The sequence below is a fragment of the Anabrus simplex genome, chromosome 1 (genome assembly GCF_040414725.1).
Source record: "Anabrus simplex isolate iqAnaSimp1 chromosome 1, ASM4041472v1, whole genome shotgun sequence".
NCBI classification, from domain to species: Eukaryota; Metazoa; Arthropoda; class Insecta; order Orthoptera; family Tettigoniidae; genus Anabrus; species Anabrus simplex.
In genome coordinates this window covers 1,207,240,039-1,208,369,128 of record NC_090265.1, presented here as the reverse complement: position 1 = coordinate 1,208,369,128, position 1,129,090 = coordinate 1,207,240,039, and the positions used below count along the sequence as shown (strand labels likewise).

The 1,129,090-nt window shown below is 38.9% G+C and overlaps 1 protein-coding gene, 1 non-coding gene and 1 pseudogene across 2 annotated transcripts; 1 reads left to right on the top strand and 2 right to left on the bottom strand.

Moving 5' to 3' along the window:
• Nucleotides 1-184,411: 184,411 nt before the first annotated feature.
• Nucleotides 184,412-1,054,567, bottom strand: puf (ubiquitinyl hydrolase 1 puf). Its single transcript, XM_068225443.1, has 50 exons — nucleotides 1,054,456-1,054,567; nucleotides 1,053,525-1,053,621; nucleotides 1,052,587-1,053,401; nucleotides 1,032,763-1,033,034; nucleotides 996,855-997,265; nucleotides 979,648-979,780; nucleotides 975,976-976,156; nucleotides 968,441-968,601; nucleotides 953,523-953,688; nucleotides 925,535-925,693; nucleotides 859,965-860,103; nucleotides 827,640-827,831; nucleotides 804,771-804,898; nucleotides 797,753-798,007; nucleotides 793,141-793,463; nucleotides 786,380-786,581; nucleotides 737,523-737,886; nucleotides 727,569-727,757; nucleotides 719,312-719,545; nucleotides 701,662-701,758; nucleotides 700,190-700,392; nucleotides 656,068-656,187; nucleotides 635,991-636,278; nucleotides 591,782-591,893; nucleotides 563,440-563,651; nucleotides 563,079-563,247; nucleotides 558,083-558,312; nucleotides 549,534-549,737; nucleotides 535,232-535,404; nucleotides 513,414-513,580; nucleotides 492,274-492,578; nucleotides 466,910-467,187; nucleotides 446,457-446,583; nucleotides 417,386-417,573; nucleotides 391,539-391,656; nucleotides 387,265-387,426; nucleotides 379,246-379,428; nucleotides 373,170-373,316; nucleotides 342,749-343,001; nucleotides 314,802-315,067; nucleotides 300,499-300,689; nucleotides 283,097-283,274; nucleotides 280,580-280,699; nucleotides 275,504-275,620; nucleotides 249,234-249,456; nucleotides 239,308-239,540; nucleotides 229,730-229,933; nucleotides 213,416-213,553; nucleotides 200,154-200,406; nucleotides 184,412-185,723 (listed from the first exon to the last, which is right to left on the bottom strand). The coding sequence occupies exons 1-50, from the start codon at nucleotides 1,054,496-1,054,498 to the stop codon at nucleotides 185,473-185,475; spliced, it is 10,374 nt and encodes a 3,457-aa protein (XP_068081544.1). The 5' UTR covers nucleotides 1,054,499-1,054,567; the 3' UTR covers nucleotides 184,412-185,472.
• On the bottom strand, nucleotides 291,869-291,941 carry TRNAS-CGA (transfer RNA serine (anticodon CGA)). Its single transcript has one exon. It is a non-coding gene; the product is annotated as a tRNA-Ser (tRNA).
• On the top strand, nucleotides 1,001,249-1,002,000 carry LOC137501545 (piggyBac transposable element-derived protein 4-like; annotated as a pseudogene).
• Nucleotides 1,054,568-1,129,090: the final 74,523 nt, after the last annotated feature.

Below are 1,129,090 nucleotides of genomic sequence, written 5' to 3'. Positions count from 1 at the left end.
TATTATTATTATTATTATTATTATTATTATTGAAGTTATATTTATGCACTTTAATATCATGTCTATAAAACTGTTAGTAAAAACAAAGAACAATATATAGTTCTGTATTGTTTTATTCGGGTCATCAGGCCATAGACTGGTTTGATGCAGCTCTCTCTGCTACCCTATCCTGTGCTAGCCCTTTCATTTCTACGCAACTACTGCATCTTTTATCTACTCCAAACTGTTTTTCATGTTCATTCCTTGGTCTCCCCTACGTTCTTACCACCTTCACTTCGTTCAAAAACTAACTGAACAAGTCATGAGTGTCTTCCGATGAGTCTTATAATTCTATCCCTTTTTTCTGGTCAAAATTCGCGAAATCATTCTTCTCGTACCAATTCGATTCAGCGTCTCTTCATTCCTGATCGTATTTACCCACCTCACCTTCAATATTCTTCTGAAACACAACATTTTAAAAGCTCATATATTATTTCTAAGCTAGTTGTTGTCCATATTTCACATCCAAACAATGCCACGTTACAGATTAAGGTCTTCAAAAATCTATCTAATGTCAATATCGGTGTTTGAAATTTCTTTCTTAAGAAAGGCCTTCCTTGCTTGTGCTAGTCTTTATTTTATGTTCTCCTTACTTCTGCTATCGTTAAGTATTCTTCTACATAAGTAACAATATTCATCTCCTTCCTTTAAGATTTCATTTCCTAACCAAATATTTCGTGCAACACCTGACTTAGACTGCATTCTACAACTTTTGTTTTGGACTGATGTATTTTTCAACTTATACACTTTTCCAAGACAGTAGTAATTTATGCAGATCTTCTGAAGACTCACTTAAAATAATAATAATAATAATAATAATAATAATAATAATAATAATAATAATAATATTTATTTATTACAAGTTGCTTTACGTCGCACCGACACAAATAGGAAGGAAGTGGCCGTGGCCTTAATTAAGGTACAACTCCAGTAAATGCCTCGTGTGCAAAAGGGAAACCACGGAAAACCATCTTCAGGGCTGCCAGCAGTGGGGTTCGAACCCACTATCTCCCGAATACTGGATACTGGCCGCACTAATAATAGTATTATTTGCATATCTAAGAGGTTTGATTTTCTCTCCTTGTATTGTGATTAGTTTTCCAAATTTCTTTTTGATTTCCTTTACTGCTTGTTCTACATAAACGTTGAAAAGGAGAGGGGACAAACTGTAGTCCTGCCTCACTCCTTTCTGGAATGCTGCTTCATTTTCATAGCCCTCGATTCACTGCAAACTGATTTTTGTGCAGATTGTATATAATTCTCCTTTCTCGGTATTTAACTCCGATCGCCTTCAGAATCTCAAATATCTTGGTCCAATGAATGTTATCGAATGCATTTCCTGTATCTACGAATGTCATGTATTGGACTTGTTCTTACTTAGATTTTCTAAGGTCAGACGTAAAGTAAAGATAACTTCGCGTGTTCCTACATTTCTTCTGGAACCGAACTGATCTCCCAATTCAGCTTCATCTTTTTTCTCCATTATTCCATAAATAATATGGTACGTGTTAATATTTTGCAAGCGTGAGATACTAAACTATCGGTGTGATAGTTTTCACACTACCCTTGTCAGCGCCTCCTTTTGTTGGGAATTGGTATAACAATATTCTTTTTTTTAATAGGATGGCATTTCTCCTGTATCATAATGATCCTCATAATCTAATCCATAAAGGCATGCACCAACTATTGAACAGTAGCATTGACCAACATAACTCTGGCCCTTGCCTCCAGTTCGATCACAACCACGGAACAGGCATCTGAGTCGGAGTTTACTTGAGGCAGGCTGGTCAGTCCCTTTAAGTGCCTCTTCTAGCTAACAGCACGCGAGGTACCATCCAAGTGGAGACCACGCCCATTATTGTTTAATTTAGGAGATTTCAAGGGATCTGGTGTTTCAATATGGCTAAGCCAATGGAATAACTGAATACAAAATACTGATACGAATAAAACTCCATCTGTTCCATTACTCTAATTCATTTCAGATGACCCAATAAATGCATACATACACATATACACACAAACACATAATTCTAACAAGCAACCACACTTACTAATTACTGTCTATTTAAAAGTCCCTCTTCCTTACGGCACAGCAGGTGGTCCAGCCCGTTGCTATACCTGCGGACAGTTAATCCTTACTTTCACTCCCCCAAGTCCAGTCACCTCATGTAGCAGCTGTGTCTAGACCGTTGGATCTGAACACAGTGCTACGGGCCACTCAACACACGATGACTGTTCGTTGGTTCGACTCCACAGACAGTCCAGTAATTGACTCAGTCACATGCAGTGAACAACTAAATAGATTAACAGTATTCAACAGCAGGACGATACTCACAAGAGCGAACATTAACACAGGTCAATTTACCCTCACACTCACGATAGCGGCCTCCCTCGCTGGCTCACGTCGAGCCTCAGTCCACGGAAATACACCACACTGTACAGTCTTCCGTTCCGTCGTCTCTAGCTCACCCACTCACTGGTCTCTCCGACACTACAACAGCTCCTCGTTCAGACCTCGATGAGACACTAGCTATAGCCAACACCTCCGTCACCCCCAGTCCAGTCTCCGAACCCCAACACACTGAGTCTCACACTGACTTCACCACGGAGTCCAACACTGACCTCGAATCCAGCAACAACTCTGACTCCACTACGAAGCCAAACTCTGATCGACTGTCCGCGGCCAGCCTCCCTTTTTGTAGCTTGGGTGATTTGAGCCAGAATTATCCCGAGGTAACTAGAGGTAGAACATTCCCGTTGAATCTCCAATAAACTCACAGGTAATCCGGCTGATGAAATGAAATGAAATGGCGTATGGCTTTTAGTGCCGGGAATGTCCGAGGACATGTTCGGCTCGCCAGGTGCAGGTCTTTCGATTTGACACCCGTAGGTGACCTGCGCGTCGAGATGAGGATGAAATAATGATGAAGACGACACATACACCCAGCCCCAGTGCCAGTGAAATTAACCAATGATGGTTAAAATTCCCGACCCTGCCGGGAATCGAACCCGGGACCCCTGTGACCAAAGGCCAGCACGCTAACCATTTAGCTATGGAGCCGGTCGATGAGAACAATACACGGAAAGGCCGGCCCCACCCCACAAGCTGGCTGGGAGATCCCAGGTCGTGTGAGTCACTAGCCCCTTCCTGGAAGTACCGAAAGGAGCAAAGGAGTAACAAGTATCCTCTTGCCTGCTCTACGGTTCCGTAGGGGAAGGGGTGGGGGTTGCATAAGGAGTAAGGGTTATAACGGATCGTACACAATACCAAAGCAACTCTCATAGCAATAAAGCAATTTTGAATCTAACATATTAACATGAATTTCCTGGCCCTATGGCGATTCCTTCTTCGGATTTTAGACATTTTCTTGAAATAAACTCTATAGACGTATTATACATTGGACTCTTTTACATTAGTCATTTGTGTAATAAAGAGGATAAAGAAAGTTATATCTTTTTTCCAGTAGTGAGAGTTTATGAAGTGTGGAATTATCATGAGTGGGTATTTTACGAATAGGACATCTTTTGCACTGGAAATTTGAACATCCAACCAAATTAACAATTATAACAGCCCGCAGCTAATCAACACTACCGAGTGGCATAAAAAATAGCCATTATAGCAACTCACGATCTATCATTCCTAAACACTATTTATCATTCAAGTTTTTACTCTATTATCATTATTTTGTTAAAAAGGAAGCCATTATTATTTTCAGTATCGACTTTGTTAATATGACTTGTAACATTTTTCACTATACTATTATTTTTCTCTTATGGGTTGGCTGGATCGGGGATTTTAACCTTAAATGGTTATTTCCCTTCGCTCGCGGACTGGGTGTTTTTACTCTTCCCAACATTCCTGAAACTCGCACACCACACACAGCAGTATAATCCACTACAAAGCACGCAGTTCCCACAACCGACAGATGTCACCCACCCACGCACGCCCTGCCGTACAAAATTATTTATTATTTATTTAGGATCGTTTCAACCTCTAATGGATTACACAACTTCCTTGACTTTCTACGCCAATACTCCTTCATTCTCTGGCTCGCGTTTGCTCGTTCTTCATCCGAGACCACCCTTCTTGTTCTCCTGGGTTTCTCTACGAACAGATCCGTCCCCTCCGGAATTTTCCTTCTGAACACTGTTCTGTTTGTAATATCTCCCTCAACAAAGCCACATTCTTTAAGATCCTGATGAAATTCTTTCAGCCATGGTACTTGGGTCTTTCTTCTTTCCTGGAAGATGATCATATCTCCTAGGCGTTCCGTTGCTATTCTTCTCAGGTGTCCATAGAAAGTCAGTCGCCTTTTTCTTATCGAGGTTGAAATGTTTTCGCATTTTTCATACATCTCTGGATGTGATCTCAAACGGAAGGTAAACTTATTTTCTGTTGCTTTCTTGGGTCTCAGAAATTTTCTCAGAAACTTACGCTCTTTCTTTTCTATTTCGGTAATCCCCTTTATGGCTATTGTCTCTGCTGCATAGAGGCATTCAGGTTTCACTAATTATAGTGTCTGAGTTTGGTTTGATAAGAAAGGGATTTGTACTTCCTGGCATAGTCTGAATGCAGTCTCCACCTTCTTTGCTTTTTCTTCGATAGCCGGCTTCTCGTTGTTGTTAGGAGTCAGAATATCCCCTAGATATTTGAATTTGTGGACTCTCTTTATGTCACCATACAGTAGCCTACTTGGTCTTCATTGTCCATGTTGGTTCTTTGGGATCTATGTTCATGTACTTAGTTTTCTCAAAGGATATTTGCATTTCTGCTTTTTCTTCTGTTTCTTTCAAAACCTCTGTCTGTATTATTATTATTATTATTATTATTATTATTATTATTAGGGATTGAAATTTTCAAAAAGCATTCTTACCTGTTACTTATAAACTAATATTTTTACAATTTGCTTTACGTCGCACCGACACAAATAGGTCTTATAGCGACGATGGGATAGGAACGGCCTAGGAGTGGGAAGAAAGTGGCCGTAGCCTTAATTAAAGTACAGCTCCAACATTTTCTTGGTATGAAATTTGGGAACCTACGGAAAACCATCTTCAGGGCTGCCGACAGTGGGGTTCGAACCCACTGTCTCCCGGATGCAAGCACTTATAAACTAAAAGGCACCTCTATGTTGAACTTAGTTTTCACTGGTTTACCTATTCCTGAAATACAGTAGAAGCTTAATCAACGCGGTTGTCGGCGGACGAGTTTTACCCCGCGTTAGAGATCAATCGCGCGGTAAATGGAAAATGACGTATAGGGCGAGAGAAGATTGGGAAAAAATAGTAGGAAACAAGAGAACACAATTTTATGAAAGGCACTCTACCTAAAATACACATATTTTACATTACAGTCTTCACATGATCGATTGTGTCCAATTAATCGTTCACAGGTTACCCTTTTTTTTTTTTTTTTTTTGTGTGTGTGTGTGTGTGTGTGTGTGTGTGTGTGTGTGTGTGTATCAAAGCACCTGCACCGAACTTAGGAATTAAACTAGGAGATTGTCTGACGAAAGCTAAAAAGCAACACTAATTATTACTTGTTTTGTAAGCGCGGGTGCAGGCGAACAAGTTTAAGTTGTTGAGGGGGATAAGGGGAAGATCATTTTAACTTTCCCCTGTGTACACAGAACCTCGGCCAATTTATTGTTTACGTTCCGTTATTTCTGTAAATAAACAGGCACCGAGCTCGATAGCTGCGGACGCTCAAGTGCGGTCAGTATCCAGTATTCGGGAGATAGTGGGTTCGAACCCCACTGTCGCCAGCCCTGAAGATGGTTTTCCGTGGTTTCCCATTTTCACACCAGGCAAATGCTGGGGCTGTACCTTAATTAAGGCCACGGCCGCTTCCTTCCCACTCCTAGGCCTTTCCTATCCCATCGTCGCCATAAGACCTATCTGTGTCGGTGCGACGTAAAACAAATAGCAAAAATAAATAAATAAATAAATAAATAAATAAATAAATAAATAAATAAATAAATAAATAAATAAATAAATAAATAAACAGGCACGTAATTTCTAAAACCCCATCCATTCATCCCTTCAAGTTCTGTTTAACGCGGAATTGGTAACAGTTATAGATTGTAATGAAGAATCGCTCTATGGATTTCTTTACTACATGAACAATTTATTTATTTATTTATTTATTTATTTATTTATTTATTTATTTATTTATTTTCGGACACGTACTTTTTACCGCGTTCAGTCCGAATCCGCGGTGAATTGGACCACGTTTAACCGGGCTTCCACTTTATCGTGATAAATGAGTGAGAGAGAGTGTGTGAATGGTATTTCGCTCTGTTTATTAGTCTAAAAAATTCATCATCATCATCATCTGTTTACCCTCCAGGTTCGGTTTTTCCCTCGGACTTAGCGAGGGATCCCACCTCTACCGCCTCAAGGGCAGTGTCCTGGAGCTTCAGACTCTTGGTCGGGGATACAACTGGGGAGTATGACCAGTACCTCGCCCAGGCGGCCTCACCTGCTATGCTGAACAGGGGCCTTGTGGAGGGATGGGAAGATTGGAAGGGATAGGCAAGGAAGAGGGAAGGAAGCGGCCGTGGCCTTAAGTTAGGTGCCATCCCGGCATTCGCCTGGAGGAGAAGTGGGAAACCACGGAAAACCACTTCCAGGATGGCTGAGGTGGGAATCGAACCCACCTCTACTCAGTTGACCTCCCGAGGCTGAGTGGACCCCGTTCCAGCCCTCGTACCACTTTTCAAATTTCGTGGCAGAGCCGGGAATCGAACCCGGGCCTCCGGGGGTGGCGGCTAATCACGCTAACCACTACACCACAGAGGCGGCAGTCTAAAAAATTAAAAAATATAAATGAGTAAATAAATTAATAGATAAATAAAAATTAGTTTACATTTTGGTTTCAGACATTTATTTACCTAACCTTAAATAATAAAATATTCCTTCTTTTCGAGCGTATTGTTATTTACTTCTAGCAGTTAATTGTTGAAGATAGTTACAACAAAATGTGTGATAAACCAAAACACATTTAAACACAAACGCTCAATTGAGATTTAAAAAATATATACTCCTTCAGATGGTACTACTAATCTTGAGTCTACACTGCAGGGATTTGTAGATAAGTAGGTGAATAGTTCAAAAAAGTAGTTAATTAAATACATTTTATGCATGGAATATTTTTCCGCAACAAGGAGTAGGCTTTGAGGTCAAGAGACAGGAGAGTGTAACACATCAAAAATTGCAGTAGTAATATTTTATTATGGAATTGAAATAATCAAATACATAGTCTTAGTGCTATTGAATGTTATTTTATTATAAATGGATCCTTGGTATGTTCTGTCAGACATTGAAACTGACTTGTCAAAATACAATCACGACCACGAGGCCACAGTGATAAACATAGTGTAGAACATAAGGGAGAAGAAGAAAATGACACAAATCCTCCACAAATAATTGGCATCTTGTTGTCTCTGTGACATCTATAATAAATTGGAAAGCTTCATTGTGTTTAAGTTACTATTTTGATTTCCTGTTGGACTTATGAGGTCGAACGTAAGCTGCTTAGCGGGAATAGAGTTCTTCTTGGTGAAAGGTCGAGGAGACGCCAACAGAACATTTCCACTGTATTTGTGAGGGATAATAAAACAACGTCCAGTAAGTCTCTCAAATGTGAGTTCTCCATGTACGTAGTGGAATTAATTACATTCGTTCATGGATTAACAAATTTTATATCCTGTGCTTGAAGGAAATTCTAGTTCGTTTGTTTTAATAAAACGACGGAAATGTATTGTAAATATAAAAGTTGCAGGATGATCAGACAGTGAAAAGTTTCTAGTCATTCGAACACAATATACAAGCTGCAATTAAAACAATATTAACTACAGGACCATACATTTATTTACAATTAATTGAATATCTTCAGATAAAATTTCAAAAATTGTGGGATGATGAGAATGAGAAACGTTTCTAGTTATTCGAATACAACATTTAAGTTTCAATTAAAACCGATATTAACCACCGAACGACACATTTTCTTCAATCGATTGGATATCTCCAGATTGGATAAAAATATAACATTTGTGGGATGAAGACCACGTGAAAAGTTTCCAGTCATTCAAACACAATACAGAAGTTTCATTGCTCTCTCCCCAGGTGGTGGTTATCCCTGACTGGGAGAGAAGAGTATTTATTCATAATTCATGCATGAATACAGTTCAATCATGCAATCATTCATCTTTTTTTACTATCTGTTTTACGTCGCACCGACGCAGAAAAGTCTTATGGTGACGATTGCATAGGCTTGGGCTAGGAGTGGGAAGAAAGCGAACATGGCCTTATTTAAGGTATAGGCATTTGCCTGGTTTGAAAATGGGAAACCATGGAAAACCATCTTCAGGGCTACCGATACTGGGGTACGAACCTCCTATCTCCTGAATGCAAGCTAATAGTTACGTGACCCAAACCACACAGCCATTTGCTCGGAGATGCATCAATTCATGCAACCATTCATTCTTTCATAATGCATGTTGTAGTTGTAGGATAACTCCGTACAGACTTGTGACTTACGAAGAGTAAGATGCACGTTGTCCGGCCCCGCGGTGTAGGGGTCAACGCGTCCGCCTGTCACACCACGGCCCCAGGTTCGATTCTCGGCCGGGTCAGAGGTTTTTGATTGTAATGATTAATATCTCTGGCCTGGCCTAAGTGACGCCCTTAATCTTCCTTTCCTCACACACAACATTCCACACTACCGCCATTTCAATTACAGGCAGGTTCATACAATATGGTGCCAGGAGGATCCACATGGGTCGACGCCCAGAACAAACAATTAAAAAAATACATGTCCTAGATTACACAACACCGTTAATATCTAGGAAGAAAATTACCGGGCGAGTTGGCCATGCGGTTAGGGGCGCGCAGCTCTGAGCTCGCATCCGGGAGATAGTGGGTTCGAATCCCACTATCGGCAGTCCTGAATATGGTTTTCCGTGGTTTCCCATTTTCACACCAGACAAATGCTGGGGCTGTACCTTAATAAAGGCCACGGCCGCTTCCTTCCATTCCTAATCCTTTCCTGTCCCATCGTCGCCATAAGACCTATCTGTGTCGATGAAACGTAAAGCAAATAGAAAAAAAAAAAAAATACAATAGAGTTTGGGTGTAAATGGTTAATAGGCTTGATCGTAATGTTGAATGTAGGGTAATAGTTAAAAACATTGTAATTAGGAAAAGAATGCATGTACCACAACACATTTTGAATTACAACAAATGATTACTCCCTCCCCAATTTTGGGTGATCCAAATGGGAGTATTCTCTTCTACAAGTTTCTGTTAAAACTGATATTAACCACAGAATATTCAATAATTGGATATCTTGAGAATGTAATTTTAAAAATTGCGGGATGATGAAAATGGGAAAAGTTTCTAGTCATTCGAACACAATATGCAACTAGAAATTAAAAACGATACTAACCACAGAACAACACATTCGGTCCAATCAGTTGGATATCCTTAGATGCATTAACCACTTTAAAAATAAAATCGCTGAGAATTTCACTCCCTCACAAAGAAAAACTGCAAGTGTCTAGAAGAACTAGTAGAAATGAAATTAAACTGCACGTGCTGGTAGGTCATTTAAAGGTATTGCAATGTTTTCAACTGAAGATTAAGGGTGATGTGCCGCATTCGCTAGGTTAAGTCAAATTCACACTTTTAAAACTCAGCAACTACAAATGCTAATTGATTTTTTGCATGATTATAATTCATCACAACTCATAAAGTAAGGCTCAGATATTTAAATAGCAGAATTTTTTAAAAAATCTAAATTTGATTTTAAAACATACAGCACCGGACGAGTTGGGCGTGCGGTTAGGAGCGCGCAGCTGTGAGCTCGCATCCGGGAGATAGCCTTGAAGATGGTTGTCCGTAGTTTCCCATTTTCACACCAGGCAAATGCTGGGGCTGTACCTTAATTAAGGCCACGGCCGCTTTCTTCCCATTCCTAGGTCTTTCCAGTCCCATAGTCGCCATAAGACCTATCTGTGTCGGTGCGACGTAAAACAAATACAAAAAAAAACAACAACATACAGCCATTTAAAAAAGTTCTATAAATACTACACTCCACAAAATATTTACAGGGGCGTAAAACAATAAGATTCTTCTTCTTATTATTATCATTCTTATTATTTACAGCACTATTTCGCTGAAATTATTTGAAGACTTAAATCATCATCATCATCTGTTTACCCTCCAGGGTCGGCTTTTCCCTCGGACACAGCGAGGGATCCCACCTCTACCGCCTCAAGGGCAGTGTCCTGGAGCTTCAGACTCTTGGTCGGGGATACAACTGGGGATAATGACCAGTACCTCGCCCAGGCGGCCTCACCTGCTATGCTGAACAGGGGCCTTGTGGAGGGATGGAGGCAAGGAAGAGGGAAGGAAGCGGCCGTGGCCTTGTGTTAGGGACCATCCCGGCATTCGCCTGGAGGAGAAGTGGGAAACCACGGAAAACCACTTCCAGGATGGTTGAGGCTCAGTTGACCTCCCGAGGCTGAGTGGACCCTGTTCCAGCCCTCATACCACTTTTAAAATTTCGTGGCAGAGCCGGGAATCGAACCCGGGCCTCCGGGGGTGGCAGCTAATCACGCTAACCACTACACCACAGAGGCGGACTGAAGACTTAAATCACCTATTCAAAATATGATTGCACTTGGTCGAAGTGGCGCTAGAGAAGTTTTACTGGAGTGGGTAGGCCTAAAGGTCAGCAGGGCGAGCAGCGAGCATGCCATTCGATAGAGTACAGTAATCACGTGAGTGTCATAATACTCACTGAAAAATATGAATTTTAAAGGAGACCTAGGGAGAGACTGCGCGGCTCGGGTCACCTACCTGTCAACTTGATTTCGGGAGATAGTGGGTTCGAACCCCATTGTCGGCAGCCCTGGAAACAGTATTTTGTGGTTTCCCATTTCACATCAGACAAATGATGGATATGTACAGTACCTTCAGATATATGGTCGCCTCCTTTCCACTCCTAGCTCATTCCTATCCCACTTTCACTATAAGACCTATCTGTGTCGGTCGATGTAATGCAATTTGTAAAAAAGGAGAATTTATGAGTGCTTCAAATGCGAAAGTAATGGGAAGATAATCTGCATTTCATTAAATAAACGAAAACTCCAATAAATATAAATAATGGAACGTTAGAGTGAAATAATACTACTACTACTACTACTACTACTACTACTACTACTACTACTACTACTACTACTACTACTACTACTACTAATAATAATAATAATAATATTCATGTTATTTGCTTTACTTCCCACTAAATACTTTTACGGTTTTTCGAAGACGCCGAGGTGCCGGAATTTAGTCTCGCACGAGTTCTTTTCCGTACCAGTAAATCTACCGACATGAGGCTGACGTATCTGAGGATCTTCAAATACCACCGGACTGAGCCAGGATAGAACCTGCCAAGTTGGGGTCTGCAAAACACTGCCTCAACCATCGGAGCCACTCAGCCCGGCAGAGTGAAAGGAACCACCGTATCGGTTTACTAAGCAGTCATAGATTTACATGGAACTACGACAGAGCCGGATGACTGCACCACACAGTAAGTAGTTCCTGGCAAGAGCGAGTGCAGTAGTATTTTAAACACGTAATACCAACAATAGTCCGCCTCTGTGGTGTAGTGGTTAGTGTGATTAGCTGCCACCCCCGGAGGCCCGGGGTTCGATTCCCGGTTCTGCCACGAAATTTGCAAAAGTGGTACGAGGGCTGGAACGGGGTCTACTCATCCTCGGGAGGTCAAATGAGTAGAGGTGGGTTCGATTCCCACCTCAACCATCATGGAAGTGGTTTTCTGTGGTTTCCCACTTCTCCTACAGGCAAATGCCGGGATGGTACCTAACTTAAGGCTACGGCCGCTTCTTCCCTCTTCCTTGTCTATCCCTTCCAATCTTCCCATCCCCCAGTAAGGCCCCTGTTCCGCATAGCAGGTGAGGCCACCTGGGCGAGGTACTGGTCATCCTTCCCATTTGTATCCCCGACCCAGAGTCTGAAGCTCCAGGACAATGCCCTTGAGGCGGTAGAGGTGGGATCGCTCGCTGAGTCCGAGGGAAAAGCCAACCCTGCAGGGTAAACAGATTAAGAAGAAGAGAATACCCACCGAGCTCGATAGCTGCAGTCGCTTAAGTGCGGCCAGTATCCAGTAATCGGGAGATAGTGGGTTCGAACCCCACTGTCGGCAGCCCTGAAGTGGTTATCCGTGGTTTCCCATTTTCACACGGCCGCTTCCTTCCCATTCCTGGGCCTTCCCTATCCCATCATCGCCATAAGACATATCTGTGTCGGTGCGACGAAAACAAATAGCAAAAAAAAAAAAAAAAAAAAAAAAAAGAGAGAGAACACCAACAATATATTCTAGAATGTCCGAAGGCGTGCAGATTACGAGATGTCGTGTGGTCGGCACGACAAATCCTCTCGGCCGTTATTCTTGGCTTTCTAGACCGGGGCCGCCATCTCATCATCAGAAGGCTCCTCAATTGTAATCACGTAGGTTGAGCGGACCTTGAACCAGCCCTCAGGTCCAGGTAAAAATCGCCTCACCGCGAATCGAACCCGAGACATCCGGGTAAAGCGCTGGCACACTACCCCTACACCACGGGGCCGGCGAGTATTTACTGCAACTACACTAGCGGAAAATAAAATCCCAACACTAAGAAGGAGCTGGGTTAGATAAACGAAATTCGGTTCGGGGGGCATGTTTGCACATCTGAAAGATGACGTGTAGTCATATTTGCGCGCTAGTCGACAAAGAGACCTTGCACAGAAACTTTGCTTTAAGTACGCGCTGTACACTTCGTGAGTGTTAGTCATCGTTTTATGGTGACGTTGTGAGGTAGGTGTGAGTCAAACACGCCTTTAAGGAGACGAAGAAGCCAGTATTAGCAGCTTACTGAGTTTGAACGTGGCCGTGTAATAGGGCTACGGGAATGTGGGTGTTCTTCCTGCGATAATGCAGAAAGACTTGGCAGGGATGTATCCACAGGGCATCGGTGTTGGCAACAGTGTTCAAGGGAAGGGACTGTCTCAAGAAGTCCGGGATCCGGTCGCTCAGGGGCCACTACGGATAAAGAAGACCCCGTATTCGTCGCATGGCTATGGTAGGTCGTATTGCATCTGCAGCAGTCATTAGAGCTTCAATTGGCGCTAGAGTGATACAGCGAACTGTAACAAGTTGATCACTTGAGGGACAGTTCCAAGTCAGACGTCCTGTAGCGTTCATGCCACTAGCTCCGAGTCACTGCCATCTGCGACTTCACTAGTGTCAATCTAGAGCTCATTGGAAGGCGGAGTGGGGATCTGTTGTGTTCTCAGATGAGAGCCATTTCTGTCTTGGTGCAAGAGATGTCCGTTGTTTGGTAAGGAGGCCAGGCGAACGCTTGGAACCAAGCTGTCTGCGGCGTCGACACACTGGAGCTACACCTACAACAGATCGTTCACGATCACCGCCACGAGCTGGTGGAATGAACTCCCCCATGACATCAGGGAAGCTAAATCTAAGACAAAATTTAAAATCCTTTGCCAGCGTCATCTTATAAACACTTCCAGTCTTTCTTGAGTGTGAATGGGATGCATGAATGAGAGTGAATATGGTTGTTTATTGTAATGTGTTTCTCTTTATACTTTAGTTATACTTTACTCACTTTAGTTAGTTTAGTTAGTGATAATTTAGTTGCTTTAGTTATACTTTAGGTTGTAAAGATTTCATATGTTTAAATTTTAAATTTTATGTAAAAATGATATTGCATATACATGTAGTGGTTAAGTGTAAGAAAGGGCCGGGAACCCTAACTTCGCCACAATAAAGACGCTTTAATAATAATAATAATAATAATAATAATAATAATAATAATAATAATAATAATAATAATAATAATAATAATAATAATAATAATAATAATAATATTGTCGTAGGGATGTGGCGAACCCATCGCCCAGTGGTAAAACACTGCAATCAGCCACCAGAGTATTGGCGGGAAAACCATAACTATTCGGGTAAGGAGGAAATGCCTGCCCGCAGCCGGAGAACATCTTGAGGCCCTCCAGGGCTAACAACCTTGGTTGTATGTAGAACGAGCAATTTGCTCCAAGCTAAGCTAAAGCTTCTCAAGCATGATGGTAAAACAAAGACATGAAGTTAATACCCCAGGTGGCAACTTTCCAAAGAAATCCATCGTCGCCGACAAGCGACGCATGCATCCCGTTCGGATTCTGGGGGGGATGCAACATCATGCTAAAGACGAGTCGGAGCGTCTTGGAAATCCTGAACAGTCACGAAAGCTGAAACCCATATCTAAGACTTTTTTGGCAACGTTCAACATAAACAGTTTAATACAAACTGGTAAGATGAAACAGCTGACCAATGCCCTCCACGAAAATAAAATCGCAGTAATGGCTCTGCAAGAAACTCGCTTCACTGACGAAGATACGTTTGAGTCTGAAGGGTATCGGTTCTTCAAGAGCAGATCCCATAAGAGAGTAATGAAAAACACCCCTATCTTCGGTACAGCTTTTGCTGTCAACACCAGAATTCTTAAGCCAGTCTCAAATTTTGAAGCTGTTAATGATAGGTTATGCCTACTATCCCTGCGTTGTGCAAATAAAACATATACGCTAGTCAATGCACATGCTCCAACTAATGAACAAAACAAAAAAGACCTGGAAGGCACAGATAGATTCTGGAACATCCTGGATGCCAGATTAGCGAAAATCCCAAAGGACCACGTCAAGATCACATTGGGTGATTTTAATGCACAGGTAGGACGTGAACGGAAACACAGGAAAGTTGTTGGGCTCTACCCAGCACACAAAAGAACCAACAAGAATGGAGAACGCCTCGTTGAACTATGTGATAACCACAACCTCCAACTGATGTCAACACACTTTCGTCACTTACCAAGAAAACAGATGACATGGAGATGCCCAAACAAAACAATAGGAGAATTCCAAATAGACCATGTTGCTATATCTCGAAGATACAGTCCGGAAATCATGAACGTTACCGTAAAAAAGGGAATAAACATAGACTCAGACCACTATGTATCAGTAATCAAGTTTCGGCCAATCCCTCTCAACAAAAATAAGAACGAACCTACCATAATTCGCTTTGACACAAAAAAGCTTACAGAAAGAGAGAATGAATTCAAAGAACTTGCCCAACCAGTGGAAAAAGACTTCAACAGCACAAGAAAGCAGATGATACAAGCTGCAAAAGGAGTGGCGGAAATCAAGAAGAGGAAGAAGCACACGTGGTGGAACGATAACTGCGAGAAGACCTTAGGGGATCGTCTGAATGCCTGGAAAAAGTATTACACCTCGAAAAAAGAAGAAGATTGAAAGATGTACAAAACACAACAAGCACAAACAGCAAAAATAATACGCAGTGAGAAACGCAAGTATGAAAAGGAACTACTGGACAAGATTGAGCAAGACTTTCATAGAGGTGAGACCCGTGAATACTTCAGAAATTTTAATAAGAAGGTACAAGGATACAAGGCACCTTCCCTTTGCTTTCTAAGGAAAGATAGAACTCTTGCAACATCAAATGAAGAAAACTGCAAAATCTTAGCTAAGTATTTTAACGACCTTCTAAACTGTGAAAAACCAGCCAACCCCATCAAAACAAACAAACCAGTGAGCCAAAACCTGCCATCTTTTCCACCAAATCGCGATGAAATCAAACGCCACATAAAGAGACTGAAAAATAACAAGGCTCCTGGTGAAGACTCCATGATTGCAGAACTGTGGAAACATGCCCCGGAAGAAGCAATTGACATCCTACACCAAACCATTGTAGATATATGGGAAAAAGAACAACTACCAGAGGACTGGAAGCTAGCCTTGATCCATCCTTTACACAAGAAAGGAAATATAAGAGATGTGAACAATTACCGTGGAATTTCTCTTCTGCCAGTAGCCTACAAAATCCTGTCACTATCCATCCTTGAAAGACTAGAACAGCAAATTGAGCACAAACTCGGGGAATACCAAGCAGGTTTTGGGAAAGGCCGATCAAGTGCAGAACAAATACTTAACCTAAAAACCATAATAAGATACCATATGCTGAGAGGTCGAACCTATGTATCTACATTTGTAGACTTCAGGAAAGCATACGACTCCATCGACCGTGATGTGTTGCTTAATATCCTTGCAGAAATGGGAGTCGATGAGAAACTGCTGGCGATAATAAGGGCAACACTAACTAATACCAAATCCAAAGTAAAATTCCAAGGATGTCTCTCTGAACCCTTTGAGATCAAGACAGGCGTTCGACAGGGAGATGGGCTGTCACCTCTTTTGTTCAACTGCGTACTTGAGAAGGTAATACAGGAGTGGCGGAAGACGTTAAAAGAAAGAAACCTTTACAAACCCGTAAGGATTGGGACAAAGAAAAATGGAGTGGAAATAGATTGCTTAGCGTTCGCTGATGATATAGCCCTTATGGCAGAAAATTTCGAAAGTGCAACAGAACAGATCAATGTGTTGAAGGAAGTAGCAGAACAAACAGGTTTACAAATTTCCTTTCAAAAGACAGAAGTAATGTCAAATATCAAAGATGACACGGCACAACTAAACACCAAATATGGAATGATAAACCGTGTTAGTAAATTTAAATACCTTGGGGGAATGGATTCAGCAAAATGGACTTGACAAAGAGGCCATAGCAGCAAGAATCAAGAAAATGGAAGTCACTTTCCAAACCACCCACAACATTTACAACAAAAAGTGCTTTTCCCTGAACACAAAAATTCGTCACTACAACACTGTCATCAAACCAGTATCACTGTATGCATCTGAATGCCTTATCCTGTCCGAGAAATGTTTGCTTGCGGATTTAGAGAGGAAAGAAAGAAAGAAAGATCTTACACACCATACTTGGTCCAAACTACAAAAATGGCATCTACATTAGAAAATCCAGGCAAGAAATATACTCTAAGATAGAGAAGATCACGGACACAATGCGTAAAGGCAGAGTTCGCTTCTACGGTCATATACGACGGATGATCGACTCTCGATGGACGAAACGTATCTTCAGTATATTTGACGCAAAACCAAAAACGGCAATGCCATGGTACGTTAATGTCAAGAAAGATCTTAAAGAACTGGGCCTACAAGCAGAAGATGCACAAGACCGAAATATTTTCAGAGCAGCCATCAAGACTTTTGGGACTTTCCGGGACGAAAAATGGGCAACTGGTGCTAAATGGACAGAAGAACGTCGTGCTAAACACAGTGAGCTAATGAAGACGATGTGGATCAAGCGAAAGACGAACAAATGCCAGAATGTAAAGTGAGGCTTATCGTGGTCCCTAGTTGGCCGATTAGCGAAGTTGAATGAATGAATGAATAATAATAATAATAATAATAATAATAATAATAATAATAATAATAATAATAATAATAATAATAATAATAATAATAATAATAAATGTCCGCCTCTGTGGTGTACTGGTTAGTGTGATTAGCTGCCACCCCCGGAGGCCCGGGTTCGATTCCCGGCTCTGCCACGAAATTTGAAAAGTGGTATAAGGGCTGGAACGGGGTCCACTCAGCCTCGGGAGGTCAACTGAATAGAGGTGGGTTCGATTCCCACCTCAGCCATCCTGGAAGTGGTTTTCCGTGGTTTCCCACTTCTCCTCCAGGCGAATGCCGGGATGGTACCTAACATAAGGCCACGGCCGCTTCCTTCCCTCTTCCTTGCCTATCACTTCCAATCTTCCCATCCCTCCACAAGGCCCCTGTTCAGCATAGCAGGTAAGGCCGCCTGGGCAAGGTACTGGTCATTCTCCCCAGTTGTATCCCCGACCAAGAGTCTGAAGCTCCAGGACACTGCCCTTGAGGCGTAGAGGTGGGATCCCTCGCTGTGTCCGAGGGAAAAGCCGACCCTGGAGGGTAAACAAATGAATAATAATAATAATAATAATAATAATAATAATAATAATAATAATAATAATAATAATAATAATAATGGTCTGGCAAGCGACTTCCTTTGACAGCAGATCATTCTCGTCTCTATCCCAAGAACCTTGATAGCGCATTTGTGCGTCAGACTCGTGACTGAACAGGTTGTGCTGCCATTCATTCGCAGTATTCAAGAGGGCGATTTCCAATATATAACGTTCGTCCGCATACCGTTGCTGTCACCCAGTGTGCTCTAGAGTGTCGACCAGTTTCTTTGGCCTGCGATATCACCAGACCTTTGGCCCATTGAACACGTAAGGGACATTATTGGGACTACATATCCAATGCCAATGCTGATTCGACTGACCAAGTGCAACAGGCGTAAAACTCCATTCCATAAAATGGCATGCAGCACCTGTACGACACAATCCATGACGTTTGCAAACTTGCATTCAAAATCGTGGGGACTACAGCAGTTATTAATGTACCACCATGTCACATGTATTCTCACGCATACTCGAACCTGTGACCTGGAAACTTTAAGCAAATAAATATGTTACCTAGAAAATTGCTTAGCCTAAAATGCATTCCTCTAAACTAATATCTTCTTGGTGTTGGAATTTCATTTTCAGCCAGTGTATGTTGAACACCAGTATTACAAGTATGTCTAAAGCGTGTTTCGTGATTTCTCTGACCACATGTCTACCTTATCTAGTATTGCACGCACCTTGGTCCTGGGCTTTCTTTCCTCCGTTGTGATAGGCCTCTTCAGTGCGTGGTAACTGCACTTCCTAAAGCTCAGGATCTTTACAGGCCATATACTGTATATACTAGCGAATGTACCCGTGCTTCTTTACGGAGCACTACATTGTATACAGAATTCTAGATGAAGTAATGTACACGTTGTGAGTAAGATTTTATTCAATTGCTTTACTCTTCGCGTTACTCCAGAAACACGACGGGGAAACAGTCATACGTCGTTTCTCATGCACAGACCGGGTTAGGGAATTTTAACTGTAACGGCAGGCCCCCTTGCCTACTGCCAGTCACAGTCGAGTTGGGTAGTTTGAGTTATAATGGCAGACCCTCACTCTCATCCTGGCTTTTTACATCCTCAGAAAGTCTGTCCGCGGCTTTCCCAAAGCCTTAAAGTAACCGACAATGGACATAAAACCAACATGACAGCAGCAATATTAACGCAAAATGCGTTTAAAAACGTATCTGCGTAAGTACAAATTCAAAAGGAAATGATTAATGCTCTTTTGTAATTGAAATGAATGGGTGAAAACCATAACGGTATAAGTAACATTTTGGTCATTCAGAGAAAAAGACATTTAAACATCTTCAACACTCATATAAAGCATGGTATTTGTAGTTACACCACCCATCACTAGAGCGCAGAATATTACCGCTATCACTTGTATCTCCTGGTTGGTGAAAGGATACATCCTCCTGGAGTTACATCCTGCACTTAACTCATTTTTTAAAGAAATGTCACTTATACCGTTATGGTTTTCACCCATTCAAATATATTTGTGATAACTGGTCTGCGTATAGATATTGTGTAAAACATTTCCTTAAACAACAGCATGTTTCCCAGAAATATCGCTAACATTTGTGATAACAACATGGAGAATGTTAGGAATGAGGAAGGCTGCTACTGAGCGAGAGTTCAAACGATCTCTTATATGATATTTTATTAGTGCAATATCTTGCAGTGCATCTCTATGCCGTTATAGCTAACAGAGTGCGTTTCTGTTTTTGTTTCGTCATTAGTTTAATCTATTCAAGTTCTTTGGCTATCAAAGACACTGAAAATAATATAGACGCAGCGCTAGTGTACCGTCCTCATATTGAAGCGGAGTCAGTTTTATGTACTGTAGTTTGTACTTGGTTACTGCGATAATAAAGAAGGGGCGAGAGGGTGAGTGGGCGCCGAGAATTACATTCGAATGTGTGTAGCATTTCTCGAATTAAGTGGTACAGCTTCTGTCATTTTCTGGTTTATTTTATTCGTTAAAAGTAAGGACATCACACTTCAACCCCCAAAAGTATGGGCGAAAACAGGAACATTATTTTCCCGGAAGTTATTATAGTTATCGGTACGAAGAAAATTAATATTTTCCAGGCAAATCGAATTTTAAGCACACCTGTTCTGGCCCAGTGTTTAAAAGGACTAACTGTTCAGGCAGCTTATTCGCTAAAGGACCCAGGCATATGTTATCCTCTGACTTGCTTCACATTTTCTTTCGCTACACGGCCCACTTAAGAGATAGTGTGATAGTGAACCATAGAAAAATCACTTTTTTCTGGAATACTGTTAAAATTACGAAGGAAATGCTTAGAACATTTATTATAGGAAATAGAATTTTAAGTACACTCGCTGACTCCATTATTTAATAGGACTAACCGTTTAGGCAGGATATTCATTTTTAAATGTTCCAGACATATAGTTTTCTATGACTTGCTTCACATTTTATTTCCCTGCACGGCCGACTTAAGATATACTGTAATAGTAAATAGCCCATATGTTAACCAAAGGTTCCAGTCGTATGCTTACCAAATTTGAGCACGGCCCGCCAAGTACTTTTTTACGGGAAAGAAAACAAGACAAAGAGACCAAGGATATAGCATGCGCCAAAACTGCTCAATAGGACTGACTGCTTAGGGAGCGTGTTCAATTTTAAGGGTCCCAAGCGTACGTTTTCCTCTGCCTTGCTCCACATTTTCTTTCGTTAGACAGCGCACTTAAGATATATCGTGATAGTAAGTGGCCTGTGTGTTAACCAAAGCTATCAGCTATAAGTCTGGCAACTTTGAGCTCCATCAGTCAGTAATTTTTACAGGAAAAAACACAGACTGGAAAAAAGTAAAAGATTTGAGATTTATTATCGCTGCCATGTTTTTCCTTAAATTACGGTTCTCGCGAGACCCCTTTATATTCCTTGATGATGGATTGGCTTTGTTACCTGGAATGAAATGAAATGTTGTATGGCTTTTAGTGCCACGAGATCCTAGGACGGGTTCGGCTCGCCAGGTGCAGGTCTTTTGATTTGACGCCCGTAGGCGACCTACGCGTCGTGATGAGGATGAGATGATGGTGAAGACAACACATACACCCAGCCCCCGTGGCAGGGAAATTAACCAATGATGGTTAAAATTCCCGATCCTGCCGGGAATCGAAACCCCTGTGACCAAAGGCCAGCACGCTAAACATGTAGCCATGGCGCCGGACTGTTACCTGGAATAATACTGTTCAAGTGGTGGGGAAAAAAAAAAAAAAGTCAAAATCGGTCCGATAGTTTCTGAGGTTACCCGTTACATATACACAAACTCACAGTCTCTCTTTATACGTATACTAGCAAGATACCGGTGCTTCTCTACGGCATTAAAATGAAAGTTATTATTCAAAGTTTTACATTTTGGAGAGTCCACTGCCAGCTGAGCCTGTACAATACGTATGGTTTTAGGGGAATGATTATTTATTTTATAATCTACTACTCACTTGGAACCCGTACGGAAGAATTTGAATGTTTTGAACCATATCTGATTTAACATCTAGGACATAGAAGCGACCAAACTATGAACTTTTGATTTTCTACGTCGAGCAGCAATGGAGGAATTAATACTTTTTTAAGGGGTGAATGTTTCAAGTCCGCCTCTGTGGTGTAGTGGTTAGCGTGATTAGCTGCCACTCCCGGAGGCCCGGGTTCGATTCCCGGCTCTGCCACGAAATTTTGAAAAGTGGTACGAGGGCTGGAACGGGGTTCACTCAGCCTCGGGAGGTCAACTGAGTAGAGGTGGGTTCGATTCCCACCTCAGCCATCCTGGAAGTGGTTTCCCGTGGTTTCCCACTTCTCCTCCAGGCGAATGCCGGGATGGTTCCTAACTTAAGGCCACGGCCGCTTCCTTCCCTCTTCCTAGCCTATCCCTTCCAATCTTCCCATCCCTCCACAAGGCGCCTGTTCAGCATAGCAGGTGAGGCCGCCTGGGCGAGGTACTGGTCAGACTCCCCAGTTGTATCCCCCGACCAAGAGTCTGAAGCTCCAGGACACTGCCCTTGAGGCGGTAGAGGTGGGATCCCTCGCTAAGTCCGAGGGAAAAACCGAACCTGGAGGGTAAACAGATGATGATGATGATGATGAATGTTTCAAAACATTTATTAACATCTAGGATAAAGAAGACAACCCTTCATAAAAAAAGTTATCTTCGTGCCTGAAACGGTTTCGGAACAATGGATATTGAGTTTTTGATAGTCAACTACCATCTAAACCTCACAGGGGAGAAATGTTTTGAAGTATACGGTATTTTACACCTAGGACATGAAAGAAGACCCTTCTCGTAAAATTACAACTTTGTACGCAAAACGGGTTTGGAGGGATGAATAATTTAGTTTACAGCTCATTTGACACTTTAGCGGTGGAACCGTTTAAAAATATTTCCTATTTGACACCTAGAGTTTAAAATATATACCGCAATTCGGAATTTTGTCTTCGGAGGAAGGAATTAATCTATTTGTTTTCGGATCTTAACCCCCATTTAACTCCCTGAGGGGTTAAATTTGTTTCAAACCTTCTGTTATTTAACACATACGATATCATTTGACATTTTAACTTCGTAATTCAAACGGTTCATTATAAACGTATATTTTTGTCGTCATTCCTCATTCAAAGCAAAGCAAAGCAACGTCACCTCCGTACAGGCCATGAACGCCCTTGGAGGAGTGGAAGGTAAAGGCTTCCACCATTGTTAACCTCGGCACGTGATGGGGTAGAGTGGTTAGCTCTACGCCCGGCCGCCTTTGCCCCCAGAATTAACCTGGTACTCATTTTTGGTGTAAGCTGAGTGAACCCCAGGGCCTTATGCACCTCCGGAAGTGGAAATCTCGTTTCTAAAATTTGACGACTTCCTGACGGGGATTCGAACTCACGTCCTTCCGGGCGAACCGAGCACGCCTTTACCGCCTCGGCCAGGCAGCCCCTCATCATTCCTCATTCGCCAGTCAAAACCCAAACCCCTTAAGGGTGTATTGTTTTAAGTCCACTTCTTATTTGTAGCATCATAAGAAGAATTCAACTCCTTTTAAACCCTCCTTCAGTTGTTTCCCTTCCCCAGCCCCCCAAAAGCGTGTTTGTTTATTTTTAAAGGATAGGCCTATTCCAAATACCAATTTTTACGTCCGTAACATCCTTCTTTTTTGTGATATAAGCATCCTTATACAAAGAATTAAACTCATTTTTCACTTCATTTACCCACCCTTAATCAAATTTTCCGAAAACAAAAAAATGCGTATTTCTTTATTTTTAAAGCAGATCATCATCATCATCATCCGTTTACCCTCCAGGTTTGGTTTTTCCTTCGGACTTAGCGAGGTATCCCACCTCTACCGCCTCAAGGGCAGTGTCCTGGAGCTTCAGACTCTTGGTCGGGGGATACAACTGGGGAGTATGACCAGTACCTCGCCCAGGCGGCCTCACCTGCTATGCTGAACAGGGGCCTTGTGGAAGGATGGGAAGATTGGAAGGGATAGGCAAGGAAGAGGGAAGGAAGCGGCCGTGGCCTTAAGTTAGGTACCATCCCGGCATTCGCCTGGAGGAGAAGTGGGAAACCACGGAAAACCACTTCCAGGATGGCTGAGGTGGGAATCGAACCCACCTCTACTCAGTTGACCTCCCGAGGCTGAGGGGACCCCGTTCCAGCCCTCGTACCACTTTTCAAATTTCGTGGCAGAGCCGGGAATCGAACCCGGGCCTCCGGGGGTGGCAGCTAATCACGCTAACCACTACACCACAGAGGCGGACTTTAAAGCAAATTCCAAATAAAAACTTTCATTTCTGTAACATCTTCAGTTTTATATATATATATATCATCATAAAAACCCTTTTCGTCCGCCTCTGTGGTGTAGTGGTTCGCGTGATTAGCTCCCACCCCCGGAGGCCCGGGTTCGATTCCCGGCTCTGCCACGAAATTTGAAAAGTGGTACGAGGGCTGGAACGGGGTCCACTCAGCCTCGGGAGGTCAACTGAGTAGAGGTGGGTTCGATTCCCACCTCAGCCATCCTGGAAGTGGTTTCCCGTGGTTTCCCACTTCTCCTCCAGGCGAATGCCGGGATGGTACCTCACTTAAGGCCACGGCCGCTTCCTTCCCTCTTCCTTGCCTATCCCTTCCAATCTTCCCATCCCTCCACAAGGCCCCTGTTCAGCATAGCAGGTGAGGCCGCCTGGGCGAGGTACTGGTCATACTCCCCAGTTGTATCCCCCGACCAAGAGTCTGAAGCTCCAGGACACTGCCCTTGTGGCGGTAGAGGTGGGATCCCTCGCTAAGTCCGAGGGAAAAACCGAACCTGGAGGGTAAACTGATGATGATGATGATGATGAAAAACCCTTTTCAGTCCTTTTACACCCCCTTTAAGTGGGTTTTACGAAAACAAAAAAATACGTGTTCCTTTATTTTTAAAGGAGATTCGAAATATCAGTTTTCATGTCTGTAACATCTTCATTTTTATATAAGTATCCACATATAAAAATCCAACCCCCTTTTTCAGTAATGTTTACACCCCCCAACTGAAGTGCTTTTTCCGAAAACAAACAAATACATGTTACTTTCATTTTTAAAAGAGATTCAAAATTTCAATTTTCACGTCTTTAACGTGTTCAATTTTTGATATATGCTGTGTATATGCTCATTTTAAAATTTACCCCCTTTAAAACTTCCCCTCAAGTGGATTTTCAGAAAATAAATCATGCGTGTTCCTTTACTTTAACGGGAGATTCCAAATACCAATTTTCACGTCTGTAACATGTTACGTTTTTGACACATACTCAGTTTAAGAATTTACCCCGTTTGTCACTCCTGTTCACCACCTCTTAAGTCCGACTCGTTGGCTGAATGGTCAGCGTACTGGCCTTCGGTTCAGAGGGTCCAGGGTTCGATTCCAGGCGGGTCGGGGATTTTAACCTTAATTGGTTCATTCCAATGGCTCGGGGGCTGGCTGTGTGTGGCGTATTCAACATTCTTGGAAGGCCATGTGCCATTATTATTATTACCATCTCTTAAGTAGATTTTACAAAAACAAAAAATACGTGTTTCTTTATTTTTAAAGGAGATTCCAAATACCAATTTTCATGACTGTAACATCTTCAGTTTTTGAGATATAAGTATCCACATGAAAGGTATTCAACCTCTTTTTCACATTTTTTCATCCCCTTTCCTTAACAGGATTTTCCGAAAACAAAAAGTACGTGTTTCTTTATTTTTAAAGGAGATTCCAAATACTAATTTTCATGTTTTTAAACTGTTCAGTTTTCGAGATATAGATACACATTTTAAAAATTCACCCCCTTTTCATCCCCTTAGCGATGAAATGTCCAAAAAACCTCCCTTAGCGAGCAGCTACATTGTAATATGAATGTATCCCCAAAATTTAATTTCTTTATGTGCAGTAGTGTTGGCTCGGCGATGGTGAATCCGTCAGGACAAGTTATATTATATAGAGAGAGATTAGTAGAATATTACGGTAGATGAGCATTGATACTGTGTAGTTTTTAAGTGTTTCATCCATGTTCTTTCCCTCCACGTGTCCGACTCCATGGCTAAATGGTTAGCGTGCTGGCTTTTGGTCACAGGGGTCACGGGTTCGATTCCCGGCAGAGTCAGGAATTTTAACCGTCATTGGTTAATTCCGCTGGCAAGGGGGCTGGGTGTACGTGTCGTCTTCATCATCATTTCATCCTCTTCACGACGCGCAGGTCGCCGATGGGAGTCAGATCTAAAGACCTACACCTGGCGAGCCGAACTTGTCCTTGGGCACTCCCGGCACTAAAAGCCATACGCCATTTCATTAAATTATTTCCTCCACGCGTAAGGATATTATAGATATACACTTGCCGAATGTTGATTTTTCTTAGTCATTAACTTTAATTGGTTGTAGTACTGACTCTGTTGTGATAAACAATTCAAGCAACTCTGATCACCTTGTTAACTTTTGTTCTCCTCTGACCACAATGATATAACGACACGTATGACCAAGGGCGTTTTCACCCTTGTACTACGGTTCAGGAAGCTTTCCTATTCCTCCTCAAAAACTTTTAATAAGTACATAAATAAGTAAATAAACTTCCACCCAACCAACCAACTAATTTACTAAATAAATGAATACATAATTAACCGATAGCAGCTGAAGGGATGCTAAATATTGTGAGTTATTACAATAGTTGAATGTGTCTTTCCAGCTTCTCATTCTCTGCTATTCTATAATTTATTGTCAATATGAGTGATTATATTGCCAGATTTTTCTCTTAAAAGCAATATTCTATTTAAAAAAGGGTTATTTCTTGAACTGTTTCACAACGCCGCTCATATCTTCCACTTAGGAAATGAGTAAAGGCAAATAATCGACATTTAATCGGCGATTATAGGCGTCTGGTTTTATGTTTGTAGAAGGGAATTTGGTAATACATGTGGAAATAAGGAGAAGGGGATTTATTGACATATAGCAAACTGTGTAACAAGCTGATTCAACAACGACTGATGACAAATAATCCGAGGGGAACTGTACAGTATTATCTTCTCGTAAGCGGAAAACTTGCATAATATTAATTGTTGACGCTTGGGACACACACAGAGGACGTCCTTAGAAGTGGACAATACGTGAAGACAACACTTCTGAATGAGACCCCAAAGGAAAACTAGGGAAAGATTATCGGCTATTGCCCTTCTTTTTAAGGTCTAACCAGAACGTTATCAGAGTGTGGAAAATTACGAACTAATCATCCTACTGTTTAAATTATAGGTCCAGAGATTAATTTGATACAATTATTTCATGTTCCCTGTTCTCCAGAAATAACTTCATCGACACGTAACTATTACTGTACCGGTATATGTTGGGTTTGAATTAATCTGTCATGTATGTGTGCATGTAAGCTGAGTCATCATCGTCAGAGCTGGCTGGACTTCCGACAGTTCCACCATCAGCTGTCATAGATAGCCTAAAAATCACTGAACTAGAGAAGTAAGGAATTACAAGATCTCGCTTTGCGTTTCTCACTGAACAGAGGTCCAACAAGCCCATTGAAATAAAAACCTAATAGATCGTATACACGGCACGGACAGGGTTGTACAAACATTGATATTACTGTAACATTAGGTAAATCTACCGACACTAGGCTGGCGTATTTTAGCACCTTCAAATACAACCGGACTGACCAGGGCTCAGAAGGCCAATCCGGCTAACAAACCTGGTCTGACCTTTCCTTGAAGACCTAATGAAGTGTAAAATCCGTGTCTCACCAGAGCTAAGTCTGAGCTTAATCCTCTACTAGTGGTTTATTTTACGTCGCACCGACACAGTTAGGTCTTATGGCGACGATGGGATGGGAAAGGCCTAGGAGTTGGCAGGAAGCGGCTGTGGCCTTAATTAAAATACAGCCTGGTGTGAAAATGTGAAAGCAAGGAAAACCATCTTCAGGGCTGCCGACAGTGGGATTCGAACCCACTATCTCCTGGATGCAAGCTCACAGCCGCGCGCCCCTAACCGCACGGCCAACTCGCCCGGTGAGCTTAATCCACCACTGCGTACAATGGGGAATTTCCTTCCTTCTTTCTTTCTTTCTTTCTTTCTTTCTTTTTTATTTCTTAATCCATTCACCGCCCAAGGTTGGTTTATCCCCCAGATCCCACTTCTACCACTTCAAGGGCAGTGTCTTAGACTTTGGGTCGGGGATATAACTGGGATGGAGGACCAGTACCCCCTAGGTGGCCTCATCTGGTATAGTGAACAGGGGCCTTGTGAGGGATGGGAAGATCGGGAGGGATAGAGAAGGAAGCGTGGCCGTGGCCTTAGGTTAGGTACCATCCCGACAATTGCTTGGAGGAGAAGTGGGAAACCACGGTAAAACACTTCGAGGGTGGCTGAGGTGGGAATCGAACTCCTCTTTACTCAGTTGACCTCCCGAGGCTGAGTGAACCCTGTTCCAGTTCTCGCACCACTTATCAAAGTTTCCTGGCGGAGCCGGGAATCGAACCCGGGCCTCCGTGGGTGGCAGCTAATCACGCTAACCACTACATCGCAGAGGCGGACAAAGGTGAATGCACTTTTTAAAATTTAAAATTTTTAAATTTTGATTCGTTGCCACGCAAATCATCCATGTTTGACATCTGCAGTGACAGTTTTGTGTGTGTATGTGTTGCTATGGAAGATATAAGAGGTGTGTACATAGAGTTACGTGGTAAGAAATCATCAACATTAATGCTATTTGAAGCAGTGAACTGTCCACTAAGCTACCAGAGTCGTAAACATGGCACTACCACTCTCTTCTAGTTACCGTAGGCACTACAGACTTTACGATGTACTGTTATATAAACGATAATCATCTGTGGGAAATGGATTAAACTACACATTAGTCAAGATGGTGATGGCGGCAGATTACCTACTCGAACTGGGAATGCAGGGACGCCATTAGATGGGTACGGTGCTGCAATCAGGCGGAGAAACAATTCAACAAGGTTAAGTCTGGTGTTCGCTGACTCATAAACTCACTGACTAAATGTGTTTACATTACTGTGAAGCAGTGGCGGCTGGTGGTATTTGAAGCTTGGTGTTGCACCAAAATTTGCAGTGTCACATTTTTATAGCTTACAGAAAAAACAAGAAACTTTATTATCGTTTAGTAATAAACAGCCGCCTCTGTGGTGTAGTGGTTAGCGTGATTAGCTGCCACCCCCGGAGGTCCGGGTTCGATTCCCGGCTCTGCCATGAAATTTGAAAAGTGGTACGAGGGCTGGAACGGGGTCCACTCAGCCTCGGGAGGTCAACTGAGTAGAGGTGGGTTCGATTCCCACCTCAGCCATCCTCGAAGTGGTTTTCCGTGGTTTCCCACTTCACCTCCAGGCGAATGCCGGGATGGTACCTAACTTAAGGCCACGGCCGCTTCCTTCCCTCATCCTTGCCTATCCCTTCCAATCTTCCCATCCCCCTACAAGGCCCCTGTTCACCATAGCAGGTGAGGCCGCCTGGGTGAGGTACTGGTCATACTCCCCAGTTGTATCTCCCGACCAAGAGTCTGAAGCTCCAGGACACTGCCCTTGAGGCGGTAGAGGTGTGATCCCTCGCTGAGTCCGAGGGAAAAGCCGAACCTGGAGGGTAAACAGATGATGATGATGATGATGATGATGAAGTAATAAACTACATTCCTGTAATAGGTATATCTGGCAATTACAACCCAGGAAATAAGAGGTTAATTACACACTGTAATTACAGTCGGTACTCTTAATAATAATGCTATTGGCTTTACTTCCCACTAACGACATTTTACGGTTTTCGGAGACTCCGAGGTGCCGGAATTTAGTCCCGCAGGAGTTTTTTTACATGCCAGTAAATCTACTGACACGAGGCTGACGTATTTGATCACCTTCAAATACCATCGGACTGAGCCAGGATCGAACCTGCCACGTTGGGGTCAGAAGGCCAGCGCCTCAACCGTCTGAGCCACTCAGCCTCGCAGAGTTACTTTCGCCTCACTTGAATTGAAAATTGGCCGTCCTGTTTTTCATTGAAGCAAGAAGTTGATAATATTGTGTGTGGTCCGGTATGGCGTGGAAAAAAAACATGCCCAGCAAGTTGGCCGTGCTGTTAGGGTCGTGTAGCTGTGACAGTGGGTTCGAACACCACTGTTGGAAGCCCTGAAGATGGTTTTCCGCGGTTTTGTAAATTTAAAAAATGGAAGTGAAATTACCTTTGCGAGAGGAGAGAAAGTAAGAATGAAGTAATCTCCACAGGGTGGCGCAATCTAACGTGGACATTTGGAACTGTTTCTCGATAGGGGATTGCTAGTCTCGTGTCAACTCCCTGAAACCGATACTGGCGAGCATGGTACCTGATGCTATACAGGCTTAGGCTCGTCCTTGCTGAGGTACTGTACATTGCGCCGCGCTGTCCGCTAGGGAGTTGCCGTAGGAAAGCTCTTTTTTTTTTTTTTTTTTTTTTTTTTTTTTTTTTTTTTTTTGCTAGGGGCTTTACGTCGCACCGACACAGTTAGGTCTTATGGCGACGATGGGATAGGAAATGCCTAGGAGTTGGAAGGAAGCGGCCGTGGCCTTAATTAAGGTACAGCCCCAGCATTTGCCTGGTGTGAAAATGGGAAACCACGGAAAACCATCTTCAGGGCTGCCGATAGTGGGATTCGAACCTACTATCTCCCGGATGCAAGCTCACAGCCGCGCGCCTCTACGCGCACGGCCAACTCGCCCGGTCCGTAGGAAAGCAAACCCCCTGAGTTCGATTCGAAGCCAGCAGCGTTTATTGGTTCGTTGCGAAGCATTAGTACAGTGACCAAAGATGGTTGATTTTAATATGTTTTCGAATATATGTTGGGTTTATTAAACTAAAACATTAGAAGAAAAGACGACAAATGAAGTGCAAAATTAATGAGAGCTGTGCAACCCTGCAACAATACACGCACCGCCCCTGCTGTGAGTTTCAGTTCAACCAATCAGATGGTGCGTTTACGTGCAGGATTCAGATCGATCTGAGTACATTTCCCGTAATGAAAACGCCATGTACTGTAGACGGGAACTCAAAATCAAAATCAAATCTCTTTATTTGCAAATGAGGTGTCTACCTCGGTGGCAAATGGTACACTAAAATATATTATTGTCAAGCACTAAATATTAAATTAACAAGAGAAGAAAATTTTCCTATAATACAATATTATACAATTTACGCTAACAATGTTTTCTATTAAACACACAGCTCATCCTTAATAAATTTATATTGTTTACAAAATTCTACTTATAATATCTCCTGTACTACTTACAAATATAGTCAACTGATATACAGTATGTGGAATTACTTCAAATGATACTATACAACTGGTATAAGATTAATATTTACATTGCATTTATTTATTTACTTTTTTTACCCGTTCTGGATCCTAAGTAGCATAACGACCTGCTGCGTCTTAACCAGAGCCCCTTTTGCCACCACTTTTCAGAGTTCCTGAAGGGCCTTCACAGCTACCGTAGCGGTCCCAGGGCCCTCGAAGTCCCCACTGTACTTCACCCCTACAGGCAGTCCCCTACTTTGGCTGTCCAAACTCCTTAGACCAGGGGATGGAATTAATTTATTCACACACATTTTTTTATTTACAGTAACCTGCACTGGTCGAATGCCCTCTAACACTTCATTTATTTTCTCTGTTGCTGTTTATTCTCTTCTTGAATATCTGTACAGATTTTGGAAAAGGATTAAACACTACCCCTGGTAAACTGTTCCACTCCTTCACACCCTTCCCAATGAATGAAAATTTACCCCAATCGCTTCTGCTAAAATTCCTTCTAATTTTATATTTGTGGTCAGTCCTGCCGATATAATTATTTTCCAACTGAAGCCTCTCATGGATATCTCCCCATGCTTCTTCTCCTGTATAGGCTCTATATAATCCTATAAGTCTAGTTTTCTCCCTTCTCTTACTTAAAGTTTCCCACCCAACTTCCTTTAACATTTCTGATACACTATTCTTTCTCCTGAAATCCCCTGTTACAAATCTTTCTGCTTTCCTCTGCACACTATCTATTTCTTTTATTAGGTATTCTTGGTGAGGATGCCAAACACTGTTTGCATATTCCAATTATGGACGAACCATACTCAAGTAACTTTTTTCTTTTAATTCTTTGTAGCATCCTTTAAGTAGCCTCATTATGACATGTAACGATCTGTATGCTTTCCCAACAATGTCATCAATATGACCCTTCCAGTGCAAATTACTTTCAAATCTCACACCTAAGTATTTGCACTTGCCATCTTTTGGGATAACTACCTCATCCAAAGTATATTCAAATTCAGTTTTAAAGCTCCTGTTTGTAAAAGTTGTAACAGTTGATTTGCCTCCATTAACCTTCATATTATTTTCTTCAACCCATTGTTGGATACTTTCAAGGTCCCTTTGTAATTCTGAACAATCCTCAATGTTGTTTATTTCCCTATAAACAATTATGTCATCTGCATACAATCTTATTTTTGATGTTATATTGTTCCCTAAATCATTTGCGTATATTAAGAAAAGTAACGGACCGATTATACTACCCTGTGCAATTCCCTTCCAAACTTTCTCTTCCTGAGATACATTATTTCCTACTTTGACTTTCTGAACCCTTGAATTTAGAAATGTTTTTATCCAACGTGTAACCCTTACGTCCAATCCTATTCCCTCCAATTTCTTTAATAATATTCCATGTTCCACTCTATCAAAGGCTTTGGAAAGATCTATGGCTATGCAATCTAACTGACCTCCTGAATCCAACTGATCTGATATGTCCTGCTGAAATCCCACCAGTTGTGCCTCACAAGAACATTTCTTTCTAAATCCATACTGGCTCCTCATGAACCAATTTTTATCATCACATATCCCTCTGATGTACTTCGATATTAAACTCTCCAGTATTTTACAAAGGCTGATTGGTCTGTAGTTCTCTGGTTTCCTTTTATCACCCTTTCCTTTATAAATTGGTATTATTATAGATTCCTTCCATTCCTTTGGTATTACACTATTATTTATGACATAGTCAAAGAGAAATTTTAAATAAGGCACTATGTACCACCCCATTGTCTTTAATATCTTCGTTTGTGAATGAGAAGCTTCTTGTTTCCCTCTGTCTCTCTCCCTCTCTATCTTCTGTTTCGGTTTCCAACTCTTGACAATCATCTACTGAATCTCTAAATTCCCTACTAAATAGGTTTGCTTTCTCAGTATCTGTTAAATAGTGTTCACCCCCTTCTCCCACCATTGTAGGAATTTGGATTCCTTTTCCTTTTTGATTCCTGATATATGTATACAGCTTTTTCCATTTCCCTTTGTGGTCATTACCCTCTTGAAGTATGCCATTCATATAATTCTCTTTTGCTTCCTTTTTCACTCTATTCAGTTCCCTCATTAGCTGTTTTCTAGTTTCTCTACTCTCCCTACCCTACCCTCATTTCGGATTGAGTCTCAATGTCGATACGGTAAAATCTGGGATCATATCGTACTCGGTTCGAACTGAATTCCATGTACACGCGGATCGTACTAAGATCGTATTGAAAAAGACTGTGCACACACTCCAGGTTTGTTCTGTCAAAAATAATTTTCAAATTCGATTCTGTGCTATCAATTTTCATTCATAATCGATAATAACACAATTCGACTGACGATTGTTTTTTAAGGCGTGTATTGACTTGTGCGATCGTTGACAAAAGCAGAGGTCAGTAATGAAATTAAATGGCGTATGGCTTTTAGTCCGAAAGTATCCTAGGACATGTTCGGCTCGCCAGGTGCCAGTCTTTTGATTTGACGCTCGCAGGCGACCTGCACGTCGTGATGAGGATGAAATGATGATGAAGACGACACATACACCAACCCCAGTGCCAGCGAAATTAACCAATGGTGGTTAAAATTCCCGACCTTGCCGGGAATCGAACCCGAGACTCCTGTGACCAAAGGCCAGAACGCTAACCATTTAGCCATGGAGCCAGACAGCAGAGGTCAGTGACCAAATATAACAGAGTTTAGTGAACACTAAATGTGAATTTTCATTCGAGTGCTCATTATTATCCCCTACTGTACTTAACTCTTCCGTCCAACTCGTTGTCTGAATGATCAGCGTACTGGCCTTCTGTTCAGAGGGTCCCGGGTTCAATTCCCGGCCGGGTCGGGGATTCTAATCGCTTCTGATTACTTCTTCTGGCTCGGGGACTGGATTATTTGTCTGTCCCAACACTCTCCTCATCATATTTAGACAGCATATCACACTACCAACCACCACAGTAACACGCAATCTCTCCATATAGGGTTGGCGTCAGGAAGGGCATCCGGCCGTAAATCAGGACCAAATCCACATATGCGATACAGTTCGCACCCGCGACCCTACAGATGTGGGAAAAGGCGGTAGCAAAATCAGAAGAAGAAGAAGAAGAAGAAGAAGAAGACTGTACTTAACTCTTCAATAACATCGTTGCATTAACCAAACTGTCTATCAGCCGAAATGTGTGGTCGACTGAAGAAGTCCAGGTTATGCTGGAGATTTAGAAGGAAAAAGTAATCCATAAACTTTTCGGTGGTAAACGATTTAAGAACAGTGAAATATACAAGTGCAGCAAGATTGGAAGGAATAGACAAGGAAGAGGGAAGGAAGCGGCCGTGACCTTAAGTTAGGTACCATCCCGGCATTTGCCTCGAGGAGAGAAGTGGGAAACCACGGAAAACCACTTCGAGGATGGCTGAGGGGGGAATCGAACCCCCTCTACTCAGTTGACCTTCCGAGGCTGAGTGGACCCCGTTCCAGCTCTCGTACCATTTTTCAAATTTCGTGGCAGAGCCGGGAATCGAACCCGGGTTTCCGGGCTTGGCAGTCCTTCGGGGCCATTATTTCTTATTATTTTTTACAACTTTTTAACTTTTTTGCTAATGGTTAACGTCGCACTAACAGGTTTCGCGCAATTAAATATAAATATAAATATAAATATAAATATAAATATAAATATAAATATAAATATAAATATAAATATAAATATAAATATAAATATACATTCTTAGGAAAGGTCGGTGACTTTCTCTTCAAAACCCATCTTATTCAGTTCTTGTATAAGAGCGCAATATTAACTTTATTAATCGCCATTACTGTGCCCTAGAGCGTGTTATATTTCCTGAAGAGCTAAATCTGAAGTGACCGAGCTCGATAGCTGCAGTCGCTTAAGTGCGGCCAGTATCCAGTAATCGGGAGATAATGGGTTCGAGCCCCACTGTCGGCAGCCCTGAAGATGGTTTTCCGTGGTTTCCCATTTTCACACCAGGTAAATGCTGGGGCTGTACCTTAATTAAGGCCACGGCCGCTTCGTTCCACTTCCTAGGCCTTTCCTATCCCATCGTCGCCAAAGACCTATCTGTGTCGGTGCGACGTAAAACAAATAGCAAAAGAATAAAAATCTGAAGTGAATCCTAGTCTCTTTCCATTCAATTTGTTCACTACTGACCACGCAAGGTGTAAATATTGAATGTTTTAATTTTTAGAATTTGCTTTCTGTCGCACCGACAGAAATAGGTCTTATGGCGACGATGGAATAGGAAAGGCCTAGGAAGCTGTCGGGGCCCTAATTATGGTAGAGCCACAGCATTTGCCTGGTGTGAAAATAGGAACAACGGACAACCATCTTCAGAGCTGCCGGTAGTGGGGTTCGTACCCACTATCTCCCGAATGCATGCTGATAGCCACGTGACCCAAACCGCGCGACCACTTGCTCGGTATTACTTGATTCATGAACTGGAAAAAATCCAGCATGATTTGCTCCAGGTGATTTCCGACAAAAAGTGTAGCATTGCGAATATGTTACAAACTTTAGACTGGAAAGACTTGGGAGTAATGAGACGAGCTGTTGATTAAGCGGTATGTTCCGGGCTGTCAGTGGAGAGATGGTGTGGAATGATATTAGTAGACGAATAAGCTTGAAAAATGTTTTTAAAAGTAGGAAAGATCATAACATGAAGATAAAGTTAGAATTCAAGAGAACATTTAAGAACCGGGCGAGTTAGCCGTGCTGTGAGCTTGCTGTCGGCAGCCCTGAAGATGGTTTTTCCATGGTTTCCCATTTTCACACCAGGCAAATGCTGGGGCTGTACCTTTATGAAGGCCACGGCCGCTTTCTTCCCACTCCCAGCCCTTTCTTGTCCCATCGTCGCCATAAGACCTATCTGTGTCGGTGCGACGTAAAGCAAACAAAAAATAATACTGGGTAATAAACAACTAATAGGGAATCTGTCACCTGGGTGACAGCTTTAAAGGCAGGTTAGGGTTGGTTGACTGATTGATTGATTGATTGATTGATTGATTGATTGATTGATCGATCGATCGATAGGAAATTATATTTTTCACATATTCTATTACGTATAGTCGCTCAAAGAAGAAGAGCATGAAGTATTGTATGTTCCTCACATTTATATGTTGTCAGACTTAATTATTATCAAAATAATATTCACCTACCATGTACACAAAACCCCTGTGGATACTCACAACACACATTATATCTATAGGCTCAATTGTTTCCGGAAAAAGTATACCTGCGAAGAACTTACGCAATACTATGGGTTCATTCTTCTTTTGAGCGATGTACACGTTTTCGATATGGCTAATTAACGGAGAAATTTGACATTTCCTGTTTTCTCCCCCCTAATATTGCTTGCAGGACCTAGTGTTTACAGTGCACTACGTCTTCTGGTATAGGCTAGAGCAATTTTGTTACTTTCATAGATCTGTCTCTGTCTTATCCTTCGCTTTGACAATATGAAAGTGACTGAGGTATGAGCGATGCTAGTAATGTCAATCCTTATGCAGCCAGTCCCTGCTATGAATGGTGTGAAAATGTTGCGCATAGGGTCGGTTGGTGTATGTATTTCGGTGGGCTTAGCAGACTGATATGTAATAGCAACTCTGGCTCGGTGAGGAAAGCAACGGGAAACTACCACACTCCTCATTTCCCTAGTACGCCTCTTCAGTGATACCTAGGCCATCTATGACAGCTGAAGGCAGAGCTGTTGAGGATCCCACCAGCGGCATCGCTGACGGACTGAACATACATACATACTGCATATGAATAACATAGTGTATAGTCTAGTGATCCCTCCATACATCGTTGAACTCAGATACAAAGTTTTAAATTATTCTTTTCAGCTGTTTTCTCGTCATGTAACAAACAAACAAACAAACAAACAAACAAACAAACAAACAAACAAACAAACAAACAAACAAACAAACAAACAAACATAAAAAACAGATTGAAACGAATGTACTTTAAAATTTTGTAAAAATAATCCAAGAAAAAACCTGAAATATGAGACTTGAACAGAAGATTATTGTTTAATCTATTTAATGCATATAATTTTTACTTTTGAAGGTATGAGTAATGTGAAATCTGAAGACTGGAAAGACGGCTGTGTATCATGTTCAAAAAGGACGGTTCAGAAGAGACAGAAGAACGAGAACCGCAATCGATAACCACAATATTAGGTTAGCAGATTCAATGGATTCCATTTCCGAAAGCGAGAACTGTATTAGAAGCAGCAGAGAAACAGACTTGGAGGGAATAGCCACTTCTTGTCACTGACGGCGAGTTCAAAGAAATATTTATTTCTTGTGAATGTTAAAACGTGTATTCCCAAGAGCTTTATTCCTTCGTATTACGATTTCCTGACTTTCTCGAGTAATTTCCAATTGACTTACAAAATGATTATATAGGCTATCTCAAATAACCATTTTAAGAATTTAGAAACGATATTTCCGCTTCTAGAGAGGCACTTGGCGAGCCTACATTAAAAGTTATTTAATTACTGCGGGGAAAAAGCGGTGGGTCATAGAGATAACCCCTGTGTCCTATTTATGAATAGTAGAAACCTTCAAGTCCCAGGGCATTCGTAGAGAGTGGACCCGCAGAATCGGGCTCTCAACTTAGAAGCGTAGAATGGCGACCACGGATACCTGACTCCTCATAGGCTATGTCCTAGGCACGAGCTTCCACGCGCTACTTGTTTACCGGCTTCCTTGTGTCCATTGTTGTAGCTACCAGGCTATTGGCACGATGACAACTGAAAATAAAGCAAGCGTTGTTTCACATGGAGAACAGTTGAAAATTGAAAAGTGAGTTAAGTGGGAATACGAGACAAAGCAAGCATTATATATTCAAAGGTCGGCAACCATTTAGGAGAGTTCCACCACCTCTATTATAAGCTGGAAGCTGACTCCATATTTTTTTAATACTGCAGATGTTACCTTCAACGTTCAATTATATAGCGGGGGTTATTCAACCCCACCTTTTGCTTAGGCTATGTTCATTTTGGTTTCATCATCAATTGAATGATATCACTGACCACTGAGTACTATATCATTTTTAACTCTTTGTATCAAAATAAATAAATTGTGTGGTAACTAATAATGTAATCTTTACTTACTGTTGCCAACGGCCGTAGCCGTATTGAGATCTCCGAAGTTAAGCAACATTGGGCGTGGTCAGGAGTTGGATGGGTTGCCACGCGCTGTTGGTGGGGGGGGGTTAGGGAATGGAGGAGCGGAAAGGAACTGGCCACCCTACCGCACGTAAACTCCGGCTCAGGAACACCTCTGCGGAGGTTCGGACCTGCCTTCGGGCAGTATAACCCTTACCTTTCCCACTTACTGTTGATTCCAAGAATGCTACAAACGATGCTGCATTCTTTACCATCCATGTCCCTGTTGTGCTAAATTTTAGTTCTACTGTCCCATATTTCGGGTCTCTTAAAATCATCAGAAATGAGAGCACCTGATCCTGAAATAACACTAGCACGCTGCCGAATGTACAATCGCGGAGAAACTTGTTTGGAAGCTGCTTCCTATTCGTGAGCGTTGGTAGCGCTACCTGGGAAGCACGCACGCGAGGACGCTCCAAAGCCGTACAGTGTGTGTTTGTCCGCGTAAAGCAAGTAGCGAGTGGAATCTCCTGGAAGCGCGTGCACGCTGAAACCATCGCCGTCTGCTATCCTTATAACGCCTCGTCTCTTCATCCGGAGCCCTGTACATGCAGTAGTGTTACAATCCTCCGCTACTCACCTCACAGCGCTGCAAAGATGTCCCTCGCTGTCCTCTCGTCAGCTGCAGGCAGCTTAAACTCGCAATATCTTAAAGGTTTTCGATTTAGTTACTTCACGTGTTCAAATCTGTCTGTTGTTTCGCAAGCAATTTATTCAAGAAAGATAGGAATTGCTAATATTTACAAATCAGCTTGCATAACTGCTCATTATGACTGCCGTCAGAAGGTGAGGTGCACATTAGTAAAGGGGATTTTCTCAGTACGGGAAGAACAATGTCATTCAAAATTCCACACACTTTGGTAGCCACTAACTCTGCAACTTTGGAATTAGAAAATTATGGTCATTATTCACACTAATTCATCAGTTGGATAACACAGCTTATCCCAAGCGTCTCTGATATAAATTAAATCTGTCAGTGGGAAACGAATTTTACTCTTGCCGGTCAGCCGATAGCGAAGTTTACACTGAGTTTCCTTCTGCACTTGATATACTATAAAACCTCCAATATATGTTATCGATGATTGTTCCATAGTAACGAATCCAAGACCTGAAATTTGGATCAACGTTGAATGCATGCAAATTACAGTAAACATAATAGAACGTAAATAGTGTGAGAAAATATCTTAAATATTTAAACTTACGCGGAGGTTTATTAAGGCTGTTTAAGATATTCGTCACTGAGTTTGGCATAGTACTCGGCAAAACTTCTTTCCTCTGCACATTCTTTCCTGATGTGATCTTTGCTTCTGTTTGTACTTTGCTTCTCTCTGTGTGGAATGGTAATGAAAATAAGCCTGTTTTCCATATCCTGTTCATGCTGAATATTACTGCCCTACATCCAACACATCATTACTTCCTGAAATATGTCGTAATTTACTGAAGAAATTCTCTATCGAATCGGTGTTAAATGTTTTCGTTAGTACAAAATGAAATCCAGAGGACAGAAGGTACTTAATACACTTAACGGCCGAAGAAGTAGTCAGCAAGATAGCTTCATGTGTTTCTTTACTCAGAAACCCAGTAGCCTTTTCTTCACTGTATGTCTTAATTTCCGCCAGATACGCCGGAAATTCATTTTTCAACCAAGATAGCCTCTCGTCGCTTACGTCAAAAAAGTGCATTTTCTCTTTATGGTGGTGAGCATTGGTGCTATTTATATAATGAAAATCGAACCATTTGTTTATGAATTTCAAAAACGTAATAGTTGCACCACAATTCTTGAAAGCATGTGCTTTCAACTGGGAAGAATTTTCTTTCAGATATTCCAGAGCTTTGATGACCTCTGTAGAGCATACTTCGTTCGCTCTTTTTACATTCATCTTCTCGAAGCTCGTAGGTTCAACGTGTTTCCTTGTTAAGAAAGGAACAGGATTAATTATTTCCTTTGACTGCATTTCATACGAATTTTCTATATGCCTTTCTGTTATTTCTTCATGTCCGTCATCGTCTTTTCTAGAAGTAAGTTTCTAACATTCTTCAATATGTGGCACTGGTCGAAAGGTAGATATAAAGTTCTGCTTGGACTTCCGGATGACATATTTGTGGTTTTATTGCCCTTCCTTCAAACAATCGTCTTATATTTGCATTAGTTTTGTGATTGTTAGTAACTAACATCAATATTATAAAACCTGAAGCCTCCACTTGTTTAAATACTAACAGCGTTACAGCATTCACAATCACAACCACTTCGTTAATCACCGAAACATGTGTATTAACACGGGAAATTCTAGCCTATTGGAATTGTCAAGAGGGACATCATTCTAGTGCTCCTGTGAGCAAAACGTAAACTACGAGCTGTTCGCTGTTTAGTATGGAAGTGGAGGCGAGTGGCAAGGCGTTATAAGCGTAGCAGATGGCGATGGTTGGACACTCGCGCCTAGAATGTAGCCTTATGCAGTATTATTTTCCACTTACTTCCATTTTCCTCTTTCCTATCCGACCTTACTTGAAGAGCGCTTGTTCTCCTCGGACCTGAATAGTAGTGAGGTCCAGGGATTCATTCATATTCTCTTCTTTCATTCCTTTAGCTTTCTCTTGCGGAATTCTTCAGTCTTTGAAGTATCCTCTCATTTCCCAGTTCTCCTGTGATTAGACTTACGAGAGAATATCTAGTTTTACTTCTCCTTAAAACTTTAATTGTTGGGGAGAGTGGATTTGAAGATATAGTGGTGACGGGATAGACTCTTGTCGTGGTCATAATTCTGAATTAAACAAATGATACTGAATTTTACTGTTTTTATTTACACAACTTCGTAATAAATTCCCATTTTACAGCTTCAGTACAGAGTACAAAATGGAGTACTGTATCAATGCAAACCGTATTATGTCCAGCCTGTGACAAAAAAAAAAAAAAAAAAAAAAAAAAAAAAAAAAAAAAAAAGAGCTTGATGCTGTTTCGTGTAGTTTTTTATGTGCTCTTTCATGCTGTGAAATCAAATTTTAACAATGATTTTCCTTTTTTTTTGCTATTTGCTTTACGTCGCACCGACACAGATAGGTCTTATGGCGACGATGGGATAGGAAAGTCCTAGGAATGGGAAGGAAGCGGCCGTGGTCTTAATTAAGGTACCATCTTCAGGGCTGCCAACAGTGGGGTTCGAACCCATTATCTCCCGATTACTGGATACTGGCCGCACTTAAGCGACTGCAGCTATCTAGCTCGGTAATGATTTTCATGATGTAAAAATCTTGAAAAGCGACTGCTGTTTCAAATCGTATTTTGTCCACTGAAATGACTGGAGCAAACCGTGTTACGTCCACAGATATATATTTTTAGGTTGTGTAGAGTAGGAGATCGTTGTATTCTTATGTTGGATATTGAGCAAAGTAGGCGCCATTCGCTTACAACACTGGACAGACTGAGCTCAGTAACGTTATCATTTATTCTAATAAAAATAAGAACTTATTAGGATAATGGATGACTCTTTTACACAAATTTACTGATACTGCACAAAAGAAACTAGGACTATTAGGCAGTGCCAAATGGCTGATAAAGCATGCATAAGGAACTATGATCCGTGGAAACGATAAATAAAAATGTAAACAGACTCTGGGATGGGTTTAAAGCAATTGTTGAGGAATGTGAAAACAGGTTTGTACCTTTAAAGGTGGTAAAGAATGGTAAAGACCCGCTATATTATAACAGAGAAATAAAGAGACTAAGAAGAAGGTGCAGATTGGAAAGAAATAGAGTTAGAAATAGCTGTGGAAGTAAGGATAAATTGAAGGAACTTACTAGGAAATTAAATCTAGCAAATAAGTCAGCTAAGGATAACATGGTGTCAAGCATATTTGGCAGTCATACAAATTTTAGTGAAAAATGGAAGGGAAGGCAGAAACAGGTTCCATGAAGGATATTCCAGGAATCATTAATGGACAAGGGGTGCATGTATGTGAGAATATTCAAAAGGCAGAAGTATTCAGTCAGCAGTATGTAAAGATTATTGGTTACAGTGATAGTGTCCAGATAGAGGAGGTGACTAATGCTAAAGAAGTATTGACATTTACCTATGATAATAATGACATTTACAATAAGATAAAAAAGTTAAAAACTAGAAAAGCAGCTGGAATTGATAAGATTTCTGGGGATATACTAAAGACAATGCATTGGGATATAGTACTATATCTGAACTAATTTGATTATTATTTGCAGGAAGGATCTATACCAAATGAATGGAGAGTTTCTATAGTAGCCCTTGTGTGCAAAGGCAAGGGTGATAGACGTAAAGCTGAAAATTACAGGCTAGTCAGTTTGACACGCATTGCATGTAAGCTTTGGGAAAGCATTCTTTCTGATTTTAAATATTCATGTTTGCGGAATTAATAACTGGTTTGATAGAAGACACTTCGGGTTAGGAAAGTTTATTCCACTGAAGTTCAACTTATAGAATTCCAGCAAGATATAGCAGATGAGTTGGATTCAGGAGGTCAAATCGACTGTATCGCGATTGATCTGCCTAAGGCATTTGATAGGGTGGATCATGGGAGACTACTGGCAAAAATGAATACAATTGGACTTGACAAGAGAGTGACTGAATGGGTTGCTATACGTATTTCCAGAAAACAGAACTCAGGGAATTAGAGTAGGCGAAGCTTTATCTGACCCTGTAATAATTAAGAGGGAAATTCCTCAAGTCAGTATTATTGGACCTTTATGTTTTCTTATATACAGTATATAAATAATGTGAGTAAAGAAGTGTAATCAGAGATAAGGCTTTTGGCGGATGATGTTATTCTACATAGAGTAATAAATAAGTTACAAGATTGTGAGCAAATGAAAAATGACCTCGATAATGATGTGAGATGGACAGCAGGCAACGGTATGGTGATAAACGGGGTTAAAAATCAGGTTGTGCGTTTCATAACTAGGAAATGTCCTCTCAGATTTAATTACTGCGTTTATGGGGTGAAAGTTCCTTATGGGGATCATTGCAAGTACGTAGGTGTTAATATAAAGAAAGGTTTTCATTGGGGTAATCACATAAATCAAAAAGCAAAGCAAAGTCATCTCCGTACAGGCCATGAAGGCCCTTGGAGTGGTGGAAGGTAAAGGCTTCCACTATTTGTAACTTCGGCACGTGATGGGGTAGAGTAGTTAGCTCTACGCTCGGCCGTCTTTGCCCCCAGGAATTAACCTGGTGCTCATTTTTGGTGTAGGCTGAGTGAACCTCAGGGCCATATGCACCTCCGGAAGTGGAAATCTCGTTTCTTAAATTTACGACTTCCTGACGGGGATTCGAACCCACGCCCTTCCGGGCGTACCGAGCACGCCTTTACCGCCTCCGCCAGGCAGCCCCTAATCACATAAATGGGATTGCAAATAACGGGCACATGGTTATGAGGGTATTTAGGGGTTGTAGTAAGGATGTAAAGGAGAGGGCATATGAGTCTCGGGTAAGACCCCCAACTAGAGTATGGTTGCTGCGTATGCCCTCACCAGGATTACTGTATTTGATCCAAGAACAGGAAAAATCCAAAGAAATGCAGCTCGATTTGCTCTGGGTGATTTCCGACAAAAGAGTAGCGTTACAAGAATGCTGCAAAGTTTGGGCTGGGAAGATTTGGGAAAAGACGAGCTGCTCGATTAAGTGATATGTTCGAGCTTTCAGTGGAGAGACGGCGTGGAATAACATTAGTAGACGAATAAGTTTCAATGGTGTCTTTAAAAGTAGGAAAGATCACAATATGAAGATAAAGTTGGAATTCAAGAGGAAAAATTGGGGCAAATATTCGTTTATAAGAAATGGAGTTAGGGGTTGGAATAACTTACTAATGGAGATGTCCAATAAATTTCCAATTTCTTTTAAGTCATTCAAAAAAAGGCTAGGAAAACAACATATAGAGAATCTGCCACCTGGGCGACTGCCCTAAATGCAGTAGTGACTGAAGTTTGCTTTACATAAGATTTGACTATGCAGACTAGGATTATTATTGGACCTTTATGTTTTCTTATGTATATGCTGTAAATTAATGAGTAAAGAACTGGAATTGAATGATCAGGAATTTTGCAGATGATATAATACTGTATAGAGTAGTAAATAAATTACAGGTTTGTGAGCGACTACATAAAACCTAGATAATATTTCGAGAGGGATAATAGAGAATGGTATGATAGTAAGTGGGATAAAAAGTCAGGTTGCAAATTTCAGCAAAAGGGAAAGTCCTCTCAGTTTTTAATTACTGTGTTTACGAGGTAAATGTACCTCACAGGGATCACTATAAGTACTTACAGTAGATGCCTATATAAAGAAATATCTTCATTGGGATAATCATATTAACGAGGTTATAAATAAGGGGTTTAGCTATATTAGTAAGGATGTAAAGCAGGGTGCGTATAAGTCTTTGGTAAGACCCCAATTAGAGTATGGTTCCAGTGTATGCCACCTACACCAAGATTAGTTGATACGAGATCCGCATAAGATTCAAAGGAAAGCAGCTCGATTTGTTCTGGGTGATTACCGACAATAGAGTAGTTTTACGAAAATATTGCAAGCTTTGGACTGAGAAGATTTGAAGTACGGAGACGAGCTGCTTGATTAAGCGGTAGTTCTAAGATATCGGGGGAGGGGGGAATGGGGAGATGGCGTGGAATGACATTAGTAGACGAATAAAATTGAGTGACTTTTAGAAGATGGAAAAAATCATAATATGAAGGTAAAGTTGGAATTCAACAGGAAAAATTGGAACAAATGTTCAGATATAGCAAAGCAAAGTCATTTGCGTACAGGCCATTAAGGCCCCGGCATGTGTGGAAGGTAAAGGCTTCGACTCTCCGTGCACCTGGTGAGGTAGAGTGGTTAGCTCTACGCCCGGCCGCCATTGCCCCAGTAATTAACCTGGTGCTCATTTTTTGTCTGAGTGAACCTCAGGGCCATGTGCACATCCAGAAGGGGAAATCTCATTTCTTAAATTTTTCTACTTTCTGACGGGGAATCGAACACACGTCCTTCCAGGTGAACCGAGTAGGCCCTTACGGCCTCAGCCAGACAGCCCCTAAAGCTCAGTTAGAGGAAAAGGAATCAGAGATTGGAATAATTTATCAAGGAAAATATTTGAAAAATTGCCAATTTATTTGAAATCATGGAAATTGTAGGTAAACACTTGATAGGGAATCTGTCACCCGTGTGAAAGCCCTAAATGCTGATCAATTATGATCAACTGATTGATTGATTGATTGATTGATTGATTGATTGATTGATTGATAGCGAAACAAGATCTCAGTGTACTGAAGCATTAAAAGTGAACAAATATTATTTCACGCACGTTCTTATAAATAAGAAAAATCCCTAAAATATAAAAACTCACCGAAAAATTGACTTTCATTTATCCCAGAACCTCTTTGTCAACCATGTTTGTGGTTTTGGCTTTTGGGGTTAAGATGACCAAGCTACTGGCAGAGCAAATTCTGGAACATGCGACATAGGACTGTATACAGGTTGTAACAAAAATGTACGGTACAAATTGCAGGACACATTCCTTAGATATAGACGAAGAAATTATATTATATGCACATGGGTCGCGAAACGCTTTGTTTCCATGTTACACCTCATTGTCTCCAACTCATTAATCATTGGAAACACATAAGAACAGAACGTACCAGCATAACACATGGAACTCTTTCTCACAGGAGGTGTTCAATGCACCCTCCGTGAGCTTTGATACAAGCTTGCCATGGTCGTACTGATCACTGGAACAGCTGATATTACCTGTAAACAAGCAACTGTAACCGTCCAGGCTTCTCCAGCCATACTAATTTAGTGTACAATCCTTTTACGCGATATCACTCGATATCAAATTTATCCGCCATCGGAAATTATTCATAATGAGATATTAATTGAACTTCAATAATGTGTAAATAAAGTTTTTGGAATCATATGGTATATATTAAACATCATTTATTATTTAAATTATTATATTATGTAGGATAGGAATTCATTATGTACTATATATCTGGTCAGTGTTGAGACAGAGTTGGTGTCATTTCATCTCATACTTGTGTACACGGAAAAGTATTTTTGAAGCGGGGAAGTTGGATGACTCACGAGTTTAACTCATGTTCAAAGGTAGTATACAGCGACCCGCGCACGAGGCTAAACCAGGCACCTACATCATCGCCACGCCTACTGGTTACTTGTGAAGAATGAAGAGAGGGAGATGATAATGCGATGTACGATTCAGATGCTTCGTTGCATTGAGATTTGGTATTGAGCTGTTACCAAGAGTGGGGAGAGCCCGGGGATCTATTATCTAGCGCACTACCAGAACCACATCTACTTTATTATTTTTGAGACAGTGAGTGGTCGCTTCGAGACATAGTTATTTTCGTACAGTGTGTTGTTGCTAAGACACAGTACTTAGCTGCTGTGATGCAGTCGGATCAGGGTGAGACGAAACAAGCTTACGGCTTGTGATATATACAGTAATTATTCTGGACGAAGAACTACGTTTAGTTCAAGTCCACGGAATTTGGTACAAGTCTGTATTGTATCAGTAGAATAGCTAAGTTGGTTTGAGATTTCTGATAACATGAAAAAATTCATAACTCTGAATTTTCTACTCGTACGATCTAACGGTCATGAATTTACATAAGTATAGCGCCAATGTCTAATTTAAAGACTAGGCAATTAGGGAGTGCTAGTTTAGATACCCCAAACCATATCACAGAAGGAAGGAAGGAAGGAAGGAAGGAAGGAAGGAAGGAAGGAAGGAAGGAAGGAAGGAAGGAAGGAAGGAAGGAAGGAAGGATGTCCATGGAGCCAATTTTACAACGAGAAGAGGGGAACGAGTAACCACGGAATATAGATGACCTCAACGGAAGCTGTAATTGGTGAGCCTCAATTAGATAAAGCAAGCAACAGTTAATTTCAGTAACGTAAATTATAAAATCCCTCCAAGCTTAAAGAAACTTTTCCGATTCATCTCATATTTGTATAATAAATTCATTTTATTTTATATTGCGTTAATTTTCTTTCTCAAGCGATACTTAATGGTTAATTATTTAAAATCCTACCCCTGTGATTTAAGTATAAATCTCTATGCTAGTAAATATAAATTTTGCTTTACAGTTTTGTTTAAAACGGTAACGCTGGCGCCCAAACATTACATAGAGAAATGGGAAACCATGGAATGATAATTGATTCTATTTGCGTGGCAATTTGCGGGCAAGCCACACGTAGTTCATATTTATATTTATGTGTCCCCAGGTATTAACTTTTGTCTCCTCAAGTGTGAAGTTAGGAGAGCGTACAGTTACACAACGAAGTAAGTCGCATGGCAACAGGTACATGTAAAACGAAACAAAACACTGGCAATACATCTACGATACTACGATAATGACACCGTAACCAGACGTAACCAAGATGCACGTTCCCCATGATTCTAACGTTCTGTTCTGGTGTGTTTCACATGGTTAATGAGTTTGAGACAATGAGGTGTAACATGGAAACGAAACGTTTCCGGGCCCATGTTCATATAACATAATTTCTTCGTCCACGTGTGAGAAATGTCTCCTGCAATTTGTGCCGTACATTTTTGTTACACCCTGCCTGTATGTGAGATGCAGTCCTCTAAAGTCGAAAACAAAAAATACGTTTCTTTATTTTTAAAGGAGATTCCAAATACGCATTTCTACGTCTGTAACACTTCACTTTTTGAAATGCAAATATCCCTATAAAAATTTAACCCATTTTTCGGTCCTTTTCATCCCCTTGCAGTAAATGGATTTTCCGAAAATACTCTACTTCCTTATTTTAAGTGAGATTCCAAATGCCGATTTTCACATCTCTAACATATTCAGTTTTTGAGATATAAGTACTATCAAAAAATAATTCATCCCCTTTTTCGGTCGTTTTCATTCCCTTAAAATAAGTGGATTTTTCGACAACAAAAACAAAAATACCAGTTTCTTTATTTTTAAAGGGAACTCCAAATATACATTTTCACATCTGTAGCATATTCACTTTCTGAGATATAGGTATCCCCATTAAAGGATCCAAGCCCTTTTCCCGTCAATTTCACCCCCAAGTGGATTTTCCGAAAACGAAAATTGATTGTTTCTTTATTTTTAAAGGAAATTCAAAATGTCACTTTTTTCGCCTGTAACATGTTAAGTTTTTGAGATATACTCATTTTAAAAATTAATCCCTTTTCATTTAAATTGATTTTCCGAAAACGAAAACATATCCGTTTCATTAGTTTTGAAAGGAGATTCCATGTACCAATTTTCACGTCTCCAACATCTTCAGTTTTTGAGATATAAGTATCCTCATAAAAAGGATTCAACCACTTTTCATTTATCCCTCCCCCCACCGCATAACTGGATTTTCTGAAAACAAACATACGTGTTCCTTGTGTTCCTTTATTTTTAAAGGAGATTCCAAATACCACTTTTCACGTCTTTAAACTGTTAAGTTTTTGAGATGTAGATATACACATTCTAAAATTCACCCCCCTCCCCATTTAGCGACGGAATATCCAAACATCCTCCCTTAGTGAGCGCCTACACTGTAATATAAACGTGTCCCCAAAATTTAATTTCCTTATGTCCAGTAGTTTTGGCTCAGCGCTGGTGAGTCAGTCAGTCAGTCAGTCAGTCAGTCAGTCAGTCAGTCAGTCAGTCAGTCAGTCAGTCAGTCAGTCAGTCAGTCAGTCAGTCAGTCAGTCAGTCAGAAAGGACATGCTAATTTTATATGAAAGTCAAAGTCAAAGATACCCGTCTCCTTTAATCTCGAAAACCATAGATTAGGGAGAGAGTATTGTTTATTGTAACCGTTTCATAATTTGTGATACATGCAGTATACAAAATTACAAGGAGTAACCTGAGATAACTATTGAGAATTGTGTTAATAAGTGGTACATTCGATGAATATTAATATAAAACAGATGATTAGAAATTGAACAGTATAAGAATAATTCAAACTGAATGTTAAAGTTGCGTTGACAGATGGCATTTTGAAAGAAAAACCGAAACATCTATGGATATTAATATCTCATCAGATTATAAAAATAATCTCAATATTGCCTTTACGGACTATTGAGAAAAGGGAAAAAATGAAAATTAGTATTCGACAATACGGCAGACTAATAGAACTACTGCGACGAGGTAGTTCCATACTATACCTTAAGCCTACGTACCTAATGGCTCTAGACTTCAACGGAGTTATATTGTCTAGGTTACCTTAGGTACAATTCAGTTCCTGGCTGACATGTATCACATCCTTTCCTTCCCTCATTTCCTACTCTACATTCCCCTAATAATGTAAAATAATTTTGCGATTCTCCCCGGGTGCATCCATTCTCTGTTCAATAACTTTACAATTGTATACAACTGATTTTCGTTCTCAATTTTCTTTACATCCTCCTCATCTATAAATTTCTCTCGTATTTGCTTTGTCATTGAACAATCTTTTATAAGGTGTGTCCATCCCATTTATTCAGAACATAGTAAACATTTATTTTTATCTCTGTTTTTTCTGTATGCATTATTTTTATGTATCCCCATTAACCACCATATTATACCCCTCATTCTCTTTTTGTTATAATCTCTACATTTATCCTCATTCTCACACTTACATTACAAAATTCTTCTAATGACCTCCTACTTCTACATTGTGCATCAATACATTGCTTTTCAATATCCTTAATTCTTAGAACTATTTTTTTTTTTACATATTCTCATCTTCTCTATACAGTCTCTTTTCCAGTAATATTCCATTCCTATCGTTTGCAAAATGTTCCGTACCCCATCCACCCAGTATCCTTGGTTCTGATGTTTCATTTGGTGTTGATATGCTATCTGTAATACTTCGCCATCTTCTCGCAGCTTCATTCTCAGCCAATACTTTATTATCCTTTTAATAATATCCACTTGCAGACTTATACCTTTGCACATCATTCTCACTCCACAGTTAGCTGTACAACTGAGTAGACCCATAATTATTTTACCAAATCTACTCGTGATTGTATCAAGTGAATCAACCCTCCCTTCAACTCCCCAAATTTCCGCTCCGTACAACACTCTAGATTTAACTAATGCATTAAAAACATTTTTATACACTCTGTAGTATGTGTTGGGCATCTTTTTCTCCTGTATGTTAATGGCTGACAGTGCACTCAGACCTTTTAGTTTCGATCTTTTTATTTGCTCTGTCCATTTTCCATTTCCACTTAATATCAAACCCAAGTATTCCACTTTCTTGACAACTTCTAACCTCGTCTCGCCCATCCACCATTTTTCATTCTTTGACAATTTATATCCTTTTTTGCACACCATTACCTTGGTTTTCTGTGCATTAATTTTTAAATTCCACTCTTTACAGTAATTTACCACTACATTTATACTACCCTCCATACTATTGGGTGTCAAAGTGAGCAGAAGGATATCGTCAGCAAAAATGAGACCCGGAATACACTGGTTCCCAAGACTTGGGTAAATCCCTGCCTCAAAACTTTTCGATTGAAAGATATCATTTATAAACAGTAGGAACAGTACTGGTGACAACTTAAACCCTGTTTCAGCCATACTTTATAGAATATTTCCCCAAATACTGCTTCCTCCTTAGTTTTAATTGAGCAGTTCACTTCTAAATATACGTTTTCAACCGCTCTTATCATCTTCCGAGTCACCCCTATCTTTCTCATCTTGGCTACGACCGCGCCTCTGCTCACAGAATCAAATGCCTTCTCCAAGTCAATAGCAGTAATGTACAATTTTCCACCCTTCTTTTTTTTACATACGTATCCATTATTGTTTTCACTACAAAAATATTATCTGTTGTCCTCATCCTTTCTCTAAAGCCTGACTGAAGTCTCTCTAGAATCGATCCCCCCTCTGCCCACTTCATTATCCTTTTTGCTAACACACCTGTGTATATTTTACTGAATGTATCCAGCAAAGTTATGCCCCTGTAATTATTTGGGTTAGATTTATCTCCTTTCTTCTTGTAGATTGGGCAGATTTTGGAAACTCCCCTCCTTCAAATATTCTATAAAATTAGTTTCACCATACTTTCTAGGATATCCTTATTCTGCGCCACCTGCTTCCAAAATTCGTTAGTGATGCCCGAAATCGCTCCTGATTTGCCTTTCTTGGCTTTCCCTAAGACCTCCCTTATTTCTTCTATCAATATTTCCTTGTCTCATACAGGCACAGTATATCTCAGCCCTACCGATATTGCGTTTTCATCTGTTCTCGGTCTCCACCTATCTTCAACCTCTAATAGTTTCTTATAGTGCTCCACCCAGATAGCCTGACTTATTTCAGTCTGCGGCGGAAGCTTCCGCATTCCACAAATCCTCCTAATTGTACTCCATACTTTTCTACTATCATTCTGTTTTGCATTGCTATTTAATTCAACAACTCTCTCTTCTCCTGCCATTCGGACTTAGTTGTATACAGTAATTCCCCATATTCTCTTCTCAAGTTACAAAATTCCATCCTATGGTTTTCTCCCCCGTGCTTTCTATACGCCTTCAATGCTTTCAGTACTTCATACTTTTTATGCCTGCATTCGTCATTGTACATTCCCCTCCTTTATCCTCATCTTCTCCCCTGCCATCTTTACAGTGTTTTCTATTATTTTAACTGCTGTACTCGTTTGGTTAATCTCGATCATTGAGTCTATTCCAGATTTCACTATCTGGCCTATTTCTCCCTCATAATAAACTCCTTCTTTAGCTCCTCTCTCCACCTGTATTTAGTAACTAACGTTTCTTTGAATTTTATCGTATTGCTTGTTAATGCCCTACCCTCTTTATCATTTACTCTGAAAATAATTGGTAGATGATGTGACTCACCCCATTCCTTAACCTCCATGCTTTTAATCACAGGCAACGCATTCCTAGAGCATAGCGCCAGGTCTATGCTACTACCCCCTGTCTTCGTTATGCATGTCACGTTCCCTAATTCGTCGCCATGCCACCATCCATTCAAAATATATAGTTCTACCGTACCACACAGCTCTAGCAACGTTTCTCCATTTTTATTACAGCTCTTATCCTGGCTCACTCTCTTTTGTGCATAAACTTCTTCTGCCTCTTTGTCGTACACCGGCTTCTGATCCGCAACCCTCGCATTGAAGTCCCCCATTATTAGAATACCTGCATCCTCAAATATGTTTTAAATTCTATTAATTTCTAATGTAAACTCATCAACGAAATCCTGTTTCGCAAATGGAGAGGCTTCAGGAGGGTTGTAGACAAAACCAATACATAACTCTGGCTCTTTCTCATCGTACATCTTTATTTTGACCCACATCATCTCCTCCATTTCTGATTCAATTTGGACTATTCTAGCTTGCAAATCCTCCCTAACCATAACCATTATCCCACCCGGATATTTGCCCCTGCCGGTTCGTCTTTCTTTTGCCTTATAGTAGACCGTGAACTGTTCTATTTCTACATTACTTTTCGGTGGAATCCAAGTTTCCACACATGCGATGATATGTATGCAAGCTTCGTAACAACTCTTTAAAAGATTCATTCTGTAACTTACTTCTAAGGCCTTCAATATTGATGCACTCTACTGTTATCTCTAGTTATTTCTTTCTCCCCTGCCCCTCACTCTGGCTGTTCTTCTTAGACCTCGTAATCCTAAAAGCACCGAGTTCATCAGAGTTCTCATCTAGAGTATTAACACATTCCCTATCGAGGCCACCCTCGTTTAAATTACCTTTTTTGTGCCGGAAGTCCTTGAGACTCACACGTCTGTGTTTCGGTGTTGCGTCTCTCATGCAGTCAGCACTCAGCTGTCGCTGAAGGTCACCAGGACTGCCCTCACTATTAGTTGTCTCTGCGTCTGCTTCTTCTTCTCTCTGTGCTTGTCGCTTCACTACCTGGTCGTCACTCGCTGCTCCGCCTTCTGCTGATCTCAGCTGCCTCGTGCGTTCACCTTCCTCCTCGGACAATGTACTCGCTGTGTTGTACATATTCTTTAACTGCTCTACCCCCCATGCTCTAATCCACTTGTCGTCACCCCACCACTAATTTGTTGCGCCTTATGTAGGCCATTAATCCTGCACGCCTAGCTTTTCCTGGGCGGAACTGTAACATTTTCTGGTTCCTGAAGGCTTCTTTCTCCAGCTCCTGTTTGATCCATAATTTTTCACCTTTCAATTGGCTTGTATTATACAAAATCTTCTCCACTAGTAGGGTTGATACAAACCTCACTCTCACTGGTCTCTTGCATTTTGCTTTCCCCATTCTCTGTATCTCGTCTATATCGGCCTCCCTGCAGCTGGTTTTCAACCTCTCGGTTATTAACTCCAGCACTTTGAATACCAGATCTTCTTTCGTGTCCTCGGGTAGCCCATATATAAAAATATTTTTCTTTCGGGTTTCCTGCTGTCGCTTTTTCTCTTGCCACCTCAATTCTTTTATCTCTTCCTCCATTCTTCTCACCTTATCCCTCAAACTTGATATTTCTTTATTATTTTGGACCACCATTTCCGTCACCTTGCCTATCTCCTTCTATTTCTCGTAGTTCACTAGATTGCTCTCGTAGTAACTCTCTCATTTGTTCAGCTTGAGCCTTAACGATTTCCCTTATCTTCTCCATCTCTTCCCATCCAACCGCATTATCATGATCAGGTCCGGGGTTCATCTGGACTCCTCCAATGACCAAAACACTGCCATTACTGATGCAGCCATCAAAATTGAAATCAAACTCACCTGCTGTCCGGCTCTGCAATCCATGTTGCGCCTCGTGGGCCTGCGTCTACCGTACCAAACTACCTATCGTCGCCCGGTACAATTCTATTGAAATCCCCATGTCAGCACTCACTCACTCAACAACCTTCCTCTTCGCTTACACGATTACAACTGGTTATTTATATATATATATTTATTTATATGCAATATTTCTTGTTTGACCGCCTGGTGGCCATGATCGTTAAGGCGCTGAAGTCTAAATGGTCTGACACTGAGGTTAGCCGGTTCGAGTCCCGTTGGTCGAAAAAAATTTCACCATCAGAATGTTGGCCTGCAGGGTATGAGAGGTGGTGGTATACAATTTCTAATCACTGGAATGCGTGCCAAAAGCCTGGATTAAATTCCAAACCTTTCCGCAGTGCTCATATGGAGTGAGGGCATATGACGCTGTTGATAGTGATTCGTCCGTCGGATGGAGACGTTAAGCCTTGAGCAGACCGCTTGGTGCTATTCGAAGGAGTAGGCTATGTGCCGGCACCGGATTTCACTCTCTCCCTACTATCATGTATCACGTCATTCATTTCATCTTATTAGGGCATCCGGTCATAAAAACCCGCCACGACAGATTCATCTCACCTCATACCCGACCCCGTAGGGAAACGGGACAAGGGTTGGACAAACAAACATACAATATTTCTTGTAAAAGTATTAGTTTCGTTCATTTACAATAAAGTTTCATAATTAAAGTATTTTAGCGTAATTGTAAAAGCAACCATATCACCTATTATACGGATCAAATCGTATTACGTCCGAAGTGATTTTCTGATTTTCAGTAAAATCGACTTTGGAATTATTTAATTTTCTATGGTTCCTAGGTGCATGCATCACGTAGAACAACACTTTTTACTACTTCGTTATTATATGCCTAATTTGGCAATAATTAGTTTTTGTCGGTGGACATAATACGTTTTACCTTTTTTAATCAGTGGATATAATACGTTTTGCAGCGATACTTCTCGTATACTCTTAGAAGAGTGTAAGTTACATGGGGACAAAGTCATTCATATGCCTGAGGATATGTTTTTTGGAATATTCTTAGAGATTTAATATGCGCTTCGGCTCCCCGTATATCTGTGTCTGTTTACATTAGTGATAGTTTATTCATTCGATCGTGCTCTGCTTTGCTCAAGGCAAATCAAAGACTTCATGCGACTTTAAATATTGCGAGACAGAGACAGTTGTCGTTGTAGTAAATTGAGATAGACGGGGTATAAACGTCAGCATAGGGTTGTCAGAGAAGGCAGTGCGAGACGCAGTTGAGTCTCTCGCCTGTTTCCCCTTCGTCCTGCAAGCCTGCCTGGACTTAATCCTATTGTCAATAAACGAAGTCAACATGTCCGTCGCATTCAACAAGATTACAAAAAAAAAAGGACAATCAATATCAGACAATGGAGTATAGAGTGATGTCTTTGATCCTTCCATGATTCATTCATGTGAATTTTTAGTTCGCTCTGTTGCGTTCACTAAGCGCATGGCAAGAGAACGGATGATCTCCTTTTATAAAACATTTATGTCATTCTTGTTCGACCATACAGCAAAGACGTTCGCCTAAAATTACTCAAACAGTGAAAAATATCGAGAATCTGTTAATACTTTCAGTAATGTAACCAAGGGTTTCGTAATCGAACTTGAAATACTTTTCTAGATTGTCAATATTCTGACAAGTAGATTGTGAGATAACTCATTGCTAACTGAATTATTAATTTTTAAATGGTTTTGGACAACACTTTTAATACGGTTTACTGATATGTCACTATCACTATCAGCCAAATCGATCATTAAATGATAATAGGATTGTAGCAGTCTTCTCTAAGTGGAACGGTTTTGTGCGGTTCTCTGCCAGGTGATATCAGCAATCTTCCTAATATCTTTATCCCATCTGTCTGGTGGTCTTCCTCTAAGCCTCCGATATTCCTACGGACTCCATTCCAACACCAGCTTCGTCCATCTCCCATCATTATGTCGTGCAACATGACCAGCCCACTGCCGTTTTAAAGAACATACTCTCCCCAAGATGTCCTTAACATCTGTGATCGATTGTTCTTTTCCTATCTTTCCTTCCATAGCCCAGCATTGCCCTTTCCAGGGCTCTCTGAGCCTCTCTTTCGTAAACTTGTTTAGTGTCCAAGTCTCACACCCATGTGTTAAAACAGGAAGAATGCATGGATAAAAAATTGATTTCTTCAATTTATCGGCATTTAAAAAAATCTAAAACTGATGAATTCCTTCCAAAAGCTTGCCATCCAAGCTTGATGCGCCGACAGATTTCTGGTTTTATATTTCCCTTCATATTTGAAATCTGGCCAAGGTAGATAATCACTGACCTCGTCTAATGGCGTGTCCTTAATTTTCACTATTCCAGCTTGGACCCATATATTAGACATGACTTTTGATACGTAGATTTAGATATACAAACATGAATGAATGAATGAATGAATATTGTTCTCTCCAAGTCACGGATGACCCCATCTGGGAGGAGAGTATTCGTTTATTGTAATCTAAATTACTACATGGAGTTAGTTTTGATAGTACTACAAAATACCAAAGATATTACAATTAGTGAATGTTACAATAGGCCTAATGTTTGAAATATATATTACATACCCAATACAAATGATAGAGCATTATTTATGCTACCCAGGAATGGACGAAGCCAATGAAAAGAATCTCCCTTCCCCTAGCAGTCACGGATAAAGTTATACAAACATGTATGAAACCATAAATATACGTATATTGGTAAGGAGAACGGAGAGGAAGGGTGATATGAAAAGTATGAGGGGATTGGCATTGGTGGCAGCTGTGTTGGCAGTTCTACTAGATATTGGGGGCATGGAATTGAACCCCGGCCCTATTAGAAGTGGTAACATCAGTTGGGATGATATTGAAGCCATTAAGGAGGTGGTTAAAGAGGCGTGTCAAATTCACCAGATTAAGGAAATACCGGGCGAGTTGGCCGTGCGGTTAGGGGCGCGCAGCTCTGAGCTTGCATCTGGGAAATAGTGGGCTCGAACCCCACTGTTGGAAGCCCTGAAGATGGTTTTCCGTGGTTTCTCATTTTCATAACAGGCCAATGCTGAGGCTGTACCTTAATTAAGGCCACGGCCGATTCCTTCCCGCTCCTAGCCCTTTCCTATCCTATCGTCGCCATAAGACCTATCTGTGTCGGTGCGACGCAAAACAAATTTTTTAAAAAGAAAAAGGAAATGATAAGGGATCAATCGAAGGAGAAATGATATGAAGAGGTGGGTGCAAGAAACATGGGTGAAACAACGTTCAAGGTGGGAAGCAATGCGAAAGAAATAGTGCTACTGAGGAAAAGGTGAAAAATTTGGAAGCGGAGGTGGCTAATCTGAAGAAGGATGAAGCAATTAGTAGCCAGGAAGTACGAGGAAATGTATGTTTATCTATGGTGTTCAAGAGGGAACGAAAGAGAATAAAGTGGGTTTAGTGTACAAAGTGGTGGAGGTGATCCAAAATGAAATGAAGATTAATTGCAGTTAAGTGGACATTGACTATGTAGTAAGGGTAGGAAAAATGAGAGGCTGTAGGGCAATTAAGGTCAGGCTGTTATTTACCTCGATGGCCGATATTGTGGTAAGAAACGCAGGTAATCTACAAAGCGAGAAAGTTTGGGTTAAAAGAAACATTGGGAGTGAAGGTAGTAAGAGTTTTAGAATCTTAAGAAAGCATCTAGTGATAGCCAGGAACCAAGGTCTGAGAGCATATATCAGGGGCCAAGAGCTTGTTTTGACAAATGGAAGATGTATGAGAACTTGGACAGTGGCTAAGCTACAGGAAATGGATGAAAAGCTTAATGAGGAAGTGTCTGGTGACGAGGCACGGTGAAAGGAAGTCCGCAGAGCAAACGGATGGCCATGACGAGGCAAGAGGCGGGGATATGGAGGAGGGCAGAGTCCAGGCCAGCTCAGGAGTGGATACGAGAAGTCAACAGTTATTAGTGGTAGGAGAAATTGAAGAATCAGCTAGTATCGTCGACAGTGTGCACGCGCATGGAAAAGGCGAGGGAGCAAGAGAAGAAAGAAAAAGAAGCGAGGCCTTGGCCAGAGGAAGAAGCTTGAGTTTAAGGGACCTGTGGGGAAAGAAAAATAAAGGTTTGGAGGAAAGGACGGATAAAGAGAGTCACAAAATGCCTTAAAAAGCCGGAATGGAAGTGGAAAAAGATAAGGCCAGAATAGCAAAAAGTAAATAATGTGGCAGAGGGGGGTAAAAAGGGGGAAGGGGCGATGCAGGGGAGGAAATGTTATAACTAGATTGAAAGATAGGTTTTGTAAATATTGAAGCTTTGCTAAGTAAGTTGGGTAATGAAGAAGTGATAAAATTAGTGGAAAGCTTCGATATTGTGGCGCTGTTAGAGACATGGTTAGAAGTAGGGAAAGTGTTAACGTGGAGGGGGTTTGTGGTCAAGTATAAATCAGAAAGGGAACAGCGGATGAAAGGTAGGACGCCGGGTGTATAGTTGTTCTAATAAAGGAAAGAATTAGTGTATTGATTGAAGACATTGAAAATGAGATGGAAGAGGTGGTCTGGGCCAGGTTCAGTATGGCGCGTGAGAAAGGGAGAGATATGAAGGTGTGCTTGGCTTTCCTGTACTGTCACCCCAAGGGCTCGCCATACGCTAGTGTAAATTTTTGAGGATTTGTTATTGGAAATAAGTGTCATTGGCGAAATACGAGGAAGATGGGATGTTACTTGGTGATTGGAATGCTAGGATAGGCGACCTGTGTCCAACATATAGCAAAGAGAATAGGACGATGATGAGGAAAATTAGGTGTATTAAATAAAGGGATAATTATGGGTTAAAACTGTTAGGATTATGCGCGGCAAGCAACCTACATATTCTGAACAGCTGGTGGAAAGGTGATAGGAAAGGGAAGCTGACGTACATTACATCGCAGGGTGGAAGTGCTATAGACTTAGAAATTAGTTCGGAGGACATGTTGGAGAGAATTAAGAGGATAGAAATAGGGTACTGGGCAGAATCTCATCATGCCTTGGTATATATTAAGCTGGAAAGACGTGAGAGGGAGGAAGAGGGAAGAGGGAAAAGGAGGAGTGTAGAGGAGGGTGGAAGATACATAACATATATGTGGACAGAAAATGTAGAACGGGATTTAGATACTCTTATAGAAAAGGAATTGCAATTAATCAAGTATGGATGGGAGGTAGCTTTAAGAGAAGATAATATTGACAGAGCGCTGGAGTTAATCGAATATCCAATAAAGAAGGTGGCTAGATTTAAGAAAGTTAAGGAGGGAGGGGGAAGACTGTTGGTATAATAAAGAGTGTAAGGAAATGAGGAAAGTAGTCACGAGGGCTCTAAAAGACTACAGGAAGCACGGAGGGAGTGAAAAAAGAGAAGAGTTTTGTAAATTAAGGAAAGAATACAAGCATCAAATCGAGGGAGGAAACAATTATGGTTGAGAGAACGAGCACATGCGATAAACCGAGAGTGTAGAATGAAGCAACCTGAAAGGGTGTGGGACAGATGAATAAAATGAAATAAAGGGAAAAGAGTGTTGACAAACCGAATATTGACTACGATTCATGGGTGGACTACTTTCGTGAATTATTAAGAGGGAACGATAGCTAGAGAGAAAAAAAGGGGAGAAAGTCGTACAGAGAATAGAATAGAATAATTTTTATTGTTGTTAGGCAACTGGAAGCTGCTATGGACAGAGTCATAGGTGCATAGTTACAAAATATTACAAGTATTCATTAAGTAAAGAAAATAAATACATCTTTATACACAAAAGTTAAAATAAACGTAACACTATTCGTCCAAGAGAGTGATAAATAACTACTATTTTACCAACGTGTTAGGATGGCGTTGGCCTTTATCACCCCCCTTGAAACATTTTTATTTTTTCTTCAAATTCAGATACTGAGTAGAAGCTATTGGATGTCAGCCAATTTTTAAGAGTTCTTTTGAAGTTACATAGTGGCATATCCTTTACTTGGGCAGGTAGTTTGTTGAATAATTTAATGCCATTTACCTATAGTTTTCTTGCGTTTTTCTCAGCCTAACATGTGGTAAATCTAAATCGTTCCTATATCTTGTTCCATATGTGTGTACATTGCTGCGAGTCGTTAGGTCGATGAGATTTTCTTTAGTATTGAGTATATTATGATAAATGTATAAGAGGGAAGAGTCATAATTGCAAGGTCTTGGAACATAGGTCTACAAGACTCCCTCGTGGCCTTACCTTTACTATATCTTATTGCCTTCTTTTGCCACTTGAACACATCTTGAGCTCCTGTTGAGTTACCTCATAACATGGTACCATATGATAAGTGTGAACGAAAGAAGGCATAGTATACACTCATCATTTGACGACTACTACTAACTGATCCTTTAAGTCTACGAAGTAAAAATATCACTCTAGCCAGTTTTGTACATAACTTTTGCGCGTGTGTGTGTTCCAGGTTAATTTACAATCCAGATGCAATCCCAATAATTTGACAGAATTTTGATCATTACTACCCAGACCTGAATTAATTAAATGGAAATAGATCACTTCTGTCTTGTTATTATTTAGGATAAGTTTATTTGCCTGCAACCAAGAGGATGATTTGTGTAGCATTTCTATCCTTTCCTCCTCAACATATTTTAAGACTCTCTTGCTTGTTATGATAGTAATATCATCTGCATAGAGCACTGACCTCCAGGGTAAATTACTAACAATATCATTTATATACATAAGGAAGAGGAAAGTTCCTACAACTGAAGCCTGAACCACGCCTGTTTTTAATTTGAGAGCCCCAGATCGTTGATTTTCTACCAGTACAATTTGATACCTGTCATTGAGGTAGGATGTAATTAACAATAACTCTAAATCTTCCACGCCATAGTAGCTAAGCTTACTTATTAGTATATTGTGTGGTACTGAAGCTTTGCTGAGGTCTAACAGTGTAGCACTTGTAATGTGGTGAGACTCAAAACCTTGAATTACTTCAGTCACAACAGCTTCTAAGGCTTTAATGGTGGATTTATTTGTTCTGAACCCAAACTGTGCGGCATTTAGTAAATTATACTTTTCAAAATATACTGACAGCTGTTCCTTCATACAATGTTCTATTATCTTAGATATGATTGGAACAATTGAAATGGGTCGATAACTGCCTGGATCCATAACATCTTCATTCTTAAACACAGGAACTGAAACTGTAATTTTTAGACAGTCTGGGAAAGTCCCCTCAGCCAGTATCCTATTGATGAGGCGAGTTAGAGGAATAATTATTATTATGTCAATAATTTGTTTTAGAATAAAATTACTTACGCCATAGTAGTCTTCACAGTTTGAAGAGCATAGTTCTGAAACTATTTTGCAGACTTTCTTAGGGTTTATAACTTGCCATTCAAAGGGGCCTGTTATTTTCAGGAGTTACACTATTCTTTAGTAGATTGTTGTATGCAGTTTCATTGTCTCCAGAGGTGTGACTGATATTCGTATGTTTGGCACTGTTTATAAAGTATTCATTAAGTACATTCGGTTCTATTGGCACACAAGTCTCCCTCTTTACCCTCCCAATTTCATCGTTTATGATGGATCAGGCCGCTTGTTATCTTGTTGTTTCGCCACTTGAATTTCCTTACGGTAGATTTTTTAAAGAGGGTACAATTTTCTTTATCTGTTTGTTTTTCTTGCTTTGCCTTATTGTAATAGATCATCATTAAATTTCTGATAGGTGCGAGGCGAGGAGTGTACCATTTCCCTTTTTGTTTCCCTTTGAGTTTACCTGATCTGTTAATTACCTTTGTAGTTCTAGGGCAGCACTCTTCCACACAGTAACCTAATAACTGTATAAAATTTTCAGTTGCTTCCGATGCATTGTTTGAGTTAAGTAATTTTTTTCAAAATTTATGTGAATTAATTCTTTTCTTAGCTTTAAAATGTTATTTTTCCCAACCTTCTGAAATGTTTAAATTGCCTATTGTAATGTTGCTTTTCCAAATCAGTTTTTAATTTCAGCCAGAGACCACTGTGATCAGACAATATATGCTCTGTAACACCACATGTGAAGTCATTATTTTGAAATTAGTGATTATGTTGTCCAGACAAGAATTTTTCCTGGTGGGTTGATAATTGGCAAGATAGAAGTCATGAGACCTGAGAATATCAAAAATTGTTTTTGATGAATGATTCAACTAAAATATTAATATCACCTATGCAATAGATTTTGTGATTCCAAAACCTCGCTAAGTACTCTGCAAAATGATCCCACACGTTCAGAAAGGCATGATTATCAGAGTCTGGTGTTCGGTACCGGAAAATAATTACTTTTCTATACAGCACTCCTCTAAATCTAAAACAGTGTATTTCATATTAGAGTTATTTTTACATATATTGCAACTCCCCCATTTGAAATTCTACAAAAATATGTAACTATCTCATATCCTGCTGGTATATAAACCAACCTCATTTTTTACAAGCCAATGTTCATTAATACATAAAAAAACAACTGGCTATGAATTCAAGAATATTTCAAGTTCACCTAGCTTATTGCTAATGGATTGATATGAAAAACAATAAGGTCTGAATTTACATAATGTTCTCTAAAACCTTGACTGCTGGTATAGGTTGGTCAACTGAAAGCTGTTGTCTGGTATTGATATTCATACTATTTCCTTGGGGAGTGGATGTACATATTTATGAGCTAGATAAAGATATATCAGAAGAGGAGGTAATGAGGGTGATAGGGAAACTAAGGACTAGGTCGGCAGGAGGAAGAAATGGAATCAATCATTTTTTTGGAAAGAAATAGGGCAATATAGTCAGATGATAGACGGCATAGTAAAGTTGTTCAACATGATTTGCGTGGGTGGTAGGTTCTCAAAAGAGTGGTAAACTGGAATTATATGCCCATTTTACAAAAAAGAAAAGGAGAGAGATTTATCCCGACTAACTGTAGAGGAGTAATTTTACTGGACTCCTTGAATAAGATTTACACAGGTATATTAGCGAAGAGACTGAGAGACTGGACTGAAAAGCAGTCGATACTGTCAATTTTTCAGTTTGGTTTTAGTAAGGGCAGAAGGACGACAGATAATATAATGATGGTTAAAAGTGATGCTGGGGAAATATCTGAAGAAGGAAGGAGGTGAAGTATATCTAGCTGCCATTGATTTCGAAAAATCTTTCCATACAGTGAGTAGAAGCGCGTTAGTTCAAAAATTAGGAAGGATGGGGGCTTCAGGAAAGACGATCCGAGCGGCTGAGGCCATTTATGATAATGTCTACTGTTGTAATAAACTGGAAGAAGGCTTAGTAACGACCTGATTGACTGTAAGATTGTATTGAAGCAGGGCTGTAAATATTTTCGATTTTATTTTTATGATTTATAAATGATATTTTGCAAAGTCACGGAGAGAATAACTGGGCATGTCCGGTTTTAGCAGATAAAGAGATCCCAGAAGTGAGTTTTGTGATATTAGTGACTTGAACGAGGTGGGGTTTACAGAGAAGTTTAAGTGCGGTTTCAGAGTATGCAAGTGAGTAGTCCCTGAAAACTAATTATAATTAGTCGAAGGTTTTTGGTAGTTCGAAAGAATAGGAACAGGAGGAAAATGAGGAAATGGGTAGTGCAGGGGAAAATGATTGAAGAGGCAGAAAAATTGGAATATTTGGGGTTCTTATCAACAAAAAGAGGGATGGGAAGGTCATGTTAAGAGAGCGAAATGGAGGGGATTGGGGCTCTCTCAGTTGTCAAGATTTTGGAGATCTAATACTCGGGAATAAATTATAGTATACAAAGGATTGTGTACAAGGCATTAGTTTTAAACAGAGCTGAATTATGCGGTCTGGAGGAAGGAAGGGATACGCTAAACCAGATTACTAGTAAATTTAGTAAGAAGTTGATGCGACTCCCCGAGTGCACGGCAAACGCGGGGGCGATAATAATGTGTGGGGAGTATACATAGAAGCAGAAATTGTTATGGGGTTCTTAATTACTGTATGAGATTAAAGAGAGGTGAGGGGAGCTAATTGCTACAATTTGCTTATCAGGACCAGATTGAAAGTATGCATGGTGAGAGCTGGCTGGCGGAGATTGAAAGATATGTGGAAAGTACGGGTCTGGGATACATATGGTACGAGGACTGGGATTAAAGGGGAAGTAGGCTCTGGAGAGTAATTATAATGAGGGTAGAGGATATCCGAAGGCAACGTCAGATGGAGGAGTGTAGGAAAATAGGGAGTCCCTACGCGGGTTTAATAGGATAAAACAAGTATCGAGGATAAGTGTTAGCAATATAGAGCTGCGAAAACAGGTTTATTATGGTGGATTTTCGGCCTAGACACAAACAAGGAGTGGATTCGAGAAAAGGATAATACATTATGTTTATTGTGTGGAGAAGTGATTTGTTAGCAAGAAGTAAAGAAACAAAAAAGTAGAATGAAAATATTGAGTGAAAGTCAGCAGGAATTATTAGAGCAGAATGATAATGATCAGAAAATTATGAGATGGGTGATAAAAGAATGGATAGGGTAGGAAATTTAAATTGGTATTTAAGTGCAGCGAAAAAATTATACGTATGGTTAGATAACGCGTGTTGTTTGATATTGGGGTTTTAGGTAAGAAAGTCAGAGGAAACGAGGAATATAGGGCACTAAGTCTCGGCAGGATACGAGAGGAAAAAGGGTTGAATCAGTAAGGTCTTAGATTACGGTGAGGCAGGTCGGCGACTGGAGCATGCAGGCTTGATCCAATGTATTTGGATGTGGCATTATTTATGGTCAACAGTCATCCATTTGTATTTTAATATATTACATACAGACATTTTATATAATTGGGACATAACATAAAATATTTTCTTGTTTGAATTTTTAATGTTGTTGTATTGTCATTTTATCCGTAATCTGATAGCACATTATTCATTTTAAATAGGGTCTTTAAATGTATGTGATTTTATCTATAAGCTGAAGAAGAGAATTTAAAATTTCTCGAAACATGTACCTACTTGTGTGTGTGTACATGTAAATGATAGTTTAGACATATAATACTCAGCCGTATCCTGACGGCCCATAAGAGACAATCAGATATATATTTGCCATATTAAATAATTATATTGAGATACATTTCAGTAGGCATTGTAAAAGTAGTAGATTGCAGGATAGTTGAGACCGGAATTCAATGGAGACATATAGTCGCTGAATATTGCGCGATGCTTCCCTGTGACCGTGGGAAAGGTTCAGCGTTACCAGAAGTTAGCACATCTCGGCACGTGTAGAGGACGTTGGCCAAGAGGAGCATTCAGCCTATTAGGGAGCGTGGGTGTGGCCAATAATGATTTCTGGACCGCGCGGAATTAAAATCCCAGGTTGACCAACATGGATATTTGCGTGAAGAGTACACGGATATAGAGGAATCAGTTCTGTTAGCTGATGGATATCCACAGGTCTGAAAGTGTGCAATAAGAAGGAATACGCTATAGAAATAAAATGAGTCATTTTTAAGTCATCAGGAGTGTGTTTTTTGTTAATTTTAATTAATATAAAAGTCATTGTGAATTACAAGCACGCTGGTTGGTTGATTCTTTGAACATGCGGGAATCCCCTAGCGACAAAGGCGTTAGCCAAGCTTCGTAAGCGTCCCAATCATTGGGAGCGTCATTCTGATTGTGTGAGTCGCCGGGAGTGTTCATCGTTCTATACTGCTCTTATATTTGTACGCCAATATTGCCATGTGGGTAGACATATAACATTGAATGGTCTTTTCGGCCGAAAAACAGTGCATTTAGTTGTGTTTGCTAAGTAAACCGGTGCAGTGATAATTTGCCGATTACATTATGACGCAAAGTTTTACTCTAAAGTATTAGACGGTAATATCAGCCGCAGACTGGTGAGTGAAGGAGAGACGCTCCGCTGCATTGTATTTTCGGGTCGGTCGTGTATCTCGAAGGACTCTCGTACCGAACCGCGAGCTGCTCTAACTAACGGTGTTAAACCCTAAACATTTATGTTCTGAATTTTACGTGTGTTTGTTCTGTCAGATAAATGTTGGCTTAGTTCACAGCTGACAAGGATTTATTCGGCATGTGCGCATAGAGCGGTGAAGAGGTATTTACTTGAAATCGTCTGTTTTGCAGTGTACAGGAACTTTCATCAAGAAGATGGCGCCGCTCATAGAAAGAAGATTATTTCCGTGTGTTAAATCCATGGTGAAGATGGAGTAACCTAATACCGGTGCGGGGATGTGAGCCGCTGCCGATGTCCAGGGAGTTGTCAAATATAAGACGCATGTTTTTTTAAAAAATTAAATGGCATGTCATATGAATTATGTTTAGTACCAGTGAAGATTAATGTAGGGATTTTCTTTTATGTAATTTTTGCCGGAAGGTGTGTGTTTATTTTACATTTGTGATGCTGTAAATATGGATAGGGGGGAAATGCATGATTTCTCTATTTTTCTTTCATTTTACGATTAGTTAGATGGGATATTGAGGGAGACGTTAGGATTTATTTTGTTTTTGTGCCATTATGCATGTTACGTAGCTTAGGGTTGTTCCGATATTCTTGTATGTTAGAGATAGGAGAATTAGATTGCCATGATCATCCACTATCCGAGTTAAACACTTGCGGCGTTGTGAGTAAATTCAAATTTTCCATTTAGAAATATTAGTAATGGGTAGATTGTATGCCGCATGTTATTTCAGGAGCTGTGACACGTGTAGAGCTGCATCGCAACGTTGACTAGAATAGGATTCTTCCAATGTGGGTTGGAAAATGTTTCGTACAATAATTTGAGTGGGAATCGAACCCGGATTTATAATGATAGAGGCTGATGAGATTGTAAGAAATACAAGAGAATTTAATGCATGCTGATTTATGAAGTTGATTATGCAGGCCGATTGCATGCCTGATGAAGTGATAAGAATGATGTGCAGTGAGAATAGTCCTGCAATTGTATTCTGAGAGATTATTGAAAATCAGAATTGACGGGAAATTAATGTCAGGCCAGTGAGTCTGATATGTGTGTTGAATTATAATAGCATGCTAGCAAGAAGTACGACTGTATGTGAATTTCCGAGCATTTGAGAAATACAAGCTCGCCTTACAGGTTTACTTATCAGCCGTGTTTATATAGACAGTGTGAAATGAGATGTCGTTTCCGTAATAAAATCTTGTCGAACAGTGACCAAGCCCTCAGTGCAGTATTGAGTTTTAACATTTCTTTTCAGCACACAGCAAAGCAGGAAATATGTGACAGAAGAACGCACTTTCTGGTGCGCAAGTGCAGCAGAGGAACGCAATGTTGTCATTGCTTCCCACATGTTTAATAAAGTATATTATTTGTTTTCTCTTACAGGATGGTGGTTTGGTGCAATTTCATGTTGTTTTGATATGTTATCTTGTTGTTTAACGGGGAACAACCCAAGTGCTGAGTGAATGTTTGTGGTCAATCGAGTACCAACTAGATCTTTTTGGTGAACCGTGATTCACGTCGAGTCAGTGTAGTATATAAGTTTTCCCTTTCCTAATTCGATGTAAATATTTGAGATACATTAATTATATTGTGATTATTGTAAATATAGCGTAGGTAAACGCCACTAGTATTTTCAAAGTTCATATCATGTCCCATTGCGTCTTAATTTTCGTGTAATGTTAATTTCTGCGGCAACTCTCCTGAATTTTAATCCGTATTGTGGTGAAGATTAAAATCGTGTTACTCCATACGAATCAAATACGTATACACATACGAATACGAGTATGAACATGAACATTGGACAATGATGTGAAGTCACTTTAAAGTTCACAAGTATTTAATGTTGTGTTTCGACTTTTTTGCATTTAATTGATTGCATACTTAACGTTTTATTGTCCATTTTGTTTTCTATTTTATTTCTTTGACAATTTTATACTCATTTATTATTTGAATGTCATTTGTGATAGTATGATTCGGGGTTATTTTATGAATAAACTCATCCTACCCCATATTATTGTTTCTCATTCGAGTTAAACATCCATTTCCTGTCATCTATATATATAAAATAACTTGTCCTGACTGACTGACTGACTGACTGACTGACTGACTGACTGACTGACTGACTGATTCATCATCACCGAGCCAAAACTACTGGACATAAAGAAATGGAATTTTGGTGAAACATTCATATTAAGATGTAGGCTCGCTAAGGGAGGACTTTTGAATATTCCGTCGCTAAGGGGGTGAAATTTTAAAATGAGTGTATCTAGATCTCAAAACTTTAAAAGTTTACATATGTAAAAATTGGTATTTAGAATCTTCTTTAAAAATAAGGAAACACAAATTTTTTTTGTTTTAAGAAAATCCCAATAGGAGGGGTGAAAAAGGGTGAAAAACGTGTTGAATGCCTTTAATCAGGATACCGGTACTTATATCTCAGAAACTGAAGATATTACAGACCTGAAAATTGGTACTTTTGATCTCTTAAAAATAAAGAATAACGTATTATTTTGTTTGTGGAAAATCCTAATAATGCGAGGGTTGAAAGGAGGGTGAATTTTTAAAATGAGTGCATCTATATCTGAAAACTTTGAAAGTTTACAGATGTAAAAATTGGTATTTAGAATCTGCAATAAAAATAAAGAAACAGGTATGTTTTTATTTTCGGAAAATCCCAATAGGAGAGGTGAAAAGGGGTGAAAATGGATTGAATGCTTTTAATGAGGATACTTATATCTCAGAAACTGAAGATATTACGGACCTGAAAATTGGTGTTTGGGATCTCATTTAAAAATAAAGAAACACGTATTTTTGTTTTTGGAAAATTCAATTAACGGGGAGGGGGTGGAAAGGGGGTGAATTTTTAAAATAAGTGAATCTATATCTCAAAACTTTTAAAGTTTATAGATGTAAAAATTGGTATTTACAATCTCCTTTAAAATAAAGAAACACGTATTTTTTATTTTCGGAAAATCCCAATAAGAAGGCTGGAAAAGGGTGAAAAATTAGTTGAATGCCTCTAATGAGGCTACTTATATTTCAGAACCTGAAGATATTACAGACCTGAAAATTGGTGTTTGGTATCTCCTTTAAAAATGAAGAAACACGTATTTTTTGTTTTTGGAAAATCCAAGTAATGGAGGGGGTGAAAAGGGGGGACTTTTTAAAATGAGTGTATCTATATCTCAAAACTTTTAAAAGTTCATAGATGTAAAAATTGGTATTTAGAATCTCCTTTAAAAATAAAGAATCACGTATTTTTTCTTTTGGAAAATCCAAATAATGGGGGTGAGAAGGGGTGAATTTTTAAAATGAGTGTGTCTACATCATAAAAATTTAAAAATTTACAGATGTAAAAGTTGGTATTTAGAATCTCCTTTAAAAATAAAGGAAGACGTATTTTTTAGTTTTCTGTAAATCCCAATAGGAGGGGTGTAAAAGGGTGAATAATGGGTTGAATGCCTTTAATGAGGATACATATATCTCAGAAACTGAAACATTACAGAACTGAAAATTTGTATATGGGATCTCCTTTAAAAATAAAGAAACACGTATTTTTTGTTTTTGGAAAATCCAATTAATGGCCGTCAAACAGGAGTGACAAATTGGGGTGAATAAATAAAAAGGGGTGAAATTTTATAATGAGAATTTCTACAGTATATCTCAAAAAACTTAACGTATTACAGAAGTGAAAAATGGTATTTTTTATCTCTAATAAAAATAAAGATACGTGTACTTTTAGTTTTCGAAAATACCACTTGGGTGGAGGTGGGGGTAAAAGTGACTGAAAATGGTGTTGATTTCTTTTAATTAGGCTACTGATATCTCAAAAATGAAGATGTTACAGACGTGAAATTTGACATTTGGAATCTGCTTTAAAAGTAAAGAAACACGTATTCTCGGAAAATCCAATGAAAGGTGGGGAGTGAAAGAATTGAAAATATATTGACTTAATTGTATGAGAATACAGTACGTACATCTAATAAAAACTAAAATTGTTACAGACGTGAAAACTGGTATTTGGATCTCCATTAAAAACGAAGAAAAACGCGTTTGGGGGGGAACCATTTTGGGGGGCGGGAGTGAATAGGAGTTGAATTCCTTTCATGAGGACGCATAAATCAAAAACTGAAAAAGAGTCGTGATAATTGGTATTTAGAAGATCCTTTACTATTAAGGAAACAAATATTTTTTGCCAGAAAATTCACTTGGGTGGGGGGAGTAGTGTGAAAGGAAGTGAAAAAAGTGAATTATTTTTATGAGGATACTTATATCTCAAAACTGAACGTAATAGACGTGAACATTGGTGTTTGGAATCTTTTTTAAAATAAAGAAACACTCATTCTTTTAAATTTTTTTTTTGGGGGGGGGGTAAATAAACTTAACGGCGGTGGGGTGTAAAAGGAGGTGAGACCAACTGATTTTACTCTTCATAATGTACTTATAAGGAACCTCCGTTGCTCAGGCGGCAGCGCGCCGGCCTCTCACAATTGTGTTCCGTGATTCAAATCCCGGTCACTCCATGTGATATTCGTGCTGGACAAAACGGAGGCGGGACAGGTTTTTCTCCGGATACTCCTGTTTTCCCTGTCATCATTCATTCCAGTAAAACTGTCCATATTTCATTTCATTTGTCATTCATCGATCATTGCCCCAGAGGAGTGCTTCGGCAGCCGGCACAATTCCTATTGTCGCCGCTAGATGGGGCTTTATTCATTCCATTCCTGACCCTGTCGTATGACTGGAAACAGGCTGTAGATTTTCGATGTACTTATTCTGATCATGAACCGATCCTTTTTAATCTTTCCTGGGTTCGTTTTCAACAGCCATATTTTCCTTCGGAGAACGTTCTTAGACTACGGTAGATTCTTCTGGCATATAAATAAAAATTTAAACACATTTGAAATATACGTTAGGAATTTGATTGACCTTCAAATTGTTCACCTCTATAATAAGGTCAATAATGCACGGAAGTATGTCATTCGTATGGCCAGAAATCCCGCACACTTGCCTAGGCGCGACAATGGTGCTGGTCACATTGTCAACAATGACAATGGCAGCAGATGTAATTTACCGCCAAGTAACGGTCTTGAATCTTGCTGTGGGGTCCAGAACATCTAATAATAATAATAATAATAATAATAATAATAATAATAATAATAATAATAATAATAATAATAATAATAATAATAATAATAATAATAATAATAATAATAATAATTGTACCGGGCGGTACACCTCCACGCCGCTAATTTAAAATGTGCGCCAGTTGAAACTCCTCTGCTGGAGGAAGTCTGAACTTTATTGACGGTATTAATTTTCAAGTTTCTCAGAAGATGTCACTACCTGGACATTTTAGAGTTTTTGAACTGTGTTATTTTCGACGTATTTTTGTTTCGCTTGTAGAAAGAAGTGTGAACTTTCTCTTCTAGAGGACACTACTGAAGATCAACAATAGTGCACCCTGGTGCGGAGTGAAAGAACTGTTTTTTTGGAGAAAATTTTTATTTCAAAAGTTTGTTTCTTGTTAAATTTCTTTCTGTTATTGTTTAAGTTGGCTGTATACCCCTCTCTTTCCCCTTGTTTTGTATTTAACCAATCCCGAATTTCTTTTATTAATTTCTGACCAATCAGAGGTATCTTCCCCCAACTTGAATATGTTGCTGTATCCTACCCAATAAAGAGTTTGTGGGAGGGTGTTTTCATTCCCCTAACGCCTCGAACCTTCCGCGAGAGGATATAAACTGCTGATTTTAGGGTCTCCGGGCCACTTCTGTTCCATCTTTCAGTGGGTAAAGTACATAGCAGGGGGCGGGAAGCGCCTCTTTCTTCGGCAGCGGTCAACAACAAGGTAATGGCCAATTAATAACTTCTTTCTTTGCTAGCTCAGCAGTTTAACTCTCGGGGCGGGTCCGAAGTTTTTCCATTATGTAACCTTCCTTAAAAATGTAAAGAAACTTGTATCTATTCTATCTTTTAAACTACGTATTGGGATAGAGAGTGCGTAACCCTCTCGAGCTCCCACTCATATTGTTTTGAGGTGAACTTATTTTCTCAACCTATTCTTCCTTAACATTATGTAAATTTGTTCTTTTCTAAAGTCACCTCTGTAGTATGGGATTAGCCCTTGCATTAGTGGCCTAGAGGCAGATTAGATTTTAAAAACAAAGTGTATTAGGAGTGCAGATCGCCTCCTCTCAAATTGTTATTTTGGAGGTCATGTAATTACCCCTTTTCATTTAATAGACCTCAGTAGGTTGGGTATTTTACCCCTGCGTCTATGTCCAGTGAGGACAACTTGAAGGTGGAGTTTGGTGTGGCGTTTGAGAGGCTTAAAGTTGAGAGCATGTGGCTCTTTTTCGGAAATTGAGTGTTGGATGCCTCGTGGAGGCTTTTCGGTGTAATTTGGAGCAAGTGCTCCTGAGCATGAATGGGGTTTTCTGCCCCTCTGTTAATACTCATTTTGAAGTAAGGTTGGGCTGATTGCCCAAGCATTGTGAAGTCAGGGCTCGAAGCCCAAATTCTGTAAATATTGTAATTACCCTTTTGACTTGCTACTCTGCACCTGCCATGTTTGTTATTTCTTTATTTTAAAAGAAAATATAACCTTGTTAAATTTTACATTAACTTTGATTCCGTAGTTTGAGACCCGTTCACGCCCGCACCTTCTTTCACCTCTACCTACCACTAAACACGGTAACAAGTGGTAGCAGAGCGTGGTTGAATGGGTCTCAATTTAGCCCCTTTTGACGGCTAAACATTGTTTTGTTCCGAACTCTAACAATTTTCTCAGTTGCTGGAATTTTTTTGATTTTTTCAAAATTGTTCTGTCATCATGCCCGGCCCTCGCGATGTTCTCCATCTTAACTATTTGCGCAAGGAGGAGTTAATCTATGAATTAACTATTAGAAATGTGCAATCTGGAGGCACGGTTGCAGTAGACACAAATAAGCTTAGAGAGTCCCTTGATTTGCCCATTTCCATCCCCACCTTGGGAGAGAAAGAAGTTGACGACTCTCTTTCCACGATCGTCGAGAATATTACTGGGCTAGCTTCTGTAGTTAGTTTTTATGATGAAAATGATCCTTCTCCTAATCAAATTAAGCGTGTGCAAGCCAGGCTACATCACTTTTCAAATAGAGTTAACGATCTGTTGTCTCTGAAGTTGAATGACGTTCAGAGGAAGGAAGCCAGTACGCTGCTTGAAAATATTTCTGAATTGTCTAGCAAGGTCACTCAATTGTTAACGGGGGAGGTTCCTCCCAAAAGCGATCTACCCACCACAGTGAATGTAGGTAGTGAGGAAGAGCCTCCTAAGGGAGAAGCAAATAGGAAAACCATCGCTGCTCAAACAACCTCTGCCCCATTGGACGAGTCTGAACGCCGTAACTCATTAAATAATGTACGTTCTGAATTAACTTCCTTGCCATTGAAACCTTTACTTACTATGTCACCCGGGTTTAGTAGCTTGCCTCATCCATTGGCAATGTTGCTCAGAGGTATCTCTAAGTTTTCCGTTAATACCACCAATGACGTAATTTCATTTTTAAGATTTCTAGTTGAATTTCAGGATCATGCCCTTGTGTTTTCTCTTTCTCCATGTCAAATTTTGCAAATTATCTATCCTTATGCAATTGGTATTCTCTCTGACAAAATAGTAAGAGCCATAGCTGAACAGTCATCTATTGAAGATTTTCATGCACACTTGCTTGCAAATTTTATTCCCGCCCGCGCGAGGTCATCTCTGATTCAGAAGTACTATTACCGTGTACAACGCTTGGATGAAAACTTGGCTGATTTCATACAGGACATTAAGTTTTATACTAGGGTGTTTGCTCTTCACTTCCCTGAGGATCAGATTGTACAAGCCATTGTGGAAGGTATCTCACCATCCTATAGGTCATATTTGTGTTTCACGGCGTGCCCGCAAACTTTCTCTGAACTTGAAGCATTGGCCGTCTCAGCGGAAGGAGTTAGATACGCCGATTCCTTGCGTGTCGCGAAAGAACCCCACCTTCCTTTAGTAATACTCGGCCTCCACCTCGCCGACCAGTAACACCCCGTAAATGTTTTGCTTGCGGGTCGCCCGACCATCTGCGCAATAAGTGTCCACTGATCAAGTCTAGTAGGGCAAATAATGGAGCTGGTTCATCACAAGGCTGTTTTAAATGTGGGGCTTTCTCACATATCGCCAAGAATTGCCCAAACTCAAATAGCACCCCCTCCTGCTCAACTTCTGGTGCAAATTCCACCAATGCCAATAATAAAAAATGACTAGTGACTTCGGCTGAGTCGACTAATCCTGCTTCCCAAGGCTCAGCCCCTGGCATAAAGGTCGTGAATTCAGGGAACAATCAGTCTTCAAATTCATCTTTTGAATGCCCTAAAGAATGTCTTAGGATTGCGGCGGATACCCCCGCACCTGTTCCTTTTCTTAAGATTGAGTTAAATAACGAGCCTATAACCGCTCTATTAGATTCAGGCAGTGTTTGTTCAATTATTTCGGACCAATGGTATTCAAAATTTAAGTCTGTTTGTAAATTACCTGACTATGATTCATCTCCTGTTCAATATGTTTCGGCTAATTCATCCCCATTAGAAATTCTAGGTTCTGTAAATGCCAAAATTCGTATTTTTAAATTTACATGGAAAATCAAACTGTTTGTGGCTAAGCACTTGTCTTGCCCCATCATACTGGGAGCGGACTTCATTTCTCACACTGGTCTTGTGCTCGATCTCCAGAGTAAGTCGTGCACATTCAAGTTTGCGTCCAATTGTAAAATTCCCTTGTTAAAGTGTAATTCTGTATCATGTTCATCTATTTCGCCTACCCAGGATGAGATGTTGTTAGACCTTAGACATCTACCTGAGGAGCAGGCTGATAGTATTCGTAAATTATGTCAGTCATTTCCAGAGGTGTTCTCTGATACTCTTGGTGTTACTGACCTTATTGAATACAAAATTGAGGTCACGGATTCGATTCCTGTCCGTTTTCCACCATATAGGCTATCTCCACCTAAAATGAAGGCATTGAAAGAAATCATCGATCAAATGTTGAAGGATGGTATTATTAGGCCCTCTAAGTCGGCGTATTCTTCGCCTATTTTTCTAGTCCCGAAACCCCAAGGAGGCTTCAGGCCTGTCATTGATTATAGGGCTCTCAATCGGAAGGTGGTGTTACAATCTGTGCCCCTTCCTGACCTTCATTCTTGTTTTTCATGGTTTCGTAAGGCCAAGTTCTATACTATCTTGGACTTGAATCAGGCCTATAATCAAATTCCCCTTGCCGAAGAGTCTAAACACCTTACAGCGTTTGCCACGGACTGGAACTTATACGAATACAACCGCGTGCCTTTCGGGCTCCCCACGGGAGCAGCTGTACTCACTAGGCTACTAGATAGGGTCTTCTCCGACATCAAATTTGAGTACTTATATCACTACTTGGATGATGTCGTCGTATTTTCAGAGACTTTTGAAGAACATCTAGATCATCTGCGAGAAGTTCTCGATCGCCTTCGTAAGGCTGGGTTAACTGTCAAGTTGTCCAAGGTTGCCTTTGCTAAGCCCTCTATGTCATTCCTAGGGCATATTGTGTCACCTGATGGTGTAGCAGTCGATCATTCTAGAACACAGGCCATCCGTGATTTTAAACCTCCCAAGGACATTAAAGGTATCGCCAGGTTCATTGTTATGGTGAATTTCTTCAGGAAGTTTATTCCTAACTTCGCTAATAGAGCGGCGCCCTTAAACCTTCTTCGTAGGAAAGGCATCAAATTCGAGTGGGGACCTTCTCAACAAGCCGCTTTTGAAGATCTTAAATTAGCTCTCTGTAATGCCCCTGTACTTGCTATGCCTGATTTCTCGAAGAAATTCATCGTCCAAACCGACGCGTCGTCGTCAGCAGTAGCGGCAGTCCTTCTTCAAGAGACTGAACTAGGGAGGCGACCCATCGCCTATGCATCTAGGACTCTATCGGCTCAAGAAGCCAAGTATTCCATCTATGAGCTCGAAGGTTTGGCAGTCTTATTCGCCTTAGAAAAGTTCCGTCTCTATCTGGAACACGTCAAATTCGACCTGGAGACAGATAATGAAGCTTTAAGCAGGGTCTTAGGTAGGCCGCGTCGTACTGGTCGTATAGCCCGTTGGGCCATCCGTATTTCTGCCTTCCAATTCGATGTCAGGCATATCAGAGGTACTGAAAATGCTGTTGCTGATGGACTCAGCCGTATGTTTTCCAACGACGTCGAGACCCATGAACCGGTCGACAGTTCATCACCTCCCGAGTCCATACTATCTGATGTTAATGCCATCTTAACTGATGCTCCCATGCTCTTTAGGGATATCGAGAAATACCAACGTGAAGATCCGACGCTGGCTCCGATAATGGAAACCCTTTCTTCTGGGGAACATGTTGTCCCTTATGTTCTGAGGAATGGTGTTTTATGTTGCCCATCGAGGCATGATAAGATGATGAAAGTTGTCGTTCCAGCTGTTCTTGTACCTATGATCTTCAAGTATTATCATGAGACCCCATTAGGAGGGCATCTTGGTATCTTTAAAACTCGTGAAAAGATTCGTGAAATGTTCATCTGGAATGGTATGGACGGTGAAATCCGTGAACTAGTAAAGGCTTGCAAACCCTGTTTAATCAGTAAACCCACCATGTCCACCAAGGTAGGCCTTTTGTCTTCGCATCAAGCGTCGCGCCCCATGGAACGCCTGTATATTGATTATGTAGGACCCTTCCCCCAGTCAAAGGGAAATGCCAACAAGTTCATCTTTGTATGCGTAGATGGTTTTACAAGATTTTCCTGGTTATTTCCGACTAAGCTGGCTACCGCTCAATCCACCATTACTTGCCTAAATTCTATTTTTGCCTCTTTTGGTCCGTGCCAATATATTGTATCTGATAATGCTAAGGCTTTTACATCTAATTTATTTAGTAAATTCTGCTTTGACCTGTCCATCTCTCATGTGACAACTTCTGCTTATTACCCTCAACCATCTCTGGCTGAACGGGTTAACCGTAATCTCAGGTCCGCGCTTATTGCCTATCATCATGAAGATCATTCCAGGTGGGATACGTCCCTGCATTGGTTAGCTTTTGCTTTGAATTCGGCGGTTCATGAATCACATAAATTTACTCCAGCCTCTTTGATGTTCAAGTTTGTTCCCAACACGCCGCTCTCTAACCTCTGGTCTCTGAGTGACATTCTACCCGAGACAATAGATCCGGACAACATTAAAGATCTTTGGAAGAAAGCTAAAGCCAATCTTAAAGTGTCTCATGAAAAGGTTATGGAAAGGTATGATCGTGGACGGAGACCCACCCCTTTGAAGGTAGGTGACCAAGTTATGGTCAAGAACTTTGTTCCCGCGGGCAAGCTTGCCCCCAGATTTCATGGGCCTTGTATAATTCTCGATTTTCTTACGCCGGTTACGTTGTTATTAAGTAATCCAGCCACCGAGAGGATATTTAGGGTTCACCTGTCACAGGTGAAACCAGTGTAAATTTTGTGTCAACTTTCTTCATATAATTTGAAAGGAATATGAAGGTTATATTTTTTTTTTGAGTTTCACTTTTAAGGCTTTCTGCCCCTTCTATAAAATTTAGTTTCATATGTAAGTATTTTTGTAAACCCTCCCCGCACCGTTAAACTGCCATTCTGTCCTTACCACGGCCATTACCACGCTCCCGTCTCCTGCTATACACACTGTGGCTTGCTTATATTAAATGCCATGGATATCTGCACGCCGCTGGCCCCTCAACCTCTCCACCAAGCCTGTGCCCTCAAAAAATGATGATGGTCCAACAATTCTGCCGCCTAGTTTTAATGTTTCAGTGCCCCCGCAGCCGCGTGGCGCCGTGCCGCGACTGGGCTAGAGGAAGGGCCCCCTCGACCCCAGCGAGGACGATATGTGCATGGCGAGCCGGAGCTCTCCTCCCGGCCAAGGCTGATGTGCGGCGCACGACCTGCTACTTGCCCGCAGCCTGTATATGTTCACCGCGGGCGCGGCGTGCTTCTACACCACTGCTCCCCTCATAGTGCGGGCGAGCGGTATCTCAGGGTACTTGAGGGGTCCGAGCGGCCTCCTCTGGACGCAAGCTGCAATGGCCGGTCTGGCCATCCAACTTAATCAACATCAACTATATGGACATTCCAGATCAACTTTACTACCTTTTCTTGTGTATTCTACTGCAGTTTTTGGTGGACTTAGAAAATTTTCCTCAACTTTAAAAACTAAAGTTTTCCTTCTGAATTCAACTTCTACAAACATAAAAACTTTACTTCTCCAGTTACAACAAAAATTTTGAAACTGAATCAAACCACATTAAGAAAATCTTATAAATTCTTCGGCAATTAATCTCCGTATCTATATCAAAACTTGGACCTTGTTTTCAAACAAATTTCATGTGTCACCCCTGGAGGAACATTTGGGGGGGGGGAGGTCTGTACCGGGCGGTACACCTCCACGCCGCTAATTTAAAATGTGCGCCAGTTGAAACTCCTCTGCTGGAGGAAGTCTGAACTTTATTGACGGTATTAATTTTCAAGTTTCTCAGAAGATGCCACTACCTGGACATTTTAGAGTTTTTGAACTGTGTCATTTTCGACGTATTTTTGTTTCGCTTGTAGAAAGAAGTGTGAACTTTCTCTTCTAGAGGACACTACTGAAGATCAACAATAGTGCACCCTAGAACTTTTTTTTTGGAGAAAATTTTTATTTCAAAAGTTTGTTTCTTGTTAAATTTATTTCTGTTATTGTTTAAGTTGGCTGTATACCCCTCTCTTTCCCCTTGTTTTGTATTTAACCAATCCCGAATTTCTTTTATTAATTTCTGACCAATCAGAGGTATCTTCCCCCAACTTGAATATGTTGCTGTATCCTACCCAATAAAGAGTTTGTGGGAGGGTGTTTTCATTCCCCTAACGCCTCGAACCTTCCACGAGAGGATATAAACTGCTGATTTTAGGGTCTCCGGGCCACTTCTGTTCCATCTTTCAGTGGGTAAAGTACATAGCAGGGGGCGGGAAGCGCCTCTTTCTTCGGCAGCGGTCAACAACAAGGTAATGGCCAATTAATAACTTCTTTCTTTGCTAGCTCAGCAGTTTAACTCTCGGGGCGGGTCCGAAGTTTTTCCATTATGTAACCTTCCTTAAAAATGTAAAGAAACTTGTATCTATTCTCTTTTAAACTACGTATTGGGATAGAGAGTGCGTAACCCTCTCGAGCTCCCACTCATATTGTTTTGAGGTGAACTTATTTTCTCAACCTATTCTTCCTTAACATTATGTAAATTTGTTCTTTTCTAAAGTCACCTCTGTAGTATGGGATTAGCCCTTGCATTAGTGGCCTAGAGGCAGATTAGATTTTAAAAACAAAGTGTATTAGGAGTGCAGATCGCCTCCTCTCAAATTGTTATTTTGGAGGTCATGTAATTACCCCTTTTCATTTAATAGACCTCAGTAGGTTGGGTATTTTACCCCTGCGTCTATGTCCAGTGAGGACAACTTGAAGGTGGAGTTTGGTGTGGCGTTTGAGAGGCTTAAAGTTGAGAGCATGTGGCTCTTTTTCGGAAATTGAGTGTTGGATGCCTCGTGGAGGCTTTTCGGTGTAATTTGGAGCAAGTGCTCCTGAGCATGAATGGGGTTTTCTGCCCCTCTGTTAATACTCATTTTGAAGTAAGGTTGGGCTGATTGCCCAAGCATTGTGAAGTCAGGGCTCGAAGCCCAAATTCTGTAAATATTGTAATTACCCTTTTGACTTGCTACTCTGTACCTGCCATGTTTGTTATTTCTTTATTTTAAAAGAAAATATAACCTTGTTCAATTTTACATTAACTTTGATTCCGTAGTTTGAGACCCGTTCACGCCCGCACCTTCTTTCACCTCTACCTACCACTAAAAACGGTAACAATAATAATAATAATAATAATAATAATAATAATAATAATAATAATAATAATAATAATAATAATAATAATAATAATATTCTGGACCGTCGTCAAATAAGCGGACCGCGCTGGAAACGGGTCCTGGACGGGTAATGACTAAGAATGCAGTCCAGCGGCGGCTTCAGTACTGCCAAGGCACCCAAGACGACACCGCGCCGGATCTCCTGAAAGATTGGATCCATATTAAAAATGCTTATAGGAAAAGATGGCAAAGATTTAGGGACCCAACTGACCGGCTGGAATACGGGACCTAGCCCGGGAAGTACGAAATCGATTGCTGGAAAGAAAGATTGAAAAATGGGAGGAAACGTGCCGTAATATGTTAGAAAACGAGTCAGATAGCGAATTTTGGCGGATTCTCGCAGAAAACGAGTCAGATCGCGAATTTCGGCGGATTATATATTTAAAACAATAAGCATTCAATTATGAATGTCCGTATAATACCGTAGCGAAGCACGGGTATCTTGCTAGTATACATATAAATAAGTGATAAACTTCAACATTTATACTTGCCCTTCGAGAACCAACCCAGTTCTCTGCCCAAACCTGAGTTAGTCGGATGTTTAAACAGGAATGGAGGCATCGTCCTGGAGGGTTATTACCCCTGGGTACGTTACAATACATTCTGAATTGTAATGACAAGGCAGAACTTGGAAACAATTAACTGTAGTAATTGAGTCAATACGGACTGTTGGTGGCTATCATGGTCAAGTTGATAGATATTAAATGTAGCAACACAAATACGTTGCGCTTGGGAAAACCCAGTACCAATCCTTATTTACAGCAGTGTGACAACGAAGTAAAATAAAGATAAAATAAGATAAAATAAATTACATAACGACAACAAGAACAATAACAATAATACAACAAACAACTCCATGAAAACAAAACATTAGCCTACAACAAGCTATATAGAAACAAGCACTTCCACGATGGCAAAGGAAAATAGAAAGGAAGTACATAAAAGAACAAGAAAACCTGACAGTTAAAAATGACACATCAGTGGTGTAACAATAATTAAAAGCTATCGCGCCGGGCTGAGTGGCTCAGACGGCTGAGACGCTAGCCTTTCTGATCCCAACTTGGCAGGTTCGATTCTGGCTCAGTTCGGTGGTATTTGAGGGTGCTCAAATACATGAGCCTCGGGTCGGAAGATTAAATGTACGTTAAGGAACTCCTGCGGGACAACATTCCGGCGTCTCCGAAAACTGTAAAAGTATTTAGTGGGACGTAAAATAAATAACATTAATATTTATCATTATTAAAGCTCTCGTAAAGAAAATACTAAATTTGCTTAAAAATAAACTGTTATATGACTTATATGTTAGTGATGGTTTGTAATGTATCCTCTTGCCATCCGAAATAGATGTAACATAAATTCACCGGCGACTTAACTATTTCCAGTGCGTTAACACTGCGGAATGATTTGGAAAGGTTTGTTCAGTAGGGGCTAGATCTAAAGGGCAGAGGGACCCGTGCCCCTCAAGGTAATTCATTATTTTCGTATGGTTTTAAAAGTAGTGACACTTTGAATGGTGATGCATTTGCATTCAGGTTTAGTACTAGGCGCAGCATGTAGCTAGTGGGGCAATGTTTTCATCTGACGCACAGTTTGCTTCGCCTGGCTTGCTGGCCGGTCAAGCTGAGCCTCTACTTTCTCTGCAGACTCCTTTTTGGTTAAGTTTGGTTCGCGTTTGCGTAGAACCTACTATTTCTTAAGTACACAGAACAGGATATAAGGGAACTGGCGAAGCCACCTCCTGGAACGGAAATACAAGAAGGCTTATTGCGCCGAGTCCGACATCTGTTTGAAATGCAAGTATTGCATATCTGTCGTCTCAGAAGCCTGTTATGCTGGCTAATGAAATCAGTCAATATACTATTACATAATATTTAGTGTGATGTATTTAAAATTAAATTTGTCGTATGCAGTGTGCTGATATATATAGTATTCCAATGAAGAGACATAAGGAATATCATAAATGTTCTCGTAGATATGATTAATCTGTAAGCAACGTGCGGAAAATTTGTAGTTCTTCTAAAACACTGAATTCTGTTAATAATATTCTAAATAGACCATTTTTTCAACTGCCTCTAAATGAAAGGCAGGGATAACGGCACTCGGTCGACCAGCACCTAATATTTACGACTAGAACAAGTGGTGCGCGAATATCGGCGTGGATCCCAGCAAGGGGTTTATACAAAACACGAATGCTTGCCTGGCTGTGAATCAAACAGTGCATTTTTCTGTTTTCCGTGCATGTTGTTAGGACTTAACTTGATTTGGACGAAATCTGGAGTAACAGGTCTCAAAAACTAAAAGGAAAAAATTAAAAAAAAACACGGACGTTCCTCGAAACTTATTAATTAATGCATGGAAGATAGCGAGTATGGTGGCTCAACTCGATTCTGATTTTCACCACTCGATTAACAAACATAACGATCAGGTTAGGAAAAAGGGAGTATGCATTTGTTGACTTGTGTGTGTTTAGTAAATATGTAAATTTGTGAAGAATTAGTGTCTCTCCGCCAGTACCCCTCTGCAGTCGCTACTGGGTTTGTTCATAAAACAAAAGACCATTTTCATAACATAGAGACAAATCGTAAATGTTATTTATTGAGGTTATGAAGTAATCTGTGCATAAACAAGAGGAGTGTACTGACGTTTCAAAAAACTAAGAGCTTACTAATCAATTCTATTTCACATTCGTCTTCACCGAATCATTTCAATATCAGCTGTAAACTTGAACGTAGAATATAAGCCTTGGATTAATACACACATTTTGATTTCTAATTTGCCCAGTTCTCATACAATGTAGATTACTATAATATGTGTCGAATGGAAAGATGCTTGTGTTGAGTTCGTTTTCATGGCCACCTCATTCCACCAGGATCTTTGGAGAACCGCCGGCGTGAATGTGCTAGGTCACGTACAGTAAAAATATGTTGACCTAGTGGAAGTGATATACACTGACTGACAGAGCAAATGCAACACCAAGAAGGAGTGGTCAGAACTTTATGCCAATTGCAGGGTAGACTGACGTCACTGAGGTATGCTCATGATGTGAAATGCGCCGCTGTGCTGCGCACGTAGCGAACGATAAATGGGACACGGCGTTGGCGAATGGCCCACTTCGTACCGTGATTTCTCAGCCGACAGTCATTGTAGAACGTGTTGTCGTGTGCCACAGGACACGTGTATAGCTAGGAATGCCAGGCCGCCGTCAACGGAGGCATTTCCAGCGGACAGACGACTTTACGAGGGGTATGGTGATCGGGCTGAGAAGGGCAGTTTGGTCGCTTCGTCAAATCGCAGCCGATACCCATAGGGATGTGTCCACGGTGCAGCGCCTGTGGCGAAGATGGTTGGCGCAGGGACATGTGGCACGTGCGAGGGGTCCAGGCGCAGCCCGAGTGACGTCAGCACGCGAGGATCGGCGCATCCGCCACCAAGCGGTGGCAGCCCCGCACGCCACGTCAACCGCCATTCTTCAGCATGTGCAAGACACTCTGGCTGTTCCAATATCGACCAGAACAATTTCCCGTCGATTGGTTGAAGGAGGCCTGCACTCCCGGCCCCGGCGTCCGCTCAGAAGACTACCATTGACTCCACAGCATAGACGTGCACGCCTGGCATGGTGCCGGGCTAGAGCGACTTGGATGAGGGAATGGCGGAACGTCGTGTTCTCCGATGAGTCACGCTTCTGTTCTGTCAGTGATAGTCACCGCAGACGAGTGTGGCGTCGGCGTGGAGAAAGGTCAAATCCGGCAGTAACTGTGGAGCGCCCTTCCGCTAGACAACGCGGCATCATGGTTTGGGGCGCTATTGCGTATGATTCCACGTCACCTCTAGTGCGTTTTCAAGGCACGTTAAATGCCCACCGCTACGTGCAGCATGTGCTGCGGCCGGTGGCACTCCCGTACCTTCAGGGGCTGCCCAATGCTCTGTTTCAGCAGGATAATGCCCGCCCACACACTGCTCGCATCTCCCAACAGGCTCTACGAGGTGTACAGATGCTTCCGTGGCCAGCGTACTCTCCGGATCTCTCACCAATCGAACACGTGTGGGATCTCATTGGACGCCGTTTGCAAACTCTGCCCCAGCCTCGTACGGACGACCAACTGTGGCAAATGGTTGACAGAGAATGGAGAACCATCCCTCAGGACACCATCCGCACTCTTATTGACTCTGTACCTCGACGTGTTTCTGCGTGCATCGCCGCTCGCGGTGGTCCTACATCCTACTGAGTCGATGCCGTGCGCATTGTGTAACCTGCATATCGGTTTGAAATAAACATCAATTATTCGTCCGTGCCGTCTCTGTTTTTTTCCCAACTTTCATCCCTTTCGAACCACTCATTCTTGGAGTTGCATTTGCTCTGTCAGTCAGTGTATAACGCAGTGGAGCGCAACGCGACAACGTAGCAGCCGCTTGGGTAGCCTCTAGAGACCAAAACGCTTCCTATTCGGCACAGAGTATAGTGGAAAGAGGGTGATATAAAAAGTTTGAATTGACAACATAAACTGTGGCTTAGAACGCACAGCGCAGTTTACTGTACGCTTATTGCAAATTGAATTGTTTTAAATTGAAGGTATTAAGAAATACCATATTAAAGATAGATCGCACTTTACGAGGTATTCAGTGCAGTAAAGTACGTTCTAAATCAGTGTTTATTTCTCTCTCCGAGATAAGGTAGAACTGAATTGTGTCGTAATGCTATAACAGCTGCTCATATAATGTCGCTATTTTCTCGTATTTTGATTAACTATGTTACGAAACTGTATTGTAGGATGTTTAATACATCATTTCCAGCAATTAGATTTAAAGACTAAGAGACACAGAGGTCAACAGCCTCATGTGCTCGTAAGTGTATGAAATCTAGTAGTCTGTGTTGTTATGGAGTACAAACTTCTCTTTTTTTACAATTGGCTTTACGTCTTATGGTGACGATGGGATAGGAAAGGCCCAGGAGTGGGAAGGAAAAGGCCGTCGCCTTAATTAAAATACAGCCCCACCATTTGCTTGGTGTGAAAGTAGGAAACCTTGGAAACCATGTTCTGGGCTGCCGACAATGTGGTTCAAACCCAATACCTCCCGAGTGCAAGCTTACATTTGCGCACCCCTAACCGCATGGACAACTCGCACGGTGGAGTACAAACTGATTCGTACTTGTAAATCACTGGAGCTCCACTGTGCATTGTTCTCTTTCTGTAGCGAGACAGGTGAAATTATGACAAGGAACGGGCAGTATTGCCAACAATTAGATAACTTTCAAAACCGCGCGATATTCTAACAGGTATCTTCAGATTTTAATACGTAGGAATTCATTATCATTATTACCATTTTACACACTTAATTCGATTAATGACTTTCGTTAACAGCAACTCACCTCAAGACGGTCCTTTCTTGGTCAGGTTTCTAGAAAAGTATGACACAACATGCTTTCTCGTATCTTCTCGAGTCTCCAATAACCTATGTACAAATGGATAGAACATTCTGTAAAACTTGAGTGACAAAGGTGCGTTGTTCTAGACTGTTACCCTGTGTTGTGCAACATTACATTGGACTTATACATCATATTTAAGGTAATAATATATTATATACTACTAGCAGATGCCCGCGGCTTCGCCCGCGTTTATTCATTCAACCGCGTTAATTTTTTTAAATCGTTTAATTAAATACAAAAGAAAAAATATTTATTAACTTACAATATTTTCACTTTTAATATTGGTCGTTTGCTATTATTTTAATATCTCACCCCCTTTCAAACCCAGCCGTAGGGGTGTCTTACCCTACAGTTTTCTTTCTCATATGAGTATCATATTTGGTTGAGAGCACACGTACATCCATGATCTCGGCCATTCTGGATATTCCTTTCACCCCTTATACTCCTCATCCCGATTGGGAATGAACTTTGGCTCAAAAGGCATCCAGAGTGTCACGGTTCATCTTAGCTAGCCCAAAGACTATGAACTCGCCACTAATAGGCCTATCGGCCATTTTAAGGATTTTACGTTTCACCTCTTCCTTTAGGGGTACTAGGGGTTTCTTTCCCCTACAGTAATTTTTCCAGTTTGAGTTATATGTGTATCTAGTTTGGTTGAGAGCTATGCTGAAACATACACACACATTCACCCTTAACCTCTGTCATTTTCGACATTTTCTTTCTTCACTACTTTTCACTCCCTATGCCATTGGGGACCGAACTTGGACTTTTCATTTTTATACACCGTTTATAGAAGAGGAAGAAGAAGAGGAAAATAAGAAAAAGATAAGTTTTAAGAAACGCATCATAATCTTTACATACTATTGATTAGGCAACCCTCCGATCAGACTTGTCATGCGGTTTACTTACCTTCCACATTCTTTGCTCTTGCTGATGATGCTTGTTGTTTTAAGGGGCCTAACATCGAAGGTCATCGGCCCCTCCACATTCTTTTTTCACCCTTCTCACCCCCTATGCCGAACTACCCGTCAGATTTCGTTCAAACTTCCTAAACCCTCCCAGGGGTAATAACAACAAACCGTGAAATTTTCAGCGAAATCGGCCCAGCAGTTTTTGAGTCCATTCGAGACATACAAACAAACATTCATTTATATATATATATAGACTAGCTGTAGCACCCGGCTTTGCCCGGGTAGTTTTTGAATGTTTACCTTTAAGATTTGTATTACCTGTTAATTAAGTGTGAAGTGAATATTTATGGAATTCCTTATTGAGATGATTATTCATATTTTACGATCTATTATTTTGATTTAGAGTTATTTAAATGTGTTTGATTTCACGTTTCAGATTATTTAATTTTCGAGCAAAGCTTTGTCGTTGTGGAAGCTCGAATTGACTGGGAAGTATTTGATTCCTTCAAAAAATAATAAGTGACAACTATATGTATTTTCCTGTATCGCTATAGATATGATATACACGATTTCAACTGTTATTGAGACTATCACTAATCAGCCTTGCGACCCCAGAAACTGTAGATTGAACACAAATGTTGGCCAGTTTGGACATTTTCTTCTGTACCACTTCTCAGACTCCATGGCGAGGGGAGTAAACGTTGATTTAGACGGCATCCGCAGTGTCAACATTCATCTGAGCGTCCCCGTAAACCATGAATTCGACACTAATATTGGTCATGCCCTCCCTTAGGGGTGAAATGAAATGGCGTATGGCTTTTAGTGCCGGGAGTGTCCGAAGAGAAGTTCGGCTCGCCAGGTGCAGGTCTTTCTATTCGACACCCGTAGGTGACCTGCGCGTCGTGATGAGGATGAAATGATGATGAAGACAGCACATACACCCAGCCCCCGTGCCATTGGAATTAACCAATTAAGGTTAAAATCCCCGACCCGGCCGGGAATCGAACCCGGGACCCTCTGAACCGAAGGCCAGTACGCTGACCGTTCAGCCAACGAGTCGGACTTCCTTAGGGGTGCAGGGGATTCTTACTGCATAGTATCTTTTTCCCGTTAGTAAGTCGAATGGGTACCATGCTTGAGTGGGAGCTGTTCTGCAAATTGCATACATTCATCGGTCTTGACCCCTTCTCACGCCCATGCTGTAGGGAGTGAAATTGCACTAAAACGGCATGCGGAGTGTCACTATTTATGAGAGGAACCCTCAAAACTAAGAATTCTACATTAATACTGTTCATTTTCGATTATTTTTACGTCACCTCCACCCTAGGATTGCTAACGAGTGTTTTACTCCCCAGAGTATATTTTTCCAAATAGTAAGTCTAATACGTACCACGTTTGGTTGAGAATGATACTGGAATATAAAAAAATTCATAATCTCGGTAATTTTGGACATCCTTTTTCAGCCTTCCTCAAACCCAATTCCGATTAAGGTCGAACCAGGACTTGAACGGCAGCCAGAGCGTCACAGTTTATCTCAGCGATCCCGAAAACTATGTACATTTGTGTAACAACTTTGATTGAGAGCTGTGTTGGAACATACGCACGTACATCCATAATCTTGGTCATTTTGGACATTTTCTCTTCCACCCCTTCTTAAACACCATGCCGATTGGGGCTCAACATGGACTTTAACGACATCCGGAGTGTCACTATTCATTTCAAAGACCACCAAAACTATAGATTAGACACTAATTTCGATTATTTTTATATCTCACCATCTCCAACCACTACCCCTAGCGGATGCTAAGGTTGTCATAACCCCACGCGGTTTATCTCCTGATAGTAAAACATAAGTGTACCAAGTTAGGTTGAGAACACTCCAGTAGTCCTGAAAACTATTGATTCGACACCATTATTGGTCGTTTTAGTATTTTTTCCAAATATTAAGTCATACTTGTATCAATTTTGGTTAATAGCTATGCTGGAACATACGTCCATTATCTCGATCATTTTGGACGATTTATCTTTTACCCTTCCTCAACTCCTATGCTAAATGGGGGTGATCTTGGATTTTAAAAACTCTGGAGTGTCACTATTCATCTCAGTGACCCCAAAAACTGTGGATTGGAAACTGTGATAAGGGTGATAAGAGTATATTACCCCCTCGTGATTAGTCTCCTGATAGTAAGTCGTAAGTGTACCACATTTGATTCAAATCGTTCCAAGTAGTCCTGAAAACTGCGGTTTCGCACTATTATTGGTCTTTTTTGTTTATATTTCACCCACTCTCCTAGGGTTTCTAGGGGTGTCTTGCCCCAACAGCATTTTTACAGATACTGTAGTAAGTAATATGTGTACCAAATTTAGTCGACAGCTATGCTGGAAAATACACACATACGTCCATTTTGGTCATTTTATTTTTTCACAATTTCTCACTCCTATGCCAAACGGGGCTGAACTCGGATTGTAAAACAACCCGGAGTAACACTACTCATATCAGCGGCCCCGAAAACTATGGATTCGACACTATATTCGATTTCCATATCTCATCTCTCCCTACGGGTGCTAGGGGTGTGTCATCGCCACGCGAGTAGTCTCCTAGTAGTAAATGATATGTGTACCAAGTTAGATTGAAATCGCTCCAGTAGTCCTGAAAACTACGGTTCGATACTAATATCGGCCGTTTTTAGTTATACTTATATTTCACCCCCTCACCTGTAGGTTCTAGGGGTGTCTTATCACCAACAGTACTTTTTCCAGATAGTGAGTCATACTTGTAACAATTTCGGTTGATAGCTACGCTGGAACATACATACGTCCATTATCTGGGTCATTTTGGACACTTTATGTTTTACCCTTTCTCAACTCCCGTGCCAAAGGGGCCTGAACTTGGACTTTAAAATACTGGAGTGTCACTATTCATAACAGTGACCCCGAAAACTATGGATTGGAGACAATTTTCGATTATTTTTGTATCTCACTCCCCCCTCGTCACCCACCCCAAAGGGGGCTGAACTTAGACTTTTAAAACATCCGGTGTCGATTATTCTTGTATATCAACCCCTCCCCCCTAAGGTTGCTTGTGGTGTCTTAGCCTCACGTGGTTTGTCTCCTGATACTGTCATAAGTGTACTAAGTTTGGTTGAAATCGCATCAGTCGTTTAGGAGGAGATGTGAAACACGCATTCGAACATACAGGATGAAGCGAAATTCGCGCATTCGGGCGTCGCAGCGCGACTCCTCACATGCCAGTAATAAAAAAATATCTCTCACAAAAGTTCGTCCTGTGAGTATATCCGGCAGAAAAAGGACGTTGAAGAATGGAAATTTGGCAACACTGTAAGCACATGTAGGGTACCTCTGTCAGCACTTATTGCTCGTGTTGTACAGTTGGTGCAGTGGATAGAGTTTTGGGTTAGCATGCTGGGGTCAATCCTGGGTTGAGGAGTACGTTTTTTCATTTCGTAAATGTAGTCCAGGTGGTATGGTATCTGGCATATTAATCGTCAACAGCGAATAAATTCACGCCCACGGCGTGGAAAGGGCGTCTTTCAAAGCTGGTCAATGATAACGATTGTTCGTCCATTTCTAGGATCGTAGTATGTGAGTGCAAATGGTTTCTAGAGGACCCGATGCAATCACTGTTGACGATTAAGATACCAGATACCATACCACCTGGACTACATTTACGAAATAAAAAGCATACGCCTCAACCCAGGATCGACCTCTCGACATCCTGCATGTTAATCCAAAACTCTCTCCACTGCACAGCACGCCTAATATGTGCTGACAGAGGTACTTACCCTACATGTAGTTACAGTGTTGCCAGATTGCCACTCTTCCCCGTCCTCTTTCTGCCGGATGTACTCGCAGGGCGAACTTTTGTGAGAGATATTTTTTTATTGCTGGCATGTGAGAGGTCTCGCCGCGACGCCCGAATGCGCGAATTTCGCTTCACCCTGTATAATATAAAATATTGACTCGCCTTTGCTTCTTGAGAATCTCAGTTACTCTTTGTTAGGTGTGGGTGATTGGTGGTGGTGGTGGTGGTGGTGGTGATAATTGTTTTAAGAGGAAGTACAATTGGGCAACCATCCTCTATATAACACTAACCACAGAGAAAAAATGGAAGGGGTATGACACTTCGACAAATGAAGGTATCGGCCAAAGGAAGACAAGGGCCACGAAGGGCGTGAAAATGAAAGACTCCCTAGGCCTCCATACGTAATACCGTTGGGGTCGGAAAAGGACAAGAGTTGACCAAGGGAGGGCTGGAACGGGGTCCACTCAGCCTCGGGATGTCAACTGAGTAGAGGTGGGTTCGATTTCCACCTCAGCCATCCTGGAAGTGGTTTTCCGTGGTTTCCCACTTCTCCTCCAGGCAAATCCCGGGATGGTACCTAACTTAAGGCCACGGCCGCTTCCTTCCCCCTTCCTTGCCTGTCCCATCCAATCTTCCCATCCCTCCACAAGGCACCTGTTCAGCATAGCAGCTGAGGCCGCCTGGGCGAGGTACTGGTCATTCTCCCCAGTTGTATCCCCGACCCAAAGTCTGAAGCTCCAGGACACTGCCCTTGAGGCGGTAGAGGTGGAATCCTTCGCTGAGTCCGAGGGAAAAACCGAACCTGCAGGATAAGCAGATTAAGAAGAAGATAAAAATGAATTGTTCCTTGGTACTGCACTAAGACAAAGTATTAAAAAAATCTCACCGAAAAATTTCATTTCATTTACCCCAGAACCTCTTTGTACACCATGTTTGTGGCATTGCCTTTTGGAGCTAAGATGACCAGGCTATTGGCAGAGCTAAATCTGGAACTTGCGACATAGAACTCTACATGTGAGAAACAGTCCTCTTTTAAGTCGAAGAATAAAAGGGTTTCTTTATTTCTAAAGGAGATTCCAAATACCAATTTTCATGTCTGTGACATCTCAGTTTTGAGATATAGGTATCCTCATAAAGAGAATTCAATTCCTTCTTCACTTATTTTAGATCTTCAGCTGAAGTTAATTTTCCGAAAACAAGAAGTACGTTACTTTATTTTTGAAGTAGATTGTTGTATGTTGGGTATTCAGTCCAAAGGTTGGTTGGATCCTCAACAGGTTCACCATTAGCTGTCATAGATGGCCTAGGTGTCACTGAAGAGGCGTACTAGGGAAATGGGGAGTGAGGTAGTTTCCCGTTGCTTTCCTCACTGCGCTAGAAGCTGCTATTGCACATTAGTCTGCCACGCCTACTGAAATGCGAGCACCAGCCGACCCGATGAGCGACATCTTCACACCATTCATAGCAGGGACTGGCTGCATAAGGAATGGCATTACTAGCGTCACTCATACCTCAGCCACTTTCATATTGTCAAAGCCAAGTGTAAGACTGAGACAGGTCAATGAAAGTAACAATTTTATTCTAGCCCATACCAGAAGACATAGTGCACTGTAAACACTACATCTTGTCAGCAAAGGCCTTTAAAGTAGATTACAAACACCAATTATCACGTCTGTAACATGTTAAGTTTATGAGATATACTGTAGATATACTCACTTTAAAAACTGCCCCGCTCCTCGATGAGTGGTCAGCATTGAAGTCTTCGGTTCACAGGGTTCTGGGTTCGATTTCGGGCTGGATCGGGTATTTTAATCGCATGTGATTAATTCTTCTGGCTCGGGGACAGGTTGTTTGTGTTTTTCCCAACACTCTCTTCATATTCTCTCAACACACCACATTACCAACCACAACAGGAACACGTAATAGTAGTTACATCCTTGCCCATAGGGTTGGCGTCAGGAAGGGCATCCAGCCGTAAAACAGAGTCACATCCACATGTGCGCCACAGTTCGCACCCGCGACCCCACAGGTGTGGGAAAAGCGGTAGAAGAAGAAACTCATTTTAAACATTCACCCGCTTTTTTTATTATTTCACCCCCTTAGGTGGATTTTCCAAAAAAGTGTGTTCATTTATTTTTAAAAGAAATTCCAAGTACCAATTTTAACGTTTGTAACATCTTCAATTCCTGAGATGTGTCCTCATTTAAATAATTCAGCTCCTTCCTCACTTCTTGTTACCCCCTCCCCTCACCCCTTAAGTGGATTTTCTGAAAACAAAAATGTGTGTTCTTTTATTTTTCAAGGAGATTCCAAACACCAGTTTTCATGTCTGTAACATGTTAGGTTTTTGTGATATATTGTAGATACATTTCGCTGCTGTAGAATACTGGAGCTGACGTTGCCATGGTTACGGCAGTTCATTTCTTTATGCGATTCCTGGAGTAGTGTGGTGACAATATCTCCATAACGGTTGGTTTTAGGGCCTTAAAACATGGTTTTTGGGCCCGTAGGGCTTGCGAGATTTTAACCTCGTCAAGGGGCTTAAAATGAGCTTTGTCTCGTCCTTGTACGACAAATTCGATATTTCGCCTATATTGCCCTAGCATTTTTATACCTCCCCCCGTACACCCCCCTCGAAGTGTTTTGAAAATAAAGTACAGCCCATGTCCCTCAGGGATAGTGAGTATTTACATTAATAAAATAAAATTTTACAATCGGTCAGTAGTTGCTGAGATTGGCCATTGCATACAAACAAACTTTACCTCTTTATTCTATTCGGTTCGTTACGACCCCTGAGAATCACGAGTGACTTGTTCGGCACGTCTTCTTTCTTCCCAATACCTCTTCATTCTCTCACTCCTCCTCTTTTTCTCTGCTTCCGTGATCTGAATCTGGATCCTGGTGTCCGTCCATCTGTGACCTTCCACGAGCTTTCTGTATTTGGTCCTATCCTGTACTGTCATAAGTGGATATTTTTCCTTTAAGCCAATAGTCTCCCAATCGTCTCTGACTTCCTTCATCCACTTATTTCTAGTTAAGAAGGTTGCATTCCATATCTTCTTCGTCAGCCTACTGTCATCCATCCTCATGAGATGTCCAACAAATCCTAACCTTCTCTATCTTATCACACTCGAGATTGGTTCTATACTCTCATATAGTTCTTGCCTTGATCTGTGTACCCAGATTTCACTTTGCTTTTCGGTGCCCCATATATGTCTCAAGATTTTTCTTTCCTCCTTCTTCAATTGTATGCATGCTCTCTTGCCCAATGTCAGCGTTTCAGTTGCATATAATGCAGCATTCCTGATGGTTATCATGTAGTGTCGCAGTTTGGCGTTCCTCGAGAGTTTCTTCTTTCCACATGTAGTAATGGCTGCATATCGTAGTTTCAGCAGCAGTTGAGCTCTGTCTGTGGTACTTTTCTTGCTTTTTACTTTACCCGTGATGTTCTCACATAAGTACTGGAAGCTGTCGACTCTCTCTACCACTTGGCCTTTTACATTCCAATCGGTCTTCGTATTCAGTACCTTCGTCTTGTTGTAGGCTATTTTTAGACCAACCTTTGCTGCAGTCTCGGCTAGATTTGCTAGTGCCAACTTCGCGTCTTCTACCTTCTCATGTAACAACACCGTATCATCTGCGAAGACAAGGCAATCCACAATGACATTGTTTTTGATCTTATATCCAATCTGTACACCTTCAGTTCCCATGATTCTATTCAACTGTTTCCACAGCTTCACCACTTCATCCACAATTAGGTTAAATAATATTGGCGACAGACCACGCCTTGTCGGACTCCTGTCTTAATTTCGAAGCTATCTGACAACATACTCCGGTATCTTACTCTAGCCGTTGTAGCCTTCAATGTTTCCCCCACCAATGCATGTGTCGTAGAATCCAATCCTCTGTCGCGTAGGATGTTCAGTAGTGTGTTCCTGTCTATCGAATCGTAGGCTTTTGCGAAGTCTACAAATATATATAGTACAGATTAATGACGTGTTCTTACACTAAATAAAGTCGTATTAATAAACATACGGCAGAAGTATCGTAACATAACCTCACATGTTCGGTTACACAAGACAGATCATACAAATAATACATGATACGACCATGATTTATACCAAATAAAGTCCGTACATAATTACGTAGTTAATAATAATAATAATAATAATAATAATAATAATAATAATAATAACAATAATAATAATAATAATAATAATAATAATAATAATAATAACGCGACTCTTCATGTAATTCTGTGAATGCATTGAGTGGACTATAGTCGTCTACTGTGTGCATAAACCATCGGAGATTACTGACGAAAATGAGGGCTACTGCACTAGACAAAATAGTGGTTGAATGGGTGGCTAAATTTCTAGAAGGAACTTACAGAATTAGAGTAGGTGAACTGTTATCTGATCCTGTAATGATTAAAAGGGGTGTCCCACTCGGCAATGTTATTAGACCTTCATGTTTTCTTATATGCACTGGCAGAAAAAAATATCCAAACACCATGAAATAAGGAATGCAGAATACGGAAATTTTGGCAATATATTTGTTGAGGTAACATATTTAATGGATTAAAAGTACAAGACTACAGGTTAATATCCACTCGAGAAAAACCATCGCAAATGTGCCATGCCGGTCCATTAATAACCGGTGTAATCGTCTGACTTTCAAATGCAGGCATGCAAATGTGCATGCGTTGTGTCGTACAGCTGCCGGATGTCAGCTTGTTCCATGCTTGTTACACTTGGTCGGTCAAGACGGGGACGTTTAATACCGGTTGTGGATGACGCTCGAGTTGTCGTCCACTGATGTACCATACGTGCTCGATTGGGGACAGATCGGGGATCAAGCAGGCCAAAGCAACATGTCGACACTCTGTAGAGAACGTTGGGTTACACCAGATGCATGGGGGCGTTCATTATCCTGTTGGAGAACACCTCCGGGTATGCTGTTCATGAATGGCAGCACAACAGGTCGAACCACCAGACGGACGAAAACATCTGCAGTCAGGGAGCTTGGGATAAGCAGGAGAGTGCTCCTGCTGACATGAGAAATTGCTCCCCAGACCAGAACTCCCGGTGTGTCCAGTGTGTCGACGCCGCAGACTGGTGGAATGCAGGCGCTCACCTGACCTCCTTCTAACCAACTCACGGCCATCACTGGCACCAAGGCAGAACCGACTTTCATCGGAAAACCTAAAGGGACCTCTACTCCATCCTCCAATGAGCGCTCGCTTGACACTACTGAAGTCGCAGACGGCGGTGGTTTGGGGTAAGTGGATTGCACGCTGAAGGGCGTCTGGCTCGAAGCTGTCCTTCAAGACATCGATTTCAAACAGTTCGTCGCATCACTGTGGTGCCATCTTCCGCTCGAATTGCTGCTGCAGATGCAGTCCACTGCGCCACAGCCATACGCCGAATACGGCCGTCCTCCCTCTCGGTGGTGCCACAAGGACGTCCGAACCGTGGTCTTCTTGCGAGCGTACCTTCTCGTGACCACTGCTGCCAGCACGCATGCACGGTAGAGACATTTCCACCACCAAGTCGGTCTGCAATAATGCGGAAGGAAAATACGCCTTCACGTAGCCCTGTTATACTGCCTCGTTCAACCACAGTGAGCTGTTGATACTGGCCTCTTCGTCGTCGTAAAGGCATTCTTGACCCACTCACAGTCACTCCGTCCATTCTCACAGGTAACTAACGCTCTCGCGAAGTACAGCCCGTGTTTAAAGTAAACATGATGTGCAACATTATGGGGCCGCAACTAGCGCCACGTTGATGCGATTTGAAGGAAATTTGAATCAACGTAATCTTCCAGATGTACAAACACGCCTACCAACGTTCTTTAATCTAGTACAGCTCCTTCTTGGAGTTTGGATATTTTTCCCGCGAGTGTATGTAAATGGTACGAGTAAAGAACTGGAATCACAGATAAGGCTATGTGCGGATGATGTTGTATTGTATAGAGTAGGAAATGAGTTGCAGACTGTGACCTAGACAATGTTGTGAGATGGACAGCAGACAATGGTATGATGGTAAAGTCCTCCCAGTTTTAATTAATTACCGTGTTGATGGGCTGATAGTACCTCATGTGTAACGCCTGCATCTCAATGCCAACGCTCCATAGCATATGGACATTTTTCTTGTTTTGATTCCAGGAATCAGCCCCTGACGTTTATAAAAAATGCTTAGATATACCCTATATAATAAAGATCTATGTATGCGTTTTTTCTTTCTTTACAAGTTGCTTTACGTCGCACCGGTACAGACAGGTCTTATGGCGACGATGGAACAGGAAAGTGGTAGAAGTGGGAAGGAAGTGACCATGCCCTTAATTAAGATACAGCCCCAGCATTTGCCCGGTGTGAAAACGGAAAACAAAGGAAAACCATCTTCAGGGCTGCCGACAGTGGGATTCGAACCTACTATCTATCGAATTACTGGATACTGGCCTCACTTAACCGACTGCAACACGCTCGGCAATCAAAATATTTCCACCGACGAAGTTCTAATCACCAAGGACATTAAATTCCCAACCGTTTGATTACTGCTCCGAAACACGATACATTTGTTTGCTATACATCGGTAAAACTACTATCAGCTTTATATACAATTCAGTGGGTTCCATATGTAAACAATCGATCAATCGATGGAAGCGATGCTCGCCCGTTAAGATGTTTGTGTCGTATGGTATTATCCCCCACCCCACAATCTCCAACCTTCTTGGCACCTCTCGAGAACGACAGTGGAAGTAAGTTAGAGGTCTTCTCGCTTTTCTGAGGTGTCTTGCTCGTTTCTACTGCGCGGTGGTTCGAGCGAAAACCCGCCATATCTCTCAAGAGGTGATGAAGGCTGGTGTAAAAATATACGATAACTCCACACGAGCATTTCAGAAGTAATTAGGGTTGCCAGATTTCCCAATTTTGGTGGGACTTCCGGATATTTAGATGAGTTATGGGATAATCACCCTTTTCACGAATTTTCCTCTTTGAGATGGCAAACTTAATAAAAATTAACGTTCAGCAGTTTAATTTCGCACAACGTAATTAAGTCGACTTCGTTGTAATAATTGATTCTACGTCTATAATAATAATAATAATAATAATAATAATAATAATAATAATAATAATAATAATAATAATAATAATATACTGAGCTCGATAGCTGAAGTCTCTTAAGTGCGGCCAGTATCCAGTATTCGGGAGATAGTAGGTTTTAACCCCACTGTCGGCAGCCCTGAAAATAGTTTTCCGTGGTTTCCCATTTTCACACCAGGCAAATGCTGAGGCTGTACCTTAATTAAGGCCACGGCCGCTTCCTTCCCACTCCTAGTCCTTTCCTGTCCCATCGTCGCCATAAGACCTATCTGTGTCGGTGCGACGTAAGGCAAATAGCAAAAAAGTAATAATAATAATAATAATAATAATAATAATAATAATAATAATCGTTTACGGCCGTTATAGTCCACGTTAGGTAACAGTTACATGTTTCTAGAAGCCTTCTCCACAGCCTAAAACTTTAGCATCCTTTCTCCGGCAGCCTGTTTTCTTTCTTCCGTCCACCCATAGTTAAGTTTTGGTTCGTCATGGAATCCCTGGAATTTGTCGATCACTGACCTTAACTTTGTTCGGTTTGGGATGTCTTCTGAATTTAGTCCTACCTGTATGAGATCCTTTCTCACCTCCCCGAAGCATTTCTCCGACACTTTAGGTCTGCTGTCTAGTATTGCGAAAATCCTTTCAATTAGTCTCTTCTCATCCATTCTAAATAAATGCCCATAGAATTTAAGTCTCCGTTTTCTCATGGACTCAGCCTTTCATTGTCACGGTAAAGTTCATCCCTTCCTCACAACCTATACTGTCCGTCCGCAATCTTTGGACCCATTATTTTGCGAAGGAACTTCCTTTCGAATTTCTCAGTTTCTCTCAGTCTCGCTTTCCCTGTAATAATAATAATAATAATAATAATAATAATAATAATAATAATAATAATAATAATAATAATAATAATAATAATAATAATAATAATATGGGCCCAGCTGCTGTGAACAGGAATTTTGATTTAACGCCATTTAAGCGACTTGCGTGTCAATTTCGACGTTCTATTCTACTCCACCAGATGGCGGAGAAAGCGGAACTGTGCTGGGTAACCTCTGGAGATCTTTTACATGTCGACATCGTGTGACATGGAGTGCTGAATGGAATATTTCCACCAATCGAATAATCGACTGCACACATTGGCCCTGCCATGGGATGGGCTAAAGGCACTTAAGCTCCCCCACTGTTAAATGCTTCCCTTTCTTCAAACTAATGAATATTTTGCGGACGAAAAATCAATAATTTTTTAATTTTAAAAAAGCTCTTTGTACTAGTAGTTTTCTAACAAGCAGTACTAATATGGGAACTCAGCTGTCCGTTTAGGAATCATTTTCTTGCACTTCACACAAGCATCGCCGTTGGGTACAGTGAGCTAGGTTTTTTTTTTTTTTTGCTACTTCCTTTACGTCGCACCGACACAGATAGGTCTTATGGCGACGATGGGACAGGGAAGGGCTAGGAGTGGGAAGAAAGCGGCCGTGGCCTTAATTAAGGTACAGCCCCAGCATTTGCCTGGTGTGAAAATGGGAAACCACGGAAAACCATTTTCAGGGATGCCGACAGTGGGGTTCGAACCTACTATCTCCCGAATACTGGATACTAGCCGCACTTAAGCGACTGCAGCTATCGAGCTCGGTGAGCTAGTTTTTTTGAAATGTCTATGCTGTTGCATGGTACGGTAGTGTATTCATCACCATCATTATGTCGGTAGGATACGTGGCGCGTGATATGAATTATTGAAACAATATCCAGTCGGTATGGGTTTGAAATTTTACTGCTGACATTTTATTTCTTAGAGTGGATCGGGGAGAGATGCCTAATGGGACAAGACGCTTGTAGCTTTATACAGGGAGTATAATTTAAGATTGCATGCACAATCGCGATCACAAGAATTCCGGGTGCAAAAGGAAACAGATAACGTTTGGGCGAAGATTTTGGCCAACCCTGAGGATGAAAGAGAAGTAACCAAGGCAACGCCACATGTGTTCATCTTCCAGGCGGTGTGGCTTACGACGTTGCACACTCAGAGGTATCTCCCGACTCTATTTGTTCGGGAACTAATTAAGATGTTTCTATGGTTAAACATTCTGGCTATACTAGCTTTCCCTAATCAAGAAAATAATTAATTAACTGTAATTTAATTGCGATGAAGTGTGCACGATGTAATCCCAACCCAATATAGGACATTTAATTGTTTGATCAGCACTAACAATAACTTCACAGGAACGGTTTTCCAAACGCCCTTGCGTCTCTGATAATCATAATTATTTAATGCCAGGTATTTTTACTTTTGTTTTTGAGGATAAAATTATTATTATTATTATTATTATTATTATTATTATTAGTGGTAGTAGTAGTAGTCGTAGTAGTATTTAACAGGGCCTATATTGACGAAAATAAGGGCCATTCTTTCTTACAGTGGTTGAGCGCGATGCCATTTGATAATGAAGTGATAGTCGAGACCGCTAACATTTCAGCCAGACTTCGCATACAAGAATTACAAAGAAACTGGAGAATTTGATCCTCAGTGAGTTGACATACACAATACGCCTGTTGCCTTGAAGGAGCCGTGTGGTTCGTTCCTTCATTCCACTCTCTTTTCATTGTCGAGTCAGTGGGTCGTGTGGGCAGGCGGGAAAGCAAGTACCTTCCCCTCCGCGTGCGTTTCGTTCATGCTAGATATCCTCGTACTTCGTTTTCTCCACTTCCCCTTACTCTTCAGATGTGTGTATGTGTTAAGGCGTCTAATGGATGTAACTAATGAGAGAGGGTGTGTAAGCAGGTACTGGGTGGTTCGGAGGGCTGCACTGATTTCTTGTCTGAAATGAATATTTCTGGCCACGAGATACGAAAGATTTTGAGTGTACATAGCTGAGTACCGAGGCACAGGAGTGCATAGAAGCCGTGACAGCGAGCGCAGTAGGCTACTCGCAAGGGCGAGCGGACATTGTCGTCTCATAGAAGCAGCATGATTACGTGAACTCTTCAGCTGTATACATGCTCAGCACAAATTAAATAAATAAATAAATGAAATGTCGTATGGCTTTTAGTGCCGGGATATCCCAGGACGGCTTCGGCTCGCCAGGTGCAGGTCTTTTGATTTGACTCCCGTAGGCGACCTGCGCGTCGTGATGAGGATGAAATGATGATGAAGACAACACATACACCCAGCCCCCGTGCCATTGGAATTAACCAATTAAGGTTAAAATCCCCGACCTGGCCGGGAATCGAACCCGGGACCCTCTGAACCGAAGGCCAGTACGCTGACCGTTCAGCCAACGAGTCGAACAATAAATAAATAAATAAATAAATAAATAAATAAATAAATAAATAAATAAATAAATAAATAAATAAATAAAGCAAACAAGTAAACTTGTAAATGAAACTGAACTCACCATTATTTACGGAAGATGTTGACAATTATCTCCTTGAAGTGCAATTCAAGCTTCATATCTTACGAGATTTCGAAACACACTTTGCAGTTCATGGACCTTGATGGAACACACAGTGTTCCTAATTTCGTTTTTTATTTTTTTTGCAGCTCCAGAATTATTTCTGTAAACTTTTCCTATGAGGGTTCCCCATAGATAAAATTCCCATGTGCTTAAATCAGGCGAACTCGGAGACCGTAGACCTTTACTGCTGATCTGATCATCATCGAACACTTCCTGCAACCGTCGCATAGAGCTACACGTCGTATGGACCATCGCACCATCCTGATGGAAATAGCAGTATCTTTTTCCTTCCTCAGTCAGTTCAGCAAAAATGGTTCGAGAATGCTGTGAATATAACGTCGGAAGTAATCGTGTCCTGAAAAAATATCTGACCGACAATTCGTCGGGGACTTATAGCGCTTCTTCACATTGTGCAGAGGTCTCGGCTGTTAAATGTGTATCCCAAGTCCTATTTTTCTGCGAACTAACAAATCCACTCAAATGAAACGATGGTTCATCACTCATAAAAAGAAAGTTTGGATCCACGATACCATCGCGAACACTATTCATTTTAAAAGCCCATGGCACTACAGTCCTGACGAGCCTTGGCCTACCAAATGACCGCTGCTCAGCCCGAAGGCCTGCAGATTACGAGGTGACGCATGGTCATTGTGACGAATTCTCTCGGTCGTTATTCTTGGTCTTCTATTCTGGGGACACCATCTCACCCTCAGATAGCTCCTTAATTGTAATCACATAAGCCGAGTGGACCTCGAACCAACCCTCAGGGCCAGTAAAAAATTCCCGACTTGGCCGTGAATCGAACTGGGGCCTCCGGCTGAGAGGCAGGCACGCTACCGTACATCTAGACTGCAGGGCCGGACACTATTCATTAGCCAATTGCAAAATCTTATTCTCGCAATGAAATCTGTCGGATGTATATTATGGACTCAATAGGTCCGGTAAGATCGTTGTTGCATTACGTGCTGACGAATGTGAAATACCTAGTTTCCTGACCTACTCTCTGAAGCGAATTTGTGAACTGACTTGTGCAGTCTCGCATGTATATCTTCTAACCTCTCCTGTATGAGAGCTGTTCTCCTTTGCTGTTTTTTCTTATTAGTTACGGAACCAGTCCGCCTCTGTGGTGTAGTGGTTAGTGTGATTAGCTGCCACCCCCGGAGGCCCGAGTTCGATTTCCGGCTCTGCCACGAAATTTGAAAAGTGGTACGGGGGCAGGAACGAGGTCCACTCAGCCTCGGGAGTTCAAATGAATAGAGGGGGGTCGATTCCCTCCTCAGCCATCCTGGAAGTGGTTTTCCGTGGTTTCCCACTTCTCCTCCAGGCAAATGCCGGGATGGTATCTAACTTAAGGCCACGGCCACTTCCTTCCATCTTCCTTGTCTATGTCTTCTAATCTTCCCATCCCCCCGCAAGGCCCCTGTTCAGCATAGCAGGTGAGGCCGCCTGAGCGAGGTACTGGTCATCCTCCCTAGGTGTATCCCCTGGCCCAGAGTCTGAAGATCCAGGACACTGCCCTTGAAGCGGTGGAGGCAGGATCCCTCGCTGAGTCCGAGGGAAAAACCGACCCTGGAAGGTAAACAGATTAAGAAGAAGGAGAAATAAGTTACAGGATTGTAACCGACTACAAAAAGGTCTAGACAATGTTGTGAGATGGACGGCAGGCAATGGTATGATAGGAAACGGCATAAAACGTCAGGTTGTATGTTTCACTGAGAGACATGATTGGTTCAGTTTTAATAACTATGTTGATGGGGTGACTGTACCTCATCACTCTAAGTACCTAAATGTTAAGTGTCTTTCGATTTGACACTCGTAGGCGACCTGTGATGAGGATGAAATGATGATGAAGACGACACATACACCCAGCCCCCGTGCCAGCGAAATTAACCAATGATGCTTAAAATTCCCGGTCCTGCCGGGAATCGAATCCGGGACCCCTGTGACGAAACGCCAGCACGCTAACCATTTATCCATGGAGCCGGACATCCGATGGAGAGAGTTGGCCGTATAGTTTGGGCCACATAATTGTGAACTTGCATTAGAGAGATGGCGGGTTAGAATAATTACCATCATCACAAGCCCTTGAAAGAGTTTTTCCGTGTGTAATTTTTTTCACACCGTGCCAATGATAGGATTGTAGGTAAAAGGGCATTCCGCTACCAAAACAACCTAGTCATCCCAGCGTCGCCGAAATCTTATCTGAGCGCGACTTTACGTACATAACAAGTACAAGAAACACTTATCCTCTTGACAGTAACGTCAAATAGGTTAACATGGCCTTGTATTCATCATTTATGATGACATTAGAAAATTTATAGGTCCTTCGTGCCTAAGAACGTAGTATTCTATAGCAATAAAGTAGACATTAGTAGTATTGATTCGCGCCTATGAAAACCAGATAATGAGAATGGCATTCTATTGGTAAATCTGAACCGAACACTAAGTATTGTGTTTGTGTACCAAATAAGGGCATATAGATAAGTCATGATCGTCGCCATAAGGCCTATCTGTGACGGTGCGACGTAAAGCCACTAGCAGAAAAAAAAAAAGAAGGTAAGTCATGAACAATTTTAAATCTGCCTTAGAAGTGAAGCCTCCTCGGTGTGTAGAATTATTTAGTTCCTTTTCCGGGTTGAACCGTGTTGTTGTTGTTCTCTGTACATTACGTACAGTTTGCCGACGTTTCGAATACATTGCAGTATTCTTCGTGTGACTGCTGCCTGGGAGATTGATTACCTCGGATCGAGTAGGGGTATTTCAGTCGTCTTGACAAAGAATACTGCAATGTATTCGAAACGTCGGCAAACTGTACGTGATGTACAGAAAACAACAACACGGTTCAATCCAGATAATCTATCTATCTATCTATCTATTTAAATAAATGATAAGCATTTAGGACAATCACCCAGGTGACAGATTTCCTATCAGATGTTAACCTACTATCTTCTTAAATTATTTCACATAAGTTGGAAATTTCTCGCACATTTCCCTTGGTAAATTATTCCAGTTCCTAATTCCACTTCCGATATACGAATATTTGCCTGAATTTGTCCTCTTGAATTCCATCTTCATCTTCATACTACGAACTTTCCAACTTTTAAAAGCTCCACTCGAGCTTATTTGCCTACTAACGTCTTTACACTCCATCTCTCCGCTAATAATAATAATAATAATAATAATAATGGCGTATGGCCTCCGGAGAGGCCTGGTGCGGGTCTTTTTCTAGTAGACGGCCTATTAGGCGCCCTGCATGTCTGTGAAGATGCGGGCCCTACCTAGAATGATTTCTAATGTTCAACACGCCACACACACCCAGCCCCCGATCCATTGGAATTGACCAATTAAGGTTAAAATCGCCGACCCGGACGGGAATCGAAACCGGGACCCTTTGAAGCGAAGGCCAGTACGCTGACCATTCAGCCAACGAGTCGGACATCTCTCCGCTGACAGTTCAGAACAAAATACCGCTCAGTCGAACAGCAACATTTTCATAACACGACAATTTTGTCGGAGATCTCGAATCAAGTAATCCTTGTGAAGATCCCATGCACTGAAACCATACTCTAATTGAGTTCTTACTAGTAACATACACGTCCTCTCCTTTATATCCTCATTACAACCACAAAATGCCCCCATAACCATGTAAAGGGCCCTATGACCTTTCTTTACGACATCGTTAATGTGATTACCCCAATGAAGATCTGTCCTTACATTGACGCCTATGTACTTACACTGATCCCTTCACATCGAATAGAACCGGGTGATTTGGCCGTGCGGTTAGGGGCGCGCAGCTTGGATCTCGCATCCGGGAGATAGTGGGTTCGAACCCCACTGTCGGCAGCCCTGAAGATGATTTTCCGTTGTTTCCCATTTTCACACCAGGCAAATGCTGGGGCTGTACCTTAATTAAGGCCACGGCCGCTTCCTTCCCATTCCTAGGCCTTTCCTGTCCCATCGTCGCCATAAGACATATCTGTGTCGGTGCGACGTAAAGCAAATAGAAAAAAAATCGATTAGATTTCTCTTATAATGAAAAAAATCCACAGCCTGTTTCTAGTATTCCACTGGGTTAGGAGTGAAATGAACGAAGGCTCATATTCCTCTTATAATAATAATAATAATAATAATAATAGATTAATAATAATAAATAATCATCTTTATTATCCAGCTTTTCCCTTCCAGACAAGACCAGCGTTTCTTATGAGCCTTTTGCACCATCCTCAGTCACAAACATCACCTACCTTCAATCTCCTTCGTCCCTTCTCTTCTCTCACACAATGCATTCATCGTCTTTTTCGCCACCCTCCCCTTCTACCTCACGAACCACATTCATTTGTAATTCCTCCTAATAACATTTTGATATCGCCTCGAAATGTACCACCACTTTCCTGCACTTTCTTTGATATTTCTATCACTTTCACTCATTCTCCGATTACGTCATTCCTTCATCTTTGTACCCAGACATATATCTATCTGAGGAACTTCTTCTCGGCTACTGCCAGTTACTTCTACTTAAATTTTCCTGATTACCCATATCTCTGCCCCGTATACCTCTGCAGGTCTATCCACAGTTTTATACGTTACTACCTCGAATTTAGCGGTCAGTCACAGAGCACACTCGATATACGTATTTCCAGTTCCTCCAGGCTACCTGTGTTGTCTGGGCTAAACCTTCACTTCCATAATAATAATAATAATAATAATAATAATAATAATAATAATAATAATAATAATAATAATAATAATAATAATAATAATAATCGTACGGCCTCAGTTACCGTGTGCAGATACTTTGATTTTAACGCCATCTAAGCTGCCTGTGAGCCAATTGCAACGTTTCATTTTACTCTATCAGACGGCAGAGTAAGCCATATCTTCCTCGAGCGATCAATGGTTAAGTTATAATAAATTCTGGCGAGTAAATACCAAATGTGTCATCAAAGATCTTTAACATGCTGATATCATACGTCGTCGAGTGTCAAATGGACTTCCTTCCGCTGTTCAAAAACCCAGATCCGGGTTTGAACTTGCGATCTAGGGATTGGTAGGCCAGCATTCCACCAGGTGGTGGTGGTGATTACTATTTTAAGAGGAAGTACAACTAGGCAACCATCCTCTATTTAACATTAATCATTAATTAATCAATAATTTTCCAATTTCTTTGCGATCATTTAAGAAAAGGCTAGGAAAACAACAGATAGGGAATCTGCCACCTGGGCGACTGCCCTAAATGCAGATCAGTAGTGATTGATTGATTTGATTGAGAGAAGAATGGAAGGGATCCGAAACTTCGAAAATTGAAGGTATCGTTCAAAGAAACATAAGTACCACGAAGGGAGTGAAAATGACAGAATTCCTAGGCCTTCGTGGTCGGAAAAGAACAATAGTTGACCAAGGGAGGTTGGATAGGATAGATGAAAGCGAGGATCCTGGCACAAGTAAGTGGAAGCAATGCCAGGACTCAGCTAAGGTCCCCGTGGTCGTCAACCCATCCCAAGTTCAGAGTCCCTGGGGCCCCATCTAGTCAGCTCTTACGAAGGCAGGGGCTATCGTGGGTGTTATATTATCGCCCTCATCCACAGGGGCAGACACTCTACCACTGATTTATGGAGGGAGATTTTATGTATTATACCAGCTGTAGTATCCGGAGTTGACCGGATAGTTTTTTTGAATGTTTACCTTTCGGACAGGGCCTCCCAAACGCCCAAAATCTCACGCGTGCAAATCGAGGCGCAAGAGCTCCGTGCACTGTGTATCGGTTCCACTCGGCTCAGCTCGGACCAACGCTTCGTCTCTGGGATACTCGGCTAAACTCGGCTCAACTCGGCTCAACTCGCTAATTTTTTCATTATTATTACATGTCATCCCCTCCTATTCCTCACCCTTAGCAGGGGTAGGAATTTCTCACCTCCATAGTATTTTCTATTTTTTCCAGATAGTAAGTCATGCACCAGGCGCATGCACCCTGAGAGGCCCTAGTGAACAGCTATGCTGAAATATATATCCATAATCTTGATCATTTTGGGTTTTTTTTCAGTCTCATCACTTCTCACTCCCCATGCCGATGGGACATTGAGAGCTATGATGGCACACACATGCATCCATAATCTCGCCCATTCTAGACATTACTTCTCTTCTCAACCCCTCTGCCTATGGGGACTGACCTTTGACTTAAACTGTGAGTGGAGTTTCACTATTCATCTCAGCAACCCCGATAACTATGGATTCGACACTAATATAGGTCGTTTTCGATTATTTTTGCATTGAACTCCAACCCCTAGGAGCGCTAGGGGTACCTAATTCTACAGTATTTGTTTCCAGATAGTAAGTCATATGTGAATTAAGTTTGGTAAAGAGGTGTACGGGAGCATACCCACATACAGTACATCCATAATCTCGTATATTTTTACATTCTCAACCTCCATTCTCAGTGCGGCTGAAGTATTAATTATCCGACATCCAGACTGTATTCATTTCAGCGACCCCTAAAACTATGGATTCGACAATAAAATAGGTCGTTTTCGATTATTTTTACATTTCACACCCTCTCCTACGGGTGCTAGGGGTGTCATGCACAAACAGTATTTCTTTTTTCCAGATATTAAGTCACATTTGTACCAATTTTGGTTGAGAGCTATGTTAGAACATACATATATTGTATGTCCATAATCTCGATCATTTTTGGACATTTTCCTTTTCACCCCTTCTCACCTCCAATGACGATGGGGAATGAATTTGGACTCAAACGACATCCGGAGTATCACTGTTCGTCTCAGCGACTCTGAGAACTATAGATTCGATTATTTTTATAAGCAGCCCCCTACCCACCCTCATCCTTAGGGATGGCTTACCCCCACAGTGTTTTGTCTCCAGATAATAAGTCATAAGTGTACCAAGTTTGGATGAAATTGCTCCAGTGGTTTAGGAGAAGATGTTGAAATTATACTCATAGCCTACACACCTTTATTTTTATTCAGTTATTTTGTATAGACTCGCCTTTGCTCGTTGGGGGCTCCGCTCTTCGTTAGGAGTCGATGATAACTCGCGTCATTCCACTGTTGATATTCCATCAGTTTCTTAAATATTTCTTCACATCTAATACACAGCTACATTCTTCAAACTTGGCAGACCTATCGAAGTTGGTCGTGTGACATGAAAGTACATCTCGATCACGGCATGTTGGATTGCTATTTCCAAATAACATGCACGATCATGAACCTCTTAGCAAGAAAGGTTATTTATAAAACATGGCGGCGTGTTCCCATCTTCCTATATACAGTACTAGCAAGATACCCGTGCTTCGCTACGGTATTATACTGAAATTTATAATTAAATGCTTAACGTTTTGTATATAATCCTCCGAAATTCGCGATCTGACTCGTTTTCTGAGAGATTACGGCAAAGTTCCTCACATTTTTCAATATTTCTTTCCAGCAATCGATTTCGTACTTCGCGAGGTAGGTCCAGGTATTCCACGCGGTCAGTTCGGTCCCTAAATCTTTGCCATCTTTTCCTATAAGCATTTTTAGTATGAATCAAATCCTGACGGAGATCCGGCGTGGTGTCGTCTTGGGTGCCTTGGCGGTACTGAACCCGCGGCTTGACTGTATTCGTAGTCATTACCAGGCCAGGACCCGTTTCCAGCGCGGTCCGCACAATTTGATGACGGTCCAGAAAATTATTATTATTATTATTATCATTAGATGTTCTGGACCCCACAGCAAGATGCAAGACCGCTACTTGGCAGTAAATTACATCTGCTACCATTGTCATTGTTGACAATGTGACCAGCACCATTGTCGCGCGTAGGCAAGTGTGCGGGATTTCTGGCGATAGGAATGACATACTTCCGTGCATTATTGACCTTATTATAGAGGTGAATAATTTGACGGTCAATCTCATTCCTATCGTTTATTTCAAATGTGTTTAAATTTTTATTTATATGCCAGGAGAGTCTACTGTAATCTAAGAATGTTCTCCGAAGGAAAAGATGGCTGTTGAAATCGAACCCAGGAAAGATTAAAAATGATCGGTTTATGATCCAAATAAGTACATCGAAAATCTACAGCCTGTTTCCAGCCATTCGACAGGGTCAGGAATGGAATGAATAAAGCCCCCATCTAGCGGCGACAGTAGGAATTGTGCCGGCTGCCGAAGCATTCCTCTGGCGCAATGAGCGATGAATGACAAATGAAATTAAATATTTTACAGTGTTGCTGGAATGAATGATGACAGGGAAAACCGTAGTGTCCGGAGAAAACCTGTCCCGCCTCCGATTTGTCCAGCACGAATATCACATGGAGTGATCGGGACTTGAACCATGGAACCCAGCTGTGAGAGGCCGGCGCGCTGCCGAGTGAGAAACGGAGGCTCCTTACAAGTACGTTATGAAAAGTAAAATCAATTGGTCTCACCTCCTTTTACACACCACCGCCGTTAAGTATATGTACCGCCCCCCACCAAAGAAAAATTAAAAGAAGGCGTGTTTCTTTATGTTTAAAGGAGATTCCAAACACCAATGTTCACGTCTATTACCTTCAGTTTTGAGATATAAGTATCCCCATAAAAATAATTCACCTTTTTTCACTTCCTTTCACCCCCCTCCCCCCCGCAGGTGAATTTTCCGGGAAAAAAACTTGTTTCTTTAATAGTAAATGATCTTCTAAATACCAATTATCACGACTCTTAACTTCTTCAGTTTTTGATTTGTGTGTCCTCATGAAAGGAATTCAACTCCTTTTCACTCCCGCCGCCCAAGATGGTTTCCCCTTCGAAAAGCGTTTTTCTTTGTTTTTAAAGGAGAGCCAAATACCAATTTTCACGTCTGTAACAACTTTAGTTTTTATTAGATGTATGTATTCTCATACAATTAAGTCAAGTATTTTTCAATTCTTTCCCCCCCCCCCTTCATTGGATTTTCTGAAAATACGTGTTTCTTTACTTTTAAAGCAGATTCCAAATATCAAATTTCACGTATGTAACATCTTCATTTTTGAGATATCAGTAGCCTAATTAAAATAAATCGACACCATTTTCAGTCACTTTTACACACAGCCCCCCTTCCACCCAAGTGGTATTTCCGAAAACTAAAAATACACGTTTCTTTGTTTTTAATATAGATAAAAATACCATTTTCACTTCTGTAACATGTTAAGTTTTTTTATGTATACTGTAGATATTCTCATTTTAAAATTTCACCCCTTTTTATTTTCCCTTAAGTGGAGTTTCCAAAAACGAATCACCCATGTTTCTTTACATTTACAGGAAATTACAAATACCCACTTTTTACGTCTGTAACATTTTACCTTTCTCAGATATTCTGTAGATATAGTCTTTCAAAAAATTCACCCAAATTTTTCACTCCAGTAAACCGCCATTAATTGGATTTTCCAAAAACATAAAATACGTGTTTCTTTATTTTTAAAGGAGATCCCATATACAAATTCTCAGTTCTGTAATATCTTCAGTTTCTGAGATATATGTGTCTTCATAAAGGGATTCAACCCTTTTACACCCCTCCTATTGGGATTTACAGAAAACAAAAAATACGTGTTCCTTTATTTTTAAAGGAGAATCTAAATACCAATTTTTACATGTTTAAACTTTTAAAGTTTAAAGATGTAGACACACTCATTTTAAAAATTCACCCCCATTTTCAACCCCCATTATTTGGATTTTCCAAAAACGAAAAAATACCTGTTTCTTTATTTTTAAAGTAGATCCCAAATACCAATTTTCAGGTCTGTAATATCTTCAGGTTCTGAAATATAAGTAGCCTCATTAAAGGCATTCAACCTATTTTTCACCCTTTTTCACCCTTCCTATTAGGATTTTCCGAAAACAAAAAAGTACGTGTTTATTTTTAAAGGAGATTTCTAAATACCAAATTTTACATCTATAAACTTTAAAAGTTTTGAGATATAGATACACTCATTTTAAAAATTTCATCCCCCTTTTCACCTCCCATTATTTGGATTTTCCCAAAACGAAAAAATACCTGTTTCTTTATTTTTAAAGTAGATCCCAAATACCAATTTTCAGGTCTGTAATATATTCAGTTTCTAAGATATAAGTATTCTCTTTAAAGGCATTCAACCCATCTTTCACCCCTTTTCACCCCTCCTATTGGGATTTTCCGAAAACAAAAAAATACGTGTTCCTTTATTTTTAATGAAGATTCTAAATACCAATTTTTACATCTCTAAACTTTAAAACTTTTGAGATATAGATGCACTCATTTTAAAAATTCACCCCCCTTTTCACCCTCGCATTAATTGGATTTTCCAAAAACAAAAAAATTTGTGTTTCTTTATTTTTGAAAGCGATCAAAAGTACCAATTTTGAGGTCTGTAATATCTTCAGTTTCTGAGATATATGTATTCTCTTTAAAGGCATTCAACACATTTTTCACCCCTTTTCACCCCTCCTATTGGGATTTTCCGAAAAAAAAATACGTGTTCCTTTATTTTTAATGAAGATTCTAAATACTAATTTTTACATCTCTAAACTTTAAAACTTTTGAGATATAGATGCACTCATTTTAAAAATTCACCCCCCCCCTTTTTCACCCACGCATTAATTGGATTTTCCAAAAACAAAAAATATGTGTTTCTTTATTTTTCACAGCGATCAAAAGTACCAATTTTGAGGTCTGTAATATCTTCATTTTCTGAGATATAAGTAGCGTATCCGGATTAAAGGCATTCAACCCCTTTTTCACCCTTTTTTACCCCTCCTATTGGGATTGTCTGAAAACAAAAAAATACGTGTTTCCTTATTTTTAAAGAAGATTCTAAATACCAATTTTCACATCTGTAAACTTTTAAAGTTTTGAGATATAGACACACTCATTTTAAAATTTCACCCCCCTTTTCACCACCTTAGCGACGGAATATCCAAAAATCCTCTCTTAGCGAGCACCTACATCTTAATATGAATATATCCCCAAAATTTCATTTCTTTATGTCCAGTAGTTTTGGCTCGGCGATGATGAATCAGTCAGTCAGTCAGTCAGTCAGTCAGTCAGTCAGTCAGTCAGTCAGTCAGTCAGTCAGTCAGTCAGTCAGGACAAGCTACTTTATATATATAGATTTCTTGCCGGACTATCATGATACAGCGTAAGTTGCTGTCGCCCAGCAACAACCTGTCCATCAAGTCGATCCAATCTTGGTGCGGCTTTGACATTAAATACACAAAAAGCTACCCATCGGATTTCGTTCAAACCACTTCCTAAACCATGTCAGGAGTAATAAGAACAAATTGTGAAATTTTCAGCAGAATCTGTCCAGTAGTTTCGGAGTCCTTTCGAGACAAACACATATAATTTCACTTATATATACACTGACTGACAGAGCAAATGCAACACCAAGAAGGAGCGGTTCGAAAGGGATGAAAGTTGGGGAAAAAAAGGAGACAGCACGGACGAATAATTGATGTTTATTTCAAACCGATATGCAGGTTACACAATGCGCACGGCATCGACTCAGTAGGATGTAGGACCACCGCGAGCGGCGATACACGCAGAAACACGTCGAGGTACAGAGTCAATAAGAGTGCGGATGGTGTCCTGAGGGATGGTTCTCCATTCTCTGTCAACCATTTGCCACAGTTGGTCGTCCGTACGAGGCTGGGGCAGAGTTTGCAAACGGCGTCCAATGAGATCCCACACGTGTTCGATTGGTGAGAGATCCGGAGAGTACGCTGGCCACGGAAGCATCTGTACACCTCGTAGAGCCTGTTGGGAGATGCGAGCAGTGTGTGGGCGGGCATTATCCTGCAGAAACAGAGCATTGGGCAGCCCCTGAAGGTACGGGAGTACCACCGGCCGCAGCACATGCTGCACGTAGCGGTGGGCATTTATCGTGCCTTGAATACGCACTAGAGGTGACGTGGAATCATACGCAATAGCGCCCCAAACCATGATGCCGCGTTGTCTAGCGGTAGGGCGCTCCACAGTTACTGCCGGATTTGACCTTTCTCCACGCCGACGCCACACGCGTCTGCGGTGACTATCACTGACAGAACAGAAGCGTGACTCATCGGAGAACACGACGTTCCGCCATTCCCTCATCCAAGTCGCTCTAGCCCGGCACCATGCCAGGCGTGCACGTCTATGCTGTAGAGTCAATGGTAGTCTTCTGAGCGGACGCCGGGAGTGCAGGCCTCCTTCAACCAATCGACGGGAAATTGTTCTGGTCGATATTGGAACAGCCAGGGTGTCTTGCACATGCTGAAGAATGGCGGTTGACGTGGCGTGCGGGGCTGCCACCGCTTGGCGGCGGATGCGCCGATCCTCGCGTGCTGACGTCACTCGGGCTGCGCCTGGACCCCTCGCACGTGCCACATGTCCCTGCGCCAACCATCTTCGCCACAGGCGCTGCACCGTGGACACATCCCTATGGGTATCGGCTGCGATTTGACGAAGCGACCAAGCTGCCCTTCTCAGCCCGATCACCATACCCCTCGTAAAGTCGTCTGTCTGCTGGAAATGCCTCCGTTGACGGCGGCCTGGCATTCTTAGCTATACACGTGTCCTGTGGCACACGACAACACGTTCTACAATGACTGTCGGCTGAGAAATCACGGTACGAAGTGGGCCATTCGCCAACGCCGTGTCCCATTTATCGTTCGCTACGTGCGCAGCACGGCGGCGCATTTCACATCATGAGCATACCTCAGTGACATCAGTCTACCCTGCAATTGGCATAAAGTTCTGACCACTCCTTCTTGGTGTTGCATTTGCTCTGTCAGTCAGTGTGTGTATATATATATATATATATATATAACATATCTTATGCTACACACGTAAGAGCTGCCAACCGAGGCGGTAAAGGCGTGTTTAGTTCAAGTGGAAGGACCTGGGTTCGATTTCCATTAAGAAGTCGAGACATTTAGAAGTAATATTTCTTCTTCTGAAGGGGTACGTGACTCTGAGGTTCACTCAGATTACCAGATTAATTCGTCGAGGCAAAGGCGGCAGGGGATAAGATCTAAACACTCTATCCCACGTAGTGTCGAGTTTAAGAATACTGGAATGGTTTACCTTTCACTCTCCAAGCCTCTCCATGATTTATATGGAGATGGCTGTGTTTCGGTTGCTCCGCTTGTTATATATTAATACTGGCCGATAACTATATTTATTAAGGTTGTTTTGTTGTTGTTGTTGTTGTTGTTTGGGTCATCAGTCCATGGACTGGTTTGATGCAGGTCTTCTTGCCATCCTATCCTGTGTTAACCTTTTCATTTCTACGTAACTACTACATCCTACATCTATTCTAATCTGCTTGTCATATCATAGCTTGGTCTACCCCTACTGTTCTTACCGCCTACACTTCCTCAAAAACCAACTGAACAAGTCCTGGGTATCTTAAGATGTGTCTTATCATTGTATCTCTTCTCGTCAAATTTCTCCAAATCGTTCTCCCCTTACCAATTCAATTTAGTACCTCTTCATGATGATGGATATGGTACTTTTGCATCCATCTCTTGGCGCAGGCCAGAGTAAAGTGTAGCTTTCACCGAAGTCCCAGTCTCATCCATGGCTGTGACAATATGGAAGCTGCTGGGGTATGGATGGTGCTGAGTAATGGCATTCAGAGCACGACTAGTGCATCTGAGTGTTATGAAAGGTGTTGCTCATAGGGTCAGTCGTGCTGCAACAGCACTTTCTGACCCAGTGAGGAAAGCAATGGCAAACTACCTCACTCCTCGTCTTGCCTAGTACGCCTCATTTAGGTGCTGCCATTGGTTTTTGCGGTTTCCTTATAACCGCATAACCTTTGGTGGTGCTATTTGAGGATCCAACCAGCCTCTGGGCTGATGACCTAACAGACAGACACACCTCTTCATTCGATCTATCCATCTCACCTTCAGCATTATTCTGTAACACCACATTTAAAAAGCTTCTATTCGCTTTCTTTCTGAGCTTGTTATCGTCCATGTTTCACTTTCATACAGTACCACGCTCCAGACGAAAGTCTTCAAAATTATCTTTCTAATTCCTATATCAATGTTGGAACTGAGCAAATTGTTCTTGAGAAAGGCCTTCTTTGCTTGGGCCAGTCCGCATTTTAAGCCCTTCTTACATCTGCCATCACTAGTTAGTGTTGATTCATTCTTTCACGTTTTACCAGTCATACACACGAACAACATTGTTATGTCTAGGAAATTAGTAACGAGTTCTTTCTCCACGCTATTGAAACACGATCATTGACGTATGTTCAAAATCAATATATTGCCCTTACAACCGAATAAGAAGAAGAAGAAGAAGAAGAATTACAAACAATTATCGCAATGACATGCCGACAGTTTAGTTCCAGCTAAGTTGTTGTTGTCCAACAACATATTGAACATGTAACTCCTACAGTTTTCAAAATTAGATGGGGTGGATTCTTGCCCCGTATGACTCGCTTGTTCCACCCTCCCCTAGGTCTTTTGGCGATGATGGGATAGGAAAGGGCTAGGAGTGGGAAGGAAGCGACCATGCATTTGCCATGAGTGAAAATGGGAAATCACGGAAAACCATCTTCAGGGCTGCCGACAGTTAGGTTCGAACCCATTATCTCTCTATCTGACAGATGCGCCACCATCTTGCTCGGTAGTCACAAGCTCACTCTCTCAAGTTGAGAACTTCTGGGAGTTACCCGTTTTAGTTGTCTGTTACGACAGGCAGGGGGTGCACATTCGTTCGTCTCAATTGCCTTTCACCGAGCTCGATAGCTGTAGTCGCTTAAGTGCGGCCAGTATCCAGTAAGGCCACGGCCGCTTCCTTCCCATTCCTAGACCTTTCCTATCCCATCGTCGCCATAAGACCTAATACCGTCGGGACAGAAAAAGAACGACAATTGACGAAGGGAGATCGGATAAAAAAATATGAAAGGGAGTAGCCTGACACAAATAACTGGAAGCAATGCCAGGCTCAAAAGTGCTACAAAAATGAAAGCCTCTGGGACCCCTTTTAGTCGCCTTTTACGGCATAATACATATCTGTGTCGGTGCGACGTAAAACAAGTAGCAAAAAAAATCAATTGCCTTTGCGTAATGAATAGTCATCATAAAATACACGAAATCAATAAAATATTATAATGCAATTATTTTAAACACACATTATAGGTTTACAAAGGAGGAAAATAGAGTAACTCTGTGACAGTTGAAATGTGGTAGTAAAATAACAAACAATTTAATATTTATCTAGCACGTGCTGATGACCGGGTTACTAAATCTAGAGATATTAATAAATGTTACGAGGAGTGTTTTTAATATCAGTTTTTAATGCCAACTTAATTTAGCCGAGAGAATAATTAATTTTGCTGATCAGTGTAGATGTTGGTATTACAAGAAGATTAATATAAAGGGAAAAGATCTTGAAATTGTGGAGAGCTTCAAGTACGATCTGATGCAGGGTGCACGGCTGGACATGGACTTCAGTAAAAGGAGTCAACAGGGAAATGCATTCTGCCAACCTGCTGTGGAGGAAGGACATGCCAGTGTAGTGTAAAAAGGTGCCCAACACTTACATATGCAGTGGAGACATGGACACTGACATTAGAGACAGGAGAATAAAATTCAGGCCAGTGAAATGAAATTTCAAGACGTACAATAGGAAAGACAAGAAAGGACAGAGTAGGAAATGAAGATGTCAGGAAGGATATCGGAGTGAAGTAGCTTTCCGACAGAATGAAGAGGGATGAAAGATGATTTGAACGGTTGAAAACGATCAAGAATAGTGTAATTCAATGAACGCTGGATTGGCACACAGTTACGGAGGAAAAATGGCGGTCAGATAAAGGAAGAAGGAAAGGTGAAATAAACATCCCAACCCAGCGGGAGCTGGACGAGGGAAATGGATGATGATGGTGACGTAGATTTTGATCATTACAGTGCTGTACACTCACTGCTACAGAGAAGTATCAGACTCACATGGCAGAGCGATGAACATTTTAAATTAGCTGGCTCCAACAACAAGTATTTCTAACCCTTATTCCCGTTTCCTGATTTGGGATCGGGGATGAGGTGAGGTCAAATTATATAGTATGTTTATTTTTATGACCAGATGCCTTTCTCGATGCCAACCTCAATTGAGGAGCTATTTAAGATGAAACGAATGACGTGAAGGAGATGGAAGGAATCGGCTGTGGCCTGTGAATCGGATATCTCCCAGATTTTTCAATTAGATGAAAATGGAAACAACAGCAAATCATTCTCAAGACAGTCGACAGGGGGGATCGTCTCCCGAACGCAGAGCTTGGCTCTATAGCTGCAGTCCAATCCACTCGGCTGGTTCCAAAAAAGAAGCTCGTCATAATTTGGTTTTAAAGCAAGAATAATTAATTTCGAGATAAATGGAAAAACATTCAAACGATATGATGCTCACTCACTGTCATACTAATTTCAAGAGGGAAGTAGAAATATTAATGCTGTAAAACAAATATAATAATAATTTCTTCTGAAGAAAAATTTATCTTTTCCTTAGGTATATTATCCAGACAAGGAGCAGAATATATCGTATCTGTGAGGCGATGGAAGTAAGAAAGGATTCAAGAATAGAACAGCGTTTAACGCCTCCTTAAAACGCACAGATAGTAGGCACTCGCCAGACTTCTTCAAAGTAACCTAAAACTATTAGATTAAGTCGGCAAGGTTTCTGACACGAGTCTCTCGCATTTAAGCCATACCAACGGAGAGTATTAGAATCTGATTGAATATAATGTGTAAAAAATTAATCTATAACTATTTGCACTATAGAGTGGTCAACGAGTCAGTTTGAAGTGAACACTCTACAGCATTTATCATGCACGTTTAGAAATAAGTGGAAATACATGTCTATTACTTACAGTATAAATATTACTACTACTACTACTAATTATAATAATAATAATAATAATAATAATAATAATAATAATAATAATAATAATAATAATAATATTTCTTTCTCTTTTTTAGCTATTTGCTTTACGTCGCACCGATACAGATATGTCTTATGGTGACGATGGGATAGGAAAGGCCTAGGAATGGGAAGGAAGCAACCGTGGCCTTAATTAAGGTACAGCCCCAGCATTTGCCTGGTGTAAAAATGGGAAACCACGGAAAACCATCTTCAGAGCTGCCGACAGTGGGGTTCGAACCCACTTTCTTTCTTTCTTTCTTTCTTTCTTTCTTTCTTTCTTTCTTTCTTTCTTAATTTGTTTACCCTCCAGAGTTGTTGTTTTCCCGGACTCAGCGAGGGACCCCACCTCTACCGCCTCAAGGGCAGTGTCCTGAAGCATGAGACTTTGGGTTGAGGGATATAACTGGGAAGGAGAACCACTCTCTCGCCTAGGCGGCCTCACCTGCTATGCTGAGCAGGGACCTTGTAGGAGGATGGGAAGACTGTACGGCATAGACAGGCAAGAGAGAAGGAATCGACCGTAGCCTTAAGTTAGGTGCCATCCCGGCATTTGCTTGGAGTAGAAGTGGGAACACCACTTCGAGGATGGCTGAGGAGGGAATCGAACCCCTCTCTATTCAATTGACCTCCCAAGGCTGAGTGGATCCCGTTCCAGTCCTCCTACCCCTTTTCAAATTTCGTGGCAGAGCCTGGAATCGAACTCGGGCCTCTGGGGGTGGCAGCTAATCACACTAACCACTACACCACAGAGGTGGACAATAATAATAATAATAATAATAATAATAATAATAATAATAATAATAATAATAGTTTTACTAGTTTTAGGTTTCCCTAACTAATGTATACTCGTAATTAACATTAATAATAATTATTATTAGTTGTAGCATACTACGTGCATTAAATACAAGGATGCTTTAAGACGAAATGCGTGCGATAAATGAAAAATGAAAGCGATAAGTGCAAAAGCAATGTTCATGAACTTTGAACAAATACCAAGAAAAGTTTAGTACTATCTATGACCATTGTCAGAAAATTGATTTTTCTAAAAATTCCTCACCAGAAATATGGTACCAGTATCAATGACTGAAAACACTTATAATATCCCTCAAAGTGCACATTTTCAGCACTTTAGTAAAGAAGATAATATTGCAAACGCAGTACCATCTTCAAGTATTACATTTGAGTATTCGCAAGCTTATTGTGTTGATCTTGTAGACATCACATCACACCTTTGTAAATAAATCAGATGAATTAAAATTCCACATTTGCACTTACCGTTGTCAATGAGATGAGATCAGTTCACTGCTTGCTGCTCCTCATTGTTGCTAAACATCCACTACAGGCGACATGCACGCACACCCACTCATTACAACAGTCGAACACTTTCTGTCAAGCTTCGAACGGGAAGAGAGTCTCGCCGCCTGGCAGCGCTACCGGTACTACCACCCCTCAGGTGTCACCTTCCCAAGCCTCCTGTGGTCCTAGGTTACTCGGAAGTTATAAAAATCTTAGAAAGAAAAGTGGAACTGTAGATCGAACTACCAGTTTTGTTAATACTTTCCTATATTATTATTATTATTATTATTATTATTATTATTATTATTATTATTATTATTATTATTATTATTGGGATGTGTTTAGTTGTTGGATATACAATACTTCGTATTAAAAAGGCCAAAGCCTGATTCGCAGATGCCGTTTACGCACGTTTAATGTGACCGGGCGAGTTGGCCGTGCGGTTAGGGGCGCGCAGCTGTGAGCTCATATCCGGGAGATAGTGGGTTCTAACCCCACTGTCGGCAGCCCTGAAGATGGTTTTCCGTGGTTTCCCCATTTTCACACCAGGCAAATGCTGGGACTGTACCTTAATTAAGGCCACGGCCGCTTCCTTCCCATTCCTAGGCCTTTCCTGTCCCATCGTCGCCATAAGACCTAATACCGTCGGGACAGAAAAAGAACAACAATTGACGAAGGGAGATCGGATAAGAAATACGAAAGGGAGTAGCCTGACACAAATAACTGGAAGCAATGTCAGGCTCAAAAGTGCTACAAAAATGAAAGCCTCTGGGACCCTTTAGGTCGCCTTTTACGGCAGGCTAGAAATACCGTGAGTGTATTCTATCGGTCCCACCCAGAGGGGAAAAGTAACATTATTATTGCTATTATTATTCCTGTTCTATTACCAAATTCATTAGTCAGCTCGTACCGTAGTTAGATCTAGTTTTACGGTTAAATATTCTTCCTGACGCCAACGCTGTATGGTGAGACGTCATCGCATTACGTGTTTCTGTGGTGGATGGTAGTGTGATGTGTTTTGTGTGTATGAAGTGTATGAAGATGATGATAATAATAATAATAATAATAATAATAATAATAATAATAATAATAATAATAATAATAATAATAATAATAATAATAGTACCAGGGGTTCCAGGCTATTTAAACTGCGCGCCTAGTCTACGGCCATCTATGCCAACGGACTTGAACTTATAAACTCCCAAAGACTTTCGTTTTCTACAGTTAGATGGCTCTAGCATCGATTTGCTAGCTCACTCTCACGCACTAAAATGAACCTAGAACTTAGGATATTTCATTTTGTTATTAGTAAACATTTTTTTTTTTCTGAAGACTGTTTTTTTCTTTAATGTACCGAAGTTGTCAACACTTCAGCTGGTTCCTCCTCTACTGTAATCTATCAGATGCTTGTAAATATGTTCTCTAGCCAATCAAAACTGGGGTTGTGCACAGGAATCTAGCCTGTCAGCAAAGTGTGGTTCAATTTAATCGGGAAGCTTCCCCTTAAAGAACAACATAAGCGGAGCACTTTAGGGCCGTCTTGTCTGAATTGCTCCAGCGCCTGGGAGTGTGACTTGACGGAGGCCTAGGAGGCAGGGGCGCGGCCTGCTTGAAGAATATCCAGCGATACAAGGTAATGGCAGAATTTTCCTAAACATATGATAGCGCCCGCGGGTAGTTTGAGGAGAAGGTTTTAGCCGTTTTCTTGTAATTTTGTAAACTGGTGTTTTAAATGTAGGATTTTCGGTGAAGACTGAGGACTCTGTTCCTATTCCCTATCGGGAAATATGTAATATAAGGAAAAGAGGAGTGGTGACCCTCTGCCGTCTTCCATTCAACCTTGCAATTGGGTGACTAAAGTTTTCAAACTCTAAGTTTTGTAAATCTCGTCTTGGCTTTAAAGGTTCCTCTTTTTTTTTTTTTTTTTTTTTTTTTGCTAGGGGCTTTACGTCATACCGACACAGATAGGTCTTATGGCGACGATGGGGTAGGAAAGGCCTAGGAGTTGGAAGGAAGCGGCCGTGGCCGTAATTAAGGTACAGCCCCAGCATTTGCCTGGTGTGAAAATGGGAAACCACGGAAAACCATCTTCAGGGCTGCCGATAGTGGGATTCGAACCTACTATCTCCCGGATGCAAGCTCACAGCCGCGCGCCTCTACGAGCACGGCCAACTCGCCCGGTGGTTCCTCCTTTAGTCACCCTCTTGTAGTATGGGATTAACCTCTGTATCTTAGGGCTGTAAGGTCACTTAGGTTTTTTAGTAACTTCTGTAAGGAGTGTTGGAGTTTCACCTCCTTGCCTTTTATTAATGGCCGGTTGTGTGCAACATTTTCTCTTTTACTCTTAAAGCCAAGTAATATGGGTAAATATGCCCCTGTTTATCCTGTATTATCCATAAGGCAACTGTTCTTAGTTGCAGCTCAAAACGCTTAAAAGGCTTGTCATTCACTAAACCAACCATAGCAAAGGGGTAACCAACAGTAAGTCTAGTGGTAGCCCACGTCTTGGACTTAGGATACGCCACTGCTCGCAACGTGTGCATTACTGAACCTAGAATTCTGTATACAATGTGGAATTCCGTAGCGAAGCATGGGTACATCAGCTAGTCATATATAAAAACAAAGTCATCTACGTAAAGACCATGAAGACCATTGGAGGGATGTAAGGTAAAGGCTTACTCTATCCGTAACCTCGTCACTACGTCCGTCCACCTAATGCCCTCAGGAATTAGCCTGGTACTCATTTCTCGTGTAGATTGAGTGAACGTCAGGACCATGTGCATCTCCGGCAGTGGTATAATAATAATAATAATAATAATAATAATAATAATAATAATAATAATAATAATAATAATAATAATAATAATAATAATAATAATAATAATAATAATAATAATAAATAATAATAATAATAATAATAATAATAGTAATAATAATAATAATAATAATCGTATGGCCTCAGCTACCGTGTGCAGACATTTCGATTTCACGCCTTCTGGCTGTCTGCTCGTCAATTTCGACGTTCCGTTTTACTCTAGGTCCGTTAGATGGCAGACAGAGTAAACCGGATCTCTCTTGGCCGCCTATGGCTGAGATTTAATTAATTTTGTCGGGTAAATACCAAATGCATCACCAGAGATCTTTTACATGCCGACATCGTACGACATGAAGGGTCGAATGGACTTTTTCCCGCCCTTCAAAAATCCGACTACCTCTGCCGAGTTTGAACCCGCTATCTTGGGATCCGGAGGCCGACACACTACCACGGATCCACAGAGGCAGCTTCCGGCAGTGGAAATCTCATCTCTTAAATTTGTCGGTTTCCTGACGGGGAATCGAGCCCACTCCTTCCGGATGAACCGAGCACGCCTTTAACGCCTCGCACAGACAGCCCCTAATCATAATACCTGAACAGATACACAAAAAACGGTAAAACACTGAAACAGTTGTCTCCGGAGTCCACTTCGGCGCGCTGGGCTACTCGGCGGTTTTATGAGTACGGTATAACGAAGTTTTGTACGTTACTATCTCATCATCTACCAGGTATGAGTGACGGAAATGTCGAGATGGTCCGTTCACGGCAGTCAACCAGATTTAAGGACTAACTTTTTCAAGGAGGCTGAGTATTATGTTCTTTTCTTTAATAAAATTAGGTTATTCTTTCTGAAGTCATACCGGAAATTGACTGTGGACGTACTAGTTTACCACGGAAAAAGATTTCATTAAGAACGAACAACTGGCGAGCTATTTGGAAACCCGATCCTTTCCTGAAAGTGCTATGCGTAGAGTATTTTTCACTTGGTGTTATTGCTGGGACTGATTTCTTTCCAATCAAGAAAGCCAAGTAACGCGCTGAGGATGTTACAACGTTGTCCACGTAACACTTTATTACCTGCAAGCATTCTGGCTGGATGGCAGTCGTCTTTAAAGGTCAAAGTCCTTAAGGCATGTCAATTTCTTTTTTTTGGCTTAAAATGTAGTGCCGAATTTCCTGATTAATTTGACATATAATTTGTACGGAATATTCTTTTGGAAACGTTCAAAATTAATTTTTGAACTACATACTGCAAGCAATGAGTGCAGGTGGTGGACGATATGTTTGACAGATGAAGGTCATACATCTCTGAATTTGCCACCCAAGTAAGCATCTTAGAGTAGTGAGGGAAGTTTGGTGTGGTGGCCAGCTAATTTGTTGGGAAATTTTGTGTAGTGGCCGACCTGTTCAGTGCAAATAAGCGGAAAAACTGTAGTATTTCTTTTGTTTGTTTACATATGTATTTCGGGGTTATGTTTCACTATCTTCTGCGTTTATTGAAGCAAATATTGGTAGAAATACTGGAAAGATCCTTAAAAAACGTAGATATGTCAGAAAACCGAAATGTATTCTAATTCCAGAAACGTAAATTCCCACTACTTCACGTGAGAATATGACTGAAGTTATTCACGACAATATTTTTTTTCTTCTTCAGGAAACAAATTTAACTGATCTTGAGAACATGAAAAAAAAGCTAATCATTTCTCTACAGGTCATGAAACCCCTGGGAGGGGCGGAATGTAAAGTTTTCCACTATTTGTAACCTCGGCACTTGATGGGGTAGAGTGGTTAGCTCTACGCCCGTCCGCCTTTGCCGGCTGAGTGAACCTCAGGGCCATGTGCGCCTCCGAAAGTGGAAGTCTTGTTTCTTAAATTTTACGACTTTTCTGACGGGTATTCGAATCCACGTCCTTTCGGACGAGCCAAACACGCTTTTACCCCATCGGCCAGGCAGTGCCTCTTGAGAACATGTACAAAACTGAATTATATAGGTGATGGGGATTCGCAAGCATACCTAGTAGTCTCAGAAAAATCAAGCGCATGGCCCCGATATTGCAATAAAAATGTTGGAATGTATGGAGCATGTTCAAAAGAGAATGGCCTCCAGATTACGACTTGTCACTGTCACTGCTGTCAGACAATAAACCTATTGGTGGTAAGGGACGACTGACAGATGAAGCACTAGGTATTATGGGTTAGCTATTAGGCAGAATAGTCATAGTACAAAAGGCATGAGAGGAGCTGTGTGGGCTATTTATTATCATTCTATCTCAACAGACGAAAAACCAAACCACAGACTCTGCCCATCCTCTCCGAACACATGCTGTAAGTGCAATAGATACAAAGGAACAGATCAAGTATATCATGTCCACAATTTACCACCTGCTGTTATGGAAGAAGTAACACCGATTTTCAGGGACTTGGTTGATTCTGTTCTCTTGGAGAAATGCAGGTACAGAAAAACGCAAAACCGGAATAAAAGCGTGAACAATGTAATGTGGAGCCGTATTCCAAAAAAAATGTATTTGTCGGCATTAAAACTCTTCGCTTTGGTGTCTATGATGCTATAGCACCCTACAATAAGGGACATACCGTGAAATGTAAAACTCTGAGGAAACTGGGCATTTAAGAAGATCGACACAGAGAGGCTTCGAGGTTCTAAAAGGGCTGAAAGAGAGTTATAGAAGACTACTAGGAGCATGAGAAGGAGTGTCAAAAGAAAACTAGTTGATGACATGGAGGATGATCCAGACAACCCATCATACGGGCCAGGGATGCACGGAAATGTAATTGTTTTCTTTGAACTTAAGTTCCCGAAAGTGTTATTTTTAAAAATTCAGTGTGGCCGCCGCTGTGGTGTAGTGGTTAGCGTGATTAGCTGCCACCCCGGATGTCCGGGTTCGATTCCCGGCTCTGCTACGAAATTTGAAAAGTGGTAAGAGGGCTGGAACTGGGTCCACTCAGCCTCGGGAGGTCAACTGAATAGAGGTAGGTTCGATTCCCTCCTCATCCATCCTCGAATTGGTTTTCCGTAGTTTCCCAATTCTCCTTCAGGCAAATGCTGGGATGGTACCTGACTTAGAGCGACGGCCCCTTCCTTGCCTCTTCCTTGTTTACCCCTCCCATTCTTCCCATCCCCCACAAGGCCCCTGTTCAGCATAGCAGGTGAGGCATCCTGGGCGATGTACTGGTCCTCATCCCCAGTTGTATCCCTCGACCCAAAGTCTCACGCTCCATGACGCTGCCCTTGAGGTGGTAAAGGTGGGATCCCTCGCTGAGTCCGAGGGAAAAACCAACCCTGGAGGGTAAACAGATTCATAATAATAATACGAAGAAGAAGAAGAAAAAATTCAGTGCACCTTTTCTCAGAAAATATCGGTGATAGAATCATGAAACTTTTATAACTTATTGTTATGATAGCCAGCTACATTTTAACATAGTATTTCTTAATTTTCATGATCATTTTACTTGTTACGTATAAAAAGGGTGGAAATTGTCGAAAACAATTATATTTTAGGAAATAAGTGATATAATCCAAAACTGCTGTGTTAAAACAGTAATTGGTATTCACATTACAAAGTATAACACGATTAAAGTTACAGGACCTATTCTTCTTTAGGAAATCTGCGCCCAATTTTTCGAATTTAACATTGCTAAGATAGGCAGGGCCGGAATCGACTTGCAGTGTCTAGGAAAATGAACGTCTATAACCATAGGCACCAACGTAGAATCAATAAAAACCACAAACGCTCATAAACTTGTTTTTTAAAATTAATATTGATCTTTCCTTCTTTCTTAATCCGTTTACCCTCCAGGGTTGATTTTTCCCTCAGACTCAGCGAGGGGTCCCACCTCTACCGCCTCAATGGTAGTGTTCTGGAGCGTGAGACTTTGGGTTGGGAATACAACTGGCGAGGAGGACCAGTACTTCGCCAAGGCGGCCTCACCTGTTATGCTGAACAGAGGTCTTATGGGAGGACGTGAAGATCTGAAGGGATAGACAAGGAAGAGGGAAGGAAGTGGCCGTGATCTTACGTTAGGTACCATACCGGCATTTGCCTGGAGGAGAAGTGAAAAACCACGGAAAACCATTTCGAGGTAGCTGAGGTCGGAATCAACCCGTCTACTCACTTGACCTCCCGAGGCTGAATGGACCCCGTTCCGGCCTTCGTATCACTTTTCAAATTTCGTGGCAGCGCCGAGAATCGAACCCGGGCCTCGAGGGATGGCAGCTAATCACAATAACTACAGAGGCGGGTATTTAATATTGATTTTGATGTTAGTTTTACGCCCCACTTGCGACTTTTACGGCTTTCGGAAGCGTCTAGTGCTGGAGTTTTGTCCCGCAGAAGTTCATTCTAGTGCCGGTACGAGGCTGACGTATTTGAGCAACTTCAAATACCAGTGGCCCGAGCTGGGATCGAACCCGCCAACGTGATCTCCGAGGGTCAGCGCTCTACCGTGTGAGCTACTCAGCCCGACCTCGTAAAGTAATTATAACCTTCAAATGCTAAAGCTTGGATTCGAATCAAAGCTTTAAAAAGATCTCCGCTAAAGGTCATGGGGTGGAATGGTTAGATCTATGGTTGCGCTCACCCTCATTTCTAAATTTGTCTGCATGGTGGGATACACAGTCCATCAAGCCGAGTGCACCTCTACCACCTCATCTAAGCAGCCCCCCTTTGAACCACAGACTTTACGCGAAGCAATTTTGCTATTTTTCTGAGCGCTATGTCATTCTGAACAGATTCGTTGGGAAAACGTTATAACGTGATGACAGAGCAGAGAGAAGAGGTTACCGTACTTTAGTTTAGCTTTATCCACTCACGCATAGCCTTCTTTGACTTGCCCTTTCTCGCGCTGTTTTTCTTTCTAGATGGGAAAACATACGCATTCAAATAACACAGAGCTTACGGTGAAGTAAGTGGAAAATTCTTTGTCTGAAAGGTAAGAGTAAGATTATTTCGCTTTGTTTTTCCAGTGTTTCAGGTGATGCAATAGCCAGGTTGAAATCTGGACTGTTGCAATTGGTACTGTATGTTCTTATGAATCTTCCTTTATGCCCCTGTTAAACTTATTCTGTTTCTTCATAGTCATTGCTCTATCATCACCTTGAAGGTGTGTTCCGTCAGATATCATCACATTCTGGAGAAAGTTGGAACTTAGTTACCAAATCTATGATAGAGTAGGGAGTTGTACTTTCCAATGGACTTTCACTTATTGCTATTAATGAAGTGCCATGCATTCCTCTACACATATAAACATAGGACAGAAAGATTTCATTTTATCATAGAAAGAACAATAATACGTTCAAAACATACCTTCCCTACACTAATCATACCGGGCGAGTTGGCCGTGCGGTTAGGGGCGCGCGGCTGTGAGCTTGCATCCGGGAGATAGTGGATTCGAACCCCACTGTCGGCAGCTCTGAAGATGATTTTCCGTGGTTTCCCATTTTCACACCAGGCAAATGCTGGGGATGTACCTTAATACCTTAATTAAGGCCACGGCCGCTTCCTACCCATTCTTAGGCATTTCCTATCCCATCATCGCTATAAGACCTATCTGTGTCGGTGCGACGTAAAGCAAATAGCAACAAAAAACACTAAGAAAAAGAAAGAGGTCGAAATCATATGAGGAATAAAGGTAATGGCGGAAAAGCATCTCAAAAGGCAAGTTCGGAAGAGAATAAGAGAGTTGACCAAAAGAGATTGAATAGGAGGGCTGGTACAAATAAGTGAAATCAATGGCAGGTTCAGCCAGGGAGCCTGTGGTCGCCAACCAACACTCCAAAGTAGAGAGCTCACGAACAACCAAGCCTATAATTTATTTGACACTTAATAGGAAAGGGCTCTCCAGTTTCAAGCGAATTGAAATTATTCTTATTATAATAATATAGGGGCTGCCTGGCCGATGCGGTAAAGGCGTGCTCGGTTCTCCCGGAAGGACGTGGGTTCAAATCCCCGTCAGGAAGTCGTAGAAATTTAAGAAACAAGATTTCAACTTCCGGAGGTGCATATGGCCCTGAGGTTCACTCGACCAACACCAAAAATGAGTACCAGGTTAATTGCTGGGGGCAAAGGCGGCCGGGCGTAGAGCTAACCAATCTACCCCAGCAAGTGCCGAGGTTACGGATAGTGGAAGCCTTTACCTTCCACCCCTCCAAGGGCATTCATGGCCTGTACGAAGGTGACTTTGCTTTGCTTATAATAATATAATCTTGAGAAGCGTATTCAACTATCAAATGCCGATAAAATATTTACACTTTGGGCGACGAGGTCTGGGAAGCTAAATTTCCACATGATGTTTTCTGTCCTCCAGAATCTGATGACCCAATTAACCTGGTAAATTTACTAGTGAGGGACATACTTGCTTTGCTAGCTGTCGTTGTCGTAATACTAGTAAGCTGAAGAGAATGAGGAGATCACTGTCGAGCTCAGTGTTACAACTACCGTAAGGTATTGAGCCTTAGAGGTTGCCTCAATATGTTTTCTGGCTGTGAAAATAAATGAACATCTGCAAGAAATTAGTATTACCGAAAAAAACATTCAAGACAGAGCAAAGTTTAGAAGCCTAGGAAGCAATCATAAATTTTCAGAAACATCTAAATGAAAATGTCGTTGTGTCTGTGAAAACCGCAATGTTCAGTTTAGAACTTTGTTGTTGTTGCTAGTGGCTTTTACGTCGCACCGATACAGATATGTCTTATAGCGACGACGGGGTAGGAAAGGCCTAGGAGTTGGAAGGAAACAGCCGTAGCCTTAATTAAGGTACAGCCCCAGCATTTGCCTGGTGCGAAAATGGAGAACCACGGAAAACCATCTTCAGGCCTGCCGACAGTGGGATTCGAACCCACTATCTCCCGGATGCAAGCTCACAGCCGCGCGCCCATAACCGAGTTCAGAACTTTGGCCGGTAAAGTTCTCTCATCCAAGGTTCAATGAACATGAAAATGAAAACCTACAACCTGTTTTCCAGTCATTGACCGGGTCAGGGATGGAATGAATGAAGCAGATATAGGCTATTAGTACGATGGGGTCGCCACTCCCAAAGTGATTTATTAACGACTGATAGATGTTATGAAATGAGAATGGAGAGTGTTGCTGGAATGAAAGATGACAGGGAAAACCGCAGTACTCGGAGAGAAACCTGTCCCGCCTCCGCTTTGTCCAGCACAAATCTCACATGGAGTGACCGGGTTCAATATTGAGCGAATATATCGTCGCTCGACTGGTAAAAGGTTGTATTCCACAAAGCTCTTCCTATCAATTATTCTCCTTAAGACTGGCCACGCCTCCCAGCCACGTATGGATATGCAGTCCATCAGAACAAATTTAGTTGTGTTCATTTTCCTATGCCCATGTCTAAAGGAAAATGAACCGTACAGTACCGTACTGTAGGAATGTACGTTTGCATTACGTATTTACGCACTCCTAGTGTACAATTCATGTAAGATTCATTTTCGTTTAATCGTCAACATAGGAAAACGAACACAACGGACATTGTTCTGATGGACTGCGTATCCATATGTGGCTGGGAGGCGTGACCAGTCTTAAGGAGAATAATGGATAGGAAGAGTATTGTGAGATACAACGTTTTACCGGTGAAGCGACGATATTCAAAGAATTCTCACTCTTGATGATACGTGTGCTGCGGGTCAGTATTTCTCCCGCAATATTATCACACACTCTCCCGCCCATAGCGTAGTAATGCGTAGCGCGAAAGCTTAGGGCCTCCCGCCCATAGCGTAGTAAAGCGTACTTGTACTTCTAGTCGCATGTATGAGCCATCTATCGGCCGATAGACAAATATAACTTACTGTTACTAGCATGTACACTTCCTAGAGACCAAAGATATTAGTTATCTTCTTTTAAAACCTTAGCAGGCGTATTAGAACACGAAATACGGAAGGCAGTGACATATAGTAAACAAACACGTCGACGTTTAATTCGCGTGAAAATATTTTATGCGATAACGACATTGAATGTTTGGTGAACGATAATTCTGACTGTGAAACTGTTAGTAGTGGCTCAAGTGAACTGAATGAAGTGGAAAGTGAAAATGAAAGTGACGATATTTCAGGAAATGACGACGTACACATGCGTGATGACATAGATTGCAGGCCTAACTTTCAGTGGACAAATACATTGTCTTACGTCGAACCGGCGGACTTTACTGAAGAGGCAGGACCTTGCCATTCTCTTCCTGTAGCTAGTACAGCATTAGAGTGTTTCTACCTTATATTTGATGAAAACATTTTCGATTTAATTGTTCATTAGTTTTTGTACAATATACATTTTTATAAATATCTGCATTATCATAATGATGGCTGAAAAGAATTGCTTTAATTCTGGGGAAAACATGCATTTTAATATGGGCGGGAAAGGGTTATCACATAACTATTTTCGCAGGCGCAACAACAACGCAAAAACAAACCCAGTGAACGAATGAAGAGATATAGGGAAGGAAAAAACAAATAGTGTGCTAAACAAGTTGAAATACGCTCCTTAGCTGTGCATCACGAATCAATAACATCGACCAACTATACGTTTTCATGTTCGTTCAGATAGCCTCAGCTGGTCGACCAACAAAATATCTACTAACCAACAGAGGAGGAAGTACTTCTTTCAGAAAGATGCTGTTTCCGGACTAATGACTGGAAGCCGTGGAAAAATCCCGAAATCATTTTCAAATTTTTGAAGATTGTTTTCCATCAACGAGCAAATAGGTAATGAGGTCTTATTGCTGAAGGGATCCATACAGATCTTGCGAAGCCCTCTGTATGATCTATGAATAACGGAATTATCTGTCATCTGAATAATAATAAATTCATAGAGAGAATCATAGTCAAATGTTCATTGTTCTTCCTTTTACGTTCATCATTACTAATGTTCATTATATCATATTGACATTATATTATTATTTTGTGTCTGGTATCCTTTGTCTTGTGGCAATCTGTAGTATTATAAATAAATAAATAAATAAATAAATAAATAAATAAATAAATAAATAAATAAATAAATAAATAAATAAATAAATAAATAAATAAATAAATAATCACATCATCCCATTACCTCAGTAGTGGGTTGCTGACCTTCTGAAATAGAGCCATGTTTGGCTTACGTACTAATTGGTTACCTAGCCGAGGTGGTAAAGGCGTGCTCTGTTCACCCAGAAGGACGTGGATTCGATTCCCTGTAGAAAGTAGAAAAATTTAACAAGCGAGATTTCCACTAATTGTCCGGAGGATCACTCAGCCTGCACAAACATATACACACAAAAATGAGTACCAGATTAATTTCCGGGGGACAAAGCTAGCCGGGCGAAGAGCTGACCAAACTACCCCATCAAATGCCGGGTTACGGATAGTGAAAGCCTGTACGGAGATGATTTTGCTCTTTGCTCTTTGCCCCAATATGGAACTTTGGCTAGAAAACTGTTTATTTCTCTATTCAGTTCAGTTAGGATAACACTGAAAAACTACAACAGTTCATTGTGATCTGAGATTGAAACTTCAGCCAGCAACAATAATTCAAAAGTTAATTAAATTTTAGGAACCGATATAAAATTGTTCGGTGAACTAAATGAGATTTTAAATTTAAAATATGACAAATTTGATAAACTGTAACCCTTGGAACCGTCACGGAAAAGGGTCGGAATTTTCATTTTCCTTAAAGACTGCGATGCTAATATTTAAAATCTCCTCAAAAGTTTGGAATACATATTGTGTTTGTTTGGAGCATCAGGACGTGTAGAAAGAGTCTTCTCACTTACGAAGAACTTTGAGACAAAGGGAAGAGGCAGCATGACGACGGAAAGTGCGCTAAAAATTAAATTTAATTGTGGCTACACCTGCAGTGACTTTTATGAACTAATAAAAAGTGATGAAGGTATTATACGAAAATCTGCATTTTCAGAATAATGCACATGGTACATGAAGGAGCCCATACCTGGACCATCTTCGTCTAATACCTAGCGAGTAACATTTCTACGGTAAAGTTATATTTTACTAAAAAGTCAAAGCTGTCGTCGATTTTACTTTCAGAAATACGGTAGCCTTAGTAATGTGTGTTCATGGAGATAAGCAAATCATGCACGGCAACATGGCTGTCAATAGATCTTGGCCAGAAGATTGTAATGCCGAGCCTTACACGCTCGTAGCTTGCAACGTTCTTGCGGAAGTAGCACATTCTTTTGTGAACTGCAACACAGTAGCTGACGGTACATGTATGCGTGCCGCGAGCATGCTGCGTCTTGCTGTTATACGCCTAAGGCCAAGCGTCTGTTTTAAACTACACAAACAACAACAACTCAACTCGCAAGCCATCCTACTTGCTTTGCTCTTAGCAGAGGAAAGACATTGTGCAATGAATGTATGGAGTAGTGTTCACAAATGAAAAGTTACTTAGGTCCATTTTTACGCATTTCTTGTTTTACATCTTATAAAAAAGTGTAGGGGTCCGCTGTCTTTAATTTCATTTCTTTTGCATTATTTTGATGTATTTATCCGTTTCAGGTCAACTCAAGACCGTATTAGTCGTTTTTAGCTTTCGTGTGTCTGTTTGTCTGTTTGTTTGTCCCACCATCACGGGGAAACGGCTGACTAGATCTCTACTAAACTTTGTATTTAGAGTCCACTCATCCAGGAGCAGGTTTACTCAACAAAATGGGGGTTTATAGGAAGACCGGAAGAGTTTTATTCAATTTTCTCTTACACTATTGATTATATCTCAACCAAACTTCATATATAGAGTCTACTCACCCAGGAACAGGTTTCCATATGCATATCATTTAAAAATCATTGAACAGACTGGAGGTTTATAGGAGGACCAGAAGAGTTTTTCTTAAATTTGCACTTATACTTCTGATTATATCTCAGCCAAACTTGATATATAGAGCCTACTCAACCTGTCAACCAGGAGCAGGTTTCTATATGCATATCGTTTAAAAATCACTCAACCGGAAGAGTTCTTTTTATCAATTTTCTCTTACACTGTCGATTATTATATCTCGACCAAACTTCGTATTTAGAGTCTTTTCGTCCATGAGCAGGTTTCAATATGCATACCATTTAAAAATCACTGAACAGACTGGGAGTTTATACGAAGACCAGAAGAGATTCATTCAGTTTCCTCTTACACTAACTTATTGATTATATCTCGACCAAAATTCGTATTTAGAGTCTACTCATCTAGGAGCAGGTTTCAATATGCATATCAATTAAATATCACTGAACAGACTGGGAGTTTACAGGAAGACCAGAAGAGTATTTTTTAATTTTCTATTACACTATTGATTATACGTAAAATCTGTAGACTAGATGTGAAACGCCCCTTCATTTTAAATATTTTTTGTTATGTACATAATTTTGCTTACTCTTCAAACGACGGAGAAAATTTTCTGCGTGCTTCATGCTCTGAAACCAGTCACAGACACCCTCGCAAAACTATTGTTATTTGAAGGATCTCTCATTAAGATGGCGACTACGACCAGTCACGTGTAAACTTGCTCCGCACTTACCTGCCTAATTATCAAGATAACTAGCAGCTGGGATTCCTTGTGTGTGTTCAGTCGTCATCACTAAGTGCACGTTTTGATTTAAAACGGTCAAAATGACTCTCAAGGACGTCGAAAAGAGGTTGTCACAGTACGAGAACCGCATGGCTGAATTTCAAGCTCGCTTGGAGGAAGCCATGACGGCTTCCGACCGCAGTGCAGACAGCGGTGCCGCCAACCCCCAGGAGCTGCTCACCAGCCTAAGTTCCGACTTTAAGAACTTCAGAGATTCCATGGGTGCTGAGATAGCTGACATGAAGCAGGCCATTGCGGAGATCCATCAAAGGATGGATAAACAAGAGGAGATGGCTGATGAAGCAGCCCAGTACAGTAGGCGAAATTGCCTGTTGATACATGGGGTTAAGGAATCACCTGAAGAGGACACCTATGGGGCTGTTATAGACGTTATTAAGAACAGACTCAAGGTAGATATTGGCATGGACAGTATCGATAGATGTCATAGATTGGGTGACCAGCGCAGGACGACTGCCAACGTAGTGGCCACTGGGAACAGGCCAATAATTGTGAAGTTTCTGCGATACCATCAGCGGGACCAAGTCTGGCGGGCGAAGCGACTACTGAAGGGCACAAACATCATGGTTACGGAATCCCTCACGGCAACAAGAAAAGGGATTTTGAATAAGGCACGCGACGCATTTGGACTGCGGAATGTGTATACACAGGATGGACGTGTGACTGTAATTACACCAGACGGCAAGAAAACCACTCTGATCACTCCTAGGGACCTAAACGTTCTCATCAGGCAGCGCAGCGGAGCACAGAATCAGTGACAATGAGTGAATGTGTTATAATAGGGCTAGTTTTAAAATATGTAACAGGACTCTTGTTTACCATGAGTTTCAAATTTCCCTCAAATAGTGTTAGTTATGTGTATATTTTTTTGAAATGTGAGTGTGAATGTGTGTGTGCAACAGTCAACGGTCTCATTCAACGGGAGGCAGAGGTGAGTACGCATTGTTTCTGTCAACATAAGTTAAACATAATCCCCTTGTAATGTTAGCTCAACGCCCGCTACCTGAGCCTGGCTCCGGTCCGCAACCCCCTGTTGCAACAAGTGTCTTGTTGAGACAGGCTCTCTCCTCTACGCCACATGGTTTGCAATGTTGCTATGTGAACGCTCTCTCTCTCCCTGCTCACATAGATGAAATACGTACAATTGTTAACGACAATGACGTACATGTTTTTTGTATTAGTGAAACTTGGCTAAGACCTACTATCCCTTCCGCTATGGTAAATATTAATAATTACGAACTCGTCCGCTGGGATAGAACGGATGGTAGGAAAGGTGGCGGTGTAGCCCTTTATTTCAGAAATGACTTCAGAGGTAGAGTAATATGCACATCACAAAATGCCACTCAACCGGGACCAGAGTTCATGGTCGTGGAGATCACCGTTAAAGGGACGAAAGTCCTCTTCGCCGTAGTTTGTAAACCTCCAGATATAGTGAACATGACGGAGTTGGAAGCTTGTTTATTGAACCTAGTACCAACTTACGAACATATTGTACTATTAGGAGACTTAAATATAAACTTACTGAAAGAATCAGCTCAGAAGGACAAACTACTTGATATACTATTTTCCTGTAACCTTACGATTCTCCCATTAAATCCTACCAACCATATATATAGCAATAATCACACTTCACACTCACTAATAGATCTAATCATAACAAACAATCCCCAGAAAGCCTTAAATCACGGCCAAATTCCTGTTCCATCGATCTCAACACACGACCTAGTTTATTTATCCTATTATCTTCGCATACCCAAATACAAACCTAAGTTCACCACTTGCAGGAATATAAGAGATATTAATTTAGATCAACTGAAGTATGACGCCTACAACCTACCATGGAACGATATTCTACTACTAGACGATATTGACGCAAAAATAGACAAACTAAATTCCCTCATTACTAGTCTATACGACAAACACGCTCCCAAACGACAAGTGAAAGTGAGTCGCCCCCCCTGCCCATGGCTAAATGACGAAATTAAGAATTCGATGGCTCGCCGTGATTCATGGTTCCGACGGTACAAACGTACCCGTAACGAATCCGATTTTGAAAGCTATCGGGTACTTAGGAACAGAATTAAGCAAGAAATCAGAAATCAGAAATTTAAGTACCTAAACTGTCTTTCAGGTAAACTGAATGCCAGGAATTCCTGGAAAGAACTACGCTCTCTTGGTATTGTAAAAGGCCAACAACAGCAACGTGAACCAACTGTTCCCCTAGATGAGCTTATTACATATTTCTCTGAAGAACGAATCGCGTTTAAACTAATCAATCAGGCAGAATTAAATACGAATCAACCAGCCGTCCCTCCACTTAACCGTCCTCAATTTTCATTCCAAGAGGTCACTAGCAACCAAATTAAAAAAGTACTGTACTCTATTAAATCTAAAGCAGTAGGAGTAGATGACATCCCTATACATTTCATACATAATATAATAGGCGCTATCCTCCCGATTATCACACATATATTCAATTACTGTCTCAGAAATGGAACTTTCCCTGCACTCTGGAAACAAGCTAATGTCATCCCAGTGCCCAAGATAAACGATCCTAAACTGACCTCTGACTATCGCCCAGTTTCTATTCTTCCAGCGCTTTCTAAGGCTTTGGAAAGACTGGCGTACGAGCAAGTATTGAAATATTTAAATAACTATTCTCTCCTTGACCCATTACAATCGGGCTTTAAGAAAGGGTACAGCACTGCCACGGCTCTCCTTAAAGTGACAGAAGACATCAGACTAGCTATGGAACGACAACTTACAGTACTAACGCTACTGGATTTCAGTGGTGCATTTGATACAATAGACGTACAGCTACTAATTAAGAAAATGGAATCTTACTTGTTTGACCCTTTAGTACTGAAGTTTTTTACGTCATATTTGAAAGATCGGAGGCAGCGGGTGATAACTCGCGAAAGAAATTCAGAATGGCGTACAAGGAAAGTTGGCACGCCACAAGGTAGTATTTTAGGACCGTTGCTTTTTACATTGTATATCAATGACATTTCATCTTCTCTAAAAACGTGTAATTATCACCTATATACTGATGATCTCCAAATTTACTACCATTGCAGCTTAAGCGAATTACCAAACGCAGTAAAATGCATAAATGATGACATGAAAAAACTCAGTGAATATGCTCTCGCAAACAGACTTCTCATAAATCCATCAAAATCGCAAGCTATCATTGTCGGTTCCCAGAAGCTCCTACACAAGATCAATGATTCGATCATTCCTCCTTTACAAATAAATAATAGCACAATTCCGTACAGTAAAACAGTGAGAAATCTTGGGGTAACTATGACTGAAACTCTAAATTGGACAGAACATATCAAAAACATAAGGTGTTTGCTACTCTACACCCACTGAAATTAAACAAAGATATTATACCACTAAACATGCGGCAAAGATTAACACAGACCCTAATTCTTCCTATCCTTGACTACTGTGATGTTATCTTGGTAGACGCTCCTAAAGAACAAACTAGGAAACTGCACCGTATTATGAATTGTTGCCTTAGATTCATTTTTAACCTAACGTATGATGTGCATATTACTCCTCATTATCAGACACTGCACTGGTTAAAACCTGATAAGAGACGTGAATATCATATACTTGTCTTAATACACAAACTCCTGCAAACTCCCCCCGGTATATTTCATCTAAACTTACTTCCTCTCTTCCTTCCATAATCGTAACACTCGCTCGGGCTCCACTTTAGCTATTCCTCTTCACCACTCTTCTGTGTATAATAAATCTTTCATTGTAACCGGATCCAGGCTTTGGAATTCCCTGCCAGTAAGTGTCAGGGGCATTGCCTCCTTCCTCAAATTTAAAATATCTTGCCGAGACTTCCTGTTGAGAGATACCGATTGAAGTGTGTATTGGTGTGTATTGTGTGCGTGTGATTGGTAATTGTAAAATTAAAAATTGTTTCTGTTAGTTTTATATAATATAAACGTAAGGGTAGTTGATAAGTGTGTACATTGTAAGTGTATGTGCAAGTGTCTGTGTGAGATAGAAAAGAGGACTGAAGTAACGAGCTGATAAGCTAATAAGCTGCATATTGTGTGGATGTGTAACTTAAGCTTAATTTAGGAAATAGTATAAGTAGTGTAATTAGTATAATCAGTAATAGGCAACCTTAATATTATTTATTGTATTGTGGTTAAGTGTAAGAGAGGGCCGTGTGCCCTAACTTCGCCACATGAAAGAAGCCATAATAAATAAAATAAATAAAACAGGAGAAATCAGAGGAAGTGTAATATTTCGCTCGGCTTGAAAATTGACCCCACCTAATATAACTGAATACCGAGGAAAAATGAGGTAGAACTTTTCCCTTTGGTGTCAGCTTGTCTGATTATCTATCTGTTTGCATATTCCTAAAAGTGGAAAAGCGTCGAACTTCTTTCAACCAAACTATGTAGCCTATTTGGAATCTACTCACTCAGGATTATGTTATCAGGTGCATATGATGTCATGGTAATCACATGGAGTTGGTATATAGAGGAAGATTATTCTCAAATATTTTCTTTAAAACTAGGTCTATCAAAAGACTGTGTATAACAAACGTTTAAGAATATGTTATTTCCGTTCCCTTATGCCATGTACTTATTTACCGTACGACGAATAATAACGCAGATGATTACGAAAAATTGGATTTTCAGTCCAACTCCCGTAGGACATGTCATGCATGTCACTTCAAGATGGGTAACAGGAAAAACTAAGGAGGTATTTTAGTCTTTTCGATATTAAGGGAGGTATCATCAACGTCAGAGCGCCACGCCAGTGGTCAGAGATACAAGATGCAACCTCAGAGAATTTCGCGCAACTTCGTACCAGGAACTGTACCGTACAATAAATTCTGAAATCGTCTTCATTCTCTTTCGAATTTGTTCCTCTTCGTCATATTTCACGTTACTGCTACGCGATTTTGTAGGAAAATATAATGTTAACATGTCGCATTAAACGTGTGAATAGAGCCATGTTACTTCGCATACATTCCTGAAGGAAACGTGTAATCTACTGCAAACTCCCGTGCGAAGAGCGGGTACAAATGCTAGTTCAATATAAGATGTTTATAATGATCTTTCGGTTTTTCTATAAGCAGTGGCCTTCTTCGTGGAACTACAGCACCTAAGTATGATGATATTGTTGTTTATTGTCCATTTCAGAGATAAGAACTGCCCCTGTCCACTCATTATTCGTAACGATCACCTGAAGAGTTCTAGGCTTAATCGAGAAGGATTTTAAGATCTCTGTTTCACGCATATCCATATGGCAGAATGTTCGCTTTCGATAGAACATACTCACAAGGAAACATCGGCAATGGGTTAGTCGCTGATCGCGATGAAACTTGGAAGACACATTGAGGTACACGTAAAAATGATGTCGGCATCAATTTTGGGTGCCAACATTCATTAGAGCGTTAACTACGGGGCTTAAAATTTGCGACATTTCAAATTCCGCGCGATCAGCGATGAATACCTGCTGGCCAATGCTAAGATGGCACACTGCGTACTTGGAGACACGCCTCTGCACCTCCTCCCCTCCCCGTTTCAATTGGTTCGCTACCGCAGCCGGCAAGCACGGGGAGAAGGGAAACGTGCGGTGGCGAACCAATTGGAGCGTGGAGGGGAGGAGGTGCAGAGGCGTGTCTCCAGCTACGCAGTGTGCCAGCTTAGCATTGGCCAGCAGGTATTCATCGCTAATCGCGCGGAATTTGAAATGCCGCAACTTTTAGGCCCACTAGTTAATGCCCTAATGAATGCTGGCACCCAAAATTGATGCCGACATCGTTTTTACGTGTACCTCCATGTGTTTTCCAAGTTTCATCGCGATCGGTGACTTACCCATTGCCGATGTTCCCTTGTCAGAGCCGAAAAACAAATGACAGAATTGGGTCTCTGTGTACGGTAGGAAGATGCTTATTTTAATGGGATCTGTGTCACACTGAATTCGAAGTAAGTTGGTGAGATCCTGCACATGCTGCACTATTTACCAGACAGTGAATAGTTAACATTCTATAAAACCGTGCAGGTAAAGGAAGGGGAAGACGATGGTAAACATGAAGATAACGAGGATAATATTGAATAAATTGAAGAATTTAACACAGTTGGTCGGTCTCAGTATTATTTATTCCATAGAAGGGTACAATCTATTGCTATTTGATTTACGTCGCACCGACACAGATAGGTGTTATGGCGGCGATGGGATAGGAAAGAGCTAGGAATGGGAAGGAAGCGGCCGTGGCCTTAATTAAGGTACAGTCCCAGCATTTGCATGGGGTTAGAACCCACTATCTCCCGGATGCAAGCTCACAGCTGCACGCCCCTAACCGCACGGCCAACTCGCCCGGTGAGAGTGCAATCAAGAAGATAGTAAAACAATAAAGCACTCTCTTTTTTTTTTCCTTCCTGGCATTTACCTCGCTCCCCTTGTGGCAGACACTTGTGTGAATTTAGCCTATTTTTACGGTTGGATGCCTCTCCTAACTCCAGCCCTATGTGGGAGAATGTAAGCACTATTGTGTTTTTGTGGTGGTTAGTAAAGTGGTATGTAGGTGTACTCTTATTTTTTAAAGGTTTTAGTCCAACAAATGCCAGTTTAAGAAACCTCTCCAAGATAGTTTTCGTTAGAGTTTAGTGAATGCCCATGTAATCACTTTCACTTAGATCCCGGTACACAGTTTCATTGCTTTCATAACAGATAATGGCAGGAATGTCGTGACGATATTCCCTTCCTGTCACTTTTGATATTTACTCCAACAGCCAGTACCTGTAGGTCAATTAAATGCACTGGTACAACTTTTTGTAATGAGGATGGAAGTGATACTATTTCAGTACTATTACCAAAGTTAGTGTAGTCATTACCGTCAAAATTACGGTTTCCAAACTTATTTATCCTACACTTGTCCGGCCCCGCGTCCGCCTGTCACCCGGCGGCCCCGGGTTCGATTCCCAACCGGGTCAGGGGTTTTAATTGTAAATAATTAATATCCCTGGCCTGGGGACTGGGTGTTTGCGTCGTCCTAAACGTTCCTTTCCTCACATTCAACACTCTACACTTCCGCAATTACACTTACACGCAGGTTCCTATCATATGGTGACAGTAGTGGCAAAATATCTGCAAATAAAAAATAATAACTATCCTACACATTACTAGAGTACAACGCAGCCCGGGAGGCGGTTTGAAGAGGGTTGCGCAGTAACATTCGCGCGCTTTATAGTATGACGTGTTTTCCGCTGAGCCAATAGAATCATTTCAGTAAGAGGTGCCTGTTTGTGCGGGTTACGAGTGAATGTTTAGGGTTTTATTTGAGTTTTATCATAATCAACGAACTTAGGGAACTATTTGCGTGTGTACGATATATCCAGGAAGAGCAAAAAGACAAGTATTCCGTCGACAGGCGAGGGAAATAATATTTAAAGTGTATTTGTATTTGGTAAGCATGCAGCGGCAGGCGTTCATAGGCGGAGAAGGTGAGGAACGCCATGTTGCCACGCCTCAAAAGAAGACAGCACTCGCGTGTAGTATCGGCCTGCAAACAGTACAGAGGATAAAACAAGCTTCGGAAATACAAATAATGCGGCGTTCAGGTCGCCAGAGAAGAACCCTTAGAGGAAGAAGCCAGTGACGGTCCTCGATGATTTAACTAAAACTGTTCTGCGTACAACAATATTTGATATGTATAAAAATGGCGAGTATCCTACGGCATTGAAACTGGATCAACCATTTACCTTCCTTAATATCTCGAAAATTTTCCTCAACACTTTCGCGGGGTTTGATGTTAAAAATTAATTTGGACTTTCACGAAACTTTTAAGCCCACAAAACATATAGGTCATCGCTTTGGAATTCAAGATATAACTGGATGAAAAAATGTTTACACATTCATGTTGTTATGCTGTCTGCTCTTCGCCTTTAATTTCTCTCACCTTATTTTTACTTTCCTTAATATCTCGAAAATTTTCCTCAACACCTTCGCGGGGTTTGATATTAAAAATTAATTTGGACTTTTAGAAAACGTTTAAGCCCACAAAAATATAGGTCATCGCTTTGGAATTCAAGATATAACTCGAAGAAAAAATGTTTACACATTCATGCTGTTATGCTCTCTGCACATAGCCTTCATTTCTCTCATCTTCTTTAATATCTCAAAAATTTCACTCAACACTTTCTCGGGGTTTGATGTTAAAAATTAATTTGGACTTTCACGAAACTTTTAAGCCCACAAAACATATAGGTCATCGCTTTGGAATTCAAGATATAACTGGATGAAAAAATGTTTACACATTCATGTTGTTATGCTCTCTGCCCTTCGCCTTTAATTTCTCTCACCTTATATTTACCTTCCTTAATATATCGAAAATTTTCCTCAACACTTTCGCGGGGTTTGATGTTAAAAATTAATTTGGACTTTTAGGAAACGTTTAAGCCCACGAAAAATATAGGTCATCGCTTTGGAATTCAAAATATAACTGGATGAAAAAATGTTTACACATTCATGCTGTTATGCTCTCTGCACTTCGCCTTCATTTCTCTCAACTTCCATTTAACTTCTTTAATATCTCGAAAATTACCCACAACACTTTCTCGAGGTTTGATGTTAAAAATTAATTTGGATTTTCAGGAAACTTTTAAGCCCAAAAAATTATAGGTCATCGCTTTGGAATTAAAGATATAACTGGATGAAGAAATGTTTGCACATACATGCTGTTATGAGTAGCCACATTGGCATCACCGCACCTCATACTTCTGTCTCTCTCTGCGCAACGAAACCGCCTTCCGGGCTGGGTTCTACTCTAAAAAGTCTTAGGGTCATTATAAATGAAACCTCAGTTGGAATGAACAGATAACTGATAGTACTTGTAGAAAAGTAGCCTATATATTTCACTTCACCCACTCAAAATTCACCAGTCGCTTCTTCCACACACTATGAAAATGAAGATTCATGTTTGCTAGTGGTTTAACGTCGTACTAACACATCGAAGGTTTTCGGCGACGCAAACATCGGAAAGGACTAGGTTGGGAAGGTAGCGGCCGTGGCCTTAATTAAATATAGCCTCAGCATTTGCCATGTGGTGTGAAAATAGTAAACCACGGAAACCATCTTCAGGGCGGCCGACTGTGGAAATCGATCCCACCATCTCCCGAAAACAAACTCACTGTTACGCGACTCTTACCGCATGGCCAACTCACTCGGTAAAATAAGAATTCAGACGCTTGTGTTACTATTGTGTTGCATTACCGAAGAACGAACAAAGAAACTGCAGGATGCAATTAACACTTGCACTTTTATTTTTTACATTACAGTATACCACTCATGTAACTCCCTATCACGAGACATTCGGCTGGTTAAGGCTTAAGCAAATGAGATATTTACACATCGCCACACTCATTTTCCAACTTTTAAATGAATAGCCTATGGAATTCTCTTCCATTGAGAGTTAGGAACGGCACGACTTAGCCTCTTTTAAAAGATCTTTCAGGGATTTCCTCCTAAGTGCGTAGCCAGGTCGTACTTTATTTATATCATCATACTTGTATTTAGATGCACTAAGTCAAGTAGATCATTGTGTTCCTACGTAATTCTAGAACCAATGGTGCATACTATGCAATAACTTACTTGTTTTGAATTATTGTTACCCAATGTCATCTATTTACATACAGAATTCATAAATGAAGCCTCAGGGTGGAATGAACAAATAGCTTACCGTATACTTGCAGGAAGTTACTAATATTAGCCGGTAAAATAATTGGATTTTAAATTTTACCTTTGAAAACGCCGTGATATTACTTGGTGGTACGGCAAAAGTATGATCGTTGGTTTAATGGTTTGGCAGTCTAAAAGTCTGAGAACCCCTGGTCTACACTCCCATTTTTTTGCCAATGCAGATTGTATGTTAAAAACTCCTCTCCCTCATCACCATTATCATAAGTGACATAATTATCGTCTTATTAATTTGTAAGAATAGACAACTTAACCTATAGTAAAGGATGAGGTTAAGTAGGCTATAAGAAAGGACCAAGAGATTTAACTTCGCCACATGCAAATAAATAAATAAATAAATAAATAAATAAATAAATAAATAAATAAATAAATAAATAAATAAATAAATAAATAAATAAATAAATAAATAAATAAATAAATAAATAAATAAATAAATAAATAAATAAATAAATAAATAAATAAATAAATAAATAAATAAAATTATTTGATAAACGCAAAATAATATGGAAAAAATAGAAGGGTACCGTGTCATAGACAAGGCCGCAAATGTTGACGTACAATACACACCACGTGATAAGTACTGCTGAAAGAATCTAGTCAGTATGAGTTTGAAATGTTATTGTTTATATTTTATTTCTTAATTCTAAACAAATTTAGATATCTTCAAGACAATGTCGATATACAATGGTTCTGCGGTATGAGAATTAATATGCATATGGTAGGAGACCGAGGTCAGTATTATGGGCGAAGGTTAAATTCATATTTGTACCACGCAGAGTCGTGGAAGCTTTGACGGGCAGATGCTCTAGAACCGGGGTTCCCAAACTGTGGTACGCGATCCTTTGGATGCTGGTACACACGATTGGTAGAAAAATATTGTATTACTTGCTGTACTCAGAAAGGCTATATTACTGAATTTTATTTGTTTCTTCCAAATTCACCGCCACATTATCTATATATTGAAAGAGTTTACTGAAAACAGCTTCGGCCACTCCATACAGCCGTTCTACTGGACCGATTTGCTTCATTTTGTTTTAATCTCTCCGGAATTACCGGCCGGTGAATTATGATTAGAAATGACGGCGACTATAGACAAACCGGCAATTTTAACCAAACATATGACTCGATACTATGAAGAGAGAAATGCCGTGGCAGTAAGACACACCTAGCACCCCTAGGGGTGATGTGGGCAGGTTGTAAATATAATCGAAAATGACCTAGTCTATATTAGTGTAGAGACCATAGTTTTCGGGACCACTGGGATGAATAGTAGCACTCTGGATGACATTTAAGTCCAAGTTCAACCTCTATCGGCAAGCGGGTCATAAAGGGTGAAAAAGAAAATGTCCAAGTTAAGAGATATCACTACTGAATTTACAGATTGTCTAGGATTATTGGTGACAGTTCCAATGATAGCTGGATCCGTATATTTCATATCTATAGTGCTACTTATAAATACATACAGTTATCATTTATCTTTATTATTTGAAAGATCAATTACTTCCCAGACAATCTGGGCTGTCACAAGTACGAAGCTCCACCCAAAACAAAATACTATAAAACTTTAAATTAAACACACAACAAAGCCACAAAATAGTTCGTAAAAACCGAGCGAGTGGCTGCGCGCTTTGGGTCACGTAACTGTCAGCTTGCAATCGGGAGATACTGGGTTCGAACCCCACTATCGGCAGCTCAGACGGTAGTTTTCCATGTTTTTAATTTTCACATCAGGAAAATGCTAGAGTTGTACCTTAATTAAGGCCACGGTCGCTTCCTTCCCACTCCTAGCCCTTTCATATCCCATTGTCGTCAAAGACTCGGTGCGATGTAAAACAAATATTTTTAAAAGTTTGTAAATTATCAGTCAACGTCACAATAAAGAAATCTACAACAACAAAAACACTTACGCGTAATTGGCAGGTAATACAAATCCTAAAAGCATACGTTCAAAATTGTACCCGGGCAGCACATGGAGCAATTTCAAATCAATACACATTATATGATCTATATGTAACGAATTCACGGGTATTCCAGTTATTATTATTATTATTATTATTATTATTATTATTATTATTATTATTATTATTATTATTATTATTGTACCCTTTCCTGAAGACAGGAACTACATCTCCGCACTTCCAGCCCGGAGAAAGTGTCTTACAATGAAGGGACAGTATTGGTCGTTTTCATTCTTGCACAGTTTCATGAGTGAAAATGAAATACTAGAAGTAGGTTACATCTTGAACTGGTGAATGGTACAATTGATCATTGAGAGAGCGTAATATCAGATTTCAACTATTATTTTCCAGAAAAATAAAATCAGAATTCTGGGTTAGAGATCCATTTAACACAACATATGTATGTGAGAGTGCGTTTTCTTCTCTTGTGCCCATAAAAAACAAATATAGGAATAAATTAAGTTTTGAATGAGACTTACGGCTAAAAGTAACAAACATTTAACCAGACATACGGAAGCTATGCTTGGTTGGGCTGGCTCACTTCTGACATTACCAAGTCAAGTTAGGTTTAACTGTAATGAACTTTTGCAATAAAAAATACATTACCATAATATTTATTCATGGCATCATTTGAGAATAATTAATCACATCAAGTTGTAGTATTTTCCACAAATTTTTGTAATATGCACACGTTATCGATACATAATTATAATGTTATGTATTGTTTGAATACAATAAAAGATCATCTAACTATCATTTTAGTAATTAATTCTATGATGATCACTAGTTACTAATATTAGCCGATAAAATAATAAGATTTTAAAAGTTTAGCTTTGAAAATCCCGTAACATTATTTGGTGGTACGGCGAATGTATGATAGGTGGCTTGGTGGTTCGGCAGTCTAAAAGTGTGGGAACCCCTGATCTAGAATGCTATACGATTCATGTTCACCAGGGTGAGGCACGGAACTCGCCACACGACGCTTGGCGGCATGAACTTTGATACTCTTCAGATAAGCCATTGGACACTTGGCATTGCTGATATTGGACTTTTTGGAATTCTGACACACCACTCTATCTGCTCGAATGCGTTTTCCAACATTTTGAATTAGTTTTGTCTATATGTCGCGCAGTGCCAGATTAAACATTATATGGATCCATAGGCAGTTGATTCTTCGGGGACCATTTGGCAAATACCTCGTACTATTAGCCCCCACCCTCAATTTTAATAAAATGGCTAACAAAGCCAAAAACTATCAAATCATTAATTTTTCATGAACATTCCAGTTGCTTCAGAGGAAAACAGTATTACATAATACTGACACGGTGGAGCAATATAATACATCACTACAAAAGAGAAAAGAACATGTTAAATCTAAACAAACTAAACTCACCTTAAACATTATTTCCTAACTTTTCAGTAATGAAATCACTCAGATTATCTCGAAAGTTTTTTTTTATTTTTTCAGGATGTCATACTCAGTAGAAATAATGGCAAGAGAATTTAGTCGTTCTTGTATTACTGAAGTTCGATGACAACCCTTAAGTAGTTTAATTGAGAAAAGTCCGTTCAGCAGAAGCAAATGTTACCACGAGACTTCTATAAATCCTCAATGCTGTCATGCCATTTGGAAATCTTTATAGCACTTTCTTTTTTTAAATGAGTGTGCATGACACCGAAGGAAATTTGGATAGTAAGACTGGTCGCTAGAGACATACTTGTGTCAATTTATGTCAACAAGTGTCGAGGTGCATGCTTCATGAACTGTACGAAAGACAAGTGCTATTCGCACGACAAACATTATTTTAAAGGAACTCAGGTCGCCGTTGTAATTCAGAAACTACTCGCAAATTTGTTAGTAAACCTATCCGAACTTCACACAGTCACATAATCTATGGGGTCTAAATTTGCTTTGCTGTTTTTGGGCCGTTAGCAGCGTGAGGCCCATAGACGGCAGCCTACTCTGCCTATTAGGAATCCGCCACTGATGTCGCGACATCTTGCAAAAGAAGTATTTGACATTTTTTGCATCACAATATTCTCAAATGTTCGCTATTTCAAAATAAATCGACTTTAATCTCCCTTCCCCGTTGTGTGTTCGCCAGTCATACAATAACGTTGCACACCCAGGGTACATCACATTATGTTTACAGTTCATGCCTGGTATCCATCCTGTGGCTGAACTCACTCCCAGGTAACTGCTTGCACCTCAATATGTCCTTGCCCGACTTCACGCCGTCTGATGCGGCATGCAAAACAGCGCATGCTGTTCTTAATCTCAAAAAGTAATTGTCCAATTTTGAAAATACTTACATATTTGAACTTGTACGCAGATGAAGTTTTAAATCAGCTGTATGAATTTGTGCCGTTCCATTTAAACATATGGCGTTAGTATCAATATCTCGGTTGTTAATCACCCCCATGAAACTAAGTAGCACGTTATTTTAAAAGACCCTGCTGATACCTCTAATGGTTTAGAAGTTATTTCCGTGTAACATGTTAGGTGAATAACCCTGTATATGTCAGCACTCCATGAATTCCCCCTCTCTCTTTCATCAAGCCGCTTCGCGACAATTTGAGCTAAGGTAAGCACGTGTACTGTATGCGAAAGAATATATATTCATATTTAAAAGTAAAATGAATTATAATATTTTAACGATTTTTCTTTTTAAAAGAATCATCATCATCGATGATTTTTATCTGCTGTCTATTCCCATAATCAAATCTTGAAACTTTATTTCTGCATTTATTTGAAAAGTAAGTTGATTATAAATTTATGAAATATTATTATTACCGATAATTTTTATTGATTTTTTGTTTTCTTTCTGGATATTATCTTCACTTTGGAAAAAGAAGACACACAATATCAGAGTGACAACACATTTGTAACCACTTCGCAGAAAGGTCTGACGCATACAACATTACCTTCCAAGGTACGATTTTTATCTTTTTAAAGACTACCGTACGTTGTTAATATTGCAAATAGACTAATATTAGTATTTCTTTTAGTATGGAAACCATTAACAATCTCGAATGATTCGCAGGAACCCCCACAAGAAGACTCACCGATCTTCCTGTTAACAAACAATTTAGAGTTATTTCAAAGAATATCCACCAGATTTGGAGAGAGAGGATTATGTACATGCGAGGAATTCAAAGTAATTTTACCTAATAGATTTAATACACTAACCGATTCTGATCTCGATAATATAAATCAACGAACAATTGCCTTCATATATCACGGATTAGAAAACAACACATGCATTGTTCGTCTTAATGGTATTCAATTGAATAATATATATCACGTAAACAACATCGCACACATGGCATTAATTGAATATGAATTAATTGCATATTTTAATTTTTTATGACATGGCATCTAATTGAGAAACTATTAATGCATGTTTTTCATCACGTATAATAAGTGGTATTATCAAAAATTCAATCAGTATTTTAGATCCAAATTAGTTTTTAATATCATGCTATAATGTGTTCGAATATAAAGTACCTTCCTTGTTAACTACACATTATGCACTTAAACTAAATGCCTCATAAGCATGTTAATTTCTTCTTTTTAAGGATAATGATGAAATTCATGAAACATTTTATATAACATCGAAAATGACAAAGCTCTTATGTTCTGATAATATTTCAGAATGGTTTCGTGAACACATTGTACATGAATTGCCTTCTAAATTTCCAAAGATTGAAGAGGGTGCGAGCAGTAAAGCACTAATAAGTACTGTATTTCTCACCTTCATCTTAATGTCTTTAAGTTTGATCCAATAAATTCAGGAAGACTATATATCCCACTTCCGAAAGCCATTGCTGATTAAAAAATCTGTTATCAGTATATAGAATAATGATGACTGTTGCTTTTTATGGTATGTTGCAATGGCCTTAAAACCAGCAACACATAATCCTTCATGAAATTCACTGTATAAAGATATGTTCATTGAGTTGCAACATATGTTAAATTTTGACGATAATACTTTTCCAATTGACATAAGAAACATTTCCATATTTGAGAAAAACAAAACTGGTTTTCCATTTTATGTGTACGGTGTAAAGGGAGAGAGAATTGTAGGTCAGTTTTATACAGTTTTTTCACCTAAACAACATATTTTTCTTTTGTATGTTTGCAGTAAAAACACATGTCACTACTGTCTTATAACAAACCTTTCACGTTTGTTAAGCTCTCAACATTCATCACACACAGAAAGGAAGTTTATATGTGAGAGATGCCTTCACTACGTTTCATCAGAAAGCATGTTAGCTACTCACTTAGTTGATTGTAGAACATATCCAGCCGTACAGCTTATTCTTCCTAATTGTGATAATGCAGATAAGAAATTTGAGAATTATTATCGTCAGAAACCTGTTCCGTTTACTTTTTATGCATATTTCGAATGATTTACAGCTCTTTTCCATCGTTGCCAACCAGAATTGACTGAACCATATACTGATAACTAGGGGGCGGATTTCTATGACAAATCATATATTTTCCCTTAACATCATATTTTCAACACGTTTCCAAGCATGGTAATCAAAATTAAACAGGTTTTATTGGGCATATAAATGCATATTTAGGCTTTCTTAAATTTTATGGCATATTTTGAACAAAATGTCATTATAACGGCATATTTTGGCGATTTTCATTTGAATTTCGTTTTATAAAAATTAGAATAAGCTCTAAAAATTATTTTTCAGGATAGGCTGCAATATACTACTGAAGAACCATTCTAAAGTAGTGTATGGAATGTTTCTAAGAGGTAGGAGCTATTGTTTGCTAGCTGAGTCAATTCCTGGAAACCGGGCTATTGTTTACACGGAAGCAGAGATAATTCTGTAGTTATTTGTCATTGTTCTTATCTCTCTCTTTCGCCCTTCCCTCTTCCACCTGCAACACACTGAATGACCTTGGTCATTAGGGAGCTCCATTCATTCAGTTCCTTTCAATATGCCTAAAACGAAAGTCTCAATTTGTGGGAAGTTGGGAAGTTTTGTTCGCGAGTTCGGTGAAAACAAATAATAAAGTACGGATGGAGTGATATTATTCTGTAAATTGTGTGAGGTAAAAGTTACTGCCGAAAAATGCTTCTCTGTGCAACAACACTGTAATACTGTAAAACATAAGATTGTGTAACTAGATATTCTGCACTCGAAAATAGGCTACGTCTCCTATTCGAAACCCTGATATCAAGTTCACAGTGTTCACAATTTTCACAAGATCTCTGCAAGATGATGGTTTCGTCTAATATTCCTTTAAAGAAACTTAACAGCCGAAGCTTCAGACAGTTTCTTGGAGAATATACAATACATCCTGTTAACCAAAGAGAGAGCACATTTTTCTATTTGTAACTGACGCTGCTCCGTATATGCTGAGGGCAGCCAAGGGGCTTAAAATGCTATACCCGAAAATGATACATGTGGCATGTCTTGCACATGCCTTGCATAGGGCAGCTGAAGAAGTTAGAAGCAGCTACCCTGAAGTTGATAAATTAATATCGAACTGTAAGAAATTGTTTGTCAAAGCTCCAATTCGCGTTCAGAAATTTCAAGGAGAAGCAACTTAGATGTCGAGAAGAAGATCGTGAAGTCTTTTGATCCTGCAGAATCGTCCTCCATAAAAACCACTCAAGATTTATTTTCAAGCACTACATTAAAAGCGGACCTGGCTTACATAAAGTCCAATTTTAGAGCAATCACGCAACTGGAAGTTTCAGGCGCAGAACTAAGCGATGCACTGGATGTTGTAAAGTGCATTGAACAGGAATTAAAGCATGCGAAAGGAACAATAGCATCTAGGGTGTGTAGAAAATTAGAAAATGTACTGGAAAATAATAGCGGACTTGTGTAGCTGCGTGGAATAAGTGACATTCTTTGTGGAAACCCTTCATCTGCAGATTTCCAGGAATTTTCTCCAAGTGATTTAACTCTATTCAAGTACGCTCCCGTTACATCGTGTGATGTCGAAAGAAGTTTTTCTCGCTACAAGACGATACTCAGCGACAACAGGAGGGGATTCTCATTCAACAATCTTAAGATGCATGTGGTCATAAATTGCAACAATTCTGATAATGGAGACTAGATCAGGTATGAAAGTTTCATTCAAATAACATATATTTTGTGTATAAATTAAAATTGATTGAATATTGAACAGTGAAAGTAACTGTAGTGTTTATGTCTTCCACAGAGTCCGTCCTTGCCTAGGAGTATGCAGTGTAACCTTAACGAGTTCATGAAATATTCATCATTTTAGTTGATTTTGGGTTAAAGATTTCGAAGAATTAAAACTTTTAATTCTAAATTAATTGTAGCCTGTGGCAATCGTGATAAAAGTGTTTCTATGTAACGTAGATGCTACTCATTAAGTCATATTTTGAATTTTATAGGTCATATTTTTGTTTTAGGTCATAAATGCATACACATTTCATACATTTTAGGTCATAGAAATCCGCCGCTACTGATAACATACAGAAGCACACACCGTTTTCTGTGGCATACAAAGTTGTTTGTTCATACGATTCATCTTTATCATATTTTAAGATGTATCGCGGAGAAAACCGTTCTGAATGGCTGTTAAATGAATTAAAAGAGTTAGCACATCGTGTTCATTTACTTATATCACATCCAGTTCCAGTTCAATTGACATTTGATGATATGATCTTTGCATGATGGAACAGATGAATGCCACATCAGTAAATATTCTATTACATTCCCAGAGATTAAGGTTAGAGGTAACTGTCACTTTACTAGAAAATATCGTGAACCTGCACATCAATCATGCAACATTATATATAGTGTTTCTAAATCTATTCCTTGCTTTTTTCATAACTTGTCACGCTACGACTCCCACTTCATCGTTCGGGAGTTTGCACGATTAAAATGCAAAAACTCAATGTAATTGCACAAGATCATGAACGATTTATATAAGTTAGTCAATGTGTAGGCGATACGAGCATTCGATTTTTAGACTCATAAATTTATTAACTTTTCTCTTGATATGCTTGTAAATAGACTTTCAAGCGACGACTTAAAGTACATTAATGAGTATTTTCCTGATCCTGAGAAATTTAAACTTTGTTTTAGGAAGGGTATTCTGCCATATGACTATATTCAAAACTTTGAAGTATTAAAAGAAACAAAATTACCTCATCAGTCCGCATTTTCAAGCGTATTAAATGTAAGCAGTACACAATCACTAAGCTCATCATATCATCATATGATAAGTAGGGCTCGGATGTTTAGGAAAAGTCTTATTATTTTCTTCGTCTCTAATTTCTTGCCTGATTGGATTTTGGTGAACCCCACCAACCTGGACCCAATGTTAGGGAAGCCAGGCTCTGCCTGTCACAAGTGAGGACAAAGGGCGAGTGATAGAGGAGTAACACCTCTTTAAAAAACCTTGGTCCAGCTGACCCAGCTGGTAGTCCCATGTAAGGGTCCCTTGCCAGGGTTGCGGCGAAGACCTCAGCGGCAATGAAGGCGGAGAAGAGGGACTTCGGAACGGTGGAATTGGCGGAAGGGACAACCCTCCTATTCTGTGTAAATAAAATAGGAACTGCTGCCTTGCAGTAGAAGTGGGAACTTCAAAGGCTAAGGGAAGAAACCCCGACAGAAAATCAGCCTGGTGCCTCAGGCTTAAGATGGCAGCCCCATCAAGGCACTCGGAAGCAGTGGGTTAATCACTCGCTCTTCTTAAATAATCTGATTATAGAAATTGAAGCGAAATTACAAAATCGGACGGATAATCTGACGACGACCTTTGGCATGAAGATGATAACGAAAATTGTTTTCTGGAATGTAAGGACCTTGAGAGAGAAAAGCAGACTAAAACAAGTGACACGGGAAATGAAGAATTACGAGCTGGACATTCTGGGATTGAGTGAGGTGAGGTGGCCAGGATTTGGCGAGATACAGACAACAGATCGAATTACATTTCTATATTGTGGTGGTGAGGACGAAGAGCACAGGGATGGAGTGGGGTTGCTGCTCAGTAGAAATGCAATGACAAGTCTCATGGAGTGGAAGCCGATATCCCTAGGCTATTGACTGCTAGATTCAAGACCAAGATCAGGAATGTGACCATTATCCAATGCTATGCACCTACAGAACAATCGGAGTTGGAAAGAAAGGAAGAATTCTACCAAATGTTGCGAGATGCCACAATGAAAAAAGTAAGAAGGATATTCTCATAGTTATGGGAGACTTCAATGCGTAGGTTGGCTCAAAAAATGAAGGATTGGAACATATCATGGGTATACACGGTCTTGGCGAGATGAATGAAAATGGGGAAAAGTTTATGGAATATTGCGCCACTCAAGACTTGGTGATAGGTGGCACGGTGTTCCCGCATAGGCGGTGCCATAAGGTCACGTGGGTGTCTCCTGATCAAGTCACGGAAAACCAAATTGATCACATTGCGGTGAGCATGAGGTTCAGAAGGAGTTTGGAAGATGTTAGGAACAAGAGAGGAGCGGACATTGGCAGTGACCATCATCTTGTTGTCGCCAACTTCCGTATAAAGATCGTGGCAGTCCACCAGAAGTTCAACACTCGGCACAAGAAGTTTGATGTTGGTAAGCTAAAGAATCAGCAGACGTTGGAACAATTTCAACTGGAACTTAGCAACAGATTCCAGGTGTTGGATTCCGGGATAGAGAAGGATGTGGAGACTGTATGGAGCGAGGTGAAGAACATCTTTGTGGAAACAAGTGAGAAGCAGCTCGGGTAAAAAACTACCTGCGGAAGGTATGGATATCTGATCAGACCTGGGACAAGATAAATTATAGGAAGGAGATAAAGGCCAGGACAAATATATGCAAAACTAGACAGCAGAAGGCTCAAACACAAGCTGAGTATTCAGTAGCAGATAAGGAAGTAAAGAGGAGTGTGCGAAAGGATCACAGGAAATGGATTGATGAGCAGGCAGAGAAAGCAGAACAGGCGGCAAAAAGGGGTGATATAAAGGCTACTTTCATTGATATGTGCCAAAATAACGTCGTGAAATGAAACTACGGAGGATGGAGTAGTCCAATTGACGTTCCTTAATTGTGAGGAATAATAGTAATCGTTTTTATTATCATAGCATTTAGATACATAGCAGAACTTAGTACAATACTTTTGTGTTCTGATGTTAATATTGAGATTAAGAGTCACTGTTCAATTATATTAAAATTCTTCAAGCGCTGCTCTCAGGTAGGGGCTGGACAAAACAGAGAAGTCTTACATTTTCCATATTCGTTGTATGCATAACATAAATATTTTGACTCAAACATGTTTAAATTTTTATTTCAATATAGGCTATATAGTTTCAGATTACATTTCATTCATTCACTAGAATATTAAATACCGGGCAAGTTTGGCCGTGCTAAATTCAGACAATTTTTACTTGAAATGCAGTAGGGTGGAAAAAGTTGGCCGCGCGGCGTGCAGCTGTGAGCTGTGTGCTTGTATTCGGAAGATAGTGGGTTCGAACCCTACAGTCGGCAGCCCTGAAGATTGTTTTCCGTGGTTTCCATTTTTCACATCAGGCTGTACCTTAATTAAGGTCACGGCCGGTTCCTTCTCACTGCTAGCCCTTTCCTATTCTACCGGCGTCATAAGACCTACCTGTGTCGGTGCGACGTAAAACAAATAGCGAAAAAAGAAGAACATTTTTAAATAAAAATTCAGTAAGAGAAAAGTATTTTGAGTAAGTAAATTGTAAACTGTTCTCTGTTCGATGATGATGCTTGTTGTCTAAAGCGGCCTAATATCTACGTCATCGTGCTCAGGTAACAACACTTCATGCGTTGGCCTTACCGTCACAGCAGTAGTGATTCTTAATTGTCAATGTTTAAATGTTAAAGTTCAGATTATCTTGGATAAAAATGTGTTGTGTTGCTGTCATATGGCAAATACGACATCGCCTAAAGGATTACTGTACGAAAGAAAATTCATGGGTAAAAATACCTGATTAGCGTGATTAGCTGCCACTCCCGGAGGCCCGAGTTCGATTCCTGGCCCTGCCACGAAATTTCAATGGTGCGAAGGCTGGAATGGGGTCCACTCGGCATTGGGAGGTCAACTGTGTAGAAGGGGGCATCGATTCCCACCTCAGACATCCTCGAAGTGGTTTTCCATAGTTTCCCATTTCTGCTCCAAGGAAATGCCGGGATGTTAACTAACTTAAGGCCACGGCTGCTTCCTTCCCTCTTCCTTGTCTATGCCTTCCAATTTTCCCATCCCCAACAAAAGGCCCCTGTTCAGCATAGAAATTGCGGCCGCCTGGGCGAGGTACTGGTCATTCTTCCCAGTTGTATCCCCAGTCCCGCAGTCTCACGCTCCAGGACACCACCCTTGAGGTGGTAGAGGTGGGATCCCTCACTGAGTCCGAGAGAAAAGCCAACCCTGGAGGGGTAAACAGAGTAAGAAAGAAAGAACGAAGGTAAATACCCGAAATAGAAATGGAAAACTAAGATGAGAGTGCTACATGCTTTTAGCCACTCCGTAGTTTTGTCCTGGTCTACAGAGAATTCGTGAAATGATAGTGTCTCTTAGCTCTTTTTTTCGTGTTCGGAATACAAAAAAGGCACACAGCAATATATATTCGAATATTTCCTAACGCAGATAAAGAAAAGCAAATCACCACACCATTAAAAAACGAATTAGCGCAAAAATTAAAATCCTTGTTCAGGACGAAGTTACAGCGAAAAATCACTTTGTTCTTGTTTCGGTAAAATTTCTGCTCGAAGTACGAAAAGGTGCACAAGAATGTCACAAATTCCAACGTTTTGTAAACACAATTTTAAAAATATAATCACCACACTACACAATAAAAAAAAAACTCACTAGCGCATAACTATCAGATCTCAATATCAAGCCAACAAGCACCTTATTGCGAACACATTGCCAACATTTACGACAGCAAAACCATATAAATAAAACTGGAAATGCGGCAATTTGCGGTATACAGCTACCTGTCAATGGGTAGTAGACCAGCGCTGCAGCGCCATTACGGTGAAACTTTCCGATTACAGCTTTATGCTGGGCTTCACAAGCGATTGTCAAGGCCGGTATAAGGAGCGCAGCGAGGGATCCAGTCGGCCGTGTTCCAATACATGTAGTTACTAGTTCGACCTGTAGAGTACTGTGGTCACCAGTGGCGCTAAGCTTAAAAGTGTCGAGTTCTCCCTCATGTCGGGATCTCCCTAAGTTACCTTATGTCTACCCTTTAATCCCGTTTCCTGATACGGGGTCGCGAATGAGATGAGAAGAAATTATGTGCCATGTTTTTAACGGTAGGATGCCCTTTCTGACGCCAACATCAGTTGAGGAGCTAATGAAGGTGAAATGAACGATGATGAATGACAGTGGGTAAGGAGGTGGAAGAAATCGGCTGTAGCCTATGAATAGGAATCGCTCCGGCATTAGTCTGGAAGTGAAAATGGAAGACAATAGAAAACCATTCTCAGGACAGCCGACGAAGGGAGTTCGAGCCCACTCATCTCCCGAATGCAGAGATTGGCTCTATACTCGATACGGAAGAATCTTATAGGTTAAATTCAATTGCTGTATTTTGCAGTTTTGCAGTATTTATAATTAAATGGCTTGAGTTTTAAAATACCCGTATATGCTGTTTCAATGTCTGAAGTTCATTTTTATTTCGGTGGTGGAGGGTGAGATCTGAACTCCCGTAATCCCCCCCCCCCCATACACACACAGCCTGGGTGTAGATCTACTACTTTAAAATTGTCCAACGCTGTAGTGTAACCGTTAGCGCTGCCGTCCACGGAGGTCCGAGTTCGATTCCCGATACTGCCAGAACTTCAAGATTAGCAGAAGGTCTGGTATATAGTTAGAAAGGAACATGCAGTTCACCTCAGTTGGTGGTGTGTCTGAAGAGAACTGCACCACCTCGGGACGAGGACACGAGTTGAGTTTACTTTATTTGAACATTACAGACGATTGCCGGGATGGTAGGCTATCTCAAATTTAGACTATAACTGCTTCCTATCCAGTCCTAAACACGATTAATTAGCCTACACATACAGACGCCAGTACAGACCATCATATTTTCAGATTTAACAAACATAGGTTCTCGGAGATGTTCAATATGTTTCCATCCTCTTGCATGAATTATTGCACGTATTTCTATAATTAACGACTGAATATTAGACGAAAATGTAGTTTTAAATCAATGCCAACTTGGAAGAGGGCTTCTGACATTAAGATGTTCGGCAGCTTTCAGGAGGTGGAGAAGAATGAGTCGTACGGTGACGTAGTAAAAATGCGGGTGGGTCGATCCTATTACAGGCGCGGTCTGGCTTCCTTGGAACAGCCACTCAGATAATCCCCTTTCATGCGTCACACTGCATTTCCAGTGAGGTCTAGTTCATCTACCTGTTTACCCAAGTAGTCATTTATTTTTCCTTGAAGGAGCAAAGGAGCTATAGAAAGTGAAATCCTGGCGAAACTGATGAACGGAAAACGGAAAAAATATAGATACTTCATCAGGGGTGTACCAGAAATTACTCAGTAATAATGCTGTGTATTTAACGTCCCGACAGGTTCAGCTGTTATCATTGTGAATGGCATCACACTGCCTTATTTTATGCCGAAAAGAGGCTATTCAATAAGACGGCAAAACTACTGACATGGGTCTAGGGTTGCTATGCTCTACTAAAATCACCAAAATCCGGATTTGTAAAAATATACATATTTTAAAGAAAAAGTGAAAAATGAGAGTAAATGAAACTGGTTGGTATATGTAACCTACAGGCAATTTAAATATAAAAAAGTACAAAGAAGCAAAATTTTCCTGTCTTAAAGTTTTAGTAACTAAATTTTTCTTCAGATTATCCCAGTTATTACTTGGATCACTGGCGCCACCTCGCTCATTTTTTGTTTCAATCGGGGGTCTTTTCTAACGTCACGTGAATTTTCACGTGAACATTCCAACCCGGGATTGACTGGGATGGAAAGCCAGCGGCTAAACCATCGCGCTAATCACGTCTCGCGGTCTTCAAGTTCCGTTAAAATAATAATAATAATAATAATAATAATAATTGTTACCGAGTTTTTGTGGTAGTTAAGCATGAAAGAAGGTGCTGGGTGGTGAATAGGTCTCAAGCTACTAAAGAGAAATTAAATTTTAAAATTTAACAAGGTTATATTTTCTTTTCAAAATTAGGTAACAACAAATAGAACAGGTACTTAGTAGCCGAAATACAACTTGAAATGTACAATTGCAGGGATAAAAGAATTTGGGCTTCGAGCCCTGAAAACACAATTCTTGAGCAACTAGCTCAACTTTACGATATACCAATTTCAACAAAAGGGGCAGAAGACCCCACTCAAACCCTGGAGCCCTTGCTCCAAATTACACAGCAAAGCCTCCTCGAGGCATACAACTCTCAGTTTTAGAAAAGAGCCACTCGCTCTTAAAGTTAAGCCTCTCCCAGGCCACACCAAACTCAACTTTCAAGTTGTCCTCAAAGGACATATACACAGGGGTAAAATACCCAACCTACTGAGGTCTATTAGGTGAGAAAAGATTAATACATGACCTCTAAAATACAACTTGAGATGAGGCGAACTTGCACTCCTAATACACTTTGCTTTTAAAACCTAATCTGGCTCTGGGCCACTAACGCAAGGGCTAATCCCATACTACAGAGGTGACTTAGAGAGGAACACTTTACATTACATAAACGAAGAAAAGTTTGAGAAAATAAGTTCACCTCAAAACAAATGTGAGTGGGAGCTCGAGAGGGTTAGCACTCTCTATCCCAATATGTAACTTTACAAGAAAAAGAAGAAAAGAGTAGTTACATTTTAGGAAAAGGTTACATGATGGAAAACGCTTCGAACCCGCCGCGAGAGTTAAACTGCCGACCTAGCAAGAAAAGAAGATATTAATAGGCCATTACCTGGTAGTAGATCGCTGCCGAGGAAAGAGGCGCTTCCCGCCTCCTGCTATGTACTTAATACACTGAAAGATGGAACAGAAGTGGCCCGGAGACCCCAAAATCAGCAGTTTATATCCTCTCGCGGAAGATTCTAGGCGTTAGGGGAAATAAAACACCCTCCCACAAAATCTTTATTGGTTCGGGAAAAGAAACCCCTACATAGAGGAAAAAGAAACACATTATTGGTGGAAAATTAATTAAAGAAATTCGGGATTGGCTAGATCCAAACTAAGGGGAAAAAGAGGGGTATACAGCCAACTTAAACAATAACAGAAAGAAATTTAACAAGAAACAAACTTTTGAAATAAAAATTTCTCCAACAAAATAGTTCTTTGATTTCGCACTAGGTTGCACTATTGTAATTCTTCAGTAGTGTCCTCTAGAAGAGAAAGTTCACACTTCTTACTTCAGGCGAAACAAAAACACATCAAAGTGACACAGTTCAAAAACTCAAAATTTTCCACGTGGTGACATCTTCTGAGAAAGTAGAGAATTAATAGAATAGATAAAGTTCAACCTTCCTCCAGAAGAGGAGTTTCAACTGGCGCAACTTTTAAATAAACAGAGTAGAGGTGTACCGCCCGGTACAACAATAATAATAATAATAATAATAATAATAATAATAATAATAATAATAATAATAATAATAATAATAATAATACAGTACAGTCCTGATAACTCGACCCCCGATAAGTCAACAATACATAGAACTCGACAACTTGAGAGCACTAATTCTTTCTTTTAACCTTCAAATTATTCTCGCTGGTCAAGCGAAACGTTATCTTTCAAATAATGTGGTCTATAATAATAGCTAGACTGTAAGATAGTAATTTCTAACACTGACTAAATTGTACAAACAGTAGTCTATAGGTACATTATGGGCATTTTGTTTCTCCGTCACCTACGTGACGAAGCTGCGCGAAAACGAAATGAATGCGAAGGACAGTGAAGTCATTCCTCCAGTATTGTATATAAGCTAATTTTTAACAATTATTTTAGGATATGTTGTTATTTTCTATGTCCTGTACTGTGCTGTAACTTTCAACAGAGTAATATGCAGTAAAATGTTACGAGTTGTGAATATCCCACCTTTTATTCCGTAAAACTCGACATCCTCTCAGTCCACATTAGGCCGAGTTTGCAGGACTCTACGGTACTACTACTACTACTACTACTACTACTACTACTACTACTACTACTACTAATAATAATAATAATAATAATAATAATAATAATAATGATCCGTAAACATCAGAGGTTCAGCATAGCAGGGGAGGCCGCCTGGGCGAGGTACTGGTCAACCTCCCCTGTTGTATCCCCGACCCAATGTCTCACGCTCCAGGACACTGCCCTTCAGGTGGTAGAGGTGAGATCCCTCGCTGAGTCCGAGGGAAAACCAACCCTGGAGGGTAAACAGATTAAGAAGAAGAAGAAGAAGAAACATCAGAGTCAGACGGGGCACGAGTGTCTGACACATATTAACACATTCACCAATGACTTTGAAGACATACAGTATTTTGTAAGCGACATAATATGTCCTTGTGGCAACATCCTGATAGAGGAAGTTGTATTCATTATTTAAAAATAGCTTGCTTTAACAATAAGTAGGCTCTCCCGGGTGAATCACTTGCGCCTATTTTTAATTCAACATATGCAACCTGTTACGAATTGAATGTCTCTCACGAGTCGTATCTTAAGACTGTTGTGTACCATCACATTTTTCTTTCAATTCAATAATTCACAAGAAAAGTTGTCAAATCTTGTCAAAGATTGTTCAGCATTGCTGAAGGTCCGACAAGATTTGAAAAGATTTGATTGCATTTTGTTTTAACATGGAGGAAACGCAAACAGCAGTTGTGGTTCTTGGGCCATCAATGGGATACGTTCTTAAAAAGAAGAGAAACACGCAATAAGCCATAATTTACTTGGAGAAAATTTCAATGTGGTTAACTTCAACATATTTTTTGCAATGTATTTACTGCCATAACATCATATGCAGAGGTTATATTACATTTACACACATTAATTGAATAAAGATGATAACACTGCAACTGAAATTCATATCTTATTACATGAAAACATATCAGGAATTCCATAATAGTAATATGCAAAGATCGTTATGAATCGATCATTGCTGACAGTGTTTCCTTATAGGTTGCCGTCTACTTGAGATATTTCTCTTGCAATCTCCACGTACGCTGCCACTTCATTCACTTTATTGTGGCACTCTACGGAAACCACTGAATATAGGCAAGGCTGTGTCTCATACTTACCAATTAACACACACACACACAACATCCCTCGGTCATATATCGGGTGGTCCACCAGCCCCTTGCGATCAAGTTTTATGCATCCCTACACATTTACCACAAATCTGAAAGATATCGGTCCTTCTCTCTAACCGGGCTAATATAATGAGATGTGTGTTTACGGGCTAGAAGACAGCAGGCATCGTGGGCGCCACTATTAATTCATTATGGGTACCTCGAACGAACCCGTAAAACGAGTACAGATACGCAGAACACGTACATTAAAACAGGAGGTGGACGCACAGACCGGGAGCATGGTACTGTTTAGGCTGGGAAGCGGGTGCGGTATGCCAAGTGGCGCAGTAGTTCACATGGCAAGCGGGCGGGGAGATATGTGATAGTGGACAGTGCTCGAGGTAGGAGGTTCGAATCTCACATAACAATTCTTTTTAACAGCCAGTTGCCTGGGATGTGGTAAGGTTGCATACTTGATAGCTTCCAAGGACTGATTTGTTTATTTTACCGTGTAAAAGATCGTATGTATCGTTGAATTGGGTATGGTGCTGGGTTGGACGAGAATGTGGAGATGATGGTCTATGGCCAGTATAGGCTGGGAAGTGGGCGCCGTAGGTCAAGTGTCGCAGTAGCTCACAAGGCTAGCACACGGTAGGATGTGTGATAGTTGAGAGTCCTCGAGGGTTAGATGGTTTAAGTCCCATGCACGTATTTTTAAGCCAGTTGCCTGGGATGTGGCCATTTTGTATACTTAATACCGGTATTTTCACGGACTGATTTGTTTATTTGGCCCGGAAAAGGGCCGTTGGTATCGAGCTGGGTTGATAGAGGCGAGGAAACATGTAACAGGATTTCAGCTATCCACGTCGTTTAACGCAGCACCTGCTCGAACTGACGACCTCCATGGTCGATACAGAGCTGCGTGCGATGTTATAAGGACCGTCTGGCCCGTTGCAACATCTCTGGCGAAACGGATCGGCATGCCTCGGTGATGAGCTGTCTATGGTGACAAGGACTGGCCGGCTTCTGTGCATACACCAGTTGTTTTACATGGCCCACAGAAAAAAATCCAGGGGCGTATGTTCGGACGATCTGGCGGGCCAGGGGACAGGTCCTTCCCTTCCTATCCATTTATCAGGATACGTCGCATGGAGATGGTTCCGGACGACCACCGGCGCGTGCGGTGAAGCTCCGTCATGTTGAAACCACATCCTGCAGCGGTCAAGGAGTGGCACATATTCCAAAAACGGTGGTAGATCATCTTGGAGAAACAGCAGATAGCGTTGGCTGGTCAGATGGCCCTCAAAGAAATGGATATCGATGAGGTGACCACCCAAGATTCCACACCATACATTCACGCCCCACTGTACCTGAAAAACTGTCTGTGGCACCCAATGGGGATTATACACACTTCAGTAATGCACATTATGGCGATTAAAGGTTCCATTGTTGTGGAATCGTGCTTCGCTCGTAAATAAGAGAGTCGCTTGAAAAGCAGGATCAGTGTCCACGTGTTGTAGGATCTATTGACAGAACGCCACCCGGGCATCAGGAAACCGGTGGGTGCGGAATATCCGCATAACAGACGCTTGGCTGATGTTCGTCACCTGTGGAATGCCCCGTGTGCTAGTACGAGGATGTCATGGAATGATCTCGAACAGGCCGTGTCCTTCCCAGGGATGCAGTATCCCGCAGGCGTCTTTCCACACTCCGAAATGCCATGCCCGTCGGTTGTCGATCCGGATAGCGTTCTTGGTACAGGCGTTGTGCCTGGTATGCATTCTGTCTAGCTTCTCCGTAGATAAGTAACATATCCACATACTTGTCGCTGGAATACATCCCGCGGCTATGAATAAACTTTGTGTTGTGAATTGCTTCGAAGGACAGGAGTTCGCGTAGCTACATACTTACCTGCCATCGCATGCTGTTATCGTTAGATGGGGCATACTCTGCCCAACCTGGGGTCTACGAAGTAGTGATAGGCAGTCTGAGACGAGGTCTCAAGATTTCTCGAGACTAGCGCAGACACTATTTCTCGCGAGAAATGTCGAGAGATCTCGAGAGCGTTGTTCCCGTATTGCGTGGCGAGCAGAGTCTCGTAGGCCTACAGGTAGCCTGAGTTTAATGTTATTTGTGCCGAGTATGCCAATAGCCAACCACGGACCTTCTCCATGCCGTCAATACGTCGCAAAAAGCGGCTAGGTCGTTCATTTGTTTCATTTCTACCGAGGTCTGTTTCGAAACAGTATAACATAATTATAAAGGATAAGCATTCTGGCATTGTATGCAGCAGTGAGTATACGAATGAGCAGGCTAAGTACAGAAACTGACGGCTACTGTATGTACCACTACCTGGATACTAGAGACGTGCATTATTTGAACTCGAGACCAGACAAGATGCGCCTTGCTGCATATGCAACCACAATTACTCATGAGTGGAACGTGTAATCTAAAATGCCTGAGTTTCGTCCAGTTCTTTCGCCAGGTAGGCGTACATCGCTATCAAACTCCACATTCAATATCATATGACCACTGTTTGGGTTTACCGATGTTTTGGTGACGGAGGAAATAATTCCTTACAGTGTCATAGAGTATTCGCGTCATAATTAGGTACTTCAGTATATGACTGTGCAATGTGTAATTGTGTCTAATTGTACGCGACAACTTCAATACGATGTCCGAAAGGCAACGTAAGTCACGGATGTACTGTAAGTTATTTTGAAAAGATGCCATACAGCACATCCAGCTGTATTGATTATTCAAAAGGAGTAAAATACGTTAGCAGAAATACTTCTGGGATGATCCGGCACTTAAAAACAGTAGCGGCGATAGGGGGGAGGCAGTTGCCCCCACTTTGTGGAGAAAACATTGGATTTTTATTCCATTTTAGCCGGCTGAAACGGGTAATTATTTTTTAAAGCAATTTATTGAAGCCCTGTTTTCTTTTCAGCTCTTACTTTATTTTCTTAAATTATTACTATACCGTGTGGTGGCCATGATCGTTAAGGCGCTGAAGTCTAAAACGGTCTAACACCGAGGTTAGCCGGTTCGAGTCCCGTTGGTCGAAAAAATTTTCACCATCAGAATGTTGGCCGGCAGGGTAGGGGAGGTGGTGGTATACAATTTCTAATCACTAGATTGCGTGCCAAAAGCCTGGATTAAATTCCAAACCTCTCCGCAGTGCTCATATGGAGTGAGGGCATATGACGCTGTTGATGGTGATTCGTCCGTCGGATGGAGACGTTAAGCCTTGAGCAGACCCCTTGGTGCTATTCGACAGGAGTAGGCTATGTGCCGGCACCGGGTTTCACCCTCTCCCTACTATCATATATCACGTCATTCATTTCATCTCTCATTAACTCCTCTGATGAGGTTGACGTCAGGAAGGGCATCCGGTCATAAAAAATCGCCACGACAAATTCATCTCACCTCATACCCGACCCCGTAGGGAAACGGGACAAGGGTTGGACAAAACAAACATTACTATACCGTGTGGTACACGTCTACGCCACACGTTTAAATCTTCCGCCTTAAAGTACTCCTCTACAGGATAAACAGTGAACTTGAAACTGGACCAACTTAAATTTTTCTTCTGAAGATGTCGCTGTGTGAATTTTGACTTGTTTTTGTTTACTATTTATCAAGAAGTTTGGACATTCTCTCATAGATGTCACTGCCGAAAAAACTATGATCATGCACCCTGGTGCGAAGTGAAGGAACTTTATTTGAAGAAATTTTGTATTCATAAGTTTGTTCTTTACTAAATTTCGTTCATTCAGTTGTGGGTTGGCAATATTTATCTTTCTTTCCGCCTGTTTTGAATTTTGCCAATCCAGAATTTCTGTAATTAATTTCTAACCAATCACTGGCTTCTTCTTCGTTTTGGTGTGTAACTTTAAACTAACCAATAAAAGTGAGAGGGTGTGGCTTTATTATTCATGAAAGGTCTCGAACTTTACCCAAGGGTTTATAAACTGCCGATTTTCAAGTCTCGTGGTCACTTGATTAACATCTAATCTAGTGTATGGACGTGTAGCAGAAGGCGGGAGGTGCCTCTTTCATCAGGCAGCAGGTCTTCAGTTAGGTAATGGCCATGTAACATCTTATTTCTCGCTAGCTCAGCAGTTTAACCCGCGGGAAAGGTCCGAAACTTTAAGATGTAACCTACCTTTCTGTAATGTAAATTTCTGTCGGCTTATGTAAATATCATTAATTGTAAATCGGGGATAGAGAGCGCTTTACACTCTCGAGCTCTCCTTCATTTCGGTTTGAGGTGACGACGTTTTGGTAACCGATTTTCTTCTCTTCCTTAATGTATTAAACAATTCTTATACGAGTCACCTCAATAGGTTGGGATTAGCCCCCTGTTTCATCGGCCTTGTGCCTGTTAGGTTTTAAGAAGCTACAAAGATGAGTGAAAATATCCGCCTCCTTCCTTTTGTTTGGGCCATTTATTTAACGGTAATTTCTTTTACTCGAAGGCCCTGTAGGTTGGGTACGAGATACCCCTGTTTCAATTTGTAAGCTGGGCCATGGAAGGCCAGAAAGTGTAAGACATTTATGATGTTGCCTTGACTAGGCTTGGAAAACTGAGAGCGGGTCTGCTCGTTTCTAGTATTGTAAAAGTGCCTCTAGGAGGCTTGACCTTGTAATTCACGGAGCTAGTGCTCCAAGTATGAAGGGGTTTTCTGCCCTTGAAAATATTGTGCTTGGTATATTCGAGCTAGAATCTCAAGGAAATTGTAAAGCGAGGGGCGTAAGGCCCAGAATTGTTCTGAATCTTGGCTTTTCCTGGTCTTGTACCTGATTGTCGGTTATTTGTTGACTTGTTATTATTTGTTAAATTTTGAAATCCTATGTGAAAATTGTTAAGTTTTGTTATTTTCGAAAATATAACCTTTTATGAAATATTAATTCATATCTCGGCTTTGTAGTTAGACCCATTCACCCCGGCACCTTCTTTCACCTCTGCTGATCCACCAAATCACGGTAACAATTACAAAAGTTTTGGCGGAAATACGCACAAAATGTCGTTTGTCGCGATTTGTGTAGCGCCACAGAAAGTAGTGAAGGCTTTACATTTGCATGTGCTGTGAGGAAGGGTAATAGTCTCTTATTTGCCAAAGTTATGGACACTGAGGTATGATTCACTCGCTTGCCGTGCGCATTCGTCAATCTGACAGTCTCCTCAGTGTCTGTTAGTTTCTTAGTATGTAGTCAATTAATAAATGATTTTAACTGTTTTATCACGCCTTACTTCTATTAAATTGTAATACATGTGTACTGGTTCCTTTGATGAAAGTTTTATTTACAGTATTGAATGAACATCTCAAAAACTCTTATTACCGCACTTAAGTTCGTAAACTGTTACCCCTCTGTCGAAATTCGCTAAGAGAACTTCAGAAACATACAATTTTGTAGATTTTTTCACTTTTATGTACACCCCCGTCACATTATCCTACAATCCCGGGCACTTCTTGTTGTCTATGCAGTTTTTTGCGCCCTCACTTCTAATTCCCAATCGCAGCCACTGCTTAAAAACGCATATCTATGAAGGGGAATCGTCACAAAAAACCCACGTGGATGGGGGCGGTATAATAATACCCCCGGTATCCCCTGCCTGTCGTAAGAGGCGACTAAAAGTGGCTCTTAACTTGGGAGCGTGGGTTGGCGATCACGGGGACCTCATCTGAGTCATGATATTGCTTTCACTTACTTCTGCCAGACTCCTCACTTTCGTCTATCCTATCCGACCTCCCTCGGTCAACTTTTGTTCTTTTCTGACCACGACGGTATTACAGCACTCAAGGTCTAGGCCGTTTTTCATTTTCACGCCCTTCGTGGCCCTTGTCTTCCTATGGCCGACACCTTCATTTTTCGAACTGATGGATCCCTTCCATTTTTTTTCTTTCTGATTAGTGTTGTATAGGGGATGGTTGCCTAGTTGTACTTCCTCTTAAAAAAATAATCCACCACCACCAATTGTCACAGAACACCTCCGGCTTGGTCTGCACCACAAGAAGCTACCCTGCCGACAATTGCGCGGTATCCAAGAAGGTGTAGCGGTACGTCTTATCTACACTTATTAACAAATTAAAACGTAAGGGTTATTCAGCTAAGATGTCCACCTGAAATAACTCTTGAACCATTTAATATACTGACATTCTGTTTTCACTTTCGTTAATGGTATTAAGGGATTCATAGTTCAACATGCAGTACTTTTCCAGGCTTTTGACAAAGTTTATCGGCACACACGTTTCCAAATGAGAACTTACCATTTTGTAGATTTTTACTTTTATGTACACCCCCGTCGCATTATCCGACAATCCCGGGTACCGTACTTCTTGTTGTCTGTGCAGTTTTTTGCCCTCTCACTTCTAATTCCCAATCGCGCCACTGCTTAAAAACGCATATCTATGAAGGGGAATCGTCACAAAAAAACCGTGGATAGGGGCGGCATAATAATCCCCTGTCTGTCGTAAGAGGCAACTAAAAGTGACTCTTAACTTGGGAGCGTGGGTTGGCGACCACGGGGACCTCAGCTGAGTCATGATATTGCTGACTCAGCAAATAAGTAGTGAACAGTTTAAGATAATGACATTCTGTTTTCAATTTCTTTAATGGTATTAAGGGGGCCATTGCTGAACATGTACTTTTCTAGGCTTTTGACAAAATCTCTCGGCTCACACGTTTCCATATGAAAAACATATTTCACGCAATAACTGCTTATGATATACTATAAAGTTTACACTCGTAGTTACTGGGACGCGACACAGATTGCAACACAGGAGAATCGGTCTCGAGATCCGTGACGTCAGTCTCGAGAGTATCGAGCGAGAGCGTTGCCTATCACTACTCGATTCCACAAAAGGTCATCTAGGATGTAGGCTACCATGCAACGGCATCAATTTCCGGTAAGACCTGCCTTTGCTATTATGGTGTATTTGCAATCGATGAAATTAAATTATGGTTTCCTTCTAGGAACCTTATTTTTTTATATAGGCCAAAGGCAGGCATATATATAAGTGGAGGCACATGCTTTCCCTAGTGCACCGTCACTGCACTGACCTACGTAAGAGGCTTGCAGTGGTGTCTCAACGGCTCACTAACGCCCACGTCTTGGAAAGGTGTAGCATTCTAACTGATGAGCTCATTGCTACACTGGAGCGAAACGCCGGTAATTTCACGATTGAATAAACCTAAAGACGTAAGAGCTTAAATATTTTTTACATTTGCAATCGATGAAATTAAATTATGGTTTCCTCCTAGGAATATTAGTTTTTGATTTTTTTACTTTTTCCATCGAGTGGGGAAGGACGCACTGTAAAGGGCCTCCTGCCATCAGGGCCCATGCTTGATTCAGTGCGTTTACGGAAATGGTTACGTAGGCCTCAGAAACGATGTCTGAATTAATTCGAAATAATTTTACATTTAAACTAGCAAATGTACCCGTGCTTCGCTGCGGTATTCTACCTTGTATACGGATTTCTACGTAAATTACTTTACCCGAAGTGAATAAGATTATATTAACTTGCAAGTCTCTTAGCGCTATCAGAGAAACAAAACGGAGAGGACCCCATACGTTGTTTCCAATGTAAGGTGCGCGTTGGTGAAATTTTTGATGATAATGGCACCCCACATTTCCTACTGCCATTCACAATCGAGTTCGAGAGTTTCTACTATAACGGAAGGCTCACTTGCTAACTGCCATTCACATTAGAGATGGAGAGTTTTCAATACAACGAGAGGCACCTTTTCCTAATGACGGTCAAAATCGAGTTGGAGAGATTTGATTATAATCGAGAAATGCAGCGCTATCTGGCGTAGGCCTATAAAGAATCGAGGTACGCCAGTAAGTCGCAAGACCAAAGTTGAAGTTCTTCCCAAATAGAGCGGCGATCGGGTCATTTTTTTTTTTTTTAAATGATACCTTTTAGGAAACAGTTACCCCGAAACGAAAGTTTGCACTCGCACTTAAATTACCTCCATATTACGAAATTTCCGGGATAATAAAGTTATATATTTGAACAACTTGAAATTTTCCCTCAAAGGAAAGAGTCTCCGGTGACCAAACGAAATAATGTACATAACAAAAGTTGTTTAACATCAAGGGACGTTTCATAATTATATAGTCCACGGATTTTGCAGAAAATCAATAGCAAAGAGAAAATGGAAGAAAACTCTTGTGGTTTTCTTATAAATCCCTATTCTATTAAGCGATTTTTAATAATATGCATGTCTAAACCTTACTCGGGATGAGTATACTTCAAATATTAAGTTTGGTAGAACTCTATTCAGCCGTTTCGCCTTGATGGTGGAACAGAAAGACGAACAAAGTGACATGATAGCTAAAAACCGCTTATACGGACTTGTCTTGACCTAAATCGGATATCTGAAAAATCGACAAAACAATCGAAATTACAGACAGCGGCCACCCCACAACTTTATTTATATACACTGACTGACAGAGCAAATGCAACACCAAGAAGGAATGGTCAGAACTTTATGCCAATTGCAGGGTAGACTGACGTCACTGAGGTATGCTCATGATGTGAAATGCGCCGCTGTGCTGCGCACGTAGCGAACGATAAATGGGACACGGCGTTGGCGAATGGCCCACTTCGTACCGTGATTTCTCAGCCGACAGTCATTGTAGAACGTGTTGTCGTGTGCCACAGGACACGTGTATAGCTAAGAATGCCAGGCCACCGTCAACGGAGGCATTTCCAGCAGACAGACGACTTTACGAGGGGTATGGTGATCGGGCTGAGAAGGGCAGCTTGGTCGCTTCGTCAAATCGCAGCCGATACCCATAGGGATGTGTCCACGGTGCAGCGCCTGTGGCGAAGATGGTTGGCGCAGGGACATGTGGCACGTGCGAGGGGTCCAGGCGCAGCCCGAGTGACGTCAGCACGCGAGGATCGGCGCATCCGCCGCCAAGCGGTGGCAGCCCCGCACGCCACGTCAACCGCCATTCTTCAGCATGTGCAAGACACCCTGGCTGTTCCAATATCGACCAGAACAATTTCCCGTCGATTGGTTGAAGGAGGCCTGCACTCCCGGCCTGCGTCCGCTCAGAAGACTACCATTGACTCCACAGCATAGACGTGCACGTCTGGCATGGTGCCGGGCTAGAGCGACTTGGATGAGGGAATGGCGGAACGTCGTGTTCTTCGATGAGTCATGCTTCTGTTCTGTCAGTGATAGTCACCGCAGACGAGTGTGGCGACGGCGTGGAGAAAGGTCAAATCCGGCAGTAACTGTGGAGCGCCCTACCGCTAGACAACGCGGCATCATGGTTTGGGGCGCTATTGCGTATGATTCCACGTCACCTCTAGTGCGTATTCAAGGCACGTTAAATGCCCACCGCTACGTGCAGCATGTGCTTCCCGTACCTTCAGGGGCTGCCCAATGCTCTGTTTCAGCAGGATAATGCCCTCCCACACACTGCTCGCATCTCCCAACAGGCTCTACGAGGTGTACAGATGCTTCCGTGGCCAGCGTACTCTCCGGATCTCTCACCAATCGAACACGTGTGGGATCTCATTGGACGCCGTTTGTAAACTCTGCCCCAGCCTCGTACGGACGACCAACTGTGGCAAATGGTTGACAGAGAATGGAGAACCATCCCTCAGGACACCATCCGCACTCTTATTGACTCTGTACCTCGACGTGTTTCTGCGTGCATCGCCGCTCGCGGTGGTCCTACATCCTACTGAGTCGATGCCGTGCGCATTGTGTGACCTGCATATCGGTTTGAAATAAACATCAATTATTCTTCCGTGCCGTCTCTGTTTTTTCCCCAACTTTCATCCCTTTCGAACCACTCCTCCTTGGTGTTGCATTGTCACTGTCAGTCAGTGTAGATAAGTATGGGTACGTTTATAAGTGCAAACTTTCATTTGGAGATTTATTGCTCTTAAACGGTACGTCATAAGTAACGGATTTCGCCAACAGACATGGCTGGTCCTATGACAATTTCTCGGATCTCCTATATTTATGGGTTAGATTGCGTTAGAAACATCGAATAGGGCGAAATTTGGGTCCAATTTTCACATATTACTTTATTTTTTCGGATATTTATGCGGCAGATGGAATAATCCAATTTGGCTAACATATGACCACTGGTCGTGTTAATCTAACGTATAAAGGATAGAGATACGACAAAATGTCATAGGACCAAAGTTGTAGATATCTTCGAACTGAACGGCAAATGCGCTATGTGTTTTGCGATACGACTTACCGTTTAGCCACCAATTACCCCAAAATGAAGGTCTGCACCCTCATTGAAATTGCCTCCTTATTTCAATATTTTCCGGGGCAAAAATGCTATACATTTGAACAGCTTGGAAACTTTCCTCAAAGTAAAGAGTGTGCAGGTTTCTGAATTAGCATTCGCATACATACGGAGTAATTAAGGAAGAGAGTAATAAGAGTTAAGAGAGTTGAAATTAATAGAAAATAGGATTATAACAGAGGACAGCTTGATAGGACAAATGTGTAAATACCAATGAATGTACTAGAAAATGAAATGTCCCTCACAAAATTGTGATGATATGGGTTACGAATATAAGAAGGCGGTAATATTGACTTTGTTCGATTTCTTCATTTCTCACCTCCTCTGGTTCCAAGACGCCTGAGGGGTGAACCTCTGTATCACAGCTGCTTGTTTGCATTTGGTCAATACTGAGGTGTTCTTCTGTCTGTTTCTTTGCTCTCTTCTGATTTTTATTCAGATTCTTTTGCGGGGCTTGTTGATTTTCTTGAGCAGAAGGCTTAGGAGTTATTGAGGCGGATACAATTTTGCTGCCCAATTTACTTGCTAAAGCTTCCTGTATCTTTTCTGCCAGCGAGATTTGCATTTGTGTCTTCAAGCTATCCATGGCTGCTTCTAATGTTTTCGTGAACTTAGTCAAGAGTTCTCCCTCTTCTTCTACTTTTCTTAGCCTCAGTTTGCAGTTTTCGCAGAGACAAGAGAGTCTACAATTAGCTCTATGAAGCATGTCGAATTCTCCTTGGGTTAGGCCAGTGCACTTCTTATGTTCTGCATCCATTACATTCGACTGAGCTACTATCTGTGAAGTTGTTCTTTCAGCTTCCAAAGATTTCCGTTGGGTCGCTTTGTACCACTACATCTGGCATTTTCGAGAGTACCGCACGGGATATCTGTGCTAATAATAATGGCCACTGCTCTCAGTCAAGTTAGTTTATGATATGCCATGGGAGTTTAATTACTAGCGTGAACGGCGATTGCTCTCCGACATGCAATATTATAACCCCAAATGGCAAAAGTTATATTTACATTGTCCGTAATCAAATAGAATAGGGATATATAATAGTTTTTTCAAATAAATTCAACAATCGCACTGCAAAATATAATTACAACCTGTATTGATACACTAAAATACTAGTTTATGTAATGTTAATGCCGTTAATACAGGGAACACTATTTATGATTTTTTCACTCCTGACACTTATTGCGGAACTACACTGGAATGTGCTCTCTTTAAAGTTCTCTTAAATACCATTCTGACACATATTCAGCCACAGGCCATGATACACATTCCAGAGGAACAGTATGGTTTCACAGCCAGCAAGTCCACACTACAAGTCATACAGAAAGTACTGTCCTACACATAGATGCGACCAAGGTAATAAAATGACATTTATTTGCTGCCTTCGTTGATTTCACTACTAAAGCCTTCCCCAATGTATACCGGAACATCCTGATAAGAAAACTAACTACTATTCTGGGTAGACAAAATTATTTGCTGCTACTAATCGAGAGCATAATGGAGTTTAACCTGCTATCAGTCTCAGACAGAGTAAGCCAATCAAGGTCAATAGTGCAAACTAATGGAGTCCTCCACGGTGACCCTCTCAACTCGTTTCTATTCAATTTACTTACCCACGATGTAGTAAATGAAGTTGCATCTGAAGACATCACAATGCTTCTCTATGCAGATGACATGATTCTTCTTTCTAAAAGCAGCCTGGCCCTACAGAAAGGACTGAACAAGCTTTACTCTTGGTCACAAAGCAATGAACTAGACATCAGTACCAACAAAACAAAAGTCACAAAATTCAGGAGAGTGGGAAACATCTCCAAGACAGACATCTTCTACTGTGGAAATGGTCAACTAGAGCTGGTAAACTTTTATAAATACCTACCTAGGACTAACACTTCAAATCACTGGAAAATCATTCACGAAGCATATAGAAGAGAGCTGCACAACTGCTATCGAAGCCACATTTGCAATTAAGAATTTAGAAAAATTATCACTTGATTCAGCCTTAAGTTTATTTCACATCAAGATTGCCCTGATAATTTGTTACACAATCACCCAAATTTGGGCCCACCTCACTCTCGCAAACTTCAGGAGAATAGAGATAGTCGAAGTAACCTACCTACGTACAGCCTTTAGAGCATCACGAACAGCTAGGTCAAGACTTGTCTACCTCCTAGCTGCCACAGATTCATCAGAGAGATAGCGATAAAGAACAACCTGCCTCAAACACCTGTGTATGAAGTCCATATAAGAGAAAGGGGAGAAAAAGCTAATGAAATTGAAAACAAATTTTATCTTACACCAGCCATGAATACAGATGAATGGAAAGAACCAAATTTCTCACTGTGACACTTTTATACGAGAATGGCTGTATCTGGCTTTCACTACAGAATCTGCATCCTACGAGGGTTTCACCAAGCATCAGGCCACTGCATCTGTACACTATGTGGACAACGATGCGACTAGTACCATTTATAATACCAATATAAGTGGTCCGTTATTGGACATTATAAATTTTCCAGCTAACTCATTCCTGGTTGCCAGCGTTTCGCCCCCGTGTGCTAGGCTGGGCTCAAACAAATATTTCAGATTCCCTTTGGGAATCAACATCTGTATCATAGTACCATTTACTCGAGTGCATAGCAAGGACAACATCATTAAGATTTTATGTCTAGGACAACAACTTTCTGTAAAGCTCTGTAATGTACACATTGTGTTTAATAAATCTTAATTGTTGACATAATAGAAAAATAGAATTACATTTCCTAAGACAGGGGTCTGCTGCTATATTAACAAGTTGAAACTATAAGCAATAACATGGCACTCTTAGCTACTAAAACACAAAGACAAATGGTACAGAAATATACTGATTTCAGACTCAGATATTTGCTTTATTGTGCACAGTCAAAATGGCATCCACTTATATGATGTTCGCGTGTAATATTGTCGCTTGGAACTATTGAATAATCGGTCATTCTAAGCTAAAATTTACCGCCTGAAGCACCAGAGTGAAGCTGCTAAGTACTTTTGTAGTGAGTGTGGTTTTAAATCTGCGTTGTGGAGATTAGTGTTCATTAAAGGATCACTCTCATACCTATAACCTCATCTTGTTAGCTAACCGATAATGGCCGCCTCTGTTGATGGAGGTCGGCAAGTTTTTTCTAACTCAATGAATCTAAATAATGAAAATCAGCAAGTCTCAAGTAACCTCACGAATGGACAGAATAAAGAAAGCATAATTCCCACCCGTACCGGTGAACCAGGTAACCTCATGACAACCTCTATTACTGTTCCTAACACATTTAATCAATCTCCTAACAACCCAAGGTTAAGTTACTCTGCAGCAATGCAATCCTACCCTACCAAAGATCAAGCTATTGTTATTGAATCTTGCGATGGTATTAGTATCCGAGATTATATACTAGCAATTGGAAAAGTCACTAGCCCTAGTAACATCCGATTTGTCTCACGGATATCTAATGGAAGAATATGTATCTTCCTAGCAAGTCAAAAGTCTGTTGAAGAATTAATTTCAAAACACCCTAAGATTCTCATAAATAATGTCTCCTTGGAAATAAGACCTCTCCTAACTAAAAACAAACGAGTTATTCTATCCAATGTTTGCCCTGTGATTCCTAATATTGTTATTGAAGAAGAATTTCTCAAACTCTGCATTAAACCAATGTCAAAGATATCACCTATTAGAGCAGGTTTAACAATCCCCGGATTTTCTCACATTCTCAGTTTTCGGAGACAGATTTATATTCAAAATGAAGACTTTAACAAACTTCCAGACTCACTCCAAATCGAATTTGAGGGTACCAATTACTGGATTTATTTATCCTCTGACACACCCACCTGCTTTCTTTGTAAAACTGAGGGGCACTTAGCTAGAAACTGTCCTGATAATGATGAGATAATAAATGAAGGCTCCTCATTAAATCAAAACAGTCATTCTCGTGGCAAGATCAATCTAACAGAATTTCCCCAACTAGTAGAGGATACACAAAAAATTGAAACAAACTGTCAAGAAAATATTACCTGTACTCCCTCACAAACTACTGTTCAGACAACTGCTACATCTACATCTCTTCAGTGTTCTCAAAATCTAAACTGTGGGCCTTTACCCTCAGGCGAAACGACTCTAACCTCTCATTTGGAATGCCCTCAAAACCCCTCATGTGTTCATCTTGCTGGATCAAAGAGACCAATATCACTATCTAGCAGTGAAACTACAGGCAGAAAAGATCTTGATTTTAAGGAACCTCCCCTAACAACTGAACCTAAGACAAGTGAACAGACAGGGAAACACAAGACAAAACAAACTTACAAGAAACCAAAGACAGAAAAAGAAAGCACAACTATTAGTGATATGCTTAAGCCAATTAAGCAAGTTCTAGAAGCCAACCCTCAGTCCTTTCCCCTCAATTACTTACAACTCCAATCCTTTTTTGAAAACAGTATTGGAGTTAATGACATTGCAGCAATAGCTTCCAATTACACCCAAGATCTAGAGGGTTTAGCCCAAGCCCTTCAAAAACTATATCCATACTACACTGAAAAATCCATTAAGAACAGGAGTACTCGAATAGTCAAGAAACTGCTTAAGGCTATCAGTGAAAACCGAGGTGAAGCAATTAACAGTTTAGTTCCAGATTACTCCAGCGATGACTCTACTTCCCTCACATAATAATGATAAAATTCCCTCTACACTTGTTTGTCATTCTTATGACTATATCATTACTTCAATGGAACCTCAACAGTTTTCGATCACAGCGAGAGTATTTACAACTTCTACTAAATAAACATCAGCCTTCAGTTGTCTGTCTACAAGAAACTAACTTTAGAGACAACTTTGTTTCCCATTTAAGACAGTTCAACGTACATTATAAAAACCGAATTAATCCAAATCATGCAAGTGGAGGCGTAGCCACCTATGTTAAAAATAATTTACACCATCAAGAGGTTCCTTTAACTACTGATTTAGAAACAGTCGCAGTTTTATTATACCTTCCACAAGCTATATGTGTATGTAATGTTTATTTCCCTACGAATAGTAGATCTCACGCTGATGATTTAAGAAACCTAATACACCAACTCCCCAATCTTGATGGGTGATTTTAATAGCCACAACAGTTTATGGGGTAGTCGCAATACTGATGCAAGGGGGAAAGAAATAGAGAAGATACTAGATGAATTTACTCTAGTATTAATGAACTCAACTGCTCCAACTCGTTTTGATATAGCACACGGAACATACAGTAGCATAGATTTAACTATATGTACGCCAGACATAGCTGCACTATTTAACTGGTCCATTTATTCAACTCTACAAGGAAGTGACCACTTCCCCATCATAATTAATGATGATCAAAGTTCTTCAGACAAAGCATCAAAACTCCAATACTGTAAATGGAATTTAAATAAGGCAAATTGGCAATCATTTAGAAAGATTGTAAATAACTATTTAAATGATCTAACTCCAACAAATAAATTTTCTTCTAAGCACATCAATGATATTGTTGAAGACTTCACTGAAGTAATAATTAAATCTGCTGACCAGAGCATCCCAAAAACAGCTCCTATGCCCTTCAAGAAAACGGTTCCCTGGTGGAATGACTCCTGTAAAGAGGCTATCAAAAATAAAAACCGTGCTTACTACCTATACAAAAGAAATCCTACGCCTGAAAATAAAATCAATTTTCAAAAACACCGAGCAATAGCACGAAATAAAATAAAATTAAGTAAGAAAACCTCCTGGTTAACATTCATCTCCTCCTTAACCTGTCAAACTTCACAAAAAGTTATGTGGAATAAAATCCAAAGAATAAGTGGCAAATACAATAAATTCTGTATTACCTCTCTAAGAGATCCAGTCGCTGGGTCAATTGTAAATGAACCTCAACAAATAGCTGATCAACTGGCTAAATCATTTTAAAAAATCTCTAGCGATAACAATTATGAACCTGAATTTCTTCGCATGAAAACAACTCGAGATCCAATAGACTTAAGTGAAACTGTACCTACACCGAACTATGCTTATAATGATACTTTACAGTTACAAGAAATGGTTACAGAACTCAACAAATGCGGCAGATCTAGTCCTGGCCCAGACACCATTCCATATGAATTTTTAAAACAGCTTCCACATAGTGCACTCAATTATCTACTTGCTATTTTCAACTACATATGGAGTTCCAAACTATTTCCAGATCAATGGCGTTGTGCTATTGTAGTGCCTATACTCAAACCAGGAAAGGACATTTTGATCCCAGATAATTATCGTCCCATCGCCTTGACAAATACAATGTGTAAGCTACTGGAGAAAATTGTTAACAAGAGATTACGCTGGTATTTGGAACATATACACTTTTTTAGTGATGCACAAAATGGTTTTCGTCAAGCACGTTCAACAACAGATACTCTGATATGTTTAGAATCAGAAATCCGAGAAGCTTTCCTAAATAATCAGCACCTCATAGCTGTTAGTTTAGACATTGAGAAGGCATATGACATGGTGTGGAAAGACTATCTAATTGAAACACTGATGAAACATAATATTTCAGGAAACATGCTTCACTTCATTTATAATTTCCTTAAAGATCGCCGAATTCAAGTCAGGACAAATGGAACTCTTTCACATGAAGTAACCATTGACAATGGAGTTCCCCAAGGATCAGTCATCAGTGTCACATTATTCCTCGTTGCAATAAATGGCATTGTCTCCAACATTCACCTACCAGTAAAGGCTTGCCTTTTTGCCGATGATTTGACTATACTAAGTGCAGGAAGAAATAAATTAACTACTCAACAGTTACTTCAAGAATCAATTGATAATATCCAAAAATGGGCTAAAGTTACAGGGTTCAAGTTTTCCAAAACTAAAACCAAATGCATACTCTTCTCCAAATGTAAACATAATGTACAAGACCCTGAGCTGTACACGGACAATCACAAAATTAAAACTGTAACAACTATGAAAATCTTAGGAGTTTTATTTGACACTACGTTAAGTTGGATACCTCACCTGAAAAACCTTAAAGACGACTGCTTGCGAAGGCTGAACATAATGAAGATCCTGGCAGCAAAGAACTGGGGGGCAGACTACCAAGTGCTAATGAACACGTACAAAGCCATTATTAGGGCTAAATTAGACTATGGCAGCATTGTATACAATTCCGCAAGAATGTCTTCACTCAAAATCCTTGATTCCATCCAGTCCTCAGCTCTTCGAATTGCTCTAGGAGCCTTCCGTACCAGTCCAGTAGCCAGCATTCAAATAGAAGCAAATGAACCACCACTCACAATTAGACGTAGACAACTAAGTTTGACTTACGCGCTCAAGGTAGCAACTATGAGTGAATCAAGAATTAAGTTGTATGCTTTTCCTAACAAGCATCAAGGTACACTCATTAAATCAGGATCACAACCACAGCCTTTCAATGTCAGAATAGCCAAGTTTCTTGAAGAACTAAATTTAAATATCCCTCCAATACTCCTCACAGACAACGCTGTTAATGTCCCACCATGGACTATTACCCTTCCAAAAATTAACTTTGAAATAAATTACAGTGTCAAAGATGAAACGGACAGATCTCACTACCATCAATTATTTCTTGAAATTTCTAATAAATACCCAAGGCACACTGCAATCTATACTGATGGATCAAAATGTGAGGAAAGAAATGGATGTGGGATTATATATCCTGAACGTACCATGCTATACCGATTGCCTGACTACTATACAGTCTTCTCTAATGAGCTGTACGCAATAAAGCAGGCTATGCTATATATTTTGAAAACCAGCACCTGTAATAACACCATCATTTTTTCTGATTCAAAAAGTGCATTAAACGCAATAGAAAGTCCATCATCGAAACACATCCTTGTACAAGAAATACAACTGTTGTTTAACAACATCATGAAAGAAGGCAAACAAGTCATCTTTGTGTGGATACCCTCTCATAGAGGTATTCAAGGCAATGAATCTGCTGATCAAGCAGCTAAAGACGCTACTTACCTCCCGCTAGGTGATCTAACAATAGCTACCCCTCACACTGACATTATTGCCTATGCTAAAACAAAATTATACCAACAGTGGAAGATAAAATGGCTTCAAACTTCGAACAGCAAACTCCATGAAGTAACAACGGAATCTACAGTACAACACTATCTTCACAACCTTCACAGGCAAGATCAAGTCCTAATAACTAGAATACGGATTGGCCACTCCAAGATAAGTCACAGCTACCTCCTTGAGAAGAAGCTGCCTCCCATCTGTACAACATGCAATAGTGTGCTGACTGTGAAGCACATCATAACAGACTGTTCACTGTATGACAAATGGCGCCAGTACCACGGTATACCTAAGGATATTAAGGGGACACACTCATCTCCTTCACTGTGCAAACAAATTATCAAGTTTTTCAAAGACACTGGTCTGTATTTAAAAATTTAACTGTTCAGTTTAAAATACCACTTTTATATTTTTTTTTCATTCTTCACCCTAATGTAATTTAATGTAAATTATACAGTTAGAAGTCACGATAAGACCTTAGGGTTAAAGTGACTCTAAATTATCTTAATAAAAAAAAAAAATGGCATCCTTGCTCTTCTCTCTTGTACAATAATGTCTAGTGCAATTGGACTAGACAAAAGAGGGAATGGGTAGCTATATTTCTAGAAAATAGAACTCAGAGAATTAGAGTAGGAGAATCTTTATCTGACCCTGTAATAATTAAGAGAGGAATTCCTCAAGTCAATATTATTGGACCTTTCTGTTTTCTTGTATATATCAATGATATGAGTAAAGAAGTGGAATCAGAGATAAGGCTTTTTGCAGATGATGTTATTCTGTGCAGAGTAATAAATAAGTTACAAGATTGTGAGCAACTGCAAAATGACCTAGATAATGTTGTGATATGGACAGTAAGGAATGGTATGATGATAAACGGGGTTAAAATTCAGATTGTGAGTTTCACAAATAGGAAAAGTCCTCTCAGTTTTGATTACTACATTGATGATGTGAAAGTTCCTTTTGGGGATCATTGTAAGAACCTAGGTGTTAATATAAGGAAAAAAAAAAGAAGAAATGGCGTATGGCTTTTAGTGCCGGGAGTGTCCGAGGACAAGTTCAGCTCGCCAGATGCAGGTCTTTTGATTTGACATCCGTAAGTGACTTGCACGTCGTGATGAGGATGAAATGATGATGAAGACTACACATACACCCAGCCCCCGTGCCAGCGAAATTAACCAATTAAGGTTAAAATTCCCGACCCTGACGGGAATCAAACCCGGGACCCCTGTGACCAAAGGCCAGCACGCTAATCATTTAGCCATGGAGCCGGACAATATAAGGAAAGATCGATGATGATGATGATGCTTGTCATCAGCCCCTAATGACATGAAAAATGAGACAAAATTAAATGACAAATTATAAGTCCAAAATCCTCCACTGACCAGAATTCAAAACATAAGGACGAAGAAGGAATGGATGGATATGAATTTAAAACAATCAGTGGATCCGACCCGTAATGCCTCACAGTCACAGAAACTGATGTAAAGCAATAGTATTACTGACCAAGGGACTGCTTCTATAGCATTATACTGAATCGATGATGCTTGTAGTCTAAAGGAGACCAAAATCCAAGTCATCGGCCCCTATAATGGTACTTATCGCTAGAAAAGCAGAACCATGGTATTTGTCATGTTGTGGTACTAATCAAAAGTAGCGTAGACTCGCAGTATTCCACACATTATGGTACTACTCACAGGTAATGAAATTCGCACATGTAATACAGACCTATGGTGTTTCGCACATTGCGGTGCCATTTACAGGCAACGCAAACCTATGGTGTTCATCACATACATGTACTACCCACAGGGACTTGCACTATCCCGTGGTGTTCCTCATATAGTGAACATAGGCAAGCCAGAACCATGGTGTCACTCCTGAAGTGGTACTAATCACAGGTACTGTAAAAGCCGGCAACACACTCTCTTGCTACTAATCACAAACCTCTTTTGTACCTAACATAGTGGTACTACGCGCAAGTAAAAGTGACCCAGGGTGTTCCCCACGTGGTGGTACTAATCACAAGTAGTTTCGTGGTTCTAATACAATCATCCCTTGGTCGCCTCTTACGACACGCAGGGGATCCCGTGAGTGTATTCTTTGTCTGCGTCCCCCACCCACAGGGTTTGTGTATTTGGTCCACAAGAGGTATTTTATTTCCCTCAAGTCCGCCGGCAAGCCGGTTAACTCCCCTATCCGCCACTAGGTAAACACTACGTGGGAGTATCACCTCTCCCCTTGCTTCACCAGCGTAGTAGGTTCGTGGTAAGGAAAGATCTTCATCGGGGTAATAACATAAATATGATTGTAAATAAAGGGTACAGATCTCTGCACATGGATATGAGGGTATTTAGGGGTTGTAGTAAGGATGTAAAGGAGAGGGCACGTCTCTGGTAAGACCCCAAATAGAGTATGGTTCCAGTGTATGAGACCCTCACCAGAATTACTTGATTCAAGAACTGGAAAAAATCCAAAGAAAAGCAGCTCGATTTGTTCTGGGTGATTTCCGACAAAAGAGTGGCGTTACAAAAATGTTGCAAAGTTAGGGCTGGGAAGACTTGGGAGAAAGGAGACGAGCTGCTCGACTAAGTTATATGTTCTGAGCTGTCAGGGGAGAGATGGCGTGGAATGACATCAGTAGACGAATAAGTTTGAGTGGTGTCTTTAAAAATAGAAAAGATCACAATATGAAGATAAAGCTGGAATTCAAGAGGACAAATTGGGGCATATATTCATTTTTAGGAAGGCGAGTTAGGGATTGGAATAACTTACCAAGGGAGATGTTCATTAAATTTCCAATTTCTTTGCAATCATTTAAGAAAAGGCAAGGAAAACAAAAGATAGGGAATCTGCTACCTGGGTGACTGCCCTAAATGCTGATCAGTAGTAACTGATATGATTACTAATATTTTGTTCACTGGAAGTACTGGTGTCTGGAATACAAAGAACTCATTTGGCCAACATCGCTAACTTTGGGTACCTATGTTCATATTTTCCCCACCAGGAAATAACTTCCTTTTCTGCAATATTAACGTCAATGGCTGCAGATATACATATATCTGCTAACCGCATTGCTTCCTACACGAGTGGGAAGCCACTTGTCAAAGTCGGGGTCAATTAGACTTTTTTCTCTGGCGGTTTTCCGTCTTGATTTCTGAAAATTCCTATTGACGTAAGAGTTATATTAATAAAGTTATAGTTTAACAGATGAAATACATGTTTTAATTTCCCCTTTTGTCCGAGACGAAGGTTATGTTCACTACTTCATGTCCATTCTTATCAATATTCAGCCATTCCATGTTGGTTTCTAATTCCTCTGTAATACTTGATCCAGTTTCAGCAGTGCCTTCTGGAATTATAGCCGCAAAAAGCACATTGTTTGAAAGGCCCAACTAATATCTATTTGGTGGGACGTAACTGTCAGATAATCATACAGTCTGTATTTGTCAGTCCACGTATCTGTTGCAAGATAACACTGTTTCTTAAGAATAGCCTCCTTTACTCGAGATGGAAACTCACCCGTTACTTGGTCAGCAAAGTTGTGGATTTGACGCGAGACTGTACTTATTGATGGTAGTATGTCCTCAACAGTTACATCTCTGTATGTGGTTCCCAGTTTGAGCAGCTCGTTTTAAAGGTTCCTTTCCACAATTTCAAAAGGTCTTAAATCGAGAGTACAGAAAAGTAAACATGCCTTCAAAAAGTCATCCTCGGTTTCTTTGGGTACTGTCTTAGTGTAACTTCTGAGACAATGCAGAACTAATTTTGTATGCTAGTATGGCAAAACATTGCAGACACTGAAATTAACCAATACATTTAATTGTCAGAGGATCCACAATTTAGGAACATTCTACCTAAACTGAACCTCAACTATTTGAAACATTCCGTAAAATGTAAATAGTCTCGTTTACTTTTGCTTTCACCCGTTCTTTGCCCTCCAATGCCATTTGATAACCTTGTAAGTGTTCTCTTCACACAGCTCATTCTTGGAACAGAATTACATACATTCTGTGTTCACTGATGACAAGATGACCACTCGCTGGTCGGGAGAGCTACTTCCGACTTATAGGTAACAGAACTCGAAATTGCCAGCATAGCAGTGTTGCATAATGATTCTGGCATTTTCCACAGTGAAGCACAAAGCTCTTGCATACGTAGGATTAGCTCGTTCTTCAGGTAGACTCCTGGCTCGTTGCTAATCTTTAGTACATAATATATATTTCAAGTCTGGTTGAAAGTGATGTACACAAGAATCTTGTTTAACCGGATTAAGTAGGACCAGAACTGATCCAGATTATCGAAAATCCAGATAATCCAGAAAAAACTAAAAACAAAAAAAAAAACAAATACAGTACATGGTATATAATCTATTAATATAAGTTGTACAAAAATAACCTTTTTTCAATTGTACAAAAAAATATAAGAACACTTTTCTTACATTTACAACCGTTTTATGCACTAAAATAATGTTGTATAGCATTTGGGCGCAGACGATCACGAAGACGTTTTACTAACAATAGTTCTGCTGGTGTGGTTCCAGTCTAGGATTCTAAGTAGGCCATCAGTTTGTCCAGCTGTATTGTCGCCTCTCCACGAGTCACTGTTTCTTCTGATGGAGCGTCGGTTTCATTTTCGAATTCACCACCAGTGAATTAGTAGTGCGTTGCATTCAGAAGAGCGTGGGTTCGAATCCCACCTCGGCCGTCCTGGGAATGGTTTTCCATGGTTTCCCATTCTCAATTCCAGGCGAATGCCGGGACGGTACCTTTGATAGACCGTGGCCGAATTACTTCCAAATCTTGTCCTTAACTATCCTTGGCGGAAAAGACATTCAAGAAGAGTCGATCCCGTAAAAGAAATACTGTACAAGTAAAAATACATTTTTATTATTTTCGATTCGGATAAACCGGAGATCCGGATTAATGAGGGCTGGATAAACGAGGTTCTTGTGTACGTGCAAGTTTCACAGGAGGAAAGAGAATTCACCTATAGAATGCTGCTGCCAAAGAATAAGAGGGAAAGGCATAAGGAGCAGGTTACAAGCAGACTCATTTCATACGACAGTGTATACAAAATTATCTCCTCTCACTGTTAGATTGATAGGTAAATAAAGGTGAGACCAATCAAATTGTATGATCCAGAAGTTTTCAATTTATTCCACAGCCATGGATTACATTTGTGTTCTCTAAAGTGTAACAAAAACCAGGAAGCTTTGGTCCATTGAACTCAATGATACACACACACATATACAGGAATATAATGCAAATCAAAAAGAAAGGAAGAAAAGGAAGAAGATGTTTGCAAAGTAGAGCAAGAACAAGAGGAAGATGAAGAAAAAACATCTTTGCATCAAAAAATTAATTTACCAAGCAAAGTGATGACATCCGAGTGACAACAGATATGCTCTGGCACTTACAGAAAATACCATCAACCTTTGCCACTTAAATATGTACATATAAAATGAAGACAAATGCGTGTAAGTGTTCTGTAACAATGAGCACATCATGATGTAATATAATTCATTTTCACTTCGAGTATACACATTCACAAAAGAGAGCACGAGTTTCTCCAGCAATATTTCGTTAAAACGTTTATATAGTAATTTAATTCATTCAGCCCAAACACATTTATACAATACGATCTCTTTCACATAAAACTGTAAATATTATGAACTTCGTAACGGCATAGAAAAAATGCAATAAAATAGCTATACAGATTCACACTCCCTCCTCGATACTTTGCGTTTCGTTTTTTTGTACACGACTCGTTCCAACGACAACATGTATTTATATAAACATGTATTTATATATGTATATATATATATGAAATTCCTCACGACACTTCACTACAAATGAGCAATACATACTGACTCTTGCAAGGTAAAAGAGATAAAGAGATATTCTCTAGACTAGGATACTCGGACAATCGGTAACAAGAAACACAATACTGATTTCAGTTATGACACTTGATAATAAAAACATTAAAAATATGTGGGGTGACTGGTACCCTTACTTTTTTAAATAAATAAAGATGAGTTTATAGTTCTACCATTTCAACCTTCGCAAGGACAATGATATCACAATCTCAAGCAGCACTAGACACTGAGTCAAGAGAATATGGAATGGACACTGGTCCAGCCAGCTCCTGTCCGGAGGTGGATATTGCTTCACACAACAGAGTTTGGTTTAGTTCTTATTTCAGCCTTTCTTCTCAATAACAGCCTTTAGATCAATGATAGTCTTTTCAAGAAGTTCTAGCCAGTTCATAGAGAACTGAGTTTTAGTGGAACTCTTTCCTGAGCTCTCTGTTTGATCACTCGATGGAGATGCAGAAGCAGGACGTTCATCCTCACAGTCCTTGGAGCAACCAGCTGCTGTTGCTGATATGGAACTATCACCTTCTTCTTTCTCTAAGCTCAATTTGCGCTTCTTAGATGGAGCTTCTTCAACTGGAAAAAAAAAAAAAAAAAAAAGTCATTATTGTTACAAATTTTAAAATTACAACAAAAACAATTTTGTCAAGGGCTAATACACAATTTTCATTAGAATCTGAAAATACTCCTAATTTAGCCTAAATTTTAATTGATAAAGTAGCTTGTCATAATATATAGCATTTATACGTTCATTTATTTGTGTTAAAAGCATCACATTATACAGTATATATATTACATAATAATACAGTAAAACCTTGATGCATAGTTTTTGAAAGGGGAGGGGGAAAATGACGATGGATGCGGGGAAAAACGATAAATGCGGGTGACATAAAATAGGAGGAAAGCAAAATAATAAAATATGGGTACTGTATTTGGGCATTTTTTGTCATGAAAAATATAATAATAATAATAATAATAATAATAATAATAATAATAATAATAATAATAATGATGGCGTGTGGCCTCCGAAGCCCGGTGCAGATCTTTCAAGTTGTCGCGTGATAGGCAATCTATCCTAATGCGCAAGTCAGCACGCGCACACACACAGCCCCCAAACTGTCGTAATTAACCAACGAAAGTTAAAATTCCCGACCTGACTGTGACCTCTTGAACTGAATGCTAACACGTGCTAACCATTTAACCATGGAGCTGGACATGCTCATACTATACATAATGGTATCACACCATTGCAATCATGATATACACGATGAAAATATAAGTTTTACGTCATTTCGTTTCACTTTTCCTTCCATCTTGTAGTAATTGGAAAACCTTCAAGGTCAGCTCTCGTAATGCAAATTAATGATACACGGGGATATTATGGCAATAACCTGTATTTTGGTAAAGATTCTGTAGACCCTTCGCGAATGATAGGTTAGAGATCCCACATAGGGTGGCTTGGACGATGTCACAGAGGGTAGAAATTCAACATGGCGTGCCTCGGACGATGTCACAACGGGCTAAGCAATGCTGCCAACTTAGGAATTAGTTTCAAGACCAGGCTAGTGAAAAGATTATTGGTCTGGCTTGGTTAGGTCCAGCTTGTAAAAGACAACTGGGCAGGGGGCAACAAAGTAGTCAACAGACCTCTAGCATCCCACACACATCACAAGGTACGACGCGATTAATAACCCTGTGACTAATTAAAACGTACCCGGCGCATGTCGTGACTATTTTAAACTGCGCGATTTTCTCATTCTCAATGCAGTTGGCAGCCCTAGCTAGCCAATAGCAACACAGAAAATGGTGGCAAGTTTTACAGTGCCTTCGTTCCAATTCTTGTAAATAAGAATACTTCTAGGGGCCAGTCAGTGGGTCGAGGAGAGGCGTTGGTGCCAGGAGGCTCGTAGTGAGGTTGCGTGTGAATAACCTGTGCACAACACTTCAGCCTACGAGATCCTTACTCAAGACTACCAACTCATAATTGCTCATACATTCTCGCTTAACAGGTTGCCACTATTATATGCTAAGAGTATTCAGCTGTCTCTTTAAATTCAAAAAATGTTTGCATATATTTTTCTTACGTCCGATCGATCCATGCGGGAAAATTGTGGCCGAGGACAAATTTTTTTTTACGATGCGAAAAATGATAGATGTGGGGAAATTTAATATTGGTTTATATAGAACATTGTGAATGATGGATATGGGAAAAACGACAGTTCCGGGAACGATGCACCAAGGTTCTACTGTGCTTATATACAATTAAGACAGAGAAGATAAAAGACAAAGATGACTTCAGCCCACTATTTAGCAATCACTATGGCTTCAGAGTTTGCGGACCTGAGGTCATCATTGTTGCATCTTGCAGGACACAGTCTACATTGGTCATCATCATCATAATAGGCATTTATTCGTCAACGAATATGTAATATACAAATACAATGTAAATACAATGTCATTTGAACATATTAATTGTGTCGTCTCAGATGGCTGAACAGTCTGATTCTGGATGCACAGACTTTATTGCAGTGCAGCAGATGGTTGTGCAAGAATGCCATCCCTCGCATTCGCTCGTTCTTTCCTGCGGTTCCTCCTCTCAGCTTCTAATCTTCTCCTATCTTCTTCTATATTGGTATAATTGCTCCGTAGTTTGTTGAACTCCACAGTCACAAAAGGTTGATGATATGGCATAACCCCATTTCTGCAAATTATCTTTTGACCTTGCAACCCCTGTTCTGAGCCTATTTAGAGTTTTCCCACACAGGCCATTCTTCAGTGAAACCGACAGTTAGATTTTCTGATGGTGCCATCCAATGGTGTTCAGATCTCATCGTCCACATACTGTAGATAATTGAGAAGATTTCTGTTGACCAATATTATCTGTTGGTCTCAAGAAACTTTTTCTGGATAGTCTTGAAAGAGGAGTTTGATGACCGTATAATGGATGTTTGATGATCGTATAATGGATGTTTATTTGAGGCAGGAACCTTATGCCTTTCTCTGTATGCAGCTGTTTCACACCTGATCTCGGGAGGAGCAATTCCAGCCAAATAATAAGAGTATACCTCTCGGTGTAGGTTTCAGGCATCCAGTAATAAGTCTACATGACTCATTAATGCCTGGTTTCTGGAATGGTGAGATATCTTTCCGATTAGCTATTGCTTTGTTACAGCTGTCGACTCGACAAATCTTCGCTGCGTTGCACAGCGGAACAGCCGCTAACTTATCGAACTGTCAACTATTGGCTCATTGATCAAGTTTCATAAATACACACTAGATGTCACCCCTCGTACTGCTTTGTGTTTGTGCTTTAGGTGTGTTCCCTAGATTGTCAGGCGCATGCGCACAAGTACTGCATCACATTTGAGGTTTCTGTGCAGCTCCTATTTTCCCCTCTTTGCCATGCAGCAAGAAATGGGTATTCGACTAGTTCTTGCAGACGTGGGTGTCAGTTTCGTTGTGTTTAAGGACTGTCAGAATAATTTTCATTGTTTGAGGATTTCTAATGGAATATGCACACGAGTGGCACATATCACGCGCAACCCAGTTTGCACTGAGCCTTATAAGTATACCGTATCTCTTCCCTGTTATTACAAAATATGAACATTGTTTGATCACAGTATAACGATATATATTGGGTAATTAACATAATTATATAACCTGTTAGTTCCTAGTAATGTAATATTGTTAATTAAAAACAATCCCACGATAAAATTATATGCTCACTGCCAATGCAAGTAGACCTGCAGTAAGCCTACTACAATAAATGTGTAATTTTCTGTTATTCTCTGTTACTGGTACCAGTGCTTTTATGGACACGAATGCAGTAACAGATACAAATATGATAAGACTCAGTAGTAATGAATCTTAAAGGGTTTTGTAATTAATAATTGATCAACAGGGGACAATGGAAAATTATTTGTCACAGTACGCAAATTGTCGGCTGTAACCTCTACCAAACCTATGACAGTATATTTGTTTAGCCTCAATCTGTTTTTGAATTCATTTTCATTACTGTATACTTCATTAGAACATTAGGCCAACGATGATATGATCGTGATCGTTGTAGAATGTTGACCATTTCTACAATTTCTTCGTCGGAAGAAGATGAGAAAGCCATAAAAAAAAAAAAAATCAACAAACACGATGTTAGCTGCTGATACTGAAGTAGGCCTACTGAGCATGCGCCCACGTGCCCACCCAGTTAACAAATAGATATCTCCTATTCAGGGCCCTCTAAGTTAGCAAGCGATTTATCGAACCGATAGATATATTTCTCGTTTGTGCAATGCCAAAACACAACTTAACCATTCGATACCGCTATAGGTTTGATATCTCATGTTCCAGAAACAGGCCATAAGAGTGATATCTACTTGTTTAGTGTGAGTAAAATTATACCACACTGGGCTGGCATATTTACCTGTGGCATAACACATAGATAAAGCTGTAGTTTTAACTACTTTTGATACTGCACACCATGATGTTCCAGTAATTTCGCGTAGTATGTTATTCCTTGCAGGTACTTTTTTGTTTCACATTCAGATAGTACTGCTTAAAAGTCAATGCATGATCAATAGTGACCATGAGATATTTAGGTTGAAAACAGTGTTCCAGTTGTACTCCTCTCCAATGCACTTGAAGCTTCCTGTGACCCTGTTTATTCCTTCGATGGAATGCACACACTTGAATTTTAACTGATTCTTACGATAGTAACTATCTAACTCTTCCAGAGCAGTGTTCACATTTAATTCCACTTGTTCAAAGGTCTCACTCTCAGAAGCGAGAGCAAGATCATCAGCATAAATAAAACTTGTGTGTTTTTTGGCATAGGTTGATCATTAGTATAAATGTTGAAAAACAAAGTAGCCAAAATACTGCCCCGTGGTGATCCGTTCTTTTGGATCCTCCATCGACTGGGCTGACCTTGAAATTCTATGAAAAACCTTCTATTTTGAAGATGATCATTCATATTAGATAGTAATCTTTAGTCATACCATACATTTTACACAGGAGCATTTGGTGACTGATTGTGAAATAAGCTGCTGTTAGATCAATAGATAATACGTCACTGACCTTTCTTGTTTCAAAACCATCTTCAATATGTTGAGTTAGGTTAAGTATCTGTGCTGTACAATCCTTACTTGGTCTAAATCTAACTTCTTGTGGGATTAGAAGGGGTTCGACTGCTCATATGTAGGTAATGAAAAGGAATCACCAAAAGTCAAATAGGTGCTTACAAGTGTTAAAAACTACTGCGTGATTAGTTAGGCTTTTTAACCATGAAATTATCAGTATTTTCCAGATGCTCAATTCTTTAATATCATACCAGATTATTTCATAAATTGAAGTTACTGACAGTCATTTAACACCTGTTATAAGTGGAAATTTCTGTAAACAATTTAATGTTACTGACGTTACATTGGTTTTTATATTCAAGAAAAATATTCTAGTAATGTCATACATTAGGGCACTACTGGAAACATTACTTCAGTTTCCAATATGGTAACGCCTACCCTAGTGTTAGGTGTGTTTCCAAAACACTATCACGAGTGGCGACTACCTACTTTTTCCACCCCTTGTATGGTACTTGAGGAAATTACCCTTGGCAGTGACCATAAGGAAGAGCACATTCTGGAGATATTTTTAGACATTACCACACCTTTAGCAAAGCAACCCCTAAACCAAGGTCATGTTTGCTGACTGGTAAGATATTAGTCCCGTAAAGTCATGCTTACAAAGCAGATTATTTATTGTGCTATCACCTAATTTTATGCAGTTTCACCTTACAATGATTGTTATTTGTGCTGCAAAATGCTGTATATTGTTATTTTTAAGACATGCTATAGTACAGTGCTTAATTTCTTGTGAACAAAGTGACAATTGCTATAATAGAACGGCAGTCTCCCATTGTTATTGTAGGTTCTTAACCTGTCGTGTTAAACATCTACAATCGAATTATTGCATAATAGTTCATTGATCCTGCAATGTTTGTGTTGTTAACAAAGCGGTTACAAATTATTGCTAATAATCAAATGATTTAGTGGCTTTTATTAGTGATAGATATAAGATGGTTTTTCAAAAAGCCTAAACTTAGTAACGTAAGTGAGGGGGCTGGAAGTTCTGAGGAAATAAGTGTGTCAAGTGACAGTGTTGAACAGAACAAAGAGTGCAGCATTTACGAATTGGAATCTTCACAAAATATAGAACAATGCTCTGATAAAGCAGAACTTCATGAGGGGGATTGTTAACAAAGTGTTTCTGAAAGATGAAAGTGACAGGAAAGACAATGGCATGTTTTTAACACAGAAAAATATATGTGACATTCCTAAGTATGAATTATTGCTAAAACCATGAGCTCCATAAGTAACATATGATTTTAAAGGTGATTTGTGAGCTGGAGCCAGCCGCGCTTTCAGACACCACTGGTTGAAGGATTATTCTACGTAGCTACGTAGCTTGTGAACTGAAGGGCGATTTATGCCGAATGTATGTTCTGTTTAAGCCGAGCACTAAAGGTGGTGTACACGGGTCATAAACTATGAAACTTTCACAAAATATAAGGACTTCAATGCCAGTGCCAAAGTGCATATAAAATCAAACTGGCATAGAGAATCATCAGAAAAGGCAAAAAACTTTGTGGATATCAATGAAGGAAGGCAACTCACAGTAGCTGATCAAATCAATAGTAGTCTCCACCATCAGATTGAACAAAACAGAAAATAAGCTGGAACCAATTTTGTCAACTAGTAATTTCTGTGGCACCCATGATTTATCTCACTTAGAGGGAAAACATCAGACAGTGGAGTTTTTCATGATTTTATTGGAATTCCGCCTGGAGGCGGGAGATGATGTACTACAAAAACACCTCTCAAATTCTGCAAAAAGTGCCAAATACAGTTCTCATCAAATTTAAAATGAAATGATAGGATTTTGTGAACAGGAATTACGAGAGATACTGATTACGGAAGCAAATTCATGCAATGTCTTCTCTGTTATTGCTGACAAGACAGCTGACATATATGGAACCGAGCAGCTGTCTATTGGAATTCGGTTCATCAAGAATATATCTAGTGATGATTTGAAAGTATTTGGTGAAGAATTCTTTGGGTTTCAGCCTTTGGAAGAAATGAATGCCAAGTCAGTTGTAATCTCAATTTTGAATTTTTAACAAGCTCAGGTCTGGATTTAACCAAACTATGTAGTCAAGGATGGCTATAATGGCAGGACATAAAGGCGATGTTGCTAAATTAATACAATTTATTATTATTATTAATATTATTAATCACAAACAGTCGTATCAGCACACTATTTTGATCCGAAACCAGTTTTTGGACTCTTAAGGTCCATCATCAGTGTTAAAATTGTTTACAACATGAGTGTGTCGTTAAATTGACATACAATAGAAGGAAATTTGATTGATCCACCTTTTTTAAAATACATAATATGTTCTTAATCTGATCACAACATTTTTATTCAGTACCGGTTTCGGTGTCTATGGACACCATCATCAGCTGAAACAGGTCGTATGAGCAAAGATATACAAGTATGTAGTACATATAATAGACCGTTAGTAAATGATATTAGAATTGACTTATTTGAGTACCTAATAAATGATTCTTTGAGTATCTCACAAATGACGGCTTCTTTTTATGAGTTGGTGTTACAAGCCACCATCAAACGTATGTTACTTTATATTCAATACTCCGTGGAAGGACTGCATACTACGACAGTTTTTGGATGTCCACATTTTATTTTAACCTAGTGTTTAGCAGTGCTACGCTTCAGACTTTTCAACTATTTCAAAGTGATCATAACTTCAAACATTTGTTAATCTCTTTCATTTTATACTTTGACCAGCAAGCACATAACTTGTTTATATTCTTTTAAGCATTGTATTTTTACTTCATCCTATTAATGTCATTTACTAAGGGTCTATTATATGTATTACATACTTGTATATCTTTGCTCATACGACCTGTTTCAGCTGATGATGGTGTCCATAGACACCGAAACCGGTACTGAATAAAAATGTTGTGATCAGATTAATAACATATTATGTATTGAAAAAAAGGTGGATCAATCAAATTTCCTTCTATTGTATGTTATATCCTTTCAATATGGACCAGATATGAAGTTTTTAATGTTGAATAGTTAAAATGAGTTGAAATAAGTTTAAAAAAGTTTAAAAAAATGTACAAGTGTAAGAGTGCAAACAATACATATAAACTTACAATGTTGTTGTAAAAGGTGCGACATACCATAGGAAGGGCAGGCTTATCCTCGTGTTTAGCCTGTTGATCGACTACTAAAGATACGTTCAGCTTTAAGTACGGAGCACGCTGGAAGCACAACATTACATCCCCTCAAGGTTGTGAATAAAATGTTAAAATGCTGCAGAAACAGAAGGTAATTCCGTCCATAGAGTTTGTTTGGTAAAATGTACGGCCCAATAAGATGACACTCTGGTTAACACGGTTGAATAATTGGAGCACAGACTTGTAAATGCTCGTCAAGAATTTCAGAATGATCCAGGCATGTTTGAAACAATTTGAAACTCAACACGGTGATGAGTACAGGTTTGCATCCGGGTACAAGGATGCCACTTTGAACACTTCCTCTAACTATGGGTAAGTACAATGTATGGTCGTTGTAACATGTAACTGTAACATAGTAAGAAAGATCGTTATCTTGTTCATTAAAAACAACTGCACTTCTACCAAAGTATCTAATAACTTTTCTTAAAGTTGTATTGGAACCTTTTCCTAACTAACATGATGTTTACATATAATCAAGTCAATGGTGGCTGGTAACCACAAAATCTAAATTATTTTGCAAACAACTCATTTGCGGACCAATGTTTACTAAGACTTTTATTGCTTCTAGTATCGTGTATTTACAGCTGTTTCAATTTGCGCTATTAATTATGATACATCCTATATATCGAAACTTACTCTTTGACTTTACATGAATGTCACTTTTATTCACAAGTCCATACCTGTCACAAGTTTTTTTTTTTTTTTTTTTTTTTTAAAGGACTGTGGAGACGACTTCAGAAAATCATGATATTCTAAATATTTTCTCACAAAGTAAACTTAGTCATTAACAAAGTTGACATTGTTAAATGAAGATTCTACTAACACGAAGCTGACATATTTGAGCACCTTCAAATACCACCAGACGGCCGAGATGAAATCCGCCAACTTGAGTTCAGAAAGCCAGTACTCTACCGCCTGAGCTATCCATCCGGGCTCTAAATTTTTCTCCTGCATTGCATACATGAAATCTTCCTTAACCAGAGATGGCTGAATGATTTGCAGATCATCATGCATATTTTCACATCCTTCATTAAAATGCCTCATCCATCTTTTTACCACTAAACTACTCGTCACATGTTGTCCATACACCATACAAAGCTGCACAAGAATGTCAACACTTTTCTCATTTCTTGCTTCCAAGAAACCAATCATACATCGGTTTACACATGTGATGGACGACATAACATTCTTAAACATTATAAGCACTTAGAATATTGTACGAATGCAGCTGAATAGTGTACAAATTATGTTTGCAGCTTGCCAAATTATAAACACAGCAAGCAAACACATTCACAACCAATGTATCTGTAATCAGAACTTACTTTCTAGATGACTTTTGAATATGATGATGAACTTCAGCAGTTATTCTAAATTTCATGTTTAAAAATGAATTAATTATCAACAATCCTGTAAATTCAATATTTTACTCAAGAATTTTTTTTAAAGATGACTTGAAATGGTGACAAATTTTATTTCTCTGGTCATGTATATCAGTATATCTTTCTACTGGCATCTGATATGGAAATGTTAGCATCAAGATGTGCTTTCAGACACTGTATTCTTTATTACTACTTTATTTCAGCATTAGATAAATATGAAGCAGTTGCAGGATTAATGTATCAGTAAATCTGCTGACATGTGTATTTGTCATTTAAGCACTCCTATACATACTTAATGGTGTGAAGTCAATTTGACTGCATCATTTTCCATGAAGTCATCTACACTATTAAGTAACATCATAGCTTAAAAAATATGCTCTACTTGAGAAGAAAGCAGTGATTTGTGCAACAAAACCCAATACAAGTGAAATCCAAATACCTTTGAAGATGACTGAATCAAAACACCTGTCTTCCGTACCATACTTTTAAACAATAATAATGGAGGGAAGATGAGGGAAGGGTTAGGGAGAGAAAAGAGAGGTACTATATACTGTAAGCTTGCCTTGAAAATCAGTAATACTTGATGAAGGTTCTAGTAACTACATGAAAATAGGGGGGAACCTGTCTAGTCTTGTCCGAGATTTATAATAGTGATGACTGAGAAGACAGTGCTGCAGAGCATGGAACAATGAATGTGCTATCTGCCAATAAAAATAATCATCTCCAGTCATATCTGAAACACCTTGTATGAAAAAGTCATCTGGAGAAAGATATCTTGTCACAACAACAATTCTGAATTTTCTTTTTTTGCCAGTGGCTTTACTTCGCACCGACACAGATAGGTCTTATGGCGACGATGGGATAGGAAAGGCCTAGGAGTTAGAAGGAAGCGGCCGTGGCCTTAATTAAGGTACAGCCCCAGTATTTGCCTGGTGTGAAAATGGGAAACCATGGAAAACCATCTTCAGGGCTGCCGACAGTGGGATCTGAACCCACTATCCCCCGGATGCAATTCTGAATTAGAAAGCTAGATAATGTTATGGAACCTAACATTTTTAGCATTTTGCTACAAGTTTAATGTTGCACTAACGCAGGTTTCTGGTGGTGGTTGGATGGGAAAAGGCTAGGACTGAGAAGGCAGCAGTCCAGGCAAATGCTTGGTGCATGAAAAAAGAGTATTTTGAGCTGCTGGTGATGGGGTTCAAACCCACCATCTCCCGAATGCAAGCTTATAGCTAGATGATCTGTATTGTGTAGCCAACCAACTTGGGATTTTCCAAGTGAAATAACCTAATTTCTTGCTAACCTCTGCCAATAAAAATATCAGTAAATCTGGTAAGTCCTAAGCACTATTTCTGATGCAGAATAAGTCTATAGTTTCGGAATGATACTTGGGCTGGTGGGCATTACAAAAGTACGAAAGTTTGAAAATCGAAATAATTTCTAGATAACACATGCCACAACAATGTTCAATATATCATTTTAAAGAGGAAGGACCAATTTATCTACCAAAAAGAATATCATCTTGGCGGCAGTCTAGATGATTGACTGATACGGCCTTGTAATAATACTCAACATGGCTTAGCTGTGTTGATACTGCTACACGGCTGAAAGCAACGGGAAACTACAGCCGTAACCACCTCCCGAGGACATGCAGCTCTCTCTGTATGAATGATGTACTGATGATGGCTTCTCCCGGGTAAAATATTCCGGAGGTAAACTAGTCCCCCATTCGGATCTCCGGGTGGGGACTACACGAGAGGGGGCGATCATCAGGAAGATGGATACTGACATTCTGCGAGTCGGAGCGTGGAATGTTAGAAGTTTGAATCGTTGTGGTAGGTTAGAGAATCTGAAAAGGGAGATGGATAGGCTAAAGTTAGATGTAATTGGTATAAGTGAAGTACGTTGGCAGGAAGAACAGGATTTTTGGTCAGGCGATTACCGAATTATCAACACGAAATCAAACAGGGGTAATGCAGGAGTTGGTTTAATAATGAATAAGAAAATAGGGCAGCGGATAAGCTACTACGACCAGCATAGTGAAAGAATTACTGTCGCCAAGATAGACATCAAACCAATGCCCACCACAATAGTGCAGGTCTATATGCCTACTAGTTCAGCGGATGATGAAGAAATTGAAAGAATATATGAGGAGATAGAAGATTTAATACAATATGTCAAAGGTGACGAGAATCTAATTGTGATGGGAGACTGGAACGCAGTGGTAGGCCAAGGAAGAGAAGGTAGCACAGTAGGAGAATTTGGATTGGGACAAAGGAACGAAAGAGGAAGTCGGCTGGTTGAATTCTGCACTGACCATAATTTAGTCCTCGCCAATACTTGGTTCAAACACCACAAACGACGGCTGTATACGTGGACGAGACCTGGAGACACTGGAAGGTATCAAATAGACTTCATTATGATTAGGCAGAGATTCAGAAATCAGGTGTTGGATTGCAAAACTTTCCCAGGAGCAGACGTGGACTCTGACCACAACTTGTTGGTCATGAAATGCCATCTGAAATTGAAGAAATTGAAGAAAGGAAAGAATGCAAAAAGATGGGATCTAGACAAGTTGAAAGAAAAGAGTGTGATGGATTGTTTCAAGGAACATGTTGCACAAGGACTAAATGAAAAGGCCGAAGGAAACACAGTAGAGGAAGAGTGGAGAGTCATGAAAAATGAAGTCAGTAGGGCTGCTGAATAAATGTTAGGAAGGAAGAAAAGATCAACTAAGAATCAGTGGATAACTCAGGAGATACTAGACCTGATTGATGAATGACGAAAATACAAGAATGCTAGAAATGAAGAGGGCAGAAAAGAATACAGGCGATTAAAGAATGAAGTGGATAGAAAGTGCAAGGTAGCTAAGGAAGAATGGCTGAAGGAGAAGTGCAAGGATGTCGAAGGCTGTATGGTCCTGGGAAAGGTAGATGCTGCATACAGGAAAATCAAGGAAACCTTTGGAGAAAGGAAATCTAGGTGCATGAATATTAAGAGCTCAGATGGAAAGCCACTTCTAGGGAAAGAAGACAAAGCAGAAAGATGGCAGGAGCATATCCAACAGTTGTATCAAGGTAACGATGTAGATAATTTCGTTTTGGAACATGAAGAGGCTGTTGATGCTGATGAAATGGGAGACCCAATTTTGAGGTCAGAGTTTGACAGAGCTGTGAGTGACCTAAATAGGAACAAGGCACCTGGAATTGATGATATTCCCGCTGAATTACTGACTGCCTTAGGAGAAACCAGCATGGTAAGGTTATTTCATTTAGTGTGCAAGATGTATGAGACAGGAGAAGTCCCATCCGATTTTCAGCAGAATGTTGTTATACCTATTCCCAAGAAAGCCGGTGCTGACAGGTGTGAAAACTACCGCACTATTAGTTTAGTATCTCATGCCTGCAAAATTTTAACACGTATTATTTACAGAAGAATGGAAAAACAGTTGAAGCTGAGTTGGGGGAAGATCAATTTGGCTTCAGAAGAAATGTAGGAACACGTGAAGCAATCCTGACTTTGCGTCTGATCTTAGAGGATCGAATCAAGAAGGACAAGCCCACGTACATGGTATTCGTAGATCTAGAAAAGGCATTCGATAATGTTGATTGGACTAGGCTATTTATGATTCTGAAGATGATAGGGATCGGATACCGAGAACGAAGAATTATCTACAACCTGTATAAAAATCAGTCTGCAGTGATAAGAATCGAGGGCTTTGAAAAAGAAGCAGCAATCCAGAAAGGAGTGAGGCAAGGCTGCAGTTTGTCCCCTCTCCTTTTCAATGTTTACATAGAACAGGCAGTAAAGGAAATCAAAGAGAAATTTGGAAAGGGAATCACAGTCCAAGGAGAGGAAATCAAAACCTTGAGATTTGCCGATGATATTGTTATTTTATCTGAGACTGCAGAAGATCTCGAGAAGTTGCTGAATGGTATGGATGAAGTCTTAGGTAAGGAGTACAAGATGAAAATAAATAAGTCCAAAACAAAAGTAATGGAGTGCAGTCGAACGAAGGCAGGTGATGTAGGGAATATTAGATTAGGAAACGAAGTCTTAAAGGAAGTAGATGAATATTGTTATTTGGGTAGTAAAATAACCAACGATGGCAGAAGTAAGGAGGACATAAAATGCAGACTAGCACAAGCAAGGAAGAGCTTTCTTAAGAAAAGAAATTTGCTCACTTCAAACATTGATATCGGAATTAGAAAGATGTTTTTGAAGACTTTCGTGTGGAGCGTGGCATTGTATGGAAGTGAAACATGGACGATAACTAGTTCAGAAAGAAAGAGAATAGAAGCTTTTGAAATGTGGTGTTACAGAAGAATGCTGAAGGTGAGATGGATAGATCGAATCACGAATGAAGAGATACTGAATCGAATTGGTGAGAGATCGATTTGGCTAAATTTGACGAGAAGAAGAGATAGAATGATAGGACACATCTTAAGACACCCAGGACTTGTTCAGTTGGTTTTTGAAGGAAGTGTAGGTGGCAAGAACGGCAGGGGTAGACCAAGGTATGAATATGACAAACAGATTAGAGCAGATGTAGGATGCAATAGCTACGTAGAAATGAAAAGGTTAGCACATGATAGGGTGGCATGGAGAGCTGCATCAAACCAGTCTATGGACTGATGACTCAAACAACAAGACACTGGATGATGCAATAGTGCTACCATCTTGAGGTACTCAAATTACTGTGCTGCACAGCTTTTAATTAGTGTAGCTATGGACTCCTGCATGGTAGCACATTGTGTGAGGTGTCATTTGATTTGTCTAAGTGAGTACTACATGTACTCAGAGCATTTCTTTCTTTTGTAAAATACTGTGACATATGAACAATAAATGGCTTAAAATTATTGAAAATACATTCAGGAGAATACAGTGGCTTGTCAGAATTCCAAAAAGTAAAAAATCACCAATGTCAAGTGTCAAAAAGCTTACCAGATGCACCAAGTTAAGGCAGCTGAGCATCATGAGGAGAGTTCCATGCTGCTGGAGCCCCAGCCAAGCACGACTACTGCCCCAAATTTGTTTAGAATTAAGAAATAAAATAACAAAGACATTACTGGCTAGATACAACTTAGACTATATCTATCACACAGTACGTGTTTTATGTCAAAAGTTGTGGCAGTGATCTCGACTCAGCCCTGTTCAATTTTCTTTCTAATGGCAGTTCAACATCAACCCTACAAGGCTTTGATTCAGACAGTGGTGAAGTCACACCAAGATTTCACAGCAGCCTTTCTGCACTGCTGGTGCTACTTCTTTTGGATTGCAAAATAACTCTAAATGATATCCATACTCACCAGAGACTTCACCTTCCTCTATATGGCTGCAGGCAGCCTTACTTCTGCTCAGCAGCTGATCCAGTGCAGGCAGCAACTCTTCAGGTATTGCTAATGGCACATCACAACTATAAACAATGGTCAGAGCTCGAAGATCACCATTTAACTTGTAAGCCTGCGACTGAACATCCATTGTTTCACTAATTTCCGTTAATGAACTAGTTAAGTTTTCAATAAGGTTGCATGTTTGTTCAGTCAACACATGGGAAGCAACCTAGAAATAAAGAAAATATACATCTTTGAAAATAGGATATGATTAAGAACAGCATAAGGCAATAGAACCTGAAATAGAACAGGGTGAGAGATAAGTTAAAATGGAAAGGAAGCATATTTAACTTGACTGGGCTGCAACTAAATTGGGAGAAATCACAAAAATACCTAGAAAATGTGATTTTAATGATCTGGAGATTGATAGTTAATGATATATAAAGTTCAGTAAGTCTATTGAAAATGATACAAGCATAGGTTTATTGATTGTGACACAAAATGCCAAGCGAATTGGAAATCGATGCCTCTTGAATGAAAATGGAAGTGTTTTATTGGATGTTGTTAAGTAAATTCAAGGGATTAGAGGTCTCTGTCCTACTTTATCTCCACTTATTATTTCCAAAACTAAACAAATTTCATACATACTTCTTACAATTAGGCCCTAACTGGTTCTAACATTCAGATTTCTAAGGAGCATAACTATGGCTCTAATTTTTAGAAAAAGAATATCTGGAGGCAAACCATTCATTCCAAGGAATTTAAAAATATGTACAAAACTGAAGTAGCCAGATTTCGTCTTCAGTGTTGATCTGTTAATGCTAGTGTATGGTTTTGAACCAATGACTTAAATTAATTCAGAATGGCACTTTTGAGAAAATGATGACATCTTTTGCAGAAGTGGCCACATTGCTTTAAATTTCAATCATGATATCATTATGTGCTAAAATTCTGGCTGGTAGTTCAATAACATTTCATGTCACCATATACAGATGGGTAGTCACCATTACCGATTTCTTGCAAAAAATTAGCAAATTCAATTTTTTTGTTTGTTTGTTTGTTTGTTTGTTTGTGATTTTGCCCACATATTTTTATGTAAGAAGAAGGGTCAAAGAGGAGTGTATTTAATACAATTATAAATAAATAATTGGTTGGCAATAAGTATTTGAAAAAGCAGACAAAACCTTTATGAAATCTCTTCAATAACAATAACTGAAGAAAAATAATTTTCCCACCAGAAGTAATGGAATATCATTACCCATGATATATTACAAGATGATTCACACACATTCATGAATGACTATTTGCCACTGGGGCTTTATCCCATATTGAGCCATGCTAATTGTATATCGTCAGCTGCTTTGGAATTTAATTTTAATCCATACACTGAACTCTCATTTAAATTTAGAGGAATTTTGAATGTAATGTGCACTGCTCAATGGCTGAGGAGCACAACAGAGGCTATTCCTGTCCATGTTACTGATATAAAATGAAGTCCTAAATTGAAGCACTTTTGTATTATAAATCCTAAATGTTTTTCTAGTGCCCCTGGGACTATCGATGAAAAATGCATTCTTGATATTTGTGTTGTTTTGTTAGAGCACGTAAATGATTTCATTAGTGACTGAAAGTTGAAGTTGTTCCTGGTTTGTTATGAGTATCATGTTGGCCAAATCAAAATTGAAAATTAGCGCATTAGTGATATGATATGGACTTTGGGAGTGGCGACCCCATCGTACTAATAGCCTATATCTGCTTCATTCATTCCATCCCTGACCCGGTCAATGACTGGAAAACAGGTTGTAGGTTTTCAGTATGATATGGAAGATTGACTCACTTACCTAACTATCAAAATGGAAGAAGTTATGACATGAAGAATTTAAAATTTCTCCAAAAACACTCAAGGTAGCAAATATAGGGAGAACTACTGAAGAGATAGTAAAATTGCGCTGAACAGCTTCTTCTCAGCCAAGTGACTCACTACAACATGGGCTGAAGAAGCCGAAGTACGGCCGACCAGGAAGACATCTGACTGCGCATGCGTCTTTACTCCTTCTGCTTCCTCTGTCGTGCCACGTACCTCAGCACTCTCATGGTTCAGGTGGCCTTGAAGTACTGGCGAGCACTTTGGCCAATCTAGTGAATCTTGTTTAAACATATGTATAAGCTATTAAGATTTTATTACACTTTAAAGATCACAGTTTTGGTACTCCATTTTTGGCTGCTTATGCTTTTCCAGAAGCAAATAATACAGCTATAATTTATGTCATATTCCTCAGCTGTTTCTGTCCAGGTACTGATATAATGTTTTACTTTAAAAAAATAAAAGAGAGAAAACAAAGAAGAGGAATCACCCCATATGTAGGTCGTCATCATCTCCCATCCAAGTATTGGGCTATGTGTCCCGTTATGGTCCTGCATTTTTCTTTTTGCAAGACTTGAAAGCAATCAAATGTCCTTCCCCTTCCGATGGGTTGCTAGCTTGAAGGCAGTAAGACCATTGGTGGGGCTGCCACCTCTCAGCTAATGGACTAGCTGAAATTACAGCATCTCCTCCGTAATTGATGTAACGGTTATACTACCGAGACTTGGTCGACAGAGCCTCCTCTGTGGGAACAGGTTTGTTCATCCCGGGAAGGTGAGGTTGGCAATTGGGCAGGAGAAGTTATGTCGTCATCATCATCATCATCATCATCATCATCATCATCCTTCCAAGTATTGGGCCACGTGGCCCGTTATGGTCTTGCATTTTCTTCCCACTGGTTCAATGGACATCCTATAGATCTCTGTCGTCTTGGTTGATAGCGTAGGATCTCCTTTGGTAGTCTTCCAGATTCCATCCTTTGAACGTGACGTTTCCAGTTTTCTTGGTAATCATACATTAACTGATTACTGGTTTCACATTCAGTCCTTTAAGCACACCTTCATTTCTTATACGATCCCATTTTGTATAGCCTGCTGTTCTGCGCATGAATGTCATTTCACGTGCTGTAATTCTGGAAATGTCTTGAGTTCTTATTGTCTATGCCTCACTGCCATAGCAAAGGCTTGGTCTGGCTATATAAAGATGTAAGCGAGCATGTTTTTTGGACAAGAGATGGCTTCATGATGTGATTTATGATTCCTATTGTTCTGGTAAATTTGGTTATTTTTGCAGAGATATCAATTTCCCCTTGGTAAGATAAACTGTATCCCAGATAATTGAATTTGATGACTCTTTCCAAAATTTTATTATCTAAACAGATTTTAAAGACCATTATTTTGCTCTTTTGTGGTGAAATGACCATGTCAAATTTTGAAGAGACTTTGTGGAGATTAAATACTGACCACTGAAGATCATCTTCTGATGATGCTACTAATGCAACATCATCAGCAAAGAGTATGGTATCAACAAAGGAGAAAGTCCACAACCTTGTCTCACACCTCTGCTGATCGGTTCCCATTCAGTCTGATGATTACCTAACTTTAATAATAATAATAATAATAATAATAATAATAATAATAATAATAATAATAATAATAATAATAATAATGATAATAATAATAATAATGTTATTTGCTTTACGTCCCACTAACTACTCATTTACGGTTTTCGGAGATGCCGAGGTGCCAGAATTTAGTCCCGCAGGAGTTCTTTTACGTGCCAGTAAATCTACCGACACGAGGCTGTTGTATCTGAGCACCTTCAAATACCACCGGACTGAGCCAGAATTGAACCTGCCAAGTTGGGGTTAGAAGACCAGCGCCTTAACCGTCTGAGCCACTCAGCCCGGCACCTAACTTTACTGCAATAAGGATGTCACTGTACATGTTGTATATGTTATCTATTAACTGTTGTGGGACATTATCTTCTGCTAAGATATTAAGAAGTCTGTTCCTGTTAACTAGGTCAAAGGCTTTCTTAAAATCAACAAATGCTATGCTACGCCTTTTTCTGCTAAGATTTTCAAGGTAAAGTAAGCATCAGCACATAAGCGTCCCTTTCGAAATCCACGTTGTTCATTTCCAATCACATTTTCATAATACCTGAATAATTTTTCTTTGACAATATAAGAGTAAATTTTGTAACCTGAGTTGAGTATACTTATTCCCCTGTAATTTCCACAATCTTTCACACTGCCCTTCTTATGAAGAGGAATAACTATAGCTTTTTGCCAATTCTCTGGTGGTCTGTTGCCATTCCAAATTAAATTGATGAATTTGAGAAATGTTTTCTTGAAGATATCACTGGAGTACTTGAATAGTTCTGTATTTATTGAGTCTTCTCCATTTCTAAGTTTTCTGAGTACTAGCTCCAGTTCTTCGAGTGTAATTATTTCCGAAGACTTAAGAGAGATGTTGGCAGAAGAAGTTGAAACCCTCCAAATGTTCTGAAAATAAATGAGCCACTCTATTAGAGGTATTGCATTAATGTATGTCTTCTTTTATATCATTATTCAGTTTCTTGAGTATTTTATAGGTCTGTGGTTGTGGTCTTGGTATATCAGTCTCCAGGTGTGAAACAAAGTTTTTCCAAGTGTTTCTGTGTTTTTTCCGCACTTCCCTTTTTGCTATTGCTCTCTTGTGGTGATACTCTATTTTATCTTCTAATTTATTAGTTGACAACAATTTTTTATAAGCAATTCTTTTGTGTGAAATAACTTTTTCAACTTCTTCATCCCAGATTCTTAAACCCTTTTTTCTCTGCCATTTTTTTCTTAACTCCCAAACTCAAAAGCAGATTGCTTTAAAATTGAACACAAATTAGACCACTCCATTTCCACGTTGTCACTAACTGGTGTCAACTGTGTAAGATTATTAAGTCTGTTCTGGTACAGCCATTTTATACTGGGGTCTCTTAATAGGTTAACCTTGTAAGAAGAGGTTAACCTTGTAAGAAGTTTTAATTTCTTGTGTTGTTTGTTTGTTTCCTTTATTACAAATAACTAATCTCATTTTGTTCTGTATTGAAGATACAATAGGTAAAATTCTTTCAAGAATAAAATTACTGTGTCCACCTATTCAATACAATTATATTTTGTAGTGATTAAATCCTACATAAATTATAAACACTAGTTAGGAACATGTTTCATGCTAGTTTTGGGCATCTTCAGCCTAATACTAATCTTAAGGCCAAGTCTAAAATCTATTAAACATTGGAACTTAATACTAAATACAATGGTCTTATGCTTAAAAAAAAAATTAGCATGTTTAATAGATTTAAGACTTGACCTTAAGATTAGTATTAGGCTGAAGATGCCCAAAACTAAGGCAAAACATGTTCCTAACTAGTGTTTATAATTCATGTAGGATTTAATCACTACAAAATATAATTGTATTGAATAGGTGGACACAGTAATTTTATTCCTGAAAGAATTTTACTTGTTTCCTTTATACCATCTAGGCCTCAGACGAATAGGTGCTACTAATAGATAGTGATCAGTTTCCAATTCAGGATCTCGATAGACTCTTGTATCCAAGACTAAATCTGCCAATTTACCATTACAAATTATATAATCTATAATCGATTTCTGATTTCATGTAGACCACATGTATTTGTGGCTGTCCTTGTGTGGGAACATTGTGTTCATGATCATTAACTGATTGAAGACAGTGAAATCTATTAATTTTGTTCCATTGTTATTACGGGTTGTTTCTCCATGGATTCCGATGTGATTCTGAATTTTCTCATTACCAACTCTAGCAATGAAGTCTCCCAGTAATAGTAGCATATCTTGTTTGTTAAATTTTTACTATCTTTTGCAGATCATTACAGAATCCATCACTTTCTTTTGAATTGCCCTCCACTGGAGCGTATACCTCTATAACTGTAAGATAACTCCTGGATAGTTTTAGTCTTAATTGGATAATTCTTTCATTCCAAGAAGTGTAGCTATCAATTGTTGATCTTAATCTTTTGTGACCATGAGCAGTACACCTGCCTGTGCTCTACTATCTCTGTCAACCCCACTGTAAAACTGTAAATAATTTACTGCCTCTTTTAATCCCTGAAGCTTTCTTTTTGTTTCTGAAATTGCTGTAATTAAAATGTCTTTTTTTTTTTTTTGTTGCAAGAATGTTGTATGTAGGTGCCATCAGCAAAGAGCACGACTGTCATTTCTCACACCGTGTCTCCATTAACAGCATCCAATGCCTGATGCCTAATGTAGATCAGCCACAGATACTTATTATATTCAGCTGATGAAGTGCTAAAATTAGATCATTTATTGATCTGATCTGAATCAATACAGCTCATTTCACTCACTGACTCACTCTGCTTGGCCCCTTATGGGACACAACTGATTTCATGACATGTTTCCACTGAACTCAATCTTGCCAGTTGTCCACAAGCAGATTTCTGGATAACATAGAAATCTTGTTCTGCTAGTTACTCTGCAGGCTTCTGAATAGTATTTTCTTTTTTTGATGATTCTTTATGGATCTGTAGGATCATCCTGTCATTTTGCACCTTTAAGAGGTGACCAGCCCGCTAAAGTCTTCTGGTGTTCATAATGTTTAGTATAATTGCTTCCTGTGATTGTGTATAGATTTCATTTTATTTTCCAGGTTCAAAGGGTTTCTGTAAACTATATGTTAAAAACCTATGATGTTCTTTAGTTGGTTCTAGTGTGTTTTTAACCAACCTGTCTTCTTTGATTGAATTTTTTTCTTTTGGCATTTGATTGAGTAGTTTGCTTATATTATAACTAAACACAATTTTCAAATTTGCTATTGGTCTGATAGGACACGAGTCTTTATGTATTTTGGGAAGGGATCTTCATGTGGAGAGTTTTAAATTTTTGAAGTTATGCCTTTCTTTATGCCTTTTCTTGATCGCTTGTTTTATTATATTTTGAAATTTATTTGTTGAGTCATGGTGGATTTCTTGTATTCTGTTGTTATTAATGAATTCTTTTGTTCCTTCTATGTACTAGTCTCTTTCTATTATGATTGTTGTGTTCCCTTCATTGGCTTTTATGGTGATAAGGTTCTCATGATTTATTTTGCTCTTCATTTTTTTTAAAGGCCGATTATTGAGTTTTGAAATTCTTTTATTGAATCCAAAAAGTCTTGGGAAGATTTTGGTAACAACCTGGAAAGGCAATGTCATGAAGCAGGGAAACCTTTCTAGACTAATAAAGGATCTTGGAGAGAAAATGGAAATGAATACTGTTTTGGGTAAATCAGATGAACTCATAATAGATCCGTGGAAACAGAAACAGGTGGAAAGAATATTTTGAAAATCTTCCTAAAGTAAAAGGAAATCTTTCTGATGACATTGCGAACAACTGAGCTCATAGGGAGGAGGTCAATGATGTTGGTGAAATTATGCTTGAAGAAGTGGAAAGGATGGTAAATAAACTCCACTGTCATAAAGCAACAGGAATAGACGAAATTAGACCTGAAATGGTGAACTGTAGTGGGAAGGCAGGGATGGAATGGCCTCGTAGAGTAATAAGATTAGCATGGAGTGTTAGTAAGATACCTTCTGATTGGACAAAAGCAGTAACTGCATGTGTCTATAAGCAAGGGAACAGGAAGAATTGCAACAACTATTATCAAGGTATCTCATTGATCAGTATACCAGGCATGGTGTTCACTGGGATTTTGAAAGGGAGGGTGCGATCAGTTGTTGCGAGGAAGTTGGATGAAAAGCTTTGTGGTTTCATACCACAGGGGGTCTGTCAGGATCCGATTTTCAATATGCGCCAGGTAATTGAAAAATGCTACGAGAGGAATTGACAGTTATATTTATGTTCTGAAGATCAAGAGAAGGCATTATGACAAAGTACTGAGGGAAAAGATGTCTGCCGTACTTGGGGACTATGGGATTAAGGGTAGATTATTAAAATCAATCAGAGGCATTTATGCTGACAATTGGGCTGCAGTGAGAATTGATGGTAGAATGAGTTTTTGGTTCAAAGTACTTAAAGGGGTTAGACAACACTGTAGTCTTTCACCTTTGTTGTTCACGGTTTACGTGGATCATCTGCTAAAAGGTATTAAGTGGCAGGGAGGAATTCAGTTAAGTGAAAATATAGTAAGCAGTTTGGTCTATGCTTATGACTTGGTTTTAATGGCAGATTGTGCCAAGAACCTGCAGTCTAAAATCTTGGAACTTGAAAATAGGTGCAATGCGTATGGTATGAAAATTAGCCTTTTCAAGACTAAATTGATGTCAGTCGGTAAGAAATCCATGAGAACTGAATGTCAGTTTGGGTATACAAAGCTGGAACAGGTAGAAGATTTCAAGTATTTAGGATGTGTGTTCTCTCAGGCTGGCAGTATAGTAAGTGAAATTGAATCAAAGTGCAGTAAAATTAATGCAGTGAGCTTGCAGTTGTGGTCAACAGTATTCTGCAAGAAGGAAGTCAGCTCTTGGACAAAACTATCTTTACATCAGTTTGTTTTAAGATCAACTTTGCTTTGAGGGAGTGAGAGCTGGGTGGACTCAAGATATCTTATTCATAAGTTAGAAGTAACAGACATAAAAGTACCAAGAATAATTGCTGGTACAAACAGGTGGAAACAATGGCAGGATGGTACTTTGAACGAGGAGATAGAGGATTTTGAAATTAACTCAATGGATGAAGCTGTATAAGTTTGGAATTAACTCAATGGATGAAGCTGTATACACAAACCAGCTCCGGTGTAGGGGTCATGTGAGGTGAATGGAGAAGGATAGGTTACCTAGGAGCATAGTGGACTCTGTGGTGGAGGGTAAGATAAGTAGAGGGATATCACAATGATGGTTACATACAGTTTCTAACAATTTACAGATAAGAGGTAGAGGACTACACTAGTTACAAATACAGGATTGTGGCAGCTGTCAGTAAATTCACAGAGGCTTGCAGACTGAACGCTGAAAGGCATAACAGTCTATATAGATGTACGATGAAATTCAGTTGCTTTTTACGGAATTTACATGTCTAATTATTGTTAGGACTTCTACGTCATGGATTAGTTGTTTAATGTTTTCCGCAAGACATTCATAGCAGTTGAATTTGAAACCTTTTTCTAGCAGATCTACCACATTTCTCAGAAAACAAGACATCCCCCACTTTTTCCTTTAAAATAATTAAATCAGACTTAAAAAAGTTCTTTCTGAAATCAATCTTATTCATAATGAATTAAACTTGAGAAAAATCCTCTCACAAATATTATGTAAATTCTACCTGCAGTATTTCCGTAACTACTTTCATTAGAGGCATTTGAATCACTGCCACTGATCTCAACAAGTAGGTCTTAAGAGTGTACAACACCTTGCTAACATTCTGAATTTGCATATTAATTTCAACATTTATCCGACCTGTTTCAGTGACAATTGCTCCTTAAAACTTGAACTGCTCCACTCCCTCAAACTTGTGTGTGGCTATAGTTCCTTTGTTAGATTTAATTCTACGAGGGGTCTAATTTTATATTCTAAAATCCTTTCATACAGTTTGCCCTTCTACATATCAAAGTGATGCCTGTGTTATTTGAATGTCTTCTTGTTGATTATCTAAAAGAAGAGAATGATAAGGCCTTACTTCCATCCTGATAGTTTTTCTCCTTTTCAGATGTTACAAAAGAAACTGCATACCAGAATCTATGATGGATTTCACTCATATAATTACCAGCCAACTTTCCTATTTTGTATAATACAGAAGTATTTTATGTAACTCCATTTCAAACCCCTTATGTAAACTTCATTAGTTGCTCTTTCTGGTGGACAGTTTATCAAAATAATTCCTCCAGCTCTTTGAATATTCCCTATCACCAGTTTCTCTACATTCTATAAAACAGTTTGCTATTTCTGTCAATGTTTTAGGTTGTCACTCCATTCAATTATTTGCTTTTCTGACAATTTGTTCTTGATTTGTGTTAAAAATCAGTTCAGAGAGGATAGAGACTATAAATCAGATCTGGAAATACCACCCAAGTAGTCACAGTCAAGCAACTCATTGTCATGACCTTACATTCAAGTCATATTATGAATATCCTGAACTTTGTTTATTTTATTTTATGAAATACTTCTCTCGTGCAGAGGCTGCCTTGTGACAAAGTATACTTTTACATTTATTTTTAGAAGAGAAACAGATATACTTGAGAAATGTTGAAGGTAACCTAATTGTAACAATGATTTCTTAGAATTATCAGTGAACCCCTTAAGGCTATGAAGGCAATCTCCCGTAACGTTGTAAATGGCAGAGACATCTGTTTCCAGAAATTAGTGACAAAAACGGGAATTGTTCCCCTAGCTCCAATCATCAGACCTACTATGTCAATTTCATCTAGCTGGTATTTCTCCCTGTAGTAAGGAATTGTGGGTAAGTAAATATTCCTCTTCCCGAGATTAACATCTGAGGGCTGCAACTTATGGCTTTCAAAGTGAATTGTGGGGTCGATGATGTAACCCCTCTTCTTATTCTTGAAAGTAATGTCGATCCTTCTGTGGGTTCCGTTGTCCGCTAAGCCATGAACCTCTTCAAATACCTGGAAACCATGGTCTTTCAGGGTTGTCGCAATTAACGAGCGGATGTTATGATGACGCGTATTCCCTAAAAGTTCACCATGAGGACAGGATCCCAGAACATGCACAAGAGTTTCAATCTCCTAGAGGCAGCGCCTACAAAGGGAATCGTTCTGAGATCTTCCTGGTATCGATCTAACTGCTGAAATGTTCGCTGTCATCTTAATTGCTTCACGCCATTCACTACATGATAAGCCTTGATGGTCTCAAATCCAGGAGTTGGCAGGAGTATATTCATTGTACAAACATAAACCTCTTCCTTTCTGCTGCAAGTTACACCACTCACTGAACGCCCTTTCTCTCAGTACTCTTCTCACTTTCCTGGCATCAGTTAATTCCAGGCATGGATGTAGCAATCAGATTGAGGGACACTGAGGGATTGTAGTGAGAGAGTTATTTCTTCTTTCAGATTTCTTGTAGCATGGATGTATTTGTCACCTGAGCTTAATAGTACCTTACAGATGTTTATGTGCTGAAGATGAGCTTCCCAAGTGATGCAGAAGAGTCCTAACCCCTTATACTTTTTTCTCAGTGTAGCCATTCCATTAGGAATATCTGCAGGTATTTGAAGAATGTCCTTAAGAGCAGTTCGTATTAGTATGTCTGTATCAGCAAGGAACTTTTTTGGAATTTTCTCTGGCTTGATAGTTTGGAATATACACCTGCACTGTCAGGTGTATATTACTATTTTCACCATATAGAAACATCAAGACAATTTTAAGGACACATTTTAAATTTAAAAACATATTGAAATCATACTTGATTTGCCTATGTAATAGCGAACATTTTAGGCTTGCATGAGCTGCTCCTTTAACAACACATCAATTTTTAAATACAATTTGCACTTTCTTTGCAATAGCATACAGAATACACACACCAATTTTGTTCCATATATTGATTTAATAATATCTATAATTTTCACAATTAATAACACTGAACTAAATTTACTGTCACAAACACCAGAGCTGCCTCAAAGATTTTATCACTGAAAAGTCAGGGTATTTACTGTACCTCTGAGCGTATTGCAATAGGGTGATACAATTCACAAATCATTAAACTACCCGACATCCCTTTTAGCCACTCTTACAATGGGCAGAAACATTACAAATGTATACTATCCATGAATGTATACTATCAGTGAGAATCTGTAAAATCATACGAGGCAACATAAGTAAATACACACATCAAAAAAAGTTTTACATCACCTTGGTGCTAAGAGGTCCTGAACCTTTATATACAAATGGAATACACAAACAACAATTCAGCTCCCTTTATTGCTCATGAAAACCACACATTGCAAGTTGTACAATCATACAGTTAGTCTTTCTGAAGTTGTGGTCCAGACTGCAGCATACACCAGTACATATAACACCCAGTAGCACGTCCCCTTGCATTGATGCATGCCTGTATTCGCCATGGATACTATCCACTAGTTCATCAAGGCACTGTTCGCCCAGACTGTCCCATTCCTCAACGGCGATTTGGCGTAAATCTCTCGTCCAAAAACAGCCCTTTTCAATGTATCCCACGCATGTTTGATAGGGTTCATGTCTGGAAAACATGCTGGCCACTCTAGTCGAGTGATGTCATTATCATTAAGGAACTCATTCATAAGATGTGCACAATGAGGGCGTGAATTGTCGTCCATGTCGTCCATGAAGACAAATGCCTCTCTGAAATCCTGCTGATATGGTTGCACTATAGGTTGGAGGATGTCATTTCTGTATCGTATAGCCAATTTGGCACCTTCCATGACCACCACTGGCGTACGTCAGCCCCACATGATGCCACCCCAAAACATCAGGGAACACCCACCTTGCTGCACTCGCTGGACAGTGTGTCTAAGACGTTCAGCCTGACCAAACTGCCTCCAAACACATCTCCGACGATTGTCTGGTTAAAAGCATATGAGACACTCATCTGTGAAGAGAACGTGATGCCAATTCTGACAGGTCCATTCAGCAGGTTGTTGGGACCATCTGTACCACGCTGCATAGGGTCTCGGTTGCAAAGGTGGACCTCGCCATTGACGATGGGAGTGAAGGTGTGCATCATGCAGCCTATTACGTACAGTTTTGAGTTGACACACAACGTCCTGTGGCTGCATGAAACGCAATATTCAGCATGGTGGCATTGCTTTCACAGTTCCTCCGAGCTGAAATCTCTAATTAGCGGTCATCCACTGCAGTCGTGGCCCTTGGGCGGCCTGAGTGAGGCATGTTATTAACAGTTCCTGTATGCTCTGTACCTCCTCCATGTCCGAAGAACACTGCTTTGGTTCACTCGGGATGAGAGCCTCTCCTGACACAATGTAACAATATGATACGATCAAACTGCGGTACTGACCTTCTAGGCATGGCAAAACTACAGACAACACAAGCAGTGTACCTCCTTCCTGGTGGAATGACTGGAACTGATCGGCTGTCATACACACTCTATCTAATAGACCCTGCTCATGCTTGGTTGTTTCTACATGTTTGGGCAGACTTAGTGACAGCTAGGAACAGTCAAAGGGGCTGTGTTCATGATGCAATATAAACATTCTGCGTCAGTGTTCTGGTGATCTTGAAACTGAGGTGACGCAACACTTTTGTTGATGTATGTATAATCTTAACTGACCCATTTTGGCCCTGCTGCTGAACAGTAAACTTGAAGCTTAAGATAGCAGATAGTCAAAAGTTTAAAGGAAAGCACTTTTCAATGAAGTAGCTTTAAAAATTATGCAATAGGATCTGAAAGAGCTTACCTTAGGGAAATATGTACAGAGAAAATCATAAATAATACCGACGTTCAGAGAAGTCCTCTCATCGAGGAGGACAGCTTCCATGTAATCAACAAAATAGTTACAGTTGTTCAACATGGTCATGTACTTCTTGTCTACATGCTGAAAAAAATGAAACATGGAATGTTTAGCAAGTAAGAAATCATTATTTAGTATATGGTTAAATAGCAAAATAAAATAATTAACAATATCTACAGCATCGAGATGCTAAAGACTTTGCTAAAAGAAAGTACAAAAATCACAGGTTCAGAGCTGCACACCAAGTCCAACACTTGGGTGCAACAGTAGGTTAGTCTCCCAACGGTGCAAAGAGTCACGGCAAAATCGTCTACACGTTCAGGCAGCCAAACTGTTGGTTGAATTTCAGCTGATCTCCGGCCATATGAACTCAAATAAGTCATGTATACTCTTATCTTTGCTCCGATGACCAGCTCATTGTCACTTTTCGGGAGCTTCAAAGAGCAAATTTCAAATCAAACAAACTATAGCTGGATTCTGGAACTGGCGGTGCTTTCACAAAGCAAACACATGTCACTTAAAAAAAAAAAAAAAAAAAAAAAAAAAAAAAAAAAAAAAAAAAAAAAAAAAAAAAACTTGTTGGAGGAATACATTTGGAGAATTGGAATTGAAAGGACAAAGCTGAAAAACAAAAGGTAAATTCTGGTGCATGGGTTTTTGAACTGCTCATAAACTTTCTGAAATACTGAGCTTGGGATTTATATAACAATAACCAAAAATCATACAGCAGAATACAGTACATACAAAATATTTATATATATGGTTATGTTTGTGTTTTTGCATTATGACAAGTTGAAACATTTTAAGATCAATTCTTTTTTATGGATTTTTAGTGTTGTGTTTCTGGAGCATTTCTATAACTTTATATTCTTCTTTCAAGACTGAAGAAGGCCCAATAGGGCCGAAACATGCATCTTTAGTGTGTTTTGAATCAACGTTTAATGTATTGACTAATGTGGACTACTGAAATTACATATTTTTCTTTATTGCTTAACTGTGTTGATACTGCAACATGACTGAAAGCAACAGGAAACTACAGCCGTAACTAAGTCCCAAGGACATGCAGCTCTATCTGTATGAATGATATACTGAGGATGGCTTCCTACCGGGTAAAATATTCCAAAGATAAAATAGTCCCCAATTCGGATCTGCACATGGGGACTACACAGGCAGAGGTAATCATCAGGAAGATGAATACTGACATTCTGAGAGTTGGAGAATGGAATGTTAGGAGTCTGAATTATCATGGAAGGTTAGAGAATCTAAAGAAGGAAATGGATAGGCTAAACTTAGATGTAGTTGGTACAAGTGAAGTATGTTGGCAGGAAGAGCAGGATTTTCGGTCAGGTCAACATAAAATCAAACATGGGAAATGCAGGAGTTGGTTTAATAATGAATAAGAAAATAGGGCAGCTAATACGACCAACATAGTGGATGAATTATTGTTGTCAAGACAGACACCAAGCCAATGACCACCACAATAAAGCAGGTCTATATGCCTACTAGTTCAGCAGATGATGAGATAGAAGACTGAATACAATACATAAAGGGAGATGAGAATCTAATTGTGATGGAAGACTGGAATGCAGTGGTAGGCTAAGGAAGAGAAGGTAATGCCATCATAAGACAAGGGTGTCAAAGCTAGCCCACCGCAAGCGCAGTGTCCACGCTAGAAATACCTGTACATAAGGGCACAAGTCGCTTCCCCTCAACTGGCTTGTACTTCACCACGATGCTGACTCAAAGTTGTACACACCTTCCTGTGTTAGGCTCCAGTTACCTGTTTTGGTCTACAAGTAATGGTTGTAACATTCAGCTGCACACACTCTGGAATAAGGACTGACACAGTAATTTGTTTAGTGTGTATTTGTGTTTGTGTACTTCTGAATCAACATGGTTGCTTGAAGAGATACTGGTTTTATCATAGCCTATTTTCTTTTATGTAAATTTATAAAAGCATGACGTTTAGTTACAGAGGTAATATAGTAGCGGCATAGTATTCGGTATTATTCTGCTTCATAAATGTTCATAGGAGAGTTGAGCATGTTAAACTCCTTAAAAAGTACGTGCCTATTATTTTGTACTTCATTGCTTATCGTATCCTTCACAGTAATTGCATATTTTTCTGGTACACAGTGATTACAAAGCAGGCTGTTTCGTACGATTCATACAAATGCCATGTTGAAAACGTTTAATTATGTATGTCCTTATATAAAATAATATATACATGTATTGTATGGAATACCGTAATTACGGAAGTGTAATGTACACCCCACCAGGCCTCTCCTGATAACGTCCTGAGCTAGTGCTCATAACAGCTGTTTCTCATGCACATAGACATGTCAGTCAGCTCTTGACCTTGACATGCTTGCCGTAAGAGAATTCTGACTGCGACGAAGAAATGAAAGAAGAAGTCATCTAGTTGAATTCTGCACTGATCATAATTTAGTCCTTGCTAATACTTAGTTCAAACACCACCAACGATGGCTATATACGTGGACAAGACCTTGAGACACAGGAAGGTATTAAATAGACTTCGTTATGATTAGGTAGAGATTCAGAAACCAGGTGTTGCATTGCAAGATGTTCCCAAGAGCAGACGTGCACTCTAACCACAATGTGGTGGTCATAAAATGTCATCTGAAGTTGAAGAAAGGAAGGAATACAATAGATGGGATCTAGATAAGTTGAAGGAAGAGAGTGTGAGGGCTTGTTTCAAGGAACATGTTGCACAAGGACTAAATGAAAAGGCTGAATGAAACAATAGAAAACAAGTGGACAGTCGTGAAGAGTAAGATCAGTAGGACTGCTGAAGAAAAATTAGGAAGGAAGATAAGATCAAGTAAGAATCAGGAAAATATAAGACCTGATTGATGAACGGCAAAAATACAAGAATGCAAAAAATGAGGAGGCAGAAAAGAATAGAGTGGTTAAAGAATGAAGTAGATAGAAAGTGCAGTTCAGCTAAGGAAGAATGACTGAAAGAGAAGTGCAAGGATATTGAAGGTTGTATGGTTACAGGAGACGTGGATGCTGCATGCAGGAAAATCAAGGAAATCTTTGCAGAAAGGAAAACTAATATGAATATTAAGAACTCACATGGAAACCCACTTCTAGAGAAAGAAGACAAGGCAGAAAAATTACAGGAACAGATTAATTGTACATTAAAGGAAGGAAGTACATGATAAGGTTCTGGAACAAGAAAAAACTGATGCTGATGAGATAGGAGACCCAGTGTTGAGGTCAGAATTTGACAGAGCCTTGAGAGACCTAAATAGGATCAAGGCACATGGAATTGATGGCATATTCTCAGAATTACCAACTGCCATAGAAGAAACCAGCATGGGGAGGTTATTCTATTTAGTATGTAAGATGTATGATACAGGAGAAGTACCATCCGATTTTAGACAAAATGCTGTTATACCTATTCCCAAGAAATCAGGCGATGACAAATGTGAAAACTACTACACCATTAGTTTAGTATCCCACGCTTGCAAAATTTTAACATGTATTATTTAGAGAAGAATGGAAAGACAAGTTGAAACTGACTTGGGAGAAGATCAGTTTGGCTTCAGAAGAAATGCAGGAACACTTGAAACAATCCTGACTTTAAGTATGATCTTAGAGGACTGAATTAAGAAAGACAAGCCCACGTATATGGCTTTCGTAGATCTAGAAAAGGCATTCGATAATGTTGGTTGGTCCAAGCTGTTTGAAATTCTAAAGGTGATCAGGATCAGATACCGAGAAAGGAGAATTATCTACAATCTATACAAAAGTCAGTGTGCAGTAATAAGAATCGAGGGCTTTGAAAACGAGGCAGCAATCCAGAAAGGAGTGACGCAAGGCTGCAGTTTGTCCCCTGTCCTTTTTAGTCTTTACATAGAACAGGCAATAAAGAAGATCAAAGAGGAATTTGGAAAAGGAGTCACAATCCAAGGAGAGGAAATCAAACCTCTGAGATTTGCAGATGATATTGTTATCCTGTCTGAGTCTTGCAGAAGATCTGGAGAAATTACTGAATGGCATGGACACAGTCTTGGAGAAGGAGTACAAAAATGAAAATAAATATATCCAAAGCAAAGGTAATGGAGTGCAGTCGAATGAAGTCTGGTAATGCAGGAAATATTATTAGGAAATTAAGTCTTAAAGGAAGCAGATGAACATTGTTACTTGGGTAGTAGAATAACTAACGATGGCAGACTGACAACATAAAATGCAGACTAGCACAAGCAAGGAAGGCTTTTTTTAAGAAAATAAATTTTCTCACTTCAAACATTGATATAGGAATTAGAAATCAGTTTATGAAGACTTCGTCTGGAGCATGGTATCGTATGGAAGTGAAACAAGAATGATAACTAGCTCAGAACGAAAGAGAATAGAAGCTTTTTAAATGTGGTGTTACAGGAGAATGCTGAAGGTGTGATGGGTAGATCGACCAGACATGAAGAGATACTGAATCGAATTGGTGAGAGGAGAAAGATTTGAAGAAATTTGACTAGATGAAGAGATAGGATGATAGGGCACATCTTAACATGCCCAGGTCTTGCTCAGTTAGCTTTTAAGGGAAGAGTAGGCAGTAAAAATTGCAGGGGTAGACCAAGGTATGAATATGACAAAACAGATTAGAGGACATGTAGGATGTAATAGTTACACAGAAATGGGAAGGTTAGCACAGGATAGTGTGGCCTGGAGAGCTGCATCAAATCAGTCTATAGACCGATGATCCAAACAACATTAGGAAGAAAAATTACTATCAAAACACCTCACTTTAAAAAGCCTATTGCTGTAAAACCAAGTCAAGTCCCTAGTACAAATATAAAACACAACATTGCAACTGCATAAGTATTTGGTTATCTATCCCACATTATTTACAACTATTTAGAAATGATGTACCAGGAAAATGCTGGGGCTGTACCTTAATTAAGGCCATGGTCGGTTTCTTCCCACTCCAAGCCCTTTCCTATCCCATCGTTGCCATAAGACCTATTTGTGCCGGAGCAGCGTAAAGAAAATCGTAAAAAAGAAATGAAATAAAAATTAGATTCTATCATTTACACTAGAGTCCCGTTAATCCGAACCCCGTTAATCTGATAGTCCCGTTAATCCGAACTGAAATATTCAATTTTTTAAAAAATCTCCTTATTGAAATGAAAGAACATATTATAGAAAGAAGATTTACTTGCATTTTATTAGTCATATTTTACTAGAATAATGTAATGTAAGCATAATTTTTCATCATAAACCATCAATCACTGGTCGTTTATTATCTTTACACATTCTGTTAGTTTCTTTTGCCATAGTGATTGGAACCTTCTCGAAGATGCAGTGTTAAACCAGCGTCTCATAAACATCGCATCAGTGGGCGTAGCAGCGGAGTGTTGCTCGACGTAGAGTACGGCAAGTTGTAAGGCGACCGCGGCATCTGTATGTGACACTAGTTGTTCATTGTGGTCTTCGTCGTCACTCTGTTCCTCATCAACTCCAGATTCTTTCTCCACCATAGCTACAGTTTCTTGGTCTGTTTGTAATTGATGGCAGTCAGCTTACATCCACTCGCTAATGTCATTTTCACTGTCATTTTCTCCTCTACGGGATCTTAACTACCCTCCTGTAATTTTATGCACTAACTTATTTTATTAATGTAACTGCTAAAGAACTGACATTGCAAATTACAGTATGTACTGTACTGTAGAAACTATTTTCCTCAGACGGTTAAGGAGCTGGCCTTCTGACCCCAACTTGGCAGGTTCGGTGGTATTTGAAGGAGCTCAAATACGTCAGCCTCGTGTAAGCACGTAAAAGAACTCCTGCGGGAGAAAATCTCGGGACCTAGGCGTCTCCGGAAACCGTAAAATTAGTTAGCGGGACGTAAAAACAATAACATTATTATTAGAACATATTTTCCGGTTAATCCGAAAATTTCGTAATCCGAACAGACTCCGGTCCCAATTAGTTCGGATTAACAAGACTCTACTGTATTTTCAAGCCATCTCACCAAGAACTGCAACTTTAACTTTAAAAATAACAAACAAAATTTACACCATCATAAATGCCTATTCCCCTGAAAATGAGAAAACTTTTCTAACCAAGTCCAGGAAAGAAGCAGATAAGTTTTGGGATCTCCTCAATCAGTAAACTAAGTAAATAAAAACAATGTTAAGATCTTATAAGGGGACTTCAATGCCCAGATTAAAAAAGATAATCTGGAAATGTTCTCCACATAAATATACAAATAAGAATAGCCAAAGTCTTATCGGACTCTCTAAATCCACATACTTCGAAAGGAGGCCAAACAAACTTGAAACTTGGGAATATCCTGACTGGAGAAAAGGGGTACGGCAGCTGATCATGTATGCATGGACAAATCCTTTCACAGAGAAATCGAAACAATGTTAAAGTATTAAGAGGAATAGGCACTGGTTCAGACCACTATATAGTCAAATTCAAAATTAAATTCACACCTCTAAAGAAGAAGAAACAGAAATCCAACAAAGGAAAGAGGAATTATGACCCACACCAATTAATCAGAAATGACAAATATCAAGAAACTACATGAACCCTAAAATTAACTGATAATTTTGAAGAACTGCTACCATTTCTGAAACAAAAAGCTAAACCTTTAAACCCATATAAAATACATGCTTGGTGGACATCAGAATGTGGTAAAATTCATGAAGAAAGACACCAGGCATGGTTAAAATTTTTAAACCAACAAAAGTGAAGAAAATGCCATCAACCTCAAAGAGATTTTTCCAGCTGACATCATATGGGAGCAAATATGTTTCCTCTCCACTTCATCCTATCTCTCCACCATTCCTCCTCCAACACTGTGTTCCAGTCCAGGTTCTGTTGTCCTACACTTTTCTTCACTTCTTGGTCTTCCTTGTCATCTGTCTTTCCAGTGCTTGTCTTGGCAGCTTTTCTTCTTTCATCCGCTTGACATGTCTAAACACCTCAATCTATTCTGTTCCAGTTTGTCATTTAGCTTTTGCAAATCCAACTAGAGGCTTTAAATGACAATATTGAGAAATATGATATGAAAATCAGTGTGGAGAAGAGCAAAACAGTGGTGATAACAAGAGGAGAAGGAATCGTTAGTATCAGGGCACAATACCTGGAGGTTGTTGAATGCTTCAAATATTTAGGAAGTGAAATAATGCAAGATGCAAGGTTGGATAAGGAGGTCAGCAGAAGAGCACAAGCAGGAAATACGTTCTCCCACAAGGTAAGGAACTTGGCACTGAACAGAGAAGATCCTATGAAATGTAAAGAGATAATGTACAAGATGTAGTGTACTCCTATATTAACATATGCATCAGATATTTAGACACTGACAACAAGAGACGAGAGTAAAATTCAGGCCAGAGAGATGAAGTTCCTTAGAAGTATGGTAAGGAAGACAAGGAGGGACAAGAGTAAGTAATGCTGAAGTCAGAAAAGAAATAGGGGCAAAAAACTTGAGAGATAGGATGGAGAAAGAAATTGTTTGGACATGTTATGAAGATGGAGGAGGGATGGATACCAAAAGAACTGTTAGAGGCTAAGACAGAGGGAAATATGGCAAGAGAGAGGCCTAGAGCAAGGTGGATAGACTTTGTCACGAACAGTGTAAGAAAAAGAAGACTGGAATACAATTACTGAAGAGGAGTGATGGAAGGAGAGGCAACTGTGGAGAAGTACCATCAACCTCCCGACCTGACAGGAGCTGGACAAGGGGAAATGAAAATGATGATGATGAATAACATATAACCTCAACAAAACGCAGGCATGGCATAACAAAATAAATAAGCTGACCAGAGTATAATATATCCCCAAGGAAAAAACTTCTCAATAGCCGTAAAATTAAAACACTATAGAACTGTTACACAACCAGAAATAACATACGCAAATGAAAATGAGCATAAACAAACACTACCAAGAGAGAGGACACTGGAGACTAACTTCTAATAAAACAGTCTACAAGGAAATGGAATCAGTAATGAGCAATCAGGAAAAAACGAATTGCGTTCTTTGGACGTCTACTCAGGACACCAGAAAACAGGATCAAGAGAATTATAGAAAAATTACAGAATAATAAGAGTAGGGTGATCAGATGCAAATAGATAACAAAATGCGGACTAAGCTATTTAACGAGGAGGATGGTGCCAGAAAAACAAAGGACACGAAAATCCTCCACTGAGAGTCAGAATTTAGACATACAGTGCATCCGCAAACTCACTCCACAGCGAGCTCGATCAACTAGCAGGAAAAGTTAGGTTAGCACCACTATTGTCCGCACGTGTTCAGCATTGACCTTCGAGTTGAGTTAATGGGGGAGGGTAGAATATTGGAGTTGACCGTTACAGTATTACCGACATTGAGTTCAGGTGCGTTGATGCTTTAAGTTGTGTTCTTGTCTAGTTTTTGTGTAAGCTAAGTGTGGTGAAAATGCTTCCTGTTGAAGAGAGTGTTTTTAGTGGAAAATGTTCTTCGTGCTACTAGAAACTTCATGGAAAATGTAAGGCGGCAATTTTGTTTGCGTTTTCCTGATTCGAGGTGTCCATATCATGACACTGTACATGATTTAATTAGCAAATTTTGTGCAACAGATTCAGTTCAAGATGCACCACGAACTGGTAGGCCAACAATTTTAACAGAACGGAAGCTTGATGACATTTTTAACATCATGTTGCGGAGTCCAACAAAATCAGTGAGAAAATTATTACAAAAGGCTAATGTCTCTCCTACGACAGCACATACGGCCATAACCAAAGAACTGAATTTGTACCCGTATAAAGTTACATTGGTTAAAGTGTTCACAAATAAATGTAAACTAGTTGAACTATGCCTTGGGCCGATGACCTTCAATGTTAGGCCCCTTAAAACAACAAGCAAGCAAGAACTATGCCTTCAAGAAAGAGGAAAGTAAAGTACTTCCAGTACCTACTGTGATAGTGGTGAGTACAGTATACCGTATTATCTTGAATACCACCCGCACCCTTATTTTGAAAGAACAAAATTTGATGATGCTTGTTGTTTAAAGGGGCCTAACATCAAGGTCATCAGCCCCTAATGGTACGAAATGAAATAACAAAAAGTTCAAATTCATCCACTGACCAAAATAAAATAAAAAATGTCATGAAGAATGAATGGATGGTCATGAACCCAACAAAAAACAAAAAAAAGACAGTGGATCAGACTTAAAAAAAGATCGTAAATAATAATATTACTGACCAAGGGACCACTTATAAAGCACAATGATGCTTGATGTCTAAAGGGGTGCAAAATCCACGTCTAAGGCCCCACAGAATGGTACATGTCGTGAGTAAAGTAGAACCATGCTATTTGTCATGTTGGGGTACTAATCAAAAGTAGCGAAGACTCACGGTGTTCCACACAAGATGGTACTACTCACAAGTATTGCACTTCGTACAGGGAACGCAGACCTATGGTGTTTCTCACACAATGGCGCCACTCGTAGCCAACGGAAACCGATAAGGTTCCTCACCTAGGTGTACTAACCACAGGAACTCACACTATCCCGTGGTGTTCCTCACATAGTGGGTACTAATCACAGGCAACGCAGAGTCACGGTGTTGCTCACATGGGTACGACGCACGGGTACTGGAAACCCCCAGGCCAGCCTCTTTACTGCTACTAATCACAAACCTATTTCGTACCTAATTTAGTGGTACTACTCACAAGTACAATCAACCCATGGTGTTCCCCGCATGATGGTACGAATCAAAAGTAGTTTCATGGTTCTAATTCAATCATCCCTTGGTCGCCCCTTTTAGTCGCCTCTTACGACAGGCAGGGGATACCGCGGGTGTATTCTACATGTGCGTCCCCCACCCGCAGGGGGTAGTGTGGTTGGTCCACGAGAGGTATTTTATTTCCCTCAAGTCCATCGGCAAGCCGGTTAGGACCCCCCTATCCGCCACCTGGGACGCGCCACGTGGGAGTATCACCTCTCCCCCTGCAACGCCAGCGTAGTAGGTTCGTGGAGAAAAAATTTTAAAAAAAGGTGAAGTCAAAATTATTTGCAATCTTTACTAACACACATCAAATGATTAGAAAATACAAATAAAAGTTAACAAACATTTCCAGAATGATATCCAACGAGTTCATTTATCATCATCATCATCATCAGAACCAACTTCGGAACTTTCAGCACCATCACCTTCCCACAAAATGTCGTCATCACTGCCATCTACAGCAAAAGAAATGATACATTTCCTGAAGCTCTTCCATACGAGGTCTTCAGGGATACGATTATCCACGAACACAGCAGCTGAACTTCTGGGCGCTGAATGCGACCAGTTGGCGTCAGTGTGTGATTATCAGCTGCCATCCATTCTGTATACAGCTGTTTCAAGGCTGCTTTAAATGGACGGTTCAGGCAGACATCCAGCGGCTGTAGCATAGACATCATCCCGCCCGGAATGACGGCTAGGTCGGTTTTCCCATCGTTGATATGATTCTTCACAGCATCTGTTGTGTGGCCACAGTAACTGTCGAGAACAAGCAAGCTCTTTTGTCCCAAAAATGCACCCAGGCGACGTTGCCAGACACACTTTACCCAGTCTTCCACAAGTGAACTGTCCATCCAGCTGGAGTTCTGAGATCTTATAAATTTTCCAGTTACCTCATTCCTGGTTGCCTGTCGAATAATGGACCATTTATATCGGTATTATAAATTTACTCATTCGGGACAAATATTTCAGATTCCCTACGGGAATCAACATCTATATTATTGTTCTGAGATCTGACAATAACACCAGTGGGTAGATTTTTAGGAAGCATCTTTTGCTTGAGAACAATGTACGGCGGCAATTTGGTTCCGTCAGCGAGAATACACAACATTACCGCACACCATTGTTTTTCACTACCACCAGTTCTAATGGTAACACTTTTCGCACCCTTAACATTCACAGTCCTGTGCACTGGAATTTCAAAGCAGACTGGCTTCTGATTTGCACTGCCAATTTGGGAAAGCAAATATGCATTTTCTTTCCGCAACCAAATTATGTGACACTGAAACGACAATAACTTCTCATCGTAGGCACCACGAAGACGCTGTGAAATTGAGGTACGCCTTCGTACGCTCAACCCATTTCTTTTACAAAAATTACAAACCCATCCTCGGCTTGCCTTAAACCCTTCCGATAAAAGTTACTTTGCGATCTCTAATGCCTTTAGCTCACACATTTCGGATGACACACCATATCCTAATTCCCACCTTTCTGTCACATATTTATAAAGTTTTCTTTCAATTTCTGGAAACTGTACACTCAGTCCACAGAAAGCTCTACGATCACCATTACATGTTAACTGCACATTTTTCTTCTTTCTCCAATCGCGAATACACGACTCGTCAATATCGTATTTCCTACTGGGGGCACGATTTCCAATAATTTTGGCTTTCCGAACTGCTTTCAGTTTCTCACTCGCACTAAAAGATCGCAAACGCTTTGTGGAATACATGTTGATACTCCGAGAACGTGCATGAGCCTGTCGCCAAGCGTGGAAGTAGCGTATACTGAGAGCGAAGAGAGAATTGTTGCCAAGCCGCGCCGGCGGTGATGCCCAATTTACGTGCATTCGGAAAGATAAATGATGATGATGCTTGTTGTTTAAAGGGGCCTAACATCGAAGGTCATCGGCCCCTAGGAAAGATAAATTTTCCAGAATTTTAAATAAGAGCTGCACCCAATTTTGGAAGCGATATTTTCGACAAAAAAACACAGTGCGGGTGGTATTCGAGATATATTTTATTTACTGTTTTAATTGTAATCATGTTTAATCCCACCTCCCAACATTACCGTAGCCCCTAGCGAATACAGTGCCGTCTCCTCACGGACGATAGTGGTGCCAACCCAACTCTATCTGCTAGTAGATCGAGCTTGCTGTGGAGTGAGTTTCCAGGCACACTGTATATTTTAATTTTCACAACAGGTGTCCATTTCTTTATTATACAATAAATACATACATACATACATACATACATACATACATACATACATACATACATATCATTATAGACTCTTATGCCTTTCAGTGTTCAGTCTGCAAGCCTCTGTGAATTTAATAATGTCGCCATAATCCTCGATTTGCAGCTAGTGATGTGGCCTCATTTAGTTCTATACCTCTTATCTTTAGATTGCTAGAAACCGAGTCTAACCATCGCCGTCTTGGTCTACCTCTACTTATCTTACCCTCCATAACAGAGTTCATTATCCTCCATAACAGAGTACATTATCCTCCTAGGTAACCTACCCTCCTCCATTCGCCTCACATGACCCCCACCACCGAAGCCGGTTTATGCGTATAGCTTCATCCATCGAGTTCAATCCTAAATTATCTCCACATTCTGAGTACCCTCCTGCCATTGTTCCCACAGGTTTGTAACAGCAATCATTCTTGCTACTTTCAGGTCTGTTACTTCTAACTTATGAATAAGATATCCTGAGTCCACCCAGCTTTCGCTCCCGTAAAGCAAAGTTGGTCTGAAAACAGACCGATGTAAAGATAGTTTAGTCTGGGAGCTGACTTCCTTCTTACAGAATACTGTTGATCGCAAATCCGAGCTTACTGCATTAGCTTTACGACAACTTGATTCAATCTCATTTACTATATTACCATCCTGGGAGAACACAAACCCAAATACTTGAAATTATTGACCTGTTCTAGCTTTGTATCACCAATTTGACATTCAATTCTGTTGAATTTCTTACCTACTGACATCAATTCAGTCTTCGAGAGGCTAATTTTCATACCATACTCATTGCACCTCTTTTCAAGTTCCAAGATATTAGATTGCAGGCTTTCGGCACAATCTGCCATTAAGAACAAATCGTCAGCATAGGTCAGACTGCTTACTACATTTCCACCTAACTGAATCCCTCCCTGCCATTTTATACCTTTCAGCAGATGATCCATGTAAACTATGAACAGCAAAGGTGAAAGATTGCAGCCTTGTCTAACCCCTGTAAGTGCCCTGAACTAAGAACTCATTCTACCATCAATTCTCAATGAAGCCCAATTGTCAACATAAATGCCCTTGATTGATTTTAATGATCTACCTTTAATTCCATAGTCCCCCAGTATAACAAACATCTTTTCCCTCGGTACCCTGTCATATGCTTTCTCTAGATCTACGAAACATAAACACAACTGCCTATTCCTCTCGTAGCATTTTTCAATTACCTGGCGCATACTGAAAATCTGATCCTGACAGCCACTCTGTGGTCTGAAACCACACTGGTTTTCATCCAATTTCCTCTCAACGACTGATCACACCCTCCCTTCCAAGATGCCAGTGAATACTTTGCCTGGTATACTAATCAATGAGATACCTCGATAGTTGTTGCAATCCTTCCTGTTCCCTTGCTTATAGATAGGTGCAATTACTGCTTTTGTCCAATCTGAAGGTACCTTACTAACACTCCATGCTAATTTTACTACTCTATGAAGCCATTTCATCCCTGCCTTCCCACTGTACTTCACCATTTCAGGTCTAATTTCATCTATTCCTGCTGCTTTATGACAATGGAGTTTATTTACCATCCTTTCCACTTCCTCAAGCGTAATTTCACCAACATCATTTTCCTCCTCCCCATGAGCTTGGCTGTTCGCAAGACCACCAGGATGATTTCCTTTTACATTGAGAAGATGTTCAAAATATTCCCTCCACCTCTCCAGTGATTCCCTGGGATCTAATATGAGTTCACCTGAATTACTCAAAACACTGTTCATTTCCTTTTTCCCTCCCTTCCTAAGATTATTTATTACTGTCCAGAAAGGTTTCCCTGCTGCTTGACCTAGCATTTCCAGGTTGTTACCAAAATCTTCCCACAACTTCATTTTGGATTCAACAACTATTTGTTTCTCTCTGTTTCTTTCATATACGTACAAATCCCTGTCTGCCTCGGCCCTTGTTTGGAGCCATTTCTGATAAGCCTTCTTTTTACGTTTACAGGCTGCTCTCACTTCATCATTCCACCAAGATGTTTGCCTTTTCCCATCTTTACACATAGTTGTTCCTAGGCATTCCCTTGCTGTTTCTACTACAGCATCCCTGTATGCCACCCATTCACTTTCTATATCCTGAACCCGCTTACTGTCCACTGTTTGAAATTTCTCACTAATCATATCCATGTACTGCTGTCTAATTTCCTCGTCCTGGAGATTTTCTCTTATTCGTTTGCAGACAGATTTCACTTTCTGTACCTTAGGCCTAGAGATAGTTCACTACAGATCAGATAGTGGTCTGTATCATCGAAAAATCCCGGAAAACTCATACACTCTTTTCCTGAATTCAAAGTCGGTTAAGATATAGTCTATTATTGATCTGGTACCTCTAGCCTCCCATGTGTAGCGGTGAATAGCCTTATGCTTGAAGAATGTATTTGTAACTGCTTAACCCACACTAGCACAGAAGTCCAGCAAACGCTTCCCATTCCCATTAGCTTCCATATCTTCCCCATATTTACCAATCACCCTTTCGTATCCTTCAGTTCTATTCCCAACTCTCACATTGGAATCGCCCAGAGCACTATTCTATCCTTGCTGTTGACCCTGACCACGATGTCACTCAATGCTTCATAAAATTTGTCAACTTCATCCTCATCTGCACCCTCACATGGTGAATACACGGAGACAATTCTATTCCTAATTCCTCGTTACCCCCTCTACCCGAATATCACTTACTCCTAGCACATCCAGATGCATCCTCTTTGCTGACTCAGCCAGTTCTACTTTCTTTCTTCCATATGCCCCATTAATTTTGATAGCTCCCCATCGAATTCCATTTTGTTCGCCAAGTTGTTTCCAAAGAGTCCCTCGCCTGTCAAATGGGAGTGGGACTCCATTACTCCCATAGGTCCGAGGCTTGCTTAAAATGTTCTGAGCTCGGTAAATTCATGAAGCAGGATGCTACCCTACTTGCACATAGTCCAAGTGAGGATCTCTCCTCTAACGGGTTAGGGACCACCGGTGAATTGTATAGTCCTCGCCACCTGAGCACAATGAGGGCCATGACTCAGAATGTGTCTGAGATATTTACATGCCTTGCTGGTACTTCTCTGAAGATTCAGTTGCGTTCAGGAATTTTGGCATGTCCAGCATATACTTATAAAAAGTTCCATGTAAATTACTTTAGATTATATTGAATCATTAAGGGGATTTTTACAGGTTCTACTTTGAAATGGTTAAACGGTTCCTATTAACAATATACTGTGCCGAGATCAATGAAAATATACTTTCTACATTTGCACTGTGCCCTGGTATAGAAAAAAAAATTCTGTAAGTTTTAATAACTCTGAACTATAATCAACTGACTTACGCAAACTGAAATAGTTTGGCCATTTCTAACTAAAAGGTAACTTGTTAACTTTAGGGTCATTACTACTCTCATTCGGGAATTGTTTGAAATTCAGAACTGATCAAAAGATTTCACATCAATCTGAAAGGATTTAGACTTAGTTTGCAAATACAGAATACATTTTCCAACATCACATTAATCAATATCATTTTTCAATGCCATTCATTTAAAATAAGCTTCCTTCAAATCCCGGTTATCTCCTGTTGCTTGTCACGTTGTCAGCTGTCATGCATTAACATAACAATGTTCTAGCGGGGTACTGCTGAGAGAGAAGCATACAGTATACACAATGGTAAATAGCGTCTATTATCACAACACAAGGTATGCGCAGAATAGTTGCATGTACTGTATATCTATAATCACATTCCTATATATCGATGCGATATTGAACATGCTGTCGTGTAATGAAGAATACTTGCAAAAACAAAGTAGTGAAATAGATTACCCCAAAATGAGCAGATTCACTAAAAAGAAAGGCGGACATTTCAGGTTTTTAAGATAATCCACCTTGACCCCGGACAATGATCTAAAAAAAAAACACGTCCGGATAAAAGAGGACGTCCGGTCACCCTAACTAAGAGCAACATTAGATGGATTACAGAAATCAAGGAAGATATGAGGAAACTGCAAATGACAATAGAAAATTTAAAAAACAAAATGGACAAAATAAAAATACTCGCACACAAACATACTAGACTACAAACCAAAATCAACATATGGGCAATGGGATGGGGGATTTCAGATGAAGATAGAAAGTTAAGATCAGAGAGAATGAAGTAGTACCAGGCTGAAAGAAAACTGAAAAACCTTTTTATAAAATTGACCAAAGTGGTCCAATGAAGGCCATAAAATGCAAATAAACAATAAAACAAGCATAGCCTATTTTTACTTACCTGTGCATGATAGATGTCTAACCACAGCTTCGGAAAGAATGTGAGATGTAAAGGAACTCCTTCAAACCCGACCATAGCACTAAGATTGACCAAAGAATCTGACATGCAGTCATTGTTAATGGCTAGACGACACATCACATCGATAAACTCATGATATGGAGAATAAAAGTCCAGAAGGGCTTGATCATATTCTTCATCCACTCCCTGTCAAAAAGAATTAAAACATAACTGTATTATTAATTTACGTAATCTGACTCAACAAGAGTTTCCCTAAGCAACAAAGAATCAATTAATAACACATTTGTTTTACAAAATAATGCGACGAGTTGGAGGGGGTAGTAAGATAAATTAACACTAGACTGGTAGCTTCTATACTAAGATTTATTAACTATGCACTAAAACTACACAGGACTAACGAGCACATAACTTTCGCTCACAACACACACTTACACAGTTCGTACTCTCTCTCTCTCTCTCTTAGTTTCTCACTTGTTTTAACACTACAGATAACTTTTACAAGCTAAACAGTTATAAAATAATACATATTGATTTGCTTTCCACCTATTCAATATAATGGATTTTATCCTTGACATAATACTACAGTTCAGACATGCTTTGGTCGTCTACCGAGCATCCTTAGCCATTATAATGTCTCAAGGTTAAGTTATGATTTTGATGTATTTACAATTAATTGTACTTAATTATAGTCTTAACACTAATCAGGTAAAACAGTTTGTTGAATTGCAGTTATGATATACAATGTATGAACTGGCAGTTAGTTGTGATTAAAATAACAGTGCCAAGGTTAGGGTAAATGACTTGATTCATTAACACTGATATCTAAGACTCAATGATAACATGACAATGAGATTCTGGCTAAAAGGTTTCATGCATTTCTTCTTTCGTTCTAACGGTGAGTGAACAACTGAGTGTATTGTGACATAGTAGTCCAGAGTCTTGGTTAAAAATTACAGAATCATCTCAAACTTAAAACTTCTGAAGTTTTTTGTCTTTATAAATATATTAATTTAATTGGTATTGCATGTTAATCCTCATGTGGCTTTGATACAGTTATGTCGCAAAGTCGCATGTTCCACACACTTGCACCCTAGGGCAGTGTACACTGTATTTCAAAAGCGGCCGCTCACTACACAGTTTGTGCGCGCCTATACAGTTTTACTTTCACACACAAGGTCCCACGTCACATGGCTACACGTTCTTTCCTTCACCGTCAGTCCACACTGTGGATGTGGCATGCTAGCCTGACAGTCACGGCAGTTCACGCACTTCACAGCACTGGCAGTCACTCACTGATTGAGCTCACGACTGAACTATACCAACACCAACCCAGGCAAGTCACTTTTGTCTTATACATCTGCGCCAGTCCTTCCAGAACAGTCTGGATGCTGGATGTATCCAGGAACCTCGTGAGATGGAGGACTCCAGGTTAATCGTCTCGTAATTTCCATAGTCCTATGCCGCGCTACCACAGACAGAAGCGATAGTGGGGCCAGTGTAGCACTTAAACCTTGCTTGTTATTGGCGCGGTCGAAGTGTAAGCGGGTGGGGCGATACGGGGACGTCCCCAGCCCATAGCAAGTTGGCATGGTGGACGCTATAACCATTAAAATAACATCATTAATTGAGTTCACCTGTGCATGACAGATGTCTAACCACAGCTTCGGAAAGAATGTGAGATGTAAAGGAACTCCTTCAAACCCGACCATAGCACTAAGATTGACCAAAGAATCTGACATGTAGTCATTGTTAATGGCTAGGCGACACATCACATTGATGAACTCATGATATGGAGAATAAAAGTCCAGAAGGGCTTGATCATATTCTTCATCCACTCCCTGTCAAAAAGAATTAAAACATAACTGTATTATTTATTTACGTAATCTGACTCAACAAGAGTTTGCCTAAGCAACAATAAGAATGATCGAAATGTAATCCTCACAAATGGTTTCTGAGAATGGCTATGAATATTTTCTAAATGTGATAACATTAATATCTTGAACATCCTTGTCTAATTTATGTGATGCTCTCTAGTTAAGAAGTAATTTGGCAACTGTTCCCCTTTCAAGGAAAAAGACACCAGTCACCTGTCGATCACAGATCTGAAATTTATCTAAAAGGTATGATATAGCTGAGTCATAAATTATAGTTTCTTGGTCAAAATCTTTCAGATATCTGACATTTCAAAACTGATCTACTGGGTCAATGATTTCTCCAAGCTTCTCACGATTGATGGTAATAATGAATTTATTATTGTGTTGCATCCATTCGCAGTCAGAGAATGTACCTTATCATCACTAATACCTTCACGTCGAGAGCATTGTGGTCAGCAGCTCACATATGGTGTTGTGACTTTTAATTCTCAGCATTTCACCCCAGAATATGAGAGGGAAATTGACTTTCATATTCAAACATAAACACTCAGTAGTTTATAAACTTACTGATACACCTATTCAATACTTCATTAGACCATTCGCATTTAAACAGTCATCATACAAACTAGGACATGTTTTGGCTCATTTTGAGCAATATTCAGCTAGAAAAATACAATTATTCTGAAATGTTTACAAAATGGCTTGTCTAGCTGTCTTGTTTACCTTTTGCTGATGTCATAACAAAAAACAAATCCAGTATCAGCAGCCTTATCTTCCAAGCAGAAACCTCTCTAGCATCAATTGGCCTAACAATCAATCCAGTTAAAAGAAAATTAATTTGCATAAGAGGTGGAATACTATCTCCAACTGAAATCCTCACTATAGACAGGTCCAGTATATGTTCATCGACATCTAATGAAGAATGCATTAAATTTCCTTGGAGTTAATTTCAATGATGAAATTGTATTCTACGAGGCAACTACAACTGCTGACTTAACAGCAAACATTACGAAGTTATGCACCTCTCCTTTGCTAAAACTAGTTCAAAAGATATCCATCATCAATTGGTATATATTTGCTCCACTAACTAAAATCAAAAACAGTTTTCTGGAAGATGACGATAAGGTGTTAAAAGATGCAGTCAAAGAAATTAAGATTCTCAATGACTCACATGTTAGACTAAAAAAAAAAAAAAAAAAAAAAGAAAAACACAAAAAACAAAACAAAACAAAAAAAACCCGTAGAAGGGTAGAGTGTTCTCAACTGAGAAAGGACATTAGTATCTGAGAGAATAAAGAAATATCGAAAGCATAGAAAAGCTAAATTGTCTTTGTATAATTGACTGCAACTGGTCCTGTGTTGGATGTAAAATGTTACAATTACAATTTATCTCTCTCAGATCTGTCCAGATGGAATGATCTATGCTCTAAAACATTTCGGAGATGATGTAAGTTGTATGCGAGCCAAGTGGAAAGCTCCCCTCAAAACTTCAATATCTGCAGTCGTCTTCTTCGTGTTAGAGATGATCACCTTCACGCTATCAGGGACTTATAGGCAGAAAAGTCGGTATTGCAGAAGATAGATATTAATGATACTGGTCAGCGAATTCGTAAACTACTATGACATACCTGCCAACTTTTAGAAACCAAAAATAGGAAGATTTTTTTATTCCTGGATTTCATTACATATATTCCACCACGGTCTAGGTGAAAAAAGGTCGAGATAAAAGGCATACATATCTACAGTTACAATGCGAATTGACCGTTAAATTTCAAATCTTAAACTACCAAAACATAAAAATGGTTACAAGAAAATGTACCTTATCATTATCATTTATGACACTTAAACGAATAATATTTATGTCACACCGACACACGCAACAAAATGCATAATATCGTATTTTCTCGCGTAATTAACGCACTTTTTGACGAAAAATACAGGCGAAAACTTCGGATGCGTAAATTATTCAAGGAATTAAGATATTTACAATTCATTTACATTTAAAAGATACATCAAATATAATATAAGAACACAACTGGTTCAACTCGTTTGCGGTTATCGTCATTTGGCGTAAAATTCCAGAGTGAGATTTTTCCTGAAAATTCAAATAGGGTACATCAGGTAAGTTAGACACAGGGGATTGAAGTACCGACTGGAAAATATTCTTCCCATTACGAGCTGACAATACGACCTGGAGTGAAAACATGAACTAATAAAAGTACAATTCATGTAATGCCATAACAATGACATACCGGCAAAAAAATTGTCCAACACGAGAAGGGCCGGGCATCGAAGGAGGGACCCTGCTACATTACCCCAAACCGTTCGTATCCAATCTTGTACGAGTGACGTGTCCATCCATCCTTCTTCTTGAATACGAACGTGGATCACTCGCGGAAATTTTGCTTTGGGCATTGTTTTTCGTTTTAGATCAATGTAAGGTGTAAGCTTTCTGAGATCAGCTGTGATAGCAAGCATTGCAGTACATCGTTGTTTTTTGCTTCCGGTAGCGCGTACGATACCACTGTATGATCCTTTCTTATCGATTGTTCGACTTTGTGGCATATGGAAACTGATTGGCGTCTGATCTGCGGTTCCTATAAGGGAGATCAAATATTCCTCACTTTACGCTTCTCAGGGCCGGTTCTACCACCTACTGGTAAAGTAGCGCGTAATTTGCCCTCCGCGTAAAAGGATGTTTCCGTCCGACCACTCCCAGGTAGCGCTATCGGCAGCATAAATCGTCGTTACCCGGCGCGTAATTTATCGGCCACTTCGAGGACCCGATAAGACTTTACCTGCCGGGCAAGTTCTGAGAGCTGAACATTATTAGCTGTATTTCTGGTGATATGCAACTCAAATTAGCTTAGTATACTGAAAAAAGCAGTATACTGTAACAGTGATCGACATTGTATTGCAGGATTTTGAACATTAATGCTTCCCTTTAGTTGCAACGGTCACACGAGCCTCTCGCATCGGTAGCGCAGGGAACACATTTTATACGTCAAGCTTTCGTAAAGAAACTCTAAAAGGATATATAATCAAAATCTGTTTGGAAATCATTTCAAATGGGCTTTAATTTTCTACTTTTTAGTTTTCGAACACGAGATATATATTACTGTATGTATCCTTCCTAACACAAGTGTTTTCCTAGCGTAATGGTTAACACGCTCGTTTTGTAATACGAAGTGTGCAGGTTCGAGTCTCTATTATGACGAATCTTTTTTATTTCCATTATTAGCGTTGTGTTAATCTGTATGCCTCTTTTCATACTTTCTTATCACAATATTACGTCTAATAGGAAAATTGTTTTGTATGTATGCTATGTGATGTTATGATTGATAGCACATAGGACTGTCGCCCAGGTAGCAGATTCCCTGTTACTTGTTTACATAATCTTGTAAATTATTTCGAAGAAATTGGAAACTATTCCATTTCCGAATTCCTCTTCCTATGAATAGATATTTATCCCGGTTAGTTCTTTACATTTACAGTACCTTCCAACTTTATCTTCATAAAGTTAAAAATTAAAATGAAATGCTTTATCAATAAATGGAAGCATCTGGAACTACACGAGGTCACAGAACTAGTTACAAATAGAGCATCGCGGAGATTCTTAATCAATTCACAGAAGCCTGCAGATAGAATGCTCAAAGGCAATAAGTCCGTAAAGAAGATGTGTGTGTGTATATATACGTATATGGAAGCGCGTAAGAGAGAGTTAAGAACAACGGCAGGGAACGAAAATACATTTTAAAATGTAAATTAGAAATAAGATGAAAACCTGCGTACCTTCTATTACGGAGCGAGCGACTTGACCAATCTACTACGAGAATACTTTTCAAAAACGCTGCCTTACATGACAGGTTATAACTGGCATAAGAAAATGTAATCTCGAGATTTTAATCCCAATTAGGTATTGATATTGAAGATCATAGATTAAAATCACGAAAGCTTGACATGAATCGTTGTCCATAACTCTTAAGACTCCCCTTATTAGGCTTTTTGGTGATAATCAGCAGACGCAAGCACAGGGAAATAAGACAATCGAAATGGGTTTCATGCATCTAACGATAGATAGCACCACACTCGAAAGCGAGAAATCGCTGAAAACCAGTCTAGCCAACTTCGTATATCAGTGTCTAGCTCCGGGTAGCTACCTAGCGCTTGCGCGGAGGTGGTTGGACGCAAGCCAAAGTACCAGCCGATTTACACCTCCAGGTAGTTTACCTCCCGGGCAGCTGCCAGCCACTTTACCAGCAGATGGTAGAACCGGCCCTCAATCACAAAACGATGAAAATGGTTTAAATCATTCGTCATTTTTTGGCATGATGATGTTCTTCGCCGAAGAGGAAGTCCATTTCTCTTCATAAAATTAATCAAGACTCGGCTAACCTTCAAATCCGAGACACTGATTCCATGTGCAGCGGTTATTTCACATTCTTTAAAATACTGCATTTCGTGAGAAATTGCTTATCCAACGTTGCGTCACAAAATCATATATTTAAGCAGATCCTTCTCTACTTGCGGAAACTTGCCGCCTTTTGGTCCGCGAAATGTTTTGCGAGACATGTTGGCCGCTTGACGTGCACTTCTGTTACCGCGGTAGCGCACGTTTCATTTGGGCACTGAATACTCGCTGCCCTCTTCCCGTATGTTTCGGCGTAATTGTTCACCGTGAGTTAGTATGATGCAGTATTACTCGAATACTGTGGACTGACAATTGAGATCACAGAATGTCCCGTACCCGAAACACTCGTAAAACTAGTGCCGGCTAATAACAGCACGTTGCCCTGTATCTGGAATGCCCGCTTTCGCAATAGGAAGCCTGCTACTTGAGTAGTTGACATCTTTATTTCGAAACACATCCGGAGCTGCGTGATGGATGTTCGAAGTTGTGGGAGCGTCAAATACGTGAACATTTGTTTTTTGTCCACTTTGGACCCAAAAATATTGGGATGCGTAAATTATGCAAGGGCGTTAATTACGCGAAAGAATATGGTAGTTTCTTTATCAGACGGTAAAATGAACGGAAATTTATAGGTATCTCTGAACACTTGGAGATAACGTTTGTTATATTTTTGGCCTTAACGAGAAAATAAATTACCTGAAACTGTCACCGACACAACCCCCTTAAAAACATTCAACTCATTAAAATGATGCACTTAAATACGCGAAACTACCACATACAAAACAATTCTATATGTTCCATACATTATTAACATACGACTTTGGCAGTGGGGGAAAGCATACAAATGCAAGAAAAAAAGGGGCCTAAAACTCCGACGAAACTACGCACAGAAACGATGTTAACAGCGCGCGAACAACAATAATAAACTCATTCTTTCATCCCGATTAACTGAGTCGCCAGCGCGCGCCAGCCTGTCTTGCTTGCAGGACAATTGCCGCCCCGAATCCCCAGCTGTATAAAGCGGACACGCTGCTGTGGTGAGCGGGAAACACGATGCATGACGGCGCAGGACGAAATACTCACGAAATAAAGCATCAAATACATACTCTTGAAAATGAGGTTTCGTAAATTACACAAACACATAAGAATTTATCGTAGGGGAAGAGTATTGGCCGTACTAGAAGTTATATTGGTCAAAAATAGGAAGATGTAAAAATAAATCGGAAAATCGGAAGACGAGTTAAAAACCGGAAAGTTTCCGGGTAAATCGGAAGGGTTGGCAGGTATGCTATGAGAATAAAGCTTTTGCACTTGGACACTACACTCTTTAAGAAAGAAATGCATTGAAGTTTATGCTGATCACCCTAAAGCAAACTTCTGGATAAGTAACCGAAAATATCAAACTCCGAATGGGCAAATGCTCTCAAAATCTCATGCAATATCTCAGCAGTTTCAGCAGTTGCTGTTCATTGTCTAAATTGTAAAACTTCAGGCTCCATGTGGTCATTCACGGTTTGTGAATGATGTCTTTTGAAAACATTACTTCTGTTAAGGAATAAAGTGTTTATGTTAGTGTGAATACGGAACCCAAGATGAAGTCTATCAGTTGTGATTTCATATTCAATGCAGTTTTTGCAATGGCATGTGTTGGTTGAACATATCAAAGCAAACATTTAGAGCTTCAAGAGACATACAGATTGCCCATGAGCATCAACCTGAAAAACCTACGCCAGGCCTCTACAGAGACCATACTCTATTATTATTATTATTATTATTATTATTATTATTATTATTATTATTATTATTATTATTATTATTTGGCAGATAGAACATAGCTCTACTTCATTTTTCCTGGGGAAGAGGAAATAAGCAGACCATGCAATATAAAGCTTGTAGATGATGTCCTAGTTTTGCCAAACTGTTTTGAGTCTCTGTATGGTCGATTTGAAGCTCTGTAAGGCAGTGCTTATTGACACGGTTGTAGTTTTTACTAGCATCAGTATGGGGTTGTTGCAGTGTTTTTAACTTACTGTTTACACCCAAGAACAACTGAATTAGAGATAACTGACGTTGTGGGGAAATGGTGCTGTGCTTGGTTCGGCAACTGTATTTGGAGAGTGTGACATGTAACGGTAAGGACATCAGACCTCATACGGGCTGAGTAACAGATGACTGCGGGATGGGTAAGACACAAGACCTCTCAGTACATTTGATCGCGGCCAGACGTATGGGCCACTCCATCTCTAGAAGTCATGCAGGCACTGGGCTTTCCAAGGGCCATGGTATGAACAGTATTCCGCAAGCATGTGAATTCAGACTAAATCACTGCAGCCAGGGTCAACTGTTGTGTACAATGAGTTGGTAACAGGAGTCATTCTCAGCTACTGTATCTTGGAGTGGATAGGCAGGTCACAGTGTAGTAGATCACTCGTCAATTCAATGCTGAACAACGACGACATATGGGCAGCCATACCATCCAGAACCTTCTCCTCACCTGACTAACATGGGTCAAGGAATACCGTCATTGGATGATTGAAGCAGGGAAAAATGTTGCCTGGACAGATGAACCGAGGTACCAGTTGGTAAATGCCGATAGCCAGGTACGAGAGCATCATCAACTGTAGGAGTCAATGGATCCCTCTTGCCATCAGGGTACACTTCAGGCCAGTGCTGTGGTATCCTTGTATTAGGACAGTTCATATGGGATGAAATGGGAACCCCCATACATCTGATAATGTTACAGAAACCTGTTGGAAGATCATGTTCACCCCTTTGTTCACTTCCAGCATGCTGCAGGTGACCTGTACCTACAAGACAATGCTCCAACCCATCGCTTCTGAATTGTGGCTGATTGGTTTGATGAGGGTCTAATGTAGTCATAGTAGTAGTAGTAGTAGTAGTAGTAGTAGTAGTAGTAGTAGTCATTGACTACCTCTAAGATCTTTATTTTCCCATATCAACAGACTTTATTTGACTAGACTCAAGTTATTTTCATTTTACATTTATTTCATCTTGCACTACAAGACTATGTTCACACCATTCAGCAACTTCTCTATATCTTCAGCACATTTGGGTACTACTAGCCTCAACCTACAAAAAAATAACAAAAAATACGTGGCTTTCAAAGTCTTTGGCATCTAACCATTGTGTGTACTAAAACTAGTCATCGACAGGTACACAACAGCTAGTGAATATTTATTAAATAGTAGTGATTGGCTGGTTTCAGTTCAGTTCAGTTGAACTGTTTTTATAATGAACACGAATGTACGACTAACCTTGGCAGCATCTAGTTGACCATGGGGCACAGCCATCTGCACCATTGGTCGAGAGGGTCGCGTACTCGTTTTCAGACCAATAGGAGGAAGCTTATGCCCCCTTCGTGGAAAATATGGTCCCATTGGAAGAGCATTGTGGTTTTCTTGGAAGGCAGCATGGCAGTGAGAAAGCAGAGGAACCAGCACCTGTATTACTTCCTGTGGCAATAGTAGCAGCATCTCCTTTAGAAGGTCTAGAGGCACAGAACAAAACAATATTTACAATTTATAATGAAACATATAGTAAAATACACAAGAAATTCACATGATAAGGGATGGAATTAGAACTGTAAGTACAAGATACAGCAATGAAAAATAATGAAATGTTTAACTGGATCAATTTCACATACAGGTAAATTAAAAAAAAAAAAAAAAGCAAGCACAATGTCCTTTCATGCTTAACTTGCCATGGAAAAAAAAAAAAAAAAAAAAAAAAAAAAAAATTTGCAATTTTCTTAATTACTTCGGTATATTTATCTGTCTAACAACCTTGTTATTTTCTATTTGTCAAACCCACAGCAAAGGAAACATCAGACTTGTATGCAAGAATGGCAAAATCAACAACTTCTCTGCACATAAAGATGCAACGTGGAACATCTGGTTATGAACAGGGCCATTTCATCAAGAGCAAGAGTAAAATATTGAATTAACCTGTTCCTCTATATGCGCATAGCAATGTGCTGCTGCAAGCAGACACTACTACGAGAACTACTTAGAGGCATGTTCATCAACAATTGACCAGAGAGAGCTGGAGTATGTGCAATGTTTACATGCATTTATTCAATCATTTTATAGTGCTGTCTTTAGATTATTATTTTGTTAATGCCGTAACATTCCAGCAGAACTATATACTTAACGTTGGGTGCATTAACAGATACTGTAATACAGAGCTTTCTTTCACGATCTAGCAAAATTGATTTCAAAAGACTGTGGATCTTAGCAGTAAAATGCAAAAAGTAACTCAGTTTAAATATTTTAATTCAATACAAAATAACTCTTTACAAAACTTATTTAATTTTTTTTACAAGTAGGTTAACAGTTACAAACAAATTATTACAGCAATACTATATTTGCAAAGTAAGCTGCCAAACATTTTTAAAGCACACTAGTAGATACACTACTGTAATCTAAAACCGTAGTCTTAATGATAGGCAGTGTAATGATGATGATGATGATGATGATAATGATAAGTCTAATGATATATTTCAATACAGAGCAACATGTGAAATGTTATAGTATTCAGTCACGACTGCACATAATTAATTTTAAAATGCAGTATATAGAAATATAATTACAGAAATAGGCCCACATTACACAATACCAACAGCTCACAGAAATACCTTATTTTACAAATGCGCAATCACGCGTAAATTTGTGTCCTCCTCCGAGGTGGTGCAACTCATTTCAGGTACAGCTCTAGTGGAAATGAGCTGCATATATCGTTTTAACCACATAACAGCCCTAATGCTAATCTTACATTTCTGGCAGTATTGGGAATCAAACCGGGAACCCGAGGACGGTAGCTAACAAGGCTAACTTTTACACTATGGACTTGGATTTCATCATTGGTGCTATAAATACAGAACTATAATGTAAATAATCATTCAATGGAAACTTTGAGTGATTTTGATTTTTTCTCTTAATGCAAAGGTTTTTTGATAATGCACATGCGGGTTGAAAATCAGGAATTTCAAATGGTCCAACATCAAGCCTCTGCCTTTTTATTGTAAAAAGTTCTTCTAACGCTCCTCTTCTTAAATTTCTCTTTTCCTGCTTTTGATATGCTAGGGCAAACCATTCACAGGGTTGTAACTTAAAAGCTTTTCAGTCTGTCGAACATGCAAGTTCAATATAAATATTACACTATAACATAATATAACTGTAAAAAACATGTGTACTTAAACATTAATCTCATTATCACCACTACTGATACATAAATCATTATGTTGCCTCTATCGTGAAATGGTAGAGTAGCTAGTGAACCGATGTTTCTCTTATCACATTAGCAATTGTTACTCTATTGCTATTTCCTGCAAACTGTTTTTCTTGTAAATATGACCACTTTCTGCAAGAGTGGAAGAATTAGGCTGATAGCTGTCATATAAAACACACTGAATTCCCACTGTTATTATTTAGTCAGCCAATGTAACACACAGCGAGACTACAGCAGATTGCACGGTGACACATGATTACTTGCAATGTTAGCCACAAACAGCGTAGCGGTGCATTTCTCTCATTAACGCACGGGGCCTACAATGATGAATACAACTGTTCTTGTGTATTCAAACTGGAATTTTTTTGCTGTGACTCAATTTATTTTAACTGCTATTGGTTTTACATTGCACCTACTCATACAGGTCTCACGGTGCCAATCTGATGGGACAAGGCTAGGACTGGGAAGGAAATGGCCACACTGTCCAGTGTGAAAATGGGAAACCAAAGGAAACCATTTCCAGGTTTGCTGACAGTGGGGTTTGAACCCATCACCACCTGAATCCAAGCTAACAACCTGGTGCAAATTGCACAGCTAGCCTGCTCAGTAATTGTTCATTTCTAAAGTAACATTGTATTTACAGGTAGCACTGGTGTGCTTAAAGCTCATGTTATCTAAAGACTATTTCTTCAATATATTATAGCAAATACTTGAACACAAGTAGGCTGATCTCCCGACTTCATCTGCGGGTCTTGTGATGGCTGTATAGCCAATGCATGAAGCACACAATGTGCCACAATGAGTGCAAGTATAACTGGGATGTTGAATGGGAAACCTTCCCTTTCTTCTGAGAACTTCCTTTATTATCTCCTGTAAATCTTAGTCTGTCACCATCTTTCTTCAAAATGGAGTGTACCATTACGTACCAATGCCCTCAAAGATGTACGGTCTACGGCTGATGTCTCCTGGTTATTGATACCGATGCTGATACCTCGTGATATATGCTTTAAGTACATCTTTAAAATGTTTTCTTGGAGCCCCAATCCTGCGTTTACCCCGTGATAGCTCAGAATATAATATTTGTGTGAGAAGGCAATTGTTAGATATGCAGACCACATGGCCCATCCAGCCATGCAAGGTTTAGAACACATAGCAAAGGACATCATATTCATTATACAATAATAGAAGAAGTTTTTAATGTGTCATTTTAATCCCCATTTTAATTGTATAGTGTTCACATTCTTTTGTACTGTTTTATATCAAGACTCTAATATTTTTCAATTAGGTCACCTTATTAAACTCTGAATACATAGGCCTATGTAAACATTATCAACTTGATTATGGTGCATATGTAATTACAACATGTTATGTTAACATGTTTAGACACGTAAATTGTAATATTTTTTGGTGTTTGTAACTGCATGTATTATCTTTTCCACCTTTTGATTATAGCTGAAGATGACCCAATATCATATGGTTGAAACTAGTCCCAACATTCAATAAAAATAATAACATCAATCTACATTGGTATTGATTAGGCAGACCTTAGCATCCCCTTCTTGGATAGTAATCAATCGTCAATAGGAACCATAAAGAAATGTATTACTTATGCTGAATGAGAAATGTAAGGAATTTTCAAGACAGTACAGTGGCCAATAACACACTAAATTTAAGGAACGTGTTTGGAGACAGAGAGATCAATAGGGGCCTATGGCCAGCTCAGTCTGCTGACCTTAGTACATGCGAGTCTTACTTACAGGGAAATCTCAAAGAGAAAGCCATGAGTTTCTGAGCCCAAAATGTTAAAATCAGGAGTGTGATAATTAGATGTTACTTATGTGGAGTTACAATGTGTGTGTCAAACCTTTCTTTGAAGGTGCCAGGTGTGCTTGAATAAAACTGGACATCACTTTCTGAACATAGTATCACATTCTGTCTAGGGAAAGATTAATTAATCACAGTTTGAAAATTCAACTACTCATACATCATCCTGCAGGATAAACCGATTTTGCAATTGTCTTCATACTCACCAAATCAATGCCATCACAAATTTTTTCTACAAAATCTCAACAAGATGACCGAGTTTGATAGTGCTCGAAAATCATTTTTGATCTAACTGGAGTGAAATTTAAATGTGATGAACTTTGCTATCAATGAACAGAAAACTTCTATTAATATTCTGAAAGTGAGGTTCTTTTGCCAATATTGAACACATGGTATTGTTTTGCTCTTCAGTTGTACACTCTTAAAACACAATGAACATGTACAATAATACCATGCACATATGAATGAAGTGTCTAGCTTTGCTGTCTAACCAATCATCATACTGAAGAGAGTTCACTTATGCAAAGATATAACAGACACACACAACTGGTTAGGAGAAAAAAAAAAAAGAAAAAAAAAAAGAGAGAGAGAGAGAGAGAGAGAGAGAGAGAGAGAGAGAGAGAAAGAGGAAATTCAGCTTACATTTTCATTAGTAGGAGAGGATAAGAATAGTTGCTCCTATTTGACCCTTGCCTATAATGAGACTGATCAACATAACTGAAAGTTTTCAGGCTTCTTAAGTTGTAAAATAACTGCACTTCACTAGCTAGCCTCTAGAAGAGGTGCGACAACCAAACTGATGAGCCTAATACCACATTGGGGTCATAATATAATGTTATTTGTTTTACGTCCCACTAACTACTCTTTTATGGTTTTCAGAGACGCCGAGGTGCCGGAATTTAGTCCCGCAGGAGTTCTTTTACGTGCCAGTAAATCTACCGACACGAGGCTGACGTATTTGAGCACCTTCAAATACCACCGGACTGAGCCAGGATAGAACCTGCCAAGTTGGGGTCAGAAGGCCAGCGCCTTAACCATCTGAGCCACTCAGCCCGGCTACACTGGGGTCAAATACTGGTTAATTTACAATTGAAAACTTCCGATTATTATTGATTTGATATTTTTAACATTATAAACCAATGCCTGAAGTCTTATATAATGCCTCGCATATCCATTGAACAAGCAGGATTTTTTGCAGGAAAAGGAACATGGCAACAGATCTTTAATATGAGGCAATAAGTGAAAACACTCATGAGTTCTGTGCCTCCTGTCCTAATTTGCTTCCTTGATTACTATGTTGTCTGGGGTAAACTATGACAGGTTATTGGTGAATTTGGCATTCCACAGCATTTACTATTATGTTTGAGTCACCAGTCCATAGACTGGTTTGATGCAGTTCTCCATGCCACCCTATCCTGTGCTAACCTTTTCATTTCTACGTAAAAATTGCATCCTACATCTGCTCGAATCTGCTTGGCATATTCATACCTTGGTCTACCCCTACCGTTCTTACCACCTACAGTTCCTTCAAAAACCAACTGAACAAGTCTTGGGTGTCTTAAGATGTGTCCAATCTTTCTATCTCTTCTTCTCCTCAAATTTAGCCAAATCGATCTCCTCTCACCAATTCGATTCAGTATCTCTTCATTCGTGATTTGATCTATCCATCTCACCTTCAGTATTCTTCTGTAACACCACATTTCAAAAGCTTCTATTCGCTTTCTTTCTGAGCTAGTTATCATCCATGTTTCACTTCCATACAATGCCACGCTCCACACAAAAGTCTTCAAAAACATCTTTCTAATTCCTATATCAATGTCTGAAGTGAGCAAATTTCCTTTCTTAAGAAAGCTCTTCCTTGCTTGTGCTAGTCTGAATTTTATGTCCTCCTTACTTCTGCCATCGTTAGTTATTTTACTACCCAAGTAACAATATTCATCTACTTCCTTTAAGACTTAATTTCCTAATCTAATATTTCCTGCATCACCTGCCTTCGTTCGACTGCACTCCATACCACTCAGCAGCTTCTCGAGATCTGCAGTCTCAGATAAAATAACAATATCATCGGCAAATCTCAAGGTTTTGACTTCCTCTCCTTGGATTGTGATTCCCTTTCGAAATTCCTCTTTGATTTCCTTTACTGCCTGTTCTATGTAAACACTGAAAAGGAGGGGAGACAAACTGCAGCCTTGCCTCAATCCTTTCTGGATTGCTGCTTCTTTTTCAAAGCTCTCGATTCTTATCACTTCAGACTGATTTTTATACAGATTGTAGATAATTCTTCGTTCTCGGTATCTGATCCCAATCACCTTCAGAATCTTAAATAGCTTGGTCCAATCAACATTATCGAATGCCTTTTCTAGATCTACGAATGCCATATACATGGCCTTGTCCTTCTTGATTCGATCCTCTAAGATCAGACGTAAAGTCAGGATTGCTTCATGTGTTCCTACATTTCTTCTGAAACCAAATTGATCTTCTCCCAAATCAGCTTCAACTAATTTTTCCATTCTTCTGTAAATAATATGTGTTAAAATTTTGCAGGCATGAGATACTAAACTAATGGTGCGGTAGTTTTCACACCTGTCAGCACCAGCTTTCTTGGGAATAGGTATAACAACATTCTGCCGAAAATCGGATGGGACTTCTCCTGTCTCATACATCTTACACGCTAAATGGAATAACCTTACCATGCTGGTTTCTCCTAAGGCAGTCAGTAATTCAGAGGGAATGTCATCAATTCCAGGTGCCTTGTTCCTATTTAGGTCGTTCACAGCTCTGTCAAACTCTGACCTCAAAACTGGGTCTCCCATTTCATCAAAATCAACAGCCTCTTCTTGTTCCAGAACCAAATTATTTATATCTCTACCTTGATACAACTGTTGGATACGTTCCTGCCAACTTTCTGCTTTATCATCTTTCCCTAGAAGTGGCTTTCCATCTGAGCTCTTAATATTCATACACCTAGATATCCTTTCTCCAAAGGTTTTCTTAATTTTCCTGTATACAGCATCTACCTTTCCTAGGACCATACAACCTTCGACATCCTTGTGCTTCTCCTTCAGCCATTCTTCCTTAGCTACCTTGCACTTTCTATCCACTTCATTCTTTAATCACCTGCATTCTTTTCTGCCCTCTTCATTTCTAGCATTCTTGTATTTTCGATTTTCATCAATCAGGTCTAGTATCTCCTGAGTTATCCATTGATTCTTAGTTGATCTTTTCTTCCTTATTATTTCTTCAGTAGTCCTACTGACTTCATTTTTCATGACTATCCACTCTTCCTCTACTGTGTTTCCTTCAGCCTTTTCATTCAGTCCTTGTGCAACATGTTCATTGAAACAATCCCTCACACTCTTTTCTTTCAACCTGTCTAGATCCCATCTTTTTGCATGCTTTCCTTTCTTCAATTTCAGTTGGCATTTCATGACCCAACAAATTGTGGTCAGAGTCAACGTCTGCTCCTGGGAAAGTTTTGCAATCCAACACCTAGTTTCTGAATCTCTGCCTAATCATAATGAAGTCTATTTGATACCTTCCAGTGTCTCCAGGTCTTGTCCACGTATACAGTCGTCGTCTGTGGTGTTTGAACCAAGTATTGGCAAGGACTAAATTATGAACAGTGCAGAATTCAACCAGCTGACTTTCTCTTTCGTTCCTTTGTCCCAGTCTCAATTCTCCTACTGTATTACCTTCTCTTCCTTGGCCTACCACTGCATTCCAGTCTCCCATCACAATTAGATTCTCGTCACATTTTACATATTGTATTAAATCTTCTCTCTCTTCATATACTCTTTCGATTTCCTCATCATCCGCTGAACTAGTAGGCATATAGACCTGCACTATTGTGGTGGGCATTGGTTTGGTGTCTATCTTGACGACAATAATTCTTTCACTATGCTGGTCATAGTAGCTTACCCGCTGCCCTATGTTCTTATTCATTATTAAACCAACTCCTGCATTTCCCCTGTTTGATTGTGTGTTGATAATACGGTAGTCGCCTGACCAAAAATCCTCTCCTTCATGCCAACGTACTTCACTTACACCAACTACATCTAACTTTAGTCTGTCCATCTCCCTTTTCAGATTCTCTAACCTACTACAACGATTCAAACTTCTAACATTCCACGCTCCGACACGCAGAATGTCGGTATCCATCTTCCTGATGATCACCCCCTCTCGTGTAGTCCCCACCCAGAGATCCGAATGGGGGACTAGTTTACCTCCGGAATATTTTACCCGGGAGGAAGCCATCATCAGTACATCATTCATACAGAGAGAGAGGCATGTCCTCGGGAGTTAGTTACGGCTGTAGTTTCCCGTTGCTTTCAGCCGTGTAGCAGTATCAACACAGCTAAGCCATGTTGAGTATTATTACAAGGCCATATCAGTCAATCATCTAAGACTGCCGCCCTTGCAACTTCTGAAAGGCTGCTACCCCCCTTTCGATGAACCATTCATTAGTCTGGTCTCTCAACAGATACCCATCCGATATGGTTGCACCTGCGGCTCGGCTATCTGCTTCATTGGGACACGCAAGCCTCCCCACCGCGGCAAGGTCACATGGTTCGCAGGAGAGGCATTTAATATTATTGCTGAAAAGTCTGTGAGGGAACAACATTGCAAGTGTAAAGATAGATGGCAACAATTCAGAATTCTCCAGTAGCCTATATCCTACGGTGTCCGATGAGGCTGCATATTATCACCCATTCTTTCTAACATCTATGCTGAGTATGTGATGAAGAAAGCCCTCAATGTCTGGATTGGAGGCATATCAACTGGGGGATGAATAATCAGTAACATGTGCTTTGCTGACAACACCACTCTCCTTGCCAGCAGTGAAAATAAACTTGCAGAATTACTAGCAAGAGTCAAATGTTAATTGATAGAGCAGCACAGATCCTGCTGACAAGTCGATTAAACGAACTGGAGGTGGTGAATGATTTTATATACCTTGGGTCAACCATCTGTGATACAGGTAGATCTGACAAAAAGATTAGGAGATGCATCACTGACTAAGATCGCAGAGCAGAGCCATAACGAACAGCAGAAAGATCAGAGTGGTTGAATCACTTGTGTTCTCCGTCTTCTCCTATGGTTCCAAGACCTAGACTCTCAAGACAAGATAGAAGAGCCACATTGATGCCTTTCAGATGTGGTATTGTAGAAGGGTGCTACATATACCTTGGACAGAAAAAAGAACCTATGGGCCTATTATACAAGAAAGGAATATCTTGGAGTATCTCTCTTTTCACGTCATAAGGAGAATCGTTCAGTTCTTAGGGCATATTTATAGCAAAAAGGAATGTTGAAAATTTGGAAAAGTGTATCATGGAAAAGGTTGTTGGCAGAAGACCACATGGAAGGACAATGAGCAGGTGGATTGATCAACTGAAGCACATCACCGGCAAGACTTTTCAGCAGGCTTTAAGAGAAGCTGAACACCATCGCAGATGGTGACGTTTAGTTGAGAATATTGCGTGAAGTCCAAAGGGGTCATGACACCCAGCAATGAGTTACACAACTTACGATGATGATTCTCAATTTGTGAAATTAAATTATGGTTCCTACTGGGAACTTAATTTTTGGAACTTATGTTTACTTGCAAGTAGCATGCCACAATGATATATTACAAAGCTAAATAATTCAATATTTGTGCTTTATACAAAATAAAATTTCATTCACTTATATTGTTCATCTACAAATATCACCCTAAAGTTATCTGCAGTCACCTCATCTTGCTTTATTCACAATACATGTTTCTTATCCATCCCACTTTTCTTATATAAAGACTGTTGTACACCAATTCAACTTTACGTTCAAAGCAGGCCAAAATCTAAGAATTCAATAGCGCCATTTTACCACTCCCTTTGCCTTATCCCATCTTCTTGGCTTATTAGCCACTCTGCCGTAATCACACAGGACTCTTCTCCCTTTCTCATTAAACAAATCTGTAGTTTGATGTAATTTAAAATCTTGAGATCATAAGCCATGGGTCGTGTAGTTCCACAACAAATTTGAACCATAAAAGTAAATTTTCATTTAAAAATTACACAGGTATTGTCTAAGACTAAAGAGTGACAAAATAAATGAGTTATATCCTGCAAAACCAATTGATATCACAACTTACCAATGCAGAGGTTGCGCATGTCAGCTGAATTATAAGTGTTGAGTAGAGTAGCTAGTTTGCGTAGCACCTCAACCCATTCCTTATTGTTGCGAATTTCCTTAATGTCACGGTATAAACGTAGGCACTTAATGATATCCAACAGCAATGCTAGCAACTCCAGCATATCTCCCGAAACATGGCAAGCTGTAGCTTCATGATACATCGCATGCAGGGTCTGAAAAGCCTAAAAGATACAGTGGAAAATTAGAAAGCAATTAAATATCATATAAAGAGACAGCATCAGAATCCAAATTTATTTCTCTGGTATTTTTTGTTGTATGACTTTTGTATGACTTTAGTCTTACATTCTGTGATGTACAGTCACTTCAAACACCGGGGAAGCAGTGAGACCTATCTTTACAATGGGATTCATTAAAAGTTAAATGTGCAACAGTGGGAAAATGTATTTGCCAAAAATATTTATTTTCTTTTGGACATTTATTTATGTAACCCTATTTGTTTGAAATTTTGTTTGATGGAAAAGCTTTCAGAACACCCTATGGAACAAGCACTGCATTGCATCCGGTTTCATCATACTCCACGTTCGAGAACAGTTTAATTCTCAAAGCATCGGCAAGGAAGAAGATTACTGGTACTTGGGTTGGTCAAAATAAAATTGTATGTTATTGGTCAATAAGGTTCAGCGAGGTTAATCCGGCACTTTTATTGAATATTAATTTTGATGAGGTAATTTCCTGTCTTCCGACTCGCGAGCGCACTCGCTGTGGTGCATGCATGAGCACGTCGTCTTTTTGATCGGGTTCTCGTAGAGGATGGACGTGGTCCGTGACGAGCTCCCACTCATGTGGGTGAGTTCAGTGTTTCTTGGGTAAACACTCGCTTCTTTTCGGACTTAGTTTTTTTCCTAAAATGGTAAAGACTCTCAATTTAACTCCAAGTGCAGGTGTTTTCCCCAGTGAGATCTTTTGGCCAAGATTTTAAATGTCAATGGGAAGGAAAGTTGTTAACTTTTTATACAAACTATAAACTTAACTTGATTCATAACTTTAACTCCATAATTCAGCTTAAATTTTTTTTAAATTGCGAATGATGTAACTTCATCATCATTTGGTTTGTCAAGTTCTTTGTAATGTTAACTAAAGTCTTTAACTTAAAAAAAAAAAAAGTATTTTCTTTTCATAGACATGGGATTAGCCCTCCGTTTCAATGTAGAACATGTTTTAGGTGGGTGCTCTTAGCACCAGGTATCATTCTCCATTCCGTGTGCCTGAGGGCATTTTTAATTTCGTTTTGGAAATTTTAAATAATCTTCTCTAGGTGTTCCAATGTTACATAAGTTTTGTTTTTGTATTCTTAATTTAAATAGTGCTCTTAGGAAAATTACCTTTATTTGAAGTTTTGGTCATGAAAATCTACGTTCTACTGCCTTGTACGGTTCCTTCTGCTGTCCAAATCCTGCCCTTAGTTGGCGTGTGCTTTAACCTTGCTTGATTTTGATTTTATGATTGTGTTTTAACTATCCTAAATTTGTTTCATGTTTTGAAATTTTGTTGTGTTACCCATGAACGGTACCACTGTTAGCCATGAGCATGGTTTTCGTGAACCGAAATTTCGGACAGGGTAATTGAGTTGAGTCGAGCGCAAGCAATGAAGGGAGGTGGACGTGCGGAGCAGTTAGTGAGAAAGATGGGTATCTCCTTGGTGCAATATCGAGCAGTTATTGGAGGATGGCAGAGATACAGGAGTATGAAAATGGTAGGAAGAACGAAAAGCAAGGATTTCTGGAGAAGAGGATGGTTGTGGCATCAGTGGCAGTGGTGGTGGCAATCTTACTAATTATTGGGGGCGTGGAACTGAACCCTGGCCCAGGTCTAGGAGGAAACATCAGTTGGATGGAAGTCGAGGCTATTAAAGAGATTGTGAAGGAGGCGTGTCCAATAGACCAAGTTAAGGAGTTAATGAAGGAGCAGTTGACGGAAATTAATGATATGAGGAGGTCCCTGGAGGAGAAAATGGAGAAGTTGAGATTGAAGATGGAAGATAATGCTGAGGAAGTAGTGTTTATGAGAAAGAAGGTGAAATCTTTGGTAGAGGAGCTGGAGAAGGTGAAGAGAGAGGAGGCAATAAGCTGCCAGGAACGCATGACGAAAAACATCTTCATCTATGGTATACAGGAGGGAGTGAAGGAAAATAAAGTGGATATAGTGTACAAAGTGATGGATGTGATACAAAACAAAATGAAAATAATTTTAGTGAAGTGGATATAGATGATGAGCCGGCCCCGTGGTGTAGGAGTAGCATGCCTGCCTCTTACCCGGAGGCCCCGGATTTGATTCCCGGCCAGGTCAGGGATTTTTACCTGGACCTGAGGGCTGGTTTGAGGTCCACTCAGGCTACGTGATTAGAACTGAGGAGCTATCTGACGATGAGATAGCAGCCCCGGTCTCGAAAGCCAAGAATAACGGCTGAGAGGATTCGTCATGCTGACCACACAACACCTCGCAATCTGCAGGTCTTTGGGCTGAGCAGTGATCGCTTGGTAGGCCAAGGCCCTTCAAGGGCTGTAGTGCCATGGGGTTTTGGTTTTTGGATATAGATAATGTGGAAAGAGTGGGTAAAGTGAGAGGGAATAGACCAATAAAAGTGAAGTTATTATCCACCTTGTTGGCGGATATTGTGGTTAGGAATGCTGGAAAACTACAGGGAAAGTGTGGGTGAGAAGAGACATGGGGAGTGCGGAAGTAGAATCATTAGAATTTCAAATAACCACCTAATGAGAACCGGGAACCAAGGGTTGAGAGCTTTCATTAGGGGACAACACCTGGTGGTAGGGAATAGAAGATGGTTTAGAATGTGGTCTGTGAACAAGCTACAGGAAATGGATAATATTTATAAACAGTAAGGGTGTTTGGTGTCAAACCAAGGTGAAAAAGTTGTAGATAGGTCGAATTGCGATGATCAAGCAGGCAGGGGCAGAACACGCGAGTCCAAGGTACGTGAAGGCACTAGTGGAGAGAGCAGAGATCACCACGTCCAGGTGGAAGCGGGAAACGATGAAGAAAGGAATGGAGTCGGCAGGGAGGAGTATCGTGAAAGAAGAGAGGGGGAACGAGGTGAAAAAAGAAGTGAACTTCTGAGGAGGGGAAGATCCTTGAGTCTGAAAGACCTGTGGGGGAAGAATAAGAGAGGTCAGGACAAGAAAGTGAATAAAGAGTGCTCAAAAATGAGTAAAAAGGATGATCTCGATGCGGAAAGAGAATGTGCGATAATAACAAGAAGTAGGGCAAGTAACGTGAGCGAAGGGGATAAGAACAAGGAAGGACGATGGTCGGTAGGGGAGAGAAATGCATAACTAGAATGGAAAATAGGTTTTGTAAATATAGAAGGTTTGTTATGCACGATGGGGAACGAGGAAGTGATGAAATTAGTAGAGAGTTTTGATACTGTAGCCCTACTAGAGACGTGGTTAGGTGAAGGGGAGGTGTTTACATGGAGAGGGTTTGTGGTGAAGAATAAAACCATGGAGAGTGTTTGTGGTGAAGCATAAAACCAAAAGGAAGGAGTAGCAAGGGCGAGGAACCCGGGGGGGGTAAAAATCATTTAAGGGAGAATATTTTATTTCTACTGCAAATTGGAACATTATTTCGTGAACCAGGAAGGGAGTTTTAGCACATTGAGTCGGCTAGAACCAGTTACCAGGTGAATGGAAATCCTAGCTAAGAGCGAGCGAGAGGGAACAAAGCAGATACCGCTAGCCAGATGACCTTCAAATCAGCCGTGAATACCACGTGTCAGGCGAAATATGTGTCTAATACTCGATCAATACTAGCAAAGATATATGACGTCTGACTATGGCAGCCAATCAGGTGACAAATTTCGTGTGAAATTAATGAAGTGACCAATCGTGTGTAATAAAAGACGCACCCCTGTCTTAAGACGGTGAATTATGGATTTTCCTAAGGAAACTTTACTCTGGATTTCTACCTCTGAACGCGACGAGTGGGGTTTTATTCTGACTTCAACTACAAACGTGAAAAGACGCACTTTGCTCACTGGAGAACTTCGTCTTATTTAGAGCTTCCAACATGTTACAGATAGCAGTTCAGACATTCACAGATTCTATTTACAATTAACTGAAGATATCAAAAGATAAGTTGCTTTTCCATCTCGTCAAACAGCGGTGTGTGTTTTGGACTTGTCTCAGACTTAATTTTCAGTTTCAGCTTTCGCAAGAACTTCTACAGAGGAGATTATTGGTTCGAGTGCAAGTCAAGATGCCTGTCTTCCTACAATATGAATGGTGTGGTTTCCAGCGTGCCAGCATGTCCTCAATGAACGAGTAGAATGTGAAGCAGCTTAGACGGGCGAGACCAGAATCGATGGTGCGTAACGCGGTAATGCACTAGGTCATCAGCCCGAGTTCTACGATCGACAGTCACCACCAAGTAATATTTAAACATTGTTATTCTTTCTTTCTATTTGTAAAATGTAAAATGTAATGATATAGCCTCTACTTATTTGCTTAGAGGAATTTCTATTAGTTAGAAATTTTCCATCTCTTCTTTCTTGGTGAAGGTAGTTTGGGAGAATGAGTGTGTGTATTTTGAACCTATTAGCTTGTTTTGAGTGAATGTCATCAAGAAATGTTTCAACTGTCCCGAGTTCATTGTGGCAGGAGAAATAAAAGTAATACGACCTCAACGTTAAACTAGGATTATTTGAATAATTTTTTATACTTGAATTGAGATCAGATGGGACAGTAATTTCGTGAATTCCATTATATCAGAGTTCATTCCTCGATTATACGACGTATGGTTGGATTCCGAGCGCGATAGAGTCATCTGAGATGTTGTTGTGCAGTAGCTTCCGCATGTATGATCTCGCGTGGCCAGGAATAATAATAATAATAATAATAATAATAATAATAATAATAATAATAATAATAATAATAATAATAATAATAAAAATACATTAACCTAATTATCGCGTAAAGGAACACCTAAGGACATGAGCGTAATAATAATTATTATTGAATAAGGTTGATGTGTGCTCATTTGTATTAATTTAGGCCTGGTAAATGGCAGTATCTGACCGATACATTTATATATTTTTGCTGTGCTATTATAATTATTTGACTGGTAGATGGATATTATAGAATTTAGCGGATAAGTTGTGCATCCATTATTGAGTCAATTTAACAAGAAAATGTGTTACCTGACATAATTTCTTCGTTGTGAGCGCAGATTAATTGAGAGCCACAATTATGGTGGAAAGATAAAAATAAATATCGCAGCTCATGAACCGTGTGCGCGTAATGTTAATTCTGACTTGTGTTTAGGCAATTTTGTCGATAATTTTCGCATGATTTCTACTCGTCAGGAGAATATTTACCCGACTTTGAATAAACTTGAAAATAATAATCAAGGGCTAGCATTCGTATAAATATGTATATAATATTTCCGTGTATCTTTGTGTGAATGTAGTGTGTGTGATTTGTCTGTGTTTTGCTCATTGTAATTTTACAGTCCATATTTGTGATGATGCTCTTCGCTGTTTTCGTGGATTTTTGGCCAATTTTATGCCAACTTCGGTGGTTCACTATTTAACAGAATATAAACCTTTAATGAATTTTATTCGTTTTTAAGGAAGAATAGGGTCTTAACTAGCGAATACATATAAATAAGTATAGGCCATGTCAGTGGATTGAATTCACAAAATAGAATTTGTAAGCGTGACATAACTAATTATTATCAATCAATGGGTAAACGTAAGTTAACATGATGTCAGATTCCAAGTTATTGTGTGAAGATCAACTACTGAATAATTATGAAAGGGAATTTATTAACTAGTTTAAAGGCTAAGGAAGACGATTCAACCATAATTTCATGGAAAAAAAATTTTATTTAATTTTTAGAAAGGAGTGAAAATGATCATTTTCAAACTCGATTTAAATGAAGTCCATTGAGGAAGGAAATTTTATTTTCAAATCATTTAATTATTAATGGAAGAGATAATCTCAAATTAATTATTATTAGTCATTTAATTAATTTTTAACTAAGATCTAAATATTATATTTACAGACTCAGGCATTTGCTGTTCCATTTGTCGATGGAGTGTCCCTGTTAGTAAGAACATAAAAGAAGATGAATCATACGAAAAGTTCCCAGATTTTGTAAATTATTTGTAGAATTTGAGAAGAGCAGTAGTTGCAATAAATGTGTGAAACCTATTTAGCTTTCTTTCATTTGCCACTAGTTCATCATCTATCCCTGCACTTAAAAATTTCCGCACAGCCGATAAGTGAATGATCCACCCCAGGAGATCCTCGCTCACCGGCCGAGCTGAGCCCGGCATGACGGGTGCAGTATGGTGGTCTTGATAAAGGAAGAGATTAGTGAGTGAATGGGAAATATCGAAAATGAGGTAGAGGAGGTAATCTGGATCAGATTTAATATAGGGGATGGTGGGAGAGATAAAGAGAACAATGTATATGCTTGGCCTTTCTGTACAACCATCCAAAAAATTTGCCCTACGCAAATTAAATTTTTTTTCGAGGATCTTTTATTGGAAATAAACGTGATTGGTGAGAAATATGAACAAGATAGATTACTCTTATTTGGGGATTGGAATGCAAGAATAGGGGGCTTAAGCCCTGCCTATAGTAAAGAGGGAGGTGGGAAGATGAAGGGATCGAGGTGTTGTGAAGATAGAGAGTGCAATAGTTATGGTTTCAAATTGCTTGATTTATGTGGGGCAGGTAATCTGTATATCTTAAACGGTTGGTGGGATGGAGATAGGGAAGGGAAAATGACATATGTTATGCCACAGGGGAGGAGTGTGATAGATTTGGTAGTCAGCACAAAGGATATGTTTGATAGAATTAAGACTCTTCAAGAAGGGGATTAGATCGAGTCTCATCATAGTCTGGTAAATATTAGTAATAATAATAATAACTTAAATGTTTCCACCTTTTCAATACAATATATTCACAAAATTACAAAATTATACGGTACTAGTTTCGACCCATCTAGGGGTCATCATCAGCCGTATTGGAGCAAAGATCATTTGTGGCGAAATCCTAAGACAATATTATTTTAAAGAATAACAAGTGAAATGAGATGTTATGGTAATAGTTAATAATACAAGGAATATACATAATAAGAGGTTTTTAACAAAGAATAAAGTATAAATGGGGTGTTGTAAAAATTATAATCATGGAAATCAGTAAGTTCTTGTATTGAAATGAAATATGGCTTAGGAAGAGGGCTTAAGGTGGGGCTGAAGGGTGCGGGAGAAAGTGTAATTGTCTTGGAAAAGTACCTTTGATTAAATTTAGGATTGAGTTTAGGTTGGCTGCATTATTGTTTCTGAGGAAAGTGATAAATAGATCGAAGAGTATGTTGGGTTTCTCTGAGATTTCATTGAGATTGTGACTGGCATTAAAGTATTGGTCTAGGTGTATGTAGTAATTTTCCATTATGTTCAGTAAAGGGCCCTTGTTTGCCAATACGAGGATGTCCATGTCTTGTTCAATATTGGTGAAATTATGGTTATAATCTGATTTCCATGATTATAATTTTTACAACACCCCATTTATACTTTATTCTTTGTTAAAAACCTCTTATTATGTATATTCCTTGTATTATTAACTATTACCATAACATCTCATTTCACTTGTTATTCTTTAAAATAATACTGTCTTAGGATTTCGCCACAAATGATCTTTGCTCCAATACGGCTGATGATGACCCCTAGATGGGTCGAAACTAGTACCGTATAATTTTGTAATTTTGTGAATATATTGTATTGAAAAGGTGGAAACATTTAAGTTATTATTATTATTACTTATATATTGTTCAATACGGACCAAAAACATGAAATTCATAACCATCAATGGTAAATATTAGGTTAAGAAGTGATGAGAGGGAGGTAAAGAGAAGAGGTAGTAAGAGAGGCTTGCTCGAGGTATCCTAAATATATATGGTCGGATGATGTAAAAATGGGACTTGAAAAGCTGCTAGAAAATGATATGCAATTGGTTAAGATACGATAGGAGGTGGCATTAAGGGAAGGTAACGTGGATAGGGCAGTTGAGTTAATCGAGTACCCAATAAAAAAGGTAGCTAGGAGAGCAAAGGTCAGTAATAAGAAGAAGGAAGGGGGAGGAGGATGGTATAATAAAGAATGCAAGGAATTGAAGGTAATAATTATGAAAGCACTAAAGGAGTTCAGAAAATATGGAGGGAGCGAAAGAAGAAAGCAGTTTTGTGAATTAAGGAAAGAATATAAGGCGAGAATTGTTGAGAGGAAGAAATCATTGCAGAGAGAACAGACGGAGGCGATAAATAGAGAATGTGAAATGAATCAACCTGATAAAGTTTGGGAAAGAGTAAATAAAATTAACAAGGGGGGAGGGGGTATGTAAAAGCGAATATAGACTGCGAAGATTGGGTGGAATACTTTTGTAAATTATTATTATTATTATTATTATTATTATTATTATTAGCTGGGGAGGGGGAAATTGGTGGTGGAGATCTATCAGCTGGATAAAGAGGTAACAGGGGATGAGATAATGGAAGTGGCAGAAAAAATGAAGAACAAATCAGCAGGTAGAAATGGGATAAATAACGTATTTTGGAAAGAAATAGTGAAAAATAGGCAGATGAGGGAGAGTATACTACAGTTATTTAATGAGGTATTTGAGGATGGAACGTTTCCAGGAGAATGGCAAAAGGGACTTAAATGCCCAATGTACAAGGAGATAGAAATCTTCCGAGTAACTCTAGAGGAATAAATCTGCTGAATTCACTGAGTAAGATTTATACGGGCATTTTGGCTAATAGACTGAGAGACTGGGTTAAGGAATTCGGGATATCGTCTATTTTTCACGGTGGGTTTGGAAAGGGTAGAAGGACGACTGACAATATGATGATAGTTAGGATGATTCTTGAGAAATATCTGACCAATTTCTTACATTCTTACATTTACCAATTAGTAAGATACTTCTTTCTGCTTTCTTCTCTTTCATCTCTATTTCATTCTTGCCAATCTTTCATCTTTTCTTTCACTGCTTCTCTCACCTCATTCCGACACGGTGTCTCCTTTTATTTCACTTTCGTCGATATTCTACCACAAGCACTCTCTGTCCCACTCTGAAGTTAGACCATTCATCATCTACATTTCTTACTTGAGTAACAGGAAATTTTTGTTTCAGTCTCTCCAGAAATTCTTCCTGTACATTAAGTTACACACATTTATTTTACTCTTATCTCCTTTAGTTTTTCCATTTTCCTCACTCTCATTCTTGCTATTACAACTCTATGATCCCAAATAAATGCTTCTCCTAGCAAAGATGTTACATCTATCAACTTTCCACCAAAAAGTAATCAATTACTGATTTTATTCTTCTGTTACCCCAGCCATATCTTGTAATTTCCCAGCTGTTTTTCTTCCAAAATCATATGTTGCCCACAATAATTCCATTCCTCTCACAAAACTCCTATCTTTGGCTTTCATTTCCCACTTATGCATTATAATCACTTCCATATCAGTCATCTCCATTTCTAGTTTCTCCAGGAATTCCTCAATATCCTCCTCCTTGTTCCCTGTCTGTACTTCATACACTTCTATTAAGTCCTTCACTTTGTTCCTCGTTCTCAGTCTAATTTTCATTATCCTGTTGCTGATGTACTTTACCACATCCACATACTCCTCCAGCTGTTTTGAAAGTATCAAGCCCACTCCATTTCTTCCTCTCAGCCACTACTCCAGTACTGTATACTGTATATCCTTTCCTCATTCTCTTCTTTCCTTTCCTCTTCTATTTAACTTTGCTCAAACACATCATTTCTTCTTTCTTTATAAAATCCACCACTTCTTCTGTCTTTCCTGCCAAGGACATAAAGTTGATTATGGCCACCTTCACGATGATGGTTACTGGTCGCCCATTTTTCACAGTCCCCCAGTTACCAAGGAACTAACCTTTTCCGAGGCATGTTTAGAAGTACCATATCATATATAGGCTATTATTACAGTGGGATTGCCATTCCCAGAGGCATTTTATATCTTATGCCAGGTGTAACTTTAGGCTGCTCCTCAGGAGTACAGGCGCCTTTTGCAACCACTTTACTGAAGTACAGACGTTACTGACAGGAGAAGTTCTTCCGTTTCATCTGCCATTGGGACTGGGATCCTCTTCCACCATGTTCTCCTTCCTGGTGAATTTATGTGTCATTTCTTCCACAAAAGCTTCACCTGGCCTCCAAAGGAAGGACTCCTTCGCCCATAACTGTTGGCCCTTCCTTTGGGTGTCAACTTTGGTAATGGCCACTTGACCCTCGACCAGACAGTCGCAGGTAGTACCACCTACTGTCACATATGGTAGCAGCATAATCCTGACCAGACCTGTCTCCATGACCACATCTACAGTAATTGCTGTAATGTGAGAGATTATTAGTTCTGAAACTGCTGCATCATACACCAAAGAAAACTGAGATTTAGTTGGTACGTCAGTTGTCTCTCAGCTACTACTGTGCAGCAACAAGTCTGAACTGCTTGATTTTGGAATGGAGATGTGTAAATAAAGATATTATATCATTTTGGATTCTCTTTGAAACGTCTTTGAAAAGTGAGGAATTCCAAAGATGATTTAACAATTGTGGGGCATATTCAACAGTAAGAGCTAAGAATTCTAGATAATTACCCAGATTATGTGATTATAGAAGTGGACTTGATAGAATAGAAGCTAAGGACTTCAAGACTTTTTTTTTAAATACAATTTTCTTTACGTCGCACCAAAAAGGAGGTGTTATGGTGACGATGGGATAGGAAAGGGCTAGGAGTGGAAGGAATCAGCCGTGACCTTAATTAAGGTTCAGCCCAAGCATTTGCCGGGTGTGAAAATGTGAAACCACGGAAAACCACATTCAGGGCTGCCCACAGTGGGGTTTGATCCCACTATCTCGCAGATGCAAGCTCACAGCTGCACGCCCCTAACCGCACAGTCAACTCACCCGGTGACTTCAAGACTAACATGGTATGAACATGTAAAGCGAATGCCTGGCACAAAAACACCGCATGTATGTTTAGAATTGTTTTCCTAAGCAGCCTTAATTACCCCTTCCCCCCACCCCCCACTTTTACAGCCAAAAAAAAAAAAAAAGTGAAGGAGTAAAGGAGGATCCAATATGCGATAACCTCAGATTTTGCGCAGTGAACACAAGACTTCTAGGCTATAAAGAGCTATAAATTGTACATGTAAACATTCTACACTGTTCTTTAACAAACTTATGAATGTATTTGAGTTAAACTGGCTATTTTCGTTCGAAGGCAGTATTTCTAAATGTAAAAAGTCAATAAACGGTGAACACGACTTTTAAGTAAATATAATCCGTTTTAGTTATTCGTATCACATCATTCATTTCATCTCAATAATTCCTCTGATGAGGTTGACGTCAGGAAGGGCATACAGTCGTAAAAACTCGTTACGAAGATTCGTCTCACCTCATACTCGACCCCGTAGAGAAAAGGGATAAGGGTATCGTATTATCAAATTATGTAATATTGATTCAAAATAACTCACTGGCCAGTAACTTGCCTCTGTCAGTTGAGCAGTAGGCCTGCCACACAGTAAAGACCATCACTGCTTTAATTTTAATTGTCTTGCGCCGCTAACTTCCCCGCTCCTGGTGTGTCGTAATACCAACTGATGTCATTTTCAAGTTTTGTTTCCGACTATAGAGTCCAAACTGTGTGAATCCATTCCCAAATGGTTTCTGGATATCGTCTTTGATATTCCCAGCTAGTGTATGTGTAGCAGAAGCCACTCATCCTGAATAAAGCTGTGTTGTTGAAAGCATGCCAAACCACCAGCTGATAACTAGCATATGTTAAGAGTTGTATTTCTGAATGTAATACATAGTGACTGGAAGCATTCTTTTGATAACTGGGGCTGTTGAAAAACAGACCTTTATTTTAAAGTATATTTCACGCTTGTTTTCTACATTTATCAATCAGGATTTACCTAAACAGCTGTAAATGAGATAAGAGAGACCGCATTGTTTCGGTTAGGTATGCTATCGCCCGGATAGTGCCAAAAGTTCCACAACGGAAAGAATAAAAATAAGTAACAGGAAAGTTTGTAGCCTTTATGGGTATATACACGTGTGGCAGTAATGCGTTCTATTATCATGATGTTTAATTTCATACGCTCGTCTTCCATTTTTATTAACGCATACCCTAAAATGTTTTGTTTGGCATCTCCGAAAATCGTTGAGAGTAAGTGGGGATATAAAAAATCATAATTATTATTATTATTTGTTAGGTACGTTGGCAAGTAAAACAATTGTGATTGGATTGTTTTTATTACGTTTTAAACCTAGTTCTCACCCAAAAAACCCTATATTGGCTCAAGTTATGAGATATTAAATGATCATTTTGTTAATGATCTCGCCTGCCTATATTAATAGGCCTCGCAACAACCGTGAATATTTCTTAACTAAAGTGATTAAAGTAAACTTGTTTCCTCATCCCGAGGAGGTGAAGCTCTTTTTTAGACAGGCCCCCAGAGGAATGGAGTCGCATGTACCATTTTTACTGCAAATCAACCTTCCTGCCATTCGTAAATCTCTGGAAATACGGTACTGGGAATCAAACTCAGGCTCCTGAGAACGGCAGCTAATTGCGCTAACCATTACGCTGGCGGACATTCTTAACTACAAAACACAGACATATATATATAACTGATGTGTGCTTGCAATGCGTGGGTCGGACACAAAACTATTCACCTATTTGTGCGACGTCATCAGAGCTGCAGTAGGCCTAAGCTACGGAGGCAGACATTTCTTAACCACGAAACACAGATGTACTGCATGACTTCATCGCGCGTTTTCATTGCGTGGCTCGTACGGACAAAACTATTCATATTTGTGTGTGATGTCATCAGAACTGGATAAGGCCTGTAGCCACTTCGACGCAGAATCGTTGTTCTTCTATGACAAATTACATTTTTTTTCATTTTCTTAGTCTCGAAGAGCCAAGGGGTGTCTAATACACGAGTAAATACAGTATTTATATATATTTATGGTATGGCTTTTAAGTCCGAGGAGTGTTTGAGGACATGTTTGTTTAATCTGGTGCACGTCTTTCTAGTGCAACTGGGTGTGGGATGATGATGAATAATGAGGTAGAATTGAATTTGAATTGAATTGAATTGAATTTATTGATCGTGATTTACATGCCACTGAGGCTGAAAAGCCCCTTTATGTAGCATCTTCTTATAATACAATACAGGTTTATGAACACTGTAACTACATTTTTATAATATTAAAGTATTAAACTAAACATGAAACTTCAAAAAAAATGAAAATACAGATACCAAATCCAGTAAGGTTAAGACATACATTATATAATAAGTAAGAAAGTAAATCATTAAGCCCTTCTGTTATTTTGGACTACATGGATTTAAAGAATATAAAGCTAAAGCAGAGAAACAATTTTCTTCGAAATATACATATTTCTGATTGTTCGACACAAGAATGCCTGATCTCAGCCTCTTGCGTACTCCTCCAGAAAGATACATGTTAAGAACTGCTTTAGTTGGGTACAGTTAGTGTTATTTGCGAAACGGTGAAGATTAAAGACATTAAAGGTACGTGATGCAGTGCAAACAAAGGATTTGTTAAATTTAGTGGTACGATGAAGGGGAATTTGAAGGGTGGTTTTTGTAAACCTATTATCTCTGTTATGTACCGACTCCATAGGTTTAAATGCATTATAAAGGTAGGATGGTGTCTTCAGTTTGAGAATTTTCTGCATAGCAACAGCTACTGAGATTTCCCGACGTTCATGGGGTTTCAACCATTGTAGCTGTATGTAATAGGGTGTTATGTGTTCATCACGCCTGGCATTTGTAATGTAATGAACACATGCATTTTGTACCCTCTGTAGTTTTATGTTCAAAGTTTCAGATAAGTCGTTGTATACGAATGAACCATAGTCAATTATTGGAAATATAAGACTTTGAACAAATAGTTTTCGCATGAAAGGTGGTGTGCATGACATGTTACGTTTCAAAATATGCATGGATGACACAACTTTTCGGATTACATTTGACGTATGATCAGACCAGGATAAGGTTCTGTCGAAAATTAGACCTAGATTGTTAACGGTGTCACTATAATGAATATCTGTCTCTAGAATTTAGAGGTAGAGGTAGAGAGAGGATGCCAGGGGTCAGCTCAAGGCTTAATGTCCCATCCGATAGACAAATCACCATCAACAGCGCCGTATGCTCTCATTCCACATGACCACTGTGGAGAGGTTTGGAATTGAACACAGTCTTTCGGCTTTTATATAACACCACCTCTCCTACCCTGCCAGTCAACATTCTATTCTGATGGTGACATTTTTTTCAACCAACAGGGCTTGAACTGGTTAACCACGTTATCAGACCATATCAACTCGACGCTTCAACAATCATGGCAACCAGGTGGTCTGTATCGCTGTTATGTCACACTTTCTTCTTATGCAATTCAGTTTCCCATGTTTTCTGCTTGCTTATTTGATTTTCCAAACCTAAAGAGCCGAATGTTCGCAATGAAGTTGAAGCTATATTCTGGGTGAGGGGTTATTTACGAAGTCTTGCTGCTCTTGATAAATTTGATGGATGGGCAAGCCTAAATTTGTTTTCGATGTATGGGTGTAGCCTAAATTTGTCCAAGAGATATTCATTTCTGTACCAAGCAAAAGACAATTCCAGCAATATAATAATATCTGCAAGCCAGTCAACTTGGTCAAACGTTGAAAAAATTGAATGCCGGGTAAATGTTTGTTTCTCCTGAATTAAGTTAGGCAGGGAGATTATGGCTTCTTTATCAAGGCTCAACTCTCCTCAAATCTTCGACACCTGAAAGGATGTTGTAATAGCTCTGCAACACTATCCAAACAACTTATGTTGTTTTTCACAAATCATGAAAACACTTTACTTGCTTTGTAAAGCAATTAAAATACTATTGAACTCATTACACTTGTCTCACTGCACTGTGTATAGGTGTCAACATTCATCAGAAACAGGCAACTATAACATACTCAAACACGTTTCTGGGTCTCGATGTAGAAATCTGATAAGCATAGAAACAACAATAAGCACACTGGATAAATCATAAAACTGTGCAGTTGGGAGTAGAGCAACTCAAATCAGATAACATCGTCAGGAGCATCAAAGGCATAACATTCAACTAGAAATGTAGATGATATAGATGTTGATTCCCATAGGGAATGTCCAATAACGGACCATTTATGTTGGTATTAGAAATGTAGATTTCTTCCAGGCATGCTTAATCGTGTTATTGAATATGGGGCACTGAAATGATTATGGATAAGCACATGAAGGTTGGTGATAGTGTTACAGCTCTGGAGGTCAATATCAGTATTGTCAAGTAAAACTCGCCCTCAAAAACCTTCAGCAAACTTCACCCGTTGAAAAAATTATACATCAAAGGTTGAATAAGGGATTGCACCAGGAAAATTGGGTTTTACCTTGTTCTAATATTGGAGAGAGACAGTTATGCATACCATTATTCAAGAATACTCTTGTCCACTTTGCCTGATTCTGAACAAGTTACATACATGTCAAGAGATAAGATCATGTTCTGTTGCACAAGGGGACCAAATGTGCCACTTGGGTCACATAATTTTTTTTTTTTTTGCTAGGGGCTTTACGTCGCACCGACACAGATAGGTCTTATGGCGACGATGGGATAGGAAAGGCCTAGGAGTTGGAAGGAATCGGCCGTGGCCTTAATTAAGGTACAGCCCCAGCATTTGCCTGGTGTGAAAATGGGAAACCACGGAAAACCATCTTCAGGGCTGCCGATAGTGGGATTCGAACCTACTATCTCCCGGATGCAAGCTCACAGCCGCGCGCCTCTACGCGCACGGCCAACTCGCCCGGTGGGGTCACATAAGACAAGAAGAAGCAGAGAGAGAAATTTACCTTCCATAGATACAATGAGCTGTATTGTATATGAATGTGATATTCCAGAAGCTGATGTCACTCTGACAATTGTGACTCTTCTGCTGATACCAGATGGTGTGCAGTCTCTGTGAATTTCATAACTAAATCCAGATAGGTCAGTATTCAGAATTTCAACTGATGAATAGTTATGAATGAATTTGTCATTGAATTCAATACCAAACGCAAATGCAGAATTTTCAATCTATTCTTGCGATTGAGGATGTTAGTAAGTTACTAAGTGCATAACTTTGCGACGAACAATCTTGTGAACTGCCTTGAAATTCCAAATCCAGGTCAATCAGTCAATCCAAGTGCTCTAGCTTTTTTGCACACCCACTGCCATATATCAATATCATGCACAGCTATTGGATTGGTCCTCACCTCTTGAAAATTAAACCACACATACTCCAATATGACCTTCAATTTCTCACGTTTTTGCCATTGATGCTTTCATGGCCCGTACTTATGGACATGATATAGGCTTTTTGGCTTATGCTGTGTCAAGAAAACAAGGTGAAATTCTTTACGTTACGCAGAGAACTGTGCTCTGCGTCATCAGAAGAAAATCTCGACTGTCCACGAGAAAGGCTTCTTAAACAATGAGCTTTTGAACTTAGAAGTTATAACAGAAGTGGAAATGGTACGTTCATTCGTCACCAGATGGCTCCCCAGATGCGGTACAGCACTAGCGTTCGAAGCGGAAGCTGATGGAACCATCAGAATCAGTCTAAGAGGGTCACATAATGTGTACGTAACATATGACATTGACACAAGCCTGGAATGAAACATCTGGCGATGAGGAACGTATGAATTTGAAAAACACTGAGATGAAATAACAATAGTGAAGGGACAGGAAGGGAACTACTTACATAAATCCTTAATGGCTGGAAACCAGGTATTACTTAATTGATAGCCAGTGTCCCTGTTGACATTCTTGGGATTTCTGTATACTTCCACAGCTTCCCGTATAATCCTAGATCTGTAGTGTCAAGTGTGGATAAGAGCTCAAGCATCTTGGAACATGACATCATGATCCAACGATAGAGAGTGCTCAGCTATTGATGATTTGTCTGGCTGGTAGAGATGAATATTACGTTCATGTTCCTTGATACAGGTACCAATGGACCACCATGTTTGGCCGATGTATACCTTATCGGAAGTACAAGGAATTTCGTATACCCCAGGATGTAAAAGTGGGGACAATTTGTCCTTGGTTTTACCAAGACTGTGATCAATTATAGTGGTGGTGCCAAACAAGGTTTTTATATTGTGTTTGCGGAGGACCTTGGCAATTTGATCTGTGGTGTTGTGAATGTAAGGCAAGTAGGCAGTTCCCTTCACTTCTTCCTTCTGTGAGCTTTGCTTGGTCGTTTCTCTGGGACGCAGGGCTCTATGAATCTGCAAATTGGTGTAACCATTACCCTTGAACGTGACTTTGAGCGTGTCCATCTTCACCTGGATATTTGATGGCTCATAAATTCGTCTCACCCTCTTGGCGAGTGTCATGAGAATGCCTTGTTTTTGTGCTGGATGGTGGTGAGAATCTGCATGAAGATAGTGATTTGTGTGATTGGGCTTACGATAGATGGTATGTCCTAAGGAACCGTCCGGTTTCTTTCTTACTATAACATCCAAGAAAGGAAGGCATCTGTCCGACTCCATCTCCATAGTGAATTTAATTGAAGGATATAACTGATTTAGGTGGTTTAGAAATAGATGAAGTTTCTCAGGACGTTCTGCCAGACCACAAATGCATCATCAACATACCTCCACCATATCATAGGTTTGACGTGCACCGAAGCAATAGGCTCCTTCCCAAAATGCTCCATGAAGAAATTATAAATTATTGTTTTGTTCCTTGTTCATACTACCTTGGATAATGAGATAAGACAGCTGCTGTCCTTGGCCCTCCTAAAGTGATGTATAATTATTTTCAGTGGCCATCCTTTGTTTTTAGCTTCAAGTAACTTCTTGACATAATTGAAAGGAATGTAGGGCCGAATTCATAGACAGCACTTATGCTTAAGTGGAACCCTTAAGTAATAAGGTATCATTTATAGTAAGTATTTCCTTAAAAGAGTTTACCTTTCATAGACAGCACTTAAGGAGCACACATTGATACAGTAAGTATTCACTGGAGATGTGGTAACGCTGTAAATTATGCTCATGCTTCTTGGATCGTGTAGTTCTGGCTACCGAATAGTGGGATGATCTATTGTGCTTAGTTTATTGAAGGACATCGCGCAACATTTGTTGCCAGTTTTGAGGTAAAAAGATCGTCTATATTGTATTTGGTTATCAGAATGGATAACAATACAGCAAGCTGAGACAGTACCTACAAGAACTTGTGTCGAAGTACATGCACATAATGCAAAAAAAGCAGACCGATGCAGTTTCTCAGCAGAATATGAATGACTTGGGAAAAACTTGTTGTGGACAAGGCAAACTATGAAAATGCCCAGAGTCTAATATTCTTCTTAATATAATGTGTTTATAGTTATGCAGGTACTCAAACTTATGCAAATATTCCTCCCAATGCAAAATATCTAGCCTTACAATGCTTTTAATGATTTGACAAATATATACGATGTAGTAGGCCTAATTACTTCCCCAATAAAATTAAAATAGTATGTTTTGATGTGCAATACCATGACTTCAGAAGCTTCAGATATAATCTGACCTGATATAATTAGCACAAACCAACCTTAAAATAAATAGTGGTAGTGCTAAAGTCAGTATTGTTCTTTACCATTCTATAGGCTTACAGTTTTGATAACTTATCAACTTGTAACACGTTTCCAATCGATTAAGCAAAATAATAATAATAATAATAATAATAATAATAATAATAATAATAATAATAATAATAATATTGTGGATACAATGCGATAAAGGAGAATAGCCTTTTTCAGCCACATAGTAAGACTACCAGAAACCAGACTATTGAAACAATTATTCAATTTCTTTTGGAAAAGTAAAACCAAGAACAACTGGTTCGTTGAGGTCCAGAATGATTCACAAGAGCTGAATATAACAATGAAAAAAATTGCAGAGAGAAAAAAGAAGAGGATTCTGAGAAGTAGAGATAGAAGACTAAAATTAAAAACAGTCAAACGAAAACAGTACACCATTACAGATGAGGAGAGGACGGTCAGGTCAGAAAAAATGAAGAAGTTCTGGGAAGAGAAGAGGAAGTTGAGAAAACATTACAACTAATATTGTGAAGACTAGTGTATATGGATTGATTTAAGTGTTCCAATGTGGGCGTAAACTATGTAAATAATAACAACAACAACAACAACTATAATAATAATAATAATAATAATAATAATAATAATAATAATAATAATAATAATAATAATAATAATAATAATAATAATAATATGTATGTTGGGTATTCAGCCCAAAGGCTGATCTGATCCTCCACAGTTCCACCAAAGGCTATCATAGACAGCCTAAGCGTCACTGAAGAGGCACACTAGGGAAATGAGGAGTGAGGTAGTTTCCCGTTGCTTTCCTCTAATAATAATAATAATAATAATAATAATAATAATAATAATAATAATAATAATAATAATAATAACAACAACCTGAAATTAAGAGATGGCATAAAATCTCAAAACAATATCTTCATTAATGATGAAATAGTGAGTTCTCTAGAGGTTATGTTCACTCTCTCAATCAAAGGAACAAGAATATTTATAACTGTCACTTTACTAAAACCTTCTTTAAATTGTTGGTCACATTACATTTCCATCTCTACTGCGCACACGCAAAGTATTCTGTGTATGAAATGCAACATATTCAGCAAAATCATTATCCTCCACCTTGCTGCAACATAAGTGAGTCACTTAAGTGTGTGTGGGAGGTCCACTATAGCAATAAATGGGACACTATGAGACATGGCTTATAAGGGGCACTTATGTATAAGTGCTGTCTGTGAATTCAGCCCATAGTCTTTAGCTACATCATTATTTAAAGGCTCATAAACAGACTCGACATCAGTAGTTTCCTCGGAAGGCATTTGCACCAGTTTTTCATCCTCCAGGATTTCAGTGATAGTGCATCTTCGAGTTTCTTGACCAAACTGAAAATAGCATTTGCAATTTTTCTTTCCTCCTCATGTACCTCACATGTTGAAAATGGTAATTCAATCTGGAGTAAAACCTCTAACAGCTTATTTCCATCAATTCTCAAACACAATTGCACAACCTCAAGAATTCATTAATTACATATCACAGTATACATCCACAAATATGAACAACTACCTATTTCTCTGAATCCAAGACAACGTTTCTTTCTCAAAATCTCGTGTGAAAAATCAAGGGTCATCTTGCATTTATGAACTAACAGTAGTGAAAACTACTGGCAGCTACCACGGTAACCATGCTCCTTCCCTTCAACCCTCGCCCACGTGCACGAAACTCATTGACCATCAATGTCCGTGTCTTTATAATACATTGTTAGCCATGGCAACTGGTTGTAGAGTGCCTCTGAGTAACGTCACTGGTTCTCGGGAAAGAGTGATGATAGACTGACATTCTATTAGCCTATACAAAAAACATTTCTCAAATCCGCAGAATGGCATCAAAACATGCGAGCTTTCGAATCCTTAGAAAGGCCGCAGCTACTCAGTGGCCGAGTTATAACACATCTACTGTACTTGATACTTAGTAAAATTAACAGTTTCATAAATAGCAGGAAAATTTTTGTGATGGATCATTGTATTGTAGATGCGCATGGAACAGGTATCGCCAGCAAATTTTCAACGGGTTCTTGTCGATATTATGTTGCCAATTTTAGTTAATGGTTACTAAACATGCAGAAATGAAGAATAACTGAGCAGCCACAAGAAAATACGGCATAATTAAAGCCATTGTTATGCGTTAATATGCAGACAAAGATAGCTTAAAAATGCGTAATGCACAAAAAATACATTCAGTGGCCTGCAACAAGGACACTTTTAAAGAAGTCGAAGATAAAATTGTGAGGTATGCGCGCAAAAACCACTAAGATGGAATGGCCATACCATGCCGTAATAAACTCGCGGAACTTCAAAGCCCGCGCCTTTAATATACATCGCTAGCCATTGAGGCCGGCCGAAGCCGGCAAGCGAGACATGCGTCTAGCGACAGCTGGTTCTATGTGATGCTTAGTATCAGTAACTGTTTTATAAACAGCAGGATTATTTTCCTGATGGATCGTTGTATTGTAGAGACATGTGGAACAGGATTGCCAGCAAATTTTCAACGGGTTTTCTTCGATATTACGATGCTAATTTTTAAGTTAATAGTTATTAAACTCACGGAAATAAAGAATAATTTTGCAGTCGCAAGAAAATACAGCATAACCAAAGACAATGTTCAGCAATGGCGTGAAGACAAAGACAGTCTAAAAATACGTACTGTACAAAGCATCTTTTAAGACCGATTAACTTTTTTGAAGAAAAAAGTGGGGGTCGTCTTGCATTCAGGGTCATCTTAGATTCCGAGAAATACGGTACTTCGGAGTCAGACTGAACAGTGTTCTAATTCACTGCCACAACAGTATGCTGCTGTGTACGCATGGATTACCTCTTTGGAGTTGGACAAAATACTGTTCTAATGCCCTACCACAAGAGTATGCTGCTGCAGGCATGAATTACCTCTAACTGCTCATCTGTAGCAAACGAGTTAGTATGGACAGCTAGAACTTGCATTACTGCAATCTATTGTAATCTATCAGTTTCATGTCCGTATTGATACTTGGTACATATCTACAATCACAAAGAATGGGTACCGTCCACCTAATCAATACTTTATTATATCTTGTTACTAAGCAGTACCGGTTTCGACCTTCACAGAGGTCATCCTCAGCTGGCCATAAGATCTAAAGTTTACTTAACATATAATTTTAAAGCATTACTAAATCTAATGAAGAATGTCACATGATGTGAGTGATAATATTAAAATATGCAATATATAAAATATACAATGATATGATGTGTCTTCTGGTTTAAAAACAAGCGTCAATATTCAATGTATATGTACATGTATATGTTACATAAAATTCTAGTGTACTGTTCGTGAGTAGTAGATAATTTGGTGAAATACAATTTCAACAAGTAAAATGTTTATGGCATTCTTGAGGTATACTTTGAAGTTCAGTTCATATTGGTGAATCATTGTATACATTCATTGGTATGTTTATACGAAACATTCTGGAACATTCTGTGATATGGATATAATAAAATTTATCAAATAATACATTAAAATACGATAAAATGTTCACAGTATTCTTGCGGTACGCTTTGGAATTATATTAATTTTGTACGTTCACAGGCATGTTTGTACCAAGCATTCTAGAATATTCAACTATGTGTATTGTTTTTCTTTTAAGTTCATATGATTAAGAATGTTGGATGACGAACATCAAATATTATGGTGTGTCATTAGTTTTCTTGGTGCTAATCTCATTAAAAGATATTGAGTAGGTGCAGATGCTCCCTCTTTGTAGTTTTGTTGTTGGACATTCAGTAATCTGCGAGAACAGAGAAGAATGAAGTATAAGAATTTTGTCAGTGGAATGTCTAATGAACGTGTGGAATAAGTGTTTACTTACATAATCCTGTTGACTGGTCGAATGTGTACAGTTAGGGAGCACGTCGTGTACTGCTCCGTGTACGTCTAGGGCTAGTACTTGCGGTAACGGAGAGGGGAAGTGGAGGGGCATGAGGGGTATTGATTGGGGAAGGTGAGGTAGAGGTGGTATGAATGAAATGCGACAATTGTGAGGCTAGCTATGTCGGACGTACTGGCAGAAACTTCTTTATTCGTTACAAAGAACACATTAACGCCTTAAAGCATAATCACTTTTCGTCTATAGCTTAACGTAACGAGGATTATAAGCATAATTTTACAAATATTGAAAATGACATGCAGATTTTAAGTATGATCCCCAAGGGCCCTCTGCTCAATATAACGGAAGAATTTTACATTACTATAGATCAATACGCAAACCCAAATTATAACTTGAACGAAATTACAGATACAGTTAATATCCTCTATAATACAGTCATCCCGATTTTATAAAACACCTACATAAAAATAGTTAAAAAACAGAATCCAATATATATCAAGCAACCTCCCGAAGACACGCCCAGCCATACTCCACCTCCCCCAATCACTACCCCTATTGAACCTCCACTTCCCCTTTCTACCACCTCTACCTCACCTTCCCCAATCAATACCCCTCATACCCCTCCACTTCCCCTCTCCGTTACCGCAAGTAGTAGCCCTAGACATGCACGGAGAGCAGTACACGACGTGCTCCCTAACTATACACATTCGACCAGTCAACAGGATTATGTAAGTAAACACTTATTCCACACGTTCATTAGACATTCCACTGACAAAATTCTTATACATTCTTCTCTGTTCTCGCAGATTACTGAATGTCCAACAACAAAACTACAAAGAGGGAGCATCTGCACCTACTCAATATCTTTTAATGAGATTAGCACCAAGAAAACTAATGACACACCATAATACAGGGTGTTTACAAATGAATATCGGAGTTTTAACGCCTTATAATATTGAATACGTTAAACTTACAGTTATACATTATATGTCAAATGAAAGAGCAACTCAAACAGTTTTGTTTGTTGGCACCAGTGCGCATGTACGTGCAATGGTTTCGCCGCAATCCGCTAGACAGCGGTAGTAGCAAAGATGGCGACTAGTGAACAGAAAGCTTTTTGTGTTTTGCAGTTTGCAAAGACAGAATCTGTAGTTAATGTGCAACGTGCGTTCCGCATTAAGTTCGGTTGTGATCCTCCAAGTGATAATAACATTTGCAGATGGTATCATAAGTTTGAAGACACCGGTTGCATTTGTAAAGGGAAGAGCAAGGGATGACCAAGATTAAGTGAAGAGACTGTTGAGCGAGTGAGAGAGTCATTCACTCGTAGCCCAAAGAAATCAGTCCGGAAGGTTAGTCGTGAATTACAACTTTCTGCGTCGACCGTTTGGAAAGTTGTAAGAAAACGCTTACAGCTACGTCCTTACCGTTAACAGTTATTACAGGCTCTAAAGCCGGCAGACCATAGATTACGTGCCAACTTCGCAAACGACATGTTGTTACATGATTATGAGTTTATGAATCGTGTTGTTTTCAGTGATGAATCGGTCTTTCACCTTAGTGGACATGTAAACACTCATAATGTGCGCATCTGGGGCTCAGAAAATCCACACAAGTTGGTACAAATGCAACGAGATTCCACTAAAGTGAATGTTTTTTGTGCCGTATCCCGGCGAAAGGTTTATGGGCCTTTCTTTTATGGTGAACGTACTGTAACTGGTGCTTCTTACCTCGATACACTAGAGCAATGGCTCTTCCCTCAGTTGGAAGAAAATGAGCCAGAGAACTTCATTTTCCATCAAGATGGTGCGCCACCTCACTGGCATAACGACGTACTACTACCGCTGTCTAGCGGATTGCGGCGAAACCATTGCACGTACATGCGCACTGGTGCCAACAAACAAAACTGTTTGAGTTGCTCTTTCATTTGACATATAATGTATAACTGTAAGTTTAACGTATTCAATATTATAAGGCGTTAAAACTCCGATATTCATTTGTAAACACCCTGTATTTGATGTTCGTCATCCAACATTCTTAATCATATGAACATAAAAGAAAAACAATACACATAGTTGAATATTCTAGAATGCTTGGTACAAACATGCCTGTGAACGTACAAAATTAATATAATTCCAAAGCGTACCGCAAGAATACTGTGAACATTTTATCGTTTTTTAATGTATTATTTGATAAATTTTATTATATCCATATCACAGAATGTTCCAGAATGTTTCGTATAAACATACCAATGAATGTATACAACGATTCACCAATATGAACTGAACTTCAAAGTATACCTCAAGAATGCCATAAACATTTTACTTGTTCAAATTGTATTTCACCAAATTATCTACTACTCACGAACAGTACACTAGAATTTTATGTAACATATACATGTACATATACATTGAATATTGACGCTTGTTTTTAAACCAGAAGACACATCATATCATTGTATATTTTATATATTGCATATTTTAATATTATCACTCACATCATGTGACATTCTTCATTAGATTTAGTAATACTTTAAAATTATATGTTAAGTAAACTTTAGATCTTATGGCCAGCTGAGGATGACCTCTGTGAAGGTCGAAACCGGTACTGCTTAGTAACAAGATATAATAAAGTATTGATTAGGTGGACGGTACCCATTCTTTGTGATTGTAGTTACTGCAATCTAGTAGATCATTTATGCCTATTTTTCAAAATATTAAATAAATGTCAACCAGGGAGCATTTTTTGAATGTTTTTTGCAAGATAATATAAAAGGACAAATTATGTATAACATTATTTACATTTGTTGAATATTTCCTCTAATAGTCTACCTCTTCAATTGTCAAATACTTCTAAACTAATACAGTAAAACCTCGATGCATCATTTTTCAAGGGGGAGGGGAAAATTGATGATGGATGTGGGAAAAAAATAAATAAGGGCAACATAAAAAGGAGGGGTAAAGCAAAATAATAAAATACGGGTACTTTATTTAGATATTTTTCTTCATGAAAATTTCATAATAATAATAATAATAATAATAATAATAATAATAATAATAATAATAATAATAATTAATAATAATAATAATAATAATAATAATAATATATTATACCAACAACAATGGCGTTTGGCCTCCAGAGAGGCCCAGTGCAGGTCTTTCGAGTTGTCGTGTAATAGGCGATCTACGTGCCTATGAAAATGCGGCCCTACCTATGATGAATTCTAATGCTAAAGTCGGCACACACACACAGCTCCTGAATTGTTCGAATTAGCTAAAGAAAGTTAAAATCTCAAATGTGAATTTTCAGTCTGTGTAGCATGTAATTTATGTCATACAGAAAGTTAAAGAGTATTCATTATATTGGTATAAATAGCAGCACTGCTGATGGTCCTACAAATTCACTTCTCATTTCTGTTGATATGGCCAATATCACTGAGAGTTATATTCAACTACTTTTATTCAATAGAATTACAAACAGAAAGGCCTTTCTACTTCCTTGCTTGAATTACAGGATAATCCTTATATTTTGTCAACAACAAAGTTCAAGAACTTCCCAAGATAGGGGACAAAAGAGCTTTTATAGACTATTTACATGCAGAAATATTTGAAATTCAATCAAATATAAACTTTTATACCTCAAATGCCATCTGTAAACCACCATTGTACACCACAAACAGTCGGTCATCATCATTATCAATAAGGGTACGAAAAGCTAGGATGAGAGTGGCCCAGCAGGAACGTCCATCCAGCACCTGCAAGGAAGAGGGTAGATGTAGTTTCAAAAAAAAGTTTCAGGCGAGGAGATTATAGAAGTAGTCACATAGGAGCAATGTTTATTTTTTCATTCTTACATGCATATGATGGACACAAGGGCCTTTATACTCTGGACCAAATTTTCATTAATTAAATGCTGAAGCACTGAATAGGAAAACATGGTCAAATTACTCATACTCTAATCAAGAGACCCTACAATTATACTAAGGTGGTTTACCTTAATCAGTGTTATTGTGGTGGATGTGGTAGTGTATGTACTGTAATGTGTGTACTGTAAAGTATTAGGGCTAGCATTTTTGGTAGATGATGTGGGACTTGAAGTAAGGTACTATTCTAGCATTTTTCAGAATGTGTGTGGAATACCAATATCATTAAAAGATTATTATTTGAACTTTTCAATGTGAGAAATATCAAAAATAGTTTTTCACAGATATATCAGAAATGGCTCTCCATACCAGAAAATGAATTGAGCTAAATAAAATTCAAAACAGACTCTTTCCTAAAACCTTTATTATTAACCAGTGTAGAAATGCTGGCAAAAATCCACAGCAGCCCCTCTCCAGTTTAAGAATATCCAGTTTAAGAATACTATAACAATTTGCAGTCTAGTCTTATTCCCAATATGCCTTCTACTCAAATACCAACATAAGGTGGTTTAAATCAGCAAAAGAGCATATTGGAATATGTAGTACAGTTAAACCCAGATGAAGAGCCCCTAGCTCCAAGACAATGCCAATAATAAAAACAATGCAATTTAATGATAATTTCTTGATTTGGAGATGGATGAGAGAGAGGTGCAGAAACAATTTGTTTCATGTGAAGATTGAAGAATAGAGAATGAGAATCAGGGTGAAAAGCAAGACAAAGGTGATGACAAGGGGCGAGGTGGTGGTTATTACCAAATACTTCAATACACCAATACCGGACAACTCTATCTCAACAGCATTGAGTGGAGCGCGAACAGCGATGGTGGTGACATCTAGCGTGTTGGTGTGAATTGTATCCTTGTCTATGCTACAGTTGAGAGGAATGCATTTACACTCATTGGAAATATTTTTGTTAAAATAACTGAACAATCATAATAATTAAGAATGAAATTTTAAAATATGAAATGCCTCCTTCATAAACCTCCAAACGAGCATTATATTAACTGTGTCTTTCGATATGTCTTAAAACTTAAAAACAGATTTTGATTGAGGATCCGCCCACCCTCTGGGAGGAATACAGTGGATGTCGTTTATTATGATCACTCTGGGACACAGGTAATTTGATAAAATTAACCGATTGATAAAAGTAGCCGAAAAATAAAAATTGATAGGTAGCCTACTGTATTTATTCATAACCTACATGCACTACAATGAAACAGATACCGGTACACAGCACTGCAGTACAGTACAGTTAACTGTTTTCAGCTATGTAAAATAGTCTCTAAATTTTGTTTGCTTCCGGTTGTCTCTCAAAAGTCCATTAATTAATCTTTCATATTCATAATTCATAATGTTTTTGGAAGTCCACTGACCTACGCTGAACACCTCATCCCCAGATATCTAGCGCCTGTCGCATTTCAATATTCGCTGGTGCTCGGGAAGTTTCGGCAACATCGTCATCATCAGCATCACTATCTTCTGCTCTGTGTCTTCACCTTTCATATCTAATTCTGCGGAAGTAACTGCCTCACATATGTCGTCTTCTATCTGTTTTGCATCAGTAATAATGCCCTTATCAAATGTTCATCCATTTCTGAAACCCATCTTCTGTTAAGCCTGTTGGACAAAGTTCAACATTCTCCCCTTTTTCTGACAACTCTCTTAAAAATCTCCATGCCGGAAACAGTTCCTTATTGTTTGTGCTGAGACATTATCAGTTGACATGGCTAGATGATCCAGGGCATCGAGAAGGCTGGTTGTTTTGGCAAGGGCACTGGCATTAGTTTTATGTGAGTCCTCTATGTTTTCTAAGAATCTTGCATGCATTTGATAGCAATAATATGCTTTCATGGTGCAAATGATTCCTTGATCGCAGGGTTGAAATAATGAAGTCATATTCGCCGGTAAGAAAACCACATTGATGTTCTTGAGCTCACAATTCACAATGTGTGCTTGCTGCACAGTTGTCAACCACCTAAACTATTTTACGGTCCAGTCTATTATCCCACTTCAGTAGCCATTCTTTGAGAATCAGGGGAGTTATCCATGTATAAGAGTTGGAATGACAGTCCACTAGAAACTTATGATGCCTTTAAAGCAAAGTGGGTTCTTACTTTCTTACTTTTCCCAATCACTAACAGTCTTTTCTTTTTACCAGACATACTCGCACAACATAACTGTTAATCGTTCCTTGGAAGTTTTACAGCCTTTAGCACTTTCATTTTTGACTAAGTAAGTGTGTTCAGGGAGGGAATTCAGAAGCAATTTTAGGCCACTCCTCTTCTCCCCACCTCTCAGCAGCGACAAAATCAGCATCCTTCTGATCACCATGCGTTAGTTTGTACATTATATTTTCTCATTTCTTCCAAGACAGGCGCAGTGTAAAAACAGGTTTTTAAAAGTTGGGAGCGTTTTCTTTGCATGCACCCTACTCGCATTCTTAAGAACGAAATCCTTGAAAACAAATGTGATAACATAAACCAAATTCATGATCACAATAAACGGAATATTTTTAATGTTTCAGTGTTTGTCCGTACGGGACTTCATAAAATTGATTATATAATACAGTTGATAACTTTATCTGTGATTACAATAAACGGCATCCTCTGTATTTAACAACCATTCTCTCCTCATCTTTCTAGCCTTTTCCCAATTACCTGGCACAGCACTCTGTATGGACTTAGCCTGGTTTTGCGACTGGATGTCATTCCTAACACCAATCATGTGTGGAGGGATATATATTCACTACTGCATGTTTCTGTGGTTGTTTCTCGTGTGATGTGTTGTATATATTTGAAGATGCATATGAATATGAACACAAACCCGTGGCCCCCGATCTACAGGAATTAACAGATGCGATTAAAATCTCAGATTCAGTCAGGAATCATACCAGGGCCCTCTGAACCAAAGGCCAGTACGCTGACCACTCTGTGGTGATGATTATTGTTTAAAGAGGAAGTACAACTGGCTAACCATCCTCTATTAACACTAATCAGAAAGGAAATGGAAGAAGTCATACACTCCAAAAAATGAAGGTATCATCAAAAGAATGAGAAGGGCCAAGAGCGAGAACCATTCAGCCAAAGCGCCAGAGGGGGCAGATAACTTAACGACATCCATGACTCATTAAGATTTTGGTAAAGAGAAGCTGTAATTAAGGAACAGGAGTTTTGGTCCAGTATTTTGTCTTCTTATTATTATTCTCCGGTACAGCTGATCTTCCCGAACTCTACAGGGAACTCACCTCACGCTGCTATCTCACTTTTGCTGTACTTTGAATTTTCTGTTTTTACCTCTGAAGACAGAAATACATAATCTGTATATATAATACATATTGGGGTTACCTGAGTGAACTACGATGTTCCTGACAAGAAAGAAGTGTTCAGAATTTCCTGAAGTCTCTGTTCAGAATTTCCTGAAGTCTCTTTAAAAAATTGATGCATAAAGAACTACCATACATACGTAGTAAAATAGTTAGACTGGTGCTCAAGCCTATGCCAATAATACACTGAAATAATTTTCTTACATCGGACTGAGTGGCTCAGACAGTTGAGGCACTGGCCTTCAGATCCAAATTTGGCTCAGTCCGGTAGTATTTGAAGTTGCTCAAATATGTCAACCTCGTGTAGGTAGATTTACTGTCACATAAAAGAATTCCTGCGGGACAAAATTCCAGTACCTTGGCGTCTCCGAAAACCACCGTAAAAGTAGTTAATGGGACGTAAAGAAAAATAATATTTTCTTACAGGGGGAAAAAAAAAAGACCAGATTCGAAACTTGTAGCTTTCAATTTTCAGTTTCAAGACTACTGTGATAACCATTATGCTACAGGCCCACAAGTTTTCAATTGTGAAATTTATAGTACCATTTAATAATGTGGACTCTCAAGTTTGAGTGTACTAGAGTTCCATATTTGTAAATGTTATTGGTTTTATGTCCCACTAACATTTCAGTAGAGTATTTGATTGATTTTTTAATATAAGGGGCATAAACTGTAAACTCAACACAGATGCGAGGTCATTACTTTTTTTTTTTTTTAAATACTTGCGGTCCTCATCAGTTTCCATGCCATTATCTTGCTGGGTAATTTCTTCAGTGCATAACACTTTCCTTGGAATATAACTGCAATGTAAGATTATTTAGTGACAAACACTTATACATTATAAACAACACACCAGTGGGCCAAGAATCATACAGATAGCAACATGTTATTGAAGAGTTGGTCACACCAAGCCATGTAGGTAGCAGCACTATTGACTTTCTCACTGGAAACAGCAAGCTGTCCGGTATTGGTCTATTAAAGTATTCGTTATTACTTTAAGGGGAAATACAAACTGATTAACAATCCTTCTTGACATTAATTATACACAACAAAGGATGAGGTCCAAACTTTTGAAGAAATAAAGGGGAAAACAGACAGAGTGGGAAAATGAAATTGACATGATATGGACATGTTAAATGATTGAATGTTAAAAGAATACCAAAATAAACTATCGAATTACAAATAAAAAGAATAGATGGAGAGGAATATCTAAATTACAATGGATGGACCTACAGTAGTTAAGCAGAGTATGAAGTTATGGAACCTAGACTGAGGAATGACAAGTCATAAAAAGGAATAAAGAGAAGAGAAATCATATTTGTCCTGACTCAGCTGTATCAGGATAATGAAAACAATGAAGATAAAGGTCAAAATATCACCATATGATGAATTCCTGAATTCCCAGTAATTATTTTGGTATCATAATGTAAACTCATGATATCCTACTATGGGTATAAAATTAATCTTACCTGTAAATACAGCTGCAAAGTTTGGCGGCGAAATGTGTTTATCTCATGAATTTCTTGTTCTGTGCTCTCAGGAAATCTCATCACAAACAGCTGGATTAATTTGAACAGTTCATCTACAGCCTGGAACATTTAACATTACTGCTGTATCTAACAATTTTAGCAGCCAAAGAAATCATAAAGATTAAAGGACAACTCATTCCTAATAGATGGGGGTTAGGGAGTTGCGACCACTAAATGGATGATTCTTTCTGTATTATCATTCAATTTCTAAGAGAAATGTAAATGACAGAGAATTTTCAAGGCCTACAAATGTGACAGATTTTAAAAATATTTTACGGAAGATTGTTTCTTATTTATGGTTTCAAGACAACATGATTACCTCCATGTGTTGGTATGTAAACATGCAAGTAACTAATGCTACTGTGACCAAAATCCATTGCTTTCAAAGCCCACTCTTGATACTTATTTTATCTGTTGTCACACTAACAAAGATAGTTCTGTTATTTATTTTTTTTGGCAAGACTGGAAGAGAAAAGTTCTATGACTGGTACTATAAAACCATCATTAGGTTTGTTGATAGTGCAGTTAGAACCCATCATTTCCCTAATGTAAGCCAACAGCTAGAGTCTGAACCATGTAGCAGACTTGCTCAGTATTCCCAACTTGGTCTTTACGTTTCCAGAATACTCTTATGCCACTGTTTACATATGGCAGTACAAGCAACATGGTTATAAATTATGTCAGTATTCTGTCACTGCTATTTGACAATTTGAAAATACTATCAATCTTCATTACACAAGTGCATAGTATGAAAGAAGTTCACACTGTAGGTACAGGAACGGAAAAAATGAGTTAAAAGAACACTTTTTAATGATCTGAGAGATGAATTTATTTCTTATTCTAAAATTAGATCATAGTTAAGAACTGACTTAAGCTCTGTAACATCACTGTATCATAATGGTATTATCTGGGGGAAAGACATAGCTTGTACACTAGAAGTAATCCAATTTAGTGTCTCATCTGACATTTAATCTTAAGTTTCTCCTCAACTTTTGTTTTGCTTCGAAATAATGATTATAATACTTTGTTCCCTACATTTCTAGTCAAATTCCACTGACATTTTCTGAACCCCGTTTCAGTGTTAAAAATGAGTTAGCATACAAATCAACAGTCGCTTAAATACAAAGTTATAAATGCAATAGTCATAAACAGTAGTCGGTGGCATAACGTTAGAGCCTGCAAGGCCTGCAATGCAGGTGGGTCCAGGACTTAAGGGGCCCACAAACTTCACCAGAAAACATAAATAAAGAAATAAATAACTTTACTGGAATGTCACTCTGCACAGGAGGGGACACCGAGATGTGTTTGTAGAATGAACAGAAAAAGTTTGTTTTTACAGTGCGTATCTAGAGTACTTGTTGGATGGCTGCATCTTCCTGCAAATTATTGTCATTATGTTGAGTCCAAGACCTCCATCTTTCGCAACATGAGCGGCACGGCACGCCCTCTCACAAATATCTGCGCAAAGTTATTATCAAAGAAACAATGAAAGATAGTACCAAAATATTTAATTTAAGACCTAATTATTCCTCTTGCTGTTTCCTCTGTAAAACAATCACTTTCAAAACTAAGAGCTATAAATAAATGTGATGACCCAAGACAGACTCTGTGAACTCAGCCTTGTCAGCATCGAAGGTGTCAGCCATGGATATAATTGAAATTGTCAATGCCATTGCATACCAGAAAATAGCTGCAGGGTCCACTTTCTTCTGAATCAAATGCGAGTAAAGTTTTAAAAATGTAAAGACAAAAGAGAGAAACATACAGTGTAAATAAATATACTGTATTTCAATCCCCACAAAATATTTAACTTTCAAAAGAAAATATACCAGTATTAATAAATTAATTAGTTTTGTACTTTCACAGTAAATCATTTGTGTTTATTAAATGGATATACTGTATATTGCATTAAAAGTATCTGCACCGAGCTCGATAGCTACAGTTAATTAAGTGCGGCCAGTATCCAGTATTCAGGAGATAGTGGGTTCGAACCCCACTGTCGGCAGCCCTGAAGATGATTTTCCGTGGTTTCCCATTTTCACACCAGGCAAATGCTGGGGCTGTACCTTAATTAAGGCCACGGCCGCTTCCTTCCCAGTCTTAGCTCTTTCCTGTCCCATTTGCCATAAGACCTACCTGTGTCAGTGCGACGTAAAGCCAATAGCAAAATATATGTATTTTTGATAGGTTTTGTACAATTTCTTTAAGGGGGCCTAATTTTGTTTCCTGCAGGCAGGCCCGTATTATATTTGTTATGCCTCTGACAGAAGTGTAGGACTATTGTCATTCCTCTGTCTCTGAGCCACAAGAATGTTGCACACAAGTCATCACACACAAAAATACAATTTTAACTTCTTTTGCTGCTAATCCAATACAAGAAGTCAAACAAAGTAGAAATTAAAAATTGAAACTGTGGCATTTGATTAATTTTACATGACAAAGCAGAAAGTAACTCACTGCACTGTACTGTGTTGGATGCGGAGTTATATTCTTGAAGGCCCAATGCAGGTTTTGATGACTAGCTAGTTGTCTTGTGAATGTGCGGGAGTGTTGGCAGCACAACCTCAACAATCCATAATACGCAGGAAGCATACCACGGTTAAACAGAACAACATCCTGGTCTTCATGATCAGCCCTATTTACATATGACTGCAGTTTAGTATTTAACATGTAAGTAGCTTAATACATTCATGAAATTAATTGACACAATAGATACAGAAGGCACTTGCAAAACTCACAGTATAAAATTTTGACAATTAAACTCTTACAAGAAATAATGAATGTACTCTTTTTCAGCTAAAAAATTTAATTCACAGTTTTTAAAAATTCCTTTTTGTTGGAAAATAGTATTTTTCCACCCTAATATAGACCTCCCTCAGCTACAAAACATTGTACACATAACGTAAGTGGACTTTACTTTTACACATTCTATGTTTTTCATCAAGAATATTTTAAATAGACAATCATCTACAGTGATTCAATGTTATCAACTTTTCGAAAAGTTCACACCGACAATATACATGTTTTCATGTAATTTTATTGCTATTCAAATTGACCTTACTTTATATATTCTATGTTTATTGGCAAGAACATTTTTAAATAGACAATAGCAAGGACCATGCCAATTTGGGTCAATGATGTAGTTTCTAATTTTGACAGTTTCAGTAGAATTGCAAGTGTATTTTTATATGACTATTCAGTTATTGTGAGGTTTTCGAAGATTGTTGATGCACAATGACATATGTATGATATTTTGTAGCTGAGGAAGGTCTACATTAAACTGAACATGTACTATTTTATATTTTCATTAGAATTGAAATCGTAATGTATTGAACAGGTGGAACAAAACCTATTTTCCAATAAAAAAGAAAAAATTATGTCAATTCTAACAAGTCAATACAGAATAAACATGAAGTTTATACTTCATAATAAATACAATCACAACCACCTCCATCACCATCACCAGTTATTGTTAACATGACGACTGAACAATATTTCTATGTCACCAATCCTTACCATCGGTGGACTTCGTAATGAAAATCAAACTTCATGAATATTTCTATTATTGTTGCCATTGATGCTTTCACGACCCGTACTTATAGACATAATACTGCATAGGCTTTTGGGCAAGCTCTGCGAAACATAAAGAATTTCACCTTATTTTCTTGACATGGCATAAGCCCAAAAGCCTCTGGAGTACAATTATTATTATAGATGTTACGGTTCAAATTTATGAATAATAAAAGATTGAAAATCATATTTTCCAAAACTTTTACTATGCACAGTTTTTTGACACAGAGAAATTTGATATTTCTGGTTATAATTTTACACCACTATATACTAATAAACTGAGATTGGATGTTTAGGCAGTAGGCCTAATAGGTTAACTTATTCAAGTATACTGAAATTTGCTATGACATTGGCATAAACATTACGGGCACAGTCTATTGAAACCCCTAAAATTTATGTTCCTCTCACTACATTGTGGAAGAGGGCTAGATGACACTTCCTACTAAGCAAATTAGTTTGTTTTCTAACTCAATTTATTGCCTAAACAAATCAAATAACGTAGAGCCTAGTGCACAACTCAGCTATCCCTGAACTTAAACACCAAGGTTCAAGAACTTGGGTTCAACTGTTTTTCCAGTGATGCCATAACAAACAAACAAACAAACAAACAAACAAACAAACAAACAAACAAACAAACAAACAAACAAACAAACAAACAAACAAACAAACAAACAAACAAACAAACAAAAGGACAAAATTTGAACTAAACCTACTCTTGACTTTTGTAAACCTATTTGGAGATGATGATGTTCGAGTCATCAGTCCATAAAATTTGAACTAAACCTACTCTTGACTTTTGTATACCTATTTGGAGATGATGCTGTTTGAGTCATCAGTCCATAGACTGATTTGATGCTACTTTCCATGCTACCCTATCCTGTGCTAAAATTTTCAATTATAAATAACTACTACATCATCTATTCTGATCTGTTTGTCATATTCATACCTTGGTCTACTCCTAACCATTCATACTGCCTACACTTATGTCTTAAACCAACTGAACAAGTCTTGAGATGTGACCTATAATTCTATCTCTTCTTCTGGTCAAATTTCACCAAATCATTCTCCTTTCACCAATTCGCTTCACTATCTCGTTATTCATGATTTGATCTACCTATCTCGCTTTAGTATTCTTCAGTAATATCACGTTTCAAAAGATTCTTTTCTCTTTCTTTCCAAACTAGTTATTTTCATGTTCCTTCGTCATACAATGCCGTGCTCCAGACAAAAGTATTCAAAAACATCTTTCTAATTCCTATATCATTGTTTGAAGTGAGCAAATTTCTTTTCCTAAAGAAAGGCATTCCTTACCTGTGCTTGTGCTGGTCTGAGTTCCATGTCCTCCTTAGTTCTGCCATCATAATTCTATCACCTAAGTAACAATATCCATCTACTTCCTTTCATTTCCTAATCTAATATTTCCTGCATCACTGACTTTGTTTGACTCCACTCCAAAATTTTTGTTTTGGATTTATTTATTTTCATTCTGTACTCCTTCTCCAAGACTTCCAACCATCTAGCAATTACTCCAGATCTACTGCAGTCTTAGATAAAATAACAATATCATCAGTAAATGTCAAAGTTTTGATTTCCTCTCCTTACATTGTGATTCCCTTTCCAAAATTTCTCTTTGATTCCCTTTACTGCATGGTCTATATAAATACTGACAAAGAGAGGGGACAAACTGCAGCCTTGCTACTTCTTTTTCATAGCTTTCAATTCTTATCACTGCAGATTTATTTTTGTACAGATTATGGATCCTCCTTTCTCAGTATCTAATCCCTATCTCCTTCAAAATCTCAAACAGCTTGGTCCAATCAACATTACAACATTATCAAATGCCTTTTCTAGATCTGTTTAATCTTCTATGATCAGATGTGACATTAGGACTGCTTCACTTGTTCCTATATTTCTCATATAAGTTTCGTATCCATTTTGATGATTCCTTAGGTCAATCTATAATTCAAAGGAGGGGGTGTTCCATCTGATCAATACAAGGTTTGAAGTTAAATCATATTTTATATTTAAAATACTAGTACCAGTTTTGACCCTTTTAATTTCTGCAATTCTCCTGAAGCCAAATTGATTTTCTCCCAATTCTGTAAATAGTATGTGTTAAAATATTGCAAGCATTAGACACTAAACTAATGGTGAAGCAGTTTTTACACTTGTCAGCACCTGCCTTCTAGGTAATAGGTATAACAACATCCTGTCTCAACTTCGATGACACCCCTCCTGTATCATAAATTTCACACACTAAATGGAATAACTGCGTCATGCTGGCTTCTCATAAGGTAGTCAGTAATTCTTAGAGTACGACAACAATTCTGGGTGCCTTGTTCCTCTTTAGGTCTCTCAAAGCTCAGTGGAATTCTGACCTCAGAACTGGATCTCCCATTTTATCAGCATCAACGGCCTCCTCTTGTTTCAGAACCTTATTATCTACTTTCCCTTGATAAAATTGATGGTTATTTTCCTACGTTTTTCTGTCTTGTCTTTTTTCCCTAGAAGTGATTTTCTATATATGTATAGAGAGACACAAATAAGAAATGGAACACAAATAAATATTAGGACAAAGTGAGTGTTTAACCCTTCTCCTGTTTCTGTGTGGGGTCAGGTATGAAGTGAGATGTATCTTTGCTGCAAGCTTTTATGACTCAATGCCCTTTGCATGTTAACATCATCAGAGGAGTTAACAAGATGAAATGAATGACATTATATATGATAGTAGGAAGGGAGAGGGTGAAATCCGGTGCCAGCACATAGCCTACTCCTGTTAAACAGCACCAAGAGGTGTGCTCTAGGCTTAATATACCCATCTGATGGACTAGTCATCAACAACATCCTATCCCTGGAGATAAAAATGAGGCAAAAATTTTATATTTACAGACAAAATTATAGTTTTATTATACAAATGAACCTAAAGAACGCAACCAGAATTTCCACAAAATACCAAATAATCATTGGTTCTGAACTGCGAACAGGAACATGAACGATCAAAAGGTCAATGTACAGTTTTGTTTTAAGCTTGGCAAGACACCGAAAGAAACACATGCGATGCTAGTACCTGTTTATGAAGATCAAGCACTGTCCTTGAAGTGTGTGTATGAGTGGTTCGCCCATTTTCGAGGAGGCCGGGAAAATGTTTCTGACAACCCCCGTAGTGGAAGACTGGCGACCGGTGTCAGTGACGAAAACATTGAGAAGGTGAGAACATTAATCACAAATGATCGGTGATTAACTATGAGCATGATAGTGGAAGAATGGCAGATTAACTGTGAATCCGTGCGACAAATCAATACCCAGAAGTTAGGGAAGAGGAAAACGTGTTCTCGTCTTGTGCCACATCACCTGACTGACGATCAGAAGCAGGCACATCTAGAGGCTTCACAGGATTTTGCCGAAATGGCGGATGCAACACCAAATTTCTTGAACTGTACTGTCACCGAGGATGAAACCTGGTGTCTCAGGTACGACCCTGAAACGAAATGGTAAAGCATGGAATGGCATTCTCCGGGATCCCCTCATCAGAAAAAAGTTAGAGCCGAAAAGTCACTCATCAAAACAATGCTCATCACCTATTTCGATAGTCAACGTATTATCCACAAGGAATTTCTACTTGAGGGAACAACATTGAATGTTGTACGGTACACTGATATTTTGACCTGTTTCATGAAACGTCTACGCAGGGTACGACCCCAGTACGCACAATAAGGTTCATGGTTTTTTTGTCTATGATAACGCTCGCCCACACACAGCCAATATCGTCAAACAGTTCATGGCAAAAAAGGGGGTGGTGCAACCTGAACATCCCCCGTACTCGTCAGATCTCAATCCTCCAGATTTCTTCCTATTCCCGCAACTCAAACTCGCTTTGAAAGGAAAGAGATTTGACGATATTCCTGACATCCAACGAAACGTTACGAGGCTTTTGAACACCATCCCACAGGAAGCCTTCTCGTGAAGTTTCCAGGATATGTATCACCAATCTCAGCAGTGTATAGTTATGGGAGGGGACTATTTCGAAGGACAGTAAGGTCACTGTCGTGCATTGTTCATCTATGTTGATAGTACAGGACTATTCACTGAACTTTATTGTTTAATTAAGGGGACCCTAATTTTCCTGCCAGTGCTGGGTGGCTTGATCGGTGGAAAAACTGTACGGCATTAGGCAGCTTAATATCTATGGAGAAAAGTTTCTTTTCGTAAGACATCTGGAATGTTTTCGTTCAATACTGCATGTACTGTACAATTGAATTGATAATTCAATAAATAGAGTATCGTAAAACATGTAATTGTTTTAGTACTAGAGTATAGCCTTCATGTTTGTTTCAGTTCATTTTCAAAGTTATTCTGTATTATCCGACATTTTTGGTGATCCGACGTACTCCAGGTCCCGTTTAGGTCGGATAATCGAGACTCTACTGTAGTTATTATTATCATAGTTATTATTAGCAGTATCATTATTAGTGTATACTGCTTTCGTATTTAGATCATCAAGTGGTATACTGGGTGCCTGCTTGATCAGGCTGCGACCTATACACATTTGATGCAAATATTTCCATACTAGTGCTGAACTTCCCCTGTTTGTTATCTCTCGAATATATTTTTACTTGCTGTTATGAATTAATTGATTCACTTTATTTTGAAGAATACGTTAATTTTCAAAATCGCTAGTGGTTCCAGTTTGCCTAAATCACCTATACCATGCATCACAATTTACCATGACTGACTTAATTTAATTTGTTAGCCAAGGAGACGAATGGTGAGAAACTCAAATTATTGTATATGAGTTGATTATGTGTGTAAGTACAGAAGATAATTTTGTAAATAATATAAATTTATTAAAGATGAACTGTGTAGTGAATAGCAAAATTGTTAGTGTAAATTATATAATACTGTATTTTAGGAAAACGTCTTCCTTTCTTTTTAATTTAATATTTAGTGCTTGATAATGTATTTTTGTGTATCATTTGCCACCAAGGTAGACACTCATTTGTAAATAAAGTTATTTTGATTTGATTCAATAATAATAATAATAATAATAATAATAATAATAATAATAACAATAACAATAACAATAACAATAATAATAATAATAATAATAATAATAATAATAATAATAATAATAATAATAATAATAGTGTTTATATTATGTTGTAGCATGTGATTTTCACAAGGTCTTCAAGAAACGTTTTGCTGATGAACAAAATGTACTTGCTCTCGAAACATGTACAATTAGATAATACCATTAAACAGTTATTTTATATAGTACTGACAATGCGGACTCATATCATCTCGTCGTTGCACCTAGAAAAATTGCTATGTGATAATATTTCAGCTTAGAACTCTGACCAAAAATGTTCATTAATGCCCGAACTACATCAACAAATTTTCGTTCTAAGTGATACATGTGCTGCGGGTCAGTATTTCTCCCCTCAACATTGTCGATCTCCTGTTTTTTCAGTGTAGTGAGACTGCTGAAATATCAACCATTGATATCTTTAGAAGTCAATTCTAACATTTGATAAGTATTATTGATTATTTATTTCACTTGCAAATTTTCACTACAAAAATGCACATTTTCAAATCCATTACACGGGAAGCTGTGGAAATACGTGGAAATCCTAACAATTTCAACAGGGACACCGGCTATCAATTAAGTAATACCTGGTTGCCAGGCATTAAGAATTTACGTAGGTAGTTCCCTTCCCTGTCCTTTCACTATTGTTATTTCCTCTCGGTGTTTTCCAAATTCGTACGTTCCTCGTCGCCAGATGTTTCATTCCAGGCTTGTGTCTATGTCATACACCTGTCAATGACATATGTTACGTACACAAGTTATTTGAACCGCTTAGACTGTATCTGATGGTTCGGTCAGCTTCCGCTTCGAACGCTAGCATTGGGCCATGTCCTGGGAGCCATCTGGTGGTGAATGAACGTACCATTTCCACTTCTATTATAATGTCTAAATTTTAAAGAGTCATTGTTTAAGAAGCCTTTCTCATAGACAGTCGAGATTTCTTCTGAGGACGCAGAGCAGTTCTCTGCGAAACGTAAAGAATTTCACCTTATTTTCTAGATACGGCATAAGCTCAAAAGCCTATACAGTATCATATCTATAAGTACAGGCCGTGAAAGCATCAATGGCAACATGTAAAATCTGCTCCTCAAACGTGGAGTTTGCGGTAAAGTGGAATTCACTAAAAGAGGGTTTACAGAATGTGCTTAAATGCACAGGTGGGAAACGAAAGGCAAGCAAAGATAGAAGTAGTTGGATTATTTGGATATGGGAAAAGGAATGAAGAAGGAGAGAAACTACAATAGAACTCTGTTATAACAACATCCCAGAGAAATGAAAAAGTGTGTCGTTATAAACAAGTGTCGGAGTAACCGAGATTCGCAATAGCAGTCTAGTGAGGTGGAAAATGAAAAATAGAGCAAAAAACTTAATTAGGCTTCATCCACATTGCTCCTTTCAGTTTTTCATAATGGTTTAATTTTCAAACCATTCTGTTCAAATGCAGCAAATATTTTATCCTTGTTCTTCCAAATCATTCGGACTGTGGAATTAACAAGGCCAATTACACGTCAGCTTTTTAAATTCCATTCTCAATTTGGTGAATCATTTTTTCTTCCAATATTGAAACTTTTTTTTAGTAGTCATACTGCGTTAAAATGCATGCACTTAGAGGAAACTTCCGGTTGAAACTGACTGTACGCAAGTACCGTTAATACTGCAAGAATACAGAAGGGTTACTATGGGATGGGGATTCTGCCTACATTTCCGAGGTCCATAACAAAAGGGGACAGTGGGGATTTTGCCTACATTCCTGAGGTCCATAACAAAAGGGGACAGGAAAGAATTTGCCAGGTTGCCAGATTTCAACAAATTACCATATTTCATAAAATACTTTGGTTGTTAGAAAATTTTATTCCAAACTGAGGTTGAAAATGATGTTCTATGTAGGTAAACACATGGACGTTTGTCGTATTAAGCAAGGCTGAAAAACACACATTTCTTATGTGGAATATGTCCATACCACAGTTGTCCCTGAAACCAATGTCATTATAACAAAGTTCAACTGTAGTTGAGTTTTGTGAGAGGACCGGAATGATTGTGGGCAACACATGGTTTCAGAAGAAAAATAGCAGGAAAATTACAAGATATGGCTGGGGTGACAGAAAAATAAAATCAATAATTAATTACTTTCTGGTGGAAAGGACAAATCGCAGACAGTTGATGGACGTAACAGCTATACCAGGAGAAGCATTCGATGGAGATCACAGAATTGTGATCAGTGATGGCATAATTAAATACAGTACTTTCAATAATTGAATAACCCCCATCCAATTATTGAAATAATCAAATGAAATTATCAAATGAGTTTAAAATATAATCCAGTTATATTGCATAAAATAATCAGATGTGTTGTGAATAATTTTTTTGGTTTAAGTGTGCCCGATGAATAATTAACTGAACTAAGCAAATAAATGCAAAAAATATAAATATGCCTTTTTTCAAAAGAAATCTCTAAATGAATATTGAATTTTCACGACCGCATTGTAATCGAAACAGACTTTCAACGTATTAGGTCGTGTTACGTACATCTAGTATGTGTTGAAGAGATGTTAAGTACAGAACAAAAATGGCCAGCCGGACACCAGTGGGATCCGAACCCACAACCTCCCGATTTCGCGTCGGTTGCTCTACCAATTGAGCTATGGTGCCCTAGGCCATCTTTGTTCTGTTTGAAAGGATTTGAGCTACAGGTCTGGCACTGCTGCTAGCACACTGTAGAGTGTGTTTAAGTCGCCCGTTGTGGGGCATGTCAATGAATATTGAATTTTCAAGACCGCATTGTAATCGAAACAGACCAGATATACTCAAAGCAGATATTGATACCTCAGCAAAATTATTGCAACTCTTGTTGGAAAGGATCTGGAATAAAGAAAAGCTACCAGCTGAATGGAAGAAAGGCCTGATTGTTAAGATACCAAAAAAAGGGGATATTACTAAGTGCTAAGTGTGATACTTGGAGGGGAATTAAATTGTTGTCTGTACTAAGTAAGGTGCTTTCGAGGATCATTTCAGAGCGGGTGAAGGATGTTGTGGAATTGCGCCTTAAAAGGGAACAGGCTGGTTTTCATAAACACCGTAACTGGGTCGATCTCATTTAACTTGCAATAGATTTTCCTCTATCTTGCCAAATCATCGAGGAAGAAGAATCAACAAGTTTAGAACTCAATTCTTGGAAAAGCTGGCACGTGTCCAGGCGATGTAACCGCAGCTACTGTGTTCAGAGCTGAGTAATTCAAACTAGTCACCGCCCATATTTTCACAGGAGCGTCATGTTGCCATGGATACTGAGAGAAAGGGCTAATAGAAGAACAGTTGATATCATCGTTGGGACCCATCAACTTTAATATCTGGAGTAGGGAGAGACGTGTCACCTGATTGGACCACGTGTTTTGACCATTAATTAGGGCCAGTAAAGCTTTCTTAAGGGCGTGTTGGAGCTCTTGGCATCATTCTTCTATCTCGTATTTCGCTTTAGGTCTGATAACTTGTCTTATGGTTGTTGTACCATAGTGGACTAGTGTGATAGTTTATCACTTCTACATTCATTACTTCGTTACCACGACGTGGTACTTAGGAATTTCTGAATGATGGGTGTATAGCCACTCTCATCAGGAAGTACGAACAGCTCTGTATTAGACCAGTTTGTACCAGTCTAAGACAATAGGTAGCATTAAACTAGATAGAAATGAAACTTCGGTGCACATTTTCAGTAAAGTTCGAAGGATTGTTAATTGAGTATCCTCTCCACATAACCCAAGGAGGTTTTTCTAACTATGATTTAGGGCTCATCTCCAATATATGGGATAGAGCATAACAGGGAGTGTTAGTATCGAAGCCATCTTCCAATTAGTTGTCAGTGCACTTGGCAAGGCAGGAATGGTACTTGGCGGCCGATGGAAAGACCTCAAAGACGACCAGCAGTTTTCCAGCTACAAGGACAGAGGCGTTCTCAGGACAAGCAGAACAAGACTACATGGTGAGCAAGCGAGTAAAAAATATTGCAAGTTTTCGCGAAGTAGAGTCATTCAATTTTTTTTGTTAAATTCATTTCCTATTTTAAATTCTGTTCTCATCAAACCGTCGTCATTTTTATTTAGCATAATGAATGTTATTCTCTTGGTTCATTTTAATCAGTCTGCCTTAATTAGCCTTTTGATTTCTAATTCTCCTGCTTAATGATTAGTGCACTAGCACCCCATCCCTGTGATGAGAGTCCGCCCAAGCTTTATTATAAATTTTTGTTTTTAGGTCATAAACTTAAAGACTGGCGCCCTTAGCTTGGATAGTTGCATTTCTCGTTCAATTGTTCTCCAAGAGGGGAAAGTCACATAAATGCCGCTCCAATGTGAGGCGAGAAAATCATTAAGTACGGAGCAGGGAATGACAGTAACGATAGCAGAATTAGTATTGTGGGTAACATTGAGATATCTACGTTGCATTTGGAGTGTTTGATTGTGGGGAGAGTCATGGCTGATCAGACGAAAGAGGAGAGGATGTTGCGCAGTGGACGGGCGATAAAAGGCAATAACGTATTGAGTTCAGAGGAAGAGTTGTGTAGTCTAGTAGAGGAAATTGAAGATAGAAGTGTAAGTAGTATGGAGAGTAAAGGCAAGCAGAAAGAAGTCAGTATGGAGTCAGATGATAGTAGGATGGGAGGCGAAGTGGAAGTAAACACTAACAATGAAAGTAATAATAATGATCAGTTAATGGGAATGATGCGAATAATGTTAAGAGGAATTAAAGCAAACTAAATCTGAGCTTAAAAGTGAATTAGAACAAACTAACAGTAAAATTGAGAATATTAAATACGAACTTAAAGAACAGTTAGAGCAAACTAAAGCTGAATTAAGCAGGGAGATGAGGGAAAATAAGGAGGAAGCGAATCGGAGAATGGACGAACACAGTAGGCAGTTACGCGATCTGGTGGTAAAAAATGAACATTTTAATAAGCGATTAGAGGAACAGAAAAGTGAATGTGAACGGCAAGGGAAAGAGGTAGAAGAAAAGTTTGCGGAGCAGAGAAGTTAATTCCTGGAATTAATGGGGAAGGAAAGTAACTCTACTAGGGAGGAAGTAATGAGGCAGGTCACTAGTATTGATGAGAGAGTTGAGACTCAAAAAGGGGAAATACGGGTATTCAAAGACCAGGTCCAACAAGAGATTGACACAGTAAAGCTTAGAATAGAAGATGAGACACGGGCAAGTGAAGAAAGGTTTGCGATAGTTGAAGAGAATAAGATTGAAATTAGGACACTGAAAGAGAAGCAGGTTAATTTGGAGAGCGAAATTGATAGGAGAGACAAAGATGTAGAATGCCAGATGGAGAAAGCAGAAAATCAGTTAAAACAGGTGGCAAAGGATAAACAGGTTTTCACGGGAAGGCAATGTCTAGGAAATAGCTACATTAGGGAAATTGAACTACCTAAATTTAATGGGAAACAAACGAACCCGCAGATTTCCTTAAGATGATAAAAAAACGGTTTGAAAAGCGTCTAGAGGAAGGGTCTATGGACTGGGAAGACGTTATAGAAAATATTGACCATGCTTTTGTAGGAGAAACTCGGTCCTGGTTCATGGTATATAGGCAAACGATGACGAACCTGAAAGAATTCAGAAATAAGTTTAGAGAGAAATTCTGGAATGAAACGGTACAAGCTTGGGAGAGAGAAAGGGTGGTATTTGGGAGGTACAAACCGCATGAAGGAGTCACTATGACCGAATATTTCTTAGCCCATGTCATGATTTGTCAGAACTTAGATGGTATAACCGAGGGGTCTGATGTAGTTAGACTACTTTTGAGACATTTTCCGGACAGGGTGAGAGAAGCGACCTGCATGCAAAGAGTTGGTACTATTCAGGAGATGGAGAACCTACTAGGCAGTTTTGATGCTTTAGGTAACTTTAGGAGTAGAACGGAGAATACTCAGAACTTTAAGTCATCACAACGGAATGAGAGACAACAGGAGAACACAGAATCACGAAGCTCGCAATCAGTTCAGACCCCAGCATAACAGTAGGAGCGGAGCACCTGAATATAGGACAGGGAATTCCCAACGGGGGCCAGAGCAATGTACTAATGAGTCCAACGTCAATACACAAAGGGAACATTTAAACTAACTAGGGGCTGTAATCTTAGGCCAGAATTCCAGCCTAGTACGAAGGTAGCGAAGTGTCTTGTCATGAAAGTGTTACCATATGACCTAGATGTTAGAGACGATTTGTTGTATGAACCCGAGCAGAATAATGTAGATTCAAGTAATGAAGTAGTCAATCCCGTTGTTAAATTGAAAGTTTGGGGGACGTGGGCTAAAGTTCTAATTGATTCCGGTAGCCAAATCTCATGTATTAGCTCTCAGTGGTATGAGTCAATAGTGAAACAGGGTATTCAGTTAGAGGAAATGCCTGTTAAGTTCACTTTCATCATTACGGCTGTTGGTAAGAGGTCTAAGCAAATTTGTAAACAAGTAGCTGTTCCGATCTGTATTAACCCTTTGGCACTCCGCCTACATGCAGGTGTTTGCTCGAAGACACTCAGAGTAATTTTTGTGATTTTCCAAAGCAAATTACAAAAATTCAACACATAAAGAGTTTAACACACATTAAAATAAAATTAATCACACTAATACAAAAAACTATGAGCATTTCAGAAATGAATATACTTTAGACGTATTTTTATTGGTTAAGCCCAAAAAAATTATTAAATTTCGAAAATAAATTTAAAAAAATAAATTATTGTTTTCAATGACAGAAAAATTAGACATTGTTGCGTCTTCCTTCTTTACTCTTAGACTTGAATGAAAGAACATTTAATTGTGAATAATTTGATATCAATATGATGTGTGTGCTGCAATTCACTCATGAAGCATTGCACAAAGTTATTCAGTGTACATGTAACGGTCATCGATATCAGGTCCTCGCGGTCCGATGCACGGTGAGCAGTTACGACCGTGTCATTTCCCACATAACGGGAATCACTTTTGGCAAAAGAAGGTCATTACTACTGTCTATGTCATCTGAAAATTCAAGGATATCGGCCTCATTCGGCCTTGAATATGGCCTAGCCATTACGATAAAAGGATGACGCAAGCACGTGCAACAACGGAGTTATGAAAAGGAGTAAAATTGTAGTTTACGAAGTACATTGAACACACGATACACAAAAGAAACAAAATAAACTATAAACAAAACTCATAGCAAGATCAACTTGTTGTATTCATAAGCCAATCAAAACAGATCCACGCAATAACAACTTCAAATAACCACAACATAAACATTCACGGTCAACAGATTTCATTTGTCGAAAATAAAAATATTTTGTAGGGCTGGTGGATATATCTGTTGAGTTAAACGCAAATTCATCGCTTTAAGGTACCGTCAGGATCAACTGTTACGATTTAACAGCTACGCAAATGACCAAAATCCGTATATAAGACAGAGCCGATGTATCGGCGCCGTGAGCGTTTTCGCCATAACCTCTCGCGCCGATAGATCGGCGCGCTGAGTGCGAAAGGGTTAATAATTTTATTAGCGTTCAGATATGTTTGGTAATTCCGCATTTGATATTTGATCTAATCTTAGGATCTGATTGGTTAACCTTAAAATTGGCTCAATTAGATTACAATGATGCCATGCTAAATATGAGGTGGAATAATGAGGATATCAAGGTCAAGTTTGAGGAGGAACTTCAGAGGAAAACGGAAGTTAGTACAGTGTGGAGAATGAGAGAGGTTTCTAAAGTTAATGAAGAGGCTAGTGAGGGCCTGAAGTTGTGCCAGTTGTGGCGTAATGAGGATAAAATATGTGGCTTGAAAGAAGCCGTTGGTAGAAATCAGTTAAATGAAGTCCAGAAGGACAAGTTATTTGAAGTGTTATGTGAACACATGGAGATTTTCTCCGAGAAACCTGGTGTTACCCATCTGTACGAGCATTATTTTTCTGTGCTGGATAAGAGTCCATTCAGCGGACCGCGGTATCCGATACCACACAAATATGCCATAGCCATGGAGGATCAAATTCAAGCTATGTTAGCAGACGGTGTGATTGAATTATCAAACAGTCAATACGTTAATCCCTTAACTGTTGTGCCTAAGTCTGATGGATCAATACGTCTGTGTATTGAATGCGAGAGCGTAATGAATGGTTCATATAACAGTAGTTTACGGAGATACCTGTTGTGTGAGGTGGCTGAACCGGATTGTGAGATATAGGTCAGTAACACGGGGAAGTTGCTACCTGTTATGTCAGACTACGAGCGGAGGGAGTTTACCTCTCAATGGTGGTGGTATTTCCTGGTTGCTTTTGTAAACAAAGGAGGTGTTTGTGTGTAGCGGTAGATTTACGCTCATTCAGTGATGATAGATCGTCTGTTTTCTGTATGTGAGGCCATGAAATTTTATATCTTATCCATTTTCTGAGATGTTACCAAAGGCTAATTAAAGCTGACGACGGCAAATAATTAATTTTCCCGTATGTGCATTTCTAACTTGCAATAATTTTACCGTGAGCTTAAATCGCGTGTGTATTCGTGTGAAGTGTATTGCATGCTGCTTCAAGATAAGGTTGAAACATTCGAGAGAGTGATTAAGGTGTAAATTGGTTGCATCATTTGTTTTCCATGGTTTTAATGTAAAAGATTGGAAGAGAACGTGTTACTGCTATCTAGCAGAGTATGTCGGAAACATGAAGAGTAAAAGGACTAATAGACACTCGGGAGAGTATGTAATCTGAATTGTATATATTCTGTGTTATATTTTCAAAGATAATCTTGTTTGTTTAAAAAAAAAATGAAATGTTGCTCATGTTGGGCAGAATTTAGTATCTAAACCTCAAGATGAAAGGAAATAACAGACATTCGCAATGGTAAGCAGTTTAAGACTGATATGTAGACAGTCAAATATAAATTCTAAATGTATGAAAATAGTGTAGCTCGGAATGGGCATGTAATAGATGTATTTCAGGTCAAGGTGGGAGTGAGTTCTCAACTCATATACTATTTGTTAAGAACTCATGGGGGCGAATGTAACGTTTCAGACGTCACAGTGTAATTATGTTAATTATATTATGTGTAATTAATTCAGGAATGGCATATTTGACGTCATGATATTTATTTTCGTATGTAATTTTATTATAATTCATGTTTGATCATTTGGTCACTATCATTTCATTACTTTGTAACTACGACTTGTAAACGGGGGCTGAATATCCTAATATTAATTTAGATTCTTGCGACATTTGTTTAAATTTAACTTGCAATAGATTTTCCTCTATCTTGCCAAATCATCGAGGAAGAAGAATCAACAAGTTTAGAACTCAATTCTTGGAAAAGCTGGCACGTGTCCAGGCGATGTAACCGCAGCTACTGTGTTCAGAGCTGAGTAATTCAAACTAGTCACCGCCCATATTTTCACAGGAGCGTCATGTTGCCATGGATACTGAGAGAAAGGGCTAATAGAAGAACAGTTGATATCATCGTTGGGACCCATCAACTTTAATATCTGGAGTAGGGAGAGACGTGTCACCTGATTGGACCACGTGTTTTGACCATTAATTAGGGCCAGTAAAGCTTACTTAAGGGCGTGTTGGAGCTCTTGGCATCATTCTTCTATCTCGTATTTCGCTTTAGGTCTGATAACTTGTCTTATGGTTGTTGTACCATAGTGGACTAGTGTAATAGTTTATCACTTCTACATTCATTACTTCGTTACCACGACATGGTACTTAGGAATTTCTGAATGATGGGTGTATAGCCACTCTCATCAGGAAGTACGAACAGCTCTGTATTAGACCAGTTTGTACCAGTCTAAGACAATAGGTAGCATTAAACTAGATAGAAATGAAACTTCGGTGCACATTTTCAGTAAAGTTCGAAGGATTGTTAATTGAGTATCCTCTCCACATAACCCAAGGAGGTTTTTCTAACTATGATTTAGGGCTCATCTCCAATATATGGGATAGAGCATAACAGGGAGTGTTAGTATCGAAGCCATCTTCCAATTAGTGGTCGGTGCACTTGGCAAGGCAGGAATGGTACTTGGCGGCCGATGGAAAGACCTCAAAGACGACCGGCAGTTTTCCAGCTACAAGGACGGAGGCGTTCTCAGGACAAGCAGAACAAGACTACATGGTGAGCAAGCGAGTAAAAAATATTGTAAGTTTTCGCGAAGTAGAGTCATTCAATTTTTTTTGTTAAATTCATTTCCTATTTTAAATTCTGTTCTCGTCAAACCGTCGTCATTTTTATTTAGCATAATGAATGTTATTTTCTTGGTTCATTTTAATCAGTCTGCCTTAATTAGCCTTTTGATTTCTAATTCTCCTGCTTAATGATTAGTGCACTAGCACCCCATCCCTGTGATGAGAGTCCGCCCAAGCTTTATTATAAATTTTTGTTTTTAGGTCATAAACTTAAAGACTGGCGCCCTTAGCTTGGATAGTTGCATTTCTCGTTCAATTGTTCTCCAAGAGGGGAAAGTCACAACGTCCGAAGAAGACCTGGAAAAGGACTATCAAAGAGGAATGTCTAACAGTGGGAAAAACTTGGAGTGAAGTGAAGAGGTTAGCCAACAGTAGGAACAGATGCAACTGTTTCACGGAAGCCCTATGCCTCATGAGGAGCAACAGGAAACAAATCAAATAAGTCATTTAAGTAAATGCTATCTTCTGGCCATATAATGGAACTATGCTCCAGTACTACCAATCGACAATTTCACAGTAATAATGTAAGCTCAGCTGGTGGCAGTGATCATTAAGTTGTTAAGGCTGTATGATCTGATGCTGTGGTTAGCTGGTTTGAGTCCCATTGGCAGCAGAAATTTTCACCATCTGAATGTTGATTGGCAGGGTGGAAGAGGTGGTGGTATACAAATTCTTATCACTAGATTGTGTTCTAGAAGCCTGGGTTCAGTTCCCAACCTCTCCGCGGTGTCCATGTAGAGTGAAAGCATATGGTGCTCTTAATGGTGATTTGTTCATCACATGGGGATGTTAAGCCTTGATCAGACCCCTTTGTGTTATTTGAAGGAGTAGGTTATGCATCGATACTGTTTTCCACCCTCTCTACAGGGAAAGCACATTAAATCTAACAGGTTGCAGTGCATGGTCATGCAGTAACATCCCCTTGTAAGAAACAAAACTATAACAATGTACCAGTTGTAATATTAATAAAATTAGTACATCATATATCATATTATCAACACTTGTTACTTACAGGATGTAGTTGAAAGCAATGTTTTTGGTAACATGTGCATTCTGAAGAATAAGCTGTACGTTTTCTGGGCAGTCCACACATACATGATGCCAGAAAAGCAACAGAGCCTGCTTATTGTGATGAACTGGGATAGATGGTTCGGATAACTTAGGATGAAACAGCTGCCACAGGTCGAGGAAATATTGCCCAAACTGAAAAAAAGGACAAACATTAGGAGAACCAATGCATCAGAAAATAACAATTGCTCTGTAATTTATTACTGTAGGGTAATAGTCGCAATGGGATTATCATGAGTTAGGGTGACTGGAGACCTATAATTTGTGTACCAGACCAATCAACAAATTGACAGCACCATTCAAAATTCCTCAGCTATGAGACCTAAAAGCATAATGATGTACAGGTAATTTAGTTAACATAATTGAATTCTGCCATTAAAAATGCTCTACTTTAGCTTTTATACATGTCAATATAAATTTTCCTCAATCTTCTTCCTCTCTTTTTTTACATCACACCAGCACAGATAGGTCTGATGGCGATGACGGGATAGGAAAGAACAATGATTGGGAAGGAAGTGACCATGGCCGTAATTAAGGTACAGCCCCAGCAACTGCCTGGTGTGGAAATGGGAATCCAAGGAAAAAAAAAATCTTCGGAGCTGCTGACAGTGGGATTTGAAACCCCTACCCCCACAGTGCAAGCCCACAGCTACGTGATATGACTTAAACCTGACTCGTCACTGTCATCCTTCAAATTAACAATGAAAGGGTGCAAAGTCTCCTCTTGGATGAGTTCTTTTTGGAAATCCTCCTCTTCCTATTGTCATGTGTCCCAAACACATGAAATCCAGTCTTCCTTTGTCACTCTGTCAATTGCATCACGCATTAATTTTTCAAAGTCTGCCAGTCAAAAAGTAGAATTACATTTACGAACTTCACCTTTCACATTAGCCCATATCAATTCAATAGGATTGTACTGACAGTGGTAGGGAGGTAGTCGAATGATATAATGGCCCATCTCTTCTGCTATCTGATCAAGTTTGTAAACTTTCCCTGCTCTTTCAAAAGGCGCAACACGCAAAAGTAATCCAGATTTTGTTTCAGTGGGGTGAAATTCAATATTTCTTTCCTGCAACCATTCTTGAATATCTTTTTTAAGTGATGTAGTGTTGGGTATTTTGTTCAACACTATAGAATGATGACTTGTGTTGTCCGTTAAGGATCCTTCCCCTACGTAATTCAGAAACCTGTTATGAAATCACTTTATAACTTTTTGAATTCATTTTCGAATGGTAATCTGAATCATGAAAGTGTGGTGTTGAATGAAATATCCACTTACTCTCCTTAACCTTTGACCAACCAATTTTTTTGAAAAACTTGTGCCCTTACATACTATTTATTTTTTCAGTTATTTTAAGGAAATGCAGACGACTATATACACAGATGTTACACACATATAAACAACTTTTCTTGCATTCCATTATACATTTATGGTTTGGAGAAGTCCCCTTATGTATTGAACACAAAACAAATAGGTGGCACACGCAAAGCAACCTCATTTGAGGTACTCTAATGAGGTATCCTTGAAGAGTCCCCATGCTGCTCAACTCTGCATCGCCTGGATGGCTGTAATTGTTTTTGGGTTGGAGCCATTTTTGATGGGTAGTAGCCAGTCTATTAAGAGTGTGAGGGGAATTTAGCAAAGATGCAAGATATTAACAGACATAAGCATTGGTTCCTATTGTTAACCATGGGGTTAGAAATTCATTGGACACTTAAAGTTCTATTGGATTATCTCCTAACCTTCTGTTTACCACACAGTGAGTTTCACAAACTGGCTCACATGTAACATCAGTAGGTTTATTAGCTTCAAGTTTCCAAACCCAGTCATTACTGACATTCCTACCAGTTGACATTGTTGCACCTTGTGTAGATATTGAATTATCCACTGGTGCTGGCTCTTCGTAAACAGAATCAGATTAACTTTCACCAATATAATTTGAAGATAAGTTATTTTCATAATCACACACTTTCACTGTGAATATGAACATCAGTATTTTCAAGTCAATCATGAATAACATCATCCGTGCCACTCCAGGCCGCTGTCATATTTGTTTACAAATTTTACACGCAGTGACGTGCGTTTTATTCTTGTTCCAGGAGCGAGTTACCGTTTATGATAGAGAAATGAAGTTCAAGTAGTTCCTGACATCTGTTGGTTACATTTTAATACTTATAGAACAAACCACGCTGGTTCGATAAGTGTAAATATGCGGCTGTAAGTAGTCCGTGTGCACGGACAAAAGTGTTCTTCAAAGTACAGTATGTATGCACCTTTCACTTGTTGCACGGAACATTCCGTCAAAGTACAGGGTGCGCACAAATGATTTGAGTGGTTTTGTCAATTATTTCTAGCCATATTATTAGAGATATGGTGATGGTGTTTGATGTTGTAAGGCAAGTATCCCTCAAAGTTTAGTTTTGTTTGAATAGTCCTACATACATTATGCTTCGCCCAACGCCTGCGAGAGTGCAACAGTTGCAACATCCGGCAGACATGATGCGTCCTCTACTCCAACAGTTGCAAAGATGGCGACTAACAGTGAAAAAGCGTATGCTTTCATTCCAGCCAATATGTGACAACTGTGCAACGAAACTTTAGAACAAAGTATCGGAAAGATCCACCCAGTACCAACTCCATTCCCCGATGGTACCTGAACAGTTCAAAACCACAGGATGTCTGTGCAAGGAAAAATCAACAGGCCGGCCTAGTATGCTTGAAGAAACAGTTGAGCGTGTGCGACGCAGTTTTGAACGTAGCCCGCGAAAATCAACTCATCGAGCGAGTAGGGAAATGGACATGCCTCGTTTGACCATTTGGAAAGTCATAAGGAAAAGATTGCAGATGCGCCCTTTGCATCTGCTCCAAGCATTGTCGTCGGCTGATAAAGTAAACCGTTTTGAGTTTTGTACAAGTTTTCAGGAGAGTATGAAAGATGATGAATTTTGTGACAACCTTGTCTTCAGTGATGAGGCAGCATTTTTTCTGAGTGGTAAAGTTAACGGGCACAATGTACGAATTAGGAGGACCGAAAATCCCCGTACCTGTGTGCTGTATGTTCGTGACTCTCCCAAGCCCAATGTTTTCTGTGCCATCTCGAAATTCAAAGTTTACGGTCCCTTCTTCTTCACTGAAAAATCCATTACAGGGCACATCTACCTGGATATGCTGGAGAATTGGCTCATGCCACAATTGGAGACCGATAGCATGAACTTCATCTACCAACAGGATGGTGCTCCACCTCATTTCCATGTTGATGTTCATGACTTTCTGAGCAGCAGACTTCCAGAAAGATGGATCTGTTGTATCGGGAATGAAGATCACGCCCTCATGTCATGGCCTCCACGCTCTCCTGACCTCACCCCTTGTGACTTCTTTGTATGGGGTTATGTGAAAAATGCAGTTTTTACACCACCATTACCAGCTAATCTAACAGAACTGCGGGCCTGCATCATCAATGCCTTTGGTCCAATTGACAGTGACATGCTATGTCGGGTATGGGACGAACTTCACTATAGAGTTGATGTGTGTAGAGTCACTCATGGAACACATATCGAGCACTTGTAGGCTCATAAAAAAACGTTGTGAGTTTTTCTGTCTGCCTATATCATTTTGTAATAAACAAACAGGAATTTTTTTGAAATCGCTCCAATCATTGTGCACAACCTGTATGGCATAAGGTTAATGAAACATGTTTTCGCTGAACTTGCACGAGACACAATAAGTCTCCTTCCTTGCCCTGAAGGAACTTTCAGATCTCCCTTCCCTGATGATTCCTGCCAAATACATTTTTTCGTGTGGTTCTGATTGACCCATGTTTCATCCAAATAAAATATACATCTCCTGATAATCTGAAATCATGTACCGCCCTCAAGAACTTAATTAATGCAGCAACTATATCTCCACGTTCCATAAAGAACTTCTGAACATCATTTGTCTTCTTGTACTTAAACCGGATTGATTTTAGCAGTGAATACATAGCAGACACTGAATAATTTTTGCTCCATTTCCAAAGTAAGCTTCTTTGCTGTAAGAAATTCCCCTTTATCATAATACAAAAAAATTGTACTACACGAAACATCCTTCTCAAAATCATTGAGATTAGTGACACGCTTCTTCATGTGGTTTTCTTTCCAGGGGACCCGAATACGGAAGTAATCGCCTGTGGGAGCGACTCTTTCACCTCAGCACAAATTTATGTCACTGTGTGCAAACTTCCCTTTCTACAAGTTTCAACAGTCAGATCTCATGCTTTTTAAAAATTTACTTTTGCTCTCTCCGATTAAGACGACGATTTCTTAAAGTACATGTACACATGTTTCTTGTCTGTCCATTTAGAAGTTCACTTCTTTTAACCACTTCTTCACTGTAACAGTCATGCTAGATTTATTGCCAGCCATCATCAGTTTATTACTAAAAACATTTCCACTGACCGAGTGGCCATGTGGCTTGGGTCACGTAGCTATAGCTTGCATTTGGGAGATAGTGGACTCGAACTCTACTGTCGGCAACCCTGAAGATGGTTTTCCCATGGTTTCCCTGATGGTTGGCATGGCAGGATGGTTGGCAGGATTACCATTATACTGTGCAACTGTAGCCAGAGAATTGTCAATTCCATTTCATTTTTAAACTTCCTTCCGAGGCTTGTATTATAGTTGAAAGCAAGTACAAATTTACCTGGTAAGCCTAACGCATCTGAGGATTTTCTTTCGGGGCTTACTCCCTTAGCCTTTGAAGATCTCTCTTCTCCACAAGGCAGTGATTTCCTCTTCTAATTTTCCCCAGAGAGGATGGGTTGCTTTATCCACCATTTTCGCCATTCCAAAGATCTCCTTCTCTGCCTAAGATGTTGTTAAAGTCTTCACCCGTAACCCTGGGCATGGGTTCCACCTTATACCCCGTGAGACTGGGTCCCTGCCTGAACTTAGCTCTCCTTCACACTGGCCTACTGATGTGGAGGATACCCACCCCCACAACGTGGATGTGCCAGACAAGAATTACTCAAGTGAAGGATAGGGAAGATCACCCTATCTTCCTTGAGCTGGGTTAATGGTTGTGTATGATGCACAATATTATATTGAGATAGAGGGTGCACGTGGTGTTCTAATTTATATGGGGTTTGGTTGTTTTACCTGAAAATGACAATTACTTCCTAGGATACTTTTGCGTGTGCCCATTAGTAAGGCAGGCAAAGACACTGAAATGGTTTAACCCTTTCGTGGCCAGTGGGCGATATAATTCCCACTAAATTTTTTCCGCTATTGGGCCATTGGGTGACCTGATTCCCACATTTGATTTGAGCTGCTACCTGGTGTGGACATCAGAAAATCTAGGAAAGAATTCTGCTCATGTATATTTGCAGTTTCTAGGTTGGTGGACGTATTTGTTTACATGTGTGTAGTGTCATGACTGCCAGGAGCACGCATTTTTGGGAAGTGAAGTGATTTTCTGCACCAGAAAGATGGATATTAGTAATTCTAAGCTATTTACGTTATCATAAATTATTTTGTAGTGCTGCAGACATAGATTGAGCATATTTTTGTCTCAGTAGACGGGTAAATAAATAGGATTTATGTAAAGGTGAAACACAGGAACAATAAGTTCTTCAAATTGCCATGATTACTCATCTCCAGAATTATTTTGTTATTTTATTTTATTTCATTTTACCATGTCACTGAGTTCCAGAAATTCGACGAAAAGTAAAATGTAATGTATTAGTAGCTTGTTTCATGACAAATAAATGTGTTCAGATTACCTTTCCAATATATAATTGTGGATCTATTATTTGTTTGGCTTTCACTTTGTATACCCCTTATTCTACCTGAAATTATGGTTACAGCTGTATTCACTGTAAATTAGTTATACTTCTGTGTGGTATAAGATGAATGCACATATTCACATTCTATGTCCTGATTTTTGTGTGCTAGCATTTGGTTATTGGGAAGTATAGTTCCCACATTTGTGTCACTTAGGCATACTGACAGCCAGTGGGATATATAGTTCCCACATACTTTTTTTTTCTTCACAGTCCCAGTGTTTGAAATTTAAAAAAAATAGCCTGTCATTCTTTGACATTCCATCACTAAAAAAATATGTTCAGTTCCCAAAAATTCATTTCTTAAATAATTTGGCCACCAAAGGGTTAAGAAACTTGGGCAATATTTAGATTCAAAATTAAGGTGAGTACACATATACACACAATAATCATTTAGAAACGAAATGCAAAAAAATTACATTCATATCCTTATTCAATTGACATCTATGCTGTTTTCTTTAAACGGTGACATTTATGCTGCTATGTCTATTGGGATTTAAATGCCCTTCTACCAAGTGAGTTGACCATGTGATTAGGGGCATGCAGTTGTAAGTTCACATTCGTGAGATAGTGGGTTTGAACTGCACTATCGGCAGCCCTGAGAATGGTTTTTAATTGTTTCCCATTTTCACATCAGGCGAATGCTGGGGCTGTACCTTAAATCAGGCCATGGGCGCTTCCTTCCCATTCCTAGCCCTTTCCTATACAATCATTGCTATAAGACCCATCTGTGTCGGTGCGATGTAAAGGGAACTTAAAAAAAAAAAAATTGCCCGTGAGAAAATATGGTAATTCCAGCCCATAGATGGGGAACAGTAAAGGTTAAAGTAGCAAAATGTATGATTAAAGCAACTAACAATATTTTGAAATGAAAATGAACAATTAATCTTACTTTCACTTCATCCTACCTGGTGCAGTAAAATGTAATTTATACCAACCAACCAACCAACCAACCAACCAACCAATCAATCAATCAATCAATCAATCAATCAATCAATCAATCAATCAATCAATCAATCAATCAATCAATCAATCAATCAATCAATCAATCAATCAATCAATCAATCAATACTGATTTGCATTTAGGGCAGTCGCCCAGGTAGCAGATTCCCTATTTGTTGTTTTCCCAGCCTTTTCCTAAATGATTTCAGAGAAATTGGAAATTTATTGAACATCTCCCTTGGTAAGTTATTCCTAACCCTAACTCCCCTTCCTATAAATGAATATTTGCCCCAGTTTGTCCTCTTGAAACAAACAGTAACATATGAAGAGTAAATAATTGGCACCTCAAATGAATTACAATCTGCTTTATGTCGCATCGACACAGATACAGTAGGTCTTATGGTGACGATGGGACAGGAATAGGCTACAAGTAGGAAGGAAGCGGCCATGGCTTTAATTAAGGTATATCCCCCGGCGTGAAAATTGGAAACAACGGAAAAACATCTTCAGGGCTGCCGATGATGGGGTTTGAACCCACTGTCTCATGAATGCAAGCTCACAGTTGTGTGCCCCTAACTGCACGGACAACTTACTCGGTGCATCTCAAATGATGATAGAAAATGCAACAAAAATGATTTTGTCACTGGATTTGTTACTCTCAAATAACGTATCAATGAGTTTTAATTCAACTTATACTGTAACTGCTAGGTTCTTCCATCTGTTCAAACAAATTTATGAATAAATAAATTTTGAAACTACCTGAAAAAGAACACATATGATAACAAAACTATACCTGAAAAAAAAAAAACAACTTATTGAAAAATAGAATGACATTTTTCATTCTCAAAAGAACATTATCAGATTCTATCAAATCACACTTGAAAATATTTGAAAATATAAAATTAAGGTATAAAGAAGACAAAAATGTGATTAGATGCAATCCGCATTCAGCCTTTGAAAAGCACATATGACAACTAACAACAGTTCAAAGACATTAACACAGATATAAAAATTTTACACACTGAAACGCATTAAGAAGATACTGAAACTTATATCGAATAATAATAAAAATATATGAACCTACTATGGTGTTGTAGCAGGCGGAGAAGTGATATTCTGATGTGGCGCGTTTCGGGTGGCGGATGGGGGGGTTATCCTCACCAGCTTGCCGGCGGACTTGAGCAAAATAAAATAGCTTTTGCAGACCAAACACACAACAACCTCCGTGGTTAAAAACCATAGCTGTAAATCGGACCGTGCTCCACTTTGATAGTCAATATGGCAAAGTCTTTTAGGAAAATAATTCCACCGTCCTATCCAATCAGGCTTCAGGAGAAGGCTACTTCAGATTCGGTGGGTAGCCAACTGAGAGACAGCAATGAATTAAATTGAAACAAGAAATAAGTGGCTCAACCTATTCAATACAAGTAAATAAATGTAGAGTTACATTCTTATTTGGTTAAAAGCTGTACCGGTTTCGACCACCAATCTGGGTCATCATCAGCCGATTAAAAATACATAAAATGCATAGGAAAACAAAAAATTACAGAATATGTCTTTCACAAAAGCAGTTCAAGAAGCAACATAAGACAATAGGGGTTAGCACTGCGCAAATTTAAATCATAAAATCCAGAAGAAGTCGAAGATCAGTCACTTATATGTGGCAAGGCGCAAGTCCCTGAAGAGTAGCACAACACACGCAATGTCTGGCACTGTGCCTTAAAATGTTTATGAGAAGAGGTGAACAGTTCATTGAACAAGCCTGCAAATACTGCCAGGCACGAAGTCACAACACGATTTAATAAATTTGAAGTCCCAAAATTGTGTAGAAGTCAAAGACAAGTCGCTTAAATAAAGTAAGATGCTAGGTCCTGAAGATCAGCGCAACATACGCAATATCCGTCACTGTTCTTTTAAATGCCGACGAAACTCGGTGAATAGCTTAAAATATAAGCCTGCAAATGCTTCAGTCATGAAAATATATAATACAAGTTAATATAATTGAAGTATATATCAATGTTAATAGGATCTTGTAGATTCTTTATTGAATAGGTTGAACCACTTAATTTCTTGTTTCAATTTAATTGTGATACAGTTCAATACGGAACATAATGAAATTTTTATCTTTAAAGACAGCAATGAGTCGGAGCATTTGCAACCAACTAAAGTTAAGAGGATTAAACACCAACAAATTAACTACATTGCAACACACAATATTAATTTTCTCTGTAAAATTGGAAGACTTAAGACTTTTACAGATGAATTAGATAAACAAAATATTTTAATAGTGGGCCTTCACGAAATGAGAAGAACGATGGAAGAACCTTTTGAATCGCAAGGTTATAGAATTTATAATGGGATACCTGACCGAGGAGTTAAGAATGAAAACGAAAATCCATTGCCTGTTTCCACTCATTCAACTGGGTCTGGAAAGGAATGAATGAAGCCCCTATCTAGCGCCGAGGATGGGAATTGTGTCGGTTAACGAAGTCTGTCGCACTCACTGAGGAGTTAAGAATCAATGCCCCAATTTGGAACAGGATTTATAGTAAATTTAAAAATAATATATTCTATAACTGATTTTCAAGCAATATCACCTAGAATTGCAACTCTCACCTTTAAAACAACAAACAAAATGTATACAATAATAAATGCCCATGCCCCTACTAATGAAAAACATTTTCTAATGCAAACGAAGAAAGAAGTGGATGAATTTTGGGATCTCCTTGAACACATAATTAACAAAGTAAATAAAAGTAATATTAAAATGATGATGATGATGATGATCATAATAATAATAATAATAATAATAATAATAATAATAATAATAATAATAATAATAATAATAATAATACCCGTGTGGGAATTTACCGGTTACCTCCATCGGGCGTGTCCCATTGGAATTGGGGAAGCTCGCTGGCTCTGCCGCCAGCAGAGTCAGAGGGTAGTAGGGAAATAAAATACCACGGTGAAAAAAAAAACTGGTCCCTTGCCAGGGTTACGGCGAAGACTGGTAAATGACCAGAAGCCAGAAAACAGCTTGAGGCAACCTCTAGGGCTAACAACCCTAGTTGTACAAGGATGGGTACCCGTCCAAAGCAAAGTCAAGTCAAAAAGCATGATGGCACAACATTTCAAGAAACTTACCCCAGGGGGTAAATCTTCGGATAAATCCCTCGTCGTGAACGCCATGGCACACGAGTCTCGTTCGGATTCTGGGGGAGACTCGACATCATGCAAGAGACGAGTAGGAGCGTCTCGGTGTACCCCGAAGAGTCAAAAACTCAGACCAAAATCTAAAACCTTTCTAGCAACTTTCAACATAAATTCACTTACACAAACTGGCAAGCTGAAAACCCTCACCACAGCTCTTCACGAAAATCATATATCCATAATGGCCCTACAGGAAACAAGGTACCCAGATGAAGAGATTTTTGAATCCGAAGGCTACCGATTTTTCAAGAGCAAAGCGCAAAGAGGAATCCTCAATGGAGCTGTGATGCTTGGAACCGCGTTTGCTGTTAGAACCAAGATCCTTAAATTGGTTGCAAATTTCGAACCTGTGAATGACAGATTGTCTATACTCACAATTAAATGCGCGAACAAAACCTACGCCCTAGTTAAAGCACATGCTCCTACAAACGATAAGAACAAGTCTGATCCAGACGAAGTTGATAATTTCTGGGACCTACTGGATGAAAAATTAAACAAAATCCCCAAACACTACGTCAAGCTTCTTTTGGGTGACTTCAATGCCCAACTAGTTCGTGAACAGAAGTACAAGAAAGTTATAGGAAATTACCCTGCTCACAAAAGAACCAATCCTAACGGCAAAAGACTGGTGACCATTTGCGAAAATCACAACCTGCAGGTCATGTCGACCCACTTTCGCCAACTACGCAGAAAGCAATTACTTGGCGTTCTCCCGTCCAAGCTCTCGGAGAGTTCCAAATTGATCATGTTGCAATCTCCAGGAGAAACAGCCCTGAGATTATGAATGTCAAGGTAAAGAAAGGCATCAATGTGGCCTCAGATCATTATATGTCTCACATCAAATTCAAACCAATTCCCGCAAACACAAGGAAGACAACCAAACAGATCACACGCTTCAACAATGATAAACTTCCGCAAAGGGTCGAGGAGTTCCAGGAGAAGGCTAGACCAAATGACTGTGACTTTAACAACGCCAAAAGTCTCCTTGTTGAGGCCGCCAAAGACGTTGCAGAAATCAAGAGAAGCAAAAAGCATCTCTGGTGGAATGGTACCTGCGAATCAGTCTTCCAAGAAAGACTCAATGCGTGGAAACAGTACTACTCTACGAAATCAGAAAATGATTGGGAAACCTACAAAACCCAACGTGCCCAAGCAGCTAGGGTGTTCAGAACTGAGAAACGTAAATACGAAAAATCTCTTATTGAAAAGATAGAACAAAACTTTAGGAAGAATGAAACCAGGGAGTACTACAGAGCCTTCAAACGCAAACTCACTGGCTATAAACCACCATCTCTATGCTTTGAGCGAAAGGACGGCACATTGGCGACGTCAAATGAAGAAAATTGCAGCATTCTGGCAGATTACTTCAAGAATTTACTTAATTGCTCTAAACCGCAAAGCGCCATTGAGACCAAGGAACCCTTACTCGGGTACCCAGATTCCAGACCACCCGACAGAGATGAAATCAAGCGCCACATTGACCGTCTCAAAAATAACAAAGCGCCACGGGAAGACTCAGTAGTAGCAGAACTATGGAAATATGCCCCAGAGGAATCACTTGATATCTTGCAAAAGCAAATAGAAGAAATTTGGAACAAGGAGACCCTACCCGAAGATTAGAAAATAGCTTTGATCCATCCATTACACAAAAAAGGCAGCATGAAGAAAACATCAACAACTACAGAGGAATATCTTTGCTATCCGTGACTTACAAAATTCTATCAATTGCCATCCGGGAGCGTTTGGAAGTACAAGTTGAACATCAAATAGGTGAATACCAAGGAGGGTTCAGAAAAGGTCGCTCAACATCTGAACAGATCCAAAATCTCAAAACGATCATCAGATATTGTACACTAAGGTCCAAGCAGTATGTGTCTGTCTTTGTGGACTTTAAGAAAGCATATGACTCCATTGACCGGGAAGTCCTGCTAAAGATCTTAAATGAATTTGGAGTTGATTTGAAACTGCTGGCATTAATTAGAGCCACCCTGACCGATACAAAATCCAAGGTGAAGTTCCACGGATGTCTCTCGCATTCCTTTGACATCAAAACAGGAGTCCGACAAGGTGATGGGCTATCCCCGATACTCTTCAACTGTGTTCTTGAAAAGATCATCAGAACCTGGCGGGTGAGATTACAGGAAACCAACTACAGTCCATTGAGGATAGGAACCAAATCCAAGGGGATCGCAACAGACTGCTTAGCATTTGCCGATGATATTGCCGTTCTCTCAAACGACATAGAAACCGCTAGAGCTCAAGTTGAAATTTTAAAGGAAATTGCCAAACAAACTGGTTTGCAGATATCGTTTGAGAAAACAGAAGTAATGACTAACATCAAAGAGGCTCCACCAAAACTCCATACAAAATACGGGGACATAACCCGAGTAGACAAATTCAAATACCTGGGTGAGATCATCACGAAAAATGGTCTGGACAAAGAAACACTTCAGGAGCGAGTACGCAAACTGGAAATAGCCTACCAAACATCCCGCACAATCTACAACAAAAAATGCCTTTCCCAAAACACCAAGATACGTCACTATGAAACAGTTCTGAAGCCAGTAGTTCTATATGCAGCTGAAACCCTGTCTCTAAATGCCAACAAAGGACTCCTTGAAGAACTGGAGAAAAAAGAACGCAAAATTGTGAGAGGAATCTTGGGATCAGAAATGGAATCCATCCAAGAGATCCAACAAGGAAGTCTACAGCAAAATAGAGAAAATTACCGACACAATCAGAAAAAGACGGGCACGATTTTACGGTCATCTGAAAATAATGGACGGAAGAAAGTTAACTAAAGAAATCTTTCACTTTTTTGATTCAAACCCCAAAACCACAATTCCCTGGTTTAGAAATACCAAAGAAGACCTGCAAATGCTACATATCTCAGCTGAAGACACCCTTAACAGAGATCTCTTCCGCAAGAAAATATTGACGAACGGGCTAAACCGAGACGAGCAACCGAAGAGAAGACACGGTGCCCCTTGGACAGAGGAGCGTAAGCAGGCCCACTCACAAAGAATGAGGGAAATTTGGGCTCTAAAGAAGGCCAAGTTCAGTGTCAAATGCAACAAGACTTAACGTGGTCCTTGATGGCCCCATCGAATTATATATAATAATAATAATAATAATAATAATAATAATGTCCGACTCGTTGGCTGAATGGTCAGCATACTGGCCTTCGGTTCAGAGGGTCCCGGGTTCGATTCCCGGCCGGGTCGGGGATTTTAATCGCTTCTGATTAATTCTTCTGGCTCGGGGACTGGGTGTATATGTCCGTCCCAACACTCTCCTCATCATATTCAGACAACACACTACACTACCAACCACCACAGAAACACGCAATAGTGCTTACATCCCTCCATAGAGGGTTGGCGTCAGGAAGGGCATCCGGCCGTAAAAACAGGGCCAAATCCACATGTGCGACGCAGTTCGCACCCGCGACCCCACAGGTGTGGGAAAAAGCGGCAGGAAAAGAATAATAATAATAATAATAATAATAATAATAATAATAATAATAGTGATAAAACCAGTACAGTTCAGCGTGTCATTGACCTAACCAGAGAATGACATAATGGAAAGTTAACTGACAAACGCGAGCCGGACTCATTATTACACCACCTTGCAATCTATGCTGGACTAGTAAGGGGTGAGGAAGAGCTGATGGAGGGCTTCATTAAGGTAAGTTCCAAATTTTAAGTATTTAAAGACTGAATTTAAACATGTTTATGCATTTCTAAATATTTTCAAATGTGATTTGATAGCACCTGATGATCTTTCAAGAAAAACCTATCATTCTATTTTGTAATCATGTTTTCTTTTTTGCTTTACATCCCACTAACTACTTTTACGGTCTTTGGAGACGTCGTGGTGTCGAAATTTCGTCCCGCAGAAGTTCTTTTACATGCCAGTAAATCTATTGATATGAGGCCGACATATTTGAGCACTTTCAAATACTACCGAACTAAGCAAGGATCGAACCCGCCATGTTGGAGTCAGAAGGCCAGCGCCTCTACCATCTCAGCTACTCAAATTCTATTTTTAATGAAGTTGTTTTTTATTTTTCAGTTATAGTTCTGTTATCATATGTGTTTTTCCAGGTAGTTTCTAAATTTATTTATTCATAAATTAGTTTCCACAGACTAAAGAATCCAGACTAAAGCATCCAACAGTTATAAATTAATTGAGTTAAAACTGAAAAGAAATAGTTCCAAATATCACAAAGTTGTAATTCATTCACTTATATTAGCATAAATAATAAAGATCAACTTACCATAAGTTTTTCAGTCCGTGAAACAACACAGTAAGTAAGCAATGCAAAATATGCAGTCAGCTTCATGGTCCCGTGAGTTTGTATGTCTGTGTAGTGTCGGGCAGGTTTTAACAGATGGAGCAGAAATGTGTAGACTTGATGTAATACCAGCTGGGCCTCTGAGCCTACCAGTAATTCCTTGTGAGGACTGGCTAAATGTCGTGTAGCACGATAACCTTGGCGGAAGTGGGGGCTCGGAACCAAGGACACCAACAAGTAGGCAGCCGCTGAAGTTACACAAGTAAAATACAATAGTACTATGTTCTCCTACATAAATATTGAATGAATTGTCATTTGAGAAACCGCACATGACTATTTTCATTATTAACTATATTTTACATTTTACTTTAATTTTTTTTTCCTTATCTGATTGAGTGTAGACAGCTTTATTTGTTTTTCTCAGAAGTTACTTCTACAACATGCAAGGTTCCTTAAATGACATTTAAATATAATCAAGGTTTATAATTTGACTAATAAATTACAGATGAATAAGTACATTAAACCAAGTGAACTCTCCAATTGTAATAAAAAAGAGAAATAGATTTTGCTACATAAAACACTGAAAGGCACTAATATAAATGTATAAGTCAAATAGAGAAGGATGTATAGCAGGCACCAGAACATGCCTAGGAGACTTGCACTAGAAACATTCGTGAAGTGCCTGGTGGGTATTTATTTCATCTTTTGTAAATACACACAAATGATCCACTATATGGTAGTAATGCAAGTTTAGCTGCCCATTCTGACTCGTTCACTACAGACAAGCAGTTAAAGGTAATCCATGCTTGTAGCAGGATACTGTTACGTCAGTGCATTATAACGCTATTCTGTCTGACTCCAAAGTACTTATTTATGTTTGTGAGTTTATACTGTGATCGGTGATTAGTGAATTCTTGAGGCTGCACATCCGTGTTGGTATCTTGCACAGTGAGAAATGATGCAAATAAGGTGTTGGAGATTTGACACCAGATTGATTTAGTCTTCATCACACGAAGTTTGTAAGGAGGAAAGAGAAATTACTAACACTATTTTCAGTTAGATCAAGAAACTTGAAGACATCACTATCTGTGATATCCTGGAGGATGAAGAACTGTTGCAAATGCCTTCCAAGGAAACTACTGAAGTCGAGCCTGTTTATGAGGCTTTGAATGACGATTTATATAAGGACTATGTTCTTTTCAATTACATCAAGAAGGTAGCTAAAGCTATAAACAAAGGATGGTCATTGAAAACTATGCATTAGTTAGGCCTCTCCCTAAGTCTGAATTGCCGCTGTATCTCCAACTGTTGTGCTATCTACTAAGAATTCTCTGAACTATATCATATCCAAGAAGTTCTATGTAGTTTGACAAGAGGTCTCTAGTGGTTATTTTCTAGTGCCACCTAGTGTAATGTTCTGTAACCAAACTTATCGAGAACGTTTATGTTTGGAGATTTGATAACATGATCTACAGTATCTTCAATTGTTTAATTGTATGTCGTTGTCACCACTGTCCTACAGTTTATCAACCAATCAGAATTTGCCTTATGACATTAGATTCCACCAATGGGAAAACACACATCACTGTTCTAGAACAGTCAGACAGCCTCACTATAAATACTCTGACTTTTGGAACTAATTTAGTTGATCTTATGAACTTATGAGTTGAAAGCCAACCAGGCAAGAAAAATGGCCTAAAAACTAAGATCGCCAAAATTGCAAAAAGATATTAACTTTCCCAAACAATGCATAACAAATAATCTAACTCCCAATTCCTGAAATTTTCTCTAAAACAAAAACACAGATCTACGAATAAGATAAATAAAATTCAACTTAAAACCAATAAAATATGGATCACTAACGAAATCATACTTTTATACAGAAAGAAAGCACATCTTAAAGAAAAGCTGCGTCAGACTCACCTAGAAATAGCTAAAAACCTTTCCAAATCCCAATGTGATATTTTTCAAACAATGGTTAACTAAAAACTAGAAATTATTCTGAAACATAAGCAACAAGTTTTAAACGATAAATTTCACAGATTGAAACATACAGCCCACAACCTAAGACGTGATGTCAAAGTGAAATATTCGAACACCGACAGCATACATAATTTCCACCCACCTATCATTAACTTAAGGGGAGATGTACGTCAGAATTTGCAAAACTTATGGAAAAAAGAATTGTGCACTGATTTAGACTAGGAAGGTTTAATAATATGCTACAGAAGAGTCATTTATTAATTTCACAGTGAAATATGTTTAAAAAATATTGAAAGATATTGATGAGGCACGATTTACCAAGGCCGATAGGGCAGAAAAAATTTTGCTAGAGATGGCTAGACAGAGGAAGCAGATAAAGATAAAATAGCAGCAGGAGGATGAGGAGGAGAAAGAGGAATACTATGGATATGACCAACATTAAGTAACAAAGGTGAAAACCTGACTTAAATATTAACAGAAACTTCGTCGCAGTTTTTGAAAAATGACATTTCTACCCAATCACCATACCTTTTCCCTGGAGCTATTAAACCTACATGATTCAAGATTGGTAGTATGTTTACAATCACTGCAGTGTGTAATCCTGTGAAGTAGCTTTTTGATATTTTATTTAGCATGGTATTTATCATCATACATGTCAGTAAATTTGAGAGATTTTTAAGCAAAAAAAACCATTAAAATTCACATATGAATAAAACTATCAGCCTAATTTAAATTTAGTTTCACAGAACTAATTAATACTGTTTGAAGAACTTAACGACAAATTGTTATCACAATTAAAATGTCCAACTCTGAGAAAAGGTACATATAGCACTTTGAAGTGATTACAAAATATATATTCTGTAATGATCTTATTTCTGAGTGAAAATAAATTAAACTAGGAGTAGCCCTACACAATTATGTTATAATCATTGGTGCAAAATTTCAATATTGTATCTTCAAAACTCTAGAAGTTATAGGACTTTGTTTCAAGTTATGTGTTCTGCCATACGTCTCCCTTTAACTGACATAACACTGAATGAGGAGGAATTCAAAATATTGAGCAGGAACCCAAAACACAACTGGTCAAATGCGTTCCATCTTAATGACGTCATTACAGCACTAACAGAATCAGAATTAGCCATTACCAAACGTCCTACGCGATCAACAAGAGGAGGTTAGGTTCGAAGTTAGGAAGAAATTAAATAATATTATTAAACTACACAATACCAATTCTCAAACAAATCAGGCCATTGCCATTTAATTCAGACTGGAAGCTTAAAAAGAAAAGTAAAGAACACAAATTAATTGTAAAGAAAGCCGACAAAGGTAATGTGACCGTTGTCGTGAGTAAAGAGGAATACATTAATAAAATGAACAACTTTGTTTCCGACAAAACTTTTACCATTATCAAAAAAGATCCTACAACTAAAAATCAAAAGAACCTAAATAATTGCTTAAAAGTCTCACTTTCCTCTTAAATGACAAAGAAACCACTAAACTAATCAATATGAACCCAGGACTCCTCAAAGCTAGAGCACAACCCAAGATTCACAAGGCTGACGTCCCCATGAGATCTACCATTAATTATGGACCGGGCCCTTTATATAAAACCTAACAGTACACACAACAGTTTTTAAAGAAAATTTATAAAAGCGACCCATGATGTTCTCCGCGTGGTGGTACTAATCACAAGTAGTTTCATGGTTCCAAGACAATCATCCCTTGGTCGCCCCTTTTAGTCGCCTCTTACGACAGGCAGGGGATACTGCGGGTGTATTCTACATGTGCGTCCCCCACCCACAGTGGGTAAACTGCAGAATTACCACTCCTTCCGTGTAAACAATAGCCCGGTTTCCAGGAATTGACCCAGCTAGCAAACAACAGCTCCTACCTGTTACAAACATTCCAAACACTACTTTAGAATGGTTCTTCAGTAGTATATTCCAGTCTAGCCTGAAAAATAATTTCTAGAGCTTATTTTGATTTTTATAAAATGAAAGAAATCCTAAATATGCATTTATATGCCCAATAAAACCTGTTTATTTGGATTATCATGCTTGGAAACGTGTTGAAAATACAAGAATATAAGATATAATGTTAAGGGGAAAAAATATGACTTGTCATAGAAATCCGCGCCCTAGTTATAACAGATTTTTTATTGAACAAATAATTAACAAATTTAAACACTGTCCAAAAACAAAACTCTTTTAAGATAATTCTATACCAGTTGCTTACTCCACCTTTACCTTCAATGAAAACGTGTACAGTATTGCTAATATCTTCAAAAAACATAATACCAAAATTTCATTTCGAACTAACAATAGAAGCTTGGAAATATTACATAACTCCAATTCAATAAACAAAACTAATGTCTTTTCAAAGTCAGGCGTATACTGGTTTAAATGCAATAACTGCAACTTTTCTTAAATAGGCCAAACTGGTCGCAATTTCAAAATTAGACACGTTAGTGCAACAAAATATAAAAGGCTTTCGGCAGTAGGGCAACGTATGCATGATGTAAAGCATAGTTTCGCTACGATAGACCAAGATATTGAAATTCTCAGCACCCTAAACAAAGGCCCTCTTCTTGATATCACTGAAAACTGTTTTATACACCTTGATAAGTTTTTCAATCCCAACCTTAACCTGAATTATATTTCTGAGAAGCCAAACACCCTTTTCGATTTCATCTCAATTCTGAAGAACCTCAAGTTGACAAGCAGTCGATTAATCTTTCATTTATGTCTTACACAACACTTTTTCCCGCTACTTGCCCCTTCCGAAAAGCCCCCCTGATTTACCTTAGACAATTCCCACCCCCCTTCCTGCCACCCACTCACAAACTCTCCTTTACCCCTCCCCTACCTCTACTTATTTCTTACTTCCTTATTTGCTTCACATTTTGCCTCCCCTACACTTGATGATATAGATGTTGATTCCCATAGGGAATCTACACTTGTCAATCATCATGGCATGCTGATAAAGGTGAGCCTCATAATTGTTCTAAATTTCTTACCCCTTGTTTCATTTCTATTTAAATCTCCTTTTCTTTAGGCTTCATATATACGCATCGAATTGAGGAACTTAAGTCCTACACTGTATCCTAGGACTTCATGTATGTCGCTTTCCACTCTTCAACGTGCAGATAAAACAAATGCCTATAAGATCTTGCTTAGCAACAACTGTACACAAGCTGCATCTCTCAAGATCAATGTTTTAACGAGTCATCCCCCAAGATTTTATAATGGATCAAGCTTTTTAACTTGTTATTTACCATCAATTCAATGCCTTTTTACGTGATTACAGCACAGCGGAATATACAAGACTGTCACATTACAAATGAACTTCAATTGAATTTACTTCTTCATAAAAAGTGTTGATATTTCTACGTACATCCTTTTGACTGTGAATAACATCTTGTATTTCTTATGTGTGTTTATAATTGTTTATCATTTAGTCCTTTTGCCCTGTTCACTTAATCAGCTGATGATGACACTTTAAATGTGTTGAAACTGGTCCCAAAAGTAACATGTTGTCACTTAATATTGGTACAACTTCATAACAGTGTACTGAAAAGGTGGAACCTCTATACTTTCTTTTTAGTATTGTGATTCTCAGTTCAATACGGAACAATTATGAAGTTTTTAACTTTAAATGTTGGTGAGGAAGGTGAGGATTCGGATAATGTCGAGTGTGGGAGCGATGCAACGGAAATCTCAAAAGTTCCCCGCAGTCAAGCTAGTGTCTCTATACACACACTTCACACACTTATCTCATATATGGAAAACCAAGGTATAATTTTTGTTCTCAGATATTGTTTTCTTGAGAAATGTACGATCCTAAATTAGGAAAAATTAACAATCACCATGATGACAGAATGTTTTCATTAATTATTTTTGGCATAATCCACATGCATTTTCTAAAGCTCATGTATTTTTTGTTGTACTATATATTCATTTTCCTGTATTGTATCTTGCAATATAACGTAAAATGTTATCATTGCTCTTTCGTTTGCTCAGACATCTCAATATTTCATCTCATGACTTCATTCTCACTGGCTTAAAAGAAAAACTGCAGATAATTCGTGGTTTTCAGTTATCTGTGGAAGTTCATGCATTAATTACCGTAAATTATCAAGAGTCCACTGTCTCACTGTCTCACGAGGTATTATGACTAACAAGGAATACAACATGAGAAAATAAAAGTCATATCAGAGTATGTGGGGTCTAATTTTCCAAGAGGCTCGGGCTAATGACCGTGCTGCCAATCAAAGCAGTGCACTAAATTGACCCACACGAAAATGAACTTGAAGAAGGCAATATTTTGATATATATACTAGCTGATGTACCCGCGCTTCGCTATGGTATTATACATTGTACACAGAATTCTAGGTCAGGTAGTGTACACATTGTAAGATTGTATTAAATTGCATAGCTCTTAATGTTACCGTAGAAATGTGATGGGGAAGTCACCAAACGTCTTTTCTTATGTGAAGACTGGGTTAGAGAATTTTCACTGTAATAGTAGGTCCTCTTGCCTACTATCAGTCAATCAATTTGGGAAGTTTTCATTATAATGGCAGATACTCACACTCCACCTGCCTTTTTACATCCTCAGAAAGACTGTCTTCAATGAAATCAACATAGGTCATTACAATGACACCAGTAGGAATGTCGCGATTAAAATCAATGCTAACATTTAAAATACTCAATCAAATGAAAAACCGCATATTTTCCCACTTTTGACGAACAGTACTACGCTGCTTATCTAACAGTCCAGAGTTCCAGAGCTGGAATGACCAGGTCGCAGACAGCCGTGAGCCGTGAACACTCTTTGATTTCGGGAGGGAGGGGAGAGAATAGTGTAGAGTCACAGGGCAAAATCTATGCCCTTTTACTCATCTGTTTAATAGGAGTACTCAATGAGTCGGAAAATCTCAATTCACTACACAGGCAGGGGGAAAAACTATCTGGCTTGGAGGAAAAATTTGCCTCCATGCCAGACGGAAAAAAACCCCTCTTTGCTCCTAATTTGGAATTTAAAAAAGTGAAGAGAACAAAGCTTTAATTATGAAATGGCTCTTTTCAGGGTTGTATTTTCAGCTATTTAGTGAATTGTGGTGCTATAATTTGGAATAGGCCGAAACTGTAATTCTAAAGTGTGCACACTGATCATTCCAATCAGCGCATCAGAGTAGGGATCGAATAGTTGGAATACTACGATGAACCAGTATGTTACGTACCAGCAGTATCAGAAAATGTATGAACCAGAGGAATGGCATGTTAAAGAAGAAAGTTATCTAACTCCCCAGCAATAATCCCATCTATCGGAGATGAATGGCAGCATAAGAGATGAAGAATATCACAACAAACAATAGTCAATGTAATGTTATTGTTGATCAATTTTATGAGCTTTCAATATTGTAGGCCTTCAAATTTAGTTTTCTTACGACTCTAAAATACCACTCTTATCATAGTCGGTAGGGTAAAACTGAATAGAACATAAATGATCAGAAATTGTATTCTCTATAACTTTTATTATGTAGTACTTTTCAATAGGACTAACAACATAAGAATTTAAAAAAAATTTAGTCACCTTCGCCTAAACTACCATTTCATTAGGGGTGAATAAAATTATTTATAGCTTAGACTGTAGTTTCTTATTCCCTGACTCTATATACCGATTTTCATTACATTCTGTTTACCCATTTTCTTGTGGCTCGGCGGTGATATGGACTTAGAAACAAAAATACAAATTCATGATTATTTGTGTTATCATGGCCGGTACAGTACAAATGTATTAAGACATAAATGATCGGAAATTTAATTCTATACAACTTTAGTTATGTAGTATTTATCGAAAGGACCACTGATAATATCAATATTTGAGAATTAAATTTTAGGCTTTCCCTAAACTACCATTTCACTCAGTGCGAGTAGAATGATTTATAGTCTAGATTGTAGTGGCTCATTCGCCAACTTTACATACTAATTTTCATTAAATTCCCTTCAGCCGTTTTCTCGTGATGCGCGTACATACACACACACAGACAGACAGACTGACGTAATACATACAGACAGATGTACATACATACATACATACATACATACATACATTACGGAAAAGTAAAAATTGCATTTCCTTGTTACTGTGGACATAACCGATAAAGAAATAACATTCTTTTTTAAATTCTGAGCAATGTATAGACAAAACTCTTATTTTATATATGTAGATAGATATATACCGTACTTACTCGCGTATTAGACCTTTTTATTTTCCCCACTTTTACAGCCAAAAATAGTAAAGGGGAGTCCAATATGCGATAACCTCAAAATTTTGTGCAATGAACACATGACTTCTAGGTTATAAAGAGCGTGTAAACATTCTACGTACTGTTATTTAAGAAACTTAGATTGTATTTAAGTTATACTGGCCATTTTTGTCGGAAGGCAGTATTTCTAAACGTAAAAAGACAATAAATGGTGAACACGACTTTTAGGCCTACGGTACATATAAAAGTCCATTTTAGGTACTCATATCACGTCATTTGTTACATCTCATTAATTCCTCTGGACATACGGCCGTAAAAACTCGCTAAGAAGATTCGTCTCACTTCATACTCGATCCCGGAGAAGAAAGGGATAAGTGTATTGTGTTATCATATAGTTAAATATTGATCCAAAAGAACTTAATGGCCAGTCATTTGTCACTGTCAGTTCAGCAGTAGGCATAGCACACAGTAAACCTGATCACTGCTTTAATTTGAATTATCGCCTTGCGCCGCCAACTTCCCTGCCTTGCTACCGGCTAAGTGACGTCATCTTCACTGCTATCTTTCGCCAGTCGCGTCAGCCATGCTTCATTCTCTTTGAACCATGCACTGCAGTCAAGAGCATACAAGGTCCAGTCTTTTTGAACCTTTTAAAAATAATTTTGTTCCTGACTATAGAGTCTAAACAGTGTAAATCTATTCCCAGACGGTCTCTGATATTCCCAGTTGGTGTATATGTAGCAGAAGCCACTCCTTCTGAATAAAACCGTGCTGTAGAAGGCATGCCAAACCATCAGCTGATAACTAGCGTATGTTATGAGTTGTACTTCCGAATGTAATATATAGTAACTGGAAACATTATTTTGATAACTGCAGCTGTTGAAACACAGACCCTTATTTTTAAGTACATTTCATGCTTGTTCTCTACATTTATCACATCAGGATTTGTGTAAACAGCTGTCCATGGGATAAGACAGGCCACATTGTTTAGGTTAGGTATATTATCACCCTGATGGTGCCAAAAATTTGACAAAAAAAAAAAAAAAAAAAAAAAACAGGAAAATATACAGCGTTTATGGATATCTACAGGTGTGGCGGTAATGCATTTTATTATCATAATGTTTAATTTCGTACGTTCATTGTCTCTTTTTTTATTAACGCATAGCCTAGTATGTTTTGTTTGGCGTCTCCGAAAATCGTTTAAAGTATGTGGGGACATAAAATTATTATTATTATTATTATTATTATTTGTTAGGTACTGTACGTTGGCGAGTAAAACAATCGTTTTAATTGGATAGCTTTTATCACGTTTTAAACTTACTTCTCTCCAAATATATACCTATATTGGCCCGAGTTACGATATATTAAATTACCACTTTGTTAATTATCTTGCCTGCTGTATAAATAGCAACAACCGCGAAAATTTCTCAACTAAAATAAACTCGTTTCGTCATCCCGATGTGGTACAGATCTTTTTTGACACACCCCCAATGAAGGGGAGTTACATGTACCACTTTTACTGCATATCAACCTTCCTGCCATTCGTAAATCTCTGGCAGTACGGTACTGGGAATCGAAGTCAGACCCCCGAAAACAGCAACTAATTGTGCTAACCATTACGTTGGCGGACATTATTAACTACATAACACAGACATTTGGCATGACTGATGCATGCTTGCAATGTGCGGGTTGGACACGAAGCTAAGCCTATTCATATATTTGTGCAACGTCATCAGAGCTACAGTAGACCTACGCTACAGAGGCAGACATTTCTTAACTACGAAACACAGATGTACCACATGGATTCTACGAGTTTTCATTGTGTAGGTCATATGGATGAAACTATTCATAAATTTGTGCGATGTCATCAGAGTTGCAATAAGACTTGTACCCACTTTGAAGCGGAATTGTCGTCGTCCTCTAACTAAATACTTTGGGGGGGGGGTCTTATAGGCGAGATTTATCTATTTAAATTTTCTTAGTCTCGAAAAGCCAGGGGGGGGAGGGGGTCTAATACGCAAGGGGGTCTAATACACGAGTAACCACTCTACCCCATCAAGTGCCGAGGTTGCGGATAGAGGAAGCCTTTACTTTCCACCCCTCCAAGGGCCATCATGGCCTGTACGGAGAAGACTTTGCTTTGCTAGATAGATAAATATTGATATAAAGCAGTCGGTGTCCACAAAACCTAGAGCGCTTAGCTTGACTTGCAAAGGTGGATCAACATGGATATGGAATTTCCAGGCTGTTCACAAGATTGTTAGCTGCAAAGTTATCCACTTTGTAACTTACAAACGTGCTCAATCGCAAGAATAGATTGAGATTCTACAATTGCATTCGGTATTGAATTCACTGACAAGAAGGTTCCTAATTATCTATCAGCTGAAATTCTGTGTGATATAATTTTATTCTTCAATGTGCATCTGTGTATGTTTTTGGAATTTGTTCTGACTTTATGAGTAGCTAACGATGTCCCCAGATTAATGGACAAAAAGTGTCCTACTTGACATAACTCTATTTTGATAAGTGAATACATTGCATTCTCTTATAAACTATACATATGAATACCCATACACCCTGCTCTGATTTTCTAGTCTCTGCAAGATTGTCTCTAGTTCATGCTCATTTTTGGCTATTATTAGTATCATCAGCATATTGTAGATTGCAAATTTTCTTGCCACCAGCTGTGAGACCACCACCCCAGTCTTCAAGGACCTCCCTCAGGATGTGCTCGCTATAGAGTTGAAAAGTAGGAGAAATAAAATGCAACCCTGCCTCACTCCAGCAGCAGCTGAGAAGATATCATCTCCCCTCTGGCAAACTAACGAATGTGCAAATTGTCAAAAAATTAGGAGAGCTGAAAGAAGTTGTGCTGGCCCCGTGGTGCAGGGTTAGCATGCCTGCCTCTTATCCACAGGCCCCAGGTTCGATTCCTGGCCAGGCCAGGGATTTTACCTAGATCTCGGGGCTGGTTCGAGGTCCACTCAGCCTACGTGATTACAACATGGATATGGAATTTCCAGGCTGTTCACAAGATTGTTAGCTGCAAAGTTATCCACTTTGTAACTTACAAACGTGCTCAATCGCAAGAATAGATTGAGTTTCTACAATTGCATTCGGTACTGAATTCACTGACAAGAAGGTTCCTAATTATCTATCAGCTGAAATTCTGTGTGATATAATTTTATTCTTCAATGTGCATCTTTGTATGTTTTTGGAATTTGTTCTGACTTTATGAGTAGCTGACGATGTCCCCAGATTAATGGACAAAAAGTGTCCTACTTGACATAACTCTATTTTGATAAGTGAATACATTGCATTCTCTTATAAACTATACATATGAATACCCATACACCCTGCTCTGATTTTCTAGTCTCTGCATAATGGTCTCTAGTTCATGCTCATCTTTGGCTATTATTAGTGTCATCAGCATATTGTAGATTGCAAATTTTCTTGTCACCAGCTGTGAAACCACCACCCCAGTCTTCAAGGACCTCCCTCAGGATGTGCTCGCTATTGAGTTGAAAAGGAGGAGAAATAAAATGCAACCCTGCCTCACTCCAGCAGCAGCTGAGAAGATATCATCTCCCCTCTGGCAAACTAACGAATGTGCAAATTGTCAAAAAATTAGGAGAGCTGAAAGAAGTTGTGCTGGCCCCGTGGTGCAGGGTTAGCATGCCTGCCTCTTATCCACAGGCCCCAGGTTCGATTCCTGGCCAGGTCAGGGATTTTACCTAGATCTCGGGGCTGATTCGAGGTCCACTCAGCCTACGTGATTACAATTGAGGAGCTATCGGATGGTGAGATGGCACCCCCTGTCAAGAAAGTCAAGAATAATGGTCAAGAGGATTCGTTACGCTGACCACATGACACCTTATAATCTGCAGGCCTTCGGGCTGAGCAGCGGTCACTTGGTAGGCCAAGGTCCTTCGGGGCTCTTGCATCATGGGGTTTGGTATGGTTTGGTTTGGAAAGAAGTTGTGATTCCTCATATCAATTCAGTTTTTATATTTAATGATTGGTTTTGTGTGTTAGCCATACAGAATAAGCTGCAGTTGTCAGACTTAGTCAGAGGGTACACATTATATAATAAAATCAAGACCAAAACTTCAGAACAACAGTTCGTCACTTTTGCTAGTTTGCCACAGTGGGGACAATCTGTTAAAGGGTCAGATGTAGGGCTTTTCAGGCGTTTGCTCTATCAACCAGCGGTTCGTCTTAGGTCTGACACTAGACTCACCAGAGTGGGATAAGTTCACCTGCATACACCCCAAGCGTCAGTGGGTAGGGTCTGACACATCCCACTCTGATGAGTCTAGCGTCAGACAAGACGAAACGCTGGTTGATAGAGCAAACGCCTGAAAAGCCTTACATCTGATCTGTTTTTGACATGCTCTATTGGTGAAAAATATCTAATTCCCTCCATGGGAACTTAGAATTTTCCATTCGGAATTGCTAGGCGGGCAATAATTCCATTGTGGAGATTTATCTCCCATATGCAGTTATCAGACTGTGCCTCTTATAATGGGCTTCTGATAAGTTCACCTGCATACACCCCAACGTCAGTGGGTAGGGTCTTACACATCCCACTCTGATGAGTCTAGTGTCAAACCTAAGACGAAACGCTGGTTGATAGAGCAAATGCCTGAAAAGCCTTACATCTGATCTGTTTTTGACATGCTCTATTGGTGAAAAATATCCAATTCCCTCCATGGGAACTTAGAATCTTCCATTCTGTTAAAGGGTGTCGTTGATATGCACTGCCACTGTATTAGAAGAGTATGGTTGCCTGGGCATCCCCACTCTGACGAGAATTATCCAGAGGTTCGACCATTTTCTTTGTCGAAGGCTTCCTTGAAATCCACAAAGCACATAAACATCGTGATGTTGAACTCTCTAGCCTTCTCGATGAGTTGTTGAACATTCAGGATCTGCTCATACATTTCCTTGCCTGAAATGAACCCTGTTCGCTTGTCTGGTATTTGTAGGAGGAATAGTAGAATAGTAGCAGAATGATCATTATTTATAGCCGAGTTTTCTGTTGTCCCAGCGTATGAGCAGCTTTTTGATGCCCACATCATAAAAAGAACACGGTCATGTCACCAGTCAGTTGCACACAAAGTCTTTCACACTCTCGTCATCTTCAAATTGTTGCCCTCCTAGAGCTTCTTTAAGCTGTCTGAACAAATGGAAATCACAGGGCAATAAGTCCGGGCTGTAAAGAGTGCAATTTCTGTAGCTTGGAGACAGTTAGAGCTCTGCAGTATGGGACCGTGTGGAGGAGGATGACCTCTCGAATCGGTTGTTCTCATCTTTTACGGCAATATGCGACCCTCGCCTTGTTCAAGAGCTCGCAGTAGTAAGCTGCATTGATTGTGCGTTGTTCATGCAAAAAACCTATCAGCAAAATGCCTCGCCGATCGAAAAAATAGGTTGCAAGAACCTTGCCAGCTGACAGTCGAGTCTTGGCTTTCACTGGTGCTGCCTCCCCTTTCCTCCGCCACTCCTTACTGGCTAGTTTGGATTCGGGAGCGTAGTGGTGGACCCATGTTTTGTCGCAGGCAACGACTCGACTCAAAAATGCATCCAGCTTCTTCCGCAAACCTTGCTGTAAGCCTCTGACAGACCTCCAAATAACTCAACCTCCGATTTTCGGTCAAAAGGTGAGGGACCCATCTGGAACCCAGTTTACGGAACTGTAGTTCATTTGTGATGATTGCTTGACAGCTCCCATAACTGATTCTGACTAGTTCTGAAATTTCTGATACCCTTGTCCATCGATCGTCGTCAATAATGTCTATAACCGCACAAATATTTTCGTCTGTAATGCTGGTCCGAGGACGGTGATCGTGCTGCTGATTTTCCACATGTTCTAGTCCTTCCTTGAACTTTTTATGCCAGGCAAACACATGCGTCCTTGACAATGTATGATCACCGAACTGTGCAGTCAATCTCTGGCAAATTTCCGCCACTGTAACTCCTTCACGAGCAAAAAATTTTATAATTATGCATTGCGCAGTGGAGGGGTGCACCTGTTGCTCCAACATCGTGAGCGTTACTGACAGAACAGCACGAAATGTAAAAGAGCACACTCTCCCCACTCCTAACGGTCGCCTAAGCATAGCAGAAGCGCGGCCAGTCCTACCAACTGTTCATATTCAGGAACAAAAATCCTGTTCATATTTGATCGACCTCTGCATTTTCGTTCCTGACTACAGAGTCCAAACAGCAAGAATCTATTCCCAAATTGTTTCTGGAGATGGTCTCTGATATTACCAGTTGGTGTATGTGTAGCAAAAGCCATTCCTTTTGAATAAAGCAGTGCTGTAGAATCTAGGAAGTGTGTAAAACACCAGCCGATAACTAGCATATGTTACGAGTTATACTTCCGAATGTAATACATAGTGACTGGAAGCGTTCTTTGGATAAATGCGGCTATTGAAAGCCACACCCTTATTTTTAAGTATATTTCATGCTTGTTCGCCACATTTAACACATCAGGATTTACCTAAACAGCTGTAAATTAGATAAGAGAGACTGCAATGTTTAGGTTAGGTCTTCTTCTTCTCTTTTTTTTGCTAGGGGTTTTACGTTGCACTGACATAGATAGGTCTTATGGCGACAATGGGATAGGAAAGGTCTAGGAGTTGGAAGGAAATGGCCATGGCCTTAATTAAGGTACAGCCCCAGCATTTGCCTGGTGTGAAAATGGGAAACAACGGAAAACCATCTTCAGGGCTGCCGACAGTGGGATTCGAACCCACTATCTCCCGGATGCAAGCTGACAGCCGCGCGCCTCTAACCACATGGCCAACTTGCCCGGTGTTAGCTATTCTATCAAGTGCCTGCATAGGACCAGAAGTTCCACAACAGGAAGATTAAAGATAAATAACAGGAAAGTTTGCCACATTTACGGATATCTACAGGGGTGGTGGGAATGCATTTTACCATCATAATGATTAATTTCATAGGATCATTGTCTCAATTTTTTATTAATGTATAGTATGTTTTGTTTGGGGACATTACGAATTTGTGTGATATCATCAGAGCTGTGGTAAGGCTTGTTCCCGCTTCAAAGCAGAATCGCTGTTGTTCTGTGACAAATTACTTTGGGGGTCTTGTACGCAAAAATTTTTTCCCCTCATTTTCTTCTTCTCGAAAAACCAAGGGGCGGTTTAATACGCAAGGGGGTCTAATACACGAGTAAATACGGTATATTGGAATGTTTCCAGGTTCGCCCTCATCTCCTATTTTCATTGCTCTCTTCCCACACTGACCTGCCATTACGTTCGTCCTATTGTACATATTCCTCTGTTATCCCCCCCACCGCCTCAGACTTGATCAACACTTGTTTGTGGCTTTCCTATATGTGTATTATTATCCTATTGGGATCTTTTTTTCCTTTTGTGTTTATCCTGTGTGGGAACTAAATATAATTTTCCTATTCTTTTACCACCTGTATTTATCTTTGTATTATGTTTCTTCCCTTTTCCAGTATCTATCAGGCTTTCTTCTTATCCTACAGATATCCCAAATCTGGTCTGAAGATCTGTGAAGATGGCCCCTCAATGAGTGTTGATGCCTGCCCTCCTGGCAAAGCTGGGAAGCAGAAATAGGCTTGTCAGGGGCTGAGATGAAATGGATGTAGAAGAAATGGGATTGATGAGGTGAGCCTATTTGAAAACGGCAGGGTATGAAGATGTGGAGATTGTCCTGGTCTTTTTGTGTTTCCATGTTTGTCCTCTCATATTTCTGTTGCTTCCTCTTCTCACACTGACCTGCCATTATGTTCGTCCTATTATGTGTGTCTTTTTTAATATCCATCTCTCCTCCTTTCTCTAACTTGATTTGACACTTGTTTGTTCCTTTCCTATACCGTACTTATATTGGTCCAAAAGGAGTCAACATTAATTGCTAAACAGAGTTGAAAACACACATTTAAAGGTGAGGGAAATGTCATTGAAGTAAATGAATCTAGCTGAGGTCGTCATTGGCTGTAACTTGATCCAAGTATATATAACTTCTTTCTGCATACATTGACAAATTCAACTCAGTTTATGGATATGTTTGCAATGACTAAACAGACCAATCCTAGCATAAAACATACGCCCACACAAATCACACTGAATGGATGCAGGAAGGCGGGGTTGTAACTGATAGAGTTTTCTTGCTTGTCGCTTGGCCTCTTGATGTCTGCGGCGTTCTCTTTCAAACAAGTTGACAGCGGTGGATGTAGTGTTCGCCACACTGAACTCCACAGTACATTCTTCCCAAGTCTGTATATTTATACCAGTTGTTTTCATGATGCGTTTCAACTGGTCCTTAAAACGCTTAGGAGTTGGCTCCATGAGGTCTACTGCCAGAGCAAAGTTCACCATAAAGAATTTGGCGGGGAAGCCTGGTATCACCCGTTCGGTGAACACGGCCTAACCAACTCAGATGGTGAGCAATGATTGTTGCCTCAATGCTATTTAGCTGCGCTTTGTCCAGAACTGCCGTGTTGGTCACGTAGTCCTCACACTTAATGTTCAAGATGTATCTCATTTTCTGTTGGAGAACGCACTCAAGATTTTTGATATCACGGCGGTAGAGTGTCCAAGTTTCTCAGCCATAGAGCAGCGTGGAAATGACAACAGCTTTGTACACCATGAGTTTGGTATGCAGTTTTAGGTCGTTATTCATGAAGACTCTGAGCATTAACCATCCGAATGCTGCATGAGCAGCCCCAATTCTTTTATCAGCATCCTGTTCGCATGTACACCATTTAGAAAAGATGCTTCCAAGATATAAAAAGTGATCAACCTGTTCTAGTGTTGTGTCTAAGATGGAGATACTGAATTTAGGAAGAGTTAATCCTGGGGCAGGTTGTGCAAATACCTTCTTTCTTTCTGCATTAATAGCAAGACCAAAGCGATCATATGCAGTTTTAAAGCAGTTAACTAACTGTTGTAGTTCTGCAGGTGTTAGAGTAGGAGATGCGGTGTCACCAGCATACTGCAGTTCTGTCACCCGGGTAACCAGAGTACATCTTTGTGAGTGAAGTCTTGCCAGATTGAAAAGGCCTCCATCGAAATGAAATTTAATCTCCATGGCTAAGTTGTTTGCAGATGATTCATGCAGCATGGCAGCCATGTACAGTGCAAAGAGTGTAGGAGCAAGCACCCAGCCTTGTTTCAATCCATGAGTGATTGGGAACGAATCTGATACTGGGTTACCATGAAGAACCTGTCCAAACATGCCATCATGAAGAGCTTGAACCAATTCCACATACCGTTCAGGGCATGCAAAATGTCTCAATACTTTCCACATAGCAGATCTTGGCAGTGAATCAAAGGTTTTTTCCCAGATCATAGAAAACTAAATACAGAGGCAGCTGTTGCTCTCTGCATTTTTCCTGGAGCTGTCTTAACACAGAAGATCATATCTGTTGTGCCTCTGGAGGTTCGGAAACCACATTGTGACTCAGGCAAAATCCTCTCTGAGATAACTCAGAGCCAGTTTAATAGAATTCTTGCGAGAATTTTGCCTGCAATTGACAAAAGCGACTTACTACGGTAGTTCCCACATACACTACGATCGCCTTTCCTGAAGATAGTGATAATGGTAGCATTCTTCAAGTTGTCAGGTACTTCTCAAGTTTCGCGAATCAAAAGGATGAGTGTGAAAAGTCTAGTCTTAGAGGGTATATCTCCATTTTGTATCAGTTTCAGAGGGATGTTATCAGGACCAGGAGCCTTTCTTGGTTTTAGTTGATTGAGTAGTTTGGTGAAGTCTCTGTATGTGGGTGGAACTGCCATCCATGGTTGTTAGGGCCAATGAAGGACATTACGAAGTAACTCCTCAGCGACATTGGAGACATGATTTAGAAGCACAGAGAAATGTTCATTCCAATGCTCTAAAATTTCTCCATTATCAGTTAAAATGATGGAGTTGTCAGCAGGCTTCAATGACTTTGATGAAGATCGAATTGGACCATATATCTCCTTTATGCCAGCATAGAAGTTTTGCAGGTCACGGGCATCAGATAGTCTTTGCAGTTCTTCAGCTTTTTGTTGCCACCAGTTATTCTTGATTTCTCTACTTTGTGCTTGACATTTTCATTTAAGTTCCAAGAAATGTGACTTCTTCCCATTGGAAGATGATGGATCTTGAAGATAGGATAGATGGGCTTCCCGTTTTGCATTGATCAGACATTTAATTTCATTATTTTCATGAAACCAGTCTTGACATTTTTTCCCTTACAAAACCAATTCTTTTATCAGATGACTCAGTGATGACCTTTGGAAGCATGGCCCATTCTTAATTTGTACTATCACTGCTGACTGGATGACTAGCCAGTTTGTTTGAAATTGCATTTCTGTAATCTGTAGCAATGGATTCAATTTGAAGTTTAGAAGTATCGAATTTCTTTCTGGGCAGGTTGTGGATGGACCTTTTTGGTTTGCGACAGATTGAGATTCTCAACCGGCAAAAAAGGAGCTTATGATCTGTCCAGCAGTCATTGACGTTTCTTACGGCCACTGTAACAAGGACATCAATTTTATCACATTGCCTGGAGATGATATAGTCAAGGATGTGCCAGTGCTTTGAGTGAAGATGCATCCAAGTAGTCTTGTAGCGATAAGGCAGGCGGAAATGAGTATTAGTAATAAAGAGTTCATGTTCAGCACACAAACCAAGGAGGAGTAGACCATTGGCATTACAGTTGCCACATCCATGTTTTCCCATCACATTGCCCCATAATTGGTGATCTTTACCAACTCGGGCGTTGAAACTGCCAAGTAGTAAGAGTTTGTCTCTTGGTGGTACTTTGGTAATGGTAGTGCTCAGCAGGCTGTAGAATTGGTCTTTAGCTTCTACATCAGCATCCAAGGAGGGAGCATATGCAGAGATGAGTCATAGATTTGGCTCCAGAGTGGTATTCGGAGAGTCATAATTCTTTCGCTGACAGCGGTTGGAGTTAGCTGATAATCATTTACCAACGTGGTCTTCATAGCGAATCCAACACTATGAAGGCGATGTTCTCTCTCACCCTTTCCCTTCCAGAAGATTGTGTTGCCTGAGCTGAACTCTGTAAGTTTACCTTCGCTGGACAGTCTGGTTTCACCTATGGCAGCAATATCAATGTTCATTCGTCCAAGCTCATGGGTGACAAGCACTGTTCTCCTCTCAGGTCTGTTATTGCCTTTCAAATCAAGTAGGGTCCGAACATTCCAGGTTCCTATAATCAAAGTTTTGGTAATCTTCATTTTTCGACCACATAAGAGGTGACCTGCTGAGCGTGGCCTCCCAGTCAGCTGAGTGTGTGACTACCGCCCACATTTTCTAGGGCCTTCCCCATTTGGGGTGGGCAGCGGTGATCCTAAATACGTCTGCCCAAACACAGATGCCGGACCTAATTCCTGAGTAGTCATAGGGTCTCAGCAAGACGACCATCACACATCTGCTGCCAACGTGCAAGTCCGAACTAGAGGCTTCCAGTTTCACACGAAAACCTGCCTCCACCATCCTTATCCCATCACCGTTGGAATTGAGTTGAAGGGCGTGACAGCAGGAAAAAGTGCCACAAGTGGGATTTTGTTTAAGGTGGATCGCAGCTTGTCATGAATTGACCCACACATTATGATCTTGGAACTATACTCTGGGGCACAAATGAAATGCGATATACAGGTTCTAGTACCATGGCTGCAACAGACCGCCATAGACTCTAAATACTATTGAGTTGTGCTTTCACACCAAGTCCATCTGGCATGACCTCATCTGCCTTTACGACTGATGAGAACCACAAAAAGGAGGTTCCTCCGTCCGTTTTGCCATTGTGTCTGTGTCTGTCTAGCTGAGGTAACACATGAGTAAAATAACTCCTTGAACATGCAATTACAAGTAATCATATTCATATTGGTCCATATTTACTATATATAACTTGAGAAAAATATATAGTTATAACCACCTATTCAACACATGGCACTATAATCTGAAAAATGATCTAATCAATACACAACACTATAATCTGTAAAATGTGTTTAAAACTATATATTTTTCTCAAGTTGAACATTCAAGGTTTCGTGTCATTTATAAAGCTTGCTGAAAACAGGGGAACACCTCTCCTATCCTATTTGAGACCGAGGAGAATCTCATGGAAACCGAGGAATAATAAAGCACAAACGGCGTGGAAAATTTTTAAGATCAACAGAAGCCGTGAAAAGGACTTACGAGGAAGAGTCTAGAAAGAAGGAGGGGGGGGAGGAAAATTACAGTAAAATTGAGAAGAGCAGACCTGCCATTGTGTTCGTCCTATCGTATTGTATGTGTACGAAAGAAGTATTTAAATACTTACTCCCCTGCTGGTTCCACTGAAAGGGCGTGTGCTAACTTGGCTGAGGGAAAGTTGCCGACTGTTGGATGGAGTAGTGAACAGTTGTTGTTAGGAGAGAGGTGGGGAGAGAAGGGATATGGAAGTGGTGGGGCTAAGGTGTGGGGAGGGGAAGTCTGTAGTATCTGTTGTGCTCTTGCTGTTTTATTGAATGAAAAGGAAAAAAAAAATAGTTATTTCTTCGAAAAGAATGTCATAGTTATCATTAATTTCATTAAGATTATAATTGGAATTAAGTCATTGGTTTAAATGGATGAAAATATCCTCGTATACATTCATTAGAGTGCCCTTATTGACTACATGCAAGATAGTACGGTCCTGACCAATTGTAGAAAAAGAATAATTAAAATCAGACATGAGAGCTCATTGCTGAAAATTGTTATGCTATTAATGTTCGTGTGCTCTTGGTAACGAATTACAAAGCTCCTTCCTGTTTGTCCTATATACAAAGTTTTGCATGGAATGCATTTTAGCTTGTACACTTCTGAATTCAAAAACTTTTTGTAATCATGAACGATGCTATGTTAATTATAAAAAAATTGACTGTTAGTGTTCTTCACTTTGAATGAAATATTGAAATTTTGTTTCTAGAAAATATTAGTAATTTGGAAGATATTATTGCTGCTGTATGTGAAAGTAGCAAGGTCTTTATTTTGCTTTGATTCTCATTAAGTGTAGAATTTGGTTTGTTTCCAATTTTGTTAATAATTCTATCTGTGAATTCCTTATTATAGCCATTATCAATTGCAATTTTATTTTTTTTAATTTTTTTTTTATTTTATTTTTATTTTTTATTTTTTTTTTGCGACAAGGGAACAGTTTGACTTCTATGAACTAACCGAAAAAATTGATGCTCTCTTACGATTTCCAGGCTGAAGAGAGTCTTGCTTAATAGTGTTGATAGACTGAGTTGGTTTCTGAAAATTTTGAAAGAAAAATGACTGCTGTTTCTGACCACTGTGATATCAAGAAAAGTGAACTGTTGTTAATTTGATTTTCTAAGTTAATAAAAGGTTCTAGAGTAGCCATTTCCAAAATGTGGTCATCGGACCTCTAGGGGGGCTGCGACAATAATGCAAGGGATCCACAATAATACTGTAAGTTGTAGGTATTTAAATAGCTATATTTTATTGTAAACATATAATTCATAGATCATTATTCTAAATTTAGGAACTACGCCTTCACTGCTGTATAACTTACAGTACATTATATGGAATTCTTGGTCCATAAATGGTACGAGTTGACAGTATCTTGTGAAGACCTTGTATCATAATTCCACTTCTCTGATTGACTTTTGGATCCATGACATCCCTTATGCCCTACAATTTCTAGCAAGGAAACACTGTGCTGCTTAATGTTTTTTATGACAACATGCCTGTGTGAATGAACCTTTTCTGCTCTCACACAAATGAAAATGAAGTATGGAAACAGACCTATTGTAGAGGCTGATCTTTGGTTCGAGTGACTATGTTTGTAAAACGGTTGGTCTTGGGAAAACAGTTCCATCCCTCCCATTCATCCAACAACTGTACCAAGTTAATATTCTCAAGAACTTTTCAATCCAGACTCTTGTGATTATTAGCCAAGTGTGATACAGTAAATGGTTAGGACGTTTTTGTGGGGACTGAAAAAAATTAACGTCCTAAAGAGGGAACGTGCTAAAAATTACAACCAATTAAGGTTAGGTTTGAACGTAAAAGTAATTACGACGAACACAAAAGAAACAAGTATTTACAGTCATAATTAATGAAATAATACATTTTACGAACACCAAAAAAGCAAAACATTAAGGAAAAACGTTTTTAGAGACGTGAACTATATACGTCGCTTACAATTATGTTTAAAGTTATCGTAGGAATGTCCAACATCTGGGCTATTTGCACACGTTTCATGCGTGGATTAGCATCCACATTCTCAATAAACTTTAATTTTTCATCATTTGTAGGCCTAATTTATCTACATTGTTACACAACTAACTTCTCTCGCTCTCTAGTCATCAACTGTGAGGATGGTTGGCAGCAGTTCTCCATTCTTCACATTTCAGTTCATGGTAGGAGTCGCATCTCGTGTCATTTATATTTGCACGATGTACTCTAATCTTGATCGTCATCCATTATTTTATTTCCTCTAAGGAACTGTCTATTATTTTCTTCAATAACCCATCATGTCTAAGTATATCGCCTATTAGTTGATGCAGTCATCTTTTTATTTGTGTTATAAAACACCTCTTCATTTAGGACTGATGCTCCCTGCAGATGTAGGCCAAAATCCTAGGGCTGTGAAATTAAGTTCTCTACCAAATCCTCACCCAGGCCAGTTGCCGCTGGCGCATCATGCGTGCAACGTGGCCAGGAACGCTAATTTAAATTTCTTATGGCGGAAATATTACGAACGTACTAAAGTGTGACGTAAATGTGCTATCCAGGTTTCTTTAACATGTTTTTAATAGGATACGGACTGGGACTTTGGAATAATGACGTAATAACCAGGGAAACGCGCTAGAGAGGGACGTCTTAACCAGTTTCGACTGTATTGTTTTATAATTTCTATGTATATATAAATATCTTTATGAAAATAAAGTTAAATTTAAAGGAAAGTAAATATTAGTCCTAAATTATACGAATACATTCAAACATGGTAACATTACAAATGCTCTTTTTTGTTCACTGAATTCTGAATTATGTTCTGTGGCTAAGGGATCCTTAGACACGAATGCAATATGCTGATGGGACCTCAGACATATAAAGTTTGGGAAACCCTTGTCTAGAGAATTAAGCTGATCTAAAACTGCAGAATTACTCGTGATTCGCTGATCAATAATTGCAAAGATATTGTTGAGGTATCTAAGTCATAATGTTGATGTTATTAAGAATTTTTGGGTTCTCAAGGTTGTCGACGTAGATTTCTGCCAAGAAATAATGAACATACAGCATTCTTTAATGTTTTTCAATAAATGCATGCTTATTTTATATTTTTTTACCCTATTTCTAGTGTGTATCTTTAACAATTTGTATTTCTTGTAACTAATCTTTAGATAGCTGAAGATGTCCCTCATACAGATGAAACATGTACTTGTAGATGACTTTGTAACTGTATTATTTCTCAATATTAACTTGTACTGAATAGGTCAACTCCTCTGCTTTTACTTAAGATCAACATTATTATCAATACGGCCTAAAAATGTAATTTATTCCTTGCAATGTATTATGTGCCGACACCAGGTTAGACATGTGGTCATCACCGAGGAATCAATTACTGCAGAGGACAGCCCTGTGAAGGAGTATCACCAAATCACCTCCTGCAAGACTGTGGACGGATTGGCTCTGAGTAAGGGAAGTGTTCACACAATTCTCCATCAACATTTGGGGTATAAGAAGGTGTTTGCGCAATGGGTCTCTCAGCATTTTAGTGACGGCAGAAGGTTCTGTGAACGGGTGTTTGCATGGAGCATCTGCTGGGTTACTATGTAGTGTTGTAGAGTAGAACAATTTCTTTCATGGATTGTGGTTGGTAATGAAACTTGAAGCTATCATTTCAATATGACAATAAAAAGCAACTATGGAATGGTGACATATAAACACTCTTCCCCTAGAAAAGCTTGCTCTACAGAAGTTTGTGTGTTTCTTCGATGACAAAGGCCCACTGTTTTTGGAATGGTTGAAGATGGGAGGTACAGTTACAGTCATCAAAAGTCATTGATTTGGCATGTTGTTAAATGGGATTACTCTGTTGCATGGCAATACCTGCCCTTGCCTGGGAACAGTCTGCCAGATTTGTTGTGGTGCTATCAACGAGAGGTCCTCAACCATACCCTCTTACAGCCTTATCTCTTGCCCTGCGACTACCATGTCTTTGGAATATCGTGAAAAACATTTGAGGGTCATTGGTTGACAAACAATGATGTGGTCCAAGACACTACTGGAGAATGGTAACGTTGCCAACTATAGACATTCTTTACTCAGGGTATCCATCATCTTGTAGATTGGTGGGACACTATCTTGAACTGACAAGGTGGCAATGAGAAGGCAGGTATTTCAACCATGTATCACTATTTACTTACAGTGTGTTTGTGTTCAAAAAAAAAAAAAAAACTTACAGAAATCAAGAAAAGTCTAAGTTTCATTATGGCAACCCTAGTATAATGGCACCATTAACAAAACTCAAGGCAAATGGTTTAACAAGTCATTGCACATCCAGAAACACTAAGCTTATGATCCTCATTCAGACACGATTCTATGAAACTATATTTGTTGACTGTTTCATTCTCAAAATCTTAAAATGTTTTCCCTTATCCTTATACTACACCAAGTTGTGGAGTCACCACTGATGGATATCTGCTAGTAATCAGGCCCAAAGGAAGCAACGAGTTTTAACATTCGATTACTTAATTTCTTCCTCAATCCCCAACTGTTCTTTAGCACTGTTGAGAGTCATTACCCTTCTCTACTGAACAGCAAGAAAATATTCAACCATATTATGATTTATCTTCTAATATGCATATTTAAGCATGACTGTGTTTGAAAAGAAAGTTTGACCTGCCTTTCCAGAATAAATCTGCCATTTGCAGAGGCTTCAACTGTCATCAATGATAATGATGATGATTTTTTTTTTTTGCTATTTGCTTTACGTCGCACCGATACAGACAGGTCTTATGGCGATGATGGGACAGGAAGGAGCTAGGAGTGGGAAGGAAGCGGCCGTGGCCTTAATTAGGTACAGCCCCAGCTTTTGCCTGGTGTGAAAATGGGAAACCACGGAAAACCATCTTCAGGGCTGCCGACAGTGGGGCTCGAACCCACTATCTCCCGAATACTGGATACTGGCCGCAATTAAGCGACTGCAGCTATCGAGCTCGGTGATGATGATGATTAAAGGCACCAAACATTATGGTAACTGGCCCCTGACCAAGCAGTGGTGAAATCAACACACACAGCTTGGTAACATTCAGTTTATTCCTTGACCAAAAAATACATCTAAGAAGGAGTGTAAGCAGATAAGTACTTATCACAGAGAACAGCCATGGATGAAGGAATACGTAGGTTATGTGCAGAAGTCAGAAGTGTTATGAAACAGGTGTAATGGTATGACCTGTGTTGGATGCTGGTGGAAATGAATGTGCTGCTTTGCACCGATGATGACTGTGTTGTGATAGTGCGAGGAAGCAATAAACTTTTAAGGGGGAAGTTTGATAACATCATACATGTCTTGAGAACAAATGTTCCAATTAGCTTTCTTGGTTACCCTAGTGATTACAACACCACCTTTCTGATATGACCAATGAACATGAACATTCAGAATTATACATCAGTGAAGGAATCACAAGCATGGTGAGGGTGTATCCATTTTGAAACAGGAATGACAGTTATATATTACATTTCTTTTAAAATGCTTAAACACTTTGGTCCGGTTTCATCAACACATGTTAAATATATACTAACAAGTAGTTAGTTAATACTAAGTTAAAAATGTAACATCTTGTTAGGTTTATTGCGTTTCATCAAACTTTTCCTGTGAAATGTTAACTAATCAACTGTTAACTCTCCCAACATTGTGAACTGGTGCGAATCAAGGAGGCAGTGTTATGAACATGCTGTTTTACAGTGTGCTCCCGATGCGCTTTTGTTTGACTACAGCTGTTACATATGGCGCGTGAAATGAAACGGAGTTGTAGTTCTAATTTTTCCTCCTTCGAAAAGGAGTTAATTGAATTGGTTGGTAAATGGGATGATTTTCCATCCTTTCATTCCTATTTCTCCTTTGCCTTATGTATTGGTATAATGGTAAGTCATCTGGAGGAAGTTCATCTCTAGTCAGCACTGCGATGTTGTGCAACACAGCTGTTGCCACAATAATGGTTAAGGCTGATTGGCATTTGATCCATAATCCCAGGCTAAGAACAGGAAATCATCTTTTCCAGACCCCTATCATTCCACGCAGTTCCGTGTCCTGATATGTGCTATGTTGTAGCGGTTTTGAGGTCTTCCTTTAGGATGTAAGTACGGGGTTAACAGATATTTTCTTAGCGGGTATCCACTATCACCTAACAAAATCCCTTTGTTAATTGTCCTCACTTCAAAATGTGCTCTGATATGGGAGTTATTAAATATTGTACTGTCATGTACAGAACCTAGCAATTATATCCCTGATTTGGAGGTTAGGATCAATAATCACCTGAACATTAACAGATAAATATCCCTTCTGATTACGATATATTTCAGCCCTATTGCCTGCAGGTGATTGGATTCTTACATGTGTGCAACCTATTGCACCTAGAACACCAGGAAAACGGCTTATTTCATAGAAGTTGTGGATAATTTGCTGACGTTCTTCTAGTGAAGGGAATGTTCATACCTCTTTCTCATGGATGCTATTGCTGCAGATACTCGACAAACAACTCTACAAACAGTGGCTTTAGAAATTCCAGCATTGTCTCCGTTCATTACGTGAAACGAACCAGTAGCAAAAAGTCGTAATATTATCAGTACCTACAACACTGGAGAAAGAGGTAAGTTTCTCTTCATAGGATATTCCAACCTCACTCGAATTTTGTCAACAACCTTAGCAATGACTATTTTCGATAACCTGTATCTATGAAGAAATTCTGCATCCATCAAATTTTCAAAGTCATTACATTGCTGAACTCTTCTTCGATCAGGATTAGTGTGTAAAAGATCTAAATAGAGCGATTCCGCATCTAAAGGGAGATTCACAACAGCCATGTTGGAACAGGATGCTAAATGCTAATGTTAGCTATTTAACATGGGAAATGGCTGATGTTAACTTTAATATGCAGTTTAGCATATGTTAACGTTAACAGTTGTCGATGAAACGCAAATTTTATTAAATTGTATGTTAAAATGATTTAACACCTTGTTAAGTACTAACATGTTGATGAAACTGGGCCTTTAGTAATAGAACAGTAAGTGAATGTAAATTGTATTCTGTATAATGTTCTATGACATAGCCTACTGTATTTTATAAAAAGTATTGCAAATCACATCATTCAACATTCTTCTCCATTCCATATTCACAGTTCTAGTTTTTAACTATTTCTCCATGAAAGGATGTTTGTTATTGATAAAAGTTCTTCATTACTGTTTAACAAATAAATACTATTAAAATCAGAAGTACTGTTATACTCTGTTTTAGTGGTGTGTTTCTAATCAATCTGCCAAACGTGTCTTGGTGTTGGGTGGTACTGAACAGTCCTAGGGGTAGTTGGCAGAATCACTATACATGACCAGGCTACTCTGTACGAGAGAGAAGACAACACATCAAACCATTCTATCTTATATAACTTACCAGACCGCACCCTTTGTATATTATGGGACAGAAGGAAATGTTCTACCCAAGACTCCATGCTTGTTAAAACCCAAGAATGGGCTAGTTTGTTACGTGGCACCTGTACAGCCAGCCAATCCAGAGCACTCTGAGGACAGAACTCTGCTACTTCCCATATTCGATGGAGAACAAGCTGAGTGAATGATGGTAGACCAGAAGGACCACTGGTTGGTTCTGTCATCAGGGTCAACAACTTGAAAAATGGCTGACAGATCTGTAGCAAATAGAAATGTAACAATGTAACAAGATCTTAAATGATGATAATACATTCAGTATGATACAGGTATTTCAGCATATATACAAATTAAATACAAATACAACGAGGAAAAATAGAACAGGTTGGTACATAGCCCTGCACTGTCACAAGGCTACGAAGGATGGGAAAGAGTAAGAAAAAACACAGAAATCTTACAAGAATCACATGTCCAGCCTAAGAGCACTGAACTAGTAAGGAGGGGATTCTGAAAAAAGTATATACAGTAGAAGTCTGTCATAGCGAGAATTCATAACAGCAAAAAATTTGGTTGTTATAACGGACTGTCGTTATAACCAATTTTTTGTAAAAGTCGGGGGGAAACCCATACACATTAAAATTGGTATGAAACAACAATCAGTTTGTTCAAAACTTGCATTTTTGGGGATGAAATGAAATGTCGTATGGCTTTTAGTGCCGGGATATCCCAGGACGGGTTCGGCTCGCCAGGTGCAGGTCTTTCTATTTGACTACCGCAGGCGACCTGCGCGTCGTGATGAGGATGAAATGATGATGAAGACAGCACATACACCCAGCCCCCGTGCCATTGGAATTAACCAATTAAGGTTAAAATCCCCGACCCGGCCGGGAATCGAACCCGGGACCCTCTGAACCGAAGGCCAGTACGCTGACCGTTCAGCCAACGAGTCGGACTTTTGGGGATGATATCCACACTACAGCTTACTTGTTTGTTATTTTTCGAAATCCGATACCGTACTACGTGAAAGTATACGTTTACTTTCATTCTGAAAAAATTACAGTATGACTCCAGAGGCCTCTGTGGCAAACGTTTCAGTTTACTTCTTCAAACAGCGCTACCTAACCTAAATTTATACGCATCATGAAATTTTTTTAAGCACACGCAGAGAAATTATGACCACCTTGCTATGAATTTACATGGGAATATTCTGAAATTTAACTAGACGCAAGAAAATATAAACTATCCTCTGAAATCAGTGATGTACTCCGTCATATCTCGAGATGAATCACATTCTTACTTAATTTTAACATATAACATTAAAATTAAGTGATCGTTTGCTTCAGCCTTTATTTCTAACGAGTTGACAACTGCTATCAGCCACGTCATTTATGCATTTATTACAAAAACGTGTTATCCTGTTTCATTTTGAATTTCCCTTTTAGAGAACAGCAGTCGACGGGTATTACTAATCGACACTGACATCGCCTTCAAATGCAGACGAGAGAGCTAGCAAGAGCTCATAGCAAGAAAACTATACAAAAGGTTGCATTTTATGGCAAATGCTTCGGCTTTCTTATTCAAACAATGTCAGCTAACCTATGTATACCGCATATGTACCATGAAAACATATATCAAACACCAGAATAAAAGTGATAACCTTCTCGCTATATATTACATGGGAATAGACTTACCGAAATTTAACCAGACACGAGAAAATACAATCTTACCTCTGAAATCAGTGATGCGCTCTGCTATATCTTGAGTAGTATCGCATTCTTACTTAATTTCAGTGTAGGGTATTAAAATTAAGCGATCGTTTACTTAGCCTTTATTTCCAACAAGTTAACAACTGCTATCAACCATGTTATTTACGTATTTATTACAAATACAAGTTGTCCTCTTTCATTTTTGATTTTTCTTACGGAACAGCAGCTGACGACAGGTATTACTAAGTATTACTAATCGACTCTAATATCGCCTTCCAACATCGATGAGAGAACTCGCAAGTGCACATAGCTAGAAAACGATACTGAAGGTCGCATTTTATGGCAAATGCTTCAACTTTCTTATTCAAACAGCGTCATCTAACCTAACTTAACTGTGGTATGTACCATGAAAACATCTATTAAGTGCCAGTAGAAAAGTGATAACCTTCTCGCTATACATTTACATGACAATAGCCTTTCCGAAATTTAACCCGACGCGAGAAAATATAAACTAACCTCTAAAATCAGTTATTCACTCTGCCATATCTTGAGGTGTATCCCATTCGTATTTAACTGAAGAATTCAGCACAATTGTCTTTTTTCTGCTAGCTGCTTTACGTCGCACCGACACAGATAGGTCTTAAGATAGCAAACTTAAAAGGGTCTACCTTTTCAATACAAATAAATGTTATAAGTTTATTTACAACATATATTTACACTTATAACATTTATTTGTAATGGAAAGGTGGACCCTTTTAAGTTTCCTATCTTACGTTCTCAGTTCAATAGGACAAAAAATGAAATTCTTAGATTTAAACAGATAGGTCTTACGGCAACGATGGGACAGGGAAGTACTAGGAGTGGGAAAAAAGCGGCCGTGGCCTTAATTAAGGTACAGCCTCAGCATTTGCTTAGTGTGAAAATGGGAAACCACGGAAAACCATTTTCAGGGCTGCTGACAGTGGGGTACGAACCTACTATCTCCCGAATACTGGATACTGGCCGCACTTAAGCGACTGCATCTATCGAGCTTGGTAGCATAAAAATTAAGCGATCGTTTAATTCAGCCCTTTTTTAATGAGTTAACAATTGCTATCAGACACGTTATTTACGCACTTATTGCAAAAACGTTCTCGTATTTCATTTCCATTTTTCTTCACGGAACAGCAGTCGACGGGTATTACTAATCGACTCTGACATGTTGACGAGAGTGCTTGCTAGTGGACATAGCGAGGAAACGATACTTAAGATGATTAATCGCATGCAATATAATGGCTGGGTGCATAAATATTGGTAAAATCGCTCGCGATGATGGATGCGTCAGTGATAAGGCTCTCTCTGTAACCGAAGGATAATACACAGTTTAATATAGAGATTTTGAAGGGACATAAAAAATTGACGTTATAACGGGGTTCTTGTTATATGCCGTACTCGCTATAGCGGACTTCGCAGATCCATTTGAGACCTTGTTGTGGTTCATCCACCTTTTCCTTGATCTGCCTGGAGGACTCTTGCTGTTTCCGGACACTTGAGGTCTTGCAACTCTTCAATACAACAGGTAGGATTAACATCTTGTACAGCTTGAGTTTGAGCTGTTTTGAAGATAAGAATGAAGGCATTTCAGTGATCTGTGGGAGACATTTCACAGATCCAGTTGAAGTTTCAGCTTCCAGTCCGTATGTTGGAATTCGTATTACATGTTATAAATCTCATTTTTGGTCCGTATTGAAAATTTACAGTTCATAAAACAATAAAGGTGTTTTATAATCCATCTATTCAATACTTTTATTTTTACTTATAGGGTTACATAAACAGACTATCAGTTAAATGGGACATACATCCCAAATTTTTATAACTGGCTACACTTTTAGCTTCCAAATTTAATATTAGATGTACTCTTGAAGATTGTTTTTAGGCTGAAGATGCCCTAAATTGAGGGCAAAACATGTCCCATTTAACTGATAGCCTGTTTATGTAACCACTATAAGTGAAAATAAAAGTACTGAATAGGTGGATTATAAAACACCTTTATTGTTTTATGAAGTGTTGGAATTCATACAAAATATGTTATGTACCATGTAATCTTGGAAGCTTGGGGAAATGTGTCATCCCGAAGTAGTTGACAAATGGAGCGGGAGAATTTTGATGCAAATTGCCTATTTCTTTTTTTATGGTATTGTGAGAAGAAACAAAGCTCCCTAAGAAATTATTAATGAAATCTACTTCTTCATTTTGCACTCAGAGGTGGACTGCTTCAGAATTTTGACTCATCACCAAATCAACTGTTTTAGTTTGGCTGATGATCATTCACATTCTTTCAAATTCTTCTTGTCAAAGATCTAATTTAGCTTGTACTTCTGCTACTGTCTCACCCCACCATAGCATAACATCAACAAATACAAGCACATCTGATGTCTGATCTTTTTTTAATACTGTTTTTTAAAGCCATGTCCATTATTATAATTCAGAGAAGTGATGATAGAGAACTTCATCATTAGACTCTGCTCTTTGTTTCAAAACAACTTGATCCACAAAGACGCACATGAAATGCTGTCAGTTGGTAAAGTTATTTATTCACATCTATTTACAAATTAAACACACACATAACCTTAATCACTGCTGTCACAAACAAAACACTCACATCACAAACCGTCATTTTGACAATTGCCTATCACTGCACGTGGAGACTGCAACCTTAAAACAAAGTTGAAACACATGACTGCTTAAAAGCATGGCACAACACATGGTCACAAGTATAACCTGTTAACTCATAACTCTACTGAACAACAACTCGTCGTTACCATCAAGACCAGCTCCTTATATATGTGGCTGGCTAGGCTTCTAGAAAGATATGTTACAAAAAATACTTTATTGTAAATTCTCAAGTGCCTAACAACATGGTTATAATGTATAGAATATTCTACCATGATCTAGTGTCATTCTGGAAGTTACAGTGTGTTTCACAATATGTATATAGGTAAGAATAAATTATATATAGGTTCTTACATTAATTGAACTGATATAAATGTCTATATACAGTGCATGTTTCATGACATAACCTCACAAACAACGTGATCATATCGTATGTACATATGATGTAATAATAATACTAAATGGATGTAAACACTTCATAGCTATACATTACAAACAACAACAACAACAACAACAACGACAACGACGACGACGACGACAACAACAACAACAATTCAAGCTCGACATTTGCATTATTTACCCATGGGTGAGAGAATATTGTTTGCAAGTTATACCTGTTTATTATACTTGCGTCAATATCCCCCTTATAACTTCAAACAATTTCCACACTTCGTCACACTCGTCGACTTTGCCTTGGTCGTAGATTGTGTCTTCCCTCTCCCTCTACGTCGCTGGATGTGCTCTCCTCCTCTTGACTAGCTTGTGCCATGTCAGGGTTTCCTCGCTGCCAGCCTCTTCCTCGATGATAGTCGATGCGTTCTCCTCATGATGACCAGATGGTGCTGTCATCAGTAGCCTCTCCTCCAGGCTTACTCTGTATGTGCAGCGGTTGGGTGACTCGCAGCAACTCCAATGCATGGACCTTGACAGGAGGGTTGGTCTTTAGTAAGTACACCCCATGGCCCAGCTGCTTATCTACCTCGACAGGACCAACCCACTTAGGTGCGAGACCTGTGTGAAACCCTCCAATCTTATTACTGACTGGGTGGTTACACCGCAGTACTTGTTGGCCTGGTAAGAAGATCTGGATCTCTTTGACATCTTGAGCTTTGGCCTGGGTAAGGGATCTCTTCTCGGCCGAAGCTTACTTCTCCTTGATGTTCTGCTGCTGCCACTCTGCCAGGGGAACATCTGAATCATCTTGACCAGAAGTGAATGGTGGATGAATCTCCCAATCCCCGGTGCCGCACAGCTGTCGATCAAGAAACAGCTCTGCTGCGGAATAACCAGTGACACGGTTGATGCATCGTCGCAGGGCAAAGAGCGACTGTATTATCTGATGGTCCCACAGTCGATGTTCTTTGTTTATCAGGTGGAATCGTAGCATCCTTTTCAGCTCCTGATTCTGTCGTTCCGTTGGATTCGCCCATGGTGGTCCAGTGCTCCATGCACCATTCTGTCATCATTTGCTGCCAATTCCTCAATGTAAACTGACTCCCATTTGTCTGACCGAATGCACCGTGGATAACCGTAGCAGCTGAATACCTCGTCTTGTAGCAGGTTGGTGATGCGTCCCGTCATGGCTTCAGGTATCGGAAAGGCCTCAATCTATCTTGTGAAGATGTCGCTGATTACTAGGAGACCTATTTTACTCCGTGATGTTCTAGGATAAGGACCCATCACGTCCAGGGCTATGACATCCCACGGGCATTGTGGCGGTCTTCCTCGTAGACTGGGATCTGCCTTCCTGTTGCTTGCCATGGTGCAGGCACAGATGTAGCACCCCTTCACGTAGTCCAGGATGTCTTTTCGCATGTTGACCCAACAGAATCTTCGCCAGATAGACTGGTACGTCTCTTCGCCTCTTGGATGTCCAGCTTCAGTGCTGTCGTGGAACTTCTCGAGGATGTCCGTCGTGTGCTGTCTGAGGATCACCACTACCGCAGGCGTGTCAAAGAGGTGCAACATGTACATCAGGAGTCCTCCGTCAACCTGGAAGTTCTTGCAGCACATCTTGATTCCCTCGGGGCGAGTTGACCATCGCTGTTCTATCTCCTAATCCACTGTGTCATGCTCCTACAGGGCTTATCTTATTCTTGCCACTGTTTGATTACTTTCAGATCAAGTTCCTTCTTGATGGTCATAAGAACAGATTCTTTAGGCTCACTCTGGTGTTTTCGTGGGAACTCCCTCTCGACGATGGTGCTCCTAGCTTCAGTTTCCATCGCTGGGTGCCTATATAAGCTGTCTGCTCGTATGTTCTAAATCAAATTCTGTGATTAACAGAGCCCATAACATCAATCTAGATTTTGAGCCATAGACCGAGTTCAACCATTTGAGAGTGGCGTTATTGGTGCAGAGCTGGAACTGGAACTTTCTTTCCTCCAAATAGCCTCTGAATATGTCCATGGCCCACACCACAGCTAAGGCTTCCTTCTTGGCAGTGCAGTAGCATTGTTCGGTGGGAGATAGCTTCCTGCTGGCATACTCGATGACGTCTCTTCTCCCATTACTCCTCTCCTGGAACAACACTGCTCCTAAGCCAGAGTCGCTGGCGTTTGTCTGCAGGCACATCTTCCGTTGAGGGCTGGGATGGGCTAGACCGGCAGCGTTGCATATCGCAGCCTTAATGCCTTGGAATGCTGCCTCTTCTTGCTGGTCCATCGAATGCGCTGTTGTTATGGAGTAGATCAGTACGTGGTATTGCCTTCTCTTCAAAATGTGGTACAAAGCTGCTATACCATCCACACAAACCAATGAACTGATGTACTTGTCGCTTGGTCCGTAGGCATTCAGCTTCTTCGATAGCTTGATTTTTCTCTGGTTGCCTTTCTAAGCCTTCATATGTTAGGACATGGCCAAGATATTCTGTGCGGGACTGAGCAAAGTGGCACTTCTCCAGTTGGCAAGTCAGTCTATGAATCTTCAGTCGTTCCAGTACTTTCCTCAGATGTACAAGGTGTTCTTGAAAATTCTTGCTGTGAATTAAAATGTCATCGAGATACACTTGGCAAAAATCTCTAACATATCCTGATAATAACTTATCCATCAGTTACATGAAGGTGGCAGGAGAATTCTTCAATTCAAAAGGCATTACTGCAAATCCTGGTACAGTCCTCTCAGTGTCATGAAGGCGGTCAGTGGTCTAGAACTTTCCTCAACCTCCACTTGCCAGTATCCGAAGTTGAGATCCAGCATGCTGAAAATCCTACACCAACTTACTTGTTTCAACGAGTCTTTCAGGTCAGGCATGGGGTAGGCATCACCAACAGTCTTCTCGTTCAACCTGTGGAAGTCCACACATAGTCGATACTCCCCATTCTTCTTCAGCCAGATGCTAAGAATTTAGACCCTAATTTATATTTCAGATTTTATACTTAGTTCATCATAGATTTTAATGTCAACTGTGTGCTTGTACATTAGTTTTCATGTCAATTGTGTGTTTTTACATTTGTTTAGTTATTAGATGTATTACATTAAGGCTGAAGATATCCAGCCAAGGCCGAAACTAGTCCCTAGTTTAGTAATGTAATTCAAAACTGAAAAAGCCGTGCCCAGCGGATGAGATCATGTGTTATGGTGCTGTGCCGAATATCCTCCTATATACTGTAGAAGATCTACTCCACTTGTGGCTTCCGAGGAGTATTTGTGACCTCATTTTGAGTGCCAAGTTTGTGGTAGTGTTATCTAGTGAATTTACTCTAGTTTCATAGTGTTTTTGGTTCATATTTATTAATATTTATGCCGTAAGTGTCAGTCATCTTATTCATTGCTTCATTTATTCCATGGATAACACAATCTAGAGAGTCACTCGATATAATTTACTAAACTATCTGCCCTAACTGGCACCCATTTTCTTTCTTTGCCATCGCTACCATAGAAACCACAAGAAGATGTGCATTCTACTTTCAATTCTTGGCGTTGTTTAGACCATTTTTAAGACAAACAATGTGAGGCGTCTGTCCTCCAGAGGTACGGCCGTAAACATACTTCAGGAACTAAGCAGAGGTTGGACATCTTACATAAGATATTGGGAAGAGGGAACTCGACCCCAACACGGCGCATCCCTATTGCTGATAAGGGAGGTTCCTGTAGATATGCAGGACAGGTGTGAATAAGGTTCCTCCAAATAAACAACTGCGGATCAACTGAGGCAAAAGAAAAGGGTCAACGGTCCCTAAAGCAAAAGAGAAATATTCCCAATGGTTTAGAGGGCGGAAGAACCAAACTCTGGGGCTTACAACCTCAGTTTTAATTCGAAGGAACAGGCAATGCCTACCCTCCCAACTAACTTCAACGTAAGGCATGATGGAAACACCTTCAGGAAAGACTACTCCAGGCGCAGCCGGAAACTGAAATCCCCCACCGCTGTGAGCGGTGCAACCAGGCCTTTGGATTCTGGAGAGCCTGGAACGTCTTGCAGGGAAGAGTCGGAGCTTCCCAGAACTTCCTCAAGAAAGATATGAACCAAGCAAAAACATCTGCTCAGAACACTGAACATAAACACGCTCCTGAAAGTTGGAAAATTAAAACAACTACTGATGTATTGAGAGAAAGAGATATTTACATACTTGCACTTCAAGAGACAAGATACCTTGATGAAAATCACATGGAATCTAGCGGTTATAGAATTTACAAAGGGAAACCGGCAATAAAAAACAACGCAAATGTAACGATCCTAGGTACGGCCTTTACGGTTAAAAGTAACATTCTGGAGTCCATCATCAATTTCACCGCACCAACAGAGAGGATCTCGTTTCTGTCCTTTAGACCTGGCAATAAAGCATACACGATTATCAATGCACATGCACCAATAAATGACGATAACAAGAAAAACCCAAAGAAGGTAGACGACTTTTGGGAAATTCTTGAAGACACAATGTCCAAAATTCCAAAAGGTCTGCGGGACCCAATGGAATACCTCCTTATATATTTAAGGCTTGCAGAGAAATATTAACTGAACCTCTCCAGATATTATTCAATCTTAACTAGTCCTACTTTTCCCAAACAATAGAAATAAGCCAAAGTTACGCCAATTTATAAATTTGGGAAGAAACAGTTAATAGATAACTACAGACCAGTTACAGTTCTATCATCCCCAGCTAAAATATTTGAAAGTATTCTATATATTCACATTTTAAATCCTGTCAAATTAAATCTCCCATGCAATCAGCATGGTTTTATGCCGAAGAAATCCACAGTAACCAATTTATGTAACTTTGTACGGTATATATCTAATGGGATTGATAATCGCCCCCAAGTAGATGCTATTTATACCGAATTCCAAAAAGCCTTTGACAAAGTAGATCACGATTGTTTAATCAAAAAATTAATGGATTATAATTTACATCAGTCTCTTATGTCTCTTCTAGTTTCATATTTGAAACATAGGAGTCAGTTTGTAAGTTACAGAAACATATTTCCTTACAATTACATTGCAGAATCTGGAGTACCACAAGGCTCTAATTTGGGTCCTTTGCTGTTTCTGTTGTTTGTAAACGATATTCCTAGCAAAATTCGGTTCTCAAAGATATTATTTGCTGACGATATTAAATTATATAAATCAATATCAAGTGTGCATGATTGTTTAGAACTGCAAGTTGATTTAAATATCTTGTCTGAATGGAGCAAATTTAAAAATTACCCTTCAATATTAATAAATGCAGGAAGATCACTTCTTCAATGAAAAAAATAAGATAAATTTTACATACTGGATTAATGATGCTCAACTGCAACAAGTAAATGAAATTAATGACTTAGGAGTAATATTAACTAGTGATTTAAGTTTCACTACTCATATTGAAAATGTTGTGAATAAGGCATACAGGAGCCTTGGGTTTATAATGAGACATTCGTATAGCCTAAGTAATAAATCTTTATTTTGTTTGTATTTTTCATTAGTTCGATCAAATCTGGTATATGCCTCTATTATTTGGAATCAATCAACAAAAGTTCACACATATTTGATAGAAAGGATCCAAAAAGAGTTTGTGAAATATATATACTTCAGGCAAAGCGGAGAATATCCTAAATATTTATCATATCATAAGATGATTGAAATGTTTAATTTTGAAAGGCTTGATATCAGAAGAAAATGTCAGTCGATGATGTTCCTCTATAAGTTGGTTAAGAATGAAATAGACTACTGATTTAACTTGTCAACTCCTACTGTATGCAGCTAGAAAACCAGCAGGTAAATTTAGGAATTTGTTTTTCTTGCCAAGAGTTAACACAAACAAACATGTAAATTCACCCCTATACAGAATGATGTTACTGTATAATAAATTACACCCTCTGAATATAGATTTATTTCAAAATAAGAAATCAAAATTTTTGAAATCTTGTAACATTTTGTTACACATAATTAACTAGATGAATGATGCAATATTTCCTCTTTTTGTTTTGTTTTTATTCTTCTTTTTATTGTATTCTTTATTTTTATCACTGCTGTTATACTGTAGTTAGGTAACTCTTTATTTCATACTCCTTTTTGTGATTATCTTATTTCTTGTATTTTTCTAATTATATTTTACACAATTAGAAGTTATGAGCAAATATTGTAATTGGGCTAACGCCTGTATACAAACAAACAAACAAACAAACAAACAAACAAACAAACAAACAAACAAACAAACAAACAAACAAACAAACAAACAAACAATAAAATAAAAAAATAAATAAATAAATAAAATAAAATAAATAAATGTAAAAATTCTGGTTGGTGATTTCAATGCCCAGATAGGTAAAGAAAGTACAGGAAAACTGTGGAAGACTACCCAGCATATAACAGAACGAACAGAAATGGTGAAAGATTAATCAGTTTCTGCAGACATTTTAACTTGAAACTCGTGTCTATACACTTCGAGGCACTCCCGAACAAGAAAAAAAAAACATGGGCATTTCCTAAAACATTGCTGGGGGAGCTTTAGTCGACCACGTTGCTATTACGACCAGAAACCGAAGGGAAATCTTGAACGTCAAAGTAAGAAAAGGCTTAAACATAGATTTGGACCACTACCTCTCGGAGATTAAAGTATGATTCCAACCAAACAAACCCGAACAAAGAATCAAGAGGAAGTTTAGAATTGATGCAGATACTCTAAAACAAAGCAAAGAGACATATTGTGAAAATTGTCGAAGCTGAATATGAACAGCTGGGAAGAGATCAATAAGTCATTGTTTAAAGTAGCTGAAGGTTTGGGGAATCCAGTGAGAAAACGAAAACACAGGTGGTGGAATGAAAAGTGTGATGAAGCTTAGGACAGAAGAGTACAAGCATGGAAGAGGTGGCGTTCCAACAAAACTGAGGAGAGATGGGAAACTTTCAGGGAAGAGAGGAAGAAAACAGCTAAGATCATACGATCAGAGAAAAGAAATTATGATAGAAGTAGGATGGATAAGACAGAAGATGATTTCCGAAAGAACAACAGTCGAGCATTTTACAAAACCTTCAGAGAGGAACTACAGGGATACCAGCCATCAAGTTTGTGTTTCAAGCGGCAGGATGGCAGTGTAGCAACGAACAACACAGAAAATTGTCAATTTCTCGCAGATTACTTCAAAATGTTGCTGAATTGAGCAGAACCTGTGGAAAGACTGGATTCAAAAAATCTATCTCAGGATAACCAAAATTCCAAGCCACCGACTCTAAAAGCAAAGAAATGTGTGCTCTTATACACCCACTTCACAAGAAAGGTCTCCGGACGAACATCAATAACTATAGAGGCATCTCCTTACTCCCAATAACATACTCTCGAGAAGAGTTGAAGAACAAGCAGACCATCTCATTGGTGAGTACCAAGCTGGTTTTCGAAAAGGAAGATCATGCGCAGAACAAATATTTAACCTGAAGAGCATTCTCAGAAAAAGAGCTCTGAGAAGCCAGAACACCGTGGTAATATTTGTTGATTTTAAGAAAGCGTATGATTCAATTGACACGCAGACTCCATTTAACGTCCTTGAGGAATTCGGTATTGACAGGAAAACAAAGCCTGACAGAAACTTTCTCAAAAGTCAAATTTCTGGACCATTTGCAATAAAACGGGAGTCAGACAAGGGGACTGCCTATCACCAATTCTCTTTAACACTGTTCTAGAATAAATCATTAGAACCTGGGAAAATGCCTTGGAAGTGAAAGGAATAAAGGGAATACATTTACAAAGGAAAGGACGGAACTTAGAAAATAAGTGTTTGGCTTTCGCGGATGATCTTGCCTTCTTGGCTCATAAATGAGAAAACGACTAAATTATGCTGAATACTCTACATGAGATCGCTGAGAAAACGAATCTCAAAGTCTCATATGAGAAGACGGAATACATGGAATATGGACATAAAGGGGAGGGACACTTAGAAGTGAAGCATGGGACTGTAAAAAGAACTCAGAAATTTAAATATCTAGGGCAATGGATAGAACCTAACAGATAGGATAAAGAGGCGAATAGGGCAAGAATTAGAAAACTAGAATTAGCTTACAGGTTAACCCAGAACAGATACAACAAGGTGAAACTTTGGCATTACAGCACAGTGGTAAAGCCAGAGGGTCTCTACACTTCAGAGAGCCTGATAATGAATAAAAAGGGTGAGCTTCAAGATCTCGAAAAAAAAGGAGAGGAAAATTTTAGGACCACAGGAAAATGCTGATGGGGAGTGGAAGGACAGCAAAAATGGTGATCTCTACAAATACACCGAAAAAATCACTGTCACCATGCGAAAGCGAAGGCTAAAATTCTATGGGCATCTAGAAAGAATCAGATAACTAAGAAAATATTCAAGTACATCACTGGACTGAAAGTTTCAATGAAGTGGGTAGAAGAGGTAAAAAGAGATGCAATAGAAAGTGGACTTACAATGGGTATGATTCATAACAGAAAAGATTTTAGAAGCCGAGTGGACAGCATCAAAACATTCCAGGAGAAACCACCAAAATGTAGACCCAAATTGGTCATATCTGAGAAATAAAGGAAGATCAGAAGTAAAAGGATGAAGAGGTACTGGGAGGAAAAGAATAAGAATAGAAAGCCTTAAGTTCAATGCAGTCCATAGGCGGCCAAATTCGAAAACAACAAGTAGTGAAAAAGGTGGACCATATGACATTAATTAAATAACCGTTATTGTTACCACAATCCAATTCAGATCAAAACAATGAAGTTTATATCCTATGGTCTCCTTATATGCTGTACTCGCTATAGCAGACTTTTACTGTAATTAAATTGCAGGTCAAAAGTGACGCATAAATTTCCGTTGACACAATAACAACCCATATTCATAGAAAATGGATTAGAATATTCAGATAAATTACCACAAGCACCCGCAAAGCAAGATAAATTCTAGACAATGCTTATGATATCATTTAAATACACAGAACATGACCAAAATATTGTATCTGATCATATGGTTAGTGTTCTAATTTCTGACTCTGTCTGTTTTTGTCTTCTTCTCAGAGTTTTTATTTCTGCTACCTGTATCTCATTTTCATGCTTGTCAATGACCATGTCTCAGGTTGCATATCATGATAGTTAAGTAATATGCCTAGTATATTATATTGTAGTTTTCATCAGTACAGTGGCCTCAACGAAGGAATGTGTCCACTGAGGGGAAGCATTATGGCAAATGTAGGACCCCCACCACCTTAAGTAGAGTTGCATACTGTCATTTAGAATTAGAGTAGACCTCTGGATCTCAGGCAACATCTAATTTCCAATGGAACAACTACAGAGTCAAATATGTAAGAAATCATAATACTTCAGAATTCTTCAGGAGTTTCTTGTTAAAAGCAGTAATGACCTGTTTTAGTTTTTAGTTTTTCTCAGTAACAAACATACATATAACTTGACCTACTTAATCGGTCAGGACACAATATCGGCATTGTAATACATGAGGTGATCACAACACACCATAATGTTATAGAAGTCCAAACAAAGAACTTTCTATTCACTGGTTTCTGGTTTCTCCCGTAAGTGAACTACACTACACTACTAATGACTAAACCACACATGCTTTTTATTTTTTACATCCTTTGCTCCACCATGTGATACACAGAGCTTAGCGACTCTAATGCCTGGTGCTATTCACTCCTTTCAATAATTTCATATCTTAAATTTTTTTTGCTATTTGCTTTACGTCGCACTGACAGAGATAGGTCTTATGGCGACGATGGGACAGGAAAGGCCTAGGAATGGGAAGGAAGCGGCCATGGCCTTAATTAAGGTACAGCCTGGTATGAAAATGGGAAACCACGGAAAACCATCTTCAGGTCTGCCGACAGTGGGGTTCGAACCCACTATCTCCTGGATGCAAGCTCACAGCTGCACGCTCCTAACCACTCGGCCAACTTGCCCGGACGTATCTTAACTTGTAATCGGAGATATTCACAATTATTAAGCACCAAATTTGCATGGATGGATGACAACTGCATTTCACAGGAGCTGAAAGGCTCTCACAAACTACAATACTTTGATGGTTATGAATTTCATGTTTTTGGTCCGTATTGAACTGAGAATAATATATAAGTAATAATAATAACAACGTAAACATTTCCACCTTTTCAATACTACAATATATTCACAAAATTACAAATTACACGGTACTAGTTTCGACCCATCTAGGGGTCATCATCAGCCGTATTGGAGCAAAGATCATTTGTGGCGAAATCGTAAGAAAATGTTATTTTAAAGAATAACAAGTGAAATGAGATGTTATGTTGTATTATTAACTATTATGTTATTATGTTATGTTGTATTATTAACTATTACCATAACATCTCATTTCACTTGTTATTCTTTAAAATAACATTTTCTTACGATTTCGCCACAAATGATCTTTGCTCCAATACGGCTGATGATGACCCCTAGATGGGTCGAAACTAGTACCGTGTAATTTGTAATTTTGTGAATATATTGTAGTATTGAAAAGGTGGAAACGTTTACGTTGTTATTATTATTACTTATATATTAAACTACAATACATCACACTATACCATACCTGTGTAAGAATACCGTTCCACTGCAAATGTAAATCAACAAGAAAATTAAAACCCACTCTAACATTTATTTATTTATTTATTTATTTATTTATTTGGGAAACCAAAACAGCAAGAAGTCGAATTACAGAGTTCCGCAATGAAAAATATATTTACAATAGAGTAGCACAAGGCAAACATTAAAAAAATAAGTGTAAGGACAATGAAGGAAAAACATCTAATGATAAAAATAGAGAAAAATTTAAAACTAACAAAATAACAGTCGAGACACAACAAATAACAACAAAACATAAAGGCAAAACAAACAACAAGGAAAACTGAAGACTGAACTAAAACGAAGAGAAGAACTTATAGCTAGGCACAGTAAGATAAATACTGACGTAACACATAAGTAACTGTATAGTACAGTAAAAAAATAAATAAAAAATAAATAAATAAATAAATAAATAAATAAATAAATAAATAAATATTATATTATGTACAAAAGAGGGAACAGCAATGAGAAGAGAAATAAGGAATATGAAGAAAACGTACTAAGTTAAAGAAGAATCAATTAAAGGAGGCATACGAAGAAAAAACGTACTAAGTTCCTGTCAGAAGATGAAAAGTTAAGGAGGGTTGGTATGTGGATAAATAAACTTCTTTCAACGAGAGGCGGGAATAAGGAATATGAAGGGGTGGATTAATCCTGGTTTTGCGAGTTGGAACATGTAAGGAAAAGAAGGATGCAGGTTCAGGAGAACGAAATAAACCGTTAACAGCGTTATATAGGAATCTAAGGTTGGCTACTTTCCTGCGACTAGATAACGGGCGAAGGTTTAACTTATCCAGTATCTGATTACTGCTCAAGTTTTGACAATCACATACTCTGGCTCTAACAATGGCACAGAAGAATGACTGCACGCGGTAACATGTGATTCAGATTAGTGGGTGAAGAGGTAGACCAAATGGGGGACACGAATTCAATAATCGGTAGGATGCAAGATACATAGTAGGCTCGGAGGGCGTGGATATCTGTGATGTCAGAAATTCCATACAACAAACCGAGAGGTGACATTGCTCGTGAGGTTATCTTTTGTACAGTAGAACCTCGATTATATGTTCCCGGAAACGTTTTCCCATATTATCTGTTCAAATTATGTGGTCCTGCGAGCATCCTAATTAAATCACGTTGTAAAAATCCTGCATTATCCATTCCTCGAAAAAACGATTTCCCGCATCAACCGTTCAAAAATTTCAGACCCATCAACGCTAAATCCTCGATCACGCGTTTTTCAAAAAAACTGTATCTCACGAAAGGACAGCTACGGCATACTTGCGGATCTTGGTGTTAACGTCCAGTCACTGCGGTAATTTGAGGAAGCAGAAAAGCAATCGCAGTGAACTTGCATAAGGGACCCTCTTAGCATCGCATTCGCGTGGTATTGCGTAGAGAATTGAAATCATAAAGCGGAGAGTGTCCACAACAATTGGAAGGAGCCAGAGCACATTTCGACAGCTCTACTTGAAGACGAAACGAGTTTCGTCAAATGTTCGTACTTGCAAAGCGTCTACATTATGTCCAGGGTTAGAGGTTTCCCTTTCCCCCCCCCTGAGTGTATCGCCGAACAGGTTTTCAGCACTTCCTTCAAGGCACTGTATAGTCACTGAGCTTTCAGGCAGGAAACTAAACTGCTCCTCCTTAAGTAACACAACTTTAGTATTTTAATATTATCGTATACGATTACGTTATCGAGACCAGAACAGATGTTGCACCTTACATACATAATGGCATGGGAGGTTTTGGGATTACCTATTACTGTTTTGGTCCTAATGTAAGACTAGAAATTTCATGTTATTGTGTTAAAATGTTAAAACCGCAGTCGTTTTATTTGCGCACATTACATGTAAAAACCTTTGCATCATTTCGCACTCGTACCTACTTGGACAGCGGAGCGCGCTTTCCAGCTAAGCTCAAGGTCGCGAATAATAAATTTGGAAGTTTTGATGATACTTTTTCTCTTTCCAATTTTATCGTGATTAGTGACGGACATAATTGAATGTAGTGCATTCGAAAACTTGAGAATCGATACTCTCAATATTCTCAAGTTCAACATAACCTTTAAAAGTCGATGTAGACCGTGGGCCTAATTTGCGCGGTACAAGATTTCCACAAACTGATTACGAACAGTATACCGGTGATCAAATTACAATGGAAGATTTAAAGAAAAAGGGATTTCGCCATCATGCAGGGCGCTTCTGTATCCAATGTGCTTTATTTTATTAGATTAGAGAATTAAAAAAATACTTGGGGTGGATTGTTTGGCTTGATGTTATTAGGTTTTTCGAACAGTTTGACCAATCAAAGTTGCTGAACTGAAAGAAGTTTTCAGAGGAATCCGACGAAGTTTCCCCGGTAAAACTGAATGTAAAGTTGCAAGACTTTTTTTTTTCTATTTGCTTTACGTCGCACCGACACAGATAGGTCTTATGGCGACGATGGGATAGGAAAGGCCTAGGAAGTGGAAGGAAGCGGCCGTGGCCTTAATTAAGGTACAGCCCCGGCATTTGCCTGGTGTGAAAATGGGAAACCACGGAAAACCATCTTCAGGGCTGCCGACAGTGGGGCTTGAACCCACTATCTCCCGATTACTGGATACTGGCCGCACTTAAGCGACTGAATCTACCAAGCTCGGTATTGCGAGACTTTTAAGTCGCATACCGGTAATTACCGTAATGTTTGAAGCCGGCCCCACGGTCGAACTTGGCTGCCTCTCACACGGAGGACCCAGGTTCGATTCCCGGCCAGGTCAGGCATTTTTACCTGTATATGAGGGATGGTTCCAGGTTCACTCATTCTACGATTACCTTTAATTGAGGCGCTATTTAATGGTGAGATGGCGACCCTAGTCTAGAGAGCCAGGAATAACGGCCGAGAGAATTCGTCACACTGACCATGCGTCACCTCGTAATCTGCAGGCATTCGGACCGAGCAGCGGTCGCTTGGTAGGCGGAAGGCCCATTGGGCGTGCAGTTTGGTTTGGTTTAGGGGTGTTTGTAAGATTTTAAGTATACATATATCTTTTCTTGTGATGTTTAGCCAAATTGTTCATGGTTCATTCATTCCCGGATTTTCCGTTTTCCCGTGTTGTACTTTTTTTACGGTGGTCCCTCCAAAAACGGAGAATCGAGGTTCCACTGTATATGGGGGACAAATAACAATTTACTGTCAAACAACACTCCTTAGTCATTTTGTTCTGTTAGAGTTGGGAACGGGTTACCAAGGAGGGAGTATTTACTAAGAATACGGGATTTACGAAGCGTGATTGAAATAGAGGAACACTTGGCAGGATTAGGCTTAAGACGCCATGTGGAGCACAATTCAGAAAGTGAGTTAAGCCCACTCTGCAAGGAGTTTACATGTGATAAGGAATCGATTTGTTTGAATATTTTACAGTCATCTGCAAATAGTAGAATTTCACAAGAAACAGAGGATATAGTATTAATGAAAGTGTCAATAAATAAGACAAAAAGAAGCGGACATAGGACACTGCCCTGTGGGAAGCCAGAATGTACCATAACAAGAGTCGAACTGAACCCATCAAGAACCACACGCTGAGTTCTGGCATTGAGGAAGCTCTACAGGAGAGTTAGGAAGCGACCATGGATATTAAAACGTACTGAGAGTTTATAGGAAAGAAGTGCTTGGCACGTGCACTGGGTAGAAATCACCCAAGACTGGCATCAACACAAAAAGATATCACCAGCTCAAATAACACGGAAGCTGGTTAAATATCAAGCACCGAGCTCGATACCTGTAGTCGCTTAAGTGCGGCCAGTATCCAGTAATCGGGAGATAGGGTTCGAGCTCCACTGTCGGCAGCCCTGAAGATGGTTTTCCGTGGTTTCCCATTTTCACACCAGGCAAATGCCGGGGCTGTACCTTAATTAAGGCCACGGCTGCTTCCTTCCAATTCCTAGGCCTTTCCTATCCCATCGTCGCCATAAGACATATCTGTGTTGGTGCAACTTCAAGCAAATAGAAACAAACGAAAAAAAAAAAAAATCAAGCAATAACAACTGTTTGGGAGGATCCATTAGGAAAGTAGCAAGGGGTACAAAAAATACCTGTTCGACCAGGAATTATTAATCATTCAATTTGCAAGGGGTAAAATGTATCCATGCACCTCCTAATGGTATTAACCCATTTGCCATTGGTTTCCATCATGTCAGTAAAACGGCAGGAAAATAGGATCTAAAAACACTCATTTTTTTGTGGGGGAAAAAAAAATATTTAAGGAAACTAAAAATGTCAATGATCTGCTAAAATATGTCAAACCTATTCCCTAAATTTCATTAAGTGCTCACATTATAACTAAACTTCAACATAATTTCCTTTTCACTTTTCACGTGCTAGTTGCTGACTAATTCACTTACTTAGAAGGAGCTTGTATGTAGCTCACTGTCAGAATAAATCACAGAGGAGGAAAGAATATGCCTGTGCATGCATAAGCCAGTTACCTTCCAATGTTGAGGCCACTATGTTCCATAGTAAATTGTGTATTGTCTTTTTTTTTTAAACTTGCTTTACATCGACCGACACACATAGGTATGATATAGATGTTGATTCCCATAGGGAATCTGAAATATTTGTCCTGAATGAGCAAATTTATAATACCAATATAAATGGTCCGTTATTGGACATTATAAATTTTCCAGCTAGCTCATTCTTGGTTGCCAGCGTTTCGCCCTTGTGTGCTAGGGTGGGCTCATCAGTTGGTACCTAGCATACCTACCAATACGCTGGCTAGTGCATACCGTGGAGGCCACTGCGTAGGCTAACTGGAGCCACCGGCAGTGCCAATGCACTAAGAGACTTTGTCTCATCACTAAAAATTGATGCCTGCTTGGCCATCAGATGATATAGATGTTGATTCCCATAGGGAATCTGAAATATTTGTCCTGAATGAGCAAATTTATAATACCAATATAAATGGTCCGTTATTGGACATTATAAATTTTCCAGCTAGCTCATTCTTGGTTGCCAGCGTTTCGCCCTCGTGTGCTAGGGTGGGCTCATCAGTTGGTACCTAGCATACCTACCAATACGCTGGCTAGTGCATACCGTGGAGGCCACTGCGTAGGCTAACTGGAGCCACCGGCAGTGCCAATGCACTAAGAGACTTTGTCTCATCACTAAAAATTGATGCCTGCTTGGCCATCAGATGATATAGATGTTGATTCCCATAGGGAATCTGAAATATTTGTCCTGAATGAGCAAATTTATAATACCAATATAAATGGTCCGTTATTGGACATTATAAATTTTCCAGCTAGCTCATTCTTGGTTGCCAGCATTTCGCCCTCGTGTGCTAGGGTGGGCTCATCAGTTGGTACCTAGCATACCTACCAATACGCTGGCTAGTGCATACCGTGGAGGCCACTGCGTAGGCTAACTGGAGCCACCGGCAGTGCCAATGCACTAAGAGACTTTGTCTCATCACTAAAAATTGATGCCTGCTTGGCCATCAGATGATATAGATGTTGATTCCCATAGGGAATCTGAAATATTTGTCCTGAATGAGCAAATTTATAATACCAATATAAATGGTCCGTTATTGGACATTATAAATTTTCCAGCTAGCTCATTCTTGGTTGCCAGCGTTTCGCCCTCGTGTGCTAGGGTGGGCTCATCAGTTGGTACCTAGCATACCTACTGATGAGCCCACCCTAGCACACGAGGGCGAAACGCTGGCAACCAAGAATGAGCTAGCTGGAAAATTTATAATGTCCAATAACGGACCATTTATATTGGTATTATAAATTTGCTCATTCAGGACAAATATTTCAGATTCCCTATGGGAATCAACATCTATATCATCTGATGGCCAAGCAGGCATCAATTTTTAGTGATGAGACAAAGTCTCTTAGTGCATTGGCACTGCCGGTGGCTCCAGTTAGCCTACGCAGTGGCCTCCACGGTATGCACTAGCCAGCGTATTGGTAGGTATGCTAGGTACCAACTGATGAGCCCACCCTAGCACACGAGGGCGAAACGCTGGCAACCAAGAATGAGCTAGCTGGAAAATTTATAATGTCCAATAACGGACCATTTATATTGGTATTATAAATTTGCTCATTCAGGACAAATATTTCAGATTCCCTATGGGAATCAACATCTATATCATCTGATGGCCAAGCAGGCATCAATTTTTAGTGATGAGACAAAGTCTCTTAGTGCATTGGCACTGCCGGTGGCTCCAGTTAGCCTACGCAGTGGCCTCCACGGTATGCACTAGCCAGCGTATTGGTAGGTATGCTAGGTACCAACTGATGAGCCCACCCTAGCACACGAGGGCGAAACGCTGGCAACCAAGAATGAGCTAGCTGGAAAATTTATAATGTCCAATAACGGACCATTTATATTGGTATTACACATAGGTATTACGACTATGATGGGATAGGAAAGAGGTAGGAGCAGGAAGGAAGCTACCACGGCCTTAATTAAAGTACAGCACCAACATTTACCTGGTGTGAAAATGGGAAACCACGGAAAACCACCTGAATGCAAGCTGACAGCTACGTGCCCCAAACAACGTGACCACTCACTCGATATTGTCATATCTAAAGAGTGCTACATTCTTTTCTATTTCTACATCATCTATTACCACTACTGATTACCTATTATTACTTGTTTTCATGTATACACTGAGAATGGGAAAAACGAGTAAGCACTTTTTACATTTCCCTTTAACCAATTTATTTTTCTTTTGCCTTTTTTTCTTTCTTCTTCCCTATTAGAATACCTATTTATATTCTCTTTCTTCTGCTCTTCTCAATTCAACACACATGTGGCGTTACAATTAATAAATAAACTTAAAATCTGTCGGTGTATGTCTTCGTATTCCTGTATAATATATTTGGACTTTTCGTATGTGTTGTTAGGACATTTGCACGGCACATTTGACACTCCTAGGTTGGTAACATAGTGCATTCAACTGCCTGATAAGTGTACGTTAACGCTATCTATCCGCACGCTGTGGAACTTGTGGTGAGTTTGAACGCTGTTAGACAGATAGCGCTCGACTCTCTGCACTCACGCCTGTGCTCCGTGCGCTCGGCATTCTGAAAACGACTGTCTGCTTGCTGGTCTGCTTTTGAACCGACTGGAGTTAGACGCGTAGTAATATCTACGCTATATTGCAAGATGGATTTCTTGGCCATGGGAATTGGATAAAGTGTGGTTGCATCCCGTTTTCAGGGATTAATTGTACATATAAAAATGTAGTTATATTTAATTTGTTGTAAAGGATGTAGTGTTTAAAGTAAAATTAATAGAAGTTAAAAATTTTCATTGTTCCATATTGAAGAATATCACAATTAAAATTGAAATAATTGATAAGGAGATTCCACCTATTCAATACCACAGAATAAGAAATGTAGTGAATTACATTCTCATTTAATAATAATTAGAAATGGTACCGGTTTCGACCCTAGCCCAGGTCATCATCAGCCGATTAAGAAATGGAAAACAATGCATAGGATCAGTAGAAGAGGCAATATGAAAAGGAAATGAACGGGGGTAGACACTGTAAAACTTAGAAGAAGTAAAATACAAGTCATTCAAAAGAAAAACAGTGCGCAATTCTCTCAGCGGCAGCAAGGCACACGCAGCGCTAGGCAAAGTCCCACAATGATTCGGGGTTAACAAATCTGGAAAGCAGGTGCTTCAACAGGTTCATCATTAGTTCTAGTGGTTTATGAATGTGAGGGGAAGTACTCTGAAGTGTAGGACTGAGATTCTCAAATAAAGGAATGACAGCATACAGGAAGGCACAGTATGCCTTATTTAAGCCTGATGACAAAACAAAATTTTGTTCACGATTTTCCTTGGTACAGGAGTGTCAGATTTTGAGATACATTCAAATCTTTTGGGAGTGACCAATTCTGATGACACAGTAGCCTTCCACTTTTTATGGTCTTTGGAACTACCAGGCACAGCTTTTGGAATTGTAAATGATGTTAAGCTAGTAGTTGATGCACACTGAGCATTAACAAGCACCTCATCTTTAAGGAAACCCAGCAGTGGATCCCACTGCTCTAACAGCCTCTGCAGACGCCTTCCTAATGATAACCATCTTGTGCAAACATGTTTCAGTATCTTCTTCATTTCCTTGTTGCGAAGCTCTTGGGAATTTCTTAAAGCGTTCCTTCCTCTTACAACTCTTTCTAAATAATCGAAGATGTCGACTAATAGTTAATCAACTTTAACAAGCAAACTGCTTGCACCCTTCTCAGCAGCCAAGTTAATCAAATAGCATGAGCAATCCAGTACAAAGACAAATGACTGTGCTTCCCTTGAAACAGCAGCGACTCCATTCTTCTTTCCAATCATGATTGGAGCATTGTCGGAACAGAACGCTACACAATTTTGAATTGTATTTTGTAATACTCTAACTGTGAAATTACCAAATTTCCAATATTACGTCCTGATGAATCACCCACCAAGGCTCGGATGGACAACACTGAGCAAACTATATTTTCCTGTTTTGCCACAAAACAGGTGGCGACAATAGGCTAAAGCTTAGCATTACTATTATTGCTCCCATCTTTAGCTAAAGAAAATGGTTCACCTTGCATGTAACCAACGAGTTCACTTCTTGAAACCGTAGCCATTTCCTTCAAAATGTGTGTGGTTTTCGTACAACCACAGCCATATTTTTTTTTTGCAATTTCTGAATCTGGAAACGTTTTCCTAAACAGAGCACCAGCATGATTGGCAGCAGCTAACAGGATATTGTGTTCAATTAAAAATTGAAGTGAACAAGCATTGTGCTCTTACTATGTCAAGGTCGGATCCAGAAGAGGTAAAAAAACCTAATTAATTTTCTGACTGCCATCCTTAAATTTTGTATTGGAGACGTGTTTAACAGATTCAGGGCCGGTTCTACCATCTGCTGGTAAAGTGGCTGGCAGCTGCCCGGGAGGTAAACTACCTGGAGGTGTAAATCGGCTGGTACTTTGGCTTGCGTCCAACCACCTCCGCGCAAGCGCTAGGTAGCTACCCGGAGCTAGACACCGATATACGAGGTTGGCTAGACTGATTTTCAGCGATTTCTCGCTTTCGAGTGTGGTGCTATCTATCGTCAGATGCATGAAACCCATTTCGATTGTCTTATTTCCCTGTGCTTGCGTCTGCTGATTATCACCTAAAAGCCTAATAAGAGGAGTCTTAAGAGTTATGGACAACGATTCATGTCAAGCTTTCGTGATTTTAATCTATGATCTTCAATATCAATACCTAATTGGGATTAAAATCTCGAGATTACATTTTCTTGCGCCAGTTATAACCTATCATGCAAGGCAGCGTTTTTGAAAGGTATTCTCGTAGTAGACTGGTCAAGTCGCTCGCTCCGTAATAGAAAGTACGCAGGTTTTCATCGTATTTCTAATTTACATTTTAAAGTGTATTTTCGTTCCCTGCCGTTGTTCTTAACTCTCTTTTACGCACTTCCATATACGTAGATACACACACATCTTCTTTACGGACTTATTGCCTTTGAGCATTCTATCTGCAGGCTTTTGTGAATTGATCAAGTATCTCCGCGATGCTCTATTTGCAACTAGTTCTGTGACCTCGTTTAGTTCCAGATGCTTCCATTTATTGATAAAGCATTTCATTTTAATTTTTAACTTTATGAAGATAAAGTTGGAATGTACTGTAAATGTGAAGAACTAATCGGGATAAATATCCATTCATAGGAAGAGGAATTCGGGAATGGAATAGTTTCCAATTTCTTCGAAATAATTTACAAGCCTATGTAAACAACTAATAGGGAATCTGCTACCTGGGCGACAGTCCTATGTGCTATTAATCATAATATCACTTGCTATAGGTAGCATACATATAAAGCAATTTTCCTAGTAGACATAATATTGTGATAAGAACGTATGAAAAGAGGCATACAAATGAACACAATGCTAATAATGGAAATAAAAAAGATTCGTCATAATAAAGACTCGAACCTGCACACTTCGTCTTACGAAGCGAACGTGTTAACCATTACGCTACGTAAACGCTTGGGTTAGGTAGGATACATACAGTAATATATATCTCGTGTCCGAAAACTGAAAAAGTAGAAAATTAAAGCCCATTTGAAATGATTTCCAAATAGATTTTGATTTTACATCCTTTTAGAGTTTCTTTACGAAAGCTTGACGTATAAAATGTGTTCCCTGCGCTACCGATGTGAGAGGCTGGTGTGACCGTTGCAACTAAAGGGAAGCATTAATGTTCAAAATCCTGCAATACAATATCGATCACTGTTACAGTATACTGCTTTTTTCAGTATACTAAGCTAATTTGAGTTGCACATCACCATAAATACAGCTAATAATGTTCAGCTCTCAGAACTTGCCCGGCAGGTAAAGTCTTATCGGGCCCTCGAAGTGGCTGAGAAATTACGCGCCGGGTAACGACGATTTATGCTGCCGATAGCGCTACCTGGGAGTGGTCGGACGGAAACATCCTTTTACGCGGAGGGCAAATTACGCGCTACTTTACCAGTAGGTGGTAGAACCGGCCCTCAATGTGATTTACTAATTCTGTTCTACCTCCGTGAGAAACGTTTATATCACACAAGCACAAGGAACAGAATGCGAATGTTTCGCCTTTCCATGATTGTATAAAACAAGGAAATTCAGCAGAATATTCCTCCCTAAAAGATTGATAATATCGTGTCTTAGTTGAACTCATTATGTACACCACTAAAAATACTAAATCGCTTACAAATTTGTCACACAATTCCACGTGTTTTAGAACAACCGCCAATATTACTCACAACCTCATAGCCACACACAAACAAAGCCTTTCAACTGCTATGAAGCACGACGCAGTTACTAAATGTTATATACAAATACACAGCCTGCTACTTTTCACTGATTTATTTTATTCAAAATCACAGCCTGCTACTTGTTTGGGAACGTATCAGAGAAGAGGGAATGAAGTACCAGTTGAGCTCAAACAGGTGACAAAAGCATGGTGTTAATCGATAATGTGACTATCGATACATTTACCGGTCGAATTTCAACTACTATCGAAAGTCAAACAAATCCTACTTGTTTGGACACAAAAAGCGAAAACAAGCGTGGATATTCAAAATCCACACAATAACATTGTTCATCCGTACAAGCGTAAAACACACTCAATATCCGTACATTTTACAGAAAAACCGGAATACTTGGCAGGTATGAATATGTAACACATGTTGTTTGAGTCATCAGTCCATAGACTGGTTTGATGCAGCTCTCCAAGCCACCCTATCCTGTGCTAACCTTTTCATTTCTACGTAACTATTGCATCCTACATCTGCTCTAATCTGCTTGTCATATTCATACCTTGGTCTACCCCTACCGTTCTTACCACCTACACTTCCTTCAAAAACCAACTGAACAAGCCCTGGATGTCTTAAGATGTGTTCTATCAATCTATCTTTTCTTCTAATCAAATTTAGCCAAATCTATCTCCTCTAACCAATTCGATTCAGTATCTCTTCATTCATGATTCGATCTATCCATCTCATCTTCAGCATTCTTCTGTAACACCATATTTCAAAAGCTTCCATTCTCTTTATTTTCTGAGCTAGTTATTGTCCATGTTTCACTTCCATACAATGTCAAACTCCAGATGAAAATCTTCAAAAACATATCAATGTTTGAAGTGAGCAAATCTGTTTTCTTAGCAAAGGCCTTCTTTGCTTGTGCTAGTCTGAATTTTATGCCCTCCTTACTTCTGCCATCGTTAGTTACTTTATTACCCAAGTAACAATATTCAACTACTTCCTTTAAGACTTCATTTCCTAATCCAATATTACCTGCATCACCTGACTTCATACGACTGCACTCCATTCCTTTTGTTTTGGACTTCTTTATTTTCTTCTTATACTCCTTACCAAAAACTCTGTCCATACCATTCAGCAATTTCTCCAGATCTTCTGCAGTCTCAGATAAAATAATATCAGCAAATCTCAGTGTTTTGATTTCCTCTTCTTGGATTGTGATTCACTTTACTGCCTGTTCAATATAAACATTGAAGAGCAGGGGGAGACAAACTGCAGCCTTGCCTCAATCTTTTCTGGATTGCTGCTTCTTTTTCAAACCCTTGATTCTCATCACTGCAGACTGATTTTTATACAGACTGTACATAATTCTTCGTTCTCGGTATCTGATCCTGATCACTTTCAGAAACTCAAATAACTTGGTACAATCAACATTATCAAATGCCTTTTCTAGATTTACGAACACTCTGTACGTTGGCTTGTCCTTGTTAATTCGATCCCCTAAGTTCAGACGTGTTGTTGGAAGTTGTGTTGTATGAAGTGGAAGTGGAACACGCTAGAATTCCAGCGCACATCAGCATGAATATGGCGTGCCACTATGGCTCCTCTTCGCAGACAAAATGAAGAGATGCCTCGTCCCAGCTACATCGCTCTGACTCTATACTTACCGTATACATTCTAATCTCTCCACTGCAGTTTATAGCATAAGCAACTCCATTCTATTTCACTAGACCAGCAACAAAAAACTGTAACTTCGTCCCGAGGTCCTTCATACATTCATACACGAAATAATATCAATTTAAGTCTCACCGGCGTCTCACACCGATGTTTTCACACATCATTCCAAGCTACAAGAGGTCAACTAAGAAAAAGCGAAGGATTCAACCTGCAACATATTCCCAGTAATACATTTACCTACAAATAACTGCCATCATTGTTGAAATTCAAATGCACTGTTTACTCAATGACACCCATTGAGTCTCCTTCCACGCTGACCAGTTCACCGTACCGAACCCGGTGCTTCAACCAGACAACTTTCTGTTTGATGCCTATAGAACCTCATTTGGCTATGGAATATTTTGCCCGCCCCCTGTGATTATTAACTAAGATTAAATCACTCTGCATATTTCTGATATGTCAATGCTCCAATCATTTTCCAACAATTAAAGCAACGGGACACACTTGGTAATATACTTCTTTATATCCTTGCTCACCAAGCTGCTCTCTTGTAAATATGTATATAAACTGTAAATTCTCAACTGTTGAATTGGATAATATAAGTTTACTGTATAGTTACCAACCCTTGGCAGTAATTTTTGTTAAAAACATTGACACCAAGCACTATACCCTTTCCCCCGACTGTTATACTGTAAATAATTTTGTTGTTGTTTGAGTCATCAGTCCATAGACTGGTTTGATGCAGCTCTCCAAGCCACCCTATCCTGTGCTAACCTTTTCATTTCTACGTAACTATTGCATCCTACATCTGCTCTAATCTGCTTGTCATATTCATACCTTGGTCTACCCCTACCGTTCTTACCACCTACACTTCCTTCAAAAACCAACTGAACAAGTCCTGGGTGTCTTAAGATGTGTCCTATCATTCTATCTCTTCTTCTCGTCAAATTTAGCCAAATCAATCTCCTCTCACCAATTCGATTCAGTATCTCTTCATTCATGATTCGATCTATCCATCTCACCTTCAGCATTCTTCTGTAACACCACATTTCAAAAGCTTCTATTCTCTTTCTTTCTGAGCTAGTTATCGTCCATGTTTCACTTCCATACAATGCCACGCTCCACACGAAAGTCTTCAAAAACATCTTTCTAATTCCAATATCAATGTTTGAAATGAGCAAATTTCTTTTCTTAACAAAGCTCTTCCTCGCTTGTGCTAGTCTGCATTTTATGTCCTCCTTACTTCTGCCATCGTTAGTTATTTTACTACCCAAGTAACAATATTCATCTACTTCCTTTAAGACTTCATTTCCTAATCTAATATTTCCTGCATCACCTGCCTTCGTTCGACTGCACTCCATTACTTTTGTTTTGGACTTATTTATTTTCATCTTGTACTCCTTACCCAAGACTTCATCCATACCATTCAGCAACTTCGAGATCTTCTGCAGTCTCAGATAAAATAACAATATCATCGGCAAATCTCAAGATTTTGATTTCCTCTCCTTGGACTGTGATTCCCTTTCCAAATTTCTCTTTGATTTCCTTTACTGCCTGTTCTATGTAAACATTGAAAAGGAGAGGGGACAAACTGCAGCCTTGCCTCACTCCTTTCTGGATTGCTGCTTCTTTTTCAAAGCCCTCGATTCTTATCACTGCAGACTGATAAAACTTTATAATTTCCTATGAGTGCATCAATTATTCTTCAGACCACCACTGCTGAACTCTGCTATAATTACCCAGTAATTTTAAGCATTGGTGCCGACTTCTTATTCTTTAAACTTATATTGTTTAACCATCACCATTGTACAAGAGTTTCTCGTACTTAATTTTCCCATTGTAATGTTTATTAATTTGTGCATGTTAAATACTAATCAGGTACCTGATTTTTGCCTTGAGGAGGTAATTTGACTGATGATGCCCTCAATGAAGGGCGAAACATGTCTCAAGCGGAATTAGTAATAAATTCCTAAATATAAAATTTATATGTATTGAATAGGTGACAGAATAAACCATTTAGCATCCTACATAGCATCCTACATTCCTTCTGAAGCCAAACTGATCTTCTCCCAGCTCGGTTTCAACATGTCTTTCCATTCTTCTGTAAATAATAAGTGCTAAAAGTTTGCAGGCGTGAGATACTAAACTAATGGTGTGGTAGTTTTCACACTTGTCAGCACCGGCTTTCTTGGGAATAGGTCTAACAACATTCTGCCAAAAATCAGATCGCGAATCTCCTAATAAAACATCTTCCACGCTAAATTCGGAGCTCAAAATTGGGTCTCCCATTTTATCAGCATCCAGGGGTCACCTTCACTGTTGGTAGTCAAGTTATTTACTGCCCCATAATATCTAATAAAAGACCAATGGACTGTAGAGACTATTCTGGTAATGGAACAGGTACCTAGCAGGTTAGCTAAGGTACTGATCAGTCCAGCAGGTAACAATTCATTGATATAAATCTGATGTACTAGATGCACATATCCAGTACATCTACGTACAATAGTGCTCTTATCTAATAAGAGAATAACAAAACTTATTTTTCCTCAACTACAAAGAAATGAAAGTCTAGAAATTAATCTTCATAAATAACCATACCTCTGTATGCTTCGTGATAGCCTGAAAGAGCATAGCCACTATATGAACAGCTAATCTTTCATTCCATCTGCACAAAGCATATATGAGGTTGCGAGTCTGGTTTAGATTGATGCCATCTTTTATCTGCTGATACAGGAACGGAAACCCCTGAAAGATAAGTAAACACTGATTCAGACAATGATAATACAGGTATTAATAAATCAAACACTAATAAAGAAGCAAGTATTTGACATATTTTAAAAGAAAGTCACACTTTAATGAATGGGATCATTTGATCTCAAGTGTTTGATCATGAAATTTCTGGTTAAGTATGGATAAAACAATTATTTATAATTTTACTGCCAGATGGCTAAGCATGAGCCAAGACACTCAGGAGAACTGATTATGCTGAGGGCCGAATTCATAGTCAGCACTTATATATAAGTGGAACCCTTAAGTAATAAGGGATCACTTATAATAAGTATTCACTCATATGAGTTTACATTTCATAGACAGCACTTAAAGAACACACTTACTGATACAGTAAGTATCACTGGAGATGTGGCAATGCTGTATATTATGCCCATACTTCCTGGATCGTGTAGTTCTGGCTACCGAATAGTGGGATGATCTATTGCGTTTTGCTTGTCGGAGGACATCGCACAACATTTTTGAGGTTAAAAGATCGTCTATATTGTATTTGGTTATCAGAATGGATAACAAAACAGCGAGCTGAGACGGTACCTGCAAGAACATGCACATAATATAGAACAAGCAGACCGACACAGTTTCCCATCAGAATATGAATGACGTCAGAAAAACTTGTTGTGGACAATGCAAACTACGAAAATGCCCAGTCTAATTTTCTTCTTTATATTATATGTTTATAGTTATCCAGGGACTCGAACCTATACAAATATACATCCAAGTGTAGAATATCTAGCCTTTCTATGTTTTTAATGATTTGACAAATATATCCGTAGGTAATCGTTATGTTGTAATAGGCCTAATTACTTCTCCAATGAAATGTAAATACCGTAGTATCTTTTGATGTGTGCGATGCCATAATTTCAGAAACTTCTGATATAATCCGGCAAATGATTGTTTGATAACCTGATACCTGATATAATAAGCACAAATCAACCTTAAAATAAATGGTGGTAGTGCAACACGTTCATTTTTCTTATAACTTCTTTACTATTCCATAGGCCTGCAGTCTTGATAACTTAATCAACTGTATCACATTTCCAATTAATTAACTGAAATACTGGTAATGATCGTGATAATAATAATAATAATAATAATAATAATAATAATAATAATAATAATAATAATAATAATAATAATAATAATAATAACAACAACAACCACCTGAAATTAAGAGATGGCATAAAATATCAAAACAAAATCTTCATTAATGGTGAGTTAGCGAGTCCTCCAGAGGTTACGTTCACTCTCTCAATCAAAGGAACAAGAACATTCATAACTCCCACTTTACTAAAACGAAACCTTCTTTAAATTGTTGGTCACATTACATTTCGACAGGATTTTCCATCTCTACTGTGTGCACGGAAAGCGTTCTGTAAATGAAATACAACATATTCAGCAAAATAATTATCCTCCATCTTGCTGCAACATAAGTCAGTCACTTAAGTGTATGTGGGAGGTCAACTTATAGCAATAAGTGGGACACTTAAGTCGGTAATATGAAATGAAACCTGGCTTATAAGGGGCACTTATACGTAAGTGCTGTCTAAGAATTCGGCCCTGAGTTTCAGTTTCAGCGTAGCAGCAGAGGAGGCCTTGCTCTTTTAGGTTAGGCTTAGCTGGTTCAGTTCAACTGTTTCAGAATCAGTAAGCTTCAACTTATTTTTGTTTTGTTAATAAGGCTGAATATTTATAGTAAAGAATTAATGAAAAAGTGTGTGACATCTGGAAGAAAAGAATGAATGGAGAACTGTACAAACAGATTAATGAACTAACTGATGAAATGAGAAAGAGACGACTGAAGTTTGCTGGACACATTCATCGGATGAGTAACGATAGATTGGCTAAGAGGATATGGGAGTACGCCAGTAAAAGTAAGAGCAAGAGCACCACAACCTGGACAAAAGTAGTTATCAGAGATCTAACTGAACTAGAGCTAAACACCGAAAGCATGTTGGACAGAAACAAATTCCGGAAAATAGTTGACAGACACAGAGAATTTCAGAAACCAGAGAGGCAACAACAAACTTTGACAAACTGACAGAGGGAGGCTAGAAGTCAAAATATGAAGAGGTTTTGAGAGCAGAAGAGACAGAAAGCCAAGAAGCAGAAGCATAAGCTAAGCGTGGCCTGCTGCAGGTCTTTTTAGTTAATGCCATATAGGTGACCTGCGCATCTGTAGGTATGGGGCTCTACCTAAGATGAATTCTTATGCTCAAGACAGCGTGAACACCCAGCCACCAAACCACAGGAATTAACTAATGAAAGGTAAAATCCCCGTCCCAGCCAGGAATCAAACCCAGGACCTTTTCAACCAAAGATGAGCATGCCAACCACTTAGTCATAGAACCAGACATTTCTGTAATGTGAAGTAAAGAAACCGAGTCATTAGCAGTAGTGTAACCAGGATCGACCGACAGGGAGGAGGGTTATAGTTACAAAATGATGAAATGAAATGGCGTATGGCTTTTAGTGCCGGGAGTGTCTGAGGACAAGTTTGGCTTGCCAGGTGCAGGTCTTTTATTTGACTCCTGTAGGCGACCTGCGCGTCGTGATGAGGATGGAATGATGATGAAGACGACACATACACCCAGCCCCCATGCAAGTGAAGTGAACCAATGATGGTTAAAATTCCTGACCCTGCCGGGAATCGAACCCGGGACCTCTGTGACCAAAGGCCAGCATGCTCACTATTTTGTCATGGGGCCGGACAACAATTGCACTAACATATGATGACAGGACATCATGAAGGAAGGTGCTTCTGCTTGTGTATAGTGTGCACATGCATGAGTGTCATTATAAGGACACTGATATAAGTGAATTATGTTTACAATCATATTGCAGTACCAGCACACTACAATATCTTACATTAAAATACAGAACAAGAACAATATAATCAAGGTCAACAATTTTACAGCGAATGGTATGTTCAGATTACAATCTAAAATCTAACTTTTGGGGCAGCTTAGAAAAAAGATTCAAGAGATCTGTTGGTTTTACAAATTTTCTTTTGTAAACGCCCCTTGTCACTAGCTAGCTTGCTTTATCTTAACCTATGACTATTCTATGTTCACTGTGTTCTGGCTGACCTACTGAAGTTTGCGAGGCCTGGTCTAATCCTTTGCATTCAATTATTCCATGCAGTATAAGAATACTTCTTTGTATATACAGCCACAAACTTTGAAGCCAATCTGCTTAAGATAAAAAAAAAAGACCCCATTCATTAAATAACTACCGTACCTTCTTGTATAATTAACGCCCTGGCATAATTTACGCACTCCAATATTTTTGGGTCCAAAGTGGAGAAAAAGATGTTGAAATAAAGATGTCAACTACTACTATTGCGAAACCAGGCATTCCAAATACCGGGCAATGTGCTGTTATCAGCCGGTAGGAAATACCACTGCACTAGTTCAGTGAGAGAATCAGCGCAGAAGTGACTAGTGACCCTCTTTTCCAGTCTGGTACAAATGTATTTTACGAGTGTTTCGGGTATGGGACATGCTTTTTCTCTGACCTCAAAAGTATTTGTTAGTCCACAGTGAGCAAGTATTCGACTAATACTGCATCATATAAACTCGTGGTGATCAGTTATGCTGAAACATACGGGAATAGGGAAGTGGGCCACAAACATTCAGTGTCCGAATGCAATGTGCGCGAGAAGTGCACGTCAAGTGACCAACAAGTCTCGCAAAGCATATCGCGGACCAAAAAGTGGCAAGTTTCCAGTAGTAGGGGAGGATCTGCTTAAGTATGTGATTTGATTATGCAACACTGGATATACCGTTTCTCACAAAATGCTGTATTTTAAAGGACGAGACATAGCTGCTGCACATGGAATCAGTGTCTCGGATATGAAGGTCAGCCAAAGCTTGATGATTAATTTTATGAAGAGAAATGGACTTTCTCTACGACGAAGAACACCATTATGCCACAAAATGCTGAATGATTTCAACCAAAAAGTAATTGATTTTCATCACTTTGTGACTGAGAAGCATAAAGTGAAGGAATATTTGCTCTCCCAAATAGGAGCCACAGGTCAGACGCCAATCAGTTTCCGTATGCCCCAAAGTCGAACAATCTATGAGAAAGGGACATAGAATGTTAAGGTACGTGCTACCAGACGTGAAAAAGAACGATGTACTGCAATGCTATTCTCTTTGGCAATGCTTGCTGTAACAAGTGATGGCAGAAAGCTTGCACCTTATGTTGTTCAGTAACAAAAACCAATGCCTAAAGTAAAATTTCCGCGAAGGATCTAGGTTCATATCCCAGAACAAGGGTGGATGGACACGTCACTTGTACATCACTCCTTCGATGTCCAGCCCTTCTCGTGTTGGACAGCTTTCTTTTATTGGCGGCATGTCATTATTATGTTCTTACATGAATTGTACGCGTTTATTTCACTTCAGATTGTACCGTCAGCTAGTAACGGGAGTAATATTTTCCACTGTCACTACTTCAAACCCACGTGTCCAACTTACCTGATGTACCATATTCGACTTTTCAGAAAAAAATCTCACGCAGGAATTTTACACTAAATGACAATTAACTGCAAATGAGTTAAACCAATTGTATGTATATTATATTTGATGCATCTTTTAAATTTAAATCAACTGTAAATATTTTTTTAATATTTGAATTCCTCGAATAATTTACGCATCCGAAGTTTTCGCCTGTATTTTTCGTCAAAAAATGAGTTAATTACATGAGAAAGTATGGTAAACCGTTATCTACCTGTAAAGTGAAAGCTACCTCCAGTTCCTTGGGCACACATTCTGAGAAGGAAAGGACAAAATTTGGAAAATACTATTTTATGTGGCAAGGTAGAAGAATGAAGTCCATGAAGACCATGAAGACCCACAGCAAGTAGATAGTTTGATCAAGTAAAGATCACTGGCCTACCACTCCACCTTATAATATGCAGAGTTGAAGACTGCTCTGGATGGTGACGTCTCATTAGGGATGCTATATTAAGTAAAGAAATGAGGTAATGATGTTCAGCAATTAATAAAATGACCGACGATGACTGTAGCAGAAAAGTATAGTGACAATATTATTATTAATGAAGCATTTTTGGATACATATGCCATTTGCCAAATTTTACACTCCTAAAACAATTTTTTGATTTCTTTTGGAATAGTAAAACAAAAAACACTTGGTTTAAAGAAATATAAATAGATTTGGATGAATTGATAATAACTACAGAGCAATTTGAAAATAGAGAAGAGGATTTTAAACAACAAATATATGAATCTATCACTTAAAACATCAAAATGTAAGCAGTATGTTATATCAGCAGAAGAAGATCGTCTAGAATGAAGAAGTTTTGGGAAGATAAGAAATTATCAAGTGTTAAAAAAGGAACTTATTTTTTGAATATTTTATTGTTTAAGGTTGATTTTGGTACTCCAATGTGGGTGTAAACAGTGCAAATAAATAAATTATTGAAGCTGTACACATAAACCGGCTTTGGTGATGGAGTCACATGATGTGAATGGAGGAGGATATGTTACCTAGGAGAATATGGACTCTATTATGAAGGGTAAGAAAAATAGAGGGAGGCCAAGATGACTATGGTTAGACTCGGTTTCTAATAATTTAAAGATAAGAGGTATAAAACTAAACGAGGCCACATAGCTAGTTACAATTAGAGGATGGAGTTTAGTAAAATCATAGAGCTTTCACACTGATATCTGAAAGGCATAACAGTCCATAATGAAGATGTATGTACAATGTTGTTATTATCATCGTCGTCTTCTTCTTTAATGCAAGAATATGCTATTTTGATTTCATTCTTACTGCTTTATTCTTTGCAATGCATAAAAGTGATTCTGAATTAATGGACATGTGTTAATAATATACTAATATGATCAATTTCCCAACTAACCTTGCCCCCAGCAATGGCAGTGAAGTCCGCAGTGGACAATTTTAGTAAATGATCAGGCCCTCGCGAACGTTCTACCAAGGTTGCTATTAGGGTGATCATCTTTTCAAGTGAGCCTGGCTTGTACTTGTCAGTAGGAAGTGGAACTACATCCTCCTCTTCTTCATCCTCACTCACTACTTCAACCTATGAAAACATGTAGGAATATATATTGTTGATGTCTAGACCACAAATATTAGAAAGCTGAATAAATTATGTTTTACATGCAGAACAAACAAGCCAAAAATAGGTATCAATACATCAGGGGCAGCAACCTAGATGCTTCAGTGATCTACTGAGAAGTTCTACCCTTTAAACAACTGCAGTTACAAGATAACGTTTTTGTAAAGTCAATTAATGTAAGAGTAAGAGAGTTCTAGACAATGAAATAGTTAAAAATATGGAAATGAAGAGTACTGCAAACAGCTGCAAAAAATATAAAAATTTACAATCAATTTTCTATTAATTATTCACTTCCAAAGTCATGGGTTGCAACAATGCAAGGAATACCAAACATTTCCTTAATTTTTTTAACAGCAACTTTTCTTGACAACTGGGTGTGAATATGCTGACGATAGTAACACTAGTTGCAGTGTTACTACCGTTAATGTGATTTAATTTCATGTTATATGCATTAGATCCTTGTTTACAGTACATAACTGATTGATTAATGCTGTGCACTTCATAAAAAATAACATCACATTAGGATACAGAATTTGTGATCAAGTTATGGATTAAAATCACTGACATGCTATCAATTCACACTAAAAACTTATGGATCACTCTTCATTAAGCTTCATTTTTTGATCTTTTGTTTAGGATGGATAAACATGACAATCGGGATGCAGTGTAGACTCACTACATCATATATGACAATTGGGATGCAGTATAGCCTCAGACATGCAAATGAGGGAAATAAAGTTTTCAGCTGCTGCAGCACCTACTCATATGTGACATTGTGAAAACCTAAATGCAAAACAAACTTCTCCTAGCACAAGTACAGGGATTTAACATGGGGTATTTGAGTCTTTTCTGGAAATTTTTCTCCTCTCCTCAAAGTTCGTAATACACTATGTATGTTCTCATGATCTTATCATTAGATAGCAATCAATGTGTTGCCGACCTCTGAAATGCATCAAGACAAGAAACAAAATATATTAGCTAAACAAATTAACTTTTATGCTCAGTTAAGAAAGCTAACTAGGAGTGGATTTGTACACATTACAGGATCAAATGGAAAGCAGCAACTTACCATGTAAGAACATTTTTGATAACACACACAGTAAGCATAGTGGTTAACAGCCCCATGTATTTAGTTTGAAAAAATCTGATAACCTGTGGCAATCTAGCATCTGTATTAGTGTGTGCATTTGTAATTAATTGGGGCTAAGGTTGGGAAGGAAGCAGCTACAGCCTATAACACATAGAAGAAATCCATCAAATTACAGCAGAATTTTGGTACACCTCTCAGAGGTTGAGAAGAGAAGGAGAAAACAATTACAAATGAGTGGCAATGATCCACTCCTAGTTAGCTTCAAGAGCCTAATTAAAGTTTAGCACTTCTATCTGACCACCTCTTTTTTAAAATTTTATTATTTGCTTTATGTCGCACCGACACAGATAGGTCGTATGACAATGATGGGATAGAAGAGGCCCAGGAGTGGGAAGGAAGCGGCCGTGGCCTTAATAAAGGTACAGCCCCAACAATTGCCTGGTGTGAAAATGGGAAACAACAGAAAATCAGCCACCTCTTTTGAACAGTCCTATCATGAACCATCAGCATTAGTTACTTTCTGGAATGTTTTCTTGTCATTCTCCCTAATTCTCCCCCCCCACCTTTGACTGTCAATTTCCTCTACCAATGTTACCGAAATGTACACCAACAATCAGTGCACTTAAGACTTACGGGCCACTGAGATCTCTCTTGAGCAGATCACTAATATCCTCCCTCCTAACACTTTTCTCATCTACCTCCATCAGTCCATCATAATCTACACTACTTTTAAAGACACTTGAATAACCTATTACTAAGGCAAGCTTACTGAGGTATACTCTGTATATATATACATAAAAGCCAAAGGTAGGCATTTATACAAGTGGATGTATATTTCTCACCTAGTGCGCTGTCACTACATGTGCTTCAAAAGGTGGCTTACAAGGGCGTCTCAATGCACACTAATCGCTAACATGTTGGAGAGGTGTGGAAATCCAAGTAAAGAACCCAATGCCTGGCAACACTGGCAATTTCACAACCGAACAAGCCTAAAAATAGCTCTACTGGAATGATCCCTCCTTATCCATACAGTTGAGATTTAGAAACATCAGCTGTACTGTGTGACATTGGAACTAGAACCTCCTTGACTTCTTCAACTACCTTAATCCCAATTGCACGGTCCATAAATCTTCAACCTCCACCCCCCTCTCTCTCCCCTTGATATCAACCTTCATTTCAGACAAGACAGAATTAATAATTTCAAACCAAAACATTAAATACCAACAGAACCTTAATTTCACAAACTTCATTCCAAATCCTATCAAATGATTCTCATCTTTCCGTTTCACTAAAATCACACCCTGTTTGCTCAATATCTGAAACTTGTGGGTGTGAACCTATAAGGCATTACTCCAAGTAAATAACTGGTTGCCTAATTCTTACCATGGATATGAGCCTCAGATCCCCCAAGAAACTGAATACAATATTCTTAAAACCATAATCCGAGTATCAACTAGGAAGCACATCTTTAATCTTCCCGCAGCCTGGTCTCATGTGTGCCTAACAGTCAGGAAAAAAAACAAAAAAAAACCACACCACTCCTTCGCATCCAGAACAATTCCTATGTCCTGGCCCATTCTCCTCTGCATGTGCCAAGGGTAACATTCAATAAGAATAACATCAAAAAGTCTTACCACGTAAGGCCAATACTCTAGATGCTAAAAACAACTATCATTATCATCTTACCAAATACAGTCCGCGAAACTTTTAGTGATACTTCCTTTTACAGGGGTGAGGAATAAGGAGGGAGCTATCCTGGTTCCGGTAATACTGCCAACTGAATGGAAATGAAATCTGAATTGAATCTATAGTATGATAGATCGCTATGAATTTTCTAAACCGTTGTTTCCATGTAGGAGTTCTAGGTTGTTCCTGTGATGTACTTTGATTTTTCTCACTCACATTCAAGCTTAACCTATATTTTGACTTTGCTGTTTAAATAAAAACAGTATTTAATGTGTTGTAATTATACCGCCAGATGTCTCACAGCGATGCATAATCAATTCACATTTTTAGTGTCAGAGGTTGCTAATATGAATCTTGAAGATAACCGAGGTCTACCGATTCAGCACTAGGGAGCCGAAGTATCACTAAAAGTTTCGCATACTGTACATGCTTACCATAGTTGCACCTTCCCTATGCTCCCTATGGCTTTACTTCTAAACTGACAGGTCGCAAACCATGTGACCAATATACTACCTACGTAAGAGCACTTGACTGCTGCAAGAACAGCTAATGCAATATGACAGAAGCAAACAGCGCTTGTAACATGTAATACCATACCTAGGTAAGCTACTGAATTCTGAGTGAAAATAAGTTCAAAAAAACTCAAAATGATGCTGTATGCACTTACAACATCCAACACTAAAACAAGAAAAGTAAATGCTTAAGAATAAAAGAGAGTGAGGAAATAACAAATTACTCATTGCTAACGGCTGGAACAGCAAGGAGGTTATGGCCAACATGGCGAATAAACCACTGATCTCAAAGTCATTAAAATTCTCCAACGATGTATCACTGTCACTAATGCCAGCTCTTAAAGAGATTACTGAACTTTTGATGCTGTTCTCCACTACACCTTCATTTTCCCAAACCTCAATATTTAATTTCTTTGTTTTGTTTTTTACAATTTACTTAACGTCGCACTGACACAGAGAGGTCTTTGGCAATGACAGGATAGCAAAGGGCTAGGAGTGAGAAGGAAGCAGCCATAGTCTTAAATACCTGGGGTGAAAATGGGAAATCACGGAAAACAATCTTCGGGCTGCTGACAGTGGGGCTCAAATCCATTATCATATATTACTGTTTCTGTATGGCACACTACTTTCTTCCCGTCATCGGCACTAATATTCGTCACAGCTTCGGCTAACAGGGTTTCCACGTTGGAAACTATGAACCGCTTAATTTTCGTGGCAACATAACTAATACATGCTGAGCAACATAACTTAACCACGCAGTGAATGTACAGCACACAGTTGGCAAACATGTTTTGAGATATCACTTTATTGATATAAATCAATATGAATGGCAGCTTGGGATTGGTTGGATGTTTGGGTTTCATTGCACAACCAGTAAACAGCACCAAAATGTCAATTTAGAAGCTATAACATTCGAGCGTAACTTCACCTATCAACTACAATGGAGATACTGCCTTATGTTCTATCAATAAATCACTACTGATCTGCATTTAGGGCAGTCGCCCAGGTGGCAGATTCCTCATCTGTTGGTTTCCTAGCCTTTTCTTAAATGACTGCAGAGAAATTGGAAATTTATTGAACATCTCCCTTGGTAAGTTATTCCAATCCCCAACTCCCCTTCCTATAAAGAAATATTTGCCCCAATCTGTCCCCTCGAATTCCAACTTTATCTTAATATTATCACCTTTCCTACTTTTAAAGACACCACTCAAACTTATTCGTCTACTGATGTCAATCCACACCATCTCTCCCCTGACAGCTCGGAACATACCACTTATGATAAAGAACTTGGCACACTGAGGCGAAACGCTGGCAACCAGGAATGGGTTAGCTGGAAAATCTGTAACGTCCAATAACAGACCACTATATTGGTATTATAAATTTACTCATTCGAAACAAATATTTCAGGTTCCCTATGGGAATCAACATCTTTATCATCTGATGGCCAGGGAGGGATCAATTTTTGAAAACGAGACAAAGTCTCTCATAGTGCACTGACACTGCCGGTGGCTCCAAGTAGCCTACGCAGTGGCCTCCACGGTATGCACTAGCCATGTGTCTTGGTAGGTGGGCTATTTACCCCAACTTGGCACGCTGGGGCAAAATGCTGGCAAGCAGGAATGGGTTAACTGGAAAATTTATAATGTCCAATAACGGACCAACCATACTGGTATTATAAATTTACTCATTCGGAACAAATATTTCAGGTTCCCTATGGGAATCAAGACCTTTATCATCTGATGGCTAGGCAAGCATCAATTTTGGAAAATGAGACAAAGTCTCTCATAGTGTATTGGCACTGCCGGTGGCTCCAAGTAGCCTAAGCAGTGGCCTCCACGGTATGCACTAGCTATGCGTCTTAGAGGGTGTGCTATTTACCACACCAGGGCAAAACGCTGGCAACCAGGAATGGGTTAGCTGGAAAATTTATAATGTCCAATAACGGACCAACTATATTGGTATTGCATACCACTTAGTTGAGCAGCTCGTCTCCTTTCTCCCAAGTCTTCCCGCGCAAACTTTTGCAACATTTTTGTAATGCCACTCTTTTGTCCGAAATCACCCATCATTGTTATGATATATAACTCAAACAGTACCTGCTAATTTACTAACAATGATATTTAAATCCTCATTTACTCATACAGATCACATTTGACTGTCCTCAACCACATGGAAATGTCCAGGTTCGGTGAGGTATCAATATCTCAAAACTGCTACTATATTATTTAGCAACATCCATGGAAATCAAACTCTAGACATTTACTGTATTACTTTTCAAAATCATGAAGACTGAAACAAAATATCTAAGACACATACAATATATGGATGAGCAATTATGTTCCTAGCAGGTAAGTTGCTGTCCTTCATCTGTTCTCTTAACTTGTCTCAACGAATGTTCCAATGACAACTGAAAATTGTATTCTATAATTATTTCAGAGATGGCTGTTTCTATGTATTAATATCCCTCTCAATTTTACAATAAATGTAAGTGAAAAAACAGGTGTAAAAGTAAACAAATAGCAATAAACAACACTAATACAACTTGGATTATTCCAATGGTAGTGGAAATGGTAGAGGGGATAACTCTTAGGTCAATAAAAGCTTTGTTGAAAACATATGGCAATAAAATGCATCCGAATGAAAAAAACGTTTTAAAGCATTGATACTGAACAGGCTTCTCTATTTTAAGAAACTAGTGTGCTGCCCCGGTATGGCAATGAGCTAGGCAATTCAAATGACACACCTTCCTAAGATATTGACAAGAACACCACTGCACCATTCGGACATTAGTAGGAAATGCTGGTTTCTTTAGATTGAGAAGCCTGTTCACTATCAATCCTTTAAAACTGATATTCTAATGATGTTACTGTTTCTACATCCTACTAACTTATTTTCTGATGCTTTTCAGAGACAATGAGGTGCCAGAAATTTGTCCTGCAAGAGTTTTTTTACATGCCAGTAAATTTACTGACATGAGGCTGACATATTTGAGCACCTTCAACTACCACTGGACCGAGCCAAGATCAAACCTGCCAGGTTGAGGTTAGAAAGCCAGCACCTCAACTGTCTGACCCACTCAGCCCAGCAATTGATATTCTCAACTGGCACAAAATGAAAGCTGGTTTCATCATGGTACCTTAATTTTTCATGTCATCAAAATATTGCTTTCTAACCAAATATTCTGGACATGTGCAACATTTTTTTAAAAAATTTCTCTTCATATTTGTCTAGTTAAATTAGACATTTTCACACTCCTTAACAACAAATATAGTATCAGCACTTCCTACATAATGGTACAATTATTATTAAACATAAATTACTCAATGCGCCATTTTTGATCCAACTTTTGTAATTCTGCTTCAGTAATTGCAATAATTTTTATTAACAGGGAGAGTGAAATATTGTATTTTTTTTTCCACTGTTTAGGGTGACATTTTGAATGCCAAATTTTCTTAGCCTATCCTTCATATATGTTTGATACAACAAAGTGAAGATGATGATCCTTAATCATTCCTGAGTTAAATTTAATACCATCTAAGAAGCATGTTATGCAAAACTTTGGTTCTAAACTGACAGAAAAGACGTATCTTTGTGTGCTACCAAGCCTAAAGTTGATACATTACTATATCTATAAATAATGGTGAAAAAGTCTTATGGGTAGTATGCAGGTTCCTAAAAACACCCTTTACTTCAGAGAGAAAGAATATGATATGGGTAAATGTATCACTGCATAAGAAACGTATGTATGTTGTATGTTGGGTATTCAGCCCGAAGGCTGGTTTGATCCTCTGCAGCTCAGCCAACAGCTGTCATAAATAGCTTAGGCGTCACTGAAGCGGCGTACTAGGGAAATGAGGAGTGAGGTAGTTTCCCGTTGCTTTCCTCACCGAGCCAGCCGTTGCTATTACATATCAGTCTGCCAAGCCCACTGAAATGCATGCACCAACCGACCCTATGAGTGATATTTTCACACCATTCATAACAGGGACAGGCTGCATAAGCAATGGTATTACTAACATCACTCATACCTCAGTCACTTTCATATTGTCAAAACCAAGGATGAGACTGAGACAGGTCAATGAAAGTAAGAAATTTGATATAGCCCATACCAGAAGACATAGTGAACTGTAAACACTACATCTCACCAGCAAAGGCATGCATAAGAAACAATACCAAGTAACTGACATTCCTGATGAAACTGAATATATCCTCTTTCTTTGTTAGTGCCTCTATACACACTGTTTTAAATGGCAAGAATTCCAATGGCCTGATTTGAGGTTGAGCAATATTCAATGAATAATTTGGAGCTAGCATTACAAATAACACAAAATTTCAGATCTGTTGGTTATCTATGATAAACAGAGTATTTCTGAGCTATCTCAATACACCATTTTACCCCATTGAGGCATACTTTCTAAATATGCTGAAATATTATTGCTTATCTAATATGAAAACAAGATCCCTTTGTGCAAACACATAACCTTATTTTACTTTTAAATTCTAATAACGTACATAATCCTGAGCTTTTTGGCCTAAATAGAAGTTGACCATCATAGATATGGCCTGAACTTGAATGAGGAACTGACTTTCTTCTTCACCCATTTTACTAAATTCATTCAGAAAACAGAAGTATTCTGAGAGATGCTTCAAATGGGCCTTGGCTCCATTCTCCATCTGTAAACAGAGAAAAGTTTTAATATCAGAATGAAAGCAAATTCATCACCATCATTTTGAATAAGCAAATTCAGTAGACTAATTTAATTTTCTTGTTATTTTCAAGATCAACATAATAAGTTCACAAACTAAATAAGACTTAATCCATGAATAAAAATTATTTTCCTCAAGATCCTTAATGTGAACTATAATCTGTACAACATTCCTGAACATTCCTCACTTCTCCAACAGCAGTGTAATCTTAATTACAAGAAGTGTTAGTTCTAAGTACAATAGGTTCAAATAAAATCACCATCTACCACTTCTCAGTATACTGTGCAATTCACCTGTCCGTTGCAACCCAGTTTTATACAACTCGGTACCCTCTCCCTAAACCAGGGTAATATAACGAGATGTGTGGTTACGGGCTAGAAAACAGTAGGAATTCCAAGTGCTACTATTAATTCATTATGAGTAACAAACGAACCCATGAAACTAGCACATATACAAAGAACATGTACCTTACAACAGGAGGTGCATACACAGACCAGGAACAGGAATTGTATAGATTGGAAACTGCCCGTTGCATGTCAAGCCTCACAACAGTTCACCTGGCAGGGGTGCAGTCAAAGACCTGAAGTGAACAGTGCTCGAGTGTTAGGAGGTTCAAATACCATGCAAGTATCTTATCTTTTCTTTTTTACAGCCAGTTGCCTGAGATGTGACAAAAGTTGCATACTTAATAGTTTCCACACTGATTTGTTTATTTGGTCCGGAATGGGCCATTGATATGTGAAGGGTTCCATTGTTGGATGCGCTTGTGAAGAGTCGGCTGTTGAGAGTGCTCTTTCATTATCATTATTATAAAGTAGTTAAAACCTATTTAAATAGTACAATTTTGTGTGTATGTGATCCATTTAGTGCTAATTATATACTGGTGTTTAGCGCTTGTTGGTAGAAATTGTGAGCAGTGATATTTATTTTAATTTTATATCATATAGTTCAGCTGGTGTTCAGTAGATTAAGTTTTCTAGGTTAAGTAGGCTAGCTAGGTATACTTTGATTTGAATTTAGGTTTAGGAAATAATTTAGGTAATAATAATATTAATAATAACTTTTTTAACACTTAAATATCTGCAGGTTTGTTAGTATAATACTTACAAAGACAGATTAACATAAGTTCTTTCAAGCAGACAATAGACTCGGTATTTCATATAGATATCCGTTCAAACTATCACAAAGGTAATAATTTAATCAATTAAATAACACGATATGCCTGTAAACTACTGTACGATTTAAAAAAAATAGAAGTTAAAGAGAATACGGGCATTTCACTGGAGAATTACTTAACAGTCTTTGGATTGTTGACGATTGTTGGCTGCATTCCTATGAGTAGTAGTGTCAAAGTGCAACATTTGAATACGGACACCATACCTAATTTCCACCCACCTACCGTTAACTTAACTGACGTAACACTGAAAGAAGTAGAATTCAAAATGTTGAGTATGAACCCAAAACACAACTGGCCAAATGCCAGTTAATACAACAGTAACAGAATCAGAATCAGCAATTAAAAACTTCCTAGCGATCAACAAGATAAGGTTAGGTTCGAAATTAGGAAGAAATTAAATACAGTAATATTATTAAACTACATAATACCAATTCTCAAACAAATCAGGCCAACACCATTAATTCAGTTTAAAAGCTTAAAAAGAAAATTAAAGAAAACAATTTAATTATAACAAAATTCGAAAAAAGGTAACGTGACCATTGTCATGAGTAAAGATGAATACATTAATAAAACAAACAACTTTTTTTCCCGACAAAACTTTTACCATGTTCAAAAAAGGTCCTACAACTGAAATTCAAAAGAACTTAAAACCACTGAACTAATCAATATGAACCCAGGACTCCTCAAAGCTAGAGCACAACCAAAGCTGATGTGCCCATGAGACCTATCATTAATTATTGACCAAGCCCTTTATATAAAACTTCACAGTACATAAAACAGCTTTAAAGAAAAATTACACATTTCTAGCCAACAAATCCATTAAAAGCACAACAGAATTAGTTGAAAATCTAAAAAATTTTGAAGGTCAACCTAACCATTCAATCCAATCTTTCGATATTAAAAACATGTAACTTATCCAAGTATCCCTAAAAAAAACCCCCATAGATATAATACACAATAATTTAAGAAAGTATTGTAAATTATCCATACAAGAAATTCAAGAATTTATGTCCATTCTGAAATTGGTTCTAAATAACAACTACTTCAGTTTTAATAATGTCATTTATCAGCAGAATGGTTTGGTCATGGGATCGCCAGCCTCAGGGATATTGGCAGAAATTTACTTAGATAATTTAGAATACACAAAGATCTTAAACAAACCCATATTCAACAATAGCTGTAGATGACGTTCCGGCTACATTAAACCAAGACCTTGGAAAGGTGGCCAATACCCTACCCAGTTTAAACGCCCTAGATCCGCATATCAATTTTACACTGGAATATGAATCCCAAGATAATCTAGTTTATTTACATTTAAATATTACTAGACATCCCAACCGACTATGTTATCGTAACTAAGATTAAGTTATAAGGAGATTCCCATCTTCCAATACTTATCAATATTTTAATAATTTTATGGACTACATGAAATAATTCAGCCTAATTTCTAGATATATATTAAACAGGACATGTTTCATTCCGATATGAAACATCTTCAGCTAAAAGATTTAATACAAATGGCAAGACAATTAAAATACATGCAATGATTATGGTGACAAAATAAAATGTTCATTCATGTTGGGTTAAAATTTCCAACAAGTCAGTGTCCAAGTGACGAAGTAAAAAGAGGTCTTCTTATGCTGGAGGCATGTATGTATGTTTGTTAATCTTGAAGATAAAACTAGTAATATAAAAGATTTTCTTACAATATGGATGTCAGGGGAACTCTTAAAAAACAACTGTAGTTGACGTTGAGTTGAAGTTAGACTGCTAAAATGAGTCTGAAACAAGAAGAAAATTATGCAAGGCCCAATGCAAGCACCTCACACGCACACACAGAACTCAGTCAGTTGATGACACGGCGTAAGGGAGGACGTTAAATACGACACGACCGACAATGAGGTAAATACAGTAGTTTCATTATCCATATATCCTCATTAACACACATTCTTACAAGGTTTTCTCCTTTAAAATATCTTCCGCCTTACGTAATTGCATATGTCTTCCATGATGATGATGATGATGATGATGATGATTGATAGCAAGAGATGAATTTTCAAAACTATTAATTCACTTATCTTGAGACCTTCCCACTTTATTCGAAATCTACTTTCTAGAGCAGAAATTCATAAAATTCTTACACAAACAACAGAACCTACTAAAATGTTCTTAATTTACATAACTTATTACAACTACAGTGTTTTCCTTTATACTAATTGTCAATTGCTAGAGTTAGTATACATCTTACATTATTCTAGTTTTATCAGTACCACTCAGTGATCCATAAAGATATCTCCATTAAACCTTAATGATAATAAGGCAAAGGGACTTCACTGAATGTAAGTTCATTTTATAAGTTTTCTGTGGGCCTATAATGTAGACATTGTATATTTTAAACTTTTTAAATTTACAAAACTTCCCTCAGGTGAAGGTTGCCCCAATGGACAAAGCATAACAAAACAAATAAAATTATAATTTTGATTTTGATTTACAATAATTCTGTTGATTACATTATTTTCATAATGTCTTTAAACTACAAGAGTTATAACACGTAGCAATGATTTCTCGGTAATGAAATCGAACCTCGTAAAGACATAGTTTGTAGTTCCAGAACTTCTAAATTAAACTGCTTCCAAAAATTCACAATGAATCAAGGAATAGTCCCTCAAGCTCCTATCATTAATCCTACCACTTTAATGACTTTCAATCCAAATTTATCTCTATATTACTGAGGATTTTGTCTACATATAAATACAAATAAAATATAAACATATTAAATTTAAGATCCAAACATAAGACTAGTATGTACGCATATTACTGAGGATTTTGTCTACATATAAATACAAATAAAATATAAACATATTAAATTTAAGATCCAAACATAAGACTAGTATGTACGCACCAGAGATAGCAACATCTTGATAAACCTGGTCACACAAGACTGATTGCCAATCCTGCAACCATCTCCAGAACCGTCATCATCTGGATCGGGTTTCAGGTACAAAGGAGCATGATTTGCCCTAAATAACAAGAATATTGTATTTTTATAAACAAAGAGAGAGTTCCCTTATAAAAATTATTCCACATCAAAAAAGTAAAATAAAGGCACATTATGAGTAGAATTCTTAAGAAAGATTAGGAAAATAAAAAGAAAGATGAAGAAAGCTTGTAAACAAATGCACAGATGCAAAACTTCAAAGGTGATCATCAGTAATGTGTATCACAGAAGAGATGGTAGGGAACGTGACATCTCGAGCAAATTATGATAAGCTATGTCAAACAACATCAACATGCTTTTTTTCTATTCCTAATTATTAAAAAGAAAACAATTACACACACTAACATTACATAACATAACAAAGTTACTTTTCTTGCAGCATCTCCACAGTTGCTTCTTTTGTCTTTTATGTAAGCTGCTCCTCTTAACAAAATGCTTCCTGGATTTTTATGTCGTTCTTATTAGACCACTATTCTTGTTGATTCGTTGTTCTACCTTGGAATGGTTTATGGATATTGTCTGTAATTGAATAAAAAGATGCGGAAATTTAGAATAACGACTGTTAGAGCCCGTGTTGATAATTATAAAGATAATAGTATAATACCCCATAATTGTGGTCAAACTTACTCATCCAGTCTGATGTGTATTTTTAAAAAATGCTATTTGTTTGGGGCGTCGACCCATGGGGAACTTTTGCCCCTACTGGCCCCATATTTTATGAACCTGCCTGTAATTGGAATGGCAGTAGTGTGGAATGTTATGTGTGAGGAAAGGAAGACTAAGGACGTCACAAACACCCAGTTCCCAGGCCAGGGGATATTAAGCATTATAATTAAAAACCCCTGACCCGGCTGGGAATCGAACCTGGGGCTGCCGGCTGACAGGCAGACACGTTGCCTCCTACACCGTGAGGCCGGACCAGTCTGATGTTAGTTGGATCCACCAGTTCCGGTTGTGTCTGATCGACTAACCTTTCTACTTCTAGTGAAGTACTGATAACAGTAATGGAGGGATGGAGCGTAGACGGGGAAGGGAAGTGGGTTGTACTTTGTGCACCTGTGTTATTGCTAGAGAGGTGTTACCCGAATTGGTCTGGGCGGGCTTAACATTAGGCTTGATAAATGGAGCATTTGAGTGCTGTGATTGATAAATAGTTGGGACCTTATTCTCATTTACAGTATGGATCAGCCTTGGAGTTATCTTCTATAACAAATTTTTGTAGTCAGTGATGTCGTTAAGATTATTATCTTTATTATAGGTTTGGTCCAAAAAATGTATAAATTTTCCATTTCAGTCAATAATTTCCCCTTGCCTAAGCTTCTAGCGATGGTTAGATCCTTCTCTATTGAAGTGAATTTATGTCCCGTTTCACTCATATGCTGGCTCATGGCTGAATACTTGTTGTGTTTGTAAGCATCAAAGTGTTCCAAATACCTTGTATAAAAGCTCTTCCCAGTTTGACCTAGATACAAGAACCCACATTGTACAACTTTAGTCTATAAACCCCAGATCTTGAATAACCATTATTATTATTGTTGTTGTTGCTGTTGTTGTTGTTGTTGTTATTATTATTATTATTATTATTATTATCATTGACCTTATTGTCGTTGAAAAATATGTTTTGGTTATTATTTACTGTCCTGAAGGCTATATATATATATTTTTTTTTTTTTTTAAGAACATTTGTGATCTGATGAATAGCCGGGTTGTTATATCGTTATATGTAAATGTAGCGTAGCTATTTTTCTTGGATTTATCTGGTACTAGATTAGAGGACAATCTAATTTTGATTTTATTAATTAACCAAATGACCATATTTATTTTAAAGCCATTGAACTGAGCTAATTGTCTTCTATACTTTAGTTCTGTTTCTAAATTATCTGGAAAAAGAGGAACTTTTAGAGCTCTATTATGAAAAGCAGCTTGTTTTTGAGTCATGGGGTGCAGGGATGAATCATTAATAGTTAAGGGTGAATGTGTAGGTTTCCTATAAATTTGAAATTCAAAGGTGTTATGCGTATGTATAATTGTTAGATCTAAAAGACTTTAAGAATTTTTGATTTCATCTTCTTTGGTAAATTTTCCCAACCGCTAGAGCCTTGCCGAAGATTTTTTTTTTTTTTTTTGCAAGGGGCTTAACGTCGCACCGACACAGATAGGTCTTATGGCGACGATGGGATAGGAAAGGCCTAGGAGTTGGAAGGAAGCTGCTGTGGCCTTAATTAAGGTACAGCCCCAGCATTTGCCTGGTGTGAAAATGGGAAACCACGGAAAACCATTTTCAGGGCTGCCGATAGTGGGATTCGAACCTACTATCTCCCGGATGCAAGCACACAGACGCGCGCCTCTACGCGCATGGCTAACTCGCCCGGTTTGCCGAAGATTCATAAGGACACTCCAATGTGTCCTAATATAACAGCCCCACCCGTAAAGTGTTGAAATTCATCTATGGTTTTTTGAAAAAAAAATGTTATGTATTCAACGATAAATACCCCTCAAGAAATTCAATTAGTTTTTGTGAAGTTTTGAAAAAGTTTAATTTGCAACCTAACCATATCGTATGTTCTTACGATATAGTAAATATGTTCCCAAACATTCCTCCTAAACAAACCGTTAGATTTATCCATGGCAACATCAACAAACACAGCAGCCTTAGTAAAATGGAAATCGAAGAATTCATGAAGATATTAAATTTCGTTCTAAATAACAATTACTTCTCATTTAATGGGAAGTATTGTCAGCAAAACGGCTCCACAATGGGGGACCACCTTCTGGCATCCTAACTGATATTTACAGGGATTCGATAGAACATACAAAAATTATTTCACAAATAAAGGGTATTTGTTTATAGTTTAGATTTGTTGACGATACTTTTGTGGTTATCAACAAAGATATTACTAATAGTGACAACATATTGAATTCGTTAAACAAAATAGACCCCAATATTAAATTTACCAAAGAAGAAATAAAAAAAATTATTGACATTCTTTAGATCTAACAAATATGCATATGCATAACGCCTTTGAATTTGGAATTTATAGGAAACCTACTCATTCACCCTTAACTATTAAAGATTCATCCCTGCACCCCATGACTCAAAAACAAGCTGCTTTTCATAATAGGGCTCTAAAAGTTCCTCTTTCTCCAGACAATTTAGAAACTTAACTAAAGCATATAAGACAATTAGCTCAGTTCAATGGCTTTAAAATAAATATGGTCATTCAGTTAATTAATAACATCAAAATTAGATTGTCCTCTAATCTAGTACCAAATAAATCCAAGAAAAATAGCAACGCCACATTTACATATAACAACCCGGCTATTCAGATCACAAATGTTCTAAAAAAAAAAAAAAACATTAATATAGCCTTCAGGACAGCAAATAATAACCGAAACATATTTTTCAACCACAATAAGGTCAATAATAATAATAATAACTACACAAGAAAGGGGATAAAATGAACATCAATAATTATAGAGGAATTAGCTTGATACAAGTTGCTTACAAAAATTTTTCCAAAGCCCTGCTCACTAGACTTGAGAAACAAACAGACCATCTAATTGGTGAATACCAGGCAGGTTTCCAAAAAGGAAAATCTTGTACAGAACAAATCCTTAATCTCAAAACTATCCTTCAAATATGCAAAATCAGACAAACAGTCATTACTTTTGTAGATTTCAGAAAAGCATATAACTACAGACCGTCAAACATTTTTTTCAATATTCTAGAAGAATTTCAAGTGGATAAAAAACAAGAGAATTAATCAAATAAACATTAACTGGCACTACTTCAAAAGTTAAATTGCTAGACGAAATATCTGAGCCTTTTCCTGTGAACACCAGGGTCTGTCAAGGGGATGGTTTTCGCCGTTACTGTTTAGCTTGGTACTTGAGAAGGTAATCAGGACCTGGGAAAAGGAAACTAAAGGAAAAACCCTTGGAAGACTACGTAAAGACAGAATTCACATGCAGTGTCTGTCCTTTGCTTTTGACATAGCAATCCTTTCCAATAATAGGCATGAAGCAATTCAATCCATTGAAAAACTACATGAAATTGCCATCAAAACAGGACTTCAAATTTCATATGAGAAAATTCAGTACATGGAAGGAGCCTCACGATACTTAGATGGACAACCTATGATAACTAAATTCGGCAAAACTGTTCAAGTGAACCAATTTAAATATTTGGGAGAAATTATTCAGCCCTCTGGTTTAAACCGCAAAGCAAATACAGAAAGAATTTCCAAATTACAAAAAGCATACAGGATCACTTGGAAAATAAAAAAATCAATATCTCGGAATGCAAAACTTAGACACTATAATACAGTTATCAAACCTGAAACGTTATATGCCTCAGAAACCTTAATCATTGGTGGCAGATCTTTAACCAAAGACACTGAGAAACAAGAAAGGAAAATTTTACGAAAAAATTTTCGCCCAGTTTGTATAGATGGAATATGGAGAAAAGAACATCCCAGGAGATATACTGTCATTCTGAAAAAAATTCTCACACTTTTTGGAAAAGACGATTGAAATTTCATGGACATATTATCAGAATGAACACTAACAGGCTAACTAAAAGAATTCTCAACCTCGCCCTTTCGTCTAAAACCAAGAGCAGCTGGCTTTGTGAAATTGAAACAGATCTCCAGGAAATCAACATCTCAGAAGACATTGTACAGGACAGATGTAAATTCAGAACCAAAATCAATAATCACCACTTTGAAGACAAACCCAACACCAGAGCAACTATAACTTGGACAAAAGAACGAAGGAAGAAGCTCAGCAAGAGGATGAAGAGATTTTGGGAGGAAAAGAAGGCCAACACATCAGCTAAGCAAGTTCGACCGTGCTCCTGAGTAGGGCATAACGACGTAAAAAAAATAATTAAATAAATAACAACGGTTACTCAAGATCTCGGGTTTATAGACTAAAGTGTACACAATGTGGGTTCTTGTATCTAGGTCAAACTGGGAGGAGCTTTTATACAAGGTATTTGGAACACTACAATGCTTCCAAACACAACAAGTATTCAGCCACGAGCCAGCATATTAGTGAAACGGGACATAAATTCACTTCAATAGAGAAAGATCTAACCATTGTTAGAAGCTTAGGCAAAGGGAAATTTCGACTGAAATGGAAAATGTATACATTTTTTTGGATCAAACCTATAATAGAGATAATAATCTTAACATCATCACGGACAACAAAAATCTGTTAGATGAGATAACTCCAAGGCTGATCCATACTGTAAATGAGAATAAGGTTCCTACTATTTTTCAACCACAGCACTCAAATGTTTCATTTACCAAGCCTAATGTTAGGCCCACCCACACCAATTCAGGTAACACCTCTCTAGCAATAACACAGGCACACAAAGTAAAACCCAGTCCCCTTCACCCCTCTACGCTCCACCCCTCCGTTACTGCATCAGTACTTCACTAGAAGTAGAAATGTTAGTCGATCAGACGGAACAGGAACAGGTGGATTCAACTAACATCAGACTGGATGAGTAAGTTTAACCACAATTACACCTATGGGGTATTATAGTATTGTCTTTATAATTATCAACATGGGCTCTAACAGTCATTATTGTAAATTTCCTCATCTTTTTATTAAATTACAGACAATATTCATAACCCATTCCAAGGCAGAACAACGAATCAACGAGAACAGTAGTCTAATAAGAACGGCATAAAAATCCAGGAAGCATTTTGTCAGAGGAGCAGCTGCCTATGAAGGATATTTGTCAACATAATTTCAACACACACGCCGTTTAACCCAAAATTATACTGAATTCCTTAAAAAATAGTATCATCCAACCTCGCTTCTTTTCACATGGTATATTCAAGCTTTACATGATTGACAACATACCACAGCTCCAGTTTGCTACTCCCAAACGTACGACATAGGTGATTTAAAAAGCACCTTTGGATGAACACACTTCTTACATACTTTATTAACCTAATGATTCATTTAGTAATTGATGAGGATCCAATTTTTGCTTTGGACAATTTTAGTTAAATGTAGATAATTTTTATTGTATTCATGTCACAAATTTTGGTTTTATTCAACGTATATTTTAAACCCATGTACACAGCATCTAAAGAAAAGCTTTTTCACAAACGTTTTTTTAGAATAAGATCATTCTGTATATAGTGTGTTCCAACCTTAAATTGCAGTAGAGCGTAGATGGAGCGTGCTGTTGCGAAATCGACTCGTGAAGATCACGCTCGAGTTTGAGTCAAACAGGGCGTCACAGTTCCACAGTTTTTGTTTGTAAGTTTGTAATTTGAAGTTCATTCATTCATAAATTAATATTTGTACAATAGTAAAATAAATACAACATACCTTAATCACTGGCGTTGCTCTCAGACATTGGACGTACACCTTCTAACATTTCTGCAAGGCCTGATGTTCCCGCTTTGGATGAAACGGGTTCGGGAGATGAACTTGAGGATGATCCGGACGATGAAGAAAGTCGTATTAAAAACTTTTCATCGTCGACATCGTCCTGTAATTCATCTGCTTTCCACAAAACTCTTTCATTTTTCTTTACTTCGTTCACGTAATTTGCCCAATTGTCTTATGTTTTTATGGCATAAACATTTTAGTTCAGCATTTGGAACAAAACCATGTTCATTACCCGCGTGGACTAAGGCAAATCACGGTCCTCGGCTTTTCGGTGGCCTAAGTCCCGAACTCACCCCTTCAAAAGCGGCCTGCCGTGCACTTTTCACTGTCGTATCCTTCCATTCTCTTGTCACTATCTGCCCAATATTTACCCATGATTCATCTGTGTAAATTATAGCTTTATTTTGTGCCCTCAAACGTTTTATCTCTTTGAGATATCTGTGCCTCCAATTAATAATTTCATCGGTTTCAGTGAAAGCTGCTTTATTACCCCGTCTTAAATAACGGAAGCCTATATCATGTAAGAAGCAATACAACATAGTTTTGGAAAATCGTGGCAAAGAATCTTCTCCATTTACGCAACTCAAAATCACATTCAATGTCGGTGGTATGTTAGCAAATAAAAGAGAGTGAACCACCCGACGCATCCACTTCTAACAATTTCATCATATTTAATTTTTCTGTCGTCCTTCTCTTGTTTTTCGAGAGTTCGCAAAGGACCATGTGTGTGTTCCTTCCTTATAGCATAGATTGTTCTTTCGGAACAACCTGTAGCTTTAGTTGTTTCACTGATTGCGCTGCTCATATTCATAGTCTTTAAAAAATAATCCAGGACACTCATTATAATATTGCGTTCTTTTCCCCTGAGTTTACCTACGGAAAGTTTCTTTTTAATTTGACAATCCATTATACATCCTTCTGCACTTTTTCTTCGAACTAAGAACTATACATACGAGCACGAACTGACAACTACACAGACTACACAAACACAATCCACTTGTCCTCAAGAACTATACATTTATCACTGATCTTGTCCGGCTCCATGGCCTTTGGTCCAGAGGGCCCCGGGTTTGATTCCCGGCCGGGTCGGGGATTTTAACCTTCATTGGTTAATTCCAATGGCTCGGGGGCTGGGTGTGTTTGTGCTGTCTTCAGCATTAGAATTCATCACAGGTAGGGGCCCCATTCTTATAGACGCGCAGGTCGCCTATGCGGCGTCAACACTGGAAAGACCTGCACTCAGTCTCTTCGGAGGCCACACGCCATTATTATATATATATCACTGATCTTTATTTAATCAATCTTATAATACTGATTAAATGAACACCACTGCACACGGCTGCCAGTATATTTAAAAGCTCAGACAGCCGAGTCACTCGTGAAACGTAAACAAACGAGACGTTCTCCCTGTCATAAATTAAGAGATAACGAGATAGGGACTTGAGATATGATTTAAAAATAACTTCCATATTCGAAGAGCGTTTGCTTTGCTTTAACCACGCCATTATCCTTCTGCACATTTTCTTCGAAATTAGATCCCCCCACACGAGCACGAACTCACGAACCACACAAACGAAATACACTTTCCCTCAAGAATTGTACATATGTCACTGATATGTATTTAATCACTATTATACATACTAGTGACGAAATGAGCACTGCACTGCATGCGACTGTCTGGAAATTTTAAAAGCGCATGTTTGGGAGATCACTACCGGTACTTCAGCCAGCCGAGTCACGCGCGAAAACCTAAATTCAAGGAGATATTCTTCCTGTCACAAATTAATAACTAAGCAAGATAGTAACTTCGGGATTGTTTTAAAAATAACTTCCAGATCTGAAGACCATTTGCCTCGCTTTGACCCTCCATGCAAGTTCAATAGGAAAGACGCTGGCCAGCGACTGACTTTTTCGTGCCTGCACATAAAATTCCCTGAACATGACTGAAAATAAACCATATACTGCTTTCTGTTATCATTTAAATTTAAAAATAAACTCATCTACATCGAGCTGAAATGTTTCTTTACCAGCAGTGAAAAAATTAGGAACACAATGAATATAAAATAGGAGTTATGGCATGATAAGTTCTATGCAATGAAGATTTTGCATTTGGCGAAACTTTCCATTATATTACCATTTTCACACTAAATTATTTTTTTACATTTTTTTTGTTAACGGCATCAAATGCGCCTTGAAATTTTATACATAACACGATATTCACCCATTTTAACCGATAACATTCTGATTCACGGATATTTGGCAAACCCGCTGTGTTAGAGTAGGACAGCGCTACCCGCAAAACATGGGAGAAGGAAAGAGACGGAATTATCCCATTACTGCTGTACTGCAATTTAAGGTTGGAACGCTCTATAGTATTAAGTTCAAATGTTTAACTCAAACAAGGCCTTGGACTTGACCTTTAGACTGTCAATAGGCTGAAGATGCCCAAAAAGGACAAAACTTGTACCTAAAAAGTGTATGTAATTCATGTAGAATTTAATCACTATAAATTGTGAATTGTACTGAATAGGTGGATACAGGAAATTTTATTCCTGAAATAATTTTACTTATTTCCACAGCTTCCCGTATAATCCTGGACCTGTAGTGTCTAGTGTGGGTAAGAGCTTGAGCATGTTCAAACCCATCATGACCTGATGATAGGGCGTGCTCAGATCCTGATTTGTCTGGCTGGTTGAGATGAATATTTCATTCATGTTCCTTGATACAATTACCAATGGACTGGTATGTTTGGTGAATGTATACCTTGCCACAAGTCCAGGGAATTTCATATACCCCAGGATTAAAAAGTGGGGACAATCTGTCCTTGATTTTACCTAGACTGAGCAATTTCAGTGATGGTGCCAAACACAGTTTTTATATTGTGTTTATGGAGGACCTTGGCAATTCGATCTGTGGTGTTGTTAATATAGGGCAGGTAGGCAGTTCCCTTCACTTCTTCCTTCTGTGAGCTTTGCTTGGTCGTTTCTCTGAGATGTAGGGCTCTATGAATCTGCACATCGCCGTAACCATTACCCTTGAACGTGACTTTGAGTGTGTACATCTTGTGAATGTAGGGCAGGTGGGCAATTCCCTTCACTTCTTCCTTCTGTGAGCTTTGCTTGGTCGTTTCTCTGTGATGCGGGGCTCTATTAATCTGCCCATCACTGTAACCATTACCCTTGAACGTGACTCATAGTGTGTACATCTGGCTCACAAATTCTTATCACCCTATTGGTGAGTGTCGTGAGACTGCCTTGTTTTTTGCTGGATGGTGGTGAGAACCTGCATGAAGATAGCGGTTTGTGTGGGTAGGCTTATGATAGACGGTATGTCCTAAGGAGCCATCCGGTTTCTTTCTTACTAGAACATCCAAGAAAGGATGGCATCCGCCCAACTCCATTTCTATAGTGAATTTAATTGAAGGATGTCGCTGATTTAGGTGTTTCACCTATTTCTAACCCACGTAAATCAGCAAGTTCTCTGTGAAGTGTAAAGAATTCCACCTTATTTTCTTGACACGCCTTAAGCCCAAAAGCCTATATCATGTCTATCTTCAATTATCTTTTTCTTTTAGAGTCTCTTTCAAGAAATGAATACAGGGTTATTACAAATGATTGAAGCGATTTCATAAATTCACTGTAGCTCCATGAATTAACATATGGTCACGAAACTCAACAGTCATGTAGAAAAACTCAAAAAGTTTAGGTCTGCTGAAGTCGCACTTCAGATTTCTGCCACGAGAGCACAGCAGCAGTGAGCAGTGAGACAAGATGGCAGCAGGAGGCAAGAAAGCATTTGTTGTGCTTGAAATGCACTCACATAGTCTGTCATAACAGTGCAACGACACTTGAGGACGAAGTACCACAAAGATCCACCAACTACTAACTCCATTCGGCGATGATATGCGCAGTTTAAAGCATCAGGATGCCTCTGTAAGGGGAAATCAATGGGTCGGCCTGCAGTGACTGAAGAAACGGTTGATTGCGTGCGGGCAAGTTTCACGCGTAGCCCACAGAAGTCGATGGAGAGAGCAAGCCATGTATGGAAGAGGATGAGTTTAGTACGAAACTTGTATTCAGTGATGAAGCAACATTTTTTGTTAATGGTGCAGTGAACAGACACAATGTGCGAATCCGGGGGGTAGAGAATCCTCAAGCTATCGTGCAGCACACGAAATTCACTGAAAGTTAATGTGTTTTGTGTGCAGTCTCACGGTTTGAAGTGTACGGCCCCTTTTTCTTCTGCAAAAAATCCGTTACAGGACACGTGTATCTGGACATGCTGGAAAATTGGCTCATGCCGCAATTGTAGCACAGCGTGGACTTCATCTTCCAACAGGATGGTGCGCCACCCCACTTCCATGGTTATGTTCGTCAATTCTTAAACAGGAGATTGCCAAACCGATGGATCGGTACTGGTGGAGCTGACGACTAGCAATTAATGTCATGGCCTATATGCCCTCCTGACCTAACCCCATGCGATTTCTTTGTTTGGGGTTACGTGAAAGACTCAGTGTCTACACCTCCTCTCCCAAAAAAGCTGTCAGAACTGTGAGCTTGCATCAATCATGCTTTCAAATCCGTTGATAGGGACATGCTGCACCGAGTGTGGGATGAACTTGATTAAAAGCTTGATGTCTGCAGAATCACTAAAGGGGCACATATCGAACATTTGTTAATGTCAAAAAAAAAAAACTTTTTGAGCTTTTCTATGTGTGTGCAAAGCATTGTGACAATACATCAAATAATAAAGTTATTGTAGAGCTTTGGAATTGCTCAAATCATTTGTCATAACCCTGTATATGTCTACTAATAATCTCCCCATGTTTGCACTTGCTTCCAATGTTTTAGTAGCCTTCTGGGAAGCTATGTGGAGTAGGTGACAGATAGAGCCTTGTAGAATTTTTGAAGAATTCTGCTGTTTCAACAATGCTGACACTCAATTAAATTTATCTACCACTGTATTTGAAATGTTGCAACAAATGATAAAGTTTTCCTATTTCAGCATCTTGATCTTAATTTCTCTATCAACCACCTGAAATATTCCTTCTCCAGTATTATTACAATTTGTTTGTTTTCACAAAAATAAATAAGTACCAATGGATACTATTTGCAGTCACTCTTATCATTACACCTATTAACAGACAATGAGTAAGGTGCACTTGGAAGACTTAACTATTTCAGATACTGTTGACTCAGACAAGCATTTCACTATTGCAGCTGTCTTGGTTCCGCCACTTCCATACATTTTAGCAATTTCTGAATCAGGAAACATGGCCTTGAATAATGATCTAGCAAGGCTTCTAGCAGATAAGGGAACGTCATGTTAAATCAAACAACGTGTGAAATAACACTCAGCCCATGTAAAACTATCACTGTCACGTCAGCCCGCCTAACGGCCACGATTGTTGACATGTCAAGCCTGTAAGATATAATACTGTTCTTAGCCGGTTCTAGTCCCATTGGTTGAAAAAAATGTCACCATCAGAATGTTGGCCAGCATGGTAGGAGAAGTTGTAGTATGCAAATTCTAAACACTAGATTGTGTGCTAAAAGCCTGGATTCAATTACAAACTTTTCTGCATTGTTCATGTGGAGTGAGGGCTTATGGCGCTGTTAACGGTGATTAATTTGTTGGATGGGGAATTTAAGCTTTGAGCAGACACCTTGTTGTTATTCGACAGGAGTAGGCTACATGCCAACACTGGGCTTTATCCTCTCCCTACCCTACCTCATCATCATCATCATCATCATCATCATCATCATCATCATCATCCCACATCCAGACATGTAGGTCACCCATGGGCATCAAATTGAAAGACCTGCACCATTCCTCTCCAGAGGCCACATGCCATTGTTGTTGTTGTTATATTTACACAATGGAAAATGTCCAAATACAGTACCTGTATTTTATTATTTTGCTTTCTCACTATTTTTTATGTTGCCCACATTTATTGTTTTCCTGCATCATCATCATCATCATTCTCCCCTCTCCGCAGAAAAACGATGCATCGAGGTTTTACTGTAATGGAAGGCCTCTCCTACTGCCAGTTACAGTCGACTTGAGGAGTTCTCATTATATGACAGAACATCTTTCCTATTGCTAGTTACAGTCAATTTGGAGAGTTTTAAATTACAATGGAAGGCCCTCTTGTCAACTTCCAATCACTATCAGTTTGGGAAGTTTTCATTATAATGCCAGACCTCTTTTCTACTGCCAGTCACATTCGGGTTGGAGATTATTAATTACAATTCAAGGCCCCATTTTCTACTGCCTGTCACCGTCAAGTTGGGGAGTTTTCATTATAAGGACAGACCCCAATTTCCTACTAGCAGTCAAAAGTAATTGGGGTGTTCTCATTATAATGGAGGACCACTTTCCTACTGCCGATCATAGTTGAGTTGTATATTTCTCATTACTATGGCAGACCCCCTTTCCTACTGCTAGTACCGTACCAGTCAAGTTGGGGAGTTTTCATTACAATGGCAGGCCCCTGCTTGCTACGGCCAAACACAAGGCAGTTGGGAAGCTTTCATTACCACAGTGGGCCCCTTTTTCTAGTGCCAGTCACAGTCGAGTTGGTGAATTTTTGTTATAATGGCAGGCCTCTCTTTGCTACTGCAAGTCGGAGTTTCAGGATACTAATAAATGGAACTCTATGTGAAACGATCTGTACAAAAATATAAAAATGTAAATAGATATGAATTAATGAGGCATTTCAAGGCATCCTACAAACTTAAAATTTGTTACCACAGCATCCCTATAAAAATGGAAAAATCCTAAAATTCTCCAATGGATCAGGGGGTTTCAAACTGGGGCTAAGCATGAGAACACAGGTGTAAGTGTTTCTTTCAGCCAGTCGGATATAGTTTTCCAACGCGATGAGATATAGTTTTCATGGGTTTAAAAGTTTCCTGAAAGTCCAAATTAAATTTTAGCATCAAACCACAAGAAAATATTGAGGGGAAATTTTCGAGATATTAAGGATACTATTAAATGGAACTCAGGGCCGATGGCCTTCGATGTTAGGCCCCTTTAAAAAACAAGGAGCTCGATGTGAAATGATGTATACAGAAGTATAAAAATGAAAGAAGACAACAATTACTGACACATTTGCAGGCATCCTACAGGCTTAAAATTTGGTTTAGGGTCTCGGAAAAAAAAAAAAAAAAAAACCAGAATTTCCCGACAGGGCCAAGCTGGGTGGATGTTTCAAAAATGGGGCTCAAAATAAGAATGCAAGTGTAAGCATTTTTCATCACCTAGTTGGATATATTTTTTCATTTATTTTGGTGATATGTGAAGCCATCTCTTTTCAGTTTCGACTGAGTTAAATTACAACTGACCTAGCAGCAGCACGGCATGGCAGAGGGTCAATGGCCTATCTAGACAGCAGGACTCACTCCAACAATAGAGTACCGGTATTATGACAACTCCCATTCTATGCTAGAGTGGAGAGAAGTGAAGACTTAATTAACCCGCCGTTGGTCTAGCCTAACGGACGAACACGGATGGTCAAGGGTGAGCGCGGCGCTCACCTAACGTTCTTGGTAAGGTCTTCTTAACTTTTGTAGACTATTATTGTTTTGTTTTCTTTTGGGGATGTTTATTTTTCATTATTCTCTTTTTAAGCTGCAGATCACGTTTTTTTACAATTTGTTTAACGTACCACTGACACAGGCAGGTCTTATGGCGACAATAGAATAGGAAAGGCCTAGGAGTGGGAAGGAATTGGCTATGACGTTAATTAAGGTACAGCCTGAATAGGAAACCATGGAAAACCATCTCGAGGGCTGGCGACAGTGGAGCTCGAACCCACTATCTCCCGGATGCAAGCTCACAGCTGCGCGCCCTTAACCGCATGGCCAACTCGCCTGGTAGATCGCTTTTTAGATCATTATGTGAGGCTCTTGTGTCTTTGAGATCTAGGCCCAAGGTTTTCAGGAATTTTCTTCTTGAAAGCTTTTCTCCAGTATTGCAGTTCATAATGATTTGTGAATTTATTCCTCCAATGTGAAGAAGATATTCTGAAAGAGAAGGGCACTAAGCAATAAATAAAGGCATCTGTAGCGCATAACCAAATGAAATATTTCAGATGCAGTTATGTAATTTGCCCAAAAATATAACATGCTTACGTGAGTAAGATTTCACCACGCCAATCAGATAAAGCAATCCATTAAGGGCTTTAATTTCTTCTACTGTAGATTGTATCAACCACGTCTGATATACGCATGCATTTTACTCTAATTTTGTCATCTCGACATTCGTATGGTAGGTTATTTCTTCAAGAATCGACACTGGAGAAAAGAGATTCCATAATTCAGTAATTGTCTATGAATTCCTGGCCTTCCCTGTCACTCCTGGAAGGTGAATTACGATGCTCCCCCTTGGTCTGGATCTGCACAGATTTGGTATGTGGATTATCCATTGTGTTGTATTGTCATGGTCTGTGTAATAAGGCACAAAACCAATGGCTATTCCTTCCTCTTCATCTTCTTCAGCATATTGTTCATATTTTAGTCAGTATTTCCAACCTCATCTACCTTGGAGAATTATCAGAAGAACTGTTACCATTCTGAAACATATTCTCTTCAAGCCAATTGGCCATTTGATATTCATCATTCACAATGTAAAATATAAACTACACATAAAAATGGAAAATTAATTAATTAATGGGTAATTAATCGTAAGAATTTTAAGAATTTGGTAAACTAAACACAAAATATGAAAATCGAGAATCAAACAATATCAGTAAAAATGTATAACACGGATTCCCTCCATGGGAACTCATTCCTGTTAATCAAGTCGAATTATACAAGTCCCGGTCCGAAATTTTTGTGTGAAATATTACTTTGGCACATTTTTGCGCTCCCATTTACTACGTTCAAATTTTGGTGTTCTTCATATCTTGGCCAGTCATTGTACATTTGTCAGTCCAGTTGGACACACAGCCACTGACATGCGCGCATGTTAGTAATGCGATGTATGTCAGATGAGAGAGAATGCTTAATTACCCTTACAGGCAGCCGGTGCCATGCATTTTATATTGTAAACATTGGAACATGCCCTGGAGCATCGACAGACTTGTCTCATGACTTCACACATGTTCAGTTTTCTCTGCTAGTATTTGGAAATGAGCTGAGAGAATGGCTGCAGTCTACCTTCACATCACTTCGTATTGTACAGTATTAGAGCAACTGGCATTCAACTGCTGTTTAAAGCATCATCTCATTGAATTCTATTGTGGTAGTCTTCAGTTCTAATATCATACATATATATGGTATCGGTCATTAAGTACTATGAGTCTGAATCATCCTGTAACTGCCAAAAAACTCATTAAAGCAGCGTCGATTCAAATGGTTTCACTTCGGTCAAGGTTAAGTAATTGCCTAAGCTTGGTGCAGTAGCAATCGAGAGCTCCACTCAGTTTAGCAGAGAGTGTGTTCCCTATAGTGTCATCTACTCATTCAGTGATGATACCTTACTGTATAGTGATATAGTGTTTTTGGCTATTTTTATCTGGACATTATTTGTGTGTTTGCAATGAAGAGGAAGAAAGTGAGGCAAATAAAAAACAGTGAAAAACTACAAATCCTTCAACAAGTGGATCTCAATCCAAATATGAAGCGTGTGGATGTAGCGCGGAAGTTAAACATTCCTCCATCAACTTTAATACAATTGTTAGCAAACGTAAACTGATTGAAACTGCCTTTGAAGAAGCAAAAATTGCTTGAAGAAAACGTAACCGTCATGGTCAGTTTCCACAAGTAGAAGAAGCTGTTCTAAAGTGGTTTGGGCAAGCGCGCGCTTCAAGCGTGCTGGTAGACGGTACTGTGGTTCGAGCTCAGGCAACACTTATTGCACAAAAGATGTCACTTGATGATTTTAAATTATATAATGGTTCTATTGAGAGATTCAAGAATTGGCACGACTAGTTTATAGATGTGTGCGAGGTGAAGCTGCTGCCCTGGATAATGACATTACACTGTGCAAAACTACTGAAACATGGAAAACTACAACGCTCCCTGCAATTTTGAAAGACTATCCCCCTGATGATATTTTTAATGCAGATGAGATGGAGCTGTTTTTTTCATCTTCTTCCAGATAAAATCCTGGATTTTAAAGGTGTCGAGTGTCATGATGACAAACTAACAAGGAAAGGCTTACAATTCTCCTGTGCTGCTGTAATGAAAGTGGAACCGATACGTTGGTGCCACTGATTATTGGAAAAGATGCAATCCGCAAAGTTTCAAGAATGTACAATCTTTCCCATGCAAATACACTTCTAATACAAAAGCGTGAATAACTTTCACAGTATTTTAACATTTCCTACACGCATGGGATGCAAGGCTTGACATAAGGAACAGGAAAATTGCACTCTTCATTGATCAGTGTCCCACTCATCCCCCAAATGTTTCTAATTTGAGAAACATAAAGACCATTTTCCTCCCAGCAAACTACAAGAGTGAGCTACAGCCATTAAACCAAGGCATAATAGAGTGCATGAAGCAGATTTATTGTAAGAGGTTGGTACAGAGAAGATTTGCTGCAGTGGAATTGACGATGACAAAAATCACCATCTTAGATTTCATGCATTTCATTAAGGCTGCCTGATATTCTGTAGAGCAAAACACTATTTGGAACTGCTTCAAAGCAGCCGGATTTTGTCGTACTCGCGCTGATGATGTCATGCTGGATTAAAATTAAAAGTACAACAATTCCACCTTTTCAATACAAATTCAAGTAATTTGGGTTACTTTACAAAAGAAACATTTATTAGGTACTAGTTTTTACCCATTATCAGGCTCATCATCGGCCAAAAGCATGAGTTGCACAATGTATCAAATAGTCCATAGAGATTGTAAAAAAGTTGCAAAAACATAGTGGAATTGACACTATAAAGATGGAGAAAAATTGTCACAATTCTGATGAAAGTTTCAGATAATGCATAAAATGCATAAACTAATGCACGTAGCTGTCATTGAAGGAAGAACTCAAGATGATCAATTTGGAATTCGAAGAATCTTGAAACTTTTAATTCTTCTGTTAGGAAGTTCTGACAGCTTGCGTTGCGATGTGTTGGACGTATTGCATAAAGATATGATGGGAAGGTCACAATGATGATAGAAGTTTCAGATTACGGATAAAATGCACAAATTAATGCATTTAGTTGCCGTAGAAGGATCAATTTAATATGATCAGTCTGGATACCGAAGAATCTTTAGAGGTGTGTATTACTCGTCATGAATTTCTAACAGCTGTATGTCATCAAAGGTAATAGTGGTGTTAAGAAAACAATTTATGCACATGTAGTGAACAATGTAGAAAGATGGCACATAGATGTCATTCATTAAAAAACTGAAGGTGAAAGTAACGTTTGAAAGTCAAAATATTTCTGTTATGTAGGTTGAGAAGATTTGCAGTTCGATTTGGAAATAAGTGAAATAAATAATATTGTTAGTAACTGAAGCCAAATTAGTAAAGGGGTAATGAAAAAAGTGGAAAAAACTAATAGAAAAAGTAATAAAATTACAAGGTGTCCGGGTTAAAAGTATAATAATATAAAATTTAATAACTTGAGATATAATGGAGATATTTATTGGCGGTTCGTTTCTACAACTAGGGTAACTCAAAATGTTTTCTGTGTTCGCTTGTGGTGGCGGTGGTCCCACATGCACATGCGCGTAACTGCAATGTTCACGAGAAGTGCGCCAGTAACAATGTGGACTCCACAGCAGAAGGTGTTCTGTGTGCTTTCACTCATGGAGATAAAATCTGTTACACTATTACAACGTAGATTTCGGCGTGAGTATGGACTGTTACCAACTGATGGTGTTCCCACTTATATAACAATCATGAAATGGGACAGGCGCCTTCAAGAATCTGGGACCCTGCTGTCGATGTCGGGCCGCCATGCCAAGCACACAGTTTCAGAGGCTACTGTTGATTTAATCCGTGAGCCTTTCAAGTGGAGCCCTCGTAAGTCAATTCAACAAGCAAGTAGGCAGTTACAGTTACCTCGCTTGACAGTACACAATGTTGTCCACAAAACGTTGTGCCTACGGGCATACAAACTGCAGCTCTGTCAGAAAATCAAACCTCAGGGCAGGCCGCTATGGAAGGCATTCGCGGAGACAATTCTGGCAAAAACTGATGGAAACGAGGCATTCCTCAATTCGGTCTGTTTCTTGGACGAGGCTACATTCCATATTTCCGGCACGGTAAACAAGCACAACTACCGCATATGGGGATCTGAACCCCCCCACGTAGTGATAGAGTTGGAACGGGACTCTCTGAAAGTGAATGTGTGGTGTGAATTGTTGAAGGACACGGTTATTGTCCCATTCTTCTTCACGGAGCCTACAGTTAATGGACACGTTACCTAGACATGTCGGAGCAGTATGCTGTGCCACAACTTCCTTGTGACGTGATCTTTCAGAAAGATGCCATTATGCCATTATGCAGAAGTTGTGAGGGATTTCTTGAATCGTGAGTTTCCAGATCGCTGGATTGGGAGAGGTAGTCCATCAATTGCTCGGCCCCCTAGAAGCCCAGAAATTACACCACTTGTCAAGAATCAAGTGTACCAGTTTGTGATCTACCAGATCTGCGTCATCACATTTGTGCAGCTATCGCAAGTGTTATGCTTACAATGCTGCAGAACACTTGGAGAGAAGTGGAATACCGATTAAATGTCTGTCGCACCACTAATGGTGTGCATATCGAGGTTTATTGGTATGAAAAGAAACATTTTGAGTTACCCTACTTGCAGAAACAAACCGCAAGTAATCTCCACTACTTCTCAAGTTATTAAATTTTATATTATTATACTTTGTATATAATGTGTAATATGTGACTCACCTTGCGCTGCAATGTGTTGGAAATATTGCATAACTTATGTGACGGGAAGCATGAGTAAGAATGATTTGTATTGAAAAGGTGGAACTATTCTATTTTTAATTTTAATTGTAATCACAGTTCAATACGGACCATTCACAATGAAATTTATATCTCTTAGTGAAGAATGGTGCCGAATAGCAGGAGAGGTCACTTTCGAAATATACATGAATGCTGATGATGATGTTCCAGTGTGTGAAACTATGACAACAGATGAAATACTTGAAGAAAAGATGGAAAAAGCGTCAGTGCAGGATAAAAGTGATGACGAGCCAGATCCTGAGCCAGTTCCCACGGTGTCCGTGATGGAGGCAATGGACTTAGTGAAGCGATACATGTGTAGTTTCGATGTTGATAATGTAGTAATGAACTTTTAATCAGGATGGACACTACAATTTTAAAATTAAGACCAACAAAGCAATCAATCATACAAATGTATTTCAAACCAGTGTAAATATTCGTGTTCGACTGTGAGGTTCATGTTCGACTGTGAGGTAAGACACAATAAAGGAGAGTATAAATGATCCACCTTATATCAATACAAATTATGTTGTTAATACAAGATTACAACATTTTTATTAGGGACTGGTTTCGATGTCTTTGGACATCATCATCATCAGCCACAATAGGTTAAATGAACAAAGATATATATCTTACAATACAAAATATAAACCATTACTAATAAAATAACATAAAATGGGAGAAATATACAATATGATGGTGCTTAAGAATCATTTTTACGAAATTTACAAGTTAGATACTTGATGGTCAAATGATAAAATAGGAGTGAAAAAATATTAACAAATGGTTTAAAAAGTCTTTGCCACTGTGTAATGCCTAAAAGTTTTGAGCATGGCATAAATAAACAACAGAATTAATGTTAAATGTTGACATCCTAAAGCTGACGTAATTCGTTGTTCCTCTATAGATAATATATAACTTGGTAGTGGCCTGTATCATCAGTTTTCATAAGGTAAACATTAAGTTATAAGGTAGTTAGCAAGTGGATCATTTTTACAGTATTGACAGAAGTATTTATTATGAAACCAGAAAGTTCTCGATCCAATGCGGGACCTTGATCGGCCTGTTTGTACGGAGAACGGAGAGGAACTCTTATTTTAAAATCGTTGTTCCTCTGTAGATAATATGTACCTTGGCAGTGGCCTGTATCCTGAGTATTCATGAGGTAAACATTAAGTTATAAGGTACCGGTAGTTAAGCAAGTGGATCGTGTTTACAGTATTGACAGATGTACTTGTTGTGAATCCAGAAAGTTCTCGATCCAATGCGGGACCTGAAGTGTAAGAAAGACAATTTTTGAATTAAAATAAGTTGATGGAAAAGAGGGCATTATATTAAAAGAATTTTAAGGTACAGGACTCACCTTGATTGGCCTGTTTATACGGAGAACAGAGAGGAACTGAAGGCTGAAGCTTACATGGAGTATAGCAAAGTGTTAAGGGAGGGAGAGGGGTGGATTAGGAGGGAGAGGGAGGGGGGCGATGGAAGGGGTGGAGTCAGGCGGACGTGGTAGGAAAGGATAGCGTGATAATTTGTTATGTAAAATCTGATAGAACCAACTGTTTTCGGGGAGCTTAACAATGTTGAATACTGAAATGAGGACATCAAATATCAAATCTACGTCAGCTTTTAGATGTCAGCATTTAACATTAATTCTGTTGTTTATTTATGCCATGCTCAAAACGTTTAGGCATTACACAGTGGCAAAGACTTTTTAAACCATTTGTTAATATTTTTTCACTCCTATTTTATCGTTTGACCATCAAGTATCTAACTTGTAAATTTTGTAAAAATGATTCTTAAGCACCATCATATTGTATATTTCTCCCATTTTATGTTATTTTATTAGTAATGGTTTATATTTTGTATTGTAAGATATATATCTTTGTTCATTTAGCCTATTGTGGCTGATGATGATGTCCAAAGACATCGAAACCGGTCCCTAATAAAAATGTTGTAATCTTGTATTAACAACATAATTTGTATTGATATAAGGTGGATCATTTATACTCTCCTTTATTGTGTGTTAATCTCCTTTCAATACGGACCAAATATGAAGTTTTTAATATTAGATGTGAAGTAAGATGTATTATTAAAGTTCATATACTGTAATTCATTTTTACATTGTTATTTATTTCTCCTGTAAGTTACTGAAAAATCTATTTTCATGTTGTGACTGTAATAGTGAATGTAACTAATTCATAAGGTCAGCAATTTCGCACGCACGTAATGACAGTTTTTTTAAAAATTATTTTTACATGTTGTAAATACAGTAGAGTTTTCAGTAGTATGTGTAATCCAGCTTTTGACATCCAAATTTTTCAGTCCCTTTGAAAACGTACTAATGAAGTTCCACAGCACATGTCAAGTTTAAAAAAGGCAAATAAACATGAATTAATGAGGCACTTCCAGGCATCCTACAAACATTAAACATGGTACCAGAGAAGCTAACGCCCCCAGGTTCCATAGAAAAGTCAAAAATAACCAAAGTTCCTCAAGGGGGCCAGGTTGTAAAGTTTCAAATTTGGGGCTCAGCATAAGTACGTATGTGTAAGCATTTTTTTCAGCCAGTCAGATCTTTATGTCCAAAGCAATGACTTATAGTTTTCGTTGTCATAGGTACGACATCCTAACTGTCGTAAAACCTTCAATTATTATGTTTAATATATTTTAATTATATTTTATTAAATGTTAAATATGATTAATACATGGTTTACCTGTAAATATGTATTATAAATTTGTATAACCTCAAATACGTATTGTGTATAGTCTAAACTCAAAATCTGTATAGTCGGAAGCTGTAGAAAACTCTATAATGTTCATATAATAGGTGTATTCTGCTATAATTGGTATACAGTATATGGAGGGTTCTGGAAACTTACCGTAAGGTTTATTATCCAGATACATGTAGAGACATTCAGAATGTTGGGAGAGATCGCCATGTGTATTGTTAAACAGTAATCGAAAGATCGAGATGGATCCATTACTGAAGTAAGAGCTGGTCGATCGATGTTTCGAGTGTGTTCCATTTAAAGTGTGTAAGAACCCTTCCAGAAATCGATAATTCTAGGCAGCTGATCGAACAGTCTACCCAGGGATATATCGAGCTGTCAATCAGTGGGGCGATCAGTTCAAAAGAGCGTATGTTATAGTGCGCGAGTCAGTGTTGTTGATATCTGTACTTGTCAGAATCGACTTCAGGGTAGTTTGCTAAAGTGTTGTAGTGTCACTTGCTATTGTGTGTAATTGTGTGCTGTAACTTATAATGACAATAAAGTAGTTTACACAAGGAGGTGAACGTGTTCTTCGTGTTCTTGTGTGATATTTATTTATGTCAAATAAAATCGCATTTGAGAGTGATACTGTGGGGTTATAAGTTTTCTGGAAGTCCATATCGATTCTTATTGTCAAATCCTGGGAAAGTGTTAAGCGACATTATTGAGATATAAAGAAGGATAACTGGAAGTCGGTGTGGATAAGCAAGCTTTTTTTTTTTTTTTTTTTGGTGATTCTTAGAAGAAACATGTACATATAAATTTGAATATCAACCTCTAAGTGGGGAGGGGGGAACAAAGTTTCTTCTGAATTTATTTCAACAGATTCTGAAATACTATATTTGAAGGCATGCAAGAAGGAAGTAGGTAGTGAAAAACGGTATCAAGTAACGCAGCATATGAACACATCGAAACATAAGGACAAGGGTGGTGGAACATCCAATGCAAACTTTGCTGCCAGAATACTCATTAAAAAAGCACCAAGACAAACAAAAGCCACTGCATATTGCCTTCCTTGATCTTGAGGAGGCTTTCAACAATGCTCCACATCGTGTGATTTGGTATGCACTTCCCAACCATGGTTATCAATTGGATCATGATGCTATATATGGACACCACAAGTCGTATATGTTGCGCTGCTGGCACCTTGGAGAGCTTCCCAGCGAAAGTCGGTGTACACAAATGCTCCGCACTGTTCCCGCTGTTCTTTGTCCTCGTCACGGACACAATAACACGGGACCAACAGAGTCCCTCGAAATCTCTCATATACAGATGATGCCGCTCTTGCTAATACCATCAGAAGAGGATTGCAGCATCAATTTGAAGATTGAAACAGCCGTCCCTCATAATCCAGTCTTAGACTAAACAAGAAGCAGACCGAATACCTGGAAACCATCCCAAGCAATAGCTCCATTCAAAATGATGGAGAGACCATAGCTAAGGCCGTAAGCTTTAGGTGTATAAGGTCTCAATACAGACTGATAGTGGGTTAGGTAATGAAGTGAAAAGTAGGATAAAGGCAGCATGGTTGAGATGGAGGGAGGACAGAGGCATGCTCTGCAACAGAAAGATGCCACTACAACTGAAGTCCAAAATAAACCACATGATAGTATATCCTGTTGCTTTCAATGGTGTTGAATGTCGACCAGCTGATAAAGCTACGGAGCACTAATTACACACCATGGAAGTGTGTATGCTCTGTTGGTCGATGAGCATCACACTTCTGCATCATGTCAAAAATGATACCATTCACCAGTGGATGGCCATTGCACCCATCACTGAGAAGGCATGGGAAATACTTCTTCAATGGTATGGTAATGTCCTGCATGGGCAACATCCACATGGACGTCCAAAGCAGAGCTGACATGACACAGTAAATGCTGATATGAACACTGAACTTAAGACCAGATGATGCAAAATGTCAAGCCAAGATTAAAACAGTGGACCCTGCACAAGCGTGAAAACTCTAGAAGGAAGAAGAAGATACGTTAGAAATATTATCAATATAATAGTTTTTCATAGTAGCCCATTATTTTATCGACTACGAATGAAAGAATGAAAATACAATGTATCCGTAGTCATTTTCAATCAATCACTACTGATCTGCATTTAGGGCAGTTGCCCAGGCGGCAGATTTTTACACGTTGGCAGTAACTACAGAGATCACATATACTGTATATATACACTGAGTGGCCAAATGTGATGGGAAGACACTTAATGTGATGTTAATAATAAGTTGTTCCTCTGTGAGCCCTCAAAACAGCAGCAATACGGCGAAGCATCGGCTCTACAAGGTGTTGGAGTCATTCTGGAGGGATCTGGACCCACGCATTTTGCACTGCTACCCACAATTGGTCCTGTGTAGTTGATGCAGGGTTCATGGAGCGCACACCAGCATCGACAGCATCCCATAAATGCTCCATTGAATTTAGATCGGGGGAAATGGAGGGCCAATAACTTCACTGGAGTGCTCCACCAACCACCCGAGTGCCACTACGGAGCGGTGACATGGTGCACTGTCCTGTTGAAACGTCTGGATGCAGATGGACTGAAAGAATGTCCACATAACGTGCAGCTGTCAGAGCTCCCTGCAGCCGGACAATGGGGCCTAATTGCAACCAGACCAGAACTGAGACCAGACTAGACCAGAACTGAGCCCCCTCCCACCTAAACACAACCTTGTTGACATGCAGGATACATAGCATCATGGGGAATATGCCACCCTCTCATGTGCCATCAGCTTGATACTACTGGAACTGGGATTCATTGGACCATACCATACGCCACCTCTGTTCCATGGTCCATTGCCGATGTTCGTGCGCCCATGCATGTCGTCGAGTTCTCTGTCAAGGTGTTAGTAAAGGGACACGAGTTGGCTGTTGGCTGGTGAAGCCTATGTGATGCAGTTGCCTCCTTACAGTCCTGGTAGAAATGGGTTCCTGACTCTCAACATTCAACTGGGTGGTGATCTGACTCACAGTAGCCCGTCAAGTGCCCACTATGGTTCTGTGGAGGCGACGTGATGTCCGTTCGTTAAACATCTCTAGTCTTCCCGTGTGATGATTTATGTGGGTGGTAACATTCTCTTTGTGATATTGAAGATCCACCCTCGACACTGTTGACCTCGGAAACCCAAATTCGCGTGTAATCTCCGGAATGCTATGACCCATGTGCTGTGCGCCGATGATCATCCCAGGTTCAAAGTTGGTTAACTCGCGACATGTTGCCATCTTCACGACACTGGTGTCTGTGACAGACTGCTCAGCTACACCACAGCTAGCTGCAATGCTCAGGGATCAAACAGGCACTATTTCTAATAGGACATCCCCTCCCTTGAATTTTGGTCACTCAGTGTATATATAAATATAAAAATGATATGCGATAACCACCTGTCCAACATAGACAGGCTTAAACAAGATATGAGTGCTATGACTGGGTATCTAGAATCTTGGTGACACAACAATTCAAATCTCCACTCAGCCCTTCATTTTCACTACATTCTTTATCTCTAAGTCACAGTTATTATTCCCACCATTTTACTGGCTTCCTGATTTCTTGATTTAGTACCCACCCAGTGATGTCCTAGTGACTGTATAATGAAAAGAAAAATCAAACATTCATGAGAGATAAAATAAACTCACAAACCTAAGTCTCTGAATAACGTGGATACACAAGCGCTGGAACATCTGACGTACAATCTGATTAGGACATTTGATGAGTATCTGGACAGGCCACCAGTCATTGTTTGCCATATGATCCAGGAACCATTCACATGCTGCCTGTGATGCATTGAACTGCTTTGTCAGCAGCTCCACCCACTGGACCATAGTGGGCTGCAATTAAACATCATCATAACATTAATAGGAGGATCAAAACATTTACTAGAAAAGATTTTGAGAACATACTATCCAGGCCTAAGTGATATCTGTAACTTCAAATATGTAACATATGAGTAAAAAAAAAAAGAGCTATAAAGGATGCAGAGAAATACAAATGGCTTCCATTCACATCTACAACCTCCTGGAAGAGTTAAGGAATGAAAAAGGAAGGATGGGGTACAGAAATAATCAATAAGAGCAGTTTTTATCTTGTGTTAAGACTAGGTACCCCTCCGATCTGAGCTACAAGAAAAGAATGGTGGAGCATGATTTGCAAGTACTACAATGACAACATTTGTTTAGCAAGAGCGTTAGTAACCACACACTGTTTTATGACAATCTAGTTTATTTACCATCCTTTTCACTTTCTCGAGCGTAATTTCACTGCCATCATTATTCTCCTCCCGACAAATATTTTTAAGACTTCAATAGAAAGATTTCCTTTTATGCTGGAACGATATTCAAAATATTCTTTCCATCTATCCAGTGATCTCTAGGATCTACAGGTTCACCTGATTTATCCAATACACTATTCATTTCCCTTTTCCCTCTCTTTGCAAGATTATTTCCAGGTTTCCCTGAACCTGCTGACTGTTCTTTGGAACTTTTCAACTATCATATCCATGTACCGTCATCTAAGTTCCTGTCCTGGAGATTCTCTACCCTTATCCACCTGTGAATAGACATCACTTTCTCTATCCTAGGCCTAGTGATACTTAATTCACTCGCGAATGAGGCGTGTTTTTAAAGTAAGGGCAGTTTAGTTGTAAACACTAGTAGTTTGCATGCGCGTTGCAACAAGCACGTGCGCCGTGTGCCGCCATGCCTCGGAAACAACGATGCTCAGTTGGAGCTCTGTTGTTAACCTGCACAGTTCTGTTCTGTGCTTGTTCAAATGTTCAAGATTATCGACTCGCCCACCCCATGCAAGGTTCGGTCATTGATACGGTTTTAGTCCGCAAGGACCCTGTCTGCTACAGACATTCACCGAAAGATTTGCCAACTGTACGGTGCTAATGCTATGAGTGAAGTTGCGTAAGTCAGTACGAGACTTCAAAGATGGCCGTGACAAAGTCCATGATGAGGTCAGCTCCGGTCACCCATCTCTTATCACAGATGATTTGGTGGCTTCAGTTGAAGCTTCATAACAACAGCTCTCTCAAACGCCTTTCCTGACGTGTCTGACTGATTGATTGATGCTTGCTGTTTAAAGGGGCCTAACATCAAGGTCATCAGCCCCTAATGATACGAAATGAGACGACAAATTAAAAACCCAAAATCCTCCACTGACCACAATTCAAACTGTGAGGACGAAGAATGAATGGATGGATATGAATTTAAAACGATCAGTGGAACCGACCCACCAGTGCCTCACATGCACAGAAGCTGGCGTAGAACAATAGTATTCCTGAACAAGGGACTGCCTCTATAGCACAATACTGAAATGATGATGCTTATATTCGAAAGGAGTCCAAAATCCAAGTCATCGGCCCCTCGTAATGGTACTTATTGCTAGAAAAATATAACCATGGTATTTGTCATGTTGCGGTACCAATCAAGAGTAGCACAGACTCACGGGTATTCCACACATTGTGGTACTACTCACAGGTGATGAAGTTTGCACATGTATTACAGACCTAATGTGTTTCGCACATTGTGGCGCCCTTGACAGGCAATGCAAACCTATGGTGTTCATCACCTAAGTGTACTAACCACAGGGACTCGTACTATCCCGTGGTATTCCTCATATAGTGGGTACTAATCTTAGGCAAGCCAGAACCATGGGTTCCTTCATCCCATGGTGTCGCTCATATAGTGCTACTGAACACAGGTACTGTAAAAGCCGTCGAGTCCTCGTTTGCTACCAATCACAAACCTATTTGATACCCAACATAGTGGTACTACGCGCAAGTAGAAGCGACCCAGATGTTCCCCACGTGGTGGTACTAATCACAAGTAGTTTCAAGGTTCTAATTTGATCATCCCTTGGTTGCCCCTTTTAGTTGTCTCTTATGACAGGCAGAGGATACCGTGGGTGAATTCTTTGCCTGCGTCCCCCACCCACAGGGGGTAGACAAAGAGGAAAAAGAAGAAAGAAGTAGGGATCCGTCACTTTGAAAAATGAAGTAATGGACAAAGAAAGACAAGGGCCACGTAGGGCATGTAAATGAAAGACTCCCTAGGCCTCGAATGCTCTAATACCGTCGGGGTCGGAAAAGAACAAGAGTTGACCAAGGGAGGTCGGATAGGATAGATGGAAGTGAGGAGCCTGGCACAAGTAGTGGAAGCAATGTCAGGACTCAGCTAAGGGACCCGTGGTTGCCAACCCACGCTTCCAAGTCGAGAGACCCTGGGGCCCCTTTTAGTCACCTCTTACAACAGGCAGGGGATACCGTGGGTGTATTCATCTGCGTCCTCCACCCACAGTGGGTCCTGACGTGTCTAGGTCAGTGCTTTACAAAATTGTTTCTGAAAACCTAAACTTAAGGAAACTGTGCTACCGTTGAGTTCCTAACTCCTAATGGATGACCACAAAAACAAAAGATTTAAGTGTTTGATGACGTTTTTGACTCGTTATACCGAAGAAGGCGACGACATGTTGAGTCAGATCATAATGGGAGACGAAACATGGGTTTTGCATATTATGCCCGAATCGAAGCAACAGAGCATGGAATGGAGATACATACATTCACCTGTAAAGGTGAAGGCCAAACAGACTCTGTCCCAGTGCAAGATCATAGAGTCTGAGTTTTGGGATTGGCATGGTGTTTTGTTGGATGACTTCATGCAACGAGGAACGCCCGGCTCCGTGGCTAAAAGGTTAGCATGCTGGCCTTTGGTCCAGAGGGTCCCGGGTTTGATTCCCAACTAAGTCGAGGATTTTAACCTTAATTGGTTAATTCCAATGGCTTGGGGCCCGGGTGTGTGTGACGTATTCAGCATTAGGAATCATCCTAGGTAGGGCCCTAATTTTCACAGACATGCAGGTCACCTAATAGGCCGTCTACGAGGAAAAGACCTGCACCAGGGCTCTCCGGAGACCATACGCCATTACTTATTATGTCCGACTCGTTGGCTGAACGGTCAGCGTACTGGCCTTCGGTTCAGAGGGTCCCGGGTTCGATTCCCGACTGGGTCAGGGATTTTAACCTTAATTGGTTAATTCCAATGGCACGGGGACTGGGTGTATGCATTGTCTTCATCATCATTTCATCCTCATTACGATGCGCAGGTCGCCTACGGGAGTCAAATAGAAAGACCTGCGCCTGGAGAGCCGAACCCGTCCTGGGATATCGCAGCACTAAAAGCCATTCAACATTCCATTAATTATTATGCAACGAGGAACCACTATCAATGTGGAAGCCTACTTCCAAGCCTTGAGAAAGCTATGCAGAGCGATACAAAACAAAAGACGCGGCATGCTAACAAAGGGAATTTTCCTCCATGACAATGCAAGACCTCACGCTGCAGCTCAGACTCGAGCTTTATTGGACACTTTTGGCTGGGAAGTTTTAGACCACCCACCCTACAGCCCTGACCTTGTGCCGAGTGATTACCATCTGTTCCGCCACCGCATACATCAACTCGGAGGCAACCACTACAATGACAACGATGAAGTGAAAACGGCCGTGAACTCTTGGTTATATGGTTCATATGGTTTATATGAAGAGGGTATTCAAAATTAGTTGTAAAGTATGATAAGTGCTTAAACGAACTTGGAGGCTATGTTGAAAAATAGTGTAAAGTATGTACAATCTGCAAATAAATGTGGTGTTTGAAAATCGTCTTTCGTTATGTAGTTATTTCCAAATGGCCCTTACTTAAAAAACACGCCTCGCAGGTAACGATCTGTATCACTGAAAAATCCTCTGTATACATGTATTTACCTATCATCTTCTTATATCCTTCAGTTCTATTTCCGATCCTTGACCCTGACTACGATGTTTCTCAGGGCTTCATAAAACTTTGTGCCTTACAGAAACTATGTTGCATGCTATGGTGTTCCTAATGAACAGCCTTACCCTACACTCTGCATTTTTCCTTTCAACACCAGTAAATAACACCTTATCTCCTTCCTCTTCCTCGTTATCTCCCCTTACCCAAACATCATAATCTTAGTCTAGCGTTACACATGTTTATAGTTTGTCTGGAAGCCGCATGTCCCTGCAAAGAGTGAAAAACCGCTTTATTGGCAGACAGTGGATGGATATAACAGCTTTACCAGGAGAAGCATTCGATGGAGATCATAGAGTTGAGATAGCAAAAAATAAGTGTGGGGAAAATGGAAAAATTAAAGGAGATAGACATAGCAAAATAAAAGTGTGCAAAATTAAAAAAGAAAACATAAGATGAATTTTTGGAGAGACTGAATCAACAAATTTCAGTTACCGAAGTAGGGAAATGTGGAAGATGAATGGTCCAACTTCAAAAGGGCATTTATAAGAGGGGTAGAGGGTGCCTGTGGTAGAACATTGACGAGAGTGAAAGGAAAGGAGACACCGTGGTGAAATGAGGTGAGAGAAGCAGTGAAAGAAAACAAAAAATGGAATAGAGATATGAAAGAAGTAGTTTGTGCCCAGATCACCAATCTCCAAAAACTTGCCCTATAAATAATAATAAATAATAATAAATAAATAATAGAAAACTGAGATCATGCACATGAAACCTCTGAGCATAAATAAAGTCTTCATAAATGATTAGAAAAAACATAGTCCTACAATTTAAATATCTTGGAGAAATCTTCATACACACAACTTCAACAAGAAAGAAACATGGATAAATAGAACAAACAAATTGAAAAAAGCACAATTTCTAACCTGGTCAACATATAATACAAAATGCCTGTCAACAGACACTAAGATTCAACACTATAAAACCATAACTCTCCTAGAAGTTACGCTTATGAAATCCTGTTCCCAATTAAAAACAAAAGAAGAACTGATCAGCTCCTCAAAACTGAAAGAAGAATCATCACAACTTGCATGAATAAAAAGTACCAGGTCAAAAAGGAGTCCGGAGAATCCTTCCTAATGAAACTGTCTATCAAGAGATTGACCCAATCACCAGCAGAATGAAGATGAACAAAATCTTGTATTTATTTCACATCTTGCAACTGCCAGTAATACAGCTTTTACGACAATTAGTGATGACAAATCTTGGAAAGAAGAAGTGCAATGTATCCATGAAATTCAGCAAGATCTCAAAGCAGTCAGACTAGAGAGAGCAAATACAGAGAACAAAAATTGTAGAGTGCTCACTCTGTAACGGATACTAAAGAACAATAGCATAGGATCACCACTGTCGAATGAGAATAAAATCAGAATCCTTGCTGCACACACGTACACACTTACATATAGGCTTGCTACACGTGGTTATAGTGTCCCGAAAAGTTTACGGGTAGCAACGCCCTCACAGGCACATCGTAACACATCACTCGGTCAACCCAACCTTGCTTGAAACAAAGAACTCGTATTGGCGGCCGATGTGACATAGAACGTTCACTCTTGTACATCCACATTGATCAATTCCAATCTTCCGCCTATACTTCCTGACCATACCCCGGTTTCCAAGCCACTTTGTTGCAACACTTTCAGCTGACTTCAACCGTCTTTTCCGATATAAGAGCAGCCTATTATAGTATGATTTATAGAGCTTTTAACATCCCAATGACAACAGAAGACCAAAACAACGAATTGAAGTTAATCCACGACATAGCTAAACATAACGGATACAGCAAAGAAATGGTCAACAAAATCATTCACAAAATAAAATCACAACCTAAAACTAAATTAGCAAAAACAACTAAACCCAAAAAAGACTATGCCCTATTTACCTTTAACAACACCCATATATATACTATAACTAATATTTTCAAGAAGCACAACATGAAAATAGCATTCAAAACCACAAACAATAGTACCAACATTATACATAACACTAAAACAGTCAATAATAACAATAAATACAACCAATCAGGTGTCTACCGTATCAAATGTAACAACTGTGACACAAGTTACATAGGACATACAGGCAGAAACTTCACCATCCGCTACAATGAACATATAAATGCAGTAAAACATAACCATTTCTCATCAATAGGCCAACATGTAGAAGAATCCAAGCATAGTTTCACAAACAGCAATAACGACATGACGATACTAAACATAAACTCCAAGGGCCCACTGCTCAACATAACCGAAGATTTCTACATTTCTTTAGACCAATACGCTAACCCCAATCATAACATTAATGATATTACTGAAAAAACCAGCATCATTCTGACAAAGCCATTCCGGCATTAAAGAAGGATTACCTCAAAATAGTAAACACACGCTCCAACAAACCAACGAATCACAAACCCGACCCCGCCCCTACTTCCCCAACGGCCACTCCTTCTTCCCCTCCACCTACATCCCCCTCCACAGCTAATATGAGCCCCAGACGCACTCAGTAGAACACAACAAACCTTCAAACACATCGGCACAAGACTTCCACAACAACTAAAGTAAGTACTCTTTCCATACACACACCAGGCATTCCTTCATACACACACCACCGGTATACTTATATTACCTTATCTTTACAGACTACAACCACAAACGTAGACGAGAGAGATGTTGCCACCAACTACTTCTAACTCAAGACCTGGTGTTTACTATATTAAAATTTACCAGAGTACATCACAAGTTGGAATATATAACACAATATTAAAAAAAAAAAAAAATTCTTCATGACAAAGGTCCATATCAACATGACGCATACCAGCTTCAGAACTTTCTCGAAGATTACCATACACAGCTAAAATCAACATAACATCAAAGCAAAGGAACTACACAAAAGATAGAAGAATGGAACCTATGTAACATGAACTAAAAATTTTTAACAAGTGTCTACCTATACTTACCAAATTTTAATGTGTTAAAACTTTTTAAGTGTTTTATATTATGACCCATATGTTTTAATATGTCCTACATACTCATGTTCTAACTTATTGTAACTTTTTACCTTGACTACTGATATTTTAATTACATGCTACTGTATACATTTCCATCCCCCATTAGACATCCGGATGTCTAATACAATAACAACTTGCGAATTGTCTAATGGCTGGAAACAAATCATGTACTAGCTGATGATGGCCGTCAAAGAGCCGAAACCGGTACTAGTTTAATCTATTTAAAATAAATTGTGTATTGATTGGTGGAAAAACACTTTTCTTATCTATTTTTTTTTTCCTAGTTGTTTTACGTCGCACCGACACAGATAGGTCTTACGGCGACGATGGGACAGGAAAGGGCTAGGAGTGGGAAGGAAGCGGCCGTGGCCTTTTTCCCGATATAGCCACTGTTAGGGAAAGACCGCAACCTCCTTGGTATTCTCCTAATTCCTTCTCAAGCTGTGACCTGATTCTATTAAGGATGATTCTTGAAAGGATTTTGTATGCAATGTCTAGAAGTGAGATTCCCCTGTAGCTGTTAGGATCTGTTTTGTCAACTTTTTTGTGTAGTGGTTGGATGATGGCTGTAGTTTGTAACTGTACAAGAGTATGATCCCCAATTTTAGGTTAGGAAATGTTTGTATACATCTATCTCCCGTAAGAACATAATATTGTAAGAAGAATTTGTAGTTAAGGAATATTCCATGTGTGAATCATTATATTTTGTATAAATTTCTGTTTGGGTAAGAGTCTGCACATGGAATGACAATGTAGATTACTCAAGATTGTGCAACACAGAAAACAGTGGCTATATCGGGAAAAAGGCCACGGCCGCTTCCTTCCCACTCCTAGCCCTTTGCTGTCCCATCATCGCCGTAAGACCTATCTGTATCGGTGTGACGTAAAACAACTAGAAAAAAAATACATATCGGGAAAGACGGTTGAAGTCAGCTGAAAGTGTTGCAACAAAGTGGCTTGGAAACCGGGGTATGGCCAGGAAGTATAGGCTGAAGATTGGAATTGATCAATGTGGATGTACACGAGTGGACGTTCTATGTCACATCAGCCGCCAATACGAGTTCTTTGTTTCAAGTAAGGTTGGGTTGACCGAGTGATGTGTTAAGATGTGCCTGTGAGGGTGTTGCTACCCGTAAACTTTTTGGGACACTATAACCACGTGTAGCAAGCATATATGCAAGTGTGTACGCATGTGCAGCAAGGATTCTGATTTTATTCTCATTCGACAGTGGTGATCCTATGCTATTGTTCTTCAGTATCCATTACAGAGTGAGCACTCTACAATTACAGATGCCAACAAGTTTCGGGTGGGCATTCTGTAAAGGACACCACTAAATGTTTATTTGTTAATAAAACTTTGTTTTATTCTTCTATGAGATAATGTATACTGCATGCACTTTCTGCAGTGGATGTGTTGTTGTGCACAGAGCTAATTCTTGCCAGAGGAGACTGTTGGCCGAGTATTCAGTACTTCAGCTGGAGAAACATGAGGGGCCACATTAATCTGTGCTGGAAGCTGGAATGACTCAAGACATTGATGAAGAGGAGTGTAAATAAGGTTAGGGAAGGTCTTTGTAAAGAAGGCTGTATCCGTACGTATAGAAAGTCGTCGTACTTATCTTTACTAGATAAGGGTTTTTCTTCTGTAGCAGTAAGCAGTGCAGAGGGACTTTACGTGGAGGTATGTTATATAAAATGTATATAGTGAAACTAATTGTATCTAAATTGTGCGTAGGTGACTTACTGGTGGTTTGTAGATGTTTGTATACAACCTGTGACAATCAAGTTCGGTGAATAGTCCTGTAATATCAACATAGATGAACAATGCACGATGGTGACCTTAACTGTCCTTCGAAATAGCCCCCTCCCATAACTATGCACTGCTGATATCGGTGATACATATCCTGAAAACTTTGCAAGAATGCTTCCTTTGGGATGGTGTTCAAAAGCCTCGCCACGTTTCGTTGGGCGACAGGAATATCGTCAAATCTCTTTCCTTTCAAAGCGAGTTTGAGTCGTGGAAATAAGAAGAAGTCAAGAGGATTGAGGTCTGGCGAGTATGGGGGATGTTTAAGTTGCACCCCCCCCTTTTTGCCATGAACTGTTTTGACGATATTGGCTGTGTGTGGGCGAGTGTTGTCATGGAAAAAAAAAAAAAACATGAACCTTGTTGTGAGTACTGGGGTCGTATCCTGCACAGATGTTTCATGAAACTAGTCAAAATTTCAATGTACCGTGCAGCATTCAACATCGTTCCCTCATGTAGAAATTCCTTGTGGATAATGCGTTGACTATCGAAAAAGGTGATGAGCATCATTTTGATGTGTGACTTTTCGGCTCTGACCTTTTCCGATGAGGGAATCCTGGAGAACGCCATTCCATGCTTTGCCATTTTGTTTCAGGGTCATACCTAAGACACCAGGTTTCATCCTCAGTGAAGATACAGTTCAAGAAATTTGGTGTCGCATCCGCAGTTTCGACAAAATCCTGTGAAGCCTCTAAATGTGCCTTCTTCTGATCATCAGTCAAGTGATGTGGCACAAGACGAGAACACATTTTCCTCTTCCCTAACTTCCAGGTAACAATTTGTCGCACGGATTCGCATTCGGTGGAAATTAAATCTTGTAATATTATAAACACTAAAGTGACACGCCACCGTACGAGGAAGTGTAGCTTTGATTATAGCGTTGTGACGGTGAATGTAATCTGCTCATAAATACGGTAGCTTCGATGAAGGGAAGATGAAACAACAGTAATGTGTAACTGAAAGTGTTGTACGGGCCACATAGATGTAGCTTGCATTGTGGTGGTGCTGATTATTGTTTTAAGAGGAAGTACAACTAGGCAACCATCCTCTATATAACACTAATCAGAGAGAAGAAAGGAAGGGATCCGACACTTCGAAAAATTAAGGTATCGGCCAAAGAAAGACAAGGGCCATGAAGGGCGTGAAAATGAAAGACTCCCTAGCCCTCGCAAACCTAATAGCATCGGGGTCGGAAAAGAACAAGAGTTGACCAAGAGAGGTCAGAGAGGATAGATGAAAGTGAGGAGCCTGGCACAAGTAAGTGGAAGCAATGCCAGGATTCAGCTGAGGGCCCCGTGGTCGCCAGCCCACGCTCCAAAGTTCTGAGGCCCCTTTTAGTCGCCTCTTACAACAGGCAGGGGATACTGTGGGTGTTATCCTACCGCCCCCACCCACAGGGGTGTAGCTTGCATTCTGGAGATCATAGGTTCGAAACGCATCATCGGCAGCCCTGAGATTGTTTTCCATAGTTTCCCTATTTCTACACCAGGCAAATACTAGGGCTGTTATTATGGCCATGGCTCTTCTTCCCCAGTCCTTCTCTTTAAGCAATAATCACCACCAACACCACCACTTGCCTTTTCCTGTCTGATAGTTGCCAAAAACTTACACATACAACCTGATTTTTAGTTTTCACTGTTACGTGTGTTTACTTGGCAGTAAATATACAGTAAGTGAATCCCTCTCGGTTGATGTATGGGACAGCCCTTTGACGAATGGAACAAGTAATTCTGACATGTATGTAGTCAAAGTGACGTATAATTCCATGGAGATTACCCCATGTATAACAAAATATATTGGTTGCCAAGATTTTGTATTCAAGTTGACATTTACCGGACTGTCACTTTGTCAGTCTCAAGAACCAAGTCTCATTTTAAGCTCTATCTCCCCATACATGTCAAATGAATTGCTGCGATTTAGCAGCGGATGACCCAGAGAGAGGCCGTCGGACTAACCTTTCTTCCAGGAATTGTCTCAACACGATAATACAAATTATATGTTTCATGGTACATAACCTCAAGATTGTGATTCACTCCACTCATTTGAGGTTAAACAGTATTCTTGGCAGTGTTTAAACATGGTCGGTTGAAAATCAGTTTTAGACAGTGTCTAAGTGATAAATAACGTCTTTGCAATGCGGCAGCCATACTTAGGCACTGTTTAACCGTAGACATCGTCTAAACCCAGTTTCTGGAATCGGCCCATAATGACCTGATAAAGGAGGCGACTAATAACGGCAAAGTACTGAAATTGACCTACGTTAATATTTTAAAAAGTGCAAAGGTTGAAAGTTACAAAAGCACCTGGGGCATAATATCACTGGGGATTTACCAAAGGCAATCAGGTGGGATATAGTGCCATATCTGTGATATTTATTGGATTACTGTTTGCATGAAAGATCTATACCAAATGAATAGAGAGTTACAATTGTAGCCCTAGTGTACCAGGAAATAAACATAAAACAGAAAATTACAGGCCAGTCAGCTTGACATGAGTAGTTTGTAAGCTCTGGGAAAGCATTTTTCTGATTATATTAGACACATCTGAAAAATTACTAACTGGTTTGATAGAAGGCAGTTCGGGTTTGGGAAAGGTTATTCCAGTGAAGCTCAACTTGTAGGATTCCAGCAAGATATAGCAGATATTTTTGATTCAGGAGGTCAAATGGACTGTATTGCTATTGACCAATCCAAGGCTTTTGTTAGGGTAGATCATGAGGGATAACTAACAAACGGAGGGCAATAGGACTACACAAAAGAGTGGTTGAATGGGTGGCTACATTTCTAAAAAATAGAACTCAGAGATGTAGATTATGTGAATAGTTATCTGATCATCTGACTCGTTGGCTGAAAGGTCAGCATACTGGCCTTTGGTTCAGAGGATCCCGGGTTCGATTCCCGGCCGGGAATCGCTTCTGATTAATTCTTCTGGCTTGGGGACTGGGTGTATGTGTCCGTCCCAACACTCTCCTCATCATATTCAGACATCATACCACACTACCAATCACCACAGAAACACACAATAGTGATTACATGCCTCCATATAGGGTTGGCGTCAGGAAGGGTATCTGGCCGTAAAACAAGGCCAAAGCCCCATATGTGTGACTCAGTTCATACCAGTGACCCCACAGGTGTGAGAAAAGCGGTAGGAAAAGAAGAAGTAGAAAAAGAAGAAGAAAAACGAGTTACCTGATCCTGTAATGATTACGATGGGGGGTCCCGCAGGGCAGTATAGAGTAGTAAATGAGTTGCAGGATTGTGATTAACTGCAGGGGGGCTTAAACAATGTAGTGAGATGGACAGCAGACAATGGTATGAATGTAAATAGGATGAAAAGTCAATATGTAAGTTTCACCAAGAGGAAAAGTTCTCTCAGTTTTAATTATTGTGTTGAAGGGGTGACAGTACCCCACAAGGAACAATTTAAGTACCTAGGTGTTAACACATTGCAGACCTGGTGCCCTTCACCCCATGCACAGCCCTGTTCACGGCCACTTTCTAACTACCTCCAAGCTGGAGTGCATGCATTCAAATAAACTGTTAGAACTTCACTAGCTTTTGAAGAACTACTGTGGTTTTTTTATTTAAATTTTTATGGTGACCTTCCTGAATAGTTGTTGAAATGCAGGTAGGTAAGGATTTGTTGAAATATATTTTGGCTCATAGTTTTCAGAAATACGGGGTTTTCTATTGGGGGATCGGTTGGCCAGTAATCTTTCAAACATGATTTCTTCACTTGTCCTATCAATATACACAGAGCAATATTTTTTTTTAATTTCCCTGCTAGTGACATTAGTCCACTTTAGTGTTTTAGGGGATACGTTATGAGAATGTGAATTCTGCTCATAGTATAAGTTTGTCTGCTCAGCTACATGCTGAAAAAGTTCCTCACCAAACATAAGTCGTGATACATGTCCTATGTTTCCAGATTCATTAGGCCATCCTTTATAGCAGGAGCAGCTTCAAAATCCTCTAGCCTAGGATCACTGTTGTCCATAACCCAATTGTCAGAAAGCACTACATTATTTACAATATTTAGAATATTTACACCCGTAACACAATTATCAGACTCATTCTGCGCAACGTGAGTTCCACACCTTGAAGATTAGGCTATGTCCTCCTCATCATTTGAAACATTTCCGTTAGAAGATATTTCATTATCGAACTCTAAATATTCAGCATCACTTGGATATTCGGAGCCTGTATCAGCACATAATTCGCGAATAATTTCATCCTTATCTGAACACGTGCGATCCCTGGGCGCTGCCATCTTGCATGGCTGTTTGAACTTTGTAAACATGTTAACAAGAAATGCAAAGAAAATCTATGATATGAAGAACAATCGAAAAGAAATGCGACTATCGATTGTGTAGAACCATACATAACAGAGTTCTATCACCCTTGACCTTCAAATAGTTCTGGTATATCTCAAAAGATAGCACTAAACTTCAGTCTGCTGCTAACACGAGATAACTCGGGACCGGTCCGCAACACTTGGCCAGGCAAACACGAGTCTTCTCGGGACCGGTCCGCATTATGGTTAAGAAAGGTTACAAATCTCTTCATATGGTTAAGAGAGTATTTTGGGGGTTGTAGTAAGGATGTAAAGGAGAGGACGTATAAGTCTTTGGTAAGATCGCAATTAGAGTATGGCTCCAGTGTATGGGACCTTCACCAGAACTACTTGATACAAGAAACTGGAAAAAATTCAAAGGAAAGCAGCACGATTTGTTTTGGGTGATTTACGACAAAGGAGAAGTGTTACTAAAATGTTGCAAACTTTGGGCTGGGAAGACTTTGAAGTAAGGAGATGACATGCTTGAGTGTGTGGTATGTTTCAAGGTGTCAGTAGTGAGTGGGTGTGGAATGACATAAGTAGAAGAATAAGCTTGAGAGGAAAATATTCATTTATAGGATGAGGAGTAAGGGATTAGAATAAATTATCAAGGGAAATGCACGATAAATTTCCAATTTCGTTGAAAATATTTAAGAAAAAGCTAGGTAAACAATTATAAACGTAATGATAGCGAATCTGCCACCTGGGCGCCTTAAATGCAGATCAATGATGACTGATTGATTATGATTGGTTGTTTAAGGAAAGGCCTAAAATTTAATTCTCAGTCATTTATTTTATTAGTGGTCCTATCGACAAAGACTACACAACTAGTTATATAGAATAAAATTTCCAATCATTTATGTCTTATACATTTTTACCGTACCAGCTATGATAAAAGAGATATTAATGACCTCCGATTTTTCTTGCTAAGTCCATACCAAGGCCGAACCACAAGTAATGGGTGAACAGAATTGAATGAAAATTGGTATGTAAAGTCTGGGAATAAGGTACCACAGTCTAGGCTGTAAATAATTTTATTCATGCTGGATGCAATGGTATATTAGGGGAAGGTGCCTAAAATTTAATTTTTTACATACCTATGTTATTGATCCTATCGAAAAGTTATAGAGAATACAAGGTCCGATCATTTATGTCTTTTACAAAGTTGAAGGCCAACAATATCAAAAGCTCATAAAACTGATTAACAATAACACTACAATGACCAACGTTGTGATGTGATTTGTCTCTTTTGCTGCCACTCATCTCCAATAAATGGGATTACTGCTAAGTCCTGAGCAAAACAGAGGTCTATAGAGGTCATCTGATTTTATCAGCACCATGTCTAGAATATTTTTCCCTCTAGTTGGTTCCATCACTTTCTGATTCAGGTGTACTTCCCATATTAATTTACTCACCATTTGTTGATAATGCTATCTGTCATTCACATTCCCTTCCCAGTTAACATCTGGTAAGTTCTCATCACCCTCTACAATAACGTTCTCTACTCTCATTTCCCATACAGCTGATTTTCTTATAATTCTGCATAAGCATCGGTGCCAGCCTTTCCGGGTCTGTACATCCCAAAAACAGCAAGTTGCATATGAACTTGAGAGATAAGTCTTACACCTAGAATTTCATGTTTTTCATCCTTAACATTTTGGGAGCTTACAAATTACACTAGCCTGCAAAATAAAACTTTTTTTTTGTGCGGTAAAAACAAACCTAGGTGGGTTTTATGAATTTCATAATGCAGAATTCGAGGGGAAAAAAATTAGTTTTGGCGAATCACGTCTGGTTTGGTGGCAATTTTACAAAATATTATTTTGTTCTTACGTAAAATTGTTGATACTTAGTATTGATTCAATTTGATGTATTAATCTAAATTTCAGCTTGCAAAACGTAATCATATTTTTCATGCATTGAATACACATAAATGCTGCTTTGTAAGCGAGTAGATAGTATGTATTATATTAATGTATATTGAAATTCGTGAAACTGAAGCATAAAGCGCCTATTTAGTTTTGACTGTACAGTTGCTTTTAAATTAATATAACCGTATCTTAATTAAAAATTACATGGTTAAACATACATAGTTTTGTTACTTACATTATGTGCAGGTTAGATTCACACTTCTGTATTTTCCCGTTTTCCGTGGAATTTCCGGGTTTTTGAAGTTCTTGAATGATCTCCAGAAGGGTCGTCTCGTGCAATCGACCAACAGTAATCGGCCATCACATTCACATCCCAACATCCCTGATAGCATCGTTCTGCATCTTTGAGATCCTGGTATAACCTTTCACCTTGTTCTTCACTGACAGCTCCTAAATTTAGAGCGAAATAATCCAGATGCGAAACTAAGAAATGAAGCTTAAGGCTCATATTACAACCGAGTTCCTTAAACTTTACCAACATTCTCCTTACAATTTCTTTGTATTGAGAGTCCTTAATGTTGCCAAGGAATTTAGTCACTACATCTTTGAATGCATTCCATGCCTCTTTCTCAATTTTGGTCATCGTGTCTGTGAAAATTTTATCCATCTGTTTACGAATCTGTGGTTCATCAAATACGTCTTCTTTGATTTTTGCATCTAATAATGAGGGAAATTTAGTGGATAAATATTGGAAGCATAGGCTACTTTTATCAAATGCCTTAACATACAGTTTCATCAATCCAAATTTGATGTGCAAGGGTGGAAGTAGAATTTTTTCATGGTCAATAAGACTTACATTCAAGACATTTTTGGATTCTGGTTGTAGTTGTTTCCTTTCTGTCCAATTCACTGTATCCCAATGTTTATCCCGTGCCCTGCTATCCCATTCGCATAGGAAACAGGGAAATTTTGTATAGCCTTTTTGCTGTCCCAGCAACAATCCAATGATCTTCAAATCACCGCAAATTTGCCACCCATTCTCATGATATTGAATTTTTTCAAGCACCAACTTTAAGATCTCGTATGTTTCAAACATTTTTGTGGAGTGTGCAAGTGGACGGATGCCAGAACATTTGTATTATGAAGCAAAACAGCCTTTAAACTTATTTTGGAAGAGTCAATAAAAACACGCCAGTTACTAGGATCATACTCTTTCTCTCCCAATCGACGTAGAAGATTTGAAACATCTGTACAAAATACAAGTTCATCTTCTTGAGTATAATACTTTCGGACTGTTCTCTTTGAAAGGAAACTGCTTTATCAGTCCATCATAAACATTGCATAAGGGCTGGGGCTTTTAACACGTCTGATTATTCAAATGGTCCAAGATGAAAGACAAACTCTCAACTGTCTTATCTTCAATCCTACATAAATCGCTGTCTATTGAGTATCTGGGAGAGTTTGTTATGAATTTACCAGGAAATCCCCAACTACAAAATGAAAATTTAGACAGCAATAAACCTATAATAAAATGCAAACAATAACAAATCAAATCACATAAGTGTATTCTAAAAAAAGTTGCGCGAGAACATCTCTCAACATTACATCTCACAAATTCATGCAGATACTAAAACACCAAATTGCATCAAAACTAGACGTGATAAGGAAAAAATAGCATCATTTTCAGAATCAGGGCAGCGATTTCCATAAGAATTACATATTTTCTATTTTACCGCAAAATCATGTTGGCTAGTGTTATTCTTTCATCAGTATGAATACTCTCCCCACCCCACTATCAATCAATCATTAATAATCTGCATTAAGGACTATCACCCAGGTGACGGACTCCCTTTCAATTGTTTACCTAGCTTTCTCTTAAACATTTTCAAAGAACTTGAAAATTTATTGAATATTTCCCGGGATAGTGTAATCCAACAATCTCTTTCTCTTCAGCCTATGAATGAATATTTGCTTCAATTTGTCCTCTTGAATTCCAACTTTATCTTCACATTATAATTTTTCCTACTTTTAAAAGATCTGCTCAATCTTATTCTTCTACTGATGTCATTCCATGCTATCTCTTCACTGACAGCTTGAAACATAGCACATAATTCCAGTATAAATGATCCGTCATTGGAAATTATAAATTTTCCAGCTAACTCATTCTTGACTGCCAGCATTTCGCCCTAGTGTGCCAATTTGGGCTGATCAGTTTGTAACTAGCACGCACACCTTCCAAGATGCATGGCTAGTGCATATAGTAGTAGAGGCTAATAATGGGCCATTTATATTGGAATTGTGAATTTACTCATTCAGGACAAATATTTTAGGTTCTCTATGGGAATGAATATCTGTAACAAAGCACATAGTCGAACATCTCATCTCCTTACTCCTAAGTCCTCCCTGCCCAAAGTTTCAACATTTTCGTGACACTAATCCTTTGTCAGAAATCACCCAGAACAAACTGTGTTGCTTTCCTTTAAATCCTTTCCAGTTCATGTATAAAATAGTCCTGGTGTGGGTCCCATACACTGGAACCATACTGTAATCGGGGTCTTACCAGAGACTTATACGCATTCTCCTTTACATTCTTGATATAACCCCCAAATACTCTCGTAACCATGTGAAGAGATCTGTAACCTTTCTTAACAACCTCATAATGTGATTATGCCAATGAGGATATTTCCTTATATTAACACCTAGATACTTACAGTGTTCCCTATGAGATACTATCACCCCATCAACACAGTAATTAAAACTGAGAGGACTTTTCCTCCTGGTGAAACTTGGGTATGTTTGAGACCTTTACAGCGAAAGAGATGGAGAACTCCAGAGCAGCCATAGATCTGAACTTCCTCTGGGCATCCGGATAAGATAGCTTTTCCAGGGGTAAAAGTTTTCTTGATGAATGTCGGTCAGCAGTTTCAGTAATTCAATCAAAGAAATTGTTGGTGGTGATGTCAACGAGATGTGCAAGCTCTAGAGGAGTTAAAAGAAAGAAGAGGTTCCCTTTTTGGACCCACAAGTACCTGGGGAAATAAAAGTCGACCTTCGGCAAAGATATGGCGTACCAAACGTAATGCTTCATGCGCTAGAGTGCGCCCGGTATTTGGAAGGGATCGCTGACTACTCTCCCAACAGGCATGCATCACCTCGCCACGACCTGAAATTTGTGATTGGGGGAGGGTGAAATCTACATACAAACTTATTCTACCCAAGGCAGAGAGGAGGGCCAGACAGTACGAGAAATTAAATTTAAGAAATTGAGAATCGAAAAGTAGAAATAGATATGAAGGAAAAAGAGCACAGACAACTCTCAGGAAACTCGGGGGACACCTTGTTAGTCTGGCCCTAGAATGAGGCCAATCCACCCTGGGTAATCCTAAGCTGGCACAGCTCTCGGGATCAACAAGCACACAAGCCCCCACACTGACGTCAAGGTCATGGTGTCCCTAGAGGGGGGCCAGTATTACTCGCCCCCTCTATCTGGACATTACGTTTATATCCATACATACTGCTGACTGAATACTTCCTGCCTTTTGTAAGTTCTCACATATACACATCCCTAGTTCATTCATGATCCCTGGAATGTCCATCCTGGTACCTGTTTCTGCCTTAAAGTATTTATACATATCCTTCCATTGCTCCCTGAAATTCATTTGGATGTCCACTGTGTTTGCCATTATGTTATCCTTAGCCGATTTTTTCACTAAATTCTATTTCCCAGAAAGCTCTCCCTCCTCCATTCCTAACTCTATTTCTTTATAATCTGTACCTCCTTCTTAATCTCTTTATGTCTGGCTCCATGGCTAAATGGTTAGCATGCTGGCCTTTGGTCACAGGAGTCTCGGGTTCAGTTCCCGGTAGGGTTGGGAATTTTAACCATAATTGATTAATTCCCCTGGCACGTGGATTGGGTGTATGTGTTTTCTACATCATCATTTCATCCTCACCATGATGCGCAGGCCGCCTATGGGTGTCAAATCAAAAGACCTGCACAAGGCCTCTCCGGAGGCCACATGACATTCATTAATTAACCCAGTCTGCTACAATGACGGGTACAACCGTCAAGAGTTCCACTTCCATTAACATGCAATGATGGGTACAACTGTCGCTGTGTACTCAAGTCCGAAATACGTCTGTCTATCGATTTCTTTCAATTGTGATATTGTACTTTAGAATTACATTCCTAGATAGTGCTAGCATGTTTACATGCCAATGTTATTATCCAAAGGCCTACTTTTAAAAGATCTGCTCAATCTTATTCTTCTACTGATGTCATTCCATGCTATCTTGTTCATGAAATGAATGCTATGGAGCAAGATGTCGTGTAAACATCATGAAGAGGAAGAGGAAAGAATTCTGCCATTTCTTCTTGATAGTGGTGATGAAGATAACTTCGTACATAACCTCACCACATCAAGCAATTGGAACTGGAGTTTGGCCAGTAATGTTCCGAAATGCAATGCGTTTGCAATTGTTGGGGAGCTGAATACTATAGTCAGCAGGCGTCTGGGTGATGACGCTATAGAATATGATGTCGTAAGTTCCTTACTGACACTTTTTGCGGGGGAATTTGCAAGGAAACCAATTCCTATGCAAAGAAAATTCCGGAAGATGTCACCCTTCCTGATTACGTCACTAGAGGACGTTCATCTCAAGGTAGCACACCAATGAGACTATGGGGAAGGCACTGGGGTCATTTTCCTGAAAGGATTACTCCTACAGCACGTAAATCAGCCCCATCAAGGAGATGTAAAGTCTGTTTTGAGCATGGAATCCAGAAGCAATCTTGCTTCGAGTGCAACAAATGCAAAGTTGCCCTCCACGTGGATGGATGTTTCAAGATGTACCATACCTTAAAAGACTCTTAGTTAATAGTAGTAAGTTACACTGTAACCCAAATTGGTGTTAGTTTGATGCAGTATGCTTTTGTAATGATTTTAGCATCCATAACTTCAAATGTAGGAAAAAAAATCGCATTCCAAGGTACATCTTTACTATTCCTTACCGAGGAGGACGCAGATCTGTCCTACAATGCTATTTGGATGAAGTGTCCATCTTCTCATGGGATGGTCTGTGTGGCGCGACCAGACCCCCCTCGCCGTGTTCTACGGCCTTCTGTGAATCATTCTTTACACACCCATTGCATTGCAGACACACATTTTCCCACGCGAGCAGCACTTTCCTGGATGGATGAATCAAGTTCTCTCATGCTAATAATGCGCCCTCTTTCAAACTCACTCATTTGACGGTACAGTTCTCGCATACTTCTGCAAGGCATCCTGGACGTCTGCTCAAGTCACACTGATCCATTATCTTCGGTTTATAGCGACAACGAGAGCTGCAGGCACATTTCACCAGTCGGTGGTCGTGCGCAAAGATATCAATGTGGACCTTGAACCTGAGGGCCAACATTGTTCAAATAATAATAATTTCTTCGGAACATACCAATGCACATGTCCTGTGAATATAAACTTCCTATCTCTAGTCTTTCAAGGTGTTCTTGTTTTTATGAACACGGGTGTACTGTAGATATTTAATATTTCATTACCCTTGAGTATCGAACTAGGAACCAAAACAATGTGGCTGAAGGTGACAATACTTGTTATTGTACAGTTGGACAAGATTTTCCAGTGTGCTCATTTTCTGTATCGGCAAGTTTACACACCCTGTGAAAATAAATGTTATAGCATGCACAAATTTTTTTTCTGGTTTTTGTGAACAAAGTGTATTTGATGTTAAGATTCAGCACAATGACAGTAATGTATTTGATGTTAAGATTAAGCATATGACTTAGTCATTTACAATAGTCACTGTTGACAACACACACATTAACCTATTCGAACCTGACTTGCAGGGACAGAAAACTATTTATTTTCGAGAAATTTGTTTTAATTTTTACAGTCAGGTCAGGAGTGATCCTGATACCGTATCCAACAGTAGACGGTACTACCTGCGACTGTCTGGCCGAGGGTTGGGCGGTCGACACCAAACCCGACAAACTAGGGGAAGACCAACAGCTACGGGTGGAAGAGTTTTCCCCTAGAAGGTTTGATGAGACCCTTGTGTAGGAAATGACAAATAAATTCATCAGCTGCTGCCTTGCAGTGAGGTAGGGGACTGCCAAAGGCTAAGGGAGAATGCCCCTGACAGAAAATCCCCAGCAGTGTTAGGCTTAGCAAGTCAACTGAAGGGTTATATCGATTGCTTTCAACTACAAAACGAGCCTTGGAACGCAAAGAAAATACCGGATATACACGTCTTCTCAAACATCTGCAACGTATGATGACCGTAAGGCTGATGTTCAAGTACGATGTTCTGAGAAGAAGCCCAAAAGAAAGAGTCCTAAACACAGAATTGGAACATTAAATATCCTGATCCTGACTGGCAGAAGCGAGGAGCTGATAGATATGATGGAAAGGAGGAACCTCTGTATTCTTGGCCTGAGTGAGGCAAAGTGGAAGGGAAGAGGAACAAAAAAGCTAAGAAAAGGATACAAACTACATTGGAATGGAAATAAAACAGAAGCCAAAAATGGTGTAGGTTTTATATTAAGAGAGGACACTGACGTCATCAGTGAGGTAATATATGTTAATGAAAGAATTATTAAGTTGAACATCTCTCTTAACGAGAGTGTGCTGACAGTAGTCCAGGTGTATGCCCTACAGACTGGCTGTAACGAAGAGGAAAAAGAACAATTCCGAACTGATTTAGAAGAAGCTATAGAAAGAGAGGAAAATATCATAATAATGGGAGATCTAAATGCTCAAGTTGGATCAGACAGGCGTGGATATGAAAATGTACTAGGTCCACATGGTTATGGAAACAGGAACCCAGAAGGAGAAAGTCTTCTAGATCTATGTGTAAGGAATGGCTTGAGAATAAACAACAGTTGGTTTCAGAAGCAGCTAAGTCATAAACTAACAAGATACAGTTGGAATGGAGATACTAAAACTCTGATAGATTATTTTATATCTGACAATGAAGCAGAAAAGACCATATGTGATGTCAGAGTTATACCAAGTGAAAGCCTGGACAGTGACCACAGACTTCTCCTCGCAACAATAAAGCACATTGAAATTTATAGACCTCAGAAATACAGGAAACCAAAAATTAAGACATGGGAGCTAAAGAAGACAGAGAAACAAGTTGAATACACAAAAAAGTGACCAATAAATTACCATCAGATGCATTACAAGAAGGCAACATCGAGTGGACTAGATTCAAAGAAAGCATTGTCAGAGCTGCATTAGAAGTTTGTGGTAAAACTAATAGCAAAATGATGGGAAAAGAAACTCCTTGGTGGAACGATCGGGTGAAGATTGCTGTGAAAGTGAAAAATGAAACCAGGAAAGCCAGAGACAAAGAAATGCAAACAGGAAGTCAAAGGAATGAATCTAGAGTAAACGAACTGCAGCAGAAATACAGAGATCAGAAGTTACAAGTAAAGAAAATTGTGGCCGAAGAAAAACAGAAAGCTTGGACTGATTTCACAGATAAACTAGAGCAAGACAGCAAAGCTAATTCTAAACTACTTTACCGAACAATATGAAATATAAGAAGAGACAATGAATACATAACAGCAATAGAGGAACCAGATGGTAACATAGTTAGGGAGGAGACAGAAATAAGGAAATCCTATTTTGATAATTTATACAACAGTACTGGGAAAGACTCCAATGATGTAACCACACAGGTCAGTTTAAGCTACAGTGATGAGCCTGACCAAGAGAGTCCGCCAACATGGAAGGAAGTAGAGACGGCCCTTAATAGTATGCCCAAAGAAAGATCTACAGGATTTGATGAAGTCAGTGCAGATATGATCAAAGCAACTGGTGCAATAGGAATACAGTGGCTTCATAGAGTAATTAATGCAATATGGAAGGATAGGAAAGTCCCAGATGATTGGAAAAAGGGAATAATAATACCTCTCTTCAAAAAAGGAAGCCGGAAGAAATGTAGCAATTATAGAGGGATCACTTTATTGTCTCATGGTTTGAAAATATTTGAGAAAATACTTGAAAAAAAGGCTAAGGAAAATAATAGAACCACAACTACAGGAAGAACAATATGGATTCAGAGAACACCGATCAACTACCGATCTCATATTTGCACTTAGAATACTGTTAGAAAAGCATTGGGAGAAGGGCAAAGACTTAACACTAGTGTTTTTGGATCTCGAAAAAGCATCTGATAGTGTTCCAAGGAAGCCTATATGGGAATGTTTAAGAAAGAAGAATGTACCCAAAGGGCTTTTCCAGAAAGTTAAAATGCTTTACGAAGACTGCTGCAGTTGCGTACAGATAGGAAACGGTAATTCTGATTGGTTCCAAACCACTAAAGGAGTGCAACAAGGCAGTACCCTTTCACCATTACTTTTTATCACTGTCATGGATGAAGTCATGAAAGAAATTAAGCAGAAGAACAATATGGACATCAATGCATTTGCATTTGCAGATGATGTAGTAATTTGGGGAAATACAGAGAAGGAAGTCCAAGAAAGGCTGAACACCTGGAATGAACATTTGAAAGCACACGGATTAACAATAAATAAATCGAAAACTGTTACTATGTCTGTCAACAGGCAGAAGAAGAAAGGAAAAAAATAATGCTGGAAGGTACACAACTGGAAACAGTAGACCAATATAAATATATTGGGTGCATCATTTCAAGTGATAACAGAATACAGCATGAGATTAACAACCGCATTAAAAAATCAGCTCAGTTTTACCATCAAGTTCGGAACCTCCTCTGGAACGAACAAGTTCCCTTAAGATCAAAGCAGATTCTATTCCAATCATACTTCACCCCCATAATAACATATGGCCTAGAAACCTGCACAACAACCCAACAAGTGGACAGCAAACTACAAGCCGCAGAAATGAAGTTCCTACGAACTATGGTACAGAAGACAAAAAGGGACAGGGTAAGGAATGAAAGAATAAGGGAGCAAGCTGGTGTGTACCCATCCCTGAATGAAAAAGTGACAAGGGCCCGTTTGAAATGGTTTGGCCATGTCAAACGAATGGACGATGGAAGGACAGGAAAACAATGGCTACACACAGTCGTGGCCGGAAAACGACCAGTAGGAAGACCTAGGAAGAGGTGGCTGGACCAAGTGAAAGAGGACATAGGAACAAGAGGAATCAGCTGGGATGTCGTCTTGAGAGAAGAGTGGTACATGGACAGACAGAAGTGGAGAGTGCTCGTAGACCACACCCGGGCAACTGGAGTGGAAAACTGATGATGATGGTTTTAATTTTGTTTAATGAGAATCTGTTAAAAAGTGGCATCTTTACAAAGCTATATACATCACAGCTATATGCATAACTGTTCGTTAACTGTTTTTCAGTCTTCAGTAGTGAATCATTGTGTGATATTTTTTGAAGCAACTCTCCAGGTGAAGTGGAACACCATATTTTTCACATAGCCACGTCACTTCGGACCTTATTTTATGAGCTTTGCACATTTCGCATGGCCTAGAAGGATGTTTCTTCCTTTCTGTTGGAGGAATAGGCACTGAAAAATGTCCCCATACTTTTGCCTGAAGCCGCAGGGGGCTGTCTTGACTGGGCGGTCTTCCTTTTGTTGTTCTAGGTGGGAGAGCAAAACTCTATACTTGATTGTCCATCGTGTTACAAGGAAACATGCAAGGACTTTGTCTTGACGATCTACAGCATTCATTTTCCTGTTGTATCTTCCAATACCCTTGGGTATTATCACTACTTCTTCACCTCCACCTCGTATTATTTGAATTTTTCACAACTTCAAAGTCCAAGTTCTTATCAACAGTTGAAAGCAAATGCACATCCTTTCTGTCTTTCCATTTTATGGCAAGGGTGGTGTAATATACTGTAGTTAAATATTTACAATATCCGCAGTTAACCATTCGCGGATGTGGATAACCATTCGCAGATGCAGATGAAGGAAGTGCAGATGTGGATGATATTTTGTATATCTGCGCAGGGCCCTATCTATAAATTAACAATATGCATATGTGTTATGTCCTTTTCCACAGTATTTTTGCATACAGTATATAAGTTTTTTTTCCAAGATTGACACTTTCCTTCCATTTACACTGGCATTCCTTGGGTCCCTAAGTGTAAAAGAGGGATAACACTGTACTAAGTTATGATAGAAAATAAATCAATACATATAAATGGGCTTAAGTGGTGAGGTCACATGTAGCAAATGGTGGAAGAGAGGTTATGTAGCAGACTAGTAAACTACACTTCGCAGATAAGTTAAGCAGGTGATCTAAGAGATGAAGTTTGATGTAGTGTTTATACAGACAGTGTATTATGGAGGCGCTCATTCGCAGCGCAGTGAGAAAATGTAGGACTCCCTAAGTCTTCCAAACAAAATAATCACTGAGGGTGGAAGAATACAAAAGCTGATCAGGGGAGGTAGGATGGGAAAGGAGAACAAATGGAAGCAATACCAGAATCAGATGGAACCCCATGATCACCAAAATGCATCTCAGAAGTTGTGAATTCAACTTACTTATGTATGTAATGATCTGGTTCAGATGAGACTTGTTATTAAGATATAAAACTGCTCAAAAACTGATCACAATTCTTAAGTTAATGTATTTCAAGGTTTAAGACAACCACATACAATTTTCTCATCATTTTTGCAATTTACTAGATGTATTTGAGAATTCACCTTGAAATATTTTGCATAATATTTAACTGTCAACTAGAAAAAAAGAAAAAATGATTCTTAACATTGAAAATTGTTATCTTCATGGTGTTAGTTTAAAGAGTTATTTCTGAGTAGTGTCCATTCACCTATGATACAAAAGGTATTTCTCACAACAGTCAGGTAAACAGTACAATAGGTGAAATGTACCGTATTTCACGGCAAAATCGTCGCACTTTTTATACCAAAATTTTCGAAAAAAATTGTAGGGTGCGACCATTATACGATGAATATTTAATACCAGTATTTGTATTACTCAAAAAATGTATTTATAACTAAATTGTATTTGATACAAATTTAAGATGCACGTAATACTCGCGTTTATATATCAAAATAATTAAAATAGTCTAAAACAAAATTCATAATTTTTCGCAACAATTCGGCGAACGTTTTTCCAACCTGAAAATAAAAATGAACGTATTAAGTTAATTTGTCATTAATTTGAGTATTAAAGTTAAAATATTACTCTTGCAAAAAATTATCGCTTTGTTGTGAAATGCGGACTTACCGGTACGCAATTTATTCCAAATCTTCAGTGTCGCTATCGCAGGTTTCGCTATCTGATGCGCCGTCCTCGCCTCTGTTAATACCAGTATCAGATTCTTCATCTCCCTGCCACACTGCGTCATCTTCGGAACCGTCTAGTGCATTCGAAATCCCAGTCCTTTTGAAGCTCTTGGAGACTAGTTCAGGTGGTATAAGATCCCAACTCTTCTTCACCCATGAGCATAACAAGTCCAAGGGTGGACGCCTGATATTTTCGGCGGGCGTCAATTGCTGATCGCCGCTCATCATCCACTCGTTGTAAAATCGACGTAAGTGGTCTTTAAAGGGTTTATTAACACATACGTCTAGTGGCTGCAAAGCAGATGTTAGGCCACCAGGAATGACTACCTGTCGTGTCTTATTTGTAGTGAGAATTTGCTTCACTTCGTTCACGAGGTGACCTCGGAAACTATCTAAAACAAGCAGAGCTGGTTGTTTTAGTAGTGCACCAGGTCTTCTATTCCACACAGTTTTAATCCAGTCCAGCACGAGTTCTACGTCCATCCAACCCTTTGGTTGCACTCGTACATGAATTCCACGGGGAAACTGTATATTCTTAGGCATCGTTTTCCTCTTGAAAATGATGTAAGGCAGCAACTTTCTCCTGTCAGCTGTAATGGCTAGCATTGCCGTGCATCGCAACTTCTCACTACCGCTGGTTTTCATTAATACACTCCGTGATCCTTTTAGTGCAATAGTGCTGTTGCGAGGCATATCAAAAAAGATTGGAGTCTGATCGGCATTACCGATTTGAGAAAGCAAGTACGAAGTTTCCTTGCGCAAACGTATGACAAATCGGTGAAAATTTACAATCTTGTCCGTGTAATCAGCAGGCAACTTTTGGCTTAGTAATGTTCTCCTTCGCACTGACAGATTGTGTCGTCGCATGAACCCCTTAATCCACCCACGAGTCGCCTTAAACTGAGTTACCGGTATGTTGTGTTTGCGCGCTACCTCCTGTCCCTTAATTTGTAACATTTCATATGATACACTGCAGCCATTGTTACGAATTTCACTGACGTACCTAAACACTTCTTCGTCAATTATAGGAAACTTCCCTAATTTAGGACCTCTAAACGCGCGTCTAGAAGGGTTTGTGCTTTTTAGCTTGTTTTTTACTTTCCGCCAGTCACGCACCAACTTTTCACTCACAGAAAATTTTCTTTCTGCAGCTCTGTTCCCGTGCTGTTCAGCGAAGGCAATTACGCTTAGCTTGAAGCCCGCAGAATAGTTTCTATATTTACCCATAATCGCTTATAAATGCTTCACACGTTAATGTTTTGGGATATAAATGACTTTCCGTAGTTGTTCACTATTAAAACAAATTATTTCTGCAAACACCCAAAACACAAATTAAAAACCTAAATTCTCACGCACACATGTCTACAGTAATCACGTAAATCTGAAACAAATAAACGCATCTGTGATCTGTCCATTCCAGAGCAGCCAATACTGTTAGGCAGCAAGGAAGCATGCAACAATTTATCAGTTTAGCTCGTTGGTTGCGACACACTACTGCGCTTGCGCAAAGCTCGCAAACCGGAGCTATAGCTAGCGCGGTGTAGATCTACTGTATAGTTGACTGTATTCCGAGACGTCAGTAACAAACATTCATTTTTTTCAATTTCTTTTAAACATACGGTAATTAGGTTAATATTTCTTCCCAGTTATTGATGATTTTACATTACATTACTGTCGAGTTTATAAAATAAAACTTTAATAGCATTGGATAATAATTATCTTGACTGCTTGGATAAAAGTTTTCATCCCATGCCCGGACACTTATGACGTAGTAGTAAGATAAGAGTCTAGCGATGACAACTGAGACATCGTAAATAATTCGGCTGAATAATTCCGTGGAAATCTGCGTTATCGTCTTGGATTTCACTTCGTGCGCAATAACACAGGAGCCGGCCCCATGGTGTAGGGGTAGCGTGCTTGCCTCTTACACGGAGGCCTCGGGTTCAATTCACGGCCGGGTCAGGGAATTTTACCTGTATCTGAGGGCTGGTTCGAGGTCCATTCAACCTACCTAGCCGGTATTTCCTGGCGACGTTGCCGATAAGCGATAATTTACAGCCTTACGTATTTCAAATGGGAACTCATAATATGTAGGTGGTGAATAAATAGTACACTGTCTCGCGACCACGTTGTCAAACTGCCGATAGCCTACCGGTAAGCATAATATGTAGGTGGTGAATAAATAGTACACTGTCTCGCGACCACGTTGTCAAACTGCCGATAGTCTATCGGTAAGCTATGCGTCGTACATATACCGGTATTATTTATTTATACGTTGTGCAACATGTCGCAAACGTGACTGTGTTGCCAAATTGCCCATAAACCATACACGTATTTAAATTGCGCATTCATGTGCAACTTACGTTGCAGTTCCATTTACCTTTTAACCAGATTAGTGAACAAAATTTGGACGTGCGACGATTATGTAATTAAAGGTTTAAAGTCCGATTTTTGTATTGAAAATAAAGGATGCGACGATTACGCGGTGGCGACGATTATGCCGTGAAATACGGTAGACACTCCTCAAAAAGTTAATATTTCCTAACGATCTGGAAAAGAAGTCTTTCAGTGGATATTAGCTCTAACATTCTATAGTTACCTTTTCTTTGGCATGTATGAAAGTCTCAAGGAAGAAGGAAGTGGAGAGTTGTGCAGCCACCTCTGTAATGTCATGTTGTTGACTCAACAGTGTCTGTGGGATGTAGCCACACACCTGCCACATAAAGCTGAAACAAGGGAATAGGCAAACTTACAAAACTTTACAAGAGATCATAATGCAATGCCTTCGTTAACATTCTTACCAGCACCTAGAAACAGCACAAGCAATATTTATACATCAGTATGGTACAAATTAATTGAAAAAGAAAATAGAGACTGAAACATAAACTTGGGCTGTTTAGTTCTTCTTCCGGGTTGAACAGTGTGTTGTTATATGTACGTTCGGTATAGTTTGCGGACATTTCAAATACATTGCAGTATTCTTTGTCAAGGCAGTAAAGATATTTTAAAAAATAAAAGTCTTAATAAAGTCTTACAAACAAATAGTCATAATTTATACACTTTTTTGAATGTCCTTGTCTAAAAATGTGGTAACAAGTTGCATATTGGTAGTTCTATAAGAACGCAAATTGCTACGTTGAATCAACCATCTCGCTCACCTTCTGAAGCATATTTCCTACATCATCCTCACATTCATTTGTAATTTTTTTTTTAAATCAACCACAATAAGAACAATCAGGATCCTGATTTTTTATCTTAAAGATTGAGATTAAGGCTGAAGATGCCCTTAGATAAAGGGCGAAGCATGTCCCTATAATTTTATTCACAGATTTTAATTCTTAATTAAAATCACTTTTTATGTATTGAATATGTGGAATAAATAAATTTTAATATTTCTTTGACTTTATTGACATAGTGACATCGAACACAGGACACCTTGAAGTAGAGAAAGAACACATCACAGGAACCATCAGAAGAAAGGAATATTTGTTAAACAACATCCAACATGTTTTTAGAAAATTGGAACAAAGAGGAAGAGAACATACAAGCGGAGAATTTAACCTATTCGAAGACAGTGATCCTTCCATAAATCTGAAAAACAACAAACAGGATTGGGAATATATGAAACAAATATTACATTAAGACCATTTACAAACCACACCAGGAGTTTACCCATTATCTGCCACGAGTGAAAGACACAACAGAATTACAGGCCCCTGGAGTCTACCATACTGAATGTAGCTACGCTATCTGCTACGTAGGCACAACAAAGCATCTGATTTCTACCAGACTTAAAGAACATATCCTCCACACTGACAACCAAGACATAAAATTTTCAGCTGTAACCAAGCATTCCTGTGAAATAAGAAATGAAATTGAATTTGACAGAAGCAATATTTTAGCAGCTATTCACTGGAATCTCAAAAAGAAAAATCCAAGAGGCCATAGAAATTAAGAAACACTCTAACAATATGAATTTACAGGAAGGCTACATATCAGCAATTCTTGGATGCCTATTATACACAGATTACAATATACAGGTCAGAGCATGAAAATACAGGGTGAACCCTCAAATTACGTAACAGCAATGGTAACTCCCAGCTGTCTGGTGAGTGATGTACGTTCCAGATGTTTCAAGAGGCCCCATACTTTCATAGCTGTTTTTAGCTGCCTGAGGTCCGGCTCCACGGCTAAATGGTTAGTGTACTGGCCTTTGGTCCAGACGGCCCCAGGTTCGACTCCCGGCCTATTCAGGGATTTTAAACTTCATTAGTTAATTCCAATAGCTCAGGGTCTGGGTGTGTGTGTGCCATCTTCATCATTAGAATTCATCATAGGTAGGGCCCCATCCTCGTAGCCATGCAGGTCGCCTATACAGTGTCCACTCTATAAAGACCCACAACAAGCCCCTTTGGAGGCCACACACCATTAAAAAGCTGCCTGAGAAGACTGATTACCTTGGATTGCACAGGGGTACTTCAAACGCCTTGACAAAGATTACTGAAATATATTTGAAACGTTGGCAAACTACATGCCAAGGTACCTAAGTCAACAAAAGTCAGAAAAAGAACTAAATAATTCAACAGACTGTGAAAGCTTCACATCTAAGATAAACTTGGACAGATAATTTCTTTGCTCTGTTCCTTGAAACAATCACTAACACCATTAATGTATCATCATCTATTGCTTTAACATTTGTCCTGCCTACTGGCAGGTGTCTACATTTCCTCATATAGTGGGCCACGTCAGGGTGGAGATTTAAAGCATATTTGATCGCTGTTGTGTACGTGATGTAAAGATACCAGCATACTTTAAAACCCCCCATTGCACAGCAGCTGATGGGCCTTGGCATACCAAGCGGCCACTGGTCAACCCGAATGCTTGCAGATTAAGAGGTGCCGTGTGATAAGCGTAAGAAATCCTCTTGGTCGTTATTCTTAGCTTTCTACACCAGGGTCACCATCTCACTGTCGGATAGCTCCTCAGTTGTAATCAAGTAGGTTGAGTGGACCTAAAACTAGCCCACATTTTAAGGTAAAAGTCTCCTATCTGATCAGGAATCAAACCCATGGCTTTCGGGTAAGAGGCAGGCACGCTACCTCTAAGACTGCGGGACCAGTAAACTTTAATAAAAATAAAGCCACAGTAAAGTGGTCATAAATTGGTTTTCATATAGCATATTAAAGAAAGCTGTGGCAATAATGGGAGATAAGATTTAAAAATGACGTATAACTTCAATGGTAATATCCATATAAATGACTTTACTGGTGACAACCTTCCACACGTTTTCCAAATAAATAATTTAAAACTGTCACATAAGGTAATGAACCGACTGGAGTGGCCGTGTGTGATAACGCACTATGGGCATGGAGCCAAGCTATCCATTCGGGAGATGCGTGGGCTCGAGCCCCACCATTGGCTGTTCGGAGAATGGCTTTCTGTTTGTTTCCTATGTTCACTTCCAGGCAAATGCTGGGACAGCTCCTATTCATAGGCAACAGCCGATTCCTTCCATATCCTTACCCAATTATCATTCACCATCATTCATTTAATCTTCATTAGGTTGACATCAGGAAGGGCATCCAACCATAAAAACATGCCATATACATTCATCTCACCCTATCACTGATCCCATAACAAGAAACAGGACTAGAGGGTAGACACACACACACAAAAGGTAAATATATATTAAAAAATTAACAAAAGCAACTGCATAAGGAAACTAATAAAGAATATGGAAACTACAGGGAGGGCATTAAGATAATGGTATGCTTATAAAGGAAGCAAGGGCGCCAAGCACGCAGAATGACAATATCACTTCTAAAACACAACTGATGCATACAGTGTGTAACAATAAGGTACAGCCAAACTTTCATAACACATCCCTCACACATGGAAGAAGAAAGTATGTTATATTGACATCGGTCTGGAAATGCTTTATTTTCACGTTAGAGCTCTTTTTCTACAACTCTACACAGTACATTAACAATGGGAAACACACAGGAAGAGAACGTACCAGTATACCACAACTCGCTTTCTTACATGAAATATTCAAAATGCCTTCCGTTAGCATTGATGCATGCATCAAACTGCCATCACAGGTATACATTAGCACATCTGAAATTCAATACAATAGCGATATTTGAATTATTTTCTTCTTCAATGTGTGAAGAATATGTCCTGAAAGTTTGGTTGTACCTTACTGTTACACTCTGTATAAACAATTACTAAGCACAAGTAACAGAATACAATGCAGACAATGCAACGGGTAAGGCCAAACCGCCTGACTAAATCAAGTTATGGCAGTTAGTACATACGGCATCCTAGTACCAACAAACAATTTTTGGATTGTTAAACAAATTACAGTATATCTATGGGAACTCAACTACAGAATCCAAGTCACGCTTATCAGCTGTGTTGACCATTCAAGCAAAAGAAAGCAAGCTTGTAGTTTTACATGACTTCATATTGTGATCAGAGCCACGGAACCTCCAGTTTTATGGAATCCAAACAACTCAGACATGTCTTAGCATTTATTTTGCAATTTGCTTTACGTCGCACCGACACAGATAGGACAGGAAAAGCCTAGGAATGGGAAGAAAGCGGCCGGGGCCTTATTTAAGGTACAGTCCCAGCATTTGCCTGGTATGAAAATGGGAAACCATGGAAAACCATCTTCAGGGCCGGTGACAGTGCGGTTTGAACCCACTATCTCCCAAATGCGAGCTCACAGCTGCACGCCCCTAACCACACAGCCAACTTGCCCGTACCCACTTGTATAAGCTGAGAGCTGATCATCCTAAGTAAAGTAAGTAATGAACTACACGATAAACTATTTTGGCAGCCATATAAATGGTATGACTAGTGTGTGGTAACATTTAGGCCTTAGAAGAAAGTATTTCCATTGACAAGCAATGGAAAACTAATGATCAAGTTAAAAAAAAAAAATCCTTTCAAGTCTACATCAGTGAGGGAAATTCACAGGAAATGCTTACTACATATCACAGAAAGCTATGTTTGTCATGACTTATGCAACTGGCATAACTATTGCAGAAACAGAGGGATTATTAACAACAGTAGAAAACCAGATAATTACAACAAGGAATTGTGTACCGATGTCCTTAAAACAGCAATCTACACCTACTTTAAATATTCATTATTTATTTAATATATTGTTGGAATGCACGAGAAATGGGTTCACTTCTCATCCAAAAGCCTTTTACATCATTGTACACATGAGTAGAAAATGGAACAAAAGGAGATGGGGGTGGAATAGTTGAGTTGGGGTAAGATCGATGCCAGTTCAAGGTTTTAAATCTGCCATGAAATATTAAAGAGAAATGCATAGAGTTCAAGGTAAGCAGACTGGTCACTTTCGTGGAGAATATACAAGAATAGGCAGAAATTGGTGTCCCAATGACAATCATTTTTAGTAGACCAGTAGTGTGAGCAGAGTGGTGTGGACATCCAAGTATTCATTCTGCATATGTTCTTGAAATTCAGTGTGGAGAGTACATGTCGCAAAAACAATGGAACTCCGCCTGTATGGCAAGTTTGAACATTACACGTTATAATTCTCATGTTAGGTCCGTATTGAAATGTACATAAATACAAAGTATGTTACAAGTGTTATTTTTTTCTTTTAATATCCACCTATTCAATACAAAGAGATATTTTTTAAGAATGAAATATTATTATAAAATGTTAAAGGATATGTTTTGCCCTTATTAAGGGCATCATCAGCCTCAAACTCAAACCTGTATGGTGAAAAATCAGGATCCTGATTGTTCTTACAAGTCGTAAAAGGAGGATATCAATATAGGTGTTAGTCTAAACACAACAAACAATGGTCAGTGTAATTGTTTTGTGTGTCCTCCGCATCGCAAGCTCTGCGGCTACAAGCTCCGCAACCCGCCGCACCACCGAAGTTTCTAGCAGCTACGAGGTGTCTTTACTGCGCCTGGCACGCTCACCGATGACGTCAGCCAGCGATATATAAGGAGCTTCGTTCCAAGCCTCTCCAGGATTACCACAATGTTCGACGACCAGACCACACCGCAAGTCAGACACAGAGACATTCCTCTTAAAAACCTGTTTTGAACAGGCGGACAAATTGCTGGCTGTGAGGTTTCACCTCTGAACATTGCCTCATTATCCTGATCCCCGTAGCCACGTCGAGCCCCGAGTATAGCATTCTGCTACTCCCTTTAGTCCTCGCCAGTGCTCCGACGTCCACCTTAGCATTCTGCTATTTGAATAAATTAATGCAAGTTCCTTGCAAGTATAAACCTAGTACCAGCATTCTGCCTCTCTCTACAAGTTACGCTTGTAATTTCACAGAAGATAGTTTTCGACTATCAGGACAATTTATTAGTGAAACAGACTATCTCCTCAAGATAGAACTAAGTATATATAGAACTCTCGTATTGTATAATTGTACATATGCAACAGACATTCAAATTAAGATTTAATTTCAACATTAACTGCATGCATTCAAACAAGTTTCAAGAAGAATCCAATTTTATTTCTTATATATATTGTATCAAATCATTGAAACAATAAACTTTATGTTCTGTCACTGTATACCAAGTTCCTTGTATACAACACAACAAAATTGGCGACGAGGTAAAGTTACGTGTCAGTCTCGCCAATTTAACAAAATTGGCGACGAGGTAAAAGTAGACGGCCATAGCGCCAATTCAACAAAATTGGCAACGAGGTAAAGTGCAGTGTAAAATTAGCACTGAGGAAAAGTTACATTCAGGTCCCGCCAATTCAACAAACTTGACAACGAGGAACACTTTATTCGTGGTTTCGCCATATCACCAGTCTCGCTGCAGGAAACAAGTTAGCTACACCAGCATTTCGCATTTGTGCAGTGCAATTCTTCCCAGTGTTTGCCCCGTTCGAACTATGGACAGCAGGCTATCATTTCACACTTCATACACGAGCACCTGTCCCTACAGTGCATTCTCGCTGCGCCAAGCTCTCTTTCTCTCTCACTCACAGGCGAGCGATTGAAGGTCAAGCTCCCAGCTGGTCTACTTACACGCTGTCTCGCAAGTTGTGCTCCCTATCTCATCTGTCATCATGGCTACTACAGAACAGTTAGCGGCTATACCGCAGGCTTTGCAACAACAACAGCAACAATTCATGCAGCAACAGCAGACAGCCTTGCTTACAGCAATCCAAGCCCTCTCTGCTTTTACACAGCCCACCACCGTTCCTCAATTTTCTCCGTTCGACCTGGAAAAAGAAAAATGGTCAGTGTACTTAGCCAGACTTCAACAACACTTCATCTGCCACTCCATCACGAACGACAAGCGCAAACGAGCTCTTTTTCTCAGTTCCGTAGGAAATCCTACCTGCGAACTACTCCAGAAATTAAGCCCAGAAGAGCTGATATCAGAAGTTCCCTTTACACAGCTCCTCGCTCGTATCACTGAGCATTATGCTAAAGATCCTCATATTGTAGCAGCTCGCTACAAATTTTTTCAATGCAGGATGAAACCGCAACAGACTCACACTGCATGGATTGCGGAATTACGCGGTCTCGCCAAGAGTTGTAAATTTACCTGTTCCAAGGATGGTTGTAACACACCTTACACAGACTCACTCATTAGGGACATGGTTATTCTACATACTCTCCATGACAAGGTCCGTTTCGACGCTGTAAAGAGTAGTAACCCTTCTTTGGAAGAAGTACAGCGTATTGCCACAGTCTATGAGATGACTACGAAGACTGCAGCTGAAATAGCTACGAAACATGAAGTCTCTCACGTATCTCATACGGCCAGGACACCTTCTGCTCCTTCGAACCACAAAAGTCAGCTCGCTCCCTTCCAAGCGTGCCCGACAGGTTCATTCTCGCTCTTCTACGAAGAAGCACAATTCTCACAACACTCCTCAGCTCCTGCCTTCCTGCAGAGGATATTTTAAGCATCACGAACGTCGTGACTACCGTTTCTTCAAAGCCACATGTGATCGATGTCACAAAGTAGGACACATCAAAACTGTCTGTAAAAGTACGTCCCGCCCTGCCAGTACTCTACCGGCAAAGAAACCTAGTATGAAGACACGACAAGAAATGGAAGTGGATCAGATTAATCTTATTCTTCCTACTAGCAATTCTAGCAAGATCATTATTCCGATCTCTTTCTCCGATCACACTACTAATTTTCAATTAGATACTGGATCACCTGTCTCAATCATCAACCTTGCTACGTACCACAACTTGGGATCGCCGTCTTTCTCTCCTGCTGACGTCAAACTTGTTATGTTTAACAAGAAGAAAATTGACATTAAGGGCCAAATCACTATTCCTGCCAGCTATAACGATATTCATAAGGACATTACCTTGCTCATAGTCAATAACTACACTGCCTCTAATATTCTAGGCATGGATCTATACAATTTATTCGGTTTCCAAATTCATGACGTCAATGTAGTCTCAGCCTCTGATGTCACCGATCTCCTAGAACAATTTCCAGAAGTCTTCGACTCTACATTAGGCACAGCCAAACACTACACAGCTCATATCCAGCTGAAATCAGGAGCCAAGCCTCGCTTTTTGAAAGCACGTCCAGTCCCACTTGCACTTCAGGACCAAGTTACTCAAGAGTTACAGAGATGGATAGCAGACGGTATAGTAGTTCCCGTCAATTCCAGTAAATGGGCTACTCCACTCGTCGTTGTTAAGAAACCTAATGGAAAAATTTGCATTTGTGGTGATTTTCGCTCCACTAACAACGCTCAAGTTGAAACCGACGTTTTTCCAATTCCCCGTCCTGAGGACTTATTTCGCCGTTTAGCTGGTGGAGAGTTTGTCACAAGTGAACGATGTAGTGCAAGTGAAAAGTGGTTTTTTTAAATTTTTTTAAATTTTTTTTTAAGACTTTATTTGTGAAGTACATATGAGGTTTTATTTATTATGAACTAAACTGTACTGTACTGTTATTTGTAGAGCATAATATGAGGCGGTCCGTTCCAAAACTCGTCTTATCCATCATAAGTGATTTTTCAGGAAAAGCAAAAGACCTGTACTTTTCGTAATATAAGTCTCACTTGTTTAAATGTATTACGACGCGTTCAAGTCCAATATCATAGGGTCGTCTTACTGAAGAATTATAAATATAATTAGTAGAACGTCAATAAATTACATTTGTATTTTGGATAAGACGAGTTTTGGAGCACCCAAAAAAATTCAAAATATATTACCTCACACAACTTATTTTCAAACAAGAAAAATGAAAGGATTGAGAATATAATGTTGTAATGAAACTCACCAGTACACTCATGCACCTTTTTGCTATCAGTATAATGATATTCACAAGTAAATTAAACACAGCAGTGTGATATATCATATTTACATCCTATCCATAGTATTTGGAGAGAATTCTTCCTTTATAGACTACACTGCACTCACTATAGAAGTAACTTTAACAATAAAACATACCGTAACTTTGTTGTTAATCAAACTCTCAAATCTGTTCCCTCCTCCTGAGTTCCATCACAAAGAACTTCTGTTTCTTCAGCAAGATTATTTTCGTCTACAGAAATTGAGGTGAACAGATTCTTATAAAAAGAAAGCAACTCATTCCTATCCCAATCCATTCCAAAATGCTTTTCAAGGAAACTTTTTACGTCCTTTACTTTGGCGGGATTCAAGTTTACTCCTGGCAATAGTTCAGGTGGCATTAGCATATCTCGCAGGCGTTTTCCCTTTTTCATTGCGGATTTTCCTAAACCGATGTCTGAGTTGTAATGAGGTTCTCCCCATAAGGGTGACATTTCCCAGTGAGTCTCTGCTAATAACAAATCGTTTCACTGAAGAAAATTCAAAGTGCCAAGATGCGGGCATTTTCATCATATTTTCAAAAACCATTTTCCAATTGTTCACTGAGCAGTCTCTGCCAAACTTGAAGACTTCAGCATGTTTGCTAAAGATGTCTTCATATTCTGCTGGATTACAGATTATAGGGCATTTCCGTATCTCTCTCTCTCTCGACTTGAGCAAATACCCTGCCAGAGGGAAATGAGTGGCCTGTCATAGGAAAGGCCAATTCAACACTTTCTATATTAGGCAGAGCTGTGTGTGTCAAGAAATATGAGCACATTGCAATCATTGTAGAATTGCGGTTCTGTCCTCCGCAGACATCCGCACGAATTCGTATAGTAGTGAAGTTTGACAAATCAGTTTGTGATAATCGATGGTAAACTGCAGATGACGTTTCATTAGACCCCTTGTTGAATTCATGCTCCATCCATGTGTATGTAAAAACATTCTCCTTTGTCAACTTGGCATGTGAGGTACCCCTCAGAATGGTAAAATTATAGGTGTACAATTGGCGACTGTAATAGGCAATTTGATCTGGAACTTTTAGATTCACAAGATTCTTTGGGCAGTCAAATGAAAATATTGCTATGCTGTCCCTTTCTTCTTGGAGCTTTTTGAAAAAGGCTGCAGCCCTTAGTTTGTGTACTCTTAAGTTCCAAGATTAAATCATTCTTCAATGATACGTTCGAATTTTCAAGTTTAATTTTCTCCTTGAGCTCTATGCACTTTGAGCAAGCGTCAGTAACTGGTGTTCTGAATCCTATGTTGTAGCAACGCGTAAAAATTTTACGGAAGAACCACTGCTTCACCCTGGGTTCTTCAGGTAATTTCTTGTTATACATTTTTTTCGCTAGTTGTTTTACGTCGCATCGACACAGATAGGTCTTATGGCGACGATGGGACAGGAAAGGGCTAGGAGTGGGAAGGAAGCGGCCGTGGCCTTAATTAAGGTACAGCCCCAGCATTTGCCTGGTGTGAAAATGGGAAACCACGGAAATGTTATACATTTTGTAAAGCTTAGCGATGCTTAAATTTCCGGGTAGATACTGTCTGACCCGTGACTTTCCGTGGCAATAGTGACTTTCACAACACTGCAAACCTTCAATGAAACGTTGCACGGAGTGCCTCTTTTCAGTGTACTTTGGTTTGATCCTAGCTCCTCCCCTCTTTTCTGTTGGAAGTTTCCCTGTCGTGAAGTGATTTCTGACAATCCTCTGAACCCGATCTTTGCTGACATGCAATACATTCAAGAATGTCTTTTGGCAGACCTGAATGTGAAACTGTTCTGTATTAGCAAGTTTTATATACCTTCCACAAAAAGAGCAATATTTTCGGTCATCTTAATACACTCTATTCACAGCACAAAACTGCATGAAAGACTAACACAGTTTAAGAACAACTCAAAGAGTGGAAAGACTGGCATAAAACGCGGGTAAATTGTAGCGTGAGTCACGTGCTGAAATTATCCATTCCTATTGGTTGATTGTATATGGCGAGTTTTGGAACGACAAGCGCCGTGGATAAGACGAGTTATGGAACAATAGCCTAAGTTTGGTGACAGATTTCTATGGGAAATGGCGAGTTTTGGTGCTTAATTTTGTGATAGAACTATCACAAACATCATCAAGAAGGCAATGCTACCTCTAACTCTTTTTTTTTTTTTTTTTTTTTTAATGGATAAGACGAGTTTTGGAACGGACTGCCTCATATAACGTAATGACCTAACCTGTACTGTGTAAGATTGGTGACGTGCATTTGTAAATAGTAGAATTCTGTTCTATATTTCCTGGAAGGATCCAAAAAGTCACATGAATTATGGAACAGGGTGTGTTGTTTTGTGGGTAATGTATTCTAGAAAATATTTCTGACTGTTCTGGAAATACGACATTCGCGATCAGGCATATTCTAGAATGTTAGTCAAAGTTCGCGATCGAAAGAAAGGTTGTGATTGGTGAGTCTAGGTGGCGATAGGGAACTCGTGTACGCTGATTGGCTGCTCCAAGGCCGGAAATTCCTATATATAGAGAGAGCGAGGCAGTGTTCGAATTAATTCTGTATCCTGAATTCTGTCGGTCTTGGTCTATCCGTCTGTGAGCAGCCTATCTGGTTGACGTTCCCCAGTTTCCGGGATGGCACTCTCCTCGGGTAAGCGCTCTTGAATTCCGTTCCTGCCAAAATTTCCGTAATGTTCCGATTTGCTGTTCATACAGGAGTCTGCCCTAACCTTGCCTCGATTCACCAAATTAGTTACTTATGACGCCTTAGTTTTTCAGCTGGACTTACCTGTTCGTTTCCGAGGCATTCCCATTTCTTGTTTCACTAAAATATGTAGATTGTAGTTCTGTATCACTTGAGGTACGCTAGAATTTGGATAACCTGTTTCACATCACTGTAATTTTGCATTGTACAATTGCATTGGTAACTAGGTGTATAGTTGATTTGAAATTTGAATTTACACTGCTATGAAATAAGCTATGTATATCACTGAACTTATAGCTCGTAACTTGGAATTGTATTTGTAATGTATTTGTAAAATTATTTTGTAAGTAATATTTTTCAAATCCAAGGATCACGGCGATTTATTTCGGAATCCGCTATCTAAGCCATGTCCATGCCTTTGGTAAGTTCCCAGCCCTTTTCATCTTCCCGGTTTGTTGTTCACTAGTTGGCCCTACTGATATTTACGTACATGTTTTGGTTGGAGATCCGCGTAATGCCAGCTAATGTTTTTCCGACTGTTGGATGATTTCTGATATTGTGCTCTTACCTTCCCCTTTTAACTGTGTTTGTGCCTTGTTTGGTGTTACCACTGTAGTAGAGGTAACACAGTTCTTCTCCAAAGTTGATCTCAAAGAAGCCTATCTGCAGCTACTTTTAGACGAAGAATCCAAGCAGTGTCTCACGCTGAATACCCCTCTTGGACTTCTCCAGCTCCAGCGTCTACCTTTCGGTGTCTCTTCCTCCGCTGCGATTTTCCAGCGCTATTTAGCACAGCTTACTGCCTCTATTCCCGGTTGTGCTAACTACCTTGATGACACACTCACAGTCTGCCCAACATTAAAGTCTGATGTTAGTTCCAACACAGTTTGCCGCCTGTCCTGTTTTACCAGTCTGTCCAGCCTACGACGCCTGATGTCTGTAATGAGTGGTGGCCGCCCATCCCCTCAACATTTCGACGTGGTGTCCCCTCGGTTTTGCCACTTGTTGAAGACACTCGCCACAGCACTCCTCGAACACCCGACAAGTCATGCAGTTTCTGAAATGCTCGTGCCGAGCCTCTGGGGCATCACAATCTGCCCTCAGTCAAACTTAGCAGGATCGAGCGACTTCCCCATTCTACATATGGACAGCACGCTCAGTAATACTACATGCACCGTGCGTGTGTCTGAGTCTGAATAGCAGTCAATCTTTGTCAGGTGATGCTGCTACCGCCTGGATGGGTTTATATCGATAGTAGGTAGGTGGTCATAATGTTCTGGCTGATCAGTGTAAATGACCTGACTATTAAGTATTTTTACGGTATTGGCAAAATATGACCACGAAACATGATATCATATGTATTATTTAACAACGTATATATGTAATAACATATTATGAAACTATAAAACATAATTTGGAATTGGGGATGGAAGTCGCGGTGGTGGGGTGAAGGGGGAGGGGGTAGCCATTACAAAGAAAATAACAAGTGGCACAGTAGACAGTTGAGAATAATAAACCAGACTTAAAATGGCACACTAGTTGGAAAAGGTTTGCCATCCCTGGCCTAGACATGTTGAGGTCCTCCTGTGGCCAGCAAGATCCCGGGACTTCTTCATCACTGAACACATGTGGGATGATAATGGAAAGGGACTCCGTCGCAGTACCAACCTGCGGGATATGGAGGAACAGCTACAACAACTGTGGACGAACTTGCCTCAGGAGAGGATCTAAAGACTGTTTGACACCATTCCAAACTGCATAAGGGTATGAATTGCGGCCAGGGGGGAGTGCGACAGCCTACTGACCTGGCACCAACATTCCACCTGTAACTGCCAACGGCCTTGTCTCTTTTATCCCATATTGTAATCAGTTCAATAAAAGCACATGGTCTTTTAGTACATGTAGTTTCATTCACTTTCAACCGCTCCCTCTGGGTGCTTAACTTTTTTTGTCAGGCAGTGTATTACACTAGAACATACCTGTAAAATATTTACTTACTGCAGTAAGTGCTGGAGTAGAGACAAAGGAGGTCATCATTAGGATAAGTTCCAGATTTCAAGTTCCTACGTATTAAACAACATGAAATAAAAATTCTCTGCCTTTATCTCTCACGCACGAGTGTAATATCCCCAAAATTTAACGTGGACTCATTTTTGTAACCAACTTCAAACCTGCTTTTCCATATCTATAGTATGAAAAGGATTAAAATGGGAAAATGAACTTAATAGGTTACTGGTTTGAGCATGTGGTATGATATTTGTGAAACAGTCAGCTATTACTATTGCCATGACAACCAGTAAAGAATTCAGGGATGATATATTTTCTATGAATAAGTTGCTAGAGTTCCCATTTGCTGATGTTAACCTTGAAGCTGGTGTAAGGGGTGCAATGGAGACAGAAAACACATGATAATGAGATGAAGCATGGTTGTAAGGCCAAGCTACGGATTGTCACATGCATAGGCCTACTCTCTGGTGTAGTGTAGCATCATAATTGGTGTGAATAACAAGTGAAGTTAGTTGTAAGTTAGTTGTAATATCAGTGTGCAAATGTTGATTTTAAGTGAAAATGAGAGGAACTCAGAGGAAAGGGACCAAGCGGAAAGCACTAACAATTAAAGACAAAGTGGAGATTATAAGGAAAGAGGAGTCTTTTACACTTTCCCATGTTGCTTTGACAAAGGAGGTGGGGTTGCCACTATCTAGTCTGAACAACAACATAGTGAAGAAGGAAGATATTGTGGCTTCTGCAGTAAATACTTCAGCAAATTCCAAGAAAGTTAAATCTGGGATGTACAATGAAGCAGAACAAACTCTGCTAATATGGTTCAAACAGCAGCAAAGTTTAAAAATACCTCTGAGCGGGATGTAATTAGTGGTGAAGCTGCAAGTGTAAGCGCTGAGGAAATGGGAGTGTGGAAGGAAATAATTCTGCCTGCTAAAAAAAGCAGTTACAAAGCTTGTGACATTCAGGCTTTTTTTACTAGGTTGTCCCAGACAAATTTCTAGTTTTCAAGGGAGAAGCTTGCCATGGAGTAAAACTAAGTAAAGTGCGAGCTACAGTACTAGTTGGTGCGAATATGGAAGGAAATGAAACTACCACTACTGATGACAGGGAATTCTATAAAACCATGATGTTTAAAAAAATCAATACTTTACATCATGCAAGAACACCAGCAACAAACCAACTTGGATAACAAGTTCGCTATTTCAGGATTACATGCAGGCATTAGACGCCAAGATGGGGAGCCGGAACAGGAAGATCTGGTGTTTATGGACCATTGCCATGCCCATTCCAAAGAGTGGCCCCATTTAAGGAATATTAAGGTAGAATTTTTTCCACCAAATACTACATCAGTACTACAGCCCATGGACCAAGGAGTCATTAAGGTATTGAAGCAGAGGTTCCAATAATCAGTTGTGCGCTGTATGCTGCTATGATGGAAGCAGGCAGACTCATCTACAAGTGATCTCTTTTGGACACAATGCATTTCATTGCCTCATCGTGGAATTCAATAAAGCCTGTCATCATCATCATCATCATCATCAGCCAATTCTATCATTACATGATGTGGCCTCTTTAAGTCGTGAACTCTGGTAAGTCTTTAGCAGAACTCTCCAGGTAGAACGGTCTCGAGCAGTTCTCTGCCAGGTAGCACCAGCTATTCTCTTGATGTCTTTGTCCCATCTGTCTGGCGGTCTTCCTCAAGGCCTTTGATGATCTCTTGAACTCCATTCTAACACTAGCTTCGTACATCTGTCAATTTCCCTTTGAGCAATATGTCCAGTCCATTGCCATTTTAAGGTGGCTATTCTCTCAAAAACGTCATTAACTGTAGTGATTTACGCCGAGGTGCCGCAAGAGTTCTTTTGTATGCCAGTAAATCTACCAACACGAGGCTGGCGTATTCGAGCACCTTCCAGTACCACTGGACTGAGCCAGGATTAAACCTGCAAAGTTGGAGTCAGAAGGCCAGCACTTCAACCGTCTGAGCCACTCAGCCCAGAGGAGGAGGAGGAGGAGGGGAGGGGGGGGAGGGGAAGGAGGGGGAGGATGATTCTCCAAGACCACCCTGCAGAGCGGCAAGCATCTACCTCAAACAACTGAAGTGGTTTGTGGGAAGTGCGCCTTGTGTGCCTCAGACCACATGGACAGCAATGTGTGAAAAGGAGATGTTTATACAGCAAGAAGGCAGTAAAAAAACCCTGGACAATATCTTTTCCAAGTAGGGCCTACTCTTTTGTGCTCGAAAATGTATTTGATTTCTAAAATACAGTTACTATCCAGCCTTCTAAAGTTTTTAGTACAACCTGTGTCTGAAAAATTTGATGAATGGTCGCCTAGGTTGTACACCGTGCTAATTCGGACGATGCTCTCGCGCATACGCATTGCGAGACATGACACCAACTCAACACAGTTAAATGGAGTTGAACGCTGCAACACATCGCATGGAGTCAGTGTGAGGACTCTTGTCACTACACAATGGAGTGCAAAACGGAGCAACGCGTTAACATGAAGTTTTGCTTCCACCTAGGCAAACATCAACGGAAACACACGCAATGTTAGTGCAAGTTTACCATGCTCAAGCAGCGAGTAAAAAGTGTGTTTTTGACAGGTTTAAATGCTTTCGAGATGGAAAGGAAGGGATTGAGGGTGAGGCGCGTTCAGGTCGACCAACCACAAGCACATCTCCAGACAACATCGAACGAGTGCGACAGATGCTTGGGAATGATCGGCGACTGTCCTTACGAATGATAGCAGATGAAGTGGGTGTAAGCAAGGACAGTGTAAGGACCATTGTTCACGGACATTTGAAAAAGCGGAAGATTTGTACCTGGTTTGTACCGCAAAACCTGACAGACTAGCAGAAACAAACTCGGATGGAAACGTTGGGAGATTTCATTGACGTTTGTGACCAAAATCCGGAGGTGATGAAACCTATCATTACAGGAGACGAGTTGTGGTGCTACCAGTATGATCCAGAGACCAAGAGACAGTCTATGGCGTGATGTTCAGAGTCATCTCCGCCTCCCAAGAAAAGTCGATGCACAAAGTCCAAGATTGAGACAATGCTGATTGCCCTTTTCGACAGCAATGGTGTCATTCATCATGAATTTGTACCCCAGGGTACACCTGTCAACACGGAATTCTACAAGAGAGTTTTGAAATGGCTACCGCAACGCATCAGACAGGTTCAGCCTGAACTGTACCGGAGTGGACAATGAAAGCTCCTCCACAACAATGCCCGTCTGCACACCGCGATCTGTGTGACCCAGTTTCTCGCTAACACCAGGTGACTGTTCTTCCACACCCTCCGTATTCTCCGGATTTGGCACCGACAGATTTTTTTTTTGTTTCCCCCATCTTAAACTAGTCGTGAAAGGCCACCAGTTTGACAGTGTAGCAGGTATTCAACAACGCGTGACAAGGGTTCTCCGGGAGATTCCAAAAGAAGCATTTGCTGCCAGCTTCCAGCAGCTTTGCAGTCGATGTTGATGAGACCATTCACCGAACTTTTCAGACACAGGTTGTATTTCTTGTGCTAGGTTTTATGTAATATGTTCCCTTCTCATATCAAATGTTTTTATATAATAGAATATGTTCAACTGTAATAGTATATCTCTAAAATTTATGTCATGGTAATCTAATTTAAATATTGTGGCTCTTCTTTTAGAAGCCCTCAACTTAAATATATCAGCCTAATTTGGTACCATTCGCAACAAACAAGGAAATCTGCCAACTATGGAATACGTATTTATGCATTACCCCTTTTAAGAAGTTTCCTCTTTAAGAGGTGGTGGTTTTCCTTTTTCGTGACCCCTTGAAAAACGTCTTAATATAGTTTTACTGTAATGGTTTTACATTCAACAAATTACTTTTACCGTTTTCAGAGACACAGAGTGTCAGAATATTTTCCACAAGATTTCTTTTAAATGCCAGTAAATATCTACTGACATGAGGCTGGCGTATTTGTATACCTTCAAATACCACCAGACTGAGCCAGAATTGAACCTGCCAACTTGGAGTCAGAAAGCCAGAGCTCTTCGGTTTGACATAAAGAAACTGTCTGATTGCATATTAAACATGTCCAGTTTGCATCTGTACATTCAGGCAAAACTAAGAAGAATTGCAGTCCTCATACAGGTTTAAAGATACCATTTTCAGATCCACTTCACATTTCTTGTTGACTGTTGAATACTCAAGACAAAAAAGTTCACTGAAATAACTGACAACTTACACTGATTGCTAATATAACAATTTATTGCTCAAGTTATCCTCCTGTTCAATACTGCTTTAGACTTAAAATTTACTTTTATACAGGTTTCACCCCTTCAATAGAAATTAATTGTACATAATAATGATTAAAACATTAAATTAATGAACAATATGTGGTCTACATCTAATGCATAGCTGGACTGTGTGTTTCAGATGGTGAAGCGCTAGCCTTCTGATCTCAAATTGGCAGGTTCGATCCTGGCTCAGTCTGGTGGTATTTGAAGATGCTAAAAAAAAGTCAGCTTTGTGTCGATAGATTTACTGACACGTAAATCTATTATCCAAAACATCAAGAAATATTACTCAAGACAAGTGGATCACTAGTGCAAACAAAGAATTTTAACAATTACAACATTAAGATCATCCAAAACATGAACTATGCCTTAGATGTAGACCGCATATTGTTAATTAATTTTAAGTGTTTTTAATCATTATTATGTACAATTAATTTCTACTGAAGATTGCCCCATCATGGTTGAAACCTGTATAGAAGTAAATTTTAAGTGCAGAACACTTGCAGTATTGAGCAGTATTGTTATATTAGCAATTTTAGCTGTATATGAAAATCATGAGATTCATATCTTGTCATAACTTACAATGATGTATAAACCACGTATTCTTTTTGAATTTGTGTGCGGAACAAGCAACAGTTAACCACTACTTCAGCAGGGAAAGTGGTTGCGCAACAGTTAACCACTAACTTCAGCAGGGAAAGTGGCTGCAGACTACAGGAAGAACAAGTAAACACCCACTGCCATCCTTGGAGCAAATAGAAAGTCTATTCACTCCCTTAACTTCAAAATATGGCGTTCCTTGAACAAATTATGTGACAAAATGTTACACAGATTACAAATATTGGTGCTTAATGATACTACTTACCTCATTTAATGTAATATATTGTCTACAACACCTGAATTAGATGAACAGGAAGTGTGAAGTATAGGAGTTAACTGACCAGCAATCCAAGAAAATGATGACGACTTATATTTTTCTTTCCATTTCACTGGTAAAGGTCAACTCTTTTCACCTTCATCTGATGTCACTGTCATTTTCTGTATCTTCACAGTTACTTTGTATTACATCATCTCCAACCTCATATTCACAGTAACTTTCAATGTCTAAAATCAGCTAAAAACTGTTCAATTTCATCATTGCCAAGGCACTTCAGCTTTTATGGCACAGCCATTTTCGTTGTTGTGATCGGAAGCAGAGAAGATATATATTTCATCATTGCTAGGAAACAAAGCCCTAAGATAAACATGAGAAAAATGTGAACTATCTGTCCTTCAGAATTTCCTTGAACTTCTATCGCCCATTTGAACTGATTGGACGTTGCACGTATTTTTACAGGCTCAGCAAAGTGAGCGCTGGACAAGAATGTAAATTTACAGGTTTAGCACAGGCAGCTTGTCATCGCACAATCTATATTTACGGGTTTAGCATTGACTGGGTTAAAGGTAGGAAATATCGTAACTTGAAGATAAAGATGGAATTCAACAGCACAAATTTGGGCAAATAATAATTTATAGGAAGAGGAATTAGGGATTGGAATAATTTATCAAGGGAAATGTTCGATAAATATCCAATTTCACCGAGCTCGATAGCTGCAGTCGCTTAAGTGCGGCCAGTATCCAGTATTCGGGAGATAGTAGGTTCGAACCCCATTGTCGGCAGCCCTGAAAATGGTTCTCCGTGGTTTCCCATTTTCACACCAGGCAAATGCTGGGGCTGTACCTTACTTAAGGCCATGGCTGCTTCCTTCCAACTCCTAGGCCTTCCCTATCCCATCGTCGTCATAAGACCTATCTGTGTCGGTGCGACGTAAAAGCAACTAGAAAAAAATAAAATCCAATTTCTTTGAAATCACTTAAAAAAGTATAGGTAAACAATTGATAGGAAATCTGCCACCTGGGCGACAACCCTAAATGCACATCAATGATGAATGAACAACAGTTTAACACACACAAACAAACTTATGCCACCCTGATTTGACTTCCAGCTCCCTGTACTCTCATCACTGTTCCCTTGTCCACCCCCTTTTCCCAGACTGCACCTCCCTATAGCCTTCCTAAACAAACCACATAACTTACACGTAGCCCTGCGGTTGAAGTGAAGGCCATCTGAATGCAGATCCGTAACTTGTACCCACTCATTAGGATCTACAAATTCACGCCCAGTTTCCCACATATGCGCTCCATTGTCTCATTTAAACCCCGATCATGCTCCAGTCAGTATCCCTCCTACACAATATCCCACTGATAACAATCACATGTTTTATGTATGTATGTATGTATGTATGTATGTATGTATGTATGTTCAGTCCATCAGCGCTTCCGCTGGTGGGATCCTCAACAATCAGATCAAAAATTAGATGTAGGGTTTTTCCAGCGTTTGCTCTATTAACCAGAGTTTCGTCAAGGTCTGACACTTGACTCGTCAGAGTGGGATGTGTCAGACCCTACCCACAGCTCTGCCATCAGCTGTCATAGATGGCTTAGGCATCACTGAAGAGGCATACTAGGGAAATGATGAGTGAGGTGCACAAACTTTATTTAAAGTAATAGAAAGTTCAACAAACAATTCTTGTACTTCAGAGAGCTTGCAACTTTTCTCACAAGCTCGAACTATCCAGCTACATCCCAAGAAGATTCTTGAAGTAGGAGGAATGTTAATTTTAGTGTATGCACTAAGGAAAACATAGCCAAACTTAAACTAAGAACTCACAACACACATCCACTTACTTGAAGTATGTATGCTCAAAGATATTCTTATCCTTGAGAAAATGCATATTGTCCTGCCAAATCCAATCCTCAAGTTCTTTACTCAATTCAAAGGTTGGACCACACTTTACTGGAGCAGATGGAATAAGAGAGTGGTGATCAGAATCAAGCACTTCATCCCATGATGACCGTTGCTCTCCATCACGACTACACCACTCGTAGAAGAGCATATAAGCACTATTTGTCTTCTCAAAGCTGAAGTCCATGAACTTATCTGTCACTGAATCATAGGTCTTGCTCTGAAACAAAAGTCATACATGTTTAATCCCTCAAGCAGGACATTCTAAATAGTCAGCAATCTGATACAATATTCTTTAGTTATTGTTCCTTCCTGTTTTCTTTGCAATATTAGAAGCTTCAATACATATTCCAACTGTCTGTTAAAAGATTAAGAATAAAACACAATATTATACAACCATGGCTGACTGGATCCCTCGCTGCGCTCCTTTTATCAGCCTTGACAATTGCGTGTGAAGCCCAGCATAAAGCTGTAATTGAAAAGATTCACCATAATGCCGCTGGAGAGCTACCCACCTAAGTCACCGACAGGAAGCTGTATACCACAAATTACCACATTTCCAGTTACATTTATATTATTTTGCTGTCTCAAGTGTTGGCAATGTGTTCGTAAGAAGGTGTTTGTTAGCTTGTTACTGAGAGTTGATAATTATGTGCTAATTAGTTATTTTTTATTCTGTAGTGTGGTGATTTGATTTTTGAAATTGTGTTCACAAATCTTGGAATATGCAATATTGTTGTGCCCCTTTTTTGTGCTTCGAACAGAAATTTTCTGCAAACAAGAACAAATGTAATGAGTGGCTCAGAGTGATTTCTCACCGTAACTTCATCCTAAACAAGAATTCTAATTTATGTGCTAGTTTGTTTTTTAAAATGGTGTAGTGTAGTGTAGTAATTTGTTTTCTTTAACTGTGTTTGGAAATATTCAAACATTTATTACTGTGTGCCTTTTTGTACTTCAAAAAGGAAAAAGAGCAAAGGGACACTATAACTTCATGAATTTCCTGTCGACCAGGACAAAACTCAGGAGTGGCTCAAAGCAATTTCTCACGATAACTTTGTCCCTAACACCAATTCTGCTTCTTCTGTTGTCTGTAGCCTTCATTACAAAGAACATGATTATTCATTTGTAGGCAAAAGTAGAAGAGTGCTAAAAGGTTCTGCACCATCAGTGTTCCATAACTATCCTAGTTAAAAGGTGACTAGTACCAAGAGTCCTACAAGAAAAATTACTAGAACCGCACCACCCTCATGCAAGAAATGCAAAAGAGTTGAAGCTTCTTATCATTTTCAAAATCCTGTTGCAAGCTGTTCAACAGCCAATAATGATGGTACAGGCAATTTTTCAAATGTCACCTTCAATGCAGAACAAGTAGCTACAGTGAAGATATGCCTGACACAGAAATGACATTACAAGCAGAAGGATGACTGAAACACCTAAGTTTGTATTATAGCTCCTTACAACCACACTTGAATTAGGACTTTCATCTTAGTTTCCTGTTTCTATTTTTGGATGTCTGTTACCCCTAAATTTTCTTTCATTGAATAATCCTTTAGGCGGAGTCATATTTGCCACAGCAACACAACACATTTTTATCTAAGATAATCTGAACTTAAACATTTAAACAATGACAAGTAGGAACCATTATGGTTATGACAGAACGGCCAATGTATGAAGCTAAGTCTTACCTGTGCAATGAATAGTTTACGAAGTACTTACTCAAAATATTGAATTTCTATTTAAAATCCTAGTACAAGGTATGAATGAAATGTAATCTGAAACTATATATTGAAATTAAAATTTAAAATGTTTGAGTCAAAATATTCATGTTATCCATACACTGAATATTTAAAACAAAAAATGTTTATGTTTTGACAACGCCCCTTTTCCTGACAGAAGTACTTGAAGAATTTTAAAAATATAATTGAACAATGACTCTTAACCTCAAAATTAACATCAGAAGACAAAAGTATTGTGGTACGTTCTGCTATGTATCCAAATGCTATGGACAATAAAAGTAATTACTATTACTCCTCTCAGTTAAGGAACATCAGTTAGACTACTCCATCTCTCCGCAGTTTCATTTCCCGATGTTATTTTGGCAAATATCAACATAAGTAGTCAATGTAACATACTCCTTCATTCCTCCAAATTAAGATAAATCAGCAATCAAAGTCAATATCAGAACATCAGCTGGACTACTCCATCTCACCGCATTTTCATTTCATGACACTATTTTGGCAAATATAACGAAAGTAACCTTTAGGATGAATCATTTTAACAGTATTAACCTATGTAACATTCTCCATATCTCTAAATTTTAATAAATTGGCAATCAAAGTCAATTTCTTTTCTATAGAGGAGTATGCATTTAGACTGCAAAAACTTAGGTCACCAGCACCACGTCGAGCTATAATCCTACTCCGATTACAGTGCGTGGACCCGATTGCCAAGGCCAGTAAGGAGCTAGCTAGAGAGACACATCAAGTCAGCTGTGATACAACAAATACTCAATAAACACAAGAGTAGGAAAAATATAAGATTTTTTCATATTAGCAAATTACTATTGTTGAAATCACAATTTTCACACGTAGAAATGGAAAAAAAAAATATATCACTACCAATTTGTTAAGAAGGAAGCCATATTTTCCAGTGTCGACTCAATTAAATGTAACTTACATGCTTTTCAGTCTGTCAGACACACAAGTTCAATACAAATATTACACTATAACATACCTGTAAAAAGCAAACACTACCGAACAAGGAATAAAAATAGTGTGTTAAATAGTGTGTATTTATTCCCTGTTCAATAGTGCTATTTTTCTTTTTACAGGTATGTTACAGTATAATATTTGTAGTGAACTTGTGTATTTGTAGACTGAAAAATTTTTAAGCTACATTTACTACCATTATCCACCTTCTAGCGAATATCCAAATATGCAGATACAGCCCTGAGTAAATTTACCATTCATAGAAAGACCACCATAAACTGCAACTAACATGTAAATAATTTTACAAAACATTAAACTAGGTTTGAATGTGACATCATTCATTATAATTTTCAGCTTTACCTAAAAAAGAAACCATTTCCCATAGCAATATTTTCAATTGCTTTGTATTCAAATATTATGAATTAAAACTGTGAACAAAACTGGCAAACACTACACCATGCTCACCTAACAAGTTAATATCGTTTTATGAACAAATTCCATGGTTTCTACAAGTGAGTACCATAATTTGCTACCAAAACATATATACTGATGTACTGATATATTCTACTCATTGTGGTATCAGTTTTAATCTTACTTCTTCTTACTGATGCACACGATCAATAACTGTACAACATCTAGCATGCAGAAAGATATGGAGAGACAATTAACTCATTTCTGCAAAGATTGATCTACACCTCCAACCTTTGGTCCAACATCGAGTATACAAAGTTGAGAATTAAATCCCAGGACAAAATTCTGGTGTACAAAAATCTGATAGTACTCATTCATTCATTCATTCATTCATTCATTCATTCATTTATTCATTCATTTATTTAGCTTCCATAGACTGTACAATTACATATTTTGAAATATGCCAACAGTATAGGATTTGTCAAGTGATTTCTTAATACTTTAATATGCACAATAATGAACATTCTGAAAGAAAAAAAAAGAGAAAAAACAAACAAACAGAAACACCAAATACCTCAATGTTAGGACAGAATATTTTAATTTTTTTAAATAATAAATAATATTAATAACCAATATTTACAAGACAAAATAAAAATCTATGAGTGTGGTGTTAATAATATATACATAATCAATGAGACATTAACATATTTTTAAGGCTATATACTAGATATTATGAATGTTTACAAGTTAATAAGTAATAGCATCATTACCAGCACTTCATCATATATTCTTCTGTACTATAGAAGCAGCTACTCAGCAGGAGATTTTTAAAGCTGTGGTAAATGTACTGACGGGACTAATATCTTTAATCTTATTTGGAAGCTTATTATACAGTCTGATTCCAACAGAGTCTACATGTCTCAAGGCAATGGTTTTACTCTTGTGCTCGACAAAAATATTATTTCTTGTTTGCGTCTGGTAATTGTGATTGTCAAAATTCTTTCTGAAGTGATCAATATTTTTTTCACATGTAGAATGCATTGCATGATGTATATGCTTGGTACTGGGAGTATCCTTAGTCTCTTAAATAATGTTCTGCAATGATCTAACCTGTTACGCCTCGATATAATTCTGAAGGCTCATTTCTGTATTCAAAAAATAACATCAAGATTTAATTTGTAGCAGCACCAGAAACCAACAGCGTAAGTGATGACTGAATGGAAATATCCAAAATATGCTATTCTAACATATTCTTCACTACAACTATTAGAAAAAATCCTTAAGGCAAAACAAACAGAACTCAGAGACTTCCCTTTTTTTTTTTTTTTTTTTTTTTTAATATGACAATCCCATCTTAATTTTTCATCTATATGGACACCTACAAATTTTGTGGTCAACGTATTTTCAATTGTATTTGCATTTAATATAAGGTTGTGTTTATTTTTGCAGTTTTGTCATGGTAGTTAGATGCCTTGAATTCCATGTGTGTATGTATGTTCAGTCCTCAGCCCTAAGGCTAGTTGAATCCTCAATAGCTTTGCCATCAGCTGTCGTAGATGGCCTAGGCATCACTGAAGCGGCGTACTAGGGAAATGAGGAGTGAGGTAGTTTCCTGTTTCTTTCCTCACAGAGCCAGAAGTTGTTATTACATATCAGTCTGCCAAGCCCACTGAAATGCATGCACCAACCGACCCTGTGAGCAACATTTTCACACCATTCATAGCCGGGACTGGCGGCATAAGGAATGGCATTACTAGCATCGCTCATACCTCAGTCACTTTCATATTGTCAAAGCCAAGGATACGACAGAGACGGATCAATGAAAATAAGAAAATTGAATCGGTCGGAGCTAAAGGGTAATAAGTCAGTTTTTACAACTTTTCAGGAGAATCAAAAAACATTCCAATGTTTAAACTGTTTTATATACTTGTATCAGAAGATTTCTATGTTATAGATAATGAAAAGACACTTCACTGAGATAAACGTTGACAGTAAATTGCTACATACAGTTGAGAAATAAACATTAACAATTTTTGGACTTAATGCCTTTTACATCTGTATAAATTAAATGACCATTGAAATGGATATTCGGAAACATTATGTAATGTAGATTTAGTCTTGAATGATGTTTATGACAATACAAACACTGTATAATGCACTGTCACTACTTCGATGCCATACTCAACAACTGTATATGCAATTCTGTCGAGTACACCAGTCTTGGCCATTCCAGTAGTTCATCATAGAAGAATCTAGCATCATGGCTAACATATTTCACCACCTTTTTTATGTTGTCAAGTTTGTTCGTATTAATGGGAATTTTATCATCATAGGCTTTGATGTTTGGCATAGTTATCCCTGAAAAAAGTTTTGGTTTCTCTAAGAAGAATGTATGTTTAACAGGAGAGTTGATGTAGATTGCTGCTTTAACTACCCCTACTTTTGTAGTTTTATACGTAAACTGTTTTGAACTTGCTGGTGTGAATTGCTGTTTCTAGTTTCTCTGCAGATTTTTAGTTTGCACAGGCGGTACAGTTTTCTTAAAGAAGAGAGGCCACAATTATCGAAGTTAAGTATTTCTTCTGTTTTCACCATATGAACTTCAATGTTTTTCTTGCTATTTGCTAATATCTCTACGTATTCCGCTGGAGTGAAAATACGATCACTTTTATTAATCTTCTTTTTTGAATACTCCAAAATTCCTGTCACATGGCAAAATGAATGCCCACGCTCAGGAAATCTATGGACAATGGATTGGAATCTCCCATTGGCTGTCAAGGCCATGCACATTCTGATCATCGTGTGGTTCTTGCTCTGACCTGGACAGCCATCACAGAATAAGTTGACATGTTTAATATGTTTGGGCACATAATTTTCAAAGTAATGCGACAGGAATGAACAAACTTTGTTTGCACCCTTTTTCCCTTCTCCTTCATGATATAGGTAAATTACAGATTTGTCTGTCTTAATATCATGCACATTGAAAGTATTCACCCAGAGTTGCCGCAAATAGAATATATCTTGCACAGCAATGTTAGGGAGTGGAAGATTCTGCATTAAATCGAAAGCCAAAGCGCATGTCCCAACGTTCACATTACATAAGGTCTTCATGCTGTGTAGGGAACTGTAAAATTTCCGACTCCAGCGAAGAAGTACTTCCAACTCTGCTTTGGCTGCTAATTTAACATTGTCATTTAAGTGAGGACTCTTTATTTTAGCATTAAGCTCTTCACATGAAGAACATGTGTCTATTTGCAGTCTTTCGAAACGATAATCAAAATTATCACGTAAGTACTGCCTGTAAAAATCATTTTTGAATTTAGTTTCTGGATGTGTAGTGCAGTACATTTCATGCATTTGTTTAACATCCAATCTGGCATCTAAGTATTGAGTTTCTTTCCCAGCATAATGCGAAGATTTCACCGGGAATGATCTGATATGCTCATCAATGCTCTGAGTCACATTTGCAGGAATCTTGTTCACAGCTGGTGTTCTGCCCCTCTTGACTATCGGTTGTTCACCCCTAAGCAGACTTCGTGTCAAATTAAACACTCGTTTTGTCCCTATAGCATGTAAGCTACAGAAAGCTTGATGACAGACCAATGTCCTAAACGCCCCATTCATACCGAAATACTGGAAACATGCAATGCGTCTGTTTTCTTGTAGGCCATCTTTTACCCTAGGTCTGCGCTGTTTAACTTGCACCGCTTTGATGAGACCCTGTAAGTATACATCTTGCATGCTTTTGTCTAGCATATTGTGAAAGGTCGTGAAAATACTATTCTTCATATCATCACCTATAGTTTGGAAACATTTCCTCTGACATCTGGAAACAAGATCCGTACAAAATATTAACCATGATGAAATAGTGCACTGTATTCATTACCAGAAATGTGCCTTAGTGACAAACTGTGATAAACTTACCAAACTACTTGCATGCAGTCGCCTCCTATTGTCTTTTCATTCACAACATTTCCACTATGATTTGTGTACTTTAAACCTTTCACTACAGCACGTTTGATTATATTCTTTTTAATGGAAGCGCCGTTCCTTTTCCGTTTTGGTGACATGACAAACCTATCTTCCACATCTTGGGTGGTGTGCTAAGTCCCAACTGATGAGCCTAACTTAGCACACGAGGGCGAAACGCAGGCAACCAAGAATGAGTTAGCTGGAAAATTTATAATGTCCAATAACGGACCATTATATTGGTATTAATGTAAAATATGACAATATTGCAGCGCGAAATTGCCAAGGATTTGCAGAGAAAGAAATTAAGGTCGTGCATGCCGGTGGTGCCAACATTAGATTCAAGATACGGTGCTATAAGGAATCATCTCAAAGAGTTAGTTCTTACTTCCACCGTATAACAATTCATAGTATATGATTCAGGCAAGAGGGAGAAGTCTGACTTGATTCCTTCTTTCACTTTTCAAAGAGCATCACATTGGTTATATGTTTCGCTTAGGAAAATAAAAAAGACATATTGTGACTTATTACCCTTTAGCTCCGACCAATTCAATTGCTCTAGCCTATACCAGAAGACATAGTACACTGTAAACACTACGTCCCGCCAGCAAAGGTATGAATTCCATGTATTGGGTCTTTTTTAGGTTCAATGTTAATTTTTCCTGAACCATGATTCTAACCTAAACAGGACCATATTTGCTGCAGTTTCTATAGACATAGGGTCAGGATTATTAATAATTATGTTTATATCATCAGCATACAAAACTGCAGTTTCTACTTGGTTATTGTGAGGAAGATCAAGATCAAGAAAAGAACAGGCCCCAAAATACTACCCTGCAGAATACCTAAGTGTATGTTTTTTACCTGAGAGTGATATGTCTCATTATGCCCTTTACAGTTACAATGTGTAATTTCAACAAACTGGGATCGTTTATCCAGGTATGATCTAAACCAGTCTGATATAATTTGTGCAACAATATTACATGATCTACAGTATCAAATGCCTTTGAAAGGTCAAGAAATAGTCCTAACACAGTTACATAATTATCAAGAGCATTTACGACCAACTATGTAAAATGTGATAAAGCAAACAAAGTACTTCTGCCAGCTCTGAACCCGTGTTGTGCATTATTTAACAAGTTATATTTGATTAAAAATTTAGTAAGCCGATCTTTCACAGCACATTCAAATATTTTTGAAAAAACAGTAAGTATTCATATTGTCCGGGCCCGCGGTGTAGGGGCAACGTGTCTGCCTGTCACCCGGCGGCCCTGGGTTTGATTCCCAGCTGGCTCAGGGTTTTAAAAATGTAAATGATTAATATCCCTGGCCAAGGGACTGGGTGTTTGTGTCATCCTTTACGCTCCTTTCCTCACAGTCAACACTTTACACTTCTGCAATATCCAAATACATGCAGGTTACTAACATAAAAATATGGCGTAAGCAGAGGCAAAAGATCTTTCTAGGTTGACAACCCAAAAAATAGCATTCAAAAAAAAAGGATTGATATTGGTCTGTAATTATGTAAATTGTGTGAGTTTCCACTTTTAAAGACCGGGATAACTTAAGATATTTTTAGGAGATTAGGAAACTGACCACTAGAAAATTGTTCATTCATGAGGTAAGTTAAAGACTGTACCAGATAAGGAGCCCATGTTATAATGAGTTCTATGGGAATTTCATCTACACCTGTGGAAGTTTTATTCTTCTAAGACTGTATCATTTTAAGAACTTCCAATTGTGTTACTGGAGTTAATTGCATAGAGTTTTGCACAAAGGTTGGGCGTTCTGGTAATACATCTGATTTATTTGCATTTTCAAGTTTGTGTGGTAAGGATAGAAAGAAACCATTTATGTAATTGGCCAAATGATGGGGGTCATTAATTTGTATTCCCTTATTATTTTTTATGGCAGCAACTTTATTTGCAACTGCGTGTCTGTTGGTTTCTCCCTTGATTACATTCCATATGGTTCGTGATTTATTGCAAGACTGTAACTTTCTTGTTATTGTGCATTATCTTAGCCGCCCTAAGAACTCTTCGACAGACTGATTTGTAGTTTTTAACATACTTAAAAAAACAGGTCACACCTCTGCTGTGCAAATCTACTTAGTAATTTACATTTTCGACTTGTAATCCATATACCTTGTAACGTTCCAGACGTTACAGTGTAATTATGTTAATTTTATTATGTGTAATTAATTCAGGAATTTAACGTCATGATATTTATTTTGGTATGTAATTGTATTATAATTCATGTTTAATCATTTGCTCACTATCATTTCATTACTTTGTAACTACGACTTGTAAACGAGGGCTGAATATCCTAATATTCACTTAGATTCTTGCGACATTAGTTTAAAATTAACTTGCAGTAGATTTCCTCTATCTTGCCACATCACCGAGGAAGAAGGAAGGACAAATTTAGACATCAAGTTCTGGGAAAAGCGAGCAAGTGTTCAAGCGTTCTAACGTAAGCTACCGTATTTCGACCAGAATTATTCAAACTGATCACCGCCTATATTTTAAAAGGAGCGTCATGTTGCCATGGATACTGAGTGAAAGGACTAATAGAAGAACAGTTGATATCATGGTTAAGACCCGTCAACTCTAATATCTGGAGTGGGGTGAAACGTGTCATCTGATTGGACCACGTGTAGCGACCTGTAATTAGAGCCAGAGAAGGTTATTAAAGGGCGTGTTGGAGCTCTTGGCTTCATCTTCTACGGATCTTCTACGAGACTTCTACGTTATTCTGATCAATATTATTCTACATTATTCTACTTGATCCTCTACTCGATTCTTCGTCTCGATACTTAGAAATTCTGAATGAGGGGTGTATAGCCACTCTCATCAGGAAGTACGTACAGCTCGGCTACAAGACCGGTTTGAACCAGTCTAAGTCAATAGGTAGTATTAATCTAGATAGAAATTAAACTTCAGAGAACATTTTCAGTAAAGTTGGAAGGATTCTTAATTGAGTATCCTCTCCATATAACCCAAGGTGGTTCTTCTAACTATGACTTAGGGCTTATCTCCAATATATGGGATAAAGCATAATAGGGAGTGTTAGTTTTGAAGTCATCTTCCAATTAGTGGTGGGTGCAATTTGCAAGGCAGGAATGGTACTTAGCTGCAGATGAAGTGATCTCAAAGACGACCGGTGATGTTCCAGCTACAAGGATGGAAGCTTTCCAAGGACCAGCAGAACAAGACTACATGGTGAGCAAGCGAGTTAAAGATATTGCAAGTTTTCGCGAAGTAGAGTCATTCAATTTTTTTTGTTAAATTCATTTTCTATTTTAAATTCAGTTCTCGTTAAACCGTCGTCATTTATATTAAAGATAATAAATAATATTTTTCTAGTTCACTTTAATCAATCTGCCTTAATTAGCCTTTTGATTTATAATTCTCCTGCTTAATGATTAGTGCACTATCACCCCACCCCTGTGATAAGAGTCCGTCCAAGCTTGATTATAAATTTTTGTCTTTAAGTCCTCAACTTAAAGATTGGCGCCCTTAGCTTGAATGGTTGCATTTCTCGTTCGATGATTGTTCTCCGAGAGGGGAAGTCACATAAATGCCGCTCCAACGTGTGGCGAGAAAATCATTAAGTACGGAGCAGTTAATGACAGTAACGATATCAGAATTCGTATTATGGGCAAAATTTGGATATCCACGTTGCATTAGGAGTGTTTGATTGTGGGAAGGGTCATGGCTGATCAAACGAAAGAGGAGAGGATGTTGCGCAGTGGACGGGCGATAAAAGGCAATAACGTATTGAGTTGAGAGGAAGAGTTGTGTAGTCTAGTAGAGGAAATTGAAGATAGAAGTGTAAGTAGTATGGAGAGTGAAGGCAAGCAGAAAGAAGTCAGTATGGAGTCAGATGATAGTAGGATGGGGGGCGAAGCGGAAGTAAACACTAACAATGAAAGTAATAATAATGATCAGTTAATGGGAATGATGCAGTTAATGTTAAGTAAGATAGAGGACAGTAAAACTGAAATAAAAAATGAATTGGAACAAACTAAATCTGAGCTTAAAAATGAATTGGAACAAATTAAAACAGATGTAGAACAAACTAACACTAAAATTGAGAATATTAAATATGAACTTAAAGAACAGTTAGAGCAAACTAAAGCTGAATTAAGCAGGGAGATGAGGGAAAATAAGGAAGAAGCGAATCGGAGAATGGACGAACACAGTAGGCAGTTACGCGATCTGGTGGTAAAAAATGAACATTTTAATAAGCGATTAGAGGACCAGAAAAGCGAATATGTACGGCAAGGGAAAGAGGTAGAAGAAAAGTTTGCGGAGCAGAGAAGTGAATTCCTGGAATTAATAGGGAAGGAAAACAACTCTACTAGGGAGGACGTAATGAGGCAGGTCACTAGTATTGATAAGAGAGTTGAGACTCAAAGAGGGGAAATACGGATATTCAAAGACCACGTCCAACAAGAGATTGACACGGTAAAGCTTAGAATAGAAGATGAGACCCGGGCAAGTGAAGAAAGGTTTGCGATAGCTGAAGAGAATAAGATTGAAATTAGGACATTGAAAGGGAAGCAGGTTAATTTGGAGAGAGAAATTGATAGGAGAGACAGAGATGTAGAATGCCGGATGGAGAAAGCAGAAAATAAGTTAAAACAGGTGGCAAAGGATAAACAGGTTTTCACGGGAAGGCAATGTCTAGGAAATAGCTACATTAGGGAAATTGAACTACCTAAATTTAATGGGAAACAAACGAACCTGCTAGATTTCCTTAAGATGATAGAAAAACGATTTGAAAAGCGTCTAGAGGAAGGGTCTATGGACTGGGAAGATGTTATGGAAAATACTGACCATGCTTTTGTAGGAGAAACTCGGTCTTGGTTCATGGTATATAGGCAAACGATGACGAACCTGAAAGAATTCAGAAATAAGTTTAGAGAGAAATTCTGGAATGAAGCGATACAAGCTCGGGAGAGAGAAAGGGTGGTATTTGGGAGGTACAAACAGCATGAGGGAGTCACTATAACCGAGTACTTCCTGGCACATGTCATGATTTGTCAGAACTTAGATGGTATAACCGAGGGGTCTGATGTAGTTAGACTACTTTTGAGACATTTTCCGGACAGGGTGAGAGAAGCGGCCTGCATGCAAAAAGTTGGAACTATTCAGGAGATGGAGAACCTACTAGGCAGTTTTGATGCGTTAGGTAACCTTAGGAGTAGAACGGAGAATATTCAGAACTTTAGTCATCACAACGGAATGAGACATAACGGTAGAATACAGAATCACGAAGCTCGCAATCAGTTCAGACCTCAGCAGAACAGCAGGAGCGGAGCACCTGAATATAGGACAGGAAATTCCCAACGGAGGCCAGAGCAAGGTACTAATGAGTCCAACATCAATACACAAAGGGAACCTTTAAACTAACTAGAGGCTGTAATGTTAGGTCAGAATTCCAGCCTAGTACGAAAGTAGCGAAGTGTCTTGCCATGAAAGTGTTACCATATGACCTAGATGTTAGAGACGATTTGTTGTATGAACCCGAGCAGAATAATGGAGATTCAAGTAATAAAGTAGTCAATCCCGTTGTTAAATTGAAAGTCTGGGGGGCGTGGGTTAAAGTTTTGATTGATTCTGGTAGCCAAATATCATGTATTAGTTCTCAGTGGTATGAGTCAATAGTGAAACAGGGTATTCAGTTGGAGGAAATGCCTGTTAAGTCTACTTTCATCATTACGGCTGTTGGAAAGAGGTCTAAGCAAATTTGTAAACAAGTAGCTGTCCCGATCTGCATTAATAATTCTATTAGCGTTCAGATATGTTTGGTAATTCCGCATTTGATATTTGATCTTATCTTGGGATCTGACTGGTTAACGTTAAAATTGGCTCAGTTAAATTACAATGATCTAGTGCTAAATTTGAGGTGGAATAATGAGGATATCAAGGTCAAGTTTGAGGAGGAAATTCAGAGGAAAACGGAAGTTAGTACAGTGTGGAGAATGAGAGAGGTTTCTAAAGTAAATGAAGAGGCTAGTGAGGGCCTGAAGTTGTGCCAGTTGTGGATTAATGAGGATAAAATATGTGGCTTGAAAGAAGCCGTGAGTAGAAATCAGTTAAATGAAATCCAGAAGGACAAGTTATTTGAAGTGTTGTGTGAACATGTGGAGATTTTCTCCGAGAAACCTGGTGTTACCCATCTGTATGAACATTCTTTTTCTGTGCTGGATAAGACTCCATTCAGCGGACCGCGGTATCCGATACCACACAAATATGCCAAAGCCGTAGAGGATCAAATTCAAGCTATGTTAGCAGACGATGTGATTGAATTATCAAACAGTCAATATGTTAATCCCTTAATTGTCGTGCCTAAGTCTGATGGATCAATACGTTTGTGTATTGAATGCGAGAGCGTAGTGAGAGTGTTAGGTTTGCCTGAGGAACCACCTCATAATGCTGAATTTTACGTCCGACTGGCACGGGAGAACCTGATTAAATCTGGAGATAAACGTAAAAGGCAGCAGAAACGTAAGGTACTGGATAACTTTGAGGTATGTGATATGGTTTTGGTGAGAGTTCCTATGTTGTCAAATAGTGAGGATAAGGTAACAAAGAAATTTTTTCTTTTATATCAAGGCCCTTATAAAGTACATAGAAAACTAGGACCCTGTGCTTACAAGTTAGCGGATGGCGAGAGCGTAATGAATGGTTCATATAACAGTAGTAGTTTACGGAGATACCTGTCGTGTGAGGTGGCTGAACCGGATTGTGAGATATAGGTCAGTAACTCGGGGAAGTTGCTACTTGTTATGTCAGACTACGAGCGGAATGAGTTTACGTCTCAATTGTGGTGGTATTTCCTAGTTGTGTTTGTAAACAAGGGAGGTGTTTGTGTGGCGGTAGATTTACGCTCGTTCATTGACGATAGATCATCTGTTTTCCGTATGTGAGGCCATGAAATTTTATATATTTGTTTTCTGAGATGTTACAGAAGGCTAATTAAAGCTGACGACGGCAAATAATTAATTTTCCCGTATGTGCATTTCTAACTTGCAATAATTTTACCGTGAGCTTAAATCACGTGTGTATTTGTGTGGAGTGTATTGCATCCTGCTTCAAGATAAGGTAGAAACATTCGAAAGAGTGATAAAAGTGTAAATTGTTTGTATCATTTGTTTTCCATGGTTCTAATGTAAAAGATTGGAAGAGAACGTGTTACTGCTATCTAGCAAAGAATGTCGGAGAGATGGGGAGTAAAAGGACAAATAGACACTCGGCAGAGTCTGTAATCTGAATTGTATATATATTATGTTATATTCTCTAGGATAATCTTGTTTTTTACAAAAATGGAAAGTTGCTTGTGTTGGGCATAATTTAGTATCTAAACCTCAAGATGAACTGAAATAACAGACATTCGCAATGGTAAGCAGTCTAAGAGAGATATGGAAACAGTGAGATATAATTAATTGTATGAAAATAATGTCGCTCGTTATGGGCAGGTAATAGAGGTATTTCAAGTCAATGTGGGAGTAAGTGTGTGAGTTCTCAACTCATGTGATATTTGTTAAGAACTCATGGGGGCGTATGTAACGTTCCAGACGTTACAGTGTAATTATGTTAATTTTATTATGTGTAATTAATTCAGGAATTTAACGTCATGATATTTATTTTGGTATGTAATTGTATTATAATTCATGTTTAATCATTTGCTCACTATCATTTCATTACTTTGTAACTACGACTTGTAAACGAGGGCTGAATATCCTAATATTCACTTAGATTCTTGCGACATTAGTTTAAAATTAACTTGCAGTAGATTTCCTCTATCTTGCCACATCACCGAGGAAGAAGGAAGGACAAATTTAGACATCAAGTTCTGGGAGAAGCGAGCAAGTGTTCAAGCGTTCTAACGTAAGCTACCGTATTTCGACCAGAATTATTCAAACTGATCACCGCCTATATTTTAAAAGGAGCGTCATGTTGCCATGGATACTGAGTGAAAGGACTAATAGAAGAACAGTTGATATCATGGTTAAGACCCGTCAACTCTAATATCTGGAGTGGGGTGAAACGTGTCATCTGATTGGACCACGTGTAGCGACCTGTAATTAGAGCCAGAGAAGGTTATTAAAGGGCGTGTTGGAGCTCTTGGCTTCATCTTCTACGGATCTTCTACGAGACTTCTACGTTATTCTGATCAATATTATTCTACTTGATCCTCTACTCGATTCTTCGTCTCGATACTTAGAAATTCTGAATGAGGGGTGTATAGCCACTCTCATCAGGAAGTACGTACAGCTCGGCTACAAGACCGGTTTGAACCAGTCTAAGTCAATAGGTAGTATTAATCTAGATAGAAATTAAACTTCAGAGAACATTTTCAGTAAAGTTGGAAGGATTCTTAATTGAGTATCCTCTCCATATAACCCAAGGTGGTTCTTCTAACTATGACTTAGGGCTTATCTCCAATATATGGGATAAAGCATAATAGGGAGTGTTAGTTTTGAAGTCATCTTCCAATTAGTGGTGGGTGCAATTTGCAAGGCAGGAATGGTACTTAGCTGCAGATGAAGAGATCTCAAAGACGACCGGTGATGTTCCAGCTACAAGGATGGAAGCTTTCCAAGGACCAGCAGAACAAGACTACATGGTGAGCAAGCGAGTTAAAGATATTGCAAGTTTTCGCGAAGTAGAGTCATTCAATTTTTTTTGTTAAATTCATTTTCTATTTTAAATTCAGTTCTCGTTAAACCGTCGTCATTTATATTAAAGATAATAAATAATATTTTTCTAGTTCACTTTAATCAATCTGCCTTAATTAGCCTTTTGATTTATAATTCTCCTGCTTAATGATTAGTGCACTATCACCCCACCCCTGTGATAAGAGTCCGTCCAAGCTTGATTATAAATTTTTATCTTTAAGTCCTCAACTTAAAGATTGGCGCCCTTAGCTTGAATGGTTGCATTTCTCGTTCGATGATTGTTCTCCGAGAGGGGAAGTCACAACCTTAGTGATCCATGGCTTTTTTGAAGTTTCATTAATTACTCCAATGTAATTCAAATTGCCTTAAAAAATGCTTAAAAAGGTTTTATACTTTTGTTCAATGCTATGACCAAATGTTATTGGAGCCCAGGTCTAAAGTTTAAGACTTTCAATGAAACTGCACCATGCAGCTGCAGAGAAAAAACAAATCAATTGTGATTGCATCATTTTGATTGAATGGTTGTTAACAATCCCAATTTCTAGTTGCAAAATTTGAGCGTGATGATCTGATAATCCAAAATTTATATATTGGATGCTTGAATTTTATAACAATGGAAATTAATACAAATGTTGTCTATCGTAGCTGAGGTGGCAGTTACCCGAGTATATGTAAGAATTAAGTACTTTAGATTACAGCTTTGAAGAACATGCAGTAGTTGTGATGTTGACGGAAGGTTTTCTTCAGCAAAATCTATGTTAAAATCACCACAAAGTATTACTTCTGTGCTGCTATTCCTACCAAAAATGTTATGAAGGACTTGATCAAGAAAATCTCCACATCAGCATCCGGTGAACGGTACACAGTTAACAGAATTACCCTTTTACCATAGGGAAGCTTAAATTCCACTGAAGTTAGTTCAAATTCTAATTCAGAATTATGCACTTCAAGATCCTTCCTTTCTTCAATATTAATGAGTTCAAGTTCATCATTATTACACCAATGTTCATCCAAACAGGTAAACATAACATCCTGTATTGAATTTAAAATTACTTGTAATTCTGAAATTGTATTTTTAAGACACTGAATGTTCTGATGAAATATTTTGAACTGCTATTCCCACCATCCAAGTCATTACCGGTATTTAATTCTAGACCCACATTCTGGATTGAAATGTTATTGGATCCAGAATCTTACACACGTTTCCCGGACTAGGTAGTTCTAGGACAGTCTTTTCCTTATCTTTACTTGTAATGATGTTACTTATTAACTTGCTTACATATTGCTTCCCCAGTTTATTCAAGTGCATGCCATGCCTCAAATGAGAAGTTCAGTTTAATTTACTGATGTCTAATAGTGTAACATTTCTGAAATGACTACAGTAGAATTCCGCTGTAACAAACACCAGTATAATGAAATTTTCAGAATAACGCATTTCTTTTCTTTTGTCCCTTCCCTTTTCCCCTACTTGTTGTTTGTTAAAATATTTCATTTTAATGAATTTTGTAGTTTCAGTTTAACGAATTACAATTGCGCTCTTTTCTTTACCAATTTGACCATATTTTCTCAAAATTAAAACTAAAATTCATCCTGTTATATGACCAACATTTTTCTTGTTACATTATTTCGTTATTCAGACGATATGATTGCCATTTTCCATATATGCACCGTACGCGATCGAGAAGGCAATCGCTTTTGTGTAACCAATATGCTTCACCCGTCATCCAATGTAAGACGTCACTCCATTAGCTGAATAGGAGCACCAAGTTCGCAATCCAGCAATGAACGCTACACTTTGTGTAACCAATAGGCTTCACCCATCAACCAATGTAAGACGTCACACAATTGGCTGAGTAGGGTCGCGATGTTTGTAATCCACCAATGAATGCAACGGTTTTGTCGCATCATGCATTGCATGTTTCTTCTTCGTATTTAATTCGCAAAGCAACGTGTTTCTGTTAAGGTTATATCATTAAACTTGCAAAGTTCGTGTGCATTTCGTCAAATAAAAAAGTTCATATCATCGCAAATGAATAAGCAGAAGCATCAGCAGTTTTCGTTGAGTGAAATACTTGAAGTAGAGAAAGGCGTAAAGAAAGGAGAAGTAGCGAAGAAGTATGGCATTAGCCCGTCAACACTTTCTACCTTTTTTAAAACAGAAAAGTAAGAGGAAAACATTGATGTTAATGCCCTAGGTCCACAGCGTAAAAATCAAGACAGCCGAATACAAGGAGGTGGACCAAGCCGTCTATACATGGTTTGTGGACCAGTGAGGGGAGAACTACCATATGATGAGGAGTACTTCATTGATACTGTATAATTTATAACATTTCAACAATTATTGGAAGAGTGGACACAGATTTTAACACTTCTCAATAACATTAAGCAATTCATAAGTTAAATAAATAAAAAAGAGAGAAAGTATGTTATTTTAATTTTGTTTATTGTTCAGGTATAATGTGTTGTTATATGTTTCCTTTTTTCAGGTATTTTCTAAATTTTATTTATTCATAAATTAGTTTTGACAGACTGCAGAACCTAACAGTTATAAATTAACGGAGTCAAAACTGAAAAGAAATGACTTCCACTATCTTGCGACATAACTTATGCATGTAAACAATAATGGTCTTGAAATCTTGAGCCTTAAGCTCATAATAAGAGGTGTAATGTTAGTTCAAAGTATTATGTTCTAAATTATGTCGATTTTTATTGTTTAAGGAGCTTTGTTACTCTTGATAAGTAGGTAGAATGAGATCAAATTCCAAGATGCAGGTGAAATTAGCCTTGCCACAGTGCTGATGATGGTCGAATGGGAGACTCAAAAAAAACTTTCTTAAAGGTGGAATAATGAAATTTTCTTCGTAGGAAATAAGCATTGAGTATATGTCTAACAAATTAAAAAGTGACTTACAAAGGACCTATGATAATAGACGTGGGAAGAACACCATTATGGAACTTTTTGCTTACCTCCTCTTGTCTTGCTTGGCAAGGAGAGAGCATGTTAGTCTCCGGTAAGAACGCAACTAAAGTACGGACCCAGTGTATGGAAACCTCCTCAGGATTGATTCAAGAACTGGAAAAAATCCAAAGAGCAGCTCTGACTTTTAACCCCATTTATCACCATGCCATTGCCTGCTGTCCATCTCACAACATTATCAAGGTCATTTTGCAGTAGCTCACAATCTTGTAACCTATTTATTACTCTATACAGAATAACATCCCCTGCAAAAAGCCTTATCTCTGATGTATTGAAAAGGTTGACAATATAATAAACTTGATATGTTTTAACTTCATATATGAACATCCAATATGGACCAAACATGAAATTTATTACGTGTAACATACCGCTTAGTCGAGCAGCTCATCCCCTTTCTCCCAAGTCTTCCCAGCCCAAATACTGCAAAAAAAATTTGTAACGCTATTCTTTTGTCGGAAATCACCCAGAACAAATCGAGCTGCCCTTCTTTGGATTTTTTCAGTTCTTGAATCAAGTATTCCTGGTGAGGGTTCCATACACTGGAACCGCGCGTAGAGGCGCGCGGCTGTGAGCTTGCATCTGGGAGATAGTAGGTTCGAATCCCACTATCGGCAGCCCTGAAGATGGTTTCCCGTGGTTTCCCATTTTCACACCAGGCAAATGCTGGGGCTGACCTTAATTAAGGCCACGGCCGCTTCCTTCCAACTCCTAGGTCTTTTCTATCCCATCGTCGCCATAAGACCTATCTGTGTCGGTGCGACGTAAAGCCCCTAGCAAAAAAAAAAAAAAATACACTGGAACCATACTCTAGTTGGGGTCTTACCAGAGACTTATATGCTCTCTCCTTTACATTCTTACTACAACCCCTAAACACCCTCTTAACCATGTGCAGAGATCTGTACCCTTTATTTACAATCCCATTTATGTGACTACCTCAATGAAGATTTTTCCTTATATTAACACCTAGGTACTGTAACCTATGCAGCTGGATCGTGGACTACAACAAAATGAGAGGAGAGTAGAATACAGGTGGCAGAGATGAAATTCCTAAGAGATATCGAGGCCAAGACCAGAAAGAATAGAATTAGAAATGAAAAGATAAGGAAAAGGACAGGAATCTTGAAACAAGACAGGATAGCTAGAAACAACAAAGGTAAAGTGGTATGGGCATATGATGAGAATGCGAGTGCCAAAAAAAAAAAAAAAAAAAAAAAAAAAGCTTTTTCAGAGAAGTTAACGGGAAAGAGACCACGAGGAAGACCCTGAAAGAGGTGGACAGATTCAGTGTGAGAGTGCATAGAGAAGAGAGGAAAACCAGAAGATGTACTAAAAAAAAGACGGGTGGTGGAGAGACAGGCAGTGATGGAGGTCTTTGATTCACAACCCGAACCAGGAAGCTGGAAACTGGAAATAAAGATGATAATGACAGAATAACATCGTCTGCAAAAAGCCTTATCTCTGATTACACTTCTTTACTCATATCATTTATTTATATAAGAAAACATAAAGGTCCAATAATACTGCTTTGAGGAATTCCACCCTTAATTATTACAGAGTAGGATAAAGCTTCACCTACTCTAATTCTCAGAGATCTATTTTCTAGACATATAGGCACCCATTCAGTCACTCTTTTGTCAAGTCCAATTGCACTCATTTTTGCCAGTAGTGTCCCATGATCTACCCTATCAAATGTCTTAGATAGGTCAATTGCAATACAGTCCAATTGACCTCCTGAATCCAGAATATCTCCTATATCTTGGTGGAACCCTCCATGAAGCTGTTTTTGTTGTAGTTAAAAATAAATGTGATAGAAAGGAAGGTCTTAAAAGTAGGGCTATGAGGGAGTACCATATGGCTGATAAAACAAGCATGAGGGAGTTCTTAAAAAGTAACTATGATCAGTGGAAAACGGTGGAATAACCTGTACTAGACCCGAAATGCCTTCTATCAAACCAGTTATTAATTTTGCAAACATGTTGATTATAATCAGAAAGAATGCTTTACCAAAGATTACATGCAATGCATATCAAACTGAATGGCCTGTAATTTTCAGCTTTATGCCTATCACGCTTTCCTTTGTACACAGGGGCTACTATAGCAACTCTCCATTCATTTGGTATAGCTCCTTCATGCAAAGAATAATCAAATAAGTACTTCAGATATGATACTATATCCCAACCCATTGTCTTTAGTATATCCCCTGAAACCTTATCAATTCCAGCTGCTTTTCTAGTTTTCAACTTTTGTATCTTACTGTAAATGTCATTGCTGTCATAGGTAAATTTTAATACTTCTTTAGCATTAGTCACCTCCTCTACCTGGACATTATCCTTGTAACCAACAATCTTTACATACTGCTGACTGAATACTTCCGCCTTTTGAAGATCCTCACATACACACTCCTGTTGTTCATTAATGATTCATGGAATGTCCTTCTTGGAACCTGTTTCTGTCTTAAAGTACCTATACATACCCTACCATTTCTCAATAAAATTTGTATGACAGTCAATTATGCTTGCCATCATGTTATCCTTAGCTGACTTCTTTGCTAGATTCACTTTCCAATCTGCACCACCATCTTATTTTCTTTACTTCTGCTATAATATAGTGGGTCATTACTATTCCTTACCACCTTTAAAGGTACAAACGTGTTTTCACAATACTCAACAAATGCTTTAAACCCATCCCAGGGTCTGATTACACTTCTATTTACCATTTTCCACCGATCATAGTTACTTTTTAAGAACTCCCTCATGCCTGTTTTATCAGCCATATGGTACTGCGCAATAGTCCTACTTTTAAGACCTTCCTTTCTTTCACATTTATTTTTAACTACAACAAATCAGCTTTGTGATCACCAATACCATCTATGACTTTGGTTTCTCAATAGAGCTCATCTGGTTTTACCAGCACCACGTCTAGAATACTCTTCCCTCTAGTTGGTTCCATCACTTTCTGAAGCAGCTGTCCTTCCCATATTAACTTATTTGCCATTTGTTGTTCATGCTTCTTGTCGTTCAGATTACGTTCCCAATTGACATGTGGTAAATTGAGATCTCCGCTACAATCACATTCCTTTCCATATCGTTTCCCACATAGCTGATTATTTATCAAATAATTCTGAATCAGCGTCAGTGCTACCCTTTCCTGGTCTGTTCACTCCAAAGACATCAAGGCATCTTTAGAAATGAGTCTTACAACTAAAATTTCATGTATGTCATCTTTAACACTTTTGTAGGTTACAAATTGTTCTTTCATCAGAATGAATATACCCCCTTCTACCATTCCTATCCTATCTCTATGATACATACCCCAGTTCCGTGAGAAAATTTCTGCATCCATTATATCATTTCTCAGCCATGATACAACTCCTATTACAAATGTGGTAAGTATACATCTATTAAATTACTTAATTCTATTCCTTTCATTACAATACTTCTACAGTTCAACACTAACATTTTTATGTCATCTCTACTTGACTTTCAGATCCCTGTACCCTTATCACTGCTCCCTAAGACCATCCCGTTTCCCTGAATGTACCTCGCTATAACCCTTCTAAACAATCTTCCTAACTTGTACGTACCACTGCGTTTTAAGTTAAGGCTATCTGAGCATAGATCCCTATCTCCTACCCACCTATTAGGATCTAGAAATCTCACTCCCAGTTTTCCACATACCCACCCCATTGTCTCATTTAAATCTCCAATTACCTTCCAGTCAGTATCCCTCCTATACAGTATTCCACTGATAACAATCTCTGCTTCCTTAATATTCACCTGTGCTGCATTTACCAGATCCCACACATCCCCAACTATATTGGTACTTTTACCTGCTTGCCTTACATTGTTGGTACCAATGTGAAACACTACCACCTTCTCCTTCCCTTCCTCCTTCTCTTCTACTTTCTTCATCTGCCTCAACCTAATTCCTGGATAACACTCTATCCTAGTTCCCTTTCCTCCACACACTTTCCTCACATGTCTAACAATGGAATCTCCCATGACCAGAGCCTCAACCCTACCCACCTCATTTGATCCCCTCCCCTCCTGGCCAGCCCTATCTTTTCTGACAGCTACTGAAGCTACTTCCTCCTCTGTTTTCTCCCTCCCATGACCCTGCTCCACCTGTCTTTTCCTATCCTCTACTTAACATTTCCCTTTCCTACCTTTTCCCTTCCTCCTACTTCCACACTTCTCAACAACGGTTCCTAGGTCCTCATTTTCGCTCTATTGTTCTACCTGCAGTGACACGTAACAATTTCTCACAGACACCTGTCCTGAATTCTGATCCTAAATAGAGCCCTTACCCTGCAATCTCTTTCCCCTTAAAACATTAGACCACCTGTCTTCTACAATTTCCCCCCCTTTCCTTCCCATCTCTCTTTTACACCTACTGAATTCTGTACATTGTTTGAGGGAGGCCTACCTTCCTTCCTGTCTTCTGAAAGAATCCTAATTATCTCCCTCAAACTCTCCAACTCCTCCCTCATACTCCTTAATGCTTGGCCACACCCACAGTTCCTACACTCACATTCCTCAGTCATTCTTTACGGAAAAACTAAAAGAAAAGGAAAAATAAATTTTAATGCTTGGCCACACCCACAGTTCCTACACTCGCACTCCTTAGCCATTCTTTACGGAAAAACTAAAAGAAAAGGAAAAATAAAATAACTTATTCTGTGCAAAAAATGAAAGGTAATAAATATTGTCTAGGATAGTACAGAAGGACTGTACAACAATAAGGTAATTAATATACTGCTACACTACAATACTACCTAGTCGAACTATATTTTTATCCTACAACGCCCTAACAGGATAAAAACTGCTGTTATTTATTGAATATCGAAAGGAATACACAAGAATTACAGAATTCTAAACTGCAGTTAAGCCTACCCTAATTACTACAACAGAATTCTAGTACGAGAGTTTCCACAGATACTTCTACTATACTACACAAATATTTTACAATAATAGAATAAGCACACTAATTTCTAATAAGATACTACAATACACTAAAATAAATTTAAACTACGTTCAGATATATCCTACTTACAATATATTATTACTAAGCAAAACAGAAATGAAAATTGCAAGTTTGAAATTCGCAAGAACTGCTCAAAGATAACCAACAAGGGTAAATGCAAAGACAGATTATTATTAGTACTATTTTATCCTACTATGCTCTTTTAGGTACAAACGAAAGATACACATGAATATAGCAAGCAAGATACTATCTAATATACCGTAAACCTTTGCACTTTAGGGGGCAACTTTGCACCGTCTTTGTAAAACTTTTTGTGGTGCTCCAGTAACGTTTGTAAGAATCAAATCATTTAGTTGTGCACTTACAGCATAAGCATACAGTATTTTAGTCTCTCAAATGCCACTGGAGGGTCACAAAGAGTTTTCCAAAGATAGTGCAAAGTTACCCCGCTAAGGTGCAAAATTACTCCGGTTTACGGTACCGTATCTGCACAACAATTCTCAACTGAAATGTGGTTATATGATTTTCACACAGCTGGTGGATTACTATTATCTTCCCTACTATGCAGGACACAGAATAAAAGTGTCCTTGAATGCTGAAAAATAAGTTGTCTATAATAATTTTTTTAAATTCTGTCGAAACTATGCCGGGCACTTGAATTGCAATATTATTGGGATATAGGAACTTGATTATTAACTATATAACAAAGGTGCAAAGTACATAGTATGCTGGAAGATATGGAGAAATTGCTGAACTGGAGAAGGAGTGTATGATCAAATTAAATCTGAAACAGAAGTAATGGAATGCAGTCAGATGAAGTTAGGTGATTCAGAATATGAGATTTTGTGATAAAAAAATGGAAGAAAATGTATACAATTATCTAAATAGTAAAATAACCAATTATGTTTAAAGTAAAAAGGATATTATAAATTAATGGGATTCAGATAAGGTATTTAGTAGCATAGTTTTCAATAAGTGTGGCTGATCCAAGCTGCTGATCTGAAAGAAATTTTCACAGAAAAGTGATGAAGTTTCCAGGTAAATCTGAATTTAAGTATCAAAAATTTTAACACAATGGGTCCAAACGTCAATTCCATTTAAGGTTATATTTTTAAATGCAACATGTGTGAATAAAAATAAATTCCAAGTTTTCAAGCCATAATAACAATAATAATCACTGCATCTCAAAGTGAAAAGAGAATTATAAAGAAGCATGGATGGTGAACCTTGGGACAAAATATCAATTCAATATCATACAACGTTTTCATAAGGAACCCATTTGTAGCATAGTTAATAATTTCTTAAAATATTTAATAACTTAGAATAAGCAATTTACTTGAGATTTTGGGAGTACAGTATTTTCAAGGAATTGGGAGCAAATAATGGTTAAAATTTCACAGTGATGGGAAAAGTAGTTGCTTTCAAATTTTCCTCATGGCTAACCTCAAGTACTGTAAATGATTATTAAAGAACTTAAAAAATCAATAATACAATAATTACAATCATAGATTTATCATCTGTCACAGCATTCAAAGAATTAGTACAACAGGATGCTAGCAAACATACCGTCATTTCCCCACCAAAACATTCAGCAGCAATCTGGTTTGGGTCAAATGGTTTCACTTCTGCATCATTAAACAGGAACCACTTATCCCTATTTGATGTTGTACGGTCACGTATAAAGCTGTAATAATGACCCCCATCTGCAGTGCCTGTGTGAACTGTAACACCAATCAGATCATATTCATAACATTCATTGAAGTCTTCAGAATCTGAATCCTCATGTTCCTCTTCTTCCTTCTTATTTTCATCTTCTTTAACATTATCTTTTGAGTGTTCTGATTTCCGCAGCTGTGATTTCCTTTTCTCCTCTGAAAGGCATTAAGAGACATTTAAGGTTAAATATAAAAGTACAATAATTACTCACTATAATACTATATGACACTAAATTAGATGCCAGCATGCAGACACGCCTACTTTGCAAGATAAAGGTAGTCATGCACTGTCTGAGCTTAAGAGCAAGTAGACAAGCAGTTGTAGGTCACAAGTAGACTAATATTGATGAGTTTATTGTGCCATTTTAACACCTAATAAATAGATATCGTACATTTTTTTCTTTTTTTGTCTTTTCTATATTTTCCCCATTGTGCAGGTTTTGCTGTTATTAAGAAAATTATACCAGTGCACAATGTTATTTCATGTTGGCGTCTTCAGATGATGTATATTTCAGACACTAAAGGATATCTGTCAGGAAGTTATATCAACAGCCAGATGCTTCAGTGAGACTTTGATATACAGTCAACTCTTGATTATCCATAGCAATGGGTGGTAGTCACTGCACACAGTTAATATGAAATTAGTCATTAACATGATATAACGTATGCCAATGAAAATTTCCTGCAGCACTAGAATCATTAACTATGACAGGCTATTAACTGTTTCACCACAACAATAAGGGCAGAGTTTATGGAGTCTAAGCAGGGTGCTTTCTGCAGGGTGATCACCAACGTCTGAGGGACTGGATATGGCACTTGAAGAAGCAGCGGCTCAGTTCATAAGAACAAAAATCATCGTGAGGAAAAAAGTTCCATGGTTAAACTGCATCATGCAACTACTGACAATTTAATTTTGTCACTCTCAAAGAATTCTACACCTTGCCAAATAGTCTGTGTGTATGTATATATATAATTTTATTTTCACAAGAACATTAGCACATGTACTGTGTGTGACCACAAGGATCCTGAATTTTACTAAATAATTTTACTAAATAAAACTATTCGTATGCACAAGAAAAAAATGCAACAAATTCTAGGGGATTATCACACAAAGTTCACTAGATTAACAATTATGAAACATAAAGATAGTGGTGGACAATGCTTAATGAGTTTTGTTTTCTGACTGAGTTCCTTTCTGAGAAATATCGAAATGGAATAAGTGTAAAATGAATTTATCATTTATACTTCTTCTAAATAACCCAACAAACCCTCAAGACAAAGCAAAGAAAACTAATTTAATTCATTCATTTTTTCAATCAATTATACTTTCTTGTAGTAGGCTATTCCATTGTCTCACTGTGGGATGGCTTTTAAGGGGCGAGAGAGAGAAAGAAGGCCTAAGTGCATTTGCTGATCATAATGGGACACAACTATTCTAATGTTCAGCTTGTAAGCTGGTCCATACAGTGGTGTTCGTCTGTTCTTGTGTTTCACCTGTGAGAGGACATTTAGGACTGAGCTCTGTCTCAGTGACATATTGTAACGCAGAGTGATGAAAGGCCATTTGCTTGTCTAATTTGCGACACTCTATTGAGACTGCACATTGCAGGGTACAGTGATGAAAAGTCTTCTGTTTGTCTAATATGCAACACTCTGTTGAACATGCCTCGTGCGCCTGTAGGTGCATGCAGTTCCTCTTTACCAGCCTTTAGTGAGTGCGGTAATGGATATGGTTCTTGTGGTGCAGTTGATGAGGTGGTACCTGGGGCATTTTCCACCACAGAGCCGGCAGGTACATTCTTCGTCTGGTTCGTGGTATCCAGCGGTTTGGCATAACTTTCCGTGGAACCCGTGGACGGCGAATCAGGTGAAGGTGTGACGTAGGTTGTAGCCTGGCTCCTTCCATTCATCGTTTCTCACTGCCTCTGTATCATAGAATTCTTCCGGGATTTGCTGTGCTTTTTGTTGTCTTTCTTCCAGGACTGCGCGGATGCTTCAGTGTCGGGAAGGTTGAAGGAGGTTTTTATGTCCTCTAGGAAGAACGGCTCATCCACCAGGGTGTACACCAGTCTGTTCTTTGTATATTTTGATAGTTGGAGGATCCGCTTGAGGTATCTGGCTTTGATATTTTCAATCCTTTTTAGATTCACTGTGGTTAGTTTGTGCCAGATTAATTTATACCGTACGTGGCTACCGGAGCAACTTTGAGTTTGAACAATGCCACGGCCATTTTCACCGATAGATTCTGCGGCTTGGGGATTTCGAACATTGCTCTAGTTGCTGCTATCGCTCTTTCTTTGACGTGTAGTGTGCAAGTTGCTCCTGTGGTCTGTAGCGTGATACCTAGGTACTTGAATGACGGTACTATTTCAAGATGGTCCCCACCGTTTGAGAAAATGTCATCTTTTGCCAGTCTTCCCCCTCTTCTAAATTTCATTTCTTTGCTCACTGTTGATACTTAATGAGATTTTGTCTGCCGATTCTTGTAGGTTGCTGAATGCCTTCCGGATTCTGGTGGGGTTTCTTGATAGCAGAGCCATGTCGTCGGCATACATTACAAGATTGACCCCTGCTGGCTATGTTGCCTTTGCGATGTAGGCTGTCATCAGGTTGAACAATACCGGGCTCATTGGGTCTCCTTGGAGTACCCATTTGGTCTGCGTTATAGGCGCAGAGATCGTTGTCCCATCGTAGATTTTCACGTAGTTTACGCTAAGCATAACTTTTATGATTTCCAGTTCATGTTGCAAGTTGGTTAGCGTTGCTTCCAGTTTTCCTATCAGTATCTTCCTGTCGATGCTGGTGAAGGCCTTTTAATAGTCTATGAATATAGTGTACAGTGGTGTGGATGGTTGTGTCTATTTCATTTGTTACTTTCCCTGTGGCTTGTAGTGTCGATTTGCCGTCCATGAATCCGTATTGGTTGGGTGATATCTCTTCCATTATTCTTGGTCTGATGTGGGCCAGGATGGCCTTTAAGATAAACGACTGCTTAAATGCACTCCCACAAATAGAACAACCAAAGGGCCTACCCCCGCTATATATAACACTATGGGACCCAAGAGAGGATTTAACCTAAAGGAGCTCCAAAGGAGTGTTATAAGAGGTCCCACAAACGGAACGGAAGTCAATCCCCACTATGACAGCTAGAGAGTACCTGACAATGACTATCTGACTATGTACATTGTTACTCTATGGAATTTAATTACCTATGTAACCTAATCATTGTGTATTATTGTGTGTATGGCCATTGGCTGCAATAAATTATTATTATATACTTTCCTGTATAGGCTCAAATATATTCAGTTTTTATTCAATACTAAGAACTTAATGTTTATAATGGTTGTGGATGAAATCCTATAGGAAATTAAGGCAAGATATTGAGAGGTTATGAAAATGTTGTTTGCAGATGACATAGTAGTCTGAGCAGTCAACAATACAGAAGTTCAAATCCAACTACAGGCTTTAAATGACAATATTGAGAAATATGGAATGAAAATCAGTGTGGAGAAGAGCAAAACAGTGGTTATGACAAGAGGAGAAAGAGAACAAAAAGGAATGGTTAGTATCAGGGAACAAAACCTTGAGGTTGTTGAATACTTCAAATATTTGGGAAGTGAATAATGCAAGTTGCAAGGTTGGATAACAAGATTGCCGGGCTAAGTGGCTCAGACGGTTGAGGCGCTGGCCTTCTGACCCCAACTTGGCAGGTTCGATCCTGGCTCAGTCCGGTGATATTTGAAGGTGCTCAAATATGTCAGCCTCGTGTCGGTAGATTTACTGGCACGTAAAAGAACACCTGTGGGACAAAATTCCGGCACATCTGCATCTCCGAAAACCGTAAAAGTAGTTAGTGGGACGTAAAGCAATTATTATTATTATTATTATTATTATTATTATTATTATTATTATTATTATTATTATTATTATTATTATTATTATTATTATTATTATTATTATTATTATTATTAGGATAACAAGATCAGCAGAAGGGTACAAGAAGGAAATATGTTCTACAAGAATGTAAGAAACCTGGTGTGCAACAGAGAAGTTCCTATGAAATGTAAAGTGATAATGTACAAGATGTACTATACCCCTATATTAATGTATGCATCAGAGACTTGGACTTTGGCAGCAAGAAATACGAGTAAAATTCAGGCCCAGTGAAATGAAGTTCCTGCGGAGTATAGTAGGGAAGACAAGGAGAGATACAGTAAGAAATGTTGAGGTCAGAAAAGAGATAGGAGTAGAAAATCTAAGTGACAGGATGGAGAAGAATAAATTGAGATGGTTTGGACATGTTATGAGGATGGAAGAGGGAAGTATACCAAAACAAGTTTTGAAGGATAAGATAGAAGGAAAGAAGGCAAGAGTCCCAGAGCAAGATGGATGGACTCTGTCAAGAACAGTATAAGAAAAAGAAGACTGGACTTGAATACAATTACTGAAAAGGAGTGGTGGAAGGAGAGGCAACGGTGGAGAAGTGCCATCAACACCTTGACCTGACAGGAAGTGAACAAGAGGAAATGAAAATGATGATGATGATGGTTGTTGTTTGAAGGGGCCTAACATCCTGCCATTGGCCCATGATGATAATGATGACTAAGAACTTTTCTTTTATGCTTCCATTCCAACGTTTTAACTAACAATATCTATCACTGTGTATCCTATGAAGTTCTACAACAAACTAGGTATAAGGTAATTAGAACACATGCATCACTATGTTGCATCTCTTACAGTGGAGGATGGAGTTCAGGGAGTTTAAGCTCACTTCACTAGTATCTAAATCATTGCAAGGAGGAGAGAAGTTCCATGGTTAATCCACAAACTGATTAATCCCCACAAGGAATATCGAGAGTTGAATGTATACATAATCTTCTTTTGGCGGTTCACGTAGCCAGCTCTGATGCACCTATCTACAAATAATCTGCATAAACCAAAATATGAAGCATGGTGGTATGTCTAACCTATATTTTAAGGAGATATTGGAAAAGAGCTCCCTCCACAAGAGCCACAAGATGAAATAAAGGCCACTGAATAACTTATGATCTGGAGACTATTCTGCCATCCTAACTAATAGTTTTAGGAGTATACAATCACTGATAGACAAAATGGTAATAAGAGATACACTTGGACTTAAAATCAACACCAAGAAGACAACGGTTATGACTATGAGTAGAATTCTGATACAGAGATTCACTTGAACATATAGCAAACCAGACAAACAACGAGCACAAGATTAAGTAGCTGAGCAGCTGGTTTGCTGAATATCTAGATCTACATGTATGTATGTTTAGTCCTCAGCCCGAAGGCTGGTTGGATCCTCAACAGCTCCGCCATCAGCTGTCATAGATGGCCTAGGCATCACTGAAGAGGCGTACTAGGGAAATGAGGAGTGAGGTAGTTTCCCGTTGCTTTCCTTACCGAGCCAGAAGTTGCTATTACATATCAGTCTGCCAAGCCCACTGAAATGCATGCACCAACAGACCCTATGAGCAATATTTTCACACCATTCATAGCAGGGACTGGCTGCATAGATCTACATACACTAATAGATTTGTGTAAGGATAACATTGACTTAAGCTACTTGTCTAAAACTGAAACACCTTTTACAGGTCAAAAAAGCCTCAGCTGGAATAGTCATTATGAGATATGTCCACTGACTATCAAATGTACCACAATATATTATAATTAAAATGTAACTGCTGAATTTTTAAAATAAATTCCAAAATAAGGGCAACTGCCTGGCAGTCTTGGTGACCATAAGATTAAGAACTTAACACAAACAAATAAAGTATAGTACATAAAAATTGACAAAGTACAATATGCCCACCTGTCTTGAACACAAGACGTTATATAGATATATTGGATATCAGTATCAAACATATTTTATTATGTATTAATAGTAACAAGTATTTAGGAACAGTGATTATATTAATTATGTAGATTTATTAAGGAATCTTTCAAGATATTAATGCAAATGTGTTATACTGTCTGATTATATTAACCTATTGATTTTAAGAACATGTTCATAAATTTACATGATTTACTCCAGGCCTCAAAAAGGAGACTTTTCGCTACCCATAAAGGATTCTCAACAACAAACAAATAAGATTGTCATTAAAAACTGTACAACACAAACAATATGTCATATCTGATGAAGAAAGGGCAGCCAGGTCTGCCAGAATGAAGAGGTTTTGGGAAAGGAAGAAGATGATGCAAGCTAAATCTTCAGTTAATTCTTTGTTAACATAAATGTATTTGGGTTTGATTTAAGTGCTCCAATGTGGGCGTAAACTATGTAAATAAAAGGTCCTTTTGTCAATAGAAACAAAAGTAAAAGTGATATTACCAAACCATATTTATTATGTCCCTTTTACACATTAAGCTATTTTCCTACATAGTTACCCTGTTTGTTTAAATATTTATCATAGCGTTCCACCAATTTTTGCATCCCCTCATTGTAGAACTGTGTCGCCTGTGAATGAAGCCAATCTTCAACTGCTGTTTTCACTTCGTCTGTGTCATACAACTGACTGGCGAGGAACTGCTTCAGATAAGAGAACAGATGATAATGGCTCAGCGTAAGGTCCGGGCTGTACAGTGGGTGGTCCACTTACTCCCATCCAAAAGATTGGATTAACTCTCGAGTTTGAGCAGCAGAATGAAGTCGTGCATTGTCATGCAGCAACAAAACTCCAGATGACAACAGACCACGTCGCATATTCTGCACAGCACGTCAAAGCTTTTTGTAGGTCATGCAGTCTGCAGTTGAGTTTGTCATCGCTTATGTCATGAAGTCGACTAACCGGACACCATGTCTGTCCCAAAACATACTGGCCATAATCTTGCATATTGACATTGTCTGTATGGCTTTCACTTTGACTGGAGAAGATGTGTGTTGCCATTCCATTGATTGCTGCTAAGATTCAGGGGTCAAATATGAAATCCACGTTTCATCTCCGGTCCAAACTTTGATCTCCTTCCTCACTGTATCGGGACAAAAAAGTCAAAGCACAAGCCATCCTCATGGTTTTGTGTTCCTCAGTAAGCAGATGGAGAACCCATCACATGCACAGTTTTCTGAACTGCAAGGTGTCAGAAACAATTTTGTATAGCACTGACCTTCATACTTGTGGAAACTGCAGTGATGAAGTGGAAATCGTGAAATGCGGTCTTCAAGGAATTTTGTATCTTTTGCACACACCAAATCATCTGAGATTACAGAAGGTCGCATTGATGATGGTTCATCATAGACATTGTCCCACCCATCCTTGAACAATCTCGCCCATTTACGCACCTTGTTGTCACTGATTGCATTCGGGCCGTAACCTCACACATCTGGTGATGAATGTCCGCACGTTCCTTGCTGTAAAAATCGAATCATAGACTTTATTTCATACTCTGAAGGATGCTCAATTATCATAAACATTTTAAGTGCCCACACTGAACCATACACAATGATGTTACGGCTGCAACTGGTGTCGACTCATGCCCAAGGCATGCTGGGAGACAGCACATGAGCGTATTTTGACCCTCGTATATCACTTAAGTCAGGTATACATCTGTAGTAAATGGTCCTTTTTTCTTAACCGAAATCTGCAGCCCGTTGAATGTTCTTCTCCATCCTTGTTGTGGGGTCCAGAATTAATCCTCTTGCATTCCTTCTGTCAATAACTGTAATAACTGCTCTTCTATAGCTTCCATTCTCTGAGGTATACTGTATTTCCCCATAAACTTCCCACCTTTCCTTGCTTAGAGCCGTTGCAATAGAAGAACGTACTTTATAATAATAGAGAATTCTGCAGTAATTCCAACAACTTGCCTTACACTGCACCGACACAGAGAGGTCTTGGGGTTGTACCTTAATTAAGGCCACGGCCACTTTCTTCCCACTCCTAGACCTTTCCTATACCATTATCGCCATAAGACCTCTTGTGTGTCGGTGTGGCAAAAAAAAAAAAAAAAAAAAAAAAAAAAAAATTAAACCTTTCAAGAGACACCTAAGAACATGTCTCAGAGTTTCTAGTTCAGAACAAGCCTGATGTCTGTATGTCGTCATGTCCTGGCCTCTTCCTGGGACAGATATGGTTGGTGCCTGTCTATCTTATCGTGATGAGTGAGAGCCACCAAGCAATCAGCAGCATATAACACTTTAGGACTTATGAGTGGATTTGCAGAGGTGAAAAGCTGTTTCCATGTATTAAACCGATTTTAGAGCTTTCTCTTTCCAGTAATCATGAATTATACTTTCATCTTTCTTGAGTTCCTAGATCCAAAGTCTACAGATCTTCTGCAATTGGGATCTGTGACTGGACTTTGGTACAAACTGCATTCTAGCCATTGTTAAATGATGGTCTGAATCAATGTTAGCAACTCAAAACAATTTCAAGACAGGATGGAACATGTATTCCTATTGTAAAATAATGTGTACTAAAAAGTGAAATACACATTGTGTTGAACTGGGAGAACCTTCTCATTTGATAATTTAACATCACAGTCAATGCAGACAACAAAAATAAGATGAGATTCATAAATTGTGGTATACAAGCCAACCAGGAACACATTCGAACACCTATATGAACTTAAAGATCAAAATTGTAGAGATCGGCAAGGACAACTTTTTAAAACAGTGTCTAGATAATAACATTATACTAAAATTCTCAAATTCAGTTCAAAAGAGAATTTGTCCATCACAGTGGTATAAAAATACTCAGGTAAATAACAAAATTTGGATAAAAATGAAATTGATATTTTATATAGGAAAAAGTAAATTATAAATTCTAAAGTTGATAATGCTCATTTTGCTACATCTTCTCTGTTGCTCTCTCTGCAGGATTCTTTCCAAAAACAAATTAATCTCAAACTCAAGAAAATTCTACCTAAAATACAAGACAATCTGAACAAAAAACCTCAAAAACCTAAACCTAAAAGCAGAACAATGTACAAATCCCACATCAGATAATTCAGATATCAATATCACCAGTGATAAACCCTTTCATTCCCCTATTAAAAACCTTTCAATGGAACAGAACTAGAAATTCTCAGTTAAGACCAAAACATAATTGGCTTCCTTCCAACAAACTAAAAGATCCATTACTATAATAGCAGAAATAGGGCAAGTCTTATAAAAATACTTTGAGATAAACAAATTGAAATAAAATATGATGCAGGTAGCAGATAGGGACATCATCGGAGGCAGCCCCACCCAGGGAGTGGCGATCCTGCCTGTATGAGTCCCAGAGCACAATGACCCAGAGTGTAACATCTGGTAAGGGTCCCAGTACAAGGTTACGAGTGAAGACTTCAACGGTATCTGCGACGGAGAAGGCGGACTTCAGTATGGTGGAGATGGTGGAAGAGGCAGCCCTGAACTCAAGGATAAATACGAGTACAATCTAAAGAGGCCAATGGCCTTGGACAGATGAGGCTCTTTAGGAGGGCTGATGGTCCCTTGGTGGAGGTAATACCACAAAAGTCCATCTACTAGTGTCTGTGCTCCATGTCAGGGGTGGCTGCAAAAGGCATCCACTTCCCCATGTTAAGGGTAGCCTGAAAAAAATCTTGGCAATAGGTATAAATGTCTTTGGGTGTGGCACGCCTAATGTACTAACAGCCTATAAAATGACTGAGAGTGAGTCGAGGCCTCAGAAACGGTTAGGGCATCCCCCAAAAGCAACCTCTTGGAAAAACTGTGAAAAGTGGGCAACCAGGATCTTCTGCAATTGGAATCTGTGACTGGACTTTGGTACAAACTGCATTCTAGCCATTGTTAGATGATAGATGATGGTCTGAAACAATATTAGCAAGACTTCAACGGTATCTGCAATGGAGAAGGCAGACTTCGTATGGTGGAGATGCAACTACAAATGTCTTAACCCTAAACAGAAGGACAGAAGAACAAATAAAATAAATGGAAAAGAAGGACATTGGTTTGTTGGGATTGAGTGAAACCAAGTGGAAAGGAAAGGCACAGAAGAGACTGAGGAAGGGGTTTCAGTTGTTTTGGAGTGGAGGTGCAACCTGCAATAACAGACTAGGTTTTATTGTGAGATAAGATTTGGTACAGTACAAGGTCTACTGGGTAAATTACAGAATCATGAAAATCAGACTTGGCTTAGAGAGTGAAGCACAAGATTTTATCTAAGTATATGCACCTCAGACAGGTAATGTCGAAGAGAGTCTGTAGCTCAATCCACATTAAGAAAACAGTATTGGTCTTATGGACCTACAAGGAGTGAACACCCCCCCCTGAGACACCCATAATTCCTGCTGATTAAAGGATATTATACTGTACTTTGTATGAAAGATAGATAAAAAATGAGCCATTTTAGCCCAAGAATTATTAAATTAACTACATAACATTTTCTTTTTCATAAATACATTCATAGGGAGGAAGAGTAATGGCAAAACATGTATGGTAAAATAAATAGTTTTCTTTCATTATAAGGTGTATTGACAAGGCGGATTCAAGTAAAACTATTTTAAATAGTTCTGTAATAGATTCAGACAAGTCAATAAGGATCAAACAACCATATTAACCTATCATGGTTAAGATTATCAACAACAGCCATCACTTCATTGCCTTCCTTCATTTTCCTTCTTCTGCGTTGCTCTGGTGCAAGTCTCGTGTAGTCCCTCACTCTGTGAACTGGCGGCACCTCTCACTTCTGTAGTGAACTAATCTGCAGTATTTATTTGTTGCGTGTGTGTTTTTAGGCTTTAAATCAGTGCATAATTGTCTTGTGCTGAGTGAGAGTAATGCAACAAGCCCACTGTGTGATTTCTTTAACATTGATACTGTGATCCTTTGTAGAGTCATCTACAGTATTTATTTGTTGCATCATTTTTCTATACTTGATTGCCTGAAGAAATTTATTAAATGCATTCTTTACCCCTCGAGCCCATAAAAACTATTTGTCTATTTTCTCCCCCAATTTACCTCACACTTCAATGCTGAGGTTTTCTATGTGCCTTAGTTTACCTCTGATTCTGTACAAACAAAAAATAGCCCTTGTAAACTCCCAGCCCCCTTTAGCTCATAAAATTAATTTTTTGCTTAGTTTCTTCTGCTTTTTGTCTTGAACTTAACACTGAATTTCACAAATTTATGTGCCGCCGTTTTCCTGTGGTGTTGAGCAGACCCGTTCGATATGGCAACCTTGTTGTTATAAGAGCAATATTGTTGTTAACATAAAATGACCTATAGAGGATTTCTTTTAGGAAATGGAGAGGTGAATCAAAGATAAAGAAGTGATGAAAATGGGAGACATGAATGTCCTCATAGCAACAGACAGGCAAGGTAAAAAAGAAATAACTGGTGCCTTTAGTTACAGAAATTAAAACGCAGAAGGAAAACTACTACTAGATTTTTGTGAGAGGAATGGATTAATAGTAGGCAATACATGGCTAGGAAAGAAGAACAGCCAAAAAATAACTAGATATGGATAGGGACAAAGGAGAACAAAAATGATTAATCTGATTTTGATTGAGAGAAACGCAGACAATTGGAAGATGTGACAACTATGCCGAGAAATGATTTTGAAGGAGACCATAATATTGTAGTAAGCTAAATTAAGATTTGGTATATGTACCCTGGACGAGCTGTGGGTTGGGAAAGGAGTGATTCCAACCTAGCAGGAAAGTCATGGCTGTGAACTCAGTCATGATAACGCCAAGTGGAGACCATGTGAGTAAGCCTACTGAAGGGGGAACAAACCTGGCTAGGTTCGGGTCAGGGGGGACGACTGAGGGGCATGGTCTCTGCTATGGAGAGCCTGAGTTGTGGGAGGACAATGTCTAGCTGTATGCCTCACCACAGATGGTGAAAACGATGCTCAGGGCTCTAGAAGGGGCAAAACCCTATAATTGATTGAAATATGGTTGCTTATAAAGGACCAATTTCAAAAACTTTGACATCAAAGGAAGCCATGGAAGCTCCAGTAGAGCAGATCCGGGAGCAGGCCCAAGATGAAAAATGGAGACAGAAGTCCTAATTGGACAGGCTGCCGCCGACTCAAAACAAGAAATAGCAACAGAAGCTCCAGTACAGCAGACTGTTACCACAAGCAAACCAGGAACGTCCGCAGAGACAGAATTGAAGATTTCTGCATCGTAAATCAACAGATTTCATATCGGCAGACCACCTCGCAACAGTGCATATTACAAGGAAAGGAAGAGCACGAGGAAGGAAGCCAAAAGAGTGGCTGGAACTTGGACGGAGAAGTAGCCAAGGAACAGGGATCGGCGAGAGGCTATCCCTCCAATAACGCCCAAAAGATGAAGGTCGGGGGATAGTACGCCATCAAGTTCGGCTACAAAACCGCCCACTAAAAAACAGAAAGAAGAGACGGTCATGTCCTTTTCAGAAATACTAACTTCAGTCACGGTAGCAATAATACCTAAAACCTTTCCAGACGGGAAACTGAAGGAGGAAGACGTGAAGGAACTTTCATTCGCTCTGATAGCGCAAATGAAACCACTGTCAGACGGATGCCTTCCAGGCTTCCTCAAGTCTCTAAAGCTGGAAAGTGGAGCAATGGTACTGAGCTGTGCAAATCCAGAAACTAAAAGCTGGCTGTAACAGACAGTGGCCAATTGCAACCCTTGGAAAGGGGAGAATTTGGAGGTGGCAGAAGCCAAGAAGGTGCTGAATACTACAAAGGTCATCACCAAGTTTCCTCCTCCATTTGACAAGATGAAGGTTGATGATGTGCTTGTCAGAATACATCAGCATGACACCAAACTTCCGACGAAACAGTGGAGCGTGCTAAATGCAACAACTACTTATGAAACAGGAAGGACAATTGTTCTGGCCCTTAATGAAAGAGATTTTGAAGAGCTCAAGAAGAGAGGTCTTAAGGCCAAGCTCGGACTTGGGCAGATCAAATTTCAAGTAATTAAGGGAAAAACAAAACCTAGCATTGGCAAGGATGGTACTGAAAGTTCTACAGGCCAACCTAAAACATCAAAAATCAGCTGTGGCCAATTTCATCAGGAAGTTCAAGTCCGAGGCTATCGATGTGGCTCTTATACAAGAGCCATGGGTAGTTAAGGGCAGAGTAGCAGGACTGGCTCAATCTGGAGGTAAGCTAATGTTCGATACTACATTGAATATGCCTAGAACATGTTTACTTGTGGGCAGAAAACTTAAGATGCCTTCTGTTACAGAAACATTGTTTAAAGGACTTAGTAGCAGCCAAGATAAAACTTGGAAATTGGGAAGGTCCCAGAGAAATAACCATAGGCTCTGCATACCTCCCATATGACTCAACTAAACTGCCTCCATCAGAAGAAGTTGAGAACCTAATTAGCAACGCAAAGAGGAAAGGCAAACACCTAGTCCTTGGAGCAGATGCAAATTCATACCACACGGCATGAGGCAGCACGAACTGCAATGCAAGAGGCGAGTCTTTAGTAGAGTTTATTACTGGAACTGAGTTAATGATACTAAACCTAGGAAACAAGCCTACATTTATAAATAAAAATCGTAGGGAGTTAGTAGACTTTTCTTTTTTTTTTGCTACTGGCTTTAGGTCGCACTGACACAGAAAGGTCTTATGGCGACGATGGGATAGGAAAGGCCTAGAAGTTGGAAGGAAGCAGCCACGGCCTTCATTAAAGGTACAGCCCCAGCATTTGCCTGGTGTGAAAATGGGAAATCACAGAAAACCATCTTCAGGGCTGCTGACAGTGGGATTCGAACCTACTATTTTGCGGATGCAAGCTCACCGCCGCGTGCGCCTAACCGCATGGCTAATTCTCCTGGTGGTAATAGACATTACACTAAGCCCTACGCATATCGCAAACTTTATTAAAGACTGGAAGGTGCTGGAGGAACCAACATTGGCAGACCACCCGCATATCCAATTTGCAATAGATGCGAGACTATGTGGGACTGAGATGTACAGAGACCCAAAAAGAACTAACTGGGATAGATACAGAGAAGTGCTACGGAAGGCTGTACAAAAAATTCCAACATGAGAGGTCAGAAAGAACTGGATGAGGCACTGAAACTATTAGAAGAGGCCACTATAGACTCATTCCATGACAACTGTCCTCTCAAAGAAAAGAAAAACACCAAAAATGTAAGGGGGTGGAACAATAAACTGGCCAAAATGAAAAAAGAGGTTTGGATGTTGTATAGAATATCATCTAGAAATGGTATGTGGGACGTATATCAGAGAAAACTCAATGAGTATAACTTAGAGATACGGAAAGCAAAAATAAAATCTTGGGGACTGTTCTGTGAGAAAGTGGAATCACACACTGAAACAGCAAGGCTCCAGAAAGTTCTTACAGCAACCCATACAAATCAGGCAGGGACACTGGAGAAACCAGATGGGTCGTTTACTCAGGCGGGGAAGGAGATGCTGGAGATGCTACTGGCGTGTCACTTTCCTGAGGCTGAGGAGATGACAGAAAAAGAAATGGTTGGAACAGAGACCGGAGCTCAAAGAGCAGACTGGAACTGTGCCAACAGAATGATAAAACACAACCATGTAAAATGGGCAATTGGTAAGTTTCACCCTGTAAAGGCTCCGGGGCCAGATGAGATACATCCGATACTCCTACAGGAAGGACGGGAGATACTCGTTAATGGCCTGACGGACCTCTTCAGAGCTAGTCTAGCTTTAGGGTATATGCCGAAATCATGGTCTGAAGCTAAAGCAGTATTCATACATAAGCCTGGAAGGGCAAACTACGCCCAAGCCAAAGCATACAGACCATTATGTTTAACCTCCTTCATCCTGAAAGCAATGAAGAAAATTCTGGATAAATATATCAGAAGAACGGTGCAACTGAACTCAACGTTATATGAAAATCAGTTTGCACATAGACCTGGCAGATCCACTTAAGTAGCACTCCACCTGTTGGTTTGTAAACTATAGAAAAGCCCAGAATATAAAGAAATTGCACTGGCAGCATTTCTAGATATAGAAGGAGCCTTCCAAGCATTGGAAAAGAGCAAGGTGAGTAAAACCGTCGTCAAATGGATTAAATAAATGTTAGACAGAATGAAGATCAAAGCAACCCTGTTTGAAGAAACGCTGGCGGGTAGAGCCACCCGAGGCTGTGTTCAGGGAGGAGTTCTTTCGCCTCTGCTGTGGAACCTTGTGGTGAATAAAATCATAGCTTTGATCAACGAACAGGGTTTCTATACACAAGGATATGCAGATGATCTAGTGATTGTGGTACGAGGTAAGGTGAGGAGTGTTATCCAGAACCTCATGCAAAGATCACTCAACTTCGTGGAGAACTGGTGTCGGGAAGAACAACTATCAGTCAACCTGAACAAGATAACTCTGGTCCCTTTTACAAGAAGAAAATTAGAGGGAAAGAGATCACTGAAGCTCTTTGGGCAAGATATATATATGGAAGAACAGGCACTGCACCTAGGTGTAGTGTTAGATAAAAATCTAACCTGGAATCCACATACAGAAAGGAACATAACCCAGGCCAAGAACTTGCTGTATGCATTACGAAGGCGGGTTTTTTTTCAACCTCCGGAGGGTCATAAATGAAAGCCAAGTGTACGTATCCAAATGAATTTATTACCAAATGTTAGGTACAAATGTGATTACTTTTCAACATAATCACCATGAAGGTTGAGGCATTAGTCATACCTGTGGACAAGATTTTCGATCCCCTCTGCACAGTATGTTGCCGCCAGTGAGTTCAGATAGGCCCGAACGTTGGTTTGAAGATCTTCATGTTAGGTACAAATGTGGTTACTTTTCAACGTAATCACCATGAAGGTTGAGGCATTTGTCATACCTGTGGACAAGCTTTTCGAGGGCGAAGATGTTGTCTGATGACCACAAAAGTCACCGGATGGCAGCAGCGTTGACGTTTCTTACCCGTTATGAGGCTGAAGGTGGCGATTTGTTGAAGAAAACTGTGACTGGTGATGAGACTTGGGTTTCATACGTCATAACCGAAACAAAACAACAATCACTTCAATGGATGCACACGCACTCACCAAACAAACCGAAGAAGTTTAAGCAAACCTTCAATGAAAGGAAGTTGATGGCTATGGTCTTTTGGGACCGAAAGGGTGTGTTGCTTGTTGAGTTCATGGAACGGGGGTCTACGATCAATGCAGCTGTTTATTGCCAGACTTTATGACTACTGCGGAGGGCCATACAGAAAAAAACAATGAGGCATGCTGACATCTGAAATCCTCTTCATTCATGGCAACGCATGCCCTCACAGTGCTCGTGTCACCCAACAACTTCTGCAGGAGGAATTTTGGTGGGACGTTTTTGACCACCCACCGTACAGTCCCGATTTAGCGCCGAGTAACTTCCACCTCTTCCCGGGTCTGAAAAAGTGGCTGGGAGGACAGAGGTTCCAGGAGAATGAAGATCTTCAAACCAACGTTCCGGCCTATCTGAACTCACTGGCGGCAACATACTGTGCAGAGGGGATCGAAAAGCTTGTCCACAGGTATGGCAAATGCCTCAACCTTCATGGTGATTATGTTGAAAAGTAACCACATTTATACCTAACATTTGGTAATAAATTCATTTGGATACGTACACTTGTCTTTCGTTTACGACCCTCCGGAGGTTGAAAAAAAAAAACAGTCCTCAAAAGAACCACTGGGAAGACATGGAGCCTAAGACCATCAATGGTAATGTGGATATACACAATGATCATTAGACCGTTGATGACCTATGCTGCAATCATCTAGTGGTAGAAAGAAGTCAAGGAAAAGTCGGCAGTACAGTCGATTGGATAGCCTACGGAGAATGGCATGCATAGCCATAACTGGGGCTATGAGAACTATGCCGACAGAAGCCTTGAACACTTTACTAGACCTTTCATCACTATGCAATTTCATAAAAGGACAGGCTAGAATGAATTCATATAGATTGGCACAATCAGAGTGCTGGAATGCACAAAGACCCAATCTAGGACACTGTAAAATTAACAGAGTAATAACAGAGGAAGTTCTACACATGCCTTCTGATCATATGATACCAAAGTACAACTTTGAGAAACCGTTTGAGACCCAGATAATAAAAAAAAGAAGACTGGGATATCAACAAATGGAATACTGAAAAAGAAGATATAGTGTGGCTCAAAGACTGGGGATGGCACAGGAGGAATCAACGGGGAAAGACCTGAGAGATCAATCCAGATGAGCCTGGGTAGACACAGTACAGTCTTTCAAGCTGAAATGATAGCTATCACAACATGCCTTGAAGAAAATCTGAAAATGAATTATAGAAATAAGAAAATTTTCATTTTTATGGACAGCCAAGTGGCCATTAATGCACTAGAGGCAGTCCGGATAATATCCAGAATTGTCTGGGATTGCCACTCACTTCTCCTGAAGCTCTTAAAGTATAATATTGTCAAAATAATATGGGTACCAGGGCATGCAGGTATAGAAGGAAATGAAAAGGCAGATAAACTGGCCAGGAAAGGGGCAGAAACACATTTTGTAGGGCGATGACCTGTATGCGGGATTTCCTATGGACAAGCCCGACACTACGTAGGAAAATGGGTACAAAAGAAACAAATGGAAAACTGGAAAAATACTCCAGGATGCAGGCTTGCAAAGGAACTGATAAAAGGACCAAACAAGAAGCATGATAAAGAACTGTTGAAACTCAGCAGAGAAAATATAAGATGGGTAGTAGGACTGTTGAAAGGACACTACCATCTGAAAAAACACCTACATAGAATTGAAGTAATAAGAGACAACATATGTAGAAAATGTAATAAAGCAGAGGAAACAGCTGGGCACATACTTTTCAAGTATGAGACGCTAGGTAGAATCAGACTCTCCACTCTAGGACTACCAGGTGAAGAGAGAGAAAAAATCCAAGAAGACCCAATAAGAACAACCTGCAGCTTTGTGAAGGGAGCAGGTATATCTAGGTGGGAATGAAGGAAAAACATGGTAGTGAAAGATCTTAGAAGTCGACACTAATTAGGAACTAATATTTAGAGGCCCCATGAAGAAGAGAAGAAGAAGAAGACTTGGTAAAATAGTGAAATCAAGAGGCAAGAGAAAGAAAAAAAAAAAGGTATAGAAATTAAAGGAAAGGGGAGCACGAGAGAAGTTCCAAGGAGACCTGAAGAAACAGATTCCTACAGGAGAGGTTGGCAGTGTTGAAGAGGAATAGTCCAAGTTCAAACAAGGAATGATGAAATGTGCAGAAGACTCATGTGCTAGGGTATCGGGGGGAAAAAAAGGAAAAGGAGACACACTGGTGGAATAACATAGCAAGGGATGCAGTGAAAGAAAAACAAAAAGCACGGAAGAGCTGGATAGGAAGCAGAAATATGGAGAGTAGGCAAATGTATCATGGAGCGAAGAAAGCATGTCAGAAGATTGTACAGGAAAAGAAACACAAGTGCTGGGAAAACTTCAGAGAAACCATGCAAGAGGATGTTAAAGGAAGTAAGAAAGTATTGTATGGATTGGTTAAAAGTAGAGTAAACGTGAGAGAAGATACAAAATTTGTAAGAATAGATACAGGACAAATTTTGACACAAAGAGAGGATATTATCCAGCAATGGGAGGAGTATTTTGTTAAATAACTTCATATCAAATTCAAAGAACTGGAGGATGGTGGAAGAAAACCAAAATTAAGATATAACAATGTGGAAATAGGAGCTATAAAGGGGATAAAAAATGACAATGCATCTGGTGTGGATGATGTGGCTACAGAGATGATAAAGGCAGCAGGACCAGTAGAGTTACATTGGATATATAGATTATTTTGAGTGATATGGAAGAAAAAGGAAGTACCAGATGTTTGGAGGAAGGGTGTGATAAGCCCAGTATTCAAGAAGGGTGATAAGTAAGGATCGGAAGTTGGGGAAAAGTCCCCTTTTACCTGGAGAGTCTGAAAACGATGCCCAACATAATATATGTTCATTCTGGGTCATTGTAAGCCAGGAAATGGTAAGTTTTTATTCATCCTTTTTTTGCTTCTAGATCATCGTAAAATCTTTTTTTGGTCCTAACAGCTTCTTTTTTGCAACGTTACCTTCTTTCAACTACATTTGTACTGCCCATTCTCAATTCGAATCATCATTAGTTCATCTGTCACCTCTTAAAGATCTTTTTTGTAGTAAGAGAGAAAATGAAATGAAAAAATGAAATGAATGCTCGAAAATAAACTAGGATATTAAATTATGTGCAAGGTAAGTGAAATATTCAATCAATGTCTAAAGGCAATGCCTTGTCGATTCAACCGTTTTCTCCTGTCTTCAGCTTGTCGTTTCATCTCACAGTAGGAACTACATCGAACGTTTTGCATCAATACTTGAAGGAATTGTTTCCTAGGTCGACCTCTTCCCTTCTTTACTAAGATCTTTCCTTCTAGTACACTGTATAACAAAAATCAAAATGACACACGAGGAAGAAATTGTCCGATGGCGATAACAATCGGTGGATATGAGGAACAGACGTAGAAAAACAAATGATCAAAAGTGCAGAACAACCGAATGATTTGTTACAGAGTTAGAGCGTTACAAAGTGAGGACGTCAATAAGGTGTTGGTCCACCCCTGGCCTGGATGCAAGCTGCCATTCGACGTGGCATAGACTGTTGGGCTAAATCGGCAACATTCTGGGATGTTCGCACTCGCTTTCCCATGACGTCCCAAATGTGCTGTATGGGGGAGAGATCCAGCGACCAAGCTGGCCAAGGAAGGATTGGGCAAGCTTGAAGACAGTTCATAGCAACACGTGCTGTGTGCGGCTGGGCATTATCCTGTTGGGAATTAAAGCCTGGATATCGCTGAAGGAACGATAACACAACCGGCCATAGAATATCATCAACATACCGCTGTACTGTCAGTGTGCCAGAATGACTACTAGAGGGGTCCAGCTATCGAAGGAAATTGCACCCCAGACCATCACCCCCTGTTGTAGTGTTGTGTGGCATGCGACAGTCAAGGCAGGATCCCCACGCTGGCCTGGATGTCTCCAAACACGTCTGCGGTTGTCGTCAGGGCATCGTTGGAAACAGGACTCGTACCTAAAGACTGTACGTCCCCAGTCAGCGCATTCCACATCGCTCGAGCGCGGCACCACTGTAATCTGGCTTGACGGTGAACAGGCATGAGTGATAAGTGGCGTAACAGGTGGCGAGAGCGCAAATTCCTCTCGCTCAGGCGTCTGTTGATGGTCATGGTGGACACATGTGTGCGGGTCACACGCTGGATCGTTGATAATGACGACTCCGGTGCTGTGACAGCTATTCTGACAATCACTCTGTCTGCCCGTGCTATTGTGGCCCTCGGTCAACCACTGCCGTCCTGACGCTGATGCATGCCGTTGCTGACCCACGCTTGCCAGCATCGTCTGATCGCCACATCACATCAACCCAAATGTCCAGCGACTGCTCGATTAGACCAACCAGCTTCTTTCAATCCAATCACACGACCTCTTTCAAACTCTGACATCTGCTCGTAATGAGCATGAGATTAATACAACTACATGATTTACAAAATATTACCACAAGTCTCTTTTGTTTAACTCGGAAGGAAAAGGTGCAAACTGTTCATGAATGCAGCGTGCCCACAATTGGCCGCTCAGCCAGCCTGGTCGGTACACCAGTCCTAACAAGCCCAGCTTGCAAAGGAAACCAACCTCTGCTAGCAGAGCTGTCTTGATGTGGCCCTTATGATGTAACAAGCCCAGCCTCACTCTGTAGTGCGGCTGCATGATGCAAGCCTAGCTTAACTGGCAGACACACACACAAGCCCAGCCGAGCCTGAGACCACTTACTGCTCAACTCTAGTACATTATTAACTGATAGATGATAATTATCTAGGCAGAGAATTTAATATCCCTATAAACTAAGCATCAGTCACCATTAAATGCATACAAGGAATATATACCACAAAACACACACAATCCAAAACACAGTTGATAAGCAATACAGTTGATAACTTGTCAAAACTTGATTCTGACGAAGTTTTAGCCAAAGACAGATAATTATACTAGTAGCAAAATACTTACCCTGGTAACGCTGAGGCATTAGATGTTTCTCCACATAACCTGACATGTCAAGACGAAGAGGAAAGGAGAAGTGAGTATTTACCTTCTCTTTTAACATTGTTACCATATTGAATGTATAGCGCATTGTGTTGAAGCACAGGATATGTGGTAACTTTTTGAAGCATGCCCTACAAGAAAGAATTATCTGATTTACACTCACATATTCAAAAGAACCCAAATATAAACCGAAAGACAAATGTACTTATCAAATATAGATAATTTATCAAATAAATGGACTGTGATAATTAATGCGTAAGATGTCATGTAATTACATACTTTAAAAAAACACAGCAATGAGACTGATCTATGAACATTTCCTATTCATAGTCAGAAAAGCCAAAATGAATTGAATTAGAGCAGTCCAACAAACATGTATACACATGTATACATTAGACTTTAATACCCTGCAGTGTTCAGTACATAAACTCCTATGAAAAGAAAAAAAGAGAACAACAACAACAACAACAACCGTTTGAGCTCACAGCTCAGCCAGTGAACATGCTAATCTCCACCAAAATCCTTTATTCACAGGTAAAACTGTGGTCTACTGATTATATGTTTAAAGTCTTGAGACTGTTAACCGTTAGACCCTGCCTGCTCCTAATGCACCACTATGGTCAATTCCATCAGTTTTCTGTCCAACCTACTCTTCTAATTGTATCACAAGGTCTCATTATCCATGCAATTCATGTACTTATTTCCAATGATTGTGTTAATTAAAATTTTTAAACTCTATATTCCCATTACTAACTAGCTGCCATATCCATTGCTGACACGTTATTTTAAGAGATGAGGAATATTTTTTTCAATAAACTGATTCAACTGGCGACATGAACTCAGAGCAGTAGGCCATGCGCCTCAACACTCGCTCTTGCTCCTGGAGCCACACCTTGAGCGAGTCTGTTTTAAGTCAACAAATGGATGCCAATTTGAAGGGCAGAGTATACAAAACAGTGATCAGACTCGCCTTCATGTATGACTCTGAATGTTGGGAAGACAGAAGAGAAATGGCGGACCCGTGAATGCATATCAAGGAAATCAGAAAGCTGCAGTAGTCTGCAGGCATTATTTCACAGGATGAAATGCACAATGAGCATGTATGAAAATCCTTTCAAGTCACTTTTTCATCAGTGACAAAATGAAAGGAAAACAACTGCACTGGACTTGGTATGTCCGAAGAAATTGCGAGTTCAATATTCTGGGGAAAATATGCATCCTGCATTCTATACAGTGGCAGACACCTGTTATCAACATTATACAGGGTGAATCACCTAAAAATTGCACCCCAAATATTTCTGAAATGGAAGGTGCTACTGATGTACTGTTTTCACAGAAATGAAATGTAACCAAAAGCTCATAATTGTAGGTACAAGATATTAGAATCACTCTGTATTGACGGTTTTCACTTTATAAAAGAAAACTTAATGTGTCCCCCTATTCAATACATAAACATAAATCCATCCTTAGATGTGGAGTAATAAAAGAAATCATGTTTCGACTCGTTTGAGCCATCTTCAGTGAAAAAAAAAGGGGGTTAATTTACATAATAGAAGCTTCCGTGGGGGTCACGCACTGAACTGAGTAAGTGCTTGGCATAACTTCACGGAAGACACTGGGGCGGGGGGCCTCAACCCTGACACGGCGCGTCCCATATGGCTGATAGGGAATGTTCCTGTAGATATGCAGGACAGGTGTGAATAATATATAAGTAATAATAATAATAACAACGTAAATGTTTCCACCTTTTCAATACAATATATTCACAAAATTACAAAATTATACGGTACTAGTTTCGACCCATCTAGGGGTCATCATCAGCCGTATTGGAGCAAAGATCATTTGTGGCGAAATCCTAAGACAATATTATTTTAAAGAATAACAAGTGAAGTGAGATGTTATGGTAATAGTTAATAATACAAGGAATATACATACTAAGAGGTTTTTAACAAAGAATAAAGTATAAAAGGGTGTTGTAAAAATTATAATCATGGAAATCAGTAAGTTCTTGTATTGAAATGAAATATGGCTTAGGAAGAGGGCTTAAGGTGGGGCTGAAGGGTGCGGGAGAAAGTGTAATTGTCTTGGAAAAGTACCTTTGATTAAATTTAGGATTGAGTTTAGGTTGGCTGCATTATTGTTTCTGAGGAAAGTGATAAGTAGATCGAAGAGTATGTTGGGTTTCTCTGAGATTTCATTGAGATTGTGACTGGCATTAAAGTATTGGTCTAGGTGTATGTAGTAATTTTCCATTATGTTCAGTAAAGGGCCCTTGTTTGCTAATACGAGGATGTCCATGTCTTGTTCAATATTGGTGAAATTATGGTTATAATCTTGCATGTGTTGGCCGATGGCTGAAAACTTGTTGTATTTTATTGCGTTAGTGTGCTCGTGGTATCTGATAATGAAGTTTCTCCCGGTTTGCCCGATGTAGGTTTTTTTACAGGTGGTACATTTGATCCTATAAACTCCTGATTTTAAAAAACTGCTGATCTTGTTGATGTTTTCAGCCATCGGCCAGCACATGCAAGATTATAACCATAATTTCACCAATATTGAACAAGACATGGACATCCTCGTATTAGCAAACAAGGGCCCTTTACTGAACATAATGGAAAATTACTACATACACCTAGACCAATACTTTAATGCCAGTCACAATCTCAATGAAATCTCAGAGAAACCCAACATACTCTTCGATCTACTTATCACTTTCCTCAGAAACAATAATGCAGCCAACCTAAACTCAATCCTAAATTTAATCAAAGGTACTTTTCCAAGACAATTACACTTTCTCCCGCACCCTTCAGCCCCATCTTAAGCCCTCTTCCTAAGCCATATTTCATTTCAATACAAGAACTTACTGATTTCCATGATTATAATTTTTACAACACCCTTTTATACTTTATTCTTTGTTAAAAACCTCTTAGTATGTATATTCCTTGTATTATTAACTATTACCATAACATCTCACTTCACTTGTTATTCTTTAAAATAATATTGTCTTAGGATTTCGCCACAAATGATCTTTGCTCCAATACGGCTGATGATGACCCCTAGATGGGTCGAAACTAGTACCGTATAATTTTGTAATTTTGTGAATATATTGTATTGAAAAGGTGGAAACATTTACGTTATTATTATTATTACTTATATATTATTCTCAGTTCAAAACGGACCAAAAACATGAAATTCATAACCATCAAGGTGTGAATAAGGCTTAGCCAAATAAACACCCGCGGATCAACTGAGGCAAAAAGGTCTGCAGTCAACGGTCTCGATGGCGGATGAGGATATTTCCCAACGGCTGAGAGGGCGGAAGAACTGGCTCTACGGCTAACAACCGTAGTTCTAACCACGGACAGAGTAATCTGTCCCACCAAGCATTACCATGAGGTAACATTATGCATGATGGAAACACTTTCAAGGAAAACTACCCCAGGTGGTACCCAGCAATGGAAATCCACCGTCGCACCAGGCGGCGCAAACAAGCCTTCGGATTCTGGGGAGCTTGTACCAACATGCAAGATGGAGTCGGAGCCATCTGGTAGCCAGACTGATGACGTACTAACGACAAACACAACTAACCTAAAACAAAATCTAAGGACAAAGAAACATCACTATTTTGGAACTATCAAAATACAGACTCTACTTAGGACGGGGAAATTAAAACGGACTTTGGATGAAATGGAAAATCAGAATATTCTAATACTAGCAGTGCAAGAGACGTGTTTTACTGATATTAATACGTTTGATTCAGAAAATTATAGAATCTTTAAGGGTAAACCTGGACGAAAAATTGGAAGAAATCTGCAGCAACTTGGCACAGCATTTTGTGTAAACAAAAGGGTTATTGACTCCGTAACGGACTTCTCTTCTCCTTCTGATAGACTCTCCACTCTAACACTGAAATGTGCAAACAAGAGATACACACTATTCAATGCACACGCCCCCATAAATGAAGACAACAGAAACAATCCTGATAAGGTGAAAATATTCTGGGATCAATTGGAGAATGAATTGCTAAAGACGCCAAGCAATCATGTCAAAATTCTGATGGGTGATTTCAACGCGCAGGTTGGGAAAGAACGTCAGTTCCGAAAAATAGTAGGTGGTTATCCAGCTCACACCAGAACAGATACGAATGGGAAGAGACTTATTGACTTATGTGAGACATTCGATCTTAAATTAATGTCCACGTACTTCAAAAGACTGCCAAGGAAAAAGAAAACGTGGTGCGCTCCACGGAAAGACCTAGGTGAATATCAACTGGACCATGTTGCAATTTCAAGGAGAAACACTAAAGAAATTATGAATGTGGTAGTACGGAAAGGAGCCAATCTTGACTCTGATCACTTCTTGACCCGCATAAAATTCAAGCCGTTACCGCTAAACAAGAAGAGACTCTCTCCGAATGCATCAATAAAAGTAAACCATGAAAAACATCAAGAAAACAGAAACGACTTTCAAAGACGTATGCGGGAGAAGAAAATGGAGACTTGTGAGGATATTCGAGAGAATATGGCTAATATAGCTAAGGATGTTGCACCATTGCGACGAACTCGCAGACACCGATGGTGGACTACAGACTGTGATGTAGCAATTGATTGGAGAGCTGCAGCCTATAAAGAATGGTACGCAGATAAAACAGAAGATAAATTTGAGACATACAAAGAGGTATGCAAACAGACAGCAAAGATCCTCCGGCAAGCCAAAAGGAATCAAATATCTGAAGAAATTCGAAGTATTGACACGGAATTTAAGAACAATACTAAAAAACTTTTATAGGACCTTTAAAGAGCACATACATGGATATCAACCATCTACCATGGGATTTCGAAGGAAAGATGGAAAATTGGCAGTGAATAAGAATGAAAATTGTGAGATATTAGCTACATATTTTGAGAAATTGTTGAACTGTGAAAAACCTAAAAATAAATGGCCAAAAGAGGATCCAAAGCAACGGAATGAAAACTCAATACCCCCTGACGAAAAAGAACTCCGTGAAATAATTACAGACTTAAAGAACAACAAAGCTGCAGGGGAAGACTCTGTCACAGCAGAGATGCTGAAAAGTGGTGGAGAAATCGCAATAACAATTTTAAGGCGAGAAATGGAAAAGATATGGGAAATGGAGGTAATCCCTGAAGATTGGAAAAATGCTATCATTCATCCTCTACACAAAAAAGGTGATAGAGCAGATCCTAACAACTACCGCGGCATTTCCATCACATCTGTAACTTATAAGACACTCTCTAAAGCACTACAGAGGAGACTTGTGGAACAAGTGGATCATCAACTAGGCGAGTATCAAGCGGGATTTAGGAAGGGAAGATCGTGCGTTGATCAAATCTGAAGTCTGAAACGTGTACTAGAGAATCATCTCTCAAAGGATCTGGTAGTCGTTTTTGTAGACTTTAAAAAGGCGTATGATTCAGTCGACAGGGAAGTGCTATTCAATATATTAGTGGAATTTGGAATTGACGCCAAAACAACAGCAATTATTAAGCAGACTTTAACTGGGACACATTCGAAAGTTAAGTTCATGGGAGAGAACTCCAAGCAGTTCGAAATTAAAACAGGAGTCAGGCAGGGTGATGGATTGTCACCAATTCTTTTCAACTGTGTGTTGGAGAAGATTACCGGGAGTAGGAAAAAGAACTGGACAGAAAAGGATTACTTAACCAAGTATACATTGGAGGGTCAAAAAGTGGTGTCATGATTAACTGCCTTGCCTTTGCTGATGACGTTGCGCTACTATCTAGGAATACTGACACAGCAATAGAACAGCTGAATGTACTAAAACTACAAGCAGAAAAAGCAGGACTACAGATTTCTTTCGAAAAAACTAAATATATAACAAACATCAAAACAGCCCCTCGGTACCTGAAGACAGAACACGGTAAAATAGAAAGAGTTGATAGCTTTAAATATTTGGGTGAAATAGTGCAATTGAAAACAAATGAAAGAGAAGCAAACAACACCAAACGGGAGAAAATGGCTGCGGCTTTTCGTAGGACACATCCTGTATACAAGAAGAAAACCATCTCCAGACGAGCTAAACTAAGGCACTACAATACAGTGATTGAAACGGAATGTCTGTATGCTAGTGAATGCCTCCAAATGACAGGAAAAGCGGGACTGAGAGAAGCTGAGAAATTTGAAAGAAAGATCCTTCGCAAAATAATGGGTCCAAAGATTGTGGATGGACAGTATAGGCTGCGAGGAAGGGAAGAACTTTACCGAGACAATGAAAGGCTAACTGAGTCCATGAGAAAACGGAGACCTAAATTCTATGGGCATTTATTTAGAATGGATGAGAAGAGACTAACGAAAAGGATTTTCACAATACTAGACAGCAGACCTAAAGTGTCGGACAAATGGTTCAGGGAGGTGAGAAAGGATCTCAGACAGGTGGGACTAAATTCGGAAGACATCTCAAACCGAACAAAGTTTAGGTCAGTGATCGGCAGATTTCAGGGATTCCATGACGAACCAAAACTTAACCGTGGGTGGACGGACGAAAGAAGACAGGCTGCCAGAGAGAGAATGCTGAAGTTCTGGGCTGTGAGGAAGGCTTCCAGAAATAATGTAATTGTTATCTAACGTGGTCTCTAATGGCCGTAAATGAATATATATATAATAGAAGCTAAAAATGTGTTAGAAACAAAATGAAGGAACAAATGAAAAACAAGAGACATGACAGATATAAAAAAAATTTCAAATATATACACATTTCCATAATTAGATGGAGTAATAAACAACTCGTTTGAGATATCTTCATTGAAAAAAGTTAACACTTTTACAATAATATTGAAGCTAAAAAGTGTGTATAACTTATGAAGAAAAAAATGAAAACAAATGAGATAAGACGGAAACGAATAATAAGTGTTTATAGTGAGGTTGTGGACCTCTTCGTCTAAAAATTTTGCAGTGTATATAATTAAAAGAAAAAACAGGACAAAATCACTGTGTTAAAAATGTGTCTGTCTTTGTACAGTCACCATCACCATGAATAGTTAAGAGGGGAGTGAAAAACTTGAGAATCTAAGTTTGAGAGGAGACACGTGCCAGGTGAAATGTATGTGACACGCGATGAAAAACCGCCAATGAATTTCAAATTTTAGAATAGTAGCACTCTCGAAAGCCGGCACGTGGTGTAGGGGTAGCGTGCCTGCCTCTTACCCGGAGGCCCCAAGTTCGAATCCCGGCCAGGTCAGGGATTTTTACCTGGACTTGACGGCTGGTTCGAGGTCCACTCAGCTTACATGACTAGAATTGAGGAGCTATCTGACGGTGAGATAGCGGCCCCGGTCTAGAAAGCCAAGAATAATGGCCGAGAGGATTCGTCGTGCTGACCACATACCACCTCGTAATCTGCAGGCCTTCGGGCTAAGCAGCGGTCACTTGGTAGGCCAAGGCCCTTCAAGGGCTGTAGTGCCATGGGGTTTGGTTTTTAGCACTCTTGAAAGGTCTGATCTTCTCAATTTTAGTAATCCCGTTCTTAATAATTGTTTTCAATGTTGGCTACGTGTGTTTGCCTTATTTTTAATAGGCAGGAGGGCAGAAAAAAAAATTGAGAACCTGTGTTAGAAAAGATAACAGATGCATGCTAAACTGTATGTGACCATAGTGGAAACCGTAAATGAAGTTCAAATCTGTAATAGAAAAAATGAGGTTGTATGGGAAACCATACTGTTTAATATCAAATGTTATTTATGCAGTTTTTTTTGCTACTTGCTTTACGTCGCACCGACACAGATAGGTCTTATGGCGACGATGGGACAAGAAAGGGCTAGGAGTGAGAAGGAAGCGGCCGTGGCCTTAATTAAGGTACAGCCCCAGCATTTGCCTGGTGTGAAAATGGGAGACCATGGAAAACCATTTTCAGGGCTGCTGACAGTGGGGTTCGAACCTACTATCTCCCGAATACTGGATACTGGCCGCACTTAAGCGACTGCAGCTATCGAGCTCGGTATTTATGCAGTTTGGTAGCTATATTACTTATGTTATTTATGCAATTTGGTAGCTATATTACTTATGTTATTTATGCAGATTAATAGCTATATTACTTCCTATTAATTGTTGGAATCAAGTGTTGGAATACATATTGTTGCAGCCATTTGTTAGTTTGAAGCCATGACAGATTTGAGCGGTAAGAGTTACACTATTGAGGAGGGGTTAGTGGCAAAAGTGTGGGTGCACGAACGACAACACACATGGCAGAAAATGAGATAGATTAAGTTCTACAGCGAAAAGCAACACTTATCGATTGGGACAGACGTGCTTTTGCCTTGAGCAGTGTTAAAGACAGACCACAGAGTGGAAGGAACAAGATGAGAGAAGAAATATGTACTGGAGTCTGTGATTCGATTAAACAATCTCCTATGAAGTCGACGTGTAAACGTGCTTCTGAACTCGGTATACCAAGAACAACGTGAGATTAATTTAAAAAGGACCTTAAGTTCAGACCTTTTTGACCGACGTTCGTAAATGAGTTATCAGATAGAGACCGGAATGAGCACGTTTTAGCCTGCCGTGGTTTGCTAAGTAAATTCCCAAATGCAGCTAACCGTGCCAAGGTTATGTTTTCAAATGAATGTGCTATTTATCGCAGCTCATGTGATAAATATGTTGTCGTGTGGGCCAAACGGAATCCTCATTACAGAGCTGAGTTGGAACGGAACCTGCCTCACGTAATGTTATGGGTAGCGATGACATCACAACATCTGCTTGGACCATACTTTTTGAAAGAACTGTGAATGGTGTAAATTATTTACACGTTACAAACATGGTTAATACCCCAGCTCGAGGAAATGGGCCTCACAAAATGCATATGGTTGCAGCAAGATAGAGCCTCTGCTCACTATACTCTTGCAGTGCGCAAGTTCCTAAACGAACATTTCCCAGGACGGTGGATAAGTCATACATGGTTCAGTAGCAACACAAGCTCCTTTGAAATGGCCATCAAAAAGTCCTGACCTCACCACACCTGGCAACTCGTTATGGGGAGTCATTAAGTCGCATGTATCTGCAATGTTGTTATGCTACAAACGAAGAACTGCGCAACACTGTTGAGGATGCAGTTCGGATTATAACACCGGACATGCTCAGAAATATGTCAAGAAGAACATGAAGGCTTATAGAACTGTGTTTGCAGCATGAGGGGAATATCCATATATATTGGACACTAATCTGTCTATTAGGTCATCAGCCCAGAGGCTGGTTGGATCCTCAAATAGCACCATCAAAGGTTAGGCGGTTATAAGGAAACCGCAAAAACCAATGGCAGCACCAAAATGAGGCATACTAGGCAAGACAAGGAGTGAGGTAGTTTGCCATTGCTTTCCTCACTGGGTCAGAAAGTGCTATTGCAGCACAACTGACCCTATGAGCAACACCTTTCATAACACTCAGATGCACTAGTAGTGCTCTGAATGTCATTACTTAAAACCACCCATACCCCAGCAGCTTCCATATTGTCACAGCCATGGATGAGGGGCTTCGGTGAAAGTTACACTTTACTCTGGCCTGTGCCAAGAGATGGATTGGACACTAATACGAAAGTAATATAACTGAAATAACATTTGATACTGAACACTTAAGGGGGTACGGGGATTTCTCACCCACCCTGTAGTATTTTATGGAATGAAACTAGTATTTAAATTAAGATGTAAAACAAATCAATTTTACAACATATATGGTATTGGTTAGGTGGGAACATCAGAAAATTCTCTAACTGTGAATCTATTGGGATATCATTCCGCATACAGAACAGAAGAACGAACAGCATTCTTCCTACATTCTCCATATACCATTAACACGTTGGCTTTTTCAGCATTAGTATATATCATTTTCCACTACGTCCCACTTCTTGAACTATCACAAAGTAACCAACAAGGAAGTCACAATGCAATCAGTGTACTGTAAAGGAAACAATCATAAGAATAGCATAGCCTCATAACTAAGCATTTGAATGGGGCAGACAACTGTCGGTATTTACAGTCTTCAAATTACGATAGCTTATAAACTACTTATATTAGAATCATGAAAAAAAAAAAAAAAAAAAAGAGTTTAAAAAAATTATATTCATATTTACTCTAGTTTTAAAAATGTAATTTTTTGAAATAATACACATTCTAATAATTATTAAAATCTGTGTATGGGCTACAATTATGAGCCCTTAGTTACATTTCATTTCTGTGAATACATCACAGCAATAGCACCTTCAATTTCAGAAATATTTGGGGTGAAAGTTTTACGTGATTCACCCGGTATTCAGGTGCCCATAACATGTTTACACTATTCTCACCAACGACTGGATATTTGCAACGTGGTCGTATGAGATTTATGAGTAGGACCAGTGTTCGATTTGAGGCGAAACATGCCGGAATGGCATTCCAGTACCTCTCTTTAGGGGAAAAAAAAATTAGAATAGTTAAAAATATTTATTTAATCACATATTACTCTGTTGTTAACGAGTGGGCCTGCTCTACTACTTGTTACACTTCACATAAAAGAATCCTTTGCAGGTCGTAATGATCGATTATGATGTGAGGCTAAGGTAGTTTGTTCTGTGTTACTATTGAGTACTGCATACTGCAACTACTTCACTGTAGCGGATGGCAGTGTGACTTGAAGGCCTCCTCAAAAAGATTACTGAAACTAATTTCATTCTAGACTTGGGCTTCATGGCTGATGCACTGCTAGAGCTCTCAGTGTTAAGTGAAGCTTTGCAACATCGCAACGTTGATCTAAGCTATGACAATCAGCCTTTGAACTCTGAAAACAGGCTTTGAGCTTGCCGACACCATTAAAGTAATGGATGAAAAAAACTGGCCACAAAATATCCCAATAAAGTTTGAGGAAAATGAGATGAGGAAATTTGCCTCCAAGTTCAAACCCAATCAAAGGCAACTAATTACAGGATTCCAAGAGTACTGTATCTCCACTCCAGAGTGTTCCCAGAAAGTCTCACCCCGTTGAAACTCAATCAGTTCGATAGCCATATCATCGGGTGAATGTGAAAGAGGTTTCTCACAGATGAAGCTCATAATCACACCACTGAGATCATCACTGAATACTGAAATAGTTTCTGGCCTATTGTTTGTAAAGATCAATGGACCTTCTTTTTGGCTCTTTAAACCAGCTAAGTACGTTGACTCCTGGCTTGTGTCTGGACCATTCAACAATAGCCATCAAGAGTAAGGAGAGGTCAAAATACAAGAAGTATGATGAAAACACGCTGAAGTTTCAGAGAACCTTTTACGATGGGCAGATAACTTAAACAATCATGAAACTGTGTTTTTTTTTTTTTTTTTTTTTTTTTTTTTTTTTTAATGCTTTCATTAATTTACTAGAACACATTTTTGTACTTGTTTTGCAAAATAAAATGTTCAAGTTTCTGTATAACCAAAGATCTTTTCAGGCCAATAATTTGGAATACACTCCCCGCTCCTTGGAAGATTACAGTTTTGGCACCTATATTTCTAGAAACTGAGCACTGAGTAGGACAATGTCTCCATTATTTCAATTTTCTGTTACAAGACTCTTGAGCTAAGGTAAACTTATTTACAAGTAATCCTGAATGAATGTTACAAAGAAGAAGAAAAAAGAAAAGCAGTTTCCTTCTGCAGTTTTCCAAGTCATTATTTAGACAGCTTAATAAATTTCTCTTCTCAATTTTCCAACAGAATGAATGAGAACAGCACCTTGATCTGCTGAAATGAAGCATTGTTTTAGTGACAGATTTTGTGTTGATGTACTTACTGACAGACAAGAATCCAAATTTCAGAATTGACTCTGAAGCAAGTTATTTGTTTGGTCCCAAAATGAACTATCTGCAACATGTCAAGGCAATGTATTATAAAGTTGATAAATGAAAGTATATTCAACCCCTCGAGTATTTCAATCAGTGACACAGTATCTCAGCAATAAAGATGTATGAACATACAATCTTCTTCTTCTTCTACTTGCGTTACGGCCTCTGTAGGACCACGGACAGCTCCTTCATGGATTGCATTTCCTTCTTCTCCTCCCAGAACCTCTTCATCCTTTCTCTTCTTCTCTCCCGCTCTTCTTCCGAGATATTCAGTATCCTCTTCTCTTGTCTACTCCACTGATGACTCTCAATCCTTTTGCTGTATCCATCCCTATCATTGATCTCTGGCATATTAGTCGGTATGTACTTGCTTCTCCAATTTTCCTTTTCTTCCACCTTGATCCCCAATTCCGACCAATCTTTCCGGGGTTCAACTACCCACTTGGTTCCTGTCTTTCCTCGTGTCCTCGCTGTTGTTTCTCATACTCTTTTCATCATTCTATCCATATTCATCCTGATTACATGTCCCGCAAACCTAGCTCTTTTCCCTTCTTCTGAGATTGTCCTCATGTTCCGGTACAGTTCTTCCCTCGGTCTCCTCATCCATCTCTCACCTCCTCTCTTAGGGCCTAGTATTTTCCTCAATATTTTTCTCTCCTCTTTCTCTAGTTGTTCCGCACCATTTCTTCCTAGTGCTATTGTCTCAGCAGCATATAATACAGCATTTCTCACCGTTGCTTTGTAATGTCTAATCTTTGCGTCTGTAGATATATTCTTTTTATTGTATATATCTCTGGTCATACAGAAGGCTGATCGCATCTTCTTTATCCTCTCTGTTATTCCCTCATTGCTCCTATTCCTTCCTGTTATAAATTCTCCTAGGTACTTCAATTTGTCCACCTTTTGCACGGTGCCTTCCGGTGTTGTCCAATCCTCAGTGGTATTCAATGTCTTTGTCTTGTTGTAGGCGATCCTCAGTCCTACCGTTCCGGCTATATTGCTTAAGTTGTTGAGTTGTGTCTTTACAACTTATTCTGTCTCACTTACTATAGCTATGTCGTCCGCAAAGGCTAGACAATCTACTTGGGCCCTATTGTCCTTTTTGTCGCCAACATGCGGCTTTGGCATTCCCATTGTCTCATTCATTGTTCTCCACTCCCTGATGACTTCATCCAGAGCTATGTTGAACAACATTGGTGATAATCCATCTCCTTGTTTGACACCAGTGTTGATATCAAATTCTTCAGAGAGTACACCTCTGAATCTCACCCTTGCCTTTGTGTCTGATAGAATTTCCATTATGAGTTCATGTGTAGTGCCATCTAATCCTCTGTTCTTCAGGATTCTTCCAAGGGTTTGTCTGTCGATGGAGTCATATGCCTTAGTGAAATCTACAAAGGTTACCACCGTTCTTTTGTTCTTTAAAGCCCTATGTTCTATCAGTTGTTTCAGTATAAATATCTGTTCTATGCATCCTCTTCCCTTCCTAAATCCTGCTTGGTAGTCTCCAATTGTACTTTCTAACTGTTCTTCCAGTCTATTGAGCAGGACTTTCGACAACACCTTATAGCAAATCTCTAGTAGCGAAATTCCTCTATAGTTGTTTGCATCCCTCTTGTCTCCCTTCTTATGTATTGGTATTATGATCGCATTCTTCCATCCTTCTGGTAACTTCTTTGTTCTCCAAATCTGGCCGATGATGTTGGTCATGTTGTCTACTGCCTTGTCACCTCCCCACTTAATCATCTCAGCTGATATTCCATCTTCTCCGGTTGCTTTGTTATTCTTTAGATCGCTTATGGCCTGTGCGACCTCATCTCTAGTTGGAGGACATGACTCTCTCTCTTCTGTGTTTGTCCCCAGCTCCAGCTCTTCTTCAGGGGGTTCACAGTTTAACAGGTCATGAAAGTATTCTGCAAGTATCCTACAGTTCTCCTTCGCACTAACTGCCAGATCCCCATTCTTATCTCTTATAAAGAGTTCTCTGCCTTTATATCCACTCAGGCTCTCTTTGAATTTCCCAAAAAAGTCTCTACTATTGTTTTTCCTGAAGTTGTTTCCAATTTCATCTAATTCATGCTTCATCCTCTGTCTTTTGGTCCATCTTATGGTTCTGGCTGTTTCCTTCCTTACTCGTAGGAAAACTTCCCATTTTTCCAGGTTCTTCTTAATGCTCCAGTCTCTCCAGGCTTTCCTGCGATTCTCAACCGCTTCCTCACAGTCCGTATTCCACCACCAGTGTTTCTTTTTCTTTTCTTCCTTTCCCCATATTTCAGCCTGTTTCCTCATATTCAGCTTCATGTCATCCCATCCATTGCCAGTTTCTATTCCTTCCTCCTATTTGGATCGATTGTGCCGTAATTTGTCTCTGTCTATATTTATTTTTCCAGTTGGTCTACTTGTCTGTGGCAGTCTACCCCTGTGCGGAATCCAAAGGCACTTGATTTCTGTAAGATAGTGATCTGATTCTATTCTTGTGTTCTTTCTGATCTTTGTGTTCATAATCTCTTTAGTGTTTGTCCGATTGACTGCCACATGGTCAATCTGGAATTCCCCAATGTGGGTGCATTGGCTTGCCCATGTCTTTTTCTTATTCGGTTTGGCCCTGAAGTGAGTTGTCATAAGTCTCATTCTGTGTTCTCGACATAGTTCAATTAACCTTTCTCCATTTTTGTTCATCCTCTTGTGTGCTGGGTACTCGCCTACTATCCCCTTATGTTGCTTCTCCCTCCCTACCTGTGCATTATAATCACCTACAAGTATCTTTACTCGTCTGTGTGGTATGCTTTTCAGTGTATCATCCAGTTCTTCCCAGAAACTGTCTACAGCTTTCCTGTTTTTTCTGTTCTTGTCATTGGTAGGCGCATGTCCATTTACTATGGTATAATTTTTGTTCCCTGCTCGAATTGATAATGTGGATATCCTTTCAGACCTACTCTTCATTTCAATTATGCCATCTTCATACCTCTTGTCTGTTATGAATCCTGTACCAAAGCATGTAGGTGTGTGTCTTCCTTTTCCCACTCTGATTCCTGGTTTTCCTTTCAGCACTATGAAGCCTTCTGACTCCACTGTGTCTTGATCACTATATCTTGTTTTTTGCATGGCTAGTATCCCAATGTTTCTTTCTCTCATCTCATCTATTACCTGTTTAAGTTTACCAGTCTTTGTCATTGTCTGTACATTTATGGTCCCCATCCTGAAAATCTTTTTCGTTTTGATCCTTTTCGAGGTTCTTGGGAGCTCCGACTCTTCCCATTCGCACATTCTGGCAGGTCCCCCAGAATCCGAAAGCCTGCTTGCGTCAACTTTGGTTGACGGGGGACTGTCCCCCTGGGGTAATCTCAATTCTACAGTGCGATCCATTCCATGAGCTAAAAGGAATGTTTGTTGGGACAGTTCGGGACTGTCCAGTTATACAACTGAGGTTGTTAGCCCCTGAAGATGAAATAAGAGCTTGATGTTCAGCTCAGGCTGGCATTTCCTCCAAACCTCACGCTTCGGTTTTCCCGCCGGTACTCGGGTGGCTGACTGCAGTGGTTTCCCACTGGGCGATGGGTGCGCCACGTCCCTACGCCAGAAGAACATACAATCATCTAATAAGTTTCGGGTTTAATACATTTTATCTGCTACATATCAGAACTGCCTTCTTCATTCAGCTTAAGGAATTCACACATACCGTCAAAATATACTTGAATGTGGGTGGCCTGAACAGAAATGCACATTTTATCTGTTTACGACTGGAGCCAGGAATAATGAGGTCATCATATTTTACCTGTAAGTACAGACTGCACTTCTCTTTTCCTTTTCATGTATCCAGTAATAGCCCTCTTAATTTAGCCACAGTTGTTATGATCATGATGTTCATCAGTCCACAGATACCCAACCACATTCAACTTGAATGCTTAACACCAGATCTCTGCGATCTCAATTCCAAAAGGTAGACTTATCAGCAAATTGAATGCCTCAATTTCGAGACCCAGCAGTTGTTTTCATTTGATCAGCTGAAAAATTGACAAGAATATTACATCAAACAGCCTATATGATGTCTTGATATACTGTTGAAATAAGCAGCCATTCTTGCAAGATTTGAGCAGTTGCAAACTTACTCAACTTCAATACAGAAACTGTTCAAAAGAGGAACACATGAGGAAAGTGTAAGGTGGCAGTGGAGGTGATGACGAAGACGATGACAATTGTATGGCCTCGGCTATTATGTGCAGGCATTTTTATTTGATGCCATCTTGGCTGCCAGTGAGTCAATGTTGCTGTTCTGTTTTACTCCAAAAGGTGACAGGGAAACAGACCTACTTTAGGTGTTCGATGGCTGAGTTAAGAGTTAATTAATTTTGTCCAGTAAACACCAAATGTGTCATCAGACATCTTCATAAAACACAGAGTGCCCTCCCTTCAAAAATCTCAATACATCTGCTGGGTTCAAAACCGTGATCTTGGGATCTGGAAGCTGAGAGCAAGATTATATGCTGGGACTCCTTATTCCTCATTCGAAGGAGACTTAAGTAAACAACCTCGCCAAAGTCTTTAAAAACAATGAAAATGAAGAAAACTCCTTAGGAAACGTAACAACATGCAATGAATCATGGTTTGATCAGTGCAATCCCAAATTTATCCTAGTTCACCAATAACACAGAAAACACACATGGAAAAGTCCACATTCAAAGCAAATCATCTTCTTTGATATCCGAGGGGTTGTTAAATGTTGACTGGGTGGGGGAAGGCTATAGTGATAACCAGGTCTGCTATAAGGAAGTTTTGACAATCCTTTGCTTTACGTCGCGCAGACACAGATTAGATAGGTCTTACAGAGACGATGTGATAGGAAAGGGCTAGGAGTGGGAAGGAAGCGACCGTGGCCATAATTGAAGGGCTGAGAACCATAGTGGGCCAAATCCACCAACCGTCGAAATTGAGTTAATACCATCTAGCGGTTCATTTCTGACTTAGGTATTATCTCTCCAACTGGGCTATCTCTACGTCTTCCCATTTATGTGCTACAGGGTCACAAAATATCAACCAAATTGAACTAGCCGCTGGAGGTAGTGCCATAGCGGGCCAAATCCGCATGACCAATCCCTCGCTTGCTCTGAGTCACGTGCTATGAGTAGTATCATGGCGGACATCGGCCACGAGGAAAATAGAAGCAGTGATTTGACATGCAGCAGACCCTCCTCCTTCCTTTAATAACAAGTAGCGTTTATTTTTACAAGAGGAAGTTTTGGGTGTATAATGTAGGAATACATAACTGTGAGGATGAGAAAGGATACATGTACTTGTGGGGTGAAGATATAGCACAAAGGGGCCCAACAGAAGTAGGTTCATGTATTCTGTATTACCTGAGGAACGTCAGCACAACAGCAAATCATATAACAACCTATTCAGAAACTTGTGGTGGTCAGAATAGGAATCAGTATATTGCATCTTATGGGCCACATCAGTTCATTACTCCCAATTTAAAACTATTGATCATAATTTCCTAGAACCTGTCCATTCATATTTGTCTAATGACAGAGAATTTAGTACCAGCGAAACTTCAAAATGTAAGGCAAAATCACTGTTTTCGGTAGAAGATTATGTGACCTTAGTTAAGGAATGTAGGAGAAATAAGCCCTTTAGTGTGACGAAAATGGAACAGAAAAAATTTGTGAACATTTTTTTTTTTTGCTATGGGCTTTACGTCGCACCGACACAGATAGGTCTTATGGCAACGATGGGATAGGAAAGGCCTAGGAGTTGGAAGGAAGCAGCCGTGGCCTTAATTAAGGTACAGCCCCAGCATTTGCCTGGTGTGAAAATGGGAAACCACGGAAAACCATTTTCAGGGCCGCCGACAGTGGGATTCGAACCTACTATCTCCCGGATGCAAGCTTCACAGCCGCGCGCCTCTACGCGCACAGCCAACTCGCCCGGTTTTGTGAACATTAAGGAGCTATCAAAAAACTTTGTGTTTCGTAAGGAAACAGCAGATGGGGAGAAGGATGAGTGGCTCAAAATTAGGTGGTTTCATTTCCAGTCTAATGAACCCCTTAAGTTCAGCTACACCCTCAACGAAATGGAGGAATGGAAAATCCTTGATATTTCACCTTCTCGTAAGGCCAGGCCATCTGTAAAGGTAACAACTTCAGTATCTTCACCATGGGAACAGAGTCCTGCTTACGCAGCACCCATTAAGCTGACAAAAGCTAAATATGATGATTTAATTGCCATGGTTCCATTCATTCCACCAGTTAATCATAAGTTTTTTAAGGATTTGCAATATTGTGATGTAACTACGGCAAAATGAAGTACCTTACAGTGGCATGTGGAGTTAGCCCACTGGCGTATTGTTAAAATTCATCCGTTCTGTTTAGAGCCAAAGTGGGCCAAATCCACTCCAGTGGAAAATGATGGTATTCATTTACTTTTTATTTGTATTAAAAAACCAGATAATCTTTGTCTTTTGCTTTGTAGTGATTAATGGATCTATTAACTATAATATGCAAATGTTGTAGTCTCTGTAATCTGTGTCTGTGAATTATAGCAATGACTAAACTTTAACCTTAATTTTCTCCATTTTTAAAAAATGGCACTTGGCCCACTATGGTTCTCAGCCCTTCAATTAAGGTACAGCCCCAGCATTTGCCTGGTGTGAAAATGGGAAACCACAGAAAACCATCTTCAGGGCTGCCGAGAGTGGGGTTCAAACCCACTATCTCGCGGATGCAAACTCACAGCTGCAGCCCCTAACCGCACAGCCAACTCTCCCGGTGAAAAGTCTACTTTCAAAAGCAACCCAATTCAAGTTTGTAGATGCAGTAAAAGCAGTGAAGTTTGTGAACAAACCTTCACATAACGTGCAACGATGCTTCAAAGGGAGAAAATTTAAATGGAGTAGTGAAGAGATTGGGTGATTATATTGTGGGTAATAACTAGGGACCTGAAAAAATTGCATTTGTGGTAACTGCGAATTTTTGAATCTTGTACTGAATCCAAGCCTATGGTAATTCTAATGTGGAATAAAATCATTTTTACGCATAAATAGAAGTGTGACAAAATGCGAATTGTGACCCAAAATGCGAAATTAGTATTAATATGCGATTTTGGTGCAAATTCTGAGAAAATGTGCTATTTTACTGGCGAAAACAAAATATTTAGGCAAAATCGTCAGAAATACTCAAAATATGATGCACAAATATTTCGACCGTTCCGATCGATGAAGAAAAGTAGCCGATCGATTGCTGCTTGCTGACTTTAATCGATACTTCAAATGGGAATAGCAAGGGGGATAAGATCTGTACCGATTATTATCGAAATGTAAATTGAATGTCATGGAAATAACGAGATAGATGCAGCGTTGTTTTCCTGTTGTTCAAAACTGAAACTAGTGAAGAGTAGAAAGTCGAGCGATCATTTAGGTTATGGGGAGCACGACAAAAACTGCGCATGAAAGGGCTCAGCAATATGCAAAGGATGGTTTATATGCCACAGATTCACCGACAGTGTTTTGCAAGTATTGTAATTGCCGGGTTGGGTAGGAAAGAAAAGATAGCGTTGTGAAACATGTTAAATATGAAAAATATATGGGTAAGCGACACGATAATGAAAGACAATCCCTGCTGCTAGTATGTCTCAAAGAAAGCCATCTTCTGAGCTTACACAGTAAGATAGTTGTAAACGACGAAAAATTTCCAGAGATAACTTCTCGAAATGCACAGTTGAAGTATTTGCCAAAGCAAATATACCTCTGGAAAAGCTGGAAAGCAAAGAGCTAAGAGCCTGGATTACTAAGTTTTCAAATGAAGAGCTGCCATGTGTGAGAACTCTACGTGAAGTATATTTACCGAGCAAGATTCGATTTCATTGATCGGGTACGGTTTAGGTATTACGACATCGAAACCATGCACAAAATTGAAGGATAACGAATTTAAGTGCGATTTCCATTTTGAACTATCTGACCCGTACTCAACTGATCCAGTGATTTTAAATTATTTTGTTATAATTTGAATTCTTTCTTCCTTTCTATAAGTTGCATCTGACCACCAGAAAAGAACAGCAGAGGCTCTAGTGGGGAAGAACATCAACATACTCTGTGATGAAACTACAGATAGAATGGGCCATTGTGTTTTTATCATATTCCAAGTCCCAGCTGGATCGAAAATAGAGCTGCACGTTGTTTCTGTGAACTATCTTGATGCAGGAAATGCTTACAAACTGCTCTCGTGCTGTTTTAGAAGCTCTGCGCAGTTATAGCGTACCATATGAGGCAGTTAAAGTGTTTGTTAGTGACAGTACCCCATACATGACCCGGTGTTATGAAACATTAAGTGTAGTCATAGGGGATCATTTAATGCATGTACAGTGCTGGGAACATAAGATCAGCTTGGTTGGCAATAGTTGGGTCGCAGTGATGACTGGCAACAGATTTAAATCATGTGGTTGCGATGGTAAAGTCAGCATTTTTGAACACAAGAAAGCGAAAATATAATTATTTACAATTCTTAACATCAAAGTATGGCGCTTCAAAGGAAGCAAAGCTTTTTCCTGTATCTATGATAACCTGACGGAATAGCTGGTTCCAGGCTGTATTTGAGTGCTTACTTTACTGATGTTGTTACATTTTTCAAGATGTCTGACATAAAAGGCTTCAACAACTGTGGTATTAAGTACCTGACTGATCTGAGTGACCGAGAAGTTAACAGGCTTCAGTCCCACATGGTTTTTGTTATAGATCATGCAGCTGGATTGGTTGACCTTACTGAACTTGAAGGGTCTCTGTATCCTACCTCTCATCTCCTTTACCCCAAACTGCATAACCTTGACGCCAGTTTTACCTTCATTTGTGAGGGGAATTTTTCTGCGGAAACTAATGATGCTTTGATTAAGCTCACTCCTCTACAGCAGGCTGCATGTAGAGACACATTTGTCAAAGCTGCTCATTCTTCACAGTGCAAGCTAGCCACATTAAAAGCTAAAGACCCCAACCATAAGCATTTTGTGTCAATTTCTCAAGCTTTGTATCCAAAAAAATATAATTCTGAATAACAATGATAGATGAGCTTCAGAAATTGTTTGGAGTAAAAGTTCTCTCACGAAACGATATCTGGTCTGGTTACTGTTCTCTGAAACATGCAATTCAAACCCAGATGAAAGAAAGTGAAAAAGCATCCGGGAGATAGGGGGTTCGAATCCCACTGTCGGCAGCCCTGAAGATGGTTTTCCGTGGTTTCCCATTTTCACACCAGGCAAATGCTGGGGTTGTACCTTAACTAAGGTCACGGCCGCTTCCTTTCAATTTCTATGCCATTCCTATCCCATCGTCGCCAAAAGACCTATCTGTGTCAGTGCGACGTAAAACCCCTTAAAAAAAAAAGAAAGAAAAGAAAAATGTGATGTCATGCTTGTATTAATTGCAGTTCAGACAGAGTTCAGCATATTTGCTAAATACTGCCTTGAGTTGTTGTGGATCCCAACGAACAATGTAAATAGCGAGCGCATGTTGTCTCATTACAACAGAGTGGTTACCGTCAGATGGCGCAATTTGAAAAAAAAGCAATGCCGAAGTACTGACAATGCTTTCGTTTGAACAATGAACTTGTACTGTGTGAAACAAAGGACAATAATTGCACTTCATGAACTTGGAATTGTTAAAATTAATACTACTGTGTGATTATTTTAACTTTGTAAATAGATGCTAATTTTGGAAAAAAATAGATCCTAATTTTGGAAAAAATAGATACTAATTTTTCAGGTCCCAAGTAATAACTTTTGAATTGAGTAATTCTTAAATATCAATTTGAAGAAAATTAGTCTGATTACTTACCAACCATGCCTCATACAAGACAGCATAATATTCATACTAAAGAAATCTCCAACACCAAACAGGATAAGTTACTAATATTTGAAAATAAGTTTGTTGATCCAAGCTCTCTTGGTATTCAACAAGGGCATTATAAAAGTAGCTCACCGTTTCTCAGCTCGCACCTTCTTGCCACACTGTGAACATGTATACATATTATCTCCTTCCAGGGTGTCTTTTACTGTCACCTCATCCAGGGACTCATAAAGGTTCCTCATATCAGCCACCTGGCATCGAACTGTGTAAAACTCCTCCAGTGTTCTGCTTACATGATCACAGTCCTAAAACAAAAGAGAATTACATTTCAGTATACATAAAAAGGACAACAGTCACAATGACAATGCTTGTATGTTATTATTATTATTATTATTATTATTATTATTATTATTATTATTATTATTTCTTTTTTTAATTAGGTGGATCCATCTCTGGTGATATATAGTATTTACAATGTACTGTATCTTCTGGTATGGATTAAAGCAAGTTTGCTGCTTTCATATTTATGTTTCAACCTCATCTTTAGCTTAGACAAAACGAAAGTGACTGAAGTACGAGAGTTGGTTGTAATACCATTACTTATGCAGCCAGTCCCTGAGATGGATAGGGATTTGCCGATAGGGTCAGTTAGTATGTACATTTCAGTGGGCCTGGCTGACTGATATGTAATAACAATGGGTTATCTTCTGTATATTTAAGGAAGAAAAAGAAAAGAAGAAAACCATGGATATTTCACTAGTTTGTTTATTCATTGATATGGTGAATTAGGATACAATACTTCTTTAAATTGTAAGAAAAACAAAAGATAGTGTTATGTTTTTAATTCCTTGATTTGATATCACTGATGAAGGGATGTTCCTGAAACATGTATGATAAAATAAATAATTTTCAGTCACTAAAAGTGTATTGACAAGGTAGACCAACATAAACTATTTTAAATAGTTTCTTTCATAGATTTAGACAGGTCAATACACGACCAATAAAATACTTATTATGGTTAAGTTTATCAACTTGAGTGATCTTGAGTCAAAACTCGAAGGTGCGAGTTTCAACATTTGCAACTTGGGTGGGAAACATTAAGTAAGAGAAGGGAGAAAACTAGGCTTATAGGATTATATAGAGCCTATACAGAAGAAGCATGGGAAGATACCCGTGAGAGGCTTCAGTTGGAAAATAATTATATCGGAAGGACTGACCACAAGTATAGAAGGAATTTTAGCAGAAGCGATTGGGGTAAATTTTCATTCGTTGGGAAGGACGTGAAAGAGTGGAACAGTTTACCAGGGGTAGTGTTTGATCCTTTACCAAAATCTGTACAGATATTCAAGAAGAGAATAAACAGCAACAGAGAAAAGAAATGAAATGTTAGAGGGCATTCAACCAGTGCAGGTTATTTTAAATGAAAAATGTGTGAATAAATTAATTCCATCCCCCTGGTCTAAGGAGTTTGGACAGCCGAAGTAGGGGACAGCCTGTAGGGGTGAAGTACAGTGGGGACTTCAAGGGCCCTGGGACTGCTACGGTACCGTAGCTGTGAAGGCCCTTCAGGAACTCTGAAAATTGGTGACAAAAGGGGGCTCTGGTTAAGACGCAGCAAGTCGTTATGCTACTTAGGTTCCAAAATGGGTAAAAAAAAATAAATAAGAAAATAAATGCAATGTAAATTTTAATCTTATACCAGTTGTATAGTATTATTTGAAGTAATTCCACATACTGTATATGAGTTGACTATATTTGTAAGTACAGGAGATATTATAAGTAGAATTTTGTAAATAATATAAATTTATTAAGGATGAGCTGTGTGTTTAATAGAAAAAAAAATTGTTAGCCTAAATTGTATAATATTGTATTCTAGGAAAATTTTCTTCTCTTATTAATCTAAAATTTAGTGCTTGACAATAATGTATTTTAGTGTACCATTTGCCACCGAGGTAGACACCTCATTTGCAAATAAAGAGATTTTGATTTGATACTTCTAAGTGTCCTGTGACTGGAAAATGATCACTTCCACACTCTGCCCCCCGAGCCAAATGTCAGGATGACTGAAAACATATAAATGTAGTTAAAACTAAATTTGTAAATAACACCAATGGCACAAGAGCCCCAAACGGATATGGCCTACCAAGCGACTACCGCTCACACCAAAGGCCTACAGATTACGAGGTGTCATGTGGTTGGCACGACGAATCTTCTCGACCGTTATTCTTGGCATTCTAGACTGGGGCCGCTATCTCTTCTAGCTCCACAACTGTAATCATGTAGGTTGAGTGGAACTCGTACCAGCCCTCAAATCCACGTAAAACCCTGACCTGCCCGAGAATTTTACCCGGGGTCTATGGGTAAGAGGAGGGCATCCTATACCTACACAGTAGGGTAGATAAATTCTTAAATACATACACATTTTTTCCTTTAAACGCTGAAAGATCAGAAGTACAATGGAAGATGTACAAAATAATTACTCAATAATTTATCTCAAAACTATGCCATAAACTTGAACTAGAAATATTAAAATATAGGAAATGGCTGATTAGTTCTTATTTGACCTTATGCCTTCAGTGGAATATTTGAATGTGAAGAGCAGCAATTATTACCAACAATGCAAAGATAACCTGCCATTGAAAGACTGTGTATTCTCAGGAAAACTTTTTCCTTACAAAATTTAGAAGACTATCATATTATTCACTTCTATAACAGATGCAACGGATCTTAAAGTGCTATACAAAATACTGTGTAATCCCGAATACCACCCGCACATTTTCCCCCAAAATATTGGTTCTAAATCTCGGGTGCGGGTCGTATTCAAGCCGTTCATTCTCGTAAGTATTTACTACATTTAAATGGAGTATTGAAATAGATTTAAGTACGGTTACCATACTCAATATATCACATGTAAACGGGCATTCACGTGTTATTGTGTTTTAGTTGCGTTCTAGAAAACAAGATTGATTTTTCTCAATACGGTTACAGTAGCATGTAAACACAAAATGTAAGGTATGAAATACGGTAAATCAAAGAATGTGGGTAAACATGCGGTAAATATGAAAGCCGCTGCTACGGATGCTCAATCGTCATTTGTTTCACAAGTGGTGCTGGCATGCTGGGTGCGCGAATAGCTGATCACCCGGGATATCGTACTTTGCAAGAGTCGAGACTGTGGTTACGGAAGTCTACCTCATTCATATTCAAGGTCCGTATCCGTCCCGTGAAAGTGCTATCTCGATAGAAGCGATGGATTGAAAATGGCGTCTGCGGTTATTTACTGTGCATGAGATACTTAAAGTTGTAAGCAAAGCTGAAATATACAGAAATTGTGCCGTTGGCAGAAAGTACGATATTGATGAATGGTGTATTTGTGATTGGCGGAAGAAGGAGGAAAAACATCTAAAAAGTAATGGCGATCGCAGAGTGTTCCACAGGCAGAATGCAGTGTTCCCGGAAATTGAAGAATGACTCCACAAATTTGTGATAGAAAAACGTGAATTAGGATATGGTGTTTCTAGTGAAATGTGTCAATTGAAAGCACTCGAGATCTCAACACAAAACACAGGGTATTACTGCAAGCCGGGGATGCATCCAAAACTTTTATCAGAGAAAGGGAGTGTGCATTCGGAGACGTATATCTATTTCACGTCTCCCTGGGGTGTATGAAGAAAAATTAATGGCTTTTCAGCGTCACATTATTCATTTGAGGAAGCAAAATTCTTATTTGCTCTTGCAAATTGGGAATGCTGACCAGACACATGTCTATTTTGAAATGCCGTTGGAAAATACAGTGGATACGAAGGGTTGTAAAAGTGTAACCATCAGAACAGGTGAGAACGAAAAGCAACGATGCACAGTAATGTTGTGCGCATTAGCAGATGGAACCAAACTCCCTCCATATGCGGTTCTGAAAAGGAAAATACTTCCGAAAGGAAACGTGCCGCCCGGTGTTATTGTTAGAACACGGTCCGGCTGGATGGACAGTGCGTTACTTGAGGACTGGGTGAAGTGCATTTGGCAACGTCGCCCAGGAGCTTTGTTACAAAAACGAAACATGCTTGTGTTGGACAGTTACCGAGGACATACAACTGACGCCGTAAAAGATATGGTGAGGAAAGGAAAAACTGATCTTGCGATAATTCCCAGAGGGCTTACTTCTATTCTACAGCTATTGGATGTGTGCGTGAACTGGCCTTTCAAAACTGCAACAAAACAGTTGTACACCGAATGGATGTCTGATGGTGATCATGCGTTAACACCAACTGGAAGAGTGAAGAGGCCTGAAGTGTGACTAATATGCAGCTGGATCAAGACTGCATGGGCATGCATTCCCAATGATCTAGTGTCCAAAAGCTTTAAGAAATGTGGAATTTCAAATTCAGTGGACGGTAGTGAGGAAAACTATTTGTGGAAAGATGCCAGTGACGAAAGTTCCTACGGTGAAACTTCAGATGACGATGGTGAATTGTGAATGATCTGAGTATTGGACCGATTTTATTTACGATTTTTGTGATGATTTTATTAAATGTTTGCTGTTCGAATTTATATATGTGGTATATTTGAAGAAAATAAAATAGGTACATAAGTTATTTGATTTTTGATTTTTTTCCATATTTTGCCGTCTCAAATTTAGGGTGCGAATCTTATTCGGTGGCGGGTGGTATTCGGGATTATACGGTACCTTGTGAAATACATATACACTTATACAAAAATGATGGAAGGTACAACTTTGTATAAAAACCTATCCCTATAAGTATTCCACTAACAAAATTGCAGATTTACACTGAAAAGGGAATATTATATCCTATTTCCCCCAACCCAGAATTGTAACAAAGTAAACCTAACCAGAGTAACCTACAGCACATAACCTACCAAACACTTGATGTAAAATTAGGATGGAGGAAATTTAATCTTGGTTACTTCTACAGTCACCAAACCACAATATTGTGGACATGATACAGGCTTTTGGGCTTATGCTGCGTCAAGGAAATAAAGGTGAAATTCTTTATTTTGCAGAGAACTATGCTCTGCGTCATCAGAAGAAAATCTCGACTGTCCTCATGAAAGGCTTCTTGACACGGCATGAAGCCCAAAGGCCTATATCATGTCTATAAGTACGGGCCGTGAAAGCATCAATGGCAACAAACCACAATATTAATTATAGTCTTAAAACATTCCATCTCAAGAGAGTTTGAATGGAGGTGAGTCCCATCAACAAAAATACTGTACGTACTAGAATAATCCCTACCATCCAATAACCCCTGCATCCTAATTTTAGGAGAGGGAATTTTGAGGTGGGGGATAGGGGAGTTATTTTCATTTATGTAGCTTTGTTAAATATTTATAATGAAAATCGTAAATACTACAGTACAACAAATTATAATCAAATTTATTGTGCACAATGTGCATAGAGGATCACAATTAGATATAATAACGTGGCAACTAATGTGCTCTACATTAAGTGTTAGTCCTTGATAAACTTACTAATCGAACAGGACCTCTAAGAACACTTCTGGATATATCTTTCACATACTTGGTCACATAGCCTACACACACAGATTATGTTCAATTCATGAAATACTTTGTTTTTACACATCTTAAAGTGGAATCCGTGAACAGTCAATCTCGTAACTATATGTCTCCGTGGCCTCTGTTGAGTAGAACTCTTCCCAAATGTCCCTCTTTCTTAGTTTATGCATCAGATTATCATATACTGCGTCTCTTGATAAAATATTGTATCTCAGGTCCTCAATCAGGAAAGTTTCTCTCGCGAGCTCATATACAAGTCGAGATCTTGTAGTCTTTGATACATTCAAGACTCGCTTCAGGTATCTAGATTTTATCTTTTCCAGCTCTTCTAATTGCTTTACACTCAGAAATTCTCCTATGATCTCAAGCCCGTAGGTTAACACTGGTAGCACTTTTACTTGAAAAAGCACCATGGCTGTCTGTACTGCAATTTGTGCAATGTTCTCAACATCATTCATTGCTTTCAGAGCTGCAATCATATATTAAAACATTTCAATGGTCTCTAGGTCGAGTATTGAAGGAGCCATTGAAAGTTATAATAATAGATCAACAGGAACTGTGCAGAAGTACACGTCCAGCAGGAAAATACGTCCAATCTACGTCCCACGAGGTCCATAAACTGAGATAACTCGCTCATTTAAGAGGAAATTTAATGGAAATAAAATCAGGAGAAATTCATATGCTCAGAAACCTGTGGTATTCAGATAACTGAATTAAGAAAACATGAATTGGAATATGAATAGAGACCAGCAAATAAAAGATCACCTCAACAGCTAAGAAGAAGTTAAATTTCCTATGTAACATTTAGGTCCAGGAACGTCACGCGGCGGAGGCCATGGAACGGTTTTGAATAGTGCAAGTTTAATTATCAAGAAGGCATATGTGGAGTAATGGATTGTATGCATTAAGAAGACGAATGAATGGCAGTGTGTTCCTTTGTGTACTTTCTTGAATGACGAGTGACCGTGTTAGATAAAATGTTCCTCAAATGTCAAAAACAGATGGAAGGGAGATCACAGTATGGTAATTTTAATAGGAATAATGAAATGCGAACTGATGTATTACTGTAATATTATAAAAATAAGATTTTTTTTTTATGACAAAGAATGAAAAAAAAAAAAACATCGAAAAAGGTTGACTAAAAGAACAGCTCTGGTACACATTGAGAGAAGGAATTGATAGAATTATAAGGAATTGAAAGATATTGTAAGGTTTCAAGAGCTTGATAACATTGTGTAATGGTAATACGTGAAATAAGGCGAGTGTCGTAAACAAAACTGAGATACTTAGAAATCTTATTGCATTGTATTAATATCATTTGTAGAAGTTTTAGATTGGAAGGCCGACGGACATGGTTTATCATTATAATGAATCCAAACAATGTAGAGACGAGGGCCTAAATCAAGACTAGTGTCTTGATGGGTCCGAATTCAGATGGAATTACCTGAAATGATATGGAAATGAATGTCCATGGCTACAGCAACCAAGAAGATGGGATGAACACCAGAGTCGTCAATGATAAGTACCCAGGCATTGTCTTTCCTTTATTCTATCTGCAGAGAGCTTATAGTAGTATTAGATTTGTTATCATGTTAACCAGGTGACTTTAATGGTAAACAACTTGGGTAACCTAACGTGATCGTCACTGTGTATCTGTCAGGAAGTGGTAACCCGATCATTGGTAAGAATAGCAATTCGGTTTCCCGTGAATGTTCAGGTGATGAAGGCATGCAAGTATGGTAATGTTTTTATGGAATTTCCTGATACTGTCTGAATGTTTGCAAGAGTCTGTTCATAAATAAGGTAATATTGAGTGCTGCGTGTGTAATTCTAGTGAGTGATTATACTTAGTTGATATGTCAGTGTCGAGATCTTCTATAGAATGATTTATGTCGCATAATAATTTAGTGAAGTGTGATTATGCTGTCAATTATGAGATGATTTTGTACACGAGTAGTTGAGGTTCTTCGGATACATGCGCTTGTGTATTTAGAATGACAGTGTAGGCATAGTGCACATTTTGAGGTAAGGTATGGTAAATGATAGACTCGTCGAGAATATTATCATGATGTAATACGATTATTGTGATAATGTGGTTTGTTGAGATTGATACTACGGCAAAGTAGTAAGTCTTCGAGAATGTCAATGAACCTAGATTGATGATTGTTTAAATGGGATGTTCATCATGCAACGTTTAAAGGATTTTGGTTAGGCAAGCGATATGATGTGCTGATAGTATTTCAAAAGGTATCCTAGAGATGATAAATGTTGAGCGTGTGAAAATCATCGAAATATGAATTTATGGTACGGCAAGAAGGTAAGATGAGTGTATTAATGGATGAATTTGAGAGGATCTTCGATAAATGACAAGAATAAATAATGAGATGCATTGTTTAAGAGGTTAATGTCACCTGTTGCAGTACATTAGCATTCACAGTAGTTGCTTGTAGTAGTTGATTTCTTAGGCAGTAGTATCATTTACAGGAAATCTTTGGAGAGCAGACGCTGTGAGAACATCCCAGTATTACCGTTCACATTGGGTATGTCAGTAGTTAGATGTTGTTTATTTTAGGTACGGCGAAGCTGAAGGTTCCAGATGTGTGCTGTTATCACCATGATTTATTTATTTATTTATTTATTTATTTATTTATTTATTCATTGAATTTGTTTGATCACTTTGGCTGATTAGCAGATGATTACATTATAGTGCAATGTTAGGAAGACTGGATCGTTACGATATTCAAGTTGTATATTAGGTAGGTAGGTAGGTAGGTAGGTAGATAGATAGATAGATAGATAGATAGATAGATAGATAGATAGATAGATAGACAGATAGATAGACAGATAGATAGATAGACAGATAGATGATCAAAAACAGATAGAATGTAGGAGGACAGACTGTGGGCCAATATGTGACATAGATGAATGAACAAAGTGAATGTTTCCTAAATTAATTATTTTATGATTGGCGGATTTTCAAAGAACTGTTAAATAATTCATGATTTCATGGTCAAGATTTCAGGAATGTCGGGATGAATTTATGTATGGAATTTTAAGAAATTAAAGTTGAATAAATGTTTGTAATATGTTAATGGAAACCAACAAAGGTTAATCAATGATATTTTTATTCTCCATTATGTTGTCTAGTTGGATTATTATTATTATTATTAATTATTATTATTATTATTATTATTATTATTATTATTATTATTATTATTATTATTATTATTATTATTTTCATGAATGGTTAATTAAAGTGGAATATCTTTCCAAAATCATATTGCGATCTTCTCATTTCATAAATTATGATTTAATAGTCTTAAGTAGTTAGGTAGGACGAAGAATTTACTCTGTGTACATGAACTTGACGTTGAAAAAGGGATATAACCAGTACTCGCTGAATAACCATGCCCATGAGTGGAATCTCTTGCAAACCGTTGACACTGGCCGAGGTTTAACTGAAACAAAACATATTACTTCGAACCACCCACATCCACGAACGGTTATAATATATACACATGGATCCTGAAACTGCTGCTGTGGTCTGCAAGGTTACACCTAGGTATCTGAAACCGTTAACTCTGCGAAGGCAGACGTTATTACACGGTATGTGCTCTGCTTCCTTTAGTTTTCCTCCCCTTTCCTGAATACGACTAGTTCAATCTTCTCCTCATTAATTTTCATTTCATTCCTGTTTGCCCAGTCCGCTAGCAAGTTCATCGCACGTTGTAGTTCTGTTATGTCTTCAGCCGCAATTGCCATGTCATCAGCATACAAGTACATTTCTGTGTTGGTTTTTCCCTCTGACACTACATCGGAGGTAAAAGCGTTAAATAATACAGGGCTGAGTGGATCACCTTGAAGAACTCCTATAGTCTGTGGCATCCAGTCTGACGACCCAAATGCCGTCGTGAGTGTTGTAACAGATGTTCCGATTAACTTCTCCAGCTTATCTATCAGTAGCCTTCTGTTTACCCAATCAAATGCCTTGGAGTAGTCAATGAATGCCACAAGTAATTTGCCTCTTGGCATTTCTAGGGCAAGACAAATGTGATTCAGTAAATTCTCCAGTGCCATCGTTGTAGATCTTTTCCGTCTGAACCCAAATTGCTCCTCTTTTAACACTCTCTTCGGTAAGATCCTTGTCAACAGTTTCAAACCTGTTTGTTCCATCGCGATCCCTCTGTAAGTATTTAAAGATAAAAATTTCATTGTTCCGTATTGAAAGTATTAACGTTAAAAATTGAATAATTGAAAAAGAGGTTCAACCTATTCAATACATAAGAGAAAGAAATGTAGTGATCATATTCTTTTTTAATATTAATTGGAATTTTTTTTTTTTTTTTTTTTTGCTAAGGGCTTTACGTCGCACCGACACAGATAGGTCTTATGGCGACGATGGGATGGGAAAGGCCTAGGAGTTGGAAGGAAGCGGCCGTGGCCTTAATTAAGGTACAGCCCCAGCATTTGCCTGGTGTGAAAATGGGAAACCACGGAAAACCATCTTCAGGGCTGCCGATAGTGGGATTCGAACCTACTATCTCCCGGATGCAAGCTCACAGCCGCGCGCCTCTACGCGCACGGCCAACTCGCCCGGTTTAATTGGAAATGGGACCGGTTTCGACCCTAGTCCAGGTCATCGTCAGCCGTTCAAAACATAAAAAACATGAAAAACAATGAATACGAAAAAGAAAAAGATTAAGTGAACTCTGGATTGGTATAAGATGAAATATAAATTGATGATGGGGGTAGAAATTGTGAGTCACTTAAAAGAAAACAGTACGTAATATTATGAATGGTAGTACGGCACACGCAATGATAGGTAAAGTCTCACAATGTTTATGAATAGTGGAGAACGGTCAAATGGGTCAGTTTTTAAACACCGTCAGGTACAAAGACACAACACTATCGAACAACATATGAAGATCCATAAATATGTTGAAGTTGCAGACGAATAGATTTATAGAAGCAAACTGCCAGCTCCCGGTGATCAGCTGATCAGCGCAGCATGACCTTAAATGTGCTGCGCTGATCACCGGGAGCTGGCCTTGAATGTGCCGCGCTGATCACCGGGAGCTGGCAGTTTGCTTCTATAAATCTATTCGTCTGCGACTTCAACATATTTATGGATCTTCATATGTTGTTCGATAGTGTTGCGACTTTGTACCTGACGGTGTTTAAAAACTGACCCATTTGACCGTTCTCCACTATTCATAAACATTGTGAGACTTTACCTATCATTGCATGTGCCGTACTACCATTCATAATATTACGTACTGTTTTCTTTTAAGTGACTCACAATTTCTACCCCCATCATCAATTTATATTTCATCTTATACCGATCCAGAGTTCACTTAATCTTTTTCATTTCGTTTGCATTGTTTTTCATGTTTTTTATGTTTTGAACGGCTGACAATGACCTGGACTAGGGTCGAAACCGGTCCCATTTCTAATTACTATTAAATAAGAATGTAATCACTACATTTCTTTCTCTTATGTATTGAATAGGTTGAACCTCTTTTTCAATTATTCAATTTTTAACCCTCTGTAAGTAATCGGGTCATCTGCGTCCCCTTTCCCCTTGTACAGCATTCGGATTGTTGCCTTCCTCCAGTCTGTTGGGACCCTTCAAGTTTCGAGACATTTGTTCAATAAGGCACTCCACACTGGTAACATTTCCCTCACTGTCTCTTTTAGATGCTAATTCCTGACTCCATCTGGTCCTGGTGTTCTACTGCTTCTTCCTTCGTCGATGGCCTGAAGGATTTCATCTTCCGTTATGACATCTGTGTTCTGGATACGCGAGTGCTGGTCTCGTGTCTCTCGAAGCAATTGTTTTGTTGAGATGTGATTTCTATATTTCCATGTTGTTATTAGAATGTATTTTGCTCAATTTTGGTCGTAGAGCCTTGTATGGGTCCAAATTAGCTTCTTCTATGATCCTTTTCTGCAGTTCATCTATGTACTGAATCTTTTTCCTCTTCAGGACCGCTTTGTACTGAGCTCTTTGTTGCCGGTACTCTTAAAGGTTTTCCATGTTCCTTCTTTCTCTTGCTCTGTTCAATTTTTCTAAAGTGCTTCTTCTTGCCTGATAACACTGTCTGTCAAACCAAGGTTTTGACTTTCTTGTCCCCAGGCTTAAAAGAGCTACTTCTTCATAGCAATTTACTATCCACCACGCTGCAGAATCTATTTCACCTTCATCTATCATCTACTTCACCTGGCCGATTTGGCTTGTCTTTGCTTCCACTTTGTTTATGTCTACAGTATATTCTTTCTGATTTTAACTCCTTTTCTTGGATCAGCTGCTTTTTCTTTCTTCGTGATGATATCTGTGCTCACTGGTAAGTGCTTTCTTACAATGGTGCCTTCTTTGAGGACCAGTTTTGTTGTTCCTGATGTTACAAGCCCCTTGAAAGCATTATATCTATTGTGCTGCCACCATTTGGCCCTACATATGTCCATTCCTGTTTCTTGTTTAACAGCACGAATCTACTGTGTCTCAGGTAGTCCATAACTTCTTCAGTTTTCCAGCTTTGTTTATCTACTGGACAGTTCAGGTCACCGGCAATTAACACTTTTTCTTCTTCATCTACCACATTCAACGCATTTCCAAGTGTATCAACAATGTCTACTGCAGTGCGTTCAGGGCCAAAGTATACTGCCATGATCACTAAAATTTTCGTTCGTAAAATCAACAGGTTTTCATCTCTCTACAGTTGTTTACATGGTGTTAGATGTGGTTTGATGAGTACTGATACCCCTCCTGATGGTTACCCCCTTTCCTTGAGTTGATTGGCATACATATGATAGTTGTAGAAACCTGGTACATTTATTACATTTATTACATTTATTACATTTATTACCAAGCTCCCCTGATGAATGTTTCTGTTAATACACATATGCCGAATTCATCTAGTATGTTACATGACATTAGATTTAATGCACCTCTCAACTCCTCTTCATTACAAATCATGACTATAACCCTGTCATTGCTGGGTACTACGAAAGTTCCAAGGTTTCCGAAAATGCCAGCATACTACACAGGCGAGCCAGAATGAACTATCATGCACTCGTTCTACGTCTTTGTACTGAATTCCACTTTTAAATGCTGTGCCGGTTATGATTCTTCCCAAACCATTAGAGGTACGAAGTTGAAACTTGTCATGATAGTTCCTCTTTTTATCTTAGATGTGGAAAAGAAATACTTTAAAACCTCCCACCCCTCAAGGTGTTTATGGTGAGGTTAGCTCCGAAAAAAGAAATATCCAATTCTCTCAAACCATCTGACATACAAAGTTCAAATTAAATATTATAATTAAATATAAATAAATATATAATATAATTAAATATTATGGCGCTCTTTTATGTCTTAGATACAAAATGGTCCAAAACATTCCACTTTTGAGGAGGGGGCTGAGGTGCTGTTATATCCTATGAAGTTGAAATTTCACAATAAGGTTGTTTTTCTATATACTAGGTGTTAAATAAGATATATTTTAAAATATTTCATAAGAGTATTGATGATTGTTGATGATTGTTAAACCTGTAAATCGAAATATTTACCTTCCAAAACTGTTTGATGAACAAAGTTGAAATTTTAGACATTCCAACCCTAAGCAGATTAAATGGGGGTTAGTTCCTCAAACAAAAACATTTATTCCTCCATAACGATCAATCGTACAAAGTCAAACTTTCACATGTTGATCACTTCTACATCCTAGATGTAAATATGGGCTTTAAAAAATACAAAAAAATTAAAAATCATCGCCACAAAACCATTTGACATACAAACAGAGGATGTATTTTACAAGCTCACCAAAGCAGGCATTCCAAATTCAAAATTCAGCAAATTAGCCTAACCAGTTCAACATTTAACCCTTTCCAATTACCTCTACAGTATATAAATGAACAATTAGGTAATGCAGGAACTGACAGGGCATCGCAAAATTTTTTTACAATTGTCATTTCGTCGCACCAACACCGATAGGCCTAATGGCAACTATGGGATAGGAAAGGCCTAGGAGTGGGAAGAAAGCGGCCATGGCCTTAATTAAGGTACAGTCCCAGCATTTGCCTGGTGTGAAAATGGTAAACCACAAAAAACCATCTTCAGGGCTGCCGACAGCGGGGTTCAAATCCACTATCTCCCCAATGCAAGCTCACAACTGCATGGCCGTAACCACACGGCCAACTCGCCTGGTGCATCACAAAGAGCAATGGGTGGACACCTGCAATAACATACTGGTTTTTGACTAGAAGATCGTACACTTGATCTATTGTGCCGTGTTATGAAAAAGAGGATCCTATGCAGTAATTGCAAGAAAAGTGGACTGTGATTAGATCCAGGTGATGTCTGCAAACACTTCCCAAAACCAAGCTTGGCACCAAACAATGTTTATTGTTAGTGTGGTGGTCATCACTGGGTGTTGACCATTACAAGTTCCTCTCTTCTGGTGAAATTTTTACCACATGAGGAAGTCAAGAAATTACAAACAAGACTTCAATTTCTCTCGTTACACATGGCCCTATTGTTAGCTCTGCCTACAACAGAAATAAGTAACTAGGTTAAATTCTGGAAGCCTTTACCTTCTACTCCTTCATAGCCTGAACAGATATGGGTTAGTGTGTAGGTATGCTTACTTGCTAAATCCCAAAACTTTGCTCTCTTCTTCTTGTAAATAAATCAGAAAATGACTGAGAAGCAGATTAGAGGACAATCCGGTTTGTGTATAATGAGATTTTATAATTAGAGTTGAGTTCTGTAGGTCAAGACAAATGAGTATGATATATCTCAGATATCATTACAGCCACAACAGTTTAGAATACAATATAAAACCCATAATAAGCCTTAAAAGTAGAATATAACTTATATTAATAAAAATGCTCATCCCTAACTTACCAATGACACAACATTATTGCTTATCACTCCACCAAACAGGGTTTTAACCAACTTTTTCAATTCTGGAGTCATTTCTTCAAGTTTAGATACCAAATCAATGAAGAATTCAGCCATGTCCTTTTGCTCTCCAGTATTGAGAGGTTGGTGGTCCATGGTGTAAACCTTGCAGAAGCTGCGTGGATTGTATGCTTTACGTTCACTCTCCTATTAGAAATGACAGATATAAGAACTAATTTAATAATGAAATATATCATTTGTACATAAGCAGACCAGGTCAACAGCTGGAAACTGCAGATCATCATCATCATCATCATCATTTGTACATAAACATTTGAACCTATGATTTACACTTTTCAATACATGAGAATAAAATGTTGGAAATTGCAGAAAATTTTAAACTGAGGAAAAGAGATTTTATTCACTAATTGTGTAGCCAAACTCATTCATAATATGTATAACATGTATCCACATCGTTAATAAACTTAACCATGATAGGTTAATATTGACTGATGAAGGGAATGGTTGAGATTTCCTGAAACATGTATGGTTTAATAAATAGTGTTTCTTTCATTTAATGAATGTATTAATCAAGGCGGATTTAAATAAACTATTATAAATAGTTATATTATACATTGCATCCACATCATGAAACAGGAACGTCAATACTGAACACCATAGACAAACAATTTTAAAAATATCTGAAAAAAATCATCCTTCCTTGAATGCCATAAACTCTTCTGTAGCCAAAATTTTAAAACCTTAAAAATTAAATGCTGGCAAAATGTGTTTAAAATCTGAGTGTGGCCCAAAATGAACAACACTGAGAAGAGATCTGTAATAACAACCTAATTCTATAACCAGAATTCATCATCGTATCTTCTTACATATTGCAAGGAAATATTTAATTACTTAATTATTTGTTAATGAACATTTCTTAATTGTCAAATATTAATATCATTCATGCTGTTAGCTGTATTTATGTAATTATCAGCAGGGAAAAACGGTGAATATAGTTGAAAAAATAAATTCTGGGAATGAAGCAAGTTTTTGTTTTTATTTTTATTTTTTTTATTTTTTACAAAATTATCAAGTTAGCATCCCTCATTACAGATTTTCATTAATTTATGTAAGGAAAAAATGATTTATACTGAAATATACATATAAGAAAAACTGACACTGTATCATCAGGAGCAGTTGCCCCTGTTATGAGCTACAGATAATGTGGTTATATGCCCTATGTCCTCCTCTGCGAACCATGTGACCTTGCCGCGGTGGGGAGGCTTGCGTGTCCCAATGATGCAGATAGCCGAGCCGCAGGTGCAACCATATCGGATGGGTATCTGTTGAGAGACCAGACTAATGAATGGTTCATCGAAAGGGGGGTAGCAGCCTTTCGCTAGTTGCAAGGGCAGCAGTCTAGATGATTGACTGATATGGCCTTGTAATAATACTCAACATGGCTTAGCTGTGTTGATACTGCTACACGGCTGAAAGCAACGGGAAATTACAGCCGTAACTAACTCCCGAGGACATGCAGCTCTCTCTGCATGAATGATGTACTGATGATAGCTTCCTCCCGGGTAAAATATTTCAGAGGTAAACTAGTCCCCCATTCGGATCTCCGGGTGGGGACTACACGAGAGGGGTGATCGTCAAGAAGATGGATACTGACATTCTGCGAGTCGGAGCATGGAATGTTAGAAGTTTGAATCGTTGTGGTAGGTTAGAGAATCTGAAAAGGGAGATGGATAGGCTAAAGTTAGATGTAGTTGGTATAAGTGAAGTACGTTGGCAGGAAGAACAAGATTTTTGGACAGGCGACTACCGAATTATCAATGCAAAATCAAACAGGGGAAATGCAGGAGTTGGTTTAATAATGAATAAGAAAATAGGGCAGCGGGTAAGCTACTACGACCAGCATAGTGAAAGAATTATTGTCGTCAATATAGACACCAAACCAATGCCCACCACAATAGTGCAGGTCTATATGCTTACTAGTTCAGCGGATGATGAAGAAATCAAAATAATATATGAAGAGATAGAAGATTTAATACAATATGTAAAAGGTGACGAGAATCTAATTGTGATGGGAGACTGGAATGCTGTGGTAGGCCAAGGAAGAGAAGGTAGTACAGTAGGAGAATTTGGATTGGGACAAAGGAACAAAAGAGGAAGTCGGCTGGTTGAATTCTGCACTGATCATAATTTAGTCCTTGCCAATACTTGGTTCAAACACCACAAACGACAGCTGTATACGTGGACGAGACCTGGAGACACTGGAAGGTATTAAATAGACTTCATTATGATTAGGCAGAGATTCAGAAACCAGGTGTTGGATTGCAAAACTTTCCCAGGAGCAGACGTGGACTCTGACCACAACTTGTTGGTCATGAAATGCCATCTGAAGTTGAAGAAATTGAAGAAAGGAAAGAATGCAAAAAGATGGGATCTAGACAAGTTGAAAGAAAAGAGTGTGAGGGATTGTTTCAAGGAACATGTTGCACAAGGACTAAATGAAAAGGCTGAAGGAAACACTATAGAGGAAGAGTGGAGAGTCATGAAAAATGAAGTCAGTAGGGCTGCTGAAGAAATGTTAGGAAGGAAGAAAAGATCAACTAAGAATCAGTGGATAACTCAGGAGATACTAGACCTGATTGATGAACGACGAAAATAAAAGAATGCTAGAAATGAAGAGGGCAGAAAAGAATACAGGCGATTAAAGAATGAAGTGGATAGAAAGTGCAAGGTAGCTAAGGAAGAATGGCTGAAGGAGAAGTGCAAGGATATCGAAGGCTGTATGGTCCTGGGAAAGGTAGATGCTGCATACAGGAAAATTAAGGAAACCTTTGGAGAAAGGAAATCTAGGTGTATGAATATTAAGAGCTCAGATGGAAAGCCACTTCTAGGGAAAGAAAACAAAGCAGAAAGATGGCAGGAGCATATCCAACAGTTGTATGAAGGTAAAGATGTAGATAATTTGGTTCTGGAACATGAAGAGGCTGTTGATGCTGATGGAATGGGAGACCCAATTTTGAGGTCAGAGTTTGACAGAGCTGTGAGAGACCTCAATAGGAACAAGGCACCTGGAATTGATGACATTCCACTCGAATTACTGACAGCCTTAGGAGAAACAAGCATGGCAAGGTTATTTCATTTAGTGTGCAAGATGTATGAGACAGGAGAAGTCCCATCCGATTTTCGAAAGAATGTTGTTATACCTATTCCCAAGATAGCCAGTGCTGACAAGTGTGAAAACTACCGCACTATTAGTTTAGTATCTCATGCCTGCAAAATTTTAACACGTATTATTTACAGAAGAATGGAAAAACAAGTTGAAGCTGAGTTGGGAGAAGATCAATTTGGCTTCAGAAGAAATGTAGGAACACTTGAAGCAATCCTGACTTTACGTCTGATCTCTTGGATCGAATTAAGAAGGACAAGCTCACGTACATCATATTCGTAGACCTAGAAAAGGCATTCAGTAATGTTGACTGGACCAAGCTATTTCAGATTCTGAAGATGATCGGGATCAGATACCGAGAACGAAGAATTATCTACAATCTGTATAAAAATCAGTCTGCAGTGATAAGAATCGAGGGTTTTGAAAAAGAAGCAGCAATCCAGAAAGGAGTGAGGCAAGGCTGCAGTTTGTCCCCTCTCTTTTTCAATGTTTACATAGAACAGGCAGTAAAGGAAATCAAAGAGAAATTTGGAAAGGGAATCACAGTCCAAGGAGAGGAAATCAAAACCTTGAGATTTGCTGATGATATTGTTATTTTATCTGAGACTGCAGAAGATCTCGAGAAGTTGCTGAATGGTATAGATGAAGTCTTGGGTAAGGAGTACCAGATGAAAATAAGTAAGTCCAAAACAACAGTAATGGAGTGCAGTCGAACGAAGGCAGGTGATGCAGGAAATATTAGATTAGGAAATAAAGTCTTAAAGGAAGTAGATGAATATTGTTACTTGGGTAGTAAAATAACTAACAATGGCAGCAGTAAGGAGGACATAAAATGCAGACTAGCACAAGCAAGGAAGAGCTTTCTTAAGAAAAGAAATTTGCTCACTTCAACCATTGATATCGGAATTAGAAAGATGTTTTTGAAGACTTTCGTGTGGAGCGTGGCATTGTATGGAAGTGAAACATGGACGATAACTAGCTCAGAAAGAAAGAGAATAGAAGCTTTTGAAATGTAGTGTTACAGAAGAATGCTGAAGGTGAGATGGATAGATCGAATCACGAATGAAGAGATACTGAATCGAATTGGTGAGAGGAGATTGATTTGGCTAAATTTGATGAGAAGAAGAGATAGAATGATAGGACACATCTTAACACACCCAGGACTTGTTCAGTTGGTTTTTGAAGGAAGTATAGGTGGTAAGAACGGTAGGGGTAGACCAAGGTATGAATACGACAAGCAGATTAGAGCAGATGTAGGATGCAATAGTTACGTAGAAATGAAAAGGATAGGGTGGCATGGAGAGCTGTATCAAACCAGTCTATGGACTGATGACTCAAACAACAACATGCCCTATGTAGAAGGAGTGTTTAAGTACTGTTTTGATATAGAAAGAAAAAGTAATGCAATTTTTTAAACAATTAATTCTTTACATGTAAGCCTGTACCTTGAACTCTTCTCAACTCAAGTTCCAAGCATGTTAAGGCACGTGTCATATCATGAAACCAGCTCCTGAATTCCATCCTCAATGAAATCTGCCGCCTGATCGCTTTTAGGTCATCATCATCATGGCCCTGACTTCCTAAATGATTTGTCAAGTGCAGGAACAAGTGGTAGTCACTGGAGACTAGGTCAAGACGTAGGATATCAAATTGACCCCAATCAAATGAAATCATAAGGTACCGTGTTTGATTAGCCGTGTGAGGTCGTGCACTGCCATGAAGCAAAAGAATCCCCTTGCGAGCAGTATGGCATGTGTTTGTTTTAGATTGCGTGAGCACAACATCTGATAATTTAAGGATCCTAACACAATTTCATAAAGAACACCATCTAAGCCACTCAGCTCAGCTTACACAAGATTCATCCAGTGCCACAGAGTACACAGAAACATCACTTCTTTCCTGCCTGAGGTTGGTATGAACATCCACTGATAACAATTCTACCCTGCACACATTTGTAGTAGTAGACAGCGACTTGAATCACTTTCACATCACTTAGAAATAATATTTTGACCATTTCAACAGAACGCACTTTCAGCATTTCAGAGCTGACAAATGAATTTTTTACCCTACCTAAAATCCAGGGTACATTTCAAGACATCTGTATTACTTTCTCTTGTTCTGTCCATTCTTGATTGGGGCAAAGGCGCCCGGGCATAGAGCTAACCATTCTAGCCCACGTGCCGAGGTTACGAATAGTGGAAACCTTTACCTTCCACCCCTCCAAGGGCCTTCATGCTCTGTAAGGAGATGACTTTACTTTGCTTTGCCATCTATGAAACAAATAGGAAACTGCTCACTCCCACATCATCAAAATTCAGTACTGCCAATTGTGGAACAAGTATTATTTTAGGCCAGGGAACGAGGAAGTTGTACAATACTCTCTAAGATATATTTTACTATTTTTAATTTTAACATGCAGGTCCAGAAAAAAAGGCACTGCGGTCCGCCAGTTGAAAACCCGTGAGAGAGATTATGGGAGACTGAGTGGTTAAATTTCAAGAAAACAGATTTCAGGGAATTATCTGATCGTGTAACGATTAAGAGGGAGATCCCACAAGGCAGTATTATTGGATCTTTATGTTTTCTTAAGTACTGTATATAAACGATACGAGTAAAGAACTCGAATCAGAGATCAGGCCTTTGCAGATGAGGTTGTTCTGTACAGAGTAGTGAATAAGTTACAAGACTGTGAGTGACTACAAAAAGACGACAATCTTGTAAGATTGACAATAGACAATGGGTATGATGGTAAATGGGATGAAAATTCAGGTTGTAAGTCCAACGATAATAAAAGACCTCTCAGTTATAATTACTATGCTGACTGGAGTGACAGTACCTCACGGGGATCACTTTAAGTACCTAGATGTAAATATAATCTTCATTGGAGTAATCACATTAATGAGCACCCTAGCTGGCAAGCTGGAAGGGTTACATGATGACGAGAATGATGATATTAACAAGGTTGTAAAAATATTACAGATCTCTTCATATGTTTATGAGGGTATTTAGGGGTTGTAGGAAGGATGTTAAGGAGAGGACTTTTAAGTCACAATTTTAAGACCCAATTAGAGTATGGTTCCAGTATATGGAACCCAAACCAGGATTCCTTGATATGAGAACTGGAAAAGATCCAAAGGAAAGTAGCATGATTTGTTCTGGGTGATTTCCAATAAATAGTGTGTAACTTAAAAGTTTTCCAATCTGTAACAAAACACTAATTATAGAAACATGACTGCAAGAAAAAAAACACACACACCCTAATAAACAAAGAATGAAGTATTGTTCAATATGAATATCCTGCGATTCTATCAAATCACTTTAAACCCTGTGTATGTAAAGTAAACTTGTCAATGATTGTGAATTGGTGATGTAATGAATAAGTGATAGAAATTATGATTGTAGTAATCCTCCACTGTCACCATAGTAACTTTGAGAAAGTTTTCTGTGCTCAAAGTTGCTAATCGTCCATTACCTCCAGACTATGTTTGGTTTGAAGTCAGTTCCCTAGGTCTGGTCATAGCTGCCATGTAAGGAGTGACAGGAATGCTATAAGCAATAACTATATACACTGAAGAGGGAAAGGGAAGTATAGCTTAGTCATATTATATTTGTCTTGTTATGTATTGAAAAATAAATGTATAATGATTTTGATGAAATAAAAACGCAGAACTGAATTAAAGAGTATCTTGTATATCATAATTTTTGGTACTAAATAACAACCTACTAAGACATCTGGAATGGCAAGAACACTGCCCAAAAGTGTAGGTGGTGGTAACAGACAATTAGCACTTTACACAAAACTTTCTCAAAGTTACTAAGGTGACAGTGAAGAAGGACAGCAATCATATCTCTCACTTGTTCATAACATCAACAATTCACAATCATAGACAAGTTTACACTAGTTGAGGTACAATCATTATAAAACATCAAAGCCATTATGTTAAAAACAGTGCTGATGGTATTATTATCATCATTATTATTATTATTATTATTATTATTATTTACAAATCTACGATTGACATTACAAAAAACAGCTAGAGTCTACAGACCCCACACAAAGTCTCGAGCAACAGCAGCAACCAAAGCCATGTAATTATGATATTGAAACAATCACAAAGCTTTCACTGGGAACAACTATGAGATTATGTAACGCGAATATAGCTCCCATCACCACATACGGGTTGGAAATCATCTGGGAGAAGATGACTATGGCAGACGTGAGGACACTCAAAGCAGTTATGTTTTTTGAAAGCTACCCTGAGGTTACTGAAATACGCAAAATCTCTACTAGCATATGAACTTGCCCAGGAGACCTTCATCAAGGACCCCCGGATGAAGAGATGCTTTGGAGAAACTAATGCAGGACAGAGTGAAGAAAAGAGACAAAATCTGGATTGACTTTTGTACACTGGACGCCATGATGAATAGGGCATGGACAAACTCTAATCAAGACCTGCAACACTTTGTTAACTGAATGGCGGTACATGGATACCACCATAAGCTGTGTAATACGTAATACTTCCATGATCCAGATGAATCCTGCGCATGCAAATTATGCAGTGTACAATGCAGCTGATACCATGTACTCACTTGTACAAATCAGAGATCTTCTATTGTAATCTTTTGTAAAAGTGAGTGATGTCAGTAATTCTAGTTTGTACTCAACTCTATACATAATTTGTGCACTGTATCTTCAAAGAAATAAAATTATTATTAAAATCTAACAGTCTTATCAGCACACAAATATTCACTTCATAACTAGTTTTTGAACACTAAGGCCCATCATCATTGAATTAAAACTTACTTTAAACATGCTTATCCACACAGATATGCCATCAATGTAAAATAGAACCAAGGTAAAGTAAACAATAGAACCTGTTAAGGTTGTTATGCTAGTACTAGATTTTACATTGATGAGAAACACCTAATGTTTACCAGAGATATTTTACATGTCGCCATCATACGCCATGGAGTGTCGAATGAACTTTTTTCCCATCCTTCAAAACTCCCGACTACCTCTGCCAGGTTTGAACCTGCGATTTTGGGATCCAGAGGCTCACTCAACTCCCGATCCATAGAGAGAGCTATTCCTGAGTCTGAATCAGCATGAATGTATGTATACATGTGTGTAATGTATTTGTTATATATACATATATATTAAACAAGTACAGAACTTGAGGGTAAACACCAGTATTCTCATCGAATTCACCTAAATGAAAAAATTACTTGTACCAATACAAATAAATTAAGTTCTTATCTCTCTGTCATTTGAGCCACAGTGATATGTTCAATATAACTCTAATTCTTTACAAATTGCAAAATAACTATGACCCATACTAATTCTATGCTTATTGTTGTACGTTCTCACCAGAAGATAAGCAAACATACGCTGGAGCTCACGTAATGTTAGTTCATGTTTGCTATTGCCATCACACTTTGCTTGCAATATGGAAGAACGGGCTTGAGGCATCATGTATAGATGCTGCATACAAGATGCCATATAACATGTAGCACCAAGGTTTGTGAGTCCAACATATCCACAATCTGATCTTCCATCCTCATGAGGCCAATAGTCCCAAGGATAAGGTGAATGAGGACCTTCAAAATGACAATAATTTTATGAGAATTGCATAAGCTAAAACAATGTGTGTATATATACAGGGTTCTTGAGCTAAGACGTCTACCTCAAATTAATCGTGAACAAATGAAGATATTGACATTCTGATTTCCCTTTCAGCAATGTTACCAAGGAGCTCGTAATCAGACTTGCAGTACTTCACTATGGTGTCAGTATCTTCCGAGACAATGAAACTAACTTTTTAATCTTTTCACTCACATGGAACTACACTGTTTTCTACACCTAGTCTTAAAATTTACAAATATTATGAATTCTGCAGCATGCTTATTTTGAAAATCAGAGAATTGTGAGAAAATATAATGTGTTCAAACGTGCTTCATTTGCCAGATGGGGCTGCTCTGTTTGATTTATGCTATGCATGAAACATGAGCTAGCTGTCGACACACCGAATTCCTTCACCTTCTTCTGACTGCTAGGTATTCACTCTGATTAGTGTTAAGAAGGAGTGATTGCCCAGTTGAACTTGTTGTACAGTACAACCTCTCGTATTCATTTCTCTGATACCCGAACCCTCTGATATCCAGCTTGATTTATGGAGATCATTTTATTTAAATGTATATGATAAGTTAATATTTTTGGGCCACTGACTACTAATCAGAAGGGAAAAAGGAAGTGATTCATTTCTTCAAAGAATAAACAAAAAGGAGAATGGCAACAAAAGCAGTGAAAGTGAAAGATGAACTAGGCTTTGCAAACCTAATACCAATGGGATCAAAAAAGAATGAAGGTCGACCAAGGGAATTTCTATACGAAAGGAAAAAAACCAAACCCCATGGCACAACAGCCCCGAAGGACCATGGCCTACCAAGCAACCGCTGCTCAGCCCAAAGGCTTGCAGATTATGAGGTGTCGTGTGGTCAGCACGACGAATCCTCTCGGCCATTATTCTTGGCTTTCTAGACCAGGGCCGCTATCTTACCGTCAGATAGCTCCTCAGTTGTAGTCACATAGGCTGAGTGGACCTTGAACCAGCCATCAGATCCAGGTAAAAATCGGTGACCTAGCTGGAAATCGAACCCAGGGCCTCTGGGCAAGAGGCAGGCATGCTACCCCTAGACCGCAGGGCCGAGATAGGAAAGGAAACCCATTACATAACTGCTTTTCCTTCCTATGGTAATATTAGAAAAGGTTAAATACATTTTACCACAGTGTATTTATAGCCACATTACTGAGTTGGACTGTAGCATAAGAAGGAATGCAAGGAGGAATTGCAGACTGGAACTGCCAGGGATAGGAAAGTTTTTGACTCACACACTCAGCAGCACCTACTGCCTTAATCTGTGTTAGTTGTGAGCATTGCAGTACGGTATATTATTTGTTTTTAATGTGGTCATGATTTTCTGGCTAAAGCTGAGGTACACAGTTTGTGTCACTTTAATTAGTGTTACAATCAAAGCATGGCTGGAAAAAGGAAACGACTGTAATTTGTTGTGATTGTTATGTTTGCTTTTTATATTTTACATATGTTTTGTACTGTATTTAAATACAGTATTATATTTGATTTTAATACATAGGCCCTAGTGTGTAAAATTTTTATAGGTCTAATTACTCCCAAAATAAAGATTTATAGATTCTTTGTATGAATTCGACTGTATTTTAATGATCATCTCTGATATCCAGATTTTGTGTTATTTGGACCACCTGGCACCATGTTAATCCTGATATGAGAGGTTTTACTGTACTTCCCAAAATAATAGTCACTTCCATTACCACCATTACTTTCTAACTTTCAGTATAATGTTAACTACTATCCCTCACCTAGGCTTTTTGTTTGGTTATTAATACTTTTCCTCCTTTCTCTGCCACTTTTTGCATAACTTAGTGGATATACAGCTGAGATCCATGTCACTCAAGGATTTTGCTCAGTTTTATGGCCAGATGTCCTTCCTAACATCAAACTTAACATCAAACCTGTATTTTCTTTTTTACTAATGTTTGCAATAACTCAGGTGGGTTTTCAGCAATGATTCAGTAGGAATGCACTAGGACTGGGAAGGCAGTGGCTATGACCTTAATTAAAGTACAATCCCTGCATTTGTCTGATATGGAAATGGCAAAACACAGAAAACCATCTTCAGGGTTGCTGATGGTGGGGTTCAAATCTACACTCTCCTGGATGCACGCTAAGAGGTATACTGTCTATACATGCAGCTAGCTCGTTTAGTCCTATGTGTCAGGATAATAATAAGGGCTTAGAAGTCCATGCATTTGCATGTTTTTTCTTAGGGGTTAAAAATGTATGCTTATACATTATGTGCACGAATTATGGAATTTTCAGTCATTTGAGCATGCTTTTATAGTGCATATAACTGCATATTTTAGTGATTTTGATAAATGCAACATATTTTAATATTTTAGCATCTATATGGCATATTTTAATCAGTTTAATGGTTTTACAGTATTTATAAATCAGTTTCTTCATCTGGTTGATGTTGGCAGTAATGTTGTGCATGATGATGCAACTTGTCATGTGGTGAGGAGTTATGATGTCACGCAGTGAATCCCTTGTTTCATCATTTACCCTCATGTTTTGTGCTTAGCGGTCGATTGGCTGTCCACTGAGTCCTGTAACGGTGTTGTGAACTGGTTGTGACCAAACTATGTTTTGCGTATAGGGTGTCCATTAAAAATTTTTTTAAATGCTGAAAATAAGACCAACTTCGAGTTTAATTTACAGAAGGAGTTTTCAGGTGAATTAATATCTACAGATATTACTGTCCTGTGGAGCATGTGAGAAAAGATTTCAAATAATTCAACACATAAACACAGCAAAACATAAGGAGAATTTAACTAGCAAACTTGCAAATAAAGAGCCTGTTCAAAAAGTAGCAAGTAGGATTAATGAATTTTCTTTCGACTTGTGCCAAGCATTTTTAGCTGCTGATATTCCCTTGTATGAAATTAATACCCCCACATTAAAACATTTTCTTGCCAAATACACTCGACAATATGTGCCTGAAGCAAGTACACTGCGCAAGACTTACGTAGGATGTTGTTACAATAATGTATTGTCAAATTTACAAGCTGAATTAGCGGATCAGTTTGTGTAGTTGTCTATTAATGAAACCACTGATTCTGAGGACCGATTTATTGCTAATGTAATTGTGGGCACCTTAAATAAGGAACAAAAGATGGTACCATCTCTTCTTAACGTGTGTGAATTGCCGGCCACTAACAATGTAACTGTAACGCAGTGTGTGACGGAATTGAAATTATTATGGTCATCTGGAATCAAATACGACCGGCTACTTTTATTTTGTTACTGATGCAAGTACTTATATGTTAAAATCTGGACAAACACTGAAAGGCATTTTCCTAACTTAATTCATATAACTTGTTTGGCACATGCTGTTAATCACATTTCTGAGACAATACACAATTCTTTCCCATTGTTAAATCGATTTGCCTCTTTCTGTGGAGCAGTTATCATCATTTAAATATGCCCCAATAACATCTTGTGATGTGGAAAGAAAGTTTTCAACTGCAATTCATCACTCAGCATTGACAGCGGGACCATTTCTGCTTCAACCTCCAACGAATAAATGTAAGTTTATATTATCAATACTAACCTCACTTGTCTGCTGCCATTTTTTCATTTTAATAGTGCATATTTTTTGGCATATTTTCAAGTTTTTAACAGCATATGTGCATGCATATTTCTTAGTTTTTTAGGGCATGAACTTCCGAGCCTTAAAAATAATATTGTCCTTTAGAAACCATCGCATATCAATTTTCCCTTCAACTGTTAACATACAAAATATAAAAGGTGTTAAATCATACAATTTATTATTGCATATTTATGGACACAGTAGAGAAGATATATAGCTGTCAAAAGAAGGTCAAGGAATTCTGTATGTCAACAGCTAGCTCATGAGCGAATTGAGTAGGGCAGCCTCTGGCTGGTAAATGAAGCACGGTTTGATACATTTCATTTTCTGGAGAAGTACTAGTCTGATTTGCTAAATAATCATGGTGCTGAATTTGTAATGTTTGTAAGTTTATGGCCGGGTGTAGAAAACAATGTAATTCAATTTTCAAAAACAAAATCAGTACCAATATCTCGACAGATATTGATAGCCTGGAAAAGTACTGCAAGTCCAATTATGAGCCCCTTTGTAGCATTGCCAAGAGTGAAAGCAGAATGTCAATTTCTTTAATTGTTCACGAGTTATTTGAGATGGACAAATTCACTGAACAACACTACATACAACACTTGTTCATATCTAAAACAGTATCAAACTATATTTGCAGGAATCACTTGAAAAGTACACACAGAGAGAGGGACAGAGTCCACAAGGGATAGCTACTGTAGAACAAGGTGTACCGTACAGTAACAATAATTTTTGTACTATTTATCTTAGGATTAAATGAGCTTATATATATATATTTTTGAATTTTTAAATTTTCCCTGTTGTAGGCCTACAGCTATCCTGGATCAGGAAAACTTCATTTTTCTTTACACATACCGTACAGATGATGATTTACCATTGCCAATGAATCTAATATTAATACTAATATTACAATAAATGTATTTCATTATGAAATACAGCACTTATAAAAAAAAAAATTAAAAAAAAAATAAAAAGATTTAGAAGGAATGGATGACTATGAAATAATTATACATATACTTTACTTTTCTTAGGTGTATTAAGCAGATAAATATTAATCACTGAAAACATAAAACTTAATGACAAACATTCATTATAATCTGATAAAATGAACATACCTGGCTCGTGTTGAGCAAGCAACTTCTCATGCAGCAACTTGTAGTTTTCTGGAGCACCTTTCACCAACTCTACCAGCAAATCAAATGCTGATGACCGTGAAAGCTGAGACTTGCATTTAGGCACATATCTCTTGCGAGGATTAGGTAAGGCAAAGAGAAAATCAAATACCTAGTGATGAAACAAAAATGCTCCAGAATCTTGCAACACAGAAATTAACACAAATACAAGGAAAACCGTGTACAAGAGCAATATATTTGATTGATGATAAGTAAGTAAGTAAGTAAGTAAGTAAGTAAGTAATTCGTCTTCATTGGTGGCGAAGTTAGAGCTCAAGGCCCTTTCTTACCCTACATTACATACCTGAGACAAAAACTCTTGCCCTTCTTTACAAGTTTTAAAGGGAGGGTTATGCTTGAGCACATTTGACATGAGATTCAATAAGCCAATGAGTCCATCGTCTTCTGTAGTGTTATGCCTCATTTCCAGATATTCTCGAGAAAGGATCAACTTAGATAACCGCTTCGCAAGGTCATCAATATCAATAACACAGCCTTGTGGATCCTCTATGCTTTCTAAAAAGAGAAGAAAGTAGCAAATAATAAACAGTGAAAAGTGCAAGTACGAATTTAAGGGAGTTCTGAATGCCTAAAGGATAGTCATTGAGAGAGAGAAAGTACACATCTCTACAAAAATGATTCACTTGTATACATTCTACGAGTTGTGGCAGGAAGCTGCCACAGTGGGTTCATGCATCACTTTTTACACTTTTCATTTGTGGATTAAATGTCATTTTTTAAAACAGTTACTAATAACATGAATGTTATTTTTAATTAATAAATTTATAACACACTTGTTGCTTTACTTTTTATACAGACCAATAAAACTTGTAACAGTCTTGGTGTCTTCGTATAGACCAAAAGAACTTGCAAACAATCAGAGATAAAATTAGTCATAATCTATCATGGTAAGAAATTCATAAATTTGATGCTTTGAGTCTGTTTTTATTTAATTAGTGACATGGACATATACAGAGTCTCTCATATAAATCCAGACCGAACACATGTTGTTTGTACTCTGCATTAAGGCACCTGCCTCAGCTGAACTTATGTCTCGACTGTTCAAGAGAAAGGCTTTTCAAACAATGAGGTTTGAATTTAGATGTTATAATGGAAGTGGAAGTAGTATGTTCATTCGTCACCAGATGACTCACTGGACATGGTACACCGCTAGCGTTCGAAGCGGAAGCTGAGGGAACCATCAGAATAAGTCTGAGAGGGAGTCACGTAACATAATGTTTTCTTACAGTTCCTCCAATGTGTGAGGATTTGTTTGATACACTTTTTCAGCTTACTCCACAAGTAAAAATCACATACTGTTAGATCTGGAGAATGAGAGGCAGTGATCACACTGTCTGCAACACTTCCGAGATTGTAAAAAAGGAATTATCTGCTGTATGGGCAGGGGCTGAATCTTGTTGAAACCACCAATGTGATTTTTCTTCTTCCGTTAACTGATGGAAGAACGGCATCAAAATGTCATCTTGGTACCTCTCTGTATTTACTGCTGTTTAAAAAAAAAAAAAGGTCCAATTATTCATCTTGCACTAAAAGCACACCAACACCAATCTTCCTAACATCATGAGGGATTTCATAAACACTATTAGGATTTTCTGCATACCAATAGTGAGAGTTATGACTGTTCACACGACCATTAAGATGAAACCATGCCTCATTCAAAAACAATACAAGCTGTGGATTGAATAAACGATCATTCAATGATGCAAGATACCACTCACAATATCTCACTCTTGTGTCTGGATCAGCAGGTCTTAAACAATGGGCCCGTGTAAACCTGTACGGTTTGATCTGTAACGGCTGTGTAGCTCTGTGTGCAGAAGAAACCGAAACTGCTACTTGGGTTGCTAATTTTGTGAGTGATTTATTCGGTGATCATTCAAGATTCTCACCAATGTCATCTAGCGTTTCCTCTGTTAAAACCCTCTTTTTATTTTATTTTTCATTGAACACTGAGTCAGTAGTTTTAAATTTATTTACAATTACGTGAATCTGCGCTAGTGAAGGTGGCACTTCACCAGGAAATTGCTGAACAAATGCATCACGTACCCGTTGAGCTGACTAGTATTTAAAATAAGATTTACATGCGAAAATACGGTGTTGCAACGATAACTGTCTCACCGTCTTAACAGCTGTGATTCAGACTGGCAAATCATGTGTGCCAGGTGGAACACATGCAGACTGCTTGCAAGGTCAAGAATTACGCACACGCCTCCCATGCTGCAGCTGCCGTAGCGCTGAGTACAAACACCAGGCGTTTGGTCTGGGTTTACATCAGAGACCCTGTAGAAGTGCAGAAAATTCTATGACTCTTCTTTGACATGCAAAGTGATACTTCATGCTGGAATTCATGGTCTATTTTTACCACAGGCGCGTATCATATTCGCTAGTACATTTTCCCTGGATTTAGAATGAAAAATTGGAGTGTGTTTTATATATAGGATGGCATATGATATGCAATATTTTATTTGCTATTTTTTGTGCTGACCTACGTATTTTGGAGGTACTCACAATGTGACAGACAAGCATAAATGCAGCCAAATCTCCAACATGATATAATACACTGGCAGCTAACTCAGTCAGGAAGATAATCACAAATAAAACCCTTGAAAAATGGAAGAAAGAAACTACCCAACTTACTACAATGAAGAAATGGAAGAGAGTAAAAGACCTACAGGACAAAAACAAAAGCAAGCTGAGAAAAGAAGCAGTGGCGATCTTCAGATTGGAAACAAGACATGACTATTCAATTGCACATCTAGTTAGAAACAAAGTATACATGACGGAAAAGTGTACCATCTGCAAAATTACTGGATCAGTGATGGACTCGCGCAACACCTACTTCAATGCACAGGACTCAACCCAACCCAACAAAAACAAGGCATTTTACCAGCCCCATACTGGACAGCCAGAAACAAGATGAAACAAGACTCTGTTCCCTAATATATCTGTTCATTACTAGTGTTATTTGTATATTTCTGTTGTCTAGAGGTATCAATTTTGTATTGGAGTTACTTCCCAATAAAGCAGTACACCGACATGTCAAAAATCATGGGACAGCAGTATTTAAAGGGGACAGCTGGTAGCGCCACAACACTGCGACATCTTGGAAGTGCCCAGACCTGTATCAGGTATGATGTGACATTGTGACGTATCCATTTGGCCCACAGATGTGGTGGGTCACTTTAATATTAAAATAAATAAATGATATGTCATTGTTTCTCCATAAACAGTATCCCAAGGGCGCCAGTCTTCAAGCTTATGGCTTGAAAACAAAAGTAGATAATTAATAATAATAATAATAATAATGCGTAATGAGACTCAAAAAACTCCCAGGGGTGAGGTGAACGGAACACAAATCATTAAGTACACTAACTTGGAATTTAAGGATCATTAATAATCATTTCATAAAATACAAATTAGAACAGCTATTTATTAAGATGAAAAACGTGACGTAACGGCGTTTTAACGACATCTGAACTTACGGAAGCAAAAGAAAAATTGAATTAAATTAATTTTAAAAATGAACTGTTGCGCGAAGACTTGCAGTAACTTATGCCATAAGCTCACCATATGTAGACTCTGTTGTCTTGAAGCTGACGATATGTGGATCTCGTACCGGCTGCCTTCTCTGTTGTTGGATTCCAGTCCTACTTCTACATTTCCTGTCCTTAACACTTCCTACTGTACTCCTTACATAAAGCCGTAATGAGTCCTACTTTTAAGTGCAAAACCACCATGGGTTATGTTCATGGAGAGAATACATTCGTATTCTTCCGTATTCCGGAACAGTAGCGTAGCTAAATTCATAATAAGAGCTCTCCTGCCCTATACTAGTCAAAGCCGGTCTCCCGTTGACTACCTCTCGTCATTGAGATAACAAGTCCCAATGAGAGTAACTTTTGAGTAGAATATACTCAGATGCGAAGTGAACTAAGTTAAAATCTTCTCCGATGTGTAGACGTAGAATCGTAGTAAGAGTATGAATAAGAATATAAATGAGAAAGTCTGAATGTCCTCTCCAGCCCTTGTCGGTGGTATTTATCGGTTCAAAAGTCTCCTTCCATCAGCCATATCACATGGTCCAGTAAGATTCGAGGTCTCCTCCCTTCTCCCTTGTATTGCTGTGAATCCATCACGTTGCTTCATTACGTTCATTCACATAGGCTGAACTTTCCCGCTGAAATAAAGCGTCTCAAAGCGAAGTTTGAAAAGTGGGTGTTAATAATGTATCAACTGTCTCTTCATGAGGTGGAGAGCGTAATATCTCTCGTAACCTCGATGACGTACTTTTCCTGGAACTGGGCTGAAATTAGCCTGCTGACTCTGGTCACCTTACAACGGCTATTGGAAAATTTACTACAAGTTATAAATATGCGTGATGTTGAAATACTTTACCCAATAATTAGTTCGTTCAGAATACGTTATAGCCGCGATACGAAGAAATGAAATGATGATTGAAATGGATGATAAAAACCCTATATATATATATATACATATTAATTTAAAAATGACCTATCAGTGATTAAATATATACATCTTATCAATTAAATATATAGTTCAATAATTAAAAATATACAGTGATGTCCCAAACATCACATTCGCAACTTTGAGCCTGAAACAAGTAGTACTTCCGTTCAGGGCTCACACTTACACTTTGCCACTTACGTTTCACTTGTTTTCAAAACCACTGTACATTCATTCATTACTGTATACAACATAACACTATTTTACAAAATTACAACTTGATGATTCCACCTACAACTTAATAACACATAATATATAACACTTCAAAATTTCCTTTAAAAACACAATATTACAACCTAGCGAGTTTCTGATGTCTCACTTTCTCAAATGTTCGTCATCTCTTGCTGATTTTATGAATCCAGTGTATGCAATACTTGACAATTCAATTTAGATCTGTTCAAAATTTACACAAACAAAATGCATCGTATTACTCTTTCAAGTGTTTATACGTTCTTGCTGTATGACTTTCACTTTACACACGCTAACACATTCACGTGGTTTTAGCCTAGGGTAAAATTATTGCAAGTCTTTATGATGACTTCTTACAGTCTACGGGGAATTTACAAATTTTAAACTGCAATATTAATGATCCTCGTTATATAAAATCAAATACTAGATTACCCATACATGGCGTTACGTAAAGAGAACAGACGTAATCTTGGTAATGAACTCGTGTCAATCGTATACACACACATCGTGTAGCAAGCAAAACAAAACTTGGGAAACTCCACCTACCAGAGAGCAGTCACTCCACGCTGCGACAGGTATATTATATAAGAGATAAGCATGGCCTGGCTCACTGACCTATATTCCAGCACTATGGAAAATCCACCGGACTCATAATATATTTACGTAAACTCCGAATGTTGAATGAACCCAATAAAATGCAATCACCGTCAGATAATTGATAAGCACAAGGTCCTAGTTTCTTATGTATACGATAAGGTCCTTGATATAAAACTCCAGCCATATCATCAATAAAAACCGTGGCGAAATCCCCTGCCACATCACCTAATGCAATATTTAATGCTCTTATTAAGGCTGCAGAACTAGTCTTCTTCCCGTAGGGAACGCGCTGAAACTGATACAAGCTGTACTTATGACTAAATGCTGTCAGAGGCCTGTCCTCTACTCTCAAAGGAATCTGCCAAAAACTACTTCTTAAATCAACAGATGAAAACCATTTTTTACCCTCAAAGCCCTGAATTAACTCTTCAATAGTCTGTGATTTTAACTGGTCAGTACAAATACGTCTATACATTTCCCTCCCATCAATGCAAAGTCTGACGCTCCCATCACTCTTAGGCACAACGATTAAAGAATTTATATACTGGCTATTAGACACTTCAATTATCCCATCAGCTAACATAGCTTGTATCTGATCGTCAACTGCCTTGGCATATTTGTGTGGGATAGCATACCGTGGCCCGCTGAAAGGACTGTCATCCAGCACTGAAAAAGAATGTTCATAAACATGTGTTTTACCGGGTTTCTTAGAAAAAATCTCAGCGTGTTCACATAACACTGCCAACAATTCGTCCCTCTGGACTTCCTCTAATTTACTGTTACTCGCAGCTTCAAATAAGGTATCCTTTTGGATCTCAACTTTATTATTAATACTTGTCACCTGTGTCTCTAACTCCTTTCTAGTGTTGTTGCTTTCTTTTTCCATTAATCCCAACAACTCACTCCTCTGCTCTACAAATTTCTTTTCTACCTCTTGTTTGTTTTGCTTAGTTATCTCTTTCTGTTCCTCTATCTGCTTGTTAAATCTTTCATTTTGTTTAAATAATTCTTGTAACTGTTTGCTATGTTCGTCCATCCTTTTATTAGCTTCTACCTTGTGTTCATTCAATGCCTTACTTAATTCTCGTTTAGTTTGTTCTACTTCATTTTTAATTTCTGATTTAGTTTGTTCCACATCTGTTTTAATTTGTTCCAATTCCTTTTTTATTTTGGATTTTTTGCTCCATTTCATTTTTTATTTCAGATTTACTATCCTCTATCTTACTTAAAATTAACTGCATCATTTCAAGTAACTGATTATTATTACCCTCACTGTTAGGACTAACCTCCGCCTCGCCCCCCATCGTACTATCGTCTGAATCTAATGTAACTTCGTCATTCCTACTCTTATTCCCTTCGCTATCTTCGCTCCTAATATTAGTTTCCTCCTCTACACATTTATCTAACTCTTCCTTAGAATTACCTAAAGTACTACCCTTCAGCATGTGTCCACTACGCAGCGTCGTGTCTTTCTCCTCTTGCTCAGCCATGTTACCCCCAAAATCAAACACACTAGAAAAATATACTGTGGATACACAACAGTTACCCCCAAACTACTGATTTTATCCTTCTATACCAGTACTTAATGATTTACGAGCCCCTCAGTTGTGGCGACAATATGTGACGTACCCACTTGGCCCACAGATGTATGACAAAATTATAACGTGGCGGGTCACTTTAATATTAAAATAAATAAATGATATGTCATTGTTTCTCCATAAACAGTATTCCAAGGGCACCAGTCTTCAAGCTTATGGCTTGAAAACAAAAGTAGATAATTAATAATAATAATAATAATAATAATAATAATAATAATAATAATAATAATAATAATAATAATAATAATAATAATAATAATAATAATAATAATGCGTAACGAGACTCAAAAAACTCCCAGGGGTGAGGTAAACGGAACACAAATCATTAAGTACACTAACTTGGAATTTAAGGATCATTAATAATCATTTCATAAAATACAAATTAGAACAGCTATTTATTAAGATGAAAAACATGACGTAACGGCGTTTTAACGACACCTGAACTTACGGAAGCAAAAGAAAAATTGAATGAAATTAATTTTAAAAATGAACTGTTGCGCGAAGACTTGCAGTAACTTATGCCATAAGCTCACCATATGTAGACTCTGTTGTCTTGAAGCTGACGATATGTGGATCTCGTACCGGCTACCTTCTCTGTTGTTGGATTCCAGTCCTACTTCTACATTTCGTGTCCTTAACACTTCCTACTGTACTCCTTACATAAAGTCGTAATGAGTCCTACTTTTAAGTGCAAAACCACCATGGGTTATGTTCATGGAGAGAATACATTCGTATTCTTCCGTATTACGGAACAGTAGCGTAGCTAAATTCATAATAAGAGCTCTCCTGCCCTATACTAGTCAAAGCCGGTCTCCCGTTGACTACCTCTCGTCATTGAGATAACAAGTCCCAATGAGAGTAACTTTTAAGTAGAATATACTCAGATGCGAAGTGAACTAAGTTAAAATCTTCTCCGATGTGTAGACGTAGAATCGTAGTAAGAGTATGAATAAGAATATAAATGAGAAAGTCCGAATGTCCTCTCCAGCCCTTGTCGGTGGTATTTATCGGTTCAAAAGTCTCCTTCCATCAGCCATATCACATGGTCCAGTAAGATTCGAGGTCTCCTCCCTTCTCCCTTGTATTGCTGTGAATCCATCACGTTGCTTCATTACGTTCATTCACATAGGCTGAACTTTCCCGCTGAAATAAAGCGTCTCAAAGCGAAGTTTGAAAAGTGGGTGTTAATAATGTATCAACTGTCTCTTCATGAGGTGGAGAGGGTAATATCTCTCGTAACCTCGATGACGTACTTTTCCTGGAACTGGGCTGAAATTAGCCTGCTGACTCTGGTCACCTTACAACGGCTATTGGAAAATTTACTGCAAGTTATAAATATGCGTGATGTTGAAATACTTTACCCAATAATTTGTTCGTTCAAAATACGTTATAGCCGCGATACGAAGAAATGAAATGATGATTGAAATGGATGATGAAAACCCTATATATATATATAAATTTAAAAATGACCTATCAGTGATTAAATATATACATCTTATCAATTAAATATATAGTTCAATAATTAAAAATATACAGTGATGTCTCAAACATCACAACATCTCGAGAGTGAGTGTAAACGCTGTCTGTCCTGGTCATGACAAAGTGATGTGAATTATAGTCTTTCGAATGGGGCATGATAGTGGGGATCAGATGGATGGAACATTCCACTACTAAAGTTCGATTGGTGGTGTCGTGTGTAACGGATGTACCTCATGGAAGGGCATTAGCACCTACTATGAACAGCACAGTGGCCAACCATGGGTATTTAATGATTGCAATTAACCAGCCTGGCTATAATTGTCTGTTGTAACAAACTCGTCACACTGGCTTAAATCACATCCACATTTAAAGTAGGAGGTACCAGATGTGTATCCTACAGGTCAGTGCAGCGCTCTTTGATGTCAGTGGTATATGGGAGCAGAAGACCTAGCAGATTGCCCTAGTAGACATCCGGATACAAGCCACAACAACGTCTCATCCGAGCACATGACGTTGCTAATTGGACCCTGGAAGACTGGCAACAGGTAGCTTGAACCGATGTGTCACTATTCCAGTTGTTTTGAGCTGATGTTTAGGGTTCAGGTATCGCGCAGGCCCTGTGAAGCCACGGACCCCAGTTATCAACAAGACACCATACAAGCTGGTGGTAGCTCTTTAATGGTGTGGGGTGTGTTCACGTGGCATGGCCTGGATCTGCTGCTCCACCTGAAGAGATCAAAGATCAGCACAACTGTTACGCTGCACTGCTTGGCGACCGCGTGCAGCCCTTCGTGGACTTCACATACCCCTACCAGGTTGAGATATTCTATCAACATAATGTACTGTGTCATTGGGTCCAAGTTGTCCAGAATTGGTTCGAAGAGCACCCTGGGGAGTTTCAATTAATGCTGTACCCAACGGAATCCCTTAAAACTAGCTATGAATACATTCTTTCAGTATCTATATGCTCACAAGATGAGTAGAAGCCAAGCAGGCATACAACACAGTACTATTTAAGATCTCTTTGAGTGCTGACTCGCATAAAATGAACAAGTTTACCATACAAAATATGTGAAAAAGATACTTAAATTATAATTCTTGTCTAAAATTATGTTAAAAAACTTGTTTTCTAATAAATATATTTTAAAATATCTTAAAGTGTCTATGGTGAGGCACTTTTTGTAAAAACATTGGGTGGCTTGAACCAATTGTGTCAATTAGGTGGTATTTTAAATTAATTTGTTGATTGAACTCATCAATACAGTCATGAAACGGACACTTTGCAAAGCTTTTAACATTCACAGACCGAATGTTACTGCTACTGGTCATGGGTACGTATTGCAAGGCGCAAGTATACTTGCACGACTGTAGGTTGGTAATGTCTTGAGGTTGAGCCAGAGGTACTCCTGAAGCCTGTGGTAATGTGATGGGGAGGGCCCACATAAAATAAATGGTGGTTGGTATGCATGGATGTTGACGTGGTGGAAGGAGTACCTTTGGTTGTAGGGCTGTTATGTCATAATTTATGTATGTAAAAAAAAAAGATCACTGGTATATGTGTTTAATTGACTGTACAGTTGAAGGTGGGCCATAAAACTACCTCTGTCCACAATCTGTATCCATTTATACAGGTGAAAAGTTATATGTTGCCTGAAGGCAACAGTGTGCAGTAAAGGGTTAAGCAACACTGGACGTAGTAAGTTCTTGGATTGATGACCGCTTGGGACCACCATGTGCCGTTGGCTCGATTCCCATTTTACAATGCCCATGAGTGTTCATTCCTTGTTGTACGTATTGGTTCTTGGAGAGTCATTATGGAACTTTTGAAGTACATACAATGTATGTCATACATACATACACACATACATACATACATACATACATACATACATACATACATACATACATACATACATACATACTGTACCAAGAAAAGTTGTTGAGCAAGAGCATGGGAAGGATCTCGGGTTGTGTACCGTCTTATTGGAGCAGGTACAGAGAAGGAAGACTTCGCAGGGCGAATAATAGATGGTATTAAAATTTTATAATTTTATTAATGATTTGAAGAAAAACACCCTGCTTCTCCTTAATTAAAAAAGTAAATCTTCCACTGACATGTTCAGAATGAAATTAAATTGCAGAATTGTAAACGCTGTTAAGATTGAACAAAATATAGTCTTTATTCTACACATCCACTCGATGTTCGTAAAAATGTCCAGAATGAATAATAGCTTTCAATAATTTCAATTAAACACACCCTAAAGTTCAACTAAGTTTTCACACATGGATTCAAATTAACTAATATTCAAAATAAAAACTTTGTTCATAAACCTTCATTCAAATCACTTTGTCAATTGACCAAGATTTTAGAGTTCAAAAGAAAAATTAAATCCTCCAAATCACTTCTGTGCAAGCCTAGAGTCTGTCTAAATCATTATAGATTAAACATAATTTCAAATTACACTTGCTTCAGAAATCTTACAATCCAATTAAATATTAATGATTTTAAATCGCTTGCATCAGAAATCCTAAAGTCCAGTTAAATAAATTAACTTGTACACTTAATGTCAACTAAGTTGTTATGGAATGACTTCAGATTACACTTACTTCAAAAAAAAAAAAAAAAAAAATCCTAAAGTTCATTTAAGAATGACCTACAGTTCCGTTAAATGACTTCCTACAATTTCAACAAGTAGTAGGACTGGAATTCACACGATCAATTTTTTTTTTTTTTTTTTTTTTTTATGGACCAGGCGCTTTCACATGACAAGCATAGTACTAGAGTGTTGAGAATGATTGAGTGCCTTGGCAGTAAGCCAGTTAATGTTTTAGTGCAATTATTCACTCAACAAAGTTTGTAAAATACACTTATATCACCTGAATTCAGCTATAGTAATGGTTGAGTGCGGCTCCGCAGCTTGGCGACTGGAACTCCTACGGCGAACAGCCTGAGGTCGAACTCAGCACCAACAGCAGCGAACCATGTTCCATCCCTCAATGTTACCATGTCTTCTCCCACGAAGTTACCACGTATCATCCCTCGAAGTTACCACGTCTTTTCCCTCGATGTTACCACGTATCTCCAATGATGTAGCCTGTCCCACGCTGGATACGATGTTTAAAGTAATGTGAGGTTACGAAACTTCGCCAAGATTTCTGGTGTTTATTAGAGAGAAATACAGACAAATGAAAAAGTTCTATTGGCACGATAATGCAAGACGTAGCACTGTCAGTTAATAGTAATGAGTTGCATTTCACACTTAGACGAGTTCGAAAGTACAGTTCATACTTGCACTTTATAACATATGAATAATAACACAGTAGAGGTTTCCACCTATTCAATACTAAGATGTATTTACAATATTTTAAATTACATGGAACTAGTTTCGACCCACCTAGGGGTCATGTTATTTTAACGGTAAGAATCTTATGGATTTATAATTTATAAAGTGAAGTGTGATAGATGAAATGAGAGATGTTAGTATGGTACAGGTAAGTAATAGTTAATTATACAAGGAATATACATACTAAGAAGTTTGGAACAAAGTACAAATGGGGTGCTTAGTGTTGTAAAAATTATGGAAATCAGTAGGTCCTCGTAATAAAGAATACAATGTAAAATGACACACATAAAAAATATAAAAATATATACAAGTATGTACAAAGTCTGGAGAGTAAAATGTGGTACTCTTTATAAGCCAAGTCAGCTTGACACTGATCAGCTTAAGCAGAGAAATTACGCAGTTGGTATATTAAAGTTGTGTTGACGGGCAGCATTGTTGATTGTTGGATGTGAAGTTATTTTTGAATTTCTGGTTAAGAAGAAAGTGGACACTGCGCGTGGAGATATTAATTCTCGGTTCTTAGCGGAAACCAAATTGGACCTATTAAAATGGAGAAAAGCTGGTAAAAAACAAAGTACACAGAGAGAGGAAAAGGTTACCATAAAGTGAAAGGACGCTTACCTCGCGCTGCAGTGTGTGTAGTTTAGCTGATGGTGTGCGACTGGTGGTGGGAAGAGAAAAATGAGCAGAGAGGAGGGCAGGCGCGTGCGGGTTAGGAGGAGTGGAAGTGGCTTGGGAAGAGTGGAGGTGGCTTGGGAGGGGATGAGGAGGAGGGGAGGGGATGAGGAGGAGGGGGGAGGCTTAAGGCGGGGCTGAACGGTGCGGGAGAAAGGGTAATTGTCTCGCTGTGGTGAGTGTAGTTTAGCTGATGGGGTGCGAGTGATGGTAGGAAGAGAAAAATGGGCAGAGAGGAGGGCAGGCGCGTGCGGGTTAGGAGGAGTGGAAGTGGCTTAGGAAGAGTGGTGGTGGCTTGGGAGGGGATGAGGAGGGGGGGGGGCTTAAGGCGGGGCTGAAGGGTGCGGGAGAAAGGGTAATTGTCTCGGAAAAGTACCTTTGATTAAACTTAGGATTGAGTTTTGGTTGGCTGCATTACTGTTTCTGAGGAAAGTGATAAATAGATCAAAAGAGTATGTTGGGTTTCTCTGAGATTTCATTGAGATTGTGACTGGCGTTAAAGTATTGGTCTAGGTGTATGTAGTAATTTTCCATTATGTTGAGTAAAGGGCCTTTGTTTGCTAATTCGAGGATGTCCATGTCCTGTTCGATATTGGTAAAATTAGTGTTATAATCTTGCACGTGTTGGCCGATGGCTGAAAACCTGTTGTATTTTATTGTGTTAGTGTGCTCGCGGTATCTAATATTGAGGTTTCTTCCAGTTTACCCAATGTAGAATTTTTCACAGGTGTTGCATTTGATCCTATAAACTCCTGATTTTAAAAATCTGCTGGTCTTGTTGATGTGTGAAGTACTGTGTAAAACGTTCATGTTCTTATTGTTGGTTTTGAAGGCTATTTTAATGCCTTGTTTCTTGAAGATATTGGTTAACTTGTAGATATCATTGTTGAACGTGAAGGTGGAAAATGTTAGAGGTTTAGTTATTTCTTTTTTTTTGAGGGTAGTTTTAGGGCGATGTTTGTGTTTATTGATTATCCTTTCTATAAAATGATTGCTGAAGCTATTGAATTTTGCCATTCCGCGGATTGTGTTAAGTTCGTTCTTTAGATCTTTCTTGGACATATGTATTATGCTGAAGGCTCGGTGCACTAGGTTATTGTATGTGGCTCGTTTGTGGGACTGGGGGTGCACTGAATCTTGGCGAATGGTGGAGGCTGTTTGAGTAGGTTTTCTGAATATTTTATAACTGAATGAATCTGAGTTTCTAGTGATAGTTAAATCTAGAAAGTTGATTTTTTGATTTGATTCAGATTCTAGTGTGATTTTGATATGAGGATCAATATTGTTGAGTCTTAGGAGGGTGGTGGAAGCGTTAATTGATTTCTCATTCATGATCACGAAGACATCGTCAACATATCTGGCCCAAAAGAGAATGTTTCCAAATTCATTGTCAATTTTGGTGTATTCGAGGAAGTCCAGGTATATTTCTGCTAAGATACCTGAGGCCGGTGACCCCATTGCCAAACCGTTTTGTTGATATATGACATTGTCAAAAGTGAAGTAGTTATTGTCAATGATAAGTTTTAATATTGTGATAAAGTCTTGTATCTCTAGTTTGCTTAAGTGGCTGTTTTTGTTTAAATTGTTTATAATTATCAGAATTAATTTTGATACTTGTACGCTTGGGTACATGTTTACAATATCGAAAGAGTGGATGAGTGATCCGGTTGCAAATTGAACTTGTTTAGTTTTTCTACTAGCTCAGATGTGTTTTTAATAGACTTTTTGGATAAAAATTGATAATTTTTTCTTAAGAAACATTGGATGAATTGTGATATTTTATATAAGGGGCTTGGTCTATAGTTGATAATTGGGCAGATGGGAACTCCGGCTTTGTGTATCTTGGGGAGAGCTTTAGCAGCGGGGAGTCCTGGGTTCATATGTATGAGTCTGGATTTTCCCTGTTCAGTAAATAGAAATGTTTTTTTAAGAGTTTGTTTAAGTAGTCTTTGAATTTTTTGGGTTGGGTCTTTTTTAACTATGGAAAATGAGCTATCTGTGAAAAAGTTTTTTGTTTTTTCAATATATACTTTTTTATCCATGGTAACTGTTGCATTGCCTTCGTCAGCTTTGGTTACGATGGCTTCATTGTCTTTAATTTTCTTTTTGAGGGCGTATACGCGCTTTTGTTCAGGTATTTTTTCTCTATTATTGAGGTTATTTGCGGGGTTGGTTAAATTGGGGAGGATATTGTTCAGTTTCCTTTTAACATTGGTTCTAACCTCATTTTGCATATCTTCTGGCATTTTGCTAATGGCTAGCTCTGATTCTGTGATCATAGTAGCGGCTATGTTGAGGCTGTTCAAATTGGGCCAGTTGTGTTTCGGTCCTTTGGATAAAGTTAAGTGTTCAATTTCACTTAAAGGCATGTTTGATAGATTTACGACAGCTGGATGAAACTGCGTACAATCGAACGTGTTTCTATTGGAGTTTCTAGATTGATTGTTATGTAGTTGGGAGTTTTTTAGCCCGTTGAGTTTATTCTCCAAATTTGACTGTTTTCTGGCTAGTTCGTAGAATAATTTGTTCTCTACTTGGTGATAAAGAAGTGTCCATTGTGCGTTTGAAAGTAGTTTAGTCGCTGCGAAGTGAGCGTCATATAATATCTGATTCAAAAAAGATTTATTCCTATATAAGAATTTAATTTCGTCTCTTAACCATATTTTGTTGGTTTTGTTTTGAGTTTTGATGGTTTGAGGTGAAATCTGATGTTTCTTTTTATTGCTTCTTTGAAAATTAGGAGTCAAGTTAAGTGATATACATTGTTTTAGGAAATCGACGTCTTTGCGTAATTTGGCTATCTTTAATTTTACGCCTAGATATTGAAAGGCTTTCTGTTTTGCCTGGCAAGCTACATCATCAAGGTTTATATTGATCCTCATATTAAATTCACACTAGAATCCGAATCAAATCAAAAAATCAACTTTCTAGATTTAACTATCACTAGAAACTCAGATCTTTCAGTTATAAAATATTCAGAAAACCTACTCAAACAGCCTCCACCATTCGCCAAGATTCAGTGCACCCCCAGTCCCACAAACGAGCCATATACAATAACCTAGTACACCGAGCCTTCAGCATAATACATATGTCCAAGAAAGATCTAAAGAACGAACTTAACTCAATCTGCGGAATGGCAAAATTCAATAGCTTCAGCAATCATTTTATAGAAAGGAGAATCAATAAACACAAACATCGCCCTAAAACTACCCTCAAAAAAGAAATAACTAAACCTCTAACATTTTCCACCTTCACGTTCAACAATGATATCTACAAGTTAACCAATATCTTCAAGAAACAAGGCATTAAAATAGCCTTCAAAACCAACAATAAGAACATGAACGTTTTACACAATACTTCACACATCAACAAGACCAGCAGATTTTTAAAATCAGGAGTTTACAGGATCAAATGCAACACCTGTGAAAAATTCTACATTGGGCAAACTGGAAGAAACTTCAATATTAATTACCAAGAGCACACTAACACGATAAAATACACCAGGTTTTCAGCCATCGGCCAACATGTGCAAGATTATAACCATAATTTTACCAATATCGAACAGGACATGGACATCCTCGAATTAGCAAACAAAGGCCCTTTACTCAACATAATGGAAAATTACTACATACACCTAGACCAATACTTTAACGCCAGTCACAATCTCAATGAAATCTCAGAGAAACCCAACATACTCTTCGATCTATTTATCACTTTCCTCAGAAACAATAATGCAGCCAACCAAAACTCAATCCTAAGTTTAATCAAAGGTACTTTTCCGAGACAATTACCCTTTCTCCTGCACACTTCAGCCCCGCCATAAGCCCTCCCCCCCCTCCCCCTACGCCCCCATTCCCCTACCAAGCCACCTCCACTCTTCCCAAACCACTTCCACTCCTCCTAACCCGCACGAGCCTGCCCTCCTCTCTGCCCACATTTCTCTCCCCGCCACCAGTCGCACACCATCAGCTAAACTACACACACTGCAGTGCGAGGTAAGCGTCCTTTCACTTCATGGTAACCTTTTCCTCTCTCCGTGTACTTTGTTTTTTACCAGCTTTTCTCCATTTTAATAGGTCCAATTTGGTTTCCGCTAAGAACCGAGAATTATATCTCCACGCGCAGTGTCCACTTTCTTCTTAACCAGAAATTCAAAAATAACTTCACATCCAACAATCAACAATGCTGCCCGTCAACACAGCTTTAGTACAGCAACTGCGTAATTTCTCTGCTTAAGCTGATCAGTGTCAAGCCGACTCAGCATATAAAGAGTATCACTTTTTACTCTCCAGACTTTGTACATACTTGTATATATTTTTTTATATGTGTCATTTTACATTGTATTCTTTATTACGAGGACCTACTGATTTCCATGAGTGTATAATTTTTACAACACTAAGCACCCCATTTGTACTGTGTTCCAAACTTCTTAGTATGTATATTCCTTGTATAATTATTAACTATTACTCACCTGTACCATACTAACATCTCTCATTTCATCTACCACACTTCACTTTATAAATTATAAATCCATAAGATTCTTACCGTTAAAATTTAATATGGCTGATGATGACCCCTAGGTGGTTCGAAACTAGTTCCATGTAATTTAAAATATTGTAAATACATCTTAGTATTGAATAGGTGGAAACCTCTACTGTGTTATTATTCATATGTTATTTTCAGTTCAATACGGACCAACAACATGAAATTCATAACCCTTGCACTTTATAACGTAGCAGTTAATACGTGACTCGAAATAGCACAGTCTTTTATCACAGTCTGAACTACATGTCAGGTCTCTGTGGAAATGTTTACGCCAAAAATAAGGTCACTTCTTAAGTTAAGAAGTCAAAAGCACAGTCTTTAACTACACAGTTCGTATGACATGGAATTAGACACTAGGCACAGTTCAAAATATGCACAAATCATGTAGTAAGTTCAGCATGAGTGTCACCGTCTATGAAATTCATGCGTAAATTCAATTCACACGACATCTACAAAAGTCTCTAGAATTCTAGCATTCACTGCGTTAGTGGATTTTATGTGTGAATCCTCCTAACAACGGTTCATATTTCCTATTATCGACGTAAAATGTCCTTAATGTTCAGGCCCTTTTTCTAACGATACTGTTCAAATATTCACAAAAATATGTGAAAATTGACCACATTTAATCTTATTAATCACTGAGTATTCGATTAGAATAATACCTTAAATAGTTCAAAATCGTACTTACAGACAAAACACGTCTCAAAATTCATGGATTTGCCAATAGTCGTAAGTTTAGTTTATCACGCACATTCATTCTAATATTCTTATCACTGTACCGTGGAGCAAACCTCCTAGCAATTAGGTAACAGCTCAACAGCTTTCAAGATTCCCTCACATGTAGGACAGCTCAAACACCGATTGCACTGCACAACATTTTCGACCGTTGCCCATTCAACCAACAACTGACTTTCCCACACTTCAACAACAAAATATACGCAAACCTCTAGTCAACTAGGAAGAATCTAATGATGTTTTTAACTATCTTCATTTGAAGCCGGTGTTGTTTTAACTATGTCTTAGCACAGCCTCATTTTATAATCAACAAAAGCTGTTCACTTGCACTGTGCACTCCATTCATATAGAGAGTGACCAACGGAGTTGACTACCTCATGAATCCTAGGGCGAATTATTTTGGTTGGAGCCAAATTACAAATAGACAAATTGGAATGTTTTACCTCATCAATTTGAACAATTATAAATAAGTGTACTGTAATTATAAATTGTATTTTATTTTGCCAACATTTGTATATACTACGTAGAACTACCATCGAACTCAATATCATATAGACTTTGATTACTTTCATTGTTATACTGTACATATGATGGCCTCATTTTAATATTAAGAAACCACTAGCATATTTTACTACGTGTAACTAGTCTATTGTTATTTCGTTTAGGATAGGACCTTGTACGTGTTTTTTAATGTATTCTTTCTTACATATTATGTTCATAATTTCCAACTAGACGTCTGGTTTAATTTTGAGGTGCTTTGATATGACTGATGATGCCCCACATGGAGGGCGAAACATGTCTCCATTTTAACGATGTTTAACTAAAAATGTTAACATCCTGTGATGTATTGAATAGGTTGGAGTCCAATAAATTCTCTTATATTATCACTGTTCCCCTCTCTCGCTGTCTCCCTTACGCCTGCTTGAAGTAGCGGAGACCAGAACTTCGTTCATGCAGCTGTTTCTAACACTAAAGCTGAGCCGTTCTTTCTTTTCTTTCTTGCGAACCGGCCAAACTTAGGACCACGCCAATACCACTTCACTTCCTTCTAATCATCCCTTCTTCCTTCCTCTTTCTCCACAGTGCCTTTATTCTTTCAGAATGTTGCGCTCTTCAGTCCATCTTCCCCCTCTGCGCTCTTTTCTTCAACCAGAACTTTTATGTTGGAAAGTATTTTCCTGAATTAGTCTCTATCACGACATTTTTCATCTGCAATTCCTAATCTCTTGAGTTCTTCCTTCATCTGCTTGGCATATCACCCCTGGCTCTTCAAGTATATATTATTAAAAATTTGTTTATTTAACCTTGCTGGATCCATCCTGACCATGTGTTCATAGAATAGCAGCCGTCTTTTCCTTATTGTTGTTTCCAGGTCTTCTGTTCTTTTGTATATCTCTTTATTTGATCGTAATCTGTAGTTTCCCTCTACCACCCTTGGGCCATAAATCCTCCTCAATATTCTCCTTTCAATCTTTATTAGTTTTTCCAGGTTTGTTAGTGTTGCTGTTTCCACCCCATACAAAATCACTGGTTTTACCACAGCATCAAAATGTCTTCAGTTTCGCATTGATGGAAAGATTCTTTTTGTTGTAAATAGCTTTGGTGGCAATGTTTAGCCTTTCAAACTTAAGTCTTCTATTTTCCATGGCCTCTTTATCCATCCCGTTGCTGCTGATAATCTCTCCCAGATATTTAAACTGCTTCGTGACCTTCACTTCGCCATATTTCGTCTTCATTGTTCTCTTCACATAATTCCTGTCCGTGCTCATCATCTCTGTTTTGTGAAGGAGATTTTTAAACCTGTTTTCTCGGCTACCTCCTGTAGTTCATTTATCTGTGTTATTGCTTCCTGTTCTGTCTCAGCGAAGAGTGCCAAATCATCAGCAAAGGCCAAACACTTGGGTTTGACATGTTTATTTTTACTACTTATTATAGCACCCGAGTCATTATGTTTCCACATTTTCATGACCTTATCTAGAACTACGTTGAAGAGTGTTGGGGATAAGCTGTCACCCTGTCTCAGACCTGTTTTTATCTGGAAGGGTTTGCTGATCTCTCCTCGAAATTTCACTTTGGATAGGGTGTTTGTTAGTGTTAACCTAAGTAAGTTAAGTGTTTTTTGATCGATGCCATATTCTCTCAAAATTTCCATCAATGTGTCTCTATCTACTGAATCGTATGCATTTTGAAAGTCAACAAAAGAGTTGAAGATGTTCTTTGGTCGCGCATTGTAATATTTGATTATCATTTTTAGACTCAAGATATGATCCTGAAAAGAGCGCCCTCTCCTGAAGCCACCCTGATACTCTCCCAACTTGTGGTCAATTTCCGGTGTCAGTCTGTTCAATAGGAGTTTAGAAAAAATCTTATACGTGACAGATAAAAGTGATATTCCTCGGTAGTTGTTGACGTCTGTTTTGGGTCCCTTTTTATGTAGCGGGTGTATTAATGCCACTAGCCAGTATTCTGGTATTTTCTCATCTCTCCAAATATCCCGGAACAGTTCTGTCACTTCAGTGATAAAGGCGTCATTGGCTATCTTCCACAGTTCTGCTATTACTCCATCTTCACGAGATGCTTTGTTGTTCTTTAGGGAGTTTATTACTTCCCTTACTTCTTCCCCATCTGGTGGTTCAGAATCTGGGTTCTGGATTGTGTCCTTCTCAATCTCCAATTTTTCCCATGGTGATTCACAGTTAAGGAGGTCTTCAAAGTACTTTGCAAGGATCTCACAGTTATCTTTATTGTTGAGGGCAAGAATTCCGTCCGTTTTCTTGAAATGCAGGCTTGGTGCTATATAGCCTTTGATTCTATTTTTAAAGGCCCTATGGAATAATCTGGTATTGTTTTTCTTGAAGTTTTCATCCATTTCTGTGACTTCTGCCCTAAGATGTTCTCTTCTGACTTTTCTCAGTGTTTGGTGGGTTTGTTTCCTTATTTCTCATGATTTTTCCAAATTTGTCACAGTCTTATTCTCATTCCATGATATCCATGTCTCAAATCTTTCTTTGATTGCATTTTCACATTCTGCATTCCACCATGCATGCTTGCTTCGACGTTTCGTAGATGCTAATTCAACTGCTGGCTCCCGCAGATTTTTTGTCACTTCATTCCAAATTTTTGGCACCTGTAGCTTTTTCTTGTATTCTTCCCTCTTTTCTTGGATGAGCAATTCACGGTCAATTTTTGGCACTCTATTGCCACAGATATGTGTTTTTCATCCGGGTATGAAATTCATCTTAATCTGTGATAAGTAATGGTCTGATGTTACATTAACCACTTTTCTAAATTTGACGTTATGAATTTCCTTGTAATTGTTCTTGGATATCGCTACATGGTCCAGTTGAAATTCGCCTAGCAAGGGGTTTGGTGATACCCATGTTTTCTTTTTGTTGGGGCGTGCTTTGAAACGGGTAGACATGAGTTTGAAGTTGTTCATATTGCATAAATTGATCAGTCTTTCTCCGTTTTTATTCATCCTGTTGTGTGCCGGATATTGTCCAACTATTTCAATGTACTTCCTTTCCCGCCCCACTTGTGCATTGAAATCCCCCAGGAGAATTTTGATGTTATTTTCTGGGATCTTTAGTATTTCATCCCTCAGTTTGTCCCAAAACTCTTCAACCATATAGGGGTTCTTTTTATTATCCTCATTTATTGGTGCATGAGCATTTATCAGCGTGTATTTCTTATTCACTGATTTGATCGTCATGAGCGTTAGTCTTGAGTTTACACTCTTGAAGTCGACTATAGTGTTTAGAAACTTTTTGTTTACTACAAAGGCTGTTCCCAGTTGCAGGACGTTTTTCATTATCTTTTTTCCAGCCTTTCCTTTGAAGATTCTGAACCCATCTGATTCAAAAGGTTCTTCATCCATGTACCACGTTTCCTGGAGGGCCAATATCGAGATGTCGAGTCTATGTAGCTCCGCTGTTAACTGTTTCAGTTTTCCAACCTGAATAAGGGAGTTGATGTTGAATGTTCCAAAATAGTATTTTCTCTTATTCTTGAATTTAGCAATGTTCTTGTGGTGCTCCGATTCACTCACGAGCTTCAAAATGTCAGGCACCCTGGAATCCAAAAGCCTGATTTTGTCTTCAGGGTAATTTAATTCGTAAGAAGCTTGTTCCATGATATTAATGTTAATTTTAGGGGTTGGACATAGTCCAACATTGTACAACTTAGGTTGTTAGCCTTAGAGGGCCTCATGATGTTTTCTGGCGAAAGGCAGGCATTTCCTCCTACCTTAAATACGTATGGTTTTCTCGCCAATACTCAGGTGGCTAACTGCAGTGGTTACCCACTGGGCGATGGGGTCGCCACATACATACATACATACATACATACATACATACATACATACATACATACATACATACATACATACGTTAAGTCTGAAGTTCATAATGTAGATATATTATGAACTGTCATCAAGAAGAATATTGAACATTCCAGTCTTCTGGCCCTGTTGCTATCATTAAGAGTAATGTTCATGAATATGCACAACTACTGCTTCATTCTAAACTTTGCCGGCTTTCTGGGGACGGGAATTACCTACGCTATTTCAATTAACACTAGTATTTTTATTGTTTGTAAATGATTATAATTCTGATTGTGTATTATTAGTTAATGACAAAGCATGGTTACTAGCATTAACAGACTTCTTTCCTAAATGTTAATGAACCAAACTTTCCTCCTCATGGAAAATCTAACTGTTCAATCAATCAATCAATCAATCAATCAATCAATCAATCAATCAATCAATCAATCAATCAATCAATCAATCAATCATCTGCATTAAGGGATCTTTCCCACAATTTAGTGTCCCTAAGCATTAGCGAATAAATTCAGTTAGATTATTTTCACATCACAAGCCTTAACTTATGAGTTTCATCAGAGTTTTGCAGATTTCGTCCTCTCATTCAACAACACTTCATAACAAAAAATAATGTGGTTATTTTGTTCACTTTTATCACCCCATCCAGTAAACCTGAACTGTTCTTCATGATTAGAATAAAATAAAAGGCATTTAAGAAAAACCTGGTCATATGGATTTATTACATAAAAAAACAGGCAATTTGTACCTTTTCCAACATTGGAAAATTATACCTTTGTCGATTCAGAATTTCTTGAAAGGGTTCATGATTATCTCAAAATTGTGAAGCAGAAATCTGAAACATATTTTCTGAATGACATTTATGACAAATTTCTGTGCGCTTGAGATCCATCATGAGAATGACCTTCCATTATCAAGAAAAAAGTTAATTGAGCTTTCAAGTGAAAGTAGGCTTAAAATACAATCCTGTGGCCTTTGTTTGCCTTGATTTTAGATCTCCCTTTAAGTAAGCAGTGAGTTTCGTGAATTACCTGATAAAGCATTAAAAATCATCATGCAGTTTTCAAGAAACTACTGTTTTAAGGAAGGATTTTCTGTTGTGACACAGGCTTTGCCACGACGAATGACGATGAATAATCAGATTGTTTTCCCCGAGCGGTAGAGAGAAATTGTTCAATGGGCCTGGGTGATTTGCTACGTGTGAAGAGACGAAGTCCTCTGTTTCCCAAAACCTTCCTTTAATAGTAGACTGATGAGTATGTATAGTTATATACAGTATTTACAATCTCCCTTCCAACTTTAAATATCGCTAACATAGAAGATTTGGCATGGTCGAAGTACTGAAGTGAATACTCTAAGTCCACACTTGGACCTTATTATTATTATTATTATTATTATTATTATTATCGGAGACCTGACTGACAAGGCTTCCGCCCGCACTCCTAGTAGACTTGTTCCAAAATGCCTCGACCAGGGTGTGTACCCCTGTTTTATACCTTCACTAACTTTCGCCTCCTTTCGAGAAGGCCATCGAAGTTCTCATCCTATGGAGACTGTCCACAGACACACAAAAACGGAATTGCCTCCTTCCGTTCACTTTCCACCCACCTTTTCTAAAGACCTACTACGCACCTTCAGCAGGGTGCAGCATGTGATTCACCCTACTTCGACCAAGCCTTACTTCTAATTGCACAACCTGTTGCTTACAGCTTTTGTGTGCCTTCAAACTCTTAAATCTTATATGATTCTTAATTTACTTATATCCTTCTCCCAGCATTACAAGTACGATACCTTGGCCTTACTGCCATTACACAGTCATTAATATTAACTCTTAATTTCCCCCATAATATTAATGTATGTCTCAGCGACACCATTCTTCCTACGTTCCTGGTCAAGGGTTCGATCCTCGGAAGAATGAGTTCTGAGCTCCAACTGGGGTGGACACGAAATTTCACTGACATTAAAACACAGAAAATGACCAAGTGATTGTGCAGATCTTCGGTTAAATTTGACCAATCTTAAGCCATGTACTCAAAACTCTGCACCGAGCTCGATAGCTGCAGTCGCTTAAGTGCGGCCAGTATCCGGTAATCGGGAGATAGTGGGTTCGAACCCCACTGTCGGCAGCCCTGAAGATGGTTTTCACACCAGGCTGTACCTTAATTAAGGCCACGGCCGATTCCTTCTCATTCCTCGGCCTTTTCTATCCCATCGTTGCCATAAGACATATCTGTGTCAGTGCGACATAAAGCAAAAAAAAAAAAAAAAAAGTAGCACAACTCAGCAAGGACTGACATACTCATTAAAAACAAGTAGCAATATAATTACATTTTTTAATTTGTTTAATTAAGGTTGAAAGTCTGATCAAACATGATTCATTTTTAATAGTTTATTTCAATTTAATTAACTGAGTTTAACTGAGTTCATGTTTGTGGGTTACTGTAGTCACGTCCTACTTCGTGAACCATGGGCAACGGCTGAGTGGCCTAGTAAGTGGTCCAGAGAGTCGGGATACCAGTTGCTATGGAATGGGAGTGGGCATCTCGGACATATTCTGAGTCGTGGCCCTCCTTGTGCTCAGGCAGCTAGGACTATACAATTCACCGGTGGTCCATAACCCGTTAGAGGAGAGATCCTCACTTGGACTATGTGCAAGTAGGGCAGCATCCTGCTTCATGAATTTACCGAGCTCAGAACACTTTAAGCAAGCCTCGGACCTATGGGAGTAATGGAGTCCCACTCCCATTTGACAGCCGAGGGACTCCTTGGAAACAACTTGGCGAACGAAATGGAATTCAATGGGGAGCTATCAATATTAATGGGGCTTATGGAAGAAAGAAGGTAGAACTGGCTGAGTCAGCAAAGAGGATGCATCTGGATGTGCTAGGAGTAAGTGATATTCGGGTAAGAGGAGATAATGAGGAAGAGATAGGAGATTATAAGGTGTACTTGACGGGTGTTAGAAAGGGAAGGGCAGAGTCTGGGGTAGGGCTCTTTATCAGGAATACCATTGCACGCAACATAGTTTCTGTTAGGCACGTAAATGAGCTAATGATGTGGGTAGATTTGTCAGTGGGAGGATTTAAGACAATAATTGTGTCTGTGTATTCACCATGTGAGGGTGCAGATGAGGATGAAGTTGACAAGTTTTATGAAGCATTGAGTGACATCATGGTCAGGGTCAACAGCAAGGATAGAATAGTGCTAATGGGCGATCTCAATGTGGGAGTTGGGAATAGAACTGAAGGATACGAAAGGGTGATTGGTAAATGAGGGGAAGGTATGGAAGCTAATGGAAATGGGAAGCGTTTGCTGGACTTCTGTGCTAGTATGGGTTTAGCTGTTACGAATACATTCTTCAAGCATAAGGCTATTCACCGCTACACATGGGAGGCTAGGGGTACCAGATCCATAATAGACTATATCTTAACAGACTTTGAATTCAGGAAATCTGTTAGGAATGTAAGAGTTTTTCGGGGATTTTTCGATGATACAGACCACTATCTGATCTGTAGTGAACTAAGTATCTTTAGGCCTAGGGTAGAGAAAGTGAAATCTGTCTGCAAACGAATAAGGGTAGAAAATCTCCAGGACGACAAAATTAGACAGAAGTACATGGATATGATTAGTGAGAAGTTTCGAACAGTAGACAGTAAGCAGATTCAGGATATAGGAAGTGAATGGGTGGCATACAGGGATGCTTTAGTAGAAACAGCAAGGGAATGCCTAGGAACAACTGTGTGTAAAGATGGGAAAAGGCGAACATCTTGGTGGAATGATGAAGTGAGAGCAGCTTGTAAACGTAAAAAGAAGGCTTATCAGAAATGGCTCCAAACAAGGGCCGAGGCAGACAGGGATTGGTACGTAGATGAAAGAAACAGAGCGAAACAAATAGTTGTTGAATCCAAAAAGAAGTCATGGGAAGATTTTGGTAATAACCTGGAAAGGCTAGGTCAAGCAGCAGGGAAACCTTTCTGGACAGTAATAAAAAATCTTAGGAAGGGAGGGAAAAAGGAAATGAACAGTGTTTTGAGTAATTCGGGTGAACTCATAATAGACCCCAGGGAATCACTGGAGAGGTGGAGGGAATATTTTGAACATCTTCTCAATGTAAAAGGAAATCATCATGGTGGTGTTGCAAACAGCCAAGCTCATGGGGAGGAGGAAAATGATGTTGGTGAAATTATGCTTGAGGAAGTGGAAAGGATAGTAAATAAACTCCATTGTCATAAGGCAACAGGAATAGATGAAATTAGACCTGAAATGGTGAAGTATAGTGGGAAGGCAGGGATGAAATGGCTTCATAGAGTAGTAAAATTAGCGTGGAGTGTTGGTAAGGTACCTTCAGATTGGACAAAAGCAGTAATTGCACCTATCTACAAGCAAGGAAACAGGAAGGATTGCAACAACTATCGAGGTATCTCATTGATTAGTATACCAGGCAAAGTATTCACTGGCATCTTGGAAGGGAGGGTGTGATCAGTCGTTGAGAGGAAGTTGGATGAAAACCGGTGTGGTTCAGACCACAAAGAGGCTGTCAGGATCAGATTTTCAGTATGCGCCAGGTAATTGAAAAATGCTACGAGAGAAATAGGCAGTTGTGTTTATGTTTCGTAGATCTAGAGAAAGCATATGACAGGGTACCGAGGAAAAAGATGTTCGCCATACTGGGGGACTATGGAATTAAAGGTAGATTATTAAAATCAATCAAAGGCATTTATGTTGACAATTGGGCTTCAGTGAGAATTGATGGTAGAATGAGTTCTTGGTTCAGGGTACTTACAGGAGTTAGACAAGGCTGTAATCTTTCACCTTTGCTGTTCGTAGTTTACATGGACCATCTGCTGAAAGGTATAAAATGGCAGGGAGGGATTCAGTTAGGTGGAAATGTAGTAAGCAGTTTGGCCTATGCTGACGACTTGGTCTTAATGGCAGACTGTGCCGAAAGCCTGCAGTCTAACATCTTGGAACTTGAAAATAGGTGCAATGAGTATGGTATGAAAATTAGCCTCTCGAAGACTAAATTGATGTCAGTAGGTAAGAAATTCAACAGAATTGAATGTCAGATTGGTGATACAAAGCTAGAACAGGTCGATAATTTCAAGTATTTAGGTTGTGTGCTACGAGAGAAATAGGCAGTTGTGTTTATGTTTCGTAGATCTAGAGAAAGCATATGACAGGGTACCGAGGAAAAAGATGTTCGCCATACTGGGGGACTATGGAATTAAAGGTAGATTATTAAAATCAATCAAAGGCATTTATGTTGACAATTGGGCTTCAGTGAGAATTGATGGTAGAATGAGTTCTTGGTTCAGGGTACTTACAGGAGTTAGACAAGGCTGTAATCTTTCACCTTTGCTGTTCGTAGTTTACATGGACCATCTGCTGAAAGGTATAAAATGGCAGGGAGGGATTCAGTTAGGTGGAAATGTAGTAAGCAGTTTGGCCTATGCTGACGACTTGGTCTTAATGGCAGACTGTGCCGAAAGCCTGCAGTCTAACATCTTGGAACTTGAAAATAGGTGCAATGAGTATGGTATGAAAATTAGCCTCTCGAAGACTAAATTGATGTCAGTAGGTAAGAAATTCAACAGAATTGAATGTCAGATTGGTGATACAAAGCTAGAACAGGTCGATAATTTCAAGTATTTAGGTTGTGTGTTCTCCCAGGATGGTAATATAGTAAGTGAGATTGAATCAAGGTGTAGTAAAGCTAATGCAGTGAGCTCGCACCTGCGATCAGCAGTATTCTGTAAGAAGGAAGTCAGCTCCCAGACGAAACTATCTTTACATCGGTCTGTTTTCAGACCAACTTTGCTTTACGGGAGCGAAAGCTGGGTGGACTCAGGATATCTTATTCATAAGTTAGAAGTAACAGACATGAAAGTAGCAAGAATGATTGCTGGTACAAACAGGTGGGAACAATGGCAGGAGGGTACTCGGAATGATGAGATAAAGGCTAATTTAGGAATGAACTCGATGGATGAAGCTGTACGCATAAACCGGCTTCGGTGGTGGGGTCATGTGAGACGAATGGAGGAGGATAGGTTACCTAGGAGAATAATGGACTCTGTTATGGAGGGTAAGAGAAGTAGAGAGAGACCAAGGCGACGATGGTTAGACTCAGTTTCTAACGATTTAAAGATAAGAGGTATAGAACTAAATGAGGCCACAACACTAATTGCAAATTGAGGATTGTGGCGACGTTTAGTAAATTCTCAGAGGCTTGCAGACTGAACGCTGAAAGGCATAACAGTCTATAATGATAATGTATGTATGTATGTATGTATGTATGTATGTAGTTTCAATAGGTATTCAAAATATGCTTCTAGGTTTATTAAGTTATAAATGTCCCAAATGTTAGCAATTCCCTCATAAGTTAAAAAAGTTAGTCCAACTGGTCCATAGAATTGTTTCAGCTGTTTAACTGCTCCTTGGGTTTTCAAAGGTTGAGAAATGCAGTACAAAGACATTTGTATGCAACTGATTTGAAAATGTGCTGCCATCAGTACCTTAGAATAACGAAGGCCTACAAAGTACTTGGTCTACTGACAATATTATTTAGTCTCCTAAATTATACCTCAATGGTATCAGCAAACTCACCTCTTATTAAATCCTCATGCAAGCCATCTACTAGACGACACAACAACCAGAAATAGTCTCTACATGCTGGACCATAGGGTTCTTTGCCCTCTTCGTTCGTTTGATGAATCGTCTAAAAATGAAAGACAAAAAAACACACTGGATTACATGATAAACTACAAACAGTTTAATTACATCATCTGCCAGTTAATGCATCCTTGAAGGAGTCTTCCATAAATGATAATAAACACAAGAAGAATTAATGATAATGATAATAATTATAATAAACCTAGTGACTCAACTAGAAGCAATGTTTGAGAAAATCTGGCAGACAGAGAGTATCCCAAAAGAATGGAAAACAGCATTAATACACCCACTGCACAAAAAGGAGACAAAACAAATGTTAATAATTACAGAGGAATATCATTAACACCAGTCCCTTCTATGATCTTATCTAAGACATTACAAAATAGGATTGAGGAGATAATTAAGAAAGAACTGGGCGAATACCAGGCAGGATTCCAGAAAGGAAGATCATGCAATGAACAAATTTTCAATTTGACTCCATAAAACAACTGCTCGCACTCACAGCCAAGAACTTAGTATTTGTATTTGTTGACTTCAAGAAAGCGTATGACTTGGCCGACAGAACAACCTTGATAAGCACTTTGGAGGAATTTGGGGTAGATGAAAAAACTAAAAATTTAATCAAGGAAACCATCACTGACACTACATCACAAGTAAAGTTTATGGATACATTGTCAAAACAGTTTAAAATTAAAACAGGTGGGCGGGATGTCACGACTCCTGTTCAATGTTATACTTGAAAAAGTGGTCAGAGAGTGGAGGAAGAGATTGACAGAATTAGGGGTGAAAAATGGAATAATACTGGGGAAATCTGGAATCAAAATTGACTGTTTAGCATTCGGACATGATATGGCAATTCTGGCAGAAGACTCAGGAACTGCTAAGGTACAGATTGAAACACTTCCAGAGATTGCTCTAAAGAAAGGACTTCCGATATCATTTGAAAAAAAAAAAAAAAAAAAAGAACTAATGATTCAGAGCAAAAATGACCCGACAAAGACTACTGTCACTAAGTATGGAACAGTTAAAAGAGAACAGAAGTTTAAATAACTAGGAGAGTGGATAACCCCAACAGGACTACCAGGAATAGCATTTCAGAACAGGGCCAAAAAGATGGAAACAGCATACCATTTATGTTGAAAAGTCTATAACAAAAAATCAGTCTCAACCACTGCGAAACTCAGACATTACAACACTGTGATAAAGCCGGCCAGAAAGTTTGTATGTAATCGAATGCATTCCATTGAACAGGAAAGGATTACTAGAGAACATTGAGAGAAAAATCTTGTGGAAGATACTAGGGCCTAGGACAAGAATTTAGACTGCAACCAAATGAGGAACTATACAAAAGGACCAACAAAATCACAACATCCTTTTGTTTTCTAAAGAAAGATGGAACGCTTGCAACATCAAATGAAGAAAACTGCAAAACCTTAGCTAAGTATTTTAACAACCTTCTAAGCTGTGAAAAACCAGCCAACCCCATCAAAACAAACAAACCAGTGAGCCAAAACCTGCCATCTTCTCCACCAAATCGTGATGAAATCAAACGCCACACAAAGAGACTGAAAAATAACAAGGCTCCTGGTGAAGACTCCATGATTGCAGAACTGTAGTAACATGCCCCGGAAGAAGCAATTGACATCCTACACAAACCATTGTAGATATATGGGAAAAAAGAACAACTACCAAAGGACTGGAAGCTAGCCTTGATCCATCCTTTACACAAGAAAGGAAATATAAGAGATGTGAACAATTACCATGGAATTCCTCTTCTGTCAGTAGCCTACAAGGTCCTGTCACTATCCATCCTTGAAAGATTAGAACAGCAAGTTGAACACACACTCATGGAATACCAAGCAGGTTTTCGGAAAGGCCAATCAAGTGCAGAACAAATACTTAACCTAAAAACCATAATAAGATACCATACGCTAAGAGGTCGAACCTATGTATCGACATTTGTAGACTTCAGGAAGCATACGACTACATCAACCGTGATGCGTTGCTTAACATCCCTGCAAAAATGGGAGTCGATGAGAAACTGCTGGCAATAATAAGGGCAACACTAACTAATACCAAATCCAAAGTAAAATTCCAAGGATATCTCTCTGAACCCTTTGAGATCAAGACAGGTGTTCGACAGGGAGATGGGCTCTCACCCTTTCTGTTCAACTGCGTACTTGAGTAGGTAATACAGGAGTGGCAAAAGACGATCAAAGAAAGAAACCTTTACAAACCCGTAAGGATTGTGACAAAGAAAAACAGAGTGGAAATAGATTGCTTAGCGTTTGCTGATGACATAGCCCTTATGACAGAAAATTTTGAAAGTGCAACAGAACAGATCAATGTGTTGAAGGAAGTAGCAGAACAAACAGGTTTACAAATTTCCTTTCAAATGACAGAAGTAATGTCAAATATCAAAGATGATACGGCACAACTAAACATCAAATATGGAACAGTAAACTGTGTTAGTAAATTTAAATACCTTGGGGAATGGATTCAACAAAATGGACTTGACAAAGAGCCATAGCAGCAAGAATCAAGAAAATGGAAGTCACTTTCCAAACCACCCGCAACATATACAACAAAAGTGTTTTTCCCTGAACACAAAAATTCGTCACTACAACACTGTCATCAAACCAGTATCGCTGTATGCATCTGAATGCCTTATCCTGTCCAAGAAATGTTTGCTTGCGGATTTAGAGAGGAAAGAAAGAAAGAAAGAAAGATCCTATACACTATACTTGGCCTAAACTACAAGAAAAACGAGCTCGATAGCTGCAGTCGCTTAAATGCAGCCAGTATTCGGGACATAGTGGGTTCGAACCCCACTGTTGGCAGCCCTGAAAATGGTTTTCTGTGCTTTCCCATTTTCACACCAGGCAAATACCTTAATAAAGTCCACAGCTGCTTCCTTCCCACTCCTAGCCCCTTCCTGCCCCATCGTCGCCATAAGACCTATCTGTGTCGGTGCGACGTAAAGCAACTTACAAAAAACTACAAAAATGGCATCTACATTAGAAAATCCAGGCAAGAAGTATACTCTAAGATAGAGAAGATCACGGACACAATGCGTAAAGGCAGAGTTCGCTTCTACAGTCATATACAACACATGATCGGCTCTCGATGGACAAAAGTGTATCTTCAGTATATTTGACTCAAAACCAAAAACGGGAATGCCATGGTACATTAATGTCAAGAAGGATCTTAAAGAACTGGGACTATAAGCAGAAGATGCACAAGACAGAAATCTTTTCACAGTAGCCATCAAGACTTTTGGGACTTTCCGGGACGAAAAACGGGCAACTGGTGCTAAATGGACGGAAGAACGTCGTGCTAAACACAGTGAGCTAATGAAGACGATGTGCATCAAGTGAAAAATGAACAAATGCCAGAATGTAAAGTGAGGCTTATCGTGCTCCCTAGTTGGCCGATTATCAAAGTTGAATGAATGAATGAATGAATAATAATAATAATAATAATAATAATAATAATAATAATAATAATAATAATAATAATGGCAGACTACTTAAAAACAAATTTCACCTTGATTGCTTAGCTTCTACAGAAGACCTTGCAAGCATTTCTCAAAACAAACAAGAAGCAATCCAATCCATAGTAAAACTTCATGAAATAGCGGCAAAAAAAAAAGACTCCATATATTTGAAACGACGTAGTATACGGAAAGAGCTAAATCAAGATTTGACAACCAACCAGAGATCAACAAATTTGGAAAAATCTTCCAAGTAGATAAATTCCACTATCTAGGCAAAACTATTCAACCACCTGGAATAGATACAACAAAAAGTCTATATCAAAAAATGCAAATTTAGTACACTACAACACAGTCATCAATCCAGAGGCACTGAATGCATCCGAAAGCCTGATAAAAGATGGTAGGTCACAAATTTAAAAAAAAAAAAAAAACTGAAAAACATGGGAGGAAAATTTCAGAAAAATCTTAGGACCAAAATGTGAAAATGGCACTTGGACAAAAAAAAAAAATCCACAGGAAATTTATCAAATCACAGATACAAATAGCAAAAGATGATTAAAATTCTGCAGACACCTACACAGAATGGATAACAATGGGCTGGCAAAGAACCTTCTAAACCTGGCACTATCCCTAAAAAAACACAACAATTGGCTAGTAGAAACAAATGAAGAAATCATTACTGAAGAAATGAATCTTTTTTTTTTTTTTTTTGCTAGGGGCTTTACGTCGCACCGACACAGATAGGTCTTATGGCGACGATGGAATAGGAAAGGCCTAGGAGTTGGAAGAAAGCGGCCGTGGCCTTAATTAAGGTACAGCCCCAGCATTTGCCTGGTGTGAAAATGGGAAACCACGGAAAACCATCTTCAGGGCTGCCGATAGTGGGATTCGAACCTACTATCTCCCGGATGCAAGCTCACAGCCACGCGCCTCTACGCGCACGGCCAACTCGCCCGGTAAGAAATGAATCAAGATAGAACAAAATTTAGAAGTTTAGTAAGCAAACATATATTTGCAGAGAAAACTAAAAGAAAATATGCAGGATGGACAGAAAAATGCAGAAAGGAACACAGTGAAAGAAGAGAGATATTGGGAAGAAAAGAAGAAACATTGTGCTAAGTTAAATGCGCTCCTTAGTTGGACATAACAAATCAACAGCAATGGCGGCATCCTGCTCCTCCTTGGCCGTTTTCCCAATATCTTGGGGTCTGCACTTGCTAACCCTTTTTCAGTACTGCATGTTTCTTTGGTGGTTAGTAGCACGATATGTTGTGTGTAGATGAAGGTGAGTATGAAGACTATCACAAACACCTAGTGAGAGAGCTAGAGGAATTGGCCATACACAGTTAAAATCTCCAGCTTGGCTGGGAATTGAATCCAGAACCCTCTGAACCGAAGGCCACTATGCTGACCATTCAGCCAAGGACCTGAACAAAACCAAAAATGACAACAATAATAATACAAACCATTTCCGATGTCAGGATCATTATCTGTAGAGTGATTTCATATAGCTCTCCATCCCATCCTTTTCAATACTAACCACTCTTTTGAGAATGTTGTCTTTTGTGACTATCAATCCAAGGTATATTTAGGAGTTGATATCAGCACCACATCTCAAAGCCTTGAGTTTCAGCAATTCTGCTTTTTGCAGGGTCCATGCTTGTGAACCACAGCTTACAACACTCCATACAATATTTTTCACAAAGCTTTTTTGTACCTCCATGTCGATGGTCTTAGATGTTAGTAAAGACTCCTTTTTTGAGAAAGCTCTCTTCGCCTGTGCAATTCGAGCATTTACTTCTCTCATACATTTTCCGACAGATGTTAACAAATTTCCTAGATATTTGAATTCCTTTACTGGATCTAGTTTTTCTGCATCCATCAGCACAATGATAATTTTGTAATTATACCTTGTACAGGACATTATCTTGGTCTTCTTTCTGTTTATTCCCATGCCACATCTCTTTTAGCAATTCATTCATGCAATTTAGTGCCTTGTCCATACCTTTTTCATCTTCTGTTATCAGTACTATATCATCTACAAATCGTATGGTATTGTACAGTCTACCATTAACATGTATGCCATGATTGTTTGTAGCTTAAACTTCCTGCATTGCTGCTTCTATATAGATGTTAAATCATAGTGATAATAATCTAGTTTAAATCACCCCTTAATCACAACATCTGCCACTCATCTGTAAGGTGAGGATTTGATGGCTCTAAGCATCCACAAAATAGGGAGGCAAATAAGCTCTTAAAATGATAAGTAAGAAAAATCAACTCTAAAACTCCAGGTTAAAAGAAAACACATGTCAATCTTGACACACTCTTTCATACATCAAGGTTTTATTTTAATAAACGAGTCAACAACCCTCTTGACAGTTTTCAACCACAAGTATGTGCTACACACTCCTGAACTTTGGCAACATTGTCCACTGGTCCACCAGCTTCCTTCTCAAGCAGGAAGTAGCTATGCATCCTATAAATTATCTCCCGCGCTAGTCTATGTATACTGTCTGCCTATTACCTTCTTCTGCAATCACAAGTTGAGAAACAATAACACCACAACACTCCAAACAACAACAAAATTCACTTAAAACTGAAAAAGTGGAGAAATATCACTGAAACACCATAGAGAGCGGTCACCAGGCCAATTCTGCATGCTAATGGACGAAGGTCACGTGATATGCCAAGACGCACACCAGGTCAAGGGCCTTCCAAAACGGTGACCGCTATAGCTTTGCCTCAGATTGTTCTTTGAAAGAAAGAAAGAAAGAAAGAAAGAAAGAAAGAAAGAAAGGAAAAGAATAAAGGCTTGGGTACACGCTAACAAATTTGTTCCTTTGCCTATCATCAGATTAACAGACCTATGCTATTTACAGATCCCAACTGAATAATTGCTGAGGTCTATGGACGATGATCCTCAGAACATACACAAGGAATTGTGGTTTCTAGATAATGGATCAATAACTAATACATACATTTTCATTATACACCATTACACCATTTAGCACTTAGTCTGCAAGCCTCTGTGAATTAACTAAGTGCTTCCAATCCTCTAATTGTTACCAAATCTGCAGCCTCTTACAGTTCCAAACATCTCAAAAATGATTGCCCTTGTATCCCTCTAAATCTCTTAGCTGGTTAAGAAATTATTTTCAACATTATTTGGAAACATCAATCAATCAATCAATCAATCAATCAATCAATCAATCAATCAATCAATCAATCAATGATATTCATTTACGGCTGTCGCCCAAGTGGGAGATTCTCAAGTAATTTATTACCTATTAAAGTATGAAGGCTTTCACGGTCGGTGTCAATATAATAAAAATCTTCCGGGCTATTATGCCGTGGTCCACTGCTCTCGTTTCTACCAAATGTTTCGACTACTGCTGTGGTAGTCATCCTCTGTGGCGTTGTGTCGATACGCTCTCCTGTCGCCAGCGGGATACAGGAGAGCGTATCGACACTACGCCACAGAAGATGACTACCACAGCAGTAGTCGAAACGTTTGGTCGATACGCTCTCCTGTCACCAGCGGGGTCCAGGAGAGCGTATTGACACTACGCCACAGAAGGTGACTACCGCAGCAGTAGTCGAAATGTTTGGTAGAAACGAGAGGAGTGGACCACAGCATAATAGCCCGGAAGATTTTTATTATAATTTATTACCTAGCTTTTCATTTAAACATTTTCAAAGAACTTCAAAATTTATCAAACGTGTTCCTTGGTAATTTATTTTAGTCCCTTACTCCTCAGCCTACAAATGAATATTTGCCCAAAATTGTCTTCCTGAATTCCAACTTTATCTTCATATTACGATCTTTCCTACTTTTAAAAGCTTATTCGTCCACTAATGTCATTCCATGCCATCTCTCCACTGACAGCTCGAAATATACCACCTAGAGATAAGTTTTCTAAGGTCCAACATTTTCATTACAAATTACGAGTTGTATAAGATATTATTTACAACATTTATTTAATAATGGTACTGGTTTTGACACTTAAATGTCATCATCAGCCATAAAATGCATTAATCACACAATTGAGAAAGTACATAATTAAAATTGACGTTGTGACACATTAATACATACATAGTTTTTTAACAATAAAAGATTAATTAAAAGATCTGACATGTTACCGACGTATTAAAGTCTTTTGAAACGCTTATTTACACTGTGTGCTAAATAAAATAGTAATAAACCTATAGCAATCTCTTGATACACTGTTTTTGTTGATCTGTTTATGTGCTAATACTCAAATCATCACGTCATATTTACGGGTGCGTTTGAATCTTTGGCTATAATTTGTCAGTCTGTTGAGACACTTGTTATTCCAATGTTGTCAAAATGAAAACGTAGTTTTAGTTGATAACACCTTGTTCATGTAAAGAACTTGTAGAACTATGCGTTAGTATATCTCATTACACACGTTGTCTCGAAAGGCTTGTTGTGTTTGTTAAAATTATACATTGATGTATTAATAAAATTATAAAGTAAGAACGGTTAATGGTAATTGGTTGTCCTTCCATCTTCTCTTCTGATGTAGTACAGCTGAAAAAAAATTTCTCAGTTCAATCGGAAGGATTTGAATCAGCTTGAAGCGAAATCAAAACAAAGGAACTATAAGTATTAAAATATGATGGGCCTGGACAAGCTAAAGTGTGTGTAATGTATGGTAGGCTATACGTGGCTCACCTTTGACATCGTGTTGAGAAAGTAAAATTGTGAGAAGGTACGGACTAATGCTGACGGGTGGAGTGTGGTGAGGTAGGTTATATCTGGTGGGGAGATGGGGAGGTGGAAAGAAGCGGGTTGGTGGAGGGGAGGTAGGAGGAGAGTTTCAAGGCGGGTCTTGTGAACGATGTGGTAAGGGTTTGTAACACAATAGGGCATTGTGTATCGCGCTAAATATTGACCATGTATTTGGAAGACTAACACACCTAAAAGACTTTAATAAAAAAATAAAAAAGAATGTTAGTTTCTTCTGAGATTTTGTTCAGGTTCAAATTGGAGTTAAAGAACTGATCCAAGTGAATGAAGCATTCTTCTGTGATGTCAAGAACAGGGCCTTTGTTTACATTCATAAGAACCTCTAAATCCTGTTTCATGCTACTGAAGTTATGCTTTAAATCTTGAATACATTATCCGACTGCAGAGTATCTATTATGTTTTATAGCATTAACATGCTCCATGTATCTGATAATGAATAAAATCTGAATAACTGAATAAAATCCATGCATCAAAAAGAAGAACATTACCTACTTGTAACGATAGAAACCAAAAACATTTTATAGAACGGGAACAGGTATTAAAACTCAAAAATAAAATTAAAGATAAGAACCTCATTATCACTTGGACAGATAAAGGGAATACAACAGTAATAATGGACAAAAAAAAAAGATTACACTGAAAAACCAAAGAATTTTTCAAGAAGAGCTCTAAAAAAGGATATGACTCCACAGATACGTCGTCTCCTAAAATCAACCCTAAAGAGAGTTATTTTCATACGCAGAACAAAAGAAGACAAAACTAATAACGATGAACCCCAAACTGCCAGTAGCAAAAGCTTTACCTAAGATCCATAAGGCCGGCGTCCCCATAAACCCCATCTTCAATTATAGGCCAAGCCCATTGTATAAATTAACACAATGTATCCAGAAATTTCTAAAAAATTATAATTTTCTGTCTAATAAGTCTGTGAAAAATACCAATGAGTTAATTAAAAAAATTAGCTTTTTTTTAATAACAGCCTTTCCACTCATTGCATTCTTTCGACATAACAAATATGTATCCGAGTATCGATACTAAGAAACTTTTTCCTAGTATCCAAAACAATTTAAATAAATATAGCAACTTCAGTAAATTTGAGATCCAAGATTTCATGGAAATTTTGAAACTAGTAGTTTAAAATAATTTCTTCCATTTTAGTAATTGCATATATCAGCATGATGGTTTGACTATGGGGTCGCTGGCCTCAGGGATACTAGCGGAAATATATATTTACTATTTAGAGCATACGGCAATTAATAACAATAGTGACTTAGCGAACATAAAATTTTGGGCCAGATTTGTTATCCTCTCCTCTCATTATCCTTTATGAAAGAATTACTGATGCAGTCTCCACCCTTACAATTTAAACAATACTGATCCACAGATAAAGTTCACTCTGGAATCTGAGTCAAATGCAAGCAAAAATTTTCTAGATCTCACGTTAAACAGACTTCCTTCTTCTATAGAATACAATATTTACAGGAAACTGACACAGACAGCTACTACCATCAAGAAAAATTCTTTCCATCCCAAAGCACACAAATGTGCTACCTACAGCAGTATGGTAGACCGGGCATTCAATATACTACTAAATATGTATCAATGATATGTGTAAAGTAGTGGAATCAGAGATAAGGCATTTTGCAGACGATGTTATTCTGTACAGAGTAATAAATAAGTTACAAGATTGTGAGCAACTGTAAAATGACCTCGATAATGTTTTGAGATGGACAGTAAATGGGGAGTCAAGTTGTGAGTTTCACAAATAGGAAAAGTCCTCTCCGTTTTAGTTACTGTGTTGATGGGGTGAAAGTTCCCTTTGGTGATCATTGTAAATACCTAGGTATTAATATAAGGAAAGACCTTCATTGGGGCAATCACATAAATATGATTGTAAATAAAGGGTACAGATCTCTGCCCATGGTTATGAGGGTATTTAGGGGTTGTAGTAAGGATGTAAAGGAGAGAGCATATTTGTCTCTGGTGAGACCCCAACTAGAGTATGGTTCCAGTGTATGGGACCCTCACCAGGATTACTTGATTGACGAACTCGAAAAATTCAAAAAAAAAAACCCGCTTGATTTGTTCTGGGCAATTTCCGACAAAAGAGTAGCGTTACAAAAATGTTGCAAAGTTTGGGCTGGGAAAACTTGGGAGAAAGGAGACGAGCTGCTCGACTAAGTGGATTATATGGATTATTTATATAATGTCCAATAACGTACCATTTATATTGGTATTATAAATTTACTCATTCGGGACAAATATTTCAGATTCCCTAAGGGAATCAACATCTACATCATCTGATAACCAAGTAGGCATCAATATTTGGTAAAGAGATAAAGTCTCTCATAGTGCATTGGCACTACCAGTGGCTCCAACTAGCCTACACAGTGGCCTCCACGGTATGCACTAGCCAGCGTCTTGGTAGGTGTGCTAGGTACCTACTGATGAGCCCAACTTAGCACATGGGGGCAAAACGCTGGCAACCAGGAATGAGTTAGCTGGAAAATTTATGATGTCCAATAATGGACCATTTATATTGGTATTATAAGTGGTATGTTCTGAGCTGTCAGTGGAGAGATGGCGTGGGAGGACATCAGTAGACGAATAAGTTTGAGTGGTGTCTTTAAAAGTAGGAAAGATCACAATATGAAAATAAAGTTGGAATTCAAGAGGACAAATTGGGGCAAATATTCGTTTATAGGGAGGGGAGTTGGGGATTGGAATAACTTACCAAGGGAGATGTACAATAAATTTCCGATTTCTTTGCAATCATTTAAGAAAAGGCTAGGAAAACAACAGATAGGGAATCTGCCACCTGGGCGACTGTCCTAAATGCAGATCAGTAGTGATTGATTGATAAAGAAAACTTAAATAAATAATTAAACACAATTCGCTCCATAGCTAAATATAACGAGTAAGATAATGCATTTATAGAGCGCATTATCAATAAACACAAATATCGCTTAAATTCAACTTTAACTATAGAGAAAACTAAACCTGATCATTACTTAACAGTTACTTTCAATGAAGATACTGTTATTTACAGCATTACAAATATTTTGAAGAAACATAACACTAAAATCACATATTGAACTGACAATAGAAGTATGGACATCATATATAATATCAGGTCAATTAATAAAACTGACATTTATCAAAAGTCGGGTGTCTACAAATTCCAATGTCAAAACTGCGAGTCCTCGTATATCGGGCAGACCGGGATGAGCTTCACGTAAATGATAAAAAACATTATAGATACTCGGCAGTCGTACAACACATTCAAGATTCTAAGCATAACTTCAGTAGCATAAAACAGGATTTAGAGGTTCTCATGAATGTAAACAAAGGCCCTGCTCTCGACATCACAGAAGAATGCTTCATTTACTTAGATCAGTTCTTTAACTCCAATTCAAACCTGAATGAAATCTCAGAAAAAACTATTTTTTAAAATTTATTTTTAATTAAAGTTTTTAGGTGCGTTGATCTTCCAAATAGATGGTCAATATTTAGCACAATACACAATACCCTATTGCGTTACAACACGCTGTCCATGGTGAGCCACATATACCGTATATTACACACACTTTAGCTTGTCCAGGCCCATCATATTTTAATATATGTACATTCGTTTAACCCCTTAAGGAGCACGTGGAACCATTAAATAGCACTGGTATTCTTCATCTTCTTGTTGTTCTTGCTATTGGCTTTATGTCGCACCGACACAGATATGTCTTATGGGACAGGAAAGGGCTAGGACTGGGAAGGAAGCAGCCGTGGCCTTAATTAAGGTACAGCCCCGGCATTTGCCTGGTGTAAAAATGGGAAACCATGGAAAACCATCTTCAGGGCTGCAGACAGTGGAGTTGGAACCTACTATCTCCCAAATTTCTTGTTGTTCTTATCTTCCCAAAACTTCCTCATCCTTTCACTATGGGCCTGCCATCTTTCTTGTGACCATGAGTTTTTGAGTTTCAAGCTTTTCTCAGATGGATTCTTGGGTGCAAATTTATGGGTGTTGATCTTTTGTCTGTATGTATTTCTTGTGGTTGCCATTAGATCGACGTCGACTTCTGCGAGGTCCTTTTGTGCATCCACTAGCCAGCGAACTTTGGTTTGTCGATTTCCATTAATAATAAGAAATATTTTCAGTCAGTCACGAGTCATCCATTCATGCTAAATGTCCATAAAATTTCATACGCCGTTTGCGCGCCACTGAAGTGAATCGCTCAGTTAATGTATAGAGTTCTTCCGTACTTTTTCGCATCCATATACCCTCTTGAAACTTGGGCCCGAATATCTTCCCCAGTATCTGTCATTCAATCTTCTCAATGTCCTTGATGTTAATGGTGAGTGATGATGTCTCCGTTGCGTAGAGTGCCTCAGGGAGGACAACAGTGTGGTAGTATCGAAGTTTGGCTTTTGTGGATATTGATTTCTTATTGTAGATGTTCCAAGGAATAAGGTATGCTTTACATAGATTTTCTGTGCACATTTTGTCAGCTTTTTTCATTCATAGGTTATAAATTTCATGGTTCTAATCCGTGCTGAATTGTAATTACAATATAATTATTAAATTAATGTAGTATGGTCCACCTTTCAATAATATGCAATATTCTAAATTACATTACTTAGGGACTAGTTTCGGCCGGGGCTGGCCATCTTCAGCCTTAATGTAAAACATCTAATAACTAAACAAATGTACATGCGCACAATTGACATAAAACAAATGAAACAAATATATACAAACTGACATTAATTTAATACGAGTAATTATAATGCTTTTTCATTGCCTGAATCACCAATAATTTCACCCAAGTACTGGAATTGTTTAACTTGTAAAATGTTGCCATATTTGGTCGCTAGTGATGTTAGGTGTGTGCAATTGGAGTCCATGTATTGCGCTTTTCCATAGGAGATGTGGAGACTATATTGATTGCAATCTCATGAAGCTTCTCGATGGTGTGCCTGGCTTCTTCGGGAGTCCGGGTAATTATTGCTAGATTGTCAGCAAAGGCAAGGCATTTAATGTTAATCCGTTTCCTTTTTGTTCCCATATTTACTCTGGGTACTTCTTTCTCCCATGTTTTAATGAACTTATCCAGTACTAGGTTGAACAGAAGTGAGGACAATCCAACACCTTCTCTACGCCTGTTTTTATTTCAAAGGGTGCAGAGATTTCACCCATGAACTTCACCTTAGAGGTTGTATCTGTTAAGGTTTGTTGGATTAATGTGATTGTTTTGTTATCAACACCGTATTCTCGAAGGACATTGAACAGGGTACCACGGTCTATTGAGTCGTATGCTTTCTTAAAATTTACGAAAGTGACCACTGTACGGTTTGACTGGCAGTGTTGGAGTATCATCTTAAGGTTCCAGATCTGTTCCACACACGATCGATGTAGACGGATGCCCGCCTAGTATTCGCCAATCTTATCTTCTGTCTCTTGTTCCAATCTCGTAAGCAGAGCATGTGAAAGAATTTTGTATGATATTTATTGGCAGAAAAGAAATACCTCGGTACTTGTTTAGATCCATCTTCTCACCTTTCTTATGCAGTGGATGTATCAGGGCAGTTTTCCAATCTACAGGTATGACTCCACTTTCCCATATGTTTGCAATGATGACTTGTAATTGGCCGATCATTGGCCAATCTTCAGCATCTCAGCGATTACATGATCTTCTCCTGGTGCTTTATTGTTTTTGAGATGTAATATGATGCTCCCTATCTCCTCATGAGTTGGTGGAAGTGAATTTGGGTTTGGAGTGGGTATGTAGAATTGGAGTTTCTCAGTTGGTGGTTCACAGTTGTGTAACTTTTTGAAGTGTTGTTTCAGGATGTCACAGTTAGCCCTTGTGTTGGTCTCGAGAGTTCTGTTAGGGCGTAGAAAACAAAGAGTGGGTGGCTTGTAGCTGGTCAGCTCTTCGCGAAAGGTTTTGTAGAAATTTCTTGTGTTATTCCGTTTGAAGTCATTATTGATCTCCTCTAATCTTTTGTTATGGTATGCACGTTTAATTCGTCTGAGTCTTTTGGATGTTTGCTTCTTAGTTTCTGAAAAGATTTGCCAATTCTCTGGTGTCTGATGACTGTGCCAATTCTTCCAGGCTCGCATACGTGTTTCCAGTGCTCTGTCACAATTCGATGTCCACCATCTATGTTTCCGTTTACGAGGTGGTTAGCCAAGTTTCCTAGATGATTCTTGGATAGTCTCAAGAAGTGCATCCCATGTTTTTGCATTTGCCCACAATGACTGTGCAAACTCATATGCACGTTCTTGCAGATAGTCTCGGTCAATGTGTGGGATTGTAGGTCTTTGGTATTTCCTTCGATTGGGTCTGAAACGGATTTTGATTTGTGAGAGGTGGTGGTCTGACTCTACATAACCTTTGCATACCCTGACGTTCATAATTTCTGGGGAAACGTTTCTGGTAATTGCTACAAGGTCAATCTGGTATTCACCTAGGTGACTGATTGGCGATTTCCATGTGGTCATTTTTTGTGGAGGTTTCATAAAGTGTGTAGACATCAGCTCGAGATTTGCCATTCCACATACGTTGATTAAACGGTGTCCATTTGCGTTAGTCTTCTTGTGTGCTGAGAAACATCCAGTGATATGCCTGTGTTCAATTTCTCTGCCGATCTGCACATTAAAATATCCAAGGAGGATTTTTACATGATGCTGAGGGATCTTGGTAAGTGCTCGTTCGAGTTGTGACCAAACTTTTTCAACCTTGTTTTTGTCAGGTTCACTGTTGACTGGAGCATGTGCATTAATTAGTGTATAGGCCTTTTTGGCGCATTTAACTGTGAGCAAGGAGAGGCGTTGTCAAGGTGACGTGAAGTCTATCACAGAGTTCTGGATACTGTTGTGTACTAGGAATCCAGTTCTCAACACATATAGGTTGCTATATGGCACTTTTGTTGCTGGCTTCTCCTTGTAGAAGCGGTAACCACCGGAGTCAAAATGATCGGAGTCGCAAAACCGTGCTTCTTGCATTGCAAGTATGAGGATCCGATATCTGTCACAAGTATTCGTGACTGTCTTGAGCTTCCCTATTTTGGTCAGCGTCTGTGCGTTAAGTGTACCAATGACTTTGGTTCCCTCTGGTTAGAAAAGTTTTGGGAAGCTCCGACTCTTCCCGGCATGATGTCCTGGTTCCCCAGAATCCGAATGACCAGGTTTACCTTTGCTGTTGTCAGCTCGGGCCTGACATAGTTGCCTTGTTGCTGTTGTTTCCATCATGCAAAATTCATGGTTGATTTTAGCTGGCGGGCATGAGCCCAGGGCGAGTGAATCACTGATGTCTGATTCACTCTCATTGTAAGGGTTGTTAATCCGTACGGGTAGCTGGTGTTCTGCTGTAGCCGCTGAGGTCTTCACTCTTACCCTCAGACAGGGCCCTCCATATTTACGACCCCTGGAGAGAGGGTAATAGAACCGAGGTTATAAGCCCCGGAGCTGAATAATAGGCCGCTCCTCTGGAGTACAGATGCCTTTTGCAGCTGCTTCAATGAAGAACAGATGCTGCTCTCTGATGATGGTTTCTCTATTAATCCACCGTTGGAAAAATGATGTCCTCATCCGCTTCCATAACCGCTGACTATCTTCACCTCTCAACTGCCATGCCCTTTATTGCCTCAAGATGTTTTCTGGCTGTAATTTTACGGCTTTAAGCCGACCCTACTTTCTCCGGGCATGGGATCAGCAGCAGCAACTACTGAGCTATGCAATCCACCCAGTAGGTACTGCAGGCAAACCATCATATTTTAATACTTATAATTCCTTTGTTTTAAAAAGAGTGGATGACCGACCAAACATGGGAAATTATCAGACAAAGGAAAGAGATAAAGGAAGAATTCATGTAAGACACGAGCAAGGAAGGCAGAATGGCAATCCAAATATGCTGCGAAGGATAAGGAAGTAAAGAGAAGTGTGAGGAGAGATCAAAGGAAATGGATAGATGACCTATCTCAACAAACAGAGGAGGCAGCCAGAAAGGGAAATCTTAGAGAACTCTATACCATCACCAGAGGTCTGGCAAGGAAGCATATGCAGAAAAACCGTCCAGTCAGAAACAAAGATGGTGTCCTTCTAGCGAACTCCGAGGATCAACTGAAGCGATGGCAGGAACATTTCTCTGCGGTCTTAAACCACTCCTTAGAGGAGCAAGTAGATGCAGGAGAAGAAGGCGAAGAAGAAGGAGGAGGAGGAGAAGAAGAAGAAGAAATTCAGCCTGACCCAAGGATTAAAGTCTGCATTCCAACAGTGGAAGAAATCAAGCTGGCATTGAGAGAGTTGCATATTGGTAAGGCAGCAGGTGTTGACAATATTCCAGCAGAAGTCATGAAGGTTGATATGTATACCACTGCCAATATGTTGCAGCCACTATTTGAGAAGATATGGGTTAATGGAGAAATGTCAACAGATTGGAAATGTGGGTTGCTGGTGAAGTTGCCAAAGAAGGGCGATATGTCAAACTGTAACAAATGGAGGGGCATTACGCTTCTTTCAATCCCTCGCAAAGTCTTCACCAGGGTTCTGTTGAACAGAATTAAGGAGTATATCAACTTGAGGCTCCAACGGGAACAGCCCGGCTTCCGACCGAATCGCTCCGGTGTAGACCAAATAAACACCTTGAGGATAATTCTGGAGCAGTGTGCTGAGTGGTCATCTCGCCTCAATGCAGTGTTCATCGACTTTGAAAAAGCTTTTGATTCGATCAACAGAGAAGCTATGTAGAAGGAAGTGAAGCGGTATGGAGTGCCATCACAAATTACCAACCTTATTCAGGAAACATACCGTGATTATACATGCAGAGTCATTCATGAGGGCCGTGTATCTGAGCCTATATTTGTACGTTCAGGAGTACGTCAAGGTTGAATCCTCTCGCCAACCATGTTCCTGCTGGTGATTGATGCAGTAATGTAACGTGAAATGTGAAACGTGGTATCCAGTGGGGATTGGCTAATAGGTTAGAAGACCTAGACTTCGCTGATGATGTGTCTCTCCTGTCTGAGGCACATGGTGAAATGCAAAGATTGAAGACTTGGTAAAAGAAGGAAAAAAGGTGGGACTAACGATCAACTCAAAGAAGACCAAGGCCCTAAGGATGAATACCAACAAACTAGAGCCATTTGTCTTCAGTGATGAACCTATAGAGGATGTGGATAGTTTCACCTACTTGGGCAGTGTACTTACCAAAGATGAAGGAGCAGTACAGGATGTTTCTCAACGTATACAAAAAGCAAATGGTGCCTTTGTTCGGCTCTATCTGGTATGAAAGAATAACAAAATATCTATCAGGACCAAACTTCGCATTTTCCGAAGCAATGTCAAGGCTGTTCTACTATATGGGTCCGAGACCTGGAAAGTGACTAAAGTGATTACCTCCAAGTTGCAGACCTTTGTCAACCACTGTTTAAGAAAAATTCTACACATCTACTGGCTAGAGGTAATCTCCAATCATGAACTGTGGAGAAGGACGGGTGAAACCAAGATGGCCATACAGATAAAGCAGCGGAAATGGAAATGGATAGAGCATACGTTGAGGAATGGGAATGAAGCCAATGAGAGAGAGGCACTGGATTGGAACCCACAGAGTAAAAGGAGGAGAGGAAGGCCCAAACAAACGTGGTGAAGATCTGTAAATATGGAGGCAATGGAAAAAGGCAAGACCTGGAGGGAGGTGAAGAGATCGGCTGGCAACAGGATCAGATGGAGATGCTTTGTTGATGCCCTATGTTCCACAAGGAACAACAGGAATTAAGTCAAGTAAGTCAAATCAATTCCTTCGTTTTGATTTCACTTCAGGGCGATTCAAATCCTTCCGATTGAACTGAGAAATTTTTGTTCACCTGAACTACATCAGAAGAGAGGACGGAAGGAAAACTAATTACCATTAACTGTTCTTACTTTATAATTTTATTAATACATCAATGCATAATTTTAACGAACACAACAAGCCTTTCGAGACAACGTGTGTAATGAGATATACTAATGCATAGCTCAACAAGTTCTTTACATGAACAAGGTGTTATCAACTAAAACTATGTTTTCACTTTGACAACATTTGAATAACAAGTGTTTCAACGGACTGACAAATTATAGCCAAAGATTCAAATGCAACCGTAAATATGACGTGGTGGTTTGAGTATTAGCACATAAACAGATCAACAAAAACAGTGTATCAAGTGATTGCTATAAGTTTATTACTATTTTATTTAGCACACAGTGTAAATAAGAATTTCAAAAGACTTGAATACATCAATAACATGTCAAATCTTTTAATTAATCTTTTACTGTTAAAAAATTATGTATGTATTAATGTGTCACAACGTCAATTTTAATTATCATGTCCTTTCTCAATTGTGTGATTAATGTATTACATGGCTGATGATGACATTTAAATGTCAAAACCGGTACCATTATTAAATAAATGTTGTAAATAAAATCTTATACAACTTATAATTTGTATTGAAAAGGTTGAACCTTAAAAAACTTATCTCTGTGATCTCAGTTCAATAAAATGAAGTTTATATCTTTGAACATACCCCCTAGTCAAGCATCTCATTTCCTTACTCCCAAGTCTTCCCAGGCTAAACTTTGCAATGTTTTTATAGCACTACTCCTTTGTCAGAAATTATCCAGAAAAGATCGTGCTACTTTCCTTTGGATCTTTACCAGTTCTCGCATCAAGTAGTCCCGATGTGGGTCCCATACACTGGAATCATACTCTAACTGGGGTCTTACCAGAGACTTGTACGCCCTCTCATTTACATCCTTACTACAACCACTAAAAACTCACATAAGCATGTGAAGATATCTGTAACCTTTTCTAACAACATCTGTTGAATGCCACATATAAGTTTGTCCGTCAGAGGGCAGCACTAATCAGACTGCTACATCAACAGTGAAAGTGGAGGCGGAACGACGCGTCTCACTGGGTCAGTGAGTTATGGGACTTGAACTAGAGTGGGTAATGGTGTTGAGCTGGTGCACTACATTATGGATCACAGTGTCCTATGTGTATATTTTGTACAGTGTAATTAGTTTTGTGAATAAATTAAGTACGTAATGTACATTATGTTGGCCTTCCCTTTGAACTTACTGATGATGAAACACATTTCGTGGACTGTGGGAAGAGCTAGGCCTCGTTCAACATGAGTAAACTACTCGAACATGAGACTGAACATTTTGGTCCTCCGGGCCGGATGTGATTCAGTGACGATATTACATCTCATTATAATCTGCGCATTTAGGCCTATTAGTGATTACAGTTTATTTACATTTTATATTTGTGTAAAGTACGAATGTGTTTGCTTTACCGCCAAGCCTACAACCACCCACATGCCAGGTACTGCGCAGTATAGTACAAACGAGTGACTTCAACTAACGTTAAAAATTAAATGATTGAAAAGGAGGTTCAACCTATTCAATACTTAAAAGAAAGAAATGCAGTAATCACATTCCTATTTAAATGGGACCGGTTTCGACCTTAGTCCAGGTCATCATCAGCCGTAAAAACATGTACAATGTTTATGAATATAGGGAGGTCAGTTTCACACTTTGATAGGCACAAAGACACGACACCATATTCTGTCATACACAAAGTCACAACACTATCAACTAATATACGAAGATCAAAAATAACTTGAAGTCGCAGACGAATAGATTTGTAGTAAAAAGCCGCCAGCTCTTGGTGATCAGCGCGGCACATTCAAGGTCATGCGCTGCGGTCGGACGCCAAAGTAGAGTGGAGAATGTTTTGAAGGTCTAGAATTTGTCACGGTTGCGGGAAGTTAAGTACGTATATAAATATACGACACAAATCAGTATAATTGAATGAGTACCTTCAAAACATTCTCCACTCTACTTTGGCGTCCGACCGCAGCGCACGACCTTGAATGTGCCGCGCTGATCACCAAGAGCTGGCGGCTTTCTACTACAAATCTATTCGTCTGCGACTTCAAGTTATTTTTTATCTTCGTATATTAGTTGATAGTGTTGTGACTTTGTGTATGACAGAATGTGGTGTCGTGTCTTTGTGCCTATCAAAGTGTGAAACTGACCTCCCTATATTCATAAACATTGTACATGTTTTTACGGCTGATGATGACCTGGACTAAGGTCGAAACCGGTCCCATTTAAATAGGAATGTGATTACTGCATTTCTTTCTTTTAAGTATTGAATAGGTTGAACCTCCTTTTCAATCATTTAATTTTTAACATCAATAATTTCAATACGGAACAATGAAGATTTTATCTTTAAATTCAACTAACGTGCCGTACATGTAATTCATAACTATTTTCTGCATGAAACACTGTGACTTGTGATGTGATTAACTGAGTTATAATACAGTTCTCATTAATTTTAAACTTCGAGACTGAGGCGTGTGTTGCTGCCATCTTGCGCGGACGAATACAGTCTTGCCAACACAATTGGTGGAGATTCCAAGGAGTAATACAGATCCGTAGCAGTAATTCCAGAGGTGACCACCAGAGTGCAGCCCAGCTGCTCAGAGCTCTTTGGTTTTCAGCCCTGCTATGGAGGGATACACCCTCCTGATCTGTAAGTTGTCTGGCATTCTCAGTCCTTATAATATATCCATTATTTCTTGTTATCCTGGACCATGGATCCTGTCCAGCAAAAAGGCCTCATAAAGAAGAGAGGAATTATTAAGTCTCATATAAAGCATATAGGTAGTTTTGTCAGTGCATTAAATGAAGGCTCTAATCTGAATGACATTCGAGTTAGGCAAAGGCTGCTATGTTCCAGTAAGGAGGAATACAACAATGTTCAAATCCACTTAAAAATTAACGATACCGAAGAAGTTCACGATGCAGATAGAGAATTCATTGAAGAACTTGTCCTAGAAATAGAATCTAAGATGGAAACTCTGTTGAATGCAAATTTGAGTACAACTTCCCCCGCAATGTCTAGTTCTTCAAATACTAGTAGCATGCATAAAATAAGACTCCCTACAATTTCACTGCCAAAATTTATGGGAATTATTTCTGAATTTATTCACTTTCGAGATACCTTCCAGAGCCTGGTAAATAATAATCATACCTTAACAGAAAGGAAATCTAGGTGTATGTATATTAAGAGCTCAGATGGAAAGCCACTTCTAAGGAAAGAAGACAAAGCAGAAAGCTGGCAGGAGCATATCCAACAGTTGTATCAAGTAAAGATGTAGATAATTTGGTTCTGGAACATGAAGAGGCTGTTGATGCTGATGAAATGGGAGACCCAATTTTGAGGTCAGAGTTTGACAGAGCTGTGAGTGACCTCAATAGGAACAAGGCACCTGGAATTGATGACATTCCCTCTGAATTACTGACTGCCTTAAGAAAAACCAGCATGGCAAGGTTATTTCATTTAGTGTGCAAGATGTATGAGACAGGAGAAGTCCCATCCGATTTTTGGAAGAATGTTGTTATACATATTCCCAAGAAAGCTGGTGTTGACAGGTGTGAAAACTACCGCACCATTAGTTTAGTATCTCATGCCTGCAAAATTTTAACACGTATTATTTACAGAAGAATGAAAAAACAAGTTGAAGCTGAGTTGGGAGAAGATCAATTTGGCTTCAGAAGAAATGTAGGAACACGTGAAGCAATCCTGACTTTACGTCTGATCTTAGAGGATCGAATCAAGAAGGACAAGCCCACGTACATGGCATTCGCAGATCTAGGAAAGGCATTCGATAATGTTGACTGAACCAAGCTATTTACGATTCTGAAGATGATCGGGATCAGATACCGAGAACAGTGAATTATCTACAATCTGTATAAAAATCAGTCTGCAGTGATAAGAATCGAGGGCTTTGAAAAAGAAGCAGCAATCTAGAAAGGAGTGAGGCAAGGCTGCAGTTTGTCCCCTCTCTTTTTCAATGTTTACATAGAACAGGCAGTAAAGGAAATCAAAGAGAAATTTGGAAAGGGAATCACAGTCCAAGGAGAGGAAATCAAAACCTTGAGATTTGCCGATGATACTGTTATTTTATCTGAGACTGCAGAAGATCTCGAGAAGTTGCTGAATGGTATGGATGAAGTCTTGGGTAAGGAGTACAAGATGAAAATAAATAAGTCCAAAACAAAAGTAATGGAGTGCAGACGAACGAAGGCAGGTGATGTAGGAAATATTAGATTACGAAATGAAGTCTTAAAGGAAGTAGATGAATATTGTTACTTGGGTAGTAAAATAACTAAGGATGGCAGAAGTAAGGAGGACATAAAATGCAGACTAGCACAAGCAAGGAAGAGCTTTCTTAAGAAAAGAAATTTGCTCACTTCAAACATTGATATCGGAATTAGAAAGATCTTTTTGAAGACTTTCGTGTGGAGCGTGGCATTGTATGGAAGTTAAACATGGACGATAACTAGCTCAGAAAGAAGGAGAATAGAAGCTTTTGAAATGTGGAGTTACAGAAGAATGCTGAAGGTGAGATGGATAGATCGAATCACGAATGAAGAGATACTGAATCGAATTGGTGAGAGGAGATCAATTTGGCTAAATTTGACAAGAAGAGAAAGAATGATAGGACTCATCTTAAGACACCCAGGACTTGTTCAGTTGGTTTTGGAAGGAAGTGTAGGTGGTAAGAACAGTAGGGGTAGACCAAGGTATGAATATGACAAGCAGATTAGAGCAGATGTAGGATGCAATAGTTACGTAGAAATGAAAAGGTTAGCACAGGATAGGGTGGCATGGAGAGCTGTATAAAACCAGTCTATGGACTGATGACTCAAACAACAACAACACCTTAACAGACATACAGAGGTACTATTACCTACTATCATGCTTATTGGGAGAACCTCACAAATTAACTGTCAGCTTGCCTGTCACTGAAAGCAATTCCAAGGTAGCTTGGGAATTAATCTTTCAGAGATATAATAACCCCAAATTGATTTTAGACCTACACGTTACACAACTGCTAGATCTCCCATCAGTTAAAACAGAATCAGCTAAGGATTTCAGAGTGTTGCTACATCAACTGCTGGGCAAGTTGAGCGCTATCGAAGTAATGGAAATAGATGTGCCTCTGCAGGAGATTTTGTTATCTCACCTAGTGCTAGATTGAATCAGCCTCAGTCTAAGAAAACAGTGGGATGTTAAATCCTCAGATAAGAAGTTCCCTCGCTTGAAGGATTTAGTAGTATTCTTGGAGAATAGTTGTCAAACTCTGGAGCTAATCAACCCCGAAAAACACCAAAGCAACAAGCAACAAGTCGTACCCAAACATGGTGGTGAATACGGGCAGTAAGAAGTCCTTTGTCGAAACAGCAACTCATTGTGAGTTTTGTAAAGCTTCTGACACCCTAACAAAATGCCCTAGGTTTCGTGAAGCCAGCACTGGAAATAGAACAGATTTCACCACGAAGTGTAAACTTTGCTTTAACTGTCTGGGTGCTAATCATACTTTAAAGGAGTGTAGTTCAGGAAATTGTCGAATCTGCAAAAATAGACATCATACTATGTTACACAAGGAGCAGAGTACTTCCTACAATGCTTCTACAACATCAGAAACCAACCAGACTCAGCAGCAAACCTACTGTGCTGTAAAGAGCAACTATACTCATGTAGAAGTTCTATTGTCAACAGCTCTCGTGGTGGTTACAGACAAACGTGGGAATGCGCAACAATGTCAAGCTCTACTTGATAGTGCGTCTCAAATGCATTTCATGTCCAGGCGTTTGGCAGATCGCTTGGGGATTGAATTGAGTCGGTACTCAATGCCTATAAGGGGAATTAGTGACACTATGGCAACTGAATCATCACATATTTGTGAAATTCAAGTTACATCCAGGTTCACAGACTACACTACCCCTATCGTTCGTGCTGTACTTCCTCGCATAACTGGTCAGCTCCCTACAGTACAGCTTGACACGTCTGACTGGCAGCTCCCACAGGACATTCCCTTGGCGGATCCTCAATTTAGTACACCAGGTGAAGTTGATTTACTACTGGGCGCTTCTGTGTTTTTTGACATACCGCGTCGTGATCAAATCAGGAGAGAAAATCATCCCATACTACAGGACACTGAATTTGGCTGGATCTTATCAGGCAAAATACCACCACACTCTCTAAAGTCTACCAGCAAAAATGTAATGTCTTGTCTTGTGCGCAGCAGTGAACTGCACATACAGGTCGAACGGTTCTGGCAACAAGAGGAAGTAAAGATGTCTCCCCTGTGTTCTAAGAAAGAAAGCCAGTGCAAAGAACACTTTGTGAACAACACTATTAGGGATAGCACAGGAAGATATGTTGTAAGACTGCCTATTAAACCACACCATGAGGAACTTGGGGATTCATTTAAATACACTACCTGTTGCCTCAGTCAAATTGAACAGCGGTTACATCGCCAACCAGACTTTAAGAAGGACTATGTTGAGTTCATAACAGAATATGCTGATCTGCATCACAGGAACTTGTGATAACGCAAACCAATAAGCCAACATATTACCTGCCGCATCATCCTGTAATTAAGCAGTCCAGCACTACCACTAAGGTCAGAGTCATCTTCAACGTCTCTTCTAAAACTATTAATAACTACTCACTGAATGATATCTTGATGGTTGGACCTACAAGAAGACTTGTATTCTATCATCTTGAGATTTAGAACACACAAGTATGCTTAAAAAACCAAAACCAAACCCCATGGCACTACAGCCCTTGAAGGGCCTTGGCCTACAAAGCGACCACTGCTCAGCCCGAAGGCCTGCAGATTATGAGGTGTCGTGTGGTCAGCACGACGGATCCTCTCGGCCGTTATTCTTGGCTTTCTAGACTGGGGCCGCAATCTCACTGTCAGATAGCTCCTCAATTCTAATCACGTAGGCTGAGTGGACCTCATACCAGCCCTCAGGTCCAGGTAAAAATCCCTGGCCTGGCCGGGAATCAAACCCGGGGCCTCCCGGTAAGAGGCAGGCACGCTACCCCTACACCACGGGGCCGGCTATCACAAGTATGCTTATGTTACAAAAATGTACAGGCAAATTCTAGTTCATCCTGATGACCAAGATCTGCAACACATTGTATGGCGTTCATCTCCGAATGAAACTATCCAGATTAGTCACGAGATGCCTGGTACAACTTGCCAATGATGGTGCACTGCAATACCCAAGAGCGTCGGAGACATTACAAAGAGACTTCTATGTTGATGATGTTCTGAGTGGAGCAGATAACATTGGAGATGCACTCAGTCTGCAACAAGAGCTAAAGAACTAATCAGTAGCACAGCCTTTCCTCTTCATAAATGGTGTGCTAACCATCCCACTCTTTTAGAGCACATACCTCTTGAGCATCAAGAATCACAACTGCCCTGGAGTCTGGATGACAAGGAAGAGTGTATTAAGGCCTTGGGACTACTGGGGCATCCTCTAAAGGACATCTTCCAGTTTGTAGCTACCAGTCTCAGCCAGAAGACCACAACCTGGACAAAACGTAGTATGTTATCCTGCATTTCATCCATTTTCGATCCTTTGGGACTCTTAGGTCCAGTAATAATAAAACGTTCTTGCAACACTTATGGCACGCAAAAGTGGACTGGGATCAGAGTTTGCCACCTGAGCTATTAACTACTTGGGAACAGTTTCATGCACACTTGCCATCATTCAATGACATTCGCATCCCTTGAAGAGTGATGGGAGACAGAGAAATCAAAACGATATGAGTTACACGGATTCTCTGATGCTTCAGAAAGGGCCTTTGGAGCACCTATTTATCTATGGAGTATAGATGTCAAGGAAAATGTAACAGTAATACTGTTAAGCTCCAAATCCAGAGTAGCACCTTTGAAACAAATTTCCCTCCCTAGACTTGAACTATGTGGTGCATTACTCCTTGTAAAATTAATGGATAAGGTTAGGACTGCACTTAACCTAAAAATTGAACAAAACTACTATTGGACAGATTCTACTATAGTATTAGCTTGGCTTGCAGAATAGCCCGCATTGTGGAAAACGTTTGTTGGTAATCGAGTGTCTGAGATGCAACAACTTTTATCTGTAGAACAATGGAACCATGTGACGTCACAGGACAATCCAGCTGACATCATTTCGAGAGGGATTGAACCACATCTTCTTCATGACAATCTGTTATGGTGGGCGGGACCATCCTGGTTCTACCAGCCGCCATCAGCCAGGCCTGTCAGCGACATGAAGAAAACTCCCAAACTCACTGATGTACGAGAGCAATGGAAACCACCAGCTGTTTGCCATCATTCAATGCCATTCGCATCCCTTGAAGAGTGACAGGAGACGGAGAAATCAAACTATATGAGTTACACAGATTCTTGATGCTTAGTCCAACGCTTTTCATCTTGGTCACGGCTGGTGAGAGTCATGGCCTTCATACTGAGGTACATGAACAACCTCTTGCTTGCTGCTTCAAGGAGACAGGTGGGAAGTCTGACTGTAGTATAACATCAAGAGGCACCGCACAGGATCATTCGTACCGCCCAAGAACGAGAATACAGTAAGGATCTTCGAGATCTGCGACTTGGCAGACCGATCGCAAAGGACAGCAAGATGAAGTCTCTTCACCCCCTTTGTAGATGCAAACCAGATGTTTACGGTGGGCAGCAGAATGGAACAATCTCAAGCTCTGTAGTACAGCCAGAAACATCCCATCATCCTACCACGTAATCATCAAGTGACCAGGTTGTTAGTAATGTGCGAGCACATGCGACTTCTGCATGCTGAAACCCAACTTTTGCTTGCAACCATTAGAAAACGATATTGGATACCTAATGGTAAGTCTGTCATTAGGCACATAACGTACAAGTGTCTCCCTTGCTACAGGTTGAAGGCAAGTACATCAACTCAACTCATAGGCCAGATCCTACACCATAGGGTAGAACCCAACAGACCATTTTTGAACTGTGGAGTTGACTATGGGTGTCCACTCTACATTAAGCAAGGGAACCATAAGAGCAAAACAAAGGTAAAATGTTATATTGCTCTATTTGTCTGTATGGTGACCATGGCAATCCATCTTGAGCTTGTCTCTGACCTGTCTTTTGATGTGTTCTTAGTTGCTCTGTGTAGATTTACATCGCGTTGGGGTGACTGCCGGAATATCTGCAGCGACAATGGAAGTACATTTGTGGGAGCAAGAAATGAGCTACGGGAACTTCACATCCACTTCAGATCTCAAGTACATCAGAGGAAAGTGGATGACTTCGCATTTCAGTCTGGAATACAGTGGCATTTTATTCCACCACATGCCCCTCATTTTGGTGGGCTGTGGAAGTCTGGCATAAAGTCTACTAAGTCCCATTTGAAGAAGGTTGCAGGAAATCTTGTCCTGACTTTTGAAGAAATGTCCATGTTGATAGTCCAGATTGAGGCATGCCTGAATTCGAGACCAATAACCAAACTGTCTGATAGTCCTGATGACTATTCATTCTTGACTCCCGGCCACTTCCTGATTGGAGAACCTCTCACAACCATCCCAGAGCCAGATTTTCTTGCAGTTTCAGGTTCTCGTCTGTCCAGGTGGCAACTACTTCAGCGCTGCAGGCAGTACATCTGGAAGCGGTGGTCAAGGGACTATCTATGTCAACTCTAGCAGCGGGCTAAGTAGTCAGCAGGAAGGGTCAATCTTCGACCCGGAACTCTGGTTCTTTTCAAGGAAGACAACTTGCCACCTCTCATGTGGCAGACAGGGATCATGGTAGATACGCAAGGAAGGGCCGACAGCTTGGTGCGAGTTGCCATTATTCGCACTCCCAAGGGGACCTTCATACGCCCAGTTGCAAAACTTTGTCTCTTCCCAGAAGAGGTTGAACCTGTACATAGTGAAAAAGTGTTATCTTTCATGTGCTAAGCTTTTCGTTTTCATATTTGACATTTTTAGTGTGAGTGCTAATTTTTATTGTTCTTAATAATATTCATGTTTGTAATTTATATATAAATTAGGTGGGCGGTATGTTGAATGTGATGTGTATATTTGTCCATCAGAGGGTGGCACTAATCAGACTGCTACATCAACGATGGAAGTGGGGACAGAATGACACGTCCCACTGGGTCAGTGAGTTATGGGACTTGAACTAGCGTGGGTAACGATGTTGAGTTTGGTGTGCGACATTATGGATCGCAGCATTCTATGTGTATATTTTGTACAGTGTAATTAGTTTTGTGAATAAATTAAGTATGTAATGTACATTATGTTGGCCTTCTCTTTACACTTAATGATGATGAGGTACATTTCGTGGACTGTGGGAAGAGTTAGGCCTCGTTCAACACGAGTAAACAACTCGAACACGAGACTGAACAACTTCATTAATATGATTACCTCAATGAAGATAATTCCTTATATTAACACCTAGGTACTTACAGTATTCACCATGAGGTACTATCACCCCATCAACACAGTAATTAAAACTTAGAGGACTTTTTCTTTGGCGAAACTTACAACTTGTCTTTTCATCCCATTTACCTCCATACCATTGTCTGCTGTCTGTCTCACAAACTTGTCTAGGTCCCCCTGCAGTCACTCACAATCCTGCAACTCATTTACTACTATATACAGTATAACATCATCTGCAAATAGGCTTATCTGTGATTGCAATTCTTTACTCATATCTTTATATAATATACAGTACAAGTCCGCTATAGCGAGTACGGTATATAGCAAGAACCCTGTTATAACGACAGCTTTTTTCTGTCCCTTCAACATTCCTTCAGTAACAGCGAAAACCTTATCGCTGATGCATCCCTTATTACATGCAATTAAGCGCACGCTATTGTTTTCATTATGAATATTTATGTGATTACACTGAATGTGTATCTTCTGTATAGTTTTCTGGCTATGTGCACTAGATAATGCTCTTGTTGACATTCAAAGGCGATAACAGATCAGCTGTAAGGCTTTTCAGGCGTTTGCTCTATCAACCAGCGTTTACTGTTTTTGACATGCCCTATTGGTGAAAAATATCTAATTCCCTCCATGTGATAAGCTGAAGAGAGAAATGGTGGTAGGTAAGGTTCAAAGGAAATCTTGAGGAGGTGAAGGGAGAAAAATAAAGGAAGGAGAAGAGCTTTTCCAACATCCATGTGTTTTGACGTCTATGAATACCTTTAAAAATGACGTAACTTCTTCGAATATACAACAGCAAACTCAAGAAGCCAGCATTCAACTGATAATTCTTCTTTATAACATCTTTCAGTGCACACTGGACTTTTAATGCTATACGGCGCACTGAACTTTATTCATAAATAACCAACATAACTTCCGCTCAATGCTTCGTCAATTAGAAGAGTTATTACTTTTAATATATTGCTGCTCAATATCCCACATGGTATGTACTTTTGAAAAGACTGTACTTGTGTTTACATTGTTCATTTTTTCTTCAATATTTACGCTTTAATTTACTTCAGGCTGATGATGACCTATTACTAGGTCGAAACTAGTCCCTATGTAATTTAAACTATTTAAATTTTGTATTGAAAAGGTGGACCCAAAATAATATATTAATTTACTCTATTGTAATCACAGTTCAATACGGATCTATCATTATGAAACTTATTTCTTTTAATCACACTGACCATGCGTCACCTCAATCTGCAGGTCTTCGGACCGAGCAGCAGTCGCTTGGTAGGCGGAAGGCTGTAGTTTGGTTTGGTTTATTAGTGTTTGTAAGATTATAAGTATACATATTTCATTTTTGTTATGTTTAGCCAGAGTGTTGATGGTTAATTTGTTCCCGGATTTTCCATTTTCCCGTGTTGTACGCTTTTTTTCCGTGGTCCCTCCAAAAACGGAAAAAGCAGGTTCCACTGTACATATCTGTTTTTACACTTCTCAACAGTAATTGTTTTAAATCCATCCCATGGGCTGTATAGGTGTTTACATTTTTACTTAGCCTTTTCCACTGATCATAACTGCTTCTCAAAAATTTCCCTATGCCTCTCTTATCTACCATATGGTATTGCCTAATACTCCTAATTAAATGACATTACTTTATATTACATTTAATTTTAACTACGACAAAAACAGCTTCATGATCACTTATACCATCTATCACTTCAGTTTCTCTATAGAGGTCATCTAGTTTTATCACAATGTCTCGAATATTTTTCCCTCTAGTAGGTTCTATCATGCAGTCAGCAGTCCTTCCCATATTAACTTATTCACCAATTGTTGGTTATGCGTTTTGTCATTTGCATTCCCTTCCCAGGTAATATTTGTTAAGTTCAGATCACCCGCTACAGTAACATTCCTCTCTGTGCTGTTCCCTGCACAGCTGAATATCTTATCAAATGATTCATTATCAAAATGAGTCTTACACGTAGAATTTAGTGCACCTCATCTGTGACTTTTTTGTAGTTTACAGATTCTTCTTTCCTAATCTGTCCCTGCATTAAAAACTCCAGTTATAAATCTCATCATTGGGTATGTATGGAACAACATATACCTTCTGAAAGAATGTTTCTTGAGGGTGCATCACTTCAATACATTTTATATGTTCTTTTATTGATTTACATCACTACTATGTCTTAAGCGGGACGTGTTTCGCCTGTTTTTTAGGCAACTTCAGCCACTGTCCCTAATATTTAAGATCAGAATTGTATGCTAAGATCCTAGACTTTGTTTACGATAAAAATACTTAAAATAGTAACGCAAGCATGATTATTGTTCTGTTTAAATACTTATGCTTACACATATCGTGCATCTTATCAAAAACATTTTTGATACGATTGTTACACTTTTAAAAATTCAAATTATATAATAGTCCAATTCAATGTTACTTATAAGGACATTGGGCTGACAGGAATTGCTCAGTCTATAATGTCCAACATGTGTGCAACCAAAAAAACTTCATTAGCTTGCTTGCCACTTTTTTGTAATGCTCGTTTTGGGGTAGAAATGCGACTGTGGTTTCATAAGATGCTATTGACGTGGTCAGTTGTCTGACTGTTTTTTCTTCTTGCGTACCTTGAAATGATTAAAATTAAGTAAAATAGGGGTGCCTGTTGTTGTGCAGGTCAGAAGAGGGGACTTCTCAAGATTGTTCTTTCTGTTATTGTTGGACCTTTTTACACATTAAAGGGTTGAGAGTGGTGGATTGAGAGTCTGTAATAAGAAAAGGTATCTTAGTTGTGAAGTTTATGAAACAAAGTGTGATATGGGGAAACTGAACAGAATCTTACTCACCTCTTCGCTTCTGTGATGCTTTCTGTCCAACTGGCAGGGGCTAATGCTGTGCGCCTTGTGCTGTATCTAAGTGTGTTCCATGGAGGGGTGTGAGTGGGGAGGGGTGAACGGAACGGGAATCGGGTGTTATCGGAGAAGGGGGTCTGTCTGTGGGCGGAACTTTTACATATGGAGATTGATTGATATTTTAGAACATGTTCTACTTTACTTTCAATATTTTAAATAAACGTAGGATCTGTTTGTTAAGAGGATTTTTCACCTCTGTAATAACATTGAAATTATGGTTTCAACTGAAAAACTGGTCTATGAAAATATAAGTTTTCAAACTCATTCATCAATCTGCCTTTTTTCATTATCACGGCAATACTAGTATGTACTCAGTTCACGTAGGTAGCACGCAGCCATGCTCACTACAGGAAACTGTCTCCAGTAAGAAGTATTTCACTAACCAGCATTGAGTCATTAATGCATATTTTTAACATCACAGGAGTTATGAAGAGAGCAAAGTGAAGTTCTTTGTGGTTATCTTTTCCTTTAATAGACGGTGAGTTTGCAAAATGTATGTGTGGGATGAAGTGCTCATTTAAATTATTTAAAGCTAACAGTTTACAGTAGTCTTTAATTGTGTATTTTTTTTTTTTGCTGCATTCTTAGTTATTGTTAAAATTTCATGTTCCTGTTAAGCAATTGCTGTGGTGTGTCTATATAGGAATTTAAGCATTTATTCTTGTAGTATTTAGAGCTAATAATTTTCTTGTATTTTACATTTTTTTAACTGATCAGCTTTAAGTATTTTTCCGTGGGTGAACTGCCGTATTTACTTGTGTATTAGACCTAGACCCCTCTGATTTTTCGAGACAAAGGAAATGAAAAAATCTTGCATACATGACACACACACACACACCCACAACGTAATTCGTCAGAGAAGTACAACGATTTCGCTTCAAAACAGGTACAAATCTTATTGCAGTTCTGATGACATCGCACAAATTTGTGAATTGTTTCGTCCCATACATTCAACCCACGCATTTAAAACATGCAAAGTCATGCCGTAAATTTGTGTTTCATAGTTAAGAAATGTCCGCCTCCGTAGCGTAGGCCTACTGCAGCTCTGATGGCGTCGCACAAATAGATGAATAGTTTCGTGTCCGACCCACACACTGCAAGCATGCATCAGTCATGCTATATGTCTGTGTTCTGTAGTTAAGAATGTCTGCCAGCGTAATGGTTAGCACAATTAGCTGCAGCTGTTCTCTGGAGTGCAAGTTCAATTCCCGGTACAGAACTGCCAGAGATTTACAAATGGCAGGATAGTTGATACATACATACATACATACATACATACATACATACATACATACATACATACATACATACATACATACATACATACATACATATCCCACGTCGTTCCATCTTAAGCGATGGGTCGGCGAACGAGGCTTCTCCACCAGTTGCAGTCTCTGAACTTCTCTCCTTCTTCGACGCTTTCCAAAGTATGTCCTCTCTGTTGAATGTCAATCTTCACCATGTCCTTGTACCTGAGTCTTGGTCGCCCTCTTGGTCTTTCGTCTTCAAGTTTTAGATCATACATTTTTTTTGGTAAACAGTTATCTCCTATGCGTCGCATATGTCCATACCACCTCAGTCGCTGCACTGTTATTCTGTCCTGCAGTCTTACAACTTGAGCCTGCTTGCGGATTTCCACATTACGGACTCTGTCCCTCCGTGTTTTACTGATCATGTTATGGACAAATTTCGTTTCTGCTGCCTGGATTCTAGTAACATCTTTATTTCTCATGGTCCATATTTTGCAGCCATAGGTTAGGACTGGTACGTAATAGGTTTCGTATATGACTCTCTTACATTTTGTTGGCATTTTCTTGTCCCATATTATGTCTTTAACTATTTTGTAAAAGTTGCTACCTGCCTGAATTCTGTGGGAAATTTCCTTGTTTATAGAACCAGTATCAGAGGTAACACTTCCAAGATATTTGAATTGATGGTTCATCTGTAGCTGTTTCCCCTCCATTTCAATATGTCTCATTGGTTGTCCGTATCTCTTCATGACCATAACCTCACTTTTCTCTTGGCTGAAGATGAGTCCATATTCTTTAGCAGCTTCTGTCCAGGAGTTTATTTGTCCTTGAAGGTCTTCTTTAGAGTCTCCCCACAAGCATATATCATCCGTGAACAAGATAATTTTCATTTTCTTACTTCCAATGGTTTGGTGAACTTTTCTCTGAATCTCGTTCATCACAGTGATGAAAAGAAGAGGAGACAAAACACCACCCTGTCTTAACCCAGATTTTATATCAAAGGTTTCAGTCATTTCTACAGGTGTTTTGACTTTACTTCGGGTATCTTCATACAAATTCTTGATCCGGTGTATCATGTCATCCTGTATTCCAATTTTCTTCAGTGTTTCCCACACCTTCTCTCTGTTCACAGCATCAAATACTTTCTTGATATCCCGAAAGGCTAACCACAAATATCGGTTGTGTTCATAGTATTTTTCCATTAACTGACGGACTGTAAAGAATAAATCAGTTGTTGATCTCCCCTTCCTGAATCCATATTGTTCTTCGAAGAGGTTCTCTTCAATAAGGGGTCTGATTTTACACTCTATAATTCTTTCATAAAGTTTATCAACTGGAGATGTTAAAGTGATGCCTCTATAGTCGGAACATTTCTTTCTATCTCCTTTCTTGAAAATTGAAATTATGATGCCTGTTTTCCAATCGACTGGTATGTCCCCTTCTTTCCAGATCTTACGAAAGAGTCTGTAGATCCAATGTTTTCCAGAAATGCCCATAGACTTGATCATTTCTCCATAAATTTCATCAGCACCAGCTGATTTTCCAGTTTTGATGTACAGTATTTCCAGGCATATTCTAGATCACTCCATGTCAAATCTAACCCGTTGTCAGAGGCAGACTTGCAGGAGGTAGTACTGGTACTGTCTTTTTGTGTAGGCTGCATGCAATTCACATTTAGCAATTCATCAAAGTAAGTCCTCCAAGTCTCTCTGATCTTCTCATCTTCAGTGATCAGATTTTCGTTATCATCTCTTAGGTATTTGGAGTGTTCTTTATCTCTTTTTCTATTTTTCATCATCCCATATAACATTTTCTTATTACCATTAACATCCTCTTTCAATTCATCACTCCACTTGTTCAACCACTTCTCTCGTTCTTCTGTAACAACTTTGTTTGCTTCTTTTTTAGCGACCCTGTATAGTTCCTTATTATGATCAGTCCGGACCTTGAAATATTTTCTGAACATGTTGTTCTTGTTCAGGACAGCAGTTCTTGTTCTGTCATTCCATCATGGAGTTTCCTTCCATCTTCTTGTGCCACTGGTTCGTCCACATACCTTCTCAGTTATCATTACTAGATTTTCTTTCGGATCCGTCCATTCCTCCTCAACTGTTCTTTCATCTGTCTTTGGTATTACTGTTTTGATGTTTTCTTAAAACTCTATTATTCTATCATTGTCCTCCAGCTTCCAAGTCTTAAGTTTCTTTACCTGTGTGGTTCTTACTTCTTTTAACTTGTTAAACTTGAAGTATCCAATGAGGAGTCTATGATCACTTTCCAGGGAGACACTAGGAATCACTTTTACGTCTAACAGTCTATTTTGTAGTTGTTTCTCGATCAAAAAGTAATCTATAAGAGATTCACATTTTCCATCCCATCCATATCTTGTGACCTTATGGCTTTTTTTGTTTTTGATACCATGAGTTCCCTATTACAAGCTTGTTCCTCAGGCAGAGATCAAGTAGTCTAGTTCCTTCTGGGATTCGTAGACCCCCATCCATGTGCTCCTAGAATACTTTCATATCCATCTCTCACAGTTCCTACTTGAGCACTCATATCCCCTATGATAATTGTTCCATCTCCTCTTATTCTTTCCTCTATGTCTTCTTCAAAATGTTCTTTTTCTTCATCTTCACAACCAGTCTGTGGTGCTTAGCACTGAATGATGTTGATGTTCTGGGAAGAATCTAATTTCAGCATTATGTGAAGAATCCGATCAGAAACATAATTTACTTCTACTACATGATCTTTCACTTGATGATCCATAACAACACCAACTCCATTTTTTGCTTGATCTCCACCTGACCAAAATAGATGATATCCCTCTCTGAGTTCCTTTGATCCTTTTCCCTTCCACTTGGTTTCACTGAGACCCAGTATGTTTATGTTCTTTGTTTTCATTAAGTCTACACATTCCTCTATTTTGCCAGTTAGTGTCAGAATTTATAGCGTGGCAATTTTGATTACAGTCTCATATCGAGTTCTGTGCATTCTCCTCTTTGGTTTTGATGGAGTATCGGGTATAGAACCATCATTAATATCATTACCAATGAGGGAACTAGAGTCATTATTCTGGTGATTACAATATTTCCATCCGAGGCCTCGTTTAGTTTTGAAAGCAATTCCAAATTATTCAGAAGCTGACTTGCTGGGCCTATCATTTCCGAAGATTTTTCTGTCAGGGTTATCTCCCATAGCCTTTAATAGTCCCCTATCAACCTGCATCTCAGAGATCAGATATTGCCTCTTCCGCCAGATCCGCCGTACCAGTGATTTTCACTTCCGCCTTCACTGCCGTTGATGTCTTCACCCGTATCCTTGGGCATGGGTTCTGTGTTTATACCCCACAGGACTGGGTCCCCGACTGAACTCAGCCATCCTATCACTCCGGCCTACTGAAGTGTAGGGTGCCCACCCCCGGGACGTGGACGTGCCAGAGAAGAATTACTCAAGTGGAGGAATAGGGAAGGTGACCCTATCTCCCTTGAACCGAGTTAATGGTTGTGTATGGTGCCACAAAGGAAGGTTGATATGCAGTAAAAATTATACACGTAACTCCCCTCCACTGGGGGCATCTACAAAGAGCTGCACCACCTCAGGATGAGGAAATGAGTTTACTTTAGTTGAGATATTCATGGTCATTGCTATTAATATAGCAGGTGAGTTCATTAACAAAGTGATCGTTTAATATCTTGTAACTCGGGCCAATATAGGTATTTTTTGGAGAGAAGTAAGTATAAAGTGTGATAAAAACTATCCAATCATAATGATGCTTTTACTCGCCAACGTACCTAACGAACAATAATAATTATAATAACCTTCTATATAAATAAAATCGTAATGTTTGTGTGACTGTACATTGACTATTTTGGCAAAATTTCTGTACAGTTATCTGCTTCAGGTGTAATAATGACCATCTGCATATTTTTTAGCTTTGGTGTCTGTCTGTTTGTCTATAACTCAAAAACTACTGGATATATTTCTACAAAAATTCATATTTAGATTCCACCTGTCCTTGGGTAGGTTTTAGGGCCAATATTGTTTCTAAATCCCTGAAATGACTGGGGGTTTAAACGAAACCGAAACCGTGATTTTGCACTCGCACAGAATATACACAACCAAACTTAATGAAAATCTACCTGCCTTAATGGAAATCAATTTCTAAACTTTTTTCCTCATGTGCATCATTCCAATACGAGGATTAATATGGGAGATATCATTAACGGACCGTTTCTTCAGTACAAGTCTCACCGGACTTACCTCAAGGGTGGGTGCGTGTAAAGCGTATTTCTTATAACTTGAAAACTACTGGAGATATTTCAACCAAACTTATTTATCATCCACCTGTCGAAATGTAAGTTTCTAGGTCCATATCATGTCAAATTCCCAGAATGGACTGGGGATTTATAGGGAACCAAAACAGTGATTTTACTCTCCCACAGTATATACAACACCAATCTGACCGGAAATCGACCAACCTTGATGGAAATCCATTTCTAAATTTTTTTCTCTCATGTACATTTCTTTCGGTAGGAGGATTAATAATGGAGATATCATGAATGGTCTGTTTTGCAGCTTAAGTCCAGCAGACATAGTCCAAAATGTGTTTTACGTATAGCCGACTCCTTATCTATATAAATAAATCATAAGTTATCAATTTCATTATGGTCCGTATTGACAACTGACAATTGATACCATTAAATAGTATTGAATAGGTGGACCCTTCCTACCCTTTGATAGTATATAAATAAATTTGTAATGACCGTGTGTCTGTACACTGACCTTTATGGCCAAATTTTTGTACAGCTGTTTCAAGTGTAATAATGACAATCTGCATATTTGTTAGCTATAATTTGCTGATAGTCCTCATTTTTAACCCCCCCTCTCCCCAAAATCATGACTGAAGCACAATCTGCCAGACGAGCTAGAAAATTGAAATTTGGTGAAGTTATATGTCTTAACCTGTAATCAATGGAAAGCTTCCAAGATCTTTAAATATTTCATTTTTTTACCCCCGAAAAATATCGGAATATTGAGGCAGTTTTAATGACGGTGCAGACCGTTTCGAGGTATTTCGCAGGTAAACCGCAATTTAAAGATTAAAATTTCATTGTTCCGTATTGAAGGTATTAACGTTAAAATTGAATAATTAAAAAGGAGGTTCAACCTATTCAATACATAAGAGAAAGAAATGTAGTGATTACATTCTTATTTAATAGTAATTAGAATTGGGACCGGTTTCGACCATAGTCCAGGTCATCGTTTTTTTCAAGTCAACTGTTTTCCAAGAATTCAGCAGTAACACAATTACTCATTCAATTATACTGAATTGCGTTGTATGTATCTATATATACATACTTAATTTCCCGCAACCGAGGCAAATACTGGATCTTCAGGATATTCTCCATTCTACTTTGGCGTTCGAGACTACAGCGCATGACCTTGAGTGTATTATTATTTATAAGTTTCATATTCCGTATTGATTGGATTCAATGTAATAGACAAGAAAAATGTTCCACCGATCAATACATTTATTGTGAATGAATTATTGCACTAGTATCGGTTTCGGCCTATCTTGGCCATCATCAGCTAGCACACAAATTTACAGTCATTAGACAAAATTACAAAGATGTTACGTAAGAGCATCTGGATGTCTAATGAAAAATGGAAGTAAAATATATTGCAGTATGTTGCGTTAAAATATCTCTGATAAAAGTGGTGATGGTTAGAATAAACTAAAACCTATTGATTGAGCATGGACATGAGTACATAAACACATTAAAATATATATGCCACATCATAAGACACTAAAAAATATAGCACATTAAATACATTAAAACATGGTATATTTTAAAAACGTCTATTAAAATTTGAGTTCATGTTGTGTTGCATTCATTCTTCAATCCTCTTGTAGTTCTTGTGTTGATTAAGTTGTATAGGTGAATATCGAGAATGTTCTATGGCTGATATACTTTGTATTGGTATGTTATACGAACTCTTGTCATTAAAATTTGAAAATTGAGTACTGTGCAATTCAACTGTTGATGTAGTCAGGTAAGATTTATATATACAGCAAGATAGGGTTTAATTTTAGAGCAGTTGGTGGTGACACTTCTCTCGTCTATGCACGTTACTGTATATGGTTGTTATTGTTGTTGCTGTGGAGGTTGTGTACCGATATGTTTGGAGATTTGTTGTGTTCTGCCTAGACATCCGGATGCTCTTACGTAACATCTTTGTAATTTTGTCTAATGACTGTAAATTTGTGTGCTAGCTGATGATGGCCAAGATAGGCCGAAACCGGTACTAGTGCAATAATTCATTCACAATAAATGTATTGATCGGTGGAACATTTTTCTTGCCTATTACACTGACCTTGAGTGTGCCGCGCTGATCATCGGGAACTGGCAGTTTGCTTCTATAAATCTATTCGTCTTCGACTTCAACATTGATAGATCTTCATATGTTGTTCGACAGTGTTGTGACTTTGTGCCTGACGGTGTGTAAAAACTGACCCATTTGACCGTTCTCCGCTGTTCATAAACATTGTGAGACTTTACCTATCATTGCGTGTGCCGTACCACCATTCATAAAATTACGCACCGTTTTCTTTTAAGTGACTCACAGTTTCTACCCCCATCATCATTTTATTGCCTCTTATACCGATCCAGAGTTCACTTAATCTTTTTCTTTTTCATATGCATTGTTTTTAATGTTTTTTATGTTTTGATCGGCCGACGATGACTTGGACTATGGTTGAAACCGGTCCCAATTCTAATTACTATTAAATAAGAATGTAATCACTACATTTCTTTCTCTTATGTATTGAATAGGTTGAACCTCCTTTTCAATTATTCAATTTTAACGATAAACCGTAAGTCGTATCATAAAATGGATGGCACAATCTGTCTCAGTTCAATTTGGAGTGATCTACAACTTTGGTCCTGTGATGTTTCGTCATATCTCTATTCCTTCTATGTTACATTTGTCTCTATTTCTCGATTATACCTACATTTTGCTCTTTGTATACATATAATTCGTAGTTTGAATCACTTATACGAAAGACAGAATCATCTAATTCTACACGAGCATGGCCCACCCAGTATCCGTACGTGAGTCAAATTCTATGTTTGTAGCTATCATATTAGTACCCAAAAGTAATGCACTGTGAGAAAACCTTACCCAAATTTTACCCTATTCAATGTTTCTAACTTAATTTCACCCATAAATGGATGAGACAGGAGAAAATATCTTAAGACCAGCCATTTACACCGCTAAATGAGGCGTCTTATAGTACAATCAGTTTGCCGATATCATGCATCATTTAGCAGCAATTAATCTGTAAATGAAGGTTTGCAATATTGTAAACATGCATATACTTTGTATGCCGATCTATATATATTCATGGAAGTCGATTTGTAACGATGTAGAAAGGGTGTGTTTGCCATTATGATTAATATTTTACATCGATAGTGACTCTCAGCAGGAAAGCGTCTGCTATTGTAATCATTACTCTCCCCATGGACTTTGACTGGCAGTAGGAATGGGATCCTTTTCCAACTCCTTTGTATCTAGTATTAATAACCAGGGACTACCATTGTAAATAATAATTCACTTCTCGATTTGACTGCCAGAAGTCAAGGGAGCATGCAATTTCGTTCAAAACTCCCCTAACGGATTTTGTTTGGGAGTACGTAAGTGTGCCTGCCATTACAAATAAATTTAACCATCTAAAATGTGACTGGCATTAGGCATAGTGTTGTTATCATAATGGAAAATCACGAACTTGGTGTGACTGTCATTAAGAAAAGGGGCGTGTCATCATAATGATAACAGCACAACTCAATTTTGACCGGCAGTAGGGAAGGTACCTGATATCATAATAAAAACTCCTCAACTGTAATCTGTCTGGAAGTAGGAAAGGGCACCTGTCATTGTAACAAAAACTCCCAAAATAGATTGTGACCGCGCAGTAGGTAATGGAGCCTTCCATTATAATGAAAACTTTCTTACTCTAATGTGAATGGCAGTAAGCAAGTGAGTCTGCCGTTATGATCACAACTCCTCAACTTTTACTTTACATTGGAAACAACATACGAGAACCTCCCCGTGCTGTTTCTGGATAACGCTAAGAGACAAGCAATTTTTAAAAAACTTATTCACTGCATGTACAGTAATTTACTTCGATATCCGTATACAATGCAAAATACTGTAGTGAAGCATGGGTACATTTGCTAATAATAATGATGATGATAATAATAATAATAATAATAATAATAATAATAATAATAATAATAATAATAATAATAATAATAATTTTATGACCTCACTTACATTAACGATTTTCGGAGATGCCAAACAAAACATACTAGGGTATGCGTTACCTAATTTTAAAGAATGGAGACAAGGAACGTACAAAATTTAACATTATGAGAATAAAACACATTATCGCCACACCTGTAGATATCAAAAAATGCGGCAAACTTTCCTGTTATTTATTTTCATTCTTTCCATCATGGAACTCTTGGCACTATCCGGCAATAGCATACGTAACCTACACAATGTGGTCTCTCTTATCTCATTTACAGCTGTTTAGGTAAATCCTGATGTGATAAATGTAGAAAAAAAGCATGACATATACTTAAAAATGAAGGTCTGGCTTTCAACACCCGCAGTTATCCAAAGAATGCTTCCAGTCAATATGTATTACATTCGGAAGTACAACTCGTAACACACGCTAGTTAACAGCTAGTGGTTTGGCATGCTTTCTACAGCACAGCTTTATTCGGAACGAGTGGCTTCTGCTACATGTACACCAACTGACAATATCAGAGACCATCTCCAGAAACCAGTTGGGAATAGATCATACTGCTTGGACTCTATAGTCAGGAAAAAAACTATTTTTTAAAGGTTCAAAAAGATGGGACCTCAAATGCTCTCGATTGCAGTGAAGATGACGCCAGTTGGAATGACGACACGCCGGTAGCGGGGAAGTTGGCAGCGCAATTGATAATTCAAATGAAAGCAGTGATCAGGTTTGCTCAGATTTACTGTGTGGTAGGCCTATTGCTCAACTGACAGAGACAAATGACTGGCCATTACGTTATTTTGTATCAATACTAATTCTCTACGGGGTCGAGTATGAAGTAAGTGGAATCTTCGTAGCGAGTTTTTATGACTGTATGCCCTTCCTGACATCAACCTTATCAGAGAAATTATTGAGATGAAATGAATAACGTGATATGAGTAACTAAAACAGGCTATATTTACTTTATACCAAGGCCTAAAAGTTGTGTTCACCATTTATTGTCTTTTAACATTCAGAAATACTGCCTTCCAACGAAAATAGCCAGTATAACTCAAATTAATTCAAAGGTTTGTTAAAGAATAGTGTAGAATGTTTAGATGCACCATTTATAACTCTTTATAGCCTAGAAATAATGTGTTGACTGCACAAAATTTAAGGTTATCGCATATTGGCCCCCCCCCCCCACTTTTCTTTTTCACTGTAAAAGTGGGGGGAAAAAAAGAGTCTAATACGCGAGTAAATAGAGTATACGGCGGTAAATGTTTTTTTTTGCTTTACGTCGCACCGACATAGATAGGTCTTATGGCGACAATGGGACAGGAAAGGCCTAGGAATGTGAAGGAAGCGGCCGTGGCCTTAATTAAGGTACAGCCCCAGCATTTTTCTGGTGTGAAAATGGAAAACCACAGAAAATCATCTTCAGGGCTGCCGACAGTGGGATTCGAACCCACTATCTCCCAGATGCGAGCTCACAGCTGCACACCCCTAACCACACGGCCAACTCGCCTGGTAACGTGAATTTTGCATAAGAGAACATTTTGAAGCTTAACTTATGCTACTTATGTCCAGACTGTTGTCCTTACATATACTAAATTTCGCTAGTCCCCTGGCATTATCAGCCACAGAAGGCTTTTGGCATGCCAAGCGATCTATATAAAAATACCTCGCTTATTGCGTCACGAATTTTCACTATTACCACTTCCTACGATCACATTTTTCCTAGCCCTGGAAATGTTATATGTCATTCCTTGTGAAAGGAACGTGATTTCCAACTTGGGTAAGAAAGGGCCCTCACCACAGTTGCGTGCTAACAAAAAATGACCTTGAATTCCTGAACTTTACAGGATAAGCTGCAACCTCAGATATGTTCAGTTTTGCTAGCCGGTTAGCAGCAAGATTGCTGAAATTATAAATTTATTTTGTGTTGAGTGGTACAGTGAAGAGTAGCGAATATTTGTCACCTGATAACCTACATCTAGATTAGGAATATAATCGTGTGAAGTTGACTAGTGTGGTGCATTGCACTGTTGGAACAACCTAGTTATGGATTCGGCAAAGGTCGAAAAATTCATATTAATGAAGACAAGATTAAAATATGTCAAAAAGCGAGCTAGCACCCGCATCTTTAAGCGTGCAGAGGTAGTGTGAATTTTGAAACTCGCACCTTCAAGTTGGTCGAATCGAAGTTTTGTCGATTCAAAATGGCGGCCAAAGTCGCAGTCATACATGGTCAAGGTTGAGTGTAACCTCCAATTCAATGTCTAAGAGTGTGACCAGAAAATAATGTTTAATAACCCATTGGTCCGAAATAAAAGTCTTCTATCACCATTTGTTTTAGAAAGAGTGTGATCGGCAATAATACTTCGATATTTTTATGAGCCACCGTAGAAATGTTTTAGTATTTGTTGTCTGGTGGTTATTTTTTTACACCTTTCATTGCACTGGTGTTATTTTATAATTCTCAATGGAAAACGTTTCCATATTTATTCTCTCATGTTTATCACATCCTTCAATATTCTCTGCTCATCTTTACAAATGTTAGATATAGTTTTCACTGTAGCTGCGGATACACGACGTAAAATGCCATCATATCAGAAAAAATCGTATCCAGTGTTTCCATATCCCTGTTGGATAATTTTTATTAGTGTATTCAGTAGTACGTTTTCTCGCTTTAACATGTTCCTTTTCCTTGTACCTTGCAGAAACGTCTTAATGAGGTTTAAATGTACCACCATCCAACACACAAAGACATGTGGCCAGTAGAGCAAATATAAATTCTCAACAGGGTTGTGAATGTACTGAAGAGGGAAATATTGTAATTCATGGGAAAATGTACAGTATTTAATAAGATAGGAACTGCAACATGAGCAACATGAGGTATTAACCAAAAAATGTACTAAGGAAGATATTTAAGCTAGTTTTTATCCCCTCATAAATATTGTTCTTGTCCAATACTAGTAATTTCAGACATTTGAATGTTAATTAAAAGATTTTTAAAATATCTGATCAATTGTTTCTATTCATGACAATTCTTAAATTTCATAAAATCAAAAATCTAACATATTTAATTTGTAAACTTACCTCCATTTTTGGTGGTCTCATGCTTTCTGCAATGGGCAGGTATTCCATTAAATGGCTTAGCATATGAGGGGTAAGATTAAAGCTTGGCGGAGTTTGGTCCCCACTGCTGGAACCCAGACACAGCCGATATAATGCTGTACACACTTCTCGACGTACTGCTGGCTCAGGGTCCTCAAGAACCAACCTCTGCATCCAAGTAGAAAAATGTGGAGCAGCAAATAAGGCTTGACGAACTTTCTCACTTGAATGCACCCATGACACAAGAAGAGCCATGGCATAATGTACAACCTGTAACAGGCCATATGAGGAATAATATAAAATAAGAAGCAACTATCCCTCAATAAAAGACACTTCCTTTGCTAAGGAATGATAAAGATTAAATTCTCAACTATCGACCATTAAAGTAAAAACTTATCTGTAAATGATATACTACATGGATTAGCATGCTTACATATCATTAAAATGTGTATTACCGTATTTACGCGAATAATCCCCGCATATATATTTTTTTATTTTTAATTTGAGGCACGAAATTGGGGTGCAGGGTTTATTTGCGACAATGTTGGCTCTTTTTTTTTTTTTTTTTTTTAATGAGTCTTCCTAAAGTTAGGGTGCGGGGACTATTATGTGGCAGGGATTATTCGCGTAAATACGGTATGTAACATTCAAAATTTGCTTTAAACATGTACAATAAGCTAAACAAATCACCTATTGTTGTATTAGATACTACTTGTAAAAACAAACTTTAAAAAATATATATGTATATACATTCAATATATACATTACAGAAAGTTGTCCAACCTCCAACCTTCAAGTCTCTATGAATAAGGTAAATGTCACCATAATATTCTATTCTACTCTTCTCTGTTTCTATGCTTCTTGCCATGAAATCATCTAATACAGAACCTAATCTCTAGGTCCTCCTCTAGTTCTCTTATCCACCATGTTAAATCTCTTAGTTTCCTATGTAAGCCTATGTAAACCTCCCTAAATTAAACCCCACATCACCGACAATGGTTCCAAGTATATATTCAGCTAAGATATCATTAAAATATTTATTATGTAACATTCAAAATCTGGAAATGATATCTTATTGCATGCATTAACATGTGTACATATCATTAATATATATTACATAACATTTAACTCAAAATGAAAATTTGTTTTAAACATGTGCACCGAGCTCGATAGCTGCAGTCGCTTAAGTGTGGCCAGTATCCAGTATTCGGGAGATAGTAGGTTTGAACCCCACTGTCGGCAGCCCTGAAAATGGTTATCCATGGTTTCCTATTTTCACACCAGGCAAATGCTGGGGCTGTACCTTAATTAAGGCCACGGCCGCTTCCTTCCCAGTCCTAGCCCTTCCCTGTCCCATCGTCGCCATAAGACCTGTCTGTGTCGGTGCGACGTAAAGCAACTAGCAAAAAAAATTAAAAAAAATAAACATGTGCAATAAGTTAAACAAATCCCCATCACCTAACCTTTTCTTTATGAATACCCTACCATCACATTCTGATTTGTTCACACCAACAATCATTCCCTAGAAAATACAGTTACAATATATTGTATTGAGTACATATATTAAATGCCAAAGAGATGTTGAGTACAGAGCAAAAATGGCCAACCAGACACTGGTGGGAAACAAAACAAAACAACCACCACCTTTGGATGCCTCTCAAAATAAATTAAGTGAAATCTTGTTGGTGCATTCCTCATTAAGATATTTTCTCACCAAGGAAATTGTAATGTGACGTCACTGTGTCCTTGTTGTTCCAATAATTTCATGTAAAATTCAAGTAGGGTGATATTAAGAATAATATAAAATGATATAAAACCTTGTTGTCAAGCCGATACCCTCCGTTAATATGTGTTTATGCAAGCAGGTTGGTATGATCTTTATATGGTCAATGTTATAATATAAATGGTACGCAAGGCTGTCATGTGACTGTCAACTGTTCGACAAACAACTTCAGTTGCTTTTATATCCCTAACTGTTTTGAGCTTTTCCCCCAATTTGATCACTTGCACAGATGAAATATTATAATAACAAGCTCAACTCATTTGGCGATACTGTTCAAACCTAGCCTCCAAATCATATAAAATTTACATAGCAAAGCGTATTTGTCAGTAAATATTCAACTATTTCCAGTACAGTACTAACAGCATGAGTTAAAGCTAACCGAGTATCTGATGTGAGTTAACCATTTATTTTCCTCAATTTTTCACCTTCTCCTGGAACTACAACATAATTCTTATTTCTCTGGCCATAACAAAAAGTTTCTCAAAAATAAATAATTATCATGATCCACAGATATCAATGGGTAGCAGTAACTGTCATGAAATCTGTTCCCTTCAAATGCCTGATTTACATTCATATTATTTTCCACCATTTAATTATAAACTGCTGCAAACTTTAATTGAAGACATTGCTAAACTGAAGAAAACAACTAGTGAAATAGAAAAACAGTTATGTAAATCAACTGATGTGTGTCACGAAAGGTTGGACGAGCACAAACGAATTCTAGATAATCAACAGACAATAATTAATCGACAGCAAAATATTATTGATAACTTATTATCCAAAAACGATTGGCTTGCAAAAGCATTCAGTGAACTTAAAATCAGGTGCGATGACAATGAGCAATATTCTGGAATTAACACACTCGAGATATACGGTGTTCCAGAAGTAATGAATGAAAATTCTCATCAGATGGTCATCAGTATCGTCAAGGTGCTAGATGTAGAAATAAGAGACGATATGATTGAGGCGTGTCATAGGCTGGAAAAAATTAATAATCGTCCAACTCGTGGCATTATAGTAAAATTTGTTAGAAGATGTTATAAGGAACAAAAATCAAAAGGAATTTGTCCACAACTCACCTTGGTCTCATCTTGGTCTTTTCGTCCCTAGTCCTATATTCATTATCAGTCATTAGTTCCTAAGAGGTGAATTCTGTTTGCTAAAGTTAAAAATTGCAACATGGTAGGGAATACAAGTATCTGTAGGTGGGTGAAGAGGAGTGGCAAAATTTTGATGAGGAAAACTGATCGCAGTCACGTGCATGCCATTCGTTGTGAGGGAGATTTGGATAATTTGTCATTTTTTAATCGTAATGTTGTTACTCTTTCAACTTTAATTTTTCATCAGGCATGATAACAAGTTTTTAGTTTATTATCAAAATGTAAGAGGACTTAGAACTAGGGTTGACATATTTATTCAAAATCTCCTGTGCTCTTCATACGACATGGTTGTACTGACTCGGACGTCTCTATCATATTATGATAGTGAATTATTTGACAGTAGATATTTAGTGTTCAGAAATGACAGAGATCCTTTAGTAACCGGTAAGGTGCGGGGCGGAGGGGTCTTGATTGACGCCAAAACGAGTTTTAAGACAAAACTATTATCCAATTACTTTAAACAGCATTGTGAATCATTAACTACTTGTATCTCAAATAATAACAGTAAGTTATTTATAAATGTTGTATACATTACTCCAGCAACATCTTGAATGGTGTATCAGGACTATTTTGGTTATTTAGAAAACACTGACAATCTTATGATTTTGGACTGTATTACCCTGGGTAATCTCAATCTTCCTGAAATAAATAGTACTGGTTATTCTTTTACAGAAGGAACTGTGACTAGTAAAAGACTGGGTCAATTGATATCATATTCACCAAATTCTCTATCAAGTTATTAATGAATTCTGGAATATAAAAAGTTAGAAAAAAATTGTAAGTGATATCCAGCAAAGAAAGGCAGATAAGAATAACATGATGGCAAGCATAATTGGCAGTCATACAAATTTTAGTGAAAACTGGAAGGGTATGTATAGGTATTTTAAGGCAGAAACAGGTTCCAAGAAGGACATTCCAGGAATCATTAATGAACAGGGGGAGTGTGTATGTGAGGATCTTCAAAAGGCAGAAGTATTCAGTCAGCAGTATGTAAAGATTGTTGGTTACAAGGATAATGTCGAGATAGAGGAGGGGACTAAGGCCAAAGAAGTAATAAAATTTACATATGATAACAATGACATTTATAATAAGATACAAAAGTTGAAAACTAGAAAAGCGGCTGGAATTGATCAGATTTCTGGCGATATACTAAAGACAATGGGTTGGGATATAGTACCATATCTGAAGAACTTATTTGATTATTGTTTGGTCGGAGGAGCTATACCAGATGAATGGAGCGTTGCTACTGTAGCCCCTGTGTATAAAGGAAAGGGTGAAAAACATAAAAGCTGAAAATTACAGGCCAGTAAGTTTGACATGCATTGTATGTAACTTTTGGGAAGGCATTCTTTCTGATTATATTAGACATGTTTGTGAAATTAATAACTGGTTCGATAGAAGGCAATTCGGTTTTAGGAAAGGTTATTCCACTGAAGCTCAACTTGTAGGATTCCAGCAAGATATAGCAGATATCTTGGATTCTGGAGGTCAAATGGACTGTATCGCGATTGACCTGTCTAAAGCATTTGATAGGGTGGATCATGGGAGACTACTGGCAAAAATGAGTGCAACTGGACTAGACAAAAGAATGACTGAATGGATTGCTATATTTCTAGAAAACAGATCTCAGAGAATTAGAGTAGGTGAAGCTTTATCTGACCCTGTAATAATTAAGAGGGGAATTCTTCAAGGCAGTATTATCGGACCTTCATGTTTTCTTATATATATAAATGATATATGTAAAGGAGTGGAATCGGAGGTAAGGCTTTTTGCGGATGATGTTATTCTCTATAGAGATAAATAAGTTACAAGATTGTGAGCAACTGCAACGTGACCTCGAAAATGTTGTGAGATGGACAGCAGGCAATGGTATGTTGATAAACGGGATTAAAAGTCAGGTTGTGAGTTTCACAAATAGGAAAAGTCCTCTCAGTTTTAATTACTGCGTTGATGGGGTGAAAGTTCCTTTCGGGGATCATTGTAGGTATCTAGGAGTTAATATACGGAAAGATCTTCATTGGGGTAATCACATAAATGGGATTGTAAATAAAGGGTACAGATCTCTGCACATGGTTATGAGGGTGTTTAGGGGTTGTAGTAAGGATGTAAAGGAGAGGGCATATAAGTCTCTGGTAAGACCCCAACTAGAGTATGGTTCCAGTGTATGGGACCCTCACCAGGATTACCTGATTCAAGGACTGGAAAAAATCCAAAGAAAAGCAGCTCGATTTGTTCTGGGTGATTTCCGACAAAAGAGTAACGTTACAAAAATGTTGCAAAGTTTGGGTTGGGAAGAATTGAGAGAAAGAAGAAGAGCTGCTCGACTAAGTGGTATGTTCCGAGCTGTCAGCGGAGAGATGGCATGGAATGACATTAGTAGACTAATAAGTTTGAGTGGCGTTTATAAAAGTAGGAAAGATCACAATATGAAAATAAAGTTGGAATTCAAGAGGACAAACTGGGGCAAATATTCATTTATAGGAAGGGGAGTTAGGGATTGGAATAACTTACCAAGGGACGCGTTCAATAAACTTACAATTTCTTTGAAATCATTTAGGAAAAGGCTAGGAAAGCAATAGATAGGGAATCTGCCACCTGGGCAACTGCCCTAAATGCAGATCAGTATTCACTGATTGATTGATTGAGAAATTCTGCAATAATTACTAGGAGATCTATTGCCTTCTTTGTGTAGTGGGTGCATAATGGCAACTTTCCATTCTTCAGGCATTCCATATGTCAATGAGATGCTTATGTAAATTCCGAATAGTCTATACATTCGCATTCTTCTAAAGTTCCGCTACTAGTTGATTCTCCCCCCGCCACTTTAAACTTTTTAGTTGAATCATAGCTGCACACACTTCATTGTAAACCAGTGGTATGATCTTTATTTCTCGGATACAGATCAAATTCAAAATAATCTTCAGGTTCATCACTACTAAGTAGTGTTTTGAAGTATTCAGCCAAAATTATTGCATTATGGGCCACCTTTCCGTTCGTATCCTCCATCAGAAGAGCAGGGGGAGTATAATTTGTTTGGTACTGTTTAAATGTCCTAGTTTCTTGTTTTATGGCAATTGAAAGCTTCACCAATAGAGTTGAATGTTTCCTTCTGATGGTTCCTTTTAACCATCCTGATATCTTTGGATGTTAATCATCTAGCATTGATTACTTCTTCCCTACAACTTTCAGTTTTTTGCTGCTGGTCATTTAACCAAGCTTTTTGCTAGTGTAGTATTGCTATAGCACACTCTTCATTCCACCAAGCCTTTTTTTTTTTTTTTTTTTTTTTTTTCAGTGGTCCCCAAGTTGTCACTTAAAAGCTTTATGGATTTCTCAAAGTATACTGGTTTATTAATGACTGAAGTAGGATCATATATTCTTTTCCTAATGAATCTGTGCAGTTTAATTTTCCTTTTAGGAGTTAATTTGATTTTAATCCTCAAGATGTAATGATCTGAATCAACATCGATACCGCGAAGAACCTTTACATTATAAATTATTTTATGAAATTTATGATCCATGGCCACATTATCTTTCTGAGACTCACCTAACTTAACATTATGACATTTCCAAGTCATTAATTTATGCGGTTTTCTTTTAAACTTTGTCATTTCCTATATTAGACCGTGGTAATATAAAATTCAATTAACCGTTCACCATTCTTGTTTGTCAATTTATGTGCTAGCCATCGGCCCACCACTATACAAACTCTCCTCTTATGTCCAATCTTTGCATTGAAATCTCCAAGTGAAATTTTAATATTAGTATCAGGTATTCAGGTATATTCGTAACCAATTGGTCAAGTTCATCCCAAAATTGATCCGTTCCCTCCTTGTCAGTTCTGTTTTTTCATTTCTTGATGCATGAACATTTATCAACGTGTATATCTTGTTTTCCACTCTAATCGTTAACAATTCTACTCGTGGGGAATTTGAGGGAAAATCAATAATGGAATCTAGAATTCTATTGTGTACCAAGAAACCAACTCCAAATTGAAGAACATTCCTCATAACTCTCTCACCTGGAGGTCCTTTATAGAGACAATACCCACCTCATTCAACTGGGTTCTGATCAGAATTACATATTATAATTCTAGGATGCTGGATCTTATTTGTTGTTTAAAGGGGCCTAACTGCTAGGTCATTGGCCCAAATGCTGGATCTTGTACTGACCAATTTCACAGTTGACGTGAAACATGAGGAATGTGCTCTTGTGTCCGAAGATTTACATCACCCCCCACTCTGTTTATCATTACCTCCAGTAAAGAGGTGTTCATTACCAAAAAATATAAATCGAGAATACTACGATTTCAAGAAAGCTGATTTTCTACAACTGTATTATGAGATAAAAAATATTGATTGAAAACACATTGCATACGTACCAGAACGTGGATCGGCTGTGGATTTCTTTTATTCATCAATATATAGATGCTATCAAAGGGCAGAGAAGGGTACACCTATTAAATACCATTAGATTGTATAGTGTCCTATATAACTGGGACTAGTTTCAACCCCATATACACTGGGTCATCTTCAGCCACGATCCAATTGGAAAAACATATGCTCACATATAATCAATAATAAAGTAAGCAATCTGGTATGCCTCAATTTACAATACAGATTTCAAACAATGATGAAGTCTGAACAACATATCCAAAACTGAAATCAAATGACACATCAAAACTGCTGTGGTTGGCGACGAACTACGTTGTCGCTCCTACAGCAACCAAACGTTCCTGAGTTGATCAGGGAGTTGGCATTCCCCATCTGCATAGACAAGCCACGAGCGGAGCACTCCTCTTCCACAAACCATCTTGTCAACCCTACACTGCAATCGAGACTGAAAGCATTCGAGGTCTAGTCTTTTTTAACCTTTTAAAAATAGTTTCATTCCTGACTATAGAGTCCAAAAATCAGATCAAAAATTAGATGTATGGCTTTTCAGGCATTTTGCTCTATTAACCAGCATTTCGTCTTAGGTCTGACACTAGACTCTTCAGAGTGGGATGTGTCAGACCCTACCGACTGATGCTGGGGTACACCCACACACCAGTGGGTAGGGTCTGACACATCCCACTCTGAAGAGTCTAGTGTCAGACCTAAGACAAAATGCTGGTTAATAGAGCAAAATGCCTGAAAAGCCATACATCTAATTTTTGATCTGATTTTTGATATGCTCTATTGGTGGAAAAATATCTAATTCCCTCCATGGGAACTTAGAATTTCCATATAGAGTCCAAACTGTGTGAAGCTATTCCCAAATGGTTTCTGGAGATTGTCTCTGATATAACCAGCTGGTGTATGTGTAGCAGAAGCCACTCCTTCTGAATAAAGCCGTGTTGTAGAAAGCGTGCCAAACCACCAGCTGATAACTAGGGTATGTTACGAGTTGTATTTCCAAATGTAATACATAGCGACTGGATGCATTCTTTATACAACTGCGGCTGTTCAAAGCCAAACCCTTATTTTTAAGTATATTTCATGCTTGTTCTCTACATATATCACATCAGGATTTACCTAAACAGCTGGAAATGAGATAAGAGAGGCTGCATTGTTTAGGTTAGGTACGCTATCGCCCAGATAGTGCCAAACGTTTCATGGCAGAAAAATTAAAAATAAATAACAGGAAAGTTTGCTGCATTTATGTATACCTACAGGTGTGGTGGTAATGCATTTTATCATAATGTTTAATTTTGTACGTTCGTTGTCTCCCATTTTTTAACGCGTACCCTAGTATGCTTTGTTTGGCATCTACGAAAATTGTTGAAAGTAAGTAGGGACATAAGAATCAATATTATTACTATTATTATTTGTTAGGTACACTAACGAGTAAAACAATAGTGATTGGATAGTTTTTATCACGTTTTATACCTACTTCTCTCCCAAAAAACCCTATATTGGCCCGAGTTACAAGATATTAAATGATCACTTTGTTAATGATCTTGCCTGCCTATATTAACAGGCTTAGCAATAACCGTGAATATTTCTTAACTAAAGTAAACTCGTTTCCTCATCCTGAGGTGGTACAGCTCCTTTTTAGACAGGCCCCCAGCGGAAAGGATTTGCATGTACCATTTTTACAGCAAATCAACCTTCCTGCCATTCGTAAATCTCTGGCAATACGGTACCGGGAACCAAATTCAGTCTCCCGAGAACAGCAGTTAATTGTGCTAACCATTACGCTGGCGGACATTCTTAACTACAAATCACAGACATATATACACGCTGATGCGTATTTGCAATGCACGGGTCGGACACAAAATTTTTCACCTATTTGTGCGACATCATCAGAGCTGCAGTAGGCCTTCGCTACAGAGGTGGACATTTTTTAACTACGAAACACAGATGTGCCGCATGACTTGGATGCATATTTTCATTGTGTGGGTCGAACGGATGAAACTATTAACAAATTTGTGTTTTGTCATCAAAGCTGCTTAAGGCTTGTACCCGCTTCAAAGCGGATTTGTTATTCTTCTCTGACGAATTACGCTGAGTGGTCTTGTATGCAAGATTTGAAATACATTGTTGGATGCGCTTGAGAACGGTTGGCTGTTGAGAGAGGTCTTGCATTATTGTAGTGATAAAGTAGTGAAAACCTATTGAAATAGCTTAATTTTGTGTATATCTGATTCATTTAGTGCTGTTTATATAGTGGTGTTTAGTGCTTGTTGGTAGAAATTGGGAGTCGTGATATTTATTTAAATTTTGTAACAAGTAAATTCAGTTGGTCTTCATTAAATTACGTTTTCTAGGTTAAGTAGGCTAGCTAGGTGTACCTTGTTTCGAATTTAGGTTTAGGAAATACTTTAGGTAATAATATTAACTGTAAAAATATTTGTAAATATCTGTAGGTTCGTTGGTTGTACTTACAAAGGCAGATTATCATAAGGAATAGTAACCTAACTTCTGCAGCAACTTCTCCGGTATTTCGTATAGATATCCGTTCAAGCTATCACGAAGGTAATAATTTACTACATTAAAAAACACGATACGCCTGTAAACTTCCATTTAAAAAGAAGTTAAATAGATTACACGGTAATAGTTAACAGTCGTTGTATTGTTATTGATTATTGTCGCTCCTCATATTCAAATATTGCATTGTTGGCTACATTCGTGAACAAAGGGTGTAGTGTAGTCAAGTAAATATAAATAAAAATCAACTGACCTTGTATTCCATTCATTTGTACTTCTGAGTAGGTAGTTAGTATCCGTAATTTATATTTCGCTCCCTCGATCTTTCAGTATTTATGAGCGGTTAGCTAATAATAATAATAAAGTTCATATATCCCGGTAATTGCAGTTCAAGTCCCTGGAGTAGTAGTAGTAGTTTTCATAGAAATATTTGAGAAACTATTGTAGACAACCTAGTATGTTTCAGTAGGCCTAATTAAGAACACTTTTATTCTCCGTCCCGTGGAGTAGGGAAAATAATAGTAATCCACCAGCTGTAATAATCACATAACCACATTTCAGTAGAATTGTAGTGAAGATAAGGTATAATATATTAGATAGTATCTTGCCAGTTATATTCGTGTTTCTCTTCGTGTACGGCAATCCTTTCGATACTTAAGCATTTAACCAAACGCAGTGTAGTGTAGTGTAGATACATTGTAGTATAGATACAGTACATTTAGATAGTGCCGTATCTTGCCTGCTATATTTGTGTGTTATCTTTCGTGTGTATCTATTAGACCGTAATACTAATAATAATTTGTCTAAGCATTTAGCTTCATTGGTAATCTTTGAGTACAGTAGTTCTTGCAAATTTCATTTCTGTTGTGCTTAGTAGTGACATACGGTACAGTACCGGTGTCGTAATTAGGATACGTCTGAAAGTAGTTTAAACATTACTGTAGTGTACTGTACAGTAGTATACGAGTAATATCCTATTAGAATTTAGTGTGCTTATTTTATTATTGTAAAATATTAGTGTAGTACTGGTGTAGTAGAGGTATCCGTAGAAACTCTTACTAAAATACTGTTGTTGTAATTAGGATAGGCTTAATTGCAGTTTGGAATTGTGTAGTTCTTGTGTATTACTTTCGATATTCAGTAATTAACAGCAGTTTTTTTATCCTGTTAGGGGTTGTAGGATAAAAAAAAATAGAGCACGACTAAGTAGTATTGTAGTATAGTCGTATATTAATTACCTTATTGTCGTGTACTATCCCAGAAAATATATCCCTCCGTTCATTTTTTTTTTGCAAATAAGTTATTTTATTTTTAATTTAATTTTTTTTCCCCGTAAAGAATGGCTAAGGAGCGCGAGTGTACTTACTGTGGATGTGGTGAGGCATTCAGGGGTATGAGGGAGGAGTTGGAAAGTTTGAGGGAGATAATTAGGATTCTCACAGAAGACAGGAAGGAAGATAGGACTCCCTCAAACAATGTACAGGTTACAGTAGGTGTACAAGAGGGAGGGGAAGAAAAGGGAGGAGTTGTAGAAGACAGGTGTTAATGTTCTAAGGGGAAGGAGATTGCAGGCCAAGGGCTCTATTCAGGATCAGAATTCAGGACAGGTGTCTGTGCGAAATCGGTACGAGTCACTCCAGGTAGAACAACAGAGGGAAGATGAGGGACAGGGAACTGTTGCTGAGATGCGTGGAAGTAGGAGGAAGGGAAAAGGTAGGAAAGGGAAATGTAGAGTAGAGGATAGGAAAAGACAGGTGGAACAGGGTCATGGGAAGGAGAAAAGGGAGGAGGAAGTAGCTTCTGCAGCTCTCAGGAAAGATAGGGCTGACCAGGAGGGGAGGGGATCAAATGAGGTGGGTAGGGATGAGGCTCTGGTCATGGGGGATTCCATCGTTAGACACGTGGGGAAAGTGTGTGGAGGAAAGGGAACCAGGGTAGAAAGTTATCCAGGAATAAGGCTGAGGCAGATGTTGAGGAAAGTAGAAAAGAGGGAGGAGGGGAAGGAGAAGGTGGTAGTGTTTCACGTTGGTACCAACAACGTAAGGCAAGCTGATATAAGTACCAACATAGTTGGAGATGTGTGGGATCTGGTAAATGCAGCACGGGTGAAGTTTAAGAAAGCGGAGATTGTTATTAGTGGAATACTGTGTAGGAGGGATACTGACTGGAGGGTGATTGGGGATTTAAATGAGACTATGGAGTGGGTATGTGGGAAACTGGGAGTGAAATTTCTAGATCCTAATGGGTGGGTAGGAGATAGGGATCTGCGCTCGGATGGCCTTCATTTAAACCGCAGTGGTACGTATAAGTTAGGAAATTTGTTTGGAAAGGTAATAGGGAGGTACATTCAGGGAAACGGGATGGCCTAGGGAGCGGTGATAAGGGAACAGGGAACTGGAAATCAAGTAGGGATGACATAAAATTGTTAGTATTGAACTGTAGAAGTATTGTAAAGAAAGGAATAGAATTAAGTAATTTAATAGATATATATTTACCAGATATTGTAATAGGAGTTGAATCATGGCTGAGAAATTATATAATGGATGCAGAAATTTTCTCACCGCACTGGAGTGTGTATCGTAGAGATAGGATAGGAATGGTGGGAGGGGGAGTGTTCATTCTGGTGAAAGAAGAATTTGTAAGCTACGAAAAAGTTAAAGATGAGACACATGAAATTCTAGGTGTAAGGCTCATTTCTAAAGATAATAGGCAACTTGATATATTTGGAGTATACAGATCGGGAAAGGGTAGTACTGACGCGGATTCAGAATTATTTGATAGGATAGTCAGCTATGTGGGAAATGACGTGGAAAGAAATGTGATTGTAGCGGAAGATCTGAATTTGCCAGATGTAAATTGGGAAGGAAATGCGAACGACAGGAAGCATGACCAACAAATGGCAAATAAGTTAATATGGGAAGGACAGCTGATTCAGAAAGTGATGGAACCAACCAGAGGGAAAAATATCCTGGATGTCGTGCTGATAAAACCAGATGAGCTCTATAGGGAAACTGAAGTAATAGATGGTATTAGTGATCATGAAGCAGTTTTTGTGGTAGTTAAAAATAAATGTGATAGAAAGGAAGGTCTTAAAAGTAGGACTGTTAGGCAGTACCATATGGCTGATAAAGCAGGCATGAGGCAGTTTCTAAAAAGTAACTATGATCGGTGGAAAACGGTAAATAAAAATGTAAACAGACTCAGGGATGGGTTTAAAGAAATTGTTGAGAAATGTGAAAACAGGTTTGTACCTTTAAGGGTGGTAAGGAATGGTAAAGACCCACCTTATTATAATAGAGAAATAAAGAAACTAAGAAGGAGGTGCAGACTGGAAAGAAATAGAGGTAGAAATGGCTGTGGAAGTAAGGAGAAATTGAAGGAACTTACTAGAAAATTGAATCAAGCAAAGAAGGCAGCTAAGGATAACATGATGGCAAGCATAATTGGCAGTCATACAAATTTTAGTGAAAAATGGAAGGGTATGTATAGGTATTTTAAGGCAGAAACAGGTTCCAAGAAGGACATTCCAAGAATAATTAATGAACAAGGGGAGTGTGTATGTGAGGATCTTCAAAAGGCAGAAGTATTCAGTCAGCAGTATGTAAAGATTGTTGGTTACAAGGATAATGTCGAGATAGAGGAGGAGACTAAGGCCAAAGAAGTAATAAAATTTACATATGATAACAATGACATTTATAATAAGATACAAAAGTTGAAAACTAGAAAAGCGGCCGGAATTGATCAGATTTCTGGGGATATACTAAAGACAATGGGTTGGGATATAGTACCATATCTGAAGTACTTATTTGATTATTGTTTGGTCGGAGGAGCTATACCAGATGAATGGAGAGTTGCTATAGTAGTCCCTGTGTATAAAGGAAAGGGTGATAGACATAAAGCTGAAAATTACAGGCCAGTAAGTTTGACATGCATTGTATGTAAGCTTTGGGAAGGCATTCTTTCTGATTATATTAGACATGTTTGTGAAATTAATAACTGGTTCGATAGAAGGCAATTCGGTTTTAGGAAAGGTTATTCCACTGAAGCTCAACTTGTAGGATTCCAGCAAGATATAGCAGATATCTTGGATTCTGGAGGTCAAATGGACTGTATCGCGATTGACCTGTCTAAAGCATTTGATAGGGTGGATCATGGGAGACTACTGGCAAAAATGAGTGCAATTGGACTAGACAAAAGAGTGACTGAATGGGTTGCTATATTTCTAGAAAATAGATCTCAGAGAGTTAGAGTAGGTGAAGCTTTGTCTGACCCTGTAATAGTTGAGAGGGGAGTTCCTCAGGGCAGTGTTTTCGGACCTTTATGTTTTCTTATATATATAAATGATATGAGTAAAGGAGTGGAATCGGAGGTAAGGCTTTTTGCGGATGATGTTATTCTCTATAGAGTGATAAATAAGTTACAAGATTGTGAGCAACTGCAACGTGACCTCGAAAATGTTGTGAGATGGACAGCAGGCAATGGTATGTTGATGAATGGGGTTAAAAGTCAGGTTGTGAGTTTCACAAATAGGAAAAGTCCTCTCAGTTTTAATTACTGCGTTGATGGGGTGAAAGTTCTTTTTGGGATCATTGTAAGTATCTAGGTGTTAATATAAGGAAAGATCTTCATTGGGGTAATCACATAAATGGGATTGTAAATAAAGGGTACCGATCTCTGCACATGGTTATGAGGGTGTTTAGGGGTTGTACTAAGGATGTAAAGGAAAGTGCATATAAGTCTCTGGTAAGACCCCAACTAGAATATGGTTCCAGTGTATGGGACCCTCACCAGGATTACCTGATTCAAGAACTGGAAAAAATCAAAAGAAAAGCAGCTCGATTTGTTCTGAGTGATTTCCGACTAAAGAGTAGCGTTACAAAAATGTTGCAAAGTTTGGGTTGGGAAGAATTGAGAGAAAGAAGAAGAGCTGCTCGACTAAGTGGTATGTTCCGAGCTGTCAGCGGAGAGATGGCATGGAATGATATTAGTAGACGAATAAGTTTGAATGGCATTTATAAAAGTAGGAAAGATCACAATATGAAGTTGAGGTTGGAATTCAAGAGGACAAACTGGGGCAAATATTCATTTATAGGAAGGGGAGTTAGGGATTGGAATAACTTACCAAGGGAGATGTTCAATAAATTTACAATTTCTTTAAAATCATTTAGGAAAAGGCTAGGAAAGCAACAGATAGGGATCTGCCACCTGGGCGACTGCCCTAAATGCAGATCAGTATTGATTGTATTTATCTTTTTTCATTTTCTTTGTCTCTAAAAGCCAAGGGGAGGGTCTAATACATGAGGGGGTCTAATACGCGAGTAAATACGGTATTTCCTTCTTGTGATGTTTAGCCAAATTGTTGATGGTTCGTTCCAGGATTTTCTTTTTTCCCGTCGTCCCTCCAAAAACGGAGAATCGAGGTTCCACTGTATTCACTGGAGGGTTGAACAGCTAAACTTTCAAGCTTGACCCCTTTTTACGTTCCTTCAGGCCTAAAATAAATTTCATCCAAAAGCAAATTACAATGACTTTCGCGTTCATTCAAAGCATGTATGTATAGACAAGAAAAGGTTCCACCTTATCAATACAACTTTATTATTGTAAGAATTAACTTACAGGACCGGTTTCAACTTTTAAATAGTCATCATCAGCTGTACATGAATACCTTTACATTTGTGTCAAGCATTAGTTAATATGCCCTTTTCTAAAGGGAGATGCCATAGGGAAGCATTATGTTTATGTGTCCAAATTGGGCATGTTGAATGTAAAATGGTTATATATTATAATCCAGGTACTTAGGTATAGAGCTATCTCTTTCAGGACTAGAATTTTTTTGTAAAACCTAACTTAAGTTTAAAGAGAAGAACATCTTTTCATAATAAATACATAAATAACGTGGTCAATAGCAGTTGTTAACTTGTTAGAAATAAAGGCTACGTAAACGATCACTTAATTTTAATACTCTACACTGAAATTAAGTAAGAATGCGATACACCTCACGATATGGGAGAGTGCATAACTGATTTCTGAGGTTAGATTATATTTTCTTGTGTCCGGTTAAATTTCGGTAAGGCTACACGCATCTAAATTTATAGTGAGAAGGTCATTACTTTTCTACTGAAGCTTGATATATGTTTTCATGGTACATACAGACTTAGGTTAGATGACGCTGTTTGAAGAAAACTGGAAAGTTTGCCAAAGAGTCCTCTGGAGTGATAGTATAATTCTTTTCAGAATGAAATTAAACAAATACGTTCAGGTGGTACTGGATTTTTAAAATATTAAAAAAAAAAATCGAGCAAGCTGTAGTATGGATATCATCCACAAAAATGCTTTTGAACAAACTTATCGCCGTTTCATACCGATTTTAATATGTACAGAGTTTTCTCAGACTTTTACGAAAAGTCGAATATAACGACAATCCGTTATAGCTAGTAAATGTTTCGCCGTTATGAAAACTCGCTGTAAAGGACTTCTACTGTAGAAGTGAGTTATTAAGCATAATTTTCTGATAACACTCTTAGATAATGAATTTGAGGTTACACTTGACAACATGCGAGCTGCGACTGCGATTTTGGCCACCATTCTGAAATGGTCAAAACTTCAATTGAACCAACTGAAATGATCGAGAAAAAATTTGGAAGGTGCGGGCTTTGCGCTACCTCTGCATGCTTAAAGAAGGGGGTGCCAGCCCACTTTCGGATAGATTTTAATTTTGTCTTCATTAGTAACGAATTTCACAACATTTTCTAAATCCATAACTAGGCAGTCCCAAGACAAATATGCACCACAGTAGGCAACTTCAGACGATTATATTTCTAATCCAGATGTAGGCTATCGGACGACAAATATACGCTAACCTTCACTGTACCATTCAACACAAAATCAATTTCTGATTTCTGAATGGAATGTGAAATACAAGCACAAAAAGGCTCACATTCCTGAGGCTAACAGCTTGCTTCTTTAAGGTGCAGCTTATCCTGTAAAGTTCAGGAATTCAAGGCCTTTTCCCATTATCACGCAACTGTAGTGAGGACACTTTCTAACTCCAGTTGGAAATCACGTTCCTTTCACAAGGGATGACAGATAACATTTTTAGGGCTAGGAAATATGTGATTAAACTAAGCGGTATTAACGAAAATCATGACGTGGTAAGTGAGGTGTTTTTATATCGATTTAATAAGATGAGAATCAGGACTTTGAATTTACGACATGCTAAGGGGGAAAACTTGTTAGTGAGGAATGCACTAACGAGGTTCCGCTATACTTTCTTCGTTAAATAATTTACATGAGATACATCTATTCCAGAGCTTCCACAGCCTATCTTAGAAGTAAATGTTTTCAAATTTCGAGTCTAATACTTTTGTATGCAGCAGGGAAGGAGAAGTATATTGTTGCAAATCAAATCAAAGTTGTAGAACAGTATCCGTTAGCTTTTCACACGGATAAGTTAATTTGTTCTTTGCAGAAACTTAATTTGTCACAAACTTTCTGGTCATCAGTCTCATCCTTAATATCATCTATCAAGTTACTCGAAGTTCGTAATTTGTCCCCCATTTTCCGAGCCCTTAATGGAATGTCCTGTTGAAATATCAAGATACGTAATTGTTTGAACTGAGACCATTTACAAACTAGAGAAGATTTACATACTTTTAATATACGTAAGTTATCATTTATCACTAAATCATCTTTAACAATAGTGAAAGTCAATTCAGGGTTAATTCTTTTTCTTCTTCTTTTGAAACCACATTTGATCACTTTAATCAACCCTTTGGTTTGTCGATTTCTTGGTAGGAGCTGTCCGAGCCTCGCGGTCCTCCCAGCACTTCTTCATATGTGTTGATATTCTTGCCCTTTTTTGTGTAGAGAATAATCTAGTTAGGATTTTCTTCTTTGTGTGTGTAAAGTGGACAGTCATATATTTTAAATGCTGTGTTTACTTTTTTCTTATCCATAGTGTCATCCAGTGTAAGGCCAATTTCTTTCAAATCCTCCCTAATTTCTTTTATCCATCTGCATCCAGTTGTAGTATTTTTTGAAGCAAGATTATACTGCACTAGCTGTTTCAGAAGTCGCAAATCTGGTATTCTCAGGATGTGGCCAAAGTACCCTAGTCTTTTCTTGCGCATGGGTTCTAATTTCTGATATACAATGTTTTGGGTACTATTCAACATTGCCCATCTTTTTGATAGCTTTTACTGATACAAGTTCTTCCAATTTGTCTTTCAATCTTCTGCAGTCAGGGTTAATTATCAATTTCTATTTTTGGAAACTGTTTTCCATCAAACTAACTGTAAATAAACGTAACTGGTTATTGCTTACTTTCGCATACACATTTTCCACTTCAGATGCACACTTTACTGCAAAATTCCTTGTTACTTCTTGGAAGCCTAATGTTGTCTAGTAGTTCCTCTTCTTTCTTGGAATTTTGAATGTGTTCTTCTATTTCCTTCTGCCTTTGTTCAGGATCTTTTCATTCTTGAGGCAAAACTTAGATAAGTTACACCAGCAAGTTTTCAAAATTTATGGGTATGGCATCGTTAGTTCATTTTAACCGATCATATTCAACAGTTAGCACAGAACCATCAGACAGTATCATCAAATCTTCCTGCACTATGTACCTTTCATCAAAATGATTGATGCATAGTAACTTTATAATTACTCCTGTGGATAGCTCTAAGTCATATCTGAGATTTTGTGAGATCTTTACGAAATGAAAATACACTGACGCATTTCTACGATCATAGCTACTTTTACTACCCTGGACGCAACAAGTAGATGGAATATTCGGTCACTGTCGTGTAATTCACACTCGAATTTAACGATGTATCACATCACTACATCACTACATTCAGATATGATTAACCACATCAAGAACAGAATGAAATTATCGAAGGAACAACAGGCAAACAGCCAAGATTGCTGACAGGAAATAAGGGCATGAAGCAAGGCGCTCGCTTGCACCACCCACACTGGTGACATGGCATCTCAGGTGGTGGGGGAGCAGCATGGCCTGTATATCTAGTATGGCCTTGAGCAAACTATTGGCCTCAGGAAAGTTCAAATTTGCTTGATGGTTAGCAGTGGTTTTGCTAAATAACCCAGTGAGCCTGTTTGTGTATTTCACATTCCAGTCAGATAAGAAATAAATTGACAAGAGGGTCCACTTTTTCTGAGATAAACTTTGATTTGCCTTATTCAATTTAAAGACAGCATCATAATGATGAACACAAAGGTCATGCCCATAACTTTTGTTGTTATATGTACTTTGATGTTATAATATTGTTCCTACAACAGTCTTTCTGCTAAATAGATGTGTTTTAGTTATCACATGATCTGCTTAATTTTTATTTTGGCTGATGATGGCCACTAAGTGTTTGAAACTAGTCTCATGACTAATGTAATACTATTTAATTATAGTATTGAAATTTATTTCTTATGATTGCATTTCAATATGGAACAGAATGAAATTTATAGCCTATAACAATTCCAGTCAGAAGTTAAATTTATTCTGAGTTAAGTTGTACACGGATTAGAAACATAATCGTGAGAAGTTTAGTAGTATGGTACATATTTGTCTTGAGATAGCCTAGTTATGGATATGGAAGAAGTCATGAAAGTCATGAAATGGCTTACTAATCACGATCCTACATTCAGGAAGTGGACACGCATACGCAACTATAGCATGTAGAGTTGGTGCAAATATTAAATCTCACACCTTCAACTCGAGTCGGTCTGAATCAATGCCAAGTGTCGCCGAAGTGTTGTTGAATTCAAGACAGCAGCCAAAGTCATTCTCTCACACATGGAGGTTCACCTCCGCCCACGGTCAAAGAAAACGATGTTTAACAATCCACTGGTATGAAACATGAGGCTTCAACTAACAGTTCAACATAACATGTATCCTTGAGAATAATATACTAATGCTTTAACGGGCCCCAGTGCGAATATTTTCATATTTGTCTTCTCATATTTTTTGACATTTTAACACACTGTTATGAATTAATAAGCCCCAATGGAAAATGTTTTCATATTCCTTATCACTATTTTTGCACCTTTTAATAATCTCCTCTGATCTTCATAAATGGTACATAAAGTTTGAAAACAAAGCATGAAGTATCAAGGTGGTCCCATATCCCCAGTTGGGCAGTTTTTAATTGGGTACTGAATAGTATGTTCAATACAGTAATTATGCAAGTTAATACCTGAGCCCGTCCCCAAAAGCCTGTCTTGTAATGATTAGGATCTCGGGGCAGTGAGGCTTCATATAAGATGCTCGTGAGTCGTGGCATGACTAAGTCCACGTCCATCATCATCAGCATGGCCTGGAAAAGAAAATGTTAATGAAGACTAAATAAAAAGGGGAAAAAAGGAATTCATCACACATGGAAAAGCATGCTAATAGGCAGTAACCTAACAAGCTTATGAAATTTTACTCAGGTTCATTGAAATCTGAAATTTAGAAGATCATAAATGCAATTGGAAAGTCTTGAATAGTAGCTCAGCCCAACAACTAATCATGAAAACCTACAATTTACACCAAGAGCAGTGCTAATCTAAGCCATCTGAATCATTCAAATAAATATGCAAATGTTTGTTGAGGAAGCGTGGGCAAAAATTAGAGACCCTGACCGTATTATTAGACGCACATTGAATTTTTTACATAATATGAGTTTAGGAGGTATAAAAAGCAACTAAGATTATTTTGATCCATCTAAAGGAAGCAATGTAATTTCTTCAACCATTACAGATAAGCCACAGAGTTTTAATATTAAATTTATTATTATTATTATTATTATTATTATTATTATTATTATTATTATTATTATTATTATTATTATTATTATTATTATTATTATTATTAATTTTACTGGTCAAATTGGACCACTTGAGTCTTCCATGTACACTTTTTCTTTGAAGGTTGTACTGTTTGATTCTTCCTGTCTGCCCAGTACTTCCTCATTAGTTCTGTCCGCAGTGTTCTTAATTTTCTGAAATCACTGTAGGCCTTCTGTGCATCATTTCAGTTGAAAATCTGTGATTCATAAAAAGGGTAGTAATTTTATTCTTGTTCTCGCATCTGTAATTTCGAGTCCAACTGTTTTGAGATCCTCTTGAATTTCTTTGATCTATGCCCTCCTGTCTTCCTTCCCAGATTTCTCATCACTAGTTGTCATAAAATCCTGTTTTCTGGTAAGATTAATTAATACTTTTTCTTCAAATAACCCTTTTGAGCATACGATAAATCAACTTTGGTTACTTTCCTTTGCATTCAACTTGCTTTGTTTCCGAACTTCCTTCATTTTCTGAGAATGTTGTTCCTTTTCCTCTAAGTCCATTTTCTTCCAGTTGATAATTTCTTTCTCCGCTGCAATCCTGCCTTTCGTATTACTTCTCTGAAACATGTTCTGTTTTCTATCGCATTTATTTTAATTCCAGCTTTTTTCATATCATTTTCAATTTCATTGAACCACATTGGCTTGGATTTGTAACTGTTTAATAAGATAAAGATTTGTTTAGTTAGTCTATTGTTACTCGTTCTAAAAATGTGTCCAAAAAAAAACTGGTGTCGTCTTTCCCTCATTACAGCTGTCAGTTTTTCAACTTTCAACTTTTAAATTCTATTTGACAGCAGTCTAAATTCGGCATTGTTGTTTCTTATAGGTCACAGTATTTTTCTCAAAATTCTTCTTTCAACTTTTTCTAATTTTTCAAGATCCCCAATTCTTGTAAGTTTAAGAGTTTCTGCAGCATATAAAATTTCTGGCTGGGCCACTGCTTGATAATGTCTTAATTTTAAGTTCCAGGATAGAGATTTCTTATTGTATACATTTTTTGTCATATGAAACATCCTTTCCATTTTGTTTACTCATATCTATAGCTACTTTTTTTTTTTTGTGTTGTTTGTTATCCATTAATAATAATAATGTTATTTGTTTTACGTCCCACTAACTACTGTTTGAGGTCTTCGGAGACGCCGAGGTGCCGGAATTTAGTCCCGCAGGAGTTCTTTTACGTGCCAGTAAATATACCGACACGGGGCGTTTGTTATCCATTCTCCCAGGTATTTAAAGAACTCTGACTGAGACATTATGTTATTGTTAATTGTGATTAATTAATATTAACGTTTTGTTAAATGTTCAATAAGCAGAACTAGGCCAAACTTCTCAATACTTTGTCATGCCACCTTTATATGTTATCAATGATACGATTCGGCTTGGCATACTGTTAATATAAGCTTGTACATTGTCCTGCATATGTGGATGACGATACCAGACTTGAATAATCTTTTCAATGAAACTAATTTTTGTGGTGATTTGTTTCTTTTGCCGCTTCCCTTTCCACCAGCTCCCAACATTTTCTCTCGGGTTCAAGTGCAGCGAATTTCCTGGCTAGGGTAACAAAGGGACATTTTCTTCCTGCTACATGGTTTTTATTGATTGCACTGTGTGGCATGGAGCTCCGTTTTGCATAAACACAAATGGTTCTCCATTAAGTAACAATTTTTTATACGGGGTACGAGCCTCTTACTTAACACCTCCTTGTACTGGTCTTGCGGCATTGATCCCTCAACCACATACAAACGTCCAGTGCCTTTCCCACTGATGACAGACCAAACCATGACTCTGATGGAATGTTTCACAATCAGGATAGTACTTTTCAACAGGGCACCTTCATACAAACTGAGATTTATTTGCCAAAGTTTTGAATGTGGACTCGTCACTAAAGCAAACCTGAAATAAAATGAAGTAGCCATTAAGATTTGATTAAGGAATGGCCTTGAACTCAGAAAATACATTTACCACTACTGCATATAGGCAAATACTGTACACTTCAATGATACTCACCAATTTCCAGACGTCCAAATCTTGATACTTTAGCTCCTTTGCCCATGCAAGATGTTTTGACTACATAGCAACAGTTAATTTTGGCTTCCTTAATTCATTTAGATTTCAGCTGATGCTTAATTATTTGGATGATTTTATTTATTGATTCGCTATTGTATCATTTATATTTGGCCATTTGTATATTTAAGTAAAGAAGGAAAATCCAAGAAAGATTAAGCAATTTCCCCTTTTAAAAATGCAAGTGTCCACCACATAACTAATACATTTAAGAGACAGAATCTAAGAATAGCTTTCAAAACTTCCTGTTAAAACTCAACCCTTTTGCACAATACCAAATCCATCAACAAAAACTATAAATACAACCATTCAGGTGTATACAGAATGGAATGTACCGACTGAGGAGCAAGTTATGTGGGACAAACTGCCAGAAGTTACATTACTCGTTACACTGAACATATTGCAACCGTATCGGACAGCTACGGGATTCTCTCGGTCTCAGCCGGACACGACTTCACGACATCGCTATCGCCGCAATACGAGGTTCAGTGACCATACTCCGTAATCATCTATATAACATTTGAAGAACCGTATTGCAAATTTACTCCTGAGCCTTGTGGTGATTTTTCTACCTGGCCCACTAGCAAAGTCAACAGTAACTTAGAAGACAAAATACTGTGTAGTCGACATACTTTGTCCTTGTGACAGCCTCCGCATGGCGGAAGTTGTAATAATAAAAAATAACATGTAGTTAAATAGATAGTTTGCCCCTTTCCTACTTTTATTTCTTCTCCATGTGGTGCTTCTCAACGCAAATTCCAGGATGTAGTCCAAGTTTCTTGGTGCAGGTGTGGAAAAAATACAGTTTCACTTCTTCAACCCTTTTTCTGCCTGTTACTGCACACTGCACAATCTCTGGAATTTCCCTTGGTGTTTGAATATATGAAGTTAGGCTCCCCATTCAGCCGTTCTTCATTACTGGTTGATGGTTGCCGTCTCTTGTTGCCGTTTCGGTTACGCATATCATCAACCAACTCTCGTACCAGTTCTTTCCTGTATTGCCTTTACCTCAGTGGCTTCTGTTGCTGTGATTTCCTCTCCATGTTGAATAATAAGAAGCTGTTCACCACACAAGTATCCAGCAACCAGAAGAAAAGTTTACATCACCATCTGCAAGATTTCTGCCCAAAATTATATGTTGACGTATAGTGGACAGATATGTCCACTCCTCCTATATGGTCAGTGCATTCACAAATCATTACAGGTTTCAGAATAGCATCAACATCCTTCCTACTTTTAGGTGTGTATTGCTGCATGCTGATATTATGCCAAGTACTCAACAGTGATACAATCCTTTTGTCCTTCCATGAAAGAGCAACCATTTTATCTTCCTTCCTGAATGCCACATCATGCTGCTTCATCTTCTTCAAAGCGGTTGATTTCACTTGAGTTGGCAATCCTTTCCTGTTTGTATTCACTGTTCCCATTATGTGAAACCCTAATTTCAGCAGTTCCTCTGCCAGATCACAACTGGTATAGAATATATCGGTGTAGATATGGAAGCCAGCAGTACCATTGATATTCTGAAGCATCTGTTGACATAACTGAAGAACAATTCTCGTTGTAAACAGATGATTCGGATGTGTTAGTGCATTTCTTGTGAAAACACCGTAGTATGGAATGAATGAGCACACAAATGCTGTCTTTGAATCTGCTGCTACAAATATATGCATTCCCCACTTAGTCGGTTTCTGGAGATGGTAACACTTGAAAATGATGGGTCCTTTGAAGCCCACCGTGCTTTCATCTATAGAAATATTATGCGCTGGAACATAATACTCTGTAAATTTCCCTTCCAAATAGTCCACTACATTATGTATTTTGTCACCCCTAGTTCTAGTAGCAGCAAGACTAGGAGAGCACACATGAAACATCCAAAAAATGGTTAGAAAACTGTCTCTGGAACACACATCTTTGAAAAATGAGCCTTTGTCTACCCAATCTTCAGCAAAATAAACCTTTATATCTGCTTTAGGATTCATGCCCATATTGAGTGCCACACCAAGAAAAGCACTCATTTCTGTGATTGTCACATCAATCAAATTAGCCCAGATGCTCCCCTCTCTCTCAATGGTGTATTCATTTGTATTTTTTCTCTTGCATAGCGGTTAGTCTCATCAACAATTTGTTGTAACAATTCTTGCAAAAAAAAAAAAAAAAAATAGTTTAAAAAATTCAACGGGAGTAGATGGTTTCTTACATGCAGGAGGTGAGAAGCCACCAATCAAAGTGTGTGGTTTCTTTACAAAGTTTGGATCAGCTGGACAATAAACTCTTCAACCACTGTCTGGTTCACTACTATTTGATATCGCTTTCATTCTCACTTTCAACTACTTCTATTTCACTAGAATTGTCATCATCACTCTCAGAAACATCGAATTCACTGTCCACAACTGATAATTCGTCATCACTGCTGTCAATTTCATCTAAAAATCGAGCTATATCAGATGAAGTAGCACTACCCTGTCTGCACGCCGCCATTTTCACAGCTGGCTAACGTAAACAGCTCATTATTTATTTACCTGTAAAACTCGTTAAACAATGTTTTTAACACATTTAGCAGGCTGTGACACTGCTAAAAGTTCTATACAATAGATACTACAGATAGCAGCAGCATACGTAATTGCTTCACGCACATAAATATTTACCATGGAAACAGCTGGCGGGTATATTCCGACATACGTCCAGAACAAGAAACTAGGATGTTAGAAAATGTCTGACAGTCATCTGCTGACGGTTAATGCTGTTAAATACAACAGATTTTCTTCAATAGGGCAACACATGGCAAAGTCAAAACACAAATTTTCTGATATTGAAGGTGATATGAAAATCTTGGAAACAACTTCTAAAGATACTTTTCTCAATATTATTGAAGAATTTTACATAGAGATGGTCCAATTTGTCAATCCAAGTCACAACCTTAATGAGATAACAGATAAAACAAATATTCTCTATGATGAAACTACATTACTTAAAAACTTCTATTACTTGAAAAACACCAATAAACAGCAACAAAAACACGTGATCAAAATCCCGCAGGACCCATCCCCCTACCCAAACTACTCCTCCACGTCTCCCCCCCTATCCCTCCCACCTTCCTCTCCACTGTGCCAAGCATTAGCCCTCGCCGCACAAGGAGCAGTACGCAGGACGCCTCCAACAGGACTACAAATAACCAACCTGACAAACGAGAGAGTAAGTCACACAGAGATTTCTCACTTACCCACAATATTCAATATGTATTCTCTAACACTACCTTTCTGTTTCATTTTAGACATCCCACACAACTAGAAGACCGCTAACAACAGCTCACAATTTAAGCACCTATAAAAAGGGATGTTCTCACCTATTCCAACTATACAACAATATACAAGCAACAAGACATCATACTCAGCTTTATATCAATAAGCACTTGCGTTTAAAGTGGAACAAGTTTTTAAACCATTTTACTTCAATACTGCGACAACCTTGTTTGCACGAAATTTTAACCACTCTCATTTTACCACAGATTTTTATACAAACACTAGCAGCTATCCACACTTCGCTCGCACAGATTTTGTAATTTGTTAAAAGTAATCGTTCCTCAGTACAGTACTAAGACATTATCTGAAAATTGCTACAGTATAAAAACTCACTGAAAAATTCAGTTTCATTTACCCCAGAAACTCTTTGCAAACCACGTTTGTGGTATTGCCTTTGGGAACTAAGATGACCATGCGACATAGATCTGTACACGTGAGAAACATTCTTCTCCCGAGTTCAAAAAAATGTTTCTTTATTTTTAAAAGAGATTCCGAATACCTATCTCCACATCTGTAACATCTTCAGTTTTTGAGATGTAAGTATCCCCATAAAAATTAATTCAACTCTTTTTCCACTTCTTTTCACCCCTGTTAAGTGCTTTTGTCCGAAAATAAAAACATGTTCCTGAATTTTTAAAGGACTTTCCAAATACCAGGTTTCATGTCTGTAACATCATGTCAAGTTTTTACTTATATTCTGTAGATATATCAGTACTCAATTTAAATAAGTTCACCCGCTTTTTCAATTCATTTCATCCCCTTAAGTGGATTTTCTGAAAAATAAATAAAAGTATTTCTTTATTTTCAATAGAGATTCCAAATACCTGTTTCACATCTGTAACATCTTCAGGTTTTGAGATATAAGTATCCACATCAAAACAAATCAACTCCTTTTTTCACCCCCCACCCCTAATGTCTCTTTTTTTTAATTTTTAAAGTAGATTCCAAATACCAATTTTCACATCTGTAACCTTTCACCTCCATTCACTCTCCCTCATTAAGCAAATTTTCCAAAAACAAAACAATATGTAGTTCTTAATTTATAAAGGAGCTCCCAAATCAATTAACAGGACTGAAACATATTCAGTTTTTGAGATATACGTATCCTCATATAAAAGAATTCAACTCCTTTTTGGACCAACCACCCCCCTCACCCTATTTGATCCTCTCACCAAAAACGCGTGTTGCTTTATTTTTAAAGGAGATTCGAAATATCAATTTTCAGTCTATAATATAAATTCGTTTTTGAGATGTAAGTACCCTCATACAAACAATTCGACTAAATTTGCAATTCATTCAAAATACCCCCTCCCCCCCAAGTTTTTTTTTTTTTTTTTTTTTTTTTGAAAGAAGACTCCAATTTTTATGTCTTAACGTCTTACATTTTTCAGATATAAGTATCTACATAAAATAATTCACCGCCTTTTTTTACTACTCTTCCCCAAGTTGATTTTCCCCCCAAAATGAGTGTTTCTTAATTTTTTAAAGGAAGACCAAATACCAATTTTCATGTCTGTAACATCTTCAGTTTTTAAGATATAAGTATCACCATAAAAATAATTCAATTTCTTCACTTCCTTTCACCCTCCCCACTTAATCCTTTCAAGGGACCACATAAAAAAAAACTTCTTAAAGCAGGAAACTTCTTAAAAGGGGTAACGCCCAAAAACTTATTCTGTACTTTGACATACATGTGAAACACACAGCCGACAGATTTCCTTGTTTGTGAACAATACCGAAATAGGCTGATATATATGAGCTGTTAAAAGAAAGCCACAATATAAATACAGTATTAGAATATCACGACATGTATTTTTGGAGATAAAGTAAAATACTGTAATTGAACATACTGTATTATAAAAATTCTTGATAAGAGAAAGGAACATATTATATAAAACCTTGTACAAGAGATAAAAGAAATACTAAGAACATGAAAACGGTAGATGGTGACCATACTTTATGTAAATTCCATACTGCATTAGACATTAAATACATTTCCAAACACAACAATCTAGGCTCCTACTTGGAAAAGAAATTGTCCAGGGTTGACTGTTTTTAGGTTTTTACTGCTTTCTTGAACTATAAACCACCGAGCTGGATAGCTGCAGTCGCAAGTGTGGCCAGTATTCAGTATTCAGGAGATAGTGGGTTCGAACCCCACTGTTGGCAGCCCTGAAGATGGTTTTCCATGGTTTCCCATTTTCACACAAGGCAAATGCTGGGGCTGTACCTTAATTAAGGCCATGGCTGCTTCCTTCCCATTCCTAGCCCTTTCCTGTCCCATCGTCACCGTAAGACCAATCTGTGTCGGTGCGACGTAAAGCAACTTGCAACAAACTATAAACCTCCCACATTCCCTTCCATGTGTTCTGAGGCACACTGACTGAACTTTCCATAAACCGCCTCAGTTTTTCACACCCCCCGACATCTTCAAGTCAACAGCAGCAGACGGGACATCGCAACTTATTCTTAGAGATTCTTAGAACCTATTCATAGGCCTATATCGCCCCTGCATTCCTACTAGTTGTCACGGCCACGGGCGTAGTTTCTGGCTGTGTTGCAAGTACCGCATGGACAAGCCGATATTGAGTTTATTTTCCTGCTTTAATCTTCTTCATGCTAAAGGTTATGAAGAAAAGAAAAGCAGGTTCGAAGTTGCAGAAATGAGTGCATGGGAAAGTATTGGGGTATTACGTGCGAGTGATAAAGGCACAGTAGCAACACTAACACATCTAAATGTAAACAGTTTCTTTCCCCGCGAGAATTTTATTTCATGTCTCCTCATCCTTGTGCTACGTTCTAATAATGCAATGTAATAATTACGAGTGACATGATAATACAATGTTTAGCTCGTATAAAGGTAAAAATAAAAATATCTTTCAATTTTACGCCAACACGTGGTATCGCAATGACTCTGAGTGCGTGTATCAGGCCCCCTCTCACCAACACCCAGCTGGTTATCAACATTCGTTCAACTTCGTAGACGATCGGGATCTTTCGGCCAGCTGTTTGGCGGCATAATATATATCGGCTAGCAAGTCGGCTGCATTCATTCTCTTTGGTCGGCTGTTTCCTGCACAGAGTCGGGATGTTTCTTCGTTTCGTAATAGTTTATTCACCTAACTAATAATGGACACGGAAAATCTTATCAGTTTAGTTCCAAAACGTAATTTCCTCTACGACAAGACCCATAACCATTATTGCAACAACAACGTAAGAGAGAGTGTCTGGAAGGAAATAAGCAAGGGAATGTAAACAAAACAGGTTAGAATATTCAATTTGGTGGTAGATTAGGCCTATACAGTACTTTATTTTGCAATTATTATTGACCTTATTTCGAATCATATTATCATGTTGGGAGTCCATATACAGTACGGTATGTCAGTACGATAATTGACATGGCTTGGAATGTACAATATTTACCGTGAACAATTTTGTGAGTGGCATTCCCTACGGTTGTCGTTCATGCATTCCTAACAAACAGTATGGTAATGCACAAGAAGCTGCTGTGTTGTGGACAAATACATTTTTCGGTTTTTAATTAATGTTGAATCCACCTCAATTAATGACTTCACCCTGTCGCGGCACGCAACTCACTGCATTAATGTTTTATCCAACCATCCACTGCTTGCTTTGTGTTTCCCGCGTAGAATCCCATTCGATTCTATTCTGCCTGATGCAAACGGTGCAGTGGACATTACGACTGATGGGTTCGATTCGATTCCACAAGGTGAGAGTGAGCTTCTGGTGGTGGTGTTGTCACAGCGTGACGTCATATGGCCTTGGCAAGCCCGGAGAGGCTCCATGACAGGCGCAAACGGTCTACCACAGGGTTCAACTTGCACGGGGACTGGAGGGTTCTAACCACGAGCTGCTTTGAGCGGACGTTTTCTATCTCAAGGGGATCTAAAATTTGAACTGTTTAACCGGGAAATATATTTACAACAGAACACTTTAAGCGGGATAAATATACATATATCTTAATGCAACCGATCAAGGGACCAAGAATATCACACTTCTTAAGCGGGAAAACGTCTTATGCGGGAACTTCTTAACCGAGTTTCACTGTATTTGTAAGTCCTGATTTCTCCCAACTCGTATTTTATTTCTGTCGGCATTCTTCATATTTTAAAACCTGGTATTAAGTACTGGTTGCAACAATATATACAGGAATGAACTACAAAATTAATGAACGTATGGTATTTACATGACACAAAATCATGTTTTTTACTTTCTTAATGGTATGTCTTGAGTGTGTGGAAGCGTTCAAAGGAAATGCTTGGATGGAGCCCTGCCTGCTTATCCAACCAGTCTTCACTAAAATAATCCTGCATTTCTGCCTTACTGTTCATCCCCTGTTGATAATTACAGCAATAAATGCCTTCAGCTCTTCTAAATTCACAGCTTTCCAAGAAAACCAGATAGAGCTCTCCTGAAGTGGAGTATTTTGCTGTATTTTCATTTCAGCAAATTTGTTTGTCTCATGGACAATAGACGTTATCAACTGATCAGTAAAAAGTAGCTACCAGTACTCTATTTCTATTTTAGGCCTATTGCCACAACTCATCAATCATCATGAATCACTGACTAATATGTAAGAAAATTTGGCTAATCCTGCATCACCCATTCTCCACTATCTCCAAGATATGCTTGAAGTCAGCGCGGTATGATTGGGACCGGAACGACTCAAAATACAATCACATCCTCCATGATTTCTTGCGACCCTGATATCAATATCGTCATTTGAATCACTAATGGATATATCACTTTCATGACCAGATTCACTTTTCATGGTCACTATCATCAAAATCAGCCGAAGAGACTCAAGAACCTCTGCTTCGGTCAGACTGTGCGCCGCCATGTTGCTTCACGCGACTGCTTTCCATTGTCAATGAATTGGAGCAATTTTCCCAAACAAAGAGAAACTAAAACACACCTATTTGGTTTCTTTCGGATTCTGGAAGGGACCAGCACTTACGAAACAAAGTACAAAAGCCCTGCATCCTGGGTAACCTAGCAATGAACGGCGAAACATTGTGTAGTCTCAGGGTCAACACACGAGCTATAACGCTAAATGGCGGCTGTCGACTGACACACGAGCGGAAGGGGTTAGTGAATTTTTCAAAAACTAAAAATACGTGTTTATTTAAAAAGGAACTTCCAAATACTGATTATTATGACTGTAATATCGTCATTTTTGTAGATATATGTATCCTCATAAAAATATTCCAACTCCTTTTTCACTCAAGCCTCCCCCCCCCCCCCCCTCGTTGATTTTTCCTCAAAAATGGATGTTTATTTATTTTTAGAGGAGATTCCAAATACCAATCTTCACATCTGTAACATCTTCAGTTTTTTTTTATTGATTTAAGTATCCTCACACAAATAATTAAACTAATTTTTCAATTCTTACATCCCTCTAATTGGATTTTTCAAAAACAAAAGAATACAAGTTTCTTTATTTTTAAAGGAGATTCCACATAGTAACTTCACGTATGCAACATCTTTAGTTTTTGAGACATAAATAACCTCATACAAGGAATGCAACTAATTTTTTAATCCCCCCCCTCCCTTTCCAGTATTCAGGGGATTTTTCCTAAAGCAAAGGAATACGTATTTCTTTATTTTTAAAGGAGACTCCAATTCCCAATTTTCACCTCCGTAACATCTTCAGTTTTTGAGATATCACTATTCTAATAAGAGGAATTACACCCCTTCTTCAGTCCTTTTTACCACCCCCTTAAGTGGCTTTTCCGAAAACAATAAAATACATGCATATTTATTTGAAAAGAGATTTAAAATACCAATATGCATGTCTGTAACACGTCAAGTTTATGAGATGTTCTGTAGATATTCTCATTTTAAGAATTCACCCCCTTTTTCAGTTCCCCTTAAATGGAATTTCCAAAAATAAATCATCTTTGTTTCTTTACTTTTACAGGAGATTTCAAATACCAATTTTTACGTCTGTAACAATGTATGTTTCTGAGATATACTGTAGATACAGATTTTTTTTTAATTCACCCTCTTTGTCACTCCTGTTCACCCCCATTAATTGGATTTTCCAAAAAAAGGTACGTATTTCTTTATTTTTTAAAGGAGATTCGAAATACTAATTTTCATGTCTGTGACCACTTCAGTTTTTGAGATATAAGTATGCTCATAAAAGGTATTCAACCCTTTTTCACCTCCCTTGAGGGGATTTTCAGAAAACAAAAAAATTTGTGTTTATTTTTAAAGGAGATCCTATATATCAATTTTTACGTCTGTAAACTATTAAGTTTTTGAGATACAGATATGCTCATTCAAACAATTACACCCCCTTTTCACCCCCTTAGCAACAGAATATTAAAAAATCCTCCCTTAGTGAGCACCTAGACTCTAATATAAATATATCCCCAAAATTTATTTCTTTATGTTCAGTAGTTTTGGCTTGGTGGTGAATCAGTCTGTCAGGACATGTTATTTTATATACATTTTATTAGCACAAATACAAAGTTATATAAATGAAGTCTCTCAGCATCAGTACTAGACATTAAGGCTAACACACATAATCTTAAAGTGAAAGAAGATTATTACCAAAATATTAGCAAAATACAAGAACAGTGCAAGTAAATTTTGATTGTAGAACTCTAGACATGAAAGCTTAATATCCAAATAACTACTATCAATAATTTAAAAAAAGGATAAATAACAAATTAAATTTTCAAACTGATAAGGACCAGTTAGGATTTGAGGAAGGGATGGGAACAAGAGAAACCATCTTAGCTCTCTTGAACAATATTAGAAAGGAGGTTGGAGATGAATAGGAACACCTATCTAGTGTTTGTAGATATTGAAAGGGATTTCAGTAATGTGAGTTGGGACAAACTGTTTGAAATTCCCAAAGCTACAGGTTTGGACTGGAAAGAGAGAGGGCTGATACTGCAACTCTATGAAGGGCAGACCACAATGGTAGATACCGGAGGGAGTATCCAGAAAACAAAAATCAGGAAAGGTGTAAGGCAGGGCTGCTCTGATGCAAGTGCAATAACAGGTATAACTTGAAAACAATATTTCTCTCATCCATGGGTAACTAATGTAGATATCGAGCTTGAATAATAATAATAATAATAATAATAATAATAATAATAATAATAATATGTATATATAATATATATAATTAGAAGGCTTATCAGAAATGGCTCCAAACAAGGGCCGAGGCAGACAGGGATTTGTACATAGATGAAAGAAACAGAGCGAAACAAATACTTGTTTAATCCAAAAAGTCATGGGAAGATTTTGGTAACAACCTGGAAAGGCTAGGTCAAGCAGCAGGGAAACCTTTCTGGACAGTAATAAAGAATCTTAGGAAGGGAGGGGAAAAAGGAAATGAACAGTGTTTTGAGTAATTCAGGTGAACTCATAATAGATCCCAGGGAATCACTGGAGAGGTGGAGGGAATATTTTGAACATCTTCTCAATGTAAAAGGAAATCATCCTGGGGCCTATTCCACAAAAGTATGGTCTTGTACATTACAAGTAAATTCTCTAGTAACTTGTACAAATACCAGAGTTTCTGTTCCACAAAGGAATTTTCTACAGTTGTACTTTACTACTCCATACTTACAAATTACCAGTGAATTTTTATAGGTATGTTCCACAAAAGTACTAGTACTTGTAACTTACTGGTGAATTGGGAAGTATTCTCTACCAAAGGACAATAATAAATAAACCTACTAGTGCTATTTAAATATACTTATTTTACATATAATTTGATAAATATGTGGTCTAGAAGTAGTGACAGTGATGGAGATGAAAATGAAAACTACCGTCTGTATAGAGAAAGAATAAACTTCCAGTTTAAGACTGTATTTGAATACAATGAGCGTTTTAGGTTAAGCACAATACAAGTGGAAGAACTTTTGATGGATATTGGGCATAGGTTAGAACATCGTGCAAACAGAAATAAATCTCTCTCTGCTAAACAACAGTTACTAACAACACTACATTGGCTAGGAAATGGTGGTCAGTACCATGGTATTGCAGATATGCATGGGATGGCAAAATCTTCAGTCTGTAGGTCAATACATTCTGTGGTAGCTGCAATAAATTATATAAAATTTCCTCAAATTGTTCGGTGGCCTGAAAATACTGAGCAAATAGTGCAAGACTTCTACAATATAGCTCAAATGCCTCAAGTTGTGGGCTGTGTAGATGGAACTTTGGTGAACATTGATGCACCCCATGTTCATGAAGGGCAGTATGTTGACTGGTATGGAAAGCATTCTATTAACTGTATGCTTGTATGTTGGCCAGATATGAAGTTCTATTATGCCAGCGCAAATTGGCCAGGTAGCGTCCATGATGCTCGTGTCCTTCGAAACAGCAATCTCTTTCGAATGATGGAGCAAGGTTGGAGACCCTTTCCGCAGTCAGTATTGCTTGGCGATTCTGCTTATCCTTTGAAGGATTGGCTTATTACACCTAAACTGGTCGATTTAGATGAACTCAGAGTGCAGAGGTTTAACAGGGCCCATAAGAGTACAAGAAGATTAACTGAAAATGCTATTGGTATTCTCAAAGATAAATTTCCCTGTCTTAACCATTTGCGAGTACATCCTGTTTTTGCAGCTACCATTTTCAAATGCTGCGTAACACTATGTAACGTTTCTCATGGAGAGTTACAAATCAATGCAATAGACCTGCAGGAAAACAACGTTGTGGATGACTTACCTGAGCCAGAAGATGAAGATTCCCTATGGGAATCAACATCTACATCAGGTGAAGAACTTGCCGAACCAGCTGTAGCTTACAGAAGAGATCGGCTAATTAACACTTTTCAGTGAAAGTGAGTGATAATTCATCTGTATATCCAATTTATTAAAAACTATTAAGTACTAAATACTATATTGAAATAATACACTTCAAGTTATATTATTACGATATTGTTAAAGAAATGCAAAAACTAATCTAAGACATTAAGACCTAACTTTTAACCTATTACTTAGTATTGCTATTTTAATCAATCACTACTTCACAACCTTCTTCTAAAACTACAACACTGTCCACAGATAATTCAGGATAATATTTTTTATCTGTGTCAGATGGCTGAACGCAAAATTGCTTTTCCATTGCTAGCACTTCAAGGGCTAATTTTCTGTTTTTTAGGGTGAAGAAATCTATCTGCAAATCAATCTTCCTCCTTTTCTTTTCTGCCATGCTTTCTTCATGACTCTTACTGTTTTCCTTGGTTGCCTCTGTTCACTGCAGGAAAATGTTGGGGTGGAGATATCTACAACAGCTGTTGAGGGTGATTCATCGTAAGATTCTGGGACACTGAGGCTGTCAACGGAAGGTGAATTTTTTCCAAGAATGTCCAAAACTTTATTGTCAATATCAGTCAATTTGGCATGTTTTCCACCACCTGTGCCAGTCTGCCTTTGATTATCAATCCTTGCCTACAAAAAAGAACTGTTATGTAGTAAATGTTAATATACACTGACTGACAGAGCAAATGCAACACCAAGAAGGAGTGGTTCAAAAGGGATTAAAGTTGGGGAAAAAACAGAGACGGCACAGACGAATAATTGATGTTTATTTCAAACCGATATGCAGGTTACACAATGCGCACGGCATCGACTCAGTAGGATGTAGGACCACCGCGAGCGGCGATGCACGCAGAAACACGTCGAGGTACAGAGTCAATAAGAGTGCGGATGGTGTCCTGAGGGATGGTTCTCCATTCTCTGTCAACCATTTGCCACAGTTGGTCATCCGTACGAGGCTGGGGCAGAGTTTGCAAATGGCGTCCAATGAGATCCCACACGTGTTCGTTTGGTGAGAGATCCGGAGAGTACGCTGGCCACGGAAGCATCTGTACACCTCGTAGAGCCTGTTGGGAGATGCAAGCAGTGTGTGGGCGGGCATTATCCTGCTGAAACAGAGCATTGAGCAGCCCCTGAAGGTACGGGAGTGCCACCGGCCGCAGCACATGCTGCACGTAGCGGTGGGCATTTAACGTGCCTTGAATACGCACTAGAGGTGACGTGGAATCATACGCAATAGCGCCCCAAACCATGATGCCGCGTTGTCTAGCGGTAGGGCGCTCCACAGTTACTGCCGGATTTGACCTTTCTCCACGCCGACGCCACACTCGTCTGCGGTGACTATCACTGACAGAACAGAAGCGTGACTCATCGGAGAACACGACGTTCCGCCGTTCCCTCATCCAAGTCGCTCTAGCCCGGCACCATGCCAGGCGTGCACGTCTATGCTGTGGAGTCAATGGTAGTCTTCTGAGCTGACGCCGGGAGTGCAGGCTTCCTTCAACCAATTGACGGGAAATTGTTCTGGTCGATATTGGAACAGCCAGGGTGTCTTGCACATGCTGAAGAATGGCGGTTGACGTGGCGTGCGGGGCTGCCACCGCTTGGCGGCGGATGCGCCGATCCTCGCGTGCTGACGTCACTCGGGCTGCACCTGGACCCCTCGCACGTGCCATATGTCCCTGCGCCAACCATCTTAGCCACAGGCGCTGCACCGTGGACACATCCCTATGGGTATCGGCTGCGATTTGACGAAGCGACCAACCTGCCCTTCTCAGCCCGATCACCATACCCCTCGTAAAGTCGTCTGTCTGCTGGAAATGCCTCCGTTGACGGCGGCCTGGCATTCTTAGCTATACACGTGTCCTGTGGCACACGACAACACGTTCTACAATGACTGTCGGCTGAGAAATCACGGTACGAAGTGGGCCATTCGCCAACGCCGTGTCTCATTTATCGTTCGCTACGTGCGCAGCACAGCAGCGCATTTCACATCATGAGCATACCTCAGTGACGTCAGTCTACCCTGCAATTGGCATAAAGTTTTGACCACTCCTTCTTGGTGTTGCATTTGCTCTGTCAGTCAGTGTAATTACCCTAATTAAAATTGTGATTAAACTAAATTAAAATAATCCTAATTGAAGAATTTAAATAAAAACGTACTTACTAGTGTCACCTTCTTGAAATTAGGCCAGAATATATCTCTTACGTACATCCAACTTTTCCCCTCAAAAGCTCCATGAGCTTTTCCCACGTCAAATATTTCCATCCAGCCATTTACTTTGTCTTGTTTTTTCAGACTCTCGCTGAATGCGCCGAAAAGAATATCTTTTCTTCTTTCTATTTCCTTCAAAAGGAATAACTTTGCTTCTCTTGACACCATTTTCACAATTCTTGCAGAGTTTGCAATTTCGTAATAATTAAGTTTGGCGCCGAATATCGTTACTAGCGGCATCTGCTGCCTAATATGACACGACTATCGCGGAACACAAGCGAGCATGCGAGGATCGCGGAAGAACAGAACAGAATTTCCTATCATCAAAGAAACAAACTGAAAAATAACATTGTAGCATTACGAAATTCACAGAAATATTAGAGTTCTTTGAATGTTTGCCGCATAACTTACCTTAAAATACGATATTACGATAAATGAGACACACATAACCTAATTTTATGAACGGAATACGAAGATGAACAGCTGATTCATGTTATGACATAGTATGTTTATTGATATGTCGTCACTTGTAAAACTTGTAACAATTCACTGGTAATATACAAGAGACTTTCAATCTTTTGTGGAACAGAAATGTACAACTCCATACATTACAAGAACCCACACTAGTAACTTGTAATGTACAAGACCATACTTTTGTGGAATAGGCCCCTGGTGGTGTTGCGAACAGCCAAGCTCATGGGGAGGAGGAAAATGATGTTGGTGAAATTATGCTTGAGGAAGTGGAAAGGATGGTAAATAAACTCTATTGTCATAAGGCAACAGGAATAGATGAAATTAGACTTGAAATGGTGAAGTATAGTGGGAATGCAGGGATGAAATGGCTTCATAGAGTAGTAAAATTAGCATGGAGTGTTGGTAAGGTACCTTCAGATTGGACAAAAGCAGTAATTGCATCTATCTATAAGCAAGAAAACAGGAAGGATTGCAACAACTATCGAGGTATCTCACTGATTAGTATACGAGGCAAAGTATTCACTGGCATCTTGGAAAGGAGGGTGCCATCAGTTGTTGAGAGGAAGTTGGATGAAAACCAGTGTGGTTTCAGACCACAGAGAGGCTCTCAGGATAGGATTTTCAGTATGCGCCAGGTAACTGAAAAATGCTACGAGAGGAATAGGCACTTGTGTTTATGTTTCGTACATCTAGAGAAGGCATATGACAGGGTACCGAAGGAAAAGATGTTCACTATACTGGGGGACTATGGCATTAAAGGTAGATTATTAAAATCAATCCAAGGCATTTATGTTGACAATTGGGCTTCAGTGAGAATTGATGGTAGAATGAGTTCTTGGTTCAGGGTACTTACAGGGGTTAGACAAGGCTGTAATCTTTCACCTTTGCTGTTCGTACTTTACATGGATCATCTGCTGAAAGGTATAAAATGGCAGGGAGGGATTCAGTTAGGTGGAAATGTAGTAAGCAGTTTGGCCTATGCTGACGACTTGGTCTTAATGGCAGACTGTGCCGAAAGCCTGCAGTCTAATACCTTGGAACTTGAAAATAGGTGCAATGAGTATGGTATGAAAATTAGCCTCTTGAAGACTAAATTGATATCAGTAGGTAAGAAATTCAACAGAACTGAATGTCAGACTGGTGATACAAAGCCAGAACAGGCAGATAATTTTCAAGTATTTATGTTGTGTGTTCTCCCAGGGTGGTAATATAATAAGTGAGATTGAATCAAGGTGTCGTAAAGCTAATGCAGTGAGCTCACATTTGCGATCAACAGTATTATGTAAGAAGGAAGTAAGCTCCCAGACAAAAATACCTTTACATCGGGCTGTTTTCAGACCAACTTTGCTTTATGGGAGCGAAAGCTGGGTGGACTCAGGATATCTTATTCATAAGTTAGAAGTAACAGACATGAAAGTAGCAAGAATGATTGCTGGTACAAACAGGTGGGAACAATGGCAGGATGGTACTCGGAATGAGGAGATAAAGGCTAATTTAGGAATGAACTCGATGGATGAAGCTGTACGCATAAACCGGCTTCGGTGATGGGGTCGTGTGCGGCGAATGGAGGAGGATAGGTTACCTAGGAGAATAATGGACGCTGCTATGGAGGGTGAGAGAAGTAGAGGTAGACCAAGACGACGATGGTTAGACTCGGTTTCTAACAATTTAAATATAAGAGGTATAGAACTAAATGAGGCCACAACACTAGTTGCAAATCGAGGATTGTGGCAACGTTCAGTAAATTCTCAGAGGCTTGCAGACTGAATGTTGAAAGGCATAGCAGTCTATAATGATAATGTATGTATGTATTTATTATTATTATTATTATTATTATTATTATTATTATTATTATTATTATTATTATTATTATTATTATTATTATTATTATGTGCGTATGGACCCAATGGATCACGCAAAGCTCTAACGATTCTGTTTTCTGAGTTGCCAAACAGCTCTCATCCTTTCTCCGTGGATCCTTTTTCGTTCTTCTGTCCACTTTGCTCCAGTCTTCTTTTTCACTTCGTTCTCTGGTTGCACTTTCCATCCATTAATTTTTTTCCTATAAAGGTTTCTGTCCGCGGTGTCATTTGGGTTTATCTGGGCTTTTTCCAGATCCTTCTTCACTTCTAGTACCCATGGAATATTTTTTAGATATTATTATTATTATTATTATTATTATTATTATTATTATTATTACAAAATGTGTACATGCGATATTATCATGTTCTTTTTGAGGTTATGTTATGAAACAGGCACTGCATACAAACATTTATATCAGTTCAGTTAATGTAAATACCTATAAATTAATATGATAATTTATTCTTACCTGTGTAAATTGTAATCCATAATTGTGAAACACACTGTAACTTCTAGAATATAAGGTGATGATAACAATTGAGAATACTCCAACCATTATAATCTGTGTATTATGCACTCTTGAGTTTTTGAGAAGATATGTTTTTGTAAAGTAACTGTCTAGACGCTGCCCAGGCACCTATATAAACAGACGATCTTGACGGTGAAGTTAGTTACTGCTGAGTTATTGACAAAGAGTTAAAGACTGGAAGTTATTCTCATGTTGACATGACATAATTGAAGTCTCCATATTGAAGTGACATGCTTACGCAGTCATCTGTCTTGAACTGTGTTGGAAAGTTGTGATCTCCATATGCAGCTATTGGTAGTTGTTTTTAATAATGGCAGCTTTGTTGATATTCTCGAAGTGAAGGGTTTGTTGTGATGCTGTGATTAAGGTTATGTGTGTGTTAATTTGTGAATATATGTAAATTAAATTAATTGTACCAACTTACAGCATCTCGTGTGCATCTGGATACATTATCTCTCACCATACCTTTTTAATGTATCCACTGAAGAAGCCATAAATAAATTTAAGGCAAATACCAAAGGAGTATACGTAAATGGGCACCATATCCAATGTATTTGATTTGTAGATGACATAGCAATTATAGCAGACTACGAGAAAGATGCTGAACGTATTGTCAAGAGCACTAGCAGATTCACGCTTAAATATTTATGTCAAGAAGACCAAGATATTAGTTGTGAGTAAACATCCTGAATGAATTCACACCAACATTAAGCTTCCGCAAGAAATAAATTTCATAATGAATTCGTATTGTCGGCCTCAATAAGAAATAAGGTCTAACTGATTGACTCCACCTTTACAATACAATAAATATTCTCTTTTTATTTTATTTTAAGAAAAGGAACATGTTTCGTCTCTTCTATTATGAGACATCTTCAGCGTAAGCTATTATTTAAAAACATACAATCTTAATACTACAAACAATTACATATATTAGAATGCTGAAGAGTCAAGGTGACTCCATCTGTCACATTTAAACACGGATTTTTAAAAACACAGTTCATGTAAGCCTTAAAACCAATTATTTAGCTGATAAAAGTCCCACTGAGTTTTAATGTACAAAATGAATTGAAAAGATGGTCACAGCATGCTAAAATCAGAGTTCAAACTTGAAGTCTATGTGATCTCATGTTGAATGCCTTGAGTATTTATTTATTTTATACCTTTGTATGTGGCGAAGTTAGGGCTCATGGCCCTCTCTTACACTTAACCACAACATACAGTAAATAGTCACATAATTTGGAAAAATAACATTAACAGTCTCGGAAACTATCTAAATTAATGGAGTAATATTATAACATATTATAATTGTTATTTCCAATTATTAATACTGTACCAGGAGGTACACCTCAGCGCCGCGCATTCAAAATTAGTAAGAAGATGTACAATATTAGAAGGATCCACCTTTCAATACTTCGTTGTAAGTTGAACTAAAAAGAAGTCACAACTTGTTTATTGGGACCGGTTTCGACACATTACAAGTGTCATCATCAGCCAAATAGTAAAGTAGGGCAAGATATAAAGATCTTAAAACAACTAATACATTGAACACAGGCAAAAAATTAACATTGATTCATATCTTAGCAATTCAGTCCAAAACACGACATTAACTGAATTGCTACGATATGAATCAATGTTAATTTTTTGCCTGTGTTCAATGTATTAGTTGTTTTAAGATCTTTATATCTTGCCCTACTTTACTATTTGGCTGATGATGACACTTGTAATGTGTCGAAACCGGTCCCAATAAACAAGTTGTGACTTCTTTTTAGTTCAACTTACAACGAAGTATTGAAAGGTGGATCCTTCTAATATTGTACATCTTATTTCTCTATTCATTACGGAACGATCATGAAGTTTTTAACTTTAAAATTCAAAATTAGTGCCTAAATGAACTCCTCTATTGGTAAAACAGTGAAACTGAAACTATTCCAACTTGGAACTTTAATCAGAAGATGTCACCACTAAAATATTGAGTAATTTTGTTATTGTGAAGTTTCCTAAACTGACTGAATTTCTCCTAGTTTTGTTTGCTATACATCAAGAAGTTTGGACATTTCTCCACAGATGACACTACCAAAAAACTATGATCACGCACTCTGGTGCAAAGTCAAAGAACTTATAATTTAAAGAAGTTTTGTATTTCTAGGTTTTTGTAACTGATTGATGTTCATTTATTTTTGGGTTGGCAATATTTCCTCTTTCTTTCCGCCAGTTTTGAATCTAGCCAATCACTAATTTCTGTAATTAATTTTCAACCTATCACAGGCTTCTTGTTCGGTTTTGAGTGTTACTTTTGAACTAAACCAATAAAATTGAGAGGGTGTGGCTAGTTTAGTCTTGAATGATCTCAAACCTTCTCTGAGGGTTTATAAACTACGTTTCTTGGCCAACTGATCGTCGTCTATCTGAATGTGTGTGCATAAGCAGGAGCCAGGCGGCCTCTTCGTCGGCAGCTAGAACATCTACAAGGTAATGGCCACATAACTTTATTCTTTCTTGCTACCTCCACAGTTTAATCTGAAGGAAAGGTTTAGATCTTCAACTATGTAACCTACCTTTCTAAAATGTAAATGATCTTTCGGCTAATGTAAAAACTTCGTAAACCCCTTTAAGTGTAAATCGGGGATAGAGAGTGAATTACCCTATCGAGCTCCCCTTCATCTTGGTTTGAGGTGACTACGTTTTATAACTGTTTTTCATTCTGTAATGTGGTAAAGTAATTTCTAAACGAGTCACCTCAGTAGTTTGGGAATAGCCCCTGTTTCATCGGCCTAGATCCCTTCAGGTTTTTAAGTGTTTATTATCTTGGAGCGCAGTGTGCGCCTCCATTCATTTTGTGTTTGGGCCAGTTATTTAACCTGTTCTGTTTTCATGAAGGCCCCGTAGGTTGGGTATTAAATACCCCCGTAAAAATAAGTTCAATTTGTAAATAGTGGTTTGGGAGGCCAGAGATTGATGTAATGTTGCCTTGAGTAGGCAGGAAGGAATCGAGAGCCTGTTAGCTCTTTTTCAAGTTTTGTAATTGTAAGGAACTGGAAGGCTAGATATTGTAATTTTGGAGCAAGTGCTCTTTGAATTAGGGGATTTCTGCCCTTAACTAAATAATTCTTGTTCCATTTGTAAAATTGTAAAATTAGGGGCTTAAAGCCCAAAGTGTTAAGGTTCTGAATCTTGGATTTTTCCTAATCTGGTTTCAAGATTGGCATTGTACCTGATTGTTATTTTTCCCTTGTGGAAATCTGTTAAGTTTGTTATTTTATAATGAAAGAAATATAACCTTTGTTAAAGTTTTAATTCAATTCTCGACATTGTAGTTAGACCCATTCAAGCCCGCACCTTCTTTCACCTCTGTGTTCCACAGATACCCCGGAACAAATACTATCCAGCCTATCTACATCACCTAACAATAGCTCCAAATCATACTTGCACTCATACATACTTTCATTCATACAAGCTGATCACGTATTTAAGAGGAAATCCCAACAAGACCGTTTAAATGAGACTATTGAAGTGGTATACTGACAGGGAGTGTGTTCCATAGCCTTGCCCCAGACACTAGGAATGAGTGGTTGTATACAGATGAGTGATTAACCGGTATCATAAGGGTAGAAGTCGATCTGGTATTATGTCCATGGATAGATGAAAGGAAGTTAAAATGTGAGGATAGGTATTCAGGTGTAGATTCGTTCAGAAGTAGAAAAATTAGTGTCGCAGTATGTAGATTTCTTAGTTGATCAATTTTCAGCCAGGACAGCTTCTCATAATAAGGGGAAATATGTGTCCTAAATTTCAAAGAAAATATAAATCATACGCAAGAATTCATTGCCCTTTAAAGTTTCATAGTTTGTTCTGCAGTTGCATTGGTTAATACATCACAGTAATAAATTATTGGGAAAATGAGAGTTTGAATAAGTTTTATTTTCATGCTCTGTGGAAGAATGGATTGTTTCATTTTTAGAGGGTGAAGAGATGCACATACTTTCTGCAGACACTTGTTACATGGTCACTCCAGTTTGATGTGTCATTGATGACAATGCCTAGGTTTTTTAGAGACTTCTGAAAAGGTATAGCTTCACCGCAGAGCATGAGATTAGGCTGTTGTGTGATGTTTAGCAAACAGGGCTTGTTTGTAGGTGGAATAACTCACTTGAATTGTATTGTGTGGCCGGACAATTCTTGCAAACCATATATTATTTGGAGCCATACAAGAGCTGGCCGGACAAGGGAGAGACACAAACAGGGTGGAGAAATTTTCCAAATCCATTGTATGAGCTGTTAAAAGCAAAAGCAGAATTTAAATGGAATACCAAGTGTGAAGATCCTTTCAAAAATGTCAAGTCATAGTTAGAATCTGAACAGAGCCTACCTCATTTTGATCCCAGTCTTCCCCTCAAATTGGTTTGCAATGCGTCAAACGATGGGTTTGGGTCAGTGCTTTCACACGAGTATCCTGATAAGAGTGAAAGGCCTACGTGCTTTGCCTCTCATACATAAAAAATCTACAGAGTAAAGCTATTTGGTCACCCATCAGGAAGCTTTGGCATTTTACTGAGCTGTACGCAAATTTCACCAATATTTAATGGGTAAGAAATTTATTCTCGGTTCCAATAATAAACCACTAGTTGCTTTATTTGTGGAAAGCAAGGGAATCACTCAATTGGCAGCGGGTGGACTGCAGAGATGAGCAGTATTTCCGAGTGGTTTTGATTACTTGTTTTTGCATATTAGCTCGAAAGGGGAGTAGCAGCCTTTCGGAAGTTGCAAGGGCAGCAATCAAGTTGATCGACAGATATGGCCTTGTAATAACATTCAACATGGCTGATACTGCTACACAGCAGAAAGCAACGGGGAAACTACAGCTGTAACAAACTCCCGAGGAATGCAGCTTTCTCTGTATGAATGATGTACTGATGATGGCTTCCTCCCAAGCAAAATATACCAGAGAAAAAATAGTCCCCCATTCGGATCTCCAGGTGGGGACTACACGAGAGGGGGCGAACATCTGGAAGATGGATACGGACATTCTGCGAGTCAGAGCGTGAAATGTTAGAAGTTTGAATCATTGTGGTAGGTTAGAGAATCTGAAAAGGGAGATGGATAGACTAAAGTTAGATGTAGTTTGTATCAGTGAAGTACATTGGCAGAAAGAACAGGATTTACTGGTCAGGCGACTATAGAATTATCAACACAAAATCAAACAGGGGAAATGCAGGAATTGGTTTAATAATGAATAAGAATATAGGGCAGCGGGTGAGCTACTACGACCAGCATAGTGAAAGAATTGTCGTCGTCAAGATAGACACCAAACCAATGTCCACCACAACAGTGCAGGTCTATATGCCTACTAGTTCAGCGGATGATGAGGAAATCGAAACAATATATGAACAGATAGAAGATTTAATACAATGTGTAAAAGGTGATGAGAATCTAATTGTGATGGAAGACTGGAATGCAGTGGTAGGCCAAGGTAGAGATGGTAATACAGTAGGAGAATTCTGATTCGGACAAAGAAACGAAAGAGGAAGTTGGCTGGTTGAATTCTGCACTGATCATAATTTAGTCCCTGCTAATACTTGGTTCGAACACCACAAATGACGGCTGTTTACGTGGACGAGACCTAAAGACACTGGAAAGTATAAAATAGACTTCATTATGATTAGGCAGAGATTTTGAAACCAGGTGTTTGATTGCCAAACCTTCCCAGGAGCAGACATGGACTCTGACTACAACTTGTTGGTCATGAAATGCCATCTGAAGTTGAAGAAATTGAAGAAAGGAAGGAATGAAGGAATGCAGGGCTGATGAAAAAATGTTAGGAAGGAAGAAATGATCAACTGAGAACCCGTGGATAACTCACGAGATATTAGACCTGATTGAAGAAAGACGAAAATACAAGAATGCTAGAAATGAAGAGGGCAGAAAAGAATACAAGTGATTAAAGAATGAAGTGGATAGAAAGTGTAATGTAGCTCAGGAAGAATGGCCGAAAAAGAAGTGCAAGGATGTTGAAGGTTGTATGGTCCTAGGAAACGTAGATGCTGCACACAGGAAAATCAAGGAAACTTTTGGAGAAAGGAAACCTAGGTGTATGAATATTAAGAGCTCAGATGGAAAGCCACTTCTAGGGAAAGAAGACAAAGCAGAAAGATGGCAGGAACATATCCAACAGTAATATCAAGGTAAAGACGTTGTGCCATTTCACCGTTCTATAGTTACTATATTTGGAACAAAAATGGCGCTTCGGCTATTAGCGGGTCAGAATAAAAACAATTAACAGCTGTATGAACTGAAGAGATGATAAATTCAACCGGCAATCACAGAAGGAATTTTTTTTTAGAAGGCAGTGCGAAAGAATGACGAGAGCGGATTATTTAAATCCATTATTGAAAAAAAAGTCTTCCATTAGAAGAAAGGATTCTTAATTGAGCACTACACCAAGAAAGACGGAATCGCGTAAAGAAACCCAGTAATAATTGGAGAGTTTAGTCTACTGTTAGAGATAAGATCAAGTCAACGATAACCCGCCGAACACCAGCTGTATTTGACATATACGTGAGATAAAAGACCAGCTGATAAGAAACGTCAAGTTGGAGCTTCACTAAGTCACGGTTGGGCTCGGAACATTTTATTTGCCCGATACTGCATAACATCAAGAGAACTGAAGTAGACCGAACAGAGTGCAATCCTTAAAGCACATAAAATTCATAACGTTTCGGCGAGCAAGGCAGTTTGAAACAAGACGATATTTAGAGTCTTATAGGCAAATTAAGCAGAACAGAAAACAAATATACTGACCACATTAGCATTACTAAGCAGATTACCATGTATAAATCCACTAATGCCTTGTATTATTCTGTCCTTGATGCAATGGAGGCCGTCATGATGTTCTAAGAAGCTGAGGCGAGGACTACTCTGGCTATGGTAACGCTTGACGAGATGGATGATCCAGGAGGATAATAGTCAGCTGTGATGACGAGATGATTCCTTATTACTTAAGCCGAACCAGGGAGCAAGACCTACCATCCCATGACGATCAACAGCGAGATGGAAGCCAGATCCAATAAGCAAAGATAAGTCCCCATTTAAGTCGTATCGTAAGTAGAAAACCTTATTCTTTGGGTTAATGTATAATATATGTGGTAACATTTTGTGTGCGTAATTAATATACGTGTGTGTGTTCACAAGGAAATAGGTATTCATCCAAAGTTACCGTAAATTCCAAACATAGGCGTTAAAGCACCAGTGAAATGCCGTTCGTAAATCTGTCAATATGAGAGTGGAGAAGTGATTGATATTTTTCATAATTTGTTGTCAGTGAAATATTAGAGTATTATGAGGAACCTAATATTTATATGCATGATGGTTTTGACTAAGAGCAAGCGTAAAGATCGTATTTAGGGAGTATTACAAGGAAATTTGATGGCACAATTTTAAGGTTACAGTGTACTATTTATTTGATACTATGACAGTAATGGTAATGAATATATATATGTGCAGGTGATAGTACATATGTTGTGTTTTGATGGAATGAGTGCTTCAATTATAAATGCTACGCGATAATGGAAGTGTTAAATAATGAATATAGTTAGCATATGAATTGCTAGTGTATTTTGATGGTGATAGTTACTGTTATTTAAGGTGTCGGTCATAGTATTTCTTCGAGAAATGGTAGTATGTGTGGGTTGCACATGCTAAGGTGTCGGAGGTGAAACGTACTGTTTCTGATTGCTATTTTATTCCCTAATATATATATATGATACAGTTTAGGATACGATCTTAATGCCATCACTAAAGAATTAATTGAATAAGTAGGATCTTCGAAGAGCCGAGAGATCACTTACGTAAACATTTAGACCTTCACTGACATAACTACGAATGTTTTCGTATATTCTCACTTACGGCAAGTCAGCTTACGATTTATTTATTTTCTTTTGGAGCAATATTAGACATCACTGGTAACTTAGACTTTCATATGTGGATTTTAGATGAGGATAGAGTCTTCCTATGTGTCAGTTTTTCCACACATGGTATTTCGTTGGAATATTAATCGTAATATACTTGGAAATGTTATGGTAAGTCATATACGCACTTTAGCTGAAATTTAACCATGAATTAAAGGAATAATTGAATAATTTAGCAATGTAATCCTTACGATGGAAATAATTTGAAAATGCTTACGACTTAAAGTGGACTTAGTTTTGCTTATATGGAGGCTAGTTGGTACAAAATATGAAACATTGAACAAATTGAAACTTCGAATAGAGTAAAATACCTAAGAATCAGACAGTAATCCTTTCACACGATTTTTCTACTGTGCGTGGACATTGAGATGAACTGTTTTCAACCGAGTGATATACATTTCTGTAATTGTATGCGAATTTAATTCAGGCAATTGAATCTTGATGGTTTCGAGAAGCAACTTAACTTAATTTTCAGAGATTCCAGATCTTAATTAATTAATTAATTAATTGAGTCATTAATTATTGGCCATTTTCTTTGCGTTTTCCTCATTTTCCAATTGAACTTTAATTTGAATTGTATATAGTAGGAATATAGTTTATTTTACTTAGAGCTTTCGGATGCATCCAAATAATTCTTTCATTACAAACATTATAATAATTATAATTATTGCAATTATCCAACTTTTTCAATTATGTTGAGTAATTTTACTTATTATGTAATTTAATTATTTTTCCTTTCATTTGAATTCCTTGGAAACTACTTAGTTATAATACAATTTTTCGATAGGCTAAGATTATGAGTCAGATGAATAAGGCCTAAGTTCATTATTTTATTTATTTATCAGAGGTTTTCCCAAACCTATTTCTTCAAGACAACATCAATATATTTATGGAGAAACTGATTGAATAGGAAACCTGCTATACTGTATAAATGATTTTCAAGGTAATCAACGTTTATTCCAATTCATCCATAAATCAATTTATGAATAAAAGTTGAGTAGAGTAATATTGGATTCTTTCAATGTCTACTTAGAATAGATACTAGGTATAAGCTTGGAATGACTGATTTTCGTTGCGATCATGATGATGTCATGTACGATGTTCTTGGCAAGCCACGATAATCTGATTTTTACGATAAATTTTGGTATCAAAAATATACGGTAACCGACTAATAGCGTGTTGAAGACGTTCATCTACGTAGGTTGGTATTTACCGTAGGCCGTCGGTGTTTCTTTCTCACGCGGAACTCACAGCCCAAGAATATTCGGCAGATGAAAGTATTATCAAGAGCTAGTCTGGAAACTCGTGTAATCAACCTGGACGCGGGATGGTGCAACGTATATGATTTGGTTCTGGAACAAGAAGAGGCTGATGATGCTGATGACATATGAGACCCAATTTTGAGGTCAGAGTTTGACAGAGCTGTGAGAGACCTTCACAGGAACAAGGCGCTTGGAATTGATGACATTCCCTCTGAATTACTGACTGCCTCAGGAGAAACCAGCATGGCAAGGTTATTCCATCTAGTGTGTAAGATGTATGAGACAGGAGAAGTGCCATCAAATTTTCAGCAGAATGTTGTTATACCTTTTCCCAAGAAAGCCAGTGTTGACAAGTGTGAAAACTACCCCACCGTTGGTTTAGTATCTCATGCCTGCAAAATAGCAACACGTATTATTTACAGAAGAATGGAAAAACAAGTTGAAGCTGAGTTCGGAGAAGACCAATTTGGCTTCAGAAGAAATTTAGGAACACTTGAAGCAATCCTGACTTTACGTCTGATCTCTTGGATCGAATTAAGAAGGACAAGCCCACGTACATCATATTCGTAGACCTAGAAAAGGCATTCAGTAATGTTGATTGGACCAAGCTATTTAAGATTCTGGAGGTGATTGGGATCAGATACCGAGAACAAAGAATTATCTACAATCTGTATAAAAATAAGTCTGCAGTTATAAGAATCAGGGGCTTTGAAAAAGAAGCAGCAATCCAGAAAGGAGTGAGGCAAGGCTGCAATCTGTCCTTCCCCCTTTGCCAATGTTTACAAACAGCAGCCTGTAAAGGAAATCAATGAAGAATTTGGAAAGGGAATCACAATCCAGGGAGTGGAAATTAAAATCCTGAGATTTGCCAATGATATTATTATTTTATCTGACACTGCATAAGATCTCGAGAAGTTGCTGAATGGTATGGACAAAGTTTTGGGTAAGGAATACAAGATGAAAATGATTAAGTCCAAAACAAGAGTAATGCAGTGCAGTCGATTGAAGGCAGGTGATGCAGGTAATATTAGATTAGGAAATATAGTCTTAAAGGAAGTAGATGAACATTGTTACTTGGGTAGTAAAATAACTAACGATGGCAGAAGTAAGGAGGACATAAAATGCAGACTAGCAAAAGCAAGGAAGAGCTTTCTTAAAGAAAGAACTTTGCTCACTTCAAACTTTGATACAGGAACTAGAGAGATGTTTCTTAAGACTTACATCTGGAGTGTGGCATTGTATGGAAGTGAAACATGGACGATAACTAGCTCAGAAAGAAAGAGAATAGAAGCTTTTCAAATGTGGTGTTACAGAAGGATGCTGAAGGTGAGATGGATAGATCGAATCACAAACGAGGAGATATGAGCGGCCGTGGTCTTAATTAAGGTAGAGCTCCAGCATTTGCCTGGTGTGAAAAAGGGAAACCACGGAAAACTATCTTCAGGGCTGTCGACAGTGAGATTCGAACATACTATCTCCCGGATGCAAGCTCACAGCTGCGCGCCCCTAACCGTACAGCCAACTCGCCCAGTGATGGATTCTCTTGGTTTCCCTTGAAAGTTACAAGCAGTGAAACTGATAAACTTGATTATTTCAATTTTTTAGTTGAGGATTCATCATCATCTTCATCATCATCATCATCATCATCATCATCATCATCATCATCATCATCATCAATGTCCCACTCAAGTCGCCCGGGTGTGGTTAACAAGCCTCCTCCGCTCCTTTCTGACCTTACACATTTCCTGCTCCATTACTTCCGCCACACCCAATCCAGCTTCTCTAATGTCCTTCCAATTCTGATCCATCCACCTTTTTCTCGGTCTTCCAACTGGTCTCTTTCCCTTAACTTCTCTTCCCAATGCACTTCTAGCCACCCGTTCCTTTCCCATTCTTTTTACATGTCCGAACCATCTCAGTCTTGCTTTCTGTATGTTCTGTACTAACAGTTCTATATTTAGCTCTTCTCTGATTTTAATATTTGGAATTCTATTTCTTCTTGTCTTTTTAACCGATGTTCTTAAAAATTTCATTTCTACCACTTCGATCTTACTATCTTGTCTCTTATTAGTTGCCAGCCTTTCTAGTCCCTATGCTACAACGGGTATGAAGTACTGTTTATATAAAGTTAATTTCATTCTCTTGGGTACTTTATCATCCCATAAAAGATCTCCGACTTGATAAAATGTTGTGCCTTTACGTAGGCTATTATTAATTTCAGGATTAATTTCAATACTTCCAATAATAATGCTACCCAGATATGTAAACTGTTCTACATCCTCTAACCATTCTCCGTCTATGTTCACTTGGCTTCTCTTTTTCTCTTTTCCACAGTGCATGACTACAGTTTTCTTTTTACTAATTGGCATTCCAAACTCCTTCAGATTTTCATTTCAAATGTCCAGTCTCCTTTGTACTTCCTTTTCTCCCTTTCCCCAAATCACCACATCATCTGCAAATACCAAAGCATTCACTTCATCACTACTGATACTCTGTTTTACACGTTTTAGAATTTCATCCATCAACATAATAAACAATAATGGCGACAGTGCACTTCCATGCTTGAGACTTTTTTTTTTGTATAAAGTGTTTCAGAGTCACCACTCCCCGCTTGTACACTGCTTTTACTGTCATGATACAACATTTTTATCTTGTTAATTAATGATTTTGGTACATTCCTTTTCAGTAAGCATTCCCATACGTTTTCTCTTAACTGTATCATAAGCTTTTTCCAAATCCAAAAATACGAAGATAATTTCCTTGCTTTCCAGAGGTTTTTCCATTATGGTTCGCACTGTAAATATCAAGTCTATTGTTCATCCCTTTGGTCTAAAGCCATATTGTTCTTCCTCTAACTGTATTTCTATTATATCCCTCAGTCTTTTGTCTATGACTTTCTCCATTATTTTTAGCCCATGTGATAATAGAGTTATACCTCTATAATTTTCACATTTCTTCCTATTTCCTTTTTTGAACAGTGGTACAATCCTTCCTTCTTGCCAATCTTCAGGTATCCTTTCGTCCTTCCATATGACAATGAGGGCTCTGTATAACCAATGTAGTCCAATGCTTCCTGCTGCCTTAATTGCATCAGCATTGAATACGTCTCTTCCACTTGCTTTACCTTTGGTCATTGCTTTCACAGCCCTTTCAAGTTTCAACCATGTTATCAGGTTCTCTTCTTTTTCTCCATCTATTATTTCCATTTTCTTATCTCCTTCTTCCTCCGAGCAATGATCCTCACTATAAAGTTTTTCAAAATACTTTCCCATCACCTTCTTAAGACACTTTTCGTCATGTACTATAGATCCATCTTCCCTCTCTAATGCCTTGATTTTTCCTTGATTTATTCTTTTAATACTCTGTATAATAGTTTCTGATTTCCTCGACTATATTGCGCAATTTTCTTGGTAAACTCTCCCCAACATTTCTCCTTTTCTTCCTTGATACTCCTTTTTACATGTAGTTTCAATCTTTTGTATTCCACATGTAACCTTTCCATCTTATTCTCATCCCCCTGATACGTTTTTGGCTTTTCCTGATCCATTTCCTTTTTCACCTTGTTCCTTTCTTTTATTTAATTTTTTATTTTGTCTGTCCATCACCTTGTCTCTTTTCCCTTAACCTCTGCTTTTGTTTTTGTGCATACCTCAACTGCTGCTTCCAGAAATGTCTGTCTTAAATTGTCCCACTCTGCTTCTCCACTTTGTATTTTCGTGTTAGGCAACTTCCTTTTCATACAATCTTGGAATGCCATTCTTTTATCCTCCTCCTCCAATTCCCAAATCCTGATCGTTGGTTTCTTCTTCAATACAATTTTAGGAATTTTTTGTTTTTGTTTTAATTCCACAATCAATAATCTATGATCACCTTCCATACATTTACTGGGATTATCTTCGTATTCATGAAGTATCTTCCCCATTCTCGGTCTGTTATTATAAAATTGATGAGTGTTACATACTGTCCATCGCAACTATATCAGCTGATCTTATGGCTATTCCTCTTCATAAACCATGTGTTCTTTATTATCAGGTTATTTCTGATACAAAAGTCCAATAGTTTCTCTCCATCTTAATATCTATCGCCATACCCATGCGGGCTCAGAACATTCTCATATCCAATTCTATTGGTTCCCACATGAGCATTCAGATCTCCCTTTATCATGATCCCATCTGCAACAATGTGTGTTTCCAGTCTATTGAGGAACTCTTCTTTTTCTTCCATATCAGGTTATTTCTGATACAAAAGTCCAATAGTTTCTCTCCATCTTAATATCTATCGCCATACCCATGCGGGCTCAGAACATTCTCATATCCAATTCTATTGGTTCCCACATGAGCATTCAGATCTCCCTTTATCATGATCCCATCTGCAACAATGTGTGTTTCCAGTCTATTGAGGAACTCTTCTTTTTCTTCCACGCTACATCCTCTGTGGAGCATACACCTGTATTATCTTCAGTAGTTCCTTTTTTATGTGCATTATTATAATTCTTTCATTTACATACTCAACTTCAGCTACTGGTTCGACATCCTGATTCACTACAAATCCCACTCTATTTCTTTTCTCTTTACTGTTACTCATCCAATGCAAGGTGTACCCCTTTCTTAGTTTCTTCAATGCTTTCCCTTTCCATTTTACTTCTTTGCCATTGGTTGTGGCATCATACACAACCATTAACCCGGCTCAAGGGAAATGGGTCATGATCCCTATCCTTCACTTGAGTAATTATTGTCTCGTAATCTATAAGTTTAATTTCCGTATTTGTGTAATTCTTGTCTGGCGCATCCACGTTGAGGGGATGGGTATCCTCCACATCAGTAGGCTGGTGTGAAGGAGAGCTAAGTTCATGCAGAGACCCAGTTTCATAGGGTATAATGTGGAACCCATGCCCAGGATTACGGTGAAGACCTTAACAGCATCTTAGGCAGAGAAGGAGACCTTCGAAATGGTGAAGATGGTAGATGAGGCAACCCATCCTCTCTGGGTAAAATTAGAAGAGGAAACCACTGCCTTGTGGAGAAGAGGGATCTTTAAAGGCTAAGGGAGTAAACACTGAAAGAAAATCCTCAGATGCGTTAGGCTTAGCAGGTCAGCAGATGAATAAATTTGTACTTGTTTTCAACTACAATACAGGCCTTGGATGGTTATGCTTGACTGTGAAATACATAAATGAATTCAATCCCTTTATATTAGTTTGTATTTATATTGGATGGAATGATATGCACCACTGGCTGGCCGGTACAAGGAAAGATGCGAGACGTTGCCGCGGCAGTGGATGCACTATCTCATTTGTTTACACACTGGTAGGAGTAAGTTATTTTGCAAATGTTTTATACAGTGGTTGTCTGCGCACAATGGTTTCAGCGACAACCACTGCCTAAAAGCAACTGTTTTGCCCAACACTAGTACTTGTTGATAAACAATCAGCACTCACAAGAATGATAGTGCATAACAAATGAGCTCATTTCATTCAATAATAGCTGTTTTGTAATAATTAACTCATTAAACAACAATAGGTGAGCCAGTTTACAAAATTAGTCCCCCAAAACAAATGAACTGTAAAAAGAATCAGGTGCTTCTAATACCGTATTTCACGGCATAATCGTCGCACTTTTTATACCAAAATTTTCGAAAAAAATTGTAGGGTGCGACCATTACACGATGAATATTTAATACCAGTATTTATATTACTCAAAAAATGTATTTATAACTAAATTGTATTTGATACAAATTTAAGATGCACGTAATACTCGCGTTTATACATCAAAATAATTAAAATAGTCTAAAACAAAATTCATAATTTTTCGCAACAATTCGGTGAACGTTTTTCCAACCTGAAAATAAAAATGAACGTATTAAGTTAATTTGTCATTAATTTGAGTATTAAAGTTAAAATATTACACTTGCAAAAAATTATCGCTTTGTTGTAAAATGCGGACTTACCGGTACGCAATTTATTCCAAATCTTCGGTGTCGCTATCGCAGGTTTCGCTATCTGATGCGCCGTCCTCGCCTCTGTTAATACCAGTATCAGATTCTTCGTCTCCCTGCCACACTGTGTCATCCTCGGAACCATCTAGTGCATTCGAAATCCCAGTCCTTTTGAAGCTCTTGGAGACTAGTTCAGGTGGTATAAGATCCCAACTCTTCTTCACCCACGAGCATAACAAGTCCAAGGGTGGACGCCTGATATTTCCGGCGGGCGTCAATTGCTGATCGCCGCTCATCATCCACTCGTTGTAAAATCGACGTAAGTAGTCTTTAAAGGGTTTATTAACACATACGTCTAGTGGCTGCAAAGCAGATGTTAGGCCACCAGGAATGACTATCTGTCGTGTCTTATTTGTAGTGAGAATTTGCTTCACTTCGTTCACGAGGTGACCTCGGAAACTATCTAAAACAAGCAGAGCTGGTTGTTTTAGTAGTGCACCAGGTCTTCTATTCCACACAGTTTTAACCCAGTCCAGCATGAGTTCTACGTCCATCCAACCCTTTGGTTGCACTCGTACATGAATTCCACGGGGAAACTGTATATTCTTAGGCATCGTTTTCCTCTTGAAAATGATGTAAGGCGGCAACTTTCTCCCGTCAGCTGTAATGGCTAGCATTGCCATGCATCGCAACTTCTCACTACCGCTGGTTTTCATTAATACACTCCGTGATCCTTTTAGCGCAATAGTGCTGTTGCGAGGCATTACCGATTTGAGAAAGCAAGTACGAAGTTTCCTTGCGCAAACGTATGACAAATCGGTGAAAATTTACAATCTTGTCCGTGTAATCAGCAGGCAACTTTTGGCTTTGTGTTGTTCTCCTTCGCACTGACAGATTGTAAGATGTACAATATTATAGGTTAGGATCCACCTTTCAATACTCCGTAATAAGATGGTAAAAAGTAGTTACAACCTGTTTAATGGGACCGGTTTCAACACATTTTAAGTGTCATCATCAGCCAATTTGCGAAGATCTTAAAACAACTAGCACATTGAATACAGGCAAAAAATTAACATTGTATCATAACGTAGCAATTCAGTAAATGTTCAAAACACAATAATCACAGTCAAGAGAGTAAACAGAACATCACTATCTTGCGCCGAAAACAAATATAGCTGAAGTTCATAAGCAGGTCAAATATTCGCTTATGTAAAGTCGTTGCTAGGCAGGTCTTGTAGGCATTTGTTTCTCCGGCCGAAGAGCAAAAGGTGACGTGAATGAAGTCCTAGGAAAACAGTGTAGGATTTAATTTCGTCAAATTTCAAAGTGGATATATAGGTTTTATAAAATAATTTAAAACGTTAAAAAAGAATAAAGCCAAATAAAAAATATATTTAAAAAATAGGAAGAAATAATGAAAGAAATACGAGGTTCAACTCGAAACAACTTGCCGTAGTAATTGATAAAGAAATGATAAATAGAGAAAGGGGGGACGTTAATTAGAGGGTGGTGATGGTGGTGGTGGTGGTGGTGGTGGTTATTGTTATTAGAGGAAATACAATTGGGCAACAATCCTTAATATAATACTAATTCGAAGAAAAAAGAAAAAGAACCGACACTTCGAAAAATGAAGATATCGGTTAAAGGAAGACAAGGGCCACGAAGGGCGTGAAAATGAAAGACTCCCTAGCCCTCGCAAACCTAATAGCATCGGGGTCGGAAAAGAACAAGAATTGACCAAGGGAGGTCGGACAGGATAGATGAAAGTGAGGAGCCTGGCACAAGTAAGTGGAAGCAATGCCAGGACTCAGCTAAGGGCCCCGTGGTCGCCAACCCACGCTCTGAAGTTCAGAGCCCCTGGGGGATGGAGGATGGGAAGGAAAGAAAAAATGGAAGGGATCCGATACTTTGAAAAATGAAGATATCAGCCAAAGGAAGACAAGGGCCACGAAGGGCGTGAAAATGAAAGACTCCCTAGCCCTCGGAAAACTAATAGCGTCGGGGTCGGAAAGGAACAAGAGTTGACCAAGGGAGGTCGGACAGGATAGATGAAAGTGAGGAGCCTGGCACAAGTAAGTGGAAGCAATGCCAGGACTCAGCTAAGGGCCCCCGTGGTCGTCAACCTACGTTCCGAAGTTCAGAGCCCCTGGGGGATGGAGGGTGGGAAGGAAAGAAAAAATGGAAGGGATCCGATACTTCGAAAAATGAAGATATCAGCCAAAAGAAGACAAGGGCCAACGAAGGGCGTGAAAATGAAAGACTCCCTAGCCCTTCGGAAACCTAAAAGCGTCGGGGTCGGAAAGGAACAAGAGTTGGCCTTTCGAAGTATCGGATCCCTTCCATTTTTTCTTTCCTTCCCACCCTCCATCCCCCAGGGGCTCTGAACTTCAGAGCGTGGGTTGGCGACCACGGGGCCCTTAGCTGAGTCCTGGCATTGCTTCCACTTACTTGTGCCAGGCTCCTCACTTTCATCTATCCTGTCCGACCTCCCTTGGTCAACTCTTGTTCCTTTCCGACCCCGACGCTATTAGTTTTCCGAGGGCTAGGGAGTCTTTCATTTTCACGCCCTTCGTGGCCCTTGTCTTCCTTTGGCTGATATCTTCATTTTTCAAAGTATCGGATCCCTTCCATTTTTTCTTTCCTTCCCATCCTCCATCCCCCAGGGGCTCTGAACTTCAGAGCGTGGGTTGGCGACCACGGGGCCCTTAGCTGAGTCCTGGCATTGCTTCCACTTACTTGTGCCAGGCTCCTCACTTTCATCTATCCTGTCCGACCTCCCTTGGTCAATTCTTGTTCTTTTCCGACCCCGATGCTATTAGGTTTGCGAGGGCTAGGGAGTCTTTCATTTTCACGCCCTTCGTGGCCCTTGTCTTCCTTTAACCGATATCTTCATTTTTCGAAGTGTCGGTTCTTTTTCTTTTTTCTTCGAATTAGTATTATATTAAGGATTGTTGCCCAATTGTATTTCCTCTAATAACAATAACCACCACCACCACCACCACCACCATCACCACCCTCTAATTAACGTCCCCCCCTTTCTCTATTTATCATTTCTTTATCAATTACTACGGCAAGTTGTTTCGAGTTGAACCTCGTATTTCTTTCATTATTTCTTCCTATTTTTTAAATATATTTTTTATTTGGCTTTATTCTTTTTTAACGTTTTAAATTATTTTATAAAACCTATATATCCACTTTGAAATTTGACGAAATTAAATCCTACACTGTTTTCCTAGGACTTCATTCACGTCACCTTTTGCTCTTCGGCCGGAGAAACAAATGCCTACAAGACCTGCCTAGCAACGACTTTACATAAGCGAATATTTGACCTGCTTATGAACTTCAGCTATATTTGTTTTCGGCGCAAGATAGTGATGTTCTGTTTACTCTCTTGACTGTGATTATTGTGTTTTGAACATTTACTGAATTGCTACGTTATGATACAATGTTAATTTTTTGCCTGTATTCAATGTGCTAGTTGTTTTAAGATCTTCGCAAATTGGCTGATGATGACACTTAAAATGTGTTGAAACCGGTCCCATTAAACAGGTTGTAACTACTTTTTACCATCTTATTACGGAGTATTGAAAGGTGGATCCTAACCTATAATATTGTACATCTTATTTCTCTATTCAATACGGAACAATAATGTTTTTAACTTTAAACTGACAGATTGTGTCGTCGCATGAACCCCTTAATCCACCCACGAGTCGCCTTAAACTGAGTTACCGGTATGTTGTGTTTGCGCGCTACCTCCTGTCCCTTAATTTGTAACATTTCATATGATACACTGCAGCCATTGTTACATATTTCACTGACGTACCTAAACACTTCTTCATCAATTATAGGAAACTTCCCTGTTTTAGGACCTCTAAACGCGCGTCTAGAAGGGTTTGTGCTTTTTAGCTTGTTTTTTACTTTCCGCCAGTCACGCACCAACTTTTCACTCACAGAAAATTTTCTTTCTGCAGCTCAGTTCCCGTGCTGTTCAGCGAAGGCAATTACGCTTAGCTTGAAGCCCGCAGGATAGTTTCTATATTTACCCATAATCGCTTATAAATGCTTCACACGTTAATGTTTTGCGATATAAATGACTTTCCGTAATTGTTCACTATTAAAACAAATTATTTCTGCAAACACCCAAAACACAAATTAAAAACTTAAATTCTCACGCACACGTGTCTACAGTAATCACGTAAATCTGAAACAAATAAATGCATCTGTGATCTGTCCATTCCAGAGCAGCCAATACTGTTAGGCAGCAAGGAAGCATGCAACAATTTATCAGTTTAGCTCGTTGGTTGCGACACACTACTGCGCTTGCGCAAAGCTCGCAAACCGGAGCTCTAGCTAGCGCGGTGTAGATCTACTGTATAGTTGACTGTATTCCGAGACGTCAGTAACAAACATTCATTTTTTTCAATTTCTTTTAAACATACGGTAATTAGGTTAATATTTCTTCCCAGTTATTGATGATTTTACATTACATTACTGACGAGTTTATAAAATAAAACTTTAATAGCATTGGATAATAATTATCTTGACTGCTTGGATAAAAGTTTTCATCCCATGCCCGGACACTTATGACGTAGTAGTAAGATAAGAGTCTAGCGATCACAACTGAGACATCGTAAATAATTCGGCTGAATAATTCCGTGGAAATCTGCGTTATCGTCTTGGATTTCACTTCGTGCGCAATAACACAGGAGCCGGCCCCATGGTGTAGGGGTAGCGTGCTTGCCTCTTACACGGAGGCCTCGGGTTCAATTCACGGCCGGGTCAGGGAATTTTACCTGTATCTGAGGGCTGGTTCGAGGTCCATTCAACCTACCTAGCCGGTATTTCCTGGCGACGTTGCCGATAAGCGATAACTTACAGCCTTACGTATTTCAAATGGGAACTCATAATATGTAGGTGGTGAATAAATAGTACACTGTCTCGCGACCACGTTGTCAAACTGCCGATAGCCTACCGGTAAGCATAATATGTAGGTGGTGAATAAATTGTACACTGTCTCGCGACCACGTTGTCAAACTGCCGATAGTCTACCGGTAAGCCATGCGTCGTACATATACCGGTATTATTTATTTATACGTTGTGCAACATGTCGCAAACGTGACTGTGTTGCCAAATTGCCCATAAACCATACACGTATTTAAATTGCGCATTCATGTGCAACTTACGTTGCAGTTCCATTTACCTGTTAACTAGATTAGTGAACAAAATTTGGACGTGCGACGATTATGTAATTAAAGGTTTAAAGTCCGATTTTTGTAATGAAAATAAAGGATGCGACGATTAAGCGGTGGCGACGATTATGCCGTGAAATACGGTAATATGGGCAGGGATTATATAAGTAAACTCTTTCAAGATTAATAACCTTTTCAATACAAATATATATACCATATTTGCTTGCATATAACTCGCACTTTTTTGACAAAAAATAAGTGTGAACATTTTCGGTGGGTGAAATATGCGGGAGATTTGTGTGCAAAAGATCACATTCCCGAAAAAAGTGTAAAATTTGCATTAGACTATTGAAACAAGTCTTATCCTATTCACTGTCACAGCCTTTAGTCTTCGAGCTATTCTCGCATGCATCATTCTGGTCACCATCCCATATTGCAATAGCCTGACTTCCGTCCAACATATCTGCGATGCTCGTCTTCAGAAACTCTTCACAATAATGTCTGTCGACACCATAACCCATGCCCACATAACCCAATCACACATGAGTTCAACTGACAGCCTCTTTATTTTGCTTGCTGGCGTCAGCTCATGCTCTTCCGCCCCTTCATCCATTTGGTGTACAATTTACGTATGTTATCCTTGAAGGGCTTGATGGAAACATCTAAGGGCTGCAGACAATGTGCTAGTCCACCAGGAATTACAATGAGATCAGTTTTCATTTTCTGAAGACATTTCTTTGTGTCATCCATCAAGTGTCCGCGGAAACTGTCCCACACTAACATTACTGGGCGTTGAAGCAGTGCTCCTGGCGGTGCTCCCCACACCGTACGGATCCAGTCCTAGACAAGAGCTGTATCCATCCACCTTTCTCTTGAACCGTTACATGAATACCTTTGGGAAACTTTGCTTTAGGCACTGTTGTTCTTTTGAAAATAACGTACGCTGATAATTTTCTTCTGTCTGTGGTTATTACTAACATGACAGTGCAATGCTGTTTTTCACACCCAACTATACATACAAGCATGCTAGATTCTCCCTTCTTGTCGATGGTGGTGATGCATGGCATGTCGAAGTTTATCAGAGTTTGATCTGCATTGCCAATTTGAGATAAGAGGCAAATGCTTTTCTTCCGCACTGCTATCACATGGCGATGAAAATCTTTGCTTTTGTCACTGATACTGCTTAGCATTCTCTGGCAGAGATGTTTGCCTTCACAGACACAATCCCTTTTGTGTCATGAATCTACAGATCCAACCCCGGCTCACTTTCAGAACCATACAGCTGATTCCTCCTTTAATCGCTAGTTCACACGCTTTGAAATGTAGCATCTCCTGCAAGATACTAACGCCATCATTACGCAACTCTGTAATGTAATGAAACAACTCGTCTTCTAGCTCAGAAAACTTACCAGTTTTCAGCCCTCCGAAGTCTTACGTTTTCGACTGGTGGTTTCTAGCATGGCTTTGTGTTTATGCCAGTAGCGAACATAAAACTCAGTCACACTGATTTCTCGACTGGCAACTCTGTTACTATGTTCCTCAGCACATTTTATCACACTGAGTTTAAACCCAGCCGTATAACTCCCACGTTTCTGCATAACTCAGAGATAGACCTACACAAGAAAACGTAACTGAGAAACAACAATGAAATATGAGGACAGAATACTGGTACTTGTTGACAATACAACAGATGGACAACACCTAATACTGTGATCACTTGACTGCCTGGACAGGGAAACTCTCCCAGTTCACGTGATCAGCTCTGCCAGACAGGTAGACACGAGCCTATTGACAAAGACGGAAAAGCGAGAGGGGTAGCTGAGTGTGACTGACTGGCTAGGAATGCGGCCTTGGGATGGGTCTTTGCGAGTTTTTGTTACAACAGCTAGCTTCAACCATTCTGCAGGTAGAAAGAAATGGAGCTTCTTCTTGTACTGTCACGCACAAAGATCGTTACAGCGGTTGGTACAGTCCCGATATTTAATGTACGGTTGTCAACGGAATACCCAAACTTTAGTTTGTGCACATATGCCTTATGACAAAGTCAGAAATTAATGCGAGTTATGTGTGAGGTATACGCAGTGGTGACTTATATGCAAGCAAATACGGTATGTCAAAATGCATGGAATTTCAGTTTTTATTTTTTTGTTTTTTAATAGGCAAAATTGCAAAAAAGAATTCAAACGCTTTAGGCTTATTCAATCATGAAATTATCAGTGTTTCACTCTCACTCCAGTGTAACATTGGGCTCATCAGTTGGGTTGCCACAACAGCCTCACCAAGACAAAGGTAGTTAGTGTGCCATTAAGACACCACTGCAAGCCTACTTTTGAAGCACATGTAGTGACAGCAAACTAGGGGAGATAAACTTCATATCTCTACTTCTGTATATGCTGCCTTATTACAAAAGTATTTGAGCATTCCTTAAAGCGCTGAATACAAAAGAATTACAATTTTACTCCAGCTTGGCAAATATGAAGTACATTGTAGACACAGAAGTGAGTGAAAATACGGAAAGGTACCCCAGCACGTTCCGGAAGACACGTTCTATCATGACATGGATACATTTTAAATTTAAATTACTTTGTAAAACACTTTTTTTTTTTTTTTTTTTAATGTAAAGGCAGTTTTGAATTAGAGGTTTGAATTTTTGGTAATGGGACTGACATTGTTCTTACAATTACAAATTATATGAATTTCAAATTAAACAATTTAAATAACATGCAAAACCGTACCTCATGTTTCCAGGAACGGGAGCTTCTTCGAATTAGGCAGGATTTTGAATTAACCGATTTCAAATTATTGAGGTTCTACTGTAAATGGAAGACCATTAGATGTTGTGGAAAGCTTCAAATATCTAGGGAGTATACTTGCAGATTAGGGGAAAATAAATTAAGAAATGAGAAAGAGGATCCAACAAGCCAATGAGTTTTACCAATGTGTGAGAGGTATAGTGGAGAACTGGGACGTCCCACAGAAATGCAAGAAAATTCTGTATTCAATGTATTACACGCCAATTTTGACATAAGCGGCGGGCACATAGACAACAACAAAACTGATGAACGTGATTTATTCACAAGCAGCCAAGATGAAATTTCTTACAGGAATAATTGGGAAAACACAAAGAGATAAAATCTGAAATCATAGAAATCAGAGAGAGAACTGGATTCCTTAAACTGTAAGACAGGATAGAGACCAGTAAGCTGAAATGGTATGGACACGCGATGAGAATGAAAGAGGATAGAGTTCCAAAGCAAGTATTTATGGAGAAAATAATAGAAGAAAGATAACAGGGAAGGCCCAGAACAAGGTGAACAGATACAGTGAAGAGTATAGAGATGAGAGGAGTAAAAGTAGGAGAAATATTGGAGGAGGGAAAGGAGTAGTGGAGAGAGGAGGAGGTCCTTGATATTCAATGTTGCTTGCATTACTCTTAATCTTTTAACTTTGCTGCAACTTTTTAATCAACCCTAGTTCAACTCCTTTCTTGATGATGGTTAGTTATGTTAGAAGATGAAATTATGTCTGTGATCAAAGTTAATAGAGAACTATTGTGTTTTACAATCAGGTTACAAAAACTCAGTGAATGAAATGTTAATTGGCTTAATATTTAGGAGTCCACCATATTTACAACATTTCTCTAATTTCTAGAGAACTATCTTCCATTCCACACACATCTTTTTAAAAAATGCACCATATTTCATAAAGACAGCACATTAATCGTGTTCGTTCTGTTGACAAACACACAAAAGAAGAATAAGAATTGGAGTGCGTAATTGAAATCAACCACCAGAAGAAAATGCAGAAGGAAAATGTTCAAAAGGGGGGAGGATGAATACCTAAAGTCTACGAGCTAAAAGAACTCAAAATATATATCAAAACAATATACCTCACTGAGCTTGGGAATGACCACCTTATCTGAACTACTTTTACGGAACCTCCTGTTACGTTTGTTGCGAACAGAGTCTGTAAGGTCTGGTGGTAGCTCTCCACTGTCAGTTGTCATACCCAACTGACACAGTAACTTCAACAGCAATGCCAGACAATCCTGTTGCCATTCACTGCCATCACCCCCTGAACGCTGCAGTGTACCTGTTTTATGATAAGTAAAACAGCAATCAATGAAGGACAGTAAAATATAATAACAAATATATTTATGATTTTTTTTTTAACTTATGAAGGGGTTAATATACCACAACATTCAAATCAACAAACATAACAGCAAAATATATAATGTGCTCTTCAAAAAAGAATGACTTTGAATGGTGGTGGTGGCAGTTAGCATATAATGCATACATAACAGAAGTTAAAAGTAACAATGGATTAACATGACAGAGTGCACACAAAAACATATAAGATCTCTCTCTATATCAATATTTTCAACCAATAAGGCTACTGAAAGAGTATCAGTTTATGTGCCAAGTATATCCTTGATCAATATTGTTTACCGCACAGCACATGGAAGGTATTGTAGCAGATGACAAGTTAACTTACTGTGAATAGTTGCAGCGGTAGCTGTTAAATAGAATGGATTGTATTGAAGTGTGGATCACTACTATCAGGGCAGGAAGTATGTGCAGTCAAGTTTAAATGCTAATAAAATTGAAACCAGTCTATCCATCTAAACTATAATCACACCAACATAAAGCTTGTTTTATTCTGCATTCTTTGGTGGTATTTGCATATTTTTGTTACGTTTCTTGTGAAAGTTATATTAGGCGGAATGAAAAAGTACTGAATTGGACCAGCGTCATTGGTGTCTCAACAAATGGCACACATTTGGTAAACGACAGTCATATATACCACTGCAAAGTAAATCACTTCAAGAGTATTGCAAAATCAACTGCAATATACACCTGCAAAACTTACAAATTCACCAGGAAGTAGTAAAACTGCTAAATGTTTACCAACAACACTGCCTTCGGAGATATAGTGATATCACAAACATTACAAAGCTCACTCTCAAAAACCTGATGATATCTGTGACCAAGTGACGAATACAACTTGCTGGCTACATTCTTCGTATGCCGGAAAATAAGCATCGAAAAGCTGCAGTGTTGTGGATACCACTTGGAAGGAAAAGAAAGCAAGGTTTACCTCGAAGAACTTGGAATCAAACATTTGAAAAAAAATATTACAACCCTCATCTCTCAAGAATGTGTAGAAGCTGTCACAAACAACCATCAATGCTAGAGAGCTCTCACTGATCAATGTGCTTTGCACAGGATTACATGATGATGATAATGATGTTGTTCATGATGATTATGATGCAGTATAGAGATTCATAAAATTAAGATAGATCACATTTAATTAAAAATGTTAAATTCCTACGCTCCTTTAAATGAGAGACATCTTACTTACCGGACATGAAGATATCAAACAGGTGCCTGAGACCACCATGCTGAACAAATGTCTCATTCCAGTTATCATGCAGCTTGTCAGGTACATTATCACCACCCTGGAAGACAATTTTGCAATTCTCAAGGAATTCTGATACATGTAGAAAACAATAATATACAGGCAGTCATTACCAAATATTTGATCACAGATATGAATAGTTATGTTGAGTTTGTCACCATGAGGACAGAAAAGATAGATGGATGCAGAGTTTGAACAGGTTGAAGGAGAGAAGCATGGATGAGTAAATGGAGCTTTCTCATTAAGGTCAATTTTTTTCTATTCCATGCCTCAAGTATGCTTTTGCTGTTCTCAATATATAATAAGTACCAGTCAATGTGAAGTTGACCAAAAAGTTGAAAAACGTTTTAATATTTAGTATCTGTACATTCTTACATCTTTAAATCGCTGATCAAAATTAGGACACTGAGACAGAAACGATTATTTATTTTATTATTTGGCGTATGATGAATAATGACAACCTATAAACTATTTACACAACCAGTGAAAGATAAGTACAAAGTAAATAGAAATTATCATATCTATACAGTCAAAGCAATTTGCAAAGTTTGAAAGTACAAGAAGTAAACAATATATTTACATCACTATCTACCAATCAACTCTGACAGTTCATTGAGTGTGAGTGATGTACATCTCACTAAATGTGGATGTGAATTTTACCAAAATTGTTGTAATCACCAAACCATAAACACATTAACATAATAAACAATCTAAAATTATCATCATCCAAGACCCCTCCCACTTTCAGAAACACAACTCCCTCCCCATTTGCCCCTACAACTCAACTGCATCCAATAGCACATAAACTTAACACCCCACCCAACCCTCTCCCACCAGTCTCACATCGATATAACACTAGATGTGCAAATGTCAGTCATTCAAACACTACTATGGCAACTATTTAACATTACAACAGTCGAAAAGATAAAAGATAAAAGAAAGTACATTCAACATATTTTCTTCAACTCACCTCATCTTTAACCAAATTAACATCACAACTGTTGAAGGGGTAAGTAATTTCACACACATTGTTTTTTCTTCAGTCACTTCTTCTCCTTTAATTTTGTTCCTTAACATTTCACTCTCCTCTTGTTTCAGACATAAAACCACAAGCTCTACTCAACCTCACACATTTTCCTTTTGACTCTTAATGTCGTCATCATCATCATCATCACCACCACCATCCTAAACCATCTCCAGTTTCCCAGGTGTGCTATATGAGTCTCCTCCATCTCATCCTGTCCTTGTACCATTCTTCCTCCACCAACTTGTCCCAATCATGACCTCTCAGCAGTACATCGTTCTTAACTAAATCTATCCATTTCCTTCGTGGCCTTCCCACGGATCGTCTACCTTCTACCTTTCTGTCAAATTCCTTCCTTGCAGTTCTATTTACTGGCATCCTATTCATGTGACCAAACCACTGAATCTTATTGAGGAGAGAATCATCTATTCCTACTTCTTCTCTAATTTTCTCATTCCTAATCTTGTCTTTTCTGGTCTTCTGGATCTTAGTGCGTAGGAATTTCATTTCTGCTGCCTGAAGTTTGGAATTATCTCTACTGGTCAGTGTTGTGGTTTCGAGACTGTGTGTAAGAACTGGTGTACAATGGGACTTGTACAATGTCATTTTTGTTTTCAAGGGTATTTGCTCATCTCACAGCAGGTGTCTTATCTGGTGGTAAAATTGTGTTGCCTTATTGATTCCATTGTTCACCTCATGTTTTGCTAGGTTGTCATTTGATAGAACGCTACCCAAGTATTTGAAAACTGGAACGCTGTCCAGTTGGGCTTCATTTAACATGACTGTTACTTCTGCTCCTTCCCCATACAATTTCATCACCACTGTCTTGGTCTTGCTGATGTTTAAACCATATTTCTTAAACTCCTGCTTTCTCAATGTCCTAAAATATTAGAAATAAAGGCTTGTTCTTCTCCCAGTATTTTTCCATTAGCATCCTAATTACAAATATAAGGTCTGTAGTTGACCTTGCTGGTCTGAAACCATACTGCTCTTCTTCCAAAATTGGTTCAACAATATCTCTGAATCTGGTCTCTATTATTTTTTCCAATATTTTCAGGACATGAGACAGTAGTGTGATACCACGATAATTAGCACATTTTCGTCGGCTTCCTTTCTTGAACAGAAGTAAAATGATGCCCATCTTCCAGTTCTCAGGAATAGTATTTTCCTCCCATATCTTGTTAAGCAGCCTGTAGAGCCATTGGTTTCCTGGAATTCCCGCTGCTTTCAGCATATCTGCACTTACTTCATCTATGCCCACTGCCTTTCCTTTCTTCGTGCTCTTGAGCGCATTTTCAACCTCAAACCATGTAATTGGTGGTTCAGTTGTGGTTCCTCAACTTGGCTCTCCTCTATCTGTTATGTTTTCTGTATCTCCATTCAACAGCTTTTCGAAATAGATCTTGAGTTCTTTTTTAATTTCTCCCTCTTTTTGTGCCAGAGTTCCATCATCATGTTCTATTGCTTTTATGGTCTCTTGATCCCTTTGCTTGTTTTTCACTACTCTGTATAGCAATTTCATATTTCCTCTACTGCCCTCTTCCAGTTTGTCTGAAAACTCATTCCATTTCTTCTCTTTTTGACTCTTAATGTATGAAGCTACAACCACGGCTACCTGCTAATATAAATATAGCTACGTTTCTGATGAGCACTTGTCCTTGCTCCTACCTGCCTTTTCACATAAGATTAACAACTTCAACAGAAAAACAACTTTGGATTTTAATTTAACCACCACTACGAGTGACTTTTATCCTAAATATTAAGCTATTATAAGCGCCTTATGCCATCTACAGAATAAGGCACCATATTTACTAGATTTCACTTCGACACATTAAGTTACGTATTTATTTTGAACTTTTAACTCACTACTTGTTACCACATTTAAAAACAGGACATTCGTAACAATCTATAATAAGGGTTGATTATAAGACTTTGTCATAAGAGTAGTTATAAACTACTATCTTCCACTTGCTAGTCCTTTTTTAGACATTTGTACCTACAACAGTATCCTCCTATTTATATTTTAGACCTTTGTCAATAACAATCAGGATCCTGATTTTTTCATTCTTTCAGGTATGAGATTTTTAGGCTGATGATGCCCTTATTTTGGGCAAAACATGTCCCTGTATCTAATATGTTAAGATCTATTTCTTAAATTTAAATAAAAAACTCCTATGTATTGAATAGGTGGAATTTTTAATCTAGTATTAGGCCAATTCCAGGCATCGCATGTTTACATTTGTACATTTCTTTTTAACATATATATGAAACTTACCATCTAAACCAATTGAAATTTATGCATAGTACTGTCTAAATGATACATAAAAACCTCCACAAATTTCATTGTAGTAAACCTGATGCATGCGATTTTATAAAATTTTAAACGCAGCGATCAGTGTTTACATGGTACGAACTTTTAACTTTACATACCTTTACGTTTTTTCTAAATTCTGCGAATTGTGGTAACTTTTATTGGTAGTGTCAAGATATTGTTTACAAGAAGGACAAAGGTACATTTTGCAAACAAAAAAAAAGCAAATGTGTTGCGTAATGTCTGTGTTATATAGTTAAAGACGATCGTCACGTGTTTACTTGACAGCATCGCGGGATTACACACGCAAATCGGTGCTATTTTGTTTTACAAGTTTCATTTCCGTATTGATAGTTCACTAATATATAGATAAGAAAAGGTTCCACCTTATCAATACAATTTTATTATTAACTACAGGACCGGTTTTGACCCTAAACAGTCATAATCAGGTGACATTGATACCTTTACATATGTCAAATAATAGTTAATGTGCCTTTCTAAATGGAGAAGCCATGGGGAAGCATTATGTCCAAGCGTCCAAACTGGGCATGTTTGAGAGTAAAATGGTTGATATAATACAATTCAGGTACTTAGGTGTGGAGTTATCTTTTAGGCCTAAAATTCGTTTGTGGAACTTAACTTAAACTTAATTCTAAATTACAAGTACATTAAACACTTTAAAATACATAGTGCTTGTTAAAATCACATATTAAAATACACAGTACATATTAAAATCCTTTATAATAATGCCTATAAAACACTTTCATTAAAATGAATTTATACGTCTTGCGTAAGTCTACGTTCTTGTCTTGAGTCCAATATGGTTACAGAATAAATCAGTGCTTGCGTTCATAGGCAGTGCCCTCTTAGGATGCCCTATTTTGTGTTTTTACCACCCATACAAGTGGTGTGTTTATTGTCCAATGTCAAGAGCCGCGGCACCCATCTTGCGGATAATTTTTTCATACCCAATTCTTTTGTTAAAATATAATATACCCGTTCAGAAGACATCCCTACAGCTTCAACAATCTCCCGCACTTTCAGTCGACGATCCTCCATGACCATTTTATGCACTTTTGCGATAAATTCTGGGGTCGTAACACTTTTTGGCCGTCCATTACGCGGATCATCATCCAAGCTCTCCCAACCAAATTTAAACTCGCTGGTCCACTTGGCAACAGTTGAATATGAAGGAGCAGAGTCCCCCAGTGTGTTCTGAAAGTCGGCATGAATTTCCTTTGCTTTCATACCTTTCTTTACAAAGTATTTAATCACTGCTCGAATCTCAGTTTTTTCCATTCTCACAAATCACTATGCGGGAACAACAACAAAGAGTCATCACTACCACACTCCTGCAGCTAGAGCACTGACGCGCCACGTGTTCACTCACAAAGGATGTGTGATTATTGCGCGGGAACCTCGTTGCTATAGCACTGACATCTAGCGGTGATTCCGAGAACTTTTCAACCGTCCTCATATATAAACTTGCACCAAATTTCACACTCAGTGCACAAACAACTTTCTGTTTCTCCGAACTCTTCACAGCTTTCCCCAATGTTTGTTTGCATTTATAACCAGACATGGCATACTCTGCTCTGCAATCGATGTTGATGGTTGTGCTGTTGGACTTGCAGAACAGGAAGTAACTGTTGATAGGCCCTGAATTTTTTTCTGTAGTCTGTGTTTCTTCATCGATTCTCGTACCTATCAGCTGTGTACATGTAACTGGGTAGGTATCATCTTTCTTCTCGTGATACTGTTTACAACGTTCTTTGTGAGTAAGCGGATTTTGGCGGAGATATATATAGATTCCCTAGAACGCAAGGCAATCGATAACTATAAAATCTTCTCAAACATATTATTTTGGTCCAGATATGTCAACGACACTCTGGTTATTCTAGATGATAGAACAGCAAATGCAGATACCACCCTCAACAATTTAAACAACATAGACCCTCAAATAAAATTCACATTGGAGTCTGAATCCAATAATTCAATAATTTTTTTAGACCTCACAATTAAGAGATTTTCTTCCTCGCTAGAATATCATATATATATATATATAGAAAACCTACACAAACAGCAACAACCATCAGAAGAGAGACTACACACCCACGCTTATAACAGTATGGTAGACGGAGCACTAAAAATACTGTTATCTAAAGAAAATCTAAAGAAATAATTCAACACCATATGTTCCATTGCTAAATATAAAGAATATAATTCCTCATTCATAGAACATATCATTAACAAATGCAAACATAGACCAAAGTCAAAATTATCTAAAGAAAGACCGAATCCCATCCTATATGCCACCTTCACCTTCAACGAAAACATACACACTGTAACCAACATCTTTAAGAAACACAATATCAAAATTTCATATAGGCCCAACAACAGAAATATGGAAATAGTACACAATTCCAGGTCAATAAACAAATCCGACATTTTTATAAAGTCAGGCGTCCATTGTTTCAAATGCAATAATTGTTTTTCCTCATACATCGGACAGACCGGGAGAAGTTTTGAAGTTAGATACCTTGAACACATCAATGCCATTAAGTATAATAGGTTTTCAGCAATTGGCCAACAAAACCATGACTCAAAACACAATTTTAGTACCATAGAACAGGACCTAGAAATTCTTAAGAACATAAACAAAGGCCCTTTGCTTGACGTTACAGAAAACGGTTTTATTCATTTAGACCAATTTTTCAATCCCAATCTAAACCTCAACGAAATATCAGAAAAACCCAACTTTCTTTTTGACTTCTTAATCGGTCTTTAGAGGCATTAAATCCATGAATAAGAAATCGAACTTTTATCTCTACACAACACTCTTCTACGCTGCACACCACCACCATTCCATCCTCCTGATCCGCCTTACCCCCCCCTTCCCCTCCACCCTTCTTCCCCCCCCCCCCCCCCCCCCGCTACCACACACCCAACTCACTCACGTCCATCCGCACTCAGTCCAAACCTCTTCTCACAACATATAACAAGTACGCTGAACAAGGCGAGTCCCATATTTCGTCATATGCGGCCATGAATTTGCTTTATCCCAATTTCAAGTAATCCGCTTTACTAACTTAGTTTTTCTTTCTTTTTAGGCTTCTTTGATGATGATGATGATGATGATGATGCTTGTTGTTTAAAGGGGCCTAACATCGAAGGTCATCGGCCCCTTAGGCTTCACTATCTATATTGAGCTGAGACAACTCATTCAACCTCATTCAACCACCCAACTTAAGGTGTTCCATCTAAAAACAAATACAGTATCAGATAGTCTTGTTAAACATACATTATACTGGACTTTGATTTATATCTCCACTGATATTAACAGAAGTGTCAACATAAATTTTATTTCATTATCATATACATCAAGATTTTTACTCTCATTCACCAATTTTTATTATACAACAGCAATGTACCATACTATACTATAACGCCTGTAATGCGTTACATCACTCCATCATATTTTATCCATTGTTTATTTAGTCCTAAATGTAAAATTGCAATCATTTGTAATTTGCATGTACACAGTAATATGGTATTATGACCTTTCAATGACCTGTAGCAATATGTCGGCCGGTCATTGAAAGTCATAAGTGAAATGAAATGTGTATCAATGACTTGGAAAAAGGTGTAACGTGTCAATATGCGGCTTACGCGCATATTGATAAAAAGAACCGATACAACTCGTAAGTGTAGAATAGACATGATGGATGAGAGCCGGTGGATCGAACTCAAGACCCCGTGGTACATGTCGAATTACGTCAAGATCAGCTTTATTTACAAGCAAGAGCTCAGTACAATGTCAGCATCAGCTGAGAAGAATGTGGCTAGACATGATATCTAGTTTGAAGTTGTATAAGGGGGCCATGGATTAGCATGAAACTTCATATGGCAAATCATCTAATAGGCCCGTGCTGACGTGTTTCATAGTAAGAAGAAGAACAATAGTGTGTGTTTTCCTTTAGCAACTTCTATGATGAAGGTTAGAGTTGTTATTCAGTTCCTCAAATGTCAAAAACACATGTATAGCTAGCATAGGATTTCTCTGCTTATGGAAAGCAACTTATTATTATTGTAAATAATAATGGAAGGAGTTCGTGTTTTACTTACTGATTACTGTATGAAGGAAGATAATAGAAGCAAGCTTAAGGATCTGGTTCTGTAATTGATAAACATAAAGAATAAGCCCAGATATAAGTTATATAATAGCCAAAATCATTTGCAAACCTCGAATTATATGTTTCCTCAGGCCAGTATCAAACTGGAATAGTGAAAATACAATTAGTGTGAAATTGTATTCCTAATGATATTGTTCAAGTTTCAGGTGGCGGCCGGAGATGTTAAATCACTATCTGACCAGGGAATGTAAATGAACAACATGAAGTGCTAAACCAATATAGTGCCCTGGCGGACTCAGGCCTCTGCCGGAATGGACGGAATTACAAAAATGATGATTAAACCGCTGCGGAATTACCATGAAGAAGCCAGATAAGTTATTGTACTTGTCTATCTTTTGCTTTCCTAGAATGCTTTAGTAGCGTTAGTCCTTTTGTCAATGTCACGTAGGTGACAAGGGTGTGTTAACTTGAACGATCTAACAGATTTTCGGTTGTATTTGTCGGGTTGCAATTGATCATACGTGGGTAAATAGTGTATGCCGTCAATTACCGTGGATGAGACGTTTTACTGCGTTGTGTCCGTATTATTTATCGCTGTGAAACAAAAATAATATCATTTACTACAGGTAAGTTGCAGTGTGACAGTGTGTGTGAAATATTGGTGCGTGATCTTGGTATAATTCCCATGATGTGATATGGATGTTCATTAAGGTGTATTAGGTAATGTTCATGTATAATGTTGATAAGGCTCTTCCTTAATATTGCTTGTGCAGTTAGGATGTGATGATTTGTGCGGTATACAATGTGATGACGAACGTAGGGTCGTCATAAAGCGTGGCGGACACAAGATAATTTAGGTTGATTTTTATGGTTTGCGTGTCGAATTATATTGAGTTTCGAGACGTGTTAAGTTGTTAATGGTGTTGTTAATAGAATTTCCGCCGCATATTTTGTGAGATGATTGAACAAGCTAGTCCAGCGTTAGGCATTGGTATTGAAGAGAGTCATCAAGTACATGAATTAATAAATTAAGATTCGTAGTTACAAGTAACGAAATGTTGGAATGTGCGCACGGTTAGGGTCTTAAAATGCAATTCAATGATAGTTATGTTTAAGATCAGAATCACCTATTGCGATCGATGTACATGTAGTAGATGCTTGTAGTAGATTCATGCTGTAGTAGCATTTCAGCTGATGGTGAAGGCAGACCTCGACGCAGTCCAGACTGTACCAACTTATATTTTCATGCCAGTAGATAAAGATTCATTTCAGGTGCAGCCAACAGCTCGATGGGTGGAAACGACGTGCATTTTACTCATTTATGTGTATTGTGTTGCTATGTGTGATCATTTATAAATGCTGAAATCTGTTGGGGGGTTCAAGTTAACTGATATTTAGTTAGTCAGATAGGAACAATGATAACTATGAAAGGCAAGGCGGAGTGGACAGGTACAATTAACATTTGCGACGACGAGTGAATGACATAATATGACCCGATAGACTTTGATATATCCATAAGATTCTACGTTTCTGTGAATTTGTGTTAAATAATTGTTTCCGGTTTATGATGGACAATGCAAGATGGACTCGGTCCTTAGTTAATGTTAATGAATGCATATGATTTATTTTACGTTGTTCATTTCAGTTGTTCATATTCAATCAATTGATTTTTTTTAAATTAAAATGTGATCCTTCCAATTTCTGTTGCGATTTATTTGAAAACTTTGCCTTAGTGTATAATTTACATTTTATGATTGGCAGTATCTATAGCTCAGTCGTCGTTATCTGAATGTGACCGAATACTCTTCGAAGGGCCATGCCCTGAGTGGAGTATCATGCGAACCTTCTGTATACTAGTCGGCAAATAATTTGATAGTTCATGGTTATCTACAAACCACGGCGTCCACGAACGGTCACATAGTGTATTAGTGTTTTTGGTCGCCCACCGTTGGGCTGAGTATTGACGAGTGAGCAGGTTAATATATTATATTTTGATTGTCAATCGCGAGGCATTGAACGAAAATAATGATGTATTTTGTCCGCTCGATGATGATGCGTATAGTAGGCAACGGAGCGATGATGGTAAAGACTTAGTTTGGCAATGAGAAGTTGGAAGGATAAATTAATCAGGGTCAGATTATTCGTTCATTCATGTGAGTATGGTAATTATTCGGTCATTTCGGTATGAGCTTGGGCTCGTCAGGGCTTAATCAGTGAATTTTGTGGCTGCTAAAGCAATAGTGATAGGTTAGGTGATATTTGAGGAACGTAGGATAAAGACATTTACTGCTTGAATATCAGTGTTATTAGTGATGGCGTCATTAGCGCAAGTAAAGTTACTGCTAGAAGAGTTAGCGGGTAGATTGACGAAAGTACAGGAATCCCAGGAAACGACCGTTAATGAAATGCGGAAAGAAATTAGAGAGTCGCAGGGAGTCGCATTAAAAGAAATTAGAGAATCGCAGGAAATGTCGGCGAGCGAAATGCGAAAAGAAATTAGAGAATCACAGGAGATGACCGCTAATGAGGTGCGAAAAGAAATTAGAGAGTCACAGGAAATGGCAGCTATTGAAATGCGAAAGGAGGTTAGAGAGTCACAGGAAATTGCAGCTATTGAAATGCGAAAGGAGGTTAGAGAGTCACAGGAAGCAGTGGCAAATGAGATGCGAAGAGAAATACGAGAAAGGCAGGAGGAGACCAGTAGAGAGATTAAAGAGAATCAGCGTGTTGTTTCAGAATTAGTCATGCAGAACTCAAGGGTGATGCAGGAAGAAATATCAGCACTAGGGTCGCGAATAGCCGAAATACAGGCGGACATACAGGAGGACATGAAAAGCTTGAGAAGTGAGGTGACAGTAGCAATAAATGAGAATAGAAAAGAGATTAACGAGAGGTTCACCGAACTTCAAGCTGAATTGAAGGTCAACGTGAACGATATTCAAACACAAGTTGACCGTGATATTAATGAATTAAAAGAAGAAGTAATTATTATGCAAGGGAAAATTATCGAATCGGATACTAGTTGGGACGATAAGTTTAGGAAAGTGACTGAAAATATTGAAGAAATCAATAGAGGAGTTCATGAGGAGATGGATACGGCGAAAGAACACATTAATAGTAAATTTCAGTCCATTATTGATGAGACAGATAGAAACAGGACCCAAACGGATCAGCAGATAAAGAAATTAAGTGACGAGTTGGAAAATGTACAGAAGAACATCCAGAATATGAGGATTGATTCTGAAACAACCAAGAAACTTGTGTTGACGACTTTGGAGAAACAGTCATCGGTCGATAATGAAAGGAAAACTGAGCTAGACTATCAGTTTGAAATACCGGTATATAACACCGACAGTAGTGAGAATAGTGTTGCGCATACAGCGAACGGAACCCAAATAATAAATGTAATACGCACAAACGAAGATAGACCAAAAAAGTTCACCGGAAATATAAAGTCGGGAATGACTCCTCGAGGGTTCATTCGAGAAATCGAAGAGTATTTCCGCGAGGCAAAAATAATGCCGGAGAGGCAATTAAAGGCAGTGGAACGACATTTGGACGGAGCACCACTGATATGGTACAAAGCGTTCAGGTACATTTTTGAAGACTACGCCGGATTTAAGAGCGCGTTCTTAGAACGTTTTTGGGGAATTGACGTTCAACAAAATGTCAGATTGGAGCTGTATTCAAAAAAATATTCTCTCAGCGGACCGAGTTGTTTCTCGGACTATTTTACCATGCAGTTCCACCGTTTGAAAGAGCTTGACTCACCCCCAACAGAACTCGAAATGGTGCGGGCCATAATTAAACAATTTCCACCTGATGTTCAACGGTTGATGACAACAGCGAACGTACAGTCCGCGGTGCAAGCAGAGGCAATTTTGAGGCAGCTTGACAGCACAAACACGCAAGTCGGAAATAGAATAATAAGGCATGTAGATCCAGTGGTAAACGTCGCAACGACAGTGGAACAGGAAAATGAATGTCGGGGGAATAATCAATGCTACTGCATGAGGAGAGAGAAGCAGGAGAGACATGATAATTCAGAAGACAACCAACGCGACCGGAGATGGACATCATGTCAGAATGGTAATGGAAGATATCCACGGTTTAGAAGAGGAACACGTTGGGGTTACCAACGAGATAGATGGCCGTACCGGAGGAATAGAAGTCAAGGAAGGATAGGATATAGAAGTGAAAATCAAGAAGGAGACGTTGACCAAGAAAAGAGGAAATACGTAGAAGAATTAAAACGCCAACAAGAGACTAAACGTTGGGAAGAAGCGATAAGGAGTCAAGAGATGAACGCAGATTGCATTGGTGCGTCGAGTCTCGAGTATCAGCGGCAACAAAGAAAGGATGCTGCAGACCGGATGCTCAATCCTAATGCAACCTCATTTGATGATAACTCCCACGAGAGGAATGGGGTGAAAAAAAAAAACGCCAAATTAGAAGTTAAGGAGAATAAGATAGATTTCAAGCAGCAACTGAATGAGCAACGTAAAGGGGTGATTGGAAACATAGAATCTTGGGAATTTGAACCCGAAGAGTTGTTGGAAGACCGCCAATTGGGCGAATCTGAAATTAAAAGAGGACTTCGGGTCATATGGGTCACAATATTAGGTATTAAAATTTACTCGTTGTTGGATACAGGCGCCAGTATTAGTATTATTTCAAAGGTATTATTAACAGAACTCCAACGCAGAGCACGAGTCCCCATAATGCCAGTAGCCAACATAAAGATAAGAGGGATTATTCCAGATAAGGTTGCCAATTGTAAGATGCAGACGTTCCTTCCAGTTGAGATTGGCAAAGTTACATTCGAACATCCATTTTTGGTAATGGATAGGATTCAACATAATGTAATAAATGAGATACAGAAACTTCCGGAAACCGCTAGAAGTTGGGACTTATGTGTTGATTAAGAAACCTGTTTCTTCTGACCCTAAAGCAAGGTTCTTTTCAAAGTTTGCTCCATTGTATATTGGTCCGTTTAAGGTTATAGAGGATCTGGGCAATAATGCTTATAAGATTCAGAGCTTGAATTCTAAAAATATGTCAATATTCAATTCAGCAAATTTAAGACAATATTATTTCCCTGTTACTAATGATGATGAAGAAGCCAATCTCGTTTTTGAGGACGATATAACAGACGATACCTTGAGTGGAAACGATCTCACGAGCGAGGAAGTAGATGTTCATAAAGCTGATACCAATGCATACTTCTGAAGATGAATGATGAGACGTAGCAAATAAATACACGGGTTTTGATCTGAGTGATAAGCACGAGTTGTTCGGAAATGAGGCTTGGAAGTATTGATATTTTAAGAAAGGAAGGATTTAGCCAGTCAAAGACTGATATAATAAGAAATTTCTCCCCATGTTCGAAATTTCTTCTCCAAGTAGAGGGGGAATATGACCTTTCAATGACCTGTAGCAATATGTCGGCCGGTCATTGAAAGTCATAAGTGAAATGAAATGTGTATCAATGACTTGGAAAAAGGTGTAACGTGTCAATATGCGGCTTACGCGCATATTGATAAAAAGAACCGATACAACTCGTAAGTGTAGAATAGACATGATGGATGAGAGCCGGTGGATCGAACTCAAGACCCCGTGGTACATGTCGAATTACGTCAAGATCAGCTTTATTTACAAGCAAGAGCTCAGTACAATGTCAGCATCAGCTGAGAAGAATGTGGCTAGACATGATATCTAGTTTGAAGTTGTATAAGGGGGCCATGGATTAGCATGAAACTTCATATGGCAAATCATCTAATAGGCCCGTGCTGACGTGTTTCATAGTAAGAAGAAGAACAATAGTGTGTGTTTTCCTTTAGCAACTTCTATGATGAAGGTTAGAGTTGTTATTCAGTTCCTCAAATGTCAAAAACACATGTATAGCTAGCATAGGATTTCTCTGCTTATGGAAAGCAACTTATTATTATTGTAAATAATAATGGAAGGAGTTCGTGTTTTACTTACTGATTACTGTATGAAGGAAGATAATAGAAGCAAGCTTAAGGATCTGGTTCTGTAATTGATAAACATAAAGAATAAGCCCAGATATAAGTTATATAATAGCCAAAATCATTTGCAAACCTCGAATTATATGTTTCCTCAGGCCAGTATCAAACTGGAATAGTGAAAATACAATTAGTGTGAAATTGTATTCCTAATGATATTGTTCAAGTTTCAGGTGGCGGCCGGAGATGTTAAATCACTATCTGACCAGGGAATGTAAATGAACAACATGAAGTGCTAAACCAATATAGTGCCCTGGCGGACTCAGGCCTCTGCCGGAATGGACGGAATTACAAAAATGATGATTAAACCGCTGCGGAATTACCATGAAGAAGCCAGATAAGTTATTGTACTTGTCTATCTTTTGCTTTCCTAGAATGCTTTAGTAGCGTTAGTCCTTTTGTCAATGTCACGTAGGTGACAAGGGTGTGTTAACTTGAACGATCTAACAGATTTTCGGTTGTATTTGTCGGGTTGCGATTGATCATACGTGGGTAAATAGTGTATGCCGTCAATTACCGTGGATGAGACGTTTTACTGCGTTGTGTCCGTATTATTTATCGCTGTGAAACAAAAATAATATCATTTACTACAGGTAAGTTGCAGTGTGACAGTGTGTGTGAAATATTGGTGCGTGATCTTGGTATAATTCCCATGATGTGATATGGATGTTCATTAAGGTGTATTAGGTAATGTTCATGTATAATGTTGATAAGGCTCTTCCTTAATATTGCTTGTGCAGTTAGGATGTGATGATTTGTGCGGTATACAATGTGATGACGAACGTAGGGTCGTCATAAAGCGTGGCGGACACAAGATAATTTAGGTTGATTTTTATGGTTTGCGTGTCGAATTATATTGAGTTTCGAGACGTGTTAAGTTGTTAATGGTGTTGTTAATAGAATTTCCGCCGCATATTTTGTGAGATGATTGAACAAGCTAGTCCAGCGTTAGGCATTGGTATTGAAGAGAGTCATCAAGTACATGAATTAATAAATTAAGATTCGTAGTTACAAGTAACGAAATGTTGGAATGTGCGCACGGTTAGGGTCTTAAAATGCAATTCAATGATAGTTATGTTTAAGATCAGAATCACCTATTGCGATCGATGTACATGTAGTAGATGCTTGTAGTAGATTCATGCTGTAGTAGCATTTCAGCTGATGGTGAAGGCAGACCTCGACGCAGTCCAGACTGTACCAACTTATATTTTCATGCCAGTAGATAAAGATTCATTTCAGGTGCAGCCAACAGCTCGATGGGTGGAAACGACGTGCATTTTACTCATTTATGTGTATTGTGTTGCTATGTGTGATCATTTATAAATGCTGAAATCTGTTGGGGGGTTCAAGTTAACTGATATTTAGTTAGTCAGATAGGAACAATGATAACTATGAAAGGCAAGGCGGAGTGGACAGGTACAATTAACATTTGCGACGACGAGTGAATGACATAATATGACCCGATAGACTTTGATATATCCATAAGATTCTACGTTTCTGTGAATTTGTGTTAAATAATTGTTTCCGGTTTATGATGGACAATGCAAGATGGACTCGGTCCTTAGTTAATGTTAATGAATGCATATGATTTATTTTACGTTGTTCATTTCAGTTGTTCATATTCAATCAATTGATTTTTTTTAAATTAAAATGTGATCCTTCCAATTTCTGTTGCGATTTATTTGAAAACTTTGCCTTAGTGTATAATTTACATTTTATGATTGGCAGTATCTATAGCTCAGTCGTCGTTATCTGAATGTGACCGAATACTCTTCGAAGGGCCATGCCCTGAGTGGAGTATCATGCGAACCTTCTGTATACTAGTCGGCAAATAATTTGATAGTTCATGGTTATCTACAAACCACGGCGTCCACGAACGGTCACAGTATGTATCCTGCCCATCTTGTAACTTTAGGCTGAAGATGATGCTATTAAGCATTGAAACCAGTACTTTAAACTAATAAATAACATTATGTAAACATCTTATACGACATGCGTTGTATTGAATAGGTTGAACTTTTCCTCAATTCCAATTGTGTATTACCTCAGTGTGAACACCAATTGCTATTCTAAAATACATGCTTTACAAGTGAGTGTGGCACAGAAACTGAATCCTGTAGGCAGCGTGTTGCGGCAGCGGGGAACTTCCCGGTTGCCTGCTCGCAAGAACGCCGTAAACAGCTCTGTATGAATCCATTTGAAATTTTAAAAGAATGATACAGCAGATTGAAAGGGTGTGCAATACTGGCTTTGCATACTAAATTTTATACAAATTGAGCCACGCACTTTTCATCCACTGAAACTTTTAATAACTTTTTCGTCGCATGTTTACATAGCCTGCAGCAATTAATTCGTTGCTTCATTACACCTTAAATAAACTGTTAATAACATAAATAAGTACTTTACTGCGAAGAGAAAGAGCATTAAAATTAACTTGTACTGTAATTATTTTCATAACTTTTCATCATAATAAACAGGAATTCCTAAAAATATTGTGAAATATCAAATGAATTTAGCCTCTTCGTAAAGGTTCAATTAAGCACACAATTAAAAATTGAAAGACATCAATAAATTAATACATATCATAAAATTAATAAAATATCATGTTTTATCTATCATAAAAACAAATTGTTGAGTTTTATTTTAAACTTTACTTTTTCCTACTTGGGTGGACTATTCTCTGGAACCAGCCATTATACTTTGACTTTAAATGCCCTCATGTCAGAGAAAAATCATATCTAGTGTTTCCATATCCCTGTTGAATAGTTTTTAATTGCACATTCAGTAGTACATTTTCTCGCTTAACAAATTATGTTTTCTTTTCCTCTGCAGAAACGTCTTAGTGAGGTTTTACTGTAGTTTTCTAGTGAAGAAAAGAACTTCCACATTCTATACAGAATGAAAGTGACGTTCTTGTATTTGCAATGAAAACTACGGTAATCGTTGCCTCAAAAACATTGAGCAGAAGAACTGGGAACAATAGTTCAAAGATTCATTTAGCACAAGTCCCAGGTTAATGGGACAATTATTTCCCATCGTCCATTACTTGGTTTTGCACAGTGTGCACTCTTATTCCGTATGTTATGCATCCAGTCTGCCTTTGCTCAGTTCAGTCTGGTGCAGTATTGCTATCATCTGCTTTATTAAAATTTAATTACTTCACTTTCAATCAAATTGCACCATGCCATGCTTCTGCACCACGGAATATCATATTTCAAGGTGACAGTGAGTCAAATAATTACACGTCATAAGAGGTTTCAAGGTGTTTAAAGAATTACAGGAATCCTCACCAGATGCTATCAACTTGCATATCAGAGACAAGACGGTAATTTATACTATCGATCTACATAAGAAAACGCCATGTAGTGCTGCATACATCCACTATAATGCAGTAGAAATTTAAGTCTATTGTATATGCACTCAAGTGGAAAAAGGTCAAACAATTTCAAACTCTTTAGGAAGAAAAAAAATGAAACTCTGATTTGGGCTGATTCATACTGTACATACAAAGAAGGCAGAGATCTTCACCTTCAAAGGTACAACATTTCCATCTCAACAGCTTTAAAATTTTACAAACTAGAACAAAATAAATTTAGGCCTATAGGAGTCTATACCAAGCATGAAGGTTGGCATCATGTGAAGAGGTGGTGGTCCATACGACACATGGAAGTTGGTATCAAGGGGCTAACAAAAGTACATGGAGAAAAGAAGGAACATCAGTCTCTAACACATAATCGGGCAAGGGAGTCTACTGGCCATGATCTTGGAAGGTTCTGTAAAGGGAAGAAATTATAAAGGGAGGCCTACACTCAACTACGTTGGGCAACTAATGAAGGAGCTGGGCTGTAAATCCTACATGGAGCTTAAGAGATTTGCACAAGATGTGGAACCTAAAAATGTGAAATATATGCAAAATCATGTAAAAGAACTTACAAAACAGAACAGAGGGCATATTATCAAAGATTAAAGGTATGTATTAGGTGAATAAGTACCAAAATAATGTGTATGTTATTGTCATGTTCAGATTAATTCACACAGGACGGTAATATCTCGATTACTATCAGGTCTCTACAGTACATAAAAATGTTTGGGAACTAACCTTTGTGGAAGAGCTTCTTTTGCTGGAAGCAGAAGGGCAACCTAGAGATTCCACAATGTATAATGAATACATCAACTTCTGTGGGCTGGCAGGATCAAGAAGTTCCTGAAGTGATGGACCAGTCCCATCAAGTGCCTGAAAACCACGCAGCAAGATGGGGCTGGTAGGCAGCAGTGTCAGGATGTCCCAAACTCTTCGAGACAATACTTGAGCTTTTGTATGTGGAATTTGATGCTGGAAAAGTTAATACAGTCTTAGTATACCTTAAAAACAATATCTTCATGAGCATTATTAAATCCTTAGGATTAATGTGGTAAGAATTTAAATAACATATACTGAATAATAATATATAACAACATAGTGTCCAAACCTTGAACAAAGCACAGAGCATTCTCCTTTTAGTGAAAAACTAATTTAGGTCTCTAACATTCAATTCTTGAGTGTTGATGTACATTACATAGCAATGATAAAAATTGTTAACAATTAAAGGGACATCACTACATTCTTTTAAAAGGTACATGAACTATCTGGTCTCACTCCTTAGCTGAATGGTCAGTGATGTGGCCTTCAGTTCATAAGACTCCCAGTTCCATGGCTGAACTGAGCTGCGGGGAGTGGGTGTTGATTGTCTTACACACATCTCCATCAGTTGTAATAGAGCAAGAGAAGTGGAAGTTGGTTTAGTAAGCAAGTGCGGACATGAGGATCTCTATTCAGCAATACCGAGAGGATTGTAATAGAGCAAGCAAAGTGGAAGTTGGTTTAGCAAGCAAGTGCGGACATGAAGATTTCTATTCAGCAATACCAAGAGGTGATACGTCGTTGGTACGGTAAATATGAACTCGCCAGGCGTGCTACTGAATCCAGTCCCAGACATCAGACGGGGCTTATCACAATATTGATGGCAGCTTCGGTGGTGGCGGTGCTACTGGTCATTGGAGGTGTGGAAACAAACCCTGGACCCGGTTCTACTGGTGCCATTGGGTGGGAAGAGAATGAAAAGGAAATTGTCAAGGAGGTGTGCTAGGCAGAGCAAACCAGGGAACTTCTATGGGAGCAAGTCAAGGAATTGAGAGAATTAAAGGATTGCATGAAAGAGGAACTAACAAAAAAAAAAAAAAAAAAAAAAAACAGAGACAGTGGTTCAGAATAACAATACCAATATAAATGGTCCGTTATTGGACATTATAAATTTTCCAGCTAACTCATTCCTGGTTGCCACTGCGTAGGTTACTTGGAGCCACCGGCAGTGCCAATGCAATATGAGAGATGTTGTCTCCTTACCAAAAACCTATGCCTGCCTGGCCAACAGATGATATAGATGTTGATTCCCATAGGGATAAAGATACACAATTCACATCAGTGAACATTCTAGAATGCTTGGTACAAACATGCCTGTGAATGTACACAATACTTTACCACCATTAATATAACTCCAAAGTGTACCGCAAGAATACTGTGAACATTTTATGTTATAGAACATCGTATTTTAATCTACTATGTGTTACTAGCTTTTACCACATCCATGAACGTATGCAACGATTTACCAACATGAATTAAACTTCAATGTGTACCTCAAGAATGCTATAAACATTTAAAGTGTAAAAATTGTATTTTAACAAATTATTTGTTATTCACGAACAGTACACCAGAATTTTAAGTAACATATGCATGTCATAAAATATCGACGCTTGTCTTTTAAACCAGAGGACACATAATATCATTGTATATTTTAATATTATCACTCATATCATGTGACTTTCTTCATTAGATTTAGTAATGTTTTTAAATGTTAAGTTAACTTTGGATCTCATGACCAGCTGAGGATGACCCCTGTGAGGGTCGAAACTGGTACGGAATAGTAACAAGACATAATAAAGTATTGATTAGGTGGACGGTACCCATTCTTTGTGATTTTAACTACTGAATGTTTTCAACAACATGGACAAACACATTAAATTTATGACTGAATCAGAAAAGAACAAATCCTGAAATTACCTTGATATAACAATTTCAAGGCATAACAACCATTCTGAATATCAAATACACCCTTTGTCAGAAAGGACAAGTATTGTATTTCTAAGGTTGCAATGCAAACAAAGGAACAAATGTTGGTTTTATGTTACCTGGTATGTGTACGTTCTGAGATGGCCTGGCCGCCATGTTTCTACGCAGACGCACTAGGTGTCAGGGCTGTACTTAGCAACACACTGTTTGGTTTAGTGGCAATGACACAATGGACGCTGATTGTGAACAAAGACCGAACATTAAGTTTTGCACTACGCTTGGGAAATCCGCTAGTGAAACATGGACAATTATTACACAAGCATTTCACTGTAGGTGTCTATTTACAAATATTTACCTTGTTGTAATTATATATTTCATTAGCTATACCCTCAATAAAATATTGTTTAAACAAGATAAAATAGTCCCAATGATCTTGGCCTTGAAAAAGGATATTCAACAAGCATATGGAGGCGATGCAGTGTCAAGAAGTCGTGGGTTCGAGTGTCACAAAAGGTTTCGGGAAGAGATTCAGTGTAAGACAATCCCAGAACTGGCCTCCCGTCAACAGCATATCCCAAGGCAGTTAATGCACGAAGACCGTCGTGTAACTGTGCATGCTATATTAGAAGACCTTAATTTGAATCATGACGTGTCAAAAGATTTTACGCGACGGTTTAGGGAAACGGGAACTGAATGCAAAACTCATCCTGCACGCCCTAACAGACAGCTATGTCTGTGATTTTTTTGCAGTATTTGTAGAGCTCTTGGTTGTGTCGCCGTATGTATTTGTTCCCTTCCTTGACTGATCCTAATATTTTCCTTAATATTTCTCTTTCCTGGCTCCCATTGATTTATTAATCTGTCTAAACACCTGGCTAGGGATAACCATCTTGTGCACACATGCTTCAAAAACTTCTTTGTTTCTTTCCCATGCATACTCTGAAATTTCTGAAGATCTTCTTTTCTTTTGGCACTCTTCTCCAAGTAATAGAAAATATCAATAAGAATCTCATCAATTCTAACTGGTTAAGTTGCAGCAACTTTTTCAGCAGCTAAGTTAATTAGATGACAGCTGCAACCAATAACAAAAATATCCTGATGAGTTTCTTCCAAAACTGCTACAAGTCCATTTTTCTGTCCAATCATAACAGGAGCATTGTCAGAACAGAATGCCAGATAGTTCCGAACATCTAATTCCAACTGCAACAATAGCAACTATCCTATGTTGCACCTTGTCGAATCCCATTCCTATGTTGGTACCGATAAAATAGTACTTATAATACTTTCTCGAGCGTCATCATGAAAAGTAACCACTATGTGATAGAACTTGGAATCTGTATTATTGCTTTCACATGTTGAAAAAGAAAATGGACTATTCTGTAAACAGAATTATTTCATTCTTTTTCCAGGTCCAACCGTGTTGTTTTCTGTACATTACATACAGTTTGCTGACGTTTCGAGAATACATTGCAGTATTCTTTGTCAAGGCGACTGAATTACCCCTACTCGATCTGAAATCAGTCTCCCAGGGCTAGGATATATAAAACCAAGATCAGGAACCACTCTTTTGGTGTCATTGCTGCTTGGGAGACTGATTACCTCGGATCAAGTAGGGGTATTTCATTCGCCTTGACAAAGAATACCGCAATGTAATCAAAATGTCAGCAAACTGTACGTAATGTACAGAAAAGAACAACACAGTTCAATCTGGAAAAAGAACTAAATTATTCTGTAAACAAGTAACAATGACCTGTGTTGCAGTACGCGCCATTTCATTTAGGACACATGTTGTTTTAGTGCGACCACAACCATACTTTTTTTTTGTGATTTCCAATGCAGGAAACATATTTCTGAACAAAGCTCCTGCATGATCAGCTGCACTCAATAGAATGTTGTGTTCCACTAAAAAAGAAATAAACCACTCTGCCATGATTACATGTAAACATTATCTCCAGCTTTGGCAGGGAAAAAAAGTATTTTTCTAATATTATTCATTAGATTTCAAATTATCATGAAGTTTTAACATACTATACATGATTAGTGAGGTCAATTTTGCCACCATATGCTATGTCAATATCACAAGAGCACACAGTACAAAATGCATATTTGTCAACATTTCTACATTTCAGTAGACATGGGAAACTCAAAGAACAGGTTTCCCTTAACACCTGATGATATTTTTTTTTATATTTACTCATGATTACTGATAAACAACATGCTAATAAGATGAAGTAAGCAAAGAACATGTTCGTGTTACTCCACAACTACATAACCTCAGCTTCGCACATATGTGGCAATAAATATGAAGCAAATTAAGCAAATTAAACATAATTTGCATGTTTTTCCATAACTAGAACATGACCTATGCTTTGTAATTCACGGTGAAGAATAAAAGAACTACTTTTTAATACAGGACGATTATCGAACTAATCAATGCGAGAGTCAGTCTCTTTCAACACAAACAAATCAATATTGATTGACCAGGATCAATGACACATCTTGTATTCCCAGTCGAAGATTGTAATGATCCTACGAATATAAATCAAAGCGATGTATCGAATATTCACTGGTCATAGAGCATGTATCGGCAGCCTGTGAAAGCTTGCCATGATGTGAATTTTAGAAAGAAGATCCTCATACGTAAAATCGTGAAATATTATAATTTATCCACAAAGCTATAAAACTGTCCTTCCATAAATTTTATGGAAAAACTTAAAAGTTGGCTGGTATGACATTATTTATATAGAAGCCTCCATGGCTCAGACAGCAGCACGCCAGCCTCTCACCACTGGGTTCCGTGTTTCAAATCTCAGTCATTCCATATGAGATTTGTGCTAGATAAAGCGGAGGCAGGAAAGGTTTTTCTCCGGGTACTCTCGTTTTCCCTGTCATCTTTCATTCCAGCAACACTCCAATATCATTTAGTTTCATCTGTCAGTTATTAATCATTGCCCCAGAGATGAGCGACAGCCTCGGCAGCCGGCACAATTCCTATCCTCGCTGCGAGATGGGGGCTTCATTCATTCCATTCCTGACCCAGTTGAATGACCAGAAACAGGGTGTGATTTTCATTTTACTGTTGGTCTAGAGTAAGTAGTACACTCATTCGTCGCCAGATGGCTCACTGTATGCTACCAAAGCACTAGCATTCCAAGTGCGAGCTGACAACACATCTAAGCTCCAATTAAAACGTTTTCTGTTACACCATGCGTGTGTTGCAAAGTAACAGAAAGGTAATCAGTGTTGCGTCCAGGGGCACAAACCTGTGTTAAGTAGCATTACGTAATATCGGTAGTACATAGTAGAGAGTGCTTATTTTGAAAACTCAATCCATAGACCTGTGCTAAGCAGCCATGTGTTGGGGTGAAAGGAATGGGAAGTGAAAACACTTGAAAAGTCAGAAGGTCTTACGAGTAAGTAGATACCAGCAATCTAAATAGTCACCTTCTAATGCTTGGAAATAGCAAGCGAAGGGGTACCTTGAAGTGTCCTGTAACTTAGAAGTAATGGACAACCCCAATCAAGTATTACGAGACAGGCAGTCATGTTTATGATGACAAGTGTTAGGAGGCGAGTAGTTTACGAAAATGAGAATTGCTATGTGTACAAGAGTGGGAGTAACGATACATGGGGGAGGTTATAGCCAATAGAAAAGCAGAAAGCCTTAGCTAAGAGTAGGGAATATTCTAATATTGATTGCTAGTTTCTTTAAATACAAATGTAAACAAAGGAACAAGTGTCTTATTGCAGTAGTCTTCGCCTTGAAACCCTTGCCTTCAGCTCACGTCAGAGAATCGCCATTGATTCCAGAAGAGGTTCGCTACTTAGAATATTTCATTGTAGACCAAGTTTGAAGGGTGTTGCCTACACTTGGTATTCATCATCCATACTTTGATTCTCGATGTAAAGCCTTAGTTCTTCTGGGTTCATCATACTGGCAACTTAAAGCTTGAGGAATCTCTGTGAGACTCCACAATTCTCTGTTTTTACATCGCTTTAGCATTTCAGTGGTAATCTAATGTTTTAGAGTCCACTTGCATTTATCTGGAGTAGCCGTTCTGAGGAAACTAGTTCCAGTACATCACACTAAGTGATTCTAGATGTATATTCTTTGTACATCATCTGTTTAACACACGCACATATACAGGAAATCATATGAGTTTCAATTCTTAATAACCAACATACCTAGCGCCTATAAATTACAATCTTCAATCCCTTTAATTTTTAGTCTATTCAGTGGCACGCCCGAGAAATTCTCAAGTGGCGCACGCTTGCCCATAATGTCACCACCCGAGAAATTCTCGTTTAGATGTAGTGTTCATTTCGTGATCGCCCACTAATTTCTTGGGTCCTGTAATCTCTTTGGAAAATGTTTTCCAGCATTCTCAACTGATGGCAGGAGGGTTTCCAGCTGTATTCATGAAGTCTCTGGCTTAAAATATGCCTTATCTTCTCTACTTTACGTACATAATCTCTGGCCAGCTGATGAGGTAAACAGAAACGGCGAGCACGAAACGGAAGAGATGTTTGAGGACAAATTAAGGAACTACATCAAAGATCAAACTCTAAGAGACATTAGTATTTCTGATAATAGTGATAATGATTCTATTGATTCTTCGGATGATGACCTTAGTATTTCTAGTGAAAGTGAATAAGATATTACGTCAGAAGCTAAGGTGATGGTAGGAAATGTTGAACATACATTCGTGTGGAAAAAGTGTAAGCTAGGGGATAGTGTGCAACCTAATATAAATCCATTTATGGGAAATCCTGGTGTTAGGGTTGGATGATTAGCAGAGGTGAGTGCGACTGTTCTGAACTGTTTCTAACGGATAAAGTTGTAAATTTGATAGTGACCGAAACAAATTTGCATGCTAAAAGTGCATTGAAAAACTTGTAAATAAATCTCCGCATGCAAGGGCACAGTTATGAAATTCGGCAGTTTATTGTGTTAATGTTGTTGGTGGGAATAATACAAAAGCCTGAAATAAAAATCTGTTGGTCAAAGGACAGTATTCTGAAAATACCAATATTTTCCGAAACCATGTCACAGGCCTACTGTAAAAAAAGTGTAACTAGAGTGTAAAGTTAAGTAAGTTTTTTATTAACTTTGAATAACATATGAATGTGTTCCCTTAATAATTGTTTCTCATTCCTTGCTTCCTAAAAATAAATAATTTCCTCCAAAAAAAACCTCACCTTTCTGGCACAGGAGGTCTGCCTGAACTCGCCAATGAAGGGGTTAGTACTGTTGTTAGCCATCAGGTGATTCCACTCACCGTTCGGCGTTTTACCTGTTGGCGGGGATACGACATCAGACATATGGTGTAACAAGAAACATCTTAATTGGAGTTTAGATGGTGTCGTCAGCTCCCACTTGGAATGCTAGCGCTGTGCTAGTGAACAGTGAGCCATCTGATGACGAATGAGCATACCACTTCCTCTAGACCAACGGTAAAGCATTCTTACATTCAAACCTTCATTATTAGAGAGGTCTTCCTCGGTGAATAGTCGAGATTTTCTTCTGAAGACGTGGAGCAAAGTTCTCTGCAAAGCATACAGAATTTGACCTTATTTTCTTGACAGAGCAAAAGCCCAAGAGTTTATATCAAGTCTACATGCAAAAACATCTTCGAGGATGCTGACAGAGACGGAGAGAAAAGAACCCACCATTTCCCAGATGCATGCTCACAGTTACACTATCTGATCCACGTGACTACCTTCCTTGGTAAAATGGCATTCTGCGGTCTGAGAAATGGACCCCGCTCCTGCAAGACAACGTTAGGACGAAGACTGACATAACCAATTTAATAACGATTATCATCATTGTATAGCCACAACTACCAGGTTACAGGCATTGTGATCCGACACTATTTAGGGTGCTGCATGTCATTTTCAATGCCTTGTTTTTCTCTACCAGATGACAAGGAAACCACAACTCCAATGTGTGATCTATTCTACATTTTAATTCTGTCAAATAAACAGCGAGGATGTCACCAAATATCTTTAACGTGTTGACATTGTTGGGCAAGAAGTGGTGATAGGACTTAATTTGTCTTTCAAAACTACTTGTTCCAAGATCTTGGATAGGACATACATCCACAGAAGAGAGATGGAGAAAGAAAAAAATAGACAGACAGACAGACAGACACACATATTCAGTATCCACTTGCTAGTGTACCATGGTAGTGAAAAACATAAAATATTTAATTTATATTACAATCCATTAATAAATACATGCACTCCTTACCCCTCCTTTAACTGGTGTTCTCATAGAACTCAGTGTGTGCATAAGGCAGAACAGCTGCTCAAAATACTGTGGCTGAAGTAACAGAAGGGTAGGCAAGCTCTCACGAGGAGGAGGTGGCATTGCAGATGGTGTATCCACAGTATCACGTTTCTTCTGCTGCCGAGAAGCACCCATCGAGATGAATACCAGCTGTAAACATAAAATGCATGTAAAATAACAACAAACCAAGAGTTCTTTTTATCTAACACAACATCAATAATGTTTAACACAAAATTTATACTGGTATAAACAGGAGGGAACAACAACAGTAGGGGACTCGAAATGAGGACATAAAAGGCTATAGCATTTCCAGGTGAATAACTACCTGCACAGAAACCAGCGGATGTCCCCAGTCAGAGTATCTCCCCTTCTCTCTTCCAGCACTTCCCTTCCTTCACTGTGCTTGACCCATTTCTTTCTCAGTACTCATACCAGCTTGTTGTTGAGTTGTCGCATATTACACACATCTTTCTACAATACTCTGGTTTGTATAACATTACTCGTTAATGGCAACTATATACTGCTCAAATACCTGTTGGGGTAGGACACTCATGAAAAGAGTATTAATGTCGTGACATTACAAATCTCAGAGAGAATGGTATAAATTAAAGTGTAATGCTGTAGAATCTACCAGTGCGACAACAGGTGTATCACAATAGTTGGTGAAGAAAGTAATGCAAGATGGCAAACAATCCCTTACTTAGGACCAGTTATTGTTCTCTACTCCAATGGGTAAGAAAAGAGAACACTGTCAGCTAACTAAAGGTGATGAGTTTACAAAAAGGATAATCTGTGGAAAAAATCACAAATTTTTTACTATTAAGAAGCAAGTTCTCAGATTAGAGAACTTATGCAAAGCTTTAAAAAAAAATTAATAGTATTTTAGAGTGCATCCTACACTATTTAACAACTTTACTGAAATAATTAGGATTTAAGTGAAAAATGCCAATTCCATAGTAAAGTACCAACAGAGAGCTCCAATATTGGCATGCGCAGTACTTATGTTAAATTCATCAGTACAGACAAGAGAACAGACCAAATGAGTACACTGACGAGACTTATGTGCATTCACTGCACTCACTCTCCTCTTGTAGGTAATCTGATCGAGAACTTGACATTAATCATGTTATCGGTAAAGAGCCCTGATTAATTATTGTTCATGCCTGTGAATAATTTTATTACAATGCTGTGGTTCTTGATAGTGTACGTTATCACAATGATCAGAGAATCAAGAAGCCTATAACGTCGCTAATCAGAAGTTTAATAGTTGAACAGGTATCTCAGACAAAAAATCTAAAACAGAGACAGAGGAGGAAAGAGAGTATACAAAATGTGACCTGAATAAAATGAAGGTATCAAAGTTTTTTCAAGTTACTCGGAGTAACAGAGTAGAGAAAACCTACTGCTCTGATGATACGCTCTCCCCTATAGGATACACTGTAGCATATTTGCTCCCATGCCACGCGGATTTGAATACCGTGGCTTTAGTGTAAGCAGACATCAAAGGACGAGTGAGAAAAGACATATCTAACTCAATGGAAACAAAGAAAATGTTGTTTACCAATTATTCTGTGGATAGCGTATTGTGACCATGTGAAAGAGGTCAAACATCAAACACTAAAAACTATAACAGATGAACGGGTGGATGAATGAATAATCAGACGGGGTAAGTGAATACCATAGCTACAATAAGAACACAACTAACATTTACTGGCAATCCAGGTAATGGAAAACTTCCAATATTCCCACTACAACTAACAACAACCAGGATACAAAAATTAACTTCAGCGCCAACCTCGATATATGGTATAAACACCCCCATCCCCTCTTTCTTCCGTAACCGCTGACCTCTATGTGGTACAGATCCATACGTGGCTTTGTATTTATGGTTGTCATGTAAAGAGTTTTTGATTATCAATATGCAACTGGTTTTGATTCCAAGAAGAAGTGTTGGGTTTCTCTGTAGTAAAATAAGAATTATAGTTTGTTAAAATATAGTTGTTTGTGCAAGGATAAATTTTTTATCGAACAAGTCTGAGGTACAATCCCGTATTTATTTTACAATCAGTTTACTTCAATATTTCCCACAGAAGAACAAAGAAATCATGATATGAGAAATATGTCTTTTCGTGTGATGTTCTTAACTCTATTTGTACATTGAGACTGCAGTTTATTTGTTGTTTTGTCTGGTTTTCTTGCCTTGAAAGTAATTTCCATTACTCACCACCAGCGGTCTGTATAGGTATCAATCAGTGCTGCTCCCTTTCATATGATAAGAGAACCAGTTGTGAATGGTACATATCTCGTCTGAAAGACAATATCTCAATCTTTTGTCTGAACTATGTATCAAGTTGGTTTGTTTCATCATAAAAGTTATTTCCCTAATTCATCATAGGTTTGTCCAGGTGCTCCTAGTCTAACTACGGCTGTATCAGTCAGTGGGAGGCAACGCGTACAATGGCAAGATCCAGCCGTAGTTTGACTGATGCTAAAGTGCTTGAAATTTTGCACAATTCAATGAAAGTTTAGTCAGGAGTATTAATGACAGTATTAGCAGAAGTTATAATGAAATACATGATGTGACTGAGGTAGATGCAGTGATAAATGATGAGAGTAGTGGTGGGAAGGAACCAGTACTTGGAATTTTCAAGTGAGTTGAAAGAAAGAGAATGGCTAAATGGTATACAAAGCAGTTCAAAAGACTCTTGAATTCAACCATACTAAGTTCAATCATAATATTTATACAAATTATAGGGCCAACATTGAGCAGTCATTTTATCAGGTCCAATTAGTGGAAGGTTCATTTATGAAATACTTTCACTTGGACGGGGAACGAATAATCCAAGACCGGCATGCATCAGATAATACAGTCCCACGGTTGCAAGAGAGACATTTTATAAGGAAAGCAGCACCTTAAACTGAACTGAGAAATCTAAACCTCAGAGATTATATAATGTATGTTTGAAACATGACAAAAAGAAGACAACGGTGCATTGCTGCCAGGAATGTGATGTGGGTCTGTCTGGTGGAGTGCATCAAACTCAACCACACCAAACTAAATTACTAAGGTACTGCACAAAAAAATACATATTTTCTGCATGTACATAGTTGTATCAGTTTTATGAGTTATACAATAATTAAATTATTATATTAGGTGAACTTTCTGACCTTATGGATATGTTATTGCATGAAAGTTTTGTCGTATGGACAATTTATGGTAAAAGCTCTATTGTACTTCTGTTTCTGAAAGAAATGGGCTAAGATTTCATAAGCTAAAATAAATTTTACTTTTTTTTTTAATCATGTAAGGTAGTAGTTCTTGTCCACCTATATATATATAAAATAAGAGTTTTGTCTGTACATTGCTCAGAATTTGAAAAGAATGGTATTTCTGTATCGGTCATGTCCACAATAGCAAGGAAATGCACTTTTCAATTTTCCGTAATTTCTGTCTGTCTGTCTGTCTGTCTGTCTGTCTGCCTGTATGTACACGCATCACGAGAAAACGGCTAAAGGGAATTTAATGAAAATTTGTATGTAAAGTAGGGGTATGAACCACTACTATCTATTCTATAAATTATTTTGTTCGTGCTGAGTGAAATGGTAGTTTATGGGAAGCCTGAAATTTAATTCTCAAATATTTACACCATTAGTGGTCCTATCGATAAATATTAGATAACTAAAATTATATAAAAATGAATTTCCGATCATTTATGTCTTATACATTTTTACCGTACCTGTTATGATAACAGAGATATTCGTGAATTTGTATTTTTGTTGCTATGTCCATATCAACGCCAAGCCACGAGAAAATGGGTGAGCAGAATTTAATGAAAATCGGTATATAGAGTTGGCGAATAAGAAACTACAGTACAGTATAAGCCAGGGCCTCTCAGGGTGCATGCGCGTGGTGCATGCACTGTGCACGGTGCAAAAGACGACTTGGCTTGGTTGACCAGAGTGCAGACCCCCCACTCCTCGATTTGGAGCAATAGCGCTTACTCTCTCTTTCCTCACGCCTGTCTCCCTCTGCCCCACTTGCGCCGTAGCGCTCCAAATCCGGGCTGACTTGAGCCGAGTATAGGCGAGTTGAGCCGAGCTTAGTCGAGTAGCCCAGAGACAAAGCGTTGATCCGAGCCATGCCGAGCGGCAGCGATGCACAGTGCACGGAGCTCTTGTGCCTCTATCTGCACGCGTGAGATTTTGGGCGTTTGAGAGGCCCTGGTCTAAGCTATAAACAATTTTATTCACCCTGGATGAAATTGTAGTTATGGGGAAGGCATCAAATATTTAATGTTTAAGTACCTATGTTATCGAAAAGTAGGTACTACATAACAAAAGTTAGAGAGAATACAATTTCTGATCATTTTATTTTATTTAGTTTTACCGTACCAACTATGATAAGAGTGGTATTTCAGAGTCGGAAGAAAACTAAATGTGAAGGCCTACAATATCGAAAGCTCTTAACATTGATCAACAATAACATTATATTGTCCATTGTTTGCTGTGATGTTCTTTGTCTCTTATGCTGCCACTCAACTCCAATAGATGGGATTACTGCTGCGTATCAAGTATAACAGCCTGACTGAATAGTGGGAGGAAATAGCTGAGGAGTTAGAAAACTTTCTTCTTTTGCATGCCATTCCTCTGGTTCATACATTTCCTGATACTGCTGGTACGTAACACACTGGTTCATCATTGTATTCCAGCCATTCGACCCCTACTCTGACGCGCTGTTTTGAATGAGCAGTGTGCACATTTAAGGTAAAGGCTCACTTAGTAGTAGTAGTAGTAGTAGTAGTAGTAGTAGTAATAGTAGTAGTAGCAGAAGTAGTAGTAGTAGTAATAGTAGTAGTAGCAGAAGTAGTAGTAGTAGTAGTAGTAGTAGTAGTAGTAGTAGCAGCAGTAGTATGACGTGGTCTGGAATTACAATTTAGGCCTATTTCAAATTATAGCACCACTATTCACTAAATAACAAAATTCAACCCTGAAAAGAGCTGTTTCTTAAGAAAAGCTTCTTTCCCTTCATTTTCATTGAATTCTATATTCATTTTATTCCAAATTGGCAGTGAAGAGGGGGTTTCTCCTCTGGCTTGGAGGAAGAATTTGCCTACAAGTCAGATAGTTCTTTCCGCCGCCAGTGTAGTGAAATGAGACGTTCCAATTCATCGTGTACTCTTAGGAAACAGATTAGCAAAAGAGCATAGTTTATTGGCCTGGGACTCTCCACTATTCGACCCTCCGCCGCTGAAAAGAAATGAAGAGTTTTCACGTATCACGGCTGTCTGCGGCTTGGTCATTCCAGCTCTGGAACTTTGGACTGTTAGATCAGCAACGCATTACTGTTCGTTAAAAGTGAGAAAATGTGTGGTTTTTCATTTGATCGAGTATTTCATATGAAAGTATTCATTTTAATCGTGCCATTCCTGCTGACGTCATTGTAATGACATAATGCCCAATGTTCATTTCAGTTGGGAAAACTACTAGAAAGTCTTTAAAGGCAGGTGGAGATTGAGTGTCTACAAATTATAATGGAAACTCCCCAACTTGACTGTGATTGATAGTAGGCAAGCGGGCCTACTCTTACAATGAAAACTTCCTAACCCAGTCTTCGTATGAGAAGAGAGGTTTGGTGACTTAGCCGTCGCGTTTCTAGGGTAATGTTAAGAGCTATGCAATGTAATACAACCTTGCTCACGTGTACACTACCTAACCTAGAATTCTGTATACAATGTAGAATTCCGTAGCGAAGCACGGGTACATCAGCTAGTCTCCAAATAAATGCAACATGACCCTAGATCCTTACTTTTCACTGCTGTCAGTTCTTACCATTACAGAGGATTTCCCCTTTCTGTTTACAGTGTTGTCAAGCAGCATTTCAAAATTGACAGACATCTGATCTGTGTTAACCATTAGTGAATGTATATAAGAATGCTGCCAGTACCAATTGATTACGCAGTAATACAAATTCAACCACTTTTAAATAACAATAACATTTACCAGATTACTAGCATCTTCAAAAAAAAAAAACCCACTGTATTTAAAATAACATTTAAAACAAACAACACTAACTCCAATATACTTTTTAACCCTCATTCCATTAATAATAATAATAATAATAATAATAATAAATCAAATGTCAATCCTGTAAAGCTTCCTATATTGGACAAGCAGAAATTTTACAATAAGATATCAAGAGCATTTAAATGTCATCAAATACAACAGTTTTTCAGGTATGAGCATACACATGAAAGACTTCAACCATAAATACCGGTATATGTTATTTAATGAAGATTTAAAGACCCTTTGTTTTGCACAAAAAGGCCCCTTGCTTAACATATTAGAAAACATACATATTCATATAGATCAATGTATTAATCCAGAATATAATCTAAATTAAATAAATGAAAAGTTAAATTTACTGTACAAAATTTTTATTGCATTTCTATGTAAACGCACATCCAACAACATATGGTCTCCCTTTACCAACCCTCCTAACTTCTCCAGGCTTGCCCTCCCCTCCCCTAAAGAGCTCCAATCCTCTGCACCCAACAAGCATCTCAATTCGCACTAGACCACACACAAAAGCAGGCCGTTCGACTGGGCAACGGGGGCTCACTTTGTCATTTATTATTTAACAACACTTAGTCAACACTTCTATAATTTCTTCTCTTTTCCATTAAATTAATTTGACCCCCTTTTGTTTACAGGCAATCCTAACACTGCAATATTTATTGCCATCTGAAGTTCTCTATTGGTAGCTAACTTTTATACGAGACATTTATTACAGCTGTCTTTTCCTGTTAGCCGACATTCAATTATTCAAAACAACAAGAAATATTACTAAAGACAAATGGAAAATTAGCGCAAACATAAATAATTTTTAACTACTATAACCTTTTTAAGATCATGAACTCATTTAAGACAAGGACTACACATTAGTAGATGTAGACCACACATCCATTCCTTATGTACAAATGGTTTCTACTGAAGATGACCCAAAAGGGTTGAAATCTGCATAGAAGTACATTTTAAGTATAGAATACTTGATGTATTGAACAGGAGCTTAACCTGTGCAAAAAAAAAAATGCTATATTAGCAAACTTCAAAATGACCTGTCAAGATTTCTACAAAATGGCTGTCGAAAGAAGACTCTTCTTACGGTTCTCAAAAAGTATGAATAATAAGGTAGACATTTGTAACACTAATATTTTACAAGTACTATTTGGTTCATGGTAGCGTTAGTAGTGTCAGTAAAAATCTTGTTTCAGATATGTGCCCCCAATTATATAAATACAACTCATCTCCAGGCCTGCCACCAGGTCTATGTGGCAACCCTATTGACATCTTACCATGATTCATTATGTTCATCATTGCAAGTGAAGGAATTTCTTCCTTTTCTGCTATTGGCTTCATGTCGCACCGACACAGGTAGGTCTTATGGCGATGATGGGATAGGAAAGGCCTAGGAGTTGGAAGGAAACGGCCGTGGCCTTAATTAAGGTACATCCCCAGCATTTGTCTGGTGTGAAAATGGGAAACCACAGAAAACCATCTTCAGGGCTGCCAAAAGTGGGATTCGAACCCACTATCCCAGATGCAAACTCATAGGTGCATGCTCCTAACTGCACAACCAACTCGACCGGTGTGTGAAGGAATTAATTTCTACTATCTTGTTCATCAACCTTATGCCTACATTTCAATTCATGCACCCCTTCTAATATTCCTTTCAACTTTATTTTGAAGTAATGGAAAACTAGATTCAAAATTTACCTTTTAAGTATTCATCATCATCATCATCTCTCTGCTACAGCAATTCAGGTACAGGTATAAATGAGCCTCTTTCAATTTGTTCCAAGTTGGAAGTTAAACATTACAAATATTAAGCAAGTACACTGTGATTGTTATTTTAAAGAGCCTAACACCTAGGTCATCAGACCAATGGGTAGATGGTTCGATCAAACAAAGATCATCAGCCTGCTTCTCCTCCTTACACTACAAAGAATTGAAGCCTGCTCTGATGGACAATGTCTCGTCAGGGATGCGATAATATTTTTTTTTGCTATTTGCTTTACGTCGCACCGACACAGATAGGTCTTATGGTGATGGGACAGGAAAGGCCTAGGAATGGGAAGGAAGTGGCCATGGCTTTAATTAAGGTACAGCCCCAGCATTTACCTGGTGTAAACATGGGAAAGCACAGAAAACCATCTTCAGGGCTGCTGACAGTGGGGTTCGAACCCACTATCTACCGGATGCAAGCTCACAGCTGCACGTTCCTAACCGCACGACCAACTCGCCCGGTAAACGATAACATTAAGAGAGCGAAGAAGTGAGGTAACAATGCTCAGCATGAGTAGAGCGACTGATGACAATGATGATTATGATGATTACGATGATAACAATGAAAAATGGGGAAAAGTCAATAAGGAAATAATGAGGGTTGATGGTTTTTTAATACACTGTTTTGAATTACAATAATATTCTGGAACTTTTTTGCCAAAATTGTTACTTGTTGAGCACCACCCAGGGGACACGTACAGCTTAAGGTATGATGCGGACGTGAGCAACGACATCCAGATCTTACTTTGCTAGAAGAGGCCTGCAAGAAAGACTGTTCACGATATGATCTATACAATAGAAGAAAGATATTTGTCTAATCAATGGCTAAACATATATACCGTTGGTTCACAGAATAAGGAAAACAGAACTGGGGCAGGAATACATTCATCTCTCTTCTTATTCCACTTCCCAGTAAAGCCACAACAAAACAAATTTTGATGCAGAGATAAAAGCAATTTCCCATGCACTACAACAGTTATTAGGCAGAAACAATGATTACCAAAAATTTTTTATCCTTACAGATTCAAAAGCAGCCATCCAAGCCGTCTCGACAAATAATTTCAAAATAAAGAAATGAAAGAAATTCTATGTATGATAAAAACCCTCCAAAGACTCTACAAACAGATCTCATTTCAGCGGATTCCTTCCCATGTTGAAATAACAGGTAATGAAGAGGCAGCTAGATTAGCCATAAAAGGTACCACACTACAACAACCTACCAGTCAGACTGATTTTGTCAGCAAAAAGGATTCTGAAAATTACTATTAAAAACATGCATGAAGAAATGGCAAAGAAAACAGCAGAAACCAAATTACGGAAGGATATTGATGCTAAATGGGATCAGTATAAAATAAAACCAAGAAGAGAAGCTGTAGTCTTTAGACTTAACACTGGCCACGACTGTCTTGCAGCTCATATGAAACAAATCATCATACTGAGATCTAAAAAATAAACACTTTGCCATGACCCTGGAAGCAAAATGAATAAGGAACACCTGCTACATTGCAGCAAACTTGATGTGACAGCCAGAACTTCAGGAAACCTCACCCAACTATACTGGAACGCAAGAAAGCTGATGGATTGGAATCCAGGCTAGCCATAATAAACAACAACAACTTGAATTGCAATAATATGACTATAAAGTAGTCTGGCTTGGAACATACAAACATACGGTATCAACAATGATGGCCGCTTGTGTTAATGTGCTCAAGGGATACAGAACCATCTCTGCATTCGGGAGTTGAACCGGTTCAAAGCCCACCATCAGCTGTCCTGAGAATGGTTTCCTGTGGTTTCCCATTTTCACTTCCAAGCAAACACTGTGACATTTCCTATTCATAGGCCACCGTCAACTCCTTACCCAATTTCTTTCGCCATCATTCATTGCATCTTTATTAGCTCCTCAACTGAGGTTTGCAACAGGAAGGACATCCAACCACAGAAACATGCCATTTCATTTCATCTCATCCCATCCGCGAACCTGTATCAGGAAATAGGACTAAAGGAAGGGCATACAGTATATATAAACACATTCAAGATATATTACAAATAGGTCAAATCTAGCATAATAACCTGAAGATCTTTGAATCCCATTTCTTGCAATGTTTTCTCATCAAACTCTGTAGTGAGTTCCTGACCCTGTGTGATCATGCGAATGGGTCCTTCCGAAAGTAATGAACCCAAGACTGGAGTGTTGCCACTGCCAGCATCTCCACCACTCGTCCTGGACTGCAAGCCTTCCCACCATGTGACTACTTCAGCACGCAAATCAGCAACATAATCACCACTCAGTAACTCCAATGTCGCTTTCTCAGCAACGCCAGCAGGTTGGATTACCACACGCAAAGGCATGCATCCACGTTCTCCGAGTGGAAGCTGCACATGACTACCAACTCCTTGGCCTTCTAAAGCCCATCTTCGTAAATGGTATGCATATCTGAAAACCAAGAATTACAGATTAGTTTACACACACACACTCATTTTCATAATACCTAGATAATAGATTCAACACTTACCGTCAGACGAAAACATGAAAAGGAAAACATAATAAGTAAATGCAATTACAACAGGAACAAGAACAAACCCAAAAGCACAACGGCAAAGAGAATCTTCACCTCTTCATTCACTGCCATGTCTCCTTGGGCGATATGCATAAAAGTGAACTGCTTACTCAGAGTTTCTGCTCGCTAATGGAAGAGGGGAAACACTCAACTGATAAACGGCATGCATAACATCTCGTGCACTGCATGAATCTTTACTCAATGTTCTGAGTGTGAACTGACGCTCGCTGACACATACTTCTGGGAACTGAGGCGCAGTGAGGTAGGTTGTTGTGCGGACATTTCATGGGTGTTTGTTGTAATCTTTTGATGGCATCAATAGTGTAAATATATTTTCTCGTGAAACCGGCTGATGACACTGATGTTAAATTTTGCGTGGCAGTAGTGTTGGTGATTTATAGAAGATTCACATCAATTACATTTTTGAGAGTTTTGTTGAGAAATTATGATAAAATGTCTCAATGTAATGCCAAGAAACATAAAAATAGCTGCTTATGATGAGCTGAACATGGATGAAACCGGCTTTCTACAAAATTTTAATTAATGGCAGGTTATGGTTTCCAGAATATTTTAAGTGTTGGTTACTATGGAGGAGGATGTAGTGAAGTCACAACTCATCCTATTTTCAAAATCTCAGCTACCAGATGTTCAAAAAAGAGCATCATTGCAGGTGATCATCCAGGAAACAAGAAATAAATTTGGGATAAAATTATCTGAAGGTCAAGTGTCTAAAAGAATTCAAAATATGAAAAACGGAATTAAACAAAAACAGGCTTGAAAAGAACACGAAACAAACCAGTCCACCTAAAATCGTGGGAAAAGGAATTACTGGATATAATGGAGAGTGACTCAATTCCATCAATAAACAGACTGCAAGGCAAGAAAAAAGTCATGAAAAAATAAATAATTCTACTAACAGCTAAAATATTTATAATTACTGTACAACATGAATTATAATTGCATTTGTAAATATTTCTAATAATATCACAGGAGGAAAATGAGCAAGGAGTGGCTTCTTATTCAACTTATGACCCAGGTATAATTTGAAGTATTTCACCACCACAACCACTACCACCACCCCTAGAATCTATAGCAATGCCGGGGCTCAGAAGCGCACCTACAACACACCCAGGAAAGAAAGTTGATCAGAAAAGAGAAAAAAGAGAAGCCGGTGCGGAAATATAATTATTTGTAGAGTTGCGAAAACAAGTGCTAATAAAACAGTCGTGAGTTTTGAATTCAAAGAAGAGGAGTTATTGTGGGAAATGTAGTGACAAAATATGAAATGTGTTCAAACAATGTTCACATCTGTATTTGTGTTATTTTTAGTTAATTTATATTATGTTTCACTTTCTGTTCGAAGGTCTTAAAATAGATCTACCCTGGTAATTTTATTTTCAGCGGTAGATTAAATGATTGGAATTCTGTTCCGTAATCCACTATTTCGTTGCGGATTTATTGGTTTGTGATCGGAGCTGCTACCCTCCTTTTACATTTCTACTGTTGCATACACTGTAAAATTACCAGAGATTTTCTTCTGTGTCGGGACTTAAAAAGAGTGTAAATCAAAAATAGCTTAGTTTTGAAGTTGTGTAAAGAATTGTAAAGAATTTGAAATCAGTAAAAACCAACATATTTAAGGACATAGATTTTCAGTAATAGTTTTCTTCTGCTCACTTTAAAAAGTAAACAGGAATGACTTGTAGTGTCAGGACCCAAATATAGAATGACGTTAAGCCCTAGCATAAAAAGTAGTTTCAATCACTTGATAAGAACACTGTTTGAAGGCCATAATTGTGAGTATAACAAAATACTTCACCACAATCGCAAGACTAACATGAAAACCTACAACCTTGTTTTCCAGTCGATGACCAGGTCAGGGATGGGATGAATGAAGCCCCCAACTTGCGGCAACGATATGAATCGTGCCAGCTGCCGAGGCCTGTCACACTCCTCTTGGGCAATGATTAATGACTGACAGATGAAATGAAATGATAGTGGAGAGTGCTGCTGGAATGAAAGATGACAGGGAAAACTGGAGTACCCGGAGAAAAACCTGCCCCATCTCCACTTTGTCCAGCACAAATCTCACATGGAGTGACCGGGATTTGAACCACGGTATCCATCGGTTACAGGCTGAATCGCAAGACTAATACAGGGTTAAAAATTAGATGACTGATCGACGTACTATATTTAATAAGTTATTATTAAAAGGAATACATTCGGCAGTAGCCTTGCTATTTCACCCCTTCTTTGCTCTTCTATCTCTTGAATCCACCCATCATCTACTTGTTCGACCTCTTCATCTGCATTCAATATTTCAAGAAATTTGTGATCTTCATCCCTGAGATATTTTTTCACATTTGCAGAATGAAACAGTCTAAAAATAACTAATGGTGGTTTCTCTGTGGCTAATCATATTTTAATCTGAAATATTGAGAAGCGTTGTTTTAGCTGCCCAAAACACTCTCTCTTCTGTTACAGTATATATGTATTGTAGGATATTTGTTCTGGGGTTTCAAGATTTCGGTACAGGGTCATAAGCCATGATGCAATACCACAACCTGCATCGTCAAGAAGAAGGGCATTTGATTTGCACGATTGCCATTCATTACTCTGCAATTATCAGAGTTTTAGCCAGGTTCGGGAAACGTGCACTGAACAAGGTCAAATGACGTCCACACTAGTGAACTCTAGTGAACTCTTCATTCGTATTGCAAGCGGCTTGCACATTTATGTTGGGTAGCTCTTTTCTATTATTATTTATTTATTTGATTTATACAGGCATTTCTGCCCACTTATATTCGTCACCATTATTATGTGGTTTTTTTTTAAATAAAAACATATGTACAGTCAACTGCCCCTACTGTCAATTTTATTTTATCCAGTAATTAACTTTCACTGCAATCGCAAGCGGAACTTCGGAAACCGTACAGGATACTGTACATTGATTAACACCTATGTCTTCAGCCACGCCCTTCTGAAAAGCAGGATCGCCAAAGTACCACAAAAAAAAACCTCATCTTTTCGTGATTGCTAAGAGCATTGCCTTTCATTTTATTTTGGGATTTCTGAGTATAAACTATCGCCACTCGATCTTTATGCATAAAACTTTGGAGCAAGCACTTCTGGAAAATGAGTGTCTGCTTGCCCCCACTCCACTGGGTGATGTCACGCACAGATGGTAGACTTCTCACTCGTTCTCATGCATGCGACTGCGAGTTAAAACTCCAAGTACGTCTCTATACATATCACACATTATCAAGTCCACTTGTTTAACGTTCATCTCTTCCCAGCCCTGGCGAACTTCTTTCTTGCTTCTCAGCTTCATCATCATGAGGGATTGCGGGATTTCATATCTCTTTCAATTCCTCTCTTTTCTCCAGCAGTCTTCCATTATTCTTCATCTTTCATTCTCATGTATTTGTCCTTAAGTTATTAACATTAGTACATGGTGTTTTATAATTCCCTCTGCTGGTCTTTTCCAATATTCTTTTCCTTTCCTAATACCAGTTTCCCTTCTCCACAAGTATTAACCCTCTTACTCTCAAGCTAACTATATATCTTTACCCATGTTCAATGCAATGTGAAGTCTGCTGAGGTAATGACATAGCGGCATCACATCAGCATCCAGTGAAACTTGAATAAGTTCTCCAATTTCTCGTAAGGTGGCACAAGCATGCTGAATGAAGTAGGCTAACCACAGGTGAACCTTTATTTGGTCATAGAGTTTGCACCATGTTTCTCATATTTTTACAGTGAAAATAAAGTTTACATTATCGAACACAAAATTAACTGAGACCGAATCACAATATTGTCCCCGTTAAAATTGGCGATATTGTGTATATTTTCAACAAGTGGAAATTAAAAGTTTTATTGTCTGTGGAACTGCAATGTGTCATTGGGGAAGTAGTGGCGAGCTAAGAACGAGTTTTTTTCGTCATTCAGAGGGGTGATACATGGCCCGGACCATGCCAAGGTTGAAGCAAATCACATGACTACCGCCGCACGCGCGCAACTCACATTCTGAATCTGGAATAGTCTGAGCCAATTAAATGAGTCCATCAGCCAATTATCGTTCTCGTTGAAGATCACACCTCCCAGGCCGATAAGATAAAAAGGCCTTGTTACGAGTAAATTGCTCTCTCTCTGAATATCCTTCGCTGCATTGCTCTCTCTCTGAATATTCTTCGCTGTGCTGCTATTCTGAACTCTAGAATTGGATTACGACACTACGTTATCCGACCACGTGGAGAAATGATTTTCAGTTCAAGTCGACGCCCGTTCTGCCAGAATTTAGCGAGATAATTAGCGAATTCCTATGGAGAAAAACACGCCTTAAGAACCAAGTTAAGTGTGACTGTGTAGACGAGTTATTAATGTTCGACGTGTGCTTGTGCAAATACTTAACCTTGTTATCTCAGTTACAGCTTGTGACCGGAATTCTACAGAAGTCGTCTTAGAAGCTGAATACCTCAAGATGGACAATTCCACAGCCATATACAACGCAACTTCATCGAGGGACGCCTGCTACAAAGTCTCCATGGAGCTGTAAAATGTGAGGCGTATCTGGTAATTGGAAGGAGACTGACCGGAGGAAAATGCTGGAATAATTGACTGTCGACGGGGATCGAACTCCATCTAAAACTTGAGTACCTTTTAATTTAATTTATCTGTCTCACCTTTTGTACAACTAGAGGTCTTTCTTCTTTAAGTCGTAGATCTATTAGTTTGTTGTAGTTAGAAACATTTCATTTTCCCACTTCTTAAGGTGTCGTGGTAGACTATGTACGTGTGAATGAAATTTTGAATCTGTTAGAGTAGACATGTAGGTTGTCTTTGAATGATTTCCCATGCTTAGGAGCTCAATATTTAAAAATCACTGACCACACGATAAATCTACTTCCCTTGTAATGTTGAAAGTTATTGGACTGAAATTTCCGTGCACATTTTGAGTGAATAGGGTCGAACCTAGTGTCTTTCAAGATCACTTGCTGTATTTATGATGAAGTCATCTAATTTTATGATATTCCACGAGGATCAGTGGATGTAATAATCACTTAAATAATAATAATATTGACTAAAGATTGGATAAAACAGAATTAAATGCTCGTGAGCCATAAATTTACAGTAGAGTCCTTATGTGAGATTGAATGTGCTCTGTTCATGAAGGGTCTGGAATATGACCAATCCTGAGGGATATTTGTTGTATAATTGAGCAATTGATGATTTAGTGATGATATTTGACTTATTCTTGTGTATTGGGAGCGCAAGATAGATTATAATTATTGGAGTACGTGTTGCGAGTGTATTTCACAGGTAGGGAATAAAAATAATACGATTAAGGCTCACGCTCGCGATAGTTTCAACCTGTAGCCCAAGTGATGGTAGTGCTTATGGATTTTACTAGAATCTTCCATTATAATTTCAAGAGTTAGATGAACTCACATTGATATGTGAAATGTGTTTCTACCAAGCGATACCCATGACTTCAATCACTAGTCACCATTAATGAAGAATAATTTCAGTACACAGATTATTTCTGCTAGATATTACGTGACCTGACCACTTGTAAAAATCATGAATAAACTTGCCAAAACAGGATTTGATATAAATAATGTATATAAAATACGTGTTTCCTAGTGTGAATGTGTGTGTATATGTAAATACATATATTTCTCTTGTATCATGTTGGTCCCATTTAATTTGATCTGGTCGTGCACTTGCTGCGACGCAGATTACATTCATCGTTGTGTGCTGCCTTAAGAAGGAATTTTCATGCCCTTAAGGGAAAATTTGATCAACTTAAGTCGAGGAAGACTAGAAAAGGATTTATTTTCTTCATTAGCGAGATTTAAAAGGAAAGATCATCTCGTTATTTTATGAAGGCACTCGATTTGTAAATAAAATTTATTTAACTAGCTCGCTCACACGTTGATAACATAAATTTCTGACACATTTATAGTTGAACTTTGAAATATTTTAAGATTAATTTGAATGGAAATGCAATACAAAGATCAGAAGTAGATGTTCGTTAGCCGCATGATTACTTTGAGTTATGGTGAAACCAAGTCATTAATAATTAATTGGAAAATAATTATTCTGGAATGCTAATGACGATCGTTAGGTAAAAGATGCAGTGGAAAATTAATGAGAACATGATCGTGTGATAGTGAAGCATAGGTTAATTAAATGATGAGAGATTAATAATAATAATAATAATAATAATAATAATAATAATAATAATAATAATAATAATAATAATAATCAGAATAATAATTAATTAATTTTGAGAATTTTGAAATCAATTTTCATTTTCTACTGAAGTTCATGTTGGTGTCATTGACTAATATTAAATACTGTAAATGATAAATTTAGTTGATTTCATCTTAAAACCACGTGTTGAGACTACTCTGAATTGGTAAAGCTTTGAACACATTTATTGTAAAACCCTCGTTAGCAAGACAGTTGTTTAATTATTTTATGAACTTCTATGTTAATTTTTTTTTAATGCTTTCAATCAAATATTTTGATTTGAAAAGGCAAGAGGCCTAATTTTTCTTTGGTTTTCATTACAGCACAGTAAGGCTGGAGATTAAGAACACATGTCACTCAAAATCGAGGAAGAAATACAATATTATGGAAGTTCTATGTAAAAAAAAAAAGAATATCATTAAGAATATTTTCATTTTTTATTTGCTTATGTGAATAAATGTCAGAGTGTTGTTTTAACATTTCTTTTTATCCTGCTTGGTCATCAACCCTTAACTTCCCTTAAATGCCTCTAGAAAGTGATAGCCAACGATCGAACGGTCCACCTCGGGATCTCTCGCTCGCTGGCTGGGCTTAGCTCGGGAAAATTGGGGGCAATATGGTGGTGATTTTTGCTGCTGTTTTTATTTGTTTACACACAGAATGCAGTTATAGAAGTTACAAGGTTGTATACCTGTCCGGTTTAGTTTAAATTATCTGTGTCATAGCATATCATAAGTAAATAACATCTTTTTTAGAATATTTTTGTATTATTGTATTATTCTGTATTATGGCTCGGTTAAATGATAGTGATATCAAGTATTTAAACACCTGTATAACAGCACAAATTCTTCAGTAGTAAGGGCTTTTTTTTAATGTGTCACCGACACAGATAGGTCTTATGGTGACGATGGGATAGGAAAGGCCTATGAGTGAGAAGGAAGCGGCCATGGCCTTAATTAAGGTACAGCCCCAGCATTTGCCTGGTGTGGAGGTAAGTAAGTTAAGGAGGGGTGTATGCAATAATACAGTATGAGATATCTCAGTTGTAACTTGGCCCAATTTTTAAATAGACAAATTTGCCAAACTTGGCATACACGTAAACATGTGTTAGAAGATGGTGTCCTACCACTACAAAAGTAAAATATGCAGTTTTTTCCAATTTATGAAAATTTAAAATTGTAAAATTCTGTAATGGCATGAGAAACATTTCCAGTGACAATATTAAGGGAAATAAAGACCACTGAAAAACAGAATTTGTTTGTCTTGGCTTTTAAGGAAATACACTGGGGGGGGGGGATATCCAAACATCACGAAGGACTTGTGCTAGATTAACGAATGTTGGTAGGCTTATTTATACATCTGAAAGATGGCGTTAATTCAAATTTCCCACAAATCACATTAGTGTGGCACTAGTAGCGGCCCCATGACGATGCACATCAGGTTTGCTTTAAATATGGACTGTACTGTGCAAGAGCGTTAGTTATCTGTGAGATTGGATGGAATTACTGTGAGTGGGTCAAAAATGCCTTTACGACGACGAAGAGGCCAGTATCAACAGCTCACTGCGGCATATAATAGCCCAAGTATGGTTCAAACAAGAATACTACAAAGAAAGGAAAGAAATGCTGAGAGCACTATGCATAGCAAAAAAATACAGAGGCCAATCAGACCTAGAAAAGTACGCAAGGAAAAGAAAAGAGTACAAATTGCAATGAATTTTGAATTACTCCTCGCATGGTACGATGTATTTTGGGACTCATTTATGCCTTCATATAATTGTCGACGTTTCTGTAAGTTTCAACATCGAGATTGTATTGCCTTTTACTCAGATTTGGTGATGGTACGCTTTCTAGCGGCCGACTTGGTACTAAGACTTCCTGGTCGCTAGTATGTGCTGCTCTCTAGCCGCGAGAAGATGAACTTGTTATGCCATGAGCGGTAACACGACAAAGTAGGAGGAAGGCAGTTGTTTTGATTCCTGATTATTACATCGAAGACAAGGTATTGCAAGCTACGCTGGTTGTGGATTAACGGATAAGATTAATCACTCGAGGACGTGAAGATCGTGTTGGGACTCGATCCAGGATAATGGATTATCCATCTGGGGCATAAGGCCCAAAGACTTGGTTTGTTTATATTTAATCTGTCGCTTCGATCCGACCTTGAGAGTGTACTTCAATCAGCTTTACTACTGGGCTAACCTAGTCTACGAAATCTACTATTTCGTGGTGTTAAGAGAAAAGGAGACCTTTCGGCATTACTATGTGTGAAAAAACTCTGGATCCAATCTTTCGTAAATTTGAGATTTGAAAATATTTCAGAAACAGGTCATGATTGTAACTATGTAAAGTACAATTAGCTTGGGGTTTCAATTTTAAATTATAATGATGTAATTAATTTTACCTTCTTGGTACAGCTATTTAAGGTTTCATGGACGTAAAAAAATAAATTATGTAGAGGAGCTCCTAACAACAGTAATGATGTAAGTAGAGTCTGTATAACCAATACGGTGGGCGAATTTCATTTTCTTTAATTTATCCTAATAATCATATTTATCATTTGGAGACTTTCAAACCACCATTTGAGCAAGTAAAATATTTAGAAGAAAGCTTTTCTAATGAACCCCTTCTTCTTTCGAGTAGCCATTTTGATTATGGTGGTAGTCATGTGTTACACAGCCGTGTAACAGAATGCAAACGGTTGGGGGGGCGTTGCTCTGTTGTGTCTGACATGTGAGTATCGATTAATTATTGATGACACTTGACATTCATCTGATGGGGATATGACTTTTCGTGCGTGCTGATCACTTTTCTGCACTCTTGTGATACTCACTTAATTATAGTAACGGTTGGAAGTGTGATATTTATTTATTTGTCCTTCTTGTGGGTTATTTACTTCCTTATAAATTTTCTTCTCCCAGATCATTGAAGTTATGGGAAGTTTGGGGTTCATGTCCATTTTCATGCATCAAAGATACCCGAGATAGTGCATTAGAAAGGTTTTCTGGTGGTTTTTCTGTGGTTAGCGTTCAATAACTGATAAATGATGTTCATAACTTTAATTTTTAATTAATTTTCAATTACTTGATAACTGAAATATTTTGACTTGTAGTTTGACAAGGTCGGGATTCCGCTTTAATTAATTTACCTTCTATTAAAGTAGTTATGCGAAGTTTGGGGTTCATGTCCATTTTCATGCATCAAGGATACCCGAGATAGTGCATTAGAAAGGTTTTCTGGTGGGAGATCATTGAAGTTATGGAAGTTTGGGGTTCATGTCCATTTTCATGCATCAAAGATACCCGAGATAGTGCATTAGAAAGGTTTTCTGGTGATTTTTCTGTGGTTAGCGTTCAATAACTGATAATTGATGTTAATAATTTAAATTTTTTATTAATTTTCAATTACTTGATATCTGAAATATTTTAACTTGTAGTTTGACAAGGTCGGGATTCCTCTTTAATTAATTTACCTTCTATTAAAGTATTCTTTCAAAAACCTAATTTGAGGAATTTTTTCGGTGAGATTTCTGGGTATGTATTCTGGTCATTTATTATTTCTCGTTTGCTTGTTATTATCCCAGGTCGTGCTAAACAACGGAAGAAAAATTAAGAAAGTGGCAGACCCAGATAATATACACTGACTGACAAAGCAAATGCAACACCAAGAAGGAGTGGTTCGAAAGGGATGAAAGTTGGGGAAAAAACAGAGACGGCACGGGCGAATAATTGATGTTTATTTCAAACCGATATGCAGGTTACACAATGCGCACGGCATCGACTCAGTAGGATGTAGGACCACCGCGAGCGGCGATGCACGCAGAAACACGTCGAGGTACAGAGTCAATAAGAGTGCGGATGGTGTCCTGAGGGATGGTTCTCCATTCTCTGTCAACCATTTGCCACAGTTGGTCGTCCGTACGAGGCTGGGGCAGAGTTTGCAAACGGCGTCCAATGAGATCCCACACGTGTTCGATTGGTGAGAGATCCGGAGAGTACGCTGGCCACGGAAGCATCTGTACACCTCGTAGAGCCTGTTGGGAGATGCGAGCAGTGTGTGGGCGGGCATTATCCTGCTGAAACAGAGCATTGAGCAGCCCCTGAAGGTACGGGAGTGCCACCGGCCGCAGCACATGCTGCACGTAGCGGTGGGCATTTAACGTGCCTTGAATACGCACTAGAGGTGACGTGGAATCATACGCAATAGCGCCCCAAACCATGATGCCGCGTTGTCTAGCGGTAGGGCGCTCCACACTTAATGCCGGATTTGACCTTTCTCCACGCCGACGCCACACTCGTCTGCGGTGACTATCACTGACAGAACAGAAGCGTGACTCATCGGAGAACACGACGTTCCGCCATTCCCTCATCCAAGTCGCTCTAGCCCGGCACCATGCCAGGCGTGCACGTCTATGCTGTGGAGTCAATGGTAGTCTTCTGAGCGGACGCCGGGGCCGGGAGTGCAGGCCTCCTTCAACCAATCGACGGGAAATTGTTCTGGTCGATATTGGAACAGCCAGGGTGTCTTGCACATGCTGAAGAATTGCGGTTGACGTGGCGTGCGGGGCTGCCACCGCTTGGCGGCGGATGCACCGATACTCGCGGGCTGACGTCACTCGGGCTGCGCCTGGACCCCTCGCACGTGCCACATGTCCCTGCGCCAACCATCTTCGCCACAGGCGCTGCACCGTGGACACATCCCTATGGGTATCGGCTGCGATTTGACGAAGCGACCAACCTGCCCTTCTCAGCCCATCACCATATCCCTCGTAAAGTCGTCTGTCTGCTGGAAATGCCTCCGTTGACGGCGGCCTGGCATTCTTAGCTATACACGTGTCCTGTGGCACACGACAACATGTTCTACAATGACTGTCGGCTGAGAAATCACGGTACAAAGTGGGCCATTCGCTAACGCCGTGTCCCATTTATCGTTCGCTACGTGCACAGCACAGCGGCGCATTTCACATCATGAGCATACCTCAGTGACGTCAGTCTACCCTGCAATTGGCATAAAGTTCTGACCACTCCTTCTTGGTGTTGCATTTGCTCTGTCAGTCAGTGTATTACATGGAACATCTCAAGGTCTTCCTTGATAACATGGAAGAACTATGGAAAGACCTGATGAACAAGTGTTTGCAGACAGGAAAAATCCCAGTAAGTTGGGCAACAGCAACGCTCAAGATTATCTGCAAAGGTAAAGGAGACAAGACATCCCCAGACTCATTCAGAGGAGTGGCAATGGAAAACACCTCCTTTATAGTCTTCACGACGATACTCAACAAACGATTACTAGCAACTGTTGAAGGAACCATCCCGGAATGCCAGTTTGGTTTCATAAATGGAAGGAGCACCCTACAAGCGGTGAAATATTTACTAGATCAAATAGAAGACTCCCTGAGACACCCAGTAGGAAAATACTATGCAGTGTTTGTTGACTTCAAGAAAGCATTTGACTCAGTGAACAGAAAAAAACTGATTGGAAAACTGAAGCAAATGACTTAAAAAAGAGAAATCCTATAGTGAGAGCAATTGAATCCTACCTCCAACAAACCTTCCTCCAGATAAACAACGTCAAAATCTCCGAAAAAATCTTACAAACGAACGGAGTCCTGCAAGGTGACCCTCTGAGCCCCATACTGCTTAACATCTATACAGCTGATGTAACAAAAATCATAGAAAAAACACAACAGCAGAAATAGTTCTATATGCAGACGATATGGTGATAGGATTGAATAACAAAGAGGATGTTCAAAATGCACTACACAAATAGGAGACTTGGGCAAGAGTAAATAACATGGATATAAACAAAGAGAAGACAGTACAAATGACGTTTAAGAACAGTGCAAAAACAACGGCTAAAAATGGTATAATTCTATATAATAAGACTATACAGGTAGTAGGACACTATAAATATCTTGGATTTACGCTTCAGACAACAATAACATCTTTTGGTATGCATATCCAGGAGAGAGCAACAACAGCCATCAGTACCTCATACAATATCCCAAACATTACCAATTTGAAGAAAAGTGACTTGAAAAGAATAGAAAAGATCAAGACGATATTCGTGAAACGAGTATTAGGAGTCGGGAAAACAGTGCAATCATGACTGGTATACGTACTCATGAAGGAGACTTACTTTATAGAGGACATCAGGTTACAACACTGGTTACCATCTACAAGACCCTATCAAAAACTGATCAAAATCAGAGCAAAAGGAGATAGGACTAGAGTTCTACAGTACTTCAGCCATGATGGATGACAGTTCGAAAAAGGAGTGCAAGAGCCAGAGACACGTTACAACAAGAACAGCAATCCATTGGTTCCACCACAAAATATGCAAGAACAGGAGGTTCCATGAACCGAACAAAGAATGCAAGTGTGTGCTATGTCGACAGAGCTGTGGGAAATATTATATAATAATACATGCAGATAGAACAAAATCTCTTACAGACTATAGCAAAGATTAAAAGTGATGTTGACCGGGCGAGTTGGCCGTGCGCGTAGAGGCGCGCGGCTGTGAGCTTGCATCCGGGAGATAGTAGGTTCGAATCCCACTATCGGCAGCCCTGAAAATGGTTTTCCGTGGTTTCCCATTTTCACACCAGGCAAATGCTGGGGCTGTACCTTAATTAAGGCCACGGCCACTTCCTTCCAACTCCTAGGCCTTTCCTATCCCATCGTCGCCATAAGACCTATCTGTGTCGGTGCGACGTAAAGCCCCTAGCAAAAAAAAAAAAAAAAGTGATGTTCTTTATTCACTGTATATTAATGCTCCACTTGAATGCACTTTTCTTGTTAATTAATAATAGGGCAACGTGAAGGTGGATTTTCCTTCCGCGCTATTGCAGGACTTGGCAGAAATGTCTCCACTGTGCATGCGTGCTGGCAGCAGTGGTCACGAGAAGGTACACTAGCAAGACAACCGGGCTATGGATGTATCCATCACCAATGAGAGGGAGGACTGCCATATTTGGCGTATGGCTGTGGTGCAGTGGACTGTGTCTGCAGCAGCAATTCGAGCGGCAGTTGGCACCACAGTGATGCAACAAACTGTTTGAAATCGGTTACCTGAAGGACAGCTCCGAGTCAGACACCCTGCGGCGTGCATTCCACTTACCCCAAACCACCGCCATCTGCGACTTCAGTGGTGTCAAGCAGAGCTCATTGGAAAATGAAGTGGAGGTCCCTTAGGTTTTCTGATGAGAGCCAGTTCTGCCTTGGTGCCAGTGATGGCTGTGTGTTGGTTAGAAAAAGGCCAGGTGAACGCCTGCATTCCACTTGTCTCCGGCGTCAACACACTGGACCTACACTGGGAGTTCCTGTCTGGGGAGCAATTTTCTATGACAGCAGAAGCACTCTTGTGGTTATCCCACGCACCCTGACTGCTGACGTGTACGCCCCTCTGGTGATTCAACCTGTTCTGCTGCCATTCATGAACGACATTCCCAAGGGTTAAAAATTAAATAATTGAAAAGGAGGTTCAACCTATTCAATACTTAAAAGAAAGAAATGCAGTAATCACATTCCTATTTAAATGGGACCGGTTTCGACCTTAGTCCAGGTCATCATCAGCCGTAAAAACATGTACAATGTTTATGAATACTGGAGGTCAGTTTCACACTCTGATAGGCACAAAGACACGACACCACATTCTGTCATGCACAAAGTCACAACACTATCAACTAATATACGAAGATCAAAAATAACTTGAAGTCGCAGACGAATAGATTTGTAGTAGAAAGCCGCCAGCTCCTGGTGATCAGCGCGGCACATTCAAGGTCATGCGCTGCGGTCGAACGCCAAAGTAGAGTGGAGAATGTTTTGAAGGTCCAGAATTTGTCACGGTTGCGGGAAGTTAAGTACGTATATAAAAATATACGACGCAAATCAGTATAATTGAACGAGTACTTGTACTCCTGCTAAGTTCTTGGAAAACAGTTGTTTTTTCAAGTCAACTCATTCAATTTGGAGATAAGACATATTTTTAGATCCTAAAACTTCTTTCCACATCCACAGAAACCAGCAGAGCCAACTTCATATTCACTTGGCACTCGTGAAAGCATGGCCTATTTTACAATATCCAGATTCTTCAGAAGCCTAGCCTAAAGCTCTTCTGTGGCAAGAACCTCAAATTGTTCACTCAAGGAAGTGAGAATATTTCACTGCTGACACAAAAGATTTCTCTCTGCAAATCACGTATCTTCTATGGGAACAGAATTTGCTTCATTTTAGAAATTGCATTTGTGTCGGTTGGATCCAGAGAAAGCACAAACTCATTAAATTTTTCAAAATTCTCAGAAAAGAAAGCAGCACACTGAATCTATGTTCTCCAGCTAGTAATGACCAGGAATTTTGGAAGTGGTAGGCTTATGATTTCTCTCCAGTGAACAGTATGACTCAAGAGCTCTCAGCAGAATTTTCTTCAGGCCAGAGAGGAAGTGATTTGCAATATCATATTTATTTCCTGATGGATACACAAACTCTGTGAACGATAGAAGACAAGTACGTTACTTAATATGACTTGGGAAACAAGGCTTTAACTGGTTAACTACCAAAATCATGTACAGAACCTGGTCCATAACCAGCAGAAGAAATTTTTCAAACTTCGTGTCACTGAGCCAAAACTTTTGACGGAAGTCCATGAATGACTGCATTACTGTACTGGCTGGGCTGAGAGGCTGACAGTTGAGCTGCTGGCCTTCTGACCCCAACTTGGCAAGTTTGATCTTCGCTCAGTCCAGTGGTATTTGAAGGTACTCAAATACGTCAGCATCATGTCAGTAGATTTACTGGTGCATAAAAGAACACCTGTGGGACAAAATTCTGACACCTTGGCACCTCCGAAAACCATATTTAAAACAATAGTAGCCAGTGGAACGTAAAATAAATAACATTAATTATTACTGTACAGGCACTGGTTTCTGCAACTCATACGTCTTAAACAGCATGAGCCAACTTCCTCACCTGCCAGGCAAAAAACCGAAATGCTCAAAATACACTACCTGAAAAAAAAAAGGTTAAGCACCCAGAAGTAGTGATTGAAAGTGAATGAAACTACATATGCTGAAAGACCATGTGCCTTTACTGAACTGATTACAAGATAGGATGAAAAAAACAAGGCCGCTGGCAGTTACAGACGGAATGTTGGCGCCAGGTCAGTAGGGTGTTGCACCCCACGTGGCCCCAAAGCATGCCCTTATGTGGTTCGGAATGGTGTCAAACAGCCTTTGGATCCTCTCCTGAGGCAAGTTCGTCCACAATTGTTGCAGCTGTCCCTCCGGATTCCACAGGTTGGTACTAAGACAGAGTCCCCTTCAAATGTCATCCTACACGTGTTCAATTATGGAGAGGTCCAGGGATCTTCCTGGCCACGGGAGGACCTCAACATGCTCTAGGCAGTCTGTGGACATACGTGCTGTGTGTGGATGTGCAGATCTTGTTGGAACACTGTCCCAGGGTGCTGTGCCATTAGGGGTAGGATGTGTGGACGCAGAATGTCTGTGACATATTGCTGTGCTGTCGAAGTCTGTTGAAGCACTATTAGAGGTGACCTGAATGCATATACTATGGCTCCCGACACGATGATACCAGGGATTACGCCTGTGTGTCTTTCCACAATATGGGCAGGATCTGCCATCTGCCCTCAACACCGCCAAACCCGCACACAATGGTCATCGGAGGTTATGGAGAAGCGGGACTCATCACTGAACATGATGCAACGCCAGTCGTCCTCTGTCCAGGCCTCCCAAGCAAGGCACCACTATAAATGCAGGCATTGGTGTTCTGGTGTCAATGACAACCGATGCATGGGGTGGTAGGACACCAATCCAGCGGATGTGAGTCCCGAGCGGGAACTCACAGGATGTTGTGGAGTCTCCAGTACAAGTTCATGGATGGCGGGTACCGAAGTTATGTGATCCCGCAATGCTTGGCGTATCATATGACAGTGTTCCCTCGGGGTGGTGTCTCTTGGTCAACCTCAACCTGCACGACGTGACTGGGTGCCCTCATGTACCCATTGAGTCCAAAATCGGGCCGCTGTGACATCTGAATGGCTCACATGCCCGGCAATTGCACGAAACGACCAACCAGCCTCGTGCAATCCCACAATGCGGCCTCTGTCAAATGCTGTCAGTTGGTGGATAGGCTGCCTGGCATCACAAGTGCTTTGTACTGTATGTAGTCCTCTCTGCACGTCCTGCTTAACTGTATGATTTAAAGTTAAAAACTTCATAATTGTTCCGTATTGAACTGAGAATCACAATCTAAAAAGAAAGTATAGAGGTTCCACCTTTTCAATACACTGTTATTAAGTTGTACCAATATTAAGTTACAACATGTTAACTTTAGGACCGGTTTCAACACATTTAAAGTGTCATCATCATCAGCCGATTAAGAGAACAGGGCAAAAGGACTAAATCATAACAATTATAAACACACATAACAAATATAAGACATTATTCACAGTCAAAAGGATGTACGTAGGAATATCAACTCTTTTTATGAAGAAGTAATGATGCTTGTTGTTTAAAGGGGCCCAACATTGAGGTCATTGGCCCATGAATAAGTAAATTCAGTTGAAGTTCATTAGTAACGTGACAGTCTTATATATTCCACTTATGCTGTAATCACGCAAAAAGACGTTGAATTCATGGTAAATAATGAGTTTAAAAGGTTGATCTGACATAAGATCTTGAGGGATGAGTCGGTAAAAGATTTAACATGATTACAGCACAGCAGGAATATACAAGACTGTCACATTAAAAATGAACTTCAACTGAATTTACTTCTTCATAAAAAGTGTTGATATTTCTACGTACATCCTTTTGACTACCTATAACGTCTTATATTTCTTATGTGTGTTTATAGTTGTTTATGATTTAGTTCTTTTGCCCTGTTCTCTTAATCAGCTCATGATGACCCTTTAACAGTTTTGAAACTGGTCCCAAAGTTAACATGTTGTACCTTAATATTGGTACAACTTAATAACAGTGTATTGAGAAGTTGGAACCTCTATACTTTCTTTTTAGTATTGTGATTAACTGTCTGACTCACACCAGTTGACTGGTAACAACGTATCAACAACAGGATGGAGCCATCACGAATGCACCCTCAGTGGGCGTTCTACACATTACAGATCCTTGTAAATCTAATCATTTACTGACACATCAATGGTACGGATGTAAACTGAAATGAGACAATATTGGACCACTCCTTCTGGGTGGTTAACTTTTTTTGTCAGGCAGTGTACATCGATCCGTCAAGTCTGTAGTTTGGTTCAGTTCAATTTCCATCTTGTAATCTGATACTTTGTACAATTTCTTCATAAATAGCCTCAAGATAGCTTTTAATTCACGTACTTTCATCAGGCATTGGGCATCGTGTATATTTTACTAGAAATCTTTTCAAGCCTGGATGGTTCACCTACATACATAATCATTATAGACTGTTATGCCTTTCAGCGTTCAGTCTGCATGCCTCAGAGAATTTACTAAACGTCACCACAATCCTCGATTGGCAACTAGTGCTGTGGCCTCATTTAGTTCTATACCTCTTATCTTTAAATCGTTACAAACTGAGTCTAACCATCGACGTCTTGGTCTCCCTCTACTTCTCTTACCCTCCATAGCAGAGTCCATTATTCTCCTAGGTAACCTATCCTCCTCCATTCGCCTCACATGACCCCACCACCGAAGCCAATTTATGCGTACAGCTTCATCCATCGAGTTCATTCCTAAATTAGCCTTTATCTCCTTATTCTGGGTACCCTCCTGCCATTGTTCCCACCTGTTTGTACCAGCAATCATTCTTGCTACTTTCAGGTCTGTTACTTCTAACTTTTGAATAAGATATCCTGAGTCCACCCAGCTTTCGCTCCCGTGAAGCAAAGTTGGTCTGAAAACAGAACGATGTAAAGATAGTTTCGTCTGGAAGCTGACTTCCTTCTTACAGAATACTGCAGATCACAACTGCGAGCTCACTGCATTAGCTTTACAACAACTTGATTCAATCTCACTTACTATCTTACCATCCTGGGGGAACACACAACCTAAATACTTGAAATTATCGACCTGTTCTAGCTTTGTATCACCAATCTGACATTCAATTCTGTTGAATTTCTTACCTACTGACATCAATTTAGTCTTCGAGAGGCTAATTTTCATACCATACTCATTGCACCTATTTTCAAGTTCCAAGACATTATACTGCAGGCATTCGGCACAGTCTACCATTAAAACCAAGTCGTCAGCATAGGCCAAACTGCTTACTACATTTCCACCTAACTGAATCCCTCCCTGCCATTTTACACCTTTCAGCAGATGATCCATGTAATCTACGAACAGCAAAGGTGAAAGATTACAGCCTTGTCTAACCCCTGTAAGTACCCTGAACCAAGAACTCATTCTACCATCAATTCTCACCGAAGCCCAATTGTCAACATAAATGCCTTTGATTGATTTTAATAATCTACCTTTAATTCCATAGTCCCCCAGTATAGCGAACATCTTTTCCCTTGGTACCCTGTCATATGCTCTCTCTAGATCTACGAAACATAAACACAACTGCCTATTCTTCTCGTAGTATTTTTCAATTACCTGGCACATACTGAAAATCTGATCCTGACAGCCTCTCTGTGGTCTGAACCACACCGGTTTTCATCCAACTTCCTCTCAACGACTGATCACACCCTCCCTTCCAAGATACCAGTGAATACTTTGCCTGGTATACTAATCAATGAGATACCTCGATAGCTGTTACAATCTTTCCTGTTCCCTTGCTTATAGATAGGTGCAATTACTGCTTTTGTCCAATCTGAAGGTACCTTACCAACACTCCACGCTAATTTTACTACTCTATGAAGCCATTTCATCCCTGCCTTCCCACTATACTTCACCATTTCAGGTCTAATTTCATCTATTCCTGCTTCCATAGGACAATGGAGTTTATTTACTATCCTTTCCACTTCCTCAAGCATAATTTCACCAACATCATTTTCCTCCTCCCCATGAACCTGGCTGTTTGCAACACCACCAGGATGATTTCCTTTTAAATTGAGAAGATGTTCAAAATATTCCCTCCACCTCTCCAGTGATTCCCTGGATCTATTATGAGTTCACCTGAATTACTCAAAACACTGTTCATTTCCTTTTTCCCCTCCCTTCCTAAGATTCTTTATTACTGTCCAGAAAGGTTTCCCTGCTGCTTGACCTAGCCTTTCCAGGTTATCACCAAAATCTTCCCATGACTTCTTTTTGGATTCAACAACCATTTATTTCGCTCTGTTTCTTTCATCTACGTACAAATCCCTGTCTGCCTCGGCCCTTGTTTGGAGCCATTTCTGATAAGCCTCCTTTTTACGTTTACAGGCAGCTCTCACTTCATCATTCCACCAAGATGTTTGCCTTTTCCCATCTTTACACACAGTTGTTCCTAGGCATTCCCTTGCTGTTTCTACTACAGCATCCTTGTATGCCACCCATTCACTTTCTATATCCTGAACATGCTTACTGTCTACTGTTTGAAACTTCACACTAATCATATCCATGTACTTCTGCCTCATTTCTTCGTCCTGGAGATTTTCTACCCTTATTCGTTTGCAGACATATTTCACTTTCTCCACCCTAGGCCTAGAGATACTTAGTTCACTACAGATCAGATAGTAGTCTGTATCATCGAAAAATCCGCAAAAAACTCGTACATTCCTAACAGATTTCCTGAATTCGAAATCGGTTAAGATATAGTCTATTATGGATCTGGTACCCCTAGCTTCCCATGTGTAGCAGTGAATAGCCTTATGCTTGAAGAATGTATTTGTAACAGCTAAACCCATACTAGCACAGAAGTCCAGCAAACGCTTCCCATTCCTATTAGCTTCAATATCTTCCCCACATTTACCAATCACCCTTTCGTATCCTTCAGTTCTATTCCCAACTCTCGCATTGAAATCGCCCATTAGCACTATTCTATCCTTGCTGTTGACCCTCACCACGATGTCACTCAGTGCTTCATAAAACTTGTCAACTTCATCCTCATCTGCACCCTCACATGGTGAATACACGGACACAATTCTTGTCCTAATTCCTCCAACTGACAAATCTACCCACATCATTCGCTCATTTACGTGCCTAACAGAAACTATGTTGCATGCAATGGTATTCCTGATAAAGAGCCCTACCCAAGACTCTGCCCTTCCCTTTCTAACATCCGTCAAGTACACTTTATAATCTCCTATCTCTTCCTCATTATCTCCCCTTACCCGAATATCACTTACTCCTAGCACATCCAGATGTATCCTCTTTGCTGACTCAGCCAGTTCTATTTTCCTTCTTCCATAAGCCCCATTAATATTGATAGCTCCCCATCGAATTCCATTTTGTTCGCCAAGTTGTTTCCAACGAGTCCCTCGCCTGTCAAATGGGAATGGAATTACCATCTGTGATAAAGCTGTAGGATCTTACTTATTTGAAGAGTCTTGTTCTTTTGATGCTTCAAACTGGAAATGTGTTGTTGGATGTGGTCTTTGGTGTTTTTTATCCAATGTGATTCCTGAACTGAAAACAGTGCATTGTATAACAATTCCATCTGTTTCAATGAAATCCTGCCTAAATTCCTAAGACAGGACAGGACAATGAGGTTTGGACACCTTCGGCATGGCTAATTCTTGATTGAACTTGTCAATGTAAACAAGCGAGGGAAAAAAAATTAATAACAGTGAATTGTTCAGTGTTAATCCCTATTATTACTAAAGTTGAATCTAAATTTCAAGCTGTCTAAAACTAGATTGTCAGTGGACCATTGTTGACTTCACAAATTCTATAAATACACTAATAGTAAGAGTTATATTACCGTATTTCTCTGAAGAAGATGACTTCTTTCCTCAGAATCTCATGTGATGAATCATGGATCATCTTGCATTCCCGACCTAACAGTAATGAACACCACTAGCAGTTATCACGATAACCAAGCTGATTCCCTTCACTGCACGCGCGCGTGCGCGCAAAACTCGTTGACCATCGACGTCCACGTCATTTTACATCGTTAGCCGCGGCAACCGGTTGTACAGTGCCTCTGTCTAACGCCGCTGGTTCACAGGGAAATAGTGATGTGAGAATGACTTTCTATTAGCCCCTACAAAAACGTTTCTCAAATCCGCAGAATGACATCAAACATACAAGCCTTCAGTGGCCGAGTTATAACATGTCTACTGTACCTGATGCTCAGTAAAATTAAGAGTTTTATAGACAGAAGGAATATTTTTGTGATGGATTGCCGTATTGCAGAGACATGGGGAACAGGTATTGCTGGCAAATTTTCGATGGGTTCTCATCGATATTATGATGCCAATTATAAGTTAATGATTATTAAACATGTGGAAATGGAGAATAATTGTGCAGCCACAAGAAAATATCACATAAGTAAAGCCAATGTTCCGCATTAGTGTGAAGACAAAAATAGCTTTAAAATGTGTACTGTACAAAAAAAAAAAAATTGCATTCAGTGGCCCGCAACAAGGATGCTTTAAAGAAGTCCAAGATGAAATTGTGAGGTTTTATAAATAGCAGAAATATTTTCCTGATGGACTCTTGACGTCTATGTTTTTGCTTGTTTCATAGACTGCGAAAAAGCCTTCGATACAGTCCGCCATGACGAATTTATGAACATTCTTCGAGAATTAGGATTTGATGGGTGGAACATCCGTATTATTGGTAATCTCTACTGGAACCAGAGTGTTGGCATGAGAGTTGATGGTCGTGTCTTGGAAGAAGTCTCAATTATGAAAGAGTTTGCCAAGGCTGTATTCTTTCACCAATGCTTTTCAACATCAATTCAGAAAAGATTTTTTAAGATGCTTTTTTTTTTTTTGTGGAAAGACTGAAGGAGTTGTGGTTAATGGTTTAATCATAAATAACATCAGGTATGCCGATGATACTGTGCTACTTGCAACCAATCTCCAGGATCTACAGGAACTATTTAATGCTGTCACTGAAGCCAACAGCGCAGTGGGCTTGAAGCTTAATGCGAAGAAGACCAAGTGGATGGTTATAAGCAGGAAAGAATATGGCATTCAAGGTAATCTCACAGCAGCAAAGGACCAGATTGCAAGAGTGGCAACATTTAAATACCTGGGATGTCACATCAATGATGACTGGGACCTTGCTTGTGAGATCCGATGCAGAACGATGCAGAACTGAGCAGGCCAGAATTTCTTTTCACAGACTTAGAAAACTTTTGCCAAGCCGTGACCTTTCCATTACACTACGGACATGATTACTCCAGTGCTACGATACGGCGTTGAGGCATGGACACTGAGACCATGTGCAAGAAGTTGCAAGCATTTGAAATGTGGACGTACCGAAGGATGCTGAAGTTACCTAAGAAGCTGAAATTACCAATGTAGAAGTTTTGCACTGTATAAACAAAGAACCAGAAATTCTCACTACCATCAAGATAAGAAAGCCAGAATACTTTGGTTATATGATGCGGACCAGGAAATACCACTTTCTGCAAGTAATACTCCAAGGGAAAATTAATGGAAAACGTGGTACAGGGAGACGTAGGACATCGTGGCTCGGCAACTTGAGCCAGTGGTTTGAGGTGACAAAGACTACTCTGTTCAGAACAGCTATGAACAAACAACAGATCATGCTTACTGAATGCCAACATTCTGCAGGGACACGGCAGAAGAAGAAGAAATGTCGTACTGTAGACACACACAGAACAGGTATTGCCGGCAAATGTTCAATGGATTCTCTTTGATGTTTCGATGCCAATTTTATGTTAATGATTATTAAACTAGTGGAAATAAAAAGTAATTGTGCAGCTGGAAGAAAATAAGACATAACTAAAGACAATGTTCGGCACTGGCGTGAAGACAAGGACAGTCAAAAAATGTGTACTGTACAAGAAAGGCATTCATATGATTTTGCAAAGCACTTTCTAAGCCTGGTTACATGTTTTTGAAGGAAAAGGTGGGGGTCGTCTTGCATTCAGGGTCGTCATGGATTCGGAGAAATACGGTATTTGTCATTGCTGCACGTATGCTGTACTTCTTTAGTTTTCAGGCCCATGTTCACTGAAAACAAACAGGTTAACTACCATGTTCACTGCAAGCTGAGGAGAAATTACAATAACTGAAAACTTTTTTTTTTTTTTAGTTCTTAGGTATAACGTGCACCGTGGAAAAATATACAAAAATAGGAGGAAAGATTAGGAGGGAACGGGAGTGATTAAAGGCAGAGTAGCTTAAAAAGGACAAAGGTCAAACAAGGGTGAAAAATGTGTTGGAATATTACATCCATTCTCAATCTGAAGCAATGTGTCACACATTGATTTCTTTCAAGGAACTCTAATTTACCCCCACAAAAGAAAGGAGCAGCCTTAAAAATCCCATTAACAACATGGGTTCTGGGGTTTGGAAAGTAAGTGGTGTTCTTCACTAATTTGCACCCCTGAACATGGTTTTTTTTTTTTTTTCTTTTTTTTTTTTTTTTTTTTTTTCTCTCACAGTTAACCCTCCTCCCAACCTACTGCAGGCTATTTACCATTTACTGGTGGCTGCAAAATCTATGTTATGTATGTAATTAATATAAATGTGGCAACACTACTTGTTTGGAGGATGGTGAAGTAGAGGAAGAAAATAACCTTCAAAGCTGACATTCCATTATTGTCGCAGAAATCAACAGATGAGTGAGTGCAAGAGCTAGAAGAAGGCGTTTATGTGTGTTGTTGAGAGTGGTGTTATTTTATCGAAGCCATGTTCAAAATGTCCGGAAAGCAGTGAGTGAATAGCCCAGATATAAATTTTTATGTATGTGGAACTTATGAGACAAGTACAAGACGTCAACAAACAACAGAATTTGTTCGGAAAGCATATTTTGTTCGTTTTGGCATCAAGCTTGGAGATCAGCATAAGTCATTTGCTCCACACATTGTGTGTCATACATGCGTCAAGCAATTAATGGAAGTGTTTGAACTTCGCTATTCCCATGGTATGGCGCAAACAGAAGAATCATGTTGATGATTGTTACTTCTGTATGATGAAAGTAGCAGGATACAACAAAAGACAGATGAACAAAATCTTGTATCTGAACTTAAATTCGGTGATAAGACCTGTCCCTCATGATCCAGGGCTGCCGATCCCCTCTCCACCAATATCAATGGATACATTTGAATTCTCTGGACCAGAGGTAAGTCATGAAAGTGGTTAATCTGACTAGTCCAAGTGCGGTATCAATAGTAACCCAAAACCTCTTACTCAAGCAGAACTTAACAATTTTGTTAAAGAGTTGGGACTCTCAAAAGATACAGCACAACTTCTGGGATCAAGTCTCAGGGAAAATAATTTATTTGCTCATGGTACATCACAGTCAATGTACAGAAATCGTGATAAAGAATTTTTTGTGGAAGATGGTTTAATGGTGCTCTGCATTAGCTTGAATTAGTGATGAAAATGGGAGCTCAAAATTATGACAATAAGCAATGGAGATTGTTTATAGATTCTTCAAAGCAAAGTTTGAAAGCAGTATTACTACATATTGGAAATGAACTACCATCAATTCCAATTGCGTATTCAGTATGCTTAAAATGGACATACAGTACCATGAAACTACTCCTTCACAATGTGAAGTATGAAGAACACCATTGGCTTGTATGTGGTGACTATAAAGTTAGTGGCATCTTTTTTGGCCAGCAAACAGTGTACTCCAAGATGTCTTGCTTTATGTGTGAATGGGATAGTAGAGCTTTCACAAGCACTGGAGTAGAAGAGAGTGGCCTCGGAGGGAAAGCTTGATAGCGGGATTGAAGGACATTGTAAAAGAGCATTCAGCTATCCAGATCACATTTTATTGCCTCCACTGCACATCAAATCAGGACTGATGAAGTATGTGAAAGCATTGGACAAAACAAGAATCTATTTCCAATACCTGTGTAGCCAATTCCCAAATCTATCAAATGCAAATTAAAAGAAGGAATATTTGTTGGACCAGACATATGTAAGTTGATGTCTGATGAACACTTTGAAAGTACAATGATGGAAAGTTCAAACAATGTTTTGCCTTGTTTCCTTGGCAGAATAAGCAGCCTGATTACAAGGAAACAATGGAAGAAATGCTACAGTTGTATAAACAGTTACAACAAAAGGTCACCCTAAAACTACATTTTCTAATGTCACATGTAGACAATTTTCAGGACATTTGGCCGACACATCATAGGAACATGGTGACCGGTTCCATCAGGAACTTAACACTCTGAAACAATGTTATCAAGGTCATTGGGGAATAAACATGATGTCTGACTACTGCTGGTATATCAGATGTGAAAGAGAAGTGACACACAAAAGGAAGGACATAAAGTGTTCATTCACAGGCAAACATAAACAGAAATACCTCCACCCAGGAAGTGTCCAAACCACTATATTTGCATCTTCTAATTATTTTTTTTTTTGCTATTGGCTTTTCGTCGCACCGACACAGATATATCTATGGCGACGATGGGAAAGGAAAGGGCTAGGACTGGGAAGGAAGTGGCCATGGCCTTAATTAAGGTACAGCCCCAGCATTTGCCTGGCGTGAAAACGGGAAACCATGGAAAACCATCTTCAGGGCTGCCGACAGTGGGATTCGAACCTACTATCTCCCGAATACTGCATACTGGCCGCACTTAAGCGACTGCAGCTATCGAGCTCGGTCATCTTCTAATTCTTATGTCTCATGTTACTTTTTTAAAAATCATTTTATTGTTCCATTTTGCCTTCATCTTCCTGTAATTGTTTTCTGAACTCACTGGGTACAGATTTCGATGATGATGATGATGATGGTTCAAAAGCCTAGCATGCAGTACAGAAGCAGGCTTCAGATTCATGATCAGCGCAATCGATTTAGTCAGAAACTCTTATTTTCATGCAAACCCCAGACAAATAGTCAAAATTTGTTGACCTGTGTAATATTTGTTTTCTGTTATATTCCATCATATCATGGTTGACATAACCTCATCTTCCAACCACAATATTTTATGATAATTTTACTGCTTATTTTACCATTAAATCTAAAACTAGTGCACAGAAGGAGATCAGATCACAAAGACATGTAAACCATTACAATGTCTTTTTAACTTATTTTACGTCCACACTGGAACACTTTAATCAATCCATATCCAGTAGAGGTCCACAATAGCGAATACGGCATATAGCAAGCACTCCATTATAACAACAGCTTTTTTCTGTCCCTTGAAAATCCCTATATTAAACTGTATGTTATCCTTTGGTTACAGTGAGAACCCTGTCACTGATGCATCCATTATTACGAGCTATTAAGCGTACGTAAAATTTTCCATTATCAACATTTATGCACTCCACAGATTATATTGAATGTGATCGATCATCTTCGGTACAGATTTTCCGCTATGGGCACTAACAAACACTCTCATCGACATACGGACTTGAAGGCGATATCAAAGTCGATTAGTAATATTCGTCAACTGGTGTTCTATATTGCAAGTTATAAATCTCATTCCGTATTGACGGCTGTCACTTTACAAATAAAAGTATTTATAAAATCCTCCTTATCAATACAAATCAACTCATCTGTTAGATGAAACAAAATCTATACATGTTTCAGCCTATTCTCAAGGCCATCTTCAGTAGCAGAACAATTATTACATAACACAAACAAATTAAAAATCTTGATGAAGTGAAATGACAGTGATCATGATTAATGAATTAAAAACATATTGAGGTACAAAGTCCTCTCGTCTGATGGGTCGTTCTTGATTGTCAAATAAAACTTGCTGACTGTTAAAATGAAAACACTGTGCTAAGCAGTGTAGTGAGACCATCATTACCATGGATTAAAACGTGTGTAACATGTGTAATGAGAAAAGGAATTATGAGTGGATGAAAAACAAGTTAAAAAATAATATAAGAAAAGAAGTGTCATTTAACTTACTTGTAAATAAAAGTTGTCATCTTGAATGGAAATGACCTTGTCAGTCTCGAGTCACATTGACAACTAAGCCTGTGTGTGGCTTACCGTGTATGTGTGCCGATGCGGTTGGGTGGGGGAATGGAGAGGGAGGGGCAAGGGAGGCGAGGTGAGTCACGGGAGGAGGGTGTTGAAGAAAGGGCAGGTCTTGTTCTAGAATGTCGGTAGTGAAACTCGTTTTTCATCATCATCATCATCATCATCATCATCAGTTTTCCACTCCAGTTGCCCGGGTGTGGTATACGAGCACTCTCCACTTCTGTCTGTCCATGTACCACTCTTCTCTCAAGATGACATCCCAGCTGACTCCTCTTGTTCCTATGTCCTCTTTCACTTGGTCCAGCATCTCTTCCTAAGTCTTCCCACCGGTCGTTTTCCAGCCACTCGTTTTTATTAATAAATTGTTCATAGATAAGCGGGAAAAAGATTTCCAATAATATATTTTTCTTTTCATTGATTTCATTCAAGTTGTGCACAGGATTGTTATATTGGTCGATATCTATATAAATATTCTCTAGTATATTAAGTAAGGGACCTTTCTGTTCATAATGCAAGATCTTTAAATCTTGGTCAATTGTTGTGTATTTGTGATTTTTCACTCCACAATGTTCGCTCATGGCTGAGTAGCGGTTGTACTTTAGGGCATTGAGGTGTTTGGAGTACCTTATATTGAAGCTGCAGCCTGTTTGCCCAACATATGTTAAAAGACATGATTGGCATTTTAGTTTGTATATCCCAGAATTTGAAAAATTTTGTTGCTATTGACAGTATGAGAACTAAAAAATGTTTTTGCAATGGTGTGAACGGTCTTGAAAGCTACTTTTAACTTGTGTTTTTTAAAGATGGTTTTAAATAGGATATATGTTGTTATTATTAAAGGTAAATGTGGTGAATTTCTCTTTAGAGGGAGATTATTTTTCTAAGGTGGTCTTGGGTTTACTTTTAAATTTATCAAGAATTTTATTCACAAAAGCTTTACTGAAACCATTACCCTCGGCTATTGTATAAATGGTGTTGATTACCTTTCTAAAATTCTTACGGGGTAAAGGAACATTAAGAGCTCTGAAAATCATACTATTACAAGCTGTCTTCTTCTGCGTCCCTGGGTGTAGATAAGTCTGGTGGATTGTGTTTATTGTGTGAGTGGGCTTCCTGTAAATATTAAAAGATAGGGTTTTATTCTGATTACGAGTAATAGTTAAATCGAGATAATTAAGAGAATTGTTGTTCTCCGATTCTATCGTAAACTTTATGTGCGGATCCAGGTTATTAAGTAATTCAAGAACTGTGTTGCTATCAGTAGTATGAGAATCCAGGATAATAAAAGTATCATCAACATAGCGAGTCCAATGTTTGATGCCATTAATTTTGTCTATAATATGAGTGTATTCAAGGAAATCTACATTAAATATCAGCGAGGATTCCCAAGGCCTGTGACCCCATAGGAAGACCCTTCTGTTGGTATATGATGTTATTAAAAGTGAAGAAACTATTATTTAATGTAAACTTGAGGATCTGAACAAACTCATCTATCTACCCTACAGTCAATTTACTGAATTTGGAAAGACTTTTTTTTACTATTTCAATGGTTTTATTGATGGGTACATTCACATACATATTGACTATGTCAAACAAGTGAAGGTTGTAATGTTTTGGTAAAGTAAGATCTTTTATTCTATTACAGAATTCCAGGGAATTTTTTACTGACGTGTTAGCTTTAAAGAAAAAAAATGTGTTTTAAGAAAATTGTGAATATCTTGGGATATTTTGTACGTCGGACTACTTCTGAAGTTAATAACAGGCCTTATGGGGACATCCGCATTGTGAATCTTCGGTAACGCTTTTGCCGTAGGTAACCTGGGATTCATGATGACCAATTTTGGTTTTTCTAGGTCATTAAAGAAGTATAAAAGGTTTTTAATTAAAGCTTTCAGTTCTCTTTGTATTCTATTAGTGGGATCTTTTTTTACTACATTACAGTTATTGTTAGTAAAAAAGGATTGTGTTTTATTTATGTAGTCACTGTTCTTCATAACTACAGTGGCATTACCTTTATCTGCCTTGGTTACTATTAAATCATTATCTTTAATTTTCTTTTTGAGATTGCGTATGTTGGTGACTTGTTCTTTACTGGGTTTACCAGTATGTTATTGATCGAAAGAAGAAAGTAACTTTTGTTTGATTTCATATCTAACCACATCTTGAATGTCTGTAGGTAACCTATTAACCACTAATTAGGACTCAGCCAACATAATGATTAAATCGTCATGGCTGGAGGATGAATCCCAGTTATGTTTTGATCCTTTATTCAATATCTTGAGGTCCTTAGAATCAAGGTCAACTTGACTGAGGTTCAGTACCAGCGGGTGAAAAACATTCGATTCAGCGTTATTCTGCGTGTTTGGGATATTGTGGGAAGCTTTTATTAAGTTATTCCACTTCTTATCAAGAGTGCTTTGTTGTTGTTTTTTTTTGTTTGTTTTTTTTCTTCAGTAAAACCTTATTGAGTCTACCGGTGATGTGAGCTTGAAAAGAAGTCCATTTGAGAGGACATAATAAGGTCAAAACTTCCAAATGAGTGGCGTAAAGACTATTGTTAAGAAGAGCTTTTTCTTTTGAAGGAATTTAATTTCCTCTCTTATCCAAATTTTATCCGTTTTTCGTTGGGTCGCGCAGGTTTTAGCCGTATCTCTATGAGTTTTCTTAGCAAATTTTTAAAAATTAGGTGTGGCATTAAAAAAAAAAAAAGAAATCTTTACCTAATTTGGCAATCTATATCTTCGAATTACAATACCGGTTTGCTTTCTTACTAGCCTGGATGGCATTACCATTGCAAGTTATAAATCTCAGTCCGAATTGACGGTTGTCACTTTACAAATAAAAGTATTTATAAAATCCTCCTCATCAATACAAATCAAGTCATCAGTTGGACGAAATAAAGTCTATACATGTTTCAGCCTATTCTCAAGGCCATCTTCAGTAGCAGAACAATTATTACATAACACAAACAAATTAAAAATCTTGATGAAGTGAAATGACAGTGATCATGATAAATGAATTAAAAACATATTGAGGTACAGAGTCCTCTCGTCTGACGGGTCGTTCTTGATTGTCAAATAAAACTTGCTGACTGTTAAAATGAAAACACTGTGCTAAGCAGTGTAGTGAGACCATCAATACCATGGATTAAAACGTGTGTAACAACTGTAATGCCCTAAAGTACAACCGCTACTCAGCCATGAGTGAACATTGTAGAGGGAAAAATCACAAATATACAACAATTGACCAAGATTTAAAGATCTTACATTATGAACATAAAGGTCCCTTACTTAATATACTAGAGAATATTTATATAGATATCGACAAATATAACACACAACAATCCCGTGCACAACTTGAATGAAATCAATGAAAAGAAAAATATATTATTGGAAACCTTTGTCCTGCTTATCTGTGAACAATTTATTAATAAAAACGAGTTTCACTACCGACATTCTAGAACAAGACCTGCCCTTCCTTCAACACCCTCCTCCGGTGACTCACCTCGCCTCCCCCACCCTCGCCCCTCCCACTCCATTCCCTCACCCAACCGCATCGGCACACATACACGGTAAGCCACACACAGGCTTAGTTGTCAATGTGACTCGAGACTGACAAGGTCATTTCCATTCAAGATGACAACTTTTATTTACAAGTAAGTTAAATGACACTTCTTTTCTTATATTATTTTTTAACTTGTTTTTCATCCACTCATAATTCCTTTTCTCATTACAGATGTTACACACGTTTTAATCCATGGTAATGATGGTCTCACTACACTGCTTAGCACAGTGTTTTCATTTTAACAGCCAGCAAGTTTTATTTGACAATCAAGAACGACCCATCAGACGAGAGGACTTTGTACCTCAATATGTTTTTAATTCATTAATCATGATCACTGTCATTTCACTTCATCAAGATTTTTAATTTGTTTGTGTTATGTAATAATTGTTCTGCTACTGAAGATGGCCTTGAGAATAGGCTGAAACATGTACAGATTTTGTTTCAGCTAACAGATGAGTTGATTTGTATTGATAAGGAGGTTTTTATAAATACTTTTATTTGTAAAGTGGTGTTCTCTTGCTTGCTGTAAGCTCATCCTGGTTAAGTTCTTGATCTGGTCCATCCGTCGTAACGGCGCACGTCCTCTAGGTCTTCGGCCTTCAACTTTTCCCTCTAAGTATTTCCATTGCCTCCTGTCTTCTGGCAATATGATCAAAATATCCGAGTTGTTTTTGGTTGATAAGGGTCAACAGTCTTGTTCTGATGCCGAGCTGTTGCACGATCGATTCATTAGTACGGTGTGCTGTCCATGGTATTCGCAGTAATCTCCTATAGCACCACATTTCTAGAGCATCAATCCTGCGGCGATCCGCCGTCTTCATCGTCCAAGTTTCTGCTGCATAGGTCGCGATAGGGAAGATCAGAGTTCGCATGAGGGTGAGCTTTGTCTTGGAAGTGATGGAGGTGTCCTTCCAGATGCGAGTAAGTTTTGCTGTTGAATTTCTCGTAATTGCAATGCGCTTGCGGATCTCAGGTTCACAGTCTCCAGTATTTGTGACAATAGATCCTAGATACTCGAAGCGACTGACAACCTCATAATCCGCAATTCTTGTTATGGCAGGTCTGTTGTTATTAAAACGGTCTACAATCATCACTTTGGTATTTTTATTGTTGATTTCAAGACCATATTCTCTGCTTCGTTCGTCTAGCCTCCGCATGATAGTTTCTAATTCATGATCATCTGTTGCAATAATTACGGTGTCATCTGCATATCTGAGGTTGTTAATTTTCCTGCCACCAACTGTGATGCCGTCACTCCAGTCCTCGAGAATCTCCCTCATAATATACTCACTGCATACATTAAATAAGAGGGGGGAAAGAATGCAACCTTGTCGCACACCAGCACAAGTAGAAAAGACGTCTGAGAGGTCGCCATTAACTCTCACTGTCGCAGTGTTCGAAGAGTACAATTGTTGAATCAGGTACACTAAATGTCTTGGCGTCCCCATCTCAGTGAGTATAGCGCAGAGCTTTGACCATTTTACCTTGTCAAAGGCTTCCTTGTAGTCCACGAAGCACAGGAACATCTTGATATTATATTCCCTTGTCTTCTCTATGAGCTGCCGGATGTTTAGGATCTGCTCACGAGTTCCTTTGCCTGGAACAAACCCGGTTTGTTCCTCTGAGATTTGTGGAAGTAAGAAGGTCTTCAGCCTCTCGTTCAGCATCGTGAGCATGATTTTACTTGCATGGGAGATGAGGGCTATCGTTCGATAATTTGCACATTCAAGTGGAGAACCTTTCTTGAACAGTGGTACGAAGACGGAGTGGCACCACTAGTCCGGCCAATTTCCAGATGTCCATATCTTCTGACATAACTTGTGCAGGATGTCGACACCTAGGTCACCCATGTTCTTGAGGATTTCAGCAGTGATTCCATCTTGGCCTGGTGATTTCTGGTTCCGGAGCTTTTTTATTGCATGTTCCACTTCTTCTCTAAGGATCATTGGTTCAAAGTCTGTTGGGTTCTGGTGACCTGGCATTGGTTGTGGGTCAACAGTGAACAGCTTGATGCAGTATTCTCTCCATACTTTGGCGATGCCCGCTGCATTTGTGATGATATTCCCTTGCTCATCTTTAATAATCTGAGTCTTAGGCATAAACTCTCGTGCTAAGTATTTTACCTTGTCGTACAGTTCTGTGCTGTGATTTTTGGTCGCATGCGCAATAGTTAACTCGTTAAAAATAAAGGCTGAAATAATCGATCGCTTAATTTTACAACGATGTACTGAAATTAAGCAATGTGACACACCTCAAAATATGACGCAGAGTGCATGTCTGATTTTGGAGGTTAGTTTATTCAGTAAAACCTCATTTTTGAATACACGAATAAAAACTATCCAACACAAATATGTGAACACTTGATATGGGTTTTTTTTTTTCATGCGTCCACTTTACGTCGTGTATGCACGGGTACAGTGAAATATATTGGCAATCTACCATTTCTAAAGATGCGATGAGAGTATTAAAAGGCGTGAAAAAGACGAGAGAACAAAAACATTTTCCACTTGGGCTTATTAAATTAAAATAGTGTATTAAAAGGTGTGTAAAACATCTGATAACACACATAAAAATGCTTGCAGTGGGGCCCCATACAATTATCAGCACATTATTGCAGATAACACACTTTCTAAAACGAATGTCAGCTGAAGCCTGATATTTTGGACCAGTGGGTTAAACAATGTTTTCTGGTCACACACTTCGATCATGAATTTGGAGGTTAAACCTGGCCATGTGGGAGAAAAATTACTTTGACTGTCATCCTGAATGAGACAACACTTCGATCGACTCGAGTCGAAACTCGAAAGTGTAAGTTTCAACACGTGCGCACATATGAAAGATGCGGACGCCTGTCCACTTCCTGAATTTTATCTTCATTAGTAAGCGATTTCACGACTTTTTCAGTATCTATAACGGGGCTACCACGCTAGTCAACTTCACACAATTATGTTCTTAATCCTTACGTAGTCTATCACGCGACAAATATTCACTACCCTTCACTGTGTCACTCAACACAGAACACATCTCTAACTTCAGAATGGAATGCAAAACAGGCTTATTGGGTTATTCAGCAATATCAATGAAAACCGGAAAGCAAAACTGAACTTTCCTGAGGCTGGCTTGCTCCTTGAAGCTATAATTTACTCTCTAAATTTCCGGAATTCGAGGCCACTTCCCGTTTTTGCGTAACTTTCCCCGACCCGGCTCCTGTGACAACGGCTCTAATCTGTGTTGGGAATAATGTTCCTTTCACAAGGGATGACTTTTAGGGCTGGGAGAAATGTGATCGTAATGAGCGGTAATAATGAAAATTCGTATCATGATAAATTTGAGGTGTGTTTAAATAGATTTAATACGACGTGAATCAGGACTTCAAATTTACAACGTGTTAAGAGAGGAATAGTCTTAATGAGGAACGTACTGTGAGGTTTCACTGTGTTTTCTCGCGTCTGGTTAAATTTTGGAAGTGCTATTCTTGAGTAATTTATAGCGAAAAGGTTATCATTATTCTACTGGTGCTTGAAATATGTTTTCATGATACATATGAGGTTAAGTTAGGTTAGGTGACTGTTTGAATAAGAAAACTGAAGCATTTGCCACAGAAGCCACTGGAATGATAATACTAAAATTTTTCAGAATGAAATTGAACATACACGTTTGCGTTATCTCAGAATTAGAAAAATAAGTTATGAATAAGCTGTAGTAAGGAAATCCGCGAATATGCAAATTTTAAACAAACGGATTGCCATTCCATACCTATTTTAAAGTGTTTACAAAAATTTGATATAACGAGAATCCTCTATAGCGAGTAAATTTTTCGCTGTTATGAACTCTCGCTATAACGGACTTCTACTGTACATTTAAGTCGTAAGAGTATCAGCTACAAATTTGGCTTATGTTTCTTCTTCTGCTCCCAGAACTGCTTCTGCATATGTGAGCCAAAATAGGCCAGGATTAAGTATTAACTGACCTAAAATTATACTTTTCTGAAAAGAAAAACACTAATTTTTCGATAATTTTTAACCAATCTCATGGATGAGCTGACGATGGAACATACATACAGATGAGATACGGCCGTAAACTATTTTTTATAATAGGCTTGTTGTTTATGCTGCGACTGTGAGTTTTAACGTCATGATATCTGTGAATGTGTAGGTGTTACAAATTTCTAGAAAATATTCTGTAATTTCATAGGAAAAAGGGCTGATAGTCTTCAAGCATTCCACCCCAAAAGACTTGAGAGCAAGAGAGTTAAAACACAAGAAGTGATGATGATGCTTGCTGTTTAAAGGGACCTAACATCTAGGTCATCGGCCCCAAAACGCAAGAAGTACGGTGATGAGGAGCAAGATAGGTATGTCTTAAATCGAGTCAATTTCCTTGTTCACTGAATTTTGCAACATATTCCTGACAATGTAACTCGCATATTCCAAACCAATGCTTATCATATCTGCGAGATATAAACTCAATAGACCAAAGCTTTCAGTATTTATTGGACCTGATCTCATATGACCATTGATTTTAGTATCCACTGGTTGTGCACTACAAAAGCTTCACTGTACCCGAGTCATCCCCCCTCCCCGCTATTGACCATAGATGATGATGATGAGTTTATGTCCCACCAACTACTTTTATGGTTTCTGGAGATGGCAAGGTGCTGGAATTTTGTCCTGCAGGAGTTCTTTTACGTACCAATAAATCTACCCTCAGAATGTTCAAAGACCACTGGACTGAGCTAGGACTGAACTCACCAACGTAAGCTCAGAAGGTCAGCACTTCCACAGTCTGAGCCACTCAGCCCCCTTGACCAAAGAACCAACCAGGAGAGTTCTGCTTTTGTTAAGAGACAGCACCACCAGGGAATTGTCAAAATTGGTAGGTAGGCCAGAGAGATGATGGCACCCTTTGGAAAGGCTAGAACTTGGTAGCAGAGGCCATATTTATTCATTATTTTCTTTGTTTTTTAACATTGTCATGCCCAACTGAGGAGCATGATTGAACTTATTTAGCTGATGTGTTTGCTTTCTTTTCTTCCCAAAATCTCCCATCTTCTCACAAAAAAATTTCTTGAGTTCTTCTGTCCAGGTTTTGATGGGTCTAATTTTGGGTTTGTCAGCAAACTGTGCTCTGAAAATTTTTGTACTGCTTAATTTCATCTGTGATGCTGATTTGCAGGAGGTCTCTTTCAATTACAATTAGACTATAATTATGCTTGACTTTCAGTGAGAGGACAAGGTTGAGAATTATTTTGGTCAGTCTATCATTGTCCATTCGGAGAATAATTATGATCATTGAATTTCAGTCATCTATTCCTGAAAGTGAGATTTCTTTCAGAATGCTGATATAGATCATGATATTTCCTTTTCATACAGATTCCCTATATGCAGACTGGACTAAAGATTTTCATCAGGATTTTCTTTCCTTGCTTTTCTACGTTTATAATTAGTGATTTGCCTAAAACGATCACGGTTTCTGATGCAAGTAGTGCTTCAGGTTTTATTACTATGTTATAGTGTCTTAGTTCTGCATTCCGCAATATATGTTCCAAGCAATTCTATAGGCTTTCTATAATTTAGAGATTCTCTCTCTGTTTGCTTCATGATTTAATTCTGAAGGTTGAATGATTTCTTGCAGGTACCTAAAGTTAGTTACTTCAGATATTTTGCCAAATAGAGTTATCAGAGATTGCCCATTTGGGTACCAACATACACCCTTCATGTAGGTCTTTTCATATGAAATTTGAAGTCCATTTTTTGCTGCAGTTTTTCAAGGGTGTGAATTGCTACTAGCCTATTGTTGGAAATAATTGCTACATCTGCAAAAGCTAGATACTGCAGATGAATTTGTGCCTCTTGCAGGAAAAAATAGCTAGGTCATCTGCAAGGCCAGATAATGCAGATGAATTTGGTTTTCAGTAATCTAACAATGCTTATTCCTTTCCCAAGGTCATGATTACTATTTCCAATATAATAATGAACAATAGTAGAGTTGTCTATATATCAATATTCAGACATTTTGCCTACGAATTTAAATTCTGAAGTAGTAACAGTTAATGTTTTTTCGATCATTTCCCTCGTTTTTCTGATTACTTTGAATTTGTACATTGTACAGAACAGTATGCGTAATTCTTAAAGATGTGTGGTTAGACATAGAGCTTTACTGAAGTCTACAAAGGCAATCACCATTTGTCTACTTGTATGGATTTGTAAGATGGTTTTGAAATTGAGAGAAAGTTCTGCACAGGATCTGCCGTGAATCGTGCCCGATTTGCCAATTAGAGGGTCTGTTTGAATAATAATAATGCTATTTGTTTTACATCTCACTAACTACTTTTACGGTTTTCGGAGACGCCAAGGTGCCGGAAATTTGTCGCGCAGGAGTTCTTTTACGGGCCAGTAAATCTACTGACACGAGGCTGATGTATTTGAGCACCTTCAAATACCACTGGACTGAGCCAGGATCAAACCTGCCAAGTTGGGATCAGAAGGCCAGCGCCTCAACCGTCTGAGCCACTCAGGCCGGCGGTCTGTTTGAGTCTCAAGGCTTGTGAGCAAGGCATTGGAAAGAATTTTAATTGGTAACATGGAAGTACCTCTGTAGTTATTGATGTCAGTTTTATCCCCTTTCTTGTGTAGTAAGTGGATTAGTGTACATGGTCAGGTTTCAGGGATTTTTTCTGAAAACCACACATCTTTAAGGATTATGTGAATATTCTTGGTGAGGCTATTGCCTATACCATCTACCCCTGAGGCTTTGTTATTTTTTAGTTCACAGGTTAGTTTGTTGACTTCTTCTAATGCGAGGGGTTTCTGAATCTTGATTTGGAGTGGGTTTTTCAAAGGTGAGTTGTTCTTAAGGAATTCACAATTTTAAGAGGTCTTCAAAGTAGTTTGCTAGGCATTTATAAATTTCCCTATTATTTTGTTCCAGAGCCCCATTCAGATGTTAGAAACAGAGACCAGGTGCCTGATAATTTGATAATTCTTTCTTGAAATGTTCAATAAAAATCTTGTTCTAATCAGTTTTCATCATAATTACGATCTTCTTTTTTTTTTTGGATCTGATGAATTTTGAGGTTTGTTTCTGGATTTTGGTGAATTCGAGCCAATTTTGTAAAGTACTATGGGAATTCCAGTTTTACCAGGCTTTAACCCTGCAGTGACCACGTGGGGGTCTCACACATCCCCAGGCTTACTAACTTTTGTGTATTACTGTTCAAAAGTTGGCAGTAGAGCTGGGATTCTAGGTAGCTTCCTGAAATAGCGTGACTCAACAGTCCTTGATTTGTCATTGTCCATTGTTGACGTGTTCAAAACGCATTGGCAATAAATTCCAGCTGTGGGTCTGGTGATCCCCACATGGTTAACAGACGCAACATTTCTCACTCACCACATCATATTAGTATTAGGTAAGAAATGGCGTTACTTACTGAAGTTATATTGCCTACCAGTTCTGCTTTTTACAAGATACCCTGTCATGAGTTATTTCAATTAGACTCTGTTTATAAACACTTTTATGTCAGCTTACACTTAGCACTGAAACAGCTCGGATCGCTTCAACAAAAGAAATTGTTTCTAAATGAAGATGTACTGTTTGCCCAAGAATGAAAGATGTAAAAACCAAGACATATTGTTGCAAATGTTACAGAAAAATGTGCCTGAAGCACATGCAAACAATATGTGATGATTGTTTGAAAGCCAGCCATGAGGTGGAAAGTGATAGCGAATGAATGTGCATTTTTCTGAACTATGTTATGTTGTACTGGTATTGTGGGATGATAATTGCATTATTTTTTTAATTTTGTAGTAGGATGTAAGTGATATTAACACATGGGTGACGGGCCCCGAGAAATCTTGTAGTACGCTCGCCAGTGGTAGGTGATGGGCCCCAAGAAATCTCGGTTTTATTCGCGACATTGTTTTCAGTCTTCCTGTGACATCTATTGACCATATACTGAACTATTTCGGACTTGCACATTGAGTATAATAAATCGTAGATGTATATCTGCCACTTTTCTTTTATTCACGGCCTCTTTTATTCTTTGATTTAGTTTAGAAACGTCGACTTTCTTTCTGCCGGTTCAGTCAATGACAAGGTGGAGCACCCGCGGAATACGGTGTTAGCTGACGACAATATTTTAGAAGAATTATATGCCGATGATCGTTCAAATGGATATAGTGATAATGAATTAGTAGAAACTGAATGTTTGAGTGATAGTGGAAGTGATATTCAAGCCTCTACTAGCCGTAATTTGCCTAGTGTGCTTTTTTATTCAAGTGACTCTGACGACGACAACGATGTAAACATTAATGATGCGTTAGGAATTGACGCTGAAGATGGTTTTGTAAAGGCAGATCCACCAACTTTAAAGATAAAATCTTGACTGGTTTAACATTTATGTACATTTTTATAATCAAGTGCACCCTAGTATGCTTAGTAGAAAAATGTCCAGTCCACAGGGTATGCGACAAGCTCAAGCATCCGGTCAGCTATGTGTTAATAATATATTTGCAGAAGTCTACGTTTCATTTTAGAGTTCTTAAATGCTAGGAAAGTATGGGGGTCTGTCAACACCCCATGTGGTAAGTCACGTTCCCTATTTTGACGTGGGTACTGCAGGGTTATGCCTTATGGCCTCCTCATAGGTTTCATTCCACCATGCCCTTGAGCCGGCTGGGAGATCCTCGGCCTGACTCGCTCATCTTTTCCAGAAAATACCGAATGGGGCCACAGCAGGGTTTTCAGTCACATGAGATGTGTTTCCTTGGGTGTATGCCAATGCTTTGAGAAGCTTTCAAAAGTGTATCTGAACTCTAGCCAGTTTGGAGAATTTTGGTTGGGAATATTAGCAAGGACAGTGATGACAGTGCTGTTTTAAAAAATCTGGATCAATTCATGGGTTTCAGATTGTAACAGATTTGGGTCTGTTGGGTTGAAACATTACTTTTATTGGAAACAGGTGGTGATATAAGTCAATGATTTCTCTTTCGACTTAAACATTCATAATTTCTTTTTGATTTTTCTTGGAAATGGTCACATGGTCTATTTGAAATTTTAAATAAAAATTTTGGGATCTCATTATTGTTATTATTATTATTATTATTATTATTATTATTATTATTATTATTATTATTATTATTATTATGTGTGCAGAAATGACAGGAAACTGGTTGACAATCTTAGACTGAAAGTTTCACAGAAGCTAATTAATCTTTCTCCATTTTTATTGGTTCTTTTGTGAGCAGGGCACAGAGTTCTACCGTGGTTCTGAATTTCTCTCCTTTGCCAATTTGTGTACTGAAGTCTCTCAGCAGAATTTGATATGATGTTTAGTAATTTTTGGCTGCAGTTTCTTCTAGTATTCACTAGAATTGTTCTACATTTTGAGGTGAGGGGGGGAGGAGGAGGGGTCTTTTTGTTTCTAATTGTTTGTTTTGCAGGTGCCTGTACACTGATCAATGAATGGGCTTTGTTTACTGATTTAATTGTTAGTAGTGAAATTCTTCAGACAGAGATGTGAAGTTTAGTACCAGGTTCATGACATTTCTTCAGACTGCAAACCCAGAGCCAAATTATTATGGTGTATTAGGGAATGAAATTGCTGATTTGACTTGTAAATTCTGTAACTTCCCAATTCAAAGTGCCAGACTGAGTGGCTCAGATGGTAAGGCAGTGGCCTTCTGACCCCAACTTGGCAGGTTCAATTCTGGCTCAGTCCAGTTTTATTTGAAGGTGCTCAAATACGTCAGCCTTGTGTCGGTAGATTCACTGGTACGTAAAAGAACTCCTGCAGGACCAAATTATGGCACCTTGGCATCTCAAAAAACATTAAAGCAGATAGAAGGATGTAAAGCAAACATTATTATTATTATTATTATTATTATTATTATTATTATTATTATTATTATTATTATTATTATTATTATTATTATTATTATTATTCCAATTAAAAATAATTTTCAGCAGTGTACCTCATTTCTTGGAGTGCTAAAATCTGGAAGTTGAGTTTATCTAATGAGTCTGTTAGTTGGTTGAGCTTACCAATTTTGAGAAATGCATTGATATTTCAAGTACCAATAAAGTATTAATATTTTGGGCAAAGAGAAACAGAAAGCTCTGATATATTCCCATCTCTGTCCTCCAGAATCCAATAACTTGAGATAATCTAGTATATTTACTAGGGCCGGGGGTAGCTGCTTTGTTTGCTAACACCTCCCATTTCCACCATGCTAGTAAGTTGAAGATAATGGAGAGATCGTTCTTGTCAACCTTAGTGTTTTAACTAAGTTGTTGTTGTTGTTATATTTACATTGATACAGCCAACTGTGGACTACAGTATCTTAAGACCCAAAATCTTTCCGAGGAACTTCCTTTCCTTTTTTTCAATTGACATACGTTCCATTATTGCTAGTGTCTCTGGAGTGTAAAGGCACGCCGGTCTGACTACTATGCAGTAGTGTCTCAGTTTAGCCTCATAGGAGATGGATTTGGATCTGTAAGTATCATGACTCATTTTAAAAGCCAATTCCTCCTTCCTCGTTCTCCCTCCTAGTGCTTCCTTTTCATTATTGTTCGAGGCAATAATCTTGCCATGGTAATTAAATTTCATGGTCCTCCGGACAATCCCATAAGCTGTCTCAATGCTATCGGTGGAATCTGTCTTTTCCAAATCCATAAACTTGGTCCTTTTAAAGCAGATCTGTAAGCCTGCTTTAGAAGCCATTTCTTGAAGAATTTCCACCTGTTTCAATGTCATTTCTTGAAGAATTTCCACCTGTTTCAATGTTGTCTGAAGATTGTCTGCTAGGAGCACATCATCAGTGAAAGCCAAACAGTCAAAAGTGATGCTTGTGTTTTTGCATCCCACTCTTCCTCCATTTTGAACATCACCTTCAGTCAACTTTTTCCTCCAATCTCTGATTACCTTCTCCAAAACACAATTGAACAGGAGTGAGGAAAGATAATCATCCTGCCTCAAGCCTGTTCTTATCTCAAACGGTTCCGACAGTTCGCCAAAGAACTTTACTTTAAAAGTGTATGTCAGTGAGAGTCTGTTGTATTAGTGCTAGCGACTTATCATCGACTCCAAATTCCCTGAGAATGTTTAGAAATGTCTTACATTTCCAATGAATCACACACTTTCTTGAAATCGACAAAAGTCATAATCAGTCATTTCTATCTCAGTGCCCAAATTCTGACCAGCATTTTAAGGATGTTAACTTGTTCTGCACAAGACCGCCCTTTTCTAAACAGTGCCTGGTATTCTCCCAGCTGCTTGTCTACGTGGACCTCCACTCTAAGCTGAAGTGCTTTCAACAATAGCTCATACGCAATGGGGAGGAGAAAGATGGCTCTGTAATAATTGACATCCTTTTTATTGCCTTTCTTGTGCAAGGAATGAATGCGTGCATATTTGTAATCCTTTGGAATCTTTTCTGTTGCCCATATCACATATGTGGGTGAAGAGTCTTTCTGGCATCTTAACCAAGTTGTCACCCATTTGCCTTGTTCATTCTTGAAGCACATATTCTTTGGAGTAAACCCCTTAGTCTTGGTCTTGAAAAGCTGATGAAAATCCCTCGTGTTGTTCTTCTATCTTGTCCCTCTATCTGATCCAATTTTATATGTCATTCTCATATTTGCAGTTTCTAATTCTTTATGATTTTGGCTGTACGCTTTCTCTGGTCTCTAAATGTCTCAAAATCTTTGTTTGCTCCACGCTTTTTATCTTTCATGCAGTGTCTCCTCGCATTCATTGTTCCACCAGGGATGCTTTTTCTTCTTCTTTGTCAAGGATATGATCTGTTCAGCTGCCTGTTGTATTTTCTTAGCCATTTTGTCCCACTCATATGAGTCCAAAGATTCAAGCTCTTTCCTGTAGTTCTCTACGATCTCCTCATTCACTTTAAGTTCCTCAATTCTAAACCATTTCAGTATGAGAGGTGTTTTCTTAATGGGTTTTGGAATGAACTTGACCTTTGTTCTAGTGAGGTAGTGATCAGAATTCATGTTGGCTCCTCTCTGAACTTTAACATTCATTATTTCCTTGGGGCTGGAACTTGCCACGCGGTCAATTTGAAATTCTCCTAAATTAGGATTGGAGGTCACCATGTCGTCATCGTTTTCCTTCATAAACCACGTGGTTGAAGGAATCACAGACTTCGATCAACCCCTCTCCATTCTAGTTTGTCCTTCTGTGTCCTGGATATCTCCCAACTATTTTCTTATATTCCTTTTCCTTTGTAATCTGTGCATTGAAGTCTTCTAGAAGGATTTTCATTTGATAATAAGTTACTTGAATCATCTCTCTTTCCAGCAGGGACCAACATTCCTCTACTTTATCAGGATTTTTCCTATTGTCATCGCTGATCAGCACATGGGCATTGAAGACCGCTAAGATTTGTTTCCACTTTTTACCATTAGAATTAAAAGCCTTGGGGATGGTGATCTGAATACTATGATTGCATCCACTACTGACTTGTGAACAAAGAAGGCTGTTCCCAGGATGGTTGGGGACTTCCTCTTCTTTGTTGACTTACATTCCCTAATGGCTGGTAGCCCTCTTAATATCCTATAGTTGCCCATAGTGGATATTTCATCTGATGGAAATGTAGTTTCTTGCACTGCCATGAACTTAATTTGGTATTCTTCCAGTAATTTAAACCAGTTCCACATGATTACCAATTCTAAGGAGTGTGTTAACATTAAAAGTAATAAAGAAATACTTCTTTTTCATTCTTAGTTTGCAGGGTGAGGGATCCTCCGACTGAGCCCCAGATCCTGTGCCCTAGACCAAGGTGATGTTAGATCAACGCCTTGGCCCTGAATTTTACCGGCTAAGGTAGTCATTTCCAAATGTTTTTCATTCATCATGGTAGTTGGGTGCAGTAGCACTTGGGGGACAGAGCAATGCCCTCTCCGATTATTATTATTATTATTATTATTATTATTATTATTATTATTATTATTATTAATACGATAGAGCTGCTTAGCAGACGCAGTAAAGGCATGCCTAGTTCACCCAGAACAACAGTGGTTCAATTTTATGTCAAGACGTCAACAAATTTTGAAAACAATATTTTTACTTTTGGAGAATCAAATGGCCCTGAGGTTCACTTGCACACCAAAAATGAGTACCAGATTAATTGTCTTGTAAGGCTAACCACTCTACCTTACTTAGAACCAAGGTTACGGATAGCAGATGTCCTTACCTTCCACTCCCCCAAATGCTTTCGTGGCCTGTATGGAGATGGCTTTACTTTTACCACATTCCCAACAGTGCTTGGGGAGTATTATGTTATGCTGGTACTCCCTACAACAGCATACGATGCAAGGATGACTGGTGTACTACTCCTAAAGTACCCACCTATTTAATTCCACATACAAACCTGTCTGAGGACCACGATTGTTAAGGCATCAAGCCTACATGGTCTGACATAGTGGTTAACAGGTTCAAGTCTTGTTGGCTGAAAAAATTCACCATCAAAATGTTAGCCAGCATGATATGAGAGATGATGGTGGTATATAATTTCTAATTACTAGATTGCATGCCAAAAGCCTGGATTCAATTTCAAACCTCTCCGCACTGTTCACTGGAGCGAAAGCATATGACGCTGTTGATGGTGATTTGTCCATCGCATGGGGATGTTAAGCCTTGAGCAGACCCCTTGGTGCTATCTGACAGGAGTAAGCTATGTGCTGGCACTGAATTTCACCCTCTCTCTTCTTACTATTATATTATCACATCATCCATTTCATCTCATTAACTCCTCTGATAAGGTTGACATCAGGAAGTGTAATCAGTCCTAAAAACTCGCTATGAAGATTCATCTCACTTCACACTCGACCACGTAGAGAAACGGCACAAGGGTTGGACATACATTTACTTCCACATTCACAGGAACCCAGTCCAGCACAGATATTACAATAACATACAACATTCTAGAAGATACATACACAATGAAGATTAAATCATACACAGTAAGATGGGAATATCAACAGCAATACATAATAGTGTCCCCTTTAAAATTTGGTGATCTTGAGAATATTTCCAACAAGTTAATATTAAAAGTTTTATTGTCTGCCGGGAGCTGTAATTTGTCATTTGGGAAGTAGTCAGTGAGCTCCAAACCAGTTTTTTCTTCATTCAGAGGGGCGATGTATTGATCCAGCTTTGACAAGGCCAAGGTAAATCACGTGACAAGCCCATGTGCTGTCCTGCCACGCGCGAACGATGACAGCCAGCTTCTCGAACAGTCTGAGCCAATTACAAGAGACCCGATAACCAATTATCGTCTTCGTAGAGTACACGTCTCCCAAGCCAAGGATATAAAAAGCCTTGTTCCGAGTAAATCACTCTCTTGGATGTTCGATTCTCTGCTGGACTACTCTCTGCTGTGCGACGCTACGTTACACGACCACGTGAGAAAATAACTTTGCAGTATGAGCAGACGCCCGTTCTGCCACAATTTAGTGGAATAATTAACTCCTATGGAGTAAAATTCAACTTAAAAACCAAGTTAAGTGTGACTATCCACGAGAATATTCAGTAATTCTGCGTGTGTTTGTGCCTATATTAAAAATTTACCGTCTCAGTTACAGCTTTCACATCTGGAACGCAACAGAAGTCAACCTGAAGATCGCAGCACATCAAGATGGATAATTCTTCAAGAATCTACACCTCAACTCCATTGTGGCGTCTACTGCCGTGTCTCCATGGATTTCTAAAATGTGAGGCGAATCTGGTCAGGGGAATGTGACTGACCGGGGAAATGCAGGATAGATTGACTACAACCTGGGATTGAACCTCATCTAAAACTTGAATACCATTTAACAATTTTATTTCTGTCACATCTTTGTAAAACTAAGAGGTCTTTCTTCTTTAAATCGTAGATCTATTAGTTTTGTTGTAGTTAGAAACATTTCATTTTTCCATTTCTTGAGGTGTCGTGGTAGACGAGTGTCGTGTGTGAATAAAGTTTGGAACCTATTAGAGTAGATGTGTAGTCTGTCTTTGAATGACTTCCCATGCATATGAGTTAGGTATCTAAAAATCACTGACCACTCGATAAACCTTCTTGTTTTGTAATATTCAAAATTAATTGGACTTGAATTTACGTGTACAACTTGTGAGATAGGGTCGAACCTAGTGTCTTTTTAAGATTACTTGTATTCTTTAGGATCGAGTCATCTAATTTTACGATATTTCACGAGGATTGATAGATGTAATAATCACTTGAGTAATAATAAAATTAACTAAAGATCGGGTAAAAAGAGAATTACACGCTCGTGAGCTATAAATTATCTTAGATTCCTTATATGTGAAATTTAATGTGCTCTGTTCATGAAGTGTCTGGAATATGGCAAATCCTGCGATATGTTAATTATGTAATTGAGCAAGTGGAGAATTTATTTGTGATGATTGACTTGTTCTGGTGTCATTGGGAGCACAAGGGAACTTATTGTAAGTAGAGCACGTGTTGCGTGTGTATTTCACGGATAGGGAATAATAATAATGCGATTGAGGCTCACGGACGCGATAGTTGCGACTTGTAACCCATGTGATGGTAGTGATTATGGATTTTATTGGAATCTTCAATTATATTTCCAAAATTTAGATGAATCTCCATCGTTGTGAGAAGAATATTTCAACCCAAGTGATATCCCTAATTTCGATCACTAGTCACTATTGATGAAAGAGTAATTTCCGTGCACGAAGTTATCTTCTACTGAATGTTGACGTGACCATGCTTAAAAATTAAGAATAAACTTATAAGGACAGGATTCGATGTAAATAATGTATATAAAAATATGTGTTTCCCAGAGAGAGAGAGAGAGAGAGAGAGAGAGAGAATATGAGTATTTTCCTTGTATCTTGATTGTTCCATTTCATTTAATCTGGTCGTGTACTTGTGGCGTTGTGGCGACACAGATTATGTTCATCGTTGTATGCCACCTTGAGAAGTTATTTTTGCGCCCTTAAGGGAAAATTTAATGTTCAAGTCAAGGAAGACTAGGAAAGGATTTATTTTGTTGATTAGTGTGATTTAAAAGGAAAGATCATCACATTATTTTCGCAAAGGCAAACGATTTGTAAAGTAAATTATTATTTAATTAGCTCACACATGGATAACAAAATTTTCCTAACACATTTATATTTAAATTTTGAGACATTTTAAATTAATTTGAAATGTGAATGCCATGCAAATGTCAGAATTAAAAGTTCACAAACGGCATAGTTATCTTGAATTCTGGTGATAATGAGTCACAATAATTAATTGGAGAATAATTATTTAAAATATAAATTATAATTGCCATGCGGATAATGTAGCGAGATACATTAATTAAAAACACGATCGTGTGATGGTAAAGAACATGTTACCCAAACAAGGCTAGAGATTAATAATAATAATTAATTATGAAATTTTGAAATTAATTTTGATTTTTATTAAAGCTTATACTGGTGTAATTGACAAATGTCATATACTTTAAACGTTAAAATTTATTGGAATTCAGCTTAAACCACGTGTTGAGACTGCTGTAAATTCATGAAACCTTTAACTACTTTTGTTATGGAACCATCAGTGAGACAGCTGTCTAATTATTTTGTAAAAACCCTTTGTTAAAGTTTTTGAGTTCTTTCAGCCAAGTATTTAATTTTAAAAAGCGATAGATGCCTAATTTTTCTGATTTTCATTCCAGAACAATAAGGCTGGGTGTCGAGAAATACGTGTGATTCTCAAACACTGCAGAAGAAAAGAATATTATGAAAGTTCATTGTAAACAAAACCATCAAGGATATTTTTTTTGTGATGCTTATGTCAATAAATGTCAGAGTGTTGTTTTAAAATTTATTTTCTTCGCCTGGTCATCAACCCCCTTTCCCTTAAATGCCTCTAGAAAACGATAGCCATGAATGAACGGTCCACCTCGGGATCTCTTGCTCACTGGCTGGGCTTAGCTAGGCAATAATGGGGGCAATAGGACCAGCACTGCTATGACAGGCCAGTGTGGGAAGAAGATGAAATAGAGAGAAAACACAAAAGGACGAGGACCACATGCACATCTTCCTGTATTTATCTGGCTTTCTTCTTATCCTACACTTCCCACATCAAGATTGAAGATCTGTCAAGATGGTCCCAAAATGAGTGTTGAAGCCTACCCTCCTGATGAAGCTGGAAGCAGAAACGAGCTTGTCATGGTTGAAAATATATACACGTGGAAGAACTGGGATTGATGAGAAGAGAGCCAGTCTATTTCAAGATGGCAGTGTCTGAAGAGGTGGAGATTGTTTTTGTCCTTCTGCATTTTCTTTCTTTCTCTTTATCCCTCTTCCCACACTGACCTGTCATTGAGTTTATCCTATTGCTATAATCTATTGTGTGTTCCTATCTTTCTATATATTAGGTGATTCGCACCTCTTTTTTTCATTTCCATTACTTACACAATTGAGGTAGATAACCACAAAGTTCCTACAATTTAAACAAAACACAAATACTTTTCCACCTCACCAACAAATATTTACTGTACCTTCTTCGGAAGGTCTCAAGATGGGTCTTGAGGAGCAATAGTGCTCGTTGTATGCAGAGAAGACTGCTTTCTTCCGAAACTACTAAGTCTTTTGATGCAGCTGCTAGATGGGCCATACACTGTGATACAAACTCTGACTCATGATCCAACTGTCTTCCAACATAATAACTGTTCAGGTACTGAATGGCAGCCATACTGACATCTGGAACAAACCAAGAGATGTGCAGTGAAAGAGGCAATATCTTCCAAGATTTCTTATACTATTTTGTTGTCAAATGGTATTAGAAGGAAAAATAAAAGGAATAAAACAATTTTTTTTAAAAACAAATGTGATAAGCAAATGAAAGGAAGGTTAAGGTTTATTACCAAGAGCCTCACTCCATGGCAGCAACAAAGTTAAACTATAGAAGCACGGGAATCCAAAATAACACAGAGAAGTGTTAAAATTATTAAGACTAGAGAAGGATGAGTGTAATGAACAACTATTGTTCTAAAAGTCTGTTTATTAGTTTCTAAAATGAAATGCCTTTCTTGTATATTTACATTTAGTGACATACTGATATTCCTTGAAAAGCTATTATTGTATGTCTCAACATCTTTACCTTGATGTCATGAATCTTGGATATGTCAAGTCATTAATATTTTCATGCTGCCTATGACATTCTTGGTTAGACTGTATATATGAAATTCTTAACAAACGTTAAATAATAGACTGTATATGGCCATGGAAAGGATGCCCCTCTTCTTAAACTGAATTCTTCTGGTAACAGTTTTCAAAACCTGTAGGTCATGGTCCAATTGAGTTTATAACTACCAACTTTTCTCCAGATACTGTACCTGCCATTTTCAAGCATCCACTCTCTTCGAAGGTCAGTATTGGAATAAATGGCATCCTGTGAAAAGGTGAGGGCTATAAACCTAATTGTATCATGATCTACAGGCCTGGAATTCTTGAGGTGATGATGGCTGTGAAAGACTAAGCTGTTATGCTGAATACTTTTGATTCTGAGATTTCACTCCACAGCAATTTTCATCATCTTGCATCACATCCTCAGAGAAAGTCAGCAACCATCATGGTAAAAAATTTACCATTTTATGTTTTCTGAATTGGAGATCAGGGTTAACACAAGATGTTTTAATTTCAGAAACACACTTCTTGCAATGCCGATTATGGTTTTGATATCTATATCTGCAGCCCTTCTTGCGTTATCCATGGTACTTGAAAAGGAGTCCATCCATCGAATTGGGACGTTGAAGCCTTGAACAGACCCCACCTAGTGTTATTTGAGTGGTTAGGTTATATGCTGACACCAGGTCTCACCCTCTCCCTATTTCCTCCTCCTCCTCACCATCATCCATCCAGACATGGGCTGTCCGTGGCATCAAACAGTAAGACCTGCACCAGGCGAGCTGAACAGTGTCATTGGAGATTATTGGCACTAAAAGCCATACTTTCCTTTAACTAACTAAACTAACTAACTAACTAACAGACACCAAGGAAACTTACCCTTGGATAGATGGATGCTATATATAAAGTTTGGTTCAAATATCTTCAGTAGTTTTCAAGTTGTAAGAAATACGCTTTACACGCACCCGCCTTTGCGTTAAGTCCGCCGGGATTTGTACCGAAAAACGGTCCGTTAATGATATCTCCCTTATTAAATCCTGTTATCGAAATGATGCACATGAGAAAAAAAGGTTTAGAAATTAATTTTCATTAAGTTCGGTTGTGTATACTTTGAGGGAGTGCAAAATCACGGTTTCGGTTTCATAAAAATTCCCACTCAGTTCAGGGATTTAGAAACGATATTTGCGCTAAAACCTACCCAAGGATAGGTGGATTCTAAATATGAAGTTTGGTGGAAATATATCCAGTAGTTTTCAAGTTATAGAAAGACCGACCGACCGTCCATCCGTCCGACCGACCAACCAACCAACATGTATTTTGTTTTCCAAATGTTTATTTAAAGGCCATACTCCTTGCTTACTTTGCTGATGCTGTCCAAAAGGAACTTACAATCTTTGTTTTTTTTTGCTTTAAGTCGCACCGACACAGATAGGTCTTATGGCGACGATGGGACAGGAAAGGGCTAGGAGTGGGAAGGAAGCGGCCGTGGCCTTATTTAAGGTACAGCCCCAGCATTTGCCTGGTGTGAAAATGGGAAACCACGGAAAACCATTTTCAGAGCTGCCGACAGTGGGATTCGAACCTACTATCTCACAAATACTGGATACTGGCCGCACTTAAGCGACTGCAGCTATCGAGCTCGGTAACTTACGATCTGAACTGTCAGCAAGTATCATTGGGTCATCTGTATTGAAGGTGATGTTTGCTTGTTTCTCATTGATTTGTTTATAAACTTCATCATTCTGAGTATAAAGAATATTCTTCGAGACAAAATATCCTGTCTGGTAACTTCATTGATTTTTAAACAAAGTTAAGATGTTCCTTGTCTGGCATGCCTCACCTTGCATTTTAAGATTTTGGAATCACTGTGTTCCTAATCTGATTTGCACACTTTTGTGATTTTTTTTTTAAATACTGAAACATATATTTGTTTACACAAATCATCAATAGAAGTTCATTTTTAACAAACTCAGCAAATTAAATGAAATATACATTTGTGTGAAAAATATGCACATGAATTAATTACCGTGGGTGCTGGAAGAATTTGAACGAGGTACTACAATTTACTGAGTATGAAGGTGTTAATAACCCACACCTTTTGTATTACATTTAGATGTCGGTGGTGGTATGCATTTATCGCTGTCCACACTATGTGTAGCTGTTTGCTCCAATTCTCCGTGATCATGACTTGGAAGTTGTTGCAAAAAGTAATGCCTAGTATTTTGATCCTGTCGACGGTGGGTATCCATGTTGCTACTCGCGGCCAGGCGGCAAATGGCAACAATGCCGATTTTCGTACATTTAATTGGGCACAAGAGTGTAGTTCATAAGTATGGATGATATTTTTTTTAGTGTGTCGATCTGAGATGCAGTACTTAGTATAACGGATACGTCAGCTGCATACACTTGTGCACTGATCTTTGACTGTCCTAGCTCTATTCCAGGAAGTTGATTCACTAGCTGTTGTATGAAGGGTTCGATGCTAAGTGCAAATAAAATGGTTGACAGCGGACATCCTTGTCGTATGGATTTCTTAATTTGTATCGGTTTGGTTAAGTAACAGTGATGAAAATAATGTCTGTTTATGTGTTGCTAATATAGTGGAACATACTAACTTATAACTACCATATCTCGTGGTTTTTTTTTTTTTCCCCCTCCTAATCACACTTAAGCAGCAATATTCCAATAACCAACTCCAGTCTAAGAGCATTATAGTACAAATTCAAGCATAGCATTTCTAGATGAGATACTGTCTCACCAAACATGCATACAGTAAACTGCTTCATTTCTACACTATAGTGTAATATGGAAGATCATGTACAAAATGTCGGTACCAAATTTCAAAAACGTAACATGGTCAGTCACTCAATTCTAATGTGTACTGTATGTATATTTTCAACAGAATTTCTTTCCCGATCTGAGTCAGTATTAGAATCAACAGAAAACAAGATCTACAAACAAATGTTTATTTTTAATGTCGCACTAACAAGATTTTCTGACAACGGTAGGATAGGACAGGGTTAGAACTGGGAGGGAAATGGCTGTGACCTTAATTAAGGTACAGGCTCTGTATTTGCTTGGTGTGAAAATTGGAAACCACAGAAAAACTCACAAACATCCCGTGAATGCAAGACAAAACCTACACTGCCTGAACAACACAGCCAACTTGCTTGGTCTATGGATGATGATAATCGGATGGATTTAGCTACATTATACAAAACTGCCAAGTTTATTCATCTCCTTGTGAAAACATCAAATGTGTCACCAGAAATCTTTTACATGCCAACATAATTTGACATGAAAAGTTACATACATACATACATACATTATCATTATAGACTGTTATGCCTTTCAGCGTTCAGTCTGCAAGCCTCTGAGAATTTACTAAACGTCGCCGCAATCTTCGATTTGCAACTAGTGTTGTGGCCTCATTTAGTTCTATACCTCTTATCTTTAAATCGTTAGAAACAGAGTCTAACCATCGTCGTCTTGGTCTCCCTCTACTTCTCTTACACTCCATAACAGAGTCCATTATTCTCCTAGGTAACCTATCCTCCTCCATTCGCCTAACATGACCCCACCACCGAAGCCGGTTTATGCGTACAGCTTCATCCATCGAGTTCATTCCTAAATTAGCCTTTATCTCCTCATTCCGAGTGCCCTCCTGCCATTGTTCCCACCTGTTTGTACCAGCAATCATTCTTGCTACTTTCATGTCTGTTACTTCTAACTTATGAATAAGATATCCTGAGTCCACCCAGCTTTCGCTCCCGTAAAGCAAAGTTGGTCTGAAAACAGACCGATGTAAAGATAGTTTCGTCTGGGAGCTGACTTCCTTCTTACAGAATACTGCTGATCGCAACTGCGAGCTCACTGCATTAGCTTTACTACACCTTGATTCAATCTCGCTTACTATATTACCATCCTGGAAAAAAACACAACCTAAATACTTGAAATGATCGACCTGTTCTAGCTTTGTATCACCAATCTGACATTCAATTCTGTTGAATTTCTTACCTACTGACATCAATTTAGTCTTCGGGAGGCTAATTTTCATACCATACTCATTGCACCTATTTTCATGTTCCAAGATGTAGACTGCAGGCTTTCGGCACAGTCTGCCATTAAGACCAAGTCGTCAGCATAGGCCAAACTATTTACTACATTTCCACCTAACTGAATCCCCCCCTGCCATTTTAAACCTTTCAGCATATGATCCATGTAAACTACAAACAGCAAAGGTGAAAGATTACAGCCTTGTCTAACTCCTGTAAGTACCCTGAACCAAGAACTCATTCTACCATCAATTCTCACTGAAGCCCAATTGTCAACATAAATGCCTTTGATTGATTTTAATAATCTACCTTTAATTCCATAGTCCCCCAGTATAGCGAACATCTTTTCCCTCGGTAACCTGTCATATGCTTTCTCTAGATCTACGAAACATAAACACAACTGCCTATTCCTCTCGTAGCATTTTTCAATTACCTGGCGCATACTGAAAATCTGATCCTGACAGCCTCTCTGTGGTCTGAAACCACACTGGTTTTCATCCAACTTCCTCTCAACGACTGATCGTACCCTCCCTTCCAAGATGCCAGTGAATACTTTGCCTGGTATACTAATCAATGAGATACCTCGATAGTTATTGCAATCCTTCCTGTTCCCTTGCTTATAGATAGGTGCAATTACTGCTTTTGTCCAATCTGAAGGTACCTTACCAACACTCCACGCTAATTTGACTACTCTATGAAGCCATTTCATCCCTGCCTTCCCACTATACTTCACCATTTCAGGTCTAATTTCATCTATTCCTGCTGCCTTATGACAATGGAGTTTATTTACTATCCTTTCCACTTCCTCAAGCATAATTTCACCAACATCATTTTCCTCCTCCCCATGAGCTTGACTGTTTGCAACACCACCATGATGATTTCCTTTTACATTGAGAAGATGTTCAAAATATTCCCTCCACCTCTCCAGTGATTCCCTGGGATCTGTTATGAGTTCACCTGAATTACTCAAAACACTGAAAAGTTAAATGGAAATAATTTCCACTCTTCAGATATCGACTCCCTCTACCAGGTTTGAGCCTGCAATCTTGTGGGATCCAGAGACCAACACCCTACCCCTACTAGTCCACACAGGGAGCTTTTCAGTGACACTAGAATAGGAAAGGGCTAGCAGTGAGGAGATGGCCATAGCCTTAACTGATATAATCCTGGCAGTTGCCTGGTGTGAAAATAGGAAACCATGGAAAACTATCTTCAAAACCACCCATAGTATTGTTTGAACCCACCATCTCCTGTATCTAATATCACAGTTACATGATTCATACCGTGTAGCCAACTCACTTGGTAAGCTTGAAAATTCTGTTCTGCATTGGCATACATAAATGCACAATGCGGCACTGGACTTACGCTTGATGCACTTCAAAATGGTTTTGCAGAGATTCAAATTGTTTCCAGTTGTTAAAATTGAATGCACAGACTTGTCACATCTTGTATGGCAGTGTGAGCAATATTTATTGGTTGTTTCAACAAAGTCGATAACTTTCAAACAGAACAGTCTCCATATATTTGTGCAGTGCAGCATCAGAGAAGCTGAGACAGTTCTGAAAATTAGTTTCAGAGACAGATCACAATTGCAGGTGTTATTTTAATTAGGTATTATCTTTCACACTCCATCCACATGTATTTATACTACCAAGGTAGATCATTAAGGATGTATTACAATCATCAGCAAATGTTTTCATTATTGCTGTATAAAAACTTTGAAATTTAAGGAGTATGCCAGTCAATGGCACATTAGATTCAGGTAAATACTGTATATTCCATCATCTTTATATTCATTTTTATTCATGGGTGAGATCCACAAAAGGGGGTCCTCTGATATGGAATTTACTTGGGTTATGTTAGACTGTTCCTCTCTTATCAATGGCTTCATAAAATGTCCTCAAAAACTCTGGCGGACCCAAAAGTAGACCCCAAAAGCAAATCTTAAATTTATATCAAGTGTATCTTGGATTCTCACAATCAGCAAGCTGTCATGCCATCTTCATGTTATTTTCAAATAAAATTTTGTGGGGAGAGAAAAAAGTAGAATGGAAAAATGAAATTATGCAAAAGAGTACCTGTATTGTTGGCCTTCAGAGCAATCTTCCAAAGGTGGTCCATGCCAACTGCATCAACATCCTTGAGTGGACTATCAAGATGAGCAGTAGCAAGGCGTGCCAGGTTACATAGTTGCTGGAATAGTGCAAGTCCTGTCATACTCATACTTTCAGGCTCAAGTGATGGTAGTTTCTTCATATACAAGTGCTTCAACGTGTCAACACCCAAGGCATGTTGCTCTTTACTTTTGGCCTGACTCAACAACCAACTGAAGAGTTCATCTGCACATCGTTTGTCTGTAGCTAGGCATCCCCATAGTGTGTCGACCTGACCTAAGCTCAACCTGTAAATAAAAATGTCTACAATAGCTCAAAAATGTGAATGGAAACCTAAACTATATTTAATTAAACAACAGTAAGCCCTAACTGCAAAGATGTAATTTAAAGAATGCATAAGAAATTATTTCCCTAGTTAAAATCAATGTATCAATGTAAAACTTTTCAAATACTTCATGAAAGTGAGACACATTAAATGAAACAGCAAGCATTTGTACACAGTGTTTAAACTGTACTATGTGTTATTACAACTCATGAATTTCATTGCTGGTTCTGTATTGAGATTAACGATACTGAAAATAAACTCTAACAAAGAATTTATTTTAAGGTTCCACCTATTCAGTACTTAATATCTAAGAATTAATTTTTCAATATATTCTCTGATGTGATCAAGCTACCATTTCTTCAGAATATAACGGGGCTGATTCTCTCCTGGGTCATATTGGAGAGCCATCCTTGCTACTGGATGCTTGTCACCCCTCATAACATATCCATACCACCTGAGGTAAGTTTTCTATGTCTTCTCAGAGCAATTAGGTGTGACATAAAGCAAATTGTTCTATAATTGGTGCCTTTGCAATTCACTGTCTGGTGTCCACTTGTGATGCAGTCTAGCTTCATAAACCCATGAGACCAACACAATATTTTCAACTCCATTTTCCATGGAGGGTTTGCTGAAGCTTCATGGTAGCAGGCCAGCATTCTGGGCCATAAAATGCTACTTGCCCAATTATGGATTTGTCAATCTTACCCTTGAGATGGATGGGTTATTTCTTATCATACAGTAGTCATGTGACATGGCACTGTTTTAGCCAAACTGCAGTAATCAAGGGTTATGAATTTCATGTTGTTGGTCCGTATTGAAATGAGAATAACATATGAATTATAACACAGTAGAGATTTCCACCTATTCAATACTAAGATCTATTTACAATATTTAAATTATATGGGACCAGTTTCAACCCTCCTCGGGGTCATCATCAGCCATATTAAAGCATGCACAATTTATGGCAGAATTATTTTGTGATGGTTAAGGTACAATATACTATTTAATTATTTTATACATGTGAGAATGAGTATAATACAACTCTGCAGTAGATTATACATTAATTTATCTGCAGATAAGTGTTGTAAATGTGGTTAAGTTTAAGAGAGATCCAGGCGCACTAACTTTGCCACTTGACAGACAGACAGACAGACAGACAGACAGACAGACAGACATCACCAAATCTATGCAAAGGATGAACAGGAAAGGTGAAAGAGTGCCAATTGTGGTGGGTGTCAACGTTGATTAGAAAAGCTTGCAAGATACCTGCAGGACGATGAACCAAACCTTTTAACGTTGTAGTAGAGAAGCTGGATCCATAATACATACACTTCTGGGTTGTTCTGAGAAGGGGTTTCCACATAAGTTCATGTGGTATCCTATCAAACACTTCCTCCAAGCCCAGGAATGCCAAATGGATGGAATAATTGCTCTTCTCTGTGTTTTTCTATGAGCCTCAGTAGCATGACAACGGGATCTGGCTAGGTGGTAGATCTTGTTACCACCTTCTGGTGTATCCAACTAATCATACAGTTCTTGGTAACAAAGATTCTTTGCAGTAGCAACTATACGTTTTGTGGCAGACTTGAGCTTGTTGTATTCTCTCTTTCTCTCTCTCTCTCTCTCTCTCTCTCTCTCTCTCTCTAATATTACACAACTATCATTATCAACGAGGTCTACATATACAAGAGAAACAGTCCTTTGCTATACACACATTTAGCTGTACAGTTCTTACGGTTTCTTCTTTATTATAACTGTGTAATTAAATGCACTGTTAATTGCTTCTTCTTCCCGGCCTTTTTCTTAATTTCTTAAGGTTTACACTGTACAAATTTGGCCCGGTTTTACAGCCGATCTTGCCAAAAAATATAGAAGGGCTATGAGTGGGAAGGAAGCGGATGTGGGCCTAATTAAGATACAGCCCCAGCATTTTCCCAGTGCGAAAATGGGGAAACTGCAGAAAACCATCTTCAGGGCTGCTGACAGTGGGGTTAGAACCCACTATCTACCGAATGCAAGCTCAGAGCCGCGCACCCCCAACTGCACGGTCAACTCACTCGGTAGAGTTCAAAGTAATCATGCTTAGCTTTGGAATAAGCTGGATCTTCTGCAGGGTAAGCTTCCATCACTTTATCCTCTCTGGATCTGTCTTCTATGATCGAGTCAATCTCAAATGGTCAATCAGCATGTCAAGAATAAGCTAGTAATGTTGCTAGCTTGAGGTCGTTTCTTTGATTAACCAATAATAGATCTGGTCGAGTGTTCACTGCTGGTCTATGTGAGAAGAATGCACTGATGATGGCCACGTCATAAGCTTTAAGGCAGTCTAGGATTCGGAATCCATTTTCATTTCTAGGTTCAAATCCTTGGCCACCATGACACTGTACGTAATCATTCAGGTCACCACCAATAAACAGATGGTCTTCTAAGTTAACTGGGTGGTTACAGATACTGAGTTGTTCCCAGAATTTGTTCATCATTGGGACATCCAGCTTGCAAAGCATAAAAGGAGATGATCCTCATAGTTGATGCACTGAAGTCCATCAGGATCGATATTATGCAATCCAAAATTCTATTTACTTTTGACACAGAATCTTACAGCTTCTGGCTAACAACCACTGCAACACCATTCCAAGTTGAACTTATGCCATGGTAAATGATCTTATAACATTCATCGAAATATTTTGATTTCAAACCTTTCCACCTCGTTTCTTGGACACAGGCAATGTCAATATTTAAACTCTTCAGGGTGTCTGCTAGCTCACAGTTCCTTCCAGTGTAGGTGTCAATGCTGATGGTAGCTAGTCATAAGTTAGACTCTCTACTTTAGCCTGTTCTATCTAGGAACAGGCAGTCCTAGCCAACTTCACATGTTGCTCGGGCAAGGGTAACATGCGTCACCTACAAGAAATGTCATACCCTTTTCCAAGCACTCAATAGGCAAAGCAATTGTGTTTCATTGATGCAAGACAAAAATACTTCAACCAAAATGTTGACTGCATAACGGATGATGTTTTGAACTGCTCATTCTGGGTACACGTACACCTATCCATCACACCTTCGCCTGTTGGTCCACAGAAGGTATTTCATTTCCCTCCAGACACCCATATCTGGGAGATACCCCCTACCTACTACCTAGGGGCATGCCCTCTAAGTGGTGGCGGCGGCGGTGGCGGTGTGATATCACCGACTTCTGTTCATACCCATCGTTACCATGTAAGTTGTAATTTTTATGTCACTGGAATGCATGCTCAATGCATAAATACACAAATCCCTGGAAAAATCATTAGAGTTAGGAAGAAAATTCTTTTGAATAAAAAAATGAATTTGAAGTACACAATTGTGGGCTTCTTTATATGATGAACTAACATTTTACTCATTTTGACTTTTAATCGATAAAATAAATGAAGGTTCTGCGAATAACTACATATAAATGCCCATCATCTTGAAATGGGTCCAGATATTAAAAAATATATTCCTATATGGCAACTGAAGGAACCACCTCTAAGAATGCCAAATTTGAACTTGAATGGTCAAGTGATTTTTACAAGAAAGAAAGTCAGACACTCAAAGAGGCCAAGGTTCTGATGGATTGATGACTGACTGACTGACTGACTGACTGACTGACTGACTGACTGACTGACTGACTGACTGATCAATTTATTTACTCGGTCGGTTGTTAAAGTACACTACATTTAAAACTTACTTGCTGAGATATTTAACTCCCATTCTCACCAGGTAAATTTTTGTCATTTTGACTCCATGATGACTTGTTATATACTAATCCAAGAATAATAAAGTTGAGCAGTTATATATACAATGGGTTATCACAAGAATGAAACCATGTTACATTATGTCTTGGAACCTGGATCCTGAAAACTAATTAAAAAATCCAGGCTTCGTTGTATTGGCACGCACACAGAAAACACTTACCATTCCTTTTCGCTCACATTATGTTACCCTGTTTTTCACACAAATCATGACTACAACGACAAAACCATAAGCAAACTGAAATATATTACCTAAATGCAATATTTCTCTGCCTTCTCTCTGAAGTACAGTGATGATGAAAATAATTTACATATTCTCACTACCAATAATATTACAAACAATAGGGAGATATTCAAGATTCATACAGATTCATTTATACTACAGAGCTATCTTACTTTATTTTCAACAAACCCTCAGAATCAATGATCTAATGTAATCTTTATCACTATTTTAAATCTTACCATAAAAAAATGTATATACCTGAAGTTGTCAGGAGATCCAACAGGTGAGAAGACAGAGGTGAGGAACTGCAGACGTACTTGGATCTCTGTCTGGTGTGAGTAGAGGTTTGTGTGGGGCCCCTCTTTGGTGTAAACTTTGAGGTTGTTGAAAAAACATTCCATCATGTTATGTTCTTTCTCTGCCCACGTTGTGATCTGGTGTGTGTCCATACCACGAAATTGTTGAAATGATGCAAACAATTTGGGCAGTAACCGAAGAGACACCACCACTGACCTGCACAAGAAATGCCAGGATATTTTATTTTACACAGAATTTAATTTTGGAACTTTTCAACATCATACATAATATGCTGAAAAATTCCCAGTCTCAAAATGTGAAGAATGATATATAGCAAAACCCTGCAAAAAAGCTCTTCGAGGGATTGTATGTTAACTGTGCATTAAGCAGAAGGCAACCAAATATGTACAGCACAACAAAGTTATACGCTCTTCAGTCTGTCAAACATGAATATAACAGAACACTATAAAATAAAGTTAAGCAGTTCCAAACACAATGGGTTATCACAAAACTTTTCAGGTGTTATATTCGTGTATGACGGACTGAAAAGCTAACAAGTTTCATTAAGTGAATTGACACAGAGAAAAAATGGTTTCAATCTTATCATATACTGTATGTACAGCATAACAGATATTTTAAAAACATTCAATTTTTTTAGAATTGTTACAGAAATATTTCATACACAATACTGTAAATGCTAGGTGTACTGTATGCCATGGTATAATACTATATTATTTTATGTTTTACAACACTAGACCTATTAATGAGATACCCCTATCAGTCTAGCTTAAGCAAGCAACGGGAACGGACGTGCTGACTTGAGTGTGCTGGTATGGTGGAGTTGAGCAAGAGTGGGGAGCGGGCGGGTCAAGTGGAGAGTGATGAGGAAGATGATTGGTATAGAACAATATCTAATCGTTATCGGAAGATGGCAGGGAAGAATGAAGAAGGAAACAACCAAAGGAAAGGAACGTAAAGTGGAGATAGGATTGAAGGGTGAGATGCTGTTGATGGCAGCGGTATTCACTGTGCTGCTGGTTATCGCGGGGGCGTAGAAGTAAATCCAGGCTCGAACAATAGCGGCAACATGAGCTGGGAGGACGTAGAAGTCATAAGGAAGATAGTAAAGTGGGTAGTGGAAGAAGTCTGCCCATCTGAACAGATAAAAAATATGATACAGGAGCAAGTTAAGGAGTACAAACATATGAGGCAATGGATTTGGGAAAACATGAAAGAAACTAAGAACAAAGTGGAAAACAGTGAGAGAGAAATTGTGTTACAAATAAAAAAAATTAAATTTGGAAGAGGAGGTGTCGAATCTGAACAAAGAAATAGAAGCCAGCAGTCAAGAATATTGGAAATGCATATTTTTATATGGTGTGCATGAAAAAAAGGGAGAAGCTAAAGTGGACATAATTTACAAAGTGGTGGATGTCATCCAGAATAAGCTGAAAATTAATTTCAGCGAGTCAATATAGACGATGCTGAAAAAGTAAGGTGAGAGGGCACAGGCCTATAAAAGTGAAGCTATTATCCACATTGATGGTGGACATAGTGACAAGAAATGTCAGAAATTTGCAAAGTGAAAAAATTTGGATCAAGAAGGATTTGGAAAGAGATGGGAATAAGAATTTCAAAATTTTAAAGAAACATCTAATGAAGGCCAGACTTCAAGGCCTGAGGGCACACATTAGGGGCCAGCAATTGGTGGTGATCAATGGTAAATAGGCACGAGCCTGGACAGTGTCGGAACTTCAGGCATTGGAAGAGAGTCTTGAGTAGGAAGAATTGATGGCGTCGAGATAGGAGGAAAGGGAGGTAAGAGAACACAGTGCCAGAGTGGAAGTGCACAGTGAAAAGGAAAGGACAGTGGATAAAGGAAGAGAATATAAATGTGGAGGGAAGCAGCCAGGGATGTAAGAAAAGAGCCTGGTTTGGAGGACTGTATAATACACATGCAGAGTGAATACGAAGGTCTGAGGGAGGAAGTTAATAAAAAAGAAGCTTTGAACAAGGGAGAAGCATGAGTCTAAAGGATTTGTAGGGAAAGCTAAAAGTGATGAGGGCATTGTAACGAGAAGTAAGAAGTTAAGTAATGTTAGTAAGTAAGTTAGGGAATAGAGTGTAAATATAATTAGACTTGAAGATATAGTGTAAAAGTGTCCATGATTATAATAGTTTGTAAGTTGGAGGTAGTGGAGTATAGTTGTTTGTACATGGAGAATGAAATGTGGTAAGAGTTAAGAGTGATGAAGTGGAAGAGAAAGGTGATATAATGGGAAGTTTGATCGTAAATAAGGAAAGGTGGTTTGATTTGTTATGAGTGATGAAGTTATAGAGACAGTGGGTCATTAGTTAAGTATAGTATAGTTGAACTGTAAGTTAATATAAGTTAATGAGATGTTTAAATAAGGAAAGGTGGTTTGGTTAGTTATGTGTGACGAAGTTATAGAGACAGTGGGATTATAGGAGGGTAGAGTGTGAATGAAGTTAAGTATATTTGAATAGTAAGTTATAGTTGGTTGTAAGTAATATTAGTAAGTTAGGTAATGGTGTTCAATTAAGTTTAAATGAGACTGGAGTGAAAATAAGTAGAATGGTTGGTAAATAGTTAAGTATATTTGAATTGTAAGTGATTTGGAGATTGAAAGTGACGTAGTAGAGTATGGCTGGTAAATGTTGGAACGGTAAGACGTGGTGGTAATGTGGAGTTTGGCTTGGAAATATTTGAATGGGAAGACATGGTTGTATGAGAAAGTTTAAATAAGATTGGAGTGGTGGTTGCTAAGAGTGAGAAGATATGTAAAAGTGTCTGTGATTATATTGGAACGGTAAAACGTGGTGGTATAATTTAATGTGGAGTTTGGCTGGGAAATATTTGAATGGGAAGACATGGTAGTGAAGTTTTGAGGTGAAATGAGAGTGGAGTAGTGGATGCTAAGAGTGATTAAGTTTAAATGGGATTGGAGTGATGGTTGCTAAGAGTGGCTAAGAGATTGATTTGGAGGTATTTTATAAATATTTTTTACCAAAAATATGGATCTTATACCTATTGACCTGTTACCCAGTTCCTTAAATACAGAAGCCACCCCTCATTTGATTAAAGAATGGTGGCAATTAATGGAAAGCGATAAGGTTTAAGTTGGAAGGTTAGTGGAGTATGGCTGATGTTTAACGGTGGAACTGTAAGTTAATATAGCTTGATAACAGTGAATGGTAAGATGTGGAAGTTAGATAACGATGAGCGGTGACATGAAAGTAGAACGAGTATAAAGTTGAAACTGGAGAACAACTCAGCAGGTGATGCAATGTTATGACTGGAACAGTAAGCTTACTAGGTCAAAAGAGTGCATGATATGATATAAAGAATGTGCAAAGGCTTGCGAGTCAAGTCAGGTGAGAAGGAAGGTCATTATCCTTCCTGGGCCGTTTTGCACTTTTGCCGATCATATTATTTTAATACATTTTATTCTATTTTGTTTCTTTATTTGCTCATCCCAATTATGTTAATTTAATATCCACTAGGTTAGTACCTGGATCCACCTGGAAAAGATGGAAGGTACTAATATTATGCTAATTTATTTTGTTTGTTTTGTTTTGCTGGAAGGTAATTCTTTTCTTTATGCCGTGTTGCCAGCTACTGTTCTCCGATAGAAGCTTAATTTCTGTTTTGCCGCTGCTTAAGTGTTGCCTTACTTTATGATGTTATGTAACTGTGTTTACTAGTTATTTAAAAAATTTCTGTTATTATTTAGTTTTGTGACGTATTGCCATGGCAATCAGATCTCCAATAAGAGTTGACTAGGGGCCATTTTGCTGTGGTGATGATTATTCATTCTAATTTATCCTATTTTGTTTGTTTGATTGCTTATTTAATTTAATTTCTTGTTAGTTTAATCAATAAAAAGCTTGGGTTGGAGTTTTAATGTGTTCCTTGGAAGGCTCGATTGGTTTAATTACTGTACGATCCAAGGAAATAAATAAATAAATAAATAAATAAATAAATAAATAAATAAATAAAGATAGCCCTACTATGCTTCATTCTTACGGTGAAAGAAACTATCATAATTTGACTCATACATAAACCGAACAATGAATAACAATATATTCTACATAATTAAAATGTGAATTTACCCTCACTGATATATTAGAAGCAGTGATGTATGCAGAAGCTTCACATGATGATCCAGCAAGTTTGTAGATGATGTTATTTCATGTATTTAGCTTAGCAGCACTATTGGTTCAGTGTTTCTTACAAGATAATAATGTTCAATCATGTGAAACACCAAGATATTTAGGATTACAGTTGTGAAGTAGAGGGGTAACACTGGGTGAAACATCAAGGGTTGCATGAGCCTGCCTGTTGTTGAGATGAAATACTGACTCAATATTTAGGTTATACTCTTATGACATCTGCACAGGAGTGCTGGGAAACTATTGCAACGTTGTCAACATGGGCAAATTGGTGGGGCAGAAGGCATGACATGTTTGCAATATACAAGTTAAGCAGCAGGGGAGAAGGGGCAGATACTTGAAGGAAAACCATTGTTCAATGTTCTGGGTTTGCTAAGCTTGTCCTTCACCACCACCTGAAGTACCTTGTTTGAAAGCATTCTATCAATTCTGAAAATAGCTTTAAAAATCTGTATATGACACCTTCCCTTCAGACCATGTCATATACGTACAGCTGTTAGATCTAAAACACAGCTCCAACTTTCAAATATTCTTCTTAAACCCTGCTTCATTGTACGTTTGTCAAAGCAAGAACAGTGGAACTTCAGTTCTCTGTTTTTTGGTGGGACCAAGGAAAAGACAAGGAAAAAGAAAGGTACAACATGGAGAAACTGAAAATTCGGGAACAAATTGATGATGATGTTTGTTGTTTAAAGGGGCTTAAAAGCAAGGTCATCGGCCCCTAATAGTAAGAGGTGAACAAAACAAAAATTAAAACTTCAAAATTTATCTACTGATAGAATCTGAAATGAATGATGATGAAAAAATTATAGTGAGACAAAAAAAAATCAGTGGATCCAATTTACAAAGCTTGAATTACTGGGATGATGCATTAATTAAAATTAAGAAATCATTTTATTTATAACCACCTATTCAATACATTACAATACACTCATTGAATGATAATATAATCATGAAGTGCCTAATATTGGGACATGTTTTGTTCGACATAGTGAACATCATTAGCCATTAATGCAACAAAAACTTTTTTGCCAACAGCAATTATACGATTATTAATAAAGATCCCACCCGTAAGATCCAACGAAGTTTGAAGACCCCATTGAAGAATCTACCTTTCTTATTACAATAACACGAGTATCAGAAACTAATAATAATGAACCCAAAACTCCCAACTGCAAAAGCTTTGCCAAAAATCCACAAAAAAGACGTACCTACACGCCATATTATTACTTGCATGAATAGCCCTTGTTACGAAGTTTCTAAATTTTTGCGTAATTTTCTCAATAAACCTTATAAGTTCAATAATACAGCTTATATAAGAAATTCTGTTGAGTTTTGTGAAAAATTATTGAAATTCAATCTTGAACACAATCACATAATGGTATCCTATGACATTATTAATATGTATTCCAATATTCCGGTAAATAAAACTGTCAAGATTATCAAAACAAATCTTTTAAAACATAGTAACCTAAGCAAATGTGAAATAGATAACTTCATCAGTTTGTTAGAATTTGTACACTTAACAATAACTATTTTACTTTTAATAATAGTATATACCACCAAAAGGGCCTAGCAATGGGCGACCCGATCTCGGGCATTCTAGCCAATATTTTTATGGATATTCTGGAAAATAACAAAATCAATAATATCAATGGTCTTCAATTATCGTTAAGTTGATGACACTTTTTCCATTATAGATACACAGAAAAATGATAGTCACAGTATACTAGCATCCCACACACATGGTGTTTCTAGTAAAGTGGTTCTACTCATAGGTAGTGCAGATCTATTCTGAACTCAGGGGAACCGACATATTCCAGCACAGCGTTACGACACATGGACATTAGTTCGCACAGTCGAATGCCTACCCTCCCCGCTTCGGTGGAATACACACGATCTAGACCCTACTAAACCACAGAACCGTGGTGTTCCTCACATAAAGGCACTCACATGGTGGTACAAACTGCAAGTAACGTCCACCCATGGTATTCCTCGCGTAATGGTACTAAGCACAAGTAGTTTCATGGTTCTAATATCATCTTCCGTTAGTCACCCCCTTCAGTCGCCTCTTACCACAGGCAGGGGATAAAGTGGGTGTATTCTTTGTCTGCGTCCCCCACCCACAAGTTTAGTTTGTCTGTCATGCCAGGTATATGATCGCAGAGAATAATATGTCATTTGCCAATGCACCACAGAGCATTTACATTATATACAAGCCTTCATTCTTTTTTTTTTTTCTTTGCTAGGGGCTTTACGTCGCACCGACACAGATAGGTCTTATGGCGACGATGGGATAGGAAAGGCCTAGGAGTTGGAAGGAAGCGGCCGTGGCCTTAATTAAGGTACAGCCCCAGCATTTGCCTGGTGTGAAAATGGGAAACCACGTAAAACCATCTTCAGGGCTGCCGGTAGTGGGATTCGAACCTACTATCTCCTGGATGCAAGCTCACAGCCGCGCGCCTCTACGTGCACGGCCAACTCACCCGATAGCCTTCATTCTTGCACATCCAGAATTTACCTATGATTCACTGATGTACAGTAGTGCATGTGCCTTCTAGATATACTGTAGTAAAAGTAACCAATGACTTGACAGAAATTTATCACCTGTAAATCCTGTAAAGGTGGATTTTTAAAGGAATTATCCACTAAGATATTCCCTGAGGAAGCGTAAGCTTTTAAATACAATGCACATTAGTAAGAGGAAGGTTTCGTACAGGACAGGATATTGTTCTTTGAAGCGAAGTCCACAAAAAATTACATATAACAAAAATGAAAAACTCACCGATTATTGGCTAAATTCTGGAGACAACCTTCAATGAATTTCATTCTAATGAGCCGTTCAGTGTTGAAGCACAGCAAATTACAGAGAGCCTTCTCTGCCTCCAGTGCAAGACCCTCACCAAGCTGGGCCTAAAAATTAAAAAAAGACATACATTTTCAGTGAAAATATTATTTACTAGCATGTACCCACAGCTTCACTCGCGTTTATTAATTCAGCCATCAGATGTTTTTAAACTATTTATTTAAAAGCAAAAGAAAACATTATATTTTATTAACACACATCATTTTTACATAGGTAAACTGGATGAAATGCAGTGCTTTTATTTTTTAATAGCTGTGCCCATGCACAGGTAGGGCACTCTCTTGCCCTTGGAGTGAGAAACTGCTCCTAAAGATGGAAGAGCCACTAGATGGCCAACAGCATAGGATGGGGAAGGAAATGGGAAACCACTCCATTAAAGACCTGAATGGGTATCCCAAGCATCGGCTGCTTGAGAACCTTGGGGAGAGGGGTGCATCCTTGCTGAGTAAGTGCATATGCCAAAACTCAAGAAATATTTGGCTGACGGACCACCTGCTATACATTATAACCAGCAAATCCTATTCTATTAGAAGGGGTGAGGGCGAATACCTGGCACCTTAAAACTGGGACTACTCGGCTAAGATATGGCAACCCTGACAGAAAAGTTTCTGGTCCTCCAGGTTGGGGGGGTTGCACATAGGGTTAACGACTCTATTGTGTAAAAAAAAATGTTGTTGCGAATATCTCACATTTGCCTCGGATGAATAAAAATGTATATCACAATATGATGGCCCTGCAATGGAAATTGGCTTCATGAATAGGAACTTGGAATGTAAGAACTCTGTATAAACCTGGATCTTTCAAAATCCTCAGTCAACAGTTGGAGAAGTATAGAGTAGGAATTGCTGCAATTTAAAAGACTAGATTATTAGGTAATGGTATACAGGACATGGAGAAGAATACACTTTTTAAGAGTGGTAAAGAAACTGAACCCCACAAATTTGGTACTGCATTTTGTGTCCAAAATTCACTAGGATCGTCAGTGCTGTCCTTTAAACATGTGAATGAAAGACTATGCTATTTGAGGGTACATTCTAAATGGTTTAAAATATCACTGAACTGCCATGCTCCCACAAACAACAAGAATGATCATGTTAAAGACTCCTTTTATGAGGATTTGTTAGAACTGTGGAATAAATTACCCAAACATGTCAAAATGATTTTGGGTGATTTCAATGCAAAAGCTGGAAAGGAAGAAATTTTTGTGCCAACAATAGGAAGGGAAAGGCTGCATGATGAAAGCAATGATAATGCCATTAGACAAATCAATTTCGCTACATCACAAACGTGAAGGTGCAGAGTACCACCTTTCCACATAAACAAATACATAAAGCAACATGGTATATGTGTGATGGTAACACTGCTAATTAGATAGATCAAGCACATATTCATAACAGGCATAGAAGCTCCATAACTGATATCAGAGCTTACAGAGGAGCTGAGACAGGATCTGATTACAATATGATGATTGCTTCTGTTAAAATTAAATTGAAAACCTCTTGTAAGTCAGAGACTGAGGAAAGATGCAAAGATGCAAAGTTGACACTGAGAAACTGAAGCAGGAGGCTGAAAGATTAAAGTATAATGTGGAAATTACAAACAGATTTGAAATTCTGAGAGAAGATCCTAGAGAACACATTGATGAAACAAATGACGAAGTTTGCAAATGAATGTGGAATAACGCAAAACAAATCACGACAACAGTAGCAATGAAAGTGATACCAAAAGGTGTTAGTAAGAAAAAGAAATGGTTTGATGAGACATGTCGAGATGCAGTTAATGAAGTGGCAATATGGCGTAATAAGTGGCTGTAGTCTAATAAGAATGTTGAGGAACTATACAGAGAAAAACAGAAAGAATGTAGTAAATTAATTTGTAGAAAGAAAAGTCTACCTGAGAACTGTCAACACAATTAAAAAAGGATTTCAACCAAGATCGAGTATTATGAGAGATACATCTGGAAATTTAATTGCTGATCAGGACAAATAATTAAATTATTGTAAGCAATACTTTGATTCCTTGGTCCAGATCTTTGGAACATAATGTATGATGGCTTGTTACGTTTGGAGATGCCAGAGGACACGAAGCTTGTGGGCTACCTTGATGATGTGGCCGCCTTGATAGTAGCTCGTAATGTTGAAATGGCTCAAATCAAACTGAACCAGGTGATGCAGCGCATAAAAGAATGGATGATGAGCCACAGTCTAACATTAGCCGAACACAAAACGGAGATAGTTCTTCTGACGAGGAAAAGGATCGAAACTCTTGTACCAATGACTGTTGGAGAGTTAGTGATTGAAACATCTGCGACCACAAAATATCTAGGAGTGACACTTGACTCCAAGCTCACATTCTGGAATCATATTCAGAGAGCGACAGACAAGGCAGTAAAATACATGGCTGCACTTAGCAGACTAATGGGAAATATTAAAGGTCCGAAATCCAGTAAACGACGTCTTCTCATGTCGACGGTTCAGTCAGTGCTCCTATATGGCTCTGAAATCTGGGCTGAATCCTTGAGATTTGCTTGGTATCGGAGAAGGATAGCTGCCGTACAATGGAGAGCGGCTTTACTTATTGCATGTGCATACCGCACGGTTTCCGAACCAGCAATCCTCACAGTGGCAGCAATAACCCCAATAGACCTACTTGCATTGGAGCGACATGAAATCTGGCGTACCGAAGGAGAGCTGGGAAAGAAATGTGCAAAGAAGCGTGCCTTCAGTCAACGGATGAGGCGATGGCAAATCAGATGGGAAAGTGACCCTCGAGGCAAATGGACCAAGCGACTGATACCACGCTTGGATATCTGGGTTGAAAGGGCCCATGGTGAAGTAAATTACTACCTCACGCAGCTTCTAACAGGGCATGGATATTTCCGGAAATTCCTGCATAAAATGGACAGAGCGAGTGACGCAGCATGCATATACTGTGATGACATTGACAACGTATTTCACACCTTTTTTGTATGTAGCCATTGGACGATTCAGAGAAGATGTGTGGAAACTGAACTAGGAGAATTGACAACAGATAATATTATTTCGGTGATGCTGCAAAACCAGGAATCCTGGGATCGCGTGGCAGTGTACGTGGAGAACGTCCTTCGTCAGAAGAAGAAGGATTTGGAAGCATACGAATGTTCGTAAAGGAGAAATGAAGAAAGAAGACGTCTGAAAGACAAAGCACGATATCACCCTGAAGTAATGCGAGAGCGGTTCCGGGGTGATGACACACATCGTGGGAAAAGGGTGTGTGGTTTTTAGTGGGTAAGAATCCCACACACTTGTGGAGTGCGGACCCTTCACAAGTGTCTTTTGAAGATTTTCCACAATTATTAGTATCGTGCATTTGGTATGCATTGATCATGATGACACCATGACTCTCAATGGTAACACAGCAAATGAAATTATGTCACACAAACTGCAGTTCCTCTATAGTTATTTCTATCGGCTTTGTTCTCTAATGGCCTCTAGATATCCTTCGAATATCTAGGACATTCTCACTATTGAACCTGATAACCTCCTATTCCACAGTACTTGGTCTTAAAACAAAAATCACTACAACCACTCTTTCCATAGCAAGCAGCCTAAGATCTCGAACATTCAACACCTCAACACATTAATGAAAGGACATGACAACTGTTCTATCAACAATCTTACTATATTTCATCAATCAATCAGCCACTACTGATCTGCATTTAGGGCAGTCTCCCAGGTGGCAGATTCTCTATATGTTGTCTTCCTACCCTTTTCTGAAATGATTTCAAAGAAATTGAAAATGTATTGAACAACTCACTTGGTTATTCCAATCCCTAACTCCCCTTTCTATAAACGAATATTTGCCCCAATTTTTCCTCTTGAATTTCAACTTTATCTTCATATTGTGATTTTCCTACTTTTAAAGACACCACTCAAACTTATTCAACTACCAATGTCATTCCTCGCCATCTCTCCAATGACAGCTCGGAACATTCCACTTATTGTGGAGAATTTAAAGGCCTTTTAGAGTCCACCTACTTCAAATTCTTCAAAGGTCTTTAATTTCTTCACAATTATTGAGTCTCAATATTGATCAAATAATGAATTTTGTAATATACATACCACTTAGTCGAGCAGCTCGTCTCCTTTCTCCCAAGTCTTCCCAGCTCAAATTTTGCAACATTTTTGTAACGCTACTCTTTTATCGGAAATCACCTAGAACAAATCGAGCTGTTTTTCTTTGGATTTTTGCCGTTTCTTGAATCAAGTAATTCTGGTGAGGGTCCCATACACTGGAACCATACTGTAGTTCGGGTTTTACCACAGACTTTTATGCCCTCTCCTTTATATCCTTACAACCCCTAAACACCCTAATAACCATGTGCGGAGATCTGTACCCTTTATTTACAATCCCATTTATGTGATTACCCCAATGCAGATCTTTCCTTATATTAACACCTAGGTACTTACAGTGATCCCCATAAGAAACTTTCACCCCATCAACGTCATGTAAGTTTTGATGACAAATATCACAAAGTTAAAGAAATCAGTCTCGACACATCCCTTTGCACAGAATGCATTTCTGAGTCACTTACAAGAAAATGTGCAGGTGTTAAGACTTCTAAATCATTTGGATCATTTGGCAATGGAGTAAGGGGAAGTACAGCCTCAATATCACACAGAATAGTGTAAGTTTCCTTAAAGGTTGGCGTGTATCCCTGTGTTTCAGTTAGCAAACGTCTCTTCATCATCCTTAAAGCTGCTTTCCACATTCCGCCAAAGTGGGGTGATCGGAGATCGAGGAATGAAACTCCACTCTATCTGCTGCTGAGTGAGTGCAAAGGGAAAGTTCGTCGACCCTTTTTCCAAAAAGGACTGGATATCTTGTAACATTATTACATTACAAACATAATTATTGGAAGTTAAACTTTCCACTATAAACTGCTGCTGTATTCAAAATTATGTCTACATTATCTTCCGCTCATTTTAAATATGACTCTACGTCTCTTCATCATGTACTTAGTGTGAATGATTCATAGTGCCAATGTTAAAAAGAGAGTTAAGAGGTTCCACCTATTCAATACACTGATATAAAGTTGCCCAAACTTACGTTATAACATTTTTAATTCAAGACCGGTTTCAACACATATTTGGTGCCATTATCAGCCGATTGAAAGAGCAGGGCAAAAAGGTATACAATCATCGACACAGATAACATAAAATATATGACAATGTTCACACTCTAAAGCAGGGCCTCTCAAATGCCCAAAATATCACGCGTGCAAATCGAGGCGCAAGAGCTCCGTGCACTGTGCATCGCTCCCGCTCGGCACGGCTTGGACCAACGCTTCGTCTTGGGGCTACTCGGCTAAGCTCGGCTCGGATTTGCAGCGCTACGCAGCAAGTGAGGAAGAGGGAGACAGGGGGAGCGAGCGAGACAGGCGTGGAGAAAGGGAGAGACCGCACTATTGCTCCAAATCGAGGAGTGGGGGTCTGCACTCTGGTCAACCAAGCGAAGTCGTCTTTTGCACCATGCACAGTGCATGCACCCTGAAAGGTCCTGCTCTAAAGGATGTATGTAAAAACGTAACACTTTCATGAAGATGAAATATTCAACTGAAGTACATAAGCAACATGACAGTCTTGTACACTCTCGCTGTGAGTGTTGAAATCACATATAATGATGTTGAATTAATGGATAAGAAGGAGTTAACGGCACCTTGGTAATTCTAGATGATAGAATTGTTAATGCGTCCTCCACTCTGAAAATTATCTCAACAAGATTGATCCCCATATTCAATTCACCCTCGAAACTGAATCCTACAGATCAATTAACTTTCTAGATATAACAATAAGCAGACTATCTTATTCATTATCTCGTATGATTTACAGAAAACCCACACAAACAGCTACTACCACAAAACAAGATTCTTTGCACCCACAAACACAGAAGTGTGCCTCTCACAACAGTACGGAACTTAATAGCATCAGCTCCATCGCTAAATTAAATGATTACAACAGATTTTTTTTATTGAACGAATAATCAATAAATTTAAACACCAACTAAATACAACTCTATTAAATGACAATCCTAAACCAGCAGCTTACTCCACCTTTACCTTCAATGAAGACGTCTACAGCATTACCAATATCTTCAAAAAACATAATTCCAAGATTTCATTTCGAACTAACAATAGATACATGGAAGTGGTACATAACTCCAATTCATTAAGCAGAACTAACGTCTTTTCAAGGTCAGGTGTATACCGGTTTAAACGCAATAACTGCAATTCTTCTTACGTAGGACAAACCGGACGTAAAATCAAAATTAGATACTCAGAACATGTTAATACAATAAAATACCATAGGTTTTCAGCAGTAAGGCAACATATGCAGGATGTAAAACATAATTTCACTACATTAGACCAAGATATTGAAATTCTCTGTGTCCTAAACAAAGGCCCTCTTCTTGATATCACTAAAATCTGTTTTATACAACATGATAATTTTTTTTTTTTTTTTTTTTTTTTTTTTTTTTTTTTTTTTTTTTTTTTTTTTGCTAGGGGCTTTACGTCGCACCAACACAGATAGGTCTTATGGCGATGATGGGATGGGAAAGGCCTAGGAGTTGGAAGGAAGCGACCGTGGCCTTAATTAAGGTACAGCCCCAGCATTTGCCTGGTGTGAAAATGGGAAACCACGGAAAACCATCTTCAGGGCTGCCGATAGTGGGATTCGAACCTACTATCTCCCGGATGCAAGCTCACAGCGATCAATTTTTTAATCCTAACCTGAACCTTAATGACTTATCTGAGAAACCGAACATCCTTTTTGACTTCTTTATTTTGGTTTATAAAAGCTTCAAGTTGACAAGTAGGCGGTCAATCTTTCACGTTATACACAGCACCTTCTCACGCTAATTGCCCTTACCACAACACCCCCCCGATCCAACTTAGACAACTCCCCTTACCTGCACATCCCTTAATCCCTCCCCCTTCTCCTACCTCTGCTCATTATCTGTCCTTACTTCCACTTCATTTATTAGCTCCTCTAAACACGTCTAGCCACCACGGCAAGATGAACAAGGTGAGCCTCATAATATTACTCGTTTTTTAACCAAATTCCTCCCATTTTTATTTTTTATTTCTAACTAATTTTCCTTTTTTCTATAGACTTCATATATCCACATCGAACTGAGGAACTTAGGTACTACAATATATCTTAGCTCATATATGTCGCTATACACCTTTGGACGTGCCGATAAAACAAAAGCATGTTATTCCTTGCCTAGCAACAACTGTGCACAAGCTGCATCCTTAAAGATCCTTTTTATCACAATATAACAAGGCAACCCTCAAGCTTTAATGTGTTGAATCAAGTCCTTAACTCGTCCTTATCCATTAATTCAACATCATTATATGTGATTTCAACGCTTACAGCAGGAGTGTACAAGACTGTCACGTTGCTTGTGAACTTCAATTTAAATTTTATCTTCGTGAAAAGTGTTACATTTTTACATGTATCCTTTAGTTCTTATCCATTAATTCAACATCATTATACGAGGGTTGGCACAAAAGTCATGGCAACTACTTTTTTCCCTTGAAGGTACCAGTCCGGTTGGAATATGTGACATATACAGACGAAAGGACAAGGTGTTAACTACATGTATGGACAATGAATAGCACTGAAATACTGTAACACACAAATTTATTAAAGTAGTATACAGAGCAATATGGCCTTCCCGGTGCAAAAGAATGACAACACAGTACACATAAAGTTGACATGACAAACCTGGACCTAAAAACCCTCAAAGTAGTCCCTTGCTACTGACATCACACGGTGCCAAAGATGTGGGAGGCGGTGAATACCATCTGCCTCAGCATCTGCCGCACCATGTGTGAATCGGATCACCTGTTGGTGCACAGCATTAGCAATGTCCTCTCATGTTGCAAACCGCCTACCACGTAGTGGTTCCTTAATCTTTTGAATGAGATCAAAGTCACAGGATGAAATGTCGGGAGAGTACGGTGGAAACACCAATTCTTCCCATCCCCCCTACACACTCTGCTTTATGTGGTTTTGCATGGTCGTGCAGGATTATTGCACTGTTCACAAGATCAAGACATTTCTCCCGAACGCCACGTCATACCTGTTGCACCAGGAAGTCCCTGTAGTACTGTGCGGTCACTGTTCTGCCATGTGGAACAAAGTGGCAAACAATGACACCCCTGACATCATACGCGACGATCACCATCAATTTGACTGGGGAAGGATTCTGACGGACCTTCTGCCTCCTTGCTGATCCAGCATGTCGCCACTCCGCGGACTGACGTTTCAGTTCTGGTTCGTATGCCAAAAATTCATCTATGGCGATTATTCGTGACAAGAACTGATGGCCGTCCTGTTGCCAGCGTGCAAGGTGGTCGGAGCATATTGCATAGCGCACCCACCTTTTTGCATGCAGTACCCACCGCAATGTGATTTTGTGCAGTTGCAGTTCATTTTGCAATATCCTGTGGACGGTGCGTTTCTCGATGCCACTTGCCCTCCAGTAGCGTCCATCGTCTGTCTTCATCCAGGAGCTGCTCGATGACGGCACATGCCACGTCGGTTCGCACACTGATAGGTTGTCCCGAGTGTTTCTCATCACTGGTTGACACATAAGAAGGAGAAGAAGAAGAAGAAAGAAAGAAAGAAAGAAAGAAAGAAAGAAAGAAGTGTGTTGCGGCAATGCCCAAAAAAAAATCATCGGAGTCCTACTGGCTGAAGCAGTGAATCACAGGGGATCCCAATTTCACTACAGATGGAAGGGTAGTCTGTCAAGCTTACTGTAAGGAGGTAAGTTTATTTGTTCCTTTTACCTTTTTCGTGATTGAGAACTATGATCGCATTTCATTGTAGCATATATAGGCCTATTAATTTGTGTATTGTGGCAAGTTGTTTTGTTGCAATGCTGTATTAGTCGTGAACTTTCAATCATTTATATTGTTAAAATGTATATAATCATTAAATTACTGAAGGAGGAGTTCTCTTGTCACAGAATGGATGAAAATTAAATCGCTATTTTGAACTGAGATTCATTTCCTGTGAAAATAGAGATTTACAACTGAACTACAATTTTTAAAACTCCCTTTATAAAATTGTGAATTCTATTACACTTCCACTGAACCTTTGTGAAACATAGGTTGCAGATCAATGTAGCCTGGCTAGGAAGATGCCACAGCATGTTTTACAAGGTTGCCAAGACTATCTTTACACGACCAGGCCAGCGAAAAGACCGTTGGTCTGGATTAGTGAGATCCGGTTAGTAACCGTTGTGTTTCGGAGGGGGGAAGCAAAGAGAGTCTGAGGGGCGTAAGCTCCCAGGTTAACAAACCTCTAGCATTTCTTCTAGACCTTGCTAAATTGTGACAAAAATAAGATTATGGACTCATGTCACGACAATTTCAAATTACGTGGTTTTTAATTTTCAACAAGGATGGCAGCCTTGTGGACACACATGATGCAGGATCTATTGCAGGCAACAGAAAATAGTCTTCATGACAGCTGACCCAGCTTACCAAAGGCGGTGAATGGAAACAAATACAATGTTCACAAATCTGAGATTTATAGTGCTTCCGTTTCGATCCTTCTATATAAGTAAGACTACTGGTGGGTCCTTGGCAAGCATAAAGGCCGGATCTCTCATCTACGCTACTCCGGTATCGTTTCACGTCTTTTTTAATTATATTTTTCACCCGGTGAACTCGACACGATACTGCCAAATTATAACTGAAAATCCTTGAGGACATATATCCATGTAAATTACTAATTCCCTTGTTCCTACTTTAAAGTTTTGTACTTCTAAAAACACCATCTCTAATAGTCCTTTTTTATGATGCATGATATATTACTAAGCATTATTGCCAATTAGCATAACTGTAGAAATTTAAGGTATACTGTAGGGACAATGTAATTTATGTCAATGTTATTGTTTTTCAGATCAAATGTGAGAAAAATACCACATAGATCAACTTAAAAATATTGCAATGCATCTGATACGAGTGCAGAAATCTGTATCAATGCATCCTTTCTACTAGTCCACTTTGAGCAGTGACCAACAACCATTTTCTTCAGACCTATGCACTGTAATGTTGGGAGCTAATATGCCCCTGCATAAACCGAGCATCTTCAAATTTCAACATGCTGCCGGGAGCAATCATAAAGTTGGAGAAGAGTGGCATGCCCCTGGTGGAGTCATTTAGGATTGTGGAAGAAATCAGGGGAAGTTCTGACCGAACCTCTGGGAAGGCAGCTGCTGTCAGCAAAATAAAACCAGATGAAGCGACTTCATTGAAGTTTTGTCCAATCACTTCATGTGATGTTCAGAGATCTTTCTCTCAGTACATAAACATTATGCATGAGAGGAGAACAAGATTGTTACCGGAAAACATTGAAACGTTGCCTGTAAATTCCTTTTATAGTAATTGAGTGTAGTTAAATTATAAGTAATTTTTCATGCCTATTTTGTTGGCTACCTATAAGTGATTGTGTGAATTTTTTCCAGGTTTCTGTACTTAATGGAAATACGCATTTGTTCGTGAATACAAGCATTATTTATTCCATCAAATAGTCTACAATCAGTTCTTAAATTATGAAGCTAGACTTCATCAATGAATTTCAAATGAGTCGTATGCACAAACAAACATCTATGTTACATTTTTGTGGCATTTGAGATATTCACGAAACAAACATCTATGATGTGTCCTGGATATATATTTGCAGGTAGTTTGAGCATATCTCAACAGATGGCTATAGTATTCCGGATAATGTGAAGAGAAATGCACTTGAAAAATAATGGAACAAAAGTCTATGTTACATCGTTTCCCGCGCGAGCGCTCGACAATGTCACGAATTGAATGCAATGTAATGAACACATTCTAGTCTGGAGATTGTTCTGGTTTGTTCAGTCTTATATTACTGAGTTTATTTAGTTACTCATCGACAGGATAATCATGCAATCAGAGGATAGTAGTGATCGTAATGTACTGTTGTCCCCAAGCAGTGTTCACAAGTTGACGAAAATAGATGCAGGAAAAGGAAAAGTGACCCTAGTGAGTAGAAATATGTACACACCAAATCATTATAATTAGGCTAAAACTTTAAAATAATACTATTCTCCTCTGCATGCATACATTATGTGCGAATGAGTGAGCGCGTGCACTTATATCCTGTTGGTTTACGGAACAAAAGTCTATGTTACATTCTCTCGCGTAGTCATGTCCCGCAATCAACAATCATCCTTATTGCCGTTTTTTTCAATATACAGGGAATGTAACATAGACGTTTGTTCGCGAATATGACTCAAATGTGGAAATCTAGGCATATTCTTGATGGATATAGAACATTCATGCCCCCATATGGGATATGATGAAAGTTGCCTTTGTCAAACTGAACTTCAGTTTTAGAACTTCCTCCATGGAAGATTTCATGGTATTTTAGGACTTTATAATCAATATTCCCTGTGAATCAGCAAATAATTATAATTATTTGAGCATACCCCTGCTGATCCCCCTCAGGTCCTTGCTACTTAAGTTTGTCCTTATACACTGGCAGAAGAAAATATCCAAACACCACGAAGGGGTTGTGCTAGATTAGCGAACGTTGGTAGGCATGTCTGAAAGATGACGTTGATTCCAATTTCCCGCAAACTGCATTAGCATGGCGCTAGTAGTGGCCCCAGGACGTTGCACAATTGGTTTTCTTTAAATATGGGCTGTACTGTGCGAGAGCATTGGTTACCAGTGAGATTGGACAGAGTTACTGTGAGTGGGTTGAGAATGCCTTTACAACAACGAAGAGGCCAGTATCAACAGCTCACTGTGGTTGAACGAGCTGTATAATAGGACTACGTGAAGGTGGATTTTCCTTCCGTGCTATTGCAGAACGACTTGGCAGGAATGTTTCCACTGTGCATGCGTGTTGGCAGCAGCGGTCACAAGAAGGCACGCTCACAGCAAGACCAGGCTCTGGACGTCCCCGTGTCACCACCGAGAGGGAGGGCCGCAGTATTCGGCATATGGCTGTGGCACAGTGGACTGCATCTGTAGCAGCTCGAGTGGCAGTTGGCACCACAGTGACGCAACGAAGTGTTTGAAATTGGTTACCTGAAGGACAGCTTCGAGCTAGACACCCTGCGGCATGCATTCCTCTTCCCCCAAACCACCGCCATCTGCAACTTCAGTGGTGTCAAGCGAGAGCTCACTGGAGGATGGAGTGGAGGTCCCTTGGGTTTTCCGATGAAAGCCGGTTCTGCCTTGGTGCCAGTGATAGCCGTGTGTTGGTTAGAAGGAGGCCAGGTGAGCAACTGCATTCCACCTGTCTGCGGCGTCGACACAATGGACCTACACCAGGAGTTCTGGTCTGGGGAGAAAAGTTCCTATGTCAGCAGGAGCACTCTCGTGGTTATCCCACGCACCTTGACTACAGACATGTACTGTCTGGTGATTCGACCTGTTGTGCTGCCATTCATGAACAGCATTCCCGGGGGTGTTTTCCAAAGAGGATAATGCACTCCCCCATGCCGCTGTTGTAACCCAACGTGCTCTACAGAATGGCGACATGTTGCCTTGGCCTGCTCGATCCCCCAATCTGTCTCCAATCGAGCATGTATGGGACATTATTGGACGACAACTCCAGCGTCGTCCACAACCGCCATTAACCGTCCCTGTATTGACTGACCAAGTGCAACAGGCATGGAACGCCATCCCACAAGCTGACATCTACCACCTGTATGACAATGCATGTTTGCATGCCTGCATTCAAGAGTCAGGCGATTACTCCGGTTATTAATGGACCAGCATGGCACATTTGCGATGGCTTTTCTTGTACCTTTAATCAATTAAATATGTTACCTAGACAAATATATTGTCAACATTTCCATGTTCTAAATTCCTTATTTCATAGTGTTTGGATATTTTATTTCCAGCAGTGTATTAGTCATTATGTACTTTCAAACTATCGGAATGGTTAATCTCATGTAGTCATGATTGGTATGCTTACATATCCCCCAATTCTCCTTTTAAATTCAGGGCTGTAATCTCTCTCTCTCCAATTTCTTATGGGTGTTTACGCCATGCTTGTTCTCTTACACTCAACTCTTAATAACTCGGACTAAAGTGTACAGAGATCTGTCCGAATGAAAAGTCTGAGTTATCAAAGAGAAATAAGTAGTGCCTAAGAAATGAAAACTAACACCATACATAACTTATACAGTAGTAATATTACAATGAACTTTAATGAAACAAGGTCAGTGGTCAGTGATATATACCAGGTAATGAAAAACGGAAACACATAACACAGCTAAGTATACTGAAACTATAAAAACTGATACAGTACAGTACTAGCTTTCTGCACTGAGTACATTAATCAGAGTCTGATTCAATAGGCCAATTGGGAACATGCATCAATTTCAAAAATAGTTTTTTTGAAAAGTACACTAATGAAATAGTACGTAAACGTATTACATTGTGGTATGTTGCCTTGTTTTATACCATTAAAAAAATATTTAATAGTGCCTTTCCGCTAGGCGAGTGAAACGGCCTCTGACGTAAGCGGCGCGCTGTGACGTCACGATCCAGTACCGCATGGAGCTCTACCAGCCGTTGTGCATCAGCCGTTGCTAAAAGCCGATTGTTTATTATTCATGATCGCGAATAACTTCGAAATGTCAGAAGAAAGGTTCAAAACAGCACAGTCAGACAATCTAACATGTGTAGATGTCATCATTCTTGAAAAATGTGACTTTTGTGGCCGCAGAAATTAGCGGATAACAAGCAAGTTTGTAAGTGGCGTCTTTTATATACGTGCAATGTACTGTAACCCATAGTATTAGGATAACAACGAATCTGGATAGATATCACATCACTTTCAACATTTCCTTCTAGACTGATTCCCCTATTAAAGAATAACATTACATTTTCGGGCTTTCAGCATTAGTAAAGTAAGAAATCGGATTTCAGCACTAACATAAACATATAGGTAGCATTATAGTACTAGTCCTCCGCTTCTGTGATGTAGTGGTTAATGTGTGCCACTCCCGGAGGCCCGGTTTCGCTTCCCGGCTCTGCCATGAAAGTTGAAAACAAATAGTACGAGGGTTGGAACGGGGTCTACTCAGCCTCGGGAGGTCAACTTAGTAGAAGGGTTTCGAATCGCACCTCAGCCATCCTCGAAGTGGTTTTTCGTATTTTCCTACTTCTCCTCCAGGCACCTAAGGCCACGGCCGTTTCCTTCCCTCTTCCTTGTCTATCCCTTCCGATCCTCCCATCCTCCAACAAGACCCCTGTTGAGCATAACAGGTGAGGCCGCCTGGGCGAGGTAATGGCCCTCCTCACCAGTTTCATCACCATACTCAAAGTCTCACGTTCCAGGACACTGCCCTTGAAGTGGTAGAGGTGAAATCCCTCGCTGAGTCCGAGAGAAAACCAACCCTGAAGGATAAACTGATTAAGAAAGAAAGAAAGAAGGAAAGAAAGAAAGATCATAGTACTGTAGGTCTATAACCTATCATTTCTGAAAAAAATATATATATATTTATGGTTGGGGCAACTGGCCTACCCACTTCCGGGGCCCATGAAAGAGAATTAAATATCTTTGTGGAGGGAAAAAGTTAAACATGATAAAGATAAATATGACTTCATCTAGTTTTCACAAGTTGGGCTGAGTGGTTCAGACGGTTGAGGTGCTGGCCTTCTGACCCCAACTTGGCAGGTTCGATCCTGGTTCAGTCCGGTGGTAGTTGAAGGTGCTCAAATACGTCAGCCTCGTGTCGGTAGATTTACTGGCACGTAAAAGAACTCCTGCCGGACTAAATTCCTGCACATCGGCGTCTCCGAAAATCGTAGAAGTAGTTAGCGGGGCGTGAAGCCAATAACATTAATTGCATTTGGCTTTTAACAAGCTGAGCATATCAGGAAAGAAAAGTGTCCTGGTGACATTTTAGTCGCTCAATACAGGAATGTCTTTGGGTGCTGTGACTTTTACTTTTTTTTTTTTTTTTTGTTTTTGCTGTTTGCTTTACGTCACACCGTCACATATAGGTCTTATGGCGACGATGGGACAGGAAAGGCCTAGGAATGGGAACAAAGCGGCCGTGGCCTTAGGTACAGCCTCAGCATTTGTCTGGTGTGAAAATGGGAAACCACGGAAAACCATCTTCAGGGCTGCCAGAAGTGGGGTTCAAAACCTTCTATCTCCCTGATGCGAGCTCACAGCTGCGCGCTCCTAACCGCACGGCCAACTCGCGCGGTATTTTTACCCTTCGGTTTATTGACTTGGCTTGTATAACCTAAAACTTAGGCTAAGTTGGATAATATTTTAAACACCTACATCACTATTTTCACCTGTGTGCAATTATGTTATTTATTTCATTAATATTATGATAATTATTATAATTGAGCATTGTTAACTTATAAGACCCCAACAAACAAGCATTGGTCTTGTGTAGAGTTATACATTTGTTAAATTCACGTTGTTTCCTTTCATGATGTACACGCCTATTCTTTGTTGCTTTATAAAGACATACATAACTGTCCCATGCCAAGATATATTGGTAGAATTAGAGCTGTCAAAATGGTTCATAACCCCTTTGATTTATTATCTTGACATGGATCACCCAAAACATAGGTTAGGTTTGGAGAATACTTTAATAATCAGCATTATTTAATGCACTGTTTATTACTTTCATATTCCAAGATGTAATTGAAGCATTTAAATAAAGCATCATACATTAAAATTTAAAGTTTTACCACTAGAACAGCGGACATGGAAAAGTGATTTGAAAATTCAAACAAATTCATCTTACGTTAAAATCGTCAAAAAAATAAACTGTAGACTTTCCCGATATATCACCAGCATTTCTCCGGCTCGCCAAATCCATTTCTCCCTAGTTTTAGCGTCTTTGGAACATGTATAAACAATTTGTTTGGTATGGTATGCGATGTGCTATTGCACATCGGAACTCTACACCATTTATAAGTTTTCTGCCTCACTGTCTGCGCAGGATTCATTTTAAGTCTAAAATATACCACGCAGATTATTATCCGATGTATAGACCTCGAATTTAATAAAACTAGACACTAACGTAAAGTAGAAATACGCGAAGTGTATCCTGCTTCTCACAGCGCACTACGTGTTATTTCGTCTGCTAATTCAGTCAACCTGTACGATGACGTCAGACCAATGAGATCGCGTACTTGCGTGACGTGACATTTTCGTAGATTTTTATCATGTTTGGAGTTATTATTTGTACATTCTGATCACATTTTTGAATTCTGCATGAAATTTTGAATCAGATTAGCATATTTTTAATTAAAACCCCAGATCATGCATGTTCCCTATTATAGGAATGATAGTGATTGGTCTGCCACCATGTTGATAGGTTTGAAAAAGCTGTTGGGATTCTTTTGTGAAAAGTTTTTATGTTGCCTGCAAACAATTACCTCACATACAGTCCTAAAGTGTCTATAGAATGGCTGCAGTTCAGGGTCTGAAGTCAATTCTATAACACCAATAAGTACGATCAGAGCTTCATGAGCACTTGACAGCTTCAGCTTAGACAAGGGTTGTTGTTCTTCCTCCTCATCCATATTTTCGTGCTTGGTGGTATGAGACAGGAATTCATGAGCGATCTCTTCTTCTGTCTGGATCTGGAAGCCTGGGTCTCCAACTTCTCTGTCTAACCACTTTTAGAATGGGCCTATTTCACCAGCCACTAACAATGACTGAAGATAATCAGTGGCCTCAGAACCCTCCAAATTATACTCTACATCTGTATCAAAAAGAAGTTTATTCCAGCAGTTGGCAAGCATGGAATTGTTACTTATTCCAAGCAGAAGACCATTAAAAAATTGTTGACTTGATGTTGTAGGTGTGAATGTTTTGCAGTGTTCTTTACCCCCTGCATCTCGTCTTCGTCCTGAGGTGCCTCCAGTACCACTATCACTTCATCAAGAAACTTCCTTTTTTACAATCTTTTGCATGCCAGAATAACACTTTGGTCCATTGATTGGATAAGCCAGGTGGTATTTGGAGGCAATGCCAAACACTTAATTTTTCCATCACTGCTGCATATCTTCACAGCTGGACGTGCTGAAGCATTGTCTACAAACAAACGGCCTTGGTGTTATTAGGGGTAATCCTTACATCTTTGATTTGGAATCGTCGTACTTCAGCAACAAACTGTTTTTGAGACCAATCCATTGTGATTTCTTGGGTGAACCATGCATTTTTGAAATTTGAATAATGCACAGGTAGAGTACCTGTATTTATGATGTTTTTGAGCGCACAAGGCCAGCGAGATTTGCTGATTGTAACTGATTTAAGGCCATGACTTCCATCTGCATTTGCACACAACAAGCCCAAAAGTTTTGCTTTGCTAAGCTTTTGACTTTATGCTTATAAGGTTACATGTTTTCAGGTAGCGAACAGCAAAATAGCCTGGTCTTGTTGGCAGTGGATAGTTGAGAACATGTTAATCCTTCTTCCTTGATTAGTGTGTTGAGTCGCATTCTAAATAGCTCAACACTAGCTTTATCGTCACATAGTGCTTCACCCAACACTTGCTCGTTTACAATACCATGCTGGTTGTGGAAATAATAAAGCCAGCCATCGCAAGCTTCAAATTTAATATTCATATGTTTAGCAAGTCTATCAGCTGCCGCCTGAAGCTCCATACCAAGAACTGCAACACCAATAGGCTGCTGCTGCACATAACATTTATGTACAGCATTTTCTAGATTTGTGTCATTGGGTAACTTCAATCGTTTTCAAACGAAAACTCTTGTTTCAACATTACATTGCACAGCAGACATCTTTAGTTTTTCCTTGTTCTTTCTTAGGTCCGAAACAGTATGTTTTGCTATGCCATACTTGCCAAAGAAGCACTGGACTCTACGAGCTTCGCCTGACTGGCTGAAACCATTGGCCAAGACACATTGGCACTGGTATGGTATGGTATGGTATGGTATGGTATGGTATGGTATGGTACTAGGTTTAGCATGGGCGGTAGGGTGAGAGGGGTAGTAGTGCTAAGTTGCAAGATCCCCACCAACCCCTTATGTTACCTCTAACATTTTAGTCTGCAAGAATTCCCTTTTTTATTTCGAAAAAACATTGTCCGAGTTATCTAAAGTCTGAAACATCAGGGACCAAATTATCAAGTGTTAGCTGTATTTCTGTACAACTGTAGGATTTTTTTTTTATGTACCAATATTCTTGTACCAGAGATACACCTGCTCCGTGCATTTGAATTAAGCGCCTTTTAGTAGGCCATCTGTAACTTGTACAATCAATCAATCAATCAATCAATCAATCAATCAATCAATCAATCAATCAATCAATCAATCAATCAATCAATACTGCTGTGCATTTAGGGCAGGCACCCAGGTGGCAGATTCCCTATCTGTTGTTTTCCTAGCCTTTTCTTAAATGACTTCAATGATATTGGAAATTTATTGAACATCTCCCTTGGTAAGTTATTCCAATCCCTAATACCGCTTCCTTAAATGAATATTTGCCCCAATTTCTCCTCTTGTATTCCAACTTTATCTTCATACTAGCTGATGTACCCGTGCTTCGCTACGGGATTCTCAGAAAGACAGTCTTTGTGGTTTTCCTAACTTCAGTTAACTTAGGCCATTACAAAAACGTCAGTAGGAATGTAGGGATTAAATCAATGTTATCATATCATATACTCGCTCAAATGAAAAACCACACATTTTCTTACTTTTAACGAACAGTACTACGATGCCGATCTAACAGTCCAAAGTTCCAGTGCTGGAATGACCAGGCTGCAGACAGCCGTGAACACTCCTCTGCCATTGTTCCGTTAAATATACACACTGCTCATTCCAATCAGTGCCTCAGTGTAGGGATTGAATACTTCGAATGCTATGATGAACCATTTTGTTACGTACCAGTAGTATCAGAAAAATTATGAACCAGAGGAATGGCATGCTTAATAAGAAAGTTATCTAACTCCCCAACTACTTGTCGCCAATATTCAGGCAGGCTGTTATACTCTGTACGACCGGGCGAGTTGGCCGTGCGTTTAGGGGCGCGCAGCTGTGAGTTTGCATCCGGAAGGTACTGGGTTCGAAAACCACTGTCGACAGCCCTGAAGATGGTTTTCTGCGGTCTCCCATTTTCACACTAGGCAAATGCTGGCGCTGTACCGTAATTAACGCCAGGGCCGCCCACTCCTAGCCCTATCCTATCCCACTGTCGCCATAATACCTATCTGTGTCGGTGCGATGTAAAGCAAATTTAAAAGAAAATACTCGGTAGGCCAATACTGCAGTAATACCATCAATCGGACATGACTGGCAACAGAAGACACAAAGCATATCACAACAAACATTTAGTTTTCTTTCGATTCTATGATATTAGGGTGTCTTATGAAATTATTTATAGCGTAGACTCTAGTTCCTTATTCCCCGACTTTACATAACAGTTTTCATTAAATTCTGTTTATGCATTGTCTCGTGACTTGGCACTAATATGGACTTAGAAACAAAAATCCAAATTCATGAATATCTCTGTTATCATAGCAGGTTCGGTAAAAATGTATAAGACATAAATGATCGGAAATTTAATATTATATAACTTTAGTTATGTAGTATTTGTCGATAGGACCACTATGAACACAAATATTTGAGAATTAAATTTTAGGCCTTCCCCTAAAATACCATTTCTCTCAGCGTGAATATAATTATTTATGGCCTAGATTGTAGCGACTTATTCTCCGACTTTGCATACCGATTTTCATTAGATTCTCTGTAGCCGTTTTCTAGTGATGCGTGTACATACATACATACATACATACATACATACATACATACAGACAGAAATTACGGAAAGGAAAAAAGCGCATTTAATTGTTACTGTGGACATGACCGATACAGAAATACCCTTCTTTTCAAATTCTGAGCAATGTACAGACAAAACTCTTATTTTATATATATAGATTGTGATCTTTCCTACTTTTAAAGACGCCACTCAAGATCTGTACTCTTTATTTACAATCCCACTTACGTGATTACCCCAATGAAGATCTTTCCTTATATTAACACCTAGATACTTACAATGATCCCCAAAAGGAACTTTCACCCCATCAACGCAGTAATTAAAACTGAGAGGATTTTCCTATTTGTGAAACTCACAACCTGACTTTTAACCCCGTTTATCAACATACCATTGCCTGCTGTCCATCTCACAACATTTTTGAGGTCACGTTGCAGCTGCTCACAACCTTGTAACTTGTTTATCACTCTATAGAGAATAACATCATCCGCAAGAAGCCTTACCTCCGATTCCACTCCTTTAATCATATCATTTATATACATAAGAAAACATAAAGGTCCGATAACACTGCCTTGAGGAATTCCCCTCTTAGTTATTACAGGGTCAAATAAAGCTTCACCTACTCTAATTCTCCGAGATCTATTTTCTAGAAATATAGCAACCCATTCAGTCACTCTTTTGTCTAGTCCAATTGCACTCATTTTTGTCAGTAGTCTCCCATGATCCACCCTATCAAATGCTTTAGACAGGTCAATCGCGATACAGTCCATTTTACCTCCAGAATCCAAGATATCTGCTATATCTTACTGGAATCCTACAAGTTGAGCTTCAGTGGAATAACCTTTCCTAAGCCCAAACTGCCTTCTATCGAACCAGTTATTAATTTTGCAAACATGTCTAATATAATCAGAAAGAATGCCTTCCCAAAGCTTACATACAATGCATGTCAAACTTACTGGCCTGTAATTTTCAGCTTTATATCTATCAGCCTTTCCTTTATACACAGGGGTTACTATAGCAACTCTCCATTCATCTGGTATAGCTCCTCCAACCAAGCAATAATCAAATAAGTACTTCAGATATGGTACTATATCCCAACCCATTGTCTTTAGTATATCCCCACAAATCTGATCAATTCCTGCCGCTTTTCTAGTTTTCAACTTTTGTATCTTATTGTAAATGTCATTGTTATCATATGTAAATTTTATTACTTCTTTGACCTTAGTCTCCTCCTCTATCTCGACATTATCCTTGTAACCAACAATTTTTACATACTGCTGACTGAATACTTCTGCCTTTTGAAGATCCTCACATACACACTTCCCTTGTTCATTAATTATTCCTGGAATGTCCTTCTTGGAACCTGTTTCTGCCTTAAAATACCTATACATACCCTTCCATTTTTCACTAAAATTTGTATGACTGCCAATTATGCTTGCCATCATGTTATCCTTAGCTGCCTTCTTTGCTAGATTCAATTTTCTAACAAGTTCCTTCAATTTCTCCTTACTTCCACAGCCATTTCTAACAATATTTCTTTCCAGCCTGCACCTCCTTCTTAGTCTCTTTATTTCTCTATTATAATAAGGTGGGTCTTTACCATTCCTTACCACCGTTAATGGCACAAACCTGTTTTCGCATTCCTCAACAATTTCTTTAAACCCATCCCCGAGTCTGTTTACATTTTTATTTAGTTTTCCACCGATCATAGTTACTTTTTAGAAACTGCCTCATGCCTGCTTTATCAGCCATATGGTAGTGCCTAACAGTCCTACTTTTAAAACCTTCCTTTCTATCACATTTATTTTTAACTACCACAAAAACAGCTTCATGATCACTAATACCATCTATTACTTCAGTTTCCCTATAGAGCTCATCTGGTTTTATCAGCAGGACATCCAGGATATTTTTCCCTCTGGTTGGTTCCATCACTTTCTGAATCAGCTGTCCTTCCCGTATTAACTTATTTGCCATTTGTTGGTCATGCTTCCTGTCGTTCGCATTTCCTTCCCAATTTACATCTGGCAAATTCAGATCTCCCGCTACAATCACATTTTTTTCCATGTCGTTTCCCACATAGCTGACTATCCTATCAAATAATTCTGAATCCGCGTCAGTGCTACCCTTTCCCGATCTGTACACTCCAAATATATCAAGTTGCCTATTATCTTTAGAAATGAGCCTTACACCTAGAATTTCATGTGTCTCATCTTTAACTTTTTTGTAGCTTACAAATTCTTCTTTCACCAGAATGAACACTCCCCCTACCACCCTTCCTATCCTACCTCTACGATACACACTCCAGTGCCGTGAGAAAATTTCTGCATCCATTATATCATTTCTCAGCCATGATTCAACTCCTATTACAATATCTGGTAACTATATATCTATTAAATTACTTAATTCTATTCCTTTCCTTACAATACTTCTACAGTTCAACACTAACAATTTTATGTCATCCCTACTTGATATCCAGTTCCCTGTTCCCTTATCACTGCTCCCTAGGCCATCCCGTTTCCCTGAATGTACCTCCCTATTACCCTTCCAAACAAATTTCCTAACTTATACGCACCACTGCGGTTTGTTCTTTGTTCTATTGATACTACGCAATGTCTTCTTGCTTAGCACTTGAGTTATAAATGCATTTACGTATTTTGTTTTTGTTTTCTAATGGGCCCAGTCAGTGTGTGTAAACCTCCTGTAAGGATAATAGTAGTGTCTGGTATACAGCAACTCTTTATTATTGATGCTGGCAGACTCGTTGGCCTGCTTCTACTTTCCTCATTTACACATTCAACACCATGATTAGGATAAGACGCAGTACAGTTCATAACGTAAGATATATAACAATTACTTTACGGAATAATGTTATATACAATTAACTATGTTTCAAGGTATTTCATCAAAGACTGAATTCATTAACAATTATAATGAGTACTAATTCAGTTAAAAGGCATGAGGTACTTACAATCTTATCATCCTGAAGCAGGTCCCATAGAAGAGTACTGCCAGGTTTGCATACATTCTCCATTTTAAACTGTGAACAAACTCTAGTTACTTCCTGTAGTCCAGAGCGGCTTGGAAGCTTAGGAGTGTGGAATCGAGAATGAAATGCCATATTACTTAGATGCTGGGGAATGGAATGTGGTGAGAGATGTGCCTGTAACAAGGAGAAAAATAAAAATCAAGATTTTTCAATCCTATTCTCTTTGTCTACAAAACTGCATAAAAATACTGTTTATTTACAGTTTGTTTAAATGCAAGAAATATTAGTAATAATAGGTTTAGACTTTTCTCAGGAAATTCAAACAATTTTCCATTCCTTAATCTAAATAATATTTCTTACTGAAGATTTTACACACAAAGCAAACATGAGTTTCCACCTGCTTCACCCAGTAGAGATGGAAGGAAAGACGGACGGACAGATTCTCCTACAGTAGAACCTAACATCAAGCCCTACTTGTACAGTGCACCCTGTATGCTTTCTTCTATTTACTTCTCTCAAATTTTACATCTATGAAAATCTGATAATAAAGAGCATCATGTCCATCAATCCACATGAAACCAGGTCACAGAAAATATGATTCCTCTCCAATTTACTCTATTGTCTCCATTAAATCTCATCCATCACCAAACTCCAGTTCAGATGTGATTGCTTACAAATCTGTTAAGTCCATCCGGATATACATTGAGCGGCCAAAAGTCAAGGGAAGACTTAGAATACGATGCAAAATAACGAATTGTTGCTCTGTGAGCCCTCAAAACAGCAGCAATATAGCAAGGCATCGACCACAACCTGTTGGAATCGTTCTGAAGGGATCTGGACCTATGCATCTTGCACTGCTATCCACAATTAGTCTTGTGTAGTTGGTGCGGGGTTTATGGAGTGTTCACCAGCATCGACAGAATTCCATAAGCGTTCCAACTGGATTAAGATTAGCGGATCTAGAGGGCAAATCTATGGTCGTTAACTTCAATGGAGTGCTCTTCCACCCACCTGCGTGTCTGGCATGGCACATTGTTTTGCTGAAACATGGCATCTCCATCAGGGTACTGTAAGGCCAAAAAGGGATACAGAAGGTCCAAAAGAATGTTCACATAACGTGCATCTGTCAGCGCTCCCTGCAGCTGGAAAATGCGGCTTAATTGTGACCATGAGAATGCCATGCAGACCAGAACTGAGCCAACTGCCGCCTCGACACAATCTTATTGACACACAGGATCCTTAGCTTCATGGGGCATATGCCACACACTCACACACCCATCGGCTTGATACAACTGGAACTGGAATTCATCGCACCATACCACACGCTGCCACTGTTCCAAGGTCAACTGCCGATGTTCGTGGACCCATGCACGTCACTGGGCTCTGTATCGAAGTGGCAGTAAAGGGACACGAGTTGGTCGTCGGCTGGTGAAGCCTGTGCAGTGCAGTTGCCTCCTTACAGTCCTGGTAGAAATGGGTTTCTGACTCCCAACATTCAACTGGGCGGTGACCTAAGTCACAGTAGCCCGTCGAGCGCCCAGTATGGTTCTGCGGAGACAACGTGATGTCCGTTCGTTAAACACCTGTGCTCTTCCCGTGCGGCGGTTTACACGGGTGGTAACATTTTCCCCGCGATATTAAAAAATCCACCCTCGACACTGTTGAACTCTGAAACCCACGCACCGATGATCATCCCACGTTCAAAGTCATGTTAACTCACGACGTGTTTCCATCTTTAATGGTTATGAATTTCATGTTTTTGGTCCGTATTGAACTGAGAATAATATATAAGTAATAATAATAACAACGTAAATGTTTCCACCTATTCAATACTAAAATATATTCACAAAATTATAAATTACACGGTACTAGTTTCGACCCATCTAGGGGTCATCATCAGCCGTATTGAAGCAAAGATCACTTTTGGCGAAATCCTAAGAAAATGCTATTTTAAAGAATAACAAGTGAATGTGGTAGATGAAATGAGATGTTATTATGGTAATAGTTAATAATACAAGGAATATACATACTAAGAGGTTTTTAACAAAGAATAAAGTATAAATGGGGTGTTGTAAAAATTAGGAAGAGGGCTTAAGGTGGGGCTGAAGGGTGCGGGAGAAAGTGTAATTGCCTCGGAAAAGTACCTTTGATTAAATTTAGGATTGAGTTTAGGTTGGCTGCATTATTGTTTCTGAGGAAAGTGATAAATAGTTCGAAGAGTATGTTGGGTTTCTCTGAGATTTCATTGAGATTGTGACTGGTGTTAAAGTATTGGTCTAGGTGTATGTAGTAATTTTCCATTATGTTGAGTAAAGGGCCCTTGTTTGCTAATACGAGGATGTCCATGTCTTGTTCAATATTGGTGAAATTATGGTTATAATCTTGCATGTGTTGGCCGATGGCCGAAAACCTGTTTTATTTTATTGCGTTAGTGTGCTCGTGGTATCTGATAATGGAGTTTCCTCCGGTTTGCCTGGTGTAGGTTTTTTTACAGGTGGTACATTTGATCCTATAAACTCCTGATTTTAAAAAACTGCTGGTCTTGTTGATGTGTGAAGTATTGTATAAAACGTTCATGTTCTTATTGTTGGTTATGAAGGCTATTTTAACGCCTTGTTTCTTAAAGATGTTGGTTAACTTGTAGATATCATTGTTGAACGTGAAGGTGGAAAATGTTAGAGGTTTGGTTATTTCTTTCTTGAGGGTAGTTTTTGGGCGATGTTTGTGTTTATCGATTATCCTTTCTATAAAATAATTGCTGAAGCCGTTAAATTTTGCGATTCCGCGGATTGTGTTGAGTTCGTTTTTTAGATCTTTATTGGACATAGGTATGCTGAAGGCTCGGTGAACTAGGCTGTTGTATGTGGCTCGTTTGTGGGACTGGGGGTGCACTGAAACTTGGCGAATGGTGGAGGCTGTTTGAGTGGGTTTTCTGAAAATTTTATAACTGAAAGAATCTGAGTTTCTAGTGATGGTTAAATCTAGAAAGTTGATTATTTGATTTGATTCGGATTCTAGTGTGAATTTGATATGAGGATCAATATTGTTGAGTCTTAAGAGGGTGCTGGGTGCGTTAATTGATTTCTCATTCGTGATTACAAAGATATCGTCAACATATCTGGCCCAAAAGAGAATGTTTCCAAATTCATTGTCAATTTTGGTGTATTCGAGGAAGTCCAGGTATATTTCTGCTAAGATACCTGAGGCCAGTGACCCCATTGCCAAACCGTTTTGTTGATATATGACATTGTCAAAAGTGAAGAAGTTATTGTCAATGATAAGTTTTAATATTGTGATAAAGTCTTGTATCTCTAGTTTGCTTAAGTGGCTGTTTTTGTTTAAATTGTTTATAATTATCGGAATTAATTTTGATACTTGTATGCTTGGGTACATGTTTACAATATCGAAAGAGTGGATGGAGTGATCCGGTTGCAAATTGAACTTGTTTAGTTTTTCTACTAGCTCAGATGTGTTTTTAATAGACTTTTTGGATAAAAATTGATAATTTTTTCTTAAGAAACATTGGATGAATTGTGATATTTTGTATAAGGGGCTCGGTCTACAGTTGATAATTGGGCGGATGGGAATTCCGGTTTTGTGAATTTTGGGAAGAGCTTTAGCAGTGGGGAGTCCTGGGGTCATATGTATGAGTTTGGATTTTTCCTGTTCGGTAAATAAAAATGAAGTGTTTTTAAGAGTTTGTTTAAGTAGTTTTTGAATTTTTTGGGTGGGGTCTTTTTTGATTATGGAAAATGAGCTGTCTGTGAAAAAGTTTTTTGTTTTTTCAATATATACTTTTTTATCCATGATAACCGTTGCATTGCCTTTGTCAGCTTTGGTTACGATGAGTTCGTTGTCTTTAATTTTCTTCTTGAGGGCGTATATGTGCTTTTGTTCAGCAATTTTTTCTCTATTATTGAGGTTATTTGCGGGGTTGGTTAAATTGGAGAGGATATCAGTCAGTTTCCTTTTAACATCGGTTCTAACCTCATTTTGCGTGTCTTCCGGCATTTTGCTGATGACTAGCTCTGATTCTGTGATCATAGTAGCGGCTATGTTGAGGCTGTTCAAGTTTGGCCAGTTGTGTTTATCCAACAAGACCAGCAGTTTTTTTAAATCAGGAATTTATAGGATCAAATGTACCACCTGTAAAAAAACCTACACCGGGCAAACCGGAAGAAACTTCATTATCAGATACCACGAGCACACTAACGCAATAAAATACAACAGGTTTTCAGCCATCGGCCAACACATGCAAGATTATAACCATAATTTCACCAATATTGAACAAGACATGGACATCCCCGTATTAGCAAACAAGGGCCCTTTACTCAACATAATGGAAAATTACTACATACACCTAGACCAATACTTTAACACCAGTCACAATCTCAATGAAATCTCAGAGAAACCCAACATACTCTTCGATCTATTTATCACTTTCCTCAGAAACAATAATGCAGCCAACCTAAACTCAATCCTAAATTTAATCAAAGGTACTTTTCCGAGGCAATTACACTTTCTCCCGCACCCTTCAGCCCCACCTTAAGCCCTCTTCCTAAGCCATATATAATTTTATATATGTCATTTCAATACAAGAACTTACTGATTTCCATGATTATAATTTTTACAACACCCCATTTATACTTTATTCTCTGTTAAAAACCTCTTAGTATGTATATTCCTTGTATTATTAACTATTACCATAATAACATCTCATTTCATCTACCACATTCACTTGTTATTCTTTAAAATAACATTTTCTTAGGATTTCGCCAAAAGTGATCTTTGCTTCAATACGGCTGATGATGACCCCTAGATGGGTCGAAACTAGTACCGTGTAATTTATAATTTTGTGAATATATTTTAGTATTGAAAAGGTGGAAACGTTTACGTTGTTATTATTATTACTTATATATTGTGTTTCCATCTTCACGATACTGGTGTCTGTGGCAGACTGCTCAGCTACGCCGCAGCTAGCCGCAACGCTCAAGGGTAATATATGGCACATTTTCTAATGGACACCCGTTTCTGTGACTTTTGGCCACTCAGTGTAGTTGCTTAGAACATTTTTAAAGAAGTTTATCCTTGTAATATTTGTATTCCCAGCCTCTCTTTCATTTCATTATAAAGTCCATTTTTCTGTTTTAAAAGTCTTCCTTCATCCATTTCGTGTAACAAAATCACCTCAGTTAAGTTTTGACACCTTTATTTCTGTATATCCATTCCTCACTCCATCTATTCTTATCCTTTGTAATGTACTACAAAGAAACTATGCTACTTCAGAATCCGAATGTCCCTCAAACTTCTTTACAGCAGTCAGGACCACGAAATATAGCATTAACACCAGGGTGAAAATACATATGTATTATTGTCATCTTATCCAAATGAAAAAATCTGCAGTGGTGAATCATGATGTGAAATTTGAGGTAACCAAGGTTCTGGTTACCTCCTGTCAATATCATCCTTGTCTCTATTGAGAAGCTGTAGAGATAATGAAGCAAGACAACTGTTTCAACAAGAAAGAAGAGGCCCTAAAGATTAGTGAAGTATGACAAAGTGATACACACTGTGCAGGTCTTAGGAACACTAATTCAAGGGAGAGGAAAGTCGACAGTGGCACTACTACCACCTAGCCTTCAGTTGCTATAAAAATGTCAGTGCCCACCAGCCTGCGTAATTTTGTCTTCAAAATAGCTACCCTAGTGTAGTTGAAACTTCAACACTTTTAAGGTGTTAATGGAGACTAATATCTTGGAAAAATACCAAAGCTTGTCAAAGAAATTTATGCCATTAAAACAAAATCCAAAGGTAAAATATATGTTAGGACACAAACTCCAGGAAATACAGTTTAATGTTGTGCCCCACGTCATTATCCACTCGCCTAATCTGCCCAGTGACAAATGTGAGAATTTTTATGGCAGTTTAGATACAAATAAAACTCACACAACATAACTTGCAGTCATAAGAGTAAGAGAGATATCATACTTACCACATATTAGACCCCATTTTCTTCCATTATTATAGCCACAAAAAGTGTGTGAGGGGGAGAGAATCTCACAATGAACACATGACTTTTAGACCTATTTAACAGAAAATGGTGAACACAAGACTTTTATGCCTACAAATTGTCATTCAGAAGGACGCCAATGCATAATGGATGCACCCCAATTTTTCCCTTTAAAAAAAACTCCTCACTTTGTGGACATATTTCGTTTTCAACAAAAATTGTCTAAGTAAAATTGGATGGATTTCTATATGCAATAAAACCAGTAAATGGAGAGCAAATGCTGCAGACTACATAACATCATACACTTTACGTGAAGGATAGAAATTATTTCCATAGCGTATGAGAAAAAGGAATAGCGTTGTGCAATATTTTTAGAGTATGTCTATAATTTTTGGCAATGATGAGAAATGAACGGCGTAGTCATGTTCAAATCCAAGTTTTTAAACAACAATGTGTGCAAAATTCTAATCGTGACAGAGTCATTTTAAGGAGTACAAAATACACTCAACTACCAATACTGTAACCTACTATAGTTAGAATACCTGCAGTAGTTGGCTGTGTTGATGAACAGTGGTTTTGCAAAGTGCAAGTCAAAATATTCAACTTACAAAGCGAATTAGTAATGTTTGGTTTTACCTATAATTACTGCTGTATTATATTTCCAATTTTTAAGTTACGGTGTTACAGTACACTGTATGCCATCTGCAATTCAGTACATAAGTTACACAACAGCCAACTTAATGCATCACTCTAGTTAGTGAGCACAGTGTAGAACTAGTTGGCCATGGATACACAGACGAAAGGTAATAACTGATCAATCGTAGACTCGTCTGCAACAAGACCGTCAATAGACAGTTTGTAGTTACTACTAATTTGCTACATCCCTATTCATATAATTCTTTAAAATTCGAGACAGTGCATGTACTGATGCATCTAATTTTTCTGTTACACACTTTTCCTCGCATAAAAGACACCCCCAAGGATTTTATCATAAAAATGAGAAAGAAAGAAAGAATCTGTTACCAACAAATATTGAACGTTTTTGCCACTTCCAATGCTTTTAGTTGAATCAATATCATAAGTTATGGAAAAACCATCATTTCTGGTTATAACATACCAGTTATCTAGCATTTCAGTATCAATCTCAGGACATTTACCTTTTTGGCACCAAGTCCACTTTTATTTGCCGCTTTCAGTTTTACTTTTTTGACTCCGCCAATATATGATCAGGTAAGGTTGCATGTTAAATTCTCTAGCCACTGACTTCATACCTATACTCTGAACATTTTAGTTTCTAAATTGATGTTTCGGCCAATTTCGGCTATGTCTGGCGGTTGTGCTAGGAAACAAGACATCCAGCCAATCCCAAGCTACCATTCATATCCACTTTTATCAGTTGAGCGCAATCTCAAAACCAGTTGCCAATTGTAATGTATACATTCTACCACGTGGTTAAGCTACCTCGCACGGTGTGTATGGTATTTGGTACAGTTCACAAACTTTTGTATTTTCTTCACCATCACTCCACTTTAGTCCAGTATGGCATAGTTTAAAGTTTAGCACAGCATAAATGAGTATAATAGCCTAATAGCTTTTTATAGGTTTAATAGTTCTGTGTAGCTGTGGTTTTATTCATATCCATGTGTTGGTTAGTGTTCAGTTCATCTGTGTATACCATATCTCAGTGTAGTTTGGGGAAAAGCAAGCAGCAAAAATGTGACTCTGAGATTAGCAGTGCGTTCCCTTTATGGGCCATAACCTCTTTGCTGTATCAGCCACTAGCTGAGAGTAATTTTTTATTTCTTTTATTCTTATAATGCATTAATGAACTTCACCATTTTTCATTTCTGTTAGATCCATATTGACTACCAATGATTTAACAACCAGTGAGAAAACGGCTAATAAGGGTCCATCTGTCAGTACAATTGATTTACACAATTAGTATATGGTGTTTACTAATTTAATTTGTTTCATCATTTGTCATTGTACATATTTCAAGAAAACTATTCTTTCTCTTCTTCAGTGTAACAGAACTAACTAGTCAAAATCTCCAAGGAGATACTTAAAATTTCAATACATAAGACCCCACCGTAAAATATCTTTAAAAAAATTTTAAAATCACACATTAGAATTTTTTTTTTTTTTGCTAGGGGCTTTACGTCGCACCGACACAGATAGGTCTTATGGCGATGACGGGATAGGAAGGGCCTAGGAGTTGGAAGGAAGCGGCCGTGGCCTTAATTAAGGTACAGCCCCAGCATTTGCCTGGTGTGAAAATGGGAAACCACGGAAAACCATTTTCAGGGCTGCCGACAGTGGGATTCGAACCCACGATCTCCCGGATGCAAGCTCACAGCCGCGCGCCTCTACGCGCACGGCTAACTCGCCCGGTACATTAGAATCTACAACAATTTTGTTCCATGTCAATGTCTAAAACTTCTTATATTCCCTCTTGAGGTAAAAAGATAGAATAATTCTAAATTTTCTCCCATTTCTTCCCACTGCGTTGGGCTATTAACTTAAACATTTTCATTCAGATTGAGTTCACTATTATTCCTTTGTGCCAAATACATTTCAATACCTTCCAGGACATCCATAAATCTACCTTTCTGGGCCAAATGAATGAATTTCATACTGCGAAAAGCAAGAAGTGTAATTTCTCGACAGCTTTCAAATTAAAAGATCTCTCTTTTGCTGGAGAACTATGCTCTGCACAGCTTTACTTCTAAATTGACACAGTTCGCAAAACATGTGAGCACCGTCTTACCTATGTTGCCATCGCTCTGCTGCTGCGAGAACAGCTGATACAGTACGGCCACGGCACACGGCTCTCATAAAATGTAAATGAATCACAAGTGAAAAACAAATTCATGAAAACTTTAAATATGCTGTATGCACTTACTAACAACATCCGACATAAAAACGAGCATAGTTCTTTTGCTTTTTGCGTTGTTCAACTCCCTCAATTTAAAAAATATGTAAACTCATTTAGCAGATTTGAAACACGATACTGCACTGTTATTGTAGTTTTATGAAAGGCTCTGCTAAGAAGCGGAATCTTTGTTTTCCTTTGACAAATTATGTTGGGGGGGACAGGAAGACAGAAGTCTTATAAGCGAACTTTACTTTTTCAACTTTCTTTGTCTCGAAGGTATCTCTTATGCAAGAGGGTCCAATACGAGAGTATATATGGTATATGTGAAAGTTATCTACCATGCAGCAAAATTACTCTAGTTCTCATTCAATGTAACTCAGAAGGTAGCTCAAACTTCATACCTTGTCATCAGTTGAGTAACAAGTTCCTAATGTTGTGTTTGTGGGTGCTGGGGTTTTCAGTCCTCTGAAGTCTTAAGATCTCGATACATGCCTTGTTACAGGTGTTACATTAAACTTAATCCCTATAGTAAACGTTATCTGTGTAAGTTGGTAACTGTATATAAGTGCATTATTGTAATACAAGATGTCAGAAAGTTTAGCTCATATTTATTTCATGGTCCTCACAGACCAGTTAAATTTGCATTAAACTCCTACAAAACAGCTTCCCATGTAAGATAATTAATGTGCCTATTGGATTACAGTCACTTAAGTATAAAATTTCATGATTATGATCAAATTCAAATGAATATCAGATGAATGACCAAATTTAACCTAGCACTTAACAAGTAGCACTACCTCTTGCCCTAAGTCACAACTTCCTTCTCAACCAGCTCACAGCTAGGTTATGGTATAACTAGCGCTACCTCTCGCCCAAAGTCATAACTTCTCAACCAGCTCACAACTACCCTGGCTAGTGACATCCATTGACAAATTCACAAACTTTTACAAAATCTTGCAATTAGTTCATAATTCTTCCTTCGTTCTTCCAGAAAGTTATGTGATACCACAAGAATAATAATTATTCACTATACTGCATGTATTTTATAACACCATGATAGTATATAAATATGGAAGAGTCCAACAAATGAGCATTAAATAAAAAGTGAGCAAACTTGAAGGCTAGTGTAACTTGCATCCAACACTTTGTTGAATCGGAAATAAATTCTGCCAGACTTTTTCTTTTCCCTACCGCTTTTCCCACACCTGTGGGGTCACGGGTACAAACTACATTGCACATGTGGATTTGGCCCCGTTTTACGGCCGGGTGCCCTTCCTGACGCCAACCTCATATGGAGGGATGTAATCACTATTGCATGTTTCTGTGGTATTTAGTAATGTGGTATGTTGTCTGAATATGATGAGAAGAGTGTTGGGACGGGCACATACAACCAGTCCCGGAGGCAGAAGAATTCATCAGAAGCAATTTAAATTCCCGACCCAGCCGGGAATCAAACCCACGACCCTCTGAACCGAAGGCCAGTCCGCTGACCATTCAGCCAACGAGTCGGACAAATAAATTTTTCCAGTATCAACCTCATTTTCGTTAAAGTGAACAGATTGCTCTCCGCTAACGAGGAATTCAAGCAAATTCAAAGCAAACTAAAATTACATGAAGAAAATGGAGAATCCAACATCACCTACCGAGAAGAATTCAAAGACACAATCGACCTTCTGGAGGCCAAATTAAGGAAGGCCACCATCTACACATCATGTCCGGGAATAATGAAGTGCTTACTCAGTCACCGCAGGGCATGCCTAGAAATATCAAACTATTGAAAATAAATCTCCCTACCTTTAGTAGAATTCTAATTACCTGGCTGCATTTCAAGGGCATATTTGAAGGCGTGGTGGTCATCAATAATGACCTATTAAACATGGAGAAATGTCATTGTTTGCTCTCCTCTCTGAAGGGCAAAGCCAAGGACAGCATAAGAAACATCAGCATTTCCCATGACAACTATCAAGTAACCTACAACATTCTGGTCAATCGTTATCATTCACCCAAATTAATTGCAGCTGAACACATTAGGAAAATTATGGAAACTTCAAATCAAGGATCTTAGCGGAGATTTACTTAGATTATTTGGAACGCACTGTCATCGATAACAATGATGATTTTGAACACATATTACTTTGGGCCAGGTATGTAGAGGACACCTTAGTGATCCTAGATGATAGAATTGTAAATGCAACCTCCACTCTGAATATCCTCAACAAGATCGATCCACATATTAAATTCAACCTTGAAACTGAGTCTAACAAATCAATCAACTTTTTTTAATATAACGATAAACAGACTACCATCCTCATTATCATATATAATTTACAGAAAAAACACACAAACAGTTAATACCATAAGACAAGATTCTTCACACACACAAGCCCATAAATGCGCCTCTTACAACAGTATGGTTTCAAAATACCGCTGTCCAATGATCACTTACATAAAGAACTGAATATCATCTGCTCCATTGCCAAACTCAATGGTTATAACAGATTTTTTATTGAACGAATATTTAACAAACTTAAACACCGTCCAAAAACAACACTCTTAGAAGATAATACTAAACCTTCAATGAAAACGTCTACAGTATTGCTATTATCTTCAAAAAATACAATACCAAAATTTCATTTTGAACTAACAATAGAAGCTTGGAAGTATTACATAACTTCAATTCAATAACCAAAACTACTGTCTTTTCGAAGTCAGGCATATACCAGTTTAAATGCAATAACTGCAACTCTTCCTACATAGAACAAACTGGTCGCAAATTCAAAATTAGATACCCTGAACACCTTAATGAAATAAAATACAACAGGTTTTCGGCAGTAGGGCAACATATGCATAACGTAAAACATAGTTTCACTACGACAGACCAAGATATTGAAATTCTCAGCACCCTAAACAAAGGCTCCCTCCTTGATGTCACTGAAAACTGTTTTATACACCTTGATTAGTTTTTCAATCCCAACCTTAACCTGAATGATATTTCTGAGAAGCCAAACACCCTTTTTGACTTCCTCATCCCAATTTTGAATAACCTCAAGTTGACAAGTAAATGATCGATCTTTCACGTCCACATAACACTTTTTCATTCTACTTGCCCCTTCCGAAAAGCCCCTCCTGATCCACCTTAAACAATTCCCCTTTCCCCCTCCCTGCCTCCCCACTCAAAACTCTCCTTTATCCCTCCCCTACCTCTACTTATTCCTTACTTATTTGCTTCACATTTTGCCTCCCCTACACGTCAATTATCACGGCATGCTGATAAAAGTGAGCCGCATCATTTAGCTTATTCTAAATTCCTTACCCATTGTTTCATTTCTATTTAAATCTCCTTTTCTTTAGGCTTCATATATCCACATCAAACTGAGGAACTTAAGTCTCCACTGTATCCTAGGACTTCATGTATGCCGCTTTCCACTCTTCACCGTGCCAATAAAACAAATGCCTTTAAGACCTTGCTTAGCAACAACTATACACAAGCTGCATCTCTCACAATCAATCTTTTAACGAGTCATCCCTCAAGATTTTATGTTGGATCAAGCCTTTTAGCTCATTATTTACCATCAATTCAATGTCTTTTTATGTGATTACAGCACAGCAGGAATATACAAGACTGTCACGTTACAAATGAACTTCAACTGAATTTACTTCTTCATAAAAATTGATATTTCTATGTACACCCTTTTTCACTATGACGTCTTATATTTGTTATGTGTGTTTATAATTGTTTATGATTTAGTCCTTTTGCCCTGTTCTTTTAAGCAGCTGATGATGACACTTTAAATGTGTCTACTTAATATTGGTACAACTTAATAACAGTGTATTGAAAAGGTGGAACCTCTATACTTTCTTCTTAGTATTGTGATTCTCCGTTCAATACGGAACAATTATGAAGTTTTTAACTTTAAAAGCATAGTACTGTTCGTTAAAAATGAGAAAATGTGTGGTTTTTCATTAGATTGAGTATAGCTGGGGAGTTAGACAACTTTGTTCTTTAGCATGCCATTCCTCTGGTTCATACATTTTCTGATAGTGCTGGTAAGTAACACACTGCTTTCACTTTACAAAGGAAAAAAAAAAGTATCCTCCTAATTCAATACAAAACATAATTCCATCATTAGATGGGGCAATAAAATTCAAACATGTTTTGACCCGTTTGAACCATCATTGGTGAAATGGGGGGGAGGGGTAATGTAATCTACATAATACAAGCTAAAAATGTGCTAAAAACATAATGAAGGAACAAACGAAAAACAAAAGAGATATGACAGTAATAAAAACAATAACAATATACAATATTTACATCACTAGAAGGAGCAATAAATAACTCGCTGAGACAAATTCAGTGAAAAAGGTGGTTAATATAAAACATAATTGAATCCAAAAAGTGTGCTAAACCTGAGAGAAAAAAAAAAATGATACAGACGGAAATGAAACAATAAGTGCTAATAGTGAAGTTACGGACCTCTTAGCCTAAAATCTTTTTAGTTTGATAACAACTCAAAAATAGGAAAAAATCACTGTGATGAAAATTCAGGCTGACGGTCTGTCTTTTTAGTAACACCATCACCACAAATGGCTAGGAGGGGAGCGAAAAAGCTTGAGAAACCAATTTTGAGAGGAGACAATGTGCCAGGTGAAATGTATGTGACAAGTAGACCTGGGATTTTAAGGCAAATGCGTATTTCGTTCCTTACGAAATAACATTAATTTTTTTAAATATGTTGACGTTTCATGATAAATCCCTTACACTGATAGAGTTTTATAGTGCCCTAAAATGCCTATTTGGACCTTTAGAGCCTATTTTACTATTTTATTGCCTAAAACTGCCTATTTTCTACATTTAAAATAAAATTCGACTTCTGTAATTTTTGCAATCACACAATGGACATCCCTGGAACGAGCAGAACAGCAGAGGGTGGGTTTTTCACAGAAATGTGCTCTTCGCAGACAACTGTCACCAAAGGAATGCTGAGTGAAGGGTGGAGGTGGAGGATTAGCTCAGAAGAACAACGAGCAGGTAGTAAAGGACGTACTGTGTCGAGTGACGGGGTGAGGGGGAGGATTATCTAGGAAGAACAAGGAGCAGGTAGTAAGAAGGGACATACTGTGTCAAGTCGCCAGTGAAAGAACATCTGTTGAAGTGAATTTAGTTAATCATGCCTAAAATGAAATCATCTAAGAGTGCGCTTATACAACAATGGCTTGTACAATTTCCAGGGATGACTTTTGATGTCAGGATTATTTTCTGCCAGTACTGCAATAAACAGGTATGTGCATATATCTTAAAATCCATATTAATCTAAAGTTAAGGTTTTGATATTGGCTCCTCTAATTAATTTTAGAGACCTAGTCCAGGCGACCTGGGTTCGATTTCCAGTACCGGCAGTAATTTAGAAATCTATGAGGTCTGGAACGGTGTTGACCCAGCATCATGAGAACAATTGGGAAGCTACAGTGGGCAGGGGTCACGGAGGCATGGCAATACGGCTGAGGGATGTATCGTGCTGACCACACGCCACCCAATATCTGCAGGCCATGAGCTGGGCAGCAACCGTTATTGAAATCCAAGGCCTTTCGGGGACTGTAGTGTTCTTGTTCTTAATTAACTTTAGAGTAATGACGGCTTAATTTAAATAGTTCAAAATTACAAATTTTATTCAATAGATCACCTTTTCTATTCCTCATCTTAGTCTCTAATTGACATCACTTTATTGTCTTTTGGATTACACATGAGAAAAAATGCCACCTTCAGCAGCATGCAGATACTGCCAGTCACAAATCGAAAGCAGCCATGAAAAGTAACATTAGACAGACTCTGCTCACACAAACTATATGTCCTACAAGCCATAATGGTTTCTATGCTGATATGTGTAGAGCCCTAGTTGCAGCAAATATCCCCTGGAATGCTGTGCATAATCCGGTTTTCAGAGATTTTTACAGAAATACACCAAGCAGCACATCCCATCAGCATCTACATTAAAGAAAAACTACAGGTATTTGTTACAATGAGGTAATTTTGTCAATACGGGAGGATATTGGGGAGTCTTGCATATGGTTGTGTGTGGACAAAACCACCGACTCTGTGGGCAGGTACATTGCTAACTTTATAGTAGGAAAACTGGAACCCAATCAGACATCTACTGCTCACCTTCTGTGCTCTAAACAACTTGAAAAAGTCAATAGTTAAAGCATTGCATACTTCATCAACAAGGGGTTGTAGTTGTTGCTGTATCCTGGGAGTGTTGATGACTCTAAAGTCCTTCTCCTTGTCTCCGATGCTGCTTCCTACATGATTGCCACTGCACCTCTCCTGAAAACTTTCTATCCTTCTTTAATTCATGTTACTTGAATGGCCCATGCCTTGCAATGACTCGCAGAAACAGTTAGGGCCGAGTTTCCTGCAGTAAATACTCTCATTTCAACAATGAAGAAAGTGTTCTTTAAGGCTCCATCAAGAATAGCCATATTTCGAGAGAAACTCTCCTCTATTCCCCTTCCACCATAGCCAATCATCACCCGTTGGGGTTCCTGGATGGAAAATGCCCTGTAGTATGCAGAACATCTTGAGGAAATCATGACTGTGATAGACAATTTGCCTTTAATGGACAACTCTGCATGTGTGTCGTCTGTCAAAGAGCTGTTAAATGATTGTTCCAGTGTTCAGAGAGACATTGCGTATATTCAGGCAAATTTTCATTTCTTCCAGTCACCATTACAAAAATGGAGGAAAAAGGAAACAGTCTCAAACAGCAATTTTCTGTAATTGAGGAAGCTGAGAATAACATACAAAGTGCTAGGGACAAGGTAGGGGATAAAATAAGAGACAAGTGGTCTAGTGTACTGCAGAGAACCCAGGTTATTCAGTGCTGAAAAGGGTACATCAGGTAATGGATGGGGAAAAGGTAGACGTACCAAGTGAAATTGAATTGAAAAATGTAGATAAATGTTCCTATGCCCCTCTAACATCTGTGAGTGTGGAGCGCTCCTTTTCTGCTTCCGAAATGATTTTAATAGACAAAAGACACAGCCTGACTGTGGAAAATTTGGAGAAGATTATTGTTATGTACTGTAGAGCAAACTACGAATGAAAGTACTGTAGGAATGTTCCTCACAAATAATAAACACATACTCCATTCGTGTTTACACCGTTATTGGATGCCTACAGTGCTGTAATTGTGTACAGTGATTTTAGTATTAAGGTTTTAGATCAGTACTGATAATGATATATCATATAATCCATAACTTTTTTGACACATGACTTTTTTATATTGTTTTTGATAAATATCATTTTTATTCTGTCTTAATTTTGCAGTTATTTCGGTTAAGAATAGGGATACCACGTTTGTTAAAGTAAAAAAGTATCACGTTACAGTTTAGGTGTATATTGTAATATTTTAAAGTCTATTTCCTGCCTATTCACACATTTCTAAAGCATATTTTAAGTGCCTATTTTCCCTTTTAAAAGCCTATTTACTTGTTTTAAAAGCCTATTTTAGGTGCCTAAAACTAATTTTTTTAGAGCCTAAAATCCCAGGTCTAGTGATAAGTGATGGAAAAAAGCCAATGAATTAAAAATTTTAGAATAGCAGCATTCTAAATTTCTTCTCAATTTAGCGGTCCCGTTCTCGAAGATTGTTTCCAATGTTGGCTAGGTGTGTTTGCCTTATTTTAAATGGTTGTGAGGGCAGTGACAAAACTGAGAAGCTGTGTTAGAGAAGTAACAGGTGCATGGTAAACTGTAAGTGACCATAGTGGAAACTGTCAATGAAGTTCCAATCTGTAATGGAAAATACGAGATTGTGTGAGAAACTTGGGCTGATGAGTAAAAAATGTAAAATGGGTGTGAAGATATCTTTAAACTTACGGTACTTAAAGGTGGTTGTCCTCTCAAACCGGCCTGGCCTTCTCAAAGTTAATGGTAACTGTTCGTACGATTGAGTCTACTGTTGGCTCAGCTGTGTCTGCGAGGATGGGAGGAGCGGAGGGGGAAGTGGGGTGTGCAGGGCTGCTGGAGAGGGGGAGGGGGGAGGGGGGAGTGGTGGCGAGTTGGAGAGATGGAGGCGGGGTTTGTTTTTATTATAGAAGTTCTGACAAATATATAGAATGAATGTTTCAAACAGAATGTTCTTTTTTTTCCGTTGATTTCATTTAAATTGTAAGAGGGGTTCATAAACTGATCTAAATTGATGTGGATGCTCTCGAGAACGTAGAGTAAGGTGCCTTTTTGCTCATAATGTAAGATCTTCATCAACTGATATATTGTGCCATTTCACTGTTACATAAAGTTACGGATGGAACAAAAATGGAGTCTGAACCTCCGAGAACAACAAATATTTAAACGTCAGACAATACCATGAACTAAGATGGCAATATCTTCATCAGGCGCTTGTGAAAGGACCGAGGCGTAGAAGGCAGTGAAAAGGAACGAAGTGAGAAGATTGTTACGAGCAATTATTGAAAAAAAAAAAAAATTCGAAGAGAACTATATTTTTTCAATCACATATGAGAAACAACATTAGATTTCTCTACTGAAAACAAGAAGAAGACTTTGTTGACGTCTACATTTTAGATTATTGGCAGGAGATTTTATTTCGCTCCGTGAAATTTAAATACACCAAAACCCAAATATAGAAGTTGTAACAGGGATATGTCACAACAGTCCTTTGCCGACGTATTACCCGATACTGACAGTCTTAAATAACCGAAGAAGTAGAACTTCGACCATAATATTTAGAAGGGATATATAAACACAATTTGTTCACTTCGAGCATTACAATCAATTTTGTTTATCCCAGATTGCCAGTTGTCTATAACATCAACTCTTCCAAGAAGGACGACCTTTCTACATAAGCACAAAAATAAAACATAGTCCTAAGATGACGATGCTAATTAAAACCGCATATTATTTTGTTCCAACTACTCAAGCTATGCTTAAGATGTTCTAAGAAGATGGGAGGCGAAACTACCCAGATGAGCGCCGTAGGATGACGTTGCCAGCCATAAGATGACTAAAGCCCAGATGAGACATGCCCGAGCCTTCCCAAATACATAGGGAAATGAGAGGAGGCGTGTCTGCATGTCCAGTCACCCGGACATAAGCCAACTACAGAAGCTGCCGAATGAGATAAGTCCGTTTTTAAATTAATGTTTAAATAAGTAATATTTATTTTTCCTTGTTATTAAAGTACGGAGTTATTCTGTATGAAGGTAATGAAAAGATGCAACTAGTGGATTACGAGTTAGGTTAAAGGTGGTCAAGTAATCTTCACATCCTAAACGTCAGATCCATACGTAGGAAGTCAGTCAGTGATAGAAAGCCTACGTTCGAAATACTGTCAATATAGTGTGAGAAAAGGTTGGTGTCTTTAAGGTGTTGGTGAATTGTACACAACGTCAGAATTGAACTTAGGTATGTGTGTGATGGTTATGATCAAAGAATGGTAAGATAGAGACCATCCGTACGAAGTGCTTGCCAGATAAATACATGTGATCATGTTAATTTGGGAGTTATGACAGAATCAAAGCTGTAATGCAATGAATAAGTCCACAAGCCATGATAAAGGTGAGAGATACGTCGAGTGAGAATAGGATGAGATTTATAAGGTAATTGAAATGTGATATTCATTTAAAGTGTGAAATGATGGTTATTTAAAGAAACCGATGATATGAGATTGGTAATTAACGATGATAGTGGTTGTTGTTTCTTCGTGAGTATGATCACGGACATGTTGTTGTGGACGTAATTTTTCAAGTTGAGCTTTACGGAGTGTTTAGTGAATTTATTGTGTTTCCTTTAATTATTCCCCTACGAGTAAGCACAGATTAGGTTGGAATATGATCGAAATGACACCCATTTGTTGACAATTATGCCTGAAATCACCAATGGATTCCTAACTAGGAGGATAAGTTGGAATGTGCTCACACCTTCATAGATATTTTCCAATTATAAGATCATTCTCATGTGAAATGGACCTTAGGGTTACTTCTTAGGTGATATCTAATATCACTGATGGCTGACTGCAGGCATGTGAGTTACGATTTTGCGGTAGAATCTTCGTATAAGGTAGACCACGCAGGCCAAGTATATTTTTGATGAAATTATGATAGTATCCACTGGGTAATATAATGTAATCGCACGAGTACGCACTTAGAGTCATGAATAAGCTCAAGTTAAGAGTAATATACTTAAGATGATGAATACAATGTTGAACCATTTGTTTAAAAGCATGCATTAATTTAAAAGGGACTTATCGATATTCATGCAGGGAAATGTCAAGAAGCATAAACATTACGTGCCATATAATGTCTATCACCTGTTATAACACCACGAAGACATTTTTCCAAGTTAATTTAATTGTGTATTTTTAACACAGTGAACTAGAAGGAAAGAGAATTATCTCATTTCTGCAGGCCAACACAAGTATGAGCAGAGAAACATAACAGTCGATTTAAAGGTTTCGCAATGTCATATAGGAAAACTTTGATTCCAGTTCACAAGATTTAATTCCCAATACCAGAAATACGTCCTGCATATTTTCGAAACTACCCTCAATCAACAACTTTGTATATACTGTAAACATTGTTTTTCTTTGTTAGATGTATCTAATAATTCTAATTTAATGATCCGAATTTAATAACCTCCATTTAACTTTTTTTTTTCTTTTTACTTACTCTACGAATCCTTTACTCAATTTAATTTTTACCTAGTCAATTTTTCAATCATTGAATGTTTGATTATTTAATGCCCTACCTGTTCAATATTCTCATTAACGTGTATTTTAATTTGAGCAACAATTTTATAGTTGGACATTTCCAATGTCGGACATACTAATCATTTAAGCACTTGTGATGATCATTACCTAACATTTTTGCCTGATACCGACATTATTAAATTTCTTCCCTACGAGAAGAAAAGACATTATACACCAGTTACTTGTGATAGGGAGTTATTAAAATGGCAAATAGGTAATTCATCAGGTATTCTGACAGGACATGTGGTATTTTGAGAATTTAAGCCGAATTCTGTCAAGAATGAATCTTGTACCTAGGCAGAGCCTACAAGTTTTCTATTATCATTCAAAAGGAGAAAGATATATCTATTTTATGGAATACGTTGAATACATAATAAAATGTTGTACGTTTAAGCATCAATTCTTCTTTTAATATATATATATTTTTTTAGAATAGCGACTTAGTCTTAAGTACTTGTTTCATAACAACTTGGTAAACCATAGGGGACTCTAGTCAGTAGCGTGTAGGAGACGTCCTTCGACGTAGATTAAAGACTCCCTAAACATAATTTGACTTTTCTTTCTTTTCATTCGGAACTCATAGCCCATATATATATATATATATATGTATAGCAATCTTTATGATCACGAGTTAAGCTAGCCTGGATCTTGTGTGTCCTCTCCTGGATGCAGGGACGGCGCAATATATTCATGGCTGGATGCTTTATGATGTTCACTCATACCTGAAAAACGATTATATTTGAGAGTATTGCGATGTTCAACATATATTATGACGAAATTGCGGCCAGTTTGACCTACATAGCTGGAATTACAGCATTGGCATTCCAATCTGTAAACTCCAGAGTTCAAATATCTCTTATTAACACATGGGTGACGGGCCCCAAGAAATCCCGTAGTACGCTCGCCAGCGGTAGGTGACGGGCCCCGAGAAATCTCGGTTTTATTCACGACGTTGTTTTCGGTCTTCCTGTGACATCTCTTGACCATATATTGAATTATTTCGAACTTGCACATTGAGTAGAATAAATCGTAGATGTATATCTGCCACTTTTCTCTTATTCACGGCCTCTTTTATTCTTTGATTTAGTTTCGAAACGTCGACTTTCTTTCTGCCGGTTCAGTCAATGACAAGATGAAGCGCCCGCGGAATACGGTGTTAGCTGACGACGATAGGAATTATATGCCTATGATCATTCAAATGGATATAGTGATAATGAATTCGTGGAAACTGAATGTGAGAGTGATAGTGGAAGTGATATTCAAGCCTCTACACGCCGTAATTTACCTAGTGTGCTTATTTATTCAAGTGACTCTGACGACGACAACGATGTAAACATTAAAGATGTGTTGAATTAGCATGCACTTGCTTGCTTAGCTTATATACGTTCAAGTACTACTAGGGGCATTGGTTGAGTACTCATACCAACTTTAAAGATAAAATCTTGACTGGTTTAATACACTGACTGACAGAGCAAATGCAACACCAAGAAGGAGTGGTCAGAACTTTATGCCAATTGCAGGGTAGACTGACGTCACTGAGGTATGCTCATGATGTGAAATGCGCCGCTGTGCTGCGCACGTAGCGAACGATAAATGGGACACGGCGTCGGCGAATGGCCCACTTCGTACCGTGATTTCTCAGCCGACAGTCATTGTAGAACGTGTTGTCGTGTGCCACAGGACACGTGTATAGCTAAGAATGCCAGGCCGCCGTCAACGGAGGCATTTCCAGCAGACAGACGACTTTACGAGGGGTATGGTGATCGGGCTGAGAAGGGCAGGTTGGTCGCTTCGTCAAATCGCAGCCGATACACATAGGGATGTGTCCACGGTGCAGCGCCTGTGGCAAAGATGGTTGGCGCAGGGACATGTGGCACGTGCGAGGGGTCCAGGCGCAGCCCGAGTGACGTCAGCAAGCGAGGATCGGCGCATCCGCCGCCAAGCGGTGGCAGCCCCGCACGCCACGTCAACCGCCATTCTTCAGCATGCGCAAGACACCCTGGCTGTTCCAATATCGACCAGAACAATTTCCCGTCGATTGGTTGAAGGAGGCCTGCACTCAGGGCGTCCGCACAGAAGACTACCATTGACTCCACAGCATAGACGTGCACGCCTGGCATGGTGCCGGGCTAGAGCGACTTGGATGAGGGAATGGCGGAACGTCGTGTTCTCCGATGAGTCACGCTTCTGTTCTGTCAGTGATAGTCACCGCAGACGAGTGTGGCGTCGGCGTGGAGAAAGGTCAAATCCGGCAGTAACTGTGGAGTGCCCTACCGCTAGACAACGCGGCATCATGGTTTGGGGCGCTATTGCGTATGATTCCACGTCACCTCTAGTGCGTATTCAAGGCACGTTAAATGCCCACCGCTACGTGCAGCATGTGCTGCGGCCGGTGGCACTCCCGTACCTTCAGGGGCTGCCCAATGCTCTGTTTCAGCAGGATAATGCCCGCCCACACACTGCTCGCATCTCCCAACAGGCTCTACGAGGTGTACAGATGCTTCCGTGGCCAGCGTACTCTCCGGATCTTTCACCAATCGAACACGAGTGGGATCTCATTGGACGCCGTTTGCAAACTCTGCCCCAGCCTCGTACGGATGACCAACTGTGGCAAATGGTTGACAGAGAATGGAGAACCATCCCTCAGGACACCATCCGCACTCTTATTGACTCTGTACCTCGACGTGTTTCTGCGTGCATTGCCGCTCGCGGTGGTCCTACATCCTACTGAGTCGATGCCGTGCGCATTGTGTAACCTGCATATCGGTTTGAAATAAACATCAATTATTCGTCCGTGCCGTCTCTGTTTTTTCCCCAACTTTCATCACTTTCGAACCACTCCTTCTTGGTGTTGCATTTGCTCTGTCAGTCAGTGTATTTACGTACATTTTTATAATCAAGTGCACCCTAGTATGCTTAGAAGAAAGATGTCCGGTCCACAGGGGATGTGACAAGCTCAAGCATCCAGTCAGCAATGTGTTAATGTTATTATTGGCCAGGCCGGTTCGAGAGGGCAACCACCTTTTGAGTTTAAAGATAACTTCACACCCATTTTACATTTTTTACTCATCAGCCGAAGTTTCTCATACAACCTCGTTTTTTCCATTACAGATTGGAACTTCATTGACGGTTTCCACTATGGTCACTAACAGTTTACCATGCACCTGTTACTTCTCTAACATAGCTTCTCAATTTTGTCGCTGCCCTCCCGACCATTTAAAGTAAGGCAAACACACCTGGCCAACATTGGAAACAATCTTCGAGAATGGGACCGCTAAATTGAGAAGAGATTTAGAATGCTGCTATTCTAAAATTTTTGATGCATTGGCATTTTTCCATCACTTATCACATACATTTCACCTGGCATGTTGTCTCCTCTCAAAATTGCTTTCTCAAGCTTTTTCGCTCCCCTCCAAGCCATTCGTGGTGATTGTATTTCTACAAAGACAGACTGTCAGCCTGAATTTTCAAAACAGTGATTTTGTCTTGTTTTTTGTTATCAAACTAAAAATTGTTTAGACTAAGAGGTCCGCCAACTTCACTATTAGCACTTATTGTTTTGTTTCCATCTGTATAATTTATTTTCTTTTCTCTTAGGTTTAGCACATTTTTTGGATTCAATTGTTTTATATTAACCCCTTTTTTCACTGAATTTGTCTCAGCGAGTTATTTACTGCTCCATCTAGTGATCTAAATATTGTATATTGTTATTGCTTTTATTTCCGCCATGTCTCTTTTGTTTTTCTTTTGTTCCTTCATTACGTTTTTTATGATGATGATGATGCTTGTTGTTTAAAGGGGCCTAACATCAAGGTCATCGGCCCCTAATGGTACGAAATGAAATGACAACAAAAAGTTCAAAAAATCCACTGACCAAAATAAATTAAAAATGTCATGAAAAATGAATGGATGGACATGAACCCAAAAAAACAAAAACAAACAAGAAACAAACAAAAAAAAACAGTGGATCCGACTCAAAAACGGTCATAAATAATAGTGTTATTAACCAAGGGACTAATTATAAAGCACAGTCCTGAATCGATTATGCTTGATGTCTAAAGGGGTCTAAAAACCAGGTCTAAGGCCCCTCAATATGGTACATGTCGCAAGTAAAGTAGAACCATGATATTTCACAAGCTGCAGTAATAATCAAAGGTAGCGTAAACTCACGGTGTTCCAAACATTAAGGTACTACTCACAAATATTGTACGTCGTAAAGGTAACGCAGACCTATGGTGTTTCTCACAAAATGGCGCCACTCATAGCCAATGTAAACCGATGAGGTTCCTCACCTAAATGTACTAAGCACGGGCACCGGCATTCCTGTGGTGTTCCTCACATAGTGGGTACTGATCACTGGCAATGCAGACCCACGTTGTCGCTCATATAGTGGTACAACTCACAGGCAACGCCCAGACCGTGGTGTTGCTCACATGGGTATGACTCACGGGTACTGGAAAACCATACTGAACCCCGCTTGAGTGCTACGAATCACAAAACTATTCAGTACCTTACAGAGTGGTACTACTCGCAAGTAAAAGCGACCCATGGTGTTCCCCGCATGATGGTACAAATCAAGAGTAGTTTCATGGTTCTAATTCAATCATTCCTTGGTCACCCCTTGTAGTCGCTTCTTACGACAGGCAGGGGATACCGTGGGTGTATTCTACATGTGCGTCCCCCACCCGCAGGGGGTAGTGTGTTTGGTCTGCGAGAGGTATTTTATTTCCCTCAAGTCCGCCGGCAAGCCGGTTAGAACGCCCCTATCCGCCACCTGGGACGCGCTACTTGGGAGTATCACCTCTCCCCCTGCTACGCCAGCGTAGCAGGTTCGTGGCATTACATTTTTAGCACATTTTTAGCCTGTATTATGTAGATTACTTTACCACCCCCCTTATTTCCTGATGATGTCTTAAACGAGTCAAAACATGTTTGAATTTTATTGCTCCATCTAATGATGGAATTATGTTTTGTATTGAATTGAATGTTAATGAAGATTATGACAAGTGTTGGTCTAGATTTTAGAGAGAGACGAATAGTATATGAACTCTATAAAAACCAAAGAGGTGTCATAAACATAAATGGTGAAGTATGGGAGGCTTATATAAAGAAAGGAGTACGACAGGGATGTAATTTGTCACCAGTGCTGTTCAACCTGTATACTGAGAAAGGCATTGAGGAATGTAAAGAGTATATGGAAGGGATAAAGATACATGGAGTAGAAATCAAAATGATAAGATTTGCTGATGACATAGCTGTCATAGAGGAGAACAAAGAGAAACTACAAAGTGCATTAATAAGAATGAATAAGATATTGAGAGATAAGTATAACATGAAAATTAATACAAAAAAGACCAAAATTATGGTATGCAACCGCCAGCATATTGCAGTCGACATCAGAATTAATGATATACCACTGAGGCAAGTAAATGTCTTTACCTACTTAGGAAGTAAAATCACTCCAGATGGCAAAAGTTCAGTCGACATAAAGAGCAGAATTTCCCAAGCAAAGATTGCTTTTTACAAGAAAAGGATGCTACTTACATCAAGGAATTTAAATGTGGAGACCAAGTGCTATGTCTGGAGTGGGGCCTTGTATGGTTCAGATATGTGGACTATTAGTGCATGTGATAAGAAACATTTGGAAGCATTTGAGATGTGGTGCTGGAGGAGGATGGAAAAGATCTCATGGACAGAAAAACTCACCAATGAAGAAGTTCTTCGACGAATAGGTGAAAAAAGATCCTTTTTAGCAACAATAAGAAAAAGAAGAGAGCAATTAATTGGCCATCTCTATAGGCACAATGGTTTCATAGTTAATGTCATGGAAGGAATGATTCAAGGTAAAAGAGGAAGAGAAAGACCTAGACTGCAATATTCAAGACAGATCAGAGATGACGTAGGAACAGGCTCATATGTGGAAATGAACAGATGAGCGGATTACAGAGAAGAGTGGAGAAGACGAATTGCTGCCAACCAATCTTAGGATTGAGAATTAAAAAGAGAAGAGAAGAGATTGAATTAGGATGATACATTTAATTTTCCCTTTGTAAAGTGAAAACCGTCAATACAGAATGATTCTAATATCTTGTAACACTGCTTTTAATCGCAAAATTCCTACTGGTGTCAATGTACTTATCTATGTTGATTTCAGCTGGGAAAACTACTAAGACAGCCTTTCTGAGGATGAAAAAAAGCAGGTAGAGTGTGAGCATCTGCCATTATAATGAAAACTCCCCAACTTGATTGTAACTGATCGTAGGCAAGAGCGCCTACCATTACAGTTAAAATTCCCTAACCAAGTATTCACATAAGAAGTTTGGTGACTTCTCCATTGCGTTTCTAGGGTAATGTTTTTTTTGCTATGGGCTTTACGTCGCACCGACACAGATAGGTCTTATGGCGACGATGGGATAGGAAAGACCTAGGAGTTGGAAGGAAGCGGCCGTGGCCTTAATTAAGGTACAGCCCCAGCATTTGCCTGGTGTGAAAATGGGAAACCACGGAAAACCATTTTCAGGGCTGCCGATAGTGGGATTCGAACCTACTATCTCCCGGATGCAAGCTCACAGCCGCGCGCCTCTACGCACACGGCCAACTCGTCCGGTAGGGTAATGTTAAGAGCTATGCAATTTAATACAATCTTACTCACAATGTGTGTACTACCTAACCTAGAATTCTGTATACAGTGTAGAACTCCATAGCAAAACACAGGTACATCAGCTAGTTTACAGATATAAAACCAAGACCTTTGAATTCTCCACTAAGTAACAAAGGCAATCTATTGAATATAGTAGAAGTCCGTTATAGCGAAAATTCGGAATGGTGAAAAATTTACTCGCTAGAATGCATTGTCGTTATTTTCGATTTTTCATAAAAGTCGGAGAAAACCCCATATACATTAAATTGGTATGAAACGGCAATAAGTTTGTTCAAAACTTGCGTTTTCGCGGATGTCATCCATACTACGGCTTGCTAGTTTGTTATTTTTCGAAATCCGATACAACGTGAAAATGTATGTTTAATTTCATTCTGAAAAAATTATAGTATCACTCCAGAGGCTCCTGTGGCAAACTTTCCAGTTTTCTTCTTCAAACAGCATCACCTAATCTAACCATATGTATCATGAAAACTTATCTCAAGCGCATGTAGAGAAACGATAACCTCCTTGTTACAAAATTACATGGGAACAGCCTTCCCGAAATTTAACTAGATGCAAGAAAATATAAACTATCTTCTGAAACAGTGATGTACTCTGCCATATCTTGAGGTGTATCACATTCTTACTTAATTTAAGTATATAACATTGAAAATTAAGCAATCACTTACTTCAGCCTTTATTTCTAACAAGTTAACAACTTCTATCGTCCACGTTATTTATGCATTTATTATGAAAACGTATTTTCTTCTTTCATTTTGAATGTTCTATTAGAGAGCAGCAGTCAACAGGCATCACCTTCAAATGACGAGAGAGCTCACGAGTGTACATAAGCGAGAAAACTATACGGTTGCAAGTGATAAATATCATAAATAATAATAAATATCATTGTTGCCATTCACAATACACTGAGTACTCAACGACCTTTCGTTTCGACTACACTGAAATTATGCCTAAACATTACGACACCCAACAGTTTCCTTCTACGCCAGCCAAATTCACCATTGCTTATGGAGCCATATTCACAAACCCGGGACTTCAACCAGACAGCTTCCAGTATGAATGTTGCCTAATAGAACATCATTTGGCAATTTTAAAAAACGTTGGAATATTTTTCCTAGCATTCCAATATTTGTGAACTGAGGTCAGACCACACTGCATATTACTATGTAGTTGCCTTGTTAATACTGCAATCAACCAACAGCAGAAATAATGTGATGCACTTTGGTGCCAGACATTTTGTATCCTTTCTCCCCAAACTGCTCCCTTGTAAATGTGTATTATAAGCTTGTGATTTCCCAACTGTTCAACAGAATAACGTAAATATTACTGTGTAGTTGCCCTGTCAAACTGTGATCGTCAACCAACGGCAGTAGTTATTGTTATGAACATTGGTGCCAGACACTTTGTACCCTTTCTCCCCAAACTGCTTTCATGTAAATATATGTAAACTTTATATTTTCCTAAGATTTTCTAATAGAGTAGCGTCAATGATTCTTCAGACCACGACTGCTGGATACTGCTAAAATACCCTGTGGTTTTACGCATTGGTGCCAACTACTGTGTATATAAATAAGTTAAAATAACCCCTTTAAACTCCATTTATTAATCAACATTGTTTTCTCAATGAACACTGTTTCCTAATGAGATTTTAGTAATAGTTACCAACATTTCTGGTAATATAACATCAATACTTCATGTGGACCACTGCTGCTGGACATTGTCAAATACCCTGTGGTCTTACCTATTAGAGCAAGTCACTTATCTTTCCCTTAAACTGCCCCATGTTAATATGTTAAGTCATCCTTTGTAGGACATACCCTAACATTTTGATGCTGTTATCCTTCACAACCGATAATTTACAGCCAACAGCTGATATATTGTCATCTATATCATCATTGAACATTGTTTTTATCTTGACTTTCCCACTGTAATATGTCAATGTTATATCTTATTATTTACAATTTAATTACAAATCAGGTACCTGATTTATGCCTTGAGGTAGTACTATGACTGATGATGACCTCAAGGAAGGGCAAAACATGTCTCATATGGAAATAATGATAAATTCCTAAATGTTCAAAATTTCTAATGTATTGAATAGGTGACATAATAAACTATTTAGCATCCTACAAAAACTATATGGTACCGAAGATAACCGATTGCATTTTGTGGCAAATGTTACAGTTTTCTTATTCAAACAGTTTCACCTAACTTAACCGTACTATATGTATCATGAAAACATATTCCAACGCCAGTAGAGAAATAACATTTTCGCTATAAATTTATATGGGAATAACCTCTCTGAAATTTAACCACACGCAAGAAAATATAAACAAACCTCTGAAATCAGTGATGTGCCCTGCCATATCTTGAGGTGTATCACATTCTTACTTAATTAAAGTGTAGAGTATTAAAATTAAGCGATCGTTATTTCTAACAAGTCAACAACTGCTATCGACCACATTATTTACATATTTGTTACGAAAACACGTTCTCTTCTTTCGTTTCTAATTTTCTTTAAGGAACAGCAGATGATGGGTATTACTAATTGAATCTGATTGACTCCGACATCGCCTTCAAATGTCGACGACAGAGCTTGCAAGTTCACATAGTAACAGAACAATACCAAAGTTCAATTTGTGGCAAACGCTTCAGCTTTTTTATTCAACCAGTTTTCTTATTCAAACAGCATAATTTTTTTTGTCCTTGCTCCTAAGTGCTTCAAGAAGTTTGTCGTATTATCTTTTCATATAAAATTAACAACTTACTACCACTAAGAGTGACTTTTATCCTAAATATTAAGCTATTATAAGCTCCTTACACTATCTCCAGAATAAAGCACCATATTTAGCAAATTTTAATTCAACGCAGCAATTTACGTATTCTTTTTTAACTTTTAACTAACTAACCACTTGTTACCACATTTGAAAAACAATACATTCGTAAAGATCTACAATAAGGATTGATTATAAGATTTTGTCATAAGAGTACTTATAACTACTATATTCTACTTGCTAGTCATTTTATACACATCTGTACCTAAAATAGTATTCTCTTATTTAGGTATAAACAATCAGGATCCTGATCTATCTTTCTTTCAGGTATGAGATTTTTAGGCTGATGATGCCCTCAATATGGGTAAAATATGTCCCTATATCTAATATGTTAAGAACTATTTCTTAAATTTAAATTAAAAACTCTTATGTACTGATCAGGTGGAATTTATAATCTAGTATTATTATTTGACTAAGTACATTTCAATACGGAACATAACATGAGATTTGTAACATGTAATTACAAAATCCTCGCGAGTGAAGCCGTGGGTAACAGCTAGTATGTGTGTATATATATATAAATGATATGAGTAAAGAAGTGGAATCACAGATAAGAATTGGATGTACTGTCAGTTCGTCTATAAATGCCTTAGTCCTGTTTCTTGATAATGGGCTTGGGGATGAGGTGAGATGAATTTATATTCCATGAAAGCAGAAATATTCAGTCAGCAGTATGTAAAGATAGCTGGATATAAGGAAAATGTCCTAAGAGAGGAAGCAACTAATAGTGATGAATTACTCGGTATCATAGTACCATATTTCCTTACACATTCAACTATATACAATGCAACTAAATGTACTATTTATTTGTCTACCCATTAGTCCCGTTTCTTGATATGGGGTTGGGGACGAGGTGAGATGAATTTATATGGTATGTTTTTAGGGCCGGATGGCCTTCATGATGGCAAACTCACAGAGGAGCTAATGAAGATGAAATGAGTGATGGTGAATGAAATTGGGTAAGGAGATGGAAGGAATCAGCTGTAGCCTATGAATTGGAACTTCCCTGGCATTTGCCTAGAAATGAAAATGGGACACCACAGAAAACCATTCCCATGACAGCCGATGGTGGGGTTCGAAACTAAACCTCTCCCAAATGCAGAGCTTAGCTCTATACCCGTAGCGCGATAACACACACAGCCACGCCACTCGGTGCAATTAGAGGTAGTGGATTTTGTAAAACCCATAGTAACTGAAATTATTATAACTGACGATGATGATGATGATGATGCTTGTTTTTTAAAGGGGCCTAATATCTAGGTCATCAGCCCCTAATGGTAAGAAATGTAATGACAATTTAAAAGTTCAAAATCATCCACTGACCAGAATAAAAAATGTGATGAAGTATGAATGGATGGATACGAATTTAAAACAATCAGTGGATCCGACCCAGAAACTATCATAAACAATAGTATTACTGACCAAGGGACTGCTTCTACAGCACAATCCTGAATCGAGGATGCTTGCTGTCTAAAGCGGTTCAAAATCCAGGTCAACAGCCCGTCATAATGGTACTTATCGCTAGTAAAGTAGAACCATGGTATTTGTCATGTTGCGGTACTAATCAAAAGTAGCGTAGACTCAAAGTGTTCTACACATTATGGTACTATCACAAGTATTGTACGTCGCACAGGTAACACAGACCTATGGTGTTTCTCACATAATGGCGCCATTCAAAGGCAATGCAAACCCATGGTGTTCCTCACCAAGGTGTACTAACCACAAACGCCGGTATTCCTGTGGTGCTTCTCATATAGTGGGTACTAATCACAGGCAACGCAGACCCACAGCATCGCTCATATAGTGGTACTAATCATAGGCAACGCCCAGACCCGTGGCGTTTCTCACAATGGTACTAATCACGAGTACTGGAAACCCACAGTGAACCACTCTCTGTTGCTACTAATCACAAACCTATTGTGTACCGAACATAGTGGTACTACTCGCAAGTAAAGGTGACCCATGATGTTCCACATGTGATGGTACTAATCACAATTAGTTTCATGGTTCTAATACAATCATCCCTTGGTCGCCCCTTGTAGTCGCCTTTTACAACAGGCAGGGGATACCATGCGTGCATTCTTCATCTGCGCCCCCCCCCCACACACACACACACACACACAGGGGGTATTATTGTTGCTGTTGTTCGCACGGTAGCTTTTGTGACAACAATAAATCCACAGCTCGTAGCATTATATAGCGACAATCAACCAACGTAGATTGCATTATGGGAACATGTTTCACAAGCCTGCTTCTACACCTATCTTATAAAGCAAGTGAAGCACTTTGGTTAATGAGACTATTGGATGAATTTATGTCAAAGAGCAAGGCATGCAGTGGTTTTCTGCAAATAACCTGACAGAAGCAGAATAGAAAAGCGAATTTCTTGCCTGTGTACTGTGGTTCACATTCACTACACTATGCAACAAAGTATTTTAATACTGCTCAAATTTTGTCCAAAACTATACAGTACTTAGTGAGTATGAAATTTGTTTGATAACCTATGTGGCTCTTGGTGTCTGTTCCTGGTGTAAGTATTTGTAATAAAATGAGATTATGAACGCAAAGGAACCGACCATGACCATTCCGTGAGGTAGCATTCTGGTATTCACTTCTCTAGAAGAGCAGAGAAAACCCCTGAGAAATCATTGGGTTGGGATCAGAATATTACTAGGCCTTTCCTATCTCATTGTCTCCAGAAGATCTGTGTCGGTGCGACGTAAAGCAAATGGCAAAGAAATATATATATATTACCATGAATTTGGAATATGGTCCCCAGCACTTTGTTACAGGCGGTGACAGGCAAAACAGTAACAGTATAGGAGCCGAAACTTATTATGGTACAGAATGGCTGCAATGGTATACAAATCACAATATGAAATGCTACAGTAACTTTGTTTTTTTAAATTTGTTTTACGTCACAATGACACAGATAGCTCTTATGGCAATGATGGGATAAGAACTAAGAGTTGGAAGGAAGCAGCCGTGGCCTTAATTAAGAAACAGCCCCAGGATTTGCCTGGTGTAAAAAAGGGGAAAGCATGAAAAACCATCTTCACGGCTGCTACATTAAAAAACATCAGCTATATAAAATTAATTACACCTACTACTTTCATCCAGTACAAGAACACACCAGAAAACTAAAGCATATACTGTACCTGTACCTGGGCAGCTAACTGTGCAAGTTCATCCTCACAGCCAGACTCCTCTCCATCAAAATCTGCCATGTTCTTTTCAGACTTGTTACTCATTCGAGAAGAGTAGCTGCCCTCCTCTCCACTAAGCATCTCTTCCATAAGCTCCCTATAACAAATAAAAGATCATGTGTCAAGTAAATGGCCAAATCTTACTTGAAGTTCATGTATAAAAACAATGGAACAAATAAAAATAGTAATACATAGTCAACACAGAACTTCACAAAAACTATGAAAATGCAGTAAACTGAAAGGAAATTGCATTTTAAAGTTCTCCACAACCAAAGAAGTTTTCTATGTAAAAAATTGTCTATAGTGAAATGAAGAGCAGACTCACACATGGATAACTGCAGATTGCCTTTCTTGCAAGTTTATCGAAGATGAAATGTTTTTTTTTTTGTTTTTTTTTTTTTTGCTAAGGGCTTTACGTCGCACCGACACAGATAGGTCTTATGGCGACGATGGGATAGGAAAGGCCTAGGAGTTGGAAGGAAGCGGCCGTGGCCTTAATTAAGGTACAGCCCCAGCATTTGCCTGGTGTGAAAATGGGAAACCACGGAAAACCATCTTCAGGGCTGCCGATAGTGGGATTCGAACCTACTATCTCCCGGTTGCAAGCTCACAAATACAAAGTATGTTACAAGTGTTTATTTATATATCCACCTATTCAATACAAAGAGATCTTTTTAGAAATTAAATATTATTATAAAATGTTAAGGGACATGTTTCGCCCATATTAAGGGCATCATCAGCCTCAAATTCAAACCTGTATGGTGAAAAATCAGGATCCTGATTGCTCTTACAAGCCATAAAAAGAGGATATCATTATAGGTGTCAGTCTAAACATACAAAATATTAGAATGTCCTTGGCTAAAATTGCAGTATCAAGCTGCATGTCATAAGTTCACATGAATATACTTTCCGGAGCGTTGAAAAACTTGTTGGGGTAGGGCAGTAAACAGCTCAGTCTTTATAATGAAACAGAAATGTGCCTCCTTGAAGATGATAAGAAAAAGCAAAGCTGATACACTGTTACAGATGTCAATATCGTATGTTGTGATAAGACAACAGATCTCTTAAATGGCTGTTCAGCTGCCTATAGTCTATTTAACTGGCTGAAGGAGTGAAAGTCGAATGTGTTATGATAAGATAACAGTCTTCCTTACATAATTGTGGGAGCAAGGAAAAAGCATTCGGTTGTCTATCGATGTATTTATCTTATTTGAAGGACGAAAATCGAAGGTTTATCGACGTTGATAGAGCTCTTTGGTGTGAAGTCCTTTCGTCTGTGAAGATGTAAATCAGTTATGGAAAGGTTAGTTGAAGAAAAATAATGTTATTTTTCTTCAACAGCATTAACAGTCAAAGAAATAAATGAACCTACACATAACGTTATTTTTCTTCAACTAACCTTTCCATAACTGATTTACATCTTCACAGACGAAAGGACTTCACACCAAAGAGCTCTATCAACGTCAATAAACCTTCGACTTTCGTCCTTCAAATAAGATAAATACATCGATAGACAACCGAATGCTTTTTCCTTGCTCCCACAATTATGTAAGGAAGACTGTTATCTTATCATAACACATTCGACTTTCACTCCTTCAGCCAGTTAAATAGACTATAGGCAGCTGAACAGCCATTTAAGAGATCTGTTGTCTTATCACAACATACGATATTGACATCTGTAACAGTGTATCAGCTTTGCTTTTTCTTATCATCTTCAAGGAGGCACATTTCTGTTTCATTATAAAGACTGAGCTGTTTACTGCCCTACCCCAACAAGTTTTTCAACGCTCCGGAAAGTATATTCATGTGAACTTATGACATGCAGCTTGATACTGCAATTTTAGCCAAGGACATTCTAATATTTTGTATGTTTAGACTGACACCTATAATGATATCCTCTTTTTATGGCTTGTAAGAGCAATCAGGATCCTGATTTTTCACCATACAGGTTTGAATTTGAGGCTGATGATGCCCTTAATATGGGCGAAACATGTCCCTTAACATTTTATAATAATATTTAATTTCTAAAAAGATCTCTTTGTATTGAATAGGTGGATATATAAATAAACACTTGTAACATACTTTGTATTTACGTACATTTCAATACGGACCTAACATGAGAATTATAACATGTAATGCAAGCTCACAGCCGCGCGCCTGAAGATGAAATTTAAGGATTATTATTTTGATATTTCTCTTAGGGATCCTTTTATAGAAAATTAACTAGAATAATATAGAATGATAATCATAGGATATAAACTTCATGGTTTTGATCTGTACTGAATTGTGATCACAATAATAATTATTAAATTAATGTTGTATGGTCCACCTTTTTCAATACTATATTATGCAATATTATTGAATTAAATTACTAAACTAGGAACTAGTTTCGACCTTGGCTGGCCATCTTCAGCCTTAATGTAATACATCTAATAACTAAACAAAAAAACACACAATTGACATGAAAACTAATGTACAAACACACAATTAACATTAAAATCTGGGATGAACAAGTGTAAAATCTGAAAAATAAATTAGGCTCTAAATTCTTAGCATCTGGAGTATGCGCATCATCCAGACACTTTCTTGTATTGATATTCATAGAATTGTTAGTTCCATCATTACAATTTCAATTGCAAAATGGGAACTGATAAATGTTGATTCTGTAGTCAGATCATCAATCACCAAATCTACTTGAGTGGTGTTAGCAGTATGCAAGCCACTGTAAATAACCACCAGCTGACTCAAAACTACTAGATGGTGTTTCCACACTGACATAAATAAAATTAAATGTTCCTGTAGTGCTTGTTAAAATTATGCTGAAATGCTGTTGGACATTGTCAAGATGGCACATGAAGATATGGTTAAAACTAACACATTCTTAATTTGTCGCTGGTGGCCACTGGTGGTCCTTAACTCGTTACAGGAGAGATCCTCACTTGGAATATGTGTAAGTAGAGTAGCATCCTGCTTCATGAATTTACCGAGCTCAGAACATTTTAAGCAAGCCTCGGACCTATGGGAGTAATGGAGTCCCACTCACATTTGACAGGCGAGGGACTCCTTGGAAAAAACTTGGTGAACGAAATGGAACTCGATGGGGAGCTATCAATATTAATGGGGCTTGGAGAAGAAGGAAAGTAGAACTGGCTGAGTCAGCAAACAGGATGCATCTGGATGTGCTAGGAGTAAGTGATATTCTTGCTTGCTAGTTGCTTTATGTCGCACCGACACACATAGGTCTTATGGCGACGATGGGACAGGGAAGGGCTAGGAGTGGGAAGGAAGTGACCATGGCCTTAATTTAGGTATAGTCCCAGCATTTGCCTGGTGTGAAAATGGGAAACCACGGAAAACCATTTTCAGGGCTGCCGATAGTGGGATTCAAACCTATCTCCCGAATACTGGATACTGGTCGCACTTAAGCGAGTGCAGCTATCAAGCTCTGTTAAGTGATATTCGGGTATGGGGAGATAATGAGGAAGAGATAGATTATAAAGTGTATCTGATGGGTTGTAAAAAAGGAAGGGCAGAGTGTGGGGTAGGGCTGTTTATCAGCAATACTATTGCATGCATCATAGTTTCTGTTAGGCATGTAAATGAGCGAATGATGTGCGTAGATTTGGCAGTTGGAGGAATTTTTCTTCTTCCTTTATTCATGAGGGTCTCTTTAAAAAGTTCCTTTTAGCATCAACCTCGAAGATCTTTTGCTACCATGTGTTTTCCTTCATCCCCACCTAGTTATACAAGTACCTGCTCCCTTCATAAAGTTGCGGGTCCTAGTTATTGGGTCTTCTCGGATTTTTCTTCTCTCTTCACCAGGTAGTCCCGGTGGGAAGATTCTGATTCTTCCCAGCGCCTCACATTCAAAGAGTATGTGTTTAGCCGATTCTTCCACATAGTTACATTTCCTACTTACATTATCTCTTATTACTCCAATTCTATCTAGGTGCTTTTTAAGATGGCAGTGTCCAGTCAGCAGTCCTACTACGCATCTTATATTTTCTCTGCTGAGTTCCAGCAGTTCCTTAGTATGCTTCTTGTTTGGGCTCTTTATTAGTTCTTTCGCAAGCCTGCGTCCTGGAGCATTTTTTCAGCTTTCCATTTGTTTCTTTTGTACCCATTTACCTATGTAAAGTCGGGCTTGTCTATAAGAGATCCCACATACTGGTTCTGGGTCCGCAAAAGGTGTTTCTGACCCTTTTCTTGCCAGTTTATCTGCTTTTTCATTACCTTCTATGCCTGCATGCCCAGGTACCCATATTATTTTAACAACATTGTACTCTTGAGAGTCTGCAAATAACCTCACTCCTTGTGGTTGGGGTTAACTTCCAATAAGTAACCAGGAGAACCTGACCTCTACAGAGTGTGTCCCCAGGTGGCGGATAGGGGTCCCCTACAGTATGTAGGGCGAGTTGAAATAACCAATACAACCCGCGGACCAACAGGTAGCCCAATTCCTGGGGGTTTTAAAATACTGGGACACCCTCTCTCCAGGGTTAAGGGTGAAGACCTCAACGGCATTTACGGCAGAGAAGATGGACTTTGGTACGGTGGAGATGGCAGAAAAGGCAACCCATCCTTCTGGGGTGTACAGACGGAACCTACTGCCTTATAGGATGAGGAAGGCATCCTCAAAGGCTAAGGGAGTAAACCCTGAAAGAAAATCCTCTTATGCGTTAGGCCTAGCAAGTCAGCAGGAAAGTATTGAGTACAGTCGCTTTCAATAAGAAAAAGAGCCTCGGAAAGAAGATTATAGACCGGACTGACACGTCCTCTCAGACAATTGTAAAGTATGATGACCATAAGTCTGATGATATACAATGTTCTGAAAGGAAACCCCAAATAAAAAAGAGACCCAAATACCGAATTGGAACTATGAACATTCTATCGTTAACTGAAAAGGTAGAAGAACTCCTAGGCATGATGGATAGAAGAAAAATATCAATATTGGGATTAAGTGAGATCAAATGGAAAGGGACTGGAAGTAAGACACTTCACGGAGGATATAAATTATACTGGAGTGGACAGGAGAAGGTAGCAAAAAATGGTGTTGGATTCTTAATTAACAAAGGGACTGATGCTACAGCTGAAGTTATCTGCAAAAGTGATAGAATCATTAAAATGTTCATGAAACTGGAGAACACTGAGTACACCATCATACAAGTGTATGCCCCACAGACAGGCTGCAGTGAGGAAGACAAAGAGAAATTTTGGCAAGACCTGGAAGATACAGTTAATGAGGAAAATGATATTATTATTGGAGCTCTAAATGCGGAAGTTGAGGTGGACAGACTTGGGTATAAGAACATCATTGGTCCACATGGATTTGGACAAAGGAGCCCAGAAGGACAACAACTATTAGATATGTGCAGAAGAAATTATCTTATAATAAAAAATACATTCTTCAAAAAAAGAGACAGTCACAGAGTAACAAGGTACAGTTGGAACGGCCAGTATAGAACACTTATTGACTACGTAATCACAAATAAAGATGGTGGCAGATACATCACAGATGTAAAGGTCTCCTTAGTGAAAGCATGGACAGTGACCACAGATTGTTGGTAGTAGACTTCAAACATAAGACTAATGAAACACAGAAAATTATTATGAAAAACCAAGGGTTAAAACTTGAAAGTTGCAAGTCCATATAAAGGAAGAATACAAACTAAGGATTCAACCGAGTTTGCCAAAGGCTGAAGTAACCAAACGTTAATGAAGAGTGGAAGGCCTTCAAAGACACCTTTGTGGGAGAAGCTAAAAACCTATGTGGAGTTACAAGTTCTATTAAAAGAGAAAAGGAGACATCAGGGTGGAAAGATAGAGTGAAAACAGCGGTGAAAGAAAGAAAGCAAATAAAGAAGGCACTGGACGAGGAAAAACAAAAACACAGACAAGAACGAAATGAACAAGAAATACAAAGACTTCAAGGAGTATACAGGAACAAGAAACTTGCCGTAAAGAACATTGTAAGAGAAGAAAAAAAGAAATGGAATGAGTTTGCAAACAAACTGGAAGAGGACAGTAGAAAAAATATGAAATTACTATACAGAGTAGTGAAAAACAAGCGAAGGGATCAAGAGACCATAAAAGCAATAGAACATGATGGTGGAACTCTGGCACAAGAAGAGGAAGAAATTAAACAAGAACTCAAGATCTATTTCGAAAAGCTGCGGAATGGAGATACAGAAAACATAACAACGGACAGAGGAGAACCAAGTCTAGGAACCACAAATGAACCACCAATTAATGGCTTGAGGTTGAAAATGCGCTCAAGAGCATGAAGAAAGGAAAGGCAGTGGGCATAGATAAACTAAGTGCAGATATGCTGAAAGCTGTGGGAATCCCAGGAATCCAATGGCTCTACAGACTGCTTAACAAGATATGGGAGGAAAATACTATTCCTGAGGACTGGAAGATGGCATCATTGACCTCTGTTCAAGAAAGGAACCCGACGAAAATGTACTAATTATCGTGGTATCACACTACTGTCTCATGTCCTGAAAATATTGGAAAAAATAATAGAGACCACAATCAGAGATTGAACCAATTTTGAAAGAAGAGCAGTATGTTTTCAGACCAGGAAGGTCAACTACAGACCTTTTATTTGCAATTAGGATGCTAATGGAAAAATACTGGGAGAAGAACAAGCCTTTATTTCCTAATATTTTTGGACATTGAGAAAGCATACGGCAGTGTACCAAGGGAAAGAATTTGGCAATGCATGAAAGAACTTCAAGTGCGAGACAGCCTCATAGACAAAGTGAAAATGTTGTATAGTGGGAAAAGAAGTTTTATTCAAGTAGGATGTGGTTTGTCTGACTGGTTGAAACAAAGAGAGGAGTGCAGCAGGGCAGCTCATTGTCACTACTTCTATTTATTATTGTGATGGATGTAGTAATGAAATCTATTAAAAGGAAAGAACATGGAGATATCAAAGCCTTAACATTTGCAGATGATGCTGCGATCTGGAGTGACTCAGAAGAGGAATTGGGAGAGAGAATGCAAAGCTGGAATGAGGAGTTTAAGAAATATGGTGTAAACATCAGCAAGACCAAGACGGTGGTGATGAAAGTGTATGGGGAAGGAGCAGAAGTAACAGTCATATTAAATGAAGCCCAACTGGACAGCATTCCAGTTATCAAATATGTGGGTAGCATTCTATCAAATGACAACCTAGCAAAACATGAGATGAACAATCGAATCAATAAGGCAACACAATTTTACCAGAAGGTAAGACACCTGCTGTGGAATGAGCAAATACCCATGAATGACATTGTACAAGTCCTATTATACACCAACTCTTACATACAGTCTCAAAACCACAACACTGACTAATAGAGATAATTCCCAACTTCAGGCAGATGAAATGAAATTCCTACGCACTATGATCCAGAAAACCAGGAAAAACAAGATTAGGAATGAGAAAATTAGAGAAGAAGTAGGAATAGATGATTCTCTCCTCAATAAGATTCAGATATCAAGAGTGAAGTGGTTTGGTCACATGAATAGGATGCCAGTAAACAGAACTGCAAGGAAGGAATTTGACAGAAAAGTAGAAGGAAGACGACCCGTGGGAAGGCCACGAAGAAAATGGATAGATTTCATTAAGAACGATGCACTGCTGAGAGGTCATAATGGGATATAGTACCATATCTGAAGTACTTATTTGATTATTGTTTGGTCGGAGGAGCTATACCAGATGAATGGAGAGTTGCTATAGTAGCCCCTTTGTATAAAGGAGAGGCTGATAGACATAAAGCTGAAAATTACAGGCCAGTAAGTTGGACATGCATTGTATGTAAACTTTGGGAAGGCATTCTTTCTGATTATATTAGACATGTTTGTGAAATTAATAACTGGTTCGATAGAAGGCAATTCGGTTTTAGGAAAGGTTATTCCACTGAAGCAAAACTTGTAGGATTCCAGCAAGATATAGCAGATATCTTGGATTCTGGAGGTCAAATGGACTGTATCGCGATTGACCTGTCTAAAGCATTTGATAGGGTGGATCATGGGAGACTACTGGCAAAAATGAGTGCAATTGGACTAGACAAAAGAGTGACTGAATGGGTTGCTATATTTCTAGAAAATAGATCTCAGAGAATTAGAGTAGGTGAAGCTTTATCTGACCCTGTAATAATTAAGAGGGGAATTCCTCAAGGCAGTATTATCGGACCTTTATGTTTTCTTATATACACTGACTGACAGAGCAAATGCAACACCAAGAAGGAGTGGTTCGAAAGGGATGAAAGTTGGGGAAAAAAACAGAGACGGCACGGACGAATAATTGATGTTTATTTCAAACCGATATGCAGGTTACACAATGCACACGGCATCGACTCAGTAGGATGTAGGACCACCGCGAGCGGCGATGCACGCAGAAACACGTCGAGGTACAGAGTCAATAAGAGTGCGGATGGTGTCCTGAGGGATGGTTCTCCATTCTCTGTCAACCATTTGCCACAGTTGGTCGTCCGTACGAGGCTGGGGCAGAGTTCGCAAACGGCGTCCAATGAGATCCCACACGTGTTCGATTGGTGGGAAAGATTTCCAATCCAATTGAAATGAAACATACTCAAAAGGTCATTTTAGCTTTGCTGGAAAGAACACACTTATTAGACAAAGGGTACCATTTATTCAAGGATATACCGGGCGAGTAGTTCTTGCAGATTTTTCTTGTTTCTTAGGCATCCTAATTGAATTCTATACAAATGACTTGGGGACAAAATAAGAGAGTATTTATAAAATGCTGAGTTCATCATTTTATACCAACTACTGTGATGTTTGGGACATCACTGAATGTTTTTAATTATTGAACTATATATTTAATTGATAATATGTATATATTTAATCACTGATAGGTCATTTTAAATTAATATGTATATATATATAGGGCTTTTATCATCCATTTCAATCATCATTTCATTTCTTTGTATCGCGGCTATAACGTATTCTGAACGAACAAATTATTGGGTAAAGTATTTCAACATCACGCATATTTATAACTTGCAGTAAATTTTCCAATAGCCGTTGTGAGGTGACCAGAGTCAGCAGGCTAATTTCAGCCCAGTTCCAGGAAAGTACGTCATCGAGGTTACGAGAGATATTACCCTCTCCACCTCATGAAAAGACAGTTGATACATTATTAACACCCACTTTTCAAACTCAGCTTCGAGACGCTTTATTTCAGCGGGAAAGTTCAGCCTATGTGAATGAACGTAATGAAGCAACGTGATGGATGCACAGCTATACAAGGGAGAAGGGATGAGACCTCGAATCTTACTGGACCATGTGATATGGTCAAAAAAAAGAGTAGTAAGGAGAATTTTAAGACCCTCCTGTATCTTTTCTCTTCTTCTTCAATCTTCCTTAAAAAGAAGATAATGAAGAAGAAGAATAAGATGAAGAAAAGAAGAGAATTGACAGTTTTATGAACCCCCCCCCCCCCTGTATCTTTTCTCTTCTTATTCTTCAATCATCAAGGAAGAAGAAGATGAGGAGAAAGGACAATTTTAAGAATCTTCTTGATGATGATGATGATGATGATGATTGTTGTTTAAAGGGGCCTAACATCTAAGGTCATCAGCCCAGGAGGAGAAGAAGAAAGAGAGGAGTAAGGACAATTTTAAGACCTTCCTGTATCTTTTTCTCTTGTACTTCAATATCCCTTAAGAAGAAGAAGAAGAAGAAAAGAAGGAGGGACAATTTTAAGACCCCCCTGTATCCTTTTCTTCTTGTTCTTCAGTTTGTCTGAAGAAGAAGAAGAAGAAGAGCAGGTAGAAAACGATGAAAATCATACTGTAAGACTTTAAAAGTCTTTACAAAAATGCAAATTGTATTGTAAAGGAATACTTGATAAGGATTGCTAAAGTAATACGACAATACGGGCTTAGCACAATGAAATTTATTTTATGTAATTCTGAAGCCAACCAGGCAAAAAAATATAAGACTTACTTGAATAATAAGACCAAAATTGCTAAATTGGGCAAGGATATTGGTTTTTTTAAAGAACTGCCTTAAAAAGGCCTTATTCCCAATTTTTTTAGATCCATAAGAATAATTTATCATACTGGCATAAAAAGACTCAGATAAAATCAAACACATTATGGATCAGGAATGAAATTAGATTTTTATACAGGAAAATGATTTTACTCAATTCTAGGTTATATGAAGCACATCTGACTGCTTCTTTGTCACTGACCCCGTTATAATGGGAATCATTCCAAAAAATCGTAAACAAAATAAGTGAGTTACCTGCCAAAAAAATAGATTATTCTGAATTTTAAAAACCCAAGCTCTTAAATCTAAAAACGTAAAATCTAAAGAAGTTTCTTCCCAATCTGAAGAGAATAATAGTCAAACTTGAGTGAAGAAATTTGAATTTCACGCTCCTGTAATTAATCTATTGGAAAAACAATTTGATGAATTAGAAATGAATATCTTGGAAAGAGGTCCCAAATGTAACTGTCCCAATCTAGTTTAAATTTAAAGATGCAGCCAAGATCACAGCAGAAGCAGAAAAGGCTATAAGTAGCCGTTGAAAACCAAGATGAAATAAGATTCAATATTACGAAAAAGTTGTCCAATTTGCTAACAAAAAATGCATCAACTACTCCCCCAATCCAGAATAAAGAAGTCAGATCACTAAAACAAAAAATTAAAGATAAAGACCTTATCATAACAAAAGCCAATACTAGTAATGCAACAATCATTATCAGTAGAGAATCTTATATTCAAAAGATGGAAAAGTTTTTTGCAGACAACATTTAAAATAGTCAAAACTGATCCAACTAGTAACATACAAAAAACCTAAAACAACTATTAAAACAGTCCACATGTATTTTTTGTGAAAGAGGTGATTAAAAACTGATTAACATGAATCTGGGCATTCATAAAGCTAGGGCACTACTGAAAGTGCACAAACAAGACACACCTATTAGACCCCTTGTAAACTTTAAAAATAGCCCTACCTATAAAACTTCCAGGTTCATTAATCAATTTTTAACCCTCCAAGTGGCAAATGCCTGATATCAGGTGTTTTATGCGTTTGCCCAGTAGCAACACCTGATATCAGGCGTTTTGACATGCTCTTTTTTTTTATTTTGATAATCAAATTATAATTTATTGAAATGTGCTAATTACGAACCAGTCGAAGGAGAAATGTTTGGTCATAATCATGAAATAGTTTGTATAACAGCATGTTGCACTAATCTAGTGCCAAAGTAGCGTCATGATCCCGCTGTCTTGTGCTAGCTACTTACATACTCAGTGGCCGGCCACACGTATGTCTCAGCTGAGCCAGCTATATTTAGTCACCAGTTTTTCTTCTGATATCAATCTGAAGTGTTGATATGCACTCATGTCAGCAATAATGAATCATTTCCTTGTTCTTCTGGTGAAATGAATTTCTGGCTAGTGAGATAAATTTCTTGTTAGTCGTTAGAGTGATATCTTGTTGATGTTGTCAGGAGTAATGTTCCATGTTGTGTTTGTGCCTCTAAATATTGTTGTAATTGATCTATGTAGAGTTCCCGCATCATGAATGTGTAAATACCCTTATTATGGCAGATAATTTTCTGCATCATTCAAGTGATATTCGAGAAATTCTCGAGGCTGATTTCAGTGATGGTGAGGGATCAGATTTTGAAATTGACGAGGCCAGTGAAGTCCAGTTGAAAGATTTTTCATCAGGAAGTAGTGAAGAATATGCGCCATCAAACTGTAACATGTCTGATAGTAAAGATGAAGAAAATGTGGAATATGTTATTCCAACAGTAGGCCTAGGTCATATAAGTTCAGCAAGTGCAAGTAGAAGTTTTTCTCCTGCTCCTTCTAATGTGTCTCATGTTTGGGTCAGAGTTTATCCCCCTGAACCTCCAAAGAACCCTGAATTCAAGGTGAGAGAAGCAAATGCAGGTATAAAGAACTGTCCACAAAGAAATTCACACCCTATAGATTACTTTTATTTATTTTTTACTCCAGCCGTGTGGAACTTCATTGTAAGACAGACAAATATTTATGCTAGTGAAAAAATTGCCACAAAACGTTGCTCTGGTGAAGTACCGAGGCAGAACAGAATACGCGATTGGGTAGATGTCGCTATAGCTGAAATAAAGACATTTATAGCAATAATTATCAATATGGGCTTGACGTTTCGCAACATTACACATTATTGGGACACGGATCCACTTGAAAGAATACCCTTTTAAGCAAAGACTATGTCACTAAGGAGATTTCAGTTGATATCAATGATACATTTGAACTCAGGATATCATATTCCTAAGGGGCAACCTGGTCACGATCCCTAGTTTAAAGTACATCGTTTTCTAGATGCCATCAATGCATCATTCAAGAAGCATTTCATAGATGCCGTCAATGCATCCTTCAAGAGGTATTTCATATGTACTCAGGAAATATGCATCGAAGAATCAATGCTAGGCATGAAGAACTGATGCGTGTTTGTACAATACATGCCAAATAAAAGACATGCTTGAATCAACATTAAAAAATTTGAAGTATGTGACAGTAGGGCCTCGTATGTTTTGCATGTGGAACTTTACAGTGGGAAAGATTTCCAATCCAATTGAAATGAAACATACTCAAAAGGTCATTTTAGCTTTGCTAGAAAGAACACACTTATTAGACAAAGGGTACCATTTATTCAAGGATATACCGGGCGAGTTGGCCGTGCGCGTAGAGGCGCGCGGCTGTGAGCTTGCATCCGGGAGATAGTAGGTTCGAATCCCACTATCGGCAGCCCTGAAAATGGTTTTCCGTGGTTTCCCATTTTCACACCAGGCAAATGCTGGGGCTGTACCTTAATTAAGGCCACGGCCGCTTCCTTCCAACTCCTAGGCCTTTCCCATCCCATCGTCGCCATAAGACCTATCTGTGTCGGTGCGACGTAAAGCCCCTAGCAAAAAAAAAATATATATTCAAGGATAACTGGTATACAAAAATCCCCTTGGCAAACAAACTACTTGAAAGGGATACTTACCTCATAGGAACAGTGAATAAATCATCAAAGGGACTGTCTCAGATTGTTTTAGGTACAAAACTTGAACCTAGGCAAACCGTTTACTTCAGGCAAGGTGAAATTCTACTGGTTGCTTATAAAGAGAAGAAAACACGGAAACCAGTTTAATGTCTCGCAACTAGATGACACAGTGAGGACAATGTTGTAAGGAGTCGAAAGGGAAATGAAGGGTTGAAACCACTATTAACTCATAAGTATAATATCTTCACGGGAGGTGTAGATAATATGAAGGGTTGAAACCACTATTAACTCATAAGTATAATATCTTCACGGGAGGTGTAGATAATAAAGATAAGTACATTTACCATGCCACTTGTTCCAGACTGACCAGAAGGTAATGGAAGCAATTTTTTTTTCAAATCTTCTAGATATGGCATTATTTGCCATTGATGCTTTCATGGCCCGTACTTATAGACATTATACTGTATAGGCTTTTGGGCTTATGCCGTGTCAAGAAAATAAGGTGAAACACTTCACGTTTCGCAGAGAACTGTGCTCTGCGTCATCAGAAGAAAATTTTGAATGTCCACAAGAAAGGCTTCTTAAACAATGACTTTTGAAATTTAGACGTTATTATAGAAGTGGAAATGGTACATTCATTCATCACCAGATGGCTCCCCGGACGTTACACAGCGCTAGCGTTCGAAGCGGAAGGTGACCGAACCATCAGAATCAGTCTAAGAGGCTCACACAACCTGTGTACGTAACATACGACATTGACAGGTGTATGACATTGACACAAGCCTGGAATGAAACATCTGGCACTGAGGAACGTATGAATTTGGAAAACACCGAAACGAAATAACAATAGTCAAGGGATAGGGAAGGAAACTACCTACGTAAATCCTTAATGGCGAGCAACCAGGTATTACTTAATTGATAGCCAGTGTCCCTGTTGAAACTGTTAGAATTTCTACGTATTTCCACAGCTTCCCATATAATCCTGGACCTGTAGTGTCTAGTGTGGGTAAGAGCTCAATCATCTTGGAACATGACATCATGACCCGACGATAGAGCGTGCTCAGCTATTGTCGATTTGTCTGGCTGGTTGAGACGAATATTACGTTCATGTTCCTTGATACGGGTACCAATGGACCGGCATGTTTGGCTAGTGTATACCTTACCGCAAGTACAGGTAATTTCGTATACCCCAGGATGTAAAAGTAGGGACAATTTGTCCTTGGTTTTACTCAGACTGTGGGCAATTTTAGTGGCGGTGCCAAACACAGTTTTTATATTGTGTTTGCAAAGGATGTTGGCAATTCGATCCGTGGTGTTGTGAATGTAAAGCAAGTAAGCAGCTCCCTTCACCTCTTCCTTCTGTGAGCTTTTCTTGGTCGCTTCTCTGCAATGCAGGGCTCTACGAATCTGCAAATCGCTGTAACCATTACCCTTAAACGTGACTTTGAGCATGTCCATCTCCACCTGGATATTTGATGGCCCACAAATTCGTCTCGCCCTCTTGGAGAGTTGCAAGACACTATCCTCATTTATATTTAAGAGTTTTTTTTTAAGTTTATTATGGATAAGTTTGTTAATGGCAAACCATAAGTGTAAGTTTTAGAACAATGTTATCAATTTAACCTTGTAAGAAGATTTATAGCAGAAGATGTTCAAAATATGAACGAAACATGTCCTATGTTTTAACAACTAAGCAATAAAATAATGATGAGATCCTAATTTTATAATTGCTTTTAATGTACTGAATAGGTGGAAATCAAAGCTTTATTGTTCTCTTGGCGAGTGTCGTGAGAATGCCTTGTTTTTGTGCTGGATGGTGGTGAGAATCTGCATGAAGATAGCGATTTGTGTGGGTAGGCTTATGACAGACGGTATGTCCTAAGGAGCCGTCCGGTTTCCTTCTTACTAGAACATCCAAGAAAGGAAGGCATCTGTCCAACTCCATCTCTATAGTGAATTTAATTGAAGGATGTTGCTGATTTAGGTGGTTTAGAAATAGATGAAGTTTCTCAGCACCTTCTGTCCAGACCACAAATGAATCATCAACATACATCCAGGTTTGACGGGCGCCGAAGCAATAGCCTCCTCTTCAGAATGCTTCATAAAGAAATTAGCCATTACGGGTGAAAGTGGACTTCCCATAGCCACTCTGTCTGCCTGCTCGTAAAAATTTTCACCCCACAAGAAATAGCTGGAAGTCATGCAGTGGTAAAATAGCTTAGTAATGTCCTCAGAGAAAAGGTCCTCAATGAGAGACATGATCCAGTCAATCGGCACTTTAGTGAATAAAGACTCCACATCAAAACTCTCTAGAAGTGTATTAAGTTGAAGGGTTATAGTTGACAGCTTGTTAACGAAATACCGGGAGTCCCTGATATATGATTCAGTACATCCTATTTGTGGCTGAAGCAATTTGCTTGGGTAATTAGCCAGAGCATACATAGGAGAACCTATTGCACTAACAATATGTCTGAGGGGAACATCTTTTTTATGGATCTTAGGCAGTCCATTTAATCTAGGTGGCACTGCATCTCCCGGGGACAGATGTTTAGCCTCCTCTTTTGGAACTGAAGATTGCCTTAAGAGCTTCACGGTGGCATTGGACACACGAGTGGTGGGGTCACGTGAGCGCAGTCTGTAAACAGGCTCTGATAATATAGCCGAGATCTTATTCTTATAATTGTCAGTGTCCATAACAACTGTTGCATTACCCTTATCAGCTGAGAGAATGGTCAGTTCAGAATCATCTTTAAGTTCCTTCAGAGCTCTCCTTTCGTATCTTGTTAAATTGGGCGCGGGTACAACAATGGACCTTATGATTCTCACACATTTCTCTCTTAACTCCTCAGCCTCATCCGTAGGTAGTTTGTGGATGGCTGCCTCAACGGAAGTAATTGATTCCTCAGTGGGAATTTTAGAGGGAGCAACAGTGGTGCCGTTTGGTTCTCGTCCAAGGATTTCTTGGAAAGATTGACGACAGTTTTAGTAGTATCCGGGTTCATGTGAGAGATCGCCTGTTTCTGAGCTAGTCGGAGGAACTTTGATTTCTGTCTGAATGACACCTGGTTGAATTTTCGTTCAGCCTGTATAGCAGTAATGCAATCGAAAGTCAACCACAATTCCTGCGAGAGTGTGTTGCTTAACAACAGGTGTAAACGAAACAACTCTCGGGAGACTAAGTCCAGTTCCCTACGAGTGTAATGCACTCTCTCGATAACAAGAGCTTTGCTAGAGCGTTGATATATTCTGCTGGCCTTCGGTGTATTTTTACATGTGCTTCAGCTTCACACAGTTGGGAATGATGTTATGGTCCATGCATCTCAGTAGAAAGCACAAAGAAGAAAGAAGAATAGACTTCTTTCTCCTTAATTTGCTGAGTTTTGAAGCCTCCTTAAAAGTATCCTCTCCATAGAGGTTTTTAATGTTGCCATTGATGCTTTCACGGCCTGTACTTATAGACATGATACTGTATAAGCTTTTGGGCTTATGCCGTGTCAAGTAAATAAGGTGAAATTCTTTACGTTTCGCAGAGAACTGTGCTCTGCGTCATCAGAAGAAAATCTCGACTGTCCACGAGAAAGGCTTCTTAAACTATGACTTTTGAAATTTACATGTTATAATAGAAGTGGAAATCGTACGTTCATTCATCACCAGATGGCTCCCCGGACGTGGCACAGAGCTAGCGTTCGAAGCAGAAGCTGACCGAACCATCCGAATCAGTCTAAGAGGGTCACACAACATGTGTACGTAACATACGACATTGACAGGTGTATGGCATTGACACAAGTCTGGAATGAAACATCTGGCGATGAGGAACGTACGAATTTGGAAAGAAAACACCGAGACGAAATAACAACAGTGAAGGGATAGGGAAGGGAACTACCTACGTAAATGCTTAATGATGGGCAATCAGATACCTTAATTAATAGCCAGTGTCCCTGTTGAAATTGTTAGGATTTCTACGTATTTCCACAGCTTGCCGTATAATCCTGGACCTGTAGTGTCTAGCATGGGTAAGAGCTCGAGCATCTTGGAACATGACATCATGGCCCAACGATAGAGCGTGCTCAGCTATTGCCGATTTGTCTGGCTGGTTGAGACGAATATTACGTTCATGTTCCTTGATACGGGTACCAATGGACCAGCATGTTTGACTAGTGTATACCTTACCCCAGGATGTAAAAGTGGGGACAATTTGTCCTTGGTTTTACTCAGACTGTGGGCAATTTTAGTGGCGGTGCCAAACACAGTTTTTATATTGTGTTTGCAGAGGATGTTGGCAATTCGATCTGTGGTGGTGTGAATGTAAAGCAAGTAAGCAGTTCCCTTCACTTCTTCCTTCTGTGAGCTCTGCTTGGTCATTTCTCTGGGATGCAGGGCTCTAAGAATCTGAAAATCTCTATAACCATTACCCTTAAACGTGACTTTGAGCATGTCCATCTCCACCTGGATATTTGATGGCTCACAAATTCATCTCTCCCTCTTGGCGAATATTACAAGTTGTCCATTTCATGACCGTATCGATGTTTAATCAAGAAGTAAGTATTAATAACCACCTAATCGATACTTTATTAATGCCTCAGGCAAAATTGAATAAAATTAAAACTTACAGGACATATTTCGACCACTTAGTGGTCCTCTTCAGCTGTATAAATAAAGAACTGAAAAGAAAAACATTATGACAATAAGCACAAATAAAAGTTCTTTGGAGACTCCTTTGATAAAAATGGAGGTCATCAGAATAGGTCATCTTGCCTCTCGTTCTTGTTTGGAAAAGATGTTTATTCTGCGCTGTCTAGAGGGTCTGTTTTTGAGCGCGACCTGGTGAAGTAACGATGTGATACAGTTAGACAGTTCATGGAAAGCTCTGGAGAGAAGGGAAGTAGAGTTTTATCGTCATCTAAAATAACATGTGAGGGAGGAGGGAGATTGGGCTGTGCTTCTGCGATGTCGTGTTTGATTATATCTCTTGTTCGCCTGAGGCATTAATAAAGTATCGATTAGGTGGTTATTAATACTTACTTCTCTTGGCGAGTGTCGTGAGAATATGCCTTGTTTTTGTGCTGGATGATGGTGAGAATTTGCATGAAGATGGCAATTTGTGTGGGTAGGCTTACGATAGACTGTATGTCCTAAGGAGCCGTCCAGTTTCTTTCTTACTAGAACATCCAAGAAAGGAAGGCATCCGTCCAACTCCATCTCCATAGTGAATTTAATTGAAGGATGTTGCTGATTTAGGTGATTTAGAAATAGCCAAAGTTTCTCAGGACCTTCTGTCCAGACCACAAATGCATCATCAACATACCTCCACCATATCACAGATTTGACGAGTACCAAAGCAATAGCCTCCTCCTCAAAATGCTCCATGAAGAGCATGTTCCATTTACAAAAATTCCTTTCAAGCAAAGTGAGGGTTAGACCGCTTTTTGCAAGCATGTCCTCAATTATGTTCAACCTACAGACAGATTCCTCCAGATTTTCACCACAAAATTTGCACTCACATCTGATTTATTAAGGACATGATGTCATACGTCATTTTTATCTATAACTGAACTTGTTTCTCATTGTGCATGCACTGATGTACTAATATCCATGTGACAAATTTTACACGGTGTTTTTTATTCTAGTGTTGACTGATGATGTCCCGCTAGGTATGAAACATGTATCGATACTAATGTAGTCTATTTATAAAGACACAAATTGTATTGTATACATGGAACATGTGGATTGCTAAAGTGATAAGACAATACGGGCTTAGCACAATTAAATTTATTTTATGTAATAATGAAAATCAGTTGAAATGGAAGGAAATTTCGTTATCATAACCTAACATAGCCTTGTTTTGTCTTGACTCTGTTCAGTTTGCAGACTTAGCCTCTATATATTCTTAATGACTTATGGCATGTGACTTATGTATTTTGTTGTGTGTATTATTACAGCATGATTTCACTTCAGTCTGACAAGTAATAGCAAATTTCAAGAAGGGAGCTAAATTATTTACACCTGGCAAACACCAGAAGAATACAGTTATGGTAATGTGTATATCTAAACAACTGCAGAAATATATAGCACTAAATTGAGTGAGGTTGAGGGAGTTTATTTCTTTAATTCCTCATTGAACTTGAAAACAGACTTAATTGTACTTGGGTAGGGGAACCTTCATTATTCATGCTCACATTGAGGTTATACTCTAGTTTGTTATGCTTATGTCTGGTAATTACAATATCTAACTAGTCAAGTTGGCAGCAGTGAAGAGCCACTGAAAAGATGAGAACAGGGTGACAACATTTGTTTTTTAGGGTATAGCCTTACATGCCAAGTACTATACACAACAGAAGACCCCACAATAACCAGTTAGCAGAAATTCCTGTATTCATACATGTACATGAGCCTGATGTCCAGAGATATTCCATGTCCCTAACATTTAATAACATAAAGATTGGTAATTCAAAAAGTGCTTTATGATTTAAGTCACCACTCTGCAGACATCAACCCAAGTCAGGAATGCACAATGCAGTGACCATGCAATTTGCTCAATCACCATATTTACCAGATTGTAAGCCGGCCTTTCTAAAAACATTTCTTTGTTCAAATAATACCCCTCGACTTAGAATCAGTATCATTAACACAGCCAACAAAGTCGACATCGCCCTTTATCGAAGCAGTAGTGCACCGTTCCTGCATCCAGAGCGGGTTGCGAAGAAATCAAGACTAGCTCGTTTATGTCCAATTTCCAATCAAACTTTGTCTTGTTGTCGCGGATTCGGAGAAATTACAAATGATATTATGCTTGATGGCTATTTCCTCTATCGATAAGGCCGATGGACGTCTCTACCGTATCAACTAACCTTTCTTGTCAAAATAGTTCTGCAAATCTTAAACTAAAGATGATTATGTGACTATAATGCTTACACTAACATATGAACATAAATACTAATAACGTTTCATCACATCCATTTATTAAAGAAATCTAGAAAATTCAAGAAATGAATGAAATATACATGAAAAATATGACTATCTTCATTTAAAATCGATTAATTATCTTCTATCATTTCATCAAAGATCTTTGGTTATGTTAAAATATTAATAATTATGTACAATAGAAAATTGGAATCATTCTGAAAAATTCTGCCCATGTAAATTAAAATCACATCATCATTTTATTTTTCATTTGTGTAAAAGTTAATATTCCTACTTTAGTTAAAGTTATTAAAATATTTACAGATCTCCCTGGGAAATCATTCATTTCAGCATCAATCCACTTTCCTTCCTAAATTTATATGCTCTTTTAATTATTTAGCTATTAAAGTATTCAGGTCTTAGGTATTTAAATATTTATAATATCTAGGATGACGATAAATTTATTACTTAGGAAATGGTTTTCATGGATGCATCAGGAAAAAGATAAGTAGTAAGTCAATCACATCGTGTGCTCTCTTCTAGATTAATATCTACAATATCATTATATAGCTCAACTGGATATCATTCCTATCATAAATCTTACAAGTTAGATTGACTGTATAAATGTGTCTCACGAAATCTGTCATCAAGTAATTAAATAAATTCCAACACCTCACACACTGTTATTTATAAAAACACGTATAGAGTATTATTTATTAAGACTCTAACAATCATTACCTTCTGCAATTACATGTGAAAAACTTGTTATACTTGTGCATATGATTAAAATAAGTGCCATGTACTTGTTCAGCAAATAATCATCATTCTGGTAGAGATCTGGGTTAATTTTGTTTTTTAATTTCCTACTCAACTTTCCTTACAGTGAGTCATCTTGATTATTTACAGGTGCCTAAACTCAATATATAACCTATATAACGTATTTTCAATATGTTGGATATGGAATATCTAAGAACTATCACTTATCATGTAATCAAGTATAGTACTAACCCTGAATTGCGTCAACCCTCTTCACAATAAATCGTTTTCTTCTTTACCGACAAAACAATAAATATCACTTTCATTATTCTTCATATTCATTCAATATTCATATACCATTTCCATCATATCTCATTATCATATTTCTTCTTTCATTTGCCAATAACCTTCATATACACATTGACTTGATGCATAGAATTCTGTAACCATCATCTATCTACTTGATTATTCCATTTCTTCTTAATCAATTTCTGTTTCACTTCATATCATTCTCATATCCTCATATCCAACTATGAACTATATATGGCACTGTACTATCTCCATCTCACAAGATATTAACCCTTATTCACTCACAATATTAACCATTATGTCGTTACAGATCTTATAATTCACGTATGATAATTTTTTTTTTTTTTTTTTTTTTTTTTGCTAGGGGCTTTACCTAGGAGTTGGAAGGAAGCGGTCGTGGCCTTAATTAAGGTACAGCCCCAGCATTTGCCTGGTGTGAAAATGGAAAACCATCTTCAGGGCTGCCGATAGTGGGATTCGAACCTACTATCTCCCGGATGCAAGCTCACAGCCACAGTGTTTAAGAACTTAAAACGTTTTGAATGAATTATGATTTCTTCTAAGAAGAAAACCGAGGAGAGTAAAGGAACTGACCCAGGACGTATTTTAACACATTGTGTACAGGCCCCTGTAATTCTCGTAGTAGCAAGTATAACCATGGATGACAGGCCATGAGAATTCTCATGTTTGAGCACAACATTGTTATTTCATTTCTTATGATTACTTCCATTGTCAGATGGGAAAGTTTAATCTTGCAGTATTGAGTAGAAATATTGTAGATGCAAAGAGGAGACTTTTATAATATTTTCAGTTCATAATTTTGTCACTAACCTCCGTGGCTTAGGCGGCAGCGCGCCGGCCTCTCACCACTGGATTCCGTGGTTCAAATCCAGGTAACTTCATGTGAGATTTGTGCTGGACAAAGCGGAGGCGGGACAGGTTTTTCTCCGGATACTCTGGTTTTCCCTGTCATAATTCATTCCAGCAACACTCTTCAGTATCATTTCATTTCATTTGTCATTCATTAATCATTGCCCCAGAGGAGTGCGACAGGCTATCCTCGCCGCTAGATATGGGCTTCATTCATTCCATTCCTGACCCGGTTGAATGACTGGAAACAGGCTGTGGATTTTCATTTCAATTTTGTCACTGTGATGAATATAACACCGGGTTTACTTTATGTTCTCATATCTTTGCCAACATGGCGAGCTATGTTGACATTAGTTTGAATGAAGAGGAAATAATTAATGAATTAGGCTCCCTATTAGTGATGCAAAAGTAAATTTTGATATTTCACATGAATGAAGAAAGTGATTTGCAACCTTTAACATTGATAACTGCAGATAAAAATTATTGTGTTTTACATGCTGGTTCAAGTTATTCCAGTGATTCAGAAATTTTGGATATAAATATTGGAAATGTACATGGTGATGACTGCGAGGATAGTTTTCTGAAACACAATTTTCTCAGAAATCTGGAACCGTTTCAAGATAATCACGGTCTTACATATAACCCCATTTATCCTCATAGTGTTGGAGAAGTAACTGATAGATAATGCGGTCACGAACTGTTCAATCTTTTTGTTGAATAATCTAATCTTTATTGCCAACAAAATACGAATGGTTCACCAGACGCATGCGCTGTGAAGTAGGGCGCGGAAAACTAGCGCTGGATACGGTGCGACCGACGGAGGGTTAAATTATCTGAGGCCTGGATTAAATAGGATATGGCCACAGTTTAAGAAAGGCACCACATCAGCACTTGCATGCAGTTAAAATGAGCAGCAGAAAAAACATTTCAAGGCTGGCCAATGGTGTGATTTAAACCACTCCATTTTTGTTTTTGTTTCATTTCATGCTAGCTGTTTGATGATTATGATGACAATTGTTGTTGTCATTTCATGGGGCCTAACATCTAGGTCATCAGCTCTGCTAATTGTTTAATGTTACATTTACACAAGTATGGTTTCAGCAAAACTGGGATTTAAAAAGGCAAAACTGAAAAGATAACAGTTTTGGCCTTCTTTAAGACTCAGAATTTGCCTGGTGTGAAAATGAGAAACTACAGGAAACCATCTTTAGGGCTGTGGACAAAAGTGTTTGAACCCACCTCTTACTGAATGCAAGCTCACAGTTACACAACCTGTAACAAGTAACAAACTCACTAGTTAGATCAGAATCTGTCCCTTGCTAGTCCTAGTCAGTACTTCAATGTATCTGAGTACTTCTCTTGGTACAACCCTTGAGTCATCCACCCATCTGTTCATCTATCCGCATCACTGTTTCTCTACACATAAATCTAGTTATTTGCATTAATCTACCAATTATTTAACATTTGCATCTTTATTCCTTCATTGCAGGTATATTCCTTGTACAGTTCCCACTGAGCAGTGCTAATAATTAGATCATTATGAAATGAGGGGAAACATACATGGTGAAATGGGAATAGTGAAGTCCAGGTTGTGCAGGACCTTACCTTTATGCTGCTACGGCCAACTTCAATAAAGGAAAGCATTTTTAGACTAGGATAGGGATGAATAGTAGCTGTGGGATCTTCAGTAAGGAACTATCTCAGCACATGCCTGGAATGAAAGAATAAAACTCACTGAGTCAAACCTAATTTGAGTGGCTGACCCAAGGATTGCAAATGCTCTTGTAAGAACCTAATATCAGGTACACATCAGCCTCAAAAATCAGGCTAATGGCACAAGTTTTGTTGAGGATAAACTGTTGAAGAATGAAAAAAGAATAAATAGTTATTTAACAGAGAATTCAGAAATCAAATTAAAAAATCAAGATAATGGTCACTACAAAATGCTGAAAATTCTTTTCCTACTGTTGCTTCATCTTACAGACTTGGCATACAGTGTTCAACACAGCTCTGAGTGAAGTTAGTTTGACACATTGTGTTGCATGTATGTTTTGGAAAGAGCAATATTTCTGATTATATTAGGCATGTTTGAGAAATTAATAACTGATTCGACAGAAGGCAGTTCGTGTTTAGGAAAGGTTATTCCACTGAAGCTCAACTTGTAGTATTCCAGCAAGATAAAGCAGATACTGGTATCGTAGATTCCAGAGATCAAATGTACTGTATCGCAAATTACCTGTCTAAGGCACATGATAGGGTAGATCATGAGACTACTAGGAAAAATGAATGCAACTGAACTAGACAAAAGAATGACTGAATGGGTGGCTATATTTCTAGAAAATAAAACTCAGAGAATTAGAGTAGATGAAGCTTTATCTGATCTTGTAATCATAAAGAAAAGAATTCCTCAACACAGTATCATGGAACCTGATCTATGAGCTTTTTCTCAACATTGAAAAGTCAAGTAGTATTTTCAGAACCTCGCTGAGACCGTAAACTGTCCTATCCAGGGTGGTTGGAAACAACGTGAACCAAGCATATAAGCGTTAGAGCGTTGGTAATACCAATGAGTAATTTGAAAAAGTTACGTCAATATCTCGCATCGTTGTCATTTTATCAGCTGCTGAAGTTAGCCAATAAAATTGCTCTGCGGGCGAATTCAAATGGGTTTTATGAGGCAGTGTTGCTAAATCTGCACGTGGCTTGGTTAGGCTCGAGAGCCATGCCAAGAAATGAGCATCAGCCAATACTATCATAGCGTGCTTGCTACAGGGGCAAGCCCATCACCAGGGAGGTCCTTTTTCAAGTCCTTACCCCCGGAGAACTTTATTTCTTATATTGGCACTCTGAAGCTAGTCATAAGCCATGTCAGATTTAGCAACACCACCTCGCAAAGCCCATCTGAAGTCACAGCCGAAACAATCTGATTGGCCAACTTCAGAAGGTGATAAAATGACAAGGGTGCGAGATATCTAATTACTTTTTTTCCAATTATTTATCTGTATGGCCAACCCTCTAATGCTCACATATCCAGTTCACGTTGTTTCCGACCACCCTGTATAAATTATATGAGTAAAGAACTGGGATCAGAGATAAGACTTTTGCAGATGATGTTATTCTGTGTAGAGTAATAAATAAGTTACAAGTTTGTAAGCAAATGCAAAAAGACCTCGACAATGGAGTGAGATGGACAGCTTGCAATGGTATGATGACAAACAGGGTTAAAAGTCAGTTGTGAGTTTTACTAATAGGAAAAGTCCTCTTAGTTTTAATTACTGCGTTAATGGGGTGAAAGTTCCTCATGGGGATCATTCTAAGTACCTAGGTGTTAATATAAGGAAAGATCTTCATTGGGGTAATCACATAAGTGCATGGTAAAGAGGGTATACAGGGGTTGTAGTAAGGATGTAAAGAAGAGGGCATATAATCTCTGGTAAGCCCCAGCTAGAGCATGGTTCCATTGTATGGGACCCTTCCCAGGATTACTTGATTCGAAAACTAGAAAAAATTCAAAGAAAAGCACTCGATTTGTTCTGGGAGATTTCTGGGAGATTTTTGACGAAAGAGTAGCATTACAAAAATGTTGCAAAGTTTTGGGCTGGGAAGACTTAGGAGAAGGGAGATGAGCTGCTCAATTACGTGATATGTTCCAAACTGTCAGTGGAGAGAGGGCATGGAATGACATTAATCGACGAATATGTTTGAATGATGTTTTTAAAAGTAGGAATGATCACTTTATGAAGTAAAAGTTGGAATTCAAGAGGGCAAACTGGGACAAATATTCATTTGTAAGAAGAGAAGTTAGAGATTGGAATAATTTACCAAAGGAGATGTTAAATAAATTTCTCAATTCTTTGCAATTACATTATTTAAGAAAAAACTAGGTAAACAACAGGTACGGAATCTGCTGCCTGGGCGACTGCCCTAAATACAGATCAGTGGAGACTGACTGACTGATTGATTGATTGATTGATTGATTGATTGATTGATTGACTGACTGACTGATTGATTGAAGCTTATGTGAAGCTCCATCATCTGAGTGGCTGTGGTGTGAATAATTGTAACTCACCCAATCGTGTCACTTGACGAGCTAAACTCGCACCAAGTTGTTTTGGCATAAGAATCATTTGGCGAGTTCAGCTTGCAGCGCTACATTGCTCAATATAAACTGACGCAGTTCACATTCTAACCCAAGGATGTCTTCTGAATGCATTCTGAAGTGAACTGTAGACTTTGGAAATTTTCCAACCTAGCTTACACCCCACGAGTCTTATTCATATTCTTTCATGGCCTCAGTTGCTATCATACACTGAAAAGGTAGAGCTGTACAAAAGAAGAAAAAGAAGAAGAAGATGATGATAATAATAATAATAATAATAATAATAATAATAATAATAATAATAATAATAATAATAATAACAACAACAACAATAATAATAATAATAATCATCATCATCAAAATCGACTTTCAACCTATTAGGTCATGCTACGTACATGTACAGGGTGGGCGAGAAGTTCCTGTACCCCTGTAACTGGTTAGTATCAAATGTTATTTAGGTTATGTTACTTATGCAGGTTGGTAGCTATATTACAGTATTTCTTAATTGTTGGAATCAAGTGTTGGAATGTACGGCATATTGTCGCAGTCAAGTGTTAGTGTGAAGCTATGACAGATGTGAGTGGTAAGAGTTATGCCATTCAGGAGCAGTCAGTGGCAAGTGTGTGGATGCACGAATGACAACACACGGGGCACACAATGAGACGGATGAGAGCATTCCAGGAAAGGTTTACTAAGGCTGCACCGCAAAAAACAACACTTATCGATTGGAACAGACATGCTTTTGCCTCTGGTATTGTTAAAGGCAGGCCGCGGAGTGGAAAAAAGGAGATATGAGAAGAAACATGTGCTTCGAGTGAACAATCTCCTATGAAGTCGATGCACAAACATGCTTCGGAACTCGCTTTACTGAGAAAAACAATGCAAGATTACATTAAAACAGACCTTAAGTTCAGACCTTTTCAACCAAAGTTCGTAAACGAGTTTCGGATAGAGGCCAGAATGAGCGTGTTCTAGCATGCCGTGCTTTGTTAACTACAAACGAAGAACTGTGCATTGCTGTTGAGGATGCATTTCGCACTATAGGCCTAACACCGGACATGCTCAGAAATATGTCAAGAACATGGAGATGTATAGAACTGTGTTTACAGCATGATGGGGAACATACAGATATATTAGACACTTAATACGTAAATAACATAACCTAAATAACATTTGATACTAAACAGTTGGTTATGGGGACTTCCCACCCACCCTGTAGTGCATAACACAACCTAATAAGTTGAAAGTCGATTTTGATTACAATGCAGTCGTGAAAATTCAATATTCAATAATTATTATTGTTCTCGTATCAGAAACATACATGTTGTACACAGTTATAATTACTATATTACATTTGCCCAAAACTTGGCCATTTCCAATACACTTTTTGATGCTTGATATAGTTCATCTTCTGTGCAAGAGGCTGGACATAGTCGACAATGGAGCATATGTTGGACGGTCTGGTCTTCTCCGCAGTCACATTGGATTTTTTTCTTGATCTATGTAGTCCCATCTTGCCAAATTAACCTTGGATCTGCCAACTCCAGATCTCAGTCTATTCAGGGACTTCCAGGTCATCCATTCTTCGTCGTAGCCAGGAGGTAGAGTTTCAGAAAATCTTATCCAGCCAGGAGGAATGTAGGATGTAGCCCTCCATTTGCAACCTGGCTTTTTCAGTAGTGGTTCTAAATTCCTTCGAGGTTCTGAGAAAACTCTTCCTTGACTTTAAATGTTTCAGATGCGGTTCCTGCCCATATAGAGGATGGGTCCTTTCCTGTTCCACTGTCTTTCTTTCCTTGTTCACAGCTATTTCTCTTCGAACAGAAGGAGGTGCTATTCCTGCAAGGTGGTAGAGCCATTCAACTGGAGTGAATTTCAAACAATCTGTTATAATTCTGCAAGTTTCATTGAGAGCTATATCCACCTGTTTGGCATATGTTGAATTATACCAAACAGGACACGCATACTCTGCCGCAGAATAGCATAGTGCCATTGCAGAAGTTCGGATGGTTTCAGGTTGGCTACCCCACTGTGATAGTGGTGGTCATTTCTGCTGTTTTAGGAAAATGCCAACGAACTGTTTGTTTGTTAAAAACAACTGTTTTCCCAAACAGTTTGAATACAACAGGTCATTCGTTCATAACGAGACTGTGAAAGACGAGTGAGTCACATGCACAAGGGGGCTGCGAGATAGGAAATAAGATCTTTCACCACCTTTCAATCTAACTTGTTTCGTAATGTCTAGGCAGACAGCACAAGCTGAAGGCTGATGAAATACCTGTATGAATAGGCTATCAACTGACATTAGCGTTTTGTGATCGCGGCGGTCTGCTCATCGATACGGTTCCACACACCCGGAGTTTTTGTTAACCCGTTTGTTATTTTATTAGTGAAGTATCTATAGCAGTATTATTACACAGTATCTATGTTCATCATATACCATTATAAGATTATTGTTCAACGAGAACTACTGTAAAAAAATAGAAGTTACAGAATGTTGTACATAAGAGAGATAAATACACACACACAAAAACGAGAGTATTAATAAGATGCACAATATTAGGAAAACACTTAAAAATTATTCATATTTACATTTAAGGAACATTAATGTTTCGACCTCTTTTTGTGAGAGCTTTGCATTAATTACCAATCCAATTTGGGAAAGTAGGTCTTCAATATGGCACTGATGTGATCACTATGCTACACTTTGTCATTCTGTTCACATGATACCCGTTATGAAAAATACTCAAGCACTAACTCTTCGTATTTACATTGAGGAACTTTAACATTTCTACCTTTCTTGATGACAGCCTTGTTCTCCTTTCATTAACGATCAGTCCAGTTCGGGAAAAAATGTCTTTCACAGGGCACTGAAGTGGCCACTATGTTACACTTTGTTATGAATATTTGTGCTAAATTGGGATACACATGTTGGTGATTTTTCCACCAATCTAAGAGGCAATTAGGTTCCCCTGCTTCATTTACACGAGGTAAAATGTCATCTTTCAAATACAAATCCAGCTCCTTGTTGGCTCGTGACACAGGGCTGGTTTGAGGACGCTTATCTCCAATAATGTCGTTGAAAATGCTCCAAGCGCTTAATGGACAAGAGGGCTGAAATGCACCAGTTGTAGATGGAAGTGAGGAGGACGGAATGTCAATATTCTGCTTTTCGCTGGTCTGGGCGTTTCTCTCTATTAGGTCCACTACTAAATTACGCACCTCTTTTTGACGTTATCTAGTGCCGCTGGGTCGTGAAAAACATGGTCTTTATAGCGTGGATCTAACAAAGTGCATAAGGCGAAGGTGCTGTTGTGTTCAACGTTCTTGAACCTTTCTCCTAACCCTTTAATAAGGCTTGCAATTACGGCCCTCACTCCTTCTGTGAACTCGGCTGATTGCCCGAGTTTTTCGCAAATACCTTTTAGGCACCTGACGACCACAATCACAGAACTTCCAGTCATATATGCTTCTCCACTCAGAGAATTAGTCCTTTCTTCAAACGGAGCTACCACATTGCAAAGTTGACGACAAGCTTGCCACTCTTCGCCAGTTATTACGGGCAGATGTTTATCTAGCAGAGCAATAGTGGCCCTGATAGCTTCTTCGAGTTCTACAAATCGACGCAACATATAAAAAGTTGAATTCTAGCGTGTAGTGACGTCCTGGGAAAGGCGTTTAGGCACTGTACGTCCACTTGATATCTGGTACTTCAGTAGTTTTTCGCTTGATAGTGAACTTCTCCTGAAGTAGCTGACAACCTTTTTGATTTTCTCAACGGTGACTTGCATTTCCTGAAGAGAACCCTAGCCAATCAAATTTAATTTATGAGCAAAACAGCCATAGTGTTCCCACTTCAGAATTTCCTCAAGCGCGTTTGTTATATTACTAGCGTTATCAGAAATTGAAAAATTCACTTTGCCATGCAGCTTCCGATCGGATAGTATGCACTTAATTTCGTTTGCCAACGCAACAGACGTATGGCTTCCAGAAAAACTAGAACAATTCAGTAAAACCGTCTTGAAGGAAAACTCATTTGTAACGTAATGCGCTGTTACAGCAATGTAACTCTCTGAAACTAACGATGTCCACGAATCGGTTGTTATGCACACACTCACTGCTTCATTTGTCACTGCCCCTCTTATTAAAGAAAACTGTTGATAGAGTGCTTGAATCATTACATTTGAAATAGTCTTTCTACCAGGTAATTCATAGCCAGGGATCCACTTCATAAGTTTAGAAAACCCTCTATCATCAACAATACCAAAGGGCTGATAATCTAAAATCAAGTAAGTCACGAACAATTAATTTCTTTTGGGCAGATGAAACATTTTTAGTGGTGTAAGACCTAATTAATCTTTGTCTTTTAGGCGCAACACATGAATCAGCAATCGAGGCTTCGCTATCAGGCTTGCTATTGCTAATATTAGGTTCCTCTCTATCCTCTGTAGGTCTACTTGGTCGTTTTTTCACTGAAGGTATTTCCTTAACACTATGACACGTTAGGTCAGTATATATTGCTACATGTTTTCTTTGCAAATGTCCTTTCAAATTTGTAATAGTTGACTTGTAAGAAATACGTTGCTTGCAGATAGTGCGAAGTGCCTTATCATTGTCACTTTTCGTTAAATAATTCCACACCGTTCTGTTTTAAAACTGGTATGAGAACACCGGTACATCACCCGGCAACAGCCCGCAACCAGCAATAAGCAAAAACATTGAAGAACTGTTCGGCTAAAAACTGCATTTCCAAACAGCTCTTGGCTCGCTGCCAACTAAATATGAGAGACATAGTCTATTTGACAGCGAGGGAATGGGAGTGGTTAAGTACTGAAACGGGAACGCCCTACGAGCATTCACGTTTCATTCTTTTATTAAGAGAAGCTCGCTAACACCCGGCCGTAAGCATTTAAAACTTGCGCCGAGCGCACAGGCATAGTGGGAACTGCAAGCAAGCTCGCAATGTTCTAGAACACCGGCCAAGGACAAGCGACGTCACGCAGAAGGTTCTTTCGTGTTCCATAGCATTGCTGCATGAACGAAATGTAATATCAATATTTCAATAACGTCACCTTGCAGGCAGGAATAATGAACGCTGCTAGCCGAAATTTCGTGTCAATCGGTGTAAGGATGGCCAAGATATAAAATTTTCTTGGGGCCCACATGTGTAGCCACGCCCACCGGCCTTCGGCAATATAAGCGAGTCGCCAGCCTGGGGTAAAGCAGAGAGTGTGCGGTATGCAGCTGCAGTGTGCCGTAGGCAGAGAGTGAGGGGAGTCGGCAATAAGCCGTGAGTTCAGTGTGTGTGTGCAAGTAAGCACGTCGCGACATAATTCGTCACTCGGTCCGGCTGTATACTTGAGTTCAGAAACGTTAGTGTTAAAAGCTTTCTCCGTAGCCTTGATTTCATTTAAAGACTGTGTGAAAACAGCGATGGTGTTTCTAGCATAAACTGTGCCAGCCTTGATTTCATTTAAAGACTGTGTTTCTCGCATAAACTGTGGCAGCCTTGGTTTCATTTAAAGACTGTGTTTCTCGCATAAACTGTGCCAGCCTTGATTTCATTTAAAGACTGTGTTTCTCGCATAAACTGTGCCAGCCTTGGTTTCATTTAAAGACTGTATTTCTCGCATAAACTGTGCCAGCCTTGATTTCATTTAAAGACTGTGTTTCTAGCATAAACTGTGCCAGCCTTGATTTCATTTAAAGACTGTGTTTCTAGCATGAACTGTGCCAGCCTTGATTTCATTTAAAGACTGTGTTTCTAGCATGAACTGTGCCAGCCTTGACTTCATTTAAAGACTGTGTTTCTAGCATAAACTGTGCCAGCCTTGATTTCATTTAAAGACTGTGTGAAAACGGCGATAGTGTTTCTAGCCAACCCTGATTTCATTTAAAGACAGTGTGAAAACAGCGATAGTGTTTCTAGCCAACCTTGATTTCATTTAAAGACTGTGTGAAAACAACGATAGTGTTTCTAGCCAACCTTGATTTCATTTAAAGACTGTGTGAAAACAGCGATAGTGTTTCTAGAATAGACTGTGCCAGCCTGCATTTCATTTAAAGACTGTGTTTATCCATTTTCGGAACTGTGTTCGTAATAAAACTGTGCCGACCTTCATTTCATTTAAAGACTGTGTCTATCCGTTGAACTGTGTTCGTAATAAACTGTGCCAACATTCCCTCTTAAAGACAGTGGAATGCAGTATCGTGATTTCTTTCCGAGGAACCATGCCAATTCCCATCGTAACCTGTTCAGAATCACGTATGATCTTAAGTGCCAGTGATAATCTTCTGAACATTACGACGTGACAGAACTTGGACTGTCGTTTATTTCAACAAGTGTGTGAATATTATGCTCATGGAGTACAGTGCAGAGACTGTACCCGGTGAATTTAATTTTCTTTATGAAGTGCTTAATCACTGCACCTCGGAAGGTCCTAGATTGTTTTCGTTTGTTTATTATTCCAAATACGATAATTCCTTCCATCTTATCCTCGTGGAACTGTGACTCTAACTTTATCCTTGCTGCTAAAGTGCGTTCAACATCATTGACTGTGGGAACTATTTCGGCGTGCTTCGCCTTAGAGAGGTGTCACACCAGTGTCCCATGACGTCCGATGTGGAAGCTCCACATTTCCTTGTTCCTGCCTCAGGTTCGAGTCATCAACACTAATACAGAGAAAACACCAACGACGGAAGACAACGCCGACGCCGACCGCAAGACGACGCAGCCGCTGCAGGAAGACGTCCCCTCCACGCCTTCAGGGACAACTCCACGATTCAGCTGTAAAAGGTGACATAATTCTTTGCATATCTATTGAATAAACTGAAGGATCCACTTAATCATGAAAATTTTTTTTTCACTACCCTTCTCTCTCTCACTCTCTTAGCATGGGCCGTACACGCCTTGTCGTTCCTCATGCTCTCCGATAAACTGAAGTACGGGCGTTCCTGTTTCAGTACCGAACAATGCCGATTTCAGGGCGAATAGCTCCGAACGCGTGGGTAGGTTCAAGGTTACATTACTGCAGTGCCTACTCACTAGCGAACAGCGAAAGACAAACTGTGGACTGTATTGAAGGAAAAACTGTTTGGTGGAACTTTTAAAAACAGTTCGTTCATTTTCCACCCGAAAACTGTTTTCTCCAAACAGTTGGGGATTTTTCTGTCCATCACTACACTGTGATCCAGCCAGTTTCCGTAAAAGATTGTTCCTGGTGGAGACTTTCGATTTGCAGTTCATGCAGTGCTTCTTGAAAGTAAGAGATCTATCAAGTGTCACTCCTAAATATTTTGGAGACTCGCAATGTTCCAGTTCGACCCCTGACCATACTATCTTTAATTTTCAACAATAATAATAATGATGATAATAATAATAATAATAATAATAATAATAATAATAATAATAATAATAATAGTAATAATAATAATTTTACGTTCCCCTAGCTACTTTTACAGTTTTCGGATATGTCCAGGTGCCAGAAGTTTGTTCCGCGGGAGTTCTTTTACGTCCCAGTAAATCTCCTGAAATGGGGCTGATATATTTCAGAACCTTCAAATACCACCGGACTTAGCCAGGATCGAACCTGCCAACTTAGGCTCAAAAAGCCAGCGCCTTTACAGTCTAAGCTACTCAGCCTGGCTTACACAACAGAAATCTCCTTTTTTAAAAAAGGTGCTTTGGATTGATTCTGAAGACAATGATTTTAGTGATTACAAAAATAAGTGTGTGAAGACAATTCCGGTGATACTGATAGTAAGATTACGGGAGAGAAAAGTGATGTGAACAATTACGATTTGTCTGGCCCTTCAAAGGAAGTTAGGGTGCAAAGGAAATGCAGTGACTGGAACTGGACAAAAACTGACAGAGACCCCATTATTTACACATTAACTGAGTACAGAGGAGTTAGTTGAGACTTACTGGACAAGTCTGAGATGCAACCACCAACGGAACTTTCAATTTATCTGAAATATACCGAACACTCATTTGACAAAATTTGTGACAAAACTAATACAACATAATGACAAAATAACAGAACAATCATGATAGAAAGAAGTTAAACACTAGTGTATTCACGCCAAGAGAAAATAAAAAGACTCACGAAGATGTGTGTTTGTTTGCCAGAGTAGAGGCGAAAGAAGTGAAAGTTCTCAGAAGTATAAAATGTGTGGTGTTGCTCTTCATTTAAGTGTGGTGTTGCTCTTCAATTACAAGAATGTTTTGAAGTCTACCATACCAAGCATTCATATCGAGGCAACGTAACAGACCAGTTCATGTTCTTGTTATTTTACTTACAAAATTTCAGGGTGAAAGAGAAATTGGTCAATTTTTAATTTCTTTATATGTTAACATGCTTCCAACCTCTTTGCTACGCCATGTAATTATTTCTAAGTTAGCTCACAAGATACTTAAATCTGGATTATTTGAGATAAATGAGAAAGGCAAACTATTAGGACAACCAAGTGGAATTCAAACTCACTTTTCTTCTGTTATCCAGCCATGTCATGTTCCCTATTATGGGACATTTATACGGGGTGGGTCCACTCTTTGCCTTTATGATGTCTTTAACTCATCTGGGGACACTTTCAAGACGTGTGTGAATATCTGTGAAGGAATGGCAGCCCATTCTTCCACAAGAGCCGAAACCAGAGAAGATGATGTTGGATGCAGGGGTCTGGAGTAAAGTCTATGTTCTAACTCATCCCAAAGGTGTTTCATTGGGTACAGATTGAGACTCTCAGCAGGCCAGCCCATTTCAGGAATGTTATTGTCTACAAACCATTGCCTCACAGATGCAGCTTTATGACAGGGTGATTGTCATGCTTATACAATCAATCATTGTCCCCAAATTAGTCCTCTACTGTTCGCAGTACACAATAGTTTAAAATGTGTTCACATCCTTCTGCATTTAGAGTTTTCTTAAGTGCAATAAGGGGACCACACCCTAACCACAAAAAAACACTGCTATACAATAACTCCACCTCCTCCATACTTCACTGTTAGCACCACACATGATTGTAGGTAATGTTCTCCAGGCATTCGTCAAACCGAAACCCTTCCAATCAGATTGCCACAGGGTATAGCAAGGTTCGTCACTCCAAATCACTAGTTTCCAGTCATCCACCGTCCAGTGATGTCACTCTTTACACCATCCCAAGCGTCACTTAGCAGTGACTACAGAAATGTTTGGCTTATGAGCAGCAGCTCAACGATTGTACCCCATTCATTTTAAATCCCGACACATGGTCATTGTGCTGGTTAGACTGCTGGTAGCACTTTGGAACTCACGAGTGATTCCTTCCACTGATTTCTTGCAATTTTTTACACCACCCTCCGCAATGCTAGACAGTCCCTGTTTGTCATTAAATACGGTCTGCCTCGTTTTGGTTTAGCTGCGGTTGTTCCTTCACATTTTCACTTCACAATCACATCACCAACAGTCAAGTAAGGCAGCTTTACAAGGGTTGAAATGTCCACGTTCGAAGTCACCAAGCTCTCCAACCGATCAATTCTGCTGCTACCGCTTCTCTACTGTCAACACAATACTCTCCGCCTCCTTTTATACTGGCGGGTCCACCTGTCGTAACGTCTAGGGTTCAATTCCGCATTACATAGGGGTGCCTGGATACTTTTGGTCAGGTAGTGTACATACATTACATACATACATACATACATACATACATACATACACACCAGTACATCAATATAGACTTATGACTTTCAGCATTCAGTCTGACAGCCTGCGTGAATTAACTAAGCAACTCCACAATCTTCTATTTCCAACTAGCTCTGTAGCCTCATTCAGTTCCACACCTCTTACCACTATATCATTAACACACGAGAGGTCGCACCCGTTTTAGAACAAGACAGGTCGCGCGAAGGCAAATTGCTCATGCTTCATATTTTAATGAGCTGCTATTTTCCTTTGGCGGTGAATGCTCTGATAAAAATATTAATATGTACCCTGTGTAACTGCCTTTCGACTAGTACTAACATAATTACCCAATAATAATATTTTCTCAATGTAAAAAAATTAATTTTGTCGCAAAATCTGGTAAGGTTACGAGAGTTTTTAAAGAGCGCGAGAGGTCACGCGTGAGCAAATTGCCGCAACGTTTCCATTTGTACATTTCAATGAATGATTTGGTCACAATTCAAGATAAAACTACAGCACCACACTTCACTGAAAACCACCATAAACCTCATTAACTTTACTTAAGAAACTTTCTTGGAAATGCAGTCATGTATGCACTACGCGAGGGGTCGCATGAAGGCAATATGCCGCGGCAGATGCGAGAGTGAAAGAAAACTCAAACTACTCTGGAACGCAGCAGGCAATTCACTGACGATAATCAACGTCAGGCAAGAGAGAGAGAGGGGAGGGATGAAACGAGAGCCCTAAGCCCTACAGTGGCTAGCAACGAAATTATTATATATTTAAAAGTGCGGCAAATTGCCGCGGGTGCGACCACTCGCGTGTTAAACACTGAGTAAACTTATCGTCTTGGTTTCCTTCTATTTCACTTAGCCTCCATTGTTCTCTTACATAACCCATCCTCTTCGATTTGTGTCACATTACCCCCACCACAGCTGCAGATTTATGCAATCAACTTCATCCATCAAGTTTATTCCTGTCTTAGCCTTTACCTCCTAATACCAAGTACCTACCCTCCTGCCATTATTCCCACCTTTTTCTTCCAGCAAACATTCACACTGCTTTCATGTGCATTAGTTCTAACTTATAATTATGAACCGGCTATCCTGAGTCAATCCAGCTTTCACAACAGTATAGTCGGTCAGAAACTAGACCGATGTCAAGAGTCTTGTCCGAGGAATCACATCCTTCGAACAAAATAGAGTTGAACGCAACTGCGAGCTCTCTCCATTAGTTTTGCTGCATCTTGATTCAATTTCCCTTAGTATATATACTACTACACTGCGAGAATACACATCCTACATACTAATCAATCAATCAATCAATCAATCAATCTGATCTGCATTTAGGGCAGTCACCCAGGTGGCAGATTCCCTATCTGCTGTTTTCCTAGCCTTTCAAAGAAATTGGAAATTTATTGAGCATCTCCCTTGGTAATTTATTCCAATCCCTAACTCCCCTTCCTATAAATGAATATTTGCCCCAATTTGTCCTCTTGAATTCCAACTTTATCTTCATATTGTGATCTTTCCTACTTTTAAAGACACCACTCACAAACTTGTGTGTCTTCTAATGTCATTCCACGCCATCTCTCCGCTGACAGTTCAGAACATTCCACTTACATTATATGTAATAAATCTCACTGTAGACCGTATCAGATTTTAAACATTAAAATAAGAACAATAATATACACCCCCTTTCCAATACTTATCAGTCCTTATATTTAGGATACAAACATTACAACTGGTGTTATAAGTTGGGACATGTTTCGCTTAACTGCCGTAAGCATCCTCAGCCAAAATAAACCTTAGACTAAAGTTTGGTCAGGACCCTGAACCTAGTGACCTTAAAGTATATGGTTCCCTAGGATCTGACGTTTACATTAGAGACAATCAATAGCCTTAAAACTAGTGTGAAAACTTCTAACAATGTTCAACATAACTAAGAGTAAAAACACTACAATCGTATTGACGGAGGTTAAAACATAAAACACAACATAGAGTTGATAGTGAAGTAAATGAAATCATACACGATATCATATTGCTATCAGTCAATCAATAAAAATGTTTATACATAAACACTGATATTATTATTATTATTATTATTATTATTATTATTATTATTATTCAAATGCCATATCCGGTCCTCCAGAACTTATGACTAGTGCCTGACAATGTGCAGCCACTCGGAGCAACTCGGCTGAGTTTGGTCCGTTGCCTACAAAATACAATATGGCCGTCAGATAAGCAGCAAGATTAATACTGTAGTTAAATAAATTTTATCAGTTCCACCTTTTCAATACAAAGTTTTGCAATGTGTTTACACTACAAGTTAATTTAATTCGGTACTAGTTTCGACCTAAGGTCAAAGTCATCATCAGCCATAACACAAATTATACAACATATCAAATGGTCCAAAAACATTGTACAAATACAATAACAATAAAATGAACATGTGAGAGTTAAAATTAGACAGATTTTGAATACTGTACTGTAGCATTACAAAGTTAAAACTGAAGATCAAAGGGTGTTCACAATGATATTAAAAATTAAATTCCACACACAATACAATAAAATAAGGCACTTGGATGCCGCTAATGAATGTTTCTAGTTAACTGTTCTTGTTGCTGAAGAAGATTCTTAAAATCTGTCGCATACCATTACAAAGTTCTCGTAGATGACGTTGTGTGGTAGCGATGACATTTCATAATGTTCTTGATGATAAAACAAGGTACATTGATGCCGTTAAAAAGCTTGCAGTTGATGTTCTTAATGCTTAGGGTGAATGTTGCGCATGTAGGTTAAATTAATTCTAAGATGTAGGTGGTAACGATTTGCAGTTCAATGCAGAATGAGAAGTTGACCTAATAAACAATAATACATACATACATTATCATTATAGACTGTTATGCCTTTCAGCGTTCAGTCTGGAAGCCTCTGAGAATTTACTAAATGTCGCCACAATCCTCGATTTACAACTAGTGTTGTGGCCTCATTTAGTTCTATACCTCTTATCTTTAAATCGTTAGAAACAGAGTCTAACCATCGTCGTCTTGGTCTCCCTCTACTTCTCTTACCCTCCATAACAGAGTCCATTATTCTCCTAGGTAACCTATCCTCCTCCATTCGCCTCACATGACCCCACCACCGAAGCCGGTTTATGCGTACAGCTTCATCCATTGAGTTCATTCCTAAATTAGCCTTTATCTCCTCATTCCGAGTTCCCTCTTGCCATTGTTCCCACCTGCTCGTACCAACAATCATTCTTGCTACTTTCATGTCTGTTACTTCTAACTTATGAATAAGATATCCCGAGTCCACCCAGCTTTCGCTCCCGTAAAGCAAAGTTGGTCTGAAAACAGCCCGATGTAAAGGTATTTTTGTCTGGGAGCTTACTTCCTTCTTACAGAATACTGCTGATCGTAACTGCGAGCTCACTGCATTAGCTTTACTACACCTTGATTCAATCTCACTCACTATATTACCATCCTGGGAAAACACACAACCTAAATACTTGAAATTATCGACCTGTTCTAGCTTTGTATCACCAATCTGACATTCAATTCTGTTGGATTTCTTACCTACTGACATCAATTTAGTCTTCGAGAGGCTAATTTTCATACCATACTCATTGCACCTATTTTCAAGTTCCAAGATGTTAGACTGCAGGCTTTCGGCACAGTCTGCCATTAAGATCAAGTCGTCAGCATAGGCCAGGCTGTTTACTACATTTCCACCTAACTGAATCCCTCCCTGCCATTTTATACCTTTCAGCATATGATCCATGTAAACTACAAACAGCAAAGGTGAAAGATTACAGCCTTGTCTAACTCCTGTAAGTACCCTGAACCAAGAACTCATTCTACCATCAATTCTCACTGAAGCCCAATTGTCAACATAAATGCCTTTGATTGATTTTAATAATCTACCTTTAATTCCATAGTCCCCCAGTATAGCGAACATCTTTTCCCTCGGTACCCTGTCATATGCTTTCTCTAGATCTACGAAACATAAACACAACTGCCTATTCCTCTCGTAGCATTTTTCAATTACCTGGCGCATACTGAAAATCTGATCCTGACAGCCTCTCTGTGGTCTGAAACCACACTGGTTTTCATCCAACTTTCTTTCAACGACTGATCGCACCCTCCCTTCCAAGATGCCTGTGAATACTTTGCCTGGTATACTAATCAATGAGATACCTCGATAGTTGTTACAATCCTTCCTGTTCCCTTGCTTATAGATAGGTGCAATTACTGCTTTTGTCCAATCTGAAGGTACCTTACCAATACTCCACGCTAATTTGACTACTCTATGAAGCCATTTCATCCCTGCCTTCCCACTATAAACAATAATAAAAGACAAAATTAGTACGAGGACTACTGAAGAAGAAAAAAAACCCATGGCTGAAGAGCCCCGAAGGGCCATGGCCTACCAAGTGACCGCTGCTCAACCCGAAGGTCCGCAGATTACGAGGTGTCGTGTGGTCAGCACAAAAAATCCTCTCGGCCATTATTCTTGGCTTTCTAGACCGGGGCCACCATCTCACCATCAGACAGCTCCTCAACTGTAATCATGTAGACTCAGTGGACCTCGAACCTGCCCTCAGGTACAGGTAAAAATCCCTGACCTGGCCGGGAATCGAACCTGGGGCCTCCGGGTAAGAGGCAGGCACGCTACCCCTACACCGCGGGGCCGGCACCTTAGGTCGATAAAATTTATTTAACTATTAATGTAATCACAGTTCAATATGGACCAATTAACATGAAGTTTATATCCCATAAAGATAAGAAGCTGACACTACTCGGCAAGCCAATTCTTTGACAATCACTCATGAGGTTCACACTTAAGCTCCCTATTTCCTCAAATTTCAAATGCACACATTTCATAGAAATTTAGTATTTTAATCTTAAATCCCCTCATAGCTCACACCGATGTTTATAAATCTTAATTTCTACACTACCTTTTAAATTAAACATGCAACTCCAGTATGCCAAGGTTTTTGAAAGAAGGTAAATAAATAGTTGCCACATTAAGGTGGCATATGTTTCTTAAATAGAAATTAAGTCGCTTTTTTGTCCGGCCCCGCGGTGTAGGTTGCAACGCGTCCGCCTGTCAACTGGCAGCCCCAGGTTCGATTCCCGGCCAGGTCAGGGGTTTTTAATTGTAATGATTAATTCCCCTGGCCTGGGGACTGGGTATTTGTGTCGTCCTTAACATTCCCTTCCTCACATTCAACACATTACACTTCCGCCATTACATATTACACGCAGTTTCCTCACATATGGTGCCAGTAGGGGCAAAAGATCTACATAGGTTGACGACTCAACAAATAGCATTTTATTATTTTTTTTAAGTCTCAGCCGCTTGCTTACCACTTCTAGCCCTTTCTTTTCCCATTGTCGCCATAAGAATTGTGTCGGTGTGACGTAAAAAGTCTTGTGAAAACTTGAAAACCATATTCTTCAACTGCTTCAAAGTAGTTTGTTAGCCAGCTTGACTTCAATGCCCAGTGCATCTCTGTCGACATCTGTCAGGCGGCGATAAATAACCTGTTCCTCTAAGGTGACTAATGGCTTCAGACGGGTGAGTTTCCTTAGGTGGGGTGACAGTCCCCTCAGTGTAGGAAATGACGATGGAACCTGTCGAATAGCATCTGACCCCAGATTAGGGACGGCTACGAAAGGTATATGTACTCCATTTTTGGAACAGCCTGATCCCTTGCTGGCAGTAGCTCTAAATTGCCTTTGGTAGTTGCGACACCATCATAATAAAAGCCTAACATAAATTTTAAAAATGTTGTATGGCTTTTCGTGCCGGGATATCCCAGGACGGGTTCGGCTCGCCAGATGCAGGTCTTTCTATTTGACACCCGTAGGCGACCTGCGCGTCGTGATGAGGATGAAATGATGATGAAGACAACACATACACCCAGCCCCCTTGCCATTGGAATTAACCAATTAAGGTTAAAATCCCCGACCCGGCTGGGAATCGAACCCGGGACCCTATGAACCGAAGGCCAGTAAGCTGACCGTTCAGCCAACGAGTCGGACACATAAATAAAAACGGTAGTTTTAAATCAGCCTTGGAAAAAGGCTAGGGCATTACCTGGAAGCTAGTTGTTTTACGTCGCACTGACACAGATAGGTCTTATGGCGACGATGGGATAGGAAAGGGCTAGGAGTGGGAAGGAAGCGGCCGTGGCCTTAATTAAGGTACAGCCCCAGCATTTGCCTGGTGTGAAAATGGGAAACGACGGAAAACCATCTTCAGGGCTGCCAACAGTGGGGTTCGAACCTACTATCTCCCGAATACTGGATACTGGCCGCACCTAAGCGACTGCAGCTATCGAGCTCGGTTTACCTGGAAGCAACACACAGTTCTTATGCTGGGGGAACTGCGAGAAGTGGGCAATCAATACAAAAAATTATGAAGCCAACAATAATCAACATCATGTGTCACTGAATGGAAGGTCTTATGGCGATGACTGGATAGGAAAGAGCTACAAGTGGGAAGGAATTGACCATGGCCTTGATTAAGACACAGCCCCTGCATTTGCTAGCGTGAAAATGGGAAATCATGGAAAACCATCTTCAGTGCTGCCGACAGTGAGGTTCGAACTCATTACTTCCCGAATGCAAGCTGATAGCTACGTGACCAGAACCGCACAGACACAGGTGCAGATGAAGTGAATGCAGACATGATAAAGGCAGCAGGCATCCAGGGTATACAATAGCTGCACAGAGTACTAAATGCCATATGGACAGACAATAAAATACTGCAGATTGGAGCAAGGGCATTATAATTCCCCTGTTTAAGAAAGGCAGCAGATGGAAACCCACCAAATATAGAAGAATAAGACTGCTGTCTAATAGGCTAAAAATTCTACAGAAGATCATAGAAGGGAGATTGAGAACCATCATTGAACCACAGTTAGAGAAGGAGCAATAGGGATTCAGAAGTAACAGATCAACAATAGATCTCATTTTTAGCACCCGCATGCTGATGGAAAAGTAGTGGGAGAAAGGCAAGGACCTGGTCATTGTATTCCTGGATATAGAAAAGGCCTATGATAGTGTTATAAGAGATAAGATCTGGGAGTGCCTGAGGAAAAGAAATGTGTCTGAAGGATTGGTAGGGAAAATTCAGGTGTTGTACAAAGACTGTACTAGCTGTGTACAAATTGGGGAAGGTCGATTATTATAGTTTGAGACCAAGAGTGGAGTTCAACAAGGAAGTGCACTGTCCCCACTACTGATCATCACTGTTACGGACAATACAATGAAGAACGTCAAGGAAAAGTTAGGTGAACTGAATACAGTGGCCTTTGCTGATGATATCATGATTTGGGATGAAACAGAAGAGGAAGTACAGACCAGACTCAATGTATGGAAATCCCAGTTCCAGAAATATAACCTCAACATCAGCGAGACCAAGACAGTGGTGATGGCCGTCGACAGAAAAGGTCATCCAGCAAGTGTAAAACTAGGAGACAACCAGCTAGAATGTGTGGATAGTTTTCCTTACCTTGGAAGTGTAATCTCCAGTGATAATTTGGTCCGAAAGGAAATTACAAACAGAGTGCAAAAAGGATCAGAATTCTACCAACAAGTAAGAACACTTTTATGGGATGACATGATTCCAAAACCAGCTAAACTGATGATGTTTTACAGCTTTTTCATACCAACATTGACCTATGGTATTGAAGCGTGCACCCTCACACAAAGAGATACATCAAAACTGCAAACATGAGAGATGAAATTTCTTAGATCCACCATCCAGAACACCAAGATGGACAAGAAATGAGGAGGTGAGGAAAGAATCCGAAATAAAGACATCCCTATTAGACCGAATCGGCACATCCAGACTACACTGGTACGGGCATGTGATGAGGATGGAGCCTACAAGAACAGCCAGAATAAGTTTGGAAAGACAGGTGGAGGGGAACAGACCTGCAGGAAGACCTAAAACCCTATGGATGGACATGATCAAAGTAGATCTAGTTACCAGGGGATGGACAGTTGTATATGGGCAGGAAGAAGTGGAAGAGCCTCATAAACTATACCCGGGAAACTGGAAGTGTACAATGATGATGATTCCTTGATAGCCAAAAGGGCCAACGTTACATTTTGCTAATTCTTCAGAAGCAAAAAACGTTCCAGGAAAAGTTGCTTTATCTTCAGATTAAAAGAGATGGCTCATGTAAAGCGTACAACTCTTCTGTTTATGTTGATACTCATTTTTTCAGTGATTACTGATTGTAACCAAAACAATTCTATATAATACATATTAAAACTGTGACGTTTGCCCTTCTGCCAATGCTCCATATTGCAATTAATACATTTGACCTTTATGGGGGAACTTTATGTGACATTGGCCCTTTTGGCAGTAACTATTTGGATGTCAATTTTGATGTACTATACCTCAATCTCAAGTGATTATTACTGAAATAAATAAAATTGCACGTGAATCACATGGATATCACATCAATGTTTAATATTTAATACTTAAGAATAATCCTACCAAGAAGCAGAAATGTACAAACAATAGTATTTCAAAACATAAGAACAATGACCTCCATTTACCTTTGTGAATAGCACATTTATATTTTTGTACATAAAAGAAACAAAGATACTCAAGTATTAGTTAAATAAAATTGAATTTCCATTCAGACATCCTCTTCATCTGCTTCTCACAGTGAGTCTGGTACATTAGGCATAGGTTTCAGACTGAGGTATTCACCATGGTAAGATGGAATAACATCAAACGTGCACAAGTTATGCAAATCCTTAAACTTTTTTGAAGATATTGGAAGTTTCTTAGTAAGGTTTTACTAGGGCAGCTCGGGGTTCTTAAGATTTTTGTTTGGTTTTAGTCTCCATGCTATCATTCAACTGCAATGAGTATTTTATTAATACCTTACTTGAGAAAATGAAACCCGTTTTACATCCCTCAACACCTTCATTCCATCTGGTCTTACCATGTTCAATTGTCCGGCCCCACCGCTAACTGGTTAGTTTTCTTGCCTTTGTTCCACAAGGTCCCAGATTTGATTCCTGGCTGGATTGGGGATTTTAACCTTAAATGATTATTACTATTTTAGGAAGGCTCAGCTTGTGCCGGTAACATAATGGGTTGACTCGGCCTAAGCAAGGAGTCATCCTCTTGATTATGAAACTATAGGTACATATCTACAAATATTTACAACAGAAATAATTACAATATATACATTTATATAATAAATATGCACAGATGCTGTCACTAAACAACTTCTTATCTCCCCGTTTTTGGAATTTGTTCTTCAGTATTACTGGGTCTGCCTCCGTAGCGTAACGGTTAGTGTTGTTAGCTGCCGTCCTCAGGGGCCTGGGTTTGATTTCCGTTACTGCCAGAAATTTAAGAATGGCAGGAGGGCTGGTATGTGGTTGAAATGGTACAGGCAGCTCACCTCCATAGGAGACGTGCCTGAAAAGATCTGCAACACCTCGGGATGAGGACACAAGTTCATTTCAGTATTACTGGAACTGTGGCCTGGAACTTCATGCTGTTTGGCGTAAGTCAGAGGAAAAGTCGTTCCTAGAAACTTTCTCACAATGTGGCAGGTGCACAGGAGCGTGGCTTTCTGTAGTTTAACGTATGTGTGATGACGCAGGTTTAATGCGGCCAGAGAGCTGTGCAAGCTTTTTGGAATAACACTGGTACATGATATTACTATTATTATTCATTATGTATATTTTGGGTTTATGCCATGTACTGAACTATATAAACACTCGCGATGCCTTTCAAAAGGAACCTTGCCTTTCTTCATCAGGAGACAACAGAGAAATTAAATATGACGCATCAAAGGTTGCTAGGAGAAAGCGACAAGGAACTTAAAATGGTGTCCTGAGATGTAAAAGGGACGCCATTTTAGCCCTATCCTAAAGACAATGAATGGCAACAGCAAAGCATCATTCTCTAAAGCCATGAACAGACGAAGACCAGATGGCGCCACGCGATGGTACAACATTTTGCTCCACTGCCTTGTATGCAATCTTGTACGGGAGCTTTTACACACGCTTACCATTCCCATGGCAAGTTATTGCTAGAAAATGGCTGATGCCGAAGATACGGGGACAATAGCCACTGGAGCTGCAGTATTATTGCCGTGATTTCTCGACGTCGCAGGAGAGCAAGTTACGAAGGTACAATAGAAGGCGGTGGACTCGACCATAGATTCAGAGGCGTGATGAAGATGGTAGAGAACTGCACAGCTTATTGAATAACGAGCTACGACTTGAAGACTCAGAATCCTACAAAAATTTCTTGAGAATGAAGTACAGTTCACAAAGCTTTTAAATTTGGTAGAACCCAGAATCATAAAGATGAACACCAACATGAGAGAAAGCATTTCAGCATCAAGGAGGTATGCATATGAATGTTACATGGTTCCTATTTAAAACACACTACATCATAGAGGCCTACATAACCTAAAACCGAAATATTAACACTATTTTCCCTTTCAACAGATTAGTGCTGACCTTGAGGTTCCTGGCAACTAGAGAAAGCTACAAAAGTTTGATGTATTCTTTTAGGATTTCTGCGAGTGCTATCTCGACAATAATTCCAGAAACACGTAAAGCTATATATGAAAGCCTGAAGGTTGAATACTTGAAGGTAGGCCTACAGATTTAATTATTCTCATGTTATGTTGGTAAAGTTTAGCATGCTTAGTAGGTACCAGGGGTATATGTTATAGTATCCATATTTTTCATCAGTTTATGTCAACTATAGCCTACTGTACAGTAGGCCTAATTTTTGCAACATGTAAACCAACATTTTTCAAAACAAATTCTATTTTATTTAAACTGTGATATAAATAAATGTTTCATGCTACAGGTTGGTAGCATTATTTGTTGAGTTTGTAGGCTCCATTATTATATTTATACTCTGCAATGGAACTTTCACATGGCACATTTTGTTTTTCAGATGCCATCAACAGAAAATGAGTGGCTTGAAATATCCAAGCAATATGAAGAAATATGAAACTTTCCCAATTGCCTTGGTGCTCTTGATGGAAAACATGTTGAATTTAGGCCACCAAGGTGCATAGGTTCATACTATTTTAATTACAAAGGAGGACATAGCATAGTGTTACTTGCTCTAGTTGATGCAGGATATAAATTTCTGTATGCAGATGTAGGATGCAATGGACAAGTAAGTGATGGAGGTGTATTGAGAAATAGTACATTACATACAATAATGGACAAAAATTTAGCCAACTTCCCTTTGACAAAACAATTACCAGGGAGAACTGTCAAAGTTCCCTATGTGATACTTGCAGATGATGCTTTCCCTCTACAAGAAAACATCATGAAGCCTTATAAAGGGAATCTCAGTCAGCAGCAGAAAATATTTCATTATCGCTTGGGCAGGGCTGGCGCACATCAGAAAATGCATTTGGCATATTGTGCAACAGATTTAGAACTTTATTGAAGAAATTGAGCTCCCTTTGGAGACAGTGGAAATAACATTATCTGCCTGTGCACTGCACAATATTTTATTAGCTACAGGTAATAAAAGGCATGTGGGGCATCTAGAAGAGAGGGAAGATACAGAATAGTGTATAGTTGTTCCTGGTGGATGGAGGAAGGAGAGTCTTATAGGATTACAGAGGGTAGGGAGGCAGAGGTCTACAGAGGATGCTAGGAAAAAAAGAGATACTTATCAGGAATATTTTAATACTACTGGTTTTGTGCCATGGCAGTGGGAGTCGATAAAGAATTGTAATTATTAACATTTCAGAAGTATATTTTGAAATATAACTAACTTACAATATATGTGAATAAAATAAATTAAATTTAAACTATGTGGAATGTGGTGTTCCTAGAAATTTCAGTTCATAATGTTTAATTTCTTGCATTAAGCTGGAAATGTAAAATGTATCATAATTCTTATTTTAATCTAAGTTATGCTTCTGTCATTCCATATGTAAGTGCTAGTATATATTTTTTTTTTAATTAGCTTTTACTATGTTATGCTGTATCTGAAAAAAATACCAGTGTGAATTACAAAAAGGTGAAAAATGTACTATAAGTCAATCTATGCTTCTGTAATTCCACATGTATGTGATAGTATTTTAATTTGACTGTGTGGTATCTGAAAAATCATATTGATGTGAAATTAAAAGAAAGTAACATAATAAAGAAAAAAACCTGCAGTATTAAATTTAAAATATCTAAACCAGTCTTCCTTCATTACTCACTCAGCCTGTGGTCTTCTTCTTGCAGATTCAGTACAATATCAAATATTTTTCTCTTCCCTTGAAAGACAAGAGCTTTGTTCTTTAGTTGTTTTAATGAACTAGAAACAAACACACCAAATGCATCCAGATCAGTCAGCTCCTTGTTTTTCCCTTGTAATAGAGTCCAGAACTGAAGTGGCTTGTTGAAGGAGTTTGTCTTCCTCTTGCACAATCAGTTTCCTTTTCTGGCCTCTTGATATGCTCCTTTCATGTGGTGATGGTTGATTTGGTGATAATGGTGACAGTGAAGCAATTAACTGTGGTGGTACATCATTAGATATTGATGGAACTGGCGTCATCACTTCCCAGTCTCCAACTACAGGGACTTCATTGAGGGTTGGAACAGCTTTGCAAGTAAATTCAACCTGAAATGAAGAATAACTGTTAAATATTGGATTCATATTTCAATTTCCATAATCTATCATAATATAATACTAGGACATAGGCAATAGAATATTAGTATTAATTTTATGAAAATTATAATGGTTTCCAGTTCAACTGAAATGTTACTAGGCCTACTGTATTGTAAAATGTTAGCACAGATACTGGTATGCTCTTACATCAGATAATAATAATAATAATAATAATAATAATAATAATAATAATAATAATAATAATAATAATAATAATAACATCATCCTATTCTTACGTAATTCTTACAAATTACCGTACTTACCGAACTGGCTGTTCCTTGGGAAGCATTGTGTATTCTGGAGAGAGCTGCACTGCTGGTCCCTTTTCCGGGCTGAACATAGTCCTTCAAAAACATAAATTTTTCGAAGTACCAAATTGAAGGCTTGTATACTTCGTCCATCCCAGCACCACTTTTTTTCGAATTATTAACTTTATTTAGTTCTGCCACGAACGCAGTACGTGAACACTTCATTTTATTAATTGTCACCATTTGTTGTCGATGGTCTAATTTCTTTTAAAGTTTCGCGCATATTTTCCATAGCCACGTGTCTCGCATGTATATTGTGGTACGAGGGTGACTTGTTGTTGTAGAGGCACGATTCTCTGCTGTAGGCCTCAATCAGGACATCTATCGCGACATTAAATCACTCCATAACAATTTAAAATGAATAAAAATAAAAACAACTATAATATATAGTTAATTTAATAGTTAATACAGTTAATACAGCAAGAGTTACATGGTAATGTAACACACACTTCACACTTCTCATGTCAGCTCTTGCTCGAAATAGCTACCAGATGGTAAGGAATATAGCATGCTCCAATGGCATGCCATTTACAAGCAATTCCCTGGTATGCCAGTACATGGCATGCAAGGTGAACGTACACACGGAGAAATCTCGACGTAGCGCCATCTATTGTACAATAAATGTCCTCGTCTGTTCATGGCTTAATGGTTCTGATAATAGGTAGCCATGATTCACTGAGGTTGTAGCCTGTATCGCGGTTGAAATTATCTGGGTGTTTACGTATTTCAACTGCCTCCCTGATGATTCTTGGGCAATATTGTTTTATATGGGCAAGAACATACACTTCTGGGAACATTACATCATGACCAGGTGTTAAGGCATGATCAGCAACAGCTGATTTATCAGGTTGGTTGAGTCTGATACACCAGGTATGTTCTTTGATGTGAGTAGAGAAAATATCTATTCATCTAGATGTATATATTAGATATATTTATTTATTAAAATTCTAAAAATTTAGAAAAGAAAATGTATTTGATGGAAAATTATCATTTGATATTAAATTCATTAATTCTGCTTCATCATAGTAACTAGGATTGTTGATCAAAAATATAATAATTATGTACAATAATTTTTTTTTTAATTTGAAATTTTGAAATGAACTCACATATCACCTTCACATCATCAATAACAATATTAAAATGTTCATAAATCAAAATCAAAATATCTACAAATTATTTACAAATCATCTTGGAAAGTATCATATTACGGCATCATACTCTTCTTCTTGTAATTACTTAGGATGAGCATTAGATTTAGTTTGTTGTAGGATTATTAATTCATTTAAATGCATCAGGAAAAAGATAAGTATCAAGTTAGCAATAACATGTGCTAATATTTACATTAATATCTACTGTCACTTGCCAACACAAATGTATCATCCATCTGATTAATCCTCAATTCAATTTAACCATAAAAATGTAACTAATGAGATATATTCTCACATGAATACCTGAATTCTAACATTACCTAGAGTCATTTACTAACATAGGTAAAGGATATCATTCATGAAGATTTTATGAATTATGTAACTTCCTGGAATTATTTATAAAGAAATAATAATGCCTATGCATATGATTCAGTGTATGCCATGCTTATCTTCAATGAATATTCAACATTACAGTAGAGATTTAGGTTAAAAATCAATCAACTTACTACTCATCACTTCCTAAAATGATTCATTTAAATGATCTACTTATGCCATAACTTATTATAAACACCAGAATATGTTTTTACTATCGTAGGATATGGATTACTTGTCAACGAATGATCATCACGGTATCATGAATATTAATGATCCTGGATTGCGTCAATATCCCCCTCTTTTTCTTCATAATTAATCATTTTCTTCTTTACCAACGAAGCAACACATATTCCAATTCTCTATCCTTCCTATATTCATCTAATCAATATCACTTTCTTCTCATATATCTTATCATATTTCTTCCTTTCTTTCCAAATAATTCTCATATGTACCTCAACTTGACGCTTGGAATCATTTAACTCTTAATTATTCACTTGATTAATCCAACCTCTTCTTAATTATTCTCATCACCACATCAAATTATTCTCATATCCATATATTATCCTACTCTAACTTCCTGTGGCACTGTTCAACCTTCATACTCCATGATATTAATCATAATTCACATATAACCTTAAATATTCTACCGATATACATCTCACAATTCATATAGAATAACCTTTCAATATGCTTAAATGTCATAGCAATGCCACTAATGTATAATTCACTTCACACTCCCTAACCAGGATTAGTTATGTCTTTCAGATGACTACCTATATCCATGTATTTTGACACATATGTAACATTATTCCACGAGAATCTAGCCGTTTTGAGATATTTTGAAGACTACAATGATCAACCATCTATTCACAAATAATTATGAATGATTATATTGGAATTTATAACATTTATTTACTTTACTGAAAAGACTTATCTTTTTCCTTCAGCTCCTCCGGGATTGGATTAGTTTCTCCACGACATCTGTGGCTCGGGCTTAGCAATCACATCCTGCCGCTAGTCAGTGGGATGCTCTGGTGAATGTAGACCTTTGTTGTCATCATATCAGCTCAGCCTCCTCCGGAGGATCTCACCATAGTCTTCTTAGAAATGCATAGCAACCAGATCTTGCGCAAATGGGATACAAATATACATATAAGAAGTGAGTTGTGTCATAATGTTGAATCCAAAGCCTTCTAACATTATAGTTTCAATGATAATTCTTTCGTCTTGAATTTAATCTTAATAACGTTTGCAGATTATCAATACATCTGCCCTTTTCTCAGTTTTATACATCGTAATAATTATTTTATAAGCTGAGTTAGCTATTTCTGTGTAGTATCGAATTTTCTTCCTTGTAAATGAGTCAAGGCCTAGTTTTCGCCATGATGAGAATTCAACATATGAATTCCTTTATAATTCTCTTCTTATTTGGCGGTTTCAATGACTGTTTCTGTATTTATGCATCCTCTAATAAAGGTAGACCTCACAAATCTTCTTCTTCTTCTAATGATTTTCTTCCAACTCTTGAGGTTATATATGTGTTTTCAGTCTCTTCAGATCGACACATCTGTTCATTAAGCATGCTCGTTCAATTAACATTCTGCAATAGAAGTGTCTTAAGAAATCTGAGTCTTTCCTTCTTTTTTTTTTTTTTTTTGTCTCACCTACTGCCATATTGGTCTTTACAATTCCAATCTCGTTATATTTCGTATCTCCTTGATATGACCGACTGAGTTTATGCATTGTGTTTAACTTAAATATTGGCACTTGCAACTGTTTTAGTTCCATTGAATTACCATCTTAGGACAGTGAAATGGCACAACGGCTACTGTAAAACCCACACTGATTCACCCTCTGTTGCTACTAATCACATACCTATTGTGTACCTAACATAGAGGTACTACTTGCAAGTAAAGGCAACCCATGGTGTTCCCCGCATGATACCAATCACAAGTAGTTTCATGGTTCTAATACAATCATCCCTTGGTCACCCCTTTTAGTCACCTCTTACAACAGTCAGGGATACCGTGGGTGTATTCTTCGTCCGCATCTCCCACCCGCACGGGGTAGAGAGGGAGAGAAAAGAAGGGATCCGTCACTATGAAAAATGAAGTAACGGACAAAGAAAAGCAAGGGCCACGAAGGGCGTGAAAATGAAAGACTCCCTAGGCCTCAAATGCTCTAATACCCCCAGGGTCAGAAAAGAAGAAGTGTTGACCAAGGTAGGTCAGACAGGATAGATGAAAGTTAGGAGCCTGGCACAAGAAAGTGGAAGCAATGCCAGGACTCAGCTAAGGGCCCAGTGGTCGCCAATCCACGCTCTCGCTCTCGCGCGCGCGCGCGCGCGCGCGCGCTCTCTCTCTCTCTCTCTCTCTCTCTCTCTCTCTCTCTCTCTCTCCCCAACTTGAGAGCCCCTGGGGCCCCTTTTAGTCACCTCTTACGACAGGCAGGGGATACCATGGGTGTATTCTTCATCTACGTCCCCCACCCACAGGGGGTAAATATGGATCTCACAATAACTCAATTTTGCAAAACAAAAAGTAACGTAGGCCCTTTAGGCTGTCAAGGGATGACATGATACACGGCAGTAGAAAGGGAGAGAGTGAAACCCAATGCCGGCACAAAGTATACTCCTGTCGTATAGCACTAAGGATTCTTCTTCTTAGAACACCGTCTCCCTACGAAGGTTGGTATTCCAATTGAACTGCAGCTCGAAAAATGTCAATGGATGTTCGTTAATACCAGCAATGCAAGTCTTCAAGCCAGGAATTTCTCCATCTCCCCACAGATCGTTTTCATTCAATTTTTCTCTCGATGATGAGTTGGAGAAGTTCATACCGTTCACCTCTCTTGATGTCCCCAATGTACCTGAGCTTTTGCTCTCTGATGTTTGTTAAAAGATCATTTTTTCTTCCTTTTTAACAACTTGACGACTTCCTTATTGGTCTTCTCTCTACCCAGAACATTCAAAACCTTCCCCTGTACCTTTCAAAAGCTCCCACCCGCCTCTCCAGCAAAGGGCTGAGTGTCCAACCTTTGAAAATATACAGAAGAGCAAGGAAAACATAGCATTGCAACATCCGAAATCGGAGCTGAAGGTTGAGATCTCTACTGGTGAATAGGGCCCTCGTACTGTCGAACAAAGATTTGGCTTGACCAATCCTGGATAAGATTTCATTCTCGGGATTGCAATGTTCAGTCACTACAGTCCCAACATAATTGAGGGACAACACTTGCTGAACAATTGTGTTGCTGATGCACAGGGAGGCCTGCTTAGATGTCTTTGAAAATACAGTCAGCTTGATCTTCCCAGTATTCAGGAACAGACCAAATGCTGCACTGATCCTTACAATGTTACTAATAATAATTTTGGCTAACAAAACTGTATCATATGCAAAGCAGATGTTATTAATGACAATGCCATTTATCCTGATACCATAGGGAGCCTGAAATATTTGTCCCAAATGAGTACATTTATAATACCAATATAAATGGTCCGTTATTGGACACTATAAATTTTCCAGCTAACTCATTCCTGGTTGCCAGCATTTCACCCCTGTGTGCTAATGGTAATGAGACAAAGTCTCTCATAGTGCATTGGAACTGCCAGTGGCTCCAAGTAGCCTACACAGTGGCCTCCACGGTATGCATTAGCCATGTGTCTTGGTGGGTGTGCTATTTACCAACTGATGAGCCCAACTTAGCACACTGGGGCAAAACGCTGGCAACCAGGAATGAGTTAGCTGGGAAATTTATAATGTCCAATAACGGACAATTTATATTGATATTATAAATGTACACATTCGAGACAAATATTTCAGGTTCCCTATGGGAACCAACATCTATATCCTCTCAGGGATTGCCGTTTCCTGGCAAACTGTGTACCGGAAGCTCAGAACAGCAGGGCTGTTTGCCCGACGTCAAGTGGTCTGCGTCCTGCTCAGTCCAGCACAGAGACAGGCCCGTTTACTGCGGAGCCATCAACATCGAAACTGGACCACGAATAAATGGAGGCATGTGCTGTCCACAGATGAATCCCGCTTCAGTTTGCAGAACGATTCCCGTCACACATTAATTTGGAGAGAACCGGGTAGCCGATACGAGCACAGGAACATCGTGGAATGGGACCAGTATGGTGGTGGTGGCGTCATGGTGTGGGGCGACATCGTGTTGAATGTCTGTACGGAGCTGCACATCTTCATGGGTGGTCCGAGGAACACTGTTAACGCTCGGAGATGCAGGGATGAGGTACTGAGACCACTGACTCTTCAGAGGTGCAGTTGGTCCAGATTTCCTCTTAATGGACGATAATGCCCGACCGTACTGCTCTGCTCTGGTGGATGAATTTCTGGCTGGGGAAGACATTCATCACATGGACTGGCCAGCAAGGTCTCTGGATCTGAATCCTATAGAACATGCCTGGAATGCATTGGGGAGGCGAATTGCATCCCGTCAGCTTCCACCAAGGACCCTCCAAGACCTTCACATTGCCCTTTTGGAGGAATGGGATCGACTGCCACAAGAGCTCTTGGACCATCTGATAGAGAGCATGCCACATTGCTGCGAAGCATGTGTGACCGTTAGAGGTAACCATACACCCTATTAACAGCATATTTTGTGTGGATGACACTGCCAAGTTTTGTTAGTTGTTGTCAAAAGTGTACCTTAGCTATCAGAACATTTCTGACACTGGTTTTTTGGACAAGTTGTGTGACATATGGTGTGCGAGTCAGCTTCCGTTTGTTCAGCAATCCGTCTGACATTCCTATCAGGCAGTATGGCCTCGTTTAGTGATTATGCTTAACTTGTGGACACTCGTGTAGATATGAGTGTGAATGATACGTAGGAATACCTTTAAGACATGGGACATCAGGCTGATCATGCAATAATCATCACAATGTGAAGCATTTACTTTCTTAGCATACCTGCCAACTTTTGAAAAGGGCTATCAGTAAAACTCACGCGCGACAAAAAATCTAACGATTTTCGACGTACCCCGGCTTAACAAATATAATAATACTCTGGGCTATAAAATACAAGAACTCATGCTTTAAACAGGATACTTCAAAGAAATCATATCTACTTATATCAAAGGCCAATGATTTGTAGATGAATATAACAAATAAGAAGAAATCCATGTTAAACAGCAGCAGCCGTGGAGAATATTAGCTTGGAGCATACATAACAAGACTTCCTTGATAAATTAAGCACATATGCGATAACTGAAAAAGGCTTTACACAATAAAACTTGTTTAACGTAACACAGGCAAGGATTAATATAATACACACTGCAAATCAAACGCTAGTTTGACTTGAAAGTCATAGTTGTGGCCTTTCTAGCTTCCTGCAAAAAGTCTTGAGAAAATGTTTTGTCATAACAAGGACCAGAACTCCTGGTCTTCAAAATAGAAATAGACTCCAGAGATTCATTGGACATGGATGATCTGAACTCTGTTCTATTTTTCTTCACAAGGCTGAAATCAGGTTCACATTCTGCATTGCTATGGGGTATGGTGAGAATAAACAGCATTACTCTAGAAATTCGGTTATACTTAAGAAGTCCATCGGCTCCACAAATTCTTGATATTTGTGCCCAACTGGAATCGCTTGCAGCATCGTCATTTGCAACCAAAGTGTCATCAACCTGAACTCATTCACCACTTCATCTGTAGTTTCATTCTCTTCCTTGCATAACAAGATAGGAAACCTTTCGAAGAATAAAACAAATGGAAGAAAACTGTGCATCCTAAATTTTGTCTAACCTAGCAACTTGAGCATGCTTTAACACATCAACCTTGAGTGGAAACTTGCTGATGTAGTCACAGGCAGTACAAACGTAGTTTCTCACTTATGAAAAGAAAAGGGATTTATCCGTATCCTGGAGATCATTCACTGTGTTGGAAGTCTGAATGCCAATAATTCAGTTTGAATGCCAGTAACTAACTCTCCATCACCTAAACTGTTGCGTCCACCATGTGCAATATTAATATCACACCCACATACCATTCAAAAGGCAAATTTTCTCCCTTTCTTAATTTTTGTATGCACGTAAAATCAACAGAATATGATTCTTTAAATGTCTGGAAGTACTGTTTATCGTGAATAAATCTAGCAAGAATCTACAATAAGAATATAGCGTATGAAAATGTCCGAGAACAAAATGAAACATCGAAAGGAACCTGGACCACTGGACATCACATAAAATTATAACATAAACACTCAAGGCAGTAAAACACTTCATTAAAACATGTCAAAGCACACAAAGTCTTAAGCAATTAAATGATCACGACGCCAATCTCGTGAACAAGGAATATGCACATGGTACAAAACGTACACAAACACGTGGAACAAATGTAATTCTGCTTCTTCTTCTTCTTTACAGTATAACTTAATGGGCTTCGCTAACAGCGGTATACCCAGTCAGTGGAACGAATGTAATTAGTCCAACAAATACAGGAAACTACGAAGAACGAAGTTGTAACACAAAAACTTGAACACTTCAAAAAATATATAACCTTAAAAGGCCAAAACATTCTTGAAAAATATCATAATATTAAAAGGCCAAAACATTCTTGATTTTAGTATGCACAGAAAATCAACAGAATAGGATTCTTTAAATATCTGGAAGTACTGTTCGTAAACAAAGAACAACACTCACGTGGTCAAAGAATATAGGTTAGATCACAAGCGAATCGAGCGGAACAAAGAATTTGCGGAGCAGAGCCTGTCGACACCTAAGATTCACACGGAAGAACTGTTATCCCGGCTTTAAATTCGATTCCAATAACGACACAAACATCACATGGTTAAAAATACCAAATCACATCAAAAAAAAGAGTTATCGACTACTGTGGACTTGCTCTCGACCAAGACCGAGCGTGCTTCGACCCATGCAAACAATTGATTATATGAAAGTGGAGCGATTATCAAATGCTGTTTCAAATTTTTGTCCGCGAAGTCCTAAAATGACACCATCCATCCGTAAAACCGTAAAATCCAGCAATTTCCATAAATTTTACGGATAAACCATAAAAGTTGGCAATTATGTCTTAGGTAAGGTAACAAAAGTTGACTTAAACAGTCAGATGGAATTCTGCCAGCCTTACATACCGTGTTGAATAGTGCAGTTAGCAGGTATAGGCCTCTACCATCTCCTTGAGCAATGAGTTTGAGAGTTTCCACATGTATTTTGTTTGGACCCACAGCTTTACTTTATTTTATGAAGCTTGATTGCATACAATACAAGGGGGTTTGTCTGGGCCCCACATCATTAAATATATTCTCAACATACCCCTTCCAGTACTTCAGCTTTTCTTCAACTCCCACCAAGATAATACTATTGGCATCCCTCAGTATAGCTTTATACAGCTTGCAATATTTCACCGTAAGTTCTTTGATTTTCTTATGGAGATTGAAGTGGTTATGTTTCTCCTAGAGATTTTCTATTTCTCTGCACCTTTACACCATCGAAAGTTAATTTGCCTACCCCTATTTTCTCCGCATTGCCCTGTTCAACCCTTCATACTGATCTTTATCTCTGTGGTTCATTTTCTGTCATTTTACCATAAGCTGTAATATTTCATCCATCATCCATAGCTGCTTCTTTGGGCTGCTTGAATACCCAATGTCTGCTTCTTGAGTATCAATGAGTATGTTCTTTAGGACACTCCTATGATTCAATATAGATTGTTCCCAAGTTGTTTGAGACCTGTGTAGAATTTCTATGATGTGGAAAGTTGTGGAGTGTTTTTTTTGTAAATCCTTTTTAAAGTAATACTTACTGTATGATGTGGAGTGTTGAGGTAAAATATTTTATTCATATTCCATTTAGCTACCTAACCTGTATGATGTAAAATATTTTTGTAGTATGTTTTATGTATTTTATTCACTTTATCCACTTTGTAACTACTAGATTTGTAAATGATTTTTCTGTAATAGCTGGAACAGTCCAGAAAGGTTGTGATGCAAACTTATAGAACAGGGTGTGTTGGCCTTTGTCAGTTGTGGATTCTAGAAATATGTCCTTACATATTCTGGAAAATGGAAGGTTCGCGATTTGTGTCTGTATATGATCGAGAAGATTGTATTAACATCGCGACCGGATAAAGAGTTGTGATTGGTGAATCTCGGTGGCGATAGGCAAACTCCTGTGCTCTGATTGGCCACTCCAAGGCCAGATTTCCCTTTTTAAAGGGAGCGAGGCAGATTTCGTGGTCTGTCTTTGATCTGTCTGTCTTTGATCTGTCTGTCTTTAGTCTGTCTGTCGTTCTCTCGCCTGCCCGAAGTTGACGTCATCGGCGACTCCTAGCTACCAGGATGGGCCACCTTGCGGTAAGCACTCGTTATTTCAGTTCCCCCGTAAGTTATATTTAAAGTTTGCTTGCATTTTCATATAGGAGTTTGCCCTAACCTCACCCAGACACTCGCCACTCAATTATGTTTCTCAGATGTTTTAGAAAGCACATTTTCCTTTCATTCTAATTTGTAATTGTATTCAGTGTGCCTTGTTACCTTCTGTATAATAATGCAGAACTTAGGTTAGGCTAAAATGTCTTTGGTTAACTTCTTAGCTTAATAGCAAAGCTCTAGTCAAACAACATCTAATCTTGTTTTCGTAAAATAAGTCACTGGATTGTTAGATAGATGGATTTTGTGCAGAACTCACGTTGTAAATTGTCATTTTTGAAAATAATATTTGAAAACAAGACATCACCATTGATTTTTCTCAAAACCCGCAACCTTCGCTTTCCTACAACCTTTGGTAGGTTCCCTGTCCCCGTTCCATGTTCCTTGTTTATAGTTGTCAAGTTGCCCAACCTGATCTTGTTCGTGTTGTATTAGGTGAAGTTCATTTGATGTTTATTGTGTGTCTAGGGTTTAACGTACCATGCATTTTGATTTATTTTCCTCCCTTTTAACTGTGTACCATGTAACCACTGAAGAAACTTGGTTATATTGTTTACTACAGTCATCCATTCTTCAAGCTTGAATGTTGTTTATGCCTGTGCTTCGAAATCATCAAATTTCTTTATATCGATGTGCCTAGGTTTTTCAGAGTGTCTGATCATGACAAGGGGTCTGCTCAAGGCTTAACGTCTCTTGACAAATCACCATCATGAGTATCATATGGTCTCACTTCATACGAACACTGCAGAGAGGTTTGGAAATGAATCTAGGATTTTAGCATGCAATACAGTGATTAGATATTGTATACCATCACCTCTCCTACTCTGCCAGTCAACATTCTGATGGTGAAATATTTTTTGACCAACGGGATTTGAACCAGCTAGTCACAATGTCAGACCACATAGAGTCTTACCTTAACGGTCATGGTACCTGGTGGGCTAATGGAGACTATAGAGTAGTGACAGGAAAAATGAAAGTAGAAAAAATAGTGAAAATGAAAGAAAGAGAGAAGAAAATGAAAGTATGGAAATTAAAAGATATGCAAGTACTGTAGAAGAAGAAAAATTCCAATATAAACCAAAACAACACATACTGACAATTGAGATGGATAGTATGGAAATAGAATATGGGACATGCTCAAGAAGGCATTTGTAAGCTGTGCAGAAGAGTGCATGTGGTAGAAAAGCTGAAAAAGTCAAAGATAGAGAGACCCTATAGTGGAATGAGAGGGTAAAGGAAACAATGAAAAATAAGAAAGCATGGCAATTACAGAGTATGTGGACAAAACTGAAGAAAGTACCAGGAAATTGAAGAAGGAGAAGTAAAAGGATTATATATGCACTTGTAAGAAGAGAAGAGAAAGAGTCTACACAAAGCAGGTGAAAGGGTAAGAAGGAGAGAAAACATTACAATAGGAGATGCAGAAAAGATGGAAGGATTACTTCAAAGAACTTCTGAATGTGAGAAGCAGTAAAGATGAGATAATAAAGGCAGTGTATGGAGACAGAATCTGAGAATGAAATCACAATGGAAGAAGTAGAAAAAGCTGCCAAACGAATGAAACTGGGATAATCAGCAGGAGTGGTTGAATTGTGTGTGGAAATGATAAAAGCAGCATGACCTGTTGGTCTAAAATTGCTGTATGGGCTATTTAGATCTACTTCAAAAGAAAAATTGGTGCCAAACGACTGGAGTAAAGGAGGGACAAGAAGATATGTGATAATTACTGAGGAATCACATATCAGGTGACAAAAATATTTGAACGGGTACTACGAAAAAAAAGCGAATAAGAAAAGTGGAAGGACAATTACAAGAAGAGCAATATTGCTTTCAAATTGTAAGATCAACACTAGACCCCATCTACAGTTTTGAGGCAGTTAATCAAAAAACATTGGGAATACATAAGAGATATGGTGATGACATTTCTTCATTTAGAAAAAGCTTACGATAGTGTTACCCAGAGCAAAGGTATGGAAAGTAATGCAACAGAAAGGATTTGGAAAACAAATGATAGAATATGTGCAAGCAATATACAAAAATTGTTGCAACAGTACCCAGATGCATGTGGGGAGAACAGGGTAATTTTGGCATGAAAATGAAAGTGTGTTGCCACCACTGTTATTCATAATGATTATGGATGAAATTGTGACGGAGACAAAGGTAAACTATGGGGACCGTCTGTAGATAATATGGTGGTGGATGCAAAAGAGAGGAAGTAGAAGGTCAACACAACATATTGAGGGAGATTATTGAAAACTATTGAAGGAAATTCAGTGTGGAAAAGAGTAAAACAATGGTGCTGACTAGAGGTGAAAGGGAAGGGGATTATAAAGCGAAAAAACCTTGAAATTGGGAAAAGCTTCAAGTATTTGGGAAGCAAACTGATGCAGGATGCAGGGCTGGGCATGGAGATCAGTAAAAGGATTCAACAGGGAAATGCATTATACCAGAGTGAGAAACCTGATGTGAAGGGAAGATGTATCAATGAAGTGTGAAGAGGTGATGTATAGGTTCTACTACTGCCTAATACAGACAGATGCAGCAGAGACCTGAACACTGACAAAAAAAAAAAAAAACAGGAGACTAAAAGCCAGGCCAGTAAAATGAAATTTTTGAGAAAATGACAGGAAAGGACAGAGTAAGAAATGAGAACGTCAGGAAGAAAATCAGAGTGGAAAAGCATTTTGACAGAATGAAGAGGGATGAACTTAGATGGTTCGGACATATTAAGAGAATAGAAGAGGAAAGGATGCCAAAGCAGATGTAGAAAACCCTGACTGGGAAGAGGGAGACAAGAGGGAGACCCAGACTAAAGTAGCGAAAAACGGTCAAGAAAATAATTCAAAGAAACAACCTGGATTGGAATACAGTTAAGGAGGAACAATGGTGGTTGGATAGAGGAAGATGGAAAGGTGCCATAAACATTCCAACTTGGCAGGAGCTGCTTAAGGGAAGTTTTTGTTGTTGTTGTTTTATTATTACTATTATTATTATTATTATTATTATTATTATTATTATTATTATTATTATTATTATTATTATTATTATTATTATTATTATTATTCAATTCAACTACGCTAATCGGCCAACTAGGGACCACGATAAGCCTCACTTTACATTCTGGCATTTGTTCATTTTTCGCTTGATGCACATCGCCTTCATTAGCTCACTGTGTTTAGCACAACGTTCTTCTGTCCATTTAGCACCAGTTGCCCCTTTTTTGTCGCAGAAAGTCCCAGAAGTCTTGATGGCTGCTCTGAAAAAATTTCGGTCTTGTGCATTTTCTGCTTGTAGGCCCAGTTCTTTAAGATCTTTCTCGACATTAACGTACCATGGCATTGCCGTTTTTGGTTTTGAGTCAAATACACTGAAGATACGTTTCGTACATCAAGAGTCGATCATTCGTCGTATAAAACCGTAGAAGCGAACTCTGCCTTTACGCATTGTCTCCGTGATCTTCTCTATCTTAGAGTATACTTCTTGCCTGGATTTTCTAATGTAGATGACATTTTTGTAGTTTGGACCAAGTATGGTGTGTAGGATCTTTCTTTCCTCTCTAAATCCGCAAGCAAACATTGCTCGGACAGGATAAGGCATTCAGATGCATACAGCGATACTGGTTTGATGACAGTGTTGTAGTGACGAATTTTTGTGTTCAGGAAAAAGCACTTTTGTTGTATATATTGCAGGTGGTTTGGAAAGTGACCTCCATTTTCTTGATTCTTGCTGCTATGGCCTCTTTGTCAAGTCCATTTTGCTGAATCCATTCCCTAAGGTATTTAAATTTACTAACACAGTTTATTGTTCAATATTTGGTGTTTAGTTGTGCCGTATCATCTTTGATATTTGACATTACTTCTGTCTTTTGAAAGGAAATTTGTAAACCTGTTTGTTCTGCTACTTCCTTCAACACATTGATCTGTTCTGTTGCACTTTCAAAATTTTCTGTCATAAGGGCTATATCATCAGCAAACGCTAAGCAATCTATTTTCACTGCCTTTTTTTCCGTCACAATCCTTACGGGTTTGCAAAGGTTTCTTTCTTTGATCGTCTTTTGCCACTCCTGTATTACCTTCTCAAGTACGCAGTTGAACAAAAGAGGTAACAGCCCATCTCCCTGTCGAACGCCTGTCTTGATCTCAAAGGGTTCAGAGAGACATCCTTGGAATTTTACTTTGGATTTGGTATTAGTGTTGCCCTTATTATCACCAGCAGTTTCTCATCGACTCCTACTTCTGCAAGGATGTTAAGCAACACATCACGGTCGATGGAGTCGTATGCTTTCCTGAAGCCGACAAATGTAGATACATAGGTTCGACCTCTCAGCATATGGTATCTTATTATGGTTTTTAGGTTAAGTATTTGTTCTGCACTTGATCAGCATTTCTGAAAACCTACTTGGTATTCCCCGAGTTTGTGTTCAACTTGCTGTTCAGTCCTTCAAGGATGGATAGTGACAGGATCTTGTAGGCTACTGACAGAAGAGAAATTCCACGGTAATTGTTCACATCTCTTATATTTCCTTTCTTGTGTAAAGGATGGATCAAGGCTAGCTTCCAGTCCTCTGGTAGTTGTTCTTCTTTCCCAAATATCTGCAATGGTTTGGTGGAGGATGTCAATTGCTTCTTCTGGGGGGCATGTTTCCACAGTTCCCCAATCATGGAGTCTTCACCAGGAGCCTTGTTATTTTTCAGTCTCTTTATGTGGCGTTTGATTTCATTGCAATTTGGTGGAGAAGATGGCAGGTTTTGGCTCACTGGTTTGTTTGTTTTGATGGGATTGGCTGGTTTTTCACAGTTTAGAAGGTCGTAAAAATACTTAGCTAAGATTTTGCAGTTTTCTTCATTTGACGTTGCAAGAGTTCCATCTTTCCTAAGAAAGCAAAGGGAATGTGCCTTGTATCCTTGCATCCTCTTTTTAAATAATAATAATAATAATAATAATAATAATAATAATAATAATAATAATAATAATAATAATAATAATAATAATAATAATTGTACCGGCTGGTACACCTCTACGCCGCACATTTGAATTTCCCGCTTTCAAGTACTCCTCTACAGGAGAAACTCTGAACTTTAACAACTGTATCAACTCATAAGTTTTCTCAGAAAATGTCTCTACCGTAAATTTTGTGATTACGAAGTTGTCAGTACTGTGCGGAGTTCAACTTGTTTTGTTTTCTATTGATCAAGAAGTGTGGACATTCTCTGATAGATGTCTCTACAAAAAACTATGACCATGCACCCTGGTGCGAAGGGGAAGAACTTTATTTGAAGAAATTTTGTATTCATAAGTTTGTTCTTTACTAAATTTCGTTCTTTCATTTGTGGGTTGGCAATATAAATCTTTTCTTTCCGCCGGTTTTGAACTTAGCCAATCCAGAATTTCTCTAATTAATTTTTGACCAATCGTGTCTTTCTTCTTCGATTTTGATGTGTAACTGTAAGCTACCCAATAAACGCCTGTGGGTGTGTCTTAATTATTCATGAAAGGTCTCTAATCTTCCCCAAGAGTATAAAAACTGCTGATTTTCCTATCTCTCTGCCACTCGAACAACATCTAGCCTAGTGTATGGAAGTGTAGCAGGGGGCGGGTAGCGCCTCTTCCTTCGGGCAGCAGCTCTTCACAAAGGTAATGGCCGTTTAACAGCTTTATTTTCTTGTTAGCTCAGCAGTTTAACCCTTGGGAAGGTCCGAAACCTTTTTGATGTAACCTATCTGTCCAAAAATGTAACTTTTGCCATTTTGATGTAAAATTTTCATATAACTTTAACTGAAAATCGGGGATAGAGAGTGCTTTACCCTCTCAAGCTCTCCTTCATTTTGAATTCGAGGTGACTACGTTTTCGTAACCGTTTGTCTACTCTTCCGTAATGTATTAAATTTATTCTTTATACGAGTCACCTCCATAGTTTGGGAAAAGCCCCTGCTTCATCGGCCTAGTGCCTCTTAGGTTTTAAGAAGTTTCATGTAGGAGTGCATATTCACGCCTCCATTCAGTTTTGCATTTTGGGCCATTAACTTAACCTATTATTTTCCTACTAACTCCCATTAGGTTGGGTACAAGATACCCCTGTTTCTTTGTAAGTGTGCCTTGAGGGCAGTTAATAGTAAAGTCCGTGGTGGCCTTTGATAGGCTCAGAAAATTGAGAGCGGATCAGCTCTTTTATTTGTGGTAAAAGCGCCTCAGAGAGGCTTGATATTTGAAGGTGGGAGCAAGTGCTCCATGTTATTAGGGGTTTTCTGCCCTTTGGTAAATATGTGTTTGGGAGCTGAGAGCTCAGAAAATGTAAAGTGAAGGCTTGAAGCCAAAGTTCTGTTATACCATCAATCTTGTCGTTCCTAGACTTAAATTTTGTTACTGGTATTGTACCTGATTTGACTTGTTGTTACTTGTTAAAATCTGAAATTTAATGTGAAAATTGTTTTGCTATTTTTGAAAATATAACCTTTAATGTAATTTTAATCAATAACTCAGCTTTGTAGTTTGACCCATTCCAGCCCGCACCTTCTTTCACCTCTGCATTCCACGGGTAACCCCGTAACAATAATAATAATAATAATAGTGGTGACTGATGGTCAGCCCAATGTCAACATAACTCCTGTTACCATCTTTTACCTCAGTACCCTGTCATATACCTTCTTTGATCTACAAAATATTCAGTATGTACTAATGAAAGGAATGTAACTATGTTGATAATATTTCCTCCATGGAGATGAAGATATCTGGTCCTTACCCAAACTAACAGTGATAGTGGTCTATCAAGCAACACAAAGATATTTTTTATCATAATAAGCACAATTTCTCAAATGCAACAATTATACATAAACATCATAAACTGTACATAATTATTATAACTGCTTCAAAAGCCATTGTCATAATATACTTGCTGTCCAAAACATGTAAATCTTTGAAAAGCTGGTCTCAAATAATTCAATATAGTGGGAAAAAGATGAAAAATCATAATTTACAATAAATCAGTATCAATGAGTACACAAACCTGTGAGTCTGAAAGTTTCTGATGTAAGGTTGACAATCATGGATCTCAGAGCCTTGCACAAAACTTGCCAGTTCGGTCATGACACCTCCCCGTGTTGAATCGTGTGAGCTGTCATGAGAATGGTCTTCCATAATCTGCACAAAGTCTGAGCCAGGATCCCTGTATGTGTAACCAACAAGATCGTTCGAGATTTCAATAAAACAAAACTAAAATTTCCAATGAACAATACTTAACACGTCTCATTATTACCCACTTAAAAACCCAAGATAATTCTGACACTAGCTGATATATACAGCAAATGGACATTTTTGAATTCATGTTACTGTTAACCAAAACACAAAGTATAATTAGGAACATAACATTTAAAATTAAAAGCAGTAATCCAGTATCAGATGTACACATAATACAGGAAACTGTATTTTCATATTTACTTTTCTTATAAGGTAAATAAGGTATGTGACAAAGTTCATCAACCCTTTGTGCATCAAAATAAAATTTAAAAACTGTAAATAAACAAAACGGAAATGAAAATGTCTTGAAAAAGAAAAAGCTTTTTATAGTATAAGTGAAGTACGAATATGGCAATCAATCTCTTTCTGACTTGTAGAATTGTGAAATTAATGATTCATTCTCTTACAGAAATCCACTTACAAGGACACACTGTTGCCTCATGCTCCAATCATGAAATCTATCATTTCTACATGCTGAAGGTTATATTTTGCTATATTTTGTTGGTTGGTGTATAGCTTGCTTCTACTGCTTTACATCTTGAAGCTGGATTATGTAGGATTCAATCCTTCCAGATGGGTCAAAGATGTCGACAGTAGTAGAGTTCGGTTTGTAGATGATGTCAATACGCTGTATGCTTCCTTGCTTTGTATATCTTCATTGACCAAACGACAACTTCTCAGATGGGCTGAGTAAATTTGACTGAGTAGCATCTTGCATAATGCATCAGCATGTATGGCTTTCACCACAAGCTATGTATGTATGGACAAAACATTTCATGACCCAGGAGATACTGTTTAGAGCTATAAGTAAAGTACCATATTATGAACTGTGTAGCAAGGAAGTGTTCGATTTGTGATCTAGCTAAGAATCAATAGTGTAATATACATTGTGCACATTTCCACTAATAATAATGCATCATCTCACCATGAAGACAGGAAACGAAGGACATGTGCTAATGTTCCAAAGTTGTGAAAAAGCTGACAATGGTTTCTGTTCTGACTCATGCCTGGGACGACCCAGCTGTAGTCCATCGAAGCCTTGAACATACCCTTTTTACCTTTAATCATGTCCCCAATTTGAGATTTCCCCACATAGAACTTGACTACTAGGTCAAGAACACTTATCATACACTTTTATTACCTCCACTTTATCCTGAAGTATCAGGCACTTGAGTTTTTGAGACATCTTTCGCAATTTACTGTAGCACGAAACACGGTAATGGCCGCCAATAACAATGCACCCACAGCAGGTACTCGCATGCTAACACAGTAACAATAAAAAATCTATTACTGCCAGCCAGACAACTGGCATACACCTGGCAGCCTGAGGAAGGGTGGGCAGCCATGCGTTTGCTTACAGTGCACTCTGAGGGCTGTCCAGTAGATTACAGTGCAGTCCTCTGTCAGCCAGGGCTTTACAACTTATTTGCCTTGCTGTTTGAAGCTTCTGAGCATTGTTTGCAATATTTTAGAACTATCATTTTCATAGATCGTATCTGTTAACAAGTGCGTCCAATGTGAGTCCGGGTTATTCTGCTGGGGATTTGAATACAATTGCTATTAAGAAGGATCTGTTACTTAAAAGTGTCCTTAATGAAGTTTTATTGCATATAATAAATATAATTTTGTAACAAAGGTAGGATGCAATGACATTTAATTCATATTAATATTGTATATCATGAACATATTTAAAACTCCAAGTACTATTAAATCATCTGCAATATCATATGAACTCCAGAATTGAGGGGCTTATTTCCAAACTGCCCCACTTTGGGGGTGACTTCAAGATGAAAGCGCAAAACTATTCCCACAGTAGTACGTTATCATGTGGGAATGTATTTATTTCCAAAGTGGAGCATATCATGGTTAAAAAGACATACAAAAGTTGTATGTATTTATTTATGTGATGTAACTCCTCACTGCTTTTATTTCCGAAGTGCTGCAACTCCACATGACCAATAGCCCAGTTCACACATATCACATGACCGCTTACCAGTTGTGGTGGGACTCTGGTCTTTTGCTTGTGGTTTTTCTGTGTGCAAACACACCCTGCTGAAAAGAAGTAGGAAACGGTCATTCCTTGAATAAGTACTATTGGAAAATGTACTGAAAGTTGTTAAGAACCTCCTCAATAAAATGAGTGTACGTGAAGGACATCCTGCCATGCGTTCTTCTACTTCAACTGCTGAATATTGAAACCAACGAACAAGAACATTACATACTTCAACTCAAATGTAATAACGAATTTTTAAAATTTGGTTTTGTAAGTTGAACAAAATGTCCTTTTAAACATTCTCCTCCAAAAAACTGTGTGTTCAAAAATACAAAATACAAAATATACCTCGAGACAATCAACTTTGTATCCAGTCATATGTTAGGTTTTGCTAAATTAAATTAATGTTCTTTTGGATTTTAAGCATTTCAATTTTCTATTCATATTATATACATTCTGGAATTCTTAAATTTTAAATAAATACAGCATTTGTGGAGTATTTAATGAAATACATCATTAAACATTATATGTGAAAGTTTGACCGCATACAAAGTAATCTTGCCTACACTGTTTTGTATCCTTAGCATTTCGAGCCCCTCTTTAGTTCCAAAGTGCATAAATCCAACAACCCACTCTCAATTTGATTGTATCCTTTGCACTAGGATTTTAGCCACCAAGACAAGCATATTTTGTTTGAAGTGATGAGAAAAAATAAAATATTAAGAAACTGATTTATTAAAAAATGGCATTTCCTAAAAAAATGTATTTCTTGGAGATGCATCACTTTGGAAATAAGCCCTTCAATTTATCTGGAGAAAACTTGGGAGTTAGAGATGTATTTACTGAGGCCATTTAGTAAATAACTTATCATTTCAAAAGATAATGCAATAAAACAAGAAATAATAAGACTCAAAAAGCTTCTTTATTTTCACGTGAAAAATCTACAGTGGGAAGATAAAATACCCTAGAAGGCAACACTGATCATGCTTAATTCTTACTTCATTCCAATTCTCATCTACAGACTCAAAACATGTACCCTATACTACAAGGCTAACAGTAAAATATAGTCAACCGAAATGACTTTCATTAGAACAATTAACCAAAAGACCAGGGAAGACAAGACTAGAAAAGAAGCAGACAGGCAGGAGGCTGGCATCAAAATACCTGTCACCGAGCTTTCAGGAAGACTCAGGCTACAATGGTTTGAAAATATAATGCGGGTGGACAGAAGAACAACATCAAGGAATTACGTAGACAGAGAAGTGAGAGGGAAGAGACCAAAAGGGAGGCCAAGGATTCAATGGATAGACACAGTGAAAGTGGAGGACATAGAGGAACAGAAATTATATTCTGACAGGAAAAAGTGGCGAGCACTTGTACACCACACTCGGAAAACTGGAGTTGGAAATTATGATGATGAGTAAATAACTACAGTTATAAATTAATGATAATCTAAGTGCATATATACACAACAGACTAAATGCATAGATATTCAAAACGTATACAGAGAGCAAAACTTCCCAGCATGCAAGTAACTTTTATTTTTGCATTTAAGCTCTCCCAATATGCCTGTTTCACCAGAATAACAGTTATGTCCTGTTGATTGTGAGAACCTGTGGTCAAATGTGTCACTGAAGATGTTTCAGTGTACTATTCTGATGATTTTTTATAAAAACAAGTGCAAATAGGTGCAATAAAATTAATGTGATAACACAAAAACTAAAAACATTGAGGCAATAGACAACTGTTGGTTGGCTGAAGTCTGCAATATTTTTATACCAAATTGGTCATTGGAGCTATGAGCTAACATGAGCTAATTAGCCAACCATGATTCCATTGAATTACTACCTGATAAAGAAAAATTATGGTAACAGAATTATAACTGAAAAAGAAACAACTTAATTAAAATAGGACAAGTTTCATTCTTGAAAGAAATAAATGAACCATGAATTGGTAGCACCATGACAGTTAAATGTAACAAATTAACTTGATTTCTGAAATAAACGAAGAACTCAGTCCAATGTAATTAACTCGCACAGTACCTTCATTCTCAACAAAAATTGGTTGTAATTAATTCTGGAAGTCAATTAGTCTGTTAATTTTATAACTATCAGGTTCCTTGGTTTGCCAAAACTAAACTACCTGATAATGAAAAATTATGGTAACAGAATTATAACTGAAAAAGAAGCAACTTAATTAAAATAGGACAAGTTTCATTCTTGAAAGAACATCAGACAAATTACACTCAAAAATATTTAGAAAAGTATAAACATTTATGTTTAAATTCTGAATTCTTTTAAACTTGAAATTTGGAACTTATCTTAATGAAGACCTTAATTCACTCCACTCTAGCATAAAATGCAAGTTTGTGTAATACCGGTACTCTGTCACTGTCTTGAGTCCTGATGGCTAGTTAGTCTGTTAGCCCTCCGCCACAGCACGCCACGCCACGCCCCTCTGCCCTGGCTACGCCTATGATACGCTGAATCGTACTTTTAGAAGTATTTTTATTCTTAGTGCTCCTCTTATTATTATTATTATTATTATTATTATTATTATTATTATTATTATTATTATTATTATTATTAATTTAGGGTTCTTAATGAGCATTTAATGGGATACTTATTATACCGGTAATTTTATGTTATGCCATTTTCTGCTGACGTCAACTATTTTGGAACTTCACTTGCAGTTTTATTATTATCATAAATGTTTATAATCATCTTTTTCCAACATCTTCTTAACCCGTTCGGTGGGCGATGCGGCGAGATCCACAGCTGCAAGTCGCTTGCTTGGCAAGGAACGCGGGTATATCCGCCGATTCAAATTACTTTTTTTTTTCTCAGTAGCCTGCCTGCAGAGGTTTATTTCCTTTTCAGCAGCGTATTCGGGATGAGTCTGCCCTCTGATGTGAATTTTTTCAGCTATGTTCTCCCAATTCCAATGTGCCATCCACGAGTTGCAACATACAGATCGCAGCTTACGTCCGGGCAAGAACAACTTAAGGCATAATAGCTTCGCGCTGAAGCTTTAGCTCATCGCCTAATCGTCCCTTGGATGTAATAATATTGCTGTAGAAGGGATTTTTAGAGATTATGATACTGAGCAGACCTCTCTGATGACATTTTAGAACTGTGACCTGGTTTATTATCCCCAGTCTTGAGTTCTTCCTTCATGACTGGAGTATGTGTTTACCACGAGTTACACAATATTTATTATCGTACGCAACCGTAATACAGGCTCATTTCATGATTTCCGTCCTATCTCCAGAGACCAGGCTTCTATTCGATCCTTTTTCTTACATTTTTCCGCTAAAATGTCTAAAAGGAATTACCGGCCCCCACCGTTAGAGGAAGACGATTTACGGGTCATGATAAACGAAATGTTGGAATTTAGTAGGGAGAATAGTGATATTAGTGAAGTAAGTTCTGCCGAAGGGGAATTCTTAAGTGACAGGAACATACCTGGAATGAGTACTGCAGGCTCGAATGTACAGGGTTCGGGCCCAGCTGATGCGAATGTTCAGCAGTCGCAAAAGAGACAGCACGTGTTTGATTCCAGTTCAAGTAATGATTATGACAAGAACAGTGGTCACGATAATACTGATTACAATTCAACCAGTGCAAGTTCTTTGTCAACTTATACTGAAAATGTACAAATAAGGTCCCACTTTGATCCAAAATTCCATCGTGATGTAAAGGGAGAGTTTTTACGGAGAACAAAACTGAGCGAAATAATGTAATTACATTTTTATGACGATATATGCCAGAACATAGCTGAACAGACAAAAGATGCCCAGCAGAAAATCGCACATAAAACCGAGTTTAGTAAGATGAAACGAAGGAGTCGAGATCAAGACCGGGTCCAAACAAATAAGGATGAAATAAAGCATCTTATCGCCATACTGTTGCTGCAGGGGTTTGTACAGAAACCTAAATTAGGACATTATATTTCTCACATTCGCTTATTCACTACGCCTATTTTCTATGAGCTGATGGCACAGAACAGACTTTTTCTCACTGGACTGAGTGGCCTAGACGGTTGAGGCGCTGGCTGGCCTTCTGACCCCAACTTGGCAGGTTCGATTCTGGCTCAGAACCAGTGGTATTTGAAGGTCCTCAAATATGTCGGCCTCTTGTCAGTAGATTTACTGGCATGCAAAAGAACTCCTGCGGGACTAAATTCCGGCACCTCACCATCTCCGAAAACCCTAAAAGCAGTTAGTGGGACATAAAGCCAATATTATTATTATTATTATTATTATTATTATTATTATTATTATTATTATTGGGGGCGTAATGGGAGTGTGATGCGTCGTTGTAATCCATCTTGCAACAATAACATAAGGACTTGGCAAGTTTGAGTCCTCTAGCCTCTCACACTCCAACTCCAAGCACGTAACCTACAAGAGGTGTCCCCGTTAAGCCGAGCAACCCAGCGGAAGGTTCGGGTAACCAATCCCAGCGGGAAGCTGGGTCGGCGAGCCGATCAGTGCGGGAGGATCACCAATCCGTCAATGAAGCAGGCGTGGTGATTATGCTTCACATCCTTTAAGTCAAAAGACAATGAGTGACATTAAGGTGAAATTCCTACATTCCGGAGGTAAAATAGCCCCACAATCGGATCTCCGGGTGGGTGCTACTTTGATGTCCCGTGAAAGAGAAACAACCACAGGAAAAATCCAAACCTACCAGCTCTGCACGTACAACTGTCGTTCTCTATTAAGCAATGACAGATTAGAAGAGCTCGAAGATGAACTTGGAAAGATCAACTGGAGCGTAATCGGTCTATCTGAAGTACGCCGTAAAGGAGAAGGGTGTTACCTTTTGAATTCTGGTAATTTGTTCTATTACTGTGGTGAACCAGAAGGAGGGCTTAATGGAGTAGGATTCCTAATGAACCGACATCTCGTGAACAAGGTCTCTGTATTAGAAGGTACTTCAAGTAGAATTGCGCGATTAGTTCTAAAACTCTCTAAGAGATACGAAATGCACATTGTGCAAGCATATGCACCCACATCAAGCCACTCAGACGAGGAGTTAGAATTCTTTTATGAGAGTCTACATGAAACCTGTGAGAAGGGGAGTGACTGTCACTTTCAAATAGTAATGGGTGACTTCAATGCGAAGGTTGGAACCTGTAAGACTGGTGAAACTGTTATTGGAAACTATGGGATAGACGAGAGAAATGAGAGAGGGGAGAGATTGGTCCAGTTTGCCGAGTACACCAACATGCGTATAATGAACACATTCTTTAAGAAACACCCAGGGCGTAAATGGACATGGAGAAGTCCCAATTTTGAATTCACCAATGAGATCGATTTTGTTCTCTGTAACATCCCTCAAATTATTAATGTATCAGTCCTCAACAGATTCAATACTGGTAGTGACCACCAACTAGTAAGGGCTAGAGCCGAGTTAAACATTAGGGAACATCGACTTAAACTAGTGCAGGAGAAAAAGAAACAAATAAATCTTAAACATCTAGAAGAAAATAAAGAGAAATTCCATCAAGCCCTTCAACAAAGCCTACATGACACAACTGGTGAAAATCTGGCAAAAATGCTAATGGATACGGCTGAAGTAATTGAAGGGTTGAAAAAGAATAACACTCGTGATAAGAAACTCAGTGACGATACCAGGAACCTGCTAAAGAGGAGGAGAGAAATGAAAATTCAGTCTGACTGTGACAAAATACAGTACTCTGAGCTGTGCAAAACCATAAGAAAGAGAATTAAAGCCGACTTAAAGAAATTCAACAAAGATACTCTGAGAACTTGCTTATCTGGAAAAACAAGTTTGAAGTCTGCTAAAAGGAAGCTACAGATCGGGAAGAAGCAATTAATTGCATTAGATGGGGACAACGGACGAATTACTGATAGGGAAGAACTTCTTGAGTTCATCAGGAACTTTTATAGCAAGTTGTACGAGAAGGCTGATGATAACCTGTCCTTGCCTGACTTATCCAACATTTCCCAAGTCCCGGAAGTTCTCCCATCTGAGATCAGACATGCTATAAACAGTATGAAAAAAGAATCAGTCGCAGGTAGCGATAACCTTTCAGTTAGCGTTCTCAAACTTGCTGGTGATGAAACTTTAAGCCACTTGGCAAAAATATTCACGTCTTGCCTACACAATGCATTCATCCCTCCATCTTGGAACAGAGCAATGATAATTCTCCTGCACAAAAAAGGGAATATACATGACATCAGAAACTATCGTCCTATTAGCTTGCTTTCTGTCCTTTACAAGGTTTTCACCAAGGTACTGACAAATAGAATCAGTTCAACGCTTGATTTTGCCCAACCAATTGCACAAGCAGGTTTCCACCGAGGTTTTGGAACAATCGACCATATACTCACCCTTCGTGAAGTTATCAGCAGAAGTAATAAATATCAAATGCCGCTCTGTCTAGCCTTTGTGGACTTTGAAAAGGCTTTTGACTCGGTGAGCCACGCTGCTGTTATGCAAGCCTTAGCTGAACACGGCGTCGATGCTGCCTACATAAGAGTTCTCCAGCATATCTACGAAACCTCTTCAGCCTTCGTGAACATCAATGTGCCAACCACGGATTTTCCCATTCAAAGAGGTGTTAAGCAAGGCGACCCCATATCTCCCAAGCTGTTCTCAGCCGTATTAGAAATGGCCATGTCAAAAATTAACTGGCAAAGCACAGGAATCAAAATCAATGGGAAAAGGCTGAACAATTTAAGGTTTGCAGACGACATTACACTTTTGGCCAACGACATCGATGAACTACAAACTCTAATAAATGATCTTGTCTCAGCCTGTCAAAAAGTGGGACTATCCATGAACCTTTTTAAAACCAAAGTAATGCTTAACAAATGGGCCCCAGCAGGAAAGCTGCATGTGGGAAACACCACATTACAACAGGTCAATGAATTTGTCTATCTTGGGCAACTTGTAAACATGAAAGGGGACTTAAGACCGGAAATCTTCCGACGTATCAAACTAGGATGGCAAGCCTACGGAAGAAATTCTTCAGTCTTCAAATCCAACATGCCACCCCACCTAAAGAAGATAGTCTTTGACCAGAGTGTTCTCCCCGTACTGACTTGCGGTTGTGAAACCTGGACATTGAGCGAGTTTGTTAAGCAAAAACTCAGAACAACCCAAAGAGCTATGGAACGGTTCATGCTAGGCTTGACGAAGAAAGACAGGAAGAGAGCAGATTACATCAGGTCAGTCACAAAGGTCAGTGACATTTTAGAAAGGGTATTTACCCTAAAATGGCAGTGGGCAGGCCATGTTGCTCGGAGAACTGATGGTAGGTGGACAAAGCTTGTGCTTGAGTGGTGTCCGAAAGATCATCTCAGACCAAGGGGAAGACCACCGGACAGATGGGATAAAGACATCCGGAAGATTACTGGGATCAATTGGCAGAACATCGCTCAAGACCGTCCCAGATGGAGAGACCTCATGAAAACCTACCTTGCTTTGGACTTAAAGAGGCCACATCGTAAAAACGATTGAATATGGCTGATAGTGATAGTGATTATTATTATTATTATTATTATTATTATTATTATTATTATTATTATTATTATTATTATTATTATTATTATTATTATTATTATTATTATTATTATTATATTTTCCTCCACAGCTTTTTACATATCTCAGACAATGAGGTGAATAATGGACAAATTCCTCCCAAAACATACAAGAATAATCCAGTATTTAGCGACCTGTTAGCAAAATTTTCAGAGGCTTATACCCCTGATGGCAAAGTGTCAATTGATGAGAACCTGTTGCTATGGAAAGGGTGGCTAGGGTGGAAGTTTACATATCAAGAAAACAATCGCGTTTCGTAATGGAACCATATAAATTATGCGATGCCGAGACAGGTTATATAACATGATCTACTTCCGTGTGTATCATAATGAACAGCTGTAAAAGACATAACACTGTGAAGACTGCAAATTCTGTAAATATTACCTGTATTGCAGTGTAATATAGTCCGTGTGAGTCACTTATGAATTGTAGGTAGGCTATATAAACTTGATCCCTCGAAAGCGCTAACCAACATAACAGAAAATTTTGTATTATAATTTATTCCATTGTAAATCTTTGAAGTACAGTACATGTGAACTTTGTAAATTTGCAATTTACATATACAGAAACACTTATTTCCAGACAGAGATTGTTAGTAAACTGCCTAAAATATTCAGGTAATTTTTAAACGAAAACGAGACCTTTGCTATTAGGAAGAAGTAACCTCGATATCACACTGTGAAACAACTTAGTACGTTCTTGCACAAAGTATTGAAAAAGTGAAATAATAGAATTTTCCAACAATTAAATACATTATATTGAAGTAAATATTTCTTTAATAGTTCATTATAGTCTAAGATTGTTTTAAATCAAGTAATTAAATATTTTCTTCAATCAGGGAAATCGTTCCCCACCTGGGAGTGAGCCAGATGCAAATGTTAGTGATAGTACCTTATTCATTGCACATAGAAAAGACAGACTTGGTATTACGTTAATGGGTCGTACACGGAAGAACAGGGAAAAATTGCCCGAGCTGAAGATACGCGAAAAGGGTCTATTATGGACTGGCACATTCGATTGGGACATCCAAACATAACGGATCTACATGAGGCAGTGAATAAAAAGATAATGGGACTGAAAGTCGACACTGAAGAGGATTTTGAATGTGAGGTCTGTCTCCAAAGAAAGATGACATGTACCCCTTTTCTGAAGAAGTCCAATAGGAGAACGGAACAAAAGGAATTGATTCATTCCATTATTTATGGCTCTATGAGGGTTTTCTCGAATGGAAACATGCATTACTTCGTCACATTCGTTAAAGTTGCAACTGGATGGTGCGAAGTGAAGTTTCTTTGTCAGAAAAATGAAGTCGTTAATGAGTTTCAGAACTTCAGAAAATGTTTGGAAACAGAAAAACATGAAGATAAAGATTTTACAATCTGATAATGGTATGGTGTACGTGAATTCCCTATTCGATGCACTGTTGAAGAACTCCAGGATTCTGCGACGCCTGACGATTCTGCCTAACTAGTGAAAAATAGTACACATTTTTACACATGTGTGATGTACACCCGCTGCCAAGGCACCACACTGCGTCGCGGTCCATCACAAACTTGCATGAGTTCAGTTCTGATGTAATATATAGTGAAGTGCTTCTTTCGACCTCGTAAGCATAGGCATGATCATTTTTACTCGAGATGCACTCATTCACCATATGACCTATCTTAACAATAGCAAAGAGGAGATGTGGATCCTCCTTTATTGCCTTTATCAATTTTGCTTGTGTGCTTTCTACAATTCTTGTTCTTGTATTTTCGTTCAACAGTCACATAGTTTTGCATCATGTTGTTTCTGGCACTGTTCCTCGCGTCACTTTCTTTGACAATTTTTATGCGTAATACCTTGAGGCTTTGGAAGTTCATCACGAGATCCTATCGCGCACCGAAAGTATTTGAAACTGACTGGCAAGCTATACAGAAGTAATGTGGGTAAGAAATTATCAATGACTGCCATGTCCATACCACTGAGCTTGTCCACGGCATCAAAAAATCTCCACAAATGATCACGTACATCCCCATCTTCACTCACTCTTTCTTCGCAGAAGACAATTGGCTAAACGTTTAACTCAACCTCGCCAAACATGCATGAAATGGTATTTTCATGCTCTATTTTTCAGTGTATTTTATCACTACGCATTTAATCACTTTCCAAATGCACATCCCGGGCCAGTAATCTGTTGAAAAGGTGCGATGTTTTGGAAAGTAATAAGGTCAGCACAGTTTATATTAGAATGACACTATTTATTACACATGTAAATCACAGATGGATACAGTGAAAACAATAGACATGGAGATTATAATCGTGACATGTCAGAATGGAAAAAGAAACCGTAGTGTGTAGGTGGCGCTACTTGATGGTGGCTCAGCCAGTGTCATATGAATATATATAAATATTCTCAACAAATAATAATATATGTGTCTTCCAAAGGCTGAGTGCTGATTGTATCTAATTGCATTTTTGTGTTCTTTGTATTTATTAAGTGTGGAAATATATGTTTGTTTGGCATATATCTGTAGTGTTGCAGTTTGTTTCTTGACATTTGAGTTCATTCAAATTATGCTACCATTTTCATTGTAGTACATGGATATGATTAGTGAGAAGTTTCGAACAGTAGACAGTAAGCAGGTTCAGGATATAGAAAGTGAATGGGTGGCATACAGGGATGCTGTAGTAGAAACAGCAAGGGAATGCCTAGGAACAACTGTGTGTAAAGATGGGAAAAGGCGAACATCTTGGTGGAATGATGAAGTGAGAGCAGCCTGTAAACGTAAAAAGAAGGCTTATCAGAAATGGCACCAAACAAGGGCCGAGGCAGACTGGGATTTGTACGTAGATGAAAGAAACAGAGCGAAACAAATAGTTGTTGAATCCAAAAAGAAGTCATGGGAAGATTTTGGTAATAACCTGGAAAGGCTAGGTCAAGCAGCAGGGAAACCTTTCTGGACAGTAATAAAGAATCTTAGGAAGGGAGGGAAAAAGGAAATGAACAGTGTTTTGAGTAATTCAGGTGAACTCATAATAGATCCCAGGGAATCACTGGAGAGGTGGAGGGAATATTTTGAACATCTTCTCAATGTAAAAGGAAATCATCATGGTGGTGTTGCAAACAGCCAAGCTCATGGGGAGGAGAAAAATGATGTTGGTGAAATTACGCTTGAGGAAGTGGAAAGGATAGTAAATAAACTCCATTGTCATAAGGCAGCGGGAATAGATGAAATTAGACCTGAAATGGTGAAGTATAGTGGGAAGGCAGGGATGAAATGGCTTCATAGAGTAGTCAAATTAGCGTGGAGTATTGGTAAGGTACCTTCAGATTGGACAAAAGCAGTAATTGCACCTATCTATAAGCAAGGGAACAGGAAGGATTGCAACAACTATTGAGGTATCTCATTGATTAGTATACCAGGCAAAATATTCACTGGCATCTTGGAAGGGAGGGTGCGATCAGTCGTTGAGAGGAAGTTGGATGAAAACCAGTGTGGTTTCAGACCACAGAGAGGCTGTCAGGATCAGATTTTCAGTATGCGCCAGGTAATTGAAAAATGCTACGAGAGGAATAGGCAGTTGTGTTTATGTTTCGTAGATCTAGAGAAAGCATATGACAGGGTACCGAGGGAAAAGATGTTCGCTATACTGGGGGACTATGGAATTAAAGGTAGATTATTAAAATCAATCAAAGGCATTTATGTTGACAATTGGGCTTCAGTGAGAATTGATGGTAGAATGAGTTCTTGGTTCAGGGTACTTACAGGAGTTAGACAAGGCTGTAATCTTTCACCTTTGCTGTTTGTAGTTTACATGGATCATATGCTGAAAGGTATAAAATGGCAGGGAGGGATTCAGTTAGGTGGAAATGTAGTAAGCAGTTTGGCCTATGCTGACGACTTGGTTTTAATGGCAGATTGTGCCGAAAGCCTGCAGTCTAATATCTTGGAACTTGAAAATAGGTGCAATGAGTATGGTATGAAAATTAGACTCTCGAAGACTAAATTGATGTCAGTAGGTAAGAAATTCAACCGAATTGAATGTCAGATTGGTGATACAAAGCTAGAACAGGTCGATAATTTCAAGTATTTAGGTTATGTGTTCTCCCAGGATGGTAATACAGTAAGTGAGATTGAATCAAGGTGTAGTAAAGCTAATGCAGTGAGCTCGCAGTTACGATCAGCAGTATTCTGTAAGAAGGAAGTAAGCTCCCAGACAAAAATACCTTTACATCGGGCTGTTTTCAGACCAACTTTGCTTTACGGGAGCGAAAGCTGGGTGGACTCGGGATATCTTATTCATAAGTTAGAAGTAACAGACATGAAAGTAGCAAGAATGATTGTTGGTACGAGCAGGTGGGAACAATGGCAGGAGGGTACTCGGAATGAGGAGATAAAGGCTAATTTAGGAATGAACTTGATGGATGAAGCTGTACGCATAAACCGGCTTCAGTGGTGGGGTCATGTGAGGCGAATGGAGGAGGATAGGTTACCTAGGAGAATAATGGACTCTGTTATGGAGGGTAAGAGAAGTAGAGGGAGACCAAGACGACGATGGTTAGACTCGGTTTCTAACGATTTAAAGATAAGAGGTATAGAACTAAATGAGGCCACAACACTAGTTGCAAATCGAGGATTGTGGTGACGTTTAGTAAATTCTCAGAGGCTTGCAGACTGAACGCTGAAAGGCATAACAGTCTATAATGATAATGTATGTATGTATGTATGTATGTATGTATGTATGTTTCATTGTTGTGATTATTATTGTAATTTAAATAGTTTCAAAAATTATTTAGGGGTTGTCTAGTGAGCTTTCAATGGGCTGGTTAGTTTTTCCTATAATTCTCCGTTCTGTTATTTTTGGTTAGATGAATGCCCATTGTGAAACTATATTCATAGAACACTTCATAATTTACAACTAATTTGCTGTAGATATGGTATAATACCACACTTGCGCTTGAATAAGTAAAGGAATAGCACAACACTTGTAAACATGTCAAGTTTATGTGTTTGTTTTCATCTAGATGCAATATTACCCCAAAAGAATGTTGTGTACATAAATTTAACAATAGATACATGAACTGGTATGTTTGTTTACCCAGTTGACAACTGAAGGCCCATTCAGTGCACCTCTGCTGTTCCCTGTTGTATTGTGACATCTGCAGTGTACTTCAAGCATTGCTAAGATACATGCTATTTGGTTCCTGCATTTAAGTACCTTAGTGACAGTTGACAGTGTACACATCGTTATTATGGCTCCAAGGTTGGAGATATCTATAGGAAAATGTGCTGCAATTGTAGCACCCAGACAAGCAGGTTTATCAATTCACCAAATTGCAAAACAATGTAGCGTGTCTATAGGGGGAGTGCAATACACCCTTCGCTGCCAGACGACAACAAGTAGCAATTAAGGACAGACCACGATCAGGACAACCTCAAAAAAGAACCTAAAGTGATGATAAATTCATCAGAATTACTAGTAAGAGAAATAGGTTCCAAACACCACCACAAATTTGCATAGCATTGGTAGAAACGAACAAGAAACAAATATTTGTTGCAACAGTAAAAAGGAGACTGACTGAAGCCAGTTTGAAGAGATGTGTGGCAGCAAGGAAACCCCTTCTGAAGCCCATTCTGGAGCCCATAAATAAGAATAAGAGACTCACGCGGGCTAGAAAACATCGTAATTGGACACATGAAGAGTGGAAGAAAGTGTGATTCACAGATGAATCGAAATTCAAGATTTTTAGAACCAGAAGGATAATTGTTTGCCGATGTGAAAGAGAAAGGGTAGCTCTGCAGTGCGTTCTACCTACTGTTAAACACGGAGGGGGCTTCTATTATGGTTTGGGGATGTATTGCAGGAGATGGAAAATAGAAAGGATGTACGGATCAGAAGCACTACCAGCACATAATCAGTATCATACAATACCATGTGAATTATGCTTAACAGGGAACGGGTTTATCTTAAAACAGGATAATGATTATTTATTTATTCATTTATTTATGTATTTATTTATTTATTTATTTATTTATTTATTTATTTATTTATTTATTCATTCATTGGATTGATTGATTGATTGATTGATTGATTGATTGATTGATTGATTGATTGATTGATTGATTGATTGATTGATTGATTGATTGAAACTCAAAATTCAACTTTCTAACTTTTGTTCTTCTCTTTTCAAACTTTTCACATGAATTGACTATCATACGAATGTCACTGGACTTTTCCTGGTCAAGAATCTCAAGATTCCCAAAATTCCATTTGACATCCACTATAGTTATGAGAGAGTTCCCCACCACCGAAAAACTCACATTGTCTCACTCAAGTCTGTTCGACTTTGAATTTCAATGAGTTTTTTTTATACGATCTGTGTGAACATTTTTACTCTGAACAGCAATAGAGTTCAAGATACAGTGTCACATTAATGTGTTTGCAGAACTTTTATCGAGACACTAACATAACATTCATCTTATGGGCTTTTTAATATTAAATTCCTCACATTTATGTACCTAATGCCGTAAATTTTTATGTTTGCTTGGATATTTTAATCTATCTTTTTTTTACAAGTTGTTTTACAAGTTGTTGTACATCGCACTGACACGGATTAATCTAATGGCGACAATGGGACAGTAAAGTGCTAGGAGTGGGAAGGAAGCAGCCATGGCCTTAATTAAGGTACAATAATGTTAGAGTCAAGGCCAAATTATGGATTACAAGTACATTTTGTTAATTTTGGTTTCAAAGTTAATCTAATAAAAATGCTGAATGATTTCTTCAAATTTATTGTTAGAAAATGAATGCTTAAAACTTAAGGGTGTAGTCAATGTATGCTTTACATCCCACTAACTACTTTTTACAGTTTTCGGAGACGCGAGGTGCCGAAATGTAGTCCCGCAGGAGTTCTTTTACGTGCCAGTAAATCTAATGAGGCTGACGTATTTGAGCACCTTCAAATACCACTGGACTGAGTCAGGATCGAACCTACCAAGTTGGGGTCAGAAGGCCAGCGCCTCAACCACCTGAGCCACTCAGCCCAGCTAATTAAGGTACAACCCCAGCATCTGCCTGGTGTGAAAATGGGAAACCATGAAAAACCATCTTCAGGGCTGCCAATGGTGGGGTTCGAACCCACTATCTCGCACATACTGGATACTTGCCGCACCTTTAATCTATCAGAGAATATTGTGCATTATATTTTTCACTCAGCAATATTTACTCAATATGTCATTCTGTGTGTTAAATAACATACAGGGGTAAAATTTTCCCTCTTTGAATTGATATTTTGGATTAATTAAATTATGTATTAATCTTTATACAAGTAGCTGAAGATGTCCCATATATAGGATGAAACATGTACTAATAGTTTATATCCTAGTGATTTATTTTACTATATATATATATTGAAAAGGTAGACTATTGCACTGATTCATTTGATAGGCAACTGTTTGGAAATTATCGAAGGTGATTCACAATGGTTTCTGATTTGTAACCTAACACAGTATTTACAAGGCAGTGAATAAATCAAATATGATAGCAATTATAAAGAGATTTACAGAAGCGATTTTATCACTAGGCATTGGAATTTTTTTTCCATGCATATATTTAAAGGCTGGTAACAGATGTGTCTGAATTATGATGAAGTGGTGAAGGTGGTAAATTTTGTTTTAAGAGGAAATACAACTAGGAAATCATCCCCTCTGAATAAATGAAATGGGAAACAAAAAATAAAATACAATACTTTATTCAACAGAGGAATTTGAAAGTGAATTAAAAAATAAAGTTATTTTATTAAGCTGAAAAGGTCATTAATGCACCTAAAGGTAATGTAAGTTCCTTGAGTAACACAATACTTGGAATTTATATGCACCTAATTAATCCACTCTCACACAAAGCAAATGACGAGATCAGCAGTATTTGCGTTATCGGCTAGTATGAGTTCGAGCGTCTTCTGCAGGCCGAGGTTCCATCTTAGCCAGAGAGATCAGCGCAGCAATAATAATAATAATGATGATAATAATAATAATAATAATAATAATAATAATAATTATTATTATTATTATTATTATTATTATTATTATTATTTTTAAAAAATGCTTAGAACCAGGCTAACTTGCCATTCCCAAGGCAATAAAATGGCAGACACTCACTCTGTAAGTACGGTGTTTAAATTGTGACAACCCTGCCTTCTTCAAAGCTACAGGCCTTTGATTCACAGCTGGTCAACAAATTCAGTAGATTCGAGCTGAGGTGATGTCCAAGCATGCTTGTCAGTGTACCACACTTCTATGCACTGTGCACTAAAATGCTTTGTCATATGCTGTCCATGGCAGATTGCATCAAAATCATCACTTTGATGCAACAGAACATGAGACAAGTTGATACTGCCAACATTGTTCATGTGAATCGAAGTGTTGTCTCCAGGTTGTGGAAAAACTTCCAAGGAACCCATTCAGTAGAAGGTTGACATCACACAGGTCATCTATACAAAGTAGCAGCAGCAGCAGCAGCTCAAGACTGGTGTATATGCACATCTGCACACAGACACCCTATACACACAGCTACTACTCTGCACCAAGAGATGCCACAGGAGATACTGTAAGTACCCAAACTGTGCAAAATATACCGTATTTCACGGCATAATCGTCGCACTTTTTATACCAAAATTTTCGAAAAAAATTGTAGGGTGCGACCATTATATGATGAATATTTAATACCAGTATTTGTATTACTCAAAAAATGTATTTATAACTAAATTGTATTTGATACAAATTTAAGATGCACGTAATACTCGCGTTTATACATCAAAATAATTAAAATAGTCTAAAACAAAATTCATAATTTTTCGCAACAATTCGGCGAACGTTTTTCAAACCTGAAAATAAAAATGAACGTATTAAGTTAATTTGTCATTAATTTGAGTATTAAAGTTAAAATATTACACTTGCAAAAAATTATCGCTTTGTTGTGAAATGCGGACTTACCGGTACGCAATTTATTCCAAATCTTCGGTGTCGCTATCGCAGGTTTCGCTATCTGATGCGCCGTCCTCGCCTCTGTTAATACCAGTATCAGATTCTTCGTCTCCCTGCCACACTGCGTCATCTTCGGAACCGTCTAGTGCATTCGAAATCCCAGTCCTTTTGAAGCTCTTGGAGACTAGTTCAGGTGGTATAAGATCCCAACTCTTCTTCACCCACGAGCATAACAAGTCCAAGGGTGGACGCCTGATATTTCCGGCGGGCGTCAATTGCTGATCGCCGCTCATCATCCACTCGTTGTAAAATCGACGTAAGTGGTCTTTAAAGGGTTTATTAACACATACGTCTAGTGGCTGCAAAGCAAATGTTAGGCCACCAGGAATGACTATCTGTCGTGTCTTACTTGTAGTGAGAATTTGCTTCACTTCATTCACGAGGTGACCTCGGAAACTATCTAAAACAAGCAGAGCTGGTTGTTTTAGTAGTGCACCAGGTCTTCTATTCCACACAGTTTTAACCCAGTCCAGCATGAGTTCTACGTCCATCCAACCCTTTGGTTGCACTCGTACAAGAATTCCACGGGGAAACTGTATATTCTCAGGCATCGTTTTCCTCTTGAAAATGATGTAAGGCGGCAACTTTCTCCCGTCAGCTGTAATGGCTAGCATTGCCGTGCATCGCAACTTCTCACTACCGCTGGTTTTCATTAATACACTCCGTGATCCTTTTAGCGCAATAGTGCTGTTGCGAGGCATATCAAAAAAGATTGGAGTCTGATCGGCATTACCGATTTGAGAAAGCAAGTACGAAGTTTCCTTGCGCAAACGTATGACAAATCGGTGAAAATTTACAATCTTGTCCGTGTAATCAGCAGGCAAATTTTGGCTTAGTGTTGTTCTCCTTCGCATTGACAGATTCTGTCGTCGCATTAACCCCTTAATCCACCCACGAGTCGCCTTAAACTGAGTTACCGGTATGTTGTGTTTGCGCACTACCTCCTGTCCCTTAATTTGTAACATTTCATATGATACACTGCAGCCATTGTTACGTATTTCACTGACGTACCTAAACACTTCTTCGTCAATTATAGGAAACTTCCCTCTTTTAGGACCTCTAAACGCGCGTCTAGAAGGGTTTGTGCTTTTTAGCTTGTTTTTTACTTTCCGCCAGTCACGCACCAACTTTTCACTCACAGAAAATTTTCTTTCTGCAGCTCTGTTCCCGTGCTGTTCAGAGAAGGCAATTACGCTTAGCCTGAAGCCCGCAGAATAGTTTCTATATTTACCCATAATCGCTTATAAATGCTTCACACGTTAATGTTTTGCGATATAAATGACTTTCCGTAATTGTTCACTATTAAAACAAATTATTTCTGCAAACACCCAAAACACAAATTAAAAACTTAAATTCTCACGCACACGTGTCTACAGTAATCACGTAAATCTGAAACAAATAAATGCATCTGTGATCTGTCCATTCCAGAGCAGCCAATACTGTTAGGCAGCAAGGAAGCATGCAACAATTTATCAGTTTAGCTCGTTGGTTGCGACACACTACTGCGCTTGCGCAAAGCTCGCAAACCGGAGCTCTAGCTAGCGCGGTGTAGATCTACTGTATAGTTGACTGTATTCCGAGACGTCAGTAACAAACATTCATTTTTTTCAATTTCTTTTAAACATACGGTAATTAGGTTAATATTTCTTCCCAGTTATTGATGATTTTACATTACATTACTGACGAGTTTATAAAATAAAACTTTAATAGCATTGGATAATAATTATCTTGACTGCTTGGATAAAAGTTTTCATCCCATGCCCGGACACTTATGACGTAGTAGTAAGATAAGAGTCTAGCGATGACAACTGAGACATCGTAAATAATTCGGCTGAATAATTCCGTGGAAATCTGCGTTATCGTCTTGGATTTCACTTCGTGCGCAATAACACAGGAGCCGGCCCCATGGTGTAGGGGTAGCGTGCTTGCCTCTTACACGGAGGCCTCGGGTTCAATTCACGGCCGGGTCAGGGAATTTTACCTGTATCTGAGGGCTGGTTCGAGGTCCATTCAACCTACCTAGCCGGTATTTCCTGGCGACGTTGCCGATAAGCGATAACTTACAGCCTTACGTATTTCAAATGGGAACTCATAATATGTAGGTGGTGAATAAATAGTACACTGTCTCGCGACCACGTTGTCAAACTGCCGATAGCCTACCGGTAAGCATAATATGTAGGTGGTGAATAAATTGTACACTGTCTCGCGACCACGTTGTCAAACTGCCGATAGTCTACCGGTAAGCCATGCGTCGTACATATACCGGTATTATTTATTTATACGTTGTGCAACATGTCGCAAACGTGACTGTGTTGCCAAATTGCCCATAAACCATACACGTATTTAAATTGCGCATTCATGTGCAACTTACGTTGCAGTTCCATTTACCTTTTAACCAGATTAGTGAACAAAATTTGGACGTGCGACGATTATGTAATTAAAGGTTTAAAGTCCGATTTTTGTATTGAAAATAAAGGATGCGACGATTACGCGGTGGCGACGATTATGCTGTGAAATACGGTACTCCTAGATGAGTGACAGCATTCAGGAAGACACCTCAGGGCTCATCTGCTTCAGCATCACAGGGTGGTTCACGTTCGATGGGCTACAGCACTTCAGACTTGGACACGAGATCAATGGTCCAGAATATGATGATTGATGATGCTTGTTGTTTAACGGGGGCCTAACATCTCATTATCATAGGCATTTATTCATCAACGAATATGTAGTATATAAATACAATGTCATTTGGACATATTAATTGTGTCGTCTCAGATGGCTGAACAGTCCGATTCTGGATGCACAGATTTTATTGCAGTGACAGCACACACTAGTAGTTGCAGCAGATGGTTGTGCAAGAATGCCATCCCTTGCATTCGCTCGTTCTTTCCTGCGGTTCCTCCTCTCAGCTTCTAATCTTCTCCTATCTTTTTCTAGATGTTCAACTCCATTGTATACAATGCTACGCCATTTGGGCCTATCCTCGGCTGTAGTTTCCCAGTTGATCGCATCAATATGACATCTTTTAAGATTATACTTTAGAACATCCTTATATCGTTTAAGCTGCCCTCCATGGTTACGCTGGCCATTCTTTAGTTAGGTGTACGAGATTTTCTTTGGGAGGCGTGTATCTGGCATGCGGACGATATGACCAGGCCAGCGTAGCTGATGCCTGACTATATTTGCCTCTCTGCTTGTAGTGTTGGCTTCCTCGAGGATGCTAATGTTTGTTCGACGATCTTGCCATTTAACTTTCAGTATTCTCTACAAGCATCGTTGATGGTAATTTTCCAGGCATTTTAGGTTTCTCCTGTAGGTTGTCCAGGTCTCGCAACCATAGATAAGAGTAGGAATTACAACAGCATTGTAAATGTACAGTTTGGTTCTCACACTGATATCATGATTGTCAAACACTCTTCTTAGGAGACGACCGAAAGCCGCACTAGCACATCTTAAACGATATTGGATTTCTGCATCAATGTTTGCACATGTCGAGAGATGGCTTCCAAGGTAAGGAAAATGATTTATGTTTTGCAGAGACTGGCCATTAATTGTAATAGTCGGAGTTCTCTTATAGAATTAGGCGCCGGCTGGTAAAGGATCTTAGTCTTATCAATATTAATTTCCAGTCTGATACTTTCATATGCTTGATTAAAAGCATTGAGGATTGATTGCAGATCTTCCTCTGTGTTGGCTAAGATAACATTGTCATCTGTGTACTGAAGCTCTATAACTGACACTGAGGACACCTTGGTCTTAGCTCGCAGTCTGTTAATATTAAACAGATTTCCATCAGTTCTATACAGAAGTTCTACTCCTAATGGCAGTTTATCATCCACAAGGTGTAGTATAGTTCCAACAAATAGTGAGAACAATGTTGGAGCAATTACACAACCTTGCTTGACTCCAGTAGAAATACGGAAAGGGTCTCCTGGTATTGTATTAGAAAGAACAGTAGCAAACATGCCGTCGTGTAGCAGTCTGAGTATCTGTATGTATTTGTTTGGACATCCGATCAGAGCTAGAATTCTCCATAGAGCTTCTCGATTAACAGAATCAAACACCTTGACAAGATCGATAAAAGCCATGTACAAGGGTTGGTTTTGCTCTCTAGACTTTTCCTGCACTTGCCTTGCACTGAAAATCATATCAATTGTACTTCTGTTTGGCCTGAAACCACACTGAGTTTCTGGTAGGCACATTTCAGTCAATGGTAGTAAACGATTAGACAATACTCTGCAGAGTCTTATCCCCTTTCTTGAAGATAGTGATGATGGAAGCATCCCGTAGATCAGCAGGGATTGTTCCCATGTTCCATATTTTCACAATCAACATGTGTGTATGCTGAATTAGCAAAGGACCACCCTCCTTGAAGAGCTCGGCTGGAATTCCATATTGTCCGGGTGCCTTTTTATTCTTCAGCTGATGAATGGCCTTCTCAATTTCTTGAATAGAAGGGACTTCACCTAAGTGATCTTGAATTGGCTGTTGTGGAATATCAGCAAACACATCTTCCGTGACATGTGAGTTTCTGTTCAGGAGGTATTGAAAATGTTATTTCCAACGGGAAGCTATCGAGTCAGGGTCTTTAAGAACTTCAGTACCATCTTTGGATTTTAGACAATTAAGACCTTTGGTAGAGGGACCATAAATTGCTTTGGTAGCACTGAAGAAGGCACTAGTGTTGTTAGAGGCGATTAAATTCTCCATTTCCTTTGATTTACCTATCCACCATTCATTCTTGATCATCCTGCATCTCTTCTGCACTTCCGTTTTGAGTTGTTGATATCTATGTTTCTTGGGAAATGAATTTGGATCATTTTGCCACGCGTTGTAGGCTTTCCGCTTTTCATCAATTAGGTCACATATTTCTTTATCGTTCTCATCAAACCAATCCTGATGTTTCCTCTTATTAACACCAACTGCTTCTTTGCCAGCTGCTATAATAGCTGATTTTAATAATGACCAGTGCTGCTCAATATCTTCTGGGTATTCATTTGGAAGTTTATCAGCCAATAGTTCTTGATAGGCAGATTTGATACTGTTGTTCCTAAGTTGTTCAGTATTTAGTTTGTGTTTTATCGCCTTCCCCTGAATCCGCCATTTTGGAGGAACCTGTATAGCCATCACAGATCGAACTAAGCGGTGGTCGGTCCAGCAATCATCAGCACCGGTCATAACTTTGGTTATATGAACATCGCGCTTATCTCTGGCGCGGACAATAATGTAGTCGATTAAGTGCCAGTACTTTGATCTGGGATGTTGCCATGTTTTTTTTTAAATCTATCCTTCTGGCGGAAGAGTGTATTTGTAATGACAAGATCATATTCAGAACACTTTGTGAGTAGAAGGGTTCCATTGGCGTTGATTTTGCCTACACCCTCTTTACCAATAATTCCAGGCCAAAGTGATGATTCTCTGCCAACCCAAGCATTAAAGTCTCCCAGCAGAATAAGCTTATCTGACTTGGGCACATTCGACAGGAGTTCATCAAGTTGGTTATAGAATGCTTCTTTCTGATCATCTTCTGACTTCAGTTTTTTTTTTTTGTAGAGGCGCGCGGCTGTGAGCTTGCATCCGGGAGATAGTAGGTTCGAATCCCACTATCGGCAGCCCTGAAGATGGTTTTCCGTGGTTTCCCATTTTCACACCAGGCAAATGCTGGGGCTGTACCTTAATTAAGGCCACGGCCGCTTCCTTCCAACTCCTAGGCCTTTCCTATCCCATCGTCGCCATAAGACCTATCTGTGTCGGTGCGACGTAAAGCCCCTAGCAAAAAACTTCAGTTTTGGGGCGTATGCAATAATTATCGTAGCTCTTTGGTTGTTCTTGAGTTTCAGACGGAGTGTCATGAGTCTTTCACTAATTCCAGATGGGAACTCATCAAGATTGTGAATGAGCTCATTCTTTATTGCAAAACCTACTCCATGAATTTTTAATTCGTTTTCATCTTTTCCTTTCCAGAAAAATGTACAGCCAACGCCATGTTCCTTGAGTTGTCCTTCTCCAGCGTGCCTAGTTTCTCTAAGAATAGCGATATCAATGTTGATTTCTTCAACTCACGACTTATTATTGCTGTACGTCGCTCTGGACGGTTATCTACATCAGTGTCCATCAGAGTACGAATATTCCAGATAGCTATATTCATGTTGCAAATCTTTCTTTTCTTTCTACCGCGAATTGGTGTACCCAATGAACGCGGTAATCCAGTCAGGTGAGAAGTTAGACTGCCTATGTTTAGGGCATCTTTTATAGCCCCCTCCCCATTCAGGGTGAGCAGAGGGGATCCTAAATAGGACGGCTCAGTCACGGGTATAGCACACGAGTTGCTCTACAGTCTGTCCTTCAGCAAAACGGCGATCACACACTCGCCGCCTACGTGCCGACTCATCACTAGGAGCTCCCAGATAACACTATCCTGCCCCCATCGCAAATTGCCGATCGCCGCAGGACTTTAATACTGAACAGATGATGTTGCTTTACAAATGACGCCTGTGCGTGAAATCTTTTTACGTGGGAATGCTGGTGCACATCAATTATTTCATTTTTAACATCAACAGTCACACGGCCCTTAACAGTTTCGGGACGCTGGCCCAGTGGCATAGAGTCTACGACGACTGGAAATCCAAAAACTGCTGAGGTTGTTAGACCTCATGGACATAATCTAGGTCATCGGCAACTAATGGTACGAAATGAGACGAAATGGAATGACAAAAGTCCAAAATCCTCCACTGATCAGAATTCAAAATCTGAGGATGAAGAATGAATGAATGGATGGATATGAATTTAAAACAATCAGTGGATCCAACCCGCAATGCCTCACATTCACAGAAACTGATGTGAAACAATAGGCAAGCCAGAACTATGGCGTCGCTCCTAAAGTGGTACTAGTCACAGGTGCTGTAGAAGCTGGCAACGCACTCTGTTGCTACTAATCACAAACCTATTTGGTACCTAACAGTGGTACTTGTGGCCAGTATCCAGTATTCAGGAGGTAGTAGGTTCGAACCCCACTGTCGGCGGCCCTGAAAATGGTTTTCCGTGGTTTCCCATTTTCACACCAGGCAAATGCTAGGGATGTACCTTAATTAAGGCCACAGCCGCTTCCTTCCCACTCCTAGCCCTTCCCTGTCCCATCGTCACCATAAGACCTATCTGTGTCAGTGCGACGTAAAGCAACTAGCAAAAAAAAAAAAGAAAAAAAAAGAAAAACATAGTGGTGCTAAGCGCAAGTAAAAGCGACCCATGGTGTTCCCCACGTGGTGGTACTAATCACAAGTAGTTTCATGGTTCTAATACAATCATCCCTTGGTTGCCCCTTTTAGTCGCCCCTTCCGACAGGCAGGGAATACTGTAGGTGTATTCTTCATCTGTGTCCTTCACCCCAATGGTCCAGAATATTCCCTGATGAAGTGAAAACTGGTTTATTTCCAGATGACCAATCTCTGCACACATGGAGAGCAAGAGGAGAATGTTACAATGAATCATTCTCAGTAAGATGTCACCAAAAACTTGGAAGTTCAGTACATTCAGGGGAGGTCTAAAGTTCGGCTGCTGTACACCGCAGGTTCACATTCAAGGAAACATGACGGCTGCAGTGTACGAACACGTTCTCCAACCCATAGCAAGTGGTTTTCTAGAGACTGTACAACATGAGTTGACTCTGTTGGATGATAATGCTCATCCACATCGTGTAGCAGCTGTGAACTGATACTTGGAGGGACGTGGGATCCGCAGAATGGACTGGCCAGCGTCTCCCCCAGACATGAACTGCACAGCACACATGTGGACCTTCCTTAAACCAGCAATTTCCAAGTGTCAACATCCACCACTAACAATTCAGGCCCTAAAAGACGCTGCCATTGAGGAGTTTGGCTCATGAAATGCTCAATGATTCAGTACTGAACATGCCTCATGGCAATCAAGAGTGCTTCCGGTTCATGGAGGATCAATGTGTTGTTGATTCATGAGAGTTTCACATTAAATAATATAATCAGTTTCACCTCAACGCAACAAAATCTGGTATATGCATAACTTTTGCTGATGAGTGTAAATATTAACAGGAGATCACTGGCTAAACAAAATTTCCAAAACCAAGAAAGACATTTTAACTAACAAGCATATGAGCATTGATACAAGAAAGACTTTTGCAAAGCCCTTTATTTGAACTGTATTATTGAAAGGATGTGAAAGCTGGACAGCAGTGAAAAAGGGGAGAGCTTGGCTAAATACAGTGGAAATGTGGAAAAGAAAGAGGATCACCAAAATGAGCTGGACTGATAAGAAATAAAGTCTGCAAGTGTTACAGGTCAATAAAAACCGAGCACTCACTGAAGAGATGTAAAATGAGGTAAATAAGACATGTAGGCCATCTGCTGAGACATAAGTTCCTTACATACAATTTTAAACGGAAAGTACTCGGAAAGAGAGGCAAAGGAAGACTCAGAAAATCATCCTTCGTAGACCTGAAGAATAGGATGAGGTGCAGGGACAACAAGCAAATGAAGAGTGTACCAGAGGAGAAAGTTTGCGTCAACAAGGCTTTGCCTTTAGTACATGATGATGATGATGATGATGATGATGATGATGATGATGATGATGATGATGATGATGATGGTGATGATGATGATGATGATAAGAGCAAAATGAATAAATTATAGAGTAAACAGGTTTGTATATCAATAAATAATGCTGTTTTTAAGAAAAAGATTTACAATTATACTACATGTCCAAACTTAAATACTAGAAAGTCAATTTTGAGCATCTTCATCTGGCTAATGAACTGGAAGAGAAAAGTGACCTAATTTTTTCCAAAAGAGAAAACAGAAAGCTGAAATATGGTCAAAAAAATTGGGGGGAAAAAGAGAGAGAAGGACTGACAAAGGGAAAAGAGCCAAAGCATTTTAAGACATGCAGTATCAATAATAGAGGTAGGAATTTTAAAAAAGAATTATATTTGAAGATCAAAATAGGGAAGTGTTGGCCACATTGTCCCTGACAAAAAGTACAGTGGATATACAAAGGAAAAGAAAGGCATAAAACAAAGCAAAATAGAGAATAACAAATAATAAGTCAATGGAATAAATAACCAAATGATTTGCAAGATTGGTCATGCATATGCTGCAACTACTTCTGAAGTTCATGAAAAGGATCATGAAGACTAACCTGACAAGAACATTAGGAACTTCTTGGTCGGGTTCAAAGCCGTCTATGTACTCCTCTGTGACAACAATTGCTTCACTTGAAGGTCGAACATCTTCATCGGAGTTGCTATCGCCCTCTTCATCCGAACAATCCACATGCTTTACATGTTCACATAGCACCAATTTATCTAAAATAAAGTCAACAGCAGGTAACAATTACTGGGGAGAAAAAAAGTAGAGGTTTAACAAAAAAGGATTTGATTTAAAAAGACATTCTTTGCACTTAAGGAACTGAACATTAGGTATGTATATTAATTTTTTTTCCTTAAATACATCATAATTGTAAAATGTAAAGCTAAAAGCTAGAAGTAAATGTTCCCAACTCTACATAGACATTATATATAGCATATAAATGCATATGTAGGTCATTTTCCTTGCTCTGGTCATGTTTTGGTTATTCTTTAGAGACAAGAACACTAAAGTACAGTCTGTTGTAGTCTAAGTAAATGCATTAGCATTACCAGCATTTCATGCTTGGTCCTCTGAGCAGTGCAGTGCATTGCTAGTAAGTGAGTAAAATCAGTACCAAAGAGGAAAGAATAGAATAGAGATGAAACTCAATGATAAATTTCTGTACCAAGCCACTCGGCGCTAGTAGTTTCAGTCTCCCATCAGAGATAGTGCCACAGTGCAAATTTTGTGCACTATCTTACTGCTATTATCAACAGAGAGCACAGAGAAGCGACATCCGCGCAGTGACGCACAACCGGGTATGCTTACAGCTCTTACCCCCTCCTTTCCCCAGCCCCTCGCCCCTCCACCATGCCGTCAATCGATAATAATGCAGTTCTACTACTTCCATGCCCAATACATTGTAATTCATATATTTTTATTTCCAAGTACTTACTATGTTGTAAATAATGATCTGATACCCCTAGTTACTGAGAACATAACCACACACCTCAAAGCAGCTTTAACTTCAAATGAATGATTGACACATTAACACACAGTTGATATTATAACAAATAAGAAATCCCTTCGAAAGCAAGACAGCAGAACACACCATATGCAAGATAATGGGGTATCACATCAATATCCTAGTACCACATGAAAATAAAAATAACAGAATTAAATGCACTGAGACAGGAAATATATAGAACTACATTAATAGAACCATTCAGCTTTCAGCCCCTGATGTGTACTCAAACAGGAAATACAGGATTTCAGGAGGACTGGCAAAGATATATTTCAAATAAACAAGCACAAGGAACAAAGATTTACAGGACAAGCACATGAGCACTTGGAATTCAAACAATACAAATACTGTAGCATCATGGGAACTATCGCTTAAAATCGATATAAGTTCGAACAAGATTAATCGATTAATCGATTAATCGAATTCGATGCAATCCAGCAATATTATCTCCACAATGCTTGACGTTATATGACTAATTAATTTGTTAGAAGGGCCCACTGATTGAGGTTAGACTTGAAATACTTGAAATACTTCACTTCGAGACAAACTGCCTTTAATTATTAATATCGCTCATTTCATGCTTACTTGCGTGCCATCTACAGAACCTGTATATAATTATCTACACGTTATGAATGACCTCCAGCGCCATCTAAAATGGGAGACTAAAACTACCTGAAGCTAGCTACAGATTGGAACCATAAGCCCCCATTAGACTTTCACCCGGGTGATCAGTACACTACTTACATAAAGGCAATTAATAAGCAAAATAAATCAGAAATGCAACTGCAGAATATGAAACTTCCCTGCGTATTTCCTGGATACCAACCCACAGATTTCGCAGGCTTGCTAATAATACACAGGTAATATACAGTTCTTAAGTTTAAACCCTGTAAATTAACCACTCCTTCTGACACAGGCAGCTTTTTAAGTCTAGCATCATACCGCTAGCTCCCTTCCACTATACAGAGGGTAATAAATACCAAGGTCACACGGTACTCAAAGCTTCACTCTCCTTACGCGTAATAAGGGCTCCTGCTCTGAACTCGCGCAGTGTCGTTCGTGTCCCAGACAGGGAATAAAATGATATTAACACTCAAATATTTCATAAATTGATGCAGAAAACTGCCCATATATATAACTAGGCTTCCCAACTCCAAGCACCGTATGGCCATGGGCACAGCCAAAAACGATTGCCCCATTTTGCCATTCTGTCAAATCCATACATCTACCCAAGTTGACATACACTGTCCACTTAAAACATCAGTCTTACTGATCACTACTGCCTTATGCTCACATAGAGGCAGTGCACATGCGATTGAGCATGGGACTTTTTTACTGTGTACTTGTTTACTGTGCCATCTGTAAAGGCTTTAATGATCCATCTGTGTGCACGCACTAGGGTGACTATTTTTTTGTCTGATGAGCTTATCTGGGTAATTAACCCTTTAACTGGGGAATAGTTTCATAACATCAACCAGCCAGTGGATAATTACTGTATTCAGTGCAACGTGCACTTTTGGAATGGGTACAGTAGCGTGCGGCAGATGTCAATACTCAACAGAAAAATATATTTTACTTGATTTATTTAAATTATTAGTGATATAGTAGAAATTCTATAGCATTATATTATTACAATTTTTCTTGTAAACCCGTAAATATATACATATATACACAATGCGTTCATACAAAAGTGAATATAAAAAGTGTTCCTTTCATTATTATGATGACATTGTTCAAGTTTTCTGATATGCTCTCTCTCTCTCTCCCTCAAGTCGTTCCACTCATGACTGAGAATCGTGACCAAAGGACTTTAGTTGTTTCTTTTATAAGCTGATACCATTCTGTACGAACCTGTGTTTTCCGGATAGTAACTCTCCATGGTAAGTCCATGATCTCTCTTACTTGATCAACCCATCTTTTTCTGACCCGTCCTCGTGTCCTTGTGCCAGAAACTTTTCCTTGGACAATTAATTTTTCCAGGTTGTCATCCTCTCTTCTCATAATGTGACGAAAGAATTGCAGGATTCTCTGGTACACAACTTGGCATAAACTTTCTTATATTCCAATTTTCCGGATGACAGAATCATTTGTTCGCCTGGCTGTCCACGGTATTCACAACATCCTTCTCCAACAACACATTTCAAAGGCGTTGGTTCGGTTCCTGTCTTTAGCTTTTATGGTCCAAGTTTCGCATACATACAGGAAGATCGAGAACATAAGCAAATGGACCAATCTTTTCTTCGTATTCATAGATATTGCTCTATCTTGCCAGATCATCTTTAATTTTGCCATAGCTGTACGTCCTAGAATGATGCGACGTTTGATTTCTTTTTCGCAGCTACTTTTATCCTCGATTTTTTAACCAAGATAAGGAAACTGACAGACTCTTTGGAGATTGTTCAGGTGCTGTGGCAGCTGAATCTCTGCACCTTTGTTGACAATCATTAGTTTTGTCTTGGTCCAATTAATTTCCATGCCAAGTTTGTGACTTTCCTGTTTTACACAATCCATTATCTCGACAAGCTCCTGTACACTGCTGGCTACAAGTGTGGTGTCGTCTGCAAAATGGAGGTTATTAATTCTCTTCCCACCAATCAAAAATCCTCCTTCCCAACTGTCGAGGTCATGCCTCATGATATATTCACCATAGATGTTAAACAATTGAGGTGATAAGATGCATCCCTGTCTCACACCTTTGGAGACTTTGAAACTTGATGATAGATTACCATCAACTCTGCCTTTGGCCAAGTTGTTATCGTATAAGCCTTTTATAGTGAAATGAGATGAGATGGAATTCCCATTTCCAACAAAGGAATGTTGAATTCATGTGCCTTTTCAACCAACTGACGTATATTCAGAATCTGTTCTCTAGTTTCTCTTCCCTTGACAAAGCCTGCCTGTTCTGACGGGAGCTGACATCTAATGTAAGGTTTCAAACGTTCATTTATGATATGCAATAATATTTTACTAGCATGTGATATTAGCGAGATGGTTCGATAATTCCTGCAGTTCCTTGCTGATCCTTTTTTGTGAAGTGGAATGAAGATGGAAATGAGCCAGTCTTGTGGCCATACACCATTGCTCCATATCTTGTTACAGATGAAGTGCATTAAATGTGCCCCCTTCTTCTCCCATTTCCTTAATCATTTCCCCAGTGATGCCATCACTTCCTGGTGTTTTATGATTCTTCAGGTGTTTAATTGCATCTTCTACTTCTCTCCTCAATATTGAAGGCTCTGATGCAGAGTTAGATTGATTAGGGTTGTACTTTTTGCAAACATTCCTGGTAGTCGCAACTGCATATGGATTTTCACAGTATCTTTTCCACCTTTCAATGGCCAGTTGTTTCTCTCCAATGAGGGTATCATCTTCATCTTTCACAACCCATGAACAGGGCTTGAAGTTGCGGGTAATTTTCTTTACCTTCATAAAGAGATCACGAGGTTGAAAGTGCTGCTTATGCAGTTCAATTTCCTCACAGATTTCATGAATCTGGTTTGCCTTATCAAGTCTGCACTGCTTTTGAATTTTCCGAGCTAGTGATGCATGCATTTTTAAATATTCATCAGTTTCATAATTGTTTCTTTTCAGCTGTTTCCTTTCCTCTATTAGGCTTAAAGTTTTGGCGCTTAACCATGGCTTCCTAGGAAATGAATTCTGCCCATGTATTTCCTTGCTTGCACTACTCTCAGCAGTCTTCAAGTTGTTCCATACCGAATCTGCAGTGTCAGTGGGATTTATTCCTAATGACTGTAGTTTGGGACGAGTAGCCTCGCCAAAGCTACAAAGAGCTCTATCATCAAATTTCATTTCTCGTACCTTTGTTGTGGTTTTGAGTTTTAGTCGCATTCTCATGATGACGAGGATATGGTGTGAACCACATTCAGCACCAGGGTAACTTCTGCTGTTTAAAACAGATAACTTCCAACAACTTCTGATCAGGATAAAATCAATTTGATTTCGTACCCTGTCTCCAGGGAATATCCACGTATATCGGCGGCGAGGGTGATGTTGAAAGAGGGTATTGGTAACAACCATTTCCTTATCTATACAGAATTGCAGAAGACGCTCTCCTCCATCATTTCTAGTCCCAAGCCCATATGGACCAACATGTACACTAAGGTGGTTATCGGATGACGTGCCACCAATCTTAGCATTGAAGTCACCTTGAATGATGAGAACTTCTCTCTGAGGAATGTTATCAATAGTGTTACCATTGGTAGTGGTGAAATGCCCAGCACCTTTCCAGTGTGTCTCACAGAGTCCCAAGATCTTCACCCCATGTAGTGTCATTTCTCTCTCAACAATTGATAGTTTGCCAGTCTGCAGTAAACCCCTCACATTCCAGGTTCCACATAATATCTCTCTGTGAAGCGAACATCTTTGATTCGAGGCTTCTCTCAACCCTGTCCCCCCCGGAGATCCAATTGGGGGACTTGAAACTCCGGAATCATATTTAATAGTAGGTATGAACATTTAGAATTGAGCAAAGCCATAGGGTTGTCTTGGGAAAGGTAATGAGGTGGGTTCCCGTGTCCTTACTCATATCAAGTAGGCCGCTCCTAACATGGAGAACAGATGCCCCTGCAGCAGCTCCTAACATGGAGTACAGACACTGCCTGAAGACAACTCATCCGGCCTATCTGCCATTGTGGTATTAACCTTCATCTGCCATCTAGGTCATTGGTTCTCTTTAACTATTGCCTCATCTGTCTGCTGCACCGTTCCAAATGTCACCTTCTCCTCTGAAGCAGCCATTAAGGACTTCACCGTAACCCTGGCAAGGGACCCTTACATGGAACTACCAGCCGGGTCAGCTGGACCAAGGTTTTTTTAAAGGTTATACATACTTTCTGCTTCATAGGTCATTCAGAAACTGCGCACAGTGTGGTAAATACGGAAGCACGGGCAAGCACACAAAGTGTCACATCACATTCCTCACATCAGTAGACAGTTTCCTGTCGCCTCTGATTTGACAGGCACACAACAAGTTTTCTTGAGTGATACCTACTTCCAGTCGGCGGGTTTTCAGATATGAAGTGACATGCGGTTAGTCGTTGAACTGGATCTCCAGAAGTTCTCTCTGAATGTTTTGGTTTCACTGTCGAATCACAATACTTTTCTGTAAGTTTTGATACCAAACTGAGATGAAAACTCAGCTAAGAATCAGTCCCACCTTTCTTTTGGAAGAGAACAAATGAATTGAAAACAGCAATGTCCAATAAGTGCCGGAACATTTTCAGGTAGTACTTCTTTAGTCTCCTCCGTGCCACAGAGTAACTGGTGACGCACTGGTCAGACAAATCGACTCCTCCCATTTCTTTGCTGTACTCTATACTCAGAGTAGGCTTGAACTTATTATTTCACTCTTATCCCGTAAAAGTTGAACACTGTTTTCATGGATGGTATTGAACATATGAACATCATTCTTGTCTGCCCACTTCATTATCATCAGTTTGTTCTTGTACTAGACTGTAAACTCTCCCTTTTGTAACTTTTGAGTCTTCAGATCTTTGGGTACATCCTTTCTGTTTACATGTAAAATGCCTGCGGCGTCAGTTTTCTTTTCAGCCAACAATTCAAACAGTCATGAAGAACAATAGTAATTCTTCATGTATCATATACATCCTTTGCCTAGTAGTACATCACCCATTAGTGACAGTACGACTTGGGAAGGCTTCTCAAGAGTCTTTAGTTCAATACCGTCAACTTCAGCTTGAACCTGTGTAGATTTTCCAGTGTACACTAGAATGTTCCAAACGAACCCAGAATCAGATTCGCACAAGTTGAAGGACTCCATCCCAAACCGTGCTCTTTTCTTCGGAATAAACATTTTCCAGCCAAGGCAACCTTTCCACAACAACAGACTCTCATCAGCGGCAAGGTCACATTCAGGGGTGTAGGCTGCTTGAAATCGCTCAACAATATGTTTCAACACACACCAAATTTTGTAAAGCTTTGAATTAGGGGCACTTGCAAGTGACTAATCTCATGTTTTAATCCGTATTGAAAACTGTTGATATACAATAATAAAGTTTTATTATGAATCCACCTGTTCAATACATTTTAATTTCATTTTAATGTATTGAACAGGTGGATTCATAATAAAACTTTATTATTGTATATTAGGGGCACTTTCCGGATCAAAACTTGCACTGTCGCTGAAGTGCAGGAATTTCACTAACAAATGAAATCATGATTCAGTCATGATATCGGTAAAGAATGGAGTATAAACCTGTTTGTTTTTACTGAAAAACATCCTCATTGTTGGCTTCTGAACTATGCTTTGTAGTAAAACTAGGCCTAACAACAGTTTTATTTCTGAGCTATTAATATGTTCCCACTTTTTGTCACTTCTAATTCTTCATTTTCCCAGCTTGAGTTTTTTTCAGTTGATTGTGTGGCATATAAATTTGTTTGATCAGCAATTAGAGCACATAGTTTGTCAGTAAAAAAGAATTCAAAAATGTTTAGCAGATCACATTCCAGTACAATGTGTATACCTGCATCTCCAATGAAAGGAAATCTAGATCTAGGCTTACTTGGAATGTCAGTCCATACAGTGCCGTCTACTACTACTACTACTACTACTACTACTACTACTACTACTACTACAGGATCATCATTTTCTGTGTCACTTTGCCCATCAGTGGACGCGTCAGTGTAAGTATCATGTAATAAATGTTCCACTATGTCATCGTCCAATTTTGATGTAAATATACACAAATAAATTCTTTAGGAATAATTTGGCGCGGACCGCACGAGGCAACACGAGATAGCTGTTGGACTGCTGCCTAGGCGCGAACTACCCGACTAGCGAGAGACCAGATAAAAATGAATAGGACAGCAATAATCACATCTAATATGAATGGAATTAGTTTTAAATTACAATAGTAGATGGCAGAAGTGATTAAGAATAGCCAGACGCCTATAGGCAGCTAACCCAACATAAGAACACATTTAGAATTACAAGAATGCCTAAAAGCGTCAAACCCAATACTAATGCGACAGCTGTTGATGCCTTTAGACGTCAAACCCAGTTAAGGGGTTAATATAGTAAAAAAACAGAAAGAAAGAATTCCATACAAGTGTAAAATTATTAAATATAGAGTGGATTGCACTGGGAAGAACAGCAAAATGTTTCTGCATTCAAAAAAATATGTGGCAAAACAAAATTACAGAAAACAAAACCAGCACTAAGGTAATCTATGAAGGGTCGGATACATGCTTGCCCAAGAATATCTAACATTGTTTGACATCTAGGACAAAAGGAAAACAAGTAATAATTAGTAGTAGAGACAATAAACACGACAGTAAAACCTTGATGCATCACTTTTCAAGGGGGAGCGGGAAACCAAGGATGGATGCAGGAAAACAATAAATGCGGGTAACATAAAATTGGGGGAAAGCAAAAGGATAAAATATGGGTACTGTATTTGGACATTTTTTCCTTATGTAAATCTCACAATAATAATAATAATAATAATAATAATAATAATAATAATAATAATAATAATAATAATAATAATAATAATAATAATAATAATAATAATAATAATTGGTTCATGCGCCCATGAACGTATGATTTATTGGCAATTCTCACTATTTTCGGTACTTTTCTACTTGTTTGAATTTAAGTATGATGTTGCGCTTACCTTTAATTATGTTACGTTTAGTTATTTTTCGTTGATTTATAACAAGTTTCCCTTGGCGTGCACTCATGTTACAGGTCATACGAACACTGTTTGCTTATTTCTTCCTTTCGCTTCGCTAACCTACGTCATTTTTTACGTCGCCTGTTGACTGGTCACATTACCTTCACATGACTGCTTGCGTCACCGGTAACATGTCTCCTTCTGGTACCGAGAATGTGTTCTTCCGCGTCTTTCTATTTTTTCATTGGTTATTTCTGCTTTTTCCCTTGCCTTTATTACATTATTAATTGTATGGAAATTATGAATATTCTTTCTGGACTTCTCTTTTTTCATTATTTTGTATTTTTTGGTAAGGTTTCTCATGTACTTTTTAGTAATTATTATGGTTAGTCTTGCAGCACTACTCTTTGTTGAATCTGGAATATTCTGCAGTGCTTCTTAAGGACTGCTACTCAACATGCTCCACTCCACTCTGCTCTGCACTCTGCACTCGACTCCGAACCTGGACTCTGTTCCAAGGCTCGACTTGAGGACTCGGCGTGAGGACTTGGCTCCTCACTTTGCTTCGGGCAGCCCGCTAGAACTGTCAATTCGCAGCAACGTCCATGGGGACTACACACCCAGCCTGCAAGCCTCGCCGCGTGTTTGGAAGCGGCATTTCTCATGACATGTAATCACTTCGCCCTGCTTGGGGCCGTTGACACGGGCTTGCCCTCCTGTATAAACAAAACTATGTCAAGCCGAGTACCTTCTACTTCGCACCAGCTGGCCTGTTCAGCAATTCAACTTTATTAAATTTCATGCGAGCCTGGAGTTAGCATTCTGCTTTACTTTTATGGGCACTTTTAATCTACGTTTGTCGGCATGTCTGATTTAGAAGATGACATTTCCTACTGAGCGGGTTTACCTAAAAGGATTTGTATTTTACACTGCAGTGTTGGACTATTAATCTGACAGCTCAATGTTTTCATTATTGTTAATGTTATCTTCCCGGTGGAGAATTTAATGTTGCAAGTCTGCCTCAAGTTCGTTATTAAATTTCGTGTCTTTTTCAATCTATTGTTAAAGCAACCCATGTTTTTTCTATTTAGCTTCGTCATTTGATGTTTTTGAATATTCATTTACTACTATGTAAAGTTTCAATACTGGTTTGGCTTGCGCCAGCCTTTCACATTTAATGCAATATTCAGATAGTTCTGAATTTTCTCAGTTTCAATTTATAATCACTATCATGTGCACGGCCGGTGGTCAGTTCGGCTCAAGGTTAGGTGTACGTCACTTGAATTTCGTATTTAATCATGGATCAAATTATTCAAATAATTTATTGTTTTTTTCTGAAAGATTATAATAAATGTTGTTGTTGACTGCTGATCCTTTATCTTTCATTCCCGTAAAACTGGGAATTACTCCTTGTTCTTTCCTGGTTTTACCAATAATAATAATAATAATAATAATAATAATAATAATAATAATAAATGGTGTGTGGCCTCTGGAGAGGCCTGGTGCAGATCTTTCGAGTTGACACCTGACTGGCGACTTGCACATCTATGAAAACGCAGCCCTACCTATGATAAATTTTAATGCTGAAGACGCTCTGAAGTGGCATAAAGCAATTGAAAGGGATGGAGATTATTCAAAGAAATAACAATGTGTGCTTATAGGATGTAACAATGTACTGTAAAAGTAACAGGGGTGCATGATAAAAGTTGGCTTTGTGAAAAAAAATAATAATAAATGTGAATTCATTCAGGGCTGACCCTCTTAAACCTTTCCTTTCGTCCTTCCATCACTGTATTCACTCACCACCACCATCATCATCATCATTTTACAGTTCCAGTTACCTGGGTACTGTTGGCAAGCCTCATCCATTCTGTCTTACTGATGATGATGCTTGTTGTTTAAAGGGGCCTAACATCTAAGGTCATCAGCCCCTTCTCTCTTATTGAGATACGTTCTGTTGTTAATGACGTCCTCCAGTGTCCTTCCCCAATCTGCAATGTCCATCTTTACGATGTCCATCCAGTGGGTTCTTGGTCTTCCCACCATCCGTTTCCCTGACATATGTCTCTCCAAGTTAACACATGCTGTCCTTGTTGGCTCCATTCTCATTACATGCCCAAACCACCTCAGTCTGGACATGCTGACCCGATCTAACAATGATGTGTAATAATCCCAGCTTCCTTCCTAACCACATCACTCCTTAACTTGTCCAGTTTGGTTTTTTGAATTGTGGACCTAAGGAACTTCATCTCGGATGCCTGCAACCTTAATGAGTCTTTCTTAGTGAGGGTGCAGGTTTCAATACCATGGTTAAGATTGGTATGAAGTACTGATTGAACATCACCAGCTTTGATTTTGTTGGCACTTTGGGATCCCAGAGGAGTGTTCCTACTTGATAGTAAAAGTGAGAGCTCTTTCGCACTCTATTTGCCAACTCCTTTGTGGCTAGTGTATCTCAAGATATTACACTGCCGAGGTATGTAAAGCTTTCCACACTTTCTAGTGGATGGTTTCCTAGCATGATGTTCGTTGGTCATCCCTCTCTGTTTATTGTCATCACTACTGTTTCGAATTCACTTACCTTGAGATTGAACTCCTGGAACTTAACTGTATTCATTAGTTTCCATAATTCCATGTTTCTAATTAGTGGAAGAGTTGTTTTCTCCGTAACTGTATGATTTTAAAATTGTTTACAGGTGAAAAACACAAAGTGTACAATAAATGAAATGAAATGCAATGAATGCTACTAAATTCAACCACTTATCTATGGATTTCCAGGTTCTACAAATCTTCTCTGCCATTACAACTTGCATCTCAAATGTAAGACAATCTTGAGTTTTTGAAATAGCATTTATGGAAAAGTTGTCTTGTACTCAGGGACCAACAAATATATAGAATTCACATACAGGTAGGATACATTAAGGTAGGACACATTAACTATCATACAAACCAAATTATGCACTGTAACTAATACATGTAACAAAAAAGTACCATATTTACGAAAATAATATCCGCATATTTTATTTTTAAACTGAGACATGAAATTGGGGTGCGGGTTCTATTTGCGTCAAGGCTGGCAACTTTTCGATGTTGGATGTATAGTTATGCTTTGTGTAACCGCAGATGGAAGAAAACTGCCCCCCCCCCCCCCACGTAATTTTTAAACGGAAAACAATTCAGACTTTTAAATCTGCATTTACATTTTTTTTTAAATAGTATTTTACAGAGTAATTTAAATTAAAAATTTCTCCGTATCACAATAGAATAAGTCTTCCGGAACGTGCAGGGGTAGCTTTTTTAGAAATAGGAAAGGACTTCCACCTTATCAATACTTATTTATTGTACATATTATGCTACAGTGCTGGTTTTGACCACCTACATAGGATCATCTTCAGCTGAACAATACATTCACATATAGATCATGAAGCTATGTTTGAGATTACATTGTCTGGAGAATGCCACATAACAAATATTTGGTCATGTCCAAATGGGACATGTTAAAACGGGAACTGGCGTGTATGTCACTATGCGTGACAATGAAATTATATGTCTATAATGATATGCTTTAGGTCTTAAAATTAGTTTATAAAACATTATCTCCACTTAAAACTAACTTATAAGTACATAAGACAAAAACAATATATGTGGAAACATACTAGCTGCCAAGATGAACACGCAGCAGTACACAACAAGCTCACATATCAAACGCAACTCATCCACACCAATAACAATAATCATAACACCACTGCACAGCTATAGATGGGAAAGGAGCTACCGCTTTGAATCCAATGCCACTCAAATATTACAAATGTCACAGAACAACATGATTCAATTTTAACATAAAAGAACTAGATTCAACACACAGCAGAGCTGAATATACATATTTTATCCTAACTGTATCCATACGCCTGGCACTCTTTTTAAACTTGGAAAGTGTTTTATTCTATGCATATATATGAAGACAAAATCTTTTATACATATAATGTCATAATTTTACAAGCAAATTATATCATTCAAGCTCCAAAAACAGCAAGCAAGTGTATAACTATGAAAATAAGACTTGAACACAGAAGTCAACCGATGAACTGAATAACACGCAAGACACGAACGTTCACCTGCATGAAGTGTTCCCACATATATTGTTTTTGTCTTATATACTTATAAGTTAGTTTTAAGTGGAGATAGTGTTTTAAAAACTAATTTTAAGACCTAAAACATAACATTATAGATATATAATTGCAATGTCACACAAAGTGACATACACGCCAGTTCACGTTTTGACATGCCCCATTTGGATGTGACCAAATATTTGTTATCATATGGCATTCCCCAGACAATGTAATCTCAATCATAGCTTCATGACCTATGTGTGAATGTACTGTTCAGCTGAAGATGACCCTATGTAGGGGATCGAAACTGGTACTGTAGCATAATAAGTGCAATAAATAAGTTTTGATAAGGTGGAAGTCCTTTCCTATTTCTCAATGTGTACTTCGTCAATACGGATATGAAGATCATAGATTATGACAGGGGTAGCTTTCTACACTTTCTTTCACCTCGGTTTGTCGACAGTATGTTTCATAGTTGCTAAGTTCAAGTGAAATTGTAATTCTTTTGTATTCGGCGTTTTAAGGAGTGCCTCAATATCAGGTAACAGGCAGTGTGCAGAGAAGTAGAATCCGCAAACACTGGCGATGTCAACATTTGGAAAAAAAGTGTGGCTCATAATTATAATCAATTTGTACGCACCAAACAATACTGTCAATGCCAATGAAACTGCACTGTTTTTTTACGCCTAACCCAAACGGACGTTTTTAAAGGAGATGCAGTCACTGTACTGTGTTGCAATGCAGACGAAAGCGAAAAACTTCCTCCCCTCACCATAAGAAAACTCAATAAGCCACGATGTTTCAAGGGCATCGGGTACTTTCCGTGCAAGTTCAAGGCATCTCAAAATGCAAACAGTACAGTAATCCAACAAAGAAAGCACTTGCATAGGGGAGCCAGCACAATTTGTCCTTGTCTTTGAATCGTGTTTCTTTTTTTCTTTCGTTGTGTGAGGTTATGCTTACCACCAAGTTATCCATTTTTATTTTTATTTTGCTAGTGGTTTTACATCGCATCGACACAGATAGGTCTTATGGCGACGATGGGATACGAAAGGCCTAGGAGTTGGAAGGAAGCGGCCGTGGCCTTAATTAAGGTATAGCCCCAGCATTTGCCTGGTGTGAAAATGGGAAACCATGGAAAACCATCTTCAGGGCTACCGACAGTGGGATTCGAACCCACTATCCTGAGTTATCCAAGTGCATTATTTGAATACTGTAAATGCACCTTGTTGGATACATTTTGGTTTGGTTTCCTTTTTTCCATTGCATTTGAAAGGTTTAAACTGTGATTCAGTGTCAGTTGCATGCAGTAACATGTCTTGAATATTTTGTGACACGGCAAGGGTTGGCATTTCTGAAGGATAAGTTGGCTGTTAATTCGAAATCACGTAATTCGAAGTCAGATTTTTGCGTCCCAAACAGTTCGAATTAACAAGGTTTTACTATATCGCAAAACTAACATCAGTGTTCGCCAGTGGGTCTTTTTCAAGCGTTTACATTTCACGAAAAGAATTATCTACTATCGGTCGTGTTAATATCCGAGTAAAGAGAGACCGCATGTGGAAAGTTTTTTAGACGTGCAGTGTGATGAATTTGTAAGTAGTTTAGGAGAGGATTCTAGTGATGCAAGGGAATGAATCTTCCGATCTACAGGGAATCGAGCCTATTGAAAGTTCAGATTAATGAAATACCTAGCCCTACTTGTTAATTTTCTTGGCAAAGTATAGCAGTGATTATGTATTTGTATAATCTCGATTATGTTCAGGCAAAGCAGCTATATCGGTAAATTTACACGTTCATATTTGCGTAAAGACCACGTGGACATCGCGGAGTGATATGAAATGTTTGTTTACGCCTACATTACTCTTTCGATGGAAGGAATTTTAGTTCATTTCATTTTTTTTCAAAATGATCCTTCCTAAAACTAGGACGCAGGGATTATTCGCATAAATACAGTAGTTGATATACAGAAACAAGTTAATTACTGAGACAGCTTTAATAATTACTACTGCATGTTAATAAATGAATACTATTTCAAGACAGCACTATCGTTTGGATTGAGAATAGTGGACTACAAACAAAGTTATTCAGAAACTAATAGAAGAATGTGAATGCAGATAGGATTTTAATGATGAAATAGGCACTGCCTCACAAAATAAAGGCATTGATTGCAATACTATTCCACAAATTCGTATCTTACCCTTCTTTGGCATTTTTCTCCTCCGTAACATTTTTCTCCGTTTTTTCTTGATTTTATTAGGAATCTCTTCAGTACCAGATTTCTCTGCATCAGCCTCCACTTCATTGTCACTATTTATTTGAACTTTGTTGGTCCCATCACATAATTTAGCTGCTGAAACCCTGTAAAAGACAAGAATATCATCCACAACAACAAGGCAAAGTAAGAGAGGAAGTTGAATATAGACACTTGAAAGGTGAAAATGAGCATCTACTTAAGCACAGATTGGGACAGTTAAGCCTAATTCTGCTCAACTATGTCACTGTGTTTTTCTTTCAATGTTCCTATCTTTCTACATATGACTTCATTTGCACTCATTTGTTCCTATCCACTACTTATATTGACCTGTTGGGTTCCTTTTCTTTTGTGTTTGTCCAGTGCTCCTGATCTTTTCCCATTGGTATTCATCTTTTTACATTTTTGTTTCTTCCCTCTTCCTTTGTTTATCTGGCTTTCTTCTATCCTACTGTAATATCAAAAACACAATGAGCATGGACAAGGATCCTTTAAAGTCACCCCTCTCAGTGAAGAGATGGAAGAAATTCAAAATTATGCTGGTATGAGTACGTTCAAAGGCGAGGCAAAGAACATCCTGAATGAGTTCTGTGTAAAAGTCTACCTAAGAAACATTCATTAAAAATTTCTTAATGACTATTTATTATTAGTGATTTAAGCCCACTAGGGAGCGCTTATGACTAGTTCTCTTTGGATGCTCGCTTTCGTTCCCAATACAAGTGGGGTTGGATCAGTTCACCAATGTGTGATTGTAACCTGGAAGAGCAGACGATTGAGCACCTGGACCAACACTGTCCTCTTCATTCGTACCCTGGCACTCCAGATGATCTGTTCACTCTCACACCTGGTTTAACTGAATGGCTGAGAAGGATGAACTTTAAAGTTTGATTTTGCCTTGTATATATATATATATATATATATATATATATATATATATAGTATAAAATCACCATACGATTCAATAAATAAGTTTTTCCTTTCTTTCCTGTGAAAGAGGTTTGAAATATTTAACAACCTTTGGTAGAGGAGACCAAAGTTTACCATTTGACAAAATTTGGGGCAGTCTAAGACATCAGTATCGGAAATCCCAGCAGAAGCTTTCTGCATTTCATTGAGCCACATGCTACAGTTCAGAGTTCGCTTTCACTTGGTAGGTTCCAACTGGGAACACACATGGCCCAAAAATTTTCCAGAGGATAAGTCTTTCAACTTTTTCCACATCGTCCATGTTACCTTTCCTGTTCATCAGTAAGGTCTCCGCAGCATATAGAAATTGGGGTCTGACAACAATTTTATAATGATTGCTGATGAAGTCTCTCAGCCTCTTTTCTAAGAAATCTATCTTCACGATAACGTACATATCGCCATAAGTGTGCCCTTGAGTGATAATGGATGGTTAGAACTCTCTCTTGTTCTTCATACCATGACAAGTAGCTACGACACAAATCATAGTAATACACTCCCATCTTCCGGGCATATTCAGCACCTATGGTTTCAGTTTTGGGTTTGATTTCCTTCTCTTCTTCTCCCCCAGCTTTCTTTTCAGCTTTTTCATCTCCTCCGCTTTCTCCTTCCTCACCATCAACAGAACGTACTGAATCAAGAATCTTAAAGTTGACAAGGTTGAGCTCCTTTTCATCATCCTTTCCACCACTCTCTTCATCGTCACTCTTGGATTTGTCAGCCAAGAGAGCCTTGAACTTGATGTGATTCAAGGAACACAGATGATGTTCATAAGACATTAATGTATTGAATCTTTGTTTACACACCTGGCAATATGGATTCAAGAATTTCACCATATTCTCATGATCCTCAGAAGTCATGTGTGTTGATTTGGGCTGCTTGTAATTGAGCTTACAAATGGCACAGAACTTTGTTCTATCAGACAGTGTATGCCGGAACTCTTCAGTTTCCTCTAGCATGCGTTGCTTTTGACGTTGATTTTTACGCATTCGCTGCAAGGTCTGCTTATGTAATAATGATTGTTTCCTCATGGCATTTTTGTGTTTAGGTGAATAGAGGTGCATTTTGTACTCCTGTACTGTGTCACATTGTATTAAGCAATGAGGACAGGACAGATCATACGCAGGTTTCTTTCGTTGACCTCCTTCAGTTGTAGAATGAGCATCAAAATCTTGATCTTTTGCTTTGTTAGCTTCTGAAATGGTTTTCTCTTCACCATTCTTCTTCTTGACTTCGTTTTCCAAGGTGTTCATATCACTTACTACTTTATCTACCGGTACATCTAATTCTACGCTGTTGCTTTTGTCATAAATTTTTGAAATATCCTCTTTCAGATCTCTTACCAAGGAATCAATTCGGCCTTTTATCTCTTGAGCCTGGGCCTCGATTTTCCCTTCGAGTTTTTCAGATTGTGTCCCAATCAAAGTAGTTAGTTGCATAAGCATAATGCCTACCCGGTCGTTGGCTTCCTCCTCCGAGACAACTTCAAAATCAAAACTGCCTGGGTCTTCCTCATTTTCTATCAGATCCTGGCTTAGTCTCTCTTGTAGTTCCGACTTGCTCCTAGCCGTCGGTAACCCTCGGGATATCAGCGCCTTTCGTAAAATCACTACGGTCATTTGATCAATTTTCATCGTTAAGTTTCGGAAGTCCTGTCGCGGTCGCCAATTTATCGTTCTCTATATGCGATTTTCTATTTTACAACAATAAAAATATCACAAGAGAACACTTTTACATATTTCTAAAACAACTTTATTATCACTACGAAACTTATCCTGTCAGAAGAAGAAAAAAACAATCCCTCGAGAGCAAACAATCACTCTCTAAAACAATCTACATAGAATATATATGTTTCACATCAGAGACGTAATGGTGCTGTTTCTTGACGCCATATTGAAAGTCTGTGTGTCCGTACCTCCGTTGCTATTTTAACCAGGATAAGCATATGTACGTTATACGTCCATGGACACGAAACTTAAATATATTAACGTTATACTTTCGGCTCATCGTAAAACTTCAAAATACGATTATTGAAGGTTTTATCATAATTAGGATATCTGTCCTACGACAGATGATGATGATGATGATTGATGAATTGCTTCAGGTGTTATCAGCTTGCAACAGGAAGAATATGTTTCTGGCATCCAAAGGCTATTTCAAACCTTTGTGTTCAACTTGCCAGATGTAAACTTACACTGTTTAACATTCAGAAGAAAACTGATGCGATAACTTTATGCCAAATGACAATGAATTTGTGGTTTTGAATGGTTGAGTCTATATTTAACATATCTTCCTTTCTCCGTAAATACATTTTTTGTATGTCAGAATTATGCAAATAACTTACAAACCGGCAGATAGGGAATCTGCCACCTGGGCGACTGCCCTAAATGCAGATCAGTATTGATTGATTGATTGATTGATTTTATTTTTAGTCAAAAAGTGAGTAAATCTAGTAGATGTTTGACAGAAAATCGTTTAGATAACAGACTGTAAATCCTTTCTACACTTTTATTGATAATTCCACATAAATCACATACTTCCCTCTGATCTTTTATCATCAGTTAACCGTCTCCAGATTCCCAGGTGCGGTGTATGAGCACGCGCCACTTCAGTCGACTCAGGTACCATTCTTCTTCCAGCACTTGGTTCCAATCCACTCCTCTGTGTTCTAGATCTTGTTTGACTTGTTCGATCCATCTCCTTCGAGGTCTGCCTCTAGGTATTTTGCCGTCTAAGGTTTTCTCTAACCATTCCTTAGCTACTGAGCAAAAATCCACTCTCATTACATGGCAATACCATTTCAATCTTGATCTAATTATAGTATCACATAGCAATTCTCTTATCTGAATCTCTTGGCGAATCCTCTCGTTGCAGACCTTATCTCTTCTGGTTTTTTGTAGCACTGTGCAGAGAAATTTCATTTCTGCAGCTTGTAGTCTACTTTCATCTCTGCCTGTGATTATACAAGTTTCAAGGCCATAGGTTATTATGGGCAAGAAGTAAGCTTGATAAAGTGTTCGTTTGTTAACTATTATAAATAAACATCAGGCATATCTTTGCTCTCATGTTCATGGAATTGCTTGATTATTTCTATAAATTTATCTTCAAACTTAAAAAAAAAATTTTAAAAAAAACACTGATAATTTCAATTGTAGTCATCTTCAGTGTTTCTTGCAGGTAAAACCTTACTATTCTGGCTTCCATACTTTCTACCCTTTTGCTTTTGTAATTTCTTCAACTCCTGATAGCTTCACCCACATCAGAAGACATCCCTAACAACCAGCTGTAAGAAATTAACCATACACATTCACAGATACAACAGTGAACACAATGAATGCTCTAAAGTGTGGCAAAGGAACTCCCGGAAACACTAAATGACAGTGATAACACAAAACTGTTCAATAAGAAAAAATATGCTGTACTTGCCACCCTTTTAACACAACTTGCACCGCGTCTGTCACTCACAAGAAACTGCAGTACGTGTTTCTCTTTTCCACAGAGTATTTATACACCCTACATTAGTAGATTTCTGAATATCATGTTTTGAAAATTTGTAACATATTTTGCATATGCCACTTCAATTATAAATCCATGTTACCACATTTACAGGGCAAGTTAGCAACTGACCAACAGCACATGGAGGCCACAGTGAGATCACACTAAAGAAAACAACGAAATACATCCTTATGTGTACTTATATGACTGTTAACAAAAAAATCCAATACTCACAAGGAAAGGTCACAGCAGTTGTTTGGAGAATAGGACAGAACTATTTTCATTCTTTTAATGATCAGAAACACAAAACTCCTTCCAAAGTTTTAGATTCTGTGGTGCGATGGCATGGACTGGAGAGGAAGGAACGGATGTGGTTCAGTAGGTTTCCCCTATCTACATGCAAATAGCGCAGTGGCCACAACTCACAAGACAGGTTATTCGCTAGAGTAGATCACATTATCTGTGTGGTGTGGAAGTATGTTTACAGAGCGAGTAAGTTTGTACACTATGGTTGCCCTCAACCATCACATATGCGGTTAATGTGAAACAGATGGTGGATTACTTTGGTATTTCGGAAGATGCACGTACAGGTGAAGATCATGTTATATGTGAACAAATAAAGAAACAGTTGTCAGAAGAAGAAGAACAACAACAACGACCTGTAATGGCAGAGTTGAGTAAACTTGTAACTGATGAGAAGTGATCAGGTGAAGAAAGTGATAATGCCACAATGGTGAGTAATGAAGCAGTGTCACCAGTGGCAGATGTCTAGGAAAGCAGTAGTTCATCTTATCAGCCATCATTTCTATTTTTTTATTTTTTTTAGCTTTTATTTTTTTAAGTTTCCAGAAGGATATCTGGCTGATGCATACAAGATTTGAACAAAACAACCTAGGAAAAAAGATAAAAATCTTGATCCTACCCAGTTGCATCAATTTGGATTAACAAATGACACAACACTTTACCTAAAACTTACAGCAGTTTTGGCACAGAAAAGAAGAGTAAGACTGTGTTACTGTTAAGGAACTCTGAAAAGATGCTCAAACAGCAGTGATCATCAGACTCAAACAGCCTGCAGGATATGATACACCATAAAGTGCGTGATATTTTATAACAAAGACAGAGGAAAATTTCATAATACATGACTACATTATGTCACAGATGTTTTTCATTTGTTATTTTAAAAAACTGTATAACAAGAAACTTTGAATTATTCTCATAAGACTCAAAAGACTCTTACAGACACTTGAAGTGCACCTGCGCTATGATCTGAGTGTATCTTATTGGTATGTGATTTTCTGTTTCAACATTGGTCATTTCCCCTCCTGTTCCTTCCCCTTCCCTTCTCAAGTGTAGTTTACGTGGCTGGTTGTGTCCAGCAGTTGAGTATCATTATTATTTGTCACTCTATCTGAGCATCTACTTTGGGGTTCCTTCTTGAACCCGAGGCTGCTGAGCTGTGAGCATTGGAGTGGAAGTCGTGAGTGTATGTTGTAGCAGCGAATGGGCGTGTAATTGGGTCCAAGTTGTACTTCTGCGTGTGCTGAGCTGTGGGCATGTGCCGGGCTTATAGCCTAGGGGCCTGTTGAAGGCCGTTCCATTTTCGTAATTTGTAATACTTTTATATTACTTTTGGTAATAGAAGTTCTGTTCTCTCGTAATGAATGTACGAGGCCAATAGAGGTTTATTGGTTTACTGTTGTAAGGTGCTTCAGTTATGTTTTTGTAAATATTTTGCCACCTTAGAATAAAGGACAGATGAATTTATGGATGGAAAACTCCCAACCCCAGTTCACTTCACTTCTTCTCTGGATACATTCCTTTTTCCTCGGTCCTAATGCTAGTACCTTCTGAATTGTGATTGGGCTATAAAATTTTAAAAAGAGAATTGATTCTCAAACTCCGCCGCTCTCAAACCTTCCAACTTGTGGGTAAAAAGGTTTAAAAGAAATAATAAGATAGTTTGCTGGAAAATAACTCACAAAGTTAGCAAGCAATTGGTTGAAGGAGCTGCTGATATTGAACAAGAAGCTCATGAATTCATTAGAGAAATCAGGTTTCTCACGAGGAAAAAACATCTCTCATGAGATAGAGTACTTAATGTCGACCGATCAATATTTGATAGAGAGTTACAACCTGGTTGAACCCTCACAGTGAAGGGAAGTAAACACATCTTTTGTGCAGTTGGATCCATAGCAGCAACTACACACTCTTACCTAATAATGCCAGCGATTGTGATGGATGGTATGCTGTTACCCCATCTGTAATGCCAACTGGCCATTTTGGAACAAGCAATGTGGCCAGATATACAGGCATGTACTAAACTACTTCTTTTGGTTGACTTCTCAGCATCTATACAAGCTACAACTCTACAGTTCCTGAAGGCACTGAATTCATCAAGCTAATTCCAGCAAAATGTACAATGTTTTCTTGTTCCATCTATTTAAAAAAAAAACTGTGAAATTTATCACAGACACAATCATGGCATCTTCTGACAATAACATTAACATCTGGCACAGAGACCACCGCTTACACCCTCAATTGTTTATGTACTTCCAGTTCTCGGCAGCAGGATTTTCTAACTTAATCAATTTTTTTATTTTTATTTTTGCAGCTACACTGAAGACTTTTCCATTGTATTTCCAACAATCCTGCTTTGAAGAAGGATTAACTAAGAGTGTTTGTGTGAGGAATGTGCCCAACCTTCCATCAAATGTGCATACTGTGAGAAATGTGTATGCTTAGATCAGCTTTTGTTGTTGACTTGCATATTTTCTGTTTCTGACATCTAGTTAGGTCAGAAAAAACACTGTTATAAGGGTTTGATGTCATATTATTGACTATTCATCGTAAATAATCAATTTGTTTCATAATAATTCATATGTTGTCTCCAACTCAACTTCAATACATTTTTTATACAACTCTGACATAAGAACAATAACTACACTAAAATTGCAAGCCTTCCTTATGAAATACTTCCTCCACCTAAAGTTGTGAATTATTTACTATAAAGAACAACTTACGTTGCCTTACAGCGGTGTGAATGCTTTACTATCACATCTGAAGTCTGCTCTCTCTTCATATCTGCATCCCCAATACTATACACCTCTTTATGTACTTCATCTAATTCTTCCTCCTCCTCCTCTTCTTCTTCATCCTCCTCATCATCTTCATCTTCTTCCAGTTCTTCTATTTTAGCACTACCTAAAAGATAATAACAAAATGACATATTTAACAATATTTACTGATCCATAAATGTCAGGAATATTTAAGAGATAATGTTTCCTAAATTACTGTTATACAGCAATGCAGATATAAAAATAAGGCTAAAAATTCAGAAAACAAAACGGAACTACATAGAATTATAGAATTTGTATGGGATTCGAGGAAGATACCCTTCAACTAAACAAAGGGCAAAGTGTTCACAATTGCTATTACTGTATGAAGAGAACACTGTGAACACTCTGAGAAAAAAGGTTGATTAAATCACTGACATTTTAGGCATCTAAGGTTACTGACAGGTGTATAAGTATGTGACAAATACCTGAGAAGCTCTACAAAAGAAAATTTCAAGTAAACTCAAAGTTTCCCAAGTTCTTTGTTCAATTTTATTAAACCAAAGAAAGTTCGGTACACTGTTGATGTTTTATAGCTTCACAGAATGTATAAGAATGAGCTCCAAAGGGAAAGAGGTCAGCTATTCAAGTATGTAACTGCATTGGAAAGAAAGGTAAAAAAATCTAAAGGAACTTAATGATTTTTCTTTTGTGATTACAGGTAAAAAGAAGCAAAAATTGAATAAATGAGCCAAAATGCCTATCCAGACAGAAAATTTGAAGTAAACTCAAGAGGTCTGACAAAGTTTACCAAGTTCATAGCTCAATTTGTTGTTGTTGTTGTTGTTGTTGTCTGAGTCATCAGTCCATAGACTGGTTTGAGGCAACTCTCCATAACATCCTATACTGTACTAACCTTCTCATGTCTACATAACTACTACATCCTACATCTGCTCTAATTTGCTTGTAATATTTGTACGTTGGTCTACCCCTACTGTTCTTACCACCTACACTTCACAAACCCAAGAAAGTTTAGTACATTTATTAAATAAATATATTATTATTTCTGGATTAAAGCCACTTATATATATTGTATATTAACAAGTCTTCAAAAAAATAAGTTGAGCTTGAAGCCAAGTTTCATTGGCTTTCATCAGGGCAAAGCATATGAAGGTCTGCTGCTGACAGTAAGCATAGAAATGCTTCAAAGAACATGGAAGTCAGCTGAGCAAATCACGACCACATTATTCATGGCCCCCTACTGACTGAACTGAGGAATCATCGCACTGTGCTGTGGTAGTTGGGAGGGAATTTACTGACTCATCGCCCTCTGCCGACAGTTATTGGAATACGTTGCAACTCCCATACCACCAGGTAGTGTCATAAACCTTTTCCAGGTCAAAGAACATAGCAATCAAGTGCTCCTTCTGAAGTAAGACGACCTGAATGGCATTCTCCCTCTGACCAGGTGATCAATGGGAAAACAATGAGAGTGAAAACCACACTGGTACAGTAGGCGGGAGACCTCTCTCTTCCATGGACCACACAAGTCGTCAGTTCACCATCCTTTCAAATAGCGATGCCATTTGTAAGACATATTGGCCTATAGCTGTCCAGACACTTTGGATCTTTACCTGGTTTGGGAATTGGAATTACAACTCCCCCATGCCAAAGAGTTGGAAACTCTTCCCTCACTCCATATTCTGTCAAATAGGGTGAGGATATTACTGAGACATCGGTTATTCAAATGCTTGATCATTTATTATGGATTTTGTCTGGCCTAGGAGCGATGTCGCTCTACAGTGTGAGTGCACTTCGCAATTCCCACTCGGTGAAAGACACGTTATAGGTAGAGCCCTGCACGGATGCGGATATCCACGGATTTATTTGCGGATATCCGCGAAGTTAGTGTCATGGCGGATACAAACTGTATGGCAGTATGGATAAATTTTAATGATAATTACCAAATAATGACATTTATTGATTTTCACTCATTTATACTCGTTTTTGTTCGCGGTTAGATGACCCTTGACATTAGTATGAGAGAATAGTGATATATAAAGAGCCTAGAAACCATAAAGCAGTAAATCTGACCTACGCCTAACTGGCTCCTGCCCACAGTTAATGGAAGAAAGGAACAAAGGTCAATAAGTCGGTAGTTTTTACAAGAGAAAATCCCTCATAAACCTGAGACTAGGGGTTCTGGTGCCAGGTGTCAGGCCTATTGTATTATGTTAACAGATCTATCCGTTTCAATACCTTGGGTGTAATATACTGCTGTCAAATATTTAAATTATTCGTGGATAACCATTTTGCGGATGCGGATAACCATTCACGGATGTGGATATTATTTTGTATATCCGCGCAGGGCTCTAGTTATAGGCATAAGACGCACTAAAGGTGAAAGAATGGTGGTGAGTCTCTGTCATGCGCTTTATAAGCAGAAATGTAGAGTCATAATTCCCAGATCTTGAAGTTCCTGCTAAATGTGATGCGATGTGATCTGCAATGACTGAAGGAATCATAACTATGTCTCCATTAGTGGGGATACTGCTGGTGAGTTACATACTCCAACGATACAGCAGGGTTTTGTCCACACTTATACCAATGCAGTATGTGCTGCGAACTGTGATGTCACTGGTATTCCCCAGTCCAAATATATTGATGCAGTCCACACCAGTAAAAACATCAGACTTAAGGATTTAGAGTCTTTACACAATCTCTGCAACTTGCTTCTGTGTCTGCCACCATTTATATTTGCATTGCAAAGATTCATTTGAACATCATTCTTTCTGAAGAAATATCTAATGAATAAAAGCCATAACAACTGCTACAAGCTCTCCTAGTTATAAAAACTACTACTACTACTACAATAATAATAATAATAATTGGAACTTAAATTTAAGTATTTAGGAGAAATCATAACTTATGAGAAACCAGCTTGGCATGACAGAATAAATAAACAAAGCAAATTATATCACCAAGACTACATACAACTAAAAAAAACTTATCGATAGCAGCAAAATTAAGACATTATAGAACAGTCACAAAGCCAGAAATAATTTATGCTACTGAAACCATTTTTAAAACTACTAATACACCTGAAACAGACAAAATACTTAAGACAGAAAGAAGAATGATTAGAACATGCTTAAATAAACAGTATTAAGTTAATGGACAATGGAGAACAGCATCAAATAAAACAGTTTATAAGGAAATTGAGCCAGTATTGAGCACGATTAGGAAAAAGCATTTATCATTCTTTGGACATCTTACAAGAACACCGGACACCAGAATTAGCAAAGGAGTAATTGAAAAATTATGGAATAGCAAGACCAAGATCAAATGGATCATGAAAATTAAGGAGGATATTAAAGAACTACAAATAACAATAGCCTATCTGAAAAAAAAAAACTGAAAAAATTTACTTTAAGACACACACACACCAGGCTACAGACCAAGATCAAAAAAAGGTCTAATGGGAGGGTATTCTCAACAGAACAAAGGAAGGCAGTATCTCTCAGAATGAAAAAAATATTGGGCTGATAGGAAATCATGAAATTGTTTGTATAATTGACTAGAGTGGTCTAATGTAGGCCATAAAATGTAAAATAAAAAATAAATAAAATTGGGACTTACCATCTGAACTTTCAATTTCAGGATTCACTCTCTGAATCTGTTTCTTACGTTTACATGGTTGTTTGCAAGGTGTAGGACCTTCACTTGTTTCACTATGTGTTTTGTGGATATCACTTTGCTGTGAACTGTCCACCTGAAAATATTAAAATACATGTCATTAGCACATCAACCTCATCAAGTTATGTTAGATGAGTAATGGTGCAGATTCCTATTAATTTAAAGAGTCTAGAGTACATAATCTCGTAATTTTCCCCATTCACACCTGTTCACTCCTGGCTACACTTTCATTGTACACAACATATGCAAGGGTAACTCAACACTGGCATAGTCCACAAAGGGAAAAACACCAAAAGCCAAACCCCACGATGCTAAAACCTTAATGGGCCTTGGCTTACCAGGTAATCAATGTTCCCCAAAGGCCCATAAATTACAAGGTGATGCATGGTCGGCGTAACAAATCGTCTCAGTCATTATACTTTGCTTTCTAGACCAGAAATGCTATCTCACCATCAAATAACTCCTTTATTGTACATATACGTAGGCTGAGTTGACCTCAAACCAGCCCTCAGATGCAGGAAATCCCTAAACTGGTCAAGAATCAAACCCGGGGCTTCCAGGTAAGAGACCGTGATGCTACCCCTAGACCATTGGGCCGGCTTCAAAAAAGGTAGGATTACATAATACCTAGATCTGCAAGATAACCTGAATGACTTGGTGTTATGGAAGAAACTTACTAGGGCTACCAGCTTCTCCTTTTTCTTATCACTGACAAATTTGATATCTTTCTATTCCTTAAAGCTACTTTTTTCTTTTTTTACTGCAATGTACCATGCATTCTAATGAACAGTATCAAAGTCATCTGAACAAGAATGTCACTTTACTGTGTTGAAAGCTTTTAAGAAATATTCCTTAATATACAAAAGTCAGCCACTGCAGTTTGCAAAGACTTGAGCACACTGTACAACAATCGACATCAAAGTCTTTATCGAATTGTATACACTCAACTCTCGATTAACCGGGATAATGTAAGGTTAGGGCTTCCCAGATAAGTAAAATCGTGGTTAACCCGCAAAAATTTAGAAACAGAACAGTACAGTTAAAATGATAATAAATTATACTACTGTATTGTTTTTATTAACTTAGCCAATACATTGCAGTGAAAGTAGTACTTAGCACAATTAATAAATGAATCGGTACATGCTAAAAGGGCCTAAGTCACAAAAAATGGCAAAGTGAGTTAAGCATGAAAATCTCATGTTATAGGATAGCTTCAACTATCTATGCTAAAAGGGATTGAGTCACACGCACGGATTAGCTAGGGAAATTCCTAACATATGCTAAAAGGTTCTCAGTCTGTGACTGAGGCCCTTCTAGCATACGCTAGCTGCAACACTGCCTGACTGTTTCGTGTGCTTGATCAGCTGTCATACTTGTTTGGTGGTGTTGTTTCTAACCTAACTTTATTTAGCAAGCCTGTGCACTGTGTCATAAACAGAATTAAAAGTTTGTTTTACTGTAGTTTTATAAAACATTTAAGTTTGTTGTACTTAATAATATCAATGGAAGATTTAGTAGAGAATAGTGAAGAGTCTGTTGGTAAAAAGCGTAAAGGCAACAAAGACTTGTGGAAGAGGAATAGAATTAAAAGAGCTAGGGTTAACAATGAAGAATTTGCCAACTCAGAAGGAAATATTATTGTGCCTAAGAAAACTACTGGAAATGCCTGCAGGTAAGATATATCAGTGCAATAACATTGCAACCAATCTTTGAAACTACTTAGTTTCGATAAAAACTAAACTACACATACAAACGTGTAATTTGGAACTTAAAATCAAAATCTTTTTAACAAAAAACATAGGCCTAAATACTTTGAGACTTACACCTTTTATATTGTAAAGAATATAGCCTAACTCAACATACACAAAGTGTTTTTGTTTGCATTTCTAGTCTCTGTTAATAATTTGTATGTTCTCTTTCAGTTGCAAGAGAATGACTCGTTTTGAAATCATAACCAAAGATGAACAAGTTGACATTTTGGCAAAGTTTTATGATTTGTCCTCCAAAGATGTACAAGATTTGCATCTGCAACATTTGATTGATGTTTGATCAGTACAACGAAGACGTCCTCGAAAAGGAGATGCTGCCAGAGAAAATAGCAACACTTTTCGTTATCATGTGATGGTAGGATCAAACAAACAACAAGTATGTTTTAAAGCTTTCTTAGCTCTCCATTCAGTGTCAGTAAAAAGAGTTAAAGAGACTGAGGTCCTTGAAACTATTGGGTAAAAGTCCTGTTGACCAACATGGAAAACACGTTAAAAAAGCCCACTTGCCAGATACAAAACAGCTTTTGCAGGAACATATTGAAAGTTTCCCTCAAAACCAAACCCGTTATGCATCAAAGACTTATACCTACTCAGATGCAAGGTTGAACAAAAAACTTTTGTGCATCCTTTACAATGAAAAGAATTCAAACAACAAAGTTAGCCATTCATTTTTTTCAAGATTTTTTGATGAAAATTATAACTTGCATTTTGGAGTACCACAGAGTGATTGTTGTTGCACTTGTGAAGAACTGAAACTCAAGTTAAAAAGCCCCCACCTAAATGAAGCAGCTCAGAGTGTGGCATCTGCGGAGCTTTTAGTTCATAACAGAAAAGCTTCAAAGTTTTATGCTCGTTTGAAAAGGGAAGAGGAAACCAAAGACGAACCACATGTGCTCGCCATCTGCTTTGATTTCATGCACAATGTCCAACTACTACAAATACCTGTTCAAGAAACCTTCTACCTACGTCAGCTGAAACCAGCGTGTTTTGTATACACGACATTAAAAAAAATAAGGCCGTAATTCATCTGTATCATGAAGGTGTAGGGAAAAAAGGGTCGAATGAAGTATGCTCACTTGTTTATGACTTTCTGAATAGTGTCCCCCCACAATACACAGAGCTGCATGTGTATTCAGACAACTGTGGGGGGCTCCTGTCCGAGGACATTCGTTTCTACCATGTGATAGGGATTTCGCCATAATAAAGAAAGCACTGAAAAAACACGACAGAATTTATGGCATTCATGAACTGACAAACATTATCATCCAGTCAAGTAAAACTCACAAGTTCATAGTAAAAGAAGTTCAATGTGAAGAAATTGTCGAGTTCAAACAATGGTGGCCACGCTGCTATAAAAGGAACTGTATCTCAGAAGAAACTAAAGCCAAGACTGTTCCTAGAGACCACAAAGTTAATTTTATGATAAGTACATGCATGCACTTTACTTACAACTCCAAGTTTAAATTCCAGATTGTTGCAAGACACTTCATTGAATCTGTGATAACCCACACATTTCACTTTAAACAAACCAGAGTTCAAGAAGTTAAGCTTCCAGATGCAGTAGCTTACCCATTCAACAAAGTCCCTACAAAACCTGCCAAAGTTAATAACATTAAAAAGTTAAGGTCATACATTCCTCATGAGTTTCTGGAGTTCTATACTGAAATTCTAGCCTGGCCTACCTCTGAACGCAGCAATGATGATGGAAATGATGACTAGGTTCAACTAAAATGACATTTTGTACTGACACAGAGGGTTTCTTATCTTTATATAAATACGGTACTTCTATTGTTAGTAAACAGATTGACAAAAACCGAAGATGTTCTGTTTCTATTTTGTGAAAAGCTTGCAGTATGCTAAAAGGGCCTCAGTCCACAGCATTTACACCTAGTTTGCAAAGTAACTAAACATAAAAGATTGTTAAAATAGTAAAAACGGGTACCGTTGAGGTATGTACTACCTTCCAGTAAAGTTAATTAGTTTTTTAAAAATTAGGGTCGCTGAGAGACAGGTTTTTTTTTTTTTTTTTTTCCAAAACTGGGTTGCTTGGACTGAGGCCCTTTTAGCATGTGCCGATTCAAATGGAAAAATAAACAACACATTTCGTTGAAACTAATAAGTCAAAGAAAAATATACAGACTACTTAACTTTACCGTTTCTGAAAATGGTTTTCTGCTTTTGTGCCAAGAAATGCTTTTTTCTTAATTTTGTTTCTCAAGTTTCTCAAAACAAGTTTTTTGGTGATGAAAGCATCATCCTGGCCCTTGATGTACTCCAGCTATGACTCAACATTTGCCAAGGCAACCCTATGCGTAACTGTTTGTTGTGCTTGTATTACTGTAACTCCTAACATTCGTGTCCGGCTCCATCGCTAAATGGTTAGAATGCTGGCCTTTGGTCACAGGAGTCCCGATTTCGATTCCCGGCAGGGTCGGGAATTTTAACAATCATTGGTTAATTTTGCTAGCACGGGGCCTGGGTGTATGTGTCATCTTCTTCATAATTTAATCCTTATCACGATGCGCAGGTCGCCTATGGGTGTCACATTAAGAGACCTGTACCTGGCGAGCCGAACATGTCCGCGGACACTCCCGGTAGTAAAAGCCATACACCATTCATTCAGTTGCAATATTAGTACTTTTGATATCGCGGTTAAAATGCAACTCTGTTGATCTGATTACGGTAAATCGAGAGTTGAGAGTACCAACGTACAGTATTTGCTCTATTACCCCTTCTAAATTCAACTCCTTACACTAGTTTAAGCATTCAAGAAGATAAGAGCTTTCAAGATTTCTTTTTTGAAGCATCAATGCTTTACGCAGTATATAAACAATGTTTTCAATTATCCGAACTAACAAACGCTAAACATGCTATAAGTGGAACATCATTATATTCACTTGACAGTTACATGTAACATTCACAAAGGCAACATACCTCTACGAACCATCGTGAGTGCTATTGGATCACTGAACTATAACACTGCCAAACATTTGACCACCTTACTACAACCTTACATCAGTGGCACATATTCGTACGTCAGAGATTCAGGCCACTTCATAGAAAAGCTGAAGAGCATCCAGTTAGAAGCCGAAGACCTGCTTGTCAGCTTCAACATAGTCTCACTCTTCACTAAAATACCAGTAAAGGAGGCCCTGGACTACATCGTTCAGATTTTTCCCAAGGACATTACCAGCTTCTTCAACCATTGCCTCAACCACAAGCTATTTCCTGTGGAATGACAATTTCTATGAACATATCAACAGTGTCGCTATGGGCAGTCCTCCGAGTGTGATAATCGTAAATTTCTTTATGGAAAAGTTCAAACAAACAGCACTCGAGACCGCACCACTGAAACCTTAGGTGTGGCTGCGCTTTGTAGATGATACTTTTGTAATCTGGAGCAACGGACAGGAACCACTACAGCTGTTTCTACAGAAGCGTAATATTATTTTCTTTTTTTTTTTTGCTAGTTGCTTTATGTCGCACCGACACAGATAGGTCTTATGGCGACGATGGGACAGGAGAGGGCTAGGAGTGGGAAGGAAGAGTCCGTGACCTTAATTAAGGTACAGCCCCAGCATTTGCCTGGTGTGAAAATGGGAAACCACGGAAAACCATCTTCAGGGTTGCTGACAGTGGGGTTCGAACCCACTGTCTCCCGAATACTGAATACTGCCGCACTTAAGCGACTGCAGCTATCGAGCTTGGTAGAATATTATTTACACAAATATTCAGTTCACTATGGAGACAGAAAACGAATGAAAACTCCCTTTCCTCGACGTTCTGCTAATGAAGGTGGCCGATTTAAACTTGGGACACACAGTGAACCGCAAGCTGACCCACAGAGACCTCCATCCTCAGAAGACGTCCAACCACCACCCACAACAAAAATACGAAGTGATTAAGACGCTAGCTGACCGTGCAAGGAGAATTCGTCAACCTTAACACTTAAAGAAGGAGCTCAACCACCTCAATATGGCACTACTTGCTAAGGGGTACAGCCATAAAGATATCCAGCGAGCACTCCATCATTCAAAGTGTTCAATGTCTTTGCTATGTTTTAAAGTGTCTTGTATATTTTCGACTGAGAATGTCCTAAAAGTGGACGAAACATGAAGTTTATTTCATATAATACTTATTTCCTGATCGAAGTAACATGCACAAGGTGTTTTGTAAACTATGGACAGTTAGCAGCATAGTACTGTTTGTTAAAAGTGAAAAAATGTGCGGTTTTTAATTTGATTAAGTATTTCATATCATAGCATTGCTTTTAATCATGACATTCTTACTGATGTCATTGTAATGACCCAAGATGACTTCAGTTAGGAAAACCACAAAGACAGTCTTTCTGAGAATTCTGTAGTGAAGCACAGATACATCAACTAGTTAATTCCTATTTTTAGGCCCTCGACATGTATTGTGGCACAACCCTTCAAGCAACTTGTGCAGTTTGAATCAGAGATTCCACCTGCTCATCACTTCACTCAAGACGTAACTAAGATTTACATCAAGCCTGTACATTCTACCGATAGTTTTACAGCAGTTAACAACGTGTGGATAACTTTTTCATCACTTTGATGGTCACACCAAAGATCACAATTTGTGTTATTTTAAAGATGCTCATATTTCTAACAGTTGTCATGACATGGTGTCAAATATGTCACATTGTAATTGGAAACATGTGATTTTGAACTTTCAGTCAACATCCCAGATGTCCAACAATCAGGGAGGAAGTAACTGCCTTTACTACTTAAACGAAGGATTCGATAAGTTTGCTGTGTTGGTTTACCACTTTACATTATATGCACATACTCGTTTATTTTTCCCTTTTGCCTTTTCGGATTTAAAAGATGGCTTTCTTTTCTGTGACAATGAAGTACAGTCATCACTATCCAACGGCAAATCCATTTCAAAAATCACAAAAACTCCAGTTAATACATGTCTATGTTGATGCGCTTCATGTTACAGAATGGCCATGAACTAACGGTAAATCGGAAGTTGGAAGGTACATCCGGAACAGTTCTCCAAAGATAATAGAACCTGTTTCTTTGCACATTCAAAGCGCATATTGTTCGCAATGGTTATGCTATGTTTAGTTGAAGCTAGATAGCAGGACACTTACATATTATGAAAATTCGTATCAATGACAATAACACGAAAATTCATTCAGATAGAGAACCAATTACGTGTGGTGCAAAACATTTACAAATACCTTAAAATGCGGGACGGTTGGTCACATTAACGGTAACCTACTTCTAACATAGCTTTTCCCTATTCTCTTTTAGAGTAACTAATCGAGACCACACAACGCAAACATTTTCATGTAAAACAAAATGAAGAAGCATCCATTATAAAAATAAGATCTTCATTGAAATAACCTTTCATTAGATTATATCACCAAGACTTGGAAGCAGCAGACTTCAATCACATGATGCAGATCCCACTTAAGTATGGCTTGGTATGTCTGATCCTACAGGGCACAATACCCAGAAGTTGAAGATTCAACAGAAAAGGGGTCTCTGGGCTGAGAAACTAATGTCAGTATTTCGACCTGTCTCCAATAGCTCTCCTCAACAGTGTGATGTGGCCAACACGATAGCCAACATCTGGTCACAGGGATGGCACTTCAAGAAGAAAACTGTCCCAACACATAGAAGGATGTCCGCCTACTTCAAATTCTTTTTCTTAACTAGTATGACTTCTACGAACTCATGCTACCCATGACACACCTTGATTTGATTTGATTTGATTTAATTTGATTTGTTTATTTATCATCAACAGAGTTATTAATTTTCCAATTACAGATGATATAATACATCCAAATAATAACAATATTAACAGCACTTACTACTGCTACTAATGCTAATTATAACTAAGCAATATATAATATATACATATTTACAAAACACATACGGAAGAAAAGAAGCTATGAAAACAGGAAAGTGTTTAACATATGAAATGATCGAAGGAAGTAAGTATAACTTTCAGTTACCAAACGCACAGAACAAGTTACAAGGAACAACACACTGTCTATGAAGCGTCCATAAGATGTCTGCGAATTTCACTAGCTGACGAGTGAAATATATCCACCATCCCGCTAATTTCGTTCAGGGATCTTAGGGCCTGCTTAAACCAAGAGTTCCTGTGTGATTCTGTTCCGCACCTGGGTAAGTGAAAGGTGACAGCCTGTCGGGTGTTGCGGAAAGGAACATGAATTGGGAGCAACTGGAGTAAATTGGGACAGTCAAGGATATTACCGATACATTTATGTATGAAACGTGCATTGACATACCTGCGCCTAGTTCTAAGACTCAATACACATGTTTGTACAAAACAAATTATAATCTATCGATGACAGCTTGATACCCAAACACTTTTTACTGATCCATTTTGAGAATCTGATCTGTACTCGCTCTAAGGCATTAAATGAGTATTGCTGTGAGGGGATCCACAATTCAGAGCAGTACTCTAGCCTAGATCGTATAAGCGAGAAAGACAGGATTTTCAAAGGGACAACAGATTTTAAACTCTTGCAATTTCTTTTGAGGAAGCCTAACGTTTTAAATGCCTTGTTATGTTAATGATATTTAACACGTGCTCACTGAAAGACAGACCGTTCTGATTACTAAAAATAACACCAAGGTTGTTCATTTTATTAACACGCTTTACTTCTTGATCCTTTATATGATAATTGAATACACTGACTTGTGATTTTCTCGTGAAGGATATTGCACTGCACTTTGAAATATTTAGGGTTAAATGCCACTTTTTGCACCAATCACTAATATTATTTATATCAGACTGTAACAATTCACAGTCACTCATCTTTTCAAATAACCTGTTAAGTTTAAGGTCATTAGCATAGAGCAGGTAGTTACTCGAATGGATTTGTGATAGCAGATCATTAACAAATAGAAGGAAACACAAAGGTCCCAGTAGTGAACCTTGTGGAACGCCAGACATAGGGTGGTAAGAACGAGAAATAATACCCTCGTATTTTACTGAATATCTCCTGTCCTGTCGTAAAGATAGCATTTAAACCATTCAAGCAAGCTTCCATAAATGCCATATGCTGACAACTTAGTGAGAAAAGCATTATGCTGCACAGAGTCAAAAGCCTTGGGAAAGTCTGTGTACACGGCATCAACCTGCTTGCAATTGTCCAGAGCGTTAGATATGAAGTGGGAGTGCACAGCAAGATCGGTGGTAGTTGAGCGTTTCTGGACAAAACAATGCTGATTAATATTAATTAAACCACTGACTGCACTGTACAAGGCTTTGTACACGACTCTTTCCACTACTTTGGAAATGAGTGAAAGAAGAACTACTGGTCTGTAACTGACAAACTGACTAGAGATGATGAGTCTGCACTCATACCTGACGCCTTTGAGGCAGTGAAACACTTAGCAAGTAGGCAGACTTGTATTATGTTTCTGGACTGTGGTAATAGAATACCCTGTGAGACATACTGTATATCATAACGCGTGGAAGAGAAAGTGTGAGCTCTTAAACTGTTCCCTGTTGGCTAGTATTTTTTTTAATTGAAATTAAACACAATATGTACATATATGTTAAAGGTTACAATTTGTAATTATGTTTTCTTTTGTTACATCACTTCATTTTTAGTCCTTAGCAAGTGTGCTGATGCGTTGTGTTTGTTTAGTACAGTTCATCAGGTGGTACCTAGGACAGGTCATGCTGCAGAGATGGCAGATACATTCTTCGTCTGGGGCGTGGAATCTGGTGGTTAGGCATATTTTGCCATGGAATCCAAGATACCAAAGTGTGCGTATACATGGCGTAGTTTGTAGATTGGGCCCTTCTTCATTACTTCTGTTTTGTAGAAACCTTCAGGTGTCTGCTGGGCTTTCTGTCTAATGTCTTCAAGGACGGCAGTTGATGTGGCAGTGTCTGGTAGTCTGAATGTTTGTTTGATGTCTTTCAGAAAGAATGTTTCGTCTGCCATTTATGCCATCCAATTCTCTGTAAACTTTGAGATCTGTAGGATCCGTTTCAAGTATCCGGCTTTATATTTTCTATTCCTGAAAATATCGAGTGTCATCCATGCAGATTTGTTATGATAATAATCTAATGGGAAATATTTCATCACTGTTCCTTTGAAAGAACGCAGATTTTTTTGCTTTACCAACAACAGCTAATTTTAATTTATGGTCGCCACTAGCGTTTACACAGCACAAGATGGTAACACGCTCTTTACTAGATTTGCGACCAGGAGCTGATTTCTCTTCAGCAGCTGCTAGTGTTTTACTGGGTAAGCACTTCCAATAAAGTCCAGTTTCATCGGCATTGTACACTTGACTTGGAACGAAAATGTATCTCTCAATTATGCGCTTAAACTCGTATCTAAAGTTTTCTGCTGCACTGCTGTCACCACAGTTTTTCTCCTTCAATATTTAATTCTCGAATGCCATGCCTGTCCTTAAATCTCTGTAGCCAACCACTGGACACTAGTGAGGATGCTGAGAGCCCATCTTTTCGTGAAAAATTTGTACCTGCCTTGTTATCATAGGACCACTAATAGGTACACCTTCGCCTCTCTTTTGCTGAAACCACGTGAATAATGCAGCATCCAGTTCTTTTAAAGATGATGCTTTCATTGTTTTTCTTTTAGCGAGTCCATGCGGACTGTCAGAACTAGCTGCAAAATGCAACACTTTGTCTTTATTCTTCATTAGGTCCTGCACTGTTGTCACACCCACATCGAACACTGATGCTAAATTTGAAACTAGTTCACCTTTCTTTAACCGTTCGATTATATTAACTTTATTTTGTATGGCTAAAACTAAAACTTTTCTTTTTACTGCAAATTTTTATTTCAACATTTCTCGGCTGTTAGAACGGAAAGTAAATGTTCAACTTTATCAGTCACTCTCTCCTTAATTTACACTACAGTACAGAATGTAGCCTACCTGTCTACTAATAGCAGAGGTTGACTATGACGGACCGCTAGGCTGGTTTCCGATTCCTGTGCATTGTGAAGTATTTACGATACAGTAGCCTGTGGTGAAAATATTTAACCTTGACAGAGAACGATATGAAAGATCTACATATGGTACTCGGAGATGTTATACACTACCAAATAAGTTGTAGGTACCATTCTGAAGTAGAAATTACCAGCAAACCGTACGACGCTCCATGGGCTGGGAGAGGGCACATTACAGTAAATTATTTGTAAACAATGGAATGGATAATAAAGTTTGTGACTGTTGAATTTGAATAGCATCTCTTCTTTCGTAACAGTTAAAAGTTAAATAATTTTACACAGCATAAAATTACGTAGTAAAAAAATGTATGAAGTCATGTCTACAATGCCGATTGCCGGTCTATGCGCGTGTACGTACATTAGTTACTGTACGTTATGATCGTGGACTCAGGAGTCGGACAGTCAATGTACAGTCGCTCCAAAACAGAATACTGTATCAAGATACCTTGACGTCAAGAGCCGGGCTGAGTGGCTCCGACGGTTGAGGCGATGGCCTTGTGACCCCAACTTGGCAGGTTCTATCCTAGCTCAGTCCGGTGGTATATGAAGGTGCTCAAATACATCAGCCTCATGTCGGTAAATTTACTGGCACGTAAAAGAACTCCAGCAAGACAAAATTTCAGCACCTCGGCATCTCCAAAAACCGTCAAAGTGGTTAGTGGGACGTAAAACCAAAAACATTATTATTGTTACTATTGTTACTATTATTATTATTATTATTATTATTATTGACATCAAGAGTACGCTCATTCAGTTTTGGAGCGACTGTACATTGCTTTTAACAAATCGAGATTTTCTTTTTGGCAATAGATAATCCGCAGAACGGTTAATCGAGGGACGGATAATCGAGGTTTTACTGTAACACTAAATCGAAGAAAACTTTGTTTCTTGAGTTATTTATATGGTGGCCGAAGTTACCCCAAAACATGGGGTAACTCCGACCACTCTTTTGATAATCATAATTCATTACTGAATAACAATTAGAATTATGTTCATATTTAAAAATGTAGAACAAACATGGCGGAACTTATATTAAATTTTTCAGAAAATTACAGGGAATATTTCATGTTTAAAATATTTTTAAAAAAGTGGCCGATCATACCCCATTTGGTATTTAAAACACTAGGCCGACTCTCATTACATCGATTTTGAGAGAACGGATGAACCGATGGACATCATAAAGTATTCTGACAAAAGCTCTTGGCCTGTAAATCTGCAATGTGTCTTTAAAAGCATAAACATTTCTTACTGCATATTTTTAAATAATTAAAGATAAACGTGCTCGCCTATTGGTGAGCCCAAGCCCACCTAAACCGTAAGAGGGCTGAGCAGCAGGCATGATAGGGGAGGTAGAAGGGGAGCAGGCACACATGGCAGTCAGTGTCTTACTGGTCAGTTGGTACTTCATGTACAGGGAAAACTGCTGTTTTGCTGCCCATCGATTGAGCAGTGCATATTACATTCAACATTCCTGTAAATTTAAATGAGAATTCAGTGTCTGGTTTAAAATTAAATTCCAAAGCAGCTGATAATATTCTATTAGCATGGCTCAATGTGGGATAAAGCCCCAATGGCAAATAGCCATTCATTAATGTGTGTGAATCGGCTTCTAAAATATATCATAGGAAACGACACTCCATTTTTCTTGGTGGGTAAATTATTTTTCCTGGGAGAGATTTCATAAAGATTTTCCCTGTTTTGGCACATGCTTATCACCAGACAATTATTTATTTATAAAACCAAACCCCATGCTGTAACAGCCCCTAAGGGCCATGGCCTACCAAGCGACCGCTGCTCAGCCTGAGGTAAGGTAAGGGTTGTTCTGCCCGAAGGCAGGTCCGAACCTCCGCAGAGGTGTTGTGTGGTCAGCACGACTAATCCTCTCGGCCGTTATTCTTGGTTTTCTAGACCATATTTATTTATAACTATATTAAATAATCTCCTCTTTGAACTTTTTTACAAAATACACCACTTAACTACCATAAAAATATGCAGGCAAAACCACACAAGAAACGGAATTCGCCGATTCGGACAGGATACTGGAAAGTAGTATAAGACTGAGGGTTGAAAATCAGATACAGGAAAATCAGTTTGGTTTCAGAAGTGGAAGGTGAACAACAGAACCCATTTTCATTATGAAACAACTAATGGAAAAGCAATGGGAGTATGGGAATGATATGGTGATGACATTCACTGACATTGAAAAGGCATATGACAGTATCCCCAGGACTAAAGTTTGGGGCAGTCTGGTGAAAAAAGGAATTAGACAGGGATTAATAAAAATGATCATGGTACAAAGAATTTTCTAGTTGTGTGCAAACAAGTTGGTTCAAAATCACTAGTGGGCTGTGACAGGGAAGTGTTCTATCAGCAATCCTGTTTACAATAGTAAAGGATGACATCATGAAAACAGCAAAAGCGGCATATGGAGGAAAAGAAATGAACATGTTATTTGCAGATGATACTGTATTGTGATTTGGGGAGAAGACGACATGAAGGTTCAAGAACAGTTGGATGTGGTGAATGGGAAGGTTGAAGAATGTAGATTGAAAATAACCCAGCTACAGCTGGATAATGGGAAATGATGATGATGATGGATAAAGCTGTTCTCGTGGAATCCTCCACACTCCGCTAATTCCCTGGTGCTGCTCCTGCTATTTTCGTCTATATGGTTTAGAACTCGTTCCTCTGTGTCAGGTGTTCCTGTGCTCCTAGGTCGTCCATTATCAGCAACATGCCTGTTAAACGAGCCTGTTTATCAAAGACGCACATGTACTCTTTGGAACGTCTTGTTGTTCGGTAAACGTCTATTAGGAAAGTGTTCCGCGCACAAATGTCATGCTTCATTTGCGTTACACTGAGCCCATCCATACAGAAGGTGCATGTCTGCCATTTCCTGATTCCAGTACCCCATTGTATAAGTTGTACTGTATGTGCACTCAATAACAACTGACAACACGTATTACTCCACTTGTATTGTACATGCACTCAATAACAACTGACAACACATATCACTCCACTTGTACCGTACATGCACTCAATAATAACTGACAACACGTATCACTCCACTCTAGCTTATGACCTGTGTAGAAGTGTTTACTTTGCTAAGCAACTGACATCATGTGACTATGAATGAAAAACAAATGTACACAGACTTGAATAGGGACGAAATGTACAAGTGGCCTGTGTGCCCTACACAAATGACCAACCTGCATAGTGAAGTGGTCTGTGTTACGTACACCACAAACAACGCCTGTAACACGGAAACGAAAGCAAATAAACTTATACTTACAGGACATGTTCTGCTTGTTGTCAGGTCCTCTATCGAACTCCTGGAGCTTTCCCACATATTTAGTATATGAAGAAGTGTGGAATTGTCCATCAATTGGAATACTGTATTTCCTCATCTATTAGACACACACGCACGCACGCACGCACGCACGCACACACACACACACACACACCCTAGCTTTTTGAGACAAAGAAAATTTAAAAAATGATTCTTGCATGTAAGACCCTCCAGCATAATTCCTCAGAGAACAACAACGATTCCGCTTCGAAGCGGGTACACACCTTACTACAGCTCTGATGACATCACACAAATTTGTGAATAGTTTCATCCGTCCGACCCGTGCAATGAAAACTTGCATCAAAGTCATGCAGTAAGTCTGTGTTTTGTTGTTAAGAAATGTCCGCCTCCATAGCACACTGCAGCTCCGACAACGTCGTACAAATACCTGCATAGTTTTGCACGTCCACGGGAACATGTTTTTGAATGTATGCCATGCTCCACAATACAATACCTCACACCCAGGTATATTACCAACTAAACCTTTATTCTTTACCATTGAAGCACACAAAAGAACATCGATGGATTCGCGTTCATTTTCAGAACATAAACGGAAATGTCCAAATAGGGGCAAAAACAAAGTGAGAACAGTCCTCCAGGGTGGACTTTTATCACAGTTGGAGAGCTTCAATATGGTGTATGTCCTCCACGAGCATTTATCACAGCTTGGCACCTAAGTAGCATGCTCCGTATAAGTCAACGGAGGTCACATTGCGGTATCAAGTCCCATTCTTCAATAAGAGCATTTCCTGGGTCTTGGAGAGTCTGTGGTGGAACAGGACGCCCAAGAACACTTCTGTCAAGCCTATCTCACACATACTCGACGGGATTAACGTCGGGACTCACTGCTACCCATTCCATCTCTTGAATGTCCAGTTCTCGCAAGACAGCTCTGGTGATGAGCGCTACATGAGCCCTGGCACAAATTTTATATTAAATGCCTCACTTGATGGCATACTGCTACCTTACAACCTAAACCCGAAGCACCTCAGAGTTATTCTTGACTACACACATTCAAGAAACACCTGAATAATAGAGTTGTTGAAGTACTGATAAGGATCATCATCCTGCATAAACTTGCTGGTTCGACATGGAGAGTTTCTGCATGCACTCTATGAACATAGGCAGTGGGGCTAGTATCTTCTGCAGCAGAGAACTGCTGTTCAGTGCAAATGAACAGTTCACATGTTATGATCAATTTAGTCTTGAATTAAACCACTGTTGATAAACTTAACCTTAATAGGTATTTGATTTGATCCTGTGCTGACTTGTCTAAAGCTATTTAAAATAGTATGTGCATAGTGTATTGAAAGAGGAAGCGAGTGCTGTCTCGTAGTTAATAGGTGGTGGCGGCAGACTGCGCTACTGTTAACAGAATAAGTGGGTGCGGCACTATACAAAACGTACACAAAATAAATTCTCTAAGACTTCCAGTTGCCAGAATGACCTTTGAATTATTCCCTTTCATGTGCCATGTGTGTACAGTCCAGGAATATCTGAATAGAGGAAGCTGGTAAACACATTAATTTAATGGCTTAATGTTATCCTCTGAAAAGATTTGAATATCAGTAATTCTGAAATGACTTACAAAGTATATACTGAAAAATCTGTGTAAATATTTTGATTTCCTTTTGACTTCAATTGCCAACCCAGTATCAACATTATGAGTGTTAATATTATTTTATATTATCTCCATTAGATGGGAACACAAATATGATATCCCATTAGATCTTTAAAACAGGATTAACCAATTCAATCTAAATAGACCATAATGTTCTTATACATCAATGTAAATTATTGTAAACAGTTCATTTTTAAGAATAGTTTTAATATAACATCCACTTCAAAGCTCTGACTTATAGAGTATAGAATTTATAGCTGATGACGCCTGTGATGACAGGTGAAACATGTACCATTACAACCGTAATAGAATGACTTTATCAGTCTTAAAGACTTTAAAGTATTGAATAGGTGGTTTTCAATAAATTAATATTTTAAAATGTTAATATATTGAATTTCAATACGGTCTAATAATGAGATTAATCACTTGTAATTTACCCAGCCTGTCAGAAGTAACAAAAATGTATCTAATTGTGAATCAATTTTTTTATGGTCCTCACCCTGTTGACAAGAGCTTTCTCACCATTACTGTGTTAGAGTTATTCTTTCGTAATGACCTATTTCGCCACATCGTAAAACAAAGCGTAATATATGCTGTTCAAAAAGGAAAAGTGAATGCTGAATTTTCTTCTTAGGAACTAAAAGCATTCATTGCATACTGCTTCAATGCCTTATCATAGTTCCTTTGCCTTGGTTTCCCATTTAGTGTAATTTTGTGTACAAAATTATTTAATTTCTTTGATGATAATGATAATAATATAATGTTATTTGCTTTACATCTCACTAACTACTTTTACAGTTTTCGGAGATGTCGAGGTACCGGAATGTTGTCCCGCAGGAGTTCTTTCATGTTCCAGTAAATCTACCAACACAAGGCTGATATATTTGAGCACTTTCAAATATCACTAGACTGAGCCAGGATCGAACTTGCCCATTTCTGTGATAACATGTAGTTGGCTTTATTAAAACAGTAACAAAATAGATAAAGCATGATACTGGATTTACCCACTGTTGCATTTGTGCAACAGGCATTATTTACTGCCCAAGGAACCTAAATCATGGAATTGTAACATTCCAGTCTCTATTACGTCTAAATGATGTCATCAAAAATGTTTCACTGATTTTGCAGGTTAAACACAGTGGTGGTAGTGGCTGGGAATATAGGTAATTTTTTTATTGGTTTAATTTATAGCATGCACACACATGTAGAGAGAGAGAGAGAGACATGCTGGTTGAGTAGAAAAGAGTAAAATAATAGCCCTCTTCAAAAGAATTATGACAGTATTCACTCTACAGAATGCTGGAAGTCCATTCTGAAGTACAAGTATAATGAAAGGGAAACAAGAAAGAAAAACAAAGTCTTAAGGACACAAATACTTGATATTAAAAATCATGGAAACAATTTTACCTGCTCGTCTTCAGAATTGCTGGCCTCCATGCTAACACTGTTCTCACTGCTAGTGACATCACGATGGTGCCCTTTAAGACCAGCAATAGCTGCCTTGCCAAGACCCAGAAATGGAGCATCAGTTGTCATCTGACTATAAGTGCCTCCACTAGTCCAGATGAATTTGATTAGAGCAGATGCAAGATATAGACTCTGTTCAGTATGGTCACGTGGTTCCAATTTGCATAGCAGTCCATACAGGTGCAAAACTGGGCCAGCCTCTAAGTGTTTGATAAGGGGTGGTAACAAATCATGCACCTGTTTGCTGCAATGCTTCAACTGTGCTGCTTGCCAAATCACGTCTACATGTTCATCCGTAATCTTGCATTCCATCGCCAAGAAACTCAGAATAACATGGCTCTGCTTGATCACCTGAACATATCCAAAAGAGATCACTTGAAACTTTATTTATCAAAAAATGAATGGCACATGCCTTATGTATAAGGTAGCCAAGGAATTCCAGAAAGACAGTACAAGGTATGAGTAGAATAAAAGAAAATTCCAAATCAAAAGCATGATAGAGGTAACGAATTCATGCATTGTTACATAAATAATTATGTAGGGTATGGACAGAATTCTTCATATTTCTCCACACAGTTCTGTACCATTGCTGGTGACAATTCAGTATTTAAACCTGTTTCTTAATCTAATAACTGACAACATACATATTCAAATTCCTTTTTGAATATGATATGAACAATAATTAAATTGTCTTCTTCATTTGATTAATAAATACTGTCAAATCATCTTATTCCAGAGGTACATAGTATGAAATAAAGTGAAGATGATTTCAAAACTGACTCATATATTAACATATTTACTTTGGTTTCCAAAATAAAAAATAGTACATTTTTCAGCAATTTCCTAAATAATGTACTTAAGTCTTATAAACAAGCATATACAGAACAATTTATTTTATAATACAGCATCAAGGGTTTCATTTCAAGTTCAGGTACAGTTAAGAAAGTATGTTTTGTAAACTTCCTGTCACAAGGTGGGGCAATAACAAGAAAATTGGATTAAAGCTACAGCCAGGGCTTAAAAAAAAAACAGGCACCAGGTCACTATGGTGGCTGTAGTCTGACACCTAGGTTCTTCAGCCATTGGTATTTGCAAATTTTCCTTGCCAGAAGATCTGAATTTTATGTGGATGGATTAAAAGCAAATTATAATAAATCTGTTACCAGATCAAGTTAGAAGTTTTAAAAGTTTAGTGATAATGAGTTAGCCTGAAAATTGATAATGTCCAATGATGGACCCATTATTATACTGGTATTATAAAATGTATTCATTCAGGACAAATAATTCCCTTAGGGAATGTTAAAAGACTAAGAATTTTCTAATGAGCAATAATTCTGATTTGGTACAAAAAAAAAAAAAAAAAAAAAAAAAAAAAGACCCCACGTCATCTATGCATGAAAAACTAAAACGAATTCTCAACAAAATAACTTTTTTTATTAGACTTCAAGGATACTAACTGTCTAGTTAACACGAGCCCAGAGATACCTACTTTAACCTGTCAGCATGGAGTGCCGACCAATGCTCGTCATGCAGTGAACATAACGCGGTGGAGTGACAAGCACTGCTCACACGGTACATGCGTCTACTCTACTGCAATCTAGCAGATTACGATCAAAGCTGTTTGTGTTTTAACTAATTTCTCCTTGAAGCGGAAGGTTTGAGCTTTATAACAATATATCTTGATTCCTATTTTGAGTGTTTAGTCACTAAAATTCGAGAGATATTTCAAGGAATGTTTATCTCTGCCACCAGGGGCAAGTACTGATTGTCTGCTATCTGGCGGCTACTATGCACACTTCTTGCATAACGCCTTCATTTCCCATCCAGGAAGAACCTGACTGTCAACAGAATCATAAATTTTATCAATTCAGGACTCTCTTTAGACTGTTTTTCCCATCCTTTAACCTTATCACACACTGATTTGCATTCCGTCAGTCATGAGTGGAGATGGCTTCTACAAGCAAGTGTGAGTTATCGAGTGTGGAAATAGAGGATGTTTTAGAACAGCTGAGTGGTTCTGACGAAAGTTTCTTAGATTCAGATGGTGATTTGAGTGATATGGATGACATCGGTGTACGTGAAGTCCTTGGTTCGGAATCACGATACGAGTGACAGTGCGCAGAATGGCAATGTACATGTCACGGCTAATACATTTTGATGGGAAAACATGTCTAACTACGTGCCTGGGTCAAATAGGACAGTTTATAGGGAACCCAGGATTTCAGAATGAAGCAGTTGGGGAATGTTATGATGTGAAAGTTATTAAGATGTTCTTTACAGACGAGTTAGTGGAAATAATAATTCATGAAACAAATTTATACAATGAGCAAAGAATACAATCTATCGGGCTTATTACCACTTCGTTCCAGAATGCGGGATTGGAAACCAGTCATGAAGGATGAGATATATGTTGTGATTGCTCTTTATATGCTAAAGGGTATAATACAAAAGCCTACGCTATGAAGCTATTTTTCTAAAAACTCTATTCTGTCTACGCCAATTTTTGGGTCTCATATCAATGGATATTTTATCATTTAGCATATGGCTTAAACAGTCCGACTCGTTGGCTGAACGGTCAGCGTAATGGCCTTCGGTCCAGAAGGTCCCGGGTTCAATTCCTGGCCGGGTCGGGGATTTTAGCCTTCATTGGTTAATTCCAATGGCCCGGGGGCTGGATGTTTGTGCTGTCCCCAACATTCCTGCAACTCACACACACCACACCTAACACTATCCTCCACCACAATAACACGCAGCTACCTACACATGGCAGATGCCGCCCACCCTCATCGGAGGGTCTGCCTTACAAGGGCTGCACTCGGCTAGAAATAGCCATACGAAATTAAATTAATAGCTTAAACAGACAATATCAGTTATATGTATATAGTATATACAGGATGAACAGAAATTCGCGCACTTGGGCGTCACAGTGTGACTCCTCACATGCCAGCAATAAAAAAATGTCTCTCACATAAGTTGGTCCTGCACGTATATCCGGCAGAAAAAGGACGCTGAAGAGTGGCAATCTGGCAACACTGTAACCACATGTAGGTTAACTACCTCTGTCAGCACATATTAGTTGTGCTGTACAGTTGGTGCAGTGGATAGAGTTTTAGGTTAGCATGCAGGAGGTCGATGGGTCGATCCTGGGTTGAGGCGTATGTTTTTTATTTCATAAATGTAGTCCAGGTGGTATGGTATCTGGCATCTTAATTGTCAACAGCAAATAAATTCGCACTACGACATGGAAAGGGCACCTTTCAAAGCTGACCAATGAAAATGATTGTTCGTCCATTTCTAGGATCGTAGTATGTAAGCGGAAATGGTTTCTAGAGGATCCACTGCAATCACTGTTGACGATAAAGATGACAGATATCATACCACCTGGACTACATTTCAAAACAAAAAACATACGCCTCAACCCAGGATTGATCCCTCGACCTCCTCCATGCTAACCCAAAACTCTATCCAATGCACCAACTGTACAGCACAACTAACATGTGCTGACAGAGGTAGTTAACCTACATGTGGCTACAGTGTTGCTAGATTGCCACTCTTCAATGTCCTTTCTCTGCCGGATATACTCGCAGGACAAACTTTTGTGAGATACTTTTTTTATTGCTGGCATGTGAGGAATTGCGTTGCGACACCTGAGTGAGCGAATTTCAGTTTGCCCTGTATATACAAATATTTACAGATGAGAAACAAAGTAATATGTGCTTCACAATTGAATATCTAGTTCTTCAATCCAGCGTACAGCATCTGGAATTACCAGCAGGAGGTAGAGTTGCTCACGTCCTTAGGTTTGACCTCCAATTGCCCTACACGTGCCTCCTGGGTGCTGCTAACTGAACAACAGCGAAAACAGACAGCCAGACTATCCACTATCCTAGCAATGACATATTGATGAAATAATAGAAACAGTTCAATGGATAGATTTGAGTCAATTAGTAATTTTATTCATTTCAACAACAATGAGGCAGTTGATTCATATCAGGGACCATCCAAACTTTTCAAAATTTATCCGATTAAGTCCTACCTAAAAAATAAGTTCCAGACTCTGTACTTACCAGAACAGAACATCGCAATTAACGAGTACTAATCCTATGGTGGGGTAGGTTGTCTTTCAGGCAATGTATACTTCTAAAATCCGCAAAATTTGGCATAAAATCTTATAAATTATGTGAGTCAAGTTCAGGCTATCTTTGGTCATTTATAATAAACACAGGAAAAATACCGTATTTGAAACAATACATACATTAACGGACACAACAAAAACTTATGCTATTGTTTTATCACTTGTAGAGCCACTTCTCAACAAAGGATACACGTTGTGGATGGATAAATTTTATTATTCACTTGCTCTGGTTCATAAGTTAAAATTATTGAAAACTGACTGTGTGGGAACTTTGCGCCTCAACAGAAAGGACATTCCAAAAGATGTGATCAACACAAAACTAAAGAAGAGGGAAATTATAGCTTAGCATTCTGACCAGATTTCCAACCTAAAATGGCGTGATATGAAAGATGTCGCAATGATTTCTACATTCCATGGGGCAGAAACCATCACAAAGAAAGCAAAGCATGGCCAGGAAAAAGAAAATCCTGTTTCTGTTGCCGATTATAATCGTCACATGGGTAGAGTCAATCTGAAAGATCAGCTACTTCATGCCTATCTTTTAGAGAGAAAAAAGATGATGAAGTGGTACATCCAGTTATTCAGGAGGTTAATAAATGTTGCAATTCTAAACACAATGATCATTTCCCAGAGAAATTCATCCAAAACTAGAATAGATCATTTGAAATTTAGGGTGTATGGCATCCAAGCACTGTTTGTGGAACATCCAGGTTCATTTGCAAGGGTAGTGCTGGGACGTCATTCTTCGGACAAAAATGTGCCCCGCCTCATTGAAAGGCATTTCCCTGAGAGAATCCCACCAACTGAGGAAGAGAGTAGGCCAACCAAATGATGTTTCGTGTGCTACAAACAGAAAATTCTGAAAGAGACAGTGGTTTGGTGTCCAGACTCTGAAGCGGGTCTCTGCATTGAGGGATACTCAAGAGGTTCTACACCAAACTCAACTATTAGGTAAGATAGCATCATATTTTCCCAAAAAAAATGAAGTTTTCTAAACATACTATATATGTGAAAATGTTATTGAAATCCATAAAATAGTGCCAAAGTTGTGTTGTTTGGAATAAAGCTTTACATGAATCTGAGAACCACACTCAGAACTCCTTCCGCAGCACAGAGACGACCGGACATTTAAATCCACAGCACTGAGGGGTTAAGGATGCTACCAAAAATTTATAAGCATGAAATTCCTATTAGACCAATAGTTAATTTTAGGAACAGTCCAGTCTAGAAGACGGCAAAATTTTTTAAAGAACACTACAAGTTTAATAGCCAGATGCACATAATTAATACTATTGACTTTTAAAACAGAATCAAAAACATTGAGCTAACAGACAACTACACAATACATAGTTTGAATATCAATGATATATACTCCAACATTCCTATCCATAGTGTCCACAGAAATGTTCTCTCAAGTTTCCCTGACTTTCCCTGACCTACTAAAAACAATTTCCCTGACTCACGAAAACTGGGCGGCAAGTTGATTCGCCGAACAGCATGTTTTACAAGAAACAAAAGAAGGAAATTCCAGCCTCCACCATTCCCATAGCTGGCGTAATTCTTTCTCCACTTCCCTTTTTTCAATTATTTATGGAAAAACAATTACATAGATGGGCACTATACATATATTGTTTAAAGGTAACATGTAGGCCTAACATATATACCTTATCATATCATTTCCAAGGAACAAAGTACAACTAACTTATTAATAGAGTAATTCAAACATAAAAATACAAGTATTTTACCACATCAATCTGATACTATTTCATGTGGATTTAAAGAACTCTTGACATCAAATGTAATTAACTTGTGTTTCTAATGTAGGCGAATATAATGAATTCCAATTAGTCTAGGTCTATATTCAAAACAGTTTTCAAATTTGAAGACAAATCAGTCATAGCCACCACAGGTTTCTGATTTTGAAATCTTCTGAGGAAAGGTTCAACATCTGGCAAAATACTTCTAAAAGCACTTAATTTTGCCTTAAGTAGTGGATTCTTCATGGCTTCTCAAAGGTATTGAAAGTTTTTTTCTTCCCCCTTTTTCTTCAGTGAACTCTTTCACAGATTTGTCAATGTGATCATTATTTTAACCCTGGAATGGTATGATACTTAAAACTTACATAATTGGTATGATGTCGTATTTTTTACGATCTTGAGAAAAAAACTCATTTTTGGTAAAATGGAAATGAAAAATCAAAACTTATAGATAATTTAATTTTACATACGTTTAAAAGCTGAAAATACATTTAATATAAAAGAAAAGTTTATTGAGGAACAATGTCAAGCATTGTCTAGTCGTCGACGTCACCTAGCAGTTAGATCTGTCAGAAAAAATGAAAAAAAAAATTGAAATTACTATATTTCCTTCCCGCACGAGGTCAGCGAAAGCCGCGCCGAAGCCGGCGGCATCGTCGACCAGGGCTGGGAAATCACCTCCCAGCCCGTCTAAACAAGAATCGACGGTAGGGAAGAAGAACGCTCTCAACAGGCGTTCTTCTACATCTACAAATGGGGCCTCACGCCCTTTACCTGGAGGGCCTGATTCTGCGCCAGCGGGTCTTCCTCCTAGAAAACCTGCGCACTCCCCTCGTAGGAAGAAACCCCGCCACCGGACTATGTCGAAGAAATTCACCAGACGAGATGATGCACATGGAGCATTTCTCTCCATCTTCGGATGGGGATGTGAGTGTAAGTTAGGTTGGGTAGAATTACGCTGCTCCCAACCTAAACCTCAGAAGTCCACACCCGCAATATGACACTGTTACAATGGAATTGTAACGGTTATGATAGGCATCTTGCTGAGCTGCTCCAGCTCATTAGCGAATATTCAGTGAGCATAGTCTGTATTCAGGAAACAAATTTCAGACCAGGTCATCATACGGTCTTGAGAAATTTTGGCAACTATACTCGACAGAACGACATTATGCTCACCGGGCTTCCGGTGGCGTTGGCATTTTTGTTCGCTCTGATACCTACAGCGAAGAGGTTCCATTAAGAACCCCACTGGAAGCTGTAGCTGTTCGCGTTCCGCTGCCTGTCATAGCAACAGTGTGTAATGTTTATTTTCCACCAGGCCAGCCTCTTAACATAAATGATGTCACTGATCTTATAGATCAGCTTCCACCTCCCTTCCTCTTATTGGGAGATTTTAACGCCCATCACCCCATATGGGGCTCTGAGACACATTGCCCCCAGGGAAGAGAACTGGAAACATTAGTAACAGAGATGGATTTATGTATTTTAAACACAGGGGAACCAACTCACTTTAGTGTTCGTTACAGCACATTCTCGCATAGACATAAGTTTATGCAGCCGAACATTGCTTCCGCTGTTTTGGTGGAATGCACACTACGATCTTTGTGACAGTGACCATTTTCCCATCATTCTTACTTTGATGAAACAAAAATCTGTCGAGGCTCCCCCCTTGTTGGATTCTTAAACATGCTGAATGGCCAAAGTTCACATCCCTAGCTGTCTTAAACGCCGATACCATGCGGACCGTAGACAGCGAGAGACAAGTTATCCTTGCTGCTGCTGAGGAGTCCATTCCTTCCTTCTCAGGGCCTCCACACCGAAAACTCGATCCTTGGTGGAATGAAGAAATTGCAACAGCTAACAAAGATCGCCGTCGTGCCCATAAACGTTATCGTAGGCAGCCTACTGTGGCCAACTTGGTATAACTTAAGAAACTTCACGCTAAGGTGCGAGTTCTTATTCGCCAAAGTAAGAAAGCTTAGTGGGAGAGATATGTGTTGTCAATGATTTCACATACTCCATTATCTCAAGTGTGGACTAAACTTCGACGTATTTCAGGTATCAAAGCATCATCTTCTATACCGGGAATTTCCATTGCAGACAGTGTCGTCATTGAAACCCCTCTTGATTGCTAACCATCTAGCTGGTCATTTCGCGGATGTATCTGGCTCCGGGAATTACCATTGTGATTTCCTCGCTCTGAAGCGGGAGGCAGGACGTCATCACCTTAGTTTTGCCACTCAAGCTTCAGAGGACTATAATGTGCCCTTTACGGAGTGGGAACTTCGCAGCGTCTTAACGCTTTGCAAGGACACGTCTCCTGGACCAGACAACATCCATAACCAGATGTTGAAACACCTTACTGATGATAGTCTACGATATCTCCTTCGTGTGTTCAACTAAATCTGGATAGAGAGTGAGTGTCCGTCACAGTGGCGAAAGGGCATAGTCATTCCTGTCCTCAAGCCTGACAAAGTTCCTAGTTATGCAGGAAGTTACAGAATGATTTGTCTTACAAACTGCCTGTGTAAGCTATTTGAGAGGATGATAAATCGCTGACTTGTCTGGTGTCTGGAGAAACAAGGACTCTTGTGCGAGTACCAGTGTAGTTTTTGAGCCGCTCGATCGACCACTGACCCCTTGGTACGCCTGGAGAGCTCTATCCAGGATGCGTTTCTCCGTAAACAGCATTTGGTAGCTGTTTTCTTTGACTTAGAGAAGTCCTACAACACCACATGGCGATATGGTATCCTTTCAGTCCTGCATCAATGGAGATTCCAAGGTAACTTGCCGGTATTTATTGCGAATTGTTTGTCCCTCTGTCTATTCCGTGTCCGAGTACGGAGGACATATTCGCAATTCCACATTCAGGAAAAAGGAGTTCCACAGGGGTTGGTTCTTAGTGTCATTCTGTTCGGAATTGCCATAAACGGTATTGTCGCTGCTGCTGGTTCAGCAGTAATACCGTCGCTATATGTTGACGATTTTGCTCTGTACTATAGTTCGCGTAATATGACAGTCACAGAGCGACAATTACAGCAAGCTGTTAGGAAAGTGGAGCAGTGGACCTTAGAACATGGCTTTCGGTTTTCCACTGCAAAGACCTCTGTTGTCCACTTTTGTCGTCAACGTACTCTTCACCCTTCTCCTGAGCTTTATCTAGGAAATGTCGTTCTTCCTGTAGTTGACACCGATTTCTTGGGCTCCTTTTTGATAGTAAATTATTGTGGGAGCCACATGTGCAGCAGTTAAAAGTGCAATGCAGTAAGAAGCTGAATATCATGAAGTTTCTTAGCAGCACTAATTGGGGGCTGACCGCACGGTGCTCCTCCAATTCTATAGGGCACATATTTTATCACGGCTAGACTACAGCAGTGCAGCATATGGCTCAGCAAGACCATGCGTCCTTGCGATGCTGAACAGCATTGACCACAGCAGGGTTAGGTTGGTGACGGGAGCTTTTCGTACAAGTCCCATTACTAGCCTGCGTGCTGAGTCCCACCTGAGGCGACAGCAAATGCTTTCGTATGCTGCAAATTTGCAACAGATGCCACTTCAATTTGCATACAAATTTGTATTTTTTATTTTTCTATTCCACCTTTTCAATACAATTGATTTTGTGTTGTTAGAAGTTCACATTGCTACAACACTACATTAAAAGGACATGAATCGTTTGGTTTCACGCATCCTCAACCTTTGTAATTTATCTCAAGGTTAAGACCTGTCATTGTTAATTTGCTTACAACTAATTTGTACTTAATTATGATTCTAAACTAAGTGGTAAAATACATATACATAGGCATTTGTAAACACAATGGACAGTTTAACAATTTAAATGACAGTCCTAAAATTGGGATATTCGTTGATTCTAATAACATTAACGTCCAAAACACAGTAATATCTTCACAATACGAGATTTGGCTAAAATTCTCAAGTTCTTTGTGTTTTAAAAACAATTGTTAGTTGACTTATTGTATTAAAATTTGAGTCGTAAATTCTGTTAAAATTCAATAGTGTCTAAAGCTTAAAATCTTAAATGGTTTGGAAATATTCTGCTTCATGTGTTGATTTGAGGCTTGCTTCTGTAATCTATTAGTTATAGATGGTGAAATGCAACTATTGGTCATTTCCTCGAACTAGTCTTGATTTGACGAGCAGATTTTACATTGGAAGTAGTTCGTTTTTTTTGAGAGCTTAGTCAAAAGGGACGTCAATCCGAGAATCTTGAGGTGTTGATATGTTTTCTTTTTACAATATTTAAATGATGGTTCATCTGTAACAAAGGAAATTACGTGATAATGTTGTGTGTTATTGTACTTTCAATGTGATTGTATTGGCATCTATCACTTACCCCTTTGACTGCTAGTCACCGTAATGTAACAAGTACCACGAGGTATTGTAGTAGCTCTCCCGGAAACCTGTAGTGTGTACACAGCAGAGCTCTATGCTATCTGTGAAGCTCTGCGGTACGCACTGTCTGATGAGCGCCGACACTTTCTTCTGTGTACTGACTCCTTGAGTTCGTTACAGTCTATTGATACCTGTTTCCCTCAGCACCCTCTGGTGCAGCGGATCCAGGACCTGCTGGCGGGGTGTTCGGATGCTGGCACCAGAATCATGTTTCTGTGGTTCCCAAGCCACATGGGTGTAGAAGGAAACAAGTTAGCAGGTAAGGCTGGCAAGGAGGCAGTAACACTGCCCCTGTTGCCTTTCAAGGTTCCAGCAAGTGATATTTGCTCTCAGCTCAGACATCTGGTTATGTCCCATTGGGAGATGGAGTGGCAGGCCATTCCTCTTCCAAATAAGCTGAGAGCGGTTAAAGGTACTAGGAAGGTATGGAGGACTTCGCTTCGGACCTCTCGGTGTGTTTTATCATATGTAATGATGTCCTTTGTCCTAGTGTTTTTGTGTCAATTGCGCTTTTATCCCATTCACTTCATTTTAGTTTGCATTGCGTATTTTAATGTGTTATTTTAACACCTAACGTAAATTATGTATATATATATATATATATATATATATATATATATATCTGTATTATCAGGCAATGGCTTATTCCTTTGTTTCCTGTATTTTATTTTATTAGAAAATAAGGCATTGCGAATTAGATGCACTGACTGTTTTAATCTCATACTCGTTTTTCTTCATCACTATTTTTTTTTAACTTAGTCAGTGGATACATTTTAAAATTTTAACTATCATATATCATGTCGTCCATCTCGTTCTATTAGGGGCCGCTGGGCCGAGTGGCTCAGACGGTTGAGGCGCTGGCCTTCTGACCCCAACTTGGCAGGTTCGATCCTGGCTAAGTCCGGTGGTATTTGAAGGTGCTCAAATACGTCAGCCTCGTGTCAGTAGATTTACTGGCACGTTAAAGAATTCCTACGGGACTAAATTCCGGCACCTCGGTGTCTCCGAAAACCGTAAAAGTAGTTAGTGGGACGTAAAGCAAATAACATTATTATTATTTATTAGGGGCCGATGACATTCGATGTTAGGCCCCTTAAAACGACAAGCATCATCATCATGCATTGTGGAAATAAGGCAAACTACCTTGTTTTTCTTAGCCTTGTGCAATAGAAGTGTTGTGTTGCTGAAAAGGTATTTTGCATCACCAGTGTCCCTGTTCTTTGTTGATCTCATACTCAAACGTATCTCTGGTGTGTTTAGGCGGATTGTTCCTAAAAGTGTCAGCTTGTAAAGAGCCTTGAGCAATTCATCAGCCAATAGAACGGTTGTGAACCAGTTATCCATTGTTATGTTGCAGTTCGATCCAAGAAATGGAGCCGTTAACTTTTTCATATAGTAGAGGGAAAGAGGGCCTTCGACAGTTGTGTTTTGTTTCCCTAAGTATGGCTCAGTAACTAACATATACTTAGAACCAGCATCACAAACCATAACAATTTTTAGCTCACATTTGCTGCTTCTGATGATGCTTGTTGTTTTAAGGGGCCTAACATCGAAGGTCATCGGCCCCAAAGCCCCTAGCTCATATTTAGCTGCCTATTTAGGCATATACATTTTGAATGGACATCAGCCTCTAAATGCAAGCAGCTGTTCATCAATGGTGAGATACTGGCCAGCCTCGTTGTTGTCTATGCATGATTTCCTGAAAGCTTCCCAAAGGTCCCTCATACAGTAGGTGCGAAGCGATCCGTCGCTACTCTCTCAGCTCGGGTAGTTTTGTCATCAAATCTGAGACAATCTAATAAAAAATGGAATTGCTTTTCACTAAAGCAAACTCTGTAAACATTACCACTTACAGAACGATCAAACATTATTGCTGTATTTAGGCTATTGTCCTTGTGGAGAGCAGAGAATATTAGAATTCCCAAGAGTGCCTTTATCTCTGTGGGAGAGGTCTGACTGTTTGAAAACTGAATTGTTTTGTAGTTGGCTTGTTTTCTCACTATTTCTTCATTTGTATGAGTAACAATTGAGTTTACTATATTGTCAGTAAAGAACAACTGAAACGCATCCAAAGGGGTTAGAACATCTTTACCGCTACCTTTAGGCCGTTGTCGGATATTCACAATATTTCTAGGGGTATTTCTATTACTTACAGTTGGAGGATTTTCTGTTCAGGAATAACCAATTTTTGCTTTGATTATTTTTGTTGTTCGTTGCGGAGTCGAGCTTGCAGATCCTGAAGAACCAGTAACAGTAGTATTAATACTATCAGGTCTTGATTCATCAGATAGAGTTGTAACAGATTTTGTCCCACAATTACCAGAGGGACCAAGAGTGTCAGGAACTTATGTAGTAGTGCTGTGTGGGCCAACCACTCCTGATGTGTACACTGAATTCTTTTTATTTGTTGAATGAAGACCACGTTTTCTCTTCAATTTTTCACAAAATTCATCATCTGAGGATGAAGGTATATAGTCATCACTCCCAGAGTATGCTAAAATGTTATTTTCTGACTCACTTCCGCTATCTCCTTCATCTTCATCGGTATCAAAACTATCATCATTTAAAAGTTTGTCAATCTACGATGGTGACAAAGCAACTTTTTTTAAACTAGTAGTCTAAAAAACAGTGTAAAACTCGACAAAAACAAATAAAAAGATGTACTTAATATAGCCTATGGCACTAATTTTCAACACACTAAGTCAACAACAATGCCGATGAATATTTGATATAACAATTAAACTTAAATTGAAACACAACACTACGTAAAATAGTTACACCATCAGTATGATATCGTAACATTCACGAACTGACGTCAAGAGCTCTAAAACAAGAGCTTCCAGCACGACGGTTGCACGTGCACTGACCTTGTGAGTTGAGTGGGGGAAGATATTGGGAGGGCCGGAACCGACCACGAAGAAACCTGTTATCATCATCATCATTCACCTGTTCTATCCAATCAAATGTGTTACGTTTCGTAAAAATTACAACATCATACCATTCCAGGGTTAAGAGCTTGATCAACACAGCATCCATTTTCCAACCATCTTATTGCAGTGAACTTGTACAGAAATGCGGTGCTTGTTGTTATGTCTATATATATAGCACGTCGAGCAGAGCTATCTTTAAAAATATTGTACAGAGATCTGAAAAAATTTAAAAGGTCTCATTCAATTTTGGAGATCCCAGGTTTCATGGCACAATTCAATGTATACAAACTGCATATGCCTATATCAAGAAGAGATTTGGCCTCAGGGTTTAGAACTTACAAATGATTTTCAAGTTTTTTAATAAAACTGAGGTTAAAAGCCCATCCACTGAAACTTACAAAATATTGCCTAAAGGTACGGACAGTCCATGTATAAACCCATCTATTAAGTGATCTGCAATTGCTCTGTCTAAATACACACTATTCCAATACCTTGTTGCAACTTTTGAAGATTTACATCCCTAAACTTTATACACAAGTCCATTTGTCCTCTTTGGACTAATTTGTCTAATGATTCATCAAAACAAACAACGTAGTCCGAGCACTGTTTTAAGTCATTTTGCAAACTTTATTTAAAATATGGGGCTAATCCATTATTTATAACATAGGAAGACTTAGTCTTGCCCATAGTAAAGTTTTGAGGAATTTTACTGTCTGGGAACATCATTCTGAATGCTGCAGAGGTTTCATCACAAGAGTTGAGAAACATCTTTCCAGTGACAATGTGGAGAGCCCATATGGCTTCAGCCGATATAACATCATCTTTGTTTACACTGCAAGTCTTTAAACTCCTTTGACTTGTTACTGGCACTGCAAATTCCTTTGCAGCTGTGGATGTAGTGGTAACTATTGGCTGTGTATCTTCAAGCGAAGATGGAGTAGAGGTATTCTTTGCAAAGAAAGACATTGTTGGCTGGAAAGAATTACCTTTTGTGTATTTTATATGAGTAGGTCCTTTAGCATGAGAAGTGACTGCTTGTTTGCCCATATTACTAAGTTTGAATGATTTACAACACATTTTACAATATGCTGAAGTTGCAACATTTACCAATATGTCCAACCGACCATTCAGTTTGGGAACATTTGACTGTCTAGCCAAAGTTTATTAAATGTACACTGCTTGTTAGCCATTGTCATGAGTTTCAAGAAAGCATCCTAGAACTGAAATAAAAAAGAATAATATAAAAATGGTTGAAAGAAATGACACAAGGGACAACAAAAATTGCAAAACTCTTATGCATTTATTGTGAATAAGTATCTAAAAAAGAAATGCTGCAACAGCCTGGGTTACAACAGACTAGAGCCTAAAAATATCCCCTCAAATCCATCACTGGGAAAGATTTCTCTGACTTTCCAGAACGTGGACGCTATGCTATCATAGATACTACAACAATAATAAAAAAGAATTTAATGTAACACTCCAAATTATGTACGGTGAAAAACGAAGAATTTTTAACATTACAAGAATTTACTTTGGAAAATAACTATTTCATTTTTGACAACAAAATTTACGAACAATCTAAAGGCAAGGGGTTTGCCAGCTTCAGGTATTTTAGCGAACATATTTATGGATTTCATGGATTATAATAAAATAGTGGATAAATTAGATTGAATGATTATATGGTTAAGATACGTCGATGATATATTTGTTATTATCAATGAACAAAACCTGATGGACTATTAGAGCATTTAAATAATTGGATAAACAAGTGCACTTTACGATGGAATCTGAGAATGATGGAACTTTGAGTTATTTAAATTTAACAATTACTAGAAATTCTGGTCATTCGGATTTTCAAATTTTCAGAAAGGCTACTCAAACAGATATTATTATCTGAAACGACTCCAATCATCCAGGCCAACATAAAAAGACAACATTTTACAGCTTAATAGAGCTTTGAACATACCTATGTCAAGGAAAAATTATAATAAATGAAGGGCTCGGTGGAATATAGTCATAAGCCACCATTTTGTTGTTTTTGAGATGTTCATGTCATCGTATTCTTTAAATTCCCCTCTTTAATATCACACTAAGAAGTTTCTTGTATTTATAAAAGATGGCAGCATATGCTAGGTGGAAGTTCTTTACTTTGCCATCTAGCGATGATTTCAGAACTAACACAGTCATAAGCCACACCAAAATGGCGTCGAAATCAAGAGTGAATGGAGATTTATCTCCTGTTCAGAGGACTTTTGAGAATAATGAAGCTGAAAGTGAAGAGTCAGATCCATTTGATACAGATGGTGATGATTTTTGGCACCCATCAAGCAACAGTTCCAGCTCTAATGACAACTTGGTAAGAGTATAGACACATTTTATCATGGATAACCTCTAGTTTGTGGCTTGTGACTGTATTTTACTCGTTTTACTTACTTTACAAATAACTCGTATCTTATGAAAATGCATGAACAATAGTGTTAGATTTGATAACCATAGAATAATAATTTAGTAGAACTATCAATATTAACAATAATATTTACATAGAATATCATGTGAAAGCAATTAACAGTTCAATATCTGTTGATGTGGCTTATAACTATGTTCATCTGAAATTGTCTGAATTTGTTACTCCTAATTTTATAGCTTGAAGTTAGTAGAATGCCTGAGGAATCACCAATAGTATATACCCCAGATGAAGGGGTGGATGTTGTGAAGTGAGCAAGTCTAAAAAACTTCATTGTGACAAAAATGAAAAGAGATGACTTCAAAAGTTTAGATGATCTCAAGTCACTGCTATCAATACCCACTAAATTCACAACTAGAGATTCAGTTCACTTCAGTGAAACTACACAATTTCAATTGAATTTCAAAGACCCTTTTCAGCTAGGTAGGGGCTGCCTGGCCGAGGCGGTAAAGGCGTGCTCGGTTCGCGCGGAAGGACGTGGTTTCGAATCACCGTCAGGAAGTCGTAAAGTTTAATAAACGAGATTTCCACTTCCGGAGGTGCATATGGCCTGAGGTTCACTCAGCCTACACCAAAAATGAGTACCAGGTTAATTCCTGGGGGCAAAGGTCGGCGGGCATAGAGCCAACCATTCTACCCCATCACGTGCCGAGGTTAACAATGGTGGAAGCCTTCACCTTCCACTCCTCCAAGGGCCTTAATGGCCTGTACGGAGGTGACTTTTGCTTTGCTTTTAAGCTAGGTGTTAAGCACTGTTATACTACACTGGGTCAGTTCAGTATGCAAACATTCGCACCAAGAAGAAAGGAAGATTTGTTGAACATGATCTATTTCAGCTCAGAGTAAAAAACAGAAATCAACTCCCTGTCAACCAGAAGAAATTTACTGATGTCATGTCATTCATTCCTGTAGCCAATCAGATTATCTTCATGTCCCTTAAAGGATATAATGTTGAAGATGATGATGTGGAAGAATTCCCTTGAGATACATATTGTTTTTCTTTAAAGTATGTGTATCCATTCTCAAATATTGTGTCTTTATAATTAAGTGTAGGCTTATTAATTCTCTAATATTGTGCTATTCTTGATAAATAAAAATTTATTCGCCCTCAAGTACTTAAATTTCTTTCCGGGAAATAAAGTCATAAGCCCATGTTAGTTACCTCATTCATCAAAAATGGTCTTAAATCATATACTAGGGCAAAGCGTTGTTTCACTGTCTCCCATATGTTTTATAACACATACAAGTGTTCATTTATACAAGGAAAGTTATTACAAATTTAGTGGATGATTTACAGATTTGCGCTGAACTTTAATTTGTCATTTACTCAGAACTATGTTATTGTGGCTTCTGACTATATTCCACCGAGCCCTTCAAATATAATCCACCAAATAACTTCGCCATTGTCCGGTCCCAAGTCTGGAATGAGAAAGGAAGAGGGTTTGCTGGTCTGGCACCCAGCTCTAAAAATGACAGCGCCGAATGATGGGCGAAGGGAAATAACCTGACTCCCTAAGGGAGCCAACGGCTTCGGGCGAATGAGCCCCTTTAGGTGGGGTGATGGTCCCCACAGTGGAGGAAACGCCACTGGAATCCATTATGCAGTGTCTGTTCTCCAGGTTAGGGGCAGCTGCACAAGGAGCCTACACTCCAGAGGAGCGCCCTCATTATCACCTCACTAGATCACATCCAGAGTTGTATGCTGAAGTTGCAACATTTACCAATATGTCCAACCGACCATTCAGTTTGGGAACATTTGACTGTCTAGCCAAAGTTTATTAAATGTAAACTGCTTGTTAGCCATTGTCATGAGTTTCAAGAAAGCATCCTAGAACTGAAATAAAAAAGAATAATATAAAATTGGTTGAAAGAAATGACACAAGGGACAACAAAAATTGCAGAACTTATTGTGAAAAAGTCCCACACAGGTGACACCTTGACAGTCAACCATGGAAGGCCTTTTAAGGAATACTCCACAAGCTGAACCAAGAGTTCAGAGAAGGTAGCATTCGGATACGGTGGGCTGCCACTTAAAAGATACTGTGAAGTCGGAGGCACAGAAATACCCCAGTACCACATACACGAACGAGACAAAATCAAGAATCAAACCAAAGCAGATGACATACTTCTCTACACACAATATACACTCACTCATGCAAACTGGTAAACTAAAAGTGATCACCGACATAAAGGACCAACACAAAATTCTTATTCTTATCAAGGGATTACAGGAAATTAGAAATTAGATGCCTCGGAATCTCAAGGGTACAGACTTTATAAAGGCATACCCGGGACGAGATTGATGAAGAATGTCCCACAATTTGGAGCAGGATTTTTGGTCAGCCTTAAAATAATAAACTCAGTTCAAGAATTCAAATCACAGTCTCCGCGACTCTCAACGCTCACCTTAAAGGCATCTAATAAAATCTACATACATACCTTATCATTATAGACTGTTACGCTTTTCAGCGTTCAGTCTGCAAGCCTCTGAGAATTTACTAAACGTCGCCACAATCCTCGATTCGCAACTAATGTTGTGGCCTCATTTAGTTCTATACCCCTTATCTTTAAATCATGAGAAACCTAGTCTAACCATCGTCGTCATGGTCTCCCTCTACTTCTCTTACCCTCCATAGCAGAGTCCATTATTCTCCTAGGTAACCTATCCTCCTCCATTCGCCTCACATGACCCCACCACCGAAGCCGGTTTATGCGTACAGCTTCATCCATCGAGTTCATTCCTAAATTAGCCTTTATCTCCTCATTCAGAGTACCCTCCTACCATTGTTCCCACCTGTTTGTACCAGCAATCATTCTTGCTACTTTCATGTCTCTTACTTCTAACTAATGAATAAGATATCCTGAGTCCACCCAACTTTTGCTCCCGTAAAGCAAAGTTGGTCTGAAAACAGACCGATGTAAAATAGTTTCGTCTGGGAACTGACTTCCTTCCTACAGAATACTGCTGATCGCAACTGCAAGCCCACTGCATTAGCTTTAATACACCTTGATTCAATCTCACTTACTATATTACCATCCTGAGAGAACACACAACCTAAATACTTGAAATTATCGACCTGTTCTAGCTTTGTATCACCAATCCGACATTCAATTCGGTTGAATTTCTTACCTACTGACATCAATTTAGTCTTTGAGAAGCTAATTTTCATACCATACTCATTGCACCTATTTTCAAGTTCCAAGATATTAGACTGCAGGCTTTCGGCACAGTGTGCCATTAAGACCCAGTCGTCAGCATAGGCCAAACTGCTTACTACATTTCCACCTAACTGAATCCCTCCCTGCCAATTTATACCTTTCAGCAGATGATCCATGTAAACTACGAAGAGCAAAGGTGAAAGATTACAGCCTTGTCTAACCCCTGTAAGTACCCTGAACCAAGAACTCATTCTACCATCAATTCGCACTGAAGCCCAATCATCAACATAAATGCCTTTGACTGATTTTAATAATCTACTTTTAATTCCATAGTCCCCCAGGATAGTGAACATATTTTCCCTCGATACCCTGTCATAAGCTTTCTCTAGATCTACGAAACAAACACAATTACCAATTCCTCCTGTAGCAGTTTTGAATTACCTGGCGCATACTGAAACTCTGATCCTGACAGCCTCTCTGTGGTCTGAAACCACACTGGTTTATATCCAACTTCCTCTCAATGACTGATTGCCCTCTCCCTTCCAAGATGCCAGTGAATACTTTGCCTGGTATACTAATCAATGAGATACCTCAATAGTTGTTGCAATCCTTCCTGTTCCCTTGCTTATAGATAGGTGCAATTACTGCTTTTGTCCAATCTGAAGGTACCTTACCAACACTCCATGCTAATCTTACTACTCTATGAAGCCATTTCATCCCTGCCTTCCCACTATACTTCACCATTTCAGGTCTAATTTCATCTATTCCTGCTGCTTTATGGCAATGGAGTTTATTTACCATCCTTTCCACTTCCTCAAGTGTAATTTCACCAACATCATTTTCCTCCTCCCCATGAGCTTGGGTGTTCGCAACACCACCAGGATGATTTCCCTTTACATTGAGAAGATGTTCAAAATATTCCCTCCACCTCTCCAGTGATTCCCTGGGATCTATTGTGAGTTCACCTGAATTACTCAAAACACTGTTCATTTCCTTTTTCCCTCCCTTCCTAAGATTCTTTATTACTGTCCAGAAAGGTTTTCCTGCTGCTTTACCTAGCATTTCCAGGTTATTACCAAAATCTTCCCACGACTTCTTTTTGGATTCAACAACTATTTGATTCGCTCTGTTTCTTTCATCTACGTACAAATCCCAGTCTGCCTCGGCCCTTGTTTGGAGCCATTTCTGATAAGCCTTCTCTTTACGTTTACAAGCTGCTCTCACATCATCATTCCACCAAGATGTTTGACTTTTCCCATCTTTACACACAGTCGTTTGTAGGCATTCCCTTGCTGTATCTACTACAGCATCCCTGTATGCCACCCATTCTCTTTCTATATCCTGAGCCTGCTTACTGTCCACTGTTCGAAACCTCTCACTAATCATATCCATGTACTTCTGTCTAATTTTCTCGTCCTGGAGATTTTCTACCCTTATTCTTTTGCAGACAGATTTCACTTTCTCTACCCTAGGCCTAGAGATACGTAGTTCACTACAGATCAGATAGTGGTCTGTATCATCGAAAAATCCCCGGAAAACTCGTACATTCCTAACAGATTTCCTGAATTCGAAGTCAGTTAAGATATAGTCTATTATGGATCTGGTACCCCTAGCCTCCTGTGTGTAGTGGTGAATAGCCTTATGCTTGAAGAATGTATTCGTAACAGCTAAACCCATACTAGCACAGAAGTCCAGCAAATGCTTCCCCTTCACATTAGCTTCCATATCTTCCCCACATTTACCAATCACCCTTTCGTATCCTACAGTTCTATTCCCAACTCTCACATTGAAATCGCCCATTAGCACTATTCTATCCTTGCTGTTGACCCTGACCACGATGTCACTCAATGCTTCATAAAACTTGTCAACTTCATCCTCATCTGCACCCTCACATGGTGATTACAGACACAATTCTTGTCCTAATTCCTCCAACTGACAAATCTACCCACATCATTCGCTCATTTACGTGCCTAACAGAAACTATGTTGCGTGCAATGGTATTCCTGATAAAGAGCCCTACCCCAGACTCTGCCCTTCCTTTTCTGATACCCGTCAAGTACACTTTATAATCTCCTATCTCTTCCTCATTATCTCCCCTTACCCGAATATCAGTTACTCCTAGCACATCCAGATGCATCCTCTTTGCTGACTCAGCCAGTTCTACCTTCTTTCTTCCATAAGCCCCATTAATATTGATAGCTCCCCATTGAATTCCATTTCGTTCGCCTGTCAAATGGGGGTGGGACTCCATTACTCCCACAGGTCTGAGGCTTGCTTAAAATGTTCTGAGCTCGGCAAATTCATGAAGCAGGATGCTAAGGCTATTGCCCAGGAGGCAGATTCCCTATCTATAGTTTACCTAGTATTTTCTAAATTAATTTCAAAGAAGTTGGAAATTTACTGAACATCTGCAATGGTAAATAATTATTCCAATCCCTAATTCCTCTTCCTATGAATGAACAGTTACCTTTCGAATTCCAACTTTATCTTGATATTATGATCTTTCCTACTTTTAAAACCTCTACTCAAGCATATTCGTATACCCATGTATTTCCACACCATATCTCCAATGAGAGCCCAGTTCCCAGCCCAAAGATTGTAATATTTTTGTGACACTACTTATTCATCTGAAATCACCTAGAACAAATTGTGCTTTGATCTTTTCCAGTTCTCATATCAAATAATCCTGGTGAGGACACAATACACTGGAACCATACCCTAATAATGGTCTTATCAGAGACTTACATGCTTTCTCCTTACTACAACGTTCAAATACCCTCATAACCATATGAAGAGATCTGTGACCTTTATTTAAAATCTCGTTAATGAGATTACCTCAATCTTTCCTCTTAGTAGTTACAGCAGTATCGTTTCTGTGACTCTGCACGACACTTATCAAACGGCAGCAACTCAGGTACTTCGGTCATATTGTCAGAAGACCCAGTTGGCTGGAGATGACAATAACAAAGGCCCAGAGGACATGCTCTATTCAGATGGCTGGATCAACTCAAGAGCCTAACTGGAGTAAACCTCCAACAAGCAATTCACCACGCCCAGGACAGAGAATCATGGTCATAGGTCGTTAAGAGGCTAGCTATATGATGCCACTATACCCCTATGAAAGGTTAGAATAGGACCACCATTTACAGCAGACCCCGTTATACTTTCACTCCAACTCAATCATTAAAAATGAAGGGACCTTTCCTCTTCGTAAAACTTACAAACTGACTTTTCACCCCATTTATGAGAATACCATGCCATTTCTGCAGTTGCTCACAATCCTGTAACTTATTTATTACTCTATACCACAGATGGCGGACCTACGCGATTTTGGTGGCACGCCACATGAACATATTAATGTTTTTATATACTTCTGGTATTATAGACTATATGTCGTGCATCGTATAGTCATAGCGCTCACGTGTAAGAAATTAATATGGAAAATCCAAATTCTAGTTCCATTCCGAAATGTAACATTGCAACACTGATAGGTCCGGAAGTCTAGCGAGCCCTCCACTCACCCACGTCAGTCACGTGTGTGTGGTAGCCAGTAGGGCATAATTAGTAACTGTTTACTGAATATTGTTTTCTGGTGAGTTTGTATGCAGACCTCGCAAACATGTCTTCGGTGCTAAAAAAAACACAAACTTAACAAAGGGAGTGACCGGAATTTTCAAGAACAGTGGACAAGGGAATTCAGAGTGATAGAAAGGAACAATAAAGCTTTGTGTTGTCTGTGTTCGGAAACAGTTGTATCCCACACATTTAACGTAAAGCACCATTTTGAGATGAATCATTCAAATGTTTGTTCCATGCCAAGTGAGGAAAGAAGAGAGTTTGCTTTACAAAAAGTTGAACAATACACAAAACAAACTAGTTCTTTTGTATCATCTTTCAGGCCAAGGAATAATATCAGTGCGGCTAGTTACGACCTGTCTCACCGCATAGTACAGCATGGGAAGCCGTTTTCTGATGGTAAGTTATTGAACAAGGCTTTCTTATTGACACATTTGAAGATTCTCCTAACAAACAACAAATGGTTAACAGAATTAAAGAAATGCTGGCCAGCAGAAATAATTTCAGGGATAGAATAATAAGAATGAGTGAAGATGTTTCGGAGCAATTGAAAGCTAGTTTGGATAACTCACACAAATGTATTCAATATGTCTTGATGAAATGAAATGTCGTATGGCTTTTAGTGCCGGGATATCCCAGGACGGGTTCGGCTCACCAGGAGCAGGTCTTTCTATTTGACTCCCGTAGGCGACCTGCGTGTCATGATGAGGATGAAATGATGATGAAGACAACACATACACCCAGCCCCCGTGCCATTGGAATTAACCAATTAAGGTTAAAATCCCCGACCCGGCCGGGAATTGAACCCGGGACCCTCTGAACCGAAGGCCAGTACGCTGACCGTTCAGCCAACGAGTCGGACAATGTGTCTTGATGAAAGCACGGTTGTGACCTTACAAGCAAGGTTAGCTGTTTTTGTCCGATTTCCTTGTAGAAATGTGATAAGGGAGGAATTACTTATATTGCTGAGCTCACGAACTACAACAGGGAAAGATATACTGAACGAAGTGAAGCAACGCTTGTATTAAAATGGGGTCTGACGTACAGAAAACTGTGTCTGTGACAACTGATACTGCATCAAGTATGGCGGGTATTCATGATGGGTTTGTAGTATTTCTTAAAGAAGCAGATAAACAGCCTATTTTACAGTTTCACTGTATATTGCACCTGCAAGCCGTTTGTATGAAAGAAGGCATGAAGTCATTTGAAAGGTTTTTTTTTTTTTGCTATTTTGCTTTACGTCGCACAGACACAGATAGGTCTTATGTCTTATGGTGACGATGGGACAGGAAAGGCCCAGGAATTGGAAGGAAGCAGTCGTGGCCTTAATTAAGGTACAGCCCCAGCATTTGCCTGGTGTGAAAATGGGAAACCACGGAATCCATATTCAGGGCTGCCGACAGTGGGGTTCGAACCCACTATCTCCCACATGTGAGCTCACAGCTGCGCGCCCCTAACCGCACGGCTAACTCGCCTGGTTCTTGAAAGTTTACTCTCAGTGGTAACTGTAAGGGCAATTCAAAAAGAAACGAGCCGGAGGCTATAAAATGAAAACCTGTACCGTTATTTCAAAAGTAATGCCCAGCATTGTTGAGCCACTTGTCCCACTGCGACACAAGGCTATGAATGGCCGTCTGGTTCCTGGGGCTGCGTTGTGAACCAGATGCGAACGTACTGCTTGACGTCGTCCGAGGTGAATCGTTTGCCTCTCAGAGCCTTCCTTACCTCAACATGGATTTTTTGAGTCGCAGCAACCCTGCATGCTTCCAGCGGAGACTTTGTCGTTTTGATTCGGATTCAAAGTGAAGACACAATGTCTTGTATCCAGCGACCGCTCATGATAGGAACTCATCCCCTTAATTGGCATAGTGCAGCAGATGTTCAAGAGAGAGGTCAATTCGACATGCTTCCTGTGCTGGTTGAACCCTGTGAGACACCTATTGGGCGCACTTTTAGCGAAATATCAATCTGTCCTTAATGATGATGTTAACACTTCCGACGCTCACTCCGACCTCTGCGGCAATGGTTGCTACAATAACTCGTCCGTCTTGCATAATGAGGGCATCCACCTGCTGGACAAACGCATCGGTAATGCGATGTGGCGTTTCAGACCGTGCATCATCGGTCGAAGACATCCGTCCTTCCCTGAATCGCTTGTGCCACGCCTTGACACTTGCAAAGGACATGCAGTGTTCACTATACACTTGTAACATTCTTTGAAGAATTTTGATTCCCCTCACTCCTACTGTCAGGAAACGCTCTACACCCCTTTACTCCTCTTTCGTAGACTCCGTTTCACTGTTGTCAGCACAACTGGGTGCAGGGGACAATCAACGGCTGTGCGTGCTCGCTCTGTCGTCACGTGGTGTGCACCATGTCCCTCCAGTGGCGAGTATAGGACCTGAGCGCTCTTACTGGGACCACACCTTCTTCCGAAGGCAATTGCATTACGATTCTTTTGGCGGTTTTCATTTTATAGTCTTCAGCTCGTCTCTTTTCGAATGGCCCTCATCAAATTGTGAACTTCATATCTGCACATGCTCTAAATGATCGCCAGTTCTCGAAGACGTTTCACAAAGTGGAATCTCAATATGGTGGACTTGTAATTTACAATAATGTTCGCTGGCCGAGTTGTGGGCAAGTACGGCAGAGGTTTGTTGAGCTCTTGGACAAAATTCCCTTCATGATAGAAAAGCAGGAACCCTATTTGGCTGTGAGATTTAATGTTTCTTCGTGACTTTACAGCAGTACAGAACGATGTGAATAAGGAACTGCAAGGAAAGGGACATACTACAGATAGATTATCTGAGATCATAATAGCATTTCAAAGAAACTTCAAGTATTCACCAGGAATGTTTAAACAAAGACATTTAAGTACTTTCCTTCACTTAAAGTGAAACTTGAATGGATGTCAAATTGTACAGATCAGTTAAGTTTTGAAGACACAAGAAGCAATCTATTTGCGATAAGTATGTGGGCGCCCTACAAAATTGAAAACAAATAGTTTCCAAGAGATTTTCCCAATTTGGAGATTTGGAAAAACACATTGCACTTTATTTCAAAACATATTGCACAAATGAGTGATATTAAGGTCATATTTTTTACTGAATATATACTGACCATTTAGAAGTGGAGTTGATTGAATTTCAACAAAGCAGTACATGGATGAACAAATTCACACAACTTGGTGAAGCATTGAAGAAAATGAGGTGTGCTGTTGATGGTGAATACTCTTCCCAAAAGGCAGAGAACTTAATACTTGAACAGTGGAACAGCCTTCCACAAAAGTTTTCGGTCATAAAGAAACTTGCTACAGCGCTACTACTTTGTTTGGTTCATCATACGCCTGCGAGCAGCTATTTTCTACAATGAACTATGTGAAGTCAACTGTTAGAAACCGTTTTGGTTCAAACCTAAGTGCGTCGTGGGTGTTATTGAAAACAAGAAGCAACTTTCAAAAGTAAAAAAATCAGGAGAAATTTGACAGCGAATCGCGACGAATTACGACATCACTGATGGCAGAACGTACTAATTCATAACAATTCAATACACTAACAACTCCATTTGGCCTACATATGTATTTCATTATTTATATGTGAATACTAAATATTGGACATACCTGAACTTTAGGAACATGTGACATCTCATCCTTCATCATGCTAAACACATTACAACAAATTGTTGTTCAACACACCCGTAGCTGACTTAACCCTCTTCAGAAACTCAAAGGCCAAGATTAAAACCAAGTAAAACATAACATAAAATAAATTTACATTGAACTAAATTTTTGCTCAAAGCACTTGCCTTGCTGAACTGATTTTAAGGTTAAAAGTTTCTCCAAAGTTTGTTCAGACAGCAAGGATCTGAACTGTGTTTTTGTCTTCGTGACTCTGCTAAAAACCCTATCACATTCTGCATTGCTATATGGACTTGATAAAATAGCAAGCATCACCTTAGAAAATCAGTCATATTTAACTACACCATCAGCTGATTTCATCTGACCTACCAATGCCCACAAAACATCAATTCTTCATTTTGCCATTTTTCATTTTTCTTTGAGCTGAAAGTTACAGAACTGGGAGTGCAGAATATCAGTTTCTTTATCTAAATGTTCCGTTTCACTAGTCAGAATGTTCAGAAACTTGTTAATGAAAAATCTAAGGCTAGAAAATGATGCCTTACTTATAGCAGAAATATTTGCAACTTTGAACTTTGAACGGAAATCTGTGTAAGTCACATGATGAAGAGAAACACTTTCTAACAGACTTAAAGAACATGCATTTTTTCTCAGACTTCAAAGTGTTCACTAAAACGAACGCAAAGTTCCCTATCATCAGATCACAAGCATACTTTTAATTTGCTGGAGTATGATAATCTACATCAAGGAGAGAGGAGGAGCTTTTACAAAAGTGTGGTTTCACAAATTTTGCCATCACATTCTTCAATAGTTCCTCCGAAACTGACCTCAGTAAGTGGATGTGCGGCATACTTGACTGAAGAGCTACGTTTGGATTCTCAAAGAAATCCATAAAAATTGAGGTAAAAAGGAAAAAGATTTATATAAATTTGATGAAAGGAACATGAACAGTCGTTCTTCATGTGACAATGCATGGCTCTTGGCGTCATCAATAGTTTCATTTTTTAACTGAGGAGTGTGGTGAAATGTTATGACAATCCTTCACCTTTTCAGCCAAACAAGATACATCTGCACTTAAACTGGGTGTAGGAATTTTGTAAGTCTTCAAAGTTCCCATCCGAGAATCCTTACTCACAATTTTGCTCCTGAATAAAGTAAGCAAAGGGTCTCACTGCAGCAAAATCCTATCTAAACACTTTCTTAGTGATAACGTGATAACCATCGAGTCGGCACATGCTTCAGAATTTTCCTGATCTCTGTGTTATGTAACGTCTGAAATTCTCTGAACTTTTCCTTTCCTCTTTTCACTCCTTTCCAGATAATAAAATACTTATATCAATTATACTTTCATCTACATTTACAGGCAAACACGCCACACCCTTCTCTGCAGCAAGATTAATTAGGTGACAAGAGCAGCCTATAATGATTATGTTACTATGTTCCTGCTTCAAACATCCTGCCACACCATTCTTTAATCCTACCATTACTAAAGCATTATCGGCACCAAGAGCTAGGCAGTATTTTTAATGCAATGTGGAATTCCCAAAAAGTTGAGAGCAGAAGATTGGCAATGTTAGCTCCAGTAGCATTCCCGTCTAAATTAGGCACAGAGAGTAGAAGACTCTGAATTTCATCGAGTTCAGGCCTAAAAAATGTTACAACAATGGGATTCATTTTCAAGTCGCTTTTATTGCTACCATCAGTAGCAACAGAAAATGCATTCAGCTACAAATGTGATACAATTTTCGCCCTTTCTTCCATGCACATTTCTGCAATGATAGCCGCTGTTTTCGTTCTAGCACACCCATATCGCGTAGTGATTTCCGAATCAGGAAACATTTTGCAAAACAAAGGTCCCGGGTGATCAGTACAATTTACAGGCAGGTTATGTTCTACAATAAATGATGTAAATAACGCTGCGGCATTCGTCACAGGATTTACATCTTGGTTTTTACATGAAAAGTTCAGTTTCTGGTTTCTTTCTACACACTGGACACTCTCCTTATGTTTTCTCATTTGCATATGCTTGCGTATATCGCACTTCCTGCCATGTGCAAGTGAAAAGTCACACCTACATATAGTACAGAATGTGAAGTTGGTCCCTTCCTGGATTGACTCAAACACGGAAACTCTGCATCATATTTCTTTTTGACATTTTGGCCAACACAAATATTAAGACAACATAAGCACTTCTGCAGGTCCTGGCCCACGTAGACGACTATGGCGTGCTACTTCTGAGGTTAGGTTACTCGCCTGACTCACTTGCAAAGGGAATGACTGTATTATAGACCAAAGAGGAGCACATGACTGGCCACTGTGCCCCGTACTGCCATCTGGTATCATTATTAGAACTACTATCGACCAGCCATACTCAGCCATATATCGACAGAATGAGGAAATCCACGGGAGTTTAAAATAATAAGAAAATCACTAATACTGCTCTGAAAATCGGGAGATTGGACCCGGCGATCGGGAGATCGGGAGGAACGATGAAAAATCGGGAGTCTCCCGCTTAAATCGGGAGACTTGGCACGTCTGAAGAAGTTAGGAACCTAACATAAATGACATGGCTTCTAAGATTCAGCAACATATTTCACACTAAATGTGAGAACCATATTTCATTTGAAGTCCATTGGCAATATTAGTATTTTTATATCTAATAATGAGGAAGTGTGCAACAATGAACGCTTATTACTGTATATAATTTCCTTATAAATAATGTTAGGTGTTCTTAAAACATACAAAAATTATGTTTGCAATATTTGCAAAATATGACCATGGAACATGCAATATAATAATTATTAATTAATTTATTAAAGCCATTCCTTAAAGGAAAATAACAGGTGGCACAGTAGACAGTTGAGAATAATAAACCAGACTTGAAATTGCACACTAGCTGGAAAAGGGTCGCCATCCTTGCTCTATACAGTATAACATCATCTGCAAAAAGCCTTATCTGTGATTTGAGTTCTTTAAATTATTTATATGCACAGTATAATAAAACATGAAGGTCCAATAATAATAGATATGATTTGTCTCTCTCTTCTTCCTCTCCTAAAATTCCAAACAGGAAGTTAATTACAGATCTCTGATCCACGTCAGCTGTTTTGTCTAGTGAGACAAATATATTTTCCATCGGCCTTTTCCCTTAGTTTACCTAACGTCACTTTGTATAGCTCAGAAACATACATCTTCCTACTCGTTTATTCATCTGGGATAGGTTGTTTTGTATAATGAATTAAATTCTTAGGGCCAATTGCAGAAACGGTGTTCAGACGATGTCTACGGTTAAACAACGCTTAAGTATAACTGCTGCATTGCAGAGACGTTATTTATCATTTAGACACTGTCTAGAACCGATGTTCAACCAGTCATGTTTAAACACTGCCAAGAGCACTGTTTAACCTCAAATGAGAGGAGTGAATCACAATCAGAGGTTATGTACCATGAAACGCGTAATTTATATTAACATGTTGAGACGATTCCAGGAAGAAAGGTTAGTCCGACGGCCTCTCTGTGGGTCTCTGCAATTCATTTGACATGCACGGGGAGATAGATCTTAAAATAAGGTTTTGCTTTTCAAGAGACTTGCTTCTTGAGACTGACAAAGGGACAGTCCGGTAACTGTCAACATGAATACAATTCTTGGCAACAGATATATTTTATTATATACATGGGGTGATTTCCATGGATTTATAGGTCACTTTGACTACATACATATCACAATTACGTGTTCCAATCATTAGAGGGCTGTCACATACATCAACCGGGAAGGATTCACTTATATTTACTGCCAGGTAAACACAAATAATAGGCTAGTGAAAACTAAAAAAGTAGGTTGTAAGTGGTTTTTATATACAGTATATAATCTTATAAGTTCGGCAACTATCAGATAGGAAAAGGCAAGCGGTGGTGGTGGTGGTGATTATTGTTTAAAAAGAACTGGGGAAGAAGAGCCATGGCCATAATAATAACCTTAGTATGGTATTTGCCTGGTGTAAAAAATGAAACTACGGAAAAAAATCTTCAGGGCTGCCGATGATGCGTTTCGAACCTACGATCTCCAGAATGCAAGCTACGTCTATATGGCCCGTACAACACACTCAGTTACACATTACTACCACTTCATCTTCCCTTCGTCAAAGCTACCGCATTTATGAGTAGATTTCACTCACGGTAACAATGCTATAATCAAATCTACACTTCCCCGTATGGTGGCATATCGCTTTAGTGTCAATAATATTATGAGATTTAATTTCCACCGAAAGCAATACTCATCTGTGGGCAAGTCATGCTCATGTTTGGCCATGTTTGAGTAGTATGTAGGAAGAGAAACAGCTGACTGGTGTTCGGCGCGCGCACCGACGAATTTCATTGGTTGCGACGAGCAAAGAGTTGCATGAAAAATACTTCTATCTCCATTTTCAAACCAATACTGAAACTTTAAATGATGTCTAGTTAAGCATCGGCTAAACATTGTTTATGCAATGGCAGATCGTGCTTGATTTAGACGTTGTCTAAGGCTTAAAGCTAGTCATTGTTTCTGCAATCGGCCCTTATTGTTTAGCCTAGTCAATGGTATGTTTGCCAAGAGAAATGCTCTGCACAAGTCTTTTTTGAATTTACTTCATATTGGTCCAGGTTTAACTAAATCTATGATTACAAGAACTCCATGTATTTGATAGTGTTTTTGTTCCAAGTTTACCACGTTCAATTTATTATGTTTCATCATAAGATGATGTTGAACTTGATACTTTCAAGTTATGACCGTGCTGCAATATTTTCTAAACAAAATACTTCTGTCAGTTGAAGAGTCTTCAAATTCGCATACATACTTTCAAAACATCACTAACAGTTCTCTTCTCCTTAGACCAAAAACATGTTGGAGTTGTTCATTTTGTTAAACATCTCGCCATGCACCTCTCCTCACCTCAACACAAAGTACTGAAGCATTTCTCCTGGCCATACTTCAAGCCATCTAATGTAGTGAGTAATAATATTTAGTCAGTAAGCGAGTTGCTTTTAAACGACACTAAAGGAGACTGCAATGCCGTAATACTGAGATGCTTACAGACTCTGACAGTAGTAGTGATAGTTATTTATCTGCTGGTAGTGCAGTAGAATTGTGGTTATTTTCCAGTACAAAAAGAAAATAAGGCAAACATCCAGTCAGAGAGGAATGAACCGAACAGGGAGAATGAATCAGGAGCTTAAAATGTACCCAGATAGATTTTATAGTTTATTTAAACATAGGAATTTCATTTTGTCCGTATTGAACTGAGAAAGGATGTTAGGAAAAACTTAAAACGGTCCACCTTTTCAATACAAAAATGTTACATTTATTTATAACATGTATTTGCACTTGGAACTAGTTTCGACGCTGTGTTTGCGTCATCATCAGCCAAAATTTCCCTATTTCCCACATTTTGGCTGATGATGACGCAAACACAGCGTCGAAACTAGTTCCAAGTGCAAATACATGTTATAAACAAATATAACATTTTTGTATTGAAAAGGTGGACCGTTTTAAGTTTTTCCTAACAGATTTTATAGTGTCGGGCAGTGAGAAATAAGTCGACCCTCTAAGAGGGACCAACAGCTTCAGGTGGATGAGTTCTCTTAGGTCCTCTCATTGTAAGACATGACAATGGAACCTATCCAGCAGTGTCTGTCTCCAGGTTAGGAGCGGCTGCAGAAGGCGTCTGTACTCCATGTTAGGAGCGGCCTCATCACCTGTGGGCAGCAGCTCTAGCCTTTGAGAGTGGTGAACCCATCATAATAACTGCCTAAAAGTTAGTTCAAATATTGCAAGAAATCATCGGAAGGAATCACTCATGAGTTCCCAACTGCTACCAACAATCCAGCCAGCACAATGACTGTGCGTTGGGAGTTAAAAAGAATGTGAAACAATGGTCGAGCTTTTGCTCATATGCCAAGCACTTCTGCAGACAATGGTAAGCAACACTTTAGGTGCCGGTTGACTGGAATGAGTGATTTAGAGTATACTCTGTGGCAATCCAATGGAAGGGTTTGGGTTTGGCAAATGCCTGGAGAACGCTACCTACAATTGTGTGTACTACCAACAGTGAAATACGAAGGAGGTGCTGGTGTTATGACATGGGAGTGTTTTTTGTGGTTAGGGTGCGGTCCTCTTGTTGCACTTCAGAAAACTCTGACAGTCTTACTAATAAAAAGTCGTTATACAGTTGTTTAACACTTTTATAGCTATACACTGAATAGACCCTGTATAAGTGATACAGATTTTTCTTACTAATATACGTTGTATAAGCACTGTATTACTATACCACACGTATACACTCGTTGCAAGCCGTAGGAATCTCTTCCTGTAGTTCACTGACGTATTTCGTCACGTACACTGCCTTTGTGATCGCTCTTTCTGCTTATCTGGGAGCAAAACCTTTTGAATAGTCATGTCGTAGGACGATTAAACTCTGTGGCAACACGAGGTGGTGAACAGCTGGCAATCGACAAATATTCGTCATGTCGGGTGTGAAACAGGTGACAACCAACGTGATGTTAATAGCAAATTTCCGTGGGATTATTGAGAAAATTGTGAATAATGGAGACAGTTACAAAAAGGTCAAGGGCCCCTAACTAGGAAATTGAAATTATTACATTATTAGTTGTTCCATCGGCACCATTGTATTGTAACCATCTAACTAATAAATATAAATTAAGATGAATTTGTAAAGAACACTGTCTGTAGTCACATAATATCTGCTCTTCATTTTTCGTCACCTCAAAAGTAATTATTGATGAAAGGAGTTCTGGCAGCTTGACCAAGGAAACTGGGAGGTTGGACTACAATTACGATTTCTCCTTCTTCGGGAGGCAAAGACTGATCCGCTATATTATCTTCACCCATATTGACGGCTATGTTATGTAAGATGGCTAGGCCAACAATTAATTAAAATTCACTGATAGACACCCAAGAGAGAGATTCACAGACTATTGTGCATAACCTAAACAGGCGATATCTAAAATATCATGTGCTAAATCGTCACAATTGTTCATTATTTCAATCCACTTCAGTCACTGAACTCGTAATTAATATAATTCGTCAAATTACACCACCAATGATATTCTTATGATTGCACGGAAATACTGTTAAATGCAACACTACTGCTTATAACAATCTTATACATGATAGAACCTATATGCAGTTTATTAGTAACGTTTTGTGCTGAAGAGGTGTATAAGCTTGGTATAAAGAGTTTATTGGTAGGATTGTTTATAGTTATGTACGCATACACAGGAGGCTTACACACGGTTTATTAGTAACAAATTGTACATAAACAGTGATAAACTTTGTATAAAAGTTATACGCCGTTTATTAGTAAGACTGTAAATGCGGATGGATATGAACACATTTTAAACCATTGTATACTGTTTGCAGTAGAGGACCAGGCTGGAGATGATGATTGTTTGTATCAGCATGACAATGACCTGTCATAACGCTGCTCTGTGAGGCAATGGTCTGTGGACAATAACATTCCTCAAATGAACTGACCTGCCCAGAGTCCCAATCTGAACCCAATGGAACACCTTTGGGGCGAGTTAGAATTTTGACTTCACTCCAGACCCCAGCGTTCAACATCACTACCTTCTCTGATTTCGGCTCTTGAGGAATAGTGGGCTGACATTCCTCCAGACATTAAGACACCTCACTGAAAGGGTTCCCAGAAGAGTTAAAGCAGTCATAAAGGCGAAGGGTGGACCCAGCCCATATTGATATCCAATAATAAGGAACATGACACGGGTCAAGTCTAAGTACAATATTCAAGATAGGTATCCAGATACTTTTGATTAGGTAGCTTATTTACTATGATTCTGTAAAAGTCTCTGGATCTCGCCTAGATCAGTCGGTCGTTTGTTTCCTCGCATTATCTTGGTCATCAGCTTCCTCTGTTCAACAAATTTCTCCTAATTTTCCTTGGTCTTCTGGGAGTTCATCTTTGGACTATTTTGTAGTCATAGTCTTCAGTTCACAACACCTTTCCTTTTTCTTGTTAGGGAAGCAAGTCAACCTTTGCCTTATTGATTGTTCTTAAGTCGTTCTATGTCGAATCTCATCTAACGAGTGAGTGGGAGCCTTATTGGCTGCTGTTGAGATGAGCCTACCAAACTTGACCAATCACTCACGAAAGTTTTAAAAAGTCAATCGCAAGGTTGCAACTCATTAACTATTGTCAACTAAGCTTCAGTTCTCACTTTGAGCATAAATGTTACCAGTGATCCAATGTCATCCAAATAAGTCAAAATGCTAACTGATAGACATTGAAACAAAAATTAGACTAACTAAAAGACTTGAAAACAGAAAAATGGTGGCTAATTTAGCAAATGCATATGATATCAGAATCACAACAATATGGACTTCAGAACAGGACAACCATGAACCAATCTAGTTTTAAGTCTCTGGATGATACACGGTTTCAATGGTTTTAGCAGGAACGAAGAGAAGACCCATACTTATGAAACAAGCACAAGTGATTTATAACCAACATAACTTTATTCCTACAACTTTTTCTGCATGTACCAGATAGTCACAGTGATTTAAATCCCATTCACGAATTCATGAATTAAAGACTGAAGTTGAAAGTAACTGAGAAATCAGCCCCTCGGCACAAATGCAGCAAGGAATGATGAACTGTTCTGTGCTATGCAAACGCTCCAGGAGAGCATTAACTGAAACTTGATGTAAGGTAAAGAATTCATGTTTGTTCAAAGGAACAGAACAGAAATATTTACTTGTTGATTACAACAACAATAAATCATTATGGACGACTGGGGATATTTTCAAATCTTTGTTTCTCAGAGAGAGGAATTCCTCTCATCTGAAGGTCTGCCTCATAAAGTGATGTTATTTCTAGATAATCTCACCATCTCACTCTCTTCAAAATTATTTGAAACACCAGATGAAGAAATTTTTATTTCATATCTAACCACTAAATGTGACATTAATTCAACTTATGGATCAAGACGCTGCCGTAACAGTGAAAAGGCATTAGAGAAGGGAACTGTTTAGCCTCTTATAGAATGTTCCAATACTGCCATTTTGGAAGAAAAATACTTACAAAAGAGGCTGTCTTCCAGATACAGTGCATGGAAACATGATAAAATGTGAGACATCTGACAAACCTGGTGAAGAAGTATTTCAACACTGAGGCGCTAGTATACAAATTTGAAGGTTTTGAAGGGAATTATGACAAAGTGGAACTTTCTGGGCATGAAATAAAAAGTGATGATGACATTATTGCTGACCCTGTATGCAAAGCAACTATATGACACTGATGACAGTGGTAAGGAAGGACAATGTAGCTCGATCCTGTATTCCTCTACCAACTGCATTTGAATCAGCAGATATCCTCGTGCAGTTCATGGAGCAAAAAGATGACACTTCATTCTTGAGCTTCATTTTAGGCTACTCCAGAGGTATACAAATTGCTGGTATTAAAGCTCAGAAAAAGTTGCTGACTTCTTTGAAAGAACATAAAAATTCTGATTATCCATCTTTTCCAATTATCCATTCCTCCCGTCCCTTTCATTATGATGGATAAGCAAGGTTCTGATGTAACTGATGACACCGCATATTACAAGCACACACATGTAAAGACAAGTAATATGTAGAGTGTCTGTGGCAAAACTTTGCTTTGGCATTCTACTACCATAATCTCGCTGTGGACTTTAAAACATATAAATCTTACAATACAAATTATGAATAACTTACTGCTTAAAAATTTTTAGATAGTGTACACCTACCTCAACATGTAAGTTTGGGCCAAAGATGTGTGATATTATCTGATTGTCAATAAGCCAATTGGCCAGGCTTTGGCCTACACTTTCCACCTCAACAATGCTCTCACTATTGCACAGTTCATTGAACATATTTATATGACTATTAATCTGGGCTATGCCAGCCAATCTCATTGTTAACGTAGAACTTGTAAAATACTTGAAGGCTAGATCCAATCCATCACGGTCAAATGTAAGCGGGGAATCCAAGGGGTCTTTTACAGCACTCCACATGAAATCTAAAAAAGATGATAAAAAAACTGACTCAGCATTACCATCACAAACATTTGTGTTAATCAATCAACTAACAAATAAAAAATTGATAAAACTCACAATGAAGGTAAAATGACGATTTACTGAAAATGAATGTCACATTTCTTTGCACCCATTAATCTTAAGATTATCCCCTTACTCTAAGCTTCCACTATACTTTCTGCCAGACAGCACATCCAACCAATTTCTTTGACATTTTTCATATAGATGACAATTAAAACATGACACTTGGCGATACAAAAGGATACCCAATGGAACGTCCAGCAGAGATTGTTGAAATCAAAGCAATCTTAGGATAATTTTATCAGCAAACTCTCTTTATTCTTAAATAATGCTGTAAATTGCAAAAGCAAACTAACTACATGAGCTTTGCTACATGCTGATTCTATTTTCCTTACTATACTACCCCAAGAGAATTGATGTTCTAGGTTCTTAAATTGGTCCACATGTTCCAATTTCATATTCTCCACCTGACATGCAGTCTTCTTAGGTTTCACTTAATGCCTTCCATTAAATAATGCTAGTAGATGATTAAAAACAATAAGGGTGAAAGATTATATTCTCGTCTGACACCTGCAACTTATTGTTATCAAGAAATGATTCCAGCATCAACTCCAACAGGAGTCTAGTTATATACAGAAGAAGAATACTGAAAGGAACTCAGAATAAATCAAACACAATGACAGGTCAGTGTGGGAAGCAGGAGAAATAGAAAGAATTCACAGAAGGAGGACAAGGACAATCTCCACATCTTTATACACTGCTGTCTTCAAGTAGATTGGCAACTCTCTCCATGTAAGTCCTAATAATTCTACAATCATTTCTTCTGTCCATAAAGCTCATTTCTGCTTCTGTTTCATCCAGAGAGCAGGCTTCAGCATTCATTAAGGGGCCATGTAGACAGATCTTCAGTCTGTCTTCATATGGGATGAAGGCTGGTTTGAAAGCCTTTTGATTAGTCTAAAGGCAGTCTGAAAATTAACATTAATGCCTTTGCCTCCACGTTATGCACTAGCCATGTGTATTGGTGGTGGTGCTATTTGCCAACTGATGAGCCCAACTTAGCACACTGGAGCGAAACGCCGGCAACCAGGAATGAGTTTGCTGGAAAATTTATAATGTCCAATAACAGACCAAATTACAATGGTATTTTAAATTTACTCATTCGGTACAAATATTTCAGGTTCCCTATGGGAATCAACATCAATCATGGCATAAAGAACAGTTAATAAATCATGCATTGAGCAGTTCTGTATGACTAGCATAAATATATTATTTTTTAATAAACGTGAGAGTATTAAGCCCAACACTTGTGAAAATATCAAGCAAAATCTCAACCCTTCATTCCAATAATGTTCACCAATGAAGTAGTGCAAGGTGCGTCTGCTTTGCAGTGGTGGAAATCTCAAAAAAATGTCATTGGGAAGTTGGTAATAGACAAAGATATACAACTCTTAACAGCTAAGAACATTACCCGCAAGTGTAGAATGTGTGTGTTCTACGTTTGGTGTTGTTCATTCAAAGTTAAGAAACAGAAACAGACCTGGTATAGACAAAGCTCCCAAGCTTGTGTTTTTGTATTAGCACTTAAATAAGGAAGCAATAAATGTGACTGAAGATGAACTAGTTTAAAAACAGGCTTGGTATAAAGAATACTTTCTAGTTTATGTTTTTGATTTAAAAGAATAAGTCATGAGACAGAAAACTAGTTTTAAAAGATATTATATCATACCCCCAATTAAGATATTGTTAAAACACAGAATTTACATTCATCCCTGATTATTCACCTTAGGTACATACACAATGATGCATGCATGAATCTGAATATAATATCAAATGATTAGTAAAAACGTAAAATATATTGAAAAAACCTGATTTAAATCAAATAAATCCAATTTAAATGAAAAGGTAGTCATCGACTTGAATTTTTTAAATTTTTTTTTTTTTTTTTTTTTTTTTTTTTTTTTTTTTTTTTTTTTACACCCTGACTGTAACTTCACAGTGTTAATATGTCTTGCCCTGTCTTTCCACATATCACAGATAACATGCCTAGTAATTATATTCAGCATGAGCATTGGAACTTGCCCACTGACTTGAAGCTCACTGACCACAAGTTCTTCCAGTCAGGGGACAATGAACCGTTAATAGGCACACAACATTTCTTCTCGTTACTGAAACCTGGTCGCAGAACTCGATTATCAGATTATCCTATCCTTCCAAGACACTGAACCAGGATGGAATATTGCTGGACATTATCATCATAGGGATGAGAAATATCTTATTCTAACCACTTGTTTCTTGAAGTCAGAGGACAGGTTAGACACCCAGCTACAGCAGTCTGGGATATATAAGAGCTTATGTCACCAGTCATGACAAAAGGAAAGAGAGTCAATGAAAGGCACTTTACAGAGGATACAACTAGGGATGCTACAGGTGGAATTATAGTTCGCTTACCCCTCAAGTAGAAACCTGAGGTTCTGGGAAACTCCTTCAATCATGTCATTTCAAGATTAACTTAACTAGAACAGCATTTCTGTAGGTAGCCCTCACTTAAGCACGAGTACTGTACCTTTCATCACGAGTAAGAGGCCATGGAGCATATGGTTAAGATAGATATATCTGCTCAGTTCTGCTCAGTTGGAGAATGAAGATGGACACTACTATCTATCCCTTCTTCCAGTTTTTGAGCTTAGGGGTTCAACAACCAAAACAAGGGTTGTATTTGAGGCACCTGCTAAATCTTCTAACGATATTTCGTTGAATGCTATATTAATGGTTGAAACGACAATACAAGAGGTTCTTTATTATTCCAAGATTTAGAATGCATACCTTTGCCTTCACTGCAGATACTGTTCAAATATATCAGAAAGTCATGGTTCATGCAGACTATAGGAAACTTCAGTGGATTATCTGGAAGGAATCTCCTGGGTACCTACGCAGTCACTATGAACTGACTACTGTAACATATGGTACAGCAGCAGCACCCTTCCTGGCTACCACATGCCTGAAGCAACTCGCTGAATATGAAGAATCGAGGTTCCCCAGAACAGCAGTTGGTCACAGAGATTTTTCTCTTGATTAGCAAGCAGCTGTGATGATCTCCAGGATGCTCTTCAATTGCAGTCTGAAATTATTAATTTGCAAGAGAGTGGGGGATTTCACCTCAGGAAATGGTGTGCAAACTACCCAGCATTACTGGAAGCAGTTTCAGAAGAGGACATGGAAACCCAGCTCCCTACTACTAGTGTGAAATCTTTAGGTCTATTATGGCATCCAGTAACGGATAATTTTCTCGTTTGTGGCAACATGTATTCAGACAGTTCCTATCCTGCTGATACTCATTTAACTAAACGAAAAATCTTATTTGTCACTGCATCAATATTTTATCCACTTGAGTTCGTCAGTCCACTGGTAATTTCTTAAAAGATTTTTACGCAGACACTTTGGCTAGTCAGTCTGAACTGGGATGATAAAAACTCCCATCTCAAGTAGTCAAAGAATGGGAAGAACTTCACTTTCAGCTGCAGGCAGTAAGAAAATTGTATATTGAGCAGTTGGTCACATGTAAGGGACCCCCTCTTGTTGTACAAATTCATGGTTTTTCTGATGCATAAGAATGAGCTTATGGGGCTTCTCTTTATGAACAGTCTGTTGACAAAAAAGGACAGACCTGTGTCAGATTATTATGTTCTAAATCCAGTGAAGCACCAGCAAAGAAACTGCCACTACCATGACTTGAACTGTGTGGAGCTCTACTACTTGCCTGTCTACTCCACAAGACCCTCCCAGTTTTGTCTCTTCCAGTCAGCAAGCTGTACCTGTGGACAGACTTCACCATCATCTTAGCTTGGATCGCATCTCCTACTACACGCTGGAAAACATTCATGGCCAACAGAGCCTCTTCAATTATAGAATACCCTCACAAGATAGAATGGAGACACATTCCTACCAGTTGCAATCCAGCAGACTTAATATACAGATGTGTTGCTCCACGACAACTAAGAGGTATGAACCTGTAGTGGCACGGACCATCTTAGATAACTGAGCCCGCTGAATTATGGCCAGATACAATCTCGTCCCATGCAGAAGAGGAACTACCCGAGTCATGAAGTACATTTTCAACAGCCATGTTGATAAGTACTGATTTGGAGGAGTTTATGCTGAAGTATTCGTCACTGTCCCGACTGACTCGAGTTACTGCATATTGTTAGCAATTCGTTCACAACAGTGCCAATCCTCAAGACAAGAGGTTGGGGATATTAACAGCACAAGAGCTGCAGATGGCTTTGCACTCCTGTATCAAGATTGCACAACAAGTATGTTATGCTCAAGAGACAGCTGATCTCAATGCTAAATGCTGTATCTCAAGAAAAGAGTAAAATGGCAAATTTACATCCTAACTTTTTTTTTTTTTTTTTTTGCTAGTTTCTTTACGTCGCACCAACACAGATAGGTCTTATGGCAACGATGGGACAGAGAAGGGCTAGGAGTGGGAAGGAAGCGGCCGTGGCCTTAATTAAGATACAGCCTGGTGTGAAAATTGGAAACCACGGAAAACCATTTTCAGGGCTACCGACAGTGGGGTTCGAACCTACTATCTCCCGAATACTGGATACTGGCCGCACTTAAGCAACTGCAGGTATCGAGCTCGGTACATCCTTTCTTAAATGACAAGAAAATGATAAGGATAGGAGGAAGAAGTGTAAATTTGAATCTACCTTATGAAACTACACACCAGCTAATTTCTCCTACCCAGCATGCTTTTACAAACCTTGTTGTGATGGTAGAACACATCAGGCTTTTGCATGCAGGTGCACAACTAGTAATTGTATCTTTACAAGAAAGATTTTGGATTCCCACGGCCAAGGCAGCTGTGCGAAGAGTCATCCTCAAATGTCTAAACTGTTTTAGATTCAACAGCAGAACAGCTGATGGGACAACTCCCAGTGACTAAAGTGCAAGAGAGTCACCCATTTCTTAACATAGGAGCTGATTATGCTGGTTCCTTCCTCGTCAAAGGGTAAATATAAGAAGCAAATAGACAACGAAGAGTTGCATCGCATTGTTCACCTGTTTGGCTACCAAGGCTCTTCACTTGGGGGTGGTGAGTGATCTCTCTACTGATGCCTTCATGGCAGCCTTGAGGAGATTCACAGCTCAATGTGGAAAATGCTCCACGATCTATAGTGATAATGGCACTAACTTAATTGGAGCTAATAGAATGATGCAGGATTTGCAAAAGCTGTTCCTTTCAACCAGGTTTTGTTAAGAGATACGGAGTTCATTAGCATTGGAAGACATCACGTGGCACTTTATACCTCCTAGCTCTCCACACTTTGGCGGCCTATTGAAAGCAGCTGTCAAGTGCATGAAATGCCACTGAAAAGAGTTGCACTACTGACATTTGAAGAGCTGTGTACCCTTACTGCGCAGATTCCAGCCTTATCCAAAGACCCTAATGACGTTAATTGTTTACCACCTGCTAATTTCCTAAATGGTGCCCCCACTACAACCATTCCTGAACCTGACATTACGCTGATCTGCCCATCAACAGATTGCCTCAGTGGCAGCGTATTCAATCAATGCAGCAGCAACAGCAGTTTGGAAGAGGTGATTTGCCGACTACCTAAATTCACCGACTATCTAAATTCACTGCAGCAGAGGAAGAAACAGATCTGTTCCAAAGAGAACCTAGTTGCTGGAACAGTTGTTCTGCTGAAGGAGGACAATCTTCCTCCTCTGTTGGAAGTTGGCTGTGGTGGAAAATGTTCACCCTGGAAGGATGGACTCGCATGAGTGGCTACCATCAAAACAAACAGTGGTCTTTTTACATGACCCATTCAGGAGTTAATAAAATTCTGTTACCTATTGAACACTAAACAGAATAGTTGTGGCTAACATTGAAAATACTACATGTTCCATGCAAATATTTCTTTTTGTTCATTTTCAGATTGTATGTATAATTATGGTGTTGTGTTTGTGACCTGCACTGGGAACTCTGATATGTGTGTGTGAACAGTTCATTTCTTTAATTTCATACTGCATATAATAATGGATGAGGACACAGTCAAAGCTATTTAGTACCTCCTGTTATCAATGTTCATAAATATTTTTGTTGCTTGTGTTGCTTATGTTTGTGTGCTTTTGTTGAAATGATCAACTCATTGTGGTTACAGAACCTGAACTCTGTGGATCAGTGGCCGAGTGGTGCTTCAAGTGAACCCAACTACCATGAGGGCAAATCAGACTATTTAATCACCATGATTCAACAGAATTAAATAGTGGGGAGCATGTTCTGGCCTAGCCTTCGCTAATCCTTCTCTAGTTGCTTACTATTCACTTAGGGCTCAGATGGCAGCACCTTTCAGTGTAGTCATTTGAAGGTCACACACCCAGAAGCTAGGTGGACGGGAGGAGATAAGAAACTGTATGCTTGGGTGCCCCTGGGCGACATGAGATGAGATGAGATGAGGGACAATATGACTTATCTAGCGCATCTGCCCAAAGTGGCCCATAATGTGTATTTAATGTGTAATTAATAAGTGTCGTAAGGTATAATAAATTATTTATTTAAACAAGTTAATGAATTACAGTTATAACAATTTGGCTTTCATGCAATTATATTTTTTCTGTTGATATCATGTAATTTATGTTTTAATTTAATTTTGCTGTTCATGGTGTGGGTTACTGTAGTCACGTCCTAGTTTGTGAACCATGAGCAACGGCTGACTGACCTAGCAAGTGGTCCTGAGAGTCGGGATACCAGTTGCTATGGAATGGGAGTGGACATCTCGGACATATTCTGAGTCATGGCCCTCCTTGTGCTCAGGTGGCTAGGACTATACAATTCACTGGTGGTCCATAACCCGTTGGAGGAGAGATTCTCACTTGGACTATGTGCAAGTAGGGTAGCATCCTGCTTCATGAATTTACTGAGCTCAGAACATTTTAAGCAAGCCTCGGACCTATGGGAGTAACGGAGTCCCACTCCCATCTGACAGGCGAGGGACTCCTTGGAAACAACTTGGCGAACGAAATGGAATTCGATAGGAAGCTATCAATATTAATGGGGCTTATGGAAGAAAGAAGGTAGAACTGGCTGAGTCAGCAAAGAGGATGCATCTGGATGTGCTAGGAGTAACTGATATTCGGGTAAGGGGAGATAATGAGGAAGAGATAGGAGATTATAAAGTGTACTTGACGGGTATCAGAAAAGGAAGGGCAGAGTCTGGGGTAGGGCTCTTTATCAGGAATACCATTGCACGCAACATAGTTTCTGTTAGGCACGTAAATGAGCGAATGATGTGGGTAGATTTGTCAGTTGGAGGAATTAGGACAAGAATTGTGTCTGTAATCACCATGTGAGGGTGCAGATGAGGATGAAGTTGACAAGTTTTATGAAGCATTGAGTGACATCATGGTCAGGGTCAACAGCAAGGATAGAATAGTGCTAATGGGTGATTTCAATGTGAGAGTTGGGAATAGAACTGTAGGATACGAAAGGGTGATTGGTAAATGTGGGGAAGATCTGGAAGCTAATGTGAAGGGGAAGCATTTGCTGGACTTCTGTGCTAGTATGGGTTTAGCTGTTACGAATACATTCTTCAAGCATAAGGCTATTCACCACTACACATGGGAGGCTAGGGGTACCAGATCCATAATAGACTATATCTTAACTGACTTCGAATTCAGGAAATCTGTTAGGAATGTACGAGTTTTCCGGGGATTTTTCGATGATACAGACCACTATCTGATCTGTAGTGAACTACGTATCTCTAGGCCTAGGGTAGAGAAAGTGAAATCTGTCTGCAAAAGAATAAGGGTAGAAAATCTCCAGGACGAGAAAATTAGACAGAAGTACATGGATATGATTAGTGAGAAGTTTCGAACAGTGGACAGTAAGCAGGCTCAGGATATAGAAAGAGAATGGGTGGCATACAGGGATGCTGTAGTAGATACAGCAAGGGAATGCCTACGAACGACTGTGTGTAAAGATGGGAAAAGTCAAACATCTTGGTGGAATGATGATGTGAGAGCAGCTTGTAAACGTAAAGAGAAGGCTTATCAGAAATGGCTCCAAACAAGGGCCGAGGCAGACTGGGATTTGTACGTAGATGAAAGAAACAGAGCGAAACAAATAGTTGTTGAATCCAAAAAGAAGTCGTGGGAAGATTTTGGTAATAACCTGGAAATGCTAGGTAAAGCAGCAGGAAAACCTTTCTGGACAGTAATAAAGAATCTTAGGAAGGGAGGGAAAAAGGAAATGAACAGTGTTTTGAGTAATTCAGGTGAACTCACAATAGATCCCAGGGAATCACTGGAGAGGTGGAGGGAATATTTTGAACATCTTCTCAATGTAAAGGGAAATCATCCTGGTGGTGTTGCGAACACCCAAGCTCATGGGGAGGAGGAAAATGATGTTGGTGAAATTACGCTTGAGGAAGTGGAAAGGATGGTAAATAAACTCCATTGCCATAAAGCAGCAGGAATAGATGAAATTAGACCTGAAATGGTGAAGTATAGTGGGAAGGCAGGGATGAAATGGCTTCATAGAGTAGTAAGATTAGCATGGAGTGTTGGTAAGGTACCTTCAGATTGGACAAAAGCAGTAATTGCACCTATCTATAAGAAAGGGAACAGGAAGGATTGCAACAACTATTGAGGTATCTCATTGATTAGTATACCAGGCAAAGTATTCACTGGCATCTTGGAAGGGAGGGGGCAATCAGTCATTGAGAGGAAGTTGGATATAAACCAGTGTGGTTTCAGACCACAGAGAGGCTGTCAGGATCAGAGTTTCAGTATGCGCCAGGTAATTCAAAACTGCTACAGGAAGAATAGGTAATTGTGTTTATGAACTACTTTAAAGAATAAGTTAACATTAATTTACAATGAATTAAGAATCGGTTTCTAGCTTTAAGGCAGTCTAAGATTACTTAGTCACTGTCATCACACATCTCACTATCTGTCGAGTCGTCATTTACACTGATGGTGAATGGCTCCATTCTTTTGTCCTTTACTATTTCCTTGGCCCAATCGTCTGTTTGAAGATTTTCCGCGCGATTGAAGCACTTTTCCCAATCTGCAGCAGTCACACAGCCGATGGCTTCTGACGTGAGTTTTTCTACGTCCTTTATTTTTAATTTCTTGGTCCTCTCTGCCACTTCTCTCTTGAGCCCAAATTAATTCACATTCACTAGCCATTTTAACTGCACTTACAGTGCGAGCTCAACAGCTGCATGACAGGGAATGACTCGGGTAAGGTGGCCTGGAGCGGACGGGCTTCAACTAGACAGCACTGCACGATCAGCATTGCCAATCCGTGCTCGGAGGTAAGCGACTCTCGACCATCTGTCGCTTTGCCGTTCCCATGTCTGACGACAGCGCAGTTTTCCTCACCCGCCTAATTTGTTGGCCGCGACAACAGTTGCAAATCGAGGATTGTGGCGACGTTTAGTAAGTTCGCAGAGGCTTGCAGACTAAACGCTGAAAGGCATACCAGTCTATAATGATAATGTCTGTATGTATGTTATATTACTGTAAGCATTTTCACCAGGATACTTATTTGTTTATATCAATTATCTACATTAAAATGCATACAATAATTAATATATGTAGAACTTCACAAAACATTTCCTAATCACAACAGCTGCCAGCTCCTGCACCTTCTGCTGCACGATGGTCTTTTGTGACTAGGAACTTACTTCATACCACTGGTTTTTTTTTTTTTTTTTTAAGAGAGTGCGTAAGGGTTGCTGTGTTCACATTCTAGTTCATGAACCATGGACAACGGCTGACTGGCCTGAGAGTCGGCATACCAGTTGCTATGGAATATGAGTGGACATCTCGGACATATTCTGAGTTATGGTCTTCCTTCTGCTCAGGCGGTCTGGCCTTATAAAATCCACCGTGGTCCTGCTTCACAGAATTTACCGAGCTCAGGAGATTTTAAGCAAGCCTCAGACCTATGAGAGTAACAGAGTCCCACTTCCATCTGACAAGCAATGGACTCCTTGGAAACAATTTGGCAAACAAAATAGAATTCGATGGGAGCTATCAATATTAACACATTCACTCCCACATACGACCATGGACGGATTAGGTTTCACATATGTAAAATTCTGTATCCGACCTTAGTCGGATTTGAATTCGCACCAACATTTTACTTCAAATACACATTAGATGACACAGCTTATCAATTTGCTGGTAGATAGCATGCAGATGAACCACACTTTACCACAGCTTGTGGTAAATTTCCCGCATCATGGAATTTGTGATCTAAATATACACGTGCCAATCCTGAGGTCTCTGAAGTGCAAGTTTGGAATTCTAGTGTTGGTGAGTGATCAAATGAATAGTAGTGGCAAGTAAAAAATCATACTAGAACATCTTGTGAAGGTGTGTACAAATTTTCACATATTTAGGTTATAGTATAGGCATGTTACCTAACGAGTTAAGGTGGCATCTAAAATTTGCTGCGCTGCATGATGAAATTCCCGTGGACGGAGCTTATGAAAGCAATGCTAATAATAATGATAATGATGATAATAATAATAATAATAATAATAATAATAATAATAATAATAATAATAATAATAATAATAATAATAATCGTATGGCCTCAGCTACCGTGTGCAGACATTTCGATTTGACGCCATCTGGCTGGCTGCTCGTCAATTTCGACGTTCCGTTTTACTCTAGGTCCGCTAGATGGCAGACAGAGTAAACCGGATCTCTCTTGGGCGTCTATGGCTGAGATTTAATGAATTTTGTCGGGTAAACACCAAATGTGTCACCAGAGATCTTTTACATGCCGACATCGTACGACATGGAGTGTCGAATGGACTTTTTTTCCGCCCTTCAAAAATCCGACTACCTCTGCCAGGTTTGAACCCGCTATCTTGGGATCCGGAGGCCGACACTCTACCACGGATCCACAGAGGCAACTAATAATGCAATATTTTCGCCAGCTGGGTGGCAGGAATGAGTAGCCAGATGGAGAATATTACATAAAAAATTATGATAAAAAGTCAATTTATTCCCCTCAGTACCTTAAGAAGAAGAAGAACAGTATGACCTTAGCTGCCATGTGCAAGCATTTTAATTTTATGCCGCCTGGCTGCTTACTCATCAATTTCGACGTTCCGTATTACTCTAAGTGCCAACTAGATGGCAGAGTAAACTGAATCTCTCTTGGGCGTCTATAGCTGAGATTTAGTGAATTTTGATGGGTGAACACCACAGGTGTTGCATGCCGACATAGTACAACATAGCGAGTCGAATGGACTTTCTTCCACCCTTCAAAAATACAACTACCTCTGCCGGATTTCAACCCGGTATCTGTGGATCTGGAGGCCAACACTCTACCTGTATGTTTTTGTTTTCTATTTGCTCTACATCGCACCGACACAGATAGGTCTTATGGTAACAATAGGAAAGGAAAAGCCTAGGAATGGGAATTAAGGTACAGCCCCAGCATTTGCCTGGTGTGAAAATGGGAAACCACGGAAAACCATCTTCAGGGTTGCCAACAGTGGGATTCAAACCCAAAATCTCCCGGATGCAAGCTAACAGCTGCGTGCCCCTAACCGCACGACCAACCTGACAGGTAAGACTCTACCACTGATCCACAGAGGGCATTAACAATAATATTAGACAGGTAAACATTAATTGCCAAACTGAGCTATTTTATTGTTATTATCACGAACAAGACACAACAGAGTATTTTGAACTTCTAGTGTTCTACTGCTCGTTCACAATCACGTATTACCAGGACCTACCACTCTGTTGCTGTGGAGTGCCATATGGGGTTGTGACGTCATGCAGAATCGAGTGCTTGCATGCAATTCCACGCTAATCCAGACACCGCTTACACATGACACTAACATGATAGTCAATCTAAATATTTAATCTGCGATGTAATTGATGCAATTATGCTGACAATTATGAAGAGTTAATGGTTCATGATGTGGGTTACTGTAGTCACGTCCTAGTTCGTGAACCATGGGCAGCAGCTGAGTGGCCTAGTAAATGGTCCCGAGAGTCGAGATACTAGTTGCTACGGAATGGGAGTGGGCATCTTGGACATAATCTGAGTCATGGCCCTCCTTGTGCAAGGCGGCTAGGACTATACAATCCACCGTGGTCCCTAACCTGTTAGAAGAGAGATCCTCACTTGGACTTAGTGTAAGTAAGGGTAGCATCCTGCTTCACAGAATTTACCAAACTCAGAACATTTTAAGTAAATTCGAACATACGGGAGTAACGGAGTCCCACTCCCATTTAACAAACGAGGGACTCCTCGAAAACAACTTGGCAAACAAAATAGGGAGTTATGGGGAGTTATCAATATTAATGGGACTTACAAGAGAAAGAAAGTAAAACTGGTCTGAGTCGGCAAAGAGGATGCATTTGGATGTGCTAGGAGTAAATGATATTCGGATAAGGGGAGATAAAAAGAGATAGGAAATTATACTGTGTATCTGACGGGTGTTAAAAAGCGAAGGGTAGATGTAGGGTACAGCTGTTCATCAGGAATAATGTTGCATGCAACATAGTTTCTGTTAGGCATGTAAATAAGCGAATGATGTGGGTGGATTTGGCAGTTGGAAGAATTAGGACGAGAATTATCTCAGTGTATTCACCATGTGAGGGTGCAGATGATGAAGTTGAGAAGTTTTATGAAGCATTCAGGGACATTGTAGTCAGGGTCAACAGCAAGGACAGGATCGTATTAATGGGTGATTTCAAAGCAAGAGTTGGAAACAGAAGAGAAGGATATGAAAGGCGTGATTGGTAAATGTGGGGATGATATGGAAGCTAATAGGAATGCAGACATGCCAATTTTCAAAAGTACAAAAAATCAGGAGAAATATGGCAGCAAATCGCGACAAATTACGACACATCACTGATGGCAGAACATACTAATTCATTACAATTCAATACATTAACAACTCCATTTGGCCTACATATGTATTTTCTTATTTATATGTGAATACTAAATATTGGACATACCTGAACTTTAGGAATATGTGACATCTCATCCTTCATCATGCTAAACACATTACAACAAATTGTTGTTCAACACACCCGTAGCTGACTTAACCCTCTTCAGAAACTCGGAACTAAATTTTTGCTCAAAGCACTTGCCTTGCTGAACTGATTTTAAGCTTAAAATTTTCTCCAAAGTTTGTTCAGACAGCAACGATCTGAACTTTGTCTTCAAGACTCTGCTAAAAACCCTATCACATGCTACATTGCTAGGTGGACTTGATAAAATAGCAAGCATCACCTTAGAGAATCTGTCATATTTAACTACACCATCAGCTGATTTCATCAGACCTACCAATGCCCACAAAACATCAATTCTTCATTTTGCCCGGTCTGTTTCTTTGAGCTGAAAGTTACAGAACTGGGAGTGCAGAATATCAGTTTCTTTATCTAAATGTTCTGTTTCACTAGTCAGAATGTTCAGAAACTTGTTAATGAAAAATCTAAGGCTAGAAAATGATGCCTTACTTATAGCAGAAATATTTGCAACTTCTGCTTAATTATGGAAATTTGTGTACCATGTAGTCACATGAAGAAAAAACATGTAGGTAGTCACATGATGAAGAAGAACACTTTTAACAGACTTAAACAATATGCACTTTTCCTCAGACTTGAAAGTGTTCATCAAAACAAACGCAGAGTTCCCCATCATGAGATCACAATCATCCTTTTGATTTGCTGGAGTATGATAATCTACATCAAGGAGGGACGAGGAGCTTTTAATGTGTGGTTTCACTTTGCAAGCCTTGCCATCACATTCTTCAATAGTTCCTCCAAAATTGACTTCAATAAGTGGATGAGCAGCATACTTGACTGAAGAGCTATGTCTGGATTCTCAAAGATATCCATAAAACTTGAGAGAAAAAGGCAAAAAGATTTATGTACATTTGATGAAAGGAATATGAACAGTCATTCTTCATGTGAAAAAGCATGGCCCTTAGTGTCATCAGTAGTTTCATTCTTTGGGGAATGAAACTGATGACTGTGTTTTCCTTTCAACTGAGGAGTGTGGTGAAATGTTATGACAATGCTTCACCTTTTCAGACAAACAATACACATCTGCACTCAGACTGTGCTTAGGAATTGTGTAAGTCTTGAAAGTTTCCATCTGAGAATCCTTACTCACAATTTTGTTCCTGAATAAAGTAAGCAAAGGCTGCCACTGCAGCAAAATCCTATCTAAACACCTTCTTAGTGATAACCATGAGTAGGTACATGCTTCAGAATTTTCCTGATCTCTGTGTTGTGTAAAGCCTGAAATTCTCTGAACTTTTCTTTCCTCTTTGCACTTTTTTCCAGATAATAAAATATATCAATTATACTTCCATCTACATTACACAAAAGCACACCACACCCTTCTCTGCAGCAAGATCAACTAGCTGACAAGAGCAGCCTACAATGATTATGTTACCATTTTCCTGCTTCAAATATCCTGCCACACCATTCTTTGGTCCTACCATTACTGGAGCATTATCAGCACCAAGAGCTAGGCAGTTTTTTAATGGAAAGAGGAATTCCTGAAAAGTTGAGAGCAAAAGACTGGCAATGTTAGCTCCAGTAGCATTACCTTCTAAATTAGGCACAGAGAGTAGACAACTCTGTATTTCATTGAGTTCAGGCCTAAAAAATGTTACAATAGGATATGTTTTCAAGTCTCTCTTATTGCTACCATCAGTAGCAACAGAAAATGTATTCACCTGCAAATGTGATATAATTTTCGCCCTTTCTTCCATGCACATTTCTGTATTGATAGCCGCTGTTTTCGTTCTAGCACACCCATATAGTTTAGCGATTTCTGAATCAGAAAACATTTTGCGAAACAAAGGCCCCATGTGGTCGGCACAATTTACAGGGAGGTTATGTTCTACAATAAATGACAATAATAAAGCCTTGGCATTTGTCACAGGATTACATCTTTGTTTTTACATGAAATATTCAATTTCTAGTTTCTTTCTACACACTGGACACTCTCCTTATGTTTTTTCATTTGGATATGCTTGAGTATATCACACTTCCTGCCATGCGCAAGTGAAAAGTCACACCTACATATAGTACAGAATGTGAATGTTGGTCCCTTCCTGCATTCACTGAAACATGGAAACTCTTCCTTATAAGCGCTTTTAAATACTGCATCATATTCCTTTTATGACATTTTAGCCAAAACAAATATTAAGACATACAACCAAGAAGCACTACTACATGACGAAACACGAGCACTTATGCATGTCCTGCCCTGGGTAGACGTCTATGGAGTGCTAATTCTGAGGTTAGGTTACTCGCTTGAGACTTTCAGTTCCTATTATTAAGCTATTTGAGTATTTGACTATATTATAGACAAAAGAGGAGTACGTGGCTGGCCACCGTACCCCGTACTGCCATCCGATATGATTATCAGAACTACTATCCCAGCCATACTCAGCCATATATCGATAGAACGAGGAAACGTGAGAGAGATTAAAATAATTATTTTATTTACAACCACCTATTCAATACATTACAATACACTCACTGAATTATGGTATAATCATGAAGTGTCTTAAATAATGGGACATGTTTCATTTGCCACAGCGAACACCATCAGCCGTTAATGCACAAAGACTAGATAAGAGCCCTGAGCTTAAAAATGATAAAAATAGTATCCTCACAACAAAAGAGTAACAATGTCGTAATAAAAAAGTGATAATCAACAATTAACACAATATAATATATTAGATTGTAACAAAATATGTGCAAGTTAAAAACGAGTATTTGTTGTAGAATGTATTGAAGATGGCAATCCTCTTTCAATTTTTCTTTTCCTTTTCATCTTCCGTTGTCAACATAACTTCATTTCCCATTTTTTTCTTTCATTTCAGATTTCAAACTCCATTTTGTGCTACAATCTGCTCTCTTTCACCCAAGGACAGCTAGAACTCTCCCCATATTCAAGATCGTCGTTACTCTTTAACGAGTCCATTATTTGGTGTTCTACATTACATACAATTCTAGTTTTATTGCTAGCACATGAATATTCACTAGTTTAACTTGTACTTTCTTTCTGGCATCAAGATTCTCTCTCCTATGGAATTCGCAACTATTGGAGTTCACGTCATATATCAACCTTAGTTTGTTCGTTGTTATGTGCCTTTTGACTGGTTCAACTTGGACTCGTGACAATTCAATGGACTCTATTTTAACTCTTGTTTTCACGCAATTCTAAGGAACTCCATCCTCACAATAATTAATCTACACTTCAAGCATTGATGTATATTTTAATATCCACAATGTCTATTGTCATACTTTAACAACCCCATGATTGTTTTTAATTTCACAGATTGCCATCGTTAATGCATTCCACGACAAATACTCGTTTTTAACTTGCACATATTTTGTTACAGTCGAAGTCTAATGTTATATTGTGCTGATCGTTGATTATCACTTTTTAATTACAACATGGTTACTCTTTTGATATGAAGATACTATTTTGATCATTTTTTAAGCTCAGAGCCCTGACCTAGTCTTTGTGCATTAACGGGTGATGATATTCGCTATGCCGAACGAAATATGTCCCATTATTTACTTCATGATTATACCATAATTCAATGAGTGTATTGTAATGTATTGAATAGGGGGTTGTAAATAAAAGAATTTTATAATTTTAATATATCATCTTCAATACAGTTCCATTATGAGATTAATTACATGTAGATTAAAATAATACGAAAATTACAGAAACTGCTCTGAAAATTGGGGGATCGGTCCCGACGATCGGGAGATCGGGAAGAACAATGAAAAATCAGGAGTCTCCCGCTTAAAACGGGAGAGTTGGCACGTTTGGACTTCTGTGCTATACAGGTTTAGTAGTTACGAATACATTGTTCAAGCATAAGGCTATTCACCGCTACACATGGGAGGGTAGTAGTACCAGATCCATAACGGACTATATCTTAAACTTCGAATTCAGGAAATCTGTTAGGAATGTACAGGTTTTCCGGGTATTTTTCAATGATACAGACCACTATCTCATCTGTAGTAAACTACGTATCCCTAACCCTGGGATAGAGAAAGTGAAATCTGTCTGCAAACAAATAAGGGTAGAAAATCTCCAGGACGAGGAAATTAGACTGAAGTACATGGGTATGATAGTGAGAAGTTCTAAACAGTAGATAGTAAGTAGGTTTAGGATATAGAAAAAGAATGGGTAGCAAACAGTGATGCTGTAGTAGAAATAGCAAGGGAATACCTAGGAACAACTGTTTGTAAAGATGGGAAAAAACGAACATCTTGGTGGAATGATGAAGTGACAGCACCTTGTAAACATAAAGAGAAGGCATATCAGAAATGGCTCCAAACAAGCGCTGATGCAGACAGGGAATTGTATGAAGATGAAAGGAACAGAACAAAACAAATAGGCTAGTTGTTGAATCCAAAAAGAAGTCTTGGAAAGATTTTGGTGATAACCCGATAAGGCTACGTCAAGCAGCAGGAAAAACTTTCTGGACAATAATAAAGAAAGGGAGGGAAAAAGGAAATGAATAGTGTTTTGCGTAATTCAAATGAACTCATAACAGATCCTAGGGAATCGCTCGACAGGTGAAAGAAATATTTTTAAAATCTCAACGTAAAAGGAAATCTTCCTCATGATGTCGCGAACAACCGAGCTCATGGGGAGGAGGAAAATGATGTTGGTGAAATTACGCTTGAGGAAGTGGAAAGAAAGGTAAATAAACTCCAATGTCATAAAGCAGCAGGAATACATGAAATTAGACCTGAATGGGAAGGCAGGGATGAAATGGCCTCACAGAGTAATAAGATTAGCATAAAGTGTTGGTACTGTAGCTTCAGATTGGACAAAAGCAGTAACTGCACCGATCTATAAGCAAGGGAACAGAAAGATTGCAACAACTATCGAGGTATCTCATTGATTAGTATACCAGGCAAAGTATTCACTGGCATCATGGAAGGTAGGGTGTAATTAGTGGTTGAGAGGAAGTTAGATGAAAACCATTGTGGTTCCAGACCACAAAGGGGCTGTCAGGATCAGACTTTTAGTATGCGTCAGGTAACTGAAAAATGCTACGAGAGGAATAGAATGTTTATGTTTCACAGATCTAGAGAAAGCATATGACAGGGTACCAAGGGAAAAGATGTTTGCCATACTGGGAGACTATGGGATTAAGGGTAGATTATTAAAATCAATCAAAGGCATTTATGTTGACAATTTGGCTGCAGTGAGAATTGATGACAGAATGAGTTCTTAGTTCAGGGTACTTACAGGGGTTAGACAAGGCTGTAATCTTTCACCTTTGTTGTTCGTAGTTTACATGGATTATCTGCTGAAAGGGAGAAAGTGGCAGGGAGGGATTCAGTTAGGTGGAAATGTAGTAAGCAGTCTGGCATATGTTAACAACTTGGTCTTAATGGCAGATTCTGCTGAAAGCCTGCAGTCTAATATCTTGGAACTACTGGACGAGTTGGTCGTGCAGTTAGGGATGAGCAGCTGTAAGCTCCTATCCGGGAGATAGGCAGACCTGAAGATGGTTTTCCGTGGTTTTCCATTTTCACACCAGGCAAATGCTGAGGCTGTACCTTAAATCTAACAATTTAGTGATAAGAGTTAGGCCTATAAAACTATATGAGGCCACAGCACTAGTTGCAAATAGTGGATTCTGCCAACGTTTTGTAAATTTACAAAGGCTTGCAGACTGAACACTGAAAGCCATAACAGTCTATAATGATGTATGTATGATGTAATGAAAATTTATCATTTAAATAAGCAGGATTTTTTTTTTCTATTGGCTTTACGTTGCATCGACATAGATACGTCTTACGGCGACGATGGGACAGGAAAGGGCTAGGACTGGGAAAGAAGTGGCCTTGGCCTTAATTTGCCTGTTGTGAAAATGGGAAACCACAGAAAACCATTTTCAGGGCTGCCGACAGTGGGGGTTTGAACCCACTATCTTTTGAATACTGGATACTGGCCGCACTTAAGCGACTGCAGCTATCGAGCATGGTAAATAAGCAGTTTTACAGTATTTACATTCTAATTTGGAGTGCACAATGACTCAAATATGTAGGCCTATTAATGTTATGTAACTAAGTTAGCATATATCTAGGTTGTCAGCCGGGCGGTTGTAAAAATGGGGAAGAGGCACGTCCATTAAAAAGGTCGTAGGGAAAACACTGGGATCAATATCTCACGTTCCAGAAACCAGCCATTAATGCTGAGGTAATGGTTAATGGAAGCCTTTTTCCTTCTCCTCCAAAGGTTCTCATGGTTAGTATGAAGATGGCTATGCTTTAACAAATGTACGTCTAACAGGGCACAGGACATATAACAAAAGTTCTGCAATTACTATAGTTCTGCCAAAAACAGTCTACATACATTTACCAGAAGTATAACCCTATTGATTTTCTAGGACTTTACTATGACAACATCTTTTACTAAACCTCATATATGTATTAGTACGTAATTAAGCAAATTACCTGCCATAGTCTTGATGCCAGGTGAGCGAAGATCTTTATCTGCAAGGTTGCACATGTAGCGAAGAACTTTGGAACGAAGAGGCACAAACAACTGCATTATAGAGCGGAAATTCAGCCACAACTTTAGATTACAAACGATAGCAATCATAGCATGGGCTAATGATACTGGCAATGTGTCAGGACTCTGATGCTCAAAGCAAAAGGTCATGGCATGAACACCACCACTCCTACAAAAGAGGCACACATTACGCAAAAGATATACTGGTATTTCGGGATCATGAAGATCACAGAAGACATTTAGGCTACCAGCCTCTTGTTGGGTAATCTCCTCTAATTTTGACTGCATTGTGTGTTTATAGGCCACATACAGTGGAAAATTTAACAGGAACACTTTTGAAAGAAAATGAAGGAGTTTCTCCTTATCCTGTAAACTCCATTCCTCCTCTTCCCCAGTAGCTTCACCAACTTGTTCATCATCACAGTCATTCTTGTTTTTCACCTCTTTGTCCTTACACTCACAGTCACGCTTGGAACAATCGGCTTCCGCTGTCTGATCACTTTCCCCAGCAGAACTTTTTGATCCATCTGGACCTTCACAGGTTGTGTCCACTGGAAGCGAATCAGTTTCATCCTGCTTGCTCCCATCTTCTTTGCTATCACCATTTTCACAAACAGTCTTCTTATCTGGAGGTTTCGCTTTCACCAAATCTTCTCGTAGTTCTTTCAGCTGGCATACTGCTAGACATATTATACTCTGAGTTATCAGGTTAAATCTTTCATAGTTCTTGGAATCTCGAAAGCAACACATACACTGTCTGTTAAAAAGGAGAACAGAAGATAAATTAGGCAACTGTTATGATATTTCAGCAGTTATTTCTCAATAAAGACACACAAGAAAATATAGGCTATATTTTATGACTTAAAATATTTGCACTTACCGTTGAGACCAAGACTGAATATATAGCATGACTGTTTCCACCTCATCCTTTTGAAGTACTGGATGCTCATCAGATTCTTTTGAAATTCTTTCTTCATCTATGAAAACATTGAGAATACTTCAGCACTACATAAAGATTCCACAAAGAAATAAGGGATTCCAGGACAAAAATATATTTCTAAAATGCACAATACAAACCTAACCAACATCATCTACATGAAAATGTGCACGTATGTTAACAGATTTGAGTGGTAGGCTCTACTATACAGAATAACAACAGAGCAAAATAAAAAAATCGAGTCTCACTGACAGATGTGCACACTATTTATTTACTGAATCACAAAACAAAGATAGTGATCACAGATTGGGTTCAAGTAACCAAAACTAAGGTCTTCTTACTATGTATTAATTTGCAATGTGAATTTACAATAGTGAAGGTATACATTTTGCAAAAAACCAATGAAACCCCCATACACTCACTCAAATTCATAACGACAACTGGGTATATCATTTACTGAAGCATTTAAAACTTGGGACATAACATTATTCCTTTGATAGGGAAGGCATTTAACATATTAGAGCATAAACGATAATACGAAAAGTAGAAAGATCATGAACTTTAACAGGTCATATTATACATCCAAAATAAAAAGTCACTAACACACCTACATGACAACTGTCAAAGAGAATTTCTAATGTTTATCTTTAAAAAACAAAATGATAATTGTCAAAATTTCGTAACAAAAGTTGGCTTGCTTCGCGGCAATGCATATATTTATCCTATAATCATATTTATTTGCACGATGGTCTTTCAGATGCAGGGCCCAAACTATAAAGTTCTTGTTATGATAGAATGATTCATCCCATCGTCGTATCAACAGAATAAATTCAGGAAAACTTAATGGAAGGATTTGCGGTTAGTTTTCGCTTACATGACTGAAGCAGATCCAAGAATTCTGCGCATACATCGCACATTTTATAAAATAAATTAAAAATAGTGATCCATAACCTCAGGTACACCCTAGCTAACCAAAACTGTCTATATTATGCATGGCGGCATTGTGATTACTACTTGAACGACACAACAACACGCCATATTGTATTGTGGCTTTGATTTTTGAAGGCCATCTGTCTGATAATAGTAGAACTAAAGCAGGTAAATTTCCCATGTTCACCAACATACAGTGTATAATATTCTCTAGATACTACCTAAAGAGAAAGTTTTGTCTACATAACGAACATGCACAATAATAATCTTCCTTCGAAATCATTTATTAAATATATGAATACAAGGCTAATATATAAATATAATATTAAGTGAAATATACGTTTAAAAAATTGTGGCGACATGAATATAAATATTAGATGAAATTAAAACAAACCCGGAGGCTACATTTACATCATTGAGAAACATAGGAAAAAAATGAGATGCTCAGCATTACATCATTGAAGAGTATAGGCAATTATAAAATGTTGCACAGCATTACAGAACAGAAACAACACGGCCACCTACGATTCAACTTAAACCTCATAAACGAAGGGATGCTGTATTATTATTATTATTATTATTATTATTATTATTATTATTATTATTATTATTATTATTATTATTATTATTATTATTATTATTATTATTATTATTATTATTATTATTATTTTGATTCGTTGTGCCCAGCTGTGGAGCGCGTTTGAACTTATTTTGCACAATGTTTCTTCTTCTTTTCTTCCCAATATCTCTTCATTTTTTCACTGTGTTCCTTTCTGCGTGTTTCTGTCCAGCCTGTATTTTTTCTTGTTGGTTTCTCTGCAAATGTATGTTTGTCTACTAAGCTTCTAAATTTCATTCTATCTTGAATGGTTTCGTCCTCAATACCCATTTCTTGTAGATCTTCATGAATTTCTGCTAACCAATTGTTGCGGATTTTCAGGGTTAGAGCTAGATTTAGAATTTTCTTTGTCAGCCTGTTGTTATCCATTCTGTGTAGGTGTCCGTAGAATTTTAGTCGTCTCTTTCTGATGGTATCTGTCATTTTTTCTGTGAATTGAAAAATTTCGTGTGGTTTCTTTTTCATCCAAATTCCATTTTCGAACTTTGGTCCTAGGATTTTTCTGAGAATTTTCCTCTCTTGTTTCTCAATGCTTTTCATTTGTGACCTGCCACCAATGATCAGTGTTTCAGATGCATAAAGTGCCTCTGGTTTGATGACTGTATTGTAGTGTCGTAATTTTGCATTTTTTGATATACATCTTTTGTTGTATCTGTTCCATGTGATTTTGTAAGCCCTTTGCAGTTTAGCAGTTCTTTCTTTGTTAGCTTCCTGATTTAACCCTGCTGGCTGAATAATTTCACCTAGATATTTGAATTTGTCTACTTGCGAAATTATTCCACAATTGGTGATTAATGGTTGATTGTCGAATCTTGATTTAGTTCCTTCCATAAACTGCGTCTTTTCAAATGAAATTTGAAGTCCGGTTTTTGCGGCTATTTCATTCAATTTTTCTATGGATTGGATTGCTTCTTGTCTGTTGTTCGAAAGGATCGCAAGGTCATCTGCGAAAGCTAAGCAGTCAAGGTGAATTTTGTCTTTAAGAAGTCTGCCAATGTTTATACCTTTAGTTTCTTTTCTCCATTCACGAATCACTTTTTCCAAAACTAAATTGAATAGTAGTGGGGATAGTCCATCTCCCTATCGGACGCCAGTTCTGATTTCGAACGGTTCAGAAATTTCTCCCAAGAATTTATTATTATTATTATTATTATTATTATTATTATTATTATTATTATTATTATTATTATTATTATTATTATTCAACTTCACTAATCGGCCAACTATGGACCACGATAAGCCTCACTATACATTCTGCCATTTGTTCATTTTTCGCTTGACCAATATCGTCTTCATTAGCTCACTGTGCTTAGCATGACGTTCTTCTGTCCATTTTGCACCAGTTTCCCGTTTTTCGTCCCGAAAAGTCCCAAAAATCTCGATGGGTGCTCTGAAAAGAGTTCGGTCTTGTGCATCTTCTGCTTGTAGGCCCAGTTCTTTAAGATCTTTCCTGACATTATCGTACCATGGCATTGCCGTTTGGATTTTGAGTCAAATATACTGAAGATACGTTTCGTCCATCGAGAGTCGATCATCCGTCGTTTATGACCGTAGAAGCGAACTCTGCCTTTACGTATTGTGTCCGTGAACTTCTCTATCGTAGAGTATACTTCTTGACTGGATTTTCTAATGTAGATGCTATTTTTGTAGTTTGGGCCAAGTATGATGTGTTGTACATGTTGCGGGTTGTTTGGAAATTGACATCCATTTTCTTGATTCTTGCTGCTATGGCCTCTTTGTCAAGCCCATTTTGCTAAATCCATTCCCCCAAGGTATTTATTATTATTATTATTATTATTATTATTATTATTATTATTATTATTATTATTATTATTATTATTATTATTATTATTATTATTATTATTATTATTATTATTATTATTATTATTATTATTATTATTATTATTATTATTATTATTATTATTATTCACTCACCGTGGCGGTTAACTGGACAGCATAAAGACTGTTGCCAAATTCTTCCGACCTCTGATGCTGTGATTGGAAGGATCTTGTCACGCAGCATGTGTACAAAATGACAGACCTCAGTGTTGAACATGTGATGACCAGTTCCCGTGGATGCTATTGAAGCTTATTGTGTAAAAATCCAGTGACAGAGATGACTACAGACCTCACTGTTGATAGGTCTGTTTCCCATAACGGTAGTTTTCGAACATCTGCTGCAGGGTCAATACACTTCTCAATCTTCAGGACATAGGACTGTCGGACATGGTGATATGAAGGTACCATTACATTCAGCAGATAAGTCTTCTCGAGGCGATTGACAATAAGGATAATACCAAACATTGAGTTCCAGCTGGAAATAATTCTAATTTCATCAACTGCAAATGTTAAAAACATATAAGCTCTTTAGGCTTTTTCAATCGTGAAATAACCAGCATTTCGCCACAGTGGGCCCATCAGTTGGATTGTAAGGCTACACGATTCCAAGACGCTGGTGGCTAGTGTGTCACTGAGACAACAATACAAACATATTATGAAGGACAATGCAGTGACAGTGCATTAGGTGAATCATGTGCCTCCACTTACAAAAATTACGTGTGTTGGATTTTTATCGCCCTGCTTGCAGATATCGATTGCAGTACAGCTTGAACGTTTCATTTTCAAGCACATCAGGAATGTATTCATAATCTGGTAATTCCCCACACAAAGTCCCGACACCGAAAAAAATAATAAACCCAAGATGTCGCCAACATTCGATTACTGATATGGCACTAGAACCAGCACAAGAATAGAAAGAACTAGAAGAAGAAGAAGGAATCCCGACTCGATTCCAAGGTGATGGTATACAATTTTCGCTCCGCCATCATGCCTAAAATAGCCTTACATCTACAGACAATACATTCCACAGTCTCAGCTAGTTTTCCCCATTTCCAGCATCTGCCATTAGCTTCTTCCTTTAAAGGCCGGTCTCCACTGATTAACATTTAACACCAACATGTTAAATTTAACATGTAACAATTGATATGTATATTGTGATTGTGTCTTCCAAATGACTTTGCATGTTAACTCAGAATGTTGAGGTTAACACTTTTAACATGTTGGCGTGTTTTCCGCTCCAAGTGGAAAACATGTCAAGTCAATTCGTTGTTCGTGAGATGTTCGCACAGCTTCGACAACTTCCTTTCCGGTTCCATGTCAACAGATAGCCAAACGATGCAAACGACGTGCTTCTCGTAAAGTAAGATTACAGTTACAACACTCCGCAACACTCATTCTCTTTGTTATAAGCTGCAAATACAGTACTGGTACCGATACGCGCACGTGTGTCGTTCTCTGTGCACTATACTAAAATTTATAGTAGTCAGAAATGGAGTGGAGCAAGATTACTTTGGACTTAATTAATGATATAATAGAAAGGCCTTGTTTATGAGATGTCTCATAAAAGGAATCCAGGGATAAAGCGAAGAAAGCCGACATTTTACAGGAATTCTAAATTATCCTTCATTGTTCCCGCGAATGCATTGATAAAAAACCTAGCGTCCCTCCACTCCCAGTACAGTCGAGTACTGGAAAAAAAACCATAAATTGGGTGCGGGAGCGGACGAAGTTTATACTTCAAACTGGTTTGCTTTTGAAGCAATGAGAAGGATGAGGGGAGGAAATGTGTCTAATAAAACTGCATTTCTAAGTCATAACAAGAAGCAACAGTGGCAATAACTAAGGGCGAAATCCTCTTTATCTGAGTCCATTGTCCTTATTTGAAAATACTAGACACCACCTAAATGTATAACCACAGATTGTTATGATGAACTATTTAGGGCCTATATATAAACAAAGAAAGTCAAGTTTAACATGTTTATTAAGTGTGGACACAATGTTAAATGAAACAGTATTCAACATTTAACATTCAACATGTTGATGGTGGCACCAGTTAACATTTAACACTCTTAACATTAAACATGTTGTTGTTAAATGTTAATCAGTGGAGATCGGCCTTAAGATATACTAGCGGTGGATACGGGTGCTTATGACTTATCAAGTACCCTCCTGTTTCCCCGCAGAGGTAAACGTACTGTAGCCAGAGCGTGGATTTCAGTCTGCCAACATATGATTGACACAGATGGTGATGATTTGAACCATGGAGCCTTTTCTGATTCCAGGCGTGTTGTAGTTGATCTATTCTGGCGAATTTTAAAGGAGTTGATATTATTTCAGACTGAGTAAAGTAAACACACCATCAGCATAACAGAAAACAAATAGAGTTTGATTTCGCTTTGAATGGAACTACTGTATATCCGTAAACTTTCTGTCTGTTCGTGGCATATCTCCCTAAAGTTAAGGAATCATCTTTAATCAATCAATCTATCAGTCAGTCATCATTGTTCTGCATTGAGTGATTTAGGGTCGTCACCCTACAAATCGTTTACATAGTGCTTACACAATGATTTCAAACAACTTCAAACAATGTATTGCGCATTTCATGGATAAATAACTCCAATCTCTAGTTCCTATATCTATAACGAATATTTCCTCCAATCTCTGCTCTTGAATTACAATTGTATCTTCATATCGTGATACATCCTACATTTAAAAGTTCTAATAAACTTATACTCCACCTGTCCACTTACAGCCAGGAACATACTGCATAGTCGAACAGCTCGCCTAATTATTCTCAGGTCTTCCCATGTAACATCTTCGTAACGGTACTCTTTTGCCAATGTACCCCAAAATAAATCGTTTTGCTTTCCTTTTGATATTTTCCAGCTCTCGCATCAAGTCCTACACTAACCGGGGTCTTCCCAAAGACATATACGCTCCCTCCTTTACATCCTTACCAAAATCAAAATGTCCCCTCATATCCATGTGAAGAGATCTATAACGTTTATTTACAATCTCTTTAACGGGATTACCCAAAAAATTATGGCGACTGTCAACGATCCAAAATTCAACCCCGCACCAGAGGGGACAGACAGGGGATTACGACGATTTTAATTTATTTACAGTTCAGTAGACGGATAAGTTCCACGTCAAAGCCGACACCCTGCTTCTGATTGTTGTAGACGCCTTCAGCAAGTGGCTCGAGGTCAAGCCGACGACCTCCACGACAGAAGCAGAAACAATCGCCTTGATGGAGGACTTGTTTACAGAGCATGGCACTCCGGTCGCCGTCGTCTCGGACAAAGGTAGCCAGTTCATCGCAGAAAATTTCAAGGACTTCCTGCAGAACAGTGGTGTGAAGTACCAACCACAAGCTTACACGGCCATACCATCCACCAAATAATGGCCAAGCAGAACGGTATGTCCGAACAGAGAAGGACGCGCTCTACGCTATGAAGACCACCAAGGGAAATCTGCAGACCAACCTGAACGAGTTCCTTCGGCAATTCCGAAAAGCGTCTAACTCTACCACGGGACAATCTCCATCTCACCTATTTCTGGGACGAGAAATTCGGACACGTTCTCAACCTGGCGATACCCGAAGATGTTCGCATTAGAGTCTGCGAAAAACAGAAAGCTGAAATGGACTCGACGTTCCGCATACTCGAAGTGGGCCAGTCTGTTTACTTCGTATCTAGCAACCCAAACCTGGACATGTAGCTTCCCGGTACCATTGCAGCCCGCATCGGAGATGTACATTATGAGATCAACCACCAGGGAAAGCAAATAAAGCGCCATATCGACAAATTAAGCATTTTCCAGGAACACAGGCGAACAGAGAGAACCCGGAACCAACCTCTGACGGAACTGTCGAAATTCCACCTAGGCCACGATGTATTCGGTTCTTCCAAGCACCAGTTACTGCAGCACCAGTCGAGAGGATGCCACAATTGATCCGTGAAAACCAAACACCAACACCAGCTACACCGGCTACCCGAGCCATACCGCGCAGATCTACACGCACACGTCGCAGACCAGTAAGATTCTCACCATAGACATAGCTAGTACAATTTAAAGAAGGGAGGAAATGTTGAGTATTCAAACTCTGTGTAAGTAATGCGATTTCACACCCAAAAGTTGGCAGTATGGTAGACATAAAGAGACTTGCAACTACTATACGCGCACTTTTTCTTGAGCCCGAAGCTCCCTAGTGATGAATCGGTAGACATCGGTTATCTTCGACATCCATATCGCAACCTTTGAAACACAAACTATGAATCGCTTATTCATCGCTGTACGACATCTGGCGTACACTTTGCAAACTAGTACTGTTGTTGTTTACACAGCAAAGCCAAACTATATAATTCATGCTAGTAACAAGATTCGCATTGAGAAATGTTATATAATGTTAAATAATGTATGTGTGACACAGTTGTTGACGTAAGATAATAAATGTTTAGAAAATTCATATCGATCGATCATATTATCGATTCAATTCAGATTTCATTTCCATACAGTTGGCAGTATAACCGGAACTAGCAGCACTCCCTCCTTGCTCCTCACCCCGTAAAAATCGGGTTCAAGAAAAAGTGCGCGTATAGTCTTAACCATGTATTTTGTTCTTCTCCGTACTTGTCTGTAGTTGTATCCTCTAAATACATGGATTCTCTAATCCGTTTGTGTTATTCATCAAACCACAAATACAAAATTTATATTAAAGCCTAGGTGAACTGAACGTGTGTTAATGTTATCTTGTGAGTATATCATGGTTTAATAGTGATTTTAAAAGCGAATACTCTATCACTGTTGTGTCATAAGTGGCAGGCATTTAATTTTAGCCTAAACTTGATCCATACATAATACTCCGAAAAAGGGCACTTGATATAATGTTTATAATCTTTGCCTTAAGTGTCAGCCATATTGATCTATTTGCCGTGACTATCATGGAAACAATAAAGAAGACATGCACTACGTATGTTCTTCACGGCGTTAGCTATGACACAGAGTTTTCATAATTTACTTTTGTTATTATACCTCTGAGACTAACAGCCTCAGTTGTACGAACGAAGATTGTCTCGTAACATCTTCTTAAAGCAAATTTCAGCTTACGCATGATGCAAACAACTCGTGAAAGTAACCCAGGAGGTAACCAATCATACGTACACGACGTTAGCACTGACGGGACGTACTCTGGCTGCGCGGCCGAAACATTCCGGAGCACGCCGAAGATTTTCGAACGGCGTACTCTGGTTTTGAGTTGAGAATACAAAAGAACGAACTATTGGAGATCTGCAGAACGAACAAACGTACGAACGAACTGAACTAGAAGCGCTTATGAGGTACACTACGAATACAAACGAAGAGAACTGGGCAGTGACGACTTCGTGTTGAGGGCCGGAAAGTGTATTTACAAGTGGTTATCTTGAGAAGAAATTTGCGAGCCGGATCCATTTCAGTCGTGTGTGTGTGGCTTGTGCAAAGCTACCATAAAAAAAGAAGCTGACTATATAATATGTGACGGAAAGTGTCGTAGAAGGCAACATGGAGTGTGTATAAAAATCAATAAGAAAAATTTCAGGAAACTTATTGATGATAAGTATGTGTGACAGTACGGCATGTCTTAGTAACGAGACTGAGTGTGTGTGTTTAACGTTAATGTAATAGATCACGTGATTAGAGATATTCATAAAAGACTTTCAAAACTTGAGGCAATACAAACGGTGCAGGGCGAGATTCAAAAGGCTGTGTCATTTTGTGCGGACTCGTTCAACGAGGTAAAAGATTTTCTTTGAAAAATTACAGAAGACTTCAAGATGGCGATGTCTGAAATCGCAATGTTAAAATGCCAAGGTAAATGATCTTGTGAAAGAACACAAGCAGAGGTGGTGAAACTAAAGAGAGAAAACCAAGGATTGCAACAATATGTTCGAAGAAATAATTTGGAAATCCACGGTCTGCCACAAGTTCAGAACGAAACACCACGTACAATAGTGAAATGCCTTGGTAAAGCACTGGATGTCGAAGTGGCCGAGTGTGATATCGATGCGTGTCATACACTACCCTCCAGAAAGCCAGAATTCCCACCACCTCTCCTTGTGAAATTTTGTAGCCGCCTCAAGAAAGAAGAACTATTTCGGCCAAGAATATGAAAAAGATCAAGTCGAGTGAGGTAGGTATATTCAGGCTGCCCCTAGAACTGTTTACATAAACGAACACCTGACACCGACCAATAAATACCTACATAAAGTGGCGAGGGACCTGAAAGGACATGGTTATAAATTTGTGTGGACTAAAGATTGCAAAATACTGTATTGTATTGTATTGTATCTTATTTCGTCCAACTGATCATACAGTGATATGGGACACGTCAATAATAATATTTACAGTAACAAAGGATAAAACAGTAATATACATGCCATGATAAATAAAGAGAAATATACAATGTGGTAAAGAGGCACAGATTTAAAAAAAAGTGATACATAAGTTAATTTTCAAGAGCTAAGTATTCTTCAATAGAATAAAAACAATGGTCAGAAACAAATTTGAATAATTCTTTCTTAAATTTTGAACATGGTTTTATCTGCTTAATGCAGTCTGGTAATTTATTAAATAAATGTACTCCTGCATAACTCAAACTTGTTTCATATAGCTTAGTTTTGTGTGGTTCTATGTGCAGACTGTGTTTATTTCTAGTATTATACCTATGTACATCAGAGTTTATGGTGTAGCTGTTTACATTCTCCTTCATATATACAAGTGTATGGAAGATATAAAGGCTAGGCAATGGTAAAATAAAATAAAGTTTAAAGTATTTCTTGCAGATTGTCCTCCTGCCGACACCGGCCATTCCTCTAATTATTTTCTTTTGTAACTTAAAGATGACTTCGCAATATCGTGAATTCCCCCAGTAAATGATTCCATAGGTTAGTATGGGATGGACATATGCAAAATACATAATTTGGCAAGCCTTTAAATTAAAACTATTTTTCAAAGACATTATCATGAAATAAATTCTACTAAGCTTTTTCCCTATAAACTCTGTATGTTTTTCCCAGGTTAATGATTCATCCATCCACAAGCCAAGAAACTGTGTTGATGATGAGTACTCAATTATGGTCTCTCCAAATGATATTGGACTAACTTCCATATTTAAATTAATCTTATGGTGAAATCTAATCACAGAAGTTTTCTGTTTACTTAAAATTAATTTATTATCTTCAAGCCAGCTCAGGCTATTACTCACTATATTGCCTGCCTTCAATTCTAACCCTTCAGAACTTTCATCAGCTACAAAAACAGTAATATCATCTGCAAACAAAGTTAATTGCACTCCTTGAATATCATCGACAATTTGGACGATATCATTAATAAATACTAAAAATAATAATGGTCCTAAAACTGACCCTTGTGGAACACCAAGATCTACGTTTCTCGCACAGGAATACACATTCTTAATTACATTTTTGCTCAAATCAGTACTGGTTCATGATATTTCAACAATCTGTCTTCTATCCCCTAAAAATGATTTGAACCAGTCATAGGCCATTCCCCGAACTCCATACATGTATAACTTTTCTAAAAGCAAGCTGTGGTCAATTATATCAAAAGCTTTTGTTAAGTCCAAGAAAATACCTAAACATGCATCCTTCCAATCTAGTGTGTCCTATATCCGTTCAATAAAGTTAATGAATGCTGTGGCAGTTGATCTATTTTTACGAAAGCCATTCTGGCAACCAGCTAATATATTATGCTTCTCTAAGAATGATAACAGTCTATCGTACATAATTCTTTCCAGTATTTTGGAGAATACAGAGGGGAGGCAGACAGGCCTATAGTTACCAGCATCTTCTTCACTACCCTTTTTATGTATCGGCACAACTTTGGTTACCTTGAATTTGTCTGGAAATTTACCAGTGGTTAGTGACAAATTTATCAAGTAACAGAGAGGCTTGATTATGTATTGGTAACAGCGTTTAATAAGGTAGTTTGAATAACCATATAAACCAGAAGACTTCTTTTTACCCATCAGTTTTATTATGTTATCTATCTCTTGCTCAGTCACAGGAGTAAGAAACATGGATGATACATTCCTGTGAACTGTATTCAAGCCTGTTCTTGTCACTGATGTTTGAAAATTTTCCGATAACCTCAAAACTGCTTCTATAAAATAGTTACTAAATATTTCTGCAACTTCTTCTGGATCACTGATTTCTTCCCCTGCATTTGTAAGAGTAATATTATTTTTTAATGGAACTAGAGTACCTTTCTCCCTTTTTATAATGTTCCACATACATTTAGACCTGTTTTTAGAATTTTTTAGCTCATTCTCATTATGCAATCTTTTGGCAGCCTTCAAAACTTGATATATGTTCTTATATTTCTTATAATAATCCTTCAATTCAGATGAGGTGTTACTCCCTTTCACACATTTGCTTAAAAACCATAATCGTCTACTTGAATTTCTAATTCCTGTTGTAATCCACCCATTCCTATAATTCTTTACAATTACCCTTTTGACTGGTATTGCCACTTGATAATAATAATCGAACAAACCCAAAACTCACTGAAGGCCTCATTAGTTGAGTTATTTCTATATACACTCTCCCAAGTTTCCTTGGCAAATAACTGGTTAAAATATGAAATATTTTCCTTGTTGCACATTCTACTTTCCCTGTAAATTACATTGTTATTTTTTAAATTATGGTTTCCTATTACCCTAAAATTTAGATGCACAATTTGAGCAAAATGATCTGAAAAACCTGTATCATAAACTTCTATTTCATAGTTCCACATTTCCTCATTCAATACAACTGGATCTACTGCTGACTTTCTATCCCCAGATATTCTAGTTGGTTGATTTACAACTGCCTTTAGACCGTACAAGGAAAACAACATTTCTAGCCTTTGCTTATCTCGCCCACCATTATTCCCTAAAAAATCTACATTGAAGTCACCCATGATTATTACATTTTTGTTATGATTCTGTAGGTCATCTAAAATAATTTCAATATTATTATAAAAAGTTTCAACATTACTAGAAGGATTTCTATATATGCATATAAGTATTAACTTATAATCCACTAGTTCAACAAAGCTAGTCTCGAAATGCTCCTCTACATTCAGATATTCAAATTTATCCAACTGCCTACATTTGATATTATTATTCAAATATATACATGAACCTCCACACTTCATTTTCTTTCTACAAAACTTACTTGCAACCTTCTAATACAAAATTTGAAATCTCATCCTCTATCAACCAATGTTCAGTTAAGCATAAAACATCATACCCTTGTAGGTTATCTGCCAACAGAACCTCCATACTTAGAATTTTATTTCTTAAAGATTGAACATTCTGGTGGAACAAATTTAGCTCTCCCTTTAGATTATAACTATTGCTACCTTTTACCGTAAAAAATCCTGCTCTAGTAATACTGGTCGTTTCCTTGTCCTACTTGACGTTCTTATTTCTGGTTGTTTAGCTTGCCCTCCTTCAGTTCGTCCTGATGGTGCTCCAACATCCAACTTCTCCAGTAACTCCTCTCCTCGTTCATCCAACTGACTGCTACTGACGATCTCAATGGTTTCCTCACAAGTTTTCCCTCCGTACTCGGTGCTTTCTGGGATTGCTGTCTCTGATGATTGTGGTAGAATCACATTAATCCCTTTCAGCTGATGTTCTTCTCCTAGGCATCCTTCTTTAGTGGTAGCTCTCACCTCAACTACTTCCTCAACTCTTCTTACTTTCATTACCTGCAAATGTTCTGTAACTTCCTCATCTTTATCGAACAGCAGTGGTATGGCATTAGTTGTGATAGTTGTTCCTGGAGTCTGTTGTATTTTCTTTCTTATCATATTACATAGCTGCTTTTTCCCTCCTCTGCTAAGATGCATGCCATGATTTGTGAAATATCCTCGATCTATATTGCTCATATTAATTATTTCTGTATCTTGAAAGCATTTGACAATTTTCTGTATCATTTTTTGTATCATCAACCAACTTATTTACACAAGACCATTCAATTAAATCATGTCGATGTGGAATATTACATAATATTACATTGGTGGTCTTTAATTTGCAAAGTGCTTTCTTCACCCCATAAATCACATTTGATGTTTCATTTCTGGCAATATCATTCGTTCCTGTCATAATAACCACGTAGTCATTCTCATTAAGTGTTCCCATCTCTTCCATATCTGACTGAAGAACCTCTTTGAACAGAGCACCTGGCTTGACAAAACCTACAAATTCAGCCTCCGGTAGCATATCACCAAGTTCGACAGCAATACGCCGACCATGGCTATCCCCGTACACAACTACCTTACATTCTTTCTTCTTCAACCCCAGTGCAGGCTTCCTTGTAATGGCTGGAATGTTATTAATCTTTACACATTCTTCTTCACTAGAGGTAATTGATTCAAGGACCTGGAACTTATTCCTTAATTCAATACAATGGCCTACGCCCCGGTCATGATTTTTTCAGGCCTACTGTTACAACACCTCGTACTTACTTCCGACCATGTCTCAGTTTGCACTTCAGTCACATCATTTAAACCAAGTCTATTACGTTTAATACTTTCAGTGTCTTCCCTTAATATTCGAATAATTTCATCCCTTGAGGCCAATTCGGATAATAAAGTAACACAGTCAACACACTTTCCCGCTTCCGCATGCACGATGCATGCGTCACATACACAAACACTTCGCGAATTATTTTTCCTTTGGCCTATGACCTGATCCACACTTCCACTGGTATTTGACACCTTCTTCTTCCCGTCGTTAAATTCTATGCACTCACTACTTTCCATTAAACTATTACATTTCTGAAAATTCTCAACAGCTTGAGGAGCAACACGACCGGCAGGCGCCATTTCAATCCGCATTCAGAACACCGAGGACATTAAACGTCTTCAAGGGGAAGATATTACCAAGTCTATGCCACCCAGGCACATTATTCAACCTCGAAATGATTAGTGATAGGACTACTTTAAATAATCTTATAACAGGATACCCATAACTTCCTCTAGGTTGCTATGAAGTCAAATTCAACTGTTTGGACGATTTCATTCAACAGAAACCCTTGGATATGACCGTGAACTCGTGTCATAGTTCAATTTCAATTAATTTACTTAGTGAGATAAGGATTTTGTACCTTAACACCAGAAGTATCAGAAATAAGCTAGACGATATTGAGTTGTTGTTATTCCTCATTGATGAAGTGGATATTGTGGTTGTGTCTGAAGTTTGGATAACTAGCAATGAAGCTAAATTCTATAATCTAAGGAATTATGATTGTGTACTTGCTCACAGAGATGGTAGAGGAGGAGGTAGATTGGGTATTTATGTATCGCATAGTTGGTAAGTTAACTCGATATCAAAATGTGAGTTGGATCACAGCTTGTTGGGGATTGGGATTTACAGATAACAGTTCAAAAGGAAGGGTTGCAATCACATTAACATTATTGCCGGATACAATCCTAACCGGAATAGTGCCACTCCATTCCTGAGTTCTCTTGAACAATTTCTCAGTCAGCCTAATAGTCCTAACAAGCTGTGTTTGTTCCTAGGTGATGTCAATATTGATGTTCTATCCAGTGACCAATAAAAAAAGTATTATCGGCACACTTTATCTTGGTGCATTTAAACCCTAGTGCTGAATCGGTCAACCTCGACAATCTTCGAGATTCGTACTGGCAACCTTTGAAACACACACTATGAATCGCTTAAGCATCGTTTTGCGACATCTGGCGTACACTTTACGTACTAGTACTGTTGTTGTTTACACAGCAAAGCCAAACTATAGAATTCATGCTAGGAACAAGATTCGCATCGAGAAATGTTACATAATGTGTATGTGACATAGTTGTTGGCTTAAGGTAATAACGGTTTAGAACTTCATATCGATCGATCATATTCTAGATTCAATTCAGATTTCATTTTCATTAAGTTGGCAGCACTATCTGAACCGGGACAGCTCCCTCCTTACCCCTCACCCACGTGCACAAATGCACCAAGTTAAAGTGTGCCGATAATATCTCAATCTTCTAACATGTTATGGTTTTGCTCAGTGCAATAGAACATATCCAACCCGAGTAAGTGACTCTGCTAGTAACTTATTTGACCATATATCAGTGAATAATTCTGAATTATGCTATAAAGTATCAAATATTAATAATGATTACGTGACCATAATATTTTGGTTTTTGACATGCTATGGCCAAACCAAACCACTCACCTAACATCTCGTCACTCTAATATTTCTGCAATACCTAGGTGTAAGGAGAATGAATCGAGCAATACCTACATGAACATGTGCACAATTCAGATACATATCATGCGAACAGTTGCCAAATAGATATGTTGTATGATTCATTCATTAACCAAATACAACAAAAGGACAATTATACAAGATATCCTAATAAACACAATACAGCATCACAGGGCATAAACAAACTTAGGAAAATTCCTTGGGTTACTAATGATCTTTTTACCCTTATAAAGAGACGAGACTGCTTGCATGCAAAACTCAAACATCCTACTCACAAGGATAACATGCTTCTGAGACAAGAATACTGCAGGTGTAGAAATACAGTAACTAAATTAAAAAGAAGACTCAAACATGACTACTACTCAAACCTTTTCAAATCTCATAGTAACAATCCAAACTAGACATGGAGATTAATGAACGAAATCATTCATAATAAAAAAGTACCTAACAAAAGTCTTGTGTACCACGCTTGAAATTGAAGGCAAAGTAATAACTGATAAACAAGTTCTGTGTGACTCATACAACTCCATTTTTATAAACATTGGCAAAAACCTAGCTCTAAGTATTCCTGAACATAATACTGTGTCTTTCAGTGAATTTACTAGTCTTGAATTCCTTTACCTGTGCCCGACGGATGTAACAGAAGTAAAGTCAGTCATATCTAACCTTAAAAGTATGAATAGCTGCGGAATAGATGACATTACTACCTCACTATTTAAAAAAGCAAAGGATCCTATAATAGGATTACTCGTAGAGATCATTAATGAGTCCCTTACTACCGGTATAATAACCAATAAGCTAAAGATAGAAAAAGTGATCCCTGTGTTTAAGGGAGGGAATAGACTAAATCCGAGTGATTATAGGCCAATCTCGATTTTATCAATTGTTTCCAAAATTATGGAAACAGTTGTGAAGAAAAGACTTTTGGCTTTTCTAAACAAAAATAATTTCTTCTATAAGGGTCAATATGGGTTCAGGAAGCGGTCTAGTACCGAAGTAGCTACTGTTGATCTCATTACAATGTTACAATCCACCGTAGACAACAACAACATTGCAGCAAGCTTATTCATTGATCTTACCAACGCTTTTGATACTGTTTATCATAGTATTCTTTTAAGAAAATTATGAAAGGCTTGATTTCGTGGCGTTGCTCTAAATTGGTTTCAAAATTACTTAACAGGACGAAAGCAACTTGTTACCGTGAATAATTACCCGAGCTCTGACAAGTATGTAACCCATGGTGTCCCACAAGGTTCCATACCGTACTATGTTCTATTTTATTTCTCATTTAGATAAATGATATTTCGTCATGTAATCTAAATGGCTATATCACATTATACGCTGATGACACCAATATCTTCTATACAGGAAAAAGTAAGGACACAGTTTGAGAAAACAGGCAGCATGATATACTCACTCTCTTTCACTGGTACCAGTGTAACAAATTGACAATGAATCTGCCGAAAACTAAATACATACTTACTTCAAAGCAGAAAATACCTCACTCAAATAGTGACAAATTACACATAAATGATACGGAAATAGAAAAAGTAAATAAAGTGAAATATCTTCGATTAATTATTTATGAGAACCTGGCCTGGAATGATCATGTTGAATACATAACTAAGAAAATTGCCCCAGTTGCTGGGTTACTAAAAGGACTTTGATATTTAATCCCTAAACACCCCCCCCCCCCTACAAATTTATTATTCACTAGTACATAGCCACTTGCAGTGCTTATGTGTAATTTGGTCACATTGTAAAAAGTCTTCCCTGAATGAACTAATGGTGATACAAAACAGGGCAATAAGGAACATATTTAACTTACCATTATACACCCCAGTAAAAGACCTGTAAACTCAGACCAAAATTCTACCTCTCAGCATAATTGCAGAGCTTAATTCTGTCACACTAATGTATAAAATAAAAAGAAACGTAATGTTTCGCAACACTAATAACCAATTCAGACAACCACGGGTATCAAACTAGACATGCAGATGATTTGGCCTTGTATCACATCCACTGTTCAAAATATGGGAAGAACAGTTGTAAATTCTCAGCAATTCAAGCATACAACAAACTTCCTGCTGACGTAAAAATTGTCCCTACTTTAATAACTTTCAAACGAAAGGCAAAGTAAAATCTATGGAATAGGTGCTTCGAAGGTAAATCCTATTGCATTGTTACTCACTTGTAGTACTAAATAGTTTAAGTGCCTTAGTATAATTAAGGAACTATAGAACGGTAATTTATTTTTTACACTTTCTGTATTGATGCCTCTAATTTTACTGTTTAAGTCACCTGATTACATCATTGTATCAGAGTTTGTAGATCCGCCATTGAATTTATTATTCACTGTGCGATTCCTCTGTATGAGACTTTGGCTCGTTTGAATTAATTATTGAAATAAATATCTATCATCTAAATATCTATGTGTTTCCTAATATCTACTTGTGGATAGTGTTCGTGCGTACTGTACCTGTGAAATTTGTGTATTGTACGTATTTTCTAATATCTACTTGAGGACAGTGTTCGTGCATACTGCAGTGAAATTTGTGTGTTTCGTTTGTTGTGCCCAACTACAGTATAGTGTGTATTTAGTTACGTGCTGCGTTTTTTATAGTTTTCATCAGTGCAGACAGGCCTACTTACATAGCGTTATAACGAGCAACATCAAGCAATGTTCGTGTTTTGAATGTGGTAAAAGCTATGACTATGATAAACACCTTAGGAAACATGTTTCTAAAGTCCATCCAGAGAAACTAGATGAAATTGCGCCTTGTTTAAAGGAATAAATATCTCTTCCGCACCAGTGTATATTTTATGATAAACAATTCACACACAGTTATAATTTAAAATGGTTCGAGCGTCAGTGCCACACAAACTTAAATGGACAGAGGATAAATCATTTCCTTTTTCTCAAGCTTCCTAGAGTGAAAATGGCACATTGAAAGCGAAACATGTTTACACTATGTAAAGGAAAGGGGTTCTTACACTGCAACAGATAACATGAAGAGACACTACTAAACGTGTCATCGATGAGGCTTTTTTGTGTCCAAAAGTGAAGGCATCAGGCACTTGAAGCTTCAGGGAAGCAGGAAAGTTCATGAGATGCGTCCAGCAATTATTCCACTAATTGAACACGAAAATGGAACGTGTGAATTAAAATACATTCCCACTCACAGAGGTCATCAAAATGATCTAAGCCATCTTGCCCTCACAGTTGCAGAAAGAAAAACGTTCCCTTTCAAGCTATTCTGGACCATTGGAAGGCACAATATCTGTAGGAGAAACGACAGTGCCAAAGGACCCGTCAAACTATACACCAATGGACTGTGGCACCATTTCTCCTCAAAAGAATTACCAGAAGGTGACATGGGTTACCCAGACATGGGGAATCAAATCATGCCACAGCCAGTAAAACCAAAAATAGCTATATTCGATGGAAGAAACAAGAGAGGAGCAGATGTGGGGAGCACCCATCACCTGGTGACAGCTACTATCCAACTAAAGACTGCTGGAACCTGGCCCCCTTACCAGCAAAGAAGGAGAAACTACAACTCTCCAAACTCCATGATGAGGTGGTCCAGCAGGATTTCTCGACATTAGCAGGACCATCGAACACATTTAAAATGGTAAAACTCTACGGTTAGATAACAATACTACTGATCTAGTGAAGACCAATGTGGAACTTCTGCAGATATCCTGCTTCCAATATTCAGTGGAACAACAAAAAAGCTACCTATGGACTGGAAGAAAGTTCTGCTCATTAAGCTGCCAAAGAAAGTAAATCCCACCAACTGAAACAAGTGGCAAGACAACAGTCGCTTTCCCATCCCAATTAAGGTCCTTGACAAGTTGTCCTAAAACACACCAAGCAGCATGTGTTACAAAAGCTGACAAAGGAACAAGGAAGATTAAGAGAAGACCACTTATGTATGGACCAGATAAATACTTTAGCAAATTGTCATACAACAATCCACAGAACTCTACTCATCACGTAGTATTCATTCATTTTAAGAAGGGCTTTGACAGCACTGTGAAAACAAAGATGTTGAAAAGTATGTACACGTTCAGAAACCCGCAGGAAATTAGTAACATTTGTGCCGAACCAAGCCTGCCTTGGGGATGTACTTCCTTTATTCCTACTTCTCCTTGACTGTCGTTGTCGCCATTAGCGATAACATTACCTGAATGTGATGTGAAACTTATAGTTTCTCACTGAAGGTGGCGCTCTAGACATCTGTGTTTATACACAGCCTCTTTGACACAGTCTGTCTCTCACTCTCCGAGTGTTGAGTTGGTCTGCTCAAGGATTGGAGTCGGTCTTGGTCTGCTCGTGACACCAACAATGGAGGGATCGGATGTGACAAACAAACTGGGATTTAAAATGTGCTTCTTGATCTACGAATTGCTATTATCGTGGATTTACTTGTTTAAATGCTCGGTTCTCCGCTGGGATTATTATTTTGATTGAGGTAAATATTTCGAGACTCCTGATTGCTGCTCCCAGGTATTCATTAATTTTATTTCATTTTACATGCCAGTTACAAGAACGGTTCTATGTTATTGTATTTCGGTAGTCTTTGATCACCCGTCTTTGCAGGCTCTTAATTAATTAATTAAGTGTGTGTTTTAAATTTTTCTCTCTTTGTGTGCACACGCGCGAGAACGGAGAGTGGTATTTACCTATCTGTTTGCTTGGGCCTGTGTGTTTGTGGGTTTTGAAACCATGCACTTCTGTTTACTCATCGTTTGGAATCATGGCTGAGCATTGGGATATTGTGTAGTTTGACGCTACGGGGTTTAATCCATGTTTGTCTACGTGAGGCAATTTGAATGCCTCGTGTAACGGGTCGACGAATGTTGTGATTGCTACGATTATATTTGGATCAGCCTTGCCTATTTTTGCGGCGGTCCAGCATTGTATCTGTGGTGTTCGAACCAAGCTCGTGAGCCCATGATATCCGTCGCTATCCTGCGTGAAGGTATACGTCGCGTGCCTTTACACTCCGGCCCGATCTGGGTCGATATTATATTGGGTCTGTGTGTGCCTGAGCTGTCTGCCTGTGTATGGTTTATAGTACAATCCGTATCTCGTAATTTTTATTTTCCTTCCTTTTTCTTTTATTTTTTGTTTTAGTTGGCCGGTTTGGGCCATGTGTAGTGTGCTATTTTATATTTCTAAGCCGTTATTTGCTACATTGTCGGCGATTAGTTTTTGTTTTTCCAAGTGTGTTAACACATTCTTTTTCTTTTGCTTCTCCTCCTTTGGGAGGCTGTGCTTTGGCATTGTTGTTGTGACGCGCTAGCATCGAGTAGACGCTCGATTGGAGCACGGATGCTAACTGCTGCGGTCCGTATTAGCGCGAGTGTATGATCCCTTTTGTGGTTCCATTTTGTGATTCCTTCGATAACGTGTTTCACATCACATTATTTTTTCACATTTTTTTCTGAAACGAATTTGAAATTTTATGTGGTCATACGGAATTGAGTAGTGCGATCTGTGTACTGTCGCCGTGTTACACGAACGTGTTACATTGAACGGGATACTACTTGCTGTTCCATTTTTCTGCAGTTATGTAAGTAACTTTTAATGCAGCCTCATATTTTTGTTTACATTGTAATATTATGTGTGTTTATAATAAGCCCCAGTTTCTTTGATCCATTCTTTTATTCATGAGGGTTACGGGTTCTTGCCTTTCTGCCCTTCGCTCCCCTTTTGTCTACGCACGGGTCCAGCTCCGAACAGTTTTAGTTCGTTCCACTCCATCCACGGCAATTTATGAAGAGAGGCAAGTGAGGTAAGTATCTGCGCGTATATGTCGTGTACTGTGTTGATGTGTTATGGTAGCAGGGAAGCGAGTGGTAGACTTTTAAGAAACATGTATGCCACTGCACTTGTCAGGTCCAGAATCAAGGATCGCTGTCTGAACGCTTCTCAGTCACCTGATGTAAAATAAGTATGTTTGTTGTAACAGATTCTGCACCTACTGGAGCTTGATCTTGTGATGAAATGACACTGAAGGAAAACAGAGTTACACAGTGTGAACCAACAGATCAGTTAGAGGATTTAGACTACAGGTAATGTTAAGAATAGAATCAGTAACGCAAAAGGTATTTTGCAATGATGCAACCTGTATGGAAATCAAGGAAGCTCCCTATTAATACAGAGTTTTGAACATTCAAACTCAAGTCATCCGACTGTATGGTTGTGAAACAGGGGGACTAACTCGGGGCAGCTTCACGACTTTTTTAAACAGATGTCTGAGTAACATCCTGACGATATGGTAGGTGCATGTTATTTCAAACGCAGATTTGTGGAGAAGGACAAAGCAAACACCTATCAACGCCGAAGTCCGACGCAGAAATGAAAGTGGATCAGGCACACACTAAGGAGCAATACAAATCTCTTTGACAAAATAGGGTTAGAATTGAATCTCCACGGCACCAGATGCAGAGGCAGACCGAAGATGATATGGATGAAAGGCTGTATTAAAGAAGTGAATAAGGAGCCAATGGGAACTTGGCTACAGATCAAGGCTACAATACAGATCAGAGTCTGATGGCAAAATTATGTCGTTGCTTTATGCTGCATATAAAAGCTACAGAATTTGTTGGTGATAATGTTCTTTGCAATGTACTTCATAATTTTTGTTATTATTATTTATTATTTATTGTGACAAAAGGTCCCATGAGCCTCTGGCTCGTGATAGGGACAGTACAGTACAGTACAGTACAGTACAGTACAGTACATACTTTTCTTAAGGCGACACAATAATTACATTTTATATACAACAGCTTTTTCAGTAAAGTGACAAGTACATTTTTGGATAACCAAGACAGGTTTTTATTGTTTTCATAGTTTTCCAGAAGTATATTCAGATACTGCATGGCTGTAATATATTTAATATGGACAATATACTATTGTATTATTAAAGTAAATTATATAGAGATTATATTAAATTTTAATTTAATTTTAAACATTTTAATTCACAATCAATATCTTACATATATATACAGAGGTTGTGCAAGATACAGTGTGAATCCCACATATGGTAAACTTACGTGTGGGCTTCAAAAAATACATTAGCTAGATTATGTACATCATGGCATCTAGTGAATATCATTTACTCCATTGTCATTTTGGTGATATTGTACTACAGTAATTTTATGAACTGTTTCTCTGCATATGGTGTAATAAACAAGAAGCTGGAAAGGAGGTACATGGGTTGAGGAGAATGTTGGTTTCTTAGTAGATAGGAATAGTGTGCTAGTTTATTTACATATTATAATGGAAGTTTATAAGTTGAACAATTTTGTAATAATTGTTAATGAACCATGTGAATAGCATTTTCTTCAGGGTATTCTGATTGTCACTGATCACGTCCACAGGTAATGCATTGCATATCCGTGGACCTAGACAACTTAGATTTCTTTGTCCAAGTAAAAGGTTCCGGTGTAGTATACTTATTCCAGGTCTGTCTTCAGCCTAGTGCACATTTTTGACTGGTGTTCTTTGCAGAAGAGCTTTAAATTTTTATGCATATATAGGGTCACTGACTGCACAAATAGCTGCCGCATGTTAAGTACCATGATTTGCTGGAACAGTTCATATCTTGGAAACTTCAGTGGCATTTTATAATAATAAATTTTATTGCGCACAATGTGCAAAATTTACATATTACATCAAGTAAATTACAATTCACTCAAGGAGCACTTTGTTCAGAGCAAAATTGATTCAGAGAGACTGTTCTCGTCTTGCACTTCATTACGTGATATGTATCACACTGTTCATTGCACAATACACATACACACTCTTGGCTGGCCCGGTGGTAGGATTTCTTGGCACTTTGTACATGACTTTCTGTATGTAGTTCTGGCATGTTCTTTGTTGATATATCTTCATTTCTGCTTGTTACTCCGGTTTAGGTAATCAAGTTATACCATAGAATAGCACACATCCATTTATTACGAGCTGTTGCCTACAACTGACTTTCACACACACCAAGCAATTCAAACGTTCAAAGAACAAAGCAAGCGAAGATAAACCACTCGACTAAATTTATATGAGTTACAAACATATAACCTCAATGTTGTTTTCCTTAAGATATATACTTGACATTCTATTTTTATGAGAAAACGACAACATTCCAGCATTCCCCCCTTTTCTCAAAAGAAGAAAATACTACACGTCAATCAGTTATCATCTCATTGCAAACCTATAAGCTTATACAAACTCTTAAGCTTGTTGCCAGATAAATTCTTTGTGAACAAGTCTGCAGCGTTTCTCTCTGATGCTACATATACAGACTCAATGAACCCCTTTTCTACTAGCTCTCTACATACATGATACATGATGTCAATATGTTTTGAACTTTCACTCACAATATCGTTTTTACTCCATTTAATTTTTGCTGCATTGTCAGCAAAACTTCACAAGGTATATCCATAAAACTTTCCAGCCCTAGCTCTGATAGTAAAACTTTCATCCAAGTTACATGTCGAGATGTAATAGGAGTTGAATCATGACTGAGAAATGATATAATGGATGCAGAAATTTTCTCACGGCACTGGAGTGTGTATCGTAGAGATAGGATAGGAAAAGTGGGAGGGGGAGTTTTCATTCTGGTGAAAGAAGAATTTGTAAGCTACGAAAAAGTTAAAGATGAGACACATGAAATTCTAAGTGTAAGGCTCATTTCTAAAGATAATAGGCAACTTGATATATTTGGAGTGTACAGATCGGGAAAGGGTAGCACTGATGCGGATTCGGAATTATTTGATAGGATAGTCAGCTATGTGGGAAACGACATGGAAAGAAATGTGATTGTAGCGGGAGATCTGAATTTGCCAGATGTCAATTGGGAAGGAAATGCGAACGACAGGAAGCATGACCAACAAATGGCAAATAAGTTAATATGTGAAGGACAGCTGATTCAGAAAGTGATGGAACAAATCAGAGGGAAAAATATTTTGGATGTGGTGCTGATAAAACCAGATGAGCTCTATAGGGAAACTGAAGTAATAGATGGTATTATTGATCATGAAGCTGTTTTTGTGGTAGTTAAAAATAAATGTGATAGAAAGGAAGGTCTTAAAAGTAGGACTGTTAGGCAGTACCATATGGCTGATAAAGCAGGCATGAGGCAGTTTCTAAAAAGTAACTATGATCGGTGGAAAATGGTAAATAAAAATGTAAACAGACTCTGGGATGGGTTTAAAGGAATTGTTGAGGAATGCGAAAACAGGTTTGTACCTTTAAGGGTGGTAAGAAATGGTAAAGACCCACCTTATTATAATAGAGAAATAAAGAGACTAAGAAGGAGGTGCAGACTAGAAAGAAATAGAGTTAGAAATGGCTGTGGAAGTAAGGAGAAATTGAAGGAACTTACTAGAAAATTGAATCTAGCAAAGAAGGCAGCTAAGGATAACATGATGGCAAGCATAATTGGCAGTCATACAAATTTTAGTGAAAAATGGAAGGGTATGTATAGGTATTTTAAGGCAGAAACAGAATCCAAGAAGGACATTCCAGGAATAATTAATGAACAAGGGGAGTGTGTATGTGAGGATTTTCAAAAGGCAGAAGTATTCAGTCAGCAGTATGTAAAGATTGTTGGTTACAAGGATAATGTCGAGATAGAGGAAGAGACTATGGCCAAAGAAGTAATAAAATTTACATATGATAACAATGACATTTACAATAAGATACAAAAGATGAAAACTAGAAAAGCGGCTGGAATTGATCAGATTTCTGGGGATATACTAAAGACAATGGGTTGGGATATATTACCATATCTGAAGTACTTATTTGATTATTGTTTGGCCGAAGGAGCTATACCAGATGAATGGAGAGTTGCTATAGTAGCCCGTATGTATAAAGGAAAGGGTGATAGACATAAAGCTGAAAATTACAGGCCAGTAAGTTTGACATGCATTGTATGTAAGCTTTGGGAAGGCATTCTTTCTGATTATATTAGACATGTTTGTGAAATTAATAACTGGTTCGATAGAAGGCAATTCGGTTTTAGGAAAGGTTATTCTACTGAAGCTCAACTTGTAGGATTCCACCGAGATATAGCAGATATCTTGGATTCTGGAGGTAAATGGACTGTATCGCGATTGACATGTCTAAAGCATTTGATAGGGTGGATCATGGGAGACTACTGGCAAAAATGAGTGAAATTGGACTAGACAAAAGAGTGACTGAATGGGTTGCTATATTTCTAGAAAACAGATCTCAGAGAGTTAGAGTAGGTGAAGCTTTGTCTGACCCTGTAATAGTTGAGAGGGGAGTTCCTCAGGGCAGTGTTATCGGACCTTTATGTTTTCTTATATATATAAATGATATGAGTAAAGGAGTGGAATCGCAGGTAAGGCTTTTTGCGGATGATGTTATTATCTATAGAGTGATAAATAAGTTACAAGATTGTGAGCAACTGCAACGTGACCTCGAAAATATTGTGAGATGGACAGCAAGCAATGGTATGTTGATAAACGGGGCTAAACGTAAGGTTGTGAGTTTCACAAATAGGAAAAGTCCTCTCAGTTTTAACTACTGCGTTGATGGCGTGAAAGTTCCTTTTGGGGATCATTGTAAGTATCTAGTTGTTAATATAAGGAAAGATCTTCACTGGGGTAATCACATAAATGGGATTGTAAATAAAGGGTACCGATCTCTGCACATGGTTATGAGGGTGTTTAGGGGTTGTAGTAAGGATGTAAAGGAGAGAGCATATACACTGACTGACAGAGCAAATGCAACACCAAGGAGGAGTGGTTCGAAAGGGATGAAAGTTGGGGAAAAAACAGAGACGGCACGGACGAATAATTGATGTTTATTTCAAACCGATATGCAGGTTACACAATGCGCACAGCATCGACTCAGTAGGATGTAGGACCACCGCGAGCGGCGATGCACGCAGAAACACGTCGAGGTACAGAGTCAATAAGAGTGCGGGTGGTGTCTTGAGGGATGGTTCTCCATTCTCTGTCAACCATTTGCCACAGTTGGTCGTCCGTACGAGGCTGGGGTAGAGTTTGCAAACGGCGTCCAATGAGATCCCACACGTGTTCGATTGGTGAGAGATCCGGAGATTACGCTGGCCACGGAAGCATCTGTACACCTCGTAGAGCCTGTTGGGAGATGCGAGCAGTGTGTGGGCGGGAATTATCCTGCTGAAACAGAGCATTGGGCAGGCCCTGAAGGTACGAGAGTGCCACCGGCCGCAGCACATGCTGCACGTAGCGGTGGGCATTTAACGTGCCTTGAATACGCACTAGAGGTGACGTGAAATCATATATGCAATAGCGCCCCAAACCATGATGCCGCGTTGTCTAGCGGTAGGGCGCTCCACAGTTACTGCCGGATTTGACCTTTCTCCACGCCGACGCCACACTCGTCTGCGGTGACTATCACTGACAGAACAGAAGCGTGACTCATCGGAGAACACGACGTTCCGCCATTCCCTCATCCAAGTCGCTCTAGCCCGGCACCATGCCAGGCGTGCACGTCTATGCTGTGGAGTCAATGGTAGTCTTCTGAGCTGACGCCGGGAGTGCAGGCCTCCTTCAACCAATCGACGGGAAATTGTTCTGGTCGATATTGGAACAGCCAGGGTGTCTTGCACATGCTGAAGAATGGCGGTTACGAGGCGTGCGGGGCTGCCACCGCTTGGCGGCGGATGCGCCGATCCTCGCGTGCTGACGTCACTCGGGCTGCGCCTGGACCCCTCGCACGTGCCACATGCCCCTGCGCCAACCATCTTCGCCACAGGCGCTGCACCGTGGACACATCCCTATGGGTATCGGCTGCGATTTGACGAAGCGACCAACCTGCCCTTCTCAGCCCGATCACCATACCCCTCGTAAAGTCGTCTGTCTGCTGGAAATGCCTCCGTTGACGGCGGCCTGGCATTCTTAGCTATACACGTGTCCTGTGGCACACGACAACACGTTCTACAATGACTGTCGGCTGAGAAATCACGGTACGAAGTGGGCCATTCGCCAACGCCGTGTCCCATTTATCGTTCGCTACGTGCGCAGAACAGCGGCGCATTTCACATCATGAGAATACCTCAGTGACGTCAGTCTACCCTGCAATTGGCATAAAGTTCTGACCAGTCCTTCTTGGTGTTGCATTTGCTCTGTCAGTCAGTGTAAGTCTCTGGTAAGACCCCAACTAGAGTATGGTTCCAGTGTATGGGACCCTCACCAGGATTACCTGATTCAAGAAGTGGAAAAAATCCAAAGAAAAGCAGCTCGATTTGTTCTGGGTGATTTCCGACAAAAGAGTAGCGTTACAAAAATGTTGCAATGTTTGGGTTGGGAGGAATTGAGAGAAAGAGGAAGAGCTGCTCGACTAAGTGGTATGTTCCGAGCTGTCAGCGGAGAGATGGCGTGGAATGACATTAGTAGACGAATAGGTTTGAATGGCGTCTATAAATGTTGGAAAGATCACAATATGAAGATAAAGTTGGAATTCAAGAGGACAAACTGGGGCAAATATTCATTTATAGGAAGGGGAGTTAGGGATTTCAATAACTTACCAAGGGAGATGTTCAATAAATTTCCAATTTCTTTGAAATCATTTCGGAAAAGGCTAGGAAAGCAAAGGATAGGGTTTCTGCCACCTGGGCGACTGCCCTAAATGCAGATCAGTATTGATTGTTTGATTGAACCATAGTTAGCTCTGCCATTGCCATGTATTCAGCATCCATGGTAGATGTAGCAATGCAACTCTGTTTCTTACTATACCATGATACTGCTACCCCTGCCACTGTAGTTACATATCCACTCACTGATTTTCTGGACTTAGTATCTCCTCCCCAATCTGCATCACAGAACACTTGTACTGACTGCTCATAATTTTTGAAACACAACTTTAAATCTCTAGTACCAAATAGAATTCTCATGATATGCTTCACTTTTTTCCAGTCTTTAATCTTAGCTTTTTGACAATTTTGACTAAGTTTACTTACCGCAAATGCAATGCCAGGTCTAGTATTATTTGATAAATATAGCGAACTTGCTACTGCACTGCGATAGATGGTACAATCAAATTCCTGGTAGTCATTTTCAGCTGCTGAATACCCGTTTGGTAAAATAGTCTTACTCGGTTTACAGTCGCTCATGGAAAAATCAGCAAGTAATTTGTCAATGTACAAACTTTGACTCAACATAACCACTTCTTATGTCTGTTCTGTTTTTATTTACAGTAAGTTTGTTGCTTTCCCTAGATCTTTAAACTCTAACTCATCTGCCAACCTTATTTTGATGATGATGATGATGATGATGCTTGTTGTTTAAAGGGGCCTAACATCGAGGTCATGGGCCCCAACCTTATTTTAACCAACCTCTTTGTCACCTATTACAAATATGTCGTCGACATACAAGTCAATAATACAACACTCCTTTACATACACACATGGTCCTTTGACACATTTCTTAGAATCTAGTCTTCTAATTATAACATCAACACAAGCATTCCAGTCTTTACTCGAATTCTGTATTCCATAGATGCGTTTCTTCTATTTACATACAGTACATACTTTTGGACATCTTTTTCTACGAACAATTCCGGTTGTTCCATGTATACAGTACAACTGAGTTCACTATTTAAGTATGCACTAGTCACATCTATATGTTCTACCGTCCAAACTTTACGTACTGCAATACCTATTAACATTATCATTGTTTTCTTCTTTATTACAGGACTAAATGTTTCATCATAACTAAAGTTCATCTGTCCCTTAAAACGTTGAGCAACCAACCTGGCCTTATATTTCTGAATGTTACCCTCACTGTCATATTTCAATGAATACACCCATTTAGAACTAATTATCTTGACGTCTTTTTACAATTTCCCAAACATACTTCTTTGTCATCTCATTGATCTCCACCTTCATGGCTTCCATCCAGTTAGCAGACTCTTGGCTTGACATAGCCTCCTCAACTGTTCTAGATTCCACTACACTCACATATCTAACTTCCACCACTGCCTTACATTCTGCAAAATTCTTTCCTTTCCTCTGTCTTATTGGCCTTCTCGGATTATTCCCTGGCTCTTGTATTGTTACAGATTCAACCTCTAGTTCATCTCCGGTCGTTGATCCAACAGTCAGTGTTTCCTCTCCGTCCTCCCCTCTGTCTAACTCAATCCCCAATGTTATCTCTGGATCTTCAGTGCACAGTATGTCAAAGTATGTTTCACTACCCTCTGCCTTTGGTACATTTATCTTTTCTATGATATCAATTCCAGGACTTTTCACCTTAAAGGGAAATATCTGCTCCTCAAATACCATACTTCTCCTCACTATTACTTTTTTCTTTCAAGACTCCATAATCCATATCCATCTTTAGTACTTGCCTCGTACCCTATCATAACGCATGACTCTGCTCTGGGATCTAACTTCCTGCTGTCTGCTCTTACAGCCCACGCCTGACATCCAAATACTTTCAATCTACCTATTTCTTCCTTATCTAACTTCCTACTGAGCCACAGTTCATAAGGTGTCTGAAAATTTATTGCAGAGGATGGGCACCTATTTCTTAAATACACTACAGCCATTACCGCTTCTCCCCAGAATTCTTTTGGTAACCCTGACTGGATCAATATACATCTTACAGTATCAAACATCAAGAAATAAGTGAACTGGATTAAAGCCACTATATATATTTATTTAATAATAAAGCCAAGCTTTAAGCCAAATTGCATTGGCCTTCATCAGGGCATGTGAAGTTTTGCCTCCGACAGTGAGCAAAGGAATTCTCCGAAGGAACGTGGAAGTCATGCCCATACTATCCACGGCCTACCCCACTAACTGGACTCAAGGATCGTGGCGCTGTGCTGTGGTGGTTGGGAGGGAAGTTACTGATTCACCGCCCTCTGTTGACAGTTTGAGTGCGTCCCGCTGTGCCAGCTTCAACTTAACAAATGCATGGAGACCTGTACTGCAGAAATACATTCATAATAACACCATGGCACAGCGGGACGCAGTCGAACTGTTGACAGAGGGGGGTGAATCTGAATCAATAACTTCCCTCCCAATCACCACAGCACAGCGCCACGATCCTTGAGTCCAGTTAGTGGGGTAGGCCGTGGATAGTATGGGCATGAGTTCCACGTTCCTTCGGAGAATTCCTTTGCTCACTGTCGGAGGCAAAACTTCACATGCCCTGATGAAAGCCAATGCAATTTGGCTGAAAGCTTGGCTCTATTGTTAAATATATATATATAATCTTTAATCCAGTACATTTCATTTTTTATGTTAATACAATGAGCCATGAAAACCTACGTTCATTAACCCCTTAACTGGGTTTGACGCCTAAAGGCGTCAACAGCTGTCGCACGAGTATTGGGTTTGACGCCTTTAGGCGTTCTTGTACTTCTAAATGTGTTCTTATGTAGGGTTACCTTCCTATAGGCGTCTGACTAATCTTAATCACTTCTGCAATCTACTATCGTAATTTAAAACAAATTCCATTCATATTAGATGTGATTATTGCTGTCCAATTTATTTTTATCCGCTCTCACGCCAGGCGGGTAGTTCGCGCCTAGGCGGCAGTCCAACAGCTCTCTCGTGTTGCCTCGTACGGGCCGCGCCAATTTCTTCGTAAAGAATTTATTTGTGTATATGTACATTGAAATAACTAAATTTGCGAGTTGTTGTCGTTGTTGTTGTTGTTGTTACTACGATACAGTTGTTCTGCGAACTCCATTGTCCATGTCCTGATAACATTTTGTAAATTGGTCTGTATATGATGGTAAACTGTTCCGTGTGACGTGATAATGGCTTGGTTAGGAAAGACATTGAATTATCTGAGAATCCGCCGACAGGATGTAGGAATCACTCAAAAAAAACGTTGTGTTGTGTGCCTGTCAAACCAGAGGCGAAGGGAAACTGTTTACTACTGTGAGGAATGTGACGTGGCACTTTGTGCTTGCCCTTGCTTCCGTATTTACCACACTGTGCGCAATTTCTGAATGATCTATGAACCAGAAAGTATGTAGAACCTATTGATGAATATGTGAAAACTTGAAAAATGTCATCATAATAACGAAAGGAACACTTTTTAAACTCACTTTTGTATGAACACACTGTGTATATATGTATATATTTACGAGTTTACAAGAAAAACGGTAATAACACAATGCTATTGAATTTCTACTATATCACTCATAATTTAAATAAATCAAGTAAAATACATTTTCCTGTTGAGTATTTACATCTACGCCGGCCCGTGGGGTAAGGGTAGCGTGCCTGCCTCTCAGCAGGAGGCCCCGGGTCGATTCTCGGCCAGGTCAGTGATTTTAACCTGGGCCTAAGGGATGGTTCGAGGTCCACTCAGACTACATGATTGGAATTGAGGAGCTATCTGACGGTGAGATAGCGGCCCCGGTCTCGAAAGCCAAGAATAACGGCCGAGAGGAATCGTTGTGCTGGCCACGCGACACCTCGTAATCTGCAGGCCTTCTGCTGAGCAGCGGTCGCTTGGTATGTCAAGGCCCTTCGAGGGCTGTAGTGCCATGTGGTTTGTTTTTGTTTTTTGTATTTACATCAGCCACACGCTACTGTACCCATTCCAAAAGTGCGCGTTGCGGTGAAAAATTACCCACTGGCCGGTTGATGTTATGAATATATTCCCCAGTTAAGGGGTTAAGTTAAATAGTATCAAACATCGTTCTATTCTGCCTTTCTGCTAATCCATTTTGTTGTGGAGTGTACGGTACAGACCTCCTAGGAGTAATACCACACTTTTGCAATTGTGCTTGAAACCAGGTACATGTATACTCTGTACCATTATCTGATTGCACTATCTTAATTCCTACACCATGCAAGTTTTCTGCCTTTGCCTGATACCTATTAAACACCTCCAACACTTCATCCATATTTTTCACACATACAGCCACATTCAATCTGGAGTATTCATAAATCATTGCTACAACATATTGAGCTTTCCCAAGTGATGGTGGATTAAGTTTTCCAATTGCATCAGCTTGCACAACATCGTGTGTTTTTTCTGCCTTACGCTCACAAGACTTAGGTACTCCCTTGTTACTTAGTTTCCCCTGAATGCATAGAGAACAAGTATTAACTTGATATCATTACTTCTTTTCAAATCTAACATTGGCAATTTAAACAAAGCTTCAGAATGTACATGTCCACATCTCTCATGCCACAACCTAACCTGCCCAACACTTTTGAATGCTACATTGTTATTACATTCTTGATCTATTATTTGGTCACAGTCACTCACAGCTAAAATATCATTTCTTCCCTCTGTCTGTACTATATATACATCATTCCTCCTGTTAGCAACAAACAATGTTTCATCTCCATTCTAATCTACAACCACTGCTTTCTCACCTGTAAATAATACTTTGAAACCTTAGCTGGTTAACTTAACAACTGATATTAAATTTTCACCTAAGTTTGATTCAGACAACACGTCTGTAAATATAATTGTCCATCCTGTTAACATTTTTCCTTTCACCTTACCTGTACCTTTACCGTCTTAGTAATAAACGGTGTATAACATTTATACAAGGTTTATACGAAATCGTTACTAATAAACCGCGTATAAGCCTCCTGTGTATACATCTGTTATAGTTATTGAATTGCTTATACAGACCAGGACCCTTGTATAAGCGCTGTATAGCAGCGAGCAGCGGAAAAAGAAACGAGTGAGCAGTGTATTTTCGTGGTATTTATTGTCTACAGTAATATAATCGTGGTGAAATATTAGATTTATCCATAGAACATTGAACACCCATTGAAAGAATGGACAATAACGTTGGTGATCTTCACGGTATTTATAGGAGACATCCACCATTCAGAGGTTATGGAGGCTAGACATCTTCGTAAAGTAAAACAGTTTAAAGAGACGGAATGACAATGAATGACTATAAAAGAAATGATGGATTTTTGGGCAATAATGTGTTACTGCTTAATAGACTTTTGAAATTGCGAGTTTATTATACATTATCTGCCTCTACAAAGATCTTTATCAAATTTGAGTACCCTAAAAAGGGACATATTCCACGACATAAAAAATGGTACCGTATAACTTGAAAACCGTACGTAATATGATTTCCATACTTTGTACTTGAATACGCAGAAATATCATGTATAAATGCCTAATAGAAACGTTTTTGATCAAACCTTTCTTTTAGCTACAAAACAGGTTTTCCTTTCTCCTGAAAAGTAAGGATTTTGGAATGTGTACACTTTTCAACTCGCCGATTCAATTACAATTGCCTATGTTTTCCGTACTATCCCAGTTAGGGGCTATTTGATCTTTTCTTAAGCTTTGGCGTTCATTACACAAGCAAGCTGACGAAATGTTGATATCATTATAAGCCAATTTCCAGCTGACTCACTTAGTGTTGCCACTGCCTTTTCGATATGCCGTGCTAATGCGTGACTTTCCGGAAAGTTTTGCCCGTAGATAACGAGCAGAAGCGACCATAAAGGCGGCGAACGTGCGAAAAATGCCAGTAAACTGCAGGAAGAGATTCCTACGCCTTGGAACGAGTGTATACGAGCTGTATAGTATTACAATGCATATACCACGTTCATTAGTAAGAAAAATATAAAACGCTTATACAGTGTTTATTCACTGTATAACAATACAATACGGAATATCCAGTTTACTGTTATCTCCTATTTCTATATTTCAAGTTATATTCGTTGAGATGTCTATAAACATATCCTCTCTTGGACACATATCATGGTATGCACCTGAACCAAACAGCCAATCTCTAATTTTCTCAGTTCCTACAGAAACTACCATGTTCATTGTTTTATCTACTACATGTATAATTTCTGAGCTTACCACTTTTCCACTCGCATTCACTGATTTACTCTCCTGTGGTGATTCGTCACTCTTCATTATTGGACATACTCTTGAATAATGTCCTGACTTACCACAATTGAAGCACTTTTCGGTTCTGCGACAATATATAGATACATGTTCCTGTTTATCGCAATTGTAGCAACTATACTGTTTTCCTCGTCCCGCGTCATCTTTCTTGATATCTCGCTTCTGTTGAACAACCATGGCTTGAGCTTCACACTCCTCACGTTTTCCAGTGTCGTAAGCCTTTCGTCCATTTTGCTGAAGTTTCCTTTTGCTTTCCTCAGTGAGTAATCTCACCTTCACCTTCGAGATGGTCAGTTTCCCCTAATCAGCTTCCAAGGAAGGTGTACAAACTGCATATTCCTCTGCAAGATTTCCGATGATCATTCCTGCAACTTGTTGATATGTGAAATCATATCCAGCTTTGCTCGTTCTTCTTCACAGTTCATTTATTTTTATGAAGTATTCGTGAACACATGTCCTTGTGCTTCACGAAATGAGTTAACTGTTTCTGGGTCATAGCACCATTCACTAGCCCTCCGTCATTGTACAACTCGTCCGGTTTTCCCATGCCTTTTTCGCTGATTCAATATCTGCAATGTCAATTTAAAAATCTTCTCCGACGTATTTGAAAATAATTGCTAACGCGATCACATTGTTTCGCGCTCGTCGTCTTGTTTCTGTCTGAGACACCTGACAACCTGGCGTATCCTCATACCCTATTACTGATTCCCATATATCTTTCAAGAACAGCTCTTTTTTCACCTTTAATGCTCACGAAAAATAGTTCTCCACTGTAAGCTTGGCCACATTCCTTTCCAGTGTTTCTTCACCGGTCCACGAGGTCGCCATTTTTCCCGTCAATAATGCCACAACGTGCTTCGTCCGTTAATTCTCGTTACTAAATTTTAACTTATATTGTCCGAAATATACTGCGGCGTTTTGGCGCTCTGGAGCTCTGGACCCATAACCTGTCGATATATCTTCATTTCTGCTCGTTACACCGGTTTAGGTAATCAAATTATACCACAGAAACACCAGCTTCCTCACACACATCCATCCATTACGAGCTGTTGACTACAACTGACTTTCACACACACCAAGCAATTCAAACGTTCAAAGAACAAAGCAAGCGAAGATAAACCACTCGATTAAATTTATATGAGTTACCAACATATAACCTCAATGTTGTTTTCCTTAAGATATATACAAGATATGATACATGACATTTTATTTTTATGAGAAAACCACAACATTCCAACATATCTACCTGAGCTAAGTGTGAATCAAGTATTCCACCCCAACTGTTAATTCCATATTGCAGTTGCGATTGAACTAAGGCATAGTATACAGACTTACAATATTAATTCAAGTGAGTTATATAGAGATTATATTATAGTCAGCAGTATTCTGGAGTTCATTATTTCAAAGACTTAAAATATTTAGATTTTTTGAATTAAATAGGGCAGGTCTTGCCCACCTAGTAGTATAGTGTATAGTATCATGCAACATTTCATTTAAAGTGACTATGAACATTCTGCTTTGAGTGTTTAAGATCAAAAGCAGTTGTTATTTCAGTTAACAATGAGTAGTTTGGAATGTTGTGATATGATGATGATTGTTGTTAAAAGGGCCCTAACATCTCGGTCATCAGCCCCAAATGTTGTGATATCAGTGGTAGTGTGTTAGATGAGGTATGTGTTTGTGGCCTGTTGTAAAGAAAACGATTTACAATGTTTTGAAATATATAGTAAATATGTAGGTAAATAATTACACAGTCTTAAGCAACCACTGTTTTAAGGATTTTAATGCAAAGAGTAGGAAGTTATGAGAATCACTGTAAAACTGTTGTTTTTTAACATTGATAAGTGATCTTATATGGACCACACACACACACACACAGAGGAACATGTGCTACAGATTTGAGGTCGTTTATTTAATCATGACTAAACACATTTAGGCATATACAAACTACTATTTATTTTTTCCTGTATTAAAATCCTTTGAAGAATTGTTCTGAAGAATCACTAGACATTATGATGGAGGTGGTGCATAACTTGGTGAATATAACTATTTTTTAAATTACTTGCTTTATAGTTGACCTTTCATAGGGCAAAACGTTGCGAGATGAAAAACAGGTAAAGCTTTTCTGCGATATCTACTTTAGAGAGGGCATGCATAAAATGTTACATTTGAAAATTTAGTGTGATTGGACCTTTTAAAATAGACTCGTGGGATGTACCAATGTCTGTTTAGAGCAAGAGACTATCTTCAGGGTGCAGTATTACAGTACTGAACCACCTTCTTCTACCAAAGTCTTTCTCATCAAAATCAACTGCAATATGTCATATTGTGAATACCTAAGTATTTTAGAATAGGTACTGCTAGTTAAGAAAACTGTAAGTGATGTTTACATTTCTTGAAAGAATCATACAAGGAACAGCATCAAAGTCATAATGGAGGAAATTCAGGAAACAGAACACTTCAAGTCACTTAATAAATAACAGCAGTCATACTTCGCAGAGGAAGGGAAACCTTATCAGCAGCTCACTGTTGGCCCTGTCTCTGGAAGTGGGTGAATAGTCTGTACAGTACTCAAGGCTGCCACTCAGTATTAATACTCTAAGTAAATCATTCCTAAAATAATACAAAAAGTAACACACTGCATTATCTTCTTCACAAAACAATCTTTACATCACATCTTACAGCAATCTGCCATTTGCCATTAATTTCTAATATTTATCAGAATACTAACATAATACAATAACAAAGAGAATGAATATTAGATCAATAACAGAAAAGTAATACTATGAATCATTAAATTGCTATGTTTTCTGGAAAATATTTGCTATAAGACAAGACACCTGTAGGTCTTCAACGAGATAGCCTACATGCAACGTAATAACCAAAATACATTTTTTATTTTAACTGAAATGCAGCATCAGTTTAATACAAGCACTATCAATTGTACACTCAAAACCATCACAGACTTCATGGCGAATAATAACGGAAGGTTTCTAGGAAACTATATCGAGTCAAAGAATAGTATGGTTCCCTACACCACAACCCCCTCAGTTTATAGCGTCTAAGAATCTAGCTGGAAAACGAACCATTCTTCCAATGCGAGTCCGAGTTTCACTCCGTTGCTGCTGTTGCTGTGAAGTTCGATCAGGTCTGTCAGAATCATTAATACCAGAATGGTGATCTTGATGATCTGGACGAAGTCTTGGGTGATCAGCCTTTTGATCAAGGTCAGCCAGGAGGTAGGCATGTGAGGTGAAATATTCACCTCCTTTCCTTTGATGCTCAAAGTAAAATATATCTCAGTACGGTAAATAACTGAATACGGACCATCATACGGCCTTTCGAGTGATGACTTAACTCGATCAACTCGAACAAAGGCGTGAGTGGTTTCGTGGAGGTCCTTGTGGATGAATACCGTTGTCTTATTCTTTTGAAGCCGTTTCACCGATTTTAAATTGTTCATTCTGTGGCGAAGATGGTTAACAACAGCTGACATGTCCATGCGTGGCTTAGAATATGGTTCAATAAAGAAATCACCAGGGATTCTGAGAGGTGTGCCATAGACTGTTTCAGCTGCAGTTGGTGTCTTCTCAGACTGTACATCGGAGTCCTAAGAGAATGGTTGGTAATAACAAATACAGTAGAGACAATACGCGACACTTCCGGATTTACCCTTGTTAAAATGGGAGACAATTTGCAAGTGGCGCTCCTAGTGGCCTGACCTGAAAATTCGCGCTAAATTCAAATATCAATGGATATATATATGGAAATGGATCAATAAATTACGTCTAGAAAGAAAGTGTTGCTAAAATATTAACTTCAAAGTTCCTAAAGCAATTCTGGATACATGAATGAAGAAGTATTTAACAGGTTATTATTTAAAGACTGAAATTAGACATATAATGAAGATGTGAAATGGACTGCTGTGAATGAGCTTGACCTTTCATTTATGCATTACTTTTTTAACTTTAGCATACCTGCCTGAACTTTCACGGCTAGATGTTTTTTTTTCATTTAAAAGCATTGTACATCACATTAGCACAATTGTCAATAAAAATATTGGCACATTCCTTACACACATGATTCAATGAATTTACATTTAAGACCTGGACAAATTTCCTTTTAACTTGAAGCCTACTAACAGAAAGAAAATCTATAAATTTAGCCGCAAAATCATTCAAAATTTTCCTATAAGCAATACTTGGCATTACCTTAAAGTAAAGCAAATCTGCAACATCATCCTCATCACATTTCCTGAGTCACATATATTTTCTTCAGTGCTTGATAACGCATTACGGCATTCCAAATGGGGCAACTTAGACCACAGCCAGCCACACACACATGCATTTTACTGAATTAAATCAAAACCCACGTTTCACACCTACAAAAACACATCGGTATTGAAGGTTAACTGCTGCACTAATACAATAAAATAAGCTTATTATATTTTAACCCAGTTAAAATATGGGTCGCACAAGTCAGAAGTTTAAGAAGATAAAAATATCTTTGTAACTGGAGGAATATATATGCAAACACAGTATTTACTTACATGTTCTTGTCACGAGGGAAACGGAAGAAAGACCGCGAATCCTTCTACACTTCATAGTTATTGCAGCCAAACGCCGCACATATCTTTCCACTCATATTTACAGGAGATATAAAGGAATGACACATGCTACTGTTTACTTATGTCAACTTAATGCAAACTCATAAATAACTCCCAAAACTTCACAAATACACGTGCTCTTATGACAGAATTAGTAACTCTCAGGTCACTCCGCTAGTCAGAGCTCTAATCGCTGTCCCTCGATATCTCGAAGAGTGTCGCGTATTGTCTACTGTATTTGGTAATACTTCGTTCCATTCGTCAGTTGCGTGTGCTCTTTTTGCTGTTTTAAGGGTGCGGTCAAATCTCGATTTTACCGTTGCTCTGCGGATGGTAACTGGTGGTTCTTGACCGTTTGAATCCACATACTTAGGCTAGTGCACAGAAGAGTTATGAATGAAACTGTCTTTCTTGATCTGTAATTATTTGATTAGGTGATCCAAATCGAGTTATCCAGTTGGTGTAGAAATCTTGTGCCACTGTCTCCGCTGTATTGTTTTGGAGAAGAATAGCTTCGACCCAGTTTGAGAATCTATCCACACATGTTAGGCAGTAACTAAGGCCATCGTACGGTGGTAGTGGACCTACAACGTCTATGTGCACTACACTGAATCGTTGATCGACTATTGGAAATTCTGAAATGGGAGACTTTTTGTGCCTCTATATCTTGCTTTTCTGACAGGACAGGTAACACCTTATCAAAAATGCTACTTCTTCATGTTTTTCCAGATGAATCTGGAACATTGGACGGATATTGCCTGTAGATACATCACACCATAGTATGTTTTCAGCTGAGGTAGGCTGTGTGTTAGAAATTCTTTATCTGAGTCCATGTTTATATTAAAACATGCTTTACTTTCTCTCGTGAAAACTATATTGAAATTCGCCTTCTGCTATGTTTATTATAAAACAAAACAAGAAAAACAACCACATTATTAGCATATTGCCCATTCAAGTTACTAACGCCTAGGAACTCTCAATCAACAATCATAGAGATAACAAATTCAAATAGTATAAACGAAGTACATTTATAACATCCTCCCATCTTGTAATTGTGGAAATAATTTCACCACTCTACTCTTCTTTGCGGTCCTCATTACTTCTCTTAAAGGCTCAAAGCCCCCTCTGGAGCTCTTCAATTTTCAAGCTTCATCCAACATTGCCTTCGCCTTCTTTCCACTCACTCTTCCTGAATGCCAACTCTGCCGTCTTTGATGCGAGAAGTTCTGTGGTTCGGACCAGCGTCGAGTGGGTCTTCTGGTCCCTGCTAATGGTCGGCGTCGTTTCCGTGGTGGTGGCTGTAGAACCAGTATGCACCTCTCGGCAGATGTTTGTGAGGGTAGCGGACTCCGCTGGGAGCGGGGGAGACTGCCCGGAGGCCGAGTGTTGGTCGCCGCGTCTATTGTGGAACGGCTGCTGGTGCTGCTGCAGCGGCCGCTCCTCTTCCTCTTCCGGCCCGACTGCCGCGACCCCTCCCGCTAATAGGTGGGGTGCGGCTAACCGGTGCACGCGGAATGGGTTGGAATTGGAATCCATGCAGAAGCTCTGCAATCTCGTCGCCTGTGGCCTGGTCGAGCTGGATAGCGGCGTTCCAGCCTCGAGATGGGGCAATATAAAGAAGATTGGGCCTGTTGAACGCGTACTTGCGTTGAGCGTGGTCCAAGCTGTACCAGGCCGACAGGAGCCACAAGGTGGTGGTGGTGGTGGTGATGTCGTGATAATCCCTTCCTGCCGGGATCGATGGCAGCAGGGCTTCGAGGGCTGTTGCAATCTGGTATAGTCGGTAGTCCACCGGAACTTCCAATCCCTTGGGGTAGTTGTAGAGTCGGAGCGAGTGAAAGGGCAGGTCTCCTGCTTCGGTGTTGTTGCCGCCCCCCTCGTCCGACTCTCGGCCATCCTCTAAAAAAATGCTGCGTGAGTGTCTGCATAGTGAGTGCCAGTTGGTTGACTATAGCAGAGAGTAGATCGAGAGTCTGTGGCGGTGGCTGCTGCTGGTTGCTCTGGCTCAGGTTGTTCCTGTGGCATGGTTGTAGTTCTCGTTATAACTAACGGCGTTACTGTAAGTTGTTGTCGACGTGGTGATCCTCGGGAAGGCTCGCCAGTACTTCTGGCGCGTTTCTTTGCTTATGTGAGCACGCTTGACCACGCGATAGGATAATGTCGTCTGTCGAGACTGCCGACCTGTGGACATTCTCCGATGATCCAGGCTGGGAATGGTGCGTTGGGTTGCCCTAGATACGCACCGACTTTCGTTGGTTGACTCGGCCTCCCGTCCCAGCTCTGCACGAACGGATGAAATGTCTCCCCCCCCCCCGCTAGCACTACCTGGTCCGTTCTGATGCCCAAGAAAAAACTGAGCTCTTCTTTCAAAAGATTAAGGGCAGTATTATTTTCAATGAGCTGTTTCCTACAACAATCTAATTCATCCCTCAGACCCTCCTCACATCTCAGTCCACCATTTGCAAACACGCCTGTAACAGTCTCCACCTCTTCCTGAATGGTTGTCAGTTCCTCGCCTTGTTTCTGCCTGACAGCGCTATTAACGTTGGAAATTTATCTTTATCCTTACCTTTCAGATCATTCTGCTCTCTCGACTGAAGCATTTTAATTTCTTCCCTGAGCTTCATGTTTTCAGTCTGTTGTTTTCACGGTTCGAAATTACAACGTTTAAACATTCCAACTGAGTATAATCTGGCCACCTCTTCTTTCCCACGAAATTCTAAGGTCCCTTCAATCTCCTCCGGTGGCGGAAGTAATTCCGCGACTGTCTCAGGAGTGCGATCCAGACCATCCTTTCCTTGACTATCACTGGAAGACTCAGTCACGCTTACTGAATTTTTAGTTTCCTTTAGAGAGAGATATGATTTTCTCCAAGTTCTCACCCAGAACTGTAATTGCTGCAGACATGGAATAAGAAGTTGACGAATCATCTTTCGTATCCTGCAGCACGGTGGACCCAATCGGTTGTAAAGCAAATGCAGTCTGTTGTACTATACTCTGCAAACGTCGTTCAGCATCTCTGATTTCTGAACGCAGAGCACTAGTTTCAATTCTAACAGCTTGCAAGTCCTGATGCAATTTCTCCTTTTCATCCTTTAAACACACATTTTCACTGAAATTGACATTCTTCTCGGTATTAATTAATTCTATTACACTAGCAAGTTCCTCCTTCTCCTCATTTAAGGCATTTTTCTCAGTAACTACAGCCTATTCATTTTACTTCTGTTTCTCAGATTTCAAGAAATTGTTTTCTTCAGCAAGGATACCGGTATGTTTCTCTTTGCTGATAAATTCTAAACATACGTCAATTTACGATTCTCCTACTTCGGGATGTTATGTTCGTGTATAATGATATCCTTCCTTCGCGAAACCGATTCCAAACGTTCATTAAGCTTATTTCGGTCAGACTTGTATTTACTGTTCTCAATGACGAGAGCATTTCGCTCTTTACAAACTCCAGAAAAAATTCACTAAATTTATGTTTCTCTCCCTCAAGTCTGGTATTGTCCTTCAATAATGCTTCATTTGATGTTTCAATATTCTGAATCAGCTGCTTCAGTTAATTGTTATTCTTCTTAATACTCTCAATATCCTTCAAGATATACTCATTTTCTTTGGACAGCGATTTCAATTGTTCGTTTAGAATATTTTGATGTTTTAGTTTTCTTTCTCTTGGAAGTAAATGTCTTTTTCAGCGTGTAAGATATTCATGACATCTTTGAAGTTCTCTGCATTAGCTGAACAGTCTTTCAACTCTTCTTCTCCTCAGCCAACTGTGCCAGACGTTCAGTTAACGTCTGTTTGTCACACTCAGCCATCTCTGTTACGGCTCGCAAGCGTTTCGTCAGTTCCTTGTTCTCATTAGTAACGGTCTCCACGGTTTCCTTCACAGTCTTCAATTGTATCTCAAGCTCTTCCTTTTCCTTCTTAGCAACCACAGAAGCTGTCTCTAAACGCTCGATGGCCTCGCCAAGTTCGTGGGCTGCATTATCCATGGCTTCGTTCGTAATGCGCAGGTCTTCACGGTACTTTCCTTCCATCTTAGCCATCTCATGGAGGAACTGTTCTTTGAGCAACTTAATCTCTTCTTGTTTTAATCCGAGATACCATGCAGCTCTTCCTGGAAGACAGAAAGCTCATTCTCCAGAGACGTCATCCCCGATCGGTCATCTGTAAGTCCAGAGCGAGTGCGGAGCAGCCTGACTTCCGTCTCCACTTCATCGAGATGCTGTAGTAAGTCGTCGTTCTGCTGGACAAGCCTCTTGCACTGTCGCCTACTGCTCTCGGCAGATGTCTCCATTTCATCAAAGCGAGCCTGCAGCTGAGTTAACTGCTGACGAGCCCGCTTCTCATATTGTCCTTTAGCTGATTTTATTTCTACTGGATCCTGATTACAAATCGTTTCAAGATTCCACAAGTGATTGAACCATCTCTGTTAGCCATCGTGATTGTTGTATTTGCCATATTCAGGAGAGTTGTCAGTTACTTCTCCACCCAAAGTCCATCCTAGCTTTGTTTCAATGGCTGTAAGACCATTCTTAAGCCGAACAATATTTCCAGTAAGAATTTTAACATAGACATCCATTCCAATAAGAAGCTGAATTTCTGGACAGTTATCACCCACATCGCTGATCCATATTTTCTTCATTCTAAGTTCTTGAAACAACGTAGAGCACGCTGACACTCGCGGGATTGACTGGAAAATACATGGCTGGTCCCTGACTTCGACCTCACAATCAACGTTACCGCTGTTTTTGGAGCTTGATTGTGTACTGCTTATGATTTATTTCCGAGGTCTTGCTTCCACCGAACAGAACATGGGAAACCAATTCCTCAGCGTGTGATTTCAATCCGAGTTCTTCAAGACGTAGGATCGTTGTATTTAGGCAAGTCTCATACTATCACATTCACTATATTCGATCTGCTGTATATTATGTACTTATATGGTATGATTTCATATGCAAGCTATTAACAGCGCTTTTCAAATTTGCAAGTGATCCACGAGGTAAACTGTCAAGTGAAATAGAATGTACTCTCTCACTAGTGTCTAGAGAATGACGAGACTAACATAGGAATAACTGAAATATAAATTACACTAGAGATTCTATGGCTATTAAACTGATTACCGGTAACTAATTCTAAAAAGTAACAGCTGTTTGCATTCATGCTACTGGCCATTGTGAGTGCTGCTGGCTGCACCTCTCGGAAATGCTTAGTGGGATGGGCTAAATGCCTAGATAATAACAATTTCGTGTGGCTATTTCTAGCCGAATGCAGCCCTTGTATGGCAGACCCTCCGATGAGGGTGGGCGGCATCTGCCATGTGTAGGGAACTGCGTGTTATTGTGGTGAAGGATAGTGTTGTGTGTGAGTTGCAGGGATGTTGGGGACAGCACAAACACCCAGCCTCGGGCCTTTGGAATTAACCAGTAAAGGTTAAAATCCCCGACCCGGCCGGGAATCGAACGCGGGACCCTCTGAACCGAAAGCCAGTACGCTGACCATTCAGCCAACGAGTCGGAGAGTGCCGAGATTACCCGAGCAGTTCCGAGTACAGCCCATTATGGCTGTGCCTCCGTCATTCCCTAGACACAAGTTACATTCTACTTCTTTATATATATAAGCTTTCACTTGTTTTAAAGTTATCATGCCATGATGAAGCATTCATTCTCTGAGCAACCATTGTATTTCCAATACCATTTATTTCATAGCTTTCTTTAATTTCATATGTTAATTTCGCTGGCAGGGGGGCTGTGTCGTCTTCATTTCATCCTCATTTACGAAGCGCAGGTTGCCTACGGGTGTCAAATCGAAGGACCTGCATCTGGCGAGCCGAACTTGCCCTCGGACACTCCGGCACTAAAAGCCATACACCATTTCATTTCCTTTTTTTTTCTCCCCCCCCCCCTCATGTCTTGACATTTGTCAACACACGGTTACATTCCCAATACTGAGGCTTCTACAGGGAAATATTCCCGCGCATCACAATCCTAAGTGTTTTCCTTTCATTCAAGCAGTACAAATATGGAGAATTTTGATTAGACCTATTGAGCCTTGCCAGTAGATTCTTCGTCGCTACGTTAGTTTAACATTTCGGCGTAAGTTTTTAAGTTGTTCGTACCGTACGAAAAACAACGGCTGATCGTCGCTCTAGTTTCAGGAAATATTTTTGGGGGGGTCCCGGCCCCACTACCCCCCCCTTGGCTACGTCAGTGAGCCCAAGTAATTTCATTGTCTCAATATCCATTAATTTATTTCACTATATCAAATCATGATAAATTATGACCCATCCTATCACATTAATTTTTTCCCTCCGAGTATTCAATGTTGCACCGACATAAATAAGGAAAAAATCCAAAGAAAAGCATGTTGAATTGTTCTGGGTGATTTCCGACAAAAGAGTAATGTTACAATCATTTTGCAAAGTTTGGGCTGGGAAGACTTAGGAGAAAGACGACGAGCTGCTTGACTAAGCGGTGTGTACAATGAATCAATAACACATCATTACTTCACAAGACGGAAGGCTGCATCAGCAGTCGGTCCTCCAAGGACACAGTAATTTTGTTAACAACAAGATTTCAGGGAAGCTCTCTTAGTATGACAGCAATCAGCTTCAGGGAACCTGAATTAACAGAATTCAAGAGAAACATTTATAAAAAATAAAATAAACAACATTCGTCTTAGGAGCAAATGAAGAGAGCATCCTAGTTAAATATGGAACAGTGACAAAGGAAAATTATTTTTCGAAAACTTTTTATTAGTAGACCAGTAGAACATCATATATCATAGTGAAAATATTGCTGGATACAAAAACATTTTTTATGTCTGTTCAAGTGATTAGATATTGTTTTTAAAATAGGCTAAATAAGTAAATCAATTTTCCCTCCCATTCAACCATCCACATTGATTTTAATTTATATTAATTTTTTAAATTCATGTAGATTTTAAATAAAACAAGGTACTTATTAACATGTTCTTAAGAAGATAAAAAACTTTGTAATTTCACCTAAGCATTGTAATACAGCTGAAGGTGTTCCAAATGGAATGATACCGGTACTGTGTATGTTTAATTGTTTGCTTAATGCAAATAAGGTATCAAAAAGGTGGAAATCGACTGTTATTGATTCATTGTAAATAGGATTTGATACAGGAAATGAAGCTGATTTCTTCAAAAATAAGTGGTATGTTCCGAGCTGTTAGTGGAGATGGCGTGGAACAACATTAGTATACGAATAAGTTTGAGTGGTGTCTTTAAAAGTAGGAAAGATCACAATATGAAAATAAAGTTGCAATTCAAGAGAACAAATTGGGGCAAATATTTGTTTATAGGAAGGGGAGTTGGGGATTGGAATAACTTACCAAGGTTTCCAATTTCTTTGAAATCATTTAAGAAAAGGCTAGGAAAACAACAGATAAGGAATCTGCCACCTGGGCAACTGCCCTAAATGCAGATCAGTAGTGACTAATTGAAGTCTTATGACAATGATGGGATCAGGAAGGAAGCAACTGTGGCTTTAAAAGTACAGCCCCAGTATTAGACTGGTGTGAAAATGAAAAACCATCTGCAGGGCTGCCAATGGAGGGGTTTCAAACACACAATCTCCCAAATTCAAGCTCACAGCCATGTTACCCAAACCACATGGCCAACTTGCTCAGTCATCATATTCCAGAATCCATTCTTTCATCTTCTATTATGGCTAAACAGTTTAGCATAGACCTGCCAACAAATCTGCTGTCTGGGTTACTACAATTATACTAAGCTCTTGCTTATTCATGTTGATAACTCAGTTGATGCAAGTAAAGGGAAATTAAATGATTGAAATAGTTTCACACTTCTCATGGTAGATAATACCACAATCTAATAAAGAATTTGACAAATTAGCCTTGTCAACAACTGAAGAACAATTCTTCATATTATTTATGAAAATGTTTAATATTGAATGCTTAGTGCAATACTGATAGTCATAACTATGAGAACTCTGAAATCTTTAATATTCATGAAAATGTATTGATGTTTTAAAGTTTGATTTGTTGAGGGGGTTTATGCAGCTTGTTGGGACGGTTCTTTCTTCTTGCTTTTCGTGGTATAGTGGTTATAGAGTTTGGCTGTCAAACAGAAAGCCCTTGTTCAATTACACCGTGAGCATGTATTTACATTTTATACCTATGCTACCGTTCACGAGTAGATATACAAACCATATAGCTGCCATTCTTCTTTACGTTGTTACTGTTTTCAAAACAATAAATGTATAGATTTTCTACAAGCAGCCCTGTTACTGCCAATAAAATGTAACAGTGAATGGTAATAAGTCTTCAAATTTCAGGAGGTCCTTGAAGAATATCATACTTACTTAAGATTGAATGCTTAGTGCAATACTGATAGTCATAACTATGAGAACTCTGAAATCTTTAATATTCATGAAAATGTATTGATGTTTTAAAGTGCTATTGGGATGACATTGCATAAATTTACAACATTAAATTTCTTGACAAACATGGAAAACTCCAGCTTTTCGTTACGTGAAAATTTGGAGGGCAAGCAAACACTCAAATTCAGGAGCGAATGGTTGGACAAATTTAAGTGGATCGACTACAGTGAAGATGGTGCAACTGTTTCTGAAAATACTGTGTACAGCTTGCTTCCTCAGGGACTGTAGTGGACATAAAAAACTGCATTGTCAATGACTTACACAAACTTGGACAAAACTTTCAAGATTTTTGGGCTCAGAGCATTGACGTCAGATTAAATACGTCAAGTAAATTTATTGGAACTCAAGCACTGATTTTGTATGGCATTTTACACACACTGCTTCAGCCATCATCTGAACTTGCGCATTACAAAAAACTGTGATATTAGGCAAATTAAGAATAGGGTAGGGATTATCTCATCAGTGACGTTTGACTCTGCCTAAGCGAAAATAATGTCTTTTTTTTTCAAAGAGACATTGGAGAACCCGACATCAGCAAGTAAAAAAAAAAAAGACCAATTTAAAAGCATTTTGTCCTACTCTTTGGGCAGAAAGACATGATAGCTTCATTGAATTTAAGGAACTAATGTTAAGTTACATGTTGTAAGGCTTCTTGAACAAATAGAAGATCCACATAGTGAGACATTAGGGTGGCGTGCACCATCTTGGAGTAAATTACTACGGAAGTAGCGTTTACTAAAGAAGTCCATACTACAGAAGTAAATTACTACGGGAGTTATTTACTCCGGAAGTAACGTCGGAGAGTTGAAGTACAATTTACTCTTTTAGTTACTACTACAGAAGTAGCGTTCGTTACTCGCGGAGTAGTGCTGTGTTCGTGTATCTTCTTTAAAGAAATCCAAATAGATAAGGTTATGTGCGTTAGGAAACGGGGGAAAAACGTAAGCGAAAAAGATAAATGCTTGTTAATAGAGATAATGACGATCTATGCAAAGGATATAAGGTGTAAGAAACACAACATAAAGATGCTGGATAAGAAAGGAAATTCATAGAAAGTCGTGACGAAAGAATTCAATGCTTCGAGTGACGGAAAACGCAGTGAAAAGCAAGTTAAAATTCTGTAGAAGGACTTAAAAGCAAAGCAGAAAGTCATGGACACGCGGGAAAAATTAAAACTGATGGCGGTTTCTTCATACAGATGGCCTACATCCACAGCGAAATTTTCCCATTTTCACACCAGGCAAATGCTGGGTCTGTAGGCCCTACCTTAAGGCCACGGTCGCTTCCCAATCCCTAGGCCTTTCCTGCCCTATCTCTGCCAGTGCGACATTAAGCAAATTAAAAAAAAAAAAAACCTCTTCCGATTTCTGAAAAGTTCACCGTTGTCACCGAGAGGGCAATAAATGGGAATATGCGCGCAGTCACAGTCAATTGCACCCACGACGTGTGGAAACCTGCCAACGTGAACAATATCCTTTTATTTTCCGAACGATCATCATTTGCAGGCGTACCTCCCTCTTAGCCTCAACTACTGCTTTAACTACGCGATGAAAGATAGGGCTAGCAGTTGTGCGGTAAACGTTAATTAGATCACCGGCAACTGTACCGTACTGAAATGTTCCGGTACGAAACACTCGTAGGGCACACAGCAACTGTAATTTTAGAGATACAACAAAATTAAGAGAAGAATTCAGCTGTAAGTGATCTCCAAGTAGATTTAGAAGGAAAGTAAAGGATTCCTTCCTAAGACCAAGAACGTTCCTGAAACTCGCCATGTTCACATTACACGGCTATCGCCTTTCACGCACTGTAGGCCTACGCACTATTACATTTCCCATCGTTTACTGCGTCGAGATCGTCAATATAATATAAAGTAATCCATAAACACGTTTGAAACGTCTTTCTTCTCATATACGGCACGATATTATCATTAGTCAACAAGTCTAAACTTAGCTTACTCCATGCACGACGTGAGAGTACATTCTAACCTAAGCTATTGCCTTAGATGCAGCTTTGAGAAGTGAATTTATCAATGGCTTGCAAACAGCTGTTCACTTTTTAGCCCACACTGAAACTGATGACAATGATTGTTGTTTAAAGGGGCCTTACATCCAGGTCATTGGCCTCCCACTACAAAACTAAGCACATTCTTGCAAGATCTTAAACAATATTTGTTATTTGGATTGTCTTACATTGACACCATAATAGGAAGTTTGAATATAACGAGAAAAAAATACCAATTAAAATTGTAAAGTCATTTTTATTGCATCAAGTTTCCATGGGTGAAGAAATCAGTCTCCCAAGCATTTGTAGCACAGAAACTCTAAGAATGAATGTGTCAACTAGGGATCCTGAAGAATGCTTTAGGAAGGTAAACCTCTTAATAAGCAAGTTGGAATAACGCCTGTGTGATAATGTTAAGAAAGTGACCCCTTTAGAAGGGCTTATTTGTAGGAATTTTTCTAAGTTTTCGGTAAATGAAATTATAAAAGCAGCAGAGATGTATGAAGCAGATTGCATGGCAACACGTGCCAAATTAAGAGCAGAAATATCAATATGGAGATATAATTGGTAAAAGACTCGTCCAGAAAAAAATAAAAGGCCAAAAAATTGCATCTATTATCTCTATGCATTGAATACTTCTTTCCCAATATCAGACTATTGCTACAAAAATTTGCCACCCTGCTCAACTGAGAGAAATTTCTCAGCCCTTTGTAAACTAAGAAACAGACAAGTACAATGGGAGAGAAGTGGCTCAATGGTCTTGCATTAGCAAATATCCAGAAGGAAAGGGCAATAAATGTTGAAGATCTAAGTCAAAACTACGAAGGGTAGATATTTCTAACTGGTCAAATGTTGACTGATGTGAACCGCTAATACACAACTGTACATAGCAAAGTTGAGGTAGTACTTCAAACATTATTTAGTGTAATTTCGTGGTGAAATAAATACCAACAAATTACCTTAACTAGAGTTAGCGCTTCTCAGCCTCTTGGCTAAGATCGAAGTGTAATCATAGGTGACAAATTTCATATTGTTTCATACTGTTTTACACTACACAGTTGATTATACTATAGCAATTTCGTAAAATAAACTCAGGAAATTTCATCACTATGGAAGAAAAATGTCCCAATCACTTGTCTTTTCTTTGTGGTATGTTCTTTTCAACTTAGCCCCTCACTTTAGGGAATCCTGGATCCACCTCTATATACAATCATGCAGGAAAAGCAATGTCATGTTACAGGGTGTTCAGATATGCTTTGCACCGGCACGCAGTGGTTTTACTAAGGGCGAGAGCGTGCTCATTCGCCACTTATGGATCAAGGTCAGCAGCAAAAAAGGTAGACAATACAACAGGTACACAAACAAATTTGAAGTTTATTACTTACCAAATTATGAAGAATGTGTTGAAACTGCTGCCTGCCTTCATTCTCCACACATTTTTGGTACCTTGTTAGGAATGTAGCTCGCATTGAGGAATACCGGAAATTTCTTGACAAATATTATGTTTGAGTTCCTGCATGGTGTGCAGATTTGTCTTGTAAATGGCATTTTAAAGTTTATCTCAGAGATAATAATCACAGGCAGATAAATTGGGGCACTGAGGGGGCCACAAATCCCTACTAATAACTCTACTCTGTGGAAACTCTGAGAATATCTCTCATGGAATTATTCGCAGAGTGGGCAGTGGCAAAGTCATGTTGAAAAAATACTGAATCATGCTCCCTGTTGGTTCATTCTCTGAAAAATGGGGCTTAGTATGAATTCACCTTAATTAACGAAGTCAGATGGCGAATTTCAATTTTCATTATTACATTTTTGTGAGGTTCATTTTAAGCTGAAATAGGTAGTGGTTATCAAATTTTTTGCTAGTGCGCGCCTTGAATAGTACACGCCAGCGCTCACAGCCAGCGGCAGTCTTGCCTCCCCTTCCCTCTCCATACATTGTATTCCACTGTCCCCCCACGACATATGGTTGTCTACAATCGTACATACAGGGTGGCGAGTATTATTCTGTATGGTCAAGTTCTTCATGACAGATGGCTATTCCACATGCAGGCGAGTGCAATGGAATCAATTTTTATGACCGCTTGTAACAGTATTGTGAACAAAAATACTAATTTAAACAAAGATAACATGTCTTGTGAAGGCAGAAGATGAACTTTTAAGTCAATGGAAGATTATGATTCCAAATCATTATTGGACATGTATCAAAAATTAAGGAAGGAGTACCTATGTACACAATATGAAAGTTTAAGAAGACTCTTCAACAAATTTTTGGAGTTGTCAATAACGTTGAACACAATGGAGAAATGAGAAAATGTGCAAGGGCTTGAACTTATATGGAAGAACAGTTTAAGAAGGCAAGGATGTGTTATTTATGTGTCACAAAATCGGACATCGAGTGTTAAATTGGTAAGGGTGGACAGTGTTGTCCCAAACACTTTCTCCAGAGTGACAAAACTTAAATGCCATTTGAAAATTTGGTTCCATAAAGTGACCAAGCCAGTCAGTAAAGTAAGACAAAGAAGTATGATGTCAAGTGCTTAAAAATTTTGTTAAATTCATTAATGAATTGCAAGAAGACCAATATCTGGAAATCGGACCAGTCCCGTTTCGAGTATAAAATGGCATCACAGAGAATTATGAATTTTGTGGTGTAAAAGATGTTCCTGCTATGGTTGTTTGCCAAATAATTTTATGCTCTTGCACACAGTGCAATATCTCAGTTCTAAAGGCAGAGAAATGGGGTATTATTTCTTGATCAATTTATAAGAAATAGACGGTTCTGACCTAGGTTACAAGAAAATAGGAACACACACACTGATGAATTCAAATATGTTGCCACTGGTTGTTCATCTCGCAGGAAGAAGGGGAAACCACATGTACACGATTGGTTTCAAAACGTTTTCATCAGCAATTAACACGTTGGGTGCCACGTGCCGCCATATGGCGTCACAATGGTCTTCAAATTTGAGATCTTGAAATCAGAGTTGGCGTGACGCCATATGGCGGCACAGAAGAGTTTCAGGCGAGGGGCCGTAGATAATCAGCTGTGACACCTATGCGCGTAAAATTGGTACTACTTGAAGAGCGAACTTCAGGGTCTAATCCAGCTATGTAGTTTTACTGTGTGCCACCATGTGACGCCACAGTATTCTTCCGAAGTCACTGACTGGCCAGTGGTCATTGTCACAGGTGAAAGCGCGCCAGGCATTGTTTACTCCTCGTTTACGTACGTAATATCACTCAGTTTGTATAGTTGTGCAAAAATATAAAAAATGGAAGATATTGGTAATAATCTTCGTAGAAATGGTAAGCAACTTGCAAAGAAGAGAATTAGTGAAGTGGATATTTGTGAATTACTGATGGATTCTGATGGAGAGAAAGATGTAAGTGTTGATGGCAGTGAATATAACGCTAGTGATGATGAGTGCAGTGACAGTGACAGCATGACCGATGTATGGAGTGATGCGGAAGACGATGGCGATACTGATAGTGATATTATAGGTGGGGACGGTGCAGGTAATGGTGTAGACAATCATGTGAACAATGATGCCTGGGGTCCTTGTGTAGGGGCACAGAAAGATATTCCATTTACAAGCCAGGAGCATCTAAATCTTCAAATTGATACTTCTACAGCCACACCATATGAGTTTTACCGACTGTTCCTAACAGACGAAGTTTTTGATTTGATGGTACTACAAACTAATACCAATGCAAATCAAACACTAGCATCTATGCATATTAAGCAGTCTAATCGGTTGAAGGAGTGGGTAGATACTACAAAGGAGGAAATGAAAGTTTTTATAGGTTTGAGATTGTGGATGGGTCTTGTAAGAATGCCTTCATTATCAAATTACTGGAGCCAGTTTTCTGTATATGGAAATAGTGTAGCTGGTAAGGCAATGTTAAGAAATCGTTTTCAGTTACTACTTTGATTCTGGCACTTTGGGTCCCAACGATGCTTCAGCTGGAAAGTATTACTCATCAATTGAGTTAGCTGAGGTGCTACTGCATCGTAAGACACATTTTATTGGCACACTTAGGAAAAATCGAAAAGGTTTACCAAAGGATGTTGTAAATGCAAAGCTTAAGAAGGGACAACTCATTGCAATGGAGAATGGAAATGGATTGACAGTGATGAAGTGGAGAGATCAGAGGGACGTGCTGATTATGTCAACCAAATGTTCTAATGAAGTAATTGCTACGGGCAAAAAGAACAGGAAACACGAAGATGTGGTTAAACCAAAAATGGTAATAACGTACAATAAGATGAAAGGAGGAATAGATATTGCAGACACACTTTCTTCGTATCACACTGCAATGAGGAAAACCATCCGATGGTACCACAAAGTTGCAGATGACACTCTTTTTGGTACTGCCGTTGTAAATGCACTGCTTCTGTACAATAAGACGCGGGTTACTGGACATCGGAAAATGTCTCTTGTGGAGTTTCGAAGGAACATGGTCAGCACTTTGCTTTGTCTAACTAACGACCCTGTTAGACGTACTCCTAAGAGAGAGAACTACCTTGGAGAAGCCAACAAGACGGAAGGACAGAAATGTACCAGGTAAGTGTTATCAAGTTCAACATTACTGCACTTCCGCAGGATGCCAATCCTAATTATATAATTATTTTTTATTTATTTCTTTCAATATTGCAGGAAAGCTCGAGGTCGGTGTCGAAGCTGCTATCAGCAACTATGCAAGGTCACCTTTCCTTTGTCTGAAGTGCTTTGAATCATTTCACAACAAAGAGTGACTGAAGGTTAATTGTTGTTGTTTAAAGGCTAATGCTTATGTTGCAATGCGAGTGTCACTGCCTGCCAATCGTGCCAAGACTCATATTTTCATTGTTTCGGGTTATCAGAAAACTGTTCACAACAATATGTAATGTAATATAAGTATTTATTTTGCATTTCACTAGGTTTTCATAAATATTGCGTTAATTTGAATTAGCAAATAAATCTTCCGTATTTGAAATTCGTATTGCAAATTTCATGTCAAAAAAATTACGTGATACCATATGGCGTAACGCTATATTTTATCTTTCCTAAAAATTGATGTGACACGATATGGCGTCACATATGACCTTGGTATGGTGAGATAAAATTTACTTAGTACATCATATAAATACATCCCAAGATTATATAAACAGCCTACAACGCGTCGTACAATTGCTTTGGCACCAGCGAAATACTATTAAAAAACATGCCTGGCACCAGTGGAATAGTGTGCTAAAATCGGCTCGGCACTCAACGTGTTAATGGAAGTGGATGAACCCTTATTCTCTTAGATCCATTCGGTGGCTAGGACAAAAATGCACTATTTGAATATCTGATGATCAAAAATGTGTAACTCGAATACATACAGAAAGGAACTACATATCTTTGCCAGCTGTGTGACTTGGGTTCTGTCTGACAACTAAATGTTTAGCCCATCGAATGGAAAACCATTGCCGAGTAAGGAATTTACACAGCCAGTGAATATTATTAAAACCCAAGAAGAGACGTTTCATTATAACCAGTCGAACTCTAGTGCGTAACCAATTACAATTTGACTGTTTTGTACCAATGCTGAAACATGCTTCGAAAGCAGGTGGTTATTCGATTACTGACAATATACCAAAATTTTATACAGTCTCGTAAATTACAATTTGACTAATAAAAAGGGAGATCAAAATTAATGAAACAATTTCACGTGTATAAGGTGTGCACATTATTCTCTCGTGGATTGTTATTTACATTTTGTGTTATATGTTCACTATCATGCCATGAACAACAAACAAAAGCCAGACTGTGTTAGATTAAAATAATAATAATAATAATAATAATAATAATAACAACAACAACAACAACAATTCCAATAAGCCCCAATTAAAGACAAAGATGAATATAGGCGTCGGCATAACTATGAGATGTATAACTCACGCCCAGAAGATCTCTGATGTCGTGCGGAGAAGGAGAATTGCATTTTATGGCCACTAACACTGAAACCCACATGATTATGGAACCAGATCTTTACCTATTTTAAAGATAAGAAGACCCAGCCAACTTGATTCAAGGAGGTGGAAAGAGACCTGCAGGAAATGGGGATCACTTATGAAGATATACAAGAACGCAACCCACTCAGGAGGAAACTAAAAGACCACCAGGGTTTTCAAGAAAGGCCAAAGTTGAAGACTGGAAAGACGTGGATGGAAGAAAGAAAAGAGCAACACCGGCAACGAATGAAGGAGCATTGGGCAAGATCAAAGCCCAGAGAAGACATCTGAAATAACGTGGTCCTTAGTAGGCTGATAAGAACAAAGAAGAATAATAATGTTATTGGCTTTATGTCCCACTAACTACTTTTACGGTTTTTGGAGATGCTTAAGTGCTGGAATTTAGTCCTGCAGGCGTTATCTTACGTGCCAGTAAATCTACGAATATGAGGCTGATATATTTGAGCGCCGTCCAATGCCACTGGACTGATAGAGCAAGCCAAGATTGAACCTGCCAAGTTGCCCACCAGATTGAGGTAATTTCTTGAAAACTTTTGAAGGTAATGATGATGAAGATATCTGATTCTGAATTATTTGTGTGTTAAGTAGTGTGTTGTTTAAATCATGATTTACTGTTTTATTCATTCCATAAAGAAACAATATTTGTAAACAAATATTCCAAATTATGTCAGACAGTCTTAACTCGCCGTACTGTAAACACAACTGTAGGCAGCCATACGTGATAGGGGACAGTGGAGAACGGAGCGGCGGAGAGGGAATTCTAGACAAGACAGCCACTGACTGTGAGCGCCGATCTGTACTGTATTATTCAGGGCATACACCGTTAACTTGGAGCTCCTAAATCCCCCTTAAAAAGGACTAGCAAAAAAAAAATCAGATGCCTGCTATCTGTTTCAGCTTAAAAATGACCGTAACGAATATGTAAAGATAAAATAGGGATTCATTGTACGACTCTGTACTGTACCCATGCAAGTATAACTGGCAACTACAGGGGCCATAATATAAACATCTTGCCATTTTAATTTGAAATGGTATCCATAATAGAATTTGTGCAAGCTTTTCTTTTTTACCTTAGGGTGTATCAGGCCCATAACTAGTCCGTTTATGCACAGATGCTACTGAGTTTCACTAACGGAATATTCTTCATATAAGGCAATGATTTTCATGCACTGCCAGATTAACTGCTACAGCTATGAGCAATCAAAGAGATACAATGATACATCTTTTCTTCAGTTTATACAAACTAAAATAAACTTCATGGCGTTACAACCCTTATGGACCTTGGCCTACCAAGTGATCAACGCTCAGCGCAAAGGCCTGTAGATTACAAAGTGATACAGGGTTAGCATTATGAATCCTCTCGGTCGTTATTCTTTGCTTTCTAGACTGGGACCACTATCTCGCCATCAGACAGTTCCACAACTATTCTCACGTAGGCTGAGTGAACCTCAAAACCAGCCCTCAGATCTAGGTAAGAACTCCTGACCTGGTTGGGAATCAAACCTGGGGTCTATGGGTACGACACAGGCTCACTAGCAATAAAACATGGGGCCAGCTCTTCAGTATATAGTTTTATGTTAAATAAAAATTAGTTCTTGGAAGCAGATGTGGTAATTAATCAAGACAAGTTCAATTGATAAGTGTTTCTTGATCAATTATAATTAAAACATTTCTTTTACAAAATTAAATACAGTAAATCCTATTTGATAATGTTATTCCAGCTGGATAACAGATACTGCACACAAGGCATCCATACAACTCAATGGTCCTCAAACACAATCATGTCCCAGCAGTGTGGTTCTAAATCATGAGTTAGTGCAATTAGATTGACAATCACAAATGACACTGCGTAAGACAGTTTTTAATTCATGTGTCTTTCTGTAGCAAGCATTCATCTTCAGGAAAGAACAATACTGCTTATTAATAATTGTTACTGTTGAGACTACATCAAAGAATAAAACATTGCTGTTTATGTACATTTTTGATTGCTCATAGTGAGTATGTAACACTAGTCATTTGAATAGTATCCAGAACAGGAAAATATTACTGCCTTTCAACACAAACTCTTTTCATATGACCTCACAATTTTCCGGTCCCTTTGAGATCATTTTAACAAGATTTTACTGTATTTTCATAACTTAAAAATTACAGTAAATTGCTGAAGGATGAAAGCATTTCTTTAAATGGCAGAAAAAATCAAATGATAACTGCTAGGTATGACTATATTTAATCAGTTCTGAAGGAATAAGTAAATTCCAATTATCATCAGATCATTCTTTCCCACAAAAGGCCTGGTTAACTTTTCCACAGGAATTGTACACAACATACAACTACATTAAACAATGTCTGCCAACACTGTCCATTGAAACAACCAAATAGTACAAAAAGCTAATAAGATTCATCAGCAGTGAATGATTACCAGGGTTTGGAAGTTTTTGACCTAAAGAAGTACAAAATATGCCCTAGAACTAGCTAAATGTTGATGATGATGATGCTTGTTGTTTTAAGGGGCCTAACATCAAAGGTCATCGGCCCCTAATGGTACGAAATGAAAGAACAAAAATTGCAAAGGCATCCACTGACCAAAATAAAAAGAAAATATGGCATGAAGAATGAATGGATGGACAGGAACTCAACAAAACACAAAACAAACAAACAAACAAAAACCAGTGGATCGGACTCAATACAGATCGAAAATAAGATTATTACCGACCAAGGAACCACTTATAAAGCACAATGATGCCTGGTGTCTAAAGGGGGTGAAAAATCCACGTCTAAGGCCCCACAGAATGGTACATGTCGCGAGTAAAATAGAACCATGGTATGTGTCATGTTGGGGTATTAATCAGAAGTAGCGAAGACCCACGGTGTTCCACAAAAGATGGTACTACTCACAAGTATTGCAATACGAACAAGTAACGCAGACCTATGGTGTGTCTCACACAATGGCCCAACTCAGTGTCAACGCAAACCGAGAAGGTTCCCCACCTAGGTGTACTAAACACGGGCGCCGGTATTCCCCACATAGTGGGTACTAATCACAGGCAACGCAGACCCACGGTGCTGCTCATATAGTGGTACAACTCACAGGCTACGCCCAGACCCGCGGTGTTGCACACATGTGTACGACGCACGGGTACTGGAATCCACCAGGCCAGGCTTTTACTGATACTAATCACAAACCTATTTCGTACCGAATTTAGTGGTACTACTCGCAAGTACAGGCAACCTATGGTGTTCCCCGCGTGATGGTACGATTCAAAATTAGTTTCATGGTTCTAATTCAGTCAGCCCTTGGTCGCCCCTTTGAGTCGCCTCTTACGACAGGCAGGGGATACCGCGGGTGTATTCTACATGAGCGTCCCCCACCCGCAGGGGGTAGTGTGTTTGGTCCGCGAGAGGTATTTTATTTCCCTCAAGTCCGCCGGCAAGCCGGTTAGGACCCCCCTATCCGCCACCTGGGACGCGCCACGTGGGAGTATCACCTCTCCCCCTGCTACGCCTTCGTAGCAGGTTCGTGGCTAGCTAAATGTGACCTAAAAAAACAAAGTATGACCTAAAAATGATAACATTTGGCATGAATTTTAGAGATAAATAAGTATTAGAGTGATACTAAAATTAAACATCGTAAGTACCAAAACGTGATCAGCGATAACACACCGGACACATCTATACAAACTGACACAGAATAAGTTAAACCTCTCAACATTCATTATCACAGCCTTGAGGTGCAGCTCTTGCTTGGTTTTCGTAAAAAAAAAGAGTATCAGCATGCTTTATGGTATGTATCGACATAAGTTAGAAGACAATGCATAATAGGAAGTTTACTGACAAGGGGCGGTCACGATGTCCGCATCACTGACTTTGTTCAAACTTTGTAGGTTGGTAGTACTACATCACAAAAACACACTGATGCAACTCTCAAAAATTTCCGAAAAAAGCTATTTTGAAAATGTCGAGAAAAGTTACGAGAGGTTTAGCACGCCAGGTACTAACAAGTTCGAGTCATGCTCGTCTCAACTTTTGTTTCTGACATTTCCTGATCCCCTTTTTCTTCGTGTTGTGAATGAGAGCAGCAGTTAGTCACTGTCTGACCGTGTTGTGTCGTGTAACGGTTGTGTGAGATGTAACCAGACGTGCTCATGATAAGTTTGATCGGCATGGGGATCTTGCATGTTGAATTATGTTCGAATGAAAGTGTTCTTGAAGGTGAAGCTACGGGAAGTGCAAACGAGTTCCCGGGAGAGCAAGCAATAAATAAGCAGTTGAAAAGGGTCATGGCTTACGTTGAGCACCTTCTTTATATAAATCGCTTACTGGATCCCGGTGACTCTGTAGAGATTACAGAAGAGGCCGAATTACTGGGAAAGAAATTTTTAAAAATCTATTTTGACAGTAATAGAAGAAAAATTTGTAATAGATGAAAAAAGGGGGGGAAAGAGGGATAAAGAGCTCATAGCAGCACGACTCAAACTCACCATCTTCATAACTGAAGTGGAGAGAACCTTAACCACTCAACCACCATGCCACAATCTCTCGCTTGATGGTACCTGGCATGCTAAACCTATCTTTACTTTTTTCGACATTTTCAAAATGGCTTTTTTCGAAAATGTTTGCGAGTTGCGTGCTACTACTTTGCCAGTGTGTTTTTGTGATGTAGTACTACCAATCTACACAGTTTGAACAAAATCAGTGATGCGGACATCGTGACCTCCCCTTGTGAGTTCATTATCATACGTACCTCTTAATCTTCTTCTCTGCCAGCACACTGCACATCACGACCATGTGCATTCTCAGGCTGTTGAAAAGAAATCTCCTTCGAAAGTAACTCTTTTTTTTTGTGTGTGTGTGTGTGTGTACTTGGAGAAGCTCCTTTCTACGTCACATGACATCATAGGAAGATATTTAAACATAGTCAGTTCACTGATGCTTAGCAGCAGGTCATCTTTGCCTAAACCAGATGGCACTAATTTTGCAGTTTCTTGTATATCCCTCATTTACACTTAGTACCTTACTGAGTTTGTACTTCACAGTAACTGACACTCTACTTCTTGCTTGTTCTACTTTGGATACCATGTCATTACTATTCCCAAACTCTTACCAGCAGTTTCTACACAAGTTTGACAGATCTATTTTTTTTCTTTTTTCTTTTCTTTACAATTCTGCATTACGTCAAACCGACACAGATAGGTCTTGTGGCAACGGGGGAAAACTGGCTGAGGAAGAGGAAGCGAAGGCACGTGATCTTTGAATTTTGCCACCCTCAGGGGAGCTTTCAGAAATATTTTCTTAATGTTTGATATTCTGCAATATTTCTTCAGCAACTCTGGGCAACTCAAGAGCAAGACACGGGCCATTTTTTTTGGGTAGACTTCCTTAAACCCCTTTGCAGCTTTCACTATGTCATGGTTCAGCATCGATTATTAACAAGATTCACTCTCGCTTAACTTCACTTTCCCACAAAAGCTTCACGGCATTATCAAAAAGGACTGCAATTGTGGAATGGTTAGCTGCATCTAGAACCTCTGAATGAAGTAAATATACATCGCCTGGATGATCCACAAGAAGTGTACCAATTACAACATTCCTCCCATAAATATCCATAATTTAATCAATGGATACCCAAACGTTATTTTGCCAATAATAATTCAAATTTTTCAAAGCGCGTCTTCATAACAGGAGGGCAAATAACTTTTTCACAATGTTGCCTCACTCGGGATCGACTGCAGTGTGTATTTAGTTAAGAATTTTCGGAAGTGCTTGCTATGCACTTTATTAAGTGGAATATAGGTAAATACCAACAATTCGCACAGGTTTTATTGAGAAATCGGAAAGTTTGGTAGACAAAGATTTCGCTACATCAAGACTTTTGCTTTGCGTAGCTTTTATGCTTAGCTGTAGTGCAGTGCCGTTCCACATTACTGCCACTACCTTAACTTCACACGCTTAACAAAAAATAATTTTTCATCAGTACTGGAACTATACAAAAGCAAAAACCTTGAATAGTAAAGGACATTAGCATCAAACATACACAGAAAAACAAAAACTTGTGAAAAAGGAAAGTTGCATATTTAGTGCAACTATTAGTAAAGGAAATATTATGCATTCAATGCACATCTAAAATACAGGACAACATTCAACCTTGTTTAATTATAAAAATTCTTCGATTTGCCAAGTTATGTTAAGGTACATCATCATTATCCACTGGAGAAAAAAAGTTGATCCATAATGGCAAAACAATTATACAAATACTTGGAAAAATGTTTTTGTTGAATTTTCAAGGGAATTATAGATCAAGTAAATATCACATATCACAGTTTATACAAACCAAAACAAACTTCATGGTGTTACAGCCCTTGTGGGCCTTGGACTACCAATTGACCAATGCTCAGCACAAAGACCTGTAGATTACAATGTGATGTGGGGTCAGCATGATGAATTCATTTACACCTAAATAAAATACGGGATAATATGAAAATCCACAGCCTGTTTCTAGTCATTTGACCGGGTCAGGAAATAAATTAATGAAGCCCCCATCTAGCAGCGAGGATAGCTATTGTGCCGGCTGCTGAAGCCTGTTGCACTCCTCTGCGGCAATGATTAATGACTGACAGATGAAATTATATTGGAGAGTGTTGCTGGAATGAAAGATGACAGGGAAAACCGGAGTACCTGGAGAAAAACCTGTCTTGCCTCCGCTTTGTCCAGCACAAATCTCACATGGAGTGACAGGGCTATGAACCACAGAACCCAGCGGTGAGAGGCCGGCGCACTGTCGCCTGAGCCACGGAGGCTTCGGGATAATATGCAATAAATGAAATAAATTCATTCAAAACTTCTCCCACTTGACAAACTGTGTAAGAATAAAATTAAATCACTTAATTGTAAAAAAAAAAAAAAAAGTAACATTGGAGATGAAAAATAAATGGGATGTACACGAAAAAGCTGAGGGCAATGAGACAGTATACAGTTTCCCTTGGGCAGTCCCTGGTTTAACAATACAGTAGAAGTTCGCTATAGCGAATACAGCATATAGCGAGAACTCCGTTATAACGACAGCCTTTATCTGTCCCTTGAAAATTCCTGTGTATTATCCTTCAGTTACAGCGAGAACCCTATCACTGATGCATTCATTATTACAAGTGATTAAGCGTGCCAAATTTTTTCTATTATCAATATTTATACCCTCCAGCAATTATACTGAATGTGATCGATCACTGTTGCTATAAATTTTTCGCTATGTGTACTAGCGAGCAATCTTATCGACAATCAAACTCGGAGGTGATAGCGGAGTCGATTAGTAATACTCTATTAAAAAACTATTTAAAATAGTTTATGTTGGGTCCACCTTATCAATGCAATTTTAATTATTGAAAATTATTTATCATACATGTTTCAGGAACAATAATGAACTATAATGAAGGGAATGCATATTGTTCCTGAAACATGTATGATAGAATAAATATTTTTCAATCATTAAAAGTGTATTGACAAGGTGGACCTAATATAAACTATTTTAAATAATTTCTTTAATAGATTTAGACAAGTTAATACAAGGTAAAATAAAATACCTATTATGGTTAAGTTTATCAACAGTAATACTCGTCGACTTGTATTCTATAAGCACAATTCGTAATGAAAGAGAAAATGTTTTTGTAATCAATGCGTAAAAAACGTGGCCGATAGCAGTAAACTCTATAGAAATAAAGGCTGAAGTAAACGATCGCTCAATTTTAAAACTGTACTGAAATTAAGCAAGAATATGATACACCTCAAAATACGGCGCACAGTGGACAACTGATTTTGTAGGTTAGTTTATTCAATAGAACCTCGTTAGGCATTTCTGCAGGGAACAAGGAAAGAAAACTATCCAATACGAATATGTAACCACTGGATTTTTTTCTCCCAAATGTGTGCATTTTACGCTGCGTATGCACAGCTACTGTGAAAGATATAGGCTATCTACCATTTCTAAAGATGCGATGAGAGTATTAAAAGGTATGAAAAAAGACAAGAGAACAAATTTGAAGACCTTTTCCACTTGGGCTTATTAAATTATAAATTATAAACAGTGTATTGCACTCGCCTATCGAGCGGTCAGTGCCAAGTTCTCCCGGTAACTCAATTTCTTCTCAGGGTATTCTATCTATCGCTCATAAAATCTGTGATTTTATATGGGTTTTTTTTTACGTGGTTTCGGAAGAGACTCGGTCTGTTGAGATGCACATCATGGGAATACCTATACGCTCAAGTAAGGACCTGTGGCCAAAAATCTCAAAAAGAATCTCTTTTTGTCAAGCTCATCAATTACTTATATCTACAAAACTTATTAGCTAACTTACAAACTAGCCGTTACGCAAAAGGAACTCAAAACACAGTCACTTTCTAAAAGAAAAATATAAGAAAATTTATTGAATAAATCATGTTCAATGTAAGTTAATGTGAATTCTGGGTAGTATTATCTTAATAATATTTAAGCATAAAGGATTAGAGTCAGCGCTGGCTCAAATAAAAGTGAAATAATTAAGATTTAAATTATTTACATTCTTTCTCATTTAATGTTCAAATTCATATTAGTTATTTACTTCCATATTCGTAGCCATGTTCCGAAATGTATTTGATTTTCACTAATTATATTCAAGAGATCACTGAGCAATTACGGTCTCCATATAAATACTCGTTGTAAATACCGTCACGATAATTATATTAATTATTCTCACCACATTTAAGTCATCTCACTGTGATAAAAATGGATGGTTTGCTAAATTGAAACGTAATAAAAATTAAATGGGATAAAGTCAGATTACGAATGTAAATCTGATCATATCTTTATGTATGTATCTCCCAAACAAACTCTTGCGTGAGTGTGAAATCGTAAAACTGCTCTCCAAGTTTTCCATTCATAAATCTGAACTCTGATTATTTGGTCACCCATCTTGAATACGCATAAATAACAACTTACGGGCTAAGACAATACCTCCCTAGAGCCTACGACATATGGCTCCTAACTAACCATTATCCTATTCTTTATATTTAAAACACTTCAACTGAAATCATATCTGCGTGAAAAGAAATGAACATCTATCTAACTGTTCAAGTAGTTTCCGATCCACACACTCCTCCACCAACGGCTCAATGTGCTTTAGCTAACTGCTCTTACTCAATATCTCTTATGTGTACGAGCTACTCAACTTGTATGGACAGTACAGAATGAAATTAATTCGTATTACATTGAAACATCACCGCACCAAAGAATATCACATGTATACTAAGTCATGAGCCTAGTAAACCGTATGTTAAAGAACTCTCTTGTACTCGGTACATGCCATTTACCAATGTCAGATAAAAACTGTCACGATTCACAATTCTACCAAAATACATGTCAATCTTACCTTAAAATGGTCATCTGCGCGATATTCACACTGACATATTCTTTCCATATGGCACAGAAACTCACCTCATGTAAATCTAACACAACGTTTCCTCGGCGAATAGCAATTCTTTCTCTTACCGCAGAATATAAACAAACATCTGTATTTCAAGTATTCCTTAATATGCACCAAGAAATAACCACATTTCAACACCATTCCAATATACATTATCATACCACCGGCATACTTATTGCCGTACGCATATAGCCGATTACACCCAAAACTATATGCCAAACATTTTAGAATTGCCTTCTAATAAACGCATTTTAATAACCTCTTATCTTAAAAACAGCAGTTTGAGTTCAATGCCCTCTTTCTATGAAGAAAGGAATACCTACGTAACTTAACTATATTCATCTGTGTCGCGCAGGGAAATTCGTGACGTAATCTTTGGACAAGTAAAACGAGATTAATCGAAGTTTCACTAGTTATATAGACTCATAGCTATTAGGTCTTCACAAGAAACACTTCTTTCATTTACTCATGCTAGTTTCTACTGTATGTATGCAAGTGCGGTAGCCTGTATATGACATTACATGTAATAAATATCATTTTTGGTCCGTATTGATGATATTAGATTGAAATAATAACATTAAGTTATTTATTAGACCACCTAATCAATACAAAATCGTCTTGGATGATTTACATAAATTTGTTAGCTAATAATGGGACATGTTTCGCCTTCCCTGAAGGCATCATCAGCCATAGTCTTAACCTTAAATTAAAAATAAGCGTCTAAATAACATGTAGTAATGAAATGAATTTTAAAAATCTTGAAGAGATTTGAAGTAAAATAAAGTTAAAAATAACAATGATGGTTTGAAAATACAATGTGATGAGATACAATAGTGGAAGTATTAACAAAATTAACATTAGAAGGCTGCTAAAATAAGTACAATGGATAAAACAACAGATTGTTATACAACAAGTAGTAAGATTGCATAAAAGTAAAGTTGATAGTCATGGCGGTTATAATTAGACGATGGCGAAAAATCTTATATAATCAAAGTAAAGAGGAGAGAATAAAAGTCAAAGTTAGTCGAGAGATCCAAAGTTCATTATGATCTTGAAGATAAAAGACGAAAGTCAGATGCATATGGTGAAGTTGTAGAACACGTTGAGGATATGAAGTTGGTGAATAGAAGATGAAGAACAGTTTCAAATAGGATCACTATGGACCATCTCAAAATTTGAAGTGATGTTCAAATGTTGTAAATTGTGAGTTTGTAGATATTCTAGTTGAAAAAGCGTATAAAAGTGGAATCTGTAAATGGAAGCAAGAAACGTAGAGTTAATTGTGTGAAAAGATATTTGAAAAATATTGAAGTAGAATCGTATGCACTTACCATTTGATGGTGACAAAGGTAGCTTGTAATATTATGAGTTAGAAGAATTTGCAACCGTAGACTTCTTGCTACGTGTGTTATAACTGAAGTTTTGTGCTGGAGGGGGATCTGTTTGCGTTGACGTAACTATTGGAGGGGGGCTGCTATTGGTGGGAGGGAAGGAAGAGAGTGTATTACTGCGCGTGTTGTAACGGTGTAAGGCTATTGGAGGGAGCGATGTTCCGGTGGGTGTGGCTATGGGTTTATTGGTTGTATTTGAATTAGAGGTACTAGCGGCGGGGGGAAGGGAGGGGGGTATATTAGCTGTAGGGGAGGTGGGAACTCTAACTGATGTGAGGTTGAAGATTTTTAAGAATTTGTTGGTGAGGGAAGTTGATTCTCGTAATAAAATAAGAATCTGTTCATACAAGGGGCCAACCATATGAGGGACACCGGGCATAAATTCACCACAATAGAACAAGACCTCCATATCCTAAAAAGAGTCGATAAAAGCAAACTCATGACAGAATATGAAAACTTATTTATTTTCCTCGACCAACATTTTAATAAAGATAAAAATCTAAACGACACTATTGATAAAAAAAGCCCCTTGTATGAACAGATTCTTATTTTATTACGAGAATCAACTTCCCTCACCAACAAATTCTTAAAAATCTTCAACCTCACATCAGTTAGAGTTCCCACCTCCCCTACAGCTAATATACCCCCCTCCCTTCCCCCCGCCGCTAGTACCTCTAATTCAAATACAACCAATAAACCCATAGCCACACCCACCGGAACATCGCTCCCTCCAATAGCCTTACACCGTTACAACACGCGCAGTAATACACTCTCTTCCTTCCCTCCCACCAATAGCAGCCCCCCTCCAATAGTTACGTCAACGCAAACAGATCCCCCTCCAGCACAAAACTTCAGTTATAACACACGTAGCAAGAAGTCTACGGTTGCAAATTCTTCTAACTCATAATATTACAAGCTACCTTTGTCACCATCAAATGGTAAGTGCATACGATTCTACTTCAATATTTTTCAAATATCTTTTCACACAATTAACTCTACGTTTCTTGCTTCCATTTACAGATTCCACTTTTATACGCTTTTTCAACTAGAATATCTACAAACTCACAATTTACAACATTTGAACATCACTTCAAATTTTGAGATGGTCCATAGTGATCCTATTTGAAACTGTTCTTCATCTTCTATTCACCAACTTCATATCCTCAACGTGTTCTACAACTTCACCATATGCATCTGACTTTCGTCTTTTATCTTCAAGATCATGATGAACTTTGGATCTCTCGACTAACTTTGACTTTTATTCTCTCCTCTTTACTTTGATTATATAAGATTTTTCGCCATCGTCTAATTATAACCGCCATGACTATCAACTTTACTTTTATGCAATCTTACTACTTGTTGTATAACAATCTGTTGTTTTATCCATTGTACTTATTTTAGCAGCCTTCTAATGTTAATTTTGTTAATACTTCCACTATTGTATCTCATCACATTGTATTTTCAAACCATCATTGTTATTTTTAACTTTATTTTACTTCAAATCTCTTCAAGATTTTTAAAATTCATTTCATTACTACATGTTATTTAGACGCTTATTTTTAATTTAAGGTTAAGACTATGGCTGATGATGCCTTCAGGGAAGGCGAAACATGTCCCATTATTAGCTAACAAATTTATGTAAATCATCCAAGACGATTTTGTATTGATTAGGTGGTCTAATAAATAACTTAATGTTATTATTTCAAGCCTGTATATGATTTAATATAATTCTAATTCTACACTGCCATCTTATCTTATAGCCTTAAATATCTCACACTTCACTTTATGTTTCACACACGTTCTTAATTCATTCATAAATATCACCAATTAATCAGCACATGCCGAAGTTAGAGTGAGGGTGTAGATTGCAAGAAACTACTCTACTAAAAAAATGTATGGACTTAGCTCGTCAGATGCTACGTTTGGCCTGGTTGTCGCTCCATTCCTTGGTTGTGGTTAGACCCTCTGTTAGGATCTGGATCTCCGGTTGGATAACGACTTCCCGGTCATCAGCTGGTCACATGGCTGGTCGGTCCAATCCTCATCAGCCGGTCCTCTGGTTCGCCGATGCTCATCCTCATCATCCGGTCCTCTGGCTGGCCGGTCCAATCATTATCAGCTGGTCCTCTGGCTCGCCGGTGCTCATCCTCATCATCCGGTCTTCTGGCTGGCCGGTCCAATCATCATCAGCTGGTCCTCTGGCTCGCCGGTGCCTATCCCCAGTTCAGTCCATCATGTAGATTTAGCAAGCAGTCATCATTCCAAATCTGCAGACAGCGTAGAAAATTCCTTTTGCGGAGCAATCAATAATGATATATTCCATAGTTCTACTGCTTATTCTAAACGACGAAGTTTTCTTCGGTTGGGATAAGTTCTCCGTATATAGATATTAAGTTTATAACCACAGGGGTAACTTTCTTCTCATACAAAATTATCGGTTCTGCAATATGGTGAGTCCTTTTTCTTCAATCGCAGAGTGGCTGCTCACCGGATCCAAGTCAGACGTATCTCACCACGAATTGCTTATTTCTATAATATTTCGTCTCTTTTATAACATACGCCGGTAAATTATTTGATCAGATGCTATCGCCGATTGTAAAAACAGTCAATATCTTCCTCAGGAGTTTAGGATAATCTTCAGATGTAAAGCTTCGCTTGTATTTGCGTCTTACTTCTGCAGTTGAAATTTTTAGAGTATTTCTTTAAACAATCAGTCCGCTGCTATATTTTTTTAAAAAACAATTCAAAATGAGCCTCTACTGTCCTGCAGTGTCTTCCAAATCAGTCCGTTCCGTGACGTGCATGGTCTCCTATATGCCATATTAATAAGAAGTTCATTGCTTTAATAGATCGCATGGGCCATACCTTCCTACGCCGCCATTTTGTAAATGGTCTACGAGATGCGAACGGGCACAGTATTAAAATCTGTGTAAAAACACTTGACAACAAATATAAAAACATCTGCAGTGGCCCCCCACAAAAGTATCAGAGCATTATTGCAAATCACACACTTTCCAAAAAAAAAATTGTCAGTGAAGTCTTATATTTCAGACCAGTGGGTTAAACATTGTTTTCTGGTCACACTCTTCGACCATGAATTATATGGAGGTTAAACTTGGCCATGTACGAGAAAAATGGCTTTGACCGTCATCTTAAATGCGACAACATTTCGATAAACTAGAGTCGAAACTCGAAGGCGCGAGTTTCAACATATGCACCGCCGCTGAAACATGTGGATGCCTGCCTACTTCCTGCTTATTTATGAATAAGTGATTGCACGACTTTTTCGGTGTCCGTAACGGGGCTACCACAAGATAAATATGCACCACGCTAGTCAACTTCACCCGATTATGTTCCTAATCCTTACGTAGTCTATCACGCAGCAAATATTTACTACCCTTCACTGTGTCACTCAACACAGAATAAATTTTTAACTTGTGAATAGAATGCAAAATACAGGCACAAACAAGCTTACTAGATTAATCAGCCATATGAATGAAAACTGGAGAGCAAAACTGAACATTCCTGGAGTTAATGGTTTGCTTCACAAAGCTATAATTTACTCTCAGAAGTTCTGAAATTCAAGGCCATTTCCAGTTTTCACGTAACTTTCCCCGACCTGCCTCCTGTGGTGGGAACTCTAATCTGTGTTGGAAATTACATTCGTTTCACAAGATATGACAAGGAACTATTTCAGGGCTGGTGCTTGAAATATGTTTTCGTGATACATATAAGGTTAAGTTAGGTGACTGCTTGAATAAAGAAACAGTAACGTTTGCCACAGAAGCCACTGGAGTGATACTACTACAATTTTTCAGAATGAAACTGAACATTACTGGCCTTCGGTTCAGAGGGTCCCGGGTTCGATTCCCGATCGGGTGGGAGATTTTAACCTTAATTGGTTAATTCCAATGGCCCGGGGGCTGGGTATTTGTGCTGTCCTCAACATCCCTGCAACTCACACACCACACACAACACTATCCTCTACCACAATAACACGCAGTTACCTACACATGGCAGATGCCGCCCACCCTCATCGGAGGGTCTGCCTTACAAGGGCTGCACCCGGCTAGAAATAGCCATACAAAATTAATATATCAACATAGGAAAGACCGAGTTTGTTACTAACATCAAAGATGCCCCTGAAATGACGAGAGTCAGTGATAATATCTACATCAAGAGAGTCAAAAGTGTAAAGTACCTTGGGGAACGGCTCTCAGAGGACCTCAGCGAAACAATGGCTCTTGAACACAGGAGACTCAAACCAGATAAGGCTTTCCATGCCCGTAGAAAACTATATGCTTCAAAAAATCTGTTGAATGTCAAACTAAGACACTACAATGCAGTAATCAGACCTTCAGTCCTCTATGCGGCAGAGTGTCTATATTTAACTAAGAAGACCCCACTAAGAGCCCAAAAGAAGAGAAGAAATTGAATGAAGTGATGTTAACAAACATGAAATCAATAAATCTCTCAGAGAATAATTCATGTCAAATATGGAGCAAGTTCTTTTCACAATGCAGGAGCAATGAAAATTAGGTCAATCTTGATGTGGTTTGAGATTTTACCTAGTTTTTATTGCAGTTCTGTTCACACTGAATTTTAATGCATGCATTACATTTCAGACAAAATAAATTATCTGTACTGAAAACTGCCCAATCCCCTCAGTAAGTAAGACTTTGTAGTTTAATTTTCAGATTATTTGATTATATTATTTACTTATCAAAATACCTTAACTTCAAGCATATATTACAACAATAATAGCATAATCTTTTGAAAGAATCATAGGACTAAGTATAACGAATTTACATCATTTCTCTCAGCACCGGTATTTCGTTTATAATGAATAGTGACTTGCAGATTGCTGATTAATAAAAATAAACTTAGTGATTATCTAAACCTTAAGACTAAGAAAATACATTCTTTTATCAGTGTGAAAGTGTCAATGGCACTCATACCTTCAACAGTATTTCTCACAGACATCTGGTACAAATTCTGTATTTGAATGGTGGTACGCCTTTTTGTTATTCACTTTTCAACAATCTCATTCATATTTATGTAATCATTCATAAATGCCAGAACAGATATTTATGATGTCAATGATGTAACTTCATATCACAACATAATTTCAATAAAACTGTATTTTATATCACAGTCTCTGATATTAAGATAAGTAAAAATAAAGTCACATCTTCAAATAAGCCCAGCTTATAACAGAAAAAAGTAGAGTAGTTTTCTTTCTACAAAATACATAGCAATTCAAACTAAAAGTCTGAACATTTCATTGCCATTACTGTACATCACTTGCATGGGTTTGGCCAAGTTCATCTAAATTACGCTCTTCTAGTGATCAACTTTCTCTGCAATTTATGCTATGAAAGATGCTATGCATAGAAATAATACAGATGAGAAATAAAAAGGATTTTAGGTGTCATCAATTTTTGGTTGTTTGGCGAGTAGTGAACTGCTTCAAAATGTTAATTTTTGTAACATTTATTCCAGACTCATTACATTCTAATCTGGTAAATATTTGCACGCTGAGGAAAGAATGGGTTACATATACTATGCTGAAGTGTACAGATAATTTACTATCAATGATTGCTTTCAATTAGCCCAACATATGGCCAAATAAAAAAAAGAAAATTCATTATGAGCAAAAGTTTAACAGATCAGACTGATATTCTCAGTATTATATAAAACCACTGGGAATAAAATGTATTGCAAATTATCTACATGATGCACAGGTTAAATAAAATAAGGCCTTAAAAAAAAATGTATATAAAAAAAATAACACACGGCTACTGAATGAATTATTGACTAGCGGCTTAAATCAATGCAAATGCCTAGACTTAAGAAAAATACCTAGGTCCTCCTAATTCTCAAACAATCCATCAGCAACAGAATTTAATCTATCCTGCATCTTCAGATGCTTAATTTAACACGCTCACTTTAAGGCTCAAAGTGAAAAAATATAGTCATTTTCTAAGTAAATAGGTCACTCCAAACTATCTGTTAATCAAAGAACTTCTTTGAAATCATTTAAGAAAAGACTATGTAAACAACTGATAAATAGGGACCTGAAAAATTAGCATCTATTTGTTTCAAAATAAGCATATATTTTTTCCAAAATTAGGATCTATTTTTCCAAAATTAGCATCTATTTACAAAGTCAAAATAATCACATGGTATTATTAATTTTAACAAATCCAAATTTATGAAGTGCAATTATTGTCCTTGGTTCACACACAATACAAATTCATTGTTCAAACAAAAGCATTGTCACTACTTCGGCATTGCTTTTTTTCAACCTGCACTGTCTGTCTATAACTACTGTGTTGTAATGAGAACACACGCTCGCTATCTATATTGTTCGTTGGGGTCCACAACAACTCTAGACAGAATAATAATAATAATAATAATAATAATAATAATAATAATAATAATCGTATGGCCTCAGCTACCGTGTGCAGACATTTCGATTTGACGCCATCTCACTGTCTGCTCGTCAATTTCGACGTTCTGTTTTACTCTAGGTCCGCTAGATGGCAGACAGAGTAAACCGGATCTCTCTTGGGTGTCTATGGCTGAGATTTAATTAATTTTGTCGGGTAAATACCAAATGTATCACCAGAGATCTTTTACATGCTGACATCGTACGACATGGAGTGTCGAATGGACTTTTTTCCGCCCTTCAAAAATCCGACTACCTCTGCCGGGTTTGAACCCGCTATCTTGGGATCCGGAGGCCGACACACTACCACGGATCCACAGAGGCAGCTTACTCTAGACAGAATTTAGCAAATATGCTATTCAAAATTATATTTTTTTGGATACAGAATTTAGCAAATATGCTATTCAAAATTATATTTTTTTGGATACAGAATTTAGCAAATATGCTATTCAAAATTATATTTTTTGGATACAAAGCTTGAGAAATTAACACAAAATGCTTATGGTTGGGGTCTTTAGCTTCAAATGTAGCTAGCTTGCACTGTGAAGAATTATTATTATTAGCGTATGGTAACGTACACAAAACAATACAAAGATTAAATATAAATGAACAGTAAGCACAAACCATTATATACATAATTATAAGATATACACATAACATTGAAAACAATCATGCAAGCAAAAGGGTTCAAAGATTTAGATCTAAATTCTCTAGCCATTGTATGGCCTCAGCAGAAGCCACCACAAAGTCCTGGCTAGATCCAGCTTTGACAAATGTGTCTACATGCAGCCTGCTGTAGAGGAGTGAGCGTAATCAAAGCATCATTAGTTGCCGCAGAAAAATTCCCCTCATAAATGAAGGCAAAACTGGAGTCAAGGTTATGCAGTTTGGGGTAAAGGAGATGAGAGGTAGGATACAGAGACCCTTCAAGTTCAGTAAGAAGGTCAACCAATCCAGCTGCATGACGTGTGACCAAAACCATGTGGGAATGAAGCCTATTCACTTCTCGGTCACTCAGATCAGTCAGGTACTTAATATACTACAGTTGTTGATGTCTCATGTCAGACATCTTGAAAAATGTAACATCAGTAAAGTAAGCACTCGTATAGAAAACAGCCTGAAACCAGCTATTCCATAGGGTTATGACAGGTGCAGGAAAAAGCTTTGCTTCCTTTGAAGCGCCATACTTTGATGTTAAGAATTGTAAATTATTATATTTTTGCTTTCTTGTGTTCAAAAATGCAGACTTTACCATCGCAACTAGTGATGGGACTATCGAATGAAAACTACCGAATTATTCGATAGTCGACAACTACCGTTACAACCGATTGTTTCCGTTTGCATTCGGTTTTTCATTCGGATCGCAAATTCCAATTGTTTCCACTAGTCAGCGCTAAAATCGCCACCTCTTGAGTCACGGAGTGGTCAGTCATTTATTATAAAAATGGCCGCGGTAGTTTTCAACATATAAGTGTACGCGCCAATTCACTCCGCTTCTGTGTATTTCAAGATGGTAATCAACCAAGTCTCTAATGAAAATAAATTGGAATTACCAGTATATAGGCCTATTTATATGTACGTTTGTAAGTTAAAGAGCACTTACTGTTAGGAACACTGATAGCGCAACAGTTAAAGCAACGAACTGCAAATAGCGAGATGCAGGTTCAAGTATTCCTCTTAGCGACTTTTTTTAACATAGGAATATTGTTTTATCAAGGAGAATTATTACCGTTTTATATTTCGTTAGTGAGTTATGCAGCCGTTTGAAGGAATTATTTCTTCCGTGCAACTGGTAAAACAGGCTAGGCGAAAGCAATACCAGTTCTTCCCTCATTATGACCGGCGCGCATGCGTCATTAGCAATATTTTGGTGCTAAACAAGTCATCCAACACGGCTTTATGCCAACTTTCGAAGTATCGTATCGTAATCTGTTTACCCGTCCGCTTCTGTGGTGTAGTGGTTAGCGTGATTAGCTGCCACCCCCAGAGGTCCGGGTTCGATTCCCGAAAATTTGAAAAAGTGGTACGAGGGCTGGACCGGGGTCCACTCAGCCTCGGGAGGTCAACTGAGTAGAGGTGGGTTCGATTCTCACCTCAGCCATCCTCGAAGTGGTATTCCGTGGTTTCCCACTTCTCTTCTCCTCCTCCAGGCGAATGCCGGGATGGTACCTGACTTAAGACCACGGCCGCTTCCTTCCCACTTCCCTGTTCAGCATAGCAGGTGAGGTCGCCTGGCCTTAACTTGGGTACCATCCCGGAGAAGTGGGAAACCACGGAAAACCACTTCGAGGATGGCTGAGGTGGGAATCGAACCCACCTCTACTCAGTTGACCTCCCGAGGCTGAGTGGACCCCGTTCCAGCCCTCGTACCACTTTAAAATTTCGTGGCAGAGCCGGGAATCGAACCCGGGCCTCCGGGAGTGGCAGCTAATCACACTAACCAGTACACCACAGAGGCGGACAACTTTCACAGTACAAGGTCAAATTTATCATTCAATAGGCAGTCTATTGCCAAATGCTCATCAAGATCCTGAATTTTTGCAGATTTACTTTGTTGGTGAAGATGAAAGAGAAGCACTAAATGAAATTTTAATATTGTGCACTTTGTCAATAGATAATCATGTTATAGTTTA

What these genes read in the sequence shown, in the direction of transcription:
- puf (XM_068225443.1), bottom strand. Translation starts at nt 1,054,498, where the DNA reads ATGTGCGATGTATGCGCAGAATTCTTGGATCTGCTTCAGTCAT. An exon ending in TCTGAAGGCCAACAATACAG is followed by an intron (nt 786,582 to 793,140) that starts GTACTCTTTTGC and finishes GGTTTGTTCCAG; the next exon opens with ATGTCAGTATGGCTGCCATT. An exon ending in GCATGAGGATTTAATAAGAG is followed by an intron (nt 563,652 to 591,781) that starts GTGAGTTTGCTG and finishes TTCTCTTTTTAG; the next exon opens with AAAGCATAGAGGATCCACAA.